At 45.4% G+C, this 1,090,984-nt stretch overlaps 5 protein-coding genes and 1 long non-coding RNA gene across 16 annotated transcripts; 3 read left to right on the top strand and 3 right to left on the bottom strand.

The window, feature by feature from the left end:
- The first annotated feature begins 141,742 nt into the window (after nucleotides 1-141,742).
- On the top strand, nucleotides 141,743-153,300 carry LOC115073421. Its single transcript, XM_029571831.1, has 3 exons — nucleotides 141,743-141,819; nucleotides 148,647-148,792; nucleotides 149,718-153,300. The coding sequence occupies exons 1-3, from the start codon at nucleotides 141,783-141,785 to the stop codon at nucleotides 150,195-150,197; spliced, it is 663 nt and encodes a 220-aa protein (XP_029427691.1). The 5' UTR covers nucleotides 141,743-141,782; the 3' UTR covers nucleotides 150,198-153,300.
- Nucleotides 153,301-288,546: 135,246 nt separating this feature from the next.
- LIF (LIF interleukin 6 family cytokine) lies at nucleotides 288,547-301,990 on the top strand. The gene is made up of 3 exons (XM_029571211.1): nucleotides 288,547-288,661; nucleotides 293,384-293,562; nucleotides 296,259-301,990. The coding sequence occupies exons 1-3, from the start codon at nucleotides 288,547-288,549 to the stop codon at nucleotides 296,667-296,669; spliced, it is 705 nt and encodes a 234-aa protein (XP_029427071.1). The 3' UTR covers nucleotides 296,670-301,990.
- A 45,653-nt stretch (nucleotides 301,991-347,643) lies between these two features.
- Nucleotides 347,644-407,241, bottom strand: B4GALT7 (beta-1,4-galactosyltransferase 7). 2 transcript variants are annotated; one of them, XM_029619665.1, is made up of 6 exons: nucleotides 407,056-407,239; nucleotides 406,653-406,976; nucleotides 367,441-367,666; nucleotides 367,144-367,227; nucleotides 348,928-349,032; nucleotides 347,730-348,668 (listed from the first exon to the last, which is right to left on the bottom strand). In XM_029619665.1, exons 1-6 carry the CDS (start codon nucleotides 407,097-407,099, stop codon nucleotides 348,513-348,515), a joined length of 939 nt encoding a protein of 312 aa, XP_029475525.1. In that variant the 5' UTR covers nucleotides 407,100-407,239; the 3' UTR covers nucleotides 347,730-348,512. The 2 variants fall into 2 exon arrangements, with proteins under 2 accessions (XP_029475526.1, XP_029475525.1); XM_029619666.1 differs by lacking the exon at nucleotides 367,144-367,227 and having other exon boundaries at nucleotides 347,644-348,668; nucleotides 407,056-407,241.
- A 5,185-nt stretch (nucleotides 407,242-412,426) lies between these two features.
- Nucleotides 412,427-413,157, top strand: LOC115100540. Its single transcript, XR_003859133.1, has 2 exons — nucleotides 412,427-412,643; nucleotides 412,774-413,157. It is a non-coding gene; the product is annotated as an uncharacterized LOC115100540 (long non-coding RNA).
- A 16,503-nt stretch (nucleotides 413,158-429,660) lies between these two features.
- CLASRP (CLK4 associating serine/arginine rich protein) lies at nucleotides 429,661-960,780 on the bottom strand. Of its 9 annotated transcripts, none has more exons than XM_029620007.1 (22): nucleotides 960,663-960,780; nucleotides 906,703-906,760; nucleotides 904,924-905,060; nucleotides 873,997-874,094; nucleotides 823,521-823,622; nucleotides 804,744-804,823; nucleotides 790,573-790,657; nucleotides 776,685-776,824; nucleotides 764,394-764,490; nucleotides 736,025-736,103; nucleotides 707,063-707,136; nucleotides 650,503-650,544; nucleotides 649,475-649,693; nucleotides 631,011-631,265; nucleotides 630,718-630,882; nucleotides 612,748-612,787; nucleotides 545,718-545,778; nucleotides 545,187-545,245; nucleotides 457,859-457,905; nucleotides 457,463-457,545; nucleotides 443,608-443,632; nucleotides 429,661-430,010 (listed from the first exon to the last, which is right to left on the bottom strand). In XM_029620007.1, exons 3-22 carry the CDS (start codon nucleotides 905,020-905,022, stop codon nucleotides 429,968-429,970), a joined length of 1,893 nt encoding a protein of 630 aa, XP_029475867.1. In that variant the 5' UTR covers nucleotides 905,023-905,060; nucleotides 906,703-906,760; nucleotides 960,663-960,780; the 3' UTR covers nucleotides 429,661-429,967. The 9 variants fall into 9 exon arrangements, 4 of the variants coding, with proteins under 4 accessions (XP_029475867.1, XP_029475868.1, XP_029475869.1 ...); XM_029620008.1 differs by having other exon boundaries at nucleotides 906,703-906,772; nucleotides 960,663-960,763; XM_029620009.1 differs by lacking the exon at nucleotides 906,703-906,760 and having other exon boundaries at nucleotides 960,663-960,756.
- A 52,283-nt stretch (nucleotides 960,781-1,013,063) lies between these two features.
- On the bottom strand, nucleotides 1,013,064-1,090,411 carry NKPD1 (NTPase KAP family P-loop domain containing 1). Of its 2 annotated transcripts, XM_029571592.1 has the most exons (6): nucleotides 1,090,344-1,090,411; nucleotides 1,088,980-1,089,034; nucleotides 1,088,569-1,088,683; nucleotides 1,039,866-1,039,986; nucleotides 1,017,213-1,017,344; nucleotides 1,013,064-1,015,395 (listed from the first exon to the last, which is right to left on the bottom strand). In XM_029571592.1, exons 4-6 carry the CDS (start codon nucleotides 1,039,876-1,039,878, stop codon nucleotides 1,013,717-1,013,719), a joined length of 1,824 nt encoding a protein of 607 aa, XP_029427452.1. In that variant the 5' UTR covers nucleotides 1,039,879-1,039,986; nucleotides 1,088,569-1,088,683; nucleotides 1,088,980-1,089,034; nucleotides 1,090,344-1,090,411; the 3' UTR covers nucleotides 1,013,064-1,013,716. The 2 variants fall into 2 exon arrangements, with proteins under 2 accessions (XP_029427452.1, XP_029427454.1); XM_029571594.1 differs by lacking the exons at nucleotides 1,088,569-1,088,683; nucleotides 1,088,980-1,089,034; nucleotides 1,090,344-1,090,411 and adding an exon at nucleotides 1,064,794-1,064,965.
- Between the last annotated feature and the right edge of the window lie 573 nt (nucleotides 1,090,412-1,090,984).

The following is a 1,090,984-nucleotide window of genomic DNA, read 5'->3' as shown; positions in this document are numbered from 1 at the left end:
TAGCAAAGGAATCCATGCAAATAGTTCCTTGAAGGTAACCCTAGCTTTTCTGTGAGTAGTGGAAAGAGGAGGATAGGAAGCAAACGTTCTCCCCTGGCTTTAAATCACTAATGGCTGAGTTAATGGGTTCTGTAGAAGACTCTGTGATCTGCGCGCTGAATTGAATCTTTGGTCATGGTGGGATGGTTGTGAAAGTAAGAGGGCCATCTTTAGATCTTCTTACACCATAGAAAAAGATACAAGAAGCTGAGAGATTGTATTCAGCATTTACTGATGGAACTCATCACCTGTGCTACAATTTGTGATGAATGAAAATAGAAGGGAGCGGAGTTGGGGGCATGCCTCATATTCTGCCAAACTGTAAAACTGCTGTGCATTTTCGGAGCTAAGGATATTCACTGAGTGGGCAGGAGTCAGGAATGTCTTATTTGCTGAATCAGAGGCTCTGCATACGCAAGATTTGCTTCTGTGACGTATGTTCCTAAAATAATAATCAACCACATTTGAAGCTACTTTCTTTTTAAGCAGGAAACTGCTTTCCTAATAGTCTTTCCTCAGAAAAGGACCCTGCCTTTTCCTACCACTTGTAACAGCTCCAGGGCAGTGCTGAGCTTTGCGTGGTGCTGATCTCCAGATGGTTAATGTTGGCTTATTTCCAAAGGTAATGGGGAGAGGGAAGGGTGCTGGCCTGTAGGAACTTTTCTTTGAACTTTACACTGAAGCAGGCTGCCAGCATAAGCACACCTTTGCACTACAAAAATCTTTTCATTTCTTAAGTCAGCTGCCAGTACCATTGCGATAAGATGCATGCAGTGGAATGCTGAAAGATGGCAGGGACCCTTTCTTTAAATTTATATTTATTTTTGACCTGGCATTTTCATCCTGCTCCCTTGGGATTCAAACTGATTTTGCAGCCAGGGCTGGAGTCTAGTGCCATGAGCCTGCATTCCCACCTAGCCAGGGTTTTTCTCCTCCAGTCATTGCAGCACCAGCCCTCAGCTACAGGCCCCCACCAGAGCTCCATCTAGAATCCTGCCCGCTGCGTCTGGCAGTTTTGTACTTCTTTATCGGTGGCAGAGTACACAGAAAACATGAACCAGCAGCGTCTGTAGTCTTATAAAGCATCTTGATGTGGGAAATCGCAGCTCATGGCTGAATGCTTGTGTCTGTACCTTTTCAGAAGCTGTTCTGTTCACTCAAGAGGGGCCTCGAGGGTGCTTTGCACTACTGACGGCATTAGCTCCACTTTTGGCTCAGGTTTTGGACATGGGGAAAACAGATTATTTTTTAACACATTTTTACTTGTTCACTTTTTTGTGAATTTGATAATTTACAGTTTCCATCTTGTCCAGCTACACCGGTCCAGCCTTGACCAATGTGTGTGTTTGTTTTATTTACAAATTGTGTACTGCCTTTACAAAAATATTTGATCAAAACGGTTCACAATGAAACATAATTATAAAAATAAATATATGAAATTAAAATGCAATTAAAATAAAAAACCTCAAAATGACAATACATATCATAATATAAACAGACTCCCTACCAGCGGATGGAGGCAGACAACACTGTTTTACTATTTATTTATTTATTTAACATTTTTATATACCGACCTTCATGAAAGAAATTCATATCAGATCGGTTTACAAATAACATGAGGGGAATAACAAAGTCAATCATATAACAAGAAATGCAAATACAGACTATGTGACATCACAGCCACTACTTAGGAGATGGGCTAGCAGCAAGAATCTAGTATTTTCTGCCTCCAGCAGAGGATAGGACTGCGTGATGCAGCAGCTCTTCATTGGATCTGATGTGAGACCAGCCTGGTTTTGGACTGCTAGGTTTTCAGACATTTGGTGCAGCATCCAGTCAAAAGTACTGACTGGACCCTAAAAGTCTGGTTGTGCAGGTGGTTCCTCTCTCCCACACCATCTTAGAGAGAGAGAAAGGCAGGGTTGCAGTCTCTCAAAGAGCTGTGCTGTATCCTTGTCTCCTTTCCCAGGTTGTTATTAGCCAGCATAGTATGAGGAAGTGAGGCCCAGCCTAGCCCTCAGCTCCTACTGCCTCCATCGATGGCTGTATCTATGGCCCTCTTCGTCTGCCCCCCCCCCCCCAAGCATGCTGGGTCAGGAGCTGAGAGAGAGGGGCTGCAGGGAGCCTGCTGAGACAGATACAGGCACAAAGGAGAAGGTGGAGCGACCGCCAGGTAAAAGGTGGGTAGAGAAGAGACACAAGAGACAGTGACAAAAGCAGAGGAGCATGGGAGGGATGAAGTAGAGGTGGTACATAGCTGGAGGCAGGGGATGGGTCATAGGGTCTCACAGGCCAGCCAACAGCTGCAGCTGTCTGGGAAGTTGCTCTGTAGGCTCTCCCTTCCACCCTCAGGTCTCAGCCTGGACCTTGTCTTGCTCCTTAACTTGAAATGTAGCTGGTGTTAAAAACATATACTATACACCCCCTTCCTGGTCCACCCCTGACCTGAATCCAGTCTTCCCCCAGGCTTGTAGTTGGGCTCCTCAGTACCCCGGCCCGTGGAGTAATATGTCTGGCCAGGGGGGAGGGGAGCAGTGCCTCCGGATGACATGACAGGCCAGCGTAGCCAGCCGCGCCACACTGGGGCTAAGGAGCATTTATTCCACTACACTGGTGACATGCAGCACTGGTGCCCAGCCTTCCCCATCTGCCAGCCTCTGCGATCCTGTGCAAAAGGGAGCACGTGTGGGTGAGAGAGAGACGGGGGAAAGTTTGGGAGCAGCGGTGGCAAGAGGCCCCTTCATTGCCCTGATGGCAGAATCTAAAATGTATGCAACTGAAGGGCACCATCCCCCGCCACACCCATGCATCCTTGAGTCCAGTCTGCTCTGTGGAAAAGTTGGCAACCCCCTAACACTGTTGTGATCAGAAGTGCAGGCCCTTGCTTTGCTCCAAGCCCCTGAGGGGGTGTCTGGTAGAGCTTGGCCAGGGAGCAAAATTTAAAAAAAAACAAAAAAACTTAGGAGAACAGAGATGTTTGTTTTCTGTAAGAGGAGCTTTTCCTCCTGCCCTGTGCCCTTTGTACATTTTTTTCTTGCTTCCCTCACTGAGCTCCCCCCTTCTCTTGCTCCCTCTTTGCTGTTTTAGATAAGAAAAAAAAGGATTTAGACTGAACATATTTATATTCTGCATATTGGGGTCAATTTTAAAATATGGATGCGCACCAGATTTTAATATCCACGTGGGTGGGTGTGTGACTCACACACGGGAGGGGGGAATTTAAAAAAAACACATGGCAATGTAAGTAGGCCTACCTCGCTTCCCTCCCAGTCTGCTTCCCCTATCCCCCTAACTACCCTTCCTATCTCTTTCCCTCTCCTCCCCTTAACCTCTGCTTAGCTATCCCCAATTTTTTTTTGTTTTAATACTCTGCTTCTTTGGAGCAGAAGTAACTTCCGTGGGCTGGCCGGCTGCCAGGGTGCGATTCCCCGGGACAGTGTTTTAATGGTGCTGTCCTGGCCGGCCCCCAGCCTGTGTCCCTTTTTGATCTACCAGCACTTCTGCACGTACCAGCAGATATGTGCATGGCCAGGTCATTTCTAAAATGTGCTTGGTGCGTGCATGGCCCCAGCCATGCGCCTTTCTGCTGGATTTTATGTGTGCTGGTGTTTGAAAGTTTGGGCGATTTGTGAATATACATTGCTAAGGGGATTTCAAGTTTTAAACTATAAAATGTAAGCGTACAATAAAACTAACATAAAATTATAAAAAATTGTAAAATGCCTGAAATAAAGCATTCAGCTGTTTCCGAAACACTTTTATATCAATTGCTTAGAGAGAGGCAGGTAAAGAATTCCAATGAGAAGCTTGAGTCTGGGGTTTTTAGTTTATTCCCTCTTAAGAGAGGGGACCTCCAATAAAAACTCCCTTTGAGAACCCAGTGCATGTATCGGTTGGTAAAGTTTTAATAAAGTAAGGTAACTTGGGCCTTTCTGTTTTACGGTTTTAAAGATAATTGTTGTTTGTTTATTTATGGGTTTTTTTCTGTACCGATCTTCTTGCATTGGATGCAAATCAAACCGGTTTACAGCGAAACAATTCAAATTGCCTAAGAGCATTACATGGAACAAAGAACTTAGAACAAATTAAGGGTGCTTGTGAGCATTACATAAAATAAACGAGGAATATTTAAACATTTATAAACCTTTGTTCCCCAAGCCAAAATCTCTTTAAGTAATAGGGCACTATCCATTGCAGGTCCTTCCCATTGGAACACACTACCACCTGATATCAGACAAGACCTCTGCCAGATTTCTTTTAAGAAAAAACTGAAAAAATGGCTATTCAGCCTTGCGTTTCCCTGATGGCCACACTAAGTACTACCTGCGACAACTTTGATTGTCTCTAAATACGATTAGCTCCCCCTTATATCCTCCCCTAGCCTACACCTTCTTTTCTTCTCGCCCCTCCACCGTTTCTTCCATTCCCCTTGTCTGCCCTCTTGCTCCTTCACAGTATTCCTTCGTAATAGAGACGATTTTCCACTTCATTTTGTTTTTAACATTGATGACTCTTTTACTCACTTTTTGTATTAGAATTGGTTAACAAAGGTTTATAATTGTAATATGTTTAAATTCAGTGTGATGTTTGAAGTTTTTAGAATCTGTAAAATGATTGCAAGGATGGTCACCAACAATGAAACATGGAGTGATACAGAGGCAAAATATATGCTGATGATATCCAGTTCTTTGTTCCATACAAATCCTCCTGGTTTGAATCACTCTCTGCCATTGCTTTATACATTAATACAATCAACACCTGGTTATCACATAACCGCCTTAAGCTGAACCCTAACAAAACAGAAATTATTCACCTATCATCAATCTCTAACCCCTCCACTGGACCCCCAAACCATAAGCTTCCCATAAATCAAGCCCGTAGTTTGAGTTTTATTAAATTCAGACCTTTCACTATCACAACATATCTCTGCAACAGTTAAGAATTCTTTCTTTAAACTGCAAATGCTTAAATGTCATGTCCCCTTCTATTCTTCCGCAACTTTCATACAGTACTACAATCCCTAATTTTTTCTGGTATTGACTATTGTAACGCCTTATACCTTGGCCTCCTGGACATTGCTATTCGACCATTACAATTAATACAAAATTCAGCCGCTCGCATCTTATCAAGTTCACCTTCATAAAACCACATCACACCAATCTTGTTCTCTCTTCACTGCCTCCCAATTAAATTGACAATTCAGTACAAAATACTCTTCATTATTCACTCACTTTTTCACAATCCCATCATCGCTCTGGCTATGCTCCATTCTCCGAATTTATAAACCAACAAGGCACTTGAGATCTCTAAACAAACATCTCCGTCGATTCAACTGGCTAGACTTGATACGACTAGAGAGCCTTTTCCATCATCAGTCCTTATTAAGGAACACCTTGCCGGACTCACTTCGTCAAATTTTCAATCCAAAAGTATTTAAAAAATCTCTAAAAACTTACCTCTTTTCAAAAGCTTTTAACCTACCTAATACAGAACATATTTAATCTTGCATCAATCACTCCCGCACAGATGCTATCATGTTTTTCTTCTCCCCCTCCCTTTTTGTTCTATTTTATTTTAATCCAATTTTAATTTAATTGCCTAAATCTGTTTTATGTTTCAATTTATTTAATTTTGCTATTTTTTGTATGTATTTATTTTATTTATGCTTCTATTGTCATTTTATTGAAAAAGCGGTATATAAATTAATTTTAAATAAATCTTCTGTTTTATTTGCCATTCCTTTCCTAATAATTCTTAACATTCTGTTTGCTTTTTTGACCCACCATAGCACACTGCGCTGACGATTTCATTGTAATAACTTTGATACCCAGATCTTTTTCCTGGGGGATAACTACTAATATGGAACCTAACATCATGTAACTACAGCATGGGTTTACACGATAGATAATTTCTATAAAGGCTTGCTCTATTCCCTGTGATCTAGTATTTCTCTTCATCTGGAAATGGACCTTACTTTTGGCAGGATATGTCATTGTCTTTATGTGTGTCCTTTGTCTAACAATATATCCGGCCCAGATTTCCCATTCAAACTGTTTTCTTCTACCCTACCAGCCCTTTGTTCTCTTAATTCAGCATGAATGGAAAATAGCTAATGACAATTGCACTTCAGACCAAGCTCCAGGTGCCTGACAAGCTCCAATGATTCCCGTAAATTAGTTCTGTCTTCTAGTCCATTTCATTTAGCAGTGGTGGTAGTGGATGAGGGGACCAGCTAATGTAATCCTCAAGGACTGAAAGATTGCTCTCAGCTGGTTGCTTTGATTTAAGAGTCCTCAATAGCACATGATTCTGGATGTCTTGTAGAGCATAAGGCTAGCAATCTTTTAACAGGAAAATGTCCTTTGAAATGTAGATGTTTGAGAGCTATATATTTGGTTTAGTCTTTTAAGTGATTTGTAGATGGAATCTGGGAGCCTTCAGCAAAAAAGCAGGGCCTTACCTGTAAGGATAGCCAGTATGAGCATGAAGAGAGGTAGGCTGAGTGCTAGTTATTAATCTGATACCTGTTTAAGGCTGGTAGGCATTCCATCTCTGTAGTACTAAAAATATTGCATTTCCTTTTTGATACTTCTGAAGGCTATAGGCAATGGAGGTTACTTTAATATACCTTTAAGCAGCAGCCTGCTTTAGATGAATGCGGCTCCTATCAACACATCTATATCATACCTCTTTTCTGGTAAGTGTAGTGATTCAGAAGGGCAACCTCATGTGTGCTCCTTATCTCCCTATGCTGTGATGTTATTTAAAGGGATACAAAATATACTAGAAACTTCATACACAAAACCTGTGACTTGGCTGCACTCACATCTCGTGCCCTTTGAGGAGCTAAGTGTTACTCATTGATTATACACCTTTTGATTTCAGGTCTCCCTTAGTGGTGGTAGTTTTAGGGATGCAAGATCTACGCATATAGTTGGTTTAGATTAGTTAATGTAAGAATAGGTAAGAGGAGTAGAAAAAAAAATGGATAAACCAGCATGGCCACCACACATGTAAGGCTATGTGTGGTTGAAAGAGTTTTGGCTCTAGGCTATCCTAAATGGGATTTTACTGTTGTAGAATCTAAACCATAGTATGACGCATACTCAGAGTAAACAGAAAATATGAACATTTAAATTTAATTATATAAATAGTTTACATTTTTAAAAACTATTTACAATTTAAAAACTAGAAATGGGTGTGTCATTCTAGGGTTCAAAATACACAGAAAATAAAAGGCTCAGGGACCTAGGGAGGCCAGGTGCCTACAGGCTTGGGAGTCTGGTTGGTGTGGTGGAAGCCTCATGCCGATGAGCTGAAGAGCAAACATGAAGTGCTCTTGAGGTTCGTTGAGGCAGCCCACCATACTGCGCAGACTCCAGACGTCCGCTTGGATCCCTCTTATCTCCATATTCTTGTCAAAAGCCCTCTGAAACACTGGCTCATTGCCGGAAGCGGGTAATCCTGACAACGAGCCACACTCAGGAGTCACTAGCAGGAGAGCAGATAATGGTGGGGGTGGGGGGGGGGGGGATCTGGCCCTTCCTTGGCCAGGAAGGGCTGAGTCTGAATGCCAGCATCCCTAGATCCCGAGGTAGAACGGAAAGGAGGCCCTAACGGGATGGGGAGGAATATCTTCTTTTAACCCAGGACCTGCTGGTTAGGGATGGAGTAGCTGAACTACTACTGCTAGGCTCCCCAGTAGAAAAAGTGGTTGTAGTGGTAAAGCAGCCTGCTCATTTTCAATGGTGGCATCGGTATGGGCTGCAGGAGGGGCCAGATCGTTGCTGCTGTCTTCATCCTTTTCCTCCTCCTCTTCTGATGATAATGGTAGGAAGTTAACAGCTGTTTGCTTTTTCTTCAGTATTCCAGTGCTCACAGAGTTTGGTTTCTCAGGCTTTCCATTTCAGTTTTGTCTGCATGTTTGTTTCTAATTTGTAGTCCCTTATTCTGTCTTAGGTAAGGATCTGTCTGTGTTGCGCATGTGGGACAGATATGCTAGTGTCTAGTTTCTCTGTAGGGATTTGTAGCAGTCTGGTTTGTTCTGTTTGCTCATTAGGTAGTGTATTAGTATTCTAGGGCCTGGTGTAATGTTTACCTTGCTGCCTTTTCATAGAAAACGTTGCTGCTGTTTGAGTCCTTAATGTTACTGCTGTTATGGTATGATAAAGTTCTATTTATTTATTTATTTGCAGGGTTTGCGTTATTTCAGAAAGTGTTGGCAGTGAAGGGAATTTGTTTTGCTGTCACTGAAGTGACACCGGAGTTTGAATTTTCTTTTTTTTTTTTGCATGTCCTAATTCTGTTCTGCACCTTTTGCAAATCTTTTTATGATTATTATTGTTTATTACTGTTTTATTATAGTTTTATGCATTTTTGGAAAGAGAATTCATAAAAGAATATATTGATATTTGTTTTATTACGTGATTACATCTGATGTTTCTGAAATGTTTTTTGTTTACTTTTTACATGATATTGTGTATCTATAAACATCAATAAATATAAAAAATGAATTAATCCCACACATTAAAAAAGGTGGAAAGAAGGCAAAATGATTACCGGCAAGGTTAAAAGGGAAGGTGAAAGAAGCTATTTTAGCCAAAAGATCTTCATTCAAAAATTGGAAGAAGGATCCTACAGAAGAAATAAGATAATGCATAAGCGTTGGCAAGTTAAATGTAAGACATTGATAAGACTAGGCCTCACAATACTCTCTCTAACCCTTCTCAACGCACAATCCAATCCCTCTCAAAGAAAACTCACCTTCTCTATGACTACCTCACGGAAGACCATCCGGATATTTGTGCTATCACCGAAACTTGGCTAAGACCAGAAGACACAGTGCTAATTAACCAACTTCCACAACATTCCTACGATATCTTCTCCATCCCCAGACTGATAAAGAAAAGAGGAGGCGGGCTACTATTAGCTGCAAAAAAAAAACCTAGGACTGACCCTGCAATTTACAAAAGCGTCATCTCCCCTAGAGTTCGCGGTCTTTAAGTCTACCCAACTTCAGTTAGGTCTGGTTTACGCCCCCCCCCCCCCCCCCCCCCCCCACCCCGGTTGCCTTGATTCCAACCCGTCTCCTTTAATTGAACTCATAGCCAAACACATCAATACGGACGCACCGGCCATACTATTGGGAGACTTCAATCTCCATGTGGATGCGACATCCCCTCATCCAGCTGCGATACTCTCCTCATCACGCTTGGCTTTATGGGCTTCAAGCAAATCATCAAGGAACCCACATACAAAGCAGGGCATACGTTGGACCTAATATTCATAAACGAGAGCTTCATCCCTCCCTCCCACACTGTCTACTCGCCAGTTCCATGGTCAGATCATAAGTTGATCTCCACTTCCCTGCAAAATAACCAACCCACCCCCGCACTGGTTAAAAAAAGCCACAGTCCAATTCAGGAAACTATGTAACAAAGACACCCTCAGCACGCACCTTGCTCCTGAATTAGAACATCTCAATTTATCAGACGCAAGCTCAGCCTCATCCTCCTGGTCCACAATCACCAAAAAGGTGGCAGATATAACCTGCCCTTTAACCACCAAGGTATTACAATCAAACAAGGACAACAGGAAACCGTGGTATACTCCAGATCTAAAAAACGCTAAGCGAGAACTCAGAAAGAACAAACATGGCAGAAAACCCCTTCATCTCTCAACCTGCAGGCATACAAATCCCTCATGCACCAATACAGGATCTCCATCCTCCGGGCAAAGAGAGACTTTTTTTCACAAAAAATCCATCACTTCATTTTCGATCCTAAAGCTCTATTTTCGATGGTTTCCTCACTCACCAAACCTGCCTTGGCACCCTTCCCGGAGGACCAAGCCGCAAGCAAAGCTGAGGAATTAGCATTATACTTCAAGAACAAAATCACAAATCTCATGGCCTCCCAGACGGACAATCTTGACCTCAGTCCACGATATGCTAACACAATGTCGTCACCTCGGACCACTACCCTGGAAACCTTCAAGCCCACCTCATCGCTAAAAATTGAAAATGTGCTCAAAAAGATCAAACCGCCATCTCACCCAATGGACGCGAAGCCTACCAACCTTCTCATCACCATCCCTGAAGCCATTTGCAAACCTATTGCAGAGGTCATCAATTGCTCACTATCATAAGGTATAGTCCCTGACCAGCTCAAAATCGCCATCCTCAAACCCCTATTGAAAAAAAACAAATCTATCTCCAGACGACCCAGCCAACTTCCGCCCCATAGCAAACCTACCGTTCATTTCCAAAATTTTGGAAAAAATAGTTAACAAGCAACTCTTGGAATTCCTGGAAAACAACAAATTGCTCTCCCCATCGCAATTCGGCTTCCGCAAAGCCCGAAATACGGAATCCCTACTGATCTCATTGACAGACTCCACCCTCCTGTCTCTCGACAATAAACAACCATGCCTGCTCATCCTCCTGGACCTATCGGCGGCATTTTATACGGTGAACCACACCATTCTCATCGACCAACTTTCGGACATCGGCATCAAAGGTACCGCTCTCAACTGGTTCAAGTCCTTCCTTCAAAATAGATATTACAAGGTCAAAATCAACAACAGTGAATCACACCCCGTCAGTGCCACCCTGGGAGTCCCACAATGTTCCTCTCTATCCCCAACTCTATTCAACATATACCTCTTACCGCTTTGCCAACTCCTCACTAATCTAAACCTTACTCATTACATATATGCAGATGATGTTCAGATTTTATTACCTATCACTGAATCCCTCTCCAAAACCTTGGCATACTGGAACTCCTGTCTTCAATCTATAAACAACCTTCTAAAAGCCCTTCACCTGATCCTGAACACTAAGAAGACGGAGACCCTCCTCATTACCCAAGAAGGAAAATTCCCATTGCACAACACTCACCTTGCCAACCTACCAGGATTCTCCGCCCAAGTCAGAAACCTAGGAGTCATCATGGACAGCCAACTGACCTGCAAAAGCTTCATCAACTCCACCACCAAGGACTGCTTTTTTAAACTTCAAATCTTAAAACGCCTGAGACCTCTCCTCCACTTCCAGGACTTCAGAACAGTTCTCCAAGCCATCATCTTTTCTAAGCTAGACTATTGCAATTCTCTCCTCGCCGGCCTCCCAGCCAATACCATCAAACCATTACAGATGCTCCAAAACGCGTCAGCAAGGATTCTGACAAAGTCCAACAAAAGAGACCACATAACACCCATCTTACGGAACCTGCACTGGCTCCCAATCAAATTCAGAATCTCCTACAAAGTTCTATCGATCATCCATAAAGCCATCCACAATATCTCCCCCCTGGATCTTAAGTTCCCATTTCGACCTCACATGCCACCCAGACCAGTGAGATCAGCTTACAGAGACACCCTGCTGGCTCACCCCATTAAATCCACTTTAAGGACGAGAGCTCTCTCCACGTCGGGACCGTTGCAATGGAATTCCCTCCCTCCGGAGCTCAGACTAGAACAATGCCCAAACACCTTCAAGAAAAAATTAAAGACTTGGTTGTTTAGCGAAGCCTTTGCCCAACCCGGATGACCTTTCGGGCTCATGTCATGTCAGGTTGGCTAGTATTTCCTTTATGTTGTTTAGGTAATTGGCTGTTAATTTGTATGTTTCTTCTAGTGATTTTTTTATTGGGATTAATATTTGAATATCATCAGCATAGATGGAAGTGGGTTAGATTCAGGTTTGAAAGGAAGTGGCATAATGGGAGCAGATAGATGTTAAAGAGCGTCGCTGAAAGAGTGGATCCTTGGGGAACTCCAGTGTTTAGGTTGATTTTCTTTGAGAGGGAATCATTAAGTAGCACTTGGTAGGATCTTTGTGACAGGTAAGAGGAGAACCATTAAAGGGTTGTTTTGTTAGCTTCTATTTCAGATAGACGATCAATCAATATAGAGTGATTTACTGTATCAAAGGCTGCTGATAGGTCGAGCAGGATTAGAAGGTAACTTTGGCCTTTTTCAAAACCTTTGAGTACAAAGTCATTCATTGCAAGGTTTCAGTATTCAGTTGCTTTCTGAAGCCAAATTGAGTGGGTAGGAGGATGTTTTCATCTAGATGGTCAGTGAGTCGAGTGTGGACAACTTTCTCAATGATTTTGGCAATGAATGGGATGTTTGATATGGGTCTGTAGTTCAGTGGGTTTTCTGGATCTAGATTATTCTTTTTTAGAATGGGTTTAATTGCCAATTTTAGGCATTCTGGGTAGTTTCCTTCCATGAGGGAAAGGTTTACAATTTTAGTTAATGTCTTGGTTATTAGTGGTTCGAGATTTTTTATTGTTGTAATGGGTATGGCGTCAATAGGGTGTCTAGCTGGGTTCATTTTTTTAATGATCATTTGGATTTCTAAGGAAGATGCTGTTTCAAAGTTGGACCAGGTTTTTGTTTGAATGTTCAGTAATTTCTGGTCTTGTGAGTCATTTTTTAGGTTGTTCTTTGAGGATTTTATTTTTTCGTTAAAGAAGTCTGCGAAGTCATTGCTATTGATCTTTGGTGTTGAAAGTGATTGATCGTCGAAAGATGATTTTGTTAGGCTTTTTACTATGTTGAAGAGCATCTTAGGGTTTTGTTGGTATTTGGTTATTTTTTTGGTGTAGAACTCTTTTTTTTTTTTTTTTTTTTTTTCTCTATTTTTCTGAGTTTCCTTTTGGCTGCTCTGATGTTTTGTTGTACCAGAGATTCTGATTTTTTGGTTCTTTTATAATTTTTGTTATGGGATTTATCTTATCTGCTATTGTTTTCGTTATGGTGATCCAGGAAGATGTTGCGTTTTCTGTGTTTGATAGATCTATATTTGTTAGTTCAGTTTGAAGATTTGCTCGAAGAGTTTCAATGCAGAAAGGTGGATGATAGGAGAAGGATTTGATTGTGTTTTTTCTTGTGGTGCGTTTATAATTTGGAAATAGATTTGTGTGGATGATAGAGTGGTCTGACCATGGTATTGTTGATATCTTCATTTGGTGGTTAGACCAAAAATTGGTATTGATGAAGATTAGATTTAGTGTATGACCTGCTTTGTGCGTAGGGCCATTGATAATTTGATTGAGACCCAGTGATGATAGTGCATCAATGATTGAGGAGCAGGCAGGCATGTAGGGGGTAGAGTCAATGTGTAAGTTGAAGTTACCAAGAATAATTATGGGTTTGTTAATAGATAATTTGGTCAGGAAAATTTAATAAGTGGTGAGCAGTTTTTTTCGAGAGTATTGGGGGGGCAGTATACTAGGCAAATTTGTAAATGTGGAGAATCAAATAGTGCAATTTCCAATGGAGAGCAATTGCTTGTTGGAATTAGTTTCATCTAAAGGTTTTTTTTAGGTCTGGTAAAGAAAACGTTCTATAGGTGGAGTTGTTGATTTGGTTGATTATTACTGTCTGTCAGGCTGATACAGTAAGGACGTGGTAGAAAAAGTGCGGCAGTGCTGGGCGCCCGCTCGTTTGCCGCGCGGACAGTTCGGATCACATACCGCTCGATACAGTATTTAAATGTCATGCAAATGCAAGCCGCGTCCAAGAAGCGTCCATGAAGTGCAATCCATTTTACTGTATAGAGCGCTATACAGTGCCTATACAGTATCCTGGGTGCGCTGGTACCTGTCATTTGAAATGACATTTGAAATGACAGGTACCAGGAAGTGGATGGTTCTCCTATGCTCGGGCATCGGGGATTGCCAGTCCTCTCTCCCCACCTCCCGAAGTAAGTTTACTTTTGTTACAATTTCTATTTGCTTTAATAACATGTTGAGTCTATTTTCGCCCTGTGCCTTGCTTCGGGAGGGGGGGTAGAGAGGACTGGGGCTGCTGGAAGCATGCAGTAAGTTTACTTTTGTTACAATTTCTATTTGCTTTAATAACGTGTCGAGTCGATTTTCGCCCTGCGCCTTGCTTCAGGAGGGGGGAGAGAGGACTGGCAATCCCCGATGCCCGAGCGTAGGAGAACCAGGCCACACCATGTTACTCGCTTGCTCCAACCCACCCATTTATTTGACCGGAGCCTGCCTATTGCTGTCACATCCCTCTAACGCCAGGGTCAGGGTAGGCAGTAAATTAGCGGGTTAAAGACACGGCAAAACAGTTGGTTAAAAAGGCGATAATCGGGCTGGGAAGGAATAGCTAATCTGATCGTTTACATATCATATACATGCCGCGGGCGGAAAGGGATACGTGTCGATTTAAAGAAGCGGTAAAGATTGGTAAAAACGGATAGTGAATCGCGGGTTAGACTTACGCGGCCAAATTGTGGGTAGAAAGCGGTTAGAAACAGGGTAACCGCGGCCGCGCTTTACTGTTTCTGCCTGTGTTTTTTGCCCATGTTTCTGTGATGGCTATAAAGTCTGGTTTTTCATCTTGGAGAAGGTCGTTGATGATTGGTATTTTTTTTTATTATTGATTGGGCATTAAAGAGTAGGAAAGAAAGTGTTATTTTATTTATTTAGAAGCTTTTATATACCGAATAACGTTGGAAACATCTCATCGGTTCACAATAAATGAAATGCAGCTAAAAAAGCTTTACAGTGAAACAGAGAACAATATGCATAAAATTAAATTGAATAACAGAGAACTAGGTGTCATTATGTACAAGAGTAAAACTGAGCGATTAAATTGTATGGCAAAAATATAACTAATTACAAAATAACTAATTACAAGAAGAAAGTCAAATAAGTCAGAGGGGCATACGAGTCATAGGGGGCAGGGGAGGAGTTAGGAGTATGCGTGCTTGAAGAGAGAGGTTTTCAAGTTCTGTTTAAATTTTTTAGGGCATGATTCTTGACGTAGGGAGGATGGTAGTTTGTTCCATAGAGCGGGCCCCGCTAAGGATAGTGCCCGAGCTTTGGTGGAGCAGAGTTTAAACTGTTTGGGTGATGGCGTGAGTAGTGTTGCTCTATTTTGCTGTCTTGTAGGTCTGTTTGTGTTGTGAAAACTGAGATGTTCTGTGAACCATTGCATATTTTGGTTGTGGAGGGCTTTGTGGATGAGAGTAAGAGCTTTGTATCATATTCTTGCAGTGACTGGTAACCAATGGAGGTGTTTCAGTACAGGAGTTATGTGGTCATTTTTGTGTGGGCGTTAGTGAGGATCTGGGCAGCAGCATTTTGCAGTAAGTGGAGAGGTTGCATCTTGCTTTTGGGTAAGCCCAAGAGCAAGGTGTTACAGTAGTCGATTTTAGATAGAATGAAGGCTTGTAGAATGGTGCGAAAGTCGCTGAGGTGTAGAAGGGGTTTAAGTTTCTTGAGGGAATGTAGTTTGAAATAACAGGCTTTGAGAGTGTTATTAATGAATTTTTTGAAGGTGAGATGATTATCGATAGTGATGCCAAGGCTGCGCACCTGTTGGTTGGAGGCAGTGGAGGAGTGGAGAGTGTTGCCTGGCTGAAGGGGTGTGGGTATATTTTGTGGTGTGATATAGAGTAACTCTGTTTTGGCAGTGTTGAGTGCAAGGAAGTTGCTTGTCAGGAGTGTATTAATGACCGATAGGGTGGAATTCCAGGTCTCAGTGGCTTTGTGAAGTGTGTCATTTACAGGTATAAGGATTTGCACATCATTGGCATAAATGAAGTGCGGGAGGCCTAGTTTGGATAGAAGGTTGCAGAGGGGGAGGAGATAGATGTTGAATAATGTGGAAGATAGGGAGGAACCTTGAGGAACACCTTGTGCGAGGGGGATGGGTTTGGAAGTACAATTGCCTACTAGTACACTGTTTTGTCTGTCCTGCAAGTAGGATTGGAACCATTGGAGGGCTGAACCTGTAATGCCGATATCAGAGAGTTCTGCTAATATTTTATGGTTGACAGTGTCAAAAGCAGATGAGATATCAAGGAGTATCAGGATATGTGAAAGACCTTTGTCGAGGCTTTTGAGAATGTAATCAGACATAGAGATGAGTAAAGTCTCAGTGCTGTGATGACGTCAGAAGCCGTATTGAGACTGTGATAGAATGTTGTGATCGTCTAGGTAATCAGTTAATTGACGGTTGACTGACTTCTCAAGGATTTTAGCTATGAGGGGCAGGTTCGAAATGGGGCGAAAGTTAGTGAGGTCGGATGGATCAAGTGTAGGTTTTTTCAATATGGGTTTGATAATGTCATGTTTAAGATTTTTGGGAATGATGCCGAATGTGATGGATCTGTTGATGATATTCGAGATAGGTTTGGCAATAATGTTTGGGATGTTAAGGAAGATTTTAGTAGGGATGGTGTCTGATGGGTGTGTGCAGTGCCTCATTTTTTTTAAGATGGATTCAATTTCCACAGAGGATGTGGTATCGAGTGCAGGGAGCCTTGCAGTGTTGTTATCCAAATGGAAGTCAAAGGAGACTTGTGTGGAGGTGAAACGAGACATAATGTTGTCTATTTTCCTGTGGAAAAAAGTAGCTAGGTCTTCGCATTTGCCCTGTTCATCTGCATTTTGTGTGACATTTGGGCTGGATTTAGTTAAGCTGTTTGCCAATTCGAATAGGGCTCGAGGATTGAATTGAAGGTGGTGGATTCTGCGAGCGTAGAAGTCTTTTTGTTTTATTGATGGCTGTTCTGTATGTATGGAGGTATGATCTGAAGGTAGTTGCGCAGTGATGGGATTTTTGCGCCAGTTTCTCTCCAGTTTTCTGAGGTTGCGTTTTATGGATTTTAGCTCAGTGGAATACCAGGGTTGTTTATTCCTTTTAGCTGGGTCGATCACGCTCGGCTGCATGGGGCAAAGCTTGTTAGCTATTGATTTGGTACAGTGTTCCAAGAGTCAAGGGCAGTTTCTGCATCAGTTAAGTCGAGTTTGTTGAGTTCCATTGTGAGGGCTGTTATTAGGTCTTCTTGTTTGCAGTTACATCTGAATTGAATGTTTTTTTTGGGTTGCATGGGTGTAGAGGAGTTATTTATGGAGCAAGTAATGTCAATATGGAAGTGATCGGACCATGGAATGGGGGTGCAAGTAGGTGAGTTGGTTTGAATTTGGGTATTGGTGAATATGAGGTCCAGGGTATGGCCAGCTCTGTGTGTGGGGTTAGATGAGTTGCTTGAAGCCAAGATAATCTAATGTAGTTAGGATGGCCTCACAGGGAGGTGTGATAGGTGTGACATCAACATGGATGTTGAAGTCTCCAAGGATAATTGCTGGCAAATGAATGTTTATGTGTTTGGAAATGTATTCAATTAAGAGGGAGGTTTTTTTTTCAAGAATCCCTGGGGGGGGGGGGCGTAAGTGACGCAGATTTGTAGGTTGGGTGCGGTGAAAAGGCTAACTTCTAGTTTGTGTGGTGGGGGAATAGGTTTGTGCGATAATTTAAAGGTCTTTTTAGCTGCTAGTAGGAGACCTCCACCTTTTTTTTGGGTCTGGGGGTAGAGAAGATATGTTTCCAAAGGTTATTGATTAATAAGGGCTGAGTCGGAGTCCTTTAGCCATATTTCAGTAATGGCTAGTATGTCTGGTTTGTCGTCAGTGAGGATGTCATTGATTAGGGGTTTTTTTTTGAAGATGGAGTGAGCATTAAGCAGGAGGATTGTGAAGGTAGTAAGACCAATAATTTGTGTGAATGGAGTAGTCATGATGGGAAGAAGGTTTCTGTGACATTCTCATGGGTGACTGTTGAAGAGGTTATGGGGTGCCATGGAGTAGTGTTTGATAATGGGAATGAAGAGCGAGTGCATAGTTGGAGTGCAGAGGGAGAAGCAGATATGTGAATTCAGAGAGGGAGCAAGGGTATTGCGGGGTGTGGCAGGGGATAAAGGAGGGATGTTGGGAAGGACCACAGAAGTTTCTTTAGACGGCGGAGGGGGGGAGGCCTCAGTGTGTATGTGGTAGTGGGAGGAGAAAGGAAGAAGGGATACCAGAATAAGAGAATTCCTGGAGAGTTTATGGAGAATTATTGAAGTGAGTCTTTCAGAGGGGAGGATTAAAAGAGTGGTAATCGCAGTGGAGTCTTGAGCAACAGAGGGTGGGGGGTTGTAGTTCCTGATCCTAGGTTAAGACTGCTGTCTTGGGACAAGTGGTGCCGGTGAGTTGGAGCCGTAGGTGATGTTGAGTGGGCCCAAGGTGAACGCACGAAGGGGCGCGCACTAAGGGGCAGGTGGGCCGTCCTCCCAGGCATCGACGTGGACGTGGCTCCCGCTTCCTGATTGGAGGCTTGGGAGCTCAGGGAGGGTAGTTGGGCGGAGTGGAGCGACGGTGGCGTGATCCTTAATTCTCTTATTTTTTTTTCCCTTCTTTTCTCTTCTCTTTTTCACACTCTTCCTGTGGCTCTGGGTCGGGTCTCTCTCTTTCGGTCTCCGGGTAGCTACGGGTCGGGTCTCTCTCTTCCGGTCTCCGGGTGGCTCCGGGTCGGGTCTCTCTTTTCCGGGCTCCGGGTCAGGTTCTCAGCGATGGGAGTAGGTCTCGTGTCGGCCCGGAGTCGGTCGAAAAGGCAGCAGCGATCAGCGAGGGCTTTGGTGTGATGGTGGCGACAGTCGAGGATACGGGGGGCAGCAGGCAGGAACCCCGGTCGGGTAGGCCGCGAAAGGGATGCGCTGCTATAGCAAGCCCAAATTTAAAGGGCTGGTGGGCCGTCCTCCCAGGCGTCGACGTGGACGTGGCTCTTGCTTCCTGATTGGAGGCTCACGAGCTCATGGGGGAGGGTAGTTGGGCGGAGCGACGGTGGCGTGATCCTTACTTCTCTTTTATTTTTTTTTATAAGTGTTAGTTACAGAGAGATTTTATTTATTTTTTATTTAACATATTTCTATACCGGTCTTCATGAAGGGATTCATATCAGGCCGGTTTACATGGAACTTAGGGGAGTAACTAGTAAACCAAACAAGAGAGCCGAAGCAAAGTTACATATAACAAGGAGATAGAACTTGGGGGCTAGAGTAGCCAGGAAGTAGAAAGACAACAATTAACAATTAACTAGAAGTAAAATACATATGAATAGTAATGGGACTAGTGCGAACGTCCCATTACTATTGTGTTGTTGTGAGTAATGGTTGTGTGTTGATATTTAAGTTCTGTTTTAGATTTCGTACCTCTTTCATTCCAGTTGTTGTCATGTCTGGTCTGTTTCTGTTGTCCTTGCAGATTGTGGAGGGTTGATGGTTTGCCATTCTTCTTAACGTTCGGAGAAAATCTGGAGATTATGTACTGCTGGCACTGCGGATTGCACGAAGGGGTGCTCAAAGGGGAGAGCCCCTTTGTCGCTGCATTACTGGCGACGTTGGGTTGGGGAGGGGCGTGGCTAGGGATCGCAATCTCCTTCTCTGAGGTCCCAGTAATTTAAAAGGTACTTGCCTTTATTTCTCTGTTGTTCTTTCTTTCTCTCATCGGTGTTGAAGTGTCGATAAGACTGCAGTGCCCAGCGCTGCATCAGAGGTAGTCTGTTGCTGTAGACAATAGTGTGACGTAAAGGTGTGGATGGACGACCAAGTAGCTGCTTTGCAGATATCTATTAATGGAATTTTGTTCAAGTGGGCAACTGATGCTGCTGTTGCGCATATCTGGTGTGCCTGAGGCTTTTGAAGTTTGATAGATCGTTTGTTGTAACAAAATAGTATGCATTGTGATAACCAACTGGCAATGGTTCTCTTTGAGAGAGGTTGACTAGGATCATGGTGAGACCGCACCTTGAATACTGTGTACAATTCTGGTCGCCACATCTCAAAAAAGATATAATTGCGATGGAGAAGGTACAGAGAAGGGCTACCAAAATAAGTAGAATGGAACAACTCTCCTATGAGGAAAGACTAAAGAGGTTAGGACTTTTCAGCTTGGAGAAGAGACGACTGAGGGGGGATATGATAGAGGTGTTTAAAATCATGAGAGGTCTAGAACGGGTAGATGTGAATCGGTCATTTACTCTTTCGGATAGTAGAAAGACTAGGGGGCACTCCATGAAGTTAGCATGGGGCACATTTAAAACTAATCGGAGAAAGTTCTTTTTTACTCAACGCACAATTAAACTCTGGAATTTGTTGCCAGAGGATGTGGTTAGTGCAGTTAGTATAGCTGTGTTTAAAAAAGGATTGGATAAGTTCTTGGAGGAGAAGTCCATTACCTGCTATTAAGTTCACCTAGAGAATAGCCACTGCCATTAGCAATGGTAACATGGAATAGACTTAGTTTTTGGGTAATTGCCAGGTTCTTGTGGCCTGGATTGGCCACTGTTGGAAACAGGATTCTGGGCTTGATGGACCCTTGGTCTGACCCACTATGGCATTTTCTTATGTTCTTATTTGGATTAAAGGAAAGGAAGAACTGAGAGGGTCTCATAGTAGATTGAGTCCTTTGTTTATAATAAGCCAGAGCCCTTTTACAGTCCAGCGAGTACAGAAGTTTCTCACGTTCATTGTTATGAGGCTTTGGCATGAAAATGGGCAGAGTAATGGTTTGATTAAGATGAAAAGCGGAGACCACCTTAGGAAGGAAGGTGGGGTAAGGATGAAGGGTAACCTTGTCATGGTAGAATTCCAAATAAGGGGAGTAGTGAACTAAGGCTTGTAATTCACTCTTCTAGCTGATGTGATGGCTACCAGGAAAACTGTTTTCCATGTTAGGTATTTAATGTGGCTTGTGTCTAATGGTTCAAAGGGAGGTAGCATTAGCTGTTCCAAGACAATGTTCAGGTCCCATGGCACAGGTGGTTTCGTCACCGGTGGTCGGAGTCGGAGCATGCCCTTCATGAATCTGGAGATCAACAGATGATTAGAAATCAGTAGATCATTATGAGAATGATGAAAAGCTGCAATAGTGCTGATATGCACTCGAACAGATGTGGTGACCAAACCCTCTTGGTAAAGTGTTTGAAGATACTCTAGTAGCTGTGTGGCAGTGGCTGAAAAGGGGTCTAGGTTCTGTAGCTTACACCATGTCTGATAGTGATTCCATTTACCAGCATAGTTACACCTGGTGGAAGGCTTACGAGATGCAATGAGGCGTGAGATGTAGGGATTGATGCATTGGATGGAGCCTCCTTCTTGTGTTAGAAGTTGCGGACGGTTCTCCAGCGGTATCGGTGGGCGTATGGAAAGTCACATGAGATACGCATACCATGGTTGTCTTGGCCATGCTGGAGTGATGAATGCATTTCTGAATTGTCCTTGATATCAGTGGAATGGGAGGGTAGGCGTACATTATACCCAAACTCCATGGGATGAGAAAGGCATCCGGGGCATATCGAAGTTTGCTGGGGTAGATGGAGCAAAAGATTTTCGTTTGATGTTTGATTTCCGTGGCAAAGAGGTCGATTGTGGGGAAGCCCCACAGTTGGAAGATGGTGAGGGCTACTTCTCGATTTAAAGTCCATTTGTGTGGGCGAAAAACCCTGCTGAGGCGGTCTGCCATAACGTTGTCCAGACCTGGAAGGTAAGTGGCCTGTAGGGATACCTGGGCTGTTCTTGCCCATTGAATTATTTGAATCGCTTCTTGACAGTGTCCATGAACCTGACCCTCCTTCTTTGTTTATGTAAAACATGGCGACTTGGCTGTCAGTGTACACCATGAGACGTTTTCCACGGACTTGAGAAGGTCTGAAGTGCTCTCCAGATTGCTCGTAACTCTAAGAGATTGGTTTGGTATGTGGATTCTTATGGGGACAAAAGTCCTTGAGTTTTTAGGTCATCGAGATGGACTCTCCAACCTTTCCTGGAGGCATCCGTTGTGAGCGCTAGCTGATGAGGGGGCAACCGGAAGGGAGCTCCTGAGGATAGGTTTCTGGGAGAGAGCCACCTTTGAATGTCTGCTTTCATTGGTTTGGTGAGTTGAACTCTGTAGTTGAGGGGCTACAGGAACTGTGACCATTGAGTTTTAGGCCCCATTGTAAGCGGCGCATATACAGCCTCATGTGGGGAGCTACATAGATGGCTTCCACCATGTGGCCTAGAAGTTGCAGAATATGGCGTACTGAATTTTGGTTTCTGTTGAATAAGATCTGAGCTAATGTAGTAAGAGTCTGCATTCTGTCTCTGGGAAGGTAGGCTTTCTCTTCCACTGTATTGATGAGAATGCCTATAAATTGTAGAATTTGTATAGGTTATAGGTGTGATTTCTTGTTATTGATGAGAAACCCCAGTGTCTGGAGACAGTTGATCGTACATAGCGTATGCGCTTGTAGCTTAGATGGATCCAATGCCACTAGTAACCAATCATCCAGATTAGGGAATATTTGGATCGATAGTTGTCTGAGATGAGCCACCACCACTACTAGGCATTTTGTATATACTCTTTGGGCTGAGGATAGGCCAAACGGCAGGACCTTGTATTGGTAGTGCATGTTCTGAAATTGAAAACAGAGGTAGCACCAGGAAGATGGGTGCATGGGTATATGGGAGTAGGTATCCTTCAGATCGATGGAGCATAGCCAATCGTTGGGTTGTAACAGCGGTAAGATGTTCTTGAGCAAAGTCATCTTGAACTTCTTTTTCTGGATATGCTTGTTGAGGTTTCATAAATCCAGAATGGGATAAAGACTCCCCCAACTTCTTTGGGATGAGGAAGTATTGGGAGTAGAATCCTTGATTTTGTTGTTGAAGAGGGATTGATTGAATAGATTTCTGGATCTGCAGGTTCATCACCCTGTGTTGAGGGATGATGAGTGGGAAGATGTAGTCCGTAGGGGAAGGATGTGTGGAAAGGATGGAAGGGTTAAGAAGTTTAGGCGATAACCTTCTCTGATTATGTTGAGCATCCATTGATCTGCAGTGATGGACTCCCAATTGCTGAGGAAGAAGCGCAGGTGTGCCCCTAAAAACAGTGGTAGTGGTGGCTCTGTGCCTCTCAAAAAGCAGGTGGTTGCTTTTGCAGTGGTGCAGTTGCCTGTTTCTGCTGTCTTTGCTGACGAGACCTGCCCCTTGATTGAGTAGGATGGGAGGGGTGTCTTGGCAGGCCATATTGTTGAGATCTGTAAGGTGTGAAAGGTCTGTATGGCCGTTGATAGGACTTCCTGCGATAGGAGGGATAGAAGGGTTAATGGGATTTGTGTAAGTCCGAGTGGGTGGTGAGAGAGAGTTACGCTGTGCTCTGCTCCTTTTGATGGGACACCGTTTTCCCGAACTTGTCCCCAAATAGATTATCACCCCACAGGGGATGTCTGCCAATTTTTCATGAACATCACAAATTATGCTGGCTTTGAGCCAAGCCAGGCATCTGGCTGCAATGGCTGTAGAAGAGGCTCTTGCAGAGGATTCAAAAGCTTTGTAGATTGATTTAAGCAAGTGTCGGAGCCCTTCTTCCATGTCAAGGAATGGCTGTGGGAGGGTGTTATCTTCCACAAGGCAAACGGGGTGCAACTTTTAAAGATCTATCAAACCCGGGCCTGATACCTGACACGGAGTAACTCATCTTGGAGGGTCCCAGGGAGGATGCCCTCTTGGGACGGACTTTTCCTTTCTTCGTCGGTCCCGGCGAAGAGTGAGCAGAAGTCTGTGGGGCATAAGAGCCCGTCTGGAGACGCTCCATTTTGCAGCACGTTGGCACTGGGCCCTTTGACATTCGACCACAGTCTCTACATGAAGCTTGGTCGTGGTCAGGGCCTTAAACATATGTAGCAGTAATTATGTCCATCAGTGATGGACATAATTTTGCCACACTGACAATATTTAAATCCAGATGGTTTCAGAGCCATCTGGGATCGAAAAACTAGCCAAAAAAAATCACGAAAAAATTTCCTGAATGGAAAAATAGTCTGAGGAAGAAAAAACCCCGAGTGTGATCGGCTCGTGGAAAAAAAGAAACTGGTGAAGAGGGAATTGCGCAGGAAGACCACAGCGCAGACGCACACGCACAGAGTCAAAGCTCTGTGACTCACTGAGGAAACACCGCCTACTTTGGGGTCTCGACGCTTCCCAGACAGCAAGGCTAATTCAGCCCTGCTATTGACGGGAAAATTTAAAGTGCAAATACAGGAATACCTGAGCCGCATCAGAAATCAAAAGAAATACATGTAGATGAGGCTATCAGCTATTACCCCGATGCAAAAAATCACCATGCTCCTGCTGTGCACATTTTAATGCGTCTTTACGCGCTCCAAGATGTCTAAACAAAAACAAAAAAAAACCCCAACCCCCCCCCCCCCACAAAACCCAAAATAATGTTTTTCTGTGGTTCCTCCTACTTAGTATTGTCCCACAGGAAGCAGCATGAAAATTTTTTTTTTACCGGTGGACAGGTTAGGGAAACAGACACCCATTAATTGACCTTCTGGTTTCCTAACCAGTGCATAGCCACTTCTCTTGGGTGCTGATACCTTGGATACCACAGGGACACACAATTTATCCCTAGTGTGTCCTTTTTAGTGCGACTCCTCATTTTAATAATGCATTGCGCATCCGGGAGAGGGGGCATTCCATCATGAGCACCCATTTTACGCAAGCTGATATTGCATTGGTCTTTGTGAGTACAAACACACACATAGAAACATAGAAGTGATGGCAGAAGAAGACCAAACGGCCCATCCAGTCTGCCCAGCAAGCTTTCACACCTATTTGTTTTCATACTTATCTGTTACTCTGACCGCTGAGGTCAGGGCCTTTATTGGTAACTTTATGGTTCCAATTCCCTTCCACCCCCACCATCGCTGCAGACAGCAGTGCTGGAGCTGCATCTAAGTGAAGTATCTAGCTAATTAGTTTGGGGTAGTAACAGCCGTAATAAGCAAGCTACTCCCGTTTGTTTACCCTGCACGTGCAATTCAGCCATTTCCTAGCGTGTGGCAGATGGACTCAAAACAAGTGGGTATTGTGTGCTCGTGCTAGCAGTTGGAGACGGATCTGACGTCAGCACGGGTACATATACCCCCACAGGAAGTGAAGCAACCTAGTAATTTCCGTCTCCAAAGCAGTTTGGAGCTACCCCACGCTCGCTGAGCGTGTTTCCAAATTCTAACAACTAAATTCATAGACGAAACCTACTGAAGACGAGCCCCGCACTCCTGTGGTGATACCAGGCGGTCACTCCCCCAGTTGAGTTTCCCGAGCTGACTTCCGTGGTCCCTCGGAGGTAAGAGCCTCGGTCCGGTGGCCGGTTCGCGGCAGGGACCCAGCCCCCGAGTGAGAAGGGCTCGGGCGCGGCTTGGCCCCCGAGCGAGACGAGTTCGGGCGCGGCCTAGAGGCAGCCTCGGTCCCGGCGTGGACTTGGCCCCCGAGCGAGACGAGTTCGGGCACGGCCTAGAGGCAGCGGGTGCACTTCCTTAAGCGCGGCGGTGAAGGTACTCACCCTCTCCCCCCGCAGCCGGAGACCGCCCGGGTCGCAGCCGGGAAGCGCCGAAGACAAGGTAAGGCGTACATCTTTACTTGGTCTCCGAGGAAGTGTGGACTAACTGAGCCTGCCTACGAGGCAGCCCGCCTAGGAGGTCGCCATTTTGCCTGCCTACTCATCTTCTCCAATTAAGCGCACGTTGCTTGCTAAGCGCACGCGATAGGCGCACGTTGTTAGCGCACGCGATAGGCGCACGTTCGCGCACGCGATAGGCGCACGTTGTTAGCGCACGCTATTAGGATATGCGCACTTTCTAAGACGCCCGTTTATAGGCGCACGTTTATAAGACGCCCGTTATAGGCGCATGCTGTTAAGCGCACGTGTTAGGCGCACATCGTTGGGCGACACCGCATTTCAGGCGAATGGAGCATAAGAGAGCCCATGCGTCCGCAGAGCCGGCACCTCCAGAATCAGGCATGAATGCTCTAAGCCTCTGCTCAGCATGCAACCTCAGAGCCACACAGAGCGAGGAAGCAGACTCCCTATGTGCCCAATGTGAGGAAGTCATGGGAGTTCCAGGACAAGACCGGTCCCAGCCCAGCGGTTCCTCAGGGACCACACCGGACTTGGCAGGCCGCGGCGAGCAGCCAGGTAACCCGAGAGACCTGGTACCCCTGCGGCCAGATCCGGCTTCGCTTTCCTGGGTGGAATTATTTAAGGGGATTCACGCCTTTGTCCAGATGCAGTCTGCTCCTCGTATGGGTCTTTCCGTCCCGGTTGATCCGGCCCCTGGACCCTCGAGACCTAGGCACGGCCACTCGCCACCCGACAGCCCCGATTATGGGGATTCGGATTGCTCCGAGGAACATGAGGAGCCCCCCGAGGAGGGTGAATTGCCCTCGGAGATAGAACCATATCGGACCATGAGACGCTTCTTTCGGAAAGAAGATCTTCCAGGCCTGGTCTCTCAATGCTTATCGGAGCTGGCCATTCCGGGCCAGGATGCCCCAGGGGACCCTATAAAGAACCCCCTGCTAGAGGGCCTGCACCAAACGGCTCACCACTTTCCCCTCCTACAAGCAGCACAGCAGCTAATCGAGCTGGAATGGAAGGCACCGGAGGCCTCATTCAAAGGGGGTCGGGCCTTGTCTGGCATGTACCCTCTGGATCCGGCGTCCAAGGAGCTGCTGGCGTGCCCCAGGGTAGACGCCATAGTTAACGCAATTGTGAAGCGCACCACCATTCTGGTGGAGGGGGGAGCAGCCCTCAAGGATACGCATGACCGACGCATGGACACCATTCTGAAACAAGCTTTTGAGGTAGCAGCCATGTCCCTTCGAATCGCGACTTGTTGCACCGGGGTGACGCGCTCCTGTTTATCACAGGCAAGAAACAACACCCCAGGAGAAGACATGGAATCAGCTCTCGCTTTTCTCACTGACGGAGCCTCCGACCTCGTCCATACAGCAGCCAAGGGAGTGTCCTCCTCAGTGGCACCCAGGAGACAGCTTTGGCTACGCAATTGGGCGGCCGACTCATCCTCCAAGACACGACTCTCAAGAATGCCCTTTAAGGGTTCCCTACTGTTCGGCAGCAACCTCGAGAACTGGGCTACTAAATGGGGTGCCTCTCCATTACCCCGTCTACCAGAAGACAGGTCAAGGAGGAGCCAGCGTTCTGGTTCTAGACCATCTAGAGGTAGAAACTCGCAGCGCTTCAACCCCTACAGGACTCGCTATCATGCACCTCGTTCTCAGGCCAGGAACCAGCCCTTTCGGACTAACCACACCAAGAAGAGAACCGACACGGCTTCTGGCCCCGGCCGTAACCCACAATGACAATCAGCCGACCCATCCGAGGGTAGCAGCCACAGGGGACAGGCTAACCCTCTTCTACCGCAGGTGGGTCGAGATCACTTCGGACCAGTGGGTCCTCGCCATCATCCGGGAAGGATATTACCTGGATTTTCTTCGGCTTCCACCGAACAAGTTTGTGGAATCACCTTGCTCACCGATCAAGAAAGCGGCACTAGAAGTGACCTTACAGAGGCTCCTGACCCTAAGAGCCATAATCCCAGTACCTGCAGGAGAGTTAAATTCTGGGCATTATTCCATTTATTTCATAGTACCCAAGAAGGAGGGCACTTTCAGGCCCGTCCTGGACCTCAAGTCAGTCAATCGACACCTACGGGTCCCCAGCTTTCGCATGGAAACTCTGCGGTCTGTCAAGAATTCAGTACAGCCAGGGGAGTTTCTCACCTCCCTAGATCTGTCGGAAGCCTACTTGCATATCCCAATCCATCGGGATCACCAGCGCTATTTACGCTTCAAAGTCCTGAATCAGCACTTCCAGTTCCGAGCTTTGCCCTTCGGGTTAGCCACCGCGCCGCGGATCTTTACCAAGGTAATAGTAGTAGTGGTGGCGGCACTCAGGAAGGAAGGAATTCTTGTCCATCCCTACCTGGACGATTGGCTGATCAGGGCAAAGTCACCGGAGGAGAGTCACCGGGCAACCAACAGAGTTATAGCTCTTCTGGAAAGCCCAGGATGGGTAGTCAACATAAAGAAGAGTTCCCTACAGCCATCCCAGTCGCTGGAATAACTAGGGGTCCAATTCGACACCCAAGACGACAAGGTCAGCCTGACCTCCAAGAGACAGTCAAAACTCCGGAATCATCTGCAGGTCCTGCTGAGCGCCAGCCGGCCCACAGCTCGGGATTACCTACAAGTCCTCGGCCTCATGGCATCCACTCTGGAAGTGGTGCCTTGGGCGCGGGCTCATATGAGACCATTGCAACGCGCCCTTCTATCTCGATAGAGTCCACGATCGCGGATCTACACCATACACCTACCTCTGCCGGCCAGCGTGCAGAATCGGCTACGGTGGTGGTTACAGCCCGGCCACATAAGCCGGGGGTAAAGAATGTCCTCCCCAACCTGGATTCTGCTCACCACAGATGCCAGCCTGAACGGATGGGGAGCACACTGCGAGGAACTCACCACCGCCCAAGGGTGGTGGACCAGAGAAGGGTCAAGGTGGAACATCAACCGACTAGAGGCACGGGCAGTCAGGCTTGCGTGCCTGCGATTGCCCACAGACTTCGCGACAGAGCGGTCAGAGTGATGTCAGACACTGCCACCATGGTGGCATACATCAATCGACAGGGCGGAACCAGAAGCCAACAAGTGTCCCTAGAAGTAACTCCCCTGATGATTTGGGCAGAAGCAAATCTTCAGGACATCTCCGCCGTCCACATTGCCAGGAAGGACAACACGACGGCATACTTCCTCAACAGAGAAAGCCTAAACCCGGGGGAGTGGCAGCTGTCACCCACAGTTTTTCAGATAATTGTGGATCAATGGGGGACGCCAGCCATGGACCTCTTAGCAGACAGGTCCATTGCTCAAGTTCCCAGATATTTCAGCCGCAGGCGGGATCCTCGAGCCCAGGGGATCGATGCCCTGGTACAACCATGGCCTCAGGGGATCCTGCTATACGCCTTTCCTCCGTGGCCCCTGCTGGGCGCCATTGTACACAGGATTCAGCGACACAGAGGCCTAGTTCTTCTAGTGGCCCCGCACTGGCCAAGAAGACCCTGGTACGCAGACATGAGAAGACTACTGGCAGGGAATCCTCTACGCCTGCCTCCACACAGGGACCTGCTGCGGCAAGGTCCCATCCTCCACGAGGATCCAGCTCAATTCTCTCTTACGGTCTGGCCATTGAGAGGGCTAGATTGAAGAAAAGAGGATACTCGGAGCTGGTAATAGATACACTCCTCCGAGCACACAAGTTCTCCACATCCCTGACATACATCAGGATCTGGAGAGTTTTTGAAGCTTGGTGCGACTCTCACAGCACCAATTCACATGCCGCTAAGATTCCTCTCATCTTGGACTTCCTACAAGATGGACTTCAGAAAGGTCTGTCCCTCAGCTCCATCAAGGTACAGGTAGCAGCACTGTCTTGCTACGGTCCCAGGCGTGACGGCAACTCTATTGGCAGACACCCAGACGTTTCACGTTTCCTGAAAGGAGTCAAACACATTCGCCCGCCACTGAAGTGGCCAGTGCCCTTGTGGAACCTTAACCTAGTATTGGAATTTCTAGCGGGATCCGCCTTCAGGCCCCTTCGAGGCCTGTCTCTCCATTTGTTAACCTTGAAGATGGTGTTCTTGCTGGCCGTATGTTCAGCACGCCGCATCTCAGAGCTACAAGCACTGTCCTGCCGTCATCCATTTCTCAGAATCACTCCAGAGGCTATTCATCTTCGCACAGTTCCATCCTTTTTACCCAAGGTGGTTTCACACTTTCACCTTAACTTGCCTACCACGGAAGGTTTGAAGAAATCAGAAGAAGGTCGAATACTACGTCATCTCGACATCGGCAGACTGCTATCCAGGTTCCTGGAAATGTCAGAAGCAGTACGAAAGACGGACTACTTGTTCGTCCTGCACAGCGGGAAGAAGCAAGGGGAAGCGGCCTCACGGCCGACCATCGCCTGCTGGATTAAAGAAGTTATCAAGGCAGCCTACGTAGAGGCGGGTAAACCACCGCCTCTACAGGTCACGGCTCATTCTACCAGAGCACAATCGGCCTCTTGGGCAGAAGCTAAGCTGCTGTCACCTGCAGAGATATGTAAAGCGGCGACGTGGTCCTCCCTCCATACCTTCTCCAGATTCTACCGTCTGGATGTCTAGGCCCGGGAGGACACAGCATTTGCGAGGGCAATCCTACACAGTCCTCAGGCAGCCTCCTGCCCAGTCCGGGAGTAGCTTTTGTACATCCCATTTGTTTTGAGTCCATCTGCTACACGCTAGGAAATGTTGAGTTTACTTACCTGATAATCTCCTTTTCCTTAGTGTATGCAGATGGACTCAGCATCCCGCCCGGCTGCCGGTATACATGGGGATTCGCCAACTCACGGTAAGACATGTTTCTTATATAGGGCATCCACCCTGCCAGGTGTCGACGCCTTCCGGCTGAGTACACTGGCGGTCTCCAGCTGCAATCAATTGGTCAGGATAATCCTGTTCATTTAACCGATCGGTCAGTCACACATATATCCATAAAAGCTTTTGCAAGGAAGATTACTGATTTGCTACACTTCCTGTGGGGGTATATGTACCCGTGCTGATGTCAGATCCGTCTCCAACTGCTAGCATGAGCACATAATACCCATTTGTTTTGAGTCCATCTGCATACACTAAGGAAAAGGAGGTTATCAGGTAAGTAATCTCAACATTGTTGGTTGTCTGAATAAAAATCCTCTTTACTTAATTCCCTCTGTTGCTGAAGCAGTGAGCTGCGCTGGATACTTATTCCAAGTCAAGTATCATGCTTAATTGATTCGGGGTAGTGCCATCATAACAAGCAAGCTACACCCATGCTTATTTGTTTACCCAGACTATGTAATTCATTCCTTGTTGGTTGATGCTGATATAAATCATCTTTTCTTCATTCTCTCTGCAGTTGAAGTAGAGAGCTATGTTGGATGTGCATTGCAAGTGAAGTATCAGGCTTAATTGAATCGGGGGTAGTAAGCGCCGTAACAAGCCAGCTACTCCTTTGCTTATCTGTTTACCCAGACTATGTAATTCATTCCTTGTTGGTTGATGCTGAATATAAATCATCTTTTCTTCATTTTCCCTGCCATTGTAGGCGAAAGCTATGCTGGATATGCATTGAAAGTGTAGTATCAGGCTTATTTGATTTGGGGTAGTAACCGCCGTAACAAGCAAGCTACTCCCCTGCTTTTTTGTGGATGCAAATCCTTTTTTCCACATTTCCTCTTGCCGTTGAAGCATAGAGCAATATTGGAGTCGCATTAACTGTGTGTATGTTTATTGAATAAGGATATTAATCTCCAGGTAGTAGCCGTCATTCCCGCAAGCAAGCCACCCCTTGCCTCTTCTCTTCATTCACATCCTCTAGACTTTATGGATCCACAGTGTTTATCCCACGCCCCTTTGAAATCCTTCACAGTTTTGGTCTTCACCACTTCCTCCGGAAGGGCATTCCAGGCATCCACCACCCTCTCCGTGAAAAAATACTTCCTGACATTGGTTCTGAGTCTTCCTCCCTAGAGTTTTAAATCGTGATCCCTGGTTCTGCTGATTTTTTTCCAACGGAAAAGGTTTGTCATATTCTTTAGATCATTAAAACCTTTCAAGTATCTGAAAGTCTGTATCAATCACCTCTGCTCCTCCTTTCCTCTAGGGTGTACATATTTAGATTCTTCAATCTCTCCTCATAAGTCATTCGATGAAGACCCTCCACCTTTTTGGTCGCCCTTCTCTGGACCACCTCCATCCTGTCTCTGTCCATTCAGAGATACGGTCTCCAGAACTGAGCACAGTACTCCAGGTGAGGCCTCACCAAGGACCTGTACAAGGGGATAATCACGTCCCTATTCTTACTCGATATTCCTCTCTTTGTGCAGCCCAGCATTCTTCTGGCTTTAGCTATCGCCTTGTCACATTGTTTCGCCGACTTCAGATTGTTAGACACCATCACCCCAAGGTCTCTCTCTCCTGCTCCGTGCACATCACCCCCCATCGAATACAGTTCTTTTGGATTTCCACACCCCATATGCATGACTCTGCACTTCTTGGCATTGAATCTCAGCTGCCATATCTTCGACCACTCTTCCAGCTTCCTTAAATCCCGTCTCATTCTCTCCACGCCTTCCGGCGTGTCCACTCTGTTGCAGATCTTAGTGTCATCCGCAAAAAGATGAACCTTACCTTCTATCCCATCTGCAATGTCGCTCACAAAGATATTGAACAGGACCAGTCCCAACACCGATCCTTGCGGCACTCCACTTAACACCGCTCTCTCTTCAGAGTATGTTCCATTTACTATCACACATTGTCTTCTGTCCGTCAATTAGTTTGCAATCCAAGCCACCACCTCGGCACTCACTCCTAAGCTTCTCATTTTATTCACCAACCTCCTGTGCGGGACTGTGTCAAAAGCTTTACTAAAATCCAAGTAGATGACATTGAGTGCTCTTCCTCGATCCAATTCCTTAGTCACCCAATCAAAAAGGTCTATCAGATTCGTCTGACAGGACCTTCCCTTGGTGAAACCATGCTGCTTCTGGTCCAGCAATTCTTCTGACTCTAGATAGTTCCTTATTCTTTCCTTCAGCAGCGTCTCCATTACTTTTCCCACCACTGAGGTGTGGCTAACCAACCTGTAGTTCCAGCCTCCTCTCTGCTACCACTCTTGTGAAGCAGGACCACCACTGCGCTTCTCCAATTACTTGGCACCACTCCCGTTTCCAGGGATCTATTGAACGGGTCCTTCAGTGGACCCACCAGCACATCTCTGAGCTCCCTCAGTATCCTGGGATGAACCTCATCAGGCCCCATGGCTTTGTCCACCTTCAGTTTTCCTAGCTCTTCCCATACATGTGAATGAGACTATTACTCAATCACTCCAAATGCAAAAAAATAAATGTGCATCTCAGACACACATTTATCGCTCAGATATTAATGCCTGTCTGGAGCAGGCCGTTTTCATTACTGGCAGACGGCCGGTTATGAAAACCGAGGCCGAGTTTACTGGCATCCGTTTTCATAATCGGCAGCTGCGGCGGGTCACGTTAGCAAGGAGACGCTAAGGTTGTGCAAGCGACCCTAGCACCTCCTTCTTAGCACGACCCCATAATTTACATATTGTATGGTGCCCCCCTTGTGGGCGCCATGCATGCATTAAGAAAGCGGGTGCTGAAAAGCCAGCACCTGCTTTCCGCGAACATTATTGCATCGACCCCAAACATTGTCTCTGATGACAAATTATCCACGGTGAGGATTGGAGAGGGAAGAGGAGACAGACTGAACCAGCAGAGCCTGTTCAGGGGGCAGGACCAGCAAACACTGCACTCTAGCCAGGGCTCTCACTCTCTTGCATTCTCCTGCAGCACTCTAGCCAGAGGAGGTCTCACTCTCTTGCACTCTCCTGCAGCACTCTAGCCAGAGGAGGTCTCACTCTCTTGCACTCTCCTGCAGCACTCTAGCCAGAGGAGGTCTCACTCTCTTGCAGTTTCCAGATATGCTCAGTGAGTAGGGAGCCAGATGGAAATTTAGGAGAAGGGAGTGGTTGTTATCTGTGGTGGCCTGAATTTTGGGGGGCCAGAGCCCTCTGGCCCCCCATTTGTATTGCCTATGAGACAAATGGAAAGTTCCACAAATAGAGAGAGACAAGGATGATCTAATTTCAAGAAATAGAAACAAAGGTGTGAGCTAATGCTGGGTGAGGAGCCAGAAAATAAAAAAGAAAATCATTCCTCCATTAATGAAGTGACCTAAATCCTGCTTTATTTAAAGATAACTGGTGGATGAAAAAACATAGATGTGCTAATGGAATATCACCTTAGAGTAACAGGATAAAAAGTTGGCCCAAAAGTAAGAAGAAGAAAACCAAACATTGAATTTCCCTAGTCACATCTGGAAAAAACAGAAATGTCCAAGAAATGTTTTCTTCTTCAGATGCCAGGTCTCCTGCTACGAAGATCCTGCCTGTGTTCTGGATCCTCAAACTGAGGTGGTGAGCGATATACTCCCACCTTTGCTACAAGCGAACTTGGCTGAGAATACAGCTGGAAGCACACCCCCTGTCTCTCGAGAAGCTTTTAACTAGCCCTGAGCATGCTGGGTCTCAGGGCTTGGAACCTGGGTACCCTTCTACCTTCTTTTGCTAGGTTGGAAGCTTTGGGGATAGCTAAAATAGAGATGCAACATGAAGTAATTCTGAAAAACTTATTGTGGATTGTGAGAACTTCATGGTTAAAGCTAGAGAGGAGGTTGCTAAACCTGATGTTCCTGTAATTCAAGGAGATCATGATGCATTAATGTTAGGTAATATTGCTTTATGCCAAAAATTAAGAGAATTCTGAGAATGTTGCTAAGGCCAGAAATTTGTGATTAATTTCCCTCGTTTCAAACATATCAATAGTAGGCTTCTAAATTTGGAAGCTCCTGAGCCTGCTTTACCGCTACTACAGGCTGCTTATCTAGCTCGTAAGAAGATATCAGGACTGGGGAATATTTCTTGTTTCCTGAACAGTTTCGCAGAGGATACCTTTGGAAATCTTTCTTTTGATTTATTGCAGTCTTCTATGTGTTCTTCCTAGGACTAGAGTCTGATAACGTTTAGTTATTTAATGTTTATTTTTTCCAAATTGGAGAGGGGAGAAGTGTGAGTGTGTGTGTGGGGTGGGGGGGGTTTCGTATGTTTACTCCTAAAAGAGCAGTTTCTTTGAATTTCTACTCCCCTCTCTTATTGCACCAGACTAGGTTTATAGATAGGGCGTTTTTATTTAATCCATCTACAGTAGCTTGTAAGCAAAAGGTATAGCCAGATTGACTCTCTCAGTTGCTGCAGAAAAAGCCTTTGACAATCTGGGTTGCTTTCTATTGGAAAGAATATATATATAAATGGAGTCAATGTTTAACAGTCTATCACTTGGAAAAAGGGACAAATTCACCAGTTTTGGCATGCAGGAAGAAAACAAGAACGAGTTTGAAAACTAGACACATCAGGTCAGTATTTTCCAGGTCTTCCAAAACGATTTGCTGGGAAACTGTTAGAATACTGAGCAGCACTCCATTCCAAAAGCCCCCCTCCCTACCCTTCCAGCACTTTCCACAGAGCGAGACAGCACCTGGTGATGGCTGGCACCAAAAAGCACTTCCAACAACACACAAATCCACAACCTGTACACAAACTCCACATAAACCCACACCAACACAGCCACATGCATCCCCATTCCCCATATACACTTCTTACCCTCACATACCCCTTATCACACCCACATTTATATACCCCCATACTCACCAAACACCTCAGTTGAACCTAAAATCCACACACCTCCATTCATCTGCCATATACACACACCAATCCTCATTCACATGATCCACACATTCATACGCAAACCTGTAACCTACACACCCCAACTCATCTGCCACACACACACTCCTACATCCTGTTGCGTGTCCCGGCTGCGGCAGGTCCACGACCGGTCCTACTCAACTCTGGTGCCCGGCTCTCGGACCTGGCCCGTCCTCTCTGGCAGCGGTGGGTAGCCGCTTGCCCTCCCACACCCCCGCTGCCTCCTCGGGCGCTTCCAGTTGCTCCGTGGACCTCTCCAGCTCCCGGCGGATCTCCCCACGTGGGCCGTGGGGAGATGCTGCCATCCAGTGTCCTGCCTCCTCCTAGGTGCGCACGTGCCCCGTCAGCCTTTAAAGGGGCTGCGGCGGGAAACTAACCTGCGGCCCCAGACAATGACATCATCAGGCCCCACTATTTAAGGCAGGGCCCGCTACTCACTCCTGGACTTGGCAACAGGTCTCTACGCTTGTCGTGTGCTTAGTTGCTTGTTCCTGGTTCCTGTTCTCGACTTTGTTCCTGGTTCCAGTTCTTGACTCTGTACCTGGTTCCTACCTTGCCCTACGCTTTGGATTGACTGTTGGCTTTGACCCTTGCTTTGTTGGACTATGCTCTGGATCGACTACTGTCTTTGACCCTTGCTCCATTGCACTACGCTCTGGATTGACTACCAGCTTTGACCCTTGCTTCTTTGGATTTCGTCTACTGCCGCCTGCCCTGACTCCAGCCTGTTCTCGACCATGCCTCCAGTGACTTCTCAGACTTGGCCTTCTTAGGCTTCAGCCTTCTAGTGCCAGGCTTCTCTCGTCCTTGAACTCTGGTCTGTCTTGCCTGCCCAGGCTTTCAGACTCCTGCCTTGTCCTGATCACCGTCTTGGTCCACCTGATACCTCTGCTGGACCCTGGCTACCTGCTTTGAACACCTATCGGGATCTATCATATGGAGGCCCGTCTAAGACCAGCCGGCCCCGGCATCCAAGGGCTCAACCTGCGGGGAACGAGGGCTGGTATTGGTGAAGCTCCAGTCGGCCTCTGTCTCCCAGTCTGCTCCGCCTCTCGATGGTGGGGACCCGTGGGGCTTGCCCTAAGGGTAGTGCCAACCCCATCTCAGGTCAAGGGTCCACCACCCTCGCAACACATCCTCCAACCCTCACTCACATGAGCCACACATTTATACGCAAAGCTATAACCCACACCCCCACTCATGTCACACACACTCCTACATCCTCCAACCCTCACCCACATGAGCCACACATTCATATGCAAACATATAACCGCACACTTTTACTCACATGCTCACCAAACACATACACTCCTCCCCTCCACTCAATCCACTTACACTCCCACAAACATCCACATGCCTCATACCCTGCAAGAACACTTCCATTATACACCCTCTACACACCCCTTCTACAAATCTATGCTGGAAAGCCGTCCCAAAACCATGCCTCTGCAAGTGTACCCTACTCTTTTTTTTTAATTTTAAAGGTATTTGGTTTTCCACCTGCATTCTTAGTTTGGATAAGGACTCTTTTTTATATAAATTAAATTAATGGTCGGAGGTCCTCTTTTTTTTTTTTTTTAATCTCAAGAAATGTACAAGACAAGGTTGTTTTTTTTCACCACTTTTGCTTGACCCAGCTATCTAACTATTGGCATGTAAAATCTGTTCGGTCTAGGGATGAAATGTAAATAGAGTCACAACGAGCTTTCATTATATGCAAACGCCACCTTTTATTTTTCAACATTCTCGGCATCGTTCTGCCTCTCCTAAACGTTTTGAACATATAGCAAAATCTCTGGATATAAAACTGATTATGCTACAAAATCTGGGGCCCAAACTGGTCATATTGTAATACACTAGACCTGATTATGAAAATTAGGTGTCATAGACAGTATCCTTTGGCTTTGTTGTGATTGAGAAATGTATAAGAATTGTTCACTCTGGCATACAAGATATGGCTGTATATTTTTGTTAAATAAATAAAATATTATTCTAAATTTGGGTGGTTTTGCTTGGAACCCCTGACAAATGTCCCACCAGAACTAGCTGGATTCTAATTGGCTGCTTCATGTTTCATATATTTGCTAGTACAACTTTTAAGTTTTGGTTTGTTCTAATTTTATTCTAGCTAATAAGAACATTAAGCAGGATTTAGGGGCCAGCAGAATAAATATTCTTAATGATTATTTTGCTGTCTGTTCACTTGAGGTCAAAAACTAGCATTTTATTTGAAATAGGAGCAGGTCTTCTAAGACCTTTGTTTAAAAAAGGTGCTGATCTTTACTGGGTGACTTCATGGCACTTACAGTACCCAGGTTCTTGCACCACAATTTGCCTACGAGGCTGGAGTCTTCTGTGTTGGAGGGGGGGCTGCAGAGGGATAAGTTCACACCCGCATATGACGTTGCTCATTGTCTGGAATTTCTGGAGCTTCATGGAGTCTGAACGTTGTTCTTCTACTGGCTTTTCACTGAGTCTTTTACTCCTAGGATAAAGTATTTGACTGCCGTGTTCCTAAACTTTGTTTACTGAGGATCTGAACTGCTCAGTTCTGTCTTCTAATTCTAGTTTCTCAATGAATTCATGTTGCTAGATTTACTGTGGCCAAAGTTCGGAAGATGTATCCAGAGTTTGGTTAGTGGAGGTTTCTGATTCAGGAAATTAATATTGAATGAATTACATTTTCATTAAAAGGAGATCACCGATATTTTATTTATAAACATTTATAAATCTCCCATTCAGAGTGTGCTTATAGATAATGTACAGCAGAACAGAAAATAAATTTACAGTATGAACAAAATCCAAGGCCCCTACTGATCTCACCTTCACCCTGGAGTGGCCAGATCCTGTCAGTATTGATGGTATTTTATGTTGCTAATTCTTTTCCTGTTATGTATAATCTTTATCATGTCCAGCTCTGATTTATATTTTTCAGAGGTTTTGTTTTAGTATTTCTTGCCTTGTCTGAATAAATACTTTGAAAAAAAAAAAAAGGTTGAAATGTATTGTTCCACCCATTTAGTTACTGGATGCTGTGGAACTTCCTTTCTTATAAAATCTGGTGTTATACAGTGATTGTCTTTATATATATATATATATATATATATATATATATATATATATATATATATATATATATATATATATATATATATATGCGCCTGTAAAAAGGCTTCATTGCTGAACTGGTTGACTCTGACAAGTCAACATCATGGGGTCTTTTCAAAGATGAGCAGTTTTGTATCTGTGTGAAATTTCAGGTGACCTAAGTTTGCATGCGATAACAATGGGCACTGTTTTCAGTTGGCTGCAAAATTGGCATGCCAGGTGCTAAATGCCTGGTCGAATAATGTATAGGTGACAGGCATCAAACACTGAGAGTTAGCCAAGACATCCAATTGTAAGGCTACACCTGGAAGCCATCTGCTGTTCCTTGACTGCTTCACCTGCATCTTTGAAAGTTCCTTGGCTTCTGCCTGGACCATTTAGATACAATTCCTATACCAGTTGAAATAAGATTTCTGTCCCTCTGAAGTGCTGAATGCTTTTCCCGATTCTCCTGCAGCTATACCCGAGACTTAGTTCACTTCCTGAGAACCCATATGCTTCCTGTTTGCAGAACTGCGTGCCAACGTGTTCTCGGCCTCGCAAGCAGCAGAAGGAATTTTTGCTTCACATCTCTGTACGTGCTGGCAGTGTGTTCCCCGGAAGTGGCAAATTGTGCCAACTATTGAAAGTGAGAAATAGCATGGGCCTACCCCCACCAGCCGGTCCAACTGTAACAGAAGCTTCCTATACTCAGGTCCTCTGTTTCTTGCTGATGTGAAATGACCAGCACAGTGCACACAAGTTCCTTAAGCAAAACTACTCCCTCAGTGCCCTAACATTCAAAATTACGAGATCTAGGGAAAAAAATAATGAAACGTGGCCAAATTAGTGTTCCAGGAACAAAGATTTATTGTAAAGTTTTAGTAAAGCACTTATGTAAAGGGTTTTTTAAAAGTAAATATTGAATCATTATTCTGTTATAATTAATTGCTGCATGCATCTCCAGACAAGTGATCTGAACTGAGAATATGATTCTGTGCTTTCCAAATTCTCTTTTCACTTATTTCTTTCATACTTTCCAACAAATTAGAATCTAAGACGAGATACATCCAATCCATAATCAACAGGGTTACTATCTGAAAAAGGTATAATTAGGTAAAAAGCCATAGCGAGTAATTAAACATCTGAAGCATAAAGTCAGTTAAAGTGACTGAGGGCAGTTCTGCTACCTGTCAGATTGATAGGGGGGCGCAGCTTGAGAGGAGCACTTTAGTTCAGCTTTAGTCTGAGCCCTGCTTCAAGGAGTTATGTTTCTTAGTAGCTGTCCAAAGACTGGCAGGCTCAGGGCTAGTTTGATGATCAGCACACCTGAGAACTCTCCGGATTTGGCCCGGAGACGCCGGAATTTGAAAAGAATTGCCGGGTCTCCGGGCCAACATCAGAAAACTCCGGGTCCTGCTGCAGAAGCAGACCCTGGAAAAAAAAAAGTCACTGGGCGTGCGGCCGAAGGGAGATCTATCGGGGCTGCACAACCTCAGAAGGAAGAGTGTGGGCCCCACGCCGGAAGGGACCCGTCGAGCCATATGCGCGAGGAGGAAGAAGATAGGCTGCGAGTGAACCCAAGCAGAAGAACAAGGAGCACTTCCCTCCCCCCACCCCTGAAAAAGGAAGAGGTCCATTGCCAATGCAGCTGCAGAGAGGCAGCGTGTGGGAAAGAGGAGGAGCTTAATGGAGCCATGCAAGGGAAGTTGCTTGAAGGAAATCTTCCACCCTGGAAGAGGAGGCTGCTGTCATTGGTAGGTTTGGGGGAGAGGACTGTGTGTGGAAGAAGGAGAGGAGTGAGTGCATGTGTGTGAGAGTGCATGTATGTGTGTGGAAGAAGAAGAAGAGACGTGAATGTGCATGTGTGTGTGTGAGAGTGCATCAGTGCATATGATGGAAAGAAGTGTGTGTGTGAGAAAAAGGGAGAGCAGTGAGTGCATGTATGTGTGTGGAAAGTGAAGTTAGTGTGCATATGTGTGTGAAAAAGGAAGAGAAGTGATTGTGCATGTGTGTGAGTGTGAGAAAGTGCATGTATGTGTGTGAGTGAACATGTGAATGTGCTATTGTGAGAAAGTTTGTGCGCATGCTCCTACCCCCCCGACAATCTCGGGGTGACGAAATCAAAAGTTCCCAGGTATGATGATCAGTGGCAGTGAGTTCCAGGGGGTTGGAACTGATCCTACAAAATATTTTTCTCTGCTGCTTGGGAGGTGCAGTTCCTTAAGTATTGGCACAACTAGGTAAGCTAGTAGGAAGGCATATAAAGTGTGAGATGACAGCTGAGGTGCATAGTATTTGAGGGCCGTCAAAGCCAATACCAGGGTTTTGAACTTGGCCTGATAGAATATCGGAAATCAGCGTAAAGACTAACATAAGGTGATACTTTTGAATTTTCTCGCACTGTGGTGCTCTGAATGTGTTGTAGGTGCCGGTTGGGATTTTGAGATTCCAGTATATACAGCAAGTTGCAGTAATCTAGGCAGGAAATCTCACATGCCTGGATGACTGTAACAAACGTAGTGTCTGCAAAATTGAAAGAATGCTGATTTAGTCACTGCTGCAACTTGAGCTTCCATAGTGATCTTAGAATTTCAATATGAATTCCAAGCCATGAACTTGATGACTGAAAGGCAGGGCTATTTCTTCGAGGATCAACTTGATGTTTAGGCAAGTGGGGTCTCTCTTGCCTTTTCTGGATTTAGTTTCAATTTACTTAGACATAGCTTGTTGGAGACCTTTCCCAGGCATTAATTCCACTTAGCAATCAGTTTGTCAGGCCAAGAGGAACTGGTAGTTGAATATTGTCTGCATATGAGTTGCAGGTGATCTGATAGTCTAAGTTGCCCTAGAGACAATTAAATAATAAAGAATGTTGGTGACAGCATAGATCCCTGTAAAACTCCCCAGTAAAGAGCATGGGGTTGTGACAATGATTTTTCCAGTCGATAGCAGGCTGAATTAGCCATGCTGTTGATGGGACTGTCTGCTTGTGTGAAGGCGTTCGCGTCAAAAGCGTCTGCTTCGGCGCCTGTTGTGTCGGCGTCATATGCGTCAGCATCGAACCAATCTGCTTTGGCGCCGGTTACACTGGTGTCAAATGCTTCAGCGTCGAGATAATTTGCTTCGGCACTGGTTGCGTCAGCGCCGATGTTATGGATGTGGAGTGTGTCGGCATCAGATGCGTGTGTTTCAACGCTGGTTGTGGCTGCATCAGAGGCTGAGCCGGATACTTCACCAGCTCTGAGAGCGATTTTGATGAAGGCCTGTGCTCCGAGTGGCCTGTAGTCTTACCTGGGAGGTGAGAGATGGTCAGGTCGGTAGCGTTTTTCACTGTGCTTAGGCCTACCTTCAATGGATGGACCTACCGAGGCTGCCCGTTTGGTCGGGACGATCTGCCTCGACGCCAGTCCCGGCGACGAGTGTGCTTCTGAAGGGGGCTCATACAACCCGCTGGGCCTTCGAAGTATCTTCATTTTCTCTGCCCATTGACGTCGGGCTCTGGGCGACATTTTGCCACAATGGGAACTGCCTTCCTGCTTGTGGTCTGGGCCCAGACACACATAGCATTGTGAATGTCTATCGTCATGGACATTATTTTGCCACACAAACAGGGTTTGAACCCTGATGGTCGTGGCATGTTCCCTGAGGAGAATCTATCTTCCTGCGTGGAAACACACGCACAGCCGCAGAGCAAAACTCTGCATACAGCTTTGGTAAAGCTCCACCTCCTGGGCCTTGATAGACAGTCCCATCAACAGCATGGCTAATTCATCCTGCTATCTACAGAATCACTGTTTACGGTAAGCAAACTTGCTTTTCCCAGAGAGATAATCTGGTTCTGGAGGAAGGATTTGAACCAGGCATCGGGCCTGTGAGCCCTAGACTCTCTAAGTAAGTGATTTAGGACTTCATAGTCAATGGTATCTAATGCTGTGGGAAGGTAAAGGAACATCTACAGGCCTGTTTGTCTATGGTCCATTGGACTTCATCAGCTATGCTTGCTAGTAGTATTGTCTCAGTACTAAATGCATCCTGAAATCTGATTGGATTGGGAGCAGTTTTCAATGATCTTGCCTACGGTTGGTAGATTTAAGACTGGTTAGTAGTTACTCAGCTCACTGGGGATCAAGTTTGGTTTCTTTAAGTATGGTTTGACTGCTGCTTTTTTAGGCAATCTGGAGGGTGTCCTTGAGATAATGATACATTTTAATAGTGGATTGGAGATGATCAAGAAATCCTGATTTGGTGCATTATCCCTCAGCATATGGTAAAAACAGGACCAAAAAGCAACATAAAATCCTCTTACTTTACCCTAATCAAATCAAAGCCAGAGGTCTTAATTTCCACATCCAGATATGGACTTTCTTAGCAAACTTGTACTGTTTTCTTCAATAGCATTTGCTCATATACTCGAATACTAGTGGAGTTTGTTATTCCCATTGAAATAATTTTTGTTTCATTCTTAAAAGCACCGACGTCCATATTCAACCACTATGTGGCTTGGCAAGTTAGCCAGATAAATGTAGCTGGCCTACTTGGCTTATTTATTTACTGTGGCGCTGAATACATCCAGCTGTCCTAAAGTTAACTGGTTAAATGTATCCAGCTAATGTTAGGACAAGTCTAAGGTTAGCCGGGTAAGTTATCCAGCTAACTCAACTCCTCCCCTTACCGTTATTCCCCTTTCACCACGGAACCAGATAAACAGCAGCCGCTGGCCATGGACAAATATTTCAAACCCACCATGTAGCCAGAACTTACCCAGCTAAGTGGCACTGAATATTGACCTTGCTAATCTGTCTGCCCCTTTTGTTTTGCTTTTTAATTTTGATCCCCTTTGTTTATGCAGTTCTGCTGGAGCTTTCAGACTGGACGATATATAAAGAGAAGCCTTTGGCATCTCTACTCGTAGGCACTCTAGTTTTAAGATTTGTAGAGCGTGTTGGTGTTGGAGCAGACCCCTTTATTACAGCATCCCGGCAAGAATGACTCGACATGGGTTGGTTTTGTACAAACCTTGACAGGAGTGAACCTCATTTGTAAGCCAGGGTATGTTGAGTCTGATCTCAAACTCTCCAGTTCACTGCTTATTTATATTATGCTTTTCGGCACTTCCAAGCAGATTACATTCAGGTTCTGTAGGTATTTCCCTGTCCCCAGAGGGCTCACAATCTAAGATGGTAACTTTCAAATGGGCGTGCAGGTGCACACATACATGTGCATATGGGCATGCAGCCAGATACATGGCAATTTTATATCCTGCGCACGTTATAAATAACCCTGGCATGTGTATGTGTGCTCCTAATTTTAAGCTTGTGCACGCCTAACAACGTAAGTCGGCTTTGGGATGCACAAGTGACAGAATTTTATAACAGACAAGCGTCCAACCCATGACCAGTTTCACCAGTTTGCCCAGTCTAGAGCTAGTCCTCCAAACCCCTCCTGGTTCTTTAGCCTGCACTCCCCCCAGATAACCCAGACCCCTCCAACACTGCCAAGATGCCTGGAAATAGTTTATAAAGACTTACACCTCCTCCATAGCAGAAGTAAATTTGCGCTCAACTATATCTGGGCACACACTCAGGCACATAGCTATTTGCGCCAAGGTAATAATCCAATAGATGATATATCATACAGGCACCACTAAATCTACAGAGCAAAACAATACAATGAATTGGTGTTTAGAAAACATTTTAAAATAATTTTTATTAAGCATTATCAAATCACAATCTAAGAGTCACACTAATCTTCAAAGATGGACAAGCATATGCTAAAAACATAAACGTTTTAAAAATCTACCCATAATCCCAACCAGGACCCTAGTTTTGCTGACGAAAAGCCCATTTCCTCAGGGAACAATACCTACCCGAAGAATAAACAGTTCGTGTTGTGTTGGGGATTGGGATTCTTCCTCCATTCTTTTTCTTTCCATCTTAGGTTTTGCTTCTGGGTACGGAGCTCATTTGAGAACCATGGCTGCTTGTTTTTTTGAGAAGGATTTATGTTTTTTTTTGACAGTGGGCATAAGTTATTGGCTATCGTTTCAGTGATATTTTGCCAGGAGATGATAGCAGAATTGGGGTTAGATAGATCCAGGTTAGAAAGTTCTTTGATCAGAGAGTTGCCAAGGTCTTCTGAAGGACATGGTTTCCTGTAGTACAGAGTGGTCGCCTGAGGGGGTGCAGAAGATCCTGTGATCATGAAATGGTCTGACCATGGAACCGGGAGGCATAGAGGGGGTGAAAGTGGAGTGAGGTTGGAATATGTGAAGATAAGGTCAAGGGTATGACCTGCTTTATGTGTGGGTTGGTGGATGTATTGTTTGAAGCCCATGTCCGAGAGGGCTGATAGGAAGGCTTTGCAGTAGAAGATCGAGGATTGGCATCGATGTGAAGATTAAAATCTCCAAGGATTATGGCTGGAGAATCTAGTTTTAAGTATTTGGCTATGATTTCCACCATTGGAGAAGCGTCTTGATCTAAAAGTCCCGGGGGAGAGTAAGTGGATTTGGAGCGTAAGGATTTGGAGCGACTTAGATTTGAATAAGCCTACCTCCAGTTTAGGTATTGTATTGATAGGTTGTAGAGTGAGGTTAAGAAATTTTTTGGCAGAACCCCAGGATCCCAAGACGCCGATGGCTCCACGTGGCGTCTGCCATTTCCTGCCTGTTTCGCCGCGGCCTCGCGCGTGCGCGAGTACGCTCACTTTGTGCGTCCAGCACCCGGAAGTCGAGCCCCGCCTGCGAGGATGACGTCACGCACCCAGGGCGATATATCCGGCGCCCGGACACCGTCTCATCGCCTTGCAACGAGGTTCACTACTGCCTTGTAGTTCTGAGTTGCGCATCGACTTCACTGAGTTCCTGTCGCTGACCTTGGATTGCCTTGACTACGCTTTGCCTGCTGCCTGCCTCTGACCCTGGTTTGTTCCTGACTACGCTTGCCTGCCACCTGCCCTGATCTTGGCCTGTTCCTGTTTGCCCAGCCTGCTGCCTGCCTCTGATCTCGGCTTGTCTCTGGTCCTGCTTCAGTCTTCAACTTGCTCCAGTTCCTGCTTGCTCCAAACATGCCATCTATCCAAGTTTTTCTCAATGCACCATACAAGTTTTTCACACAGTTTTTCTCAGTGCACAATACTTCTGATCCAACAACACAGATGTTCCACAAGAGATGGATCTACACACTACCACTGCATTGCTTTCACAATATGGTGATTCAATTCAAAAAACGTGATTTGAAAATACTTAATAAACATTATTTAAACATTTTTCTAGGCAGCAATTCATTGTATTGATTTGTCTTGTTCCGGAATGTCCGTGCCTCACCCACATTCCATTCTCTTTTTTTTCCTGATGTAAGATATTTGCGCATCAGTACTTGTGTGTGCTTGTGGGCAGCTTATAAATTCGGGTGGACATCCACATGTGCTAGATGGGCATCCATCTTATTCACTGCCGACCGCCATCTTACCTTCGGGGTTCCCTAGGCGCGTGTACTCCCCAACCTGCTTTAACCACATCATGGCGGGAACCTCGGGGGCATCCTATCAGATGACGTCACTCAACTCTGATATTTAAGCTCGTCAACCCAGACAGCCGGCGACTTGGCAACGAGTTCACTTGCTGTATTCTACCTACTTTCACTTCAGCATTGTTCCAGTTCCTGCTTCCGTGGTGTGAGACTATCGGGTACCCGCCCCTCGGGGGCCCTTCCTCGTCTCTTGGCTATCCGCTCCTCGGAGGGCCTTTCACCTGGACTCCTGCCTGCCTCGCTTCATAAGGCTTTCTACGGAACTTCTACTTGTCTTCAGTCGCTATGAGTACCACGCTGTGGACCCCTGTGTGATATCTACGTGGGAACCCTCTCTGGTGCACCCCACTCTGTCGAATAAAATGGCATGGTTGACTGTGTCAAAGGCGGCTGACAAATCCAGGAGTAGTTGCAGAACTGTTCTAAAGTCATTTTGAGTGAGGAAGTGTTACGATTCCTGCCCGCGGAGCTACTCTCTGCGAGCAGGCCTGTCCACCCACCTAGTTTCCCTGACAGGGCAGCACCCGATCCTGACATCACGTAGGCTTGGTATATATACACCAGCCTGGCCCCTAGCTCAGGGCCTTGGTAATTGGGTCGTACACTCCAGTATCTCTAGTTTGCCTTCCTGCGTTCCAGTGTCTTGCTCCTGTGTCTCCTGTTCCAGTCTCTCTGTTCCAGCGTCTCCTGCTCCTTCGTCTCTCCATCCCTGGTAGTACCCTTCGGACTGATCTCACGGTACTGCCTTTGCCTGTTCTTGACTACTCTTTGATTGCTGCTTGACCTGTCCTCCGCCTGGAACTTCGACCATTCTTATCTGCCACCTGAAACCGGATCTCCAGCTTGACCTGACTACGCCCGGATTGACCTCTGTTACCGACCCTGCCTGGCTGATCATTCTGCACCAAGACTCTGGCCTTACTTCTCGCTATACACTCGGACACTCTATTCTGGCCTCCTGCGACCTCTGTACTTCCTTGTCTGAACACCAACCGTGCACCCTTATTCATGGTGGGCACTCCCTTGAACTTTCTCTCTAGAAGACCCTGCGAGGCCCACTTAAGACCAGGCAGCCCAGGTAACCAAGGGCTCAACCTGAGGGAACCCCGGTGAAGCTCCAGCGAGCCTCTGTCTCCTCCTGTGCTCCGCCTCCTGGTGGCAGGTGCTCTCCGGGTCTGACCAGAGGGCCGTACCAATCCTGCACCAGGTCAAGGGTCCACTCCCAGTGCAACACCAACAATCATTTGGCCTTCCTTCCACCTTTCTTAATGCATGGAATATGTCTGGATTGCACTTCTAAGATGGTATTTTTAAACAATGTTCATGTCTGTTGCACACTCTTTACCTTTGTACCTGTACCTTTCCGTTTTGTTTTTTAACTATTTTTCTCATTTTGTCAAAGTTTCTCTTTTGAAAGTTTAGTGCTAGAGTCATGGATTTGCACACTGTCCCCCTTCCTGTCATTAATTCAAATTTGATCATATTATGATCACTATTGCCAAGCAGCCCCACCACCATTATCTCTCTCACCAAATCCTGTGCTCCACTGAGAATTAAATCTAAAATTGCTCCCTCTCTTGTTGGTTCCTGAACCAATTGCTCCTTAAAACTGTCATTTATTCTATCCAGGAATTTTATCTGTCTAGCATGTCCTGATATTACATTTACCGAGTCAATTTTGGGGTAATTGAAATCTCCCATTATTACAGCACTACCAATTTGGTTAACTTTTCTAATTTCTCATAGCATTTCACTATCCGTCTCATCATTTTGACCAGATGGACAGTAGTATAACTCTTATCGCTATACTCTTCCCCAACACTCAAGTCATTTCTACCCATAAAGATCTGATTGTGCATTTATTTATTTATTTTTAGTTTTTATATACCGATCTTCTTGCATTAGATACAAATCAAACCGGTTTACAAAGAACGTAAACTTGCCTGTAGGCTATACATAGAACCATGAACATTTAAGAAAAACTCTGAGAAACATAGTTAGAAAGTTAATTAACCTGGAAAACAATTTGAATTATATAGAAATAAGTCACAATAAGCGATTGATTCAATTAAATTGGGCTTGGATTCAATTAGGTTGAAGAAAATGAGATGAAGTGTAGAGTGCTAGGAAAAGGGGAAGAATAGGCAGAATAAGACCAAAGGGTAACTGGAGGTCTCTTCAAGGGAAATGAGTTAGAGAAAATGAAAAGTGAAATATGAGAGCAAAAATAAACAAACCAAGCCAAACTTGTGATGAGGAATGAGCAGGGATATGCTGCGAAAAAAGGAGAGAATGTGTTAACTAAAATGCTGTTTCTGGAAAGGCAAGGTTGAATAACCAAGTTTTTATTTATTTAGTCTCTTGCAGGATCTTTATCGTATTGGACTCTATGCCAACCCGGACATAAAGCGCCATCCTGCCACAAAATTGTTTCTCTCTATCATTGCAATATAATTTGTACCCACTGATATCCTCCTTCCACCATGTCTCTGAGATGCCAATTAAGTCTATATCTATACTCTCTAACTCTCCCATCTTACTTCTTAGACTTCTGGCATTAGCATACAAACATTTCAAAGTTTGTGTTTTGTTTGTATTAATATTCTGCTTTTCAGTTGTCACGGATTACTTGGAATCTTTTAGCTCAGGTAATTCTTTACTTATAGGCACATGGACTACTTTTCTTATTATTGGAACCTTTCTGTTGGGATTCCCTAACTTTAATGCTTCATAAGTATCCTTCGAAAATACCTCTCTCCGAACCATGTACTGCTGAGCGACTGTCAGTTTTTCCCTTTGTTCTAGTTTAAAAGCTGCTCTACCTCCTTTTTAAAGGTTAGCACCAGCAGCCTGTTTCCATCCCGGTTCCACCCTGGTTAAGGTGGAGCCCATCCCTTTGGAAAAGACTCCCCTTCCGCAAAAGGTTCCCCAGGTCCTTACAAAACTTAATTCTTCTTCTTTAAACTATCATCCCATCCAAACATTGAGACTCCGGAGCTCTGCCTGTCTCCGGGGACCTGCACATGGAACAGGAAGCATTTCAGAGAATGCTACCCTGGAGGTTCTGGATTTAAGCTTTCTACCTAAGAGCCTAAATTTGGCTTCCAGAACCTCCCTCCCACATTTTCCTATGTCATTGGTGCCCACATGTACCACGACAGCCGGCTCCTCCCCAGCACTGTCTAAAATCCTATCTAGGTGACGCGTGAGGTCTGCCACCTTCGCACCAGGTAGGCATGTTACCAGGCGATCCTCACGCCCACCAGCCACCCAGCTATCTACATTACTAATAATCAAATCACCAACTATGATGGCCGACCTAACCCTTCCCTCCTGGGCAGTAGGCCTTGGGGAGATATCCTCAGTGCGAAAGGACAATGCACCACCTGGAGAGCAGGTCCTTGCTACAGGATCCTTTCCTGCTGCACCTGGTTGGTGCTCTCCCATCATGAGACCTTCTTCCTCCAAGGCAGCACCAGGGCTGCCAGTCTGAAGTTGGGACTTGGCTACTATGTCCCTGAAGGTCTCATCTATATACCTCTCTGTCTGCCTCAGCTCCTCCAGGTCTGCCACTCTAGCCTCCAGAGATCCGACTCGTTCTCTGAGAGCCAGGAGCTCTTTGCACCCCCTGTTCCATCCATGAAAACTGGTTGGGTCTCCCCCCCCCCTACAAGTCTACTTATATTTCATATATATAATGCAAGAAAAGGGCTGTACCCAAACATTTGGATTTGGGAATGGTAGTAGTCAAAATTAGTGAAACACACACAATGCCAAGGAGCTGCTATCAAACATATACCAAAAGTGTTGAATCAGTGAAAAAATGATGGGGATTTTATGAGACTGTACAAAATGTGTGTCACACCAAGTGCCAACAGACCTCAATAGTTATAATCAGCTCTGGTGAATAAATCTCTTAGTGATAATGAAAAAAGTCTCCTGTATTGTAAAAACATTGCTGGTGTACAAAATGTATATATAATAACAAAACCTAATAAAAAGTGCTAAGAAAGGGAAAGTTGTCTCAGAATGTGCCTTGTTGTCTCAGCGTATAATAGTATAATACTTATAATCAGCCAGAACTGATAACAACTATTGAGGTGTGTTGGCACTTTGTGTGCCAGCTTTATGAGTTTGCCTGCTACCAGCCAGTAGTTAGTTATGATCTTTTTTTCCCCCTATTTCTTTAAGCACATTTTGTACAGTCTCATAAAATCCTCATCATTTTTTCACCAATTCAACACTTTTGCTTTATGTTTAATGATCTTATCAACAACAAAACCTCCATTCCCTTGTACTGAAAATCACTAACAACCACCCATGAAGGGAACTCCCTGATGTGTGGTGATGTGCGGCAGCTATATGCGGGGCGGCAACCACTCTGTGATTGTCACATTAAATAGCTGCCGTCTTTATTCTTCAAATTCTTTATTCTGTACATTTTATACTTTTTTTGTTTTTTATTTTTTAGCTTAATGTGCGGGCCATCTTTAAAGATGGCGCCGGCCATCCAGTGCTCCTACCATGTGACAGGGGCCGGCCAATGGCATGGATTCCCTGTCACATGGTAAGGGCAAAGGGCCATCGGCGTCATTTTTATTAACGCAGCCGATGGCCCGAGAGCGAGAGATCGCTCCCCGCGCCCCCACTGGACCACCAGGTAATTTTAAAATGTTTTTTGGGGGTCCGGGAGGGTGGGGGAGGGTTTTTTTGTTATCAGATTGGGCGCAGCCAATAACAAAAAAAAAATCGAGCCGGATGATAACAATTTTAAGATTTGAATCGGAACCGGAACCGATCAGATTCCGGTTCCGATTCACATCTCTACATACAACTGTATTCTGGATTCCTGGTTTGGCCAACCAAGCAGCTCTTGAACCAGTGTAAGTAATGAGACAACCATGCTACCATCTAGTGTCAGACACACACATAGGCACTCAGTCACACAAACAGATTTACAGATTGCACATATTCACTGACACATACACTCTTTCTCAGACACTTTCTCCCTATCTATTTGATGTTTATGAGAAATGCTGATGTTTGTTTTTCCCATTGTTACACTGCAGACAAATGGTTTATTGCAGTTTCCAGTTCAGTATTTGTACATTTATATTATACTCATCAGCCCCTATTATAATAGGCCCTGATGAGTAAAGATGGCCGGCGCCATCTTTAAAGATGGCGCCGGCCATCCAGTGCTCCTACCATGTGACAGGGGCCGGCTAATGGCACGGATACCCTGTCACATGGTAAGGGCAAAGGGGCATCGGCGCCATTTCTTTTTAGAACAGCTGATGCCTGGGAACGGGAAATCTGTCCCCGAGGCCCCCCTGGATCTCTCCTCTCCCCAAGGCCCCCCTGGACCATCAGGTAATTTTAAAAGGTTTTGTGGGGGTCGGGAGGGTGGGGTCGATTTAAAGGGTTGGGTGGGGTTTTTTTTTAGCGGCGCGGGCCTCCCTAAAAAAAAGGGTCGGGAGGGTGGGGGAGGCTAAGGGGGGTCGATTTAAAGGGTCGGGTGGGTATTTTTTTTTATCGGGCCATCGGCGCCATTTTAATTAGTGGCAGCCAAAATGGCGCCAATGGCCCGAGAGCGGGAGATCGCGCCGGGACCCCCCCCCCCACTGGACCACCAGGTAATTTAACATTTTGGGGGGGTTTGGGAGGGTGGGGGAGGGTAAGGAATTGGTTTTAAAGGGTCGGGGTGGGTTTAGGGGTTGTTTTGGTGTGCCGGTTTTCCCGCCCTCCCCCAAATAATTCCCGTGCCCTATTTAACGATACAATACAAATGCCCCTGCCGATAAATCGGGGGCTTTTGTATTGTATCGTGCACTCTAACGATTTAGGACGATTTTAAAATTATCTGACGATAATTTTAATCGTTCAAAAACGATTCACATCCCTAAGGCCTAATACCAGATGGGCTCCAAGCATTTTTTTTTTGCTCTCTATGCAGGTTTTCTAGCTGGTACCAGAGCAATGCATGTAAATATAACGTTATGATATTTTTATCTCAGACAACTGTACTTTGAATATCTTTTTGCATGTAAAATCTATTATAAATGAATAATTTTTAACTGTGTTTGGAGAGAGAGCTGTGGGGAGGGGGAAAGGCGGGGCACAGGACTGTTAGATTTGCCTAAGGTGCTTAATACCCCCTGCACTGACCCCGACTGGAAAAAGCAATTAAAATTATGCATTAAAAAAAACAGAATGAGGAGGGGGCAACACAGCAATTGATCACACAGGGCAACACAAAAGGCTAGCGCTGTCCCTGACTGTAGCAATTGACAAACCACTGTGGAGGCCTGAAGACAAAAAGGAGATAATGCATTGCTATTTTTATGCCACAAGCCCTATATTTAAATCGAGAGTTCACAAAGAGCACAGAAAAGCTGGAAGAAAGAGGAAGATACAATCAGATACCAAGAAATGTGTCAAAACAATTCAGAAATAGTTCCTATTTATTTATAAAAATGTATAGCTCCCAGACATTTGATAGCAGAGCAAACATGCATAATAAAAAATCATAAAACAGGAATAACAATAATTGACAAGAAACAATATCATCTGCATAACATAAAGCTTGCTATGAATGCTGCAACAGGTCCAGAGTACAAATTACTTAACTGATAGCTGCTACTAAGGATCTCGCTCTAATACTTGCTTAAATAAATAGGATTTTAGAGCTGTTTTGAAAGCCTTTGTCGTGGTCATAGTATGTATTTGTCCAGGCAATATATTCCCAATATGATGGGCCTGCAATGGAGAAAGCTCAATCACGTTTCATTGAGGTGGGCCAATCGGGGAGAGGGGACTTCTATCAAACCTTGCTGGACAGTTCTCAAGGACTGTGACAGATTGTAATTGCACAGGATCGAATTAATCTATGGTGCAGAAATATTATTCAAGAGCTTGTGATAAGTATGGCAAGTTTGAATTTAATTCTCCACTAGATGGGAATCCAATGCACTGGCATAATATGCACTGGCATAATATGATCACGCATCCTGAACCCAAGTAATATCTGAGCCGCAGCATTCTGCACAGCTCTCAAAGCCTGGTGTAAAGAACATTGCTGTCATCAATCCCTCAGAATAAGGACAATGTGAAAGTTTTGAGGAACCAGTTATAGTTAGTCTCCTGAGAAAATTTAATTTAAAGAAAGCAGTTGTAACTACAGATTTCATCTGGTCATGCATAGACAGGTCCCTATCAAAGATAATAGCAAGATTCTGTACTTGAGTTGATATTTGCAATTCGTGGCCTTCAAATTTTAAAACCAAGAGAGCATCAGACAGGGGAAACCTGCTTAAGATGATAACTTCTGCCTTGTCTAAGTTCAGTACGAGTTTGTTATACAGTAACCAACATTTAACCACTTTCAAGTTAAAATGTTTCAAGTAGACCGAATTGGGAAAGAATTTTTATTGGGGACCACTGGCCTGATTAAAAAACTTCCAGGTGCATCTAGATATGTTGCCTGTGCATATAGGGGCAGATTTTAAAAGCCCTGCATGTGTAAATCCAGCTGGATTTACGTGCGCAGGGGACTTGCATAGGCCACCGGCGCACGCAAAGCCCCGGGACGCGTGTAAATCCCGGGGCTTTGCTTGGGGGGGCATGTCGGGGGCGTGTCAGGGGACGGTGCGGCATTCGGGGGCATTCCGGGGGCGGGGCCGTAGGCATGGTGCCGGCCCGGGGCGTGGCCGAGGCCTCCGAACCAGCCCCTGGACCGGGGAATGGCGCGCCAGCAGCCGGCCAGCGCGCGTAACTTTCTGCACAAAGGTAGGGGAAGGGAGGGGAAGGTGGGGGGGGCTGGAAAAAAGGTTCCCTCCGAGGCCGCTCCGATTTCAGAGCAGCCTCGGAGGGGACGGAGGCAGGCTGCTTGGCTCGGCGTGCACAGGTTGCACAATTGTGCACCCCCCTGCGCGCACCGACCCTGGATTTTATAACATGCGTGCAGCAGAGCACTCTCGCGCCGGCGCGCCTATTTTGCATAGGCCGCCGGCAAACGCACAGCCCCGGGACGCGCATAAGTCCCGGGGCTTCGTAAAAGGGGCAGGGAGGGGCGTGTCCGGGGTCAGAGGGCGGTTCGGGGCGGGACCGGGGGCTTGGCGCCGGCCAGGGGGTGTGGTCGAGGCCTCCGGACCAGCCCCCAGGTTGGGTGATGGCGCGCCAGCAGCCTGCTGGCGCGCGCAGATTTACGCCTGCTTTCAGCAGGCGTAAATCTGCCAACAAAGGTAGGGGGTGTTTAGATAGGGCCAGGGGAGTGGGTTAGGGGTTAGGTAGGGGAAGGGAGGGGAAGGTGCGGGGGGGGGGGGGGTGGAAAGAAAGTTCCCTCCGAGGCCGCTCCGATTTTGGAGCGGCCTCGAAGGGAACAGGCAGTGCGCACCGGGCTCGGCGCGCGCAAGTTGCACAAATGTGCACCCCCTTGCGCGCGCCAATCCCGGATTTTTTAAGATACGCGTGGCTATGCACGTATCTTAAAAAATCCAGCGTACTTTTGTTCGCGCCTGGTGCGAGAACAAAAGTATGCGCTCGCGCAAATTTATAAAATCTACCCCATTGCATTTAAATAGAGTAGCATAACAAATACATAGAATAATTGGTAGCATATGGGGTTAAATGTTATTTAAGTTGAGAACTAAGTACATATATATAATATGGCAAGAGTATAGGACTAACATGAAAAGACACAAACTATGTCGCTCCTTGTGACCATGGGCAAGTCACTTTACCCTCCATTGCCTCAGATACAAAACTTAGATTGTAAGCCCTCTGGGGATAGGGAAATACCTACAGTGCCTGAATGTAAACCGATGTGATATCTCAGATCGAATGTCGGTATATAAAAAATAATAAATAACAAAATAAAATAAAGGTGAATTTTAAAAGCTGGGCATGTGCTAAAATCATAAGAACATAAGAAAATGCCATACTGAGTCAGACCAAGGGTCCATCAAGCCCAGCATCCTGTTTCCAACAGTGGCCAATCCAAGCCATAAGAACCTGGCAAGTACCCAAAAACTAAGTCTATTCCATGTTACCATTGCTAATGGCAGTGGCTATTCTCTAAGGGGCGGATTTTAAAAGGCCCATGCGCGTACATCCTTCCGGATTTACGCGCGCCTATTTTGCATAGGTCGCTGGCGCGCGTAAAGCCCCGGGACACGCTTAAGTCCCTGGGCTTTCGAAAAGGGGAGGGAGGGGGTGTGTCCAGGGGCGTTTCCGAAACGACACGGCGTTTCGGGGGCGTGCTGCCGGCCCGGGGGCGTGGTCGAGGCCTCCGGACCAGCCCCCGGGACTGGAGGACGGAGCGGGGCTTTCGAAAAGGGGAGGGAGGGGGTGTGTCCGGGGGCGTTTCCGAAACGACGCGGCGTTTCCGAAACGACGCGGCGTTTCGGGGGCGTGCTGCCGGCCCGGGGGCGTGGTCGAGGCCTCCGGACCAGCCCCTGGGACCGGAGGACGGAGCGGGGCGTGCCGGCGACGCGTGCAAAGTTAAGGGGGAGGTTTAGATTAGACCGGGGGGGTGGGTTAGGTAGGGGAAGGGAGGGGAAGGTGGGGGGAGGGCAAAGAAAAGTTCCCTCCGAGGCCGCTCCAAAATCGGAGCGGCCTCGGAGGGAACAGGCAGGCAGCGCTGGGCTCAGTGCGCGCAGGTTGCACAAATGTGCACCCCCTTGCGCTCGCCGAACCCGGATTTTATAAGAATCGCGCGGCTATGCGCGTATCTTATAAAATCCAGCGTACTTTTGTACGCGCTCGCGTATTTTTTAAAAATCTGTCCCTAAGTGAACTTAATAGCAGGTAATGGACTTCTCCTCCAAGAACTTATCCAATTCTTTTTTAAACACAGCTATACTAACTGCACTAACCACATCCTCTGGCAACAAATTCCAGAGTTTAATTGTGCATTGAGTAAAAAAGAACTTTCTCCGATTAGTTTTAAATGTGCCCCATGCTAACTTCATGGAGTGTCCCCTAGTCTTTCTACTATCCGAAAGAGTAAATAATGGATTCACATCTACACGTTCTAGACCTCTCATGATTTTAAACACCTCTATCATATCCCCCCCCTCAGTCGTCTCTTCTCCAAGCTGAAAAGTCCTAACCTCTTTAGTCTTTCCTCATAGGGGAGTTGTTCCATTCCCCTTATCATTTTGGTCGCCCTTCTCTGTACCTTCTCCATCGCAATTATATCTTTTTTGAGATGCAGCGACCAGAATTGTACACAGTATTCAAGGTGCAGTCTCACCATGGAGTGATACAGAGGCATTATGACATTTTCCGTTTTATTCACCATTCCCTTTCTAATAATTCCCAACATTCTGTTTGCTTTTTTGACTGCCACAGCACACTGAACCGACGATTTCAATGTGTTATCCACTATGACACCTAGATCTCTTTCTTGGGTTGTAGCACCTAATATGGAACCCAACATCGTGTAATTATAGCATGGGTTATTTTTCCCTATATGCATCACCTTGCACTTATCCACATTAAATTTCATCTGCCATTTGGATGCCCAATTTTCCAGTCTCACAAGGTCTTCCTGCAATTTATCACAATCTGCTTGTGATTTAACTACTCTGAACAATTTTGTGTCATCTGCAAATTTGATTATCTCACTCATCGTATTTCTTTCCAGATCATTTATAAATATATTGAAAAGTAAGGGTCCCAATACAGATCCCTGAGGCACTCCACTGTCCACTCCCTTCCACTGAGAAAATTGTCCATTTAATCCTACTCTCTGTTTCCTGTCTTTTAGCCAGTTTGCAATCCATGAAAGGACATCGCCACCTATCCCATGACTTTTTACTTTTCCTAGAAGCCTCTCATGAGGAACTTTGTCAAACGCCTTCTGAAAATCCAAGTATACTATATCTACCGGTTCACCTTTATCCACATGTTTATTAACTCCTTCAAAAAAGTGAAGCAGATTTGTGAGGCAAGACTTGCCCTGGGTAAAGCCTTACTGACTTTGTTCCATTAAACCATGTCTTTCTATATGTTCTGTGATTTTGATGTTTAGAACACTTTCCACTATTTTTCCTGGCACTGAAGTCAGGCTAACCGGTCTGTAGTTTCCCGGATCGCCCCTGGAGCCCTTTTTAAATATTGGGGTTACATTTGCTATCCTCCAGTCTTCAGGTACAATGGATGATTTTAATGATAAGTTACAAATTTTTACTAATAGGTCTGAAATTTCATTTTTTAGTTCCTTCAGAACTCTGCGGTGTATACCATCCAGTCCGGGTAATTTACTACTCTTCAGTTTGTCAATCAGGCCTACCACATCTTCTAGGTTCACCGTGATTTGATTCAGTACATCTGAATCATTACTCATGAAAACCTTCTCCATTATGGGTACCTCCCCAACATCCTCTTCAGTAAACACCGAAGCAAAGAAATCATTTAATCTTTCCGCGATGGCCTTATCTTCTCTAAGTGCCCCTTTAACCCCTTGATCATCTAACGGTCCAACTGACTCCCTCACAGGCTTTCTGCTTCGAATATATTTTAAAAAGTTTTTGCTGTGAGTTTTTGCCTCTACAGCCAACTTCTTTTCAAATTCTCTCTTAGCCTGTCTTATCAATGTCTTACATCTAACTTGCCAATGTTTATGCTTTATCCTATTTTCTTCTGTTGGATCCTTCTTCCAATTTTTGAATGAAGATCTTTTGGCTAAAATAGCTTCTTTCACCTCCCCTTTTAAACATGCCGGTAATCGTTTTGCCTTCTTTCCACCTTTCTTAATGTGTGGAATACATCTGGACTGTGCTTCTAGAATGGTATTTTTTAACAATGACCATTCCTCTTGGACATTTTTTACTTTTGTAGCTGCTCCTTTCAGTTTTTTTCTAACAATTTTTCTCATTTTATCAAAGTTTCCCTTTTGAAAGTTCAGCACGAGAGCCTTGGATTTGCACACTGTTCCTCTTCCAGTCATTAAATCAAATTTGATCATATTATGATCACTATTGCCAAGCGGCCCCACCACCGTTACCTCTCTCACCAAGTCCTGTGCTCCACTGAGAATTAGATTTATTTTATTTATTTTTAATCTTTCTATACTGAAGTTCCTGTAAGAATACAAATCACACCGGTTTACATAATAACAACGTCCAAAGCTCAACACAATCCACAACTCCACCCATCAACCACTCACCTTCAGTCAGAGACTTAGGGGTGCGCATCGACAATCAATTCAACCTTAAATCTTTCATTCACAACACAACCAAAGAATGCTACTTCAAACTCCAAGTACTAAAAAATCTGAAACCACTCCTCCACTTCAGTGACTTCCGTTTAGTAGTTCAGTCTATAGTTCTGTCCAAGTTAGACTACTGCAATTCTCTATTGCTAGGTCTTCCGTTATCATCCATAAAACCCTTACAGATGGTACAAAACGCTGCGGCGAGGCTACTCACCAACACCAACAAAAGAGCCCACATCACTCCAATTCTGCTCTACCTCCACTGGCTTCCCATAAAAGCTAGAATCACCTTCAAGACATTATCAATGATCCACAAGGATATTATGGGAAGCGCCCACCTAAATCTTACCTCGCAACTCCGCCTTCACACATCAAAAAGACCTATCAGATATAATTATAAAGGTTCTTTACATGCTCCCCCGATTAAAACTTCACTAGCTAAACGAGCACTCTCCACAGCCGGGCCCACCCTTTCGAACTCATTACCTCCAGATCTTCGACTTGAAACCTGCCATCTAACCTTCAAGAAAAACCTTAAAACATGGCTCTTCCGGCAAGCCTTTCCGGAATTGCAGGAACATTTCGACACAGGTCAAAGAGCAAAATAGCGCAACTTAAGTCCACTACCGACCTCATACCCTCAAGACCCTCAGGACCTTATTTGGACAGTCCACCCACCTGCTATGAAAGATCCCCTCTTGAAGCATTACCTTTATAGCCCATGCTCTTCCCATATTTAGGTCTTTCAACATTGATCACTGCCACCTGTATACCCCTACCGGTACTATTCAACCTTACCTACCTCTTATTTGCAGTTATCGTATCATTTATCCATGTTATTTGACGAATTTTGTCATCTATTTTTATATATCTTTTTATATTTAATATTTAATATTTATTGATTTAGGTTCTTTTGTTCAATAATCTGTTAATCTGTTGATTGTTTAATGTAACGCTACACGTTCTCTGTTCATTACTCTGTCTATTGTTCAATGTAACGCCTTACCGGCGACAGTTGTGTTATATGGAAACCGACTTGATTTGATATGTATATCGAGAATGTCGGTATATAAAAACCCTAAATAAATAAATAAATAAATACTCAGCCATACTTTATCACCAGGACTGAATTGAAGAGCTGCCCAATAATGGATATCATAGCATTTCTTGGACTTCTGGGCAGCTTGTTGTATAAGGTGTTTAGTGTCGTCCCAGAATTAATGCAACTCTTGAGCAGTGGCTTGCACCACAGGAGAGGCCACTGACAGGGGTAACGGAAGTGGAGGCAGGGGCTGATGTCCATATACCACTTGGAAGATTGGGCATCCAAATTGCGCGCGCCGACCCTGGATTTTATAAGATACGCGCGGCTACGTGCGTATCTTATAAAATCCAGCATACTTTTGTTCGCGCAATTTTTTAAAATCTACCCCTGTGTGTGCAGTTCTGGTTGCCTCATCTCAAAAAAGATATAATTGCACTGGAGAAAGTACAGAGAAAGGCGAGCAAAATGATAAAGAGGATGGAACGACTCCCCCATGAGGAAAGGCTAAAGAGGTTAGGGCTGTTCAGCTAAGAGATGGCTGAATGGAGATATGACAGAGGTCGACAAAATCATGAAAGGACTTGAACAGGTAAATGTGAATCAATTATTTAGTCTTTCAGATAATACAAGGACTAGGGGGAACTCTATGAAGTTAGCAAGTAGCTCATTTAAAACAAATTGGAAAAAGTTATTTTTCACTCAACACATATTTAAGCTCTGGAATTAATTGCCAGAGGTGGTTACAGCAGTTAGTGTAGCTGGGTTTAAAAAAGGTTTGGATAAGTTCCTAGAGCAGAAGTTCATAAACTGCTATTAATCAATAAGGATTTGTAGCTTGGGATCTGTTCATTTAATGTTTGGGTTCTTGCCAGGTACTTGTGACTTAGATTGGCCATTGCTGGAAACAGGATACTGGGCTTGATGGACCCTTGGTCTGACCCAGTATGGCATATGTTATGTTTTTATGTTCTCCGGCTTTGTTTGTTCACTGGTCTAGAGTATGCTTTGCTTCTTAGTTATTTAGGGAAAATGTGAAAATTATTTTGGAGATATATGGGCCTAATTCTGCCAGGTTCCAGGGTCGACTTTTGGGATCTGTTGATACATGTGCTGCAGAGAGATTGCACGAGGGAATCAGATACTCAGTGGGCCAGTTTCTGTATGGGGCTATTACTTGAAAAATAAAAATTCCCCGTACCCAAATATACATGTATGGTATTTCTCAGTCCCCAACAAAAAAACAGCTATGCAGTCACTTCCTTTACTTTTACAAACTATTTACATACCTTTTTAAGGGATGATCATACATGGAAAAAATTCTGACCTGTTAGTCAAAACAGCACTTCCCTTATTTACATTGGGTTGCCCCATATTTTTTCTTTGTATCTTCAGGGCAACCCAATGTAAATAAGGGAAGTGCTTTTTTAAAGATAAACATTTAAAATTAAGTTTATACTCTGAAGATACAAAGAAAACGTATGGGACTATTATTACAATGGTGGTTTTTCTCTGACTAACAGGTCAGAGTTTTTTCCATGTATGATCATCCCTTAAAAAGGTATGAAAATAGTTTGTAAAAAGTGAAGGAAGTGACTGCATAGCTGGTTTTTGTTGGGGTATGATGCAATTTACCAGCTATTAGAATATTTTTCGGTAATATTATTGTATTTCTCAGTATCTTTCCAAGCTGCTGCATATCGAGCAGCTTTATGCAGGTGCAAGAAAAAAATCCTGGTTCTAGATCGCAATTGCAAATCTTGCCCAGAATTTAGATATTTCACCTGTTCTGCCACTTAGGTGAAAAAAACAGCATCCAAAACTTTCTTTTGCAATGAGCCTATACAGAGAGCTTTGAATCTAATACAAAAAATAGAACCCTAGGAAAACAGGCCTGATAGGGACCTCAAGAGGTCTTCTGCTCCATCCTCTTGCCTCGCAAGATCCAGTACTCCTGGTGACCACTGAGTTCCATAGGTAGGCTTGGCTTTCAGGATGTACAACGATATTCCTAAGATATACTGCAACATTTGATCTAAGAACCAAGTTAATTTGTATAGTTTGGCTATACTGTACTGGAAGACTAGCGTTCACCATTCCAGACAAATATTGTGATTGTGATTCCACCGCTGTCCTAGGTAACTCATTCCTGAGCATAACTACCCTTACAATTAAGTTTTTCATCTCTAACATAAATCTCTTCCTATGCTGCAACTTACCTATTTAAAATTTACAGACCGCTTATCATAATTCCTAATTGGTTTACATAACTACATACATAAATCTTAAAAACATTAAACATAGGCTCATAAAGCATAATAAAAAAATAAAAAATCTAAAACATAGGAAGGTAAAAACAAAAACATAAGGCCTAGGTTTTAGTAGGTATGCGCGGGCGTAGATTTGTGCGCGCAACCTGGCGCACACAAATCTACGCCCGATTTAATAACGTGTGCGCAGCCATGTGCATGTTATAAAATCCGGGGTCAGCGCGCACAAGGGGGTGCACACTTGTACACCTTGAGCATGCCGAGCCCTAGGGGAGCCCCGATGGCTTTCCCCGTTCCCTCCGAGGCCGCTCCAAAATCGGAGCAGCCTCGGAGGGAACTTTCCTTCCACCCCCCACCTTCTCCTCCCTTCCCCTAACTAACCCGCCCCCAGCCCTATCTAAACCCCCCCGCCCCCATACCTTTGTTGAATAAGTTGCGCCTGCCTCTGGGCAGGCGTAGGTTGCATGCGCCGGCCAAGTGCCGGCATGTGATCCCCCAGCACAGCGGCTGTGCCGGAGGCCTCGGTCCCGCCCCCGGACCGCCCCACCCACTCCCCGCTCCTTTTTTCAAGCTCCAGGACATACATGCGCCCCGGGGCTTGCGCGCATCGCCGGACCTATGCAAAATAGGCTCGGCGCGCGCAGGAGCGGGTTTTCGGGGTTAGCGCGCAATATACTCGCGTAGCCCTTTTAAACTCCGCCCCATTGGTTTGCATAGTTGTTTGAGGGAAGCCAAGATACAAAGCATTACAGTAGTTTAGCGATGACATAACACTGAATACTCGGTTGTCTTCATGTCATTCTCATTAAGGAAAGGAGTCAGTCTACTTAACATGTGCAGTTTATAGTAGGCACCTTTGACTACCTTATTAACATGGGATTTAAGGGACAGCTTGGAGTCCCTAAAACTCCTAAATTATGAGCCTGGGAAACAATGGGTATCAGAGCCCCATTCACTGTTATTGAGCTGGGTGGGTCCTTAGAGGGAAATCTAGCAAGATATAACATTTCAGTTTTATTCATGTTCAGCATGAGTTTATTTTTGCCTGGTCTTTAGTGTTCTTAAGCATTTAGATATCTTATCCAATGATGCTTCATAAGAATCTATAATAGCTATAAACATGTGGATATCTCCTACAAATCCAACATCCAAGGCAGCAAGAAAATGACAAATAGGGGCAATGTAAATATTAAAAAGGCCATTCCCTGAGGGACACCTGTCTTTACATTGAAAGCATCAGATTTTAACCCAGAAAGCACAATGCATTGGGTCCTTCCTTCCAGGAATGATGCAAGCCATTTAAAGGTGGTGTTAACAATCCCAAAATCCTGTAAATGTTTCAAAAGAAGTCAATAATCCATGCTATTGAAAGCCACCAGTAATACTAAAAAGAAACTCAGTGCCACTGTCACAACCTCGAGAAAAGGTTTCAAATAAGGATAGCAGAAGATCTCAGTGTTATGGTTGGCTCTGAAGCCATATTGATAGATGTCAAGGACAGATTACTCATCAATCAAACTCTGCAACTGCCTCAGCATGACCTTTTCCAATAACTTCACCAGGACTGGCAAGTTTGAGATGGGCTGATAGTTATTCAGATCATTGCTATCAAGATTTGCTTTTTTAGAAAGCAGGTCTGATGTATGCTGCTATTAAAAGGTCAGGAACATGACCTTCTTCCAGTGAGTAGTTAATAGTCATACAGAAGTCTGCTATGTCTTCTCTCAAGCATTTTAATGGAGCATTAGAGTAATATAAAGCAAATCAGGCTCAATGCAATTTATCAGATCAATAACAGGTATTTATTTTCTAATAGCCTAAATATTAATGAGATAAACAGAGAGAGAAATCATACAGGAGCCAAGATAAAGAGTAATCTGGTTTTAAGTCAATAAGCATTTTATGTGGCCTAATAGTAGGTTTAGGCGTAATACCAGCATAATGCCGCTTATCCCAGAAGACGAAAACAGACTCACTCATTAGTGACAGAAGAAGTCCTTGAGTTGAGTAGTCAAAGTGATCAAATATATTAATGGACTCAGAAGCCCATGAAGAGGAGCACAAATAGGCAAACCATTTTTGTGCACTCCTATCACAACACACATTGCCTTCAGTGTCTGTGTCTCTCCCTTATACTCGGCACTCCAGGTGATGTCAGAAAGGAGATGAGGTTGAAGTCCCACTGGATGTAGGGAAGAGGTATGTGCCAACAGGCTGAAGTCGGGAGAGCACTGAAATTCATTATTTCTTAAAGGGATGATGTAATAAACTGTGTGCTGAAATTCACTGCACCAGGCATGCTAAAAACATGCAACCCTTAATGCAATAGATTCATAGTATGCTGGTGCATCAAGAATTAAATAAATAAAAAAAGCTTGCTAACCTGAAAATGTGCACAGAAGACATGCTTAGTACATATACAATATGATTCATGCACTGTTTTCTATACAGCACAGTTCAGTTTTCTATGCATAAACCATGACAAGTGCACAAAACACAATTTATATGCATAAAATAAAATCTGTGCACAAACTATTTTCTCTGTGCATTAAATGTGATTTATGCACAAAAGACTTGATTTGTGCACAAACCGTTTTTTATGTGCATAAATTCCTAGTACAGGTCAGACCTCCCACACCATGAACTCAAAGAGTTCAGCCCCATAGACTAACATTGGCCTGAGGAACTTTACTCCAGCTCTAACCAGGAGTAAAATTTCCAGCATTAAGAAACTTACATCCCTCTGCATCAGGGAGTAGTAGCTAATGCAATGGTTAACATGGGATTTAAATATTAATTTGGGCAGATAGTTTAATTCAGGTTTGTACACACATTTTGTTGTAAGCAGAACTCTTTGCTGCAATTGGAGAAAAGTCTGCATGCAAAACCTGTGCACACAGCCCAGCGCATTTTATTACATCAGCCCCTAAGTTCTTTCCACTGGAGACAGTGGGGCAAATGCAAATCTTTGTTTGGGCTCCTGGAAATTATTTCGCTAGCATAGTCAGGATGTAAAAACTAAGAAAAGGATAATTCAGAAATAGGAAAGAGGAAGCTATTGCATGTGCATGATAAATTTAGTAAAGCGTTCTCAGAACATTGCCCACAAGTGCATCCTGCTGAAGAACAATCTGACTTGGTAATGGTCCAACCTGGTGCATGCCAAGCAGTTTTATGGACGGCAGAAGCGCTGCGATCTTGAATCACAATTGCAAACTCTGTCCAAAGTTCAGATATTTTTCTGTGGATGCAGATGTTTTGACTGTAAACAAAAAAAACAAACCAAAAAAACTCTTGGAAAATCATGAATAAAATAATCTCTGCTCATGTCTTTAAAGGACAGATAATAGCAAGGCATGTATAATGTCAACTCTGGAAAGATAATATTTACTGGCATTTTTTACGTAATGCTCTGTGCTTATGAAAGGTCGCAACTTGCCAGCACTACAGATGGACGTCCTCTGTTTATCCACAGACCAGGTAAAGCATGGATAGTAGCAGTGCAAACATCATGCACGTCCCTGCAGGGTGCTTCAGCCTTCCTCTGGACGTCCTCTGGGTAACCAAAATACATAAACTGAATCTGGTGGTAGAGCAAAAGTATGAAATCAGATCTATGATTACACTCGGGATGTCCTAAACGCCACACTTTTTCAGGATTCTCAACAACTGGATTCAGGAACCATTAACTAAAAATTAATATTTCTTTAATTTTGTTTTAAATCAAAAGCACTTACAAATGTATTCAGTTATTATTGTACAGCTATGTATTTAGTTTTGTAGCTAAACATTAAGGTATGGTGTCCTCTGTAAGATTACTATCAATAAACTAGATCCGTGCCCCTTTCTCCTCCCCTTCCATTAATGAGTTCAGTTATTTCATATATCCTTTATCATTTAGTGATTAAACACACTGGGGCGGATTTTAAAAGCCCTGCTCGCGTAAATCCGGGCGGATTTACGCGAGCAGGGCCTTGCGCGCCGGCGCGCCTATTTTCCATAGGCCTGCCGGCGCGCGCAGAGCCCTGGGACTCGCGTAAATCCCGGGGTTTTTTGTCGGGAGCGTGTCGGGGGCGTGTTGGGGGTCGGGGACGATCAACGCGGCGTTTTGGGGGCAGGACGCGGCGTTTTGGGGGCAGGATGCGGCGTTTCGGGGGCGGGCCCGGGGGCGTGATTTCGGCCCGGGGCGGTCCGGGGGCGTGGCCGCGCCCTCCGGAACCGCCCCCGGGTTGCGTCTCGGCGCGCCAGCAGCCCGCTGGCGCGCGTGGATTTACTTCTCTCTCCGGGAGGCGTAAATCCATGGACAAAGGTAGGGGGGGTTTATATAGGGCCGGGGGGGTGGGTTAGGTAGAGGAAGGGAGGGGAAGGTGAGGGGAGGGAACGGAGGCAGGCTGCGCGGCTCGGCGCGTGCCGGCTGCCCAAAATCGGCAGCCTTGCGCGCGCCGATCCTGGATTTTAGAAGATACGCGCGGCTACGCGCGTATCTACTAAAATCCAGCGTACTTTTGTTTGCGACTGGTGCGCCAACAAAAGTACGCGAACGCGCATTTTAAAAAAATCTACCCCACTGTTAATATCCCTAGGTAGCTCTTCATTGCAAATCTGCCAAAGAGCATTCAAGCCTAATAGTAAAGTCACCTTAAAGTTCAAATCAGATCTCCCAGTGTTAGATGAAGCTCTCTCTTCAACGCCGTCTTTCCTAGTTTTGGGTGAAAAACAGAACAGTGAAAAGCAATGCACAAATAACTGAATGGCTTCTTTCACAGGCTTCGGGAGTACAATGTCCCTCTTTGCCTAGAGGGTTACTAACAGAGCTTGCCCCTCTCTGTTTCTGGCTTTGATTGCCTTGGATATTTAATTCATACTTTCCTCTGGCTTCTCTTCGTGGTTTCCCCGTCCCATTCTCACGCTATTCATAATCTCCTTATCTCATGCGCTCTCTGGAAACTGTTGATGCTCTTTCCCACTGCCTTGCAAGGCTGGCTTTCTGCGAGATCAGGCTGACTCCCGGAGACTCAGTCACTGGGAATACCCCATGTCATTCCCATGGCCAGGGTGGGAACAGCATGTACTCACTTCCCCCGCCTACCTCTTCTCTACTCCATCTCTTTCTGAAACTCTGACTGCCCTTTTTTCATTTGAATCTCGCTAGCTCTATTACTCCTTCACTTAACCTCTTTATTTCAGTTCTTTGTTATCCTCCTGATTTCCTTAACTTTTTTTTTTTTTTTAGATTTAGATTTTCTTATGTGCCCCTTTGGCCAATTATAAGCCTGGGCTATTTCAACCTGTATCTCATGATTGGTCCTAGTAACCTCAAAATTACCCAGGATAATAAGATATTTGAAATAAAAGCATTCAAACACTTTGGAACTTAACAGAGACCTTGGATTTCTCACTCATTTTCTGGACATAGTCTATGTACTAAAGCACATTAAATCCCTGTTTAACAAGGTGTGTATTAAACTAATTAGATGCAGAACACGGCAGTGCTCTGTATGGTCACCTGCAACTCACATTAACTAGACCGGAGATGTGGGTCTGGTTAGTGTGGGCTGCAGGGGATGTAGCATGGGGAAAATGATATTAATGTGGGAGCACTCTGCCCCCTCTAAATTATCAAACCCATTCCCTCCCCCCCCGAAAGTATCTGATTCCTTCCCCCTCTCCCTGGGATGAAGGAAGCAGCAGCAGGAGCTGAGGAATGAGTTGACTTGCTTCTGCTGCTTTGAAGATCTTCCCCAGAATGGTGGCTTTGCTGTCCCTCACTTTGTATGGGATGTGCTTACAACAGGAGGCTCAAAGTAGGAGGTGGCAAAGCTGTCATTTGGGTGAAGACTAGAAAAATGGCAGGAGCAAGGTAGGACATTTCCTTTTCTTGCTGCTGCCTTAAAGGTAGATTTTTAGAGTCATGCATGGGCACACGTGTGCACGTGTTTGTTGGCGACCGTGCACATGGACGCACCAATTTTATAACATGTGCGCACGATTTTATATCAACGTGTGCATGTGCTTGCGAAAGCCAACTCGCGTGCTTAAGTGTGGGGATTTTAGTAGATGTGCGCGGTGACGCATTAGGACCTTTTTCCCTGTTCCCTCCCAGTTCGCCCCTGTAAAGAAGCGGACTTCCTAAACCCCCTACCTAACCGGCCTCCCTTATACCCTACTAGCCTCGACTCCTAAAACCCTGCTGACTACCCTAAATATTTTGTTTTACTACTTACCCGCAGTCCATAGCAGCAGCAAGTTAAGTGGTCGTCTGATCCCGGCACGTGCCTGTGCACAATTCTCAGTTAATGGTACTGTCCTGGCCTGCCCATGTCCCACCCAGGCCCCACCCAGATCCCGCCCCTCTTTGCAAATTCCTTTCCAATGCGCGTACTGGGAGATATGCGCATGGCCCGCGCACATCCCAATCATGTGCATATCTTCTGGATTTGTCGCGCGTAGGGCTTTAAAAATTCGCCCTTTAGTTCTGGGAGCATAGGATCCATCAGACACTTTGGAGAGGGATGCAGATTGTGACTGGGAGGCGGACTGAATATTTTGGGAATGGAGAGTTGTCACCCAGAATTGCATTTGGACACTTTGGAGCAGGAGGAGTTTGGTGTCTGCAAGGGAGAGAGATCCAGGCCGCTGCCTTTTCTCCCACTCCCTTGTTAGCAGACCAACTCAGTGGGCAGCTAGCAGTTAAACTATACTTCTGGAGGTAAGAACATGCCATACTGGGTCAGACCAAGGGTCCATCAAGCCCTGCATCCTGTTTCCAACAGTGGCCAATCCAGGCCATAAGAACCTGGCAAGTACCCAAAAACTAAGTCTATTCCATATTACCATTGCTAGTAATAGCAGTGGCTATTCTCTAAGTCAACTTAATTAATAGCAGGTAATGGACTTCTCCTCCAAGAACTTATCCAATCCTTTTTTAAACCCAGCTATACTAACTGCACTAACCACATCCTCTGGCAACAAATTCCAGAGTCTAATTGTGCGTTGAGTGAAGAAGAACTTTCTCAGATTAGTTTTAAATGTGCCACCTGCTAACTTCATGGAGTGTCCCCTAGTCTTTCTATTTTCCGAAAGCGTAAATAACCGATTCACATCTACCCGTTCTAGACCTCTCATGATTTTAAACACCTCTATCATATCCCCCCTCAGCCGTCTCTTCTCCAAGCTGAAAAGTCCTAACCTCTTTAGTCTTTCGTCCTAGGGAAGCTGTTCCATTCCCCTTATCATTTTGGTCGCCCTTCTCTGTACCTTCTCCATCGCAATTATATCTTTTTTGAGATGTGGCAACCAGAATTGTACACATAGTGAGGGCAAAAGTAGCGCCGGCGTCATTTTGAATATTGGCAATACGGCCCGCGTTCAGGAGGTCGCTCCCGGACCCCCGCTGGACTTTTGGCAAGTCTTGTGGGGGTCAGGAGGCCCCCCAAAGCTGGCCAAAAGTCCCTGGGGGGTCCAGCGGGGGTCCGGGAGCGATCTCCTGCACTCGTGACGTCGGGTGACAGGAACCAAAATGGCGCCGGCGCTACCTTTGCCCTGTCATATGGTAAGGGCAAAGGGCCACCGGCGCCATTTCTTTTAACGCAGCCATGGCCCGAGAGCGGGAGATCGCGCCAGGACCCCCCCACTGGACCCCAGGTAATTTTAAACATTTTGGGGGGCTTCGGGAGGATGGGGGATTTATTTTAAAGGGTTGGGGTGGGTTTTAGGGTGCTGGTTTTCCCGCCCTCCCCCGATGTACGATTTTTTACGATTTAAAAAAAACAAAAACCATGACGATCAGATTTCCCTCCCCCCCCCAGCCAAAATCGATCGTTAAGACGATCGATCACCCGATTCACATCCCTAATTTTGAAGAAAGATTTTTTTTTACTATTTCTGATATGTTGTCAGTCATTGATAATCTCGAGTCGATGATCACACCTAAATTCTTTGCATGGGATTTTATAGGTATGAGGTGGCTGATGTTTTGAGTCTGGTACCGTTGATAAATAGATTAACTCAGTTTTAGTGGTGTTTAGTTTTAGCCTGTCATGAGATAACCATATTTTTATTGTTGTTAGAGAGAGTTGTAATAGAGAGAAAGTGACAAGTGTGACATGTTCTCCCAGGTTGGGTGCTAAAACAGTAACAGAGTTTGAGGCCTTGGGATAAACAGAGTTGCTTCACTTAGTTGCTAAAAGTGAAGTGAGCAGAAAGCATGACCTAGCGATATGTATTTAAATGTTCATAGTGCCATGCTTGCCTACTTCAAAAAGAAAATGTCCCACATAGTTTATCTATGTGCTAATAGTTAATAAGCTGATTTCCATTGATTTCCATACATTTTTGTGTGCAGGAAACTGCATGCAAAATGTTACTATTTACAAAGACATAAAACTTCACAGAGATGGCTTTGTATGCTAAATCACCAAATAATGCATGTGTAACCCAGGCAGTTTTCAGGGTTACCAGTAAACCCTGTGATTATATAGTTTAGTGCAGTTAGAGAAAGATAATTAAAGGGGGATCCATTCACTGGCAGCCCCTCCCATTGCCGGGCTGTAATGAACATCCCCTGCAGGAGTTCTGCAAAGGGCTCTGGGGGCAGTCTTAGTTGGCAGTTTGAGAGGAAGGTTGGAGATTTTCCTGAGTTGCATTTTGGGCCTACCTGGAGCCTTGGAATCCATCCGAGATCCTTCAATGCAGGTCAGGGCTTCATTGCTGTTCTCTCCAATCGAGGTGCAGAGTGGGGACTAATTTGGATTTGTGGACATTTTGCTTGGGAGGAGACCTTGCTGAACACATGGGCCTTTCCAGGACGCAGGGACTGGGGAACCCTGTGCTTCAGATGCCCAGGGATAGGGAATACCTGCCCCTGAAGTGGTAGCGACCTGTTGCAAGGTATCTCCGGGGTTGTTTACTTTTGGGAAATAAAGAAGCTATTTTCCAAAACCTGGTAGGCAGCATTTTCCTGGCCCTCTTCCTATCCATCTGTGGACCTGTGAAACCTGCAATTCCATCAAGGATCCTTTCCACCCAGGATCCCCAACAGGACAAAGAGTAAGAACTCATCTGTAATTGGAGGACACCCAATCAGAGTCTTCACAACCCCTGGAAAGAGAGAGATTCACTTTCTGTGCAAAGACAGATTTTTGCCATCTGGGAAGAGTTTCCCACCCACTAAAGGGGCCCTAACCAAAGGGGATCACTGCTCAGCCTAAGCTAGGAGGGTGGCTGGATTCCCGACCTTTCTAAGAGACTCTTGCACAGATAGAGGGTACAAAATTGTAACTTAAGAGAGATAAAGAGGGAGAACTGTGGTTCTGGAAAATCATATTTATTGTGCCATCAATCCATCATTGTCTTCCGTAAAGTTATTATTTTGGACACTAACTCAGTGGTCCCTGCATCTTCTTTGGGTACTCAGCACACTGGGGTTGATTTTCAAAGCAGCGCCTGGCCATCCATGTGCGCATGGTTCCTGGCGCGCGCACAAGGCCGCGCTGATTTTATAACGTGTGCGCTGGTGACGCAATCGGGCCTCCCCCAGTTCCATCCCAGTCCGTTTCAATTAAGGAGCAGACTGGTAGGGAACTTCCCAACCCCCTACCCTAACCTCCCTTCCCCTTTCCACCCCGACCCCTAACTCCTACCTATCTATCCAAAATTTTTTATTTTTGTACTTACTGCTCCTCCGGAGCTGAAGTATTTTCTGTGTGCTGGCCAGCAGCCGGCATGCACTTTCCTGGGACAGCGGCTAATGGCCACTGTCCCAGCGGGCCTCTGGCCCATCCCTTTGGAGAGGCCCAGCACTTCTGCATATAACAGGGGTTACGCACGCGGCCGGGCCTGTTCTAAAATGTGCGCAGTGTGCGCAGGCCTGGCCATGCGTGTAACCCCTGTTTTTACGCACACAGGCCTTTGAAAATTTGGACTACTGTGTCTAGAAAATTGACATCACCTATGGAAATTCCAGGAAGGAAGTCAGCCACCCCGCACTGGGTCCTGAGAGGACCCTTTTCTGCCTCAGTGGAAAGGATCCACATCTTGGGAGTAAGGGTAAGTAGAAGAGCTAGCCAGGGTCTCTGCACCATAGAAACATAGAAATGATGGCAGAAGAAGAACAATAGGCCCATCCAGTCTGCCCAGCAAGCTTTCACATTTATTTTCTCATACTTATCTGTTACTCCGACCTCTGAGTTCGGAGCCCTTATTGGTAGCTTTTTGATTCTAATTTCCTTCCACCCCCACCATTGATGTAGAGAGCAGTGTTGGAGCTGTATCAAAGTGAAGTATAAGGCTTAATGTTTAAGGGTAATAACCGTTGTATCGAGCAAGTTACCCCAATGTTTGTATACTCAAACTGCTCATATCAATGTCTTGTTAGAATTTGGCTGGATGTAAATCCTATTTCTTCATTCCCCCTGCTGTTAAAGCAGTGAGCTGAGCTGGATATGCATTCAAAGTGAAGTATGGAGCCCAAAACTGCACAAAGTACTCCAATAAAAGTTGAGTAAAATGAGAAGATTACCTACAGTAACATGGTTAGTGATGGTAAATAAAGACCAAAATGGTCTTTATTTACTGCTTAGGGCAGTAACCGCTGCTCTGTGCAGGTATTTCCACACATAAATGGTAATTTTAGATGTAACAGAGGTTATCCCATTTCCTCTTTTCCATTCTCTAGCTAATAGGGATCATCTTTTGTTTGTCCCATTACCGTTCCTGTCTTCACCACCTCTTCCGGGAGGGCATCCTAGGCATCCAGCATCTTTTCCATGAAGAAATATTCCCTGATGTTGGAGTTTCATATTATGACCCCTAGTTTTACAGTTGCCTTTCCAGCAGAAAAGGTTTGATTTTTGTGCATCATTAATTCCTTTCAGGTATTTGAAAGTCTGTGTCATATCTCTCCTGTTTCTCCTCACTTCTCCTCCAGGTTATACATACTTAGGTCGCCCAGTCTTCTGTCGTAGTGTCGTACATGTAATATTCCTATTAATCCATCCAAGTGTGCTACTGCATTGTAGATTCATCTTCAGTTTACTGTCTGCCATCATCACAGGATCTTTTTCCATGATACGGGCCGGCCCCACCCAGTGCTGGCCCGACGATTCTGCTTCTGCCTCCTACACATATATGCACGCACAACACTCCTGCAGTTAAAGGGCCCACAGTGGCCTTAGAAGACGTCCCTGCCGACTGCCCTATATAAAGACTCTTCAGATGTTTTGCCTTGACTCAGCAAGAAGGTCTCCTGGTTCCAGACTAGCTCAAGCCACAGCTTGTTCCAGTCTTCAGCTCTTGCTTATGCCTTCAGCCTTGAGCCTGCTTCCAAGCCATCAGCATTGCCTGCGTCGCATCATCAGCTTCAACCTTGCTTTGCCAAGTCTTCAGACCCTTGGATTTTGTCATAACCTGGCTCGTGCCAAGACTTGCTCACCTGCTTTCGGCACAAACCTTAGGGCCCAACCCTTGAGGTTGAGCCAATTGCACCATGGCAAGAGGAACTCTTGCTGACATCATTCCTTCCATACTGCGGCACAATCAGCCATTCCCTATTTCATATTTAAGCATTTATCATCCCTAAATTCAGTACTTGTATTTTGAATTTATGGTTATGACAATTCTTGTATGTATTTTTCCCTAAATCCATTTTTCTCTTCTAAATTTGTTTTTTTTAATTATTTGTTTATTTCTCTTCTAAATTTGGGCATGCACATATCAGTGGCAATAAAACAGGGACGGGGAAAGACACATGGTCTAATTATTTTCTCTTCTTTTTTACTGTCCTGTAATTTTATAGCTGAGGGAAATGGTGGAACCTGCTAACGAGACTTGATCTATTTCCTCAGCTCAAGTTTTACACTGGTGTTATCACAAGAAATCTTTGGGTATAGAGCAGTGTAAAATGTTAAAATGGCAATCATTTGTTTCCAGCTGTTCCCTTGCTGTTTCCATACATAATACATTTCTGGCTTGCTTTACTTTCTGGTAATTTTAATACAGGAAAGGAGATTATCGCCAAAGTAGGAACTTTGCTACAACCCATTGCGTGATCCTTACGTCATTTTGCCAGTTGATGATATGACATGTGCCTGCGGTTCATCCCTTCCTGACCTAGAAACGATTTCTCCTATGGTCACCCTGATGGTACGAGACTGATATAAAATAAAACCCCATGCTGACTTCAGTTTGAAAAACGGTCTGAATCTGAAACTTAATCTAATTCTATGGGATGTGAATCTTATCATAAAATCAGAAAGCACAGAGATCTGATTGTATTATCGTAGCATGCATAAAAATGGCAGTTAACTGCCACAATTTATTAGGAATAAAACAGTAATCTTATTTTATTTATTCATCTGGCTTCCTCTCATTTAGGTTTTAATCATCTTTGATGTATGCAGACTTATTCCTGATAATGTCATCTCAGGCATAGCTCTCTCTCTCTCTCTATATATATACATACATTGAGAGTGTAAAGTGCCCGGCATTACTCGGTTTGGCTGGCTCATAACAAATATACATTTTAAAACTGAACAAAAGTGAAAATGATATATATTATTTTATTTTATTAAGTAAAATGCAAGCATATGCAAACTTTGAGAACCTCTGTATAAACTACATTACCAGTATATTAGACATCTCCCATTGCTGGCCGCCATGGGACTCTATCCTGTGGCAGCTGTAAAGGCCTGCAGGATGTCTGCCGTGGATCCCATCCCGCACTGGGAAAGGAGGAGAGGCCTGTTGCAGACCCCATCCTGTGTCAGATGAAGAAGAGGCCAGGCATGTGTGTGAGTGTATGAGTGGGAGCCTATGTACGGGGGAGCTTGCATGTGTGTTTGTGTTTATGTAGGAGCCTGTGTATATGTATGTGGGAGGGAGCCTGTGTGTGCACACATGCATCTGTGTGTGCCTGCCTGTTCCTGTGTGAGCATATTATCTGGTTAACAACTGATGTAAATTTTCAAAACCAAAGAAAAGTGAAAAGTGAAAAAGATAAAGATTGTTGTAATGTATTAACAAATTAAGAGAAGATCTTATGTGTGTGTAAGTGTGTGAGTGAGAGAGCCCAGGGCTTTGCACACAGAGTATGTTGTCTTTGTACAATGCACCGTCCACTGTTTGGGATGCCACTTGGTGGCCACAGGCAGACATGATACTGAGACAGCTGACACATCCAGTCTGCCCAGCAAGTTACTCATGGTAATAACTGCCACTCCAAGCAGGTTACTCCTAGGTCTGCTCCATGCTGGTTACCCCCAAGCCTTATGTTAAGAGCAGTAATATTTACAATCAGACAAAGCTGCTTGAATATGCTTTTCATTTGGAGTTCACCATAGAAGCAGTCCTGGGCTTTTTCCCTGATGTTTGTGTATCAGAACCTAGCCCGTAAAAGTTGGGGCCCAGGCTGCCTGTCATCTGAATCAAATTCCCCTTTTTTCCCAGCCATCAAAGCAGAGAGTGATGTTGCAGTTGTGTCAGAACTATCAAGGAGAATCGATTAATGTTAATAATCCCCATGACTTCTGTTAAGGATATTAACTGCTGCACCAAGCAGGTCACCCCCATGCACCCTTTTCTTCAATTCCAACCTCTAGCCTTTAGGGATCCACAGGGTTTATTCCATGCCCTTTTGAATTTGTTTATTGTTTTGGTCCTCGCCACCTCTTCCGGAAGGGCATTCCAGGCATCCACCACCCTCTCCTTGAAGAAATATTTCCCGATGTTGGTTCTGAGTTGGTCCTGCCCTCCCCCCACCAAGTTTCATTTTGTGACTTCTAGTTTTACTGTTTCCTTTCCAAAGGAAAAGGTTCAAAGTTTGTGCATCATTAAAACCTTTCATGTATCTGAAGGTTTGAATCCTATCTCCCCTGCACCTCCTCTCTTCCAGGGTGTACATATTCAGATCCTTCAGCCTCTCCTCATAAAGCTTCTCATACAGACCCCACACCATTTTGGTTGCCCTTCTCTGGACCAGCTCCATTCTGTGTCTATTCTTTTTGAGATATGGGCATCAGTACTGAGCACAGCTGAGGACTCACCAAGGACCTGTACAAGGGCATCACAACCTCCTTTTACTTACTGGTTATTCCTCTCTTTATGCAGCCCAGCATTTTTCTGACTTTAGTTATGACCTTGTCACATTTCTTCGCCACCTTTTACCAGACACTATCGCCCCAAGGTCCTTCTCTTGCTCTTTGCACAACAGCCCGTCACCCCCCATCACATGCAGCTCTTTTGGATTACCACATTATACATGACTCTGCACTTCTTGGCACTGAATCTTAGCCAAATCTTCGACCACTCTTCAAGCTTTCTTAAATCACTTTTCATTGTCTCTTCTCCTTCAGGCATGCCCACTCTGTTGCAGATCTTAGTATCATCTGCAAATAGACAAACTTTACTTTCTATTCCTTCTACAATGTTGCTCACAAAGATATTGAACAGAGCCGGTCATAAAACAGATCCCTGGGGCACTCCTCTTAACGCCATTCTCTTTTCAGAGTAGGTTCCATTTACCATCACATTCTGACTTTTGTCAGTCGACCAGTTTGTTGTCCACTCCACCACCTTGGCACCCATTCCCAACCTTCTCATTTTATTCATGAGCCTCCTTTGTGGGACGTATCAAAGGTTTTGCTGAAATCACATCGAGCACACTTCCTTTATCCAAACCTCTAGACATCCAATCACAAAATGTCATTATATTTGTCTGACAGGACCTTCCTCTGATGAATCCATGCTGCCTTGGGGGGCCATCAACCCACCGATTGAAGATAGTTCACAATTCTTTTCTTCAGAAGAGTCTCCATTAATTTTCCCACCATTGAGATGAGGCTAACAGGCCTGTAGTTTCCAGCATCCTCTCTGCTATCACCGTTGTGAAATGGAACCACCATCACTCTTCTCCAATCTCTCAGCACTACTTCCATTTCCAAAGATCTATTGCACAGGCCTTTCAGCAAACCCGCCAGCATATCTCTGAGCTCCCTTAGATGGTAATTTTTAAACCAGCGCACATGTGTGCATGCTCATCGGTCCATGACCAGGGACATGGGCCATTTTATAACATACACGCATATGTGTCGCATGTTATAAAATAGCCTGACTACACGCATATATGCGTGCAATTATAAGTGGATGCATGCCTATGTGCACAAATGGAGCTTCTACTGTGTAAGTGGGGGGATTTTAAAAGACATGTGCACTGACATTACTAGTTTTCCCAGTTCACCCAGTTAAGGAATAGAACTTCCAAAACCCCTAGTTTAATAGCTTCCCTTCTCCCCTGTTAGCCTTGACCTTTAAAATCCTGCTGATCTACCTAGAATTTTTTATATTAAGAAGAACATAAGAACATAAGAAAATGCCCTACTGGGTCAGACCAAGGGTCCATCAAGCCCAGCATCCTGTTTCCAACAGTGGCCAATCCAGGCCATAAGAACCTGGCAAGTACCCAAAAACTAAGTCTATTCCATTGCTAATGGCAGTGGCTATTCTCTAAGTGAACTTAATAGCAGGTAATGGACTTCTCCTCTAAGAACTTATCCACTCCTTTTTTAAACACAGCTATACTAACTGCACTAACCACATCCTCTGGCAACAAATTCCAGAGTTTAATTGTGTGTTGAGTAAAAAAGAACTTTCTCCAATTTGTTTTAAATGTGCCCCATGCTAACTTCATGGAGTGCCCCCTAGTCTTTCTATTATCCGAAAGAGTAAATAACCGATTTACATCTATCCGTTCTAGAACTCTCATAATTTTAAACATCTCTATCATATCGCCCCCTGAGCCGTCTCTTCTCCAAGCTGAAAGGTCCTAACCTCTTTAGTCTTTCCTCATAGGGGAGCTGTTCCATTCCCCTTATCATTTTGGTAGCCCTTCTCTGTACCTTCTCCATCGCAATTATATCTTTTTTGAAATGCGGCGACCAGAATTGTACACAGTATTCAAGGTGCGGTCTCACCATGGAGCGATACAGAGGCATTATGACATTTTCCGTTTTATTCACCATTCCCTTTCTAATAATTCCCAACATTCTGTTTGCTTTTTTGACTGCCGCAGCACACTGAACCGACGATTTCAACGTGTTATCCACTATGACGCCTAGATCTCTTTCTTGGGTTTATTTTTATTTTATTTATTTAAGGTTTTTTTATACCGGCATTCATGAACTCGTTCACATCATGTCGGTTTACAGAAAACAGGGGTGCGAATAATACAACCAAAAACAAAAATAACGTGATGAAGAGAGGCAGTTACAATTAACAAGGGCTAATGAACTGGGATTGTAAGAAATAGAGAGAGATAGAGAAGGTTAATTATATACAGGTGTACAATATAAATATGGTGTCCCAAATATACAGCATCTTAGCAGAGAATTTATTAATGGTGCATGTTAGGAGGAGTTCGGGAAGGCTTGTCTGAAAAGCCATGTCTTGAGTCTTTTCCTAAAGGTTAGGAGGCATGGTTCGTTTCTGAGATCTGGAGGGATGGAGTTCCATAACGGTGGGCCTGCTGTGGAAAGGGCTCGGTCTCTTAAGGTACAGTGATTGGTGGTTTTCGTGGGTGGAACAATGAGGCATCCTCTGTAGGCTTCCCTGGTCGGTCTTGTGGATTTGTGTAAACGGGGAGGAATTTGTAGGTCGATTATGGTATGTTGGTGAATGATTTTGTATATCAAGGTGATGGATTTATAAATGACTCTGAAATTAATTGGTAACCAGTGGAGGTCTTGTAGCACTGGGGAGATATGGTCTCTTTTCCTAGTGTTTGTCAGTAGACGGGCTGCTGCGTTTTGGACCATTTGGAGCGGTTTTGTGTATGAGGAGGGGAGGCCAAGTAAAGTGGAGCTGCAGTAGTCCAGTTTGGAGAAAATGAGGGCTTGGAGGATGGTTCTGAAGTCTTTGGCATGGAATAGTGGTCTTATCCTTTTTAAAACTTGCAGTTTATAGAAGCAGTCTTTGGTGGTTTTATTGATGTGGGCTTTGAAGTTCAGTTTATTGTCGATTAGCACACCAAGATCTCTCACATGAGTGGTTTGTAGGTTGGTTGGCAGAGAGGCTGTGAGATTGTTATCCGGAGTTATGAGTAATACTTCAGTTTTGGCGGAGTTTAGTATCAGATTTAGGCTGTTGAGAAGGCTTTTGATTTCTTGGTGACAGGATTCCCAGTAATCAAGGGTTTTTGAGTATGATTCTTTGATGGGGATCAGGATCTGGATGTCGTCTGCATAGAGAAAGTGTATTAAATTGAGGTTGTTAAGGAGTCGGCAGAGTGGTAGGAGGTAAATATTAAAGAGTGTAGGGGATAAAGAGGAACCTTGTGGGACTCCGATGGTTGAGTCGTGGCATGATGATTCTTTATTTTGGATTTTTACCTTGTAGCCTCTGTTAGTTAGAAACGATTTGAACCAGGAGAGCGCTAAACCAGAGATTCCTATCGCAGCTAGCTGGTTGATGAGGATAGCGTGATTTACGGTATCGAAAGCTGCTGAAAGGTCCAGTAGGATCAATAGAAAGGATTGACCTTTGTCTGTGCCTAAAATGAGGAGGTCTGTTAGGGAAGTAAGTAAGGATTCTGTGCCCCGTTTTTTGCGGAATCCATGTTGGGAGGCGGATAGAATATTGTTGTCTTCGATGAAGTCCGATAGTTGGGAGTTCACAAGTCTTTCCATAATCTTAGCTATGATAGGCAGATTAGCTATTGGACGGTAGTTGTTGGGGTCTTTTAGGTCCAGGTTGGGTTTTTTTAAAAGTGGTTTGAGTGAGGCTTGTTTGAGGTCTTCTGGGAAGGAACCTTGGGAAAGCGAGCAGTTGATGATGTCCGCTAATGTTTTGGAGATGGTGTCTGGTATTGAGAGGAGAGGTTTTGAGGGAATATGGTCCGCTGGGTGCGAAGATGGTTTCATTCTTCTAAGAATGGTTTGGATTTCGGATGAGGAAGTAGGATCAAACATTTCTAGATGAATGTTTTTAATGTGAGGCATTAGAGCTGGAGTTAGGGGGGTGATATTGGAGGGAAGTTGAGTAAGAAGATTTGTGATTTTGTTTTTAAAGAAGATGGCGAGTTCATCTGCTTTAGCTTGAGCTTGATTACTAGGACATTCTGGTGAGGGTACTTGAGTGAGGGAGGAAACATAGGAGAATAGAGCTTTCGGGTTGTAGCACCTAATATAGAACCCAACATTGTGTAATTATAGCATGGGTTATTTTTCCCTATATGCATCACCTTGCACTTATCCACATTAAATTTCATCTGCCATTTGGATGCCCAATTTTCCAGTCTCACAAGGTCTTCCTGCAATTTATCACAATCTGCTTGTGATTTAACTACTCTGAACAATTTTGTGTCATCTGCAAATTTGATTATCTCACTCGTCGTATTTCTTTCCAGATCATTTATAAATATATTGAAAAGTAAGGGTCCCAATATAGATCCATGAGGCACTCCACTGTCCACTCCCTTCCACTGAGAAAATCATCATAGTGGGAATGAACGAAGATGGTCCTTGGAACAGTGGCAGGCGCCTCCTGCGGGTCGTAGGAACCAGACATGCTGTAAATATGAACATAAGAACATAAGAAATTGCCATGCTGGGTCAGACCAAGCCCAGTATCCTGTTTCCAACAGAGGCCAAAAACCAGGCCACAAGAACCTGGCAATTACCCAAACACTAAGAAGATCCCATGCTACTGATGCAATTAATAGCAGTGGCTATTCCCTAAGTAAACTTGATTAATAGCAGTTAATGGACTTCTCCAAGAACTTATCCAAACCTTTTTTGAACCCATCTACACTAACAGCACTAACCACATCCTCTGGCAACAAATTTCAGAGCTTTATTGTGCGTTGTGTGAAAAAGAATTTTCCCCGATTAGTCTTAAATGTGCTACTTGCTAACTTCATGGAATGCCCCCTAATCCTTCTATTATTCGAAAGTGTAAATAACCGAGTCACATCTACTCGTTCAAGACCTCTCATGATCTTAAAGACCTCTATCATATCCCCCCTCATCCATCTCTTCTCCAAGCTGAACAGCCCTAACCTCTTCAGCCTTTCCTCATAGGGGAGCTGTTCCATCCCCTTTATCATTTTGATTGCCCTTCTCTGTACCTTCTCCATCGCAACTATATCTTTTTTGAGATGCGGCGACTAGAATTGTACACAGTATTCAAGGTGCAGTCTCACCATGGAGCGATATAGAGGCATTAAGACATTTTGCATTCTATTAACCATTCCCTTCCTAATAATTCCTAACATTCTGTTTGCTTTTTTGACTGCTGCAGCACACTGAGCCGACAATTTTAAAGTATTATCCACTATGATGCCTAGATCTTTTTCCTGGGTGGTAGCTCATGATATGGAATCTAACATCGTGTAACTACAGCAAGGGTTATTTTTCCCTACATGCAACACCTTGCACTTGTCCATATTAAATTTCATCTGCCATTTGGATGCCCAATCTTCCAGTCTTGGAAGGTCCTCCTGTAATGTATCACAGTCTGCTTGTGATTTAACTACTCTGAATAATTTTGTATCATCCTCAAATTTGATAACCTCACTCGTCGTATTCCTTTCCAGATCATTTATATATATATTGAAAAGCACCGGTCCAAGTACAGATCCCTGAGGCACTCCACTGTTTACCCTTTTCCACTGAGAAAATTGACCATTTATTCCTATTCTCTGTTTCCTGTCTTTTAACCAGTTTGTAATCCACGAAAGGACATCGCCTCCTATCCCATGACTTTTTAGTTTTCGTAGAAGCCTCTCATGAGGGACTTTGTCAAACGCCTTCTGAAAATCCAAATACACTTCATTTACCAGTTCACCTTTATTAACCCCTTCAAAAAAATGAAGCAGATTTGTTAGGCAAGACTTCCCTCGGGTAAATCCATGTTGAGTGTGTTCCATTAAACTATGTCTTTCTATATGCTCTACGATTTTGACCTTGAGAATAGTTTCCACTATTTTTCCCGGCACTGAAGTCAGGCTCACTGGTCTATAGTTACCTGGATCGCCCCTGGAGCCTTTTTTAAATATTGGGGTTACATTGGCCACCCTCCAGTCTTCAGGTACAGTGGATGATTTTAATGATAGGTTACAAATTTTAACTAATAGATCAGAAATTTCATTTTTTAGTTCCTTCAGTACCCTAGGATGCATACCATCTGGTCCAGGTGATTTGCTACTTTTTAGTTTGTCAATCTGGCCTACTACATCTTCCAGGTTCACAGTGATTTCGTTCAGTTCATCCGACTCATCACCCCTGAAATCCATCTCCGGAACTGATATCTCCCCAACATCCTCATTAGTAAACACGGAAGCAAAGAATTCATTTAGTCTTTCTGCAATGGCCTTATCTTCCCTAAGCAGTTAGTATATCACATTCAAAGTCGAAAACCTCAGGATAATAAGTCCAGGGATTTAAAGTGAAATCCTGTTTAAAGACAGGGGGGTAGATTTTATAAAATATGCCCGAGGCAGGCGTCACTTGTGCGCGCCGGGCTGGCTGCTGGCACGCCATGGTCTTGTCCGGGGGCTGGTTCGGAGGCTGTGGCCATGCCTCCGGAACGCCCTCGATGATGCGCCGGCCGCGACACGCCCCTGATATGCCCCCCCAGGAAAGCCCCGGGACTTACGTTCGTCCCGGGGCTTTGCGCGCGCCGGCTGCCTATGCAACATAGGCTCGGCGCGCGCAGGGGGAGCTTGGGCCAGGTTTTCGGGGGGTACGCACATATCCCTTTGAAAATCTGGCCCAGGAAGTATAAGTCCAAGACAAAATAGTTTAGAACTAAAATATGAGTTCAGAACTTGGAAAAATATTAGCTTATATCAAAGAAGCAAGTTCAGAAGCGAGTTCAGAACTAGTAAAAATCTTTTCTGCTTAAGGTTTAAACAAAGTCCAGAACTAGTAACTTTTTCTTGCTTAGGTCAAGAACTAGGGTTCAAGACTTGGGAGAAGACATTTTTCTGTACAGGTGGCTGTTATATAGAAACAAGGTTTCAGAAAAAATTATTAAAAAGCAGAAAAATTTAGTAAGTTAATAATTTGGTTTGCTAGAACAACAAACATCAAAATCCCACAAACTTGGGAAAAATTCTGGAAAATGTTTGGCCAGAATAGGTTGAAAGGGAATCTGTTTGAAAAATTGCAACCATTTAAAATTCTGTTTGCTAAAACTACAAACATGAAAATCCAGCAATTTTAAGAAAAGTTCTCTGGAAAAAGTTTGGCCAGAAAAATTTCAAAGTTAACCCAGAACTTGAAAAAGGATTCTGTTTGCAAAAGCCAAACATATAGAGAAAAGGTTTGTCCAAGGGAAAAAAATGTATTAGCCCAAAAATCTCTTGTAGAGCAAGAAATTTCATTGAAAACCCAGGTAGTTGCGTGACCAAGATGGGTACCAACTCACCGAGCTCATGGCCTTTGGATTCTGTTGTGGACACACCTTGTGGCTATGCATTCCATGGTGAATGCGTGCGGGAAAGCCCTGGGAAGGAACGTAGAGGCGTGATCGCTTGCTTCTGTGTGAGTGTGAGCCCCTGGTCCATGAGATAACTCAGAGAGGAGCCCCAAGATTCCCATCAGACATACCATGTGTATATCCGCTGATTATAATCCTTGTTTCTGCATTACTAATTTGTTGTTTTGTGTTAATGTATTGTTTAATTTTGTTAACTTATTGTTTGATTACTCGATCTCCAATTTCTGTTATAGTTTAATTCTGTCCTATCTTCCGACATCCATGTTTTTACTCTCCCTGTTTTAATGTAACTTCTCATTTCTACTTATACGTTAATTGGTTTCCCCATGTTCTAATGTAAACCGGTACGATAAGACCTGGTCTTGAGTGTCGGTACAGTAAAAGAAGTTAAATAAAATAAAATAAATAATAAGATACCCCGAGGATAGGAAAGTAAGTGCGAGCTTGGACACAGTTCGAACTCGAGAAGAATGGAACCGGAACAGGGGAATCCTGGTCCGGAGGGCTAAGAGTCAGAGTTCATAGAAGAAGGATTCCTGGAACTTGGACTAGATGAGGACTCCAGGACATGGATGAAGAAGAGGTGTACTCTTGAAGACGAAGATGAAACGAGACTCTTGGAGACGATGAAGAGGAACACTCTTTGGTACGAAGAAGAGACAAGGCTCCTGGAGTTAGGGAGTGCTATCCCTCAAGGTGCCCTACACAGCCTGAGGACTGGTCGCGGGCCACCTTGTCCGCTGCGTGCCCTACACAACACGGAGGCTGGTTGCGGATCACTCTTGGAGCGGGAGAAGCACCAGTTGGAGAGGAGTCGGGCAGCATGCGATGGTCTAACGGAGAGATTCCAATCTATCAAGTGTAGACTGATTGGAGAGTCCGGGGAGCGCCAAGGTCTGCTGATGTGTTCTCCAGGATAAAGAGGTGTAGTGAAGAGAGAAGTACGTGGCGGGCAGTACCTCAGAGAAGCCACCTTGACATCAGGGAACCTGGACATCTGAAGAGATGGACGGCAGCAGGAATGGGCCTCTGTTTAAGGTAGGATCTAGAAGTCTTTGTAGAAGAAGATGGATGAACATCTGATGAAGGACATCGGGTCACCAAGACAGCTGGGACTCAGAACAGGCGGACTTCGGAACATCAGGACATTGAGACATCGAAGCGTCAGGGACATCTACAAATAGACAAGGGATCCTGAGGCTTATGGAAGGGAAGCCTAAGACTGGAACATACTATGAAGAAGGTAGATGACAGGGGAGACCTGGATGTCGGACGAAGACATCACGAAGAAGACATCACGAAGAGAGAAGACAAAGTCTTCTGGACAGGAGCTTGAAGATAACCACGTTGGAACAGTGGAACTCCGAGGATGGAACTCTCTGGAGAATGTTGATCCTGGAGGGTGTTACTCCATCTGAAGGCACTGAAGGAATGAAGTAGTACCTTTTTATAGGGCAGGAGCAGGAAAAGCCCTGAAGACGTCATCTGGGAGGGCTAAAGAGGAACTTCCTGCGTTGTCCCTTTAAAAGAAGAGAAGAGTCGCGTGGCCAGCTCCTAGAGGGAGCCCTGGAGCACAGGGGGCGGAGCCAAGGCCTGCAGCAGAGTTGGAGGGACGAAGAAGGCCCGAGGATGTCAGGCAGTGGCTCCTGCTGCTGAAGGGAAGTCTCAGCGGCAGAACTCGGGTCACGGCGAAGGGGAATCCCCGTCAGGGGATTCCCTCAATGGAGAGGAGGCTCCGGCGGTGATCTAGCTGCGAAGAAGGAGGATTCCCCGGTGGCGGCACAGGCTGCGAAGAAGAGGTTCCCGGCAGGGGGGGAATTCCCCCGAAGAGGCATCGGCGGCGCGGCCCCAGCCACACAGGAGGGGAGAGACAACCAGCAGCAGCAGGCCGTGAAGAAGGGAGGCAGCGCGGCTCGGTGGCAAGCCGGGCCACGGGAAAGGTGAGGCCCTGTTCGTGGAGCAGCCACGGGCAGGGGCATAACATTTCCACATCCCCCATTTTCTCCCAGTATTCTGGCTCTTTCTCCAGGTACATCCCCATTTTGTCAAAATCTGTATTTTTGAAATTCAGAACTCTTCATGTGACTTCTCTGGATCCTATTCATGATATCAGACCATATCATCTGATGATCAGTGGTGCTCAGGTGAGCATATACCCGGACAATAGAGACATTATCCCCATTAGTGAGCACCAGATCGAGTATCACACCCTCCCTCACTGGTTCCATTACCATTTGTTTGAGCAGAGCCACATTATCCCCATTAGTGAGCACCAGATCGAGTATCACACCCTCCCTCACTGGTTCCATTACCATTTGTTTGAGCAGAGCCACATTATCCCCATTAGTGAGCACCAGATCGAGTATCACACCCTCCCTCACTGGTTCCATTACCATTTGTTTGAGCAGAGCCTCTTGAAGGGCATCCACAATCTCTCTGCTTTTCATTGATGCCACAGAAGAGATACTCCAATCTACATATGGCAGATTCCCTTCTTTCCCACATTTTGGATGTCTTTGACCAGATCTCTGTCCAGTTCTTCTGTTTGAGTCAGAGGCTTGTAGAACAAACCAGTAAATAGAAGCACCATTTTATTTTCTTTAGGACAGTCCACAATGCTTCTTCTCTATTCCACGTCCCTTGCAATTCAGTTACTTGGATATTGTTTTTGACATACAGAGATACTCTTTCTGTTGTGGTGCTTACAAACTGCCATCACAGACATGAATGCGATGAAGAAGCAGTGAAACACTTTTTGACATGTCAAACGTGAAGTCATTATTCTTGTTCTCCTAAGTTTTTTTATTATTGATCTTAAGCAGTTTTGTAAGTACTAACAATATTTTAGTCTTAGCCTTGTACTTGTTTTCCTTGACAAAAAGACTCTGTAAGTTAGGTAAAAGATGCTGAACTACAATGTTATAGAATTTTTTTTAAACAGATATGAGGCCAATTTGCATTCCATCTAATTGCAAGCCATAGCCAACCTCACTTACATACGAGGCAAGGATAATTAGCATAGAAGCCGAGAGCAAATAATCATATGTTCATTCAGATTATTTGTTTATAATAGAGAACCAATCATAGAAATGTTGGCAATTATGTAACCTAGCTTAGGAATGGATGAACAAGTGAAGAAACCCTGTACATAGTCTTGCTATCAGTAAAATCACTTGAGGGAGAGGGTTATATTTGTGCTTTGCACAGCATGCTGCCTCTCTCTCCAAATACCTTATATTATTTTGTAGCATTTTTAATAAAATAAGTTTGTTTTTTCTACAGCATTCTTATTTCAGTGAACCACAACACCCCCCCTCTTTTCTGTCCTCTTGTCCTTCCTTAACAAGCTATAGCCCAGGATGGACATATCCCAGTCATGAGAATCAGTGACCCTTGTCTCTTAGCAGCAACGATATCCTTGTGGATGTGTATGTGTAATTGTGTATATGTGTGTGTGTGTGTGTGTGTGTGTGGGTACAGACACATAGGTATGCACTTTTACTTGCATATTCTTAAAGAGATGCACACATGCATCTTATTAACTATGGGGTAGATTTTAAAAAGCATTTACTCGAGCAAAACTGGTTTTTGCTCGAGTAAATACACTTTACTCAAGTAAGTGGGCTTTTCAAAATTGCTACAATATATGCCATTGAATTGTCCATAGGATTTACTCAAGTAAGTGCACTTTACTCGAGTAAATAGCTTTTGAAAATTGCTACGATAGTATGTCACATTTACATGCGTAACTCCTTTGAAAATGACCCCCTATGCATGCATTTTCTTTCCAGGCCTTGTGCTACTGGGTTTACAAACTGTGCAACAAATCCTATCCTCCTCCAAGGGGCGAGGCATTGGGTAGCTGCAGCAGAGAAGTAAAGGAAAACCTGTGGACCCTGCCTACATGCCAAGGTTGTGTGTGTGTGTGTGTGTGTGTGTGTGTGTGAATGAGAACCTGCCTGAGATGAGTGGATGTGAATGGGAGCCTGTCTGGGATGGATGGATGTGAATAAAAGCCAGCCTGTGATCAGTGGGTGGGTTGTCTGTGAATAGGAGCTTGCCTGGAATGGGTGGGTGACTGGGTATGAATAGGAGCCTGCCTGTGGGGTGTGTGTGTGTATGAATGGGCACCTGTCTGGGAGGGGGGAATGGGTGTGTGCATGTGTGAATGGGAGCCTGCTTGGGGGAATGTGTGTGGGTATATTATGTGGGTATGTATAAGTGATTGGGAGCCTACCTGGGGAGGATGGATGTATGAGTATGTAGAAGTGAATGGGAGCCTATCTGGGCGGGGGGATGGATGTGCGTATGTGTGAATGGGAGCTTACTTTCGGGTGTGTGTGTGTGTGTATGTGTGTGAGAATGGTAGCCTGCCTGGCAGAGATGGGTGTGCATGTGTGAATGGAAGCCTGCCTGGGGGGGGGGGGGTGAAAAAACATTTGTGCCACCCCCACTAATCCACGACAGGCTCTGGACTTGGAAATCAAAGGTTTTCAGGTATGGGAAGAGGGGGATTTTTCCCTTCTTGTTTTAATTATTAAGGTGTTTGATATGTCTGATATTTTTAAAGATTTTATTGCTGTTTGGAAATTTGTAAAACATATTATATGAGTTCTTAATTATTGGATATTATTCTATTTGCCATCTGTTTGGCAGTATTCTTTTTATTAGTATAGTTTATTATGATCGATTTATATTTCTTGATTTTATTGTTTGATGATTTATGAGGACTGATTATGTTTCTATTTTTCCACTGCATATACAGTCTAGGTTGTTGGAGTTTCCAGTTCAGTTTCTGTCTATACATTTCTATTTATATTTTATGGTCTCTTTATTCTGAATTTGGTGAGGGTCTGTCTGTGTTCATCATGTGTAAGCGAGGTGAGGTATTCTGCTAGCATGTAGTTTCTATGTAGGAATTTAGAGCAGACTAGTTAGTTCTGCTTTCCTGATAGGAGGTATTTTAGGGCCTGGTGTAATATTTGCCTTATCATGGATAGGGTTGTTCCTTTTTGAGTGCTTGCAGTTAGTACTGTTGTGGTATGGGAAGTTTACTATATTGCTGTCATTCAATTTACTGAAGGTTGTCCAAGGACCAAACCCACACCTAACATGCATTACAATAGGCCTAATACTCAGCAGCACGCATCCTTACCAGCAAATTGCGTAGAAACCATATTTCTCCTGTACTTTACTCACTACACTGGTTACCTATTGAATTCAGGATCAAATTCAAAATTCTTTCCATTATTCATAATTTATTAAATGATGACATCTCAGCCTGGTTCAAGTCCCAATTACGTATCTATAGACCTTCCAGAAACTAATGCTCATCCCAAAATAACTTTCTACAAGTTCCTACTATCAAAATCAGATATAACAAGATGCCATGCATTTTCTTTTGCCCTGGAGGTCGATCCTTGGCCTGGTGCAGGATTGATACGGCCCTCTAGTCGGACCCAGAGAGCACCTGCCACCAGGAGGCAGAGCACGCGAGGAGACAGAAGCTAGCTGGAGCTTCACCAATAACAGTCCAGGGATTTCCGCAGGTTGAGCTCTTGGGTGCCCAGATCACCTGGACTTAGGTGGGCCTCTGAGAGTCTCCTGGAGAGGTGACGGAGTAGTTAGGCAGGCGAAAGTCAGGCTCGGAGAGATCAGCGTAGTCAGGCAGGTGGAGGTCAGGCTTGGAGAGGTCAGCGTAGTCAGGCAGGAGGAGGTCAGGCTTGGAGAGAACAGCATAGTTAGGCAGGCGGAGGTCAGGCTTGGAGAGGTCAGCGTAGTCAGGCAGGAGGAGGTCAGGTTGGGAGAGATCAGTGTAGTCAGGCAGGTGGAGGTCAGGCTCGGAGCGAGCAGCGTAGTCAGGCAGGTGGAGGTCAGGCTCGGAGCGAGCAGCGTAGTCAGGCAGGTGGAGGTCAGGCTCAGAGAGATCAGCGTAGTCAGGCAGTGGAGGTCAGGCTCAGAGATCAGCGTAGTCAGGCAGGTGGAGGTCAGGCTCAGAGAGATCAGCGTAGTCAGGCAGGGGGAGGTCAGGCTCAGAGCGAGCAGCGTAGTCAGGCAGGTGGAGGTCAGGCTTGGAGAGGTCAGCGTAGTCAGGCAGGAGTAGGTCAGGTTGGGAGAGATCAGTGTAGTCAGGCAGCTGGAGGTCAGGCTCGGAGCGAGCAGCGTAGTCAGGCAGGTGGAGGTCAGGCTCAGAGAGATCAGCGTACTCAGGCAGTGGAGGTCAGGCTCAGAGATCAGCGTAGTCAGGCAGGTGGAGGTCAGGCTCAGAGATCAGCGTAGTCAGGCAGGGGGAGGTCAGGCTCAGAGCGAGCAGCATAGTCAGGCAGGCGGAGGTCAGGCTCGGAGAGATCAGCGTAGTCAGGCAGGTGGAGGTCAAGTTTGGAGAGGTCAGTATAGTCAGGCAGGTGGAGGTCAGGCTCGGAGAGGTCAGTGTAGTCAGGCAGGCGGAGGTCAGGTTGGGAGAGATCAGTGTAGTCAGGCAGGTGGAGGTCAGGCTAGGCTCGAGCAGCGTAGTCAGGCAGGCGGTCAGGCTCGGAGCAATCAGCGTAGTCAGGCAGGGGGAGGTCAGGCAGGCAGAGGTCAGGCTCGGAGAGGTCAGCATAGTCAGGCAGGGGGAGGTCAGGCTCGGAGAGATCAGTGTAGTCAGGCAGGTGGAGGTCAGGCTCAGAGAGATCAGCGTAGTCAGGCAGGTGGAGGTCAGGCTAGGCTCGAGCAGCGTAGTCAGGCAGGCGGTCAGGCTCGGAGCAATCAGCGTAGTCAGGCAGGGGGAGGTTAGGCAGGCAGAGGTCAGGCTCGGAGAGGTCAGCATAGTCAGGCAGGGGGAGGTCAGGCTTGGAGAGATCAGTGTAGTCAGGCCGGTGGAGGTCAGGCTCGGAGAGATCAGCGTAGTCAGGCAGGTGGAGGTCAGGGTCGGAGCGATCAGTGTAGTCAGGCAGGGGGAGGTCAGGCTCGGAGAGATCAGTGTAGTCAGGCAGGCGGAGGTCAGGTTTGGAGAGATCAGTGTGGTCAGGCTCGGAGAGATCAGTGTAGTCAAGCAGGCGGAGGTCAGGCTTGGAGAGATCAGCGTAGTCAGGCAGGAGGAGGTCAGGTTGGGAGAGATCAGCATAGTCAGGCAGGAGGAGGTCAGGTTGGGAGAGATCAGCGTAGTCAGGCAGGTGGAGGTCAGGCTAGGCTCGAGCAGCGTAGTCAGGCAGGCGGTCAGGCTCAGAGCAATCAGCGTAGTCAGGCAGGGGGAGGTCAGGCTCGGAGCGAGCAGCATAGTCAGGCAGGGGGAGGTCAGGCTCGGAGCGAGCAGCGTAGTCAGGCAGGGGGAGGTCAGGCTCGGAGCGATCAGTGTAGTCAGGCAGGGGGAGGTCAGGCTCAGAGAGATCAGCGTAGTCAGGCAGGGGGAGGTCAGGTTGGGAGAGATCAGCGTAGTCAGGCAAGTGGAGGTCAGGCTCGGAGAGAGCAGTGTAGTCAGGCAGGCGGAGGTCAGGTTGGGAGAGATCAGCGTAGTCAGGCAGGCGGAGGTCAGGCTCAGAGAGATCAGTGTAGTCAGGCAGGGGGAGGTCAGGCTCAGAGCGAGCAGCATAGTCAGGCATGCGGAGGTCAGGCTCGGAGAGGTCAGCGTAGTCAGGCAGGCGGAGGTCAGGCTCGGAGAGGTCAGCGTAATCAGGCAGGGGGAGGTCAGGTTGGGAGAGGTCAGCGTAGTCAGGCAAGTGGAGGTCAGGTTGGGAGAGATCAGCATAGTCAGGCAGGAGGAGGTCAGGTTGGGAGAGATCAGCGTAGTCAGGCAGGCGGAGGTCAGGTTGGGAGAGAGTGTAGTCAGGCAGGTGGAGGTCAGGCTCGGAGAGATCAGCGTAGTCAGGCAGGGGGAGGTCAGGTTGGGAGAGATCAGCGTAGTCAGGCAGGCGGAGGTCAGGCTCAGAGAGATCAGTGTAGTCAGGCAGGCGGAGGTCAGGTTGGGAGAGAGTGTAGTCAGGCAGGTGGAGGTCAGGCTTGGAGAGATCAGCGTAGTCAGGCAGGTGGAGGTCAGGCTCGGAGCGATCAGTGTAGTCAGGCAGGGGGAGGTCAGGCTCGGAGAGATCAGTGTAGTCAGGCAGGCGGAGGTCAGGCTCGGAGAGATCAGTGTAGTCAGGCAGGCGGAGGTCAGGTTTGGAGAGATCAGTGTGGTCAGGCTCGGAGAGATCAGTGTAGTCAAGCAGGCGGAGGTCAGGCTTGGAGAGATCAGCGTAGTCAGGTAGGTGGAGGTCAAGTTTGGAGAGGTCAGCATAGTCAGGCAGGTGGAGGTCAGGCTCAGAGAGATCAGCGTAGTCAGGCAGGGGGAGGTCAGGTTGGGAGAGATCAGCGTAGTCAGGCAGGCGGAGGTCAGGCTCAGAGAGATCAGTGTAGTCAGGCAGGGGGAGGTCAGGCTCAGAGCGAGCAGCATAGTCAGGCAGGCGGAGGTCAGGCTCGGAGAGGTCAGCGTAGTCAGGCAGGCGGAGGTCAAGCTCGGAGAGGTCAGCGTAATCAGGCAGGGGGAGGTCAGGTTGGGAGAGGTCAGCGTAGTCAGGCAGGTGGAGGTCAGGCTCAGAGAGATCAGCGTAGTCAGGCAGGGGGAGGTCAGGTTGGGAGAGATCAGCGTAGTCAGGCAGGCGGAGGTCAGGCTCAGAGAGATCAGTGTAGTCAGGCAGGCGGAGGTCAGGTTGGGAGAGAGTGTAGTCAGGCAGGTGGAGGTCAGGCTCAGAGAGATCAGCGTAGTCAGGCAGGTGGAGGTCAGGCTCGGAGCGATCAGTGTAGTCAGGCAGGGGGAGGTCAGGCTCGGAGAGATCAGTGTAGTCAGGCAGGCGGAGGTGAGGTTTGGAGAGATCAGTGTGGTCAGGCTCGGAGAGATCAGTGTAGTCAAGCAGGCGGAGGTCAGGCTTGGAGAGATCAGCGTAGTCAGGCAGGTGGAGGTCAAGTTTGGAGAGGTCAGCATAGTCAGGCAGGTGGAGGTCAGGCTCAGAGAGATCAGCGTAGTCAGGCAGGGGGAGGTCAGGTTGGGAGAGATCAGCGTAGTCAGGCAGGCGGAGGTCAGGCTCAGAGAGATCAGTGTAGTCAGGCAGGGGGAGGTCAGGCTCAGAGCGAGCAGCATAGTCAGGCAGGCGGAGGTCAGGCTCGGAGAGGTCAGCGTAGTCAGGCAGGCGGAGGTCAAGCTCGGAGAGGTCAGCGTAATCAGGCAGGGGGAGGTCAGGTTGGGAGAGGTCAGCGTAGTCAGGCAGGTGGAGGTCAGGCTAGGCTCGAGCAGCGTAGTCAGGCAGGTGGAGGTCAGGCTAGGCTCGAGCAGCGTAGTCAGGCAGGCGGTCAGGCTCGGAGCAATCAGCGTAGTCAGACAGGGGGAGGTCAGGCTCGGAGATGACAAACCAATGGCAGCAGGTATCAGGAACCAGGAAGCAACCTAGTAGCAAAAGGAACAGGAGGAACCTTGTTCCAAAGGCAAGCTCTGACTGCCAGAGCTTGCCTTAAGTAGATCCTGGCTGATGGCGTCAACCGATCGGGCCGGCAGCCTTTGCGCAGCGTGGCCCCTTTAAATCCAGTCAGGGAGCACGGGCGTGCGGCTAGAGGCCCTGGAGGAGGAAGCAGCCAGCGGCAGCATGACTGCCTCAGGGCAGGGCCACGAAGAAGATGGCCAAGGTGTTTCCACCGTGCCGTGGCATTCCTGGTTGCCAAGGGAGGGGGCAGCGCAGGAGACGCTCCCTCTGCATCACAGAGAGGCCCACGCTCGTTCCAGGGACGGCGGCAGGAGGGTAAGGCAGGCTGGCTGGCCATGGGTACCGTGGCCGACCGCCGCAACATTTTCAATAGCTGGCCTGCAACTTTGGAATTCCATCCCGGACTATATTAGACATCTAACTAGCAGGACTGAATTTAAAAAGAGCTTAAAAACTTATCTCTTTAAGTGCTCTTTTAGCATCCATGAGGCCAATTAATCTCGCCTCTCCTATATTGCTTTTTTGAATTGTGTCATGCTCCACTGTCCTCATTCCTTCCCTCTTTCTAGAGCTTTTATTTTGTTGTTCATTTTATTTAAGAATATAGGGGCAGATTTTAAAACATACGCACGCGGCGTACATTTGTGCGCGCTACCTGGCGCGCACAAATGTACACCCGATTTTATAACATGCGCGCATGTATTAAAATCCGGGGTTGGTGCGTGCAAGGGGGTGCACACTAGTGCACCTTGCGCGTGCCGAGCCCTCGGGAAGACCAGCTAGCTTTCCCCATTCCCTCCGAGGCCGCTCCAAAATCGGAGTGGCCTCAGAGGGAACTTTTCTTTCCCCCCCTTCCCCTCCCTTCCCCTACCTGTCCCGTCCCCCAGCCCGAAAAAAACCCCCTGTACCTTTATCTGACAAGTTACGCCTGCCAGAGGCCTCTGGCCATGCCCCTGCCCCTGCCCCCAAACCGCCCATTTTTTCAAGCCCCAGGACTTACACGCATCCCGGGCTTCACGCTTGCCGCCGGGCCTTTTGAAAATAGGCCCGGCGCACGTAACCCCCCTACGCGTGTAAATCCTCCTGGATTTACGCACATAACCCTTTGAAAATCTGCCCCATATTGTCTTTATTTTTTAAGTTTCTCAAAGTCTTTTACTTTTTATTAAATGTAACTTTGTAATTTTATGTATGTTATATTGTAAAGCGTTTTGATTACATTTAGTATAAAAAACGGTGTATAAAATATTTTAAATAAAATAAATAAAAAATAAATATGGGTTCCAAGTGTCTTTTTTTTTTTTTTTTGCAGGGTTTTCTGAATCACAGCAGTGCATGTTTTTCTGTACAACAAACTGGTGCTGGCTACAGGGTCCAGTTGGCACCAATTTTATGTTCCAGTAGGTGGGAGAACGTTCCTGGAAATTTTGAACCTGTGGATGGGGTAAAATAGGTTTGGGTGGGGGGGGGGGGGTCAATTTTGACAGGTGGATTGCTGGAGGGAGCAGGGCTTTTTATCGGCAGAGTATGAGACTGACAGTTTCTATAGAGTGTTGGTTATTGGGGAAAACAAAACATTTGTGTTAAAAAAAAGAACAGGTAGAGGGAGAGGGGGTGGGCAGCAAAGCAATGTTTCGCACAGGGCAGCAAAAATGCTAGCACCAGCCCTGATTTTTTCAATAAAGTACGTTGTACAATAATATTTTAGCAGAAAATTCAGTGGCAGATATTTGCCCCCTGCTCATTCCACTCCCTCGTCTCCCCAGCACTCTTCCTCTTTCCCCCTCCATCTTCTGCCCTGCTGCCTGGCTATTCTGCTACCTCCCTCTGCCCACATGGCTGTGGTTTGTGGTCCCATACACTCTTTAGAAAGTAAACGTGCAATACAGCAAACATTTGCAGCCCTCACTGAAACAGCACCGATAGACATACGTGCTATCAGTAAGTTAAAAAGAATTGCCATAGCCATTCTCTGAACAAAAACTGGAAAGAATAGGTCTTCAGAAAGAGCTCTCTTGCTTGCCTGTGGAGGACATGCATTTAATCAGGGATCTGACAAATATTCCTCTTTAGAGCCAGAATTCATAGCATCCTAGGAGTCCTCAGATTCCAAAATTATGATTGTAGTAGAAATCTGGGAAGGCATGACCCTAAAGCCATAGCCTCAACAGGCACATGTGATTGACCCTTTAGGCCAATGGGTACAGTATAATTAGGGAGTCTTGTGCTTTTGATGCTGTGTAGCTCCTGCTTGGCATAGGACATCATCGATACCAAATCTCGGCACTGAGACATTAAATCTGTGTCAAACTGCTCGGTGCCAAAGTGAAGGACTTGAGTATCTGTGTCATCAACTCCAAAGATGGTGCTGAAGCAGTCATTGCTGGCAACTCCATATGTTTCATAAAGAAAACACAAACATAACGTAACTAGAAATATGTATACCCCCATCTCTCTTCAATCATCCCCATCCTCTTTAGGGATTTTGCTGCCTAACTCCTCCAATACTGCTGAGGTCAAAACTGGAGGAGTCTTGATAGGAAATAAGTCCTCATGAATAAGAAAGAGGTATTATGATGGAAAGAAAGCAATGGTTAGAAGAAAACTAAAGGGATCCACTACAAAGGTTCAAATTGTGCAAAAGGCATGTGATAGTTTTAAAAAGACCATATTGGAAGCCCAGATGAAATGTATCCCGTTCACTAAAAACGGGAAGACAAGGCCCAAGAAGACAAGGCCCAAGAAGTTATCTGCATTATTAAATAGATTAAAAAGCCCATTAGAGTAAAAAATGATTTATTTTAAAAAATGGGAAAGGGACACAAGCGATGAAAATAGAAGAATGCATAAACAATGCCAGAGTATATTGTTAAGATAGGCCAAAATGGAATCCTGGCTAGGGATGCGGGAACCAGGTTATTTCTATGAGTAAAGCACCACTTTGCCTGCAGATGTCCCTTTGAAAATTACCTTCAGAAAGGTGCTTTCTGTAGCCTATAGCAATCTGAAGAAAATCTACTTTACAGTCATAAAGCTGTATGCAAATAATATTGCGAAGTGACATTACACCCTCAGGGAATGAAAGCCAGAGCAATATATATTATGCATAAAAAACATAGCAGGTACTGAAATCTGATATTGACAATCAGAAAGAGCTTGAACAAACTCAGTCCACTAGACATGGGAGAACCTAGAACGATCCCAGCTCCTATAAACAAGATTCTGCTTATTTCTGGATTAACTTGTTAATATTGAGGAGACAATCATCATACTGCCTAAAGCGGTTGCAGGCCCATAGAACATGCAAACTCATTTTCAAAGGAAAATCTCTTTCTGCTCTTTGAAAGTCCAGTCCAGTGAGCACAGTGTGTGTACAAAGAACCTGCAGGAATTGGCGCTTCCACAGAAGCAGGTACATAGGATGCAGCCAAAAGTACATGTAGTGATTTTAAAATCACCATGCTTGCCCCTCCTGTGTCCTAACTCCACCTTCTTTTTAATGCAGGTAAAAAGACCATGTGCTGTGCAATGGCATACATCCTTTTACCCCGTAGTAAGGAGGCGAGGCCTACATTCAAACCGCATTTTTTATAGGGGTACATTTTTGTTTGCCTGCGTATAATGAGTACTGTCCTCATTATAAAGATGTGACTGTGTATATAAAATGGATAATGCATATGTGAAATTTATAACACACGAGCTGTTGAAGAAAGAAAATATTATTTGAACGGCTATTCCAAGTTAAATAACAGAAAAATCACAAATAAATACATGCAATACAAATAAATACATTGATACAATGAGGGTAATCTTCAAAGAATGCCAAGTAGCCACATATATGCCCAGAGACCTACCACAAAATTTTATAACCTGCACGTTTCGGGTATGCATAGATTATAAAATCTATGTATGCTTGGTCAAACATGAATATTTGCAATGCACAGAAAGCACATACTTTTATATTTTATAACCTGTGCGCATCGGGTACGCACAGATTATAAAATCCATGTTAGTTAGAAAAAACTGAAAGGAGCAGCTACAAAGGTAAAAAGTGTGCAAGAGGCATGGTCATTGTTAAAAAAAAATACCATCCTAGAAGTACAGTCCAAATGTAATCCACACATTAAGAAAGGTGGAAGGAAGGCAAAACAATTACCGGCATGGTTAAAAGGGGAAGTAAAAGAAGTTATTTTAGCCAAAAGATCTTCATTTAAAAATTGGAAGAAGGATCCAACAGAAGAAAAGAGGATAATGCATAAACGTTGGCAAGTTAAATGTAAGACATTGATAAGACAGGCTAAGAGAGAATTTGAAAAGAAGTTGGCCATAGAGGCAAAAACTCACAGTAAAAACTTTTTAAAATATATCTGAAGCAGAAAGCCTGTGAGGGAGTCAGTTGGACCATTAGATGATCGAGGGGTTAAAGGGGCACTTAGAGAAAATTTCTTTGCTTAGCCTGACTTCAGTGCCAGAAAAATAATGAAAAGCGTTCTAAATATCAAAATGACATAACATATAGAAAGACATGGTTTAATGGAACAAAGTCAGCATGGCTTTACCCAAGGCAAGTCCTGCCTCACAAATCTTCACTTTTTTTGAAAGAATTAATAAACATGTAGATAAAGGTGAACCGATAGATGTAGTGTATTTGCATTTTCAGAAGGCATTTGACAAAGTTCCTCATGAGAGGCTTCTTGGAAAAGTAAAAATTCATGGGATAGGTGGGGATGTCCTTTCGTGGATTACAAACTGGCTAAAAGACAGGAAACAGAGAGTAGGATTAAATGGACAATTTTCTCAGTGGAAGGGAGTGGGCAGTGGAGTGCCTCAGGGATCTGTATTGGGACCCTTACTGTTCAATATGGGGCGGATTTTAAAAGCCCTGCTCGCGTAAATCCGCCCGGATTTATGCGAGCAGGGCCTTGCGTGCCGCGTGCCTATTTTCCATAGGCCTGCCGGCGCGCGCAGAGCCCCGGGACTCGCGTAAGTCCCGGGGTTTTTTGTCGGGGGCGTGTCGGGGGCGGGGCCGATCGACGCGGCGTTTTGGGGGCTGGCCCGGGGGTGTGGTTTTGGCCTGGGCCGGTCCGGGGGCATGGCCGCGCCCTCCGGAACTGCCCCCGGGTTGCGTCTCGGCGCGCGTGGATTTACGCCTCCCTCTGGGAGGGGGGGTGGGTTAGGTAGAGGAAGGGAGGGGAAGGTGAGGGGAGGGCGAAAGAGGGTTCCCTCCGAGGCCGCTCCGATTTCGGAGCGGCCTCGGAGGGAACGGAGGCAGGCTGCGCGGCTCGGCGCGCGCCGGCTGCCCAAAATCGGCAGCCTTGCGTGCGCCAATCCTGGATTTTAGCAGATACGCGCGGCTACGCACGTATCTACTAAAATCCAGCGTACTTTTGTTTGCGACTGGTGCGAACGTGCAATTTTTTAAAATCTACCCCAGTATTTATAAATGATCTGGAAAGAAATACGACGAGTGAGATAATCAAATTTGCAGATGATACAAAATTGTTCAGAGTAGTTAAATCACAAGCGGATTGTGATAAATTGCAGGAAGACCTTGTGAGACTGGAAAATTGGACATCAAAATGGCAGATGAAATTTAATGTGGATAAGTGCAAGGAAATGCATATAGGGAAAAATAACCCATGCTATAATTACACAATGTTGGGTTCCATATTAGGTGCTACAACCCAAGAAAGAGATCTAGGTGTCATAGTGGATAACACATTGAAATCATCGGTTCAATGTGCTGCGGCAATCAAAAAAGCAAACAGAATGTTGGGAATTATTAGAAAGGGAATGGTAAATAAAACAGAAAATGTCATAATGCCTCTATATCGCTCCATGGTGAGACTGCACCTTGAATACTGTGTACAATTCTGGTCGCGACATCTCAAAAAAGATATAGTTGCGATGGAGAAGGTACAGAGAAGGGCGACCAAAATGATAAAGGGAATGGAACAGTTCCCCTATGAGGAAAGGCTGAAGAAGTTAGGACTTTTTAGCTTGGAGAAGAGACGGCTGAGGGGGGATATAATAGAGGTGTTTAAAATCATGAGAGGTCTAGAACGGGTAGATGTGAATCAATTATTTACTCTTTCGGATAACAGAAAGACTAGGGGGCATCCCATGAAGTTACAATGTGGCACATTTATAACTACTCGTAGAAAGTTCTTTTTCACCAAATGCACAATTAAACTCTGGAACTTGTTGCCAGAGGATGTGGTTAGTGCAGTTAGTGTAGCTGTGTTTAAAAAAGGATTGGATAAGTTCTTCAAGGAGAAGTCCATTACCTGCTATTAATTAAGTTGACTTAGAAAATAGCCACTGCTATTACTAGCAACGGTAACATGGAATAGACTTAGTTTTTGGGTACTTGCCAGGTTCTTATGGCCTGGATTGGCCACTTTAGAAACAGGATGCTGGGCTTGATGGACCCTTGGTCTGACCCAAAATGGCATGTTCTTACGTTCTTATACATGCTTGGTTACACACGAATATCTGCAATGTACAGAAAGCGCATACTTTTACATTTTATAACCTGTGCACATAGGGTACACACAGATTATAAAATCCATGTATGCTTGGTTGCACATGAATATCTGCAATGCACAGAAAGTGCATACTTTTCCTACCTATTTTATAAACATATGTGTTTGTTTTACACACAAAAAAATATTGCTTGCCTGCTTAAAACCCTGATTTATATGCAGAAGTCAGTAAATTTTACAGCATGTGTGTATAATTGAAATTATTAGTTTGCTGATATCTCTACCAGTTCTCCCAGTCATCCTCCAGGTCAGTGAGATTCCTCCTAGTTCTTCACCCTGAAATCCCTCACCCCCAGTTCACCCAGACCTCTCAACAAGCCATTAGCAGACAACAGATGAGTCAGATATCAAGTGAGCTAGTTAATTAGTGTAAAATTGTGTGGATAACTTGCCAAATGCAGTTGTGTAAGTCTCTTATAAAATAACAGCTTACGTGCATAACTCTTGCCCCTGCTCCAGAATGCCCTTGGACCGTCCCTTATTTGCACATATAAATGTGCACCTGAAAGTGAAAATACATGCTTAACTTTTTTTTCAACTTAAACTTTATTAGCAAACATCCACTACAACTCCCAAATACAACACCAGTACAAAAATATGATCAAACAAAGAAACTGGACAGTTTTCCCCTCTTCCTCCTCCCCCTCCCTCCATCAATGAATGAAACACAAAGCGCATGGAAGAACTACCTCCACCAACCCTGATCCAAAAAACACACCACAGGTTCCCACAGGGTTTGTACCTTGTGAGATTTACCTTTAAACTGTGTAGTAAGAGTCTCCATTTGAGATCAAATTCCCACATGGAACCCCCACTCCAGTCCTGTTGTGTCATCTCATTTAGGGTCATCATTGCCATTCCAAGCATGAGATTTAAAAAATTGTAGCTGAACAAATCTATTAACAGATGTTCTTACTGAAGCAACTAATCTATATGTTAGAAAAGTAAAGAAAAGCAAGAAAAGAATGAAACCTATCTGGTTCACAAAGGAGGTGGCTGATAAAATAAAAGATAAAAGAGCAGCGTTTAAGAAATATAAAAGATCCCAAAGGGAGGATCAAAAGGAAGAATAAAAATGAGGGAGACGAAGAAAGTAATCGAAAAGTCAAGCGGAAGAAAGGATTGCCAAAGAGGTAAAGCGAGGTGACAAAACATTTTTCAGATACATCAGTGAAAGAAGAAAAGTCCAAAGAGGTATAGTGAAATTGAAAGGTGAAAAGGCTCAATGGGTGGAGACAGATAAAGAAATGGCAGAAATATTAAACGAATACTTTGGTTCGGTGTTCACTAAAGAAGACCCCAGAGAAGGATCGATGCTAGTTAACAAGAAACTGGAGGGGAGTGGAATGGATGAAACTCCATTTACGGAAGAGAATGTATGGGAAGAGCTAGGAAAACTGAAAGTAGACAAAGCCATGGGGCCTGATGAGGTTCAACCCAGTATACTGAAAGAGCTCAGAGATGTGCTGGCGGCTCCGCTGAGTGACCTGTTCAATAGATCCCTGGAAATGGGAGTGGCACCTAGTGATTGGAGAAGAGTGGTGGTGGTCCCTCTTCACAAGAGTGGGAACAGAGAGAAGGCTGGAAACTACAGGCCGGTTAGCCTCACCTCGGTAGTGGGAAAAGTATTGGAGTCGCTGTTGAAGGAAAGAATAGTGAACTATCTACAAACAGCAGAATTGCTGGACCAGAGGCAGCATGGTTTCACCAAGGGAAAGTCATGTCAGACGAATCTGATAGACCTTTTTGATTGGGTGACTAAGGAATTGGATCGTGGAAGAGTGCTAGATGTCATCTACTTGGATTTTAGCAAAGCTTTTGATTCGGTCCCGCACAGGAGGCTAGTGAATAAAACGAGAAGCTTGGGAGTGAGTGCCAAGGTGGTGGCCTGGATAGCAAACTGGTTGAAGGACAGAAGACAATATGTGATGGTAAATGGAACTTACTTGGAAGAGAGAGCGGTGATGAGTGGAGTGCCGCAAGGGTCGGTGTTGGGACTGGTCCTGTTCAATATCTTCGTGAGGGACCTAGCAGATGGGATAGAAGGTAAGGTTTGTCTATTTGCAGATGATACTAAGATTTGCAACAGAGTGGACACGTCGGAAGGAGTGGAGAGAATGAGACGAGATTTAAGGAAGCTGGAAGAGTGGTCGAAGATATGGCAGCTGAGATTCAATGCTAAGAAGTGCAGAGTCATGCATATGGGGTGTGGAAATCCAAAAGAAATATATTCAATGGGTGGTGAAGAGCTGATGTGCATGGAGCAGGAGAGAGATCTTGGGGTGATAGTGTCTAACGATCTGAAGTTGGCGAAACAATGTGAAAAGGCGATAGCTAAAGCTAGAAGAATGCTGGGCTGCATAGAGAGAGGAATACCGAGTAAGAAAAGGGAAGTGATTATCCCCTTATGCTGGGCTGCATAGAGAGAGGAATACCGAGTAAGAAAAGGGAAGTGATTATCTCCAGGCCTCACCTGGAGAACTGTGCTCATTTCTGGAGACCGTATCTCCGAAGGGACAGAGACAGGATGGAGGCGGTCCAGAGAAGGGCGACCAAAAAGGTGTATGGTCTTCATCGAATGCCTTATGAGGAGAGATTGAAGAATCTAAATATGTATACCCTGGAGGAAAGGAGGAGCAGGGGGGATATGATACAGACCTTCAGATACTTGAAAGGTTTTAATGATCCAAAGTCAACGACAAACCTTTTCCGTTGCAAAAAAATCAGCAGAACAAGGGGTCACAATTTAAAACTCCAGGGAGAAAGACTCAGAACCAATGTCAGGTAGTATTTCTTCATGGTGGATGCCTGGATTGCCCTTCCGGAGGCAGGGAATGACGGCTAGTCGGCTACTACCTGAAGATAATACCTTTATTCAATAAACATACACACGGTTAATGTGACTACAACATTGCTCTATGCTTCAATGGCAAGAGGAAATGTGGAAAATAGGATTTGCATTCACAAAAAAGAGGGGAGTAGCTTGCTTGTTACGGCGGTTACTACCCCAAACCAAATAATGCTGATACTTCACTTTCACTGCATATCCAGCATAGCTCACTGGTTCAACGGCAGGGGGGAATGAAGAAAAGATGATTTATATTCAGACAACAACCAGCAAGGACTGAATTACAGTCCGGATAAGCAAATAAGCGTGGGTGTAGCTTGCTTGTTATGGCTGTTACTACCCTGAATCAATTAAGCATGATACTTCACTTGGAATACATTTCCAGCGCAGTTCACTGCTTCAACGGCAGGGGGCAATGAAGTAAAGTGGTATTATACTCAGACAACCAACAAGGACTGAATTGCACAGGCTGGGTAAACAAATAAGCATGGGAATAGCTTGCTTATTGCGGCAGTTACTACCCCTAACCAATTAAGCTAGATATTTCACTTAGATGCAGCTCCAGCACTACTTTCTACAGCAATGGCGAGGGTGGAAGTGAAATAGAACCAAAAGGTTACTAAGGGCCAAGAGTAACAGATAAGTATGAGAAAAAAAATAAGTGTGAAAGCTTGCTGGGCAGACTGGATGGGCCATTTGGTCTTCTTCTGCCGTCATTTCTGTGTTTCTATGTTTCCTTCCAATGATCGGTGAACTGTCTTTATATAAAAATAATACTCCCAGTTCAACACTGAACACAGAGATGAATTATCAACCTGAAGGCCCGTTAAGAGATGTAGGTCACATTGAAACACTTTACATAGGTCACAATGGCCAAATGTTCTTTCTCTCAGGAAACAACATAGAGGAATTTATGTACAGCCCACATCTTCATCCCACCTAAGAAAGAATGCCTCTTACATCCTCCTCAGTGCTGTCAACCGTTTAAACTGCAGTCTGCTTCTATTAATTAGAAATGCACTGTCTCCGCATCTATTAGCTAGCTCATTCCAGTCCATACTAATCACTTCTCGCCTTTGATTTTAGCAATGCTTTTAAGCTTTTTACAATATCAGTTTAGAAAATAATCCTCTCTTCCCCTCTGCTTCGTTTACAACTGCCATGAAGTGGTTAGGTTGCAATGAAAAAGCTGGACTGCAATGGTATATAATTGTGATAGTTGAGACAAGGGTAGGCCCTGTATTTACAAAGCTAAGGCTGTTTATTCTGTGGTTTATCCACCATGTGCTGCCTCCAATAGGCAGGTCTTTTAAAAAAATGCTTGGTACATACCATGCTAATGACTAATGAAGTCATTAACTTGCTATTTTATAACAGTCCACGTAGTGATGCTTAGAATGTATTGTACAAAAAATGCAAGTTATAACATTTTTAAATAAATAAGAAGGGCAGGTGAATTTCAGCTCTAATTCTCAAAGAAGACTTACACATGAAAATCTACTTTGAAAATTAGCGGGTGTACATGGAGCAGCATATGAGCAGGTGGAAATGTGTACCCATAACTTTGAAAATCAAAAGTACATGGATAATGGAAGCCTCTTTCAACCATGCGTAAAAGAGCATGCAAAATAACTTCTGCAACTATTTTTACGAGCACAACTCTGGGGTAATTTTCAAAAAGCCTATTTACATGTGTAAAACTGCATTGGAAAATTGTCTCTAAATGTTTATCATGCATGGGCATTTAAAAATATAAAATACTCATAATAGGGCTTAGTACATAGTGGGGCAGATTTTAAAAGCCCTGCGCGTGTAAATCCAGCCGGATTTACGCGCACAGGGGACTTGCGTGCCGACGCACCTATTTTGCAAAGGCCGCCTGCGCCGCAAAGCCCTGGGACGCGCGTAAGTCCCGGGGCTTTGCTTGGGGGGGCGTGTCAGGGGGGCATGTCGGAGCAGCGCGGCATTCCGGGGGCGGGGACATGGGCGTGGTGCCGGCCAGGGGGCGTTCCAGGGGCATGGCCAAGGCCTCCGAACCAGCCCCCCCAGGCCGGGGAATGGCGCGCCGGCAGCCTGCTGGCGCGCGCAAGTTACACGTGCCTCAAGCAGGCGTAACTTTCTTAAGAAAGGTAGGGGGGAGGATTTAGTTAGGGCTGGGGGGCGGGTTAGGGGAAGGTGGGAAGGGCGCGCATGTTATAAAATCGGGCACAGATTTGTTTGCGCCGGGTTGCGCGAACAAATCTACGCTCGCGCATAACTTTAAAAATCTATCCCAGTATGTTAATATATATACTTTTGGGGCGTAATTTTCAAAAGGATTTATGTGCATAAATCACGGTTTTATGGGCATAAATGGCCTTTTAAAAATTACCTAGGGGCAGCAGTTCTGCACATAAAACACATGCAAAGCGATTTTGTGCATACTTTTATCTGCAACACAGAGGCATTAATGGGATGGGAACAGACTTTTCAAACTCCACAACCATGTTAATCCCCTTGGGTCCACAGGAATACTGGTCAACAAATAAGTTGTAGATGCTTCTTTTTTTTTTTTTTTTATAGATTTATGTGCCAAGATGATGATTTTAAAACAAGCGCGCGGGCGCCCATATGCTGGAATTTTAAATCATGTGTGCGAGTATGCACGTATGATTTAAAATATACCTACTGTGCGAAAGCGTGCACCTAATTATAAGCCTTTCCTCGAGCAAATTTACTTCATGCTTCTTCCTTAGGACTTTGTTGGCTTTAACGCACGCTGGTAAGTGGATTGTAAAACATGTTTGTGCGAAGGATGTCCCCAGTTTTACTACTTGTCCACCAGTTTGCCGTCTATGGGGAGGTCATCCAGACTCTTCTGATTCTTCAGCCTGCCTTCTCCCAGACCCCTCACCCTGTCGTGTTAGGCCTAAAATGCAATTTCTGCAGATTTGCACCTCATCAGGAGCAGCAGTAAATATTCATGACTAACAAGCCACCATGCGCCGTGGTTTCCGGTTTTAAACTACTGATTTATGCGCGCAACTATTGGCCCTGCCGCGGAATGCCTGGGCCCCGCCCCTTTCCCACCCCCTTTTACTTTTGCTCATGCACACGCATATACACGCATAATTAGTGACTTTCAGAATCTACATCCCTCACGCGCAGCCCGCATACTCGCCTATATGGGCCTTTTAGTGTGAGCAATGCTTTTAAAATTCAGCCCATACTTTTCATTTTTGACAGTATAGAGTGAATTTTCAAAGGGGTTTCACGTGTAAAAAAAAAAAAAAAGCATATACGCGCGTTACGTAGCATAGCAAGAGATTTTATTGCAGGATGGCGCGCACATTTTACTGGGGCATTCCGTGGGGCGTTCAGAAGTGCGCACACAAGATGCTGTTTTTTAAGAAGTATACACGCATACGTGACCAAACATTTTTACACCTACTAATGGACTCGCACAATTGAAACTGGACTTGACTTTTTATGGATGAAGTGGTGGGGATTCAGGGTGAAGTGTTAGAGGGTCTAGGTGAACCGGAGGAGGACTGGATAAACTGTTGGAGGTATTGGCAAACTGGTGAATCCAAGTATGCATGCAAGTATTTCCAGAACTTTGTCAAATACCTGCCTCTGTATTTAATTCATGGTTATTTGGAGAACAAGTTATATATTTTTGTCTGCCTAAAATATATATGCATACATTCATAAAATAGGTAGAGAATGTAAGCATAATCTGGCGTTGGAAGTATATGCGTTTATTACAACATACACGCATGCTTTAGGGGTATTTTAAAAAGTGTACAGCATCCACCTCACAGTTTATAAAATACTTGCATAAATCTCTGTGCGTCCACTTATACAGGTTAATTGTGTACCACAGACTGTTTTGAAAGTCGAGCTCTATAAGCATTCCTTCCGATTTGTGTGTATAAAGCCACTTTAAAACGTCAGGCTAAAGTCTGTGGGTGAAAAGGAAACCCAAATGTTGGTCTATGCAGGCTGTTTAAAATTACCCTCCCCATACATTGCGCCCTGCATAAATGAAATATGTTTTAAAGGAAGAATATAGTAATTTTACCTTAAAAATAATCATCATGCTGCTCAAACATCTGTGCTTTCAATATTTGTCATCTCGTTTATTGTGATAAAGTGTTTTCAAAGTGAATGCCAGAGTTTTTTAAGGTAGTGTGCTGAAGCAGATCAAAACACAGTGGATGCTGTAGCTAGACTTTGGGTTAGAGGCATAGCAAAGATGATTGTGAGACCATTTTCCATGTAAACCCATAAGAAGTATTTGCAATTCGGGGGGGGGGGGGGGGGGTTGTAACAAATGTTCTATTTGATGTGGTTTTCACTTGGGAAGTGCCATACCCATCTTCAGAAAACACCATGTGCAGCTTGTGCACGGTGCTGCCCAGAATCAGTCCTTACCAGAAGAGCTTGGCAGGCAAAGGGTTTCTCAGTAGAGAGTTCAATGCTCCTAGAACAATGGCTTCCAGGAAAGGGCATTGCCAAGGTATCTTGCAAGCTCAGGGAAGGAGTGAATTGCAACCTCATTCACACTGCAGCCCTCGATACGGTAGCAGCAGTTGCTGAAGATTTTTTTTTGTGTGTATATTTGTCAGGAACAGTGGGACCTTGTCGCATTATTAAAGTCTCTCTTGCTTCCGAAGCACATTCATCTAGCACTGTAAAGTAATTTGTATTTGGTAGAGCAGTAAAATTCACCTGCGTCAAAGCTTATTTATAGCAAAAGCAGAACTAAGCTTCTGCCAACCTATTTGTTATAAAAGGTTTATTGCCTTTCCTGTGGACGGCAGATTTTATCCTTTTTCTTCCGTCCCACATTAGCTTGCCAGGGGACTCTGTCCAGGGAACAGCAGCAGGGAGGCAAGATTCAGACTGTTCTCCCAGAACTGCTCTCTAGATGGGGAAATTTGGACAAGACGGAGGAGGCAACCAAACTTTCACTCATCTCACTGCATGCCTCCTTCCACAGACCAGGAAAGCCTGTGCAAACCACCGCTCTCTTCCCAGCGATGGCTAAAAAGCGCTGCCGTATTTTTGGTTCCCAAATGCGCGTGCTGCAAGGTTGCGCAGAGCACTGTAGTTTTGTGAGACTGGATAGGCAGCCTATCTTTCCGGGGTCAGAGATGTCAGATCCAGGGGTGGTCAATGTCTCACAAGCTTACCCAGCCTGTGCTTGAATCTGGTAGTGCTGTGTCCATATTTCCTGACCATTTTTCTCCTTTCTTTTTGTTTTTTTGGCAGTTTTTCAGTTATTCCATTAAACAGACACCATGTCTAAAAGCATAAAGGGCAGCATCATATGGCGAGGGGGAAGGTTTCAGCTGAAAATGAAAACTGTCAACAAAAAAAGGAAACTATAACAGTTATAATGTAGAGACAATGGTCCATCTTGAATCTTGCAGGGTAGCGTCTCTGCATGGATTTGTTTTGTGTTCACTATGACAAGAATGAACCTCGCCCATAAATCAGGGTAAGTAATCGTTAATTAATTAATCCACTGCTTCCTGCGCACTTCATTGTGTGCCAAAAACAGCTTTCTTCTGGAATTCATAAGATGTAATGGGTGTAAAGTTTCGACGCATTTGAGCGCGTAAATGGGCTTTTAAAGAATTGCATCCCGGGAGCTGTACAAGCGGAAGTGATTTCCCAGGCATATTTATGATTTGTGTAAGTACATGTGTACACTCCCAAGCAGGCGTGAATGTGTGTGTGTGCATGCCGTGCAGGGGTACGTGGGTACCCACTCATTTTCAATGCAGAGTTACACACGGACGCCCAGTTTAAGAAATTAGAGCTGAAATCTGCATGTGTATTCTACAGAGAGACTTCAGACTTACGCGAGCTGTCATAAAGTCACCCTCAGTATGAATAAGCAGCACACCAAGCTGTGCCTGGGAGTTCCTTTTAATCAGGCCTAATACAACTGGGTCTATTTCTGTATCTTTCTGCCACGTTTTCTTACTCTGACTGCTTCCTTTGATTCTTAAGGACTTCTGTCTTTCCATGCACTGTCCAGAATAGTCAATTTGTATTGACATTTCTGGTAGCAATGCACTTCTCGTATTTTTTTTCTACTTTACCACAGTGCCTGGTTTTCTTGCATCTCAACTTTTTCATTCTCTACAGTTCTCTCAGGGTTGTGATTCCAATGTTTTTCTATTACAGTGATGCTACAGTGTTTGCACAATTTCCAGTGGATGAGTTGTGCCACCTTATTGTGCCTTCTGACATCAGCACATTACACCCAGCGATGAGCTGTATAACCATTTCCAGTTCTGTTTTACAGAATCTGCATTTATTTGTTTTACCATTTTTTTCTATGCTGGTTGTGATCCATCCTATTCATAGTCCACTGTCTTATGTGGCAGTGGACTTATCAATCTCTTATCTAAGTTTAAGTTCAACTCTCCTTAGCCATTTCTATGTTTAAGTCTGATCTACTTGTAGTTGCAGGAATAACTGTTTGTATTTCCCGCTCTATTTATCTTTATTTCTTTCTTTAATGGCATTTATCAGTTGCTTTTCTGGATAAATATAGCCAATTGTTTCTCCTCGATTGCCTCTCTGACTCTGTAAAGAACTTTTTTCCTTGTATTGCAAATTCTGTTGCCTTTTTCCTGAAGTGCGCTGGTAAACTCTCACTCATAAGAGTACATGAGATGCCATTCTGGGTCAGAGCAAGGCCCATCATGCGCATTCAGCATTCTCTCTCTGACAGTGGCCAGTCTGGGTCACAATTACTTGGCAGAACCCAAGCTATAGAGTGTGGAAGCTTGAAAATAAAACCAATTTTGGCTGCTCGCTTTCAGTTGCAACTCTAAAGGGATGCAATGGGCCTGGGGGTTGGTTCTATGTGGGAATTTGATGTACTTTGGGTAAATGCACATAAAATGGTGGCTGGGCAGGCCAGATGGGCCTTTTCTTCTGTATCTGCTGTCATTTACTATGTCATTATACAATATGTTACATCATCACTTTTTGAGTGTTTGGATCTGTTGATGCTATTAAGTAAGCTTGGAGGCCTTTAACAGCAGCACTAGATGTATGATTTTATTGAATGGGCGCTATGTATTTATCTTATGAACCTAAACTTGGTATCAGTTTGCTTTTTAGCTTTTAATTTACTGTGGTATTTGGTTAGCTCAATATTTACAATACCTATGGCACAAATGTGCTGATGTTTCTTTATTAGTGGGGTAGAAGAGTTCTAGAAGAATGGTTCTCTTTCTGCAAAAAATAAAGGGGGCAATATTCAGCTGCTGAATGGCTTGGCTATTTATTTATTTGTATTTATTTCCAAATATTTGATATTCCGCTTTTATCTGGAACACACTCAAAGCAGAGTACAATAAATTAGAATAGTTTAACAAGTCAGTATTGGAGCAGTCGCTCGCACATAACCATCAGTACAGAATTATTTTAATTTAATGTAGTTCAACATATAGGTCAAACTATGAAAGACAGTGCCAGAACTAATATAAATTAACTAAAATAATTTAACTAATACAATTTAACAGACCAAAGAACAATAGCATTAGTGTCTTGCAGACTGATTGCAGTATCTATTAGAGTCCCAAAAATACTGTTCTGTATCAGCGTCTCAGAGCTTTCGTTGTCAACATGGTAAGTTCATTGGTGGCAGGATTAGATCATTTATCAAGCAAACTGGGAGAAGGCCTGGTCAAATAGTCATGCCTTCGCTTTCTTTCTGAAAGTTAGGTAGCATGGCTCAATTTGGATGGGAAGTGGAACCATGTTCCAGAGTTTGGGGGCAGAACAGCTGAAAGACTTCTTTCTCATGCAGGTTAGTTTTGTGGATATCAGAGAAGGGGTATTAAAAAGGGATGCCTGTTTGTACATGCATTTGTGGGTGAAACAGAGGATTTACAATTTAATCCTGGTTTCTGTAGGAAGCCTTGAAGGTTGTGGAGAATGGGATTGATGTGCTCGGAGCATTTGGGGCCTACCAAGTATCTAGTCGCTGTGCTTTGTACAAGTTGCAATTGTTTCAATTTTGTTTTGGAGATCCAATTTAGTAGGGAGTTGCAATAATCTAAGTGACTAGTGATCAAAGCATGAATGACAGAGGCCAGGTTATGCTGATTGAAGTAAATGCGTAGCTGCCAGATATGACAAAGATGCATGAAGCAAGCTCTAACCACTTTGGTGATGTGAGGGGTCATTGTCAGATTAGCATCTAGTTGCAACCCTAGGTTCTGGACTGTTTATTTGGAATGGAGAAGAGTTCCTGGAAGGGAAAGTAAAACACATAGGTATTAGGTGGTGACCAAAGCGGCTGAACCAGAGGAGTTCAGATTTGGCAGGGTTTAGTTTACGTTTATGAATAGACAGCCATTGTGCTACTGCTGAGAGACAGCTGTTGAGATTAGAGATGGAGCTAGCTTGGTCAGATCTTATGTTGATGAGAAGTTGAATATCATTAGCGAACAAGTGTCATTTGACATTGGAGCTTTGAATCAGGTTATAGATTGGATGAGTATAGATATTAAAGAGAATCGAGGAAAGAACAAAGCCATGCGGTATACCACAAGTGAGAGTCCTGGGGCAGAAGATTTGTAGGCCCACAGAAACGTTTGAGAGAAAAGATTCAACCATGTGAGGGCAGTGTCTGTAATGCCAATTTTTCCCAGGTGCTGGATCAGAAGATTGTGAACAGATTAAGTAAGATAAGGATTGAGGTGCCCCCTTGGTCTGCGTTAAGATGAATCTCATTTGTGATGTCTAAGAGTACAGGTTTGGTTCCATGACCTGTCCTGAAGCCCGATTGGTGGGAATGTAGTAAGTTCCTCTCTTCAAGGACGTCTAGTAGTTGGTGATAGACCACTTTATCCACAAGTTTCGATAGGAAGGGGAGATTAGAAACTGGGTTATTATGATTCAGGATATTGGGGTCAGAGGTTGTTTTTTTCAGTACAGGTTTGACTACCACCTCTTTCAGTGTGTTTGAAATGATCCCCTGAGATAAGGTGCCATTAATTATATTGCAAAGCCACAGAGCTAGGTTATGTTTTAAGCTGCAGATGAGCCTAGTGGGAAACTGGGAATATGGTCTAACAGACTTGTGGACTGGCTGATTCACTGGAGAATGTCTTTCACTTCTTTGGGGGTAGTAAGGCTGAAGTCTGACAATGTAGGATAGATTTTAAAAGGTATGCACGGGCGTCCATGTGGGTGCGCTACCCGGCACTCACACATGGACGCCCGATTTTATAATATGTGCGCGCCGATTTCAGAGCGGCCTGGGAGGGAAAGGGGGAAGGCAGCACAGCTCGGAGCGGGCTCGGCACGCGCAAGGTGCATAATTGTGCACCCCCTTGCACGCGCCGACCCCGAATTTTATAACATGCACTTGCCTGCGCACACATGTTATAAAATCGGGCATACATGTGCGCACGCTGGGTAGCATGCACACATGTACGCCAGTGCGCAAGCTTTTAAAATCTACCCCATTGTACCTCTACACATGAAAATTATTTTGAATTTTCAAAAGTATGCATGTTTCTAGTCAGAAAAAAGTATCTGCACAAAATGGCCGATGTATATGTATGTGAATGCTTTTCATTATGCAATTTTCAAAGAAAAGATTTATGTGTAATTTTCCTTTGAAAACTGGACCAAAAACCGTGAGTAAAAAGTACCCTCAGGCTATGCAGTAATGCGGGCAGTTATAAAAGTTGGCTTCAGTTTTATGATAAAAAAAAAGGTAACAGCATGAAATTAAATAGTTACAAAATTCTTTCAACAGAACAGAAAAGAATGATGTAAAATTCTGTGGTTGGTTAGCACAACTATAGTTTTTAGTTCCTCATTGTTTATTCAGTGAAATATCAAATCCTGCTGATGCCTCTTGTGACCTTTTGCAAGTCACTTCATGCTCCACTCTGCTTCAGATACAAACTTAGGGCCTTCTTTACTAAGGCTTTTCTCCCATTTTGTGTCTATGGGAAAAATGCTTAGTAAATGATGCCCTTAGATTCAGGTCGATACAGTAAAGTGCGGCCGCAGATTCCCCATTTCTAACCCGCTGTGGGCACACAATTGGGACGCGTAAGGCGATCCTGCGATACAGTGTCCGGTTTCATGCATCCTTAGCGCTTCTTGAAACTGACGCGTAACCCTTTCCGCACCCGGCATGTATATGATATGTTAATGAACGGATTAGCTATTTCTTCCGATACTGTAACACGCGCTCCGATTATCTCCTTTCTAACCTGCTATTTTGCCGCGTCTTTAACCTGTTAATTTACCGCCTACCCTCTACCTGGCATTAGTGTGGTGTTCGATCAGCTTCGTACCGGACTGCGCCATGGACGACCAGTTTGTTATTGCTCTGGTGCTAATTTTCATTCGGTGGAGAAGGAGACGGAGATATGCTCTACTGAGAAACGCAGGAAATGCTCGGCAGATTGGAGCGGTGAACAGGGGGGGCCGCAGCAAGGAGAACCCATCCGACCCGAGAACCCAGCTGCAAGACTGGAGGAGGTACGTGATCTGTTTTTGTTTAGCTGTAAAGAACAGCGTCCATGTCTTCTGGCGCCTCTATTGACGCCGGAAGATGGGCGCCGGTAGACATAGGCGTCCATAAAGGCGGACATGCCTTTGCGGACGCCGGAAGATGGGCGCCCGTGAACATAAGCGTCCGTAAAGGCATAGACAAGAATGCCTCTACGGACGCCGAAAGATGGGCGCCCAGAGAGATGGGCGCCCGTGAACATAAGCGTCCGTAAAGGTGTAAACGAGAACGCCTCTACGGACGCCGGAAGATGGGCGCCCAGCGAGATGGGTGCCCGTGAACATAAGTGTCCATAAAGGCGGACACGAGAGCGCCTCTACGGGCGCCCAGAGAGATGGGCGCCCGTGAACATAAGCGTCCGTAAAGGCGGACACGAGAACGCCTCTACAGACGCCGGAAGATGGGCGCCCAGAGAGATGGGCACCAGAAGACATGGACTTACACGGATGCCGTTCTTTTCGGCATGGATGGACGGTATAGTAAAACCAAGAGATGGTTCTTCTACGGTCGCCTATACGGTTGTCTATAACAGTGTTGCTGATCCATGGCCATGCTTCTTTTTTCTTTTTTTCTATCTGTATATATTTCCTGTTTTTCTTTATGTGACAGATTTTGTGTCAGCTATATCTGCATTGAAAACAATCTGTTTGGCAGTAGTTTACTCTGAACAGTGATGGCGGACTATCTGTCCATCTCTCTCTAGCCACTTTCATCTGTTACATTATTTTTGTGTACCGCCATTCAAACTGAACACAAGAGATCCCTGTGGCAGATGTAAGCATGAATGCGTTGTTAAAGCATTTATATGTGTCCATTACTAATTTGAATTACGTGTGTTTTATCATTGTCGGTTTTATCATCTGTTGTATTCCCTGCAGGCAGAGCGCCGTGCCATCTGCATGCCAGGCCATCAGCGGGCCATCCATCGGCCGGGATGTTTCATTCGCACACGGACAACGCTTTTTGGCATGTGTGAGCGAGATGTTGTCCGAACCTACCGGCTAAGCTCACAGGCAATCTTGTCCTTCTATGAAGAGTAAGACCTGTGTAAGGACCTGGACCCCCAGGCCAATCGACACCATGCTGTGCCCGGATTGAATAAACTTCTGTGCGCCTTAAATTTTTTTGGTACCGGAAGTTTTCAAAACCCAGTGAGCGTAATTGCTGGTATGACGCAGGCCTCCGTTTCACGGCACCTGTCACAGGTGTTGAAGGCCATGATGAAGCGGATGAGGGAGTACATCGTCTTTCCTATGGATCCAGCTGAACTGCAACAGATCCGCAGCGGATTCATGGGTATTGCGGGGATGCCTAACGTGTTGGGCACTATCGACTGCACTCATATTGCTTTAACACCCAGGTTGGATGAAGAGAGTGCGTTCCGGAATTGCAAGCACTTCCATTCCATGAATGTGCAAGTGGTTTGCGATGCACGCCTTCGTATTCTAAATGTTGTAGCAAACTTTCCAGGGAGCTGCCATGACGCCTACATTCTCGCACATTCATCGCTGGGTACCCAATTCCCTGAAGGAAAGTACAGTGAAGGTTGGCTACTTGGTAAGTGACAATTGCTACTTGTTTAGATGACAATTGCCCAAAAAAATTAGCTAGCTGTGAATGCACCACAGATCAATTCTATAGATTACTGTTAATAACAAACTTTATTTGAAACACTATAAAATAAATTATTTGTACTATTTTGCTAATTTTTATTTTCAAGAGACAAGAACCTCAGCACTGGTAAAACAGGTTAATTAACCAAGTTTTTTTAAAACCAGTAGACTCAATCACGGGTCCCTATTATGTCTCTGTTTTTTTGAATTAAAATATGTTTTATGAATCTTCTTTCTTCATAGGATCCATTAAGAATGGTGCCGCGTGGCAATGCTCAAAATTGATTGAGATACATTTATAATTTTTACGGAAATATGTTAAAGCCGCTGACCGGCTTATAGTTCATTGCCGCGGCAAAAATTCTTTAACTGCAAACTTATATGCGCAAACTTATATGCTGTTCTAGAACTTCCAGAATTGATTTGGTGGTTAGAAGCCCATATCAATAAAAGTTTTTTGTCCACAAATTAGTTGAGACTAGTTTTTAGAGTCTCTATCTTGGAAAATAAGAACATTGCACTTATCTTTAAGACTCATAGCTGTTTCTTTTCAAACTTAATGTGAGTCTGTGCCGATTGTCCCCGCCAACGTTAACGTTTCGCAATAACGCTTCTTCAGGGCGAGTTGAAACAAGCTGTGTTTGAACACCTACGGGCTTCTTACTGGAGTAATTAAGTTTGAAAAGAAACAGCTACGAGTCTTAAAGATAAGTGCAATGTTCTTATTTTCCAAGATAGAGACTCTAAAAACTAGTCTCATCTAATTTGTGGACAAAAAACTTTTATTGATATGGGCTTCTAACCACCAAATCAATTCTGGAAGTTCTAGAACAGCATATAAGTTTGCGCATATAAGTTTGCAGTTAAAGAATTTTTGCTGCGGCAATGAACTATAAGCCGGTCAGCGGCTTTAACATATTTCCGTAAAAATTATAAATGTATCTCAATCAATTTTGAGCATTGCCACGCGGCACCATTCTTAATGGATCCTATGAAGAAAGAAGATTCATAAAACATATTTTAATTCAAAAAAACAGAGACATAATAGGGACCCGTGATTGAGTCTACTGGTTTTAAAAAAACTTGGTTAATTAACCTGTTTTACCAGTGCTGAGGTTCTTGTCTCTTGAAAATAAAAATTAGCAAAATAGTACAAATAATTTATTTTATAGTGTTTCAAATAAAGTTTGTTATTAACAGTAATCTATAGAATTGATCTGTGGTGCATTCACAGCTAGCTAATTTTTTTGGGGAATTAAATTGACACTAGCTGATCCCTGTTCTTTTACTACTTATATATAGATGACAATTGCTACTTCCCGTGATTCTGTCTCTCATGTGTTCTGTTCTCCGGATGTAAAAGATGATCGCTATTGTGTAATGTTTATTATGTCATTCTATGTTTACGGTGTTTTGCGCCGCAAAGTTGTTTTCAATGCATTTCCGATTTTTCATCCCATAGGTGATGGCGGCTATGGCTGTAAGCCTTGGTTGCTAACCCCGCTCCAGTCCCCAGGCACAGCTGCCGAAAAACGCTACAGTGAGGCTCATGGCAGCACCAGAAATGTGATTGAGCGCACTTTTGGAGTTCTGAAGGGGCGTTTTCGATGTCTGGATCACTCGGGGGGGGGCAGTGCAGAATACAGTGCAGAAAAGGTCGTGAGCATAATTGTTGCCTGCTGCATGCTACACAACATTTGTCAGAGATTCGGTGTGCATGCAGAGGTTGACGAAGACTTGCCACCCGATCCACCCGTGGAGCTCGCAGCTGAAGCGGACAACACTGCACGGGGTCATGAAGTCCGACGAAGGATCATAGACAGTTATTTCTCTTGTAAGTTTAATGTCATACATTACATTTCATTACTGCTGTTATAGAACCACTCCTGTCTACAGTGCCCCACGACGATATTGCGCTTTCATTGTAGTTCATAGCTGTGCTTTATTATAGATATTAATAGGGATGTGAATCGGGCTTCGGACGATGGAAAATATCATCGATATTTTCAAAATTGTCAGAAAGCCCCTGTCACATGGTAGGAGCACAAGATGGCGCGCCGGCCATCCAGTGCTCCTACCATGTGACAGGATCTGGCCAATGGCATGTATACCCTGTCACATGGTAAGGATAAGGGCAAAGGTCCATCAACACCATTTTGATTAGTGGCAGCCGACGGCCCGGGAGTGGGAGGACAGCCCAGAGCGGGAGATCGCTCCCAGGACCCCTACTGGACCACCAGGTACCTGTAAAAAGATTTTCGGGGGGCTCGGGAGGGTGGGGGAAGCTAAGGGGTTACTTTTAAAGGGTCGTGGTGGGTTTTTTGTTTATCGGCTGGGGCGCAGCCGATAAACAAAACGCGATCGGGCCCGATGGAAAAAACCCCACATGTGAATCGATTCCGGTTCCGATTCACATCTCTAGATATTAATCATTTCTGTACCTGTATGTCCTATTCACTCTTGCCTTTTTTTCTCATTTTCTTTCAGAATTCGAGATTAATTTCTTTAAAAATTTACTTCTCAGAACAGAAGACATTACCGGAAGATGACCCCTCCGTTAAACCATTTAACAATTCACATTGATTTCATCGTATCCATATTTTGCTATCTTGAATATATTTTGTCAACCCATTCAAACCTGATAAATTATTTTCCCTTTTATGGTCCTCCAGGCCATTTCCAGCCACTGAAATATTAACAGTAGCATATGGTTATTTATGCTTGAATAAATATCCCTTGATGTGTTACATGGATATTATGTTAACAAACATTCAGCCCACATCTAGTTTTCCTTCTATGAATATGACAGCTTTCCCCTGCAATAAAAATCTGTTTTTTAACGTTGCATTCACATTTCGTGAAGTGTAAGTGTTACATAAATAATGTGTGGCGACCCATAGCATACAACATTACCTGTCTTTTATGCTCTTGCATGTGGAGTGCCCCCCCTAGGACAAAGGATTCCCCCCCCCCCCCGGGCCCTTCTCCAGCCGTCTGCGCCTTCATACCTGGCCTAAGGGAATGGGGTGTCATAGACATCATGAACATGTTATGTACCACCCCCCCACCCCCCGCCAACCGCAGTAACAATGAAGCTCTTATTCACACCTACTGCGAGATCTGTTCAATTGCCATGCCCATCCTATGCTCCATGTGTGACCGTATAAGAATTTGCCAGTTGTAATAAAAACATAAAAGTACACTTACTCAAATTGAAAACAAAATATAACTTTTATTTAACTTTTTAGGAATGGTTGGCAGAAGGAAGTTTAGAGGCAACTGCTTGGATTGCGCCAATCAGTGCCGCCATACATTCTCTAAAGTTGGCTCTCAGCAATCGCAGTTCCTGGAGGATTTGCTCATGATGATGATCCTGGTGTGAGGTTATTCCAGCCAGTAATTGCTCGCTCATGATATCATCTCCAAAAAGTGGCGCAATTTCCTCCATCACTGGTGCGTCAGCGAGTAGCTGGGATGGTTCCGGGTCTTCAAATGCCAGGGGGGGGCCGAATCCTGGAGGTCAAGGACAACTTCCGGTGCTTCGTTGACAGGGACATCGTACAGATCCAGTGTAACCATGTCCCCTGTTGACATCTGTTGGCTGGGGGAGTCCGCGCTAGGCAGTGGAAACACGAATTCCTGGTTCTGGTCGGATTTTTCGCTGTCACCTTTGCCATTGTCTGTTGTTTCTGTGGCTAAAGATATAGAAAGAGGTCAACGTCATTCCATAATTGTGAAGAGTTCATCAAAATTTATAGCAGTACCGATGTCTAACGAAATTGTAATATTTTTGTTATGGAGCAAGAATTCCTATGGCAGGAGAGACGTGACATATTTGCTAAATGCTATCAGACAATATTGCAACAAGTACAGTGACGGTAGGGCAATCAATGATGCACATTTTTATTACAGTAGGAAAATTTTAAAACAAAATTGAGCGATCACACATCGGTTGACCACTCATCAACCATGCAGTTCACATGCTGCGGTAACCAGATTTAGCTAAATACATACCTGCACATGCTGCCGAGTCGCCACCATACTGCGTCCGCACGCCCACGACGACCTCTGTCCTCATAGTTCTGAGAACCATCTCCTCCACTGGTGTCAGCACGATGCTGCACAGTGGCCCTCCACCGGTCCTCTTTCAGAGGCATTGATTTTAGTGGCCTTCTCTTTCACCTCTTTATTGGTGTCCCGCCACCGGTGCTGCACCTGCTTAACATCCCTTGGCATCACAGAAAGGGAGCTTACATCCAGGGCAATCTTCTCCCAAATCTTTTTTCTGCTGGTCCACGAAATCTTCGATTTGAAGAGAAGGTGATGTTTTTTGCATACCACACGGCACAAAACCTCTTTCTCTTCATCCGTAAAGCGCGCGTTACGGGTTCACTTTCGGGATGGCTGGCAGGCGCTTGAGACTTCCTCACGCTGCTGCTCCACGGCATGGTCCTCTACCTCAGCGATAGTGCGCTTTCCCAGCATAGTTCAACCTGGACGGTAACAAAGAGCATGTGATTAATGGACAGCATGGCGGAGATTAAATCTGTTAAATATACTAGAACATATTGAGGTCCCTGTATAGCCTCGATCAAGAGCCATTCCACTAACGGTTGCCGGTCTCCATGCTACACCTCCACCCGTGAAATGTATGTTTTCAGGGCATCAGTGTCTGAATCGGAGAAAATAACAAGGCGAACATCCAAAACTTTAAGAATGCAAAGAAGAGGGCGACATAAACGGTTAACAGTAAAAGACAAAACACCAGGTAAAATACAAGTTGAAGGGTTAAATATAGGGACTGCAAGTGAGAAACATCAGAGACAGACTGAATGCAAAGAAGAGGGAAACAATAGGTTACAGGGCACAACGGATAGCTTACAGCCAAGAGTCTAAACGGAAACATCAAAAACATTAGAAATGCAAAGAAGAGGGCGACATAAACTGGTAACAGTAAAAGACAAAACACCAGGTAAAATACAAGTTGAAGGGTTAAATATAGGGACTGCAAGTGAGAAACATCAGAGACAGACTGAATGGAAAGAAGAGGTAAACAATAGGTTACAGGGCACAACGGATAGCTTATAGCCAAGAATCTAAACGGAAACATCAAAAACATTAGAAATGCAAAGAAGAGGGCGACATAAACTGGTAACAGTAAAAGACAAAACACCAGGTAAAATACAAGTTGAAGGGTTAAATATAGGGACTGCAAGTGAGAAACATCAGAGACAGACTGAATGCAAAGAAGAGGGAAACAATAGGTTACAGGGCACAACGGATAGCTTACAGCCAAGAGTCTAAATGGAAACATCAAAACATTAGAAATGCAAAGAAGAGGGAAACATAACCAGGCAACATCACTAAATATTCCAAAGAAGACAATGAAAAACAGCCTTCCCACCATGGATTCCGATCCTGTGGAGGGATGCGAGAAAAAAACATGAATGTCCTTGTTCGGCGGCCATTTTAACTTACCAACGTCCATGGCAAGCGCGGAACCAAAGGAACGCCAAACTCTGCTCTGCATGCATGGACGCACAAGTCAAAGTGCATAGAAGACAGTAGCACAGGCACACAGGGCAAAGAGACGGCGGATTCTAAGCTTCCTTCTTGTGCGCCCAAGCATGAGCACACATAAAAGAGTTGCAACGTCACACGGTTCACCACAAGGGAAGCCTAGTTTTTGCGAGGAAAAAAAAGCATGCTTTGCAATGCTTACCTGCTGAAAGCCTTGACGATCTCCCGTTAGATATCCGACGAAACAGTTGTACATGGTGTGTCCTTGTCCAAACGAAGTCGAAAGGGACTTTTCCATTCAGGGGAGCGAGCTATATACACGCCCATGGTAGGATTATGATGCTGTGCTGGCCAATTGGAAACTAGAGTTCCAAAACCAATACGAAACTCCAGTTTGAAAACCAATAGGAAACTCCAGTTTGGACCAATCGGAAACTTCAGTTTCAAAACCAACAGAAAACTCCAGTTTGGACCACTGGGAAACTCCTGTTTCAAAACCATCAGGAAACTCCAGTTTGGACCAATCGGAAACTCCAGTTATAGAAAGGCGGCAAAAATGGCGGGAACGTCCATGTCCAGCCCTAAAGGCCTGAAAAGTTAGGCTAGGCTTGAGCGCCTGTTGTGTTCTGCCGTTGCAAAATGGCCTGAAAGGTTAGGCTAGGCTTGAGCGCCTGTTTTGTCCCTACGTTGCAAAATGGCGAACCGAAGACACGCTTAAGTCTAGTCTTGAGCGGCTGTTGTGTTCCGCCGTTGCCAAATGGCGAACCGAAGGCACGCTTAAGTCTAGGCTTGAGCGCCTGTTGTGTTCCGCCGTTACAAAATGGCGAACCGAAGGCACGCTTAAGTCTAGGCTTGAGCGCCTTTTGTGTTCCACCGTTGCCAAATGGCGAACCGAAGGCACGCTAAAGTCTAGGCTTGAGCGCCTGTTGTGTTCCGTCGTTGCAAAATGGCGAACCGAAGGCACGCTTAAGTCTAGGCTTGAGCGCCCGTTGTGTTCCGCCGTTGCAAATGACAGGTACAGCGCACCCGGATACAGTATAGTCGCTGAATATACCGCCTATACAGTAAAAAGGATTGCGCGTTGGACGCGGCTTGCATTTGCAAGCAATTTAAATAGAGTATCGAGTGGTATGTGATCCGAACTGTGCGTGCGGCAAACGAGGGTGCGCCCGGCACTGCCGCACTCTTTCTAACACGTCCTTGCTGTATCGGCCCGATTGTGAGCTCTCTGGAGACAGGGAAACACCTACACTACCTGAATGTAACTTGCCTTGAACTACCAATGAAAAGGTGTGAGCTAAATCTAAACAAAACAAATAAATATATTATGAAAATAATGTCACAATGATGTTATTGTTTCAGTATGGTTATGAGTATGTATTATGTTAATTTGAATTTCAGTAGATTATTTTTTTTATATTATAATATTGTGTTTGTACTGTTGTTTTAACTTTGTTGTACATTGCTATGATCACTGCTCTGTGATGACCAATTAATAAGTTCTTAAATTAAATTAAATTATGCCATAGATGGAAGGGTTTATGTGACAAAGAAGGATTAAAGTTCAAGTTACTTTAGATCAGTGTTACATGACGGGCCTCTAAAGGCCTTGCATTCACTCGAGAGAGGGGTGATTTAGTGTGCCCTTGGACCTCAGCCCGACCCCAGACGGATCCAGGACCGAACCGAGGGTTGACGGCGTGTTCCACCATGGCTGACGGTCTTACCCTCTGCCAGGCCGGCAAGCTCCCATGGCCAACAACAGATGATGTTGGAATGTGAATGGTCCTCCGACCATTCCGAGCCCTTTCGGACCTGCTGCATGGAACAGCATGGAGCAGCAGGCCTGCCCTGAGGATGAGGGCAGACGGGCCTTGACACGAAGACATGACAGCAGACTCGATGCAATGGCATCGCGGACGAAGACTTGACAGCAGGATCGATGCAACGGCATTGCGGACGAAGACATGACACCAGGATCGATGCAACGGCATCGCGGACGAAGACTTGACACCAGGATCGATGCAACAGCATCGCGGACGAAAACTTGACACCAGGATCGATGCAACGGCATCGCGGACAAGGACTTGACACAAGGATCGATGAAGACATGACACCAGGGCTGATACGAAGACATCCCAGACCAATGGTCGATGCGACGACATCAGGAACAAGACAAGATACCAAAAGTGATGCAACGGCATCCAGGACAAGACGAAGAACTGACAAAGTCCAGACGAGATGAGAAGCTGGGTGGAAGGACATTGGCACTGTCTCTCAGGGTGCCCTACTCAGCCCACCCACGGGACTGAGTCGCGGACCACCCTGTCCCACTGCACGCCCTACACAGCCTGAGGAGGCTGGTCACGGACCACGCTGGGAGCGGGACAAGCGCAGGGAAGGATCCAGTCGAAGCAGAACTCCAACGACGTAGCCGATGTCGTCCGAAGCTCCACCAATGGCTGGCAGGACATGACGGCTCAGGAGCACAGGACACACGTCCACCTGTAGGCTAGTCCACGCTTGGGCACACATCATCCGAGGGACCCCCGGCCTAACAGGTTCCAGAAGGCTCAAGAGCACTGAAGACGAAGACACAGGAGCAGGACATCAAGGAACCTGCAACATCAGGAAACAGAAGACCAAGACGAGATACCAGGACACCTGGACGGGGACCTCAGGCATGAACATGACTTGGCATGACGAGACAAAGCAACAAGAACTCCATGGAGAAAACAAGGAAGACCTGACAGAGCTCTGGCAGGCAGGAGCCTCCAGAGTGAAGCAACTCCGATGCAAGGCGAAGACTGAATGATGGAGCAGCCCTTTTATAGGGCTGTGCAGGAAGTCCACTCCCTAGGTGGGGCCAGCACACTTCCTGTGCCTGGCCCTTTAAATCTTGCAGAGAAGCGCGCACCAGCACCTAAGGAGCAGTAGGAGAGCTGTGCAGGACCGCGGACAGCGGCCTGCACCGATGCACAGATGCAGAGGAAGCAGGGCAGGGCCTGAGGAGCAGGCCCGATGACGGCAGTGGCTCCAGCTGCTGCAGGAGGCCCCGGGGGCAGCTCCAGCCGCTACTCGAGCCCGGGGCTTACAGCCTCCGTGCCGCGAAGATCGGATGACGGCGGCGGCGGTCCCGACAGCGCCGGGGACGACAGGAAGTCCGCAGCTCCAGCCATGGCAAAGGGCGGCTTGATGGGTGGCCTCCGGGCCGCAGAGAGTAACAGAGTCCGCGGCTCCAGCCGCATGGGAGGGCCGACGGTGGCGTCCTGCCGCATTGGCTGAAGAAATAGCATGGGGTGAGTGAGCCTGCTTGCGGGGAGACCCGCGGGCAGCGAGTTCATAACAATCAGGAGGCTATAGATTTTTAAAATGTAGATTACAAAACCACATTGTCTTATATCACACCCTTGGAAGGAAACCAATTACTAAACATCTTTGAAAATGTCTAGGGCAGTGGCGTAGCGAGGGGTGGGCGGCCGCCCCGGGCGCCGGGTCTAAGGGAGCGCCAAAAAGCTATTTAAATAAAAAAAGAAATCGGGCCGTGGGAGTTTTTTGCCGGTCCGCGGCACCGCCAAGCACCGGCAGGTGTGTCGCGCGCTCCCGGTCTCTCCCGCTGCCGTTGCCGCTGGGCTGTCAGCATGTTCAAGCTCAGTGGGAACGGCAGCGGTGCTAGAAGAAGCTGTGGCACCTGCGGCTGGGCCTTTTCTTCTTCCCGTGCCTGCCCCCCCCCTCCCGTGACCCAGAACAGGAAGTGATACGCGGTGCGCGGGAAGGAAAAAGAGCCGTGCTGCGTGATAAAGTAGCAGCGGCGGCTGCAGCATCGGTCCCCGAGCAATTGAAGCAGTCTGTAATCGAGAAAGGAGTCAGCAGCATGAGCCTCCCGCGGCCGATGGGATTCTTCTTTCTTGGCCTGCGGGGGCTGCTGCAGCTCCCATTTGTGCTCCGGGGGAGGGGAGAGGAAGTGAGTGAGTGAGAGAAAGAGAGAGAAGCAGCCAGCCAGCCTGTGTGTGATTGACTGGTCAGAGAGCTGATGTGTGTGTGTATGTGAGAGACAATGAAAGTGATTGCTCAGGGAGATGACTGATGTGTATGTGAGAGTATGAGACATTAGTCAGGGAGGTGACTGATGTGTGTGTTTGTGTGTGTGTGTGTGTGTGTGTGTGAGAGAGAAAAAGCATGGAAGTGAGAAGTCTGGGTATGTGGGAAAGCATGGGCGTAAGAAGCCTGGTGTTGTGGGGGTGAAAAAAAGCATGGGAGTGAGAAACCTGGGTGAATGTGCATGCATGAGAGAGAGAGACTGCTTGGTAAGGTGACGGTGTGTGTGAGAGAAAAAGACTGGTGTGTGTGAATGTGAGAGAATGTGATTCAGGGAATAAGAAGCCTGTGCACGTGGAGCGTGAGCATGGAAATGAGAGAGACTGGTGTGTGTGTAACAGAGAGAAAGTGATTATGGGAATGAGAAGCCTGTGCACTTGAAGAGTGAGCATGGGAGTGAGAAACCTGGGTGTGTGTGAGACACATCATGGGAGGGAGAAGCCTGTATATCTGAAAGAGAACATGGGAGTGAGAGACTGGTGAGTGTGTGTGTGTGTGAGAGAGAGAAAGAAAGTGATTATGGGAATGAGAAGCCTGTGCATGTGGAGAGAACAAGCATGGGAGTGAGAGACTGGTGAGTGAGTGTGTGTGTGTGTGTGTGTGAGAGAGAGAGAGACAGAGAAAGTGATTATGAGAGTGAGAAGCCCATATATGTAAGTAGAACACGGGAGTGGGAAGCCTGTGTGTGTGTGTGTATTGCATGAGAGAAACTGTTCAGGAAGGTGACTGGTGTGTGTGTGCCAAAGACTGTTTGGGAGATGATTGGTGTGTGAGAGACAGAAACTGGTCATGGGGGCATGACTGGTATGGTGTGTGTGTAAAAGACATGGGCACTAAGGAAGAGGACCATAAGTATAGAGCTTAGCTTCTACTGCTGCTTCTGGTGTGTGCCACGGCCTGCAGGGAAGGGGAGTAGGAGAGCTGCTGGAGGGGGTAAGTAAAGGTAGCTTTTTAAGTTTATTTTTCTTGATTGACTGCCATTTTAATTGTGTGATGTCTGCTTTTTTGAAATATTTTATTGGTGTTTGGAGAATGTTTAATAGTTTTTATGAGTTTTTAATTGTTGGATGTTATTCTGTTCATAGTTTTATGTGCATTACTACAGATCCTGGGAGTATGTTAAACCAGTAATAGTAATACTATAATACTGTGGGGGGTACCTGGTCAGCAAGGCTAGGTCTGCTCGTACCCGGTGGCTTGCTGGGATTTGTAGTTCTTGTTTTCTCGGCGATAAGCAGAACCAGGCCTGGCTCCCTTGTACATCGGGAAGTCGCAGTTCCTGGGGTTTGCCGATCTGTTATTGCTTTGTTCATCCGCTCCGACTAGCTCACTGAATAGCTTGCCAGAGTTGACCTCAGAAGGTGTTTATATTTTTGTAATAAAAACCGTGCACTTTCTCTTACAACTACACTTCGTCATTTTGAAACATTTGTTCTGCTCTACATTTATTTATTTATTTATTTAGCATTTTTCTATACCGACTTTCCAATAACAAAATTATTGATCAATTCGGTTTACATTTTAAACAATAACAACAATGACAAGTAAATGTCTTACAATGAACAGGTCGAATTAACTTGGATTAAGATATAAGGGGGTAATAATATAATTAACATGAGCGGTGCCTAATATAGGCTAGAGGCTGGGTTTTAATGATAGACTGCCAAAGATAATAGACTGCCAAAGATCATGTGATTTCTAGAGAAGATCTATATAGTTCTCTAGCGTGTTACCACTGAGGGGATATTGGCAGGGATATTTCGCAGGTTGATGTTATGGGAAAGCTTGGTTGAATAACCAAGTCTTGAGTCTTTTTTTAAATGTAGTGGAGCATTGCAGTGATCTGAGCTCTGATGGGAGAGAGTTCCAGAGTTTAGGCCCAGCTGTGGAGAAAGCTCTTTTACTTAATGCTGATTTCATTGGTGGAATTTGAAGGTTGTTTTTGTAGGCTTGTCTCACTGGTCTGGAAGATGTGTGGAGTTGGAGAGGGAATGTGAGCTCGAGTGGTGCCAGGTTGTGTATTGCCTTGTGGGTTACTGAGAGCACTTTGAATAGTATTCTGAATTTGACGGGAAGCCAGTGTAGGCTTTTTAAGATGGGTGAGATGTGGTCTCTTTTGTTGGACTTGGTTAAGATCCTCGCTGCAGCGTTCTGCAGCATCTGTAGCGGTTTTATGGCGTTGGCAGGGAGACCCAGTAGAAGTGAGTTGCAGTAATCTATTTTCGTGAGAATGATTGCTTGTAGAACTAATCGGAAGTCTTTGAAATGTAGGAGTGGTCTCAGTCTTTTTAAGACTTGTAATTTGAAGAATCCATCCTTTACGATGTTATTTATGAGTGATCTATAATTCATTTGGTTATCAAGTATAACTCCTAGATTTCTGACTTGTGGAGTTATTGTTAATTGAGTTGACAAGATGGTACTTGGAAGTGTGTAGTTCCGTTTTGGGAAATGAGGAGATATTCTGTTTTGTTTTGATTAAGGATCAAGTTGAGGTTAGTGAGTAAGTTGTTGATGGCTTGTTGGCAAGAGTTCCAGAAGTCCAGAGTTTTTTGGAGAGATTCAGTAATTGGAATCAGTATCTGAACATCGTCTGCATATAAGTAGTGGACGAGATTCAGGTTGATGAGGAGCTGGCAGAGTGGCAGAAGGTAAATATTGAATAAGGTTGGAGAGAGTGATGATCCTTGTGGGACTCCTAAGTTGCAGGTGACTGGTGGAGATTCTTCCTTGTTGATCTTGACCTTATACTGTCTGTTCTGTAGGAACGATTTGAACCAGTTGAGGGCCTCATCTCTGATGCCAATTTCTGCCAGGCGATCTATTAATGTGTTGTGATTGACCGTGTCAAAAGCTGCTGTTAGATCTAGGAGGATGAGAAGACACGGTTGTCTGTTTTCAAGTTTAAGTAATATAGAGTCCGTTAATGAGATTAGGAGGGTTTCGGTGCTTCGAGATTGGCGGAAACCGAACTGCGATGGGGAAAGAATTTTGTGGTCGTTTAGGTATTCTGTTAGTTGTTTGTTTGCAACTCATTCCAAGATTTTTGCGATGAATGGTAGATTAGCTATTGGGCGAAAATTGGCTGGGTTTTCAGGAGAAAGATTAGGTTTTTTTATGAGTGGTTTTATGATTGCCATTTTTAGTGGGTCAGGTACAATCCCGTGAGAGAAGGAGCAATTTATGATTTGTGCAATGGGTTTGGATATGATTTTAGCACAAGAGATGAGGAGATTGGTGGGTATGGTATCCTGAGGGTGAGAAGAAGGTTTGAGCTTTTTTAGGATATTTTCAATCTCTAAGGATGAGGTCGGTTCGAACTCCTTAAGGCTAGCCTTTTGTGATGAGACTGCAGCTCGAGGTATTACTGGCGTAGTGTAATTATTATTGTTATTATTAATGGACTGAGTTAGTAGATTTGGTATCTTGTTTTTGAAGTAGGTTGCCAGTTCTTCTGCTTTGCTTGCTGCTTTATCATCTGGTATGGATGTTGGTAGGGGTTTAGTGAGGGATGAGACCAAAGAAAAAAGCGCTCTAGGGTCGAAAATGAAGTGGTGGATTTTTTGTGAGTAAAAGTCTCTTTTTGCTTGGAGGATGGATATTCTGTAATGGTGCATCATGGTTTTGAATGCTGTGATGTTGGTGTATGTTGGATTTTTCCGCCAGTGTTGTTCTTTTTTTCTGAGATCCTGTTTTAAGGATTTTAGTTTTGGTGTGTACCAAGGTTTTCTGTTGTCCTTGTTTGCTTGAGGAGCTTTGGTAATAGTTGGGCATGTAGTATCGGCCACTTTTTTGGTAATGTTGTTCCAGGACAAAATGGCTGAGTCCGCGTTAGTAAGGTCCAGTTGGTTAAGTTCATCCGATAGTCTGTTGCTGAGAATTTCCTGGCTGCACATTTTTTTGAATTGGATTGTGTTATTCTGCTTTTCTGGGAGTGTAGGTAGGTTTATCTTTAGTGTTGTGTTGATCAGCTTATGGTCTGACCAGGGAACTGGAAGGCATGTAGGGTGAGAGGAAAGAGTAAGTTCCTGGTTAATGAAAATGAGGTCCAACGTATGACCAGCTTTGTGGGTGGGTTCCTTAATTATTTGTTTGAAACCCATGCAGTTTAGTGTGCTTAGGAGAGTTTCACAGCTGTGAGAATGGGGAGATACATCCACATGGAGGTTGAAGTCCCCCAATAGTATCGCTGGTGTGTCGGAGTTGATGTGTTTTACTATATTTTCAATCAAAGGTGATGGATCGGTTTCGAGGTATCCTGGGGTGGCGTATGTAAGCCCGATTTGAAGGTGAGAGGATTTAAATACGGCAAATTCTAGAGAATGTGAAGATATTGAAGTTTGTAGTGACATTCCTAGTGTTTTTTTTGCTGCCAGAAGAAGACCTCCTCCTCGTTTTTTGAGTCTGGGGATTGAGAATATGTTGTACGAGTGAGTAGGGAGTTGGTTGATTGTAGCGATGTCTTCTGGTTTTAACCAGGTTTCAGTGATTGCAAATATGTCTGTGTTTGTTTCCAGCAGATAGTCATGAAGCAGGTGAGTTTTCTTAGTCAAAGACTGTGCGTTCAGCAGTGATAAGGTGAAAAGTGACAGTCCCAGTAGTTGGTTTAAAGGTGAGATGACAATAGGGATGAGTCTTTTTTGTAAAGAGTGTGGTAAGGCTTGTTTTTTTGCTGATGGTCTCTTGAGGTTGTGGATGATGGGGATGGATGAGATCGCCATGATTGGTTTCGTAACTGAGCGCTGGATGGTTGCTAGTTGAGTGAGCGCTGTGTGTTGCTAGTTGAGTGAGCGCTGGATGGTTGCTAGTTGAGTGAGCGCTGGGTGTTGCTAGTTGAGTGAGCGCTGGATGGTTGCTAGTTGAGTGAGCGCTGGATGTTGCTAGTTGAATGAGCGCTGGATGGTTGCTAGTTGAGTGAGCGCTGGGTGTTGCTAGTTGAGTGAGCGCTGGATGGTTGCTAGTTGAATGAGCGCTGGATGGTTGCTAGTTGAGTGAGCGCTGGATGGTTGCTAGTTGAGTGAGCGCTGGGTGTTGCTAGTTGAGTGAGCGCTGGATGGTTGCTAGTTGAGTGAGCGCTGGGTGTTGCTAGTTGAGTGAGCGCTGGATGGTTGCTAGTTGAGTGAGCGCTGGGTGTTGCTAGTTGAGTGAGCACTGGATGGTTGCTAGTTGAGTGAGCGCTGGGTGTTGCTAGTTGAGTGAGCGCTGGATGGTTGCTAGTTGAGTGAGCGCTGGGTGTTGCTAGTTGAGTGAGCGCTGGATGGTTGCTAGTTGAGTGAGCGCTGGGTGTTGCTAGTTGAGTGAGCGCTGGATGGTTGCTAGTTGAGTGAGCGCTGGGTGTTGCTAGTTGAGTGAGCGCTGGATGGTAAAGTGCAGACTGGGCACTGGGTGAGATCTGGATGGCTGCTTACTAAATGAGCGCTGCCATGGCTCACCGAGATGAGTCGGAGTAAGAAAGAGTTACTGGACTTCTTTGGATAGATTTGGTTTAGGGGCCTCACAGTGCAGGCACAGGTGCTGCTGTTCTAAGGCGTGTTAGAGATATTAGTCTTTTGCCTGGGAGAAATAGAGGCTGACTGCTATAGGGATAGGCCCTGGGGCACTCCAAGGGGCTACACTAAGGGGCACACAAAGGGGCAAGCCCCTTTGTCGCGCTCCTTCGGCGCGCGGCGTTCGGCGCGCGGCGCTGGGCTGGAAATGATTTAAAACCCCTCAAGGGCTGGCTCCTATTGGAGGAGCTGTGTCGGTGGGCGGGACGTTTGTTCGCTCACCTCGGGGCCTCGCGAGAGTCTTGTCCCTGGTCCACCTCCCCTGGCCCCGATGGGCCTATGCCGATCGCGCGGGGAGGGCCGACCCGGATCGAGGGGGCAGTGCAGGGCGGCGGCGCCGGAGAGAAAGGATCGCCTGCAATCGTTTTCGGCCCTTTAAAGGGCTCTGGGGAGGCGTCGGGGCTTCCGGGGAGGGCTTAGCTGTGTCCTTCCAAATGCGCTTAGCTGTGTCCTTCCAAATGCGGCTTAGCTGTGTCCTTCCAAATGCGCGCTTTCCAAGAAAGATCAGTGCAGCAACTTTGGTGCTTTCATCATGTAAATTACCTAGGTAGAAAGAAATATTAGTAGTTATAGTAAATACTGTACAGTATGAATCAGAGCAGGGGCTAAGTTCTTGCATTGACTTGCAATGTTACCGTCAATTTTTACGCAAGATGCAAATCATTGATGGAGGGAGGTGGCGCCGAAGAAGTCTCTTGCCCCGGGCGCCAAATTGTCTAGCTACACCACTGGTCTAGGGCTATCAATTGAGGGAGTAAGAGGAAGGACCTGTCACAGTTGTGAACCCTTGTGCAGTGATGTGGTTGACGCAGCCTAGTAGGCGAACCTACTAGGCCCACGCCGACAGCTGGCAGACATACTCCTGGCTAGGACTGAGCTGAAACAGGAGCAAAGGGGCAGAAGCAAGGCAGGGCTGGTACAGAAACAAGGCTGGAGTGAGGAAGAATCAGGAGCAGAAGCAACACACACTTTAAGGCTACAGAAGGACCTGTTGCTTAGATATTGGCAGGAAGCACAGCTGGGGTTCTTATACCCAGCCACACTGACATCATCAAGGAACGTCTGGGCTGCTGTTCCCACCGCGGGGCCTTCTTATGCTGATGTGAGGCATACACATGCACCTAGAGAGGGCAGCTCAAAATGGCGGCTTCTACACTGCCTGAGCGGTGTGCTGGTGTTGGAGCAAGTGAGGCTTTTCGTGGGGCCATCCCACGAGCAGTCAAATGTTACAGGGCCTTCAGCATTAGGGCTTAACACATTCTGATTCCATTTGCTTTTAATTTCTGTTTTGCTATTCTAATGTTCATTCCTTAAAATACAACATTAAGGGTCCTACATATTGATATTCAGTGCCACTTAGCTGGTTAATTTGGACTTATCCAGCTATATGGCGCCATTTGACTATCTGGACATGGTGAGCAGCTGCCACTTAGCATGCTAACTTTATAATCAGCTAGTTATGTGGTTAAGCGCGGGATGGAATTGGGGGCATTCCAGGTGAAGCCACTTGTCCAGCTAACCTATGATATAAATTCAGCGTTATCCAGCATAGTTAGTTGGATGAGAGTAGAACTTCTGTTTGTCTGTCCTAAAGTTTGCCAGATAAACTTATCTGGCAAACTAAAAGATTTATTTTTTTTATATACCAACATTTGATCTGAGATATCACATCGGTTTATATTCAGGTACTGTAGGTATTTCCCTATCCCCAGAGGGCTTAAAATTTTGTACCTGAGGCAATGGAGGGTAAAGTGACTTGCCAAAGGTCACAAGGAGCAACAGTGGGACTCGAACCCTGGTCTCCTGGTTCATAGCCCATAGCCCATTGCTCTAACCACTGACTAGACTATTCCAAAGATGTTCAGCATGGTGGCTGCACTGCTGAATGTCTCAGCCAAGTTAGGCAGATACGTTTATCCGGCTAACTTGTGGCTGAATATTGGTCTCTATGCTTTTTTTCTCATAAACACAGGGAGGACAGTATTCAAAGACATTTGTCCAGATACTGTGAATTGCCTTGTCTGAAAATTGATCTCAGAAGAACTAAAAATCCCACTTGGGGCTCACCATGTACATACTTTTAACCACATTAAGAAGGGGTCTCCCCAGGGCCGTTTAGATCAAAGGAGTAAAGTATGTGCCGAGAATGCATTCCTAAAACTGATGTGTGTACTTGTTCCCCTACTCACTGTGTACAGGAAAAGAAGGTGCAAAGTCTATAGGCAATTTGTCCTTAAGCCATATTAGCAGTTTCCAAAGAAGAGCTACACTCATAGAGGTTGATATTCAACAGGGTTTCTCCGGTTACCTTGAGTTAACTGCATAAACTCTGAGGTTTGTATCTATATAGCCATTACCTGGGAAACATTTCTCAGATAACTTGGTGTATATTCAGCTGGATTACATGCCGGCTGAATATACACATTCCTGATAACTTATCCAGCTAACTTTAGCTGGCTAAGATAAGTTGTCCATTCTCTGCTTTTCTGAATATTGGCCTCCTAGCTTTTAAAAACATTTCCTACTGAGTCCACAGATACAGAACTGCCCATATAGCTTGCACCTAGATTTACTGATCCTGCCCCCAGAATAGGAGAGAAGCCTTAGTGAATCAGATCCAAAGCAATCTGCCAGCTTTGGCATAGTCAGCCCTCCTCTGTTTCTGGGACATTAGAAGACAGCATATGTAATTCTTGGTTTCCTTTATTCTAAACAACGCTAACAAACACCTTATTTAAATATTTCATGTCCGTAGCCATTAGAAAACAGAAAAACACAGGCAACTCAGAAAAGATCCACGTAAGAAGGTGACTCCGTGGCCCAAGCAGTTGCCTCTTTGCTAATATTTACTATTTGGGAAGGAGGCCTGATGTTTTCTTTCTTACCAGATCACTGTCTGCTTTTTGCCGGTGAATAGCATGGAAACTATTTTTACAGCAGAGCTACAGAAGGAAGGGAGGACATGCTTTGTAGCAGGTTAGCTTGCAGCGTGGGTGCAGAAGTTACACTATTTCTTCTCCGCTCAGCCAGCTGCTTCTTGGCTTGTACAGCAGGATCTCCCTCAAGGCTTGCTGGGCAGGCAGGTCATCTGCTGGTTTTTTTCTGGACTGTACATCCTTGCTATAAGTTTGTGTTGACTTGATTATGTTTGTGTCTTGCACGGAGATGCTCTTTTTAGCTCATCCAGTTTCTTGGTAAAATAATTCTTGCCAAGATCACAAAAGAAAGTTTCAGATTAGATTTATTCTTTAAATGTATGAGAGAAAGAGTAGCACCTTTAGGAAATGCTAAAGGGAATATGCTTGTTCTTTTGCGGACTATGACCCATTTTCTCAAACCCAGCTTCCTGTGCATTACTCACTTACAAGTAAGTGTAAACATCTTCCCAACAGACCTGGCAATTTCTGAATTCTGCTCACCCTGAGATTTCTGTTGATTTGGGGGTGGTGGGGAGAAGAGGAAGAATTTTTTTTCTTCACATTTCATTTACTTTTAAGCAAATTGCCTGTCTACAAATACAGGGTGGCCGTGGAAAAGTAGCCTGCCTCCAGTGCACTGGTATTGGAGCCACCCTGTATAATACCATTGTAAACATGCAACGATGCTCCTTTCCCTCCCTCCACCAGAGCTGAGGATCCCCAGTGCTTTCCCTCCTCCCCCCCCCCCCCAACCCCCGACTGATCCATGGATCACCAGCCTTCTGCCTGTCTCTCCCAGCTATGCCTACACTGCTCCCATCTGCTGTCACTGGTGCCAGTGTTACCAAGGATCAAGCCCCCTCATCCAGATCCCCTCTCCACTGGCTGTCATTATCTTTTCATCTATTGCTGCACCCACCCAGGCAACAAAGGCCTTGACCCACCCCACCATCAAAATATGAGTCTGACTGCCTTATAAATCTTCTCCTCAGTCAGTCTTCCCCAGTTCCAAGTCCTCATCGGAGTATCCAGAATTCTCGCCTGACTCTCTGGAAACCACTTCTGTTCTCCACCTACGCTGAGCGTCTTGTGTCTGAGTTTCAAGCAACCTCACGTCCTCGTCTCATCTGAGTGTTCAAGCGTCCTCGTCTCGTCCGAGTCTCAACCTCCACGTGTCCTCATTTCATCCGAGCCTCCGAGCTTCCTCGCCTTCTTCAAGCCGTCAGCCTAGTCCAAGTCCAAGGTGTCATCTCGTTCCAGGTTCCAGTACCATCGCCTGTCCTCGACCTCTGTCCTTCCTGCTCCATCTGCTGCTGCCCAGTAGCAGGTCCGAAAGGGCTATCCCCGGAGACCAGCATTGCGTTGCTGGGTCTCTACCGTTGTGTGCAGGTTTGGCAGAGGTTAGGGTGGTGGTCAGCCTGCAACTCTCATGCTGGGACACGTCTTGCCTGCTGCGGCACTTCCACGGAGCTCCTCTCTGCAGTTGCGTCGTGGTCCAATGGCACACATCTCCCCGGTATCGGGAGCGCTCCCTCCCACAAATTCCAACAGTAGGATGAAAATATGATCATGCATCTGTTTTTCTTAGTTTCAAGATTAAGGTTTTTTTCTGATGTTTCTAGAAACACACAATTACATTGTAAAGAATCTATTGCCTTGCAACCATTGGTTAGTTTCTCTAGTGCTCAGGTGTTCTTAAGGTATCTATGTAAATGTTTGATTCATTTTTATTCTAAGCAATTGAAAGATTTTCTTGAAACTAAACAGACTTGTAAGATGAAGAGATCATAGGTGGCCCTACATAACTCCTGGGTTTCTCTTTTGATAGGAATAGTGGTAGCTTGTAGACACACTGGGCTATTTTCTTACACTTGTTTTCTTTTTATTACTTAGTTTTCAACTATTTTGTTTCTCCTCCCTCCCTTGGGGACCTATGCAATATGGATTACTTAATGGTTTTATTTTTTGAAATTTTTTCTTTATATTATTATTATTTATGAATTCCATATGTCTTGTTTTTGAAAGCTGCTTTATTTTATTATGCACACCCTATTGATTATTGGTACAAACCCTGCAGGTAGAAAGTACCCTTGGAGTTTACACGTATGTGGCTATTTTGATCAATTCCCCCCCCCCCCGAGAATTACTAACCGTTCTCTGATTATTAGCACTAAAAGAATATTGGGCAGCAACTTGGGAGGGCCACTGAATGGTAACAAATGTGTCTTCGAAGGTCTGCTGAACCTTGAGACTTGCATTGTTAACATAAAAAGTAAGCAAGGGACCAGAGAGAATGCAGGAAAAGTCGTCATTTCCCCATTGAGAGTATGCATGTGGAAGTAGCATTCTTCTGCTGCTACCCTGAACAGTTTGTGGTGGAGCTAGTCTCTTGGCTGCACTCTTCTGTTTCCTGTGTGGCCTATCTCCTCCTCTGCTACAGTGCACCTTCCCTGGGGTCCAAATACCAATCAATCTTATCTGTTGACTAGATTGTCTCCCAGCTTTCTAACCTTCCTGCACTGTGTGTACACCAGTGGGATAGGGGAGGTATGATAATTAAATACCTTCAAGCTTTCCATGCAGAGCAGGAGGAGGGACGGAGGCTCTAGAAAGTAGGCTGATGAGTTAAGGGTGAAATGGGGTAGACTCAGGAATAATCTAAGGAAATATTTCCTTACAGAGAGAATAATGGATGCATGGAGCAGGCTCCCCGCAGAGGTGGTGCAATCAAGGACAGTATCTGAATTTAAGAAAGCATTGGATTAACAGAGGATCTCTGAGGGAGTGGTAGGGTGGTGTGAATGGGCAGACTGGCTAGGCTGTGGGGTATTTTTCTGCCATCACATTTCTCCATTTCTGTAACTACGACTACTCAGATGTTCCAGTCCAATACTGCTCCTCTTAACTGCTGCAAAGGAAAAGACTAGGGTCAGTGGTTTTGGCAGGGATATGAGGTCACAGACAGACAGATGGATGGGCAAGGTATAAACTTAAGACACTTTATGTCTAATGAAAGAAAGGAGAAGAGTAAATGGAATAAGTGGATAAAGTGAGCCAAAAGGAAAGTAGAAAGTACAAGAGAAAAATAAAAAAGGGAGCAGAAAGAAAATCAGATGTGTAAATTTGGTGTTGCTATTTATATTGGTTACCAGTATACCTCTCCTGCTGGACTTGTCTTTCCCTTTCCCTGTTTTCTCCTGCATTCAAAAGGAATATTGAAATTGTGAGCTCCCTCAGATCTTTGGCACTGTAGTAACAGATTCAAGTGGTAGAAACGTATCCTAATTTATATGTTTTTCACAGGCACCAACCAACAGAGCATAACTTCTTACCCTTCCCACTTGTTCAGCCATATCCTCTTCCCTTTTCCCTTCCCCTCTCACCTTCCCTTTCCTTCCCCTTCTCCCTTCTCCCTCAGCCCTCCTCCACTCCCTCTTTTTCTCTACTCCACTTTACCCTTCCCACTCACATCCTCTTCCTTCCACCCTTTCTCATCTTCCCTTTCCTTCCCCTCCCACCTCCTCAACCCCTTCCCTCTCCCTCAGCCTTCCTCCACTTCCTTTTTCTGTATTCCACAACTTTACCCTCCCCACTTACATCCTCTTCCTTCCCTTCCCACCTCCTCCACAACCCCATCCCTCTCCCTCAGCCCTCCTCCACTCCCTCTTCTTCTCTCTGGCCCACCTGACACTTAGATACCGCCGCCGCTGCTCCATGGGAGGTCTCCGGGGGTCTCTCTCTCGCGCGCGCCTCTCCACCGGGCTCGTTGCTGGCCCGCCCGACGCTCGGTGATGAGGCGCGCACGAGAGAGAGACTCCCGGCGACCTCCCATTTCTGTGTCTGCGCCGCCGCCGCTGCTTCTCCCCGCGCGCGAGAGAGAGACCCCCCCCGGAGACCTTCTGTGCTGCCGCTGCTGCTCCTCCTCGCCGTTTCCAAGACAGCCATCCGCTGGGCTCCCCTCTGACCGACGTGCTCTCTACTGCGCATTTGTGGCACTTCGGTCCAAGCCCATTTATATAGTACATTATGTTAGAATCTGCCTTTCTTGAACAAAAATTTGACCCCAAAGTGGTTTACAACAAACAAAATAATACATTAATCAAACACATCATAATGATGCATCAAGAAAATACAATACATCGAAAATCTAGGAATCATCCCTAAAATATAAATACATAGAAACAGAGAAATGTGATGGCAGAAAAAGATCACAACACCTACCTAGTCTGCCCATCCACACTAACTACTCAGCTGAACAATCCCTATGACTCTCTGAGATCCCGTGTGCTTGTCCCATGCTAATTTGAATTCAAATACTGTCCTTGTCTCCCCCATTTTCACTGGGATGTTCCTCCCTTTCTGTAAAGAAATATTTCCTTAGATTCACCCTCATTCCCGGGCCTCTTTTTGTTGAAAAAGGCTTGCCTCCTGAAGGTATTTAAATGTCTCTGTCATATCTCCCCATCCCATTTTGCCTCTAGGTTATACATATTTAGATCTTTGTCTCCATATGCTTTATAACAAAACCACTGATCATTATAGTAGCCATCTTCTGGACCAACTCCAACCAGTTTATATTCTTTTGAAGGTGAGGTCTCCAGAACTATACATAGTAAATAAAGTAAAACATTAACAATCTGGAACTGTAACTCAAATCACCCCACTCACACTAGGGAGAGATAAGCCACTAATTCATCTGTCCAATTAATTCACAATAATTCAATTCACAGTACAGAAATTTGTGCTTAATCATTATCCTATTTGAACAATGGATTTGACCTCAAATGATAATTCACATTTTTAAATATTTTGGTCCAGTACTTCTGACTATATATTACTGTCATGACATCTGATCTCAACTATATTTCCTAAAGGAAGCCTCATCTCATTCAATTATGAGATAGGATCAGATCCAAGTGGGATTATTATTATTTTTTATTTGCATTTATATCCCATTGATTCCAAAACAAAATGGCTCAGAGTGACTTACAAACATTTAAACATTAATGGTAACACTCTAGCCAACTATCATAACAAATATCAAAACAAGCAATATCAAAATAAAAAAAAATTCTAAAAATAAACAGTATTATTATTATTATTTTTATTTGAAGCTTTTATATACCGAGGTTTAGCATATGCCTTCACCCCGGTTTACATTGGAACGAAACAATGATACATAGAACAATTTGAGAAACAAAAGTATTAATAAAACAAAAGTATTAATAAAACAAGCTATGTTTAGCAGCATCATTAAAAAAAAATCCCAAATACCTGTACACAGTACTGCTCGACTGAGAATCATTGTCCAGCTGATCAATAATAAGCTTTATCCAAATGCAAAATGAAAGAGCCAGGTTTTAACAGCCTTATGGAAAGGCAGATATTGTTCCAACAAATGCAGGTCCTGAGGCATTAAAATTCAATGCCTGGGGCCCCCAAAAGAAAAGGCTCCAATTTACAGTCCTTCAAAGAAGGACGCTGTAGGACAGCTTCTTGGCTAGAGCATGGTGACCTGCATGGAACATATTGATTCACAACAGTCTACCAGATAAATCAGACCATTCTGATGTGGTCTTCTAAAAATCAGAACCATCACAGGGAGTCAGTGGATATCATAAAAGTAGGACAGATGTGATCCAAAGGAGCAAGGCCCACAATGATTTGGGCAACATTATTTTGGAAAAGCTAAAGGTGTTGCATGGTCTTTACTGGGAACCCACAATAAGGAGCATATCAGTAATCAGTCTTGAAATAATCCAGCCTGGGTTCCTGCAACTAGAGCATCATGGGACAAGAAAGGTTGCAGTTGCTGAAGAAAGAGAAGAAGAAAACAGAAGCATTCATCACTAATGTTGAAATCTGCTATCAAGGCTCTCTTTAGTAGGGGTGTGCATTCGGATTGACCGCATTAGTAAAACGCAACTCATATTTTTTTTTTACTTAAAAAATTGATTCGACATAAACGATCGGATTTCCCACATATCGAACATAGATATGTTCGATATGTGGGAAATCGCGATTGTTGAGCCAAAATAAAAATATAAACCCCCTCACCCTCCTTAATCCCCCCCCCGACTTACCACAACTCCCTGGTGATGGAGCGAGGAGTGAGGACGCCATTTCTGCAATCCTTGGCGAGAAGCATGTGACGTCGGCGGCACGTCGAGTGACGCCGGCGTCACGTGATTCCCGGCTCGTTCGCGCCGGACGGCTCGTTCGGCCCAAAAAGAACTTTTGGCCAGCTTGGGGGGGCCTCCTGACGAGCCGTCCGGCGCGAACTCGCCGGGAATCACGTGGCGCCGCGTCACTCAGACGCGACGTCACGTGATTCCCGGCAAGTTCGCGCCGGACGGCTCGTTCGGCCCAAAAAGAACTTTTGGCCAGCTTGAGGGGGTCAGGAGGCCCCCCCAAGCTGGCCAAAAGTTCTTTTTGGGCCGAACGAGCCGTCCGGCGCGAACTTGCCGGGAATCACGTGACGTCGGCGTCACGTGATTCCCGGCTCGTTCGCGCCGGACGGCTCGTTCGGCCCAAAAAGAACTTTTGGCCAGCTTGGGGGGGTCAGGAGGCCCCCCCAAGCTGGCCAAAAGTTCTTTTTGGGCCGAACGAGCCATCCGGCGCGAACGAGCCGGGAATCACGTGACGCCGCGTCACTCGACGTGCCACCGACGTCACATGCTTCTCGCCAAGGATTGCAGAAATGACGTCCTCACTCCTCGCTCGATCACCAGGGAGTTGTGGTAAGTCTGGGGCGGGGATTAAGGAGGGTGAGGGGGTTTAAATTTTTTTTTTGCACATATGTACATATACCCAACTCATTGGATTTTTTTTATGTCCATATTGGCCGCAAGTGGGACCCCCTTTCGGACATAAAAAATATGAACATAAAATTTTGCTCTGCACATCCCTACTCTTTAGCTTTAAGTCATTGTTGACAATTCCTTGCCCCTACTACCTTACAACTCAGGCCCTCTCCCAAAGGCCAGTTACTTAGTATCTATATAAGCATTGTTTGAAGACATCATATTCAAACCTTTTCTGAATCTATTACATACATTAGCAGCTTACAAATGACATTCAATATTCCTTCTATCATGACTCCAATGTTTACTATCGTAGGACCTGATTCACTACAGGGTTTTCCCATAGACACAAAATGGGAGAAAAGCTTTAATGAATCTGGCTCTTAGGAAGTAAGAGTTGAGTCTAATGAGATATAATGGTATGCACTTATCAACTTACAGAACTAATATAAAGAAATCTTCATATAATCTAAAGTGTAGCTTTTATATCAACTGTTTTGATTTTTTAAGACACTTCTACACTGAACAATAGGCCTGCACAGGACTCAGGGTATTTTATATCTATATTAAATGGTATGCTTATCATTTAGTAGTTTTGGTACTTAGCAAGTACCTAATAATAACATTCTTCAACATGATCCCCAAAGATTCTAGACTAGATCTGTCTTCCATTTTTTAGTATGAGTCAGGGCTGCATTTATGATTTGGGTGCCCATAGGCAGAATTGGAAAGCACTTGACCCATCCTTGAGCTTTCTTGGATCATTTATCATTCTACATACTCTCTCGGGGGTTTCCACTCTTTTGCAGATCTTAGTGTTGTCTGCAAATATCATCTGTAACTTTCCAACTCTTCTGCAATATCACTTATAAAGTTATTGAAGTGAACTGGCCCCAAGACAGATCTCCAAAGCAATCTATTAATAACCCTTCTTTGAGTCTCTCAAACTGCAGGACAATTTGAAAAGCTTTGCTGAAATCAAAATACACCATATCCATTGATCTAATTTTCTGGTCATCCAATCAACAAAATTGATTTGATTGGTTTGATACAACCCATGCTGCTTCAAATCCTTTATACTGCTTGATTCTTCTAGTAGACTCTCCATTAATTTGCTGAGATGAGGTTAACTGACCTGTAATTTCCAACCTCCTCTTGTTACCACTTTGATGAAGTTTGACATCTGCCCTTCTCCATTCCCATGGAAGCATGCCTGTCTCCAAAGTCGAGCAATGCTAATTTCTATGATTAACTGAGATACTGAAGCTGCAGGCAGCCTCATATTCTTTCCCCAAGTACCAAATACAACAGCGCCTCATCATAAATAAACTTTAATGGCCAAGTAAGAACTGGGCCTTTTTGTACTAAGACATACAACTCTCCTTTGATACTAAGAGGCTCCTTTGTATGAGTAATTTAACTGAGTCTCTACAGCTGGGTAGTGATGGGTAGCAACAACAACAGACTGAGCGTCTAGTTTCTAAAGGGTTTACCCTTTTTTGCCTGTACAAAACGCACTATTAATCAGACCTTAAAAATTCTCCTTTTCAGCCCTTCACAGTTAATATACTTAGGGGCCAAAAAAAGCTGAGCTCCTAGATTTAGGGTCTTAAGTTAGGTTCCCAAGTTAGATGCTTATTTTCAGCCGAACATAGGAGCTTAAGTTTTCAGCTAAAAATTCATAGAAATTTAGGTTCCAAAATTTAGATCTGCCTAGATTTTTAGGACCCTAAATTAGGTGTTTCCTTGTCCTAACTATGCCTCTGTAGCTACCAACCTTTTAGGGTCCTAAATTTAAGATCCTAAATTTAGGTATTCAGCCCTACTAAATTTTCAAAAGGGCCAATTTAGGAGCCTAACTTCAAAGGTTAGAGGCCTAAACACTTTGAAAATTGGTCCCTTAGAGTTTTTCAAATGTATCTGCAATTTGTTATTTCTAGGAAGAGTAATTTTGAAAGACGGGAAAGTCTGAAAGTACTGTTTTCCTGCAGACTTTAAAACAAAAGAACATAAAAGTACACACATACTTTTGTTTTGAAAATTCTTGAAAAGTACACCCACGAACTCCCCCGCACAATGCTCCTGGTCAGTATATGGATGTATGCGCATACTTTTTAAAAGTGAAAGTATGTGCATAAATCCAACCTCTGCTCCAACTACACCCCTGAACACCTCTTTCCTACATGCACAAAAGTACATGCAAAATCGAGTTATGCCCATAGAGGTCCATATTCAGCACGTTTGTTTGGCTTTCAAGCACCAGAATTTGAAGATCTCACCAGTTTGATTGCCCCTGATGTAACTGGATCAGATTTTGGCTAGCTGAAAACTTACCCAACTATATCAGACGTGATCTGGGGGTCTGCAGGGCAGAGGGGTATTATCTGGCTAAGTTAGCCGGATAACGCCAACTTTCAGTGTTCTTTGGCTTACATAGCCAGATAGCTTTAGGACAGCTGAAGGGTAGTCCTAAAGTTAGTTGGATAAACTTCTTTAGCTAACTTCAGCAGTACACCTATTCTGCTGAATATCTGGCTCATTTTCCCAGCTGGCCAGCAGCTGAATATAGGCTTCATACTTTTTTTGTGTGCACAGACCAGCAAATTTTCTAATGAACCATTTATGCGCATAAAACTGGTTTTCTGTGTGTAAATGGCTTGGGAAATGCAGGCACGCATTTCTTACTCATTCACCTTTCTGTGCAGTAATGAGACAGGAGGGAGTGACGTGGTTTCTAACCAGCCCGGACCAATGAAGGAAATGTAGGAGGGCTTCAGTTTCATTTTTAAGTACGTTTTTTAAGCTTCACTTCTCAATCCATTTCAGAGAAGACGGGATCAGAACACCTTGCCTGTGTCTATGGCAGTCTGCTTCATCACTTTCTGCTAGGAAAAACTGCAGACTCCTCTTCTCTGAGATGTTGACCTCTAGGAACTAATTCGAAGAATTAACCAACTATGAAAAGGCGTCATTTCCTTTTTTGGAGGCCTCGATGCAATGCTTCTTTTTTTATTAGTCTCACTAATTGTATTAACACATTTTTCCAAGAGGGTTGGGTCATCTCCTTAGCTGGTTATTGGTTACTTCACAGCATAGAAATAGGGAAGGTTCCTCATTTCTGTTATTAAAGTCAAAGCAGTGCCTCCCAGAATACAGACTCATCTGCTGCTCTTAGCATGATTGGGAATTGTAAAAGGCTTGGGCTTCTACCAGGTACAGTAAACCTTTTTTTACTCTTCCTATACAATAGCTTTCTTTGCCTTTGCTGATCTGTTTCTTAGTGTTTCAATCAAGTGACTGCGTTGGACTTTGACGGCAGTTTGTCTTTGTTGAGGGGAAGACGTTCTTGACATCTGGTGACTGTGGCACGGTCTGATTCTCCAGCTAAGAAGCATGTGATTGATATTTACTGTCTACAGCTGGAATCATTGAATCATTTCGAACAAATATAGACTGAAAGATGTTGAAATGAAAAGATTCTCAAAGGTCACTGACAGAGCATTTGAGTCCTGTTACTTTCGTAGAAGGCAATATCTTCTTGCCTACAGCAACTTAAGCATCTTCTGCTAATCATAGCACCTTAGTCCAGACACAAGCAAAAGAAAATCATCTGGGCTGGAGGAAAGCCCCCTTCACTGAAAACGAAGCAGAATATTCTAACCATCAGCAATTCAGGTTTTATGTATGACACAAATGAGAAGTATTTCTTCATAAATCATTGGTGTCTGGTTTTGCAAAATTCATGCCTGCAACTGACAATGATGACGGGTGAAACAGGAGCCACGGCTTGGGGGGCCTGCTATGACAGCTGTCCAGTCCCTAAAAAGGAACCAATTTATATTGGCTGTTAGCAATCAATTCCTAATCTCCTGAATTTAATTAAAGTATAGGTGAGCAAAGAAGTAGAAGGTAAAAGTGGAAAGCTATCCTAGCACCAGCTCTTGAGGGAGTTACTGGTCAGAAGAGGGTTTGCTGATTCACTGGCGTAATTCTAGTTTCCTTTCAGCTACCTCTGCATGATTTATACTGGAGTTTGCTTCAAACATTGCTACGAATTGTCAAAGAAGAAATCTTACAATATCTTCCCTTAGAAGGGACACTGGAAGACTGTGCCTCTGAGAACAAATGTTAACAATATTAAGGGACTTCTTATATCTTTTAGTAGTATTCTTCATAGTGGGCTATTAATTCAGCTAGATTGCAAGTTTTCTTGTAAAGTTTTAATAACTTCCATCTTCAGAATGGAGAGGGGCAAATAATCAAACTGCCTGCATTGGTGCAAACTCTACAGTAGTTTTTATCTTCAGGGTTTGTACCCAAAGCAAAACTATAATTTGATTTTTGTTGCAGATAAAGTATCTGCAGAGATTTGCACCTAATAATTTCTTTTTCTGGTCGTAACAATGCACATAGGGGCAGATTTTAAAAGCCCTGCTCGCGTAAATCCGCCCGGATTTACGCGAGCAGGGCCTTGCGCGCCTATGTTCCATAGGCCTACCGGTGCGCGCAGAGCCCCGGGACTCGCGTAAGTCCCGGGGTTTTTCGAGGGGGGCGTGTCGGGGGCGTGTTGGATCGGCGCGGCGTTTTGGGGGCGGGACGCGGTGTTTCGGGGGCGGGCCCGGGGGCGTGGCCGCACCCTCCGGAACCGCCCCCAGGTCGCGTCTCGGCGCGCTAGCGGCCCGCTGGCGCGCGGGGATTTACTTCTCCCTCCGGGAGGCGTAAATCCCCCGACAAAGGTAGGATAGGGCTAGATAGGGCCGGGGGGGGTGGGTTAGATAGAGGAAGGGAGGGGAAGGTGAGGGGAGGGCAAAAGCGAGTTTCCTCCGAGGGCGCTCCGATTTCGGAGCGGCCTTGGAGGGAACGGCGGCAGGCTGCGCGGCTTGGCGCGCGCCGGCTACACGAAATCGGCAGCCTTGCGCGCGCCGATCCAGGATTTTATCGGATACGCGCGGCTACGCGCGTATCTACTAAAATCCAGCGTACTTTTGTTTGCGCCTGATGCGCCAACAAAAGTACGCGAAGGCGCGCTTTTTGAAAATCTACCCCATAGTTTTGAAAATCTCAAACGGCCCGTTTTTTCTTACCTCACCTAACCCCACCCTCGGGGATGCCTCCAAACAATGGCCTGGATTCATCATTCATCGCAGAATAATGAATCCAGTGAAAACGGGGACGGGGAGCAAAGGGGGGGGGGGGGGGGGCCTGAGAAAGCCCGCAGCCTTCGCTGATAGCTTTCGCACCGAATAGCGCCACCATGAAAGGTGGTGCTATTCGGCGTGCTACTGTCGATGATAACGTTGGTAATGTTATCGCCGGCAGCGAAGATACCGCCGACTCCTCTCTCCCCCTGCCCCGACTCCTCCCCTCCCCCTAATTAGCATTATATCACATGCGATATGGCCTTATCGCGTGTGTTAGGGCCCTAATGCACGCGCTAAAGCTTTAGTGAATGACCCTAAATGTGAGTAAAATTACATGTGTCGTTCAATACTGTGCTTACCTGAACCCATGTTGAGCATGGGCAGTATTCAAAGAGTCCCTTCTGGCAGACGAAATGATGTTTTACATGCATAAATCTGTGTGATTACTGCCCTCAGACTGTTCAGCTAGGTGGATAAAATATCCTGTTTTTCATGAATTGAAGGGGATGCTGGAAAAAGCAGCAATGATTTTACACTGTGATCCTCTGTGGATCAAGGCAACAGGAAGCCTTAACAATAATTGAGTATTTTAACAGTTAATACTATGGTGGTAACTTAGGAAATGACAGTGAAGCAGGCTATGAAGTTATATTTGGTAACATGAGTTAAGAAAGATTTGTCAGAAACACATTTATGTCACAACAGAAGTCATAACAGCCAAGAGGGTAGTTCCCACTTTTACTATATAGAGTGTGTGTGGGAATCTCAGTTTTCTGTAACTGTGGATTTACAATTTATAGCTATACTCAAAAAATGATAATTCTAATAATTTTCTCAAGAAGCCATTCTCTGGCTAACAGTAAATCAAATAAAAGAGTTTTGTATTTATCGATTTTAAATTAACTATATTCATAGAAAATTCTCAGCTCCAACTCTAGAGCCACAGTGGTCCTGAAACCATCCTTGCTCTGGATCAAGAGCTCATGTCTTGACTGCTCTGTGTATATTTAACACAGTTGGGTTGATTTTCAACAACTTACTCAGCAACTTAGCTGGCTATCTTCCAGTGAGTTGAGTTTAGGGAAGTTTTTGTAGGTTGTGGCTAAAAATTCTCCTAAATGTATCCGATTATAATACAGCTAGCTAGATGTAAGCCAGTTATCCATGAGCAGGGACATACTTGCTTAAACTTAGCCAGTTAATGCTGAAAATGTGTGCTAGCCTGCTAAGTTCCCCTGACCAAATCATATCTCAAAAAATTCCTACATTTTGAGTGGCTAAATAAAGCCACCTAATGAAAACAAGGAACTTATGCATAGCTACTCAATGTGTATAATTTTAGATGGTTGGTTCTAGCATCCTAATTCCTAAAGTTAGGTGCTAGAACCATTTGAAAATTTACTCCAGTAAATTTTCAGGCAGAAAATACATGTAAATACAACACATTTATTTCATCCATTGACTTGTGCTGTGAATCTTCCAGTAATACATTTGATTTTAAAATCACTAACAATTGTAGGTGTAATTTATTTATTTATTTATTTTTTTGAAATTTTATATACCGACATTATTTTATTTATTTATTTATTTAAGTTTCTATACCGATATTAGTGGGGGACATCATATCGGTTTACATCAAAAAACAAAAGGTTGGAAATTACATAAAACAGGGTGGTGGGGAAGGAGAAATAGGAACTGTGAGAACGCAGAATAGGAAGTACATAGGAACATGCTACTCAGGAAGAGTGCCACAACAGTTCAAAATAAGCATAGAATTTGTGAAAACAAAGAGAACTTTATACAATGTTCATGGAGAGAAAGCAAAATGGAATAAGTTTATTTCAAAGGGTGAGTAGGGGATGTTGTTCTTGATGGGCAAGTTGAGTAGCCAAGTGGGAAGAATTAATCTTGGTAGGCGTGTGCGAATAGCCAGGTTTTTAGATTGGCTCTGAATTTGGAGCTGCAGGTCTCGAGCCTGAGGTTGGGAGGTAAAGAGTTCCAGAGGGTAGGTCCAGCAATAGATAGGGCTCGTTCCCTTGTGGAGGTGAGGTGTGCTATTTTAAGTGAGGGTACATGGAGGGTTCCATTGTTGGAGGCTCTGGTGCAAACATCATACCGGTTCACATTGTAACTAATAGGCTGAAAGTACAATCAACAGGGAGGGGAAACAGGAGGGATTAAATACATAGAGCAGAAGGCATTGAGAATTACAAGCATTAATATAAACTGTAACAGCTATTTACAAGGTCTATATATAAAGTCTTAAGTATAACAGGCTAATTACAAAAGTCTATATACAAATGGGTTCAATTTAGGTAGGGGCTGTTCATGGAGTGGAAGGGGGGTGAAAGGGGGGGAAGATTAATCTGGGTAGGCTTGTCGGAAGAGCCACGTCTTTAGTTTTTTTCTGAACTTGGCGTAGCATGGCTCAAGTCTGAGTGTGGTCGGGAGGGCGTTCCATTGTTTAGGGCCTGCAATGGAGAGTGCGCGATCCCTTGTGGCGGAGAGGTGGGCTTTTTTTAAAGGGGGTATTGAGAGGGTGCCTTTGTTGACAGATTGAATGGGTCGTTCAGAGCATATGGGACAAAAGGGTTCATCAAGCCAGTTAGAGTTGTAGGAGTAGATGGATTTGTGTACTATGGTTAACATAGAAACATAGAAACATAGAAATGACGGCAGAAGAAGACCAAACGGCCCATCCAGTCTGCCCAGCAAGCTTCACATTTTTTTCTCATACTTATCTGTTTCTCTTAGCTCTTTGGTTCTATTTCCCTTCCACCCCCACCATTAATGTAGAGAGCAGTGATGGAGCTGCAACCAAGTGAAATATCAAGCTTGATTAGTTATGGGTAGTAGGGGAAGTAGGGGAAGTAACCGCCGCAATAAGCAAGCTACACCCATGCCCATCTGCTTTACCCAGACCGTGCCATTCAGCCCTTATTGGTTGTTTTTCTTCTCCCCTGCCGTTGAAGCAGGGAGCTATGCTGGATATGCTTGTAGTATCAGTTTTTCATCTCCCCTGCCGTTGAAGCAGAGAGCCATGCTGGATATGCGTGAAGTATCATTTTTTCTTCTCCCCTGCCGTTAAAGCAGGATATGCATTGAAAGTGAAGTATCAGGCTTATTTGGTTTGGGGTAGTAACCGCCGTAACAAGCCAGCTACTCCCCGCTTTGTGAGTGCGAATCCTTTTTTCTTCTCCCCTGCTGTTGAAGCAGAGAGCTATGCTGGATATGCGTGAAGTATCAGTTTTTCTTCTCCCCTGCCGTTGAAGCAGAGAGCTATGCTGGATATGCGTGAAGTATCAGTTTTTCTTCTCCCCTGCCGTTGAAGCAGAGAGCTATGCTGGATATGCGTGAAGTATCGGTTTTTCTTCTCCCCTGCCGTTGAAGCAGAGAGCTATGCTGGATATGCATTGAAAGTGAAGTATCAGGCTTATTTGGTTAAGATTTTAAAGAGAATACAGGATGCGATGGGGAGCCAGTGGAGGTCTTTGAGTATGGGGGTGATGTGATCAGCTTTCCATGAGTTGGTGATAACCCTGGCGATTGCATTTTGGAACATTTGTAAGGGTTTTGTAGTGGAGGAGGGTAGTCCGAGGAGGAGGGCATTACAGTAGTCTAGCTTTGAGGAAAGGGTAGCTTGGATGACAGTACGGAAATCATGATAGTGGAGGAGGGGTCTGAGTTTCTTTAGAATACTGAGCTTGAAGAAACCTTCTTTGAGGATGGAGTTGATCTGTTTTTTTAGATTGAGTTGTTGATCTAGAATTACCCCAAGGTCTCTTACAGTGGGTTGGGACGTTATGGTGCTGAAAGCTGGGTCGTTGGAGATCAGGGGTTTAGGAGGTAGGTGTGGAGAGATAAGGAGCAGCTCTGTTTTGGAGGAGTTTAGAGCAAGGTGGATGTTGGTAAGGAAGTCATTTATGGTGGCAAGACATGTGTTCCAGAAAGCAAGGGCATCAGAAAGAGAGTTGTGAATGGGAATGAGGATTTGCACATCGTCTGCATAGTGGTAGAATTTGAGGCCAAGGTCTGTGAGGAGCTGACATAGTGGTGTGAGGTAAATATTGAAGAGGGTGGAGGAGAGGGAGGAGCCTTGGGGACACCTTGAGATAGGGGGTACAGTGTGGATTTGGCGTTTCCTATTTTGACGGCGAACTTTCTGTTGGATAAGTAGGATTTAAACCATAGCAGGGCTAGGCCTGAGATACCTATTTTGGTTAAACGGTTGATGAGGTGGTTGTGATTGATGGTATCAAAGGCGGCTGAGATGTCGAGGAGGGCGAGGAGGTAACAGTTGCCCTGGTCCATGCCTATGAGCAAGTGGTCCGTGAGAGAGAGCAGGAGAGTTTCAGTATTGAGGTACTTACGGAAGCCGTATTGGGCTGGATGCAGTATATTATTGTTTTCAAGATATTCTGTAAGTTGGATGTTCACAATCTTTTCCATAATCTTGGAGAGGAAGGGCAGGTTAGAGATTGGGCGGAAGTTGGCAGGGTCTTTGGGGTCTAATGCTGGTTTTTTAAGGAGGGGCTTAACAATTGCTTGTTTGAGGGCATCTGGGACAGAGCCTGAAGAGAGAGAGGAGTTTATAATGTCTGCGATGGGTTTGGAGATAGAATTTGGGATGGAGAGGAGGGATTTTGTATATATATATAATGGACTTATATTTGGCATAAAGCAATAATTGTACTCCATTGCTTGAGGTTGAACCTGCTGTTTTGAGCTCTGTTTAATGAAAAAATAGAAGGCTAGATCATAAATAGTCCTGTATCTATAACAAGGATGATTTTCACACAGTTTTGCTAGGAAAGGTTTTTGGGTTTCAGCTAGAAACAACATGTACTATTGATTCCTGACATTGCAATAAGAATCCTAATAATCAATATTCTGTTCCAGGTGTTCTTTATGGGCTGATTCTGTGCATGAAGCCAGTAACGACTAGCCCGACTCCCTGCCTTGGGTGTGGAAATCAGACGCTAATTCAAAGCAGAGACAAGGCTCAACTAATGGAAAGCCCGGCCCAGGAGCTCTTTATGGCCTATGTAAGTATTACTTATTGCTCCCATTTGCTGATCTAGTTGACTGTACGTGTGTCTCAAGATACCCAAGTTTATGAATGGTTAAAATGACTTTCAGCTCTGAAGGGAAGGTGTTGTCTAAGTCTCTTTATCAGATTAAACCATGTTGCCTGCTCTCACTAGCTGTAATCAAATTGAAACATTTGTAAATGCTACTATGAATGATACTTCTGTGAAAACAAACTGTACAAAAACATAGGAGCCAAGTGATTGCTGTATTCAAGTCAAATATCTTAGACAGCGGATGCCTCAGATCTGCTTGACTTCTTGGGTGGGGTACAGTACATGACTGCTAACATTTTTGTGTCTAGGGTATAAAGCCTATATAAGCATCTTCCAGTCAATCCTGAGAGACACATTAATTTTAATTGTCAGACATTTGGTTTTAGTTTAGTTTGACTAACAAACATCAGATAAATGCACAGAAATCAGGCAATCAAGAATTACGAGTGTCCTTTCTGTATGGTCAGTAATGTATAAATATCACAAAGAGTCTTCTGTGATATCAACCCACCATTATATAAAATACAGGAGGTTTCACTTGCAAGTATAATCCACCGCAGGATCCATACAATTGAAATCTTAATATTTTTGTAAACATGCAATATTGTATTATTGTGGTGGTTATATGATAGTATGCATTGGTGATGCAATCAGAGTTGCATGTGTTAGGTTGCATTTGCATATTTATTTACACATCACTAGTGCACATTTATCTAGGGCCTGATGTGCTTTGGCTCCCCGCCCACAATTCTATATGAGCAAAAAGCGCAGTAAATCCGGCTCTAATTGGTAGCAGAGCACAAATCAACTCTCAAGACAAAAAAGTCATACAAAAGTATTAGACTTTGCTTCAATTTCAGTCTTGTGTTTTCTCTTCCAATCTGAGGTTTTTGAACAAGATCTGCAGTCGTACGACTTCATTTGTGATGAGCCAGTCGCGTGGTTTCCTGCGAAGGGTATGAGTAAGCTGCCCAAGATGCAAATGCTGAAGGAAATCTACAGAACTCTGTTAAACCTGGGCACAGCCTTCGTTGTCATGGTGGAACAGCAGACAGCACTAAATCCAGAAAGCAGCTTGCTTGAAAAATTAAATGCTGCAGAAAGAAGCGTAAAAGGCCTTGAGTCTAACATCTTTTGTTACCTCTGTTCTAAAAAGGCTTTTTCTGACAAGATCTTCCCATCAGATATGCCAAGCACAGCAGACGTCTATGATCAAAAGCGCGAAGGGTGCAGAGTTCTGAAAAGTTACTCAGAGTTCATCAAGGAAGTTTTTGTTGGTTTAAAGAGGATCAGCATGCAAGGAAGCAAAAAACAAAGAAGCAGGAAACTTCACAAAACTGCATTGCATTCTATTTTAAGCAAATAGGCCCTACACTCCCACCTTTTAATGAGGTGTTATGCACACTGGACTGGTGCTTGCCTTGATCTGGAAAACATTCACTGCTGGGATATTTCAAAACAGGTCCTTTCTTCACTTGAATAATATGTAAAAATCTGGAGAGGCACCTGCATGTAAGCACCAAGCCACAGAATTATACCTGGTGTGCAAAGATCCAAAGGATCAAGTCAAACAGTTCCTTCTGACCTTGGAACTATTTAAGAATGAGACACCATAACAAGACGTATTTTTAATATACTATGTCACATAGACCTAGAGCCATTGCTTAAAGATAATGAATAACCATGAGATAGTGATTTTTCAAAGGATCTCATTGTAAGCAATGTTTTGACTAGAATCTGCAGAAAAAGCACAGTTCTCACATTGTTGTTAAAAAGCTTAACACGTAAACACATATGTGCAATTGCAAGCTAGTTTTGCAGTAGTGGACAGCTAAGAGGAGGCACAGTGTTTCAGTATTCCTTAATAGCATGAGAGAGAGAAGACGTTTAGGGACCAATTCAATCTGGCTTCTTTTCCCACTCTGGATCTATGGGAAAAGACCTTGATGAGCTGGGTCATTGGTGTTGGTCAGCTAGACAAAAGGAAGACCAGTGGCCCATCGAGTCCACTCTTCTATTTGCCTAAGTGCTGTTTCCTTGTAACATGATGGCCCAACTCTGCGGTGATTTTCTTCCAGGAAGCATTTTGAACTTCTCTCCTTTTCCCCATTGCAGCTGGAGTGGAAGCTGGAGGCTGCCGCTGCTCACGATCTGCTACCTTTTTTGTTTTTTTCAGAACGTTATCATTGGTCTAACTACTGACAGGATGAAAAACTGCTCTGTAATGTTTCGAGAGTGCTCGTTTATTTGTTAGTTGGTGCTTGTAGGACCTGCTGTTGCTTCCCTTTTTCCCTGAGGTTTTCCACTGGGCTTATTTGTGGTTTGGTTGCACTTATTTTATTTGCCCAATTGTCATGATCATGGTTTAAAAATATCTCTACAGCGAAACAGCACAAAGCCAGCAATGGGGGCAGAGCAGCCAAATCAGCTTTTGTGATTCACAAGGGGGGAAGCCAAGCCAAAAGTCCCAAATTGTAAGTCGCAGGTGTTATCTTTAAGAAAATCTTTTTATTTCTTTCATTTGGAGATTTGGTGCACTTTTTTAAAGATCATCAGCACTTTCCAGAATGAGATAGTAGGTCACAACTGATGATTTCACAAAATTATGTAAGTCACTGGCCCAGTTTGTACCACAGTCAGAATTTGCACTCTCTGATTATCATCCTTAAAGTCAGTTTTTGAACTCTGACTGCTAAATGAATACCAATATCATTCATTTCATATTTGTACTATAAGCTTACATACACAAAGTGCTGAGCTCCATATTCAGCCATTGGCCAGTCTGCAAAATTAGCTGGATAAGGTTTGAGGGATATTCAGTGGTGATAAGATAAGTTTATCTGACTAACTTTAGGACAGCTCTATGGCATGACCAGAGTTATCCGCCTAACCTAACTCCTCCCAGAAACACCCCCAGAATGCTCCTAAGTTGTTCAGCTAAATTTTAACCCAGATAACGAGATATCTGTCTTCAGTTTAGCCAGATAAGTGGCCAGGATAAAAGCAGGAATACATTTTTTTTTGCTTAGAGACACACAAAACTAATACACACATTCCTTTACAAGTAGTTGTTAAATAGAATGTCTGAGGTTTCAGGGCCTCGACTTCTACACCTTCAGTCCCTACATTCTTTATTACTAAAATGTGAAGGGTCATCTATCAGAAACAGCAATCAGTACTAATGTCCATGATAAGCATGATTATGAAATAATTCTCAGTATTACATGAGGTGCAGCTGAGGTCAGCAAAGAGTTCTGGGACATCAGAACGAGAGAAGCTCCTCATGCTTCTGGGATTTATTCTAATGCTTTTCTCAGAGAAATCACACTACCAGCTCTATACTATAATGAAAATAAAGAAGAAAACTGACTGGCTTATTTGTTCCTAGAGCCAGCCGATAAGCTGATATTACCTTTTCAATAAGTCACTTCCCTGACAAAGTATGCTTGGACTTTTCAGCCCACAGAAATTTATGAGATCTTCAACTTTTGAAAAATGTACTCCTGTAGGCACAGAATGTAGGTGCTATTTGGCCTGAAAATGAAGACAAGAAAAAAGGAGAAAGGCAGCTTGAAAAGTGGCAATTACAGCTGTGTACTTTAGGATCTGCATTGGAGATCAGTTATCAGCAATTCTTCCATGCTCTCTTTGTCAGTCAGGAAGCAGTATTTTTCTAGAATTGTTTCTCATCTGAACATTACACATGATTTGTTAAAAATAAGAAGGACAGGGTTCAGGAATGAAGGTCTCAGACATGCTGGAGTACTTCCCCTTCTACACATCAGCTGATGAACTCATTCAGCTCTGGATGATTCAAGGGCTAGTGACATGAGATCAGACTAAAATATTATGCACTGGTAAGCCCTTATCCAGCTGTGCTTCTCAGAAGGCAGCCGGGAGCTCACTTTAGCAGATGTCGATCTCTGGATATTAGTGAAGTCTACCTTGTGGTGTGACTTCTAGTATTTAAGAATCAAGACTTTTAATTTTTATCCTTTGCCGTTGAAGACATGGAATTGTTGATTTGCTAGTTTTCCAAAGCGAATGTTTCCTTTCAATATTGACATTGCACTTTACCTCAGGGAGCGCAGTGCTGCTACTGGAAGAGATTGTGGAGTATCCTTGAATTCACCAGGCTGGCATCCCTGATCTACAATAATTTATAGATTATTATATCTACATTTATTTATTAGACTTTATTTAACTTATTTTGTACTTTGTTATTTGAACTGTACCTCATTTTATATATATATATATATATGTATAAAAGAATGTGACTATTCTATTTTTAACTTCCATTCTTACTGTACGATAGATTTAATGGCTGCAGCCTTGGAGTTTGTGAAAGATTTGAGCAGAATTATATTTAGTTTGCAGCCCAAACTGACAACTTCTTTTTCTTGTTTTAAAAGGAAAGAACTCATCATATGTTTGACAGATTGCTTATTTTTCTTTATGAAAAAGCAAAATAAAACCATATTGCAAAACAAATAAACTTCCTATTTTCTATTTCCATTGTATTGCCAGAGGTGACACCATTTCTTTTATGAAAAGAGGGATTTAAACAACAGAACATTCATGGTAAAGACCTTTCAAGTTTTCAGGTTCTCAGCTGTCTTGGACTTCAGGGGGTGGTGGCATCAATACTGCTTCAGGTCTGAGTGGCTATTAGAGGATGAGGAACTGTGTTAGACCAATGAAGGAACAGAAAAAGAACCTCGTCCTCCTTCCAACCGACCTTAGGAACTTCCAGTAGCCCTAAGCTGGAGGAATAAAGTGGGGGGAAGTGTACTTATTTGTTTACTCACTTTTTTAATCCATGTTTTCCAACAAGCTGAAAACGGAGTGCCCCCTAGACCTTGGCTCCAGCCTTGCTCCTCAAAACGCGGGATGAAGACTGTGCTCGTAGGCCCTGCCTCCTGCCTGGAAGCCCAATGGGGGCAGGGTCTGTAAGCGCAGGCGGAGTCCACACTCTCACTGTGCTTTTAAGATCGCTGCTGGAGCAAGGTCCAGGCAGAAGAGACAGCTGGAGGTCTGAGGCACAACTGCAGGGATGATGTGCGTTAGGAAATTGTCAACACCCCCAAATTTTGTCACCCTAGGCCTGCCTGCAGGTAGGCACCACCACCAAGATAAAAAAGATGTTTAAAGCTGTAAGAATTTGAAAAAGGGATCCTGGCAGAGGGTCAGAGACAGAACAAAACTGACACAAACATATATATATATATAAAGGAGCATATTCAAAGTCATTTCCACACGTAAAGCTGTGTTTTACTCTTGGATATGATTTTTTCAGAAAGTTGCCTTCCCTGCATGCAGGTAAACTACATTGTTACATTACCTGCAGTGAAAAGAGGCATTTCTAGAGAGTGGGGTGTGCATTTGGAATATTAGAAAGTATGTGCATACATGTTTTTTTTCTCAGAAAAAGTATTCACACAGATTACCAGGTGTGGGCAAAATTTCTAGGGAAATTGGTTCAAAGTATAAAGCAGCAACGTGGGCAGGTAGAAAAGTACCCCTAATATTTGAAAGGATCTAGTCAGCTAACTACGCAATGAGTCACCAAGACTGTCAGGCCATAAAATGCCCCAGTTAAATATAGCCACTAGGTTTCACTAGCCTGCTAGATTTAGGGGCTGTGCTAGAGTCAGGGAAGTAATATTGTCAGATACAGGTGAAATAGCAAAGTGTCCACATGTCCCCCATCTGCAGATGAAACAGGGGCAGGCACAGGAGAACCTTTACTACCAAGGTATGTGGGTATAAAAGTACCCAATTAATGGGGTTACACTAGAGAAACCATGCACGCATATTTGAAAATTCAGCTATCTGTGCCTAATTTACTGACTTGGGAACAGCTGCCATATTTAAACTCTCTGCACAGGGCACATTTTGACCCAGATGAAAATTCACAACAAGGTTCAACTGTACAAAAGTATATTTGGTGACTTAATGAAAATTGCTCCAAAAAGAAGGCATAAAGAAAAAAAGATAAGGCATAGGAAAGAGGATTAGGTGAATGAAAAAGATGCAAAAGAGAGCTAAGGGCAGATGCATAGAGACAAGGAAAACTGAGAATAAAGCTAAGGATAACAGGATGGAAAAAATGCAGAGAGGGATTCAGAAAAACCGGAAAGCAATGTTAATGCAAATAAAATGACAATGACAGAAAAAAATGAAATAAAATTAAAACAGAATGGAAAATAAAAAGATGGAAAGAAACTGCAAGGAAAAGGAGAGTTGAAGGGAAAAAGAATGATAAGATGATATCAAGGAAAAAAAGACAGAAGGTAATAAAATTCCAGGAAAAATGTTCTGTTTCTTTTGTTAGAAATTAATAGCATTACATCACAATATCACTGGTGTGAGAAGCAAGATGGGGGAAAGTAGAATGCATATCCTGGAACATTATACCTGAACAGAAGAATTGCCATACTGGGTCAGACCAAGAGTCCATAAAACCCAGCATCCTATTTCCAACAGTGGCCAATCCAGGTTATAAGTACCTGGCAAGAACCCAAACATTAAATAGATCTCAAGCTACTATTGCTTAGGGATGTGAATCATTTTTCAATGATTAAAATTATCGTCCGATAATGTTAATATCGTCTTAAATCGTTAAAGAACACAATACAATAGAAATTCTAACGATTTATCGTTAAAAATTGTTAAATTGTGTTAGTGCGCACTAACGGGAGTTAGTGCGCACTTACAGAAAATGATACAAATTGACACTTTCCAGGTCAGTAAAGGTCAGTTAGGAATGAATATGTATTCCTATTGGCTGGCTGCCCTCTTATCTATTGATGTTACCAAGGTTCCCACTGAGGTGATGGTTGAGGGGATGGGAAATGGAAACTGATGGTAGTTGACAAAAAAAGTAATGTGATCAGTCAATGTGACTAGAACTTGTGCCCTAACCCTGATACCAGGGGTGTTGTGATCTTCCTGCACTCAGTGTCCTATCCCTGATACCAGGGGTGTTGTGATCTTCCTGCACACAATGCCTTAACCCTGATACCAGGGGTGTTGTGATCTTCCTGCACACAATGCCCTAACCCTGATACCAGGAGTGTTGTGATCTTCCTGCACACAGTGCCCTATTCCTGATACCAGGAGTGTTGTGATCTTCCTGCACTCAGTGTCCTATCCCTGATACCAGGAGTGTTGTGATCTTCCTGCACACAGTGCCCTATTCCTGATACCAGGAGTGTTGTGATCTTCCTGCACTCAGTGTCCTATCCCTGATACCAGGAGTGTTGTGATCTTCCTGCACACAGTGCCCTAACCCTGATACCAGGAGTGTTGTGATCTTCCTGCACACAGTGCCCTATTCCTGATACCAGGGGTGTTGTGATCTTCCTGCACACAGTGCCCTAACCCTGATACCAGGAGTGTTGTGATCTTCCTGCACACAGTGCCCTATTCCTGATACCAGGGGTGTTGTGATCTTCCTGCACACAGTGCCCTAACCCTGATACCAGGAGTGTTGTGATCTTCCTGCACACAGTGCCCTAACCCTGATACCAGGGGTGTTGTGATCTTCCTGCACACAGTGCCCTATTCCTGATACCAGGGGTGTTGTGATCTTCCTGCACACAATGCCTTAACCCTGATACCAGGGGTGTTGTGATCTTCCTGCATGCAGTGCCCTATACCTAATACCAGGAGTGTTGTGATCTTCCTGCACACAGTGCCCTAACCCTGATACCAGGGGTGTTGTGATCTTCCTGCATGCAGTGCCCTAACCCTATTAATACCAGGAGTGCTGTGATCTTCCTGCACACAGTGCCCTAACCCTGATACCAGGGGTGTTGTGATCTTCCTGCACACAGTGCCCTAACCCTGATACCAGGGGTGTTGTGATCTTCCTGCACACAGTGCCCTAACCCTGATACCAGGGGTGTTGTGATCTTCCTGCATGCATTGCCCTAACCCTATTAATACCAGGAGTGTTGTGATCTTCCTGCACACAGTGCCCTAACCCTGATACCAGGAGTGTTGTGATCTTCCTGCATGCAGTGCCCTAACCCTATTAATACCAGGAGTGCTGTGATCTTCCTGCACACAGTGCCCTAACCCTGATACCAGGAGTATTGTGATCTTCCTGCACACAGTGCCCTATCCCTATTAATACCAGGAGTGTTGTGATCTTCCTGCATGCAGTGCCCTATCCCGAATACCAGGGGTGTTGTGATCTTCCTGCACAAAGTGCCCTATCCCTAATACCAGGAGTGCTGTGATCTTCCTGCACACAGTGCCCTAACCCTGATACCAGGGGTGTTGTGATCTTCCTGCACGCAGTGCCCTAACCCTGATACCAGGAGTGTTGTGATCTTCCTGCACAAAGTGCCCTAACCCTGATACCAGGAGTGCTGTGATCTTCCTGCACACAGTGCCCTAACCCTGATACCAGGAGTGTTGTGATCTTCCTGCACAAAGTGCCCTAACCCTGATACCTGGGGTGTTGTGATCTTCCTGCACACAGTGCCCTAACCCTGATACCAGGGGTGTTGTGATCTTCCTGCACACAGTGCCCTATCCCTGATACTGGGAGTGTTGTGATCTTCCTGCACACAGTGCCCTAACCCTGATACCAGGGGTGTTGTGATCTTCCTGCACAAAGTGCCCTAACCCTGATACCTGGGGTGTTGTGATCTTCCTGCACACAGTGCCCTAACCCTGATACCAGGAGTGTTGTGATCTTCCTGCACGCAGTGCCCTAACCCTGATACCAGGAGTGCTGTGATCTTCCTGCACACAGTGCCCTAACCCTGATACCAGGGGTGTTGTGATCTTCCTGCACACAGTGCCCTAACCCTGATACCAGGAGTGCTGTGATCTTCCTGCACACAGTGCCCTAACCCTAATACCAGGGGTGTTGTGATCTTCCTGCACAAAGTGCCCTATCCCTAATACCAGGAGTGCTGTGATCTTCCTGCACACAGTGCCCTAACCCTAATACCAGGGGTGTTGTGATCTTCCTGCACAAAGTGCCCTAACCCTGATACCAGGAGTGTTGTGATCTTCCTGCACACAGTGCCCTATCCCTAATACCAGGAGTGTTGTGATCTTCCTGCACACAGTGCCCTATCCCTGATACCAGGAGTGTTGTGATCTTCCTGCACACAGTGCCCTATCCCTAATACCAGGAGTGTTGTGATCTTCCTGCACACAGTGCCCTAACCCTGATACCAGGGGTGTTGTGATCTTCCTGCATGCAGTGCCCTAACCCTATTAATACCAGGAGTGTTGTGATCTTCCTGCACACAGTGCCCTAACCCTGATACCAGGAGTGTTGTGATCTTCCTGCACACAGTGCCCTATCCCTATTAATACCAGGAGTGTTGTGATCTTCCTGCATGCAGTGCCCTAACCCTATTAATACCAGGAGTGCTGTGATCTTCCTGCACACAGTGCCCTAACCCTGATACCAGGAGTGTTGTGATCTTCCTGCACACAGTGCCCTATCCCTATTAATACGAGGAGTGTTGTGATCTTCCTGCACGCAGTGCCCTATCCCTGATACCAGGGGTGTTGTGATCTTCCTGCACAAAGTGCCCTATCCCTATTAATACCAGGAGTGTTGTGATCTTCCTGCACACACAGTGCCCTAACCCTGATACCAGGGGTGTTGTGATCTTCCTGCACAAAGTGCCCTATCCCTATTAATACCAGGAGTGTTGTGATCTTCCTGCACAAAGTGCCCTATCCCTAATACCAGGAGTGCTGTGATCTTCCTGCACAAAGTGCCCTAACCCTATTAATAGCAGGAGTGTTGTGATCTTCCTGCACAAAGTGCCCTATCCCTAATACCAGGAGTGCTGTGATCTTCCTGCACACAGTGCCCTATCCCTATTAATACGAGGAGTGTTGTGATCTTCCTGCACACAGTGACCTAACCCTGATACCAGGGGTGTTGTGATCTTCCTGCACAAAGTGCCCTATCCCTATTAATACCAGGAGTGTTGTGATCTTCCTGCACACAGTGCCCTAACCATGATACCGGGAGTGCTGTGATCTTCCTGCACACAGTGCCCTAACCCTGATACCGGGAGTGCTGTTATCTTCCTGCACACAGTGCCCTAACCTTGATACCGGGAGTGTTGTGATCTTCCTGCACACAGTGCCCTAACCCTGATACCGGGAGTGCTGTGATCTTCCTGCACAAAGTGCCCTAACCCTGATACCAGGGGTGTTGTGATCTTCCTGCACACAGTGCCCTAACCCTGATACCAGGAGTGCTGTGATCTTCCTGCACACAGTGCCCTAACCCTGATACCAGGGGTGTTGTGATCTTCCTGCATGCAGTGCCCTATCCCTATTAATACCAGGAGTGTTGTGATCTTCCTGCACAAAGTGCCCTATCCCTAATACCAGGAGTGCTGTGATCTTCCTGCACACAGTGCCCTAACCCTGATACCAGGGGTGTTGTGATCTTCCTGCACACAGTGCCCTATCCCTGATACCAGGGGTGTTGTGATCTTCCTGCACAAAGTGCCCTAACCCTGATACCAGGAGTGCTGTGATCTTCCTGCACACAGTGCCCTAACCCTGATACCAGGGGTGTTGTGATCTTCCTGCACAAAGTGCCCTAACCCTGATACCAGGAGTGCTGTGATCTTCCTGCATGCAGTGCCCTAACCCTGATACCAGGGGTGTTGTGATCTTCCTGCACACAGTGCCCTAACCCTGATACCAGGGGTGTTGTGATCTTCCTGCACAAAGTGCCCTAACCCTGATACCAGGAGTGTTGTGATCTTCCTGCACAAAGTGCCCTAACCCTGATACCAGGGGTGTTGTGATCTTCCTGCACACAGTGCCCTAACCCTATTAATACCAGGAGTGTTGTGATCTTCCTGCACAAAGTGCCCTAACCCTGATACCAGGAGTGCTGTGATCTTCCTGCACACAGTGCCCTAACCCTGATACCAGGGGTGTTGTGATCTTCCTGCACACAGTGCCCTAACCCTGATACCAGGGGTGTTGTGATCTTCCTGCACACAGTGCCCTAACCCTGATACCAGGAGTGCTGTGATCTTCCTGCACACAGTGCCCTATCCCTGATACCAGGGGTGTTGTGATCTTCCTGCACACAGTGCCCTATCCCTGATACCGGGGGTGTTGTGATCTTCCTGCATGCAGTGCCCTATCCCGGTTACCGGGGGTGTTGTGATCTTCTTGCACACATCCCGGTGTGCCAAACACGATTTTCTTCTCCTGCCAGACGATTTCGATCGTTAAGACGATAGGGCACACGATTCACACCTCTACTATTGCTTACTAATTAATAGCAGTTTATGGATTTTTCCTCTAGGAACTTATCCAAACATTTTTTAAACCCAGTTACACTAACTTCTCTAACCATATCCTCTGGCAATGAATTCTAGAGCTTAACTATGCATTGAGTGAAAAATAATTTTCTTCAATTTGTTTTAAATGAGCTACTTGCTAACTTCATGGAGTGCCCTCTAGTCCTTCTATTATCTGAGAGCGTAAATAATCAATTTACATTAGCCTGTTCAAGTTCTTTCATGATTTTGTAGACCTCTATCATATTCTCCCTTAGTTGTCTCTTCTCCAAATGAACAGTCCTAACCTCATAGGGGAGCCATTACATTCCCCTTATTATTTTGGTCACTCTTCTTTGCACTTTCTCCAGTGTATGGGTGGGGCGGGGGTGGAACTAAGGCCTCCGGCACAGCGCAACTTATTTAACAAAGGTTGGGGGGGGGGGGGGTGTTAGATAGGGCTGGTGGGCTGGTTAGGGAGGGGAAGGTGGGGGGGGGGGGGGGCGGAAGGAAATTTCCCTCCGAGGCTGCTCCGATTTAGGAAAGGCTCCATCCTCCGTGGAAAGAATACGCTCTCAATTAGAGGAGTCTGTCATGGCCAATCCAGGGGGTCTTGCCCAAAGCTTATCCTCACAGGCACCACTGGCCCTCCGAGCTCCACCCCGCTTTAATGGGGATCCGCGCCTTTGTTGAGGCTTCATAAACCAATGCTATATGCAGTTTTCATTGCAACCCTTGCTGTTTCCTGATGAAGCAACTAAGATCACTTTTATTCTTTCACACATGAGGGGAGGGCCCTGGCATGGGCTTCCCCACTATGGGAGCATTTTGACGACATCCTTCGCCAACTTCCCCAGTTCATCTCCGTCTTCCGAAGGACCTTCGAGGACCCAGGCCGACAAGTGGTCAGACCCCCCAAGACTTGCCAGGGGGGGTCTGACCCAGGCCGACAACAGTCAGACCCCCTCAGGACTTGCCAAAAGTCCCTGGTGGTCCAGCAGGAGTCCGGGAGCGATCTCCTGCACTCGGGCCGTCGGCTGCCAGTATTCAAAATGGCTCTGATAGCCTTTGCCCTTATTATGTCACAGGGGCTACTGGTGCCATTGGTCGGCCCCTGTCATATGGTAGGAACACAAGATGGCGTCGGCCGTCCATTGCTCCTACCATGTGACAGAGGCCGACCAATGGCACCGGTAGCCCCTGTGACATCGTAAGGGCAAAGGGCCATCGGCACCATTTTGATTCGTAGTAGGCCTGACAGCCCGACGGCACAGAGGGAGAGATCACTTGCGGAACCCCGCTGGACCACCAGGGCTTTTAGTAAGTCTTGGGGAGGGACTGGGATGGTGGTGGTGGTGGTGGGGGGGGGGGGGTTGTAATACAGTAAATGTGAAGCGTTGGGTGGGGTTTTTAAAAAAAAATAAATGTACCCCTCTCCCCCGCACTAACCCGAAAAAGGAATTTTCCCCGAAGTTCGGGGAAAATCCGTTTCGTGGTTCAGGTCCCCAGAACCACTACAAATTAGGCAATTTTGTTGAAATTGCCTAATTCATGATAAACGAATGCACATCTCTACCAGTTACACGCACCCCACTTTGGCAGTCCTTACAACCAACCCAGTGGGGCCCTCAATGTCAGAATCGCTGCTTACGTCAAGTATCCCCATCCGTGACCATGCTCAACACCACAACCCTTCCTGGACTACCTGTCCCATACTAAGACTTCAAGGATGTCTTCTCCAAGATTAACACTGACATCTTGCCACCACTTCGATAATTTAATTGTCCCATAGACTTACTACCTGGAACCATGCCTCCTAAGGGCAGAACTTATCCTCTATCACTTCCTGAAACACAAGCCATGTCTGAATATATCAAGGAGAACTTAGATAAAGGGTTCATCAGACCCTTTAATTCCCCTGCAGGAGCCAGATTCTTCTTCGAAAGGAGAAGGATGGCAGCTTAAAATCCTGCATAGACTACAGAGGCTTGAATGCAGTGACTCGTAAGGATCGCTACCCACGGCCACTTATCAGCGAATTATTTGATCATTTCCAGGTGCACAAATCTTTACGAAATTGGACCTCTGAGGGGCGTACAACCTTGTGCGAATCCAATCAGAAGACATATAGAAGACCACCTTCAATATGAGGGATGGCCACTACGAGTACGTAGTAATGCCCTTTGGGCTTTGCAATGCCCCTGCAGTTTTCCAACGCTTAATGAATGAGATTTTTTGGGACCTTTTGTTCTCCTTTATCGTAGTATATCTAGATGATATACTAATATTCTCCAAGGATCTAAAGTCCCAATGTTCCCACGTCCAAACATTCCTCCATGCCTCAGAGACCATCATCTCTATGCGAAATTAGAGAAGTGTATTTTCGAACAACCCAGTCTCCCATTTTTAGGACACATCATTTCCAACCGTGGCTTCACCATGGACCCTGATAAACTCCAGGGTATCCAAGACTGGCCACAACCAATGGTCCTCCGCGCCCTGCAAAGATTCCTTGGATTTACAAACTACTATCAAAACTTTATTGCTAACTACTACTCCTTAGCCGCTCCACACACCGCCATGACTAGGAAGGGATGTGACCTCCGAGTGTGGAGTCCTAAGGCCTAGTCAGCATTCCATGCCTTGAAGGAAGCCTTCTATTCTGGTCCATGTCTACATCATCTGGATCCTAACCGTCCCTTCATTGTCAAAGTTGACGCTTCCGCCATCGGAACCGAAGTGGTTCTAAGTTAATACTCCACTAAAGGAACCTTAGTACCATGTTCCTTCTACTCACACAAATTCTCTCCCACTGAACAAAATTACACTATAGGGGACCGTGAATTCCTAGCAGTGAAACTTGCCCTCCAGGAATGACGTCTGTGGTTGGAAGGGGCACAACACAAGTTCACAATATTTACTGACCACAAGAACCTAGAACATCTAAAGGAGGCTCAATTACTTAATCCCAGACAAGCCTGCTGGGCTTTGTTTTTTGAATGCTTCAACTTCGAGCTCCGCTATTGCCCAGCAAATAAAAATGTTCGGGCAATGCACTCTCTCACTCCATTGAGCCGGAGGATACACCCGAGACTCCTAGGCACATCATCGACCCCGCCTGCATATCCATAGCAGTTACCACCACGGTATCAGCTGGGAAGACGGTGGTACCCAGCCATCTCTGTGAATGTGTACTCCGTTGGGCACACGACTCTAAGCTAGCTGGTCACCCCGGATGAGCGTGCAGGGAACCTCTATAGATGTCTCTGATAGGTCGAGATGAGGTGTGTAGTTTGAGTGGGAATTGAAGGTTGAGAGGGGTTTGGTTATGGATGGTTTTGTGGATGATGGTGAGGGATTTGTGTAGAATTCTGAAACGTATTGGTAGCCAATGTAGATTTTTTAGAATGGGAGAGATGTGGTCTCTTCTGCCGGAGTTTGTCAGGATTCTGGCCGCCGCGTTTTGAAGCATCTGAAGAGGTTTGATTGAAGAGGTGGGGAGACCTAGCAAAATGGAGTTGCAGTAGTCTATCTTGAAGAATATTAAGAACATAAGAACATAAGAAATTGCCATGCTGGGTCAGACCAAGGGTCCATCAAGCCCAGCATTCTGTTTCCAACAGAGGCCAATCCAGGCCACAAGAACCTGGCAATTACCCAAACACTAAGAAGATCCCATGCTACTGATGCAATTAATAGCAGTGGCTATTCCCTAAGTAAAAATGATTAATAGCCATTAATGGACTTCTCCTCCAAGAACTTATCCAAACCTTTTTTGAACCCAGCTACACTAACTGCACTAACCACATCCTCTGGCAACAAATTCCAGAGCTTTATTGTGCATTGAGTGAAAAAGAATTTTCTCCAATTAGTCTTAAATGTGCTACTTGCTAACTTCATGGAATGCCCCATAGTCCTTCTATTATTCGAAAGTGTAAATAACCAAGTCACATCTACTCGTTCAAGACCTCTCATGATCTTAAAGACCTCTATCATATCCCCCCTCAGCCGTCTCTTCTCCAAGCTGAACAGCCCTAACCTCTTCAGCCTTTCCTCATAGGGGAGCTGTTCCATCCCATTTATCATTTTGGTTGCCCTTCTCTGTACCTTCTCCATCACAACTATATCTTTTTTGAGATGCGGCAACCAGAATTGTACACAGTATTCAAGGTGCGGTCTCACCATGGAGCAATATAGAGGCATTATGACATTTTCCATTTTATTTACCATTCTCTTCCTAATAATTCTTAACATTCTATTTGCTTTTTTGACTGCTGCAGCACACTGAGCCGACGATTTTAAAGTATTATCCACTATGATGCCTAGATCTTTTTCCTGGGTGGTAGCTCCTAATATGGAACCTAACATCGTGTAACTACAGCAAGGGTTATTTTTCCCTATATGCAACACCTTGCACTTGTGCACATTAAATTTCATCTGCCATTTGAATGCCCAATCTTCAAGTCTTGCAAGGTCCTCCTGTAATGTATCACAGTCTGCTTGTGATTTAACTACTCAATAATTTTGTATCATCTGCAAATTTGATAACCTCACTCGTCGTATTCCTTTCCAGATCATATATATATATATATATATATATATATATATATATATATATATATTGAAAAGCACCAGTCCAAGTACAGATCCCTGAGGCACTCCACTGTTTACCCTTTTCCACTGAGAAAATTGACCATTTAATTCTACTCTCTGTTCCTGTCTTTTAACCAGTTTGTAATCCACAAAAGGACATCGCCTCCTATCCCATGACTTTTTAGTTTTCTTAGAAGCCTCTCATGAGGGACTTTGTCAAACGCCTTCTGAAAATCCAAATACACTACATCTACCGGTTCACCTTTATCCACATGTTTATTAACCCCTTCAAAAAAATGAAGCAGATTTGTTAGGCAAGACCTCCCTTGGGTAAATCCATGTTGACTGTGTCCCATTAAATCATGTCTTTCTATATGCTCTACGATTTTGATCTTGAGAATAGTTTTCACTATTTTTCCCGGCACTGAAGTCAGGCTCACTGGTCTATAGTTACCCGGATCACCCCTGGAGCCTTTTTTAAGTATTGGGGTTACATTGGCCACCCTCCAGTCTTCAGGTACAATGGATGATTTAATGATAGGTTACAAATTTTAACTAATAGATCAGAAATTTCATTTTTTAGTTCCTTCAGTACCCTAGGATGCACATCATCTGGTCCAGGTGATTTGCTACTCTTTAGTTTGGCAATCTGGCCTACTACATCTTCCAGGTTCACAGTGATTTCATTCAGTTTGTCTGACTTATCACCCCTGAAAACCAACTCCGGAACTGGTATCTCTCCAACATCCTCATTAGTAAACATGGAAGCAAAGAATTCATTTAGTCTTTCTGCAATGGCGCCATGGTCCCCTACCATGTAACATCACTTGTGCTATGGCCAGCGTGTAAGTCGTGTAACAAAAAAACTAGGCTAGTCAGCGAGGTTTTAAGGCTCGGGGCTAATAGGGTAAACGGAGGCAAGTTAGCTAGGGGGATTAGGAAGTTCTCTCCTTTATTGGGCCAAACTGGAAACAAACTGGGGAAACAGGTAATTGCATCGGCCCATGTAGCTACTAAAATTCCTCCCACTTATGCGCTCGAGACACCAAAGTTGCGGAGATGCGTGCGTCAATATAAAATTGTGCACACACTCTGATTTTATGACACGTGTGCATATACAGCGCAGCCATGTGAGCGTGCCAGCAAATGCACAGGTCTTACATTTACTTCCTTTTTGGAAGTTGAAAACACATCACTCAAATCCAGATGTAGATTGGTTCACATTGTAAGGCTCCAACTCATGATAAGCTTGTAGGGTCAGGAATCTGATTTATAGTAGCTTGCCACAAATATTATTGAGGCTTGCCAGCCTACCTCTACTGTGCCAGTCCTGAGGTTTACTGGCAGGGTCCTCTTCTCTTTATGTTTGCTACTCATTGTACTGAGATCCACTGGTCCATCTTTACCTTTCAGAGCCCAAATGCCACCAATAGTGAACCCTCCTAACCATCCCATACAGTAAATGCTTTAACGTACAGTTAATGCACATAATCTTCCCTCTAAAACACTTGGCATAAAATGAACTGATTTGCATGCAAATATATGAAAACATAGGCAAATAAGCTCCTAAATAGGGAAATCTGATGCAAATCCAATACATAGCTTATCTTAAAATTTGCATGTCACATTATTTGATTGAAAGATAGGTGCACACAAGAGGTACACCTATCTTTCTCTGGGAGCACTGGAACATTAACAGATATCCTTATGCTCCTGGGCTGAATCCGGAATGGAGTTGGTATGGACCCTGGTGCTCTCCCCCACTCAAAAAATGTGAAATCAGTGCAGGTTTATTGATAACCCTCATTCCCTGATATGTCAAATCTTTCCAAATGTAAAAAAATTGTCTAGACGTTAGCCCTTCCCCATGTCCTGGAACCCTTCCCCATTGTAAAAAAAATACAACACCCACTTCTGACCCCTCCTATCCCTGGCCCTCTTATGATCCTCCCAGCCTGGTACCGCAGAACATTTACTTTAATGTCCTGGTGGTCTGACGTGTTAGACCTCAGTGCCCCCTGTGCTCTGGGGCCGATGCTATATCCTCAATATTGTTGGCTTCAAAGCTTTAGGGGGTTGTGTGGCCTTCTACACCAGTAAAGTTAAATGATCTGGGGTACTGAGGTGGGGGGGGGGGGAATTAGGCGTACTATATTTTTTATACAAAGGTGAGGGTTTCCAGGATAGGGGGCAGGCCTAAGTAGCAGGTCAGCTAAACTGCAGTATTTTTCACAGTGATATATTACCACCAGGGAAAATACTTTGGGATTCACAAACCTGCTATACTCGATACTGCAAGTTGGTAACTCCCTCTGGGGAAAATACTCTGGCTTAGTAAACAGATCCCTATATTAGTTGCAACCATGATTTTTCTCTCCTTCAACCTGCCGCCTTCCTGACCTGTGACCTGGATGGCTCTTATTCTGGAGGGCTGCAGAAAGAGGTTGCCTCCCCTTTCCTGGCTCTTTTGAACTTGGATATCATGTACGACTCAAATGCCACAAAGGTGCTCACATATTTTTAGTCAAATATAATTACCCCATAAAAACATTTGTGCCTACCCCAAATCGATCCACAAAGTACAATACTAGTTAATATGTAACAATGATTTCAATAATACTCAATGCAGCTCAAAAAATTGTAACAGTTCATGAGAAATCAGATTCCCACTAGTTTGAGCTTGCAATGAGCCCTGTGTCAAGCACACGTATCTCACCCTGTATCTAAATCTATTACTCCTTCTCAGTCCCTCACTACATCAGGGGATCATTTTGAAACCTATCTTCATTGATGCAAAATTCACAGGTACTTTTACTTGCGGGCTTTGCATGTTTCGACAAAAGGAAAGGACGAGAGTACTTCCCTTTTGTAAATTGCTGTCCCAGGGGAAAAAGGATCCACAGAAATTTGCACCTGCTTTTCCCAGCAGGTGCCTGTCCTCATTCAAAATAATGCATGCGGATTGGAAGATGTAATCTACGTGCATTACTTCCCTCTCCTTCACCCAAACACACAAGAAGGGAATACCTGTTCCTTACTGGATAGGCTGACCTCGGTAATGAGCAATTAATAGAATTCCTGCCAAAATACAGAATATAGTTTTTGGAATGGATTGCAAGATCCAAGGCAGCATGGTCCAGAGGTAAAACTTATCAGACAAATCAGATTAATTTCTTTGATTGGATGACCAGACTGTTTGATCAAGGGAGAGCACTAGATGCAGTGTACTTTGATCCGGTTCTGCACAGGAGACATAAATAAACTAAATGCCCTTGGTATGGGACCTAGAGTGACTGCCTGGGTTAGACACTGGCTGAGTGGGAGGCAACAAAGGGGAGTGGTACATGGAGTTTTCTCTGTTACTAGCAGTGAGCCTCAGGGATTGGTCCTTGGACTGGTTCTTTTCAACACTTTCATGAACAACATAGCAGAAAGATTGTCAGGAAAGGTTTGTCATTTTGCAGATGATACCAAAATCTGTAACAAGGTGGATAGCAAGGAAAATGTAGAAAACATGAGGAGAGATCTAGTGAAGCTTGAGGAATGATCTAGGGTCTATCAGCTAAGATTTAATGCTAAAAAAAAAAAGCAGATACAAAAAACAGTAACATGGAATAGCAATGGTTACATGGAATAGCCTTAGTGTTTGGGTACTTGCCAGGTTCTTATGGCCTAGATTGGCCACTGTTGGAAACAGGATGCTGGGCTTGATGGACCCTTGGTCTGACCCAGTATGGCATTTTCTTATGTTTTTACCAAGGGTAAGGTGAAATTCTTCTAAACACAAAGGAAGAGCGGGATCTAAGGGTGATTGTATCTGATGATGTTAAGGTGGCCATTGGCCAAATAGGTGGATAAAGTGACAGCAAAAGCCAGAAAGATGCTTGGCTGCATAGGGAGAGGAATGGTCAGCAGAAAATGGGAGGTGATACTGCCCCTGTATAGATCCTTGATGAGTCCTCATTTGTAATACTGGGGCGGATTTTAAAAGGAGCGCGAATAGCCTACTTTTGTTTGCGCTCCAGGCGCAAACAAAAGTACGCTGGATTTTAGTAGATACGCGCGGAGCCGCGCGTATCTGCTAAAAACCTGGATCGGCGCGCGCAAGGCTATGGATTTTGTATAGCCGGCGCGCACCGAGCCGCGCAGCCTACCCCCGTTCCCTCCAAGGCCGCTCCGAAATTGGAGCGGCCTCGGAGGGAACTTTCCTTTGCCCTCCCCTCACCTTCCCCTCCCTTCCCCTACCTAACCCACCCGCCCAGCCCTGTCTAAACCCCCCCTTACCTTTGTCGGGGGATTTACGCCTCCCAGAGGGAGGCGTAAATCCCCGTGCGCCAGCGGGCTTCTTGCGCGCCGGGCCGCGACCTGGGGCGGGTACGGAGGGCGCGGCCACGCCCCCGGACCGCCCCGGGCCATAGCCACGCCCCCGTACCCGCCCCCAAAACATTGCCGACACGCCCCCGAAACGCCGCGACGACCGGGCCCGCCCCCGACACGCCCCCCTCGGAGAACCCCGGGACTTACGCGAGTCCCGGGGCTCTGCGCGCGCCGGTAGGCCTATGTAAAATAGGCTTCCCGGCGCGCAGGGCCCTGCTCGCCTAAATCCGCCCGGTTTTGGGCGGATTTAGGCGAGCAGGGCTCTGAAAATCCGCCCCACTGTGTACAATTCTGGAGACCCCACCTTCAAAAGGATATAAATAGGATGGAGTCGATCCAGAGGGTGGCTACTAAAATGCTCAGTGGTCTTCTTCTAAAGCATATGGAGATAGACTTAAAGATCTAAACATGTACACCCTAAAGGAAAAAGAGAGATAGGGGAGATATGATAGAGACATTTAAATATCTCAAAAGTTTCCATGCACAGGATTTGAGCCTCTTACAATGGAAGGGGTCATGGGATGAGAGGGAAAGGGGGTAGCTAGGAGTAATCTGTTACGATCGTTGGGGGCAGACCCCCATGGCCGACTGCACTTACCAGCTGCGATGGCCGCGACAGGGAGCCAGCAACCCGGCCCCTGCATCGCAGTTGTTTTAGCTCCCCACAGTCTCTGACAGCTGCAGGCAGTGGCAGAGGCACCTTCCCTCGTCGCTCCCCACGCTGCCTTCATCAACAACAGAGTTGGCAGGGAGCTGTTAGCACGGCTCCTACAAGGCCAGCTTCAGCCCCAGCCAGACGCGGGAGCTCGGCTCCTCCCCCTTCTTAAAGGAACCGCGGCAGGAAGTCTCCTTGAACCACTTCCTATTCAGGACTACATAAGGAGGCTTCTGAGGTTGCTCCAGTGCCTTGCAATAGTTGTAGTCTGCCTTGCTCGCCTGCGTTGGATTTACTTTGGATTCTGGACTTTGTATTGCCTCTGCCTGCCCTTTGACCTTGCTTTGGATATTGGACATTGTTTTGCCTGCCGCCTGCTTTTGACCTTGTTTCGGATACTGGACTTCGCCTTGCCTGCCTCGCCTTGCTTCGGATACTGGATTTCGCCTTGCTTGCCACCTGCTTTGAACCTTGCTTCGGATACTGGACTGCATCTCGGTGCTGCCTGCCTCGACTCTGAATTGTCTGATATCTCTACTGTTGGTGACTTTGTTCTCCATCTGCCAGCCCTGAGGTCCATCTACCACCAACGAGGAACCATTGTAAGCCTTTTTCCTTGTCATTGTGGCCCAAGGGTTCACCAATTCTTTGAATCGTAACAGATTGCAAGGCCATGAACCTGATGGACCTTTCCGGTCTGCAGGCTGTTCCAAGCCTAGCATAAAAATACAGCAGCAGCAGCAGCAGCAGCAGCAATGCCTGGACTCCCTGACGGCATCGCTACAATGTCTGAACTCCCAGCTAGATGCTTCCAGAACCCCCAGTGGACCATTAGCCATTCCGACACCCAACACCTCTCCTGTTCGACTACCGGCTCCTCCCCAATATGCAGGTGATCCAGGACAATGTCGAGGGTTTCTTAACCAATGCTCAATGCACTCCTTACTGCAACCCGCACAGTTTCCTTCGGATACAGTTAAGACCACCTTCATTCTTTCTTTATTAGACGGCAAGGCTATGGCCTGGGCATCTCCATTGTGGGAGAGAGGAGACCCCATTCTTCAAGACCTTCAATGTTTTCTTCAGGTTTTTAAACAAACCTTTGATGATCCTGGTCGTTTGGCGGCCACCGGGTCGGATATTCTCCATCTACGACAAGGGGCTCGTACCTTATCTGATTACGCCATTGAGTTTCGGACTATGGCTACTGAATTAAATTGGCGAGAGGACAGTTTACAAAGTATTTTTTTGGAAGGACTAGCCACCCGAATCAAAGATGAATTGGCTGCTCGAGATCTCCCTGACTCTCTGGATGATCTGATTGATCTAGCGGGCAAGATTGATCGACGCCTTCAGTAATGCTCCAGGGAATTGCATGGGCCACGTAGGCCAATTACTCTTGCACCCTCCTTTTCCCGGCCTCTGTCTGGTCCTCAACCTACGTCTGCGAATCTCCAGCCAGAAGAACCCAGGCAACTGGGGAGGAGTCCTTTAACGACTGTAGAGAGATGCCATCACCGAACTCAAGGCCTATGTTTATATTGTGCTGGTAAATGACATATTTTGGCCAATTATTCTGAGAAATAGGGAAACTTCAGAGCCTAGGATCAACAGGGGAGATGGTCCTAGGTTTTACTGGCTCTGCTCCCCAGCTTATTCTTCCTGTAATGATAATTCAAGACCAGCAAGAATTCTCGACATTAGCCCTTCTGGATTCCGGGGCAGGAGGAAATTTCATTATGAGTAATCTGGTTGAACACCTTGGCTCACCTACCACGCTTCGAGATACAACGTTGATACTTTCTTCCATATCTGGAAATCCACTTCTGGGACGAATCCTTTGGACTACTCTTCCGTTGCACTTTAGGACTGGTATACCACATATGGAAGAGATTTCTCTTCATGTCATTGACAAAGCTGTTCATCCAGTCATTCTTGGGATACCTTGTTTCCAAAGACACTCCCCCGTGATTGACTGGGAAACACTTCAATTAACTATATGGAGCTCACGATGTCAACAGCAATGCCTTCTTCCAGTGTCACGTCCTCTCACTGTTTGTCTTGCTACCACTTCAGGAGATCTCCCTTCACAATATGCCAGTTATGCTGATGTATTCTCCAAAGAAAATGTGGAAATTCTTCCGGAACATTGACAGTTTGATTGTGCCATCAATCTACTTCCTGGGACCATACCTCCTCGTGGAAGAGTATATCCGTTATCGCTTCCTGAGACTCAGGCCATGGCCCAGTACATCCAGGAGAATTTAGACCGGGGATTCATTCGCCCATCTACTTTGCCGGCTGGAGCCGGTTTTTTCTTTGTGGCCAAAAAAGATGGTATGTTACGACCTTGTATAGATTATCGAGGATTAAATGCCATAGCCAGGAAAGATTGTTACCCATTGCCTCTCATTCCGAATTACTGGACTGATTACAGGGCGCCGAAGTGTTTACGAATCTTGATCTATGAGGGGCGTATAACTTAGTCCGGATCAGACATGGTGATGAATGGAAAACTGCTTTTAATACTCAGGATGGACATTTCGAATACTTAGTAATGCCTTTCGGACTATGCAACGCACCTGCAGTTTTCCAGTCTATGATGAATGACATTTTTTGGGATCTATTGTATAATAAAGTAGTTGTCTACCTGGATGATGTGTTAATTTTCTCCTGAGATCTTCAATCTCATCGCGATGATGTCCAACAAGTATTACAATGCCTGCGAGCTTACAAGCTGTATGTAAAGCTGGAAAAATGCATTTTTTAAGCCAAATTGTTGCCTTTTTTGGGATACATCATTTCCAATACTGGGTTCCAAATGGATCCAGATAACATGGCCTGTATTTGAGAAAGGCCCCAGCCTTCTTGTTTGCACTCCCTACAACGATTCTTGGGGTTTGCCAATTTTTATAGACACTTCATTCCTCATTACTCCCAATTAGTTGCTCCATTGACTGCTTTAACTCACAAGGGTGCCAACACCAGGGAGTGGTCTGTGGAGGCACTGGATGCTTTTTCCAGGCTTAAAAAGACCTTTCTTTCTGAAACCTGCCTTTACCACCCGGATCCTGCACATCCTTTTGTTTTAGAAGTGGATTCTTCCTCAACTGCTGTTGGGACTGTCTTGGGTCAAATTTCTACTAAAGGTGTTTTCCACCCGTGTTCCTATTTTTCTCGTAAATTCTCCACGGCTGAAAAAGGATATGGTATTGGAGATAAGGAGCTCCTGGCCATAAAACTGGCCTTTGAGGCTTGGCAACAATGGTTGGAAGGAGCTCAACATACCATTATGGTCTATACGGACCATAAGAATTTAGAACATCTTCCCCAAGCCCAAAGTCTAAACCTCCGTCAAGCGCGCCAGTCCTTATTTTTTAACCGTTTTGATTTCCTGGTAAAATACAGACCAGCCGCCAAAAATATTAGAGCAGATGCCCTTTCTCGCACCTTCGAGTCTGAGGATCATCTGGATCCACCGGGGTTCATTATTGATCCAGCACATATTCTGCCACTACCCATGTAGTTCCCCCAGGGAAGACTGTCGTTCCTACCCAGTTACGCCAACACTTGTTGGAATGGGCACATGATTCTAAAATAGCAGGGTATCCAGGCCGAGCTCGAACTTTCACGCTCCTCCGAAGATATTATGGGTGGCCACAGATGTTCTGGGATGTGAAAGCCTATGTAGACTCGTGCCCAACCTGTGCCCGGCAGAAAACTCCAGTAGGTTGACCTTGGGGTTTGTTACAGCCCCTGCCGGCACCCAAGGAGCCTCGGACTCATATTGCAACAGATTTTGTGGTAGAGTTGTCTATTTCCAATGGTAATCGGGTAATTTGTGTGGTCATTGACCGTTTTTCTAAAATGGCCCACTTTATTGCTCTTCCAGCACTCCCCTCCACACCAGAACTGGCCAAATTATTCACCACACACATTTTTCGATTACATGGCTTACCCCTCCATATTGTGTCAGACCAGGGAACCCAGTTCACGGCCAAATATTGGCAGTTCTTATGTAGCAAATTTGGAGTTAAATTGAATTTCACTACAGCCTACCACTCCCAGGCCAATGGACAAACTGAACGAACCTTTTTAAGAGCTTTCGTGAATGAATATCAGGATGTTTGGGCTGACCTTCTCCCATGGGCAGAATTCTTCCATAACAGTCATGCCAACGCAGCTACGGGATCCTCACCCTTTATCTGCATTTATGGGAAACAACTGCTCCCTCCTCTCCTGATACCGTTATCCGTACACTCCCCTGCTGCTCAGATGACAGCTCAAGATCTCCATGCACTATGGACTCAGATTGAAACCATGATCAGCAAAGCGGCTCAAAGAACAAAGAATACTGCAGATAAACATTGGCGGCCAGCACTGCAACTTAAGGTTGGAGAAAAAGTTTGGCTTAGCACCCGCATGTACCTTCCATGAGGCTCACCCCTCTTTACGTGGGTCCTTTTCCAATCCTGAGACAGGTCACTCCTGTCACCTATCAACTGCGTCTTCCTCCATCATTCAAAATCCATAACGTTTTCCATATTTCTCTTTTGAAACCAGTGATTCTGTCCTGGCCTGCACGAAAGCCGCCTGCTCCCCAGGAGATCTCCACTGAGGAGGAGGAGACGTACCAAGTAAGAGAGATCCTGAATGTCTGCCGTCATAAGAGGCATTGGGAGTATCTCATAGCCTGGGAGGGGTATGGTCCAGAGGAAGACTCGTGGGAATCCATGAAGAATATACTAGACAACACTCCTTGTGGATTTTCATATCAATCATCCGGAAAAACCTAGGGTTCCTGGAAGGGGTCTTAGAGGAGGGGGTACTGTTATGATTGGCGGGGGCCGACCCCCACGGCCAACCACACTTACCGGCTGCAGTGGCCGCGGCAGGAAGCCGGCAACCCGTCCCCTGCATCGCAGTTGTTTTAACTCCCCAAGGTCTCCTTTGATGGCCGCAGACAGCGGCAGAGGCAGCTTCCCTTGTCGCTCCCCATGCTGCCTTCATCAACGACAGAGTCGGCAGGGAGCCGACAGCACGGCTTCTGCAAGGCCAGCTTCAGCCCCAGCCAGATGCGGGTGCTCGGCTCCTCCCCCTTCTTAAAGGAACTGCAGCAGGAAGTCTCCTTGAACCACTTCCTATTCAGGACTATATAAGGAGGCTTCTGAGGTTGCTCCAGAGTCTTGGAATAGGTCCTGCTCGCCTGCTTTGGATTTACTTCAGATTCTGGACTTTGCTTTGCCTGCCGCCTGCCACCTGCCTTGAACCTTGCTTCAGATACTGGACTGCGTCTCGGTGCTGCCTGCCTCGACTCTGGATTGTCTGATATCTCTACTGTTGGTGACTTCGGTCTCCGGCTGCCAGCCTTGAGATCCTTCTACCGCTGACGAGGAACCGTGGTAAGCCTTTTTCCTTGTCATTGCGGCCCAAGGGTTCACCGATTCTTTGAATTGTAACATAATCTTAGGAAATCTTTCTTTACAGAGTGTGTGGTGGATGAATGGAATGGCCACTAGAGACAAAAACAGTATCTGAATTCAAGAAAGCATGGGTTAAATACAGGGGATCTCTAAGGGAGTGATGATAATTATAATGCTAAATGAATTGGACAACCAGGCAGACTGGATGGGCCATATAGCCTGCTTCTGTTTCTAAAAGTGTGCATGTTATTGCTCTCTGCACAATACTTTTACCCAGGTAAATGGCTTCTGAAGATTGCATCCAAAAGCTGATAATTTGGTAGTGTCAATGAGGTGAAATTGCTTACCTCATTAATTCCCTAATTGAAAGGAGCTGGTGGAAGGTCTGTTATTTGTTAACATCAGATCTTTGCATGATAAACAACTGTTGGACGGTGTAATTCATTTTGGAAACTAACTTATTTCTGGTAATATGCTGAGGTGTTTTATGATAAAAGATTGTGGGTGGAATGGATACTGAGAGTGAAAGTGTCTGTTGCTCAGATTAAATACATGAAAGAATTAGCATTAATCATCAGGAGAACAAAGTAAAACATGATAATTCAGGGACGACAAAATGCAAATTTATGAAAGTTTTCTCCAGAGAAGACAGAGCATTTAAAAGAGCAGTATGAGAAAAAAATGTTTTTGATAGTTCACATAGCAATTAAACATAATAATAAAGATCCCCCATTTCTGCTCCAATTTTTATTTGTAACAAGATAATAGGGTTAAAATATTTTTTTCACCTAGCAGTTTCATTTGGATTTCCAGCTCAATCAGGACAAGCCTCCACTGGGTCTACAACACCATGAAACTTCATACATTTTTGTTTTTCCCCCCAACAGAAGGCATGTTGGTATTTTAGGGTCTGATGGAATATTTGCAGTGTTGCCTATTTGAGTTCTGGGAGTTAGCACTGTTTTGGTAAGGTGGGTTTGCTATATAGGTTCGAATGATTTTTTTTTTTGTAAGGTTTTTGTTATTTCACAGTCTCTGGTAATGGAAGGAGTTTGGGTCACTTTCCCTGAGATTACAACAGAATTTATTTATTTATTTAAAGTCTTTTCTATACCATCGCTAAGTTATATACCATCGCAACTGTTTACATGTAGGCACATAAAATAATGTAGGAGTAAGCGTACTATAGTACATTCTAATGGGTGCCAAGAAGTTCCGGTTACATTAAATCATAAAAAGACTCACAATTGTTTAGTGATGTAGGTCCTGGCCAAGTGTACCTGTAAGGTACTTTTACAGGTAAAAATCACATTTTCTGTGTTTTACTGTTACGTTAGTTGTGTAATAAAATTTGTTAAAATCTTACAATGCACATTTTGAGAATGGTGCTGTGTGCTGGTGCTCTTCTGTTTATGCCTGTATATTTTCTATTTGATTTTTTTTTTCTATGGTGAGTAGTAAGGGAAAACATGCTAGTTCAGCCCAGCCAGCCACGCATTTCAGAGTATGGATTTCTTTCAGTTTATAAATTTAGGAATTCCCTACTGTTTTTTATGCAGTTCACATCCAAAATCACAAATAACACCTTCATCAAACACTGTGATATGATTTCTGAGAGATTTGATTACATAAGTTTATATCAATCAATCAATCAATCAATAATTTATTTATGTATTTACTTCTATTTAACCACATATTCCTCAATTTTTCATTTATCCAATGCAGATTACAACACTATGTACATAATACACAGAATAAAACAAATAACAAAACTAGTACAATAAAATAATAAAAGTCTGCAATTAAATTGCATCAATATACTTTCAGACCATCACTATCACTCTGGCACCCCTCATCAAGATCTAGTTTGGATAGGCCTGAACAACAGAAAAGCAAGTTTGCTTACCATAAATGTTTCCGTAGATAGCAGGATGAATTAGCCATGCTGTCATGGGATCTGTCAATCAGGCCCGGGAGGTGGAGCTTGTCAAAGCAGAGAACAGAGCTTTGCTCTCTGCGGCTGCGCGTGTGTTCCCGCGCAGGAAAGTAACGGAATCTCCTCAGTCTGTGATTAAGCATTATTGTAGTCGAAGACCTGGTGACTGTCAGGGAGGAGGGTGGGTCAGCATGGCTAATTCATCCTGCTATCTACGGAAACATCGTTTACGGTAAGCAAACTTGCTTTTTCCCGTCGATAGCAGGGCTGAATTAGCCATGCTGCCATGGCTCCCCAACACGTCATTTATGATATATATGTTTGTACGTGATCTTTGACAGTGTGGCAGTCACCGTGGACAGGAGGATAGAGATTGCAGTATTGCTTGCCCTATCTTCGCATCAGTGGCTGCTTGTTAGTCAAGGCAGTAGTGAGATGTGAAGGTATGAAGCGATGGCCATGTAGCTGCCTTGCAAATGTCTATGGGTTGTACATTCCTTAGGTGTGCCAAGGAGGCTGCTACTGCTCTGATTTGGTGAGCTGTAGGAATAGAATGTAATTGTAAATTCTGTTTAGCATAGCAGAATTTGGTGCACTGTACTATCCAGCTGGAGATGGTGTGTTTAGCCACTGGTAATCCAGGTGCCTTCGGGTCAAAGGATACAAAGAATTGCGAAACACGGGAGTCCGAGTTCGTTCTTTCTTTGTAGTGTGTTAAAGCTCTTTTACAATCTAGTGTGTGCAGTAGTTTTCCCCTATCATTTGCGTGAGGGGTAGGAAAAAAGGTGGGTAATTCCATGGTCTGATTGAGATGGAATTGAGTAACCACTTTCGGTAGGAAGGATGGGTGAGTTCGGAGAACTACCTTCTGGTGATGAAATTGCAAATATGGAGGGTAATGGACCAAGGCCTGCAACTCACTAATTCTTCATGCTGATGTTACTGCCACTAGGAATACCACTTTCCATGTGAGGTATTTAATGTGTGCTGAGTCCATGGGTTCAAATGGGGAAAGCATGAGTTATTCCAGGACTATGTTGAGGTTCCATGGAACTGGAGGTTTAGATACCGGAGGACGAATGTGAGTTAAGCCCTTGATGAAACGAGACAGTAATGGGTGATTGGATATAGGAATATTGTTAACTGGTCTATGATAGGTGCCTATGGCGTTGAGATGAACTCTGATGGATGATGTTGCTAGACCAGCTACATATAGTGTATGAAGATAGTCCATGAGTAACTCAGGTGAGCAGTCCAATGGTGGTACACCTTTGGAGGTGCACCAGGTAGAGTAACGTTTCCATTTATAACTGTAATTTTTCCTTGTGGAGTGTTTCCTGGATTCCAACAAGACGAATTGTGCCGAGTTGGAAACTCCTTGTTCTGTTAGAAGGAGCCGCTCAATCTCCACACTGTCAAGAGGAGAGATGAATGTAGTGGGTGTAGAAGCGTCCCTTGATCTTGGCAGAGACGATCCTGGTGATTCGGCAGCCGAATTGGGTCCATGATGGAGAGCCAGAGAAGGAAACTGTACCATGGTTGCCTCGATCAGGCCGGGGCTATGAGTATCAGTTGAGCTTTGTCTGCTATGCACTTCTGAATTGTCCTTGTTATGAGTGGTATGGGAGGAAAGGCGTACAGGAGGCCTGTTGTCCATGGGATGAGGAAGGCATCTTGAGTGATCCTGAATTGGCTTGGTCTTATCGAGCAGAATTTGGGAACTTGAGCATTGATCTCCGTTGCAAAGAGATCTATTGATGGTGTCCCCCACTGCATGAATTTGTGCTGGGCTATTTCTGTATTGAGTGCCCATTCGTGAAGATGTAAGATGCAACTTAGCCTGTACTCTCTTGTGTTTGCAACTCCTGGTAGATAAGTTGCTTGGAGATGTTGTGAAGGCTCACCGCCCGTGCTGCCCTGGGTGCCGCTCCGCTGCCTCCGGTTCAGGCCCCTCGCGAGTCCTGGATATCCCTGGAGTCTCTCAGTCTCACAGGACTCCCTGGGTTCAGGTCTCCGCCGGCCCTGGTTTTGCTGGGCCTCTGGGTTCTCTTTGTGTGGCGTGGGGTTGAAGCAGTCCCCCAACCCCCAAAGATAACACAGAGAGAGAGAGAGAGGTTCCTCAAAGCATTTTTATAAATGAGAGTAGCTGAATCTGTTACATTGGCTCCGTCCCCTCAGGAGCTGAACAAATGACCCTGCCCCCGCTCTCCAGCAGTCTAACCCCTTAACACAGGTGCTGGAGCAAAGGCACTGTTTGAGCCCCCTGGCTCTCCCGTCCACCCGCAAACACACCTGCCCTAACTTCCCTTAGGGTACAGGTTCTCTGTTTCCCTTTTCAGGCTAGGCTGTGCCCCTGAGACAGCTGGAGGATTCCTCTCCCCCCGGAACCTACCTCCATTTCCTTCTCCCCCTTTGCTTCCTGGCACTCGCTTTTTCTGGCCACTGCTGCTACCTAGGCACGCCCTCTTCCTCTAGCTCCCCAGGCTCACCTGTGTGACTCATTAGTGTCTAAGTCTGACACCTGCTCACCTCCAGGCTCTCCCTACAGGTCAGGTGGTGGTTCTAGGAACCTGGGATTTGTAGTTTCCGCCTTCACCTGCTCCACCTGCTGGCGGGCTCTAGTATTACTAGCTGCCTTATGGTATCTTATCCATTCCTGCCTCCGGCAGCGCTGCACTCCATCACAATGTATGCAATTTCAGTGAGCATGCTCGAAGATTGTCAGGGTCTCCTTGCAAAGGGACCATGAACCGGACCCTCCTTGATTGCTGATGTAAAACATTGTGACTTGATTGTCCGTATAGATCATGACCCTGCGTCCTTTCAGGTGGTTTTGGAACACTCATAATGCATTGCGAATTGCTCTGAGTTCCAATAAATTTATTTGCAGGTTCTGCTCTGAGATTGTCCATAACCCTTGTGTTTTGTAAATCTCAAGGTGTGCACCCCAGTCCTTGCGAGACGCATCTGTGGTTAGGACTGCGTTGTGAGGAGGGGGATTGAACAACGCTCCTTTGGACAGGGTGGAGTCTAGAAGCCACCATGCTAAAGCTTTCCTCTTTTCGGCGGTCAGCGATACCTTCTGCGTCAATGGTTGTGAATGTTGTTTCCATTGGCGTTTTAGTCCCCATTGCAGGTGTCTCATGTGTAGCCTGGTGTTGGGAACCGTGAAAATCGCGCCGCCATGTGGCCCAGGACTACCAAGACCTGTCTCGCTGATGGTCTCTGAGTATGGTTCAAGGTATGTAGAAAGTGACGGAAGTGTGATATTCTGTCGCCTGGTAGGTATGCCCTGTTGCACGTAGTGTCCAGGCATGCACCTATGAACTGTAACTGTTGTGTCGGTTGTAGGTGTGATTTCTGGAAATTGGTCACTAATCCTAATTCCTGTAAGCATTGTATCACCCGATGGAGGTGACCTAGTAAGATGTTGGGTGTTGAGGCAATTGTGAGCCAATCGTCCAGATATGGAAAGATGGTTATACCTTGTTGTCTGAGATGAGCCACCACCACTACCATGCATTTGGTAAACACCCTGGGTGCAGCCGATAGTCCAAAGGGGAGAACTTTGTACTGGTAGTGTTGATGTCTGTAGTGAAAGCATAGGTAATGCCACGAGGATGGATGGATTGGAATGTCAGGAACCTTCAGGTTGATGGAACACATCCAATCGTTGGTTTGAATGAGAGGAAGGATTGACTTCAACGATACCATTTTGAATTTCTCCTTGATGAGCAATTTGTTCAATTCCCTTAGGTCTAGTATGGGATGAAGGCCACCCGAATTCTTGGGTATGAGGAAGTATGGGGAATAAAATGCTGCTGATTTGGAGCCTGGGTGAATTTGTCAAATTGCTTGTTGTTTGCGAAGCATAGCAATTTCCTCCCCCAGTTGTGGTAGGGGTTTGAGAATCTTGAGTGTGGAAAGATGAGGCAATATGGGTTTTGTGGCAAATTGGAGTTGGTAACTGTGACATACTATCTCCAAAACCCATTGATTGGATGTTATTCTTTCCCAGGCTTCCAGGCAAGAACGAATTCTGCCTGGTGAAGCTTGATGTGGTGGTGGCTGAGTAACTAAAAAGATGAAACCGGTTTTGCTGTAGAAGTCGGCTGTTGTGCCTGTTGTCTCTGGTTACGTGGTTTACCTCTACGTTGATTTGAGGTATTCTGTTGTGGAGCAGGACGCTGGTAGGAAGGGTATGTTTGTGTACAAAAAGACTGATAAGATCTATAGGGTCTTCTGGCATATGATTGTCTTCGAGTAGATCCCATATAACGACGTATGGTCGAATAATTAGGATGTGATGTTAATGATTGTACTGCTAAAGCTTCTTCCTTCAGTTTACCTACTGCGTCCTGGAATCTTTCTCCAAACAAATTATCTCCTGTACATGGGAGGATTGTTAGTTTCTCGTGCAAATCTTCATGTTTTGAACTTGAACGTAACCATGCTAGTCTGCGGGCTGCAATGGCTGTTGCTGATGCCCTAGATGATGTTTCAAGTGCTTTGTAGATTGACCTCAAAAGGTGTCAAGAACACTCTTCCATGTCATGAAGAGGCGGAGGTATATGATCCGCCATAGAGGAAAGCATACCCTTCATAGCTTGCATGCACTCATATAGGTATTGTACCATATAGAATTGATTGTGCATAATTCGGGTAGTCAACATTGTGTTATGATATATCTTTCTGCCAAACTCATCTAAATACTTGTTGTCCTTCCCTGGTGGGAATGAGGAATGAAATTTTGTTTTCTTAAATCTTTTGCATCGCCGATTCCACCACTATCGAGGTATGAGGTAATTGTGGTAGAGTGTATGATGATGTTTTCCTCATACGAAATTCTATGTCTGTTTTCCTGGAAATGGCTGCAATTGCATAAGGCGCATCCCAGGACTTCTGTAAGACTGAATGCAGGAGTTCTTGTGGTGGAAAAGATGTTGGTTTCCTTGGAGTATCAAAAATCTTTAGGAGACCTAGAGTTTCTGCCCTAGGGTCTGTTTCTTTTTGGACCTCTAGATGCAGTATTGTACCCAATTTTTCTAGGAATTTGGGGTATGTGAGGTCTTCCGGAGGGGAGTTCGGTTCCTGAGGTTGTTCTTGGGGATCCAATGGGAATCCCGTAGATGATGATGGGGATGTTTGCATTGAAGGAGAATCAAAAGATCTATCCTGAGTATGAGTTGGCGAGGCTGGTTGATTTGTTATGGGAGATGTCGGCGGTTCCACCGACGGTTCTCCAGTAAGCTGTGCTTTGTGTTCCAGAGAACTGTCATCAGCAATATTAGTCATTTTGAACGAAGACTGAAGAGTTTCATAAAAACCTGCTAAGGATTGAGACAATTGATAAAAAGCCTCTCTTGTATGAGGGGGCATTGTTTTACAATGATCTGGTTCTGCTGATGCCCCTGCTCTAGGGTGCATTGGGATATTCTGAGGTGAAGTATCAGATACCTTTTTGTCGTTTCATATTTTATTGTCTGTTATGTTCCTCGAATCTTCTGAATCTGTAGAAGTGTCAGAGGAAACCACCTGTATTACTTCTCTATGTGAGATGGTATTGGAAGGTGGTATATTAGATGATTTAGAAGTCAAAGGGCTTATTTCCCATGTAGCACTCCTCTTTGCCAGTTTTTTATGGTGAGAGTGTTGTGAGTGTTTATGATAATAGTGAGACGATGAGTCTGTATGACTTCTACGTGAAGAAGGTGATCGTTTCCTACATCTTATTGTAATTTCTTTGGTATCAGTGCCCGAAGAAAGGGAGATATCTGAACGAGGTGAAGTTAATGGTGAAGAAGCTGAAGAAGAGCTTCGTGAAAGGTAACTTAGTCGTTTCGACTCATTCTGTAGCATCTGAGATGAGGGATTATGTCTCTTATGCGCAGATTTAGATTTAAGCGCGGATTTAGACCTATGCGCTGATTTAGATTTATGCGCGAACATAGATTTGTGAGCTGATGAAGATTTATGCGCAGATCTAGATTTATGCGCGGAAGTAGACTTGCGCGCATATCTTTCTGATTTCGTGCTTGCAGGAGTTATCGGCGCCAATGTCTTTGGCGCCACGCACCTAGATTCCAGCGGCGCCGTGTGCATATTTGCTCTGCGCGCAGCACTCTCCTGCGCCATGCACGCCGGATTCTTCGGCGTTGTACTCGGAAGTGTCTTCGGCGCCGTGCGCATGAAAGAATTTTGTGCTGATCCATCTCTAGGCACCGAAGTATTCTGCGCCGATACTTGTTTGTGCACAGACAGTGCCATAGGCGCAGAAGTTGTAGGCGCCGAGGTTTCTGGCGCCAGTAAGTCCTGTTGCGGCGCTTCTGGCTCTGTGGATTTTCTAGAATCCATTGGCCTTTGTCGTTTTGAGCTCTCCTTACCTCCAAGAGTGGAGGATTGAGGATCCGATGAAGATTTTCTCTTTTTTGAAGGAGCTGACGAAGTCGGTGGGCCAGGCGATGAATGAGCCTCTGATGGTTCCCTTGAGGCAAAAAGCTCCTGAAGCCTGTAGGCCCTTTGTTTTAGTGCTCTTGGTGACATCCTGGAGCAAAATTCACAATCTTCCCGATTGTGATCTGGTCCTAGGCATCTGTAACATTGGTGATGGCCGTCCGTGATTAAACCCCGATTTTGACATTGTTTACTTTTAAGCACTGAGGAGAAGAACAGCTCCGCGTGCGATCCCGCTCGCGGAAAAAACAGACTGAGGAGATTCCGTTACTTTCCTGCGCAGGAACACATGCGCAGCCGCAGAGAGCAAAGCTCTGTTCTCTGCTTTGACAAGCTCCGCCTCCCGGGCATGATTGACAGATCCCATGACAGCATGGCTAATATCGACGGGAAAATGTTTTTACAAGTTTCCTAATCTTCAGGGCTAAGAGTTTCATAAAAGATAAACTGATAAACAAAACCGTGATCGGGCCGGCCAAAAATAAATCACGATGTGAATCCGAACCGGAATCCGAACCGATTCCGGTTCCGATTCACATCTCTAGATTTTACTGCTTTTCTGTGCCCGAAGAAATTAGCGCTTACCTTTGGGTAGGCGCTAATTTCTGAAAGCAAAATGTGTGGCTTGGTTGCACATTTTTTCTGAATCACGCAGGAATACCTAATAGGGCCATCAACATGCATTTGCATGTTGCGGGCGCTATTAGGTTCGGGGGATTGGACGCGCGTTTTTGGCCCCTTACTGAATAAGGGGTAACGCTAGCACGTCGAAAACGCACATCCAATAGAGGGTTAACTGTATCGGCCCGATAGATAGATGTCCTTAATCCAGACCTCTGGGTAGAGCCCATGGTGATTTTAAATGCGCATAACTCTCCCAACAGCTATGCAGAGATCCTATTGGAGGTGTCCCCAACCTTACTGAAAAATCTTATCTTTAGACATCTTCTCCTCGGACACAAAGCCTGTCCTGGGCCCTTGGGTGGAAATCCGGGTGGGATCTCCTGATCTTGTTCTTCATTCCTTTAGTTTAATTGTACCTTTCATCCTTGATTGTTCTTTTTCTTGGGGACTTCTCTTAAGAAAATGTCAGTGAGATCAGGCAAGCTCTCGGCTCTGAAAGCCCAGTGGGGAAGGGAGATCCAAAACCTCTCCACTTAACTTCAATTCCACAAAACTCTTTAAAGCTTAAACCGTATCACTTCTCAGCCTTCACTGTCTCTCGCAGCAGGATCCATCACTGGTGCTTGCCCACCTAGGGTTTAGAGCAGGCTCACAGGTCTTTGGTCCCCTGGTGAGAGCCCTTTTGCCCCTAAAGGGTATCAGGTTTAAACGTTTATCTCTCTGTAAATTATAAGATGGACCCTCAGGCACTGGGAGGTGTCACTTCTAAAATAAACTCCTTTGGGTGAAGCCGGGAGGCCCCACCAGAGTGTGGAGAAAATACATCTTTACTCTCTGTTCCTTAAACTGAACCCATGGCTAAATAGAGCTGAGGCATCCAGTCCAGAATCTCCAAGTGGGAGGGACTGAAGGGTATGGATGGCTCCTTAATGGACTACAGGGACAGGGACATCTGGTGGCCAAATCTGTTAGGGATTTGGCCACACCTTCTTTTGTTAGCTGCAGGACAATACACCTTGGCTTCCTCACTGCTGCAACCACAGTGAATTGCTCTTTGCTTCATGTGCCTATTGCTTTCTATCCTGTGACTGTTGTCCTTGCCTAGCTTGTAAGCCCTTTGACACAGGGTCTTGTGGCCATCTGTGCTTGATTGTCCTTTTATTGCTACTTGCCAAATGGAGGCCCTAACCAGGGGTGGATTGGCCTATCGGGGGATCGGGCATCCCCCGGTGGGCCGATCGCTCTAGTCACGTGGTCTGCCGAGCGCGGCTGTGACAGAGCCGCGCTCGGCAGACCACGTGGTATCTCCTGGGCTGGCCTGGGTGGCGAATCCCCGGGCCAGTCGTCATCGGGAATCCGCCCCTGGCCCTAACCCCCTTAGGCGAATCAACTCTTTAGATAACATGTGAAATGATTTGGTTATCTCAGTCCAGGTCCTAATAGAAGGTGCCCAGATCACTAAAATCCCAGCATCACAGTTGCCACTAACTGGCATCCATTCTGACAATCTCAGCTTTCACAAGCACCATGAGGAAGGGATTATGCTGAAGTGGACAGAGCAGAGAACAAAGCTACTCTGCTCCCTAACCGAACCCCTCCCCACCGCTCCCATGCAAGGAACAAGAGGGAAGGGGGTGATACAGAAGTAGACAAAGTATAGAGAAAAGCTACTCTGCTCCCTAAACTACTCTCTCCCTTCTATAATTTCATCCCACTGAATTCCTGAGCCTGATAACGGGAACCTGAGCATTCTGGATAGCTGAGGGCCAGATAAAAGGGCTTTTACTGTATATATATTTTTTCTACACAAGAGAAAAATTGAATCAGGGAATTCAACTTTTCTTGGACTTTCCCATGTCTAAGACCTCTCACTTTCTTAGGGTGAGGGAGGAATTCTATGTCTGTGTTCATTCATGTCTAGACTCCACCTTTCATAATGATATGCAAGCAGACTGTGACTCAAAGGACTATTAAAAGTCTACCCTCTCTCCCACACACAAACCCTAACAGAGACTCTCACTTTGTATCTTTAGTCAATCCTGTACCACTCTTACACAGTTTCACCCCTGGATATTAACCTAGATTCATGGTGATTCACTCTCCATCCTAATTATGGAATTCTCTACAGCAAACCTCACCCTGCTCATGTAACCACTGTAATTTCACCTTCAGTTTCTCTCTGAAGAGAAGCATCAGCTGTTGCTTTAAAGACTGGAAAAACTGCAGGATACGATAATAGCTATTACCTGAATTCATCATATAGAAACACACGCACCTCTCAGGGAGAAAGGTATAAAATGATGGCTTACATCATTTCGGCCTAGCTGAATCATCTCTTTATGATCATGAGAAACAGGATGAAGAACCTTTTTTTCAGACATTGACAGCTATATTTAGCAATATTTAGTATTGTACTGATGTGGCAGGACACTGCTCATGCCCTGTCTTGGACCATTGTCGGAGCACCAAACAACAACGGGATAGCCAAGCATTTGCAGTAAAACAATGAATTGTATTCTCTTGCATGGCTCTTTCTCCAAAGGCAACAACACTGCCCCTTCCTTGGTCTCATGCATGTACAGCAGGATGGCATCAAACTCTATGTAGCAATCTCAAATTCCCTTTACAGATGTAACCACCTCTTTTTTAAGCTACAGGCTTGTGCCCACCTGGACATGCATCTGCAAGCTTACCACAGTCCTCCTCTGACTGGTCCTTGCTTTTCTGGCTATTCTGCCTTTCTTGCAAACTCCAGTTGCTGCCCATTTCCACCTTTCCCAAAGAGCTGTCCTTTTTTGCTTGGACCATGCACCAGTTGGCCACACTTATTTCCTAGGCTCCTGACCCTTCATCTATTTATTTATTTATTTATTTATTTTAAAAGTGTTTCTATTCCATTTATAGCAAAATGTGCTAAATGGATTACAATATAAAACATTTTAAAAATAAAAAATACATGAAACAATTGTATATAAAAATTAACACACAATAAATAAAACAAAAATACATAAAATAACCCCCTTTCTCCCTTTCATGTTCTTCTTAGCAAGACCCTCTTCTTTCCTGGCAGGCTAAATGCATCTTGCTCCTGAGCTGCTCCCATTTGAGTGCAATTCTAACTCTATTGTAGACTACAAACCCCAATATTCTCTTCTTTAAACTACATTATTTCTATAATGTTCTTTATATCACTGACAACCTACCTGCTGCCTATCTCTAGGCCATCGCCAAGAATGCAGAACCTTGGTTCATTCACTCCCTTATGTAGTGCTCATCAGAGCACTTGTGTTTTCGCTGTGTTAGCATCAGCTCAGTTAATATCAACTTGCTGTACTAATTCCTCCATATGCTTTCGGAGTGTAGGGTGCAATGGGGAAATTTTGAACTAGTTACAGTTTTGATATAGAATGAACATTGTCAGCGCCAAATAGCTTGAAAAAGCTGGAGATTGAGGAGAAGATGCCTTACAAATAAATGGTTCACACTTATGTCCCTTATGGCATGGATCACCCAAAACATCATAATTAAATTTTTTAAATTTCAAATGCATTTACCTGTGAATCAATATCATGGCTACATCTAATCAAGGACACAATACAGAATCATTTTATGTGGGCTATGTTGTCCTACTCCACTCCTTCTACTACTGCTTCTCGTATACACTATCTTCAAAGACCATACATATGTTAGTGTGAGGTTTCGCCAGCCGCGGTAGTCTGCCACTGTTGGCATCCCACCACTGCAGCCTCGGAAGCTAATCCAGACTGCTCCTTAGGCACATGTGTGTGCACACACATCCCTTCCTTATAGAACATAAGATGTGCCATACTGGATCAGACCAAAGGTCCATCAAGTCCAGTATCCTGTTTCCAACAGTGGCCAATCCAGGTCACCAGTACCTGGCAGGATCCCAAGGGGTAGATATATTCCAAGCTGCTTATCCCAAGAATAAGCTGTGGATTTCTGCAACTCTACTTTAATAATAGTTAATGGAGTTTTCCTCCAGGAACTTGTCCAAACCTTTTTTAAATATAGCTACAGAAATTGCTTTCTGCAAATCCTCTGGCAATGAATTCCAGAGCTTAATTATGCGTTGGGTAAAGTCCATGGCCTTTGTACTTTTTCGGGATCCAGTGGGAATGAATCTGGAAAGGCCTATTGATGATGTAAGTCGTCCAGCTATTTAACCTCAGCACTTCAAAATTTGGTCACCTCTGCAAAAGGCAGTGGGCAGACAGTGTTGGATTCCAGGCATGGGTCAAGGCAAGCAGCAATCAGGTGGAGACAGTGTCCAGGCATGGATCAAGGTAACCAGAATTCAGACCAAGGGCAAGGAGAGAAGAGACTGAGGATCAAAAGGACAGGAGCAAGGCAGACAGGAACAGGAGGAGATGGAATGGAGCAAGGCAGGGCTGAAACAAGGCAGGGGCAGGACCAGACAGGAACAAGGCAAGAAGAGGACCAGGAAGGAATTTGGCAGGAGCAGGACATAACAGGAACAAGGCAGGAGCAAAACCAGATAGGCACAAGTGCAACAAACACAAGCAGAACTGCAGGTCTTGCTCCTACCTTGTTCCTGTCATGTCTTGCTCCTGCCATGTCCCTGCCCAGTTCTTTTCTTGGTTTGTCTCTGTCAGGTCCTGCCCCTGCCTTGTTCCAGCACTGCCTTGCTCCATTCTGTCTCCTCCTGTTCCTGTCTGCCTTGTATGACCTCTGTGGACAAGCCCCTCATGGGGAATCTTGAAGACTTCCTGACCCAATTTTATAGCTAATTTGATGAGCCTGAACACTCCTTATCCACAGTGGCAGAGCTACTTCTACGTTGACAGGAGAATAAGATGATGGGTGAATCTGAGCTGTGTGGAATGAGGAAAGTCTGACAGCTATTTTATGGCAGGGTTTTACTGACCGCATAAAAGATGAGTTGGCTGGAAGAGATATACCCACGCGTCTGGGTGACCTCATTGCCCTATGCATCAAGCTCAATGTCTGGCTCTACAATTTCAATGTCCACTTCTGTCTCCTCCTAGGGAGTCAATGTCATTCTTAACCATGCAGCTTGGAAGATCAAACATCTCTGAGGAGAAGCAGAAACACAGATACCTCAGTCTTTGCTTGTACTGTGCCAGATCAGAGCATTTCACCACACAGTGCGCAAAGAAGTCGGGAATCTTCCGAGCCTTGAGCTGGTCAGAGAGGCAGCTCTAGGTTATTTTTGAAGATCAGTGAACACCAAGAGTTCTTTTATTTGGCACAAATCCCTTGTGTATCAGGGAAGACTACAGTGATAGGGGTATACTACCGTCCACCTGGTCAAGATGGTGAGACGGACAGTGAAATGCTAAGAGAAATTAGGGAAGCTAACCAAATTGGTAGTGCAGTAATAATGGGAGACTTCAATTACCCCAATATAGACTGGGTAAATGTATCATCGGGTCACGCTAGAGAGATAACGTTCCTGGATGGAATAAATGATAGCTTTATGGAGCAATTGGTTCAGGAACCGACGAGAGAGGGAGCGATTTTAGATCTAATTCTCAGTGGAGCACAGGACTTGGTGAGAGAGGTAACGGTGGTGGGGCCGCTTGGCAATAGTGATCATAATATGATCAAATTTGATTTAATGACTGGAAAAGGAACAGTGTGCAAATCCAAGGCTCTCGTGCTAAACTTTCAAAAGGGAAACTTTGATAAAATGAGAAAAATTGTTAGAAAAAAACTGAAAGGAGCAGCTACAAAAGTAAAAAATGTCCAAGAGGCGTGGTCATTGTTAAAAAATACCATTCTAGAAGCACAGTCCAGATGTATTCCACACATTAAGAAAGGTGGAAAGAAGGCAAAACGATTACCGGCATGGTTAAAAGGGGAGGTGAAAGAAGCTATTTTAGCCAAAAGATCTTCATTCAAAAATTGGAAGAAGGATCCAACAGAAGAAAATAGGATAAAGCATAAACATTGGCAAGTTAAATGTAAGACATTGATAAGACAGGCTAAGAGAGAATTTGAAAAGAAGTTGGCTGTAGAGGCAAAAACTCACAGTAAAAACTTTTTAAATATATCCGAAGCAGAAAGCCTGTGAGGGAGTCAGTTGGACCGTTAGATGATCGAGGGGTTAAAGGGGCACTTAGAGAAGATAAGGCCATCGCGGAAAGATTAAATGATTTCTTTGCTTCGGTGTTTACTGAAGAGGATGTTGGGGAGGTACCCGTAATGGAAAAGGTTTTCATGGGTAATGATTCAGATGGACTGAATCAAATCACGGTGAACCTAGAAGATGTGGTAGGCCTGATTGACAAACTGAAGAGTAGTAAATCACCTGGACCGGATGGTATACACCCCAGAGTTCTGAAGGAACTAAAAAATGAAATTTCAGACCTATTAGTAAAAATTTGTAACTTATCATTAAAATCATCCATTGTACCTGAAGACTGGAGGATAGCAAATGTAACCCCAATATTTAAAAAGGGCTCCAGGGGCGATCCGGGAAACTACAGACCGGTTAGCCTGACTTCAGTGCCAGGAAAAATAGTGGAAAGTGTTCTAAACATCAAAATCACAGAACATATAGAAAGACATGGTTTAATGGAACAAAGTCAGCATGGCTTTACCCAGGGCAAGTCTTGCCTCACAAATCTGCTTCACTTTTTTGAAGGAGTTAATAAACATGTGGATAAAGGTGAACCGGTAGATATAGTATACTTGGATTTTCAGAAGGCGTTTGACAAAGTTCCTCATGAGAGGCTTCTAGGAAAAGTAAAAAGTCATGGGATAGGTGGCGATGTCCTTTCGTGGATTGCAAACTGGCTAAAAGACAGGAAACAGAGAGTAGGATTAAATGGGCAATTTTCTCAGTGGAAGGGAGTGGACAGTGGAGTGCCTCAGGGATCTGTATTGGGACCCTTACTGTTCAATATATTTATAAATGATCTGGAAAGAAATACGACGAGTGAGATAATCAAATTTGCAGATGACACAAAATTGTTCAGAGTAGTTAAATCACAAGCAGATTGTGATAAATTGCAGGAAGACCTTGTGAGACTGGAAAATTGGGCATCCAAATGGCAGATGAAATTTAATGTGGATAAGTGCAAGGTGATGCATATAGGGAAAAACAACCCATGCTATAATTACATGATGTTGGGTTCCATATTAGGTGCTACAACCCAAGAAAGAGATCTAGGTGTCATAGTGGATAACACATTGAAATCGTCGGTTCAGTGTGCTGCGGCAGTCAAAAAAGCAAACAGAATGTTGGGAATTATTAGAAAAGGAATTATGAATAAAACGGAAAATGTCATAATGCCTCTGTATCGCTCCATGGTGAGACCGCACCTTGAATACTGTGTACAATTCTGGTCGCCGCATCTCAAAAAAGATATAATTGCGATGGAGAAGGTACAGAGAAGGGCTACCAAAATGATAAGGGGAATGGAACAACTCCCCTATGAGGAAAGACTAAAGAGGTTAGGACTTTTCAGCTTGGAGAAGAGACGACTGAGGGGGGATATGATAGAGGTGTTTAAAATCATGAGAGGTCTAGAACGGGTAGATGTGAATCGGTTATTTACTCTTTCGGATAGTAGAAGGACTAGGGGACACTCCATGAAGTTAGCATGGGGCACATTTAAAACTAATCGGAGAAAGTTCTTTTTTACTCAACACACAATTAAACTCTGGAATTTGTTGCCAGAGAATGTGGTTCGTGCAGTTAGTATAGCTGTGTTTAAAAAAGGATTGGATAAGTTCTTGGAGGAGAAGTCCATTACCTGCTATTAAGTTCACTTAGAGAATAGCCACTGCCATTAGCAATGGTTACATGGAATAGACTTAGTTTTTGGGTACTTGCCAGGTTCTTATGGCCTGGATTGGCCACTGTTGGAAACAGGATGCTGGGCTTGATGGACCCTTGGTCTGACCCAGCATGGCATTTTCTTATGTTCTTATGTTCTTAAAACATCATAAAAAGTCCAACACAGGCTGAGTTTCGCTCTGACTGTCTTAAGGCTGGTAACTAACTCGCTGAGTTCCTATCTGAAGTGGAACCTGCCGCTGAAGTGTTTGTGCCGGCATTCGAGTGGAGGTGTATTCATCACTGTCTGCCCTGAAGGCAATTGTTTACACATTTCTAAAAGAGGCTGAACTGTTGCATGGAGACAAATCACCGGCATTACACATAATAGCCCCTGAAGCAGCTCAAAGAGCGAAACTCGGCCTGAGTCGGGCTTTTTATGATGTTTTGTGCCAAATAAAAGAACTCCTGGTGTTCACTGATCCTCTTGTTTTGGTCGCAACTGCTGTTTTGGATCGGTTTCCAGTTTGCTTTTTTGGACCTAGGTTATTTTTGTCCACCCTCCTCTCTGCAAATGCTGGTCCCAGTTGTATTGAAGATGATACTTTGGACATCCCCACTGAAGCAATTTTGGATTCAGAGGTGGCCAGGAACTTCATTGAAGAAAACTTGGTACATAGATGGAACCTTCCAATTGTCCATCTGATCCCTCCAGCCACAATCTCTCCGCTATATGGGAAGCCCCTACCAGGGAAGCTGCAGACGGCTACTGTCCTGGTGACCATATAGACAGGAATCCTGCACAGGGAGCAGATTTCTTTCTTCATTCTGTCTAAGTCTGTCCATTATTTTGGGGTTATCCTGGCTCCGGGAACATAGTCTGATGATCGACTGGATGTCAGTCATACTCTTCCAGTGCTTCCGGAAGTGCTTGCAATTAGTGCTCTTTCCATTGAACTTTGCCATGGCTATACTTCCAGTGCTGCCCAAATTACCATGGGCATACGCAGCCTATATAGATGTCTTCAGTAATAAGCAAGCAGAGATTCTGCCACCTCTCAGGACATACAATTGTCAGGACATCGACCTCCTTCCTGGCAAGATATCTCCTCCTGCAAATGCTTTCTCTCTCTGTTCTGAAACACAGGCAATGTCAGAGTATATAAGAGAAATCCTTGAACATGGGTTCATTTGATGCTTCACCTCCCCAGCAGGATCTGGATTTTTCTTCAAGGGTACAATGACCAGTCCCTATGACCTTGTATTGACTACCGGGGTCTCAATGCCATTACTAAAAGAAACTGGTGTTGTCTGCTGCTCATTTTGGAACTGTTTGTCAGGCTTCAGGGGGCCACTGTCTTCACGAAGTTGGATATATGAGGGGCGTAAAATCTGATTAGGATCCGAGAGGGAGATGAATGGAAAGCTGCCTTCAATTGTCGGGATGGTCACTATAAATATATGGTCATGCCCTTTGGACTCTGCAATGCTCCTGCGGTGTTCCAACGTATGGTGAATGAGAGTTTTTGGGTTCTGTTGCAGTAGAGGAGGACCGGAAGGCTCATCTGCATTCTGCTCCCAGCATCCCTCAGGAGAGGAGTCCAGAGGTCACCGCAAGCAGTCCAGGGATTGACTTCCACAGCCCCAGCTTCCAGAGGCCCCACACCCTTTGCAGTAGAGGAGGACCGGAAGGCTCATCTGCATACTGCTCCCAGCATCCCCCTGGAGCGGAGTCCAGAGGTCACCGCCAGTGATCCAGGGATTGACTTCCACAGCCCCAGCTTCTAGAGGCCCCGCACCCTTTGCAGAAGGCTCATCTGCATTCTTCTCCCAGCATCCCCCGAGAAAGGAGTCCAGAGGTCACCACAAGCGATCCAGGGATTGACTTCCACAGCCCCAGCTTCCAGAGGCCCCATACTCTTTGCAGTAGAGGAGGACTGGAAGGCTCATCTGCATACTGCTCCCAGCATACCCCGGGAGAGGAGTCCAGAGGTCACCGCAAGCAATCCAGGGATTGACTTCCACAGCCCCAGCTTTCAGAGGCCCCACACCCTTTGCAGTAGAAGAGGACCAGAAGGCTCATCTGCATACTGCTCCCAGCATCCCCCTGGAGCGGAGTCCAGAGGTCACTACAAGCGATCCAGGGATTGACTTCCACAGCCCCAGCTTCCAGAGGCCCCGCACCCTTTGCAGAAGGCTCATCTGCATTCTGCTCCCAGCATCCCCCAGGAGAGAAGTCCAGAGGTCATGCAAGCGATCCAGGGATTGACTTCCACAGCCCCAGCTTCAATAGGCCCCACACCCTTTGCAGTAGAGGAGGACTGGAAGGCTCATCTGCATTCTGCTCCCAGCATCCCCCGGGAGAGGAGTCCAGAGGTCACCGCAAGTGATCCAGGGATTGACTTCCACAGCCCCAGCTTCCAGAGGCCCCGTACCCTTTGCGGTAGAGGAGGACCGGAAGCGTGCGCATAATGGCGCACGAATCTCAAACCCTTCCATTAACTGAGTGAAGATTGATTTAACATATAGCTTTCAGAAATGTTTGGGCTTATAAAAGTTTAGTGAAAGGTGAAATTAAGGGATATATTCTTTAGAGTTTGTGTGTGTCTGAGGTAATAAGCAAGCCAGAGATAGTTAATTCTAATGTCTGTCTTTCCCACCCACTCAATCCTTGATTTTTAGGCACGAGACACTTTCTCATTAAAAATCAATCAGGGTCTTGTCTAAATCATACTATTGTACCAGCCCTTATTGAAAGTTTAATCATCCCCTTGCAGGACACTAGCTGATTAATTAGTAAATTCACCTGTAAATTTAAAGTACTCTCATTCCAACTCCCTTAGTATCCTAAACTTAACTAGGAACTCAATAATACTAAGATGAAGGTGTAAATGTGGTAAAGGGAATTAAAAATAAAATAATTAATTTGAAGGGGCTGTATGGGTGCCAGTGATGCCTGCATTGAGTAAAGTGCTTGGGAACCATAGCAACAGGTATCCAGGGAAGCTATTACCTTAACAACAGAGCACTGGTCATCTGCTCAGTGTAACAAAGTTTAAAATAATGGTACAAATTATAGCCAATTTGCTATTTTGTTTGGAAAATTGGTATAATTGGGAATGCATTTAAATTAGTTATAACGTTTCCTTTTTACTAGTCTCTTGAACCAAGGGTTGTTTTTCTTTTTAAAGGTTTCTGTTAACTACTAATCTATCCCAAGTAAACACTTTTCTTTTTATGACATCAGCAATATTCTTTTTTTTTCTCTGCATGACAGTTGGTCAGTGAGGGGTTGAGCTGGGAAAGGTGACAGAGAGAGAGCGTGCGCTGCTGAGCTCTGTTATTTAGGCCTTTATACTGTGTAAAACACCTTAAAAACATTTAAGAAACACTAATTAAGAGTGAATGAGAATGAATGAGAGGGATTATTAATGTTTATTTACCTGCTAAAGGTAAGGAAATTACTTTAGTGAGATTAAAAATAAAATAGCTGAAACGCGGATGTTTTCTCAGCTTTCATAGCTGAATGAAAGAAACTTGTGAAACTGATCGAGTGATATAATTACACTGAAGTTAAAGCCCTATTAGAAGCAGACACATATTGCTGCTTATATATATTCTGCTGTGCACCTGAAGATAAGGGTGACTGCTGCTGAATTCCAAAGGGAAATTAAAAGCACTTTTGGCAGAAGGGCAAAAGGATTTTCATTTTGGGCTTCAAGACTTCTTATTTTCAAAACCTCATTTCCATTTAAATACAGTTATCTGAGAACTGTTTGAGGAAAGAGTGTCTGAATGGGTATAAGGATCTCGTGTGTTATATAACTAATTTAAAGAGTGTCTGATCTGAAAACACATTAATTTATTCTTATCCACCTTTCCTAGTTGTAGACAGGGAACTGAATTAGCCTTTTATTTTGAAGCTAGTAATATTAAAGAAAGTAAAAATTCACAGTCTCAGGGAGACAGGCTCTTTTATTGATATCTTAAAGTCAGAATAGTAGGAAATTGTTCCAGAGATGATGTGGTCAAGCATAAATCCAGGAAGAACTGTAGCCTTCAAAACATTTCATCTTTGTCCAAAAACCAGTGTACACAAGTCATTGTGGGAGTCAAAGATAAGTGCACCGTGTAAAAGTATTAAAGACTTAAAAAAAAAACATTTAAATAGTTAATAGTGCAGTAAATATTTTATAAAATAGACAGAATTTGAAATACAGTTATGGTTATCTGAAATGTTTGGAATGTTTTAAAACCTGGTACCAAGGTTAAAATATATTTATTTGTGTCATAATTCATGTTTATATTTGTTTTCTCAGTAAACCATATTCTCTATTGCCAGTTTAATAAATTTAACTTTAATAATACCAAGTGTCAAAATAATTAATTTTTCTTTTATTGGTGAAACTTCGCTGAGGAAAATTGTAAACTGTTAACTTATAACAACTTTAATTAATTAAGGAAACCCCAAAGCCTGAACCACACAGCTACCTATGTGACCCTGCATAAAAACAGTTTATAATCTCTGAAGTGGTTTACAAAGGCAGCAGTCCAGCAGCAAGAGGCGGGCTTCCCAGTCTTTTGCATTGAGTGTTACATATATGATTTTTTTCCCGCCGGTGAGAGATTGTATGTGTGCACTCGGTGCAAAGAGCCCCTGACTCTCAGGGAATGAGTCCGATCTCTGGAGGCAAGAGTAGCAGACTTGGAGGAGCTGAGGCAGACAGAGAGGTACATTGATGAGACCTTCAGGGACATAGTAGCCAAGTCCCAAATCCATTCTGGCAGCCCCAGTGCTCCCCTGGATCAGAAAGGTCTCCCAGTAGGAGAACATCACCCTGGTGTAGCAGGAAGTGATCCCAAAGCAAGGACCAGCTCTCTAGGTCATGTATTGTCCTCTCACACTGAGGACAAGTCTCCCAGGGCTACTGCCCAGGAGGGAAGGGTTAGGCCGGCCATCATAGTTGGTGATTCAATTATTAGAAATGTAGATAGCAGGGTGACTGGTGGACGTGAGGATCGCCTGGTAACTTGCCTGCTTGGTGCGAAGGTGGCAAACCTCACGCGTCACCAAGATAGGATTATAGACAGTGCTGTCGAGGTTCATGTGGGCACCAATGACATAGGAAAATGTGGGAGAGAGGTAGGAGAGAGGTAGGAAGCTGAAATCCAGAACCTCCAGGGTGGCATTCTCTGAAATGTTTCCTGTTCCACGTGCAGGTCCCCAAAGGCAGGCAGAGCGCCAGAGTTTCAATGCGTGGATGAGGCGATGGTGAAGGGAAGAGGGATTCAGCTTTGTAAGGAACTGGGGAAACTTTTGGGGAAAGGGGAGACTTTTCCAAAAGGATGGGCTCCATCTTAACCAGAGTGGAACCAAGCTGCTGGCACTAACTTTCAAAAAGGAGATAGAGCAGCTTTTAAACTAGAACAAGGGGGAAAGCCGACAGTCACTCAGCAGTGCATGGTTCGGAGAAATGTATCCTTGAAGGATACTAATGAAACAGGAGAGTTAGGGCATCCCAACAGAGAGGTTCCATTAAAAGCAAACATAAGTCATATGCCTATATGTAAAAAATCACCAAAGCTAATGATTTCCGAATTATCCCAAACAACTGAAAAGCAGGTTGTTAAAACAAACAAAAAACACACTTTGAAATGTCTGTATGCCAATGCCAGAAATCTAAGAAGTAAGATGGGAGAGTTAGTGTATAGCAGCAAATGATGAGATTGACATAATTGGCATCACAGAGACTTGGTGGAAGGAGGATAACCAATGGGACAGTGCTATATCAGGGTACAAATTATATCGCAATGATAGGGAGGATCAACTTGGTGGGGGTGTGGCACTTTATGTCCAGGAGGGTATAGAGTCCAACAGGAAAAAGATCATACAAGAGACTAAATGCTCAGTAGAATCTATATGGGTAGAAATCCCATGTGTGTTGGGTAAGAGTATAGTGATAAGAGTATACTACCGTCCGCCTGGACAAAATGGTCAGACAGATGATGAAATGCTAAGAGAAATCAGGGAAGTTAACCAATTTGGCAGTGTAGTAATAATGGGAGATTTAAATTACCTATATACAAAGGACGTCGCAAGCTATAAATTTTTCATTTTTCTGTGCATTAAATTATTTAAAGCTGTGGACCATCATACCACCCTAGGTTGGTTAGGCAGTAAGCCAAGCTCTCAACCACAACGGGTCATGTTTAATCATCGGTCCGTTAAAGTCTCTAATTCCTCAAGATGCTGCTTTATTATTAAATCAAATTTTTTTCTTTTTTCTTTTTTCTTATGTTTTTTCTTATGTTATAAAAGATATTCTTAATATGATGGTGTTGTATTAGTGTAAGACGGTATTTCCTTACTTGTGCTGAGCGCCGCCGCGCTTCATAGCGCTGCCGCGCTTTATAGATGAAGGTTGTTCAGGAATTTCTTCCGATTTTGAAATGCTTGTGCAGTCCGACGTACGTTTCGCTTCGTGCTGCTTCAGGGACTGTATCCACATCAGAGAGTTATTGTGCCTGAACTTAGAAAATGCAAGGTTTAATTGCCGTCAAAATTCACTTGGTACTCAATACCCCGGTTTGGCGCCCATCAATTCACATGGTACTTAATACCGCATTCAGCCGCCTAGTCCCCCAAAAAATAACCCCCATCCCAACCCTTTAAATTAATTAACAACCCCCCACCCTCCTGACCCAACTCCAAGACCTGCCAAATTAATTTACTACAACCCCCCCACCCTCCTGACCCCCCCAAGACCTGCCAAAAGTCCCTGGTGGTCCAGGAGCGGTCCGGGAGCGATCTCTTGGGCTTGGGCCGTTGGCTGCCAGTAAACAAAATGGCGCCGACAGCCCTTTGTCCTCACTATGTCACAGGGACTACCGCTGCCATTGGTCGGTCCCAGTGACATAGTAAGGGCAAAGGGCTGTCGGCGCCATTTTGATTACTGGCAGCCGACGGCCCAAGCCCAGGAGATCGCTCCCGGACCGTTCCTGGACCCCCGCTGGACCACCAGGGACTTTTGGCAGGTCTTGGGGGGTCAGGAGGGTGGGCGGTTGTAGTAAAGTAAGTTGGCAGGTCTTGGGGGAGTCAGGAGGGTGGGGGGGTTTTGTTAGATTTTTAGGGGGTTTTTTTATATTCGCTCCATAAGACGCACATACATTTTCCCCCCACTTTTGGGGGAAAAAAAGTGCGTCATGGAGTGAAAAATATGGTAAATCTGCAGCTCTAACACTAAACTTTCAAAGGGGAAACTTTGATAAAATGAGGAAAATAGTTAGAAAAAAACTGAAAGGTGCAGCTGCAAAGGTTAAAAGTGTTCAACAGGCATGGACATTGTTTAAAAATACAATCCTAGAGGCACATTCCATTTGTATTCCACACATTAAGAAAGTTGGAAAGAAGGCAAAACGATTACTGTCATCATTAAAAGGTGAGGTGAAAGAGCCAAAAAAAATCCTTCAAAATTTGGAAGAAGGATCCATCTGAAGAAAATAGGATAAAACATAAGCATTGTCAAGTTAAGTGGAAAACGTTGATAAGACAGGCGAAGAGAGAATTTGAAATGACGTTGGCCATAGAGGCAAAAACGCATAATAAAAACTTTTAAAAATATATCCGAAGCAAGAAACCTGTGAGGGAGTCGGTTGGACCATTATATGACCAAGGGGTTAAAGGGGCTCTTAGGGAAGATAAGGCCATTGCAGAAAGACTAAATTAATTCTTTGCTTCCGTGTTTACTAATGAGGATGTTGGGGAGATACCAGTTCCGGAGATGATTTTCAGGGGCGATGAGTCAGACGAAGTGAACGAAATTACTGTGAACCTAGAAGATGTAGTAGGCCAGATTGACAAACTAAAGAGTAGCAAATCACCTGGACCGAATGGAATGCATCCTAGGGTACTGAAGGAACTAAAAAATGAAATTTCTGATCTATTAGTTAAAATTTGTAACCTATCATTAAAAGCATCCATTGTACCTGAAGAATGGAGGGTGGCCAATGTAACCCCAATATTTAAAAAAGGCTGCAGGGGCAATCTGGGTAACTATAGACCAGTGAGCCTGACTTCAGTGCCGGGAATGTTACAGGGGCCTTGCATACTGTTACAGAAGGGGAGCGCTGGGAGAATGATCCCATTTTGAGGGGATTGTGTGCCCTTGGGCCTCGGCACGACCCCAGAGGACTCCAAGGCAGCACCGAGGTTAGGTGAGGCGTGTCCCAGCATGGGTGAGGACGGACAGTCTGACCCTCTGCCAGACCTGCATGCTTCTGGAGCCAACGCAATGGTGTTGGTTATTGAACAGTCCTCCGACCATTCCCAGCCCTTTCGGACCTGCCACAAGGAATGACAAGAAGCAGCAGGCCGGACTACAGACGAGGGCAGTCGAAGGCTCTGGAACATAGAGAGTCTAGACATAGACGAGGAACTTGGAGGTACAGACGAAGACTCACTTGAGTGTGCAGACGAAGACTCGTACAAGGACTTTGGACGAAGGTTCAGAAGCAAGGTACTACAGGTGAAGGTATTCAGAAGCAGGATCAAGTACTGGGTTGAGACTGCAACACAGTGCGCCCTACACAGCCACTACCCATGGGCTGGTTGCGGACCATGTTTGAATGTGAAGCAGGCTCTGGAAGAAGTATGGAATGGGTGAAAATCGGAACATGGCGAAGATTCGGTAGAAGCCTGTACCAAGGTGCGCCCTACACAATCCATCCGAGGCTGGTCGTGGACCATGCTGGAATGGCACAGGTTCAGTCAGAGTCTTTGGCATGGACGGATGCAGTGCAAGGAACTCCGAAGACCGGGACGGAAGCAAGCAAGGATTCAAAATCAACTCAGGACTGAAGCAAAAGTCTTCCGGAGGTTTGTACTTGCGCAGATGAAGATGGCCTTGTACCATGAGCGCCCACACAGCCACTACCCATGGGCTGGACACGGACCACAACCAAGAAAGGAGGCGACGAGCAACCTGGGGTACAAGACATCAGGAACAGGCAAGGAACATCAGGACTGGATCACAGACATCAGGAACAGGCGATGGACATCAAGACGAGACATGGAGCTTCAATAAAGAACGAAGGCCTGACGGAGCGCTGGAAGGCGAAACATCCAGGATCAAGTAACTCCAATGCAAGGCCAAGCAGAACTGAAAGAGAAGTCCTTTTATAGTGCAGGAAGCAGGTAACTCCCTGGGAGGAGTTTAGATGGGCCACAACCAGCTGGCCCTATAACTAAAGAGAAGAGCTGGGACCGACTCCTTAGGAAGAAGGGGCGAGGCCCAAACCATTTCCAAAAAGGTTTTACTTTTGTTTGTTCCATGACTGGTACATTACTGCTATCATGTTATGTAAAAGGACAAAATGTACTGTAGACAGAACCATATAGAACCATGTGCATATATCTGTAGACCCTGACAAAGGCCAATATTTCGATGGTTACAAATTCAAAAAAGATGACAACACAAAAAACACAGTAAATATAGATCCACAGGATAACAATAAAACATTGTAAAAACATTATAAAAATAGACTCTCTACCTCAAACTGGTGTTGACAGTGTCTCAATATGGCACAAATGCGCAAACAGGGATGAGGAAAGAACCTCCTATCAGAACCTTAAGTGTAACACTCACCCAATCAAATGCCACAGATCCACACACCAATTGAAACAAAGTTACAACATTCCACCACACTGAAGGTAGAGCTAGCTAGCCAATCAAATGATACTCACATCATCCATCCAACATATCAAGAAAAAAAGTATAAATTCATACAACATTCGGCAGATCCAAGATGAATGCTCAGTAGGTCGGTCTGGCGTCTGAGTTCTGTGGGAGAATTAACTACTTTTCCTGCTAATGTTTTTCCTCTATGGGGAAAAAGTGCAAACCATGGGGTGAGCCTTACCCTGCAGCCTCCGTGTCCACACCTGTCCTCGGACCCATGGACTCTCACGTCAGCTGCGGAGATTTGATCGCGGGAGCACAGCAGCCGCTGGAGAGTGGGAAGGGGAAGTAGAGCTCCCCTCTCTCCCTGGCTCAATATCTCCTTTAAGCCCCGCAGAAGGGATGCCACCAGGGAATCCTGCTGAGAGGAGGAGTGCTTGGGAATCGGGGGAAACGCCTTCAGATCAGAGTGTCAGAGGGCGGAACCTGGTAGGGACCGACGGGGCCTCGACTGAAGCAGTCAGCCCAGGAACAGCACAGGGTTTTCTCTGGAGCGAGAGAGAATCACCCCTGGGAGACCCAACTGGACTTACTGGAGAGATACCAACTTTGAAAATCCCCATGGTGGTAAGGCCAGAAACTTTTTCACTAGAGACCATTTGGGAAATGATAATAGAGATGAGATCTTCTATATTGCATCTAATTTCCCTGATAAATGATAAGATTAAAACTTTGGAAGATCAGGTTAAAATATTAAGTACCGCCGATAGTGACCTGGAGCAGCAAATTGTATCAAATAGAGAAAAGATAAAGGATATTCAATCGGTACAGACAACAATTATACGGGATAAGAAATATCTTGCCATGAAAATGGAAAATCTTGAAAATTTGACAAAGAACAGAAATTTAAGACATAAATTTCCCCAAAATCCCTCTTAGTTCACCAAGAAATGTATTTAAAAGATACATGAGGAAAATTTTGCAAATTGAAGAACAAGCACTACCACCAATTGCCAAGATTTTCTATATCCCAAAGCCAAGGTTACAGATGGAACGAAGGGAAGGGACAACTGTTCTGGTGCAACAACAATCTTTAAATACCAGTATATCTGCGATTTTAGAATCTTCTGACAAAGAATACTTTGGTATTATAATCTTAACAAACAATTTTTATCAGGTTCTGTCTTAGAAATGGAAATGCTACCTTTTTGGGATGCAATGTTAGAGCATTTCCAGATATATCACGTGAAACCCGAAAAAGAAGAAAGGCTTTCTTGCTAATGAGGCCTCAAGTTTTGTTAATTGGAGTGGTATTTTACCTCAAATTTCCAAGCAGATGTATGATAAAATATGGTAGCAATACCTATATTTTTTATGATCCACTTCAATTAACTCGATTCCTTATTGGGAAATCCCTAGTGAATCCAGTGGGCACCAGTGAAAGTGAATCTAGTCCCTCGTAATGTTATAGATCTCTGTATACTACTGAGTCTTTCTATTTGTAATAAGGGAAAATCCTATTTTCTTTAAGTTGAGTATATCCACCTCAACACCCTTTTGTTGACTTGTATTACAGAGAATAAGAGAAATATTTTTTGCTTATTGACCTTTTCTTTGTGGTTTATATAATTCCTATGTATCTCTGTAAATTCTTTTCAAGAGTATTCTTGTATATTAAGTTATAACGCAATAAAAATAAAATAAAAATAAATAAATTCATACAACACTCAACAAGACCCCGATCTATTTCTTTATTCAACACATTTGGGTGTACTATGTTCAAACGACATACCCAACGCTGTTCTTTTCTTATAAGTAGTATGTCTATTTCACCCCCACATCTACCAATAGATAGTTCCTCTAATACAGCAAACTTGAAATGTTCAAATGAATGGGAAATGAACAAACAATGCTCCACCAATGATACTTCTATTTTTATGATGATGACACTTCGATGTTAATCATCTGCATTTGTAAGGCTCACTTTATTTTGCCAATATACAACAAATACACATGCACCGTAAAATATAAACAACTCCTGAAGAAGCACAGATCATGTAAGGCCTCAAATTCTGCAATGCCAAAGATTGAAATGACAAAGCAACACCACCAAATGAATGTGCACATACTGAACAGTGCCTGCAAGGATGACGACTGAAGAATTTACAATATGATGTTTGTTGGCACAGTATTCTGACTGAACAACCTTGTCTTTAATATTTAACCTTTGAGTAAAAGCAAATATAGGGGGTTCCTCAAAAACATTATGTAGTCACAAGATTCCCTGTGATTATGAATACTTTTTTGTACTTTAAATATCTGCAGGGAGAATGGAAGTACCATATAGGACAAATCAAATTCTAGCGATGTCCAGGATGCAACAATAAGTTCCTGTTAGTTCACCGAGCATGTTTCTGGCTCATAAGAACATAAGAAATTGCCATGCTGGGTCAGACCAAGGGTCCATCAAGCCCAGCATCCTGTTTCCAACAGAGGCCAAAACCAGGCCACAAGAACCTGGCAATTACCCAAACACTAAGAAGAACCCATGCTACTGATGCAATTAATAGCAGTGGCTATTCCCTAAGTATAATTGATTAATAGCCATTAATGGACTTCTTCTCCAAGAACTTATCCAAACCTTTTTTGAACCCAGCTACACTAACTGCACTAACCACCTCCTCTGGCAACAAATTCCAGAGCTTTATTGTGCGTTGAGTGAAAAAGAATTTTCTCCGATTAGTCTTAAATGTGTTACTTGCTAACTTCATGGAATGCCCCCTAGTCCTTCTATTATTCGAAAGTGTAAATAACCGAGTCACATCTACTCGTTCAAGACCTCTCATGATCTTAAAGACCTCTATCATATCCCCCCTCAGCCATCTCTTCTCCAAGCTGAACAGCCCTAACTTCTTCAGCCTTTCCTCATAGGGGAGCTGTTCCATCCTCTTTATCATTTTGGTTGCCCTTCTCTGTACCTTCTCCATCGCAACTATATCTTTTTTGAGATGCGGCGACCAGAATTGTATACAGTATTCAAGGTGCGGTCTCACCATGGAGCGATACAGAGGCATTATGACATTTTCCGTTCTATTAACCATTCCCTTCCTAATAATTCCTAACATTCTATTTGCTTTTTTGACTGCTGCAGCACACTGAGCCGACGCATCACAGAGGAAGTTTACACACAATTGACAAAATTGTCACACATCTCAGCTGCACACACTTTGAATTCCTCAGGAGGTGAATAAAGGTGCTGAAGCCGAAGCAACTGCCTAACTGGTAAGCTGTCATGTAGCCTTTGAGGATGACAGCTATGATATCCCAAGAGTGTATTGCTTTCAGTTGTTTTTATAAAGATAGAAAATTCAAAACTGTCAATTTTTATAGACACCTTAATGTCCACAAGAGATAATTCTATATCACTGAAATAAAATCAGATCACCAACCAAACCACCAAACATAAAATCAGATCACCAACCAACCAAAAAACACTTCAAAAGACTTACAACTGCCACTCCACAATATGAAGATGTTGTCTATATGACAATACCAAACTTTTATAGAAGGCTGAAATGAGCAACCAGGAAACTATTTTCCTTCAAAACTATCCATATACAGGATAGCAACATCGGGAGCCATAGTGATTCCCATAGCTACCCCTTTAATTTGCTTATGGTGCCATCAAACATGAAAAAATTCTCTTGAAGGGCAAAAGTGGCTAACTCACAAATGAAAGACAATTGGCATTCGGTTACAAAAATCCCTCTGTTGTAACGTGCTCTCGATCACAGTCAAAGCTGCATCCTGCAGGTCATTAGTATAAAGGGAAACCATATCTGCTTTGAGCAGGCGTAACTTGTGCGATAAAGGTAGGGGGGTTTAGATAGGGCCGGGGAGGTGGGTTAGGTAGGAGAAGGGAGGGGAAGATGCAGGGGGGTGGAAGGAAAGTTCCCTCTGAGGCCGCTCTGATTTCGGCGGCTACGCAGCCGCGGCGTGGTCGTGTTGAGAGAGGATGGCTTGGATGACGGCGGTTCTTGCATAACAAAGTAAGCAATATGAGTCTTTTCAACCACTTGGATATGGAATGTTCAATGTTGAGGGAAAAAGTGATTTTTGTTTTGTTATCGGTTATGCTATGTTTTTCAGAGGGAGATACGATGAGATGTCTTTTGAGAATTTGGTGAAGATATATATGATATACAGATATAATTGTATGGTTTGCAGGTCAGTAAAAAATGATGCAACATGGAGTGGGTGTTTGGTGGCATTGTATTGCTTGTACATACCATCTTGTATTTGAATTTGTTTAGAGGAAAGACGTTGTCAATGCTGAAATAGACATTCACTTGAGGAATGGTGAAAATAGAGTATATAAAGTGTGGATTGGAATTGAGGTAAGTGTGGTGGTAGATGGTAACAATGACTAGGGTGAAATTTTGTGGAATTAAATTAAATTAATTTTATGTATATTTATTAAGGGGATAATATTTGGTGGTGTAATAAATGCTAACATTTATAAGGTATGTGTTCTGATTTAAGGTCTCCCATTATGCTGTGAATTGGTCAGTGTACTTGAAGTGAGGATGTTAAACTCATGAAGAAATTAATTGAGAACCGGTGTGTGAACAAAGAGGTTAATTAAGTACCGGTGTGTGAACAAAATCGCCTGAAGAAACCAACGGGTGAAACAGGAGCTTCCTGTCGGGATGTCATTAAAGAAATATTGATTTATAAACAGTAATTCAATAAGGGGACATTGTTAAATATCACTTCATAAATATCAACTTTAGATAAGGGAGTATATTAATATAATTAGATAGGATTCTTAAAGTGATGGGGAATCTTTGGAACAGAGATACTTAGTAAATGAGGAGTATGTTTACATTGTAATTAGGGATCGGTGCAATATTATTATATTGTTAAAGTGTAATAAGTGTTAAAATGTAACAAGTTTGGGCAGCCGAGCCTGAGCGAGGAGGGAGCCACTTGGCGAGGAAAAGAACTTTGAACTCCCGCCCCGTTTGACGTCATCTGAGGGGACAGCGCCTACAAAACCGGCGCTTTGAGACGCCCAGGCTGCAGCCGAGCCTGAGCGAGGAGGGAGCCACTTGGCGAGGAAAAGAACTTTGAACTCCCGCCCCGTTTGATGTCATCTGAGGGGACAGCGCCTACAAAACCGGTGCTTTGAGACGCCCAGGCTGCAGCCGAGCCTGAGCGAGGAGAGAGCCACTTGGCGAGGAAAAGAACTTTGAACTCCCGCCCCGTTTGATGTCATCTGAGGGGACAGCGCCTACAAAACCGGCTCTTTGAGATGCCCAGGCTGCAGCCGAGCCTGAGCGAGGAGGGAGCCACTTGGCAAGGAAAAGAACTTTGAACTCCCGCCCCGTTTGACGTCATCTGAGGGGACAGCGCCTACAAAATCGGCGCTTCACGGCGCACCGCAGCCGCCGGCGCACCACCAAAGCCGCGCGCGCCCCTTAGGCGCGCGCGGCTTTGTCCGGCTTCATCCAGTGCGGGATGGAAGGGCGACCAACTTCTGCCAGGCTCATCTGCCACTGAGGCTCTGATATCGCAGTTGTTTAGCACATAGCGTCTCCTGAAGTAAGTGACTTTTGATTTGTTATGCCTCCAAAACGCAAGGGGAGGGTAAGGGTTTATCCCCCGGCACCCCTCCCCTCGCCTATACAACAGGAACTAGTACGCTATATGTCTAATGTAGCTCTGAAAACTCCAGTTGCCAAAGACTCTGCAGACTCAGTATTAGTGGGAGAAAATACTGGGACATTAGACGAGGCATCACTGAGTCCTAATCTGAGACTTCCACCGAAACAGAGGGAAAGTGAAGCATCTACCGGCAGTATAAAAGAACAGATAACACCCAATGGAACCAGGGCAAACTTGGTTGAAGTGGGTGAGAACCCCTCAGCTATGGGCGGCATGGATCTAGAGGTTATAGATCATATGCCAGCCCGTTTAACATCATTGACATCTTTGAATGAGACTGGGGGGGATATCCCTGCTGCCGGAAATGAAGCAATTGAGATCATAGCACGCCCTCAGGTGGTTACATTAGATCTGTTGTGGGATCTGATGACTAAAATGAATGCCAATATGAAAGGGTTGGAGAAAAAGATTGACAACATGGCTGGGAACAATCTTCAGGATATAACAGCAATTAAGGAGGAAGTAAAAAAGTCTGCTGAAAGAATTCAAAAACTAGAAGATTTAGAGAAAAAGAACCAGGAGTTTCATGTTGTAGTTGTGAAGGACAGGGAATATATGTATAGACATTTGGAAACCTATGAAAATAACTCTAAACGATTAAATTTAAGATTACTAAATTTTCCTAGGGTGGTTGGGCAAACACCCATGGAAACTTTACAACAGTTTCTTCAGGAAGTTCTATTATTTCCAATAGGAGAAATACCTGTAATAAATGCATGCTATTTCCTGCCAAAGAAGAACCCTGTAGCAAATATTTTAGAGTTGCCGTTTCAAGGTAACCTATCAAATTTTTTGGAGAATTCAGAAAGAATAATAGATAGGGGGGTATTGTTAGTTACTTTTCAAAATTTCCTAGACCTTAATAAGGTAATGAAAAAATATTTTGCTGCCTACCCTATCACTTTTTGCGATAATATGGTGAAAATATTTCCGGATTTATCATATCCAACACAACAGAAGAGAAAAGAGTTTTTGCAATTCCGGCAGAAAGTAATCAATTTGGGATATTCTTATACCCTGAAATTTCCATGCAAATGTATGCTTAAAAAAGAACAGGATGTTTTCATATTTTTCTTGCCCGAGCAATTAAAGAATTTTATTGAGCAAAGGAGGATAGTCACATCATCCCCACTTTCTAATGAATAGAAGAAATATAGTCAGAGCTTAACTGTGAATATAATTAGCTGAAGAGATAATCTTAATTTGTTTAGGTAAACTCCCATATTCTAGAAGCCTCAGTTAAGTTTGTTGATGGGTAAATATTTCAAATATTGATAAAAAACAATAAGGGAGTATTATGGAAGTATAATGGTGTGATTTATTTTGTGAATGTTATGGTTTCTGTATTAATTTGTAAAAATCAATAAAGATATAAATTAAAAAAAAAATGTAACAAGTTTGTATTGTCAAATTTTAATATTTCATTGTTGTATGATTGAGTGTGGTATGAATGGTTGATACAATAGGTAATGTTTTATGTATTTTTAAAGGATTGTTAAAGAATAAAAATTGAAAATATTTCATTATTGACACGGGTATATTGTTTGTACAACTTATCAGTGATAATACCTGTGGTAGACCCAGGATAGTTTGTATATATTTGACCATTAAAAAACAAAAACAAAAAACAAAAACATGAAATTAAAAAAAAAAGAAAGAAAGAAAAAAACAAAACAAGAAAAACGTTGACCCTGTTGGAGAAGGCAAAATACGCTCCCAAATCTCTCCCTTTACCCTATTGAAGAAGATTGAACCCTGGTCACTCCTGCCCTTCCCACATTGTCATTACAAATGGTGCTAGCAGACCAAAGATGGGGCCAATGTTAATAAACTCCAGACCCAGACCGGCACCATTTTGTATGGAGCAAATTAAGATTGGAGCCAGGCTGGGTCTGCTGGCACTGTTAGTACTCACAGCAGAGGCAGGGCACAGGGACTGGGGGCTGCTCCTACTCCTTGCAGATGCTTCAGTAGGGTAAGAGGAGATGAGGAGAGATTGGGATGAATGGAAGTAGAGTCTGAGGGTGGCTTTTTCCTTCTCTGACTGGGCTTTACATTTTTTAAAAACAAAACAAAGGAAAACAAATACAATTTTAATTTTTCTTTGATTTCAATTTAAACTGAAAAACTGAGCTGCTCATCATCTCACCTCCAAACAACTCCACATTGAATACAACTTTCCTATCCCAAGTCTGCCTACCCACTGCACAACAAGTCCGCAGCCTTGGTATCATCATTGACAACAATCTTACGTTTAAAACATTCATCACTGCCACTGTTAAAAATGGATTTTTCAAGCTCCACACACTAAAGCGTATCAAACCACTCTTACACCCGTATGACTTCCGCACAGTACTACAAGCTTGACTACTGCAACTCAGGCTTACCAAAAAATACGTTACAACCATTACAAATGCTACAAAACGCAGCTGCCCGCATACTCACCAACACACACCGCCACGATCACATCACTCCTGCTCTTCAGTCTCTTCACTGGCTACCCGTTGCTTCCAGGATTATATACAAATCCATTACGCTAATACACAAGGCCATTCATAACCAAAACATGCAATGGTTTTCTGAACACCTGTATTTCAAGAAGACAAACCGACCAACAAGATCACAACATCAGGCCAAACTGCCGATCCCCTCTCCTAAACTTACCAAACAACGCTCTCTCATCATAGCAGGAACCACAATATGGAACAGTGTGCCCTCTGAACTGCGCCAGGAACCTTGCCACAGAAAAGTTAAACAAAACCTAAAAACCTGGCTGTTCAAAAAAGCCTACCCAGGACTGACTGGGCCCCACACAGGCCGCATACGTCGCTGTGAACTTCCCTCCTGTTTCCCCGTCCCCTCCTTACTCACACTTGTTCCCTAGAAAAGCTCTCTACTGTATATTTCTATATGTAAATCAAATTCTCGGTAATCCTTGTTACTCTTACGTCAATGATATTTATTTGCTAAGTTAACTGTTAAATATGCTATTTGTTTTTGCTCCGTTTAATATTTTATTGTAAAGCCTGTTGCTGCATTACTGTTTGCTGTAAACCGAGGTGATGTGCTGCACGTGCCGCGGTATATAAAAATCTCAAAATAAATAAATAAATAAATCTCTACAAATTAGAGGAGTTGGTCAAGTCTATCTAGCAGGCTGTGGAGAACTAGTAATAATCAATTAGATTTAAACTGTAGAAATTAACAATGACAAACTATAAAATGTGTAATATATAAGCAAAGCTACAACCCCTGAAATAGCACCCATGTCTGTGCAGCAGGTTGATGACCACAGGGAGCTAGGAGGCCAGATATTCAGGCATTTAGATTATTACAAAGCCTTGAGCTTGGCCTGGGAGGTGAGGTGTGCTGGCTGGCAACCAAACAGGGGATCTTATGTGCCCAAGATGGTGGTACAGAGTAGGAAGAGGAACACAATGATCTTGGATATTTTACAAGCAGTAAACTCTCTGTGGCTGGCGGCTGGGATCCGTAGCACTGTGAACAGGAATGGCTGGGCAGCAGGGATGGGTTTGGTATTCTTTTTCTTCTGTCATTTACTATGTTACTATATCTAAAAGTCCATAAGGGTAATGATATTGAAATTCCATCTACATATAGGATGTGATATATTTGGGAAAGTTTTAATTTTGCAAAGGTTTGGAAAATGAACTTTTCTTCAAAAGAATGGATGAGCACATTATTATAACTGAATGTATTAGGTAATTATTCACAAATTTTCTCACAGTTTGCAGCAAAACATAGAAAGGATAATTGTATAAATGTGCATAATGAATAAAATCTGTGCATACCTTTTACTGTACATGCAAAATTTACCCCCAATTTTTTAAATGCCCTTTGTGCACAAATTCACCCGCACATCGTTACAGCTGCTCTACCAAGGTCATAACTTGTGTAAGTGAACTTAAATGCATACTTTATAAAATAAAAAAGAGGGACAGTAACTTTAAAAGTGCCTGTATATGTGCTTATGCACATGTGAGTGCACCTACATAAGAATTTTAAATCATGTGTGCAGTTGTATGTGATTTAAAATACACCAAACATGCTTATGTTTGCTCCTAATTTTAAGCATTTACATGAGCAAAAGTAGTTTGCGTATCTTCCTTAGCACATTGTTGGCTTTAATGAACACATGTAAGCGGATTTTAAAACATGCACATGTCAAGGCAATCCCAGTTTTACCACTTAGTCCACCTGTTTGCCCACTCTATATCAAGATCACCCAGACCCCTCTGGCTTTTCAGCCTGCACTCCCCCCAGTTTACTCAGACCCTCACTCGGTCATTTTAGGCCTACAAAGAGACTTCTGCAGACTTATACTTCATCAAGAGCAGAAGTAAATATACACAGCTAACAGCCCGCTGCACCTCCAGATTTAAAATAGGGATTTACGCGTTGGCCCTTTTCCCATGCCTTTGCTTGCTCGCGCGTGTGGATATGCACACATAATTGGGCCATTTTATAATACGAGCTGCTCGTACTCGGCCCAGATGCATGTGTAAATGGGCCTTTTAACATGAAGAACTCTTAAAAGTCACCCCAGGGATAGTAACTTTCATTCCTGAGGGTGCTGGCTCACGTGGATAGCTGTGGCCCTTTGATAACATACGCATGTCTATGCAAGCATATTAAAAAATCGACTGCACGTGTGTACATGTGCTCATAATTTTATATGGACGCACATGTGTGAGCAAATGCTGGCTTTACCGTGTAAGTGGAGGGATTTTGCTAGGTACTGTTATAATCTGGTATAGTTGTGGACCCTGGATCGTAGTGAGAGCTGACTCCACCCAAGGGAGGAGCCCTGTGGGGACTCACTACATTAGGCATGGCTTCAGCTGAGACAGACACAGATGTAAGAGACTTTATTATACTGGAAACGTGGGTATAACCCACAGCATGGAGAAAAGACACAGTCCAGAGTAGTAAGGCTGCTCGATGATGATATCCCTGTTAGTGGCCCGCAGAGCGGGGTACGCCAGGGAATTCCTCTCATGGTGGTAGGTATACCTCTCAGAGTAGATCCTGTAGTGGCCTGCAGCTCGGGGTATGCCGAGGATCAGCGCAATGTAGATGATGGTACTCACTCCGTAGTGTAGAAAGGTAGCTGGGATGAGCACGGTAGTGGCCCGAGGTACGGGGTACACCAGTGGTTCCGTCAGCAAGATGGTAGAAGCGAGAGTAGCACTCACAAGGCTGAACAGGCAGGGTCCCAATGAGGAAGAATGGATTCTCCAGGCAGGAAGGCCCTCCGAGGAGCGGATAGCCAGAATGTAACAAGGCCCCTGAGGAGCAGGTACCTAAGGCGTTCTAGGACCAAGAGTTCAGGAACCATTTCAGAGTAGTGAAGCGAAGCATCTCCGAAGGAGTGGAATAAGGAGGAAGAAAGTCCTTGCTAACTCGTAGGAAGCGTAGGCTGGATGGTATAAATACGCTTGGCAGGTGACGTCATGCGGAGGGGACGCCCCTGACGTAAATAAGAGAGGGCCTGGCCTGCGTGTGTGCTTGCCCTAGGTAATCCCCAATTCAAGATGGTGGACGGGATTGCCCACGTCGTCCCGGGGACGCCGAGGAAGTCAGCATTTGCAGGCAGAGGCCGCCATCGCTCCAAGAATCGCTGGTGCAGGGAAACGAGAGGTGAGCAGCAGAGGTCGCAGCCGTCTGCGAATGACGGGCGCAACAGGTACATGCGCCGACACAATTACCCATTTTCCCAGTTTGTTCCCAGTTCGCCCAGTTAACAGATTGGACTTCCTAACCCCCCTAGGTTTAAAAGTTCCCTTCTCCCCTGTTAGATCCAATCCTTAAAACCCCCGAGTAGCCCTGATTTTTTAATTTTTTTACTTACACGCTAGCCAGAGCAGAAGTAAAGTTACATGGTAGAGACCCCCAGTACTTATGCGGACCTCTCTTTCTCTTCCCCTGACACACCCACACCCTGCCCCTTTTTTAAACTTTTTGATTTGTGCACATACCGGGGGAGACGGGCGTACTCAGGCACTTTTTAAAATCCACGCAGCACGCGCGGGCCCAAGAGATGCGCCGAGCTTTTAACATTTACCTCTAAGTGAGTAGATTTAGGAACCACCTTACTCCTTGTAGGGCCACACTAAAAATGTGCTTTCTGTTTTTGAAATGCAGGTTCTGTGGGGTGGGCTTTGTTAAGCCTATATTTTGATATTTTTGATGAAGCTGGTTTTCTCTTTTGATATATATTCTGCTGCATATAGGTGTTCTGTTGAAGGTTTGAGTTCATAATGTCTGGTTTTCTTTATTGAAAAAAAATGTATAGGCTGCTGTATCCCAGGTTCTTAGTGATTTACAAATAAAACAATGATAAAAACAAATTATGTAACAAAAGAAGTCAAAGGTAATTCACATAACAGATACCATAAATCAACAAAACTATTGCCCAATAAACAAATGATTGGGACACTTAATACCAAGCTGTGATGTCATTTCACTGTTCAGAATTTATAGTCACTTCATCTGCTTCTCAGGAAATGTCACAGCTCTTATATTAATAAATTTGTAATCAAAGTACATGATAAAAAGCCTGCCTATATAAATGATCCTTAAGTAGTTTCCTAAATGTGAAGCCGCAGGCTTACCTTCTTAAATCATCAATCAATCAATCAATCAATCGTTTCTTTATTACATGCTGTTCCAGCAGATGAGATCAAAGTGTGTTACTGGAAGGCAGTATAAGGTCTGTACTAAAAGCAGACTGCGGAAGCACCAGCAGTGGAATAATGAACAGATACAATGGTGAAATGTGCAGAGAGGGCACCGTCGGCAGAGTCCCAGCTGGGAAAATCGATTGAGAGGCACACCTGTGAGACCTGCCGCAGAACAATGTGAAGGCAGAAGGGCAAAAAGGGTCTAACTAAAGCAAAGGTAGAAGGGAGGGAGCTCCCTGCTGCGAGGGGCTCACCGGATCTCCTGGAGGTCAGGAGATGTCCATGGCAGGGAGTTCCAAAGGGTTGGGACTGAGCCAACAGAGATTCTTTTCCTTGTGCTGATGAGTCGGATATCTTTGGGGACCGGGACTATCAAGCGGGTGTTCGGTAGCGTGCGTAAAGGGCCAGCCAGATTATACAGGGAGAGTCTGCTTTCCAGGTAGCTGGAGTTAGGCCTTTGAGGACATGGAAGTGGTTTTCTAGTCAGAGTGTGAAAAATGTCTCAGAATTGGGATGAGCTCCAGGCAAATGACCAGACTTGTCCTTGCTCCCTTAATGACTCTATCAATTAATTAATCCCATTGTCTGCCTTTAATTATTGATGGAAATCTTTACACCAAACTCAGTCAGGCCAATTTAATAAAGCAGCAAGGAAAACGGATGCTCAGTGTTGACCGCCTGCTTTCCTAACGTGTGCCCAGCCCCCTCTCCTGGGCACGAAGCTGAATATTTAAATGAGGGGTGGCACTCCCAAGGAGGCGCTAGGGACCATGTGCACACCCAGCGCTTGCTAGGCAGGGGCTGCCCAGGAGAGGCGGCTGTCAGCAGGTTAGGGAAACGCACGCTCGTTAATTCAGCGTCCCTTTTCCTAACCTGACCACTGGCACACTTTTTCACTTTTTCACTTTTTAAACTTTTTGTCCTTTATGTTCCTCTGACTTAACATCGGCAAGATATTAAGTTGGAAGAAGTACAGAAAAGCAGTATTTTTTGCTTTTTTGTACCCTTTTTTTTGGGCTGCTCAGAAATGAACATGTGCTCTGGGCAGGCGTTAATTTCTGAAGGTAAAAATGTGTGGGTTGGGTGCACATTTTGTTTCTTTTTTGGACTGAAGGAGAGCAGTTATTAGCCTCGTCAACATGCATTTGCATGTGATGAGTTCTATTAGTTTTGCGGGAGGTTGGACGCGCTACTCCCCTTATGGATGTGCGTCTAACCACGGTTAAACAGCGCCCTCGGCTGAGCGCACTATATTGGATCGGCCTGAATAAGTGGCAAAAGTCATGTACTTTCTCTCTAGACAGCTTCATGGTCTTACTCCGGGTGCTCATCAGCATTCACCAGAGATTTAACAGCAGCTGCATTTTATTATTCCAGTGGGCAAGTAAATCACTCTTCCAGCAGCACAATTAACTAGCCACAAGTTGTGGGATAAAGACATTTCCAAATTAGAACGTAATCATTGTTACATAATGTTATTTCAGTGGGACAGCATTTTCTCTTGTTTTTGTGATGATCTAACCTGAAATTCCCAATATACAAAAAAGGTTTCCTTACTTTGGGATTATTTTCAGCCTAAATGCACCTTGGGGAACCTCCCAGTAACCAAACAAGGAAATACAGGTACTGGTAACACTCTTACTAGTCCCTACTTGTACAAGTTCCTGGGAGTAGAGAGACATGAGTAATACGTAGTTTGAAAAGGCAAAGTATGAACTGCAAAGCTGTTCTTCTGCACACTGTGCTGCCAACATGTCAAAAGGGCTAGGCTGAGCGACTTCATTGAATCAGGGCTTTCCTTGCAGATTGTAACTACATGTCCATGTGTGCAATGGAGCAGAACCAGGACTGCTTCAACCTGTTCCTTATGACAGGACTGGGATCGCTTGGGGCAGATATTCAGAACCTTCCCTGAGACTGGCCAATTGCAGGCCCCTTCATTAGAACCCTCCAAACACAAATGGGGCCCCCACATCTCGAGGGTCTAGTGTTCCCCCCCCACATACAAGGCCTTCAGGACCCCACACCACACATACTCATGCCCTAGAACCCAGCTCCTGCTCTTGGCAGGTCCTTCTCTGAAGACAGGAAGCAGGAGGGAGCATCTGCTCCTCCAGGCCCAGCAATGCAAACGTTAAACTAGCAGTGGCATAGTGGGGCATAGTCTGCATATACGAGGCATAGTGCAGAATCAGGTTGACTGGTGCAATTTTGCTTTTGGTGTAGCTGGGGCAGGAAGGACATTCTCTCCTTCCTATCACCCATCTTTTCAGGAACACCTACCAAGGTAAAAGCTGGTTCTGGCAAGGCCTCTGGAAGGCCTGTTTGGGTGTGGGGCTGGTGTAGTCCACAAGGATTGGGATCATAAGAATGCAGGGAAGGGGCACTGGCTGCTCCCAACATGTTTGTGTGTCCCAACATGGCACTAATTTGAGAGGACTGCAAGGCTCTAATCTTGAGGGAAGGCGAGGGGGTTTGGTTTGAAGATGAGGCCACCAGGGGTGAGGTGGGGACATTGGGGGCTGCAGAGTATACTTTTGCTATGGATTGGGCTGCTGGAGGTGGGGAATGCAAATTTATTCAAGAGTTGAGATGACAGTAGAGGGTTGGGGTATCTGGGGGCGAGCCTGCCAGAGGATATGGTAAAAGATGTTAGTGTAGCTGGGTTTAAAAAAGAACAAGTTCCTAGAAGAAAAGTCCATAAAGCATTATTAAGGTGGACTTGGGGAAGAGAAGGAGCAATGAAGGCAATAACAGCAACAAAGTCACACCAATGTCAACCATACAGTTCAACCACTAAAAAGGGTAGGAAAATGAGGAAAAAAAATACTCTCTGCAATCCAAGAATGGTGTTCAAATAAAATAGTCTTTACTGTAACTTAGAAAAGCATAATCCAGGCCACAATACTAAAAGTCAAGAATAGCAACAAAAATAAAATAAGAATGAAGATGATGGTCAATTTGTTCACCTTAGGTCCTCATCTCCCTTTTCACTTCCCTTGCACCATTATCCATGGAGAAAAACTGGGAAAAATGGAAAGTGGTTCCAGCATAAAGTCAATCACCAAATAGAAGAAAATCCCCAACTGCAGGACAACTATCCCCGCGTACTAAAACATCAAACTTCAACTGGTCTGAGTTTAAACTTTTCTTCAAACTGGAAAAATCTGTATGGCACTGCCTCAATGGGGTCCTTCCATAAAAAAGTATCAAAATCTTCTTATCCTTACTTCAGGTTGCTCAGGCAACCAGATTCTTGCCCCAGTCCTCTGGGATACTGGGGTTACGCTCTTCCCTTCAAACTGGTGAAGTCAAAGTCCAAAATATCTTTTATCCAAAAGATAAAATTTATCAAAATGTTGCGGTCCCGGTCGCCAGGCTAGCGACCGGGTCCTTACCTGCTCTTCGGGGCCCCGCTCCTGCCGCGACCCGTGGTCCGATGGGCCTACCCGGCCGCATGGCAGCGGCGTCTCCCTCGTGGAGACGCCGCCGAGGCCCGAACTGGACTCCTCCCCCTGCCAGGGAACGCGCGCGCACGCGAGGGAACCTCTCTTGTAGGTCCAGCACCCGGAAGTGCTGAACCACCCCTCTCCTGACGTCAGACGCCGGCTGGCTATTTAAACCGGCGTCTGTTTCTCCTACCTTGCCTTGCAACGAGGTCGCTCTCCTGAGTGCTTAGTTGCCGTTCCTGCTTGTTCCTGCCGTGCCTTGCTTCCTACTTGTTCCTGCCTTGCCTGACCCTGCCTGTTCCAGCCTCTGCTCCGTGGTTCTGCTCCAGCCTTCCCAGCATCCTGCCTTATCTTCAGCCAGCCTCGACCTTCAGATTTCTTCTCGATTCTCCTTGTCTTCAGCCAGCCTCGACCTTCGGACTTCTTCTCGATTCTCCTTGTCTTCAGCCAGCCTCGACCTTCGGACTTCTTCTCGATTCTCCTTGTCTTCAGCCAGCCTCGACCTTCGGACTTCTTCTCGATTCTCCTTGTCTTCAGCCAGCCACGACCATCGGACTTCCTCTCAACTCTCCTGCTCTTCCGCCTGCCTTGACTACCGGATCTCCTAAGTCCCAGCGACCCGGACCCCTAGGGGCTCCTCCTGGGGGGGTCTCGGGTTTCCAGGGCGAAGACTTCGTCACCCGCTCCAGCCTTGTTCCGCCTCCCGGCTTCCTTACCATCGACTGGAGCCCGTCTCCAGTCAGCCGGCCCAAGGGTTCACTAATAGACTCTTTTTGCAACACAAAATGCAAAAGTGATAAGCAAAGGCCCATCCAAAAGGTACTCAACTATTGTCATTTGAGACCCTATAGAAAGCCCCAATCTCCTCTCTCCTTCTTGTAAATCCTGAAGGGGTGCAAAGCTCTGCAAGATAGTGGAAATCCTGAAGGGATTACTTACTCTCCCTTCCACTAATACCTTCAATCCATTGCTTCCTTGAAATTCTGGGGAAATCTCTATCTCTATCTCTAGCCCTCTACCCTTTCTCAGCTTCTCCTTATAACATTTAGTAACATAGGATTGACAGGCACAGCGCAACCAGGTGTGTTACACAGTGCATTTGCTCATGGCGGCACACCTGGAAAGGGGGGGGGGGGGGGCAGCGGCAGTAAGAGAGGCCATGGGGCCGCCAGCGGAGATCAACTCTCTGGCGGCCAAAAATGAGGAAAGGCCGTGAAAAGAGGCAGATCACCGGTGGACTTCAATCCGCTGGCAGCCCAAATGGGGAAAGGCCGTGGCAATGTTCCCTCTTCACTGTATGCATAGCTTCCCACCCCCATCAAAGAAGGCCAGCAGGGCACAAGACAAACCTGTGGGGCCGTGGTGGAGCTCATCCCACCATGGCCTGAAGAGAGGAGGAGGCTGTGTGTGTGTGTCTGTGTTCATGTGTCTGTTTATCTGTGTCAGAGCTTGTGTGCATGTGTATGTGTGTGTGTCTGTTTGAGAGCCTAGGCATGTATATGAGAGAGGGAGTGTGTGAGAGAGTGAATGTGTTATTGTTTGTGTGTGTGTGTTTGAGAAGATAAAGTTTGTGTGGCCCTACTTCCCCCAATACAAGGCAACCTCAGGGTAAGTGGAAATCAAAAGATCCCAGGTATGGAGAGCAGGAGATTTTTGTAATCCTTATTAGTTTTAATTATTGGTTATAATTTGATGTTTTTGCTGTTTTTAAATATTTTGGTTTTTCAGGGAAATATTAGAATATTTTTAATTATTGGATTGTTTTATTCATCGGATGTTTTGAAATATTTTATTGGTGTTGGGAAATTTCAGATGTTTTATTTGTTAACTGGTTTGAAATATTTATTCTTTTTATGCATATGATTTTACTATTATGATTGATGTTTTATATTTCTTTATTATTTAATGTTTTATGAAGAATGGTAATGTTTCTGTTATTCCATTGTTGCTCTGGCTTATTGTGGGTTCCAGTTCAGTTCTTCCCAGCATGTTTCTATGTATACTTTCTGGTCTCTTTATTCTGAATTTAGTCTGGGTTCTATATGTGACACCGAGGTGAGGTTTAGTTTAGTTTATTAAAATTTCTTAATCGCTTTTGTGAAAAAGCTCAAAGCGATTTACAAAATAAAACAAATACATGCTGCTATGTAATTTATCTGTAGGGATCTATAGCAGTCTGATTTGTTCTGTTTTCCTAATAGGTGATATATTGGTGTTTTAGGGCCTGGAGTAATATGTGCAGTGTTGACAATTCATAAATAAGGTTGTTACTGTTTGAGTGCTGGCAGTTAGGGTTGTTTTGGTATGGGAGGTTTTCTGAGAGCCAAGCCATATTCAACACGCATTACAAAAGGTCTAATTCCATAGGAGTTCCAAGGGTCTTTTTTGCAGGATTTTCTGGTTGGCACCACCACAGTGCATACAAATATAATGTGCGTGCAATAAGTGATATTTTTGCCTCAGAAGACTATACTTTTGAACATTCTTTTTTCATGTAAAATCTGTTATAAATGCATGTGTGGGCAAACACGCAAGGCTGTAAGGTTTGCCTAGGGTACCTATTCCTTTGACAATGGGTTCTGTTGGGGGAGGATGTCAGTTTTTAAAAATATAGATTGCTGGAGGGAGCTGGGCTATTTCTGATGGGCCCAGGACAGAGACTGAATGAATTGGGGGGTGGGGCAGCACAGTAATTTTTTGCACAGGGCAGCAAAGAAGCTAGCACCGGCCCTGAGTATTAATGGCAGAAAAAAACTAAATGGCCCATCCAGTCTGCCTAGCAAGTTTCCTATGATAGCAACTGCCGCTCCGTGCAGGTTACCCCCATGTTTCTGTTAAGGGTAGTAACTGCCACTCCGTGCAGGTTATCCCCATGTTTCTGTTAAGGGCAGTAACTGCCACTCCGTGCAGGTTATCCCCATGTTTCTGTTAAGGGCAGTAACTGCCGCTCTGTGCAGGTTACCCCCATGTTTCTGTTAACGGCAGTAACTGCCACTCCGTGCAGGTTACCCCCATGTTTCTGTTAAGGGTAGTAACTGCCGCTCCGTGCAGGTTACCCCCAGGTTTCTGTTAAGGGCAGTAATTGCCACTCCGTGCAGGTTATCCCCATGTTTCTGTTAAGGTAGTAACTGCCGCTCTGTGCAGGTTATCCCCATGTTTCTGTTAAGGATAGTAACTGTCGCTCCGTGCAGGTTACCCCCATGTTTCTCTTAAGGGTAGTAACTGCCACTCCGTGCAGGTTACCCCATGTTTCTGTTAAGGGTAGTAACTGCCGCTCCGTGCAGGTTACCCCCATGTTTCTGTTAAGGGCAGTAACTGCCTCTCCGTGCAGGTTATCCCATGTTTCTGTTAAGGGCAGTAACTGCCACTCCGTGCAGGTTACCCCCATGTTTCTGTTAAGGGCAGTAACTGCCACTCCGTGCAGGTTATCCCCATGTTTCTGTTAAGGGTAGTAACTGCCACTCCGTGCAGGTTATCCCCATGTTTCTGTTAAGGGCAGTAACTGCCACTCCGTGCAGGTTATCCCCATGTTTCTGTTAAGGGCAGTAACTGCCGCTCCGTGCAGGTTACCCCCATGTTTCTGTTAAGGGCAGTAACTGCCACTCCATGCAGGTTACCCCCATGTTTCTGTTAAGGGTAGTAACTGCCGCTCCGTGCAGGTTACCCCCAGGTTTCTGTTAAGGGTAGTAACTGCCACTCCGTGCAGGTTACCCTCATGTTTCTCTTAAGGGTAGTAACTGCCACTCCGTGCGGGTTACCCCCATGTTTCTCTTAAGGGTAGTAACTGCCACTCCGTGCAGGTTACCCCCAGGTTTCTGTTAAGGGCAGTAACTGCCACTCCGTGCAGGTTACCCCCATGTTTCTCTTAAGGGTAGTAACTGCCGCTCCGTGCAGGTTACCCCCATGTTTCTGTTAAGGGCAGTAACTGCCGCTCCGTGCAGGTTACCCCCATGTTTCTGTTAAGGGCAGTAACTGCCGCTCCGTGCAGGTTACCCCCATGTTTCTGTTAAGGGCAGTAACTGCCGCTCCGTGCAGGTTACCCCCATGTTTCTGTTAAGGGCAGTAACTGCCGCTCCGTGCAGGTTACCCCCATGTTTCTGTTAAGGGCAGTAACTGCCGCTCCGTGCAGGTTACCCCCATGTTTCTGTTAAGGGTAGTAACTGCCGCTCCGTGCAGGTTACCCCCATGTTTCTGTTAAGGGTAGTAACTGCCGCTCCGTGCAGGTTATCCCCATGTTTCTGTTAAGGGTAGTAACTGCCGCTCCGTGCAGGTTACCCCCATGTTTCTGTTAAGGGCAGTAACTGCCGCTCCGTGCAGGTTACTCCCATGTTTCTGTTAAGGGCAGTAACTGCCGCTCCGTGCAGGTTACCCCCATGTTTCTGTTAAGGGCAGTAACTGCCACTCCGTGCAGGTTATCCCATGTTTCTGTTAAGGGCAGTAACTGCCACTCCGTGCAGGTTACCCCCATGTTTCTGTTAAGGGCAGTAACTGCCACTCCGTGCAGGTTATCCCCATGTTTCTGTTAAGGGCAGTAACTGCCGCTCCATGCAGGTTACCCCCCCTGTTTCTCTTAAGGGTAGTAACTGCCGCTCCGTGCAGGTTATCCCATGTTTCTGTTAAGGGCAGTAACTGCCGCTCCATGCAGGTTACCCCCCCTGTTTCTCTTAAGGGTAGTAACTGCCGCTCCGTGCAGGTTACCTCCATGTTTCTGTTAAGGGCAGTAACTGCCGCTCCATGCAGGTTACCCCCCCTGTTCCTCTTAAGGGTAGTAACTGCCGCTCCGTGCAGGTTACCCCATGTTTCTGTTAAGGGTAGTAACTGCCGCTCCGTGCAGGTTATCCCATGTTTCTGTTAAGGGCAGTAACTGCCAATCCCTGCAGGTTACCTCCATGTTTCTGTTAAGGGCAGTAACTGCCGCTCCGTGCAGGTTACCCCCATGTTTCTGTTAAGGGCAGTAACTGCCACTCCGTGCAGGTTACCCCCATGTTTCTCTTAAGGGTAGTAACTGCCGCTCCATGCAGGTTACCCCCATGTTTCTGTTAAGGGCAGTAACTGCCGCTCCGTGCAGGTTACCCCCATGTTTCTGTTAAGGGTAGTAACTGCCGCTCCGTGCAGGTTACCCCCATGTTTCTGTTAAGGGCAGTAACTGCCGCTCCGTGCAGGTTACCCCCATGTTTCTGTTAAGGGCAGTAACTGCCGCTCCGTGCAGGTTATCCCCATGTTTCTGTTAAGGGCAGTAACTGCCGCTCCGTGCAGGTTACCCCCATGTTTCTGTTAAGGGTAGTAACTGCCACTCCGTGCAGGTTATCACATGTTTCTGTTAAGGGCAGTAACTGCCACTCCGTGCAGGTTACCCCCATGTTTCTGTTAAGGGCAGTAACTGCCACTCCGTGCAGGTTATCCCATGTTTCTGTTAAGGGCAGTAACTGCCACTCCGTGCAGGTTATCCCCATGTTTCTGTTAAGGGCAGTAACTGCCACTCCGTGCAGGTTATCCCATGTTTCTGTTAAGGGCAGTAACTGCCACTCCGTGCAGGTTACCCCCATGTTTCTGTTAAGGGCAGTAACTGCCACTCCGTGCAGGTTATCCCCATGTTTCTGTTAAGGGCAGTAACTGCCGCTCCATGCAGGTTACCCCCCCCCTGTTTCTCTTAAGGGTAGTAACTGCCGCTCCGTGCAGGTTATCCCATGTTTCTGTTAAGGGCAGTAACTGCCGCTCCATGCAGGTTACCCCCCCTGTTTCTCTTAAGGGTAGTAACTGCCTCTCCATGCAGGTTACCCCCCCTGTTTCTCTTAAGGGTAGTAACTGCCGCTCCGTGCAGGTTACCTCCATGTTTCTGTTAAGGGCAGTAACTGCCGCTCCATGCAGGTTACCCCCCCTGTTTCTCTTAAGGGTAGTAACTGCCGCTCCGTGCAGGTTACCCCATGTTTCTGTTAAGGGTAGTAACTGCTGCTCCATGCAGGTTATCCCATGTTTCTGTTAAGGGCAGTAACTGCCGCTCCGTGCAGGTTACCCCCATGTTTCTGTTAAGGGCAGTAACTGCCGCTCCGTGCAGGTTACCCCCATGTTTCTGTTAAGGGTAGTAACTGCCGCTCTGTGCAGGTTACCCCCATGTTTCTGTTAAGGGTAGTAACCTGCACGGTGCAGCCATAACTGCTGCACCGTGCAGATTACCCCCTGGTATGAATGGGGGGGGGGGGGGGGGGTGCAAGGCAGAAGATGCAGGTCCTGCACTTTTCATTGCCGGAAGTTTCCTCATGAAAATCCCTAGGAAAGCCTAGTCAGCCTTACATTTAGGTTGCCTATTGAAAAGGTAGTGAGAGACGGAGCGGTAGAGAGGGGTGAGAAGGCCAGTGGAATAGTTGTAAAGTCTGTATCAGATCTTTGAGCAATCCAAATTGCATTTTCTATCAAACTCAAAGACGTTCCCTCATCATAGCCTCAGGGGCGAATTGCCCTATCGGGGGATCGGGCATCTCCCAGTGGGCCGGTCGCTCTAGTCACGTGGTCTGCCGAGCGTGGCTGAGACAGACCACGTGGTATCTCCTAGGCCTGGTCGGGGTGGCGAATCCCCAGGCCGGTCGTCATCGGGAACCCGCTCCTGCATAGCCTTGTAGATTTTAAACATGCTTTCCACAATGAATATATTTCCTGATGTCTCTGATCTGTCTAGTCTTGGGTTTTGACCAGATTGTAAGCTCCATGGAATAGGGACTGTCTTATTTGCATCTCTACGGTGCTGCATACATCCAATAGTGCTGTAGAAATAATAATAGTAATAGTATGAGTGAGATGGTGGGAAGGAGCTTAGGAGAAAAGGACTAGAGTGGAGGGGAAAGCAGAGAAGCTCAGCAAAAGAGGGTAAAAGAGAAATGTAGGAGAACCAGGGCAAGAAAACAGTGAAACCACCGCAGTCAGAGCAGAACAGCAGCTTTCTAGCTCCAACAGAGACTACATAACACGTTTCAATCAGGAAAAGAGTGATATGCTGGTAAAGAGTCCTCAAGGCTTAGGAGGAGCTCTATGGGGAAAATCAAACAGTTTTGCACAGGCATTACTCGTGAGCTGAGATCTTACCCTGGAAATACCATGCCAAGAAAATGTAACCCCTGGGCTGAGGTCCTCACTTCACTTTCAAGGGCTTTAGATGTTCACACTTCCTATATCTTCCATGAGCACACTGCTCTCCAGGATTCCCTGTTGGGGGGAGGTAGCAGGGGGGAGAATGGAGGAGGAACACTGAGGAGGCCCTGAGGGTTGTTTTAACATTCTTTAACATGTACAATAATCATGCTGGACAATGAATGTGGCTCCAACATAATTTTACTGCTAGTTGATTTTAAACTGAAGTGAATGACCATGTACAAGACCTTGTGTAATACAGTTCATTTACATAACTCATCTTCAACAAATCTTTGGCTCTGTATAGCTGGCATAATTTAGTCTTCTGTTCCACATCCCTTCTCAATTTCAGGACTAGTTCTGGAGCTCCCTTCCAAAAATGGCAAATAAGATACTTAAACTGAATTTAGATGACACATGTCAAAGTACTATGGGTCATATCTCAAACCGGATGTCATAAACAGATGTCTTACTTTTTATCCAACCTCCTTCACTCCCTTGCTGGTACCTGGATGGCCACTCTCCACTCATAAGAACATAAGAAAATGCCATACTGGGTCAGACCAAGGGTCCATCAAGCCCAGCATCCTGTTTCCAACAGTGGCCAATCCAGGCCATAAGAACCTGGCAAGTACCCAAAAACTAAGTCTATTCCATATTACCGTTGCTAGTAATAGCAGTGGCTATTTTCTAAGTCAACTTAATTAATAGCAGGTAATGGACTTCTCCTCCAAGAACTTATCCAAACCTTTTTTAAACCCAGCTACACTAACTGCACTAACCACATCCTCTGGCAACAAATTCCAGAGTTTAATTGTGCGTTGAGTAAAAAAGAACTTTCTCCGATTAGTTTTAAATGTGCCCCATGCTAACTTCATAGAGTGCCCCCTAGTCTTTCTATTATCCTCCTCTTCTGAATATCCTGAAGATATGGAGCCTCAGGGATCTATACTGGTACTTTTTAATATATTTATAAATGATCTGGAAAAGGGACCAATGAGTGAAGTGATCATATTTATAGATGATACTTAACTGATCCCTGTTTTAGTACTTTATCCTTCACTAGGGGTGGTACGGGTCTTGGTTTGAATCTGGATTTGGGGGGATGGGGGGGGGGGGTTAAGATTAACTTCCAGGGCCATAGGCACAATCGACCACAACAGCTTCACATTAGCCTCAAAATTTCTTGAAGGTGCCAGAAGGGGAAAATCAAAGGCAAAGGAACCAAAACTAACACCACATGCAAAAACCTTTGAGTTACATCAGGATCCTTTCATTCTTGTACATCCAGGAAAGGAAAACAAAGAAATCCAAAGGAGTCCAAGTTTTGTGTTCAAATAAAAATAGTCTTTACAAAGATCAACGATACATAACATGCCCAAATTTTTTTCCATTATTTACAATCATCAGACTGTTAGAACTTGTTAGAGATGTGAATCGTATGATCAATCGTCTTAACGATCGATTTCGGCTGGGGGGGGGAGGGAATCGGATCGTCGCGGTTTTGTGTTTTTAAATATCATGTAAATCGTAAATCGGGGGAGGGCGGGAAAACCGGCACACTAAAACATCCCTAAAACCCACCCCGACCCTTTAAAATAAATCCCCCACCCTCCCGAACCCCCCCAAAATGTCTTAAATTACCTGGGGTCCAGTGGGGGGGGTCCCGTTGTGATCTTCCACTCTCGGGCCATGGGTGCGTTGATAGAAATGGCGCCGGCGCCATTTTGCTTCCTGTCCCCCGACGTCACGAGCGTAGATCGCTCCCGGACCCCCGCTGGACCCCCAGGGACTTTTGGCCAGCTTGGGGGGGCCTCCTGACCCCCACAAGACTTGCCAAAAGTCCAGCGGGGGTCCGGGAATGACCTCCTGCACTCGAATCGTGTTGCCGTAATGGAAAATGGCGCCGGCCATATGGCCGGTGCCGGCGCAACCTTTGCCCTGTCATATGACAGGGCAAAGGTAGCGTCGGCGCCATTTCTATCAACGCACCCGTGGCCCGAGAGTGGAAGATCACAACGGGACCCCCCCACTGGACCCCAGGTAATTTAAGACATTTTGGGGGGGTTCGGGAGGGTGGGGGATTTATTTTAAAGGGTTGGGGTGGGTTTTAGGGATGTTTTAGTGTGCTGGTTTTCCCGCCCTCCCCCTTCCCCTCCCCCTTCCTCCGATTTACGATTTTTGACGATAAATCGGGGGAATTCCTATTAAATATCGCATCTAACGATTTTTGACGATTTAAAATATATCGGACGATATTTTAAATCGTCAAAAAACGATTCACATCCCTAGAACTTGTGGGTTAGTGGACCCTTGGCCCGAGGTGAGAGATGATACCACCCATGGGGAGGAGCCCCTCGGGGCCTCACTATCGGGAGGCGAGGTCAGCGGCAATAGGTGACACAGCCCAGAGAGTACGGAGAGAGGGATGTGGATGCAGTTGCCAGAATAGGTCCCACTAGTGGTGAGGAGCTGGGCAGGCCCCAAGGCACGGGGATGCAAGCTGAGTATGGAGGAGTGCAGAGAGAGAGCGTCCCCAGGGGCGGAACCATGGAGAGCATCAGCACGGGAGGTATGACGTAGGCTTACCCGAGGAGCGGGGAAGCCCAGGGGTCTCTGGCAATGAGAGAGAGAGAACTACCCTGAGGAGCGGGGAAGTGCAGTACAGTCTCTGAGATGCAGCAGGATGCTACCCCAAGGAGCGGGGAAGCGCGGCACAGTCACAAGATACACTACGCACTGCCCCGAGGAGCGGGGGGGGGGGGGGGGGGGGGGTGCGACACAGTCACAAATGAAAGGCAATGGCCCGCGGAGGGGGGTACACCTCTGTAGGTGTCCATGAAGCAAGGTAGGAAGGGAGTGGCCCGCAGAGCAGGATACACTTATGTAGAGTCTGCACAAGGCAGAATGGTTCTGGGAGCAACCCCGATGAGCAGGGGAGCTGGTAAGCAGAATCCAAGGCACAGGGCCCTCCGAGGAGCGGATAGCCGGAGACAGGAGCAGGGCCCCCGAGGAGCGGGTACCCGAGAATGTCTCATGCCAGGAAAAATCAGGAACCAGGAACTGACATCCATAGAGAGATCAGTCGGATACAGTAAGGAAGGAACTCGTTGCCAAGTCGATTAGGGCCAGGCCCCGATGGAGTTTAAGAGTCCAGGGCTAGTGATGTCATCAAGGGGAGACACCCCTGTGGTTCCCACCCAGGTGTCCATAAGAGAGGCCATGTGGTGCGCGCGCGCCTAGGAAAGCCCGGAGGAGACATGGCGATCAGCGGCTTCCTCACCGCCCCGGGAAGTCCTGGAACAGAGCAATGAGCGGCTGAAGTGGCTGGCTACAGCAGCGAGTTTCCTCAAGGGAGAGAGAGAGAGGCAGAACACGCGGTGAGTAATAGCACGGGCCTGCTCACCTTCATGGTCCCATGGCAGGTCCCGGGTCGGCCTCCCTAGCGGCAGCTGCTAGCACTTCCAGGTCCCAGCGTCCCGCAGTGGCGGTCATCGGGCCTTCTACTGCGCACCAGGACTCACTCCATAGCTCAGCATCTTTGGCACTGTTGTCCACGCCCCTATGTGCGTGCGCGTGGACTGCCCGGCCTCTTGTAGGACCAAGGGCGTGTCTTAGCTCCGAGGCGCGCCCTGATTAGAGTCTGTTATAAGGAAGTCCCTGCCTGCACTTCCTTGCCTTGGCAATCGAGACGGCTTATGCTAGATTGTCTCCGCGCCTGTACTTGTTCCTGTCTTGTTCTAGGATCCTTCTGTTCTGTTCCTGCCTTGTTCCTGCTTCCTAGTTCCAGCGTCCTCCTGTTCCTGTTTGTCTGTTCATCTATCCAGGTAGTACCCTGGACTGCCTCTCTGATACTGACCTCGGTTTGCTACTTGACCTGTATGCTTGCCTGCCTGCCTTCTCAACCCGGTCCGTTCCTCATCCTGCCTGCCTGCCGCCTGCCTTGTGACTCCAGCCTGTTATTTGACTTGTCTGTCTGCTACCTGCCTCCTGACTCCAACCTGCTACTCGACTTGTCCGTCTGTTACCTGCCTCCTGACTCCAAGCCTGCTACTCGACTCGTCTGCCTGCTGCCTGCCTTCTGACCCCAGCTTGCCTGTGACCTCGTCTGACCTCCGGTATCTGACCTCTTTGTTGACCATTCCTTGGACTGACTCCTGGACTCTGACCTCTGCCTGTTCGAACTCGTCTCCAGATTCTGTTAAGGTCCCAGGCCATGCCCCGGTCTCTCCACCTACCTCGGGAATGGCCCAGGCCGTTTCAAGGCCTCCCCGGCCCTGCACGTCCTCCAGCGCGTCTCTCCCGAAGAGGGAAGACGCCGTCGATCCGTCGCGGCTGGCCCCGCCCCCTAGACGCGCGCGCGGGGAGGAGTCCCTCTTAAAGGGGCCAGCGCGGGAAAACTCCAGCCCTGCCTCGGATGACGTCAGACGCCATCAGGGTATTTAAACCCTGCTTCTGAACATCTTCAGTGCCTTGCAACGAGGTTCACTCAGTTCCCCTGAGTTGCTAGTTGCTGCGTTGGATCTTGGATCATCTCTTCTGGCTTCTGGCTTCTGACCTGGCTTCGTTTCTTGACTCCGTTTTCAGGTTCCGCCCCTGGTTTTGGTTTGGACTTCTGACTTCTGGCTTCTGATCTGGCTCTGTCCCACGACTCTGTTTCCAGCTTCTGCCCCTGGCTCTGGCTTTGGACCTCTGACTTCTGGCTTCTGACCCGGCTTCGTTCTTGGACTCTGACTTCAGCCTCTTCCACCACCTCAGGTATCCTGTACTTGCTGGCCCAGAGGATTCTCCTAGGTCCCAGCGGCTCGGGCTCCTCCCGGGGGAGCCGCGGGCTTCCAAGGGTGAAGATTCGTCCAGCCTCCTGGGCCCAGCTGCCCTCTTTGCCCATCTCTTCGGCCACTGACTGGATCCTTGGTCGCATAGGGTCCCGCCTAAGTCCAAGAGGTCCAGGTTCCTATGGGCTCCTCCTGGGGGGACCTCAGACTTCCAGTGGTGAAGTCTTCTCCGGAGTCTCTACAGCGCCGCCTCTGGCTGTGACGCTCCCTGTGGGTTCCCACAGTATAACATCTGCAGTCTCAGCCGGCCCAAGGGCCCATGACCATAACAGATGCTGGCTCTGTTCCTAGCCTTGTCATCGCCTATGCTATTCTGGTCATCTTTGTTCCACCTGACCTCCAGTCTCAAACTTGACCGCGCTCCCCCTCTGTCCGTGGGCACGCTGGACTTCCACTCTCCCAGGAGACCCTGCCAGGCCCACCTAAGTCCAAGCGGCCCGGGTCCCTATGTGTTGCAGGTCTGGCCACGAGCGCCGCGACCAGACCCTTTCCTCCGTGCTCCTGGACCTACTCCCGCTTCTGGAGGCCTGGTTTGCACCCTGTTTGGTGGCGTCCCCGCGGGGGACGCACTGCTGGGAAGCTTCCCATGGAAGCCCTGCTTCTAGGTGCATGCGCGCGCCACTTGGACGCTTTTCTAGGCCGTTTCCCACCAGCGGTGACTCCGCCCAGTTCCTGACGTCAGACGCCGCGGCCTTGATAAGCCGGCCGCGGACACTCAGTCTTGGCCTTGCAACGGGTTTACCTCCTGGTTCCCTGTTGCGTTGTGCCCCGGAGTGAGCTGCCTTGCTACTCGCTCCGTTCCTGCTTGCCTGCTACAGTACCTGCTTGGTTCCTGCTTGCCTGCTACAGTTCCTGCCTGGTTCCAGTACCCGAGTCCTGCAAAAGTTCCTGCATGGTTCCAGTACCCGAGCCTGTTACAGTACTGATCTACTGTCCTAGTCTGGTTCCAGTTCCCAGTCCTGATCAACAACCCACCTAAGTCCCAGCGGCCAGGCCCCTACGGGCTCCTCACGGGGGGGCTTCGGCTTCCCAGGGTGAAGCCGCCTAAGTGCCAGTGGTTGGGCTCCTACGGGCTCCTCCCGGGGGAGTTTTACAGTTCAAAAACACAGACTTTGAGGAAATGGGGAGTTTTACAGTTCAAAAACACAGACTTTGAGGAAATGGGGAAGTACCTGGAGGAAGAACTTAAAGGATGGGAGAACGAGAGAGATGTGGATCAGCAGTGGACCAATCTAAAAGGAGCAATCGCCAAGGCAACTGCTCTATACGTTAGAAATGTAAAGAAAAGCAAAAGAAAATTGAAACCTATCTGGTTCTCAAAGGAGGTGGCGGACAAAATTAAAGCTAAAAGAACAGCATTCAAGACATATAAAAGATCCCAAAGGGAGGAACACAAAGAAGAATATTTGTATCAACTGAGGGAGACAAAGAAATTAATCAAGTTGGCAAAAAGTCAAGTGGAAGAGAGGATTGCCAAGGAGATAAAAAATGGTGACAAAACATTTTTCAGATACATCAGCGAAAAGAGAAAGATCCAAAGTGGTATAGTGAAATTGAAAGGTGGTAATGATCAATGTGTGGAGGGAGACGAAGAAATGGCAGAAATATTAAACGAATACTTCAGCTCTGTGTTCACTAAAGAAGACCCTGGAGAAGGACCATCTCTACACAACAAAAAACTGGTGGGAAGTGGAATAGATGAAAATCCTTTTACAGTAGAAAATGTGTGGGAAGAGCTAAAGAACCTGAAAGTGGACAAAGCCATGGGGCCTGATGGGATTCATCCAAGGATATTGAGGGAGCTCAGAGATGTTCTGGCGGCTCCACTGTGTGACCTGTTCAATAGATCCCTAGAAACGGGAGTGGTGCCGAGTGATTGGAGAAGAGCGGTGGTGGTCCCGCTTCACAAGAGTGGGAACAGGGAGGAGGCTGGCAACTACAGACCAGTCAGCCTCACTTCGGTGGTGGGAAAAGTAATGGAGTCACTGCTGAAAGAGAGAATAGTGAACTATCTACAGTCCGGAGAATTGATGGACCAGAGGCAACATGGATTCACCAGGGGAAGATCCTGTCAGACAAATCTGATTGACTTTTTTGACTGGGTAACCAAGGAATTGGATCGAGGAAGAGCGCTCGATATCATATACTTGGATTTCAGCAAAGCTTTTGACACGGTTCCGCACAGGAGACTGGTGAATAAAACGAGAAGCTTGGGAGTGAGTGCCGAGGTGGTGACCTGGATTGCAAATTGGTTGACGGACAGAAGACAATGTGTGATGGTAAATGGAGCCTTCTCTGAAGAGAGAGCGGTTTTAAGTGGTGTACCGCAAGGATCGGTGTTGGGACCGGTCCTGTTCAATATCTTTGTGAGCGACATTGCGGACGGGATAGAAGGCAAGGTTTGTCTTTTCGCGGATGACACTAAGATCTGCAACAGAGTGGACACGCCGGAAGGAGTGGAGAGAATGAGACGGGATCTAAGGAAACTGGAGGAGTGGTCGAAGATATGGCAGCTGAGATTCAATGCCAAGAAGTGCAAAGTCATGCATATGGGGAGTGGAAACCCGAATGAACTGTATTCGATGGGGGGGGAAAGGCTGATGTGCACGGAGCAGGAGAGGGACCTTGGGGTGATAGTGTCAAATGATATGAAGTCTGTGAAACAATGCGACAAGGCTATAGCAAAAGCCAGAAGAATGCTGGGCTGCATAGAGAGAGGAATATCGAGTAAGAAAAGGGAAGTGATTATTCCCTTGTACAGGTCCTTGGTGAGGCCTCACCTGGAGTACTGTGTTCAGTTCTGGAGACCGTATCTACAAAAAGACAAAGACAAGATGGAAGCGGGTACAGAGAAGGGCGACCAGGAAGGTGGAGGATCTTCATCGGATGACGTACGAGGAGAGATTGAAGAATCTAAATATGTACACCCTGGAGGAAAGGAGGAGCAGAGGCGATATGATACAGACTTTCAGATACTTGAAAGGTTTTAATGATCCAAAGACAACGACAAACCTTTTCCGTAGGAAAAAAATCAGCAGAACCAGGGGTCACGATTTGAAGCTCCAGGGAGGAAGATTCAGAACCAATGTTAGGAAGTATTTCTTCACGGAAAGGGTGGTGGATGCCTGGAATGCCCTTCCGGAGGATGTGGTGAAGACCAGAACTGTGAAGGACTTCAAAGGGGCGTGGGATAAACACTGTGGATCCATAAGTCAAGAGGCCGCCAATGAAGAGTGGGTGACTCGCCAGAATGATGGCTAATGCCTGGAGACAATACCCTTATTCAATAAACGTACACATGCTTACTGTGACTCCAACATCGTTCTAGCTTCAACAGCAAGAGGAAATGTGGAATAAAGGATCTGCACTCACAAAGGGGGGAGTAGCTGGCTTGTTACGGCGGTTACTACCCCAAACCAAATAAGCCTGTTACTTCAATTTCTATGCAAATACAGCATAGTTCTCTGCTTCAACGGCAGGGGAGAAGAAAAAAACTGATACTACACACATCCAGCAGAGCTCTCTGCTTCAACGGCAGGGGAGAAGAAAAAAGGGTTCGCACTCACAAAGCGGGGAGTAGCTGGCTTGTTACGGCGGTTACTACCCCAAACCAAATGTGCCTGATACTTCACTTTCGATGCATATCCAGCATGGCTCTCTGCTTCAACAGCATGGGAGAAGAATAAACTGATACTTCAAGCATATCCAGCATAGCTCCCTGCTTCAACGGCAGGGGAGAAGAAAAACAACCAATAAGGGCTGTATAACATAGTCTGGGTAAAACAAATAAGCATGGGTGTAGCTTGCTTATTGCGGCGGTTACTACCCCTACTACCCCTAACTTATCAGCTAGATATTCACTTGGATGCAGCTCCATCACTGCTTTCTACATTAATGGTGGGGGTGGAAGGGAAATAGAACCAAGAGCTAAGAGAAACAGATAAGTATGAGAGAAAAAAGTGTGTGAAGCTTGCTGGGCAGACTGGATGGGCCATTTGGTCTTCTTCTGCCGTCATTTCTATGTTTCTATGTTTCTATAAGTACCAGCTTCCAAGGTGAAGAGCACCTCTACGTCCTGCCTGAACATCTGCCTCCCGGCCTGCCACATACTAGAGACATTGACCACCTTTCCCAGTCTCCTGCAGGTCCGCCCAAGGGTCCACTAAGCTGAGACTCCACAACAGATTGCAAGGCCATGGACTCGGCGGATGCGCCTGTCCCCTTGGACCTGCCAGGGTTGGTCCAGTAGCTGCAGTATCAACAACAGTACCTCGAGGTCCTTACTGGTTCGGTAGGGGAGTTATCGGCCCGATTGGATGCCAGGACCTCGTCTGCCCCAGAACCAGCACCCGAGGGTCAAGACTCTTCAGTGACTCAGCTGCCGGCACCCTCTCGTTACGCTGGTGATTTAAGGACCTGCCGCGGCTTTCTGAACCAATGTTTTATACGGTTCTCTCTGTTGCCCCGACAGTTCCCTTCCGATGCGGTGAAAGTGGCATATATCCTGTCCCTGCTTGATGGGAAAGCCTTAATATGGGCTTCTCCCTTTTGGGAAAATAATGATTCCTCGCTAACAAACTTACAACAGTTTATCTCAAACTTTCGACAGGCCTTTGATGAGCCCGCCCGAGTAGCCTCGGCTACCTCTGATCTGCTGCAACTCCATCAGGGGGCTCGCTCCTTGGCAGATTATGCTATGGAATTCCGGACTTTAGCCCAGGAAGTAGGTTGGCAGGATGGTAGTCTTAAGGCCATCTTTTTGGAGGGCCTCTCTGGACGCATAAAGGATGAGATTGCTGCTCGAGATCTTCCGGAGGACCTCAATGCCTTGATAGAGATGGCTGCCCGCATTGACCGCCACCTACAACAATGGGCCAAGGAGCAGCGCTCCTCTTGCCACAGTCCTGCTGCTGTGTCGGCGAGACCTGTGCCTTTTCCTAAGACTTCTCATCCAAATGCTTCCACTTGCAAACCCATGCAGCTGGGTCGGGCCCCGCTCTCTGCTGAAGAGAGGCAACGTCGCCGTTCGTTGAAGTTGTGTTTGTATTGTGGTCAGAAGGGCCACTTCTTGGCAAGCTGCCAGGAGCGTGCGGAAAACGCCAAAGCCTAGGAGGTCGGGAGGAGCTCCTCCTAGGCTGTGCTACAGCTCCTCAATGTACCGTGCCTGTTACCCTGGAATACCCTGTAGGGTCCATTGAGACAATGGCATTCCTGGATTCTGGAGCCGGAAGTAATTTCATCCTGCAGGACTTAGTCTCCCAGTTGCAAATCCCTACGCATAGATGGGAGGTCCCGTTACGAATTACCTCTATCCAGGGGACGCTCCTTCCAGGACCTGTCCTGATGTCCATGGCACCCATTACTGTCCGCACCGGGGCGATCCATTCGGAGGAGATAGCCTTCCTAGTGTTGGATAAGGCTGTCCACCCTGTGGTGCTAGGGTTGCCGTGGTTACAGAAGCACTCACCCACGATTCAGTGGGATACTTTACAGATTGTCAAGTGGAGCCCTTTCTGCCTAGCTAATTGTTTGAAAGTGCCTAAGACTCCCGCACTTCCGTTGATGCACTCTGCCTTAGGTCCTCCTGCACCTTATGAAGACTTTACGGACGTATTTTCCAAGACCAAGGTGGAGAGCCTTCCGCAGCATCATCCGTATGACTGCGCTATAGACCTGTTACCTGGTACCATGCCTCCCCCGAGGAAGTACCAGTATCATTACCTGAAACCTGGGCCATGTCCGAGTATATTTCAGAGAATTTGGCCAAGGGGTTCATTCGCCCGTCCAAGTCGCCTGCAGGGGCAGGCTTCTTCTTTGTCAGCAAGAAGGACGGCTCGCTGAGACCATGTATAGACTATTGAAGCCTAAATTCCATTACTAAGCGAGACCGCTACCCTCTCCCGTTAATCCCAGAGCTCCTCGATAGGCTCCAGGGAGCGAAGATTTTCACAAAGTTGGACTTACAAGGTGCTTACAACTTAGTCAGAATTCGTCCCGGGGACAAGTGGAAAACCGCTTTTAATACCAGAGACGGGCATTACGAGTATCTTGTGATGCCTTTCGGCTTATGTAATGCTCCGGCGGTGTTCCAGCACCTTATGAATGAGGTGTTACGGGACCTTCTGAACACCTGCGTAATCGTTTACCTCGACGATGTGCTAGTCTACTCCCAAGACCTGCCTTCACACCGTCAGCATGTCCGTCAAGTGCTCCAAATACTTAGGGAGCATGGTCTGTATGCGAAACTGGAAAAATGTAGTTCCTGGGCTACATAATCTCTGCAACAGGCTTTCAAATGGATCCTGAGAAAGTGGCGGCAATTAAGAATTGGCCCCGACCGAAGGGCCTTAAAGCGTTGCAACGCTTCCTCGGATTTTCCAATTTCTACCGTCACTTTATTCCTAACTATTCCTGTATTGTGGCCCCATTGACTGCCCTCACCCGAAAGGGGGCCAACGCGGTGGATTGGCCTGTTCCCATATGCCAAGCCTTCGAGGCCCTTAAGGAAGCGTTCTTGTTGGACACCTGTCTTCGTCACCCGGATCCCAGCCGGCCCTTTGTGGTGGAAGTTGATGCCTCCAATGTGGCCGAGGGGGCCATGCTGAGCCAGTACTCTGATTCTGGACAATTGTTACCCTGTTCATATTTCTTGAAGAAATTCTTCCTGGCAGAGAGCAACTACTGTGTTGGTGATAAAGAGTTGCTAGCCGTGAAACTTGCCCTGGAGGAATGGAGACAGTGGTTGGAGGGAGCCAACCATCCGGTTACGATTTACACCGATCACAAAAACTTAGCATTCTTGAAGCAAGCCCAACCCCTGAACCCAAGGCAAGCCCAGTGGTCGCTGTTTTTTGATCGGTTCGACTTTACCTTACGCTATCGACCTGGCTCTAAGAATGTTCGAGCCGAAGCGCTCTCGCACTCCTCTGAGGTCAAAGAGACTCCTGACACTCCTCAGTATATTTTGGATCCTGTGAAAGTGAGCCTTGCAGCAACCAAGGGAAGACTGTTGTTCCGCGTCGCTTCCAGAAAGCAGTTCTCACTTGGGCCCATGACTCCCTCACTGGGGCCCCTGCTGTCTGTAAAGGGACCTTAGACTTGTTGAACCAATTCTACTGGTGGCCGACGGTGAGACAGGACGTCCAAGCTTTTGTGGGCTCATGCCCTACCTGCGCCATTCAAAAGCCGCTCATCGGGAGGCCCAGGGGCCTGTTGCAACCATTGCCCATTGCCCATCCCGGGGGAGTGCCAGCTTCCAGGGTGAAGAGCACCTCTACGTCCTGCCTGAACATCTGCCTCCAGCCTGCCACATACTAGAGACATTGACCACCTTTCCCAGTCTCCTGCAGGTGGCCCAAGGGTCCACTAAACTGAGACTCCACAACACTATGGGCTCCTCCCGGGGGGACCTCGAGCTTCCAATGGTGAAACTCTTCCTAGCCTCTGTCTCCTCCAGTGCTCCGCCCCCTGGGGGCAGTTGCCTCCTGGTCCCTACCAGGAGGCGGTTCTCCACTGCCTCAGGACAAGGATCCACCCCCCGAGCGCTATAAAGTCATAATCCAAGCATCGACTGGCCACAGGCAGAAATCACTCAGTGGGGAACCTACATGCTTTCAGCAGTGTCTGCAAATAATCCTACCACCACTGACCATTGCTCTCTCCATGCTATCAGTAGCGCCTGGCCTCCCTTGAGCTTGCCATCTATATAGATGTGTTCAATAAGAAGCAAGCCAAAAGCCTACCTCCTCACAGAGCATACGATTGACGTATCAATCTTCTGCACGGCAAAACACCGCCTTGGGGTGTCCCTGAGAAACAAGTGATGTCCGAGTACAGAAAGGAGAACCTTGAACAAGGCTTCATCAGGCCATCCACATCTCCAGGGAGGGCCGAATGTTTCTTCGTAGGCTTGAAAAATGAGTCTCTGCAGCCTTGCATCGACTACCATTGTCTGAACACAATTACCAAGAGAATCTGTAACCTCTACCCCTCATCTCTGAATTGTTTAACAGGCTTTGAGGGGCCACCATCTTTACAAAGCTAGATATCTCGGGGGGGGGGGGGTGCAACCTTATAAGAATTCATGAAGGAGATGAATGGAAGACCACGTTCAGCACCTGAGAATGCCACTATGAATTTCTGGTCATGCCATTTGGACTATGCAATGCCCCCGCCGTATTCCAGAACATGGTTAATGATGTCTTCAGAGACCTTCTACAATCCTGTGTTCTTGTATAACTGGACGACCTTCTTATTTCTTCCTGTTCCCTGGCCATACAACAGCAACAATTAAAAACTGTCCTTCAGGGCTTGAGGGAGAATCAGCTCTATGCCAAGCTGGAAAAATGCTCCTTTGAGCAATCTGAATTACCCTTCCTGGGGCACATTATTTATTTATTTTATTTATACAATTTTTATATACCGTTGCACAGAAACAAGTTCTATCTCTACGGTTTACAATAAACAATTTTAAGAAAACAATAAAAGAAAAAGAAAATAACAATACATCATAAAATATCCAAAAATAAAATTCTATAAAAACTTTCTTAAATAAGGACTAAAATTAATATTAAAATTAGATAAGAACAGACTAAAAGGAGAGAATAGATTATGTAAAAACCTGGCGTATACTTCAGTGACCATTTCAAATGCCTGTTTAAAAAGCTACGTTTTTAGATCTTTCCTTAATCTCTTCAGATTATGTTGTAGCCGTAATTCTTGAGGCAATTTGTTCCAGAGGGACGGACTTGCGATAGAAATCGCACAGTCCCTTACTTCGCTTAAGTGTGCGGACCTTACTGTTGGTACTGTCAGAAGGGCTTTATTGGCTGACCTGAGATTGCGCGGAGGGATATATAATTTTATTGTAAAATTTAACCATGCAGACATATCACTGTACAATATTTTGTGGATAATGCATAAAGTTTTATACATTATTCTACTTTCTACTGGCAACCAATGTAAATCCTTTAAAACTGGAGTGATATGATCCCTTTTTTTGGTATTTGAAAGAATACAAGCTGCAGTATTTTGCAGGACCTGTAAAGGGCGTAATGTCACTTTTGGGAGTCCTAGCATTGTGGAGTTGCAATAGTCTAATCCAGTTAATAACAAAGCTTGGAGTATTGATCTGAAGTTTTTGTGTGAAAGGAATGGCTTCAAGCGTTTTAACATCATCAGTTTACTAAACCCTTCTTTAACTTTCTTAGAGATGTGTACTCTAAAATTTAATTCATAATCCATGATTATGCCTAAATTCCTAGTTGAGTCTACTAATTTGTAACTGGTTATATCATCTTGGGCCAGGGTTTAAGGATGGACCCAGACAAACTCTCCAACATTCAGGATTGGCCCCAACTAGTGGGAATAAAAGTACTCCAATGCTTCCTTAGCTTCACGAACTATTATCAACAGTTCATTCCTAACTACTCCTCCTTGGCAGTACCCCTTACTGCCTTTACCAAAAAAGGCTTGGACACCCGGAACTGGCCTGAAGTGGCGATCCAAGCTTTTTAACAGCTCAAATCAGCTTTTCTAACCACCTCTTGGCTAAAATACACGGTCCCCCATAAACCCTTCTTTCTGGAGGTAGATTCCTCCTCCATTGGTGTTGGAATTGTGCTCGCTCAATCTAATGCCAAAGAAAGAATGACCCCAGGCTTCTTTTTCTCCAAAAAATGTGCACCCACCGAAAAGAACGAAACCATCAGGGATAGTGAATTCCTTGCCATTAAACTTGCCTTACTGGAATGGAGACATCTCCTTAAAGGGGCTATTCACCCTGTTATCATAACACCAATCACAATAATCTGCTATACCTACAACATGCCCAAAGATTGAATCCCCAGCTGGCAAGGTGGTCCCTGTTCTTTAACTGCTTCTACTTTCAGTTGCCTTACTACCCTGCTAAGAAGAACTAATGGGCAGATGCCTTATCCCACTTCTTTGATTGTTGACAGAGCGCTAGGGAGCTGTCCCGATTCTGGGGAGATTGGTGTGCCCTTGGACCATGGTGCGACTGCAGAGAGCTCCGTAGAAGCGCCGAGGCAGGCGTGTCCAAGCATGGGCGGACAGACTGACCACCGGAGCTCTGGCCTCTGCTGAACCTGCACGCACCGGGAGAGACCCAGAAATGCAATGCTGGTCTCTGGGGTAGCCCGATGGCCATTTGATAGCCCTTTTGGACCTGCCACCTGGAAGTGGCAGATGTGACAGATGGACAGAGGTTGAGGACAGGCGATGGTACTGGAACTTGGAACAAGACAGGAACTCTGAGACTTGGACAAAGCTTGAAGACTTGAACAAGATGAGGTTACTTGGAACTTGGAACTCAGATGAGATGATGACACTTGGAACTTGGAACTCAGATGAGACAAGGGCACTTGAAACTTGGAACTTGGAACTCAGACGAGACGAGGACACTTGGAACTTGGAACTCAAGCGAGATAAGGATAAGAACTCAAGATACTCAGAGACTTAGACAGGCACTGCCCCTCAGGGCACCCTACACAACTGAAGAGGCTGGTCACGGACCACACAGAGAGTGGGACACGCACAGGACTGAGGCTCAGGATGAAGAAGGAATCCAGACAGTGCTCAAGGAAGGATCCAGCCAGAAGAGGACTCCAGCTACTAGAAATGGACAGCGGATCGATACGGCGAGGTCTGGGTGAGACAAAGCTGAACCCGGAGCTAGGAAGTAGTGGTTACTTCAGGATCAGAACTGGAATATAGGACATCAGGATCAGGACTCGGAACTTGGAATCATCAGGATCAGGACTTGGAACTTGGAAATCGGAAGCATCAGAATCAGGACTCAGAACTTGGAACTCGGAACCATCAGTACAATTCTGGTCGCCGCATCTCAAAAAAGATATAATTGCGATGGAGAAGGTACAGAGAAGGGCTACCAAAATGATAAGGGGAATGGAACAGCTTCCCTACGAGGAAAGACTAAAGAGGTTAGGACTTTTCAGCTTGGAGAAGAGACGACTGAGGGGGGATATGATAGAGGTGTTTAAAATCATGAGAGGTCTAGAACGGGTAGATGTGAACCGGTTATTTACTCTTTCGGATAGTAGAAAGACTAGGGGGCACTCCATGAAGTTAGCATGGGGCACATTTAAAACTAATCGGAGAAAGTTCTTTTTTACTCAACGCACAATTAAACTCTGGAATTTGTTACCAGGGGATGTGATCAGTGCAGTTAGTATAGCTGTGTTTAAAAAAGGATTGGATAAGTTCTTGGAGGAGAAGTCCATTACCTGCTATTAAGTTCACTTAGAGAATAGCTACTGACATTAGCAATGGTAACATGGAATAGACTTGGTGTTTGGGTACTTGCCAGGTTCTTATGGCCTGGATTGGCCACTGTTGGAAACAGTGGCCAGGCTTGATGGACCCTTGGTCTGACCCAGTATGGCTTTTTCTTATGTTCTTATGTTCTTAGGATCAGGACTCGAAACTTGGAACTTGGAACATCAGGATCAGGACTCGGAACTGGAACTTGGAACTCTGATACATCAGGGTCAGGACTGGAACATAGGACAATGGTTACAACAGGACACCGGTACCTCTGGACACCAGGACATCAGGGCATCAGACATCTAAGGCATCTGGACATCAGGGACGTCTGGAGACAAGGACATCTGGACATCTGGAGACGAGGACATCTGGACATCTGGAGACGAGGAGATGGAATCCGACGAGAGACCAGGACATGGAACAAAGATGAAGATGAAGGATCAGGAAACATAGGGGAGGACAAGAGAAAACCTACAAAGAAACAGAATGCTTTGAAGAAGCGAAGATGGACTTCGAAGCCTCCTGGACGAAGAGCTGGAACAGCAGAGACTCCAGGAGGTAAAGATGGACTGAAGGAAGGCCCTCTTTATAGGGCTGAAGAGGAAATGCCTCAGGAACATCAGCAGGAGGAGCCCTGGAGGACAGCCCACCGCTGGCCCTTTAAATGGAGCAGAGAGGCGCGACCGTGTGCCTAGGAGGAGGGCAGGACCTCGTAGAGAAGCATCCATGCTGCGAAGGAAAAATAGGCCCCGACATCAGCGGCTCCCTGCCGCAAAGAAGACTGATTGATGGCGGCTCCCTGCCATGAAGAAGAGGAGCTCTGCAGCGACCTCCGGGCCACAGAAGAGGAAAGACAGCGGCGGCCTCCAGGCCGCGTGGAAGGCCTGGTCAGCAGTGGCTCCTTGCCGTGAGTGAAGCAACTTTGGCGGCGGCCTCCTGGCCACGAAGAGGGAAAGAAGCAGTGGCTCCCAGGCCGCGTGGAAGGAGGTGGTAGCGGTGGCTGGTCCACCGCAGAAGAGGAGTGTCAGCGGCAGCCTCCAGGCTGTGAAGAGTAGGAGGGAGCGGTGCCCAGGCCACACAGAAGGCAGTGATATCGGCAGTGGCCTCCAGGCCTGAAGAAGGCAGGTGTCAGTGGCCTCCAGGCCGCATGGAGAGCTGGTCTGCGGCAGCTCCCCACCACGGGCAGCAGCAGTGAAGGTGTCGGACTCCTGGCTGCGAAGGAATGGCGTCGGCAGTGGCAGCCTCCAGGCCCCGCTGAGGTGAGAAGCTGCTTGTGGGCCTATCCCACAAGCAGAATCGTAACATTGATGCCTCTGGCACCCAGGAATCTCCTCAGGGTATCATTTACCTGCCCCAAATCCTTGCCAGCACTATTATCATGGTACCAGCAGGGAAAACAGTATTCCCCAAGTGCCTCAGGGAAAAGGTGCTTCAATGGGCCCATGATTCCAGACTCACAGGAAACTCCTTTCACAGCACTAATGGTGGCCTCAACTCTGCAGAGATGTACAACGTTATGTTGAGTCCTGTCCAAACTTCACCTGCAATAAGCCCTCACACTCATGCCTTTGAGACTCCTACAACCATTACCCACTCCTGCCAAACCATGGTCCCACCTTTCCATGGATTTTATTATGAACCTTTCTCCATCTAAGGGGTTCGCCATGATCTAGGTCACTGTGGACCACTTCTCTAAAATGGCATATTTTGTACTCCTCCCAGGCCTACAGCACCTGAATTTGCCCAACATTTTTTTGAAAATATCTTCCTCCTACATGGACTGCCTGAACTCATCTTCAGTGACAGAGAAGTCCAGTTGACTTCCAAGTTCTAACAAAGCTTGTGTAAGACGTTTGATGTCACCTTGGATTTCTCCTCTGTATGTCTACTCAGTCCAATGGGTAGATAAAGAGGGTCAAAAAATCCTGAAGATCTTTTTTTGAGCCTACATCAACGATAAACAGGTGACTGGGCCTCCTTACTACCACAACAATCATGCAAGCAAATCGGCAGGATTCTCACCATTTGTCATAGTTTATGTGCACCACCCCAAGATTTTGCTGCCAGTACAATTATTGGCACTGTATCCAATGGTGGAACAAACCATTCAAAATATCTGTGAGGTCTGTGCAAAGATCTGCCAGGTTCTCCTCAAAGCTGCAGAATGGTATAAAAATGCCTAGCACCCCAGTTTAAACCTGGATAAAGTCTGGCTCAGCAGAAAGAATGTTTGGCTGAAGTCACCCTGAACAAAGTTCTCACCTAGATGCAGCAGGCCTTACCCCATACTACGTCATTCGGGACCTGTCATGTACCAGTTGCAGTTGCCTCCTACATTGCAAAATGCACAATTCCTTTCACGTCTTCCTCCTGAAACTACTGGTGCTTTCCTGGGAACCATAGAGTCCCCCCATTTCTGCAACCATAGCGATGGATCCTGACACTAAGCATGAGGTCCAAGAAATACTAGATGCCAAACAGATTTGTGACAAACTGCATTACTTGATTTCTTGAAAGGGATACGATCCTGAAGAGAAAATGTGGGAACCAGCCAGGAACGTTCAAGCTCCCCAGTTTACGAAAGAAGTCCATCACCTCTTTTCTCACAAACCCAAACCAAAGTGTTGGGGAGGGGGCTTAGAAGGAAGGGTACTATAATGCTCACCCAACTATGGTAGCCACACTGCAGTTGGCATTTGCCTACTTCCTGGCTGCCATACCTGCCACTGCTGCTGCACAGCCCACCATAGACACGTGCGCATACACACGCTCCCCTGATAACAGCCCCCTGGCAGGAACTTCTCTGCGGTGCCTGCTGATGAGTTCATCCAGCCAGGCTAATTAAACCTCAGCTGTGTAGCAAGCCGATGCCTCAGTACTAACAGGTCTCTTCTGCATCCCATGCTGGTCTTTGTTGCTTTGTTCCAGTTCCTGCCTCACCTTCCAGTTCATTGCCTTATATCTAGTCCCTAAACTTGCCTCTTAGTTCCTGTCTTGTCCCGCCTGGTCTTTCTGTTCTTTCCTCCTCTCCTGCTCCTTTCCTGTCTTCCTCTGACTGATCTCCTGTTCTGACTTTGGACATCTGCCTGGATACTGACCTTGCTTGACCATCACCTGCCTTGACTCTGTGGATACCAACTTTATTTGAATGCTGCCTGCCCTGACACTCGGGCTATGCTTCATTGCTGTGGACATTCTCCTAAGCCTGACTGGCCTCAGAACCCAAAGGCTCAATCCACAGGGGCAGAAGTTGGTACTGGTGATAAAGCTGTTCTACGACTCCCCAGCCTGTGGTGCATCTGCTTGCTGCCGGCGCAGATCTGGTCCATGCTTCATGAGCTGGGCAGTACCAACTCCGCTGCAGCTCAAGAGCTCATACTCCCTGAGTGTGACAAATGCTTAATATGTGCACCTTTGTTCCCTATGACCAGACTCTTGTCCTGAACCATTCCCAGTATGTAAGGTGTATATTAGTTACTCGGCTCTGTTTAAGATATATTTATTTCACAGTATGCTCATCTGGTCAAAATCCCTCTCCATTGCAGTAGATAAGATACAGATACAAACAAGTAATTGCTCTCTAATGGCTTCATGCTCTGCTGGATAGATTATCTGAGCTTTCATCACCGCCAGCCCCTGCAGAGAAAGTCAGCATAGAACCTCTGACAACCCTCTTGCTGGCTCAGCTGCTATCAGGCTGAAGCCCCTCTCCCAAATGCTGCCTCCCACATGGCACAATGAGTTGAAATGTTTGTATCTGTATCTTATCTACAGACACAGCTTCTTACAGGACTCCTGTAACCAGCCAATATTAACTATTTCCCTTGTACTCCATCGTGGAGTAAACAGTACTAAAAGAAATGCAAAGAAATGGTGGACCTCTTGTTTAGTACCCATCATGATTGAATGAAGCAGCCACTTCTATGAATTTGAACATTTTGGTCAAGTTAATCAATATACAGAGAATTAGAAAAAAAATTCATGTTATATTTGATTTACTTATTGAACAAAAACCTGATTTCTTCCGCATCACTGAGACCTGATTAATAGAGTTAGATCATGTTGTTTTAAATCAAATTTCCCCATCTGGTTATACTATTCTCTCCCATCCCAGAAAGAACGGGCAGGGTGGGGTCTTACATTTTTATACAAAAATACTTGAAAAATGCCGTGCAAAATTCTCCTTATGAATCTATTGTTGTACATTCACGTTCTCTGAGCATTTGCCTTTTTTATTGCCTATCAGTTTTGTTACATTCTAATCTATCTCCTTTTTTTGAACAGTTTGATGGCAGCCAAGGCCAATTTGAACAGCATTGTTACTGCACCTAGAGTACTGTGTACAATTTTGATCTCCACATTTCAAAAAGATATAGTTGAACTGGAAAAAGTACAGAGAAGGGCAACCAAAATGATAAAAGTGATGGAATGGTCCTCTGTGAGGAAAAGCTAAAGAGGATAGGGCTGTTCAGTTTGGAGAAGAGATGGCTGTGGGGCAATATGAAAGAGATCTATAAAATCATGAGTGGTATAGAGTGGGTAAATGTGAATCAGTTATGTACTCTTTAAAAAAATACAAAAACTAGGGGACACTTCTTGAAGACAGTAAGTAGAACATTTCAAACAAATTGGAGAAAATTCTTTTTGTACTCAAAGCATAATTAAGCTCTGAAATTCATTACTAGGGGATGTGGTAAAGGCAATTAGGTAGTTGGGTTTAAAAAATGTTGTTTGGACTAGTTCCTGGAGGAGAAGTCCATAAACTGTTATTAACCAGATAAACTTGGGGAAAGCCACTATTTATCCCTGGGCATTAGCAGCATGGGATCCTGCCAGCTACTTCTGATCTGGATTGTCCACTGTGGAAATAGGATGCTGGGCTTGATGACCCAGTTTGACAATTCTTATATTCTTATGTTCACATGCATTTACACAAGAGCAGCATCCTTTTTATGGGTTTGTAGCCAATATATACATTGTCATACTTGGTAATGATGCTCTTACTAACTTTGGTTAGTGTTGCAATGATTCATGCTGGCTTACTGTGTCTTCAAAAGTCATATATGACGGAAGCTATAGCTAAAAAGGAAATGAACTAACAACACCATGCACAGATCCCCAGATTTGAAGATTACTGTGTACAAAGCAGGAAGCCAGTACTATTTGTGCAACTTGTAGCACACACATTTGAAAATACTTGTAAGTTACTCATAGACATAAGAAATGCCATACTGGGTCAGTCCACAGGTCCATTGAGCCCAGTGTACGGTCTCTGACAGTGGAGGAAATAACTAAACTAATAGGGAGATGCATTGCCTGTTATTTGCTTCCAGCTAGCATGCAATATCTTTCTGTGAATCTCCTGAAAATGCAGAAAGCCTGAAAATGACATTACAAAACTGCAATGTTTTCTCACCTTGTCAGAGTTTTATCAAAATTGTGATATTACACATTAACATGCAATTTACATTTCACATGATACTCGGGGTCATTTATATATACTGAAATTGTCACTATGTCCTGTTTTGCATGACTATTTCTATAATCACTGATTTTTGTTGGGAAAAATGTTATTGACTTTGTAGCAATAAAAGTGGGTTTACCAAACAATATTTCCTAGCAATAATGCCATACCGAATCTGGCAGTAAATATAGAAACATAGAAACATAGAAATGACGGCAGAAGAAGACCAAACGGCCCATCAAGTCTGCCCAGCAAGCTACGCACTTTATCCATTTTTCTTCCCTTTTTTTCTCTCCCACCTGTTACTATTGACTTCCATTACCCTCCGGCCCTAATTCCCCTCCACCCCACCACCAATATAGAGAGCAGCGCCGTATCTGCATCCAAGTGAACGTCCAGCTCAATTAGGGGTAGCAACCGCTGTAACAAGCAGGCCACCCCCTTGCCCCATACTCTTACCCACCCCTGTTTTTATTTTTTGTTTTGTTTTTTTTTGGAGATAGCAGCCCTCCATCCTTCCGCTCTGTGAAGGTGGAACACCAACTACTGGCCACTGGCATCCCGCTCCGTGAATGCCTCTGTGGCTACTGCCGCTCCGTGCAGTGTTTGAATGCCTCTGTGGCTACTGCCGCTCCGTGCAGTGTTTGAATGCCGCTGTGGCTACTGCCGCTCCGTGCAGTGTTCGAATGCCGCTGTGGCTACTGCCGCTCCGTGCAGTGTTTGAATGCCTCCACTTTATTCATGCCCTCTAGACTTGATGGATCCACAGTGTTTATCCCACGCCCCTTTGAAGTTGTTCACAGTTTTAGACTTCACCACTTCCTCCGGAAGGGCATTCCAGGCATCCACCACCCTTTCTGTGAAGAAATACTTCCTGACATTGGTTCTTAGTCTTCCTCCCTGGAGCCTCAGCTCGTGACCTCTGGTTCTGCTGATTTTTTTCTGACAGAAAAGGTTTGTCGTTGTCTTTGGATCATTAAAGTTTTTCAAGTATCTAAAAGTCTGAATCATATCACCCCTGCTCCTCCTTTCCTCCAGGGAGTACTTATTTAGATTCTTCAATCTCTCCTCGTATGTCATCCTATGAAGACCCTCCACCTTCCTGGTTGCCCTTCTCTGTACCACTTCCATCTTGTCCTTGTCTCTTTGTAGATACGGTCTCCAGAACTGAACACAGTACTCCAGGTGTGGCCTCACCAAGGATCTGTACAAGGGGATAATCACTTCCCTTTTCTTACTCGATATTCCTCTCTCTATGCATCCCAGCATTCTTCTGGCTTTTGCTATTGCCTTGTCGCATTGTTTCGCAGACTTCATATCATTAGACACTATCACACCAAGGTCTCTCTCCTGCTCCGTGCACATCAGCCTTTCCCCCCACATCGAATACAGTTCATTCGGATTTCCACTCCCCATATGCATGACTTTGCACTTCTTGGCATTGAATCTCAGCTGCCATATCTTCGACCACTCTTCCAGTTTCCTTAAATCCCGTCTCATTCTCTCCACTCCTTCCGGCGTGTCCACTCTGTTGCAGATCTTAGTGTCATCCGCAAAAAGACAAACCTTACCTTCTATCCCGTCCGCAATGTCGCTCACAAAGATATTGAACAGGACCGGTCCCAACACCGATCCTTGCGGTACACCACTTAAAACCTCTCTCTCTTCAGAGAAAGTTCCATTTACCATCACGCATTGTTTTCTGTCTGTCAACCAGTTTTCAATCCAGGTCACCACCTCAGCACTCACTCCTAAGCTTCTCGTTTTATTCACCAGTCTCCTGTGCGGAACCGTATCAAAAGCTTTGCTGAAATCCAAGTAGATGACATCGAGCGCTCTTCCTCGATCCAATTCCTTGGTTACCCAGTCAAAAAAGTCAATCAGATTTGTCTGACAGGATCTTCCTCTGGTGAATCCATGCTGCTTCTGGTCCATCAATTCTCCGGACTGTAGATAGTTCACTATTCTCTCTTTCAACAGTGACTCCATTACTTTTCCCACCACCGAAGTGAGGCTAACCGGTCTGTAGTTACCAGCCTCCTCTCTGTTCCCACTCTTGTGAAGCGGAACCACCACAGCTCTTCTCCAATCACTCGGCACCACTCCCGTTTCTAGGGATCTATTGAACAGGTCACACAGCGGACCCGCCAGAACATCTCTGAGCTCCCTCAGTATCCTTGGATGAAGCCTATCAGGCCCCATGGCTTTGTCCACTTTCAGATTCTTTAGCTCTTCCCATACATTATCTACTGTAAATGGATTTTCATCTGTTCCACTTCCCTCCAGTTTCTTGTTGTGTAGAGATGGTCCTTCTCCAGGGTCTTCTTTAGTGAACACAGAGCTGAAGTATTCATTTAATATTTCTGCCATTTCTTTGTCTCTCTCCACCCATTGATCATTTCCACCTTTCAATTTCACTATACCACTTTGGACCTTTCTCTTTTCACTGATGTATCTGAAAAATGTTTTGTCACCATATTTTATCTCCTTGGCAATCCTCTCTTCCGCTTGACTTTTTGCCAACTTGATTAATTTCTTCGTCTCCCTCAGTTGAATCAAATATTCTTCTTTGTGCTCCTCCCTTTGGGATCTTTTATATTTCTTGTATGCTGTTCTTTTAGCTTTAATTTTGTCAGCCACCTCCTTTGAGAACCAGATAGGTTTCATTTTTCTTTTGCTTTTCTTTACATTTCTAACATATAGAGCAGTTGCCTTGGCGATTGCTCCTTTTAGATTAGTCCACTGCTGATCCACATCGCTCTCATTTTCCCATCCATTTAGTTCTTCCTCTAGGTACTTCCCCATTTCCTCAAATGGGATGGAAGCGAGTATTAGTGGTGTTAATCAGCTGAAATGTTCAGGGTTAATTTGCTTTGTGGTAAGGGAAACTACTTTGAAGAAAGAGAAATCAAAGGCACTTCTGTAAATACTCAGCTTTTAAATTCTGTTGATGAGATCGAGGGCAGTGTACTTTTTCACCCTTCGAGTACATCTCACCACGCTTTCTCTTCACTTTTTCCCATATGTTGTTTTTACAAGTTTTATCTCCACTCTGTTCAGTGTAATTCAAAACACTTTCACTGTTTTATCCCAAGTTATGTTTATCCAGGTTTCTTCACCTTGTTCAATGTAAGACAAGACTATGTCATTGTTGTCGTTTGCTGGTTGTAATGTAAACTGAAGTGATAATTAATTCTGTTAATTGAACCTCGGTATATAAAAGTTATAAATAAATAAATAAAGGTTTTATTTCATATTTTTTCTTTGGGAAAAATACTTAAAGGTGAATTTTAAAAGCCTAGCATGCACATCAATTAGGGGATGGAAGTACAAGTCAGGCACGCGCGCGCCCACTGTATTTTAAAAGCTGCCCAGATACGTGCGTAACTCCCACTGCACACACACCTTGCGCTGATTCAAAAAGGGGTGTGGTCTGGGTGGAGTCTGGACTGGCCCTGGGCATTCCAGGCCGGGCTGAGAGATGTGGGCGCAATACATATGTGCCTGGGCATGCACCCAGATCTAGTAAGCTTACTTCTGCTATGGACATAAGAACATAAGAACATAAGAAAATGCCATACTGGGTCAGACCAAGGGTCCATCAAGCCCAGCATCCTGTTTCCAACAGAGGCCAAACCAGGCCATAAGAACCTGGCAAGTACCCAAAAACTAAGTCTATTCCATGTTACCATTGCTAATGGCAGTGGCTATTTTCTAAGTGAACTTAATAGCAGGTAATGGACTTCTCCTCCAAGAACTTATCCAATCCTTTTTTAAACACAGCTACAATAACTGCACTAACCACATCCTCTGGCAACAAATTCCAGAGTTTAATTGTTCATTGAGTAAAAAAGAACTTTCTCCGATTAGTTTTAAATGTGCCCCATGCTAACTTCATGGAGTGCCCCCTAGTCTTTTCTACTATCTGAAAGAGTAAATAACCGATTCACATCTACCCGTTCTAGACCTCTCATGATTTTAAACACCTCTATCATATCCCCCCTCAGTCGTCTCTTCTCCAAGCTGAAAAGTCCTAACCTCTTTAGTCTTTCCTCATAGGGGAGCTGTTCCATCCCCTTTATCATTTTGGTTGCCCTTCTCTGTACCTTCTCCATCGCAATTATATCTTTTTTGAGATGCGGCGACCAGAATTGTACACAGTATGGAGGAGGTGTAAGTTTTAAAAAAAGAAAACTAGTTATATCGGAGGGGTTTTAAGGATCTGGGCGAACTGGGAGGAGTGAAAGCTATTAAACTAGGGGGGGTTGGAGGACCTACCTGTAACTGGGCAAACTGGTGGAAGAACTGGTGACACTGGCAATTGTGAGTGTCACCATGTCTTTTAAAATCCCCCGACTTACACGGAAGAAGCAGCATTTGTGTGCCCGTGTGTACTCACTTAAAATCAGACACGTGTGTACGGCCAGACTATTTTATAGCGTGCGCATATACGTGGTAAGTTATAAAATGCTGCGTATCTGGGCATACACTGATCCTCACGTGCCAAAGTACACCTGTGCGCCGATTTGAAAGTTACTGTCCTTGCTATTTTGGATACGACAGTGATGGAGAATCTTTAAAAAAAAGCCAAAGATATCCTGGATCTCAATGTTTTTGGGACTTCATTAATTTTGAATGGAAAGTTATATCTCGCCTGTGCATGTTATATCTGTACCTGAGCTTGGTTCTCCTACATAAGCATAAGATGCGGAAAGCTCAGGGAGTTGTACACTGCTGTATTAAAGCCATAATTCCAGAGGTAAAACATAAGGGTTTTTCATTTTATTCTTAATATCCCGCTTGCTAAACATGTTATCCCAGCGATTACATCCAACCAGCCCTTTTCTAACTGTAAAATTAGCTCCACTGTGGTTTTACTTTCTCATTTCCCCACCAACACACTCTATTTTACCTACCCTTTTATCTTTTCTACAAGAGAAAAAAAAAAACATCTAACCTGTTATCTAGACTTTCCTCTGGCCAGAAAATGATAAAATAGATCTATGTCAGTTTAAAAAAAAACCCAGCCCACTGATGGGGAAAGCCGAATAGGATAGGAAATGCCCCCAGTGAATCAGTATTAGTTTGCCTTGCTTTGGATTTTCCAGTGTTATATGAATGCATCATAAGAAGCAGCATTACACCTGGGGGGACGGCCTGCATGACAAGTAATGTTTGCCAGAGGCTTTGGGGAAATCTACTCACCTGAGGAAAGGAGAAGGCTAATGAAAGAAACAACCAACCTCTGGGGGGGGAAGCAGAAAGCAGACTAATTGTACTAATTGCATTAAATGACAGAGCAATGCAAAGTTCTGTGGGGGTGGAAGAGAAGAGAAGAGAGTCTCTCGTAAAGGGCAGGGCGGGGCTCCAGTCCACCCACGGTGGGTGTAATTATTTGGGAGAGTGACAAAAGGGGAGGGCTGAAGACAGGGAAAGGAATCCTCCAATTCTGAGCCTAGAAGCTGGAAGTAACTGGGCTGTTTTAGCAAGACGGTGACTGTGGCTGGATATTACATAAGCATTGTTTTGTTTGGTTGATTGAAACTCTACTGTTTAAGTACTCTTGGTATTAAAAGGACAATAAAAGTTGTCATCCTGAGAACTGACTACAGTATCGTGCTCTCTTCTCCTGGGTAATGACCAGAGGGAAACAGTGAATCTTCACTAGGGGTATGCATGGCAAATATGCTCATTTCATTTTGGCTTAGCTTTGTTTACCAATATTTTTCATTGTTTGGTGTTTTCTTGTTTTTCGTTTGGTTTCACTTTAGTTTTAATGTATGCTGTTGTACAATAGTGCAGACTATTGTAACCACATTTGTCCTATCCTAGCTGCCATTTTTTTTAATGAAATTTCACTTTGTCTAATTAAAAAACAAAGCCCCCTGGGCTTTCTCCCAGACACCACCCCTGCCACCATAACTTATTTACATTAAATGTTCCTGCCCCTCTTTGGAAAATGGACAGTAGTAATTCCCAGTCGCTCCTGCCCAGATTGTTTGGCAAATCAAAATGGCAACAGCTGAGCCAAGGCCGGTGCCACTGTGATGTATGATGGGCGACAGCTGGGGTATGGGGAGGAAGTACTGGCCCTGGTTGCCATCCTCTCTCTGTCAGGCAGTGAGCATGAGATGCCTGCATTTTTCTAGGTGTGGCCCAGGTCAACACTATCATTTAAAGAGCCCATGTCTACTTGTGCTGCCTAGAAACCATTGAGAGGCATCTGTACTCTTTGGTGATTCCAAATAGCAGGCTTTAGGGAAGGGGCAAGAAGAGTAAATGGCACTAATCTCTCTTTGGTTTATAGATATGCCCACTGGCTTTCCTCCATGAGTACTGATACAGATCTGTGTTCAGATCACAGAAGTGAATAGCTGTGCAGGTCATTCATTTGCAAACAAAATGAAAAACTCTGCAAACCAACCTAGTTTCATTTGCAAAGAAACCAAAAGTAAGCCCAACTAAATTTGGATTTTCTTTCACTTTGGGAAATAGTACATCCTATTTCCTGAACCAAAGAAAAACAGAAAGAAATCAACTTAGCACAATAGAAAACCTCCTAAAACATTTTTGGCCTGCACACCCCTTAATTCTGCTGGTTGTTTTGTAGAATGTGGTAAGGTATTAGTGGGAGCAGGATGGGTGAAAGCAGAACCCTCTCTGTTAAGGCGTGACTGCTGACTGAGGAGGTATGGCAGGTAGGTAGGTGATGCAGTGATGGCGCAGTTGTGTGTGATAGGCCTGGCTGGCTGCCTGGCCTCTGTGGCAGTGAGAGATTTTATGGCCATGACATGAGGATTGCCTGCCTAATGCATGTAAGGGAGAATGGCTAAGCATCCTGTGAATGCTCTTTCTTCATGGAGAGGACAGTTGTAAGAAAAGTATGCAGAAGAAAGATTAAGAACAAGTTTTATTTTTCATGTGGTCACATGCTAACCTTATATGCCAGAAATTTCTCATGCTCTGAAATTTGTAAAGCAGTCCCAACTCCAAAAATACTCCGTATGGATATTCTTAATTAATATTCTTATACTTTCTCAATCTGAGACACTATCTCTTTATTTTTGTTGCAATCTATTCAAGATCTCAAAATAAATATCATTAAAGGAGAAGGTGGAATGTTTCATAAATGTTATAACATTACTACTACCATGTAATGTAATGTATAGTTTAATCATAAACTCTCCACCTCCGTCCTTATTCTTTTTTATTTTATGAAATGTGCACTATATGTGAATTAAAATAAATGTCTTTAGAATTTTTTCTGTTTCTCCAAATATTTTAACGGCACAATCATTATGTGCTGCTCTTAATCTATTCGCTAAGGGGTAGATTTTCAAAAACGGCGCGTTGGCGTACTTTTGTTGGCGCTCCAGGCGCCAACAAAAGTACGCGGGATTTTAGTAGATACGCGCGTAGCCGCGCGTATCCGCTACAATCCTGGATCGGCGCGCGCAAGGCTACCGATTTCGTGTAGCCGGCGCGCGCCGAGCCGCGCAGCCTGCCTCCATTCCCTCCGAGGCCGCTCCGAAATCAGAGCGGCCTCGGAGGGAATTCGCTAACGCCCTCCCCTCACCTTCCCCTCCCTTCCTCTACCTAACCCACCCCCCCGGCCCTGTCTAAACCCCCCCTACCTTTGTTGGGGGATTTACGCCTCCCAGAGGGAGAAGTAAATCCCCGCGCGCCAGCGGGCCGCTGGCGCGCCTAGACGCAACCCAGGGGTGGTTCCGGAGGGTGCGGCCACGCCCCCGGACCGCCCCGGGCTGAAACCACGCCCCCGGGCCCGCCCCCGAAACGCCGCATCCCGCCCCGAAAACGGCGCGCCGTTCGGCCCCGCCCCCGACACGCCCCCCTCGGAAAACCCCGGGACTTACGCAAGTCACGGGGCTCTGTGCGCGCCGGTAGGCCTATTGAACATAGGCGCACCGGCGAGCAGGGCTCTTAAAATCTGCCCCAATGTATTAAGTTGTACCAGTTTAGTTTTAAACTTAGAGTTAAAATATAACAAATCTCCACTTATCTTGAATGAGTGTCGTGGTCCACCCGTGGTTATCCACCCGACAAGGCCTTGTTTCAGACCTGGAAAGGTCTTTCTTCAGAGGATGTATTTATCCTGCTGGATAGTCGGTAATGCATGTATTTTCAAATGTTCTTTTAATTGCCGCTGTGCTGTCATCTCCTTTGGATCGTACTCCTATACTTTTCATTTAAACTGTGCTTGTATCTTTATAAATTGCTCAAGCCATGAATGTTTCCTCCATTTTTTACTTGCTCAGAGACAAAGCTAATGTCTCTGGCATGGCATGGCAATTTGTTTTCTGACTGAAAGCATTTTACCATGTGTGCAGATGCCGGGGTTTTCACCATTGATGCCTATGGAGCCAAGGTAAATAAGTTATTCAGAGACTAAGCAATGAGGCAGTATGGAGACAGAACTGTGACCAGGTGCTTTTGGTTTCTTTCTCTTAGATTGCGTTGATATCAGGACCTGATAATATGACTATGCATCCTGTTTTATACAGGACGGGTCTGCTGTGAAAGAAATTGTCCTATCTACAGCTTATGCAAGAACAGGGTACACAGAGTACAATACAAAACACTATGCATTATACATAAACTAATTCATGATGAAAAAGCAGGGGCTGAACACAGCACTGCGTGTCCATGTCCCATATAGAAATCTGAGATCGGCGATCAAAGCCCACCTAACCATCCCTTCTGTTAGGACAGCAAGACTAACCCAAGTGAGAGATTAGACGACAAAAAAATTTCAAACTTTTTAAAAAGAGTTTAAAAACCCGGCTTTTTAAACAAACATTTTACAAAGAGAACGGAGAATAGACTAGAAGAGTAAATAAAGCAGGCAGGAGAACATCAGCACCCAGCACTTAGCTCAATATGTGCATATTTTATTATTTTACTCCATCACTAAAATTAGAGAAATGATACAAGAGATATACATGTGAATAAAACTGGTACATGTATAAAAGGACAAGACTTATTTCATTAATCAAATAGCCTTTATTATGAAATTATGTAACCGGACCTTAATGGCACTTTTTATAGAACGTATTACCATATACATTCCAACATTACTATTTATTTATTTTATTTATTTAAGGTTTTTGTATACCGGCATTCATGATAAAATCACATCATGCTGGTTTACATTAAAACAGTGATGCATAGAAAGAAAAAACAAACTGGAACTGTAGTGCGGAAGAAAGCAGTTACAAAAAACTGCTTTCTTCCGTGCCTTTCTGTAAACCGTTCTTTCTGTGCCTTTTTGTAAACCGTTGTGACAGTACATAACTTAACGACGGTATAGAAAAGATTTTAAATAAATAAATACACTTTTCAATCTGGCCAGAAAAGGAAAAATAAATTTGTCTGAATTTTATATATTACACTTGGACACATCTAGAACTTTAAAAAGGGATACTGTAGCCTATGATTCTCATGCTCAGTTCCATTTCTCTCTCTCATACTTCCATCTGCTTTTACTCTATCTTGCTTCTTCTACAATCTCTTCCATCTCCCTTTCATAGGTTCCTCTCTAAACATCCCAATTCTCTCTAACTCCTTCAGGCTCTTTAGCTTCTCCTCTCTCATTATTTTAGTCATCTCCATTCACCCCTCAGGGTTCTTTCCTCCATCTCCTCATGCACCTAGAGGTTTCTCTCCATTTACTCCTCCCCTGCCAAGGTCCTCCATCTCTCCCTGTCCTTTGATTCCTCTCTTTCTCTCCACCTACTTTCCCTTAATTCATTCTCTATTGCTCTCCTCCTCGGTCTTTCCAGGAATATCTCCATTTCTGCCTTTCTCCTCAGATTCCTCTCTCCACTCCCAGGTTCCTTTTCATCTCCTCCTATTTTCCTTCAGGTTCCTGTTTCTTCGTGCAAAGTACAATGGGGAGAAGAATAACAGACCGACAGGGCAGGGCCATAGAGAACATGGCTGTCCTCCCTATAGTGCACACTTCCTTTAGCACTGGGGCACATATGAAGAGCAGAGGTAGGATAGAAGCAGCTACAGCAACCAGAAGGCTATGCTCACTGGTTCCCACTCTTCTGGTCTGCTATCACTGTCACTGCTCTAACTGTCATGGGATGACAAGAGGTGGAAGACGTTCAGCCTTTTAAGCTTGGGGATACATCAGTGGCTAGTTTATGGCCTGAGCATGATCAGTAACTTTTTTTCTACAGGGTACTAACATTTGTAGAATGATTTTGCTGCCTGATAGAGTATAATGAGGCTCTTGCATAAGCAAATGAGACAGCTAATGAATTCTGTGACTCAGAGTAAGGCAGGCCTTAAATGTCTATTCAATGACCATTTTATCCTCTATTTGCTCCTGTTCAGACTCTTGTGTAATATCTGTTCCAGCTTTGAATAAGAAATATTTTTATTTGCCAGTCTACCTAAATAACTATTCATCTCAGCCTTATTTTGTTACCTGGGTTAAAAATGTATTCTTTAATAACTAAATAAATATATAGAAAATAGCAACTAAACAAAGAAAACAAACATTAGCTTTGAGAAGGTTAAAGCAAAAGATAAAACATTTAATGTTCAAATCTTTTTTTTATTAAAAAATTAAATTACAGACTACTTGGTGGAAGCTGACTCTTATCCATCACCCAACACAAACCAGAAATATGAAATATTTAAATAAATTAAACTGCCCTTTGTAAACATAGAAATATTTATTTATTTATTTGAAAGATTTCTTACCACCCTCATAGTTCAGGGTGGGGTATAATAAAACATTCATAATTGGTTATAAACAAAATACAATAAAATAATGGACTGATACACATCTTAGCAGGCTGCAGAAGGTATCATAAAGGAACTCAGTCATCTGGATAATATGCCTTCTGGAACAGGTAAGTCTTTAGGGCTTTCCTGAAAAATGTCACATTTGTTATTGTTCTTATCTCTGTAAGGAGATAGTTCCAAAGTAGAGACCCAGTCGTCAAGAAGGCTTATTCTCTGGTCTCACCAAGATGAGCCAATTTCAAGACATCCAATAGGTTCTAGTTTGATGATCTCAGGGAGCGGGATTGGATATACATTTTCAATGTGGCAGTAATCCATGGAGAGGAGACAGTATTTAATAAAGTATGTTTGGTGACTGCTAATTTGTATTGAATGCGATAGGCTATTGGAAACCAATGAAGGGATTAAAGACAGATGGTTTCATAAGGGTGTATTGGTCAAAAGACAGGCTGCAAAATTTTGCATTATTTGTAATGGCCAGATGACATATGTAGGAAGACCAGTGAAAAAAGAATTGCTATAGTCTAGCTGTTAAGCCAAGGCTTGTGGACCCTTGGGCCGATGAGAGGATGGAATACCTTGCGGGTGGCGAGGCAGAACAGAAGAGGAGCGCAGTTGACCCTCGGCTCTGGAGGTGGAGACGACTGCAGACAGATGAAGAGACTAGAAGAGAAGCTGAATCTTCACCCCTGGAAATCTGTGGTCGCCCCAGGAGGAGCCCGTAGGGACCCAGACCCCTGGGACTTAGGTGGTCCCTTGGAGACAGAGTCCAGGAGGGGTCCAAGATCAGGTGCCAGAGAGTCGTCGCTTACCAGGCTGAGGTCACACACCAAGGGATCAACGCTTGCCAGTCCGAGGTCACACCAGAGAATTACTGCTTGCCAATCCGAGTCGAACACCAGAGAAGTACCGAAGCCAATCCAAAGTCAGGAACTGGGAAGACCAAGCCGAAACAGGAACAGGGATCCAAGCTCAAGAACTCACCGAGGTGGGCAGACAAGACAACGCTGGAGGACGTTGCCAAGTCAGAGAATGAGCAGAGGAAGCTCCCTTAAATACTTCCTCTGCTCAGGCTGATCCAGGACAGGTAAGGTTGTTAAAGGGATCAGGTCCCTTTAAATTAGTGAAGGGGGCGCGGCCTCGCGCCTAAAGATGGCAGCGGCCATCTTTGATTTCCTCGACGGAGGAAATGACTGCAGAACGGCGTGGGGGCAGAAAAGGGATGGCTCTCCCCCCCGATGGTCAGGCTGGGGACCTGCGCCGGGGCACCGAGCACCCTGTCAGGGGTTTCCCCGGAGGCTGCCGCAGCGGGTCACCGCCGCGGCCGAGGTAGGGGATCGCGGTCGTGGCCTGCCACGGCCGCGGGACACAACACTAGCCCGGAAAAAAAGAAGAGATTGGAGCACCATGCGAAAGTCTAGAGGGTCAAGTAGAGGTTTCAAGTATCAAAGTAAACGAAGTTTGAAAAATGAAGAGTGGGTGAGAGCTTTTATGTGCGTCTGCATGACTAACAATGGATCTGTTAGAACACAAAGATTATGAAGTGTGCCAGAAATAGCAATTTTTTGACCTTTAAAAAATATTTTCTCGGGAATGTGTGTAGTAGGGAAACGTGAAAGGATCATGATCTCAATCTTATTGACATTCAGGGCCAGTTTATTATGTTTTAACCAGTAATGGATAGAGGAAAGACATAGGGGTAGATTTTCAAAGGGTTGCACGCGTAAGACACGCGCGCAACGCCAGAAAACCTACCCCTGCCTCCCCCTGCGCGCGCCGAGCCTATCTTGCATAGGCTCGGCGGCGCGTGCAAGCCCTGGGACGCGTGTATGTCCCGGGGCTTGCAAAAAGGGGCAGGGCGTGGGCTGTCTGGGGCAGTCCGAGGGCGGGGCGGGGCCTGAGCCTCCAAACACAGTGGCCATTTGCCACTGTGCCCGGGATCGCGGGCCAGCCATCGGCTGGCGTGCGTAAGCTACGCCTGCCGGGAGACAGGTGTAACTTCTTCAACAAAGGTAAGGGGGGGTTCTAGGTAGGGCTGGGGGGCAGGTTAGGTAGGGGAAGGGAGGGGAGGGTGCGGGGGTGTGGAAGGAAAGTTCCCTCCGAGGCAGGCTGCGCGGCTCGGCGTGCGCAAGTTGCACAATTGTGCACCCCCTTGCGCGCACCTACCCTGGATTTTATAACATGCGCGCGGCTGCACGCGCATGTTATAAAATTGGGCATAGATTTGTACATGCCGGGTTGCGTGAACAAATCTGCACCCGCACGCAGGTTTTAAAATCTGCCCCATAGTGAGATACATTTTTCAGTTGACGCCCAAGATGACTTCAGAGGAAAGAAAAATTGTATGTTGTCTGCATCCAATTTGTAATGTATCCCAAGGCTAGCAAGCAATCAGCAGAGAGGGATCAGATAGGTGTTAAAGAGACCAGCTGATTGTGCTGAGCCTTGGGGTATAACAGAAGAGAGTGTGATCCAGGAGGAAACATCAGAATCCAACTTGCTGAGTGCGATTAGTCAGATATGAAGACAACCATAAAAGGATAGTACCTGATTTACCCAAAGAACCAGATGAGAGAGAAGAATTGTGTGATTAATAGTATCAAAAGCCAAGGAAACGTCCAAAAGAATAAGTACAAAAGAAGTAACATTGTCAAATCCACGCTGAACAATATTGAAATCAGATTAAATCTAATTTTTTGGGGGGAGCTAAAAAGTAACGGGTAGATTGTCCACGTGTAAATCCCGGGGGTTACGCGCATGGCTGGGCCTTTGCAAAGGGGCCCAGCCACGCGCATAAACCCCATTACTTGTCGAAGTGCCGGGCCCAGAGAAAGGGGCTAACCGGGGTGGGGGGAGGGGCAGGGCTGGAGGTGGCTGGTACAGTGCCATTTGCTGCTGTGCCAGGGAAGTGCACGTCAGCAGTCGGCCAGCGTGCACAAGTTGGTTCTTCTCCATGGAGCAGCAAGTAAAGAAACAAAAAAAAGGTAGGAGACAGGGTTTAGGGGGTGGGGAGGAGAGGAGAGGAGAGGGGAAGAGGGAGGGAGTAGGGAAGTTCCCTCCCAGTCTCCTCCAATTAAGGAACTCGGGGAGGTCTGATTGCATTGCCACGCATAATCTTATAATAGAGACACCCCCCCCAGTGCGCACCGCCCGCACATGCATGTGCAGATTATAAAATCCTGCATGCATGTGCACGTGGCCATGGGATTTTATAACAAGTGTGCACCGGCACGCCCATGTTATACAATCGGCGCCGCACCTTTTAAAGTCTACCCCTATATTAATTTCTGCTATCTGCTGAAATATTTTGCTACATGAAAATGATGGTACTGCCAAGACTTAAAAATTAACTTACTTATGGTCCATAGCCCCATTAGAATTTTCTAAGCCCCTGTCACATGGTAGGTGCACTGGATGGCCCGCGCCAATTTTAAAGATGGCACCGGTCGTCCATTGCTCCTACCATGTGACAGGGACCGGCCAATCGGCAAAGGGCCATCGGTGCCATTTTGTTTACTGGAAGCCAACGGCCCGAGCGCGAGAGAATGCTCCCGGGACCCCTGCTAGACCACCAGGTATTTAAACATTTTTGGGGGGGGGGTCCAGAGGGTGGGGGGATACTAACAAACTCATTTTATTATTATTTATTATTATTATTATTTTATTATTTATTGTTTTTGTTATACCGAGTTTCATGATAGGCATCACATCAACCCGGTTTACAAATAACAAGGAGTGTAAAGCATAACGTAACGTAAAAAACAATATTTTCAATAAGAACCTTGAACTTTAAATACAGTGAATCAGAAAAAGGGAGAGGGAAAGTTACAAAAAACAAGGAAAATAAACTTGGGATGGAAGGGGAGAAATTGAACAGCACAATATTTACATTTCAGCCTATTGATACATTAGAATAGCAAGTGAAAAAATAAGACTATAAAACGGTACATAGGTAATCAAATGAATAAATATGACAGTTGTGAATGGTAATAGTATGATAAATATTCAGCAGGAATTAGTGAGAGGGTTTGAGGTTGGTTGATTCGTGTTTACATTCCATTATTGCATACGAGTTAGTGCTAGTGAGAGGAGGTTTTATTCAAGGCTTGGAAATGCTTTTTTGAAAAGCCAAGTTTTTAGTCTTTTCCTAAATGTTAAAGAGCATGGCTCTTGTCTCAAATCAGGTGGGATCGAGTTCCAGAGAGCTGGACCTGCTGATGAGAAGGCTCTGAGACTCAAGGATTTATGTTGGTAGGTTTTGGCCTTTGGAATTTGGAGTGACTCTTTGTAGTGTTCCCTGATAGGCCTGGCGGAGGTGAATTTTTTAAGTGGTATTTGTAGGTCGAGTTGCGTGTGTTGGTTGATAGTTTTGTAAATGATGTTAATGGTTTTGTACATGATTCTATAGTGGATCGGAAGCCAATGAAGGTTTTTGAGAATAGGTGAAATGTGGTCAATTTTCCTGGAATTTGTAAGGACTCTGGCTGCAGAGTTCTGAACCATTTGTAAAGGTTTGGTGTAAGAAGCTGGGAGGCCTAATAGTAATGAGTTGCAATAATCTAGTTTGGAAAAGATTATTGCTTGCAAGATTGTTCTGAAGTCCTGAGTGTGAAACAGCGGTTTTATTCTTTTCAGGATATGTAATTTGTAGAAGCAATCTTTGGTGGTTTGGTTAATGAATGTTTTGAGGTTGAGACGATTGTCTAGGATGGCTCCTAAGTCTCTTACGTGGGTTGTTTGAAGGAGTGTGGGTGGTTTAGGAAGTGTGTTATTGTTTTCCGGTGATATGAGCAGGAATTCTGTTTTCGAAGCATTGAGTACAAGGTTTAGACTGTTGAGGAGAAGTTTAATTTCTAATAGGCAACTGTCCCAGTATTCCATTGTTTTTGAGATTGATTCTTTTATAGGGATTACGATCTGTACGTCGTCTGCAAAAAGGAAATGTTTCAGGCTTAATTTTGTAAGTAGTTGGCAGAGTGGTAGCAGGTAGACATTGAAAAGGGTGGGTGAAAGTGATGATCCTTGCGGCACTCCTCTATTAGAAGGGTGGTATTGGGATTCTTTATTATGAATTTTGACTCTGTATCCTCTGTTTTCTAGAAATGTTTTGAACCAGTTTAGTGTGGCACCTGTTAAACCAATGTTTGCCAGCTGTTTTAGAAGAAGGGCGTGGTTGACGGTGTCAAAGGCCGCCGAGAAGTCAAGGAGGATTAGTAAATATGCTTGGCCTTTATCAATACCAGAGAGTAGGTAGTCCATGAGTGAAATTAGTAGCGTTTCGGTGCTTGCGGCTTTGCGAAAACCATATTGGTTTGGGGACAGAATACTGTGGTCCTCTAGGTAGTTGGATAGTTGGGTGTTTACCAGTTTTTCCATGATTTTAGCTATAAATGGTAGGTTGGAAATAGGGCGGAAGTTGTTGGGATCACATGCATTTAGATTTGGTTTTTTTAGCAGTGGCTTGATTGAGGCAGTTTTTAGGTCATCTGGGTAGATGCCATGTGATAAGGAGCAGTTTATAATATCTGCTAGGGTTTTTGCTATTGTGTCCGGGATAAGAAGAAGCATTTTGGTAGGGATTTGATCAAATGGGTGTGATGACGGTTTCATTCTTTTTAATACATTTTGTATCTCTGTGATTGTGATGGGTTCAAAGGCATTAAGCTGGATGTCTTTATTTTGGGGAAGATATGTGTTATCTGGAGACGTAGTGTTTGGAATCAGCTGATTAAGGAGATCCGATATTTTTTTGTTAAAATGAAGAGCCAATTCGTCTGCTTTAGTCTGGGCTTGTTCGGGTGGTATATCTGGAGTGATAGGTTTAGTGAGGCTGGAAACGAAGGCGAATAGAGCTTTTGAGTCAAAGCTGAGATGATGAACCTTTCGGGCATAGTAGTCTCTTTTGATTTTCAACGTGGTACTTTTGTAAAGATGGAGTGATCGTTTGTAATCAGAGAGTGAGGCTGGTGAAGGGGCTTTGCGCCATTTTCTTTCTTTTTGCCGAAGTAATTGTTTGAGTTTTCGTAGTTCATCATTATACCAGGGATGTCGTTTGGATGTATTAGCAGACCTTGTTTTGGTTGTCAGTGGGCAGAGAGTGTTTGCTATAGATTTTGTTATTTTGGACCAGGATTGGAGGGCAGCGTTAGGGGTAGATACTTCAATGAGTGGTAGATCCGAGGTTAGAGTTTTACTTAGATGTTCCGAGTTGCAAGGTTTTCTGTATAGGAAAGAGGGTCTTGAGTTGAGTTTGGAGTCTGATCGAGGTAAGGAAAAGCTGGTGGAGATTAGAGAGTGATCTGACCATGGGACTTTTTTGCAATTTGGTTGTTTTGTAAGAGAAATACCAGTGTTTGTAAAGAGTAGATCGAGCGTGTGGCCTGCTTTGTGGGTGGGTTTATTGATTTGTTGTCTGAATCCCATCGCTGACAGTGCGGTGAGGAGGGCTTCACAGTTTGTAGAGAGGGGAACTTTGTCAACATGTAAATTGAAGTCACCCAGGATTATAGCAGGGGAGTCAAGATTGAGATGCAGAGTTATGGTTTTGATGATAGGAGAGGAGTCTGACTCTAGTAAGCCTGGAGGGGCGTAGACTAGCAGGATTTGGAGTTGTTCTGATTTGAACAATCCTAGTTCTAGTTTAGTTACTGTACTGATGGGGTGGTGTGAGAACCTTAAGGATTTTTTTGCAGCTAGGAAGATACCCCCTCCTCTTTTTTTTTGTCTTGGGATGGAGAAGAAATCGTAAGTCTGCGTTGGTAATTGGTTAATGAGTGTGATGTCCGTGGATTTGAGCCATGTTTCTGTTATGGCGCAAACGTCTGGGGTTGTGTCCTGCAGTATGTCGTTGAGTATAAGAGTTTTGTTGGTGAGAGATTGGGCGTTGAATAGGATTATGGTGAATAGGGTGAGGCCTAGTAACTGTGTAGTGGGGGAAATCATGATTGGGATGAGTGATTTGTAGGTGCGTGGTCGGTAGTACATTATTGTTCAGGTTGGATCGGTGCTGGATGAGTGCTACTGGAGCTTGGATGTGCTGCTAGAGACTGGATGTGTGCTTCTGTAGCCTGGATGAGTGCTGCTAGAGACTGGATGAGTGCTGCAGGAGACTGGATGAGTGCTGCTGGATGAGTGCCTCTGGGGACTGGATGAGTGCTGCAGGAGACTGGATGAGTGCCGCTGGAGACTGGATGAGTGCTGCTGGATGAGTGCCTCTGGGGACTGGATGAGTGCCGCAGGAGACTGGATGAGTGCTGCAGGAGATTGGATGAGTGCTGCTGGATGAGTGCCTCTGGGGACTGGATGAGTGCCGCTGGAGACTGGATGAGTGCTGCTGGATGAGTGCCTCTGGGGACTGGATGAGTGCTGCTGGATGAGTGCTGCTGGAGACTGGATGAGTGCCTCTGGAGACTGGATGAGTGCTGCTGGATGAGTGCCTCTGGGGACTGGATGAGTGCTGCTGGATGAGTGCTGCTGGAGACTGGATGAGTGCCTCTGGAGACTGGATGAGTGCCTCTGGGGACTGGATGAGTGCTGCAGGAGACTGGATGAGTGCTGCAGGAGACTGGATGAGTGCCTCTGGGGACTGGATGAGTGCCTCTGGGGACTGGATGAGTGCTGCTGGATGAGTGCTGCAGGAGACTGGATGAGTGCTGCAGGAGACTGGATGAGTGCTGCTGGATGAGTGCCTCTGGAGACTGGATGAGTGCTGCTGGATGAGTGCTGCTGGATGAGTGCTGCAGGAGACTGGATGAGTGCTGCTGGATGAGTGCTGCTGGATGAGTGCCTCTGGAGACTGGATGAGTGCTGCTGGATGAGTGCTGCTGGATGAGTGCTGCAGGAGACTGGATGAGTGCCTCTGGGGACTGGATGAGTGCTGCTGGATGAGTGCTGCTGGAGACTGGATGAGTGCTGCTGGAGACTGGATGAGTGGATGTGTGATCGCTGGATGGATGGATAAGGGTGGGTAATGGCTCTTGCTCTGGGACGCTCCAAGGGGCGACCTAAGGGGCAAGCCCCTTAGGTCGCGCTCCTTTGGGTGCGTGACGCCCCAGGGAGCGTCTGCAATTTAAGGGCCTGAAAACAGTGCTGGGCTAGACGGCTGGGTTGGGGGTGGGAGCAGTATCACTCACCACGTGGTCCTGCTGCTTCTCTTTATTTTGCAGGTTTCTGAGCCCTCTTGTCCCTTTTTTTCTCTTAATTTCCCGGTTCACTGTTCACTGCTGGCTCACAGAAGGGAGGGGTGAGCGGGCTCTTGCCCCGACTGAGCTGTGCCGACCGCACGAGCCCCTGCAGTGGAGGAGGACAGAGACTGAGAAAGGATCCTGGCAGAAAGAATCGGCTGTATTTTTTTGTTATCGGCTGTATTTTTTTGTTATCGGCTCAGGCGCAGCCGATAAAAAAAACCCGATCGGACTGCAAGATAAAAATTTCACAATGTGAATCGGAACCGGAATCCGAACCGATACCGGTTCCGATTCACATCTCTAATTCAGAGCATTTAGCCAGATAACTCACTAGTTATCCAGCTAAATCAATATTTGGGCACTGGATAGCTTATTATCCAGCTAAAATTTAGCCAGATAATTTAGGGGCACTCGGGGGGGGGGGGGGGGATTTACATTAGCCAGATAAGTAATCTAGCACACATGTTATAAAATCAATTAGTGAACAAAAAATTATTATATCTTCTCAATCCCCAGAATAAACAGAAGAGGTGGTGGACTACTACTAATTATTGAAAAACAATTTAAATGTAAACTGCAATCCATCTCACCTCCAGCTAATCACGAAATCGCCATCTTTGAAACCTGTAATTTTCAAATCTGCCTCTTATACTGTCCACCCAGCTTACTAGAATTAAACATATCACCTTTAATTGAATTTTTCACAGTTCACCTAAATACAGAAAAATCAACCATAGTACTAGGGGATTTCAATCTCCACATGGACTCAATACCCCCATCTAATACCTGCCAGACACTATTAGATGCAATGAATGCCCTAGGGTTTAAACTAATAACAAACAAACCCACACATAGAGCCGGACATTCCCTTGATCTCACATTCATTAATGCCAACTACCTCGAAGAAACAAACACAAGCTATACACAAATTCCTTGCTCTGATCACCTTCTTATTCAATCCACGTTATCATTTACAAATGTAACAGAAATACTAAAAAAGGAACCAATGATCATAACCTTCCGCCCCCCATTTAATACTGAAACACTGAAAGACAAGTTACAAGATGAACTTAAATCATTTAATTACCCTGACAGCACTACAGCAACAACAGCCTGGATCAACATGACGAAGAAATTAATGGATAACATTAATCCCCAAAAGATTACACGCACAAAGGAATTAAAACAAAAAAACCCATGGTACACCGATAACATAAAGGAATTGAAACAAAAACTTAGGAAAAAGGAAAAAATATGGAAAAACAATAAAACAACTGATCACCTGACACAATACCAAAAACTAACAAGCATACAACAAAAAAGCAATTCTCGAAGCCAAAAAGAAGTACTTTAGCACAAAGAAAAATACATGAACAACCCTAGAACCCTTTTCAAAATAGTTGATAATCTTACCAAAGATACCACAAACTCCCCAAATAACCTACCCGAAAACAGAAGCAATGAAATAGCTAGATTTTTTAATGATAAAATTGAGAACCTATGAACCAAAATACCAAAGACACTCAAACAAGAGATTAAAATGTGTAAGAAAGACGTGACACAATGGTCCGAATTCAATGAGATAACTAACAGCGAGGTCAAGAACATGATTAGACAACTTAACCCAGCCCCATACCAAATAGATACATTACCTATATCTGAAATAAAAAAGCTCCCTGAAATCACTGCACCAACCTTTGCGAAAATTTTAAACTCCGCCTTAGGAGAAGGTCACATGCCAGAAATACTGAAAGGAGCAATCATTAAACCAATTCTAAAGAAAAAAAACCTGGACCCACTAACACTAGCAAAGTATAGACCGGTATCCAATCTATCTCTAATGGCTAAATTAATTGAAAAAAACAGTTCAAAAACAATTATCTGAGCACTTAGACACTAACAATATCCTTTACCCATCACAACACGGGTTCCGTAAGTACTGAAACACTTTTACTTGCACTAACAGATAACATACTAAGAGAATTCGACAGTGGAAAACATTACATTCTGATATTACTGGATTTATCAGCAGCATTTGACACAGTGAATCACAAAATACTAATAAAAAGGCTTGAAGAAATTGGATTACATGGTAAAACAATCACATGGTTCAGGTCATATCTAAATAACAGAACATTTCAAGTACAAATTAAAAACACTCTGAAAAAATTACCCTAAAAACAGGAGTTCCACAAGGGTCAGCACTCTCAGTTACTCTTTTTAACGTATATCTAGGACTAGGAATCTTATTTATTTATTTATTTATTTAGGATTTTTATATACCAACCTTCTCAATACAAGTATCAAATCAGGTCGGTTTCCATAGAACAAAACTGTCGCGGTTAAGTCGTTACAATAAACAGAGTTTCTGAACATAAGAACATAAATAAATATTACATAGACAACAATAACTCGTCAAAATAATGTGAATAAATATAGGGAATGGCTAAAAAAGGGGTAGTGTAACTTGGGATATTAATGGATATTAATGGAATCTTACACTATGTTTACGCAGATGACATTCAATTAATCCTACCAATAGAGGACACTATTGAAAAAACAATAAGTTTAGCCATTATGTATCTAGACATTATAAAACAACTAGTCAACCAAATGGAGCTGATAATTAACATCGATAAACTGAATTCATACACCTAGGAAGAAAGAGCATGAATATCACACAAACTCCAATAATTCTTAACAGGAACCAAAAAATTGAATTAGCCGACAAGGTACGCAACCTTGGAGTAATAATTGACACAGAGCTAAACCTCAAACAGCACATAACACTAAAGGTTAAAGAAGGGTATGCTAAACTCATGATACTCAGAAAACCTATGCCATTACTCTCTCTACCAAACTTTCGCACAGTGCTCCAATCACTGATATTTGCAAGCACCGATTACTGTAATGCTTTACTACTTGGTTTAACCTACACTACGATAAGACCACTGCAAATATTACAAAGCTCCGCAGCTAGAAATCTCACTGGAAAAAGTAGAAAAGATCACATCACAGATACACTGGCCAAACTACATTGGCTACCCATAGAACAAAGAGTGATGTTCAAAGCTCTTTGCACAATAAAGCTAATCCATGATGAAAAAGCAGAATGGCTGAACAAAGAACTTCAAGTACACGTTCCACATTGAAATTTAAGATCGGCAAACAAAGCCCTCTTAACCATTCCTTCTGTGAAAACAGCAAAACTAACCCAGGTTAGGGAACGCGCACTGTCCCTGGCAGGTCCCATATTATGGAACACAATGCCTCTTGAACTAAGACTTCAGAGAAATCATAAACTTTTCAAAATACTCCTCAAAACCTGGCTTTTCACACAAGCCTTCAAGAAAGAGAATGACGCAAGCAAATAAATAAGGATAAACGGACTTAGAGCACCCAGCTCACAACTTCCAGATTCTACCTGGAAATTATTTTATCCCTTATATAATTGTAGTCAAACCGATAGATTGAATAGCAATAAAACATACAATCCCCCATGAGAATTTCATCAATGAAAATTCCATGTCATAAACCATACTTTACTTAATGTTGTATTGTTACTGAATAATAATGACACCCTATATTTAAAGTATGATCTATATTTTCTTTGATAAATGTGCCCTATTGTAAACCGTTATGATGGTAAATAATTAATGACGGTATATAAAAACTTTTAAATAAAATAAATAAATAACTCCGATATTCAGAGTTGGCTGGATAAGAGACGAGAGAGGGAGCAATTTGAGATCTAATTCTCAGTGGAGCACAGGACTTGGTGAGAGAGGTAACGGTGGTGGGGCCGCTTGGCAATAGTGATCATAATATGATCAAATTTGATTTAATGACTGGAAGAGGAACAGTATGCAAATCCAAGGCTTTTGTGCTAAACTTTCAAAAGGGAAACTTTGATAAAATGAGAAAAATTGTTAGAAAAAAACTGAAAGGAGCAGCTACAAAAGTAAAAAATGTCCAAGAGGCGTGGTCATTGTTAAAAAATACCATTCTAGAAGCACAGTCCAGATGTATTCCACACATTAAGAAAGGTGGAAAGAAGGCAAAACGATTACCGGCATGGTTAAAAGGGGAGGTGAAAGAAGCTATTTTAGCCAAAAGATTTTCATTCAAAAATAGGAAGAAGGATCCAACAGAAGAAAATAGGAAAAAGCATAAACCTTGGCAAGTTAAATGTAAGACATTGATAAGACCGGCTAAGAGAGAATTTGAAAAGAAGTTGGCTGTAGAGGCAAAAACTAACAGTAAAAACTTTTTAAAATATATCCGAAGCAGAAAGCCTGTGAGGGAGTCAGTTGGACCATTAGATGATCGAGGGGTTAAAGGGGCACTTAGAGAAGATAAGGCCATTGCAGAAAGATTAAATGATTTCTTTGCTTCGGTGTTTACTGACGAGGATGTTGGGGAGGTACCCGTAATGGAGAAGGTTTTCATGGGTAATGATTCAGATGGACTGAATCAAATCACGGTGAACCTAGAAGATGTGGTAGGCCTGAGTGACAAACTGAAGAGTAGTAAATCACCTGGACCGGATGGTATACACCCCAGAGTTCTGAAGGAACTAAAAAATGAAATTTCAGACCTATTAGTAAAAATTTGTAACCTATCATTAAAATCATCCATTGTACCTGAAGACTGGAGGATAGCAAATGTAACCCCAATATTTAAAAAGGGCTCCAGGGGCGATCTGGGAAACTACAGACTGGTTAGCCTGACTTCAGTGCCAGGAAAAATAGTGTTAAGTGTTCTAAAAATCAAAATCACAGAACATATGGAAAGACATGGTTTAATGGAACAAAGTCAGCATGGCTTTACCCAGGGCAAGTCTTGCCTCACAAATCTGCTTCACTTTTTTGAAGGAGTTATTAAACATGTGGATAAAGGTGAACCGGTATATGTAGTGTACTTGGATTTTCAGAAGGCGTTTGACAAAGTTCCTCATGAGAGGCTTCTAGGAAAAATAAAAAGCCATGGGATAGGTGGCGATGTCCGTTCGTGGATTGCAAACTGGCTAAAAGGAAACAGAGAGTAGGATTAAATGGACAATTTTCTCAGTGGAAGGGAGTGGACAGTGGAGTGCCTCAGGGATCTGTATTGGGACCCTTACTTTTCAATATATTTATAAATGATCTGGAAAGAAATACGACGAATGAGATAATCAAATTTGCAGATGACACAGAGGATAAATCAAAGAAAATGCTCTTGGTGGCAGGCAGCTTCTGTTCCTAAACACGAAGGTTTTGATAATCCCATTCACCTGCTTGCTGGTAAGGTGAAACTCTTCCACAGTAATTTTGAATTCTTCAAATTCCTTATACAATAATTTATCCTTAATTTTAATTTAACTTTAATTTACTTGGATAGTAATTTGATCTGTAATTTTCTTAATATAGTCAATAATGAGCAACATGAGAATATGGCCATATATTTGTTAAGAAACTCCTGATCTTCATTACACAATTTCAGATCTTTATTAAACCTGAGGCCCCATGTGGCCCCATGAAAGAAACTTAGATTGCACTACTCTCTTGTGCAGTTTCAGAGAATCAAATCATAATAAAATGTTGTCTTCTCTACTTGATTCTTGAAACAAAGAGGCTGCCTGCCCTATACCTACTGTTTTCCTCCGTATAATCTAAATATCAATTTCCACTGTGCTGGAGGTCAATGATTATATGGAGGCACTAACAGCACAAGCTATAGTGAGCGGCAGCCATGTTTATAAGTTGCTGGCTATGTTAGGTCTCTTTAAAGGTGGATTCTTTTTTTTTAATATATAGATTAGATTTCCAGTTTTTTGTAATTAGAAGGTCCTCTGCATGTTTATTGCTTCTCTCTGGGAAAGAGTGCCAGCACCTCAGCCACATCACCTGCTCATTTTGGCCTGGAGTTGCATATCAGCCTCTGAAGCACTGATGGGCTGGGTCCAACACACTCCAATTTTTCTAGTACTTTCCTCTGACTTGCCTCAACTCTTCTCTTGACTCCAGTCTCCTTCTTTCTGCCTTGCTCTTTTCTAAGCTTCTGGGTGGTGCTCTGACCCTCCCACTTCCAGAGCTCTGCCCCAGAAAAAAATATTTTCTGGGGTTTTTTTCTTTGCAACTTTCTTTATAACTTTTTTCTCTTGTTCCTGGTGTCTTTTTTGCTGCTTGGTTTTGTCAGATTATTGGGTGTCCTGGCCCATCTTCCCTCTGTCAAAGGTATGTAGAGTCCATCCCAGCCTGAAACAAAGTACAATCTCATGATCCACAATGGCATTTCAGAAGAATAAAGGAAGCCAAAAACTCCATACTGTAATTTATAACAAAACTATTAATTAGACCTTTAAAGAGAAATTTCAGAGTGTGCATGGAGCTTGTAGTCCCGTGAGTAAATGTATCCAGGAGACCTCAAGCTTATTTTCAAAGGGAAACCCCATATGAGGAAGGGATCCAAATCTCTTAGAAGCAGATGCAAAGAAACCCACAGAAAGTATACATGGGATTTTCAGAACAAATCCCTCATGTACTCACTGTCTCCTGACATCATCAGGCTTCTTTTCTGCCCATTTCTGCTGGTGGGTAAAAATTGCTGTAGAAGGGGGGGGGGGGTAGGCAATATTAAGTGGGAGGAGGTGGGGTTACCCATTTAACACCTTTCAAAATTGCATTTCCCCATAAATAGTTTTGCTATGAATTACTACATAGTGCGCCTGGCTTCCTGAATTCTGCTACACTAAGTTTCTTTCTGGCTCACCTCATCTGCTACCAGTTATACCCAAAACCCTTACCTGTTTGAAAGTATATTTACTATTAGTATTTCCTTTAGAACGTCTCTTTGAAGATCACTATGATATTAACCATTATACTTTGCAAGCTAGTGAGTACAGTAATGCATTATGATTAAGGACTTGAAGATATTTACCCTATTGTGATTCTGGTCACCGCTGTAAGTTATTTCAATTTCAGTTGATTTAAAATTGATTGTCATCCACCTTGAGGCCATTCTTGCTTAAAAGCAAAATATTAAATGTCTATAAATAAATAAAATAAATAACTCAGCATGGTGGATGACTTAGATCCATGGCCATGTACAGGCATACACAGGTTAATTGTGACAGGACAAATATACTGTGGTCGGATTTGCACTGTGGTCTTTTTGGACAAGAAGCTGGTGATCGTGGGTGACTTTAATATGCCAGATGTAGACTGGAAAATCCCATCTGCAGAAACTAAAAATAGTAGAGCGATAGTGGATGCCATGCAAGTAACTTTGTTCAAACAAATGGTGTTGGAACCCACGAGAGAAGGAGCTATACTCGACTTAGTGCTCACTAATGGAGATAATGTCTCCGATGTCCAGGTGGGCACCCACCTCAGCACCAGTGATCATCAAACGATATGGTTTAATATCACTAAAAGAATAGGGAAAAGAACCACAAAGACCCGAGTTTTACAGTTCAAAAACACAGACTTTGAGGAAATGGGGAAGTACCTGGAGGAAGAACTAAAAGGATGGGAGAATGAAAGAGATGTGGATCAGCAGTGGACCAATCTAAAAGGAGCAATCACCAAGGCAACTGCTCTATATGTTAGAAATGTAAAGAAAAGCAAAAGAAAATTGAAACCTATCTGGTTCTCAAAGGAGGTGGCTGACAAAATTAAAGCTAAAAGAACAGCATTCAAAAAATACAAAAGATCCCAAAGGGAGGAGCACAAAGAAGAATATTTGTTTCAACTGAGGGAGACAAAGAAATTAATCAAGTTGGCAAAAAGTCAAGCGGAAGAGAGGATTGCCAAGGAGATAAAAAATGGTGACAAAACATTTTTCAGATACATCAGCGAAAAGAGAAAGGTCCAAAGTGGTATAGTGAAATTGAAAGGTGGTAATGATCAATGTGTGGAGAGAGATGAAGAAATGGCAGAAATATTAAACGAATACTTCAGCTCTGTGTTCACTAAAGAAGACCCTGGAGAAGGACCATCTCTACACAACAAGAAACTGGAGGGAAGTGGAATAGATGAAAATCCTTTTACAGTAGAAAATGTATGGGAAGAGCTAAAGAATCTGAAAGTGGACAAAGCTATGGGGCCTGATGGGATTCATCCAAGGATACTGAGGGAGCTCAGAGATGTTCTGGCGGGTCCGCTGTGTGACCTGTTCAATAGATCCCTAGAAACAGGAGTGGTACCAAGAGATTGGAGAAGAGCGGTGGTGGTCCCGCTTCACAAGAGTGGGAACAGGGAGGAGGCTGGCAACTACAGACCGGTTAGCCTCACTTCGGTGGTGGGAAAAGTAATGGAGTCACTGCTGAAAGAGAGAATAGTGAACTATCTACAGTCAGGAGAATTAATGGACCAGAGGCAACATGGATTCACCAGGGGAAGATCCTGTCAGACAAATCTGATTGACTTTTTTGACTGGGTAACCAAGGAATTGGATCAAGGAAGAGCGCTCGATGTCATCTACTTGGATTTCAGCAAAGCTTTTGATACGGTTCCGCACAGGAGACTGGTGAATAAAACGAGAAGCTTAGGAGTGAGGGCCGAGGTGGTGACCTGGATTGCAAATTGGTTGACGGACAGAAGACAATGTGTGATGGTAAACGGAACTTTCTCTGAAGAGAGAGCGGTTTTAAGTGGTGTACCACAAGGATCGGTTTTGGGACCGGTCCTGTTCAATATCTTTGTGAGCGACATTGCGGACGGGATAGAAGGTAAGGTTTGTCTTTTTGCGGATGACACTAAGATCTGCAACAGAGTGGACACGCCGGAAGGAGTGGAGAGAATGAGACGGGATTTAAGGAAACTGGAAGAGTGGTCGAAGATATGGCAGCTGAGATTCAATGCCAAGAAGTGCAAAGTCATGCATATGGGGAGTGGAAATCCGAATGAACTGTATTCGATGGGGGGGGAAAGGCTGATGTGCACGGAGCAGGAGAGGGACCTTGGGGTGATAGTGTCTAATGATATGAAGTCTGCGAAACAATGTGACAAGGCGATAGCAAAAGCCAGAAGAATTAAAAAAAAAAAAAAAGAAGAATGCTGGGCTGCATAGAGAGAGGAATATCGAGTAAGAAAAGGGAAGTGATTATTCCCTTGTACAGGTCCTTGGTGAGGCCTCACCTGGAGTACTGTGTTCAGTTCTGGAGACCGTATCTACAAAGAGAAAGACAAGATGGAAGCGGTACAGAGAAGGGCAACCAAGAAGGTGGAGGATCTTCATCGGATGACGTACGAGGAGAGATTGAAGAATCTAAATATGTACACCCTGGAGGAAAGGAGGAGCAGGGGTGATATGATTCAGACTTTCAGATACTTGAAGAACTTTAATGATCCAAAGACAACGACAAACCTTTTCAGACGGAAAAAAATCAGCAGAACCAGAGGTCACGAGCTGAGGCTCCGGGGAGGAAGACTAAGAACCAATGTCAGGAAGTATTTCTTCACGGAAAGGGTGGTGGATGCCTGGAATGCCCTTCCGGAGGAAGTGGTGAAGTCTAAAACTGTGAAAGACTTCAAAGGGGCGTGGGATAAACACTGTGGATCCATCAAGTCTAGTGGGCATAAATATAGAGGAGGTGGTAAAACACTGCACGGAGCGGCAGTAGCCACAGAGGCATTCACGGAGCGGGATGCCAGTGGCCAGTAGTTGTTCCACCTTCAGGCAGCAAAATACTGCACGGAGCGGCAGTAGCCACAGAGGCATTCACGGAGCGGGATGCCAGTGGTTTGTGTTCCACCTTCACGGAGCGGAAGGTTGGAGGGCTGCCATCTCCAAAAAAAAACAAAAAACAAAAAACCAAAACAAACAAACAAAACAGAGGTTGGTAAGAGTATGGGGCAGGGGTGTGGCCGTTTATTGCGGCAGTTCTACCCCTGATTGAGCTGGATGTTCATTGGGATGCGGATACGGCACTGCTCTCTGCATTGGTGGAGGGGTGGAAGGGAATTGGGGCCGGAGGATGCTGGAAGCCAATAGTGACAGGGGAGGGGGAGAAAAAAAAGGGGGGGGGGGAAGATAAAAAAAAAATGGATAAACTGCGTAGCTTGCTGGGCAGACTGGATGGGCCGTTTGGTCTTCTTCTGCCGTCATTTCTATGTTTCTATGTTTCTATTCTGACTTTGAGCCATGAGGAGGCAGGCTGCAGCAGTCAGGAGAGTCTTATTGAACTTCAAAACCCAGTGGCCTTGCCCCTGAAGGGCTGGATTGATCTTCAGGGATTCAAAAGGGATTGCTCAGAGTGCCACAGTGTTCCTGTTGATTAGAAAGCTAGGATGCCATGAGGTGGGATCTCAGAAGAGACCCATGAATTCTTGTACTTGCTTTGTGAATGATTTACTGGATAACCTGATCCTGATGTGTGACAAATCCTGGACCAGATTACAGACTGAGACACCTTGCATCTGATTATTATGAGTACTAGGACCTGTTCTGGAGTTTTGCCTTACGTTTGAGAGATTTTGGGGTATTTATTTATTTATTTATACCGATGTTCCTGTAAGAATGCAAATCACACCGGTTTACATTTTAACAACAAAATTCGCTTAGGAGCGTTATATAGAACAATGAAGGCATATAAATATGAAATGAATTATAACTTAACATATCGTAAACTGTAACTTATCCTATCGTATAACTTAACATCTCGTAAATAGATGAGACGACTGAGACAACATAACTTGATCTGAGATTTATTTTTTTTTAATAACATAAAATGGCATCTTAGCGGAATGTGTTGGAGAGGTGGCTAAGAAACATGGTAGGAGTGAATTTTGGTAGAGAGAGAGAGGAGGAATTAACAGTCTGAGGTTGCGAGAATTAGGAGTTTGTGAAGGCTAGAGTCTGGAGTATGGGAAGAATAGCATTAAGAGTCAGGGAAGGCTAGGCTGAATAGCCATGTTTTAAGTCTTTTTTTGAAAGAAGATGGACAATGCTCTTGCCTGAGGTCCAGTGGTAATGCATTCCATTGATGAGGTCCCGCTGTCGAAAGGGCCCTCTTTCTTAGGGCTGATTTTGCTTGTGGGGCAAACAGGGTGTCTTTATAGGCGCTTCTAATTGGTCTGGATGAGGTATGTGGTGTGAATTGAATAGTGGTGTCGATGAATGTGAGGTTGTGTTTGGCTTTATGGATGATCGTGAGGACTTTGAAGAGGATCCTGAACTTGACAGGATGAGGTGAGGATCCTGGCTGCTGAGTTTTGAACCATTTGAAGAGGTTTTATGGTGTTGGCTGGGAGCCTGAGCAAGAGGGAGTTGCAATAGTCCAGTTTTGAAAGGATGATGGATTGCAGTACTAGTCTGAAATCTTGGAGGTGAAGGAGAGGTTTTAAGTTTCTGAGAACTTGTAATTTGAAGAAACAATCTTTCACGGTGGTGTTCACAAAGTTCTTTAGGTTGAACTGATTATCTAGGATCACGCCTAGATCTCTGACGAAAGGAGATGATTTAATCGTTGAGTTGACCGAATGAGAGGGGGGTGGTGGCGTTGGAGGTTTGGTGAGGATTTCCTTGAGATGATAAGCATCTCGGTTTTGTCGCTGTTTAGGACCAGGTTGAGCGTGGAAAGTAGTTGGTTAATTTCTTGGAGGCAGGTGGTCCAGAGGTTAAAGGTTTTTTGAAGCGAGTCTGATCGGGATGAGGATTTGGACATCGTCCGCGTAGAGATAGTGGGATAGTTTTAGCCTTGTGAGTAGGTGGCAGAGTGGTAGAAGGTTTATGTTGAAGAGTGTTGGAGATAGGGAAGATCCTTGTGGGACACCCAGGTTGGAGCGGACAGGGGGAGATTCTTTATTGTTGATCCTGACTTTGTAGAACCTGTTGGACAGGAAGGATCTGAACCAATCAAGGGCAGGGCCTTTGACGCCAATGTTTGTTAGTTGTTCAAGAAGGATGTTATGGTTCACAGTGTCAAAGGCGGCGGACATATCGAGGAGAGCGAGAAGATAGGTTTGTCCTTTTTCCATGTTTAATAGGATAGTGTCTGCTAGGGATGTGAGCAGGGTTTCGGCACTACGTGTTTTTCGAAATCCGTGTTGCGTGGGGGAGAGAATGTTATGCTCCTCAAGATAATCTGATAGCTGTTGACTATTTTTTTCCATGATTTTTGCTATCATGAGAAGGTTAGCTATTGGACGGAAGCTAGACGGGTCTGTAGGAGGTAAGTTCAGCTTTTTTAGAATAGGTTTGAGAATAGCGAGCTTAAGAGGGTCTGGCACTGATCCTTGGGATAAAGAGAGGTTAATGATGTCTGAGATTGGCTTTGAGATGGTGTTTGGGATGTTGAAGAGCAGGTTAGGCGGTATCGGGTCCAAAGGATGTGAGGTTGGTTTCAGTTTTTTGAGGATATTTTCTACTTCCAGTGATGAAGTTGGTTCGAACGCTTCGATCATTGAGTTCGGTTTTGGTAAAGAGGGGAGGGTGAGAGAAGGTATTCCAGGGGGCGTGTGCAATGCGGCGGTTAGGTTGTTGATTTTTTTCTCGAAGAATTGTGCAAGTTCCGTGGCTTTGTTGACTGCAAGGTCATCGGGAATGGTAGGGGGAGATGGCTTGGAGAGTGCCGAGACATATGCGAAGAGAGCTTTCATGTCGAAGATGAAATGGTGGATTTTCTTTGCAAAGAAGTCTTTCTTCCTTCTGAGGATGGCGATTCTGTAAGCGTTAAGAAGGGATTTGTAGGCTGCCAGTGTAGAGGTGGATGGATTTTTACGCCAAATGTGTTCTTTTCTCCTTAGGTCTTGTTTGAGGGCCTTTAGGTCTGGGGTGTACCATGGTTTTCTATTCTGGGAGGAGGGGCATATGACTTTGGTGGAGGTAGGGCAAACTTGATCTGCAACTTTTGTGGTGATGTTGGTCCATGAAGTGATGGCTACGTCTGCATCTGAGAGGTCAAGGGGAATTAGTTCCTTTGAAAGATGGTATTTGAGGTGGTCAGAGGAGCAGGGTTTTCTGAATTGTATGGTAGTTTTAGGGAAGGATTGGGGAGGGTGCTCTTTGATCTTCATAGATGTGGAGATGATTCGGTGGTCTGACCAAGGGACTGGAGAGCTGTCAGGTGTGGAGGAGATAGAGATGCCGTCATTGATGAATATAAGGTCAAGGGTGTTGCCTGCTGAGTGTGTGGGGCAGGACAGGTAACTATTTGAGAGAAGCCAAGGTAGCTGAGTGAAAAGAGTAGCGTTTCGCAGTTGTTAGATTGTGGGGAGGCATCTACATGTAAATTAAAATCTCCCAGAATGATAGCTGGTTTGGTTGCGTTAATGTGATTCGTTATAAGTTCGATGATGGGGGAGGGGTTAGATTCAAGGATTCCTGGAGGAGCGTAGATAAGACAGATTTGGAGATGAGGTGATTTGAAAAGGGCCACTTCTATTTTGTTGGTGGCGTTAGAAAGTTGTAAGGTGAGGCCTAACTCTTTTTTCGCCACTAATAGAAGACCACCACCTCTTTTCTTAAGTCTGGGCATGGAAAAGATATCGTAAAGATTAGTGGGAAGTTCGTTTGTGATGACTATGTCCGTGGGTTTCAGCCATGTTTCCGTGATGGCACAGATGTCTGGACTGACTTCTACGAGGTAGTCGTTGAGGATGTGTGATTTTTTGGTGAGAGATTGGGCGTTGAAAAGTGAGAGCATGAAGAGTGAGAGTAGATGTTATAACATGTGCGCGTGCTACCCAGCGCATGCACATGTACGCCCAATTTTATAACATTTGCACGTAGGCGTGTTATAAAATCCGGGGTCGGCGCATGCAAGGGGGTGCACAATTGTGCACCTTGCGCGTTCCAAGTCCGCTCCGAGCCGCGCTGCCTTCCCCTGTTACCTCCCACCCCACCTTCCCTTCCCCTACCTCCCCCGCCCTTCCCCCCCTACTTTTGAGGATTTCTTTTTTTTATTTCAAAACTTACTTCAGCCCTGGGGCTGAATTAAGTTGTGCACGCCGGCCCAGCGGCTGTGCAGAGGTCTCTGGCCATGTTCCCGCTCCACCCCCGGACTGCCCCTTTTGTAAAGCCCTGGGACTTACACGCATCCCGGGTCTTTACGCGTGTCGCCGGGCCTTTTGAAAATAGGCCCGGCGCTCGTAAGGCCAGTTACGCACGTAAATCCTCTGGATTTACGTGCGTAACCTTTTAAAAATCCAGCCCATTGTGTTTAACTACTCAAGATAACAAATTAATTGTGTTCTCTGATGTATGTAAATAAATCCTAACTTGGAACTCTGAAACAAGAATATGGCTAATAGGGCCCCAATATTTTTTGTGATTAAAGCACATTTTTGGCAGTATGTATCGCTGTGAAAGCACCAACATACATCCATTTCACTAATGCTAGCGAATTGGGAATAATCACTGGATGTGAAGGAGTAAGCATAAAAAATCCCAAACTAGGAGTTACTGTACTTAAAAAAAAGTTCAGTGTATTGGTGCCATGCAACAAATCAAGGACAGAATGGCAAAGAAATGGTGGATCTCCATAAGCAAAAAATAAGATACTTTTATGTAATTAAAAATCTCTCAATTTACGGTCAAAGAGAAAGCAATAGGTACAGTCAGGGCCGGTGGAAGCACTAGGCGAACTAGGCCTGGGCTTAGGGCGCCGAGCATTAGGGGGCGCCGAGCAGTGGTATACCGAGGGGAGGTCATAGGGTGCCAATGCGGCCGCCGGTGGACCTCATCCCACTGGCGGCTGAGCAGTGAACTACCGCTGTGCTGTGCTGTGTGCCGGACACACACAGCAGAAAGATCAGCAGGGCCATGGTGGAGTTCATGTCACCACGGCCCGAAGAAAAAGGTCACGTCTAAACATGCAGGTGCTCCTCCTCCTTTTTCCTGCCCGTGCAACCCCAGAAGAAAACGTTGCCGGCGCCGCGTGGGCAGGAAGAAGGAGGAGCATCAGCCGCGTGCAGAAGAAGAGCAGCATTTATAGTCATCCACGAATCTCAAGTTGCAGCGGGCTGAGAAGAGCAGGAGGCCTGGTAGCAGGGCCGCTGTCGCGGATCCCAGATTGTGGGCGGCCCGAGAAGATCAGGCCACTGCAGAGCCCATCATGCAGCGACCCTGAGCCAAGAGCCAGAGCCAAGAGAGAGACTGAGGGCCTTTAGAGTGTGTGTGTGTGTGTGTGTGTGTGTATGAGATGAGTTGAGAGATTGTGTGTGTGTCAGAGTGAGTTGAGAGACTGTGTGGGAGTGAGGACCTGAATGTTTGCAGAGACAGCATGTGTGTGCTTGCAGAGACAGCCTCTGTAAGTGTGAGAGAGACAGCATGTGACAGTGAGAGCCTGTGGTTGAGCAAGACAGCATGTGGGAGTGAGAGAGAGCCTGTGTGTGTGAGAGTCAGATAGCATGTGCCAGTGAGAGACTGTATGTATAAATGATTTTATGAGAGAGAGCATGTGAGAGTGAGAAAGCATGTGAGAATGAGAACCTGTGTTTTGAGGGAAGAAGATAGATGGAGAGAAAAGAAATAGAAAAAAAGACAATATAAAAGGAATTGGCAAAAAAATAAGAAAGGGAAGGTGATAAAAAAAAAGCCTGTGACCAACCGATTAGAAAACTAAGATCAGACAGCAAAGGTAAAAAAAAAAAAAAATTACTTTTTAGTGATTGGCACATGTAATCTTTGGGAATGTGCAAGAGTAGCACTTTCTCTATGCAGATCTCACAATGTATGAGATGAGCATGGAGGAAGTGGAAGCCCACGGGGCCTGCACAGAGGAGGCAGCAGAATGGGCTTCAGTGCCAGTAGCAGCAATCGGCACCTCCCCAATAGCCACGCGGCAGCAGTGACAGTGGAATGAGAGAGGCTCCAAGGTTGCTGGCAAAAGAAAGAGAAGGGGTCTGCCTTTAGTGTGTGCATAAAACCTTTTCTAACCCCAGATGACTTCAGAACAGTACTTCAACTGCTCATTTTCTCTAACATCGACTACTGCAATTCCCTATTACTCAGTCTACCATTCTCCAACCTCAGACCACTCCAAATCCTGCAGCTAGACTCCTAACAGGCACAAAGAAATGAGAACATACAACACCCATCCTTGGATCCCTACACTGGCTACCAATAAAATACCGGATAGAATTCAAAACCCTGACCTTCACACACAAACGAATACATAAAGACCAAACAAACTGGTCAGCCACAAACATCATGCCTCACACGCCTCATCGAAATCTTCGATCAAACAACAAGGGCCTCCTGAAAATACCCACAGTCCGAATGGCACAACTCACAACAACTCAAGAAAGAGCTTTCTCCCTCGCCAGCCCCAAATTATGGAGCACTCTCCCGACTAACCTAAGAATGCAACCCAACCTAAAAACATTCAAAAAAGATTTAAACACATGGCTGTTCATCAAAGCCTACAAAGACAACCAAGGACACCCAACAACCTCCACGCAACAAACCACAAAACCGGAATTAAACATGCTTAGTTCCCAGAGACAACATAACAACATGAACACCTAACATCAACAGCTAAGGACATAACTTTTCCCATTGATTGTTAACTGCTACTTTATTATTACCTTACTATGGTCCCCTACCATACTGTACTATGACTTGACTGCCCTTTAACCTCTCCCGAGTCCCTACATGTACTTAAACCTGACTATGATAACGATCTTTGTACTTCCTTTCTATATCTCCCCTCTTTTTGAAATTTGTAAACCGTTGTGATGGCATTACCGAACGACAGTATATAGAACGTGACAAATAAATAAATAAATGTATATGAATGGGAGTCTGCCTGGGGGTGTATGTGTGTGAGAATGAATGGGTGTCTTCCTGGGGTTTGTATGTGTGAGAATAGGTGCCTGCCTGTGTGTGTGATGTATGTGTGCGTGAGAATGAATGTGTGCATGCCTGGGGGATGATGAGGGAGTGGTGTGAAAATGAATGGGAGCCGGCCTGGGGGGGTCAGTGAGTGTGTGTGTGTGTGTTTGTGTGAGAATGATTGGGAGCTTGCCTGGGTGTGTGTGTTTGTGTGTATGTGAGGGAGCCAGTGAGAGTGAGAGCATGAGTGTGTATGAGAAAATCCAGGGATGTAAGAGTGTGTGGGGGTGTGGGGGTGCGGAGGGGGAGAGAGTGTCTTACACCCTGAAAGTGTATCAGTGTCTGTGAGAGCGAGAGGTTATGGTGGGTATAAGAGCATGAATGTGTATGTATGTGACAGTGTATGTGTGAGAGAGAATGGACATGTGAGTATGTGTGAGAGAGGATAACCTCCTAATCCTGGACAATATCAGGGTGACTGGAAATCAAGAACTCCCACATATGGACAGCAGGGGCTTTTTAAAATCCTTATTAGTTTTAATTATTGGGTGTTATTTGATATATGTGCTGTTTTGAAATATTTTATTGGTGTTTGGGAAATTGTAAAAAATGTATATGATTTTAATTAATAGAAATTCTATTTATCAGTAGTTTTAAAATATTATTTTATTAGTATTGTTTTACTGTTATAACTGATGCTTTATGTTTCTTGATTTTATTTGTTTTATGAGGAATGGTGGTTCTGTTTTTCCATTGTTAATACACAGAGTCTGGCTTCTTGAGGTTTCCATTTCAGTTTTTGTCTAATTTGTGCTCCTTTATTTTGTATTCTGTATTTGGTGAGGGTCTGTCTCTGCTCTGTGTGTGTGACCATTATGAGAGATTCTGCTAGCATAGGGATCTATAGCAATCTGGTTTGTTTTGTTTCCTCAATAAGTGGTGTATTGGTATTCTAGGACCCAGTGTAATACTTACCCTTGCTTTTTCACAGTTAGGGTTATTATTGCTTGAGTCCTTGGTGTTATTACTGTTATGTTACAATGGGATTGCAGTATAGATTTTGAGTGTCTTTTTTGCAAGTTTTTGTGTTGGTTCACAATGTGCCTGGCAGTGGAAGGTGTTTGTGCTGCTGTTACTGTGAGGTGACACCAGCATTTGAAAATATCTTTTAGTATGATGAGCTGTAAGGGAAACATCCAAGCTCCATTGTTTGGGGGAATTTCAGTGGATGCACAGAGTTACAGAACTGGAGGTGCAGGATTTATATTGACATTCTGTCCCTCCCTATAAATTCCAGACTTCACTCTCATAGCCAAATAGAATTAGTTGAATGAGGCTATCAAATAATTTTATAGTGTGAAACTGGCCAGCTTTTTAAAATTACGCAGAAGACCCTTTGGACTTTTTTATTAATACTTTTTTTTTATAACCAATTTTAAAGCAGGATCCATGCTACAGAGGTGGGTGTGATGAAGAAATGTCATTTTGGCTCCCCCCCCCAAAAGAAAATTCTTCTGTCTAGCGACACCACTGATTTTCTGTGACCTTAAGCATTAGTACAAGAAGGATTAAGGGGGGGATGTTGGAGAGGCTCACAAATGCATTGGCCCCTGAGTACCGGAGACCCTTGGTGCGCCACTGGGTGCGAGCCATATGGGGCCGCAAGCGGTGGCAAAGAGGAGTGGAGATTTGGCGGGCCGCGAGCCGTGCCCAACCTGCTTGTGACCGGAAAACCACACAATCAGCGGGCGTGATCGAGAATGAGGTAGGAGTCAGGGCCGAGACCGGGGGGTGGTGGTGTGACCAGGGGGGTGCAAGAGAGAAGGCAGAGACATAAAGCAAACCTTTCCCAATAGCCCTTCTGTAATATCACTTACAAAAATGTTGAAAAGAAGCAGTCCAAGGGCCGCTTCCTGAGGTGCACTACCAGTAGCAGCCCTCTCCCCAGAGTGAGCTCCATTCACTCCCATGTTTAGCTGAGTATATTCAGTGTGAGAGTTGCCCCATAGAATATCCTCCTCCCAGAGTGAGCTCCATTCACTCCCATGTTTAGCTGAGTATATTCAGTGTGAGAGCTGCCCCATAGAATATCCTCTCCCCAGAGTGAGCTCCATTTACTCCCATGTTTAGCTGAGTATATTCAGTGTGAGAGTTGCCCCATAGAATATCCTCTCCCCAGAGTGAGCTCCATTTACTCCCATGTTTAGCTGAGTATATTCAGTGTGAGAGCTGCCCCATAGAATACCCTCTCCCCAGAGTGAGCTCCATTTACTCCCATGTTTAGCTGAGTATATTCAGTGTGAGAGCTGCCCCATAGAATATCCTCTCCCCAGAGTGAGCTCCATTTACTCCCATGTTTAGCTGAGTATATTCAGTGTGAGAGCTGCCCCATAGAATACCCTCTCCCCAGAGTGAGCTCCATTCACTCCCATGTTTAGCTGAATTTATTCAGTGTGAGAGCTGCCCCATAGAATATCCTCTCCCCAGAGTGAGCTCCATTTACTCCCATGTTTAGCTGAGTATATTCAGTGTGAGAGTTGCCCCATAGAATATCCTCTCCCCAGAGTGAGCTCCATTTACTCCCAAGTTTAGCTGAGTATATTCAGTGTGAGAGCTGCCCCATAGAATATCCTCTCCCCAGAGTGAGCTCCATTTACTCCCATGTTTAGCTGAGTATATTCAGTGTGAGAGCTGCCCCATAGAATACCCTCTCCCCAGAGTGAGCTCCATTTACTCCCATGTTTAGCTGAGTATATTCAGTGTGAGAGTTGCCCCATAGAATATCCTCTCCCCAGAGTGAGCTCCATTTACTCCCAAGTTTAGCTGAGTATATTCAGTGTGAGAGCTGCCCCATAGAATATCCTCTCCCCAGAGTGAGCTCCATTTACTCCCATGTTTAGCTGAGTATATTCAGTGTGAGAGCTGCCCCATAGAATATCCTCTCCCCAGAGTGAGCTCCATTCACTCCCATGTTTAGCTGAGTATATTCAGTGTGAGAGCTGCCCCATAGAATATCCTCTCCCCAGAGTGAGCTCCATTCACTCCCATGTTTAGCTGAGTATATTCAGTGTGAGAGCTGCCCCATAGAATATCCTCTCCCCAGAGTGCGCTCCATTCACTCCCATGTTTAGCTGAGTATATTCAGTGTGAGAGCTGCCCCATAGAATACCCTCTCCCCAGAGTGAGCTCCATTCACTCCCATGTTTAGCTGAGTATATTCAGTGTGAGAGTTGCCCCATAGAATATCCTCTCCCCAGAGTGAGCTCCATTTACTCCCATGTTTAGCTGAGTATATTCAGTGTGAGAGCTGCCCCATAGAATATCCTCTCCCCAGAGTGAGCTCCATTCACTCCCATGTTTAGCTGAGTATATTCAGTGTGAGAGCTGCCCCATAGAATATCCTCTCCCCAGAGTGAGCTCCATTTACTCCCATGTTTAGCTGAGTATATTCAGTGTGAGAGCTGCCCCATAGAATACCCTCTCCCCAGAGTGAGCTCCATTTACTCCCATGTTTAGCTGAGTATATTCAGTGTGAGAGTTGCCCCATAGAATACCCTCTCCCCAGAGTGAGCTCCATTTACTCCCATGTTTAGCTGAGTATATTCAGTGTGAGAGCTGCCCCATAGAATATCCTCTCCCCAGAGTGAGCTCCATTTACTCCCATGTTTAGCTGAGTATATTCAGTGTGAGAGCTGCCCCATAGAATACCCTCTCCCCAGAGTGAGCTCCATTTACTCCCATGTTTAGCTGAATATATTCAGTGTGAGAGTTGCCCCATAGAATATCCTCTCCCCAGAGTGAGCTCCATTCACTCCCATGTTTAGCTGAGTATATTCAGTGTGAGAGTTGCCCCATAGAATATCCTCTCCCCAGAGTGCGCTCCATTCACTCCCATGTTTAGCTGAGTATATTCAGTGTGAGAGCTGCCCCATAGAATATCCTCTCCCCAGAGTGAGCTCCATTCACTCCCATGTTTAGCTGAGTATATTCAGTGTGAGAGTTGCCCCATAGAATATCCTCTCTCCAGAGTGAGCTCCATTCACTCCCATGTTTAGCTGAGTATATTCAGTGTGAGAGCTGCCCCATAGAATATCCTCTCCCCAGAGTGAGCTCCATTTACTCCCATGTTTAGCTGAGTATATTCAGTGTGAGAGTTGCCCCATAGAATATCCTCTCCCCAGAGTGAGCTCCATTTACTCCCATGTTTAGCTGAGTATATTCAGTGTGAGAGCTGCCCCATAGAATATCCTCTCCCCAGAGAGGATATTCTCCCCAGAGTGAGCTCCATTTACTCCCATGTTTAGCTGAGTATATTCAGTGTGAGAGTTGCCCCATAGAATATCCTCTCCCCAGAGTGAGCTCCATTCACTCCCATGTTTAGCTGAGTATATTCAGTGTGAGAGCTGCCCCATTGAATATCCGTGACAAGTTATATGGCTTAACTTTAGCCAGATAACTTGTTTGTTTTCTGGCTTACTGAATATTGACCGCTAGGCATTTAGCACCTGTAGTAAAACAGTAGAGCAGAGCTGCCAAAACCTGTCCTGGGGACCCCACAGCCAGTCAGGTTTTCAGGATATCCACAATGAATGTGCATGTCAGGGAGACTCAGAAAATTCGCACATATTCATTGTGGGAGCCCTAAAAACCTGACTGGCTGTAGAATCCCCAGGATAGGTTTGGGAAGCCCTGCAGGAGAGTCTGAACTATATTACTACAGCTCACTTTTTATTAAACTTCACATACAAATAGGACAAATCTGAATTTTCATTAAGTAATCTGGAGTGCCATATTTGCCATGTTGCAAATGTGGCAGTCAAGGAATATTTTGTTTTTTTTTAATTAACTTATCCAGGGACTACTGCTAGAGGATGTATAATATCTTAACTCAGTTTGTCTCCCAGAGCACTATCCTTGCCTGCTAGGCAAGTAGAATTATTCCAATTCCACATTCTGACAGTTTCTTAACACAAAACGTTAAACCTCCCTCCTTCCTTGACTGCTGGATCAGAATGTCATGAACTTATAACAATGCTGTAATGTTGAATTCTGGTAGGGTAATTTTCAGTGGCCCGTTTTAGGGCTAAAGTTGCATGTGGTGGAATCAGTGCCGACACAGACATACAATTATGTACATACTTTCAAAACTCAAACATACACATGTAAATGGTTTCCCCTTTCCAAATTCCCACCTGCACCAAATTGGCTTATGTACATAGCTTTACACGCATTGGGCCCTATTTGATTTTTAAAATGCCACGAATATGCATAAAACAGGGTTTTAGGTGCATAAGTCATTTTGAAAATCAAGCCCCTAAGAGCTTAAGTTTATAATTGTGAACAGGGGTAAAGTCTGCTTCTACCTTTTACATGTAGACTTTACCCCAGACTTTCTAAGCAAACTTATGCCTGTATTTTTGTCTTGAATATTCAAGTGTAAATGCTTGAATATGCACATAGATTAACTCATGTAAAATTACACCTCCTCTTTGGAAGGCATAACTTATGCAGGTTAATGTAGGCATGCAATTTTTCAAATCAAAAAAGTATTTACAGAAGTTTCAGTTCTGCCCTCCAGGAATGCATCTCTGCATTACATGCATACTTTTGTGTGAACAGATCCTTGGGCTATTTTAAAATAACCATTTACTTAAATGGCTTTGAAAATATGACCCTAAAAGAACACTTTTCAAAGCAATTTACACATGTAAAAAGCATTTTGACCATGTTAACTGGCTGTCTGAAACTGCTAAATGCCCGTGCATTATGAAACAATACAGAGGCTTTTAGCCATGTTGAGGGGAGGGTCTCCCAGGGCTGTGTTTAGGTTGGAGACGACATTTTCAAATCTTCACATGCACTTTTCCAGCAAAAATATGCCTGCAGAAAAAGCAGGCGCAAATCCCCACAGTGTACTTTATCACCACAGCAATCTTCACAGAGAATACGTGCACACATTCCCTTTGAAAACTAGGGCAAAGCCCACAGATAAAAACCACGAGCAAACATTTTCCCAGGCAGTATGAAAATTACCTTTACATGTTGTCCAACACAAGATCTCTGGCTATAAAATATGACATTCATGTAGAGAGTATTTAACCTGTGCTAGAGAAGCACAGATTAGCATGGATTGTCTCAAGGTACTGGATCATAGAAGAAGTCATTAATGTCAACACATCAATGACTACAAAATTATTTCCACACCTTATGAGAGCACACCCTTGGGTCACTACCTATCAGCTAGAACCTCGTCAAATCTCAATATCCAATAACACCATTATCCTTTAAGAACTAGCTAGTTTTAAACACACTGGTCTATTTTCATTTCTTGCTTTCTTAACTCCTCTTTTGGCAGTAAATTGGATGTGATGAAGTAAAGGTAAATGAGGCAGGAAAACCACTCTCACCACAACTTAATTCATGCCTAATGAAATACAAAATATTGTACAGTGCTTCTTGGAAGAAAAAAAACCCTCATTCATAGTTTCCACTTTTACTTCCTGCTTGAGCGAGTCACTACTGGGAGGGCTATAAATGATTTTTTTTCTAAGTGACTTCAGTATATAATGAGGCAAATTTCCCAATTTCAACATGAAACACTGAATCTGCTCTGCTACAGCACCAGCTACCAACAATTTGCCTACAAGGATAAGCTGCAGACAATGAAGTTCTTGCTAGCAGGTAAATTCATGTTTTTCAAGTCTGACTGGGCTTGCTGATTCTTTGAATCTATCAAGAAACTATTTTGGACAAGTTTTTACTCTGCTCTGAATTAAGCCATTAAGTTGGCAATGGGTATAATCGTCTGCTGTTAATGATAAAGCTATCAGTGTCACGCAAATTCATGGAGACTTCTTGGCAGTACTGTAGTACATTCTTTATTGCCTCTCTGGCACACTTGATGCAACCAACCTCAGGCTAAAGTGAACTTACCAAATATTTCCTAGAGGGTACTGAATTCTTTCAGCTTTCTGTCTGACAAAGAAAATGAGAAATGTGAGTTGTAAATGCTTTGAACCTGTCACTATTCATTTTAGGAACAAAACTTTTCTGGCTAGACAGGACCATGAGTGTTTCAGAGTTTTGTTTGAGAGTGTTAGTGTCTATTCTACAAGGCTATAGATTCTACTAGGACCAAGAATAAGTTTGTAGGCAAGCCCCTGCTCATTCACTTTGTGAGGTCAGGGAGCCTGGGTGCAATTTCTTCAGGGATTCTTCCATTCTGAGTCAATGGGAAAAATAAGCTGATGTTTTACTTTTTTACATAATATTGTGGTAGTGCTGGGAAAGCAAATTCCAAGTATGTGCTTATCACTGGCAATACTCTCAGCATGGAAAAAACTTGTGCCATCACTGGATATAGAAAACTCATCAATAGCTGCTCAAGTCACAAGTTCTGGCTCTGATCTTAGAAGAATTTATAGCACAATATGTATTACCCTATCTAAGCAATGTTTTATCAAGTGGAATTTTATACCAATGTGGTTAAAGGCATGACTGCATTGGGCAGGCAGTTTCAAGCAGCAATAAAATGTTGCCCTGGACACAAAACTCTAATCTAAAACACAAACCAAATTGACATGTCATGAACCTGAAATTGGTTCACGAAGAGCTGACCTGAGGAAAATGCCTGAAGCATTTCCTGCCACTGATGCCTAAGACAGCAACTTTAAAACAAGAGCGGGTGCCCATACATTTACCCATGCATGCACGAGCGCCCACATATTTACCTATGTATGCGCGAGCACCTGTATATTTACCTATGCATGCGCGAGCACCTATATAGTTACCTATGCATGTACGAGCGCCCATATGTTTACCTATGCATGCGTGAGCTCGCAAACGCAAGAATTTTAAATTGTCTGCACAAGTGCGTGTGTACTATTTAAAATACACCTAGCGTGCGTATGTGTGCTCCTAATTTTAAGCAGTTACGCGAGCAAACGTTAATCGCATATCTTCCCTAAGAATTTATCAGCTTTAACACCCGTGGCTAAGCAGACTTTAAAACATGCACCAGTGAAGGAAATACCCAATTTGACCTACTAGTCCACCAGGTTGCCCAGCCTATTTGTAGGTTATCCAGACCCCTCACCTAGTCATTTTAGGCCTAAAACGAGTTTTCTTCAGACTTACACCTCATCAAGAGCAGGTAACAGCCTGATGCGCACTGAGGGAGTGGGATTTAAAATTTGGATTTACGTGCGTAAATGTTGACCCTCGCCCTGGAACACTCCTAACATACCCTAACTCCACCACATTGGATAGCTCATGCATGTGCATATATGCACACAATTGGGCCGTTCTAAAATACGAGTTGTTTTTACTCGGCCCAGATACTTGTGGAGATGGGCCTTTTAATGCGAGCAACTCTATTAAAATTCACCCCTAAGTGTCTGGCCAACTTGGCTAATTCAACCATCCTTTGGTAGCTAACAGAAATAAAGAGCGAGCCTACTTTTTATTATCCTCTGTATTCAGAATCTGTATTCCAGCAACCTGGAAAACACTTAGCTAAAGGCCTTGGATTTGTCTGTAGCCAACTAGGCCTGTACCTAGGGGAGCAAAAATCTGGGGGGGGCAGGGAGGGGGCAGCAGGCTGACTGAAGATTTGTTGCCTTCCAGCTGTGCTGAATCTCACTTAGCAAAGAACAGTCCTCTGTTTCCTGATGCGACCCCTCCCTTCCCAAGCAGCATGCAGGGAACAGGATGAGAAGGGGTAAGTATGAAGCACACAGAGCAAATGGGGGGGGGGGGGGAATCATTTTGGTAAGGTTAGGAGTGGCTGAATGGGGATCATTGGGAGCTGGGAGTGGATCAGCTAGAGGAAAAAGGGGCAGGGTCTGTGTGTGTGCGAGCCAAGGGATTGGTATTGCTGCGAGTGCCAGATTGAGAGGTTAGAGATAGGAGCACAATCGGGACACCTGCCTCTTCTTTTCCTCTCCCACCGCTGAAATCCGGGTTCTCTCTTCCTTGAGTTAGAATTCTATGCCCCACATCCTGGAACCCACCCTCAATATATCCTACACCCTCCTCCCCTTCCTCAGTCCCAAACACTCCCTCCATCCTTTTCTCCCATCCCAGATTCCTGATTTTCCCCGTTCTTCGATCCTCCCCATCCCTTCCTTTCTGTTTCTTCCCCCATGCCCAGTCCTCTTTATTTCTCATACTCTCCCTCCTATCCCTAGTCCTTTCACTTTCTCCTCACCCTATTCCTCATCATCCTCTTTTTCTCTCCCCATCCCCGGTCCTCTCTCTCTCCTTCCCTTCTGCCCATCCCCAAGATCTTGTCCCTGCTCTGCTACTTTTCCTAACCCAATAAAAAATAAATTATACAGAAGCAAGTTTGGAAAATTTCTTAATTTTTACAATATAATAAAAAAAGATGGAAATGTTTGTCAGTGGCTTCACAAGTTTCCAACTTTTGCCACAATCTGAGCTGGGGCAGCAAGTTGTGGGGCTGTGCCTTAGACATCCTGCTCCCTGGTGTCAGACCTTAGTCTGGGGGTGGGGGAGCAATAGCAACAACAATGCCTAGGACTAGGAGTGCCAAAGCCCTGAATCGGACTTTGCAGAGCTAGAAGGCTATGAAGAGAGCAGCAACTATAGCAGCACTGGTTAATTTGAGGAAAAACATTGTGAAGATGGTTTTCAACCCTGTGCATTTTGGGAGAAAGCCTGTGTATGTGTGTTTTCGGTTTGTTTGGTTTTTGCCCCAAGTTTAAAAAGTGAATGCAGCCTCGTACTTTTGCTGTTAAACTTGCTTTGGGTACAAAATACCAGCAGACATTTGTACTTGCTTTTTCTGAGGATTCCTTTTTTTTAATGCACAATAAGATGTGCACAGTGGAAAATATAACCTACACCTGTTATTCTCTTCCCCTACCAATTCCCTGGGAATGTTTCCCCATAATGTGGCTAAAAGTCTGCATTGTGGAACAAGGTGCCTGCTGTCAGCTGCATTCAGGGAAGGTCATTTTTAGAAGGCCAATTTACATGGCTAAGTTGCTTCTTACTCTTGTAATTGGTTTTGAAAATTGAACTCTTTAGTGCTACTTCATATAGATTTGTAATGACATGAACTCTCACACAGCAGTAGTTTTAGTCTTGTTATTTGTGATGGTGTCTAACTAGTACCATCAGAAATAGGAAGATAGTTTGGGTTGGCGAGCTCTCAGTCATGGTGAGATGGAGGCACAGATGCCTCCATGGGGTCTCATCCCTAAAAGTTCCCAAGAGCCAGCCTCACAAACACACACATATGAATCCAGTTACTGCAAAGGGCATATGTTATTTGTAGGATATCTATATATGTATATATATATCCCATGCCGGTTGCAAGATACATGCAGGTATAACATTGCCCTCTGCTTTTAGATATTTTCCCTTTATCAAAGTTGAAATCTGATGGTAACTGAAGTTGTGATGTTACTTCATTCATTAGCTATGTTGTATCAGCAGTAAGAGGGCAGTCTTGTGGCCGTCATTTCTCAACCTTTAGGATGGTGGAGGTAGGGTACAGACAAAGTACTGCCCCCAGAAGAATAACAGCAGATGGCCCAGTGTAGACTGTGCTGCTTAAGCGGCGTGAGTTTGAAAGGATACATTGCTTTATATTCATAGGAAATGAAGTAAAGTGGTACCTTGGTAGTTCACTTAAATACATAGAAACAAAGATCAGCAAATGATTTGTATGTAGTGCTATATCACTGGACTAACAAGGCTTTGCTGAAGTCTGTTCCCTTCATCAGATTGTGTACAGGAGAGGAATTTTACAGTTTATCTTCTGTTAAAAGTAGGAACTCTCTATACCATCTCCTGTTCTTGGAGGGCTCCGCTACTTATCCCCATGGGAAATGCATGCCTTGTTTCAGTTAAGATGTACGAGAACATTCATTACAACAAGCTACCAGTTTCAGTTTTTGTTATCACTTCTGCACCTTTGACAGCCTAGCCTATTCCTTTTCCATGGCATCAAGTCCAAATCAACGATAGAATCCTTGTCATGGGTCTTGAACATTAAAACAAATTGTGAAAAGACATTAACTGTTGGTCATGGAAATAGGGCTGAAATTAATATTGTTTCATGCAAGAAAAGCGCACTAAACAGCATCTGCCTTCTCTCTGCGTGTGGAAGAAAAAGACCCCAAGAATCAACAAAATGTGTTTTTTCACTTGTAGGTTTACCAGCTGACTCTGGTTTCTCTGATAGGATGATGCAGTCCTGGTTTTATGCTATTATATGCCTTGCATAAAATACAATAGATTCGGGACTGAACAAACCTGTCCTGACTAGATGGAGCCAATCCGGGGTGCTATTGATGTGAAATGGAAGCAGGGTGCAGAATGTCTCACCTGGCATGCTGCAGCTTTTCTTCTCATGATCTTCTTCTGTATCAACAGGAGCCTTGCACTTCTTGTTCCTGCATCACTTAAGGCTGGTAGTTAGCAGGGTACTGCCATGGACCTTCCAGAGCCTCAATTGTGAAAATTTGGGTGTGTGCGGTAACAACACCAGGCAGCAACTTCAGAGTCAAGTGAGGATATTAAACGACTCGGCAAGCATTTTATATGATACCTATGTAAGTTTGGCTTTTTTTGGGGGGGAGGGGGGGCAGGGAGGACTTGGCAGTTTCCTCTTTCTCCTTCGTAGTTCCAGCTCAGTCGAAACAAGGGCTGGGATCTGGCTCTATGAGCCTTCATCTGACACTACCCGGGGATTTTATATTCCTCCCTGGGCCTAGTGGACCTCGTCTGGTCACTGCAGTGATGACCTCGGCCAGGGGCCATGCACCAGGGCTGCTGCTGCTTCCCTGTAATCGTGGGCCCGGAATCCAGCCACTAGGTGTCACCCTTGAGCGATGACATTGCCTCTGCAGCATCTCCAGCCCAGCTGACCAAGGAATCAAAACAGGGAGCTTCCTCATGACAGCACACAGTATTGTCACTGGGTCAGCCCCTAACTTGCTCTTTTCAATGATACATAATAGTTTGTTTTAAAGAATTTATGAATTGCTCTCCCAATTCTTGAGTTAAAGGGTTCTCAAGATCTCTTTGCTCTGGCAGGACTCTGCAGTTTTCAAGTCATTGTTTATTTTATATTGCAGTTATGTCAATTTATTATGGGATAAAAAGGGCAAGATCTCAACCTACTGGCACTGACATAAAATGGTACTTTATGAAGGTAATTTTAAAAGGAGTTACGTGCGTAAAGTGCACTTACACATGAATATCCTGTGGACAATTCAATGGCATATATTGTAGCAAGTTTCAAGTGTAAACCTGAATTTTAAGCGTGTAAATGCTTTCTAAATTCAGGCTCAATGGGATCACATAGAGCATTGCAGCATTTTACTGGAAGTGACTTCCAATGTCATAAAGTGCAGTCCTAGATTCAGTATGCAAATGTATTTCTAGTAGGATGGAAGAAATAATGGGCCGGATTTTCAAAGGTTATGTGCGCTGGGCCTATTTTAAAAAGGCCCGGCGGCGCTCGTAAAGCCCCGGGACGCGTGTAAGTCCCGGGGCTTTACAAAAGGGGCGGGGCATGGGCAGGGTGGGTGGTCTGGGAGTGGGGCCAGAGGCCTGCAACACAATTGCTGCTGTGTCAAGGGGTTGTGTGCTTGCAGCCTACCGGCAGGCGCAAAAGGTAAGATAAAACCTTTGGGGGCGTTAGAGTAGGGCTGGGGGGGGGGAAGGTTAGGGGAAGGGGTGGGAAGGTCAGGATATGGGGGAGGGAACGGAGAAAGGCAGTGCGGCTCGGTGCGCGCAAGGTGCACAATTGTGCACCTCCTTGCGTGCGTCGACCCTGGATTTTATAACATGCGCACACCTGCGAGCGCATGTTATAAAATCAGGCGTATATGTGCGCGAGCCGGGTAGAGCGCGTACATGTTACAGAATCTACCCCAATTTGCACAGATCTTGCAACCAAAACACCCAGTCTTTTTTTGAGTGGAAAAAGTAAAGATCATTAAAATATTGTTGACCAATAAAACTGAACTAGGCAATTTTCCTAGGGATGTGCTTGTTTTCTAACAAAAAGAAAAATGCAACAAAAACCCTTGCTTTGTTTCATTATAAGACAAAACCCAAATTCAATTCATTAGGCTTTTGTTTCTGTTTCAGAATGCTGTCAGTGCCAAACCTCTACCCCAGTTCAGCATGCAGAAATGTAAAAAAGATATGTCCCTCTCCCCCCATCTGTTTAAATGGGTTAGAAGAGATCCCTAGTCTCTCTTGCCCCACTAGATTCTGTTTTTAAAATGAGGCTGGCACCGTTTTGTTTTACAGTTGTGTGCTGTATACCATATGGCCATTAAAACAAAATTGCACCAGCTTCAAGGCCAGCTAGCACCATTTTCAAATCAGGAGCTAGCTGGGCAATGGCAACTGGGGATCATTCTTGCTAAGCTACATCGGGGAAGGGGGAATTCCATGTTGACATTTCTGAGTACTGAAGTTGGAGTCTCTGAGTTGTATAGGGGCTAGGGGTGTGCATTCGTTTTGAACTTAAATGTAAAACGCTACTTATTATTTTTTTTAACTTAAAAAAGTGATGAGGCGAAAACGATCGGATTTCCAACGTATTCAACATAGCTATGTTGAATACGTTGGAAATCGCGATTGTTGATCCAAAATAAAAATTTAAACCCTCACCTTCCTTAATCCCCCCCCAAAGACTTACCACAACTCCCTGGTGGTCCAGCGAGGAGTCAGGACGCCATTTCTGAATTCCTTTGCGAGGAGCACGTGACGTCGGCGCCACGTCGGAGTGACGCGGCGTCACGTGATTCCCCGCGGGGTCGCTCCGGGATCCTCGTTCGGCCCAAAAGGAACTTTTGGCCAGCTTGGGGGGGCCTCCTGACACCCCCAAGCTGGCCAAAAGTTCCTTTTGGGCCGAACGAGGATTCCGGAGCGACCCCGCGGGGAATCACGTGATGCCGCGTCACTCCGTGACGCCGACGTCACGTGCTCCTTGCAAAGGAGGTCAGAAATGGCGTCCTGACCCCGCTGGACCACCAGGGAGTTTTGGTAAGTCTTGGGGGGGGGGGGGGGGGATTAAGGAGGGTGAGGGGTTTAAATTTTTATTTGCACATATGGACATAGACTCAACTTATGGAATTCTCCATATGTCCATATTGACCGCAAATGACCCCCCCCTTTCGACTTATGGACTTATGAACATAAACTTTTGCTCTGCACATCCCTAATAGGGGCCATCTGAACTGCACCATTGCATGAGCTGGAAATAATACTTTTGTTCTTCTTCATTTAGGTCTCCAGACAAGGGTTTGACAAAAGTGTGGATGAAATCTGCAGGCCAACAGGCATTGATTTCCCTAACTTCCACCTGAATGGAAAGGACAAAGAAAGGATGGTCGAACTGTACAAAGTTTTCACATACATGAATACATCACTTGGTAATATCACCAGAGATCAAAGTGACCTGAATCCAGAAGCCAGAGACCTATTGGCGTTACTGAACAACAGTTCGGCATTCATCAGGGGGGTAATCTCTAACCTCACCTGTCGGCTGTGCAAGAAATACAAGGTTACTGATGTGGATGTCTCGTATGGCAGTAGTACCAGAGGGAGTAAAATATTTCAGAAGAAGAAAAGAGGCTGCCAAGTTCTCAGGAAGTATGTGCACGTTATAGATAAAATTGCTCAAGTGGAGGTCAGATAGACGTCCGGTTTCAAAAACCTGACAACCAGAAAAAGCTAAATTAAATTAAAAAATACTGTATTTCATTAGGAAACTTGCCCAACCTATAGCAGCAGGCCTCTTCTGCCCAGACATGTCTGCCCTACTTTCAGTGTTCTACATCTGGTCACTTCCATTAACGTTGCTGCTTTCTTGCACCAGAGCTAAGCACTAGGAACTGAATTTTGCAGCAAAAAGGAGCATCTCCATCTGCTCTGTGATTTAGGAACAAAGATCCGGCATAATTCAGACATTTAACCCATTGATATAACTTAATAAAATAAGAAAGCAATAATAAGGCTGCTTTAAAATATGACCAAAGGCAAATTTAAAATAAAGCCTTTAGGACTGGAGTTCTTTTCAGGGTAACCAACCTATGCAAATTAGCTCTGTTCTGTCACAGTATCATGATTTATTTTTCTATTCAGAAGGAAGATAAAGGCCTCAGTGCACAATAAGACATAAGATTCTTTATGCATTATCCTGCTTTGCTTGCAGAATCTGCCAACTGCAATAATTTCATTAATCCACAATATAGCAAAGGCTTTTTCTAATTCTAACCTCAAATTGAGCAGGAAGCAGCAAACCTGTGAAAACCCTGAAACCAAATTTGAGGTTTGGCCTGCTCATATTTAAACAAGGAACATAGTGCCTGGGTGACTTCACTCTCACTATATCTCAGTTCCTCTAACCCAGCCCTTTGCGAAATACCACTTCCTCCCAAACCCAACCCATGCAAAAGTCATGGGGGATTATTATCAAAAGATGGGAGAAAATTCATAAAGTTGAAAAACAAAATCCCTGTACATCCAATTTGGAAATGTATGTTTGTGGCAACATATGAAAGACATAATACTTCACATAGTTTATGAGTAGCTGTCTCAGATTAGAAACGAAGAAAAATATTAGAGATTTCTGGTAAATTTTTGTGCAATATGATACATTTTCTAATGGAAGCTCATAACAAATAGGACATTTTAAATTTATATTTATTTCATGTTATTTATTTATTTTAATTTATGGATATTTATTATATTATGTTTGATAGTGGATGCCCTTTGAAATTTTAAGGTTGGTGTTGCCATTACTCATGTATACAGCTGACACCTGACTGTCAATGCTGACAGACTGAGTCAGTCCAGGTTTTACCCCTTTTGTCTCTATAGACTCGTAGGACTAAAAATCTAGTGATGCAATGGGTAAAAACCAGCAGCGAATCAGTCTATGAGGATTGACCTGAATCAGGTGGCAACTCATATGTAATGTTTCCATGGCACATTTTTCTGGTAACTAGCCTTTTGGGTCTTGTGCCTTAGCGTGCTATTTAACAAAGCTGCTTCTCATTTTAAAGACAGAAACCAAAGAGAAGAATAAAGAAGCAATAGGTGAGAGAAAGTGAGCTTTCTCTCACCTATTGCACCTACTGCAGGACATACTCACTTTCTGTTCTTTGTCGTGTGATGCCACAGAGGAAAGGAAAACTTCCTATCTCCTGTCTGCTTATCATGTAAAATGTGCACTGCAAGATTAACGTAAGCTGAAATGTTCATTGCCTGATAAGATTTATCTGTCATTTCACCATAGGGCAAGTGGCACTGGAAAGAATATTATTCACTGTGTGATGGATTCATTTTGAGTTCAGCACACACTGAGTCTATGGAACGTGCTGTGTTTTAAGGCCAATATGAATTTGTCTTTAGATTCAGTTATCTTTAACTAATCTGTCTTTCAAACTGGAACAAAACAGCTTTCCTTTATTCAGAAAATATATTTTATTAATTTAAGAAATATGATGTGCCATGCTGGGTCATATCAAAGGTCGATCAAGCCCAGCATCCTGTCTCTAACAGTGGCCAATCCAGGTCACAAGTACCCAGAAAATCTAAAAGAGTAGATCCAATTCCTTGTTCACTCCCAGAGGTAAGCAGTGGCTTTTCCCAAGTCCACCTGTTTATGGACTTTCTTCCAGCAACTTGTCCAAACCTCTTTTTTAAACCCAGCTATACTCAATACCTTGACCACATCCTCCAGCAATAAATTCCATAGCTGAATTGTACATTGACTGCTCTATCTTGCTTAGTTGCTAGCATCAATAGCTGGATTCCATCCTGATGGAATAGGCTCTCTCCTTCCCAAAAAGTTCTCAGCTTGCCTCTGGGGACCTCCATGTGGAAATGGAAGTATTTCAGATAATTCTACCCTGGCAGTGCTGGATTTTAGTTTACTACCTGGAAGCCTAAATTTAGCCTCCAGAACTTCCCTATGTCATTGGTACCCATATGTACGCCAGCCAGCTCCTCCCCAGCACTCTCTAAAATCCTATCCAGGCGATATGTGAGATCTGGTACCTTCACACCAGGTAGACAAGTTACTAAGTTATCAAGTGATCCTTATGGCCACCAACCACCCAGCTATCTATATTCCCAATGATTGAATCCTCAGTAACAATAGCAGTCCTATCCCTACTCTCTTGGATGCACAGCCTTGAAGATGCACTCTTGATGCAAGAGTCTAGATAGCACAGCACATGGAGGGCAGGTCCCAGTTACAGGAATATTTCTTGCCACCAACCTTGTATTCTTGCTTCTCCAAAGCAGCAGAGGCTGCCAGAATGCAGGTGGAACCAGTTTACTGTGTCCATAAAGGTCTCCTCTATTATATTTGTCTGCTTCAGCTCCTCTTGGTCAGCCACTCTTGTTTCCAGAGATTCTACTCATTCTATGAGTGCTAGGAGCTCTGTGCACCAGATGCACCCTTACCTCTCTCCAACATATGGCACTATGGCACTCAGTGCTAAACACTGGATAATTCCCAAATTATCATAACCATAGTATTTATATAAAACTTTTGCCTGCAAAATTTTGGAGACCTGATATGTAATTATTATTTTTACACAATTACAAGTATCTACCTCAGAAGGAATAAAATCCAAGTCAGCCATGCTGACACATTTGCATCTGTGAACCACAGGCTCACATGGCTGTTATAGATTAATTTATTAAGCAGCTGAATGAACTCTTCCACTTAACATATTTACAAAGAAAATTTGACTCTGTACATTTTTAGCTAAAAGATACCCAACCTTCATCTCTATACTCAGAACCAGTGAACACCACATTGACCCACAGGCAGAAACACAGTTCTCAGGAAAGGAAGTCTGTTGAAACCTTCTGAATGTGATTATGATAATCACAGTGTTTAAAGAGGATACTTTGGAGGGTATGATAAACTTGTTTGAAGAAGTATGCTGTAAAATGTGAACCACTATAATACTAAGGAAAGTCATGTTTGCCTGGGCCGAACTTTTTTTTAATGCAATTTTGACTATTTTATGCATAATCTTCTTTGAGACAATCAAGCAAATATAAAATGAAGTGTCTATAAGTAAGGCTTCTGTTTTGGAGATTTTCACTGGGCAAACCGCAGAAACTAATGGGAGAGCCAAGCTGCGGGCAATGCTGACCTCCTACAGCTTGCCGGTATCTACAAAAGACACAGTGGTGTCCTGGCAGTTGCTGGAAATTGGTGCTACTTACAGCTTGGAGCTCCTATTAGGCTCTGTGACTTGCTAAATTAAAATTCCACCCCAAACCAGAAGACCTAGCTATAACCTTAGGCAGGCCCATCAATGTCAGAGTTGCAGACAATTGGACCTAGATGTATTGTGTTACTGTACTGTCGTATCTGTTCATCTATGACTTAAAAATTAGGGGCGTGGAAGAATCTGGCTCATCTTAAACCAGCTGTAACTAGCATGAAAGCACTATGGGGCCAATGTATTAAACTTCATTTCTAGTACCATAAGCACTATTAATACACATATACTAGCTTGCATTGGTATTAATGCAAAATCAATGCTAATAAGGTAATGAGATGCAAAAGTATGCAAAATAGCTTATTATTAGTCCAGTAAAAAATTCCTCATTAAAACATGCAAAATATAAGGCAGATGCAATTAACAAGAAACATAATTATATCTGATGTAAATTTTTTATATTACTATCTGCATTAACAAATACTTTAAATCTGTGACAACGCATGGCTCATTTGCATCTCATTAATATTGGCTGCTAATATGCTTGTTAAACATGATGTTATTACGGTGTTGTACATTAGCTCTTATGAACCTTAATGTGCAGTTATCTGATATTTCCTCTTCCCTTCCTATCTAGCAAAGCCATCACTCTGACAGTCTCAGCTCTCTGCAGACCCCTGCACTCTAGCCAGACAATAGGTTTTGCTGTTTTGTGGTGGCCGAGATTTCCTTCTCATGGCTATAAACTCTGTCTCCACAACCTCCCTAGCACTGGCTGGCCTTAATAGTTGAGCTCAGGTTGGAGAGTTGAACCTGGATCTCCTGCACAATAACATCACTAAGCCACTGGGCTGATCCTTCACTTATGGTTTCTTAAATTATAGGGCTATTTTTCTAGACCAGATTACCTGAATCAGTGAAAAGGACTATTAACATAATTGCAACTAAAATTTTAATTATTAATGAGGTTGGTTTTTGTTTGTTTGTTTTTTTTACAGTTTTTGTCTGAGGTGGCTTATATGCAAATTATTTTCTCTATTGTGCTCATAAGAAGTTTAAATTTTTATGTTGAAAAAATATGAATTGCATCTCTAGTATGTAAAGAGTCATGTTCTACCTTTCTGGTTATTTGTAAGCATGCACTCAGATGCAATAAAATTATGATATAATATGCAAAGTTCAAGGCCAAGAAAAGAACTGACGGTTGTTGTCTTGCAAATCCACTCTTTACTGCAGTGGGACTGGAAGAGATGGGACCGGACCGGTCCCATCTCTTCCAGTCCCACTTTTCAGACTCACCTCCCTTTTTAAGTTCTCTGTTTACCACTGTCCTAGTATGACCTGCACTAGTCATGCACATACCCATTCAAACCTTTGTGGCTTTATTCACCTGAAAATGTAGAACTGATCAATTAGATCTTTTCCAGAACAAAGTCCTAAAACATGGCCACGAGCAAGGTTTGAATCAGATTGCACCCCATTCTGCTTTTACGTGTAACCTGGCATTCTGAATGAGCACTGTTTGTCACTTTCTCTGCAATGCAGGCTGTATGTTTCAGGGGCTGATTTTTTTATTCATTGAAAAAGAAGAAAAAACTGTCAAGGTTAAATAAAACACATTCACAGATTCATGCTAGAAATAATTTTCATGAATGTACTTTAACCAGAATGTTGAATGTAAAATATTTAAATATTTATTTTTTTATACAATTGAATTTATATTTTATGGACAAAATATACATTTTCTATATATATAATATATAATAAAATCCACTTTTTTCAACTGGCTATCAATGTCATTCGTGGAAGACTGTTTGCATGGTTTTGCTGTTTGAGGGTGTATCCAGAAATCTGAGCGCAGCTTTCAAAACTGTCCATAGTACACCATTTGCACGTATAAGTGGGCATATAGAGATTTATGCTAGTACTGTTTGTTATGCGGTGAGAGCTGGACAGTTAATAAAATACCATGTACTTCTGTCTCAAAAGTACACATGTATGATTCAGTGCACACGTATATTTGTGATGCAGGAACACGCATACTTTCTCTACTCATCTTATAAAATTACACACACATATATATAGTGATGGACACCAAATTCAATCAATACTATGTGTTGCAGGTTCGTGTCACTGGCCACTCTCCCAGTCGCAATCCGGCTGGAATTCTCCAATTACATAAGCAATTGAACCACTGGTTAAGCCTCTGGGGGATGTTTATCCATGGTCCCTCTGCCCAACTTCTCCTTGAAGCTTCCCCAATTGCACCCCCGGAAGCTCATTCCAGGGTGTCACAGTTATGGGTTCAAGTGCTCTCTCCCCAGTTGATGAGTTGGGTTTAAACACATAGGGGTAGATTTTATAAAAGTACGCACGCGCGTACTTTTGTTCGCGCACCAGGCGCAAATAAAAGTACGGCGGATTTTAATAGATATGCGCGTAGCCACACGTATCCTTTAAAATCCTATGTCGGTGCGCGCAAGGCTGTCCAAAATCGGCAGCTTGCGTGCGCCGAGCGGCGCAGCCTGCCTCTGTTCCCTCCGAGGCCGCTCCAAAATCGGAGCGGCCTCGGAGGGAACTTTCCTTCCACCCCCCCCCGCACCTTCCCCTCCCTAACCCACCCCCCCAGCCCTATCTAAACCCCCCTACCTTTGTTTTAAAAGTTACACCTGCCAGAGGCAGGTGTAACTCGGGCGCACTGGCCAGCCGGCTGGTGTGCAATTCCCCAGCCCGGAAGCTGTTTTGGAAGCCTCGGCCACTACCCCGAAACGCCCCCGGGCCGGAACCATGCCCGCGGCCCCGCCGCCGAATGATGTGCCGCTGCAATACACCCCTCGACACGCCCCTGACATGCCCCCCCCCCAGGAAAGCCCCGGGACATGCGCGTCCCGGGGCTTGCGCGTGCCGCCGAGCCTATTCAACATAGGCTCGGCGCGTGCAGGGAGAACTTGGGGCAGGTTGTCGGGGGATACGCACGTATCTTACGTGCGTACCCCTTTGAAAATCTGCCCCATAGTCCCAGATTATCCTTGTAGTTCAAAGTCTCTATAGCTTTACTTTATCAAACCACATAAGTCTTGAACTCATAAGATAAGAAAGCAATTCTCAGCTTAATCCTCCTGCATGCTGCTCACAGATGCTTCCTGCACAGCTAAGCTTGGGAACCAGGCCCTACTGCCACCTCCCTCCATAGGCTGCAGAAGAAAATTATTCCTCACCTGCTAATTTTCGTTCCTGTAGTACCAAGGATCAGTCCAGACGGTGGGTTATGTCCCCTGTCCAGCAGATGGAGTCAGAACAAAAACTCGAGGGGGGAGGTCCTATATGACCTCACACCTGAAGCTAGAATCCTCAGTAACAAGACTTTCAGAGCCAAAAAGAGGAAAAATGGAGGAATCAAGAAACACAACTGTTCAGAAAAGTGTAATTAACAATTGAACTGTTTTAAAAAACAATTACAACAATGGAACTTGCAACAAACAAACACACAAAACTCGATCATTTCCTAGAGAACTAGGAAATGTCAGAAGTAGAGACAGAAAAGAGTAGTAATGACGAGCAGAGGCATTCCCCAAACAAGAATTCCCCCCAAAAATTAGGGAGGGTGTCTGGACTGATCCTTGGTACTACAGGAACGAAAATTAGCAGGTGAGGAATAATTTTCTTTTCCCTGTACGTACCAGGATCAGTCCAGACGGTGGGATGTACCAAAGCTTCCCTATTACGGGTGGGCCTTGGAAAGCCCTGCTCGAATGACACTATCTCCGAAAGATCCGAACACAGGAGCACGTATGTCCAGACGATAGTGCTTGGAAAAGGTATGCAGTGACTTCCAGGTAGCCGCCCTACAGATCTCTTGCGCAGATACTGACATACTCTCCGCCCAAGAGGCCGCTTGAGCCCTTACAGAATGAGCCTTAACAGCCAACGGTGGTTGTCTTCCAGCCGTTATGTACGCCGAGACTATCGCACCCTTCAACCAACGGGCGATAGTAGCCTTGGAAGCCATACAACCCTTTCTAGGCCCTGACCAAAGGACAAACAAGTGGTCTGAGAGTCGAAAATCATTTGTAGATGCTAGATACTGCAAAAGACACCGCTTGACATCCAAGGAACGCAGATATCTAGAATCCTCCGACGAGAAGGAAGACAATTCAACCGACTGGTTGAGATGAAAAGGAGAGACTACCTTTGGTAGAAAAGAAGGTACCGTGCGTAAAGATACCCCGCAGTCCGTGAAACAGAGATACGGTTCCCTACAGGACAGCGCCTGAAGTTCTGAAATGCGACGCGCTGAAGTAATAGCCACCAGGAAAATAGACTTAAGCGTAAGATCCTTTATGGTGGACGTCCGTAGAGGTTCGAATGGTGGATCCCCCAGTACCTTGAGTACCAAGTTGAGACTCCATGAAGGACAGAGTGGTCTGATCGGAGGCTTCAACTGTCGTACTCCCCGGAGGAAGTGTACAACATCCGGATGCGCCGAGAGAAGCGAGTCCTTTCCATTATGGAGAAGCGCTCCCAAGGCAGCCACCTGTACCCTAATGGAGTTGTAGGCGAGACCCATCTCCAAACCTGACTGCAAAAAGTCAAGAATCTGTGCGACCGAAGCGTTACTCGGAATAAGAGAGCGCGAAACGCACCAATCCTCAAAAACTTTCCAGACTCTTACATAAGTAACCGAAGTAGAAGACTTACGAGCTCGTAGAAGAGTGGAAATCACAGCCTCCGGGTATCCCCGACGCCTGAATCTACGCCTCTCAAAAGCCAGGCCGCAAGACAGAAGCGATCCACCGCTTCGAAAAATATGGGCCCCTGCCTGAGAAGCCGTGGGAGATGACCGAGCCGGATCGGACCGTCGTGAGCGAGGTGTAGAAGATCCCCGAACCATGGACGATGAGGCCATTCCGGAGCTACCAGGATCACCGGACCCGGATGGGTCTCTATCCGCCTTAACACCTTCCCCACCAGGGGCCACGGTGGGAAGACATACAGAAGAATCCGGTGTGGCCATGGCAGGACTAGCGCATCGACCCCTTCTGCGCCGTGTTCCCTTCTGCGACTGAAGAAGCGTGTTGCCTTTGCGTTGGCCGCTGTGGCCATGAGATCCATGCGAGGCTTGCCCCAACGATGTTCTATCAGAGACATCGCAGCCATGGAGAGTTCCCACTCCCCGGGATCCAGTCGCTGACGGCTGAGAAAGTCTGCCTGTACGTTGTCGACGCCTGCTATGTGAGAGGCTGATATGCGGAGTAAGTTGAGCTCTGCCCAACGCATCAACTTCTCCGCTTCCCACGCTACAAGGCGACTCCTCGTGCCTCCCTGGCGATTGATGTAAGACACCGTTGTTGCATTGTCCGACAGAATCCGGACCGCCCTTTGACGAACCATCGGGAAGAAACCCTGGAGAGCAAGACGAACTGCCCTGGTCTCCAGACGATTGATGGACCACTTCCTTTGTTCCTCTGTCCAAGTTCCTTGAATGGAACTCAAGTGGCAGACCGCCCCCCATCCGGTGAGGCTGGCGTCCGTGGTGATTACTACCCAGTCCGGAGTCTCCAGGGACACTCCCCGAGCTAAGTGTCGAGGGTCTAACCACCAATGGAAACTGAGACGAGTCACCGCCGGGATTGGAAGAACTGTTTGGTAATCCCCTGAAGCCGGCTTCCAACGAGACAGCAAGGCCCACTGAAGAGGCCGAAGATGAGCGAAGGCCCACGGAACCAGGTCGATTGTGGACGCCATAGTCCCTAGCACCTGAAGATAATCCCAGGCTGTGGGTTCTGGGAGGGATGAGAAACGCTGAATCTGTGCACGCAATGTTTGTGCCCGTTCCGGTTTCAGAAACACCTTGCCCACCTTTGTGTTGAAATGAGCTCCCAGAAAATTCAGCGTCTGCGAGGGTGTGAGATGACTCTTGTCGAGATTGATGATCCAGCCTAGTGATCGTAGAAGAGAAACCACACGGTTCACGGCTTGTACACCCTGCAGTTGAGACTTTGACCGAATGAGCCAGTCGTCCAGATATGGGTGAACTAAGATCCCTTCCCTGCGGAGAGCCGCTGCGACTACCACCATCACCTTCGTGAAGACACGTGGTGCCGTGGCGAGGCCAAAAGGTAAAGCTTGGAACTGAAAGTGCTGACCTAGAATCTTGAAGCGTAAATACTTCTGGAAATCTGGATGAATAGGAATATGAAGATATGCCTCCATCAAATCCAGGGAAGCAAGGAATTCCCCTTGATGAACCGCAGCTAGAACCGAGCGCAAGGTTTCCATGCGAAAACGCGGAACCCGTAGCGCCCTGTTGATGGTCTTGAGGTCCAAAATGGGACGGAAATTGCCCTCCTTCTTGGGCACTACGAAATATATTGAGTAATGACCTCGTCCCAGATTGGAGGCGGATACTGGCTTTATTGCTCCTAAGGCTAGCAGCCGATCGAGGGTCTGCCGAACAGCTTCTTGTTTGTGGGAAGACCCGCATGGAGAGAAGAGGAACCTGTCCCTGGGGGCGTGGACAAAATCCAATGTGTAACCGTTCTTTAGAATGTCCAGAACCCACAGATCCGATGTGATGTGGACCCACTCCTTGCAGAAAAGAGAGAGATGACCCCCTACCCTCGGGATCGTCTCGTGGGTCCATCTGGCATCATTGGGCTGGTTTGGTGGAAGAGCGAGGTCCAGTCGGTTCCTTACCGGATCTGCGCCCATGAAAGGACCGGTTCCAAGTCTGAGAACGAGAGGAGGGATACCGAGGAGTTTGTTGTTGTCTAGAAGTTCTTGCTCGACGCTGAGTACGAGTACGATTTCTAGAGAAGCTGAAAGACCTGGTAGAGCGAGGTCTGTCCTCTGGAAGTTTATGCACCGCGTTTTCATTAAGAGACTTAATGATTTGGTCCAAATCTTCCCCAAAGAGGAATTTGCCTTTGAAAGGCAGGGATCCCAGTCGCGCTTTGGAAGAAGAATCAGCCGACCAGTTGCGGAGCCACAGAAGTCGACGAGCCGAGACCGCTGCCACCATGGAGCGAGACAAGACCCGGAGAAGGTCATATAGGGCATCTGCCCCATAAGCCAGCACCGACTCTAACCTGTCCGCCTGTTGAGCCTCGGAATCCGGAAGATCCTGCGAGGTGAGTAGTTGTTGAACCCAACGCAGTCCTGCTCTCTGAGCTAAGGCAGTGCAAATAGCCGCTCTGACCCCAAGTGCGGAAACTTCGAAGATCCTCTTTAGATAAACCTCCAGCTTCCTGTCTTGAAGATCCTTCAAGGCAGTACCGCCTGTCACTGGAATGGTAGTACTCTTAGTTACTGCTGAAACCGCCGAATCCACCGCTGGGACCTTAAGCAATTCAAGAAAATCCATAGGGAGAGGATAGAGCTTATCCATAGCTCTGCTTACCTTGAGAGAAGCCTCCGGAGCATCCCACTCCCTAGAAATCAACTGTAAGAAACTGGGATGTGTGGGAAAAGCCTTGGCCAAAGGGCGAAGGCCTGCCAGAAGGGGATCCCCCTGTTTAACCTTAGGAGTAGAAGGGTCCGGAGGAGGATCAATGTCCATCTCTTGAAGAATATGAGGAATGAGTCCCTCCAACTCCTCAGCCTGAAAAATCCTAAGGACTCGTGGATCGTCGCCTTCCATTTGGACCGACACACTGGGATCATTCCCAGTTGGGTCTTGAGAGGGGTCCACTTGAGGGCTTAAATTGGAAACGTTGGAAGGTCCCGCGGGAGTCCTAGAGGGTGCCTGTGACGCCCCTGACTGCTGAAGCGGTCCCAGCGTCGAAGGTCCTCCTAAGGAAACATCCAAACGTGGAAGTTTAGCTGGGGTAGGAGCCAGGAGAGGTCCCAGGGGCTGACTGCTTTGCAGGAAAGCCCGGTGCATAAGTACCACAAACTCCGGCGAAAAACCGGAGAGTCCCGGGGGAAAACCTCCCGGAACAGTTGCAGACGACTGAATGTCATTCCTCTCAGAATTGGAAGCCAAAACGGGGGGAGGCGGTAAACGCGAGCCCCCTGCATCATCTTCGGAACCGTCGGCTTCCTCATCTGAAAATAAAATGGCCGCCGTTCCCGCGCTCAGCGGGAACGGGGCTTGCCGCTGTAGAAAAGCACTCTCCTCAGAGAGAGTTCCTGTGCCATCCCCAACTTGCACACGTGTTATGGAACCCTGCCCGCGGGTCCCCCCGTGAGCAGGCACTCACCCCATGTTGCTTTTTGCTGTTCTTCTTCGCCCGACGTGGCACGGACGCCGCCGAGGTCGGGCCTTGCTGTGCGGCTGGAGCCACGGACTCGATCCCTCTTTGCGGCCCAGAGGCCGCCCTGACGAGCCCTCTTCACCGCGGCCAGAGCTGCGGACTTGTCTGCCCTTCCATCGCAGCATGGAGCTGCCGCCGGCGTCATCGTGGTCTTTGCAGCCTGGAGGCCGCACCCCCCGGGCTGGAGTAGCAGCTGGAGCTGCCCCCGGGGTCTCCTGCAGCGGCTGGAGCCGCTGCCATCTTCAGGCCTGCCTCCAGGCTCAGCCCTGCTGCTACGTAGGGATGTCAACGCTGTGCAGGCCACTGTCCGTGGTCCTGAACAAGCACCTGCTCCTTTCCTCTAGGCGTGCGGGCGCGCCGCTTCACTGAATTTGAAGGGCCAGCCACAGGAAGTGTGGCTGACCCCACCTATGGACTGATTTCCTGCCTAGCCCTATAAAAGGGCTGTCTTCACAGTACGTTTTCGCCTTGCATCGGAGTTACTTCACTCTGGAGGCTCCTGTCTGCCAGAGCTCAGTCAGGTCTTCTTCGTGGAGCTCCTCTTCGTTTCGTTTCGTCATGTAAAGTCATGTTCGTGCCTGAGGTCCCCGTCCAGGTGTCCTGGTGTCTCATCTTGATCTTCTGCTTCCTCATGTCCCAGGTTCCTTGATGTTCTGCCCTTCTTGGTGTTTGATTCAGTGCTCCCGAGCCTTCTGGTCCTGTCAGGCCATGCTCTCTCGGATGACGTCTGGTCAAAGGGATGGGCTCCACCTTAACCAGGGTGGAACCATACTGCTGGCGCTAACCTTTAAAAAGGAGATAGAGCAGCTTTTAAACTAGAACAAAGGGGAAAGCAGACAGTCGCTCAGCAGCGCATGGTTCGGAGAGAGGTATCTTCAAAGGTTCGGAGAGAGGTATCTTCAAAGGATACTAATGATGCATTAGAATTAGAGCATCCCGACAGTGAGGTTCCAATAATTAGAAAAATAGTCCAAGTGCTTGTAACTAAAAACTCACCTAAGCTAAAATGTCTGTGCTCAGGTCCCACCCCTTTCCTCCAAACCCCTCTCCTCAAGTAACAAAAAATAGCCCCTGGAGGTTGCTCCCCACCCTATCCCAGCCCACCCTCAATTACCTGCAGATCCCCGGTGATCTAGTTGGGCCTGGAGGTTTTACGAGAATGAGTTTTTGGCCTGATACAGCACTTAAAAACATGAAGGCCCCAGATTGCGGGGCCGCAATGTGCAATCTCTCAGGAGGTAGCCAAGCTGTGGTATTTTTTCTCATGGTGCTTTCTGTGGGGAAAAATACTGCGGGATTCATAAAGCTGCAGGGAAGATTACCGCAGTTTTGTGAATCCTGCAATATTTCTCCCTCTAGGGAAACAACAGGGGGAAAAATACCACAGCTTAGGTATCCCCAGGATAAAAATATACTGCAGCTTAGTAAATGTTCCTTTAAGTTTGCCCTTGAGGCCTAACCGCACCTTCTCCTCCACTAACTCTACCTGCCACCATTAATTTGGACAACCAGGAGTTTCACACCATGGTATTAGTAAACTCCAGAGCCGGGGGAAACTTTATTCTCCGGCAACTTGTAGAATATTTATGAATTCCCACCGTCTGTATGCCAACGCCATTGTTACTTTTGTCTATCCATGGTGAACCTTTACCTGGCGAAGTTGCTTTCTCCACAATTCCTATTCAACTTCGCACAGGATCTCTGCATACAGAAACCCCCTGACCCCCACAAGACTTGCCAAAAGTCCAGTGGGGGTCCGGGAGCGACATCCTGCATGCCGGCCGTCAGATGCCAATACTCAAAATGGCGCCGATCGCCTTTGCCCTCATTATGTGTGACATAGTGAGGGCAAAGGTGATCGGCGCCATTTTGAGATGCAAAGGGCAAAGGCGATAGTGAGGGCAAATGGCGCCGATCGCCTTTGCCCTCACTATGTGTCACATAATGAGGGCAAAGGCGATTGGCGCCATTTTGAGTATTGGCATCTGACGGCTGGCGTACATGAGGTCGCTCCCGGACCCCCGCTGGACTTTTGGCAAGTCTTGTGGGGGTCAGGAGGCCCCCTCAAGCTGGCCAAAAGTCCCTGTGGGTCCAACGGGGGTCCCAGAGTGACCTGCCGTCCGATGCCAGGACTCAAAATGGCGCCGATAGCCTTTGCCCATACTATGTCACAGGGGCTACTGGTGCCATTGGTCAGCCCCTGTCACATGGTAGGAGCACAACATGGCGCCGTGACCATGTGACAGGGACTGACCAATGGCACCGGTAGCCCCTATGACACAGGCTATCGGCGTCATGATGAAACCGGCAAACGTGGGTGAGAGAATGCAGGGATGGCTTCTGGACTCGCCACTGGACCACAGGGCGTTTTGGTAAGTCTTGGGGGGTTCAGGAGGGTGGGGGGGGGTTTAAATTTTTATTTAGGAGGTCGAATAAAACAGAAATCTGATTAATACGTGGGGAGTCGCGATGCGTTTCGCCTCCCCACGTATTTAACAGATAGGATAAAATAAGTTGCGGATTACAAATACGTGCAAAACGGATGCACACCTCTATTCTACAACGCTTAAGGGAGAACCAGTTGCATGCCAAGCTGGAAAAATGCTCTTTTCACAAGGAGTCCGTCCCTTTTCTGGGCTATGTGGTCTTTAGCCACGGATTTCAAATGAACCCACAGAAGACTAAAAGCATCCGAGACTGGCCCCTGCCACTGGGTCTCAAGCCACTCTGAAGATTTCTAGGCTTCACTAATTACTATAGGTCATTCATCAACCACTATTCGACACTAACCGCTCTACTCACAGCCATGACACGAAAGGGAGCCGACCCATCCCAATGGTCACCCGAAGCTGTATCCACCTTCCAGAAACTTAAGGAAGCATTCCTGCAAGAGCCATGCCTGCGTCATCCAGACCCCCGAGGACCCTTCATCATTGAGGTAGACGCTTCAGACTGTGTTAGAGCTGTGCTCAGCCAGCATTCTATTAACCATACCTTACACACGTGTTCGTTCTTTTCCCAACGCTTCTCTCCAGCTGAGCGCAATTATGGGATTGGGGACAAAGAATTGCTGGTGATCACATTAGCCTTTGAAGAGTAGCACCCCTGGCTCAAGGGAGCACAGTATCAAAGAGCAAATGTTGCTTACCTGTAACAGGTGTTCTCACAGGACAGCAGGATGTTAGTCCTCACATATGGGTGTCGGGTGTCATCATCAGGATGGAGCCCAATCATGGAAAACTTCTGTCAAAGTTTCCAGAACTTTGACTGGCCCCTACTGGGCATGCCCAGCATGGCACTAACCCTGCAGCCAGCAGGGGTCCCCCTTCAGACTTATTTGAAAGCTACAGGCAGTGCCAAAAAATAAGATAACATAACGTTATGAACCCAACACCGCGGGGGCGGCGGGTGGGTTTCGTGAGGACTAACATCCTGCTGTCCTGTGAGAACACCTGTTACAGGTAAGCAACATTTGCTTTCTCACAGGACAAGCAGGATGGTAGTCCTCACATATGGGTGAGTACCAAGCTGAGGATGTCCGAATATGCACCAAATGTACCCAACGGCGTGCAACAGGCACAACAACTGGGGTGGAATTTGGTAGAGGGCATCCTAAACCCCACCGGGCAGGTAGAAGGGAGTAGGTACGTCACTTTGGAAATAAGTTACGCAGGACAGACTGGCCGAAGATGGAATCTTGTCTTCCGGCTTTGTCCAAGCAATAGTGGGCTGCGAAAGTGTGGAGAGAACTCCAGGTGGCAGCCCCGATCGTAGGTGTGCTACTGAAGTTGCCATGGCCCTCACAGACGGGCCGATACAGTAAAGTCTGCGGGAGAGCGGGCAAACGCCCGCTCTCCCCGCACGCACGATTCAGTATTTAAATTAGGTCCAGCAGTAGATCCGGGTAAAAGGAGGCGCTAGGGACACTAGCATGTCCCTAGCGCCTCCTTTTTTGACAGGAGTGGCAGCTGTCAGCGGGTTTGACAGCCGACACTCAATTTTGCCGGCGTCGGTTCTCGAGCCCGCTGACAGCCACGGGCTCGGAAACCGGACACCGGCAAAATTGAGCGTCTGGTTTTCGGCCTGACAACTGCGGGCTGAATTCAATTTTTTTTTTTTCCCACTTTTTTTACTCTTCGGGATCTCCAACTTAATATCACTATGATATTAAGTCGGAGGGTGCACAGAAAAGCAGTTTTTACTGCTTTTCTGTGCACTTTCCCGGTGCCGGAAGAAATTAGCGCTGACCTTTGGGTCGGCGCTAATTTCTGAAAGTAAAATGTGCGGCTTGGCTGCACATTTTACTTTCTGTATCCCGCGCGCATACCTAATAGGGCCATCAACATGCATTTGTTGAAGGTGCTATTAGGTGCCGCGGGTTGGACGCGCGTTTTCCTCCCCTTACTGAATAAGGGGTAAGGGAAAATGCACATCCAATAGCAGGCTAACAGTGCGCTCCGGAGAGCCCTGTACTGTATCAGCCTGAGAGTGTGCTTTAACACGGTCTTGAAAGGGAATGCCTGTTTGCTGATAGCAAGAAGATATGCAGTCCGCCAACCAGGAGGAGAGAGTCTGCTTACCCACAGGTTGCCCTAGTTTGTTGGGATGGAAAGAGACGAATAACTGAGTGCTCTTCCTGTGGGCAACTGTACGGTCGAGATAGAAAGCTAGAGCTCGTTTACAGTCAAGGGTATGCAGAGCCTGTTCCCCTGGATTGGAATGGGGCCTGGGAAAAAAGGTAGGTAGTATGATGCATTGATTAATATGAAACTCCGAAACTACCTTAGGCAAAAACTTAGGGTGAGTGCGGAGTACCGCCGGGTCCTGCAGGAGTTTAGTGTAAGGCGGATAGGTAACTAGGGCCTGTAACTCACTAACCCTGCGAGCTGAAGTGATAGCTAAAAGGAAAATCACTTTCCATGTGAGATATTTTAGGTCACAGGAGTGAAGAGGCTCGAATGGTGGTTTCATGAGCCGACCAAGAACCAGGTTAAGGTCCCAAGAAGGGGCCGGAGGACGTAAAGGTGGCTTGATATGGAGCAAGCCCTTTAAAAAGCGTGTTACGAGGGGTTGTACTGATATAGGGACATCCCCGACACCTTTATGGAAGGCGGCTAACGCACTGACATGCATTCTGATTGAAGAGGTCTTTAAACTTGACTCCGACAAATGCCAGAGATAGTCCAAAAACCTTGGGATTGGACAGGAAAAGGGATCAAGGGAGTGCGAAATGCACCATGATGTGTATCTTTTCCATTTATAGGAATAAGATTTTCTTGTGGAAGGCTTTCGGGAAGCAATCAGGACACGAGAAACCGAATCTGAAAGGTTAAGTGGTTGAAGGATTAACCTTTCAACATCCATGCCGTCAGGGACAAGGCCTGAAGATTGGGATGGGGTAGGAATCCGTTGTTTTGAGTGATCAGATGTGGGTCCGTTCGCAAGGGAATGTGCCTGCGGATGGAGAGATCCTGGAGTACGGGAAACCACACTTGGCGTGGCCAGTGAGGTGCTATCAGGATCATGGTTCCCTTGTCCTGACGTAACTTCACGAGAGTCTTCGAGAGAAGAGGAAGTGGAGGGAATGCATAGAGCAGACCGGTTGCCCACGAGAGGGAGAATGCATCTCTGGGCGGAGAGTGGCCGCTCCGAATTAGGGAGCAGAAATTGTCGACTTTGTGGTTCTGAGGGGACGCAAAGAGGTCTGTCAGGGGATAACCCCATTGTTGGAAGATGAAGTTCGCTACCGAGGGGTTGAGAGACCACTTGTGCGGTTGGAAGATACGACTCAGTTTGTCTGCCAAGACATTGTCCACTCCCGGCAAGTAGGTGGCCTTGAGGTACATCGAGTGGGAGAGCGCTTCTGCCCAAATCTGCGCAGCTTCCTGACACAGAAGGAAGGAGCCTGTGCCTCCCTGCTTGTTGATGTACCACATGGCCACCTGGTTGTCCGTCTGAATCAGGATGACATGATTTGACTGGCGTTCCTGAAAAGCCCTGAGAGCATATCGCATTGCTCAAAGTTCTAGGAAGTTTATTTGATGTTTGGCTTCCCCTGGAGACCAAGACCCTTGTGTCTGTAAATTGTCCACGTGGGCTCCCCAGCCGAGGTTGGAAGCGTCGGTGGTGAGAATGAGTTGAGGATCTGGCACTTGAAAGGGCAGTCCCTGGAGGAGATTGTTGTGATCTTTCCACCAGGCGAGAGACAGATGGAGTGAGTCTGTGATGTGGACAATGGTCGACAGAGGCTGAACAGCTTGAATCCATTGTGACCTCAGAGTCCAATGCATGAGCATCATGGCCAGGCGGGCCATTGGTGTGACATGGACTGAGGATGCCATGTGTCCTAAAAGGACGAGGAATTGGCGAGCCATTGCTGTATGCTGAGACTGCAACTGGTGAGTGAGAGCCACGAGGGTTAGCGCTCGTTGTTGAGGTAGAAAGGCTTTTGCTTGCAAGGTATCCAAGTTTGCCACAATGAACAATAAGGCTTGAAATGGGACTAAATAGGATTTTTCGTAATTGATGAGAAATCCTAGAGAAATTAGAGTGTGTAGGGTCAAATCAAGGGATGACAGAGTGGCTTGCTGGGTTGGAGCCCTGATTAACCAGTCGTCCAGATAGGGGTAGTCGTGAACACCTTCTTTCCTGAGAAAAGCTGCGACAACCACGAGACATTTGGTAAAGACTCGTGGTGCGGATGCTAGGCTGAATGGAAGCACGCGGTATTGATAGTGCTTTGGGCCTACTAAAAACCGGAGGTACTTGCGATGAGATGGAGCTATCACAATGTGTGTGTATGCATCCTGAAGGTCTAGAGAGGAGAGCCAGTCTCCTCTTTGCAGAAGAGGTAGAAGCAAGCCTAAGGTTACCATCTTGAACTTTTCTCGCTGGAGGTACTTGTTGAGAGCACATACGTCCAGAATTGGACGAACTCCACCGGATTTTTTGGGGATCAAAAAGTACCGGGAATAGAACCCTAGGCCTTGCTGCGAGAGAGGGATGGGTTCTATTGCTCTTAACTGGAGAAGAAGGGAAACCTCCTGCTCCAGAAGGACAGAATGGTCGGATACTCTCCATGCTTGCAGAGGTAGTGAGTCCGGTGGAAGAGCAAGAAAGTTTAGGTGGTAACCCTGAGCAATGATTGCTAGCACCAATTGGTCGGTTGTGATTGCCACATGCCGTGAAAGTGGCACAATCGACCTCCCACTGGTATGCTTGGCAGAGGAATCAGGCTGCTGCTCTCCAAGGGAAAAAGTCAAAAACCTGAAGCAGGCCCCAGCTGGGGAGCTGTTTGCGGCTTTTGTTTCCATGCCTGGCGAGGCTGAGGTTTTTGGGAAGGCCTCATAGTTCGGGACCTTGCTGGTGGAGGATAGTACTTCCTTGGATGGAAGAATGACTTCTTAGAGTCCTTCCTAAAGGGCTGTCTTAAGGGAAAGTCAGAAGGTATCGATGAGAGCTGTTTAAGGGTCTCATGATGGTCCTTTAATTCAGCCACTATTTGCTGGATCTGTTAATCGAACAGATTGTCTCCTACACATGATAGGTCAGATAGCCTGTCTTGTACTTCTGGCAGAAAGTCAGAAGATTTGAGCCAGGCCCATCGTCTTGCCGAAATGGCAGCTGCAGGCACTCTAGTAGAGGTGTTGAAGATATCGTAAGCTGTTCTTATCTCATGCTTGCCTGCCTCAAACCCTTTGTTGACAAGGATTTGAAGCTGTTGTTGGAATTGGTCAGGCAGGGTTTCAGAGAAGTCCTGTATCTGCTTGAAAGTGACCCTATTGTATTGGGTCATATACAGCTGGTAAGCAGCAATTCTGGAGATGAGCATGGCCCCTTGGAATACTCGTCGACCAATATTGTCTAGGAACTTGTGTTCCTTAACAGGAGGGGTAGATGAGTGAGGCTTCGTCCTTTTTGATTTCTTTTGAGCCGATTCCACCACAACTGGTGGTCGAGCTGAGATGTTTGAAAGCCAAGGGCTGACTGTACCAAATAGGTAGTGTCAGCTTTTCTATGGACTGGAGCAATGGATCTTGGGTTTTCCCAGTTCTTTTTGAGGAGGTCAAGAAGAACTTGATGAACGGGAATAGAAGTGATCACTTTAAGGGCATCCAGGAATTGGAGGAGCTCCATCATCTGGTGCCTATCATCCTGCTCCGTCTGAAGCTGAAAAGGGACCAACTCAGACATTTCCTTCACAAAATTAATGAAAGAAAGGTCCTCTGTAGGAGAACGCTTTCTACTTTCAGTAGGAGAGGGAGGTGAAGGTAAGTCATCGGTGACTGTGGAAGTATCATCACTCCAGTTGTCATAAGGATCAGCAGGCTGACCTGTAGGACAGAAGGGGGTTAGATACCCGAAGGCCCCGGCTGAGGCGCCAAGAAAATTGAAGGAATCGCCGGGGGCACCGTGGACAGTCTGGAAGGCATCGGTGCCGGTATCGAAGGCGCCGATGTGCGTATCGCTCCCGATGAATGAATCTGTGGCGAGGGACGAATTGGCATCAATGGCTGAGGCAGTACTCCCGAAGGATGAATGCGGAACGGTGTTTCTCCTCCCAATGAAGCTGTCAACAGGGAGCACACCGGAGCCATCGGAGACAAGGGAATCATCGGTGGAAGGGCGGTCATGAGCGCCTCCATCCGGGATAGCAGCGGTGCCAGCGCTGCTGTCATCAGGTCGGTGGCCGGTTCCACTCTCTGTGCCGGTGGAACCTGGAGCCATTGCATCACCTTGTCGATGGCCTCCTGGACCAGCCAATCCAGTTCTTCCCGGAGACCTGGAGCACGCAGCCCCGGCTCCGTGACGGAAGAGGGAGGCGGAGGCACAGTCAGAGGGACCACCTTTTCAGGCGGAATCGCGACTCCCAAACCCCGATCGGGTGAGGGTGGCCTCGATGTCCCGGTCGCAGGAATGGTCGGTGCCATTTCTGGATGGGGCTTCTTCGATGGTGGCTCGGACAGTGGCGAGGTCGATGATTTCGCTCCCTCGACGGTCCGAGACTTACGATGCCGATGTTTCTCCCTATGATCCCCTCGATCTTGAGGGGGAGTAACGGGAGTCGATGGCCGTGAATACGTCGATGGCGGATGGTCACCGGACGGAGGTCGATGCTGGTGCGACTTCATCAGAACCGGCACCGAAGTCGATGCAATGGACAGCGTCGGGGTGTGAGCACGGAAGAGGAGTCCCATCTTCTCCATTCTGGCTTTGCGACCTTTTGGTGTCATGAGGGCACATTTGGTGCAAGTCAGGACATCATGCTCATGGCCTAACCACATTACATAGACTCCATGAGGGTCTGTGATAGACATGGTGCGAGTACAGTCCTGGCACCGATGAAACCCCGACGCCATGGCCATAGAAAAAAATCGAGCCGTGGCACGGTCGACGGCCAGTAGGCTACAAGGGCCAAACTAGACTGTAATCGATGAAAGACGGTCAAAAACCTACCGGAGTACCGCGGCCTGAGAAAAGTTAGAGGAGGGACCCCTGTGGGGCAATTTAAGTTTAATTAACTCCGTGAGGAAAATTCCTGTCAGGAATCTCTTCAGAGCTCCTAAACCGCGAGGCTACTGCTGCGCGGAAAAAAGAAGACTGAAGGGGGACCCCTGCTGGCTGCAGGGTTAGTGCCATGCTGGGCATGCCCAGTAGGGGCCAGTCAAAGTTCTGGAAACTTTGACAAAAGTTTTCCGTGATTGGGCTCCATCCTGATGATGTCACCCATATGTGAGGACTACCATCCTGCTTGTCTTGTGAGAAAACAGTGTACACAGATCACAAGAACCTCGAGTACCTACATCACACCTAACGCCTGAACCACAGACAGGCCCATTGGTCTCTTTTTTTCACCCGATTTAATTTCCTGCTTCGGTACCGACCAGCTAACAAGAACGTGCGAGCAGATGCCCTCTCTCGCTCATTTACTACTGATGATGTCCCAGATAAAAAATCTGCACTGGCTCCCTGTAAGCTTTAGAATCCTACACAAAATGTCTCACCATCATTCACAAAGCTATTTATAACAGAACATGCATCGACATCCACCACCCACTCATGCTGCACATCTCTTCTAGACCCATCAGAGAAGCTTACAAGGGCTCGCTTCACCGTCCCCCAGGCAAATCCACACTCCACTCATCCACCAAAGATCGAGCCTTCTCGACAGCGGCGCCAACCATCTGTAACGCAATGCCCCCTGACCTTAGACAACAACCCTGTCTACAGACGTTCAAAAAAAAAAAAAACAAAAAACACACAACTCAAGACTTGGCTGATCTGGTACCTCCCCAACTACAGGAACACTCCAAGGCTTCTAGTCGATGTACCTCAATTCTGATATTGTATAGGACCTGATATTATTTAGTTCTGATACAATTCCTATATTGTATATGACATGATATTATTTAGTTCTGAGTTACTCTTCCCTCTGGCTATTCCTCCTCCCAGTTCGAATACCCCAGTTTTATTGTAACGTTTTGCTATATTTGTTTATGTTAATGTTATTGCCCCATTGTTCCCTGTAAAGCGATATGATGTGATCTGTATCATGAATGTCGGTATAAAAAAGCACTAAAATAAATAAATAAATGTTCCCCAGCACATCATCGACCCTACTAAGGTACTCCTCTCTGCTACTCACACGGTGCCATCTGGAAAGACGGTGGTCCCCCAACCTCTTAGTAAGAAGATCCTCAGATGGGCACATGATTCCTTGCTCTCTGGTCATCCTGGGCAAGCAAAAATGCTCACTACACTCCAGAGGTTCTATTGGTGGCTGACCATGAAACAGGACGCTGAAGCCTATGTGGAATCATGCCCCACTTGCGCTCATCAAAAGCCGCTAACATGCCGTCCCTGGGGCCTCCTACAACCTCTCCCTGCACCTAGCGAGCTGTGGACACATATATCCATGGACTTTATTGTAGACCTACCTTCTTCCAGTGGCACAATACTATTTGGCTCACAGTGGACTGCTTTTCGAAGATGGCTCACTTTGTGGCGTTACCTGGCCTGCCTTCAGCTCCAGAGCTAGCCAAACTATTCATCAGATACATCTTTCGTCTTCATTGACTCCCGAGGTGTCCAGTTCACGGGGAAGTTTTGGAGGTCGCTGTGTAAAAAATTTGACATCGCCCTGGACCTTACATTGGCCTATCATCCACAGGCCAATGGACAGACAGAAAGAACCAATCATACCCTGAAGCAGTTCCTTCGAGTGTACATGAATTCCCAGCAGAACGATTGGTCCGATTTATTGCCTTGGGCCGAGTTCACCTTGAACTCCCATCAATCTGTGGCCACAGGATCTTCCCCCTTCCAAGTTGTGTACGGACGTCAGCCTTTGCCTCCTCTTCCGATCCCTCTGTCTGTACCCTCACCAGCTGCACAAGCCTCCGCTCAAGAACTGCATCAACTCTGGGAGCATACTAAGCAATTGCTGCAACAAGCAGCTCTAAAATCTAAGAAGTTCTACAATGCCCATCATCGGGCAGCATCTCAGTTGAACCCTGGTGACAAGGTTTGGCACAGCACCCGCTTTATTCATCTAAAGTTGTCTTCAGCCTGCTTTGCTCCCAGATACATTGGGCCCCTTTCCTGTACTTCGCTGGCTGGGGCCGGTCACTTACAGCCTTCGTCTAGGAAGCTGGAAGAGTGGTCGAAGATATGGCAGCTGAGATTCAATGCCAAGAAGTGCAGAGTCATGCATATGGGGTGTGGAAATCCAAAAGAACTGTATTCAATGGGGGGTGAAGGGCTGATATGCATGGATCAGGAGAGAGACCTTGGGGTGATAGTGTCTAACAATCTAAAGTCGGCGAAACAATGTGACAAGGCGATAGCTAAAGCCAGAAGAATGCTGGGCTGCATTGAGAGAGGAATATCGAGTAAGAAAAGGGAAGTGATTATCCCCTTGTACAGGTCCTTGGTGAGGCCTTACCTGGAGTATTGTGCTCAGTTCTGGAGATCATATCTCCAAAGGGACAGAGAGAGGATGGAGGCAGTCCAGAGAAGGGCAACCAAAAAGGCGTATGGTCTTCATCGAATGACTTATGAGGAGAGATTGAAGAGGAAAGGAGGAGCAGAGGTGACATTATACAACTTTCAGATACTTGAAAGGTATTAATGATCCAAAGTCAACGACAAACCTTTTCCGTTGGAAAAAAAAAAAAATCAGCAGAACCAGGGGTCACGATTTAAAACTCCAGGGAGGAAGACTCAGAACCAATGTCAGGAAGTATTTCTTCATGGAGAGAGTGGTGGATGCCTGGAATGCCCTTCCGGAGGAAGTGGTGAAGACCAGAACTGTGAAGGACTTCAAAGAGGCGTGGGATAAACACTGTGGATTCATAAAGTCTAGAGGATGTGAATGAAGAGTGGGTGGCTCGCGGGAATGACGGCTACTACCTGGAGATAATACCCTTATTCAATAAACATACACACGGTTAATGCGACTTCAACATTGCTCTAAGCTTCAACGGCATGAGGAAATGTGGAAAAAAGGATTTGCATTCACAAAAAAAGCGGGGAGTACTTTGCTTGTTATGGCGGTTACTACCCCAAACCAAATAAGCCTGATACTTCACTTTCAGTGCATATCCAGCATAGCTCTCAGCTTCAATTGCAGGGGGGAATGAAGAAAAGGGGATCTATATACAGACAATAACCAAGGACTGAATTACATAGTGTGGGTAAACAAATAAGCATGGGTGTAGCTTGCTTATTGTGGCGGTTAATACCCCTAACTAATTAAGCTATTTCATTTAGATGCAGTTCCAACACTGCTCTCTACATTAATGGCGGGGTGGAAGGGAAATAGAACCAAAAGGTTACTAAGGGCCAAGAGTAACATAAGTATGAGAAGAAAAAAAAATGCGAAAGCTTGCTGGGCAGACTGGATGGGCCATTTGGTCTTCTTCTGCCGTCATTTCTATGTTTCTATGTCTACCCACTTCGCTCAAAATCCATAATGCTTTTCACATCTCACTGTTAAAACCACTCATCCTAATGAATTTAGAAAATTCATTACGTTATTTAAATTTACGGATAGTTAATTTTCCTGTGGTTAAGAAATTGTTACCTGTGGACATGTTTAAAGAGTATATGGGGGAATGTTTAAAAATACCAAAGGAAATTACCCCTGTAATCACTAGAGCGTTTTTTGTTTCAAAAAAACCACCGCAATTAGAACCTGTGGAAACACCTGAACAGCCCTCTATGAATTTGTCTGAACTGTTAGAATTGTCTATAAATACTGAAGTTAAGTCAAGAGGAACCCTACTGATATCTTTTGCTTTTGAGCAAGATAGAAATTTGGTGTTAAAATTTTTCTTTTGAAATAGATCTGTTCATTTTTATGGACAAAATATATGGATATACCCGGACGTGGTCCGTAATACGCAAGAACGAAGAAAGAAGTTTTTACTTATGAGAGATGAAGTGGTTAATAGAGGAGCTAGCATGGTATTAAAATATCCTTGCAAATGCCTCCTGAAATATCAGGAGGCAAAATATATTTTTCTAGATCCACAACAACTAAGGGATTATTTGGATGGGAAGGTTTGATACTGCTGTAGTATAAATGTAAGGGTTAGTCCTATGCTGTTTGGTAAAATTTTTACCTAATGTTGTCATTTTTATTTTGATTGAGCTCTATAAAATTCCTCATCTTGGTCCCATATTACCTGGAATAAGAGACCTTTTGGAAAATGACTTATATATTGTATACCTTTGGAAATGTTAGGTTCTCTGTTTTTCTTTTGATATATGATGTAATATATCTAAATTCATAAATAAAAAATTTAAAAAAAACAAAACCCACTCATCCTATCAGAATTCTCCAAGAAACCTCTTGAACCTCAACCTCTAAATTCGGAGGACGATATCACCTATCAGGTTGAGGACATCTTGGATGTAAGGAAACGTGGGAAAAATTGGGAGTGTCTGATCTCGTGGGAAGGATTTAGCTCCGAAGAGAACAGCTGGGAGCCTGCTACTAACACCCTTGACAAGGAGTGGATTAGATAGTTCCATGCTTCACATCCTGGAAAACCAAACCCCCCTGGGAGGGGGGTTTGGTTACACCCATCGGTCACAAACGGCTGCAACCACTACTGCTCACCTCCTTCTTTGTTTCCCTGACTCCATGGGGGTAGATTGGCAGCCTCCGCTGGTTGCCGACGACCTGCCTACCGCTCCCAGGCCTCCTGGGTCAGCACGGACGCCACCGATCTCCATCTTGCCATCGGGTCCCTCTAGGCATACGCTCGCGCATATGGGCCAGTCTTATCCTCGTCATGGTGGGAACCTCGGGGCGTCCCCTCCAGATGACATCATTCCCTTCGGATATTTAAACCAGCTGGTCCTGCCTAAAGATGATTTGGCAAAGAGTCTCATCCTTGCTAACTCTGCCGCGCTTCCTAGAGGACCCTGCGTTCCAGTTCCTGTTCTGACGTGGACGTCTCAGGTACCCGCTGCTCGGGGGCCTCCCTCTCGTCCTGGCTATCCACTCCTCGGAGGGCCTGACGCTTGGAACTCTGCCTGCCCTGTTCCCCGGGCTTCCCTGGAACCAACACTGCTCTTTCATGAGTACTCCGCTCTGTAGATCACTTTCTGCTCTACCAAGTGCCTCTCTGGTGTACCCTGCGCTGCAGGCCATTACCATCTCTACAGGGGACTCCTTCAGAGGTACCTGCTCTACGGACCCTTACCACTCTATCGAGGACCTCACAGGTGCACCCTGCTCTGCGGGTCATTGCCTCCTCCACTAAGGGCCTCGACTACATATTTCGCTCTGCAGACCGCTGTCACCTCTACAGAGGACCCCACCAGCATACCCTGCTCTGCGGGTTATCATCATCTCTACCAAGGACACTATTGGTGTCCCCTGCCCCGCAGGCCACTACCATCTCTACAGGAGACCTCTTCAGTGTACCCGCTCCACGGACTTCTACCAACGAAGTGGGCACTTCCTATTCCATCGATCCTGTGTTTCTGGGTCTGTGTGACCTCCTCTCTGGCTCCATGGGTAGTGCTTCTATCTCTTTAATAAAGACTCTATATTGCTTCCGTGTCTCTCCCCAGCTGAGACCTAGCCTCCCGACAGTGAGGCTCACATGGCTCCTCCCCATGGGCAGTACCACCTCTCACTTTGGCCCAGGGTTCATATACCAACTGATATTTACAAAATCCTAATAATTTAATGGCAGTTTTCAGGTACTTTTTTCTTCTGTGCTCTTCTATGAGCCAACAAGTTTCCAACTTTCAGTGCTCTGAAACCCAAGCAGCACTGCTTTTCTTCTTTCCCAGCACCCTTCTTTAGGCAAATTTTTTTCATGCAGCCTATCTTATTTCAAGTGCCCCCAGAGCCACACCCTTTTATCTGTAGCATTGCTTTGTCTCCAACTTCTTTGGTAGGCCACACAACAAACTTCACTGTTCTCCCTTGGAGACTTGAGTTTTTCTCTGTGCCCAGCATAGAGAAAACATTTCCTAACCTGACATCATATCTGGGAAATCGAGTGGTGTTTCCGAGGCTGGAGACTCAAAGCCACATAGACTCCAGCCTTTTCAAATGCAATTTTCACTTTATTTAACAAACAATAGGCCAACAATAGTGGACTGCCTACCTTGGCAGTATTCAAATTACACACACAGGATTTGTAGACTGCCTTTTCTCTGGACAGTGTTCAATGACTCCCTCTGATTTGATCAAGATAGTTTTACAAGAGCTGCCTCTTATGGAGATGCTGGGGCCTCCTGAACCCAGCTAGAATTACATTCTTAAACTCCCCAGCTGTTCCCACCCTCAGACCTCTCCCAGGTCCCACTGGGTCCTGCCCACAGAGCTCTCTCCCTTTGTGGGATTTAAGGTGGACCAGGCCACTAGTTTGGTCCTGCACATATAAAGGGGGAAAACAGAGTCACTCTATTACAGTGGAAAAATTACTTTTCCACTGAATTTTTCCTGTGCGTTATAACAAAGTAATTTTTTCCACTGATTTTTTTATTAACAACCTGAAATTCCCAGGCAAAATAAAATAAAAACAGAAAACAAAGGTCCCTATCTGTTATGAGAACTGATATGGGACAGAAATATAGTCAACTCAGGTACAAAATCCAGCCAGGTAATTTTAAGAGCTTAGTTACAAAAGTGAAAATTGACCCTGGCAATACAGTACTGAAGATGGAATACCACTGGCATAAAAGCTTTGCTGTGACTTGAAAACAGATTTGTAAATGACGATGGAATAATGATGGTTTTGGATATTTAGCCTGCCTTTCCAAATAATGCTCAAGCGGCTTACGGCATTTTTAGAATTCAGGTACAGTAAGTCTCTGCCCCCAAAAATTTGCAGTGTAAGTGGGTACCTGAGTCAATGAAAGATAAAGTGATTTTCTCAAGGTCACAATGAGTTTCAGTAGGGAAAGTCGGATTCAAATTCTGGTTAATGTGGTTCTCAGCCAATTATTCTAATTATTAGGTTATTCCTCTACTAATTTCAAGTATTGAGAAATTTTTCATTATGCTCAATTCATTTATATTTTACTGGCTTGAAAATATTCTGATGATCTCATGAACACTATAGAGATTAGCCAAAAGCTTTCATGCTAATTAATTTTCCCCAAACTACCTGCAAAACAAACAGGTTCAAAGGACAAGCAGGGAGAAAAGAAAGCTGTAATTGTAATTGTTGTATGAAAACTTGAGGAAACCCACAGGCACAGCAATTACATCTAAAAAGCACTTTCTATTGCTAGGTTTCTTCCTTGTCGCCCATGTTCATTGTGGTTAAAAAGATATCATGAAACATCGGTTCTTTTTCTGTATGTTGGGAAGCTGATAAAAGTACAGACCTTTTAAATGACTGAAACCTTCTCACTTCCCTTCCCCCCTACACCATGTCTGACTTTCACTTCAAAGAAATGAACCAAAGTCTTTTAAGTGATTCTGGATGTAGTTTTTCCACTCTGGTAGATATCAAGCAGTTGCACTTGAAAACGAAACCCACCTCCACAAACTTTTAAAATGCATGACAAGTTTCACAGAAACTGTTACTCTTGAAGTCATGAGCGGCACAACTAATGAAAGAGCTGCCAGACACATAAACCAATGGGTTTCCCCCACCAGAATCTTTCCTACACTACAATTTTAACTGGACATAAGGAGCCAGAGGCACAATTTATCACTTAGTACTAAATAGAAAATTTGTGAATCTTGCTTCTTTAAATAAAAAAAATAAAGTTGAGGAAAAACATTATGCAAACAGCACCTTTATTTCTTTTTAATAACTAAATTGGTGTTATCTGGTTGTTTTATTTTATTTCATTTTTAATATTGTGTTGATTATGCACATAACTAATTGTATGTTGCTTAGAACTTTGCTGTGCAATGATTAAAAAATACACAAGGGTACCGATATTCAGCTACATATTGGCTAAAGTTAGCCAGATACACTTATCTGGCTAAGTTAACTGGGATATTTTGTAAAGAAAAAAAGATAACTTAGCTGGATACTGCTGCTTCGCCTCAAATGCCCCAGATCACCCCTGACATACAGGCTGATACAGTACAGTGCGCTCCGACGGCCGATACAGCACTGTTAGCCGGCATTTGGACGCGCGTTTTGGACGCGCTAGCTTTACCCCTTATTCAGTAAGGGGTAATAGTGCGTCCAAAATGCGCATCCAACCCCCCGAACCTAATAGCGCCCGCAACATGCAAATGCATGTTGATGGCCCTATTAGGTATTCCCGCACGATTCAGAAAGCAAAATGTGCAGCCAAGCCACACATTTTGCTTTCAGAAATTAGTGCCTACCTTTGGGTAGTGCCTAGCCTTTGGGTCCCTGGAGGGATGGTGAGGGAGAGCAACGCCCATGCCCTTCAGTAAATGCATCGAGGGATGTCTGGGCAACCTTGGTGCCAGAGGCACCGACGGAGCCAGCAGCCTTGGTATACCTGATGGCCTGGGAATGGGCTCAGGGAGTGGATGCACTTGAGTGGAAGCCCTCTGCTTCATGGCAGAGAGCTATGCTGCCGCTTACCCAACTAATCAAACTTAATATTTCACTTGGAAGCAGCTCCAGCACTGCTCTCTACATTAATGGTGGGGGTGAAAAGGGAATTAGAACATAAGGTTACTAAGAGCCAAGAGAAACAGTTAAGTATGAGAACAAATGTGTGAAGCTTGCTGGGCAGACTGGATGGACCGGTTGGTCTTCTTCTGCCGTCATTTCTATGTTTCTATGTTTCTATGCACCTTCGCTGGCCTCAGGCACAGTTGTGCTCCTTCCTCCTCGGAGGATGGGAGGACTGGAATCACTCCGGGGGGCAATCTCGGTGGCCAATGGGGAGCCGAGAGGGCCCTGGGAATTGGCTTTGTTGGCAGGACACCCAACAGGATGTTGAGATGCTCCAGCAAGGGTACTAGCAGCACAGGCACTGGTTCCGGCGTCGGTTCGGGGGCCGGTGCTGGGGGCAGTTCAGCAATCCAGAAGGCACAGAGAACTGCCTGCTGCACCCTGCGGTCCAATTCCTTCTGAAAATCCAGCGATGAAAGCAGGGCCTCTTCTCCACAGGGTCACTTTGGGAAGGCTCAGCATGAGCCGGTCCTGCCCCATCATCAGCACCGGTGTCGTGCAATGACGACTGCCAGTGTCAGTGTTTCCCTCAGTGCTCGGCCCAGTCCTTCTTCAGCACCGAGGAAGATGATGTTCTGGATGCCTTGGACCGGTCAAATAATGGAGAGGGCAGATCACCCAAGCCGTTTTCTTCCTGAGGGGGATCGGATGGGATGTGGTTGCCAAATCGGAGGGTCCCCATGACACTTCGGTGTCAAAGTCCCCGATGCCAGAGTCGATGGAGCCAATATTTTTGGCACCAAAAAGCTGCTCCATTTTGTCCAGCCGGGAATGACAGCCCTTAGGAGTAATTTGAGCACAGTCAGGGCACCCGCGGACATCATGGGAAGCCCCCAGGCAGAGGTTGGAGACCTCGTGCGGATCCATGATGGACATGATCGCGGGCACTGGGGGCATTTCCAAAACCGGTCAATGCCATAAAAAGAAGCCAGAGAGCAGTCGATGGCCAGCGGCCACTGGAAGGCGACACGATCGGGAATTGACCACAAGGAACGGAGGAAAAACATACCTACCGAGACACAGGGAGGAACCGATAGTGGGAGGAACTCCGTGCAGAAGAAATGGACAAAAAATTCAGATGGAAAAGTATTTGTGGAAAAAGTGTTGAAGAGAGCTCCTAGACCATGTGGCAACTGCTTCGTGGAAAAAAACAAGACTGAAGAAGGACCCGAGTGGCTATGCGGATACTGGCAAAAGTGAAAAGTTTTCCGTGCCGGGCTCCATCTGATGATGTCACCCATCTGTGAGGACTACCATCCTGCTTGTCCTAGGAGAAAGAATTTTCTCCAATTTATTTTAAATGTGCTACTGGCTAACTTCATGGAGTGCCCCCTAGTCCTATAATCTGAAAGAGTAAACAACCGATTCACATTTACCCATTCAAGTCCTTTCATGATTTTGTAGACCTCTATTATATCCCCTGTCAGTTGTCTCTTCTCCAAGCTGAACAGCCCTAACCGCTTCAGCCTTTCCTCATACGGGAGCCGTTCCATCCCTTTTATCATTTGGTCACTCTGCCTTCTCAACTGCAACTATATCTTTTTTGAGATGCGGCGACCAGAACTGCACACAGTACTCTAGGTGCAGTCTCACTTTTTTGAAGGAATTAATAAACATGTGGATAAAGGTGAACCTGTAGATGTAGTGTACTTGGATTTTCAGAAGGCATTTGACAAAGTTCCTCATGAGAGGCTTCTAGGAAAAATAAAAAGTCATGGGATAGGTGGCTATGTCCTTTCGTGGATTGCAAACTGGCTAAAAGACAGGCAACAGAGTAGGATTAAATGGACAATTTTCTCAGTGGAAGGGAGTGGACAGTGGAGTGCCTCAGGGATCTGTATTGGGACCCTTTTCAATATATTTATAAATGATCTGGAAAGAAATACGAAGAGTGAGGTAATCAAATTTGCAGATGATACAAAATTGTTCAGAGTAGTTAAATCACAAGCAGATTGTGACAAATTGCAGGAAGACCTTGTGAGGCTGGAAAATTGGGCATCAAAATGGCAGATGAAATTTAATGTGGACAAGTGCAAGGTGACGCATATAGGGAAAAATAACCCATGCTATAATTACACAATGTTAGGTTCCATATTAGGTGCTACCACCCAAGAAAGATCTAGGCGTCATAGTGGATAACACATTGAAATCGTCGGTTCAGTGTGCTGCGGCAGTCAAAAAAGCAAACAGAATGTTGGGAATTATTAGAAAGGGAATGGTGAATAAAACAGAAAATGTCATAATGCCTCTGTATCGCTCCATGGTGAGACTGCACCTTGAATACTGTGTACAATTCTGGTCGCCGCATCTCAAAAAAGATATAATTGCCGAGACAGGTCAGGATAAATCCAAATCGGGGCTCCGTAAAATTTCTCTTGTCTCTTCCTCATGTATATGCGAAAAACTGCATCTCTGTCAGCAGGAAAAACAAAAGAGACATGCAATGTAGTTCTATTTTCTATTTTAGTATCTGCTGAGGCTTCAATTAACTCAGATATATTTAGTTGTGCCTCTGGTGATACCCTTTCTGTATTTAACTTTTCCTTCTTAGTTTCAACATAATAGATCTTTGCGATAGGTGGAATAGATTTTTGTGGCATATGTAAAATAGTGCCTAGATACTCTTTAAACATATCTAGAGGGGTAATCAGGTCATGTTTTGGAAAGTTCAAAATTCTTAAATTTAAATACTTCAATGAATTTTCAATGGCCTCAAGCCTTTTATCATATAGAATTTCTTTTTTAGTGATCTTTTGAGAACTATTTTGCAGACCATTTATTTTCATTTCCATTTCTTGTTGCTGAAAATCCAATTTTGACACTACAGTTTCTATTTTGCTGAAACGTTGATTAGATGTTTCCGTGACTTGTGTTAAATTCACAATAGCAGCTTCCAAGGATTTTATAGCTGACCATATAGAACTCAGATATCTCTTCAGTTTTCATAAACTGTGATTGTTCGCTGGGCCCACTGCTACCTTCTTTAGCCAGGCCTCCTTCTCCTACCAATTCAGTTATAGACTCATTTATTAATTGTTCAGAAGAAAACAATTGTGGTGGAGGAGGAGTATTAGGGGCACCGGGAGTTAAGGATGCCTCGGCCAGAGGATCTGCCACCCGCTCCGTGGCACTCTCCTCAGCGGCCATCTCTACTGGTTCTTTTAAAGCTGCTGATGGGAAAAAGGCTGGAATCTGCAACTGAATAGGCTCAGAGAAAACAATTTCTAATGTTGAAAAATGAAGTAGAAATGAAAGGAGGGAAAATGTTAATCAGATTTCCATGTAAATGCGAAATAACTCGTCAAAATCAGAAATATATCTTCTATGATGTTTCACAAATGAGAGTTTATCTGGATTCACTAACCTAGAAGCTTTAGTTGTAGGATGAGGCAAAATAGATAGAAAGCGCTACCTTATATTTCAATTGTATATTGAGTTATTCTTATTTCTTAAAACCGCTTCTTTTACTAACCTATCTCTGGTGGATTACCTAAATGTTTTAAGGTAGATATATTTGACAATTGCCATTAATTTGTCATATTTGGAAATTATTACTGTTATCATTGTTTATTTCTCCTTGTAATTTGTAAAGCATAAATTAAAAAAAAAAAAGAGATATAGTTGCGATGGAGAAGGTACAGAGAAGGGCTACCAAAATAATAAGGGGAATGGAACAGCTCCCCTATGAGGAAAGACTAAAGAGGTTAGGACTTTTCAGCTTGGAGAAGAGAAGACTGAGGGGGGATATGATAGAGGTGTTTAAAATCATGAGAGGTCTAGAACAGGTAGATGTGAATCGGTTATTTACTCTCTTTCGGATAATAGAAAGACTAGGGGGCACTCCATGAAGTTAGCATGGGGCACATTTAAAACTAATTGGAGAAAGTTCTTTTTTACTCAATGCACAATTAAACTCTGGAATTTGTTGCCAGAAGATGTGGTTAGTGCAGTTAGTATAGCTGTGTTTAAAAAAGGATTGGATAATAGGGATGTGAATCGTTTTTTGATGATTTAAAAAAAATAGTCAGATATTTTTTAAATCGTCAAAAATCGTTAAGAGTCGAGATACAATAGAAATTGCCCCGATTTATCGTGAAAAATCATAAATCGGGGAGGGCGGGAAAACTGGCACACCAAAACATCCCCTAAACCCACCCCGACCCTTTAAAACAAATCCCCCACCCTCCCGAACCCCCCCCAAAATGTTTTAAATTACCTGGTGGGCCAGTGGGGAGTCCCGGCGCTCTCGGGCTATCTGCGCCATTTTGGCTGCCACTAATATAAATGGCGCCAATGGCCCAATAAAAAAAAAAAAAAAACAAAAACCCACCTGACCCTTTAAAATTACCCCCTTAGCCTCCCCCAGTCTCCCGACCCCACCCCCAAACTTTTTACACATACCTGGTGGTCCAGGGGGGCCGCGGGGAGCGATCTCCCGTTCCCACGCTATCAGCTGCGCTAAAATGGGTAACATCAAGCTAGGTTGAGAGAACATTGCACAAATCTCATCTTTGGGTGAGTTTACTCACTCCAAAGGTCATCAAATCTTCACAAGAATGCACTGTTCTATTCGTACGTTGCACTCTGCATGGCCCCTAATCCCTACACTAATGGCTAAACCTCACCTCGAGTAGCTAGGTGTGCCTCCCATACAGGTATAAATACCTACCTAGTGTGAGTGCTTTATAGCTAGTCTGTGTGTGTGTCTCTCTCTCTCTCTTCCCCCCCCCCCTAGTGGTTGTATGTAGGAATTACAACAATTCTGGCACTTAGTGCAAAAAGTTATTGTGATTTGCAGTAATACCTGTGCTAAGACAATGCACTTTGCAGTAAACTGCCTATTACCATAAAACACACCCCTTTCCTATCGCATGCAATATTTAGTGCATTTTGATAAATCCAGGCCTAAATGTCCAAACACACCTATTATATCCAAATAATTTGTGTTCTTTTTCATACATAAACTCTCATCCGGCTTGAATTCCAAAACTCTTGACAGCCATTGTTTTATTTTATTTGGATATAAAAAGGTGTGTTTGGACACTTAAGCTACTTTTTGATACAATGTTTGAAGATATTTTTTTTAACTTTTTTGCACGCTCAACAGCCAAATACAAAGAGGTTGGTGGTGGATAGTTCATGATTATAAATCTAATTTACATTGCCTGTGGGTAATGGGAATAGAGTAATATATGAAACTTTCCACTCCTCCTTCAAAAACGTTTTTTGGAATATATACAATTAAATGGTATGGGCTGGATTTTAAAAAGGTTACGCGTGTACATCCGGCCTTATGCGTGCCGGGCCTATTTTCAAAAGGCCCGGCGATGCATGTAAAGCCCCAGGTTGCGTGTAAGTCCCGGGACTTTACTAAAGGGGCGGGGCATGGGCAGGGACGGTCCGGGGGCGGGGTAAGGCTCCCGGCACAGCGACCATATTTGCTGCTGTGCTGGGGATCGCGTGCCATCCAATGGCCGGCAAGCGCAAAAGGTAAAAAAAAGGTCGGGGGGGGGGGGGGGGGTGGGAAGGTCAGGCTAGAGGGAAGGGAAGTTCCCTCTCAGGCCGTTCCAATTTTGGAGCAGCCTGGGAGGGAATGGGGGAAGGCAGAGCGGCCTGGCGCACGCAAGGCGCACACCGACTCAGGATTTTATATTGTGTGCGTGCCTGCGCACGCATGTTATAAAATCGGGCGTACTTGTACGTGCGCCGGGTAGCGCGCCCACACGTAAGCTTGCGCTCAACCTTTTAAAATCTACCCCTGTGTGTATTGAGTTGATTTTTGTTCAACCTGAATATTTAATGAAGATGAACAAATGAGGTCATATAATTGAGTTGATTTAAAATATTCTGTGGCACTGCTGCATCACTAAATATACCCAATGATAACTTAACTCCGCCCTGGAATGGATCTGATTTATCTAGGTAAGTTTTATCCATATAAAACTCACCCAGACAAATCAGCATTGTTGGCACAGCAGGATATTTAAATCCCACAGTTTGTCTGGCTAAGTCCTGAACTTTTTATTTATTTTACTTATTTAAACTATTTATAGCCAATAAATTATACTTGCTTAGAACAAGTTTTATTGTAACAAACTTATACAAGGAGAAATTGTCTTACCTGATCCCGCTGTGGCCCCTCCCTTAGTCCGGGATATGAATTACTGCAATGCTTGGTGTGGGGAAATACCACATGAGAAATTAAGTTCCCTAATATGATTTATTTTCTGGATAGTAGTCTTACTGGGGGGATGAGACAGGGTCTCAGTCATCTGGATACCACAATTCTGTGCCCTTCCCAAACAACATTTCACTTGTGGCACTGCAGACCAGATAAAATCATCATGCCACAATAAAACAGTAATTAACCCTTTTGCTAGTATTATATAAGTAGACAGTAAATCCAACCAGCACATTAAATGGGAAAAGTACAGTAGTGAAGTATAAAATTGTGGTTTTCTTATTTTAAAATCAATCAATGCAAAAATAACACTGGGTATGGCCTGTTAGTGTTGTGCCTCTGCCTGCGCTTCACGCAGCCAGGGCCTTCCTCCGCAGCCTGTCCTGCTGCCGACATTGCTCCTTGCTGCCCAGAGGCCACAGTTGAAGCCAGTGCCTCACCTGAGGCAGCCGACACCAGGTGCTCCCGTGGCCCGGCCGCAATCTTGCCAGCATGGCACAAGCCATGCAAGGTCCTTGCCTCTCCCAGAGGCAAACTCCCTCGTTGGGGCCTGCCTGTGGCCCAGTCCTCTTCTCTCCGATGCGGCAGGATGCCGCCAATATCATCGGGGCCTGCTTCCTCCCCTCCGTCTCCTCCTTGCACAGCAGCAGGGACACCGCTGTCCAGGGTTCTGAACTTCCTGTCCCTGCTCCTCCTAGGGGGCAGGCCCGCGGCTCTCTTCCCTTCTTAAAGGGACAGAGAGGTGTGGTCCTCCTAGCAGCTTTTCCCAGGGAGTTGCCCTCTCAGCCCTATAAGAGGGCCCTGCTTCATTCCAGCTTTGTCTTCGCATCAGCTCAGATGCCCCTGAAGACGACTCTTCATCTGATGCCTGTTCCTGAGTCCGGATCCTGATGTCTGTTCCAAGTCCGGATGTCCGTGAGTCCAGATCCCGTGGTCTGTTCCAAGTCCGGATGTCTGTGAGTCCTGATCCAGATGTCTGTTCCAAGAAGTTCCATATTCTAAGTCCTGCAGTCCATTTCAAGATGATCCAAGATGTTCCAAGTTCCGAGAGTCCTCGTCCTGTGTTGTCCCTGTTTGACAACCTTTGATGTTGTCCCGGTCCTAATTCTCCAGGTCCAGTGGGAACTGTGCCTCCGGAGATTCCCTGATTTTATCTGTTCCTAGTTCCGACTCCAGAGGATCCGAGGGGTTTCCACTACTCTGTGCTATGAGACTTCCTGAGCTCGCCCCAATCTCCTCGTGGTCCGTGACCAGCCATTCAGCTGTGTAGGGCGTCTGAGGGTCTCATATCCCCCCTGTGTTTTGTTCTTCTTCTGAGTCTACAATGTGGTCTGCGACCAGCTCCATGTGCTGTGTACGGTGCCTGAGGGACTCGCCTTCCCCATCCCAAGTCTACGTTCCAAGTCTTCATTCCAAGCTCCACGTTTCAAGTCCCAAGTCTTCAGCTCTACGTCCCAAGTCCCACGACATACTCTTCGAGAGTACCAAGCTCCACGTCGCTCTTTGAGAGTCTCAAGTTCCAAGTTCCTAGCCCTAGCCAGAGACCTTGTTGTAGCCCTGTGTTCCAAGCTCCGTTCAGCTCTGCTCCTGTGCCGCGCATTCCCACACACACACACACACACCTCACCATGGGTGCGACTCATGTCCTGACCTGAGCCACCCTGTGGCCAAGGGTTCCGCTCTCCCATGAGCCAAGTAAGGAGTGCCAAGCCCACACCATCGGTTCCTGAAGGCTGCGCTCGCAACAGGATGTGAAGACCAGAACTCTGTGTGGTGTGCTGGGCTCAGTGTTGGACATTCGTCTTGATTAAAGTCTGGCTTAAAGATTTTTCTAACTTCCCTGGATGTTTCCGAGTTCCTGGACTTACTATGAACATTTGTTAGCAATACTCTGTTTGCTACAAAAACTTTTTTGCTCGCTTGCCTTCTTCCACGTACCTGATTCCAACTCGCAAGAGAGTCTTTGAATTACTCCAGTTCCTGTTCTTCCGAATCAGCAGTAGAGGTTGCGATGTTCCAACGACCTGCAGGAGGCGCCTGCAACCTGACCCTCTACCAGCCAGCTCATCCTCCAGAGCCTCCTTTGACCGGCAGGAGGTGTCTGCTATCTGACTCTTCCCTCGTCAGTCCCACAGTTCCCTTGATCTTCAGGAGGTACCTGCAAGCTGTTCCTGTCAGCCAGTACAAGTCCTGAGGTTTGTCCAGCCAATGGAGGGAGTCTATGAATTCGAGATCTTCTCCACTCTTCCGTAGAGAAGTGGTATTACCCCTAGGTTCCAATGACCTGCAGGCGGCACCTGCACCCAGGTTCTTCTCTGATCCCTATTTGATTCAATGTTCTCCAGTCAAGAATTGAACCGTGAGTTCCTTCCAGCACCCCAGGTCCTGGGTCTATCGACCAGCAGGAGGCACCTGTATCCCAGGCCTGGCTTTCTTCTAGCAGTGCTTCTCCAGCAGGAACCTACTCCTAGTAGGAGCCTTTCATCAAGAGGTTCCATGGTTCTTCAGTGTCTCGTTCCAGGACCCTTCTGTTCCGGCTTTTTCCTGTATCCTCCTGTTCATCTGTTTGTCTCTCCAGGTAGTACCTTCAAACTGTTTCACCGGTACTGACCTCGGTCTGATCCTTGACTATTCTGTCTGCCTTGGCATGTGGTGCAGTGCCTAAGGTGAAGAGACCTTGATCCGAAGGTTGTGGGTTCAAGTCCCATTCTGATGCTTCCAAGAATTGATTCCAAGTTCATGGGCCTCTGCCCACATATCCCTGAATCCAAGAGCACTTGATTCTAAGTTTGTGGGTCCTAGTCCACACATCTATGATTCCATGAACATTGATGTTAAGCTCGTGGGTCCCAGCTCCCACTTCAAGAATTCCAAGAACATTCCTGTCCCATTCCATCTGGGTTTTTCTCCTCTTACAATTGTATCTATGATATGTCTATGACAAGCTATTTTTCTCATTTCAGCTCTTCAGCCTGGGAAGTGAGTTGAACCTCCGAGTTTCACAACACTCTATTTACCTTCCTCCCAGAGTCAGCCAAAAGAGGCTGGGAGGGAGTCTTTGAAGGGGAGGTACTGTTGCGCCCCTGCCTGCACATGTGGACAGGGCCTTACCTCTGCGGCCTGTCCTGCTGCCGACATTGCTCCTCGCGGCCCGGAGGCCGCAGCTGAACCCAGGCCTCGCCTGAGGCGGTCGACGCCAGGTGCTCCCATGGCCCGGCCGTGCTGGGTCCTCACCTCACCCAGAGGCCGACTCCCCCGTCAGGGCCTGCCTGTGGCCCAGCCCTTTTCTCTCCAATCCGCAGGACGTCATCGGGGCCTGCCCAGCGGCCTGCTTCCTCAGCTCCATCTCCTCCCTGCACAGCAGCAGGGACGCCACTGTCCAGGGTTCTGAACTTCCTGTTCCTGCTCCTCCTAGGGGGCAGGCCCGTGGCTCTCTTCCCTTCTTAAAAGGACAGAGGAGTGGTCCTCCTAGAAGCTCCTCCCTCCTGTGTTGTCCCAGTCCTGATGCTCCAGATCTGTGGGACCCATGACTCCGGAGATTCCCTGCTTTTATCTGTTCCTAGTTCCGACTATGGAGGATCCGAGATGTTTCCACTACCCTGTGCTATGAAACTTCCTGAGCTCGCCCCGATCTCCTTGTGGTCCGCGACCAGCCCCACGTGCTGTGTAGGGCACCTGAGGGTCTTGCTCATCCCCACCTGTGTCTTGTTCTTCCGAGTCTACAGTGTGGTCCGCAACCAGCTCCATCTGCTGTGTAGGGCGCCTGAGGGACTCGCCTTCCCCATCCCAAGTCTACGTTCCAAGTCTTCATTCCAAGCTCCACATTTCAAGTTCCAAGTTTTCATCTCTACGTTCCAAGTCCCAATTCTTCATCTCTACATTCCTTGTTCCAAGTCTTCAGCTCTTCGTTCCAAGTCCCAAATCTTCAGCTCCAATTCCCAAGTCGTTCTCTTCGAGAGTCTCAAGTTCCAAGTTCCTAGTCCTAGCCAGAGACCTTGTTGGAGCTTGGAACACAGGGCTACGTCCAGCTCTGCTCCTGTGCCGCCCATTCCCACACATCTCACCTCAGGTGCGACTCATGTCCTGACCTGAGCCGCCCTGTGGCCCAAGGATTACGCTCTCCCATGAGCCAAGTGATGTGCGCCGAGCCCACACCATCGGTTCCTGAAAGCTGTGCTCACAACAGTTAGCCAGGGCAACCAAGTTACTCATGTGGATAGTAGGGATGTGCATTCGTTTTCAACAATCTCTCACTTCTTCCAGCAGCGTGTGAAAGTGCCGGGATCTCGGACAGGATGAATGCAAGTCATTCATCTTTAAGCAATTTTCCTATCGGAGGAGCAAGATGGCCGAGAGCGGGGAGGACTGTCATGGTGCTGGCTCTAACACCCTTGTGGACACCGCGAACCCAGATGATAATTTTAACATCACTTCAGAGGAGCCTCCAACTCGCACAGACTGGTTTTTCAGTCTCAGGAAGGACTTAAAAAGTTATAAAACTGAGATTAGAGGGATAATCGAAGAATTCCACGAGGAGATAGCAAGCCAAAGCGGCCACCTGAACCTTGAGGGAGTTGAGAGAGAACCCCTTCTGTAAGCCATCCTGCAGAAATTCCAGGATCGTGGCTATTTTGACTGACCGTGGGAGTATGTCGCGGTCTTCATCCCAGGCTTCGATTATTCTCCATATTCGGATGTAGGTTAGAGACTTGGAAAACTTGCGTGCTCGGAGCAAGGTGTCAATCACTGCCCCCGAGTATCCGCTCTTCTTCCGGCGTGTCCTCTCAATGGCCAGACCGTAGGAGAGAATTGAGTTGGGTCTTCGTAGAGGATCGGTCCTTGGTGGAGCAAATCCCTGTGTGGAGGGAGAGACAGGGGGCTCCCCTCCAAAAGTCTTTGCATGCCTGCGCACCACGGCCTTCTTGGCAAATCCGGGGCCACTGGTGTTCTATCTACCCACCCAAGATCCCGCCCGGTAGTGGCCATGGAGGAAAGGTGTGCAATAGGTCTTCCTGTGGCCAGGTCTGGACGAGAGCGTAATCCCCTGGGATTGTGGGTCTCATCTGCGGCTGAAGAAGTTGGGAACTTGGGCGTTGGCCCGGGTTGCCAGAAGATCCATAGCTGGAGTTCCCCAGTGGTTTATTATCAACTGGAATGCTGTGGTCGATAGCATCCATTCCCCTGGGTCTAGACTTTCTCTGCTGAGGTAATCCGCAGTGACACTGTCTTTTCCCATGATGTGGGAACCTTGCAGGTTTGTTTCCGCCCATGCCATTAGGGGGTCTATTTCCAGGGACACCTGTTGGCTTCTGGTTCCTCCCTGGCGGTTGGTGTAGGCCACTGTTGTGGCATTGTCCGACATGACTCTGACCGATTCTCCCCACAGTGTGACTGAATGGCAGGTAGGCTAGTCTGACTGCTCGGGCTTCCAATCTGTTGATGTTCCACCCAGACTCTTCTTGTCCCATTGCCCCTGGGCCGTCAGTTCCTGGCAGTGGGCTCCCCAAGCTCGTAGGCTTGCATCCATGGTGAGCAAGACCCAGGTCAGTGGGGATAGCCTTGCTCAGATGCTCTTCTTGTAGACACCATAGGAGCTGGATCCATACATCCGCTGGAAACTGGAAGCGAACGGTGTAGTCCTGGGACATCAGGTTCCATCGTGACAGTAGGGAACGTTGTAGTGGTCGCACGTGGGCCCTTGCCCATGGGACGACTTCTAGGGTCGATGTCATGAGGCCGTGGACTTGGAGGTAGTCCCATACTGTGGGGCGAGTGCCGTTCAACAGTTTTCTCAACTGGTCCATCAATTTACTTATCCTTGTAAGTGGAAGGACAGCCTTATCTTGTTGAGCGTCGAACCGGACTCCCAGGTATTCTAGTGATTGGGAGGGCTGCAGGCAGCTCTTGGTTATGTTGACGACCCACCCGAGATTCTGCAGTAGATTCTTGACTGATGGTCGCCTGATGACTTTCTTCTGGCGATTTTGCTCTGATCAGCCAATCATCCAGGTACGGGTATACGAGGATACCTTCTTTCCTCAGTGTCGCTGCCACTACCACCATGATTTTGTGAACTTCTGAGGGGTGGAGCTAGTCCAAAGCGGAGCGCCCGGAACTGGTAGTGGTGGGCCATGATCGCGAAGCATAGGAATCACTGGTGGTCGTGATGGACCGGGATGTGCAGATAGGCTTCTGACAGGTCCACGGAGGTCAGAAATTTTCCCGGCTGTACTGCCCTTATGACTGAATGTAGGGTTTCCATGCGGAAGTGTGGTACCCTCAGGTAGCGGTTGACAGACTTCAGGTCCAGGATGGGCCGGAACGTTCCCTCGTTCTTGGGGACAATAAAATAGATGAAATAGTGTCCAGTATTTTGTTGGTGCATGGGCACCGGTGTTATAGCCTCTAGGGAGAGCAATTTTGTCAGTGTGGTTTCCACTGCCATCCTCTTGGAAGGGGAATGGCAAGGGGATTTCACAAATTTGTCTAGGGGGATGCTGTGGAAGTCCAGATAGTATCCCTCTTGAATGATGCCTTATTAGAAACATCAGGGGAGGATCACGTGGACTTCCGCAGAACTTTGTTAATTACCTTTGCTTTTCCAGCTGATAGAGATTCCATTTTGAGACTTTTTTTTCGTAATAGAGCAAAATTATACTACGGCCAGAAGATTTGGGTATACCCCGATAGCACCAGAGCTACTCCAACCTGCAGGAAGAAGCTGTTAGAAATGTGGCAGGAGGCTAGACAGTTAGCTGGACAGATTACTATTAGATACCCCTGTAAATGCATAATGAAAGTGAATGTATGGTATATCTTTTTTGAGCCTTCTCAGTTGCATTTTTTCCTAGATTCTCATAGAACTGAAGGCAGTATTACCTAGCTTTGTCAGGGTGTAATGTATATATTCATTGTCTCCATTTATTTCTTTTTTCCTTTTACCTATTTGTGAATTGTGTTCTAAAGCAACCCTTGAATCTCCTAATGTAGAGATTACTTACCTGATAATCTCGTTTTCCTTAATGTATGCAGATGGACTCAAAACAAATGGGTATAGTGTGCTCATGCTAGCAGTTGGAGACGGATCTGACGTCAGCACGGGTACATATACCCCCACAGGAAGTGCCGCAAATCAGTAATCTTCCTTGCAAAAGCTGTAGCTGACTGATCAATTAAATGAACAGGATTACCCTGACTGATTGATAGTAGCTGGAGACCGCTAGTGATCACAACCGGAAGGCGTCGACACCCGGCAGGGTGGATGGCCTATTATAAGAAAACATGGCTTACCGTGAGTCGGTGAATCCCCATGTGTGCCGGCAGCCGGGCGGGATGCTGAGTCCATCTGCATACACTAAGGAAAAGGAGATTATCAGGTAAGTAATCTCTACATTTCCTAGTGTGTAGCAGATGGACTCAAAACAAATGGGATGTACAAAAGCCACTCCCGGACTGGGCGGGAGGCTGCCCGAGGACCGTTTAGGATTGCCCTCGCAAATGCCACTTTACATATCTGTGCAGGCGACAGCAGCTTAGCTTCTGCCCAAGAGGCCGATAGTGCTCTGGTAGAATGAGCCTTGACCTGTAGAGGCGGTGGTTTTCCTGCCTCTATGTAGGCTGCCTTGATAACTTCTTTAATCCAGCGGGCGATGGTTGGCCATGAGGCCGCTTCCCCTTGCTTCTTCCCGCTGTGTAGGACGAACAGGTGGTCCGTCTTTCGTACTGCTTCAGACATTTCCAGGTATCTGGACAGCAGTCTGCCGATGTCGAGATGGCGTAGCATTCGACCTTCCTCAGACTTCTTCAAATCTTCCGTGGTAGGCAAGAATATGGTTTGGTTGAGGTGAAAGTGTGAGACCACCTTGGGTAAAAAGGATGGCACTGTGCGAAGATGGATAGCCTCTGGAGTGATTCTGAGAAATGGATCACGACAGGATAGTGCTTGTAGCTCTGAGATGCGGCGTGCGGAACACACAGATTGCAGGAACACCATCTTCAAGGTTAACAAACGGAGGGACAGGCCTCGAAGGGGCCTGAAGGCTGATCCCGCCAAAAATTCCAATACTAGGTTGAGATTCCACAAGGGCACTGGCCACTTCAGTGGCGGGCGAATGTGTTTGACTCCTTTCAGGAAACGTGAGACGTCTGGGTGTTTGGCAATGGTGTTGCCGTCACTCCTGGGACCGTAGCAAGACAGCGCTGCTACCTGAACCTTGATGGAGCTGAGGGACAGACCCTTCTGAAGTCCATCTTGTAGGAAGTCCAAAATGATAGGAATCTTAGCAGCATGCGAGTTGGTGCCATGAGAGACGCACCAGGCTTCAAAAACTCTCCAGATCCTGATATATGTTAGGGATGTGGAGAACTTGCGTGCTCGTCGGAGTGTATCTATTACCGGCTCCGAGTATCCCCTTTTCTTCAGTCGAGCCCTCTCAATGGCCAGACCATAAGAGAGAATTGAGCCGGATCCTCGTGGAGGATGGGACCTTGCCGCAGCAGGTCCCTGTAGGGAGGCAGAGGTAGAGGGTTCCCTGCCAGTAGTCTTCTCATGTCTGCGTACCAGGGTCTTCTTGGCTAGTCCGGGGCCACTAGAAGAACTAGGCCTCTGTGTCACTGAATCCTGTGTATAATGGTGCCCAGCAGGGGCCATGGAGGAAAGGCGTATAACAGGATTCCCTGAGGCCACGTCTGTACCAGGGCATCGATTCCCTGAGCCCGAGGATCCCGCCTGCGGCTGAAATATCTGGGTACTTGAGCGTTGGACCTGTCCGCTAAGAGGTCCATGGCTGGCGTCCCCCATTGATCCACAATTATCTGAAAGGCTGTGGGTGACAGCTGCCACTCTCCCGGGTTTAGGCTTTCTCTGCTGAGGAAGTCTGCCGTCATGTTGTCCTTCCCGGCAATGTGGACGGCGGAGATGTCCTGGAGATTTGCTTCCGCCCAAATCATCAGGGGAGCTATTTCCAGGGATACCTGTTGGCTTCTGGTTCCGCCCTGACGATTGATGTATCCCACCGTGGTGGCATTGTCTGACATCACTCTGACCGCTCTGTCGCGAAGTCTGTGGGCAAATCGCAGACACGCTAGCCTGACTGCCCGTGCCTCTAGTCGGTTGATGTTCCACCTCGACCCTTCTCTGGTCCATTGCCCTTGGGCGGTGAGTTCTTCGCAGTGTGCTCCCCATCCGTTCAGGCTGGCATCTGTGGTGAGCAGAATCCAGGTTGGGGAGGACATTCTTGACCCCCGGCTCATGTGGCCGGGCTGCAACCACCACCGTAGCTGATACCGCACTCTGGCCGGTAGAGGTAGGCGTACGGTGTAGTTCTGTGATTGTGGGCTCCATCGAGATAGAAGGGTGCGTTGCAATGGTCTCATATGAGCCCGCACCCAGGGCACCACTTCCAGAATGGATGCCATGAGACCAAGGACCTGAAGGTAATCTCGAGCTGTGGGCTGGCTGGCGCTCAGCAGGGCCTGCAGATGACTCTGGAGCTTTGATTTTCTCTTGGAGGTCAGGCTGACCTTGTCTTCTCGGGTGTCGAATTGGACCCCTAGGTATTCCAGCGACTGGGACGGCTGTAGGGAGCTCTTGTTTAAGTTGACTACCCATCCTAGGCTCTCCAGAAGAGCTATAACTCTGTTGGTTGCCCGGTGGCTCTCCTCCGGAGACTTTGCCCTGATCAGCCAATCGTCCAGGTAGGGATGGACGAGAATTCCTTCCTTCCTGAGTGCCGCCACCACTACTACTATTACCTTGGTAAAGATCAGCGGCGCGGTGGCTAACCCGAAGGGCAAAGCTCGGAACTGGAAGTGCTAAATTCAGGACTTTGAAGCGTAAATAGCGCTGGTGATCCCGATGGATTGGAATATGCAGGTAGGCTTCTGACAGATCTAAAGAGGTGAGAAACTCCCCTGGCTGTACCGAATTCTTGACCGACCGCAGAGTTTCCATGCGAAAGCTGGGGACCCGTAGGTGTCGGTTGACGGACTTGAGGTCCAGGACGAGCCTGAAAGTGCCCTCCTTCTTGTGTACTATGAAATAAATGGAATAATGCCCAGAGTTTACCTCTCCCGCAGGTACTGGGATTATGGCTTTTAGGGCCAGGAGCCTCTGTAAGGTCACTTCTAGTGCCGCTGCCTTGAGCGGTGAACAAGGAGATTCCACAAACTTGTTCGGCGGAAGCCGAAGAAAATCCAGGTAATATCCTTCTCGGATGATGGCAAGGACCCACTGGTCCGAAGTGATCTCGACCCACCTGCGGTAGAAGAGGGTTAGCCTGCCCCCTATGGCTGCTACCCCCGGATGGGTCGGCTGATTGTCATTGTGGGTTGCGGCAGGGGCCGGAACCCGAGCCGGTTCTCTTTTTGTTGTGCTTAGCCCGAAAGGGCTGGTTCCTGGCCTGGGAACGCGGCGCTCGATAGCGAGTCCTGTAAGGGTTGAAGCGCTGAGAAGTTCTACCTCTAGATGGCCTAGAAAAAGAACGTTGACTCCTCCTCGCCCTGTCTTCTGGCAGACGGGGTAACGGAGAGGCACCCCCCATTTAGTAGCCCAGTTCTCGAGATCGCTGCCGAACAGTAAGGAACCCTTAAAGGGCATTCTTGTGAGTCGTGTTTTGGAGGACGAGTCGGCTGCCCAATTGCGTAGCCAAAGCTGTCTCCTTGCTGCCACTGAGGAGGACACTCCCTTGGCTGCCGTACGGACGAGGTCGGAGGCTGCGTCAGTGAGAAATGTGAGAGCTGATTCCATGTCTGCTCCCTGGGTGTTGTTTCTCGCCTGTGATAAACAGGAACGCGTCACCACGGTGCAGCAGGTCGCGATTCGTAGGGACGTAGCTATCATCTCAAAAGCTTGTTTCAGAATGGTGTCCATGCATCGGTCATGCGAATCCTTGAGGGCCGCTCCCCCCTCCACCGGAATGGTGGTGTGCTGCACTATTGCGTTAACTATGGCTTCTACCCTGGGGCATGCCAGCAGCTCCTTGGACACCGGATCCAGAGGGTACATGCCTGCCAAGGCCCGACCCCCTTTGAATGAGGCCTCCGGTGCCTTCCATTCCAGATTGATTAGCTGCTGTGCTGCTTGTAGGAGGGGAAAATGGTGAGCCGGTTGGCGCAGGCCCTCTAACAGGGGGTTCATTTTAGGGTCCCCCGGAGCCTCCTGGCCCGGAATGGCCAGTTCCGATAGGCATTGTGAGACCAGGCCTGAAAGATCCTCTTTCCGAAAGAAGCGCCTCATAGTCCGATATGGCTCTATCTCCGAGGGAAGTTCACCCTCCTCGGGGGGCTCCTCACTATCCTGGGAGCAATCCGAATCCCCATAATCGGGGCTGTCGGGAGGCAAGTGGCTGCGCCTAGGTCTCGAGGGACCAGGTACCAGGTCCATCGGAACGGAAAGATCCATTCGGGGAGCAGACTGCATCTGGACAAAGGCGTGAATCCCCTTGAATAATTCCACCCAGGAAAGCGAAGCCGGAACTGGCCGTAGGGGCACCAGGTCTCTCAGGTTCCGTGGTTGCTCGCCGCAGCCCGCTAAGTCCGGTGTGCTCCCTGAGGAACCGCTGGGCTGGGGCCGGTCCTGTCCTGGAACTCCCATGGCCTCCTCACATTGGGCACATAGTGAGTCTGCTCCCTCGCTCTGTGTAGCTCTGAGGTTGCATGCTGAGCAGAGGCTTAGAGCTTTCATGCCAGATTCTGGAGGTGCCAGCCCTGCGGCCGCATGGGCTTTCATATGCTCCATTCGCCTGAAATCTGGTGTCGCCCAATAAGTGCGCCTAACAAGAGCGTTTAACAGCATGCGCCTATCCACGGGCGTCTTATAAATGTACGCCCATCCACGGGCGTCTTATAGACGTGCGCCCATCCACGGGCGTCTTATAAACGTGCGCCCATCCACGGGCGGCTTATAAACGTGCGCCTATACATGGGCGCGAACGTGCGCCTATCGCGTGCGCTAACAACATGCGCCTATCGCGTGCGCTTAGTTCAGTAACGAGCGCTCAGCGGCGAAGTTGAGTAGGCAGGCAAAATGGCAACCTCCTTGGCGTGCTGCCCCGTAGGCAGGCCCAGTGAATCCACACTTCCTCGGAGACCAAGTAAAGATATACGCCTTACCTTGTCTTCGGCGCTTCCCGGTTGCAACCCGGGCGGTCTCTGGCTGCGGGGGGAGTATACCTTCAACCGCCGCGCATAAGGAAGTGCGCCCGCTGCCTCTAGGCCGCGCCCGAACTCCTCTCGCTCGGGGGCCAAGCTGCACCCGAGCCCTTCTCACTCGGGGGCCAAGTCCACGCCGGGACCGAGGCTGCCTCTAGGCCGCGCCCGAACTCGTCTCGCTCGGGGGCCAAGCCGCGCCCGAGCCCTTCTCACTCGGGGGCTAGGTCCCTGCCGCGGACCGAGGCACTTACATCCGAGGGACCACGGAAGTCAGCTCAGGAAAACTCAACTGGGTGAGGGCCTCACCACAGGAGTGCGGGGCTTGTCTTCAATAGGTTTCTTCTAAGAATTTAGTCGTTAGAATTTGGAAACACGCTCAGCGAGCGTGAGGTAGCTCCAAACTGCTTTGGAGACGAAAATTACTGATTTGCGGCACTTCCTGTGGGGGTATATGTACCCGTGCTGACGTCAGATCCGTCTCCAACTGCTAGCACAAGCACACTATACCCATTTGTTTTAAGTCCATCTGCTACACGCTAGGAAATTTACTTTTTACTCGGTTAAAATGAATACCTTGTGATTAGGTGGATAAATGTATATCCTAGCCTTAGTTTCCTTGTTTAAACAATTTAATGACCCATTCTAGTTTGGAAGATTTCTGTCTAAAGTTGTTATAAATGCATAAATAAAAACATTATATTTAAAAAAAAAAAAAAAAGTGTCCGACGTTATCTTGACCCATCTTTGGTAGAATAGGGCAAGCCTGCCCCTATGGCTTCTTCCTGTGGATGGGTCTGTTGATTCTCATTGTGGGGTGCGGCTGGGGCCTGGACCTGAGCCAGCTGCCCTCTTGTGTTTGTTCCGAAAGGACTGGCCCCTGCCTGCGGGGTGAGGTGCTTGGTATGTATTCTTGTACGGTCTGAAGCGCTGTGATCCTCTGCTCTTGGATGTTCGGGGAGAGGGGCGATGGCTTCTTTTGTTCTTGTCCTCCAGTAGCCGAGGTACTGGGGATTCGCCCCATTTGTCGGCTAACTTCTCCAGTTCGCTTCCAAACAGGAAGGCTCCTTTAAAGGGCAATCTCATGAGTTTCGTCTTGGAGGTCACATCGGCTGACCAGCTTCGGAGCCAGAGTTGTCTTCCGGCTGCCACAATGGATGAGATGCCCCTGGCTGAGATGCGCACCAGGTCGGAAGTCACATCCATGAGGAAGGATATCACTGGTTCTAATGTTTCGACAGGCGTGGTTGCGTTCCAGGCAAGTGATAAACTGGCACATGTCACCACGGCACAGCAGGCAGCGATCTGTAGTGACATAGCTGCTGCATCAAATGACTGTTTAAGGATGGATTCCTGAGGTCTGTCCTGGGAATCCTTGAGTGCCGCTCCTCCTTCGACTGGAATGGTAGTGCGCTTCGTGACAGCGCAGACCATGGCGTCCACTTTGGGGAACACCAGGAGTTCTTTGGCTGAGGGTTCCATCCTCCTTTGAAACTGGCCTCCAGAGCATTCCCGGGACCCTTAGGTATCGCAGCTCGTCTTGGAGAGGTAAGATTTTGGAATTTTCTTTCTTCTTTGGTTTGGATTTCCTAATGCTGTGCGTGTGTAGAGTCCTAAACTGCTAAGGAGACGGAGAAATACTGAAGAGCAGAGCTTCCTGCATGGGTTTATGTAGTGCTGACGTCAGATTGAAATCTGACTCCGTCTCCAACTGCTATCAGGAGCAAACTATACCCATTGGTCCTGAGTCCAACTGCTACATACTAGGAAATTTCCCCATGTAAAATTAATATCTCCATGAGATCAATTAAAAAAAATATTTGAGGGATATATTACATCTTCCAGTAGAGGCAATTCTACCTTTTTCCAATATATATTTCTCATCTACAGAAAAAAAAAAAGGAAATTCTGATACTTCTGCTAACCAGCCTCAGAATCTGGGCACCGACCTTTCAGCCTTATTAGAAACATCAGGGGAGGATCAAGTGGACTTCCGCAGAACTTTGTTAATTACCTTTGCTTTTCCAGCTGAGATTCCATTTTGAGACTTTTTCTTCGTAATAGAGAAAAATTATACTACGGCCAGAAGATTTGGGTATACCCCGATAGCACCAGAGCTACTCCAACCTGCAGGAAGAAGCTGTTAGAAATGTGGCAGGAGGCTGCACAGATTACTATAAGATACCCCTGGAAATGCATAATGAAAGTGAATAATGTTTGGGATATCTTTTTTGAGCCTTCTCAGTTGCATTTTTTCCTAGATTCTCATAGAACTGAAGGCAGTGTTTCCTAGCTTTGTCAGGGTGTACTGTATATATTGTCTCCCTTTATTTCTTTTTTCCTTTTACCTATTTGTGAATTGTGTTCTAAAGCAACCCTTGGATCTCCTAATTTACTTTTTACTGGGTTAAAGTGAATACCTTGTGATTAGGTGGATAAATGTATATCCTAGCCTTAGTTTCCTTGTTTAAACAATTTGTTAATGACCCATTCTAGATTGGATGATTTCTGTCTAAAGTTGTTATAAATGCATAAATAAAAAATTATATTAAAAAAAAAATGCAGCAGCTCCTGTACAGATTCCTGTGCTGCTCCATTGTTTATCTTTCTCCACTGAGAAAACTGCCCATTTAGCCCTATACTCTGTTACCTGTCTTTTAACCAGTTTGCAATCGATAATAGGACACATGCCTCCTATCCCATGAATTTTTATTTTCTTAGGAGTCTCTCATGGGGGACTTTATCAAACACCTTCTGAAAATCCACATACACCATATCTACTAGCTCAGCATTATCCACATTTATTAATTCCTTTAAAAAAAAATGTATCAGAGGGGCGAGGCAAGACTTCCCTTCTATAAATCGATCTGACTGACCCATTAAACACAATCTAGCAAGTTAAACAATCCTACAATGGGTAACAGCTGCACCCTGTGTGTGTGTGGTGGGGGGGGGCATGGGGTTTAGCTATAGAGAGCTGTTAAAGTCAGCTACAATGTACCACTGGTCTTATATAACTTAACCAGCTCCTTCTATAAATATTATCTACCTGTCTTTACTAGGCTCCTACTTACAGACAGGAGAAAACTCCTCAGGTGAGCTCCACTTCAAATTATACATACCCAAGTCTGGAAACAGGGCCAGTGCGGGCAGTCACTGCACCTACCAAGTTTTAAGCCCCATTCTGGCACTGTACCTTTTTGTAACTTTCAGTAAAGCACCTCAGCTGTCTAAATGTAGGAGACAGCTGCTTTTAGGTAAGGGCAGAATGAGGAGGAAGCTCAGGAATAAAAGTGTAATGCACCCCGCTGAGTCAAGTCTGCTGTCTCCACCATTGTCAGTAACCTATGAAAAGTTTTCAGACAGCAGAAAACCCTGATTCCTGTGATACATGTTCAGTGTAATCCCAAAAGGCAGCAAGATGATGAGGAAAGTTAAAAGATACAGAGACACAAGGCATGGTGCACTGAGAATCCAGTCTTAGGCTTTGCTGTTCTGTTGAGCTCCTTGCTTGCTGCTGTTCAGTTCTAGGACCCAGTGAGGGTGGATGTACAGCCAGTATCAGCTAAGCACACACCAGGGGGTCTGGCTGTGATCACACTCCAGAAAAATGTTCAACACTGTACAGGGGGCTCCAGCGATGGTGATATCTGTGCGTGAGTCCACGTGGTATTTCACACTGCTTAGACCCCCATCCTGCTCCACCTTAAACTGTTCCTGTAACCAGAGAGACAGAAAGATGAATTGATCATCATGTAGGTAAAAAGCACCCTGCCCACAGAGAATAAAGCAAGGCATACACCCATCTGTCTGCCAAATATAGCATTTACATACTTAAACTACCAAGAGAACGCTCGTCTGCAAAAAAGTGATCAAGCAGGCAAAAGTATGCATCAACACCATAAGCAGGCACATTTGTCAAACAGAGTGAATTACGTACACAGAATATAGCAAGGTATACAGCATACAGTTCTACCTGTTTCTGAGCTGCAGTACGTTTCTGGTCTCTCTTTCTCCAAACAGGATCATGGAGGTGGCGGAAAGTCTTATACCCTGTGCTGATACCAGACGGCCGAAGCAGCTGCAGTGGGAAGGGAAGAAAGCTGCAACTTACTGGAGAGCAGGGACTGAGGAAAAGGTAACTAGCTGGACTGCAGGGTGGAAAGAAGTTACAGGAGTGAAGGTATAGGGAAAGCAGGTCTGTGGACAGACAAGTTGGTTGTGGGGAGTGATGTTACAGGATAGCAGGGTCAGCATAACTCAGGGAGTGCTGATACCAAGGCTGGTTTAGCTGGTGGGCAGAGGTGAGGGGGGGGGGGGGGATGTGAAGATGTTATAGAATAGCAGGACCAGGGTAGCTGTTGTTGGGAGGGAGAGGGGCTGTGATGGTGATGTTACAGTGAAGGAGGGGGAGGTATGATGGTAACACTACAGGAAAACAGGGCCAGGAAGGGAGGGGATGTGATGGTGATATGCCAGGGTAGCAGGAGTGGGGTGTGTGCATTACAAGATTGCAGGGTCATGGTAGCAGGTGGGGGCCAGGATAGCTGGTGTGTGGGTGCTAGAGCTTTGGTTAGTCAATGCCCAGTCTATCTCTAGAAAATCTGCTGTTGTACCTGATTTATTGTCCTCAGTTGCTTCTGACTCCCTCTGAATTACTGAATCCTGGTTAAAGGGCTATGATATTCCCACCCTCAATTGACACTGTCATGTGTACATTGTAGAGGAGGTGGTCTAGCAGTTTTTTTTCAAAAGTCAACGTAACCTTTAAAAAGTTGATACCGTTGCACAACCCTCTATGAGATTCACAGTAAATATTTGCCTGTCTTATTCCCCCTCCGGGTTTACTTGTCTCTCATTCTTCTCCTTTCATTGAATTGCTTGTTAATGCAAACACTGACAGAAAAAACTGTAATTCTTGGGATTTCGACCTGCATATAGAAGCTCCTCTACTATCTAATGGTACCGTAACATTTCTTGATACACTATTAGAATGTGGATGGCAACAGATTGTCTCTGATGCCACCCATACAACTGGGCACTCCTTAGATTTAGTATTCTTGAATCCTTCTATAGATTCCATTTCCAGTGCTAAACCAGTTCCCTGGCCAGAGCATTTCCTTCTCACTGAGCTCTTCCAATTTAAACAGTGCAAATTCTTCCTTCCCTACCACTAACAGCGCTCACGTTCACCCTGATGAATTTCGCTCAGCATTAATACCTTATCAAAACGCCCCAGATAAACTACTAACTCCATAGGATTCTTCCTTGAATTATACTTTGGACAAGTTAGCTCCAAAGAAATCCTCCCCCCCCCCCCCCCCCCAAAAAAAGTGAAAGACCTTGGTTCACTCCTGAACCTCAAAGAAAACATTAGTGAAAAGGGAGAAAGAAAATGGCGCTACTCCCCCTTAGCTATAAACTTACCAAATTACTGTTTCCTACTCTTTATTTCCTACATTTATTGATCGCCTTCTGCCAAAGCTCAAAGTAATTTCTATGTTAAAACATAGATAACAAATTCCAACACACAGAAGCATACGTACAGTCATAGCATAAACTAAAATAAGTAACAAAATACTTCCTATTAAAAAATATTAATTTCTCTCTCCTAAAAACAATGAATGTCTGGCACCTTATAAGGTTAAAAAAAAGTAATAAAATGATGGCAAGTATATCTAGCTACCATTCTGACCATCTCTATTCCAGTAGCGCCTTTATGGCTCCTTTTTTGATGTATTCCACCACTACAGATACGAGATCCTGGTACCTGTCTTCCGATACAAAAAGCCTGTCTGATGGGGAAGCGGGTAATCCTGTTGGGTTGGAGGGAAGTGGAGCCACCTTCTTTTTGGACCTGGAGAAACTTCTTTTACTCATTGATGCATTCGGAATATCTTTTGGCCAGAAGCTCACCTCAACACAGGAGACGTTTTCTAGATGGTTAGGTACCCTACGTGCAGACTCTTCCACATCACGCCAGGTGTCGACTACTAAATGATTGAATTTCACTCTTATTGACTTACGCTGAATGGAGCGGCAGCTTTTGGACCTCTTGCAGCACGGTGGACACTTCTTCAGTCCTTTAAAGACCTCCATCTGGGACTCAGGGGCTGGGAGGGGATTAAACTTTATACTATCTCTGTTACATATTGTTGATCAGAACACCAGGTGGTGTAGCAGTACCACGCACCTCCTGGTATGTTTGTACTTTTGTTATTGAAAATGCCAATAAAACGTTTAAACATAAAATGATGGCAAGTATTGCAGATAAACCTCGCACCTTTACAAAGGGAGTTTTCCATGCTATCAGAAAAACTAGAAGACCTTGAAAACATAAATCGTGATTTTGGGGCATACCTGAGACTAAGGAGTTTTCTGATTGCAGTTAAGAACATAAGAACATGCCAAACTGGGTCAGTCCAAGGGTCCATCAAGCCCAGCATCCTGTTTCCAACAGTGGCCAATCCAGGCCATAAGAACTTGGCAAGTACCCAAAAACTAAGTCTATTCCATGTTAGCATTGCTAATAATAGCAGTGGCTAATTTCTAAGTCAACTTAATTAATAGCAGGTAATGGACTTCTCCTCCAAGAAATTATCCAATCCTATTTTAAACACAGCTATACTCACTGCACTAACCACATCCTCTGGCAACAAATTCCAGAGTTTAATTGTGCGTTGAGTGAAAAAGAACTTTCTCCGATTAGTTTTAAATGTGCCACATGCTAACTTCATGGAGTGCTGTCATTTGCTCGCAGAAAATGGAAGCGAGGCAACCTCACCAGAACTGATTGTTAAGCTGGAGAGAGCGCACCGAGCGCTGGGACCGAAGTTAATGAACAGACCGAGGGATATAATGGTCTGCTTTCACTCTTATGTTTTTAAGGAAAAAATATTCACTATCTCCAGCAAACAGAGAATATGGAAATGGGAAAGTGTCGAGGTGGCTATCTTCACAGACTTATCTGCTGTCATGATGAGAAGAGGCAGGATTTTCGGGACATTACAAGTGTTTTACACTCTGAAAAAATAGGCTATAGAGGCTCTTTCCCTTCGGGACTGTGGTTTGCAATCCGAGGTGTTTCACATCGTGTAAAGGCAGTGAAAGAAGCGGCAAGATTTTTGAAGGAAGCAGGTGTTGCAGTTTCAACAGTGCAGACTCCATTGAAGGCCTCACACCCAATGAGGAAGGAACACATACGCTGGCTGCAAGTCACAAAAGGTGGGCCAAGATTACCTGCAATTTGGAAGGCTGCACAAAAGCATCGGAGACCACATGAAAATACAACAGCAGCATGATACCACCTAATGCATACTCACTATTTCAAATTTCAGTTGCTTGTCTTATCCAGCATGAATTGATTTCTGGTTGGAGTTAAGGATTCAATGGATATACTATACTCTCAGATGTCGATATACTATGTGTTATACACTGTCTTGGTGTAACAGAGATTACTTGACTGAGCCCGTTTGTTGGGGATGTTTTATTTGAACTCTGTGATACTTCCTCCATTTGTTAATAGGGAAATGAAGAAAATTCCCCATTACACAGGGGTAGGGAGGAGGTTTGATTATTATTATTATGATTTGTATGTACAGAGATACATTGTTTTTTGGGTTAGGAATGCAGTCAAATATGAAAAATAGGCAATAATACCTTTTGCTAGCTCACTTATTAAACATAAAAGAGCAGAGAATAGAGGAAGAGTTGGGGATTTTGTGTGTTGCTCAGCTGCCATTTGATTGAGACCCTTATTAGTAGAGGATATGACTGAGTTCAAATTTATTTCATTAAATGTAAAGGTCCTCAACTCTTTCCGGAAGAGGTGCATGCTCTATAGAGAGCTAGAAAGATTACATGCAGATATCATGTTTCTCCAAGAAACACACTTGAAGAAAAGATATGACATTAATGAGATCTGCCAAATTTCCACACCAATATTGGGCAGCTTGCAGACTAGCCGCTAAATACACTGGTGTGGGAATTCTCTTCCAAAAGGATTTTCACTTTGAATTACAATCATACTGTGCTACTCCAGAGGGGCGATACATGTTACTTATACTTAAAGTCAGCAGGGAAACTTATTCTTTACTTATTATATATGGCCCAAACTTCCAGAAAGAGTCTTTCTTTGATTCATTGAGAAAGATGTTACAGGAAAAAGCAGAAGAGAAATTGATTGTTGGGGGGGGGGGGGGGGGGATTTTAATATAACCAACCACCACGTGTTGGATTATTCTAGGGGACAAAGGTCAGACCCTAAGTTAGTGCGGGAGGCTCTCAAGCGACTTATCTCACAAGAGAACATAATAAACGTATGGAGGGTGAGGCACCTTACCTCTAGAAAATTTTACATTTTATTCAAATCCCCACAATGCCTATTCTTGTATAGATATGCTTTTAGAGGACAAGGGGTTGGTTAATCAAGTTTCCAAAACGGATAGTGAGCCAATGTTATGGTCTCATCATTCTCCAGCGTGGTTTACCATTGCTTTCCAAAACTATGATAAGGGCCAGCTGTACTGGAAGTTAAATGACTCCCTATTAGCTGACAAAGCTTTTATAGAACAACTGGAGGAGGAGATTAAGGAATACATAGCCTTTAATGACAATGGGACAACGAACTCTATTGTAGTTTGGGACTGCTTAAAAGCAGTTCTTCAAGGGAAACTAATTTCTAGGGCGTCCTATCATAGGAAGATGAGGGATCAAGAACGTTCTCATTTAGTGGTACAAATAAGATACCTGGAAAAAACCCATAAATCTTTGGGACTCTCTCATATTTATAAACAACTGCCGAAATAAATTAGCAGAACTGGAGGCAGATACATCAGCCCACCAACTCCAATTGGCCCAACACACTTTCTTTGAGGGAGGCAATAATGCTGGGAAATTATTAGCCAGCACTCTAAATAAAACAGGCACAAACAACTCTGGTCAAAATAAAGGACCAACAAGGGAACATTTTGACTGATAATAAATCCATTCGGGAATGATTCTTGCATTCTATTCCAATCTGTATAGTCAGGCAACAGAGATATCTCTTGGAGATATAGACACATATCTCACTGATATACCTCTTGCCACTATATCGGATGTACATCGGGCTCAAATGGACAAAGAAATTACAGATATAGAAATATTATGTGCAATATCTCTTAAACCAGGCAAATCATGGGGTTAGAATGCTTTACACCTCAGTTTTATCAAACATTTGCTTCCCAAATTACTCCCATACTAGGCAAATTTTTTAATTCACTGCACTTGGGCTCATCATTGCCTCCCTTCTCAAATACAGCAGGCATAACGGTTTTGGCTAAACCGGGGAGAGACCCTACTTTATGCGGTTCATACCGCCCAATATCCTTACTTAATATAGACCTAAAGCTGCTAGCAAAAATATTAGCGGCTAGGCTGAATGGCTTTATAGCGCAGACTGTCCACCCAGACCAAGCGGGATTTGTCCTGGGGCGCAGGGCAGCGGACGTCTGCAAGATTACAAATATAATTTGGTAGGTTAAGCAAAATAATACACCGGCCCTAGCATTATCGGTAGACGCTGAGAATGCGTTCGACCTTGTGCATTGGTCCTTCTTGTTCAAAACGCTGGAAAGAATGAACTTCGGTTCTTTTTTCTTCAATGGCTTGAATAGCTATACCATTCGCCCTTAGCCTGCATTAAAGTAAATGGGGGTTACTCTGCTAGATTCAACGTGGGTAGGGGTACGAGGAAGGGTTGCCCTATGTCTCCTCTATTATTCGCACTGGGGTAGATTTCATAAACTTGCGCAAATACGTACTTTTGTTCGCGCACCAGGCGCGAACAAGAGTACACGGGATTTCAATAGATACGCGCATATCCATTAAAATCCGGGGTCGGTGCGCGCGAAGGCTGCCCAAAATTGGCAGCCTGCGCGCACCGAGCCGCACAGCCTGCCTCAGAGGGAACTTTCCTTCCACCTCCCACCACCTTCCCCTACCTAACCCCCCCCACCTCTGTTGCGAAAGTTACGCCTGCTCAAGACAGGCGTAACTTTGCGCACCCCAGGCCGGCTGCTGTGCACCATGTTCCGGTCCGGGGGCTGGTCTGGAGGCCGCGGCCACGCCCCCGGAACAAAACCTCGTCCGCGGTGCCGCCCCGGATGACGCGCCGGCCGTATCACTTCCCCCCGTCACGCCCCCCCCCCCCAGGAAAGCCCCGGGACTTACGAGCGTCCCAGGGCTTTGTGCGCGCCAGAAGCCTATGCAACATAGGCTCGACGCACACAGGGGGTGTTTGGGCCAGGTTTTCGGGGGGTACGCGCCCAGTTTGTATAGAGCCCTTCACTGTGCACATTAGAGAAAACCCTAAGATGCGGGGGATTTCATTGGGAGGCTTCTCTATGAAGCTTTCACTCTTTGCAGATGATGTACTTTTCACGTGTTGGAGCCCAATGTCTCCCTTCCAGCAATGGTTCAGGAGATGGAGTGTTTTGGTCGGCTGTCCAGCTTTCAGATAAATTGGGAAAAGTCTGAGATCCTGAATATTAACCTCACAACTGGGGAAGAGAGGGACCTCAGGGGCAGATTTCTCTTTAAATGGGTGCATCACAAAATAAAATATTTAGGGGTCTATATTAGTGCCACTAATGATATGTTTAGTTTGAATTTTACCCCTTTATGGTCTAAAATTTGTATTGATCTAGAAGAATGGAACAGTTACCATATTTCTTGGGTGGGCCATAAAGCGGCAGTTAAGATGAGTATTTTACCAAAACTCCTTTACTTATTCCAAACACTTCCGTTGACGGTTCCAGACTCCCTTTTGAAAGCCTGGCAAAATAGGTTAATGAACCTTATATGGGTGGGTAAAAGACCTAAGGGGGGTTCTTTTCCAAACTAAATCACAGGGCGATCTTATCTTCCTAATTTAAAATGGTACCACATGGCAGCACACTTTTGTGCCACAGTGGACTGGCACTGCCATAGCAAGCCAAAACCATGGGTATTGTTTACTCAGGAAATTCTGGGCTCTATTCCCAATCACTATACTACTATGGCAACTCCGGAAGGAATGGTCATTGCTGTCCAGGTTGTCTCCCTCTCTATCTGTTTCATTAGTCATTTGGCAAAAACAGAGACAGCCCTTGGCAGGGACTAGAGATTATCATTACAGTACCTCCTTATACTGCAAACACTCATTTGGGCCCGGTTTAACCAACCCGGCCTTTTCTGTATGACGTAAGCAAGATGGGAACATGTCTGGGGGCTTATCGGGTCTTATTACTTTCCATGACTTGCAATCAAGTTACCTAGCAGTGCAATCTTCTCTTATCTTCAATTATGAAATTTTGTATTGCACTCACAGGTGGGGGTTCATCTGCAACAGGGTGTTTCTTATTTTGAATCCCTATGCAGAAACGCAGACTGGGTTAGGGGATTGCTGTCTAAAATCTATACTACTTTGAATAAAGAACCCGGAGGAAAACCTTCATATATTAAAGCTTGGGAATCAGATTTACAGATTTTCCGTTACACTGGAAGGGGGCTGATCTCCGCGGCCCTTATGGAAAATGAATACAAGGTTTTGTATCATTGGTACATGACCCCACTTTGATTATTTATGAGATCCTTCACACGCTCCAACAAGCGCTGGCGGGGATGTTCTCTCAGTGGCTCTTACCTTCATATGTGGTAGGAGTGTCCACTTATTAAACCTTTTGGGAGGCAACCATTAAATGGCTGGAGGAGATGTTCCAGCCATAGTGCTTCCACCCCATGCTCTCTTGAACATCCCCCCTTGCACAGGTTGCTATGCACGAGGGACAACTAGCTGAATATATATTCCTTGCTTCCAGATGTAAAATTGCAAAACAGTGGAGGTCCACGAAGGTACCTAGTGTCACACAGGTACAGTACAGAGTGCAAAGAATTTATGTTCTTACTAAGATCGCCGCACATAAAACTAAAACGATGACTAATTTTGAAAGAGTCTGGATGGCAAATAAAGCATGGTAGAGTAGTGCCCTGCCTGACACATAATACACTCGTGTTCTATGCACGGACAAGGTTTCAATGAGCACAAGTGCCCAGTCAGAATTCTTTGTGTCTCGCTCTAGAGAGTGAGGGGGGGGGGGGAGTTTTCATTCTACCAGTTATAACATGTTTTGTTGTATTGAAGTCCATGTACCTTTAACATAAAATGATCAAACATTTTACTATTTTATTATGTGTTTTGAAAGAAATGTATAAATGAGTGATGCAGGCTCATCTTGGTATTAATAGGGAAAAGTGATGCATCTTGGTATTAATAGGGAAAAGTGATGCAGGCTCATCTTGGTATTAATAGGGAAAACCTTCTAAGACTCAATTTTTTTTTTCTGTACTCGCATTATGTCACTGCTTATCTTATGGTACATGCTTGAGATATGCTTAATAAAATTTTAATTACAAAAAAAAACTGAAACCTTTTTATCTGACAGACAGCTTGATACAGCAAGGACGCGTTAGAAAGAGTGCGGCAGTGCCGGGCGCACCCTCGTTTGCCCCACGCACTGTTCTGATCACATACCGCTCGATACTCTATTTAAATTGCTTGCAAATGCAAGCCGCGTCTGCGAAGCGTTAGGCCCGCGCAACCCATTTTACTGTATAGGCGCTTAATACAGCGCCTATACAGTATTCTGGGTGCGCTGGTGCCTGTCATTTCAAATGACAGGCACCAGGAACTGGATTTCAACTTTAATCCATGAAAACCTAAAAACCGAAAATCCCCCTCCTCCCGAAGCGGCTCGACATGTGCCAACTTACCTTTTGTTGCTTTTCAGCCCCTTCCCTTCTCTGCCGTCCTCCGGAGGGGGCAGCCGGCAGCAAAAGCAGCTCGCAGCGGTCCCCCCCCCCCCGCGAGGGTCCCGGTTCTCCTGGCTTGGCCAAATTGTGAAGTCAGGCGAGAGCCCACTGTTCTGTGCTTTTCAGCCCCTTCCCTTCTCTGCCGCCCTCCGGAGGGGGCAGCCGGCGGCGAAAGCATGTGACGTCACGCGCGCCCGTCTATGTGCTTTCATTGGCTGGAGCGCCCAAATTGACGGGCGCTCAGGCCAATGAAAGTACGCTTCGCTCCGCTCGCGCCGTGACTGGAGAGGGCACAGAACAGTGGGCTCTCACCTGACTTCACAATGAGGGCTGAGCCAGGAGAACCGGGATCTGCGCGGGCGGGAACGCTGCAAGCCGCTTTCGCCACCGGCTGCCCCCTCCGGAGGGCGGCAGAGAAGGGAAGGGGCTGAAAAGCACAGAACAGTGGGCTCTCACCTGACTTCACAATGAGGGCCGAGTCAGGAGAACCGGGACCCGCGCGGGGGGGACCGCTGCGAGCCGCTTTCGCTGCCGGCTGCCCCCTCCGGAGGACGGCAGAGAAGGGAAGGAGTTGAAAGCAACAAAAAGTAATGTCGAGTCACTTCGGGAGGAGGGGATTTTAGGTTTTTAGAGGTTTCCTTTTGGAGGAAAGTTTGCCGTCTACCCTTACCTCTGTCTCTAACGCAGGGGTAAGGGTAGGCGGTAAGGTAGCAGGTTAAATGCGCGGCAAAACGGCAGGGTAAAATAGCGATAGTCGGGGCGCGCGTTACTGTATGGGAGGGAATAGCGAATTCGCTCGTTTACATTTAATATACATGCCGCGTGCGGAAGGGGTTACCCGGTGATTTAAAGAGGCGGTAAGAGTAGGTTAAAGGGGATTGTGTATCGCAGGAAGGGCTAACGCGGCCGGAAAGTGAGTAGAAAGCGAATTAGGAGCGGGGTAACCGCGGCCCCACTTTACTGTATCGATCTGAATATGAGATAGGACAACTTTGAAGCAGTATCAGAATCGGAGAATTCATAGCTTCAGCAATCTTGGTTCTTGCACCAGTCCTCTCAATCCTTGTTCCACTGCTTTCATGAAATTATTGGAAACAGATATAGCCCATTTCATTACCAGCTTTCTTAACGTGGCCCTTTTTACTGGCTATTTTCCTGCAAGTTTAAAAAGAGCATCCATTCATCCAATCTTTAAAAAAATCCACTGCTGACCCAATATTACTGACAACGTATCGCCCATCTCATCCCTATCAAGATTTTAAACAATATACTACACAGCTGACAATTTTTCTTGATTCATATTCAACTTCTATCAGTTTGGATTTCAAAAGACTGCAATGTTCCTCCTCTCTAGTTTTGATACCATCCGACATGATGTGATAAGGGTATTTCTTTTGCACTTATTCTTCTGGATAGTTCTTCTGCCTTCGACACCACTGATCACACTCATTCTGGATCTGGGGGTATCTCAGATACAGCCCTCTTGACTGACTTCACACAAGGTTTTATGGGTACTGATGTTTCTTCTTGGATCACATTTCCTTCTGGTCTTGCCCAAGACTCAGCACCGTCGTCTGTTCTTTTTAATATTTACCAATTCCCATCTGCCCACTAGCCTTGAGGTATGCTATAAGTTGCATGCAGGTGACATACAATTTTTCTTCCCTCTTAAGTCATCCTGGGCATTAAAAGAAATGTTAATTTCATTATATCTTTCTTCAATTCATAACTGGTTAAAACAAACTTGCACTAAATGTTAATAAAACAGAAATCATTATTCTCTCACGTTTTCCTGTCACAAACATTGCTGAGAAAAGATTGTTCAAAGGCCAATACTGATACCTTTTGCTACGATCCATCCCTTTCCATGCATGCACACACACAAAAAAAAAAAAATCACTCACTCTATCTTCATTTTTCAAACTTCGGTTACCTCAAACCTTTGCTAGATTTTTGCACAGTATTCTCTTTTCTGGGTGAGACTACTGTAATTATCTTTTCCTTGGTCTTTCCTCATATGCCACCTGCCGATTACAAAATACAGAATTCTGCAGCTCGCCTCTTAATTAATAAATCTCTAAGTAAGCACGTCACCCCAGTCTTGCAATCGCTTCACTGGCTTCCTATCATCATGTTCAATACAAATTAGCAAAACAATGCAGGAGCGAGAAACTGCACTTCAAGCATTCAGCAACAACAAATCGGGAAATGCAGTACAGTTTAATGAGTCCCAAAACAACATAAGAGTAGTTGTAAAATTACCTTTTTATTGGCGGCAACTCCATTACTTTGAAAAGGCACAGTTTTAGACAGGGTCCCCCGAAAACTGTGCCGCCAATAAAAAGCAAAATTGCTTACCTTGTAATAGGTGTTATCCCAGGACAACAGGATGTAGTCCTCACATATGGGAGATGTCGCTGATGGAGCCCTAGTGCGGGAAAACTTTCTGTCAAAGTTTCTAGAAACTTTTGACTGGCCCTGTGAGGCCACTGAGCATGCCCAACATGCCATGATATTCTCTGCCACAGGGGTCTCTCTTCAATCTCGCATGTAGCAATAAGCTTTAGCAAAAATAAAATAATAAAAGGTTAACGTTCCCAACGCCGCGGGGTGGCGGGTGGGTTCTGTGAGGACTACATCCTGATGTCCTGGGATAACACCTATTACAAGGTAAGCAATTTTGCTTTATCCCAGGACAAGCAGGATGCTAGTCCTCATATATGGGTGATTAGCAAGCTAGAGGCTGAGTCATTTTGTAGTGAAGCAACATTGCATCATTGTTGATGAAAATGAGTCAGCCGAAGAACACAGCAGGTTGGGTGTAGGAGGAGTTGGGATTAAACTAGAAACAAGTTCTTTAAGACAGATTGTCCATAGGCTGAATCTTGTCGTCCTTGCTTGTCCAAACAGTAATGAGCTGCAAAGGTGTGAAGAGAAGTCCATGTTGCTGCTTTACATATGTCAAGGATTGGCACTGAAAGATAGTATGCTACCGAGGTTGACATTGCTTTTACTGAGTGTGCCTTTACTCGCCCTTGGAGAGGAAGGCCTGCTTTTTCATAGCAAAACTGTATGCAATCTGCTAACCAGTTGGATAGAGTATGTTTACCCACTGCTTTACCTGGTTTGTTTGGATCATAGGAAACAAATAGTTGAGTAGATTTTCTGTGGGCTGCAGTGCGGTTTATGTAAAATGCTAGCGCACGCTTACAGTCCAAGGTGTGTAAGGCTGTTTCTCCTTGATGGGAATGAGGCCTTGGAAAGAATGTGTGTAAAACTATGGATTGGTTCAAGTGGAATTCCGTAACTATTTTGGGCAGGAATTTTGGATGTGTACGGAGAACCACTCTGTCATGTAGGAATTTTGTGTAGGGTGCGTATGTTACAAGTGCTTGTAACTCACTAACCCTCCTAGCTGATATAATGGCTACGAGGAAGATAGTCTTCCATGTGAGAAATTTAAGATCACAGGAATCTATGGGTTCGAAAGGAGAACGCATGAGTCTTGTTAAAACCAGATTCAGGTCCCATTCTGTGACTGGAGGCCGAATTGGTGGTTTAAGTTGAGTTAAACCTCTCATGAATCTACTGACGAGAGGTTGTGAGGATATAGGTGCATCTCCCAGTTTGTTATGGTAAGCTGAGATTGCACTTAAATGAAGTCTGGAGACCAGATTCTGAAAGATGGTATAAGTAGTCTAGTAGAGAAGTAGTGGGGCAGGTGAAAGGATCAATACTCTTTTGGTTGCACCACAAAGTAAACCTTTTCCATTTCGAAGAATAGTTCTTTCGTGTTGAAGGTTTACGTGAAGCTATAAGCACTTGAGATACATTGGTTGAAAGACTGAGTGGTTGTAAGATCAAGCTTTCAACATCCATGCTGTCAGGGATAGGGACTGAAGGTTGGGATGGCGCAACCGACCGTGATCCTGAGTTATGAGAGTGGGAGCTACTCCTAGACTAATTGGATCCCTGACTGAGAGGTCTAAAAGTGTGGGAAACCATACTTGTCGAGGCCAATAGGGGGCTATGAGTATCATGGACCCCTTGTCCTGTTGTAGCTTCACTAGAGTTTTGGTTATGAGCGGTATTGGGGGATATGCGTATAGTAGGCCTGAGTTCCAAGGGCAAGCAAAGGCGTCCTTGGCTGGTTGATTCTTCTGTTTGTGTAGAAAACAGAAGTTTTGTACTTTGTGATTCAGATGTGACGCAAAGAGGTCTATTATTGGTTGTCCCCATCATTTAAATATCCTGGTCGCTACTGAGGGATCCAGGGATCATTCGTGTGGTTGGAAATGACGACTGAGTCGGTCCGCTAGTACATTGTGAGTGCCTGCCAGATAAGTGGCCCGGAGAAACATTGAATGGTTCAGGGCCCAGGCCCAAATCTGCGCAGCTTCTTGACAAAGGAGATACGAGCCCGTACCTCCCTGTTTGTTGATGTACCACATGGCAACTGTGTTGTCCGTTTGAATGAGAACAGCCTTGTGTGAAAGGCAGTCCTTGAACGCATGCAGCTCATAACATATAGCTCGAAGCTCTAGGAAATTGATTTGAAATGTTGCTTCGATTTGTGTCCAAGTCCCTTGAGTTTGGAGAGTGTCTATGTGCGCTCCCCAACCCAAGGTGGATGCATCGGTAGTTAACGTTATCTCTGGGACTGGTTGTTGGAAAGGTTGGCCCTTGCGCAAATTGTCCTTGTTCACCCACCAGAGTAGAGAGGAACGTAGCTGGTGGGTTACTTGAATTGGAGAATGTAGTGGGGTTGAATGGGTTGGATCCATTGAGACCGTAAAGTCCATTGAGTTACTCTCATGGCTAGCTTTGTCATAGGGGTGACATGAACTGTGGAGGCCATGTGGCCTAATAAGGTTAGGAACTGATGAGCTGTTGCCTGTTTCTTTGATCGAATTGAGTTTGCCAACTGGAAAGTGTCTCTGCCCGATCTTCGGGTAGAAAGGCCTTTGAGAGGATGGTGTTCAATTCTGCCCCTATGAATTGAAGTAGGTGCGATGGAGTGAGATGGGACTTTTGATAATTGATGAGAAAGCCCATGGAGTGAAGTAGAGTGATCGTTCGGTTCAGAGAAGTCAGAGTTCCTTGTAGAGATTGACTTCTGATGAGCCAGTCATATAGATATGGAAAAACATGGATACTTTCTTTGTGTAAGTGTCCTGCAATTACTGCCAGACATTTTGTTAATACCCTGGGAGCTGAGGCAAGTCCGAATGGCAGTACTCTGTATTGGAAATGTTGATGACCTACCATGAAGCGGAGGTACTTGCGATGAGGAGGGAATATTGGAATGTGAGCATAAGCATCTTGAAGGTCCAGAGAACAAAGCCAATCTCCTGTTTGAAGAAGTGAAAGCATGGTGCCTAGAGAAACCATCCTGAACTTTTCCTTTTTTAGAAATTTGTTGAGATTTCTGAGATCTAGGATGGGACGCAGGCCTCCGGTTTTCTTTGGAATGAGGAAATAACGGGAATAGAATCCTCTGCCCTGCTGAGTCCGGGGCAGTGGCTCTACAGCCCTGGCTCTCAGAAGGGTGGATAATTCTTTTTGTAGATGAATGAGTTGAGATTCCTGATGTGGAAAGGGGCTCGGTGGAGATTCTTTTGGAATTGATAGGAAATTTAGCTTGTACCCCCGAGAAACTATAGAGAGTACCCATTGGTCTAAGGTTATTTTTAGCCAATGGGTGTGAAAGTGTGATACTCTTCCTCCCATTGGGAGATTTGGTCGAGGGTTTGAGGGATGGATCTGTTCTCTGGCCTTTATTTCAAAAGCCCGCCGCTGGGCCTGTCTGTGGAGGAGGCTGTGTGCGGGTTGTTCTAGGCTGTTGTGGCCTAGTGGACCTAGCCCTAGAAGTTTGAGGATAGTATCTCCTAGGCCTGTAATAAGGACGCCTGGATTCTCTCTTAGGTAGTCACCGAGGAGGTTGCGTAGATGTATCTTATTTATTTTATTTATTTAATTCTTTTTAATATACAGATGCTCAAGACCATGTCTTATCGTACCGGTTTACATCAAAACAAGGGGAGAAACCATAACTTATGAAAATGAAAGTTACAATGAACAGGGAGCATAATTCAGGACAATTGAGAGTAGAAAGGAATTAGATTAAGAGAACACTTTTTTAGGAGATGTGCAACAGACAACTATAAACAATTATTATACAAGACATTGCTAGTTGGGGAGATCTTGTGGCATCTGAGACAATTGATGCAATGTCTCTGTGTGGTCCTTCAGTTGTTGTACGGCCTCTTGGAATTTTTCCCCAAATAAATTGTCTCCTAGACATGGTAAGTCGACTAGCTTTTCCTGGACCTCAGGCCTGAGGTCTTCAGCCATGCATATCTGAGAGTAGTGATTCCAGCAGCTGCTGTTCTGGAAGCCGTGTCAAAGTTGTCATACGCCGCCCTCACTTCATGTTTCCCGGCTTCTAGGCCTTTGTTGATTATGGCCTGTGCTATTTCCTGAAATTGTGTTGGTAAAGAATTGGTACGTTCTTCCATCTGTTTCCAGAGATTTCTCTGGTACTGTGTCATGTACAGTTGGTATGCAGAGAGTCTAGAATTCAGGATTGCACTTTTGTTAAATTTTCCTTCCAAGGGAATCAAGGAAGTGGTGATCTTTCCCAGGTGGAGTTGAGGAGTGTTGGCGGATACGCTTAGATCTTTTTTGAGCAGATTCCACTACCACAGATTGATGTGGTAGTTGTGCCTTTTGGTATCCTGGTGCTGTCTGTACCAAGTATGTGGAATCCACACGTTTGTTTACTGCGGAGACAGTACATGGGTGTTCCCAAATCCGGTGTTGCAGATCCAAGAGGACATCATGTATTGGGATTGCCAATACTTGTTTAGGTGGATCAACAAACTGCAGGACTTCTAGAGTGTGTTGTCTAGTATCCTGCTCTGCTGAAGGTTTGAAGGGAATGGTGTATGCCATGTCCTGTATAAAGGTGGAAAATGATAGATCTTCCGGTGGGGACTTCTTTCTTGGTTCTGGCGGTGAAGTCTGACATGAAGTCCTCCGAAGATGTGTCTGTACCGTGATCATCTATATAGGGAGATTTAGGGGAGGATATGGGTGGTTGCTGGAGACATGATGGTCCTGGTAATGGGTCATCGAAGGGCGATGAAGAAAACTCTTCTGTTGATTTTTTTGGCAGGGTATCGATGACACTCTGGTATCTCTGTAAGAGACGTTGGAAAAAAGCCAGATCCTGAGGTTCAGGTTCTTCTGTCTGCGGTTGTGTCGATGGAACTGTAGGTGGCATCGACGCAGGTGTTGTTGAAATTGGTCGCCTCGGAGTCGAAGCAGTCGATGGCGGTAACATAGAAATCGGCATCGGAAGACGTCGATGGCAGCTGTGCGTAAATTGAGGTAGATGCCGTGATGATTCTCGGTGCCGTCATCAATTCCCCGGCTGTCTTCGGTGTCGACAGACACCGGTGGTACCACCGGCATCGCAGATTTGCCGGCATCGATGCTGTGAGCATCGGCAGCGACAGGCCCATCGGAATCCATTGGTCCTTCAAAGCCTGTGATACCGCTTGTCTGATGAGAACAGACAATTCCGGCATTACAACTGATGGTACCAGAGCAGTTGTAAGCGGTGGCGGAGGCTGAGGTATGAGGTCCTGCACAGAGCCCTGTGGAGGATCAGGCATAGATGGTTGCAGAGGAAGAGGCCCAGGCGTCGACAGGACTGATTTTCCTGCGTCCTCGGCCGCTTCGCCATCGATTCTTCCTGGGAACCGGAATCGGATATCGAATGGTCATCGATGTTGATGTCTATGTTTTGATTTATGTGGATCAGTGGATTTTGTCGATGACGATGAAGGGGACGAGCAATCTCCCGACGGTCCCGGGCAAGGTTTTTTAAGCAGGAGGCGTTTAGTCGCTCCAGCCGGAGACGACTTCGATGACGTCGAAGGAGATGGGATAAGCTGGAGACGGAACAAATGTTCCATTTTTTCTAGTCTCGCTTTGCGGCCTTTCGGCGTCATCTCAGCGCATTGCGGGCAATTATTTACCTCATGCTTTTCTCCCAGGCACATTACGCACTCGATGTGTGGGTTGGTGATCGACATTTTTCTGGCGCATACCGGGCATTTATTAAAACCGGTAGCCATGTCGGGTCGACAGCCGTCGATGAACGATGTAAATTCGTAAGAAGAAAAAATTTTTACTCTAAGAGTAAAAATTATGAGATGTAGGTACTCACCGGCTGGTGAAGAAAAAACCTCCAGAGACTTGTGATAGAGAATATCAAATAATTCTGACTTTTCTGTCAAAAAGTGTTGTTGAGAAAGTCTCAATGGCTCCTGTTCCGCAATGCTTATAGCAGCGTGGAAAAACGAAGACTGTGGCAGAGAATATCATGGCATGCTGGGCATGCTCAGTGGCCTCATAGGGCCAGTCAAAAGTTTCTAGAAACTTTGACAGAAAGTTTTCCCGCACTAGAGCTCTGTCAGTGACGTCACCCATATGAGAGGACTAGCATCCTGCTTGTCCTGCGATAAAGTTAATTTTACAACTACTCTTATGTTGTTTTGGGACTCAAACTCTACTGCATTTCCCGATTTGTTGTTGCTCAATACAAATTAGCAGTCATAATCCATACTTTGTTAAATAATGATTCCTCCTTTTGGATCACTGCTGCGTTGAAATTGTACTCCCTCTCTTATCTTTTGAGATCATCAAACCAAGACTTGCTGGACGTTCCCTCATTGAAGTTGGGCTCATCTTGATGAGACCCAAATGTACCCCTTCTCAATGGATGGAGCCCTGCACTGAAACTTTGTGCCCTCAGAGATAAGGACAATTTCAAATGTGAAATTCTTCCGGAAATCCCTTAAGACATTTGTTTCAGAAGGCAGTTTGTCCAGATGGTTGATTTCTCCCTTGATGTTCCCTGCAGGTTACTAGGATTTGTATGTTTATTTTATTACTGTATTTTGTTTTTATTATGGATTTTTTTTGTACCCCATCCTGAACTTTGGAAGGGCAGATAAGAAATATTTTTAAATAAATAAAAATAGCTGGTGGGGGAGCTAATAGTGATGTTACAGAATAGTAGGGCCAGGATATCTGGTAGGGAGTGATAAAATTTACAGTGTAACAGGGCTGTGGGCACTACAGCAAAGCAAGAAGTAGCTGTGGTGGAGGCATAAGGGACTGAGTTATATAAGAGCAAAATCCAGGTTAGCCAGCTGTAGAGGGTAAAAGAGGGAGAGGTACAGAATTACATGGCCAGAAGTATTCCGTGGGGTCTACAGCAAGGCAGTAAATCTCTTGTGCAACTAAGAGCAGTGAGAAGGGATGATCAGGCTGGGGATGCAATTATTACCTCCAGGCCGGCACCTTTAATCCTGCGGTAAAATTCATCGTCCTCCCGACCCCATCCCCAAAAACGATTGGACATTCCATTACACTGCAAGCAGAAGAGAGGCAGCATTCTAGCAAGCAAACTAAAGTAACCTTTCCTCCCACCTCCCCCTCCCAAACCATCATCTATCCCCATAGCTCACTATTCACCCCCCTACACAGGTTGCATTACATCCCAGCCTCAATGCCTCAGCTCCTCCTGCATAGCCATGTAACATTCTTTAGACATTGGTGACACAGATGGTGCCAGACATCTCACCATTTCATAGTGTTGTTTGGTGAGCAGCAGTATTCCTCCCACATAGGTTTTGTAATGATACAGAGGGTGGAGCTCCGGTGAGGCCACATGGTAAGGGCCACTAGCTGGATACCCATAATCCAAGTCCTGATTGAGGGGCAGCAGGTCCACGTCATGCATCACGATGTAATCTGTGTCATTACCACTCTCCTTGAAGCCAGCATTAATCAGTGAGGCCCTGTTAAATCTAACAAGCAGACAATATGAACACCAGGACTAAAGAGAACGTATATTTCTTTGGTACCTGACTCTAAAAGAGTCACTAAGAGCCAGAGAAAGAAAAATCTTTGGCCAAAGCGCTTGGATAACATGTTTAACAAGCAGAATATTAAGAATAATAATCAAATGAAATGAACACATATATTACTACTACTTCAACACTTCTATAGTGCTACTCAGGGTACTCAGTGCTACACAAAAATCATATGACCCTGTCCTGGAAAGCTGATGCTTCAATAAAGTGGTTCTATAAGGTGCCACCCGCCTCCTGTCATATAATGCTATTAACCCTCTCTCCACACCCTGCCTGATCCAATGCCTTCTCTTTCTTCTGTACACATTTTACCCATTTCCTGTAATCACTTTATGCATCTGACAAAGTGGACTCTGTCCTCAAAAGCACACCCCTCAGAGTAGTTAGTCTATAAGATGCCACCCACCTCGTCATTTTTGCTACACCAGACGGGCCGATACAGTAAAAATCACGGGAGAGCAGGCGAGCGCTCTCCCGGCATGCGCACAGGCCACTCTCCTGAGCGCACAATACAGTTAAGTTAATTTATTTAAATTAGGGCCGGCGGTAAAAATGGGTGCTAGGGACACTAGTGCGTAACTAGTGCCTCTTTTCAGACAGGAGCGGCAGCTGTCAGCGGGTTTGACAGCCGACGCTCAATTTTGCTGGCGTCGGTTCTCGAGCCCGCTGACAGCCATGGGTTTGGAAACTGGACACCGGCAAAATTGAGTGTCCGGTTTTCAACCCGTGAGCCGTGGGCCTATTTCAAATTATTTTTTTTTTTAACTTTTGGGACCTCTGACAGTTGTTACTGCTTTTCTGTGCACTTTCCCGGTGCCGGCAGAAATTAGCACCTACCTTTGGGTAGGTGCTAATTTCTGAAAGCAAAATGTGTGGCTTGGCTGCACATTTTGCTTTCTGAATCACGCATTTGCATGTTGATGGCATGTTGATGGCACTATTAGGTTCGGGGGGTTGGACATGCGTTTTGGACGCTCTATTACACCTTACTGAATAAGGGGTAAAGCTAGAGCGTCCAAAACACGCGTCCAATCACGGGTTAACAGTGCGCTCCGCTGTATCGTCCCTTCTCAGTAGAGCTTACAAGACAAACATACAGTTAATTAATGAGCTTGTAAGCAGGACAATCGGAGGTTAAGATTTAAAAGCAGTCTGAAAAAGGTGCATTTGCAGATGTAATTTAAATAAGGCAAGAGAGGGAGCATGACGCACCAGCTCATTAAGTCTATTCCAAGCACAGGGCGCAACTGGGTGGAAATCATGGTCAGGAATTGGCAGTAAAGAAAAAAAGCATGGGTAAGAGTGACTTGACTAATTAGCAGAGTGCATGAGGAGGGGTGTAGAGAGAGATAAGAGGAGAGGTAGTGAGATGCTGCAGAATGAAGGCTCTTGTAGGTGAGAAAGTGGAACTTGAACTGTATGCGGGAATGGATAGGGGAGCCAATATATGACTTGAAGAGAGAAGTTATATGGGTGTAGTGACTTTGGTGAAAGATAAGTTATGCAGCTGAATTTAGGACATTGCAGTGGAGAGAGAGGGATCACTGGGAGGCCTGAGAAGAGCAGGTTGCAGGTGATGAGAGAGTGGATAAGGGTTCTGGTAGTGTGTTCAAAAAGGAAGGGATGGATTTTGATGAAGTTTCAAAGAAAGAAACGACACTTCAGCAGCATTTTGGATATGTGTAGAGAAAGAGAGAGAGGAGACAAAGGGGACTTGGAGGTTACAGGCTAAGGAGACTGGGAGGATTAGACTTTTTCACAGAAATAGAGAAAGGAGGGAGGGGAGGTGGGCTTGGATGGAAAGATAGGAGCTCTCTCTTGGCAATGTTGAGTTTAAAGTGGTTGTGGTGGGCCATCCAGGCAGCAATGTCAAACAAGCAGGCTGAGATCTGGGATTGGAGGGAGCATAGCCAGTCCCCTTTTTGCAGGAGGGGAATCAGGGTGCCCACGGAAACCATTTTGAATTTTTCTCTTTTTAGAAACCAGCCTAGGATGGGACAGAGCCCCCCACTATTCTCTTTGGAATCAGGAAGTACCAGAAGTAGAATCCCAGTCCCCTTTGCCTTGGTGGGACAGGTTTGAATACTCTGGCCATTAAGAGGGTGGAGAGCTCCCTTAACAGTACCTCCTGATGCACTAGCGGCTCCCAAACAGGCAAGGAGGAGAATTTGGCAAGACACCCGATGATTTAATTGGTACCCTTGACAGATGAAGGTCAGAGCCCACTGGTCCGAGGTTATATTGAGCCACCAATTTGCCAAGAACTGTAGGAGGATCCAGTGTCTCGGGTACAGGTAGCTGGCTTATGCTTCGTACCCCATCCCGGGATTTGGCTGGGGTGCTGGTTGGGGCTTGGGAGCTTGCTGCTGCCTGGGACGGCCGCAGGAGCTCATCCTTTGTGCGAATGGCTGGAGGATAGTATGTCTTCTGGCAATAGAAAGACCTCCTCTGACCCTGTCTCACAGATCTCCTGGCTGAGGACGGCAGGTCCAAAGTGCTGGCAGAGAGATGCTGGAGGGTCTCATTGTGATTCTGCAACTGGGCCACTGCGTCCCTCACCTTGTCTCCAAAGAGATTCTCTCCAGTACATGGCAGGTCAGTGAGTCTTTCCTGTTCCTCTGGTCGGAGATCTGAGGTCCACAGCCATGCCATTGTGCGGACGCTGATTTCTGCTGCAGAGACTTGCTGCCATTTTGAAAACAGGTTAGGTGGAACACACCTTGTGTTTTCCACACTCCAGGGTCTGATGTACCAGTGACAGAAAGATGTCTTGCTGCTGTTGAGGCAGCCGCTCGGTTGCCTCCTGCACTTGCTTCCAGAGGTTGCGAGAGTACTGGCTCATGTGGAGCTGGTAGGATGCAATGCGGGCAGGCAATAAGCATTGTCCCCTGAAAGACCGTCCTCCCAAGAGTGTCCAGCACCCTGTGATCCTTCCCTAGGGGGCACCGAGGAATGGGTCCGAGAGCATCTGGCCTTCTTGAGAGAGGATTCAACCACTCCCAATTGGTATGCCAGCTGATGATTTTCGAATCCGGTAGTCTATTGAATGAGGTAAACCCCCGTTACAGAAAGAACCGTGAGGGGGGTGCTCCCAAATTGTCAACAGCAATTCCTTAAAGATCTCATGCACCGGGACCACCATAATTTCTTTAGGAGCCTCCACAAACTGGAGAATTTCCAGCATCTTGTGTCTGGCGTCCTCAGTCTTCAACTGAAATGGGATGGCTTCAGCCATCACCAGTACAAAACCTGCGAAGGTCAGGTCCTCAGGAGATGGTTCTGAGGGGATATCCTCAGAGACCTCTGAGGAGGATTCTGCAGTGTCCTCCCCCCCCACAGGAGTCATTCAGGGCCTCATCCTCATTTAAATCTAATTAAAAGAAACTATCTATTCTATTTTTTTAACACTATCTAACTAATGCAAATAAATGAATAATTATAATCCCTCTAACTAAACCCTTAACCAGACAGTCTTAAAAAAATATATTCAAATAGATGAAAGGGTTCTTTATGCATCAGCATAGTATACAGATACTAAGCCTCTTTGGAAAGCAAAAATGAAAAGGCTTAATTATAGGCACTTAGGCAAATAAATATAGCAATTTATTTCTTTTTATTTGTGCCTCAGCTTTCACAATATTTCTTAAAGCTTAAGAAATACCTTTTAAAATAAATATAGAATCCTCAGACTCCTAAATGATTCCTTTACTTTCAGACAGTTACAGTAACTTAACAGAGGTCCTGCTTTCCTAGCAGCCAGGGTTAAGCTCAACCTGCTTCAGAGAGGATATTAATTAGCCCACTGTTAGTTCAAAACCAACAAACTTCTTACAAAAGTTTCTTAGGGCTAAAGAAATTCCTTTTAAATCAATATAGGATCCTTAGATTCCTAAATGATTCCTTTTAAATTCAGACAGTAACAACATCTTAACAGTTGTCTGGCTTCCTAGCAGCCAGGGTTAAGTTCAACCAGTTCAGATAGGAGGTTTGTTACAATAACTAACAAAACTTCAACAAAATTATTTTCCTTTTCTTTTAAGAGTCCCTATCACAATCACAAGCTAGAGCCAAACTCCCGCGGGGCTCTCTAAGTTAACTAAGACTCTCATTCATACACTCACCCCCTTACACTCTCAGACTGTCATAAAAAACTCAAAAAAATGCCTTTGAGAGAGAGGATCTTCTTATACACAACCTTCCTCTCTCAAGGCTGCCCACCCACTCCCTGTGTAACTGTCCCACTTGGAATGCTGACAGCAGCCGTCCCAAGCTCAGTGACCCTGTGACAGCCACATCCAGACAGAACCTTCATTCAGACACACCTAAACTTGCCCTTTTTATTCCCCCTTACCTTTTTTAGAACTTTCTTTTTTTTTTTTTTTTTTTAATTTATTTTCCCTCTACACCAATTTCCCAGCCTGAGATCCAGGGAATTACATTTTTTTTTTTAATTTTAACCCTTATGGGTTACACAAGTAGTACAATAGGGGATTAATACATTGCAGGAAGGGAAATGCCGTATAATATTGTAAAGGACATATACTTTATACATTGTAAATTTGACAATTACAACCCTTGGGAGAGTGTCCAAAAGCTTGGGCACAGGCTAAGTTTGGTCCGTGTCTGGGTAGGCCATTTTAAAGAGCCAGGTCTTAATTCCTTTTTTAAATTTGCGCAGACATGGCTCTAAGCGGAGTTCGGTGGGCAAGGTGTTCCATAGGGAGGGGTCAACGATAGAGAGGGCTCTTTCTCTGGTGAAGGTATGTTGTGCAGTTTTGAGTGTGGGGGTGAAGAGGGTCCCTGCAAGGTTGGATCTGGAGGGACGACTGGAGGAGCGGAAGCGTGGTGCATCCTCAAGCCAGGAGTGACTGTGGTTGTACAATGAATTATGGAGGATGGTGAGGGTTTTGTATCTTATGCAGGAGGAAATGGGTAACCAATAAAGGTCCTTTAGGGTGGGGGTGATGTGGTCAGCTTTGCAGGTATTTGTAAGAATCCTAGCCATGGCATTCTGCAAGATTTGCAGGGGTTTGATCGTAGAGTAGGGGAGGCCTAGTAATAATGAGTTGCAATAATCCATTTTCGATAATAAAGCCGTCTGTAGGACTGTACGGAAGTCTTGAGTATGTAGTAGTGGTTTAAGTTTAAGGATATGGAGTTTATGGATACTGATATGGAGTTTATGGATACTGATTCAAACAATGTAGTGGAGGAAAGGAGACAAAACAGTGGAGAGAATGCAAGGGTCAACACTGGAAATTCCTGAAGGTGTTGCTGGTGACTGAATGAGGCTGTGGGGGTGGATGATTTAGTGTGAAAGCTATTTGATAGGAAAAACTGAGTTGGAGAAATCAGATGGCAGTTGGAGGAAAGGCTAGGTCAAGGAAGGCTATGATTTTGAGCAAGGGCAGTAAAGAAGAGCTGGAGATCAAATGAGGAGATTAAGGAAAGGAGTTTTGAGGTATAAGAGTTAGAGGGATTATCAGCACAGAGGTTAAAGTCACCAAAGACAGGGGAAAGGGAAGATGGGTCATGAAAAAAGGAAAGCCAGAAATCAAAGTCTGTGAGAAACTAGGAGGGGAATTTATAATGGGGGGAGGGGTCAATAAATGATCACTACCTAGAGAAGACATGGGATGAATAGGCAGATGGAATGGACTTCAAACAAAGAACCCACAAGGCAATTACGCTCAATGGACAAATGCACGCTGGAAATACCATCAGTAAAACCAGCACACTTGGAATTGACACAAACGTGTTTTTTCAGTTGCCGGTCCGACCCTCTGGAACGCTATTCCAGAGGAAATTCGCTTACTGGCAAATATTAAAGAATTAAAAAAGGCTTTAAAAACATATCTTTTTACCATAGCTTATATCATCACTTAACAAATCTCTATCATGTGTTAATAGCCTCGATAGCAATATTACCAAATTGACTGCTCTATGTTTTTTAGTGTTCTTGAAGTGTAATATTGTATGCTTTTTAGTGCTTTTGACGTGTAATTTTAATGATTTATATTGTTCACTTTTAATTATGTATGTTTTTGTAAACCGCTTAGCCGGTCAGGTCTCTGCCCAATTTTGCAGTATATAAATCTTTTAAATTAAAAAAAAAAAAAAAAAGAACAGTATTGAAATAGCAAAGAGGAAGAAACCTACTGAAGGGAGAGCAGCAGTTCACCACCACCATCATCATGGCCTACTGTGTAAAATGTGTGGGAGAAAAGATAACGTCCGTGACAGAGCTGCAACTGAAACAGAATCCTCAGGGGAAGCCAAGTCTCAATCAAGGCAATGAGATGGAAGAGTAAGAAAATCACGAATATAGCAAACTTGTATGAAACAAAGTGAACATTCCATAGGAAGCACAAGAAAGGAAGAGAAGAGGGAGGGAAAAGGGGAACAGTAATATGACTGCAGGGGGGGGGTAATGGTTTGATAGAGCAGATATTGATACTGGGGTGGTTGCAGCCTATTTGCATACTTATCCCAGCTGCCTCAATTGTCAACTCCGTAAGTCACTACAACCCACCCCACACTCCTGAAGCAGCCAGCCAGGTATTGGGGACATTGCAGGCCTCTCTATTTCTTATGGTTCACTATATTTTCTCTTCCTGATGCTAATCCTCCTCATTATTATTCCATGTTGCAAACCACTACTAACCCAAATTTCCCTTCCCTTCTATACAATCTTTATCTCACCTGCCATACTGTCATCTGCACCATCCACTGATCTTGAATTTCAAAGTTTTCTTCCTCTTTTCCAGCTATCTAAATCAGTGACAGTGACAAGGATGAGACAGCATCTCATCCTTGTCACTGTCGTCACATCTCTACCTCTCATCTACATATTCTCCTGCTTCGCCTCCTACTCTCAGCCAAGGATATCAATCCCAATGCTGGCCCTCCAAAGCAACTTTCAACCCATCAGTTGGTAGGTTAGTTTATTTGATGATTCACATCACATAATTCATATCAATGCAATATATATATATATATATACACATATATAAACAAAATAAAATAAAAACAATAAAGCACAAAAAGTGACAGCAAAATTAAAATAAAACAGCCCAATTATAAAAAAGAAAAATAACCAATGCAAGGCAAAGCATTCATCTTACAGTATAAAAAACTTCAACTTAAACAGTAAAACCAGCAATAGATAAACAGTATAAAATTTATGAGTCAAATGAAGACCTTAGAAAACAACCAAGTCTTGAAATATTTCCTAAATTTCAAATCTTCATGCTTTAAACGCAAAAGCAGAGGTCTTTTTATTTATTTAATTTATATGCCGCCTAAACCAAGGTCCTAGGTGGTTTACAAGCCAAAATACATAATAAAAACACTCAAACCAAAAACATAGAAATTGTAACAAAGGACCCAAGCCCTGGATTACTACTGCATGGCCAACCTATAGCGGATCAGAATGCTAGTCTAAAGAAAAATGCTTTGGCCATTCTTTTAAATGTCTTATGACAGTCCATCAGCCACAATTCCTGAAGCAAGGTATTCCAGAGGTGTGGCATGCTATATTGTGGGAACATCTAACAAGCCCATATGAACATAGGACTCTGCCAGGATTGTAAAGAGTTCTAGAGTGAGGAAGCAAGAAACGTAAAAGCCATTTCTCGAGTATGCTCCAAGATAACTCCTCTAGTGGACAGGAGTCTTAAAAGTTCTAAATGAGAAGAGGTCACGTGATGAGGTAGTGGTAGGAGGCAGCCTGATTGACTAGCTCCTGCCTTCCCGAACAGAATTTTGTATTTTAGACCCTCAATAAGGCCCAAGGTTCAATAATGGCAGATAAAGGTATTAAGAAATCAATCCTGATTGGGGGGGGGGGGGGGGGGGGGGGGGGGTAATCAAGCCTCCCAATCGACTCAATCTAACCAGAAAACTCCAACTGATAAGGCACAGGTAGGGAATGATATGGAGGTGGAGGAGGTGGCCCACTTTGTGCAAGAACTATCCAGTGACATGGTGGCAATGATGAAGTCTGTAATGCAGCAGCTGGCTGATAGGATTCACTCCACTCTGGTCACGAAGCTGGAGACAATGGTGGATAGAGTGAGGCAATTATTTTCCACTGTTGGAGCGATGACAGCTCAAGCAGACAACATGGCCAAATGTGTTGAAGATATGGACCTCTCCCTTACATCCACCATGCGGTGGCTTGAACCATAAATGCACTGCAGAAAAATTGGACAAGATGGAAAATCATAATCACCACAATAAATTATGATTAGTGGGGATGCCGGAGAGGCTGAGGGCAGTGATCCTATTGAATTTCTGGCCACGTGGCTCACAACAGCACTGAATATAACATGCAAAAATAGGTGGCTAAAAGATGATCACACGCCCAAGGCCTTGGTGCCTCCTTCCGCCGAAAATGGCAGGCCCCAAGCAAAAGTCCTGTGTCTTCACCATTATGCTGATAAGAGCTGGATTATAGAAGCCAGCCAGCAACTGAAAATTACTTATCAAGGGAGAAGTGTGTAGTTTTTTTCAGGTCTTCTCAACTGAAATTCAGAAACAGAGGCAGAGTTTTATGGTGATCAAGAGGGAGCTTCAGCAGAGGGGTTTGCCCTACTGTACCCTGCGTGATTGCAGATCATGCATGATGGTATTACCTCGACCTTTACGGACATGAAGTCAGCAAAGAATTTCCTGTAGCAGAGGGAGGTCCAAAATGGAGGAGATGCCTGAGCTAGGGCTCTGTATCCTTTGCACCAGTTTTATAATAGTGCAGAGAATATTACAGGCCTGAGACATAGGGGTCTAATAAAAGTGTGATATGTAGAGACAACACAAGGGGGAAGAGGAAGCGTGGGCTGGATTTGTTTAGATTTATTAACTTGGTTATAGAGTTTAGTAGAGTCTTGAGGGAGGGAGGTTCTACTGCTATTATCTTTTTTTCTTTACAGTTATACTATTGCAGCTAGGTGCACGGCAACTCACCTTCATGAACATCACTTTTACTTCGAGATTGAGCAGAAGATGTCGACATTTAGTTGCATTCCTATGCGGGGGTCGAAGATGCAAATGGAGGTTGCATTCACATGACAAGTGATAGCGTCGCTGTGATTTTAACTTCCGCATGGATGGCATTTCTAAGAGTGAGATGAACAGGGGTTTTGGGGGCTTCAGGAGATATGAATTGTTTACATTTTTCTGTATGTCAGTGTTAATGGGTCTCTAGGATTCTTTCACTCAAGCACACTGATAGCTCAGTTGAGGGAGAGGGTGGGGATTAGCGATTCGGGTTTGGCGGACTCAATGCTTGTTGGGGTGATCAAGGCTTCCTGCTATCCCCAGTGTTTGCAAGGGATCAAGGGTTTGTTTCAAGAATGGTTCGGTTGGGTGGGGGGGAGGGAGGGAAATGGAGTTTAAAGTTTAAATTGAGAGGGCCGCAACACTGCAGGAGACAGAAGCATGCAATTTCTAAAATGAACAATGACTAGTAAGATGGTTAATATTTTATCCCTGAACATCAGGGGGCTTGGGACACCGATGAATAGGCACAAAATACTCAATTTCCTAAAATCTAAAGATACAATGGTGACATTTCTGCAGGAAACCCATCTATCACAAATAGAATATATGAAACTATGCCGTGAATGGGTGGGGCAGATATACTCCTCTTCCTATAACACAAAAAGAAGAGAAGTGTGTGCACTAATCTACAAAGTCCTCCCAATGGCAGGCCTCAAGTCTCTATCTGATCCTGAGGGCAGATTTGTAGCTCTGGAGTGCACCATTTACAACCAGACTTTTGTATTGGTCAATGTATACAGGCTCAATGAGGGCAAGCGTGTTCTATATATAAGGAATTGTCTAACATTCTGGAAACTTTTTCCCCACATCCTTTTTTCATGGAAGGGGACTGGAATCTTTGCTTGGATACGGTCATGGATAGATCCTCGGGATGTGGGATAGACAGGAGACAGATTCCAAGACTGAGATTTTGAATGAGGAGTTAACATCTCCTCGGTGTGTGGAGAACTCAGTACCCATTGGGGAGAGATTATACCTATCTTTCCTCCAAGTATAATACACACAGCAGGATAAATTACTTTCTATGTGCGGCTTCCCTATAGTAAGGATATTGGGAAAAATTGATATTCTGTCGTGTAATATTTCAGAGGGAAGAATGGGTTGCTCAAAAAATAATCAGGCACTGTTCAATACATAAGTCAATTTTTTTTCCCTTCATTTTTCCTTTTACAATTTACTAGTCAGGACACGGTCAGATTACCTCTCCTAAACTAATTTTTTTTTACTCATAATTTCTTTATTCTGCATGTGTCTTGTTCTTCAGTGTTTCCATCACAAAGATTTCTGAGCCCATTATCAGGAACGATACAACAGTTTCTTGCTTCCTTAACTGACTGTTCAGTTCATATGTAAGTTATATTTTTTTTTTAGCTTTTTTTTTCTATTTTTTTATTTAACGCAATTTGGCTCATTTGAATCTATGATTCTTTGTCCTTCCACTACGTAAGATTAAGGCGGATTTATCGCAGCGTCTTCAGATAGCTAGAGTGGAATGATCCTTCAATTTTGCCAAGCATTTTTATGAACATGGGGACAAAATAGACTCCCTATTGGTGAGGGCACTTCAGAAAAGGGCTATGCAAGGGATCCAGGGGACAGATATGGTAATGCAACATAAATTGTCAGAGATTAATGAGATGTTGTAAGTCTATATGTAAGCAGAGGGTAGCATAGATGAGATCAATGAATATCTGCAAGATATCCAGGTTCCTGGGCTAACTGAGCAACACATTGTCAGAGCCAATAGATATAGAAGAGTTCTATAGGGCAATAATGAGGCTCCTCAATGGGAAATGCCCAGGACCAGATGGTTTTGCCCTTGAATTTTATAAAAAGTTCTCAAAAGAACTCTTCCCTCTAATGACAGAGGCCTTAGTTTTTTTTTTTTACAACAAACATCTAAGACCCATAGTGCTCTTTTTGAAGCTAACATAGTGCCGATATACAAGAAGGGAAGGGATGCTGCCAACCCTAGCTCCTATAGACCCATTTCATTGTTGAATGCTGACGTTAAGATACCGGCCAAGATCTTGCAGCTTTGGCTAGAAACAGTAAAGGAAGATTTAATACATCCAGATCAAACCGTATTCATGAAGGAAAAGTTATCCACTGCTAATACACGTAAATTATTTAAAATTATATCCCTTGCAAAGAGGGATAGGATTACAGGGCCTGTAATATCACTGGACTTGAGGAAGGCCTTTGATAGTCTGAAATGGCCTTTTTTCTTCTCAATTTTGGAGAAATTTGGTCTACCTGCCCCATTTCAGGTGTGGATAACAAGCACTTTATCATTACCCCCAGGCTCGGATGCTTACTAATGGTTGCCCTCTCTCTTCTCTACTGTTTGACTTGGCTATTGAGATCCTGGCCTCAAAGATAAGGCAAAGCCCAGATATAGGGGGTTTCCTGGCAGAGGAGGAGGATCATATTATATCCTTATATGTGGATGATGTCCTTATGATTCAAACCGTAAGTGCTTGGATCCTCGAGTGCTAGAACTACTGAGGGTATAAGGGCGGCTGTCTGGCTATAAGATCAATCCCAATAAACATGAAATCTTTCCCATAGGGATGGAGACGGTTAATGATATCCCCATTTTTTTTCTCATTTAAAAGAGCAAGATATATCACATCACTTATTTAGGGATACAGGGTCCAATATCTCTGCTCAAAGATAATCCCATACTGACTGCACATAATTTTAGCAGGGAGGCAGCTGACTGGTGGAAACGGGGCTTAAAACTTTGGGGCTACTATAGGAGGATGAAGGAATTACCCCACCGGAGTTTGAAGACCTTCAAGATGAGTATAGCCTACACAGGATATTTGAAGCATATTTAGGACATTGCTTACGGTGCTTGGGGGGCATGGGGAGAGGGGAAGAATGCCTTCCCCTCACTCGATATTTGAAAAATCCTTTTTACGGACAGATATTCCTTAGAAGTGTATTTCCCAGCTATATGAAGTTAAAATTGGTACTATATTGGCCACAGATCCTCCTCTCCTGCATAAATCAGTGGAATGGAAATCTTCAGCTGCAGTTGGGGGACGAAAATTGGAGCCTTATCTGGAAACAGGCTCATAGAATCCCTATATGTCGCAAAAGGGTGCAAATAATTATATGGTTACTGCACAGCACATATATTATACTGCATCCCCTTTATTATAGTAGGTTTTCCCTGTGATCCTCCCGCTTGTGCTGGAGGGGCTGTGGGATGGACCTGTGCTGTAGTTGCTGCCTTTTGGAGAAGTCGGGGGGGGGGGTCTTAAATTCTGGGGGCCAGGTTGGAGCTTAAGAACATAAGAAAATGCCATACTGGGTCAGACCAAGGATCCATCAAACCCAGCATCCTGTTTCCAACAGTGGCCAATCCAGGCCATAAGAACCTGGCAAGTACCCAAAAACTAAGACTATTCCATGTAACCATTGCTAATGTCAGTGGCTATTCTCTAAGTGAACTTAATAGCAGGTAATGGACTTCTTCTCCAAGAACTTATCCAATCCTTTTTTAAACACAGCTATACTAACTGCACTGATCACATCCTCTGGTAACAAATTCCAGAGTTTAATTGTGCGTTGAGTAAAAAAGAACTTTCTCCGATTAGTTTTAAATGTGCCCCATGCTAACTTCATGGAGTGCCCCCTAGTCTTTCTACTATCCGAAAGAGTAAATAACCGATTCACATCTAATCTCTGGAGCTCTGTTTATTGGGGGATTGGAAAGACCGGATACTGGTGACTTATAAGAGAATGCTTGCAAACCAATTGATATATGCTGGGAGATTCACTGTGGCGTTATAGAAACAGACTGCTACGATGGCTGTGTGGAATAAACAAATTTATGAGATTTATTTATTTATTTAAGGCTTTTCTATACCAAATTTCTTGATACAGATCAAATCAATTCGGTTTACATCGAACATAAGTTTTAAACAATAACATAGCCAGTAAACATCTTAATACGAAACAAATAGAGGCAGAGTCAAAAGTTACATTATAACAAGGGTGAGCAACTGGGGATAGGAAAAAGAAAAGGGGAAAACCAAAGTATACAAACAAACGGATACTTTATACAGAGAGTGAGAGTGGCTAGTATAGCCAATCTCTAAGGCAACTTCAAGAAATTATGACATCTATGACATCTAAGTGACATTAATGTGTAGCGTAACGAAGTAGTGCATTATAGTTCAATGATGTAAATATGGTCTAGGCGCACGGAAAGGCTCGGCCGAACAACCATGTTTTGAGTTTCTTTTTTGAAGGTCAGTAGGCAGGTTTCCTGTCGGAGGTCAGAGGGCAGGGCATTCCAGATGGAGGGACCTGCTGTTGAAAATGCCCGCTCTCTGAAGTTTAATCTGTGTACTATTTTATTCGGGGGGACGTAAAGTGATCCCTTATAAACGTCCCTTATCGGTCTGGCTGAAGTGTGTAGTTTGAGCGGTTGTATCAAGTCCAGAGGGGTATGATGGTATATGCATTTGTGAATAATTGTGAGTGATTTGTGGAGTATTCTAAAGTTGACTGGGAGCCAGTGTAGATCTTTTAAAATGGGTGTGATGTGCTCTCTCCGATTGGTGTTAGTTAGTATTCTTGCTGCCGCGTTTTGAAGCAATTGGAGGGGTTTTGTAGTAGTAGCAGGCAGACCTTGCAGTATAGAATTGCAATAGTCAACCTTGGAGAAAAGGATGGCTTGGAGAACAGTTCTAAAGTCGTGGTGGTATAGTAGAGGTTTAAGTTTGCTCGATTGCTCGAATAGAAAAGTTGACATATAAACTGAAAAACAAAGATGAAGTATATGATAAGATATGCATGTTACTGCGTATATTGGGCTACATTACAGCAGTTGCAAGGACACAAGATTCATCTCCTCAATGGTTGTACATGCACTATATGTTCAGGAAGGGAATTAACATTGTACTGTTTTAAGCACTGTATCTTACCTGTTGCTTGTTTGTGTCGTGCTGCCTGTTTAAATAAAGTTTCAAAAAAAGTCTGAGTAGAACCAAGGCGAAATTATTCTTTCCTTGATACCTGCTAGACCAGTTCACTATAGGGATTTCCTCCTGTACACTTGGTGCAGACAGAGAAGTCGTCTGCACGTTCTTTAATGGAGATGAGCTAGGGGCAGAAGACTTCTGCCACAGCTGATCTTTAGCCAGACTGCTTTACTCTAAGTATCCAGTCTTTCCACTATAATTTGGGGGGGATTTTAATTTGCATGTGGATATGTTTCCTCGGTCTGCTAGTTGTGAAACATTTTTAAACACCTTAGAAGCCTTAGGATTCACTCAGATTATTAAGATACCTACACATAAAGCAGGCCATACATTAGACCTGTTGTTCTTGAATGGGGCTTTTGAGACCACAGTCTTACCTAATAGTTTACCTGTACCTTGGTCTGACCATCATTTGGTTACTACATCTATTTCACTTAAAAGTCCCCAGATTAAAACTAGTCCAACAGAAAAAATTGAAATAGAGTTTAAAAAATCTTGTACAACGGAGGACCTAACCAATAATTTTCCGAAAGCATTGGAAAAATTAGATATTTCAAATACATTTAATGCAGTCATGTCATGGAATAAGTCCATGTCAGAGCTAGCTAAAAAGATTTGTCCGACTGTTAAGAAATGGATTCCCTCATGTGTTAAATATAAAGCTCCCTGGTTTTCCTCTCACCTTAAAACCCACAAACAAGGCTTAAGGAAACTTGAAAGATCTTGGCGGAAACACCGTAATGCTACCACGCTAGCTAATTATAGGGTCGCCCTTCACAAATACAGAGAAACCATTAATACTGCCAAACGAGACTATTATTCCGACAAAATACATAAATTTCAATTTAATCCTAGGATTTTATTTGCTTATGTATCTGAACTCACTAATGTTAGAGGTAGTGCAGTTTCTTGGGATAATGTAAAAAACAAAAGCAATGAATTTGCTTCTTTTTTTAGAAATAAAATTCAAATTATATTAAATGATTTAAATATGCAATCCAAACAAAGTATTATACTACCTATTAACCCTTCAGCTAATTGGTTATCATTTGATACGGTATTCTCCCTGGAAATCGTTAATCTCATCAAAAAGATGAACCCTGCTAATCATCCATTGGATGAGATGCCCATAAAATATACCAAATCAGTTCAGGACATCGTAGCCAAAACTTTGGCAGACGTTATTAATATCTCTTTAGAAGAAGGTAATTTCCCAGATCTCCTAAAATGTGCAGTAGTTAAACCCATTTTAAAAAAAGCCCAGTTAGACCCTGATATTCTAGCAAACTATCGCCCTATATCAACACTCCCTTTTCTGGCTAAACTACTTGAAAAAGTGGTTAACCGACAGCTCATGGATCATCTAGAAAATAACCAGTTGCTTTTTCCATCCCAATATGGTTTCCGGAAATGTCATAATACAGAAACCCTTTTAATTTCTCTATCTGACACCATCCAAAGAGGGTTTGATCAGAATAATTCTCATCTTTTAATCCTTTTAGATATCTCAGCGGCGTTTGGCACTGTGAATCAAGAAGCCCTCATTCTAAGACTCCAAGAAATTGGCCTTACTGATACTACTTTGGCCTGGTTTAGATTTTACCTCACTAATAGGTCCTATGAAGAATCTGATATAGTGGACCTCCAGACTGGAGTGCCTCAGGGTTCTTCCCTGTCCCCAACACTGTTTAATATATATATGACCCCTCTTTGTAGGTTTCTAGCAGGTTTAGGGCTGGTACATTTTTTATTTGCAGACGATGTTCAAATTTTACTACCTATAAAAGACTCTCTTCAGTCTACACTGAATCTATGGGACATCTACTATAAATCTATTAAACAGCTACTCACACATATGTCATTAGCACTTAATAACACCAAAAACCGAAATACTGCTTATAAGCAACATAGTTACTGAAAAAATGGAGTCAGATATTTTATCCTGTGCCCCATCCTATAATATTAGATTTGAAGCAAGGGATTTGGGCTGTATTCTCTATTCAGAGCTGAGCATGAAAGCATCAATAAAAGCTATCTCGAAAGACGGCTTTTATAAATTACAAATCTTAAAAAAATTGAAACCTTTATTACACTCTAATGATTTTTGCATTGTACTCCAGGCCCTTATTCTACCAAAACTGGACTAATGCAATGCACTGCTACTAGGTGTACCAATCTCAACCATTCAACCTTTGCAGTTATTGTAGAATGCCGTGGCACGGATCTTGACTAACACAAAGAAATTCAATCATGTCTCCCCTATCTAGATGAAATTACATTGGCTAACAGTTCAGTTTCAAATTCAATATAAATGCTTGACATTAATTCATAAAGCTATATATGGTAATAACAGTGAATGGCTGAACGCTTCACTCCGAATCCACGTTCTATCTCGTAACCTGAGATCACTTGGTCAAGCTTTATTAACAATACCTTCACCAAAATTAGCCCATCTAAGTTCAGTTAGGGAAAGGTCATTATCTCTCGCTGGACCCAAAGCATGGAATTCGCTGCCTCTCGATATTCGAACAGAGGCAAATATAAATAGCTTTAAGAAGCAGATAAAAATGTGGCTATTTGAACAGGTTTTTATTCAAGCTAATTAATACCTATACATGGCTTCCCCTTACATGAATACATACTTATCCTATGTATATTTTATGACTAAAATAAGTTTAAGGCAGTTTTACTTCTTTTAATTAGTGTTATTTAATTTTAGTTTTATGGATAAGTAAGGTTCTATGTAATTTTTATTTTTATTTTATATTTTATAATTACTGATTAAGGGCTTTTTATTATGTTTTAATTTAAGAGTGATGATTATATGTTAATGAATGTTGAAATTTTTTAATCATTGTAAACTGACAATGCTGAATTTTTTAATCATTGTAAACAGACATGAAATCAATATGAATGCCAGTATATAAAATCGACTAAATAAATAAATACTATAAATCAAGTAAATTATAAAAAGGATAAATTGCCCCTCAAGGACGCATTCCTGAGGTATCCGCCCCATAAATGAATTTCTATAAGTGACAGCTCGGGCTTCCTCCATGTAGAGAACAACCTAGAAAATACTCCTTAGTAATGATACAATCTGTCATGCTAAGTTATTGGCAAGGCTTTAGGATTATAGGGTGACTGGAACTGTTCTGCAATAGTTTCACTCTTACCCTCTGTTTCCTAAAACTTAGGAATGTCAAAAGAATGTGACTGATACCCCTTGGATGTTGGAGTTCCTCAGGGCTCAAGCCCTGTTTAATCTTTTTTTAAGCCCTTTGGACAGAATTATATCAAATATGGGATAAGTGATTAAGTTTTAGGTTAAAGGACCTAAATATGCATACCCTAGAGGAGAGGAGGAGCAGGGGAGATATGATACAGACCTTCAGATACCTGAAATGTTTTAATGATGCACAACCGACAAACTTTTCCCATTGGAAAGCAATCGGTAGAACTAGGGGTCATGAAATGAAACTCAGGGGAGGATGTCTCAGAACCAATGCCAGAAAATATTTCTTCATGGAGGTGAATGTCTGGAATGCCCTTCCTGAGGAAGTGGTGAAGACGAAAACAGTGAAGGAATTCAAAGGGGCATGGGATATTATCCCAGGACAAGCAGGATGCTAGTCTTCACATATGGGTGACGTCACTGACGGAGCCCTATTCTGGAAAACTTTCTTTCAAAGTTTCTAGAAACTTTTGACTGGCATCCTGAGCCTACTGAGCATGCCCAGCATGCCATGATCCCTCGAGCCACAGGGGTCTCCCTTCAGTCTTCTTTTTTCCGCGAAGCCGTTAGCCTCGCGGTTCTAGGAGTCCTATGTGATGAATTTTCACCTTACAAAAAAGTTTTAAAAAAACGGAAAAAACTTCAGACACCGTAGGGGTCTCCCTTTTTTACCATCGTGGTAAGTCTCTCAATTTTTTCCGTCGGTTCCGCAACCGTATAATGGTGCCTGAAAGTCGTCGACGGCTGTCCGACTCTCAAAATGGCTACAGGGTTCAAAAAAATGCCTTATTTGTTGCCGCACCATGTCCATTACGGACCCACACTTAGAGTGTGTACTCTGCTTCGGCGAGGGACACAATGTCTCGATGTGCCCAAGATGCGCCGAGATGATGCCGAAAGGCAGAAAGCTACGGATGGAGAAAATGGAGCATTTGTTCCATCTCCAATTAATGCCTTCGACATCGACATCCACGCAGTCATCTCCGGCTGGAGCGATTAGGAAAGTCGTCCTCAAGAAACGAAGACCGGATGAAGTGGGGGATCGGCCATCACCAACCCCTTCAAAGTCTTCAATAAAATCGAAGTCGGTCATCGAGAAAAGCATCGAGCACAAGCAAAAGCATCGGAGGCTTCATGATCCTGAAAGTGACCCGATACCCGGAGCTCCATCGACGGATCCCGAATCAGCGCTGAAAAAACCTCGGAGAGAGGACGCCTCATCGAGGCCTTCCACTCCAAGGCGATCCCCACTGATATCGGTGCTGGGAACCGTACCTCCCCAGGGCCCCGCAGAGGTACCAGAATCGCCTTCACTGCCTCCCCCCATAGCTGCTCTGGTTTCACCAGCTATGCGGGCGGAACTGGATGGTTACATATGCCAGGCAGTTAGAAACGTGCTCCTCGATATGCCTCCGATGCCAGCACCGACTCCATCAAGGCCAGCACCATCGCCGGTACCGGTTCCACTTCCATCACCGGTACCCATACTGATGCCAGTACCGACTCCATCGTCGGTTCCACCGATACCAATGCCAGATGTATCCTTTTCTGCACCGATTTTAGCAAAATTGGACACTCTCATCGGTGCCATCCCGGTAAAATCTCCAGAGTTACCGATGCCAGCACCGAGGGAAGAGGGCATAGCAAAGGAAATTCCGATGCCTGAACCACTCCCAGGCTCATCAGGAATTCGTCCACGTCCAGTGTTTTCTCCACTGTTCCCGATGAAACCCATGGAAAAACCGTTGGTGCCAACGGTACCCATGCCATCTACACCTCCTGTCCCACATACACAGGATACCTGGGATGATCCCAATACTGATACCTCTTCAGAGGAAGTCCTCTCGGAACCCTCTCCTCCAGAGGCAAGAAGAAAATCCCCTCCAGAGGACCTTTCCTTTTCAAATTTTATTCAAAGATATGGCTGACACCATCCCATTTCAACTGGAATCTGAGGAGGACAGGAGACTGTCGCACAACTCAAGGACCACCATGAGACATTGCACCAGCTCTTTGCTGTACCCTCTGATTTTCCCTCTACTTCTAAACAGCTGTTCAGAAGAGAGGCCAACCTATAAAGCTCGTAGGTATTATCCTCCCCCATCTCACACTCGCCCAACCAGACCATACCAGAAGGGTCAAGCCCATCAATCCAGACCTCAAAAAACACAGCCAGCTCCACAACCTGGCCCTGCTTCGGGGTTTTGACTCTCTGCTAGAGAGCAAGTGCCAACTTCCACCTCTACCATCTCTGACAGTGGGCTTGTGCCATTTCACCAATACATGGCACACAATCACTACAGATCAATTCTGTATTGCAGGGACTTGTAAATAAGTTATCTTTAGAACAGGGACGTAATCCTGTAGATCATGAGCGCTGTGAGTCTCGTCTTAAGAAATTTACTCAAGCAGTGAATATGCATAGAGCCCAAATAGCTGCTATCTCTTGTGAGGATGGCAAATATGATGGTGATTTTTCAGACAAATGGAATGGTGATATCTGGAGCTGGGATCCAGATGGTGCATGCCACCCTGTTCAGTGGTCACCCGCACTTCCATTGCCACTACTACAGGTGGAGATGGGGATAATGATGCCCCCACCACCACCACTACAACCACTCGGTTTGTCACCTGTAGATATGCAAGCCCTAGGGAAAGAACTAGGACCCCTTACAATTCGCACATGGTCAGATTGGTTAATCAAATTTATGGGAACTGTTTTTAGGGAGAATTTGGATAGTAAGGAAGTTCAACATTTGATGTTAGCATGTGCAGATGATTTGATAAGGGGCATAGTGGAGAGAATTGCTGCAGTCCCTGGGCAACCATTGTTACAATTAATGACACATTGGGATGTTCAATGGGTCAGAAAGATCTTAACGTTAAAGCAGCTACTCTAGTTCAGGGATCAGAGGAAGACCCAGATAATTTTATCACCAAATGGGGTCTTTTACAAGTTATGGCAGGGAATACTTGTCCAGTCAGGAATGAAGGAGGAATTGTTCCTGCAGAAAATGTATATGAAGTAAGTTTATGGCTTTTCTGCCTTAAGAGACTGTGTAGCTAGTTTGCATCCCCACTATATTTATTTATAACTTTTCTATACCGAAGTTCAAATAACAGAGTTAATTATCACTCCGGTTTACATTGCAACCATAAAAAACAGTGACAAAGTTGTCTTACATAGAACAGGGGGAGAGAAAAACTTGGATACAGCTTAAGCATGGGGAGTAACGTGTCAAAACTGGTAAGAACTGATAAGAGTTGGCTTTTTGGGGTAACAAGGTATTCCGAGGGAGGGGGTAGGAATGAGGGGTTGGAAGGTAGGGGAGGGTTACCATAGATTTAATGAAACTAATATACATATATTAAATAGCTTAGGCAGCGGAAGACACACAGCAGGTCCACCCACTGCCCAGCGAGCATACGCAAGTGGCCAGCATTCCCCCTGTGGTCACTGCACCACGTGCCGGTATACGGAATCCCTGACAGAGTTTGTACATCCGAGGACTGGACGAGTGTTTAAACTATCTTCTCAATCAGATTGTACTACTAGAGGAGTTATTTATGTGGTGAGATGCCCCTGCCCACTGTTATATGTGGGCAAAACTTCCCGGATGATCAAAACACGCATCATTGAGCACTGCTCTAACATTAGATCCTCCAGAATTGACGAGCCTTTAGTGTCACATTGGCTCCAGGCTGACCACCCCATTGCTGCCCTCTCCTTCCTAGTTCTGGAGGTGGTCTCACGCCCCTCGCGGGGGGAGACTTCTCTGGTATACTCGGTCGTAGAGAGCAACGCTGGATTTTTACTTTAGATACGGTTTCCCCCAATGGTCTCAATAAAGAGATAGAATGGCATTTGTTTTATTAATCTGTCATTAATTGCATGTGTGGTTCTGTTTGCTACAGCATCTCGCGAGAGTTTGTCTTTCGCGCCTTTTTTGGACCTTTAAATGGCTGTCAGTGTTAAAGGGCGCTCGCGCTCCTGAGGTTGTCTACAAAGGTATGTGATTATTATTAGTATACACTGTTTTGCGGCCTTTCATGTTCCATTCCTTATAGATGTTATTCTATTGTAGATTATAATATGCCTTGGTCCCTCCCGATGCAGCTACCGCGAAACACGGGACCGTGTCGGGGGACTTCAAATTACCTCACTTCACTCTGGAGTTGCCGAATTGAATGATCTATAACTGTTTGGATTTACAATAAAATTCCTATAAATATTTGAATGGAACTTTGTACTCTTTCCTGCACCAGTTTATCTGAGTACTTGCTCATGTGCAAGGTTTGCTTCTGTGGACTATCAGATTTCAATTACCCCAATATTGACTGGGTAAATGTAACATCAGGACTTGCTAGAGACAAAGTTCCTGGATGTAATAAATGATTGCTTCATAGAGCAATTGGTTCAGGAACCAACAAGAGAGGGAGCTATTTTAGATTTAATTCTTAGTGGAACGCAAGATTTGGTGAAAGAAGTAACGGTGGTGGGGCCACTTGGCAACAGTGATCATAACATGATAAAATTTAAACTAATAACTGGAAGGGGACAATAAGTAAATCTGCAGCTCTAACACTAAATTTAAAAAAGGGAAACTTTGATAAAATGAGAAAAATAGTTAGATAAAAAAGACAAAGGTGCAGCTGCAAAGGTTAAAAGTGTTCAACAGGCATGGACATTGTTTAAAAATACAATCCTAGAGGCGCAGTCCATATGTATTCCGCGCATTAAGAAAGGTGGAAGGAAGGAAAAACGATTACCGTCATGATTAAAAGGTGAGGTGAAAGAGGCTATTTTAGTCAAAAAAACATCCATCAAAAACTGGAAGAAGGATCCATCTGAAGAAAATAGGATAAAACATAAGCATTGTCAAGCTAAGTATAAAACATTGATAAGACAGGCGAAGAGAGAATTTGAAATGAAATTGGCCATAGAGGCAAAAACTCATAATAAAAACTTTTTAAAATATATCCAAAGCAAGAAACCTGTGAGGGAGTCGGTTGGACCATTAGATGACAGAGGGGTTTAAAGGGGCTCTTAGGGAAGATAAGGCCATTGCAGAAAGACTAAATGAATTCTTTGCCTCCGTGTTTACAAATGAGGATGTTGAGGAGATACCAGTTCCAGAGATGGTTTTCAGGGGTGATGAGTCAGATGAACTGAACGAAATCACTGTGAACCTGGAAGATGTAGTAGGCCAGATTGACAAACTAAAGAGTAGCAAATCACCTGGACCGGATGGTATGCATCCTAGGGTTCTGAAGGAACTAAAAAATGAAATTTCTGATCTATTAGTTAAAATTTGTAACCTATCATTAAAATCATCCATTGTACCTGAAGACAGGAGGGTGGCCAATGTAACCCCAATATTTAAAAAAGGCTCCAGGGGCGATCCAGGTAACTATAGACCAGTGAGCCTGACTTCAGTGCCGGGAAAAATAGTGGAAACTATTCTCAAGAACAAAATTGTAAAGCATATAGAAAGACATGATTTAATGGAACATAGTCAACATGGATTTACCCAAGGGAAGTCTTGCCTAACAAATCTGCTTCATTTTTTTGAAGGGGTTAATAAACATGTGGATAAAGGGGAACCGGTAGATGTAGTGTATTTGGATTTTCAGAAGGCGTTTGACAAAGTCCCTCATGAGAGGCTTCTACGAAAACTAAAAAGTCATGGGATAAGAGGCGATGTCCTTTCGTGGATTACAAGCTGGTTAAAAGACAGGAAACAGAGAGTAGGATTAAATGGTCAATTTTCTCAGTGGAAAAGGGTAAACAGTGGAGTGCCTCAGGGATCTGTACTTGGACCGGTGCTTTTCAATATATATAAATGATCTGGAAAGGAATACAACGAGTGAGGTTATCAAATTTGCAGATGATACAAAATTATTCAGAGTAGGTAAATCACAAGCAGACTGTGATACATTACAGGAGGACCTTGCAAGACTTGAAGATTGGGCATCCAAATGGCAGATGAAATTTAATGTGGACAAGTGCAAGGTGTTGCATATAGGGAAAAATAACCGTTGCTGTAGTTACACGATGTTAGGTTCCATATTAGGAGCTACCACCCAGGAAAAAAGATCTAGGCATCATAGTGGATAATACTTTAAAATAGTCGGCTCAGTGTGCTGCAGCAGTCAAAAAAGCAAATAGAATGTTAGGAATTATTAGGAAGGGAATGGTTAATAGAATGGAAAATGTCATAATGCCTCTATATCAATACAACACGCAAACGAGCCATTACAATAGCTGGCCCTACCCTCTGGAACTCCCTCCCCCCACAGCTCAGAAACGAACCCTCACCTCAAGTCTTTAAAAAACAGCTCAAAACATGGCTGTTCTTGAAAGCATTCCCTCCTGAACCCCAACATCCTATAATAAGCACTCTTGAAAGCCTTACCGCATAATTTCTACTCTGCATGAACGCATAACCCCTCCCCCCTTCTCTTTCCTCCCTTTTCCCTGTCCCCCACCCTTCTCGTAACCTCCCTCTTCCCTGTCCCCCACCCTACTCATTACCAAGTCATATTGTACATATTGTATATAGGCTATATGCCATTTCTATATACCCACATCTAATATTTAATTTTAATTTTATTCATATGTTACAATGTTCCTTATATTTATTGTTTAATCAACTGTTCGCTTGTTACAATGTAAAATAGGGCAGTTCCGGCTCTATTCAACCTGTTTTCTGGAAACCGATGTGATATCTCGATCGAATGTCGGTATACAAAAGAAATAAATAAATAAAATAAATATATCGCTCCATGGTGAGACCACACCTTGAATACTGTGTACAATTCTGGTCGCCGCATCTCAAAAAAGATATAGTTGCGATGGAGAAGGTACAGAGAAGGGCAACCAAAATGATAAAGGGGATGGAACAGCTTCCCTATGAGGAAAGGCTGAAGAGATTAGGGTTGTTCAGCTTGGAGAAGAGACGGCTGAGGGGGGATATGATAGAGGTCTTTAAGATCATGAGAGGTCTTGAAGAGTAGATGTGACTGGGTTATTTTCACTTTCGAATAATAGAAGGACTAGGGGGCATTCCATGACGTTAGCAATTAGCACATTTAAGACTAATTGGAGAAAATTCTTTTTCACTCAACGCACAATAAAGCTCTGGAATTTGTTGCCAGAGGATGTGGTTAGTGCAGTTAGTGTAGCTGGGTTCAAAAATGGTTTGGATAAGTTCTTGGAGGAGAAGTCCATTAATGGCTATTAATCAAGTTTACTTAGGGAATAGCTACTGCTATTAATTGCATCAGTAGCATGGGATCTTCTTAGTGTTTGGGTAATTGCCAGGTTCTTGTGGCCTGGTTTTGGCCTCTGTTGGAAACAGGATGCTGGGCTTGATGGACCCTTGGTCAGACCCAGCATGGCAATTTCTTATGTTCTTAAATGTCTCCGAAAGTCCCCCAAAGAGGATTCCTCGTCAGCTCTGGCTGGGCAGCTGCTTCGCTTCCTTCTCCCTGCCTTCCTGAGACGCTGACTTCCCTCATTCAGCGTCTCTAGCAGAGTCTCTGATGATGCTCCCCTCTCAGTTGGGGGTCGAATCACAGGAAGGCTGAGGGAAACCTCTGCCTCTGGTGGTGTTGACTTTCCTCCCTTTGGCACTGCAGCAAGGCTACTCCCCCCGGTCATTGCTGCTCCCGGAGTTGTGAAGGTAGTTATGAGCCTCTGTTCAGATAACTGTGTTGAAATTGAGGGAAAAACCCTTATTTTCCTTTACATTTTGCAGGCATTGTTTAGATTATTTATTTCTCAAGATAACAAAGTTCCCAGGAATATAGAGCGCTGTGCAAAACGAAACTGCTCAGCAACTCACTCACACAGCTCCGCTCAGGGCACCATCTTGCCCCCCAATTCATTTACTGTGTTTCTTATTGTGTTCCATACACTAAACGATGTGATCTGACATACCCTATTGAAACTGATAGTTGCTTCCATGATACACCTTTTGTCTTAAGTACACATCCTTTCCAAGTTAAATATGATGAACCTCATGATGTTACATGGCATTTACGTCCTCATTTATTTCTAGTGAGTTACACCTATCCAAACTGCTCTAGTTTCATTGCTAATCATGTTCAAGTACTTAAATCTTGGTTTTCTCTTCAAACTACTTATTCTCCAGATGAAACTATTCGACATAGACGTAGCATATTAAATACTATCTTAGGTGGTGCTAGTACAGTACTAGGCATTGTGAATACAGTTAAGTTAGAAGTACTTTAACAAAATGTCTTCTACAGTTCGGCATAATGCTGACGGTTTTAGATCTCAATATAATATTAATGAAGCTTCCTCTCGTTTATCTAATGTTATTGTGGATACTACTAGTCTTGTATCATCCATTTTGGAGACGAAAATACTTTCGCTTGCTAAAAGTGAGTATGAACTTTCTAAAGATGTATCTTGGGCATTAGCTTGTAGCCAAGTACAAATAGAACTTAATACTATTTTTAAAGAAATTTTAATTACTGCTCATCTAGGTCATTGGCCCCCTTCACTCACGCAACTTGCAAGTAAGCAAGTACCTCAATTTGCTCTTGAAAATTTAGACTGGCGGAATGTTAGTGTTTCTTCTTGTTCTTTTACTGGTTATACAATTGGTAGCTTGCTTCCATGGCAGGGGGAACATACTGTTATTTATCCTTAGTTAACATTGGTATTCAATTACATAATGTGGTTGTATATCCTCATGATGTTTTGAATTGGATTTTACCTCTTGATAATGCATGGAATGAGTTTCAACTTATTGATCCAAGTTTATGGTAAATCTTTTCCTTATCAAACTAAAATAGTAACAGTCTGGCCATGAGAGTAACACAATGGACCCTAAAGTCCCAGTGGCCTCATGCCCACCATCCAATGTCCAGCATTGTCACTTCACCAGGCAGCTTCGTCTCTCGCTAACTTAGTGGATTCAGGAATCCAATCTTCTCAGAGGACTACCTTTTCAATCTCCAGAACCTCAAATAACACTGACAACAGATGCTTCCAACCTCGGTTGGGAGCCCATGTCAATAACCTACAAACTCAGAGTACCTGGTCTGCAGCAGAATCACACCAGCAGATACATTTTCTGGAGCTCAGGGCAATAAGGTATGCCCTAATGGCCTTCCGGGATTGCCTATCCAATAAGACAATCCTAGTCCAAACAGACAGCCAGGTAGCAATGTGGTACATAAACAAACAGGGTGGAATGGGCTCGTACCTGCTATGTCAGGAAGTAGCACAGATTTGGGCCTGGGCTCTCTCTCTCACTCAGTGTTCCTGAGACAACCTACCTGGCAGGCGTGGACAATGTGACTGCGGACAAGTTGAGGCAGACCTTTCATCCCCACAAATGGTCCCTAAATCCCACTGTAGCAGAGAAAATCTTCCAGTGGTGGGGCTATCCACACACAGATCTCTTTGCATCAATTCACAACCGCAAAGTGGAAATCTTCTGCTCACTACATCGCAGTTACAGGATACTCCCCCAAGGGATGCTTTCGCCTGCTCATGGTCAAAGGGTCTCCTTTATGCTTACCCTCCACTTCCACTCATCAGCAAGACTCTCGTGAAGTCACGACAAGACAAGGGCTTAATGATTCTCATAGCCCCTTACTGGCACTCATCCTAAATTTTTTACCAAAGGTAGAATCTGAATTTCGCTTAAATCAATCCATTGTACTACCTACTTTCTTTCCAAAACCCCACTCACATCCAGGTGAGCGAGCGCTGCATTCCTTGGACTGCAAATGTGCGCTGGCCTTTTATCTGGAATGCACTACAGCCCATAGGAAGTTCACCCAGTTGTTTGTCTCCTTCAATAAAACCAAACTGGGAGTTCAGTGGGCAAGCAAACCCTATCCTCCCGGCTGGCGGACTGTATTTCCTTCTGCAACCAGCAAGCAGGCCTTCCGCTACAGGAATGCGTGAAAGCGCACTCTATAAGAGCCATGGAAACATCAGTAGTGCACCTCCGTTCGATGTCTCTTACTGACATCCTTAGGGCTGCTACATGGGGTTCTCTCCTTACCTTTGCAGCTCATTATTGTCTGGACAAGGCTGACAGGCAAGATTCCATTTTTGGTCAGTTTGTTCTGCGCAATTTATTATCAGCTTAATAACCCAACTTCTTTCCAGCGGCCCACTGGGAATTTCAAGCTGCCCTCTTAACCAAACCCACACCTGTTGTGCCTGTTGCACGCCATTGGGTGCATTTGGTACATTTACTCGGGCATCCTCAGCTCGCTCCGCCCGCCACCCTGCAAAGTTGGGTTCACTTATGATTTATTTTATTTTTCGCACGTACTTTTACTATAAACGAGACTGAGGGAGGAACTCCACTGTTTACACTTTTCCACTGAGAAAATTGATCATTTAATCCTACTTTCTGTTTTCTGTCTTTTAACCAGTTTGTAATCCACGAAAGGACATCGCCTCCTTTCCCATAACTTTTTAGTTTCCTTAGAAGCCTCTCATGAAGGACTTTGTCAAATGCCTTCTGAAAACCCAAATACACTATATCTACGGGTTCACCTTTATCTACATTTTTATTAACCCCGTCAAAAAAATTAAGATTTGTGAAGCAAGACTTGCCTTGGGTAAATCCATGCTGACTGTGTTCCATTAAACCATGTCTTGCTATATGCTCTGTAATTTTGAACTTTAGAATAGTTTCCACTATTTTTCCCACACCGAAGTCAGACTAACTGGTCTATAGTTTCCTGGATCGCCCCCGGAGACCTTTTTAAATATTGGGGTTACATTGGTCACCCTCCAGTCTTCAGGTACAATGGATGGTTTTAATGGAGAAATTACTTACCTGATAATTTCATTTTCCTTAGTGTAAACAGATGGACTCAGGACCAATGGGTATAGTGTACTCCTGATAGCAGTTGGAGACGGATCAGATTTCAATCTGACGTCAGTCCTAGTACATGTACCCCAGCAGGAAGTGCTACTCTTCAGTATTCTCCTAGAAAAGCAATTGTGGATATATGTGACTGAATAACTTGTATAACTTGTAAAACTTGATTAACTTTATAACTTGGTTAACTTGAACTGGTTATAGCTGGAGACTGCCAGTGCCCTCAACCAAGAAACGTCAACACCCGATAGAATGAGTGTCCTAATTGGAGGGAAAGCTTGGCTCGGGCGGACATCCCCAAGAGTGAATAACTCACTCTTGGGGATGTCGCCCGAGAATTCCATAAATGACGGCAGCCGTGGGTGGGATGCTGAGTCCATCTGTCTACACTAAGGAAAACGAAATTATCAGGTAAGTAATTTCTCCATTTCCTAGCGTGTAGCAGATGGACTCAGGATCAATGGGATGTATAAAAGCTACTCCCGAACCGGGTGGGAGGCTGCCCGATGCCCACTTAGTAATGCCCTTGCAAATGCTGTGTCCTCTCGAGCCTGAACATCCAGGCAATAGAACCTGGAGAAGGTGTGGATGGAGGACCATGTCACCGCCCGACAGATCTCGGCGGGTGACAGCATCTTGGTTTCCGCCCAGGACACTGCCTGGGCTCTAGTGGAATGGGCCTTGACTTGCAAAGGCGGAGGCTTGCCTGCTTCTACGTAGGCTGCCTTGATAACTTCATTGATCCAGCGGGCTATGGTTGCTCGCGAGGCCGCTTCCCCTTGCTTCTTCCCGCTGTGAAGGACGAATAGATGGTCCGTCTTTCATACGGATTCCGACCTTTCCAGGTATCGGACTAGGAGTCTGCAGACGTTGAGGTGGCGCAGGCGGCGAGATTCTTCCGAATCCTTATGTTCATCTGGCGCTGGTAGCGAGATGGTTTGGTTGAGATGGAAGTGAGAAACCACTTTGGGGAGGAAGGACGGGACCGTGCGTAACTGGATGGCTCCCGGAGTGAGTCTGAGGAACAGCTTTCGGCATGACAGTGCTTGTAGCTCGGAGATACGATGGGCAGAACAGACTGCCACCAGGAAGGCTGTTTTCAATGTAAATAGACAGAAGGACAGGCCGCGGAGAGGTCTGAAGGAGGCTCCTGCTAAGAAGTCTAGGACCAGGTTGAGGTTCCATAGATGCACCGGCCACTTTAGGGGGTGGTCAGATCTGCTCGACTCCCTTCAGGAAGCGGGAGACATCCGGGTGAGAGGCTAGGCTACCATCCTCACTCTTGGTTCCTTATATGACAATGCGGCCACCTGTACCTTGATGGAGTTGAGAAACAATCCCTTCTGTAGGAATTCCAAAATCGCGGGAATTTTAACTAAGCGTGGGATGATGTCGCAGTCCTCACACCAGGCTTCGAATACTCTCCAAATCCTTATGTATGTTAGGGATGTGGAGAACTTGCGTACTCGGAGCAGGGTGTCAATTACTGCCCCCGAGTATCCGCTCTTCCTCAGGCAAGTCCTCTCAATGGCCAGGCCGTAAGAGAGAATCAAGCTGGGTCCTCGTGGAGGATCGGCCCTTGTTGGAGCAGATCCCTGTATGGCAGTAGCGGGCTCCCTGTCAGTAGCCTTCACATGTCTGCGTACCATGGCCTTCTTGGCCAGTCTGGGGCCACTAGAAGTAATGGTCCCTTGTGGTGTTCTATCTTGTGGATGATTGTGCCCAATAGGAGCCATGGTGGGAAGGCGTATAAGAGAGTCTCCTGTGGCCAGGTCTGTACCAGGGCATCGATTCCCTGGGACTGAAGTTCCCATCTGTGGCTGAAGAAGCTGGCCACTTGGGCATTGAACCGGTTTGCCGGGAGTCCATGGTTGGTGTTCCCCAACGGCTTACTATCAACTAGACTGCTGTGGTCGACAGTCTCCATTCTCCTGGGTCTAGACCCTCTCTGCTGAGGTAATCCGCAGCGACATTGTCTTTCCTCGCGATGAGGACGGCCAAGATCTTTCGAAGGTTCGCTTCCGCCCACGTCATTAGGGGACCTATTTCCAGAGACACCTGTTGGCTTCTGGTTCCTCCCTGACGGTTGATGTAGGCCACTGTTGTGGCATTGTGCAACATGACTGACTGATTTGTCTTGGAGTCTGTGACCGAACCATAGGCAGGCTAGTCTGACTGCCCGTGCTTCTAGGAGATTGATGTTCATTCCCGACTCTTCTTTGTTCCATTGCCCCTAGGCGGTTAGGCTCCTGGCAGTGTGCTCCCCATCCCCGTAGGCTGGAGTCCGTGGTGAGCAGGATCCAGGTCGGTGAAGACAGCCTCACTCCCTGGCTCAGATGGCCTTCTTGTAGCCACCATCGTAGTTGGGTCCCAACTTTGTCCGGGAGCTGGAGACTAATGGTGTAGTTCTGGGACAGCGGGTTCCATCGTGACAGTAGACAGCGCTGTAGGGGTCTCATGTGAGCTCTTGCCCATGGCACTACTTCCAGTGTGGATGCCATGAGGCCGAGGACTTGGAGGTAGTCCCATGCCGTGGGGCGAAGCTCCCTCAACAGGGTTCGCAACTGGGTCATCAGTTTTGATCTCCTTGGTGTCAGGATGACCTTGTCTTGTTTGGTGTCGAACCAGACTCCCAAGTATTCTAGAAATTAGGAGGGCTGCAGACAGCTCTTGTTTGTTTTGACCACCCACCCGAGGTTCTCCAGTAGAGTTTTGACTCTGTTGGTCGCCTGGTGACTGTGACTAGGTCTGGAAGCTTGTTCTTGGTGAAGAAACGCCTCAAGGTTCGGTGGGGTTCGGTCCCTGGGAGGAGTTCCCCTTCCTCCAGGGGTTCTGAATCGTCATCTGAGTTGTCCGTGTCCTCGAAGGAGGGGCTTCTGGGTGGTGGAGGCACTTGTTTGGGCATAGAGGGTCCCGGTATGTTGAGGTCCTCTGGCGGAGGCTGTGGCCATGTTATCAGAGGCCCCGGCTGCATGTGGATGAAAGTATGCAGGCCTTTGAAGAATTCCACCAGGAGATAGATGCTGGGTCTAAATTAAGAGGCGCTTGTCCCTGGGGAGTCCCGTTTCAGGGAGGCTCCCCACTAGGGGACGCGAGGTCCGGCATACTGTTCGAGAAGCTGGATCCCGGCACCGGCTGGGGAGGGCCATGGGCTGAATCCCCCAGGGCCTCCTCGCACTGTATACACAGGGCCGTGGCCTCCTCATGCTGCGCAGCTCTGATGTGGCATGCTGGGCAAAGGCCCTGAGCGTCTTCTCCGGTTGTGCCATGGCTTGTGCGCGTAAAAAAATACAGAGACCAGGCGACCTAGTTATGTGCTTTGGTGCGTCGAGGTTGTGCGGGTAAATTGGGTGCGCGCTCAATAAGATGCGTGTGCCGCTGTGCGCACGGGCCAAACTTATGCGCCCGGCACAGTAGGCATGTGGTTATGAGCGTCGCTATGCGCACGGCATTTATGAGCGTGCCGATGTGCGCACAAGAGATTTGTGCGCACGGCTCGCCTCTGTGCGCATGGGTGGGACGGCGGACAGGGCGGCGAACAGGTCAAGATGGCAACGGCGACCACACAGCCAGTATGGCAACCACCTCGGAGGGTCTCCACATGGGAGGACCCCCGAATCTGACTGGGGCCTAGCCCTGCTAGGGCTAACCAACCCAGTGACATGGTGCTGGCTGGCGACCTGTGCGATTCTTCGAACTTCGGAGACCAGAGACTGTAAAGAAGTTTTCTACCTTACCTTGTCTTGGCGTTTCCCGGTCTTGTTCCTGGCGGTCTCCGGATGCGGGGGGGGAGAGGGAAAATACCTTCACCGCCGCGCTCAACGTTGCACCTGATGCCTCTCAGCCTCACCCATTGCCGGGGGCTAAGTCCACGCCGAGGGTCGGCTGCCAGACCAAGGCCAACCTCCGAGGGATCGCGGAAATCACCTCGGGAATTCTCAACTGGGGGAGGGACCCAAGGGGTCTACAGATGAGCGGGGCTCGTCTGTAGAGGTAAGATTTCTTCTTGTTTTACGTTTCTTTGGTAAATTAGTCTAACTCTGTGCGAGCGTGCATAGAGTCCCAAACTGCTATGGAGACGGAAAATACTGAAGAGCAGCCCTTCCTGCTGAGGTATATGTACTAGGACTGATGTCAGATTGAAATCTGCTCCGTCTCCAACTGCTATCAGGAGTACACGTCTCCATCTGCTACACGCTAGAAAATAAAGGAACTAAAAAATTAAATTTCAGACCTCTTAGTAAAAATTTGTAACCTATCATTAAAATCATCCATTGAACCTGAAGACTGGAGGATAGCAAATGTAACCCCAATATTTAAAAAGGGCTCCAGGGGTGATCTGGGAAACTACAGACCGGTTAGCCTGACTTCAGTGCCTGGAAAAATAGTGGAAAGTGTTCTAAACATCAAAATCACAGAACATATAGAAAGACATGGTTTAATGGAACAAAGTCAGCATGGCTTTACCCAGGGCAAGTCTTGCCTCACAAATCTGCTTCACTTTTTTGAAGGAGTTAATAAACATGTGGATAAAGGTGAACCGGTAGATGTAGTATACTTGGATTTTCAGAAAGCATTTGACAAAGTTCCTCATGAGAGGCTTCTGGGAAAGGTAAAAAGTCATGGGATAGGTGGCGATGTCCTTTCGTGGATTGCAAACTGGCTAAAAGACAGGAAACAGAGAGTAGGATTAAATGGACAATTTTCTCAGTGGAAGGGAGTGGGCAGTGGAGTGCCTCAGGGATCTGTATTGGGACCCTTACTTTTCAATATATTTATAAATGATCTGGAAAGAAATACGACAAGTGAGATAATCAAATTTGCAGATGACACAAAATTGTTCAGAGTAGTTAAATCACAAGCAGATTGTAATAAATTGCAGGAAGACCTTGTGAGACTGAAAAATTGGGCATCAAAATGGCAGATGAAATTTAATGTGGATAAGTGCAAGGTGATGCATATAGGGAAAAATAACCCATGCTATAGTTACACAATGTTAGGTTCCATATTAGGTGCTACAACCCAAGAAAGATCTAGGCATCATAGTGGATAACACATTGAAATCGTCGGTTCAGTGTGCTGTGGCAGTCAAAAAAGCAAACAGAATGTTGGGAATTATTAGAAAGGGAATGGTGAATAAAACGGAAAATGTCATAATGTATCTGTATCGCTCCATGGTGAGACCGCACCTTGAATACTGTGTACAATTCTGGTCGCCGCATCTCAAAAAAGATGTAATTGCGATGGAGAGGGTGCAGAGAAGGGAGACCAGAATGGTGGGGAGAGTGGAACAGCTCCCCTATGAGGAAAGACTAGAGAGGTTGGGACTTTTCAGCTTGGAGAGGAGACGGCTGAGGGGGGATATGATAGAGATGTTTAAAATCATGAGAGGTCTAGAACGGGTAGATGTGAATCGGGTATTTGCTCTTTCGGATGGTGGAGGGACTGGGGGGCACTCCATGAGGTTGGCATGTGGCACATTTAAAACTAGTCGGAGAAAGTTCTTTTTTACTCAGCGCACAATTGGACTCTGGAATTTGTTGCCAGAGGATGTGGTTGGTGCAGTTAGTGTAGCTGTGTTTAAAAGAGGATTGGATAAGTTCTTGGAGGAAAAGTCCATTACCTGCTATTAATTAAGTTGACTTAGAAAATAGCCACTGCTATTACTGTCAACAGTAACATGGAATAGACTTAGTTTCTGGGTACTTGCCAGGTTCTTATGGCCTGGATTGGCCACTGTTGGAAACAGATGCTGGGCTTGATGGACCTTTGGTCTGACCCAGTATGGGATGTTCTTATGTTCTTATCTGAAATTTCATCTTTTTAGTTCCTTCAGAACCCTGGGATGCATACCATCTGGTCCAGGTTATTTGCTACTCTTTAGTTTGTCAATCTAGCCTACTACATCTTCCAGGTTCACAGTGATTTGGTTCAGTTCATCTGAACAATCACCCTTGAAAACCATCTCTCCCCCACATCCTCATTAGTAAACACATAAGCAAAGAATTAATTTAGTCTTTCTGCAATGGCCTTATCTTCCTTAAGAGCCCCTTTAACCTCTCGGTCATCTAACGGTCCAACCAACTCCCTTCACAGGTTTCTTGCTTTGGATATATTTTAAAAAGTTTTTATAAGTTTTTGCCTCTACAGCCAACTTCATTTCAAATTCTCTCTTAGCCTGCCTTATCAATGTTTTACACTTAACTTGCAATGCTTTTGCTTTTTCCTATTTTCTTCAGATGGATCCTTCTTCCAATTTTTGAAGGATTTTTTTGGGCTAAAATAGCTTCTTTCACCTCACCTTTTAACCATGCTGGTAATTGTTGTGCCTTCCTCCCACCTTTCTTAATACATGGAATACATCTGGACTGCGCTTCTAAGATTGTATTTTGTACACTTTTAACCTTTGCAGCTGCATCTTTCAGTTTTTTCTATTTTCCTCATTTTATCAAAATTTCCCTTTTGAAAATTTAGTTTTAGAGCTGTAGATTTACATATTGTCCCCCTTCCAGTCATTAGTTCAAATTTGATCATGTTAGGATCACCATTGCAGGTGGCCCCACCACTACTGCCTCTCACCAAATCTTGCATTCCACTAAGAATTAAATCTAAAATGGCTCCCTCTCTCGTTGGATCCTGACCCAACTGCTCCATGAAGCAGTCTTTTATTGCATCCAGGAATTTTATGTCGCTAGCTTGTCCTGATGTTACATTTACCCAGTCAATATTGGGGGTAATTGATATCTCCCATTATTAGTGCACTGCCAAATTGGTTAGCTTCCCTGATCTCTCTAAGCATTTCATCATCTGTCTGATCATTTTGGCCAGGTGGATGGCATTATACTCCTATTACTATACTCTTACTCAATACACATGGGATTTCTACCCATATAGATTCTACTGAGCATTTAGTCTCATGTATGATCTTTATCCTGTTGGACTCTATACCCTCCCAGACATAAAGTGCTTCACCCCCACCAAGTTGATCCTCCCTATCATTGCAGTATAATTTGTACCCTAATATAGCACTGTCCCATTGGTTATTCTCCTTCCACCAGGTCTCTGAGATGCCAATTATGTCTCTCTCATCATTCATTTCCATACATTCTAACACTCCCATCTTACTGGCATTGGCATACAAACATTTCAAAGTGTGTTTTTTGTTTGTATTAACAACCTTCTTTTCAGTTGATATGGATAATTTGCTCAGGTGATTCTTTACTTATAGGCACATAGACTACTTTTGCATTTATTGTAACCTCTCTGTTGGGATGCCCTAACTAATGCTTCATTAGTATCCAAAGATACCTCTCAGTGAACCATGCACTGCTGAGTGACTGTCTGCTCTGCCCCTTGTTCTAGTTTAAAAGCTGCTCTATCTCCTTTGTGCCAGCAGCTTGGTTCCATTCTGGTTAAGGTGGAGCCCGTCCTTTCAGAAAAGTCTTCCCCTTCCCCAAAAGGGTTCCCCCAGTTCCTTACAAAACTGAACCCTGCACCATTGTCTCATCCATGCATTGAGACTCTGGAGCTCTGCCTGCCTCTGGGGACCTGCGCGTGGAACAGGGAACATTTCAGAGAATGCTACCCTGGAGGTTCTGAATTTCAGCTTTCTACCTAAAATCCTTAATTTGGCTTCCAGAACCTCCCTCCCACATTTTTCTATGTTGTTGATGCCCACATGTACCACGACAACCAGCTCCTCCCCAGCACAGTCTATAATCCCAACATCAAGTTGTCACACATTATCTGCACTTCTTTCCTAGTCCTGCTTAATAATCTTCCATCAAAGTGGGCTGTGATGGACATGAAAAATGAAGCTCATACATGAGGCATTTGTCTCTTTAATGATGCTAATATCCATAAGACTAAGTGAGGGGTGTGTGAGAAACTGCTTGTATCTATCAGTGCAAGTGTGTTGGGTGAGGGAGGGGTTGCTTTGTAGGAGCTGCTTGTTTGTGTCAGTGGAGGGAGGCAGCTAGTAGTGGTCTTGTAGAAGCTGGTATGTGCGTCTGTCAGTAAGCAATGTGTGAGAAGCTGCTTGTCTCTATAGGCCTGTGTTTTGGGGGTTTTTTTTGCAGGGATGGAGGCTGAGGTTTCAACTGCATGGCAGAATAATGGTTCCCATGCTTATGTTTGTGTGTGAAGGGGGAGGGGCTGTGTACATGGCAGGATGACTGCATCCTTGCTTTCATCAGTGACTATATGACATGATCAAATTTGCAGATGACACAAAATTATTGAGAGTAATTAAATGTCAAGCAGATTGTAATAAATTGCAGGAGGACCTTGTGAGACTGGAAGACTGGGCAATCAAATGGCAGATGAAATTTAATGTGAACAAGTGCAAGGTGATGCATATAGGGAAAAATAATCCATGCTGTAGTTATTTATTTATTTAAAACTTTTATATACTGACGTTCATAGACATATCACATCGGTTTACAAATAACAGGGGGATAAATATATTGAAACTGAGAGTGAAGTATAAAGTTACATGTAACAGGGGTATAAAAAACTTGGAAGAGTTGCAGAAAATGGTCAGATGACCTAGGTGAGAGGAGTTAGATAGAACAATAACTATATCATCGTTGTTTGTATAGTTCTGGAGGAGGGTGGTAGAGAGGGAAGGAGCTATGGAGGGGGGGAGCTAATTCAAGTGTAGGCTTGTTCGAACAGCCATGTCTTAAGCTTTTTTTTTAAGGTGGCAGTGCAGTGTTCTAGGTAGAGATCTAGTGGCATAGAGTTCCATAAAGTTGGACCTGCTACGGTTAGTGCCCATTTTTTGGTAGATATGAGTTGGGTGATATTGTGGGCGGGAATAGCTAAGGATCCTTCGTAAGCGGTTCTGAAGGCTCTATTGGAGGTGCGGTATTGGAAGGATTTATTTAGCCAGGTAGTGTTTTGATTGTTTAAGGTTTTGTGAATAATTGTAAGGCTCTTGTAAAGGATTCTCAAAGTGATCGGGAGCCATGGAGGTCTTTGAGGATCGGAGTGATGTGCTCTGTTCTATGTGAGTTAGTTACCCGATGTTAAGTTCCATATTAGGAGCTACCACACAGGAAAGAGATATAGGCATAATAGTGAATAATACATTGAAATTGTTAGCTCAGTGTGTGTGACAGTCAAAAAAACCAAACAATGTTAGGAATTATTAGGAAGGGAATGGTAAATGAAACAGAAAATGTCATAATGCCTCTGTATCACACCATGGTGAGATTGCACCTTGAGTACTGTGTACAGTTCTGGTCGCACATCTTAAAAAAATATATTTGCACTGGAGAAGGTACAGAGAAGGGTGACCAAAATGGTAAGGAACACAGAAATGACAGCAAAAAAAGGACCAAAAAGTCCATCCAGTCTGCCCAGCAAGCTTATGGTAGTATCTGCCGCGCTGTGCAGGTTAACTCCATACTTATTTATTTATTTGGAGTTTCTTCTATACCGATAGCCGTTTGCACATCGTATCGGTTTACATACAACTAAGAACTGTTGGGCGTGGCCCTTACATAGAACAATAGCAAAAAATGAAACATAGATACAGGGGTAAGTATGTACAAATAACAGGGACTATATAACGGAAACTTATCAGTTTCCCAAACCATAAAAGTCAGGGCCCTCATTGGTTACTATCTGAATCCTGTAACTCCTTGCCGATGATGCAGAGAGCACTGATGGAGTTGCAGTTACAGTACGTAGGCTTATTGGTTAAGGGTAGTAACCACCACAACAGCAAGTTACCCCATGCACTCTTTTCTTCATTTCCATCCTCTAGTTTACGGATCCACAGTGTTAATCCCATGCTCCTTTGAATTCTTTCACTATTCTTGTCTTCACCACCTCCACCAGAAGGGCAATCCAGGCATAAGTCTTTCCTCATAAGAGACATGGAATGGCTCCCCTATGAGGAAAGGCTAAAGAAGTTAGGGCTGGTGAACTTGGAGAAGAGATGACCGAGGAGGGATATGATAGAGGTCTACAAAATCATGAAAGGACTTGAACAAGTTAATGTAAATTTGTTATTTACTCTCCCCAGTAATAGAAGGACTAGGGAGCACTCCATGAAGTTTGCAAGAAGCTCATTTAAAACAAATCAAAGAAAATTCTTTTTCACTCAGCACATAGTTAAGCTCTGGAATTCATTGCCAAAGGATGTGGTTATGGCAGTTATTGTAACTGGGTTTAAAAAAAGTTTGGTTAAATTCCTAGAGGAAAAATTCATAAGCTATTAATTAATAAGCAATAGTAGCTTGTGATTTATTTAATGTTTGGGTACTTGCCAGGTACTTGTGATTTGGATTGGCCACTGTTGAACACAGGATACTGGGCTTGATGGACCCTTGGTTTGACCCAATTTCTTATGTTCTTATAAGGAGGAGGAGCTGAATACATGGCAGGATGACAGCATCCTTACTTTCATCAGTGTGAGTGTGTGAAGGGGATGGGCTGAGTACATGACAGGATGACTGTGTCCTTGCTTTCATCAGTATGTGTGGTTGAAGGGGGAGGCAGGGTGACTGCATTCTTGCTTTCATTCCTGTGAGTGTGTGAAGGGGGAGAGGTTGTGTACCTGGCAGGATGCCTGTGTCCATGCTTTCAAAGTGTGACTGGCATGAAGGAGATGAGCTGATTACATGGCAGGATGACTGCATCTTTGCTTTCATCAATGAGCATGTGAAGGGGGAGGGGCTGTGTAATGGCAGGATGACTGTGTCCTTGCTTTGAGTCTGAAAGTTGCGCTTTACCTGAAATGATCCGCCTGGTTGAGGATGAGGATTCTGTGCTGAATCTTCTGCTGCTGCAGGAAGTGGTGCATGTGCGGTACGAAGCTCAGGAGCTCGTCAAAGCGCTCTCGGAAGGGCACCAGCACCGCTAGCCGGTGAGCAGCCCCGGATAGTGGCTCCGGGAGGACCTGGGCGTCCGGGAAGCAGGACTTCTGTGGGGCTGCTGTGTCCCCCGAGCAACTTAAGTGCAGCCAGAGCAGGGAGAGGCAGGCCAGGAGCAGGCAGGCGAGGAAGAGCTGGAAGATGCTGCACCTCAAAGCCAGGAAGCCCGAGCGCAGGCGCGACCTGTGAGAGAGAGAGAGAGAGACGGTCAGAGCAGGAGCACGCGCACGTCGCAGCCCTTCTTGGCCGGGACCGCACTCACCTGCCGCCCCTTGCCAGAGCCGGCTTCTTCTGGGCAGGGTACATCCCCCGCCACCGCTCCCTCCGGTACGCACAGGCTCACAATCCGGATGGGAAGAGGCTCCGCGGAACCTAAGGCCAGCTCACAGAGGCTCCCGGAAGAGGAAGCCGGAGGTGCACTGCGAGAGGAGCTCCGACGGAAACTGCAGGCAGCTCACAGAGGCTCCCGGAAGAGGAAGCCGGAGGTGCACTGCGAGAGGAGCTCCGACGGAAACTGCAGGCAGCTCACAGAGGCTCCCGGAAGAGGAAGCCGGAGGTGCACTGCGAGAGGAGCTCCGACGGAAACTGCAGGCAGCTCACAGAGGCTCCCGGAAGAGGAAGCCGGAGGCGCACTGCGAGAGGAGCTCCGACGGAAACTGCAGGCAGCTCACAGAGGTTCCCGAAACCAGAGGTGCACTGCGAGAGGAGCTCCGACGGAAACTGCAGGCAGCTCACAGAGGTTCCCGAAACCAGAGGTGCACTGCGAGAGGAGCTCCGACGGAAACTGCAGGCAGCTCACAGAGGCTCCCGGAAGAGGAAGCCGGAGGTGCACTGCGAGAGGAGCTCCGACGGAAACTGCAGGCAGCTCACAGAGGCTCCCGGAAGAGGAAGCCAGAGGCGCACTGCGAGAGGAGCTCCGACGGAAACTGCAGGCAGCTCACAGAGGTTCCCGGAAGAGGAAGCCGGAGGCACACTGCGAGAGGAGCTCCGACGGAAACTGCAGGCAGCTCACAGAGGTTCCCGGAAGAGGAAGCCGGAGGCGCACTGCGAGAGGAGCTCCGACGGAAACTGCAGGCAGCTCACAGAGGTTCCCGAAACCAGAGGTGCACTGCGAGAGGAGCTCCGACGGAAACTGCAGGCAGCTCACAGAGGTTCCCGAAACCAGAGGTGCACTGCGAGAGGAGCTCCGACGGAAACTGCAGGCAGCTCACAGAGGTTCCCGAAACCAGAGGTGCACTGCGAGAGGAGCTCCGACGGAAACTGCAGGCAGCTCACAGAGGCTCCCGGAAGAGGAAGCCGGAGGTGCACTGCGAGAGGAGCTCCGACGGAAACTGCAGGCAGCTCACAGAGGCTCCCGGAAGAGGAAGCCGGAGGCGCACTGCGAGAGGAGCTCCGACGGAAACTGCAGGCAGCTCACAGAGGTTCCCGAAACCAGAGGTGCACTGCGAGAGGAGCTCCGACGGAAACTGCAGGCAGCTCACAGAGGTTCCCGAAACCAGAGGTGCACTGCGAGAGGAGCTCCGACGGAAACTGCAGGCAGCTCACAGAGGTTCCCGAAACCAGAGGTGCACTGCGAGAGGAGCTCCGACGGAAACTGCAGGCAGCTCACAGAGGCTCCCGGAAGAGGAAGCCGGAGGTGCACTGCGAGAGGAGCTCCGACGGAAACTGCAGGCAGCTCACAGAGGTTCCCGAAACCAGAGGTGCACTGCGAGAGGAGCTCCGACGGAAACTGCAGGCAGCTCACAGAGGCTCCCGGAAGAGGAAGCCGGAGGTGCACTGCGAGAGGAGCTCCGACGGAAACTGCAGGCAGCTCACAGAGGCTCCCGGAAGAGGAAGCCGGAGGTGCACTGCGAGAGGAGCTCCGACGGAAACTGCAGGCAGCTCACAGAGGCTCCCGGAAGAGGAAGCCGGAGGTGCACTGCGAGAGGAGCTCCGACGGAAACTGCAGGCAGCTCACAGAGGTTCCCGAAACCAGAGGTGCACTGCGAGAGGAGCTCCGACGGAAACTGCAGGCAGCTCACAGAGGCTCCCGGAAGAGGAAGCCGGAGGCGCACTGCGAGAGGAGCTCCGACGGAAACTGCAGGCAGCTCACAGAGGTTCCCGGAAGAGGAAGCCGGAGGTGCACTGCGAGAGGAGCTCCGACGGAAACTGCAGGCAGCTCACAGAGGTTCCCGGAAGAGGAAGCCGGAGGTGCACTGCGAGAGGAGCTCCGACGGAAACTGCAGGCAGCTCACAGAGGTTCCCGAAACCAGAGGTGCACTGCGAGAGGAGCTCCGACGGAAACTGCAGGCAGCTCACAGAGGCTCCCGGAAGAGGAAGCCGGAGGTGCACTGTGAGAGGAGCTCCGACGGAAACTGCAGGCAGCTCACAGAGGCTCCCGGAAGAGGAAGCCGGAGGTGCACTGCGAGAGGAGCTCCGACGGAAACTGCAGGCAGCTCACAGAGGCTCCCGGAAGAGGAAGCCGGAGGTGCACTGCGAGAGGAGCTCCGACGGAAACTGCAGGCAGCTCACAGAGGCTCCCGGAAGAGGAAGCCGGAGGTGCACTGCGAGAGGAGCTCCGACGGAAACTGCAGGCAGCTCACAGAGGTTCCCGAAACCAGAGGTGCACTGCGAGAGGAGCTCCGACGGAAACTGCAGGCAGCTCACAGAGGCTCCCGGAAGAGGAAGCCGGAGGTGCACTGTGAGAGGAGCTCCGACAGAAACTGCAGGCAGCTCACAGAGGCTCCCGGAAGAGGAAGCCGGAGGTGCACTGTGAGAGGAGCTCCGACAGAAACTGCAGGCAGCTCACAGAGGCTCCCGGAAGAGGAAGCCGGAGGCGCACTGCGAGAGGAGCTCCGACGGAAACTGCAGGCAGCTCACAGAGGCTCCCGAAACCAGAGGTGCACTGCGAGAGGAGCTCCGACGGAAACTGCAGGCAGCTCACAGAGGCTCCCAGAAGAGGAAGCCGGAGGTGCACTGCGAGAGGAGCTCCGATGGAAACTGCAGGCAGCTCACAGAGGCTCCCGGAAGAGGAAGCCGGAGGTGCACTGCGAGAGGAGCTCCGACGGAAACTGCAGGCAGCTCACAGAGGTTCCCGAAACCAGAGGTGCACTGCGAGAGGAGCTCCAACGGAAACTGCAGGCAGCTCACAGAGGCTCCCGGAAGAGGAAACCGGAGGTGCACTGCGAGAGGAGCTCCGACGGAAACTGCAGGCAGCTCACAGAGGCTCCCGGAAGAGGAAGCCGGAGGTGCACTGCGAGAGGAGCTCCGACGGAAACTGCAGGCAGCTCACAGAGGCTCCCGGAAGAGGAAGCCGGAGGTGCACTGCGAGAGGAGCTCCGACGGAAACTGCAGGCAGCTCACAGAGGTTCCCGGACGAGGAAGCCGGAGGCGCACTGCGAGAGGAGCTCTGACGGAAACTGCTGCCACTGCACAATGGTTCCATGAGACGGCAGAGAAAGCCAGAGGGAAGAGTTCTGCTGGAAATAGCAGCCACTCACAGCTGGCAGTGGTAGGCTCTGGCCAGAAGACGTGGGTGAAAGAAAACAAGCAAAAACCATTTCTGCACCTGCCTTAAAATTAGCAATAAAAGGCAATAAGAAAAAATTCCAAGGGCCTTCTTTGTATTGAAATAAAAATTGCCAGTTTCAATCTTCCAGTAACACTAACATTAAAATTAGTTAATACATCCACATAAAAAAATAGTTGATGCAAAGTGTGAAGTCTAGGAAAGTCCAAAATCCTCAATATAAATCTAGCATCTTTAGCTCTATAGTGCATATTCTGCATCCACATAAATCTCCAGCTCCCCATGACAAAACATAAGATGTACAGTGAAATTCTAGTGTTATCTCAGGAACAGCAACATAAATCTCTTGCACTGCCATTTTGTGAAAGAACACAAAAACCTACCAAAAAAAAATCTCAGACCCTGTATAGCAAATGGCATATGTTTGTGATAGTGATCTATTTTATCTTTTTTTTTTTTGCACATATGATTAAGATAGAATGTAAGTAAAGGGAAAATTCCAAGGTAATAGAAGATAAGACAAGAAAGTATCACTGAGAAGAGAGGATCACCTTGCTGGTGGCTGAAAACTATGGGGTAGATTTTAAAAAAGAGCGCGATCGCGTACTTTTGTTCGCGCAGCAGGCGCGAACAAAAGTACGCTGGATTTTATAAGATACGCGCATAGCCGGGCGTATCTTATAAAATCCTGGATCGGCGCGCGCAAGGCTGCCAATTTTGGGCAGCCTGCGCACGCCGAGCCGCACAGCCTGCCTCAGTTCCCTCCGAGGCCGCTCCGAAATCAGAGCGGCCTCGGAGGGAACTTTCTTTCGCCCTCCCCTCACCTTCCCCTACCTAACCCATCCCCTGGCCCCATCTAAACCACCCCCTTACCTTTGTCCCTCGATTTACGCCTGCTAGAAGCAGACGTAAATCTACGCGCGCCAGCAGACTGCTGGCGCGCCGTCATCCGACCCGGGGGCTGGTCCGGAGGCCTCGACCATGCCCCCGGGCCAGCACCACGCCCCCAGTCCCGCCCCTGAAACGCCACATCCCGCCCCCGACACACCCCCTTAAAAAAACCCCGGGACTTACGCGTGTCCCGGGGCTCTGCGCGCGCCAGCGCACAAGGGCCCTGCTCGTGTAAATCCGGGTGGATTTACACAAGCAGGGCATTTAAAATCCTCCCTATAGGTAAGTACTGCTTGGGAACATTTTTAAAACTTAAAAGTACTGGGGAGAAGTAAACTATTGGGGTATATTATTTAGTGTGTTTGTACTGAATAGCTAGTCAGAGGGACAGGCAAAAACCAGGAGTTTTGTGTGTTTTGTATTAAATAGCTAGTTTCCTTTTATTTTTCCATATATTTCTCCGTGTATTTTTTCATTTATCCAATCTATTTCTTTTTGAAGACAAATGTATGGTGTACTACTGATACAAGAATGACTTTAATTGGTCTATTCTTTCTGAACTGATTTGTTATATAAGCTTCCCCAATCAAATTTTAAATCTTAAATCACAAGGCACTTTCTAGCCTTCAGTAGTGGCAAACAGTTTCTAGCTTACTGCTGTTGCAATGGCCGGTTGCAGGAATTGTGACCGGTCCCTCTCACCTCCCTTCCCGTGCCGTCCCGGAGTATAGGATAAACATGTTCTTGTTAAACAGGTTGTGCAGCTCAGCTTTCTGGCTCCCTGTCAGGAATACAGCGGTCTGATCAACCGCCTACATGCCAGGGACAGGATGAGTCCGACTGGGTAGTAGCAACTGTTGATACATAACATGGGGGGATAGTGATCAATCATTTCTCTCTCGCACGCACACTTGTTTATGGCACGGCCTAAAAGAGCAGGACTTTCCAGTATCCGGCGGGAGTAGGAGATATTGCCTCTATAGATGTATAGAGTGCTGGACACTGAAAACCCCCTTCTCGCCTTTGCTGACCTGACGACTCCTCGATACAAGGCTGATGACACGAAGGGTGCTGGATGGCATATGCAATCATGTGGTATGTAAATAACTTTCTGTAAATAACATATATTACCATGCTGTCACATTAATAAATGATTACTCAATATCCACATCGAGAAATCTAAATTTAATTAATTGTGCAAAAGTATTTTTATTCACAATTTTATAGACAATAACATACATAAAATCACACACCCATACTCACATTCATTCTGTTAAAAACCAACACACCACTGACACATAGAAGTTTATACAATATTTCAAAAAGTGCAAAAAACGCATCCATTCACCCGTTATAATGTTTTTTCTTTGTAGGTTTTCAATAATAATTTGTAAGCGGTTCAGGTTTAGAACAGATTGATATGGATTGAAATCATGAAAGTGTGTTGAGAGGTGAGCTTCCTTGTGGGTGAAAATTATAGATTTGAGCATTTTTGAAAATTTGGCGCTCTTGATACATACATTAATAAAGTATTTTATAATTGACTGATAATTATATGGGTATTGTTTTTAATTATTATAGGACGTACATTGTCAAGTTATAGGTTGTCCCTGAGGAAGCCCTGTTGGAAAAGGGTGAAACAAGGATCCGTTGTTGGACTGGATATGATGAAGGAAACATACAAATTTCTATTCTAAATTGAATTCTGAAGGACGCTGGGAACAATTTATAGGGAGTACATGGTTAATGTACTTCATTATACGGATTGGAAACTATATGAAGAAAAGTGTTTCTATCATATTAATAAGCTTTCTTGATGCGTTTTTTGCACTTTTTGAAATATTGTATAAACTTCTATGTGTCAGTGGTGTGTTGGTTTTTAACAGAATGAATGTGAGTATGGGTGTGTGATTTTATGTATGTTATTGTCTATAAAATTGTGAATAAAAATACTTTTGCACAATTAATTAAATTTAGATTTCTCTATGTGGATATTGAGTAAGAATTGTTAGAGAATATCTGTTCTTATATTATCCCTAAGTGTTAGTTTACATTAATAAATGTCATAGATATTGTGTCAGAGTACCTTACTCTCTCATTCCCAACATTTGGTGTCACTGAACAGGATGTCTCTATTTAAAAGGAAAAAGGGAAAAATAGACATCCGAACCACCAAGCCCGGTGGATCTAAATATTCCCGGATGGGAAAAAACCCCGTATAAAATGTTGGCCCAGGAATGGGCTATGAATACAGGGCTCGTGGAGGCTTGGGATATAGGAGGAAAACCTTTAGATATTGTAAATCAACTCCAACAGGTCCCCGTAATAAAAGGAAAAGAATTGGGGACAGTGGGACGGAGAGGATGGGTAGTATTAACAGGATATAGGAAATGTCATGAACAAAAAAGCGTGTTGCAAGAGAAATTAGTTGAACTAGAGCGAGAGATAGACAACCTCCTCAAAGATAATGTTATGCTTAGGTGTCACTTAGAGACGTTTAAACAGAAGGCAGAACATTATCAGACGGTGGCTGAACGAGCCGCTGTGCGGGTAGCACAACACAAATATAGAAAACGAAGAGGAAGAGTAAATCATTCTAAAATACGAGCATGTATTATGAAAGATGACTGGGATCCCGAGATATGGGACGGGGACATATGGGACTCTACGGACAGTGAGGAGGAGGCAATAATACCCCCTCCCCCCGTAGAGCAAGCCTGTCCCATAGTCAGGCATAAATTAAAGCAGACCAGCGATGGTAGAGCTAAAGAACAGGAGGGTACACAAGTAATGGAGGACTTCACCCAACAAGAAGTAAGTGAGATATTGGATCGCATGAGGCAAAAACCAGGAGAACCTATTGACCGCTAGCTAGTGAGATTATATGAATCGAGGGTGGGAGACATTATGATTGATCAAAAAGATGTTAAAAGATTCACTATGATTTCTACCGATCCAGAGGTAAGGGCAGCTATCAGAACAGTAGTTTGGCAAGGGGACTCGAGTAGTTGCCGATGCCGCTGCCACTAAAACAAGGTATAGCACTGTATTAGATTGGCCCGTCAGTAACAAACCATTATATAATATGCATATCATACAGTGTATCAAAGAAATTACCATGCAAACATGGTTTCTGAGGAATTTGCAGGGAGATTTCCTGGACCTACCCCTGCCCGGTACGGCTCAGGCAGAGATTATGCGTACCGTAATCCCGCCAAACAGGTCCATTATGTTGACCTTGCTATTAAATACGGCTGGGAAGAAAATTGAAGATTTGATTCGGGCAATCAGAGAGGTCCTAGATTTAGGGATACAAGAGCGCAATGATAAGACTTTCACATTTAAAGGCAAAGTATGTGACAGAGGAGAAGGTATTCGAAAGGGATACAGGGATCTCCGAAACCGAGATACGGACGCACGGGTGTCAAGGAGAGATATGTTTGCAGCATTGATAGCTGCCGGAGTGGCTAAAGAGAAAATAGATGGTATTCCAACCAAAGACATGTATAAATTGTATCTGCAAAAATGCAAGGGTAAACAAAAGAAAGTGTACGTGGAAAGGGAGGAAGACTGGGGAAAAGTGTTACTAGCAAAGATGAACCAATTGTTGCAAGAGAAAAAAGAGCAAGAGGTAAATGCTAAAAACCTCTTCATAAACGAGTCTGAGTCCGTACAGCCCAGCCCCCCACCTCAGGAGGCCAATAGTACCAGACTGTATCCGGACTTATCCTGGGCACAATAGGAAAAAGGCCATACCCCCCAAATCGCTGCCGTAACCGTGGATAATCGCCCCCATATTGGGGTAGAAATACAATGGCAAAATGGGGCACAGCAGGTGATGGCTTTAGTAGATATGGGGGCGGAGGCCACTTTAATATTTGGAAATCCCAAGAAACATGGGGGGCAAAAGGTAGAATTAGCAGGTCTCAGAGGAAAAACTGTGATAGGAAAACGAACCATAATTTCTTTAGTCGTGGGAGGATACAAAATTCCTCAAGCTAAGGTAGTAATTGTACCCATTAAGGAATATATAATTGGGATGGATCTGTTACAGGGACTTAAGTTAAATACAACATGTGGGCAAATGGTGTTTGGAAAGGCGCCAAGTAAGCAAGTAGCATTTGAAAACAATAGACCAGTATATCTATCCAGAACAATAATAGTGGGTAGAACTGTGGGACCAGAAATAGCTTTGCCTAAAACAAGGGGTCCGGTATGCCAAAAGCAATACCGGATACCTGGAGGACATAAAGAGATAACAGAAACAATTAAGGATTTACAGGAAGCGGGGCTGCTAATTCCAACCACTAGCAGTTGGAATAATCCCATCTGGCCAGTGAAGAAATCAGATGGTTCATGGAGAATGACAGTAGATTACAGGGCTCTGAACAAAAATACGGACCCTCTGACTGCTGCGGTCCCCGATATTGTAACATTGGTAGAGCAGATACAGCAACATTCAGGGAAGTGGTACGCCGTAATTGATTTAGCAAATGCTTTTTTCACAATTCCTATCTGTAAAGAAAACCAAGAACAATTTGCCTTCACGTGGGAAGGACGACAGTATACCTTTACTAGACTACCTCAGGGATACTTACATAGCCCTACCATATGTCACCGGAGGGTGGCAGAAGATTTAGAAAGGTATGATTGTCCAAAAGACATACAATTAACTCATTACATTGATGATATATTAGTACAAGGGGATACAGGCCTCATCACTAACATTATTGCATATTGGATTCCCGACCACGCACACATGCAACAGTATGTGCAAAGTATTTGCATTTAAATAATGATTTGGTTATAGAAGGGTGGAATGCCACTTGGGAAATGGGACATAATCTGACTGCATTTGTTAATTGGACACAATCTCGTATACAAGCTTTGTATCTACAACAACAGATAGAGATGATACAAACCAAACTATACATGAGTATTTCTTCTATTTGGAAGGAATTGTTCCAATCATATGTACCATACCAATATCCTGTAGGCTGGCTGCCACAGCCACAGTATACGATATGAGACACAAATTGGTGTACAGGCCAAATCACGTTTTATAACGCCTCCAATACATTAACAGATACTGTATGTAAATTTACATCACTTCCTTTCCCAGTCTATCTTCCTGAAAGAGGAAGTGTGCTAATACAAGTTTTGCTTACTAACAATTGGATACGGACCACCAATAATCACACTATTGACAATACAATATTTACCCCTACACTAATGGGATTGGCTTGCCCTTTAATGTATTCCACATTACCCGATGATTGCTCATTGCAGCAACCTTTGGCACACTGTAGCCTTCTAATATTACCTGATAATGTAACTAGTTTCATAATTCCATTCCCTGAAACTGTATGTGTATATAATTTGACTTTTACAGAATGCCTGCATAATGTTACTTGGTTTACTTTTGGTTCTCGACAATATTATTTACCACCAATGGACATCGCTGACGCGCAATTGGGGGTAAAGTTGGACTTATCATTATTTAAGACACCATTGTTGGATTTGACTAAACAGCAAAAGGTATTGAATACCTCAGATTTGTTGAAACAGACCCCCAAGACATGTGGACATTGCTGTAACTGGTGCCCTGCTTTGAGCGGACTTTGCCAAGGATCGCCTACTACATTTACAACAACAATTGATAAAAGACACCTCTCATTGTTGGTGGGATGTGTTTTTCGGATGTTCCTCTACTGCCACAATGTCTCCGAATTGGATTTTTCATCCTATCCTTATTGTAATGTGTGTATGCCTCCTGTGCCTAGGGTGTACATGTTATTTTACCTATCGAGTGCATAAAATAGCACGTCAAAGTAAATATACCACTACAGGGACCCCATGTGCTAGGCAATACCACCCCCAATCTCTCTCTCCCTATCCTTCCCCATAAGTTTCTTTCCCATCACCAGTCTTTCCCTCCTGCCTAGCCTCCCCACAGGAACACTTGAGTGCCTTTTCCCCTGTCCTGCTTCCACCCACCCTCATCCCCTTCCTGTCATCTCCCCACTGCTGTACCTTCCCCAGTCCACTCCCTCCTCTCCCACATCCCTACCCTTGATCCTTTCCTGAACCTTTTGTCCTTTTCTCTCAGACATCCCCCTCCTGGCCCTTTTTTGGGTACTTTCTCTCCTGATCTCCTTCCCTTTCCCCCTCAATAGCTTCTTCCTGAGTACTCTCCCTTCTGCATGTCTTCCGGAGTGCACCTTCTCCATGGCCTCTTCTCAAGTGCATTTCCTCCTACCCTGTTTTCATAGCACCTTCCTGAGTGCTTTCCCTCCTGTTTTTCCCATGGCCCCTTCCCGAGTGTTGTTTCTAGAACATAAGAAATTGCCATACTGGGTCAGACTGTTTCCAACAGTAGCCAATCCAGGCTACAAGTACCTGGCAAGTACCCAAAAACTAAGTATATCCCACGCTACTGATGCTAGTAATAGCAGTGGCTATTTTCTAAGTCAACTTGATTAATAGCAAGTAATGGACTTCTCCTCCAAGAACCTATCCAAAACTTTTTTAAACCCAGCTACACTAACGGCACTAACCACATCCTCTGGCAACAAGTTCCAGAGTTTAATTGTGCGTCGAGTGAAAAATAATTTTCTATGATTAGTTTTAAATGTGCTACATGCTAACTTCATGGAGTGCCCCCTAGTCCTTCTATTATCTGAAAGAGTAAATAACAGATTCACATTTACCCTTTCTAGACCTCTCCTGATTTTAAAGATATCTATCATGTACCCCCCTCAGTCATCTCTTCTCCTAAGCTAAACAGCCCCAATCTCCTTAGTCTTTCCTCATAGGGGAGTAGTTCCATCTCCTTTATCATTTTGTTGCCCTTCTCTGTACCTTCTCCATCACAACTATATCTTTTTTGAGATGCGGCGACCAGAATTGTACACAGTGGTCAAGGTGCGGTCTCACCATGGCGCCATAGAGGCATGACATCCTCCGTTTTATTCATCATTCCCTTCCTAATAATTCCTAACATTCTGTTTTCTTTTTTGACTGCCTCTGTGGCCCATTCTTGAGTGTTTATTTTACTGTTCCCATCCCTGAGTGCTGTCTCCCTTTGGCCAAACAATTCAGCGGAGTTTTTATATCAGGGCAGTAAGACAGCCAGAGCACACGTAGCAGTAACTGGAAATGCTCTTCAGTGCTTTCACCCTGTTTTCTGCCACCTCTGGTCATATGGAGCAGCAACTAATTTGGATGCTGGAGGCAGCATACTTTCCCTCCTTTGTGTAACTTCAAGCTCCTTATGGTGGCGATCAGTTGCACTCTTCCCTGCTAGTTCTGGATCCTCATGGTGGCAATCAGCCCTGCAGTTCCCCACCTCCTTGAGACTGTTCTTTTTCTCATCTTGGCATGGGCAGTGTGGGATCTCCTCAGGGGTGAGGCCAGTCTGCTCTTTTTCTCAGCAGTTGTACTTTGATTGTCTTTCTTATGCCAGACATTCAGTGCTAGTCTTGTGGACTCTAGGTTGGGAAGTGGATGAGTTTGAGGTCACATATAATGAAGAAGGAATCTTTAATTAAATGTACCAAATATCTCTCTAAATAAAAGTCTTCATGAAAAATTAAGCAGGTGCATGGAGATGACAATAGTTTATCTAGAATGAGAGCCGCCCAATCTTAATGTTTTGAATTTTCCTTTCCCAGTCCTTGACTGGGTTTCTGTGTAAGGGTGAGATAGCAAATGTTGCTTACCCGTAACAGGTGTTCTCACAGGACAGCAGGATGTTAGTCCTCACATATGGGTGACATCATCAGGATGGAGCCCAATCACGGAAAACTTCTGTCAAAGTTTCCAGAACTTTGACTGGCCCCTACTGGGCATGCCCAGCATGGCACTAACCCTGCAGCCAGCAGGGGTCCCTCTTCAGTCTTCTTTTTTCCGTGCAGCAGTAGCCTGGCGGTTTAGGAGCTCTGAAGAGATTCCTGACAGGAATTTTCCTCACAGAGTTAATTAAACTTAAATTGCCCCACAGGGGTCCCTCCTCTAACTTTTCTCAGGCCGCGGTACTCCGGTAAGTTTTTGGCCATCTTTCGTCGATTACCGTCGAGTATGGCCCTCGCGGCCTACTGGCCGTCGACCATACCGCGGCTCGATTTTTTTCTATAGCCATGGCGTCAGGGTTTCGTCGGTGCCCGGACTGTACTCGTACCATGTCTATCACAGACCCTCATGGAGTTTGTGTAATGTGTTTAGGCCATGAGCATGATGTCCTGACTTGCACCAAATGTGTCCGCATGACACCAAAAGGTCGCAAATGGTGAAGATGGGACTCCTCTTCAGTGCTCACACCCCGACGCCGTCCATCGCATCAACGTCATCGGAACCGGCACCGAAGTCGCACCAGCATCGACCTCCATCTGGTGACCGTCCGCCATAGACGTCTTCACGGCCATCGACTCCCGTTACTCCCCCTCAAGATCGAGGGGATCGCAGGGAGAAACATCGCCATCGGCATCGTAAGTCTCGGACCGTCGAGGGAGCGAAATCGAACTCGCCACCATCGAAGAAGCCCCGTCCAGAAATGGCACCGACCATTCCTGCGACCGGGACATCGAGGCCACCCTCATTCGATTGGGAGTCGCGATTCCGCCTGTAAAGGTGGTCCCTCCGACTGTGCCTCCGCCTCCCTCTTCCATCACGGAGCCGGGGCTGCTTGCTCCAGGTCTCCGGGAAGAACTGGATCGGCTGGTCCAGGAGGCCATCGACAAGGCGATGCAATGGATCCAGGTTCCTCAGACACCGGCACAGAGAGTGGAACCGATTACCAACCCGATGACAGCAGCGGTGGCACCGCTGCTATCCCAGATGGAGGCGCTCATGACCATCCTTCCAACGATGATTCCCGGGTCTCCGATGGCTCCGGTGCGCTCCCTGTTGACAGCTTCATCGGGAGGAGAAACACCGTTCCGCATTCCTCCTTCGGGAGTATTGCCTCAGCCATCGATGCCAATTCGTCCCTCGCCACCGATTCATTCATCGGGAGCGATACGCACATCGGCGCCATCGATGCCTTCGATACCGGCACCGATGCCTTCCAGGCTGTCCACGGTGCCCCCGGCGATTCCTTCGATTTTCTCGGAGCCTCAGCCGGGGCCTTCGGATATCCAACCCCCTTCTCGTCCTACAGGTCAGCCTGCTGATCTTTATGACACCTGGGGTGATGATACTTCCACAGACACCGATGACTTACCTTCACCTCCCTCTCCTACTGAAAGTAGAAAGCGTTCTCCTCCAGAGGACCTTTCTTTCATTAATTTTGTGAAGGTAATGTCTGAGTTGGTCCCTTTTCAGCTTCAGCCTGAGCAGTATGATAGGCACCAGATGATGGAGCTCCTCCAATTCCTGGATGCCCCTAAAGTGATCACTTCTATTCCCGTTCATCAAGTTCTTCTTGACCTCCTCAAAAAGAACTGGGAAAACCCAGGATCCATTGCTCTAGTCCATAGAAAATCTGACACTACCTATTTAGTACAGTCAGCCCTCGGCTTTCAAAAATCTCAGTTCGACCACCACTCAGTTGTGGTGGAATCGGCTCAAAAGAAAGCAAAAAGGACGAAGCCTCACTCATCTACCCCTCCTGTTAAGGAACACAAGTTCCTAGACAATATTAGTCGATGAGTATTCCAAGGGGCCATGCTCATCTCCAGAATTGCTGCTTACCAGCTGTATATGACCCAATGCAATAGGGTCATTTTCAAGCAGATACAGGACTTCTCTGAAACCCTGCCTGACCAATTCAAACAACAGCTTCAAATCCTTGTCAACAAAGGGTTTGAGGCAGGAAAGCATGAGATAAGAACAGCTTATGATATCTTCGACACCTCTACTAGAGTGTCTGCAGCTGCCATTTCGGCTCAAATCTTCTGACTTTCGGCCAGAAGTATAAGACAGGCTATCTGACCTACCATGTGTAGGAGACAATCTGTTCTGTGAACAGATCCAGCAAATAGTGGCTGAATTAAAGGACCATCATGAGACCCTTAAACAGCTCTCATCGATACCTTCCAACTTCCCCTTAAGACAGCCCTTTAGGAAGGACTCTAAGAAGTCATTCTTCCGTCCAAGGAAGTACTATCCTCCACCAGCAAGGTCCCAAACTTCGAGGCCTTCCCAAAAACCTCAGCCTCGCCAGACCCGGAAACAAAAGCCGCAAGCAGCTCCCCAGCCGGGGCCTGCTTCAGGTTTTTGACTTTCACTTGGAGACCAAGCATACTAGTGGGAGGTCGATTGTGCCACTTTCACAGCATGTGGCAATCAATCACAACTGACCAATGGGTGCTGGCAATCATTGCTCAGGGTTACCACCTAAACTTTCTTGCTCTTCCACTGGATTCACCACCTCTGCAAGCATGGAGAGTATCCAACCATTCTGTCCTTCTGGAGCAGGAGGTTTCCCTTCTCCAGTTAAGAGCAATAGAACCCGTCCCCTCTCTTGCAGCAAGGCCTAGGGTTCTATTCCCAGTACTTTTTGATCCCCAAAAAATCCGGTGGAGTTCGTCCAATTCTGGACCTTCGTGCTCTCAAGTACCTACAGCGAGAAAAGTTCAAAATGGTAACCTTGGGCTCGCTTCTACCTCTTCTGCAAAGAGGAGACTGGCTCTGCTCTCTAGACCTTCAGGACGCATACACACACATTGTGATAGCTCCAGCTCATCGCAAGTACCTCAGGTTTTTAGTAGGCCCAAAGCACTATCGATACTGTGTGCTTCCGTTCGGGCTAGCATCGGCACCACGAGTCTTTACCAAATGTCTTGTGGTTGTCGCAGCTTTTCTCAGGAAAGAAGGTGTTCACGTCTACCCCTATCTGGACGACTGGTTAATCAGGGCTCCAACCCAGCAAGCCGCTCGGGTGTCCCTCGATTTGAACCTACACATTCTAATTTCTCTAGGATTTTCTCGTCAATTACGAAAAATCCTATTTAGTCCCATCTCAAACCTTGTCGTTCATTGGGGCAGACTTGGACACCTTGCAAGCAAAAGCCTTTCTACCTCAACAACGAGCGTTAACCCTCGTGGCTCTCGCTCACCAGTTGCAGTCTCAGCATACAGCAACGGCTCGCCAATTCCTCATCCTTTTAGGACACATGGCGTCCTCAGTCCATGTCACACCAATGGCCTGCCTAGCCATGAGGATCATGCATTGGACTCTGAGGTCACAATGGATTCAAGCTGTTCAGCCTCTGTCGACCATTGTCCACATCATCGACTCACTCCGTCTGTCTCTTGCCTGGTGGAAAGATCACAACAATCTCCTCCAGGGACTGTCCTTTCAAGTGCCATATCCTCAAGTCATTCTCATCACAGACACTTCCAACCTTGGCTGGGGAGCCCACCTGGGACAATTTACAGACATAAGGGTCTTGGGTCTCCAGGGGAAGCCAAACATCAAATAAACTTCCTAGAACTTTGAACAATGCGATATGCTGATTCAGACAGACAACCAGGTGGCCATGCGGTACATCAACAAGCAGGGAGGCACAGGCTCCTTCCTTCTGTGTCAGGAAGCTGCGCAGATTTGGGCGGAAGCGCTCTCCCACTCGATGTACCTCAGGGCCACCTACTTGCCGGGAGTAGACAATGTCTTGGCAGACAAACTGAGTCGTGTCTTCCAACCGCATGAGTGATCTCTCAACCCCTCGGTAGCGACCTTCCTCTTCCAGCAATGGGGTTATCCCCAAATAGACCTCTTTGCGTCCTCTCAGAACCACAAAGTCGACAATTTCTGCTCCCAGATCGACCACTCTCCGCCCAGAGATGCATTCTCCCTCTTGTGGGCAACCGGTCTGCTCTATGCATTCCCTCCACTTCCTCTTCTCTCGAAGAGGCTCGTGAAGTTACGTCAGGACAAGGGAACCATGATCCTGATAGCACCTCACTGGCCACGCCAAGTGTGGTTTCCCGTACTCCAGGATCTCTCCATCCGCAGGCACATTCCCTTGGGAACGGTCCCGCATCTGATCACTCAAAACAACGGATGCCTACGCCATCCCAATCTTCAGACCTTGTCTCTGACGGCATGGATGTTGAAAGGTTAATCCTTCAACCACTTAACCTTTCAGATTCGGTTTCTCGTGTCCTGATTGCTTCCCGAAAGCCTTCCACAAGAAAATCTTATTCCTATAAATGGAAAAGGTACACATCATGGTGCACTTCACACTCCCTTGATCCCTTTTCCTGTCCAATCCCAAGGTTTTTGGACTATCTCTGGCATTTGTCGGAGTCAGGTTTAAAGACCTCTTCAATCAGAATGCATGTCAGTGCGGTAGCTGCCTTCCATAAAGGTGTCGGGGATGTCCCTATATCAGTACAACCCCTCGTAACACGATTTTTAAAGGGCTTGCTCCATATCACGCCACCTTTACGTCCTCTGGCCCCTTCTTGGGACCTTAACCTGGTTCTTGGTCGGCTCATGAAACCACCATTCGAGCCTCTTCACTCCTGTGACCTAAAATATCTCACATGGAAAGTGATTTTCCTTTTAGCTATCACTTCAGCTCGCAGGGTTAGTGAGTTACAGGTCCTAGCTACCTATCCGCCTTACACTAAACTCCTGCAGGACCGGGCGGTACTCCGCACTCACCCTAAGTTTTTACCCAAGGTAGTTTCGGAGTTTCATATTAATCAATCCATCATACTACCTACCTTTTTTCCCAGGCCCCATTCCAATTCAGGGGAACAGGCTCTGCATACCCTTGACTGTAAACGAGCTCTAGCTTTCTATCTAGACCGTACACTTGCCCACAGGAAGAGCACTCAGTTATTCGTCTCTTTCCATCCCAACAAATTAGGGCAACCTGTGGGTAAGCAGACTCTCTCCTCCTGGTTGGCGGACTGCATATCTTCTTCCTACCAGCAAGCAGGCATTCCCTTTCAAGACCATGTTAAAGCACACACTGTGAGGGCCATGGCGACTTCAGTAGCACACCTGAGATCGGTGCCGCTTCCTGACATTTGCAAGGCTGCCACCTGGAGCTCTCTCCATACCTTCGCAGCCCACTATTGCTTGGACAAAGCCGGAAGACAAGATTCCATCTTCGGCCAGTCTGTCTTGCACAACCTTTTTGCAACGTGAGGACTACCATCCTGCTTGTCCTGTGAGAATAACCATGCAATGGTTTTCAAATGTGTATTAGATATACTAGCTTTACTTGGACCAATCTCTCACAAATGTTCAAAAAATTTTTTTTGACTGACCCATGAAGACCATTTTAACTTTAAATTGTTTTTTATTGAATTTCTCAAATAAGCATACAACCAATGTTACAAATATTTCAGTACAGCTGACATCTTTGCACCACTAGAAAACTTGCCCCTTTATGCCCACATATCACTTAGTGGGAGCCAGTTAACCAAAACAACTCAAATCAGAACAGTAAAATATAATAAAATAGAAATAGAACTCTGTGCCAGTACCAGCTCACTTCAGCTATTGTTTAGTCACTCTTATTGTCATCATATGCCTTATTGGTGGACCTCTCATGTCTTCCTTTCTAATTTGGGTACCCTTGCGCTTTCTCCCAGACCATTAATCTGCTTATTTTTCTTTTCAGCTCATGGACCAATTTCTGCAGAGTATGTTTCGTCCTGAGGCTATTTAGCCAATCTGTCTGGTTAGGTGGCTTTCCTTTCTTCCACTTCATTGCAATGTAGCATCTCACTGCTACCATGAAAAACACTTGTATTGTACCCCCTTTCAGTGAGCTGCAGCAGAACCCTATACTCTCTTAGGCACTTGTTACCACATTTGGCTTGGCTGAACTTGTTCAAAGTGAATAGATGAAGAATGTGTCTTTAGGTTAAATAATGAATTTTTTAATTATCTTGAAATGAACAATAAAAATTGGAAGAGAAACCAACTTGAGACATTTTACAGATTTTCAAAGAGCAAAAAGTACTTTGAGAAAAGGATTTACAAAATAACATATATAATAAAGTTAAACATTCACTCTGTAGGAAAGAATGTGTCTTTAAAAGTAAAACCTGTAATATGAAAATTCAAGATCATCAGATGGGGAAGAAAGATTTAGGGGGCAATAATCAAAGTGCCCCCATTGGTAAAAATACAGCAGATACTTTTTATCCATAGGGTTTGCACCAAGATCCAAAGCAAAATTATGCACATAGTTTTGCTTTAATGCTGCAGGTAAAAGGGAGGCACGCGATTTGCACCTACTTTTTGCTTGGGCAAAAATTAAAAAGAAATTAACATGCATAGATCTGAAAATGCAACGTGTGTTTACTATTTTCCTCCCCCAACCGAAACACGCCCTGACTGACTTTACGAATGGGCAATTTAAAAAAATCCAATTTACGCAGAAATCAATTTTTAAAATTGCTTTCCCCAATGGCAGACATCAGACTTTGTCAGTGCTCTGTGCCTAAATCTTTCCATACCATTCTGCTATACATGGCAATGGCAAAATTGGTAAGGCAGTGCTTCTCAAGCGAATCCTCATATTCAATATGGATATCCTGAAAATCTGACTGGCTAGGTATGCCCAAAGGACTGGGCTGAGAAGCACTGTGGTAAGGCATACACAGTGCTAAAAATGAAATGCCTGCTAAGCCTCTCATCAAAAGTATTGTTCTCACCCTTCATCATATTTACACAGCCATTTAATAAATCAGATTTACGTTTTGGGCAAAAAAAGTACATAATCTTGCACGTTTGTACAATGTGAATGTGGTGTATTGTCAACTTCAGTACTGTACCTATGTGTTTCTGCTTGTTAAATACAATGTTTAAAAAAGAAAAAAAAAGTGCTGCAGATCTTTGCTTCCTCCTAAGGGCTAAACTTAAGGTATGGGCAGGAGGAGAGTCAAGTTTTTCCTTGCACAATTTTGTGTTCTGTGGAACTCTCCCCTGCCCTCCCCCTTCTCCCAGATGTTTTAGGAAAAAAATATTTGGGTAAGAGAGGAACCTTGTGAGCTTTTAATGCACTTTTTAGAGTCCTGAAATTTAAAGGAGTATTAATCATGCTGCTCTTTCCAACCTGTTTCACAAAGCCATAATAATCACTTATCCATTTTCAAGAAAGAAATACACATTCTAAAAGTCAAATAAAATGTCACAAAGCAGAGTAGAAAGCCAAGAAAGAAAATGTGTGTTTGTAGAGAGAGAGAGAGAAAAAAAAAGATAATGTCTGTATTGTTTATACACCAGAGCTTATGTTAAACACTGGCTACAAATCTAATAAATGAATGAATAGAAAAAAAAGCTATTAACAGCCAAGGTTTCCTTTTCTGCAGATGCTCAGAACACCATTCTACCTGGATGGGGGAAACATGAGCAAAAAATTGCAGTAAACATTTCCTGCTTGATAGCTGCTGTAGCAAGCTATCAAAGAATCGAGGAACAGCCTAATGGTTAGAGCAGTGGGCTACAACCCAGGGTACAAATTCCACTGCTACTCCTTGTGACTTTGGGCAAGTCACTTCACTCTGCGTTGCCCCAGGTACAAAACTTAGGTTGGGGACAGGGAAATATCTACATTATCTGAATGCAATCTGCTTTCAAGTGACTGAAAGGTGGAATACAAAAATAAAATAAGCAGTGGGTTTGGATTCCAAGTCTTTAGGACACATCAGTCTGATTAGAGTGCATTTGGCCCCAATGAAATAAGATCTCAAAACAGGTTGGAAGAGCATTGCAGGAGGGACAGTCAGATCTTTCCAAGAGTTACAAAGTGTTTGCATGTTCTGGGGCATCTTGGTTTTTATTATTATGGCTCAGCTATTTTCTCCATTGGGTTTTCATCATAACAGAAACTAGCCTGTATTGGGTCATGGGCCTTAATACACAACTACCTGGGGGTTCTTACCCCATTCTTTCATCCACACCCCCATTTCTTATGCAGTCCAGCCAATGCAGCGACAATTCTCAGCCTAGGGCCATACACCATTGCTTTCTCTAGAAACTAGAGGATTTGGACTCGCTCAGATGAATTTTCAAATCTAACACTATCACAGCACTTTTCAAAAGCCATTTGCCTGTGGTGAGTGCACTTAAAGTGGGTAAAACCTACTGACAAGTCAATGGCATATATTGCATCAATTTTTAAAAGACCACTTACACAGGTAAAGTGCATTGACCTGTTTAAGTCTGTTTGATCGCTGGAGCTTTCTCTTCCTCCATAACATCACAGCCCTGGCCATCATGAGAAGCTGAGCTCAGGAACCTCCCAAACCATCATCATCATCACCTCCCAAACCACTGGGCTGGCCCTTCTTTTGAGATTCTTGTATTCTGTGCTTATGAAGGCATGGTCTGACTTGGAACTGATGCACACTATATTGAAGAGGGGTATTTTGGATTATGGTAATCATCCTCCAGTCAATACCTTGAAAAGATATTCCTCAATCACTTTGGATTGGAGGCCAGCCAAAGTATCAGGACATAATGGCTCTGACAACCTCAAATCAGCAAACTGCTGGAGTAAGAGCTGGGAGACTTCCCTTGAATCATAGAATGGCTTAAGCAGCTAGAGGCAAGCAACATTCAGGCCGATGCAATACTGCAGAATTAAAAATGTGCGTCCAAATTAGACACTTTTTTTTTTTTTTAACATGTGCACAATCACCTCGCCTGGGTGCTAAATGCTAGACAAATAAACTGACACACTAAAAAGGACATGCTAAGGATAAATTGTGCGCAGGTTAGGGAAACGGACGCTCAATTTTGCAAGTGTCCATTTTCCAAACCCGTGCATAGCCATGGGTTAGGAAAATGGATGCTCAGAAATTGAGGGTTCATTTTCCTAACCTGACCGCTGGCAAGACTTTAAAAAAAAAAAAAAAAAAAAAGTTTACATAGCTGCATTCTGTGGTTCCTCTGACTTAATATCACCATGATATTAAGTCAGAGGAACCACAGAAAAGCAGTATTTTCTACTTCTCTGTAAACTTTTCGGGCTCCTCGAGAATTAATGCCAGCTCTGCGGCTGGCAATTTTTGAGGGTAAAAATGTGCACATATTTTTTACATTAAGGAGGTACTAGGTAATAGCCTCATCAACATGGCATTTACATGTGATGAAGGCTATTAGCTACGTGTGTTTTGGACACGCTGATCCCCTTATTGTATCTAACCGCATGTTAACTTGTGCGCTAGCCTGAGCGCACGGTATTGCATTGGCCTGGTTGTTAGAAGCATGAGAAAACCCAGTGACTCCACCCCTCAAGATATGGATTGGCTCTCAGATGTTAAAAAGGAGTTGCTGGGAACACCTCCATGTTCCTGGAAACTTGATGGCTAGAGTGGCAAGCTGGTGGACCTGGAGAGACCTCTGAGTGCTCATACCTGTGTATTTGTGATTCTATACCTATAAGAACATTGAGACATTTGTCTAATTGTACCAAGCTTGTAGAAGACTGATGTAACTGATTAACTGACCTGAATTAGACTTTGGACTGTTTTTTCTGCTTTTCTGTACACTTTCCCGATGCGGTCTATGATTAACGCCTGCCTTTGGGCCGGCGTTAATTTCTGAGAGTAAAATGTGTGGCTTGGCCGCACATTTTACTTTCAGTATCCCGGGCTACTAATAGGCTCATCAACATGCATTTACATGTGATAAGCGCTATTAGTTTTCGTGAGCTTGGCTGCACATTTTAAAGGCAATATAAGGGGTAATAGACACGTGTCGAAAACGCGTCGAAAACGTGTGGCTAAACGTGTGCTAAACAGTGCGCTCGTCCGAGCGTGCCATACTGAATCGGCCTGAAAGGGAATAAAACCCTGCTTGTATTCTAAGCTGAAGAGTGACCGATATTCTGCAGGGAACTCCTAACTTAATAAACACAAAGCTCTTTGTAGGTTGGGAGTGTGGAGAAATTTGGCAATGTATTCATTCACACCTGCCATTCATAAACAGGGCTGAGAAAGAGCCAAAGACTCCATTCATTTACTGTGTCACTTCACATGATATTCTCTGACAAAAAGCAGAAAGCCCTCTGCCCCATACCCCAAGCTCATCATCTGCTCGTTCATCTGCCTTTCCTTTTTACTCTCATCCCGACTGTGCTGACCCAGTATTGGTGTTCAGAGTGTAGTGCCAGAGACCAGCACTATGTAGTAACAAGAAACAGTCTTCACCCTGTACAGGTACCCATTAACAACCACCCAAACATTTCAGTTTGTTTCAGCCAACATCAGGCAAGACAGGTAAGCTGCACAGCAGTAGCCGTTTCAGTAAGTGTTTGACACTGCCTTCTCTGGTCCACAACCATCTGTGTTAAAATAGGGGGTTTGCGCTAGGTCAGGTAGCACATGGAAACAAAAGAATCCTACTGTGATTCTGCTGCGCATCCCACAAAATACATGATCTAAAAGCCTGGAAGAAAGGTTTGAAGATCACAGCAAAAGGGGAAAATTATAACACCCTTTTTTCTTTCAAGGAAGCATGTGTGCACGTGAATTTTACAAAATTCTGAATTTAAATCATCAGAAAATTGAAACAATTTATTATTATAATCATTACATATTGTCTTAAAAAATGAGTCCAGCAATATAATGAGGATTCCTAGGTGTGAACAGATAATGACAGCATGTTTAGTTGAGAAGACCCAGTGTTTACCATGGAGAATTCTGCTGCAAACTGCCACATGCAGCATGCACAGTGGGACATCTACCAAGGAGCTCCTGCTGTCATTCGGCACATTTTCTGTAGGGGCAACCTGGTACTGGCAGGGAGGGCTTCTGATCCCACTGTGTGACTCATGTTTAGCACAGGTTTTCCAGGGGTCATCTAGTGGCGGTAGTGAGGACTTCTAGACCGTGAGCGTGAACGCCTGTGGGAGAAAGAATAAAATTACCAGCATGAACCAAATGCTTATGCTAATTTATTGCTGTCATGGCCTGTTGGGCTGAAGACTGAAGGTCCAGCATTGTCCATCCTCCTTCTGACTGCTCTCTCTATGTAGTGATCTAAGTAAGGAGAAAAAAAATTTCATGCACCTGTATTCATTTCAGTAGCTATACAAAGTTTCCTTCCTGATCCCCAAATCTGATGACTGGTTTAAATTCCAGGAATGAACACTTTATCCTAGAGTCTAACTACATACTCAACTCCCCTTTTCCTACAAAACCTTTATTGTAGCTATAGCTGCCTTGGTTGGCACAATGAAAGCAGAGTTGCTTACCTGTAACAGGTGTTCACAGGACAGCAGGATGTTAGTCCTCACATATGGGTGACATCATCAGGATGGAGCCCAATCATGGAACACTTTTGTCAAAGTTTCTAGAATTTTGACTGGCACCTACTGGGCATGCCCAGCATGGCACTAACCCTGCATCCAGCAGGGGTCCCCCTTCAGTCTCGTGTGTAGCAAGAAGTAAGTGCGAAAAATAAAACAACAAATTGCAAGCGAACCCAACTTTGCAGGGTGGCGGGTGGGTTTAGTGAGGACTAACATCCTGCTGTCCTGTGAGAACACCTGTTACAGGTAAGCAATTCTGCTTTCTCACAGGACGGTAGCAGGATGGTAGTCCTCACATATGGGTGAGGAGCGAGCTTAGGATGCCCGATCAATGCACCAAATGCACCCAAAGACGTGCAACAGGCACAACAGGGGTGAATTTGGGTAGGAGGGCATCCTGAAAACCCTGAACAGGTCGCTGGTAGGATGCTGGGTAGTTAAGCTGAGAATAAGTTGCGTAGAACAGACTGGCCAAAAACGGAATCTTGCCGGCCAGTCTTACCTAAGCAATAATGGGCTGTGAAGGTATGGAGAGAGCTCCAGGTCACAGCCTTACAAATATCAACAAGTGGCACTGACCGAAAGTGAGCCACAGAGGTTGCCATGGCCCTAACAGAGTGTGCTTTCACACGGTCTTGCAGCGGAATGCCTGCTTGCTGGTAGCAAAAGGATATACAGTCCGCCAACAAGGAGGAAAGGGTCTGTTTTCCCACTGGGTTTCCCAATTTGATGTTATCGAAAGAAACAAATAATTAATTGGACTTTCTGTGGGCTGACATGCGCTCTAGATAAAAGGCTAGGGCACGTTTGCAGTCCAGGGAATGCAGAGCTTTTTCTCCTGGGTTTGAATGGGGCCATGGGAAGAAAGTAGGTAAGATGATGGATTCATTAAGATGAAATTCCGACACTACCTTTGTTAAAAACTTAGGGTGTGTATGGAGGACCACCTGTCATGTAGAATTTTAGTGTAAGGCGGGTAGGTGACTAATGCCTGTAATTCACTAACTCTACGAGCGGATGTTATAGCGAGAAGAAAAACTACTTTCCAGGTGAGATAATGGAACTCACAGAAGTGAAGAGGCTCAAACGGAGGTTTCATGAGCCGCCCTAAGACCACATTAAGGTCCCAAGCAGGAGCTGGAGGGCGCAATGGAGGTTTTAGGTGGAGCAAACCTCTCATGAAGCGTATGACTATGTTGAAATAGAGACATCTCCTATTCCGTTGTGGAAGGCGGCTACCGCACTGACATGCAGTCTTATAGAGGAAGTTTTCAGACCCAATTCTGACAGATGCCAGAGATAGTCCAGAAATTTTGCACTGGAACAAGTGAAGGGGTCTATGGACACAGAGGTGCACCAGACCGTAAACCTTTTCCACTTGGAATGATAAGAAAGTCTCGTGGCAGGCTTTTGTGAAGCTACCAGGACTCGGGATACTGACTCTCAAAGGTTAAGGGGTTGAAGTATTAACCTTTCAACATCCAGGCCATCAGCAACAAGGCCTGGAGATGGGGTGGTGCAGGCATCATTTGCTCTGAGTTATCAGAAGTGGATCTTTCCCTAGAGGGATGCGCTGGCGAACTGATAGATCCTCGAGGATTGGGAACCAGACTTGGCATGGCCAGAGAGGGGCTATCAGAATCATTAAGCCTTTGTCCCTTTGTAACTTCACGAGAGTCTTCGATATGAGTGGAAGGAGGAGAAGTCCATTATTGGCTATTAATCAATTTTACATAGGGAATAGCCACTGCTATTAATTGCATCAGTAGCATGGGATCTTCTTAGTGTTTGGGTAATTGTCAGGTTCTTGTGGCCTGGTTTTGGCCTCTGTTGGAAACAGGATGCTGGGCTTGATGGATCCTTTGTCTGACCCAGCTTGGCAATTTCTTATGTTCTTAAGTAGGGGGTATGCATAGAGGAGGCCGCTGGACCACGAGAGGGCGAAAGTGTCCCTCGGCTGTGAGTGGTGGCTGCAAGTGAGGGAGCAGAAGATCTCTACTTTGCGATTGTGGATGGTCTCAAAGAGGTCTATCTGTGGATACCCCCAACGTTGGAAGATGGTGTCCTCTACCGTGGGGTTGAGAGACCATTCGTGCGGATGGAAGGTCTGACAAACTGTCTGCCAGAACATTGTCCACGCCCGCCAAGTAGGCCGCTCTGAGGTACATCGAGTGGAAAAGAGCCCACACCCATATCTGTGCAGCTTCCTGACACAGAAGGTAGGAGCCTGTTCCCCCTTGCTTGTTGATGTACCACATCGCTACCTGGTTGTTGGTTTGAATCAAGATGGTCTTGTTTGAGAGGCAATTCTGAAAGACTCTGAGAGCATATCTGATCGCTCGAAATTCCAAGAAATATATCTATTTGGCTTCCTCTGGAGACCAGGGACCCTGGCTCTGTAGGTCGTTGACATGAGCACCCCAACCTAGATTGGAGGTGTCTGTTGTTAGGACGATTTGAGGCTCTGGAACCTGAAAGGGAAGGCCTTGAAGGAGGTTGGAGAGCTGCATCCACCAGGCCAACGACAGGCGAAGCTGCTTGGTAACGTGGACAATGCTGGACATTGGCTGGTAAGCTTGAGTTCACTGGGACTTTAGAGTCCAATGCATGACTTCAGTTCTGTGTTCACTAAAGAGGACCCTGGAGAAGGACCGTTGCTAGTTAACAAGAAACTGGAGGGGAGTGGAGTAGATGTAACTCCATTTACAGTAGAAAATGTATGGGAAGAGCTGGAGAAATCGAAAGTGGACAAAGCCATGGGGGCCTGATGAAGTTCATCCCAGGTTACTGAGGGAGCTCAGAGATGTGCTGGCGGGTCCGCTGTGTGACCTGTTCAATAGATCCCTAGAAACGGGAGTGGTGCCGAGTGATTGGAGAAGAGCGTTGGTGGTCCCGCTTCACAAGAGTGGGAACAGAGAAGAGGCTGGTAACTACAGACCAGTTAGCCTCACTTCAGTGGTGGGAAAAGTAATGGAGTCAATGTTGAAAGAGAGAATAGTGAACTATCTACAGTCGGGAGAATTGATGGACCAGAGGCAGCATGGATTCACCATTGGAAGATCCTGTCAGACAAATCTGATAGACTTTTTTTTTTTTTATATTTAAACATTTTTATTGGCAGACCAAACTCAGTATACACATAACACAAGAGTCAAGAGAATCAAGATTCCTCAAAGGACAACAGGAGACATAACGGAACAGTTATCACTACAACTCCGATAAGAGTAGTCTCAGTACATTGACTAGGTAACCAAGGAATTGGATCAAGGAAGAGCACTTGATGTCATCTACTTGGATTTCAGAAAGAGATCTAGGTGTCATAGTGGATAACACATTGAAATCGTCGGTGCAGTGTGCTGTGGCAGTCAAAAAAGCAAACAGAATGTTGGGAATTATTAGAAAAGGAATGATGAATAAAACGGAAAATGTCATAATGCCTCTGTATCGCTCCATGGTGAGACCGCACCTTGAATACTGTTGTACAATTCTGGTCGCCACATCTCAAAAAAGATATAGTTGCGATGGAGAAGGTACAGAGAAGGGCTACCAAAATGATAAGGGGAATGGAACAACTCCCCTATGAGGAAAGACTAAAGAGGTTAGGACTTTTCAGCTTGGAGAAGAGACGACTGAGGGGGGATATGATAGAGATGTTTAAAATCATGAGAGGCCTAGAATGGGTAGATGTGAATCGGTTATTTACTCTTTCAGATAGTAGAAAGACTAGGGGGCACTCCATGAAGTTAGCATGGGGCACATTTAAAACTAATTGGAGAAAGTTCTTTTTTACTCAAAGCACAATTAAACTCTGGAATTTGTTGCCAGAGGATGTGGTTAGTGGTTAGTATTGCTGTGTTTAAAAAAAGATTGGATAAGTTCTTGGAGGAGAAGTCCATTACCTGCTATTAAGTTCACTTAGAGAATAGCCACTGCCATTAGCAATGGTAACATGGAATAGACTTAGTTTTTGGGAACTTGCCAGGTTCTTATGGCCTGGATTGGCCACTGTTGGAAACAGGATGCTGGGCTTGATGGACTGGGTCTGACCCAGTATGGCATTTTCTTATGTTCTTATGACTAATGAAGTCTATCAAAGGCCTTCTCTGCACCAAGGGTTAATATAGCTCCTTGCCATTTGAACTTTTCTGCTAGAGTAAGAATGTTGAATAACCATCTGGTATTATGTGTTGATTGTCTGCCCTTGATGAACCTGTCTGGCCTTGGTTAACTAAATCAGACATAATACTTTCAAGGTGCAGCTGGAGCACCTTTGCTAAGATTTTTATATCCATATTGAGTAGGGGGATGGGGTGGTAGGACAAGAGTCCATCACATCTCATCCCTTTTTATGTAATACTGTAATTGCAGCCCCTCCCATTCGGTGTGGGTAAGGCTCTAAGCAGGAAAAGGCCCAGCTCTAGAAAAAAGGTTTTATAAAAGTTAAGGTGATACCCAGCAGGTCCTGGGCACTTACTGCTGGGCAGAAGTGATACAGTCCCTTGCATCTCCAGGCTAGTTTTGTATTCTGAACCTGTGTCACTTGAGAACAGTTAACCTAGGCCAGGTACCCAGCTGTCTCGGCAGAACATAAGAAAATGCCATACTGGGTCAGACCAAGGGTCCATCAAGCCCAGCATCCTGCTTCCAACTGTGGCCAATCCAGGCCATAAGAACCTGGCAAGTACCCAAAAACTAAGTCTATTCCATGTTACCATTGCTAATAGCAGTGGCTATTCTCTAAGTGAACTTAATAGCAGGTAATGGACTTCTCCTCCAAGAACTTATCCAATCCTTTTTTAAACACTGCTATACTAACTGAACTAACCACATCCTCTGGCAACAAATTCCAGAGTTTAATTGTGCGTTGAGTAAAAAAGAACTTTCTCCGATTAGTTTTAAATGTGCCCCATGCTAACTTCATGGAGTGCCCCCTAGTCTTTCTACTCTCCGAAAGAGTAAATAACTGATTCACATCTACCTGTTCTAGACCTCTCATGATTTTAAACATCTTTATCATATCCCCCCTCAGCTGTCTCTTCTCCAAGCTGAAAAGTCCTAACCTCTTTAGTCTTTCCTCATAGGGGAGCTGTTCCATTCCCCTTATCAATTTGGTAGCCCTTCTCTGCACCTTCTCCATGAGGACATAACCTCATCTCTAGCATATAAATGGGAGTAAAATTTCTCAAAGATTTTATAGATCACTATCATTTGATATGTGCGCACCCCCGATTTTTGAGAATTCCTACTATTGTATTGCTAACCTGCTGTTTTTGGATCCATCTTGCCAAGAGAGCCCCTGTCTTATTGCCATGTTCATAGCCCTTTTGCTTATAAAAACATAGGGACTTCTCAACCCGTTCTATCTGTAGGTTACTTAGCTCAGCCCTGAGCCTTTGTAGTTCTCACCCCATGGATGGTGAACAATTTTGTTTATATCGTCCCTCTAGTTTGGCTATTTTGCCTCCCTGCTAAGACTTTTTTTCAGGAAACTAGCATGGCTCATGATCTTGCCCCTTAAAACCACTTTCAATGTTTCCCATAAGAAAACCAGATCAAGGTCCGCTAAGGAACGAACAGTTTTAAATTCCTCCTCAGTGGTTCGAACCAAATTTTGAAACTCCATCCTGTCTAGAAATGATAGATTAAATCTCCAGTTTATCACCCCTTTCCCTATCTGTCCTAACTGGTAGGGAAGGCGTACTGGGCTATGTCAGAGAAAGGGGTTGACAGGGTATCAGGCATCCAAAAAGAAGAAAAGAGCCTCTCTGAGCACAGAAACAAAATCAATATGACAAAGTTTTGAGAAGCTGAAAAGCATGTCTAATCCTTTTCTGTGGGATACTGTTGCCTCCACACATGGTGATGGAAGAAGAGAAGATGGAAGAGGAGGAGCCAAGTGGTTAGAGCAGTGGGCTACGAACCAGGAGACAGGGTTCAAGTCCTGCTGTTGCTCTTTGTGACCTTGGGCAAGTCACTTTACCCTCCATTGCCTCAGGTACAAAATGAGACTGTAAGCCCTCTGGGGATAGGGAAATACCTACAGTACCTGAATGTAATCCACTTTGAAGTGCTGAAAAAAAGTGTGAAAAGCGGAATATAAATCTAAATAAATAAATAATAAACCTAATGATTTCATCAGAAGTAGCAGTCCTTTTCTCCGAGGGGTGATTTATCTCCATCCAAAAAAGAAAAAGCTTAAATAAAACAATAAAACCGCGCCGAGAACGGGAGCCCCGCCCACCGAACCAACGCCTCCAATAGGAGCCAGCCCTGAGGGGCTTTAAATCCGTCCTCAGCTTGAGGACGGATTTAAAGCCTGATACAGCAGGACTTGAACCCATTTATATGCTAGAGATGAGGCAGGCCCCTTTGTTCGCCCCTTCGTGCAGCCCCGAGTGAGCCCCGAACCAACCCCACGGTCTTCAGTCCGGTTCTACAGCTCTACGCCTCCACAGCTGCCTAACTTTCAGCTCCTTCAACATCATAGTGACACCAACAACTCTTAGAAGCCTCAGAGCGCAACCATTACAAGACAGCGGCATCAACCTCAAAACCCAAACCACCCGCAACAGAACTAATTTCCACCAAACCACCTCAAGGCAGCTACGCCCACGACACTAATTCCAGACCTGCGCAAACTGCACCAGCATCGCACCGGGAACCCGTGGAACTGCCAGAGTTGCCGGCAGATTCCACAGAGGAACTCATTGATCCTATAACAGGGATGAAGTAACTAAAGCCATAATAACTGTGGCTGCCAGCAAAGGTCCTGGGCCAAATGGATTCTGTTGCCTAGATTAAAGACAGCACACAGCTAGCCCCTCCAGCATCCATCCAGCCTCTCCAGCATTCATCCAGCATCCATCCAGCCTCTCTAGCATCCATCCAGCCTCTCCAGCATCCATCCAGCCTCTCCAGCATCCATCCAGCCTCTCCAGCATCCATCCAGCCTCTCCAGCATCTATCCTTCCAGCCTCTCCAGCATTTATCCTTCCAGCCTATCCAGCATTTATCCTCCCAGCCTATCCAGCATTCATCCTTCCACCCTCTCCAGCATTCACCCAGCCTCTTCAGCATCCATTGAGCCTCTCCAGCATTCATCCTTCCAGCCTCTCCTGCATCCATCCAGCAACCATCCAGCCTCTCCAGCATTTATCCATCCAGCCTCTACAGCTTTCATCCAGCCTCTCCAGTAACCCTGTGCAACCCTGTCCATCCAGACCAGCTTCTATCACCATCCTCCAACTCCCCTCCCCACACCTCCCTCTCCTCACCATCCGAGTAGGTAACATGCAATCCTACCCCATTCCTATCATTTATCATCGCCACTCACACCTCTCCAAACTTTCACAACGGACCTTGAATCAGTCAACGAGATCACTCATCCCAATCATGCTCTCACCCTTGACCCAACTACTAGGTCTCACGATATTCTCTCTAACCCTCTTCAACGCTCAGTCCCTCACAAAGAAAACGCACATTCTTCACGACTACCTGCTTGACTCCAATCCAGATGTATGTGCTATCACGGAAACCTGGTTAAAAAGCACCGACACTGTACTGATAAACCAGCTACCTACTCACCTTTATGACGTCTTCTCAATTACCAGACCCAAAAGAAGAGGGGGGTGGTCTGCTTCTAGCAACCAAGAAGGAACTGAATCTTAGACAGCAACCTGTCAAGACCTCTTCCAAAAAACTAGAACTCAGATTATTCAAATCAAAACATATTCAAATTCTCCTTGTCTACGCTCCACCAGGATCGCTGGACTCTGATGCCTCACCCCTTATAGAAACCATTGCTAAATACATTAACATGGACTCACCTGCCATGATTCTGGGGGACTTCAATCTACATGTTGACGCCTCCCCGATCTCCCCCAACTGCGAAACCTTCTTATCCACACTCCAGGCAATGGGCTTTGAACAAATCATCAACAAACCCACCCATAAAGCTGGACACACATTAGACCTCATCTTCCTAAACTCACACTTATCATACACTAACACTCCAGACTGCACCCCAGTCCCTTGGTCCGACCATTCACTCATATCAGCTACTCTCAAGACTCGAGGAAACCCCTCTCAACCACAACCTCACTCCACCATCCATCTCAGAAGAAAATGTACCTCCGATATTCTCAGTGAACATCTTTCCAAGGAACTCCCCAATCTAGACACCTCCAACCCCAACTCAGCCCTTCTATCCTGGCGCAATATCACGGAGTCTATAGCCAACAAACTCTGCCCCAAAGAGACAAAAACCATCAATTGGACTCAAAAAAAGAAGCAACCTTGGTTCTCACCGGAACTTAAACGAATGAAGCAAGACCTCCGACACAAGGAAGGCACTTGGCGGAAGTCCCCCAACTCTACAACATTGTCAGATTACAAACGAAACATGCATCTTTACAGGATTTCTCTCCTACAAGCAAAAAAAGACTATTACGCCAGCAGAATCCATGATATTCAGTATGACGCTAGGGCCCTGTTCTCCTATGTAGCTCAACTCACTAAACCCTCTGCCCCTACCATTCCTGACGATCAGGCTCAATCCAAAGTCAATGAACTCGCACTCTTCTTTCAGGATAAAATTGCAAACACGCTAGCGCTTCTTCCTACTAACCCAACACCACCAGCTCTAAACTTCACCACCACATACTCCCCCAGAGCTACCCTAGAGTCCTTCGAGCCCACCACCCCTCTGGAGATAGAATCAACACTCAAGAAGCTGAAACCATCCAACCACCCGATGGACCACATCCCAACAAAACATCTGCTCCTTATCCCAGGCACCATCCCCAGATCTCTGGCCGACATCATTAACTGCTCCCTCGCCCAAGGAATATACCCGGATGACCTTAAAACAGCATCTATTAAACCTCTTCTGAAGAAACCCAACCTGGATACTAATGTGCTCTCCAACTTCCGACCCATATCCAACCTTCCGCTGCTAGCAAAACTCACCGAGAAGGTGGTGAACACACAGCTTTCGGACTACTTGGAGGAGCACAAAATCCTATACCCCTCCCAGTATGGCTTCCGCAAGTATTCAAGTACTGAAACCCTCCTCATCTTGCTAACAGACCACATCCTCATGGGCCTAGATAAAGGGATTTCATTCCTGCTAGTTCTCTTAGACATCTCCGCGGCGTTTGATACCGTGAACCATAGCATCCTTCTCAATCGTCTCTCAGACATTGGATTATCTGGATACGCCTTCCAATGGTTCAGCTCATTCCTCAATAATAGAAGCTCCAAGATCACTATCAACAATAAAGAATCTCCTAACTTCAAATCTACTCTAGGTGTTCCCCAAGGCTCCTCTCTATCCCCCACCCTACTGCCTCTCTGCCAGCTCCTCACAAACCTTAACCTAATTCACTACTTATTTGCTGACGATGTTCAGATCCTGATCCCTATAAAAGAATCCCTTCCGAAAACGCTCTCCTTCTGGGAGAACTGCCTTAAATCCATCAACCACTTACTCACCAGCCTGAACCTGGCCCTCAATGCAGCCAAAACAGAAATCCTTCTCATCTCCACCGACCATTCTACCAGCCATGATCAGACAACCTCTATTCCTCAGACCACTCAAGTTAGAGATTTAGGAGTCACCATTGACAACCATTTGAACCTAAAAAAATAAATCAACAATATTACTAAGGATTGTTTCTTTAAGCTACAAGTTATGAAAAGACTCAAACCCCTCCTCCATCTCCAGGACTTCAGAACTGTCCTTCAGTCAACAATATTCTCCAAAACCGACTACTGTAACACTCTCCTCTTAGGACTCCCGATCTCTGCCACTAGACCACTCCAGATGCTCCAGAACTCAGCAGCCAGGATATTAACCAACACTAACCGGAGAACTCATATCACTCCTATACTTAGAAACCTACACTGGCTACCTATTAAATACAGAATTTTGCACAAAGCACTCACCATTATCCACAAATCCATACACAACCAACTACCTTTAGACCTTCAGTTCCCACTCAAACTATACACATCTGCAAGACCCATCAGAGCGGCACACAAAGGAACCCTTCAAGTTCCCCCAACTAAATCCACTCGTCTAACCTCCACGAAAGAACGGGCATTCTCCACAGCTGGCCCCACCATCTGGAACAACCTGCCGACTGATCTAAGACTGGAACCCTGCCTGATCACCTTCCGAAAAAAACTCAAGACTTGGCTTTTCGTCCAAGCCTTCCCTCAAGCCTAACATCGCAACAGTTCTTTCAGTTAGCCCAATAGTCTAAATGACCGACACAGCCACTGTATAGTCATACGTTTTCTTTCTCCAGTTTTTTCTGTCCTTTATTTCCTGGCTACCCTAGCCCCCAAGTTCATTCTCCCTGTTATTTGTATCTGCGCTTCGGCCTTCCTGTTATATGGTTTTTGTTAAGTTAACCCCTAAGTTTGATGTAAACCGGCCTGATATGAAGCTTGTCATGAAGTTCGGTATAGAAAAATGTTAAATAAATAAAATAAATAAATCTCGACTTGGATCCAGTCATGTATTCAAATCCCCGCTTGATTATGCACTGCACTAGTGCTCTATAAAATTGGTTCTGTTCTTTGTTAGGGCCATATGCATTGATAAGCACTAGCCATCTCCTATTTAGAGAACATTCCAATAATACCACTCGTCCATCAGGGTCTGCTTGTGTATTATGTATGACCAGAGGGACAGCTTTGTGAATTAAGATACAAACTCTGCTTTTAGAGTTATAGGAAGCAATCTAATTTGTCCTACCCAATCTCTAAAGTTTTTTATGCTTAGCAGCTGTCATATGTGTTTCTTATTACTATTTGAGCATATTGTTGCTTGAGATGATTTAACACTCTTCCGTTTTTTGGTATACAATTGAATTAAACAATGTTCAACTGACTCACTAAATTCATTAAGGATTTTAAAAATGTTGAGGATAGTTTTATAACATCTTGCATAGGCCTGAAGTCTGCATGTAGAAAGTACATACAGGTTTCAGTCCACATTTTCAAAGTGGACTTGCATTTTGTCCACACAGTCCACTCTGAAAATCAGCAAGTGTATGAGGAACCCACTGCGATATAAGTGCACACATTTCCACTTGCTTGGGAGCAGGCGAAAATATGTATGCGTACATTTACATGCATACTTTTGCAAATCAAGAGTATGCGCATGAATGATTTCTCCAATCCAACTCCGTCCCCAGGCATGCCTCTTTCTAGTATATGCAAAAGTACATGTAAAATTGTTTTCGCATGTACTTTTATGTACACAACCCTGGGACAATTTTCTAAAAGCCCATTTAACGTGCATAAAAAACATGTTTTATGCATGAAATATTTTTGAAAATCAGGCCCATACTGAATAAGATCAGAGACAACACTGTTCCCTGTTGAACTCTACTACACATGTAACACCCATGTGCTACAAAAAGAATGTATTGTGTTTCATGTGATTTTCCCCTAAGGGAAATACTAGAGTGGGTGGAGGAGCAGGGAAAGTTCCAGTTAACAAAAGGTTATCTGTTGTTAAAAATCCTTGACAGAGTCTAGCTCAGCCCCTTTGGGCGGGGTTAATTGACTGGTATACAGTATTATCCTTGGCTAGGACTCTTTCAGAGTCACCAAGCCAGGAGACGAGGCAGTTGAGACTCTCTCTTGGGGTTATAGTGGAAAGGAGAAAGAGTTGGGCAGAGATATCCCACAGGTGTCTCAGAAAGCCTGAGAAATGTGAGGAAACATTTGAAAAAGTTAATCTTGGAGTTTACAGAGTGAATTAATTCAGTATCAGAAAAGAGCATGTGCCTGACTGGAGACTCTAAGCTGGGTTGGGGAGCTGCATTCCATCTACAGAAAAGGAGTGAGTTGCTTTGCAGCCATTCTAAAAGTTGTAACAAATTGGATTTAAACTGTTGTGGACAGGGCTGGTGCTAGCGATTGTGCTGCCCCGTGCAAACAATTTCCATGCTGCTTCCCCCCTCCACCCCCAGGGCTGATGCGAGGAGCTCAGCCGCCCTAGGCAAACCATCGTGCTGAGCATCCTTCTCCTGCCCCCCCCCCCCCACCGTCTTTCTTTCACGGGCCTTCCTGATTGGGGGGGGGGGGGGGGAGGCGGGAGCTGTGTGCATGCAGGCGTGCAAGCACACGCAAATGGAGTCGGGCCTCTCCGATGGCTGCCGGCAGCTTGAGTGTTGGTGGCTTGCACATCCTTCGACTGCCGACGGCCCCGTGGCCTCTCCTACTGCTGCTGGCTCGCTGCCTCCCCTGGGTGTGCCATCCCGTGAAAATGCATGGTATGCACACCCGGTTGCGTCGGACCTGGTTGTGGATGCTAAGGAAGTGAGGCCTAGTTCAAGGCTGAAGAGAGATTTGAACATAGAACTGTAATTCACTTTGTTCTGAACTCTGAAAAGGATCGAGAGTAAAACTGATTTTTTTTCTGGAAGTGTGATTTGTACAGTTTTTGGATTGACTGAAATAAATTATCTTCTTCTTGGTGTACATACTCTGTAGAGGACAGTGAATTTGTGAGATGTCTGTGTGAGTGTTCTTGACTCAGTTTGGCCCTACAGTTCATCTGTCCTCAGCCCATGACCCAGCTGAGATTGATTTCCTCACTTTGGGTAAGTTATCCCAGGTGCCCCTTAGCTGAGAAGGTGACCCTAGATGGACAGGGGGTTACACACAATTCCCCATAATGCTGAGAACTCCTTTAAAAAAATTGTACGTAAGCTAATGTAATTGCTCTGAATGCCTATGGCCTCTAGACATGCAAGCAATATTTCATAATCAACAGTATCAAGCAATCCCAATAATAGTCTGAACTCTTATTTGCAGTGCATAAATCATTTAACAGGAAATCAACAGCATTTCAGTACAATATTTCCTGAAACCCTATTGTTTAGTCTAATCATTGATATTCATTTATTTGACTCCCTAGTTGAATAGCCTCTCCTTTTTCAATCAGTTTGGAAGGGAATGAAACAGACTGGGCTCCAATTGTGTAATCTCTGAGCCCAAAGATGTTTTTCTGTTAAAGGTTTAACTACTGCTGGTTTTTTGGCAATCATATAATTTTCCCTCTTGTAACAAGAAGTTTATAATTCAAATGACCCTTCTTTAGACTGTAAAATTCAAGTAACCCATCTGTGGGGTATATAAATCCAAGCAGTAAAGGAAGACAAAATCTCACCTTCTGGATGAATTGTATTCTCGACCTGAAAAATAAAAGGGACATTTTAGAACATAGAAATCAGGGACTATTCACAGTTTGCTTTCTGACTCACCCCTTCCTTGACAACTGAGCCATGGTTTGCTGCTTCCCGAGGCACTAAGCAGCATCAGACCTAGGTTTTGAAGAGGATAACAGCTGACTTGGCAGTGGAGGTAGAGGTGTATATGTAAGTGCAGCAGTGGTAATATTGGAGCGGGTGGCTGTGCTGTTTCCAGGATGAAGGCTAGAAATTTCAGGCCAGTTAGTATGACTTAATTGGTGGGAAAATTAATTAATTAATTATTTTTATTTATTTATTTATTTATTTATTTGCATTTTTTTATATACCGAGGTATAGCAGAAGTTGCCTTCACTCCGGTTTACATTTACAACAACCTGTTACATTTAAAGCATTTAACAGAAAAACGGAAACTGGTATAGAACAAAAGCTTAAACCAATCAAGATATACAATAAAATTAGGTATATATCAGTGCTCAGTCATGTAAGGGGCCAGCTGCTGCAGAGAAAAATCGAGAAGGTTTCTGGGAGTCAGAAAGGTAGTCATTGGAGGGAGATTGCATGCAATGGGAGGGGACTGTAGATTTATCCTATGCAGTCTTTGAGTGTGCTGTCTATGAGAGTTTGGCTGAGTAGCCAGGTTTTAAGATCTTTTTTAAAAGATTTAATGTTTTCTTGAGAGGTCAGGTGATGAGGTAATGAATTCCATAATTTTGGGCCAATGATGGAGATGGCTCTGTTTCTTGTGGAGGACAGTTTGGCATGTGGAAGTGATGGAACCTCTAGTTGAAGTTTACTTGTTGTCCTTGTCGTACGAAGTGACCTATGTATATGTATGATGTTATCCAGGGCTGTGTAGTCTGCTTTATGAATTGTTTTGTGCAGAATTGTAAGAACTTTGAATTCTATTCTTTTCTCTACCGGTAGCCAATGTAAATTGTTGAGTATGGGGGTTATGTGGTCAGATTTTCTTTTACCAGTCAGGACTCTGGCAGTGGCATTCTGAAGTAACTGCAATGGTTTTAAGGTCGTTTTAGGTAGACCAATCAGGAGAGAGTTGCAATAGTCCAGACTGGTAAAGATGAGGGCTTGTAAGACGGTTCTGAAATCATGGGGGTGAAGCAGTGGTTTTAGGTGTTTGAGTATTTGGAGTTTATGGAAGCCCTCTTTTGTTCTTGTTGTAATGTGTTTTTTGTAGTTTAGTTCATTGTCTAACCATATGCCTAGGTCTTTTACGTTGTCTTTAAGTTGAATGCGAATGTTGTCAATTTGGAAGGGTGGTATGGTTATTGATCCTGAGTTTTTTCTTACGATTAGAATACATTGAGTTTTGCTCCTATTTAAACAATTTTAGGTTGATTAGCATGTTTCGAATTGCATCAAGGTGTGAGGCTGCTCTTGACATTGCATCTTCTATGGAGGAAAAGATTGGAATGAGGAGTTGTATGTCATCAGCGTACATGTAGTAAGTGATGCCTAGGCTTGATAGGAGTTGGCATAAAGGTAGAAGGTAGATATTGAATAGTATGGGCGATAGTGCAGACCCTTGAGGTACTCCTGTTTCAAGGGGGATAGCATCAGATGAGTTGTTGTTGTAGGAGGCTTTGAAAAACCTGTTTTTAAGGAAAGAGGTGAACCAACTTAGGGTTTTGCCCGCGAGCCCAATGATTTCTAGACTAGAAAGAAGCCTTTTGTGGTCCACTGTGTCAAAGGCTGCGGAGAGGTCAAGGAGGATCCTTAGGTACCCTAGTTTGTTATCGAAGCCTCTTAGTATGGTATCAGAAAGGTTGAGAAGGAGGGTTTCTGTGCTGAAGTTTTTCCTAAATCCGTGTTGGGTGGGATAAAGTATTTTGTTGTCATCAAGATGTTCGTTGAGTTGTTTCAGGACCGCCTTCTCCGTCAATTTAGCAAAAAGGGGTAGGTTAGAAATTGGGCGGTAATTGTTTAAGTCTTCTGGGTTGAGGTTTTTCTTTTTTAGTAAAGGCGTGATTGTAGCAATTTTTAGCTTGGTAGGAAGCTCGCCTTCCTCGAGTGATTTGTTAATGATTGCTGCGACTGTCGGGGCTATGGGATGAGCGATTTCCTTTAGTACTCGGGTGGGTATGGTGTCCAAGTCATGATGCGCTGGGTTTATTTTTCTCAGCATTTTTTCTGTTTCCATATTGGAGATAGGTTCGAAATCAAGCCACGGAGATATGTTGTTTGTTGAAATTTGATTTTGAATGATTGATGGGGTGTTGAAGGCATCAGTTATTTTGGAGATTTTGTTCTTAAAGAAGATAGCTAAATCTTGGCTTAAATTTTTGGTTACGGTTGCGTTGGGGTTGATGTTATCGGCGATGAGGTTGTTTACTATGTTGAACAGAGATTTGGATTTGTTGGTGGAGTTTTTTATTTTTTTACCGTAGTAGTCACGTTTTGTGTTCTGGATTGATTTTTTGTAGGCAGCTAGTTGTGTGCGGTATTCTCTGTTGTGATACGGGCTGTTTGCTTTTTAGCCATTCTTTTTCGATTTTCCTGGGGGACGTTTTCATGTTTTTTAGAGTGGTATTGAACCAAGGATTTTGTTGTTCTTTTTTGTTCTTTAGTCGTTTGACTTTCTCTGGGTTAATGTTGTTTGCGGTTTCTTCAGTGATTTGAGACCAGGATTGGATAGCGTTGTTTATGTTTGATAGATCTAGATTTGCTAGTTGATGTCCCAGCTATTGTAGGAGAAGATCAGTTTGAAATGGTGGTCAGTATTTGAAGATTTTTTGTGTTTCATTATTTTTGGTTGAGTTGTTGTAATTCATTTGAGTCTTGCATAGTAAGAGATGGTGATCAGACCAGGGGACTGGATTGTATGAAATGGATGTATCTGAGAAAAAACTATTGGTGAAAATCAGGTCCAGAGTGTGTCCTGCTTTATGTGTGGGGTTATTCACTTGTAGGATGAAATTTAAGCTTGATAGCATGTCTAGTAGGGTTTCGCAGTTTAGTGATCTGGGGTTGGCATCTGTATGGAGGTTGAAGTCGCCAAGAATGATAGTTGGTTTTTTCATGTTGATGTTTGTAATAAGGAATTCAAGGAGCGGAGAGATGTTACTATCTAGAAGTTTGGGTGGGCAATATACTAGGCAAATTTGCAGATATTGAGTCGAAGAGAGCTATTTCATATTATTTTGGGAGGTTATGTGGGATCATTTTCATTCAAAGATTTTTTTTATAAGAAGGAGTAGACCACCTCCTCTTTGGTAATTGCGATGGATTGAAAAGGTATCAAGTCACTGTTATCAAGTTGGTTCAGAAGTACTTGATCGGTATTTTTGAACCAGGATTCTGTTATGGCAATGAAATCAGGGTTTTTTTCTTGTAATATGTCTGATATTAGCATGTGTTTTTTGGTTAAAGATTGAGCATTGATGAGGAGGAAGGTGAGACAAAGTATGTTTTTGTTATTTTTCATTAGAGGGATGTTTATTAGGTGTCTGTGTCTGTTTTGAAGATGAGGGTTAGTTGGTGTCGCCATCTTTGGAGAGTTTGTGCTAGGGGTTGAGTGAGGTCTGGGTTATGAGTACTGGAAGTTGATTGAGGCTGAATGAGGTCTGGGTGATGATAGCTGGAGGCTGAATGAGGTCCGGGTGATGAATGCTGGAAGTTGATTGAGGCTGAATGAGGTATGGGTGATGATAGCTGGAGGCTGAATGAGGTCCGGGTGATGAATGTTGGAAGTTGATTGAGGCTGAATGAGGTATGGGTGATGATAGCTGGAGGCTGAATGAGGTCAGTTGATGAGTGCTGAGGGCTGATTGATGAGATCTGTATGAATGCGGAGAGTAAAACTGTAAAGATCTCAGGGAATTGAATTAATGTTGTGGTAGGAAAAAAGGTTGTATAGGTGCAGATATTCTTGTCCTGGGACTGGGTCTCACAAAGGGGTGCACTAAGGGGCACGCCCCTTAGGTCGCGCCCCTTCGGACGCGCGACGCCTGGCGCGAGACGCCGTCAGTGAGCGCTTACATTTAAAGTTCTTCCCGCTGCCCTCTGATTGGCTGGGAGCTTTTGGGGGGCGTAGTTCTCACTCACCGCGATGTGAATTCTTTTCTTTGTTTTTTTATTTTTTGGTTTTCAGTTCTCTCCCGATCTTGTTTTATTTTCTTCAGTTCTCTGGTTTGTTTTGATTTTTGGCTTCCTCTGCACGGTTCCCTTATAAGTAAAGGGTGAGCGGGCTCTCGCCCCGGCTGGATCGTTCGAGCCCCGGCAGAGGAGGTGGTGACAGAGTTGAAATCGGGAGTGGGGGCAGTAGAGAGGGACGCCGTTGGTGAGCGCTTACATTTAAAGTTCTTCCCGCTGCCTTCTGATTGGCTGGGAGCTTTTGGGGGGGCGTAGTTCTCACTCACCGCGATGTGAATTCTTTTCTTTGTTTTTTTATTTTTTGGTTTTCAGTTCTCTCCCGATCTTGTTTTATTTTCTTCAGTTCTCCGTTTTGTTTTGATTTTTGGCTTCCTCCACACAGCTCCCTTATAAGTAAAGAGTGAGCGGGCTCTCGCCCTGACTGGATCGTTTAAGTCATTATGAAGGAAAAGATAATGAAATATCTTAAATCCAGTGGGAATCAGAATCCAAAGCAGCATGGTTTTAATACAAGGAGACTCTTTTAGACAAATTTGATCAATTTCTTGATTGGGTGACCAGAAAATTAGATCAGGGCTGTGCTCTGGATCTGGTCTATTTGAATTTCAAAATCTATCATTGAAAAAACAATCAAATAGCGAAAAAATTCCACTATAAACAATCATTTAATTCAAGAAGGCACAAGTTGTAAATTATATATTGATATTTATTTAACATTTTTTATATACCGAAGTTCATGTAGCAAAGTTACGTATCACTTCGGTTTACATTATAACAATAAACAAGCATGTAAGAGTGCGATTACATTAAACAGGGGAAAAAGACTTGGATTAAACAGGGTAATAAGACCAAACGTATAAATAATAATATAATACGATTCTTTTGCTAGCTTGGCTATATTACTGGGTGTGTATTTGATTAATTTAATATACTGAGTATGGGGTATATAAATGTGATTAAGGAATGTACAGTTGTAATGTTACTCTACTATATAATCTTATCGGTAATCTGATGGAGAGTCTGAAGCATGGTTAGGTGAGGTAAGAGTAAATTCTTGGCTTTAATTAAATGCTTGTTCGAATAGCCAAGTTTTGAGTCTCTTTTTGAAGGTGATCAGGCATTGTACTTGCCGGAGTTCTGGAGGTAGAGAGTTCCATTCTGCAGGGCCCGCTGTGGAAAGAGCTTGCTTGTTTATTTAGAGCGGTTTTGATGGGTGGAGCGAGGAGAGAATCTCTATAGGCTGCTCTTACCGGTCTGGATGGTACGTGTAGTCGAAAAGGTATGTTGAGGTCCAGTGGGATGAGGTTGTGAACGGATTTGTGTATGATAGTCAGAACTTTAAGTGATTCTAAACTTAATTGGGAGCCAGTGTAGGTTCTTCAAGACAGGGGTAATATGATCTCTTATGTTGGTCTTAGTCAGAATCCTAGCCGAAGCATTTTGGAGCATTTGTAAGGGTTTAATGGTGTTAGTTGGGAGGCCGAGTAGAAGTGAATTACAGTAGTCTATTTTTGAGAAATGATTGCCTGGAGAACTGAGCGGTAGTCTTGGAAGTGGAGGAGCGGTCTGATCCGTTTTAGGATTTGCAATTTATAGAAGCCATCCTTGGTGGTATTATTAATGAATCTCTTTAGGTTTAATTGATTGTCTATGACGACTCTGAGGTTTCTGACTTGGAAGGAAAAGGATGGTTGAGTGAAGTGTGAGTTGGACATTGTATATTTACTGTCTTGTGAGATGAGGAGTATTTCGGTCTTATTGGTATTAAGAATTAGATTAAGGCTTATGAGCAGGTTGTTGATGGACTGAAGGCAGTTGTTCCAGAATTCTAGGGTTTTTTGTAGAGAAACGGTGACTTCTCTGGTTGAGGAATTGGTCCGCAGATGCATCCTCCAAAGCTCAATTAGGGGTTTTACCCTTTAAAGGAAAATTATTATTTGGTAAGGAATTGGAAGATTTAATTTTGTCACTAGGGGAAAATAAGATGCACAAATTGCCAGAGGACCGTCCTAGACCTAGAAGCTCTTTTTCATCTCGCTCTCGTTTTCAGTCTAACAGAAGATTTCGTTCTTCTCGTCCGTCGGCTCCTCCAGCTAAACAGTCTTCAGGTAGACAACAGAATTGGTCTCAGTCCTTTCGTGGCTGCCGCTTTGGTAGACCTGGAGCTTCCCAAGTCTCAGGAGGCACAAAGTCTGTCCAATGAGATAAGGCCGGTCCTTTCTCCGGTTCCCGTCATAGGGGGCAGGCTGTCTCTGTTTTACGAAGAATGGGCCAGATGTACGTCGGATCAATGGGTTCTATCAGTGGTAGATCAAGGTTACGCTTTATATTTTGTTCGGCGGCTTCACCACTTGTTCTTAATTTCACTGTGTTCTTCCCTACAAAAGTGTCTCATAATCCAAGACTCGCTACAGCATTTAAGCGACCTAGGAGCTATAGTTCCAGTTCCAACATCTGAACATCGGAAAGGTCGTTATTCAATTTTCTTCATCGTTCCCAAAAAGGAAGGAACCTTTCGTCCCATTCTCGATCTCAAAAGGGTCAACCGTTGTCTAAGGATTCCAAAGTTCCGGATGGAAACTCTTCGATCTGTCATAGCTTCGGTTCACAGAGGAGAATTTCCAGCATCTATCGACCTTACTGAAGCTTATCTTCATATCGGCATTCGATCCGATCATCAGAAGTTTCTCAGGTTTTGCATTCTAGGGCAACATTATCAATTCAGGGCTCTCCCGTTCGGATTAGCCACAGCTCCCAGAACATTTAACAAGATAATGGTTGTGGTGGCCGCTCAACTCAGGAAGGAGGGCCTGTTGGTACATCCGTACCTGGACGACTGGTTGATTCGAGCAAAGTCGGAATCTCTTTGTTATTATACAATCAACAGGGTAATCAGCCTTTTGCAGTCTCTAGGCTGGGTGATCAACGAAGACAAGAGTCACCTATTACCTTCCCAATCTCTGGAGTTTTTGGGTGCACGGTTCGACCCTCGTCAAGGGATAGTGTTCCTTCCGGAGCATCGCCTTCTCAAGCTTCAATCACAAATTCGAGACTTACAGTCTATTCCTATTCCTTGTGTGCGGGATTACTTGATAGTTTTAGGTTCAATGACCTCTACTCTGGAGTTGGTTCCCTGGGCTTTTGCGCACATGAGACCACTTCAGTCTGCATTGCTTTCACGCTGGAATCCGGTTTCGGAACTATACCACCTTCCCCTTCCTCTTACAGAGACGGCTCATTCCAGCCTAGATTGGTTGTTGCAGACAGCGAATCTGCAATGAGGTGTACCGCTAGAGATTCCGAAATGGACTGTGGTCACTACCGATGCCAGTCTTTCAGGCTGGGGGGCGGTATTTCAGAATACATCTGTTCAGGGTCAGTGGTCCGAAGAGGAAGCGCAGTGGTCGATCAATCTTTTAGAGACCAGAGAGGTTCGTTTAGCCTTAATTGCTCTTCAACCTCTCCTTTGCGGGAAGTCGGTATGGGTTCTTTCCGATAAAGGGACCACGGTAGCGTACATCAACTGTCAGGGAGGAACCTGAAGCTTCCTGGTAGCTCAGGAAGCACAACAGCTGATCGCCTGGGCAGAGCAACATCTGCTCAGCATCGCAGCCTCACACATTACCGGGGTGGACAACATTCAAGCCGACTTTCTCAGTCGGCATCATCTCAACCCAGGCGAGTGGGAACTGTGCGAGGAAGCCTATCAAATGATATGCCACAGATGGTCCACTCCGGCAATGGATCTCATGGCCACATTTCAGAATGCCAAAGCCCCTTAGTTCTTCAGCCGCAGGAGGGAAAGAGGAGCGGAAGGAGTAGATGCTCTGGTACTTCCTTGGCCAAGGGATGTTCTTCTCTACGTGTTCCCTCCCTGGCCTCTGATCGGCAAGGTTCTGCGTCGGATAGAAGTTCAACAAGTCGACGTTGTCTTAGTGGCTCTGGAGTGGCCTCGTCGTCCGTGGTTCGCGGACCTGGTCAGACTAGCACTGGACGGTCCCCTTCGATTTCGAGATCTTCCGTGCCTTCTGTCTCAGGGTCCGGTTTGTTTGAAAGAGGTCGAACGCTTCTCTCTAGCAGCATGGCTTTTGAGAGGCGTCGGTTAAAGAATAAAGGTTATTCAGATGCTGTATTGACTACTTTATTGTATTCTAGAAAACCTTCTACATCTTTGGCTTATGCAAGGGTGTGGAAGGTTTTTGAATCTTGGTGTAATGAGCATCAAATAGATCCAGTTCACTCTTCTGTATCCAATATTTTATCTTTTTTACAAGACGGTTTAAGCCAAGGGTTTGTCCTGTAGTTTCTTACGGGTACAAGTGGCAGCGCTTGGATGTTTTCGTGGTAAGGTTCAGGGATTATCCTTGGCTGTGCATCCGGATGTAGCGCGTTTTCTCAGAGGTGCGCAACATCTACATCCTCCATTTCGGAATCCTTGTCCTGCTTGGAGTTTGAGTTTGGTTCTTAGGGCTCTGTGTTCTGCTCCCTTTGAACCCCTTAATCATGTGACTTTGAAGGATCTCACATTGAAGGTTGTGTTTCTTGTGACCATTTCTTCAGCTCATAGAATTTCAGAGTTGCAGGCCTCGTCTTGCAGAGAGCCTTTTCTTAGAATTTCTGATACAGGAATTTCATTATGGACTGTACCACCTTTTTTACCTAAGGTAGTATCTTCTTTCCATTTAAATCAGTCCATAGAGCTTCCGGCTTTTCCGTGTTTAGATCATTTGTATCCTTCCTCTAGGGATCTTAAAAAATTGGATATACGACGAGCTCTGTTGTGTTATCTTGAAGTTACAAACAATTTTCGATTGTCTGATCATTTGTTTGTTTTGTGGAGTGGCCCTCGCAAAGGTCATAAGGTTTCGAAGGCTACAATTGCTCGTTGGTTAAAAGAGACAATTCGTTCAGCTTATCTTCTAGCTCATCGTGACCTTCCTGAAGGGTTGAGAGCTCATTCTACTAGGTTACAGGCTACCTCTTGGGCAGAATGTCAGTTAGTTTCTCCTCAGGAGATTTGTAAAGCAGCGACTTGGAAGTTGTTGCATACTTTTGCTCGTCATTACCGCTTGGATGTTCACGCTCCAAGTTCGGCAGCCTTCGGAATCAGCTCTGGTACATCCCAGGGTCTGGACTGATCCAGGTACGTACAGGGAAAGGAAAATTGGTTCTTACCTGCTAATTTTCGTTCCTGTAGTACCATGGATCAGTCCAGATGCCCACCCTTTATGTCTCTGTATTATAGTTATCTTTTCAGAGAGTCCGCTCATTCACTGTTTGGGTGATTAAACCGCCTTTCATGCGGTCTATTTTTCTTAATATTTTTTTGTTTATTCCCAAGATTTTTTTTTTGGGATTCTGCTTCCATTTAGGATTTGTGAGTTGGAAATTTGTTCTCCTGATTAGAGAGCTAGTTAATATGTTAGCAGTTAAATTTCTGCTTTGATACTGGTCAATACTGATTGACTGCAGGTGGTGCTCCAGGGTATACGTCAGAGTCATTAGAATGTTTTCTCTGCCTCCCTCTGCTGGATTGGTGACATAACCCAGGGTCTGGACTGATCTTTGGTACTACAGGAATGAAAATCACAGGTAAGAACCAATTTTCCTTTTGAAGACCTTTCTATTTAAACAGGTCTGTGCAGACTATTATTAATGAATATAAAACATAGTGGAAACTGGTATTCAGCTTTTCTGCTTTTATTGTTTTATTTTAAGTGCACATTGTATTTTATGTTTACATTTCTTTTTTTATGTATTCTTTATTGAGTTTAACAAATTAAATCAAGATAATTCTCTTGACAATAAATCAAATGTATACAACATAAATTTCATATAAAACTAACCTAAGAATACCACCATCTAAGTATACATTTTACAAGTCCACCATAAAAGATCTAAGAAGACTTCTATCCTAACAATATACAAATCAAAATCGAAATCATAGCATCGGCAAGAGTTAGCATGTGGCACATTTATATTACTACGTGAGGTGGAACATACTCAGACTTAATTAGGCAACGGAGCCACTTGCTTATCAGACAGGAAAAGAGAAACAATTTATCGTTTAACTTAAACATCTGCAGGGAAATTTTAGTGTAAAATATGCCCCATCTGTATAACTCGAGGTCTCAGCAATAGAAATTGTTTTCTCCTTTTCTGTGTAGATTTAGAAACGTCTGGAAATATCCTCACTTGCATTCCCATAAATGTCTCTAAAAGGTGTTTAAAGAATAATTTCAAAATCCATTCCTTATCCATCTCCAATGCAAAATTGACTATCAGAGTAGCCGGTTCTGCTTGGGCTTGATCAGATAGTTCCAAAAGATCTGTAATATTTAAGCCAGTTACTCCATTTTTTACTTCCTCTGATTCTCTCAGGGGGTTGATAGTCCCTCCAGAGGCTTCTCTTTTTAAACTGCCCCTCAAGGCAACATAAAATACACGAGTAAGCAGTGGAATTTGATCAGGAGGTACCTTCAAAATTTCCTGGAGATATTTACTAAACATATCTCTTGGCAAAACATATGAAACTTTGGGGAAATTAATTATACGAAGATTCTTATTTTTTAGTAAGTTCTCCATATTTTCAATTTTATTTAACAAGGCCAAATTATCTTTTACTAGGAGCTCATGTTGATTTTTCACAGAATTAAGTAGTACCTTCTTCTCAGAATCTTGACTATGCATAACCTTGACAGTATTTTCCAGTGATTTAATTTGCGCCTCATGGTCTTCCATTTTAAGAGTAATCAGCTCAGTCTGTTTAATCATTAATTTGCCCAGCCCAACAATAGCCTCCCACAAGGATTCCAAAGTTATTTGCTCTGGTCTCTGCGGGTGAAAGGAGGAAATTATCAAACTTATCTGCTGTGGCGTTGATGAAAGCGCCGGTGGCTCCGATTCACCTCCGTCTGGGCTGCCGAAAAGCGCTTCAAGCCCTCTGGGTGGTTGTTCCATTATGCTCTCTTCTGATGGGAGACTTCCTGCCCGGCTCTCTCTGCCAGCACTTACAGCACGCAGAGCTTCCGGGTCTCCATCCGGGGCTCGCACCAGCGCTGGATTCCTCGGCGCCTCCCTCACCATCGGGGACAGCGTGGTCTCAGAGTCCGGCAGGGAACGCATCTCCTCACTTTCTGTTCCCTGCTCCCTCGTCTCCTCACCCGATGTCACAGCTCCTCTAAGAACATGGGCTTCCATCGGGCCAGTTCATGGCGTCTCGGGTAAAGCCCCAGGGATGGCCCTTTCCCGAGCTCGCCTCTTTTTGACCAAATCGGGCATTTTCAAAGAAATTTCTTTAAGAAAAAATCTCAAAGTAAGAGCACCACGCTCACGGTGCTAGCACTCTGTCGCCATCTTGGGATATTTAAATTTCTTTTCTTTTCTTTTAACCCACCTAGGGCTCTGTGTATAGGTGGAATATAAATTTAAATACATAAATTAAGCATCATGCTTTGGAAGAACATCTTCCGAAAGGAATGATCCAAGGGAGGGGCATTAGTGAAAGCTCTGGATTTCTTTGCCTTCTGTGGGGCAGATTCCATTACTACTGATTAGTGTGGAAGTTGACCATCCCAGTGCTTGTCACCACTGGTTGACAAGAAGCTGAGTTTTCCCACATTTTTGTTTGGATGTTGCATAGAATTTGGCAAACCAGTAGGGCTGCTGGCTCCGAGGGGTTTTCCAAAACATGGAGGATGTCAAACACCCCAATTTGAGGGTCCTTACCCTTTTATACATGAACCCTAATGACTTTTCGCAGTTTATCAAAGAATCTAAGAGCAGAAGAGATCCTCTGGTGGAGAGGAATATTCCAGGACATCTGGTAATGGGTCCGAAGGAATGCCTATGAAACCTGAATCAGTGGAGGTACACTTATCCAAAACCTGATGGAGACAGCAATGTGTTGTAGTGCTTACAAGCCACCATCACAGACATTAAAGTTTTTTTATTTTTGATCATAAGCAGTCTCAGTTTTGTACTTGTTTTCCTAGCAAAACGATTCTATAAGTTAGATAAAAAATGCTGAACTACAAGGTTATAGAACATTTTTGAACAGATATGAGGCCAGTTATTCTATCTAAGTTTAGAACATTTTTTAACTGAAACAAAGCCAGTTTAACTTCCATTTAATTGCGAACCTCATCTACACACACGACAAGGATAATTAGTATGTAAGCCGAAAGCAAATTTACCATGTCATTTCAGATTATTTGTTATAATAGAAAACCAATCACAGAAATTGTGGCAATTATGTAATCTATTTTAGGAGTGGATAAAATAAGTGGAGAAATACTATATATAGCCATATCATCAGTAAAATCATTTGAGTGTGTTATATCGGTGCTTTGTATAGCACACTGCCTCTTTTTCCAAGGTATACCTTATATTATTTTGTAGAATTTGTTTTCTTTACAGCTGTTGGCTTTAAGCATTCTTATTTCAGTGAACCACAACAGGTGAATGTGGCAGAGACCTGGCCTGGGAGGAGTACCATCTGTTGGGTTCTCTGATAATGTACAGAATCCGTCTGATGCCTAAGGACTAAACTTGAGAGCAGGAAGCACCAGTGAGTGCTCTTGTACGGGGGGTAGAAGTGAATGGGACTCCCTGAGGAGTACAGTCAAGCTTGAAGCACGGTCGGCTATGACATTGCCCATTTTGATTAGCTAATGAAGTGAAGAAACATTTGATTAGTTCCATCATCTGATCCACAGGTGGATGTGTGCCCTGGCCCAGTGCTGGTGAAGCGTCATCCTCCTCTGAAACCAGTATAGGGTCATCACTCTGGGATGTCTCCCCTGAGCTCCATGGAGGAACTCCAGCCATTCCAGTCTTTACCACTGTAGAAAGTAGTGTCTACACCACCAAGGAAGAGGGAGCTTAGAATGTGTCTCCTTCTGGTCCCCATGGCGGTGTCTGTGTAGTATGCACTGATAGAACATGATGGATCTGAGAAGGCAGTGATCTTGTCTCTAGCCGATGTGTTGGGGTCCTACGCCTGTGGCAAAGAGGAAATCTATGCTGGCTTACTTGTTGAAGCCACAGAATGGCCAGAAGTTTGATGCTTCCCTGGCCTGCTGGACCCCCAAAGCTGCCTGGGTAGAAGGAAGAGTCTCAAAAGTGGAGCCCTTGGCTGACTCACCACCAGCCGAGGAAGACTAGCTTCGTTGCTTCTAAAGCTCTGCCACATTGTAGGCTCAGTTCCTCTGCATTCTGTGAGACACATGGCAGAGACATGATAGAGACCCAGGCACCTAAAACAAATGTTGTGGCCATCAGTAACTTACATCTTGTGTCTGCAGACACAGTCCTTTAAGTTGCTGACTGGCTTTTTGGAGCCTGGCATTTTCTCTTTTTCTTTCAAGCAGTGAAAAGTGCTTTTGAGGGGTTGCCAAGGCAGCGAGGCCAAAAAACAAAAAGGTGGCCTGAGAAGCCTAAAAGAAAAATGAATAGAGAGGTACATGTCCAGGCTGTAGCATGAGAAAATCTGACTGAGGAGCTCATGAGGCAGCATTCCCAAGGTAACTACCACACATGCTCAGTAGAGCTTTTGTTCTGGGCTCAGTTGTCATTTCGACGCTGTCAGATGACATCACTTACGTATTACGGCTAATTCAGTCCTTGTCAGAGAATTTTAGTTTCATTATTTTAACATGGAAATGGTATGTTTTAAGGAGTAATCCTGTAGGAGGCACTTACTGTATCGGGGCGAAGGGGATCGGCTCTGTCTGCTGTATTGTCTCTCCCATTCCTCCCTCTCTTTCTCTCTCCGTTCTCTCTCCCTGGGCAAGAAATAAATGCAGTTTATTTATTTATTTATTTATTTATTTAACGTTTCTTTTATACCGATGACCGTTCGCACATCGCATCGGTTTACAGTGAACACAAAACCATTGGGCGGGGCCCTTACATAAAACAGATAATATACTGAACTAGGAAACATATAATTGAAATTAGGGGGGAGCCCTTACATCAAAACTATTTACATTAAAACTATATACAGAAATTAGTGCACAGTACAGTTACAAACTGAGCTGGCAAAAACAAAACAAACATTCACCCCCCCCCCCCAAATAAGAGAAATTAATGTTTTACTTCATCCTAATCTTCCGTGCCATGGCTCTTAGCTCGTCTTCCCGTTCCTGTAAAAGAAAGGGTCAGAAATAGTAACATTGTGATAAAGGGAAAATAGATACATAACAACAAGTAAGGGACATTATGCTGTAAGAGGAAAGCAAAGTAACATTTTCTGAAGACAGTTTACTGATCACATACATTTAGTCTGGTGGCTGTACTTGGTGCAAAATGGACAGATTCTTCCAGAGATTTCTAGAAGGGCATAAAAGCCTTTCACTGCACATATATGGTTGTTCCTGAGCTACTACAGCTACAAGGCTCTACTGAATTCCATATAATAGCTTAGGTTGGGGGAGAGAATGATGAAAGGGTGAAGGAAGAGTTTGTAGGACTGGTAAACTACTGTCTTCAGAAAGCATCTGTTACAAGTAAACAACTTTGCTTTCTCATAACAAGTAGATTCCCCATGTGGATTTCCACCGAGTGGAAAATATTTTTTGGTAGGAAAATTACTTTTCTATTTTGTAATTTTTTTTTCAACTTAGAAAAAAGTGAAAGGAACTTTTGCAAGTGTTAAAAGTTTGCATGAGGCATGGATATTGTTTAAAAATACCATTTTTGAAGCTCAGATAAAATATATTCCTTACATTATAAAAAGTTGAAGGTAGACCAAATAACTGCCAGCATGGTTTAATGATGATGTGAAGGAGGCAGATAAAGCTAAAAGCAGACTCAAATGAAGAAAACAGGCAAGAGAATAAGCATGGCAAGTTATATTTAAAACAGTAGTCAGACAGGCCAACAGACACTTTAAGAAAAAGCTTGCCAGTGAGGTAACAACTAAAAGTCTTTTTCAGGTACATTTGAACCAAAAAGCCTATAAGGGTGTTAGCTGGACAGCAAGATGGGCAAAAGGGGTGCTCAGGGAGGACAAGGAAATAGAAGAAAAACTGAATGAATTCAGATGTTGGGAACATACCCACAACAGAAACATTCTTTAATGGTGGAGAGTCTGAGCAATTACAACAAATATCTGTGATGATAGAGGATGTATTAGATCAGATTGACAAACTAATCATCAGGACCAAATGGAATCCAGCCCAGAATTCTAAAAGAACTAAAACATGAAACTAAACTGATAATAATAGTACTGGTCTAACATTTGAAAAAAGGTTTTCTGTTGACCTAATTATTTTTGTTGATTTTGCCAAATGAAAGGTGCTGATTCCAAAATATGAAGCAAAAAAATATGCAATACGTCAAATTTTTTCACAAATCAGAAATGTTTGATTAAAGATTATAAAGTCGAATATCAAGGGCATATCAATATCAAGCATCAAGGACAAACTGGTTTAAAAATAACCCCTCTAAATGCCCATCAGAAATGCTCACCTAGCAACTACAAGAGATAGAGCGTTCTCCATTGCCTGCCCCAAAATATGGAACTCCCTACCAAAAGATTTGAGAACACAAACAAACCTTAAAACATTCAAGAAGGATCTGAAAACATGGTTATGCAACAAAGTCTACATTGACAATCAAATAACACAACAACCAAACACTAATCAGCACTACCAACCAAACCCACGCAAGAACAAAACAACAACTAGCAACAACCATCTTCATACAACAATGAACTTATGATGAACTCTACAAAGGAACTGTCTCTAAGATTAACAAATTACACTGTCTGTATTACCCTCCAAACTCAAAACTGTCAATTTAACCCCCATGTTATCCCTCCCTTCCTTCTTTCCCCCCTTCCCCTGAACCCTCCCGTTGTTTCATCGATTAGCAAATGTTAAACTACCATTAATCTGTTTGAATCTTGTAAACTGTTGTAATGGCTACACCAAACGACGGTATATAAAACTCAACAAATAAATAAATAAGAAGTTCTGAAGAAGCGATAGCACGTAATACATTTGTTTCATGCAAAAAAACTAGTACAGTCTAAGCAAGAGAGCAAAAGTTGTGTAAATTTGAATTGTTAGGGAGAAATTTTCTCTTTTTGGATGCTCTGGAATAGTTATGATCAGGGTTGTCATGGTGTAAACACCAGCAGTAGTCTGCCATTATGTTTGTGTTCCATCTGTCTTGATATTTATGTTCCATGGTCTTGATGTTTTGATGGAAGCATTCTCCTTGTTCTTCACTCATAGCTCCAAGATTTGAGGGGAAGTAGATCAGGTAGCTAATTAAGGAAATGCAATTTGTCACTCATGTTTGATCCCAGTCTATGAAAAGCAGTCTACAAATTTTGAACTAAAAGGTTATAATTTTCGGCCCTGAAGTTGCCAAGAAAGTCTGTAATCACATCAGAAAAAAAGCAGGCCAAGGATCCTTTTCTATGGTTTTCATGGTATTGAGGAATTCTCTGTCTTTGATTAGAAGCCTAATTTACGGGCCATCAAATATGCCAGCTTTCAACTTCTCATGTGAAAGAGCAGGAAATTTGGTACACAGGTACTTGAAGCACTCACCATCTTCATCTAAAGCCCTAATGAACTGTTTCATGAGTCCCAATTTTATATGCAATGGGCAGAGGAAGTGGTGAAGACCAGAACTGTGAAGGACTTCAAAGGGGTGTGGGATAAACACTGTGGATCCATAAAGTCTAGAGGACGTGAATGAATGTGGGAAAAAGGATTTGCATTCACAAAAAAGCAGGGAGTAGCTTTCTTGTTACGGCTGTTACTACCCCAAACCAAATAAGCCTGATACTTCACTCTCAATGCATATCCAGCATAGCTCTCTGCTTCAACGGCAGGGGAGAAAGACTGATGCTTCACACATAACCAGCATAGCTCTCTGCTTCAATGGCAGGGGGAATGAAGAAAAGAGGATCTATATACAGACAACAACCAAAAAGGACTGAATTACATAGTCTGGGAAAACAAATAAGCATGGGTGTAGCTTGCTTATTGCGGCGGTTACTACCCCTAACTAATTAAGCTAAATATTTCACATAGATGCAGTTCCAACACTGCTCTCTGCATTAATGGTGGGGGTGGAAGGGAAATAGAACCAAAAGGTTACTAAGAGCCAAGAGTAACAGGTAAGTATGAGAACAAATGCGCATAGCTTGCTGGGCAGACTGGATGGGCCGTTTGGTCTTCTTCTGCCGTCATTTCTATGTTTCAATGGGAGCAACACTTTGAGGATAACAAGTGGTTCATTCTTAATATTCTTTTCACCTATCTTAAATTTCTCTCTAGTGGGCCATTCTTTCCTTGTATAATGTTCTGCCTTTGCTCGGCTATCCCAAAGGCACAAGAAGCAAGGAAATTTTGTGCAAATGCTTTGTTGTCCTAGAAGCATCGATATAACTTTGTTTAATAAGCAGTCTCCCTATTGGTTATACTGGTTGCATATTCAGCATTCTTTCTGCGCATTAAGGAGCGGATTTTAAAAGCCTTATGTGTGTAGGGGGGTTACGCGTGCCGGGCCTATTTTGAAAAGGCCCAACAACACGTGTAAGTCCCGGGGCTTGCAAAAAGGGGCGGTGGTAGGATAAAACTTTTGGGGGGTTTAGAGTAGGGCTGGGGGGGGGGGGGGGAGGTTAGAGGAAGGGGTGGGAAGGTCAGGCTAGAGGGAAGGGAAGTTCCCTCACAGGCCACGTGGCTTGGCGCATGCAAGGTGCACAATTGTGCACCCCCTTGTGCGCGCAGACCCTTGATTTTATAACTTGCGCGTGCAAGTTATAAAATCGGATGTACATGTTTGCGCGCCAGGTAGCACGCTCACATGTACGCCCACGCGCATCCTTTTAAAATCTACCTCTAATTATCTTTTTGCGTATTCAGCATATCTAAATAAGAATGTTACGTTATTGCTATAAGAATTTATGAGTAGATAGCGTTTTGTGGAAAAACCAAACGTGATTGGAGGAAACTGATGTGATTTTTGGATTCAGCACACTAAAATACATAAAGCAGAGTTGCTCTCACAGGACAGCAGGATGTTAGTCCTCACATATGGGTGACATCATCAGGATGGAGCCCAATCATGGAACACATTTGTCAAAGTTTCTAGAACTTTGACTGGCACCTACTGGGCATGCCCAGCATAGCACCAACCCTGCATCCAGCAGGGGTCCCCCTTCAGTCTCGTCTTATAGTAAAAATGCATGCGAAAATAAAATAAGAAATCGTAAACTAACCCAACACTGCGGGGTGGCGGGCGGGTTTCGTGAGGACTAACCTCCTGCTGTCCTGTGAGAACACCTGTTACAGGTAAGCAACTCTGCTTTCTTACAGGACAAGCAGAATGGTAGTCCTCAAATATGGGTGAGTACCGAGCTGAGGATGCCCGAGCAATGCACTAAATGTACCCAAAGACGTGCAACAGGCACAAGAACTGGGGTGGAATTTGGTAGAGGGCATCCTGAACCCTACTGGGTTGGCGGAAGGATGTTGGTACCTCAGTTCGCAAATAAGTTGCGTAGCACAGACTGGCCGAAGATGGAATCTTGTCTGCCAGCCTTGTCTAAACAATAATGGGCTGCGAAGGTGTGGAGAGAGCTCCAGGTAGCAGCCTTACAGATGTCAGCAAGCGGCACCGAACTTAGGTGCGCTACTGATGTTGCTATGGCCCTGATAGAGTGTGCTTTAACACGGTCTTGAAGCGGAATGCCTGCCTGCTGGTAGCAGAAGGAAATACAGTCCGCTAACCAAGAGGAGAGAGTCTGCTTACCCACGGGTTTACCCAATTTGATGGAATCGAAGGAAACAAACAATTGAGTGGATTTCCTGTGGGCAGCTGTAAGGTCTAGATAGAATGCTAGAGCACGTTTACAGTCAAGGGTATGCAGAGCCCGTTCTCCTGGATTTGAATGGGGCCTGGGAAAGAAGGTGGGTAGTATAATGGATTGATTGATATGAAACTCCGATACTACCTTAGGCAGAAACTTAGGGTGAGTGCGGAATACTACCCTATCATGCAGAAGTTTAGTGTAAGGCGGGTAGGTGACTAAGGCCTGTAACTCACTAACTCTGCGAGCGGATGTGATCGCCAAAAGAAAAATCACTTTCCAGGTGAGATAGCAAAGATCACAGGATTGGAGAGGCTCAAACAGCGGTTTCATGAGCTGCCCCAAAACCATGTTGAGGTCCCAGGAAGGGGCCTGAGGGCACAGTGGAGGTTTAAGGTGGAGCAAGGCCTTCAAAAAGCGTGTTACAAGGGGTTGTACTGACATGGGTACATCCCCGACACCTTTATGGAAGGCGGCTACTGCACTGACATGTACCCTGATAGAAGAAGTTTTGAGGCCTGACTAATAGGTGCCAGAGATAGTTCAGAAATTTCGGTGTGGAACAAGTGAACGGATCGATGGACCTGGAAGTACACCATACCGTAAACCTGTTCCTTTTGTAATGATAAGACTGCCTTGTGGAAGGCTTTCGTGAAGCTACTCGGACACGGGAAACCGGCTCTGAAAGGTTAAGAGTTTGAAGTATTAACCTTTCAACATCCAGGCAGTCAGGGATAGGGCCTGGAGGTTGGGGTGATGAAGGCAGCCGTTGTTCTGAGTGATCAGAAGCGGGTCCTTCCCCAGAGGGATTTGCCAGTGTACTTGGAGAATTGGAAACCAGACCTGGCGTGGCCAATGAGGGGCTATCAGAATCATTAGCTCCTTGTCCCTTCGCAACTTCATGAGAGTCTTTGAAATGAGTGGAAGTGGAGGGTACGCATAAAGGAGACTCCTGGCCCGCGAGAGGGAGAAAGAGTATTTTGGCTGCGGGTGTTGGCTGTGAGAATAGCAGCCACTGCTATTACTGGCATCAGTGGCATGGGATCTTCTTGGTGTTTGGGTACTAGCCAGGTTCTTGTTGCCTGGATTGGCCTCTTTTGGAAAGAGGATGCTGGGCTTGATGGACCCTTGGTCTGACCCAGCATGGCAATTTCTTATGTGAGAGAGCAGAAGTTCCCTACTTTGCGATTGTGAATTGACACAAAGAGGTCTATGTGAGGGTAACCCCAACATTGGAATATTGAGTCTGCTACTCGTGCGGTTGAAAAGTGTGACTCAGCTTGTCTGCCAACACATTGTCCACTCCCAGCAAGTAGGTGGCCTTGAGGTACATCGAGTGGGAAAGGTCTTCCCGCCCATATCTTTGCAGCTTCCTGACACAGAAGGTAGGAGCCCGTTTCCCCTTGCTTGTTGATGTACCACATGGCCACCTGGTTGTCTGTTTGAATCAGGATGACCTGGTTGGAAAGGTGATCCTGAAAAGCCCTGAGAGCATATCTGATTGCACAAAGCTCCAGGAAATTTATTTGGTGTTTGGCTTCCTCTGGAGACCAAATGCCCTGAGTTTGCAAGTTTCCAACATGTGCACCCCAGCCGAGGCTGGAAGCATCTGTTGTCAAGGTTATTTGAGGTTCTGGAACCTGAAATGGAAGGCCTTATAGCAGATTGAACTGGTCTGCCCACCAGGCCAGCGATAAGTGGAGCTGCTTGTTGATGTGGACATTGGCTGAGAAGACTGAATCCACTGCGATTTTAGAGTCTCTGCATTACTCTCATGGCAAGGCGAGCCATGAGAGTGACATGCACAGAGGAGATCATATGACCCAGTAAGACCAGAAAATGACATGCAGTTGAATGTTGTTGAGACTGCAGTCAATGGGCCAGAGAAGCGAGCGTGAGAGCTTGATTCTGAGGTAGGAAGGCTTTTGGAGTGTCCAAGTCAGCCCCTATGAACGACAGGGTTTGAGAAGGAACTAGCCTGGATTTTGGATAGTTTATGAGGAACCCTAGGGAGATCAAGGTATGCAAAGTGAGACGTAGGGACGTCAGTGCAGTTTGCTGAATGGGAGCCCTGATCAACCAATCGTCGAGATAGGTGTAGACGTGGACACTTTGACTCCTGAGAAAGGCAGCTACCACTACGAGGCACTTGGTGAAGACTCGTGGGGCAGATGCTAGGCCAAATGGTAACACTCGATATTGGAAGTGTTTTGGACCTACTAGGAACCGCAGGAATCTGTGATGTGACAGAGTAATTGAAATGTGTGTGTAGGCGTCCTGGAGGTCTAGAGAGCAGAGCCAGTCTTCCCTTTGGAGAAGGGGAAGAAGAGAACCCAAGGTCACCATCTTGAACTTTTCTCTTTGTAGGTATTTGTTTAAGGTGCAAAGATCCAGTATTGGGCGAACACCACCTGACTTTTTTGGTATCAGGAAATATCAGGAATAGAACCCCTGCCCCTGATGGGAAAGGGGCACTGGCTCTATTGCTTGGGACCAGAGGAGGAGGGAAACCTCCTGCTCCAGGAGTGATGAGTGGTCAGATGTTCCCCATGTCAGCTGAGGTGGGGAATCTGGTGGAACAGAAAGAAAGTTGAGGTGGTAACCTTGAGTTACTACAGCGAGTACCCACTGATCTGTGGTGGCTGTGTGCCAAGGTTTGGAGAAGTGGCACAACCGGCCACCGATGGGAATAGCCGGAAGTGGAGGCTGGGTACTGCTCTCTAGGAAGGAGTCAAAAGCCAGACACTGGACCTGGCTGGGGGGCTGGCTGTGACTTCTGTATTCAAAGTTGCCTGGATTGGCCTTTTTGGTAAGGCTTAGAAGGCCAACCCCTGGACGCCGGGGGATAGTATCTCCTTTGCCGGTAGACTTGTCTCTTGGAGTCTCTCCTAAAAGATATTTTGGAAGAGAGATCAGAAGGCAGTAAGGAGAGCTGGCGCAGAGTCTCTTGGTGGTCCTTGAGCTGCGCTACTGCTTCTTGAATCTTTTCTCCAAAAAGATTATCCCCAGCACAGGGCAAGTCAGCTAACCTGTCCTGTACTTCTGGTATGAGGTCTGAAGACTTTAGCCAGGCCCATCTCCTCGCACTAATTCCTACCACCATAACTCTGGAGACAGTGCTGAAGATGTCATATGCAGAACGTACTTCATGTCTGTCAGGATCTAGGCCTTTTTGTGCTAGGGCATGAAGCCGGTCCTGGAATTGCAGAGGTAAGGCTTCAGCAAATTCCTGAGTCTTCGTGAACAAGGTCCTGTTGTATTGGGACATGTACAACTGGTAGGAAGTAATGAGAGAGATCAGCATTGAGCCAAGGAATACACGACTTCCAAATGCATCCAGGAAGTTTTGTTCCTTTCCTGGAGGAATGGAAGAATGAGGTTTGGAGTGTCGTGCCCTCTTCTGGGCTGGCTCCACAACCACTGAGTGATGATCTAATCGAGTTCTCTGGAAGCCAGGGGCTGACTGAACTAGGTAGGTGGCATCTGCCTTACAGTTGACAGGTGCCACAGAGCCAGGGTGCTCTCAATTTCTCTTTAAAAGGTCCAGATGGATTTCATGAATAGGAATAGACATGATTTCCTTTGGAGCATCGAGAAACTGGAGAAGCTCCAGCATCTGATGCCTAGAGTCCTCTTCAGTCTGAAGCTGGAATGGAACCGTTTCAGACATTTCCTTTACAAAGTTGATAAAGGACAAGTCCTCTGGAGGAGAAAACTTCCTTTCATCAGGAGGAGAGGGCTGTGAAGGCAGATCATCAGTATCCTGGGATGAATCATCGGTCCAGAGATCATAAGGCTCATCCCCAGCTCCCATATGTTCATCAGAAGGGAGTAACAGTGTTATCCCAGAAGGCCCGGGCCTAGGCATCGATGAGGGCATCGATGGAGACACTGATGGTTGTGTCGGTGGCAGCATTCCGGACGGTGGAATGGAGATCAGTATTTCTTCTTCTTCTTCCGATGACAAAGGTATCAGTGATGAAGGAATCGGGGCCATCGGTTCCCTCGGATCAACCGGTGGATTAACGCATCCATTCTTGCCAATAGCGGTGCAAACGCCATGGGTATCGGATAGGTGGCCTGCTCGAGAACCGGCATCGATGGAGGTTTGAACCTCTGGATCATCCAATCCAATTCCTCACGGAAACCTGGGGCATGGATACCCGGTTCCGGAGTAGGAGGCAGCACTGGCATAGCCGGAGGGTCCACCGGTGAAAGTGGAGTCATGGCTCCCGGCACCTGTCCAGCTGGGGAACACCTCGGTGACCCAGAAACAGAAGAGGATGGGGCCTTTTCTGTAATGGACTTCTTTGTCAGTGGCTCAGATGACGTCAATGCTGAGGGCTTGCCTGTATCGGTGGACTGAGCTTTCTGATGGCGGTGTCGATGTTTTTCTCGATGTTCTCCTCGGTCTTTTTCCTGAGGAATAACAGAGGGGGTTGACACCCGCGGAGTCGTCGAAGCCGGTCAGGCAGGAGCGGGGTCCTGGTGCTGGCGTGAAGTCGACAGTACTGGTTCGGACGACGTCAAAGCTATCGATGGAGTCGGGGTTTTTGACAGAAAGAGAAGTTCCATCCTTCTCCAGCCTAGCCTTGTGACCCTTTGTAAGGACATCATGGCCGGACCCCAAACACATCACACAGATCGTGTGAGGGTCAGTGATGGACATTGTTCGAGTGCAGTAGGGGCACCGACGGAAACCCGACGCCATGGCCTGAACAAAATTTAGTCGTGTTGCGGTCGATGGCTGGTAGGCCGCGAGGGAAAAACTCGACGGGAATCTACCGCAAGCAGGTAAAAAAACCGTATCGTTTAACTGCAGATCACAGGTATCGATAAGGGGACCCCTGTGGGGTATAATTTTTTGAAATTTTTTGATAAAGTTCCGTGAGGAAACATTCCTGTCAGGAATCTCTGAAGAGCTCCTTAATCCGCGTGGCTACTGCTGCGCGGAAAAAAGGAGACTGAAGCGGGACCCCTGCTGGATGCAGGGTTGGTGCTATGCTGAGCATGCCCAATAGGTGCCAGTCAAAGTTCTAGAAACTTTGACAAAAGTGTTCCGTGATTGGGCTCCATCTTGATGATGTCACCCATATGAGAGGACTACCATCTTGCTTGTCCTGTGAGAAAGATCACATGTTATCTTGTAGTCAGCAAAACTGATGTAGACCTAATTTGTAATCTTTTGTTTAAAACCATCACGATTTCTGAAAACTGGAAGATGGCCAATGTGAAGATTTTTAAAAAGGGATCCAAGGGTGATTCAGGAAACCACAGACTAGTGAGCCTAATGTCAGTGCAGGGCAAAATGGTAGAAACCCTTCTTAAAACCAAAATCACTGGTCATATAGATAAACATGGCTTAATGTGGAAGTCTCAACATGGTTTTAGCAAGGGGAAGTCTTGTCTTATCAATCTTTTAGAAATTTTGAAGGCATAAATAAATATGTAGATAAAAATGAGCCAGTTAATATAGTGTATTTCTCAAATGCCTTCTGAAATACAAAGCTTCCCATGAGGGACTCCTCAGGAAATTGCAGTTGTATGATTGAAGCCAGTGTTCTACTGTGGATTGGTAACTGGTTAAAAGACCAAAAACAGAGGAAAAAGTCATTAGTGGAGTACCACAGGGATTGATACTGGGACTTGTGCTGTTTAACAGATTCATAAACGACCTGGAAAAGGTAACAAGTGAGGAGATCAAATTTGCAAATGACACAAAATTAATCAAAGTTGTTAAAATGGCAACGAATTGCAAAGAACTGCAGAAGGACCTTGTGAGAGTAGGAGAATGGACAACTGTATGGCAAATGAAATTTAATGTGGTAATGTGTAAAGTAATGCACATAGGGAAAAATAATTCAAACTACAGGTACATGATGCTGTGTTCTGTATTGGGAATCACTACCTAAGAAAAGAACCTTGGAGTCCTTGTGGACCACACCTTGAATAATGTGTGCAGTTCTGGTCACCGCATCTTAAAAAAGATATAGCAGAATTAGAAAAGGTACAAAGAAGGGTGACCAAAATGATAAAGGGGATGGGACGATTCCCCTACGAGGAAAGGCTAAAGAGGTTATGGATCTTCAGCTTGGAGAAGAGATGACAGAGGAGACATATGCTAGAGGTTTATAAAATAATGAGTAAACAGGTAAACACGAATCAGTTGTTTACCCTTTCAAAAAGTATAAAAGCTAGAGGACATGAAATGAAATTACTAGATGATATGTTTAAGACAAATAGGAGAAAACAACTTTTTTACCCAACACATAATTAAACTCTGGAATTCGGTGCCAGAGGATGTGCTAAAAATTGTTAATGTAGCTGGGTTTAAAAAAGGTTTGGACAAGTTTCTGGAAGAGAAGTCCATAAACCATTATTTCCCCAATGGACTTGGGGAAATCCACTGCTTGTCCCAGTGATAAGCAGCATGGAATCTATCATGCTGCTTATCCCTGGGAACCTGTAGTGTTTAATAATTACAATGAACAAAGACGACACTTAGGAAGCCCTATGTATAATGCATTACAGTAATCTAAATTACTTGAAATTACAGAAAGTACAGAAATTACTTACCTGATAATTTCGTTTTCTTTAGTGTAGACAGATGGACTCAGGACCAATGGGTATAGTGTACTCCTGCTAGCAGTTGGAGACGGATCAGATTTCAATCTGACGTCAGCACCTAGTACATATACCCCTGCAGGAAGTGCAGAAGCTCAGTATTCTTCCTTGCAAAGCATTATGGATATATGTGTGACTGACTGATTAACTTAATGAGATTAACTCTGATAACTTTGGTGCCACGTTAAAATTTTTGATTAATTTTGATTACTTGAACTGGTTGATTGACTATAGCTGGAGACCGCCAGTATCCTCAACCGGAAAGCGTCGACGCCCGGCAGGGTGGATGCCCTGTGTAAATGAAAAACATGGCTTACCTTGATTCTATGAACAACCATGTATAACGGCAGCCGAGGATGGGCTGCTGAGTCCATCTGTCTACACTAAGGAAAACGAAATTATCAGGTAAGTAATTTCTCCATTTCCTAGCGTGTAGCAGATGGACTCAGGACCAATGGGATGTATAAAAGCTACTCCCGAACTGGGTGGGAGGCTGCCCGAGGTCCGCTTAGGATAGCTCTTGCAAATGCTGTGTCCTCCCGGGCCTGAACATCCAGACGGTAGAATCTGGAGAAGGTATGGATGGAGGACCACGTTGCCGCTCTGCAGATCTCGGCAGGCGACAGCATTCTAGTTTCTGCCCAGGAGACCGCCTGCGCTCTGGTGGAGTGGGCCTTGACCTGTAGAGGTGGTGGTTTTCCCGCTTCTACGTAGGCCGCCTCGATGACTTCTTTAAGCCAACGCGCAATGGTTGGCCGTGAGGCCACTTCCCCTTGCTTCTTCCCACTGTGAAGGACCAACAGGTGGTCCGTCTTTCGTACTGGTTCTGACATTTCCAGGTATCTGGATAGCAATCTGCCGATGTCGAGATGGCGCAGGGATCGACCTTCTCCCGACTTCTTCAATCCTTCCATGGTTGGCAATGATATGGTTTGGTTGAGGTGGAAGTGTGAGACTACTTTGGGTAAGGAGGGGGGAACCGTGCGTAGATGGATGGTCCCTGGGGTGATTCTGAGGAATGGATCATGGCAGGACAGCGCTTGTAGTTCTGAGATGCGGTGGGCCGAGCATACGGTCAGCAAGAACACCATCTTAAGGGTTAGTAGACGGAGAGACAGGCCTCGGAGGGGTCTGAAGGCGGGTCCCGCTAGGAATTCCAGAACTAGGTTGAGGTTCCACAGGGGCACTGGCCACTTTAGTGGTGGGCGAATGTGTTTGACCCCTTTCAGGAACCGTGAAACATCTGGGTGCGTGGCAGTGCTGTTGCCCTCGCTCCTGGGACCGTAGCATGATAGCGCTGCCACCTGAACCTTGATTGAGTTGAGGGACAGGCCCTTCTGAAGTCCATTCTGTAAGAATTCCAAAATTATGGGAACTTTAGCGGAATGTGGTTTGGTGCTGGGATCTTCGCACCAGGCTTCAAATACTCTCCAGATCCTTATGTACGTTAGCGATGTGGAGAACTTGCGTGCTCGGAGGAGGGTATCTATTACTGTCCCCAAGTATCCCCTCTTCCTCAGTAGCATGAAGTTGGTTTCTCCAAGCCCAAAAGGAGGGCGGATCTGAAGAGCACCATACAGACAAAATCACTTTTTTCCCCACCAAACAAGCTTTTTGCAAAAGAAGGCGCAAGCCAGGATCTCTAATCCTAATTGGTGAGATACACCCAAATTCAAGCCACTGAGGAGATATTGGAAAGGCCTCGTCCAATAGATCCGCCATATAGTCCGCCACCTTGCACAAAAGGTTTTTCACAGAAGGGCATGAACAAAAAGCATGAGAGAGTGCCCACTGCAGTATTACACTGAGGGCATGTTGCCGAGTTTGTTATAGTCTATTGACGTGCCACCAGTGGGGATACATAGGCCAGACATAAAAATTTAAATTGCAATTCCTGATAATACATGTTGGTTGAGATCCTGGCTATATGCCTAAAACACCTTCGCAGAATATTTTGTATAATTGGAAATTCCTCATCTCGGTTCCAACGAGCTTCTAACTGGGAACATATATCCAACCCCATCTGTTGACGCAGATATTTATAATAATCAGACTAATATGGAACCTTATCCCGCTCAAAATGAAAAACTTTATCTAAAGCATGAAACACTGATGGCTGCCGAGAATCTACCGGCAACGCCCTAATATAGTGGCAAATTTGTAAGTAAGAAAAGGTATGAGAAGCCCTCAGGCTGTTTTTCTCTCTCCCAGTTATTATACCCCTGGTTTTTTGTAACTGCATTCCCCTTGCACTAGTTTAGTTCTACTGTTCATTGCACCCCTTGTTTTCTATGTAAACCGACATGATGTGACCTGTTCATGAATGGCGGTATATAAAAAAATCTAAATAAATAAAAAATAACTCCCCAAATTCTGAAATATTTCCCTCGCCCGTGAGAAGGTGCCCCAGCAATCTAATGCCTTTATACCCCCACAGTCGGAAAGCACCTGACAGAGCCCGGAGAGAAATCAGCATTACCCATTATAGGGAGGAAGTACGCACATAATTTAGATACGTGCAGGTGTTTGGAAACCCTTACCCAAGTTTGCCGAAGGGGCTTAGTTAGCGCTGATTGTCTTAGGAATGTGGAGAGGCGCTCTGATTGAGCCTTCAAAACATAGGAGGGGGCCCTCGGGTAAGTGATAGTGGTATCTGCGTCTAATGGGGTATAGTGTGATTTACTCAGAAGCCAGTCACAAACCACCCTTAAGTTGCAGGCCAAATTGTATAGAGCCAGATTCGGGAGACCTAAACCCCCATCTTCCCAGCGGACCTGCAACCAGGAGAGCAGCGAAGTGCTCCCTCTAACTGAGCCAGGTCTCTCCTTCGCATCAAGAACAGCATGTTTTGTAGTAAGTAGAGCCACTTTGGAAGTAGGGCCATTTTAAATAAATTTATAAGACCTCCCAAAGAAAGTGGCAAAGCACTCCAATTAGTCAAAATATCCTGGGTTTTCGACATAAATCCTGGGATATGCCTCAGGGATCTGTACTTGGACCGGTGCTTTTCAATATATATATAAATGATCTGGAAAGGAATACGACGAGTGAGGTTATCAAATTTGCGGATGATACAAAATTATTCAGAGTAGTTAAATCACAAGCAGACTGTGATACATTACAGGAGGACCTTGCAAGACTGGAAGATTGGGCATCCAAATGGCAGATGAAATTTAATGTGGACAAGTGCAAGGTGCTGCATATAGGGAAAAATAACCGTTGCTGTAGTTACACAATGTTAGGTTCCATATTAGGAGCTAGCACCCAGGAAAAAGATCTAGGCATCATAGTGGATAATACTTTAAAATCGTCGGCTCAGTGTGCTGCAGCAGTCAAAAAAGCAAACAGAATGTTAGGAATTATTAGGAAGGGAATGTTTAATAGAATGGAAAATGTCATAATGCCTCTGTATCGCTCCATGGTGAGACCGCACCTTGAATACTGTGTACAATTGTGGTCGCCGCATCTCAAAAAAGATATAGTTGCTATGGAGAAGTGATATAATGGCAGCGTAACATGGAGACTTTGGTTCAGGATTTTGGCTCATTCAGCTTATCCCAGAACCCTTTGCGGTCTGACTTAACTGAACCTGCTAGCATACAATGAACCTTTAACTGACCTCAGATTCAAGACTTTGGAAGATATCTGGAAGACCTTTAGGCTCTGAAAAAGCCTATAATTAAAGGTCATGAGGTTATCGATGGCAGATGGCTGAAATTGCATTCTTTGCTTATCTGGCTCCAAGAGACTCCAACTGAAATCAGAGTTTCTCCCTGCCCCCTGGAGATGAAATGATTGATCTATTGACAGAGCAAAGAATCTTCTGAAGGAGAAGACACATCAAAAGCAAGGCCAGAAACAAAGGGACTTTCAAGTGGGTGGGTATTTCTCAGGCTAGAGAAGGTTAGCTTATTATACTGTCATACTGCGTAAGTGGATCCTCATCACAGGCATTTTCTGTGTATGGTTTGAACTTATAAAATACAGCTTTTACAAGATACTGGAAGAGACAGTAATGCCCTGCCTATATTGAAGGTCTGGCGGTCTGTGTCTTCCAAGGATATACAATAATAAATTTATATTTGCTTCAACTAAATTACTTGTGATATCCTTGTGAGTCCTGTAGCAGAGAAGTGCTTTATCAAAAGTCAGATAGTATGTACATTTTTGGCGACTGCACGAAGGGACAGCAATAGCTGAGGCTATTGTTATTTTGGTGGACAGGATTCAATTCCACACTAAGTTCTCGGACATTTAATTTGGTTTTTAAGTCCGAAGGAAGAGTACCCAGACTTAAGTGGTCTGGAGGAGCATTGATGGAGTAGTCATACCCGGAGGACACTGAGCTCAGAGACAAAGCTTAAAGAGGTTTTCGCGCTTTCCCTGGTGGTTGGCGTATGGTGGATCCAGTTTTGTAAGTATGTAAATCACTCTTCAATAATCTGTGCTTATGTATATATATTTTTTATTATATATATATTTTCCATTGTTTGATTGTTTGTGTGCACATGTACAGTGTATAGTGATTGTGTGTTAAATCTCACTTTAGATATTGCGTTTTAGGGCTTGTTTTCTGCCTTTGTTTTTTCCCTTCATTTTTTTTTTGGCCGAGCTATACCTCTTTGTGTTCTAATTGGTTCCTGAAGATGGACTGATGCTAATTCAATTCTTTTGAGTTTAACATCTTGGGATTCCATCTATTCTTCTCTATTCTGATAGCTCTTTATAATATTTCCAAAGAAAAAAAAAAGAAAGTAAGGAGAGGGATCAGAATAAATTTTTGCAAATAAATTTTTGCAAATTTTAGCAGTTTTGTAAGTTATAGTTCAGGTTTGATTAGAGTCAGTGGGTGTATTGTGCTGTAGGGGTGCCATCTAGTGGACGATATGAAAACTCCTTTAGAGTTAGTTTTAGCTGTAAATCCACTTAATATTAAAGAAATTAGACAATATCATATTAAATGGAGTAAAAAGTCTAAAGCATGTCCAGATAAGGAATTTGAGTCAGAAATACAACATGGACAGGATGGGTGTAATGCAGGTTACCCCCAGAATCAATTAATAGGTGCAGTAATTACACCTAGAGGAAATAATATCCGTGGTAGAGAGATTTGGGCATTTTTCGCTTGAGTGCATGGGCAGAGAAAGACAGAAGAAAGAAAAAAAATGAGTCAGTTACATTTAAACCTCTCACCGTGGGTTTGCTTTTAAACCAATGTGTGAAGATATGATTTATTTAATTAAACAAAGGTCAGACACGAACAGAAAGCACTAATATGCATGAACTCCATGATGCAGTACGAAAACTGTAGAATCTACCCAGAGCAGAAACTTCCTGTTTCAGTTGTTTTAAGCAGTCTTTTTACATTCATTTTGTTCTAAAATTTTTTCCAAGCTGTTGTACATTTGGATTGCAAAGCAATTTGTAAGATGAACCATTTTTTATGTGCATTAAAAGGGTATACTAAGTGAAGTTATTTTGTGTATACTTTCGGTTAAGAATTGAAAAGCCATGCCTTCCTCCCATGCCAGTTTTTCCTTAATATACAGTGGAAATAATTCAAGTAATCTCACTTAGCCATTTACCCTGTAAATTCTGGCTAATGGTAAAACTGACAGAATCTGTGCTGCTCTTAATTTGAGTGTGCATTGTTACATTAGCACTGAATTTGGTACCTAGCAATCTCCATTATGCCCTAGATGCATAAATAGGCTTAACTTCCCCAGTTCTACCATTCATTTTTCATTTTCTCAAACTCTAGCCTTGGTTTCTGCCATCCCCAAAGAGTCAGATTTAGAGTTTCTAGTGCACATTTTAAAGTAGTACCTGTTGGAGATTGTATATACTGTTACTTATTGCACTTGCTAAAATCTCTGAATCAGTGATACTCAACCTATACATTTTTTGCATAGAAAATGTAGCTAATACTTAGTTTTAAAAACTAATCATTGAATATAATTTTGAAACTCAGCTCACTGAACGAGAGGTTGAGTACCACTGTATCTGAGATATTTTGTAACATAATAATATAAGTATATAATTTTCTTTTGCAGTTATTTGCATGAGTGTTAAGTCACTGCACGTTTCAGTGATTATCCCTCCATATTATAACCTTAGAATTTGTGTCCTGCTTTGATCTGCCAAAGATCATATTACAAAATTACATTTGATTTAATGATTAGAAAACAGTATTGTAGTATGGGATGAGAACTTTTTGATCCCAAGCTTTGGTTTAATGTGATTAGTTTAGAATTTAATAATTGTAATTGGCATGCCATTTTGCTCATAAATTTAAAAGAGTAAGTTACCACACTTTATATTTATCTCCGTACTTTGCATTGGTGCCAGTTTACATGGTGTGTAACTTTGATGCAAAGTGAAAAAAAAAAACAACTTAGGGATTTTTTTTAGTAATAAAGCAGGAAAAGGCTTTTTGATGATCCTAGTAGTGTTAACTGTCAACTGAATGTGCAATTAATGAATCTTGATTAAAATTCTTTCATACCCTACAAAAAAAAAAAAAAAAGGGTTTTAGATTTGTAAATGGAAGTAGCTCTTATAACAGGGGACAGCGCCTCCTAGAGGTGGAACAGTATAGACAGGAAAGTAGCTTTATGACTGCTTTTTGCTGAAGGTAAGGTATAACAGAATGCTGAATTTTAAGGAAACTGTAATGTCACTTTTAAAATTTAATTTTACTCATTATATTAATTGTCATATGTTAGATTTCTTTCCAGGGTACGAAGGAACAAAGCACATCTGTCTCTGTCCCTTGGGAGATGAAGATTATAGTTTTTTTCAGTTTGATTTTTCCAGTTTGCTTCCTTTTCATTTTTTCAATAGATCTATTTTAATCCTGATTTTTGTGTTTTCTTTTGTGGATCGATCCAATTCTTTTAAATCTTTTAAAAGTACTTTTTATTTTTAATTTTGAGCTCAAACGTTTGTCATGCTGTCTGTTATGTGTTAAATGTGTAATATTGAGAATGCAGAATGAATGAATGCATGCATTATGTAACCAGTTCAGTGAAATGTTTTTATGTATTGCTTGATAGTTAATTTGTTCATGGTTTGGACCAGTGCATGCTGCATTGACACAATGTGGAAATATTATGCAGGAAGTCCATGAAATGTAGAATTTCCTTATTGATTAATTTGATCAATTTGATTTCTTCTGCTTTTATTTAGGCTTTAAGTCGTTCCATATGTATCTCACATAGTAAGGAGTTACAAGATTCTGCTCTGCCGTCAGCACTGAATCCTACTAAAAGAACTATATACGCACTGACTGCAAAAATTATCCTTCGCCATGGACCATCACATATACTATATGGACTGACATGCTTACAATTTATACCTGATCTTTGCTTTTTTCTTTGGTCTATGGGAGTGACTTTATGCAGAATCTAGGTTCTATTGTTCTCTGCCAGTACTTAGGTGTTCAAGTTAATGACATCATCTGAAGTGATGCTATTTTTATTAGTGTGTCCATTCCATAATTTACAGTTCAACAGGGATGTATATTTTTATATATATTGCTTCCACACCAGCACATGTTAAATACATGCTGTTCTCTTTGCTGTAAGCTATTCCGATTCTTTTGTTCTGTAGCCTGCATTTATGGTAATCGCTTTGCTGATCTTTAATATCTCAATATCCTATTCCCTTTTTCCTCTGATTTCTTCTCTGAACCCTTTTTGAATATCTCTTTTCTATAACACTATCTATTAGATTTTACCTAGAGTCTTTTTACTCCCTCTCACAAATATTTCCTGGTAGTGTGGCCTTTGATGCTTATTATGAGATTGTTCTCCTTGAAACAAATACACCCCTTATACATGATGCAGGGATATGCAACTATTCTATTACTATATCTTTTGGCATACTAATTGCTCATTGTTCTTTACTTCTTATCTTGGCTCCAGCACTCTGTAGTGCTTCGACCTCCTAAACACTATATGTGCTCTAAAACATTGTTCTCATTCTGCTAGTCTGTTTTCTTTTTTTTTGTCCACTATAATGGACTGCCTCTTATTACTTTCTCTATTCCTTTTAAGAATAATTTCTTCCTTCTGCCAGTTTTTTGTTTTTACATTGTTCGTTTGATACGTATGCAATATATTATAATTACACTTGCAGTTTAACTATAGAACTGGATGATTTCTAGTGTAATTCAGTTTTAATGTTATTGTTGGATTAACTAGTGAATGCCTATGCTTATATGAGTTATCACTTACATTAATTAGGAATCTAGAGGGACACACACAACTATGCTTTACACCTGATAAATACCAAGGTTAGTTGTTAGGACACACACTTTTTAGGTCCCTTTGTTATGGCCCATCGTCGAGGACCTGTTGGTGTGCCACTCTTGCCAATGAAGGTGGCACAAGAGGGAAATGATATATGGCAGCGTAACATGGAGACTTTGGTTCAGGATTTTGGCTCATTCAGCTTATCCCAGAACCCTCTGCGGTCTGACTTAACTGAACCTGCTGGCATACAATGAACCTTTAACTGACCTCAGATTCAAGAATTTGGAAGATATCTGGAAGACCTTTAGGCTCTGCAAAGCTTATAATTAAAGGTCTTGAGGTTATCAATGGCAGATGGCTGAAATTGCATTCTTTGCTTATCTGGCTAAAAGAGACTCCAACTGAAAACAGAGTTTCTCCCTGCCCCCTGGAGATGAAATGATTGATCTATTGACAGAGCAAAGAATCTTCTGAAAAAGAAGACACATCAAAAGAAAGGCCAGAAACAAAGGGACTTTCAAGTGGCTTTCTCAGGCTTTCAAGTGGCTTTCTCAGGCTAGAGAAGGTTAGCTTATTACACTGTCATATTGCGTAAGAGATCCTCGTCACAGGCATTTTCTGTGTATGGTTTGAACCTATAAAATACAGCTTTTACAAGATACTGTAAGAGACAGTAATGCCCTGCCTATATTATTTATTTATTTAAGTTTTTCTATACCGGCATTCGCAATAAAATATTGCATCATGTCGGTTTACAATTAACAAGTAGATAGGTAACAAGAAGGCAATAAATAACATTGAACTTAGTAATAATAGAATAATGATAATAATAGTAGTAAAAAACATTAAACCAGAAGAGGCTAAGGAATGCAGTTACAATAAAACAAGGGAGTAATAACTTGGATCGTAGAAAAGAAGCAGGGGTGTAAATAGAAGAATATAAATAGAAGAATATAAATAGAAGAATATAAATATTGAAGGTCTGGCGGTCTGTGTATTCCAAGGATATACAATAATAAATTTATATTTGCTTCAACTAAATTACTTGTGATATCCTTGTGAGTCCTGTAGCAGAGAAGCACTTTATCAAAAGTCAGATAGTATGTACAGAAGGTACAGAGAAGGGCAACCAAAATGATAAAGGGGATGGAACAGCTCCCCTATGAGGAAAGGCTGAAGAGGTTAGGGCTGTTCAGCTTGGAGAAGAGACGGCTGAGGGGGGATATGATAGAGGCCTTTAAGATCATGAGAGGTCTTGAATGAGTAGATGTGACTCGGTTATTTACACTTTCGAATAATAGAAGGACTAGGGGGCATTCCATGAAGTTAGCAAGTAGCACATTTAAGACTAATTGGGGAAAATTCTTTTTCACTGAATGCACAATAAAGCTCTGGAATTTGTTGCCAGAGGATGTGGTTAGTGCAGTTAGTGTAGCTGGGTTCAAAAAAGGTTTGGATAAGTTCTTGGAGGAGAAGTCCATTAATGGCTATTAATCAATTATACTTAGGGAATAGCCACGGCTATTAATTTCATCAGTAGCATGGGTTCTTCTTAGTGTTTGGGTAATTGCCAGGTTCTTGTGGCCTGGTTTTGACCTCTGTTGGAAACAGGATGCTGGGCTTGATGGACCCTTGGTCTGACCCAGCATGGCAATTTCTTATGTTCTTATTCATTCTGGGTTAGAGGGGATAAACACACCCAAGTAATGAATGGCATCTCCAGCCCATTGCAAAGGGAATTGATCAGGCCAGTTGTCCTGCAAATTCTCAGGGAACGCTAAGGAAGAAGATTTGGATGCATTCAGTCGTAACCCATAGAAAACCCCAAACTTCTGTATCAGCCTCAACAGGGGAGGCAGCTGATATTATAGATGCCAGCATCTCGGACCCGTGAGAAAACATGGGTACTAACGAGGAAGTAATCTAATCGCGAAAAAGTCGCATGTGCACGTGAGACATGAGTAAAATCGCACTCTGTCTGGTGAAGGGTGCACGAAACGTCTAACAGATGCAGAGTATTTTCTAACATTGCAGGACCTTTACCCATGCCGGTCTCCCGGCGACAGCTCTGAGATGCATCCATTTGGGGGTCTTGGATGGTATTGAAATCTCCCCCTACGATCAATACATCTGTTGAATGGGGAAGTAAATGAGTATAGAGCCCTTGGAAGAAATAGGGATCATAAGTATTAGGTGCATATACATTGCACAAGACCACTGTCTGGTCAAATAATTCAGTAACCAAAATGAGATAACGACCGCGAGGGTCTCGTATTTCTTTGCAAATTTTTATGGGGAGTTGCTTGAGTAAAACTGCGACCCCCGCTGACTTAGATGAGGCCGACGCAAATCGTACTTCCCCCATCCAAGAGCGACCTAATTTCGCGTGCTCAATATCGGTAAGTTGGGTTTCTTGCAAAAAAGCCATCGCCACAGCCTTTTTCTTCAATAAGTTAAGCACCTTAAATCGCTTAATGGGGGTGTTAAGCCCACATACATTCCAGGAAATAAAGCGTGTAAAATTACTCATAGGTTGCCAAGAAAAAGATATGTCTCCGCTGGATTGATCTGAATTTTCTCATGGGGACCTCCCAGCTAAGGCCCCCACACTAGAAACTGCCTCCCAAGGGAATGTATGAATAGACAATGAAAGGTCAACACAGTCACTTTCAATATATGCCAAAGGCTACCTACATGTTCTCCCTTCCCTGCCACCCTACCCCTAAGCCCCCTCTCCCCCCTAATCCCCTTTCTAACCCCCCCTCTCCCCTGCCCCCCCTTCTTCCATCATCCTCTCTTCCCCACCCCTCCCAATCCCGCCCGATAACCAACCCAAACTTGTCCACCCCCCCAACGCCATGAAGTCTCCTCCCTGGGAGACCTAGAGATCACGTTTGATATGGTCCGGTCCACCTCAGTTACAAAGTAGGTACAATGCATGTAAACTAGGTCCATTAGATCACATTCCGGGGGGAATATGAACAGGGCAGCCATCAAGTGGGCGCTAAGCCCATACCCCATGGTTCGGAGGTCACCAAAAGTATCAATATATGGCCCCCCATAAGTGCACCATGTAACAAGGGCCCCTATGCGGCAAATTAGGGAAGGATGCACTTTCCAGGTTACAATCAGTTACAGCACAGGGAGAGTAACAAGGTTTGAACATGGAATACGTCATAACACAAAAAGAAATATTTTTTCCCGTTTTTGAGGAGAGCATAGTCCACTGCTGGTGACAGAATGCGAGAAGGTTCCTAAAATATGGAATCCAGCGAAGGCTCCTGAGTGCAATACGCCAACCAAGCCAGATACCCGAAAACCACTGGTTCTGGTGAGCACCTGTTCAAGTATTCAGGAACTTGTGAGATCTGTGTGCGGCGAGTCCCTGATGAAAACAGCGTGGCCCTTTACGAACCATTGTCAGAGGAGCACTCCGGTGGCTAAACAAAAAGTCGTCAAGGCGACGGTGTGTAGGGAACCTATTTAAGTTAGGTAGGAACTAAAAGTTAGGAAGGAACTAAAAAATGAAATTTCAGACCTATTAGTAAAAATTTGTAACCTATCATTAAAATCATCCATTGTACCTGAAGACTGGAGGATAGCAAATGTAAAAGAAAATTATTCCTTACCTGCTAATTTTCGTTCCTGTAGTACCATGGATCAGTCCAGACGGTGGGTTATGTCCCCCGTCCAGCAGATGGAGTCAGAACAGACTTCGAGGGACGTCACCAGTATAAGCCAGTGCTCCCTCTGCTGGAGCTCAGTATCACGTATAGCAAAGCCCAAAGGACCCGAAAGGGTTTGAATCAAGTTACTCAACAGACCTGGAAACAGGCACTAACTATAGATAATAATGGACCGCCAACTAGCGGTAAGGCACCCAACTTATAGGGGGCTGTGAAACAGAAACAAGAAACGAAAACTGCAGGAAAATCAGAAGATATCGACAGTAATCAGACCCGAGCAGAAGCAAAAGATCCCAAAGTGGTGGGCGTCTAGACTGATCCATGGTACTACAGGAACGAAAATTAGCAGGTAAGGAATAATTTTCTTTTCCCTGTACATACCAGGATCAGTCCAGACGGTGGGATGTACCAAAGCTTCCCTAAACCGGGTGGGCCCCTGAAAGCCCTGCTCGGAGAACCTGGCCGCCAAAATGTCCCATGGATGACGACGCCAGGTGTAGTCGATAATGTCGTGAAAAAGTATGCAGAGACTTCCACGTCGCTGCCCGGCAGATCTCCTGTGAGGAGATGGAGCGAGATTCCGCCCATGATGCAGCTTGTGAGCGGGTCGAGTGAGCGACAACCCCGCTAGGAGGAGTTCGTCCCGCTCCAATGTAGGATGCTGAGATAGCTTCTTTTAGCCATCGTGCGATTGTTGTCTTCGAGGCCTGGCACCCCTTCTTCGGACCCGACCAGAGAACGAAGAGATGATCGGAGAGCCGGAAGTCATTGGTCACCTCCAGATAGTGACGCAAAGTACGTTTGACATCCAAAAGACGAAGAGACCGGGGTTCGCTGGGTCCAAAGGACGGAAGCTCCACCGTCTGATTCAAGTGAAAAGACGAGACTACCTTCGGGAGAAAAGAAGGTACGGTGCGCAGGGAGACTCCGGAATCTGTGAATCTGAGATAAGGCTCCCTGCAGGACAACGCTTGTAGCTCCGAGATACGACGCGTTGAGCATATGGCAACAAGGAAGACCGCCTTGAGAGTCAGATCCTTGAGGGTCGCTCCACGTATCGGCTCAAAAGGCGCCCCTGACAAAGCCCGAAGCACAAGGTTGAGACTCCAGGAGGGACAAGGATCCCTCACTGGAGGACGTATGTGCTTGACCCCCTTGAGGAAGCGGGCAATGTCCGGTTGTAGGAGAAGAGAGCCATCCGCTTGTGCGAAAGAATTCAGGGCCGCCACCTGGACCCGTAGAGAATTATAGGCGAGTCCCTTTATCCAGACCATCTTGAAGAAACTGCAGAATCGACGGAACCGACGCCTCCATGGGTCGGATCCCCTTGGAAGAGCACCAGACGTCGAAAGTTCTCCAAACTCGTACATAAGCAACAGAAGTAGAAGATTTCCGGGCACGCAGCATAGTAGAAACTACCCGCCTCAGGGTAGCCCCTGCGTCGAAGGCGGCGCCGTTCAAAAGCCATGCCGCAAGACAAAAGAGTTCGGCCTGGTCGAAATATACCGGACCCTGGTGCAGCAGACGCGGAAGATGACCTAGACGAAGCGGGCCGTCCACCGCCAACTGGAGGAGGTCCGCAAACCAAGGCCTGCGCGGCTACTCCGGAGCGACGAGGATCACAGGACCTTGATGATTTTCTATCCTGCGGAGCGTCTTGCCCACCAATGGCCACGGAGGAAAGACTTAGAGCAGCCGATGAGCCGGCCAAGGGAGGGCTAGGGCATCCACCCCCTCCGCGCCGTGTTCCCTCCGGCGACTGAAGAAACGTGGTGCCTTGGCGTTGGCGGCCGTAGCCATCAGATCGAAGTGTGGTGTGCCCCACCGATGAATCAATAACCGCATCGCCTCGGAGAGCGCCCATTCGCCGAGATCCAGTTGTTGACGACTGAGGAAGTCCGCCTGGACATTGTCCACCCTGGCGATGTGAGAAGCTGCGATCCTGACGAGATGCCTTTCCGCCCATTCCATTAGAAGGGTCGACTCGAGGGAGACATGTTTGCTTATTGTGCCCCCTTGTCGATTGATATAGGCCACCGTGGTGACGTTGTCGGAGAGGATCCGTACTTCTCTGTTCTGTACCAGGGGGAGGAACCGTTGTAGCGCCAGACGCACCGCCCTGGTTTCCAGACGGTTGATCGGCCACGTCGCCTCCGTTGGGGACCACGTCCCCTGCGTTGCACTTCGGTCGCACGAGGCTGGCATCGGTGGTGACTACCACCCAATTGGAAACCTCGAGGGAGACTCCCTGAGCCAGATTTGCCGGAACCAGCCACCAGTCCAGACTGTCCCTGGCGACTGGGGGGAGAGGAAGGATCACCTGATAATCCTGAAACACTGGTTTCCACCTGGAGAGAAGAGACGCCTGCAGAGGGCGCAGATGCGCAAAGGCCCAGGGCACCATATCGATGGTGGACGCCATCACTCCCAGTAACTGTAGATAATTCCAGGAGTTGGGTTCCAGCAAAGCTGAAAAACGACAGACATACTCCCGCAATGATTGAGCCTTGTCCGGGCGCAAGAACACCTTGCCCTGCCGCGTGTCGAAGCTGGCACCCAGGAAATCCAGGCGCTGAGAAGGAACCAGAGAACTTTTGGAGAAGTTCACGACCCAGCCCAGGGACTGCAGGACCTGGACCACCCTGGCTACCGATTCCTGCCCGTGGAGGAAAGACTTCGCTCGAATCAGCCAATCGTCCAGATAGGGATGGACCAATATCCCTTCCCTGCGTAGGGCTGCTGCCACGACGACCATGATCTTGGTGAAAGTGCGAGGTGCTGTCGCCAAACCGAATGGGAGAGCCGTGAACTGGAAGTGCTGACCCAGAACCTTGAAGCGGAGAAAACGACGATGCGCCGGCAGGATGGGAATGTGCAAGTAGGCCTCCGTCAGATCCAAGGAGGCCAGAAATTCCCCCCGGTGAACCGCCGCAATCACGGATCGCAGTGTCTCCATGCGGAACTGGCTGACTCGCAGACACTTGTTAACTTCCTTCAGATCGAGAATGGGCCTGAAGGAACCGTCCTTCTTTGGCACGACGAAGTAGATGGAATAATGCCCCGAGCCCACCTCGCCGAAGGGGACGGGGGCAATGGCTCCTATGCTCTGTAGCCGATCCAGAGTTTGCTGTATAGCCGCCCTCTTGAGGTCTGAGCCACAGGGGGAGAAGAGAAACCGATCCCTGGGAGGACGGACAAACTCCAAAGCGTAGCCGTCTCTTATAGTGTCCAGGACCCACTGGTCTGCAGAGATCCTTACCCACTCCTCGTAGAAGTCCGCCAGGCGACCCCCTATCCTGAGCGTGGAGGAGTGGGGGCAACTGGCATCATTGGGACGACTTTGGCGGATGATTACCCTGTCCGGCGCAGTCACGCGCGGGTCGCCGACCCGAAAAGGACCGGGACCAGGACTGGGGTCTGGAGGAAGCAGCGAGAGCCCCCGACTGCCTGTACGATCTATGGCGCCTCTGCGCTCTGGTTCTGGTCCGGGTAGACGCAAATGCCCTGGAGGGTCGATGTCTGTCTTCAGGGAGCCGATGGACTGCATTCTCCCCTAGAGACTTGATGATCTGGTCCAAGTCCTCCCCAAAAAGGAACTTGCCGCGGAACGGCAAAGAGCCCAAGCTCGACTTAGAGGACGCATCCGCCGCCCAGTTGCGGAGCCAAAGAAGCCTCCTGGCCGCCACCACCGATACCATGGACCGCGCCTGAACTCAGAAGAGATCATAAAGGGCATCCGCCCAATAAGCTATTGCAGACTCCAAGCGGTCAGCCTGCGCTGCTTCGTCTGGTGGTAACGTCTGCGAAGTAAGCAGTTGTTGGTAGAGATGTGAATCGGAACTGATATCGGATCCGATTCTGGTTCCGATTCACATCTTGGACCCACCGAAGACTGGCCCCGCTGCGCCAGCGAGGTACACATACCCGCCCGCATGCCCAAAGCGGAAACTTCGAAGACCCTCTTCAGGAAAACTTCCAACTTGCGGTCCTGGGTATCCCGAAGCGCTGTGCCGCCCGTGACCGGGATCGTCGTCCTCTTGGTGACCGCCGAGACGGCCGAATCCACCTTGGGAACCTTAATGAGGTCCAAAAAATCTTCCGGCAGCGGGTACAACTTTTCCATAGCCCGAGTAACCTTCAACGAGGCTTCAGGAGTATCCCACTCCCTGGTGAGGAGCTGCAGGAAAGACTCATGGATGGGAAATGCCCGAGGCCTAGGACGCAGAGCGGCGAGTACAGGGTCCCCCTTCCTGGCCGAAGTGGTGACAGCGGGCACCACCGGGAGCGGCGGATCCGGTGGAGGATCAAGGTCCAGTTCCAAGAGGATCTGCTGTATCAGATCGTTCAGTTCATCCCTCTGGAAAATACGAAGTGCCAGCGGGTCATCCCCTTCGGAAGGTAGCTCCGACAGTGTAGGGTCCTGAGTATCCGGCGAGGGTGGAGAAATCGCTGCCGCAGCTCCCGAGGCCGCTCGAGGACGAGGAAGTGGACCTGGAGCCCCGGACACCGAACCTACCAGGTCGGGGGGCGCACCAGGAGGGGCCACAGAGACCAGAGGAGTCTTGGCCGGTGGGGGGTGCGGGGGGGAACCCCCGGGCACCCCCAATCCCTGCAAGTACGCACTGTGCATCAATAAGATTAATTCAGGGGAAAAACGAGGCAAGCTGGGAGGGGGGTCCGAGGAGGGAATCCCTGAAGACTCTGGAACTGGCAAACCCCTCTCCGGGGATAAATTCGGGGGTGAGACCTCCCGAAAATCCCTCCGCTCAGAAACCGCCTCAGCTGCAGCAATGTGCTGTGACAGCAAAATGGCCGCCGTTCCCGCCAACGGCGGCGAAGTGGCCGGCCCGCACCGCCCGTGCCGGGGGGAGGGGAGACCGGAAAAAGACTCTAGTGACTGCGAGGTGCCCTCCCCACCCGGGAGGCACCTCGCGCAGATCCCCTCCCGCGAAATCCGGGACCCAGGCTCGCCGCAAGCCGCGCAACGGGACGGCCGCAGCATGATAAAAAATCGCCGGGGAAAGCAGGCAAAAGCCTCGGGGGGGGCCAAGAGGCACTGAAAAGGTGCCGCGGGGGGGGGGCCGGAGGGCCTGCGCAACCCGCCAAAGAATCCCTGTAGCGCCGAAGAAAAATCAAATTCAATCGGGCCAAAGCGCGCGAAATAGGCCGCAAAGCCGCGGGATCGACTGCCCCCACGTGGCGGTCCCGGCACCACCGGCAGCCACGGGGCACCAGCACGCTGCGGGAAAAAAGTTACCTGAAAGGGAACAATTTACAAAGAAAAAACCCCAACTTACCGCCCGCGAACGGAGGAAGCAAGCAGAGAAGGCAGAGGAAAGACATGCAAGGGCACTTTTTTTTTTTTTTTTTGAAGAACTTTAACTTTAACTTGATTCAAAGAAATACAAACTACATGACAGGAAAAGAGAAGGAAATAAAGAGAAAACCTAAAACCCTGTCAGTTTGGGGGGGATCATGGATCCTCCCAACTCTCATCTGCAGGAGTCAGAAAGATACTGAGCTCCAGCAGAGGGAGCACTGGCTTATACTGGTGACGTCCCTCGAAGTCTGTTCTGACTCCATCTGCTGGACGGGGGACATAACCCACCGTCTGGACTGATCCTGGTACGTACAGGGAACCCCAATATTTAAAAAGGGCTCCAGGGGCGATCCGGGAAACTACAGACTAGCTAGCCTGACTTCAGTCCAGGAAAAATAGTGGAAAGTGTTCTAAACATCAAAATCACAGAACATATAGAAAGACATGATTTAATGGAACAAAGTCAGCATGGCTTTACCCAAGGCAAGTCTTGCCTCACAAATCTGCTTCACTTTTTTGAAGGAGTTAATAAACATGTGGATAAAGGTGAACTGGTAGATGTAGTATACTTGGATTTTCAGAAGGCGTTTGACAAAGTTCCTCATGAGAGGCTTCTAGGAAAAGTAAAAAGTAATGGGATAGGTGGCGATGTCCTTTCGTGGATTGCAAACTGGCTAAAAGGCAGGAAACAGAGAGTAGGATTAAATGGACAATTTTCTCAGTGGAAGGGAGTGGGCAGTGGAGTGCCTCAGGGATCTGTATTGGAACCCTTACTTTTCAATATATTTATAAATGATCTGGAAAGAAATATGAGAGATAATCAAATTTGCAGATGACAGAAAATTGTTCAGAGTAGTTAAATCACAAGCAGATTGTGATAAATTGCAGGAAGACCTTGTGAGACTGGAAAATTGGGCATCCAAATGGCAGATGAAATTTAATGTGGATAAGTGCAAGGTGATGCATATAGGGAAAAATAACCCATGCTATAATTTCACAATGTTGGGTTCCATATTAGGTGCTACAACCTAAGAAAGAGATCTAGGCGTCATAGTGGATAACACATTGAAATCGTCGGTTCAGTGTGCTGTGGCAGTCAAAAAAGCAAACAATGTTGGGAATTATTAGAAAGGGAATGGTGAATAAAACAGAAAATGTCATAATGCCTCTGTATCGCTCCATGGTGAGACTGCACCTTGAATACTGTGTACAATTCTGGTCGCCACATCTCAAAAAAGATATAATTGCGATGGAGAAGGTACAGAGAAGGGCTACCAAAATGATAAGGGGAATGGAACAGCTCCCCTATGAGGAAAGACTAAAGAGGTTAGGACTTTTCAGCTTGGAGAAGAGACGGCTGAGGGGGGATATGATAGAGGTGTTTAAAATCATGAGAGGTCTAGAATGGGTAGATGTGAATCGGTTATTTACTCTTTCGGATAGTAGAAAGACTAGGGGGCACTCCATGAAGTTAGCATGGGGCACATTTAAAACAAATCGGAGAAAGCTCTTTTTTACTCAATGCACAATTAATCTCTGGAATTTGTTGCCAGAGGATGTGGTTAGTGCAGTTAGTATAGCTGTGTTTAAAAAAGGATTGGATAAGTTCTTGGAGGAGAAGTCCATTACCTGCTATTAAGTTCACTTAGAGAATAGCCACTGCCATTAGCAATGGTAACATGGAATAGACTTCGTTTTTGGGTACTTGCCAGATTCTTATGGCCTGGATTGGCCACTGTTGGAAACAGGATGCTGGGCTTGATGGACCCTTGGTCTGACCCAGTATGGCATTTTCTTATGTTCTTATGTGGAATCGATGTGTAGGGATCCTGAGGAGAAAAAAAAGGGGTCCTCCATGAGTCAATTCCTGAGGAACTTTGCGTTGTCTGTCTGCAGCCCCCACAATAATTCCAAATGAATGTTATAAGGCAGTGTTTCGCATCTGCTCAGTAACAAAAAAAGAGATAAGCAAGCAACCTGGAAAGCGAACCTCTAACACATAAAGGAAGGGCATCAACTAGTTTAATCTCCCAACGAGGCACAGTCCCAAGCTATGAGGTTTTCACTCCAAATTGAACCAAAAGCAACAACAAAAATTTTGTAAGAGGATTACCCGCGAGACACCAGCCTATTAATCAGGTGCGTAGGGTGTCCAGAAAGGCTTGCGCGGCTGCCGTGGTCTTAAAGTAGTGCACCCACTCCGCATGCCATACCCGTAAACGGGTAGGAAACAATAAGGAATATCTGAGGCCGCAGTTGTGGAGAGTAGTGCAAATTGGCGTAAAACCGCGCCGGGCTTCCGAGACCGCCGCCGAAAAGTCCTGAAACACCCTAACGGGGTGAGTTTGATAGCGTAGGTCAGTTTTTGCTCGGGGGGCCCGCCAAATTTCCGACCTGTGGGCTGAATTGAGAATCTTAGCGATAATCAGCCTAGGCCACCTCAAGGTCACCTTCTTCGCCCCGAGTCTATGCGCCCGTCAATGACCAACTTCCCATGCAGGTGGGGAAGCGCCAGCGTTTCAGGGATCCAAGCCTCTAGCAGCGTGCACAGCGATCGTTCGTCCATATCTTCCGGAATCCCAAGAAGCGGAGATTGTCCCTCCAGGCTCTATTTTCCAGCTCGTCCACTTTCGTTTGCAGGGCCAAAGTTTGCTTGTCCTGATGCGCCATTTTAGTTTTGCTTGCGGTCGCGCCATCTTCAAGATGGGAGATACGGCCCTCAATTTGTTCCAAACTGAGAAGTAATATGTGTCAGCTTGTCATCTAGGGTTTCTTTGATCGCCTCCCTAATATCAGCGATCGTTAATGCCGCGGGGGAGGAGGGAGACTAACCCTCACCGGCAGCCGCCATCTTAGCTTCAGGCTCCTTCGGTTTTTATTTTTCGCATTTTCCCCCTTTAGATGTCATAACGGGTGATGGTTTGCACATAAATCGAATGATGGACATATGCACTTGTCCACCTGGTTGTCGAAAGTTCCAGATCAGTTAGATTTGCGTTAGGATGGATCACACTGGGCGAGGTGGGCCTGGGAGCCGGTGGGAAACGCGTCCTCCTGGTTGAACACATCACGTGATCCTGGACACATTTGGTTTAAAACCAGGGCATCTGCCTCCATATGCCATGTTTCAGTAAAAAAAGACGACCTGGTTTTTCTTCTAAAATCAAAGTAAAAATAATCTCAGATTTATTGATTATATAATAAACGCATAGGGTCAGCTGTATTCAACACTCCACCCTGATTCAATAATACTAAATTTGGTAAAATGGTTTGACCCTGCCCTGCTATAAGTTGAACCTTAAAAGGATGATTTCCATATCTTTCCCTTACCTGAATTGTTAATCTAAATCCAACTATTATTAGCTATAATACAAAACAGAATACTAAAACAAGGGGACACTCCATGAAACTAACTAGCAGATTCAAAACAGATTGTAGACAATGCTTTTCCACACAGTGCAGGGTCAAGCTGTGGAAACAGAGCTTGTGATCAAGGCGACTAGTATAGCGGGGTTTAAATGAGTTTTGGACAAGCTCCTGGAGCCAGTTAGACTAAAGAAATCTATTGCTATCACTGGGAGTAAGAGGAATTAGATCTACTTTATGGGATCTGATAGGTACTCGTAACCTGGACTGGCCATTATCAGAGACATTATCAAAGACAAGATGCTGGACTTGATGGACCTTACTCTGACCCAACAAGGCAATTCTTATATTTTTATGTTAAAACAACCCAAAATTATGAAATAAGCCCCAAGGAGGGAGAGAGCTGGGCTATACAGACACTGTGCAAATCTACTTTCTCAATGCAAGATTATTGTAAAGTATAAATATTAGGAGATGCACAATGAAATTACTAGATAATACATTTAAAACTAATAAGAGAAAATATTTTTTTTTACTCCGTGCTTAAGTAAGTTCTGGAATTCATTGCCAGAGGATGTGGTGAAAGCTATTAACATAGCTGTGTTTAAAAATGGTTTGGCGAGATCACGTGATGCTGCCCGGGTGATCAGAAGTTTGGCTGATCTCTCTGAGGAACCCCCCTCCGAAATTACCCAACAGAAGAGCGTTTCCAGGACTGCAACTTTTTCCAACATACCCTGAGGTAAACACAAATTCCCTGGAACAGATCTGGTTTTCGTATTCCAGCCCTAACACCAAAATGATGAAATACAGTAAAAAAAAGAAAAGGAGAAAGCGAAGGGGCCGGAGACCAAGATGGCCGACGCAACTGACTCACACCTGACAATGGAGATAGCGGAACCTGCAGGCTCCGACATTGTGGCCATGGTTATAGCCGCGCTGGAAGATAGATTTTTACAGCTTTCTTCCCAGATTACAGGTGTCAGTACGCAGCTTACTGCCAGTCAATCGCAATTGCAGGCAGCCGGGCAACGGATTTCCGATGTTGAGGACAAAATGGAGGCAGAGGGGCGGGTGGTTCAAGCTCTCAGAGATTCTTAGGTGCGCTCCAGAATAAAATTGATGACCTAGAAAACAGGTACAGACGTAATAATTTAAGACTCATAGGGATTCCTGAGAGTCTGCCTGAAACAGAACTGGGGACCCATTTGGAAAATTGGCTCTCTCATACATTCCAAATAGGCTCACAGCATGGAGCTTTTCTTATTGAGTGTGCTCATAGACTGGGACATCCCCCCCTCCCTTCAGGAGCAGCCGCACAAACAAGACCGAGAGTGGTAATCTTCAGTTCTCAAATTCGCTTATAAAGTTCAAATACTACGGGCGTATCGCAGGACATCAGATTTGACCCTTGAAGGGGCAAAAATACTTCTCTTTCAAGATTATTCAGCCTCAGTGGCCGCACAGAGGAAGGCATTTGCTCCAGCGTGCTCATTTACATATCCGTGCAACGCTGCTCTTCCCTGCCAAGCTTCGCCTCACTCATAACGGTCAGGTTCATGTTTTCACAGATGCATCGGCGGCCAATGCTTTTATTCAGGGACTTAACACAGGTTAATGAGCTGGCTTCCCAGCGCTGTATATTGTGCTTTTTACTCTCCAGAAGCTGCACCATGGAGGGCCGTTATGGGGGCTGTTCAAACTGTGAATTATTGTTGGGTATTGTTTTTTGGAATTTCCTTTCATTGGGAGGGGGGTCCTCACAGCTCTAGTGATCCCCGACTACTTACTAGATGTTATGGGAGCCATCAGGGTTCTTGTTTTCTCTCTTATGGCTTCCTACATCTTTAGGGGGAAATATATGGAGGTTCGCACTGAGAGGGATTGGGGTTATTGATTGTTTATGCTCTCCCAAACTTGTTTACCAGGTTTATCAAGGTACGATCACTATAGCTGATATTCTCAGGGGTGAGGGTCTAGGCTGGGGGACCAACACCCACTGGTTAATGTGTTCACAAATATTTCAGGAAAATTTCTCCAACTCTGCAAGTTAATGGTTAACGTACGCTGCTGTACCTGGAATGTATGTGGCATCGGATCTGTTATGAAGCGATAAGATTTTACAAGCTTTGAGACGCTATAAAGTGCAAATTGCTATGTTACAAGAGACTAGACTCACTGATTTAGAACATGAAAAGTTAAAAAAACAATGGGTGGGGAAATCTTTCTATGTCTCCTCTACTTCAAGTAAGGCTGAAGTAGCTATTTTATTACATAAGATGCTCCCCTTTCAATTACACAGCTCGATGTTGGACCCGGAGGGGCGATACCTATTCCTGGACATTGAAATTTATGGGAAAAGAATGTACTTGGGGAATGTTTATACTCCAAATGTCTATTCACCTGATTTTTATAATATTTCACTTTCTCCAACTGAATTCTCATCTCCCGCTCATTGTGTGTGTGTGTGTGTGTGTGGGGGGGGGGGGGGGGGGGTGGACTTTAATGCGGTAATAGACTCCACTAAGGATAGGCAGCCCTCTAAGCCAACCTCCCGCTTAGACGCCACGAGGGGACCTCCTCTATTATGCAAGCAATTTGATTTGATTGACACCTGGAGGGCTCTCCATCCGGTAGAGAATAACTATACACATATTTCCTGGGCTCATGGGTCTCAATCCCGAATAGATTACCTCCTGGTTAGCCAAACTTACTTTTCTAAGATTACGGGGTCTAACATTGGGCCGCTGGCCATATCTGACCATGCGCCGGTTTGGGCGGACATATCAGGCCTAACTGACATGGAAGGCCATAGACATTGGAGATTTCCAGCTAAACTTTATTATGATGAGGGTTTTAAAACCTACATCCGAGATAAATGGAAGGAATACGCTCACTTCAACCAACAACACACGGGAAACCCTGTTTTATATTGGGATACGGCTAAAGCGGTCTTAAGGGGAGAAATAATAGCTTATACGGCCAGGAAGAACAAAGAACTATCTCCCTGTATTGTTAGACTAGAACGGCAGTTACAAACATCTAGGTCTAAATTTACATCCCACCCACCAAAGATTATATACAATCCAAAATATACTACATGAATATATTCAACAAAAGACACAAAAGAGCCTCCTTTTATTTATTTATTTAACATTTTTCTATACCGACCTTCATGGTTAAATACCATATCAGATCGGTTTACATCGAACAGGGGTATATAACTGAGATAGAGGAAACAAAAGTTACATTTAACGAGGACCGTGAACTTGGAAGCTTAGGTAGCTGGAGGAAAAAGGCCCGAAGAGGGCATCAACTTAGATTAAGTTAAAGAGAGGCATAACAAATTCCAGTCTAGTGTTAGTCCACATATTAGAAGAAGTATCCATGCAGATCAGGTAGTCGGGGGAGGAGGGAGGTTCCATTTATTACAAGTACCGGCTCTTCCAATTTGGAAATAAGGCGGGGAAACTATTGGCCTGTCTGGTGAAATCCCGGGAAGGCCAATCCTATGTTAAGGGTTTATGGGACAGATAGGGCCAACTGAAAACCTCAACTAAGGATATTGGAGCGATATTCACTGAATGCTATCAACAGCTATACACAGCGGAACCGTGCAAGCGCACGGACATACAAACATATCTCACTATATTACGGCTCCCTCAGGTACATGAGGTGGATTTACAATTCTTAAATGCACCGATGGGTAAAATTGAACTAGAGGAGGTAAATTAAATCCTTAGCATTGGGCAAATCACCTGGACCAGATGGTCTTACGAATGAGTTCTACAAGATTCTCCCTGATCAGGTTAGTCCTCCCATTATACGGGTTTATGACACGCTAGCGTCAGCTGACTTACAGGCATGGCAAGCAAATAGGGCAATAATAGTAGTCCTTCCAAAACCAGAGAGGAACCCAGATTCACCAGGCTCCTATAGGTCAATTTCCCTCATTAATTGTGATATGAAGCTCATGGCAAAGGTCATGGCGGACCGCCTGGCCGCTTTTCTGTACAAACTTCTTTCCTTCCCGGGTGGGATTTGTCCGGGGGCGGCAAGCAGTGACAAATGTCCGACGTGTCTTAGCTTCCATAGCTTTTTCACGGACAAAGAACCTAAACTCTCTGCTTGCAAGCTTTGATGCCGAAAAGGCATTTGATAGGGTAAACTGGACATTCCTTTTTGAAACCCTACCTTATTATGGCTTTCATGGCCCATCCGTATCTTTTCTTAAAACTATTTATTCAGGACCAAAGGCAAACATTTGGGTGAATGGGGAACTCTCACAAGATTTTATACTGTCTCGCGGCACGAGACAGGGTTGTCCTCTGTCTCCTTTTTGTCCTTTCTTTAGACCCTTTATTATGTATTTTGGTGGAGACACGATTGAGGGGATCCAGATTGGGGAGGCGATGTTGAAAACGGCAGCTTTTGCGGACAATCTCCTGCTTCACTTGACAAATCCCACTTATTCCCTCCCAGCTGCCCTTAAGGTAATTTCAGAATATGGTCTGCATGCTGGTTTCAAATTAAACCTGGATATATCTGAGGCTATGCTGATAGGCACAGGAGGCACTATGTCTTGGGAAGGGGAATTTCCTTTAAAGTGGGCAACTGATAGAATAAAAGATCTAGGGATTTGGATACCGAAAAATATTACTAACCTATATGAGGTTAATATTGCTAAAATACAAGAGAAAACGGAAGCTTCCCTGAATTCTTGGCTATATCTTCCCCTTTCGCTCATTGGCCGCATACATTTGCTGAAAATGACTGTGCTACCTCACTGGCTGTACATTCTAGGTATCCTCCCTATCATTTTAAAACAACGCACAATAGAGAGATTTCAGAGGACTGTGACAAGATTCCTTTGGCAGGGAAAGCGGCCTAGGTTGGCACTAAAAACTCTGATGCGACCAACTTCTGTGGGAGGCTTTGGCCTCCCAGATCTGAGAGTCTACAACCATGCCATCAACCTGAGACACATCAGGGGATTGGCTCTTGAACACTTCATTCTTCTCAGACACTGCTTATGAGTCACAACTACTCTCTCCCATATCTTCGCGGTATGCTCTTCATGTCCCGCTTACATCGATTTCAACGGCTATTAGCTCAGGACTTTTGTTACAACTCCTACGACAGACATGATCATGGCTTATAAAAAAGGCTTCGTTGCCTTCGGCTATCTCCCCGTTTCTTCCACTAAGAAGCAATCAAGCATTTTCTGTGGGTATTGGCCCATCTAAGTTCTGAGATTGGGAGAGGAAAAACCTCACCTGCATTGGCCAACTGATCCAGGCGGATGGATCAATAATGGAATTTTCAGGGGTATGTAACCTCTTTGGGACCTCATCTAAGGACTTTCTCCAGTACCATCAAGTCCGGTATTATGTCCGGTCGCTCAGGCAGGTGCATTTTTCGGATCCCAAGTGGAACTTTCTACATGATTGGTTCGATTTAGACAAACCCGAAAAACACTTCATCTCCTATTATTACAGGTGCCTGGAGACCACCTACAAAAGTTGGTCTCTAGATGATGTGCGGCTCCGATGGCAGATGGAACTTGCTCACTCGATTCCTCCTGTGGAGTTCCAGTCTGCTTTCCTCAAAACGTCACAGATAACCAGTAACACCTTGCTAAGAGAAACTTGATACAAACTTATATATCAGATGTTCATTTCACAATGCCAGGCGTACCTGGCGGGAATTACGGATACTGAAGTTTGCATTAAATGCCATTCTAAAGGTGCACATTTAGGTCACTCACTATGGTGTTGCCAACTGATAGAAACCTTTCGGAAGAAGGTTTTCTGCTCTGCCAATGAAATCCTAAGACTCAAGATACCATACTCACCTCTGGTGGCGCTCTTCGGCATCTTCCCCCGCTCTTTCGTTGGGAAGAAGGGACATGCTCTTTGAATTACAAAAGTTTTTCTGTTAGACAACAAAGTCATTCTCACTGTCTGGAGGAAACCGGAAGGACCATCTCTAGCACACTGGCAATCATCCATCTTACATCTCCTCATGATGGAAACTCTGGCCAGCCATCAAGTGCCCGTAAGGATCTGGCATGCTCTCGCGGCAATCTGGATGCCCTTTATCCTGACCTTGCCATAGGACGCGAAAAATCAATTTCTAAACCGCATAGATGTGTAATGCAACAGTGGTGATCGCTTTGGATTACTTGATTTTGACCTTTGTTGATAGAACATTTCAATTTTCATTTTACTAGCCTTTTCAGTGCCTGGGGGAGGGGGGAGGTGGGGGACAAGTTGGGGCTGCTGGGGAGTTATGAAAGATGTTCATGGAAGTTTACTGTTGTATGGTATGTAACAGAACACATTATGGATCCTGCAAGATAATTTTACTGATTTTATTATATTAATAATAATAAAAATATTTCACATAAAAATGGTTTGGACAAGCTTCTGGATGAAAAGTCCATTAATAATTATTAAGGTGGATTTGAAGAAATCTATTGTTTATCCCTGGGATAAGTACCATGGAATCTATCTTCCCCTTGGGATTCTAACAGGTACTACTGAACTGGATTGATGGACCTTTGGTCTGACACAGTATGGCAAGTCTTATGTAGCCAGATTCCCCTGAATATATTTAGGGGTCCAAAAAGACTGTCACACCTGAGGGTCCGGCTAGAGCTAGGGAATCTCCACAGGGGCAGCACAGGACTTCAAGACAGGACAGACAGGATCTTCTGCTGCACCAGCCACCTCCCCTGTAGGTTGAGCCCTTGGGGTTAGCAGGACTTAGGCTGAGGTTGGAATCAAGGTGCAGGCTGGATTTTAAAGACACAGGCTGGAGACAGGGACTTGCTACTGAGGCAAGCAGGGCTGGAGGCTGTGGCAAGGCAGGACTCAGCAAAAGCTGAACGAGACTAGACAGGCTGGGACAAGGCAAGTCATGGGCAGTATAGGGAACAAATACCGGTGACAGGCTAGGATCAGACCAGACAAGGATAAGATTAGATAAGACAGAGGACAGGACAAGACAGAACAGAACAAAGAGGCCCGAAGGCAGCTTTCAGACGGCCCATAGGCTACTAAGCATAAGGCTCGGAGGCCTAGAAGGAAGATACTAGGAGGCCTGGAGGCCGAAGGCTAAGCAAAGCAGAGCTGGAAGGCCCAAGAGGCCACAGGACTAGGCAAGGCAGAGCTGGAAGACCTAGAGGCCACAGAGCAATACAAGGTAGAACAGGGCCCAGCAGGGAGCTGAGTAGACTTGATGACAAGGCATCAGGTATTGCAAGAGCAGGGCTAAATAGGTCAAGCCCTGGTGAGTCATGAACCCATGGAGACTATGGCTGGAGCTAGAGCAGGTATAGCTCCATGGGGACCTCTGGTGGCAGGAGGCTACATAAGTAGGCTGGATCCTAATAGACTGCAGAAATCATTTCTTTTTTATTGTGGTAAAGTGGATGGATCTATATTTTTAGGCCTGTTCTCTAGGAGAGCTTGCAAAGAACACAGTTACTTGGCTTCTAATTAGGCAAGATTCCAAATCTGCAAAACTTTGGTTCAGTTTGGATGCTAGGAACGGAGGATAACATCTAAGCTACTGAATGACAGGAGTCGAGTGGCACCTTATATAACCACTTAAAGCATGAGCTTTTGAGGACAGTGTCCTCTTCATTAGATGCAACATGGCTATCCCTCAGAAGATCTAAGCTATTGTTAATGAATTCCCTCATTTTAAGCCATATCATTAGTTTGGGCTTAAGCAAGGGAGAATCTGCCCAGCTGCATATATGTAATAAATTAGAATAGATGTAATGTGTTAGTAATAAACTAGATCTAGGTGAAAGGTTAGGAAGAATATAGGAAGAATACAGAAATAACTTAAATTGAGTTGGGCACTTCTGTTAGAGGCAGACTTGGACATTGTTGCTATCACGGAGACATGGTTCATGGAGTCACATGATTGGGATACTACCATACCGGGATATAACTTATTAAGGAAGGACAGAGATGACAAAAAAAGGGGGAGGAGTGGCTCTTTATGTCAAAAACAATATCCAAGCATCTGAGCTGCAGGGTAAAGGGGGCAAAGAAGCAGCTTTATGGACCATCCTAAAAAAAGATGAGGCATCCGTTTTTATTGGCGTGCTTTACAGGCCTCCAAATCAAATGCAAGTACTAGACAGAGGTCTGATTGAAAACATCCAAAAGATGAGTGAGAAGGGAGAAGTGGTGATTGTTGGAGATTTTAATCTACTGGATGTAAACTGGAGAATCCCTTCTGTGGAATCTAACAGCAGTAGAGAGATAGTGGATGCCCTGCAAGTGGCTCTGTTCAAACAAATGGTAATGGAGCCTACGAGGAAGGGAGCTATACTCGATTTAGTGCTCACTAATAGAGATAATGTTTCTAATGTCCAGAAGGGTGCCTACCTCAGCACTAGTGATCATCAAACGGTATGGTTTCAAATCAATAATACGTTACGGAGAAGTTGCACAAAGACCAGGGTTTTGTGTTTCAAAAACATGGACTTTGTTGAAATGGGAAAGTACCTGGAGAAAGAACTAGAAGGATGAGAGAAAACGAGAGATGAGGAACAACAATGGGCCAAACTAAAAGGAGCAATTACTGAAGCGACTAATATACATGTAAGAAAAGCAAGAAAAGAATGAAACCTATCTGGTTCACAAAGGAGGTGGCTGATAAAATAAAAGAACAGCGTTTAAGAACTATAAAAGATCCCAAAGGGAAGATCAGATAAGAACATAAGAAAATGCCATACTGGGTGAGACCAAGGGTCCATCAAGCCCAGCATCCTGTATCCAACAGTGGCCAATCCAGGCCATAAGAACCTGGCAAGTACCCAAAAACTAAGTCTATTCCATGTTACCATTGCTAATGGCAGTGGCTATTCTCTAAGTGAACTTAATAGCAGGTAATGGACTTCTCCTCCAAGAACTTATCCAATCCTTTTTTAAACACAGCTATACTAACTGCACTAACCACATCCTCTGGCAACAAATTCCAGAGTTTAATTGTGCGTTGAGTAAAAAAGAACTTTCTCCGATTAGTTTTAAATGTGCCCCATGCTAACTTCATGGAGTGTCCCCTAGTCTTTCTATTATCCGAAAGAGTAAATAACTGATTCACATCTACCCGTTCTAGACCTCTCAATTTTAAACATCTCTATCATATCCCTCCTCAGCCATCTCTTCTCCAAGTTGAAAAGTCCTAACCTCTTTAGTCTTTCCTCATAGGGGAGCTGTTCCATTCCCCTTATTTTGGTAGCCCTTCTCTGTACCTTCTCCATCGCAATTATATCTTTTTTGAGATGCGGTGACCAGAACTGTACACAGTATCCAAGGTGCGGTCTCACCATGGAGCGATACAGAGGCCTTATGACATTTTCCGTTTTATTCACCATTCCCTTTCTAATTATTCCCAACATTCTGTTTGCTTTTTTGACTGCCGCAGCACACTGAACCGACGATTTCAATGTGTTATCCACTATGATGCCTAGATCTCTTTCTTGGGTTGTAGCACCTAATATGGAACCCAACATTGCGTAATTATAGCATGGGTTATTTTTCCCTATATGCATCACCTTGCACTTATCCACATTAAATTTCATCTGCCATTTGGATGCCCAATTTTCCAGTCTCACAAGGTCTTCCTGCAATTTATCACAATCTGCTTGTGATTTAACTACTCTGAACAATTTTGTGTCATCTGCAAATTTGATTATCTCACTCGTCGTATTTCTTTCCAGATCATTTATAAATATATTGAAAAGTAAGGGTCCCAATACAGATCCCTGAGGCACTCCACTGTCCACTCCCTTCCACTGAGAAAATTGTCCATTTAATCCCACTCTCTGTTTCCTGTCTTTTAGCCAGTTTGCAATCCATGAAAGGACATCGCCACCTATCCCATGACTTTTTACTTTTCCTAGAAGCCTTGCATGAGGAACTTTGTCAAACGCCTTCTGAAAATCCAAGTATACTACATCTACCGGTTCACCTTTATCCACATGTTTATTAACTCCTTCAAAAAAGTGAAGCAGATTTGTGAAGCAAGACTTGCCCTGGGTAAAGCCATGCTGACTTTGTTCCATTAAACCATGTCTTTCTATATGTTCTGTGATTTTGATGTTTAGAACACTTTCCACTATTTTTCCTGGCACTGAAGTCAGGTTAACCATTCTGTAGTTTCCCGGATCGCCCCTGGAGCCCTTTTTAAATATTGGAGTTTTTTTTAGTTCCTTCAGAACTCTGGGGTGTATACCATCCGGTCCAGGTAATTTACTACTCTTCAGTTTGTCAATCAGGCCTACCACATCTTCTAGGCTCACCGTGATTTGATTCAGTCCATCTGAATCATTACCCATGAAAACCTTCTCCATTACGGGTACCTCCCCAACATCCTCTTCAGTAAACACCGAAGCAAAGAAATCATTTAATCTTTCCGCGATGGCCTTATCTTCTCTAAGTGCCCCTTTAACCCCTCGATCATCTAACGGTCCAACTGACTCCCTCACAGGCTTTCTGCTTCGGATATATTTAAAAAAGTTTTTACTGTGAGTTTTTGCCTCTAAGGCCAACTTCTTTTCAAATTCTCTCTTAGCCTGTCTTATCAATGTCTTACATTTAACTTGCCAACGTTTATGCTTTATCCTATTTTCTTCTGTTGGTTCCTTCTTCCAATTTTTGAATGAAGATCTTTTGGCTAAAATAGCTTCTTTCACCTTCCCTTTTAACCATGCCGGTAATCGTTTTGCCTTCTTTCCACCTTTCTTAATGTGTGGAATACATCTAGACTGTGCTTCTAGAATGGTATTTTTTAAAAATGACCACGCCTCTTGGACATTTTTTTACTTTTGTAGCTGCTCCTTTCAGTTTTTTTCTAACAATTTTTCTCATTTTATCAAAGTTTCCCTTTTGAAAGTTTAGCACGAGAGCCTTGGATTTGCACACTGTTCCTCTTCCAGTCATTAAATCAAATTTGATCATATTATGATCACTATTGCTAAGCGGCCCCACCGCCGTTACCTCTCTCACCAAGTCCTGCGCTCCACTGAGAATTAGATCTAAAATTGCTCCCCCTCTCGTCGGTTCCTGAACCAATTGCTCCATAAAGCTATCATTTGTTCCATCCAGGAACGTTATCTCTCTAGCTTGTCCCGATGATACATTTACCCAGTCAATATTGGGGTAATTGAAGTCTACACCAAAAGTGGAAAAAATGAAGCTTAGAAGTAAAGGCTAAAGAAGGCGTCAGCAAGCCTGACGTTGTATGTTCACATAGAGACACCAACCGGTCTTTTCAATCATTCGCCTTCTTTTAAATTTATTAACTTTCAACAACTTTTTGTTCAAAAATTTTTTCTTTTTTCTTTTTCTTAAAATATCCTCCGTTAGTCATAGACTCTTTAAAGCGGATGTATTTAATTTCAATACGGCCCTACACGGCCCGTGTTTCACCCGAAAGCTTCCTCAGGGGCGTGTAAACGCTATCAATACAAGAGTCTGTATCCTATAACAATAGTAGAACAATCATTAAATCCTTTATCTTCATGAAGGTTAATGAAATTTATACTTATCTTAAAAATAAGCCAGGTACCAATTCATCCGGACAACTCGTCTCAAAACCGGGAAAATGGAGGGAGGAAGGAAGAAGCCAAACCTCACGTCTTTTTAAACAAACGAGATTTCATGATGTCATTAACCACGCCAGATATGTATGACGTATCCTTTGACGACATCCATCAGGGTAGGTAGTCAACATCCCAGAAAAGAATGTAGATCCAATTCAGCATTTAATCCTCTAGGGGCAACAGTGTTCAATCGGAAGATCCATCGTTGTTCTGATTGTAACAGAAGACGTTCCCGATCACCACCACGCCAGTGCGGGGGAATATGATCAATTCCACAAAAAAGCAAATCCGAAAATGTATGATTTAATTCCACACAGTGTGTCACAAGAGGTTCATCTTCCCTTTTATTTTTGATGTTAGAGCGATGTTCTATCATTCTTGTCTTTAAAACCCTTTTGGTCTTACCGATATAGAGAAGTTGACACGGGCATTGTATCAGATATACCACCATCACAGAATTGCATGTTGTAATGTGTTTTAAGAAAATCTTATATCCTGATGCAGTGGTCAGACTGCCTTGGATGTCCATAGAAGAACCACAAACAGAACAATTTTGGCAAGGTTGATGTGAACCTGTTAATGGCATAGATGAAGAGGGATCAATTGAAGTGTCAGATCTTATTAAAACATGTTTCAGGTTGGTAGCTCTAGAAAAGTGATGCGGGGAGGTGTTTGAAAAATATCATGCAGCTGTAGTACATGCCAATTTCTTAAAATCGAACGCCGGATTTCCAGGGCGAATGTGGAAAAGGGGAGGACACACGTATGACGTGACTCAGTCTCAGCGGATCGCGGAAGGAAAAGCCACTCACGATGGCAATATTTAGCCCTATGGTAAGCTCTTCGGATGCACTTACGTGGATAACCACGAGCCAGAAAACGATCTTTTAAAATCGAAGATTGGTATTCAAAGTCTGCAACTGTAGTGCATAGACGTCGGGCTCTAATGAATTGACTCACTGGCAAATTAGTTTTCAAGCTCATCGGGTGGGCGCTGGAATAGTGTAAATACGTATTAGAGCTAACAGGCTTCCGGTATAATGAAGTAATAAATTTACCACCAGTCAAAGTAATTTGTATATCCAGAAAGGTAATGGTGGTCGATTCGATGTGAGACGTAAACTTCAAATTTATATTACAAGAGTTTAACCAAATCGTAAATGTTTCAAAGGAATCTGTGTCACCTCTCCATAAAATAAACACGTCATCGATATAACGTTTCCATGTTATTAATTGTGGTTGAAAAGGGTGATTTGTCAGCCATTGTGATTCAAAAAAGGCCATGTACAAATTTGCTAAGTCTGGGGCCATGGTGGCCCCCATGGCTGTGCCACAAATCTGTTGATAATATTGACGATCATACGCAAAAAAATTCTTCTTCAGAGCGACAGTCAATAGATCTAACAGGAAGGCACTTGGGATCCTATGTGGTCTCGGACGTTGTTCAAAAGTTGCTTCAGCAATCTCTATTGCTTCATCTTGAGGAATCGATGTATACAAGGCTTCCACATCTAAAGTAGCCATCATTACATTTGTGGTGTCTATATCAAGATTTTCCAAAAAAATAATCATTTCAGATGAATCCTTGATAAATGATGTGATGCAAGGGACAAAGGGTGCCAAAAAATGGTCCACAAAACGTGAGAGTGGTTCTAATAAGGAGTCACAACTCGATACAATCGGACGTCCCGGAGGATGATGAATGTCCTTATGAATTTTAGGCAAGGTGTAAAACACCGGTACACGAGGATGTCTCTTAGTTAAATAGACCGCTTCTTTAGGAGTGAGAAAGCCAAACTTAGTACCTTTCTTTACAATATCAGAAATCTCTTGTTGAATCTCAACAGTGGGATCCGAATCCAAACGTTTGTAAAATTTAGAATTGCTAAGTTGGCGATGAATCTCTCTATCATAATCTGACCGATCTTGCAAAACGATCTTCCCACCCTTGTCAGCCTGTTTTATAATGATGTTTTGAGCTGATTGTAATTCATGAAGGGCAGTGTTTTCATTGCGTGACATGTTGAAAAATGGTTGATTCTGTGTATCCAAATGCAGAGATGTGATATCTTGTGACACTAATTGATAGAAAACTTTTAAGGCAGGATCTTCTGGTCCAGGCGGTATCCAAGCAGAGGCATTAGATAGCACTGATAAATCCATAGTCGGTATATGAGTCTCAAAAAAATTTTTTATCTTCAAATTGCGAACAAATCGATATAGCGCAACCTGTAAAGAAAATTTATCGCCTAGTGTACTAGGTACAAAAGATAATCCACGTTCTAAAACCTGTAATTGGTTTGATGTCAAAGCCCACGATGATAAGTTTAGAACTAGGGATCCTTGTTGTGTGAGCGCGTGATTCGGGGCTCGTAGTTGTCTTGCCACCCTGGTGGGTTGTACCGCGTGTATCGATTGCGGTATGGTCGCCGGGATCCTCGTTGGTTCCGTCCTAAAAAAGACTGTGTCGTTGATGATTCTGCTCGTGATCGTGGGCGATCATCACCTGATGAATCATCTCCACTAGAGTCGAATGTTACATGTCTAGAGGCTTTTGTTCGTTGTTCTTTGTTCATCCACGGATAAACATAGCCTTCAGTATAGTCCCGTTCGTCTCTACATAATTTCTCAAATTTAAATTTTTTTAATTCTGTACGAAATTTATCAACTAAATCTTCTGTGATTTTCATTTGTGTCTCATATAGATCTTTCTGCACTGTAGACACTAACATGGCCTTGGTAAGTGCAATTTCTTCATCTATTGCATTTTTTGTGGTTTGGGCTTTCTTAATGATCAAAATCATTAGATCTAAACTACATTTATTGAGAACTGCGTTCCAATCAGAAATAAAATCGGAATCTTCTCTATATAAATGTGGGGCTTTGATCATCCTAAGGCCCCGAGGAATTCGCTGAACGCGACAATATTCCAAAAGTGTTTCGGCATGTGAATTGGTTCGAATGGATCGACGTAAAAGTTTCTGAAGAGAAAACCACTGGGTGTCTGGTGATACAGAATCGGTCGGTGTTTCGAAAGACGATGGCTGTGCAAGTAATGCTTGTAGCTCGGCATCAGAAAAACTCAAAGTTTTCAAAGGAATGATGGCTTCTGCTTCCATGACTCAATAAAGTGATACACAACTAATAACATCAAGAGTCAAGAATTATCCACTGTAATCCATATTGTCAACACCAAAAGTGGAAAAAATGAAGCTTAGAAGTAAAGGCTAAAGAAGGCGTCAGCAAGCCTGACGTTGTATGTTCACATAGAGACACCAACCGGTCTTTTCAATCATTCGCCTTCTTTTAAATTTATTAACTTTCAACAACTTTTTGTTCAACGTCAGGCTTGCTGACGCCTTCTTTAGCCTTTACTTCTAAGCTTCATTTTTTCCACTTTTGGTGTTGACAATATGGATTACAGTGGATAATTCTTGACTCTTGATGTTATTAGTTTGGTAATTGAAGTCTCCCATTATTACTGCACTACCAATTTGGTTAGCTTCCCTAATTTCTCTTAGCATTTCACTGTCCGTCTCACCATCTTGACCAGGTGGACGGTAGTATACCCCCATCACTATAGTCTTCCCCGACACACAAGGGATTTCTACCCATAAAGATTCAATTTTGTATTTAGTCTCATGCAGGATGTTTATCCTGTTGGACTCTATGCCATCCTGGACATAAAGCGCCACACCTCCTCCCGGGTGCTCCTCTCTGTCATTGTGATATAATTTGTACCCCGGTATAGCACTGTCCCATTGGTTATCCTCTTTCCACCATGTCTCTGAGATGCCAATTAAGTCTATGTCATCATTCAGTGCTATACATTCTAATTCTCCCATCTTACTTCTTAGACTTCTGGCATTAGCATACAGACATTTCAAGGAAGAATATCTGATAAAACTGAGGGACACGAAGAAATCAATCAAGAAAGCAAAAAGTCAAGCGGAAGAAAGGATTGCCAGAGGAAAAGCGAGGTGACAAAACATTTTTCAGATACATCAGTGAAAGGAGAAGTGTCCAAAGTAGTATAGTGATATTGAAAGGTGAAAAAGGATCAATGGGTGGAGACAGATGAAGAAATGGCAGAATTATTAAATGAATATTTCAGTTCGGTGTTCACTAAAGAAGACCCCGGAGAAGGACCGTTGCTAGTTAACAAGAAACTGGAGGGGAATGGAATGGATGAAACTCCGTTTACGGAAGAGAATGTATGGGAAGAGCTAGGAAAACTGAAAGTGGCCAAAGCCATGGGGCCTGATGAGGTTCATCCCAGGATACTGAGGGAGCTCAGAGATGTGCTGGCGGCTCGGCTGCATGACCTGTTCAATAGATCCCTGGAAACGGGAGTGGTGCTGAGTGATTGGAGAAGAGCGACGGTGGTCCCTCTTCACAAGAGTGGGAGCAGAGAGGAGGCTGGTAACTACAGGCCAGTTAGCCTCACCTCGGTGGTGGGATAAGTACTGGAGTCACTGCTGAAGAAAAGAATAGTGAACTATCTATAAGCAGCAGAATTGCTGTACCAGAGGCAGCATGGTTTCACCAAGGGAAGGTCCTGTCAGACAAATCTGATAGACTTTTTTGATTGGGTGACTAAGGAATTGGATCAAGGAAGAGCGCTTGATGTCATCTACTTGGATTTTAGCAAAGTTTTTGATATGGTCCCGCACAGGAGGCTCGTGAATAAAACGAGATGCTTGGGAGTGAGTGCCAAGGTGGTGGCATGGATAGCAAACTGGTTGAAGGACAGAAGACAATGTGTGATGGTAAATGGGACTTACTCGGAAGAGAGAGCAGTGATGAGCAGAGTGCCGCAAGGGTCGGTATTGGGACCGGTCCTGTTCAATATCTTTGTGAGTGACATCGCGGACGGGATAGAAGGTAAGGTTTGTCTATTTGCAGATGATACTAAGATCTTCAACAGAGTGGACATGCCGGAAGGAGTGGAGAGAATGAGACGGGATTTAAGGAAGCTGGAAGAGTGGTCGAAGATATGGCAGCTGAGATTCAATGCCAAGAAGAGCAGAGTCATGCATATGGGGTGTGGAAATCCGAAAGAACTAAATTTGATGGGGGGTGAAGGGCTGATGTGCACGGAGCAGGAGAGAGACCTTGGGGTGATAGCGTCTAACGATCTAAAGTCAGTAAAACAATGCCAGAAGAATGCTGGGCTTCATAGAGAGAGGAATATCTAGTAAGAGAAAGGAAGTGATGATCCCCTTGTACAGGGCCTTGGTGAGGCCTCACTTGGAGTACTGTGTTCAGTTCTGGAGACCGTATCTCCAAAGGGCCAGGGCCAGAATGGAGGCAGTCCAGAGAAGGGTGACCAAAAAGGTGGATGTCTTCATAAAATGACTTATGAGGAGAGATTGAAGAATCTAAATATGTATACCCTGGAGGAGAGGAGGAGCAGGGGGTGATATGATACAGACTTTCAGATACTTGAAAGGTTTTAATGATCCATGGGCAACAACAAACCTTTTCCGTTGGAAAAAAATCAGTAGAACTAGGGGTCATGACTTGAAGCTCCAGGGAGAAAGACTCAGAACCAATGTCAGGAAGTATTTCTTCATGGAGAGGGTGGTGGATGCCTGGAATGCCCTTCCGGAGGAAGTGGTGAAGACTAAAAGGTGAAGGATTTCACAGGGGCATGGGATAAACACTGTGGATCCATAAAGGCTAGAGCAGAGCTTTCCAAACTGTGTGTCGGGACACGTTAGTGTGTCGCCTGCAGTGTGCAGGTGTGTCGCGCAAGCCCGGTCAACTCTGATGCGAGTTTGGGCTTTTTTTTTTCTAGAGATTCACTTTTTTTTTTCGGTTTATGGGTTGCTTATTATTGGGTGATTTTTGCTGTCAATCACGTTTTTTTGGGGGGCTTGGTGGGTGGAACGAGCCCAGCCATCCTTGCATTGGCTGCTGCTGCCGATGAGGCCTGGCCATGAGGAGTACTGACTGCAAGCAGCAGTGTCTGGTGATCATGGAAGGGAGTGAAGCACTTAACTGGCAACAATCAAAAAGGCGAGGTACATGAGTGTGGGGGCCAGACATGTGCTGGGGGGAGAGAGAGATGAGTGAGTGGGGGGAAACGTGCTGGGGGGACAGACATGTGCTTGAGGGGGAGAGATATGAGTGTGTGGGGGCCAGACATGTGCTGGGGGGAGGAGAGAGATGAGTGTGTGGGGGACAGGCAATTTGTCTTATTGTTTCTCATAAATTATAACAATAACATGAATCTTGGAATATATATTTTTAATATAAATTTAAGGTTTTCATGAGATAGGTTGTATTGTGAAACATTTTATTTATGTATATATTTAAGGAAACATACATAAATTGTCGAAATATGTTTCGTTCGTTTAACCTTTAACCTCTGGTTTACTAGTAGACTGAATTACCGTGTCGTGAAATTATGTTTGTCTAAAAAGTGTGTCACCAACATGAAAAGTTTGGAAAGCTCTGGGCTAGAGGATGGGAATGAGGTGGAGAGCCATGGAGTAGCCGTGCGTATCTTATAAAATCCGGGGTCGGCGCGCGCAAGGGGGTGCACATTTGTGCAACCTGCGCGCGCCGAGCCCAGCGCGCGCTGCCTGTTCCCTCCGAGGCCGCTCCGATTTCGGAGCGGCCTCGGAGGGAACTTTCCTTCGCCCTCCCCCCACCTTCCCCTCCCTTCCCCACCCCCCCCGGCCCTATCTAAACCCCCCCCTTAACTTTGCGCGTGTCGGCCGGCTGCCCCACTCCGTGGTCCGGTCTCGGGGGCTGTTCCAGAGGCCGCGGCCACGCCCCTGGGCCGAACCCACGCCCACGTCGCCGCCCCCGAAACGCCGCGTCATCCCGACACACCCCCCGACACGAAGCCCCGGGGCTTTACGTGCGCCGGCGGCCTATGCAAAATAGGCGCACGTAAATCCGGAAGGATTTACATGCGCGGGCCTTTGAAAATCCGCCCCTTACTCAATAAGCCTTTACAAGGTTAATGCAACTCCAACATTGCTCTCTGCTTCAACGGCAAGGGGAAATATGGAAAAGAGGATTTGCATTCAGACAACTATGAACAAGGTTTGAACTTCACAATCGGGGTAAACAAATAAGCGTGGGGGTAGCTTTCTTATTACGGTACCCTAAACCAATTAAGCCTGATACATCACTTTGAATGCATATATAGCGTTGCTCTCTGCTTCAACGGCAGGGGGAAATGTGGAAAACAGGATTTACATTCAGACAACATCCAACAAGGCAATGATCTGTGCAGTCTGGGTAAGCAAGCATCGGGTTAACTTGCTTGATGCGGCGGTTACTACCCTTAACCATTAAGCCTTATTCTCACCTTTGATGCAACTCCAACATTACTCTATGAATCAATGGCAGGGGATGGCAGAAAACTTGAATCAAACAGTTACCAACAAGGGCCCTTAAATTGGTAGTTGGTGAAACAGATACGTATGGGAAAATAAGGGTGGGAGCTTGCTGGGCAGACTGGATGGGCCGATTGGTCTTTTTCTGCCGTCATTTCTATGTTTCTATATAAAACCCAACACTAACTGCCGGTTAGAAGCAACCCTGACTTTGGGCAACTCCTAGTCCCTGAAGCAGATGGCCTCTGTCGAAATACTGTCAGTGTCGGGCAGATGGCTCAACTCTTAGATGGAATTTCTAAAAATATTGGACAGTGGCAGTTTTATATCGGATTGTGACAAGATAAGTAAATGGGCTTTAACACATGCAGGCGAGTTGGGCTGATCGTTTGAGGAGAGTGTTGGGTTATATGATACCTAACCAAGAGAAATCTTTTAGATATATTAAAAAATTAAAAATAAAATAAAATTTTTGGAAGCACTAGAAGCAAGCACTAATTGGACTAGATTAAAAATGGTAATCACTTTTACTTGAGTTATAACCAACACATGGTTATTACTTATATAAGTGCTACTGGACACCAGAGTACACTACACCGATATTGTACCCCTGCTTTGGTTTTTGTTTGTATATTCTTAGGGGGTATTTTGGCGAGGCTACGTCTTTTGTAGACTACTGCCCATTTATGGGGTTGGGGAATACAATTGTGCATAACAGGAGTTAATTAGTGGCTTCACACAAAATGTGCCATGTTAACCCTGACTAAAGTTGAAACAGTAGGTTAATTATACAATATCATAAAATGGATTAGCAAGAATTATTTGGCATTGGTTGGAGAAAAAACTGCTTTTTACTAACAAGGGGAAGCAGAGTTGCTCACCTGTACAAGTGTTCTCCAAGAATAGAAGGATATCAGTCTTTACACTTGGGTGACATCATCCGATGGAGCTAGATAGAGAAAAACTGTGTCAAAGTTTCTAGACCTTTGCCTGAGCCTCACTGAGCATGCTCATGGCATGCCATTACACCACATTTCAACTCAGTTTTTTCAGTCTCTTTTTAGCAAAGAATGGAAATAAATGTTGGAGAAACCAATTCCATGGGGAGTTGGGCATGTTTCGTGAGGACTGACATCCTGCTGTCTTTGGAGAATACCCATTACAGGTAAGCAACTTTACTTTCTTCAAGTACAAGCAAGATGGCAGTCCTCACACATGAGCTGTCCCTAACAAAAAAGGGCCCACAAAACAAAAAGGTAGGTGATCTATAAAAGCCGTGAGGAAGTAAAAAAGAAATAGATGCCTGACGTCCGTCAAAATTTATTTCAAAGGAGACAAAAAAAAAAGCCCGACTCAGGCAGAGTTTCACTCCTGTCTTGGAGCTGCTTCAGGGGCTTAATGTGCTTTATATTAGTTATACTGTTCAGCTTGAGTGAATAGGATGGCACTTTTTCCTCAATCAGATTTGCAGAGTCATTGGATGCAATGTCTAGGAACAGCTGATATTAGAAAAAAAAACATTAATCAGCATGGATCATAATGTGCAGCGTAATGAAGCAGGATGACACTTTTTGCTCTTACGGTCAGTTTTACAGTATTGGATGAGATGTGCAACGAAAGGTGATATATTTTTCAATAAAACCGGTTATATGCATTCTTTCAAACTTTTTCCACGGAGACTAAACCACAGCACGCTGCACAGACAAGGATATTTGGAATCAGCACAAGTCCAGAGGGAACTTATAGCAGCTATTTCTTTGATAAAATCAATGAGTTAACTACAAACAATTCATCATTAGCATATAACTGGTTTTATTGAAAAATATATTACCTCATGTTGCACAGCTCATGCAATACTATAAAACTGACAGTAAGAGCAAAAACTCAGCCTGAGTCGGGCTTTTAAAGTGTTTTTTTGTCTCCTTTGAAATAAATTTTAATTGACGGACATCAGGCATTTATTTCTTTTTTACTTCCTAACAAAAAAGGGGACATCAATAGTGCAACAGGCATAAGAATATTTTTGTTGGCAATAAGCCTTTTTAGTATTGTATTCTTAACCTATGGGGAGCAGCCTGGAACAAAAACAATGGGCCCTAGGTGGGAAGGAGTTGAACTCTACACTGTAAACAAAATTCTAAGAACAGACTGGCCAAACCTACTGATACATTGGCCATCCTTATCCAGACAATGAGATGAGATGTGAATGAGTGGAGAGAACTCCATATCACAGCCTTGCAATCTCCTCCATGGGGACTGATCACAGGTAAGCCACCAACGCTGCATGGCTTGGATACCATGAGCCTTGACATGGCCCACCAGATTCAATCTAGCCCGACTATAATAGGAGAAGCAATCTGCTAAATAATTAGAGATAGTCTGTTTGGCAATGGCAGTCCCCACTGCCAAACAGTTGGATGCAATTTCTATGGAATTCCAAGGCTGCCAAGGCTCTCTTGAGGTCCAAACTGTGGACCACTTGTTCACCTTATTGGACATGGGGCCTGGGAAAAAATGTTGGAAGGACAATTTAGTGATTAAGATAGAAATCTGGAGGGTCACGTGATGTGGTGAGCTTGGTCACAGCTAAGAGACTGAGCTCCAGTTGCCACCCGCGCCAAATCCCCTGCCATCGTGCTCTCCGTGGCCTTTAGCATCTTTTGCTAGCTGCCATATTTTGGAACTTAAGCACATCACTGTGGGCTGTTTCAAATCTTATGGCTTCTCGAACGGCACAGAAGGATAAAGAAAAAGTTAAGGCCCCAGATGCAAAGATGGCCACCATACCTCTCGAGGCAGACCAACAATTGGAAGACTCGCTAGAGGAAAAAATATCTCACGCAGTAATTACTGGCTTGGACATGAGGCTGCATCAAATAGAGCAAATAGCTGATGTTCGAGCCTCACTAAATGATTTTGATTCCCGAATTGAGCGAGTGGAAGGTCGGGTCGCATTAGTGGAGCACGACACGGGAGCCCTAGAGCGGAGAGTAGCTGAGCTGGAGAAACTGGCGAAGCTTAGTGATGACAATCTCGACGACTTGGAAAATCGTTCCCACCACAACAATTTGAGGTTTGTGGGGTTCCCAGAGGCGATTGCAAAAGCGGATCTCCACCACCTTTTGGAGGCCTGGCTACTGGAATTATGCCCCTCGCTTGCATCTCCATCGGGAGAGCTGCTGGAGCATGCGCATTGGGTGGGCCGAAAAAATGATGGGGAGTTAAACCAGCGTCCGCGGGTCATCATAACCTGGTTTTTGCACTTTGCTCACAAATCGCTGGTATTACATTATCAGAAAAATCGGGAATTCCTTTATGAGAATTCTAAAATACTGGTGTTCCAGGATTTCTCCCCACACGTAACTGCCAAGCGCAAGGAATTTACCGGGATATGCTCTGAGCTTACTACTAAAAAAATTCATCATGGATGGGCAGCAATTTACAAACAAAAAAATTAGAAGAAAAAAAAAAAAAAGGAGAGCACAGTGATTTGAACTGATTTGGAGCCCAAAGACTTTCATTTTTCTGTTCCCTTTGTTTCTCTTCACTAGTTATGCGGAAATGAAGTTCATGATTGCAAATTCAGGCAATATAGCAGAGTTGCTTACCTATAACTGGTGTTCTCAGGACAGCATGATGTAGTCCTCACATATGGGTGACATCATCGATAGAGCCCTCTCATGGAAAACTTTTGTCAAAGTTTCTAGAAACCTTTGGCTGGCACACTGAGCCCACTGAGCATGCCATGATCACTGCAGCCACAGGGATCTCCCTTCAGTCTCGTTTGTAGCAATAAAAGTACGAGCGAAAAATAAAATAAGAAAACGTATTGGACCCAACTCCGCGGGGTGGCGGGTGGGTTTCGAGAGGACTACATCCTGCTGTCCTGGGATAACACCTGTTACAGGTAAGCAACTCTGCTTTATCCCAGGACAAGCAGGATGGTAGTCCTCACATATGGGTGATTAGCAAGCTACAGGCTGACTCATCCTGGAACAGGTCAAAGGTATGTAACTCTTGCAACAGGCACAACAACTGATGTGCCATTGACGAAGATGAGGCAGCCTGAATCACAGCAGGCGGTTGTGGAAGTAGTTGGTATTACACTGGGAATAGGATTTTCAAGACGGATTGTCCAAAGGCAGAGTCTTGTCTTCCTTCCTTATCTAAGCAGTAATGAGCTGCAAAGGTATGCAGAGAACTCCAAGTAGCAGTTTTGCAAATATCTGCAATAGGTACTTGGAATTCTCTGCATACCTTTGCAGCTCATTACTGCTTAGATAAGGAAGGAAGACAAGACTCTGCCTTTGGACAATCCATCTTGAAAAACCTATTCCCAGTGTAATACCAACTCCTTCCACAACCGCCTGCTGTGATTCAGGCTGCCTCATCTTCCTCAGTGGCACATCAGTTTTTGTGCTATGGATGTTGACATAGCCCTGAGTGTGCCTTTACTCTCCCCTGGAGAGGAAGGCCTGCTTTTTCATAGCAGAATTCGATACAGTCTGCTAGCCAGTTGGAGAGAGTTTGTTTCCCAACTGCAACTGCTGGCCTATTTTGTCAAGAGAAACAAAGAGTTGGGTGGATTTTCTATGGACTGCAGTGCGGTAGAGGTAAAAAGCGAGTGCACTTTTACAGTCCAAGGTGTGCAAAACTCTCTCGCCCTGGTGAGAGTGAGGCTTTAGAAAGAAAGTGGGTAAAACGATGGATTAAGGTGAAAATCCGTTACCATCTTAGGCAGAAATTTAGGGTGAGTGCGCAGGACTACTCAGTCATGTAGGAACCTTGTGTAGGGTGAGTATGTGACCAGTGCTTGTAATTCACTAACCCTCCTAGCAGATGTAATGCTACTAGGAAAAGTACCTTCCATGTAAGAAATTTCACATCACAGGAATGCAAAGGCTCAAACAGAGATCGCATGAGTCGTGCAAGTACTACATTAAGGTCCCATTCCGTAACCAGAGGTCGAATGGGAGGCTTCAGCTGAAGTAAGCCTCTCATAAACAGACTTACTAGGTGTGGCGCTGATATTGGGGCATCCCCTATCTGTTTGTGGTATGCTGTAATTGCACTTAAGTGTACACGTGCAGAAGTCGTCTAGAGGCCAGACTCTGAAAGGTGCCATAGATAATCTAATAAAGATGGAGTGGAACAGGAGAAAGGGTCAATACCTTTTTGAGTGCACCACTCGGTAAATCTAGTCCACTTGGAACGGCAAGATTTACGTGTGGAAGGCTTTCATGAAGCTGCAAGAACCTGAGAGGACTTGCATTGAAAGATTGAGTGGTTGTAGGATCAAGCTTTCAACATCCATGCTGTCAAGGTAAGAGTTTGCAGGTTTGGATGGCGTAACCTGCCTTGATTTTGAGTTATGAGAGTGGGTGCTGTGCCCAGGCGAATTGGTTCTCTGATCAAGAAGTATGGGAAACCATACTTGCTGAGGCCAGTACGGGGCTATGAGGATCATTGACCCTTTGTCCTGCTGTAGCTTCACGAGAATCTTGGCTATGAGTGGAATCGGAGGATACGTGTATAGAAGCCCTGTGTTCCAGGGGCGAGCAAAGGCGCGCCTGGGGAACATTTGTCGACGGCTGTGGAGGGAGCAGAACCTTTCCACTTTGTGGTTCATTTTGTACGCAAAGACGTCGAAGGTTGGGCGACCCCAGCATTGAAAAATTTTGCTCGCTACACAGGGATCCAAAGACCATTCGTGTGGATGGAAATGTCGACTGAGATTATCCGCTAGGACATTTTGTATGCCTGCTAGATAAGTGGCCCAGAGACTCATGGAGTGTGCTAGGGCCCAGGCCCAAATCTGCACTGCTTCCTGACACAGGAGATAGGAGCCGGTGCCTCCCTGTTTGTTTATGTACCACATTGCGACTGTGTTGTCTGTCTGTATCAACAGTCTTATTTTATTTTTACTTATTTAACATTTTTATATACCGATATTTGTGGGAACATCATATCCGTTTACATATAACTTGCAACAAAAGTATATTGAACAGGGAGAGGTACAACTGGGGCGGGGATAAGAAGAGCTTAGAACAAGAACAATGTAACTATTATCTAAAGTAGCGGCGGCAGACGTTTTGCTGGTATAGGGGGAACGGGGGGAAAACAGGGTGAACTAGCATTGCAACTATAAATTACAGGTAGCAACTATTATTTACAAGTAGCAGCGACAGAAGTTTTGCTGGTATAGAGGGGCAGGGGGAAAATAGGGTGAACTAGCATTGCAAGTATAAATTACAATTGGTGGTGGAAGATATTTTGCTGGGATAGGGGGGGGCAGGGGTGGAGGAAGAGACATGGCATGGAGAGATCCAGGGCGAAGCACTGGGAGGAGACGTGAGTGCAATGGGTGTGGGGAGGGATGATAAAGGGAGGGAAGGCGGTACGGTAGGGGAAGTTGCGCATAAAGGTGTAAATGCTGAAGGCACGAAAGTTAAATCTAGGAATGCTTGTTTAAAAAGCTATGTTTTTAGCTTTTTTTTAATTTTTGGGTGCATGGCTCAAGTCGAAGGTCTGGCAGCAAGGAGTTCCAGAGGGTGGGTCCTGCGATAGAGAAGGCTCACTCTTTTGTGGATGTCAGGCAATAGGTCTTGGGGGAGGGGATGTGTAGGGTGCCTTTATATGTTGTTCTGGGGGGGCGATTGGAGGCCTGGAGGCGGAAGGAGTTGTCAAACCAGTGTATGTTGCTGTTGTGAATGGTTTTATGTATCATAGAGAGGTTTTTATAGTTGATGAAACCCTCTACACACCCAGAGGATTTTATCCCTACTAAAGCCCTTCTTACCATTCCTGATACAATTGCCAAACCCTTATCAGAAATTATTAACTGTTCTCTCACCCTTGGTCAGGTTCCTTCCACTCTGAAACAAGCCATTCTCAAACCTATCTTAAAAAAACCGAACCTAGACACTTCTGACCCAGCTAACTTTAGACCAATATCTAACCTCCCATTCCTGGCTAAACTCTTGGAGAGAGTTGTCAACTTACAGCTCATTGAACATCTTGAAAATAATAACCTCCTATACCCATCCCAATTTGGCTTCAGGAAATTCTTCAATACAGAAACCCTTCTACTATCCCTATCTGACATCATTCTTAAGGGTATGGACAAAGGCCAATCATTTACTTGACTTTGACACGGTCAGTCACAATATACTTATCGAACGCCTTACAGACATAGGTATATCAGGAACAGCCCTGAGCTGGTTTGCATCTTTTCTAAATAATCGCCATTATAAAGTCAAAATAGGTAACCATGACTCTTATCTGGTATTACACTTCGAGATCACATGACTCCTATTTTACAATCTCTACACTGGTTACCCATAAAATTTAGGATAAAATATAAAGTACTCACCATAATCCACAGCTTAATACACAATCCCTCATCCACCTGGCTCTGTTCTATACTTCGCATCTATAAACCCGCTCGATATTTAAGATCACTAACACAAAACCTACTTGACATACCATCACCACGACAAGCAAGATTAGAAATCACTAGGAAAAGAGCATTCTCCATAGCAGGACCCTCGCTCTGGAATTCTCTCCCAATCTCCCGCCGCTTAATATCAAATCCACTTCATTTCAAAAAATCTCTCAAAACATACCTATTTCAACTTGCCTTTAACATACCACCAACTCATTCAACTTCCACTACTCACCCTCCAATTATCCCTTCTATATCTTCATGATATTTAAGTTCAATTTATTCCAACTTGCTCCACTAAGTGATATCTTTTCATCCATATTTCATACCCCTGGCCCATTTTTTCCTTTCAGGGGGGAAAGGAAAAAATGGGCCATAAATTTCCTTTCTTGTTATAAGATAAAAGCACTTTTGTTTAATTGAGCTACCTAGGCAGCTTGATACCATTTTATGTATTTTTTTCTTCAATTTATTTTAATTTTGTTGGTTTTACCTCTTTTGTAAACCATTTTGACAAAATTCTATTTTTAAAAACGGTATATAAATACTTTAAAATAAATAAATAAATAAATAAATAAAAACCCCATTAATCTAACACATGGCGTACCATAAGGATCCTCCCTCTCCCCTACTCTTTTTATTTATGCAATTTTTATAATACAAAACAAAGATAACTTTGCTTACACATCAGAAGAAAGTTACAAAAAGGAAAATTATTAAACCTAAATTGAATACTTGGAAATAATTACTTTCATTATTTTTCCAAAGAAACATGTGGGGGGGAGGGGAGGGGGGGGGAGGGGAGTTAAAAAGCAAATGAGGAGTTTTCAACAGAAAAAAAAACTATTTATCATTTCATACTCTCCTTTATTAATTAATAGGCGAGCTTTGACTTGTTGGAACAACTATTCTGGCATTTAAGAACTCCCTTAACTGCTCTGGATTATAGAACACATAAGTATTTCCAGAATACTTTATTATACACCTTGCTGGATATCTCAATAGGAAATTGGCACCTAGGGCTAAAACCTCTGGGCGCATTATTAGGAAATTTTTTCGGCGTAACTGAGTTACTCTGGAAAGATCTGGGAAAATACGAATTAACCCACCCAAGTAAGGAATATTCATTGCTTTAAAGTAATATCTCATTATTATCGCTCTATTGTGTTCCAAAAATAGTGAAACAAACAAGACTACTACTTCAAAGCCAGAATTTTCCAGATATTCTGTTAAGTTCTCAAATCCTCCCATATCTCCTATGGGAGATATCTGTATCTGGCTTTGTCTTTGTCTCAGGAATACAATCTTTTTCAATGCTGGTATTTGATCTTCTGGAATCTTCAGGGTCTCTTTTAAATACCTTCTAAATGTTAAAGTAGGTATTTCACCAGTCACCTTTGGAAAATTCACTACTCTGATATTTAATTGTCTCAAATAATTTTCCACAGACTCCAGTCTGCACATTGAAATTGCCTGTTCTTTCCTACATTCAGCATTTAGTCCAGACAATTGTTTTAAATCATTTTCAACCTGAGTCATGGCTCGAGTTTGCTCTTCCTCTTTTAATTTGATATTATTCTCCAACAGTGCAAATTTCTGTGAGTTTTCTTCTGTTACCTGTGTCTGTTCATTGAATACCTTAGTCATCCTCATAATCAAGTCCCATAGCGATTCCATGGTTATCACTGCAGTCTGACTATCTCCAGGGAGCTCTTCGAACCTTGTGTTACCTCACTCTCTCTGGCTTCCACTGTTGTAGGCCAAGATCTGTGAGGAGCTGGCAGAGGGAAGGAGGTAAATATTAAAGAGTGTGATGGGGAGATCACGTGATGTGTTGAGACAGGAGGACGTGTTCTTGATGGCTCCAGGGCTCGCTCCGATCAGCGCGTTGTTAACCGCATGAAAAACGCTTCAATCAGAGTCTGGTTTTTTTGAGCAAATACAGCATATGTCCATTGTGCGATTTATGCAAAAGACTCCACCAGGAATGACATCTAAGGGGGGAAAACGAGAAAAAGAGAAGCCGAAGGTATCTGAACCCAAGATGGCGACGGCGGCTGAGGCGGAGTCCTTGGCCTCCCCTGCGGCCCTTACAATCGCAGACATAAAGGAGGCCATTAAAGAGGCCCTGGACGATAAGCTAGCTTATATCACATCACAAATCGGGGAGGTAAAGGACTCCTTAGCCGCCTTGCCCCCGAGATTAGACCAAGCTGAGCATCGAATCTCGCAGCTAGAAGACTCCATGACCACGCACGACAATAAAATGGCTGAGCGGGATAAGCAGGTACTCGCCTTGCAGGGCAAAATCGACGAGTTAGAGAACAGAGCCAGATGGGATAACTCACGTTTTTTAGGGTTTCCCAAGGACGTGGAAGATCGGTCCTTGTGTGCTCTTTTAGAGGAATGGCTCCATTCAGCCCTATCACTCCCATACCTACTAGGGAAACTTACAGTAGAACGGGCACATAGATTGGGAGTGAAGAAAACGACCTCGAATCGACCGAGATTGGCGATAGCTAAAATCTTAAACTCTGCGCACAAGTCTGAAATTTGGAGGGCCTCGTGGGCGAGATCTGAACTGCGCTACCAGGAGTCTCCTATTCGTATCTTTCAGGACTATTTGGAGGCAGTGTCAGAAGCGCGGCGTAACTTCGCGCCCATATGCTCGGCCCTTCATAATCGGGGTATAAGATTCTCGTTGTTGTACCCCACCCGTCTGCGAATCTGGCATCAGGACCTCACACAATATTACGACACACCAGCGGCAGCCCAGGCCTTTTTGGATACACTTCCAGGCTAGCGGAGGAGCGCTTGGGTAAGTCCTGATTGGGGCGGTATATTGCTTGGTATTTCATTGAGGCTGAGGTAATATGGCGACAAGAGATTCCCGCCAAGCGGCAACAGTGAGGGGAGAAACATACCCTCAGACGGTTTTGCTGTTTTTGTTTTCCTGTTCTCCGCGTTTGGATGCTCAAAGTTCTTGGAGCCTTGTTTGACTTTACTATTTTTGCACTTCGTTATCTACCTTAAGGACTGGCGGAAGGACTCTGGAGGGTTTCTTCCTGCAATGGTCGTCCAAGATCACCATCGGGTAGCGGCTTAAAAATTTTTTTTCTTTCCCACCTCGGGTAACCACTTGCAGACTGGCTATACTTGCACGAGTGGCTGTTGGGTTTTTTCCTCCTTCCCGCCCTGAATAGGGGGGACCACCTGAGGATAGGATTTTGCGTTATGGCAGACTTGGCCGGACTTCTCAGTGACTTATTACACCTCACTCCTACCTATGGGGTACAGCGAGGAGGATGCAGCATGAGGCGGATCGGATTCACCCGGACAGTGACAATTAAAGGACAATTGCTTGGACCTTATGGTATATTTCAAAACTTGGTGTTGTAATTTTGGGAAGCGAATGTTTTACAGCCCCGCCCCTTAACACAAGTTTAGATTAATGCACTGGAACGTGTTTATGCCCGCTTCTGCCTTCTTGTACATGTTAGATTATACCTGGGCCATGCTTGATAGTTGAGATTTAACCACACTCTTAATATATCATGTGGCTGTCTGGGACACCTAGGCGCCTTCCTTTGTCTATCCTGATACACTCGGCCTTCAGGACGGGCGCCTCATTATGAATCCCTTACATAGACACGGTTGACCTTGGAGGGGAGCGGGCCCTGGACATGTCTTTACCTGATCTCCGAGTTTCCTGTGGGGACTGAATGGCGTGGTGGGTTAAGCCCCAGCGAGTTAAACTCTTGGGAGTGGATGGGAGGGATGAGGGGAGTGGGGAGGGGGTAGATAGGGGTTTTAAAGGGGATTTTGCAGTAAGAGAGGGCGGGGATGAGAGACGGGAGGGGTTGGGAGGAGGGGAGGGAGTGGGGAGAAGGTGTGTGAGTCAAAATCAATGGTTTCGGGGGAAGATTGGAATTCTAGTGCACTGTGGGGTTAATTGACTACTTGGGAGACGGTCATTCCAGGTGGGAACCTTAGCTGGGAGGGTTCCCATGGGACCTATTCTTGTTCAACCGACTGGTCTTCTCCCTTGGACTCACTTCTCTGAGTAATTGTAATCGTTTTATTTCCTGGAATGTGTGTGGGCTCAACTCCCCTATTAAGCACTCAAAGGTATTGGCCCTGTTAAAAAAAAAAAATCTGCAGCGGTGGCTTTTCTACAAGAAACTCATTTAACAGACTTGGAACACATGAAACTTCGCCGTGCGTGGGTGGGGGAGGTCAGATATGCGTCAGCCTCCACGAAGTCAGCAGGAGTTGCGATATTATTCAATAGGCAACTCCCCATTAAAGTCCTTCAGGAAATTACAGACCCGTTGGGACGTTACATTATATTGGTTACCAAGCTCTTCCATCAGACTGTGGTACTGTGTAACATTTATGCCCCTAATACGTATGACCCCGTCTTTTTTAGAGGTCTATATACGCATTTGCTCCCTCATCTCACTGATATCCTAATCATTGGGGGAGACTTTAATACTATCCGAGACCCCCAATTAGACGCGTCTCAAAGTCGACGACGCGAGCGAGGGTTGGGTAAAGGCCCTACTATGTTACAAAATAGCTTACAGTTATTGGATGTGTGGAGAACCCTGAATCCCACTGAACGAGACTTCACTCATGTCTCATGTGCACATGCGACTTTCTCATGCATCGATTACTTTCTCATTAGCGCTACAGCCTTTCCAAAGGTTATAGCAGCAGGTATTGATAACATAGTGATCTCAGACCATGCCCCGATATGGGTGGACTTTGGATTCTCCGCTGCGTCTGATTATTCTAGAATCTGGAGATATCCCTGTTATTTGGCATCAGATGGGAAATTTAGGGAGTTCATACGGGCTAAATGGAGGGACTACATATCCTTTAATAAGGAATATGAGACTCAGCCAGTATTGCTATGGTATGCTGTAAAAGCAGTATTACGGGGTGAAATAATATCCTATGTCGCCCAACATCGGAAAGTATTAAATCGCCGTATATTGGCACTCTCCGCGCCCAAGTGCGTCAATCTCGCCTTCAGTGGGCGAATATGGGAACAAAAGAAGCCCGGACAGAATATTTATCTCAACAGTATGCCTTAAACTCCTTGCTCCATCAGCGGGCTAAAAAGAGTCACCTGTATTATAAATATCAGCTATATCAGTATAGTAATAAGGCTGGGAAAATGATGGCAAACCTTATCCGTGCGGAACGTCCTCACCGTTTTATCCCAATCTTGCTAACACCCCAGGGTCAGTTGCTGAGACACACTACTTCCATTCTCCAGTGCTTCCGTAACTTCTTTACCACTTTGTACTCAGAGGGCTGGGATGTTATGGCCTGCGATAACTTTTGTGCCCAATTATCTTTACCCCGTTTAACTCGTGATCAAAAGGAGGGATTAAACAGGCCTATCTCAGAGACAGAGGTTAATTTAGCCATCCATCACTCAAAGGGGTTTAAAGCCCCTGGACCCGATGGCTACACGGCGGAGTTTTTTAAGCTGTTGAGGGATGAAATCTCCTCTATCCTGGCAGGAGTATTTACGGACTTGGTAACTCAGGGGACGTTTCCTGCACACACTAATCTAGCTCATATTACCCTAATACCCAAGGCTGGTAAGGACTTAAGACTACCTGAATCATATCGCCCTATCTCCTTACTTAATTACGATCAGAAACTATTGGCAAAGATATTGGCGGATAGACTTGCCTTAATTCTCCCTACTATGATTGGAGATAATCAAGTGGGTTTCGTACGATGATGGTACGCCCTAGCTAACATCCGTAGAGTACTGACTGCCATGGCCATCTGCCAACAAATGTCAACTCCTTATTTGGCTATAAGTTTTGATGCCGAAAAAGCGTTTGACAGGGTGGAATGGCAATATCTATTTTACATGATGCAAAAGATGGGGTTTGAAGGTTTTTTCCTTAATGCTATACAGATGCTGTATCACGCTCCTCAGGCTTTAATTGTGGCTAATGGGGCACAGTCTGTTCCTTTCATGGTGACGAGGGGCACCCGACAGGGTGCCCATTATCCCCGCTATTATTCTTATTGCAGCTGGAGCCTCTCCTACTTGCCCTTCAGGCCACGCCTGCCATTCGTGTAGTTCGGTTCGGCTCTCAAATTTTTAAATATGGGGCATTTGCGGACGACTTATTGGTCTTTATTACAGACCCACAGGCCTCATTACCTTCCTTATTGTCCCTATTGGAGACATTTGGGGCCTTCTCTGGAATGAGACTAAATGCTTCCAAATCCTCAGCCTTACCGTTCCCGGAGACTCTAAAAACACAATGGACAGGTAGTTTTCCACTGCAATGGGCGGAAGACACCATTACATATTTGGGTGTCCGAATACCAGCAGACCCGGAACAGACTTATGGGGCTAACATCCCTAGATTACTCAAAAAAACGGAAGACACACTGATGTATTGGAAAGCCCTCCCCCTTTCCCTTGGGGGTCACATAGCCCTATTTAAAATGGCCATTCTTCCTAAATGGTTATATCTCCTGCAAAATCTACCCCTGTTGGTGAGACGAATGGAACTGGCAAAACTGGACGGCGCAATGTGTCGATTTATATGGAAGGGTGGGAAATCGAGGGTACCGCTTTCATGGATGAAAACCCGGTGGGGAGACGGTGGTCTTGGACTTCCTGATTTGGCCTTATACAATTTGGCGTGTTATATGAGGATTATATGTGACTGGCTGATGACCAAATCCTATTATACTGCACTGGGAGCAGATTCTGCGGTGACATATCCCAGGACTCCCTCCTATGTCTTACAGGGACGGGCGGGCCAGTCTTCCCTCGTTTTTAACTCAATCAGCCCTTCTTAAACCGATTCGGCAGACTTGGCTGAGACTTACGAAAATGTTGCATATCCCCAGAATCTGTGCTTACTTCTTGCCTATAGTAGGAAATGATGATTTCTCCCCAGGGTCCCAATCCCAGCCTTACCACTTGTGGGCATTTCTTTACTAACGACGGGGAATTATTGCATTTCAGAGACTTTTGTGATATGTATGGGGTGGGGGTTGCGTATACCTTTCCTTACCTACAAATCCGTCACTACATTGGGGCATTACCTGCCGAGTCCAAACAACCTTTGGTATTTCACACGTTAAATAAACTCTTTCATTTTGATAAGGACAAAATCCCATCTTTATCTAATTATTATAAATTATTACGATGTACAACACGCTTAGATATATGTTCATCGTTGACAGCCCGTTGGAACCAGGATGGGGAATTCATGGTAACTAGCTCCATTTTGAGAGCGGGCTTTCGGCATATTGCCAAGGTTTCTTCGAACATGTACTATAGGGAACTACAATTTAAATTTCTGAGCAGGGCTTACATCTCACCTCTGGTAGCGAAACAGATGACTATTTCGCCACTAGCGACTTGTATTCGATGTAACAGGGATGTGGGTACTCTTTCACATGTATTCTGGTCTTGTCCCACTGTACATAGCTTTTGGCGCAAAATAGCCAATTATCTGGAAGATATTCTGGATGTGACTCTTCCCCTATCCCCTATGTGGTTTCTATTTGGCTGTGTTTCCCCCATCAGATTGCGAAATCCTGGTTCCCGCTTACTGCTGCAAAAAGCTTGTTTAGTGGGGAAGAAAGTGATCCTACTATTGTGGCGCTCCGCTGACTCTCCATTGTTTTGGGCCTGGAGAAACCATTTTCATGCCATGATGTCTATGGAACATGTGGGATCTCGTGAATCCCCTAGACGTCGGAAAACATTCCTGCTTATTTGGGACCCATATTTACAAAGCTTACCGCATAGAGCCCGTAGTTTGGTGGTAAATGATTAACCCTTCGATTAATGAGACATTGTAACCTTTCATTGCACAATTGTATGTATGTATGTTGTTTTTGATGACACACACCGGGAGTGTGGGAGGGATGGGTCTAGGGGAAAGGTAAGGGGGGGGAGCTAAAATTCTTAATTTGTATGTTGTAGGCTATGGGTCGGGTCAGTATCACACCTGACTCATTGTTGTATTAACCCAGTGGTTGTATGAAACTCATTAATAAAAATTGTTTGAAATAAAGAGTGTGGATGAAAGAGAGGATCCTTGGGGGACGCCTTGGGTAAGTTGCGTGGGAGTAGATTCGGAATTTCCAATTTTGACTATATAATGCCTGTTCTCTAGGTAGGAGGTGAACCAGTGAAGGGCTGATCCAGTAATGCCGATTTCTGTAAGGCGTCTGATTAGTATATCATGGTTAACAGTATCAAAGACTGCGGAGATGTCAAGTAGGGCCAGGATGTAAGCGTGACCATGATCTATTCCTTTGAGGATAGTGTCTGTGAGGGAGAGCTGGAGGGTTTCCGTGTTAAAGAATTTTCGGAAACTGAATTGGCTGAGTGATAAAGTTGGGCGTTAACAACTTTTTCCATGATCTTGGCAAGGAAGGGAAGGTTGGAAAAGAGTCGGTAGAGAGGTCTGAGGGGGTCAAGGCTGATTTTCTTTTAGGATGGATTTAACTACGGCTGACTTTAATGCGTCAGGAACTATACCAGTGGTGAGTGAACAGTTGATTATTTGCACTAGAGGTTTGGCGATAATGTTAGAGACGTCTAGCAGAGCTCTGGTGGGAAGAGTGTCGAATGGGTACAAGGACGACTTGAGCTTCTTTAAAAATGTTTCAATTTCTGAGGCAGAGGTGGTGTCTAGTGTGTCCATGGCCGTGTTGAGGTTACTGCGGAGGGAGGATGCTAGGGGGGAAGGGGAGGAGAAATGAAGCAAGAGTTTAGCTATTTTGTTGTGGAAGAATAGCGCAAGTTCTTCGCTTTTGGCTTTGGATTCCACTTCAGGGATGGGGTGTGTGAGTGTGTGTATGCTATTTTAGTGAGTTCAGAAATGTATGCGAAAAGTGACTTGGGATTATATTGGTAATCATGAATTTTCGCTGCATCGTGGTTATGTTTAGTCTTGAGGATGGTGATTCTATAGGTGTGCAAAGAGGATCTGTATAGGGCAAGTTGCGTTGGAGAGGGGTCCTTGCGCCATTTTCTTTTGAGCAGTCGGAGGTCAAGTTTTAGTTTAGTTTTTTGTTTTTTTTGGAGTGGGGTGTACCATGGTTTTTTTTGCGTGTAGTGTGTGATTTACTTCCTTGGACGTGATGGGGCAGAGATTATCGGCTATGCTTTTTGTGATGTTGGTCCAGCAGGAGGGGGCTAAGTCGGGGTTGGTGAGGTCTAAGTTGTGGAGAGAGTTAGCGAGGGCTGAGGTTAACTCATCTTTATTACAGGGTTTCCGGAAATAAATGTTGTTGTGTTTGTGGGAGGTTATTGTGGACGTCTTTATGGATAATTGGGCTTTTATGAGTGCATGGTCAGACCATGGAAAGGGTGTGCAGGATGGGGGAGTTGATGAATATCAAATCAAGCGAGTGTCCTGCTTTGTGCGTGGGAGCGTTGATGATTTGCTGAAAGCCTATTGCGTTCAGGGCGTTAAGTAGCGATTCACAGGATGAAGAGGGAGGGGTGTCTTCTACGTGGAGATTAAGTCTCCTAGGATGATGGCTGGGGTGTCTGTGTTCAGGTTGACTTATGTATTCAATGAGTGGTGACTGTTTATGTTCAAGTAGGTTTGGGGGGGGGGGGGGCGTATACTAAGCATATTTGCAGTTCTCGAGACTTAAAGAGTCCAATTTCTAGTCTAGGGGGAGTGTTGGTGTTTATGTGTATTAATTTACGGTGATTTTTGGCAGCGATTAGTAACCCTCCAACTTTTTTTTTGGGTCAAGGTATAGAAAAGAGGTCAGAAGAGTGAATAGGGAGCTGGTTAAGGAGGACGTTTTAGCCAAGTTTCAGTGATTGCACATATGTCAGGTTTACAATCAAGGAGGAGGTCATTAAGGATGGGGGCTTTTTAACCCGGTGATTGTGAATTGAAGAGGATGATAGAAAGAGTGGTGAGGCTGAGAAGTTGCGTAAGAGGGGAAACTGTGTTAGGTATGAGTGATTTGCGGTGTGCTATGGGAGTGTTGATGCGGAGTGGTGCGTGTTTGTGGGTTCTGTGTTTGAGAACTGGAATGGGGTATGTTTCCATGGTAGTTTGCGTGTGTGTGGAGGGAAGAGGGAAGATTTCTGGTGAGGCACGGTGAGCAGGGGTTGATAGAAGGGGTCAGGGGTTGCAAAGATGACGAGTTAAAGAAAAGTCTTGCTGGTGCTGAGTAAAAGGAGGGGGGTGCTCAGAAGAGAGTGGCCGAAGGGGGTCAGCACGAAGGGGTGCAAAAAGGGGCAAGGCCCTTTGTCACACGACGCCTGCGACCGACCTTTTTAAAGGGTCCGGTCGCTTCAGTGAGAGGAAGTCCCGGCGCAGGTGGGTCAGTGTTGGCCATGCGGGCCGAAGAGGGGGTCGAGTCAGAAAGGGCAAGGGCGTCTGCGACCAACCTTTTTAAGGGTCCAGTCGCTTCAGTGAGAGGAAGTCCCGGCGCAGATGGGTGTCACTTCCGGTGGTTGTAGTGAGGTGAGGCCTTGCTTGTCGAGGTGCGACGGGGGACATTCGGGGGATGGTTCCTCTGGGCTTATCCACTACAGAGCTCAGGATCTCATAATTCTCCTTCACATCCCTGTAAAGCTCCTTCTGTCCTTCATCTAAACACCCCCCCTTCCTCCTGGAGAAAGAGACAGCGAGGTCCTCAAACATCACCAGCACCCTCTGGGGCTGAGCTTTATTGCAATTGCTTACTTCTCCTTAAGAAAGTCTTGTGCGAGATGCAGTCCTTGAAGGTATAAAGGGCATATCTGATCGCTCGAAGTTCTAAAAAGTTTGACATTTTCTTTCAAGCAGGGTCCACGTACCTTGAGTCTGAAGGTTGCTGACGTGAGCTCCCCATCCCAAGTTGGATGCATCTGTGGTTAGAGTTATTTGAGGAGTCGGCTGTCGGAACGGTAACCCGGTCTGCAAAGCCGATTGGTCTGTCCACCATTGAAGTGAAAGACATAACTGTGTTAGAAATTGTTAACCTATCCTTTTTTCTAACAGCCTAGTTCCACATTCCCTGTTATAATGTAACTTTTGCTTTCATTGTTAACTGGTTCACCCCCTAGTTTTATTGTAAACCAGTACGATAAGACCTGGTCTTGAGAGTCGGTATATTAAAAGAATTTAAATAAATAAATAACTGGTTGGTGACTCGAATCAGGGTCGACAAAGGCTGAATAGCTTGCAGCCATTGAGACTTCAGAGTCCATTGAGTTCTTCGCATAGCTAACTTTGCCATAGGTGTTACATGGACTGTATACGCCATGTGGCCTAATAAGATCAGGAATTGATGAGCAGAGGTGAAGTTGCAGATACTCAAGTACGGTAGTTTGCAAGAGTCGCTAGATTGTTTGCACGGTCGCTTGGAAGAAAAGCTTTTGTGACTGTGGTGTCGAGGTCTGCTCAGATGAAGGTAAGGAGCTGAGATGGGTTCAAGTGTGATTTCTGATAGTTGATTAGAAATCCCAGGGAATGCAAGAAGGATATGGTGGTCTGCAAGGCAGTGAGAGCTCCTTGTTTGGATGGATTCCTGATGAGCCAGTCGTATAGGTACGAAAAACCATGAATGCTGTTTTTTCTCAAATGTGCAGCTGCCACTGCCAGGCATTTTATGAACACCCGAGGTGCTGATGCTAGTCCGAATGGAAGAACTCAGTATTAGAAATGTCTTGTCCCCACTACGAATCGTAGATACTTTCGATGGTGTGGGGAAATGGGAAAGTGAGCGTAGGCTTCTTGAAGATCCAGAGAACAGAGCCAATCCCCTCGTTGTAATAGGGGAAGAATAGTTCCCAGGGGAAACCATGAGGAATTTTTCTTTTTGAAGAAATTTGTTGAGATTGCGGAGATCTAGGATGGGGCGGAGACCACCCGTTTTCTTTGGAATTAGGAAATAACCGGAGTAGAACCCTCTGCTGTGTTGAGACCGGGGAACGGTTTCGATAGTCCTGGTAGTCAGCAGGGTGGAGAGTTCTGATTGTAGTTGAGATGTTATGATGCTGTGTGACCACAGAGGAATGGGTGGAGACTCCGGGGGTAACTTTTGAAATTTTAGACGGTACCCCCTGTTCAGGATAGCTAACACCCACTGATCCGTGGTGATGAGGCTCCATTGGTGTTGGAAGTAGTGGAGCCGACCTCCGACAGGCAGGTTGGGTTGGAGGTTGTTGAGGAGGCTTCTGTTCTCTAGTATGGATTTCAAAAACCAGATGCTGGTCCTGTTTGTGGGGGGGTGGCTGAGTTTTAACCTGCTTTGGTTGACGTGGATGTCCTCTCTGGGACTGATGGAAAGGGCATGTAGAAGAAGTAGGTGGATAGTACCTATGAGGCCGATAGAAGGGCCTTCTAGTATCACGTCTTGCAGGTTTACGTGCTGAGGATGGTTGGTCCGATGGCAGCTTAGACAGCTGGTGGAGTGTCTCGTGATGATGATCTTTTAAGTAAAGAGACAGTAGCTTGGATTTTATCTCCAAAGAGGTTGTCTCCTGTGCATGGGAGGTCCACGAGTCTCTCTTGGACTTCCAATCTGAGATCCGAGGCCTTCAGCCAACCCTATCTCCGTGCACTAATTCCTGTAGCTGATAGACAGGCCGATGTTTCAAAAGAATCATATGTGGCCCTTACTTTATGTTTCCCTGACTCCAGCCCTTTGTCAATAAAAGCGTCGAGTGCCACTTATTGTTGTTGAGGGAGGGTATCTGCTATGTCCTGAACTTGTTTCCATAAATTCCTTTGATACTGCGTCATATATAACTGATATATTGGATCCTTGGAATACCTTCCTCCCTAAAGTATCCAGAAATCTTTGTTCGTTTCCTGGAGGAGCAGATGAATGTGGTTTATTTATTTTTATTTATTTAAAATTTTTTCTATACCGTCGTTTAGTAATATACCATCACAACGGTTTACATTTCGGCACAAAATAGGTTGGTTAGGTTTCTAGGTTATCCATGGTGTGCCAATATTTTACGGTTACATAGTTCAGTAACATACTCTAAATGAAAGATGGGTTGGGGTTACCATTTATATGATTTTGGGATAATCATATGTGTATAGTTTCAATTTAATGTTTAATAATGGGTAACAAATAATAAAATTGTCAAATTTTCCGTTTGTTGGTGACTTTCAGCTGTATGTATTGTTAGTCATCGCTCTCATTGTGAAATGATTTTTTGAAAAGCCAAGTTTTTAGGCCTTTTTTGAAAAGTTTTAATTCTTTCATTAATCTCAGTTCAAGTGGTAGTGTGTTCCACAATAATGGTCCTGCCAAAGATAGAGCTCTCTCTCTCACTTGGGTCAACTTTGCTGTTCTGACTGAGAGTATGGTTAGCAGTGCTTTATTGGCCGACCTGATATTTCTTTGTGGGACATGTAATCGTAAAGCAGTGTTCAGCCAGTCGGCGTTTTCGTCATTAATTAATTTATGAATTGTGCAAAGTGTTTTGAATTGTACTCTCTGTTCTAATGGGAGCCAGTGTAAATCCGCAAGTGTTTGGGTAATATGATCTCTTCTGCCTTTTCCAGTAAGTATTTTGGCAGCTGAGTTTTGTAGTATTTGCAGTGGCCTGATTGTGGTGTATGGTAAACCTAGGAAGAGTGTGTTGCAGTAGTCCGTGCTGGCAAAAAAAAAGTGCTTGTAGTACTGTACGAAAGTGTTCCTGGGTTAATAAGAGTTTTAGTCTTCTAAGGACCATTAGCTTGGCATAGCCTTCTCTTATTTTTATTGATATGTGATTGTTTGATATGTGTTGTTTAAGGCTGATTTCGGTGTCCATAATAACTCCTAGGTTTCTAACCTTATCGTTTCTGCTTCCTTGCTTTTTTCTGGGCAGATTCAACAACAAATGAATGATGTGGCAACTGTGGTTTTTGAAAACCTGGTGTATGTTGAACCAGGTATGTTGCATCTGTTCTCCTATTGATAGCAGGCACAGAGCAGGGATGCTCCCATAGGCAATGCTGAAGCTCTAAAAGGATTTCATGAATGGGTATCGCCATGACCTCTTTCGATGCATCTACAAACTGCAGGACTTCAAGTGTCTTATGTCTGGTATCCTCCTCAGCCAGCAATTCAAAAGGAATGGTATCTGCCATTTCCTTGATGAAATGTTGAAAAGACAGGTCCCTCAGGTGGGGATTTCCTCCTTTCCTGTGGTGAAGGTTCAGATGCGAGGTCATCAGTATCAGTAATGTATTAACATCCTCCCAAGCATTGGGTTGAGGCTGGAAATGGGATCCAGAAGGATGTAAGGGATCCTGAGGAAGAGGATGCTTTTTCATCGATCCAGATTTCGATGGTTGTGTTGGAATCTGCTTTGGTATTGATGGAGGCAGAAAGGGCATCGACGGGGAACTGAAAGGTATCGATGGCACAGATGGGAACCGGTGAGCGGAATCCCCCGATGGACCAGGGAATGTCATCGAGGGCACTGATGGTAGACGGGTTTTTTGTAAACACGATGGTTACATGCTAGAGCTACCAGAGTCTTGCGATATCGACAATTTGATTTCTTTCATTACGGTAATAAGGCGGGCTGCTTAAGGTCGCATCTTTTAAAAACACAGGACCCCTCGAAATCTATAGCCAATCTCCTGTCCGCACATGGAGGTTAAATCTAACTCTCAAGACATTGCGCACATTTTTTCTGATTATTATCATGCCCTGTATTCTGAGGAAGCTGTGGATGAACAAGCCATAGATGAATTTCTGCACTCCATTTCCTTGCCTACACTAACAGATCACCAACAAGCACACTTAAATTGTCCTATTGAGCTCAATGGAGTTTTAGCGGCTATTCGCTCACTCCAGGATGGAAAGGCTCCAGGGCCCGATGGAATGATGGCACTATTTTATAAATCCCTTGCCCGGGAAATGGCCCCAGCCTTACAATCATTATTTGAGTCGTTGGCTAGTCAAGGGGAGATGCCTTCTACTTTGTGTTCTGCCACTATTGTGGTTCTTCCAAAGCCAGGGAGGGATCCCCTTCAGCCCTCTTCATATCAACCAATATATCCCTGTTAAATCTAGACATCAAACTATATGCGAAAATTATAGCTACTAGACTTAAACCTATAATGCCTTTGATCATATCTCCGGATCAGGTGGGCTTTGTGGGTGGAAGATGATCGGCGGTTAATTTGCATTAACTTGAAGCTGCTTTGGAAAATTTTGTTATTTGCTCTCTTAAAGATCCCCTGCTTGTAACATGTGATGCTGAAAAAGCATATGATAGGGTTGCCTGGCCCTTTCTAAAAAAGATACTTCTCAAAATGGGATTTATGGGAAGGATATATTAATATATTACCCTTCTTTATTCAAACCCTACGGCTATGGTACTGGTAAATGGCTTACTCTCAGTGGAGTTTCAGTTGGAATGGGGAACTCGGCAGGGCTGTCTGTTGTCTCCCTTATTTACAATGACTGTGGAGCCTCTTATCCGCAAGTTGCATGCTTCCCATGCAGTGACGGGGATCCCTATAGGGACCCAAATTTATAAAACCCTTTTATTTGCGGACAATAACCTACTCCTGTTAACCCATGCACGCACTGTGAATTTTTGCAGTTACCAATCCTTATCGGGGTTTAAACTTAGATAAAACAGAGGCTCTCGATTTGACAGGGTTGTTGCAAATTAATTGGTTGTCATTCCCAGTAAAATGGGCGACTTCTACCATTAAGTACCTAGGTGTTCATATTCACCTTACCCCGGGAAAATGGTACGCCTTAAATGTCCTTCCAGCCAAATACAAAGTTTCTTTGTACAATGCTGAGTTTATTTTTTATTTAAAAACTTTTCTATACCGTCGTTTAGTAGTATATCATCACAACGGTTTACAGATAGGCACATAAGTAAGTCTGGTTAGGATTATAAATTAGCTAGTAGGTGCCAATAAAGTTTCGGTTACATGATTCAAATAACATACGCTATTTGGATTGTGGATTGGAAGTTCCATTTATATGAATAATTGGCAATCTCTCTACCTCTGTCCCTTCAATGGTGCATTGCCGTAACAAAGATGGTAACTGCCCCAAAACGAATTTATTTACTTTTAATGCTTCCCTGCCTTCTACCGCTTAAGGACAACAGTCAGCTTCAAAAGATGGTGAGACAGTTTGTGTGGCGGGGCAAGAAGGCTCGCCTTGCATATACCACCTTGACCACTCCACGAATCCAGGGAGGCTTCGATCTTCTGGACTTTATGATGCATTCCTGGGTGGCCAACCTTAGACTTTTGGGGACTGGGTTCTGGGAACTTCAAATTATACAGATACTCTGTTAATCCAGGCCCTTTGTGCTCCTCTCAACCCAAACTATGTTATCCACTCTAAAGCCAGCGACTTACATGAGCCTCAATTACAATTTGGTCTGGTGAGAACCATTCAGAAAATATGGGCTTATACCCGAAACTTGTTGAACTTACCTGTCCACATCTCACTGCATTATCCCTTGCAGGGTTATCCACGAGATTCTCTCCATATACCTAAAGTGCATACTTTTAAAATCTCCCCCAGTTGGCCACTTAAGGAACTCCTAGATTCTAGCACGGGCAGCTTTTACACATTTGCTCAGTATCAGGAAAAATTAGGGATGCAACCTCGACATTTCCTGTTGTATGGGTACCTTAGAGCGACTTACATTGCTTTGTTAAAAGAGGTGACAGGCCCCACTGACTGTCCTCTCTATTCTAATTTGTTCACCTGTTTCAAAGTTCAGTCAGGGAGCCTGTCAAGAATGTACCTATTTTATAACAATGCTCGGTCATTTTCTGTGTTCTCATCCCTACTTCCCAAATGAACGAAGGACTGTGCCGAAGATTTGGATGTGATTATGCTTAAACACTTTTATCTATACCGAAGATGACGAACAATGTAAACCTTCGAGAGTTGCAACAATGCATTTTTCACAGAACTGTCATCTCACCGGCCAGAGCGAAAAAGATGGGTCAAATTTCCCCTACAGACACATGTCTCAAATGTGCCCGACCAGAAGCTTCGCTGATTCACTGTTTATGAGAATGCCCGGTAATATACGCATTTTGGGAAAGCATTCGGCAGCACATCTCTATATTAGAGGGCACTGAGATCCGCTGGTCATGCTCATTTTGTCTTTTGAATAATGATACTGGTAACTCCAGTATTAACGTGGACAACATACTATTTTTGTCGAAAGTGTCTTATTGCAAAAAAGTGCATCCTGTTGCGTTGGATAGAATCTGCTCCTCCAACTAGGACCCAATGAGATTTATTTATTTATTTAAAGAGGTTTTTTTTGTTTAGACTGACATTCTACCTTAATGTCTGAATTATACCAGCTGGAATATAGGTCTTTGTTTCAGCATTTCAATTCTAACAAGAAACTTCATTTTCGGGCAATATGGGAGGTCTACTACAATTCTTTCCAGTACTCCATTCAGGCTCTTTCTCCACTTGCTGCCCAGTAAGTCTTCAAGATGAATGGTTGATGATGTGGGCGTAACTGTGCTACATCTAACGGTGCCTCTAGGAAGGTTTCACAACTGACCACACATGTTAATTACACTCTATAATCTTTTGTGATTGTTTGCAGAGTATATTTTAGTTCCTTTACGGATTGAGATTCTCTGTACCCAGGGGTGGGTGGGATGGGAGGGGGGGGGAAGGGGTATTGCAGCATCAAATTTCGGTTAATCTCTCTTACATGTGGGGTAAAACAAAAAATGCCCTTGAGGTTATGTTCTTTATGTATTGTATTGTTCCTGGTATATGTATTACTACTGTCTATACCTCAAAAAAAGATAATTTAAAAAAAAAAAAAGATAGATAGAAATCTGACACCACCTTAGGCAAGAACTTAGGGTGGTCCTGCACATCCTTCCTATCATAGATATAAGGTGGCTAAATTACTAGAACCTGAAGCTCACTGACCCTGCATGCTGAAATGACTACCATAAAAAATATGACGTTGCAGGTCAGGTATTTCAGGTCACAGGAATGCAGTAGCTTAAAGGCAGCTTTCATCAGCTGGGACAAAACCAAATTGAGAACCCAGGACCCAGCAGGAGGTCTGATGGGAGGCTTCAGATAAAGCAGACTTCACAAGAAATATACAACTAAAGGTTTACCTTCTACATGGTGATGGCAGGAGCCAATTGCACAGAGATGGACCCTAGCAGAGGTAGTCTTGACACCAGCTTCAGAAAAATTAAGTAATCAAAAACTTTTGTGTGGAGCAGGAGAAAGGATCTAGGGCCTTTTGCTCATACCACATGGCAAACCTCTTCCACTTGAGTTCTTAAAAACTTTCTAGTCGAATCCTTCCTTGAAGCCAAAAGAAAATGAGACATCCTCAAACAGTGCAAGGGATTGCAGACTCAGCCTCTCAACATTCAAGCAGTGAGCGACGGAGTTGAGATTGGGATGGCGTAACCTGCCTTGATCCTGAGTGATGAGAGCTGGGGAAAACCCCAACTTGATTGGTTTCCTGATGGACATCTCCTGCAGGAGCAGGAACCAAATCTGTCTCGGACAAAAGAGCGTTATGAACTTTATGGTCCCCTTGTCTTTTTTGAGCTACAACAAAGCCTTTGCTACTAGCCAAATTGGAGGATATGTGTACAGAAGACCCTTGCCCTAATGTACAGCAAAAGCTTTTGAGACTAGTTTGCCACGTGCTCTGTCTAGTGCAGAGGAGTAGGATCTTGCTGTTCCAAAGAAAAATGTATAGATCAACCACTGGAGTTCCACAGCAGTGGAAAATCTGGTTTGCTACTCCTCGATTCAGAGACCACTCAGGTGGCTGCAAAATCTAACTCAGTCTGTCTGCCAAAACATTCTCACTCTGGCAAGGTAAATGGCTCTGAGAACTAACCCCTCAGAGATGGCCCTGCCCCATAGCCGGACAGCCTCATGATACATAAAGTATAAGCCTGTACCTCCCTGCTTGTTGATGGAATACATCACAACTTGATTGTCTGTCTGGACAAAGACGACTTTGTTGGACAGGCAAACTCTGAAAGTCCACAGAGTATACCGAATTGCCTGGAGCTCCAGGAAGTTGATTTGATGCAAGTTTTCCTGAGCGGATCAAGAGCCCTGGGGGAAGAGATTATCTACATGAGCTCCTCAGACCAGGTTGGATGCATCCATCATGAGGGCATGGAAGGGAATTCTCCTAACCAGACTGTCTCCTAACCAGATTGTCTTGCAACCAGCACATAGCCCTTGAGCAATTAGGTGATCTGGATGCTATCCCACAGATCTTGACTGGTTTACAGCCACTGAGATCTTAAGGTCCACTGGGTTCTTCTCATGGAAAGATATGCCATGGGAGTTACATGTATCATTGATGCCATGAGGCCCAACAGCCTCAACTTATGCCAAGCTGATGTTCTCTAGCTCATTTGTATCTCTACTGCGGCCAGAGTGGTGGCCCTTAGTTGTGGAAAGGCTTTTGCCTGAGTTGTGTCTAGCAGAGCTCTGATAAATTCCAATTAAGGTGTCAGACTTAGGTAAGACTTGGGATAGTTGATAACAACCCCTAGTAACTCCAATATCCAAATGGTCTTGCACATTGAGTCCTCAGCTCCTACTTGAGACGTGTTCTTGACCAATCACCCAGGTAAGGAAACACGTACATCTCCAGTTTGAATAAGTGCACCGCCACCATGGCCAGGCATTTTGTGAACACATGTGGGGCCGACACTGTACTGGAGGTGTTGGTTTCCTATCACGAATCGGAGATATTTCCTGTGACTGGGAAAATATTCTATGTGTATATATGCATCCCTAAGATCGAAAGAGGAGAGCCAGTCCTCTCCCTTTGAAGAATGGGGATTAAGGTGGCCAGGGAAACCATCTTGAAATTTTCTTTTTTCATGAACTTGTTCAAGGCCCTTAGGTCTACAATGGGATGGAATCCCCCTTTTTCTTCTGGAATCAGGAAATACTTAAGAGTAGAATCCTCACCTTCTTTGCTTTGGTGAACAGGCTCAATTACTTTGGCCATCAAGTGGGATGAGAGCTCCTTTGGAAGCAGATGGGTCCAGGGATCGATTTGTTGGGAGATCCAATAGGTTTAATTTGTACCTGCTTTTAAATGATGCTGAGGACCCATACATCTGAGATTTATGTAAAACCACAGCCTTCCCCTGACCGGAGGTCCTTTCATGCAGATACTGGTGATTCTGGATATGCTCTTTGTGGTCCAGTCAAAACCCTGTCCCAGGAATTGACTGGATTGCTCTCAGGGGTTTAGACACCCTTCTGCTGCCTTGGATGGGCACGAGGGGCCTGCTGTGAATGAGACTGAAGAATTGGAGAATAGTGCCTACTCTGCCCTGAGCTTGAGAACCTCCTAGAGGAGGAGGTTAAGAAAGATTGAATCAAATCACGGTGAACCTAGAAGATGTGGTAAACCTGATTGACAAATTGAAGAGTAGTAAATCACCTGGACTGGATGGTATACACCGCAGAGTTCTGAAGGAACTAAAAAATGAAATTTCAGACCTATTAGTAAAAATTTGTAACTTATCATTAAAATCAACCATTGTACCTGAAGACTGGAGGATAGCTAATGTAACCCCAATATTTAAAAAGGGCTCCAGGGGCGATCCGGGAAACTATAGATCGGTTAGCCTGACTTCAGTGCCAGGAAAAATAGTGGAAAGTGTTCTAAACATCAAAATCACAAAACATATAGAAAGACATGGTTTAATGGAACAAAGTCAGCATGGCTTTACCCAAGGCAAGTCTTGCCTCACAAATCTGGTTCACTTTTTTCAAGGAGTTAAACAACATGTGGATAAAGGTGAACCGGTAGATGTAGTATACTTGGATTTTCAGAAGGCATTTGACAAAGTTCTTCATGAGAGGCTTCTAGGAAAAGTAAAAAGTCATGGGATAGGTGGCGATGTCCTTTCGTGGATTGCAAACTGGCTAAAAGACAGGAAACAGAATAGGATTAAATGGACAATTTTCTCAGTGGAAGGGAGTGGGAAGTGGAGTGCCTCAGGGATCTGTATTGGGACCCTTACTTTTCAATATATTTATAAATGATCTGGAAAGAAATACAACGAGTGAGATAATAAAATTTGCAGATGATACAAATTTGTTCCGAGTAGTTAAATCACAAGCAGATTGTGATAAATTGCAGGAAGACCTTGTGAGACTGGAAATATGGGCATCAAAATGGCAGATGAAATTTAATGTGGATAAGCGAAAGGTGATCATATAGGGAAAAATAACCCATGCTATAGTTACACAATGTTAGGTTCCATATTAGGTGCTACAACCCATGAAAGATCTAGGCGTCATAGTGGATAACACATTGAAATAGTCGGCTCAGTGTACTGCGGCAGTCAAAAAAGCAAACAGAATATTGGGAATTAATAGAAAGGGAATGGTGAATAAAAAAGAAAATGTCATAATGCCTCTGTATAGCTCCATGGTGAGACCGCACCTTCAATACCGTGTACAATTCTGGTCGCCGCATCACAAAAAAGATATAATTGCGATGGAGAAGGTGCAGAGAAGGGCTACCAAAATGATAAGGGGAATGGAACAGCTCCCCTATGAGGAAAGACTACAGAGGTTAGGACTTTTCAGCTTGGAGAAGAGACGGCTGAGGGGGGATATGATAGAGGTGTTTAAAATCATGAGAGGTCTAGAACGGGTAGATGTGAATCGGTTATTTACTCTTTCGGATAATAGAAAGACTAGGGGGCACTCCATGAAATTAGCATGTGGCACATTTAAAACTAATCGGAGAAAGTTCTTTTTCACTCAACGCACAATTATCTATTTATTTATTTAAAATCTTTTCTATACCGTCGCTAAGTTATATACCATCGCAACGGTTTACATGTAGGCAATTAATCTCTGGAATTTGTTGCCAGAGGATGTGGTTAGTGCAGTTAGTATAGCTGTGGTTAAAAAAGGATTGGATAAGTTCTTGGAGGAGAAGTCCATTACCTGCTATTAATTAAGTTGGCTTAGAAAATAGCCACTGCTATTACTAGCAATGGTAACATGGAATAGACTTAGTTTTTGGGTACTTGCCAGGTTCTTATGGCCTGGATTGGCCACTGTTGGAAACAGGATGCTGGGCTTGATGGACCCTTGGTCTGACCCAGTATGGCATGTTCTTATGTTCTAGAATGGCCATAGAGGGTTGCTGGAGCATTGCATACTGATCTTAGATCTGTGCCACCACATCCTTGACTCTATCTCCAAAAAGATTATCGCAAGTAGATTATACACCAGCAAGTCTTTTCTGCACTTCCAGGCAAAAATCAGAGGCTCTCAGCCAAGTGAGTCTTTGTGTCTTGACTCCTACGGCTGAGACTCTTGATGCCATTTCAAAAACGTCAAAGGTCGAATGGACAACTTGATTTCCAGGCTCCAGCCCTTTGTCCATCAGTGACTGGAGGGCATCTTTCTGTCTTTGAGGAAGCTTCTCAGCCACCCCATGCACTTGCTTCAGAATGTTCTGCATATACTAGTCCATAAAGAGCTGGTAGGCTGCTATGCGGGCAATAAGCATAGTGCCCTGAAAAACCTCTCCCAACAGAATCCATAGCTCTAGAATCCAGTACCAAACTCTCCAAATCCAGAGAGAATGTACACTTGGACAGCTGTGAGTTTTGTATTATTGATGTCATATAAGATGCCATTGTATCCAGAACCATAATATGACATTTTACCGCCCTCCACACCCTTGCAGAATGTGCAAGTATAAAATAATCTCTAAGAATAGATCTTAGAGAAGAAAGGCATCTGCAAGAAGGAAGCCAGACCACATCCTCATGCCACTGCTCTTTCCATTCCCAACCATGACTGTGAATGCTGATCACTCATCCAAGCTTGAATATATGCCATATGCAATCCCAGTAATACCACTGGAACTCCGGAAGTCCCAGTCCACCTGCGTCTCTGTGTTTAACTAGTACTTGATATTTCAGACTTGGCAGTTTCTCCCTCCATAAAAAGCTAGTCACTGCCCCTCTAAGAAGCTGGAATGTCATTGCTGGCTCATCACAGGAGATGTGCATAAAAGGGTAAATCAACTGGGAAAGGATAGCCATTTTTATTAGATTCTCTCTACCTATCAAAGAAACAGGGAAAGGCGTACAAGTCCCCAAATCTGCTTTGATTTTAGCAACTAATGGCGTATAGTTTTTTATATATAATTTTGAAAGATATTTGGTGATCCACATACCCAAGTACTTAAAACATGACTGAGCTCTCTGGAACATATCTATTCCCCCTGTGTTATCACCCCCTCACCCACTAGCAACATTTTCCGACTTGGAATAGTTTGTCATTTATCTTGACAAGGAACCATAGCAATCTAAAAGGCTCTGTAGTTCTGCTATTGAGCCCGGGAAATTTGTCAATTATAGAAGGGCATCATCTGCGTATAAGGATATTTTGTAAGTGCAATTTCCCAAATGGAAGCCCCAAATTTTCCCAAGAGTTTTGCATGGCTTGTGCCAGCGGTCTGATTATCAGGTTAAAGAAATAGCAGAGATGGGGAGCACCCCTGCCTTGTCCCCTATCAATATTAAAGGGTTCAGAAACCCCCCGCCTCACAAAACCACCCTCGCTGTGGGACCTGTATATAATGCCCAAATCCAGGAGACGAAGGCTTCAGGGAGATGAAAGTATTTTAACACAGATAACATGAATAGCCACGACACTCAAACACTTTATCCACGTCCATTGATATTATAGCTCCTGCAATTTTATGTCTATCGGCCTGATCTAGAAGATTAAATAGCTGCCTCATATTATTAGTTGATATCCGGTTTGATTGGGATGATTTAAGGTAGGTATTATGTCCTCCAACCACAGCTGTAGGATCTTAGCCAGAATCTTTACATCTGTATTTATTAGAGAAATTGGCCTGTAGGAGAAATATTCCAGAGGGTCCTTAGATGCTTTATGGATTAACACTATGGCCTATGCCAGATTTCCTACCTTGGCCCCAGGAATCCTTAAATAATTATATAGGTCACTCAAGTGAAGTGCAATTACCTCCGCAAAACATTTATAAAACTCAACAGGGAACTCATCGGGTCCTGGACTTTTTCCTCCCAACAATGTTTTCGTGGCCCAGTTCATTTCATTGGGAGTAATAGGTGTTATTAATATTGTGGCATCCTCTGTCAAGATATGCGCAAACCCAATGGCTCTAAAAAAGATATAATATATCCTCCTCTGCTGGAGTCTGCTGCTCCTTATATAAATTAGAGTAATTGGATGCAAATATCTTATTAATTTCCTGTGGCAAGTATTCAATGACCCCCCCCCCTTTCATCCCTAAGTCCATAAATAGACAAGCTATCCAACTTAGGTTTCATTATCTTTGCCAATAGTGAACCTACCTTGTCCCCATTTGCAGTATCCTTGTTTTGAAAAATGCAGCACCTCCTCTTTTACGGAGGTCTCCAATTGTTTCAACTTGTCGCTAGCAAGAGCGAGCTATTTAAGTGGGTCATTTATCATTTCGCGTTAGGGCCTTATCCTTAGTGTTAAGGCCGTAATGCACGTGATAATGCCGCAATGCACGTTAGTATGCAAATGTCACATTTGCTATGCAAGTGGGAGGAGTCTGGGCAGAGTTAATGGTAATGAGCAGCTCCTAACGTCAAATGCAATAGAGTAACGCATAGCAATGCAGGTTTTAATTCCGATAACCACACCATTTTTCTGTGCGTTGTGCTACTGAAAAGGTTTTAGCTCAAATAATATGGGGGGGGGGGGGGAGGAGAGAGAGAGAGAAGGGGTAGGTTTTGGGGGGCAGTTTTACATACACAATCAGAGATACGAACAGCAAAGTTGACATCAATGAAGATTTTATATCATTTGGAGTGAGGAAAGGTAAAAGCTAGGTAGAGAGTACATTGTATAAATCAACTTCTATCTATGGGGAAGATCTTCCAGACCCTCTTACGTTCATCTTCCAGCAACTTTTGATTCTTACACTCTCCAAAGTGTTAACCAACATTTTGCAGTTCTTCACCAAAGAAAGGAAAGCTTACTAAGCTGAGATCTGGACAATATGTCTGCAGCCCAGTTGTTCAGCCAGAGTAGTCTCCAGCCGATACTGCTATCATCATATTTCTGGCCGACATACAAAGTAACCACACACGAAGAAGAAGAGCAGAATAAGTACACAGTCCAAAAACTTAGATAATGTTGTCAATCAAATATCTTCTTTACTATTATTTTATAAGCGGCTACTCCAAAAGTTCAATACAGTATATAGCAGTTGTCAACCGGGTCCCCCAAGTAAAGAAGATATTTGATTGACAACATTATCTAAGTTTTTGGACTGTGTACTTATTCGGCTCTTCTTCTTCGTGTATGGATAATTGTTGGAGAGCAGCATTTCTCCTATATACTATTGTTGGACATACAAAGTAAATCATAAAAGGCATCTGCTATAAAGGCCAAAACCCTCAGGCGAACTGTCTCCTTCTCTGAAAGAGCCTCTTCAGAGTCCAACACTGGAATTTGTTGCACCCGAGCCATGAAACTACTACAAACCACCACACGGAGCACTAAGGCCAAAACCTCAAAGATCTTTTTAAGATGAAGTTCCATTTTCCGATCCTGAGATTCCTTAAGGGCTACTCAACTTTCAATCAGGATAGTGGTCTTTTTTGTAACAGCCGATAACAACGCATCTACCTTAAGCAACTTTCTAAGAGATCCAATGTGTTTCTCCTGTAGAGGATATAGCATTGCCATGGCCCTGCCAACTTTCAATCTGGACTCTGGAGCATTCCATTCCTTAAAAACTAGAGTTTTAAACATTCTAGAAATGGAAAGCTTTAGCAAGACCCCCAAGTCCCTCCAAAATGGGATCTTCCCTTTCCTGCACAGACTCTACTTTCTTCTCCTTTATTCCTAGCTCAACCAGGACTTGAGAGATCATGGTGGGTGATTCTTCTCTTCTAAAAAGATGTATAGAAACATAGAAACATAGAAATGACGGCAGAAGAAGACCAAACGGCCCATCCAGTCTGCCCAGCAAGTTTCACACTTTTTTTTTCATACTTATCTGTTTCTCTTGGCTCTTAGTAACCTTTTGGTTCTATTACTATTCCACCCCCACCATTAATGTAGAGAGCAGTGTTAGAGCTGCATCTAAATGAAATAACTAGCTTAGTTAGGTGTAGTAACCGCCGCAATAAGCAAGCTACACCCATGCTTATTTGTTTACCCAGACTATGTAATTCAATCCTTGTTGGTTGTCTATATATAGATCCACTTTTCTTTATTCCCCCTGCTGTTGAAGCAGAGAGTTATGCTGGATATGCATTGAAAGTGAAGTTTCAGTCTTTCTCCCCTGCCGTTGAGGCAGAGAGTTATGCTGGATATGCATTGAAAGTGAAGTTTCAGTCTTTCTCCCCTGCCGTTGAAGCAGAAAGCTATGCTGGATATGCTTGAAGTATCAGACTTTCTCCCCTGCCGTTGAAGCAGAGCGCTATGCTGGATATGCTTGAAGACTTTCTCCCCTGCCATTGAAGCAGAGAGCTATGCTAGATATGCTTGAAGACTTTCTCCCCTGCCGTTGAAGCAGAGAGCTATGCTGGATATACTTGAAGTATCAGACTTTCTCCCCTGCCGTTGAAGCAGAGAGCTACGCTGGATATGCTTGAAGACTTTCTCCCCTGCCGTTGAAGCAGAGAGCTATGCTGGATATGCTTGAAGTATCAGACTTTCTCCCCTGCCGTTGAAGCAGAAAGCTATGCTGGATATGCTTGAAGTATCAGACTTTCTCCCCTGCCGTTGAAGCAGAGAGCTATGCTGGATATGCTTGAAGACTTTCTCCCCTGCCGTTGAAGCAGAAAGCTATGCTGGATATGCTTGAAGACTTTCTCCCCTGCCGTTGAAGCAGAGAGCTATGCTGGATATGCTTGAAGTATCAGACTTTCTCCCCTGCCGTTGAAGCAGAGAGCTATGCTGGATATGCTTGAAGTATCAGACTTTCTCCCCTGTCGTTGAAGCAGAGATTTATGCTGGATATGCTTGAAGACTTTCTCCCCTGCCGTTGAAGCAGAGAGCTATGCTGGATATGCTTGAAGACTTTCTCCCCTGCCGTTGAAGCAGAGAGCTATGCTGGATATGCTTGAAGACTTTCTCCCCCGTCGTTGAAGCAGAGAGCTATGCTGGATATGCTTGAAGTATCAGACTTTCTCCCCTGCCGTTGAAGCAGAGAGCTATGCTGGATATGCTTGAAGTATCAGACTTTCTCCCCTGCCGTTGAAGCAGAGAGCTTTGCTGGATATGCTTGAAGTATCGGACTTTCTCCCCTGCCGTTGAAGCAGAGAGCTATGCTGGATATGCTTGAAGTATCGGACTTTCTTCCCTGCCGTTGAAGCAGAGAGCTATGCTGGATATGCATTGAAAGTGAAGTATGAGGCTTATTTGATTTGGGGTAGTAACTGCCATAAAAAGCAAGCTACTCCCTGCTTTTTTGTGAATGCAAATATTTTTTTTTCCCCACATTCATTTACAACCTCTAGACTTTATGGATCCACAGTGTTTATCCCACACCCCTTTGAGTCTTTCACACTTCTGTGAAAGACTTATCATCTTAGGATCATCCCCCTCTGTACAAGTATTTCACCCTCTTCTATAGGATCCATATCCATATTCTCACCCCTGGAAGGTTACCATGGGCTGCTACCTACTGTCCTCTGACGAACCTCCTGATTTCAAAACCAAACCTGGATCGGGCTCAAGTCTCTGTTTTTTTTTTTGGACAGGAAGAGATAGCAGGACCCCTATATCAAAGGGGTTCCCTTTGGGAGAGGTCCTTTTGCACCAGTGCCTCTTCTTAATCAAAAAAGCTATGTGCATAAGCAGCACAAACCCTGGTGAAAAAAGCTTATCAAAAAAATACACAGCTCGCTCTGAGCTACAATGTTGAGCACTAATCCCCCCGCCACAGGAGACAAACATGAGAGATCCATTTTCCCCTCCCCCGAGTTCACTTGAACTGGAGGAGAAGATGATATGGCCGCCATTCCTGTGTCATCTACATCCCTGGCATGGACTGTCTGTGCCCCGGAGGTGCTTATTTTTTCCACCAGGTTTCTTCAGTGGTGGAAAAAGAGGTTCCCGAAAGTATTCCCCAACATTCATGCAGCCTGCACACAAACCAAAGGCCTGCTACTTAGTCCTGCAGTATTCCTGCTCAGTGGGAATGGCCATACTTTCAGAGCTGCACCATATAAAAATAATAGCAAACCTCTGCTGACATTGTTCTTCTCTGAAGCCAAGAATGTCCTCAGAAGGCCCAGATTATGAGCAGAGCACCGCTGAACCTCCTCTTTCCAGGACTCAGGCTCTGCCATTACCCTCTTTTTTTTTTTTTTTAAACTTCTTAAAGAGACTAGGTTCCCCCCCCCCCAAACAACCCCTCCCCTGAGAAAAAATCCAATACTTCTCTTTTTGAAGTCTTCTTAGAAAGGAGGAATCAGCCAATGAGAGGGAGAAGAGGATAAGGAATGAGGAAGCCAGTACCACTAGCTATCTAACCCTCCTGCCTCACACAAAGGCCACTGACCACAGGCTTTACACCCTATTTTACCAGGACCTAGCATCTTTGGGAGAAATTGTGCCATAAAGCTCAACTGCAAGTTAGACACTTCTACTATCTGCTGCAGAGAGAATACTGAAAGACTGCAGCTGGCACAGTAACTTAAGTACCAACAGTACAGTAAAGCTTTTCTTCTCTGTCAATATCTGCTGGTAGGAGATAGAACCTCATTAATCTGGACTGGTCTAGGGAACGATAAGGAAAAGCTCTTTGGGAAAAGGGAAATTATGAATATATGAATTATTTCATATACTGTTAAACACAGTAATGAAATTTCGTAAATGATAAATCAAATTTCTCACCTGTCGTTCATGTTCCTGCTGGATCATCTTCTCCTGTGCTGCTCGTTTATCAGCTTTAACTAAATAAAGAAAAGAAAATAAGCAGTGAAGGAATGGTCATAATGGAAGAGGGAAGACAATAGAAGGAAAGGTACCCGGGATTGCCGGAGACAGAAAAAACTGACATGAGTGTGAAAAAGAAGGCATCAGGCACTTGAGTGTGAAGGGTATGGCACAAGTGAGTGCAAGGATGACTGTGTATAGGTGTGAGGAGAAGGGACTGGCATATGCAAAGACTCTGGATATGAGAAGGTGGCACCAGGCACATGTGAGAAAACCACCACATGGGTGTGAGGGATGGTGCTGGGTGTCTGCAAGAATTCCACATGAGTGTGAAAGGAAATGTACCACATGCATGTGATGACTTTACGAAGGTGTGAAGGGAAAGGAGCTGAGTGCATGCAAGGACTACGCCATCTGCATGGGAGAGAAAAACACCAGGTACACGTGAGGAGAACAGAGGAGATTTATGAGCAAGATGCCCATTCTTACACTGCTTGTTAAGAGCTTTCTGCATTCGCAGCTTCAGTTTTTCCTGAGGCGTGAGCTTGGGCTGCACAGAAAGAGAATTTCATGTCAGCTAGAGTATCATATCCTACCATCATAGAGATTTGAGAGATCTTGGAGTCATACACCTTCAACAGTGCATCAGAACTTTAGGATGCAGGAAGAACAGACATACAACAATGCTCCACACTGCAGAAAGCACTCATCCCTCGAGAAAAAGAACTTGTTACACTAATGCAGCTTATAGGGCAACTCCATGTTCAAAATTCAAAGTGCCTGACTGCCTAATCAATCTGTAACTAGGCTCAGGGTTGACCGACCAATTTTAGGTTCAGTTTAGTCACGAGTTAGCTGACTTTGAACGAGCTTCTAAACAAAATCATGGCAGGATCATACAGGAATCCATCCAAGGAAACTACAGGAATTAAGTGGTTGCTTGACTATTTCAATTTTTTCAGGAGTCAATTTAATTTAGGATAGGAGGGTTTCCCAAGACTAGCTAAGAGAATATGAAGTGCCCATAATCAAAAAGGAATCAAATCAGAACTAAAAAACTACAGACCAATAAACTAAACATCAATTCTAGGGAAAACCCAGAAAGTTACACTAAGAAAGCAGATGATTGCTTGGAGGGAAGGGGAATGATTAATGAGAATCAGCATGGGTTCAGGAATAACATGACCCATCAGACCAACCTTATTGGTCTTTATGAAAATGTCAGTCACCAACCTGATATGGAAAAACATGATTGATAGAGTTTCTGGATTTTGCTGAAATGTTTGATGCGGCAAAAAGCTGATTTTCAAATGAAGGAAGAAGAGGTTTAAGGACAACATTTGTAAGTGGATTAGGAACTGATTTGAAAGGGATGCTACAAAGGATCTTAATTAATGGTATATATTCTTATTGGGCCACTATTATTTAATGCTTTCATCAATAATGTGGAAGAAGGAGCAAATGAGAAATTACGACTTACCTCATAATTTTCTTTTCTTTAGGTCAGTCAGGTGAATCCAGAATACATAGGTTATGCATTCCTACTAGCAGATGGAGACGGAGTAATTGACGTCTCAGTATATACCCTCCTGCAGTTACATCGGCTTGCCAGTATTCTTTTCAAAAGCATCTGTGGACAGACTAGCAAAAAACTTCATGAAAAACAGATAACCATTACAATACTCAACCAACATGCAACATTGAGCTCAGACAAGAATGTAATAACACTAATCTAGGAACTGGAGTAACACTTACCAGTAAACCCATAACACGTAGGCACACAGGAGGATCATTATGCAATCATACAGCAGCCAAGGGAGGGAAGTTGGATTCATCTGACAGACTTAAAGAAAAGGAAATTATCAGGTAAGTAGTAATTTCTCATTTCTTAGTGTCCAGTCAGATGATTCCAGAACAAGTGGGATGTACCCAAGCTACTCTCGAATAGGGCAGGGGGCAAATGCAAAGGCTGTGTCCTCCTGGGCTTGCACATCCAGATAATAATACCTGGAAAAGTGTGTAAGGAGGACCATGTTGCAGCTGGGCAAATGTTGACAGGAGACAACAATCTAACTTCTGCTCATGACACTGTCTGAGCTCAAGTGGAATGGGCCCGAACTGAACTAGGCAACAGCTTCCCAGCATCCACGTATGCGGTCGTTACTATCTCCTAAATCCAGTGAGCTATTGTAGCCCGCAAGACTGGCTCTTCCTGTCTAATACCACTATGGAGGGAAAACACGCAACCCGACCTACGCAAAAGCCCAGTGACCTCCCTACACCTGACAATATGCTGCTTGACATCCAAGGGCCGAAACAGAAGTGACTCTTCTACATCTCTCTTCCTGACCAGAGATGGCAGGAAGACAGACTGGTTCAATTGAAACTCAGAGACCACTTTCGGTAAAACGAGAAACGGCTCCTGGCAAGACAAGGCCTGCACCTTGGAAACCCTACGTGCAAAACAATTTGCCACAAGAAACACTGTTGTCAAGGTCAGAAACCACAAGGACAGAGTACATGGCGATCGAAACATAGGGCCTACCAAAAAATGCAAAACCAAATTGAGACTCCTTAGGGGCACAGGAAACGTAAAGGAAGGTAAAGATGTTCCACTCCTTTCAGAAAACAGACCACATTAGAATGAGCCAACAAAGATCCACATCGACCGGACCCTTGAAAAAGGCGAGAACCTTTGTACTTATACCCTTAAGAAATAAAGGGCCAAGCCTTTATTCAAGCCATCCTGCAAAAATTCCAAAATGAATGGTATCTTGACCAAACAAGGAAGAGTACCGTGATTCTATGAGGAAAGACTAAAGAGGTTAGGACTTTTCAGCTTGGAGAAGAGACGGCTGAGGGGGGATATGATAGAGTTGTTTAAAATCATGAGAGGTCTAGAACGGGTAGATGTGAATCGTTTTTTTACTTTCGGATAATAGAAAGACTAGGGGGCACTCCATGAAGTTAGCATGTGGCACATTTAAAACTAATTGGAGAAAGTTCTTTTTCACTCAACGCACAATTAAACTCTGGAATTTGTTGCCAGAGGATATGGTTAGTGCAGTTAGTATAGCTGTGTTTAAAAAAGGACTGGATAAGTTCTTGGACAAGAAGTCCATTACCTGCTATTAATTAAGTTGACATATAATAACCACCGCTATTATTAGCAATGGTAACATGGAATAGACTTAGTTTTTGGGTACTTGCCAGGTTCTTATGGCCTGGATTGGCCACTGTTGGAAACAGGATGCTGGGCTTGATGGACCCTTGGTCTGACCCAGTATGGCATATTCTTATGTTCTTATCCTCGAAGCAGGCCTCAAACACTCTCCAAATCTGCACATAGGCCAAGGAAATGGAGAACTTTCTAGCTCTTAGCAAAGTGGAGATCACTGCCGCAGAGTATCCATGTTTCAGCAACTGAGCATATTGTAAGACAAAATTGAATCGAATCTATGTGAAGGACAGGCCCCTGCTGCAACAGGTTCCTGTGTGCCAGAAGTCGAAAAGGCGAACCAGGAGCCTCCGCAGATCTGCATGCCATGGAATCCTGGGCCAATTTGGAGCAACCAAGAGCCCATCCCTCTATGGTGTATGATCCTTCGAAACAATCTGCTCAACTTGGGCCATGGAGGAAAGGCATACTGCAACTTGTCTTCCAGCCACTCCTGCACTAGGGCATTGATCCCCAATGACCTCAGATCTCTTCTGCGGCTGAAGAATCACAAAACTTACACAGTGCGCAAAGTCGCCAACAAGTCTAGGAATGGGAAACCCCAGTGATCCCAAATCAGCTGAAAGTCCTCGTCTGACAATGCCCACTCTCCTGAGTCCAGACTCTCCCTGCTGAGAAAGTCTGCTCTTACGTTGTCTTAGCATGCGAGGCTGAGATCATCTGGAGATACACCTCAGCCCATTCCATAAGATGATCTAGTTCCTGTGACCGTTGCTAGCTTTTGGTACCTCCCTGCTGATTGACTTAAGCCACAATTGTTGCATTGTCCGACATTATGCAGACCAAGTGTCCCTCCACCCTGTCACCAAACTGTAAACATGCCATCTGGACCGCCCTGGCCTGCAGGCAATTGATGTTCCAGAGAGACACTCTGCACTCCAGTGCCCTTGCACCATCAGCTACTGACAGTGAGCTCTCCAAGGAGACTCACATCCATTGTCAGGACTATCTAATCTGGAGGGGATAGCGAAACTCCCTTCCATAGATGATCTACCTGCAGCCACCACTGCAGCTGGGAAAAGACCTCCATTGACAGGTGGAGCAGAATCGAGTAGTCCTAAGACTGCGGATTATGCCAAGACAGCAGGGAGAGCTGAAGAGGACACATATGTGCCCTTGCCCACAGCACAACTTCCAGGGGGCCGCCATTAAGCCAAAGATCTGCAGGTAAAACCATATGTCAGACGCAGAATGTTCAACAACAGACAGAGTTGAGCTAGCAACTTCTGAATTTGAGCTTCAGGCAGGAACACCTTGGCCTGCTTTGTGTCGAACTGAATCCCCAGGTATTCCAGCAACTGAGTAGGCTGAAGACAGCTCTTGGCTAGGTTCACCACCTGGCCGAGCTTCCACATTAGGGAAATTGCCTTGCGAATAATCAGGCAGCTCTCTTCCAGTGATTTGGCGCGAATCAGCCTGTCATCCAAATACGGGTGTACTAGGAATCCATCCTCTCTCAACTCTGCCACAACTACCACCATTACCTTGGAACAGGTTCTGGGAGCAGTGGCCAGATCAAGAGGAGCGCCCGAAACTGAAAGTGGTGTCCCAGAACTGCGAACCACAGGAAGCATTGATGTTACAATCTGATGGGAATGTGGAAGATATGCCTTTGACAGATCCAGAGAGGCAAGAAATTACCCCGACTGCATGGCCATTATCACCAAGCGCAATGTCTTCATGCGAAAATGCTTCACTCGCAGATGAAGACTGATGCCTTTGAGATTCAGGATAGGAAGAAAAGAGCCCTCCTCCTTTGGCACAACAAAATAAAAAAATTGCCCTGCATTTTCTTGAGATATGGGCACTGGGATCACAGCCCTCATAGTGAGGAGCCTTGCCAATGCATTTTCCACTGCCTTTTTTTTTGTGATGAGTGGCAAGGAGACACCACAAACACGCCCCAAGGAACATTGTGAAACCTCAACGCATATTCCGATGTAATTTCGACCCACCTCTGATAAAAGAGAGAGGCATCCCCCTATATTCTGTTCCTGAGGGCGGGTCGGCAAACCTTCACTGGGAGGCTCCACCATCTGAGCTTGCACCTCTTCTGGGTTGTTGGGGATGAAAGGACTGAGAACCACTGAAGGGTTGAGTCCTCTGAAGGTTGCTCCTCTACAGGGTCGAAAACACTTGGATCCTCTAGCATGACCTCTTATGTGAAGGGAGCGCTGCGCCTGCTTCTTATCCTCTGGCAAATGAGGAACCGGAGATTCACTCCACTTATTGGCCAGTTTCTTCAACTCGCAACCAAAGGCGAGCTGTTAAAGGGCAATTTGGTGAGGTTAGCCTTGGAGGTCGCATCAACCAACCAATTTCTCAAATATAACTGGCCGCTAATATCAAAGCCACTCCTCTGGCTGAAATGCAGACCAAATCACAGCCAGCCTCCACCAAGAAGTCAGCAGCTGGTTCCACAACTGCCCTGGAGTTCACCCTAGAGTCATAACCATCTGGGAAAGAAGCAAATAAGAGCGAGCCACCAAGGAATAACAAGAAGCGATCTGCAAGATAATTGTCATGGCTTCAAATGCTTGCTTAAGGATAGTCTCAATCTTTTTAGCATGAGAATCCTTCAAGGTCGCTTCTTCTTCCACGTAATAGTGATTCGCTTGGAGACTGCACACACAAGAGCATTTCTACCTTGGGAAAAATATATGTGCTCTCTTACCACTGGATCCAGAGGGTACAGGCTTTCCAAAATCTGACCCCCTTTGAAAATATCCGCTGGGGCTCCCTACTCAAGATCAATGAATTCCTGAATGGCCTCCATCATGGGGAAAAAACAAGAGACTTTATTGCAAGGAAACCAAAATGGGATTTCTCTTTGGCTCAGATACTGAATCTGCCCCAGGAACTCCAAGCAATTTTCAAGGTCTGAGAAATCAGAGCTGGCAGTTGGAAACGCAAAATAGTTCCATAAGGTTTTAATCCAGGGGAATTTCACCATCCTCAAGAGAGGCAGGATCGGCATCATCTGTGCCGTCCGGATCTCCATCCAGAGGACCCGCTGGTACCCAACAAAAAAATCCAGGCAAGGGTTTCCCTCTGCGCCTCTGCTCTAGGAACATGGGACAGGGAAGAGGCCTGCACCTGAAGAAAGGACTGCAACCCCTGGAAAAATTCTACCCATGAAAAAGTAGAAGCATCCAGATCAAAAGGGACCCGAGGTGTACACACTGAGCTATCTTAGGGGAGTTCCAAAATCAGGTGCCCCATCTGAATCGTCTTTACCCAGTCCCACATCTGGCTGGGAAGAACCAGGCTTAGTGAAATCAGTGGAAGACAATTCACCCTAAGCCTCCAAACAGCACTGGCACAAATCAGTGAGCACTCCTAGCTGAGATGCCTGTATATAAGTCTCTCACTATAATTCACAAAACCATCCACAATCAGCACTCGCTCCAGCTAAAAAAAATCCCACTACGACTCCACACTTCAAAAAGACCAGTTAGAACTGCTTATAAAGGAACCCTACACATTTCCCCCCCCCCCCCCCCCCCTTCTCAAATCCATTCTTCACACCTCCACTAGGGAATGTGCCTTCTCCGCAGTTGGGCCATCCCTTTGGAACACCTTGCCTCCTGACCTATGCCAGGAACATTGCCCACTGACCTTTAAAAAAAAAAAGACATGGCTGTTCAAACAAGCCTATCCTTAACCATCTAATCAGTAATGTTATATTCCTCACTCGATATTTTATTTTGTTCTACATATTTATTTTGTATATACTATTGTTATAACATATTTCATTCATCTGTTCCTCTTACTGTTGTGATTCCATATATTTATACTGTTACTCAACCATTCCTCTCTGCTTACTCTCTTCCAACCTCCAAGTTCCAGTAACCCTCATTCATTGTAACTTACCTCTTCCCTTAACTCTATCAGTGGCTCTCTAGTTACGATTAGTGTTAATGTTAAATATCCCATGTTTGATGTAAACCGATGTGATAGGACTTGTGTCATGAATGTCGGTATAGAAAAGAATTAAATAATAATAATTAATAATATAACAAGCAGTGCAAAGAGAAAGACACTTAGGCTTCTTAGGCACAGGTGCCATGATGGCCAACAACGCACCGAGCAGCGACCGGAGGCGTGTGTGTGTAGTTTTTTTTCGTTTAGGATGGGTGCTCAGCTAGGCGCCTAGAAATTATTCATCTAACACTTATATGCACACACCTAGGTGCTTACCGAAGCGGCCAAAAATTAAGCACACAAAAAACTTAAGAGCCCAGTACTACTTGTGCACATAGGTAAGCACGCGGCCACTACGTGTCGCTTAACGTGGGCGCACAGACTACAAGGCCCCACTGTGCACCCAAAATCTCAGTGCACAACGAGATGTACATGCCAGACAAACAATGCTGTAGATGGCATGCTTAGAAAGCGTGCGAAAAGCTGTTGCAGCCTACCACATGGAGTGCAGCGAAAAGCCTCGCCTAAGGAGGCTGCTCAGCCTGCCTGGCTGCCCACATCCCTTGACCTCCCATGGAGCGGAACGAATGTCGGACCAACAAGCCAAGCACGGAGACTGGGGGGAGGAAACCCTATATAACAAAAAACCTCCTGCCAAGTCTCTATATCTCTTTTTTTTTTTTTAAACTTACCAGAGCTCAGCTGTACCTGACTGAGCACAGAAATAGTCTCTGGCTGCGGGGGGAGAGGGCATGTGCAGTCACTGCCTCGCTTGGCTTCCTGCATACGCTGCCTTTCAGCTGCTCAAGCAGCTAAGTCCATACCGGCAAAACCAATTACTGGACAAAGGGACCATCTGAGGGACCATAGAAATCACCTCAGGAATTCTCTACTGGGGGAGGGAACATTTGGTATCACTGCGGGAGAGTGAGGCGAATTTTATCCTTAATTCTCCTTTATTTTAAAATGAAGCAATCTCCAGTGGGGAGATGAATATCCACCATCTGCTGGAGACAGAGAATACTGGCAGGTTTATGTAACTGCAGGAGTGTATATACTATGACATCAGTTATTCTGTCTCCATCTACTGGTAGGAATGCATCCCCACTTGTTCTGGATTCATCTGACTGGACGCTAAGACAGACTGATATTACCATTTTTGCTGATAAAAGGAAACACTAGCTTTGGAAGAGCAATTTTCAAAAGCAATCAGAGTAATGTGATTGAAAATTGCCTTCACCCTACCTGGTTAAAAGTATGCATAAGGATCAACATTTCAGCCACAATAAGAGTAGGTAATCCCAAGAGTGTGGTTAAAGAAGGGAATTAAAACACAGATTAAATTTTCAAATATTTATGCATTATTTTCAATGGAAAAAGTATCCTCAGAAAAAGTAGATGCAAATGCTTACAGGCAATTTTCAAAGGGAAAGTATGCAGATATTTTCCCTTTGAAAACTGATGCAAAGCCTGCAGTTAAACTGCAAACTTTGCATTAAAGTGGATAGTTTTGAAAATTGCCCCATTATAAAGACACAGCAGGATTCACTAATTCTGTAGAAGAACTTAGCCATCTAGCTAAGTACAATGAATGCATTTGTAGCGTAAGAAAGCAAAATTGCTTACCTGTAACTAGTATTATCCATGGATAGCAGTTTAAGTAAATCACACATATGGGATTGACAGCATTGAGCATGGATGGTTCCCTAGCTACAGCTAGTAAAACGTTTATGCTGCTACTGAGCACATGTGGGGGCTGCTCTGAGGTCCCTTCAGTTATATATGAAAGTTTAAATTTAAAAATATATGTATTTTTGTAACTTCAAGGGGAGATGGGAGGGGATGGGTGATTGACTTATCTTGCTGTCAACAAAGAACACCAGTTATAGATAAGCAACTTTGCTTTCCCTATGGACAAGCAGGAATGTCAGTCCCACATGAGGGGGACTATGAAGTTAAGGGTTGTTTTGAAGTACCCAGATTTCAATACCTCCAAAACAGCCTGCACAATCTGGGTGTTTGCAATATGGTGTCAGCGACAAAATGTTGTTTTTTAACACTTTGAAAAGGTTCTTTAAAACTGATCATCCAACAGTTTTGTCCCTATGGAAGTCAGTATCTAGGCAATAATAAGAAGTGACAGTGTATGTTCTGAGCTCCAAGTTTGACAGAGGAAGAACCCAGGTGAGCTTTGGTGTCAGCCATTGCTCTTATATTGTGAATATTGACATGTTTTTACCATAAACTGAAATGCAATCAAATTCAATTTGCCATGGCATGTTTGCTAACAGGCAAGTCAGATCTATTTAGTTCAGAAGTCATGAAGAATTGTGAAGACTTGCGGAAATCCTCAGTTCTATCTAAGTAGAAGGAAAAGAGCAATTACTTCTTACTTGATAATTTTCTGTCCTTGAGTCCAGTGGATTATGCTCACTGACCAGCAGATGGAGATCAACAGGCTTGCTGATGTCACTCCTTGTATGCATCAGTGCTGACACCAGCCTGCCAGTATTTCTGTAACAAGCTAACTGTGGACAACTATTTCCAATAATTGACTATACAACTCAACCACAGAATTGAACTGTGATCTATCTCATTGTCTTTTTTCCCCAATAAGACTTCCAGAAGACCCATTAAAAGGTAAGAAAGAAGTCTCACAACATACAAAAGGAACCACTCACGCACACACCAGCATAGCAATGGAAGGATCTTAATGCTATCCCTTTTTTAACTTTCCTCCCCATTACACATATCTTTGAAATCTTCAGAAGGGAAGGAAAAATGTGGCAGCAAAGACAAGGTCCTGGACTGGTCTGACTGGAATCAGGGAAAGTAAATTATTAGGTAAGAAGTAATTTCACAGTTTTCTTCATCCAGTCAGATCAGTGGGATGTACTCAAGCTAATCCCTAAAATGGTGGGATACTGCCCCAGGCCCTTGCAAAACTGCTAAGACAAAGGAGGCCTCTTCCCGGACTCTGATATCCAAGCAAATGTTATGTAAGGAAGACCAAGTTTCTATCTTATAAATCTGCAAGAGAGATATCAATCTTAGCTTGGCACAAGAAGCAGCCTGAGCTCTTGTGGAATGCATCCGTACCTGCTTGGGCAAAGAAGCATCAGAATCAATACAAATGGCCATAATCATTTCCTTAATCCAAAGTGCCACCATAACCCTAGTGGCTGCTTCACCCTTCTGCATCCATAGTAGAAAATGAAAAGATGATCTGACCTCTGAAATGCATAAGTAACCTTGAGATATCTTACCAGCAGCCATCTGACATCCAAGGCACAAAGAAGACTTAAAACAAAATATTGTTATTACTGTTATTGCTTTCAAATTGAATTCCTCCTCTGTGTCACCTTGAAGCAATGCCTTGCTTCATACGTATTGTTCCACAAGACAATTGTGCTCCGCTCGACAAGGCCTGATGGACATTCCGTTGGTGCATCACATGAGACTATGCAACACTAGAGACAGTGCCTGCTCTGTCGCAGCTCCTATCCTCTGGAATTCCTTTCCAGAGGCTCTACACTTGGTTGAAGGTTTGAAAATGTTTGAACGGCCTTATTTTCAAAAGAGTTTTAAACAGGCATACTACTAGACATTGGGACATTGAATTAAGCTCTTTCCCACTGTTATTTCTGATGCCTCAGACTTACATATATGTGTTTGAGACTGTTTTCAAGTTATTTGTTATTCTTGTTTTTTTTGTACATTGTCTAGTGTATTGTTTTAGGCGATTCACAACTCTAATAAAGAAAGATAAAGAAAGGGAAGGGAATCAACTGATTTAAATGAAAAACAGAGACCGCCTTTGGCAAAAAGGAAGGAACCATGCAAATGTGGACAGACTCCTTGGTAATCAACAAGAAAGGCTCCCTAAAGAAAGAGCCTGCAACTCTCAGACTCTAGCTGAACTGTCTTCAAGGTAAGAAGTTTCAGAGAAATAGAATCTTGAGGGTACAGATGGCAGCTCTCGAATATTATAGGGGGTGCATTCAGGAATGACCACTGTCTTTGCATCTAAATGTGTCTTGGTTCTTGAGAGGAGTTAATCATATCAGGTCTTCATGGTAGATTCTGGTTCCATCTTGGAATACTGCGACTGAGGTAATCTGCTTCAATATTGTCCACTCCCGCTAAGTGAAATACTATCAAGGCCTTCAGATTCTCTTTTCTCCAAGCAAGGAGCAGGTCGATTTCCAAAACCACTTGAGGATTTCTGTTACCTCCCTGATAGTTTATGTAAACTACTGCTGTGGCATTGTTTAACATTGCCCTGATGGCGACCAAAATGATAAAGGGGATGGAACGATTCCCCTATAAGGAAAGGCTAAAGAGATTAGGACTCTTCAAGCTTTGAGAAGAAACAGCTGAGGGGAGATATTATTAGAGGTCTATTAAATGAGTGGAGTAGAACGGTGTAACGGTGGTGGGGCCACTTGGCAACAGTGATCATAACATGATCAAATTTAAACTAATAACTGGAAGGGGGACAATAAGTAAATCTGCAGCTCTAACACTAAATTTTAAAAAGGGAAACTTTGATAAAATGAGAAAAATAGTTAGAAAAAAACTGAAAGGTGCAGCTGCAAAGGTTAAAAGTGTTCAACAGGCATGGACATTGTTTAAAAATACAATCCTAGAGGCGCAGTCCATATGCATTCCGCGCATTAAGAAAGGTGGAAGGAAGGCAAAACGATTACCATCATGGTTAAAAGGTGAGGTGAAAGAGGCTATTTTAGCCAAAAAAAATCCTTCAAAAACTGGAAGAAGGATCCATCTGAAGAAAATAGGATACAACATAAGCATTGTCAAGCTAAGTGTAAAACATTGATAAGACAGGCGAAGAGAGAATTTGAAATGAAATTGGCCATAGAGGCAAAAACTCATAATAAAAACTTTTTTAAATATATCCAAAGCAAGAAACCTGTGAGGGAGTCGGTTGGACCATTAGATGACAGAGGGGTTAAAGGGGCTCTTAGGGAAGATAAGGCCATTGCAGAAAGACTAAATGAATTCTTTGCCTCCGTGTTTACAAATGAGGATGTTGGGGAGATACCAGTTCCGGAGATGGTTTTCAGGGGTGATGAGTCAGACGAACTGAACGAAATCACTGTGAACCTGGAAGATGTAGTAGGCCAGATTGACAAACTAAAGAGTAGCAAATCACCTGGACCGGATGGTATGCATCCTAGGGTTCTGAAGGAACTAAAAAATGAAATTTCTGATCTATTAGTTAAAATTTGTAACCTATCATTAAAATCATCCATTGTACCTGAAGACTAGAGGGTGGCTAATGTAACCCCAATATATAAAAAAGGCTCCAGGGGCGATCCAGGTAATTATAGACCAGTGAGCCTGACTTCAGTGCCGGGAAAAATAGTGGAAACAATTCTCAAGAACAAAATTGTAAAGCATATTGAAAGACATGATTTAATGTAACATAGTCAACATGGATTTACCCAAGGGAAGTCTTGCCCAACAAATCTGCTTCATTTTTTTGAAGGGGTTAATAAACATGTGGATAAAGGTGAACCGGTAGATGTAGTGTATTTGGATTTTCAGAAGGCGTATGACAAAGTCTCTCATGAGAGGCTTCTACGAAAACTAAAAAGTCATGGGATAGGAGGCGATGTCCTTTTGTGGATTACAAGCTGGTTAAAAGTCAGGAAACAGAAAGTAGGATTAAATGGTCAATTTTCTCAGTGGAAAAGGGTAAACAGTGGAGTGCCTCAGGGATCTGTACTTGGACCGGTGCTTTTCAATATATATATAAATGATCTGGAAAGGAATACGACGAGTGAGGTTATCAAATTTGCAGATGATACAAAATTATTCAGAGTAGTTAAATCACAAGCAGACTGTGATACATTGCAGGAGGACCTTGCAAGACTTGAAGATTGGGCATCCAAATGGCAGATGAAATTTAATGTGGACAAGTGCAAGGTGTTGCATATAGGGAAAAATAACCGTTGCTGTAGTTACACGATGTTAGGTTCTATATTAGGAGCTATCACCCAGGAAAAAGATCTAGGCATCATAGTGGATAATACTTTAAAATCGTCAGCTCAGTGTGCTGCAGCAGTCAAAAAAGCAAATAGAATGTTAGGAATTATTAGGAAGGGAATGGTTAATAGAACGGAAAATGTCATAATGCCTCTATATCGCTCCATGGTGAGACCACACCTTGAATACTGTGTACAATTCTGGTCGCCGCATCTAAAAAAAGATATAGTTGCGGTGGAGAAGGTACAGAGAAGGGCAACCAAAATGATAAAGGGGATGGAACAGCTTCCCTATGAGGAAAGGCTGAAGAGATTAGGGCTGTTCAGCTTGGAGAAGAGACGGCTGAGGGGGGATAGGATAGAGGTCTTTAAGATCATGAGAGGTCTTGAACGAGTAGATGTGACTCGGTTATTTTCACTTTCGAATAAATGAAGGACTAGGGGGCATTCCATGAAGTTAGCAAGTAGCACATTTAAGACTAATCAGAGAAAATTCTTTTTCACTCAACGCACAATAAAGCTCTGGAATTTGTTGCCAGAGGATGTGGTTAGTGCATTTAGTGTAGCTGGGTTCAAAAAAGGTTTGGATAAGTTCTTGGAGGAGAAGCCCATTAATGGCTATTAATCAATTTTACTTAGGGAATAGCCACTGCTATTAATTGCATCAGTAGCATGGGATCTTCTTAGTGTTTGGGTAATTGCCAGTTTCATGTGGCCTGGTTTTGGCCTCTGTTGGAAACAGGATGCTGGGCTTGATGGACCCTTGGTCTGACCCAGCATGGCAATTTCTTATGTTCTTAATAAATGTGAATGGGTGGTTTACTTTTTAAATAAGTAAAAGATTACGGGACACACAATGAAGTTACTAAGTCATACATTTAAACTAATAAGAGAAAATATTTCTTTACTCAATGTAAAATTAAGCTCTGGAATTCATTGCCAGGGGATGTTGTGAAAACTGCTATTATAGCTGCGTTTAAAAAAGGTTTGGACAAGTTCCTGGAGGAAATGTCCATAAACCATTATTAAGGTGGAGTTTCAGAAATCCACTGCTCATTCCTGAGATTAGCAGCATGAAATCTATCTACCCGTTGGGATCCTGCCAGTTACTTGTGACCTGGATTAGTCACTGCTGGAATCAGGATACTGACCCAGTATGTCAACCTTATGTTATCTGTTTTTATGCCTGATTCCGTAGCTGAGGAACAAATTCCAGAAGAGCTGGACGAATCATCCTGGTCTCCAAAGGTTGACAGACCAACCTGTTTCTTCTGGAGTTCACTGTCCCTAAACAACTAGCTCGACAATGTGCCCCACCCCTCCCCCCACTCAGAGAGACTGGCATCTGATGTCATTACCACCCATGTTGGGATCTCCAGATCCATTCTTTGTTTCAAGTGCTTGTGCTCCAACTACCATAGCAGACTGACTGATTCCGGGTTACCTGGAGATGAATGGAAAAGCCTGGTACTATGGATTCCATCTGGATGGCAAGGCTGTCTGGAGAGGACTCATGTGAGCCCTTGCCCATGGCACAAGATCCAATACTGCCACCATCGAGCTGACCATACTCTCTGACTCCTGGCCCACCACATTTGGACTTCACCAATCAACTTCTGGATCCTTTGCTCTTTCATTCGAACATGACCCATTCCTGTATCAAACAGTGGCCCAGATGCTCCAGCTTCTGGGATGGCACGAGTTTGTTCATGAGGAAATTGACTATCCACCCCAAGTGCTGCAAAAACTGTACTACCTTTTGAGGGGCTGATATGCTCTCTTGAAGTGACTTTGCCTGTAACAACCAATCATTAAGGTAAGGATGGACCAAAATCTCTTCTTGCACAGTGCCACCTCAACCACTCCTTCTGCCCGTCTGCCTCAGCTGACGCCGAGGCCCAATCAAACGGCAGTGTCTCCCACCCGCTCCTCCCTTACAGCCACCAAGCCACTCTATTAAAAAAAAATGCGCCTACTAACCTTTCCCTCCTTTGTCTCCCGTCTCTCCTCTCTCTCTTTTCTTTACAGATGCCGCAGCCCCGGATCGCACGGCCCCGATGGACCCGGAAGAGCAGCCCGCGCCCCTCCCCTTTGGCGTCGCTGCTGACGTCACGACGTCGGAAAAGTACCAAAGGGGAGGCATTTAAAAGCGGAGCAGACTCGGAGGAGCTGTGCGCCGAATGAGCGCGACAAATACAAACTAGCCAACATAGTCTCCCCCACATTAACAAAAGTCATAAACCTCTCCTTAGAGGAAGGATCCCTTCCAGATAACCTGAAAGGAACAATAATTAAACCAATAATAAAGAAAAAGAACAGTGACCCACTTACACTGCGTAACCTCAGACCAGTATCAAATCTGCCACTAATAGCAAAATTAATAGAAAAAATCGTTCAGAAACAATTAGCTGAACCTAGACAACAATAATATACTGTACCCCTCATAGCAAACATTACAGCACCGAAACCTTACTTCTCTCATTGACTGACAGCATAATGAGAGGGTTTGACAATGGTAAACATTACATCCTTCTAATGCTTGACCTATCCTCTGCCTTTGACACAGTAAATCATGACATACTGCTAAAAAGACTAGACGAAATTGGATTAAAGGAAAAAACTAAAGCCTGGTTCAGATCATACCTAAGTAACAGATATTATCAAGTTCAATAAAAAACACATTGTCAGAGAAAATAAATCTAGTAACTGGAGTACCACAAGGATCAGCACTCTCTGCTTCACTCTTTAATATTTACCTACTTCCACTGTGCCTTCTTCTAGCGGGCCTGGGGATCATACACTACATATACGCCGATGATATTCAATTATTACTACCAATCGAAGACTCACTGGAAAAAACACTAAACCTAGCAATCATGTACCGTGACATCATTAAACTACTAAACCAAATGGAGCTAGTCATTAACACAGAAAAAACTGAATTCCTACATCTTGAACGAAAAAACATGACAGTCATCCAATCTCCGATACTACTAAAAAACAATCAGAAAATTGAAATCAAAGAAGGATATGCCAAACTAATGGTCCTAAGAAAACTTAAACCATCAAACGAACTTCCGAACTGTCCTACAAGCTTTAATATTTGCAAGCACAGACTACTGTAATGCCCTACTATTAGGATTACCATACACGACAATAATACCACTCCAAATACTCCAAAACTCAGCTGCAAGAATTTTGACAGGCAAAAGAAAAAGAGATCATATCACTGAAACGCTAGCTGAAATACACTGGCTGCCAATTGAATACAGGGTAAAATATAAAACCCTTTGCATTATACATAAACTAATCCATGACGAAAAAGCTGAATGGCTAAACACAGCACTCTGCGTCCATGTCCCACAAAGAAACCTGAGATCTGCCAACAAAGCCCTCCTAACCATCCCCTCAGTCAAAACTGCAAAACTAACACAAATCAGAGATAGAGCACTATCATTGGCCGGACCGATACTGTGGAACACCATGTCCACAGAGGTAAGACTACAGAGAGATTTCAAGACTTTCAAAAAGAGCTTAAAGACATGGCTCTTTAGAGAAGCTTATTCACAAGAGAGCAAGAAAGAAACACACTGAAAGCTGTACACACAAAATCTTTATACAGCACTAGTACATTATATGTATGTACGTCATGGTTTGTTTATTGCACCTCTTAATTGAATGTATAAATCTAACAGTCTTTATTGTAGTCACAGGTCAGATTAGACAACACTGAACATATAGCCATTATTATGAAACCATGTTACCGAGCTTATCAGGCACCTCCATTATTAATAATAGGAACAGATGCATATACAATTTACTATATGTGCTTCTATATAAACCATTGTGACGGTAATCCACTGAACGATGGTATAGAAAAGATTTTAAATAAATAAATAAATAAAATTACTTTGAGAAGGTCCTTGGAGTTGTTGCTAAACTGAAAGGTAGGGCCTGGAACTAAAAATGCTGGCCCAACACTACAAAGTGCAGGAAGCACTGATTCTCTCTTAAAGGAATGTGCAGACAAAGCTCCGTAAAATCCAAGGAGGTTAAGAATTGGAGAAATTACTTACCTGATAATTTCGTTTTCCTTAGTGTAGACAGATGGACTCAGGACCAATGGGTATAGTGTACTCCTGAAAGCAGTTGGAGACGGATCAGATTTCAATCTGATGTCAGCCCTAGTACATATACCCCTGTAGAAGTGCAGCTCTTCAGTATTCTCCTCGAAAAGCAATTGTGGATATATGTGTGGCTGAATAACTTGTATAACTTGATTAACTTTATAACTTGGTTAACTTGATTAACTTGAACTGGTTGAATTGCTTATAGCTGAAGACCGCCAGTGCCCTCAACCAAGAAACGTCGACACCCGGTAGGATGGGTGTTCTAATTGGAGGGAAAGCTTGGCTTACCCGTGAATAACTTGCTCTTGGGGATGTCGCCCGAGAATTCCATGAATGACGGCAGCCATGGGTGGGATACTAGTCCATCTGTCTACACTAAGGAAAACAAAATTATCAGGTAAGTAATTTCTCTATTTCCTAGTGTGTAGCAGATGGACTCAGGACCAATGGGATGTATAAAAGCTACTCCCGAACCGGGTGGAAGGCTGCCCGAGGCCCACTTAGTACAGCCCTTGCAAATGCTGTGTCCCCCAACATATAGCACTTGAAAGGGCATCTCTCTTTATTCTCAAAGGGTCAGCTTGGAGTGACAGCAGCTCCTCACCAATCTAAATCTAATTCTCAATGCCTCGAAAACGGAATTTCTACTTATTTCCCCGGAAAACAACAACACCCTTTCACAGCCACCATCTCTCCTTCAAACCTCTCACGTAAGAGACCTAGGAGCCATCATAGACCACCGTCTCAACTTAAAATCATTCATCAACCAAACCACCAAAGATTGCTTTCACAAACTACATATCCCAAAAAGAATAAAACCTTTATTCCACTCACAGGACTTCAGAACAATTCTTCAAGCAATAATCTTCTCCAAACTAGATTATTGTAACTCGCTACTACTAGGTCTACCAGCTTCCCACACCAAACCTCTACAAATGGTCCAGAATACAGCTGCCAGAATCCTGACGAACTCTAGGAGAATGGACCACATCACCCCAATCCTCAAGGACCTTCACTGGTTACCGATCCATTACAGAATCATATACAAATCCATCACCACCATCTACAAAGTCATTCACCAACAAGCCCAGATCAACTTACAAATTCCCTTCAAAAAACACACATCCATCAGACCCATCAGAGAATCCTACAAAGAATCTCTTCAGGTGCCTCACGCAAAAACCATTCATCATAAATCTCTCAGTGCCAGAGCATTCTCAACCGTAGGTCCACCATTATGGAACTCCATCCCAGCGGACCTGAGACAAGAACCCTGCCTTCCAACATTTAGAAAAAGGCTGAAAACTTGGCTTTTTAAAAAAGCCTTTCCAATCCCTGACTGAGACCTACACCAGACATCTTAACCACACTATCCAAGCTCCGACTGAGACCTACACCCGAATCTCAACCATACTATAAAAAATTGGTTTTAAATAACAAACCTAGTCATTCGCTGCCATCACCTTCACATTATTAACACTATCATTTACTATACAAACCACATTTAATCGGACTCAATCTTGTAACCTTGTAAATAAGTTGCTGTAAGTTAAATCCCCCTCTTCTCACCTCCAAGTCCCAGTTATTTATTTCCCTGTTTTATTGTAACTGTCACTCTCCTTACAATGCTCTTGTTACAGTTGTTTGAGTTATCGCTTATCTTGCACACTTTGTTAAATGTAAACCAGTTTGATGTGATCCATGTCATGAAAGCCGGTATAGTAAAAAATAATAAATAAATAAAATAAAAATAAAAAGTCTCAAAATCTGAGCCTGATGCTCTCACTCCTCATTCAATCTGGTTGCCTTATTCAGAGAAATCGGAGGACAGAAAATATGTTTAGACACCAGCCTGTCCTGCCTTGAACTTGACTCCACAGTGCAGCATGTGGCCTTTTTCGATGTCGGGGGCCCAGGGGGTGATGGTACCAACCTCAATGTCAAAGGAATTGAGGCTGATGGCTTTTATGTTAACAATAAAATTGACATCAGAAAAGTCTGAAAAATGTCCAGAAACCCAAATCTTCAAAGTCTCATGACACTAGAAGACATGTAAGCATAGATTAAACATTTTTTAATATCATGATCAATTCCCAGGCAATGCAGTTAAACGTTATAGTTGTCTGAGAAAGACTTTTTCCGTCACACTCAGGGCACCATTTTAGTCCAAAGCCTACCTCTCTCAGCCATAGTGGGGGAAGAGAGAATCAGCTACATTAAAGAAAGAAACTTTAAAGTGGAAAACCTGGGGGGTGGGGGGGGGGGGGTGGGGGCTCAGCTGGGAGGCCCACTCCTCATCACAGAATTCTTTATACTTTCTTGTTACATATAATCAGATACTGATCATGAGTAATCACAATACTAACATCTTTTCCTGGAATGTGGGGGGAATCAATTCTCCCATCAAAAGATCTAAGATATTGCAGGTTCTTGGCAAGAAGTCAGCAGATATCGCATTTCTGCAGGAGACTCATCTGACTGACATCGAACATGGTAAACTGAGTCAAAGATGGGTGGGCTCTGTACATTTTTCCTCTACTAGTACTAAGTCTGCTGGGAGAGCTATACTGATCAGACTGTCCTTTCCCATTCAAATTTTGAAAGAAATAAAAGACCCGAAAGATAGATTTTTGATTTTGGAGACTGAATTTCAACGGGCACCTCTCATCTTATGTAATATGTATGCCCCAAATGTGTACAATCCTTCATTCTTCCAAGAACTACATGCTTTACTTCTTCCTTATATAGATAATATATGTTACTTGTGGGGGGGGGGGGGGGTGATTTCAATGCTGTTAAAGATCCAGCTTGGGACAAATCTTCCTCGGATAAAGGACAGGGGGTACCAAGTAAAGAGCTTCCCTTCTTAGAGAAAACACTGCATTTAGTTGATGTATGGTGCATATTGCACCCTCTTGAGCGGGATTTCACGCATCTCTCTAGGGCTCACGCTACACAATCCAGATTGGACTATTTTTTACTAAGTTCCAACAGTTTCTTTAGGATAGTAAGATGCACAGATAGGGGACATAACGGGGATACCCGTTATGGTGATTATACTCACGAATGGACTCTGACTCTCCCAGGTTAAAGCACCATTAAGCTTTAACCCGTACGCCCTATGGTATCACTTCATATTTATTTCCTGCCTTATCTTCTTTCCAGCTTGTTGCAAGCTTCCAAGTTCTCTTCCCTGTTGATTGTAACTTTGACTCATTCCTACCTACTGTTTATCTTTCGTTTACTTGAATAGTTACCCCAGTTTATTCTTGTTAATTGTAAACCGATCCGATATGGTTATTTACTATGAAGGTCGGTATATAAAACTGTTAAATAAATAAAATAAATAAATATTATCATTTCTGACCATGCCCCATCAAGTTGGAACTAACCAATCCCCTGGTACAACATGCTGAATTTCAATGGAGATACCCTTATTATTTAGTTGACGACACCACATTTCAGAACTACTTGAGGGATAAATGGAAGGACTTTGAGGCCTTGAACATACAACACAAAGATGATCCCATCTTATTCTGGAATACTGCTAAGGCAGTACTCAGAGGCGATATTATTTCCTATGTGGCGTATTGACCCCGAGTGTTCAACTTCAGAGAGCTAAACAGGATTTAATCCGTAGCAATTCCACTATACATCGAGAGAAATTCTTGTCCCTGGAAACAGCCATTAACTCACTTATACATCAACGTACTAAGAAGAGCCTTCTGTATTATCAGCATAAATTATTTCAATTCGGACAGAAATCCGGCAGAATGATGGCCAATTTAATTAAATCGTCCAGAGGGTCCCGTTATACACACGCAGTTAAGTCACCTCAGAACCGTATAGTTACTGACACAGAGGAAATTAAGAGAACCTTCCACATTTATTTCTCCACTCTGTATCAATCTGAAGGTTGGGATGCAGATAAATGGGAAGCCTTTGCTGACCAAATCAGACTTCCTTCGTTAACATTAGAATTCAGTCGTTATTTAAATGAACCCATAACGGTGGAGGAGGTGGACCGAGTCATTCATAACTTACGTAAATTGAAAGCACCGGGGCCCGATGGGTATAGTGCTGAATTCTTTCAATGTCTTGCGAACCCCTTCACCAAGCTACTCCCTAAAGTATTTAACTTGTTAATTGACAGGGGTAGATTTTTAGAGGGTGAGAATCAAGCCCATGTGACAATACTGCATAAGCCTGGAAAGGACCCCTTGTTGCCATTATCCTATAGGCCTATCTTGCTGTTAAATGTGGACCACAAAATCCTTGCTAAAGTTTTGGTGGACCGTTTGGGGTATACCTTACCTTCTCTGATCCAGCCTGGTCAGGTGGGATTTGTTAAACAACGCCATTGCAATAGCAATGGCCCTCTGTAATAGAATGTAGGATCCCTATTTGGTGGTTAGCCTGGATGCAGAGAAGGCATTTGAGTGGGGTTATATGTTTCACGTGCTGCAATTAATGGGCTTTGGGGGTTCATTTTATTGTGCCATAGAACTTTTATATAGTTGCCCAAGTGCTTGCATATGCGTGAACGGGGGGCTCACTGATTCTTTCTTGGTTGAACGGGGAACAAGGCAAGGCTGCCCGCTTTCGCCAATGCTCTTCCTTTTGACTCTCGAACCGTTTTTGCTAGCTATTCAAGCTAATCCGGTCATACGGATTAGCATACATACGGACATACAGCCCTGCACTTATTTGTACCCATTTGTTTCTCAGTTCATTTATCCCTGTTCTATGTAATGCATTCGTTTATGCTTGTTTTGTTTCATTGTAAACCGATCTGATATGTTCTTTTGCACATGAATGTCGGTATAAAAAAGTTCTAAATAAATAGTTCTAAATAAATACGGGGTATTCAAGTCCAATGTGGAAGACAAAAGGAAATATTTAAGTACTTGGCTTTTGCCGACGATATTTTGTTATTCCTTACCACTCCACATTGGTCCTTATCTGTCCTCCTAGATCTTTTCCACAAATACGAAACGTTTTCGGGTATGAGAATTAACTGGGATAAATCCGAAGCGCTGGCCTGTCCGGCGACCCTTCGAGATCATTGGGGAGAACCTTTTCCTTTAAAATGGACTCCGGTTTCTTTTTGATATTTGGGTATTAATTTGACTACTGAACTCCAGGACCTATATAAGTGTAATATACCCCCGTTAATGCAAATTACTCAAGATAAGTTACAGACCTGGCGAGATTTGCCCCTATCGATCATGGGGAGCGTCAACTTGTTTAAAATGGTCCTATTGCCGAAATGGATTTATGTGTTTCAGAACTTTCCTTTAAGGCTAAAGCCTAATGATATTTCACGGTTGGAACGTCTGCTACGGAAATTTATTTGGAAAGATAAGAAAGCCAAAATACCATTGAGATGGTTGCAACTTCCCTGGGTTAAAGGTGGTAAGGAGATACCCGACCTTCAACATTATAGTATAGCGGCTAACCTTCGCTTTATACGGGATTGGCTTTTGGGGAAATCTCCCTCTGTTAATATGATAGCGGAACAACACTTTGATATCTCCTCTAGCAATGGATTATGTTCTTATGAACTCGATGCCAGGACTTTCCACTACTCTAGCCAAACATCCGCTCATTTTACCCCTCAGAAAAACCTGGCTTTTTCTCACTAAATTCTTGGGTACCCCTAGTTTGCTTTTACCTCTCCTCTATCCAAGGAAACCCAGATTTTTCTCCTGGTTTCACATCGACATGTTTTCGGATATGGAGGGACAAAAGCATTATATATTTAGGCCATGTGTTAAACAATACGGGCTCCATTCTCACCTTTGAATCCATGCAGGAGCTGTACGGGCTATCACCATTTACATATGTTTGGATATCTGCAAATTCGTCACTATGTTATGTCTAGAGGATTGCCCCCGCAGCATTTGGCAGCGTTTAATACTTTAAATGAGTTACTGCTATTGGATCATTCCCGGAGCCCCACCCTCTTGGTTTATTACAAGCGGATAACACGCTGTTCTCCTTTGGAGACTTAAAAGGTGTCCACGGAGCGCTGGAATCGAGATGGGGTCTTCCTGATGACTCCTTCCATGTTCTCATCCAGCATTTGAAGTGTACTTCCTGTTACCGGGAATATGTACTATAGAGAAATGCAGTTAAAATTCCTACGAAGGGCCTATGTCTCTCCCCAAATTGCTTTCCATGCTGGTTTAGCCACTACAGACCAGTGTTTGCGCTGCCAGATGTCTGTGGGAAATATGTCACATTTATTTATTTATTTAAAGCTTTTTTATATACCGAGGTATAGCTAGCTGCCTTCACTCCGGTTTACATCATCAACAACCATTACATAAAACAGTAAGTGAACTCAGAGAACGTGAGCAACACGATTACTCCTTATTACAATTTAACACAAACACACAAAAACTTACATCTAACAGTAACTGGTCTGCGTAAACAAAATCTCCTTCTTATTCTTGAAATATATAATCTCCTTACATATTGTCCAAGGTAAGTCCGTTAAACATGTCAGGTAAACAGGGGGGATCTATTCTGGGTAGCGATCAATGTGTATTATGTAATCTGCAGTCCTATTTGTCATTCATTCATAGTACTAGCTTTATGTTCACTATTGCATACCTAACGAAGGTATGTATTATATTTGTTGAGCGATGTTATCTGATGCCATCTTTGTGTGTTTGCAAGAATAACCATGTTTTGAGCTCTTTTTTGAAGGTTTTAAAGTTACTTTGAGAGCTCAGATGTTCTGGTAGAGAGTTCCATAATTTTGGACCAGCAATAGATATTGCTCTGTTTCTTGTTGTAGATAATTTGGCTACTGGGAGTGAGGGTATGACTAGATTTACTTTACTTGCTGTTCTGGTTGTACGTTGTGCTCTGTGCATATGGATGACATTGTCAAGGGCTGTGTTGTCTACTTTGTATATTGCATTGTGTAATACTGTTAGTATTTTGAATTCAATTCGTTTTTCCACCGGAAGCCAGTGTAGACTTTTGAGCACAGGGGTGATGTGTTCTGTTTTCTTTTTTCCCATCAGGACTCTAGCTGCTGCATTCTGCAGCAATTGCAGTGGTTTTAAGGTCGCTTTAGGTAAACCCAACAAGAGTGAGTTGCAGTAGTCAAGGCTGGTGCAAATTAGGGATTGAAGTACTGTTCTGAAATCTTGGTGGTGTAGCATTGGTTTTAGATGTTTCAGAATTTGGAGTTTATAGAAGCCTTCTTTAAGTTGTAAGCAGAAGTTATCAATGTGAAGGACTGGGGTGGTTTTTTGTCCTGAGTTTGTTCTTTCTATTAGAATGCATTCTGTTTTGCACATGTTTAGACCTAATTTTAGGTGGTTTAGCATATTCCTGATTGCATCTAGGTGAGCGGCTGCTAATGATAGAGCATCTTCTACGTTAAGTGACACGCATAAGGTTCCCTAGCTACAGCTAGTAAGTTCTTGGAGGAGAAGTCCATTACCTACTATTAAGTTCACTTAGAGAATAGCCACTGCCATTAGCAATGGTAACATAGAATAGACTTAGATTTTGGGTACTTGCCAGGTTCTTATGGCCTGGATTGGCCACTGTTGGAAACAGGATGCTGGGCTTGATGGACCCTTGGTCTGACCCAGTATGGCATTTTCTTATGTTCTTATGTTCTGTTGATGACATCATCCTACATATGAAATTGCTTTTCCTAGTTTTCCATGAAGAATAAAATGAGTATGTGAATCTGATGAAGCCCGGCGCGGAACTTTGATCACAAAGATTCTAGAGCTTTCAGCATGCTTTATTGAGCATGTGCAGGTGTAGTCACCTCCTTGCCTCCCAAACAGAGCCCCTCCTAAGACATGGAGAATCAACTCCCAGGGGAGGAGGAAGGGAATTCTGAGTACTGACATTCTGCTGTCCATCGGAGAACAGCTGTTACAGTTAAGTAACCTTTTCTCAGAGAACAAGGATGGCAGTCCTTACAGAAGGGTGAATGCCAAGCTACAGGCTACCCAAAAATAAGAAAAAGGTGGAAAAATGATAGTGCTCAAAACACCACTTTTTTTTGTTTTGTTTTTGAGGCAGCTGAACCATAATGGGCTCTAGGAGAGAAAGGAGTTGGGTTCTACACCTCAAAGGGATCCATAGGTTAGATGGCGTGACAAGAACCCCATTGCTTGGCAATATTCCCCACCGAAGGCAGAGGTGTGATGTAAACTCTTGGCGAGAAAGCAGAGTTGTTTACCTGTAACATGGGTTCTCTCAGGTCAGCAGTTTATAGTCCTCACATGTGGGCGACCTCAATAGATGGAGGCCCTATCACGGAAAGCTTTTCTGTCAAAGTTTCTAGAACTTTTGACTGGCACACTGAGCAGCATGCCATGATCCCTGCAGCCACAGGGGTCTCCCCTTCAGTCTCGTTTGTAGCAAAAGGTGCGAGCGAAAAATCAAATAAAACATTTTGTACCCAACTCCACGGGGTGGCGGGTGGGTTTCGTGAGGACTACATCCTGTCCTGAGAGAACACCTGTTACAGGTAAGCAAATCTGCTTTCTCCCACGACAAGCAGGATGATAGTCCTCATATGTGGGCGATTAGCAAGCTACAGGCTGCGTCATTTTTGTTTGGATAAACAGTGTACAACAGGCACAACTGGTGCACTGTTGGGAAAAATGAGGCAGCCTGAAAATCACAATGGTTGTGGAAAGAGTTGAGATTACATTGGAAATAAGTTCTTCAAGATGGATTGACCAAAGGCAGAGTCTTGACGTCCTTCCTTATCCAGGCAGTAATGTGCTGCAAATGTGTGAAAAGAGTTCCATGTTGCAGCTTTGCAGATCTCGGCAATCGGTACTGAACGATAGTGTGCTACTGAGGTTGCCATGGCTCTTACTGGAGAGGAAGGCCTGCGTTTTCATAGCAGAATTTGATACAACCTGCTAGCAAGTTGGAGAGAGTTTGTTTGCCCACTGCAACTCCTAGACTATTTTTGTCAAAAGAAACAAAGAGTTAGGTGGATTTCCTATGGACTGCAGGGCGGTCTAGGTAAAATGCAAGTGCACGTTTACAATCCAAGGTATGCAAACCTCTCGCCCTGGTGAGAGTGAGGCCTTGGGAAAAATTTGGGCAAGACTATAGACTGATTCAAGTGGAAGTAAGTAACCACCTTGGGAAGGAATTTAGGGTGAGTATGGAGGACCACTCGGTCATGTAGGAACCTTGTATAGGGTGAGAATGTGACAAGTGCTTGTAACCCACTAACCCTTCTAGCAGATGTAATAGCTACTAGGAAAAGAACTTTCCATGTAAGAAATTTAACATCGCAGGAGTGCACATGAGCCTTGTAAGTACTACATTGAGGTCCCAGTCAGGGACTGTGGCAGTAGCGGGGGCTTAAATTGTAGTATGCCCCTCATAAACCTACTCACAAGGGGTTGCACTGTTACCGGGGCATCCCTCACTCCTTTGTGGTATGCTGAGATAGCACTCAGGTTTACCCTCACCGAAGAAGTCTGGAGATCAGATTCTGAAAGATGCCAGAGATAGTCTAATAGAGATGGCGTGGGGCAGGAAAAAGGATCGATACCTTTTTGTGTGCACCAGATGGTAAATCTTTTATACTTAGAATGATAGGATTTGTGTGTGGAAGGCTGTCATGAAGTTACAAGCACTTGAGAGACATCAGTTGAAAGGTTGAGCGGTTGGAGGATCAAGCTTTCAACATCCAGGCTGTGAGGGATAGGGTTTGAAGGTTGGGATGGCCTAATGGCCTTGATTCTGAGTTATGAGAGTCGGTGCTGTGCCTAGGCGAATGGGTTCTCTGATCGAGAGGTCGAGAAGAATGGGAAAGTATACTTGTCGAGGCCAATATGGGGCACAATTAAGCTCTGGAATTTGTTGCCAGAGGATGTGGTCAGTGCAGTTAGTGTAACTGGGTTCAAAAAAAGGTTTGGATAAGTTCTTGGAGGAGAAGTCCATTAACGGCTATTAATCAAGTTTACTTAGGGAACAGCCACTGCTATTAATTGCATCAGTAGCATGGGATCTTCTTAGTGTTTGGGTAATTGCCAGGTTCTTCTGGCCTGGTTTGGCCTCTGTTGGAAACAGGATGCTGGGCTTGATGGACCCTTGGTCTGACCCAGCATGGCAATTTCTTATGTTCTTATGAGTATCACTGACCCTTTGTCCTGCTGTAGCTTCACTAGAGTTTTGGTTATCAGCAGTATCGGGGTATACGCGTATAGGAGGTCTGTGTTCCAGGGGCAAGCATGGGTGTCCCTGGCTAACTAGTTTGGCTGCCTGTGCAGGGAGCAGAATCTGTCCACTTTGTGATACAATTTGGATGCAAAGAGGTCTATTGTTGGTTGACTCCAGTGTTGGAAGATTCTGGACGTTACCACAGGATCCAGAGACCACTCATGGAGAATGAACTGTCAGCTTAGGCAATCTCCTACTACGTTCTGTATGCCTGCCAGATAAGTGGCCCAGAAATATATGGAGTGTGCAAGGGCCCAGTACCAGGTCTGCGTGGCTTCGTGACAGAGGAGATCAGAGCCTGTGCCGCCCTGCTTGTTCAAATACCACATTGCAACTGTGTTGTCTGTTTGTATGAGAACAGTCTTGTGTGAAAGGCAGTCCTTGAATGAATAGAGAGCATAACGTATAGCTCGAAGCTCTAGGAAGTTGATCTGAAACGTTGCTTCGAGTTGTGTCCAAGTACCTTGAGTTTGCAGATTGTTCACATGAGCTCCCCAACCCAAGGTGGAAGCGATAAACGTAACTGGTGGGTAACTTGGATCTGGGATGAGAGCGGTTGAGTGGCTTGGAGCCACTGAGTTTTCAAAGTCCATGGCCAACCTGGCCATAGGAGTGACGTGGAAGCCATGTGGCTAGCAACGTTAGGAATTGATGGGCTGTGGCTGTTTTCTTTGTGCGCAGAGATACAGCTAGTCGGGAGAGTGTGTCTGCGTGGTTGTTGGGCATGAAGGTCTTAGCTACTGTGGTGCCCATATCTGCTCAGATGAAAGTCAGGAGGTGAGATGGAGTCAGGTGGGATTTTTGGTAGTTGATGAGAAATCACAATGAGTTTAGTAGATTGATAGTGAGCTTGAAGGCATCGAGAGCTCCTTGCTTGGATTGGCTTTTGATGAGCCAGCCGTCCAGGTAAGGAAAGACGTGTATGTGTTTCTTGCGTAGATGGGCCGCAGCCACTGCTAGGCACTTTGTAAATACACGGGATGCCAAGTCTGAAAGCAGGACCCGGTACTGAAAGTGTTGATGTCCCACTAGGAAGCGCAGGTACTTGCGGTGAGGTGGGAATATTGGAACGTGAGCGCAAGCATCTTGAAGATCCAGAGAACAGAGCCAATCTCCTTTTTGTAGAAGGGGAAGCATGGTGCCCAAGGACACCATCCTGAATTTTTCTTTTCGTAGAAATTTGTTGAGATTGCGGAGGTTTAAGTTAGGGTGGAGGGCACCTGTTTTCTTTGGAATGAGGAAATAGTGGAAGTAGAACCCTCTGCCCTGTTGTGCCCGGGGAATAGGTTCCACAGCCCTAGCGCCCAGAAGGGTGGACAGTTCTGACTCTAGAAGACGTGTGATCTTTTTGCATCCCACAGAGGATTGGGTGGGAAGTCCGGGGGTATCATGAGAAAGTTTAGATGGTATCCCTGGGTTATGACAGATAGAACCCATTGGTCTGTGGTAATGTTGAGCCAGTTGGTTATGAAGTGATGAATTCCACCTCCTACTGGCAAATCTGGTTTTAGATTTGTGGAGCGACTGCTGTTTTCTGGGTACGTTTCAAAATCCAGAGGCCTGGCCTGTTTGTGGTGGTGGCTGAGGTCTGGATGTCTTGGGCTGTCGAGGATTTGTTTGCTGAGGCGGCCAAGTAGGCCTCACGCAAGATGTAGGTGGGTAGTATCTGAATGGGGGATAAAATTGTTTTCTAGGGTCCCTTCTAGTGGATCTTCTTACAGAAGAAGGGGCCGCTGTAGTCACTGTTGATAATTGCCGCAGGGTCTCATTGTGATCTTTTAATTGAGCCACTGTGTCTTGTATCTTGTCACCGAATAGGTTTTCATCGGTACATGGTAAATCGGCAAGTCTATCTTGGACTTCAGGTCTCAGATCAGAGGATATTAGCCAGGCCCACCTCCTGGCACTGATTCCTGTCGCTGACATGCGAGAAGCTGTTTCAAAGGAGTCGTACGCAGCACGAACCTCATGTTTACCAGCCTCAAGGCCTTTATGCAGTATGGTGTTGAGACTATCTTGCTGCTGTTGGGGAAAGAGAGTCAGTTATTGCTTGAACCTGCTTCCAGAGATTCCTTTGATACTGTGTCATGTAAAGTTGGTATGCAGCAATGCGTGACACTAGCACAGAACCTTGAAACATTTTGCGACCCAAGATGTCAAGGAATTTTTTGTCTTTGCCAGGAGGTGTTGAAGAGTGTGGTCGCAGTCTTCTGGCCTTCTTTTGTGCATATTCAACTACCACCGACTGATGGGGTGTGGTTTTTGGAATCCAGGAATATGTTGGACCAGATAAGTAGCATTTGTCCTCTTATTCACAGACTGCACAGCACAAGGATGCTCCCAGAGACGATGTTGCAGATCTACTAACACTTCGTGTACTGGGATAGCCATTACTTGTTTCGGAGCAACCACAAATTGGAGAACCTCTAATGTTTTGTAACCCCCATATTTAAAAAGGGCTCCAGGGCGATCCAGGAAACTACAGACCGGTTAGCCTGACTTCAGTGCCAGGAAAAATAGTGGAAAGTATTCTAAACATCAAAATCACAGAACATATAGAAAAACAAGGTTTACTAGAACAAAGTCAGCATGGCTTTACCCAAGGCAAGTCTTGCCTCACAAATCTGCTTCACTATTTTTGGTGGAGTTAATAAACATGTGGATAAAGATGAACCGGTAGATGTGTACTTGGATTTTCAGAAGGCGTTTGAAAAAGTTCCTCATAAGAGGTTTCTAGGAAAAGTAAAAAGTCATGGGATAGGTGGTGATGTCCTTTCGTGGATTGCAAACTGGCTAAAAGACAGGAAACGGAGAGTAGGATTAAATGGACAATTTTCTCAGTGGAAGGGAGTGGGCAGTAAAGTGCCTCAGGGATCTGTATTGGGACCCTTACTTTTCAATACATTTATAAATGATCTGGAAAGAAATACGACGAGCGAGGTAATCAAATTTGCAGGTGATACAAAATTGTTCAAAGTAGTTAAATCACAAGCAGATTGTGATAAAATGCAGGAAGACCTTGTGAGACAGGAAAATTGGGTATCAAAATGGCAGATTAAATTTAATGTGGATAAGTTCAAGGTGATGCATATAGGGAAAAATAACCCATGCTATAGTTACACAATGTTAGGTTCCATATTAGGTGCTACAACCCAAGAAAGAGATCTAGGTGTCATAGTGGATAACACATTGAAATCGTCAGTTCAGTGAGCTGCGGCAGTCAAAAAAGCAAACAGAATGTTGGGAATTATTAGAAAGGGAATGGTGAATAAAACGGAAAATGTCATAATGCCTCTGTATCGCTCCATGGTGAGAATGCACCTTGAATACTGTGTACAATTCTAGTTGCCGCATCTCAAAAAAGATATAATTGCGATGGAGAAGGTACAGAGAAGGGAGACCAGAATGATAAGGGGAATGGAACAGCTCCCCTATGAGGAAAGACTAAAGAGGTTAGGTTAGGACTTTTCAGCTTGGAGAAGAGACGGCTGAGGGGGGATATGATAGAGGTGTTTAAAATCATGAGAGGTCTAGAATGGGTAGATGTGAATCGGTTATTCACTCTTTCGGATAATAGAAAGACTAGGGGGCACTCCATGAAGTTAGCATGTGGCACATTTAAAACTAATCGGAGAAAGTTCTTTTTTACTCAACACACAATTAAACTCTGGAATTTGTTGCCAGAGGATGTGGTTAGTGCAGTTAGTATAGTTGTGTTTAAAAAAGGGTTGGATAAGTTCTTGGAGGAGAAGTCCATTACCTGCTATTAAGTTGACTTAGAAAATAGCCACTGCTATTACTAGCAATGGTTACATGGAATAGACTTAGTTTTTGGGTACTTGCCAGGTTCTTATGGCCTGGATTGGCCACTGTTGGAAACAGGATGCTGGGCTTGATGGACCCTTGGTCTGACCCAGTATGGCATGTCTTATGTTCTTATTTTGTTCCTATACATATATTTATAGATAGATATAGATAGATACACACACATACAATACAAATATATTTTGAAAATCATATTATAGTGTTGATAAATACAGTTGTGCTCATAAGTTTACATACCCCTGGCAGAATTTGTAAGATGTATAACAAGAAAGCAAGAGCTTCAAGCATGAGCTGAAAACATGGCTCTTCAAAAATGCATATGATCTAACATAAAATACGCATAAAATTACAATATCAGCAGGATGAACAAATGACAATTCTTGAGACACGAAAGTGTATTTAGACAACTCTGACTAATATGCAAAGGCTATTGAAAAGGAATTTATGTATAATAAAAGCAAAATTGCTTACCTGTAATAGGTGTTATCCCAGGACAGAAGTAAGTAGTCCTCACATATGGGGGTGACGTCACTGGTCAGAGCCCTATCATAGAAAACGTTCTGGCAAAGATTCTAGAAACTTTTGACTGGCACACTGAGCCCACTGAGCATGCCCAGCATGCTATGATCCCTCGAGCCACAGGGGTCTCCCTTCAGTCTCGTGTGTAGCAATAAGCGTTAGCAAAAATAAAATAAAACGTATCGAACCCAACTCCATAGGGTGGCGGGTGGGTTTCGTGAGGGCTATATCCTGCTGTCCTGGGATAACACCTATTACAGGTAAGCAATTTTGCTTTATCCCAGGACAAGCAGGATGATAGTCCTCACATATGGGTGATTAGCAAGCTACAGGCTGAGTCATTCTTGTATTGGACCAACAGCAAACAACTTGTGCAACGGGCACAACTAGTGTACTGTTGGGGGAAAAAATGAGGCAGCCTGAAATCACTGCAGGTTGGATGAGGAAGGAATTGGGATTACGCTAGAAACAAGTTCTTTAAGACACTGTCCCGTAGGCTGAATCTTGTCGTCTTCCTTGTCCAAACAATAATGAGCTGCAAAGGTGTGAAGAGAACTCCATGTCATAGGCGTCATAGTAGATAATACATTGAAATCGTCGGCTCAGTGTGCTTCAGCAGTCAAAAAAGCAAATAGAATGTTAGGAATTATTAGGAAGGGAATGGTTAATAAAACGGAAAATGTCATAATGCCTCTATATCGCTCCATGGTGAGACCACACCTTGAATACTGTGTACAGGTCTGGTCGCCGTATTTCAAAAAAGATATAGTTGCAATGGAGAAGGTACAGAGAAGGGCAACCAAAATGATAAAGGGGATGGAACAGCTCCCCTATGAGGAAAGGCTGAAGAGGTTGGGCTTTTCAGCTTGGAGAAGAGACGGCTGAGGGGGGATATAATAGAGGTCTTTAAGATCATGAGAGGTCTTGAACGAGTAGATGTGACTCGGTTATTTACACTTTCGAATAATAGAAGGACTAGGGGGCATTCCATGAAGTTAGCAAGTAACACATTTAAGACTAATCGGAGAAAATTCTTTTTCACTCAATGCACAATAAAGCTCTGGAATTTGTTGGCAGAGAAGGTAGTTAGTGCAGTTAGTGTAGCTGGGTTCAAAAAAGGTTTGGATAAGTTTTTGGAAGAGAAGTCCATTAACTGCTATTAATCAAGTTTACTTAGGGAATGGCCTCTGCTATTACTGGCATCAGTAACATGGGATCTTCTTAGTGTTTGGGTAATTGCCAGGTTCCTGTGGCCTGGTTTGGCCTCTGTTGGAAACAGGTTGCTGGGCTTGATGGACCCTTGGTCTGACCCAGCATGGCAATTTCTTATGTTCTTACATATGTCAGTTATTGGCACTGAACGATAGTGTGCTACTCAGGTTGACATTGCTCTTACTGAGTGCGCCTTTACTCGTCCCTGGAGAGGAAGGCCTGCTTTTTCATAGCAGAACTCTATACAATCTGCCAGCCAGTTAGAGAGAGTGTTTGCCCACTGCTTTACCTAGTTTGTTTTTATCAAAAGAAACAAAGATTTGAGTGGATTTCCTATGGACTGCAGTGCGGTCTAGATAAAATGCAAGAGCACATTTACAGTCTAAGGTGTGCAAAACCCTCTCACCTTGGTAAGGGAGAGGTCTTGGGAAGAATGTGGGCAAGACTATGGACTGATTCAAGTGGAATTCCTTAACTACCCTGGGAAGGAATTTAGGGTGACTATGGAGTACCACTGTGTCATGTAAGAACCTTGTAGAGGGTGAGTATGTGACAAGTGCTTGTAATTCACTAACCCTTCTAGCAGATGCAATAACTACTAAGAAGAGAACTTTCCATGTAATAAATTTAATATCGCAGGAATCCATGGGTTCAAAAGTAGAACGCATGAGTCTTGTTAGTACTGTGACTGGTGGCTGTAACGGGGGTTTAAGGTGAAGTAAATCTCTCATAAATCTACTGACAAGGGGTTGCGCTGATATTGATGCATCCCCTTTTGTATGATGGCAAGCTGAGACAGCACTTAAATGTACCCTTACTGACGTGGTCTGGAGACGAGAGTCTGAAAGGTGCCAGAGATAGTCTAATAAAGATGATGTGGGGCAGGAAAAGGGGTCAATGCTTTTCTGTGCTCATCACGTGGTGAACTGTTTCCACTTAGAACGATAGGTTTTTCGTGTGGAAGGTTTAACGTGAAGCTACCAGCACTTGAGACACATTAGTTGAAAGACTGAGTGGTTGCAGGATCAAACTTTCAACATCCAGGCTGTTAAGAGATAGGGATTGAAAGTTGGGATGGCACAACCTGCCCTGATCCTGAGTTATGAGTGTGGGAGCTGTACCCAAGCGAAATAGCTCTCTGATCGAGAAGTATGGGAAAACACACTTGTCGAGGCCAATATGGGGCTATGAGTATCATTAACCCTTTGTCCTGTTGTAGCTTTACTAGAGTTTTGGTTATTAGCGGTATCGGGGGCCTGAATTCCAGGGGCGAACAAAGGTGTCTATGGTGCACTTGCTGGTCCGCTGGTACAGGGAGCAGAATGTGTCCACTTTGAGATTCAGTTCTGATGCAAAGAGGTCTATGGTTGGTTGGCCCCAGCGATGGAATATTCTGGTCGTTACCAAAGGATCTAGGGATTACTCATGGGGATGAAACTGACGACTGAGGCGATCTGTAACAATATTGTGGATGCCTGCTAGATAAGTGGCCTAGAGAAATATGGAATGCATGAGGGCCCAGTCCCAAATCTGTGCAGCTTCTTGGCAGAGGAGATACATAAGAACATGCCATACTGGGTCAGACCAAGGGTCCATCAAGCCCAGTATCCTGTTTCCAACAGTGGCCAATCCAGGCCATAAGAACCTGGCAAGTACCCAAAAACTAAGTCTATTCCATGTTACCATTGCTAATGGCAGTGGCTATTCTCTAAGTGAACTTAATAGCAGTTAATGGACTTCTTCTCCAAGAACTTATCCAATCCTTTTTTAAACACAGCTATACTAACTGCACTAACCACATCTTCTGGCAACAAATTCCAGAGTTTAATTGTGCGTTGAGTGAAAAAGAACATTCTCCGATTAGTTTTAAATGTGCCACATGCTAACTTCATGGCGTGCCCCCTAGTCTTTCTATTATCCGAAAGAGTAAATAACCGGTTCACATCTACCCGTTCTAGACCTCTCATGATTTTAAACACCTCTATCATATCCCCCCCTCAGCCGTCTCTTCTCCAAGCTGAAAAGTCCTAACCTCTTTAGTCTTTCCTCATAGGGGAGCTGTTCCATTCCCTTCATCATTTTGGTTGCCCTTCTCTGTACCTTCTCCATCGCAATTACATAGAAACATAGAAATGACGGTAGAAGATGACCAAATGGCCCATCTAGTCTGCCCAGCAAGCTACGCACTTTATTCATTTTTTTCCCCTTTTTTTTTTTTCTCTCCCACCTGTTACTATTGGCTTCCAGTACCCTCCAGCCCTAATTCCCCTCCACCCCACCACCAATTTAGAGAGCAGCGCCGTATCTGCATCCAAGTGAACGTCCAGCTCAATTAGGGGTAGCAACTGCTGTAACAAGTAGGCCACACCCTTACCCCATACTCTTACCCACCCCTGTTTTTATTTTTTTTTGTTTGTTTTTTGTTTGTTTTTTTTTGGAGATAGCAGCCCTCCATCCTTCCGCTCCATGAAGGTGGAACACCAACTACTGGCCACTGGCATCTCGCTCTGTGAATGCCTCTGTGGCTACTGCCGCTCCGTGCAGTGTTTGAATGCCTCTGTGGTAACTGCCGCTCCGTGCAGTGTTTGAATGCCTCTGTGGCTACTGCCGCTCCGTGCAGTGTTTGAATGCCCCTGTGGCTACTGCCGCTCCGTGCAGTGTTTGAATGCCCCTGTGGCTACTGCCGCTCCGTGCAGTGTTTGAATGCTTCTGTGGCTACTGCCACAGAGGCATTCTGGTCTGCCAGATGCGGCGACCAGAATTGTACACAGTATTCAAGGTGCGGTCTCACCATGGAGCGATACAGAGGCATTATGACATTTTCCGTTTTATTCACCATTCCCCTTCTAATAATTCCAAACATTCTGTTTGCTTTTTTGACTGCCGCAGCACACTGAACCGACGATTTCAATGTGTTATCTACTATGACGCCTAGATCTCTTTCTTGGGTTGTAGCACCTAATATGGAACCCAACATTGTGTAATTATAGTATGGGTTATTTTTCCCTATATGCATCACCTTGCACTTATCCACATTAAATTTCATCTGCTTCTCTCTGTATGACCCTTTCTTTCATAGTTAGAAATTCTTTTCTTCTTAATTGCGTATTTAAAGAAACATCAGGGAAAACTAATTGGAAAACCATGAAATTGAGAATTCTGATTTTTAAAGTATAGTCTAAGAATATGATCTCTCAGAGAGGTCTGCAAATTGTACTATTAATGTAGCACGAGATTTAATTTCCATATCAGACGATTTCTCAAGACGTTCAGACAAATTTGTGTCATCTTTTTGTTCCCCCTGACCTTGTGTTAACAAATCACTAATTGCAACTTTTTGAGGGATGTAATATATTCTAATTATTATTGGTAATGTTCCCTCTGAATATTTCAATACTTTTGTAAGATAGCTCTTAAATAGCTCTCTAGGTAGGTGATAATAGATGAGTCCTCTTATTACGCTTTCCATGTAAATGCGTTCTTATATATCAAAATACGAGATATGTATTCAGCTATCCAGAACAATTGCGTACATACCTTGACTCCTAGGTTCCATCCAAAGGGAGAAATTATAAATTTAGATACGGTTTAGACACAAATTATTATCTTTATTGTACTGGATAAACTGCTTCTTTTTCTGCCAGTCAGATTCTGTAATTACTATCGTAGACTATGTTTCTAGGTAACACAAATGAATATGCAAAGGATTTTCAAATTGTTTCTCTTCCTTTTATGTATAAATAATGTGTGAATCTTCTCAAAAATGAAAAGTTTAATAAAAATTTAAAAAAAAAAAAATTTCATCTGCCATTTGGATGCCCAATTTTCCAGACTCACAAGGTCTTCCTGCAATTTATCACAATCTGCTTGTGATTTAACTACTCTGAACAATTTTGTATCATCTGCAAATTTGATTTCCTCACTTGTTGTATTTCTTTCCAGATAATTTATAAATATATTGAAAAGTAAGGGTCCCAATACAGATCCAGGAGGCACTCCACTGCCCACACCCTTCCACTGAGAAAATTGTCCATTTAATCCTACTCTGTTTCCTGTCTTTTAGCCAGTTTGTTATCCAGGAAAGGATATCGCCACCTAACCCATGACTTTTTATTTTTCCTAGAAGCCTCTCATGAGGAACTTTGTCAAATGCCTTCTGAAAATCCAAGTATACTACATCTACCGGTTCACCTTTATCCACATGTTTATTAACTCCTTCAAAAAAGTGAAGCAGATTTGTGAGGCAAGACTTGCCTTGGGTAAAGCCATGCTGACTTTGTTCCATTAACCATGTCTTTCTATATGTTCTGTGATTTTGATGTTTAAAATACTTTCCACTATTTCTCCTGGCACTGAAGTCAGGCTAACCGGTCTGTAGTTTCCCAGATCACCCCTGGAGCCCTTTTTAAATATGGGGGTTACATGAGCTATCCTCCAGTCTTCAGGTACAATGGATGATTTTAATGATAGGTTACAAATTTTTACTAATAGGTCTGAAATTTCATTTTTTAGTTCCTTCAGAACTCTGGGGTGTATACCATCCGGTCCAGGTGATTTACTACTCTTCGGTTTGTCAATCAGGTCTACCACATTTTCTAGGTTCACCGTGATTTGGTTCAGTCCATCTGAATCATTACCCATGAAAACCTTCTCCAGTACGGGTACCTCCCAACATCCTCTTCAGTAAACACTGAAGAAAAGAAATCATTTAATCTTTCTGCGATGGTCTTATCTTCTCTAAGGGCCCCTTTAACCCCTCGATCATCTAACGGTCCAACTAACTCCCTCACAGGTTTTCTGCTTGGGATATATTTAAAAAAGTTTTTACTGTGTGTTTTTGCCTCTACGGCCAAATTCTTTTCAAATTCTCTCTTAGCCTGTCTTATCAATGTCTTAAATTTAACTTGCCAACATTTATGCATTATCCTATTTTCTTCTGTTGGATCCTTCTTCCAATTTTTGAATGAAGATCTTTTGGCTAAAATAGCTTCTTTCACCTCCCCTTTTAACCATGCCGGTAATTGTTTTGCCTTCTTTCCACCTTTCTTAATGTGTGGAATACATCTGGATTGTGCTTCTAGGATGGTTTTTTTTTTTTTTTTTTTTTTTTTTAACAGTGACCACGCCTCTTGCACACTTTTTACTTTTGCAGCTGCTCCTTTCAGTTTTTTTCTAACTATTTGTCTCATTTTTTCAAAGTTTCCCTTTTGAAAGTTTAGCACGAGAGCTGTGGATTTGCTTACTGTCCCCCTTCCAGTCATTAAATCAAATTTGATCATATTATGATCACTATTGCCAAGCGGCCCCACCACCGCTACCTCTCTCACCAAATCCTGCTCTCCACTGAGAATTAGATCTAAAATTGCTCCCTCTCTCATCGGTTCCTGAACCAATTGCTCCATAAAGCTATCATTTATGCCATTCCTGTTTGTTCGGGTACCACATGGCTACTATATTGTCTGTCTGTCTGTATAAGAACAGTCTTGCGTGAAAGGCAGTCCTTGAACGCATGTAGAGCATAACATATAGCTTGAAGCTCCAGGAAATTGATTTGAAATGTTGCTTCAAGTTTTGTCCAAGTACCTTGAATTTGGAGATTGCCTATGTGTGCTCCCTAACCTAAGGTGGATGCATCTGTAGTTAAAGTTACTTGCGGAACTGTCTGTTGGAAGGGTAGGCTTGTGCGCAAGTTCTTCTTGTTCGCTCACCAGAGGAGAGATGAACGTAATTGGTGGGTTATCTGAATTGGAGACGACAGCTGTTGAATGGCTTGTATCCACTGTGATCTTAATGTCCATTAGGTTATTGTCATGGCTAATCTGGCCATAGGAGTGACGAACTGTGGAGGCCATGTGGCCGAATAGAGTTAGAAACTGATGTGCTGTCGCCTGTTTCTTTGTGCGCAGAGATTTTGCTAAATTTTCCTAATCCCTCTCTGCCACCTCATCTCCAGTCTTGGAATAACTTTCTTTCTGTACGCCGACGACATTCAGTTCATCATCCCTATCACCAACTCAATAGAAGACGCTCTCCGCACTGCTGCCAAACACCTAACCACAATTAGTAACATGCTCAACAAGTTAAAATTATGTCTAAACATGAATAAAACTGAATGTATCCTCATTGGAAGAAACGTCTCAGACCAAACCACCTCCCTCAACTCTCTTCTAATCAACAACATCTCCATTCCTCTAAAAAGCTTAACAAAGGACCTCGGCGTATGGCTCGACAAAGATCTTAACCTAAAAACAAACATAGCAACCAAAACCAAGGAAGGTTTCTATAAACTTCATGTACTACAACACCTAAAACCGCTCCTCCACCATCAGGAATTCCGAACAGTACTACAATCCCTGATCTTCAGCAGCCTAGACTATTGCAACTCAATGTTACTAGGTCTCCTCAAATCCACCATAAAACCACTACAGTTACTGCAAAATGCCGCTGCTAGAGTACTGACCGGAAATAAAAAATCGGATCACATCACCCCAGTATTATAAAGTCTACACTGGCTACCAATCATTCAGAGAATAGAATACAAAACCCTGATGATCATCCACGACGCAGTACACAATACAGATAACTCCGCAGTCAGTAAAATGTTCCACCCCCACAAACCTCAACGGAACACCAGAACTTCTGACAAACGACTTCTCGAAATACCCACATATCCCATGGCAAAGCTTACGAACACCAGAAATAGAGCTCTCTCCATAGCTGGGCCAAAACTCTGGAATGCCCTACCATGCTACCTCACCAATATCATCGATAATAAATCATTCAAAAAAGAACTGAAAACCTGGATCTTCAGCCAGACTTTCAATGATGATTTAAGCAAATCACAATTGTGATGCCTTAAGCCTACACCTCCTTCTCCCCTCTTCTCTTTTCCGCAGATATTTACCCCTTCCTCCTCCCACTGCCTCCCCCTCTATCCCCCCGACCCCTACCTCCCACCCATTCCCCCCCCTTCTTTCCTTCATTTCCCACTCATACTTTCTTGTATTTAGAGCATGAGTTTGTATATACCTTCCTCGTTTTTCGTTTCTATATTCATTTTCGTTTTTTGGCTTAAACTATTTTAGTTATTTCCTGTTACAACCTGCTCCATGACCTGTTATATGCATATACTTTTGTTTCACTACTTGTTCTATGTATCATTGTTTCGTTTCAATGTAAACCGGGGTGAAGGCATGCGCTAAACCTCGGTATATAAAAGCTTCAAATAAATAAATAAATAAATAAAGAGAAGAGTGTCTCTGCCCGGTCCTCTGGGAGAAAGGCTCTTGATATTATGGTGTTCAACTCTGCTCAGATGAATTGCAATAGGCGAGATGGTATGAGGTGGGATTTTTGGGAGTTGATTAGGAATCCCAACGAGTGGAGCAGATTGTTTGTTAGCCTGAGAGAAGTGAGAGTTGCTTGCTTTGACTGGCTTCTGATGAGCCAGTCATCCAGGTAAGGAAAAACGTGTGCACTTTCTTTGTGCAAATGAGCCGCTGCTACCGCCAGGCACTTTGTGAATACTCGGGGTGCTGAGGCAAGTCCGAATGGCAGAACCCGGTATTGAAAATGCTGATGACCTAGCAGGAAATGCAGAAACTTGCGATGAGGAGGGAATATTGGCATGTGAGCATAGGCGTCTTGCAGATCCAGAGAACAGAGCCAGTCTCCTGCTTGAAGAAGGGGAAGCATGGTGCCTAAGGAGACCATTCTGAATTTTTCTTTCCGTAGAAATTTGTTGAGGTTACAGAGGTCTAAAATGGGACGTAGGCCTCTTGTTTTCTTTGAAATAAGGAAATAATGGGAGTAGAATCCTCTGCCCTGCTGAGGTTGGGGAACTGGTTCCTCGGCCCTGGCTCTCAGAAGGGTGGATAATACTGTGTGCAGGAGAGTGATATGATCTTTTTGTATCCAAAGAGACTTTGGTGGAGAGTCTTTTGGTACTGTGAGAAAATCCAGTCGGTAACCGTGTGTTATAATGGATAGTACCCATTATCTGTTGTGATGTTTGACCAATTGGGTTGAAAGAAAGACACGAGCTCCCACTGGTAGATCTGGGATCGGGTTGGTTGAGTGGCTGCTGTCCTCTGGCTGGTTCTCAAAATTTTGATACAGGGCCTGTCTGAGGTGGAGGTTGAGGCCTAGGTGCCTTTGGTTGCCTAGGTTGACTTCTCTGTGCTGGTCTAGATGCCCTACCACGGGGTGCTGGTGGATAATACCTCAGTGGTCGATAATAGGATTTGCTGGTGTCTTTTTGTACTGTTATATGTGCAGAAGATGGTGTTTCTGTTGGAACAGCAGACAACTGGCGCAGAGTTTCAGAGTGTTCTTTTAACTGTGCCACTGCATCCTGAACCTTGCCTCCAAAACGGTTGTCACCAGCACAAGCAAATCTGCTAGTTTTTCCTGAACCTCAGGTCTGAGGGCAGAGGCCTTCAGCCAGGCCCACCTACGTGCACTGATTCCAGTTGCAGCCGTCCTGGACGAGGTTTCAAAACTATCATAGGTTGCATGGACTTCATGTTTGCCTGCTTCTAGGCCCTTGTGTATGATATCTCAGAGTAAGAATTTAATAAAGTGTAAAGTTACAATGTTAAATAAGAATTATTTACAATGTTAAATAAGACTATATTGATGTTATAATGTAAAGCAGGAAGTCCCTACTTCTTTAACACAGTTACAATGTAAACAGATGTGATATTCCAAATTGAACACTGGTATATAAAAACTAATAAATAAATATAATTTACTGAGTCTTGATACTGTTGACGTAAAGTCTCAGATAGTTGTTGCATCTGCTTCCAGAGATTGCGGTGATACTGAGTCATATATATTTGATATGACACTATCCTGGAAACTAGCATTGAGCCTTGAAAGATCTTCCTGCCCAGAGCGTCTAAGAACTTTTGTTCTTTGCCAGGAGGTGTCTGAGTGGGGACGTATCCTCTGACTTCTTCTGGGTGGATTCTACCACCACAGATTGGTGTGAGAGTTGAGCCTTCTGGTAACCTGGAATATGCTGAACTAGGTAGGTGGCATCCATCCTCTTGGTTACCGGTGGGATTGAACATGGGTGCTCCCACAGTCTGTGCTGCAGGTCAACCAGGACTTCATGGACTGGAATTGCTAAAACCTCCACAAACTGCAGAACTTCCAGGGTCTTCTGCCTGGTGTCCTCTTCTGCTACTAGTTGAAAAGGAATGGTATCAGCCATCTCCTTTACAAAGTTTGAAAAAGAGAGGTCCTCTGGAGGTGACTTTCTCCTTTCTTCAGATGGGGATGGCTCAGAAAGTACATCTTCTGATGAGGAATCCGTATCTCCCTCCCCCAAGACGCCCTTCATCAGACACATGGGAGGAGTAGAGTGAGGTATGAACAAAGGCATTGATGGCATTGATGGTTTTTGCGGTGACATCGATGGAGGAGAAAAAGGCATCGATGCAGACACCGGAATTCTCGGCCGAGAAATCCCAGATGGACCTGGAACGGGTTCAGGCATGGGAGAAACACTGGAGGCATTGTCTTCACTCACAGGGATCGGTATTTGTGGTGTCGTTGGTTGTATCAGGAGAGCACCGATGAGGGCATCGAGCTTCGAAAGAATTGGTGTGAAGATTGAAAGGTCCGGCATCGGCCTTGGTGCCGGCATCGGCACGTGTATCGGCTCAGATGGCATCGATGGTTGAAGGTCTTGGAGATCGTCTAACCGCCTGGCGAATAGAACCATCCAGTTCCTCCCGTATAGCTGGTAAGGTCAGAGAAGGTGGAACTGGCACTTCCACAGGTCCCTGTGGTGGCTCAGTACCCGGCACTGTTACCGGTGGGGAACGCCTTGGAGTGAGAGGCATCAAGGGCATCGATGGCTCTTCCATTTGAGACCTTTCCAGCGATGGTTCCTTTGGTATCGACGGGGTTCCCGGAATCGATGCAACATCAGGTGTCGACGTCAGTCGATGACAATGGCGATGCTTTTCCCAATGGTCGATGCTTTTCTTCTCAAGCACCGATGTAGATTTTACCGATAACCGGGATGGAGTCGGTGATAATTTGTCACCAGAGCCGTCAGGGCAACGCTTTCGAATGACTAATTTTTTAGCCGCTCTGGCCGGAGATGACCGAGTCAATGTCAACGTCGATGGTATTAATTGAATATAGAAGAGATGTTCCATCTTCTCCTAATGGGCTCGCCTGCCTTTGACCGTCGTTTCGGCGCATTGTGGACAGGAGGAGACATTATGAGATTCACCCAAGCACAGCACACACTCGACATGCGAGTCGGTGATAGACATAGTGCAAGGGCAGTTTGGGCACTTTTTAAAACCCGTTGTCATTATGAAGGCCAGACAGCAGTCAACAGCCTTTTTTTTTTTGTTAATTTTTTATTTCTCAATTTTCATTGTTTTTCACATACAGAAAGTAAATTTACAGTAAACATTAACAATCATAAGGAATTACTTCCTACTACCAATAAGCAATATACTACTTTACTGTTTATATTTATTTAAAGTAATGAAAAGATCCAGTTAACTCTGGAACATTACTAAAGTAGAAAAGTAAATAAGAAATAAGGAAAGAATATCAGCCATATTTTCTATATTGCCTCTAGACTGGTTGGGTTATACTGGTCTCTACTTTACAGTTATCCAAAAAACTTCTTAATTGTTTAGGTTCAAAGAAAATGTATCTATTTTCTTTAATTTTCAACATACACTTGCATGGATACCTTATATTTATCTGCACGCCTAATGATCTTGCCTCTTGGCACATTCCCAAAAACAATTTTCTTCGCATTTGAGTAGCCTTTGTTATATCAGGGTATACCCACACTTTTTGTCCATAATATGTCTTGTTTCTATTGCGAAATAAAGATCTTAAAATCAGATCTCTATCAGAGGAAAAAACGAAAGAAACTAATAAAAAGTAGTTAAATCAGAACCAATATTCTGATTTTGGACTGATACTACTGGTGTCATCGGATTTCTTGGTGTAGGGATATAATAAATCCTAGCTATTGGAGGAATAGCTTCAGATGACAACATAAGTATATCCCTCACATATTTTTTAAATTGATATTAATTTAAGAGATGGAAAATTTAATATTCTGAGATTTACATATCTCATACTATTTGACATTTTCAATTTTCCTTGTAGTAATAGTATCTGATTGAATCAACTTTACTTGAATTTCCTGCACCTTTGTGTTGACACTTCTGTAATTTGTACTTCATGTAATTTTACCATCGGTTCCATTGTTTGAATCATTTTTTGAGAAGCATTTATTGCTAAAGTTAAAGAGGAAATTGAATTTTCTAAGGTAACCAAAGCACTCCAAATAGATTCCAACGTAACTACATTTGGCTTAGATAATTTCTGCAATGTGAGACCAGTAGCTTCCCTACGTTCTTGACAGGCTTCCGGAACCAAGTTTGTTCCGCCTGCCAAATCCACTCCCCTCTCCTGAGTATTAAATTTCATATTCGGAACAGATACAGTAGATTCTCTAAGTATTACTTTCACTTCACCACTATTACTCTCCCGTTCTCGAATAGATGATGTTACAAAATCCTCCGCAGTAGTCCCCTTTCCCACCTCTGCTGCCATCGACTCACCGGCTGTTGGCCCTAGATCTCTAACATAGTCCTGGGGGTTGCTTTGGAAAGGAGGGGAGGGAGTCTCGGGGGCACCCGGGCTCAATGATGTTAGTTCGTCCATGAGGGGTAGGATATGTTCCTTTCCTATTCCCTCAGCGGACCTTATTCCTGGGGATGAGGCTGTTACCGGCGAAAAGAACCCCTCTATCAGTGGTTGGGAAGGGATAGGAGCAGGTGATGCAGAGGAGGAGAGAGGAGAGAAATGCAAATTCCGTCAACAGCCTTCTGACAGAAAAGTTTTGTTTAACCGGAATCGACCGGGAAAAGACAAGTACTCACCGGCGGTGAAGACAGGGAGACCCCTATGAAGAGGATGAAATGAGAAATTTTAAACTTTTTTTCTCTTAGTATTTTGTGTCAGAAAAGTCACACAGGGCTCCTTCACCGCGATGCTAACTGCAACATGGAAAAATGAAGACTGAAGGGAGACCCCTGTGGCTCGAAGGATCATGGCATGCTGGGCATGCTCAGTGGGCTCAGTGTGCCAGTCAAAAGTTTCTAGAAACTTTGACAGAATGTTTTCCGTGATAGGGCTCCGTCCAGTGACGTCACCCCCATATGTGAGGACTACATCCTGCTTGTCCTGGGATAATTACTATTTTAACAATTTAGTTAACTTGTATTGATGCTGTCTTGCATCATAATGTGATTGATTGCTTTTATAAACCATTGTGATCTTCTTTTGGAACGATGGTATATAAAATGCCTAAATAAATAAATAAATGTGTAGAATTTTAAGAAAACATGAGTGATCACATAAAACATGTCTTTTTTGAGTGATTCAAATTAAACTATTATGTATCACAGAATAGCACAACCATTAAACAAGCCACGGAAATAAGGGAAATAATAAAATGGTCCTGTTCAAAAGTTTGCATACCCTTTAATGTTTGAGCTGATAACATACACAAGTTGACACACACAGGTTGAGATGGTTGTTTGATTGAAATTAGTGTGTGTATCAATAATCAAAGAGTTTCTTAGCTCTTTAAAAACTCTTGTGCATTTCATCCAGGGCTGCACAGACTTTGGTGGTTACTGAAGCATGGAGAAAGCAAAGGAACTGTGAAAGCATCTGCAAGATAAGTAGTTCAACTTTATAAATCAGGAAAAGGGTGTAAAAAGATATCCAAAGATTTGAAAATGTCAATCAGTACTGTTCAAATTCTGATCAAAAAATGGAAAATTATGGGTTCTGTTAATACCAAGATCAAGAAAGATTTCAGACAACTGCCAGGAAAATTTGTTGGGATGCAAAGAAAAACCACAAGCAACTTCTACTGAAATACAGGCTTCTCTGAAATAAAGTGGTGTGGGTGTTTCAGTATGCACAATATTGAGAAATTACTACTTACCTGATAATTTCCTTTCCTTTAGGATAGTCAGATGAATCCAGAACCAGTGGATTATGCATCTCTACCAGCAGATGGAGTAAAACTGATGTCACAGTATATATACTCCTGCAGTTACATCAGCCTTCCAGAATTCTCTTTAAAAGTCAACTGTGGACAGACTAGCAAAAACTTGATCAATATTGGATAACCACTGCATTACTCAGCCAACAGGAAACATTGAGCTCAGACAAGGAATGCATAAACACTAGTCTAGAGACTAAGCTGATTCATCTGACTATCTTAAAGAAAAGGAAATTATCAGGTAAGTAGTAATTTCTCATTTCTTAACATCTAGTCAGATGAATCCAGGACCAGTGGAATGTACCCAAGTTACTCCAGAATAGAGCGAAAGGCTACCCACAGTCCAGTCAAAACCACATATGCAAAGGTTGTGTCCTCTTGGGCCTGCACACCCATAAGATAATACCTGGAAAAAGTGTGTAAGGAGTACCATATCGCAGCTCGGCAAATGTTGTGGAATGAGGCCTAACCTGACTAGGCAACGGCTGTTCAGCATCCACATATGTGCACTGACTGACTCCTTAATCCAGCAAGCTATTGTAGCCCATGAAGCTGGCTCACCCTCTTACTAACATCATGGAGGACAAACAGGTGATCCGTCTTCCAGAAAGGTTTAGAAACATCCAGATTCCTTACAATATAGAAACACAGAATCATAGAAATGACTGCAGAAGACGACCAAATGGCCCATCCAGTCTGCCCAGCAAGCTACGCACTTTATCCATTTTTTTCCCCTTTTTCTCTTCCCCATCTGTTACTATTGGCTTCCAGTACCCTCCGGCCCTAATTCCCCTCCACCCCACCACCAATGTAGAGAGCAGCGCCGTATCTGCATCCAAGTGAACATCCAGCTCAATTAGGGGTAGCAAACGCTGTAACGAGCAGGACACACCCCTGCCCCATACTCTTACCCACCCCTGGTTTTTTTTGTTTGTTTGTTTGTTTTTTGTTGTTTTGTTTTTTTGGAGATGGCAGCCCTCCATCCTTCCGCTCCATGAAGGTGGAACACCAACCACTGGCCATTGGCATCCCGCTCCGTGAATGCCTCTGTGGCTACTGCCGCTCCGTGCAGTGTTTTGCTGCCTCCTCTTTATTTATGCCCTCTAGACTTGATGGATCCACAGTATTTATCCCACGCCCCTTTGAAGTCCTTCACAGTTTTAGACTGCACCACCTCCTCCGGAAGGGCATTCCAGGCATCTACCACCCTTTCCGTGAAGAAATACTTCCTGACATTGGTTCTTAGTCTTCCTCCCTGGAGCCTCAGCTCGTGACCTCTGGTTCTGCTGTCTTTGGATCATTAAAGTTTTTCAAGTATCTGAAAGTCTGAATCATATCACCCCTGCTCCTCCTTTCCTCCAGGGAGTACATATTTAGATTCTTCAATCTCTCCTCGTATGTCATCTGATGAAGACCCTCCACCTTCCTGGTCGCCCTTCTCTGTACCGCTTCCATCTTGTCTTTGTCTCTTTGTAGATACGGTCTCCAGAACTGAACACAGTACTCCAGGTGAGGCCTCACCAAGACCTGTACAAGGGGATAATCACTTCCCTTTTCTTACTCGATATTCCTCTCTCTATGCAGCCCAGCATTCTTCTGGCTTTTGCTATCGCCTTGTCGCATTGTTTCGCAGACTTCATATCATTAGACACTATCACCCCAAGGTCCCTCTCCTGCTCCGTGCACACATCAGCCTTCCCCCCCCCATCGAATACAGTTCATTCAGATTTCCACTCCCCATATGCATGACTTTGCACTTCTTGGCATTGAATCTCAGCTGCCATATCTTCAACCACTCTTCCAGTTTCCTTAAATCCTGTCTCATTCTCTCCACTCCTTCCGGCGTGTCCACTCTGTTGCAGATCTTAAGTGTCATCAGCAAAAAGACAAACCTTGCCTTCTATCCCGTCCGCAATGTCGCTCACAAAGATATTGAACAGGACCGGTCACAACACCGATCCTTGCGGTACACCACTTAAAACCGCTCTCTTTTCAGAGAAAGTTCCATTTACCATCACACATTGTCTTCTGTCCGTCAACCAGTTTGCAATCCAGGTCACCACCTCGGCACTCACTCCTAAGCTTCTCGTTTTATTCACCAGTCTCCTGTGCGGAACCTATCAAAAGCTTTGCTGAAATCCAAGTAGATGACATCGAGCGCTCTTCCTTGATCCAATTCCTTGGTTACCCAGGCTAACTGGTCTGTAGTTACCAGCCTCCTCTCTGTTTCCACTCTTGTGAAGCTGGACCACCACCGCTCTTCTCCAATCACTCGGCACCACTCCCGTTTCTAGGGATCTATTGAACAGGTCACACAGCAGACCCGCCAGCACATCTCTGAGCTCCCACAGTATCTTTGGATGAATCCCATCAGGCCCCATGGCTTTGTCCATGTGTGATGGTAAATGGAACTTTCTCTGAAGAGAAAGCGGTTTTAAGTGGTGTACCGCAAGGATCGGTGTTGGGACCGGTCCTGTTCAATATCTTTGTGAGTGACATTGCGGACGGGATAGAAGGCAAGGTTTGTCTTTTTGCGGATGACACTAAGATCTGCAACAGAGTGGACACGCCGGAAGGAGTGGAGAGAATGAGACAGGATTTAAGGAAACTGGAAGAGTGAACATAAGAACATAAGAAAATGCCATACTGGGTCAGACCAAGGGTCCATCAAGCCCAGCATCCTGTTTCCAACAGTGGCCAATCCAGGCCATAAGAACCTGGCAAGTACCCAAAAACTAAGTCCATTCCATGTAACCATTGCTAATGGCAGTGGCTATTCTCTAAGTGAACTTAATAGCAGGTAATGGACTTCTCCTCCAAGAACTTATCCAATCCTTTTTTAAACACAGCTATACTAACTGCACTAACCACATTCGCTGGCAACAAATTCCAGAGTTTAATTGTGCGTTGAGTGAAAAAGAACTTTCTCCGATTAGTTTTAAATGTGCCCCATGCTAACTTCATGGAGTGCCCCCTAGTCTTTCTACTATCCGAAAGAGTAAATAACCGATTCACATCTACCCGTTCTAGACCTCTCATGATTTTAAACACCTCTATCATATCCCCCCTCAGTCGTCTCTTCTCCAAGCTGAAAAGTCCTAACCTTTTTAGTCTTTCTTCATAGGGGAGTTGTTCCATTCCCCTTATCATTTTGGTAGCCCTTCTCTGTACCTTCTCCATCGCAATTATATCTTTTTTGAGATGCGGCGACCAGAATTGTACACAGTATTCAAGGTGCGGTCTCATCATGGAGCGATACAGAGGCATTATGACATTTTCCGTTTTATTCACCATTCCTTTTCTAATAATTCCCAACATTCTGTTTGCTTTTTTGACTGCCGCAGCACACTGCACCGACGATTTCAGTGTGTTATCCACTATGACACCTAGATCTCTTTCTTGGGTTGTAGCACCTAATATGGAACCCAACATTGTGTAATTATAGCACGGGTTATTTTTCCCTATATGCATCACCTTGCACTTATCCACATTAAATTTCATCTGCCATTTGGATGCCCAATTTTCCAGTCTCACAAGGTCTTCCTGCAATTTATCACAATCTGCCCGTGACTTAACTACTCTGAACAATTTTGTGTCATCTGCAAATTTGATTATCTCACTCGTCGTATCTCTCTCCAAATCATTTATAAATATATTGAACAGTAAGGGTCCCAATACAGATCCCTGAGGCACTCCACTGTCCACTCCCTTCCACTGAGAAAATTGCCCATTTAATCCTACTCTCTGTTTCCTGTCTTTTAGCCAGCTTGCAATCCACGAAAGGACATCGCCACCTATCCCATGACTTTTTACTTTTCCTAGAAGCCTCTCATGAGGAACTTTGTCAAACGCCTTCTGAAAATCCAAGTATACTATATCTACCGGTTCACCCTTATCCACATGTTTATTAACTCCTTCAAAAAAGTGAAGCAGATTTGTGAGGCAAGACTTGAACTGGGTAAAGCCATGCTGACTTTGTTCCATTAAACCATGTCTTTCTATATGTTCTGTGATTTTGATGTTTAGAACACTTTCCATTATTTTTCCTGGCACTGAAGTCAGGCTAACCGGTCTGTAGTTTCCCGGATCGCCCCTTGAGCCCTTTTTAAATATTGGGGTTACATTTGCTATCCTCCAGTCTTCAGGTACAATGGATGATTTTAATGATAAGTTGCAAATTTTTACTAATAGGTCTGAAATTTCATTTTTTTAGTTCCTTCAGAACTCTGGGGTGTATACCATCCGGTCCAGGTGATTTACTACTCTTCAGTTTGTCATTCAGGCCTGCCACATCTTCTAGGTTCACCGTGATTTGATTCAGTCCATCTGAATCATTACCCATGAAAACCTTCTCCATTACGGGTACCTCCCCAACATCCTCTTCAGTAAACACCGAAGCAAAGAAATCATTTAATCTTTCCGCGATGGCCTTATCTTCTCTAAGTGCCCCTTTAACCCCTCGATCATCTAACGGTCCAACTGACTCCCTCACAGGCTTTCTGCTTCGGATATATTTAAAAAGGTTTTTACTGTGAGTTTTTGCCTCTACAGCCAACTTCTTTTCAAATTCTCTCTTAGCCTGTCTTATCAATGTCTTACATTTAACTTGCCAATGTTTATGCTTTATCCTATTTTCTTCTGTTGGATCCTTCTTCCAATTTTTGAATGAAGATCTTTTGGCTAAAATAGCTTCTTTCACCTCCCCTTTTAACCATGCCGGTAATTGTTTTGCCTTCTTTCCACCTTTCTTAATGTGTGGAATACATCTGGACTGTGCTTCTAGAATGGTATTTTTTTAACAATGACCACGCCTCTTGGACATTTTTTACTTTTATAGCTGCTCCTTTCAGTTTTTTTCTAACAATTTTTCTCATTTTATCAAAGTTTCCCTTTTGAAAGTTTAGCACGAGAGCCTTGGATTTGCATACTGTTCCTTTTCCAGTCATTAAATCAAATTTGATCATATTATGATCACTATTGCCAAGCGGCCCCACCACCGTTACCTCTCTCACCAAGTCCTGTGCTCCACTGAGAATTAGATCTAAAATTGCTCCCTCTCTCGTCGGTTCCTGAACCAATTGCTCCATAAAGCTATCATTTATTCCATCCAGGAACGTTATCTCTCTAGCGTGACCCGATGATACATTTACCCAGTCTATATTGGGATAATTGAAGTCTCCCATTATTACTGCTCTACCAATTTGGTTAGCTTCCCTAATTTCTCTTAGCATTTCACTGTCCATCTCACCATCTTGACCAGGTGGACGGTAGTATACCCCTATCACTGTAGTCTTCCCTGACACACAAGGGATTTCTACCCATAAAGACTCAATTTTGATTTTAGTCTCATGCAGGATGTTTATCCTGTTGGACTCTATGCCATCCCGGACATAAAGCGCCACACCTCCTCCCGAGTGCTCCTCTCTGTCATTGCGATATAATTTGTATCCCGGTATAGCACTGTCCCATTGGTTATCCTCTTTCCACCATGTCTCTGAGATGCCAATTAAGTCTATGTCATCATTTACTGCTATACATTCTAATTCTCCCATCTTACTTCTTAGACCTCTGGCATTAGCATACAAACATTTCAAAGTTTGTTTTTTGTTTGTATTTTTATTCTGCTTTTTAATTGATAGGGATAAGTTACAATTTTTTAGCTCAGGTGAGTTTTTAGTTACAGGCACTTGGACTACTTTTCTAATTATTGGAACCTCACTGTCTAACTTTAGTTAGTCAGCCTGAGTGACTCACAGCTCCCTTGATTAACAAATGTTGTTCCCTATTCAAACCTAATCACACTACCTCAACACCTTTCCAAGGTGAGTAACTGAGCTGAACTATTCAACTTTTTTACTTTGGTATATACTGCTCCTAGCTTATTTCTAGCTTCTGGCTACTTTTTTGTGGGGGGTTTTTTTGTGGTTTTTTTTTGTTTTTCAATACAATGCACTCAGTTATTATTAAATAAAACACTCAGCTCTTTAAAAGTCTGGAGAACACTTAGATCTGCAGACTTTTAAAAAATAAACACACTACCTACTGCTACCTTATTGACTGACTAAATACAAACAGTCTAACTTGTTTATTCACTGCCTACCTACTGCTACCTTATTGACTGACTAAAAATACAAACAGTCTAACTTGTTTATTCACTGCCTGACTATTAAAGGCACAAACACACAAACACACTAAATAATATTCCCAAATAGTTAACTTTGCCCCAATACTTTTAAAAAAAGTCAATGTCAATGTCCCAAGCAAAAACTTACTGATTCCTTTCAGCCACCAGCAAGGTGATCCTCTCCTCTCAGTGTTTCCACTGGAATGTGGGTGGTCGAAGATATGGCAGCTGAGATTCAATGCCAAGAATTTTTTGCCCTTGTACAGGTCCTTGGTGAGGCCTCACCTGGAGTACTGTGTTCAGTCAAAGGACAAAAGGACAAAAGTCAATCAGATTTGTCTGACAGGATCTTCCCCTGGTGAATCCATGCTGCCTCTGGTCCATCAATTCTCCGGACTGTAGATAGTTCACTATTCTCTCTTTCAACAGTGACTCCATTACTTTTCCCACCACCGAAGTGAGGCTAACTGGTCTGTAGTTACCAGCTTCCTCTCTGTTTCCACTCTTGTGAAGCAGGACCACCACCGCTCTTCTCCAATCACTCGGCACCACTCCTGTTTCTAGGGATCTATTGAACAGGTCACACAGCGGACCCGCCAGCACATCTCTGAGCTCCCTCAGTATCCTTGGATGAATCCCATCAGGCCCCATGGCTTTGTCCACTTTCAGATTCTTTAGCTCTTCCCATAAATTTTCTACTGTAAAAGGATTTTCATCTATTCCACTTCCCTCCAGTTTCTTGTTGTGTAGAGATGGTCCTTCTCCAGGGTCTTCTTTAGTGAACACAGAGCTGAAGTATTCGTTTAATATTTCTGCCATTTCCACCTTTCAATTTCACTATACCACTTTGGACTTTTCTCTTTTCACTGATGTATCTGAAAAATGTTTTGTCACCATTTTTGTCTCTTGACCACACTCTTTGTCACCAATATGTCTCTTGACATCCAAGGGTCGCAAAAGGTAATATTCTTCCACGTCTCTTTCCCTATCCAGAGATGGCAGGGAAATGGACTGCTTCAAATGAAAATCTGAGAATACTTTTGGCAAAAAGGAAGTAACAATACTTTCCCCCACAGACGAACCAGTTAAGGGAGTTCCAAGGTCAGTTGCCCATCCTGAAGTGTCTTTACCCAGGCCACAGTCAGACTGGGAAGAACCAGGCTTAGTAAAATCAGAGGAAGATAGTTCTCCCTGAGCCTCTAAGCAGCACTGCCACAAGTTAGAGGGCACGCCAGGCTGAGATGCCCGAATAGGACAGGCAGCATACGGGAAAAGGTGCTTAGATTTCTTAGCCACAGGCACTAGTCTGTTAGTACACTTAACAAGTGACTGAAGGTGCACGTCCAGCTGAATTCACGCTGTAAAATATATGCATCCAAAATCCCAAGGCTAGGTGTCACAAAACTAGGCGCACTTCTGCCTTTCCAAACTTAAGCGCACAACCAATGTGCCCCAAATTGTGAGCACAGGCAAGAGTGCGCTTAACACGGAAGCCACTTCTCCTGGACGCCCAGGCAGGTGTCCAACTAAGCATATAAAAACTGTGCACACAACTTAGTCACACAGCCAGACACACGCGCACCAATGGCCCTGAACAGGGCAGCCTAATGGCAGAAAAAAAGGGGAGCAAAAACGCAGCCATGGCCTACCATGCGGCGCACAGAGAAAAGTCTAACAGCGGGGCCTAGCCCACATGGGCTGATCAACCTGCTAGGCTAGGACCACATCCCTTAACCTCCCTCGGGAATGGGAAGGAACATCGTAATGGCGCGCCGAGCACGGAGATTGGAGGAAGGGGGAAGCCTTACAAACAACCCTTGTTCTCTGTCTTTTATTTTTTAACCTTACCTGAGTTCAGCTTTACCTAGCTGAGTACAGAGACAGTCTCCTGCTGTGGGGGAAGAGGGCATACGCAGTCACCGTTGCGCTCGGTTTCTTACATCTGCTGCCTTTCAGCTGTTTTAAATTCCAAGGTACAATGAAAATCACCTCAGAAATTCTCAACTGGAGGAGGGACCATTTGGTATCACCGCAGGAGAGTGGGACGAATTAATTTTTTATTTCTCCTTCTAAAACTTGAAGCAATCCCCAGTAGGGAGATGCACGTTCTTCATCTGCTGGAGACAGAGAATACTGGCAGGCTGATGTCACTGCAGGAGAATATATACTGTGATGTCAGTTTTGCTCCATCTCCATCTGCTGGTAGAGATGCATAACCCACTGGTTCTGGAATCATCTGACTTGACACTAAGAAAGGAGATACTTGAACAAAAATGGGTTGCATGGTAGAATTGTTTGAAAAAAGTCATTGCTGCACCAATGCCACAAAACAGCCTGCTTACAATATGCCAAACAGCACCTAGAGAAGCATCAAAACTTCTGGAACAAAATCATTTGGAGTGAAGAGACCAAAATTGAACTTTATGGTCACAAACAAACGCTATGAATAGAAGCACACCATCCCTACCGTGAAGCATGGAGATGGATCTCTGCTGTTTTGGGTGTGTAAGAGCTACAGCAGCACAGGGAATGTAGTCAAAATTGATGGCAGGATGAATGCATCTTATCAGAAAAAATTGAAGAAGAATTTGCATTCATCAGCCAAGAAGCTGCACACGGGGCACCACTTGGACTTTCCAACATGACAATGATCCAAAACATAAGGCAAAGTCGACCCTTTAATAGCTGCAGCAAAAGAAAGTGAAGGTTCAGGAGTAGCTATCACAGTCTCCTGACCTCAACATCATTGAGCCACCATGGGGAGAACTGAAACATGCAGCTCATGCTGGACAACAGGAGCTGGAGGCTTTTTGCCAAGAGGAATGAGCAGCTGAACCACATGAGAAAATAAAGGGCCTCATTCACAACTATCACATAGGATTGCAAACCATCAGATGCAAAAGGGGGCAATACATGATATTAAGAACCAAGGGTATGTAAATGTTTGAACAGGATCATTTTATTATTTCCCTTATTGCTATGGTTTGTTTAATGATTGTGCTATTTGTGATGCATAATAGTTTAACTTGAAACATTAAAAATAACAGATGCATTTTGTCTGCTCAATGATATTTTCTAAAAATATTACACATCTTACAAATTCTGCTAGGAGTATGTAAACTTATGAGCATAACTATATGTCATCTATGATTATCTGGCTGTAGACTGCAAAAAAAAAAAAAAAAAAAAAGAAATACATAAAGGGGCGGATTTTCAGAGCCCTGCTCGCCTAAATCTGCCCAAATCCGGGCGGATTTAGGCGAGCAGGGCCCTGCGCGCCGGTAAGCCTATTTTACATAGGCCTACCGGCGCGCGCAGAGCCCCGGGACTCGCGTAAGTCCCAGGGTTTTCGGAGGGGGCGTGTCAGGGGGCGGGCCCGGGGGCGTGGCTACGGCCCAGGGCGGCCCGGGGGCGTGGCCGCGCCCTCCGGACCCGCCCCCAGATCGCGTCTCGGCGCGCTAGCGGCCCGCTGGTGCGCGGGGATTTACTTCTCCCTCCGGGAGGCGTAAATCCCCCAACAAAGGTAAGGGGGGGGGGGTTTAGACAGGGCCGGGCGGGTGGGTTAGGTAGGGGAAGGGAGGGGAAGATGAGGGGAGGGCAAAAGAAAGTTCCCTCCGAGGCCGCTCCGATTTCGGAGCGGCCTCGGAGGGAATGGGGGTAGGCTGCGCGGCTTGGCGCGCGCCGGCTATACGAAATCGATAGCCTTGCGCGCGCCGATCCCGGATTTCAGCGGCTACGCGTGTATCTACTGAAATCCAGCGTACTTTTGTTTGCGCCTGGAGCGCCAACAAAAGTACGCCTATTCGCGGTTTTTGAAAATCTACCCCAAAACAAATGAAAAGAAATCCATATTACGTTGGCTGAAGATAATTTCTGAAATGACTCTCTGGTTGGGCTGAACTAGAATGCTTCCCCTTACTACTCACCATACAAAAACATGTAAACGTCATTTGTCACCTCATTAACAGTGACTCCCTCCCCATTACCAGGCACATTATGAAGTAGCACAAAACTGCAAAAACTAATCAGCAAACCTGGCATATTAAAACAGCACTAAAACCACAACCACCCTACCTATGATAAGGATGCAATACAAATTTTACACCAGGCATTACTAGTCTTCCCAGCAGGAAAACACAGTGGCCAAATGGTTAGAACAATGGGCTGAGAATCAGATACATTTCCCCACTATTACGCCTTGTGACTTGAGGAAGCCATTTTATCTACTGTTCTTTTGGGAAGGAAACTATTGCACCTGAATTCTAAAAATGATGTAATCTGCCTTGAGGATTATTTGTAAAGGAAGGGGGGGGGGGGGTTCAACATCTAAAACAGAATCTGGAGTATACAGAAACTACACATTAACAGAACACCTCATGTTGCTCATATAAATAAAATACAGAAACTTCCTCACCAAATGCAGAGTAATTAACCACATATAATAAAGCAGATTTGCTTACCCAAAACAAGTGTTCTCAGAGGACAGCAAGATGTCAGTCCTCACCAGTAGGTAAATCATCAGATGGAACCCAGCCCAGAACCATTATGTCAACATTTCTAAAACAGTGGCATACTGAACATGTGCAGGCTGGCATGTACATGTCCACACGAGGACCCCTCGGTCTATATTTCGTTTAGCCTATACTTGAAGAAGCCAACTTCAAGGAAAGGCAGGTGGGATTCATGAAGACTGCCATCTTAAGAGAACACCTATTATAGATAAATAACTCTGCTATCTCCAAGGACAAGCAGGATGGCAATCTTCACCAGTAATGAATCTCTAGCTACAGACTGCCCAAATGAGAAAAGGGGAAAACAACAGTGCTAATAGGCACAACTATTGTTGTTGGCAACAGGCCTTTTTTCTTCCATATTTTTTTATGAGGGGTAGCCGGAACAAAAAATGAGAAATTACTACTTACCTGATCATTTCCTTTTCATTAGTCTAGACAGATGGATTTAGGATCAGTGGGTTATATACCTCTACCAGCAGATGGAGGCGGAGCAAACTGATATCATGGTATATATACCCCTGCCAGTATTCTTTTCAAAAGCCAAATTGTGGCCAGACTAGTAAAAACTTGATTAATAACAGATAACCATTTCTGTACTCAACCAACAGGAAACACTGAACTCAGGCAAAGAATACATGAACACTAATCTAGGGCCTGGATGAACCGTTACCAGTAACCCCTGGAACACGTAGCCACACAGGACGACTAAATACAATCATTCGGCAGCCAAGAATAGGAAGCTGAATCCATCTGTCTAGATTAAGGAAAAAGAAATTATCAGGTAATTTCTCATTTCCTAGCACCTAGACAGATGGATTCAGGATCAGTGGGATTCACTCAAGCTACTCCCAAATAGGATGGCAGGCTGCTAGGCTGCCAGCGATCCAGTCAAAACTGCACATGCAAAGGCTGTGTCCTCCTGGGCCTGCACATCCAGACGGCAATACGTGGAAAAGGTGTGTAAGGACGACCATTTCGCAGCTCAGCAAATGTCGATGGGAGACAACAATCCAACTTCCTCCCATGACACTGCCTAAGCAATAGTGAAAAGCAGAGTTGCTTACCTGTAACATGTGTTCTCCTAGGACAACAGGATTTTAGTTCTCCCATTTTATTTATTTATTTATTTTATTTATTTAAGGCTTTTATATACCGACTTTCTTGATACAAATCAAATCAACTCGGTTTACATCGAACTAGACAGTAACTATAACCAACCAACCAAACAAGAGACAATTGAAGGAGTATAAAGTTACATTATAACAAGGGTGCCTTTAACTGGGAGTAGGAAACAAGAAAGGGGGACGAAATAAAGTCCAATATACAAGAGGATATGTGAGGGGCAAGGAGCCGTCCTCGAGGTAACTTGTAACATGATTTAACGATTTTAATAAATAGTTGCTAGAAAATTATTAATATACATGTGGGTGACAACATAAAGATGGAGCCTGGCATGGAAAACGTTTGTCAAAGTTTCTAGAAACTGTTCAAAGGGAGCCTTCAGAAGCTGGGCCAAGACCACACTGAGGTCCCAGGACCCAGCAGGGGGCCTTAGGGGAGGCTTCAGCTGAAATAGACCACACATAAAGCCCCCCATAATAAGTTTAACTGAGATGGGCAAACCATCCACCCCTTGGTGGCAGGCCCCGACAGCACTGATGTACCCTGATGGAGTTGGTCTTTAGGCCAGACTCCGAGAGGTGCAGGAGGTAATCAAGCAGCTTCGGTTTGGGGCAAGAAAACAAAATCCAAGCCGTGGTTACCACAACAAATAGAGAACCTCTTCCACTATAGGCCATAAGACTTCCTAGTGGAAGGCTTCCTGGATGCCACCAGGACCCGAGACACCTCATCAGAGAGGTCCAGAAGCTGTAAAATCATCAAGCCATTAGGGACAAGGCCTGGAAGTTGGGATGGCGCAGCTTGCCCTGATCCTGTGTGATGAGACCTGGGGAGATCTCCAGATTGATCAGCACTCCTGCAGGAGAGATCCTGCAGGAGTGGGAACCAGATCTGTCACGGCCAGTAAGGAGTGATGAGAATCATAGTGCCCTGGTCCTGTTGGAGCTTCAGGAGAGTTTTTGGCACAGTGGAAGCGGAGGATACACATACAAGAGGCCCTGGCTGCAATGGTGGGCAAAGGCATCCAATAGTGGTTTGCTATATTCCCTGAACAGGTAGAAGAACTGAGCTACATTCCTGTTGCAGGGGGAAGCCAAGAGATCCACGTCCAGGATTCCCCAAAGATGGAAGATCCAATCCGCAACCTCCTGCTTCAGTACCACTCATGAGGGTGGAAGGAATGATTCTGCCACCACATTCTCTGACCTCGGTAGGAACACAGCTTGAAGCCGAATACCCCACGACCAGATTTGGACCATCTCCTGGCTGAGAATGAACAACCTCGTGCCTCCCTGCTTATTGAGATACCACATTGCCACTTGGCTGTCGATCTGGATGAGGACCATCTTTGTTGGCTAGGTGATCATGAAATGCCCAAAGAGTGTATTAGATCACCTGGAGCTCCAGGACGTTTATCTGACACTGTACTTCCTGAGTGGACCAGCGACCCTGGGTGCAGATACCCTCTACATGGGCACCCCAACCTAGGTGGGAAGCATCTGTGGTGAGCACAACTTGAGCAGGGGAAGCTTGAAAGGCACCCCTATCCCCAAATTGGATGGATTCTCCCATCATGTCAAAGAATCCTGGAATGGTGGGGTAATACAGATGCGCATCCGAAGGTCCTTGATGGCCTGGCACCACTGGGACTGCAGGGCCCACTACGCCCTGCATATGTGCAAACACGAATGGAGTAACTTGGAGCACATGGCTGCGACTGTCCAACAGGTGCAGCAATTGGTGCGCCGAAACCTGGAGACTCCGAGAGATCCTTCCCACCAGGGACATTAAAGTGAGTGCTCGATCCCAGGGCAGATATGCCCTGGCTTGTGTTGTGTCGAACCTGGCACCAATAAAGTCCAGCTGAGTCAACAAGCTGATTCGGGTAGTTGACCAGAAAGCCCAGGGCCTCCAGCACCCGAATGGTGGAGTGCAGGGACCACAGCACTCCCTCCTGGGGGGCACACTTGATAAGCCAGTCATCCAGGTAGGAAAAAGCCTGCACCCCTAGCCTCCGTAGGCAGGCCCCCACCACAGCTAGGCACTTGGTGAAGACTTGGGGTGAAGACGCCAGGCTGAATGGTAGTACCAGATGCTGAAAGTATTCTTTGCCCACTACAAACCGGAGGTACTTCCTGTGGACACAGGAAATCCTGATGTGGGTATAGGTGATGCCCCTGACGCCGAGGCCTGAGGGATCGGACTTTATGGGACAGAAAAACGTTTCCATTTTATCTAGGCATGCGCTGTGACCCTTGGGGGTCATCTGGGTACAAAAGTGACATCCTTGACGTCCTGCGATGCCCCCAGGCATAACACACAGACCTCGTGTGGATCTGCGATTGACATGGTCTGGAGGCACTGGGGGCACTGCGGAAAACCCGACACCATATTGAAAACCAACTGATGAGCAGTTGATGGCCAGTGGACACCAGAGGATGGCACCTTCGGGGATCGATCATAGGGATCATAGGGAACGAAGAAACTTATCATGACACCCTCTAAGGAGAGGAGACAAGGGACCCGGTGCAGGACAAAACCTGAGAAAAACTCGAATGTGGCAGTTTTCCTAGAAAAACAACGTGAGCTCCACATTCGCGAGACGACAGCTCCACAGATGAAATTTAATGTGGACAAGTGCAAGGTGTTGCATATAGGGAAAAATAACCCTAGCTGTAGTTACACGATGTTAGGTTCCATATTAGGAGCTACCACCCAAGAAAGAGATCTAGGCGTCATAGTAGATAATACATTGAAATCGTCAGCTCAGTGTGCTGCAGCAGTCAAAAAAGCAAATAAAATGTTAGGAATTATTAGGAAGGGAATGGTTAATAAAACGGAAAATGTCATAATGCCTCTATATCGCTCCATGGTGAGACCACACCTTGAATACTGTGTACAATTCTGGTCGCCGTATCTCAAAAAAGATATAGTTGCAATGGAGAAGGTACAGAGAAGGGCAACCAAAATGATAAAGGGGATGGAACAGCTCCCCTATGAGGAAAGGCTGAAGAGGTTAGGGCTGTTCAGCTTGGAGAAGAGACGGCTGAGGGGGGATATCATAGAGGTCTTTAAGATCATGAGAGGTCTTGAACGAGTAGATGTGACTCGGTTATTTACACTTTCGAATAATAGAAGGACTAGGGGGCATTCCATGAAGTTAGCAAGTAGCACATTTAAGACTAATCGGAGAAAATTCTTTTTCACTCAACGCACAATAAATCTCTGGAATTTGTTGCCAGAGGATGTGGTTAGTGCAGTTAGTGTAGCTGGGTTCAAAAAAGGTTTGGATAAGTTCTTGGAAGAGAAGTCCATTAACTGCTATTAATCAAGTTTACTTAGGGAATAGTCACTGCTATTAATTGCATCAGTAGCATGGGATCTTCTAGGTGTTTGGGTAATTGCCAGGTTCTTGTGGCCTGGTTTGGCCTCTGTTGGAAACAGGATGCTGGGCTTGATGGACCCTTGGTCTGACCCAGCATGGCAATTTCTTATGTTCTTATGTTCTTATGCTGGATATGCTCAGTGTGCCAGTCAAAGTTTTTAGAAACTTTGAGAAAAACTTTCCATGCCAGGCTCCATCTGATGTCACCCACGTGAGGACTACCATCCTGCTTGTCCTAGGAGAATAAGCCCTAACCCGAGTAGGCAATGGCTTTTCAGCGGCCACATAAGCGGCCCTGACTATCTCCTTAATCCAGCGAGCTACTGTAACCCACAAAGCCTGCACGCCCTGTTTACCTCCAGCATGAAAGACAAACAAGTGATCCGTCTTTTGGAAAGGTTTAGAAACCTCCAGATACCTCAGGACACATCTCTTGACATCCAAGGGACGCAACAGGCAATATTCCTCTGCATCTCTTTCCTTTTCCAGAGACTACAAGGAAATGGACTGATTCAAGTGAAAATGTGAGACCACTTTAAGCAAGAAAGAAGGAACAGTATGCTGCTGTATCGCTCCTGGAGTCACCTGAAGGAACGGCTCCCGGCAAGACAAGGCCTGCAGCTCAGAAATTCAATGCTCATAACATATCACCACTAAAAACACTGTTTTCAAGGTCAGTAACTGCAATGAAAGACTACGCAATGGTCGAAACATAGGGCCTGCCAACACCAGATTACGACTCCATAAGGTAACCGCAAGGGAGGATGAAGATATTTCACTCCCTACAAGAAACGTGCCACATCAGGATGAGACAATAACCATTCACCTGTCGCCTGAAACAGGGAAGAGCCGCTACCTTTACCTTCAAGGAATTAAAGGCCAAACCTTTATTCAACCCAACCTGTTAAAATTCCAAAACAAGTGGGATCCTAAGTGAACGAGGAAGCACTCCTTGATCTTCACACCAAGCCATAAACACTTGCTAAACACGCACATAGGCTAAAGAAGTGGAGAATTTTCATGCTCATAGCAAGGTGGCAATTACCGCAATAGAATATCCACACTTCAACAAGATTTGGATCTTCGTGAAGGACAGGTCCCAGCTGCAAGATTGCTGTATGCCGGAAGACAAAGAAGGGAGTCTACCAGGAGTCTTCGCAGATCTGCAAACCATGGTCTCCTGGGCCAATCCGGTGCCACCAAAAGCACCATCCCCCTATGGACTTTGACCCTCCGAACTATTCTGCCTAACATAGGCCACAGAAGAAAGGTATACAGCAGCTTGTCCTCCGGCCAAACATGCACCAGAGCATCAATACCCAAGGACTTCAGATTTCTCCTGCAACTGAAAAATCGAGGAACCTTCGCATTGAGAGAAATCGCCACCAGGTTTAGAAACGAAAGGCCCTAGCAATCCACTATCAGCTGAAATATCTCATCTGACAATGCCCATTCTCCTAGGTCCAGAGTCTCCATGCTGAGAAAGGCTACTCTTACATTGTCTTTTCCTGCAATGTTCGAGGCCAAGATCTCCTGTAGATACACTTCTGCCCATTCCATAAGTCAATATATCTTCTGCGACGCTTGCTGGCTCTTGATTCCTCCCTGATGACTGATGTAAGCCACTGTTGTATTGTCTGACATTACTTGGATTACTTGACCCTGCAGCCTGCCACTGAACTGCAAACACGCCAACCAGATCGCCCAGGCTTCCAACCAATTGAGGTTCCAGAGAGACTCTTCTGTATTCCAGCATCCTTGCACTGAGATTCCTGACAGCGAGCTCACGAATCCTGAAGACTCGCATCTGTCGAGAGTACCAACCAGTCCAGCGATGTCAGGGAAACTCCTTTCTCAGATGATCCACTTGCAACCACCACTGGAGGTGTGAGCAGACTTCCATCGGCATGTGGAGCTGAATCGAATAATCCAGAAACTGCAGGTTCCAAGAAGACAGCAGGAAGCGATGAAGAAGATGCATATGTGACCTCACCCACAGCACCACTTTCATGGTTGTTACCAAACCATGTACCTGTAGATAGGACTAGACTGTCGAGTGTATAGTGTTCACCAAGAGACAAACCTACATCATCAACTTCTTTATATGAGCATCTGACAGGAAAACTTTGCCCTGCCTTGTGTCGAACCGAACACCCAGATACTCCCAACAACTGAGATGGCTGAAGACTGCTCTTGGCTAGGTTCACCACTCAACCTAGGTCCTGCAACAGGGAGATCACCTTCCAGAGACCTGGCCCGAATCAGCCAGTCGCCCAAATATGGGTGTACCAAGATCCCATCCTTTCTCAACTCTGCCACCATCATCATCATAACCTTGGAAAAAGTTCTGGGCATGGTGGCCAGACCAAAAGGCAGCGCCTGAAATTGATAATGGCACTCGAACACCACGAAACAAAGAAAACGATAGTGCCCCAGTTAGATAGGAATATGGAGATTTTCCTCGGACAGATCCAAGAAGGTCTGAAATTCCCACAACTGCACAGTCATTATCATTGAGCCTAACGTTTCCATGTGAAAATGAGTCACTCACAAATGACAGTTGATTCCTTTGAGAACCAGGATGGGACGAAAGGAGCCCTCCTTTTTGGGCACAACAAAATAAATGGAATATCTCCGCTATTTTCTTGAGACTTGGGTACTGGAACCATAGCCCTTAGACTGAGGAGCTTTGACAGTATAGACTCCACTGCCTGCTTCTTCTGGGGGAGTGGCAGGGAGACATGATGAACACTTTCTGAGGAACACTGTGAAACTCCAGCACATATCCTTCTCGTATCACCTCCAGGACCTACTGATCTGATGTAATCTTGAACCACCTCTGATAAAAAACCGAGAGGCATCCCCCTATTTCCTGTTCCGGGGGGGGGGGGGGGCAGGGGGCCGGCAAACCTTCATTGGGAGGTTCGGGACATTGCACTATCTGAGCCTTGCTTGGGCTGTCTGGGACGAAAGGACTGAAACCTGATGAATGGCTAAGTCCTCTGAAAAGTTGCCCCTCTGTAGGGACGAAGCCGTTTGAAACCCCTGAAATGACCCCTCATACCAAAGGGGCTACGGCAACTATTTCTTATTCTCCGGCAACCGGGGATTCGCCACACTTGCTAGCCAGTTTCTCCAACTCGCTCCCAAACAAGAGCGAGCCTTTAAAAGGCCATTTCATAAAATTAGCTTTGGAGGTTGCGTCGGCCAACCAATTTCACAGCTATAACGGATGCCTGGTGCTATTACTGAAGCCACTCTTCTGGCCGAGGTACAGACCAAAATGCAACCCGCATCTGCTAAAAAGGCGGTGTTGGGTTCCTTAATTGCCCTGGAATTCACACCAGAGTCATCAGCCTCTTGAAAGAGAAGCAAACAAGTGTGAGTCACCAGGTAACAACAGGAAGCTATCTGCAATGTTATTGCCACTGCTTCAAATGCTTATTTAAGGATGGCCTCAATCCTCCTATCATGCACATCCTTCAAGGCCACTCCTCCTTCCACGGGGATAGTCATCCGTTTAGAGATGACACAGGCAAGCGCATCCACTTTCAGAAAATGCAGATGCTCTCTCACCACTGGATTTAGGGGATACAGGCCTTCCAAGGTCTGAACCCCTTTGAAATTTACCTCCATCTACCTCAAGATCAATCAATTCCTGAATGACCTCCATAACAGGGGAAAAACCAAGAGGCTTTATGTAAAGAAACCAAAATGGGATTTTCTTTGGCTCAGACATGGAGTCTGCCCCAGGTACTCCCAGCATCTTCAACATCTGGGAAATTAGGGCCAGTAGTTCATCTCTGTGAAAGAATCGCAACACAGTCCTATACGGTTCCAGCCCCGGAGGAATTTCCCTATCCTCCAAAGAGTCAATATCTGTCTCATCAGTGCCAACCGTATTCCTGTCGGGAATACCCGCAGCTGATCAAGGTGTACTTTAGCCCATAAATGTAGTACCGGAAGAGGGAGAGGCCACTGCCTGAGGATCTGACCCAACAGGATTGGATGGGGCTGAGGACTGCACCTTAAGAAATGATTACAAACTTTGAAAAAACTCTACCCAAGAAAAGGAGAAGGATCCATGCCAAAACCAAAAGGCCCTCTGAGCTGCTGTCCCCTGCAGAGGAACCAATTAAGGGAGTTCCAAAGTCAAGCGTCCCTCCTGACACGTCCTTAACCAGGCCATCATCAGGCTGGGAAGAACCAGACTTCGTAAAATCAGAGGAAAATAATTCTCCCTGAGCCTCTAAGCAGCACTGACAACTTAGAGGGCACTCCAGGTTGAGATATCCGAATATGACAGGCAGCATAGAAAGAAAGGCGCTTAGGCTTCTTAATCACCAGCACCATTAGTTCATCAATACGCTTAACAGGGAATGAAAGATGTGTGTCCAGTCGAGTTCACGCTGAAAAAATTTATGCGCACAAAATTTAGGCGCCCCAAGTCTTATATACCACAAACTAAACACATAGTCTTCACGCCAAACCTGGGCGGACAACCGACATGTGTCAGAATGTGCGGACAGGCAGCGCACCCAAAAGAAATTGGGCGCACAATTCGGATGCACAGCTGGACGTACTTGCACGCAGTGATGGAACTGTAGAGGGCAGCCGAACCCACAAAAAAAAAGCACGAGAAAACGCCGTCGCGGCCTACCATGCGACACACAGGAAAAAGTTTAACAGCAGGGCTTAGCTCATCCAGCTGCTCAACCTGTCAGGCTGCCAAGTTCCCTTAATCCCCATGGGAGCGAACATCGGAATGGTGCACCAAGCATGGAGACTGGAGGTAGTCCTATAAAAAAAAACCCTCTATTCTGTGTCTGACTTTTTCTTTTTAAACTTACCTGAGCTTAGACTTTCCTGCTGAGTACAGAGACTGTCTCTGGCTGCGGGGGGAGAGGGCATATGTAGTCACTGCCACGCTCGGCTTCCTGCACCTGATGTTTTTCAGCTACCGGACCGAGGAACCACAGAAATCACCTCAGGAATTCTCAACTGGGGGAGGGACCATTAACACTGCAGGAGAGCAGGGCAACTCAAATCCCCACCTCTAAATTTTACAGCAATCCCCAGTAGGGAAATCCATGTTCACCGTCTGCTAGAGACAGGGAATATTGGCAAGCTGATATCACTGCAGGAGTATATATACTGTGACCCACTGCTCCTGAATCTATCTGTCTAGGTGCTAGGAAACAATGGTTTCCAGGAGGGATGGAATTGGATTCTACACCTCAAAGAGAGTCTGCAGGACAGACTGGCCAAATGTTCTGTCACAACTGGAGTCCCTGTCCAAACAATAATGCAATGTATGGGAATGTATGACTTTTCAGTGTGGGTGGTGGAGGCAAGCACTGTGGCTCATTTTATTTTTGTTTTTATGTATACTTTTTTGGTTTCCTTTTATTGTGAATATTTTTAAAGGGCATGTTGCACATGCCCCAAACTTTGGAGGGCATGTGCAACAAGCCCTTTAAAATAAATAGATAAATAAATATGCTTGGGCATAAGAGCCCATTTTTCTCAATGGTTGGGGGTGTTAAGCTCAACATGAATTACCACTCTCTGGTCACAGTGAAGGAGCTCACAATATTGGGTGTGTTCAAGCACCCATGGATGTGGCACCTATGTGCTTAGGTGTTGAGAACCAGAAGGAAGACAGTGGGGCAGAAGTAGGGGGCAGGAATGACTGTAGAAGAGCTGGTATTGGTTTGTATATGGGATTTTATATGCTGATCTATCCAAAGTGACAGAAAACAGAGGAAGAATCTCAAATGGGCAGACTATTTAGTTTGAGATGGTCTGTAGCTAGGAATTTCCCACATGTGAGGGCTGCCATCCTGCTTGCTCTCTTAGAAATAAAACTTTAGCCCATGCGGACTATTGGAAACTACCCTCCAAAATATGAGTTCATGGGGCATGGTTGTTGCGTGGTGGGAGAAAATAAGCAGCCATAAACAGACAAAGAACATAAAGTGGGAGAACTGTACTTATACAGACATCTCTCAGCTACTGAAATCAACCAAAACCAGGTACAAATTGTAAGCTGGATTATGATGACTTCTTTTGATGAATCCTTAGCCAGGGATATAGTTAAATGTGTAAAAGTCACTGTGTCAACGCAAATCTCAGACACTCTTTTCTCCTCAATAAGGCGATGCAGTAATGTGATTCTGGGGATTACACAGACAATAACTAATTCTTACTGACTTTGGCAGCTCTGGTCTCTTTGCAAGCAGCAGAATCAGGCCTAAAGGGGAAAAGTAAGAGCAAATGTATCAATATCACAAGCATCTATTCAAATGTTACATGAATTCTTAGGAAAGGAACTGGAGAAGAGAGAAGGGAATGTGCAGGTGGGGTGCAGAAGGGAGAGGCAGGAAGCACAGGATGAACATATAAAAAATGGCAGAAGAAAGTGCAAGCAACAATAGGAAATACAAAGGCACATACAGGATATAGCAGAAGGCAATGTACAAGCAATGGCAGCAAGTACAAAAGAGCACACACAAGAAAAGACAGGCAGAAAAAAAAGCAGTGTGCAGGAGCCAGCAAGAGGGAGCATAGAGAAATTGCTATGATCTCTGTCTTACTATTTCCTGAGCTGGGGGCTGTCACCTGTTATTTCCTGTTCCTTTGTCATCCTACCTGTGATGTAAGTAATAATGGCTATCACTATAAACTTCAGATGCACACCAAGCATATATATATGTTAGAACAGTGGTTCTCAACCTTTTTCCCATCGTGACACACCTGACAGGCCAAGCTCACATGTGTGACACACTGCTCATTACAATTTACGGCGGAATTAAAAAGTAAAGGTCCGGTAATTATTTTTATTGTTTAAAATGATACGAGGAAAAGATACATATTCTGTCTGAACAGAAATTGCATAAATAGTAAACATCCCACACCAAAACAGCACCAATTTCCAGCACTGAAACAGTAACCACCTTACCTAAGAAAAGGAAACACTGAAATATTACACCAGGCCTTAAGACACCAATACATCTCCTATTAGGAAAACGGACCAAGCCAGGCTGCTATAGAGCCCTACACAGAAACTACACGCCAGCAGAAAACCTCACCTGAATCACATGTGCTGACCCTCCCCTAACAAAGAATAAAGAGACCAAAACACATAACTAGAAGCATGCAGAAAAAACTGAATTGCAAACTGCAACAAGCCAGAGTCTCTGTATGCAGTGTAATAAAGGAAAAAAGAAACCACCCATCCTTATAAAACAAATCAAGAAATATAAAATCAGTAGCAGTAAAACCATACTAACAAAAAGAACAGATTATTTTGTAACAGCTGATGAGTGGAATATCCAATAATTAAAAACTCATATAAAAAATTTCTAGATACCAATAAAATATTTCAAAATAGCAGACACAAAGACCCAGTAATGAAAAATAAGGATACAAAAATGTTTTTGCTCTGTATACCTGGAAAAGTTTGATATCCAGGTGTCCTGAGATTGTTTTGAATTAGCAGGAGGAGGGGTGGTTTGCTTGGAACTTTCTCCTCTCTGTCACATACCAGCGCTCTCTCTCACACTGGCTCAATTACACACACCTATACACATGCTTTTTCTCTCACTTATATAGGCTCTTAACTACACATTTTACACACATGCTGTCTATCTTTTCACGCTTACACACACAGGCTTTCAATCACACACATACATGCTGTCTTTTTCTCTCACACACAGACTCTCATTCACATGCTTACAAACATGCTCTCTCTCTCTCTCTCATGTACACAGAGGCTCTCAATCACATACTCACATGCTCCCTCACCTAAACCATCTCTCAATCACACAGACACACATGCTCTCTCTTACTTATACACACAAGCTCTTAATCATGCATACACATGATCTCTCTCACACACAAAGGATCTCAATCATACACACATACTCTCTCACACAAACAGGTTTTCAATCACAAACTTACACATACATGTTCTCAGACATACACTTACATTCATGCTCTCTCTCTCTCTCTCTCTCACAGGCAGGCTCTCAATCACAGAAATACTCTCACATATACAGGCTCTCAATCATTCACCTTCATGCTATCTCACTCACACACAGGATCTCAAACACACATGCTTGCATGCTCATTCACTCTCTCTCCCTCCCCCCCGGAACTAGCGGCAGCAGCAGCCTCCTCCCAGCCCTAACCTCCTTCATTTTCAGCCCTCACGGAGGAGGAGTCCCATTGGCCGCGGGGGTTGACGCTCTTCTTAATTTTCCTCCGAGCCGCGCTGCACATTCTTCAGACCGCGCCTCTCTTCTGTTCTTCGGGCCGATTCTGACCACACTAGCATGGTCTCTTCTTCCCGCGCACGCACCCAATGCTCACACTTCCTCTTCCGGGTCGCGGGGGGGGGGGGGGGGGGGGGGCGAAGAAGAGACCATGCCGATTCCACTGACTCCAGCTGTCCTGCCGCATTCCACCCGGGCTGACAGCATTTTAAGCCTGGGCGGAGGAGGACCGGGGAGCAGCTGGGTCAGCGGGGGACCGGGAAGTGTGGCGACACACCTGTGTGTTCTTGGCGCCACACTGGTGTGTTGCGACACACCGGTTGAGAACCACTGTGTTAGAAGATATTTCCTAGAGGTGTTAGACTATACTTCATCCTTCTTCCTGACTGAAAGAACTGCAACCTACATCAAGTGCTTCTCAAGTCTACAAGTGGCACTGTGAACTGCAATTTCCATCTAGCAGTCACTTTGCTTCATTCAATTTGTATTTATACAGAAATATTATCAGCAATCAACTACAAGTTTGGTCCTACTTCAGTTCATCTACTCTGACTTCACTACTGCATCTGGAAAATTTCATCCCCTGACTCTGCTTGCTTCCCGCTAATCATCAGCACACCGGAGGGGAAGATGACAACATTCTCCAACTGACCATTATTCCCTCATGTACCTGAACATGACAACTGTGAAATCCAAAGGTTTTGCTATCTTAAACATCTGAGACTTAAGCTTCCATCTGCTCGATTTGCTCCATGCTTTGTCGGACCTTTTCCTATTTTCCCACAGTTGGGCTCACTCACCTATAGTCTAAGACTCCCTCCAGCTTTGAGAATTCACAATGCATTCCATGTCTCGCTGTTGAAACCGCTTCTTCTTAGCGAGAATCACTCTTCAGATCAATAATGTGCTGGGGTTCATCAGGTACGTCCCTCTATGAGGAAAGAGCGAGATAATGCATCTACTCTGACATTCTTGTCACCAGGGCGATATTTCAGCAAAAGGTCCAATCTGCTGAAGAACAGGGACCACTCGCCTGTCTATGGTTGAGGCGATGGGCGTGACTGAAGTCTCCAGATTTTGGTGATCAGTGTAAACAGTAATCTGATGTTGTGCCAGGGGCGCCATTCTTCAAATGCCATTTTTATTGTCAACAGTTCTTTATCCCCAATGCCGTAGTTTTTCTCCACTGGCGAGACGTGTCGGGAAAAGAATGAACAGGGGTGCAAGATCTTTGAATCACCGGTCTGGCTTAGCATGGCCCCTACACCCACATCAGAGGCATCGACTTCCACAATGAAGGGTCGAGTAGGGTCCGGCTGGCGTAGACATGCTTTGCTTTGAAAGGCGTCTTTTAACTTCTGGAACGCAGTCACAGCTTCCACAGACCAAGTAGCAATGTTGGCTCCCTTCTTAGTCAATGCTGTTAATGGAACAGTCAATGAAGAGTCATTTTTTTTATAAAGGTCCGGTAGTAATTGGTAAATCCCAAAAATCGTCTTAGAGCTTTTAGACCCGTGGGCTGTGGCCATTTTATAATACTCTCAAGCTTCTGAGGGTCCATTTGGAACCATTGTTTGAGACAATGTAACCTAAGAAGGGCACGGATTCTTTATGAAATTCACATTTAGACAATCTGGCGTACAAGCGGTTCTCGCGAAGTCTGTGTAGAACTCTTTTGACATGTTCTTGATAGGATTGCAGGTCCTGAGAAAATATCAAGATGTCGTCTAAGTAGACAATGACACATTGGTAGAATAAATCACGCAGAATATCGTTCATCATGTTTTGGAAGACAGCCGGGGCATTGGACAAGCTGAAGGGCATCACCAGGTATTCAAAGTGTCCATCCCGGGTATTAAAAGCCGTCTTCCATTCGTCGCCAGAGCGGATGCGAACTAAATTATACGCTCCTTTGAGGTCAAGGTTGGAGAACATCCTGTTGCCTGTAGCCTATCAAATAGCTCCGAGATGAGTGGTAACGGGTAGCGGTCCTTTATGGTGATCTCATTCAGACCTCCGTAGTCAATGCACAGATGTAACGTTCCGTCCTTTTTCCCCCCACGAAGAAAAATCCTGCGCCGGCAGGAGACTTAGAAAGTCTTATGAAGCCTTTCTGGAGATTCTCCTGGATTTACTCCAAGATCACCTTATTCTCCACTACAGAGAGGGGGTAGACCCTTCCTTTGGGTGGCTCCGTATTTGGCTTCAAATTAATTGCGCAGTCGTATGATCTGTGTGGATGTAACACATCAGCAGCTTCTTTTGAGAATACATCTTGGTAAGGTGCATATTGAGGCGGCAACCCAGGAAACAACAGGGTAATTGGCATGCATGGTATTGGAGAGACTTCCGTTAAGCATTTACCATGACAATCTGGACCCCAACATGAAAGCTCCAAAGTGGTCCAGTTGAATTGTGGCATGTGTTTCTGCAGCCATGGTAGCCCAAGTACCAAAGGGTGCATGGCCTTCTCTAGCACAAAGAAGGAAATAGTCTCTGTATGAAGAGCGCCGGTACACAAGCTCACTGGTTCTGTAAGCAGAGTTACTTCACCCGGTAAGGGCTCTCCATGAATAGAGGACAATAGTAATGGAGGCGTCATAGTAGTAGTAGGGATCCACAAATGTTCCACTAGACGTTTCAATATGAAATTTCCCCCTGCCCAGAGTCTACTAAGGCAAGGATCTGATATTCTAAAGGCCCGCAGATTAAAGATACTGGAAGAGAGCGTGGAGGAGAGGGTGCAGTTAGACCTAAGAAGAGTCCTCCCGCAGGACTTAGGTCTGCCAGTTTCCCGGACATAAAGGGCATGTTTGTACAACATGACCAGCTTGTGCACAATACATGCATAGTCCCAACCTCTTTTGGAGTCGTCTCTCTTTGGAAGTCAAATGACTGCGGCCTAAGTGCATTAGTTCTTCTTCGCCAGTAGCAGGCCCTGGGAGTGTAGGCCTGGGTACAGACTTGGCATGAATCTCTCCCTGGAGTGGTCTACTGGGATTCTTGACCTCTTGAACTTTGTCGTGAATTTGGCGATCAATCTTTGCTGCCAACTACATAAGTTCTGCTAAGGTCTCAGGCATCTCACAAGTCACCAGTTCATCTTTCAACCGGGAGTTCAGACCTTCAAAAAACAGGGTTTTCATGTAATTCAGAAGCCAACATCTTGAATTCAATGGCGAAGTCTGGTAAAGGTTTGTTACCTTCTTTTAGATGAACCAAAGCTGATCCTGCTATTGAGTAACGGGCAGGGTCGTCAAATACAGAATTAAACGGTTCAAAAAACCCGGCAAGATCATTCAGGATAGGGTCATTGTGCTCCCACAGTGGTGAGGTCCAAGCCAGTGCTCTTCCATCCAGATACGAAAGCATATAGGTGGTCTTGGCATACGCTGTAGGGAAATGGTTAGGTTGCAGAGAAAAGTGCATACAACATTGATTAATAAATCCTCTACACTTCCAAACTTCACCTGCGAAGCGTGTCGGAGCAGAGAGAGGCACTGTAGACTTGACCGTCACTTCTGGCGGTCTAACTTCTTTACCTGTGGCAGCCGGTGCATTCATCTGTGCATGTAGCTGGTTAAAGGCAATAGTCAAGTTGTCCAGCGAATTCTGTTGTTCGGAGATTCGCTGGGCCAGGCCCGGAATGGCCTGCAAAGCGGTGAGCTGAGCCGAATCTATGGAGTTAGCAATCTGTTATGGTTATGAGGTTTGGGAGTGGATTCTTGGTTACAGCGGTGATGGCCACTCCCACAGGGAGGAGCCCCGTGAGGAACCACAGTACTAGGCTAGACTCTATACAGAGAAGTAGTATTTATTGTACAGCTTGATGGTACTGGCCTGGGGCGAGCAGCAGTGAAGGTAGTCCAGTGAAATAGTCCAGGGGTCCTCAGCAGAGGAGACCAGTCTCACATTCGAGTAGGTGATAGGCAGTGCGGCGTAGCGGGGACAGGTCCCAGATGTAAACCCTGAGTGCTGAAGGTGAGACAAACTGAAAGGTAGTACTCACTGAGCAGAAGCTGTATTGTAGAAGGTCCTGGCAGGCAGAAGTTGTTCAGTGGCAGGCACCAGATTAGGGAGAGGAGGCCCTCGAGGAGCGAGTACCTGGTAACCAAGGATAGGTACCTGAAATAGAGCAGAAGGGCCACTGAGGAGCGGGTACCCAGGTTAGTGAAGAATACCCCGAAGGGCAGAGAGAGGTTCCTGCGGCAGCTGGAAGCGGCAGAGCAGCTTAGACCGGAGGAATTCCAATCCAATCCTTGCTAACTCAGTTTGTTAGCAAACGAAGGGCAGGCTAAATACCAAGATGTGATGACGTCACTCGGAGGGGATGCCCCATGATGTGGATAAAGACGTGGGTGCCGATCTGGGGACACCAGAGAGAATGGCATGAAGACACGGCATCAGCCATCTTCCCAAGGCTTGAGGAGAGAGAAGGAAGAAAGGCACAGAGGTCGAAGCCATCTGAGACAGACAGACACAACAAGAACAAGTAAATGTGAATTGGTTATTTACTCCATTGGATAACAGAAAGACTAGGGGGCACTCCATGAAGTTAACATGTGGCACATTTAAAACTAATCGGAGAAAGTTCTTTTTCACTCAATGCCCAATTAAACTCTGGAATTTGTTGCCAGAGGATGTGGTTAATGCAGTTAGTGTAGCTGTGTTTAAAAAAGGACTGGATATGTTATTGGAGAAGTCCATTACCTGCTATTAATTAAGTTTACTTAGAAAATAGCCACTATTACTAGCAACAGTAACATGGAATAGACTTAGTTTTTGGGTACTTGCCAGGCTCTTATGGCCTGGATTGGCCACTGTTGGAAACAGGATGCTGGACTTGATGGACTCTTGGTCTGACCCAGTATGGCATGTTCTTATGTCTTAGGAGTAACCAAGGAACAAGCAGGTGGGTCAGAGCAGGCGGCAGACAAGACGAGATCCAAGAACGTACCAAGGTCAGAGCCAGAAGAGCAGTCATGGAGAAGGAGGGGAGCAGGAACCAGGTGCAGAGGCAGGGACTGGAACATAGAGGCAGGGACTGGAACATGGAGGCAGAGCGGGACCTGTTGCTGAGGCAAGAATCTGACGGCTACACAGTGTTTAAATAGTCTCCCAGCCTGAAGTCATTGGCTGGGGCTGTGGGAGATTTTCCAACCGCTAGCTCCTTAAATTGCAGGAGGAGCCTCGCGTGTGTGCCTAGAGAGACCAAACGGCGGAGTTGGCATCTAAGGCAGCAGAGGCCAAGGGGCGGGCCTGAGACGTGCAGGGCTGGCAGGGAACCAGGGCGGCTCGGGACAGGACAGGCGCGGGCTTCCTGCTCCTGAAGGTGAGGGATGCTGAGCGCGAAACGCTGCAGCTGGTGACCGCAACAGTACCCCCTCCTCTACACCCCCTCCCCAGGGGTTTGGGCTTCTTGGGATGGGCCAGGTGGAATTGTCTATGAAAGCTCTTATGAACTTCACAGAGCAAAAGAAAACAGATCTGTTATGTATGCTCCCTAGATTTGAGGACAGAGTGGTGAACAAGTCTTTCAAATAATTGAAAAAAAGTTGAAGGAGCTTCGCAGGACAATGGCAGTTCAAGAACTGCCATGAATGCTCAACTAAATCTTTCTAAGTTTTTCTTCAAGCTATGAGAATTAGAGAAATTACTTATCTTATAATTTCATTTTCCTTAGTGTAGACAGATGGACTCAGGACCAATGGGTATAGTGTACCCTTGCTAGCAGTTGGAGACGGATCAGATTTCAATCTGACATTAGCCCCTAGTACATATACCCCTGCAGGAAGTGCAGCTCTTCAGTATTCTCCTCGAAAAGCATTGTGGATATGTGTGTGACTGACTGATTAACTTAATAATTTGATTAACTTGAATAACTTCATAACTTAGGTAAATGTTAAAACTTGATTAACTTGAACTTGTTGATTGACTATAGCTGGAGACCACCAGTGTACTCAACCGGAAAGCGTCGACACCCGGCAGGGTGGATACCCTAGTTAAATGAAAACGTGGCTTACCCTTGAATCATTTGAAAGACCATGCGTAACGGCAGCCAAGGGTGGGATGCTGAGTCCATCTGTCTACACTAAGGAAAACGAAATTATCAGGTAAGTAATTTCTCCATTTCCTAGCATGTAGCAGATGGACTCAGGACCAATGGGATGTATAAAAGCTATTCCCGAACCGGGCGGGAGGCTGCCCGTGACCCACTTAGAACTGTCCTTGCGAAGGCCGTGTCCTCCCGAGCCTGAACATCCAGTCGGTAGAATCTGGAGAAGGTATGGATGGAGCCTGAACATCCAGACTGAAGAAGGTATGAATGGAGGACCATGTCGCTGCCCTGCAGATCTCGGCAGGCGGCAGCATTCTAGTTTCTGCCCAGGATACTGCCTGGGCACTGGTAGAATGGGCCTTGACCTGTAGAAGTGGTGGCTTGCCAGCTTCTACGTAGGCTGCCTTGATGACTTCCTTGATCCAGCGGGCAATGCTTGCCCGCGAGGCCGCTTCCCCTTGTGTCTTTCCGCTGTGAAGGACGAAAAGGTGGTCCGTTTTTTGTACGGATTCCGACATTTCCAGGTATCTGGATAGGAGTCTGCCGATATTGAGGTGGCAGAGACTATGGGCTTCTTCCGAATTCTTCAAGCCATCCGTCGTTGGTATTGAGATGGTCTGGTTAAGGTGGAAGTGAGAGACCACTTTGGGGAGGAAGGAGAGAACCGTGCATAGTTGGATGGCTCCCGGGGTGAACCTGAGGAATGGCTCATGGCAGGACAGTGCTTATAGTTCCAAGATGCGGCAGGCTGAGCAAACTGCCAGCAAGAACACAGTCTTTAAGGTTAACAGGCGGAGGGACAGTCCTCTGAGGGGTCTGAAGGTGGTTCCCGCTTGGAAGTCCAAGACGAAATTGAGATTCCACAGAGGTACCGGCCACTTTATTTATTTAAGACTTTTTTATACCGAGGTTCCGGTAACAGGGTTACTAATCACTTCGGTTTACATTTCAAACAAAAACAAGTGACATGAACTATGTCTTACAGAGAACATGGTATAAACAACTTGGACAAACAGTGTTAAACATGGTAGCAGTCAATATGGGTCTTGCCATACTTTACTTTTTACTTTTGGTGGATGAAGGTGTTTGACTCCTTTTAGGAAGTGTAACACGTCTGGGCGAGAGGCTATGCTGTCGCCCTCGCTCTTGGAGCCGTAGCATGACAGTGCGGCCACCTGTACCTTGATGGAGTTGAGGGACAGTCCCTTCTGTAGCCCATTCTGTAGGAATTCCAGGATCACAGGAACTTTAAATGAGCGTGGCTTGATGTTGTGGTCTTCACACCAGGCTTCAAATACTCTCCAAATCCGTATGTACGTTAACGATGTGGAGACCTTGCGTGCTCAGAGGAGGGTGTCGATTATAGCCCCCGAGTATCCACTCTCTCTCAGGCGGGCCCTCTCAAGGGCCAGACCGTAAGAGATAATTGAGCTGGGTCCTCGTGGAGGATCGGACCTTGTTGTAGCAGGTCCCTGTGTGGAGGCAGAGGTAGGGGGTTCCCTGCCAGCAGCCTTCTCATGTCTGCATACCAGGGTCTTCTTGGCCAATCTGGAGCCACCAGAAGAACTAGTCCCCAGTGTAGTTGTATCTTGTGAATGATTGCGCCCACTAGGGGCAACGGCGGGAAGGCGTATAGCAGGGTCCCCGGTGGCCAGGTCTGTACCAGTGCATCAATCCCTTGGGACTGCGGTTCCCGCCTGCGGCTGAAATATCTGAACACTTGGGCGTTGGATCTGTTTGCCAGAAGGTCCATGTCCGGTGTCCCCCACCGATTCACTATCATTTGAAAGGCTGCAGGAGACAATCTCCATTCTCCTGGGTCTAGACTTTCCCTGCTGAGGAAGTCTGCCGTGATGTTGTCTTTCTCGGCGATGTGGATGGCTGAGATCTGGAGATTTGCTTCCGCCCACGCCATCAGGGGGTCTATTTCTAGGGAAACTTGTTGGCTTCTGGTTCCCCCCTGTCGGTTGATGTAGGCCACTGTTGTGGCATTGTCTGACATTACTCATAAGAACATAAGAAAATGCCATACTGGGTCAGACCAAGGGTCCATCAAGCCCAGCATCCTGTTTCATTGCAGGGTTGTGTTTATATACGAGTCCCCCGACACGGTCCGTGTTTCGTTTGTTGCTGCATCGGGAGGGACCACAATTGAATTTAAATCTACAACGTAAACAAAATATAAATGGTGGACCACGAGAATTAAGGCTACATAATTAGAGACAATATATAGTTGTACAATAAAAGAAGTTGTGTACAGTACCTTTTAGATCAACCCAGGAGAGCGAGCGCCCCTAGAGGGATCAAACTTTTAAAGGGCAGAATTGGCGCCAAACAGATAGCATCGCGAGATCTCTGAAACAATCAGTGGGAGCATACCATTAACAAAACAAATGCCATTCTATTTCCTTATTTAAGCCTTTTGGGCTGATGGTATCTAGGGTGAATATCCATCTCTGCTCTTTCTTTCCCAGCAGTCCAGGATAGTCTCCCTCTCTTGGGTGACGGGGGACCACCTCCAATACTGAGTAAAGAAGATCAGAGATGGTATGATTTTGCTGTGACCAGTGATTTACCAATGGTTCATCTACTCTTAACAGACGGATGTTGGAGCAGCGTTCAATAATCCTGGTCTTAACCATACGGGTGGTCTTGCCCACATACAAGAAGGGGCACTGACATTGCACAACATATATTACCCCTTTCGTGGTACAATCAGATTTTGTACGGAGTTGAAAAACTCAGCCAGTATTAGGATGTACAAACTCAGACATCACATTGGTGTGGGAACACATTGAACAATGTCCGCATGGGCCATGCCCGCCCTCCATCCTCAAATCATTATCCAGGGTGGTAAAATTTGCATGAACCAGCTGATCACGAAGGTTTTTTCCCTCCGGAAAGTGAAACGCAGGGAGCCCCGCAAAAGATTAGATAGTGAAAGGGCATGCCAGTGTCTACGGATTGTGGATGCTATAGTTTTACTGATGGTTGAAAATGGGAGTATACAATTATAAGACACCTCATCCGAGCATGAAGGGGGGAGAAACAGCCAATCACGGTTCGAGTATAATGCTCTTATGGCTAAGGTTCATCGATGATGTCCTTATAATTTGGAGAGGCACGGATGCCCAGTTCTATATGTTTTTAGACTGGCTGAACTCTTTGAACACTAATATCCAACTTAATTTCAACATTGATCCGGTCCAAATAGCTTTTTTGGATATATTAATTTCAGTGAATGATGGGAAATTTAGTACCACTCTGTTCAGGAAAGAGACGGATCGGAATACTCTTATCTTATACCAGTTTCCATCCTAAACCATTGAGAGATAACATTCCAACAGGCCAATTTTTACGTCTCCGGCGTCTCTGTTCCTCGAGAGCGGATTTTATAAAACAGTCTCATCTCATGACCATACGGTTTTTGGAGAGAGGATACCCAGCTCGGGTGGTGAAAAAAGCCTTTAAACGAGCATTATACTAGAACCATGATTGGCTGTTTCTCCCCCCCTTCATGCTCGGATGAGATGTCTTATAATTGTATACTCCCATTTTCAACCGTCAGTAAAACTATAGCATCCACAATCCGTAGACACTGGCATGCCCTTTCACTATCTAATCTTTTGCGGGGCTCCCTGCGTTTCACTTTCCGGAGGGGAAAAAACCTTCGTGATCAGCTGGTTCATGCAAATTTTACCACCCTGGATAATGATTCGAGGATGGAGGGCGGGCATGGCCCATGCGGACATTGTTCAATGTGTTCCCACACCAATGTGATGTCTGAGTTTGTACATCCTAATACTGGCCGAGTTTTTCAACTCCGTACAAAATCTGATTGTACCACGAAAGGGGTAATATATGTTGTGCAATGTCCATGCCCCCTCTTGTATGTGGGCAAGACCACCCGTATGGTTAAGACCAGGATTATTGAACGCTGCTCCAACATCCGTCTGTTAAGAGTAGATAAACCATTGGTAAATCACTGGTCACAGCAAAATAATACCATCTCTGATCTTCTTTACTCAGTAAAGTAAGAGGGGGAGACTATCCTGGACTGCTGGGAAAGAAAGAGCAGAGATGGATATTCACCCTAGATACCATCAGCCCAAAAGGCTTAAATAAGGAAATAGAATGGCATTTGTTTTGTTAATGGTATGCTCCCCCTGATTGGTTCAGAGATCTCGCGATGCAATCTGTTTGGCGCCAATTATGCCCTTTAAAAGTTTGATCCCTCTAGGGGCGCTCGCGCTCCTGGGTTGATCTAAAAGGTACTGTACACAACTTCTTTTATTGTACAACTATATATTGTCTCTAATTATGTAGCCTTAATTCTCGTGGTCCACCATTTATATTTTGTTTACGTTGTAGATTTAAATTCAATTGTGGTCCCTCCCGATGCAGCAACAAGTGAAACACGGACCGTGTCGGGGGACTCATATATAAACACAACCCTGCAATTTACATGGAGTTGCCGGTTATATTGGTGAAAAATTACAATTAAATACTATTTTGAACACTGAAGGTGGATCGTTGAAGTTTGTTCTTGCACTGTTGTTTTGCTGGTAATTGAAGTCTCCCATTATTACTGCACTACCAATTTGGTTAGCTTCCCTAATTTCTCTTAGCATTTCACTGTCTGTCTCACCATCTTGACCAGGTGGACCGTAGTATACCCCTATCACTATAGTCTTCCCCGTCATACAAGGGATTTCTACCCATAAAGATTCAATTTTGCATTTAGTCTCATGCAGGATGTTTATCCTGTTGGACTCTATGCCATCCCGGACATAAAGCGCCACACCTCCTCCCGAGTGCTCCTCTCTGTCATTGCGATATAATTTGTACCCCGGTATAGCACTGTCCCATTGGTTATCCTCTTTCCACCATGTCTCTGAGATGCCAATTTAGTCTATGTCATCATTCATTGCTATACATTCTAATTCTCCCATCTTACTTCTTAGACTTCTGGCATTAGCATACAAACATTTCAAAGTTTGTTTTTTGTTTGTATTTTCATTCTGCTTTTTAATTGATAGGGATAAGTTAGAATTTTTTAGCTCAGGTGAGTTTTTAGTTACACCACTGTTTATTGTAAACCGATACGATATGAATGGTATCATAAGTGTCGGTATAAAAAAGCCCGAAATAAATAAATAAATTAAATAATCCCATGCTGTGGGGATGAGGATCGTTCAAGCAAGGTCTGCAGCCGGTTCCACAGTTTTAATCTCCTTGTGGGGGTCAGGCTGACCTTGTCTTCTTTGGTGTCGAATCGGACTCCTAGGTATTCCAGCAACTGTGAGGGTTGTAGGAAAAGTTTGTTTGTGTTGACCACCCATCCTAGGCTCTCCAGTAGAGATATGACTCTGCTGGTTGCTTGGTGGCTTTCCTCTGGTGACTTTGCTCTGATCAGCCAGTCATCTAGGTAAGGGTGGACGAGGATTCCTTCCTTCCTCAGTATTGCCGCCACCACTACCACCCTTGGTGAACGTCTGGGGTGCTGTGCCTAACCCGAAAGGTAGTGCCCGGAATTGGTAGTGACAGTTCAGGACTTTGAAGCATAGGTAGCGCTGGTGTTCCTGGTGAATTGGGATGTGTAGGTAGGCCCCCGAAAAATCCAGGGATGTGAGAAACTCTCCCGGTTGTATTGCCCTTATTACGGATCGCAGGGTTTCCATGCGGAAGCGGGGAATCCTCAGGTGGCGGTTGACCGACTTGAGGTCCAGGATGGGCCTGAATGTTCCCTCTTGCTTGGGGACGATAAAATAGATGGAATAATGACCAGTATTTATTTCTTGTGGAGGCACTGGAGTTATGGCCTCGAGAGCCAGTAGTCTGGACAATGTAGCTTCCACTGCCGCCCTCTTGAATAGGTCGTGGCAGGGGGACTCCACGAACTTGTCCGGAGGGGTACGTAGAAAATCCAGGTAGTATCCCTCCCAAATGATGGCTAGGACCCACTTGTCCGAAGTTATCTTGACCCATCTGCGGTAGAATAGGGCTAGTCTGCCCCCTATGGCTTCTTCCCTTGGACGGGTCGGCTGAATCTCATTGAGGGGTGCGGCTGGGGCCTGTACCCAAGCTGGTACCCCTCTTGTTGTGCTTGTTCCGAAAGGACAGGTTTCTGCTCGTAGGGCGGGGCGCATGATAGTTGTTCCTGTAAGGATTGAAGCGCTGTGAACTTCTGCCCCTGGAGGGCCTGGGGAAGAGTTGCTGGTTTCTCTTAGTTTTATCCTCCAGCAGGCGCGGCACTGGGGACTCGCCCCATTTGTCGGCTAATTTCTCTAGTTCGCTGCCAAACAGGAGGGATCCTTTGAAGGGCATCCTTGTGAGGCGCGTTTTGAAAGATGCGTCGGCCGACCAGCTTCGGAGCAAGAGTTGCCTTCTGGCCGCCACCGCAGATGACACTCCTCTGGCCGCTGTACGCACTAGGTCGGAGGTAGTGTCCGCGAGGAATGATACTGCTGGTTCCATGTCTTCTCCCAGGGTGGTGTTCCTTGTTTGGGATAAGCAGGCACGTGTCACCACTGTGCAGCAGGCCGCAATTTGTAGAGACATAGCGGCAACGTCAAATGACTGTTTGAGGATGGATTCCAGACGCTGGTCGTGTGCGTCCTTGAGCGCTGCTCCTCCCTCTACTGGGATAATAGTGCGTTTAGAGACCGCGCAGACCATGGCATCAACTCTTGGGCATGCAAGAAGATCTTTGGTCGCTGGGTCCAGGGGGTACATGGCTGCCAAAGCTAGTCTCCCTTTGAATGTGGACTCCGGGGCATTCCATTCCAGGTCAATCAGCTGTTGTGCCGCTTGTAACAGAGGGAAAAGGCGAGAGGTCTGACGAAGACCCTCCAGTAGGGGGTTCGGTTTAGGTTCCCCCGAAGTACCTGGGCCCGGGATAGCGAGCTCCGTCAGGCATTGGGTGACCAGGTCCGGGAGCTCATCCTTTGTGAAGAAGCTTCTCATGGTTCGGTGAGGCTCTGTCCCCGGGGGGAGCTCCCCCTCTTTTAAGGGCTCAGCTTCCTCTTCAGAGATGTCCGAGTCCCCATAGGTGGGGCTTCTGGGTAGTGGAAGCCTGTGCCTGGGCCTTGAAGGACCTGGAGCCTGAGGGTCCTCCGGCGGAGCATGTGGCTGACCAGCTGGAGGTTCAGTTTGCATTTGAATAAAGGCGTGAATCCCCTTGAAGAACTCCACCCATGAAATAGACGCTGCATTTAAGCTGAGGGGCGCTGGTTCCCTGGGGGTCCCCGTTTGTGGGGAGGTCCCACTGGGATCTGCTAGGTCTGGGGTACTCCCTGAGGAGCTAGTACTCGGCCCTGGGTGGGACTGGCCCTGAACTGGATCTCCCAGGGTCTCCTCACACTGCGTGCACAGGGCGTCGGCCTCCTCGCTTTGTGCGGCTCTGATGTGGCATGCTGGGCAGAGGCCTTGAGCTTTTATCCCTGATTCTGGTGGGGCCATGGCTGTCGGCGCGTAAACTCTTAAGCGCTCCGGTGCGCTTAAGCTGAGCGTGCGAGTTGTGCGCGCAGCTGTGTGTCCAGTCGTATATATGCGCCCAACTCTGTGTGTGCAACTTATGCGCACAAGGTTTTATGTGTGTAAGTCTATGCGCACAAGTGCTTTGTGAGCCTAGCTCGGTTTGTGCGCTCGGGCCGAATGGCGAACAGCGCAGCGAATAGGGCCAAGATGGCAACGGCGAGCACGCAGGTAATATGGAGACACCCACAGAGGGTCTCCACGTGGGTAGACCCTTGGAAATAGCCGGGGCCTGGCCCTGCTAGGACGGATCAACCCGGTGGCACTGGTCCCGGCCGGTGACCTGTGCTCTTCCTCGATCCTCGGAGACCGGATTCAAGCAGAAGATTTCTACCTTACCTTGTCTTCGGCGCTTCCCGGTTTCATCCCAGGCAGTCTGCGGCTGCGGGGGGGAGAGGGCAAATACCTTCACCGCCGCGCTCGAGGGTGCACCCGCTGTCTCTCAGCCATGCCCGAGGATCGGGGACTAGGTCCTCGCTGCGATTCGGCCGCCAGACCAAGGCTCACCTCCGAGGGACCAAGGAAATCACCTCGGGAATCTCAACTGGGGGAGGGACCATAGGGTATCACCGCAGGAGAGCGGGGCTCGTCTTCAGGTAGGTTTCTTCTTTAAAATTTGGTTTTCTTCTTTGAATTTGGTTCTAACGCTGTGAGAGCGTGCAGATAGTCCCCAACTGCTATAGAGACGGAAAATACGGAAGAGCTGCACTTCCTGCAGGGGTATAAGTACTAGGGCTGACGTCAGATTGAAATCTGATCAGTCTCCAACTGGTAGCAGGAGTACACTATACCCATTGGTCCTGAGTCCATCTGCTACACGCTAGGAAAGCTCAGTTTAACAGTTCCATTGAATGACATCACCCAGTATTGTGGCTGATTTATCTTGCTGTCTATGGTAAGGAATTTCTTTTTCTGTGTTTCCAGCTATGCACTCCCTTCTGCACTTTTTTTCTGTTTCTTGCATGCTCACATTTCTGCTTTCTGCTGATTCATACTGTGTGGCTGATTATATCCTTCTAGTCACTGGAGAAGGGAGCATGCAAGTAGCAGCTTGATATTTATTTATTTATTTATTTAGAACTTTTCTATACCGACTTTCCAGTAACAGAATTACTGATCAATTCGGTTTACAATTTGAACAATAACAACAGTGACAAGTAAATGTCTTACAAGGAACAGGAAGAAAATAACTTGGAAATAAATATGTGGGTTGATTACATAAAAAGTACTATATACAAATAGTACTATATACAAATATATACAAAGCCTAAAGGTGGGTAGAGGCACTAAACAATGGCGTTGGACTGTCAAGAGGGTGGGTATTGGGATTTAGACTGCCAAGGAGTTGGAGTTGGTTAGACAAATTCTTTTGGTATTCCTTGTGGTATTTTGGGGGTATTCTTTGGGGTTTCAAAGAAGGTCCAGAGCTGAACTTGGATAGTTCTTGTGTAATTCTCTTGTTGGTTGTTTAAAATAAATTGAAGTTCTTATATAGCTTTCTTGTAGGTTGAATGAAAATAACCTTGAGGGGTCCTTGGCAGATATTATTCCGCAGGCTGATGTTATGGAAAAGCTTGATGGAAGAGCCACGTCTTAAGTTTTTTTTTTAAAATAATGGGGCATTGTACTGATTTGAGTTCTGGTGGGAGACTATTCCAGAGTTTGGGACCAGCTGTGGAGAATGCTCTTTTGCTTAACGTTGATTTCATTGGTGGAGTCTGGAGGTTGATAGACAAGATATCAAAGCCTCACCTATTTTCTGCTTTCACTCATTTCCCGGCCCTCAGTTAGGGGCTTTGATATCTTGTCTATTATTTCTTAGTCGTCTTTCCCTTTGTCCTGTTCTGGGGTTGCGATATCCTGCCTGCTATTTTCTTTTCCCATAAATCAACTTGCAATAACAGAAATGGGGGCTATGGAGATATGGGGGGAATAGCAGAAAGTATGAGAAGGACCATGCAGAAAATGAAAGAAAACAGAAAGAAGCATGCAGTGGAAGGCAGGAAAGCACAAGCAAAATGCAACAGAAGGCATTAGAAAATGCGGAAGCATGCAGGAGACAGCAGTAGTGCATGTGAAAGAACAGGACAGCATGCAAGAGACAGCAGAGGGTTCAAAGAGATTACCAAAACAGACATCCCCCCAGTTAGTGCCCACAGGACAGCCCCTCCCCTACCAGCTGGCACACACACAAACACCAGTCCCCTCCCATCAAACCGGCACTCTTAAGGTGTACCATCCCATCTGAAGACCAAAGGACAGTAAAATGCATAACAGGTCAACATGCTCAGAGGGATGGAAAGTGCTACTTACTTTCTCAGTTTCTCCCCTACAGCAGGAGATGCTACAGGTTTTCCTGCCCGCTCTCTGGCTGGAGACGCTGACCTGCTTCGGCTGCATGAGACACTCTCACTGCTGCTGCTATGCCGACGTCCAGTTGTCCTCCCACTATGGTGATAGCGATCCCCAGAGTGACTCCTGCAAAATGGCGCACAGAAGAAATACTGAAGAGAATTTCCTTCTCCAAAGATACAGATTAATTTTCACAGTCCTGGCACCATATTGGGGACGTTTATCTTTTGCCTGCTATTTACTACTCCAATTACCTCGACCTTCGATGGGAATATAGGCGGTTGCGGTCTGTGGAGTAAGATCTGGAACGCCGATGACCATCACGGGACCCTCCATCAGAATGACGACGGTTCCGGCTTCGAGACCTGGAGTACCTCCGTGTGCGAGAATGAGAGCGAGAATACCGGCTGGCTCTATGGTGCCCACTGCCTCGTCGAGATTGGGAGCTGGACCGGGAACTGGAGGAGGAGGAGAAGGAGGAAGAAGAGGAGGAGGAAGTGGAGTGCTTCCTGGAATAAAAAGAAAGGAGACAGGCAATGTTGGCACATGGAAAGGAAAACTGATTCGGAACACCTCTCAGGCTTGTAAACCTAGCACAAAGCCATCAGCTTCCATTCCCCTGGCACAGAACTCCCCAGTCTTCCACTCCTAAAATACCCCTTGACCTCTTAGAGGTCAATAATCAAAATGGTTTGTCTCTCTAAATTTGAGAGATAGCCGAACAAACCTGAGGGTTTAAAAAGTGTCCCACCCCCCCATCTCAATAAGTTTTAGCCTGATAAATCAAAGTGGCATTCCAGGATAGGGGCTTAAACTTAACCGATCAGAGCAGAGTTGCTTACCTGTAACAGATGTTCTCAGAGGACAGCAGGATGTCAGTCCTCACAGATAGGCGACATCATCTTCGTTTACACTTTATATTTTTTTGTTGCATAAAGTGATTGGAATAGAGAAATTACTTACCTGATAATTTAGTTTTCCTTAGTGTAGACAGATGGACTCAGGACCAATGGGTATAGTGTACTCCTGATATCTGAGACGGATCAGATTTCAATCTGACGTCAGCCCTAGTACATATACCCCTGCAGGAAGTGCAGCTCTTCAGTATTCTCCTCGAAAAGCAATTGTGGATATATGTATGACTGAATAATTTGAATAACTTGATTAACTTTATAAATTGGATAACTTGCTTAACTTTAACTGGTTGAATTGGTTATAGCTGGAGACCGCCAGTGCCCTCAACCGAGAAATGTCGACAACCAGTAGGATGGGTGTTTAGTTGGAGAAAGGCATGGCTTACCATCGCTGTCGGTGATGTCACTCGAGGATTCCCTGAATAACGGCAGCCGTGGGTGGAATGCTGAGTCCATTTGTCTACACTAAGGAAAATGAAATTATCAGGTAAGTAATTTCTCCATTTCCTAGCGTGTAGCAGATGGACTCAGGACCAATGGGATGTATAAAAGCTACTCCCGAACTGGGTGGGAGGCTGCCCATGACCCACTTAGTACTGCCCTTGCAAATGCTGTGTCCTCTCGAGCCTGAACATCCAAGCGGTAAAACCTGGAGAAGGTGTGGATGGAGGACCATGTCGCCGCCCGACAGATCTCGGCAGGTGACAGCATCTTGGTTTCCGCCCAGGACACTGCCTGGGCTCTAGTAGAATGGGCCTTGACTTGTAAAGGCGGTGGCTTGCCTGCTTCTACGTAGGCCGCCTTGATGACTTCTTTGATCCAGCGGGCTATGGATGCTCGCGAGGCCGCTTCCCCTTGTTTCTTCCCGTACGGATTCAGACCTTTCCAGGTATCGGATTAGGAGTCTGCCGACGTTGAGATGGCGTAGACTGCAAGCCTCTTCCGAATTCTTATGCTCTTCTGGCGATAGTAGCGAGATGGTTTGGTTGAGATGGAAGTGAGACACCACTTTGGGGAAGAACGACGGAACTGTGCGTAACTAAATGGTTTCCAGGGTGAGTCTGAGGAACGGCTCCCGGCAGGACAGTGCTTGTAGCTCGGAGATACGATGGGCCGAACAGACTGCCACCAGGAAGGCTGTCTTCAATGTTAGTAGTCGGAGAGACAGGCCGCAAAGAGGTCTGAAGGAGGTTCCTGTTAAGAAATCTAGAACCAGGTTGAGGATCCAAAGAGGCACCCGGCCACTTTAGGGGTGGCCGGATCTGCTTTCAGAAAGCGGGAGACAACCAGGTGAGAGGCTATGCTGCTGCTCTCGCTCTTGGTTCCGTAGCATGACAATGCGGCCACCTGTACCTTGATAGAGTTGAGAGACAATCCCTTCTGTAGTCCGTTTTGCAGGAATTCCAAAATCGCAGGAATTTTGACTGAGCGTGCCATGATGTTGCGGTCCTCGCACCAGGCTTTGAATACTCTCCAAATCCTTATGTATGTTAGGGATGTGGAGAACTTGCATGCTCGGAGTAGGGTGTCAATTACTGCCCCCAAGTATCCGCTCTTCCTCAGGCGAGTCCTCTCAATGGCCAGACCATAAGAGAGAATCGAGCTGGATCCTCGTGGAGGATCGGTCCCTGTTGGAGCAGGTCTCCGTGTGGAGGTAGCGTGAGGGGGCTCCCTGTCAGCAGTCTTCGCATGTCTGCGTACCACGGTCTTCTTGGCCAGTCCGGGGCCACTAGAAGTACTGGTACCCTGTGGTGTTCTATCTTGTGGATGACAGCGCCCAATAGGGGACACGGCGGGAAGGCGTATAACAGTCTCCTCCTGTGGCCAGATCTGTACCAGGATATCGATTCCCTGGGACTGGGGTTCCCGCCTGCGGCTGAAGAAGCTGGGCACTTGGGCGTTGGACCGGTTTGCCAGGAGGTCCATGGCTGGTGTTGCCCAACGGTTTACTATCAATTGGAATGCTATGGTCGACAGCCTCCATTCTCCTGGGTCTAGACTTTCTCTGCTGAGGTAATCCGCAGCGATGTTGTTTTTCCCCACGATGTGGACCGCCGAGATCTCTTGAAGATTCGCTTCTGCCCATGACATTAGGGGGTACTATTGGCTTCTGGTTCCTCCCTGACAGTTGATGTAGGCCACTGTTGTGGCATTGTCAGACATTACTCTGACCGATTTGTCTCGGAGTCTGTGACCGAAGCGTAGGCAGGTTAGTCTGACTGCCCGTGCTTCTAGGCAATTGATGTTCCATCCCGACGCTTTTGGGCAATGGAACAAAGAAGAGCTCCTGGCAGTGTGCTCCCCATCCTCAAGGGCTGGCATCCGTGGTGAGCAGGATCCAGGTTGGTGAGGACAGTCTCGTTCCCTGGCTCAGATGGCCTTCTTGTAGCCACCATCGTAGTTGGGTCCGAACTTTGCCCGGAGCTGAAGACATACGGTGTAGTTCTGGGACAGTGGATTCCATCGTGATAGTAGTGAGCGCTGTAGGGGTCTCATGTATGCTCTTGCCCATGGTACTACTTCCAGTGTGGAAGCCATGAGGCCGAGGACTTGGAGGTAGTCCCATGCCGAGGGGCGAAGTTCGCTCAACAGGGTTCGCAACTGGGTCATCAGTTTTGATCTCCTTGTCGGTGTCAGGATGACCTTGTCTTGTTTGGTGTTGATCCGGACTCCCAAGTATTCTAGAGATTGGGAGGGCTGCAGACAGCTCTTGTTTGTTTTGACCACCCAACCGAGGCTCTCCAGTAGAGTTTTGACTCTGTTGGTCGCCTGGTGACTTTCCTAATAGAAACATAGAAATGACAGCAGAAGACCAAACTGCCCATCCAGTCTGCCCAGCAAGTTTCACACTTTTTTTTTTCTCATACATATCTGTTACTATTGGCTCTCAGTAACCTTTTGGTTCTATTTCCCTTCCACCTCCACCATTAATGTAGAGAGCAGTGTTGGAACTGCATCTAAGTGAAATATCTAGCTGAATTAGATAGGGGTAGTAACCGTCGCAATAAGCAAGCTACACCCATGCTTATTTGTTTACCCAGACTATGTAATTCAGTCCTTTGTTGGTTCTTGTCTGTATATGGAGCAGGTTGGGAGCAGTCCGGTGGGAGCAGGTTCCACCCCAAACCATGGAACCTGCTCCCACCGGACCTTAGGCTGGAACAATGCCCAATTACATTCAAGAAGAGACTTAAGACGTTACTATTCAGACAAGCCTTCCCATAACACTCGTCCTTGCCTCATCCTCCACGGACCTTCTCTTCCTAAGCTCAGATGCCTAAGCACTGTGGATCCATAAAATCAAGAGGCCGTCAATAAAGAGTGGGTGGCTCGCCAGAATGACGGCTACTGCCTGGAGATAATACCCTTATTCAATAAACATACACATGGTTACTGTGACTCCAACATTGCTCTAAGCTACAACAGCAAGAGGAAATGTGGAAAAAAGGATTCGCACTCACAAAGCGGGGAGTAGCTGGCTTGTTACGGCGGTTACTACCCCAAACCAAATAAGCCTGATACTTCACGTTCAACCCATATCCAGCATAGCTCCCTGCTTCAACGGCAGGGGAGAAGAAAAACTGATACTTCACGCATATCCAGCATAGCTCTCTGCTTCAACGGCAGGGGAGAAGAAAAACTGATACTTCACGCATATCCAGCATAGCTCTCTGCTTCAACGGCAGGGGAGAAAAGAAACTGATACTTCACGCATATCCAGCATAGCTCCCTGCTTCAACGGGAGGGGAGAAAAAAAACTGATACTTCACGCATATCCAGCATAGCTCACTGCTTCAACGGCAGGGGAGAAGAAAAAAGGATTCGCACTCACAAAGCGGGGAGTAGCTGGCTTGTTACGGCGGTTACTACCCCAAACCAAATAAGCCTGATACTTCACTTTCAATGCATTTCCAGCATAGCTCTCTGCTTTAACGGCAGGGGAGAAGAAAAACTGATACTTCACGCATATCCAGCATAGCTCTCTGCTTCAACGGCAGGGGAGAAGAAAAAACTGATACTTCACGCATATCCAGCATAGCTCTCTGCTTCAACAGCAGGGGAGAAGAAAAACTGATACTACACGCATATCCAGCATAGCTCCCTGCTTCAACGGCAGGGGAGAAGAAAAACAACAAATAAGGGCTGAATAACATAGTCTGGGTAAAACAAATAAGCATGGGAGTAGCAAGCTTATTGAGGCGGTTACTTCCCCTACTACCCCTAACTAATCAAGCTTGATATTTCACTTGGATGCAGTTCCATCACTGCTCTCTACATTAATGGTGGGGGTGGAAGGGAAATAGAACCAAAGAGCTAAGAGAAACAGATAAGTATGAGAAAAAATGTGTGAAGCTTGCTGGGCAGACTGGATGGGCCGTTTGGTCTTCTTCTGCCGTCATTTCTATGTTTCTATGTTTCACTTTTTCTTCCGCTGCCTAAGCTATTTAATATATGTATATTAGTTTCATTAAATCTATAGTAACCCTCCACTACCCTCCCCCCCCACCTTTCAACCCCCTTACAATCCCTCATTCCTACCCCCTCCCTCGGAATACCTTGTTACCCCAAAAAGCCAACTCTTATCAGTTCTTACCAGTTTTGACACGTTACTCCCCATGCTTAAGCTGTATCCAAGTTTTTCGCTCCCCCTGTTCTATGTAAGACAACTTTGTCACTGTATTTTATGGTTACAATGTAAACCGGAGTGATAATTAACTCTGTTATTTGAACTTCGGTATAGAAAAATTATAAATAAATAAATGAATATATAGATCCACTTTTCTTCATTCCCCTGCCGGTGAAGCAGAGAGCTATGCTGAATATGCATTGAAAGTGAAGTATCAGACTTTCTCCCCTGCCGTTGAAGCAGAGAGGTATGATGGATATGCGTGAAGTATCAGTCTTTCTCCCCTGCCGTTGAAGCAGAGAGCTATGCTGGATATGCATTGAATCCTCTGGGGATTTCGCCCTGATCAGCCAATCGTCTAGATAAGGGTGTACACGGATTCCTTCCTTCCTTCTTCACAGTGTTGCTGCCGCCACCACCACTATGATCTTGGTGAACGCCCGGGGTGCTATGGCTAACCCTAATGGTAGCGCCCGGAACTGGTAGTGACGGTCCAGGATCGTGAAGCGTAGAAAACGCTGATGCTCTTGATGGATCGGAATGTGTAGGTATGCTTCCGACAGATCCAGGGATGTAAGGAACTCTCCCAGTTGTATCACCTTTATTACTGAGCGTAGGGTTTCCATGCGGAAGCGAGGAATCTTCAGGTGACTGTTGACCGACTTGAGGTCCAGGATGGGCCTGAACGTTCCTTCTTTCTTGGGAATGATAAAATAGATAGAATAATGTCCAGAATTTATTTGTTGTGGAGGCACCGGTATTATAGTCTCTAAGGCTAGCAATCTGGTTAGTGTAGCTTCTACTGCCATCCTCTTGGAAGGGCCCAAAAAACAGCAGGGTAGGCGATCCAGTACAGCCGTGAGGAAAAAACAAAGAAATGGATGCCACAAGATAGTCCTTTTCAAAGTTTAATCAAGGAGACGTAAAATTCTTATAAGCATGCCCGACTCTGGCCGAGTTTCGCCACCAATGGTGGCTGCCTCAGGGGCTACAAACAAACATATATAGGTGTTTAATGCTTATAAGAATTTTACGTCTCCTTGATTAAACTTTGAAAAGGACTATCTTGTGACATCCATTTCTTTGTTTTATCCTCTTGGAAGGGTCATGGCAGGGGGATTCCACAAACTTGTCCGGAGGGAGGTGGTGGAAATCCAGGTAATATCCCTCTCGAATGATGGATAGGACCCACTTGTCCGAAGTTATCTCGACCCATCTTTGGTAGAATAGGGCAAGTCTGCCCCCTATGGCTTCTTCCTTTGGACGGGTCGGCTGATTTTCATTGTGGGGTGCGGCTAAGGCCTGGGCCCGAGCTGGCTCCCCTTTTGTTGTGCTTGTTCCGAAAGGACTGGCTCCTGCCTGCGGGGCAAGCCGCTTGATATGTGCTTCTGTATGGGTTGAAGTGCTTTGATCCTCTGTCCCTGGAAGTTCGGGGGAAGGGTCGCTGGTTTCTCTTATTCCTGTCCTCCGGTAGCCACGGCAGTGGGGATTCGCCCCATTGTTGGCTAGTTTCTCTAGTTCGCTTCTGAACAGGAGGGTTCCCTTGAAGGGCATCCTTGTGAGTCTCGTTTTGGAAGATGCGTCGGCTGACCAGCTTCGGAGCCAGAGTTGTCTTCTGGCTGCCATGGCTGATGACACTCCTCTAGCAGCGGTGTGCACCAAATGTGAAGCGGCATCCGTGAGGAATGATACGGCTGGTTCCAGGGCTTCCCCAGGAGTGTTGTTCCTGGTCTGTGATAAGCAGGCACGTGTCACCACGGCACAGCAGGACTGTTTTACAATGGATTCCAGACATCTGTCTTGAGCATCTGAGTGCTGCTCCTCCCTCCACTGGGATAGTAGAGTGCTTTGAAACCACGCAGACCATGGCATCCACTTTCGGACATGCCAAGAGGTCTTTGGCAGCTGGATCCAGAGGGTACATAGCTGCCAGAGCATGCCCCCCTTTGAACGTAGTCTCCGGGGCATCCCATTCCAGGTCAATTAGCTGCTGGATGGCTAGTAACAGTGTTAAATGATGGGAGGTCTGACGAAGTCCCTCTAGTAGGGGATTCACCTTTGGTTCCCCCGAGGCACTTGTGCCCGGGATAGCAAGTTCTATCAAGCTGTGTGGGACCGGGTCTGGAAGCTCGTCCTTGGTGAAGAAGCGCCTCATGGTTCGGTGGGGCTCTGTCCCCAGAGGGAGCTCCCCTTCCTCCAGAGGTTCTGAGTCCTCATCTGAGTTGTCCGTGTCCCTGAAGGTGGGGCTTTTGGGTGGTGGAATCACTTCCCTGGGCATAGAGGGTCCAGGGATGTTGAGGTCCTCTGGTGGAGGTTGTGGCCGTATTATCGGAGGCTCCAGTTGCATGTGGACGAAGGTATGCAGGCCTTTGAAGAATTCCACCCAGGAGATAGATGCTGGGTCTAAACTAAGAGGCACTGTGTCCCTGGGGAGCCCCGTTTGAGGGAGGGTCCCGCTGGGAGACGCTAGGTCCGGCGTACTGTTTGAGGAGCTGGAACCTGGTACCGGCTGGGGAGGGCCATGGGCTGGATCCCCCAGGGCGGAGGCCTCCTCATGCTGTGCAGAGGCCCTGAGCCTTGAGCTTCTTTTCCGGTGGTGCCATGGATTTGTGCGCGTAAAATACAGTTATGCACTCCGGTGCGTCGAAGTTGTGCGCGTAGGATTGGTACGTGCTGTTGTGCGCCCCAATTGAAGGTATGCGCCCGGCACAGTAAGCACGTGACCGTGCGCGTCGCTTGTGCGCATGGTACTTGGGTGCGTGATGATGTGCGCACAAGGTATTTGTGCGCACGGCTCGTCTCAATGTGCACGGGTCAGAACGGCGGACAGGGCGGCGAACAGATTAAAATAGTGACGGGGACCACGCGGACAATATGGCGACCACCTCGGAGGGTCTCCATGTGGGAGGACCTTCGGATCTGACCGGGGTCTAGCCCTGCTAGGGCAGATCAACCCAGTGGCACTGGTCCCGGATGGCGACCTGAGCGACTCCTCGAGCTTCGGAGACCGGAGACTTTTAAATAGATTTCTACCTTACCGTGTCTCGGCGCTTCCCGGTCTCGTTCCGGACGGTCTCTGGCTGCAGGGGAGAGGGAAAATACCTTCATCGCTGTGCTCGAAGTGGCACCCGCTGCCTCTCAGCATCACCCGATGTCGGGGGTTAGGTCCCTGCTGAGGGTCGGCCGCTGGACCAAGGCTTACCTCCGAGGGATCGCAGAAATCACCTCGGGAATTTTCAACTGGGGGAGGGATCCAATGGGTGTCACTGCAGGAGAGCGGGGCTCATCTGTAGAGATAAGATTTCTTCTTGTTTTGAGTTTTCTTCGTAAAATTTACTCTAATGCTGTGCTAGCTTGCATAGAGTACCAAACTGCTATGGAGACGGAAAATACGGAAGAGCTGCACTTCCTGCAGGGGTATAAGTACTAGGGCTGACGTCAGATTGAAATCTGATCTGTCTCCAACTGCTATCAGGAATACACTATACCCATTGGTCCTGAGTCCATCTGCTACATGCTGGGAAATGTTCCTTTGGATGATTATTCCTATTTTATTTTGTTTGTAATATATGATAAATCAATAAAGTATTAATTAAAAAAATAAAGCCTGTGAAGGAAAAGTCCTCAGGAGTGGACTTACTTCTGTCTGATGGAGAAGAGCGGTCAGAAATAAGTCCCATAGTCATCTCTTTCTTAGAGATGCCCACAGAGTCATAGCCATTCCTCCAGGAATATTGAGATCACGACTCACTGCATTGTGCAGGGGAGGGTCCTTTTGGAGATCTGTCCTCAGACAGTGGGTCATGGACTGGTGCACTGGCTGTGGGGGTCTGGGGTCTGGACCCTGATGAACCGTGATGGCTCAGGGGAAGCTTCCTCCACTGAGGAGCCAGAAATTAACAGGCCAGCAGATGCTGAACCTGATGCCCTCTGGGCATAGCCGATGGGATAGGCATCAGCGCAGACATTGGCATCAATGCCACATCAGCAAGCACCAGAAGGGAACTGAACAGCACTCAAGACTTCAATGCTGTTCTTGATGCTCTAAGCCCCAGCACAGAGTTCTTGCATTGCCCTTTTTACGGCTTGCTGGATCCCTTTCTCCAGGACCTCCTTGAATACTGCCAATGCCAACACTGACTGGAAGACAGGAGAAGTGGCCACATCCTCTTCTTGCATTTGTTGCCAGAGGATGTGGTGAAAGCTATTAGTGTAGATGCGTTTAAAAAAGGTTTGGATAAGGTCCTGAAGGAAAAGTCCATTAACAATTATTAAGGCAGAGTTGCAGAAATCCAGTGCTTTTTCTTGGGATAAGCAACTTGGAATCTATCTAACCCTTGGGATCCTGCCAGGTACTTGTGACCTGGATTGGCCACTGCTGGAAACAGGATACTGGGCTTGATGGACCTTTGGAATGACCCAGTATGGCAAGTTTTATGTTCTTATGTTCCCTTCGGAACTGAGAGGAGGATCGGTGGCAAACACTAGGACTGGTGGAGACTCTCAAAGATACCCAGCTTGTGCAAAGGATGAGCTCTCCTCACTAAGGGACCGCTTACAGGAGTTCTTGACAGGAACCGAACTGTCATAGCGTGCAGCATCGTTTATCAATGGAGACCAATGCCGATGCTTCTTCGGCTTCTCTCAATGCTTGGCATGGGTCTTCCTCAATGCTGGGGTCCAAGAGATGGAACCTGGCATCTTCTTCGAATGGGAGGAGTCGAACAATGGGTCTGTCTCCAGGTTCACTACTGGCCACCAACTTTGAGGGAACCAATGGCTGCCCCCACCCCCCCGATGGCCTTCCCTGCCATTGATGCAACCCTAGAGGTACTTCCATGTTGATGCATTGGTCTTCCGGTGCCCAAAACGATGTTCCATAAAGATCCATCTGGGACCATCGTCCTTTCGGGGTCATTTCTCCATATTTGCAGCACCCCTGAAAGTCATGGAACGCCCTCAAGCATGGGACATATTTATCATGGGGGTATGTGAAAGATACAGTCCTGCTGCATTAAGGGCACCACTGGAACCCACTAAGACATGTTGGAGTGAAATTAAAGGGATGAAAAATCAAAATTGCTGGCACTGGAGGGTCGATGGCAAGCAGGCACAGACAGACCTGTGTGCCCAATGAAGCTCAGTCAAAGTTCTAGAAACTTTGACAGCTTTTTTTATGCCTGGCTCCATTGGATGTGGTTAGTGCCAGAGGATGTGGTTAGTGCAGTTAGTGTAGCTGGGTTCAAAAAAGGTTTGGATAAGTTCTTGGAGGAGAAGTCCATTAACTGCTATTAATCGAATTTACTTAGGGAATAGCCACTGCTATTAATTGCATCAGTAGCCAGTAGCATCAATTGCCAGGTTCTTGTGGCCTGGTTTGGCCTCTGTTGGAAACAGGATGCTGGGCTTGATGGATCCTTGGCTGACCCAGCATGGCAATTTCTTATGTTCTTATGTGACTCATGTATGAGAACTGCCATCCTGCTTGTCCTTGGAGAATGCTGAATATTAGTGCTATCCAGCTAAGTTTAGCAGGGTAAGTCTATCCATCCTCAGTGCAGGTTTAACCTTATCTGGGCACATGTACCTAAAAATCTTTAACCTTAACAGCTATATTCAACATATAGCCAAGTTAAGGGGCTGGAAAACACAAACAAAAATATTCACGAAAATGCAGGCCTGATCCCCACTCTTTCTACCTGCTAAAAACTACAACTGATGTGGGACCGAGCATCCAAACCTCTCATCCCCAAACCCACGAAAACATAAAAATAAAAAGTTGTGGGCATATCAATCAAGGAGTCACCTCAACTTTTCCCCTCCAACCCCTCCCCCAAATTTGGAAAATACGTGGACTTCGGGTTCCCACCGCAACCACAAACAAAACCTTTCTGCCCCACCTAACATACCCCAAAACTCCCAACAGCCGCTGGGAGAATGGTACAATCTTAGCACTCCCGGCAGTGTCAGTGTTTCTGTCAGATAATACCCTAATGCAAGAAAGCTCTCCTCACTAAGGGACCGCTTACAGGAGTTCTTGACAGGAACCGAACTGTCATAGCGTGCAGCATCGTTTATCAATGGAGACCAATGCCGATGCTTCTTCGGCTTCTCTCAATGCTTGGCATGGGTCTTCCTCAACTACAAGTTTTCTGCTACCACAGGAAACAAGTGCTATTTAAAACCTAAAGCCCTCTGGTTCATCAAAAACTGGGATCAGACATCAAATCTGTGGATGGTCTTGCTTATAAAAAGTATTTTTTCTCTGTTCCTGATTGAGCTATTTCATGTCCATAAACCTAGAATCTTACTTTAAGAGGAGGAGACATGGGCATGCTAATAACTCATAGCTATCATCAACAGCATTGCCAGCCCTGAACACAGCAGGATATTTTTTTAAGTTAAAAAAAAAAAAAGGAATAGAAAAAGCAATTTAGCCCACTAACGAAAGTATACACATACTCTATAGCTGCAGGCTTTGTTCTGTACTAAGTGGAGACGGCACACGCTGATGTGCAGAAACACGTATGTGGCGCCATTTGAGAATGGAACCGGGAGAAGCTTAAGCGCTACATTATTTATTCAAGATACGTTTGTAATGCGGATGTTGTTGGAATTAACTAATAGTTATTCAGTGTGCTCTCATTTAAGCCCCTGAAGCAGCCACTGGAATGTGGCGAAACTCGGCGCGAGTCGGGCACTTTTAATTAATTAATTAATTGATTAATTTACTTTATTTAAAAAGATTTCTATACCGTCTTTACAAACAAAAATGTGGCCAAAACGGTTTACAATACATTCAAAATCAAATCAAATAAGAATAAAATAAAATCAAACTAAAAAAAAAAAAAAACCATCTAAAATTACATAAAAGTATATAAAATAACAAAAAACATAAACAAAAGAAAGCAAAGTTAAGGAAACGTCTCCACCAATTAAAGATTTGGAAAAAGACCCTTGGGCATCTATTCTTTGTTATCCTCACGGCATACCCAGATCAGTCCAGACTCCTGGGTTTTGCCTCCCCTCCAGCAGATGGAGACAGAGAAAGTTTTACTGATACTGCCACTTAACATGAGGTGCCACCTTGTCTCCAGCAGATATTGGAGGTGCAAAGCCTGCAGTCTTGAGTTAAAAAATAAATAAATAAATAAAGGAGGGATTGGACTGCGGATTTCAGCCTCCCAGAGGGTTATTAGGGCCTGGTGCGGCCATCTCCCCTGGTTTATGAGGTGGACAAGCAGGAGATCAGAGACCCTTTTTTAAGCTCACTACTTGATTACCGGACAGGGCTGAAATCCGGGGGTCTCAGTTCTCTTACCCTGGGGACGGACTGAGCCTGCAGCCATTCTCTGAGGGAAGTGCTTATTTATTTTTACTTTTATTTGTTAAAGTTTTTATTGTAAAAAAAAAAAAAACATAACAAGAAAGTCTAATTTAAGACCAGACAGCTCAGCGGGAGAGCAGTCAGGGGGCAGCTGTGGGATGGCTGGCTTTTGGCCCAACTCTGCTCCTTAATTGATCGAGCGGCTCAGTCGTTTCTCCCTGTTCCTCCAGCAGCCTTTGCTCTCACTGCCCAGTGCTGGTTTCATGCTGCATGGGGTGGCCTGTGCTTCCTGAGGAGATGCGCGCATCTCTTATGCGACAGTAAATGTTTCCGGTGCCTCTCTGGTGGGGAAAGCACTTTGGGGAGCATGGCAGCAATGGAGTCAGTCAGGTGTCGTGAGCCTGGGAGGCTCTCGCTGGCGTGGCAGTCAGACGATCTCTTCCTGCTAAGCATGGGAATGGCGGCCATTTTATCCAAGTTCAGGGCAGCTCGCGGGCCGTGGAGGGGGATGGGGATTTCCCTCCCCATTATCTCTGGTGGTAGTGGCCTCCGGGGGAGGTCAAGGCACAGAGGGGGCCCCTTCAGGAAGTGAGGAGGACCCCAGGGACATCTTGGATGCTTCCTCTTCTTTAGATTTTGTGCTGTTGTTGCACAAAGCCTAAGGCTAGGAGGTCCGCCCAGCGCAAATCGGGGAAGGGGGGCCTTTGTGAAGCCAGCCAAGAGATCCAGGCCCTCCGGGACGAGGGTGCCATGAGAGTCAGGCGGCTCCTGAGGACCATAGGCAATAAGCATAGCCCCTTGGAACACCTTCCTCCCAAGAGTGTCTGTGATTCTTCCCTGGGGGTGCTGAGGAATGGGTCTGAGAACGCTTGGCTTTCTTGAGAGTGGAATCGACTACCACTGATGGTGGAGTAGCTGATGCTTATCGAATCCAAGAGCCTTTTGAATGAGATAGACTGCGTCTGCATTCTTATTCATTGGAGGCACATCCACATCCTCAATGACACAAAGATCTTGTGTACTGGGACTGCCTTTATCTCCTTGGGAGGTTCCATTAACTGAAGGATATTGAGCATTTTGTGCTTGGTATTCTCTTTAGTCATCAACTAAAAGGGGATGGCCTCCGCAATCAACCTGACAAATCCCACAAAGGAGAGGTCCTCTGGCGGGGACTTCCTTTACTCCTCTGGAGGAGATGGATCTAAGGGGAGATCATCAGAAGCATCGTCTGAGGCCAGTGATGAGTCATCCCCCCAGGGGTTATATGTACTCTCATCCCCACTGTCACTGACTGGGGATGGGGCCCTCAGCCTTCACCCAGCGGTGCAGGCACTGATGGAACTGTACATGGGCTCGTACGCCCCGGAGCCTTTGCCTGTCTAGGGTGAGCTTCCTCCTTCTGGGAACCTCCAAAAATGACCAGATAAGCAGGGGGAGGCTACAGTGCCCCACAGGGCATCAGCCATCCCAGGTACAGATGCTGGCTGGGTCGGTAATATGCCGATGAATGAGTGCAGAGATTCTAGCAGCGGCTCGAGGAGGAACGGTGCTTATGCCCCACATCACCTTCTCGAAAACCAGCTGCACATGCCTTTCCAGGACCTCTTTGAACATCACCGAAGCCAAGACAGGCTGGGATGGAGGAGGTGTGACCAGATCCTCTTCGGAACCGAGAGGATCGGTGGCTGGCATCGGGACCAATGGAATCCATGGCATACCTCCAGTATTGATGGAGGACTGGCTCACCTCACTGCGGAGTCGATTCAGGGGCATTACAGCCAAAGATGGTGCATCACTGTTCCCGATACCATGCATCGACAGGGACAGATGTGATGCTTCTTTGGCTTCCCTCGATGCTCAACATGGTCCTTCCCAATGCTGAAGTCGATGACGAGAAACCCAACATCCTCGACCTGGAGAAGCATGATGATGGTCAGTTTCCGGCGTCCCTTCCAGCCAACAACGGAACAGATGGCCCTGGCAATGTCAATGGCTCTGTGTCCATCAGTGTGGATCTGAGGTCCCTCGATGCCGATGCCTCCAAGACAGATGCCAATGGTTCGGTCTTCTCTGGCCCAAAGAGGCATTCCATTGTATCGAGCCAGATTTAAGTCCCTTTGGGGTCATTTGGACACACCAGCTGCAACCTCGGAAGGCATGCGATGCCCAAGGCAAAGAACACATCTATCATGGGGGTCCCTGATAAACATGGTCCTCATGCACCAAGGGGCATTACATAAATCCCAGGTTGGACATGTGGTCACGAAATAAAAGGGACATGATGTCAAAATCAATGGCGGTGGCCGTCGGGCACCAAACGCAGGGGTATCGAAACAAAAATAAACGTACCAATTACCACCAAAAACCCTATCTAGGACGCTAAAGGGAGAACTGGGGGGAACCTGCGTCAAGTCAAAACAGGCCAAGTAGGCCAAAAGTTCAGAAAACAAGGCTCTCACCCAACCGTGAAACGGCAGGCTCTGTGGAAAAGAACACACTGAAGGGAACCCGTCATAGACACGTGGTACAATGCATGCTGAGCATGCTTAATGAGGTCCAGTCAAAGTACTAGATACTTTGACATAAATTTTCCATGCCAGGCTCCATCTGATGTCACCCATGTGTGAAGACTACCATCCTGCTTGTCCTTGGAGAATTTGGAGAAATGCCTCCTTTGCCAAATTTCCTTGGTCTAGCCATTAGGACAATGAGTTCCTGAGCTCCTGTCTTGAAGATTTTTCATGGCCTGTCTCCACATCCTCGATAGTAACTCCACAAGGGTCCACTGGGTTTGACTCATCTGGAGACATGTTAAGGATATGACATGTATTGTTGATGTCTTAAGCTCAACATCCTCAACATGTCCTATTCTGATTTCTGCTGACTTTTTCATTCCTTCAATTGTGGATACCCAAGTTGATTAACCTTTCTTGTGGAAGGAAGGTTTTATTTATTTACTTATTTTTTCCAGAGTTGTGTCTAGCAGAGCTCCACTTGGCCTTCTTGAGAGTGGATTCGACTGCAGCAGTCATTGCTGTTTCTGAAATCTGAGAGCCTGCCTTCCTATTGATTGGAAGTACAGAAAAAGTTTCCATATTCTCAACTGTACTTCATTAAGGATGTCATTGACAGGCACCACCACAGCATCTTTAGGGATGGGATTCAGGAATTGGATGATGTTCAATATTTGTGCCATGGGCTCAACCTTCTTTTTCCAGATCAGTCTCCACCATTTCCTTAAATTTGGTGAAGGAGAGATCTTCCGGAGGAGACTTTATCCTTTCCTGTAGAGGAGAGGGGTCTGAGAGGAGAATTATAAACACCTCCTGTTCAGAGTAGCTTTCAGATTCTGAACAACAATCCGAAAATGCTCAGATTCCAAATCAGAAAAGACATTTGGGTTGTCCAAGTCTGCATTTAGCTAGCAGACAGGGCCTTGATCATAATTTCCTTTGACTGCTGGCATCTAGACCTTGATAAATCCCTGCACATAAATGGAGCTTCCTTTCCGGATGTGCTGGAGATTGACATTGGTGCAGCAGAATCGAAGCAGAGACCCTTTCACATCTCTGCATTGATAATATACTACCAGATACTGTTAAGAGTCTCCAGAATTTGGTGACCCTCAATATGCAACATCGATGATATTGATGCATCAGTTTTAGCCAAGCTGTGGTTCACAGCCTTGTGGACTCTTCTATTCAATTCCTCATATCAAAACTGCATGGAAAGATTAATAACATTATCTTGTGTTACCTAGAGGGTACTGGTGGCTGCACCATGAGCCCCTGGAGACCATCGCATTCTCCCAGAGTTTCTCAAGGGTAAGCAGTCCTCTCTGCTGGGTTATGTGAGAGAACATACAACCAGAGCCAGTACCTTTTTCCTCCCAATATCATGCATTGATGGAAATCCATGCCACTGCTTCGACTTCGTTCAATGCTGAATTACCAGAGCCAGAACCAATTAAATGGAATCTCTCACTTTCATTGGATGGGAGGAGTTAGACAATGGTCTGTCTCCTTAGCCCTTACTCCTGCTCGACTTCAATAAAGGCTCCTTCGATGTTAATGCACCACCAACGTCCAAATACAACTATGGAACTTTTTGATGCCAATGCTGGTTGGTTGGTCTTACTTGATTCATGAGCTCTAAAGGGTCCACTATCCTCTGGGAGTCATCTTTCAGCAACGGATGTTGTGTTCCTCTCCTAGGCAAATAATACAGACATCCTATGGATCCATGAACGACCTAGTATGGGGACACTTGCTGAAGCTGCTGGTCTTTGATTCCTTTTGGGAATCAGCTGAAAAACAGCCAAAGTGAAATCAGAGGCCAAATAAGCTCTCTGGGCTAATAGCCTCAAGCAGAACTGATGTGAAAAATGAAAGAAAGAGGCACTCATTACTGAAAAAAGCATTAAAAAAATCAGCTCAAAAAAATTGAAAAAACTGTGCATTCTACCATGCAGCTGATTGAAACGCAACAGTTGATGCCGTGGAAAAAAACCCAACAGAACGGAGGGGTCCTGTGCACGTTCCACTGATGCAAGAATTCCTGCACATGGTGGGGTAGATTTTCAAACGAGCGCGAACAGCCTACTTTTGTTTGCGCTCCAGGCGCAAACAAAAGTACGCTGGATTTTAGTAGATACGCGCATAGTCGCGCGTATCGGCTAAAATCCTGGATCGGCGCGCGCAAGGCTATCGATTTCGTATAGCCTGCGCGCGCCGAGCCGCGCAGCCTACCCCCGTTCCCTCCTAGGCCGCTCCGAAATCGGAGCGGCCTAGAAGGGAACTTTCCTTTGCCCTCCCCTCACCTTCCCCTCCCTTCCCCTACCTAACCCACCCGCCCGGCCCTGTCTAAACCCCGATCCTACCTTTGTCGGGGGATTTACGCCTCCCAGAGGGAGGCGTAAATCCCCGCGCGCGAGCGGGACCCCTGCGCGCCGGGCCGCGACCTGGGGGCGGGTACGGAGGGCGAGGCCACGCCCCCGGACCGCCCCGGGGCGTAGCCACGCCCCCGTACCCGCCCCCAAAACGCTGCCGGCACGCCCCCGAAACGCCGCGCAATCCGGCCCCGCCCCCCGACACGCCTCCCGACACGCCCACTCCGAAAACCCCGGGACTTACGCGAGTCCCGGGGTTGTGCGCGCGCCGGTGAGCCTATGTAAAATAGGCTCACCGGCGCGCAGGGCCCTGCTCGCGTAAATCCGCCCGGTTTTGGGCGGATTTAGGCGAGCAGGGCTCTGAAAATCTACCCCGGTCAGTAAAGCATTTAAAAAAAAAAAAAAAAAAAAGTGTTGAGCTTGACTAAAGCTCTGCACCAGGCTCCATCAATTCATGTCATCCATCTGTGAGAACTATATATCCTAATTGTCCTCAGAGAATATTACTTCTTTTCCCACCTCCATCAGAGGTTTTTTAGACATTCTGTCTAAGTTCTGGAAACTTGTAGACTGTTAGTCTCTGCTGTGCTATAAATCAATGCTGTTTGGCTGAAAAGGGCACACTATGTAGTAGCAGATGGTTTCGCTAGTAATATCATACTGAAATATCATAGAATGCTGTTAGAGGTCCTAGAGATACAACAGTACAACCATTATCAGCCCACAGGGCTGGCAAGCACCAACTGGAGGAAGCTGCTTATGACAGGTGCCTCAGCCCCGATGTATCTCAAGGAAGATGGGACTGGGGGAGAGTGAACTGCAGGGAAAAAAACCCTCAAGAGTGAGGGCAGAAAACCATTTCAAGAGAGGTCTGACTGACTTTATACTCCTCAGTTTCCAACCCTCATGCTTCTTGGGTTTTAAATATTTTGGAAAATGAAACAAATTTGAAAATTACCGACCGGGAGGAGGTGCTACGACCTGCAGCAGCTGTGCCCGGTTGTGCTTGTGCCATGAGCTTGCTGGAGGCCAAGGATTTCCCTGGAGCGCCTTCTGCTAATGGGGCCACAGTCTCCTCATCGCTGCCACCGAAACTGGTGATGAAGGTGATCTTCTCCTCTCGGCCTGGGCTGGGGGTGCGAGATCGGGAGCGAGTCTCTGAGCTGGATTCCGATTGGGACCTAAATGGTGAGGCGGACAGAACAGAAGAGAATGAGCTCCATCCGGAATTAACTTTTCTGGGACTGAGAAACATCTCATTCAGCGTTAAGTAGAAGAGACTGCTGAAACATGATCACAGAAATGATTGCAAGGATTTCAAACAATGCTGCATATTTATTTATTTATTTATTTTTAATTTTTATATACCGGAATTCCTGTATACAATACAAATCAGTCCGGTTTACATGGAACGAAAAGATAGCCCCGGTCTGGGAAGTCAGATCAGGGTTTTTTTACAAAGAACATTGAACAATAACATATAATACATTCATAATACAAAGAACATTGAATAACAACAATAAATCCTTAAATATTTTCGTAATTTAATTAAAATTAGGCCAATATATCTAGTAGCATTAGGTGGACATCTCTCTCATTGTCTGACAAGTACCAAGGACCTAAAAATGATTAACTGGTAAGGTGAGGGAGTTATTTCCTTACAGTCCCAGCACTGCGTATGAGTGCAAGCAGGGTTGGCACTATGTAGATCTCAGGAGAGCGATGGGGATATGGGAGCAGTTATTCACTCTGCTGCAGAGTGAGTTCTATTAGTTCACTATACAGCCAGATGGTTGAGATAACAAGTACATGCTCTATACAGTAACAGAACAGATGAACTCTTTGGTGGGATGGGGTAGTATTGGTAGGGCTGGCAAGCAGCAACTGGAGACAGCTGCTTATGACAGGTCAAAAAGACAAAGAAGCATGGGGTGAGTAACACTCCACAGTAGTGACAGCATGAGTGAGGATGTAATTATCTACTACTCACCGTTTATATGGATCATACGTTGGACTGTCTCTCCGAGCATAACTGGAAAATAAAGAATGCAACCATGAAACCTCATGAAAGGTGACTGTAGATAGATGAACAGCAGCTACAGCACCAACTGTCCCCGACACAACCTACCACACAGCAAAACTGCCAATAACACACCACCCTGCTTTGGCATGACCAGCAAGAATATCAGCACTACATCACTACCCGCAAAATGTTGTGGGCCCACAACAAATCTCCTCCTACCTATCTACTTTCTTAGGGGCCAATGTAATATGGTATGTTCTGCAAAGCACACAGGTTTAAGCGCAGTTGTGCACAAATAATGCCAATGCGGGAAGATGTTCTATGCACAAAAATATGCACAAAACAATGTATGTATATGTTGGCATCCCTCATGTAAACATAATGGTAAATTAAGACATATTTTACCTCCTTCCCCCCAATGTAGAGAGGTGTGCTGGCTTAAACTGTGGTTTTATTTATTTATTTATTTAGCATTGGAACTTTTAACACCTAGTCAGAGGTACAGTAATGTTTCCAGGGCTAGTTTATTTATTTATTTATTAACTTTTATTTACCGACATTCGTGAAGCACATCATGCCGGTTTACAAAGAACTCAGGTGGGAGATACAGTGAAACAATATAACAATATAATATAACAATGTAACATTATAACAAAGTGAACAAATAAAACAGTACAAAAATGAAACCATGGGAGCCGAATTGAAGAGGGGAAAAGGGGGGAGAGGAGGGGGAGGGTAGGTTAGGGGTAGGGCGGGAAGGGGAAAGCAAAGTTAGAAAGAGGTAAGGGGAGAATACAAAAAGAATAGGGGGAGACTATGTACAGGAGAACTGTATAGGTGTCATTTAACTACGTAGAATTACGGAGACGTCGAAAGTTGAAGAAGGCGGTAAAACTGGGAAATAGTTACTTCAGAGGGTATAAAAAAGGGGGGGGTGGAGGGGGGGGTCTTGGGCAGAACTTTGAGTTCTGGTGCCAGGTCCTGTAGGCACACAAAAAATGCTTTCTGCACTGAAAACATTTTTTATATGCATAAATCATATTTTAGGTGCAGAAAACATGGTTTATGTGCACAAATCATGTTTTTATGATTGCTAAGCATTTTTTTTTAAACACATTTTCAAATTAGTGCACTTTTTTTTTTTTTTTTTTTTTTTTTAACATTCCTGGGACCCAATATTCAAAGATATCAGGTTATCTAAGTTATGTGGATATAACTTTGAAAGAAGTTTAAATTTGTTTCACTGTATCAGTTTGCAGAAAAATACTCATTGGTGTAAATGATTATAAAATAAGCACAGCTACTTTCAATGAGTTTGTGATACATATGATAATCCCCCTGCCACAAATTTTCTATTTGTATGATCATTATATTGGGGAAAAGTTCTGGCTTCTCCATAAAGCTTGCAGGCCTACAAGCTTTTTTTTTTTTTTTTTACTTTTTACTTATTAACAAGACAAGGCAAGAAAGCAAAGACAAGCAACATATGTTACATCAGCTGTACAAACAAGAGTGAACGTTATTCAGGCCAAGTGAAGGTCATCTCCAATAAATACAGCATATTCCAACTTTGGACAATATATAAGTGTTTAATTACTCTTACAAAGTAAACATTTGAAAATACCCTTCCCATTATCAAAGGCCTGGTATCACTTTAATGCATTTTAACATGTCCAGTCTTAAATACATGTGAGTGTTCAATGTCAGAATTATTGTGAAAATATTCAAGTCAAGGATGACAACTACAATGGATTTTTGTCTGCATGAAAGCTGGCCATCAAGTGTGTCACAAAGAGTCACAGAAGCAGTATTCCACTTTCATGTATTTTCTATACAGAAGAATAAAATTGCCAGGCTCCATTGGATTCAGTCTGACTCCTTAATAGGTACACATCATCATAAACACTTATTTGATCTTGTGCTGAAGATCCTCTGCACGTCTCCCAGGCTTTATTCCTTGCTCTCCAAATGCAGAAGATCCTTTACATCTTTTCATAAGACATACGTAATGCCATACTGGGTCAGACCAAAGGTTCATCAATCCCAGCATCCTATCTTTGGTAGCGGTTGATCAAGGGATAAGCAGTAGTTTTCCCAAGTCTTTTTTGAGATGGGGCAACCAGAACTGCACCAACACTCACCATGGATCGCTACAGACGCATTATGATATCCTCTATTTTATTTTCCATTCCTAATACCTGTGCTTTAACTCTCAGTTTCCTGCTTCTGAGCATCTTCTGTGCCTGATCCAGGTTTAACTCCTTGCTCCTATAACTGCTGAAGATTATCTGTGCTTATCCTGCACTCTACCCCTTGCTCCCCTACCACTGAGGATCCTCTGGCTTTACTGCTCGCTTCCCCCATTGCTGATGACCTTCTGCTGAGGCTTGCCCTCACTCCCTCATTGAGTCTATCTCAGGTTTACTCCTTCCTTCAGCAATGATGGGGATCCTCTTTGCCTGGCCCCAGCTTTACACACTGCTTTGTATCCTTTGTGCACGTCTCAGATTTCATTCCTCAAACAGAATGTTGGGAATTATTAGAAAGGGAATGGTGAATAAAACGGAAAATGTCATAATGCCTCTGTATCGCTCCATGGTGAGACCGCACCTTGAATACTGTGTACAATTCTGGTCGCCGCATCTCAAAAAAGATATAATTGCGATGGAGAAGGTACAGAGAAGGGCTACCAACATGATAAGGGGAATGGAACAGCTCCCCTATGAGGAAAGACAAGAGTTTAGGACTTTTCAGCTTGGAGAAGAGACGGCTGAGGGGGGATATGATAGAGATGTTTAAAATCATGAGAGTTCTAGAACGGGTAGATGTGAATCGGTTATTTACTCTTTCGGATAATAGAAAGACTAGGGAGCACTCCATGAAGTTAGCATGGGGCACATTTAAAACTAATCGGAGAAAGTTCTTTTTTTTTTACTCAACGCACAATTAAACTCTGGAATTTGTTGCCAGAGGATGTGGTTAGTGCAGTTAGTATTGCTGTGTTTAAAAAAGGATTGGATAAGTTCTTGGAGGAAAAGTCCATTACCTGCTATTAAGTTCACTTAGAGAATAGCCACTGCCATTAGCAATAACAACATGGAATAGACTTAGTTTTTGGGTACTTGCCAGGTTCTTATGGCCTGGATTGGCCACTGTTGGAAACAGGATGCTGGGCTTGATGGACCCTTGGTCTGACCCACTATGGCATGTTCTTATGTTCCTACGTTCTCTGACACTGCACCTGGAAAATTGTTGACTCACTTTTCAGAAAAAAGTCAAAACCTGTATATTTAACCAGGCCTTCCCCTAGACTCCACGGCAGAAACTCTTCCTCTGGTATCTGCCCACCAGAAGTCTTCCTGACTGCCTTGCCCAGCTTGTCCACATATTTCTGGTGGAGATAAATGTTCTGGCAGTTCAATTATGGGGTCTGAGAGAATCCCCACCTTCTCTCAGAACCAAGAGATGGAGAGATACTAACCCACAACAATGATGACGATGAAGGCGATTGGGCAGGGTCCTTGGCTAGGAGGAGAATACTTCCAGGACATATTCCATAGTGGTGTTTCATGCTCCTTTTTCAGACTGGCTAGATTTCTCTGTACAGCGAGATGGTACACCTGGCTAATGAGGGCTAGATTCCATCCCTGGAACCACTGATGGGAGCTCCTGAGATAGTGGTGAGAGGGACTCCCTTTGGGGAAACAAATCTTACATTCTGGATAGGAGAGGTTGAAGGGTTCCCTCCTTATCACTGGCCACTAATAAGGTAAAGAAAATCTTCCCCAATTCAGCCACCTAGTCTATGGACTGTTGAGTCCTTTGACCCAGAGTTGGGGAAGGGACATCCTCATCTGAAACCAGTATAAGGTCATCCTCCTGCGAAGCTGCCACTGGACTCCAGGAGGGATACCTTGCACTTGTAGCCAGAGAGACCAGAAGCAAAATGGAACATATTGGATCCGGATCCTCTATGAAGTCCATGATCGAGGTGGTGAGATGGGATAAGGATGCCAAAATGGATGGAGGTAAATGTAAGGAATCTCCTCCAGGACCTGCGTATATATCAAGTGTACTGATAGTGCCAGAGACCAGTGTGCAGACTGTATCGGCAGCTCTAAAATTGTAGCATTGAAAAGGATGAGGCTTGGAGCACTGATGGCACCAAGGGCTAGTGTGTTGATGGGGCATGCTTCAAAACAGACTTAATGACTGCACTGCAAGCTACAATGCATAGTGCTGCTTTTTTCTCTGTACAGATAAGCTCTTCAAGGGGCAGGGAGATATTGGCCCATGAGTGTGTTGAACAGCTTGCTAACCCCTGCTATCGAAGCTTCCACGACTTGCTTCACACCCCTGAACTATGGCAGATCTGAAATCTAGCACGGCAGGTGGGGGAACTTTGCTTGCGGAGCTCCTGCTCAATTCCAACCTCTCTCAAACCTGCAAAGTTCTTCCATCTTCCAGGACCTATTCCTATGGAACCTTGGCATTATCTAGACACAGTCATAGCAACTGGCTGAGTTGTGTGACCTGGTCCAAGGCATCTTTAACAGATATTGTGGCCATCGGTTATGAACATTTTATAGCTACACACACAGTCCTGAAGACACTGGAAGAGGCCTTCTTGGAGCCGGACATTTTTTTTTAATAACAATGAAAAGTGCTGCTGTGGGGCTGCTGAAACAACTTGAGTTAGAAAAAGCAAACTTTTGATTAGAAGCAAGAAGACAAAATAAGCAAAGAGGATGAATTCTGGTGATGCCGTGCCGCTAAGCAGATGCTGACACATTGAGCTCCCGACCCCGCACTCTCTAGACTGGCCAAATATCTTGTTTGTTTGCGGGCTCCCCTCATTAGTGATGGCTGAAAAGACGGTGAAGAAGTCCCTGCTGATGTTGTGGGTGATCAAGCAATGCATGGCTAAGTGTACTTGTAGAAAATAGACAATGGAAAAAGCGGCCTGCAGCGAGGAGGCTGCCTACAATGAAGAAAGTATGGCTGATGGGGTGCTTCCGGTAGATATTGTGGAAGTGGTGAAAACTGCCATAAACTAGCTCGGTGACAAGATTCACGTGAGTCTGGATGTGAAGTTGAAATCTGTTGTTGACCGAATGTTGCAGGTGGTCTCGATTGTGGGAGAAACCACAATGCGGTTGGACAATTTTACAGAAAGGTTTGAGAACATGGAAATGTCCCTCACTGTCACAAGGCAGAGATTAAAGGCCCTGGAGCTCGCACATGGAGGAACGGTGAAGAAACAAGATGATCTTGAGAACAGAAACTGGTGCAACAATCTAAGAATTACTGGTGTGCCAGAGAGAGTGGAAGGGGCTGAAGTGGTAAGCTTTTTCTCAACCTGACTGCTGGCATTGGTTATGGCCAGTTTTAAAAAGAGCAGAGTGAAATTAGATCGTACACATTGATCATTGGCCATGATGCCCAAACGAAATGAAAGGCCTAGGGCAGTCATAGTCTGGATGCACAACTTCACAGACAAATGCCGGCTTATTGAGGCAGGGCGGCAACAGAAAGAACTGCGATATCAGGGGGTGCAAATATACTTGTTTCAGGACTTCTCTGCAGTGGTTCAGAAACGCCATATGGCGTTTGCAGAGGTTAAGCATGAGTTGAGAAACCAGGGCCTGAAATATGCCATGCTTTATCTGGCACGGCTGAGGGTGATCCATGGTGGCAAACCAGTGATCTACAAGTCTGTGCAAGTGGTGCAGACCTTCCTGCAGGAGTTGCACAAGGCAAAAGAATGTTCAGAATGTTGCAGTATAGTACTACTGGATGCCTGATATCCTTTATTCCATGATGTAGGATAATGAATCTTCCCCCCTTACACCATCTCTTTTCTCTCTTTTTCTCTTTGAATGCGCATGGAGGAGGGAGCCCATATTTCATGTTTCTCCATTTCCAGTTTCTTTTTTTTTTTTTATGACAAGAGATTTGGCCACTACTATTACTATTTTGTTTTCTTTTATTACATACTTTGGGCTCAATGGGGTAAAAGTGGGGGGTGACAATGACACAAGGGTGAGATGGTGTATGCTTCGGGAGGGGGGGGTGGAGGGTTTTGTGGGGGAGCCATATGTTTTCTTTTTTTTCCTGCTAATAATAGAGACTTGCATTCCTGGGTCCTGGCTGGCGGTGGTCTTATATGATGTGGATGTCTTCTACTGTCCCATCTGAGAGAGCGGAAGACACCTGGGGGAGATTCTGCAAAGTGGACTATACATTTATCCTGGTCTGGATCTCTCCTATTGGACAACATTCAGGAATTTTACCATGTCACTCTGCAGGATTTGGAGAGGGGTGGGTTGGTTGTAGGGGAGTGGGAGTTGGGTTTGATCTGAAGAGAACAGGGTGGGTCTCAGGTTGTCCCCCATTTGTCCAGGTTCTCATCTGTTAGGGGGCAGGTTGGGTGGGGGGTCTTGTTTTCTGGGGTGGGTCATCCTAGGAGTGTCCTCGTTTGGGTGTTTGGATGTGGTATCTGCAGGGGTTGGGTTCCGGTATGGGGTGGGAGGGGAAGTATGGAGAAGGTGCGTTCGGGGTGTATCTATGTTCACTTGGGAGGTGGGGTATTAAAACTGTCAAATGCAGGGGGTGGGGAATTAAAACTGTTCTTGCCTCTATTGCCACCCAAGGCTCTGGGTCCTCTGCCTGCACGCCTAACACCGCTGTTTCGGCCTCCCAACAAACTGTCCGTGCCGCTTCCCCCCTCAGCTGCTGACTCTGCCCTCCCGATGTCATCAAGGGCACGAGGGGGGTCATGAACACGGTTGTGGGGCTGGAGGCATCACATGCCAAAAATGCGCGACTAAGGGACATGCCCCTTAGTGTGCCCCTTTGTGAAGCACCTGTGAAATATTCTTGAGCTAAAATTTTGTACTCTCAAGGACTTTGAAGATGTGAAATTAGAAGACATTATGAAATGAGATAATTACAATTTCAGTTTGCACTAACAGGAAAATACTGACAGGACCAGATAAGCAAGAGGAATATGTTTAAAGAAAGAAGCAATGTAAGGAAACTTTTTAATAGAACTGTGATAAATACTACTATCTTTAATAATTATTTATTGGTAATGTTGCTACTGATCAATATACATTCATTAACAAAAAAAGACTGTGATAACTGGAACAAATGAAGCCCAGTATCATTGCCAAAACAGAAACTTGGATTAAAAAAACTGATACAGTGCTGATAAACCAAATCTCAACTCCAAACTATGCAACATTCTCAATACCACGTCCAAATCATAAAGGAGGAGGCTTGATGCTTATTGCTAAAAAAGATCTTGGCCTGAAGCTAATACCATTGAATATTTCTTAGCCCTATGAAGTCACCCTATTTAACTCTAAAAGTGTACAAATTTGTTTATTATATTGTCCACCAGGTCTGCTGGAACATAACATTTCTCCAATAATTGAACTATTTTTAAATTTGGATAAGTCTGTTTTTATGGTTTTAGATAGGAAGAATGTTAATCTAGAACAGAAAGTTATTTTAAATAACGCACGTTTTACACTAGAAGAAGTACGGTCTCATGATGGATTTTGAACTAAATATGAAGGCACATATCACTAAGGAAGTTAATGAAGGTTTTGCTAAACTAAGAATGTTGAGATGATTGAAACCATTAATTTCCTGGAATAATTTTAGATATGTACTTCAGGTTATGGTTTTTACAGGAATTGATTACTGTAATTCCACTATCCAACCATTGCAGGTACTCCAGAATGCCGCAGTGCGCCTTTTGACAAATACTAAAAAAAGAGAACATATTACCCCATTTTTGCAAAGCCTTCATTAGCTTCCGGTTGAATTTAGAATTAAAGATAAAATGCTATGTATCATCCATAAAATTTTATATGGTGAAACGACTAACTGGTTGAATTCCACGATCAGACTTCACGTGCCCCAAAGGGAATTGAGATCTGCGAACAAAGGTCTGCTTACAGTCCCTACAGTGAAATCCGCCCACTTAACGGGTCAATACAGTAAGGCCGCGTTAGAAAGAGTGCGGCAGTGCCGGGCGCACCCTCGTTTGCCCCACACACTGTTCTGATCACATACCGCTCGATACTCTATTTAAATTGCTTGCAAATACAAGCCGCGTCTGCAAAGCGTTAGGCGAAGCATTAGGCCCGCGCAAACCATTTTACTGTATAGGCGCTTAATACAGGCCAATAAAAGCACATAGACGGGCATGCTTTCATTGGCCTGAGCACCTGTCAATTTGGGCGCGAGGAAACTCTGCAAGCCGCTTTCGCCGCCGGCTGCCCCTCCGGAGGACGGCAGAGAAGGGAGCTGAAAGCAACAAAAAAGTAAGAAAGCAACAAAAAGTAATGTCGAGTCGCTTCGGGAGGAGGGGATTTTAGGTTTTTAGAGGTTTCCTTTTGGGGGAAAGTTTGCCATCTACCATGACCCCTGCCTCTAACGCAGGGGTAAGGGTAGGCGGTAAGTTAGCAGGTTAAACGCGCGGCAAAACGGCAGGGTAAAATAGCGTTACTGTATGGGAGGGAATAGCTAATTCGATCGTTTACATTTAATATACATGCCGCGTGCGGAAGGGGTTACCCGGGGATTTAAAGAGGCGGTAAGGAGGGGTTAAAGGGGATAGTGTATCGCAGGAAGGGCTAACGCGGCCGGAAAGTGAGTAGAAAGCGGGTTAGGAGCGGGGTAACCGCGGCCCCACTTTACTGTATCGGCCTGTAAGTGAGGTGAAAGACCGAGCCATCTCAATCGCAGGTCCTAAACTCTGGAACACCCAAAATCTGAGATTACAACCTGATTTGAAAAAATTTAGGAAAGAATTAAAAACATGGTGTTTCCAGCAGGCATTTAAGGTTGATCCATAAGACACTCACTGAGAGTTGTTGAGTTTTTTTTATTTTATATGAATATTATCTTTACTGATTCTTTTAGTAATGATCGTAGCTTTCTTTTAGTCTTATTTATTTTTATTATAGTTTATGTAATTTAATCTATTTATTTTCTTATGTTTTATTTGGTTTTTTTTGTGATTATGTACACTGTAGTGATAGAAACTTGTTTCTGTACAACGGTATAGAAAAACTGTTCAAATAAATAAAATAAATTTGTCAATGAACTAAAGACTGATAAACCAGCAATCATATTAGGATATTTCAACCTACATATGGACATCTCCCCAAAGTCCACTACTTGCAACACTCTCCTTGAATCATTGTCTGCCCTAGGCTTCGAACTAATTACAACAGGCCCCACATACAAAGCAGGGCATACTCTAGGCTTACTCTTCATAAATGTTAAAACTGATAGCTCCCCAAATACAAAATATACCCAAGTACCATGGTCAGATCATGGTTTAATACAATCCACAGTATCAATTGTTACAAATTCAATATCAGAAACTATCATCATAAATCCTTTCCATCACCCAATAAAGACTGAGGACCTTGTAAACGAACTTGAACAAAATATAAACAAAATAAAGTTCTCAGATTCTGAGAATGCTGAAATTTCATGGTTAGATTTTATAAATCAAATCAGCAAGGAGAATGTGCAGAACTAAGCTTAAAACAACATATATCCATAAAAGTAAAGGAAGGATATGCCAAACTCATGGTCCTCAGAAAACTTAAACCACTTCTAACAACCGCCAACTTTCGATCAGTACTACAAGCGCTAATATTTGCAAGCACTGATTATTGCAATACCCTTCTACTAGGTTTACCATACACCTCCATAAGACCACTACAAATATTGCAGAACACGACTGCAAGAGTATAAACTGGAAAAAGGAAGAGAGACCACATTACGGAAACACTGGCTGAGTTGCACAGGCCTCCCATTGAACAAAGAATACAGTACAAAACACTATGCACCATACACAAATTAATACACAACGAAAACTCAGACTGGCTTAACACAGCCCTTCGCATACACATCCCCAACAGAAACCTAAGATCAGCCAACAAAGCACTTCTAACTATTCCATCAGTCAAAACAGCAAGACTAACCCAGGTAAGAGAAAGGGTGTTATCCTTAGCGGGACCCATACTATGGAACTCCATGCCCTTGGAATTAAGACTACAAAGAGAAAAAACTTTTAAACTCAATGTCCACACGTAATTCAATGAAAGCAGTATATTTTTTAAAATTGGCAACTCCAATCAGTCCTTATACTGATTCCTGTTATCAAAACACTGTGGAGTTTATTGAGTTTATTCTGCACATTCTCCTTGCTGATTTGATTGTTTGCGTGCAGCAGTGCTCCTTTGTTGCTTTTTAGATATTATAAATGACATTGCCAATAAAGTAAGACCATTAAAAATAAAAACAATAAAAAATTCTAAAAGAGAGCATAAGCCCTGGTATAACAATGAAATTAGAGCAACAAAAAAAAAACTGAGAAAAAAAGAAAAAAACTGGAGGAAAAACCCTTCCACAACAAATCTGGCGGCATACAGAAGTTTCTTGGCTTATTATAGGAAACTTAATAATACCAAAAAGGAATACTATAGTAATAAAATACAAAATTTCCTCCATAATTCAAAGACTATTTTCGCTACAATCCAAAAAATAAATAAACAACTCTGCCAGAATCAAAATGCAACGAAATAGCACATTTTTTTAAACAAAAAATAGCAAACTTATTAAATGGAATGGACAATACTACAAACCACACAATTAACTTGAGCACCAGAGAATTATAAAATGGTCAAATTTTGAGGAAGTTTCTCCTGAAGAAATTGAAAATTTGATTAAAAAAATGAACCCTGCAACACATCCTCTTCATAATATTTCCATCCCTGCATTAAAATCAGTGGCCAATTTGATCGCTACCCCAATTACAAAAATGATTAATTTATCACTTCAGGAAGATAACTATCCACAAATACTTAAAAGTACAAAAGTTAAACCTGTTACGATTCCGGGTCGGCCCCGGGACCGCCGCTCACCTCCGCACCGAGCCCGGACCGTGCGCACCTCCCTTCGGGCCGTACAGGCCTTCGACGCGGCTCCCCTGCCTCGTAGCAGCAGCCGGTGTTCTCCCGCGGCTGGCCCCGCCCCCTAGCCGCGCGCGCGCTAGGCCCCGAGATTTAAAGGGGTCAGCGCGGGAGAGTTCCCTGCCTCCTCTAGATGATGTCAGACGCGCTGGGGCTATTTAGCCCTGCAGCCAGGGCCGTCCCCTGTCTTGCAACGAGGTTCCTCAGGGCTTCCTGATTTCAAGTTGCTGCGTTCCTGCTTCTGACTGCTTCCTGCTGACCCGGTTTGGTTCCTGACTCCTCTTCTGCTTTATCCTCTGGCTACGACGTCGTCTTCTGACTCCTGGCTTGACCTGTTTCCGTCCACGACTCCGCGCTTGCCTTCTCCCTGGTTCTGGTTGCCTTCCGTCTCCTGGTTCTGACTCGGCCCGCTTCACGACTCCGCCTTGCCTCTCCCTTGGATTATGACTCGCCTGGACCACGGGACTCTGCCTCGGATCTCCGCTGTTCTTCAGTTCCTGCTCGGCTGGCCCCGAAGACTCTCCTAAGTCCCAGCGGCCGGGCCCCTATGGGCGCCTCCTGGGGGGGCTCCGGCTTCCAGGGCGAATCTCCAAAAGTCCCAGCGGCCGGACTCCTACGAGCTCCTCTCGGGGGAGTACCGGCTTCCAGGGCGAAGATCTCCGAACTACCGGGCCAACGCCGTCTTCTCTCCATTCCTCTTCTGAGCCCTTGGTCGCATAGGGCTCCTCCGTGGTTCCTTATCCCTCCGTCCACGAGTCCGTTTAGCCGCCTTCCGGTCGGGACATCTGCTGCGATCCATCACAGCGTTCCATCTTTGGTCCTGACCGGCCCAAGGGTCCACGAAGCTAACAAAACCAATCTTTAAAAAACCGACATTGGATCCCACATCATTTAACAGCTACAGACCGATATCCAATCTTTCTTTCTTAGCCAAACTAATCTAAAAAGTAGTTCAAAAACAACTGACTAAACACCTCGAGAAAAGAAAATTATTCCTTACCTGCTAATTTTCGTTCCTGTAGTACCATGGATCAGTCCAGACGGTGGGTTATGTCCCCCGTCCAACAGATGTAGTCAGAACAGACTTCGAGGGACGTCACCAACTTAAGTCAGTACACCCTCTGCTGGAGCTCAGTATAACGTATAGCAAAGCCCGATAGATCAGGACCATTCTGGATCAAGTTACGTAAACATTAACACATGAATTAACCAGAGAACAATAAACCGCCAACTAGCGGCAAGGCGCCCAACTTGTAGGGAGCTATGAACAATGATAACACAAACTGAAAAACACAGGAGAGAAGTAGAGCTATCAGACCCGAGCAGAAGCAGAAATCCCAAAGTGGTGGGCATCTGGACTGATCCATGGTACTACAGGAACGAAAATTAGCAGGTAAGGAATAATTTTCTTTTCCCTGTACGCACCAGGATCAGTCCAGACGGTGGGATGTACCAAAGCTTCCCTAAACCGGGTGGGCCCCTGAAAGCCCTGCTCGGAGTACCTGGTCGCCAAAATGTCCAGTGGCTGACGGCGCCAGGTGTAGTCTGTAATGTCTTGAGAAAGTGTGCAGCGACTTCCACGTTGCTGCCCTGCAAATCTCTTGAGAAGAGACGGAACGAGTTTCCGCCCAGGAAGCAGCCTGAGAACGGGTCGAGTGAGCTACCACGCCGTGGGGCGGGATACGTCCCGCTCCAATATAAGATGCGGAGATAGTTTCCTTCAACCATCTCGCAATCGTTGTCTTCGAAGCCTGGCACCCCTTCTTCGGACCCGACCAGAGAACGAAGAGGTGGTCGGAGACCCGGAAGTCATTAGTGGCCTCCAAATAGTGACGTCCAAATACCGAAGGCCGGAAGTTCCACCGTCTGGTTCAAGTGAAAAGACGAGACCACCTTCGGGAGAAACGAAGGGACGGTGCGGAGGGAGACTCCCGAATCCGTGAATCTGAGATAAGGCTCCCTGCAGGACAATGCTTGTAACTCCGATACCTGCTGTGCCGAACAAATGGCCACAAGGAAGACCGCCTTGAGAGTGAGATCCTTGAGTCGCTCCACGTAACGGTTCGAAAGGCGCCCCTGACAATGCACGAAGCACCAAGTTGAGACTCCAAGAAGGGCAAGGGTCCCGTAACGGGGGTCGTATGTGTTTGACACCCTTGAGAAAATGTGTGATGTCCGGGTGCAGGAGGAGAGAACCATTCCCTGGCACGAGAGAATTGAGGGCTGCCACCTGGACTCGAAGAGAATTATATGCAAGACCCTTGTCTAGACCATCTTGAAGAAATTGTAGGATCAATGAGACCGACGCCTCCGTGGGCCGTGACCCTCGTGTAGAGCACCAGAGCTCGAAAACCCTCCAAACTCTGACGTAGGCAACCGAAGTGGAAGACTTGCGAGCCCGCAACATAGTGGAAACTACCGCCTCTGGGTAGCCTCTTCGCCGGAGCCGTCGCCGTTCAAAAGCCATGCCGCAAGACAGAAGAGTTCGGCCTGCTTGAAATATACCGGTCCTTGGTGCAGCAGACGAGGGAGATGACCTAGCCGCAGCGGACCGTCCACCGTCAACTGTAAGAGGTCTGCGAACCAAGGCCGACACGGCCACTCCGGTGCGACAAGAATCACAGGACCCTGATGAGTTTCTATCCTGCGGAGAATTTTGCCCACCAAGGGCCACGGCGGGAAGACGTAGAGCAGACGGTGTGCTGGCCACTGGAGCGATAGGGCATCCACCCCTTCCGCGCTCCCTCCTGCGACTGAAGAAGCGTGGTGCCTTGGAGTTGAGGAAGGTCGCCATCAGATCCAAGTGTGGTACGCCCCAGCAGCGAATCAGTAGCCGCATCGCCTCGGAGAGGGACCATTCTCCGGGGTCCAGCTGTTGACAACTCAGGTAGTCCGCCTGAACGTTGTCCACCCCGGCGATGTGTGAGGCCGCGATCCGGGCGAGATGCAGCTCCGCCCATTCCATCAGAGGGGTCGACTCGAGCGAGACATGTTTGCTTCTTGTGCCCCCTTGCCGATTGATGTAGGCCACGGTGGTGGCGTTGTCTGAGAGAATCCGGACCTCTCTGTTCTGCACCAGTGGAAGGAAATGTTGGAGCGCCAAGTGTACCGCCCTGGTTTCCAGGCGGTTGATCGGCCACGCTGCTTCCACCATGGACCACATTCCCTGCGTGGCACTTCGATCGCAGACGGCGCCCCAGCCCACGAGGCTGGCGTCGGTTGTGACTACCACCCAGTTGGGTACCTCGATGGAGACTCCGCGTGCAAGGTTCGCCGGAACCAGCCACCAATCCAGACTGGCCCTGGCGGTTGGTGGGAGAGGTAGAACCACTTGATAATCCTGAGACACCGGTTTCCACCTGGAGAGTAGAGCCGCCTGCAGAGGACGCAGACGTGCAAATGCCCAGGGCACCATATCGATGGTGGAGGCCATCACCCCAACAGCTGAAGATAATTCCAGGAGGTGGGCTCCGTCAATGCTGAAAAACGACAGACATGTTCTCGCAATGACTGAGCCTTGTCTGGGTGCAGGAACACCTTGCCCTGTCGAAGCTGGCTCCCAAAAAGTCCAAGCGTTGCGAGGGTACCAGGGAGCTTTTGGAGAAGTTCACCACCCAGCCCAGGGAGTGGAGAACCTGGATAACCCTGGCCACCGAGGCTTGTCCGTGATCGAAGGACTTCGCCCGGATCAGCCAGTCGTCCAGATAGGGGTGCACCAGTATTCCCTCCTTCCTTAGGGCCGCTGCCACGACAACCATGATCTTGGTGAACGTCCGCGGTGCGGTCGCCAATCCAAACGGGAGAGCCGTGAACTGGAAGTGTTGGCCCAGAATCTTGAAGCGGAGGAAGCGACGGTGAGCCGGAAGGATGGGAATGTGCAGATAGGCTTCTGTCAAGTCCAGAGAGGCCAGGAACTCCCCCTGGTGTACGGCCGCAATCACTGAGCAAAGCGTCTCCATGCGGAACCGACTGACATGCAGCGACTTGTTGACCTCCTTCAGATCGAGGATGGGCCGAAAGGAACCGTTCTTCTTTGGCACGACGAAGTAAATGGAATAGTGACCCAAGCCCACCTCGCCGAAGGGGACGGGGGCAATGGCCCCTATGCTCTGTAGCTGATCCAGGGTTTGTTGCACCGCCATCCTCTTGAGGTCTGAGCCACAGGGGGAGAAGAGAAATCGGGCCCTTGGAGGGCGGACAAACTCCAAGGCGTAGCCACTCCTTATAGTGTCCAGGACCCACTGGTCTGCGGATATACGTGCCCACTCCTCGTAGAAGTCCGCCAGTCGACCCCCTATCCTGGGAGAGAGGGAGTGGGCGAATCTGGCATCATTGGGCAGACTTTGGGGGCGTGGTACCCTGTCCGGAACCGTCACGCGTGGACCTACGCCCACGAAAGGACCGCGACCAGGACTGGGGCCTCGAGGGGCCTGTGCGAGGCCCGGACGGCCTGTAAGACCTATAGCGCCTCTGTGCTCTGGCCCTGGTCCGACCGGAAGCAAAGGACCGGGAAGGTCGATGACGATCTTCGGGGAGTCTGTGGACCGCATTTTCCCCCAGGGACTTGATAAGCTGATCCAAATCATCTCCAAAAAGGAACTTGCCCCTGAACGGTAAGGAGCCCAAGCTTGACTTGGATGAGGCATTCGCTACCCAATTGCGCAGCCAGAGAAGCCGTCGAGCCGCCACCACCGATACCATGGACCGCGCCAGAACTCGAAAGAGATCATAAAGAGCATCGGCGCCATAGGCTATGGCGGACTCCAAGCGGTCTGCCTGCGCAACCTCCTCTGGGGGCAGAGACTAGGACGTCAGTAGTTGTTGTACCCACCGAAGGCTGGCTCGCTGTGTCAGAGAGGTACACATGACAGCGCGCATTCCCAAGGCGGAAACCTCAAAAACTCTCTTCAGGAATACTTCCAGCTTACGATCTTGGGTATCTCGGAGGGCAGTACCGCCCGTGACCGGGATCGTCGTCCTCTTGGTGACCGCCGAGACGGCCGAGTCCACCCTAGGGACTCTAATGAGATCCAAGAAATCTTCAGGAAGCGGATACAATTTCTCCATGGCCCGCGTGACCTTTAATGAGGCTTCGGGAGTGTCCCACTCCCTGGTGAGCAGCAGCAGAAAAGAGTCGTGAATGGGGAAGGCCCAAGGTCTAGGGCGAAGAGCGGCGAGGACCGGGTCCCCTTTTTTGGACGAGGTAGCGACCGCAGGTGCAACTGGCGCGGGCGAATCCGGTGGCGGATCAAGGTCTAGTTCCAGGAGGATCTGTGGGATCAGATCATTCAGCTCATCCCTCTGGAAGATGCGTAGCGCCAGCGGGTCGTCCCCTTCAGCAGGCAGATCCGAGAGCACAGGGTCCGATGGCTCTGGGGGAGTTCCCCCTGATGCAGCCGCTCCCGTCCCTCCCGGGGCAGACCGTAGATGAGGGAGCGGTCCAGGGGCCCCCGAAACCGAACCCACCAGGTTGGGGGGCGCCACATACGGAGCCGAGGAGACCCTGGGGGTCTTGGTCGGTGGAGGACCCGGGGGAGGGCCCCCGGAGGTCCCCAATCCCTGCAAATACGCGCTGTGCATAAGGAGAATGAATTCTTGGGAAAAACGTGGGAAGCTGGGAGGGGGGCCCGAAGAAGGGACTTCTGAGGACTCCGGGGCTGGCAATCCCCCCTCCGGGGATAAAGTCGGGGGAGAACCCTCCCAAAAATCCCTCCGCTCCTGTGTAGATCCCAGTGCAGCATCATGCTGCAAATGTAAAATGGCCGCCGTTCCCGCCAACGGCGGCGACGTGGCCGGCCCGCGCCGCCCGTGTCGCGGTGAAGACAAAAAAGTAAAAGTGTCTAGGGACTGCGAGGTGCCTTCCCCCCTGGGGAGACACCTCACACAGATCCCCTCTCTTGAAATCCGGGAGCCCGGCTCGCCGCGGCATCACAAACACCGGGTAGAGAGGCCAAAAGGACCACGGGGGGGGGGGGGGGGGGGGGGGGGGGGGCCGGGGAGCGCGACGAAACTAACGCGGGGGGGCCGAAAACGGCCTGCGCTACCCGCGGGAGGGGTCCCTGAGCGTGAGGAAATAGACCCCTCCACGCAGCGAAACCGTGGGAAATTTTGTCCCGGGACCGCGGGACAAGCCAAGCCCGCGAAGAGGCCGGCACCACCGGCTTTCGCGGGGAACTGCGCTCCGAAGACAGCTGTAGGAGAGAAAACACACAAAAACCTGCACCAAAGCAAAAACTTACCCCGGCCAGGAGAGAAAGAGAGAGCCTACAGCAAGAAACTTCAGCGAGGGAGGAAGAGGAAACCTTAGCCACGCCTCTCCATAAATTGGACAATTAAATTTATTTATTTTTTTTAACTTTAAACTTTAACAAACTTGATCCAGAGAAAGAAGTGACAGAAAAAGAGGCAAAGAGAAGAAACCTAAGGCCCTGTCACCCTGGGGAAGCACCGGTTCCCCAACTCTCATCTGCTGGAGTCAGAAAGATACAGAGCTCCAGCAGAGGGTGTACTGACTTATGTTGGTGACGTCCCTCGAAGTCTGTTCTGACTCCATCTGCTGGACGGGGGACATAACCCACTGTCTGGACTGATCTTGGTACATACAGGGAACAACATTTTATACCCCTCACAATTTGGCTTTAGAAAGCACCACAGCACTGAAACACTACTTCTTGCTCTCACTGACACTATCCTTAGAGGATTTGATAATGGACAAAGCTACCCATTAATATTATTAGACCTGTCAGCAGCATTTGATACAGCGAATCATACAATTCTTTTAGACAGACTAATGGAAATTGGGCTGACTGATATTACACTTAAATGATTTGCGTCATACATAAAAAAACACTTTTTTCAAATAAAGATCAGAAACACACTTTCTGATAAAATAGAACTTGACACGGGCAAGCGTCCTCTCTATCAGCCACTCTGTTTAACATTTATATGATTCCCATCTGTCACTTTCTAAGTGGATTTGGCCTTACGCATTATGTCTATGCAGACAATATTCAAATTTTAATTCCGATCAATAATTCAATTGACACAACCTTAAAATTAAAAGCAATGTATTTATCCATGATCAAACAACTATTAAGAAATATGAAATTAATTTTGAACATTGATAAAACTGAAGTCATATTGCTGGATCAGAGAGCAGATTACATTAAACCCACCCTCCCCCCCCCCCAATCCTTATATCTAACTAGATAAACGACGCTTGACCGACGTGCCGCAAATGCGCAGTAGAGAGCAGCTCTACTGCGCATGTGCGGGCGAGCACGTCGGTCTTAGGCAGCGTCAGGAAAAAAAAAACATGGTGGGCGGGCGGTAGCGGCGGCGGTAGCGGCAGCGGCCAGTAGCGAGGGAGGGAGGAGAGAGTGGGAGGGAGTGACTGAGTGGGAGGGAGGGGACTGAGTGGGAGGGAGGGATTGAGTGAGGGGGAGGGACTGGGAGGGACTGGGAGGGAGGGACTGAGTGAGGGGGAGGGACTGGGAGGGAGGGACTGAGTGAGAGGGAGGGACTGAGTGAGAGGGAGGGAGGAGTGGGTGAGAGTGTGGGAGGGAGGTAGGGGGTGGGGAAGAGTGAGGGGAGAGGGAGAATGAGGGAGAGGTGAGAGTCAGGATGTGAGTAAGTGGAAGGGGGAGAGGGAGAATGAGGGAGAGGTGAGAGACAGGGATGTGAGTAAGTGGAAGGGTAAGAAGTTGTGGAGCAGAGAAAAAGGGAGTGGAGGAGGGCGGGGAGTGACTGAGGGAAGGGGAGAGAGGTGGGAGTGACTGAGGGAAGGGGAGGGAGGTGAGAGTGAGGGGAAGAAGGCAGTGGGAGACAGAGGGTGAGTAAGACTGAGTGGAGGAAAGGGGAGGAGTGAACAAGGGGAAGGGGGAGAGAGGGAGAAAAAGTGTAGAAGGGTGCTGTGTTAGAAAATGGACTGAAAACAAAATGTAATGTAGCCCGTTTTAACGGGCTTAACAGCTTGTTAGAAGATAAAAAAAACTAGTCTTGTGCCCAATTTAGGAGTCATAATAGACTCCGAACTTAGTTTAAAAAACATATAACCAATAAACTAAAAGAGGGTTATAATAAACTACAAATACTCAAACATTTAAAACCTTTACTAGATCAAAGTAATTTTAGAACAGTGCTTCAATTCAAACCCTATTGTTATCCAGCATTGATTATTGCAATGCACTACTTTTAGGACTCACACACTCAACAATTCGTCCTCTACAAGTACTGCAATATACCACAGCAAGGATGCTCACTAACACAAAAAAATATGATCACATCACACCTGTCCTGGTCTCATTACACTGGCTACTGATAAATTATCGTATAGAATACAAATCTCTCCGCATCAAATAAAATAATCCATGGTGAAAAAACAGAATGGTTTAATGCAGCTATAAGACTACATACTCCTCAAGGAAATCTTAGATCCAGTAACAAGGGTCTTCTTTCCATTTTGACAGTACAATCTGCACATCTAACACAGGTTAGAAACAGAGTTATTTTGCTTGCTGGACCAAACATTTTGAAAGCATTACCAGTAGAATTAAGACTGCAGCAGAACCAGAAAACATTTAAAAGAGAATTAAAAACCTGGCTGTTTTGCAGAACTTATGACATCTGCTAAGGTGGAGGAATCAATGAACCTTGAATAAGGAAGATCAAGTGAGCGCATGGCACACTGGTTTATATGGATGAAAGTATTACTATACGGTTTAAAGAATTTTTTGTCTCTTTGTATTCTGCAAGGGGCAGGCCTCAGCGGAGGTGATAGCTGGTTATCTGGATGGGTTAGATATACCCACTTTGTCTCAAGTGCAGAAGGATAAGTTGGCGGCACCCATTTCTCAGCTAGAACTGCAGGAGGCAATTTTAATGCTCCCGGCAAAGAAAAGCCCTGGGCCAAATGACTATCCCATAGATTTATATAAATGGTTTATATCCGATTTGCTTGGTTCTTTGAAGTTTGATTTGATCATCTGCAGCAGCATCCAGAGCAAGCAGGAACGCTTACGGATGCTATTATTCTGTTGCATAAAACGGGCAGGGATGTTTCTGAACCAGAGGCATATAGGCCCATTTCTACTCTGAATGCTGATTGCAACTTCAGCTGGAAAGATGCCTAGGGTCCCTGATAGGGCAGGATCAGTTGGGTTTTATCAAGGGCCATTCTTCGGTGGATAATACTAGATTATTTGACTTAATGGCTTTGGCAAATGGAGAAATTATTTACCTGATAATTTCGTTTTCCTTGGGGTAGACAGATGGACTCAGGACCAATGGGTATAGTGTACTCCTGATAGCAGATGGAGACGGATCAGATTTCAATCTGACGTCAGCCCTAGTACCTGTACCACTGCAGGAAGTGCAGCTCTTCAGTATTCTCCTCGAAAAGCATGTGGATATATGTGTGACTGACTAATCTGAATAACTTGATTAACATTATAACTTGGTTAACTTGATTAATTTGAACTGGTTGAATTGGCTATAGCTGGAGACCGCCAGTGCCCTCAACAGAGAAACGTCGACAGCCAGTAGGATGGGTGTCCTAGATGAAGGAAAGCATGGCTTACCCTTGAATCACTCGCTCCCGGGGATGTCCCCCGAGAATTCCATGAGTATCGGCAGCCATGGGTGGGATGCTGAGTCCATCTGTCTACACTAAGGAAAACAAAATTATCAGGTAAGTAATTTCTCCATTTCCTAGCGTGTAGCAGATGGACTCAGGACCAATGGGATGTATAAAAGCTACTCCCGAACCGGGTGGGAGGCTGCCCGTGACACACTTAGTACTGCCCTCGCAAATGCTGTGTCCTCCCAAGCCCGAACATCCAGGCGGTAAAACCTGGAGAAGGTGTGGATGGAGGACCATGTCGCCGCTCTGCAGATCTCGGCGGGTGACCTCATCTTGGTTTCCGCCCAGGACACTGCCTGGGCTCTAGTAGAATGGGCCTTGACTTGTAAAGGCGGTGGTTTGCCTGCTTCTACGTAGGCCGTCTTGATGACTTCTTTGATCCAGCGGGCTATGGTTGCTCGCGAGGCCGCTTCCCCTTGCTTCATCCCGCTGTGAAGGACGAATCGATGGTCCATCTTTCGTACGGATTCCGACTTTTCCAGGTATCGGACTAGGAGCCTGCCGACGTTGAGATGGTGTAGACTTCGAGCCTCTTCCGAATTCTTATGCTCATCTGGCGATGGTAGCGAGACGGTTTGGTAGAGATGGAAGTGAACACCAGTTTGGGGAGGAACGATGGAACTGTGCGTAATTGGATAGTTCCCGGGGTAAGTCTGAGGAATGGCTCCTGGCAGGACAGTGCTTGTAGCTCGGATATACGACAGGCTGAACAGACTGCCAGCAGGAAGGCTGTCTTCAATGTTAATAGTCGGAGAGACAGGCCGTGGAGAGGTCTGAAGGAGGTTACTGCTAGGAAATCTAGGACCAGGTTGAAGTTCCAAAGAGGCACCATCCACTTTAGGGGTGGTCGGATATGCTTGACTCCTTTCAGGAAGCGGGAGACATCCGGGTGAGAGGCTATGCTGCTGCTTTCGCTCTTGGTGTGGAGAAGGTGTGGATGGAGGACCTCTGCTGAGGTAGTCCACTGCGACATTGTCTTTCCTGGCAATGTGGACGGCCAAGATCTCTTGAAGATTCACTTCCGCCCATGACATTAGGGGGTCTATTTCCAGAGACACCTGTTGGCTTCTGGTTCCTCCCTGACGGTTGATGTAGGCCACTGTTGTGGCATTGACGGACATTACTCTGACTGTTTTGCCTCGGAGTCTGTGACCGAACCTTAGGCAGGCTAGTCTGACTGCCTGTGCTTCTAGGCGATTGATATTCCATCCCGACTCTTCTTTGTTCCATTGCCCTTGGGCGGTTAGCTCCTGGCAGTGTGCTCCCCATCCTCGTAGGCTGGCATCCGTGGTGAGTAGGATCCAGGTTGGGGAGGATAGTCTTGTTCCCTGGCTCAGATGGGCTTCTTGTAGCCACCATCGTAGTTGGCCCGAACTCTGTCTAGGAGCTGAAGCCGCACGGTATAGTTCTGGGACAGAGGATTCAATCGTGATAGTAGTGAGCGTTGTAGGGGGTCTCATGTGAGCCCATGCCCATGGAACTTCCTCCAGTGTGGATGCCATGAGGCCGAGAACTTGTAGGTAATCCCATGCTGTGGGGTGAGGTTCGCTCAACAGGGCTCATAACTGGTTCATCAGTTTTGATCTCCATGTCTGTGTCAGGATGACCTTGTCTTGTTTGGTGTTGAACCGGCCTCCCAGGTATTCTAGAGATTGGGAAGGCTGCAGGCAGCTTTTGTTTGTGTTGACCACCCACCCGAGGCTCTCCAGTAGAGTTTTGACTCTGTTGGTTGCCTGGTGGCTTTCCTCTGGGGATTTCGCCCTGATCAGCCAATCGTCTAGATAAGGGTGCACGCGGATTCCTTCCTTCCTCAGTGTTGCTGCCACCACCACTATGATTCTTGGTGAACGTCTGGGGTGCAGTGGCTTATGAGGTGTTGGAGTGGATTCTTGGGTACTGCGGTGATGGCCACTCCCACGGGGAGGAGCCCCGTGAGGAACCACAGTACTAGGCTAGACTCTAACGCAGACACAGAGAAATAGTATTTATTGTACAGCTTGATGGTACTGCCCGGGGCGGGCAGCAGTGAAGGTAGTCCAGTAAATAGTCCAGGGGTCCTCAGCAGAGGAGGCCAGACTCATATTCGAGTAAGTGATAGACAGCGTGGCGTAGCAGAGACAGGTCCTGGATGTAAACCATGAGCGCTGAAGCTGAAGGTGAGACAGACTGAAAGGTAGTACTCACTGAGCAGAAGCTGTATTGTAGAAGGTCCTGGCAGGCAGAAGTTGTTCAGTGGCAGGCACCAGATTAGGGAGAGCAGGCCCTCGAGGAGCGAGTACCCGGTATCCCAGGATAGGTACCTGAAATAGAGCAGAAGGGCCCCCGAGGAGCGGGTACCCAGGTTAGTGAAGAATACCCCGAAGGGCAGAGAGCTTCCTGCGGCAGAGCAGCTTAGACCGGAGGAATTCCAATCCTTGCTAATTCAATTTGTTAGCAAACGAAGGGCAGGCTAAATACCAGGATGTGATGACGTCACTCGGAGGGGACGGCCCCGAGGTTCCCGCCATGACGTGGATGGCGTGCGCGCACCCTAGGAGGCCCTCAGGAAAACCATGGCGAACACCGTCGCCGATCCGGGGACACCGGAGAGAGTGGCATGAAGACGCGGCAGCAGCCATCTTCCCAAGGCTTGAGGAGAGAGAAGGAAGAAAGGTGAGGCACAGAGGTAGAAGCTATCTGAGACCGACGGACGCAACAGGTGGTATGTTATTATGAGCAAGGAACTGGCTTACCACAAGCTAGTTTTTGTTTTTCTATGCAGAGATGACACAGTAAATAATGAGATACACACAACTGGCATCTCAGAGACCTTAATATTGAATATTAACTGATTGAAGAACGGACATAACCTTGCCTCTGATCTCCCCTTGGCAGAAGGGAGATGAAGGATTGAGGTTGAAGGGTGATGAAAATGAAGATATAAAGTCTCATGCAAGAGGAAGAAAGATTCAGAAAGTGAATGTAGTTAAGAGTTTGTAAGCTAGGATACACTTAACTGAAAACCTGCTGCTCTGTACCTGCACTGTATCTGTCATACTGTGAGTGCTTATTAAAGAAACAGCTGAGTTTCAAAGAGTCGGAGGAGTCCATAGAAGAATTATCCTGCAACTTGGTGAGCCAGCCAGTAGAGCACATCCTGAAGGAGCCACATCATGTGCTCAGTGGTTAAGAACCATGGACACCATGCAGACCTACTTGGATTTGTAAGTATTCATATCCTGTGCAGAGACAAAAAAGACTGGGGGATGTCCTAGATATGAACAAGGGGGGAAACAGACAGTCACTCAGCAGGGCATGGTTTGGAGGAATGTATCTTTGAAGGATACTAATGAAACATGAGAGTTAGGGTATCCTAGCAGAGAAGTTCCAATAAAAGCAAACGTAGTCCATGCGCCTATACCTAAAAAAAGCACCTGAGCTAAAGATGTCCAAATTATCCCTGAAAAACAGGTTGGTAATACAAACAGAAAATGCACTTTGAAATTTCTATATGCCAATGCCAGAAGTCTAAGAAGAAAGATGGGAGATTTAGAGTGTATAGCAGTAAATAATGAGATACACACAATTGGCATCTCATAGACCTAGTGGAAGGAGGATAACCAATGGGACAAGGTTATATAGGGTACAAATTATATCACAATGATAGGGAGGATCTTGGTGGGGGTGTGGCACTGTGTGTCTGCAAGGTTATAGAATCCAACAGGATAAAGATCATAAGACAGTAAATGCTCAGTAGAATCTATGGGGTGAATTTTAAACCCCCTGCGTGCGTAAATCCGGCCGGATTTACGCGCGCAGGGCCCTCCCGCGCCGGCGCGCCTATTTTGCATAGGCCGCCGGCGCGCGCAGAGCCCCGGGACGCGCGTAGGTCCCGGGGTTTTTTGAAGGGGGTGTGTCGGGGCGGGGGCAGATGACGCTGCGTTTCAGGGGCAGGACCGGGGGCGTGGCGCCAGCCCGGAGGCGTGGTCCAGGCCTCCGGACGAGCCCCCGGGTTGGATGACGGCGCGCCAGCAGTCCGCTGGCGCTCGTAGATTTATGTCTGCTTCTCGCAGGCGTAAATCTAGGGACAAAGGTAAGAGGGGAGGGTTAGATAGGGCCGGGGGGGTGGGTTAGGTAAGGGAAGGGAGGGGAAGGTGAGGGGAGGGCGAAAGAAAGTTCCCTCCGAGGCCGCTCCGATTTCAGAGCGGCCTCGGAGGGAACGGAGGCAGGCTGCGCGGCTCGGCGCACGCAGGCTGCCCAAAATCGGCAGCCTTGCGCGCGGCGATCCAGGATTTTATAAGATACGCGTGGCTATGCGCGTATCTTATAAAATCCTGCGTACTTTTGTTTGCGCCTGCTGCGCGAATAAAAGTACGCGATTGCGCTTTTTTAAAAAATCTACCTCTATATGGGTAGAAACCCATGTGTGTTGGGTAAGAGTATAGTGATAGGAGTATACTACCATCCACCTGGCTAAAATGATGAGAGATGATGATAAAATGCTAAAAGAAATCAGGTAAGCTAACCAATCTGGCAGTGTAGTAATAATGGGAGATTTCAATTATACCAATATTGAATGGGTAAATGTAACATCAAGACAAGCTAGAGACAAATTTCCTGGATGGAATAAACGACTGCTTCATGGAGCAATTGGTTCAGGAACAACGAGAGAGGGAGCTATTTTAAATTTAATTCTTCACTATTGCCTCTTGGCAATAGTGATCATAACATGATCAAATTTGAACTGACTAGACGGGGGACAATATGTAGATCTACAAGTCTAAACACAAAAATTTCAAAAGAGCAATTTTGATAAAATGAGGAAATTAGTTAGAAAAAAATCTGAAAGGCACAGCTGCAAAGGTTAAAAGTGTTTAACAGGCGTGAACATTGTTTAAAAATAGACTCTTAGAAGCGTAGTCCAGATATATTCCGCACATTAAGAAAGGTGGAAGGAAGGCAAAATGAGTACCAACATGATTAAAAGGTGAAGTGAAAGAGGCTATTTTAGCCAAAAACACATCCTTCAAAAATTTGAAGGATCCATCTGAAGAAAACAGGAAAAAGCATAAGCATTGTCAAGGTAAGTGTAAAACATTGATAAGACAGGCTAAGACAGAATTTGCAATGAAGTTGGCTGTAGAGGCAAAATCTCATAATAAAAACGTTTTAAAAATATATCCAAAGCAAGAAACCTGTGAGGATGTCGGTTGGACTGTTAGATGACCGAGGAGTTAAAGGGGCTCTTAGGGAAGACAAGGACATTGCAGAAAGACTAAATTAATTCTTTGCTTCTGTGTTTAATAATGAGGATGTTGGGGAGATACAGGATCAGGAGATGGTTTTCAAGGGTGATGAGGCAGAAGAACTGAACCAAATCACTGTGAACCTGGAAGATATAGTAGGCCAGATTGACAAACTAAAGAGAAGCAAATCACCTGGACTGGATGGTACGCATCCCAGGGTTCTGAAGGAACTAAAAAATGAAATTTCAGATCTATTAGTTAAAATTTGTAACCTATCATTAAATTCATCTATTGTGCCTGAAGACTGGAGGGTGGCCAATGTAACCCCAATATTTAAAAAGGGCTCCATGGGTGATCTGGGAAACTATAGACCAGTGAGACGGACTTCAGTGCCGGGAAAATAGTGTAAACTATTCTAAAGATCAAAATCGTAGAGCATATAGAAAGACATGGTTTAATGGAACACAGTTAATATGGATTTACCCAAGGGAAGTCTTGCCTCACAAATCTGCTTCACTTTTTAGAAGGGGTTAATAAACATGTGGATAAAGGTGAATCGGTAGATGTAGTGTATTTGGATTTTCAGAAGGCATTTGACAAAGTCCCTAATGAGAGGCTTCTAACAAAACTAAAAAGTCATGGGCTAGGAGGAGATGTCCTTTTGTGGATTACAAACTGGTTAAATGCAGGAAACAGAGTAGGATTAAATTGGAGAAAATGCTTACCTGATATATTCGTTTTCATTAGTGTAGACAGATGGACTCAGGACCAATGGGTATAGTGTGCTCCTGATAGCAGTTGGAGATGGAGTCAGATTTCAATATGACGTCACCACCAGTACATATACCCCTGCAGGAAGCTCTGCTCTTCAGTATTCTCTTCGAAAAGCAATTGTGGATATATGTGTGTCTGGATAATTTGATAAACTTGGTTAACTTTGATTAACTTGAACTAGTTGATGTGGGCTATAGCTAGAGACCGCCACTGCACTCAACCGAGAAACACCGACACCAGGTAACTATGGGTGTCTTAACTAGAGTAAAGCGTGGCTCACCATACTTGTCTCGCTCTCGGGGATTACCACCCAAGGTTCCGTGTTTGGTGGAGGCTGTGGGCGGGATGCCGAGTCCATCTGTCTACACTAAGGAAAACGAAATTCAGGTAAGTAATGGAGAAATTACTTACCTGATAATTTCATTTTCCTTAGTGAAGACAGATGGACTCAGGACCAATGGGTATAGTGTACGCCTGATAGCAGCTGGAGACGGATCAGATTTCAATCTGACATCAGCCCCTAGTACATATACCCCTGCAGGAAGTGCAGCTCTTCAGTATTCTCCTCGAAAAGCATTGTGGATATATGTGTGACTGACTAATTTGATTAACTTGGAAAGCTTCATAACTTGGTTAAACTTTATAACTTGATTAACTTGATCTGGTTGATTGACAATAGCTGGAGACTGCCAGTGTACTCAACCGGAAAGCGTCGACACCCAGTAGGGTGAGTGTCCTAAGTGAATGAAAACATGGCTTATCCTTGAATTATTCGAATTACATGCGTGACGGCAGCCAAGAGTGGGATGCTGAGTCCATCTGTCTACACTAAGGAAAACAAAATTATCAGGTAAGTAATTTCTCCATTTCCTAGCGTGTAGCAGATGGACTCAGGACCAATGAGATGTATAAAAGCTACTCCCGAACCGGGTGGGAGACTGCCCGTGACCCACCTAGTACTGCCCTTGCAAATGCCTTGTCCTCCCGAGCCTGACCATCCAGGCGGTAGAATCTGGAAAAGGTGTGGATGGAGGACCATGTCGCCGCCCTGCAGATCTCGGCAGGTGACAGCATTATGGTTTCTGCCCAGGATACTGCCTGGGCTCTGGTAGAATGGGCCTTGACCTGTAGAGGCGGTGGCTTGCCTGCTTCTACGTAGGCTGCCTTGATGACTTCCTTGATCCAGCGGGCTATGGTTGCCCGCGAGGCCGCTTCCCCTTGTCTCTTCTCACTGTGAAGGACGAAAAGGTGGTCCGTTTTTCGTACGGGTTCCGACATTTCCAGGTATCTGGATAGGAGTCGGCTGATGTTGAGGTGGCGTAGACTCTGAGCTTCTTCCGAATTCTTCACGTCATCCGGCGACGGTAGCGAGATGGTTTGGTTAAGGTGGAAGTGTGACACCACTTTGGGAAGGAACGAAGGGACCGTACGTAGCTGGATGGATCCCGGGGTGAGCCTGAGGAACGGCTCACGGCAGGACAGTGCTTGTACTTCTGAGATGCGATGGGCTGAACAAACCGCCAGCAGAAATGCTGTCTTTAACGTTAACAGGCGGAGGGGCAGACCTCGGAGGGGCCTGAAGGAGGTTCTGGCTAGGAAATCCAGGACCAGATTGAGATTCCAAAGAGTTAATGGCCACTTTAGTGGTGGGCGTATGTGTTTGACTTCTTTCAGGAAACGTGACACGTCCAGGTGAGAGGCTATGCTGTCACCCTCGCTCTTGGAGTCGTAGCATGACAATGCGGCCACCTGTACCTTGATGGAATTGAGGGACAGCCCGTTCTGTAAGAATTCCAGGATACGGGAATTTTAATTGAGCGTGGTTTGATGTCGTGGTCTTCGCACCAGGCTTCAAATACTCTCCAAATCCTTATGTACGTTAAGGATGTGGAGAACTTGCGTGCTCGGAGTAGGTTGTCGATTACAGCCCCCGAATATCTGCTCTTTCTCAGGCGAGCCCCCTCTCAAGGGCCAGGCCGTAAGAGAGAATTGAGCTGGATCCTCGTGGAGGATGGGTCCTTGTTGAAGCAGGTCTCTGTGTGGAGGCAGTGGTAGGGGGTTCCCTGCCAGTAGTCTTCTCATGTCTGCGTACCACGGTCTTCTTGGTCAGTCCGGGGCCACTAGAAGTACTAGTCCCTTGTGTAGCTGTATCTTGTGAATGATTGTGCCCAGTAGGGGCCACAGCGGGAAGGCGTATAAATAGGGTCCCCTGTGGCCAGGTCTGTACCAGGGCATCGATCCCCTGGGACTGAGGTTCCCGCCTGCGGCTGAAGTACCTGGGTACTTGGGCGTTTGACCAGTTTGCCAGAAGGTTCATGTCTGATGTCCCCCACCGGGTCACTATCAGTTGGAACGCTATGGATGACAGCTTCCATTCTCCTGGGTCTAGACTTTTCCTGCTGAGGTAGTCTGCCGCAATGTTGCCTTTCCCGGCGATGTGGACAGCCAAGATCTCCAGGAGGTTTACTTCCGCCCATGCCATTATGGGGTCTATTTCCAGAGACACCTGCTGGCTTCTGGTTCCCCCCCCTGCCGGTTGATGTAGGCTACTGTTGCGGCGTTGTCTGACATTACTCTGACCTCTTTGTCTCTAAGTCTGTGAGCGAATCGTAGACAGGCTAGTTTGACTGCCCGCGCTTCAAGGCGGTTGATGTTCCATCCCGACTCTTCTGCGTTCCACTGCCCTTGGGCGGTTAACTCCTCGCAGTGGGCTCCCCAACATTGTAGGCTGGCATCTGTGGTGAGCAGGGTCCAGGTTGGGGAAGATAGCCTTGTTCCCCGGCTCAGGTGGCTGACCTGCAGCCACCAACTTAGCTGGGTCCAGACTCTGCCCGGGAGTCATAGATGTACGGTGTAGTTCTGAGACAGTGGATTCCATTGTGATAGAAGTGAGCGCTTCAGGGGTCTCATATGAACACACTGGATGAGCCCATGGCTCATCCAGTGTGGATGCAATCAGACCGAGGACTTGCAGGTAATCCCATGCTGTGGGACGAGAGTCGCTCAGCAGGATTTGTAACCGGTCCCACAGTTTTGATCTCCTTGTGGGAGTCAGGCTGACCTTTTCTTTGGTGTCGAATCGGACTCCTAGGTATTCTAGAGACTGCGAGGGTTGTAGACAATTTTTGTTTGTGTTTACCACCCAACCTAGGCTCTCCAGTAGAGTTTTGACTCTGTTGGTTGCTCGGTGGCTTTCCTCTGGGATTTTGCCCTGATCAGCCAGTCGTCTAGATAAGGATGTACGAGGACTCCTTCCTTCCTCAGTGTTGCTGCCACCACCACTATGATCTTGGTGAACATCCGGGGAGCTGTGGCTAACCTGAAGTTTAGTGCCCGGAACTTGTAGTGATGGTCCAGGATTTTGAAGCGTAGATAACGCTGGTGTTCCTGATGAATTGGGATATGTAAGTAGGCCCCCCGAAAGATCCAGGGATGTGAGAAACTCTCCCGGTTGTATCACCCTTATTACGGAGCGTAGGATTTCCATGCGGAAGCGGGGAATCCTCAGGTGGTGGTTGACCGACTTGAGGTCCAGGATGGGCCTGAACGTCCTCTCTTTTTTGGGGATGATAAAATAAATGGAATAATGCCCAGTATTTCTTTCTTGTGGAGGCACTGGGGTTATGGCCTCGAGCCCCAGTAGTCTGGTCAGTGTAGCTTCCACTGCCGCCCTCTTGGAGAGGTGTGGCAGGGGGACTCCACGAACTTGTCCGGATGGGTTCGCAGGAAATCCAGGTAGTACCCCTCCCGAACGATGGCTGGGACCCACTTGTCCGAAGTTATCTCGACCCATCTGTGGCAGAATAGGGCTAGTCTGCCCCACATTGTTTCTCCCCTTGGATGGGAGCTGGTTCCCCTCTTGTTGTGCTTGTTCCGAAAGGACTAGTTCCTGCCCACCAGGCGAGGCGCTTGATAGTTGCTTCTGTATGGATTGAAGCGCTGTGAACTCCTGCCCCTGGAGGACCGGGGAAAGGGTAGCTGGTTTCTCTTAATCCTGTCCTCCGGTAGGTGCGGCAATGGGGACTCGCCCCATTTGTTGGCCAGTTTCTCTAGCTTGCTGCCGAACAGAAGGGATCCTTTTAAGGGCATCCTTGTGAGGCGAGTCTTGGAAGATGCGTCGGCCGACCAGCTTCGGAGCCAAAGTTGTCTCCTGGCCGCCACCGCAGTTGACATTCCTCTGGCCGCTGTGCGCACCAGATCGGAAGCAGCGTCCGCACGGAATGATACTGCTGGTTCCATGGCCTCTCCTGGGGTGTTGCTCCTGGTCTGAGATAAGCAGGCACGTGTCACTATGGTGCAGCAGGCCGCTATTTGTAGTGACATAGTGGCTACGTCAAAAGACTGTTTAAGGATGGATTCCAGACGCCGGTCATGAGCATCTTTGAGCACTGCTCCTCCCTTCACTGGGATAGTAGTGTGCTTCGAGACCGCACAGACCATGGCATCCACTCTTGGGCATGTCAGAAGGTCTTTGGCCGCCGGATCCAGGGGGTACATGGCCGCCATGGCTCACCCCCCCCTTTGAATGTAGACTCTGCAGCACTCCATGCCAGGTCAATTAGCTGTTGGATGGCTTGTAACAAAGGGAAATGGCGGTAGGTCTGTCAGAAGCCCTCTAGCAGGGGATTCTGCTTAGGCTCCCCCGAAGCACCTGTGCCCGGGATAGCAAGCTCCTTCAGGCTGTGGGTGACCAGGTCAGGGAGCTCATCCTTGGTGAAGAAGCGCCTCATGGTTCAGTGAAGCTCTGTCCCCGGGGGGAGTTCCCTCTCTTCTAGGGGCTCTGCTTCCTCTTCAGAGTTGTCCGTATCCCCATAGGTGGGGCTTCATACACTGGAAACCTTTGTCTAGGCCTCGAGGGGCCTGGTGCATAAAGGTCTTCTGGCGGAGGATGTGGCTGATCAGCCGGAGGTTCCGTTTGATGTGAACAAAGGTGTGTAGCTCTTTGAAGAACTCCACCCATGAGATAGACGCTGGATCCAAGCTAAGGGGTGTTGAGCCCTGGGTGTCCCCGTCTATGGGGGTGTCCCGCTGGGATTTACTAGGTCCGGGGTACCCACTGAGGAGCTATTACTCAGCCCTGGGTGGGACTGGCCCTGGGCTGGATCTCCCAGGGCCTCCTCACACTGAGCGCACAGGGCGTTGGCCTCCTCGCTTTGTGCGGCTCTGATATGGCATGTTGGGCAGAGGCCTTGAGCCTTTATCTCCGTTTCCTGTGGTGCCATGGCTATCAGCGCATGAACTCTTATGCACTCCGGCGCGTCTAAGATGTGCGTATCGGTTGTGCGTGCAATTGTGCGCCCAAGTCGTGGTTATGCGCTTAGCCCGGTAGGAGCGCGACGCGCGTATATCTTATGCGCACGGCCCTTGTGTGTGTAACTTTGTGCGCACAAGGGTTATGTGCGTGCAACTTTATGACCACATGTAATTTGTGCGCCTAGCTAGACGTGTGCACTCGGTTGACGAACGGAGCGGCGAATTGGGCCAAGATGGCGACGGCGACCACACGGGCAATATGGCAATCACCTCGGAGGGTCTCCACATTTGTAGACCCTTGGAACTAACTGGGGCCTGGCCCTGCTAGGGCGGATCAACCCGGCGGCACTGGTCCCAGCCGGCGACCTGCGCGACTCCTCGAACCTCGGAGACCGGAGTCAATGCTGAAGATTTCAACCTTACCTTGTCTTTGGCGCTTCCCGGTTTCGTCCCGGGCGGTCTCCGGCTGCGGGGGGAGAGGGCAAATACCTTCACCGCCACGCTCGAGGGTGCACCTCTCAGCCCCAATTGCAGGTTTTCTTGTATTTTGGCATGCATAGTCTTAGTCTATGCTGAGGAGAGTGGATAAACTCTTCCCTGGGGGAGGGTCCGAACTAGGGTACAAGTTGATAGCACAGTTGAAAACAAGAGGAGGAAGTACATCGCGGCTCGTTTCAGGAATGCATCCAAGAAGAGGTAGTGTAGGTCCAATAACATGGTATAGTAGGCATGCAGGGTGCTACTACCATTACAGCCAGATCCCCATCGTGACATTTCCAATGTGGCCCAGTTGAACTGCGGCACATGCCCTGGTAGCCAGGGCAATCAGAGCACCGCAGTGTGCAAAGTCGGTATGCTGGTGGCTGGGGCAGTAAGGTCTGGTTCCTCAACGATACTCCCCCCAGTTAGGGGTTCTCCGCGTATAGAATATGGTAGTAATGGCATGACCGGAGCCGTTGTTGGTTTACGTATATGTTCAAGGCTTCCTATGCAGCCTAGTGGCTAGAGCATCTGGCTCAAAAGCAGGGAGACTGTTGTTCTTCTGAGCTCGCGAACATCATTTCACCAATAGTTTTAAGACGATAATTCCTCCAGCCCCAGAGTCCACGAAGAAAAGGGCTAAGAGCAGCAAGACGGTCAAAGATTATGGGGGATTGGGGTAGTTAGAGCTAGGAAGAGTTCTTCTGCGGATCATTGGTTTGCAGGCATGTGTCCCGACACGTTGGACAAGTTTAGACGGCATGGCCAGATGGCCACAGTGCACACATAGCCACATGCGCTTGCGAAAAAGTTGCTCCTTCGAATTGAAGTATTACGCCCTGATGGAAGAGGCTCTTCTTCCAAAAAAAAAAAAAAAAAAATCTAGAGCCATCAATTCATTTTTCAATCGAGAGTTAAGGCCCTACAAGAAGAGAGCAGGCAGATATCCTAGTCCCAGTGCAGTTCGGACACCAAAGTTTTAAATTCAATCACTTAATCTGGTAACGGTTTGTTACCTTGCAGGACATGTAACTGGGTACATCCAGCAATGGTCTGATGAGAGGGCCCAACAAATGCAGAATTGCAGAGATTCAAGAAGCCTACCTTTCAAACTTGGGTCACTGTGTTCCCATACTGCTGAAGCCCACGCCAGGGCTCTTCCATCAAATAGTGATAAAATATAACAGGTCTTGGAGATCTCTGTGGGGAAGTAGTTAGGCAGCTAAAAAGAATAGCATACTACAGTGGTTCATAATTCTTCTCCACAGCCGTCCCGAGAAAAAGGCACACCTGTTTGACTACAGACCAGTTAGCCTGACTTCAGCGCCAGAAAAAATACTGGAAACTGTTCTAGATGGGTAGACCTAAAAACAGATGATGGAGCATCCATTTATATTGGAGTGGTTTACAGGCCTCCAAACCAAAAGGAAGAGCTGGACAGAGATCTGGTTGAAGACATCCATAAGATAGGTAAGAAAGGGGAAGTGGTGATCATTGGTGACTTTAATATGCCAGATGTAGACTGGAAAATCCCATCTGCAGAATCTAAAAACAGTAGAGCAATACTGGATGCCATGCAAGTATCTTTGTTCAAACAAATGGTATTGGAACCCACGAGAGAAGGAACTATTCTCGACTTAGTGCTCAATAATGGAGAAATTGTCTCTGATGTCAAGGTGGGCGCCCACCTCAGCACCAGTGATCATCAAACGGTATGGTTTAATATCACTAAAAGAATATGGAAAAGGAGCACAAAGACCAGAGTTTTACAGTTCAAAAACACAGACTTTGAGGAAATGGGGAAGTACCTAGAGGAAGAACTAAATGGATGGGAAAATGAGAGAGATGTGGATCAACAGTGGACCAATCTAAAAGGAGCAATCGCCAAGGCAACTGCTCTATATGTTAGAAATGTAAAGAAAAGCAAAAGAAAAATGAAACCTATCTGGTTCTCAAAGGAGGTGGCTGACAAAATTAAAGCTAAAAGAACTGCATACAAGAAATACAAAAGATCCCAAAGGAAGGAGCACAAAGAAGAATATTTGTATCAACTGAGGGAGACAAAGAAATTAATCAAGTTGGCAAAAAGTCAAGCAGAAGAGAGGATTGCCAAGGAGATAAAATATGGTGACAAAACATTTTTCAGATACATCAGCGAAAAGAGAAAGGTCCAAAGTGGTATAGTGAAATTGAAAGGTGGAAATGATCAATGTGTGGAGGGAGACGAAGAAATGGCAGAAATATTAAACGAATACTTCAGCTCTGTGTTCACTAAAGAAGACCCTGGAGAAGGACCATCTCTACACAACAAGAAACTGGAGGGAAGCGGAACAGAGGAAAATCCATTTACAGTAGATAATGTATGGGAAGAGCTAAAGAATCTGAAAGTGGACAAAGCCATGGGGCCTGATGGGATTCATCCAAGGATATTGAGGGAGCTCAGAGATGTGCTGGCGGGACCGCTGTGCGACCTGTTCAATAGATCCCTAGAAACGGGAGTGGTGCCGAGTGATTGGAGAAGAGCGGTGGTGGTCCCGCTTCACAAGAGTGGGAACAGAGAGGAGGCTGGTAACTACAGACCGGTTAGCCTCACTTCAGTGGTGGGAAAAGTAATGGAGTCACTGTTGAAAGAGAGAATAGTGAACTATCTACAGTCCGGAGAATTGATGGACCAGAGGCAGCATGGATTCACCAGAGGAAGATCCTGTCAGACAAATCTGATTGACTTTTTTGACTGGGTAACCAAGGAATTGGATAGAGGAAGAGCGCTCGATATCATATACTTGGATTTCAGCAAAGCTTTTGATACGGTTCCGCACAGGAAACTGGTGAATAAAACGAGAAGCTTGGGAGTGAGTGCCGAGGTGGTGACCTGGATTGCAAATTGGTTGACGGACAGAAGACAACGTGTGATGGTAAATGGAACCTTCTCTGAAGAGAGAGCCGGTTTTAAGTGGTGTACCGCAAGGATCGGTGTTGGGACCGGTCCTGTTCAATATCTTTGTGAGCGACATTGCGGACGGGATAGAAGGTAAGGTTTGTCTTTTTGCGGATGACACTAAGATCTGCAACAGAGTGGACACGCCGGAAGGAGTGGAGAGAATGAGACAGGATCTAAGGAAACTGGAAGAGTGGTCGAAGATATGGCAGCTGAGATTCAATGCCAAGAAGTGCAAAGTCATGCATATGGGGAGTGGAAATCCAAATGAACTGTATTTAATGGGGGGGGAAAGGCTGATGTGCACGGAGCAGGAGAGGGACCTTGGGGTGATGGTGTCTAATGATCTGAAGTCGGCGAAACAATGCGACAAGGCGATAGCTAAAGCCAGAAGAATGCTGGGCTGCATAGAGAGAGGAATATCGAGTAAGAAAAGGGAAGTGATTATTCCCTTGTACAGGTCCTTGGTGAGGCCTCACCTGGAGTACTGTGTTCAGTTCTGGAGACTGTACCTTCAAAAAGACAAAGACAAGATGGAGGCGGTACAGAGAAGGGCGACCAGGAAGGTGGAGGATCTTCATCGGATGACGTACGAGGAGAGATTGAAGAATCTAAATATGTACACCCTGGAGGAAAGGAGGAGCAGAGGTGATATGATACAGACTTTCAGATACTTGAAAGGTGTTAATGATCAAAAGACAACAACAAACCTTTTCCTAAGGAAAAAAATCAGCAGAACCAGGGGTCACGATTTGAAGCTCCAGGGAGGAAGATTCAGAACCAATGTCAGGAAGTATTTCTTCACAGAGAGGGTGGTGGATGCCTGGAATGCCCTTCCGGAGGATGTGGTGAAGACCAGAACTGTGAAGGACTTCAAAGGGGCGTGGGATAAACACTGTGGATCCATAAAGTCAAGAGGCTGCCAATGAAGAGTGGGTGACTCGCCAGAATGATGGCTACTGCCTGGAGTCAATACCCTTATTAAATAAACATACACAGGCTTGACTCCAACATCGCTCTAAGCTTCAACAGCAAGAGGAAATGTGGAAAAAAGGATTCACACTCACAAAGAGGGGAGTAGCTGGCTTGTTACGGCGGTTACTACCCCAAATCAAATAAGCCTGATACTTCACTTTCAATGCATATACAGCATAGTTCTCTGATTCAACGGCAGGGGAGAAGAAAAGAGGGTTCGCACTCACAAAGCGGGGAGTAGCTGGCTTGTTACGGCGGTTACTACCCCAAACCAAATGGGCCTGATACTTCACTTTCGATGCACATCCAGCATGGCTCTCTGCTTCAACGGCATGGGAGAAGACTTATACGTCACGCAAATCCAGCATAGCTCCCTGCTTCAATGGCAGGGGAGAAGAAAAACAACCAATAAGGGCTAATAACATAGTCTGGGTAAAACAAATAAGCATGGGTGCAGCTTGCTTATTGCGGCGGCTACTACCCCAAACTAATCAAGCTAGATATTTCACTTGGATGCAGCTCCATCACTGCTCTCTACATTAAAGGTGGGGATGGAAGGGAAATAGAACCAAGAGCTAAGAGAAACAGATAAGTATGAGAGAAAATATGTGTGAAGCTTGCTGGGCAGACTAGATGGGCCATTTGGTCTTCTTCTGCCGTCATTTCTATGTTTCTATGTTTCTATATCAAAATCGCTGAACATATGGAAAGACATGATTTAGTGGAACAAGGTCGGCATGGCTTTGCCCGGGGCAGGTCTTGCCTCACAAATCGGCTTCACTTTTGAGGGAGTTGATAAACATGTGGATGGGGGTGAACCGGTAGATGTAGTGTGCTTGGATTTTCAGAGGGCTTTTCACAAGGTTCCTCATGAGAGGCTTCTGGGAAGGTTGGAGAGTCGTGGGATGGGTGGCGATGTTCTTAAGAACATAAGAACATAAGAAATTGCCATGCTGGGTGAGACCAAGGGTCCATCAAGCCCAGCATCCTGTTTCCAACAGAAGCCAAAACCAGGCCACAAGAACCTGGCAATTACCCAAACACTAAGAAGATCCCATGCTACTGATGCAATTAATAGCAGTGGCTATTCCCTAAGTAAAATTGATTAATAGCCATTAATGGACTTTTCCTCCAGGAACTTATCCAAACCTTTTTTGAACCCAGCTACACTAACTACACTAACCACATCCTCTGGCAACAAATTCCTGAGCTTTATTGTGCGTTGAGTGAAAACTTCATCGAATGCCCCCTAGTCCTTCTATTATTCGAAAGTGAAAATAACAGAGTCACATCTACTCGTTCAAGACCTCTCACGATCTTAAAGACCTCTATCATATCCCCCCTCAGCCGTCCTTCCTCATGAGAGGCTTCTGGGAAGGGTTGAGAGTCGTGGGATGGGTGGCGATGTCCTTTCGTGTATTGCAGACTGGCGAAGAGACGGGAAGCAGAGATTGGGATTGAATGGACAATTTTCTTTGTGGAAGGGAGTGGGCAGTCTGGACGGTGCTACTAGGATGGTATTTTCTAACAATGACCACACCTTGTGCGAAAGTTTACCTTTGTAGCTGCTCCTTTCAGTTTAATTTTAATTTTCTTTTTAACATTCACTACTGCAGATACGAGTTCTTTAATTGAAGCTGTCGAGGTGTTCAGGTGGGCAGGCAACGGATACAAAGCGGCAGCCAGATTTTCAAAGACTTATGTTGCTCATGATCTGATGGGACAGGCAAGGAATGGCCTGCAAGGCTGTGAGCTGAGTCCACGGAGTTAGCAATCAGTTGTGTTTGAAACAGGGTTGTGGACCTTTTGTCCTACAGGCGATGAATCCTCCCACGGGGAGGGGCCCCGAGCACATCCTCAACGCGTGCCTAGACTCAGTGGTAATCAGTCACAGGGGAAGATAAGCTTTATTGTACAGCAAAGGACTACCCGAGGAACGGGCAAGCCGGTACACTCGCGATACCTCTACAAGACTCGAATGCAGACGTGTCACGCTTTCCGGCGGTGATCTGCAGAGCAGGGCAACTCAAGAGCTAGACAGATCCAGCAGTGGTCCGCAGAGCGGGTTAACACAATAATGTGGTAGGGTGAAGCGAGAGAGTGGTACCCACAGGGTAGTAGCTGTAATCGAAAGGATTACTGCTTCTGTAGAAGATGAGCCGGGGAGAGGGACTTGAAAACCGTGGAGCAGGATACCGAAGATGGTAAGACCTCGAGGAGTGAGCACATTTAGGAAAAACAGATGACCCCTGAGGAGCGTGTTCGGAGTGGTTGAAGCGAAGAAAACCCCGGAGGGTTGATAGCCACAGAAGGGCCCCGAGGAGCGGGTACTCGGGCTTTCTGATATCAAGCAAAGGACCATGTAAGGCTTAAGGAGGTCTTCCAAGCGGGCGGCTTAGAAGTGGTCAGAAGTAACGGGACCTAATAGTCTGGCCATCTCGCAGTGCTGATAGTGATTGGGTCTGCCCTGGAATTTCCCGCTATGATGCAACGCAGGGACGGCCTTATTATGATGGACCCAATGGGCTAGTGATGGGAAGACACCATTCATAGGTAATTGGTATGGTTGGATACCAGGGTTTGCCTCACAAAAGGCTTAATTATTTCTTGCAGATGCACTGTACATTAAGTGTTTAGATTGGTCCCTGAAAACAGTTATTGCCACAGTTACAGCGCTCCAGAGACTTGGGATTGCTAAACGGATAATAACAATAATAAGGATAAATCCGGGGATAAGGACCTGCTACACAGGCGATAATAATATGGACACATCTGGGTTGTAAGGACCTGCAACCCAATGGACCACAATTACGGCCAGCACCGTCAAAGGGATGCGAATGCCTGGCATGTGTCAAGAACAGTTACGGCCCCTACTATGGCACCCGAAGGTTCGAGGGTTGCCAGGGGGAGGCAATAATAAAGGACCTGTAAGCACTTTGAGGACGGAATCATATTTAATAATGCTCTACGGGAGGCCACTGTTGGCAATATATTTTATAAGGCCCTACAGGATTACAGGCCGCAGCTTATTCAGGAAGTGGGGGGACACAAGGCAAGGGTCCACCCTACCTCGTGTTTTGGCAGTTACCCGGGCCGGTTGGGCATATTGCAAGTGGTGCTGGTGACATCACAGGACGGCGTGGTAGCCGATCAGCGCTTTGGGCGGCATAAAAGGTTGGAGCGCGGAATGCGCCGATGGTCGGGGGCCCCCTTGCTGGTGAACAAGGTGGGGGGGCCAGGGAGTAAGACTGCCTTGCTTGGTACCTACAGCGGGCAGAGGTGGAGACATCATACTGGCTCGGGTACCCAGGGAAGTTGTATTGATCTGTTAAATAAAAGCTGCGGCCTTATTATACCAACGACAGTTCTCCGTGTTGTCAATGAGTATAAAGTGAATACTTACGTGATTAAGGAGAATAAAGGGACAGAGGGTAGGGACGACGGACAAGTGAATAATGTGGAGGCTGCAAGAGTTAATGATCCGGAAAGGAATACGACAAGTGAGGTTATCAGATTTGCAGATGATACAAAATTATTCAGAATAGTTAAATCACAAGCGGATGATGATAAATTGCAGGAGGACCTTGCGAGATTGGAAGATTGGGCTTCTAAATGGCAGATGAAATTTAATATGGAGAAGTGCAATGTGTTGCATATAGGGAAAAATACCCATGCTATAGTTACATGATGTTAGGTTCCATATTAGGAGTTACCACCCAGGAAAAGATCTAGCAACATAGTGGATAATACATTGAAATGATCAGCTCAGTGTGCTGTGGCAGTCAAAAAAGCAAACATTTTTAAGAATTATTAGTAAGGGTATGGTGAATAAAGCGCAAAATGTCATAACGCCTCTGTATCACTCCATGGTGAGACTGCACCTTGAGTACTGTGTACAATTCTGGTCACTGCATCTCAAAAAAGACATAGTTGCACTGGATAAGGTACAGTGAAGGGTGACCAAAATGATAAAGGGGATGGAACAGCTAGGTTAAGAAGGTTAGGGTTGTTCAGCTTGGAGAAGAGACGGCTGAGGGGGGATATGATAGAGGTCTTTAAAATCATGAGAGGGCTAGAACAGGTAGATGTGACTTGGTTATTTACTCTTTCAGATAATAGAAGTACTAGGGGGCATTCCATGAAGTTAATAAGTAGCACATTTAAAACTAATCGGAGAAAATTCTTTTTCACTCAATGCACAAATAAGCTCTGGAATCAGTTAGTGCAGCTGGGATTAAAAAAGGTTTGGATAAGTTGCTGGAGGAGAAGTCCATTAACTGCTATTAATCAAGTTGACTTAGGGAATTGCTTCTGCTATTACTGGCATCAGTAGCATGGGATCTACATAGTGTTTGGATAGGTTTGCCAGGTACTTGTTTGCCAGGTTTGCCAGGTACTTGTAGCCTGGTTTGGTCACTGCTGGAAACAGGATGCTGGACACTTGGTCTGACCCAGTATGGCAATTTCCTATGTTTTTATGTTCTTATATGTTACAGGTGTTTCCAGGTTTAGGGTCAGTGATGCCTCAGTCAGCCCCACATAAGCGACTGAGGCTGGTGTGACTCAACTGGTATTGAAGTCTAGGTCAGCCCATATAAAGGGATCAAATTGGGGAGGAATGGGTACATAACTAGACCCTCCATAAGAAGTCTCAAGCAAGAACCTGGCTAACCCCAGGAACAGAAGTAGTCATTTTCCAAAAAGTATAATTAATCTGCAGAGCTGGTCTGTGCTGTCCCCCTCATGGGAAAAAACTTAATGCAATTAACTTCAGTTTAAAGCACCTCCAACAGCATGCTGTATCCAAAGAATATGGTGGAACTTCCTGCAGCTCTTCAGCCCTTTTATAGGTCCTGCTGGCAGGATTTTCTGTGACACACAGATGATATCACATCCTGCCTAATATAAAGGGAGGCTCAGAACTACCAGTCGGTGTCTTCGCAACAGGTCTCCTGCTCATTCAGAAGTACTAGCTGCTACAGAGTGTACCGGCCTTGTTTCTAATTTTGTTCCTTTATGTTCCTGCATTGATCCTGGTTTTGTTTCTCTGTGGTCTTGCCCAGCCTTGTCCATTCCTGCGCATCCTGTTGTGTTTCTCCCTCTCACCTGATTTCTCAGTGTCTTGACCTCTGCCTGGACCTCAGCTTTACTTTGCTCTCAGCCTGCCTCAACCTCAGATTATACTATGACCTGCCAGCCACCAGAATCTGAGCACCCAAACCAAAGGGGAAGTGGTTAGCTAGGTGAAAGATCTTGGCGATGGTGACAAAGCTGCGACCTGCCAAAGCCTATTCTGTGCTTGCTGGCACAAATAGGCTGCATGAACCTGATAGCAGCCCAAGGGCTCACCACCTGCTCAGCATGACACAAAATTAGTAGAATGAAGAATTAAAGAAACACGTAACGGACACCTGAAGGATGGTTAAGCAAGTCTGCTTACCTGTAAACTGGGTTCTCCAGGATGAATAAGCCATGATACATGGGTGATGTTGTCGGACAGCGCCAAATGGATCCAGCTCTCATGCAAGTTGATTCCTGTGCATACACTGCCTCATGAGCCCCTCAATCTATTTCAGAGCTTAGCTGAAGTGAGGCAGTTGTCTCTATAGGGAGGCAGATGGGTAATAAGCATGGCTAATTTATCCTCCTGTTTGCAGAAAACCCTATTTACAAGGTAAGCAACTTGCTTTCTCTGTCTACCAAGCAGGGCTGAATTAGCCATGACACATGGGGGAAGTCCCAAGCTGAGGGTTGCAAGTGCAGAAATACTAGAAAAGGCAACTCAGGATGCGCAAAACTACTTGTCCAAAACCAGTCATATCTTGGCATCCTGACCAGACAGTACTGAAAGGGGCGATTCTATCATGAGGCAGGGTGAAGTGACCACGTCAGGCGGCCGAATTTTGAGGCAGCTGAAGAGAGAAAAGAGGCCCCATGTGAGAGAGCTTACTTGTGTGTGTGTGTACGCTTAAGAAAATAAGAACATGCCATACTGGGTCAGACCAAGGGTCCATCAAGCCCAGAATCCTGTTTCCAACAGTGGCCAATCCAGGCTATAAGAACCTGGCAAGTATCCAAAAACTAAGTCTATCCCATGCTACTGATGTTAGTAATAGCAGTGGCTATTTTCTAAGTTAACTTGATTAACAGCAGGTAATGGACTTCTCCTCCAAGAACTTATCCAAACCTTTTTTAAACACAGCTATACTAACTGAACTAACCACGTCCTCTGGCAACAAATTCCAAAGTTTAATTGTGTGAAGAGTGAAAAAACTTTCTCCGATTAGTTTTAAATGTGTTACATGCTAACTTCATGGCGTGATCCCTAGTCCTATTATCCGAAAGAGTAAATAACAGATTCACATTTACCCGTTCTAGACCTCTCATGATTTTAAAGACCTCAATCATATCCCCCCCTCAGCCATCTCTTCTCCAAGCTGAACAGTCCTAACCTCTTTAGTCTTTCCTCATAGGGGAGCTGTTCCATCCCTTTTATCATTTTGGTCGCCCTTCTCTGTACCTTCTCCATTGCAACTATATCTTTTTTGAGATGCGGCAACCAGAATTGTACACAGTATTCAAGGTGCAGTCTCACTATGGAGTGATACACAGAGGCATTATGATATTTTCTGTTTTATTCACCATTCCCTTCCTAATAATTCCTAACATTGTTTGCTTTTTTGACTGCCGCAGCACACTGAACCGACGATTTCAATGTGTTATCCACTATGACACCTAGATCCTTTCTTGGGTTGTAGCACCTAATATGGAACCCAACATTGTGTAATTATAGCATGGGTTATTTTTCCCTATATGCATCATAGAAACATAGAAACATAGAAATGACGGCAGAAGAAGACCAAACGGCCCATCCAGTCTGCCCAGCAAGCTTCACACATTTTTTTTCTCATACTTATCTGTTTCTCTTAGCTCTTTGGTTCTATTTCCCTTCCACCCCCACCATTAATGTAGAGAGAGCTGCATCCAAGTGAAATATCGAGCTTGATTAGTTAGGGGTAGTAACCGCCGCAATAAGCAAGCTACACCCATGCTTATTTGTTTTACCCAGACTATGTTGTTCAGCCCTTATTGGTTGTTTTTCTTCTCCCCTGCCGTTGAAGCAGTGAGCTATGCTGGATATGCGTGAAGTATCAGTTTTTCTTCTCCCCTGCCGTTGAAGCAGAGAGCTATGCATGAAGTATCAGTTTTTCTTCTCCCCTGCCGTTGAAGCAGAGAGCTATGCTGGATATGCGTGAAGTATCAGTTTTTCTTCTCCCCTGCCGTTGAAGCAGAGAGCTATGCATGAAGTATCAGTTTTTCTTCTCCCCTGCCGTTGAAGCAGAGAGCTATGCTGGATATGCATTGAAAGTGAAGTATCAAGCTTATTTGGTTTGGGGTAGTAACTGCCGTAACAAGCCAGCTACTCCCCGCTTTGTGAGTGCAAATCCTTTTTTCCACATTTCCTCTTGCTGTTGAAGCTTAGAGCGATGTTGGAGTCACAGTAACCATGTGTATGTTTATTGAATAAGGGTATTATCTCCAGGCAGTAGCTGTCATTCTGGCGAGCCACCCACTCTTCATTGACGGCCTCTTGACTTTATGGATCCACAGTGTTTATCCCATGCCCCTTTGAAGTCCTTCACAGTTCTGGTCTTCACCACTTCCTCCGGAAGGGCATTCCAGGCATCCACCACCCTCTCTGTGAAGAAATACTTCCTGACATTGGTTCTGAATCTTCCTCCCTGGAGCTTCAAATTGTGACCCCTGGTTCTGCTGATTTTTTTCCTACGAAAAGGTTTGTCTTTGTCTTTGGATCATTAAAACCTTTCAAGTATCTGAAAGTCTGTATCATATCACCTCTGCTCCTCCTTTCCTCCAGGGTGTACATATTTAAATTCTTCAATCTCTCCTCATAAGTCATTTGATGAAGACCTTCCACCTTTTTGGTCGCCCTTCTCTGGACCGCCTCCATCTTGTCTCTGTCTCTTCGGAGATACGGTCTCCAGAACTGAACACAATACTCCAGGTGAGGTCTCACCAAGGACCTGTACAAGGGGATAATCACTTCCCTTTTCTTACTCGATATTCCTCTCTATGCAGCCCAGCATTCTTCTGGCTTTAGCTATCGCCTTGTCACATTGTTTCGCCAACTTCAGATCATTAGACACCGTCACCCCAAGGTCTCTCTCCTGCTCCGTGTACATCAGCCTTTCTCCCCCCATGGAATACAGTTCATTCGGATTTCCACTCTCCATATGCATGACTCTGCACTTCTTGGCATTGAATCTCAATGCCATCACCTTACAGTTATTCACATTAAATTTAATCTACCATTTGGATGCCCAATTTTGCAGTCTCACAAGGTCCTTCTACAATTTATCACAATTCACTTGCGATTTAACTACTCTGAACACTTTTGTATGATCTGCAAGTTTGATTAGCTCACCCATCATATTCCTTTCCAGATCATTTATAAATATATTGAAAAGCATGGGTCCCAGTACAGATCCCCGAATTACTCCCCTGCCCACCCCCCTCTCTCCACTGACTAAATTGTCCATTTAGTCCTCTCTGTTTCCTGTCTTTTAACCAGTTTGTAATCCACAAAAGGACATCGCCACCTATCCCATGACTTTTTACTTTTCCTCGAAGCCTCTCATGAGGAACTTTGTCAAACGCCTTCTGAAAATCCAAATACATGTTTGTTAACTCCTTCAAAAAAGTGAAGCAGATTTGAGAGGCATGACTTGCCTTGGGTAAAGCCATGCTGACTTTGTTCCATTAAACCATGTCTTTTCCATATGTTCTGTGATTTTGATCTTTAGAACACTTTCCACTATTTTTCCTGACACTGAAGTCAGGCTAACTAGTTTGTAGTTTCCTGGATCGCCCCTGGAACCCTTTTTACATACTGGAGTTACATTAGCCACCATACAGTCTTCAGGTACAATGGATGATTTTATTTATTTTCATTAAATACAAAGCATTTACAATCTTTGTACAGTAATAAGAAGAACCTTAAGCTACAATATTAAACACAGGAAATTCAAATCTTATATTAGTCCACAATACATTTAGGGTGGAGTAAAAATAATAGGAAGCCGAAACATCAACCAACTAGAGAAAAAAAAAAAAGAAACTAGCCTTTAGCCTGGTATCTACTTTACCATCTTGCACAATTAAGTAATTGGACTAATCGTGGGTGATAGAGTACTTATCACCCTTCTTTGGGAGCTGAGCCATGTCTTAAGATGTTCCGGCAAGAAATATACATACGTGGAATTATTAAATTTAACAATGCATCTGCAAGGGTATCTGAGCTGGAAAGTCGCTCCTAGAGCTCTTGTTTCCTGCCTCAGTACCCTTTCCTGCGTGGCTTTGGCCAGATCTGGAAAGATTTGGACAAGTTGTCCCATAAAATGGGTCTCCATATTTTGAAAGTAACTTATTATTGTCCCAATATCCTTCTCATATATAAATGAGACTAATAAAGTGGCTCGCTCCACGATCTCAATGGTCGATGACTCTAGGAAATTTGTCAAGTTAGCCATATCAAGCTGATTATTTATCCTATTGTCTCTTGTTTGACGAAAAGGTAGAAAATAAACTTTATTTAATGCCGGGATATCTTCCAAAGAAATATGTAGAATTTCCATAAAGTACCTCTTCAAAGTAACTCTTGGCAATTCTCCTAAAATCTTAGGAAAATTTAAAAGTCTTAAATTAAATCTTCTAAATCGATGGTTACACATTTTTACTAATAGATCTGAAATTTCATTTTTTAGTTCCTTCAGAACTCTGGAGTGTATACCATCCGGTCCAGGTGATTTACTACTCTTCAGTTTGTCAATCAGTAAACTCACATCTTCTAGGTTTACCGTAATTCGGTTCAGTCCATCTGAATCATTACCCATGAAAACCTTCTCCGGAACGGGTATCTCTCCAACATCCTCTTCAGTAAACACCGAAGCAAAGAAATCGTTTAATCTTTCCGTGATGGCCTTATCTTCTCTAAGTATCCCTTTAACCCCTCGATCATCTCACGCTTGTGTGTGAGGCAGCTTGCTTGGGTGCGTGCTTGGGTGAGTGGCAACTTGCGTGTGCATGCGCGAGTGGCAGCTTATGTGTGTGCTTGAGAGATTGCGAGCCTAGAGAGAGTGAGAGAGCATGTATGAGGGTGCTGGGGAGGGGGGGGGGGGGGGAGGAGACAGCATGTGTGAGGGTGCTGTCATGTGGGTGCCAGAGAGGAGCATGAGCAGATAGGGCGGGAGTGGGGGAAGGGGGGGAAGGGGCACCATCTCATCTTTCACTTCAGGCAGCAGATTGTCTTGAGCCACCCGAGTACTGGGATGTGAAGGTGTGCACAGACGACCAAGTTGCAGATTTCTAAATATCTCCAACAGAAGCAGCCCTAAGGTGAGCCTCTGAAGCTACCAAGGCTTTCACTTGAAGAGCCTTAATCTGAAAGCCAGTTATCACATAACATACAATATGCTAGCCAATTTTTTTTTTTTTTAAATTATTTCCTTATTGAGTTTTATACATTTTTTACAGACAGCAATTAGCATGCCCAAGACATTACAGGTAGTGTATAAAATCAAATATTACAAAGAATATGTATTAAACATACTGTTTCTGACAAAACTACGTGAGTTACAATGTAAACTGAGGAAGAACAAAGTTTCACAGGAGCAACTATAATTTCTCCAAAAATTAAATAGGAAGGAGGTAGTAGCGAAATATTTAAACTATGGCTTCTATATCAGTCTCTTCCCTACGATCGGACTGCGAATTCAAAAATACTTCTAGTTGAGAAGGTTCCATGAAAACATATCCAGCATTTTTCATTTTTAAGATGCATTTACTTGGAAATCTAATAACAATCTGAGCTCCTAATTGACGGGCTCTAGGACACATTGCCAGAAATCTTTTTCGGTGGGTGGTGTTGTGTAGCCCTTACAATATCAGAGTATATCCATATTTTTTGGCCCAAATACAACATTTCTATTTTGAAGGAAAAATCCATAATATATCGGGCTTGGTAGTGTGTCTGTCAGTGCTAGCACATGTTCCCCAGCCTGCCGATAGATGGCGCTATAATATATCGGGCTTGGTAGTGTGTCTGTCAGTGCTAGCACATGTTCCCCAGCCTGCCGATAGATGGCGCTATAATATATCAGGCTTGGTAGTGTGTGTGTCAGTGCTCGCGCATGTTTCCCAGCCCGCCGATAGATGACGCAGGCGGCTCCCTGACTGTCTTGGAGGCTCAAACACGCTGTACAACTCAAGGTGAAAATGGAAGGCCCCCGTGTGCCGCGAACAGCTCGCTGGGCCTTCATCTTTGCCACGAACGGCACACCGGGCCTTCATCTTTGCTGCGAACGGCACAGGTCCCGTGGCATGCCAGTGAGAGACAATGTGTGTCGGGGAGGGGAGGGTGGGAGAGAGCAGGAGGGTGTGAGAGAAAGCATGGGGGGGGGGAAATGCCGGTGAGATAGAATGTGTGTGTGAGAGAGGGGGGTGACAGAGCATGGTTGGTAAGAAGAGGGTGGGTAGGGTGTGAGAGAGAGCATGGGAGGTAAGAGAGGGTAGGTGGGGAATGCCGGTGAGAGAGAATGTGTGTATAAGAGAGGAGAGGGGGAGTGCGAGAGATAGCTTGGTTGGTAAGAGGAGGAGTGCGGGGATGCTCGAGTATGGGTTTCAGAGAGGCAGCCTATATGAGGGGATGTGTGTGTGCGCGCGAGAGAGTGAGGGAGCCTGTATGAGGATGTGTGTGTGTGTGCACGCGAGAGAGTGAGGGAACCTGTATGAGGGGGGGGGGGTGTGTGCGAGCGAGCGAGAGAGTGAGGGAGCCTGTATGAGGGTGTGTGCATGTGGAAGGGACACTCTTAAAGTGAATTTCTAGGGAAATTCTGCAACTTTAAGTAATAACTTTTTTCTTTAATAATTTAAAATGTAATTACTTAAGAGCATATGTGCCAATAAAAAGACTTGCTGCCCAGGCGTAGAACAGGTACAGTTGCTATTCTTAATACATTACCCCTATCTGTTGATAGAGTGAATTTGACCATTAAAGTTCCTCTTTTCTCCACTTGATCTTCTAAAGATGTCTCAAAAAAATTCTGATAAATTCATCAATAGAGATTTACTCTCAACAGGTTCTACGGGAATATCAGTGTTCAAATTTTCACCCATTTGAGTGACTTCTGGGAGAAAATAAATCTTGGATATAATTGGCAATTCTTAAGTCAAAAGATGCAATATCTCTAACAAATATTTCTTAAATTGTTCCCTTGGTGAAATCAATTTACATTTTGGAAAATTAACTACTCTCAAGTTCAAATATCTAATGTTGTTCTCCAAATTTTCCACTCTTTTTTCCCCAATATAGATTCCCCTTGAATTAGGCCCGCTTGAATGGTTTGTATCTGAGATATTTTTTAATCCATTTCTTCAGTTTTAGTAGAATGAGCTAACACCACCGGATTCAAAGAACTAAACTAAACCAGTGACTCTTCACAGAAGTTAAGGAAATAATAGCATTTTCCAACAGCGATATAGCATTCCACAAAGAATCTAATGTCACAACAGTTAGTTTAACCAAAAAGGTTTTAGAAGAAATATTTACCACTGAGTGTGACTGTTGTTCTTCCAAGTCCTGGGATGTTTCCTTTTTCGTCCTTCCTTGGGTGGTTGAATTTAGCAGAAAACTGTTAAAACCACTCAATGTCCTGATGTTTTGTTCCTTCAAAGCAGACATCTCTGCTTTGGGCCTGCGCCCCGTTCACAGATAGGCCCACCTCGAAGGCCGTTTCCTCCATGGATGCCTTCAGACCTGGGCTCCTGGCCGACCCAAGTGCACCGGCACATGTTGGGGGGGGGGGGGGGGGGGGGGGGAGTAGTCGCCGGTGCTTCCGGGGCTGGAAGATGTCTCGCCGAGCAGCATCAGAGCTTGCTTCTCCTCCAAAGCTGCGGCCGGACCTCCCGAAGCATTCTCCGCTGCAGTGCAGAATTCTTTAATCGTTGTTTGTATCATGGTAGGTTTAAGGGGGGGGGGGGTGTCAAGGCTCCGTCCTTTACCTTCCTCTTGGTACGAGGCATATTAAGTTCCCAGGAAATATTTTTTCAGCAATGACTCGGGAGCTCTGATACTCCGCGCCCTATCCTCACGGCACCATTTTGTTCTCTCAATATGCTAGCCAATTTGACAAAGTTCTCTTGGCTACTGCCACTCCCAGTTGTGAAGCCTGACAATTATGGTAGAATCTCTCAAACATTTCTTCAAAGCTCTCTTACAGTCCAACAAATGAAGAACGTTTTTACCTTTACGTGCATGTGGCCTTGAAATAAAGGAAAAACCAAAGGAAAATTGAGTCTTATCTGCTAATATTTGTTTCTGTAATACCACAGATCAGTCCAGACCAGTGGGTTATGCACTCCTACCAGCAGATGGAGGCAGAGAACAAAACTTTGAGGCACTGCTATATACCAAGTGTGCCATCTGCAGTCCTTGGTATTGATTAATACCCAAGCCAAGATACAACAGAAAAAATTTTAAACCCAATAAGGGCGAACAAGAAAAAAACCTGAAGGGTTGGATTCACCCAAACCTGGAAAACCCAGCTCCAGACCTTAGCTCATAACACTCAGAATGAAAGGAGAATATCCCTTATAAATTTATATACAGCGGTTAACTACCCAGCAAATCAGTCGGCAGTTTTACCAGGGCAGGCCTCTGGATGATCTGTGGTATTACAGGAATGACAATTAGCAAGTAAGACCCAATTTGCCTTTCCTGGACATATCCAGATCAGTCCAGACCAGTGGGATGAACAAAGCCACTCTACATTGGGCGGGAACCCAAAGACCCGCTCTCAGAACGCTTTCCCCAAAAACCGCCCGTACATCCAAACGGTAATGTCTTGTAAAGGTATACATAGAGGACCACACTTCGGCCCTACATATTTCTTCAGGAGATACCAACTGACATTCCGCCCAGGAAGCCGCCTGTGCTATCGTAGAATGTGCTTTCAAACCAGCTGGAATGGGCTGACCCTTGCCAATTTAGGCCAAACAAATGGTCTCCTTCAACCAGCGAGCCAAGGAAGCCTTGGACGTCTTCTCTCCTTTCTTCGGTCTCTCCAAACAATACAAAATGATGGTCCAACTTCCGAAAGGAGTCAGTGACTTTCAAATAACGAAGCAGGACCTGGCGAACATCCAACAGGTGAAGGTCTCTACCAGACGAAGAATCTCGAGACCAATCCAGAAAAAAGGGCAACTCCACGAATTGCTTCACCTGGAAGGCAGATACCACTTTAGGCAAAAAGGAAGGCACTGTATGCAAAGCCACCTTATCAGTAGAAATGTGTAGGAAAGGACTTAGACAGGAAAGAGCCTGCAGTTATGAAATCCGTCTAGCAGAGCAAATGGCCACCAGGAAAACAGTCTTCAAACTAAGGGCTTTTAGGGATGCCCATCCCAAAGTGCGCACAAAACCAGGTTAACATTCCAGTCCGGATACAACTTACAAACTGGAGGGCGAAGTTGCTTTACCCCATTCAGGAAGTGGATAACATCCGGATGGGTAGCCAGAGGCTTGCAGCATACCCAGCCCCTGAGAAACCCTAGGGACGAAACCTGGACTCAAGAGGGAATTATAAGCCAAGCCTTTTGACAAGCCCTACTGCAGAAAAGCCAAAATGTGAGGAATGGTCACCGAAAGCGGCATTATGCCTTGCTGATCACACCAGGCCTCAAACACTTTCCACACCCTGTCGTATGCCTTTGAAGTCAAAGGGCGTCTAGCCTGGAGGAGGGTGGACATTACCGGTTACGAATAACTCTTCATGCATAACCGCCGTCTTTCAAAAGCCAAGCCGCGAGAGAGACGTGATCCTCCCAATCCGAAAAGATGGGTCCTTGACATAAGAGACCCGGAAGATGGGCCAGGCATAACGGACCGTCTGTTGCTAACTGAAGGAGCTCTGCAAACCAGGGACGCCGTGGCCACTCCGGAGCCACCAGGACCACTGAACCTGGATGTTCCTCTCTGGGCCAAAGAACCCGACCGATAAGGGGCCAAGGGGGAAGGCATACAGGAGAATCCAGGTCGGCCACTTGTACATTAGGACGTCCAGTCCTACCGACCCGACCTCTTTCTTGCGACTGAACAATCTTGTTTTCTTCGAGTTGGTTCGGGTCACCATGAGATCCAGCTGGGGAACCCCCCCTCCCCCCCATCTGGCACAAATGTGATTCCAGGCCTCCCGGGGCAGTTCCCACTCCCCGGGATCTAGCTGTTGACGGCTGAGGAAGTCCGCCTGTACATTATCTACACTCGCTACTTGAGAGGCCTTGATTCCTTCCAGATGACACTTGGCCCAAGCAAACAGGAGATGAGCCTCCCGAGCTACGGCCAGGCTCTTGGTTCCTCCCTGTCGGTTGAGGTATGCCACCGTGGTGGCATTGTCCGAGAAGACATGAACCATTCTCTCCCGAACCTGAAACGCCACCAATGCCCTGCGGACCGCTCTCGTCTCGAGGTGATTGATGGACTAGGACCGTTCCAATGACCAGGTGCCCTGGGCCGCATGACCCAGGCACACTGCCCCCCAGCCCTGGAGGCCTGCGTCCATCGACATGACCACACAATCCGGGACTTCGAAGGGCATGCCCTTCTATAAGTTGGTCTCCGACAACCACAACTCCAGGCTAGACCTGGCCTGCTTCGACAACGGTAATGGCAGCTGGTACTGTTCCAACACTGGGTTCCATCGAGATAGTAGTGCTCTCTGCAACGGACGCATGTGAGCAAAGGCCCATGGCACTAACTCCAACATCGACGCCATGGAGCCCAGAATCTGCACATAGTCCCAAACTCTGGGGATCTGAAGATGTAGGAGGTGAAGCACTTGCTGCTGTAATTTGCGCATCCTGTCCATTGTGAGGAACAGCTTGCCCATCTGAGTGTTGAAACAAGCTCCCAGATACTCCAGGGACTGCGATGGGGTCAGATGACTTTTCGCTCCATTGATCCCCCAGCCTAATGACTGGAGAGAATGAGTCACCCGGTGGAACATACGCAAGTAGTCCCTCCTCCAACTCTGCTCGAATCAGCCAATCGTCGAGGTATGGGTGAACTAACACCCCCTCCTTCCGAAGGGCCGCCGCCACGACCATCACCTTGATAAAGGTGCACGGAGCTATAGCCAAGCTGAAGGGAACAGCCCGGAACTGGAAATGTTGACCCAGAATCTTGAAACTCAAGAACTTCTGATGATCGATCCAAATCGGTAGGCCTTGGTGAGATCCAAGGAGGTGAGGCATTCTCCTTTGTGGAGGGCCACGATGACCGTTCCTAGAGTCTCCATCTGAAAACGGGAAACCCTCAAGCTCAAGTTCACCTGTTGTAGGTCCGGCCTCTTCCCTGCTCATCCAGCAAGACTGGGAAAATCACTTCCAGACCTAGCAACCCAAGGGGGGAAGCAGTACTGCTGCAGAGATTGCGCGGGAAAAACGCAATTTCTCCAAAATGGCACGCGTGCCAAAAATAACCCAGAACCACTGAGCAGACACGCGGGAAGGCAGGTGGCAGCAGAAAAAAAAAGGCCCCCGCGCTCAAAATAGTTCGGCACCACCAAGCAATCGCGTGCAGGGAAGCACCTAACTCAGATGGGAAAGGGCAAGCCCTGCGGCCCTGTCAGGAAGCTGTCTGCTCCCCCTTCCAGAACCCTCCTGTGCTCAGACTGCCGAGCAGACTGATGCACCCAACAGAGCCGTTGACCTAAGAAATCAAAGAGAATCTTTTTTTTTTTTCAACTTAATGAAATCTAAAAGAAGAACAAAACTTCCCCAAAGGGGATACTTCCCTGAGCCAGCAGTCGCTCTACCCAAGGGATGGCCCCAAGACGGAAACTGGCACCTCAGGGAGCAAACAACTCCAGAGAACTCAGTCAAGAGCTGCAGGTATGCACCACCATGATCTGCTGGAGACAGAGATACTGAGGAGCTGCAGGTGGCACACTTGGTATATAGCGGTGCCTCAAAGTTTCATTCTTTGCCTCCATCTGCTGGTGGGAGTGCATAACCCACTGGTCTGGACTGATCTGGGTATATCCAGGAACAATGGTTTGAGTGATGTGAAAAGTTGATACCACCACTGGAAGAAATTTAGTATGGGTACAAAAGAGCACCCTGTTATGGAAAAACTAGAGGAATGGTGAAAAAGAAACCACTGCTTGTAATTCACTAACCCTTCAAGCAGACATTACAGCCACTAAAAATAACACTTTCACATAAGGAATTTCAAAATCTCTGATTCTAGATGTTCAAATAGAGGCTTCATGAGCTGAGCTAAGGCTATATTAAAATCCAAAAGCACTGGATGTTTAGTGACCCGAGATTTAGAATGCCACAAATTTTGATACCAAAGGATGAAAGGAGGTGCACTTTCCCCAATGATGTACTAAGTCCCGACGAGGAAAGGGAAAAGAAGTACTGCAGCAAGTCCTTAGGGCTACAGGAGAATGGATCCAGAGAGCCGGCTTGCTACTGTGGAAAATAGAAAGCATTTTTGTGTGCCTATGCAGTTTAGTTATCAAAGCAGGCCAAAGGTAATGGTTGCACAAGTGGATATTAATAGAAAACCATGTAGAAAATTCTAGCTAACAAGAAGTTTAAAATGCTAAAACTGAATGAGGTTGCACTTTTCAGAAGTAAACCTAAGATATGGAGAAAAGGTTAATGAGATCTTCATGAAATGATAACATTAAAAATTGCTTACTTCTGATATTGCTTAGCATTGTGTATGATAGATAAGGTGTTAGAAATTATTACTCATTATGGAAGAGATTTTAAAAGGAGTTACATATGTAAATGTAACATACTATTGTAGTAATTTTAAAAAGCCATTTAAGCAAATAAAGTGCTTCTACACATGATTATCCTATGGACAATTCAATTGCATATATTGTAGCAATTTTCAAAAGACCACTTCCACAAGTAAAGTGCATTTACATGGGTAAAACCTAATTTTACGCAAACAAATGCTTTTTAAACTCAGGCCCTAAAATAACATCAGTAATAAATTGCTAGAATAAAATGCAGAAATAAAGTTGTGATAGGTCAAGCTGAAATAAAATGCTATAGTACAAGAATCATATGCTAAGATTGTAAAGGTATAAAATAATGCTTAGTTCCTGTTTTCATTGACATAGTAATAACAGCAGAAAAGGACCAGATGGCCTATCCAGTCTGCCCAGCAAGATTCTTAAGGTAGCATCTACCTCTCCATGCAGAATACGCCCATGTTTTTCTCAAGGGTAGTAACTGCTGCTCCATGCAGTTCCCCTCAAGCCTTACGATAAGAGTAGTAATATTTACTATCAATCAAAATCAAGCAACCCATAAATTACTGCTAGCAACAGTTTTACTGGGTGAGGAACCTTCTTGATAATTCAGACAATGCTGCGTGAAGTTGTTTGCTTTGGGACTTGACTGTAGAAGCAGTCCTGTGCTTTCTCCCTTATGTCTGCGTGTCAGAAACCCAGACTGTAAAAGTTGGGTGTTGTCTGCATCCAGTTCCTCTCCCCCCAGCAATTAGAACCGCAACTTCTCATTTAAGTTGCACTTCTCTGTGTACACAGGAGTGTTTGTGCCGCTTTCATAGGACGCTTACTTATTGCGCCAGTTGCCCTGCGCGGTCCAGCAAGCACGGGGTATCTGGCCTTTGGGACTCTTCCCTCACTGTCTCCCCTCCTCCCCCACCCCTGTGAACCTTCTGACTATGATGTTGGAAAAGGGGTAAGACCGGGCAGGCAGTGAGGGAAGTCCTGAGGTAGACAGGCTCAAGGGCATTTAAAATCTGGCAGTGCAGATGCGCCTGCCATCTTGGTGAATCTGTGGCTCTTGCAGTTTATAGTAACTGTCTCGCAGTAGTTAACATACCGTCGACTTTGAGAGGCTTCCACTTGCTCTCTGAAGTGTCCTGGTGCGCGTCTGCAGTGCACTTGCTTGATATGGCCAACAGTAACATAGGTATGAGGTGAGAGCATCGGAAGGTTGGCGACCCCAGGCTTGAAGCATTAAGTGGAGACCAGTGTGTGTGGCTGGACAGATAGGCAGATTGGCAATCCATTGCGGTGGCTTCTCAGACCTGCAGCATCAAGCGAGGCCAGCGTGTTTGGGAACAGTGAGTGTGACCAAGTGCCAGTTCAAAGAGTGGGCAGTGTGTCTCCTCACCAGAGCGGACATCAAGCAGAGGGCAGAGGTGTGGAATGAGCAGATGGTAATTACAGAAGGTGGTGATTTATTGTGCCATTTCACTGAGCCAAGCAGAGGAGGGGGAGAGGAGTGTCCAACTGAGCAGACAGAGGGCGGATTCCTCAAGAGCAACGGCCAGCAGTGGGCAGAAATAAAGCCTGCATTCAGGCTCGACCTACACGACCACCCCCACCGCAAATGACTTTGTCCACACGGTACCGGAGACTGCGGCCGGGAAGGGGCGGTCCAAGTCCAAGGGTGGGCTCAGGAGGAAAGAGTGCAATGGCAGCGACAAGGCAAACAGTTTCAGCAGTATGCAAAGTCAGCTATCTCAGAGGAGGGACCAAGGCAAATTCATTGACACACCACCTCAGACAGTTCAACAGGCAGGGGATCTCCCAAACTTACTGGCTGCCCTGCCCCCGGGTTCCAACTGGCAGGGGCAGGCTCTTCGGCTGACCCAGGCCAGACATAACTAGTACCTGGGATTTCCCAAATGGGTATGCCTCCTAATCCACCAAGTACTTCGTTTCGTGCAGAGTATAAATGTTTTTATTAATAAACAAATAAATTAATTAGCACTTCCGCATAAAGGAAAATCCGGCATGCACCCCATCAGTTCTTTTCCACAACGGTGCCAAAGCACAGCCCACAGAATTCATCCACTGGGAAAAGGGATGGATTGCCAGTAGGTGAGCTTTTTGGGCTCTGGAATGGGGAGTATATTTTCTGCACACCCATTCTAGTACTGAATGTGGGTGGACTTCCTTGCTGCCTTGGGTTGAAGGGCAGGATGTGTTTTTCTCATACACATTTTCTTGCCTTGGGAAAACAGTTGATATTTCTCATATACATCGGACCTCCTAAAAGGATGGGGACAGTGTTTCCTTTATACAAACGCTTACCTGCTCAAGATGGGGAATGTTTCAATACATAATTCTTCACAAACTGGCACATTATTGGCTCATGGACTAACCTGGGGGGACTAATTTTTCTTCCTTTTAAACGTTTCTCTCTGAACTCTCTTCTCTGGCGGCGGGATCGCCGGCCCTGAAAGAAAGTAAAAGGACAAGTAAGAGATGCCCTAGAAATGGCATAATGGAGCAGGCTGGCAATTACTAATTAATGTGTCCTAATGTACATGGGTGAAACAAATAGATCTGCACTATCTGAAGATGTCCTCAGCAAATTACTAGAGAAAGTCAAAGTGTGTTTCTTATACTTCTGAGTACAGGATGAGAAAAGGGAAGTTTTTACATTTTGTTTTACAGTCTAATCTAAAAGCATTTAAGTTATTATCAGAGTGCAATTTTCAAAATATTTATCTACATAATGAGAAATTACTACTTATTTGATAATTTATTTTCTTTAGGACAGAGAGATGAATTCAGAACCAGTGGTTTATGCACCTCTACCAGCAGATGGAGATAGAGCAAAGCTGACATCAAAGTATATATACCCCTGCAGTGACATCAGCCCGCCAGTATTCTCTGCATAAGCCAACTGTGGAAAGACGAACAAAAACTTGATTAACAGATAACCATTTCAGTACTCAGCCAACAGGAAACACTGAGCTCAGACAAAGTATTAACACTAGTCTAGGGACTGGATTAACACTTACCAGTAACCCCTGGAACACGTAGTCATGCAGAAGGACCATAACACAATCATTTGGCATCCAAGGGCGGAAAACTGAATTCCTCTGACTGTCCAAAGAAAAGGAAATTATCAGGTAAGTAGTAATTACTCATTTCTTAGTGTTCAGACAGATGAATCCAGAACCAGTGGGATGTACCCAAGCTACTCCTGAATAGGGCGGGAGACTTTCCACGGTCCAGTCAAAACCACAAGAGCAAAGGCTGTGTCCTCGCGAGTGTGCACATCCAGGCGATAATTGACATAATGACTGCATTAGGTTTCAAACTTATCACAGATAAACCAACATACAAAGCGGGCCACTCAGATCTAACCTTCATTAACAGTAGCCTCGTAGAAAACATAAAAACCGAATACACACAAATCCCATGGTCTGACCACTTTCTCATTAACTCTCAGATCAAACACACAGGCCCAATAAAGAAACAAAACATGGAAACAGCTGAATTCACATACCACCCGCCTTTCAACACAGATATTCTAAAAGACAAATCACATGAAGAATTAACACACATCAATTACACAAATAGCCACACTGCAACAACCGACTGGATAAACAGAACCACTACTTTAGCAAATTAATTAAACCCTCAAAAAACGGCCCGCATTAAAGAACCAAAACAAAATAATCCATGGTATAGCGAACAAATCAAAAAAGTAAAACGGATCCTTAGAAAGAAAGAAAAAGAATGGAAAAATAACAAAACTGAGAATTTAACAAAGTACAGGAAACTACAAAAAAACAATTTTAGACAACAAAAAGAAATACTACAGCTCAAAAATAGAAAAATTTGCAAATAATTCCAGAACCCTATTTAACATAGTAAAAAACCTAACTAGCGACAATACAAACAATCACCTAACCTTACAAGAGAACCAATGCAATGATGTAGCTCAATTCTTTAAAGATGAATTGAGAACCTAAGAAAAAAAAAATCCCTAACACAACAAAACAAGAGGTTAAGATGCCCACTAGGGACATCAGCAACTGGTCAGAATTTGATGAGATATCATACATTGAAGTCGAGAACATGATAAAAAAAAAAACTGAACCCTGCTCCCCACGTAATTGACACCATACCCATTACGGAATTAAAAAAACTAGCCAACACAGTAGCCCCAACATTAACTAAAATCATCAACCTCTTCCTAGATGAAGGATTAATGCCGGATACCTTGAAAGGAGCTATAATCAAACCAAAAGACCATTCAACTTACCCCTAATAGCCAAACTAATTGAAAAAACAGTACAAAAACAACTGTCAAACCACCTTGAAAGTAACAACATTTTATATCCAGCACAACATGGATTCCGCAAACACTACAGTTCACAGACTTTACTATTAGCTCTATCAGATAATATCTTAAGAGGCTTCGATACAGGAACACACTACATTCTGGTTCTATTGGATCTCTCCGCAGCATTTGACACTGTAAATCACAAAATACTAAATCAATGACTAAAAGAAATAGGACTCAATAACAACAATAAACTGGTTTGAGTCATACTTAAACAATAGGTGTTTCCAAGTACAAATCAAAAACACACTTTCAGACAAAGTCAAACTACAAACAGGAGTACCACAGGATCAGCCCTGTCTGCAACACTCTAATATTTACTTACTTCCAATATGTCACCTACTAGCAGGACTTGGAATCATACATTATGCATACGCAGACAATATACAACTACTGTTACCCATCGTAAACACCATTGAAGAAACAATGAAACTAGCCAATATGTATCTTGAAATAATCAAACAGCTCCTAAACCAAATGAACTGGTAATAAACATCGACAAAACTGAATTCTTACACCTTGAACGAAAAAACATACACCCTATACAACCTACAATCGCAATCAAAAATAATCAAGCTGTGGAGTTAGCAATAAAAGTACGGAATCTAGGGGTAATAATTGACCCTGAGCTAAACATGAAACAACATCTCACAGAAATTAAAAGAAGGCTACGCCAAACTAATGACCCTGAGAAGACAAACCCCTGCTAACGCTAAACAATTTTCGCACAGTTCTACAGGCAACGATATTCGCAAGCACAGACTATTGTAACTCCCTGCTATTAGGGCTACCTCGATCTACAATTAGACCACTGCAAATATTGCAAAATTCCGCTGCTAGAATTTTGACTGGCAAAAAAAAAAAGTGACCACATCACAGGAACACTTGCTGAACTACACTGGCTTCCAATTGAACAAAGAATACAATATAAGGCACTGAGTATAATTCATAAACTAATCCACGATGAAAAAGCCGACTGGCTTAACAGCACTGCGCGTACATGTCCCGCACAGAAACCTGAGATCTGCTAATAAGGCTCTACTAACTGTCCCCTCTGTTAAAACAGCACGCCTCACTCAAGTAAGGGAAAGAGCACTGTCACTGGCTGGTCCTGTGCTATGGATCACCATGCCACTCGAAATAAGGCTGCAGAGAAATTTGAAAATATTCAAAACTAATCTGAAAACTTGGCTCTTTAAAAAAGCTTTTTATAAAGACAAAGAGAAGGAGAAAAACAGTTGAAAGATAAGGAAGCATCAAGCAAGCAGTTATTGTTTTTAACCTACAAATGCATATTAATGTTAGATTTGAACCGCTTAACAGTTTCCTAACCAACATATAGGCTTAACTTAAACACATAGTTTATCGTACTAAAATATGTTACCGTACTATGATGGCACATGTTTAATTTGTAATCTACACCACTTATAATTTTCTTTAACATGCCTTTCTGTAAACCGTTGTGATGGTTATCTAACTTAACGACGGTAGAGAAGAGTTTTTAAATAAATAAATAAAAAAGATAAGTAAAGATAAGTAAAGAGGACCACATTGCAGCCTGGCAAATGTCGATGGGAGACAGCAATCTAACCTCCGTCCATGACATTACCTAAGCCCTAGTGGAATGAACCCTAACCTGACTTGGCAATGGCTGCTCAGCATTCACATACGCGGCCGTGATTATCTCCTTAATCCAGTGAGCTATTGTAGCCTGTGAAGCCGGCTCGTCTTGTTTACCTCCACCAAGGAGGACAAACAGGCAATCCATCTTTCTGAGAGGTATAGAAACCCCCAGATATCTCATAATATGTCTCGTAACATTTAAGTGTCGCAACAGGCGATTTTCCTCTGCATCTCTCTATCAAGAGATGGCAGGGAAATGGACTGATTTAAGTGAAAATCCAAGACCAGTTTTGGCAAAAAGGAAGGAACAGGACACAGCTGTATTGCCCCTGGAGTCACTCAAAGAAACAGCTCCAGCTCCAGGCAAGATCAGGCCTGAAAGCTCGGATATTTTATGTACAGAACAAATCACCACAAGAAACATTGTTTTCAAGGTCAGTAACCACAAAGAAAAGTTATGCATTGGTTGAAACGTAGGGCCTGCTAAATGTAAAACTAGATTGAGACTCCACAAGGCTACCGGTAACCACAAGGGAGGACGAAGATGTTTCACTCCTTTCAAGAAACAGGCCACATCTGGATGAGCCGACAAGGGTCCACTATTCATCTGACCCCTGAAACAGGCAAGAGCTGTTACCTGTACCTTTAAGGAATTAAGGGTCAACCCTTTATTCAATCCATCCTGCAAAAATTCCAAAATGAGCAGGATCTCAACGAGGAAGAACCCCTCGATCTTAACACCAAGCCTCAAACACTTGCCAAACCCACACATAGACTAAGGAAATGGAGAACTTTCTAGCTCATAGTAAGATGGCAATCACCGCAGAAGAATATCCACGCTTCAGCAAGTGAGCCCTCTCAAGGGCCATACCCTTGAGAGGGCTCGAGTAAGATTTTCATGAAGAACAGGCCTCTGCCGCAACAGATCCGTGTGCTGGAAATCGGAGGGGGGAGTCTACTAGGAACCTTTGCAGAGCCGCATATCATGGTCTCCTGGGCCAATCTGGTGCCACCAGAAGCACAACCCCTTGTGACTCTTGACCCTCCAAACCTTTCCGCCCAACATGAGCCATGGGGGAAAGGCATACAGCAGCTTGTCCTCCAGTCTTTCCTAAATGAGAGCATCGATGCCCAATGATGCGACTGAAGATTCGAGGAATCTTCGTATTATGAGAAGTCGCCAGCAGGTCCAGAAACAGAAGACCACAGCAATCCACTATTAGCTGAAATGCCTCGTCTGACAATTGCCGTTCTCCTGGGTCTAGACTCTGCCTGCTGAGAAAGTCTGCTTTGACATTGTCTTTTCCTGTAACGTGCGAAGCTGAGATTTCCTGAAGATGCACTTCCGCCCAGTCCATAAATAGGTCTATTTCCTGTGACACTTGCTGGCTCTTTGTTCCTTCCTGCAGACTGATGTAGGCCACTGTCATTGCATTGTCTGACATTATCCGGACTGCTCGATCCTGCAACCTGTTGCGAACTGCAAGTATGCCAACCAGACCACCCGGGCTTCCAGCTAATTGACGTTCCAGAGAGAGACTTCTGCACTCCAGTGCTCCTGCACTGTCAGCTTCTGACAGTGAGCTCCCCAGCCTTGGAGGCTCGCATCTGTCGTATTAGCTAGTCAGGTAAACTTGAGGAAATCCCCTTCCTTAAATGATCCGCTTTTAACTACCACCACAGTTAAGTGCAAATTTCCATCAGCAGGTGGAGCCGAATCAAATAGTCTTGAGACTGTAGGTTCCAACGAGACAGCAGACTGCACCGAAAAGGAAGCATATGTGCCCTTGCCCACGGCACTACCTCCTAGTCGCAGCCATCAATCCAAGCACTTGTAGATACGACCACACTGTCAGGTGTACTGTGTTTGTTAATAGACACACCCGGGCCATCAGCATCTGATTATGGTCCTCTGGCAGGAATACTCTGCACTTTTCTGTGTCGAACCAAACACCAAGATACTCCAGCGACTGAGACAGCCAGAGATTGCTATTGGCCAGGGTCACGACCCAACCTAACTCCTGCAAAAAGGAGATCATCTTGTACAAGAACCAAAGGCTCTCTTCCAGAGTCTTGGCCTGAATCAGCCACTTGTCCAAGTATGGATGTACCAGAAAACCCCATCCTCTCTCAACTCTGTCGCCACCACTACCATAATCTTGGAAAAAGTTCTGGGCATGTGTTGGAATAATTTTTTTTTGTTACCTTTGCTGAAAATGTATTCAGATGGTAGGCTGTATGGATTCAGAATTCTCACCCAGACAAAGACTAGTTTGAAGGCCACAGGCCAACCTCTGAGTGAACTCCTATTTACTGTTTTGCACTGTGAAATCTTTACAAACAGGCAAGAATATTTGTTTATTTATTCCAGTAGGTCTATGATGAGAAAGCAAGCAATTAACTTATGCTAAAGCATGAGAGAAAATGAAGGCCACACAGCTGCACCTGAAATTGATAAGAACTTAGAGGGAGGGAACATCACTGCTTTCCCAAGCATTTACTGCATAAGGAGAAAAATAACAGCTAGGGAGAGTGTGCTGCAGACGTGATAGCACAGGCTGATCCTTTGGAAACATGTAAGCTTTATATATATATATATATATATATATATATATATATATATATATATATAGCAATTGTTACCTATTTCTTTGGTATTATCTGATTTTATTTGTTCTATCCTCCTATTGCTCAAATAAACTTACTTTCCTAAGTACCTAGAACCGTGATGTACTGAATCAAAGTTTGTGTGGGGAATATGCTCCTGGGTTCAAGCCCCCAGGTATAATCCCAGTAATCATGTGTTTATATTAGGTAAGTACCCAAGTGAATCCTGTGTGCTTGCAGGTGATAAACTCCTCAGGTAGCCCACAGTGTAGACTTCAGTGAGATTAGCCCCTAGGACAGAGCGCCAGTGTGCACGGTCTGAACCCGAAACAGTGCAGTGGCCTAACCAAAAGAAAGCTCAAAACTGATGACACTCCAAAACCGTGAAATGCTGAAATTGTTGATATTCTAGTCAGAAGGGAATATGTAGGTATGCCTCGGACAAATCCAGAGACTCTGGGAACTCGCCTGACTGTACTGCCATTATCACAGAGTGCAAGGTTTCTATGCGAAAATGAGTCACACACAAAAGGAAAATTTGTTCTTACCTGCTAATTTTCATTCCTGTAGTACCACGGATCAGTCCAGACACCTAGGTTCATCTCCCCCTATCAGCAGATGGAGACAGAGAAAAAAACCTCGCTGACACCATATCTAAGCAACTGTGCCACATGTAGTTCATCAGTATATATCTATATCAAAGCAGATAATACCAAAAAATATGAAACCATTAAATAACAATTAACAAGAACATGGAATGCAACAGAACAATCTTACAGCTGAGCGAACGACTCTCCCCTTAATATAACCCCCTTCTAATTGGGTGGGCTCTGGATTGATCCTTAGTACTACAGGAACGAAAATTAGCAGGTAAGAATCAATTTTCCTTTCCCTGTAAGTACCCGGATCAGTCCAGACACCTGGGATGTACTAAAGCCCTTACCCAGGGTGGGACCTGGAAAGACCTGCTCGCAAAACACTCTCGCCAAAGGAAGGGTTTGCCAGAACCCCAACATCTAAGTGATAGAGCCTTGCAAAAGTATGCAGCATCTACCAAGCCTCCGCTCTGCAAATTTCCTGTGGGGAAACAAGTTGAGATTACTCCCACCACGCCACTTGTGAATGTGTGGAGTGAGCATGCAAGCCTTCTGGAACTGGACGACCATGTGTAATACACACCGAAGAAATAGCCCCTTCAACCATCGTGCAATAGAAGCTTTAGAAACCTTGGAACCTCTATTAGGACCACTCCACAGCACGAAGAGGTGATCAGACCTCCTAAAGTCATTGGTAATCTCGAGGTAACGCAATAAAGCTTTCTGAACATCTAGATGTTTGAGCTCCCTCGCATTAGGATCAGACGCCGATAAGTTAGGAAAAGCTGGAAGTTCCACTGACTGACATGGAACGCTGAAACCACCTTTGGTAAAAAGGAAGATACCGTCCGTAAAGAAACTGCGGATTCTAAAATCCGAAGGAAAGGATCTCGACAAGATAACACCTGTAACTCAGAAATTCTTCTAGTTGAACAAATGGACCACATCACACCAATCCTAAAAAACATACACTGGTTACCTATCAACCACAGAATAATGTTTAAGACCTTATCCATCATCCACAAAAACATCTATCACCGATCTACACTACAACTCAAAATACCACTCGAACTTCACGTTTCCACAAGACCGATCAGATCAGCTTACAAAGAAACGCTCCAAGCCCCCCCTAACAAATCCACTAGTCACACCTCCATCCAGAAACTAACCTTGTCCACGGCCGGACATTGGAATCTTCTTCCCCCGGAACAATGCCCGTTTTCATTCAGAAAGAAACTAAAAACGTGGTTGTTCACTCAAGCCTTCCCTTGATGAACACCCCACTAACAGCACAGCCCTGCACTTCATTTTCTCAGATCCGCCCTCCACCTTCTCCCACATTTGTGCCTGCAGTTTTTTGACCTAAAGATTAAGCTATTGTCAAAGCTTGCTGCGTTCGTTCCTTATGTTAAACTTTGTTATGTTAAACTTTGTTATGTTAAACTTTGTTATGTTATACTTTATGTTAATCTTATGCTTTTGCTCTCAACTCTCCCACTCTATAAATCCCTGTTCATTGTAACTTTATCTTCCTAGTTAATTGGTTACCCCTTGTTTCACTGTAAACCGGTACGATAAGACACTAGTCTTGAGTATTGGTATATCAAAAGAATTTAAATAAATAAATTAATTAAATAAATGGCAACGAAAAAAATGTCCTTAAGTGTCAAATCCGTTAACGTAGCCCTTTGAAGCGGCTCAAAGGGAGGTTTCACACAGAGCTTTAAGAACTAGATTAAGATTCTAGAATGGACAAGATTTCCGAACCAGAGGACGAAGATTAATCGCACCTCTAAGAAAACGAACCACGTCCGGATGAGGCAAAATAGAGGAACCTTCAATTTTGCCATGGAGAGAACCCAGTGCTGCTACTTGCACTTTAAGAGAACTAAGATAAGCCCTTAGTGAAGCCATCATGTAAGAAAGATAATATTTCAGGAATTAAGGCCCTAAGAGGGTGAATTCCCCTGACAGAACACCAGGACTCAAAAGTCTTCCATACCTGAACATAAGAGGTTAGTAGACTTCCTTCTAGACTGTAACAATGTGGTGACTACCGAGTCCAGGTAACCTTTTCCTTTTCAAAAGCCTCCTCTCAAAAGGTCATGCCGCTAGACAAAAGCGAGCAGCCTGGTCGAAAAAGATAGGACCCTGTTGAAGACTATGCGTCAGGTGGCCGAAGCGAAGCGGGCCGTCCACTGCCAGGTTGACCAGATCTGCAAACCACGGACGCAGAGGCCACTCTGGAGTCACCAGAATCACATCTCTGCAATGCTTTTTCTACGCGATGTAGAACCTTGCCCACCAGCGGACATGGAGGAAAAACATATAGTAGAACTCCTAGGCCATAGTAGAACCAAAGCGTCGACCCTTTCAGCCCCATACTGTCTTCGGCGACTGAAGAATTGGAAGGCTTTGGCATTCTGAGAGATTGCCATGTGAGGTAGACCCCAACAATCTCGAATTAACTTCATGGCTGTCTCAGAGTTCCTACTCACCTGGATCCAAGTGTGTGCGACTCAAAAAATCCACCTGAACATTCTCTGTTCCTGCGATGTGGGATGCCGCTAATCTCTCTAGATGTCGGTCCGCCCAGAGCACCAACCTCTGTGCATCTAGAGCCACTGCCTTGCTTGTGGTTCTGCCCTGCCGATTTATACTGTTGTCGCGTTGTCAGACAGAACTCAAACTGAACGATTCCGTAGTAACGGCAGAAACTCCTTCAAGGCCAAGCGAACTGCCCTGGTCTCTAGACGGTTGATAGACCACACAGACTGTCTCGTGGACCAGGATCCCTGAACTGAATGGGACTGACAAACTGCTCCCCATCCAGAGACATTGGCACCGGTAGTAACCACCATCCAATCGTAAACTTCGAGGTCCACTCCCCGACAGAGATAGGAAGTCGGAAGCCACCATGACAGACTGTCTCTCGGCAAACCCTTCAGAGGTAAGCAGATATGATATTCTTCTGATACTGGCTTCCAGTGGGACAACAATGCTGTCTGTAGTGATATCATATGGGAAAACACCCAGGGAACCAAGTCCAGCATGGAGGTCATCGAGCCAAGTTCCTATCAGTAGTCCCAGACCTTAGGTACCTGCAACCACAAAAACAGGCGGATCTGGGCCTGAAGTTTCAAGATTCGATCTTGAGAGAGAAAGACTCCCTATAAGAGTTTGAGTTGGTGATAGCTGACGTTTGTCATGAAACACTGCCCAACCTAGGGACTGTAGTACTTTGAGAACTCAATGAACTGACTTGCAACATAGAGACTATGACTTGGCTCTGTTCAACCAATCATCCAAATATGGGTGACTAGAATACCCTCCTTTCGAAGGAAAGTTGCCACCACCACATTCATCTTGGTGAAAGTCTGCGGAGCTGTGGCGAGACTAAATGGAAGAGCCTGAAACTGAAAATGTTGATCCAGAATCATGAATAGATGATGATTATACTCACGAATGGACTCTGACTCTCCCAGGTTAAAGCACCATTAAGCTTTAACCCGTACGCCCTATGGCATCACTTCATATTTATTTCCTGCCTTATCTTCTTTCCAGCTTGTTGCAAGCTTCCAAGTTCTCTTCCCTGTTGATTGTAACTTTGACTCATTCCTACTTACTGTTTATCTTTCGTTTACTTGAATAGTTACCCCAGTTTTTTATTCTTGTTAATTGTAAACCGATCCAATATGGTTATTTACTATGAAGGTCGGTATATAAAACTGTTAAATAAATAAATAAATAAATGAAGCGGAGAAAACGCTGAGAATCCTGATGGATGGGAATATGTAGATAAGCCTCCATGAGATCCAAGGAAGCCAGGAATTCTCCTTTGCATACAGCCGCTATGACCAACCTTAGGGTTTCTATCCTGAAGCGTGGCACCTTGAGTTTTACATTGACCTTCTTTAAATGGAGAATCTGCTGAAACGAGCCCTCCTTTTTGGGGACCAGAAAATAAATGGAGCATCTCCCCTAACGAAGCTCCACTGTGGGAACTGGTACTACCGCACTTAACCGACATAAAAGACAACGATACTAGACGCTGTTTAGCAGGAGAAGAAGCCACAGACGAACCCTCCTCACCGTTGGCACATTTAGCGCATAACCCCAACCTAATAAGCTGGGAAGAACAGAGCCGCATCAATGGCATGCCCTGCCACGAGCCATAAGGTAGAGATAAAATTAAAATCCTTTCTCTGAAAGTAGTCACCACGACAGAAGCATTGTCAAATTAAGTGTAAAACATAGATAAGACAGGCGAAGAGAGAATTTGAAATGAAGTTGGCCATATAGGCAAAAACTCATAATAAAAACTTTTAAAAATATATCTGAAGCAAGAAACATGTGAGGGAGTCAGTTGGACCATTAGATGACAGAGGGGTTAAAGGGGCTCTTAGGGAAGATAAGGCCATTGCAGAAAGACTAAATTAATTCTTTGCCTCGTGTTTACTAATGAGGATGTTGGGGAGATACCAGTTCCGGAGATGGTTTTCAGGGGTGATGAGTCAGACGAACTGAACCAAATCACTGTGAACCTGGAAGATGTAGTAGGCCAGATCGACAAACTAAAAAGTAGCAAATCACCTTGAGCGGATGGTATGCATCCTAGGGTTCTGAAGGAACTCAAAAATGAAATTTCAGATTAGTTAAAATTTGTAACCTATCATTAAAATCATACATTGTACCGGAAGGCTGTAACATAAGAACATGCCATACTGGGACAAACCAAGGGTCCATCAAGCCCTGCATCCTGTTTCCAACAGTGGCTAATCCAGGCCATAAGAACCTGGCAAGTACCCAAAAACTAAGTCTATTCCATGTTACTGTTGCTAGTAATAGCAGTGGTTATTATATAAGTCAACTTAATTAATAGCAGGTAATGGACTTCTCGTCCAAGAATTTATCCAATCCTTTTTTTAAACACAGCTATACTAACTGCACTAACCACATCCTCTGGCAACAAATTCCAGAGTTTAATTGTGCTTTGAGTGAAAAAGAACTTTTTCCGATTAGTTTTAAATGTGCCACATGCTAACTTCATGGAGTGCCCCCTAGTCTTTCTATTATCCGAAAGAGTAAATAACCGATTCACATCTACCCGTTCTAGACCTCTCATGATTTTAAACACCTCTATCATATCCCTCCTCAGCCGTCTCTTCTCCAAGCTGAAAGACTAACCTCATTTGGTCTTTCCTCATAGGGGAGCTGTTCCATTCCCCTTATCATTTTGGTTGCCCTTCTCTGTACCTTCTCCATCGCAATTATATCTTTTTTGAGATGTGGCGATCAGAATTGTACACAATATTCAAGGTATGGTCTCACCATGGAGCGATACAGAGGCATTATGACATTTTCCATTTTATTCACCATTCCCTTTCTAATAATTCCCAACACTCTGTTTGCTTTTTTGACTGCCGCAGCACACTGAACCGACGATTTCAACTTGTTATCCACTTTGACGCCTAGATCTTTTTCTTGGGTTGTAGCATCTAATATGGAATCTACATTGTCTAACTATAGCATGGGTTATTTTTCCCTATATGCATCACCTTGCAATTGTCCACATTAAATTTCATCTGCCATTTGGATGCCCAATTTTCCAGTCTCACAAGGTCTTCCTGCAATTTATCACAATCTGCTTGTGATTTAACTACTCTGAACAATTTTGTGTCATCTGCAAATTTGATTATCTCACTCGTCTTATTTCTTTCCAGATCATTTATAAATATATTGAAAAGTAAGGGTCCCAATACAGATCCCTGAGGCACTCCACTGTCCACTCCCTTCCACTGAGAGAATTGTCCATTTAATCCTACTCTTTGTTTCCTGTCTTTTAGCCAGTTTGCAATCCATGAAAGGACATCGCCACCTATCCCATGACTTTTTACTTTTCCTAGAAGCCTCTCATGAGGAACTTTGTCAAACGCCTTCTGAAAATCCAAGTATACTATATCTACAGGTTCAACTTTAACCACATGTTTATTAACTCCTTCAAAAAAGTGAAGCAGATTTGTGAGGCAAGACTTGCCCTGGGTAAAGCCATGCTGACTTTGTTCCATTAAACCATGTCTTTCTATATGTTCTGTGATTTTGATGTTTAGAACACTTTCCACTATTTTTCCTCACACTGAAGTCAGGCTAACCGGTCTGTAGTTTCCCGGATCGTCCCTGGAGCCCTTTTAAAATATTGGGGTTACATTTGCTATCCTCCAGTCTTCGGGTACAATGGATGATTTTAATGATAAGTTACAAATTTTTACTAATACGTCTGAAATTTCATTTTTTAGTTCCTTCAGAACTCTGGGGTGTATTCCATCCGGTCCAGGTGATTTGCTACTCTTCAGTTTGTCAATCAGGCCTACCACATCTTCTAGCTTCACCGTGATTTGATTCAGTACATCTGAATCATTACCCATGAAAACCTTCTCCATTACGGGTACCTCCCCAACATCCTCTTCAGTAAACACAGAAGCAAAGAAATCATTTAATCTTTCCGCGATGGCCTTATCTTCTCTAAGTGCCCCTTTAACCCCTCGATCATCTAACGGTCCAACTGACTCCCTCACAGGCTTTCTGCTTCGGATACATTTTAAAAAGTTTTTACTGTGAGTTTTTACCTCTACAGCCAAATTCTTTTCAAATTCTCTCTTAGCCTGTCTTATCAATGTCTTACATTTAACTTCCCAATGTTTATACATCATCTTATTTTCTTCTGTTGGATCCTTCTTCCAATTTTTGAATGAAGATCTTTTGGCTAAAAGAGCTTCTTTCACCTCCCCTTTTAACCATGCCAGTAATCGTTTTGCCTTCTTTCCACCTTTCTTAATGTGTGGAATACATCTGGGCTGTGCTTCTAGAATGGTATTTTTTTAACAATGACCACACCTCTTGGACATTTTTTACTTTTGTAGCTGCTCCTTTAAGTTTTTTCTAACTATTTTTCTCATTCTATCAAAGTTTCCCTTTTGAAAGTTTAGCACGATAGCCATGGATTTGCTTACTGTCCCCCTTCCAGTCCTTAATTCAAATTTGATCATATTATGATCACTATTGCCAAGCGGCCCCACCACCGTTACCTCTCTCACCAAATCCTGTGCTCCACTGAGAATTAGATCTAAAATTGCTGCCTCTCTCGTCGGTTCCTGAACCAATTGCTCCATAAAGCTATCATTTATTCCATCCAGGAACGTTATCTCTCTAGCGTGACCCGATGATACATTTACCCAGTCAATATTGGGGTAATTAAAGTCTCCCATTATTACCGCACTACCAATTTTGTTAGCTTCCCTTATTTCTCTTAGCATTTCACTGTCAGTCTCATTATCTTGCCCAATGTAACCCCTGTATTTAAAAAGGGCTCCAGGGGTGATCCGGGAAACTATAGATCAGTGAGCCGGACTTCAGTGCCGGAAAAAATAGTGGAAACTATTCTAACGATCAAAATCACAGAGTATATGGAAAGATATGGTTTAATGGAAGACAGACAACATGGATTTACCCAAGGGAAGTCTTGCCTCACAAATCTTCATTTTCTTGAAGGGGTTAATAAACATCAGGATAAACATGAACGGGTAGAAGTAGTGTATTTGGATTTTCAGAAGGTGTTTAAAAAAGTCCCTCATGAGAGGCTTCTAAGAAAACTAGAGAGTCATGAGATAGGAGGTGATGTCCTTTCGTGGATTATAAACTGGTTAAAAGACAGGAATCAGAGTAGGATTAATGGAGAAATTACTTACCTGATAATTTAGTTTTCCTTAGTGTAGACAGATGGACTCAGGACCAATGGGTATAGTCTACTCCTGATAGCAGTTGGAGACGGATCAGATTTCAATCTGACGTCAGCCCTAGTACATATACCCCTGTAGGAAGTGCAGCTCTTCATTATTCTCCTCGAAAAGCATTGTGGATATATATGTGTGACTGACTAATTTGAAGAACTTGATTAACTTTATAACTTGGTTAACTTGAATAATTTTAACTGGTTGAATTGGCTATAGCTTGAGACCGCCAGAGCCCTCAACCGGGAAATCTCGACACTCTGTAGGATGGGTGTCCTAGATGAAGGAAAGCATGGCTTACCCTTGAATCACTTGCTCCCGGGAATGTCCCCCGGGAATTCCATGAGTAATGGCAGCCGTGGGTGGGATGCTGAGTCCATCTGTCTACACTAAGGAAAATGAAATTATCAAGTAAGTAATTTCTCCATTTCCTAGCATGTAGCAGATGGACTCAGGACCAATGGGATGTATAAAAGCTACTCCCGAACCGGGTGGGAGGCTGCCCGTGACCCACTTAGTACTGCCCTTCCAAATGCTGTGTCCTCACGAGCCTGAAAATCCAGGTGGTAAAACCTGGAGAAGATGTGGATGGAGGACCATGTCGCCGCCCTGCAGATCTCGGCGGGTGACAGCATCTTGGTTTCCACCCAGGACACTGCCTGGGCTCTAGTAGAATGGGTCTTGACTTGTAGAGGCGGTGGCTTCCCTGCCTCCACGTAGGCTGCCTTGATGTCTTCTTTGATCCAGTGGGCTATGGTTGCTCGCGCCGCTGCTTCCCCCTGCTTCTTCCCGCTGTGGAAGACGAATAGATGATCCGTCTTTCGTACAGATTCCAACCTTTCCAGGTATCGGACTAGGAGCCTGCCAACATTGAGATGTCGTAGACTTTGAGCTTCTTCCGAATTCTTATGCTCATCTGGTGAAAGTAGCGAGATGGTTTGCTTGAGATGGAAGTAAGACACCGGGGTGAGTCTGCGGAACGGCTCCCGGCAGTGCTTGTAGCTCGGATATATGATGAGCTGAACAGACTGCCAGCAGGAAGGCTGTCTTCAATGTTAATAGTCGGAGAAACAGGCCGTGGAGAGGTCTGAAGGAGATTCCTGCTAGGAAATCTAGGACCAGGTTGAGGTTCCAAAGAGGCACCGGCCACTTTAGGGGTGGTCGGATGTGCTTGACTCCTTTCAGGAAGCGGGAGACATCCGGGTGAGAGGCTAGGCTGCCGCTCTCGCTCTTGGTTCCGTAGCATGACAAGGCTGCCACCTATACCTTCATGGAGTTGAGGGACAATCCCTTCTGTAGTCCCTTCTGTAATTCCAAAATCGTAGGAATTTTGACTGAGTGTGGTATAATGTCGTGGTCCTCACACTAGGATTCGAATACTATCCAAATCCTTATGTATGTCAGGGATGTGGAGAACTTGCATGCTCGGAGTTGGGTGTCAATTACTGCACCCGAGTATCCTCTCCTTTTTAGGCGAGCCCTCTCAATGGCCAGGCCGTAAGAGAATCAAGCTGGATCCTTGTGGAGGATCGGTCCCTGTTGGTGCAGGTCTCTGTGTGGAGGTAGCGGCAGGGTGTTCCCTGCAACAGTCTTCGCATGTCTGCATACCATGGTCTTCTTGGCCAGTCTCGGGCCACTAGAAGTACTGGCCCCCTGTGGTGTTCTATCTTGTGGATGATCGCGACCAATAGGGGCCACGGCGGGAAGGCGTATAACAGTCTCCTGTGGCCAGGTCTGTTCCAGGGAATCGATTCCCTGGAACTGGGGTTCCCGCCTACGGCTGAAGAAACTGGGTACTTGGACCGGCTTGCCAGGAGGTCCATGATTGGTGTTCCCCAACGGTTTACTATCAATTGGAATGCTTTGGTTGACAGTTTCCATTCTCCTGGATCTAGACTCTCTCTGCTGAGGTAGTCCGCTGCAACATTGTCTTTCCCGGCAATGTGGACAGCCGAGATCTCTTGAAGATTCACTTCCGCCCATGACATTAGGGGGTCTATTTCCAGAGACACCTGTTGGCTTCAGGTTCCTCCCTGACAGCTGATGTACGCCACTGTTGTGGTGTTGTCGGACATTACTCTGACCGCTTTGCCTCGGAGTCTGTGACCGAACCTTGGGCAGGCTAGTCTGACTGCCCATGCTTCTAGGCGATTGATATTCCATCCAGACTCTTCTTTGTTACATTGCCCTTGGGCGGTTAGCTTCTGGCAGTGTGCTCCCCAGTCTCGTAGCCTGGCATCCGTGGTGAGTAGGATCCGGGTTGGGGAGGATAGTCTCGTTCCCTGGCTCACTTGGGCTTCTTGTAGCCACCATTGTAGTTGGGCCCGAACTCTGTCTGGAAGCTGAAGCCGCACGGTATAGTTCTGGGACAGAGGATTCAATCGTGATAGTAGTGAGCGTTGTAGGGGGTCTCATGTGAGCCCATGCCCATGGAACTACCTCCAGTGTGGATGCCATGAGGCCGAGAACTTGTAGGTAATCCCATGCTGTGGGGTGAGGTTCGCTCAACAGGGCTCATAACTAGTTCATCAGTTTTGATCTCCATGTCTGGGTCAGTATGACCTTGTCTTGTTTGGTGACGAAACAGACTCCCAGGTATTCTAGAGATTGGGAGGGCTGCAGGCATCTCTTGTTTGTGTTGACCACCCACCCGAGGCTCTCCAGTAGAGTTTTGACTATGTTGGGTGTCTGGTGGCTTTCCTCTAGGGATTTCGCTCTGATCAGCCAATCGTCTAGATAAGGGTGCACGCGGATTCCTTCCTTCCTCAGTGTTGCTACCACCACCACTATGATCTTGGTGAATGTCCGGGGTGCAGTGGCTAACCTGAAAGGTAGTGCCGGGAAATGGTAGTTACGGTCCAGGATCGAGAAGCGTAGAAAATGCTGATGTTCTTGATGGATCGGAATGTGTAGATAGGCTTCTGACAGATCCAGGGAGGTAAGGAACTCTCCCAGTTGTATCGCCCTTATTACCGAGCGTGGGGTTTCCATCGGAAGCGGTGAATCTTCAGGTAACAGTTGACTGCCTTGAGGTCCAGGATAGGTCTGAACGTTCCTTCCTTCTTGGGAACAATAAAATAGATGGAATAGTGGCCAGTATTTATTTGTTGTGGAGGCTCCGGTGTTACAGCCTCTAAGGCTAATAACCTGGTCAGTGTAGCTTCCACTGTCATTCTCTTGGAAAGGTCGTGGCAGGGAGATTCCACAAACTTGTCCGGGGCAGACCCAATTGTCCGAAGTTATCTTGACCCACCTTTGGTAGAATAGGGCCAGTCTACCCCCTATGGCTTCTTCCTTTGGATGGGTCAGCTGATTTTCATTGTGGGGTGCGAATGGGGCCTGGGCCCGAGCTGGCTCCCCTTTTATTGTGCTTATTCCGAAAAGACTGGCTTCAGCCTGCGGGGCGGGCCGCTTGATATGAGCCTCTATATGGGTCGAAGTGCTGTGATCTTCTGCCCCTGGAGGTCCAGGGGAAAGATCGCTGGTTTCTCTTATTCCTGTCCTCCGGTAGCCGCGGCAGAGGAGACTCGCCCCACTTGTTGGCTAGTTTCTCTAGTTCACTTCCGAACAGGAGTGTTCCCTTGTGAGTCTCGTTTTGGAGGATGCGTCGGCTGACCAGTTTCGGAGCAAGATTTGTCTTTTGGCTGCCACGGCGGATGAGACTCCTCTAGCTGCCATGCATACCAGATCCAAAGCAGCGTCCGCGAGGAATGATACGGCTGGTTCCAGGGCTTCCCCAGGAATGTTGTTCCTGGTCTGCGCTAAGCAGGCGCGTCACCACGGCACAGCAGGCCGCGATCTGTAAAGACATAGCGGAGACGTCAAAGGACTGTTTGAGGATAGATTCCAGACGTCTGTCTTGAGCATCTTTGAGTGCTGCTCCTCCCTCCACTGGGATAGTAGTGCGCTTCGAGACCACGCAGACCATGGCATCCACTTTCGGACATGCCAGGAGATCTTTGGCGGTTGAGTCCAGAGGGTACATGGCTGCCAGAGCCCGGCCCCCTTTGAATGTGGTTTCTGGGGCCTCCCATTCCAGGTAAATTAGTTGCTGGACAGCTTGTAATAGTGGGAAATGGCGGGAGGTCTGACGAAGTCCCTCCAAAAGTGGGTTCGGCTTAGGTTCCTCCCGAGGCGCTTGTGCCCAGGATGGCAAGCTCTTTCAAGCTGTGCGTGACTAGGTCTGGAAGTTTGTATTTGGTGAAGAAGCATCTCATGGTTCGATGGGGTTCTGTCCCCGGAGGGAGTTCCCCTTCCTCCAGGGGTTCTGACTCCTCATCTGAGATGTCTGTGTCCCCAAAGGTGGGGTTTCTGGATGGTGGGATCACCTCCCTGGGCATAGAGGGTCCTGGCATGTTGAGGTCCTCTGGTGGTGCCTGTGACCGCATTGTAGGAGGCCCCGGTTGCATGTGGATGAAGGTATGCAGACCTTTGAAGAATTCCACCCAGGAGATAGAAGCTGGGTGTAGACTAGGGGGCGCCGTATCCCTGGGGAGCCCTGTTTGAGGGGGGGGGAGGGGAGTCCCGCTGTGTGATGCTAGGTCCAGCGTACTGCTCAAAGGGCTGGGGGTCCAGTACCAGCTGGGGAGGGCCATGAGTTGGGTCCCCTAGAGCCTCTTTACACTGTATACACAGGGCCGTGGCCTCCTCATGCTGTGCAGCTCTAATGTGGCATGCTGAGCAAAAGCCCTGAGCTTTCAGCTTATTTTCAGGAGCCATGGTTTGTGCGTGTACAATACAGTTGTGCGTCGAAGATGAGCGTATAGATTTAGTGCGCGCGTGCCAAGCGATGTACGCGCTGTTGTGCGCACGGGTTGAAGTTATGCGCCCAGCACTGTGAGCGCGTGGCTGTGCGCTTCGCTTGTGCGCGCGACGTTGTGCACACAAGGTATTTGTGCACATGGATCGCGACGACGGATAGGGCGGCCAGCAGGGCCAAGATGGTGATGGAGACCACGCGGACAATATGGCGACCAACTCGGAGGGTCTCCACGTGGGAGGGCCCTCAGATCTGACCGGAGTCTAGCCCTGCTGAGGCCGATCAACCCGGTGGCACTGGTCCTAGCTGGCGACCTGTGCATCTTTACCTTGTCCTGGCGCTTCCTGGTTTCATTCTGGGCGGTCTCCGGCTGCGGAGGGAGAGGGAAAATACCTTCACCGCCACGCTCGAGCTTGCACCCGCTGCCTCTCAGCCTCACCCGATGTCGGGGGGCTAGGTCCCTGCCAAAGATTGGCCGTCGGATCGAGGTTCACTTCCGAGGGATTGTGTAAATCACCTCGGGAATATCGACTGGGGAAGGGACCCAACGGGTGTCACCGCAGCAGAGTGGGGCTCGTCTGTAGAGGTAAGATTTCTTCTTAATTTGGATCTCTTTGGAAAAATTTACTCTAAAGCTAGGCTAGCTTGCATAGAGTCCCTAACTGCTATGGAGACTGAAAATACTGAAGAGCTGCACTTCCTGCAGGGGTATATGTACTAGGGCTGATGATAGAGACTGATCAGATTTCAATCTAACTGCTATCAGGAGTACACTATACCCATGGGTCCTGAGTCCATCTGCTACACGCTAGAAAAATGGTCAATTTTCTCAGTGGAAAAGGGTAAACAGTGGAGTGCATCAGGGATCTGTACTTGGACCGGTGCTTTTCAATATATTTATAAATGATCTGGAAAGGAATACGAGTGAGGTTATCAAATTTGCAGATGATACAAAATCATTCAGAATAGTTAAATCACAAGCGGATTGTGATACATTGTTTTTTATTTATTTATTTTTATGTACAGACATTCGATCTGAGATATCACATCAGTTTACATTTAGGTACTGTAGGTATTTCTCTATCCCCAGAGGGCTTACAATCTAGATTTGTACCTGAGGCAATGGAGGGTAAAGTGTTATGGCCACCGGTGGCGGCAAGCCGCGACCGGGGCCGACCACTCACCAGGGCGGCAGACCGCTCCGCTCGCAGTAACCGCATGGCTTCGGCAGGCTGTTCCGCGGCAGCTCCTGCGGCCTCACCAACATGGCTGCGGCGTCAGCTGTACTTCCTGGACGCGTCTGGCTCCTCCCCCTGCTGGGTTCCCCTAGAGCCGCGTGCGCGCGGCAGAAGACATTCTTAAAGGAGCCACTACAAGAAATTGAGTGGCTCCTTCCTGCAAGCTCCAGCTGGGTGACAGTATTTAAGGCAAGGTCTGCACCTCAGACCTTGCCTTGGCTTCTTGGCTCCTGGTTGTTCCTGCACTTAGTTCTTGTGTCTGATCCTCTGTTTTCGACCCCTGGACCGGCTGAAGTGTGTTTCCTGGCTCTCGACCCCTGGACAGGAAAATTAGTTTCTTACCTGATAATTTTCGTTCCTGTAGTACCAAGGATCAGTCCAGGACACCTGGGTTGTGACTCCGCACCAGTAGATGGAGACAGAGCAAGACTTGTCGGACTCAGTCATATATGATAATGTGCCAGTCACAGCCCCTCAGTCTTACTCTGTCTCCAGTAGATGGTGCAGGTGCAGTCACAGCCCCTGCCTGCCCTGAGTACTAGTTGTCAGTCAGGGTTAGAGTTTATTGAGTTTTTGCTTCAGTTTTTGTTTTCCAAATAGAATTGTGTTTAGTTGCTGAGGAGAAGTCCCGTCCGCCCTGCCTCCCAGGGGGGTTGGGAGGTTCTGAGGGGACCATCCCCCCCTGGTCGAGGCCGCTGCTAGGGTCGAGGACCCGGCTGAGGGAGTAGCAGCGTCAGGGGTGACACCGGGGAGCCCGGTTCACTCACCCCTGCTGGAACAGGGCTCCAGGACCGTGGACAGCGGCAAATATTAAGGAAAAAAAAAAAAAGTTTCTGCTTTTGTTTTCGGCCGGCTCTCCTTTCCTTTGCGCCGCCGCTCGGGGTTCTCTCGGGGGGGGGGGGGGGGGGGGGGGGGGGGCGGCTCTGCCGCTCGCCGGAGGTTCAATTTAATTTAAAGAATTTAAAGAATTTGTCCTTTGATTTTTTTTTTTTAAGCGCGATCGAGGGCATGCCGCGGGGGTGAGTTGCCGGGCCTGCGGCATGCCCTCGATCGCGCTTAAAAAAAAAAAATCAAAGGACAAATTCTTAAATTCTTTAAATTAAACTGAACCTCCGGCGAGCGGCGGCGCCGCCCCCCCCCCCCCCCCGAGAGAACCCCGAGCGGCGGCGCAAAGGAAAGGAGAGCCGGCCGAAAACAAAAGCAGAAACTTTTTTTTTTTCCTTAATATTTGCCGCTGTCCACGGTCCTGGAGCCCTGTTCCAGCAGGGGTGAGTGAACCGGGCTCCCCGGTGTCACCCCTGACGCTGCTACTCCCTCAGCCGGGTCCTCGACCCTAGCAGCGGCCTCGACCAGGGGGGGATGGTCCCCTCAGAACCTCCCAACCCCCCTGGGAGGCAGGGCGGACGGGACTTCTCCTCAGCAACTAAAAAAAAGGTGATTTCGTGCTTGTAAAAAAAATGTGTGACTGCACAAATGGACACCCTGATAGGCACTCCTATGCACCTAATTAGGCGCCCAGCTAGGCACTCAACTAGGTGCACAAGCACACGCGTAATAGGCCACACAGACGGGTGCACAAGGCACGATCCGATGTAACTTGAGAGGGCAGTAAATGGAGCACAAAAGGCACGCAAAGGTGCCGCCACGGCCTACCATGTGGCGAACCAGCTGAGCCTCAGTGTGGGGCCTAGCCACAAGGGCTGCTCAACCCGCCAAGCAACTACCCATTCTCCAGACACCACTGGAGGTGGGAAAAGAGAATTATTCCTTACCTGCTAATTTTCGTTCCTATAGTACCATGGATCAGTCCAGACAGTGGGTTATATCCCCCAACCAGCAGATGGAGTCAGAACAGAGTTTGAGAGCGTCAGCATATAGAGTAGTGCACCCTCTGCTGGAGCTCAGTATTACGCATAGCAAAGCCCAAAAGCAAAACACAACATTTTGGATCCAGATCCGTCCCCAAAAAGGAACAGAGAAAGATATAAGTAAACAAACGGTCAACGGGACCACCAACAGTCAACTTGTGAGAAGCTGTGAACAGTAACAATAATCAGAGACAAACAGAATGAAAGTTACCTGGAAGAATCCGAGCAGGACCTAATGAAACCCCTAGTGGCGGGCGTCTGGACTGATCCATGGTACTACAGGAACGAAAATTAGCAGGTAAGGAATAATTTTCTTTTCCCTGTACGTACCTGGATCAGTCCAGACAGTGGGATGTACCCAAGCTTCCCTAAACCGGGTGGGGTCCTGAGAGACCTGCTCGGAGAACTTGATCGCCAAAAGAACCCGTGTACTGAGGCGCCAGGTGTAGTCTGTAATGTCTGGAAAAAGTGTGCAACGACTTCCACGTCGCCGCACGGCAGATTTCCTGGGAGGAAACGGAGCGAGATTCCGCCCAGGACGCCGCTTGGGATCGCGTGGAATGAGCCGACACGCTGCGAGGCGGCACCCGCCCCGCCGCAATGTAAGCCGATGAGATGGCGTCCTTTATCCAGCGCGCAATAGTCGTCTTGGATGCCTGAGAACCTCTCCTCAGTCCTGACCAGAGGACAAACAAATGATCGGATACCCGGAAGTCATTGGTAACCTCCAGGTAACGGAGCAGCACACGCTTGACGTCCAGGAGCCGGAGAGACCGGGGTTCCTCTGGAGCGAACGCTGGAAGCTCCACCGTTTGATTGACGTGGAAGGCCGAGACCACCTTTGGTAGGAAGGATGGCACCGTACGAAGGGAAACCCCGGAGTCGGAGAAACGCAGATAAGGGTCCCGGCAGGACAAGGCTTGGAGCTCTGAGATTCGGCGAGCAGAAGAGATGGCTACCAGGAAAACCATCTTGAGGGCCAGGTCCTTGAGGGAGGACCCCCTCAGGGGTTCAAAAGGAGGGCCCGATAGTGTTCGCAGCACCAAGTTGAGGCTCCAAGAAGGGAAAGGATCCCCGACCGGTGGCCGTAGGTGTTTGGCACCCTTCAGAAAACGTGCGATATCCGGCTGAAGGGGTAGAGAGCAGTCCTTCTGTACCAAGACATTCAAGGCCGCCACCTGAACCCGGAGCGAATTATAGGCGAGACCCTTATCCAGACCATCCTGTAGGAAATGAAGGATCAGCGGGACAGTCGCCTCCATGGTTTGGACCCCGTGGTCGGAGCACCAGGCTTCGAAGACCTTCCAAACTCGAACATAAGCGACGGAGGTCGAAGGCTTGCGGGAACGAAGCATCGTTGAGATCATTGTCTCCGGGTAGCCTCTGTGGCGGAGACGGCGCCGTTCAAAAGCCAGGCCGCAAGACAGAAGAGTTCTGCCTGCTCGAAAAATACCGGCCCCTGACGCAGAAGATGAGGAAGATGGAACAGGCAAAGTGGGCCGTCCACCGTCATCTGAAGTAGATCTGCGAACCATGGCCGACGGGGCCATTCCGGGGCTACGAGAATTACAGTCCCTCGATGATGATGGCGTTGTCCGAGAGGATCCTCACCTCTCTGTGTCGCACCAGGGGAAGAAAACGCTGAAGAGCGAAACGCACGGCTCTCGTTTCCAGGCGATTGATCAGCCACTTTGCCTCTTCTGGCGTCCAAGTCCCCTGCGTGGCGCTTCTTTCGCAGACGGCGCCCCATCCCGCGAGGCTGGCATCGGTGGTCACCACCACCCAATTGGGAACCTCGAGCGAGACTCCCCGAGCCAGATGCGAGTGGACAAGCCACCAATCCAGGCTTTTCCTGGCTAATGGTGGAAGCGGCAGGATCACCTGATACTCCTGGGAGACTGGTTTCCAACGGGATAGCAGGGACGCTTGCAGTGGGACGCAGGTGTGCAAACGCCCAGGGTACCATGTCGATGGTGGAGGCCATTACTCCCAGGAGCTGCAGATAATTCCAGGCGGTTGGTTCTTCCAAAGCCGAAAACCGAGACACGTGCTCCCTCAGGGCTTGCGCCTTGTCCTGGCACAGGAACACCATACCCCGCCGGGTATCGAAGCTCGCTCCTAAGAAATCCAGGTGTTGCAAGGGCACAAGGGAACTCTTTGGAAGGTTCACCACCCAGCCCAGAGAGCGTAGGAATTGTACTACTCTGGCCACTGAGGTCTGACCATGTGAGAAGGACTTCGCTCGAATCAGCCAGTCGTCTAGGTACGGATGTACTAGGATACCCTCCTTGCGGAGGGCCGCCGCCACCACTACCATGATCTTTGTGAAGGTCCGAGGTGCGGTCGCCAAACCGAAGGGAAGCGCCTTGAACTGAAAGTGTTGACCGAGAATCTTGAAGCGAAGATACCGCCGGTGAGCCGGCAGGATGGGAATGTGCAAGTATGCTTCTGAGAGATCCAGTGAAGCGAGGAATTCTCCCTTGTGCACTGCAGCAATCGCTGATCGAAGAGTCTCCATGCGGAACCGGCTGACCCTGAGGGCCTTGTTTACCTCCTTCAAGTCCAGGATGGGCCGAAAGGAACCGTCCTTTTTGGGAACGATGAAGTAAATGGAATAGTGGCCCAAGCCCACCTCGAAGGGGACGGGAACGATGGCCCCTATTTCCTGGAGTCGGTCTAGTGCTTGTTGAACCGCTATCCTCTTGAGATCCGAACCGCAGGGGGAGAAGATGAACCGGTCCCTCGGGGGGCGCACAAACTCCAAGGCGTAACCGTCTCTTATGGTGTCCAGCACCCACTGGTCCGTGGAGAAAACTGCCCACTCCTCGTAGAAGTCCATGAGGCGGCCTCCGATCCGGGGAGGTGAGAAGTGGGTTCCTTTGGCATCATTGGGATGACTTTGTGGGTGGATTTCCCTGCCCTGGACCCTCTCTCGCGGGCCCCCGCCCACGAAAGGAACGAGACCAAGGCTGGGATCTTGTCGGCTGTATCCGGGAACCGGACTGCCGGTAAGACCTATAACGTCGCTGTGCCCTGGCCCTGGTTCTACCGGAAGAAAATGACCTGAAGGAACGCTGTCTATCCTCTGGCAGCCGATGCACCGAATTTTCCCCCAGTGACTTGATGATCTGATCCAGGTCCTCTCCAAATAAAAACTTCCCCCGAAAGGGGAGGGAGCCAAGGCTCGACTTGGAGGAAGCATCCGCCGCCCAGTTGCGAAGCCACAAGAGCCGTCGGGCTGCTACAACCGAAACCATGGACCGCGCCATTACGCGAAAGAGATCATACAAGGCGTCCGCCCCGTATGCTATGGCAGATTCCAGACGGTCCGCCTGGGCGGCCTCTTCAGGGGGCAACTCCTGAGAGGTGAAAAGCTGCTGTACCCAGAGTAAGCTGGCCCTTTGCGCGAGCGAACTGCACATCACGGCCCGCATACCTAGGGTGGAGACTTCGAAGACCCTCTCTTGAGGAAGGTTTCTAGTTTACGGTCCTGCATATCCCGCAGGGCTGTTCCACCCGTGACCGGGATGGTCGTCCTCTTGGTCACTGCCGACACCGCTGAATCCACCTTGGGCACCTTGATAAGATCCAAAAAATCCTCAGGGAGCGGGTATAGCTTTTCCATGGCGCGTGTGACTTTTAAGGATGCCTCGGGAGTGTCCCACTCCCTGGTGAGAAGCTGTAGGAAGGACTCATGGATAGGGAAAGCCCTTGCCCTAGGACGGAGGGCGGCAAGTACTGGATCCCCTTTGCGAGAAGAGGTGGCGACGGCAGGAGCCACAGGGATCGGCGGATCTGGAGGTGGGTCGAGGTCCAGCTCCTTAATAATATGGTGGATGAGTTCATCCAGCTCTTCTTTTTGAAAAATCCGTAGGGTTCGAGGGTCGTCCCCCTCCGTATGTCCATCCGGATGCGCCTCCGGGGGTTCCGGGGAGTCGTCTCACCGGCGAAGCCGCCCCCGTGGTACGCCGGGGTGGCACGGGAGAGGGACCCGGCAGGGATCCAGGCGTAACGGACGAGGCGGTGAGACCAACGGCAAGTTTAGGAACCTTGGGGGGAGGGGCCCCCAGGGGATTCAGCGCCTGCGCTCCCATACCCTGCAAATAAGCCATGTGCATTGCCAGAATAAAATCAGGTGAGAAAAACGGGGAGCTGATTGGAATCCCTGGGGGGGGACCGTCCTGGGAGCCCCGGTCGGGCAAACCCCCCGCCGGGGGCAAAGCCTGTTGAGAGCCAGTGCAACCAATCCTGTCTGCATCTGGGAGCGAGTCCGTCTCACGCTGTCCCCCTAAAATGGCCGCCGTTCCCGCCAAAGGCGGCGTCGTGGCCGGCCCGCGCCGCCCGGGCTGAGGAGGAGGCAGGTCCGAAATCGCACCGGAGGACTGCAGGGTGCCTTCCCCGTCGGGGAAGCACCGCTCACAAAGCCCCTCCCTCAGAAATTGATTCCCCGGTTCGCCGCAGGCCTCACACCTCGAGGACCGCAGCATGTCAGCACCGGGAAAAAAGCCTTGGGGGGGGGGGGGGGGCCAAAAACGAGCTAGTGCCGCAGGGGGGCCTGGAATGGCCCTAACAACCCGCCGAAGAGGTCCAGGAACTGCGTGGGAAAACCCCCATTTCAGTTGAGCACACACCCGCGGGCGGAGCTTGCGAACCGCGGGACCCACAAACGACGCGTGGAGCAGCCGGAACCACCGGCATCCACGGGGCACCACCAAAAAGAAGCAAACCTGTGGAGAAAGAAACTAAAAAAAACTTCCACTTACCCCAACGGAAGAGGAAAGGAGTCCAGAATAGAGAAGGCAGAGCCACAGACACCACCTCCTCAAAAATTGAAAAGTCTTTTTTTTTTTTTTTTTTTTTAAACTTTAAGGATCCAAAATGAAGAGAAACATAAGACAGGGAAATACTGTGGAGAAAAAGAAAGAAATAACCAAAAATGAAGGAACCCTGTCAATCTGGGGGAGCTAGTGGATCCCCCCACTCACATCTGCTGGAGTCAGAAGAATACTGAGCTCCAGCAGAGGGTGCACTGCTCTATATGCTGACGCTCTCAAACTCTGTTCTGACTCCATCTGCTGGTCGGGGGATATAACCCACTGTCTGGACTGATCCAGGTACGTACAGGGAACGGCCATTAGATCACTCGCCGAGCAGAGAGACTGAGTGGGGGGGGGGGGGGGGGAATCCCTACTCAACTTCCCTTCTCAATTTTTTTTTTAAGCTTTACCTGAGCTTAGCCTGTCCCAGCTGAGTACAAGCATGGTCTCCAGCTGTGGGGGGGGGGAGAGGGTATATACCTTCATGCCTTTCAGCAGGTTTTTTTTGTCCATGCCAGGCACTCATCTGAGGGATCACGGAAATCACCTCAGGAATTCTCAACTGAGAGAGGCATCCCCACAGGAGGGCGGGGTGAATTAATTTCCTTCTTCTTTCCTCCTAAACTTTAAAGCAATCCCCAGTAGGGAGATGCACGTTCACCATCTGCTGGAGACAGAGAATACTGGCGAGCTGATGTCACTGCAGGGGTATATATACTGTGATGCCAGCTTTGCTCTGTCTCCATCTGCTGGTAGAGGTGCATAATCCACTGGTTCTGGATTCATCTCTGGATGCTAAGAAAATCTGTACTTTTAGCCAGGGAGGAAAATAATACGTGGGGAGGTAGATCTTAAAAAAATACGCGACCATGTACTTTTGTTCGCGCACCAGGTGCAAACAAAAGTACGCTGGATTTTATAAGATACGCGCGTAGCCGCGTCTATCTTATAAAATCTGGGATCGGCGCGCGCAAGGCTGCCGATTTTGGGCAGCCTGCGGGCGCCGAGCCGTGCAGCCTGCCTCCGTTCCATCAGAGGCCGCTCCGAAATCAGAGCGGCCTCGGAGAGAACTTTCTTTCGCCCTCCCCTCACCTTCCCCTCCCTTCCCCTACCTAACCCCCCCCCCTCCACCTTTATCTATGGATTTACGCCTGCCGAAGGCAGACGTTAATCCACGCGCGCCAGCGGGCTGCTCCAGAGGGCGCTGCCACGCCCCCGGGCCGAAACCACGCCCCGGGCCTGCCCCCCAAACGCCACGTCATTTGGCGACGCCCCCGACACGCCCCCTTAAAAAAGCTCAGGGACTTACGCACGTCCCGGCGCGCCGGCGTGCAAGGGCCCTGCTCGCGTAAATCCGGCCGGATTTACGCGAGGAGGGCATTTAAAATCCGCCCCATAGAGTATTATCCAACTCTAAATATTATTTTCCTTTCCAAAAGTCCCCACAAAACAAATGGGAGGACGTGTCTGTGGATACTTGGACTCTTGTGATAAATTTCAAAACTAAAGTACATGCACGCTTTTACTTTGAATCTAACAGTAAAGTATGCAGTTTTAAAGTACTGTGGATAGTTGAAAAATCAACCCAATGACTAAGGATGTGCTGGAAAAAAAAATAAACCAGGGTCTCTCCTTTACTCTTCCTCTCATCTTAACCCTTCCCCCAAACACTGATGCTCTTCTCTCACCGAGTACATGGCCTTTTCCTCTTCCAGGGCTTTGGCATGCTTGATGGCTTCTGCCTCCTCCTTGTCCTTCCGAAGCATTCTATAGAGACAGGAGAATGTAAGACTGCTTTGTACCACACTTTGAAGAGGAATTAATGGCAAAAGAAAGACATATTAGAATAAAACAGGTTCTGGACTATCAGGCATGTCAACTCCAATTCACAGAGCATAAACAACTGCATCTACCTGCAAGGAAAAATCATATAGAAATAAATTTAACAAAAAAGCTAGCTGTATCTTGGGTCCTCATAAAGACATACCCTGAACCTACCTACCTTTTCTTTTGAGACATGTACTTTAACCCTTTGGTCCATGCAAGAAAACTTGCTTGAATTCTGAAGAAGGATCAAGGCCTTCTTAGCTACAAAGGTACAGCTATTTATTATGTAAATAGCTCCGGAGCTAACAGTGCGCTCCAACGGAGCGCACTGTTAGCTTGCTCTTGGACGTGCGTTTTCCCTTACCCCTTATTCAGTAAGGGGTGGAAAATGCACGTCCAACCCGCGGCACCTAATAGCGCCCTCAACATGCAAATGCATGTTGATGGCCCTATTAGGTATGCGCGCGGGATACAGAAAGTAAAATGTGCAGCCAAGCCGCACATTTTACTTTCAGAAATTAGCGCCGACCCAAAGGTAGGCGCTAATTTCTTCCGGCAGTGCACAGAAAAGCAGTAAAAACTGCTTTTCTGTGCACTCTCTGACTTAATATCATGGCGATATTAAGTCCGAGGTCCCGAAGAGTAAAAAAAGTTAAAAAAAAAAAAATTTTGAATTCGGCCCGCGGCTGTCGGGCCGAAAACCGGACGCTCAATTTTGCTTGCGTTCGGTTTCCGAGCCCGTGACTGTCAGCGGGCTCGAGAACAGACGCCAGCAAAATTGAGCATCGGCTGTCAAACCCGCTGACAGACGCCGCTCCAGGCTAAAAGGAAGCGCTATGGACACGCTAGTGTTCCTAGTGCCTCCTTTTGCCAGATTCTACCGCACCACCTCATTTGCATACTGTATCGCACGTGCCGGGAGAGCGGACGAAGGCCCGCTCTCCCGCGTTTTTACTGAATCGGCCTGACAGTGTTTTCCATAGATAGTAGGCTGAATTAGCCATGCTGCCTGGGATGTCCTTCAGGGGACAGCTGGGTAGAGCTTTACCAAGCTGACAGAGCTTTGCCATATGTACAGCTGCATGTCCTTTTCTCGTGTGGCACCATCTTCTTAGTCTATTCCAAAGCGTGTCTGCGAAGCATGAAGTGTCCAGGAAGGTGGGTGGGTCGGCATGGTTAATTCAGCCTGCTATCTACTGAAAACACAGTTTATGGTACGCAAACTTGCTTTTTTCCATGCAGATAAGCAGGCTGAATTAGCCATGCTATCTGGGAGTCCTCAGCTGAAGGTTGTAAGCGCAACAAGATGAGTCCTTGTCGGAACACTGGGTAGCTCCTAAGGATAAGTGAGCCTCAGCTTCAACCTGGCCCCGAGCTGCGGACAGTCTTCCTACTATATTCCTGACTGAAGAATGGATCTGCCCATCACTGCAACTGCTGCTTGCTGATCAAGACAGTTGTTGCGCAGGAGGTGGATTCTTGAACTGAGGTGGGGTTGACGCAACCCACAGACAAGAGCCTACGGGCCCCCACCGACAGCAGGTGGAGTGGACTGAAGCTAGAGGCCACTGGAGCTTCACCTATACCAGCCCACGTTCCCCTCGTGTTGAGCCTTTGGGTGCCGGTGCCGGCAGGACTTAGGCAGGCCTCGGGATTGGACGTCAAAGGCAGGTAGTTCAGCCCAGAGACAGCAGCCAGCAGGTGATGTAGTTCTATCCTGGACTTGTCCCAGTACAGGAACCCAAGCACCAAGGAACGAGGATTGACTGAAGGTGCTTGAGCAAAGAAAGGCCAGAGCCATAGGAGTCCACGTCCAGAGGATAGGGACAGAGGCATCACTGTCGAACTTGAATGAGAGCTGGCGGCAATTGGAGGGTGTAGCAAGCAACGTAGAACTCTGGACACAAAGGAGTCTATAACGTGGTCATCTGTAGCAATGGTCAGGGCATGGCGAAGGCAGGCGTGGTCATCCGTAGCAGTAGTCGGCATGGCGAAGGCAGGCATGGTCAGGCATAGCAATGGTCAAGGTACAGAGAAGGCAGGCAAGATCAGCCATAGCAGAGGTCAGGCTTGGAGAAGGCAGGCAAGGTCAGACGTAGCAGAGGTCGGCACCAGGAGGTCAATCAGAGTACAGATGAGATGGACGAGGAATCAGGAACTTGGAGACAATCAGGAACACGGATCAAGGAAGCACGGAGGCAATGAGTACTCAGAATCAAACAGGGAACCAAGGAGACCTGTTGCAAAGGCAATGCTATGGTGCGAGGCCTGAGCATTTATACGCTGAGGGATCTGACATCAGCATCCGGGTCTGCGGCCAGGTTCTCGCCGCGGGCCCTTTAAAAGGTTTACTGATGCGCGCACGCCTAGGGAGGGGCGCAACGCCGCTGGCGGCATTTCTCCGCGATCCCCGCAGAGAGGCCCAATGGATGGAGGCATCCTGGCTGGGAAGTGGAGCAGGGCCGGAGACGCTGGCGGGAGCTCAATGTCTGAGCTGGCGGCCCACTGCCGCAAGCTACAGGGAGAGCTGGAGCCTGGAAGTTGCTTAGAAAGATGAGAGGGCCGCACCGCAGGGCTGCCATGGGCGGCAAGCATAACAACAGTAATGGAAAGTGAAAGTGTGGAGCGAGGACCATGTAGTGGCTTTGCATATGTCCATGATTGGAACCTCATGCAGATGGGCTACTGATGCTGCCATCGCTCTTACATGATGCGCCTTTGGCAAACTGGTCAGAGTCTTTGATCTTTTACTGTAACAATACTGAATGCATTGCGAAATCCAAGTCGAGAGTTCTCTTAGAGACCAGTAGTCATGAAGCATTCGGGCTGAAGGAAACTAACAGCTGTGAGGCTCTAGCCTCGGAATGTGTTCTATGTTTATAGCAGGCCAAGGTTCCCTTACAGTCCAGTGTGTGGAGCTGCCTCTCCCCCTCTTTTTTGTGTGGCTTCGGGAAGAAGGTTGGCAAGGTGATAGTTTGGTTTATGTGGAAAACAGAGAACAGCTTGGACAAGATCGAAGGGTGAGTCCACAAGGTCACCTTGTTGTGATGAAACTCCCCAAGTATGGTGAGTAGTGAACCAGAGCCTGTAACTTGCTGATTCTTCTTGCGGAGGTCAGGGCAACTAAAAACAGAACCTTCCAAGAGAGATATCTTATGAGAGTAGTCTCCAGAGGTTCGAAGGGTGGAAGTGTCAGCTGTTCTAGAACAAGGTTGAGATCCCTCGGGACTGGTGGTTTGTGCACCAGAGGTCGCAGTCATAGAATGCCCTTCATGAAATGGGAAACCAATGGATGATTGGATACTGGTAGGCCATTATGGGGATGATGGTAGGCAGCAATCGCTCTGACATGAACCCTTACCGAAATCGTCGCCAGTCCTGCCTGATAAAGGGAGTGATGGTACTCCAAAAACTGCTCCGGTGAGCAGGAGAAGGGGTCATGCCCTTGTCATTACACCAAGCTACATATCTCAGCTATTTGCTCTGATAGTTACATCTGGTGGAGAATCTACGGGATAACAATAGCACGTCTTGGACTGCCGAGGGCAAGCACAGGTGATTTAATACTGTCCTTTCAACCTCCACATGCTGTGAGATGCAGTGAGGAATACACTGGGTGAAGCAGGATGCCCTTGTCCTGCGACAGAATATCTGCACTGTGGGTGAGAAGAATGGGTGGTTCAATGGAGAGATGCACAAAATAGGCATACTACGGTTGTCTGGGCCATGCCTGAGCGATTAGAATGAGGTTGGCGACGTCCACTTCTGCACGAATCTCAAGAAGAATGGATAAGCAGGCCATTGACTTATATTTCTCAAATGAATACATGATGAGGGGAGACTAACTTACAATTTCTACTTGAAACGTAGAAGGCCATAAGAAGACAATTTTCACTGCCTCAGATGTGGCATCCTTTTTGCTTTATAAGCTTTGTGAATACAGGAAAATTGGTTCTTACCTGCTAATTTTAATTCCTGTAATACCATAGATCAGTCCAGACCAGTGGGTTATGCACTCCCACCAGCAGATGGAGTCAGAGAGCAAAGCTTCGAGGCACTGGTATCCCAATACTGCAGCTCATCAGTATTTATTGATTCGGGTGTGCATTCATTTGCAACGTATTGGCAATCTGCAACGTATAGGTCCATATTCATTGTATTCATGGGTTCGCGAAACGTATTGAGATCTCCCACGAATAAAACATACTATTTTATTTGTTATTTTTCTATTCCGACATTCGATTTGACATATCACATTGGTTTACATATAACAAGATGTCTAAGGCTAGCCTTATGACATGATACAATATAACAGCTTAATTGTGTAACTAGCTAAGTACATATAACTGTTTTACAAGATAGTATTACAATATAATATGCTTACCAGCATAACTTTTTACAGAATATGTTCAGAGTTAAATTAACTATGTACAGTGGCAGGAGGGGAGCTGGCGGGGCAGGGGGCGGGGATTGTTATTTGGGGGGGGGGGGGGGGGACTGTGGCAGAATTATTTATCTAGTGTGAATGCTTTCCGGAAGAGCCAGGTTTTGAGGTTCTTTCAGAAGATGGGTGTAGAGGGGTCAGTTCTGAGAGCGGGTGGAAGGTTGTTCCAGAGGTGAGGGCCTGCTATGGATGCATACGTTTTATACTTTTGGCGCGCTCACAGTGATTTCTAAGTGGCGTTTGAAATAGACCGCCATTTGAGTGTATCCATAGCCAAAAACCAGCCCTTTTTCCTGTGAGTCATCAGTGACCTCACAGCCCTCTCATAGAGTGGGTCGGACAGGTTGGCAAGGAGACCAGAATGCAACATATCAGCGGTAAGAATTTTGGCAATGCAGCCAATCGGGCTCTCACTCAGTGGTTGGTGACGCTTTTGCTAATGATCCAGCACTATATATACTTAAGCACGCGGCGTGCCACGCATTTTCTTTGCAGGGATGATCTGGGGAGGTGGTTTGCGGAAGGTGGCTGCACTCAGAGCTAGTCTGAGTTCTCAAATCTGTATTCAATTGCTAGTTAGGCTAGCTACTTCAATAGAAAAACATATTTGTTCTGCATTTGGCTGCAGTGCCAGCTACTAGCCCTGTTTTTTTATTTTACTGCAAATATTCTTATTGATCTGAGACGGTTTCTCTCTGCCACTGAGAGAAGCTGGCAAGCTGCTAGCAGTAGCAGTGGCATTTTGCTGCTTATTTTATCCCCTGGGGTCGGTTGCAAGCAGCATTTGGGTGTTGTGGGTGGGAGATATATTCAATTGCTAGCTAGTTTTGACAGAATTGCTATTGGAAAAGATATTTCATTGATTTTGTTATGTGCCAAGCAAGGGTTTTTTGGTAAATGCACTTTTTTTTTTCTTTTATTGAACTCACTGTCTGTGCTCTTTTAATCAAAGAAGGCAGTGCACTGAGCATCAGTGATAGTGGACACAGGGCAGTTTTGCAGACTCATATATATTGGGACAGCGGTGGTCTGTGAAGCCAAATCCCCAGTGGGCCTCTTTTGTAGTTACCACTTTGTTGTGTGCACTTACATTACATTAGTGCACATCAAGGCACTGTACCAGTGGGCCAGCCAGTTTTGCAGACTCACGTATAAACGTATAATCGTATATTGGGACAGCGGTGGTCTGTGAAGACAAATCCCCATAGGCCTCTTTTGTAGTTACAAGCTTGGTGTGTGCACATACATTACATTAGTGCACATCAAGGCACTATGCCTGTGGCTAGGCAGTTTTGCAGACTCATGAATATTGGGAAGGCCAAACCACAGTGGGCCTCTTTTGGAAATAATTATTTTAACTGAAATCCCTAGCAGGCAGTGACATTAAATCCAGGGAGGTAGATCTTAAAAAAATGCGCACCAGGCGCAAACAAAAGTACGCTGGATTTTATAACATACGCGTGTAGCCGTGCGTATCTTATAAAATCCGGGATCGGCGCGCGCAAGGCTGCCGATTTTGGGCAGCCTGCGCGCGCCGAGCCGCACAGCCTGCCTCCGTTCCATCAGAGGCCGCTCCGAAATCGGAGCAGCCTCGGAGGGAACTTTCTTTCGCCCTCCCCTCACCTTCCCCTCCCTAACCCACCTCTCCGGCCCTATCTAAACCCCCCCCCCCCAAACCTTTATCCATGGATTTACGCCTGCCGGAGGCAGATGTAAATCCGCGCGCGCCAGCAGGCTGCTGGCGCGCCAAGACCCGACCCGGGGGCTGTTCCGGAGGGCGCAGCCACGCCCCCGGAATGCCCCAGGGCCAAAACCACGCCCCTGGGCCCGCCCCCAAACACCGCGTCATTTGGCAACGACCCCGACATGCCCGACACGCACCCTTAAAAAAGCCCCGGGATTTACGCGCGTCCTGGGGCTCTGCGCGCGCCAGCGGCCTATGCAAAATAGGCGTGCCCGCGAGCAGGGCATTTAAAATCCACCCCATAATGTCAGGGAAAGCTAGACGTGGTTGGGTGATTGGGACTGGGAGAGGAGACACCTCAAAAGGGAGTGCCAGTCTCCCATTAAAGTTAAAAAGGGACCTGTTACAATCTAAAATCTTTAGAGGGGCAGGCAGTTCCATCTGGAAAAAAATGAAATCTAAAAATGATGCATCACCACCACCTGTTTCTGACCCTGTAGTTTTGGAGGTGAGGGAAGAGGAGGCAGAGTCATGCAAGACAAAATGTCAACACCCAAAAGCAGCAGTGGAACAGCAGTCTTGACTTAGCTTTGACAATGTAGCACAGGCACTGTTTGCTTCTGATTCCGATGAAGAATCATCTTGTGTGGGATTCTCATCAGAAACGAAGCAGTAATAGCTGACGAAGTTTTAGGAGGATTCGTTAGTCCTGTCTTAGCCTCCACTTCAGTGCAGCAGGGGAGAGATGAAACTGATGAGAAGGAGGAGGAGGAAGGGCAGTCAGCGCAGGCACAGAGTGTGGCTGATGCCCCTGGCATTGCTTCTCAGGGTGCACCCACTACTTCAGCTCCAGTGCCAGCATCCACCCCCAAGGCTATACAGAAGGGAGGATCACGAAAGACATCTGCGATCTGGAGCCACTTTAAAGTGACGGAGGGCCCACGTTTTGCTCGGTGTAATTACTGTAGCAGGGCTATTAGTAGAGGCAAGCAAATGGGACATTAATTTTGGCATGACGCATCATATCAAGAGGCAACACCCAACAACAGTTCTGCCATCTGGGGATGGTGGTAGTACCAGTCAGAGGACCCCTTCCAAACAGCGTGAGTGGTTGAAAAAGAGCAGAGTCACCCCACGCCCTCAGCTCCTTCTAGCAGTCAGGTGGCAGGCCAGCAACCCCCTCACATGTGGCAGAAGCGACAACCCACCATGGAGGAAATAGGGTGGAGTGCGGTAACGCTATCCTGGGGTAGGAGGCAGGCAGCCTCAAAAGTTGTAACCTGAAGCATTGGGGAAATGATTGCCCTTGATGACCAGCCCTTGCAGGTAGTGGAGAATGTGGGTTTCAAGCATTTTCTGAAGGTCGTACTTCCAAATTACAAAGTCCCCTCCAGAACCACATTGTGACGGGGTCACTATGCCAGTCCGGGTAGGTAGATTAAAGCCAGGAACAAAAACTCCCTGGAACTAAAGTCCTAGAAGGAGGGGGAAGAAAACCCAGGTGACACAGAGTCAAGGATATACACTGGTGGCTTCCCCTGTAACCATAGAGACAAACACACAGGAGTGGGAGGTTACGGGTAGGGCCTTCCTCGGAGCCAATCAGCTGGCAGAGGAGGAGGAGTTTACTAGGTATAAAAGACTCCCTGACCCTGCAGTTTCAGTCTCCTGCAGGAGACTGAAGGAGAAGGACCATGCTACCTGCTGCTCTGCAAGACTGGAACTTTGGTGCTCCTGCTTAGAGGGAAGACAGATGGCTGCCGTGACTTCCAGGAAGGTGAGCCGGGAGCTAAAGACTGTTTTACTAACCGGATGTTCCTACTTAAGGATAGTGGTTGAGAGACTGCCAGAGAGTGGGTTGTATCTGAAGGGACAAGGAAAATATCCCAAGAGATACTGTGGGAGGTGGCAGTTAGGCCCTTGGGGCCAGACTTTTGAACTTTGGACTTGATGTTGTTTGGTGATGAACATTTGAAGCCAGCCTTTGCAGGCTGAGTTGCTGGCTCACTGGGAAGGGCATCTGCCTTCCAGCCAGGCTGGGAGGGTTCAAATCCCACCTGAGGAGTTGTGAGGATAAGTTACAAAGAACTTCTATTTGAGTTTTCAAGGGACCAGGAAAGCCTTCTCAGGGGCTAGACCATGGAAACAATGCAGTTGGGGGAGCACGGACCTGATGAACGGTGACACACATTTAGCAGAAAGGTCATCCCCAGCCTGTACAAGCAGTGCCACAGTCACATCCAAGCACTGCTAGCTAAGGCAGAAGGGAGTGTGCATTTCACCTGCGATATCTGGACCGCCATGAATGCTGCCTTTCCCTGACAGCACACTGGTGGGACCTGGCTGTATCAGGGTAGAGGTGGGCTTTACTGCACACCCACCTGACAGACCAGGCCCACACCGCAGCCAATATTCTAGCATGCAGACAGATGCTGGAGGGCTGGCAACTACACCAGCGAGACAGGAATCCTCAGGCAGGGTTCTTTATCACAGACAATGAAACATAGAAATGATGGCAGAAGAAGACCAAACAGCCCATCCAGTCTGCCCAGCAAGCTATGCACTTTTTTTTTTTTTTAATTTCTTTCATACTTCTGTTACACTTGGCTCTTAGTAAGCACTCGGGAGGAGGTGTGGCGCTTTATGTCCGGGATGGCATAGAGTCCAACAGGATAAACATCCTGCATGAGACAAAAGACACAAGTAAACTTAATGGAGTACAGCGCTTCCTGTTATCTGTTATTGTGTGTGTGCTTCTACTCTGTGCCCTTGAAAAATGCAGCTGGTTGATGTATCAAAATGTGTGCTACAAATCCTAAATCAAAAAATAAAGTTACATTGTGACAAACAAATTTTTTTTTTTTTTACTTAAATACGCATTTTTAGTGAATTATAAACTCCAATACAAGGTCATTTATACAGAATGCGTGTTTGGAACAGTTGGACAAACATACATGAACTGTTGGGAAGCCATTCTCAATAAATGCTCACTAGACAATGATTTTGATTATCAAAACATCAAGAAAAAGAGAAGAACATCTTAAAAGTGAACTGGATAATCAACTGGAATATCTGAAGAAACAAGACCTTTTGTTTTGACATCATACACGAGGATTACAAAAACAATGTTGAGAGCTTTACTAAAGAATTGAAGACTACCAAGTTTGATAAATTCAAACGCAACGAAGCAGACTATAAGAACAACAGAGTATATACATGGCAGTATTCCAATAAGCAGATCTATAAGAATAAAGAATATGTACAAAATGATAATAACAAAGTAATTAGAGAGGAAAGAAATGATAAAAGGCACCAAGACAGCAATGCCAAGCATGTACAGAGCAGTACTGATTTAGAAATTGACCCACCAGCACCTTTGTTTACCACTGGTATGAAAAATAGACCATTCTCAAGGATTCATAAGATGGGCAAATTCTGGAGGAAGGATTCAGTCAGAGAAGAAGTAACAGATCCTAAATCTTCAGTATCTTTTTTTCAGAGGAAGAGGAGAGTGGAGGGGGAGGGGAGAGGAAGGAGAGGGAGTTTCAACAACCGGTTTCAGAATACCAAGACCGAAGGTTTCAGAATTAGAGACAAGAAACAATAATAGAGTCATCAATATATCTTCAAGAATTCTTAGTAAAGATGAAGATTGATTTGTATTGTATACAGGAATTCCGGTATATAAAAATAAAATAAATAAATTAAACAAAGGTTTGTCATTCATCCCTACTCCATCCTACAATGCATTTCGAACTAGGGTTGAATTATTTAAATTTACAAGAAAATTGAAAATATTAGAATTTTTTTCTAAGATTGGATCAGAATATACAGATTTATCTATAGTTAGAAAGCCCAGCACATGGCTTCCCCCAGAAGATGTTAATCCGGTGATACAGACATACGAAACTTTGGTATTACAAGAAATACATAAGCTGGAGAACAAAGGTTCTAAGAAATTTTACAATATTACAAAAAATGAGTGACAATTCTAAATTTGAGGAATGACCTCAATATTATGATCAAATCAGCTGATAAAGGTGGATCCATTGTGGTGGTGGACACCGACAAATACATAAAAGATTGAGCAGCAATTATCAGATCAATCCTATCTTAAATTGAATCAGAATCCTACTGATACTATTAAACGAGAAATCGATGATCTATTGAAGATTGCAAGTGATATGGGGTATTTGAGCAACAAAGATTTAAACTACCTTAAAGTAGACAATCCAATAATGCCGACTATATATGTATTACCAATAATACATAAATCAATTACCGATCCTCCTGGCAGACCAATAGTTTTGGCAATAGATCTTTATTAGAACCTCTTTCCATCTTTATAGACACTTTCCTCAAACCAAAAGTCTCAGAAACACCATCATACATAAGAGATTCCTCGCACTTCATCACCATTTTAGAAGAGATTGAAAGCCTTAATGAGGAAATTATAATGGTGACAGACATAGAAGCTCTATATACGAATATCCCCCAATTAGCTGCATTAAATATTATCGCTAAGCACTTAGAGAAACGTATTTCCCATAAACGTATTCCCAATGAATTTGTTAAATTTAGCTGAAATAGCACTAACAAAAAACTTTTTCTATTTTAATAAAACAATTTTCCAACAGATAAAAGGAGTAGCAACAGGGTCCACAATGGCCCCATCAATGGCTAATCTGTATGTAGCTAAATATGAATGCTTCTTTCTAACAGATCATGAATTTAAAGAAAACACTGTATTATGGAAAAGATTCATTGACAACATTTTTCTGTTGTGGAAAGGTAATATAGAATCTTTACAAAAAAATTTTATTTGGTTAAATACTTTAGATAAGAATTAAAAATTTACCTTGAGTTATAATATGAATACCATTGCATTTCTAGATATTCAAATCAGTCAGAAAGATGGTTTTTTTATTACAGATAATTAAAGGAAGCCGACTGACACGAACAAACTATTACATTACAAGAGTTGTCACAATAAATCACTATTGAAGAACTTACCGTACTCACAGTTTTTAAGACTGTGGAGAATGTGCACTGATGATTCTACTTTTTGTAGTAGATCAATAGAAATGAAAAAGATTTCTTGATAAAGAATACCCAATTAAACATGTAGAAATTGCATATAGGAAAGCATCTAAACAGAAAAGATCAGATCTGCTAAAAAAGAAAGATAAAAGATCAACAGATCGCATAGTGTGCCCGATCACGTATTCGCACATGTCACATATTATAAATGTTTTGCAAAATTATTGGCCCATCATACAAGTATTATCTGCATTCAAAGATAGAGAATTTATGGTGGCTAATAAACATGACAAATGTAAAACATTTATTGGTTGTCAGCATTGCCACAATATCAAGTCCGTGACACCAGACCACCAGGTCAATGTTCCATTTGCAATGTTAACATTAAAACAGAACAATTGAACATACCTGGACAGCAGAGGGTTTTCAAACTGAACTTTCACTAATTGCAGAAGTAAAGGAGTAATATATGCAGCTATTTGCCCATGTAATAAGTTAATGTAGGAAAAACAATTAGAGCATTTAACAAAAGAATTATAGAACACAAAAGCAACATCAACCGTTCTGTGACATCCAAACCATTAGTGGAACATTCAATAGAATATAAACAAATTTAACGAGTATAAATTGTGTCATCCAACAACCCACAGTAAGGCCTGGATTTATCAAAATGCGATAGCAAAAGGGGTGTGTTTTATGATAGACATTTTATTGCAATTTGCACTAATACCTATGCGAAGAACTAAGTTAACACAAATTGTGATAAGTGCCAGACCTGTTGTATTTCCTGCATACAACCACTGGGGGACCATGTTTAATGGTCCAGGGGAGGGAGGGAGGGGGAGAGAGAGAGAGAGAATCCATAATGCCCTCTCCCTAGATAGGTATTTCTATCCCTATGGGACGCCCACCTAATAACTGGAGGTGAGGTTTAGGTATTAGTGTAGGGGGTTAGGGGCCACTTTGACATTCAATGTGAGACGTACCAGCAGAACAGTGGTCTCTTGTGAAGATCTGAAGACCTTCGGAGAGAGGAAACTCACCCAAGATGAGATTGGTGCAACGTTCTCTCCACCTAGTTTGATGTTACCCAGGTAGAGAGTCCATGCGTTAAAGGCATGTTCGCATGCATTAACGTGGCTTTTTGCATGCGATAAGCCCTTAACGCATGCGAAAACGCCTTAGCGCATTTTGATAAATGAACCCCTAAGTTGGAGAGGAGGAAATTTAGATTGCCTATTTCAACTGGAACAAAAATATATATATAATTTGGCAACCATGATTCCAAGGAGGTTGAACACTGAAATTGATTACACTGTCGTTTTATAATTCATTTATGTTTTTTACTAATCTTTTTGTGGTTTTCTTTTTACCTATTTATATATTAGTATTTATTTATATTTATTCTTCTATTTTATTTTTAAAAAATGTTTATTTTTCTTTTTACTTTTTAGCACTCATTTAAATTTGGACAACTATCATTGGATATTTTTAGAGAAGAGATCCGCAGTGTTAATATAATTTTTGTGGTCGCAGGAAATACGTAGCACGTTGCTATAATTCTTTCATTTTTGACGATACAACTTTTTCACACTTTTTTTTTTTTTTTACTTAGATGCATTTCATAATTTTGATATTCACAATTATTTAGTTTGCTTTTGTTTGATATTTACAGATAAACTGGTGAAACAAAAATGTTGTAAACAAATGCTGGTATAATAGCTGTCTTGCACAGTAATTGTACCAAGAGATACTGTACACAATAACTGTTAGGACCAAGGAAACAGGAGGATAGGCTAAGAAAGTCATTAGGATAACAATATGGATTAGACGCCACAAAAAAGTCCACATCTCCATTCTAATAAAGCTCAGAAATTGGACTTTTTCATGGCGTCTAATCCATATTGTTATTCATCTCGATTAGACGTTTAGCCAGAAAATCTGAATCCTGACAAGATTTGTTAGATCCTTCAACGCCAAGAATTCCCCTTTGTTCATTTACGTGAATGGAGATAAAAACAATTTGCAATTCTCCGGTCGGGATACAGTCTCTACTGGTATCCCGACCGGAGAATCGCAAGTTGTTTTTGCATTGCTGACATACAGTTACTTGTTGCTTGATGATACTACACCATTGTATTTCATTCATGACCTTGGATTGTCTAAGCCCCTGAGGCAGCAGCTGTTGAGCTGCGAAACTCGGTCTGAGTCGGGAGGTTTTATGAATACGTCTCTACTTTAATAAATATTTGAAAAAGATCAAGGCATCTATCCTTTTGTGTTTACCTGACAGCCATTATAGATCGCCTCCCTCTTTGCTTTCTGTAATCAAATATATTCGGACATGGTGCAAGACATGCCACTTCAAAGATTGACAGGATGGTTTGGCGCCATCTGGTGATGTTTAACGCGAGTCACAAAAATTCTCCCATAAATACAATTTTTATACATAAAAGAATAATCTATAATTTACATTTAGCTATTCGTACACTTTTAAAAAAAAAAATTTTAAGACATTTCCCGTATATCGGTAAAGTTTGACCTTTAAATGTATTTATTTATTAGCTTTTATATATATCGACATTCGTGGGTACATCATGCCGGTTTACAATATAACTGAAGGAGGAAATTACAAAAAACCAGGGTGGGGGGGGGGAAGAGGGAGCAGATAGAAAGAGAGAAGGGGTGAGAGAAGAGAGGGAAAAACAGGAAGAGGAGAAAAGGAACAGTACCTGAAGGAAAACAGAAGAACATAAGTAGCATTGCAAATTATACACTCAATAAGGGACTGTGGATAACCTTATATAAATTATACACTCCAAAAAGTATTATATACAATAACAAAGTATTATATACAATAATATACATTATCTTTAACTAGTACATACAAGAAACACTATATATGACATTACAAATTATGCGTTCAGAAAGGCAACTATATATAGACTAGCAGGGTTGCTATAGGGAAAAGTAAGGTTTAAAGGATAGTAGAAGGGGGTAAATAAAAGGGGTATAAAAACCTTACTATAGGGAAAAAGGTAGGGTTTAAGGACAGGGGAAGGGGGAAAGGGGTATAAATGGGGGTATATAAGGAGGAGCAGAGAAATGGGAGACAAAACAGAGTATAATTAAAGGAATAAAGGAGAAGGCTATGAGTACGTTAATGACAAGGGCTCTTTCTCTGAAGGAGTAGAGGGTGCAGGGGGACTACACAGGATCTGGATCAGGGTAGGCCATTTTAAAGAGCCATGTTTTAACCCCTGTTTTGAGTTTCCGAATGCATGGTTCTAGTCAGAGCTCAAGTGGCATAATGTTCCAGAGGGAAGGGCCTGCAATGGATAGGGCTCTTTCTCTGGTGGAAGTGTGATGAGCACATTTAAGGGAAGGGGTGTAGAGGGTTCCTGACTGACAGGTGTGTTGGCCCCAAATTTTCTTTAAAAGTACTGCAGAGGTAGCGCTCATTTTTTCATTGATGAGAGCGGAGACTACATATATCGTGGTGGAGCGGAAACGTATTGTCAAAGCCTTCACTAAGGATTTTTACATTATTTAAATTCAGTCATCTGAAATCATTCTCTTAATAAGTTGTAGTTTAGATATTTGAGTAATGGCTTGACTTAAGTTACTATCTAGCATTAAAGGAATATATTTTCTTGCTCACATAAGATGTTTTTTTTAAGTATTAGGCATTCTCACAAGTGCCAAAGGCAGTGCCATTATTTACTCTAATGGGGCATGCATTCCTCCACTTCAACTAAAGCATTCTTGTTCCTATCCATCCATTCCAAATACACATCAACCTAATAAATGAAGGTTGACCGACGTGACGCAAATGCGCAGTAGAGAGCAACTCTACTGCGCATGTGCGAGCACGTCGGTCACAGCAGAGCGTCAGCTGCTTGATAACATGGCAGCTGCAGCAGCGGCGGCATCGACAAGGGGCAGTGGCGGCGGCGAGGGGCAGCGGCATCGGCGAGGGGCAGTAGAGGCGGCGGCATCGGCGAGGGGCGGCGGCGGCATCGGCGAGGGGCAGTAAGAGGTGGCGGCGAGAAGCAGCGAACCCGGTGGTGAGGGAGGAGAGAGTGAGGGGGAGGGGTGAGAGGGGGAGGGGGGAGGGAGAGAGAGGGAGAGTGAGGGGAGGGGTGAGAGGGAGAGTGAGAGTGAGGGGAGGGGTGAGAGGGGGAGGGAGGGAGAGTGAGGGGCGGAGGGTTGCCCGTTTTAATGGGCTTAACGGCTTGTTCTGTATAAATGACCTTGTATTGGAGTTTATAATTCACTATAAATGCGTATTTTAAAGTAAAAAATAAAAAATATTTTGTCAAAATGTAACTTTTTTGATTTAAGATATGTAGCACACATTTTCATACATCAACCAGCTGCATTTTTCAATGCCACAGAGTAGAAGCACACACACAATAACAGATAACAGGAAGCGCTGTACTCCATTAACAGTTTACTTGTGTCTTTTCCTTTTTTCACCTTTCTAGTTTCCAATATCAGATGCCATTAGATGAATGGAGTTTACAAGATTGTGATTTGTTACAGAAAATGAAGGTTTGTTCACACCATTTTCTTGTATGCTGAAAGACAGTTGTTCACAATGGTATATATTTTTATAGATACGTTTTCACTGCGGATCACTGACAAATGACATTGTACCATAAGCTTGAAGCTATTAATGGTCCTGAGTTAAAATGCGTGTCTAAGGTAACAGTAATAGATACTAAACCAATTAACATGGGAATAAGTGTTTTGATACATGAACATGGGTTTTTTTTAAATATATTTTAGAAAAAATAGTTTTTTTAGTTCAAAAAGTTTTATACCATTTGATCCCATGTAATCATTGAAAATGAAAGTGGTTTTAAATGAATACATTTTTTACATACATAGGTAAAATTTAACCTCAATTACTTTTGGATGCTGTATTTTTTGTCCTATTCACTTGTCATTACTTATTTGTATGTCACCATTTTAGTGTTTTATTGATGTTTTAGTTTTGTTGTATTATGTTTTTATGATTTATTCATAGCCCCTGAGGCAGCCATTTTAAGAGTGGCGAAACTCGGCCTGAGTCGGGCATTAGTTTTTATACGTCTCCACTACAATAAAGAATCGAAAGAGACCTTGGCATCTATCCTTTTGCTTTCCTAACGACTTTTCAGATCGCCTAAACAGGGAACAGTTATTTAATCTTTCAAATATAACTAGGACTAGGGAATACTCCATGCAACAAGCAACCAGCAGATTTAAAACAAAAATCATAGGAAGTATTTTTTCACTCAGTGCAAAATAAAGAGGATGTGGTCAAGGCAAAAGGGGTTGGACAAGTTCCTGAAGTCCACAAACTTAACAGCCAAGTAGATCTGAGAAAGCCAGCGTTTATCCCTAGGAGTGTATAATGTTTGACCTATTTCGAGGCTGCCCTGCAAATGACCTCACTCACTGAGGAATGCCACCTACCTTTGCCAGACACCACACACTGCTACAGTTTGGCTGGGAAACTACCATGCCGATCCTGGCCTGGATCTCTCTAGGCGCGCATATGCATTGTGCAGGGCCTCTTAAAGGTCACGCAGAAGGAACTCTTCTTCTGCACCTCCAAATGATGTCAGCCAGCCCGCGACATTTAAGGACCAGCTGTTCAGTCAGTCAATACCTCAGCAACAGGTCCTCCTGCCTTGCAGTGCGTGTTGCTTGTTCTGGTGTGTCTCATCTCACTGTTCTTACTATTTTGTTTTGTCTCCTTACCCTACTCCTTGCTTGTCTTGCCCAGTCCGTCCTGCTTTGTCATTTTCCTGCCTTCTGTCTTGTCTGTCTGGGCCTAACTTCCCAGTTCTGATCCTTGCCTTGGATTCTGACTTCTCTCTGGTTTGCTGCTTGCCATGACCCTTGGCCTGGACCTGGACACCATCTACTCAGTGTCTGCCTCAACTCTTGGAATGAACTTGACTACACCCGGTACACTGCCAGCCCTAACCACTATCACTAACTGGACTCTCCCTACCTGCCCCTAGAGGAACTCTCGCCTAAGACCTGCAGAACTCTAGAACCCAAAGTCTCAACCCAAGGGGAACAGGGCTAATATAGGTGTAAGGGCATGTCCACCAGCTTTTGGCATGGGCCTAGTGGGTTCACCTACTAGGCTGTATTAACCATGCTACAGCCTAAGGTTCTCACCAACCATGACAGAGTGAAATACAAAAAATAGATCAACTTTTGGGATCTGCCAAATACTTGTCACTTGGACTGGCCACTGTCGGAGACAGGATGCTGGACTCTATAGACTTTGGTCTGACCCAGCATGGCACTTATGCTCTTACAGTTCACACTCTGTAAGACAATCTGATTTGATTGAAATGATTTCCCTTTTAAGGTGGCTAAAGAGGAAGATGAGGTAATAGCAAAAGCCAGAAGGATGTAGAGAGAGAGAGATACTGAGCAAGAAAAGGGAGATTATATTGCTGGAAGGGGGACAGTATGCAAATCCACGGCTCTCGTGCTAAACTTTCAAAAGGTAAACTTTGATAAAATGAGAAAAATTGTTAGAAAAAAACTGAAAGGAGCAGCTACAAAGGTAAAAAGTGTGCAAGAGGCATGGTCATTGTTAAAAAATACCATGCTAGAAGCACAGTCCAGATATATTCCACACATTAAGAAAGGTGGAAAGGCGGCAAAACAATTACCGGCATGGTTAAAAGGGGAGGTGAAAGAAGCTATTTTAGCCAAAAGATCTTCATTCAAAAATTGGAAGAAGGATCCAACAGAAGAAAATAGGATAATGCATAAGCGTTGGCAAGTTAAGAATTGATAAGACAGGCTAAGAGAGAATTTGAAAAGAAGTTGGCCATAGAGGCAAAAACTCACAGTAAAAACTTTTAAAAATATATCCAAAGCAGAAAACCTATGAGGGAATCAGTTGGACCTGTAGATGATTGAGGGGTTAAAGGGAGAAGATAAGGCCATCGCGGAAAGATTAAATGATTTCTTTGCTTCGGTGTTAACTTCATACTGAGCCACATCAGATCAGTTTACCATGGTCTTCTTGCCAATATGGGGCTACCTTTTACAACCAAAGACAGATGATCCTCTATTCTTCTCAGCATTATTCCTATGAATGACTAAGAGGAAACATACCGAGAAGGAGATCTTTCAGCCATAGTTGAAGAAGGATATTTATTCCTAAAGAGCCACCTTATCTGTGACTGAAAACCCTCCCTGATTTGGAATTCTACCTTATTACCATGACATTCACTTGTTGGGTTCCCCATCATTAACTGGTATACCATCTTGCTCAATTTTGTTTCCCCTAGGTCCAACAAATGCCAGTTAAGGAAGTCCATTTGATCATTGTCCTTTTTGGCTATATGCGCTAACAGTGCTGTCAAGTATGTTTCTACTCATTCCATTAAGATATCCATCTTTCAGGAGACAAAGGTACTTTTAGTGCCCCCTTATCTGTTCACATATGCTACTGCTGTCACACTGTTGGATAAGACTGATCACTGCTTCCCGAATCAGTGAAAATAAGAACCAAAAAGAGCTAGTCGAATGGCTCTGGTTTCCAGCCTATTCATGGTCCAACTAGCTTCTTGTTTTGACTATAGGCCTTGCACCACTGCCACCTCTTAGCCCGGCATCCAATTGCCATTTTCATCTGAAGAAATGGATTAATATCCTTGAAAGCTCATGCCTCAATAAATTGGTTAGTCTATAAGGTGCTAGCTACCTCTTGTCACTTTTGCTACACCAAACAGGGCTATATGAAAGTGGCACCTTGAAGCATCAGTTGACTCCTTTGAGGTTCAGAATGGACCTGAAAGTGCCTTCCTCCTTTAGAATGACCAAGTTAACTAACTTTCCCAGCTCTTTTTGACTGCCAAAAACTAGCACTACTGCTTCTCTGTTTCAGCAACCTTGTCCTTTTTGCCTAAAATAGGAAAGGTCAGCTCCAGAGCACAGCCGTTTTGAATGACACCAGTATACTCACTGGTCTGTTGTGATGCAGCTCCACTCCATTACATCCATAGCCTTCTGCCTACAAGAATTACTGCACCCATTGGTCCTCAGTGCACTGAATGTGTTCCTCCTGATAAGTTTGCTCCAACTCAGAAATTTCCTGGAGTGGAAGCCATTATCTGCTATTAATCAAGTTGAACATAAGAACATTAACCCAAGTGAGAGAAAGGGCTTTATCATTGGCTGGGCCCATACTATGGAACACGATGCCCCCTGAACTCAGATTACAGAGTAATCACAAAACTTTTAAGAAAAATTTAAAAACATGGCTCTTTAAAAAAGCCTTCACTAAAGAGTCTGGAGGGTAGAGAATGAAAGTACAGGGTAATGCAGATGAGAATGAATTTACTCAATCCTACATTTAAGAAGTAATATCTCAAAGAGATAGTAACTCAATAATATACCTGGACTTGACCAACAATACTCAAATAATGATTTTATTTATGAAATTGTAACCGAACTTTATTGGCACCTGTTAGAATGTACAATAACCTACATTTACTTACCTTAGTCTATGTGCCTATTTGTAAACCGTTGCGATGGTATATAACTTAGCGACGGTATAGAAAAGTTTTTAAATAAACATGCCATACTGGGTCAGACCAAGAGTCCATCAAGTCCAGCATCCTGTTTCCATGTTACCGTTGCTAGTAATAGCAGTGGCTATTTTCTAAGTCAACTTAATTAATAGCAGGTAATGGACTTCTCCTCCAAGAACTTATCCAATCCTTTTTTTAAACACCGCTATACTGACTGCACTAATCACAACCTCTGGCAACAAATTCCAGAGTTTAATTGAGCGTTGAGTAAAAAAGAACTCTCTCAGATTAGTTTTAAATGTGACGCATGCTAACTTCATGGAGTGCCCCCTAGTCTTTCTATTATCCGAAAGAGTAAATAACGGATTCACATCTACCCTTTCTAGACCTCTCATGATTTTAAACACCTCTATCATATCCCCCCACTCAGCCATCTCTTCTCCAAGCTGAAAGTCCTAACCTCTTTAGTCTTTCCTCATAGGGGAGCTGTTCTATTCCCCTTATTTTGGTAGCCCTTCTCTGTACCTTCTCCATCGCAATTATATCTTTTTTGAGATGCGGCGACCAGAATTGTACACAGTATTCAAGGTGCGGTCTCACCATGGAGCGATACAGAGGCATTATGACATTTTCCGTTTTATTCCAGAGAGGAGACTGGTAACTACAGACCGGTTAGCCTCACTTCGGTGGTGGGAAAAGTAATGGAGTCACTGTTGAAAGAGAGAATAGTGAACTATCTACAGTCCGGAGAATTGCTGGACCAGAGGCAGCATGGATTCACCAGGGGAAGATCCTGTCAGACAAATCTGATTGACTTTTTTGACTGGGCAACCAAGGAATTGGATCAAGGAAGAGCGCTCGATGTCATCTACTTAGATTTCAGCAAAACTTCTGATACGGTTCCGCACAGGAGACTGGTGAATAAAACGAGAAGCTTAGGAGTGAGTGCAGAGTTGGTGACCTGGATTGCAAACTGGTTGACGGACAGAAGACAATGTGTGAAGGTAAATGGAACTTTCTCTGAAGAGAGAGCGGTTTTAAGTGGTGTACCACAAGGATCGGTGTTGGGATCAGTCCTGTTCAATATCTTTGAGCGACATTGCAGACGGGATAGAAGGTAAGTTTTGTCTTTTTGCGGACGACACTAAGATCTGCAACAGAGTGGACACGCCGGAAGGAGTGGAGAGAATGAGATGGGATTTAAGGAAACTGGAAGAGTGGTCGAAGATATGGCAGCTGAGATTTAATGCCAATAAGTGCAAAGTCATGCATATGGGGAGTGGAAATCCGAATGAACTGTATTCGATTGGGGGGGGGGGGGGGGGAGGCTGATGTGCACGGAGCAGGAGAGAGACCTAGGGGTTATAGTGTCTAATGATATGAAGTCTGCGAAACAATGCGACAAGGCGATAGCAAAAGCCAGAAGAATGCTGAGCTGCATAGAGAGAGGAATATCGAGTAAGAAAAGGGAAGTGATTATCCCCTTGTACAGGTCCTTGGTGAGGCCTCACCTGGAGTACTGTGTTCAGTTCTGGAGACCGTATCTACAAAGAGACAGAGACAAGATGGAAGCGGTACAGAGAAGGGCGACCAGAAAGGTGGAGGGTCTTCATCGGATGACGTACGAGGAGAGATCGAAGAATCTGAATATGTACACCCTGGAGGAAAGGAGGAGCAGGGGTGATATGATTCAGATCTTCAGATACTTGAAAAACTTTAACGATCCAAAGACGACAAACCTTTTCAGTCAGAAAAAAATCAGCAGAACCAGAGGTCACGAGCTGAGGCTCCAGGGAGGAAGACTAAGAACCAATGTCAGGAAGTATTTCTTCATGGAGAGAGTGGTTGATGCCTGGAATGCCCTTCCGGAGGAAGTGGTGAAGTCCAAAACTGTGAAGGACTTCAAAGGGGCGTGGGATAAACACTGTGGATCCATCAGGTCTAGAGGACGTGTATAAAGAGGAGGCAGCAAAACACTGCACGAAGCGGCAGTAGCCACAGAAGCATTCACGGAGCGGGATGCCAGTGGTTGGTGTTCCACTTTCACGGAGCGGAAGGATGGAGGGCTGCCATCTCCAAAATTAAAAAAAACACAACAACAGAGGTGGGTAAGAGTATGTAAAATTAACGGAGAGTTAATAGGCTATAGGTATTACCAATTATTAGGCTTATTCAATATTTGATGATAGTTAATGTGGCTTTCAATGCATACTTCACTTTCAATGCATATCCAGCATAGCTCTCTGCTTCAACGACAGGGGAGAAGAAAAACTAATACTTCACGCATATCCAGCATAGCTCTCTGCTTCAACGGCAAGGGAGAATGTTGAGATTACTTACCTGATAATCTCCTTTTCTTTAGTGTAGACAGATGGACTCAGAACAAATGGGTATAGTGCGCTCGTGCTAGCAGTTGGAGACGGATCTGACGTCAGCACGGGTATAAATACCCCCACAGGAAGCGTAGCAACTCAGTAATCTTCCTTGCAAAAGCTGTTATGGATGTGTGTACTGACGCTCAGTGAAATAGTGAAACATGATTCCCCTGACCGATTGATAGTAGCTGGAGACCGCCAGCATTCCCAACCGGAAGTTGTCGACACCTGGCAAAGGGGACGCTCTCATGGAAACAGATGACATGGCTTACCTTGGATCGGTGAAACCCATGTACACAGGCAGCTGGGCGGGATGCTGAGTCCATCTGTCTACACTAAGGAAAAGGAGATTATCAGGTAAGTAATCTCAACATTTCCTGGCGTGTAGCCAGATGGACTCAGAACAAATGGGATGTACAAAAGCTTTACTCCCAGCCTGGGCGGGAGGATGCCTGAGGACCATGTAGGACCGCCCTCGCAAATGCTGTGTCCTCCCTGGCCTGGACATCCAGACGGTAGAACCTGGAAAAGGTATGGAGAGAGGACCATGTCGCCGCTTTACATATTTCTGCAGGCGACAGCATCCTGGATTCTGCCCAAGATGCCGCTTGTGCTCTGGTAGAATGAGCCTTGACCTGTAGAGGCGGAGACTTCCCAGCCTCTACGTAAGCTACTCTGATAACTTCTTTAATCCAGCGGGCTATGGTGGGCTGAGAGGCCGCTTCACCTTGTTTCTTTCCGCTGTGCAGGACGAACAGATGGTCCGTCTTTCGTACTTCTTGTGTCACTTCCAGATATCTGGGCAGCAATCCGCCAATGTCGAGATGGCGTAATAAACGCCCTTCTTCAGATTTCTTCAAACCCGCCGTGGTAGGCAAGGATATGGTTTGGTTAAGATGAAACTGTGAAACCACTTTAGGTAGAAAGGAGGGAACCGCACGAAGATGGATAGCCTCAGGAGTGATTCTGAGAAATGGATCACGGCAAGACAGTGCTTGTAGCTCTGAGATGCGGCGTGCTGAACAGACAGCCAGCAAGAACACCATCTTCAAAGTGAGAGAACGGAGAGACAGGCCCCGAAGGTGTCTAAAGGTGGATCCCGCGAGGAAATCCAAAACTATGTTGAGGTTCCACAAAGGCACTGGCCACTTCAGTGGCGGACGAATATGCTTGACTCCTTTCAGGAAGCGAGAAACATCTGGATGCGTGGCAATGGCCTTGCCATCCCTCCTGGGACCATAGCAAGACAGCGCAGCCACCTGAACCTTGATGGAGCTGAGGGAGAGACCCTTCTGAAGTCCATCTTGCAGGAAATCCAACAATAGGGATTGTGGTCGCATGTGGATTGGTGCCATGAGTGTCGCCCATGCTTCAAATACTCTCCAGATCCTTACGTAGGTGAGGGATGTGGAAAACTTGCGAGCTCGGAGGAGTGTATCTATCACAGGCTCCGAGTAACCTCTTTTCTTCAGTCTAGCCCTCTCAATGGCCAGACCGTAAGAGAGAATTGAGCTGGATCCTCGTGGAGGATGGGGCCTTGACGTAGAAGGTCCTGTAGAGGAGGCAGGGGAAGAGGCTCCCCTGCCAGCAGTCTTCTCATGTCCGCGTACCAGGGTCTTCTTGGCCAGTCTGGTGCCACTAGAAAAACTAGACCCCGGTGTTTCTGAATCTTGTGGATGATGGCGCCCAGCAGAGGCCACAGAGGAAAGGCATATAGCAGAGTCCCTGGAGGCCATGGCTGAACCAGGGCATCGATTCCGTGTGAGAACTGATTGCGCTTGCGGCTGAAGTATCTGGGTACTTGAGCATTGGACTTGTCCGCCAGTAAATCCATGTCCGGAATCCCCCAGTGATCCACAATCATCTGGAAGGCTGTGGGTGACAGCTGCCACTCTCCCGGATTTAGGCATATATCAACCGTCAGGGCGGAACCAGAAGCCAACAAGTATCTCTGGAGATTGCCCCACTGATGGCTTGGGCAGAGGCGAATCTTCAGGACATCTCCGCCGTCCACATTGCCGGGAAGGACAACACGATTCCAAAATTATTGCTTAAATAATCCCTTCAAAAGAAAACACATCTTATCCACGACCTCCTGACTGACTCCAACCCAGAAATCTGCGCCATAACAGAAACTTGGTTCACGCCCCATGACACTCCTCTTATTAATCAGCTTCCCACCGACATATATGACTTTTTCTCTATACCCCGTTACAAGAAAAGAGGAGGTGGCTTGCTCCTGGCGGCAAAGAAGGAACTTAAGCTGATATCCCATAAATGCAACCTTCCCAACCAGTATGAAATTGGTTTCTTCAAATCAAAAGCCCTACAAATCTGTCTCACCTACACCCCCCCTGGTCTTCTAGAGAAAGACTCCTCTCCCCTTATAGAATTCTTTGCCAACTCTCTCTCCCCAGACCTTCCTACGATCCTCCTTGGAGACTTTAACCTACATGTTGATGCTAACCCCCAATCCCCTGCATGCGAATCCTTTATCTCCTCCCTCGAAGCCATGGGCTTTAATCAAATCATTCACTCCCCCACTCACAAAGCAGACCATACCTTAGATCTCATTTTTACCAACTCCCCTATCCAAACCATCAATTCTCCTTTCTGTCTTGCTGTACCATGGTCTGATCACTCCATTATCCAAACCACCCTTGCACTACCGCCTCCAACCCCTACCACCTCAACCCTCCCCCTATCTATCAAATACCGTAAATTATGTCCCTCAGAAACCCTTTCACAGGCATGCGCAAACATTCCTAACCAACTTGACCTCTCCTCACCAGACAATGCCTTTGCCTCATGGTCTGACCTCACTCTCAACATTGTCAACAAACACTGCCCATTGGTGACAAAAACCATCAAGCCAGCCCACCCAAACAAAAAACCCTGGTTCTCTCCTGAACTCAAGATTCTCAAATCCTGCCTTAGAACTGCAGAAAGGCGTTGGCACAAACTCCCCTCCCCAGCAACCAAAACAACTTACTATCAACGCATGCATGAATACAGAAATGCCATCAATATCATTAAAAGAGAATACTACTCTAAAAAGATACATGGCTTCCAATACAACCCCAAGGCCCTTTTTTCTCTGATTACCGGCCTCACCAAACCCTCCTCCATACAACCCCAACCCACCTCCTCTAAGAATCGCTGCAATGAACTGGCACACTTCTTTAAAAACAAAGTCTCCTCCCTCACCGCACAATTTGCTCCTTGCCCCAACAATGTTCCCTGCCATCCTTCAACTTATCAGCTTCTCTATCTACCATTGATCCACCCTCCACCCAAGAAATAGAAAATATCCTGAGAAAGATGAAACCCTCCTCCCATCCCTCTGAAACCATCCCGTCCAAACTTCTCCTTTCCATTCCTAAAACTATTTCCAAACCTCTCGCTGACATCTTCAACTGCTCTCTGGTACATGGGACGGTACCCAACATGCTCAAACAAGCAGTAGTGAAACCCATCCTCAAGAAACCCAATATCGACCCTCTCACCCTCTCTAATTTCAGACCCATTTCCAATCTCCCCTTCCTAGTTAAAATTCTAGAAAAACTTGTAAACACTCGCCTCTCTGATTACCTCGAATACCACAACATTCTACCCTCCACCCAATATGGTTTCCAGAAGCACCTTAGCACCGAGACCTTACTACTTTCAATTACCGACGCCATAATCAAAGGATCTGACACAGGCACTTCATATCTCCTTACTATGTTAGATATCTCCGCGGCTTTCGACACAGTTAACCACTCTTCCGTAATTCTACTTAGTTAAGTGATACCTATACATAAGTCAGCTGTACATAGTCTCCCTCTATCCTACTGTATTTTCTCCCTTTTTACTTCCTTTTAACTATGCTTTTCTCCCTTTCCCCTCCTCAACCCCCCTTTCCCACACCCCTCCTTCCCCTTTACCCACCCACCCTCCCTCCCCTCACCCTAGCCTACCCTACCCCTAACCTACCCTCCCCCTCCTCTCCCTCCCCCGTTTTCCCCTTTAAACCTCTGCTCCCTTGGCTCATTTCTGTACTGTTTATTTTGTTCACTTTGTTTTTGTCTGGTTGTTTTTGTTCTTGTTTTTAGTTTAATTAGTAATATTATATTACATTGTTATAATGTTATATTGTTATATTGTTTTACTGTATCTCCCACCTGAGTTCTATGTAAACCGGCATGATGTGCTTCACGAATGTCGGTAAATACAAGTTAATAAATAAATAAATAGTAATATTGGTATTACTGGTACGGCACTTTCCTGGTTTAAATCCTATCTACAAAATCGCCATTTCACAGTCTCCGCTGACAACAACGAATCGGATGCCATTAATTTAGATCGTAGCGTTCCCCAGGGCTCCTCTCTTTCCTCTACCCTCTTTAACATTTACATGCTTCCCCTCACCACCCTCCTCTCCAACCTTGGTATCAGACACTTCAACTACGCAGATGATGTGCAAATTTCTCTTCCCCTTTTCTGACTCCCTCCAGTCCGCTCTCCAAAACTGGGAATCCTGCCTCTCCGCCATCAACCAACTCCTCACAGGCATGCACCTCGCCCTTAACCCTCAAAAAACCGAACTCCTCATCATCTCCACTAAACTTCCTTCACTCTCCATCCCCCCCTTCCTATGCCTCCACCACTTTCCACTCGCACACACGAAACCTGGGTGTCCTTCTTGACAACCAACTTACTTTCAAACCCTTCATCAAATCTATCCTAAGTGACTGCTACTTCAAGCTACAAACTATAAAAAAAACTCAGCCCCCTACTGCATTTCTCTGACTTTCGCACAGTACTTCAGTCTATTATTCTTTCCAAAATTGACTATTGTAATGCCCTCCTTCTTGGCATCCCCTCCACGCATACCAAACCCTTGCAACTCCTACAAAACGCCGCAGCACGTATACTTACAAACACTAAAAAAAGAGATCACATTACACCAACCCTTACTGAGCTATACTGGCTACCAATACAATCTCGTATCCTCTTCAAAACACTAACCCTCATCCACAAAAGTATTATGAACGAGAACCTCAACTGGCTCTGCCCCCGCTTTTCATCTGCGCACCTCTGCAAGACCCACACGTCCAGCCCTTCAAGAAACTCTCCGCACTCCCTCTATCAAACCCTACAAGCTTATCAACATTGAACAGAGCTTTCTCCCTCGCTGGCCCTACTCTCTGGAACTCTCTCCCTCCAGATCTGCGCTCTGAGATATCCACTCCTAAGTTAAAAAAAAACCTTAAAACTTGGCTCTTCCTACAAGCCTACCCGTCCTCTACCCCCACCATATAATTATAATCTGGAATACCTGCTTTTTGCCAGTGTTGATCTTTGTAATTATGTAAATAAGTTCTATATTTTTCAGTAATTTTATGTAATTTTTGGTTTCTTTTCTTGTTCCTCTATTTTAAACCTTCTGTTATATGTTTCATGTAAAGGCCTTGCCTACAATTTCTAAGTTAATTGTGAACCGATACGATATGCAAACGGTTGTCGGTATATAAAAAATGCCAAATAAATAAATTAAACAAACAAATAAATAAATAAACAAACAGACAGACAGACAACCCAGTCCCACAGATTTGAAGGAGTTCTCGGGGGGCAATGTTATTTTTTTCTGATTATCATAGTAAATGATGGCAGATGTAGACCAAAAAGGTTCATCCAGTCTGCCCAGGAAGATGTTTAGGATTTTAACTGCCCTCTCCCAATGCTCAGCACCCAGCCTCACTCAGTCTCTCTCTGTCCTTCCCCACCCCAACTTCACTCATTCTTCTCATATTTCACCACCCTCGGAGCCCTAACTCACTGTAGCAGTGGTCTTATGCTTCCAGGCCTCAGTTCCCATCCAGAAACAAGCAGGAGGCAGAGCCCACACACTGGCTAGGTTCCCACACACTCTTCCTCACAATTGATCACCACTGTCACAGCGAGACCTAGCACTGGATCCTACTTCAAGAAAGGCCCACAGCAGCACTTTGAGGAAGAGAAGCAGTAACAAAATATTGGGAAGGCAATCTCGCACATAACGTAATGACTTTTTCAGGTATTTACAGGGGTATACATGCTTCAGATTGCAAACGTCTAGCATTTCACAGTTGCTTAACACAGTCTCACCTGACAAAGTCCTCACTGGCCATGCCATATGTAGTTGCTTGTTTGTTCAGGTCTGCCACCTGCTCCTCGTTTAGTTCATCCACATCGACCTCAACGTCTACAAGTAGAGAAAGCATGATCATCACTGACACCTAAAACACTGTCATCTAACTGGTACCCTTGCCCACTAAGCCCTCAATGTGACCTCCAATTAGTAAATGTACCCTCACGCTGCATTATCCCAAATGGGTACTTGTGTCATCTCTGCCTTCTGTACTCTATCCCCTTCCATTAAGGTCAAAACTGTATACACATTGACAAAACAAGTGCATGAGTGGAAAGCAGAGTTGCTTACCTGTAACAGGTGTTCCCACAGGACAGCAGGATGTTGGTCCTCACATATGGGTGACATCATCAGGATGGAGCCCAATCACGGAACACTTTTGTCAAAGTTTCCAGAACTTTCACTGGCACCTACTGGGCATGCCCAGCATAGCACCAACCCTGCAGCCAGCAGGGGTCCCCCTTCAGTCTTGTCTTATAGTAAAAGTACATGCGAAAAATTAAAATAATAAATCGTAAATGAGCCCAACTCCCCGGGGTGGCGGGCAGGTTTCGTGAGGACTAACATCCTGCTGTCCTGTAAGAACACCTGTTACAGGTAAGCAACTCTGCTTTCTCACAGGACAAGCAGGATAGTAGTCCTCACATATGGGTGAGTACCGAGCTGAGGATGCCCGAGCAATGCACCAAAAGTATCCAAAGACGTGTAATAGGCACAAGAACTGGGGTGGAATTTGGTAGAGGGCATACTGCACCCTACCGGATTGGCGGAAGGATGTTGGTACCTCAGTTCGCAAATAAGTTGCATAGCACAGACTGGCCGAAGATGGAATCTTGTCTGCCAGCCTTGTCTAAACAATAATGGGCTGCGAAGGTGTGGAGAGAGCTCCAGGTAGTAGCCTTACAGATGTCAGGAAGCGGCACAGAGCGTCGGTGCTCTACTGATGTTGCCATGGCCCTGACAGAGTGTTTTTTAACACAGTCTTGAAGCAGAATGCCTGCCTGTTGGTAACAAAAGGAAATACAGACCGCTAACCAGGAGGAGAGAGTCATAGGTTTACCCAATTTGATGGGATTAAAGGAAACAAACAATTGAGTGCCCTTCCTGTGGGCAGCTGTACAGTCTAGATAAAATGCTAGAGCACGTTTACAGTCAAGGGTATGCAGAGCTCGTTCTCCTGGGTTCGAGTGGGGCCTGGGAAAGAAAGTGGGTAGTATAATGGATTGATTTATATGAAACGCCGATACTACCTTAGGCAAAAATTTAGGGTGAGTGCTGAGTACTACCCTGTTATGCAGAAGTTTAGTGCAAGGCGGGTAGGTGACTAAGGCGTGTAACTCACTAACTCCGCGAGCCGATATGATCGCCAACAGAAAAATCGCTTTCCAAGTGAGATAGCGGAGATCACAAGATTGGAGAGGCTCAAATGGCGGTTTCATGAGCCTTCCCAAAACCATGTTGAGGTCCCAAGGGGCCGGAGGGCGCAGTGGAGGTTTAAGGTGAAGCAAGCCCTTCAAAAAGCGTGTGACAAGGGGTTGTACTGAAATGGATAGATACATCCCTCACACCTTTATGGAAGGCTGCTACCGCACTGACATGTACCCTGATAGAAGAAGTTTTAAGGCCTGACTCTGATAGGTGCCAGAGATAGTCCAGAAACTTCGGAGTGGGACAAGGGAAGGAATCGATGGACATGGAAATACACCATCCTGTTCCATTTATAACGATAAGACTGCCTCATGGAAGGCTTTCGTGAAGTTACTAGGACACAGGAAACCGGTTCTGAAAGGTTAAGAGGTTGAAGTATTAACCTTTCAACATCCAGGCAGTCAGGGAGAGGGCCTGGAGGTTGGGGTGACGAAGGCAGCCGTTGTTCTGAGTGATCAGAAGCGGGTCCTTCCCCAGAGGAATGTGCCGGTGTATCAATATGTCGTGGAGAATTGGAAACCAGACCTGGCGTGGCTAATGAGGGGTTATGAGAATCATTTGACCCCTGTCCGTTCGCAACTTCAAGAAAGTCTTTGAAATGAGTGGAAGTGGAGGGTATGCATAAAGGAGACCGCTGGCCCACGAGAGGGAGAAAGCATCTCTTGGCTGAAAGTGTTGGCTGTGAGTGAGAGAGCAGACTTTCCCTACTTTGCGGTTGTGAATTGATGCAAGGAGGTCTATGTGAGGGTAACCCCCAACATTGGAATATTGAGTCCGCTACAGTGGGGTTGAGGGACCACGCATGCAGTTGAAAAGTGCGACTCAGCTTGTCCGCCAACACATTGTCCACTCCCAGCAAGTAGGTGGCCCTGAGGTACATCGAGTGGGAAAGGGCCTCCGCTCATATCTGTGCAGCTTCCTGACACAGGAGGTAGGAGCCCGTTCCCCCTTGCTTGTTGATGTACCACATGGCTACCTGGCTGTCGGTTTCAATCAGGATGACCTGGTTGGAGAGGTGATCCTGAAAAGCCCTGAGAGCATATCTGATTGCACGAAGCTCCAGGAAATTTACCTGGTGTTTGGCTTCCTCTGGAGACCAGATGTCCTGAGTTTGCAGGTTTCCAACATGTGCTCCCCAGTCGAGGTTGGAGGCATCTGTTGTCAAGGTTATTTGAGGTTCTGGAATCTGAAATGGAAGGCCTTGTACCAGATTGGATTGGTTTGCCCACCATGCTAGCGATAGACGGAGCTGTTTGGTGATGCGGATTGTGGAGGACATTGGCTGAAAATACTGAGTCCACTGCGATCTTAGAGACTCACTGCATGAGTCTCAATGCGAGGAGAGCCATGGGAGTGACATGCACTGTGGAGGCATTATGACCCAATAATATCAGGAAGTGATGTGCAGTTGAATGCTGTCGAGACTGCAGTCGAAGGGCCAGAGAAGCAAGAGTGAGAGCTCGATCCTGAGGTAGGAAAGCTTTCACTCTTAGTGTCCAAGTCGGCCCCTATGAACGACAGAGTTTGCGAAGGAACTAGCCTGGATTTCTGATAGATTATGAGAAACCCTAGGGAGATAAGGGAATTCAAAGTGAGGCGAAGGGACGTCAGTGCACTTTGTCGAGTGGGAGCCCTGATTAACCAATTGTCCAGATAGGGGTAGACGTGGACACTTTCGACTCCTGAGATAGGCAGCTACCACCATGAGACATTTGGTGAAGACACGTGGGGCAGACGCTAGGCCGAAAGGTAACACTCGATATTGGAAGCGTTTTGGGCCTACTAGGAATTGCAGGAATCTGAGATGTGACCGAGTAATTGAAATGTGCATGTAGGTGTCCTGAAGATCTAGAGAGCAGAGCCAGTCTCCCCTTTGAAGAAGGGGAAGTACAGAACCCAAGGTCACCATCTTGAACTTTTCTCTTTGTAGGAATTTGTTTAGAGTGCAATATTGGGCGCACGCCACCTGACTTTTTTGGTATCAGGAAATACCTGGAATAGAACCCTTGTCCTGAGAGGGGCACTGGTTCTATTGTTCAGGACTGGAGGAGGAGGGAGACCTCCTGCTCCAGGAGTGGTGAATGGTCAGATGTTCCCCACGTCCGGTGGGACAGAAAAAGTTGAGGTGGTAACCTTTGGACACCACTGCAAGTACCCACTGATCTGTGGTGACTGTGTGCCAAAGGCTGGAGAAGTAGCACAACTGGCCGCCGACGGAATAGTCTGAAGTGGAAGCTGGGTACTGCTCTCTAGAAAGGAGTCAAAAACCTGCGCTGGACCTGGTTGAGTGGCTGGCTGTGACTTCTGCTCTCTAGGCTGCCTAGGTTAGCCTTTTTGGTAAGGCTTAGAAGGCCGAACCCTGGAAGCTGGGGGATAGTATCTCCTCTGCCGATAGAACTGTCTCTTAGAATCCATCTTAAAAGATCTTTTGGATGAAGAAGAAGGATCAGAAGGCAGTAAGGAGAGCTGGCGCAGAGTCTCTTGGTGGTCCTTGAGCTGCGCCACTGCTTCTTGAACCTTTTCACCGAAAAGATTATCCCCCACACAGGGTAAATCAGCCAATCTGTCTTGTACCTCTGGTCTGAGGTCTGATTTTAGCCAGGTGAATAAAACGGAAAATGTCATAATGCCTCTATATCGCTCCATGGTGAGACTGCACCTTGAATACTGTGTACAATTCTGGTTGCCGCATCTCAAAAAAGATATAATTGCGATGGAGAAGGCACAGAGAAGGGCTACCAAAATGATAAGGGGAATGGAACAGCTCCCCTATAAAGACTAAAGAGGTTAGGACTTTTCAGCTTGGAGAAGAGACGGCTGAGGGGGGATATGATAGAGGTGTTTAAAATCATGAGAGGTCTAGAACAGGTAGATGTGAATCGGTTATTTACTCTTTCGGATAATAGAAAGACTAGGGGGCACTCCATGAAGTTAGCGTGTGGCACATTTAAAACTAATCAAAGTTCTTTTTTACTCAACGCACAATTAAACTCTGGAATTTGTTGCCAGAGGATGTGGTTAGTGCAGTTAGTATTGCTGTGTTTAAAAAAGGATTGGATAAGTTCTTGGAGAATAAGTCCATTACCTGCTATTAAGTTGACTTAGAAAATAGCCACTGCTATTACTAGCAATGGTAACACTGAATAGACTTAGTTTTTGGGTACTTGCCAGGTTCTTATGGCCTGGATTCGCCACTGTTGGAAACAGGATGCTGGGCTTGATGGACCCTTGGTCTGACCCAGTATGGCATGTTCTTATGTTCCTTGCACTGATACCGGCTGCCGACACCCTGGAAGCGGTATAAAAGATGTCATACGCTGATCGTACTTCATATGCTTGCCAGCATCTAAGCCCTTTTGTGCTAGGGCATGAAGTTGGTCCTGGAAATACAAAGGTAAGGACTCAGCAAAGTCTTGAATCTTCATGAACAAGGCCCTATTATATTGGGTCATGTAGAGTTGGTAGGATGCAATGCGAAAGATGAGCATTGATCCATGGAATACCCGTCTTCCAAATGCATCCAGGAACTTCTGATCTTTCCCTGGGGGAATGGATGAATGAGGTTTCGAGCGTCTGACCCTCTTCTGGGCTGACTCTACAACCACAGAGTGATGATCCAACTGAGTTCTTTGGAAGCCAGGGGTTGACTGAACTAAGTAGGTGGCATCTGCTTTTCAGTTAACAGGTGCCACAGAGCCAGGGTGCTCCCAGTTTCTCTTCAAAAGGTCCAAAAGGATGTCATGAATAGGGATGGACATGATTTCCTTTGGAGCATCGAGAAATTGTAGAAGTTCTAGTATTTGCTGTCTAGAGTCCTCTTCCATCTGAAGCTGGAATGGGACTGTTTCAGACATCTCCTTTACAAAATTAAGGAAGGACAGGTCCTCTGGAGGAGAACGCTTCCTTTCATCAGGAGGGGAGGGCTGAGAAGGTAGATCATCCGAATCCTGGAACAAATCGTCGGTCCAAGGATTATAAGGGTCATCACCAGCTCCCAAGTGTTCTTCAGAAGGAAGTAACAGAGTTATTCCTGAAGGCCCTGGCCTGGGCATCGATGGTCCCGAAGGAGGAATCTAAGGCATCGATGGAGGCATTGAGGGCATCGATGGCGGTATGGCTGGCATCAAGTGAGGCATCAACAGAGGCACCGATGGATGCGTCAGTGGCAGCACTCCCAATGGTGGAATGAAGAGTGGTGTTTCTTCATCTTCCTCCAATGACAAGGGAATGGGCGAGGAAGGAGTCTGGTCCTTCGGTTCCCTCGGATCCACCAGTAGAAGGGCACCAATTATCTTATCCATTCTAGCAAATAGCGGTGCCAGCGCCATAGGTATCGGGTCAGTGACCGAAGGAGGAACCGGCACCGATGGAAGTTGGAAGCCCTGGAGTGCTTTGCTGATGGCCTCTTGGATCATCCGATCCAATTCCTCATGGAAACATGGGGCATGGATACCCTGTTCCAGAGTAGGAGGCAGCACTGGCGCAGCCAGAGGCAGCACTGGCGCAGCCGGAGGGTCCACCGGTGAAGGTGGAATTGTGGATCCCGGCACCTGTCCAGGTGGGGAACGCCTCAGTGATCCAGACACAAAAGAGGACGAAGCATTTCTGTATGGGGCTTCCTTGTCGGAGGCTCAGACGATTTTGATGCTGATGGTTTACTGGTATCGATGTCCTGAGCCTTACAATGATGGTGTCAATGTTTTTCTCTATGTTCACCCCGGTGTTTTTCTTGAGGGGAAACAGAAGGAGTTGACACCCGTGGAGTCGTCTAGGCCGGTCGGGTAGCAGCGGATTCCCAGTGCTGGCACGACGTAGACAGCACTGGTTCAGACGACGTCGAAGCTATCGATAGAGTCGGGGTTTTTGGCCGAAAAAGGAGACCCATCTTATCGAGCCGAGCCTTGCGACCTTTTGGTGTCATTTGGGCACATTTGGTGCAAGTAAGGACATCATGGCCGGACCCCAAACACACCACACAGACCGTGTGTGGGTCGGTGATGGACATTGTTAGAGTGCAGTCGGGGCACGGACAGAAACCAGACACCATGGCTCTGACAAAATTTAGTTCAGTGCGGTCAATGGCCAGAAGGCCGCGAGGGAAAAACTCTAAGGGAATTGACAGCAAACGGGCAAAAAACTTACCGTTCGACCGAGGACCAAAGAAATTGATAAGGGGACCCCTGTAGGGTTAAATGTTTTGAAATTTTTCAAAGTTCCGTGAGGAAAATTCCTGTCAGGAATCTCTGAAGAGCTCCTTAACCTGCGTGGCTATTGCTGTGCGGAAAAAAGAAGACTGAAGGGGGACCCCTGCTGGCTGCAGGGTTGGTGCTATGCTGGGCATGCCCAGTAGGTGCCAGTCAAAGTTCTGGAAACTTTGACAAAAGTGTTCTGTGATTGGGTTCCATCCTGATGATATCACCCATATGTGAGGACTACCATCCTGCTTGTCCTGTGAGAAACTGGTTTCCAAGATGGGAAAAGTATCATAAAATGGGGAAGGGCCATCAACAAGACATGGGGTTTACCGCGCCATGTGGTGCATACAAGGGAACCAACAGGTGCCAGGAAAACGAAGGGAGGCACATTGGAAGAGGCAACAGAGACAAGCAGGAAGTAAGGATACAAAGTAGATACAGCAAGGTATCTATTTCAAACTTTTTATACACCATACACACTGTAAATGCTGACTGGAACGGTGCACAACCATTTATCAAAATACACAAGTACATCATCATCATAATCTTAAAATAATATACTATTAAAACAAATCAGCACAACTTTAAAATCCACTACATAGCTTAGAGGGATAAACAGGATCAATATCTCTGTCACTGATATTAGCTGCCCCCCCCGGAAATAACCAAACATTACTGTCTTTCTAAAAGCTAAATAATTGGACTCCATCCTAATATCCAATGGTGCAGAGTTCCATAATTCAGGACCCATTACTGAAATTACTCTTTTCCCCTACAGACCACTGTATGTACTCTCTAACCGTTGAGATTAGAAAAAGAGCTCTCTGTGCAGATCTTAAACTATTAGGGGCATGGGGCTTAACCAACTGTTAAAGATATTCCGGTCCAGAACCCTGCTTGAATTAACATCAGAACCATGATCTTGAATTGATTCGTTCCTTAATTGGCAACCAATGAAACTGTATTAGTAGTGGCCGCGCCCTAACCCACCATGGGCTAGAAAATATCATGTTCTGCATTATCTGTAAATGATGCAAATATCTTTCAGGAATTCCTAACTCCACCCCATTACAATAACCCCATAATCAGGGAGACTAGTGCTTGAACCACAGTTCGGAAAGCTGAAAAACTCAGCCCACTTACTCTTCGTAGTTGACACAATTTAAGAAATATCTGTCTAACCTCATTAGAAATATGATGCTCAAAAGAAAACACTTCATCATATATTACTCACAAGTTCCTTGTCTTTGATGAATGCACCAACCTTTAAACCCTTTAATCATAAGGACTCCTAGAGGGGAAACCTGATCCTTCACTGAAACAAGGACCCAGTCTTCTTCCCATTTAAAATCAATTTTTCTCAAGCTAATGAACAATCTTATTTAACCCTTCCTGAGCCTGCATCATGGACTAATTCAATTTTTGCCCCAGAGGTCAGATTGATTGCACATTATCTGCACATAAAAAAAACCTTTAAAATAAAAGGGGAAACAATAGGTAACCCTGTGGAACCCCACACTAAAATAAAGAAGAATCTGAAAATTCCCCCCTTACGTCCACCACTGCTGACCTACTGAAGAATATAAGAACACAAGAACGTGCCATACTGGGTCAGACCAAGGGTCCATCAAGTCCAGCATCCTGTTTCCAACAGTGGCCAATCCAGGCCATAAGAACCTGACAAGTACCCCAAAACTAAGTCTATTCCATGTTACCGTTTCTAAGTCAACTTAATTAATAGCAGGTAATGGACTTCTCCTCCAAGAACTTATCCAATCCTTTTTTAAACACAGCTATACTAACTGAACTAACCACATCCTCTGGCAACAAATTCCAGAGTTTAATTGTGCCTTGAGTGAAAAAGAACTTTCTCCAATTAGTTTTAAATGTGCCTCATGCTAACTTCATGGAGTGCTCCCTACTCTTTTTATTATCAGAAAGCGTAAATAACAGATTCACATCTACCCGTTCTAGACCTCTCATGATTTTAAACACCTCTATCTTATCCCTCCTCAGCCGTCTCTTCTCCAAGCTGAAAAGTCCTAACCCCTTTAGTCTTTCCTCATAGGGGAGCTGTTCCATTCCCCTTATTTTGGTAGCCCTTCTCTGTACCTTCTCCATCGCAATTATATCTTTTTTGAGATGCAGCAACCAGAATTGTACACAGGTTGCGGTCTCACCACGGAGCAATACACAGGCGTTATGACATTTTCCGTTTTATTCACCATTCCCTTTCTGATAATTCCCAACATTCTGTTTGCTTTTTTGACTGCCGCAGCACACTGAACTGATGATTTCAATGTGTTATCCACTATGACGTCTAGATCTCTTTCTTGGGTAGTAGCACCTAATATTATGTAACTATGGCATGGGTTATTTTTCCCTATATGCATTACCTTGCACTTATCCACATTAAATTTCATCTGCCATTTTGATGCCCAATTTTCCAGTCACACAAGGTCTTCCTGCAATTTATCACAATCTGCTTGTGATTTAACTACTCTGAACAATTTTGTATCATCTGCAAATTTGATTACCTCGTAATATTTCTTTCCACGTCATTTATAACTATATTGAAAAGTAAGGGTCCAAATACAGATCCCTGAGGCACTCCACTGCCCACTCCCTTCCACTGAGAAAATTGTCCATTTAATCCTACTCTCTGTTTCCTGTCTTTTAGCCAGTTTGTAATCCACGAAAGGACATTGCCACCTATCCAATGACTTTTTACTTTTCCTATTAATAAATTCAGAGTAAAAATGACAATAAATTGATTAGGATGTAACTAAAAGATTAACTATGGGCGAACTCAAACAATTTAGGTCTCTATCAAGTCCGTAAGGCAATAGATGGGCATGGACTCGAGTCCCCACCCAGGCCCGCCCCCAGTTCGATCACATGATGTCAAGAGTAATTGGATCACAAGGCAGGGACTGCAAGCAGACGTGGAGGGGACTAGTTCCCCACCAGGTCCGCAGTACATTAGCAGGACTAATAGGTTAATAGAGATGCTGGTTTCAACCAGGTCCGGCAGTGGCGATAGTGGGGTAAAATTTTGAAAGATCAAAAAACAAAAGCACAGGGTAATACTTTGAATATAGGCATAAGCTGAACGCAACACATTGGTTAAACTAATGATATTAGAGTAAAAAAATACACTTGGAGGTTGAACAAAGCTGCAAACAGCATCAAGGAGAAGGGTGTAGTGAGGATAGACAATCATCCTTAATTGAATACACTGGAGGTAGCCTCGGTCTGGATAAGATAGGGAGGTGTGTACCCGCGGTAGGTATAAAAATAGCCAGAATAGATAGGACCCCAAGACAAGAACAGAAGGTGTCGCTCACTTGATACACGGCACATAAAAAAGTAAGTAATTATCTCTTGAGAAGGTGGGAACATGATTAAATCGAAAGTAAACTGAAGAAATAATGTTTTAATTAGATACCATACATTTAAAAATTTTTATTTGTTAAACTTGATACAGACACTGAACCCGGTATTGGATTCAGTGGCAAATTCTCCCGCAGTCCCTGAAGCAGGCACATTGGCCATGTTTCGGCACTATGTCGGATGGGCAGATCCGAACCCATGAAAATCAATAAAGGCGGCGACCTTGATAAGTTTACAATAAAAAAATACAGTGGGTCGGATAAGCAGCCGGGGAGAAGGGATTTTAAGAAAAAAGAAAAAATATTAGAAAATTAATAATAAAAAAGCAGATACTTTCAGAAATAATAAAGAATAATAGACGGGGCGAACAAAAAGGATAAGTGCAAATCGGTTATCCTTACATTAAGCCCCCGTACAAAAACCACCGGGCAAGGTTTTCCCTTGAAACAGCAAAAGTTGGAGAATTGAGTAAAAAGGGAAAGAGGTTTGTTGGTGATTACTGATGCAATTAATAGCAGTGGCTATTCCCTAAGTATAATTGATTAATAGCCATTGATGGACTTCTCCTCCAAGAACTTATCCAACCCTTTTTTGAACCCAGCTACACTAACTCCTGCTTTTTGTAAATAATCCCCCTTATTCCCCTCCTCTGTTCCCAGCATACTCATTTAGTTCCAAGTTACTGCCCTGCCCCCTTCCCTCCCCTCCCCCCCAGTTATATCATCAGTTACAATGTAAAGCCCTGTTGGCTGAATTTGCTGTTATCTGGAAACCGATGTGATGTCTCGTGCGAATGTAGGTATAGAAAAATGCTAAATAAATAAATAAATAAATGCACTAACCACCTCCTCTGGCAACAAATTCCAGAGCTTTATTGTGCGTTGAGTGAAAAAGAATTTTCTCCGATTAGTCTTAAATGTGTTACTTGCTAACTTCATGGAGTGCCCCCTAGTCCTTCTATTATTCGAAAGTGTAAATAACCGATTCACATCTATTCGTTCAAGACCTCTCATGATCTTAAACACCTCTATCATATCCCCCCTCAGCCATCTCTTCTCCAAGCTGAACAGCCCTAACCTCTTCAGCCTTTCCTCATAGGGGAGCTGTTCCATCCCCTTTATCATTTTGGTTGCCCTTCTCTGTACCTTCTCCATCGCAACTATATCTTTTTTGAGATGCGGCGACCAGAATTGTACACAGTATTCAAGGTGCGGTCTCACCATGGAGCGATACAGAGGCATTATGACATTTTCCGTTCTATTAACCATTCCCTTCCTAATAATTCCTAACATTCTATTTGCTTTTTTGACTGCTGCAGCACACTGAGCCAACTATTTCAATATATTATTCACCATGATGCCTAGATCTTTTTCCTGGGTGGTAGCTCCTAATATGGAACCTAACATCGTGTAACTACAGCAAGGGTTATTTTTCCTTATATGCAACACCTTGCACTTGTCCACATTAAATTTCATCTGCCATTTGGATGCCCAAACTTCCAGTCTTGCAAGGTCCTCCTGTAATGTATCACAGTCTGCTTGTGATTTAACTACTATGAATAATTTTGTATCATCCTCAAATTTGATAACCTCAGTAGTATAATGGGTACACGATCAATCAAACTGATTGACAGGCGAGATAAGGATGACAGCAGCCAATCAGCATTCACTTCCGGTCTAAGCCCCGACCACTCCCTATAGAAGCGAATGGGGTGTAGCCACGCCCCATCCCACCCTCAACCACGCCTCCAGGCCACACCCCTGGCCCCACCCCAGACCCCATCGATGCTCCTCCCCCCAATAGAAGTGAATGGGGAGCCCCTCCCACAGCCCACCCCCCAATGATGTCACAGATGGCCCCGCCCACACCCCAGCCCCAAGCCACACCCCCTGTGACGTCGCGGGTATGACATAACCGGAAGTCCACCCCACACCGCCCCCCAAAAACATACCCCCTAAAACGTCATCAGAAAGGGTCGAGGGCAGGATGAGACAGGAGGGGGCGTGGCTACGCCCCCATTCACTTCTATAGGGAGTGTGCAGGGCATGGGCGGGGCTTAGACCGGAAGTGAATGCTGATTGGCTGCTGTCATCCTTATCTCACCTGTCAATCAGTTTGATTGATCGTGTACCCATTATACTACTAACTGCAAACGCTTTTTTTCAGTTTCTCGATTTTTAAAATTTGCTGGTACTAAGGAAAGTGAGGAATACTGCAACCAGGGCAACCTACCAATATCTGGAATAACTTCATCTTCATCAGAATTGCTATCTTCCTCTGAATCCTCCTCTTCTTTGTCTGAGGATTTCTCTGTTTCAGCCACAGTACTGTCTTCATATGTGTAACCAATGGAGGCCTTTTTCTCAGCCAATCTGTCAAGAAACAAAGAACTAGAGTCCATGATTGCATAAAGATATACTGAAGTCTTCTTGTGAGCTACCCAAGACATGGTGCCTGAGCAGCATCCCAGCATTTTCACTTTCTTTACAAAGAAAATGGCAAACTGAAGGCTTGGGTGCTAACCTCAGAATGATTGGAGAATAACTTGGAATAGTACAAGTGTCAGCACTGAAAGGCCCATCTTAATCCCAACAGAATAGGAGAAAAGGAAATTCTGCAGCTTTAAGGGCAACTAAAAATCTAGTATTGGGAATTAAAGCCAAGAACCAGTAAAAAAACGTGTTAACTCTTAAGAGCATATCCTTGTAAGAGATGACATATAAACTAAAGGAAGAGGGATTAGGGTGTCTTTTTTGGAATGGGGTTGCCGTGGTAGTGTTCCTGGGTCACTCTCTCTCTAGGGCTCTGGATATCACTCGGGAAGCAGATTCTAGTACTAGTATGGAAGTCTCTTTCTATCCTGAAGGGATTCAGATAGTGATGACCCCTTACCCCTCTGGGAGGGGTAAGGGGTCCATTGATGGTAATATTGTGGGCAGAGCTGTACTTAAGGGGGACAAATCAGGGCTGATGTACTGGGAGCAGTGCTACCACATCTCCCCCAAATGAAATTTTTGTTCCTCACCTAGCACAAGTGGGAGGAGCATATTATAGTGCTAGAGGACCAGAAACTGTAGCAGCTCACATGGAAAGATGGAAAGATAAAGCAGAGTTCCTTACCTGTAACAGGTGTTCTCCAAGGACAGCAGGATGCTAGTCCTCACACATGGGTGACATCATCAGATGGAGCCTGATACAGAAAACTTATGTCAAAGTTTCTAGAAACTTTGTCTAGGCACCCTGAGCATGCCCGTATTTGCCCTAAAGTACATGTCCAAGTGAGGTCCCTCTTCAGTCTCGTAACATAGAATTACAATAAAATAAAATTAGGAGAAACCCAACTCCATGGAGCGGCGGGCAGGTTACGTGAGGACTAGCATCCTGCTGTCCTTGGAAAACACCTGACCAGGTAAGCAACTCTGCTGTCTCCAAGGAAAAACAGGATGGTAGCCCTCACACATGAGTGAATCCCTAGCTACAGGCTGCTCCCCAACACAAAAGGGGACCAACAGACCCCTAATCAGGTGCCAACTGGCACAACACCACCGGTGCTTTTGGTAACAGAGAGGTGGACAGCCTGAACCCAAACAACGAACCCTAAGTTGGGAGAGTTAAGTTTTACATCTCAAACAGGTTCCGAAGAAAAGACTGGCCAAACCTACTGTTGAGTCAGCCATCCCTAGCCATACAGTAATGTGTGGAGAGAACTCAATATTGCAGCCTTGCAGATCGCCTCCTCGGGAACTGCTCACAAGTGAGCTACCGACGCTGCCATGGCTCTAACAGAATGAGCCTTGACATGACCCCAAGATGCATTCCGATTGGGCATAACAGAAGGAGATGCAAACTGCTAGCCAATTGGATATTATCTGTTTGGCAACAGCAATGCCCAAACTATTTCTATCAAAAAAAATACAAAATTGGGTGGACTGTCTACGGGCTTCTGTCTGCTCTAAGTAGAAGGCTAAGGCTCACTTGCAGTCCAAACTGTGCAGTGCTCATTGCCTTGGTGCAAATAGGTCCTGGGAAAGAAAATTGGCAGGACGATTGACTGGTTAAGATGGAAACCCATCAACACTTTAGGCAAGAACTTAGGGTGTGTACGCAACATCACCCTGTCACGCAAAAACTTAGTATAAGGTAGATAAGTAGCTAAGGTCTAGAGCTTGCTGACCCTCATGCTGAAGTGACCACCACCAAAAATATGACCTTGCAGGTCAGGTACTTCAGGTTGCAGGTGTGCAGCAGCTCAAAAGGAGGTTTCATCAGCTGAGCCAACACTATGCTGAAGTCCCAAGACACAGCAGAGACCTTAGGGAAGGCTTCAACTGAAGTATGAAATGTACAACTTTAGGCTGCACAGAGATGGGTGTACTATCTACACCATGTTGGTATGCACCAATCGCACTAAGATGAACTCTGATGGAGCTGGTTTTTAAACCAGCCTCAGATATGTGTAGAAGTAGGTCAAGCACTTTTTGATTGGGCCAGGAGAACGGATCTAGGGCCTTCTGCTCACACCACATGGAAAACCTCCTCCACTTCAGACCACAGGGCTTTCTAGTGGAAGGCTTTCTAGAAGCCAGCAGGACCCAAGATACATCCTCAGAAAGATCAAGTGGCTACAGGATTAACCTCTCAACATCCAGGCTGAGAGCAATAGGGCCTGGAGGTTCGGATGTCGTAGACTGCTATGATCTTGCATGATCAGATCCAGGGAAGTGCCTAGACTGGTTTCCAGATGGACAATTCTCGCAGGAATGGAAACCAGACCGATTTCGGCCAATGAAGGGCTATGAGGATCACAATCCCTCTTTCATAGAAACATAGAAATAAAGGCAGAAAGGGACAGATGGTCCATCCAGTGTGCCCAGCAAGCTTCCCATGGTAGTACCGCACAAGTGGAGATCGATCCGTGCATGCAACTACCAGATATATTACTTTTACTGATCATATAATGGTATATATGATCCTCCATACAGAAATTGTTTAATTTGTGTACTGAAGAGAATACATACAAGCCCCTGAGGCAGCCGTCCTGATACGGCGAAACTCGGCCTGAGTCGGGCTACCTTGTGTCTCCACTTCAATAAAGTTTCTTTCAAGACCATTGGCATCTATTCCTTTGTTCAACCTGACGGCTTTTATAGATCACCTTCCTTTGTGCTTTTTGGGTCATTTCCAGATATCTGGGCAGCAACCTGCCGATGTCGAGATGGCGTAGTAAACGCCCTTCTTCTGATTTGGATATGGTTTGGTTGAGGTGAAATTGTGAGACTACTTTAGGGAGAAAGGAGAGAACCGTGCGAAAATGGATAGCCTCAGGAGTGATTCTGAGAAAGGGATCACGGCAGGACAGCGCTTGTAGCTCTGAGATGCGGCGTACTGAACACACTGCCAGCAAGAACACCATCTTCAAAGTTAGCGAATGGAGATACAGGCCCCGAAGGGGTCTGAAGGTGGATCCCACGAGGAAATCCAAAACAAGGTTGAGATTCCACAGGGGCACTGGCCACTTCAGTGGCGGACGAATGTGCTTGACTCCTTTCAGGAAGCGAGAAAAATCTGGATGCGTGGCAATGGTCTTGCCATCCCTCCTGGGACCGTAGCAAGACAGCGCAGCCACCTGAACCTTGATGGAGCTGAGGGAGAGACCCTTCTGAAGCCCATCCTGCAGGAAATCCAGAACAATAGGGATAGTAGTCGCATGTGGATTGGTGCCATGAGTGTCGCACCAGGCTTCAAATACTCTCCAGATCCTTATGTAGGTGAAGGATGTGGAAAACTTGCGAGCTCGGAGGAGTGTATCTATCACGGGCTCCGAGTAACCTCTTTTCTTCAGTCTAGCCCTCTCAATGGTCAGACCGTAAGAGAGAATTGAGCTGGATCCTCGTGGAGGATGGGACCTTGACGAAGCAGGTCCCTGAGAGGAGGCAGGGGAAGGGGCTCCCCTGCCAGTAGTCTTCTCATATCCGCGTACTAGGGTCTTCTTGGCCAGTCTGGCGCCACTAGAAGAACTAGGCCCCGGTGCTGCTGAATCTTGTGGATAAGGGTGCCCAGCAGGGGCCACGGAGGAAAGGCGTATAACAGGGTCTCTGGAGGCCATGGCTGAACCAGGGTGTCGATCCCGTGAGAGAACGGATCTCGCTTGCGGCTGAAGTATCTGGGTACTTGAGCATTGGACCTGTCCGCAAGTAAGTCCATGTCCGGAATCCCCCAGTGATCCACAATCATCTGGAAGGCTGTGGGCGACAGCTGCCATTCCCCCAGATTTAGGCTCTCTCTGCTGAGGAAGTCTGCCGTGGTGTTGTCCTTCCCGGCAATGTGGACGGCGGAGATGTCCTGAAGATTCGCCTCTGCCCAAGCCATCAGCGGGGCTATCTCTAGGGACACCTGTCGGCTTCTGGTTCTGCCCTGATGGTTGATGTATGCCACCGTGGTGGCGTTGTCGGACATCACTCTGACTGCCCGGTTCCGCAGTCTGTGAGCAAATTGCAGGCAGGCTAACCGGACTGCTCGTGCCTCTAGACGGTTGATGTTCCACCCTGACTCTTCTCTGTTCCACCGCCCTTGTGCGGTGAGTTCTTCGCAGTGTGCTCCCCATCCGCTCAGGCTGGCATCTGTGGTGAGCAGAGTCCACGTGGGGAGGACATCTTCGACCCCCTGCTCGTGTGGTTGGACTGCAACCACCACCGTAACTGGGTCCGCACTCTGGCTGGCAGAGGTAGATGCGTGGAATAATTCCGGAAGCAGGGGCTCCAGCGAGAGAGCAGGGAGCGTTGTAGAGGTCTCATATGGGCCCTTGCCCAGGGTACCACTTCCAGGGTGGATGCCATGAGGCCGAGAACCTGCAGATAATCCCAAGCTATGGGCCGGCTGGCTCCCATCAAGGACCGGAGACGCGTCTGAAGTTTTAACCTCCTCTTGGTAGTGAGACTGACTTTGTCTGCCTGGGTGTCGAACTGGACTCCCAGGTATTCCAGTGATTGGGAAGGCTGTAGGCAACTCTTGTTGAGGTTGACTACCCATCCTAGGCTTTCCAGAAGGGCGATCACTCTGTTGGTTGCCCGATGGCTCTCCTCTAGTGATTTCGCCCTGATCAGCCAATCGTCTAGGTAGGGATGGACAAGGATTCCTTCCCGTCTGAGCGCCGCTGCTACCACTACGATCACCTTGGTGAAGGTCCGCGGCGCCATGGCTAACCCGAAGGGCAAAGCCCGGAATTGGAAGTGGCGTCCCAGAACCTTGAAGCGTAGGTAGCGCTGATGATCCTCATGGATCGGGATATGCAGGTAGGCTTCTGACAAGTCTAAGGCCGTGAGAAATTCTCCTGGCTGTACTGCGGTCTTGACTGAGCGCAGAGTTTCCATGCAAAACCTCGGGACCCTTAAGTATCGATTGACCGACTTGAGGTCCAGTACGGGCCGGAAAGTGCCCTCTTTCTTGGGTACCATGAAATAAATGGAATAGTGCCCAGAATCCATTTCCCGTGCAGGTACTGGGATTATGGCTTTCAAGGACAGGAGCCTCGCCAGGGTAGCTTCCAATGCCGCCTTCTTGTGTATTGGACACGAAGACTCCACAAACCTGTCCGGAGGGAGATGATGGAAGTCCAGATAATATCCCTCTCGGATGATGGCGAGGACCCACTGATCCGACGTAATCTCGACCCATCTGGGGTAGAAGAGGGTTAACCTGCCCCCTATGACTCCGTCCCCCGGATGGGTCGGCTGATTCTTATTGGGAGGCACGGCCGGGCCGTGAACCCGAGCCTGCTCCCCTGTTATGCTGCTTGGTCCGAAAGGACTGGTTCCTGGCCTGAGGATGAGGTGCCTGGTAGCGACTCCTATAGGGAGTGAAGTGTTGGGAGCTTCTACCTCTGGAGGGCCTCGGAAAGGCGCGCTGGGTCCTTTTGAACCTATCTTCCGGCAGTCGAGGTACTGGAGAGGCGCCCCATGTGCTGGCCAGTTTATCAAGGTCGCTGCCGAACAGGAAAGAACCCTTAAAGGGCATTCTGGTGAGGCGTGTCTTCGAAGGAGCATCGGCTGACCAGTTCCGTATCCAGAGCTGCCTCCTGGCAGCTACAGAGGATGAGACCCCCTTGGCTGTCGTACGGACTAGGTCGGATGCGGCATCCGTGAGGAACGAGAGAGCTGACTCCATGTCCGCTGCCGGAGCATTGTTCCTGACCTGTGACAAACAGGAACACGTCACCACTGTGCAGCAGGTTGCGATCCGCAAAGATAGAGCTGCCACCTCAAAAGTCTGTTTCAGAATGGCGTCCAGTCGCCGGTCATGAGGCTCCTTGAGGACCGCCCCCCCCTCAACTGGAATGGTAGTGCGCTTGACCACAGCGCTAACCAAGGCGTCCACCTGAGGGCACGCCAGCATCTCCTTGATTGCCGGGTCCAGGGGGTACATGCCCGTCAGGGCCCGACCCCCTTTGAATGAGGCCGCTGGTGCAGCCCATTCCAAATCTATCAGTTGCTGTGCTGCTTGTAAGAAGGGAAAATGGCGGGCTGTAGGACGAAGACCTTCCAGCAGAGGGTTCTGCATAGATGGCACCGTAGTGCTGGGGCCTGTAATAGCCAACTCCACCAGGCACTGAGATACCAGGTTGGAGAGATCTTCCTTGGGAAAGAACGGCTCAATCCCCGAGGGAAGTTCCCCCTCCTTGGGGGGTTCAGACTCGTCCTCCGAGACATCAGGGTCCGCATGAACCGGACTGCCCGGAGGCGGGTGCCCACGATAAGGGCACGAAGGTCCAGGGGCAGGATCAGCCGGAGCAGCAGCAGGGCCTGGCGGGAAGCTGATTACATCTGTACAAAGGCATGGATCCCCTTAAAGAGATCCACCCAGGAAATGGAAGCGGTCTCTAGTCGTCGGGGTACCAGGTCCCCCGGGATCCCAGGTTGTTCGAGACTGCCCGCTAGATCCGGGGTGGCCCCTGGGGAACTGTCAGCAAATCTCGGTTGAGACTGGTCCTGGCCCGAGGCTCCCACTGCCTCCTCACATTGGGCACAAAGGGAGTCTGGCTCCTCGCTGTGCGTGGCTTTAAGCTGGCATGCTGAGCAGAGGCCAAGAGCTTTCACGCCGGAATCAGGAGGCACGCCCCAGCGTCTCCTGCGGCGGTGCTGTGGCGTTCGAATGTTCCATCGCGGCTTGCGAATGTAGCGCTGAAGAATATGCGCTTAATACAATATGCGCTCAATAATATGTGGCAGCAATATACGCTTAATACAATATGCGCTCAACAATATGCGCTTAATACAATATGCGCTCAATAATATGCGGCAGCAATATGCGCTTAATACAATATGCGCTCAACAATATGCGGCAGCAATTACTCATAATACAATATGCGCTCAATAATATGCGGCAGCAATATACGCTCAATGATATCAAATATGCGCTCAATAATATGCGGTCAGCAATATACGCTCAATGATATCCAATATGCGCTCAATAATATGCGGTCAGCAATATACGCTCAATGATATCCAATATGCGCTTAATCATATACAGGCGCCTATCATGAGCGCTCAATACCTGAACAAGGCCGACAAAATGGCGACCTCCATGGCGCGCCGCATACAGGCAACGCCGCCGATCCTCGTCCCTCGGAGACCAAAAATAAGAGATGTACGCCTTACCTGATCCTCGGCGCTTCCCGGTTGGAACCTGGGTGGTCTCCGGCTGCGAGGGGAGAGGGGAAATACCTTCACCGCCGCACTTGAGGAAATGCACCCACTGCCTCTAAGCCGCTGAACTCGTCTCGCTCGGGGCTAAGTCCACGCCGGGACCGAGGCGCCTCTCAGCCCGACCCGAGCCCTTCACGCTCGGGGGCTAGATCCCTGCCGCGATTCGGCCACCGGACCGAGGCCTAGACCTCCGAGGGATCGCGGAAATCACCCCGGGAAACTCAACTGGGGGAGGGACCCGAGGGTATCACCGCAGGAGTGCGGGGCTCGTGTTCCTGTAGAAATTTAGTAAATAGAATATAGAAGTAGAAAGTAGAAAGTAGTATTGGAAAACACGCTCAGCGAGCGTGCAGGCACTCCAAACTGCTTTGGAGACGGAAATTACTGAGTTGCTTTGCTTCCTGTGGGGGTATATGTACCCATGCTGACGTCAGATCCGTCTCCAACTGCTAGCACGAGCACACTGTACCCATTTGTTCTGAGTCCATCTGGCTACACGCTAGGAAAGCAATCTTTGCTAAAGCTACTGTAGCAGTCTATTTCTTTTGATATTGTTAACTGCAGATTTCTTTAGGTTGTGTAATTCCAGCCCCCTCCAATTTGAATGTTAGATATCAGAGAAGGAAATGATTTGATGTTTAAAAAAAAAAAAAAAAAAAAATGTTTACCCACTGTGATATGATGTTTTTTTCTCTGTATTTCTTATCAAGAGTTATCTTGTTAGATTTTGTAAAACTTGCATAAAGATTAAAAAAAAATGGTGACATGAAACAGGGGACATAAATAAGCAATTCTGCAACATCGATCATCATTTGCTTAAATTAAGATTCTAAAATTACCCTTATATGTGATTAAACCAAAAAAGTAGACTATATTGACAGTAAAAAGAATTTTTTCATTTTTTAAAAATGTAAAAAGCTGTAAATCCATAATCGTGAAAGATTATTTTTAAAAATTCCCTTTACAAACTTGTGTTAGTAATATAATTAAACAAAAACCCAATGTGTGTTTGAATATCAAAAGTTGTTACCTCAAATTCTAGTTTGGACCAGGCACCATTCACAATAAATCAAATCTGTAATACAATATCTTTATGGAAATATCCGTGTATCTGCAAAAATATGACAGTGCCTTGAATACTGAATGTTAATCTCATTTAACTGCAATACAGTCTTAAATAACCTAAAAAATATATTAGCGTAGTGCAGTCTACTATTACACAAAATCAACTTGAGAGCTTAAAAGTAAAAAATAAGAAATAAATCATTAAAATTATAAAATGTAAATAAAATGTACGGATGTGCAGAAGTGAAACTGATATGTATGATTGTTTCTGCTTCTATCTTTATTTGCTGCATTCAAGGTGAATATTGGTATTTACTTTCATAAAATACAGAAAGCAATAAGGTTGGTGCCTCCATACAGTTGTGGATAATGTGTTGCATGAACCCGTATGTATTTCCCACTGTAAAAATGTGTCTAAAATCTATAAAAAAGAATAAATAATATTGAAAGAATTCATAGAACTAATGTCAAATCAGGACACGTTTAAATTGTGCTGTGCTTGCATCTAAATAGTTCTGTGGTTCTATGCTATATAGACTAGTCATATGGCCAGGTCTATACAAGTGCGATTCAGTATAAAGTGATGATATACTAGGTGAATGGTGTGGACTGAATCTCTAATATACCAACCAAATTGTGCTTCTAACCTGTTTATTATTTTAAAAAAAGTGCACAAAACGCCAAACGTAATAAAAATGCTTCTCCACTTACTGAATCAACATAAAGCTTGCTTCTGTTATAATAGTTATCATATATTGTTTGTATACTACTCGTGTTTTCTGGAGAACAGATGAAATATACTTTCAAATATCTCTAAATGATGTGTGTTTGTAGACAAAAAGCGCCAGTGTTTATATTGTGTCAAACTAATCAATATTATTTAATGCACTGAAAAGTTAAAGTACCTCAAGGCAGGGAACACAATAAGAACAAGCAAGTATTTGTTTACAGTGCTCTTCATGACTGATTGTGCCATCTCCACTCATTCAGGCAAATGTGTACATAGTGTTTTTGAAATGCATTTAAAGGGAAAATTTGGCACCAAGACATCTGTCAATCAATGAGGGGGGCGTGTCTAAAGCGAGTCTGGGGGACTGAACATTACTCATATAGAAAAAGGAGTTAGTTCTGTGGTGTTCACGATACAAAAAATATGTAGCAATGTGGTGTATCCACTGATTACCTTAGAACCGCAGCAAGCTTCATGATATCTAGATAAGTAAAAATTATTGACTTAATGATGGATGCTTGGGACTTATAGGCTACAATGGTTTACTGTAAAGGTTCTACATCAAAAATGGAAACGGTTCGGGCTTTTCTACATAACTAAAATAGGAAAAGAAGTTAAAAAAAAAAACCCAGAAAAAAAATAGGACAACAGATTGTCAGTGCAATCAATGCCATGGTGCTACTCCCGTTCTTACATAAAATCTGTACTGCAGTGTTTCTACCGTTCTTACCTACCAAGAAATTAGTGTTGCATTTGCCCAAGATATTTATGGATATACATTTAATAAAAATGGGGGAACATGCCTGGGATGCTAAAAGAAATAGGAGTTTAATTAGAGAATAGAATCGGTGCGATACAAACTGTAGACGGAAAATATTCTTGGTATGGTAATATTCTTCGTATGGATTTTGTGTAATAGTAGACGGCACTATGCTAATATATTTTTTTAGGTTATTCAAGAATGTATTGCAGTTAAATGATATTAAATGAAAATTGGTTCTTACCTAGTTTTCATTGCTGTAATACCACAGATGAGTCCAGAGAAGTGGGTTGTGTATCCCTACCAGCAGATGGAGTCAGAGAGCAAAACTTTGGGCACTGCCATATATACTAGAGTGCCACCTGCAGTCCCTCAGTATTGGCCTGTACCCAAGCCCACACTAATATCACTAACAAACCTACGAGGTTGAACACAAACCAACTGACAACCTCGTTGCCCACATTAACAAATTCGAACCCGAATCAATCATAAACAAAAACCTGTTCCATCGAGCATATCTGCAAAAACGAAGCTCCATGCAAAAAACACAACAAACTTCAAGCAAAGGCAGTCTTTCGGCATCTGAAGAAAGGGGTGGGCCTCTGGACTGATCTGTGGTATTACAGGAACATAAATTAGCAGGTAAGAACCAATTTTCGTTTCCTGAACATACCAAGATCAGTCCAGAGAAGTGGGATGTACCCAAGCCACCCTACACTGAGCGGGAACCCGAAAGACCCACGCGCAGAACACTCTCAAAGGACGACTCACCAGACGCGTTAACGTCCAGTCGATAATGTTTCGTGAAAGTGTGTAGTGAGGAACACACTGCTGCCTTACATATCCCCTGGGGTGACAGGAGCTGACACTCTGCCCAAGAAGTAGCCTGGGCCCAGGTGGAATGAGCTCTGAGACCCAAAGGCACTTGTCGCCCCCGGGCTATGTAAGCCGAGCTGATTGCTTCCTTAATCCAGCATGAAATAGTCGCCTTAGAAGCTGCTGAGTGATTGTTGGCTTTCCCCTCTGTTCTAATTTAAAAGCTGCTCTATCTCCTTTTTGAAAGTTAGTGCCAGCAGCTTGGTTCCACTCTGGTTAAGGTGGAGCCCATCCTTTCGGAAAAGTCTCCCCTTTCCCCAAAAGTTTCCCCAGTTCCTTACAAAACTGAATCCCTCTTCCCTGCACCATCTCCTCATCCACACATTGAAACTCTGGAGCTCTGCCTGCCTCTGGGGACCTGCATGTGGAACAGGGAGTATTTCAGAGAATGCCACCCTGGAGGTTCTGGATTTCAGCTACCTAAAATCCTAAATTTGGCTTCTAGAACCTCTCTCCCACATTTTCCTATGTCGTTGGTGCCCTCATGTACCACGACAGCCGGCTCCTCCCCAGCACTGTCTATAATCCTATCTAGGTGACGCGTGAGGTCTGCCACCTTCGCACCAGGCAGGCATGTTACCAGGCGGTCCTCACATCCACCAGCTACCCTAATATCTACATTTCTAATAATCGAATCACCAACTATGATGGCCTGCCTAACCCTTCCCTCCTGGGCAGTAGCCCTGGGAGACTTGTCCTCAGTGCGGGAGGACAATACATCACCTGGAGAGCAGGTCCTTGCTACGGGATCACTTCCTGCTACACCAGGAAAGGTCTCCTACTGGGAGACCTTACTGATCCAAGGCAGCACTGGGACTGTCAGACTGGATTTGGGACTTGGCTACTATGTCCCTGAAGGTCTCATCAATGTACCTCTCTGTCTGCCTCAGCTCCTCCAAGTCTGCTACTCTAGCCTCCAGAGATCGGACTCATTCCCTGAGAGCCAGGAGCTCTTTGCACAGAGTGCGCACATACAATCTCTCACTGGCGGATAAAAATTCATACATGTGACACTCAATGCAAAAGACTGGAAAGCCCCCTCTTGCTGCTGGACTGCTGCCTTCATCTTCATTTTATTGAGTTCCTAGTTAAGTTTAGGATACTAGGGAGTTGCAATTAGAGTACTTTAAATTTAAAGGTGAATTTACTAATTAATCAGCTAGTGTCCTACAAGGGGATGATTAAACTTTCAATAAGGGCTGGTACAATAATATGATTTAGATGACCCTGATTGATTTTTAATGAGAAAGTATCTCGTGCCTAAAAATCAAGGGTTGAGTGGGTAGGAAAGACACTAGAATTAACTATCTCTAGCTTGCTTGTTACCTCAGACACACAAACTCTAAACAATATATCCCTCTATTTCACCTTTCACCAAACTTTTATGAGTCCAAAGATTTCCAAAAATTATACCTACCAATCCTATCTAACCACTGTTAATTTAATCTTCACTCAGTTAATTGAAGGGCTTTGAGCGTCGTGCGCCATTAGGCACATGCTTCCGGTCCTCCTCTACTGCAAAGGGTGTGGGGCCTCGGGAAGCTGGGGTTGTGGAAGTCAATCCCTGGATCACTTACGGTGACCTCTGGACGCCTCTCCCAGGGGATGCTGGGAGCAGTATGCAGATGAGCTTTCTGGTCCTCCTCTACTGCAACTTTAACTTAAGCAAATGATGATCGATGTTGCAAAATTTCTCATTTATGTCCCCTGTTTCATGTCACCATTTTAATGTTCGTTTTATGTTCATTTTTTATGTCTGTATATTTATGCTTGTTTGATTTTTTAAGTATTTTACGTTTTAATTATGATCATGTGTTTTAATATTCATTATACTATGTGATTTCATTATAGCCCCTGAGGCAGCCACTTAAGAGTGGCAAAACTCGGCCAGAGTCGGGCAGTTTTTATTAAGTCTCCACCATAATAAACATTTTTACAAGGTATCCAGCATCTATCTCATGTGATGCACCCAGGCAGAGGATGCAAATCACATGAGGATCAATGATTGACATAGTCCTCGGACACTGGCAGAAACCAGATGCAGCCATGATGGGACAAAAGAAACAGGGAAAAAAACACACAAAGACAGCAGCAGTCATTGATGAAAGACGGGCCACTGCCAACACAGGCGAAACCGACCATGAAAGGAAACTTACCCAAATGCCAAAAACCATGACTGGGGGCACTACAGGGAGATACCAAGAGGGACCCAGCAACGGACCAAAGGAAAAAATAGCGAAAAACCACAAACACAAAGTTTTCTACAAGGCAAAAAGCCAAACTTTTTAGAGCTTAATCAAACCACGAGGCTCACAGCTCCACGGGAAAAAATAAAATGAAGAGACCCCATGTGGAGACGTGGTATAGGGCATGCTAGGCAAACTCAGTGTGCCGAGTCAGTTTCTAGAAGCTTTGACATAAATTTCTGTATTGGGTTCCACCTGATGATGTTACCCATGTGTGAGGGCTACCATCCTGATTGTTCTAGCAGAATATCAGATATTCATCTCCTCCTCAACCCATTCTTCACTTCAGCTTCAGAGGAACCCCCCCACCCCACCTACTCCTCAGGGTTGTAGTCTAGCCAATTCAGCATGCACCCTAAATTCATTGGTCGGGTCAGCCCCGACTGTGGATCTCTCTTTCGGGGTAGAGATTCTGTCATTATATCATGGGTTTGTCCTCCTTTCTCATGGAGATGTCTCCTTTAATGCGGCAATGTGGTAGCCTCGCTCCTAGTCTGGCTCAATTGGTGGGGCGCTCTCAAGCAGGGAATTACATTGGTGGTGTTAGGAGTCTCTCATAGGAAGGCTGTTCAGATGGTTGCAATATTGGGTGTTTCCCTTGCTCAGGAAGGTGGCTCAGTCACCTGTGTTATTTGGGTCTCTCATTTAGAGAGAGGTTACCATCTGTGGAGTTTGTCTATTTTTTTTTTCTGATAGTGTAGTCTCCATAGAATTTTATTGCACTAGTGTCTTCCATACTCACTTTTTTTTTTCCTCTTCAGTGGGTTTTTGTAATCCCCCATACAGCTCATCAATGTAGATTTGATACAGGCATTGATCTTCTGAGACTAGAAAAACAATGTTAGTTTTCAAAAACAGAGAAAAGCAGAATCCTAGGGATAAAGGAACATGAAAAGTGATTAAAGTGAAGGCAACTTGCACCCCAGGGGCTAAAATGAATATTATAAACATTTGGTGAGCATTGACCAAACACAGGAAAACAGTGAAGTAGAGGAGTAACAAAAGTGGTTAGAGGAGAATCAGGGAAGTGAAAGTTCAAATCCTGCTTCCTCCAAAGCACCTTCGGGCCGATACAGTACAGTGCGCCACTGGACGCGCTTTTTCCCTTACCCCTTATTCAGTAAGGGGCCGAAAATGCGCGTCCAACCCCCGGAACCTAATAGAGCCCTCAACATGCAAATGCATGTTGAGGGCTCTATTAGGTATTCCCGAGCGATTCAGAAAACAAAATGTGCAGCCAAACCGCACATTTTACTTTCAGAAATTAGCGCCTACCCAAAGGTAGGCGCTGATTTCTTCGGGCACCGGGAAAGTGCACAGAAAAGCAGTAAAAACTGCTTTTCTGTGCACCCTCCGACTTAATATCATGGCGATATTAAGTCAGAGGTCCCGAAGGGTAAACAAAGTAAAAAAAAAAAAAAAAAAATTTGAAGTCGGCCCGCTGCTGTTGGGTCGAAAACCGGACGCTCAATTTTGCCGGCGACCGGTTTCCGAGCCCATGGCTGTCAGCGGGCTCAAGAACAGACGCCGGCAAAATTGAGCGTCGGCTGTCAAACCCGCTGACAGCCACCGCTCCGGGCCTAGGGACGCACTCATGTTGCTAGCGCCTTCTTTTGCCTGTTTCTACCGCCGGGCCTCATTTAAATACAGAATTGCGCGCACAAGCGAGTGGCCTGTGCACGCACCGGGACAGCGGGTGCTCACCCGCTCTCCCGCGGACTTTACTGAATCAGCCTGCTTATGACCTCAATTAAATCACTTCACCCTCCCTTGTTTCAGATACAGCGGTATATTTACTAAGATGCAAAAAGTGTATTAAGTGTGAAAAACAGCATTTATCACACATTATACCCATATCAAAGTGATATCGCATGTTATTTTCCCTAATATTCCACCTCTATGAAACGAGCTGCTATGCATGCATTTTTCAAATGAATGCAAAGCAGCTCATATACAGCTAATTCTATGCAAATCAAAAATTGTGGCTTGCCAGAGCCACGTTATTTCCCAAACAGTTAGCTGTAATTCAGAAGTTAAAGCTAACTTTTCCCTGGGGCAGCAGGGACATTAACACACATCCTCATGCTCTGGTGTTGATAATTAAAGGAGACTGCAACAGCACAAAACACCCCCAACACTAACCAAGTAAAATTCCACCCCCTGGGTTCTGGATAAGTCCTACCCACCCCCACTGCCTGTAGAGGCAGACCAAACGTAAAAAGAATTGTTTTTAACTGTTTTCTAAGTCACACGGTGTCACTCCACAGAGTCTGGGTAAACAAATAAGCATGGGTGTAGCTTGCTTATTGCGGCAGTTAGTACCCCTAACTAATTAAGCTAGATATTTCACTTAGATGCAGTTCCAACACTGCTCTCTATGTTAATGGTGGGGGTGGAAGGGAAATAGAGCCAAAAGGTTACTAAGAGCCAAGAGAAACAGATAAGTATGAGAAAAAAAAAAGTGCGAAACTTGCTGGGCAGACTTTATGGGCCGTTTGGTCTTCTTCTGCCGTCATTTCTATGTTTCTATGTTTCATTTCCAAACCCCTCCCCTTGAAACAAAGTAACCTCCCTCCAGTCTCAATCCACAACCCCCCCCCCCCCCCCCGGCAAAGGCTGGATAGCCATTTTGAAAGATGGCATTGACAGGCCCAGAGCCTAGGGGGCACTCAAAGCCCCACTAAATATCAAGGATGCCCACTAGACCACTACGGACATAATATAAGGTATTGGGGGGGGGGGGGTAACCTGAGGGTAGGTTAGTGCTGGAGGGTCGAACCAAGGGGGTACTTGGACTATGAAGGGGGTTACTTTGATTCAAGGTGAAGGTTTGGGAGGGCAGTGGGATAGGCGGTAGGGGTGGGGAGGGGTATTTTGGGCCACTGATGGCCCTTTGAGACAATGGCGGCCCCATGCAAAGGGGACCGCCACTGCGTGTGTTCCCTTTTGCCTGCAGAATTTTTCCGCAAGAAAAAATATCATAGAGAGCCACCACAATACTTTTGGTGGGAGGAGAAAATATCAGGGGAACACTACCCTTCCATGACAAAATATTGCGGCTTAATAAATGACTCTTAGATTGTAAACATGCTGAGGCAGGAAAATACCCAATATATCTGAATGTTGCTCACTTTGAGTTTAGGTTTGGAAATGGAGAAATTACTTACCTGATAATTTCATTTTCCTTAGTGTAGACAGATGGACTCAGGACCAATGGGTATTGTGCTAGCTGACATCACTCTACCTTTACCCATGCAGGTAGCTTAGCTCTTCAGTATTCTCCTCAAAAAGCTATTGTGGATATATGTGTGCTTAAATAACTTGATTAAACTTGGACTGGTTCAACTGATTTCCAGACTGGAGACCGCTAGTGCACTCAACCAATTAACGCCAACACCAGACAAACCAAGGGTGTCTTGAACTAGGGGTAAGACATGGCTTACCCGTACTTGCTTTAGTCTCGAGGTTCTCGATTTGTGGGGCAGCCATGGGCAGGATGCTGAGTCCATCTGTCTACACTAAGGAAAACGAAATTATCAGGTAAGTAATTTCTCCATTTCCTAGAGTGTAGCCAGATGGACTCAGGACCAATGGGATTTACAAAAGCTTCTCCCGGACAGGGCAGGAGGCTGCCCGTGGCCCACTTAATACTGCCCTTGCAAAGGCTGTGTCCTCCCGGGCCTGAACATCCAGATGGTAGAACCTAGAGAAGGTGTGTTTGGAGAACCATATCGCCGCTCGACAGATCTCGGCTGGCAACAGCAGCTTGGTTTCCGCCCAGGATACTGCCCGGGCCCTCGTCGAATGAACCTTAACTTGTAGAGGGGTAAGGGCTTTCCTGCCTCTACGTAGGCCGCCTTGATTACTTCTTTGATCCAGCGGGCTATGGTCGCCCACGAGGCTGCTTCCCCTTGCTTCTTCCCGCTGTGATGGACAAATAGGTGATCCGATTTGTGCAGCGGTTCCGATCTTTCCGGGTATCGGACTAGGAGTCTGCAGACATTTAGATGGCGAAGAAGATTTTATTTTATTTATTTTATTTATTTAACATTTTTCTATACCGAACTTCATGACAAGCTTCATATCAGGCCGGTTTACATAAAAAACTTAGGGAATAACTGAACATAACCGTATAACAGGAAGGCCGAAGCGCAGATACAAATAACAGGGAGAATGAACTTGGGGGCTAGAGTAGCCAGGAAGTAAAGGACAGAAATAACTGGAGAGTGAGAACTTATGAATATACAGTGGCTGGGTCGGTCATTTAGTCTATTGGGCTAAATGAAGGAATTGATGCAATGTTAGGCTTGAGGGAAGGCTTGGATGAAGAGCCAAGTCTTGAGTTTTTTTCGGAATGTAATCAGGCAGGGTTCCAGTCTTAGATCCGTCGGCAGGTTGTTCCAGATGATGGGGCCAGCTGTGGAGAATGCCCGTTCTTTCGTGGAGGTTAGGCGAGAGGATTTAGTTGGGGGAACTTGAAGGGTTCCTTTGTGTGCCGCTCTGATGGGTCTAGTAGATGTGTATAGTTTGAGTGGGAACTGAAGGTCTAAAGGTAGTTGGTTGTGTATGGATTTGTGGATAATGGTGAGAGCTTTGTGCAAAATTCTGTATTTAATAGGTAGCCAGTGTAGGTTTCTAAGTATAGGAGTGATATGAGTTCTCCGGTTGGTGTTGGTTAATAGCCTGGCTGCTGAGTTCTGGAGCATCTGTAGTGGTTTTGTGGCAGAGGTCGAGAGTCCTAAGAGGAGAGTGTTACAGTAGTCCATTTTGGAGAATATTGTTGACTGAAGGACAGTTGTGAAGTCCTGGAGATGGAGGAGTGGTTTGAGTTTTTTCATAACTTGGAGCTTGAAGAAAGTCCTTAGTAATATTGTTGATTGATTTTTTTAGGTTCAGATGGTTATCGATGGTGACTCCTAAATCTCTGACTTGAGTGGTTTGAGGAATAGAGGTTGTCTGATCATGGCTGGTGGAAAGGTCGGCGGAGATGAGAAGGATTTCTGTTTTGGCTGCATTGAGGACCAGGTTCAGGCTGGTGAGTAGGTGGTTGATGGACTCAAGGCAGTTCTCCCAGTAAGAGAGCATTTTTGGAAGGGATTCTTTTATTGGGATCGGGATCTGGACGTCGTCAGCATATAAGTAGTGGATTAGGTTAAGGTTTGTGAGCAGCTGGCAAAGAGGCAGTAGGTAGATATTGAAGAGGGTGGGGGATAGAGAGGAGCCTTGGGGAACACCTAGAGTAGATTTGAATTTAGGAGATTCTTTGTTATTGATAGTGATTTTGGAGCTTCTATTATTGAGGAATGAGCTCAACCATTGGAAGGCGTAACCAGATAATCCAATGTCTGAGAGACGATTGAGGAGGATGCTATGGTTCACGGTGTCAAATGCCACGGAGATGTCTAAGAGAACTAGCAGGAATGAAAATCCTTTATCGAGGCCCATGAGGATGTGGTCTGTTAGGGAGATGAGGAGGGTTTCAGTACTGGATAACTTGCGGAAGCCATATTGGGAGGGGTATAGGATTTTGTGTTCCTCCAGGTAGTCCGAAAGCTGTGTTCACCACCTTCTCGGTGAGTTTTGCTAGCAGCGGGAGGTTGGATATGGGTCGGAAGTTGGAGAGCTCATTTGTGTCTAGGTTGGGTTTCTTCAAGAGAGGTTTAATAGATGCTGTTTTAAGGTCATCCGGGTATACTCCTTGGGCTAGGGAGCAGTTAATGATGTCAGCCAGGGATCTGGAGATGGTGCCTGGGATGAGGAGCAGAAGTTTCGTTGGGATGTGGTCCAATGGGTGGCTGGATGGTTTCAGCTTCTTGAGTGTTGCTTCTATTTCCAGCGGGGTGGTGGGCTCGAAGGAATCTAGTGTGGCTCTGGGGGAGCGAGTGGTGGTGAAGTTTAGAGCTGGTGGTGTTGGGTTAGTAGGCAGAAGCGCTAGCATGTTTGCAATTTTATCCTGAAAGAAGAGTGCAAGTTCATTGGCTTTGGATTGCGCCTGATCGTCCGGAATGGTAGGGGCAGAGGGTTTAGTGAGTTGAGATACATAGGAAAACAGGGCCTTAGCGTCATACTGAATATCATGGATTCTGCTGGCAAAATAGTCTTTTTTAGCTTGTAGTAGAGAAATCCTATAAAGATGCAGGATGCGTTTGTAGTCTGATAAGGTTGTTGAGTTGGGGGACTTCCGCCAAGAGCCTTCCTTGTGTCGGAGGTCTTGCTTCATTCGTTTAAGATCTGGAGAGTACCACGGTTGCTTCCTTTTTTGAGTCCAATTGATGGTTTTCGTTTCTTTGGGGCATAGTTTGTTGGCAATAGACTCCGTGATATTGTGCCAGGATAGAAGGGCTGAGTTGGGGTTGGAGGTGTCTAGATTGGGGAGTTCCTTGGAAAGATGTTCACAGAGTATCGGAGGTACATTTTCTTCTGAGATGGATGGTGGAGTGAGGTTGTGGTTGAGAAGGGTTTCCTCGAGTCGTGAGAGCAGCTGATATAAGTGAATGGTCAGACCAAGGGACTGGGGTGCAGTCTGGAGTGTTACTGTATGACAAGTGTGAGTTTAGGAAGATGAGGTCTAGTGTGTGTCCAGCTTTATGGGTGGGTTTATTGACGATTTGTTTAAAGCCCATTGCCTGTAGTGTGGATAGGAAGGTTTCGCAGTTGGGTGAGATCGGGGAGGCGTCAACATGTAGATTGAAGTCCCCCAGAATCATGGCAGGTGAGTCCATGTTAATGTATTTAGTAATGGTTTCTATAAGAGGTGAGGCATCAGAGTCTAGTGTTCCCGGTGAGGCGTAAACAAGGAGAATTTGAATATGTTTTGACTTGAACAGTCCGAGTTCTAGTTTATTGGAGGAGGTCTTGACGGGTTGCTAAGGTTCAATTCTTTCTTGGTAGCTAGGAGCAGACCGCCCCCTCTTTTTTTGGGTCTTGTGATTGAGAAGACATCATAAAGGTGTATAGGTAACTGGTTTATCAATGGGGTGTCTGTGCTTTTTAACCAGGTTTCCGTGATAGCACATACATCTGGATTAGAGTCGAGTAGGTAATCGTACTGAATGTGTGTTTTCTTTGTGAGGGACTGAGCGTTGAAGAGGGTTAGAGAGAATATCGTGAGTCTTAGCAGTTGGGTCAAGGGTGAGAGCATGATTGGGATGAGTGATCTCGTTGATTGATTCAATGTCCGTTGGGAAAGTTTGGAGAGGTGGGAGTGGTGATGATGGATGATAGGAATGGGGTAGGTTTGCATGGTACCTACTCGGTTGGAGAGGAGAGGATGGTGTGGAGAGGAGAGGATGGTGGTAGGAGCTGGTCTGGCTGGACCGGGATGCAGCAGGGTTGCTGGAGAGGTTAGATGAATGCTGGAGCGGCTGGATGAATTCAGGATAGCTTGGATGAATGCTGGGGTGGCTGGGCGCGTGTATGTGGAGAGTAGTTGAGGTAGCACTTAGGTTAAGTGCGTGTGGAATCTTGGTTTGTTAATGTGGCGCTGGTATTTTATAATTTTGAGGGACCACCTTAGAGGCCACGCAGGAGGCTACCCGTATATATATCGCAATAGCAACAGACATGCAGTTCTTCCGGAGGTGGTCCAGGGATCGGGCCCGCTTGAGTGTGCTGGTCGGCTCGGGTCTCCTGTGCTGTGTTGCTGCTTCTGCTTCCTCTTCGTGGCGGTAGAGAGGTCGGTGCCGAGGTGGATTGAAGAGGATTGAGGGCAGTTGAGAGGAGAGATAAGGGGGAGCTTTAGCAGCACTTAGGGGCTGCACAAAGGGGTGCACAAAGGGGGCAGGCCCCTTTGTCGCGCTCCTTTGGCGCGACGCCGGAAGTGCTGGGATTTAAAGTCCAGCTCGCCGGTGGAGCACGTCATGTCGGGTGAGCGCTGATTGGCTGATGCGGCGGGGAGGAGGCGGCTTCGGAAGCCTCGTGGCCAGTGCCTGGGCCGTCTGGGGTAAGTGTAAAAAAGCGAGGCCTTACCCCGATGGGCCTGGGCGCCGGTTGCGCAGGCCCTCGCAGTGCCCTCCCTCCAATGAGGCCGCGGGACGAGCACTCATGGCTGAAGAGGATCGCCGGAAGGAAGTGCTGGGGTTTAAAGCCCAGCTCGCCGGTGGAGCGCGTCGTGTCGGGTGAGCGCTGATTGGCTGATGCAGCAGGGAGGAGGCGGCTTCGGAAGCCTCGTGGCCAGTGCCTGGGCTGTCTGGGGTAAGTGTGAAAAAGCGAGGCCTTACCCCGATGGGCCTGGGCGCCGGTTGCACAGGCCCTCGCAGTGCCCTCCCTCCGATGAGGCCGCGGGACGAGCGCTCGTGGCTGAAGAGGATCTTCCGAGTCCTTACGGTCATCTGGAGATGGTAGTGAGATGGTTTGGTTCAGGTGAAACTGGGAAACCACTTTCAGTAAGAATGAGGGGACAGTGCGCAGCTGTATGGTTCCAGGCGTGAACTTGAGGAACGGTTCCCGACAGGATAGTGCCTAAAGTTCGGAGATGCAATAAGCTGAACATATTGCCACCAAGAATACAGTCTTCAAGGTTAGAGATGTAGTGACAGGCTGCGTGTTGGTCTGAAGGAAGTTCCCGCTAGGAAGTCTAATACTAGATTGAGATTCCGTAGAGGCACTGGCCACTTTAGGGGTGGTCTAAGTTGTTTAACCCCTTTCAGGAAGCGAGAGACATCTGGATGGGTTGATAGTCTGATGCCGTTCACTTCGACTCTGAAGCAGGCCAGAGCGGCAACTTGAACCTTGAGGGAGTTGAGTGACAAGCCCTCCTTCATACTGTCCTGCAGGAACTCCAGGATCATGGGAATTTTGGCAGCCCATGGGAGAATCCCGCGGTCCTCACACCAGGCTTCAAATACTCTCCATATCCGTATGTAAGACAATGATGTGGAGAACCTGCGCACTCGGAGCAGGGTGTCAATCACTGCCTTAGAATAAAACGATCTTCTTCAGGGGCGTCCTCTCAAGGGCCAGATCATAAGAGAGAATTGAGACGGATCTTCATGGAGGATTGGACCCTGCCAGAGGAAGTCCGTGTGGAGGTAGGCACAGAGGGTTCCCCGCCAATATTCTTCGCATGTCTGCATACCATGGTCACCTTGGCTACTAGTAGAACTAGTACCCTGTGATGCTCTATCTTGCGGATAACCCTGCCCAGTAGTGGCCAAGGGGGGGGAAGGCATGCAATAGGTCTTCCTGTGGCCAGGTCTGGACGAGAGTGTTGATTCCCCATTATTGTGTTTCTCGTCTGCGGCTGAAGAACCTTGGGACTTGGGCATTGGAACGGGTTGCCATTAGGTCCATGGCTGGGAGGTCCCAGGGATTTACTATCAGTTGGAAGGCTGTGGTCGACAGCGTCCATTTCCCTGGGTCTAGGCTCCCTCTGCTAAGGTAATCTGCTGAGACGTTGCCATTTGCCGCAAAGTGGGAGGCTGAGATCCCTTGTAGGTTCATCTCCACCCATGCCATGAGGGGGTCTATCTCCAGAGACACCTGTTGGCTCTTGGTTCCTCCCTGGTGGCTGATGTAAGCAACCATTGTTGCGTTGTCTGACATTATTCTGATTAACTCGCCCTGGAGTTTGTGACTGAACTGCAGGCACGCTAGTCTGACTGCTCGAGCTTCCAGGCAGTTTATATTCCATTCTGCCTCTTCCTTGTTCCATTGTCCCTGGGCTACCAGTTCCTGACAACAGGCTCCCCACCCTCGAAGGCTCGCATTCGTGGTGAGCAAGATCCACTTCGGTGGGGATAGGCTTACTCCTCTGTTTAGGTGGTCTTCTTGTAGCCACCACTGGAGCTGAGCCTGAATCACTGCTGGTAGCTGGAGGTGAACTGAATAGTCCTGGGATAGTGGGTTCCAACGTGATAGTAGCGAGCACTGGAGCGGTTTCATATGGGCCCTTGCCCACAGGATGACTTCCAGGGTTGATGCCATGAGGCCGAGGACTTGAAGGTAGTCGCATACCTTGGGGCATGCCATGATAATCAATCACCGTAATAGTTCCATCAACTTCCTTCTCCTTGGGGGGGGGGGGGGGGGGGGAGAAAGAATACTTTGTTCTGTTTGGTGTCAAACCAGGCTCCAAGGTACTCTAGTGACTGCTCTTGTTAGTGTTCATGACCCACCTGAGCTCCTGCAGTAGACTCTTGACTCTGCTGGTCACCTGTCGACTCTCCTCCGGAGATTTCGCCCTGATCAGCCAGTCGTCCAGGAAAGGATGTACCAGAATTCCTTCCTTTCTCAGCACTGCCGCCACCACTACCATAATTTTGGTGAAGGTCCTGGGGCGGATGCTAGGCCGAAGGGAAGCGCCCAAAACTGGTAGTGGTGGCCCAGTATCGCAAAACGCAGGAAGCGCTGGTGATCCTAATGGACTGGGATGTGAAGAGAGGCCTTGGAGAGGTCCAGGGAAGTTAGGATCTCTCCCAGTAGTTCTGCCATTATAACAGAGCACAGAGTTTCCATGTGGAAGTATAGAACTCGCAGACAATGGTTGACATTCTTGACATCCAGGATGGGTCGGAATGACCCTTCCTTCTTGGGGACGATAAAATAGATGGAATAACATCCAGTATTTCACTGGAGTGTGGGCACCGGAGTTATTGCCTTCAGACTGAGTAGTCTTGTTAGTGTGTTTCTACTGCCAGTCTCTTGGAGTGGGAGTGGCAGGGTGATCTCAAATTTGTCTCGAGGGATGCAGCGGAATTCCAGAGAGTACCCTTCTCGAATGATGTCTAGGATCCATTTATCAGACTTTATCTCGACCCATTTTTGGAAGAAGAGGGCTAGAATACCCCCCTATGTTTTCTTCCTGTGGATGGGTCGTCCTCTTCTCATTGTGGGGCACGGCTGGAGCCTATCCCTGGTCCTGCTTCCCTCTTGGTCTGTCTGCTCCGAAACAACTGGGAACTTCCGGATGGGCGAGGTGTCTGGAACTGCATGTTCCTGTAGGGTCTAAAGCGCTGCAATCCTCAGCCCTTGGGCCTTCTGGGGAAGACACGCCGATATCTTTTATTCCTATCTTCAGATAATCTAGGCACTGAAGATTCACCCCATTTGTTGGCTAACTTCTCCAATTCGCTTCCGAATAAAAGAGATCCTTTAAAAGGTATTCTTCTGAGTTTGGCTTTAGATGTCGCATCCACCAACCAATTTCGTAGCCATAGTGGTCTTCTGGTTGCCACTAACGAGGCCACGCCCCTGGCTGAGGTGCGCACTAGATCCGAGCTTGCGACAGTGAGGAAGGATGCTGCAGGTTCCATCAACTCTCTGGTATGAGTTCTGGAGGTGTCAACCTCTCTCTCAAGAGAAGTAAACAGGAACGTGCCACCAGTGCACAGCAGGAAGCAATCTGCAGTGTCATTGCTGTTGCTTCAAAGGCCTGCTTAAGGATGGATTCCAATCGTTTGTCCTGCGTGTCCTTCAGTTCCACTCCTCTTTCAACAGGAATCATTGTTCGCTTAGAAACGGCACAGACCATAGCGTCCACTTTAGGGAAACGCAGGCGTTCCTTGGCCGCCGGTTCCAGAGGGTATAGGGCTTCCAATGCCCGCCACCCTTTGAAGCTGGCCTCCTGGGCATTCCATTCCAGGTCAATCAGTTCCTGGATGACTTCCATCATTGGAAAATAGCATGAGGCCTTACGAAGGGACACCAAGATGGGGTTTTTCTTTGGTTCCGCCATAGGGTCGGTACCCAGAATACCCAGCGTCTTTAGAGTCTGGGAAACAAAGGCAGGTAAATTCATCCTTGGGAAAGAAGCGAAGCATGGTTCGGTATGGTTCCATCCCTGGGAGTCGCTCTCATCATCTGAGGTGTCTGCATCTCCGTTAAGGAGATTCTTGATTAGGCGAGGCATATCTAGAGGAATCCAAGCCAGCCCAGGAGGATCTAGAGCTCCCGGTAGGGGTTGAGCCTGGTGCGCGGCTGGGACTGGTTGTGCCCGAAGGTTTGCAGCCCTTTGAAAAATTCCACCCAGGAGAAGGTCCCTGGGTCCATGGTGATCCCGGGGAGAAGGGGATTAGGAGCCCCAGAGGTGCCTTCCTGAGGGGCAGATGTGCTGGCGATACATAAGTCCGTGGAGCAATTGGCAGTAGTTCCAGACTCCTCTCCCAACAGTAGGGGTCCGGATTTTAGTTCCCCCTGGGCTTCTTCGCAGAGAAGGCATAGGCAGGACGCCAATTCAGGCTGCGCGGCTCTTATGTGGCAGGCTGTGCAAAGGGAGTGACCCTTGGCCTTCTTGTGCGGTGGTGCCATTATTTTACATGAGTTTGTGCACGTGGTTATGCGTCCGGGTGCGCTTAGTTGTGCGCACGACTATGCGCGTGTCTATATTGGGCACACGCAAGTTAGGCACATCGGCCGCCCGGCCTGCCCCGCGCGTAGCGCCAGACAAGGAGGGAATATGGTGCAGATGACCCTGATCGCAAAATGGTGCAGATGACCCTGATCGCAAAATGGCGTGTCCCCCCCCCACCCCGAGGGTCTCCACCGGATCGGGGCCTAGCCCAGGCAGGGCTGCTCAACGTGATCGGTGCCCCTTTAAACCTTGCCGGAAGAAAGTTTCGGTATGGCAATCTGAGCTCTGGAGACCCAAGACCTAATTTAAAGATTTTCACTTTACCTGGTCTTGGTGCTTACCAGTCGTGTGCCGGACGGTCTCCAGCTGTGGGGGGGGGGAGAGGGAAATACCTTCACTGCCGCACTTGATTCAGGACCCGCTGCCTCTCAGCCACCCTGAGGGCTAAGTCCACGCTGGGAACCAGCTACCGGACCGAGGCTCACCTTTGAGGGATCTCGGAAATCACCTCAGGAATTCTCAACTGGGGGAGGGACCCTTAGGTTTCACCGCAGGAGAGCAGGGCTGGTCTTCTAAAAGGTAAATTTTCTCTTTTCTTTGTTATAATTGCTAACACTATTCTAGTGTGTGGGATAGTGTCCACATCTGCTAAGGAGATGGAGAAATACTGAAGAGCTAAGCTACCTGCACGGGTATATGTACAGTGACGTCAGCTAGCACAATACCCATTGGTCCTGAGTCCATCTGGCTACACGCTAGGAAAGGCTATTATTAAAATCTAAAAATCTTAAATTTATGAATGTCGGAATACTGGAGTAAGCTGGCCAGGAGAGACCAGGGAAGTGAGACCTAAGGTTAGGGATCAGAAAGCAGTGAGCCTGTGCTGCAGTAAGCCAGGAAATGGGAGACTAGAACAGCAGTAGGGGAAGATAATTCAGCTCTCATTTGTTGCTAAGTCAGGAAAGGGCTAAAAGGAGATGGTAAAGAGGGCAAGGATTGCTGGGCTGAGGACTAGGGAAAAAACTACAGTAACCAAAAACCAGAAACAAGGATGAAGGGAGAGAGAGAGAGCAGCACTTGCCAAAAAGACCAGGTGGCGAGGACAGCCTCAAGGTGATGAATAGGGATCTTATGGTGCCTTTATGTAGTGCCCCAACCCAATTCTATCCACATGTTTTATGGCTTGTGCATAGGATTCAAACAGGTCCCCACAAGGTACAGATGCATAGAAAGGAATATAAAAAAAACCAGAGGAAGAAAAAGTTAAAAATTGAACATTTCAATACCTAAATTGAAATTATAATTTAAGTCTCCCTAGACAGTAGTGCCCTACAAAATTTGTGTAGGAAAATTATAAAGCTTTGTATGGGTAGCCCACTAAAGAGAACAGCACAAATCAGGACAGGAAGACAATTATGCACATACCTCAGCACACTCCAGCAACAGTGCTTATGCTAGAAAATGTACCATGTCCTGTTCTGGATTCTAAAGTCAGTATAGTGAAATTTGTTTTTGGTATAACTTGAAAATGGGTTCTCCAAGTAAATTTCTGGGAGCCATGCTTAAGGACCTCTTGTTACCATCACCAAATCTCTTATCCATCAGCACACATAGCTGCTTCTGCTCAAGCATGGCCAGGGAAAGATCAAGGGGTGAAGCAGAGAAGCACTGATGTAAATTTGGAAAGCTGTATGTAGTGGTTTCAGTACGAAATAGCAGAGGGTAGGCCAGACTGGTGGTTCAATGGCAGTATGGCACGCTGCCATGCAAGTCAGCTGGGGATGCTGTAGATTCAGCATGCCAAGCCCCTGGGGAACAGGGAGTTTTGGTCATCATTAAGGGCAATACCTGCTGGCCATATTTACATTAAATCAAATATTTTATTGCCCGCTTTTTCTTGAAGTACAAAGAGTAACAATAGTCAGCAAAACACAAGATAAAATACAAACAATCCACAGTTAGTCAATATATGTGTCTGTATCTTTACTTATTATAATAATTTAAGTTTTAATTTTATACTGATTAGGTCAATTTTTTGTAATTTGCAAATTATAAAAAATTTAAATAAATAAATAGGACAAGCAAGTCAAAATAAAAACAATTAAGCCAGAATAAATAAAATAAGCATAACAAAAATACAAATAAATCCTTATATGCATGTCTCAGCCTTAGAACCACATCTATAATGAGCAGACTAGAATTGTGGGAAGGGGGGGGGTCTATTAGAATAGCGGAATAATACCCAGGTAGCTGTAAATAAAGTTTCATGGCGCCAGAATCCCAGCACTGGTTCTGAGAAGAAAGGAGGATGTAAAAAAAAAAAAAAATCATGGTGGGTGCTGCAGGACAGGAGTGACATGCATTGATAGAGCTGTGGGACAAGTGAGGTGTGGGGAGCTTTGACAGTTTGAGGAAAAAAGTGTCAGACCATGAAAACTCTTGACTAATCAAAAGCAAACAATTTACATTTACTACCAGGTTAATCATTACTAACTTTACAGCTGTTCAGTTAAGGGTTGTGAAGCATGACCATCACTCAATCTCTCACTTCTGAAAGGGTGAAGTTTACCACCAGCTGTATTGTCAGTTCTAAATGATAAAGGGGAAAGTTGCAAAGGTCTTACTGCCAGCAAAGTCATTCTGCACCAGGCCCCGGTATCTCTCGTAGTTACACTTCCTCTCATCCGATTCCTGTTCCAGAGAGCTGAGAAACATGACACAAGTAACATTTTAATGGGTCAAACCAATGATTCATTAAGTCCAGCATCCTTTCCCCAACAACAGCCTATCTGGGTCACTTGGAAGCACCCAGCACGTCCAAATGAGAAGATTTATTCCCTGCTGCTCAGTCCAAGTAGTAAGAGACAGCATTCCCCACATCTACCTGGCTACTAACTGTTAAAAGACCTGTCCTCCAGAAATTTGTACAAATATATGTTTTAAACCTAGCTATATTATTAATTTTGACCACAACCTTTCAGAACAAATTCCAAAGTGTTAGCTGTAAGTAGATTGCAAAAATATTCTTAAATTTGTTTGATATTTACCGTTTTTTTTGCTCCATAAGATGCACTATTTTTCCCCCAAAAGTGGGAGGAAAATGTCTGTGAAAAAAAAAAAACACCCAAACTACAAGCCCCCACCCTCCTGCCCCCCCCCCCCAAGACTTTCCAAAAGTCCCTGGTGGTCCAGCGGGGGTCCGGGAGCGATCTCCTGTACTCGGGCCATTGGCTACCAGTATTCAAAATGGCACAGATAGCCTTTGCCCTTACTATGTCACAGGGGCTACCGGTGCCATTGGTCGGCCCTTGTCACATGGTAGGAGCAATGGATGGCCGGCGCCATCTTGTGCTCCTACCATGTAACAGGGGCCGACCAATGGCACCGGTAGCCCCTGTGACATAATAAGGACAAAGGCTATTGGCGCCAATTTGAATACTGGCAGCCGACGGCCCAAGTGCAGGAGATTGCTCCCGGACCCCCGCTGGACCACCAGGGACTTTTGGCAAGATTTAGGGGGGGGGGTTGTAGTTAATTAAATTTATAGGGTTGGGATGGGGAATGGGGACAAAAAAAAAAAAAACATTTCATGCCCTCCCCTAATTTGCTCCATAAGACGCACAGATGCCAGGGAACAGAGCCAGTTTAGCACACTTTTTTTTTTTTTTTTAATTTTCCCCCTCTGAATCCTAGGTGCGTCTTATGGTCAGGTGTGTCTTATGGAACGAAAAATACGGTAAATCATTTTACTGACTCATCTAAACCTAGTATTATTTAAAAGGAAAAATAAGTTTTCCCTATTAACTTGTTCAACTCCATTCAATATTATATAAACGTCTATCATATCTAATGACCAACAGTTTTAAGCAGCAACTTGCAATGACAAGTTTTTAATTGTCACCAATGACTGTAAAAGCTGGTACTGGTAGTTTCTTGATTGGGGGTCGTAGGCGTAGTACGCCCTTTATAAAATCGGGAAACCAGAGAATGACAGGCTATAGACTCTCCATTGAGAGGAGTGTGATAAGCTGATATAGTGCTGAGGTGAACACGAAGAGAGGCAGTGGCTAGACCTTGCGTGTAGAGTAGGTGGAGAAAAGTCAGAAGACGTTCAGGTGGACAGGTGAGTGGGCCTATGCCCATGGAAGAACACCAGGAAGCATAACGCTTCCATTTTCATTGATAGCTTAGTCGCGTTGATGGTTTCCTGGACGTGACTAGAATATCTTCCAACTGTGGAGAGATGTTTAGTGTTTGGAATGTGAGCCTTTCAATCTCCATGCAGTGAGATCCAAGGATGCGTGAAGTGGATGGAGAAGTGAGCCCTCCTGTTGGGTGAGGAAGGTGGGGGCATTTCCTAGAGGAATTGGTTTGCAGATTGATAGCTGAATTAGGTAACTGTACCACGGTTGATGTGCCCATGCTGGTGCGATGATGATTAGATCCGCCTTGCCCTCGATGCACCTCTGTACTGTGCGAGAGATTAGTGGGATCAGAGGGAATGCATAAAGGAAACCTTGAGACCAAACGAGGAGGAATGTTTCCTGTAGCAATCTGTGTGCGCTGGGGTATACTGAGCAAAAAAGGTTGACCTACTTGTTGCATTCTGTTGCAAAGAGGTCAATCTGGGGAAGACCCCAAATCGAGAAAATCCGATTGGCTACCTCTTGGTCTAGTTCCTGGCTACCTCTTGGTCTAGTTCCTGGCTACCAGTTAAATTTAGAGTATGCTACAAAATCATTACATTAATCCACTCATTGCTAAATAGCACAGATTCCATCTGGCTATGTTCCATTCTGCGTGTGTACAAACCTGGAAGAGAATTAAGATCAGCGGGAAAAAATCTATTAGAGGCTCCCACAGTGAAAAAGGCCACGTTAAACATAACAAGACAAAGAGCATTCTCGGTCGTGGGCCCTATTTTGTGGAATGCCTTGCCTGATGCTTTGAGACTAATTTCGAATCGAAAAGAGTTTAAGAAAGCTTTAAAAACTCATTTGTTTAAGGAAGCATTTGTGAGCATAGAAACTATGAATTAATCTTATAGCCATGAAAACTTAGCTCTTCTTAATCACTACCCTTAATACCATAGTTGCTTCTTCTTTTTCTCTCTTTTAGTTTGTAACGTAGCAGCCAATTAAATACTATCCTAGGTCATCAAAAATGTTTTGTTATTGATCATGTCATTAATTGTATTTTTATTCAAACTTTGTTTAGATGTTCATTTTCACTTTATTTTATTTTATATTTTATTTATTTTATTTTATTTTAGTTTTGTTTTTTTTTTTATATTTTCTTGATTATAAGTACATTGTTGTAAACCGTTTTGATCAATATTTGTATTGGTAAGCGGTATATAAATACGTTAAATAAATAAATAAATAAATAGTTACCATTAGTGTGGGTGAAAAATTCTGCTCAGCTTGTCCGCTTTGGAATTGTTGATTCCCGGCAGGTATATTGCTTGTAGTGAGATTCCCTTGCTGTGGGCCCATTCTAGAATCTCTATTGTTTCTTTGCAAAGGTTCCATGAACCTTGCTTGTTTATGTAAAACATCGCTACTTGGTTGTCTGTATGAATCATGACGACATGGGTGTCACAGATTGTGTTCGAAAGCTCAAAGGGCATTCTTGATAGCCCGTAGTTCCAGGAGGTTGATGTGGTAAGTGCGTTCGTGAATGGACCACAATCTCTGAGTCTGTAGGTTGGTAAGATAGGCATCTGTTGTAAGAACTAATTGATGTTGAAGAGGCCTCAGCGGTGAGCCTTCTGTCAATGCTGGTGGGGTTATCCACCAGTGAAGGTCTATTTTCATGTTGGTTGTCAATGTCACCAGGGTGGACAATGGACTTCAGAACTGAGACCATTGATATTTTAGGCCCCATTGTAGGCGAAAGATGTGTAATCTCGTGTGTGGAACCACATAGGTGCACGCTGCCATATGACCCAGCATGGTCAAAACTTGACGGGCTGAAGTATTTGTAAAGTTTAACAGACGCTGGGCTAGTGTAGCAAGAGCTAGTGCTCGAGGTTGTAGTAAGAAAGCTTTGTCCTGAATGGTGTCTATAGAAGTTCCGCTGAAGTCCAAAGTCTGAGCAGGTTGAATATACGATTTTTCGTAATTTATAAGGAGACCCAGATTGTCCAGGCAAGTGATTGTGCAAACTAAATTGTCTCTGAGGAGAACAGGATTGGGGGCTACTAATAGCCCAACATCTAGATAAGGGAATATCTGAAACCCCTGTCGATGGAGGTGTGCCACAATTATCGCTAGACATTTTGTGAACACTCTGGGAGCGGAGGAGAGACCGAAGGGAAGGACTTTGTTTTGAAAGTGTTTCTTTCCCATCTGAAAACAGAGGTAAGTCCAAGATTTGGAGTGCATTGGTATGTGTGCATATGCATCTCTTAGATCTATGGAGCACATCCAATTCATGGGGCTGTAGGAAGGGAAGAATGGATTTGAGAGAAGTCATTTTGAATTTCTCTTTTCGAATATGTTTGTTGAGGGAGTGTAAGTCCAGAATTGGTCGTAGACCTCCGGATTTTTTGGGAATGAGGAAGTATTGTGAATAGAATCCCTTCTAATATCGGGATAGAGGTACCTCCTGTATACAGCACTGTTGAAGTAGGTGATTGACTTCTTGAAGAAGAATTTCCTGATGAATACTCTGATATTTAGTGACAACTGTATGCGGGAGAGATGGAGGGGATGTGGAATTGAGAGAGTATCCGTCTCGTATTATAGTGAGGACCCACGAATCTGATGTTATGGTGCTCCATTGTGAAAGAAAGTGGGACAGCAGTCCTCCTACTTTCTGGGTGGGTAGTGGTGGCCGAATTATTTCTAAAAACTTTGTTGGTTTTTAGGTGGTGAAGGGTCTGCAGACTGGCATGGCTGACTAGGAGCACGTGGGCGCTGACATGAAGCTGGTTGCTGGTAAGGCTGTTGGCGATTTGTCTGATACTGCTGGGGCCTATAGGTGGTATAAGGCTGATATGGACGTCTTGGGTAAGGTTTTTTTATATGAACCGAAATGAAGTGGTCACGTGTCAACGAAAGCACTGCTACTTTCTGTTCTTTCAATTTTGCCACAGTTTCTGTGAGTTTATCACCGAAAAGGTTGTCTGGTCGACAGGGAAGATTGGCAAGCTTATCATGTACGTCATCATCCCTTATGGTGCTCGCCCTTAACCATGCCAGTCTGGCTGCTATGGCGTTAGACGTGGTTTTAGCAGAGGTTTCAAATCCCTCGTAAATGGAGCGCACAAGGTGCCTTAGTCCTTCCTCCATGTCATGAAATTCGGGTGGAGGTATGTTGTCTTCTGAACCTTGTTGTAACAAAGGTTTTAAGTTCTGCAGGCATTCGAACAGATACTGAGCTACGTAAAATTGATGTCTTTGAATCTCGGCGTTCAGAACTCCTGACTGGAAAGCTCTTTGCAAAGTCATTGAGAATCTTATTGTCTTTGCCTGGTGGATTATTTGAATGTAATCTGGATTTGCATGCCTTCTGCATGGCTGACTCACCACAACTGATGCATGCGGTAATTGCACATTGGTGTAGAACGCAGAATCTCGCATTCTATATTTTAAATATGTTTTCCGCGATGTTGGGGTTGTGGAAAATGGAAAGTCCCAAGCTTTCTCCAACACTGATTCCAGCACTGGGTGAGAAGGAAGTGCTGTCTGTTCAGCTGGAGTGTCAAATATCTTTAAGATGCCAAACATCTCCTGTCTAGGGTCGGGTACCTTTTGTTTCCACTCCCAATCGCTGACCTACTTTTTTTTTTTTAAGAATTGGGAGTATGTGAGATCCTCCGGTGGTGAAACTGGTTCCGGCGGTAATTCTTGTGGGTCAGACAGGTAGCCGGTTGACGACCCTGGGGAAGAGGATGAACTAGGAGAATCCATTGGAGGAGGTGATCTGCTAGGTTTTGTTTTTGGTGCTGGTCCAGGTTTTGGCAATGAAGGCATCTCCTCTGGTTCAGTAGGGACTGGCTGGGGTTGCTGTTGAACCAATGTCAAAAATTGTGACAAGATAGTAGTAATCTGTGTAATAGTATCAACAGCCAAAGTTGAAGTTGATGGTTTTGGATCCGGTCTTTAGCCCGGCAGCAATAGAGCTGCTCTGAGGATGTCTGTGTCTGGTCCTCTAGGGCGTCCAACGTCTTTCAGTGGATAAGAAACTTTGGGATTTAGTGGATCCTGCAATAGTGATGTGCTGCTGTGATGAGAAGCTGCGGATAGTCTGGAGCAAACCTCAGATGATGGAGAAGAGGTTTCTGATAGCCGTGGCAGGGACGGACTATCCTCAGAGTCTACCACTAGTAGTGGGGATGAACTCCTGGGTCTTTTATGACCGGTTGGATGTTTTTTGTGCTTTTTTGCGGGTTGCATCTGTAGCTTCGGTGACTTCGGCTTTGGCGCAGTGTCATAAATGCTCCTCCGGTGCGTCTACGTTCTTCCAATGTGTCGGAGCGTCGATGTGCCATAGATGCTTCGACGCCATAATCCTTCGACGCAGGTTGCGTCCGCAGCACATCTCCCGCACCCTGCATAGATGGGATTTTGGATTTCCCTCTCTCTTTTGGACCTGGTGGATCCGCAGAGGTGGCCCTTCGATGGGCTTGGGCTTTAGGGGTTGTCTTCGTTCCCGGAGACGACCTGGCTGAAACCTCAAAGGGGGCATATGAGCCCGATGCCTTCTCTCAGTTAGGCGATCCGTGTGACTCTTTGGCATTGCGCCCGTGGGGACATATGTCCGCAGTTTCTGCAATTAGCCTGGTCGTGTTTAGGACCGAGGCAAAGATACAGAATTGATGTCTGTCAGTTACAGACATGATTTTCCCACACTCACAAAACTTAAACCCTGGACAAGGCATGTTAAAGTAAAGTATCCTGTCTGGTAATTCTGTCAATTTTTAAACAATTCTTGTCAGGTTTTTTCTCCTCACAACAGAGAAGAGCTCCACATGCAGTCAGTCGCGCGGAAAAAAACGGACTGAGGAGCCTCGAGGAGGCAGAGGGACAGGCAGGAGGGAACACCTCACCAAAAGACTTTGGGTGATCTTGGAGAGCTCCGCCACCTAGTGGCACAGAGGAAGTACCCAGACAGCATGGCTAATTCAGCTACTTATCTATGGAAAAGAAAGCCTACAGAAGTGAATACTGCTGAGTTGTAAGTTATATCACCATCTTTGTGTTTGGAACTGTGAAAGAAATCATTCTTTAACAGCAGCACTAACGCATGTTCTGACTAAGCAGGCATGTAAGATGGTAAACAGGAAAAGAATGTTTTCTGTACGTGGACCAGAAATGTGGAACTCTGCACTTTTGGAGGCGAGAGTTGAAACAAATTAACTCACCTTTAGGATGAAGGTGAAGGCGTGGCCTTTACAATAGGGTCCTTGTTTTAGGTCACTTTGTTGTACAGACCGAGGTAGGTAAGAAGGTGGTCTTTGGTTATGTAAGTTGTGGTAGAGTTTGTTTTAATGGAAGTTTTATTTTATTGTTGTGTATGGTTTTAAATTGGTTGCAATTTTATTTTACTTTATATTTGTGAACTGCTCTGTTGTGCAGTATAAAAAATAAATAAGCAAGGAAAGCAGTGCTGTTTATGTTCTTGTTTCTTGTCACTAATAAAGAAGTTTATGAGAGATTTTTGCCAGAGTCCAGGCTGAGTCTGTTAACTACCCCAAGACCACTCACAGTGCCACACCAGCATATAGAAACTTAGGGAACCTCTCTATAAACTACATTAACAGTAAATTTAGATATTTATATCTAGAGAGCACTAAACAGCAGTTGTTTAAAAGATTAAAAAAACACTGGTTCCAGTCCACTATTTACCATCCTCCACTGAGAGAACTGGAGAAATTACTTACTGGATAATTTCGTTTTCCTTAGTGTAGCCAGATGGACTCAGGACCAAAGGGTATTGTGCTCTCCTGATAGCAGATGGGAGACTGAATCAGACTTCAAAAGCTGACATCACTCTAAATATACCCGTGCAGTAAGCTTAGCTCTTCAGTATTCTCCTTGAAAAGCCATTGTGAGTATATGTTTGCTTAAGTAACTTGATTAAACTTGGAATGGTTTGCACTGATTTTCACACTGGAGACTGTCAGTGCACTCAACCAATTAATGCCGACAACAGACAGGCTGTAGGTGTCTTGAACTAGGGGTAGGCCATGGGTTACCCGTATTTGCTTAGTCTTGAGGTTTGCTACCCGAGGTTCTCATTTTTTTGGGGCAGCCGTGGCGGGATGCTGAGTCCATCTGTCTACACTAAGAAAAACAAAATTATCAGGTAAGTAATTTCTCCATTTCCTAGCGTGTAGCCAAGCTGCACGTGGCCCACTTAGTGCTGCCCTTGCAAAGGCTGAGTCTTCCTGGGCCTGAACATCCAGGCGGTAGAACCTCAGAAAGGTGTGTATGGAGGACCACGTCGCCACTTGACCGATTTCGGTTTCCGCCCAGGAGACTGCCTGGGCCATTGTAGAATGAGCCTTAACCTGTAGATGTAAGGGCTTTCCTGCCTCTTATGTAGGCCGCCTTGATTACTTCTTTTATCCAGCGGGCTATGATTGCCCGCAATGCTGCTTCCCCTTGTTTCTTCCCTCTGCGAAGAATGAACAGGTCCTGATCTTTTCAGGTATCTGACTAGGAGTCTGCTGACATTTAAATGGCGAAGGAGGCGTGAGTTTTCAGTCCATATGTTCATCTGAAGATGGTCTCGAGATGGTTTGGTTCACTTGAAACTGGGAAACCACTTTTGGTAAGACGGAGGAGACCGTGCGCAGTTGTATGGTTCTAGGCGCGAACCTAAGGAACGGTTCCCGACAGGATAGTGCCTGAAGTTCGGAGATGCAACGAGCTGAACCACTAAGGATGCCGTCTTCAATGTTAAGAGACGTGGTGAAAGACCACGTGTTGGTCTGAAGGAAGCCCCCCCCCCCCCACGCTAGGAAGTTTAATACTAGGTTGAGATTCCATAGAGGTACCGGCCACTTTAGGGGTGGTCGGAGTTGTTTAACCCCTTTCAGGAAGCAGGACACATCTGGATGGGTTGCAAGACTGATGTTGTCCACTTCGGCTGCGAAGCCGGTCAGTGCGGCAACTTGAACCTTGAGGGAGTTGAGTGACAACCTCTTCTTCATACCATCCTGCAGGAACTCCAGGATCCTGGGGTTTTGGATGTCCACGGGAGAATCCCACGGTTCTCACACCAGGCTTCGAATACTCTCCAGATCCGTATGTAAGACAGGGATGTGGACAGCTTGCACGCTGGGAGCAGGGTGTCAATCATGGCCTTTGTGTAACCGTGATTCTTCAGGCTGGTCCTCTCAAGGGTCAGACCGTAAGGGAGAATAGAGACAGATCTTCGTGGAGCATCGGGCCCTGCCGAAGAAGGTCCCTGTGTGGAGGTAGGCACAGAGGGTTCCACGCAAGTAGTCTTCGCATGTGTGCGTACCATGGTCGTCTTGGCCAGTCCGGGGTGACTAGTAAAACTAGTCACCTGTGGTGCTCTATCTTGCAGATGACCCTGCCCAGTAGTGGCCATGGGGGGAATGCATACAGTAGGACTTCCTCTGGCCAGGTGTGGACGAGAGCATAGAGTCCCTGTGGCTGAAGAACCTGGGAACTTGGGCATTGAGCCGGGTTGCCAGTAGATCCAAGGCTGGGAGGCCCCAACTATTTACTATCAGTTGGAAGGCTGTAGTCAACAGCGTCCATTCCGCTGGGTCTAGGCTCTCTCTGCTGAGGTAGTCTGCTGAGATATTATCTTTACCCACGAAGTAGGAGGCCGAGATCCCTCGTACGTTTATCTCCGCCCATGTCAAGAGTGGGTCTATCTCCAGAGACATCTGCTGGCTTTTAGTTCCTCCCTGGCGGTTGATGTAAGCCACTGTTGTTGCGTTATCCGCCATTATTCTGATTGACTCGCCCCGGAGTCTGTGGCTGAATCGCAGGCACACTAGCCTGACTGCTTGAGCTTCCAGGCAGGTTATGTTCCATTCTGCCTCTTTGTTCCATTGTCCCTGGGCCGTCAGTTCCTGACAGTGGGTTCCCCACCCTCGCAGGCTCGCCATCCGTGGTGAGCAAGATCCGGTTCGGTGGGGATAGGCTTAACTCCTCTGCTTAGGTGGTCTTCTTGTAGGCACCATTGGAGTTCAGCCCGAACCTCTGTTGGTAGTTGGAGGTGAATTGAGTAGTCCTGGGATAGTGGGTTCCATCGTGACAATAGGGAGTGCTGGAGCAGTCACGTGAGGGGCCCTTGCCCATGGAATGACCTTCGGGGTTGATGTCATGAGGCCGAAGACTTGAAGATAGTCCCATACCTTGGGGTGTGCATTGGTCATCAATTGTCGTGATTGTTCCATCAGTTTCTTTCTCCTCAGAGTGGAGAAGGAAAACTTTGCTCTGTTTGGTGTCGAACCGGGGGGGGGGGGGGGGGGGGGGGGGGGAGCGGGGAGCTCAGCCCCGGTACTCTAGTGACAGAGGGCTGTAGACCACTTTTGATCAGGTTCACAACCCATCCGAGCTCCTGTAGTAGGCTCTTGACTCTGCTGGTCACCTGTCTGCTCTCCTCAAAAGGCTTTGCCCTGATCAACCTATCATCCAGGTAGGGATGTAACAGGATCCCTTCCTTCCTCAGTGTTGCCGCCACAACCACCATAATTTGGTGAAGATCCTGGGGGCGGCTGCTAAACCGGAGGGTAGCTCCCGGAACTGGTAATGGTGACCCAGTATCGAAACGCGCAGAGTTTCCATGCGGAAGTGTGGTATGCGTAGATGACGTTCTTGAGATCCAAAATGGATCGGAATGACCCTTCCATTATAACGGAGCACAGAGTTTCCATGCAGAATTACAGAACTCGCACACAACGGTTGACGTTCTTGAGATCCAGGATGGGTCGGAATGACCCTTCCTTCTTGGGGACGATAAAATAGATGGAATAGCGTCCAGTATTTCGCTGGAGCGTGGGCACCAGAGTTATTGCCTTCAGACTGAGTAGTCTTGTTAGTGTGTATCTACTGCCAGTCTCGGAGTGGGAGTGGCAGGGTGATATCATAAATTTGTCTCGAGGGATGCAGCGGAATTCCAGAGAGTACCCCTTTTCGATGATGTTTAGGACCCATTTGTCCAACATTATCTCGACCCATCTTTGGTAGAAAAGGGCAAGTCGACCCCCTATGGCTTCTTCCTGTGGATGGGCCAGTCTCATTGTGGGGTACGGCTGGAACCTGCCCCCGGTCCTGCTCCCCTCTTAGTGTGTCTGCTCCGAGAGGACTGGGACCTACCGGAGGGGCGAGGTACCTGGAACTGTGCATTCCTGTAGGGTCTAAGCGCTGCGATCCTCGGTCCTTCTGTGGGAGGAACGCTGGGGTCTTTTACCTCTATCTTCCGGTAGTCAGGGCACTTGAGATTCGCCCCATTTGTTGGCTAACTTCTCCAATTTGCTCCCGAAAGAGAGAGATCCTTTAAGTCAGTGGTTCTCAACCCTGTCCTGGGGACCCCCCCCAGCCAGTCGGGTTTTCATGATATCCACAATGAATATGCATGAGAGAAAATTTGCATGTTATGGAGGCAGTGTATGCAAATTTTCTCTCATGCATATTCATTGTGGATATCATGAAAACCCGACTGGCTGGGGGGGTCCCCAGGACAGGGTTGAGAACCACTGCTTTAAGGGGATTCTCTTGAGATTTGCTTTAGATGTCGCGTCCACAGATCAATTTCGAAGCCATAGATGTCTTCTGACTGCTACTACCGAGGCAATGCCTCTGTGCTGAGGTGCGCACTAGGTCTGAGCTTGCGTCAGTGAGGAAGGATGCCGCAGATTCCATCGTCTTTCCGGCCGTATTTGCATCTATCGAGAGGAGTAAGCAGGTACGTGCTACCAGTGCACAGCAGGAAACAATCTGCTGTGTCATTGCTATTGCGTTGAAGGCCTGCTTAAGGATGGACTCCAATTGTCTGTCTTTCAGTGCCTATCCTCCCTCAATGAGAATCGTTGTTCGCTTTGAGAATGCACAAACCATAGCGTCCACTCTCGGGAACGCAGGCACTCTTTGGCCACAGGTTCCAGGGATATCGGGCTTCCAAGGACCGCCCCCCCCCCCACTTTGAAGTTGGCCTCCGGGGCCTTCCATTCCAGGTCAAACAGTTCCTGGATAGCTTCCAACCTAGCAAAAAGTAGCATGAGGCCTTACGAGGGGACACCAAGATAGAGTTCCTCTTTGGTTCCACCACAGGGAAAGTGCCCGGAATGCCCCGCATCTTTGGAGTCTGAGAAACGAGGGCTGGTAATTCTTCCTCGTGGTTCCATTCCTGGAGGAATTTCTCCTTCTTCCAGGGAGTCACTTTCATCACTGAGGTGTCTGGTTTTTGGTTAGATGAGGCCTGTCTCGAGGCATCCGAGTAGTGCCGGGAGGATCTTGTGCTTCCGGCCTGGGTTGAGCCTGGTACACAGTGGGGGCTGTTTGCAGCCCTTTGAAGAATTCCACCCAGGAGAAGGTCCCTGGGTCCATGTTGACCCCAGAGGTGGAGAAGGGGCCCCAGAGGTGTCCTCCTGTGGGGAGGCCGTGTCAAGGTACGTAGGTCTGGGGAGCAACGGTCAGTAGTTCCGAAATCCTCCGACAGTGGGGGTCCGTTCCCCCTGGGCTTCTTCGTACTGTGGGCACAGGCAGGACTTCAATTCAGTCTGAGTGGCTCTTATGTGGCAGGCTGTGCACGGAGCAGGCCCATCTGGCCTTCTTAGATGCCAGTGCCACTGAATTAATGCATAGGCGCATAAGTTTCACTGTGTGTGAGAATTTGTGCGCGGCCGTAGTTATGCGCACGGTATTTGTGCGCTCTGGTATGCGCGCGGCCAACTTGTGTGCGCACAGCTCCGAGTTGTGCACGCTGCTGCGCGTGCAGCTATGCATGCGACTATGGGATGCGCACAAGTTATGCGCATCGCCGAGGGGAAGGAAAGATGGCGCCGACGACCACCGCGTGTAAGATGGCGCCCCTCCAAAGGGTCTCCACGTGTGTGGACCCTTGCACCGGATCGAAGCCTAGCCTAACCAAGGATGCTCTACCCGATCGGTGTTCCCCTCTTTTTTTTATTTTTTATTTTTTTAAACTCGCTGGAAGCAGAGTCGGTACGGCAATCCAAGTTCTGGAGACCGGAGACCTGAACTTAAAGTTTCCTTCTTACCTGGTCTTGTCGCTTATCGCTTGTGCATCGGACAGTCTCCAGCTGCGGGGGGAGAGGGTTTTACCTTCACCGCCACGCTCGGATGTGCACTTGCTGCCTTTCAGCTACTCTGGGGGGCTAAGTCCACACCGAGACCAAGGCACAGAGGGATATCTGAGATCACCTCAGGCATTCTCAACTGGGGGAGGGACCCTTAGGTTTCATCTGACCACAGAAGACCGCTTTAAACAAGATCACTTACCTGCACCCAGGAACGAAGCAGTGCTCTCGAGCGGCCGATGCCTGTTTCCCTGACACTGAAGACGTTCAGGGCGCAGGGGGCCCGACCCCGGAGACCTCGAGAGCCAGCGGACGTGGACCCCTCTCTCACGCCACCAGGTCCCAGCGAGACGGTCCCCCGATCCTGACACCAGCACCGGAGACCTGAGCCCGACACCGGAGTGAAGCGGGCAGGTGGAGGCCAGGCGCCACCCTCCAGTGGAACTCAGCACAAGCAGGAAGAACAGACTGCCCCCTGACGTCAGAGGAGGAGCCAGGTGAGTAAATTCAAATACTTGCTCACCCCAGGCGCCGCGCGCCGAAAGAGCGCATCCAAAGGGGCAGGCCCCTTTGCGCGCTGCCCATTCAGCGCTCCCTCTTAGCCCATCAACTGGACACTTTTCAACTAACATTAGTTTATGATGACAAATCACCTCTCAATCTACCACTTAATTTCATCCTTATAACTACTCTCCTCTTAACACTCTCACATTAGACTTTCTAACAATTAGAACTTCAAACAATAAACATGGATGCAACAAGGAAACTACCAAATCGAAATAGAGGAACTACCCCTTCAAAAAGCAACCAATTGTAAGGAAACACACACCCTCTAATCCTCGATATACAAAAAAACAACAACTTCCAAGCATCTCAAATAACATACATCCAATATTCAAACTGTATTCTACTCTCATTCATAGTCAACGCACGCTCTATAGTAAAGAAAATACCTTTAATCAATGACCTGCATATTGACTCTAAACCAGATTTCATCGCAATAACGGAAACCTGGCTCAAAAATACCGATTCCGTACTCATCAACCAACTAAACAACCAAGAATACAACATATTCTCAATTCCCCGAAAAAGAAAAAAAAAGGAGGTGGTCTATTGTTAATCTCCAAAAAAACCTACAGCTCACACTTCGTCCAACAAACATATCTGCACCCTTTGAAGTCTCATTATTTGATTCCACTAAACTTCAAATATGCCTTGTCTATTGTCCACCAGGATCACTCAACAAAAACTGCTCACCCCTAATCGAATACATCATGAATATTTCACTCAGCAAACCCATCCTGGGTGATTTCAACATACACTTTGACACAATCAACCAATCAAAAACATGCCAAACCATCATCGATGCACTATCAACACTACATCTAACACAAGTAGTTGAAACTCCAACCCACAAAGCAAGTCACACTATTGACCTCTATTTATTTATTTGTACTTTTTTATATACCGAAGTTTAGCTAGAGGCCTTCACTCCGGTTTAGATGTAAAACAACATATTACAATATGAGTAACCACAGATATAACAATGTAACTGGTAATACGAAATATACCAATATAACTGTTGTGATCAGAATAAAGTATAACAGTCACAGGAATAACAATATAGCTGGTGCGACTAATATATATATATATATATATATATATACATATATATATATATATACATATATACATACACACACACATATATATATATATATATTCATCAACCTCATATTCATCAACAACGAAGATTGGAATACTATCGCATCCCACACCACAGAAATACCTTTGTCTGATCATCACCTAATCCAAGCATCCTTGACAACCACCTCCATCCTTACTTCTCCTCAAAACCCACCGAATAAAACATACCGCTCCCCTTTCAACACTGAACTCCTACAAGAAACTCTTCAAACAGAACTAACCAACATTGATCTATGAAATTCTGATGAAGCCACAGCATCATGGCTAATGATCACTAAAAAAAAGTAGCTAACATCAACCCCACCATAACAAAAACAATAAAACAATCAAAACATAACAATCCTTGGTACAATGATTTATTTTATTTTATTTATTTAGCATTTTTTTATATACCGATAACTGTTTGCACATCGTAATGGTTTACAATTAATTTCGAACTAATAGGCAAAGGCCTTTACATGATACCATCAGAGCTTCCAAACGTTTACTCCGCAAAAAAGAAAAAGAATGGAGAAGGAATAAAACCTCAGCCACACTAAACAAATATCGAAACCACCTAGCACAATACAAAAACACCATCAACAACGCAAAGAAAGAATACTTCTAAAAAAAAAAAAAAAAAAAAATTTACAAATTTCATCATAACACCAGAATGCTCTTCTCAATAGTACAATACCTCACAAAAACAACCCAGTAAACTACTTGCACCTCACACAAAAGCGATGATTTTGCTGAATTCTTTAATAATAAAAATCGAACTTAATACAATCCAACTTTATCGACAACACCCAGCCCATATGTTCGAGCACAAAAGTAAATTCAAAATGGACAAATTTTGACACCACCTCCACCATCGAGATCCAATCAATCATGAAAAAAATGAACCCCGCCAACCATCCTCTGGACAGCATCCACATAGCAAGCCTCAAGGCAATTGAATCTACTATAACAAAAACAATCACCAAGATCATCAACCTATCTCTTACCGAAGGAACCTACCCCAATTGCCTCAAATCAGCAATAATCAAACCTATACTGAAAAAGAATAATCTCAACCTAAATAACCTAACAAACTACCGACCGTTTTCTAACCTATCCTTCATAGCCAAGATCGAAAAATTGTTCACTCCCAACTCGATGAATACCTTGAAACAACCAACATCCTATCCCCAAACCAAATACTACGCTAAGACCACTTCAAATACTTCAGAACACAGCAGCTAGAATACTAACCGGAAAAAGGAGGAGGGACCACATAACTGAAACCCTAGCGGAACTGCATTGGTTACTGATTGAACACAGAATTAAATACAAAACCCTATGTACCATCCATAAGAACATAAGAACATAAAAAAATGCCATACTGGGTCAGACCAAGGGTCCATCAAGCCCAGCATCCTGTTTCCAACAGTGGCCAATCCAGGCCATAAGAACCTGGCAAGTACCCAAACTAATTCATGATGAGAAATCAGACTGGCTAAACACAGCATTACGGGTACACGTCCCACACAGAAATCTGCGATCAGCAAATAAAGCACTCCTAACCATCCCTTCAGTCAAAACAGCAAGACTGACACAAGTGAGGGAAAGGGCCTTATCATTAGCAGGACCCACAATTTGGAACACAATGCCTCCAGAGATCAGGCTACAAAGTGATCTCAAGGCATTTAAGAAAAGTTTAAAAACATGGCTTTTTAAACAGGCATTTTACAAGGAGACGGGAGAATAGAAACTATTCAGGAATAAGCAGATAAGCACCGACACACAGTACTTAGGACGATACAGTAGAGTAGTATTTGGTAGTCCTAGCAGCAGGGCATTACAGTAATCCGTGCTGGAGAAAATTAGTGCCTGTAGAATTGTTCGGAAATCATTTTGAGTTAGTAGTGGTTTTAGTTTTCTGAGTACCATGAGTTTTGCATATCCTTCCTTTACTTTTAGTGATATGTGCTGTTTTAGATTGATTTCAGGGTTCATTATTATTCCAAGGTTACGTACTTTTCCAGCTAGTTCAATTTTCTGGTTGTCTTTGAGGATTGAGGTTTGGCTGATTTCAGTATTTTTCCGTTCTAGGTGTAGGAATTCTGTTTTAATCAATATTAATTACAAGTTCCATTTGTGTCAGTAGTTGTTTTATAATGCTTAGGTACATGTTAGCTAGATTTAATGTTTTCTCTATTGTGTCATCTATCGGTAGAATTAGTTGGATATCGTCAGCATAAATGTAATGTATAATTCCTAGTCCTGCCGGTAAGTGGCATAATGGAAGCATGTATATGTTAAAAAGGGTCGCAGTCAGGGCTGATCCCTGCGGAACCCCTGTTTTGAGGTTGATTTTTTCTGATAATGTGTTATTGATCTGAACTTGGAAAAACCTGTTTTTTAGATATGAGCTGAACCAGTTTAATGTTTTGCCTTGTAGTCCGATTTCTTCTAGTCTATTTAGTAGTATTTTGTGGTTAACTGTGTCGAAGGCTGCCGATAGGTCGAGCATAATTAGAATATAGTGTTTACCGCTATCAAAGCCTCTTAGAATGTTATCTGTTAGAGAGAGGAGCAATGTCTCCGTGCTGTAGTGTTTTCGAAATATACAATACAGTTGTGCGCTCCGGTGTGCGTTGAAGTTGCGCGTGTAGGTTGGCGCGAGCGTGCAGAGAGATGTGCGCGCAGTTGTGCACACGGGTCGAAATTATGCGCTCGGCACAGTGAGTGCGTAGCTATGCACGTCGCTTGTGCGCCCGGTACTTATGCGTGCAACGTTGTGCGCACAAGGTATTTGTGCTCACGGCTTGCCTGTGTGTGCACGGATCAAGACTGCGAACAGGGCCAAAATGGTGACGGCGACTACGCGGACAATATGGTGACCACATCAGAGGATCTTCACATGGGAGGACCCTCTGATCTGATCGGGGTCTAGCTCTGCTAGGGCAAATCAACCCGATGGCACTGGTCCCGGCTGGCGACCTGTGCGTCTCCTCAAGCTTCGGAGACCGGAGACTTTTAAATAGCTTTCTACCTTACCTTGTCCCAGGCGGTCTCCACCTGTGGGGGAGAGGGAAAATACCTTCACCGCCAAGCTCGAGGTTGCACCCGCTGCATCTCACTCAGCCTCACCCGCTGTCGGGGGCTAGGTCTGCGCTGAGGTCGGCTGCCAGACAGAGGCTTACCTCCGAGGGATCAGGGAAATCACCTTGGGAATCTCCACTGGGGGATGGACCCAACGGGCTTCACCGCAGGAGAGCGGGGCTCATCTGTAGAGGTAAGATTTCTTCTTAATTTGGATTTCTTTGGTAAAATTTACTCAACGCTGTGCTAGCGTGCATAGAGTCCCTAATTGCTATGGAGATGGAAAATACTGAAGAGCTGCACTTCCTGCAGAAGTATATGTACTAGGGCTGACGTCAGATTGAAATCTGATCCATCTCCAACACGCTAGGAAATGCATCGTGCGAATATTGCTGCTCTTTGTGCCGATGATGGCCACATCAAGGGTGCCAGTGCTTCAACGCCAGCTGTAATGACTCCAATGACTGATGCTGCTTTGTCTTCAAAGCAGGGCAATTGGAAGAACTCAACCCCACGGCTTCAGCCTAAGCAGTCGGGAGGAGCTCCTCCTCGGCTCTTTCCCAGCAAGGCAGACAATGCTGTACTGCGGGACGAGGACCTACTGGGAACTCAGCATTCTAGGACGTTGTGTATCGAAAAAGTGTGTAAATCTCTGTGTGCACAGGAATAGCCGTACAAAGACATACCAGTTCTTCAGGCCATATTCTGGCCCAGGGCATCAGTAATACAGCTCATGGCCATTTGAAATCTTGATACATATACAACTTTTGAACCTGTTTCACTGTTGCTTTTTTATCTTCTGGCTCGACATTATGGAAAGTAGGCCTTTTTTTTTTTTTTTTAGTAGCACTGAAGTGTGCTGGTGTGAGGCTGCCAATGCAGCTAAAGAAGAAAAACTTCTCAAATTTAAAATAATTTAAGGATTTTTAGATAAACATTTTCTGAAGAGTGAGTTCATGTCTGTTCTGTGCTTGGACAAAAAAATAACTGAGGCGGCTCAAAGCTCTAGTAGCTTGGAAAGACAAGTCTGTTTGGTTCTGCTGGATGATATCACCCACATGTAATGGCTAACTTAGCCTGATTATTGACAGAAAAATTCATTTAACTTTTTCTTGTTTCAATAATCGAGATTTAAAGAGAGCTACCATAAGTCCTTAAAATAATAATACTGTAAACTAATGCTAATTGATTACTACAGAGAGCTGTGATTTTGGAACAGCATCCATCTCTCTCCAGATTTTCAACAGGATGCAAATTTGTCTTCTGACAATAATGCATTCAATTGTCTAAGTGATGTCAGAAGTCAAGTTTCCACTATCACAGTCATATTGGATCTGGTTACTGCAAGCACACAGTTACTGCAGAATTAACTCACACAGTGCTGAATAGAGGAGGAGTATACTCTGGGATATAGTCTAGATGGGCTCGCACATCAAACCGGTCAATCATGTTGTTGGCATCTCCTTGCCATGGCATCCTATCAGGAAATAAATATAAGAGGATAGAGTTAGCAGTGCTTGAAGGTTTGTTTGGCTTCTTCTTCAGAGACTCAGTAAGCACATAACTGTACAGAAGCAAGACTATGCCCGGCACACAGATTTTGGTAAACCCAATACAGCAATGGAAGGGATGTCAACAGCAAGCAACACAAAGGAAAAGCAAGTTTGCTTACCGTAAACTGTGTTTTTCGTGGATAGTAGGATGAATTAGCCATGATGTCTGGGGAACGTCCTCCAGGTGGCAGAGCTCCTCAAAGCACACAGAGCTTTGCCCTGTGTGCATGTGGTTGTTATATACCATGCGACTCAAAGCCTGCCTCAGTCTTATTCAAGCTTGAATGAAATTGAAGTGGAGACTGTCCGGGGAGGTGGGCGGATAACATGCCTAATTCATATCCTGCTATCCACGGAAAACACCGTTTATGGAAAGTAAACTGGCTTTTTAATTTTTTTTTTTTAACGCAGATCAGCAGTTTGAATTAGCCATGATGTCTGGGGAGTTCCCAGCTAGAAGGCTGAGCGCCGCCTGAGGGCTCCTGGAAGCGGTGCACAGTTTCTTCCAGCTTCGGATGCACGCTCAACCTGGTACTTGGTTGCGGACAGTCGCTTTACTTTGATCCCGACAGGGAGATGGATCAGCCTACCATTGCATCCGTGGCTGCCTGCTGGTCAAGACAGTGGTGTGAAGTGAAGATATACAGTGACAACCACATGGCAGGGCTTGCATGTGTGTAGGATAGGCACTCCGCTTAAATAGGTGATGGGCATTGCCATTCCTCTGACTTGATGGTCTTCAGAGCAGTGTTCAGGGTTTCTGATCCTTTTTTGGAGCAGAACTGAATGCACTGAGAGATCCAGATGAAGAGTTTGTTGGAAACCAGAAGCCCGGGGCACTCAAGTTGAAGGAAATGAAGAGTTGAAAGACATGGATCTTGAATGTGTGTAAAGCTTGTAATAAGCTGGGGCACATTTGCAGCCCATCATGGGAAGCCGCTACTCTGCCTCGATCTTGTGCGGCTTCGGAAAGAAGGTCGGTAAGGTGACAGTCTGGTCAAGATAAAACGTCAACACCACTTTGTGGAACAATGGAGGATGCGTTCGCAACGTCACCTTAACCTGATGAGACTCCAGGTATGATGAATAGTGTACCCACGCTTGTAGTTCACTGACCCTTCTTGTTGAGGGGAGGGTGACTAGGAAGAGAACTTTCCAGGAGAGATCTCTCAGACAGCTGCTGTCCAAAGGTTCAACAGGCGGGAGCATCAGTTGCTCTAGGACGAGGTTTAGGTCCCATGGGACCTGGCTTCTGAACGGGTGGGCGCAGTCTAAGAATACCTTTCATGAACCTGGAAATCCGAAGGTGGCTTTACGTTGGGACGTCATTATGAGGGTGGTGGTTGGCTGCGATGGCACTAGCATGAACTCTGACAAATGCCGTTGTCCATCCTGTGCGCTATGGCAAGTGAATATTCTAACTGGTGCTCTCATGAGTAGGAGGAGGGGTCCACTCCATGTACTTTGCACCATTTGAGCATTTGATCCATTTGCCCTGATAGTTCTTTCTGGTGGAACACCTCCTGGAAGACACCAACACCTCCTGGATCTGAAGCAGTAAGTTAAGATGTGTGAATACTGTTATTTCAATCTCCCCGCTTGTAGATGCAGAGAATGATTCATGAGGTGGAGAAAAAAAAACCTTTCCTCCTGAGACCGTGGGTCCTATGCATGCGCGAGGGGCACTAGCTGTCCAATGGATGGATGGACTCAGACAGTCCAAGGTTATCTGGCCACTCCGGAGCTATGAGGGTGAGGTGTCCTTTATCTGTGATGCATATCTGGATGGTTCTCAATATGAGTGGGATGGGTGAAAGGTCATACAACAGTCCCTCCGTCCACGGAATGAAGAAGGCATTCTGCACCTGGCCTTAGTTGCTGGGTTGCCAGAATAGAATCTGGGAACCAATCTATTATCCTCGGCGGCAGAGATCTATGAAGGGCTACCCCATTCGCCTTGTCCTGGCTGAAATACCACCATGCTGGTGAAATCCTGCTAAGCCTGTCTGCCCTGGGGTTCCCTATGCTGGATAGGCAAGCCGCCTGGCGTGTGATAGGTTTCCTTTAAGGGAGGGCTTTTGAACGTACACAAGGTGTCCCCGCTGCTCGTAGGTCCAGCAGGTTGATCTGCTGGTTTCTCCCCCAATACGACCGATCTTGGGTTTATATCTACCCATCATTTAAGGCATACGTGGTCAGACTGACCTGACACGCCGGACACAACCTCCACTGAAAGTCCCTTCTCACACTTGTCATGATGTTGACCTAGCGTGACAAGGGATACAGGTGTCGTGTCCACCTCAAATACATGCCTCACTGTAGGCAGTACATGTGTAGGTGGGCCCAGTAGAGATGCTTTGTTCAGTATTGTGTTGCTTGCGGCCCTGATGAATTGAGGGTCTGCGTCAGTTACAAGTTGGACTCCTCATGCTTGATGAGTAACCCAACACTTTCCAGCACTGGACGATGACCTGCAGGCTGTGTGCTGGATGGATGGATGGATCCAGGGTCATCAGCAGCCAATTGTTGAGGTAAGGAAACATCTGTATCTCCCGTTTCCTGAAGTGGCCACTATCCTCGCGCTAGGCCACTTGGTGAGGCCCTTCAGGGCTGACAAAAATCCAAACGGGGGTACCCTGTGCTGGAAAGGATATCCACTGATCTGGAAACAAGGGTACTGCCTACAGGTACGGCGGACAGGAATGCAAGGGTTCGCATCCCTAAGAACTAGCGCGCATCCCCAGTCATTGAATTGCAACTAGGAGGATGGGGGTCATATTAAAACTTCTCCCTGGTGATGGGCCCTCTTTAGAGCCCCAAGGCCCCAGATTAGATGAAGGCCTTTCGATTTTTCGGGAGCAAGGCTTACGGGGAATACAACCCCCGGTTCCATTGGGAAGCAGGGACTCGGCAGATGCAGCACTGTTGGAGCATTCTGAAGGCCTTGAGGCTGGCTGCTGTCAGCACCGTCCCTGCATGGTTGTATGCAAGGAGGAGATTCACTGTCGGTCACTGTCTCTGAATGTACGACCTCCGGGGAACTCTGTAATGTCTTCTGGCGGAAACTGATCCCTAAGGAAGCAAGGGACTGTACCTCTACATTCTACTCCTTCAACTGGGCCGTCGTCTTCCAGAGTTTATCTCCGAAATGTTGTCTGGTGATAAGGGAAGGTTGGCTGTTTCTCTTGCACGTCCTTCCCCGATAACACTGGCCCGGAGTCATGCCGCCTGTCTGGCCATAATGGCTTCTGTGGGATTCTGGCTGACGTGTCAATTGTCTCGTAGACTGCACAGGCCTTCCCCATAGCGTGCTGCTGCTCTGGGGGGTTGTTATCCTGACAGCAGCAATGACCTGGGGCTCAGAGGACTGAAGGCACTCATACAAATACTGTGTCATTCCCTGGGATATGCGCTCTCCGAAGTTATCCAGGTACTTGTCACACCCTGGGGGGGGGGGGGGGGGGGGGGTGCTGGAATGTAAGCAAGATTTTTCATAACGGGAGCGTGTGGGAGCTGGATGTACTGTAGAATGAAGACTGGTGCATCCGGAACTTAAGATCTGCCTTCCGAGATGTCGCAGGCCCCGAATCGGGAGACGTCATAGTTGCATCCCGCATCGTGTGTAAAGACAAGATGGTTGACTCCAATGTCTCAACATTATCAGTATGCCAAGGACTTCCACACAGGGTCTGGCATCTTCCTGGCCTCCACGCTGAGAGTATTTCCCACCTTCTACACAAACTCTAAGTGAAAGAGATCTTCCGACGGGCAGACAGGGGGATAACCCGAAGAGCCCAGGAATGTGGGAATAGGTTTAGAGACTGCTGTCCCGGCTATTGCCCTCTCCCCCAGATGAAGGCGGGAAGGTACGCTCACTACCCAATTTCCACTGCTGTTGTTCCACTGAGGTTAGGAACTGGATTCATGAGAGAGAAATTTGGGATATGATCTGGGAGGCCCCTGTTTCTATTCTGGGGAGGGGGGCTCCCTTGGAGGCCAAGACACAGGAAAATTAGTCAAGGGGTTCCTGAAGGGTGCGATTGAGACTGCTTAGGTCTCGACACAAAGGTTAGATTGGGAAGACACGGGATGATCCTGCTGGCCCGAAGCTGACGCCGCATCCAGAAAGCCAGTTCTCACCCCAGGCGGACGCCCCTTGCAGCTGGGGCGATAAACCCGTCTGCCAAAGAAACAGAAGCATTCAGTACCTGATCTGAGGGTTTCTTGTGCTCCATGCACCCTTTGGCAATGCGTGGTGAGTGGATCGGTTCACAGCATCAACCGGCACCCCCATGCCTGGCCACATAAGCATCTGCATCGTTGCTTCGGGCATCAATGCTTCAATGCTTTGGCGCCATCCTGAGCTTACACTCCGAGTCATAAGACGGTGTGTCTCCGACTCTCCTGGCGCCACAACGGCGTTTGAATGGGCCCCTCTAGTAGAAGGGCTCTCCCGAGAAGATCCTTTCAGTCTCTGCTCTCGGGATGTCTAGCTGGGGCCCGGAGGACTGCCCTGTCTGAATGATGGGGAGGGGGTGCAGTTCTGATGCTCTGCTGGGTCCCTGGTGGGAACCCACCTGCTCCTCCATGGGGTACTGGTGCCTAAATCTAAGCCAAGAGTAAATCCGGGGCAACCCCAAGGCCTACCTTGGCAATCCTGCAGAGCACTCAGCCTTGTGGAGCCATTACTGTGGTAATTGGTAAGAGAGGAGAACTCCACATGCACCATGCAGCGAGGAAGAACAAGACTGAGACAGGCTGGGGAGTCACATAGTATATAACACCCACATGCACATAGGGCAAAGCTTTGTGCTTTGAGGAGCTCCACCATCTAGAGGACCAGAGGACATTCCCCAGACATCATGCCTAATTCAGATTGCTCATCTGCGGGAAAAAAATGGTTCTTACCTAATTTTCTTTCCTTGAGTCCAAGCAGACCAGTCCAAATGAACAGGTTTTTTTTCCCCTACCAACAGATGGAGACAGAAGAAAAGCTTTACTGTACTGTTGGTACTTAAGTTACTGTGCCACCTGCAGTCTCTCAATAAATCTGTAACCAAGCTAAAAGAGTATACTCTCCAATATCGAGCAGGGGAAAGAAAACACCATCAATAAACACCAAAGTTAGACAAACACCTCTCCAATGAGTGGATATGAATGACAAAAACTCTGAATATATACAAATAAAGGGTGGGATTCTGAACTTTTCTGGTATGACTTAAGGAAAGAAAATTAGCAAGTAAGGACCAATTTTTCCTTCCTTATTGTCTCTCAGACCAAGCCAGATAAATGGGATGTACGTAAACTTCCCTAAACTAATCAGAATCCTGAAAGACCCCCACACAATACACTCTCACCAAACAATGCGGTGCCCAGAGCCCGCACATCCAACCTATGTTTTGAAAAAGCGTAGAAAGACAAACCACTTTGGAAATCGCCTGCGGTGACACTGACACTCTGCCCAACACGATACTTGTGCTTGAGTACAATGCACTCAACCTATAAGAACCTGTAAGCTATCACCTCCTTAATCCATCCAGCAATAGGTGCCTTCAACGTCTATTTCCTTTGTAGCAACCACTGAACACTACAAAAAATGATCTGATTTACAAAAGTCATTGGTGACCTTCAAATATTTCAAAAGGGTCCCACATACATCCAAAATATGAAGTTCTCAGGATTGTTCTTTTTCTGAACAATCTGACTTCCTAAATGCAGGCAAATCAATGGAAGGAAGAAACCATCTTTGGTAAAAAGAATGGCACCTTACTAATAGAAACCCCATCCTCCGAAAATTGGAGGAAAGGATCCCTACACAACAAAGCCTGCAACTCCAAAATACACTTCTTTGAACAAATAACTACCAAACATACCACTTTCAGTGCAAGATCCTTCAAAGATGCCCTCCTTATTAGTTCAAAAGGTGGCCTACACAAAGCCATTAAAACTAAGATTAAATTAAGATTCCACGGGGGAGCCACATTCTGAATTGGGGAGATGCAGATACTGCACCACTCAGAAATCTCACCACATCTGGGTGCGAAGCTAAAGAGGAATTGTGCACTTTCCTCTATAACAGGACAACGCAGCCACTTGCATCTTAAAGGAGTTTAAGGCTAAACCCTTCTGCACACTTTATTGTAAATTTACTACAGGTTTTACTCAGAAGGTATTTAATTCAAAACAAAAAAGTCAATAAGATCTCTCTCATATCTTTCAACAGGTACTAGAAATTACCAGCAACTGAAGAATGGCCAGGAAACATCATATCACCAAATCTGCAACCACTGTTATCAGTTCTACTGCTGTCCAGACAGATGTGATCTGCAGTGAGGAACCGGTTCAGTGTGAAAGATGTCTGCAAAATGACTCCCTTAGAAAGACAGTGGCAGTGCTCAAAATGGAGGTGATGAGACCGAGAAGTATCCAGGAGAATGAGGACCACTTCAATGACTAAGATGGAGAACTCATGCAGAGTGGAAGGTGAAATTAGTCCATAAGATGACAGCTGGACCCAGATTACTACAGCAGTAGACCCTACACCACAGCTCAGATTTCCCTTGAACTGAAGAATGAGTATGCAGCCCTGGAAGGGGAGGAAGAGATGTCATCCCATGAGGGGGAGGAACCAGGACATGAAAACTCCAAAGCTGCAGGCACAGCAGCCATTGCACCTAGGAGGCAGAGGGTAGTGGTGGTTGGTGATTCGCTTCGGAGGAGAATAAAGGCATCCATCTGCCAACCAAATATGTTGTACCAGGAAGCGTGCTGTCTGTCGGATGGAGAATGAATGGCTGTGTAGATGGTATCAACGTGAGAATTTTGGCTTCCTGGATCATGGGATAATGTTTCAAAGATTGCTAAGCAAGATGGGATCCACTTGTCAAAGAAGTAGAGCAGCATCTTTCAACAGAGAATGGCAAACCTACTAAGGAGGGCATTAAACTACAATCATCCGGAATGGGTGAACAAAAGCCCAAGTTAAATAAAACATTAAATACGCATACAGAAATGGACAATATGAGAAAAAAAAGAATTTTGGAAAGCTATGTACACTAATGCTCATTGTATGGGGAACAAAGTCCCAGATCTACAGGAAATGATGGAAGAAGCTGATTTAAATATAGTAGCTGTGATGGAGACCTGATACACAGAAAACCATGACAAATATATTTATACCTAGCTACAGTCTATTCAGGAAGGAACAGGTAGGAAGGAGAGGTGGCGTGTCATATATAGAGAACAGTATTAAAGCAACAGCACTATTGGGCTTACAAGGTAATAAGATAGCACTGTGGGTTAATCTGGAAAGAGGGAATGGAACATCTATTTATATTGATATAATATACAGACCTCCATCACAGACAAGAGGAAATGGATAGATTTAATGGAGGATATTCACAGGATTGCTGTGAAAGGGGTAGTGCTGCTGCTAGGGTATTTTAATCTTACAGCTGTTCACTGGGACACCCCCAACTGCAGTATCTTCTAGAAGCAGGGAGATCCTGGATTCTCTGCAAGGAGAACTGGTCTGTCAATTAGTAATGCAATCCACATGAGAGGGGACGATACTAGACCTGGTGCTTACCAATGGGGCAACTGTTTTTGTTAGGAATGTAATTAAAGTGGGAAAAAAGAGACACATTTTTCTAAAGTAGTAACTGAAAAGGTAAGGGAGAAACGGTTAGCAGTCAACTACAAGAAATCGCAGAAAGGAAGACAGGCAACAATAACTGGAAAAATTAAGAGAAGTTGGGAAAGTAATCGGAATGCAAAAATTCAAATAGAATAATAGAATAAAATAGCAAATATGATAAAAAAAAAAGTCTTGTCTCCCCCCCCCCCGTTTTAAGATATGTTAGTGAGAAAAGGAAGTGTATAAGTCACATTATGAGACTCAAAGGTGAAGGGGAGGAATATGTAGAGGCTGATGAGGAAAAAGCAAAATTGCTTAACAAATATTTCTGTTCAATGTTCATTGTGGAAGGGCCTGGAGCAGAACCACGTAAAACAAACAAATAAGAGTGGAAGTGAGGTAAACCTCAATCAATTTTCAGAACAGTGCATTTGTGAGGAGCTAACAATTTAAAGTAGATAAGGTGATGGGGCTGGATCGGCTACATCTGAGGGTACTAAGGGTATTTAGAGATACTGACAGCTCTGCTGGCTGACCATTTCAATGCTTCGTTAGCGACCTGAGTAGTTCTAGAGGACTAAAAAGGGCAGATCTGGTTCCTATTCATAAAAGCGGAAGTAAGGACGAGGCTGGGAACTACAGGCTAATGACTGTGGTCAGCAAACTAATGGAATCACTGATAAAACAAAGTGTAGTGCAATTTTTGGAATCCAATGAATTGCAAGATCCAAGGCAACATGGTTTTACCAGAGGTAAATCTTGCCAGACGAATATGATCAATTTCTTTGATTGGGTGAACAGAGAACTGGATCAAAGCAAAGCACTAGATGTAGTGTATCTGGATTTCAGCAAGGCTTTTGACATGGGTCAGCACAGAACACTTATAAATTATGCGCCTTTGGTATGGATCCTAGAGTGACTGACTGGGTTAGAAATTGGCTGAGTGGAAGGCGACAAAGGATAGTGGTAAACTGAGTTTTCTCTGAGGAGGGGGTTTTTACTAGCAGTGTACCTCAGAGGTCGGTCCTTAAACTAGTTCTTTTCAACATTTTTGTGAGACAACGAAACAGGAAAGATTTGTCTTTTTGCCAATGATGCCAAAATCTAACAGGGTAGACAACCAGGAAGGAGTGGAAAAACATAAGGAGGGATCTAGCGAAGCTCAAGGAATGGTTTAAGGTCTGGCAGCTAAGATTTAATGCTAAAAAATGTAGAGTAATGCATTTAGGTTGCAAAAACCCAAGGGAAAGGTACAGTAAGAATATAAGAAATTGCCATACTGGGTCAGACCAAGGGTCCATCAAGCCCAGCATCCTGTTTCCAACAGTGGCCAATCCAGGCTACAAATACCTGGCAAGTACCCAAACACTAAGTAGATCCCATGCTACTGATGCCAGTAATAGCAGTGGCTATTGGAGGTGAATTTCTTCAAAGCACAAAGGAAGAGCAGGATCTGGCAATAATTGTATCTGATGATCTTAAGGTGGCCAAACAGGTGGATAAAGTGACGGTAAAATCCAAAAAGATGTTTGGTTGATTTGGGAGAGGAATGATCAGCAGAAATATGGAGGCAATTTTGCCTCTGTATAGGTCCCTGGCAAGATCTCACTTGGAATACTGTGTACAATTCTGAAGACCACACCTTCAACAGGACATAAACAGGATGAAATCAGTCCAGAGGGTGGTCTTCATTTTGAAGTACATGCGGATAGACAATGATCTAAATATGTACACCCAAGAGGAAAGGCAAGATACGAGAGATATGATAAGAGTCAAATATCTCAAAGGTTTCCATGCACAGGAAGTGAGCCTTTTTCAATGGAAAGGAAGATCTAGAACAAGGATTCATGAGATGAGGTTGAAAGGGGGTAGACTCAGGAGTAACCTTAGGAAATATTTCTTTATAAAGAGGGGGTGGATGTGTGGAAAGTCTCCCAGTGGTAGTGGTATAAACAAAATCAGTATCTAAATTCAAGCAAGCATGGGATAAATACAGACGATCTCTAAGGAAGTGATAAGAATTATATCGCTAAATTAATTGAACAGATGGGCAGACTGGATAAGCCGTACGGTCTTTCTGCCATCATGTTTTCTGCCCAAAAGGTAGCCTGAGCTCTTGTGGAATGAGCTTGAGCCTGTTTAAGAAAGGGAATCTCAGAATTCACATAAGCTGCTGTAATGGCCCCCTTAATTTAATGCACCTGAATAAAGTTAGAGGCAGCTCCACTACTGAGCACAAAAAGGTGATTTGATCTCCTGAAAACTGCCTCAAAGCTTTGTAAAATCATCCAGCAACTGCTCTGATCCAAACAACCTCTCACTATCTAAAAAGCAAGTTTGCTTACTGTAAACTGTGTTTCCGTAGATAGCAGAATGAATTAGCCATGCTGTCATGGGATCTGTCAATCAGGTTCGAGAGGCGGAGCTTGTCAAAGCAGAGATTAGAGTTTTGCTCTCTGCGGCTGCGCGAGTGTTCCCGCGCAGGAAAATAACTGAATCTCCTCAGTCTGTGATTAAGCCGAAGTGTAGTCGAAGACTAGGTGACTGCCAGGGAGGAGGGTGGGTCAGCATGGCTAATTCATCCTATTATCTACGGAAACACCGTTTACGGTAAGCAAACTTGCTTTTTCCCTGTCGATAGCAGGGCTGAATTAGCCATGCTGTCATGGGAGTCCCAAGCTCCCGATCACATTGTTTATGATATATATATATATTTGCACATGATCTTTGACAGTGTGGCTGTCACCGTGGATATGAGGATAGAGATTGCAAGATTGCTTGCCCTATCTTCACATCAGTGGCTGCCTGTTGATCAAAGCAGTAGTGAGATGTGAAGGTATGAAGCGATGACCATGTAGCTGCCTTACAAATGTCTATGGGTTGCACATTCTTTAGATGTGCCAATGAGGCTGTTACTGCTCTGACTTGGTGAGCTTTAGGCTCTGAATGTAGTTGTAGTTTCTGTTTGTCGTAACAGAATCTGATGCACTGCGCTATCCAGCTGGAGATGGTGCGTTTAGCTACTGGTAATCCAGGTGCCTTTGGGTCAAAGGAGACAAAGAGTTGAGAAACACGGGAGTCCAAGTTTGTCCTTTCTTTATAGTATGCCAATGCTCTTTTACAATCTAGTGTGTGCAAAAGTTTTTCCTTATCATTTACATGAGGTTTAGGGAAAAAGGTGGGTAATTCCATGGTCTGGTTGAGATGGAAATGAGAAACCGCTTTTGGTAGGAAGGATGGGTGGGTTCGGAGAAATACCTTTTGGTGATGACATTGTAAATTGGAGAATAATGGACCAAGGCCTGTAATTCACTAACTCTTCGTGCAGATGTTACTGCAACCAGGAATACAACTTTCCGTGTGAGGTATTTTATATGTGCCGAGTCCATGGGTTCAAACGGGAAAAGCATGAGCTGTTCCACAACTATGTTGAGGTTCCACGGAACTGGAGGCTTAGAGATTGGAGGACGAAGATGAGTTAACCCCTTGATGAAACGAGATAGTAAGGGGTGATTGGAAATAGGAATATTGTTAAGTGGTCTGTGATATGCCGCTATGGCACTGAGATGAACTCTAATGGATGAGGTTGCAAGACCAGCTGTGTACAGTGTATGTAGATAATCAATGAGTAACTCAGGTGAACAGTCTAATGGTGGTACACCATTAGAAGTGCACCAGGTCGAGTATCATTTCCATTTATAGCTATAGTTTTTCCTCGAGAGTTTCCTGGATTTTAGCAAAATGAATTGTGCCGAAGTGGAAACTCCCTGTTCTGTTAAAAGGAGCCTCTCAATCTCCATGCTGTCAAGTGGAGAGATGAGTGTAGCGGATGTAGAAGCGTCCCTTGATCTTGGCAGAGAAGATCTTGGCGATTCGGTAACCAAATTGGATCCATGATGGATAGTCTGGCTGGGGCGATGAGTATCAGTTGAGCTTTGTCTGCTATGCACTTTTGAATTGTTCTTGTTATGAGTGGTATGGGAGGAAAGGCGTATAGGAGGCCTGCCATCCACGGAATGAGGAAGGCATCTTGAGCGATCCTGAACTGGCTTGGTCTTAATGAGCAAAATTTGGGAACTTGAGCATTGATCTCCATTGCAAAGAGATCTATCGAAGGTGTCCCCCACTGCACGAATATGTCTTGGGCTATTTCTGTATTGAGTGCCCATTCGTAAGGATGAAAGATGTGGCTCTTGTATTTGCCACGCCTGATAGGTAAGCTGCTTGCAGATGTATGCAATTTCTGTGTGTTCGAAGATTGTCAGGGTCTCCTTGCAGAGGGACCATGAACCGGACCCTCCTTGTTTGTTGATGTAAAACATTGCCACTTGATTGTCCGTGTAGATCATGACCTGCGGCCTGTTCCTTAAAGACTAGAGCCTTAACCATTCTATGAAAGGGAAAGGATTTAGCAGCCCCCCCCCCCCCCCCCCCAAATGGGATATTCTCCTTCCTTCTCCAACGACACTTTCTTCTTTTATCACTAGCTCCAAATGGACCTGAGAAATCATGGCAGGCAATTCCTCTCTTTTAAAAAGATGAACTCCCTTAGGGTTATCCCTCTCTGCTACACATCCTTTCAAGGGCTTCTTATCCATGTCCTCATCCCCTCGAAGACCCATCCAGGAGGTCCTCCCCAATGACCTCCCTCAAAGCATCCCATCTGAAATCAAAATCCAGATAGGGTTTAAATTCTCTTCTTTTTGGTCTGGGACAGAACCACTGGCCCCACCATAGGGGACCCCTTTGGGAAGGCCCTTTAGCACAAATACCGTTTTTTTTTCTTTTATATATAAATGCTTTGTGCATAAGCAGCACAAATCCTGGAGAAAATGGTTCCTCAATCAGAATCTTCCTCAAGCAACCCAGAATCTCCCCAAGTTGCCCTGGGGAGCAGGGGATCCCCTCCCCAAGACACACAAATGCAGAGGATCATCATGCCCCTCCCCGAACTTGCCTGCACTGCAGGGGAAGAGGACAAGATGGCTGCCATTCCAACATTGTCAAAATCCTCCACATTTATAGCTTCTGCACCACAAGGCTGCTGCTTCCACCTCCCCTCCCAAACATTCTCCTTTCAGCGACAAGAGAGGCACCTGAGGAACTTTCCCCCACCATCCACATAGCCTGCACACAACCCCAAGGCCTGCATCTTGGCTCTGTGGTCTGCACAGCCCAAATACCACTTCCCGTCCTCAGCGGAAGTGATCATGTTTTCAGCATCTAGCTGTACAAAATACTTCTGTAGGTTTTCTCCTCTTTCTCCTCGGTCACAACTCAGCTCACAGATAGCCAACATAGCGGGCAGGACACACTAAATCTTCCTTCTATCCAAAACATGGGGGGCTCACTGATAGTCAGCCGGCCCCCCTTTCACTTCACTTTTTTGAAATACTTCCCTTACTGGAGTTTTCTTAGATGGGTAGGAGAAATCAGCCAGTGAGAGAGAGAAGTGGATAGAGGTCATGGGGAAGCCAGCATGCTGGCTATCAAACCCTCCTCCAGGACAGGGTCCAAGTCACAAAAGGGCCATGATCCCCTGTTTGATCTTACTCTACCAGAGGTATAGTCCCCAAAACAGGACCTAGCATCTCTAGGAGCAATTTTGTCTCCAAAGTCCGACTGCAGGTTAGACACCTCTACCATCTGCTGGAGAAAGAATACTGAGAGACTACAGGTGACACTGTAACTTAAGCACAAACAGCACAATAAAGCTTTTCTTCTGTCTCCATCTGCTGATAGGGGAGAAAAAAAAACATTTGTCTGGACTGGTCTGGGGGAACAATAAGAAATACTTATACATAGGATACATGTAACAAGAATGGTGCTTTCCCTTATGTCTGTGCTAGCAGCACAGTTCCTATTCTACAGCATGTGTCTCCTAATCTGTTATGAAAAGTTTTGCCTGCATTCCTTCCAGGGCAGAAAGCAGAGTTGCTTACCTGTAACAGGTGTTCTCACTGGACAGCAGGATGATTGTCCTCACATATGGGTGACATCATCAGGATGGAGCCCAATCAAGGAACATGTTTGTCAAAGTTTCCAGAACTTTGACTGGCACCTACTGGGCATGCCCAGCATAGCATCAACCCTGCAGCCAGCAGGGGTCCCCCTTCATCTCATCTTATAATAAAAGTACATGCAAAAAATAAAATAATAAATCGTAAGCGAACCCAACTCCACAGGGTGGCGGGCGGGTTTCATAAGGACTAACATCCTGCTGTCCTGTGAGAACACCTGTTACAGGTAGGCAACTCTGCTTTCTCACAGGACAAGCAGGATGGTAGTCCTTCCATATGGGTGACAGGCACAAGAACGGGGGTGGATTTTGGTAAAGGGCATCCTTAACCCTACCGGTTTGGCACAAGGATGTTGGTACCTCAGTTCGCAAATAAGTTGCGTAGCACAGACTGGCCAAAGATGGAATCTTGCCTGCCAGCCTTGTCTATTTATTTAGGGAGGGAGTCCCAAAGTGCGATGGTGTTTGGTATGCTTTTTTTTAATGGGGAGAAGAAATCTGGACGTCGTCTGCGTAGATGTAAAATGAGAGGAATTTACAGAGGGGGAGCATATATATATTGAATAGGGTGGATGAGAGAGATGATCCTTGGGGGACTCCGTGGGGGAGTGGGAATTGGTCTGATTCACAATTGTTGAGCCGAACTTTGTAGGATCTGTTGGATAGGTAGGATAGAAACCATTTGAGGGTGTTTTCGCTTAGGCCAATCTCCATCAGTCGTATAATTAGCATGTCATGGGCTGCGAAGGTGTGGAGAGCGCTCCAGGTAGCAGCCTTACAGATGTAGCAAGCGGCACAGAGCATAGGTGCGCTACTGATGTTGCCATGGCCCTGACAGTGTGCTTTAACACTGTCTTGAAGCGGAATGCCTGCCTGTTGTTGGTAACAAAAGGAAATACAGTCCGCTAACCAGGAGGAGAGAGTCTGCTTACCCACAGGCTTGCCCAATTTGATGGGATCGAAGGAAACAAACAAACAATTGAGTACATTTCCTGTGGGCAGCTGTACGGTCTAGATAAAATGCTAGAGCACATTTACAGTCAAGGGTCTACAGAGCCCGTTCTCCTGGGTTTGAGTGGGGCCTGGGAAAGAAAGTGGGTAGTATAATGGATTGATTGATATGAAACTCCGATACTACCTTAGGCAAAAATTTAGGGTAAGTGCGGAGTACTACCTTGTCATGCAGAGGTTTAGTGTAAGGCGGGTAGGTGACTTAAGGCCTATAACTCATTAACTCTGTGAGCAGATGTGATCGCCAAATGAAAAATCACATTCCAAGTGAGATAGCGGAGATCACAGGATTGGAGAGGCTCAAACGGCGGTTTCATGAGTCTTCCCAAAACCATGTTGAGGTTCCAAGAAGGGGCCGGAGGGCGCAGTGGAGGTTTAAGATGAAGCAAGCCCTTCAAAAAGCGTGTGACAAGGGGTTGTACTGAAATGGGTACATCCCCCACACCTTTATGGAAGGCGGCTACCGCACTGACATGTACCCTGATAGGAGAAGTTTTGAGGCCTGACTTGACAGGTGCCAGAGACAGTCCAGAAATTTTGATATGGGACAAGGGAAGGGATCGATGGACATGGAAGTACACCTTCCCATAAACCTGTTCCATTTATAACGATAAGACTGCCTTGTGGAAGGCTTTCATGAAGCTACTAGGACACGGGAAACCGGCTCTGAAAGGTTAAGAGGTTGAAGTATTAACCTTTCAACATCCAGGCAGTCAGGGAGAGGGCCTGGAGGTTGGGGTGACTAAGGCAGCTGTTGTTCTGAGTGATCAGAAGTGGGTCCTTCCCTAGAGGAATGTGCAGGTTTACCGATAGGTAGTGGAGAATTGGAAACCAGCCATGGCGGGGCCAATGAGGGGCTATGAGAATCATTAGACCCCTGTCCCTTCGCAAACTTCACGAGAGTCTTTGAAATGAGTGGAAGTGGAGGGTACGCATAAAGGAGACCGCTGGCCCACGAGAGGGAGAAAGCATCTCTGGGCTGGCAGCGTTGGCTGTGAGTGAGAGAGCAGAAGTTCCCTACTTTGCGGTTGTGAATTGACGCAAAGAGGTCTATGTGAGGGTAACCCCAACGTTGTAATATTGAGTCCACTACAGTGGGGTTGAGGGACCACTTGTGCGGTTGAAAAGTGCGACTAAGCTTGTCCGCCAACACATTGTCCACTCCCGGCAAGTAGGTGGCCCTGAGGTAAATCGAGTGGGAAAGGGCATCCGCCCATATCTGTGCAGCTTCCTGATACAGGAGGTAGGAGCCCGTTCCCCCTTGCTTGTTGATGTACCACATGGCCACCTGGTTGTCGGTTTGAATCAGGATGACCTGGTTGGAGGGGTGACTCTGAAAAGCCCTGAGAGCATATCTGATTGCACGAAGCTCCAGGAAATATATCTGGTGTTTGGCTTCCTCTGGAGACCAGATGTCCTGAGTTTGCAGGCTTCCAACATGTGCTCCACAGCCGAGGTTGGAGGCATCTGTTGTCAAGGTTATTTGAGGTTCTGGAATCTGAAATGGAAGGCCTTGTACCAGATTGGATTGGTTTGCCCACCAAGCTAGCGATAGACGGAGCTGTTTGGTGATGCGTATTGTGGAGGACATTGGCTGAGAAGACTGAGAACACTACAATCTTAGAGTCCACTGCATTACTCTCATGGTGAGATGAACCATAGGAGTGACCTACACTGTGAAGGCCATATGACCCAATACTATCAGGAAATGACGTGCAGTTGAATGTTAAGACTGCAGTCGAAAGGCCAGAGAAGCGAGAGTGACAGCTTGATCCTGAGGTAGGAAAGCTTTCACTCAGAGTATCCAAATCGGCCCCTATGAACGATAGAGTTTGCAAAGGAACTAGTCTGGATTTTTGATAGTTTATGAGAAAACCCAGGGAATGCAAAGTGAGGCGAAGGGACGTCCGTGCACCTTGCCGAGAGGGAGCCCTGATCAACCAGTCGTCCACATAGGGGTAGATGTAAACACTGACTCCTGAGGTAGGCCGCTACCACCATGAGGCACTTGGTGAAGACGCATGGGGCAGATGCTAGGCCAAAAGGTAACACTCGATATTGGAAGTGTTTTGGGCCTACTAGAAATCGCAGGAATCTGTGATGTGACTGAGTGATTGAAATGTGCATGTAGGCGTCCTGAAGGTCTAGAGAGCAGAGCAAGTCTCCCCTTTGAAGAAGGGGAAGTAGAGAACCCAAGGTCACCATCTTGAACTTTTCACTTTGTAGGTATATATTTTTTTTTATTTTTTTATTTTTTTAGAGTGCGAAGATCCAATATTGGGCGCACCCCACCTGACTTTTTTGGTATCAGGAAATACCTGGAATAGAACCCTTGTCCCTGTTCTGAGAGGGGCACTGGTTCTATTGCTCCGCACTGGAGGAAGAGGGAGACCTCCTGCTCCAAGAGTGGTGAATGGTTGGATGTTCCCTACGTCAGCTGAGGCAGGGAATCCGGTGGAGAGAGAGAAAGTTGAGGTGGTAACCTTTGGAAACCACTGCAAGTACCCACTGATCTGTGGTGACTGTGTGCCATAGGCTGGAGAAGTGGCGCAACCAGCCGCTGATCAGAATAGTCGGAAATGGAAGCTGGGTACTGCTCTCTAGAAGAGAGTCAAAAACCTGATGCTGGACCTGGTTGAGGGGCTAGCTGTGACTTCTGCCCTCTAGGCTGCCTAGATTGGCCTTTTTGGTAAGGCTTAGAAGGCCGACCCCTGGACCCTGGGGTATAGTATCTCCTCTGCCGGTAGAATTGCCTCTTGGAATCCCTCTTAAAGGATCTTTTGGACGAAGAAGAGGGATCAGAACGCAGTAAGGAGAGCTGGCACAGAGTCTCTTGGTGGTCTTTGAGCTGCGCCACTGCTTCACCGAAAAGATTATCCCCCGCACAGGGCAAGTCAGCCAATCTGTCTTGTACCTCTGGTCTGAGGTCTGAAGATTTCAGCCAGGCCCATCTCCTTGCACTGATACCGGCTGCAGACACCCTGGAAGCGGTGTCAAAGATGTCATATGCTGATCGTACTTCATGCTTGCCAGCATCTAAGCCCTTTTGTGCTAGGGCATGAAGTTGGTCCTGGAACTGCTGAGGTAAGGCTTCAAAGTCTTGAATCTTTGTGAACAAGGCCCTATTGTATTGGGTCATGTAGAGTTGGTAGGATGCAATGCGAGAGATGAGCATTGATCCATGGAATACCCGTCTTCCAAATGCATCCAGGAACTTCTGATCTTTCCCTGGGGGAATGGATGAGTGAGGTTTGGAGCGTCTGGCCCTCTTTTGGGCTGACTCTACAACCACCGAGTGCTGATCCAACTGAGTTCTTTGGAAACCAGGGGCTGACTGAACTAGGTAGGTGGCATCTGCTTTTCGGTTAACAAGTGACATCGAGCCAGGGTGCTCCCAGTTTCTCTTCAAAAGGATGTCATGAATAGGGATGGACATGATTTCCTTTGAAGCATCGAGAAATTGTAGAAGCTCTAGCATCTGATGTCTAGAGTCCTCTTCTGTCTGAAGCTGGAATGGGATCGTTTCAGACATCTCCGTTACAAAATTAAAGGACAGGTCCTCTGGAGGTGAACGCTTCCTTTCATCAGGAGGGGAGGGCTGTGAAGGTAGATCATCAGAATCCTGGGAAGAATCATCGGCCCAAGGATTATAAGGGTCATCACCAGCTCCCAAATGTTCTTCAGAAAGAAGTAACGGAGTTATTCATGAAGGCCCTGGCCATCGATGGTCCCGAAGGAGGAATCAAAGGCATCGATGGTGACATTGCTGGAGGCACCGATGGAATCTGTGACATCGATGGATGTGTCAGTGGTGGCACTCCCGATGGTGGAATGAAGAGCGGTGTTTTTTCTTCTTCCTCCGATAACAAGGGAATTGGTGAGGAAGGAGTCTGGTCCCTCTGTTCCACCAGTGGAAGGGCACCGATTAACTTGTCCATTCTAGCCAATAGCGGTGCAAGCGCCATGGGTATCGGGTCCTCACGGAAACCTGGGGCATGAATACCCAGTTCCGGAGTGGGAGGCAGCACTGGCATAGCTGGAGGGTCCACCGGTAAAGGTGGAATCGCGGATCCCGGTACCTGTCTAGGTGGGGAACGCCTCGGTGATCCAGCGACAGAAGAGGACGAAGCCTTTTCTGTACGGGGCTTCTTTGTCGGAGGCTCAGATGATGTCTATGTCGAGGGTTTACCGGTATCGATGGCCTGAGCTTTACAATGCCGGTGTTGATGATCTTCTCGATGTTCACCCTGGTGTCTTTCCAGAAGAAGAACAGGGGGGGGGGGGGGGGGGGGGGGGGGGGGGGGGGGGGTCGACAGCCGTGGAGTCGTCGAGGCCGGTCGGATAGTAGTGGATTCCCGGTGCTGGCACTGGTTCAGACGATGTCAAAGCTATCGATGGAGTCTGTGTTTTTGGCCGAAAGCGAAAACCCATCTTATCAAGCCTTTCGTTGTCATTTGGGCACATTTGGTGCAAGTAAGGACATTGTGGCCGGACCCTAAGCACATCACACAGACCGTGTGAGGGTCAGTGATGGACATTGTTCGTGTGCAGTCGGGGCACGGATGGAAACCAGACACCATGGCTTCGACAGAATTTAGTCGCGGTATGGTCGATGGCCGGTAGGCCACGAGGGAAAAACTTGATGGGAATCGACTGCAAATGGGCAAAAAACTTACTGTTCGACCCGCAGAGCAAAGAAAATCAATAAGGGGACCCCTGTGGGGTAAAATGTTTTGAAATTTTTTTTTTAACAACGTTCCGTGAGGAAAATTCCTGTCAGGAATCTCTGAAGAGCTCCTTAATCTGCTTGGCTACTGCTGCGTGGAAAAAAGAAGACTGAAGGGGGACCTCTGCTGTCTGCAGGGTTGATGCTATCCTGGGCATGCCCAGTAGGTGCCAGTCAAAGTTCTAGAAACTTTGACAAAAGTGTTCCATGATTGGGCTCCAAACTGATGATGTCACCCATATGTGAGGACTACCATCCTACTTGTTCTGTGAGAAATACTTTTCTCTGTATGTATTCCATGTGGAACTGACCTGAAAAATGACAAGTACCATGGGATTACCATAGCAGGAAGTGCCAGGCCTTGGTCACTGAGAACAGATTAGTGCTTCTAGTTGGTAATGCCAACCCATGGGTGATTAAAAACTAATGCGCTCCAGGTGCCAAGAACAGATTAGTGGCCAATCCTTCCCACCTCATACCTTTCATGCAAAGCCAGGCCTTAGATATTGAGAAAGGATTATCAGCCCCCAAACCAGCAGGAAGCACCAGAACTAGGGCACCATGAATTGTATATTGCACCCTAGCAGGGAGTGGAAGGACGAGATCCAAATAACGTTAGTAGCTTCTCCCTCCTCCCCCCAGATCTTGCCAGATCTCTCACCAAGAAGAACAGTATTCCCCCATTCCCTGGCAGGGTGTGCAAGGTTGCATGAGTGTTCTTTGCGAACAGCAAAACAAACTGGCCACACAAGTGGGTGATGTCATCCAACGGTGCCAAGAAAGAATGATCTCCCAAAGTTCAAGAAGAGAAATCTGAGTATTGCAGCGGTTCCCACACAATTGTTCCATTCGAGTCTCCCCAGTCTTTCACAAGCTGAACTCCAACTCTTTAGGGAAGAGAGTGGGATTGTGTGGCCAATTTGTTCTGCAGTCCAGGGAGAAAACTTGTTTATAGGTAAGCAACTCCACTTTCTCTGTGGATAGTCAGAGAAAGTTTAAGCCACACAAGTGGGAAAGCCTAATCTGAGGGTTGCCTTAAAAAAAAAAAATCTTTGTTCTGGGTTTCTTTTTTTTTTTTTTTTTTAATTAAAACATTTTGAACAGAGGATGGAGAGTTGAAGCTATTAGTTACATTACCTTATTTAGATTTCTGAATCACTTAAATCCAAAACACTAAGCAATATACAAAAATAAACATACATAAAATGCAATCAGAAAATACAATGCAAACAAAATAAAGCAAAACCAGTTCTCTAACTTCTTTTCCAACAAGCTTGCGTAAGACTCTCTCAAAAATGAAAAAATACAGACTGTGGTTTGGTAGAGATATGTAGGCTACAAAATCCCACAGATCGGAACTATACCTACTTCTCTCACATGCACAATTTCTTACTCCAGATTAGATTTCTTCTTAATTGATAGATCTCTGGTAGGCCATGTAACTGAATCTAGTCAGATCATGCTCCGGGTCTGGATAACACTGCATTCATCAGGTAAAGGGGAAGGGATGCATTATTGAGACTGAATGACAGTTTGTTGGATATTAAACCATTTGTTAACCTCATGGAAGAAATACAGGAATACCTGGCCATCAATAAGACAGAGAATGTGTCTCCGGGGACTGTATGAGACTGTTTAAAAGCTATGGTGAGGGGTAAATTGATTTCACAAACCACATTTCTTAGAAAAGGCAGGTAGACGAAGAGGTTACAGCTTATGCAGAAGATAGCGAGATTGGAGCAGAGTCATAAGGCATTCACAATCTGAAAAAACTTGGAGGCTAGAATTGAAAGAACTAGATTTAGCCAAATTAGCATTTTAGCTAGATCTACTCAAGCAGAAGTACTTTGAGTATAGTAAAGTTGGGCAATTATTAGCTAGGAGGCTGAAGAAGGTTTCTCAGAACCATATTTATTTATTTATATACCGACTTTCTTGATACAAATCAAATCAACTCTGTTTACATCGAACTAAGCAGTAACTATAACCAACCAATCAACAAGAGAATTTAAAGGAGCATAAAGTTACATTATAACAAGGATGCCTTAACTGGGAGTAGGAAATAAAGAAGGGGAGAACGAAGATAAAGTACTATATACATGGGAGGGAGGCGAGTAGCCGACCTCATGATAACTTGTAGGCGTGATTTAGCGTTTGTTTATTTGCATAAGTGATTGAAACAATTCTAGTCAGGCTGTTGAGCTAGTAGTGGGGAAGGCTTGGCAGAACAGCCATGTCTTTAGTTTCTTTTTAAATGTTAGTAGACAAGTTTCCTGCCTGAGGTCCAGAGGCATGGCATTCCAGATGGAGGGACCTGTGATCGAGAATATCCGGTCTCTGATGTTTGAGTGGTGCACAACTTTGATTGGAGGAACATGTAAGGATCCCTTGTAGGCATCCTTTAAGGGTCTGGCCGTCGAGTGCAATTTGAGAGGGTGTAGCAGGTCAAGAGGGGTCTGATGGTGAATATTTTTATGGATAATTGTGAGTGATTTATGGAGAATCCTGAAATGTACTGGGAGCCAGTGAAGATCTTTTAGAATGGGAGAGATATGTTCTCTCCGATTGGTATTCGTTCAAAATCTCGCCGCTGCATTTTGGAAGCAACTGGAGGAGTTTTATAGTAGAAGCCGGGAGAACCTTGCAAGATGGAGTTGCAGTAGTCGATCTTGGAGAACAGAATGGCTTGGAGGACAGATCTGAAATCATAATGGAATAGGAGAGGTTTGAGTTTTTTTGAGTACTTGTAACTTGTAGAAGCACTCCTTTGTAGTGTGTTTTATAAATTGCTTTAGGTTTATATTACTAGTATGTATATTAGCATTATAATATACTAACTTAAGTAATATGCTAATATACTAACATTATATATAATGTTAGTATATTAGCATATTACTAACATTAGAGATGCTGGAGGGAATTTTGTATATAACACTGGTGAAATTAGTAAAAGGTTTATACAATACTATAAGATATATGATTCAGACAAGAATATATTGTTACAAGATATAGAATAGTATCTAGATCGGGTGAAACTGCCAGAGGTTCCTGAAAAGGTTAAAGAGCTCCTGAATAAAGATTTCTGCATAAAGTATATCAAATTATTAAGAAGCAGAAAGTGGGGAAGTCTCCGGGTTCAGACAGGTTCACTGGCAAGTTTTATAAAGCATTTTACCTGGTCCTTATAAAGCCTCTATGACAGGGGGGCACTACTCTCCTCAGTTTGCTAAATATGGCGGGCATCACCATTCTTGCAAGGGAGGAAGGGATCACACACTATGCAATTCTGACTGGCAGCCTATATCACTAATCAAAATAGACTTGAAAATTTGGCTAAGGTTTCTGGCAGTTTAAGTTGGGGAAAGTAGCTCCAATGCTGATCCACACAGATCAGTCAGGATTTGTGCTGGATAGACTGGTGTCTGACAATGTTAGAAGAGTAACTGAACTGATCTGGAATAACAGAGGAGGGAGCCTCCTGTCCTATTGGCAGGTGGATGTCGAAAAGGCTTTCGATAAGGTGCATTGGCCTTTCCTTTTTAAATGCTAGAGAAAATCCATCTAGGATAAGGCTTATTTGGTGGATGCAGAAGCTATACAATTCACTGGGTGCATATATAAAAGGTAAATGGGGGTTATTAGACATTCTTTGAGGTGAAAGAGATACTAGACAGGGTGTCCACTATCACCTCTGCTGTCTGTTCTTTCACTGGAAACCTTTGCCGAACGTGTGGAGATGTAATCCCCAGATTCAGGGTATACAGGTTAGGGAGGTGGATTATAAAATCTTTTGTTGCAGGTGACCTACTGTTTATGATCACAGAGCCTGATAATTCCCTGGCGGCCTTATTGAAGGAAATGAAAGCCTTTGGGGAGAACCATGCATCTCAACTTTCAAAAAAGACTAAAGACCTGGATATTCACACAAGCTTTCCCGGACGCCAATTGATCGAACACCTCCAAGCCACCCCTAATCTCCAACTATACCATGGTTAACTAATCTCCAACATGGTTAACTAATCTCCAACTACACCATGGTCATCCTTATCTTCTATCGTTGTACCTGTGTGAATTTAATAACCTTTCCTTTCTCTTCTTTCTCAGCCAAGTTCTTGTCACCCTGTTATATGTAACTGCCTTTTCAACACCATTGTTATAGTTATGTTTACTATGCACCCCTGTTTTATGTGAACCAGCACGATGTGACTGCTGTCTCGAATGCCGGTATATAAAAATCTGAAATAAATATAAATAAAATTATCTGGGTTTAAGGTTAATGAAGATAAATCGGACTTATTGACGGTCCCCCGAGGGTCAATTTGTGGAATTTAGCAGTGTGCTTCCATTTAAAATAGCTAAGAAATGAGTAAAGTATTTGGGGGGTTAAGATTGGCCAGGGCCTGGGAGGAGTTGCTTGCTTTTAATTATGTCCCACTGATCTAGGAAGTACAGAGGGATTCAGATAGATGGGATAGAATGGATTTCTCCTGGCTGGGGAGAATGGCTATTAGTAAAATAAATATTTTGTCCCGTTTTTGTTATTTTTTTCAAATCCTTCCAGTTTGGGTTCCTGATGGGGTCTTGAAATTATGGCAGTGTAAAGATTCATATGGAAACTGAAGCCTCCGAGAGAATCTAGTTAAGTTATTTCAAAGCAAACTAAGGGGAGGACTAAGTGTGCCAAATTTGGTATGGTATTTTGTTGCAACTCCGTTGCGAGCCTTAATTGGCTGGCATGCTAAAAAGGAGCAGAGGCCTTGGGTAGAGATTGCCCAGGTGGTCGAGGGTGATTTTCCACCCCCCCCCCCAAGAGATTAGGGTATTGCAAGAAGGGAAGCCATAGACCTCAGAACTGGCCCCTTTCTCCAGGATAGTGCTGGAGGTTCGGAGAAAGCAAATGTTGCTTATCTGTAACAGGTGTTCTCACAGGACAGCAGGATGTTAGTCCTCACATATGGGTGATATCACAGGATGGAGCCCAATCACGGAACACTTTTGTCAAAGTTTCTAGAACTTTGGCACCTACTGGGCATGCCCAGCATGGCACTAAACCTGCAGCCAGAAGGGGTCCCCTTCAGTCATTTTTAAAGCTACAGGAAGTGCCGAAAAATAAAATAAGAAAACGAATCCAACACCGCGGGTGGGGGCGGGCGGGTTTCGTGAGGACTACCATCTTGCTGTTCTGTGAGAACACCTGTTTACAGGTAAGCAATATTTGCTTTCTCACAGGACAAGCAGGATGGTAGTCCTCACATATGGGTGAGTACTGAGCTGAGGATGTCAGAGAAATGCACCAAATGTACCCAAGATGTGCAGTAGGCACAAAGAGTGGGGTGGAATTTGGTAGAGGGCATCCTGAACCCTAACGGGCAGGCGGAAGGGTGTTGGTACGTCAAGCTGTAAAAAGGTTGCGCAAGACAGATTGGCCGAAGATGGGATCTTGTCTTCTGGCCTTGTCTAAGCAAGCTGTAAATGTATGGAGAGAATTCCAGGTAGCAGCCCTGCAAATGTCAGGAAGCAGCACCGAGCGTAGGTGTGCTACTGAAGTCACCATGGCCCTCACAGAGTGTGCTTTAACACGGTCTTGAAATGGAATGCCTGCTTGCTGTTAGCAAAAGGATATGCAGTCCGCTAACCAGGAGGAGAGAGTCTGCTTACCCACAGGCTGTCCCAATTTGATGGAATGGAAAGAGACAAACAATTGAGTGCTTTTCCTGTAGGCAGCTGTACGGTCTAGATAGAATGCTAGAGCCTGTTTACAATCAAGGGTATGCAAAGCCTGTTTTCCTGGATTGGAGTGAGGCCTGGGAAAGAAGGTAGGTAGTATAATGGATTGATTAATGTGAAACTCCGATACTACCTTAGGTAAGAACTTAGGGGTGAGTGCGGAGAACTGCCCGGTCCTGCAGAAAGTTTACCTATCCACCTTACACTAACTAGGGCCCTGTAACTCACTCTGCGAGCAGATTGTGATTGCCAAAAGAAAAATCACTTTCCATGTGAGATAGTGAAGATCACAGGATTGGAGAGGCTCGAATGGTGGTTTCATGAGCCGACCCAAAACCACATTGAGGTCCCAAGAAGGGGCCGGAGGGTGCAGTGGAAGCTTGAGGTGAAGCAAGCCCTTCAGAAAACGTGTTACCAGGGGTTATACTGAAATAGCAACATCCCCGACACCTTTATGGAAGGCAGCTACCGCACTGAAATGCATCCCAATGGAAGAAGTTTTTAGACCTGATTCTGACAAGTGCCAGAGGTAGTCCAGAAACTTCATGGTGGAACAGGTAAAAGGATCAAGGGGTTGAGCAGAACACCATGATTTAAATCTGTTCCATTTGTAAAGGTAAGATTTTCTTGTGGAAGGCTTCCGCGAAGCAATCAGGACACGGGAAACTGGCTCCGAAAGGTTAAGTGGCTGAAGAATTAATCTCTCAACATCCAGGCCATCAGGGACAAGGCCTGAAGACTGAGGTGGCGTAGTCACCTATCGTTCTGAGTGATTAGAAGCAGGTCCTTTCCCAAGGGAATGTGCCTGCGAATGGAGAGGTCCTGAAGTATTGGAAACCACACTTGGCGAGGCCAGTGAGACGCTATCAGGATCATGCTTCCCTTGTCCTGACGTAACTTTATGAGAGTCTTCGAGAGAAGTGGAAGTGGAGGGAATGCATATAGGAGACCGGTTGCCCATGAGAGGGAGAACGTATCTCTTGGCTGAGAGTGTTGGCTGCAAGTGAGAGAGCAAACGTTCTCTACTTTGCGGTTTTGAGGTGACGCAAAGAAGTCTATATGAGGAAAACCCCAATGTTGGAATATTGAGTCTGCCACTGTGGGGGTCGAGGGACCACTCATGCAGTTGAAAGGCGTGACTCAGCTTGTCTGCCAACATACTGTCCACTCCCGGCAAGTAGGTGGCACTGAGGTACCATCGAATGGGAGAGGGCCTCTGCCCATATCTGTGCCGCTTCCTGACACAGTAGGTAGGAGTCCGTCCCCTCCCCGTTTGTTGATGCACCACATGGCCACCTGGTTGTCCGTCTGAATCAGGATGACCTGGTTGGAAAGGTGATCCTGAAATACCCTGAGAGTATATCTGATTGCTTGCAGCTCCAGGAAATTGATTTGGTGTTGGCTTCCTCTGGAGACCAAGCTCCTTGTGTCTGCAAATTGACAACATGAGCTCCCCAGCCGAGGTTGGAAGCATCGGTGGTGAGAATTATTTGAGGGTCTGGAGCCTGGAAGGGTAGGCCTTGGAGGAGATTGATCTGATTTTTCCACCAGGCTAGAGACTAACGAAGTGGGTCGGTGATGTGGACAATGGTCGATAGAGGTTGGACGGATTGAGTCCATTGTGACCTTAGCGTCCACTGCATGACTCATGGCCAAGTGGACCATTGGGGTAACCTGTACTGAGGATGCCATGTGTCCCAGTAGGATGAGGAAGTGGCATGCAGTCGAGTGATGCTGAGACTGTAGCTGATGTGCGAGAGAAATGAGAGTGAGAGCTCGCTGTCGAGGCAGAAATGCCTTTGCTTGAAGGGTGTCCAAGTCTGCTCCTATGAAGGACAAAGTTTGAGATGGAACTAAGCAGGATTTCTCACAGTTGATGAGAAATCCTAGCGAAATCAGGGTGTGTAAGGTAAGATGTAGGGACGACAGAGCAGTTTGCTGAGTGGAAGCCCTGATCAACCAATCGTCTAGATAGGGGTAGACGTGAACACCTTGAGTCCTGAGGAAGGCTGCTACTACTACGAGGCACTTGGTGAAGACTCGTGGTGCAGATGCCAAGCCGAATGGTAGCACTCGGTACTGATAGTGCTTGGGGCCTACCAGAAATCTCAAAATTTGCAATGAGATGGAGTTATCGCAATGTGTGTGTATGCATCCTGGAGATCTAGAGAGCAGAGCCAGTCTCCTCTTTGCAGAAGAGGAAGAAGGGAACCCAAGGTTACCATCTTGAACTTTTCTCAGTGGAGGTACTTGTTGAGGGCATGTAGGTCCAGAATTGGACGAACTCCACCTGATTTTTTTGGGGATTAGAAAGTACCGGGAATAGATTCCTAGGCCTTGTTGGGAGTAGGGCACTGATTTTAATACTCTGGACTGGAGTAGGAGGGAGACCTCCTGTTCCAGGAGTGGTCGGACGTTCCCCACGTCAGCAGAGGTGGGGAGTCCGGTGGGATGGAGAGAAAGTTCAGGTGATAACCCTGAGAGATTATGGCAAGGACTCATTGGTCTGAGATGATTGTGTGCCACCTGTTGTGGAAATGGCACAATCGACCTCCCACTGGTATCTGAGGCAGAGGAAGCTGACTGCTGCTCTCTATGTAGGAGTCAAAAACCGGAAGCAGGGCCCGGCTGAGGAGCTGCTTGGGGTTTTTGTTTACGAGGTTGGACGAGATGGCCTTTTGGAAAGGTCTCGTGAAACGAGTTCTAGACTATAGTGGATAGGACTTCTTTAGACGGAAGAATGACTTTTTAGTATCCTTCCTGAATGGCTGTTTGGAAGAATACTCAGAAGGCATCAGAGAGAGTTGAAGGGTCTCATGATGCTCCTTTAGTTCCGCCACCGTCCGTTGAATCTGTTCACCAAACAGATTGTCTCCTATGCAGGGCAGATCAGATAATCTGTCCTGTACTTCAGGGCGCAAGTCCAAAGACTTAAGCCAGGCCCATCTTCTTGCAGAAATAGCAGCTGCAGATACCCTGGAAGTGGTGTCTAAGATATAAGAGGATCTTATTTCATGCTTCCCTGCCTCAAAACCCTTGTGTACCAGGGTTTGAAGCTGTTCCTGGAATTGCTGAGGCAGGGACTCTGCAAAGTCCTGTATCTGCTTGAACAAGACCCTATTATATTGGGTCATATAGAGCTGGTAAGAGGCGATCCGAGAGATGAGCATTGACCCCTGGAAGACACACCGGCCAATGGCATCCAGGAATTTCTGCTCCTTACCTGGGGGGGGGGGGAAGAAGAATGGGGTTTGAGCGTCTTGCCCTCTTTTGGGCAGATTCTACAACCACAGATTGGTGATCCAGCTGAGGTTTCTGGAACCCTGGGGCTGACTGTTCCAAGTAAGTGGTATCCGCCTTTCGGTTGACTGGGGCTACGGAACCAGGGTGTTCCTTGGGAGCATCCAGGAATTGTAACAGCTCCATCATTTGGTGCCTATCATCTTGCTCAGTCTGTAATTGAAAGGGAACCAATTCAGACATTTCCTTCACAAAATTTATGAATGACAAGTCCCTCTGGAGGAGAACGCTTACTATTTTCAGTAGGAGAAGGTGGCGATGGTAAATCGGTGTCTTGAGATGAATCGTCAGGCCAGGTGTTATACGAATCAGCACCTGCCCCTCTAGGAACCTGAGAAGGACAGGACGATGGTATTCCTGAAGGTCCCGGTCTAGGCTCTGAAAGCATCGAGGGACGTACTGGAGGCACTGAGGAAGGCATCAATGGATGGATCGGTGGCGTCGATGGATGCATCGGCATCAATGGTTGAGGCATCGGCAGGACTCCCGATGGAGGAATGCAGAGCGGTGTTTCTCCTCCCAATGACTGGGTAAGCGGGGAAGGCATCGGAGCCATTGGTGATCCAGGATCCATCGGTGGAAAAGCGGCTATAAGCGTTTCCATCTTCGAGAGCAGCGGTGCCAATGTTACCGGAATGGGATCGATGGTTGGTTCCGCGACCGGCACCGATTTCGGCGCCGGGGGAACTTGGAGTCTGTTCATCGCCTTATCGATAGCCTCCTGAACCATCCAGTCCTGGAGCAAGCAGTACCGGCTCCAGAAGGGAAGAAGGAGGCAGAGGCATAGCCGGAGGGACCACCGTTAAAGGCGGAGTCGCGGCTCCTGATACCCGTCCAGGTGAGGGTTGCCTCTGTGACCTGGTCGCAGAAAGGGTCGATGCCTTTTCTGGACGGGGTTTCTTCGATGGTGGCTCGGACGATGATTTTCCTTCATTGATGGTCCGAGACTTCCGGTGTCGATGCCGATGTTTCTCTCTACAATCCCCTCGGTCCTGAGGGGGAGTAGAGGTAGTCGAAGGCAGAGATGTCGTCGACACCGGACGGTCACTGGCCGGTGGCTGATACTGGCACGAAGTGGACGGTGTCGGTTCAGATGACATCGATGCAATAGACAGCGGAGTTTGAGAACGGAAGAGAAGTTCCATTTTCTCCATTCTGTCTTTGCGACCTTTTGGTGTCATTAAGGCACATTTGGTGCAAGTCATGACATCATGCTTGCACCCGAGACACATTACACAGACTTTGAGGGTTTGTTATGGACATGGTGCGAGTACAGTCCAGGCACCAACGGAACCCCGATGCCATGGCCTTTGAAAAATTGAGCCGCAGTGCGGTCGACGACCAATAGGCCGCGAGGGCCAAACTTGACAGGAATCAACCGAAAACGGGTTAAAAAAAACAAACTTACCGGACTACCGCGGAGTCAAAAATTCGAAAGAGGGACCCCTGTGGGGTATGAAAGTTTTTAGTAATTCCATGAAGAAAATTCCTGTCAGGAATCTCTGTAGAGCTCCTTAACCCATGTGGCTACTGCTGCGCAGAAAAAAGAAGACTGAAGGGGGACCCCTGCTGGCTGCAGGTTTAATGCCATTCTGGGCATGCCCAGTAGGTGCCAGTCAAAGTTCTAGAAACTTTGACAAAAGTTTTCCGTGATTGGGCTCCATCCTGTGATGTCACCCATATGTGAGGACTACCATCCTGCTTGTCCTGTGAGAAAATGGAGAGCCAAGCTAGTAGGAAATAGTGTTTCATCACACTTCTTTTCTATTTACTAAACAATTCAGGTCAGAATTGGAGGGGAAAGAAATAAAGAGATGGAGGGGTAGGGGAATAACTAGACTGGAGCAAATTTGGGATAGGCAAAGGATGATCCCCTCATATTTTGCAGCAAGCATATTTCTTGACAAGGATTTTTTCTCTTATAACCAACTAACATTTTCGAACAAAGAAGCTTAATTTGGAATTGAAAAAAAGGAAAAAAACATGCGAGAATTTTTGTGAACAGGTATATAAATTTAAAAGACCCATTTCATGGACCTATGCATTGCTGAATCCAGAGATGAAGACAAAAATGGCTCAGCAAATGGCTTGGGAGAGAGAATTGGGGGAAGATTTAGAAGAGGGTGAATGGGACCAGTGTTATATGGAGTGGGACGAAGCTTGGTTATGGCCTCCATAAAGGAAAAGGAGTACAAACTCCTATATAGATGGTATCTGACAGCAGTTCGACTAAATAAAATGTAAATTACATATTGTGAGAAATGCAAGAAGGGTTGTGGGGCTAGAGGTACTTTCTACTAATTATGGTATGTCCAGTGGGATAAAGTAATGGATTTTCTAAGGGAACTACTTGGGTTTTGGTTCCTAAAGATCCTAAATTATGCATGTCAAATATCACGTTGGGGGTGGGCAATGAGTTTCAATGATGCTTGATTTTACAGATATTGATAACTGTCAGGTGTGAGATAGCTTATTGGTGGCAGAGACCTGAGGTGCCATGTCTGATAGAGGTCTGCTCCAGGCTTGCAAGAGTTTATTATATGGGGAAACTCACAGCTTTGAAGAATAACAAATTGGAAAAGCCTGAAAAAAAAAACTTAGAAGCCTTACCTGCAAGTAAGAGCAAATGTACAGTTGTCTAAACTGGGGAAGGGGGGGGGAGGGGGGGAGAGGGGGGTTTGTAGTGTTGATATGAAGAGATATGATTTCTGTTTATGTGTTTGATATCCTAGGGAAGATATGGTGGAGAACAATTTTGATAGTGGGTACTGATATGTATATTGGGCATTGTTAATACAATTTTCTACATGATGCACTAAGGGCCTCATTTTCCAAAGCTATCGCAGGCCTGCGCTACTGAAATCGGGGCGGAGTCGGCCCCGGAAGAGGAGTCGTCGGGGGCGTCACCGGGGCCGACTCCGCGAGGACGGCACGCAGAGCGGAAAGGTAAGGCCCTTTTCGCTCGCTATTTCGCGACCAATAACTAAACCTTCTATGGTGAAGTTAATGGGCGCGATGCGCGGTGCGATCGCTGCCAGCTAGCGCAGGACTGCCCCCCCCCCCCCCGCCCAGCGCAATTTTCTAAAGTATCACAGGCCTGCTATACTTTAGAAGTTAGCATGGGGCGATACATGAAGTTAGCATGGGGCGATACATGAAGTTAGCATGGGGCGATACATGAAGTTAGCATGGGGCGATACATGAAGTTAGCATGGGGCGATACATGAAGTTAGCATGGGGCGATACATGAAGTTAGCATGGGGCGATACATGAAGTTAGCATGGGGCGATACATGAAGTTAGCATGGGGCGATACATGAAGTTAGCATGGGGCGATACATGAAGTTAGCATGGGGCGATACATGAAGTTAGCATGGGGCGATACATGAAGTTAGCATGGGGCGATACATGAAGTTAGCATGGGGCGATACATGAAGTTAGCATGGGGCGATACATGAAGTTAGCATGGGGCGATACATGAAGTTAGCATGGGGCGATACATGAAGTTAGCATGGGGGCGATACATGAAGTTAGCATGGGGCGATACATGAAGTTAGCATGGGGCGATACATGAAGTTAGCATGGGGCGATACATGAAGTTAGCATGGGGCGATACATGAAGTTAGCATGGGGCGATACATGAAGTTAGCATGGGGCGATACATGAAGTTAGCATGGGGCGATACATGAAGTTAGCATGGGGCGATACATGAAGTTAGCATGGGGCGATACATGAAGTTAGCATGGGGCGATACATGAAGTTAGCATGGGGCGATACATGAAGTTAGCATGGGGCGATACATGAAGTTAGCATGGGGCGATACATTTTCTTATGTTCTTAAGGCCCTAAGTTAGATGTTCATAAGAACATAACATAAGAAAATGTCATACTGGGTCAGACCAAGGGTCCATTCAAGCCCAGCATCCTGTTTCCAACAGTGGCCAATCCAGGCCATAAGAACCTGGCAAGTACCCAAAAACTAAGTCTATTCCATGTTACCATTGCTAATGGCAGTGGCTATTCTCTAAGTGAACTTAATAGCAGGTAATGGACTTCTCCTCCAAGAACTTATCCAATCCTTTTTTAAACACCACTATACTAACTGCACTAACCACATCCTCTGGCAACAAATTCCAGACTTTAATTGTGCGTTGAGTAAAAAAGAACTTTCTCCGATTAGTTTTAAATGTGCCCCATGCTAACTTCATGGAGTGCCCCCTAGTCTTTCTACTATCTGAAAGAGTAAATAACCGATTCACATCTACCCGTTCTAGACCTCTCATGATTTTAAACATCTCTATCATATCCCCCCCTCAACCGTCTCTTCTCCAAGCTGAAAAGTCCTAACCTCTTTAGTCTTTCCTCATAGGGGAGCTGTTCCATTCCCCTTATCATTTTGGTAGCCCTTCTCTGTACCTTCTCCATCACAATTATATCTTTTTTGAGATGCGGCGACCAGAATTGTACACAGTATTAAAGGTGCGGTCTCACCATGGAGCGATACAGAGGCATTATGACATTTTCTGTTTTATTCACCATTCCCTTTCTAATAATTCCCAACATTCTGTTTGCTTTTTTGACTGCCGCAGCACACTGAACCGACATTTTCAATGTGTTATCCACTATGACACCTAGATCTCTTTCTTGAGTTGTAGCACCTAATATGGAACCCAACATTGTGTAATTATAGCATGGGTTATTTTTCCCTATATGCATCACCTTGCACTTATCCACATTAAATTGCACCTGCCATTTGGATGCCCAAATTTCCAGTCTCACAAGGTCTTCCTGCAATTTATCACAATCTGCTTGTGATTTAACTATTCTGAACAATTTTGTGACATCTGCAAATTTGATTATCTCACTCGTATTTCTTTCCAGATCATTTATAAATATATTGAAAAGTAAGGGTCCCAATACAGATCCCTGAGGCACTTCACTGTCTACTCTTCCACTGAGAAAATTGTCCATTTAATCCTACTCTCTGTTTACTGTCTTTTAGCTAGTTTGCAATCCACGAAAGAACACTGCCACCTATCCAATGACTTTTTACTTTTCCTAGAAGCCTTTTTACTTTTCCTAGAAGCCTCTCACAAAGCCTTAGCACATATGTAATGGTCTGATTTGTGCAATTGGCTACTGTTTTGTCTCAGTTTTTACCTGCTAATAAAATCTGAATTAAAAAAAAAAAAATGGAAAATTTGAGAAGACTCCAAGATCAGCTAGAACAATCAAAGAATCCTTACATAATTCTTATCCTTAGTACCTCAAAATCAAATTGTTTCCTGACATCACATACAGTAAACGATAATATAACCTCAAATGCAAAAAAATTCTAGGAAAATAAGCCATAAAAAAATGTTATCCTGGGCATTTGAGTAGGTTTCTGAGTATTGCTTGGCCAAAGATACTGTCTCAGTGAGAATCTTGTTCTAGACAGTAATGTTTGACAAAAAAGTGTGAAAAGATGACCATGTGGCTACTTTTACATTCCATATCTGCTCAGAAGTGCAATGTGCTATGGAAGCCGCAGTAGCTCAAATCTGAGGAGCTTTGATTTTATTTGGAAGTTGAATATTTGCATCATTGTAATAGCTGAGCAGTCACAAAGTCATGTGGAAATTGTTTGCTTTATCACAAGCATTCCTTGTTTATTTGAATAAAGACAGTTGAGATGTTTTCCAAAAGGAAGATATCCTTACTATAGACAAAACGTGAGACTTTTCCAGTCTTCCTCTGCTTCATTGGAGTAAAGCTTTGGAAAGAATTTAATTTAATTTTAATTTAATTTAATTTAATGAACAGTACTATGGAATGGTTTAAATCAAACTGAGAAACTATTTTCAAAAATAACTTAAAATAAATTCTTATAAACTATTCTTGTAAATATAAGTGTAAAACTCATGAACTACTAAAATCTGGAGCTCACTTACTCTTCACGCTGAGGCTATTAAGATTACTAAATTCAAAGATACAAAAATATGTGCTGTAGCCAGAAACTTTATAGAACACCCAAGATGAAAAAGACCCTTGATGAATTTCGCTACTATTAATTTTATTTATTTATAAACTTTTCTATACCGTCGTAAAGTTAAATAACCATCACAACAGTTTACAGAAGGGCATGATAAAGAGAAATATGGGTGGTATAGATTACAAATTAATCATTCGCCATCATAGTACGGTAACAATTTAAAATAATAAACTAAGTGTGTAAGTTAATCCTGATTGTTAGGAACAAATTAGGCGGTTTGATTTTAACATTAATGTTGAGATTACTTACCTGATAATCTCCTTTTCCTTAGTGTAGACAGATGGACTCAGGACCAATGGGTATAGTGTACTCGTGCTAGCAGTTGGAGACGGATCAGATTTCAATCTGACGTCAGCACCTAGTACATATACCCCTGCAGGAAGTGCAGCAGCTCAGTATTCTTCCTTGCAAAGCATTATGGATATGTGTGTGACTGACCGATTGATTAACTTAATGAGTTTGACTCTTAACTTTGTTGTAATGTTAAGATTTGATTAATTTTTGATTAACTTGAACTGGTTGGTTGACTATAGCTGGAGACCGCCAGTGTCCTCAACCGGAAAGCGTCGACACCCGGCAGGGTGGATGCCCTATGTAAAGGAAAACATGGCTTACCTTGATTCGATGAACCACCATGTACAACTGCAGCCGAGGGTGGGCTGCTGAGTCCATCTGTCTACACTAAGGAAAACGAAATTATCAGGTAAGTAATTTCTCCATTTCCTAGCGTGTAGCAGATGGACTCAGGACCAATGGGATGTATAAAAGCTACTCCCGAACTGGGTGGGAGGCTGCCCGAGGTCCGCTTAGGATTGCTCTTGCAAATGCTGTGTCCTCCCGGGCCTGAACATCCAGATGGTAGAATCTGGAGAAGGTATGGATGGAGGACCATGTTGCTACTCTGCAGATCTCGGCAGGTGACAGCATTCTAGTTTCTGCCCAGGAGACCGCCTGCGCTCTGGTAGAGTGGGCCTTGACCTGTGGTTTTCCCGCTTCTACGTAGGCCGCTTTGATGACTTCTTTGATCCAGCGAGCAATGGTTGCCCGTGAGGCCGCTTCTCCTTGCTTCTTCCCGCTGTGAAGGACGAACAGGTGGTCCGTCTTTCGTACTGGTTCTGACATTTCCAGGTATCTGGATAGTAGTCTGCCGATGTCAAGATGGCGTAGAGACCGGCCTTCTTCCGACTTCTTCAAACCATACATCGTTGGTAAGGAGATGGTTTGGTTGAGGTGGAAGTGTGAGACCACTTTGGGGAGGAAGGAGGGGACCGTGCGTAGATGGATGGTCCCCGGGGTGATTCTGAGAAATGGATCACGGCAGGACAGTGCCTATAGCTCTGAGATGCGGTGGGCCAAGCATACGGCCAGCAAGAACACCATCTTTAGGGTTAGTAGACGGAGAGACAGGCCTCGGAGGGGTCTGAAGGCGGAGCCCGCCAGGAATTCCAGGACCAAGTTGAGGTTCCACAGGGGTACTGGCCACTTTAGTGGTGGACGAATGTGTTTGACTCCTTTCAGGAATCGTGATATGTCTGGGTGCGCGGCTATGCTGTCGCCCTTGCTCCAGGGGCCGTAGCATGATAACGATGCCACCTGTACCTTGATTGAGTTGAGGGACAGTCCCTTCTGAAGCCCATTCTGTAAGAATTCCAAAATTATGGGTACTTTAGAGGAGTGCAGATTGATGTTGTGATCTTCGCACCAGGCCTCAAATACTCTCCAGATCCTTATATATGTTAGCGATGTGGAGAACTTGCGTGCTCGGAGGAGGGTATCTACTACTGCCCCCAAGTATCCCCTCTTCCTCAGTCGGGCCCTCTCAATGGCCAGACCGTAAGAGAGAATTGAGCTGGATCCTCGAGGAGGATGGGACCTTGTTGTAGTAGGTCCCTGTGTGGGGGCAAGGGTAGTGGGTTCCCTGCCAGTAGTCTTCTCATGTCTACGTACCAGGGTCTTCTTGGCCAGTCCGGGGCCACCAGAAGAACTAGACCTCTGTGTCACTGGACCTTGTGAATGATTGCGCCTAGCAGGGGCCATGGGGGAAAGGCATAAAGAAGGGTCCCCGGTGGCCAGGTCTGTACCAGGGCGTCGATCCCCTGTGACTGTGGATCTCACCTGCAACTGAAGTATCTGGGTACTTGAGCGTTGGATCTGTTTGCTAGAAGATCCATGTCTGGAGTCCCCCACCGATCCACTATCATCTTGAAGGCTGTGGTTGACAGTTTCCATTCTCCCGGGTTTAGACTTTCCCTGCTGAGGAAGTCTGCCGTGGTGTTGTCCATCCCGGCGATGTGGACTGCGGAGATGTCCTGGAGATTTGCTTCCGCCCAGGTCATCAGGGGGGCTATTTCTAAGGATACCTGTTGGCTTCTGGTTCCGCCCTGCCGGTTGATGTAGGCCACCGTGGTGGTGTTGTCCGACATCACTCTGACAGCTTTGTTTCGAAGCCTGTGGGCAAATCGCAGGCAGGCTAACCTGACTGCTCGTACCTCTAGGCGGTTGATGTTCCACCCCGACTCGTCTTCGTTCCACCGCCCTTGGGCGGTTAGCTCTTCGCAGTGTGCTCCCCATCCGTGTAGGCTGGCATCTGTGGTGAGCAGGATCCAGGATGGGGAGGATAATCTTGATCCCCGGCTCATGTGGTTGGTCTGTAGCCACCACCGTAGCTGGGTCCGGACTCTGGTCGGTAGAGGTAGATGTACGGTGTAGTTCTGAGATCGTGGACTCCACCATGACAGAAGTGAGCGCTGCAAGGGTCTCATGTGGGCTCGCGCCCATGGTACCACTTCCAATGTGGATGCCATTAGACCGAGGACTTGCAGGTAATCCCATGCTGTGGGACAGGTGGCACTCAGCAGGGTCTGGAGTCGGTTCCGCAACTTTGATCTCCTCGTGAGGGGTCAGGCTGACCTTGTCCTCCTTGGTGTCGAATCGGACTCCTAGCTATTCCAACAACTGCGATGGCTGTAGGAAGCTCTTCTTTGTGTTGACTACCCATCCTAGGCTTTCCAGTAGAGTTATGACTCTGTTGGTTGCCCGGTGGCTCTCCTCTGGTGATTTTGCTCTGATCAGCCAATCGTCCAGGTAGGGATGAACGAGGATTCCTTCCTGAGTGTCGCCGCTACCACTACTATTACCTTGGTGAAGGTCCGCGGTGCAGTGGCTAACCCGAAGGGTAATGCCCGGAATTGGTAGTGATGATTCAGGACCTTGAAGCGTAAGTAGCGCTGGTGTTCCTGATGGATTGGGATGTGCAAGTAGGCTTCCGACAGATCCAGGGATGTGAGGTACTCTCCTGCCTGTATTGCACGTATGACTGATCGCAGGGTTTCCATGCGAAATCTTGGGGTCCTTAGGTGTCGGTTGACAGACTTGAGGTCCAGGATGGGCCTGAACGTACCCTCTTTCTTGGGTTCAATGAAGTAAATGTAGTAATGCCCAGTATGTATTTCTCGTGCAGGCACCAGGGTTATGGCCTTTAGGGTCAGGAGTCTGGTCAGAGTAGCTTCCACTGCCGCCCTCTTGAGGGGGTCGTGGCAGGGGGATTCCATGAACTTGTCCGGAGGGGTTAGAGGGAAGTCCAGTTAGTACCCTTCTCGGATGATGGCTAGGACTCACTTGTCCGAAGTTATCTCGACCCATCTGCAGTAGAATAGGGTTAGCCTACCCCCTATGGCTTCTTCCCTTGGATGGGTCGGCTGAATCTCATTGTGGAGTGCGGCCGGGCCCTGTGCCCGAGCTGTTTCCCCTCTTGTTGTGCTTGTTCTGAAAGGACTGGTTCCTGCCCGGAGGGCAGGGCGCCTGGTAACTGCTCCTGTATGGGTTGAAGCGCTGCGAGCTTCTGCCCCTGGAGGCCCTGGAAGGCTGTCGCTGGGCTCTCCTTGACTTGTCTTCCAGAAGGCATGGTACTGGAGATTCGCCCCATTTGCCCGCCATCTTTTCTAAAATGCTGCCGAACAGAAGGGTTCCTTTGAAGGGCATCCTTGTGAGGCGTGTTTTGGAAGATGGGTCGGCCAACCAGCTTCTGAGCCAGAGCTGTCTCCTGGCCGCCACCGCCGATGATACTCCTCTGGCCGCTATGCGTACGAGGTCTGAGGCTGCGTCCGTTAGAAAGGATAGCGCTGGGTCCAGGATATCTCCCGGGGTGCCGTTCCTGGCCTGGGATAAGCAGGCACGTGTCACCACGGTGCAGCAGGCCGCAATCTGAAGAGACATAGCGGCCACGTCAAATGACTGTTTAAGCATGGCTTCCAGCCGCCGGTCATGCGTATCCTTGAGTGCTGCTCCTCCCTCTACTGGAATGGTGGTGCGCTTGGAGACTGCGCAGACCATGGCATCCACTCTTGGGCAAGCGAGCATATCTTTGGTTTCTGGATCCAGGGGGTACAAGCTGGCCAAGGCCCGCCCCCCTTTAAAGGCAGACTCTGGGGTGCTCCATTTCAGGTCAATTAGCTGTTGCGCGGCTCGCAAGAGTGGGAAATGACGGGAGGTCTGTCGGAGGCCTTCCAGAAATAGGTTCTCCTCGGGATCCCCCTGGGTTTCTGAGTCCGGAATCGCCAGTTCCGCCAGGCATTGGGAGACCAGATCCGGGAGCTCTTCCCTTGTGAAGAACCGTCTCATGGTTCGGTGGGGCTCTGTCCCCAGGGGGAGTTCTCCTTCTAGGGGTTCGACTTCTTCTTCTGAGATGTCCATGCCCCCGAAGGTGGGACTACTTGGTGGTAAAGGCCTATGCCTAGGCCTTGAGGGGCCTGGAGCATAGGGGTCCTCCTGCGACGTATGTGGCTAGTCCGTCCTGGAATCCGTTTGCATTCGGACGAAGGCGTGAATCCCCTTGAAGAGTTCCACCCAAGAAATAGCCGAGGGGTCCACATTGAGTGGCGCTGCTTCCCTGGGAGCCTCCGGCTGAGAGGGAGTCCCGCTGGGGGTTGCTAGCTCCAGGGAGCCCTCTGAAGAGCTAGTACCCGGCCCTGGGCGAGGTTGAGCCTGTGGCGGATCTCCCAGGGCCTCCTCGCATTGGGTGCATAGGGTATCGGCTTCCTGGCTCTGGGCGGCCCTGAGGTGGCATGCTGAGCAGAGGCCTAGGGATTTTACTTCAGTTACTGGAGGTGTCGAGGTTGCCTGCGCGTACATGTTTCACTCCAGTGCGCCTGGCCGCGTGCGTGGGGTTTTGTGTGCGTATCTGTGCGCTGAACCTGGGATGTGCGCGTAGATAGCCGTGTGCGCATAGTCCGTGCGACCGGGACTTGCGTGCGCCGCCTATGCGTTCAAGTGCCTTGTGCGTACAACTTACGCGCAGAAGGAAATTTGTGCGCAAAGGTAAATTTTGTGCGCTCTGCCGGGCGGCAATGTGGACGGCGAGACTAAGGCCAAGATGGCGATGGCGACTACATCGGAGGGTCTCCACGTGGGTAGGCCCTTAGAAATGTCGGAGTCTGGCCCTGCTAGGGCGGATCAACCCAGTGGCGCTGGCTTCGGCCGATGGCCTGCGCTCGTCCTCAATCCTCTGAGACCGGCACAAGTAAAGATTTCTACCTTACCTTATCTTCGGCGCTTCCCGGTCTCATCCCGGGCGGTCTCCGGCTGCGGGGGGGGGGGGGGGCAACTACCTTCACCGCTGCTTTTGAGGGTGCACCTGCTGCCTCTCAGCCGTGCCCGAACTCCTCTCGCTCAGGGGCTGTAGGTCCTCGCCGCGATTCGGCCGCCAGACTGAGGCTCACCTCCGAGGGACCACGGAAATCACCTCGGGAATCTCAACTGGGGGAGGGACCTGAGGGTGTCACCGCAGGAGAGCGGGGCTTGTCTTCAGTAGATTTTCTTCTTTAAATTTAGTTCTAACGCTCTGAGAGCGTGCAGATAGCTCCTAACTGCTATGGAGATGGAAAAATACTGAGGATCTGCACTTCCTGCAGGGGTATATGTACTAAGGGCTGACGTCAAATTGAAATCTGATCCGTCTCCAACTGCTAGCACGAGTACACTATACCCATTGGTTCTGAGTCCATCTGCTACACGCTAGGAAAAAAAGGATTGGATACGTTCTTGGAGGAGAAGTCCATTACCTGCTATTAAGTTCACTTACAGAATAGCCACTGCCATTAGCAATGGTAACATGGAATAGACTTAGTTTTTGGGTACTTGCCAGGTTCTTATGGCCTGGATTGGCCACTGTTGGAAACAGGATGCTGGGCTTGATGGACCCTTGGTCTGACCCAGTATGGCATTTTCTTATGTTCTTATGAAGCGAAGAAACCTCCGATGGGCCTTGAAGATGGGGATGTGGAGATAGGCCTCTGTCAGATCGAGAAAGGCCCCTGATGTACTGCCGCAATCACAGAACGCAGCGTCTCCATGCGGAAATGGAGGACCCTTAGGGATTTGTTGACCTCCTTGAGATCCAGAATTGGGCGAAAGGACCCGTCCTTTTTGGATACAACAAAGTAAATTGAATAATGACCCGAGCCCACCTCTCCGAAGGGGACGGGAGCGATGGCCCTGAGGCTCAGAAGTCTGTCCAAGGTCTGTTGTACCGCCAGTCTCTTGAGGCTCGAGCCACAAGGTGAGAAGAGAAACCTGTCCCTTGGGAGGTGGGCAAACTACAATGCGTAGCCATTCTTTAAGATGTCTAGGACCCACTGGTCCGAGATGATGTGGACCCACTCCTCGTAAAAGCAAGAGATTCGTCCTCAGATCCGTGGAGTCCAGGAGTGGGTGAACTCTGCATCATTGAGTGGGCTTGGACGAGGTCCCCCAACTTGTCCCCTCCCGAGCGGGCCTGTGACCGCGAAAGGAATGGGGCCAGGACTGGGGTCTGGAAGACTGTGTCCGGGGCCCCGGCTGTTTGTAGCTGCGATAGCGACGCTGCACCTGGGACAGAGTTCTGGAGGGAGTCAACGACCTGAAGTTCCGCTGGCAGTCCTCTGGCAGCCGGTGGACCGAATTATCCCCCAGGGACTCGATGATCTGGTCGAGATCTTCACCGAAGAGGAACTTGCCCTTGAAAGGGAGAGACCCGAGGCTGGACTTGGAAGAAGTATCCGCCGACCAGTTGCGAAGCCATAGTAGGCGCCTTGCGGACACCACTGAGACCATAGATCTCGCCAGGATGCAGAACAAATCATACAAAGCATCCGCACCATCTGCTATGGCGGACTCTAGACTGTCCACCTGGCGCACTTCCTTGGGTGGTAAGTCCTGCGAGGTGAGTAGCTGTTGGACCCAGCGGAGTCTTCCGCCCTCTGCGCCAGGGAGCTACAGATGGCAGCGCGAATCCCCAAAGCAGAGACCTCAAAAACCCTTTTCAGGAAGACTTCCAGCTTTCTATCCTGGATATCCCGCAGAGCCGTGCCACCTGTCACCGGTATAGTTGTCCTCTTGGTAACCGCAGACACCGCAGAGTCCACCCTCAGGACCTTGAGCAATTCCAGGAAGTCCTCCGGGAGGGGATAAAGCTTTTCCATGGCCCGTCCGACCTTAAGTGAAGTCTCGGGAATATAACATTCCCTGGCCAATAACTGAAGAAAGGTGGGATGGGTGGGAAAAGCCCGGGACAGAGGGCGCAAACCAGCAAGGACCGGATCCCCCTTCTTGGCAGATGAAGCGACAACTGGAGCAGAGGGTCCTGGTGGGTCGGGTGGTGGATCAAGGTCCAACTCCTGAAGTATCTGAGAGATAAGATCCTCGAGCTCTTCCCTCCTAAAGATGCGGAGTACCTGCGGGTCATCGCCATCTAGCTGTGCCTCCGAAAGAGGATCGTCCGGATGAGATGGGGGATCCCCCCCGGATCCGGGAAAGAGCCCGCCCCCCCTCAGCGAGGGAGGTGCGAAGTGGACCCTGGCGCCTCCCCCCCGCTGTGGCCTGGGTCCCCTGTGGAGCATCCACTAACCGGGATGTCTTGGCGGGAGGTGGATCCGGAATCGGTGCCCTGGGAGCCTCCAGGCGCTGTAGGTAGGCATTGTGCATAAGCACAATGAACTCCGGAGAAAAAAGGTAGAGACCCGGGAGGGGGGGAGGGCAATTGGTGAGACATCCGGGGGACCCTGGGCCCCCAAGGCAACAATCGGAGTCAGGATCGGTGGAGGAATTTCGCCGAGATCCTCTTCTTCCTCCCCTGATGGCTGCAGAATGTGATCGGGAGAATTCAAAATGGCTGTCGTTCCCGCTGAAAGCGGCGAAGGGGCCGGCCCACAATGTTCAAGTCGCGCTGAGGCGTGGGGAGAAAAGATGTCCAGCGGCCCGGAGGTGTCCTCCCCACCAGGGAGGCACTTAGAACAGATGCCCTCTCTCGAAAGCCTCGACCCCGGCTCACCACAGGCTGAGCAGCGGGACGGCCGGGGGAGGGGCGAGCCGCAGAGGGGCCGACAGAGGAGAGAGAATCGCCGCAGGAAGTGGGAAAGCACCCCTACACTCCCTCGAGTGCCCTTGGATTGGCAGCAGAGGAATGTCACCTCTCTGCTGCAGCAGACCCGGGGAATGAACGTCTCGGGGCCGCGAGGCAGTTCGCAACAAAGAATAGGAAGAGGCTGGCACCACCAGCTTTCCCCAACCAAACGCAGCTCTCAAGCTGAAAGGAAAGAAATTACAAATAAATTCAAGAAGTCCACTTACCCGGAGGCAGAGGGAGGGAGAGAGTAGGAGGGGGAGAAATGACTGGAGCAGCCCTGCCTGCAAGCCCCAGAGGAAAACAAAAACAAAAAAAAAAAACTTTCCTCCTCCCTTTATTTTTTTAAACTAACTTTTTTCACTAACTTGATCCAACCTTAGAAGAAAACAACTAGAGAGAAAAACAACTGAAGGGAAAATCCTTCATGAAGGGGAAGCACCAGGTTCCCCTACTCCTATCTACTGGAGTCAGAGATATACTGAGCTCTTACAGAGGGTGCACTGGTTCATACGTCAGCACCCTCCGAAGCCTTCTCTGACTCCATCTGCTGGGCGGAGGATATAACCCACTGTCTGGACTGATCCTACCGTCTGGACTGATCCTGGTACGTACAGGGAATGCCTAAGATTCACTCCATTGCGAGTCCGCACCTTGAATAATGTGTGCAATTCTGGTCACCACATCACAAAAACTATATAGAGGCACTGGACATGGTACAGAGAAGAGTATCCAAAAAGAAAGGCCATGGAATAGCTCACCTATGAGGAAATGCTAAAGAGGTTCAACTTGGAGAAGAAATGGCTGAGGGGGGATACGATAGAGGTCTACAAAATCATAAAAGGACTTGAACGGATAAATACAAGGTCTAGAGTGCATCAACGAAAACCAGACGAGGCCCTTATGCACCAGCGACATGAAGGTGTCTTGCTGCTGTTGAGGCAGCTGCTCGGCCGCCTCCAGCACTTGCTTCCAGAAGTTCCATGAGTATTGGCTCATGTAGAGCTGGTAGGAGGCAATGCGGGCAATGAGCATGACTCCCTGGAATACTTTCCTCCCAAGAGTGTCCATCACCCTGTGATCCTTCCCCAGGGGCACTGAGGCATGGGTCCAAGAGGGCATGGCCCTCGAGGACGGACTTGACCACCACCAATTGGTGTGATGGCTGATGCTTCTCGAATCTGGTAGCCTTCTAAACTAGGTAAACGCCATGCCTTCCTGTTCACAGGAGGTACTGTGAGGGGGTGTTCCCACATTCTCAGCAGCAACTTAAGGATGTCATGCACCAGGACCGCCATGATCTCGGTGTCCTGCTGGGCATGAATGGCCTCCCGGGAACAGACAGCAGCTGGATCAGTTACACACCAATGAGCACATTGAGCCATTCCAGCAGCGGTTCCAGAATGGAAAGTGCAGAAATCAGCAAGGTCTGTGCTACAGGCACGATGCCCTGCAGCACTCATTCCACTGCCAGCTGGACTCTCCACTCCAGCTCCTCCTTGAAAGTTGCCAATGCCAACACCGTCTGGGAGGCAGGAGGGGTGGGCCAGATCTTTCTCGGATCCCAGAGGTGAATCGACAACTGGCACCAGGACCGATGGAGACCATCATGGAACCTCAGTAAAGATGGAGGATTGGCACTTCTCGCTGCAGGGTCACTTCAGGGGCATCACGGCATGAGCCAGCACTTCCCCAAATCCTGCACCATGCAAAGGTGACCAGTGTTGATGCTTCCTCGGCTTCGGTCTTTCCCCAGTGCAGAGGTTGACGACGAACCAGATGTCCTCAACCTGGAACAAAAAGAGAGAGGCCAGTCTTTAGCGCCACTGACAGAACGGACAGCCTCACCAATGTCGATGGCGAGGTGTCCATCAGTGCAGAATCCGTCAATGCAGACACTGATGGCTCAGACTCTCTCAACCCGAAGAGTTTCTCCACCTTATCGAGTCAAGGTCAACGTCCCTTAGGGGTCATCGGGACACACATGTGGCAATTCTTGATATCATGCAATGCCCCAGGCAGAGGGCACATACCTCTTAGAGGTCCATTATGGACACGGTCCTCTGACACTGGGGGCATCAACGGAAACCAGACGAGGCCATGACGAACAAAAAGAAGGGAAATAAACGACAGCAGTGACGGCCAGCAGTCACCAAGGCACCACCGTCAAAAGGGGGGGGGGGGGGGGGGGAACAGAAGTGAAAATAAAAACTTGCTGAGAATGCCAAAAAACCTGACTAAGGAACCTAATGGGAGGAATCGAGAGGGACCCAGTATCGATGGAAATAGAAAATTACCTTTGGGCTTTTTGTAAGTAAAAAGCCAAGAGCTCACTTAATCACGAGGCAAAAGCTCCGCAGGGGGAGGAAAAAAAAAAGACTGAAGATGGACCTCGCATGGATGCATGCTATATAGCATGCTGGGCATGCTCAGTGTGCCTAGTCAAAGTTCCAGAAACTTTGACATAAGTTTTCCGTGCCAGCTCTATCAGATGATGTCACTCATGCATGAAGACTACCATCCTGCTTATCCTAGGAGAAATCAAGGTACTGATGCATTTGCTGGAGCATCACAACATCCAGAAGATCAATCATCAAGAAACTTAATATGCACAGAGGCCAAGGAAGTGGAAAATTTTCTAATCAGCAGGCATGTAGTTACCACAGTCTAAGAATAGCCATTCCTCACTAAACATGCTCTTGAAAGGGCCAAACCATAAGTTAAACCAATCTTGATAGAAAAACATCGGACCCTGGCAAAGGACCCTTGTGAGATGGAAGCAGAGATCACTGCTGCACAGCCGAGCTGTCCATATTGAGTTTCTTGATGAATGGTCCCTCTGGATGTCATAATGCTCCAGGAAATGCATCAGTACCTTGATTCTCCTAGGACAAGCAGGATGGTAGTCTTCATGCATGGGTGACATCATCTGATAGATGCTCACTTCGGTCCCCAAAACGTTAAAGGGATACGTCAGACAACACCCAATTGCCAACTAGCACCTGCCATTTGTGCGCAAATTCAAACTGGTTGCCAGTGCCCAACTGTTACCTGCTGCCTGGCAAAAAAAAACAAAAAAAACAGCGCTGCCAGTCCACAGAACCCCCGCTAGAAAGCCTTACCCACACCATTCCATCCTCCCAGCAGCATTCAGAGGCTTTGTACCTGAACTGGTTCTGAATATACTCAAGGAGAGTACAGAAAAAGGTAGGGGGTGGGAAGGGTAGAGTTCATAGGCTATAGGTATTACCAATTATTAGGCTTATTCAATATTTGTTGATAGATAATGTGGCTTTCAATGCATACTTCACTTTCAATGCATATCCAGCACAGCTCTCTGCTTCAATGGCAGGGGAGTAGAAAAACAACCAATAAGGGCTGAATAACATAGTCTGGGTAAACAAATAAGCATGGGTGTCGCTTGCTTATTGCGGCAGTTACTACCCCTACTACCCCTAACTAATCAAGCTAGATATTTCACTTGGAAGCAGCTCCATCACTGCTCTCTACATTAATGGCGGGGGTGGAAGGGAAATAGAACCTAAGGTTACTAGGAGCCAAGAGAAACAGATAAGTAGGAGGAAAAAGAAGTGTGAAGCTTGCTGGGCAGACTGGTCGTCTTCTGCCGTCATTTCCATGTTTCTATGTAAAGAGGGAACCAAGGACTCACACAGGTAGCCCTCTGGTCTCCAGTGGTGCTACCTGTGTGAGTACTTGGTTCCCTCTTTGAGCTGAAGCTGTCATTTCAAGAACTGCCAGCCACACAAACATCCCTTTCAGTTCAGAGCCATGCTTAACTAAAAGAGTGAGATTTCGTCCGTTACCTCAGGAGCTGAGCACCAGAATGTTTTCTGTTCACTCGACCTAACCAGGCCTTCACTTCCAGTTCAAGAAGCTTGTCCACTATCTGCTAGATATAGCGAATACTGGCAGGCTGGTGTCAGCACAGAGGTATAATAAGGAGTGACATTTCTATCTCCATCTGCTGGCAGATATACATAACTCACTTGTCCGGACTGCTCTGACTGGATGAAGAGGAAGCTATTTATTTTTTAGACCGACATTGTTGGGAACATCACATCGGTTTACATGGAACAGGAAATGCAGCGTATATACTTTACAAAGAACTATTAACATCAATACATAACATAGGGCAGGTTGCTTAGCTAACAGGAGTTGAACTATGTAGATTATGTATGTAAAATAAGTATAAGGTAACAAAATAAAAATATATTTATAAATTGATAATCGAATAATTACATGGAGATCAGAAGAGCTAAACAATGGAAGATTGCAGAGCAGTTATAATAGATTTTGCATTACGTGGGGGGAGTGGAGAGCGACTAGGGGCAGGTAGAACGTGGCAACGAGAGGGGAATGCATGGTAAGATAGAAGGGAAATGAAGTTGTTACAGGGAGGGCATGTTAGTGAGAGAAGATAAAGTGAAAGCTTGTTTGAATAGCCAGGTTTTCAGTTTTTGTTTGAATTTTTTGGAACAGAGCTCTTGGCGTAGGTTGGTGGGCACAGAGTTCCAGATTGCAGGCCCTGCAATGGACAGGGCACGCTCTTTTGTGGTGGCAAGATGTGTAAGCTTGGTGGGGGATGTGTGTACGGTTGCCATGTAGCGTGATCTAGTGGGTCTATTAGAGGTGCGGAAAAATATGGAGTCATTGAGCCAATGCATATTGTGGGTGTGTAAGGTTTTGTTTATGATGGATAGGGTCTTATAGCGGATTCGAGATGAAATAGGGAGCCAGTTTAATTCTTTGAGGATGGGGGTGATATGTTTGGTTTCGCGAGTGTTAGTGAGAATACAGGCAGCGGCATTTTGCAGCATTTGGAGTGGGGAGATGGTGTTTTTGGGAAGGCCTAGAAGAAAGGCGTCGCAGTAGTCAATTTTCGAGAAGATCATGGACTGGAGTACAGTGAGGAAGTCGTTTAAGTGGAGGAGGGGGGTCTTAGTTTTTTCAGGGTGTGAAGTTTGAAATAGCATTCTTTCGTTGTGGCATTGATACATTTTTTTAGGTTTAGTTGATTGTCAATGATAACGCCTAAGTCTTGTACGTGTTGTGAAGTGGAGATTGTAGAGGGGAGGGTGTTAGGTTGGGAGCAGGTGATGTTGTTGTGTTGGGATGATATGATTTCTGTTTTGGAAGTATTGAGAGTGAGGTTGAGGTTAGTGAGGAGGGTGTTGATTGCAAAGAGAGCAGTTTCCCAGGTTTTGAGGGAATTGGATAAGGAATCAGTAATAGGGATGAGGATTTGTACATCGTCCGCATATATGAAGTGCGTAAGACCGAGCTCAGAGAGGAGATGGCAGAGTGGCAGTAGGTAGATGTTAAAAAGTGTAGAGGATAAGGAAGAGCCTCGGGGAACACCTTGTGATCGGTTGATTGCTTGGGATTCACTGTTGCCTAGTCTGACTTTGTATTGTCTTGTTTAGGTAGTATTCGAACAGCAAAGTGGAATTCCTGAGATGCCAATTTCCTTGAGCCGGTCGAGTAGGATGTTGTGGCTTTTGGTGTCAAATGCGGAGGATATATCCAGCAATGCAAGGATGTAAGAGTGGTCTTTGTCCAATCCTTTTGAGGAGGGAATCTGTGAGCGAGATCAGGAGGGTTTCCGTACTAAAGAACTTATGGAAGCTGAATTGTGATGGGAAGAGATTATTATGTTTTTCCAGAAAGTCAGTTAGTTGGATGTTTACTACTTTTTCCAGAATTTTAGCTAGGAAGGGTAGGATAGAGATTGGGTGATAGTTGACTAGTTCAGTGGTGTCAAGTTTAGGTTTCTTTAGAATAGGTTTGAATACAGCTTGTTTTAGTGCAGTTGGGACATCTCCAAGTGTGATTGAGAAGTTGATTATGTTGGCTAGAGGTTATAATATGTTGCGGATGGTCAGTAGTGATTTAGTGGGAATCATATCAGATGGGTGTGATGAGGGTTTTATTTTCTTTAGGAGTGTTTCTATTTCAGTGGAGGCAGTGGTCTCAAAAGAGTTTAGGGAGGCAAGTGGGTCTTTTGGAAGGGCTTTAGTAGGTAGTGGAGTTGTTGGAAAGCTTTTTAGAAATTGTGTCGTGGAAAAATTGTGCTAGTTCTTCACATCTTGTTTTGGCATCCTCATCAGGTATGGTTGTGGGGGCAGTTTTGGTCAGATCTGAGTCGTATGTGAATAGGGCATTGGCGTTGAATTGTAAGTTGTGGATTCTCTTGGTGTGGAAGTCTCGCTTGGTTTTAAGGATGATCTCATGGTAGATGTGTAGGGAGGATTTGTATTTTGCAAGTTGTGAGGGAGTGGGGGTCTTTACGCCAGTTCTTTTTCTGGCTTCTAAGGTTGCGCTTCATCTTTTCTAATTCAGGAGTGTACCAAGGTTTTTTTTTTTGAGTTGAGTGCGGGCTTTAGTTCTTTAGACTGCAGAGGGCAGATTTTATTGGCAATGTTACTAGTGAGGTGATTCCAGGATGAGAGTGCAGAATCGGTATCAGTTAGATCGAGTTTATTAAGATCATTGGTAAGGGCTGTGATTAGGTAGTCTCTGGAGCAGGGCTTTCTGAAGTAGATAGTATTATTTTTTGTGTGTGTGAGGGTGGCTGTGTTTTTTATTGAAAGGTTTGCTCTAATGAGGTAGTGGTCCGACCAGGGTACAGGGGTGCAGGAAGGAGTGCCAGGTAGGATTCGAGAGTTTATAAACATTAGATCCAAGGAATGACCTGCTTTGTGTGTAGGACTTGTTATTATTTGCTTAAAGCCCATAGCATTGAGTGAGGCCAGGAGGGCATCACATGTGGGAGAAAGAGGTATGGAGTCTGGGGGCTTCTAAAAATGTTAAAACCCCTGGAAAATCTTCTGTCAATTCGGAATTCTCTTCTATCAGTATTGAGCTATCTTTTGAATGAAAGCTGGGTGTGAAAGATCCTCTGGTGGGGTAGTACTTCTGGGTGTTTCAGGATAGGGTACTGGAAGCAACTCTAGAGAATTATTTGCAGGAAGCACAGAACTTCAAGGGCCCTTTGTCAGACATGACAAAAAAGTTAAGTATAGTTTTTGGGGGGTTTATTTTTAAATGGAGACTCAAAGCAAAAAAAAAAAGATGAATAAGTAAATAGTAAAGACTGATACTCATGACACAAAAACATGAAAAAAAAATCTGGATGGCAAAGACAGAAATCATGGAATGGCTGCATGGGAACCCCTGTGCATGCTCAAAGATTTCTCTTTCTGAACTATGGGAAGCATCCTTTCTTGGCATCAGATGAAGGCAACCACTTGTGTGCCTGAATTTAACCCTGCTGGTCCAGGGAGAACATTAAGATGTATACCTTCCCTTTCTCCCCACCCCCACCAGGGCTCAGGCACAGAGAATGGATTAGCACCTTCTCCCCGCCCCCCCCCCCCACCCCACCCACCCCCAGAGGGAACACCAGATCTTGAGCAACAGTGTTATCACATCCCAGAGCTAGTTCTCACATGTTGACTGGGCTCTCTGCTGCCAGTGCTACAGCAGAATCCAGGTGAATCTTACATGAGCGGCCATGGACCTGGAGGAACTGTGCCGGGTCCTTTTTCTGTAAACAAAAAACACATTTTTCACTTAAGAACTTCCTGCATGCTCAGATTATCTGGATCAAAGTTTCTACTGAGGACAAAAGGCCGTTTTAGACCACCTCAGTACTTTCTATTTCCCTAAACAAGATAAATATGAATATTCTTTGAATGGTACTACCAAGATTCAAATTTAAAAACAAAATCATTAGATTCTCTTCTATCACGTAACCCTTTCAAGATTACACTCTCTCATACCTGTCCTGAAACAACTATATGGGATGCATCTCTGCTAATTGTGTGCTCCCTTTTGTTACAAAATTCAGATGTTGTAGAGTTTAGCTTTTTGTCCTTTCCTCACTGGAGACACTGAAGAAAGGACAAAAAGTAAATAGACTACAATACAGCAGGAAGATTTAGGTTTGACTTTCCATGAAGAAAGCAAAGCACTGGAAGGAGTTACCCAAGAAGGTGTTGTGATCTGTCAATGGATCATTTTAAAAGAAGGTCAGACAGGATGGTTTAGGTATAGAAGAACAAAATTATACAAAAAATAAAAATGAAAAGGATTAAAGTACCATATTCTATGTTTCTGTCAGTCATGCTATTTAGTGGAAAAATGTGGAACACCACACACAAGCAGGCCTGGATTTGTTAATAGGCACATTAGGCCCATGCCCAGGACAGTAAACATCTGTGGACAGCAGGATGGCTGAATTGTGCTATGCTTAATCTCACTTGGCAGATAACAGCCCTCCCATTCCTAATCCAGCTGCAGGGAAGAGGAGAGCCTAGAACAAATGGGAATACGTTTGGGGAGATTAGGATGGGCTGAGTAGAGTATCGTTGTAGGGTGAGGAGGGGTTGGGGGATCAGGTGTGTAGGATCAGGTATGTATGAGAGAAAGGGAAAATGGGGGACATTGTGTGAGAGAGAAGGGATTGGTGTCAGGTGTGTGTTTATGGACCAGATTGGGAGGGAAATTAGAGAGGGGATGAAAGGGGGAGCAGGACCACAGCACAGTAGGGACACTTCCCTCCTCCTCCACCTTCTTTCTCCCACTGCAGTTTGGATCCTCCCTCCCTTGATATCTGATTCTATTTCACAAATCCTGGAATCTCCCTTCCTACCTTTGCTTTCTCCCACATCCTGTAATCTCCCCTGCCAACCCCTAATCCCAGATACCCCCCTCTTCCTTTGATACCCCACCTACCTCTTTCTTCCTACTCTTTCCCCATCCCAGATTCTCAATTCTCCCTCGCTTATCTTTTCCCCATCCCTGGTCCTCTTACCCTTTTCCTCACACCATCCCCAGGATCTCTTCTCTCTACTAATAAATGATATCCCTTTTCCTCATAAAAACAAAATAAATTCTACAGACAGACAAGTTTGGAAATCTTTTTGTTATAATGTAATATAAAAGATGGAAATGTTTGTTAATGCGCTTCAGAATATTCTAATTCCTGCTGAAGGAAATTGTCAGTCTGTGCCTTAGATCTTCTACTCCCTGTCTGACCATTTGAACAGTGCCTAGGGGCAGCAAAAACAAATCCATCTCTGCCCACAAGCTGAATTGCTTGGATGAAAGCACAAAGAGGGTAATAATCAGTCACTTGCCAGACTCCAAAGTTAGCGGGATAAACTTATTCAGCTAACTTTGGAGGGATATTCAGTGGTATTGCCGCACTATGGAATATAGCCAACTGTCTTAAAGATAGCTGGATAACTTTGACACAACCAGTGTTAATCAGATAAAATTATTCGACTAACTGAATATCTTACCCAGCTAACTTAACTCCGTCCTGGAACACCTTTAAGTTACCCAGTTAAATTTTAGATGGATAAAGGAAAATTGGCTCTTCCCTGCTAATTTTCGTTCCTGTAGTACCCACAGATCAGTCCAGACTTCTGGGTTTTGCCTCCCCTCCAGCAGATGGGGACTGAGAAAATTTCACTGACATTGCCACATAACCTGGGGTGCCACCTGCAGTCTTTCAGTATTAATCTATACCCAAGCCAATTCCAAAAACTTACAACATATGAAAACATCTACTGCTATAAAAAACTGAATGAGCAGACAACTCTCCCCCTCAATAGAATGGGCAGGTTCTGAACTGATCTGTGGTACTACAGGAACGAAAATTAGCAGGTAAGAACCAAATTTTCCTCTCTCTGTACATACCCAGATCAGTCCAGATTCCTGGGATTACCAAAGCTCCATGCTTAGGGTGGGACCTGGAGAGTTCCGCTTGCACAACACCTTGGCCTAAGGAGGGGGAATCTGTACCTCCCATATCCAGATGATAGTGTCTTGCAAAAGTATGCAGTGACTTCCAAATCGCTGCTCTGCAAATCTTCTGTGGAGAAACAAGCTGACCCTCCGCCCATGAGGCCGTCTGAGAACGCGCAGAATGAGCTCGTAATCTTCCGGAACCGGACAACCACTAATAATGTAAGCGGAACCAACAGCCTACTTAAGCCAAAGACAAATAGTAGCCTTAGAAGCTTGAAGGTCCTTCTTCAGGCCGCTCCACAGAACAAAAAAGTGATCTGATCTCCTGAAGTCATTTGTTACCTTGAGATACCTCAACAATGCTCTTCTACCTAAGCTCCCTCGCATAAGGAGCAGACTTGTCCACCGTAGGAAAAGCTGGGAGCTCTACTGTGATTCACGTGGAATGCTGAAACCACTTTCGGCAAAAAAGAAGGCACTGTCCTCAACGAGACCCCTGAATTTGAAATCTGAAGGAATAGGTCCCGACACGACAGAGCCTGCAACTCAGAAATCCTCCGACCTAGCCGAACATATGGCCATGAGAAAAACAACCTTTAGCGTCAAGTCCTTCAACGCTGCTTTCCGGAGTGGTTCAAAAGAAGCCTCATATTAACCCCTGAGGACAAGATTAAGATTCCAGGATGGACAAAACCACCTAAGCGGAGGACGCAAATTCTTAATCCCCCTAAGGAACTGAACAACATCCAGATGTGCAGAAATAGATTACCTATCTATCCTGCCACAAAGACAACCTAAAGTTGCCATTTGAACATCAAGTGAGCTGAGAGACCAGGCTTTAGCAAAACCTTCTTGCAGGAGGACAAAATGTCAGAGTCTGACTACCTGAGAAGGCAAACACCTTTAGCAGAGCACCATGACTCAAAAACCTTTCCATACCCGTAAGTAGGACATATTAGTAGACTTTCTCCTGGCCTGTAACAATGTAGTTATGACCGCCTCAATATTATCCCTACATATCAAACTCTGCTCTCAAAAGCCATGCCACTAGACAAAAGTGAGCAGCCTGGTCGGAAAATATGGGTCCCTGACTGAGAAGACCTTCCAGATGACCAAAGCGAATCTGCCTGTCCACAACCAAGTTGACCAGATCCGCAAACCACGAACGCCATGGCTACTCCGGTACCACCAAGCCCACTTCTCCCTGATGCTTTTCTATGCAATGCAACACTTTGCACATGAGTGGCCAAGGAGGAAAGGAAGTAAAACTCTCCACGGCTAAAGCATAACCAGAACATTGACACCCTCGGCCCCGTGCTCTAGCCTCAGAATGAAAAATCAAAAGGCCTTCACATTCAGATGAGTCGCCATTAAGTCCACATGGGAAGAGCCCCACCCCTCACGAACCAGCTGCATCAAAGACTCAGACAACGCCCACTTGCCCAGATCCAGCACCATCCAACTCAAGTAATCGGCTTGAACATTTTCGACCCTGGATACGTGGGATGCCGCTATCTGCTCCAGGTGTTGCTCTGCCTAAAGAACTAGCTCTTGCGCCTCCCGGGCTACCGCTTGACTCTTGGTTCCGCCCTGTCGATTGTTATATGTCACCATTGTCCGAGAGAACCCTCACTGACCGACCTCTCACTTACATAAAAAATTCCTGCAGACTCTTTCATGGACCAGCCACCCTGAGCTGACTGGTACTGACACACTGCTCCTCAACCAGAGAGACTGGCATCGGTAATAACTACCACCCAATCTGGGACTTCGAGATTCACCCCCTGATTGAGAATGGAAGTGAGAAGTCACCAGGAAAGGCTCTCCCGAGTGACGCCCTTGAGTGGTAACAGAAGTTGAAACTCCTCTGAGACCGGGTTCCACAGAGCCAAGAGTACCCTCTGCAAAGCTCTCATATGAGCAAAGGCCCTCTGCACTAAATCCAGGGTCGAGGCTATACAGTCCAGAACTTGCAAATAAATCCCATAACTTGGGCACCTGTAACTGCAACATCCGCCGAATCTGCCCCTTCAGCCTTAGCACTCGCTCCTCTGAGAAGTACACCTTGCCGACTAACGTGTCGAACCGAGCCCCCAGATACTTCAAGCACTGTGTTGGTAACAGATGACTCTTCACCATATTCACCACCCAACTTAGCAACTGGAAGAGACATTGAGAACCTTTTGAACTGACTGGTGACAGAGTATCCGACTTCACTCTGATAAGCCAGTCAACCAGATAAGGGTGCACTAAAATCCCTTCCTTCTGGAGCACCGCTGCCACCATCACCTTGGTGAAGGTGAATGGTGCCGTGACCAATCCAAAAGAAAGGGCCTGAAACTGAAAATGTTGTCCCAGGATCATAAATCAGAGAAAATGCTGCGAAACCTCATGCAAGGGGATGTGCAAGTAGGCCTCTATTAGATCCAGAGATGCCAGAAACTCTCCTTTGCAAACCGCCGCAATCACCAATCTTAAGGTTTCCATCCGCAACGTAGAACCTTGAGGACTGCATTTACTTTCTTCAAATCTAAAATCGGACAGAAAGTCCCTTCCTTCTTTGGGGCCATAAAATAAATGGAAATCCTTCTCCTGTGAACTGGAATCACTGCCCCCAGGCAACACAGCCAGTCCAGTGACTCTCAAACCGCTACTTGCTTGTCCAAGGAGCCACACAGGGAAACCAGAAACAAGATGGGACGAGCAAACTCTAAAGCACAGCCGTCCTTTACCAAGCTGCGAACCCACTGGTCCTGAGTAATTCTGGCCCACTCCTCGTAAAACTGCGAAAAGTGACCTCCTATAATAGGAACGACAGTGCACCAGCCTTGCCTTATTGCAGGGACTTAAGTCCGGAAGGTTCTCTCCCTGACGGCGCCTCGGAATGGCCTGCAGGCCCCCTGAAAAGACTGACTCCAGGACTGCTCCCGAAGGGGAACTACCATTGAGGCCTACTCGCTGCCTTTGCCAGACGAGACCTATCTACCCGAAAACAGGAATGCACTTGATAAAACCTCTTGCCCTTAGGTTTATCCTCAGGCAACCTTAGGACCTTATTATCCTCTAGAGACTGCATCAACTGCTCGAGGTCCTCACCAAACAAGAAGCAACACTTGAAGGGCCGAGTGCCTAACTGAGCCTTGGAGGATATGTCGGCTGCCCAGTTTTGCAGCCAAAGCAACCTTCTGGCGGAAACCACTGATGCCATAATCCAAGAAGCACTGATCAAATCATACAGAGCACCCAGCCCATAGGCAACTGCTGCCTCAACTCGCTCAGCCGTCAGCCACCTTGCCCAACTTGGGCAGGCCTTCTTGCAGCTGTTGCACCCAGCAGAGTCAAGCACGCTGCATAAAACTAGTACAAATAGCAGCCCGCAAAACTAGAGCCAAGAGCACAAAAATCCTCTTGATATGCGCCTCCAACTTACGATCCTGGCTACCCTTCAACACCACAGATCCTATCACAGGTATAGTCGTCCTCTTAGTAACTGAGACTGCAGCATCTATCTTAGGGAGAGCAAAAAGTTCCAAAGCCTGTTCAGGCAATGGATAAAGCTTAGTCATGGCTCTTCCCACCTTTAACCCAGAATCGGGAGCTCCCCATTCTGTTTCCACGAGTTTCTTTACTGACTTGTGATAAGGGGAGGCTGCTGGGGGGGTACCCCGCATCCCATCCAGGACCAGATCCACGCCCTCCAAATCAGGGTCCTCCTGTGACCTTAACCCCCAGAACCTAAAAAGCCAGAGGTAGCAAGGCATCAAGCTTTTCCCATCTAAAAAGCCTCACTACCTTCAGGTCAGCCCCCTTGGGGACTGGGGATAGTGGATCCTCCCCTTGACCTGCACCACCAGCCACCAGATCCCCCAGGTCTACAGGTCCTTCCAGGTCAGGAGCCTTGCCAGATTCATTTGACTCATCTTCCCCTGGGCCAAAACCCGCGGGGGGGGGGACCTAGCAACAGCAGAACTGGGGAAACCCGCTGTCTTCCAGAACAAATTTGTTTTCGATCTGCCAAACATCCCCCTTAGCTGGCTGGACCAGCCAGGACCATGAACTCCTAGCTGCAAAACCTGCTCGCTGCTAGGCCAAATAAGCCTCATATAGCAGCAGCACAAAATCTGCAGAAAAAGGCCTCAATGCACCAGGCTCCGCAGGGAAAGAGTTAGGGACCAGCAGCAAGAGGCCTTCCTCCTCAAGGCCTCCACGATCATGCCCGGAGACTGAATGGGCCGGAGACAAGCGTGGACAGACATCCCCCTCCCCCCTTGGCAACACAGGAACAGCCAAAAGAGAATCCAAGATGGCCACCGTTCCCGCGGTGATCAGAAAGGGTCAGCACCTCGGCTAGGGCCCCAGAGCAACGGCAAAGCTGAAGCTGGAGACTCCCAACATCTTTTCACAGCTGTAGGGTGACCGTAGGAACCCTCCCCACCCTTGGAACACCCAGCGCACAGCTGGGTCAGACCAAGGGTCCATCAAGCCCAGCATCCTGTTTCCAACAGAGGCCAAACCAAGCTACAAGAACCTGGCAAGTACCCAAACACTAAGAACATCCCATGCTACTGATGACAGTAATAGCAGAGGCCATTCACTAAGTCAACATGATTAATAGCTGTTAATGGACTTCTCCTCCAAGAACGTATCCAACCCTTTTTTTTTTTTTTTTAATTTAAAGTTTTTATTTTATTTATTATTTAAAGTTTTTGTATACCGACATTCGTTAAGAAAACATCACATCGGTTTCCATGTAACAAAAAATGGCCAACGGGGCTTTACAATGAAACTGATAAGAGAACTGGGTAGGGGGGGAGGGGGGGAAACAAAGGTAATGCTGTACAAATAGATAAACGCAATAAAATGGTTAGATAAACGCAATAAAAATAATTATATACAAGTATATTATTTACAATAAAATGTTAGGGGGAGAGCGTTAAGAAGGGGGGAAATCGGTCATATGCTTGGGGGGCGAGGGGAGGGGCGGGGGAGGGAAGGGTGTAGGAGAAAGGAGTGAAAAGCAGGGGGGGTTCATGTGTTTTATTCAGTTTTTACAGAATCATAAACAATCAAAACATTTGCAATCTGAATAAGTACCACTGAATACAACTGAAACATATACATATAGAAATATGCTTCCCCCCCCCCCCCCCCAACCCCTCCCTCTCCCCACATGACAGAGTCACTTGCTCGAAGAACTGCTTCACTTAGTCAATTGTATCTTGGAACAATAAAGAGACTGAACAACTGATATACATAAGCAATCCAAAGCCCTCTACTCAATTCCAATACCATATAATCTAAAAGTATTACATGCAAAACCAAGAGCTATCCCAGCACAGCTAGACCCAAGTATATACGAAAAGAGAGGGCCCCAGTTGGTTTCCATAATATACCACAGGTGTGTTACAATCCACAAAAGGTTTCCATGTTTTTAGAGGGATGACATTTGATTATATTTAGTGGCTGTCAAAGAAGCCAATTGATAGTAAGAATGTAAACGGTCCTTGACCTCTTGAAGCTTAGGAATGCGCTCCGATTTCCAGCGTAGAGCCACTAGGCTGCATGCATCAATAAAGAGCTGTGCACACAATAGTCGTTGCGTCTTAGGTATCGTGTCAGGGAAAACACTTAATAATGCCATAGCAGCCGACGGTATCACCTCCACCGCCAGGAGTTCACTAAGCCATGCAAAAATCGCTGTCCAATAAGTTGCTAACCTGGGGCAGACCCACCATATATGCAAGTAGGTGCCTTGGCCTCCACACTGACGCCAACAGTCATCTTCAACCTGAGCACAGTTCCTATGAAGTCTATCTGGGGTGAGATACCATCTAGAGATCGTTTTGTAACAATTCTTTTGCATTTTGGCAGAAATAGAGCATTTTCTGGCCATACGCAAAATGTCCCCCCAATCACAAGATCCCAACGTGTGTTCAAATCTGATTCCCAGCGTTTTATGAATAAACAATGTTCTATCCCCTGCGTAAAAAATAACTGATATAGTTTGGAAATGGCGCCTGTAAGTTAGGTCGCTATTTAAAAAGTAAGATTCCATCAGTGACCTACTAGGATCCAAACCTTTTTTAAACCCAGCTACACTAACTGCACTAACCACATCCTCTGGCAACAAATTCCAGAGCTTAATTGTGCGTTGAGTGAAAAAGAATTTGCTTCGATTAGTCTTAAATGTGCTACTTGCTAACTTCATAGAATGCCCCCTAGTCCTATTATTCGAAAGTGTAAATAACCGATTCACATCTACTCGTTCAAGACCTCTCATGATCTTAAAGACCTCTATCATTTCCCCCCTCAGCCGTCTCTTCTCCAAGCTGAACAGCCCTAACCTCTTCAGTCTTTCCTCATAGGGGAACTGTTCCATCCCCTTTATCATTTTGGTTGCCCTTCTCTGTCCCTTCTCCATTACAACTATATCTTTTTTGAGATGCGGCGACCAGAACTGTCACAGTATTCAAGGTGCGGTCTCACCATGGAGCAATAGAGAGGCATTATGACATTTTCCGTTTTATTAACCATTCCCTTCCTAATAATTCCTAACATTGTTTGTTTTTGACTGCTGCAGCACACTGAGCCGACGATTTCAATGTATTATCCACTATGATGCCTAGATCTTTTTCCTGGGTGGTAGCTCCTAATATGGAACATCGTGTAACTACAGCAAGGGTTATTTTTCCAAATTTGCAACACCTTGCACTTGTCCACATTAAATGTCATGTGCCATTTGAATGCCCAATCTTCTAGTCTTCCAAGGTTCTCCTGCTATGTATCACAATCTGCTTGTGATTTAACTACTCTGAATAATTTTGTATCTGCAAATTTGATAACCTCACTTGTCGTATTCCTTTCCAGATCATTTATAAATATATTGAAAAGCACAGGTCCAAGTACAGATCCCTGAGGCACTCCACTGTTTACCCTTTTCCACTGATTGGAGAAATTACTTACCTGATAATTTTGTTTTCCTAGTGTAGACAGATGGACTCAGGATCAATGGGTATAGTGTGCTCCTGATAGCAGTTGGAGACTGAGTCAGATTTCAATCTGACGTCCGCACTACATATACCCATGCAGGAAGCACTGCTCTTCAGTATTCTCTTCGAAAAGCAATACTGGATATATGAGTGTTTGGATAACTTGATTAACTTGGTTAACTTGAACTAGTTGACGTGAATTGTACCTGGAGACCGCCAGTGTCATCAACCGAGAAACGCCAACACCCGGTAACTATGGATGTCTTAACTGGGGGTAAGTCTGGCTTAACCGTGCTTGTCTTGCTCTCGGGGATTGTCACCTGAGGTTTCCGTATTTTGAGGCAGCCATGGGCGGGATACTGAGTCCATCTCTGTACACTATGGAAAACAAAATTATCAAGTAAGTAATTTCTCCATTTCCTAGCATGTAGCAGATGGACTCAGGACCAATGGGATGTACAATAGCTACTCCCGAACTGGGTGGGAGGCTGAACATGGCCCAATTAGTACTGCCCTTGCGAATGCTGTGTCCTCCCTGGCCTGAACATCCAGCCGGTAGAACCTCGAGAAGGTGTGAATGGAGGACCACGTCGCCACCCGACAGATCTCGGCGGGTGACAGCATCTTGGTTTCTGCCCAGGACATTGCCTAGGCCCTTGTGGAATGGGCCTTGACTTGTAGAGGTGGAGACTTGCCTGCCTCTACGTAGGCCGCCTTGATTACTTCTTTGATCCAGCGGGCTATGGATGCCTGCGAGGCTGCTTCCCCTTGTTTCTTCCCGCTGTGAAGGATGAATAGGTGGTCCGTTTTTCGTACGGATTCCGATCTTTCCAGGTAGCGGACTAGGAGTCTGCAGACGTTAAGATGGCATAGGCGGCGTGAGTCTTCAGAGTCCTTATTCTCGTCTGGAGATGGCAGTGAGATGGTTTGGTTTAGATGGAAATGAGAAACCACCTTTGGAAGGAAGGAGGGGACAGTGCGCAGCTGTATGGATCCCTGTATGAACCTGAGGAACGGTTCCCAGCAGGATAGCGCTTGAAGTTCGGAGATGCGATGGGCTGAACATATTGCCCCTAGGAATGCAGTCTTCAAGGTCAGGAGCTGTAGGGACAGACCGCGTTTAGGTCTGAAAGAAGCTCCCGCTAGGAAGTAGAGTACTAGATTGAGATTCCATAGGGGTACCGGCCACTTTAGTGGTGGTCGGATTTGCTTGACCCCTCTCAGGAAGCGGGAAACATCTGGATGGGAAGATAGACTGAAGCCATCCACTTTGGCTCTGAAGCAGGCCAGCACGGCCAGTTGAACCTTGATGGAGTTGAGAGACAATCCCTTCTTCAAGCCATCCTGCAGGAATTCCAGGATCATGGGAATTTTGACTGTCCGCAGAAGGATGACGCGGTCTTCACACCAGGCTTCAAATATTCTCCATATTCGTATATAAGTTAAAGATGTGGAAAACTTGCATGCTCGGAGCAAGGTCTCAATTACTGCTCTCGAGTATCCGCTCTTCAAGCGAGTCTTCTAAATGGCCAGACCATAAGAGAGAATCAAATTGGGTCTTCATGGAGGATTGGTCCTTGCTGGAGCAGGACTCTGTGTGGAGGTAGACACAGGGGGTTCCCCACCAGAAGTCTTCGCATGTCTGCGTACCACGGCCTTCTTGGCCAGTCCGGGGCCACTAGAAGTACTAGCCCCCTGTGGTGCTCTATCTTGCGGGATGATCCCGCCCAGAGGTGGCCATGGAGGAAAGGCGTGCAGCATGTCTTCCTGTGGCCGAGGGCGTCAATCCTCTGGGATTGAGAGTCTCGTCTGCTACTGAAGAACTTGGGAACTTGGGTGTTGGACCGGGTTGCCAGAAGATCCATGGCTGGGGTTCCCCAGTGGTCTATTATCAACTGGAAGGCTGTGGTTGACAGCCTCCATTCCCCTGGGTCTGGACTTTCTCTGCTGAGGTAATCCGCAGTGACGTTGTCTTTTCCTGTGATGTAGGCAGCCGAGATCCCTTACAGGTTTGCTTCCGTCCACGTCATAACGGGGTCTATTTCCATGGATACCTGTTAGCTTCTGGTTCCTCCCTGGCAGTTGATGTAGGCCACTGTTGTGGCGTTGTTCGACATGACTGACAGCTTCTCCTCGGAGTCTGTGTCTGAATCGTGGGCAGGCTAGTCTGACTGCCTGGGCTTCCAGTCGGTTGATGTTCCATCCAGACTCTTCTTTGTCCCATTGCCCCTGGGCCATCAGTTCCTGACAATAGGCTCCTCACCCTCGTAGGCTCGCATCCGTGGTGAGCAAGACCCAGGTCGGTGGGGATAGTCTTACTCCCTTGCTCAGATGGTCTTCTTGTAGCCACCATAGGAACTGGGTCCGTACCTCCGCCAGCAATTTGAGGCAGAGAGTGTAGTCCTGGGACATCAGGTTCTATCGTGACAGTAGGGAATGTTGTAGTGGTCACATGTGGGCCCTTGCCCATGGTACAACTTCTAGGGTTGATGTCATGAGTCCAAAAACTTGGAGGTAGTCCCATATTGTGGGGCGAATGCCATTCAACAGTTTTCTCAGTTGGTCCATCAATTTCCTTCTCCTTGTAACAGGAAGGACGACCTTGTCCTGTTGGGTGTCGAACCGGACTCCCAGGTATTCTAGAGATTGGGAGGGCTGCAGACAGTTCTTGGTTATGTTGACGACCCACCCAAGGTTTTGCAGCAGGTTCTTGACTCTGGAGGTCGCCTGATGGCTTTCTTCTGGAGATTTTGCTCTGATCAGCAAATCGTCCAGGTACGGGTGTACGAGGATTCCTTCTTTCCTCAGTCGCTGCCACTACCACCATGATTTTGGTGAACGTCTGAGGAGCAGTGCTCGAAACTGGTAGTGGTGTTCCATGATCACGAAGCTTAGGAAGTGCTGGTGGTCGTGATGAACCGGGATGTGCAGATAGGCTTCTGACAGATCCAGGGAGGTCAGGAATTCTCCTGGCTGTACTGCCCTTATGACAGAGCATAGGGTTTCCATGCGGAAGTGTGGTACCCTCAGGTAGCGGTTGACCGACTTGAGGTCCAGGATGGGCCGGAAGATTCCCGCTTTCTAGGGGAAGATAAAATAGATGGAATAGTGCCCAGTATTTCATTGGTGCTTGGGCACCAGTGTTATAGCCTCTAGGGAGAGCAATTTTGTCAGTGTAGTTTCCACTGCCGTCCTCTTAGAGGGGGAGTGGTAAGGGGATTTCACAAACTTGTCTGGAGGGATGCTGTGGAAGTCCAGATAGTATCCCTCTCGAATGATGGTTAGGACCCACTTGTCCGACGTTATCTCGACCCATCTTCAGTAGAATAGGGCAAGCCTGCCCCCTATGGCTTCTTCCTGTGGATGGGTCTGTTGATTCTCATTGTGGGGTGCGGCTGGGGCCTGGACCTGAGCCGGCTCCCTTCTTGTTGCGTTTGTTCCGAAAGGACTGGCCCCTGCCTGCTGGGCGAGGTGCTTGGTATGTATTCTTGAACTGTCTAAAGCGCTGTGATCCTCTGCCCTTGGACTTCGTTTGTTCTTGTCCTCCGGTAGCCGAGGTACTGGGGATTAGCCCCATTTGTCGGCTAACTTCTCCAGTTCACTTCCAAACAGGAGGACTCCTTTAAAAGGCATTCTCGTAAGCTTCGTCTTGGAGGTCTTGTCGACTGACTAGCTTCTGAGCCAGAGTTGCCTTCTGGCTGCCACAATGGATGAGATGCCCCTGGCTGAGGTATGCACCAGGTCGGACGTCGCATCCATGAAGAAGGATATCGCTGGTTCTAATGTTTCGATGGGCATGATAGCGTTCCTGGCAAGTGATAAGCAGGCACGTGTCACCACGGCACAGCAGGCAGCGATCTGTAGTGACATAGGTGCTGCATCAAATGACTGTTTAAGGATGGATTCCTGACGTCTGTCCTGGACATCCTTGAGTGCCGCTCCTACTTCGACTGGAATGGTAGTGCGCTTCCTGACAGCGCACACCATGGCATCCACTTTGGGGAACACCAGGAGTTCTTTAGCTGAGGGATCCAGTGGGTATAGACCTTCTAGGGCCCGTCCTCCTTTGAAACTGGCCTCCAGTGCATTCCATTCCAGGTCTATCAGTTGTTGTACGGCTTGTAGCAATGGGAAATGGCGTGACGGAGTCCAACCAGAAGAGAGTTAGTCTTTGGTTCCGCTGTGGCGCTTATGCTTGGAATGGCCAGTTCCTTCAGGCTCAGAGACACGAGGTCTGGTAACTCGTCTCTGGAGAAGAAACGCATCATGGTACGGTATGGTTCCGTTCCTGGAAGGATTTCTCCTTCCTCCAGAGAGTCTGGTTCTTCCTATGAGGTGTCCATGTCCCCTAAGAGGAGGTTTTTGTCCGGAGGGGGCATGTCTCGGGGAGGCCGAGAGGGGCCTGGAAGATCTTGTGCTTCTGGTGGAGGCTGAGGCTGTGTCGCTGGTGGCACAAATTGTGCCTGGACAAAGGTTTGCAGTCCTTTGAAGAGTTCTACCCAGGAAAAGGTTCCTGGGTACATATTGAAGCCAGAGGCGTTCCCCGAGGGGCCCAACTGAGAAGGGGCCGAGCCAGGGATAAAGAGGTCCGGGATACTATCGTTGATGGAGCCGATTCCTCCACTGGTCGGGGGGGGGGGGGGGGGGGGGGGGGGAGGGGCCCTTCTCCTGATTCCCCCAGGGCCACCTCGCACTGTAGGCACAGGGAAGAGGCCTCCTCGTTTTGCGCAGCTCTTAGGTGGCAGGCTGGGCAGAGGACTTGTGACTTGGCTTTCTTGGCTGGTGGTGCCATGGTTTGGAAGCATAAGGTCATTCAAAACTGGTCTGTGCGTTTATATGAGCGCACCAGGCGGCTTAGATATGCGTGCAAACTGCAAAAATATGCGGGCCGGCCGCTATGTGCGTGCCTCTATGCGCACAGGCTTAACTTGTGTACCCGGCGCCGTTGGGCGTGCCGCTCTGCGTCTGGCACCTAGTGCGCTTCACTGTGCACCTGACACAGATGCGCACAAGTAGGTTATATGCCCAGCTCGCCATTGTGCGCATGGCTCAGTTAAGTGGACAGTATGGCGATCGAGGGGGGGAATGGCGCCGACGACTACGCGGGCAAGATGGTGACCCCCCCCCCAGAGGGTCTCCACGTGGGAGGACCCTCGTACTGGATCGGGGTCTAGCCCGTACGGGGCTGATCAACCAGATAGGACAGAAGCTGACTGGCGATCTGTGCAGCTATCCAAGCCTCAGAGACTGGAGACTTTAAGAAAGTTTTGTACCTTACCTTGTGTCTTGGCGTTTCCCGGTCTCGGGCAGGATGGTCTCCGGCTGCGGGGGGGAGAGGGAAAAGTACCTTCACCGCCGCGTTCGGTATTGCACCCGCTGCCTCTCAGGCACTCCTATTCCTGGGGGCTAAGTCCACGCCAAGAACCGGCTACCGAACAGAGGCTTACCTCTCAGGGATCTCTGAAATCACCTCAGGAATTCTCGACTTGGAGAGGGACCCTTAGGTATCACCGCAGGAGAGCGGGGCTCGTCTGTAGAGATAAGATTATTTCTTCTTTGTTTTTTAATTTTCTTCTTTGTTTTGGATTTCTAAGGCTGTGCAAGCGTATGTATAGTCCCGAACTGCTAAGGAGACTGCGAAATACTGAAGAGCAGTGCTTCCTGCACGGGTATATGTAGTGCTGACATCAGATTGAAATCTGACTGCGTCTCCAACTGCTATCATGAGCACACTATACGTTATTCTTCTTGTCTTCCTGTTAATAATCTATATCCGAGACTGAAATGTATCCAGTTTTTGTAAACTTATTAATAAGTTAACACACAGAAATGTTATATGTACAAAGTTGTTTGTTTAATGTAAACCGGAGTGAAGGCAATATGCTATACTTCGGTATAGAAAAGAATCTAAATAAATAAATAATAAATAAATAAATCTGCAGCTCTAACACTAAACTTTCAAAAGGGAAACTTTGATAAAATCAGGAAAACAATTAGAAAAAAAACTGAAAGGTGCAGCTGCAAAGGTTAAAAGTGTTCAACAGGCTTGGACATTGTTTAAAAATACAATCCTAGAGGCGCAGTCCATATGTATTCCGCGCATTAAGAAAGGTGGAAGGAAGGCAAAACAATTACAGTCATGGTTAAAAGGTGAGGTGAAAGAGGCTATTTTAGCCAAAAAAAACATGCTTCAAAAATTGGAAGAAGGATCCATCTGAAGAAAATAGGATAAAACATAAGCATTGCCAAGTTAAGTGTAAAACATTAATAAGACAGGCGAAGAGAGAATTTGAAATGAAGTTGGCCATAGAGGCAAAAACTCATAATAAAAACTTTTTAAAATATATCCAAAGCAAGAAACCTGTGAGGGAGTCGGTTGGACCATTAGATGACAGAGGGGTTAAAGGGGCTCTTAGGGAAGATAAGGCCCTTGCAGAAAGACTAAATGAATTATTTGCCTCCGTGTTTACTAATGAGGATGTTGGGGAGATACCAGTTTCAGAGATGGTTTTCAGGGGTGATGACTCAGACGAACTGAACGAAATCACCGTGAACCTGGAAGATGTAGTAGGCCAGATTGACAAACTATAGAGTAGCAAATCACCTGGACCGGATGGTATGCATCCTACGGTTCTGAAGGAACTCAAAAAATGAAATTTCTGATCTATTAGTTAAAATTTGTGACCTATCATTAAAATCATCCATTGTACCTGAAGACTGGGGGTGGCCAATGTAACCCCAATATTTAAAAAAAGCTCCAGGGGCGATCCGGGTAACTATAGACCACTTCAGTGCTGGGAAAAACAGTGGAAACTATTCTCAAGATCAAAATCATAGAGCATATAAGAAAGACATGATTTAATGGGACACAGTAAACATGGATTTACCCAAGGGAAGTCTTGCCTAAAAAATCTGCTTCATTTTTTTGAAGGGGTTAATAAACATATGGATAAAGGTGAACTGGTAGATGTAGTGTATTTGGATTTTCAGAAGGTGTTTGACAAAGTCCCTCATGAGAGGCTTCTATGAAAACTAAAAAGTCATGGGATAGGAGGCGATGTCCTTTCGTGGATTACAAACTAGTTAAAAGACAGGAAACAGAGAGTACGATTAAATGGTCAATTTTCTCAGTGGAAAAGGGTAATCAGTGGAGTGCCTCAGGGATCTGTACTTGGACCGGTGCTTTTCAATATATATATATCTAAATGATCTGGAAAGGAATACGACGAGTGAGGTTATCAAATTTGCGGATGATACAAAATTATTCAGAGTAGTTAAATCACAGGCAGACTGTGATACATTACAGGAGGACCTTGCAAGACTGGAAGATTGGGCATCCAAATGGCAGATGAAATTTAATGTGGACAAGTGCAAGGTGTTGCATGTAGGGAAAAATAACCCTTGCTGTAGTTACACGATGTTAGGTTCCATATTAGGAGCTACCACCCAGGAAAAAGATCTAGGCATCATAGTGGATAATACTTTAAAATCGTTGGCTCAGTGTGCTGCAGCAGTCAAAAAAGCAAATAGAATGTTAGGAATTATTAGGAAGGGAATGGTTAATAGAACGGAAAATGTCATAATGCCTCTGTATCACTCCATGGTGAGACCGCACCTTGAATACTGTGTACAATTCTGGTCGCCGCATCTCAAAAAAAATATAGTTGCGATGGAGAAGGTACAGAGAAGGGCAACCAAAATGATAAAGGGGATGGAACAGCTCCCCTATGAGGAAAGGCTGAAGAGGTTAGGGCTGTTCAGCTTGGAGAAGAGATGGCTGAGGGGGAATATGAGAGATCTTTAAGATCATGAGAGGTCTTGAACGAGTAGATGTGACTCGGTTATTTACACTTTCGAATAATAGAAGGATTAGGGGGCATTCCATGAAGTTAGCAAGTAACACGTTTAAGACTGATCGGAGAAAATTCTTTTTCACTCAACGCACAATAAAGCTCTGGAATTTGTTGCCAGAGGAGGTGGTTAGTACAGTTAGTGTAGCTGGGTTCAAAAAAGGTTTGGATAAGTTCTTGGAGGAGAAGACAATTAATGGCTATTAATCAATTATACTTAGGGAATAGCCACTGCTATTAATGCATCAGTAGCATGGGTTCTTTCTTAGTGTTTGGGTAATTGCCAAGTTCTTGTGGCCTGGTTTTGGCCTCTGTTGGAAACAGGATGCTGGGCTTGATGGACCCTTGGTCTGACCCAGCATGGCAATTTCTTATGTTCTTATGATCTTATGAGCCGGGTCCTCGTGGAGGATCAGACCTTGTTGTAGTAGGTCCCTGTGTGGGAGCAGGGGTAGGGGGTTCCCTGCCAGCAGTCTTCTCATGTCTGGTACCAGGGTCTTCTTGGCCAGTCCGGAGCCACCAGAAGAACTAGTCCCTTGTGTAGGTGTATCTTGTGAATGATTGCGCCCAGTAGGGGCCACGGCGGGAAGGCATATAGTAGAGTCCCCAGGGGCCAAGGCATCGATCCCTTGGGACTGCGGTTCCCGCCTGCGGCTGAAGTATCTGTATAATTGGGCATTGGATCTGTTTGCCAGAAGGTCCATGTCCGGTGTCCCCCACCGATCCACTATTATCTTGAAGGCTGTGGGTGACAGCCTCCATTCTCCTGGGTCTAGACTTTCCCTGCTGAGGAAGTCTGCCGTGATGTTGTCTTTCCCGGCGATGTGGACGGTGGAGATCTCCTGGAGGTATGCTTCCGCCCACGCCATCAGGGGGTCTATTTCTAGGGACACCTATTGGCTTCTGGTTCCCCCCTGCCGGTTGATGTAGGCCACTGTTGTGGTGTTGTCAGACATTACTCTGACCGCTTTGTTTCGAAGTCTGTGGACGAACTGCATGCAGGCTAATCTGACTGCTTGCGCATCTAGGCGGCTGATGTTCCATCCCGCCTCTTCTACGTTCCACTGCCCTTGGGCGGTTAGTTCCTCGCACTGTGCTCCCCATCCTCGTAGACTGGCATCTGTGGTGAGTAGAGTCCAGGTTGGGGAGGATAGTTTTGATCCCCAGCTCATGTAGCTAGCCTGCAGCCACCACCGTAGCTGGTTCTGAACTCTGCCCGGGAGTGATAGACATAGGTGTAGTTCTGGGACCGTGGGCTCCACCGTGATAGGAGTGAGCGCTGTAGGGGCCTCATGTGAGCTCTCGCCCATGCACAACTTCCAGTGTGGATGCCATCAGCCCGAGGACTTGGAGGTAATCCCATTCTATGGGACGAGGATAGTCCACAGCAAGGTTTGTAGCCAGTTCCACAATTTTGATCTCCTTGTGGGGGTCAGGATGACCTTGTCCTCTTTGGTGTCGAATCGGACTCCTAGGTATTCCCGCGACTGTGAGGGCTGTAGGGAACTTTTGTTTGTGAGGGCTGTAGGGAACTTTTGTTTGTGAGGGCTGTAGGGAACTTTTGTTTGTGTTGACTATCCATCCTAGGCTTTCCAGTAGAGTTATGACTCTGCTGGTTGCTTGGCGGCTTTCCTCCAGTGACTTTGCTCTGATCAGCCAATCGTCCAGGTAGGGGTGAACAAGGATTCCTTCCTTCCTCAGTGTTGCCACCACCACCACTATCACCTTGGTGAACATCCGGCGTGCTGTGGCTAACCCGAAGGGTAGTGCCCGGAACTGGTAGTGACGGTTCAGGACTTTGAAGCGTAGGTAGCGCTGATGATCCTGATGAATGGTGATGTGCAGGTAGGCCTCTGAAAGATCCAGGGATGTGAGAAACTCTCCTGGTTGTATCACCCTTATAACGGATTGTAGGGTTTCCATGCGGAAGCGAGGGATCCTGAGGTGGCGGTTGACCGACTTGAGATCCAGGATGGCCTGAATGTTCCCTCTTTCTTGGGAACAATAAAATAAATGGAATAATGGCCAGTATTTATTTCCTGTGGAGGTACTGGGGTTATGGCCTCGAGTGCCAGTAGCCTGGACAGTGTAGCTTCCACTACCTCCCTCTTGGAGGGGTCGTGGCAGGGGAACTCCATGTACTTGTCCAGAGGGGTTCGTAGGAAATCAAGGTAGTACCCCTCCCGAATGATGGCTAGGACCCACTTGTCCGAGGTTCTCTCGACCCATCTGTGGTAGAATAGGGCTAATCTGCCCCCTAAGGCTTCTTCCCTTGGACAAGTTGGCTGAATCTCATTGTGGGGTGCGGCTGGGGCCCGTACCCGAGCTGGCTCCCCTCTTGTTGTGCTTGGTCCGAAAAGACTGGTTCCTGCCCGTAGGACGGGGCGCTTGATAGTAGTTCCTGTAAGGATTGAAGCGCTGCAAACTTCTGCCCCTGGAGGACCTGGGGAAAGGACACTGATTTCTCTTTGTCTTATCTTCTGGCAGTCGCGGCAATGGGGACTCGCCCCATTTGTCAGCCAGTTTCTTTAGTTCGCTGCCGAACAGGAGGGATCCTTTGAAGGGCATCCTTGTGAGGCGCGTTTTGGAAGATGCGTCGGCTGACCAGCTTCGGAGCCAGAGTTGTCTCCTGGCAGCAACCGCAGAGGACACTCCTCTGGCCGCTGTGCGCACTAGGTCGGAGGCAGCGTCCGCTAGGAATGATACCGCTGATTCCATGTCTTCTCCCGGGGTGTTGTTCCTGGTTTGTGATAGGCAGGCACGTGTCACCACGGTACAGCAGGCCGCAATTTGCAGAGACATAGCGGCGACGTCAAATGATTGTTTGAGGATGGACTCCAGACGTCGGTCATGTGCATCTTTGAGCGCAGCTCTTCCCTCCACTGGGATAGTGGTGCGTCTAGAGACCGCGCAGACCATAGCATCCACTCTTGGGCATGCAAGAAGATCTTTGGTTGCTGGGTACAGGGGGTACAGGGCTGCCAAGGCTCGTCCCCTTTGAATGCGAACTCCGGAGCATTCCATTCCAGGTCAATCAGCTGTTGTGCTGCTTGTAACAGAGGGAAATGGCGAGAAGTCTGTCGAAGACCCTCCACAGTAGGGGGTTCGGTTTTGGTTCCCCCGAAGTACCTGGGCCCGGGATAGTGAGCTCCGTCAGACATTGATTGACCAGGTCCGGGAGCTCGTCCTTTGTGAAGAAGCGTCTCATGGTTCAGTGAGGCTCTGTCCCTGGGGGGCGCTCCCCTTCTTCTAGGGGTTTGGCTTCTTCCTCAGAGGTGTCAGAGTCCCTGTAGGTGGGGCTTCTGGGTAATGGGAGCCTGTGCCTAGGTCTTGAGGGGCCTGGAGCCTGTGGGTCCTCCGGTGGAGCATGTGGCTGGACAGCCAGAGGTTCAGTTTGCATTTGAACAAAGGCGTGAATCCCTTTGGAAAAACTCCACCCATGATATGGGATCAAAGCCGAGGGGCGCTGGTTCCTTGGGGGTCCTCGTCTGTGGGGGGGGGGGGGTCCCCCTGGCTAGGTCCAGGGTGCCCCCTGAGGAGCTGGAACTCGGCCCTGGGTGGCACTGGCCCTGAGCTGGAACTCCCAGGGCCTCCTCGCGCTGCGTGCACAGGGCGGCCTCCTCGCTTTGTGCGGCTCTGATGTGGCATGTTGGGCAGAGGCCTTGCGCTTTAATTTCTGTTCCTGGGGGTGGCATGGTTGTCGGCACGTAAATCTTGTGCGCTCCGGTGCGCTTAGATTGAGGTGTAAGTTGTGCGCGCAGCTAAGAGAGAATTTGAAAAGAAGTTGGCCGTAGAGGCAAAAACTCATATTAAAAACTTTTTAAAATGTATCCGAAGCAGAAAGCCTGTGAAGGAGTCAGTTGGACCGTTAGATGATCGAGGGGTTAAAGGGGCACTTAGAGAAGATAAGGCCATCGCGGAAAGATTAAATGATTTCTTTGTTTCGGTGTTTACTGAAGAGGATGTTGGGGAGGTACCCGTAATGGAGAAGGTTTTCATGGGTAATGATTCAGATGGACTGAATCAAATCACAGTGAACCTAGAAGATGTGGTAGGCCTGATTGACAAACTGAAGAGTAGTAAATCACCTGGACCAGATGGTATACACCCCAGAGTTCTGAAGGAACTAAAATATGAAATTTCAAACCTATTAGTAAAAATTTGTAACTTATTATTAAAATCATCCATTGTACCTGAAGACTGGAGGATAGCTAATGTAACCCCAATATTTAAAAAGGGCTCCAGGGGCGATCCGGGAAACTACAGACCGGTTAGCCTGACTTCAGTGCCAGTAAAAATAGTGGAAAGTGTTCTAAACATCAAAATCACAGAACATATAGAAAGACATGGTTTAAGGGAACAAAGTCAGCATGGCTTTACCCAGGGCAAGTCTTGCCTCACAAATCTGCTTCACTTTTTTGAAGGAGTTAATAAACATGTGGATAAAGGTGAACCGGTAGTTATAGTATACTTGGATTTTCAGAAGGCTTTTGACAAAGTTCCTCATGAGAGGCTTCTAGGAAAAGTAAAAAGTCATGGGATAGGTGGCGATGTCCTTTCGTGGATTACAAACTGTCTAAAAGACAGGAAACAGAGAGTAGGATTAAATGGACAATTTTCTCAGTGGAAGGGAGTGGACAGTGGAGTGCCTCAGGGATCTGTATTGGGACCCTTACTTTTCAATATATTTATAAATTTTCTGGAAAGAAATATGACAAGTGAGAATCAAATTTGCAGATAACACAAAATTGTTCAGAGTAGTAAAATCACAAGCAGATTGTGATAAATTGCAGGAAGACCTTGTGAGACTGGAAAATTGGGCATCCAAATGGCAGATGAAATTTAATGTGGATAAGTGCAAGGTGATGCATATAGGGAAAAATAACCCATGCTATAATTACACAATGTTGGATTCCATATTAGGTGCTACAACCCAAGAAAGATCTAGGTGTCATAGTGGATAACACATTGAAATTGAAATAGTCGGTTCAGTGTGCTGCGGCAGTCAAAAAAACAAACAGAATGTTGGGAATTATTAGAAAGGGAATGGTGAATAAAACAGAAAATGTCATAATGCCTCTGTATCGCTCCATGGTGAGACCGCACCTTGAATACTGTGTACAATTCTGGTCGCCGCATCTCAAAAAAGATATAATTGCGATAGAGAAGGTACAGAGAAGGGCTACTAAAATGATAAGGGGAATGGAACAATTCCCCTATGAGGAAAGACTAAAGAGGTTAGGACTTTTCAGCTTGGAGAAGAGACGACTGAGGGGGGATATGATAGAGGTGTTTAAAATCATGAGAGGTCTAGAACGGGTAGATGTGAATCGGTTATTTACTCTTTCGGATAGTAGAAAGACTAGGGGGCACTCCATGAAGTTAGCATGTGGCACATTTAAAACTAATAGGAGAAAGTTCTTTTTTACTCAACGCACAATTAAACTCTGGAATTTGTTGCCAGAGGATGTGGTTAGTGCAGTTAGTACAGCTGTGTTTAAAAAAGGATTGGATAAGTTCTTGGAGGAGAAGTTCATTACCTGCTATTAAGTTCACTTAGAGAATAGCCACTGCCATTAGCAATGCTAACATGGAATAGACTTAGTTTTTGGGTACTTGCCAGGTTCTTATGGCCTGGATTGGCCACTGTTGGAAACAGGATGCTGGGCTTGATGGACCCTTGGTCTGACCCAGTATGGCATTTTCTTATTTTCTTTTGTTCTTATATGCGCTCGGCTATGTGCCTGCAAGTTATGCGCGCAAGGAATTATGCGCGCGTAAGTCTATGCGCACAAGTGCTTTGTGCGCCTGGCTCGGAGATGTGCGCTCGGAGGCGAACGGCGCGGCGAGTAGGCCAAGATGGCGACAGCGAGCACACGGGCAATATGGCGTCCCCCACGGAGAGTCTCCACATGGGCAGACTCTTGGAATATCGCAGATCCTTGTGGAACTCCTGTTTTGAGGGGGATTGCTTCCGATGAGGAGTTGTTGATGGAGACCTTGAAGAATCTGTCTTTTATGAAAGAAGTGAACCAATCCAGAGTTTTACCAGCGAGCCCGATGTTTGCTAGGCTTGATATTAGTGTTTTCTGATCAACTGTATCAAGGAAGCGGAGAGGTCGAGGAGGATTAGTAGATGCCTTATATGGTTATCAAATCCTCCGAGTATATTGTTTGATAGGTTGAGCAGTAGTGATTCGGTACTGTGGTTTTTCCTGAAGCCATGTTGAGTGGGCTGAAGAATTTTGTAGTTGTCAAGGTGATCATTGAGTTGTTTCAGTACCGCTTTTTCTGTCATTTTTGCTAGAAGGGGTAGAATGTAGAGATTACTTACCTGATAATCTCCTTTTCCTTAGTGTATGCAGATGGACTCAGAACAAATGGGTATAGTGTGCTCGTGCTAGCAGTTGGAGACGGATCTGACGTCAGCACGGGGTACATATACCCCTGCAGGAAGTGCAGCAATTCAGTAATCTTCCTTGCAAAAGCTTTATGGAAATATGTGTGACTGACCGATCGATTAAATGAACATAATTACCCTGCCCGATTGATAGTAGCTGGAAACCGCCAGTGTTCTCAACCGGAAGGCGTCAACACCCGGCAGGGTGGAAGCCCTATATAAGGAAACCTGGCTTACCGTGAGTCGGTGAATCCCCATGTATACCGGCAGCTGGGCGGGATGCTGAGTCCATCTGCATACACTAAGGAAAAGGAGATTATCAGGTAAGTAATCTCTACATTTCCTAGCGTGTAGCAGATGGACTCAGAACAAATGGGATGTACAAAAGCTACTCCCGGACTGGGTGGGAGGCTGCCCGAGGTCCGGTTAGGATTGCCCTCACAAATGCTGTGTCCTCCCTAGCCTGGACGTCCAGACGGTAGAATCTGGAGAAGGTATGGAGGGAGGACCACGTTGCTGCTTTACATATTTCTGCAGGCGACAGCATCCTAGTTTCTGCCAGGAGGCTGCCTGCGCTCTGGTAGAGTGAGCCTTGACCCGTAGAGGTGGTGGTTTTCCTGCCTCGACGTAGGCTGCCTTGATAACTTCTTTGATCCAGCAGGCGATGGCTGCCCCTGAGGCCGCTTCTTCCCGCTGTGGAGGACGAACAGGTGGTCTGTCTTTCGTACTGCTTCTGACATTTCCAAGTATCTGGACAGCAGCCTGCCGATGTCGAGATGGCGCAGTATTCGACCGTCCTCAGACTACTTCAACCCTTCCGTGGTAGGCAAGGATATGGTTTGGTTGAGGTGAAATTGTGAGACCACTTTAGGTAGAAAGGAGGGAACCGTGCGAAGATGGATCGCCTCAGGAGTGATTCTGAGAAAGGGATCACGGCAGGACAGCGCTTGTAGCTCTGAGATGCGGCGTGCTGAGCATACGGCCAGCAGGAACACCATCTTCAAGGTTAACAAACTGAGGGACAGGCCTCGCAGGGGTCTGAAGGCGGGTCCCACTAGAAATTCCAAAACTAAGTTGAGGTTCCACAGGGGCACTGGCCACTTCAGTGGCGGGCGAATGTGTTTGACTCCTTTCAGGAAACGTGAAACGTCTGGGTGTGTGGCAATGCTGTTGCCGTCACTCCGGGGACCGTAGCAGCATAGCGCTGCCACCTGAACCTTGATGGAATTGAGGGACAGACCCTTCTGAAGTCCATCTTGCAGGAAATCCAAAATGATGGGGATTTTAGCGGTTCTGCCCTGTCGGTTGATGTATGCCACTGTGGTGGCGTTGTCCGACATCACTGACAGCTCTGTTTCGAAGTCTGTGGGCAAATCGCAGGCATGTTAGCCTGACTGCCCGTGCCTCTAGTCGGTTGATGTTCCACTCTGACTCTTCTCTGTTCCACCGCCCTTGGGCGGTGAGTCCTTCGCAGTGTGCTCCCCATCCATTCAGGCTGGCATCTTTAGTGAGCAGGGTCCAGGTCGGGGAGGACATTCTTGACCCCCGGCTCGTGTGGCCGGGCTGCAACCACCACCGTAGCTGATTCCGCACTCTGGCTGGAAGAGGTAGGTGTATGGTGTAGCTCTGCGATCGTGGGCTCCACCGAGATAGGAGGGCGCGTTGTAATGGTCTCATATGAGCCCGCGCCCATGGTATCACCTCCAGAGTGGACGCCATGAGGCCCAGGACCTGTAGGTAATCCCAAGCTGTGGGCCGGGCGGCGCTCAGCAGGGCCTGCAGACGATTCCGGAGCTTCGATCTCCTCTTGGAGGTCAGGCTGACCTTGTCTTCCAGGGTGTCGAATCGGACCCCTAGGTATTCCAGCGACTGAGAAGGCTGTAGGGAACTCTTGTTTATGTTGACTACCCATCCTAGGCTTTCCAGAAGAGATATAACTCTGTTGGTTGCCTGGTGGCTCTCCTCCGGTGACTTTGCCCCGATCAGCCAATCATCCAAGTAGGGATGGACGAGAATTCCTTCCTTCCTGAGGGACGCCGCCACTACTACTATGACCTTGGTAAAGGTCCGCGGCGCGGTGGCTAACCCGAAGGGTAAAGCTCGGAACTGGAAGTGTTGGTTCAGGACTTTGAAGCGTAAGTAGCGCTGGTGATCCCGATGGATTGGGATATGCAAGTAGGCTTCTGACAGATCTAGGGATGTGAGAAACTCCCCTGGCTGTACTGCACTTTTGACAGACCGCAGAGTTTCCATGCGAAAACTGGGGACCCGTAGGTGTCGGTTGACTGACTTGAGGTCCAGGACGGGTCTGAAGGTGCCTTCTTTCTTGGGTCCTATGAAATAAATGGAATAATGCCCAGAATTTATCTCCCATGCAGGCACTGGGATTATGGCTTTTAGGGACAGGAGCCTCCGCAAGGTAACTTCCAGTGCCGCCCTCTTGAGGGGAGAACAAGGAGATTCCACAAACTTGTCCGGAGGGAGCCGAAGAAAGTCCAGTTAATACCCTTCTCGGATGATGGCGAGGACCCACTGGTCCGAGGTAATCTCGACCCACCTGTGGTAGAAGAGGGTTAGCCTGCCCCCTATGGCTTCTACCCCCAGATGGGTTGGCTGATTCTCATTGTAGGGTGCGGCCAGGACCGGAACCCGAGCCGGTTCTCCTCTTGTTGTGTTTGGTCCGAAAGGACTGGTTCCTGGCCTGAGAACGAGGTGCTTGGTAGCAAGCCCTGTAAGGGTTGAAGCACTGAGAGTTTCTACCTCTGGATGGCCTAGGAAAAGGGCGCTGGCTCCTCCTTGACCTGTCTTCTGGTAGACGGGGTAATGGAGAGGCGCCCCATTTATTAGCCAGTTTCTCGAGGTCGCTGCCGAACAGGAGGGATCCCTTAAAGTGCATTCTTGTGAGACGCGTCTTGGAGGAGTCGTCGGCCGACCAATTTCGTAGCCAGAGCTGTCTCCTGGCTGCCACTGAGGATGATACTCCCTTGGCTGCCGTACGGACTAGGTCGGAGGCTGCGTCAGTGAGGAACGAGAGGGCTGATTCCATTTCTTCTCCCGGGGTGTTGTCCTGGCTTGTGACAAACAGAAACGCATCACTACGGTCGCAATTCGTAGGGACATGGCTGCCACCTCAAAGGCTTTTTTCAGAATGGTGTCCATGCGCCGGTCATGTGCATCCTTGAGAGCCGCTCCCCCCTCCACCGGAATGGTGGTGCGCTTCACAATTGCACTAACTATGGCGTCTACCTTGGGGCACGCCAGCAGCTCCTTGGTCGCCGGGTCCAGGGGGTACATGCCAGACAAGGCCCGACCCCTTTGAATGAGGCCTCTGGCGCATTCCATTCCAGATCGATTAGCTGCTGTGCTGCTTGTAGGAGGGGAAAATGGTGGGCCGTTTGGCGCAGGCCCTCCAACAGGGGGTTCATTCTCGGTTCCCCTGGGGTGTCTTGGCCCGGGATGGCCAGCTCCGACAGGCATTGAGAGACCAGGTCTGGGAGATCCTCTTTAAGAAAGAAGCGTCTCATGGTCCAATACGGTTCTATCCCCGAGGGAAGTTCTCCCTCCTCGGGGGGCTCGCCTTCTTCTTCAGAGAAATCTGAATCTCCATAAGCGGGGCTTCCGGGTGGCGAGTGGCCGTGCCTAGGTCATGAGGGCCCGGGGCCGGGTCATCCGGTGCGTATGGGTCCGTTCGGGGATCAGACTGCATCTTGACAAAGGCATGAATTCCCTTGAATAATTCCACCCAGGAGAGCGAAGCAGGTTCTAGCCTTAGGGGCACCAGGTCTCTCGGGTTCCCTGGCTGCTCACTGCAGCCTGCTAGGTCCGGGGTGTCCCGTGAGGAACTGGCAAGTAGGCTGGGCTGGGACCGGCCCTGGCCTGGAACTCCCAGGGCCTCCTCACATTGGGCACATAGGGAGTCTGCTTCCTCGCTCTGTGTGGCTCTGAGGTGGCATGCTGAGCAGAGGCCTAGAGCTCTTATGCCTGATTCTGGAGGTGCCGGCTCTGCCGACGCATGGGCTCTCTTAAGCTCCATCTTGTCTGTCATCTCTATGCGGTGTGCTCCCAGCCGGAGTATGCGCCTTGTAATATGCGCGAAAGATGTGCGCCTACTAATGTGTGCTTATCCACGTGCGCCTGTCCACGGGCACTTATCAACGTGCGCCCAGCAACGTGCGCCCTTCGATGTGCGCTTAGCAACATGAAACAAGGTGTCTTCAATGTGCGCCTCTATGAAATATGCGCCCGTCGCCTGTGCGCCCAGTCTGGCCTGAGCGCTAGAGCGAGGCGACGAACCAGCTTATCAACGTGCGCCTAGGCAGAAGGTGACGGCGAGCAGGCAGGCAAAATGGCGACCTCCTTGGTGGGCTGCCACGTAGGCAGACCCCGCTAATCCTTGCTTCCTCGGAGACCAACAAAAGATGTACGCCTTACCTTGTCTTTGGCGCTTCCCGGCTGCGACCCGGGCGGTCTCCGGCTGCAGGGGGAGAGGGTGAGTACCGTTACCGCCACGCTCGAGGAAGTGCACCCGCTGCCTCTAGGCCGCACCCGAGCCCTTCTCACTCGGGGGCTAGGTCCCTGCCGCGAGTCGGCCACCGGACCGAGGCTCTTATCTCCGAGGGACCACGGAAATCACCTCGGGAAACAACTGGGGGAGGGACCGAATGGTATCACCGCAGGAGTGCGGGGCTCGTCTTCTGGTAGGTTTCTTCTATGAATTTAGTCGGTAGAATTTGGAAAAACGCTCTGCGAGCATGAGGTAACTCCAAACTGCTTTGGAGACGGAAATTACTGAATTGCTGCACTTCCTGCGGGGGTATATGTACCCGTGCTGACGTCAGATCCGTCTCCAACTGCTAGCACGAGCACACTATACCCATTTGTTCTGAGTCCATCTGCTACACGCTAGGAAATTGATATTGGACGGTAGTTGTTCAGGTCGTCTGGATTCAGGTTCTCTCTCTTAAGTATTGGTTTGATTGTTGCAGTTTTTAGTTTGATTGGTAGTTCACCTTCATCGAGGGATTTATTTATGATTGCTGCTATTGTAGGGGCAATGGAATGAGCAATTTCTTTAAGGTCTAGTAGGGGTGGTGTCGAGGTCATGGCTAGCTGGGTTTATTTTTCTTAACATTCTTTCGATCTCTGTTGTGAAGATAGGTTCGAAGTACATCCAAGGTGCGATATTCGTTGTGTTGCTTTTATATTCTATGATCGAGGGGTTTTTGAAGGCCTCAGTTATTTTGATTATTTTGTTCTTGAAAAATGAAGCTAGGTCATGGCTTACGTTTTGGTTTCGGTTGTGTCTGATCCGCTGTTTTCAGAAATGAGATTATTTACTATGTTGAATTGAGATTTGAAGTTATTGGTTTAGCTTTTGATTTTTTGACTGTAGTAGTCACGTTTGGTGTTCAGAATCGATTTTTTGTAGGTGGCCAGTTGGGTACGGTATCTTTGTGATTTTACGGGGCATCTGTCTTTTAGCCATTCTTTTTCAATTTTCCTGAGGTCAGATTTCATGACTCTTAGTTGAGCATGGAACCATGGGTTCCATGCTCAACTAAGTTTTCTTAGAAGCCTCTAATGAGGGACTTTGTCGAACAACTTCTGAAAATCCAAATACACTACATCTACCGGTTCACCTTTATCCACGTTTATTAACCCCTTCAAAAAAATGAAGCAGATTTGTGAGGAAAGACTTCCCTTGGGTAAATCTATGCTGACTGTATTCAATTAAACCAGGTCTTTCTATATGCTCTGTGATTTTGATCTTTAGAAGAGTTTCCACTATTTTTCCCAGCACTGACTTCAGGCTTACTGGTCTATAGTTTCCCAGATCGCCCCTTTATAAATATTGGGGTTATATTATCCACCCTCCAGTCTTCAGGTACAATGGATAATTTTAATGATAGGTTACAAATTTTAACTAATAGATCTGAAATTTCATTTTTTAGGATGCATACCATCCAGTCCAGGTGATTTGCTACTCTTTAGCTTATCAATCTAGCCTACTACATCTTCCAGGTTTCACAGTGATTTGGTTCAGTTCATCTGACTCATCACCCTTGAAAACCATCTCCGGAACTGGTATCTCCCCAACATCCTCATTAGTAAACAAAGAAGCAAAGAATTCATTTAGTCTTTCTGCAATGGCCTTATCGTCCCTAATACCCCCTTTAACCCCTAGGTAATTTAACGGTCCAAGCGACATCCTCACAGGTTTCTTGCTTTTGATATTTTTTTTTTTTTTTAAAGTTTTTATTATGAATTTTTGCCTCTACAGCCGAATTCTCTCTTCATCTGTCTTATCAATGTTTTACACTTAACCTGACAATGCTTATGCTTTTTCCTATTTTCTTCAAGAGAGTGTGTCGAGCCACACGCATGGCATGCCGAGCCACGGACCATCGCACCTGGGAGGACGCTGACCGAAAGACAGGCAGGAGAAAACAAGAACCAATTAAACCTATTTCAGCCGGTGTAAAGAGTGAGGAGGAAGCTGCCAGCACAGCCGTGCAATTGCCTTCAGATGTTTTCCCTTTGCTTTTTTTTTTTTTTGCTTTTAACTTTACTCACACACTCAAACTGAAGCACAAAGTCTAACACCAAAAAAACAAAATAGACTTCCTCAGACCAGAGGATATCTGGAACCTGCAGCTTCTTGAGCGGCCTTGTGAAGGGGAAGGATCAGGACCACCAGATTTACACCCCACGGGCGCACTGTACAAGCACACACAAGAGTCACCAACCCCCGGCTTGTCCACCTCAACCAGACAGGGAAGAACCCACCAGGATTCAAAAACTTCCAGGAGGAAAGCTTACAAAAAAACAAAAACAAACAAACAAACCAAACCTATCCCAGCTGCCGAACTGCAGGTTTAGTACCTATCTACCATCTGCTGGAGACAGAGAAATACTGAGGAACTGTGGTTAAGTAGCAGTGTCAGTAAAACCTTCTCTATCTCCATCTGCTGGAGAGGAAGCAAAACTCAGAAGTCTGGACTGATCTGAGTAAGTACAGGGAATGAGTTATCCATCTATAACTTAGCCGAATAAATCTCCAAAATATTCAGTTATCCGGCTAAATGTCTCTGAATACTAATCTCAAAATCATGTATAAATCTAATGAAGATATGAAAATTTGATATACAGTTTCTCTTTTTTCTTAGTCTTCTAATACTGTATGGTGAGTTCCTGCCTGAAGGTAAAGAGATGGTTAGATAACCCCCTTGAGGTCCCTTCTAGCACTATATATGAATGTATGAAACATCTAACCAATCCCATGACAGTTGCACTTAAGTCCTCTCCCCCAACCACACCCTATCCATGCTAGTCTGTAGCCAAGAGACACTGGCAAGCCTCCTGAGTGCAAATAAAACTCACAATTTTCTCATAGTACTCTCTGCGGCGCTCAGCACGCTTCTTATAATCCACCATCATACCACGGAGCTTGCGCTCATGCTTCCGAGCCTCGTGCCACATGCTGACTTTCCCCAGCTTTCACCTTCCAGTGGCCTGTTCTGAAAAGCAAACACAAGAGAAAGATAGGTGAAAGAAAAAAAAAACACAAAACACATCGCATATGATATGTCTCCAAGAAGTCAGAGCTTTCACTGCTTGCACTCTTGCTTTGCAGAGAGCTGCAGTGACCTGTACCAGTTGCAAATAAACATGATACTTAGAAGGGACAGCTACTATGGTGTGAAAGCAAGGGGAGATGCAGAAGATCCTGAGGACAAGGAAGAGGTAGACATACAAGTGAGAAGTCATTACAATCCCTGTCCTCAGAACCTTAAAATCACAGAATTTCAGCTTGGATTATTTTATTTCTTCAAGAAGATCAAAACTCCTCCTCCTCACCAGAAACTAGATGTCATAGAAAACAGAATATGATAGTAGAAAAGGACAATAAGGTCTATTTAGTCTGCCCAATTTGCTTTCTGGTAGAATAAGTTCCCTCCTTCACTCTTTGGCAGAATGAAGATTTTCTATACTTACCCCATGCTTTCAACTCTTGTTGTTTCTGCCTATATCAACTCCCCTGAAAGGCCATTCCATACAACCACCAACCTAACCCAAAATAATTGTTTCCTTATGTTGCTTGAGTATAACTCCTTTGTTCTAGAACTTCCTTTCCACTTGTACATTATAAAAGTACATTTCTATCCCTTGCCTCTTTTCTTCCCAATATACATTTGTGTCCTTGAGTCATCATCATCTATTAATATCAACCCTTTCTAGCCAAGGAGATCAAAGCATGTTACAGCCAAGTTAGATTTACAAAGTTACAATAAGTTAGGTTTACAAAGCATGTGTCAGTGTAGTTACAAGGGGATAGTATATACAGTAGCATAAGCTTTAGAGAGCTTGGGGAGAGGATCCTCTGGTGTTGGCAACAGTCTTATAAAAGTAGGAGGAGGTTGTCCATGTTTATGTTGATTTGTATTTTATATTTTAATTATGGAGTTTACTTTGTTATATCAAAATTTTGGTTGTATTTATTATGTTTTCTATCTGGAAGGCAGTATATAAATATGTACAAATAAAATAAATAGGCGCAGCTTTTGTATTAGTAAATAAGGTGGTTTCATAGTAAGGGAGAAATAGCAGGAGCTAGGATGTAAGTTGGGCAGACATATGAAGTATCCATTTGGCCTACAATATATGGACAATTGTTAACATATTCAAACTTACAAAGTATCAGTTTAGCTATAAAAATAAAAAGCTCGTCTCATTTTGGCTTTAGGCAGCTGTTTTCTGGGCCACCTCTATTCTGTCTAGATTTTGGAAATATAACCTCCAGCAATGGACATGATATTCCAAATGAGAGAAGTGCAGACATCGACAGTACATATTTGAGAACACAGAACCTACAGCAATTTCTGAGATAGTTCTGAATTTATACAAAGCTTGCTTTAGCCAGAACTTATCCTTAAATTATTCAGCAATTTCTAGATTATTTGATTGGTAAGGGAAGGTTAAGAACCACAGTACGGCTTCTATCTCCTGTCTTTCATTCCATCAAGAAATAAAGAAATCCTATGCAGTAGGTTTTTCTACAGCTATGGGCCTGTCCAATCCCTTGACATGTCCCAATTCTGGGTTTACAATCTATGTCTTAGGCATAGAGCAGATGAAAAGGTTTTAAAGAAACTAACTCACGGTAAGTGAAGCTTTAAATCCCAAAGCAGATTGCAGCAGCTTTCACTCTCCCAGAATCCTGGAAAGACAACTGTAAAAATATCAGTCATCACAGCATGGACTCAAAAGGAGAAAGTGACATGGTACATTGTTAGGATGTTCTACAATTTGGTATTTCTTATGACAGGTACCTCAAACAAGTTCATGTGATGCAATATAGTAATACCCATCCAAAATGACAGAGGAAAACCGGCATCGATGCAAGTAGCCTCCCTTCCCCAGACAGTAGACAGAGAACTCACCTTACAAAGTATGTGTATTTCACATGGTTTCCACCCCAGCCAGAAAGCCATACCTACTTATTTCAGCAGGTCCAGGATTCAGTTCAGTCTCTCCTCCAGGAATGTAATTGTGATAACCATCCTCTGATGGCACATTCCTACAGCTAGACAGTCTCCTGACACAGAAGGTACGATCCTGTGCCTTCCTATGTGTTGATGTAATGCAACCTGATTGTCCATTGGGACTAGGACAACTGTCTGTTAACCAATAAGCCTTTTTTGCACTATGTAATCCCTCTCAGATCCAGGAAGTGTATTTGATTACTTCTTTCCTGAGCAGATCAAAGACCCTGGATACAGAGCCCACAAAGCTATCCATCCCAGGTTGGATGCATCCATAGTAAGGACAATTTGGACTGGAAACATTTGAAAGGGTATACCACTAGTCCAATTGGAATTGTCCTACCACCAAGAAAGAGAGTCATAGATCACAAGTGGCCTGTAGCCACTGGGCTCTCCACATATAGAGACTGCAAAGGGAGAATGTCTGGGATGGTAGAGCCCTGGCCCCAATTGGATTGGTGCAGGAAAAGGTGTTAACCCCTAGTTCTTCCACTGGTCAGCAGAAAAGCGAGACAACGGGCTGGGCAAGAAGAGAGAGAAACAGTTGGAGTAAGAAGGAGGCGTCACAGAAATCGGTCTCTCCTCTTAAGAACCATTATGGAGGGTCCAATGAAGAACAAGGACAAGCCCTAAGGTAGGAGATAAGGGCATGAACAATGAGACAAATAAAAGGGGTAGTGGACAGGAAGAGGAGGAGGAGGAGATGTAGTTCCTTCCCTCTTTCCCTAAACAGGAGTAAGAGCAGAAGCAGACACAAGAGCAGGAAATGCTGGAAGTCAGCTCCTCAGGAAAAAAGAACCACCCATGGATATAGAAGCTACATAGGGCCCAGGAACAATACTGAGACTGAAGGTCAGACTGCAACCAGGGCCGGAGGAACCACTAGGCGAGCTAGGCCTGTGCCTAGGGCACTGAGATTTAGGGAGCGCCGCAGCAGGAAGCAGAATTTTGAAAGGGCAAAAAGTGCCCTTTCAAAGTTCTGCCAGCGCCCGACTTGCCCTGCCTCCCCCCCCCCCCCCAGTGCACCCTCCCGACACCCCCCCCCCCCCCATGGTGGTCCAGCGGAGAGTCCGGGAGCAATCTGCTGCTCCCGGGGCCTTGGCTGCCACTAACCAAAATGGCGCCAGTGGCCTTCAGCCCCTACCATGTGACCATGTGGCAGGGGCCAACCTGGGCCTCGGATGCACCACCAGGGGGGCGGTTGCCTGCCGTGGCGCCCCCTAAGTCTCGGCTCCTGGTCTCCAGCTACATGATCAGCTAGACCAGCAGAAATGAATGGAGCTTCTATGTGTGTGTATGCGATATGTATGTGAGAAAGGAATCTGCCAGTTTAAAAAAATGAAATGTGATATATCTCAACTTTTGTGCTGGTAGCGCAACTTTTGAAAAGTTGGATGAAAGATGAAGTTACTGAATTTTAAGCATCCCTCTTCTGGAAAATAAAATTTAACAAAATGGGTAGAGACAAATACTTAAATTTTTTTTTACTTTAGTATTTAAAATGTTCATCTCAGCAAAATCACAAATTTAAGATACTGATGCCAGGTGGGGTTTGGGGGTTTTTTTTGTTTTTTTTTTGAAGCATAATTTAAGCATGAAGACTAGAATAGTTCCAATCTGAAATGGTTTTGCTTTTTTTTTTTTTTTTTTAAGCCTTTAGAAAATGTATATTTTTAAATGACTAAGACTGGAATCTTCCCATTTAAAAGGGAAGCTGACTAAGGATGTCTTTCTGTTCCATATCTCCCACATGAATAATCATACGACTGATAGTTTGAAGAAAGACACTTGATTTATTGCCTGAATGCGTAAAACAAGAGAAGCTGTACAGTGTGGGTGGCTGTCCCTTGAGAGGACAGAACCTGAAGGAAGGGGGTCATTTTGCCTTCTGATAGGAATGTGGTTTTCTTATTTAACGGTTGGGAGCATCACTTTCACTTTTAGTAAAAGTGAAAAATGCTACAAGTCTGAAAGCAAGGTGCTTCTGTGAGTGTAATGTGTATGTTCTTCTTGGAGGAACAGTCCATTAACGACTATTAATCAAGTTTACTTAGGGAATAGCCACTGCTATTAATTGCATCAGTAGCATGGGATCTCTTAGTGTTTGGGTAATTGCCAGGTTCTTGTGGCCTGTTGTAAACAGGATGCTGGGCTTGATGGACCCTTGGTCTGACCCAGCATGGCAATTTCTTATGCGAGTCACGGAGGGTGCTTCTGTATGTGTGTGGTGTATATGTGAGTCAGGGAGGGTGCTTCTGTATGTGTGTGGTGTATATGTGAATCAGGGAGGGTGCTTGTGTGTGTGCGAGACAGATGGAGCCTGTTTGTACGTGAGGTAGAACATGTAAGTGAAAGAGCATTGAGAGACAGAGAGAGACTGGTTGTGGTCCCTAAGGAAGAGGACTGTGAGGACAGCTTCAGCAGCTACTGCTGCTTCCGGTGTGGCCTGCAAGGGAAAGGAGTAGGAGAACTGCTGGAGAGAGTAAGTAAAGGTGGCTTTATATGTTGATTTTTCTTGATTGACTACCATTTTAATTATTGGGTAGTATGTAATGTGTCTGCTGTTTGAAATATTTTATTGATATTTGGTAAAGCTTTCAAAATTTGCATGAGTCTAATTGTTGGATATTCTATTCATCAGCTGTTTTGAAATTATTTTATTTGTATGGTTTTATAATTATGATTAATGATTTATATATCTTGATTTTATTGATTTGTTTCACAAGGAATGGTGAGATTTTTTGTTTTCCATTGTTACACTGTATAGAGTCTGGCGTGATGCGTTTTACAGTTCAGTGTTTGATTGCACATTTCTATTTATACTTTATGTGGCTTTATTCTGTATTTGGTGAGGGACTGTCTCTGCTCTGTGTCTGTGTGACCATGATGAGAGATTCTGCTAGCATATATAGTGTCTGTATAGGGATCTATAGCAATCTGGTTTGTTTTATTTCCTCAGTAGGTGGTGTATTGGTATTCTACGACCCAGTGTAATATTTACCCTTGCTTTTTCACAGGTAGGGTTATTGTTGTTTGAGTCCTTGGTGTTATTACTGTTATGTTACGATGGGACTGCAGTATAGATTTTGAGTGTCTTTTTTGTGGGGTTTTGTGTTAGTTCACAATGTGCCTGGCAGTGGAAGGTGTTTGTGCTGCTGTTACTGTGAGGTGACACCAGAATTTGAAAATATCTTTTAGTATGATAAGCTGTAAGGGAAACATCCAAGCTCCATTGTTTGGCGGAATTTCAGTGGATGCACAGATTACAGAACTGGAGGTGCAGGATTTGTATTGACATTCTGTCCCTTCCTATATATTCCAGACTTCACTCTCATAGCCATATAGAATTAGTTGAATGAGGCTATCAAATAAGTTAATAGTGTGAAATTGGCCAGCTTTTTAAAATTAAGCAGAAGACACTTTGGACTTTTTTTTAACACATTTTTTTTTATAACCAATTTTAAAGCAGGATCCATGCTATAAAGGTGGGTGTGATGAAGAAATGTCATTTTGTTCCCCCCCCCCCCCCCAATTCTTCTGTCTAGAGACTCCACTGATTTTCTGTGACCTTAAGCATTAGTACAAGGATTAAGGGGGGATGTTCGAGAGGCACACAAATGCATTGGCCCCCCCTAGCGCCTGAGACCCTTGGTGCGCCACTGGGTGCTAGCCATATGGGGACGCAAGCGGTGGCAAAGAGGAGTGGAGATTTGGCGAGCTGTGAACAGTGCCCAACCTGCTCGAGACCCAGAAAACCACAATGGGCGGGCGTGATCGAGAATGAGGTAGGAGTCGGGGCCGAGACCCGGGGGTGGCGGCGTGACCCGGGGGGGGGGGGGGGGGCACAAGGGAGAAGGCTCGCCTAGGGTGCCAAATCCCCTTGCACCGGCCCTAACTGCAACCATAACCAAATAAAGGTGTGGCTATTTTAGCTGTGGGGAGGTGATGACTGGAATTTGTTGCCAGAGGATGTGGTTAGTGCACTTAGTGTAGCTGGGTTTAAAAAAAGGTTAGGATAAATTCTTGGAGGAGAAGTCCATTACCTATTATTTATCAATCAATTTGATTTAGAAATGGAGAAATTATTTACCTGATAATTTCATTTTCCTTAGTGTAGACAGATGGACTCAGGACCAATGGGGTATTGTGCTTTTCTGCTAGCAGATGTGAGATAGTCAGATTTCAAAGCTGACATCATTCTAGATATACCCCTGCAGTAACCTTGGCTCTTCAGTATTCTCTTCGAAAAGCCATTGTGGATATATCTTTGCTTAAATAACTCGAGTAAAACTCGAGTAAAACTTGAACTGGTTCAACTAATTTCCAAACTGGAGACCACCAGTGCACTCAACCAATTAACTCAGACACCGGACTAACTGTGGGTGTCAAACTAGGGGTAGGCCGCAGCTTACCTATATTTGCTTAGTCTCAAGGTTTGTTATCCAAGGTTCTCCTTTTCTGGGGAAGCCGTGGGTGGGATGCTGAGTCCATCTGTCTACACTAAGACAAACGAAATTATCAGGTAAGTAATTTCTCCATTTCCTAGTGTGTAGCCAGATGGACTCAGGACCATAGGCTGCCCGTGGCTCACTTAATACTGCCCTTGCGAAGGCTGCGTCTTCCCGGGCCTGAACATCCAGGCGGTAGAACCTGGAGAAGGTGTGTATGAAGGACCACGATGCCGCCCAACAGATCTTGGCAGGCGACAGCAGCTTGGTTTCTGCACAGGAGACTGCCTGGGCCCTTGTAGAATGAGCCTTAACCTGTAGAGGTAAGGGCTTTCCTGCCTCTGTGTAGGCTGCCTTGATTACTTCTTTGATCCAACGGGCTATGGTCGCCTGCGAGGCCACTTCTCCTTGTTTCTTCCCACTGTGAAAAATGAATAAGCGATCCGTTTGCACACTGGTTCCAATCTTTCCAGGTATCGCACCAGGAGTCTGCCGACATTCAGGTGGCGAAGAAGGCATGAGTCTTCAGAGTCCTTATGTTCATCCGGAGCTGGTAGCGAAATGGTTTGATTCACGTGAAACACGGAAACATTCAGAAAGGAGGGGACAGTGCGCAGTTGCATGGTTCAAGGTGTGAACCTGAGGAACGGTTCTAGACAGGATAGAGCCTGTAGTTCGGAGATGCGATGAACTGAACATATTGCCACCAGGAATGCAGTCTTCAATGTTAAGAGGCATAATGACAGACCGCGTGTTGGTCTGAAGGAAGCCCCAGCTAGGAAGTCTAATACTAGATTGAGATTCCATAGAGGCACCGGCCATTTTAGAGGTGGTCGGAGTTGTTTAACCCCTTTCAGGAAGTGGGACAATTCCAGATGGGTTGATAGCCAGATACCGTCCACTTCTGCTCTGAAGCAGGTCAGTGCGGCTACTTGAACCTTGAAGGAGTTGAGTGACAACCCCTTCTTCATATCATCCTGTAGGAACTCCAGAATCATGGGAATCTTGGCTGTCCACGGGAGAATCCCGCAGTCCTCACACCAGGCTTCGAATAGTCCCCAGATCCGTATGTATGACAGGGATGTGAAGAACTTGCGCAATCAGGAGTAGGGTGGCAATCGTAGCCTTTGACTAACCGCTCTTCAATGTGAGGCCTCTCAAGGGCCAGACTGTAAGAGAATAGAGATGGATCTTCTTGGAGAATCGGGCCCTGCCGGAGAAGGTCCCTGTGTGGAGGTAGGCACAGAGGGTTCCCGCAAGGAGTCTTTGCATGTCTGCATACCATGGTCATCTTGGTCAATCCGGGGACACTAGTAGAACTAGTCCCCTGTGATATTCTATCTTGCAGATGACCCTGCCCAGTAGTGGCCATGGGGGAAAGGCATACAGTAAGATTTCCTCTGGCTAGGTCTGCACAAGAGAGAGTGTAGATTCCTTGGGATTGTGGCTCTCGTCTGCGGCTGAAGAACCTGGGGACTTGGGAACTGAGACAGGTGGCCAGTAGGTTTATGGCTGGGAGGCCCCAGTGATTTACTATCAGTTGGAAGGCTGTGGTCGACAGCATCCATTCCCCCAGTCCAAGCTCTCTCTGCTGAGGAAGTCTGCTGAGATGTTGTCTTTTCCTACGATGTGGGAGGCAGAGATCCCTTGTAGGTTTATCTCCACCCATGCCATGAGAGGGTCTATCTCCAGAGACACCCGTTAGCTCTTGGTTGCTCCCTGGAGGTCGATGTAAGCAACCGTTGTTGCGTTGTCCGACATTACTCAAATTGCTTTGCCTCTGAGTCTGTGGCTGAATTGCAGGCATACTAGTCTGACTGCTCGAGCTTCCAGGCAGTTTATGTTCCATTCCACCTCTTCCTTGTTCCATTGTCCATGGGCCGTCAAGTTCCTGACAGTGGGCTCCCCACCCTCGCAGGCTCACATCAGTGGTGAGCAAGATCCAGTTCGGTGGGGATAGGCTTACTCCTCTGCTGAGGTGGTCTTCCTACAGCCACCACTGGAGTTGAGAACGTACCTATGCTGGTATTTGGAGGCAAATTGAGTAGTCCTGGGACAATGGGTTCCATCATGACAGTAAGGAGCGCTGGAGTGGTCGCATATGGGCCTTTGCCCAACTGACGACTTCCATGAAGCAGAGGACTTGAAGATAGTCCCATAACTTGGGGTGTGCATTGGTCATCAATCATCTTAATTGTTCCATCAGTTTCCTTCTCCTTGGGGGAGGGAGGAAGACTTTGTTCTTTTTGGTGTCAAAACGGGCCCCCAGGTACTCTAGTGATTGCGAGGGCTGCAGACTGCTCTTGCCCATGTTCACGACCCAACCGAGTTCCTGCAGTAGGCTCGACTCTGTTGGTCACCTGCTGGCTCTCTTCCGAAGACTTTGCCCTGATTAGCCAGTCGACCAGGTAAGAGTGTACCAAGATCCCTTCCTTCCTCAGTGTTGCCGCCATGACCATCATGATTTTAGTGAAGATTCTGAGGGCGGTTGCTAGGCTGAAGGGTAGTGCTCGGAACTGGTAATGGTGACCCAGTATCGCAAAGTGCAGGAAGCGCTGGAGATCCTGATGGACTGGGATGTGAAGGTAGGCTTCAGAAAGGTCCAGGGAGGTTAGAAACTCTCCCAGTTGTACTGCCATTATTACGGAGTGAAGAGTTTCCATGCAGAATTGTAGAATCCGCAGATGACAGTTGACATTCTTGAGGTCCAAGATGGGCCGGAAAGATCCTTCCTTCTTGGGAATGATAAAATAGATGGAATAGCGCCCCATATTTTGTTGGGGGCATGGGAACCAGAGTTATTGCCTTCAGACTGAGTAATCTTGTTAGAGTGGTTTCTACTGCTAGTCTCTTGGAATGGGAGTGGCAGGGTGACATCATAAATTTGTCTCAAGGGATGCTGTGGAACGCTAGAGTAACCTTCTCGAATAATGTTTAGAACCCATTTGTTCGATGTAATCGACCCATCTTTGATAAAAGAGGGCAAGTCAACCCCCTATATCTTCTTCCTGTGGATGGGTCGGCCCATTCTCATTGTGGAGCATGGCTGGAGCTTGCCCCTAGGCCTGCCTGCTCCAAAAGGGCTACGACTTTCCGGAGGGAACTGCGAGTTCCTGTAGGGTCTAAAGCGCTGCGATCCTCTGCCCTTGGTTCTTCTGCGGGAGGGACGCTGAGATCTTTTACTCCTATCTTCTGATAGCCGAGGCACTGGGGAATGGCTGGCTAACTTCTCCAATTCACTTCTGAACAAGAGAGATCCTTTAAAAGGAATTCTTGTGAGATTCGCTTTAGATGTCATGTCCACAGACCAATTCCGTAGCCACAGTTGTCTTTTGGCTGAGGTGCATACCAGGTCTGAGCTTGCGTCTGTGAGGAAGGCTGCTGCAGGTTCCATCGTCTCACTGGTATACATTCCGGAGTTATTTGCCTCTCTCAAGAGGAGCAAGTAGGAACGTGCCACCAGTGCGCAGCAGGAAACAATCTGCAGTGTCATTGCTGTTACGTCGAAGGAATGCTTAAGGATGGATTCCAATCGTCTGTCCTCAGTGTCCTTCAATGCAGCCCCTTCCTCATCGGGAATCGTTGTTTTAACAGAATATGTTCTGATTTAACTTATGTACAGTGGCAGGGAGGGGGGGGGGGAGAATTTTATCTGGGGGGATGGGTGGTATGAGGAGACTTATTTATCTAGAGAGAAAGCTTTCCGGAAGAGCCAGGTTTTGAGGTTCTTCCAGAAGGATGGTGCAGAGGGGTCCGTTCTGAGAGAAGGTGGAAGGTTGTTCCAGAGGTGAGGGCCAGCTATAGATGCTGCGCGTTCTCTTCTGGTGACTCGATGCACTTCCTTAATGGAGGGAGTGGTGAGAAGGCCTGTGTTGGTTGAGCGGAGATTCCTGGTGGAGTTGCTAGGGGTCAGAGGTCTCTGTAACCAGCTGGCTTTATCATTATGGATTGCTTTGTGTATAAGCATGAGAGTTTTGTATTGAGATCTGAAAGGGACGGGCAACCAGTGTAGTTGTTTAAGTGTGGTTGTGATGTGATCCATTTTCTTGTTATTTGTTAGGGACCGTGCAGCTGCATTTTGGAGGAGCTGGAGGGGCTTGAGGGTGGTTGCGGGGAGGCCTATTAGGAGGGCGTTACAATAGTCTAGCTTGGCGAAGAGGAGGGATTGCAGAACTGTTCGGTAGTCTGGGGGGTAAAGTAGGGGTTGAAGTTTCTTGAGGATTTGACGTCTGTAGAATCCTTCTTTTATCAGTGTCTTGATATGAAATTTGAAGTTTAGTTCCTTGTCCAAGGTCTCTGTCGTGAGCATGTTGTATTTGGACAGAGTTGCGGGGTCTGAATTAGGTGTTGATGTTTTTCTGGAGAGGTGAAGAATTTCTGTCTTGTTCTGGTTAAGTGTTATTGCCATTTGTTTGAGGATGGAAGTTATATCTGTCAGGTAGGATTCCCATCGGTTTAGAGTATTGTTGATGTTAAGAACATAAGACATAAGAAAATGCCATACTGGGTCAGACCAAGGGTCCATCAAGCCCAGCATCCTGTTTCCAACAGTGGCCAATCCAGGCCACAAGAACCTGCTTCAACGGCAGGGGAGAAAGACCGATGCTTCACGCATATCCAGCATAGCTCTCTGCTTCAACGGCAGGGGGAATGAAGAAAAGTGGATCTATATGCAGACACCAAACAAGGACTGAATTACATAGTCTGGGTAAACAAATAAGCACAGGTGTAGCTGGCTTATTGCGGCGGTTACTACCCCTAACTAATTAAGCTAGATATTTCACTTAGATGCAGTTCCAACACTGCTCTCTACATTAATGGTGGGGGTGGAAGGGAAATAGAACCAAAAGGTTACTAAGAGCCAAGACTAACAGAAGTATGAGGAAAAAAAAGTGCAAAGCTTACTGGGCAGACTGGATGGGCTGTTTTGTCTTTCTCTGCCGTCATTTCTATGTTTCTATGGGGAGCAGAATCTGTACATCATCTACGTATAGGAAATAGGTGAGCCCTGTTTTGTCTAAGTAGTTGCATAGTGGCAGCATACAGATGAAGAGGGTGGGGGATAAAGATGAGCCTTGTGGGACTCCGTGTGGGAGGGGGATACTTTCTGATGTTGTTCTTTCGTGGGTTACCTTAAAAGATCTGTTGGTGAGGAATGATTGAAACCATTGGAGAATAGTGCCACTGATACCTACTTCTCTTAGCCTGTGAAGTAAGATCTTATGATTGACAGTGTCAAATGTGGGGGAGATGTCAAGTAGGATTAGGAGGAAAGATGTGCCCTTGTCGTATCCTCGTATTATTGTGTCTGTGAGGGTGAGTAGTAGTGATTCGGTGCTGTAGGATTTTTTGAAGCCATGTTGAGCAGGAGCTAGTATATTTCAGTTTTCGAGAAATTCTGACAGCTGGTGGTTGACTGTCTTCTCGATGATCTTGGCCAGGAAGGGCAGGTTCGAGATGGGCCGGTAGCTGGATGGGATGGTTGGATCCAGTTGGGGTTTCTTTGAGATAGATTTGACCACAGCACATTTCAGGGAATCCGGGAGGACTCCTTGTTCGAGGGAGAGATTGGTGATGTCCGCTATGGGCCTTGCTAGGCAGTTGGGAATGAGTTTGAGGGTCTTCGTTGGAATGGGATCGAGTGGGTGTGCTGCTGGGTTGATCTTCTGAATAATGGTTTCTACCTCGGTGGAGGCTATATAATCTCAAACTGTCACCATGTTGGTGCCGTGAGAGCTGTTTGCGTGGGGGGCTCCGGGTTGACTTGCGGGCTTTTTGGACTTAGATTGGAAGTTTTGTCCATAAGGTATTGGGCGAACTTCTGACTTGATACTGTTGAGATCTTGTTAGATGGATTGTTGATGGGTCGCGTCAGTTGAGTGACGTACTTGAATAGAGCTCTCGGGTTGTATTGGTAGTTGTGGATTCTTTGAGTGTAGAAATTCCGTTTGGCTTTGTTGATGTCTGTTGTGTATATGTATAGGAGTGTTCTGTATCGGTCACGTAATTGACTTGTGGGATTGTTTCTCCAGGCTTTTTCTGCTTGCCTTAACTGGCGTTTTATGTTTTTTAAATCCTGATTGCTTTGTGTCTTGCTGTGGCTCCAATTTCGTTTTCGATGATTGGACATATCTTTTTCGCCATCTCCGTGTTGATTGTGGTCCATGAGTTGACTGCATTTACGGTGCTAGATGTCTCCAGATGATTTAGAGGGCATCAGGTAAGGTTTTTTCTAGGGTCTCGCTAGAGCATGGTTTGGTGAACACTATGCGTTTTTTGTCTTTGAGTATAGATGTGTGTATGGTCCACTTGGAGTTTGGATTTTATTAACATGTGGTCTGACCAGGGGCGGTGGGGGAGGGGGGGGGGGCAGGCGTTACTTTGTTGTTGATGAAAATCAGATCCAGCATGTGGCCTGATTTTTGTGTGGGGGAGTTTATTATTTATTTGTTTGAAGCCCATGGCAGTTAGTGAGTTGAGGAGGAGCTCACACGATGGGGAGTGGGGAGATTTGTCGAGGTGGAGGTTGAAGTCTCCTAGGATGATTGTGGGGTGATTGGTGTTAATACTAGATGAGATGGTTTCGATGAGCGGGCAAGGATCTTTGTTGAGAGCGCCTGGGAGGGCGTAGATCAGCAGAATTTGCAGAGTTTTGGACTTGAAGAGACTGGTTTCGATGGGTAGTGGGGAGTTTATGGGAAGAGTGCTGAATTTAAGTTTTTTGGCTGCCAGGAACAGTAGGCTGCCTCCTTTTTTTTTGGGTCTTGGTATGGAGAAAATGTTGTAATAGCTTGTTGGTAGTTGATTGATGAGTGGGGTATCCGAGTTCTTGAGCCATAATTCAGTGATACATAATAGGTCTGGCCTTAGATCGAAAAGGAGGTCGTTTAGGATGGGGATTTTTTTTTGTAATGGATAGTGCGTTTAGTAAGAAGAGGGTAAGGACTGATAGGGCGGCCATATGAGGGGTATGGAATAGGGGGATCTGGAGGAGTCTTCTGTGGATGCTTCCTGGAGAAGTTTTGTGTGGGTAGTGTTGGTGGGGGATGTTGAGACCTAGAGAGGGGTGGGCATCTCTCCTGTCCATGGTGTGGGTGATGGTGGGAAGGAGGTGGCGTGGTCTGAGTAGGGTGGATGCCGCTGGTTCAGAAAGGTCTGAGCTGAACGGTTTGGCAACTGCAGCTGTGGTTTTGGTTTTGGAGTGGCGATGGAGGGGCGGTAGGTGTGGGGGAGAGGAAGGAGTGGGGGGCTGGATTGGGGAAGGGTTCAGTGGGATGAAGGCTGTTTATATATTGAATTGTGTCAATTATAAAATGCACATTGAAGTAGGTTGGCGCATCAGAGAGAGGGGGGGGGGGGGGAGTGCGGTGCGCCCTGAGGCCCTCGAGGGAGGGGGTGAGTTGGTACAGAGATAGGGGGGGAACGAAGTAGGATGGGAGTAGTAAGAGAGGTATAGGAGGGGGGGGTCGTGGTGCCCTTCAGTGGCTGCACGAAGGGGTGCACAAAGGTGCGGGCCCCTTTGTTGAGCTCCTTAGGTGCGAGACGCAGGCGCGTGGCAACTGAGGCGCTCAGTCACCTCTTAAGGGGTCCTGATGTTCCACGTCGCCGCCTCAGGAGTGTGGGTGGGCGGAGTCGTAGGAGGGCCGGCGCTGGGAGGGCTCTGCGACTGCTTCCGATTGGACCTGTGGGGGAACCGTGGCCTCGATCAGGCTGGAGCAGTCGGGCAGCGACGGCAGGTGAGCGGCGCGGTGTTGAGGAGGTAGCCGGTGGGCCAGTTTGGCTGTCCAGTGCCTACCGTGGTGGAGGCGGCTCCAGGCCTGCAGGGGTTGGCTGGCCGCGGCTTCCGATGGTGTCCGAAGGGGTCAGGCGGCTGGTAGCGGCATCCCAAAAAGTCTGTTTGTAGGTGGTCGAGGTGCGCTTCCCATCCCTTGTGGGAAGCATCTGTCGTGAGGACTATGTTGTGAGGTAGCATTGTGAACAGAGATCCTCTTGGTAGTACTTGCGGTTTTAGCCACCACTGCAAGTCCACGATCATGTTTGGAGTCAAGCTGATTCTCCGAGAAGGATTGCGAGTGTTGCCTCCACTGCCGCTTTATAGAAACATAGAAACATAGAAATGACGGCAGAAGAAGACCGAATGGCCCATCCAGTCTGCCCAGCAAGCCTCACACATTTTTTCTCTCATTCTTATCTGTTTCTCTTAGCTCCTTGTTCTATTCCCCTTCCACCCCCACCATTAATGTAGAGAGCAGTGATGGAGCTGCATCCAAGTGAAATATCTAGCTTGATTAGTTAGGGGTAGTAGGGGCAGTAATCGCCGCGATAAGCAAGCTACACCCATGCTTATTTGTTTTACCTAGACTATGTTGTACAGCCCTTGTTGGTTTTTTTTTTCTTCTCCCCTGCCGTTGAAGCAGAGAGCCATGCTGGATATGCATTGAAAGTGAAGTATCAGGCACATTTGGTTTAGGGTAGTAACCGCCGTAACAAGCCAGCTACTCCTCGCTTTGTGATTGCGAATCCTTTTTTTCTTCACCCCTGTCGTTGAAGCTATGCAGGATATGCGTGAAGCATCAGTTTTTTGTTTTTGTTTTTTTTTTTTCCCCTGCCGTTGAAGCAGAGAGCTATGCTGGAAATGCGTGATGTATCAGTCTCTCTCCCATGCCGGATATGCTGGATATGCATGGAAAGTGAAGTATCAGGCACATTTGGTTTGGGGTAGTAACCGCCGTAACAAGCCAGCTACTCCCTGCTTTTTGAGTGCGAACCTTTTTCTTCTCCCTTGACGTTGTAGCAGAGAGCTCTGCTGGATGTGTGAAGTATCAGTTATTCTTCTCCCCTGTCATTGAAGCAGAGAGCTATGCTGTATATGCATTGAAAGTGAAGTATCAGGCATATTTGGTTTTGGGGTAGTAACCGCCGTAACAAGCCAGCTACGCCCCTCTTTGTGAGTGCAAATCCTTTTTTCCATTACTTCTTGCTGTTGAAGCTTAGAGCGATGTAGGAGTCACAGTAAGCATGTGTATGTTTATTTAATAATAAGGGTATTGTGTCAATAGCCATCATTCTGGCGAGTCACCCACTCTTCATTGGCGGCCTCTTGACTTTATGGATCCGCAGTGTTTATCCCACGCCCCTTTGAAGTCTTTCACAGTTCTGGTCTTCACCACTTCCTCCGGAAGGGCATTCCAGACATCCACCACCCTCTCCGTGAAGAAATACTTCCTGACATTGGTTCTGAATCTTCCTCCCTGGAACCTCAAATCGTGACCCCTGGTTCTGCTGATTATTTTCCTACGGAAGAGGTTTGTCGTCGTTTTTGGATCATTAAAACCTTTCAAGTATCTGAAAGTCTGTATCATATCACCTCTGCTCCTCCTTTCCTCCAGGGTGTACATATTTAGATTCTTCAATCTCTCCTCGTACGTCATCCGATGAAGATCCTCCACCTTCCTGGTCGCCCTTCTCTGTACCGCTTCCATCTTGTCTTTGTCTTTTTGTAGATACGGTCTCCAGAACTGAACACAGTACTCCAGGTGAGGCCTCACCAAGGACCTGTACAAGGGAATAATCACTTCCCTTTTCTTACTGGATATTCCTCTCTCTATGCAGCCCAGCATTCTTCTGACTTTTGCTATCGCCTTGTCGCATTGTTTCGCTGTCTTCACATCATTAGACACTATCACCCCAAGGTCCCTCTCCTGCTCCGTGCACATCAGCCTTTCCCCCCCCATCGAGTACAGTTCATTCGGATTTCCACTCCCCATATGCATGACTTTGCACTTCTTGGCATTGAATCTCAGCTGCCATATCTTCGACCACTCTTCCCAGTTTCCTTAGATCCCGTCTCATTCTCTCCACTCCTTCCGGCGTGTCCACTCTGTTGCAGATCTTAGTGTCATCTGCAAAAAGACAAACCTTACCTTCTATCCCGTCCGCAATGTCGCTCACAAAGATATTGAACAGGACCGGTCCCAACACCGATCCTTGCGGTACACCACTTAAAACCGCTCTCTCTTCAGAGAAGGCTCCATTTACCATCACACATTGTCTTCTGTCCGTCAACCAATTTGCAATCCAGGTCACCACCTCGGCACTCACTCCCAAGCTTCTCGTTTTATTCACCAGTCTCCTGTGCGGAACTGTATCAAAAGCTTTGCTGAAATCCAAGTAGATGACATCTAGTGCTCTTCCTTGATCCAATTCCTTGGTTACCCAGTCAAAAAAGTCAATCAAATTTGTCTGACAGGATCTTCCCCTGGTGAATCCATGCTGCCTCTGGTCCATCAATTCTCCAGACTGTAGATAGTTCACTATTCTCTCTTTCAGCAGTGACTCCATTACTTTTCCCACCACCGAAGTGAGGCTAACCGGTCTGTAGTTGCCTGCCTCCTCCCTGTTCCCACTCTTGTGAAGCGGGACCACCACCGCTCTTCTCCAATCACTCGGCACCACTCCCGTTTCTAGGGATCTATTGAACAGGTCACACAGCGGACCCGCCAGAACATCTCTGAGCTCCCTCAATATCCTTGGATGAATCCCATCAGGCCCCATGGCTTTGTCCACTTTCAGGTTCTTTAGTTCTTCCCACACATTTTCTACTGTAAAAGGATTTTCATCTATTCCCCTTCCCTCCAGTTTCTTGTTGTTTAGAGATGGTCCTTCTCCAGGGTCTTCTTTAGTGAACACAGAGCTGAAGTATTCGTTTAATATTTCTGCCATTTCTTCGTCTCTCTCCACACATTGATCATTACCACCTTTCAATTTCACTATACCACTTTGGACCTTTCTCTTTTCGCTGATGTATCTGAAAAATGTTTTGTCACCATTTTTTATCTCCTTGGCAATCCTCTCTTCTGCTTGACTCTTTGCCAACTTGATTAATTTCTTTGTCTCCCTCAGTTGATACAAATATTCTTCTTTGTGCTCCTCCCTTTGGGATCCTTTATATTTCTTGAATGCTGTTCTTTTAGCTTTAATTTTGTCAGCCACCTCCTTTGAGAACCAGATAGGTTTCAGTTTTCTTTTGCTTTTCTTTACATTTCTAACATATAGAGCAGTTGCCTTGGTGATTGCTCCTTTTAGATTGGTCCACTGCTGATCCACATCTCTCTCGTTCTCCCATCCTTTAAGTTCTTCCTCTAGGTAGTTCCCCATTTCCTCAAAGTCTGTGTTTTTGAACTGTAAAACTCGGGTCTTTGTGGTTCTTTTCCCTATTCTTTTAGTGATATTAAACCATACCGTTTGATGATCACTGCTGCTGAGGTGGGCGCCCACCTGGACATCTGAGACATTATCTGCATTAGTGAGCACTAAGTCGAGTATAGCTCCTTCTCTCGTGGGTTCCAACACCATTTGTTTGAACAAAGATACTTGCATGGCATCCACTATCGCTCTACTATTTTTAGTTTCTGCAGATGGGATTTTCCAGTCTACATCTGGCATATTAAAGTCACCCACGATCACCACTTCTCCCTTCTTACCTATCTTATGGATGTCTTCAACCAGATCTCTGTCCAGCTCTTCCTTTTGGTTTGGAGGCCTGTAAACCACTCCAATATAAATGGAAGCTCCGTCATCTTTTTTTAGGTCGACCCATAGAGCTTCTTCAATACCCCAACTTCCTTGTAGCTCAGTTGCTTGGATGTTGTTTCTGACATAAAGAGCCACACCTCCCCCTTTTCTATCCTCTCTGTCCTTCCTTAACAAGTTGTAGCCTGGTATTGTTGTATCCCATTCATGAGATTCTGTGAACCATGTTTCTGTGATAGCAACAATGTCCAATTCTGCGTCAGCCATTAGGGCCTGCAGATCTGGGATTTTATTTCCCAAACTATGAGCATTTGTGGTCATAGCCTTCCAGGTACTCTCTTTATGGTTATTGCATTTCCTGGACTCCTTGTGAGATATTTGTTGAGATTTGTTATTCACTTCACTATTTCTTTTTGCGGTAGTGCCACTGTTGACAGAGTTATCCATCTCAATTAGATTTTTCTTTTGCTTATGGATCTTGAAATACTGCATGCATTGTGTTTTCTCTCTCTTTTCTGGTAATACTGCAATGCTTTTCTCAAGAACTTCTTCAGTTTTTATTTTAGAGAAGGCTTGTTGTTCTTTTTGCATTTGGTACATTATGTGTCTCCTCATCACAGGTCTAATTCTACCAGAGCCAACTGTATTCCTGGTTTTTAAAGAATTTCCTAATGACCTGTTTGAGTGGGGCGGTATACCTGTTGGCTGCTCTTCTGTCAAGAATGGGTGACTGTGGGTCCTACCTGAGCCTAATGGATCTCCTTTTCTTGACTCCTGGTTTGTTTGTGGTATTGGGGAATTATTTTCTGAGAAATGCAATGTGGGTGTAATTCTTTTAATTGAAGCTAATTGATCTTTAATCACAGTCAGCTCCATTTTCAAGGAAGAGAGATGTGCACAAATTGGGCAAGCTCTAAGTTTCCAGATGCTTTCCCTCAGAATAAAGGCTCCACAGCAGTCCTCATCTTGGTAATTTGTGACTTTATGTCCTTGACTGTAACCAATGTACTAATTTATCTTGCTGCCAATGGTAATCTAGGCAGTCTTTATTAGAAACAAGCCCCAGGGGTGGGTGGGTAGAGGGGTAGGGTGGGAGGGAGTCAAACAGTTTAGCCTGGGACAAGCTGGGTAAAGCAGGGCACTACTGGACTGTTGTCTTTGCGTTTTGGTCAATTCTTTTTTAAAAAAACAGTCTTTATGCCCCAGTTTTATAGTTTGTGCCAGCTAACCCCAAACTAGAGAGATTTTACCAGTTTAAAAGCTGATAGCTTTGCAGACAGGAAATAATCACAGAAGCTTTCTACACAAGCTTTCTACACAACTTCAGATCAATAAGCAAAAATAAGTAAAAATAAGCAGAAAATACTTAGCCAGAATGAAGATTTTGCAATGCAGTAAACAGTTCCACCAGAGAAATCCCTTTAGCATGTGCTCAGGACAACAATGGCTAACAATGGCTCCCTTCCTTGCTCTGATTACCTTGCACAGGTCTGAGTCACACCCAATTTAGTTAGATTACGTCACTTCTGGACTTTTGTCTTTGCCTTTTGGTCAATTCTTTTTTTAAAAAACAGTCTTTATGCCCCAGTTTTTTAGTTTGTGCCAGCTAACCCCAAACTAGAGAGATTTTACCAGTTTACCAGTTTAAAAGCTTTAATCCCCATTGGAGTCAGTGAATATGAAGACGGGTGATTGTAACCATGTGAATGACTGCCGCCATATGACCCAATACTGATAATATTTGGTGGGCTATTGGCCTTGCTGTTGAGGTTTGGTAAGCGTTTAAAGCAATAACCTTCTGTCGTTTGGAAGAAAAGCCCTGCATTTGGTTGCTTCCAACAATGCTCCTATGAAGTGAAGTGTTCAGGAGGGTTGCAGGTTTGACTTTTTGTAGTTTACAATAAGGCCCAGGTCTTGAAGACATGAAATGGTCTGTTGCAGGTGGGCTAGTAGGGTCAGTCGATCTGATGCTACCAGGAACCAATCGTCCAGGTAGGGAAATATCTGGATTCCCAGTTTTCGAAGGTGGGCCACCACCACGCATTTTGTGAATACCAGAGGGGCTGCTGAGAGGCCAAAGGGAAGTACTTTGTATTGGTAATGTTTCTTGTAATGGAAACAGAGGTATTTCCATGAAGAGGGGTGCATTGGAATATGAGTGTAAGCATCCTTCAGGTCTAGTGAGCACATCCAATCGTTGGGTTGAAGAAGGGGGAAGAACTATTTTTAGGGAGACCATTTTGAATTTCTCTTTGACTAGGTATTTGTTTAAGTCGCGTAAGTCCAAAATCGGTCGCAGACCTCCTGACTTTTTGGGAATTAAAAAAATAAGGGGAATAAAACCCCATATTGCGGAGTTGTAATGGCAAGACACAAATTGCCTGCTGGTGTTGTAGAGTTGATATCTCCCCGGCTAACTGAAGATGATTGGAGCACATGCCTGTGCTGGAAATAAGATGTGGGAGGGAAGGTTTGGAAAGAAAGTGTAACTGATAGCTTTGATTGACTATTTCTAGGACCCAGCAATCAGTTGTAATCTTTGACCAAGCTTGGCTGAATGCTCTGATTCTCCCTCCCACAGCCATTGGGGGGGTGGCCCTGCTGCAATTAAAAAGAGGGTGGTGGCTTTGAAGCCGTAGAGGGTGGTTGACCCTGTTGATGCTGCGTGCGTGGTCTACCTCAACGTTGTTGTTGGTGTTGTGATTGTTGTCGAGGTGGTTGCGGATAAGGAGGAGGCCTACAGGATAGGTTCTGAACGGCCGTCTGTGGTATGGTGCTCTTCTAGCCGGTGCAAAGTATCAGTGGGAGAAGGTTCCATAAGTATTGGAAGATGTTAAGGCCTGAACTGCAACATTTTGCACTTTTAGTTGAGCCACTGTTTCTTGGAATCGATCTCCAAATAAGTTGTCTCCCTGGCAGGGGAGGTTAGCTAACTTGTCATGGACGTCTTCTCATATAGCGCTAGCTCTGAGCCACTCCAAACGTCTGGCCGCTATAGCAGAAGCTGAGGCTCTTGAAGACATCTCGAAACCTTCATACACCGTCCGCAGGAGGTGTCTAATGCCCTCTTCCTTGTCCTGTACTGGTTGTGGTGGTTGAATTGTAGGATCTGTGTCTGGATGGAGTCCTTTCAGTTGTAACAATTCATACAGGTATTGTACGATGTATTTATTTTATTATTTAAGGTGTTTTGTATACCATCATAAAGGTTTACATAAACATGCAACCTATTATATCATCATCATCACAGAGACTTAACATGTATGGAAGGTTAATTAATTCTATTAGTTCTTAATTGAGTTTGAGTATGCTCTTGTGAACAGCCCGGTTTTTAACTCTTTTTTGAACGTTTTAATGCTTGGTTGATTTCTTATTCCACTTGGTATTGAGTTCCATAGTTTGGGGCTGGCGATGGATACTGCTCTCTCATGTTGTGTTTAGTCGAGTGCTCCTAGTGTGGGGGATTTTGAGGAGGCCTTTGTTCCTTGATCTTAAGTTCCGTTTTGGATTGTGTGTTACAATGTATTTGCTCAGCCAATTGCTTTGCTGTCCTATGATCATTTTGTGCAGTGTTGTCAATACTTTGTATTCAATTCGGTATTTTATCGGGAGTCAGTGTAACGAGACTAGAGTTGGTGTTATGTGCTCCTGTTTTTTTTGATCCAGTCAGAATTCTGGCAGCTGCGTTCTGTACTATTTGGAGTGGACGTATGGTTGAGAGAGGTAGCCAGAGGAAAAGGGCGTTGCAGTAGTCAAGGTTAGAGAAAATGAGTAGTTTAAGAACTGTTCTAAAATCTTCTTGCGTGAAGAATGGTTTGAGACGTCTGAGTGTCAGTAATTTGTGGTATCCTTCTTTAATCTTGTTGGTTATGTGAGTTTTGAGCTATCTACGGAAACACCGTTTATGGTAAGCAAACTTGCTTTTCCCATTGAAAGCAGGGCTGAATCAGCCATGCTATCTTGGGAGTCCCAAGCTGATGGCCACGCATGTCTCTATGTCCCTTCCATTGCGGAGGAGCGTGACCATGGAGCATGGACAGGCAGCTGAAGTTTATTGAGTATCGCCCTGCCCACTTTGGCATCGTTTGCCGTAATGTGAAGGTATGTAGATATGCCCAGGTCGCCGCCTTACATATATCAATGGGCGGAACATGTTGCAAATGGGCAATGGAAGCAGATACTGCCCTCACTTGATGTGCATGTGGGGGTCAAAGAAAGGTGAAGGCCCCTCTTTTCATAACAAAACTTTATGCATTGTACAATCCAGCTGGATATGGTTCTCTTGGCTACTGGCAAGCTGAGAAAATTAGGGTTAAAGGTGAGGAAGAGCTGCGAAGGTCTAGCATCTGACCGAGTTCTGTTTTTGTAGTAAGCTAAAGTATGTAGCAACTTTTCTTTCATTATGATGTGGTTTTGGACAGAACGTGGGTAGTTCAATAGATTGATTGAGATGAAAAGCAGAAATTACTTTCGGTAGGAAAGATAAATGAGTGCGGAGCACTACCTTGTTATGGTAGAATTGTAGATATGGACTATAATGCACTAAAGCCTTACTGACTCTGGGCGCTGATGTGATCGCTACTAAGACGGCTACCTTCCAGGTAAGGTATTTTACGTGTGAAGTATCCATGTGTTTGACGGGAGGTAACATGAGTTGTTCCAATACTGTATTGAGGTCCCAAGGAATTGGAGGTTTTGCGGTGGGGGGCCAAAGATGGGAAAGGCCCGTCATGAAACGATAAACCATTGGGTGTGTGTAAATGGATTGACCATTATGGTGTGAATGGAAGGCCGCAATTGCACTTAAATGAATTCTCACAGAAACTGTCGCAAGTCCCGCTGCATAAAGTGAGTGTAGGTATTCTAAAAGTTGTTCCGGCTGACAATGGCGTGGGTCAGATTAGTGGGTTGTGCATCAAGTAGCATATCTTTTCCACTTGAATAGTAATTACGTCGTGTGGAAGGTTTTCTGGCTGCCAGTATGACATCCTGTACCGAGAAGGATAAGCCCATTTCTGTCAGTAATGACCGCTCAATCTCCAAGCCGTCAGGTGTAACGACTTGTGTATAGGATGTAGGAGATATCCCCCATCTTGTGACAGGAAATCGTCGCAGTCCTCTAGTGGAATTGGATTGTCTATGGACAAACGGAGTAGGTAAGTGTACTACGGCTGTCTGGGCCATGCTGGAGCAATTAAGATCAGATTTGCTCTGTCCTGTATGCATTTTTAAATTGTTCGAGGGAGAAGAGGAATTGGTGGGAAAGCACATAGTAGGTTTCCCATCCAAGGAATTAGGAAGGCATCTTGCACTTTCCGATGCGGGCTGTTCATCAGTATGGCTGGTGTCCCCCAGTATGCGAAAATTCTTTCCGCCACTTGTTGGTGCAAGGACCATTCGTGTGGATGAAAGATTCTGCTTAACTGGTCTGCCTAGGTGTTGGCTATTCCCGGCAAGTATGTCGCCTGGAGATGAATGGAATGTTGCGCCGCCCAGTCCAGAATTATGATCACTTCTCTGCAAAGGCTCCAGGAACCTGACCCTCCTTGTTTGTTTATTTATTTATTTATTAAAGGCTTTTATATACCGACTTTCTTGATACAAATCAAATCAACTCGGTTTACAATGAACTAAGCAGGAAATATAATTAACCAATCAACAAGAGATAAGGAGCATACAGTTACATTATAACAAGGATGCCTTAACTTGGAGTAAGAAATAAAGAAGGGGTTTTATGTAAAACATGGCTACCTGATTGTGTACACCATGACTCGTTTGCCCTGTAGGTATGTGCGGAATGTTTGTAAGGCATTCCTGGTTTATCTGGAAAGTGCTCTCTTTTTGAGACCACAGACCTTGTGTTTTGAGATGATCGAGATGAGTTCCCCAACCTTTGTGGGAAGATTCCGTTGTCAGTATAGCATTGTGATGTAGTGCCCTGAAAAGAGCTCCTCTGGTTAGTGTTCTTTTCCTTAGCCACCAATTCATATCTACCATCATTTCTGGGGTTAAAGAAATGTGGTTTGATAAGGGTTAAATGTGCTGAGACCATTGCCTCTTTAAACCCGACTGTAGTCTTCGAATATGAAGTTGAGTACTCTGAACTGTGTATATAGATGCTGACATATGTCCCAGGAGAGTTAGCACTTGATGTGCTGTTGGTCTTTTTGTACCTTTGATTTTTTGTAACAACTTCCTGAGGGTGAGTGCCCTGTCTCTTGAAAGAAAGGCTCTGCTCTGATTTGCTACCAGTTGAACTCCAATGAATTGAAGGAACTGTGTCGGGGTGAGGTTAGATTTCTTGAAATTGCAACCAGACCCAGATTCTGAAGACAGTGTATTGTTAGATGTATGTGAAAGTACAGTGTTTGTGGATCCGAAGCCACTAAAAGCCAATCGTCCACGTATGGAAATATTTGGATACATTGTTTCCTGAGGTGGGCCACCACCACTGCCATGCATTTCGTGAAAACTTTGGGTGCAGCCATGAAACCGAACGGTAAAACCCTGTATTGGTAGTATTGACCTTTGACCGCAACAAGCCAGAGAGACTGTATGCAGTAACAAAGGAGAAAGAGAAACTTCAGCCTTCATAAAACAAATCAAGAAAAATCAATAGCAGTAAAACCATAATAAAAAGAACAGATTTCAAAACAGCTGATAAATGGAATATCCAATTAAACTCTCAAAAAATTTCTAGATACCAATAAAATATTTCAAAATAGTAGGCACAAAGACCCAATAATGAAAAATAAGGATAAAAAAATGCTTTGCTCTGCACACCTGGGAAGGTTTGATATCCAGGTGCCCTGAGATTGTTTTGAATTAGCAGGAAGGGGGATGGTTTGCTTACAACTTTTTCCTCTCTCACACTGGCTCTCAATCACACACATACTCTCTCACTTATATAGCTCTTAATCACACATTTATACACATGCTGTCTTTTCACACATACACACAGGCTTTCAATCACACACTTACATACATGCTGCCTCTCACATGCAGACTCATTCACACACACACACATGCTCTCTTTCTCTCACTTTCACACAGGATCTCAATCACATACTCACATGCTCTCTCACCTACTTATACACAAAGGCTCTTAATCAGACATACAAATGATCTCACTTACACATACAGGTTCTCAGTCATACACTTACATTCATGCTATCTCACACTCAAACACTTTCAATCACTTACTTATATACATGCTGTCACACACACAATGTCAAATATTTATGCTTGCTCACTCACTCTCTCCCCCCCCCCCCAAACCGAACTAGTGACAGCAACAGCCTCCTCCACTTCTAGCCCTGGAAAAAGGAGTCCCATCGGGTATGGGGGCTGACATTGCTCCTCTTGTGCTCCGCGCCGCACCTCTTCTTCAGGCCACGCTGCTCGCACTAGTATGCTCTCCTCTTTCCACACCACACCGCATACCACTTCCTCTTCCGGGCCACGGGGGTCAGGAAGAAGAGAACATGCTGGGGCCGCTGACTCCAGCTCTCTTGCCACGTTCCGCTCGGGCTATCAGCTTTTTAAGCCTGGGCGGAAGATAAGTTCATATTTCGCTGGGGCAGGGGGGAGACATACTCACATACTCACTGTTCCAGACTAATCACCGCTTGCTCACGGCTCAACAGGCCCCCCCCAATATGCTCTTTTTCTCGTAGCTCAACAGGCCCCTCTCCCCATGCTCTCTCATACATAGCTCAACATGCCCCCGCCCCCTCTGGTGGCTCAAAAGGCCCCCCTCCCATGCTTTCTCTCACTCATAGCTCAACAGGGCCTCTCTTTCTCGTCACTCAACAACCCCCCCCCCCCCCGCTCTCCCTTGTGGCTAAACAGGACCCCCACTCCCCCTGCTCTCCCTCACAACAGGCCCCGCGCCCCATGCTCTCTCTCGCTCATGGCTCAACAGGTTCCCCCTGACCCATGCTCTTTTTCTCACAACTCAATAGGCCCCAGTCCACTGCTCTCTTTCACTTACGACACAACAGGTCCCCCTCCCACTGCTAGGGTTCCCATGCAGGCGTTGCCTCAGAGCCTCCTCAGGTCGTGTCAAAGCTAGCAGGCGTATAGTCTACGCTCCAAGGAAGGGGATGGGTATCTCATGATTAATTCATCCTATCTATGGAAAACACGATTTACAGTAAGCAAACTTACTTTTTTCCATCAATAAGCAGGGCTGAGCATAAAACCTGAGGGTCTAGACAAGTTAAACAAGGGGCATGGGATAAACACTGTCATCCCTAAAAGGCTAGAGGATGGGAATAAATAAAAAAAGCTAAACCGGACAGAGCAGCAGTTACTCCCTTAAGAGAAACATGGGGTAACCTGCACGGAGCGGCAGTTACTACCTTGGGAAGCTTGCTGGGCAGACTAGATGGACCATTTTGGTCTTTTTCTGCAGTCATTACTATGTTACTATGTTACAAGCCCTGGTGAGCTGACAGAGCCCCAGCGTACTGACTGAGGACTTATCTGTATGGTTGGTAAAACTGCTTGTACTTAAAAGCTTAGAGATTGTCTGAGTTCAAGGAGTCTGTTCTATTGTCTGCTGCCATTTGTATGTGTCTTAAAATCACTGTATTTAAGCACAGCCAGAATGTGTGTGCTTACCTCTGGCTATATCCATGCCACTGACTGCTCGAGTGCCACACCCCTTCTACTCCATTATTTTATAGACCTCTGTCATATCTCCCCTCAGCCATTTCTTTTCCAGGTTGAAGAGTTCCAGTCTCTTTTGCCTATCCTCATAGGGGAATCATTCCATGTCCTTTATCATTTTTGGTTGCTCTTCTCTGTACCTTTTCTAATTCTGCTATATCTTTTTAAGATGAGGTTACCAGAACTACACACAATACTCAAGATGAGGTCGCACCATGTAGCAATACAGAGGCATTATGATATTCTCTGTTTTTTCTCTTCTTTCCTTTCCTAATAATTCCTAGCATTCTATTTGCTTTCTTGGCTGCTGCTGCACACTGCAGATTTCAATGTTTTATCAACAATGATGCCCAGATCCTTTTCCTGAAGGATGGCTCATAATGTGGAACCTGGCATTGTGTGGCTATAATTTGGGTTACTCTTCCCTAATGCATCACTTTGCACTTGTCCACATTAAATTTCATTTGCATGCCCAGTCTCCCAGTTTTGCAATTCTTCACAATGCTCTTGTGATTTAACAACTTTGAATAATTTTGTGTCATCTGTAAATTTGATCACCTCACTTGTTGTTCCCCTTTCCAGGTCGTTTACAAATATATTCAAAAGCAGTGGTCCCAGAACAGATCCCTGGGGCACCTTTCTCCATTGGGAAAATTTACCATTTAGCCCTGTTTTCTTTTTATTGTCAAGGGGATGTACAAAGCCGTTCAAAAGAAAATACTCACGACAGTATATATAAGCATACGATTTTCAACTGTACGTTTAAACATCAGTAATAAATAACAAAAACAATGTTGATACCTACCGCCTATCGGTACTCTGACATCCCTCATCCATTCTACTCCATCCCCCAAATCACCCCCCACCCACCCAGAGAATTTAGGCCCAAACAGAATATCCAGCAGTGAGCAAACTCGCCTGCACCTCGCTAGGTAATACCCTAAAACAGTCTGCCAGCATTTCTCATAAATTTTGTCTCTTTTGCGGTGTCTGGAAAGCAATCCATGCATTCCAGTTGCAGCATTGATGCCATTCTACGATACCACGCAGCTACATTTGGAGAGGTGTTCAGTTCCACCCATATTGACAAAATAGTCCGATACGCCAATACTGAAGCTAAGCGTCCAAATTTAGGCTTTGAAAGTGGGCAAGGTATAGGACTGCGAATAGGGTGTTGGACCAGAATGTATCCGGTATGCTGAGTAGCTATTCCTCCACATTGAGAGATAATCTTTAGGACTTGAGTTCAGAATACAGATAATATCATACAGTAGAGGCGGCGATGCAACAAGGTGCCCTCCTCCTTGCCACATTTGATGCAAAGCGGGGAATCATTTAGCCCCATCTGGAAGAGACATACATCATCGTAACGACAAATGAAGAATCCGATATTGGAATTCCCGAAGCCCCACATCTGGGTTTTGCACATGCAAGGATTTAAACCACAACATCATTTGGTCAGGTGTCACTTCTCTGTCCAAAATAGTCGACCAGCAATATGCCAATGATGTCAAGTGATCTTTATATTCCTTTCTGAGCCGCTTCTATCCAGTGATAGTGTTAGTAAGATATGCCATATTAAAAAGGTTTTGTGGCAAACAAGGTTTCCGCTGCTAGATCTACCGTTGACCAATGTAGAACTTGTATGTAGTGTCGGACTTGTAAATAACCAAAGAAATATTGGGATGGTATATGGAAGGTTCTCGTTAACGTGTGGAACTGAGGATTTAGGTTAATTAATGCTTTAAGAAAACTGCCCCATGTTGACTAGTAACTGGAAAAGAAAGGCCTGAAGAGAAAAATTCAGCCCAGAGACAGAACAACTGAGGCTGAGTGAATTCCTGATAAGAAAGGTGCCAAGAAAGTTACAAGAAACAAAGGAAGCATTGAGTAAGCAGAATATGTGATGTCAGAGGCGCATGAAGGAAAATTACTAGCAAACGTAGGAGATGAGAGAGGGGAGGAGGGAAGCATATATGAGCCACGTTTAACAGTATAAAACTGTAATGCAAATTTAAAACCATGAGCAAATGACACTGCACACACTAAACCTTCCTCCCCCCTTCGAGACTAACCTATTTAAATCTAAAACCCTTCAAATACTACTCCTCTATGCACCTCCCGGTCTCCTTTAGCACAACCTCTCCCCCTTAATCGAAACCATAACCACACATCAACCTACAGGAGCCAGCCATCATTCCAGGGGATTTCAACCTCCACATAGACACCAACCCCCCATCATCCACCAGCAATCTCCTCCTCTCAACCATGTCCGCCATGGGATTTTCCCAAATTATCAACACACCCACTCAAAAGTCTGGTCACACTCTTGACTTAATCTTCATCAACAGCAAAATCTCCTCCTTAGACTCCCCGACTGCTACCCCTACCCCATGGTCGGACCACAGTCTCTTACAAGCCAAGCTGCAACTCCAATGCACCCCAATAATACCAAACAAGCAAATCATCGAATTCACCAAGCCATGCTGAAGCGATGACCTCGCCAAGCTACTACCGGAAGCCTTAAAGAACCTCAACAAAAATGACGCCAACACCGCCACGAATGCCTGGATCTCCATCAACGAAGAAATAGCCAAATCACTATGCCCCACAGTAAGAAAATAAATCAAGACTTTAACAAATCACAAGTCCCCATGGTACACCCCAGACCTAAAATACACAAAGCAAATCCTACGACAATCAGAAAAACTTGGGAGAAAAACCCCAACGCCAGAGCTGAAGGACAAATACAGGACCCTTCTCCACAAATACACAGCAGATATCAACACAGCAAAGCGAAACTTCTACTCAACAAAGATACACGAATACCAGCTCAACCCCAGGACACTCTTTTCCTACGTCAAAGACCTAACCAACTCAAATCAAAATGCCTCAGCCCTGGACATCGCCACCATTTCCAGTGAAAAGCTAGCTCAATATTTCAAAGACAAGGTCAACACCATCATCGCCAAGATTCCCCCTCCCCCACTGCCAGCCCACCCCGAAACAGAATATCACCCACTCAACTCTACGTGGTCAAGATTCACACCGGTGGCATCAACTGAAATCGAATCCATCATCAAAAAATCCAACCCTGCCTCCCACCCGTAGACCCCATTCCCATCAAATCTCTAAAGCTCATCAGTAAGACCATCACCAAGCCTATCACCGACATCATCAACCTATCACTCGAACAAGGAATATTCCCTGACAAACTCAAAAACGCTATAGTCAAACCAATCATCAAAAAACCACAACTCGACAAATCTGATCCAGCTAACTATAGACCTGTATCCAATCTCCCGTTCTTAGTGAAAATACTAGAAAAAACAGTCAATCAACTGACAGAACACATTGAAACCTTCAACATCCTACAACCTGCACAGCATGGCTTCAGAAAACTATTCAGCACTGAAACCCTCCTTCTTACACTGACCGATACCATTCTCAGAGGACTCGACCATGGTCAATCATACCTCCTGATACTCAACATATCCCCCGCATTCGACACCATCAACCACAGAATCCTCCTCACCAGACTCAAAGAAATCGGATTACGAAACACTACAATCAAAGGGTTTGAATCTTATCTCACAAATAGATCATACAATGTAAAGATAAACACCTCAAAATCCTCCCAAATATCTATCACACACGGTGTCCCGCAAGGATCATCCCTATCATCCACCCTATTCAATCTATACCTCCTTCCACTTTGCAAATTCCTAGCAGAATCACACCTCACATATTTTGTATATGCGGACGACATCCAAATATTACTCCCTATAAACAAAACCACTGAATGCACCCTAGACAGATGGAACCAACTTAGCACAAAAATAACACTTCTACTATCACAACTATCTCTCTGCCTCAACCAAAACAAGACTGAATTCCTACACATCTCCAATGATCACCCCTCTGCCCCCCTCAAAATCAACACCTCCATAAAGAACATTGGGGTGCAACCCACACCATCTACAAAAAACTATCGACAAAGAACTCAACTTCAAGCACCACGTCTCCAACATGATCAAAGATGGATTCTTCAAACTGCAAACACTAAAAAAGCTCAAACCCCTTCTTCACGCTCATGATTTCAGAACAGTCCTGCAAATAATAATCTTTTCGAAAATTGACTATTGCAACACAATACTTCTTGATCTCCCTGAAGCCACTATCAGACCCCTTCAGCTATTACAAAACGCCACCGCAAGGTCATTAACAAACATAAATAAATGCAACCACATCACTCCCACACTAAAAGAGCTTCACTGGCTTCCCATCAGCCAAAGAATTCAATACAAAACCCTCACCCTCATCCACAAAAAAACAAACAACAACGAGATGAACTGGTTAAACAATTCCATACTCCCACATTCCACACAAAGAAACCTCAGATTCTAGCCGTCCCTAACTCCAAACAGCACACCTCTCATCAACCCGCAAACGTGCCATATCTGTGGCTGGCCCCGCACTTTAGAACACCCTCCCGCCACCTCTCAGAAATGAATCTTCCACTCAAGTATTCAAAAAACAACTAAAAACTTGGCTCTTCAGAAAAGCCTTCCCACCAGACACTTAACTCACCCCCTCCACACACAACCCTCCCTTGTACACAATACCCCTACCACCGCAACCCACAGCCCCGCCCCCTCACCCAGCATTCCCATCCTCCCTCCTGACCATCCTCCCCCCTCCCCACCTCAAGAACCCCTCCACATTTGTATTTTTTTTATCCTTCCAAAGACTCCCTTAAACAGTATCCTTTACAGCATTTCCAAAGTGCAATGTTAGAATATTCCTGTAAATATTCCTCTTCCTCGTTGTCATCAGTTACCATGCTACAATGTAAATAAGCAGACCGTGCCTTATTTAGTCATATGTATAGTCAATTGTTCGTTCTTTTCAGTTACCATGTTACAATGTAAAATAAGCAGGTTATAAGAACATAAGAAAATGCCATACTGGGTCAGACCAAGGGTCCATCATGCCCAGCATCCTGTTTCCAACAGTGGCCAATCCAGGCCAAAAGAACCTGGCAAGTACACAAAAACTAAAGTCCATTCCATGTTACCACTGCTAATGGCAGTGGCTATTCTCTAAGTGAACTTAATAGCAGGTAATGAACTTCTCCAATCCTTTTTTTAAACACAGCTATACTAACTGCACTAATCACATCCTCTGGCAACAAATTCCAGAGTTTAATTGTGCGTTGAGTAAAAAAGAATTTTCTCCGATTAGTTTTAAATGTGCCCCATGCTAACTTCATGGAGTGCCCCCTAGTCTTTCTACTATCCAAAAGAGTAAATAACCGATTCACATCTACCCGTTCTAGTCCTCTCATGATTTTATACATCTCTATCATATCCCCCCTCAGTTGTCTCTTCTCCAAGCTGAAAAGTCCTAACCTCTTTAGTCTTTCCTCATAGGGGAGTTGTTCCATTCCCCTTATCATTTTGGTAGCCCTTCTCTGTACTTTCTCCATCGCAATTATATCTTTTTTGAGATGCGGCGACCAGAATTGTACACAGTATTCAAGGTGCAGTCTCACCATGGAGCGATACAGAGGCATTATGACATTTTCCGCTTTATTCACCATTCCCTTTCTAATAATTCCCAACATTCTGTTTGCTTTTTTGACTGCCGCAGCACACTGAACCGATTTCAATGTGTTATCCACTATGACACCTAAATCTCTTTCTTGGGTTGTAGCACCTAATATGGAACCCAACATTGTGTAATTATAGTATGGGTTATTTTTCCCTATATGCATCACCTTGCACTTATCCACATTAAATTTCATCTGCCATTTGGATGCCCAATTTTCCAGTCTCACAAGGTCTTCCAGCAATTTATCACAATCTGCTTGTGATTTAACTACTCTGAACAATTTTGATTATCTCACTCATCATATTTCTTTCCAGATCATTTATAAATATATTGAAAAGTAAAGGTCCCAATACAGATCCCTGAGGCACTCCACTGTCCACTCCCTTCCACTGAGAAAATTGTCCATTTAATCCTACTCTGTTTCCTGTCTTTTAGCCAGTTTGCAATCCACGAAAGGACATCGCCACCTATCCCATGACTTTTTACTTTTCCTAGAAGCCTCTCATGAGGAACTTTGTCAAACGCCTTCTGAAAATCCAAGCACACTACATCTACCGGTTCACCTTTATCCACATGTTTATTAACTCCTTCAAAAAAGTGAAGCAGATTTGTGAGGCAAGACTTGCCCTGGGTAACGCCATACTGACTTTGTTCCATTAAACCATGTCTTTCTATATATCTTATTTGTTTAGTTATATGTAAACCGATGTTTTACCTCTATCGAATGTCGGTATATAAAAACAATAAATAAAATAAATATGAAAGGATGAGGTGAAACATGCAGCCTCTCTCTTTAAACAAAGCAGATGTTTGAAATTGTTTATACAGCGATCTGATAGTGATGAGATAAGATTCCTTTTTACTTTTCTGCTTTAATAAATTAAAAATCACATGGTTAGAACAGAATAGGATTTCTTTCTTTAGGTAAAATACTCACAGTAGTTTTAGTAAATGAAAAAGTCTTCCCAGGTGATTAGACTTAAAAAGAAAGCGTTTCTACTATTTGCCTTTATTTTGGATATTATCTATTGGCATTCCTGCTTCCTGCTCTGCACTATAGAACTGAGAGACATGTTTGTTCAAAATGTGCTCATTTGAAGCTATTTTCATATCATAATTAGATCTAGAAAGGCTTTGAGTATTTAATTTATCAGAAAGGGATATATTGTTTTTCCTTGATTCAGAATTCCTAAGAGAGTTAATTACTAGTGTTAAAGTTTAAAACTTGAAAGAACACTGGCAGTTAAGGGTTAGCAGCAGAGAGAAAGGGGGGTGAGCGAGGGATGCAGGAAAGTGTTTCTCAGGAGAAGACAAACAGAGGAGAAAACTCCATTCAATGAATTCATCTTTCAATTTAAAAACACATTGGTGAGGAATTTAAAGATATTAAGAAGAAGAACCTTGATTTAGCAAGAATGTTTAGTTTCGTTTACAGAGAATAAAAATTTGTATCTTGTCAGTACAGGGAATACAGAATTGAATGAGCTCTTCCTTTTTGGAGTTTTGTTTGACCAGAGCATTACTACTGTAAGTTTTTTTGAAGGTACGAGTAAGTGAATCTGATGGAGTACGTTATGACATAGTAATGTTAATTATAAAAAATGACTAAGAGAATTGAGGTGGTTTTGAAAGTACAGTTTCCCTGGGACATTGAAAAGTTACAAGCATTCCTTGGCATTGTAACACTGGTGGGGGTTGGTCTCAGCAGTCAGGATTCTGGCTATTATAAGCATCCACAGATTTGGTCATCACACTGGAACACCTAAAGCACCCCATAGGCCCTTTCTTGCAAATCCAAATTGATTTTATCAAATTGCCTTTATGTCAAAATTACAAGTACGCATTAACAATGATTTGCTATTTCTCAGGATGAGGAAGGCTTTCCCAGTAATGAAGGCAGATATCTCTGTAGCTAAGATTCTGCTGAGAGAATTTATTCCAAAGTTAAAAACTAAAACTGGTATTATTCTACACCACAACTTGTGGTAGTGCCTCCTACAGGTATGATAATAGAAACAAGAAAGTAGCTTCATGACCGCTATTTGCTGAATTAAGGCATATCAAAATATTTAGTTTCAATAGAACTGTAATTTCACTGTAACCATTACCTTAATTTTGTTGTATGCCAGACATTTTTTCAGATTGACTCTGCCATGAAAGATTTAACGCTTGAAGATGACACTTTTCCCAGTTTGATTTCCTTTCTTTTTAAAAAAAATCTACGGTATTTTTAATTCTGACTTGTTTTATTTTGGATCAATCCAAACACTTTTTGGTCTAATTTTTTAGCTCAAATGTGTGTTAATTGTTGTTTGTCTTTTGTGTGTCATGATACCTGAAGAATGCAATGAATGAATGTGTGTGTCAGTGCAGTGAAATATATGTTTCTATGTAACGTCTGAACACTTAAGTTGTTTGTGGTTCTGACTATTGCATGTTACCTAATAATAAAGTGGGAATACTATAGTAATAGTATATATGTAGAGATTACTGAATGCAGGGAGTTCTGGCCATGATGGAATCTTCTCACTGATTAAAATTTGAATTTGTTTTGTTCTTATATTAGGTTTTGATCCGTACATACACATCTCACTTAATAATGAATTAAGAGGCTAAGCTTCGATGTAAAAAAACAAAACCATACTATACACCATACAGTACACCATACTGAGAGAACTGTATAAGCCATGTGTCATTGATTTCAGAAATCATCCCATCCTTTGCCACAGAAGCCATCTTTTGCACCCTTCGTTATATGAACTGAAATGATTACACTTCTTGCCCGATTTCCTCTTTATGTTTGTCTTGTTCTATGGACACAAAACCTAATTTTATAGCAATAACAGAATCATGGCTAAAAAAAATCAGATGTAGATCTAAAGAATCAACTACCAAACAAAAACTACGAGGTTTTCTCGATCCCAAGAATAAATAAAAGAGGAGGCGGATTATTATTAATCATTGAAAAAATATTTAAAACTAAATTACTCTCAATCAAAACACCAATGAATCATGAAATTGCCCTTTTTGATACTAATCATTTTCAAATCTGCCTGGTATACTGCCCTCCCAGTCTCCTTGAGCTAAATATCTCCCCACTAATAGAATTTTTCACAACTCATCTAAATCCCTCTAAACCCACCATAATATTAGGTGACTTTAATCTACACATGGATACCCTCCCCCTATCTAATACCTGCCAAACACTATTAGACATAATGACTGCACTAGGTTTTAAATTGATCACAGACAAACCAATATATAAAGCAGGCAACTCATTAGATCTAACCTTTATTAACAGTAGCCTCCTTGAAAACATAAAAACTGAATACACACAAATCCCATGGTCAGACCACTTCCTCATTAACTCCCAGATAAAGCACAAAGGACCCATAAAAAAACAGAACATGGAACCAGCCGAATCCTCATACCGCCCCCCCCTTATAACACTGAAATTCTTAAAGACAAACTATTCAAAGAATTAACACATATCAACTACGTAGATAGCCACAACGCTACAACTGACTGGCTAAACAGAATAACTTCTTTAGCTAACAAACTAAATCCTCTACAAACTGCCCGCATTAAAGAACCAAAGTCAAACAATCCATGGTACAGTGAACAAATCAAAGGAGTAAAACGGATACTTAGAAAAAATGAAAAAGAATGGAAAAACAACAAATCAACCGAGAATCTAACTAAGTACAGAAAACAACTAGCATACTACAAAAAACCAATCTTAGACACCAAAGAAAAATACTACAGCTCAAAAATAGAAAAATTTGCAAACAATGCCAGAACCCTATTTAATATAGTAAACAACCTAACATGTGACAACACTATCAATCATCTAACCCTACAAGAAAATCAATGCAATGATGTAGCCCAATTCTTTAAAGACAAAATTGAGAATCTAAGGAAAAAAATCCCAGTAACTACAAAACAAGAGATTAGGATGCCCACTAGAGACATCAGTATCTGGGTTGAATTTGAGGAGGTATCACACCCTGAAGTAGAAAAAATGATTAGGCAATTAAACCCTGCTACCCACAAAAGCGACACCATACCCATTACAGAACTTAAAAAAATAGTCAACACAATAACTCCGACCTTAACTAAAATCATCAGTCTCTCACTAGACGAAGGAGTAATGCTGGATACCTTGAAAGGAGCCATAATCAAGCCAATTATTAAGAAAAAGAACCTTGACCCCTTAAATCTTAGCAACTACAGACCAGTCTCCAACTTACCCCTAATAGCCAAACTAATCGAAAAATCAGTTCAAAAACAACTATCTAACCACCTTGAAAACAACAACATACTATATCCAGCACAACATGGATTTCGCAAACACTACAGTATAGAAACATTGCTATTAGCTCTATCGGACAATATCTTAAGAGGATTCGATACAGGAACACACTACATTCTGGTTCTATTAGATCTCTCTGCAGCATTTGACACTGTAAATCACAGAATACTAATCAATAGACTGAAAGAAATAGGACTCACTAACAAAACACTAAAATGGTTCGAGTCATACTTAAGTCACCACGGAGATGCAGGAAAATTAAATCAGTCCCGAAGCATCCAAATTTTAAATATGCAAATATTTTTATTCATCAAGTCGGCAACTCCATTGCTCAAAGGGTACAGAATTTATTCGACACAGGGTCCCCCGACACGGACCTGTGTTTTGCCAAACGCGGCTGCGTCGGGGGGGAACAGTAAATTCTTTGTGGCATTCAAACTAAAAATACAGGAAAAGACTATTAAAATTTTTAGGATAGAGACTGATTACAGCAGTGGATCCTATATTGTCAAGACAATAAATATAATACCATATGGGTGAAAGCTTTTATAATTTATACCCACAGAGAAAAAAAACAGCGCTTCTGCAAAGTATTGGTAAAGTAAAGCGAAAATAAAGATTTTTTTACAAAAATTAGGGCGGAATTCACCAAGTTATAAAGCACCAATCGGACACAAAAGATCAGAACTTCAAGATTATGAGCGGCTATCCTAAAAATAGCAGCGAATTACAGGACAAATCATAGATATATTTAATAACTTGTAAGAATCTCAAACTTCATTCGATACATCAAAATAAAATAAATTAATCGAGATAAGTCAACTTTCAATGTGGACCTTCTAGCATTTATAGAGTCTAAATATTTGTGAGAGGTTCTGATCGCATATTAAAACAAAATGAGTAAAGAGCAGGATACCTTTAAATTTCAGCGTCTTAGACGGCATTTTCGGCAAGGAGAGCCAAGAACGCCGGCATTGCTCAATATTTAAAGTGTCAAAATTGGCGCCAAAAACCAACCAATCCGAAGAAGGTTACCATAGGAACACCCAGCCAGTCAGAATTGAGCACGCCCAGGGGAACAGCAGCGATCTATCAAAGAAAATATTGCCATTCGATTTCATTATTAAGTCCCGCAGGCGTGAGACTATTTAATTTAAAAATCCATTTTTGTTCCCTACGTGCTAGTATATCAGAAAAACAACCTCCTCGTGATGGTGGCAAAACTACATCAATAACATAGAATTTAATATCAGATTCAGTGTGTCCCATAGAGGTCCAGTGTGTAACTAAGGGAGCTGTTTCTCTGCTATTTTTGATATTCGAACGGTGTTCGATAATACGAGTTCGAATTGGGCGAGACGTCTTGCCCACATATAATTTTGCACACGGACATACAATTGTATAGATCACACCTTTGGTTTGACATGTTGAGGCAAAATTCAACCTATATCTAACATGTGACCCAGGATGTTCAAAAACAATTAAATTGGACGTCAAGGAACACACTGAGCAGTGTCCACATGGACCATGACCTAAATTTTGTGTTGCTTCAGTTACAGTAGACTCCATAAATTGAGAATGTACCAAAACATCTTTGAGATTGCGACCCCGACGAAATGAAAACCGGATTGGAACATCAAAAATCTTATGTATTGACAGCATTGGCCAATACTGTTTAATAATATTGGTAACACGATATGAGTGGAAAATGGAAGAACACAATTGAAGCAATCTTCAGATCTAGTTTGCGGTAAAAATAAATATTCACGATTAGCATACAAAGCTCTTTTAAAAGCTCTATGGAGAATTCGACGTGGGTACCCACGCTCCTGAAACCTTGCTATCATCTGCTTAGCTTCGGTAATGAACTCATCACGGGTAGAACAGATCCGTCTTAACCTAAGTAATTGGCCTGTTGGAATATTTGACCTTAAAGGAATGGGATGATGGCTATCGAATCTTAACAATGTGTTTGTCTGTAGTTTTTTGAAAAATGGATGTGCTAAAACTTTCATTATCAACTGAAATGGTGACATCTAGAAAAGCAATGGATCTGGGATCAATCATAAAATTAAATTGCAAGTGTTTATTACATGAATTAAGCCAATCGTAAAACATATAAAATTGAATGTCAGAACCCGTCCATACTAAAAAGACGTCATCAATGTACCTTAACCATGTGAATATAAAGGGAGCCCATGACGATGAGTAAATGAAATCTTCCTCAAATTTACTTACGTAGAGGCAAGCTAAACTGGGAGCCATGGTGGCTCCCATTGCTGTGGGTATAAATTATAAAAGCTTTCACCCATATGGTATTATATTTATTGTCTTGACAATATAGGATCCACTGCTGTAATCAGTCTCTATCCTAAAAATTTTAATAGTCTTTTCCTTTATTTTTAGTTTGAATGCCACAAAGAATTTACTGTTCCCCCCCTGACGCAGCCGCGTTTGGCGAAACACGGGTCCGTGTCGGGGGACCCTGTGTCGAATAAATTCTGTACCCTTTGAGCAATGGAGTTGCCGACTTGATGAATAAAAATATTTGCATATTTAAAATTTGGATGCTTCGGGACTGATTTAATTTTCCTGCATCTCCGTGGTGACTTAAATATTGATTGTGGAGAGCAGCACTTGCTCCTTTTGATGTTTATGGACTTCGAGTCATACTTAAACAATAGATGTTTTCAGGTACAAATAAAAAATGCACTTTCAGACAAAGTCAAACTGCTAACTGGTGTCCCACAGGGATCAGCCCTATCTGCAACACTCTTTAACATCTACCTCCTCCCAGTATGTCACTTACTAGCAGGACTGGCAATCGTACATTACATTTATGCAGATGATATACAATTACTGTTACCCATTCCAAACACCATTGAAGAAACAATGAAACTAGCCAATATGTACCTAGAAATAATCAAACAGCTCCTAAACCAGATTGAATTGGTTATAAACATTGACAAAACTGAATTCTTACATCCTGAACGTAAAAACACTCACCACACACAACCAACATTCACAATCAAAAATATTCAAACCACCGAGTTAGCAACAAAAGTTAGGAATCTAGGAGTAATAATTGACCCTGAGCTAAACATGAAACAACACATCTCACAGAAAATAAAAGAAGGCTATGCAAAACTAATGATCCTAAGAAGACTAAAACCTCTATTAACGATTAACAATTTTCGCACAGTTCTACAAGCAATGATATTCGCTAGCACAGATTATTGTAACTCCCTGCTGTTAGGACTACCTCAATCTACAATTCGGCCTCTGCAAATATTGCAAAATTCCGCTGCCAGAGTTTTGACAGGCAAAAAAAAAAAAAAAAAAAAAAAAGAGTGATCATATTACAGGAACACTTGCTGAACTCCACTGGCTTCCAACCGAACAAAGAATACAATATAAAGCACTTTGTATAATCCATAAACTAATCCACGATGATAAAGCCGACTGGCTTAACACGGCACTGCGCGTGCATGTACCACAAAGAAACCTGAGATCTGCAAATAAAGCTCTTCTAACTGTCCCCTCTGTCAAATCAGCACATCTCACGCAAGTAAGGGAAAGAGCACTGTCACTGGCTGGTCCTGTACTCTGGAATACCATGCCACTCGAAATAAGACTACAGACAAATCTGAAATTATTCAACACTAATCTGAAAACCTGGCTTTTTAAACAAGCATTTTATAAAGATAAAGAAAAGGAGAAAAACAGTTGAGTGATAAGGATGCACCAAGCTAGAAGTTTTTAGTAACCTACATAAGCATATTAATGTTAAAATCAAACTGCCTAATTTATTCCTAACAATCAGGTTTAACTTACACACCTAGTTTATTATTTTACATTGTTACCGTACTATGATGGCACACGAGTAATTTGTAATCTATACCACCCATATTTCTCTTTATCGTGCCCTTCTGTAAACCGTTGTGATGGTATTTAACTTAACGACGGTATAGAAAAAATTTTAAATAAATAAAAATGGAGGGATGGTCTTACCTAAATGCTGTTTTCCTTGCTTTTATGAGTCAATGTACCCTTATTTGACATGTCATAACTGATTGTCATAACAAAAATATTTTTATAATATACCGAGTCAATATCTAGTTAGGTACCTATTTGCAGATGCCATTATTTAGATTTTCAAATTAATGATACAGTCTGAAATAATGCAGTTTTTATTGGTCCCTACATTCCAAGCGTTTTGTAGCAATTTCCAGTCCTATAACTTCTAATACGTATATGCATTTGCTTGTTGAGTCAGCTAAATGATTGCTTGATATGTTCTCCTCTATCTTTATCTATGGAAGCTATTCTGAAGGTTCAAGAGGAATATATATAATTCTCCCTTATTTCTTGTTTTTATTTTCCTGACTTCCTTCACTTTCCTGTGCAGGGACTCACCCAGGTGGTTTGTTAGCCGTACAAGGACATTATTTTGTACGTGGACACAAACCATGCCAAGCACTTCCCCACAGGGTGGGCTGGCACTTGTTTCACTGCAAGTGTTTTATCCTACACACACGTTATTCAAATTTGTCTGTAATTCCAAATGTTTACTCTAATTATTCCCAAATGAAGAGAGGACTGCAACAGTCGTTAGATTTCCTTAAATCTAACAAAACCTCCCTACTTACTGAAGGCCAAAATGTAGGTTTAGCCATTACAGGTGTCATTCCATTAGTTACTGTGATTCCTTTTTCAATTTATGGTACAAAAATACAATGATTATAAGCCTTTTTAGAAGTTATGGCTTATGAGTATACTTTTAACTAAACTATTAATGAATTATCATAGCCATATGCAGAAACGAATGATTATCTGTTATAATCCCAAGGTGGAGTATGTGCTATTGTAAAAGGACAAGGTTGTGTTTCCGTTGATAATTCTGAATTAGTAATGGATTTGGTCTACCTAATGGGAACAGCTGGTAAATTGGCTCACATCCCTAGGGGAAATTGCAGGGGTTTCTCGTGGTTTGCTCTGGTCCTTCTTATATTTGTGATAGTAGTGAGTATGTGTTTGCTTACCTGTTTATTGTTTATGGGCCTAAACATCTCCTATCACCTTGAATACAGTCAACATTCAGAGGTCAAGTATGACACAGAACCTCTATGCTTCCCTCGATACAGCAGCTTCCCTGGAAAGGGACCACCTCAGGATGAGTTATGTTGACAATGACAGGTAAGATCAGAGTACGCCCTCTGACAACTTAAGACAGTCGCATGGCCCTGATTGTGATGATTGTCCCAATCATCAAGAGGGAAATGAGGACTTAGGTTAATTTACTGCTTTAAGAAAACTGCCCCATGTTGACAAGTAACTGGAATAAAAAGGCCTGAGGGAAGCATATGCAAGCCACATTTAACAGTATAAAACACTAATGCAAATTTAAAACCATGAGCAAACGGCACTGCACAAGAAACAGTATGGTCTGTAATCGGCTCCGTTTACTTCCTGAAGGAAACACAAATCTCGTTCCCTTCGGTTTCCGCTATTTTGATTTTTGTATGCATGCATGAAATAAACAAATCCTGCCAGCTCTTATAAGATCTCTAAGCTACTTAATAAATGTTATGTTTTGAAACAAAGTCTGTTTCATCACTGGCTATCTCTGGGCAGGAAACCAGGTGGGGTAAGTTTCAAGGTTTTTAACAGAAGTCCAAGATTTCATGTGACCCGGGGTCAAACATGTGGAAGAGGAAGACCACCCCTCTTTTAGCCCAGGTTTGAAAGAGACCCCTGCAGTCTCAGCCTGGGCGAAAATATAGATTCCCTAATAACGGAGTCAACAGGGAAAAGAGACCCATCAGGCCACTTAGCCTTTGCAGCCACCACCAAGCCTTTATGCAGAGGTAGATTAAACACCTTGGAAATACCAGTGCACGCAACACTAACGGGCTTAATTGAATAAGAGAGAGGTGACCAAGAAGCAGCCATTCTATTCAGTAAACCCGCTTCACAATAGCATTATTTGTCCGTGATCCACTCCCCCACAAATCTCAGCTGGCAGGCCGCATTATATAACCTGAAATCTGGTAGTCCATAACCTCCCGCCTCTTTATGGTGTTCCAATGTACTATATTTTATGCGTGCCTTCTTACCCTTCCATATAAACCGAGAAAAACACGAGCTCAAGCGCTGTAGATCCCTAACCGTTTACCAGCAGGGAGAATATGCAAAACATAATATTCTGGGCACAATGATGATTTTTAAAAGCGTACACCTGCCAAAAAAACTCAGCGGGAGAGGGCACCATGCTGTCAGCTGCGAAGTTATTTTTGCAATAGTTTCGGTAACGTTAAGTTCATATAAAATGTAGAAATCCCTGGGGATCCAAACTCCCAAATACCAGAGCCTCCCAGGCGCCCATACAAATGGAAAGGGGCCCTGCCAAGTAGTCTGCAGCCAGGGATCCAGTGCTAGTGCTTCTGACTTGGAATAATTTATTTTCAACCCTGCTACATTCTTGAATTGGTCAAAAATACGGATAACAGGCATTCTACTGTGGGGACGCCCTACAAATAGCAAAAGGTCATCCACAAAGAGTGCTGTCTTAAGAGGGCGATTACTGAGGCTGAGCCCCCAAAGCTCCTTTTCCTCCCACAATCATATGGCCAAGGGTTCTATTGCTAATACAAATAAGAGTGGTGAAAGGGGGCAACCCTGAATACTTGCCCTGGAGCAATTACATACAACAAAAAAACATCCTTAAACACGGAATCTCTTCTGATCTCTCTCACGGACTCCATCATCTTGAACTTGGACAAAAGACTACCTCACCTACTCATTCTCCTCGACCTTTCTGCAGCCTTCGATACGGTCAACCATGCAATCCTTCTAGACCGTCTCGCAGACATTGGTATCTCTGGTACCGCTCTCGCCTGGTTCCGTTCATTTCTTAACAACAGATCATTCAAGGTAAAAATCAACAACAAAGAATCACACCCAATCAGCTCCAACTTAGGGAAGAACCTTGAGGGACTCCTATCACCCACCCTCTTCAACATATATCTTCTCCCACTTTGCCTCCTCCTTTCCAAGCTGAAAATCAAGCATATTTACGCGGATGATGTTCAAATTATCATCCCGATTAAGGAGTCACTACTAAAATCCCTAAAATTCTGGGACAGCTGCTACCAGGAAATCAGCGCACTCCTCACGAAACTCAACCTAGTCATCAACAAAGACAAGACCGAACTCCTCGTCATCTCCCTCGAAGACAACCTCTTTATGAGAGAGACTACCCCTCTTCCAGTGGGTCAAACACAGGAAGACAGCCACTCGATCACCAACTCCACCTCAACAATTCCAGACAGCCTGAAAAACACTTCTTATGTTAGAGATCTAGGTGTGCTCTGGACAACCAGCTTAACCTCAAAAGATTTGTAAACAGCACAACTAAGGAAGGCTTCTTCAAATTACAAGTTCTCAAAAAGCTAAAACCCCTCCTGCACTTTTATGGATTTCCGCCTGGTTCTTCAATCAATCATACTCACCAAAGTTGACTATTGCAACTCCCTGCCGTCACCACCAAGCCTCTACAGATGTTACAGAACACAGCCGCCAGGATCTTGACGAACTCAAAAAAAAGGGACCACATCACACCCATCCTCTATAACCTCCACTGGCTCCCCATTAAATATAGAGTTCTCTACAAAGTCCTAACCATCATGCATAAAAACTTAAACAACCTAGCACCATTGGATCTCACCTTCCAGCTCCGGCCTAACATCTCCTCCAGACCGATAAGGAGAGCATACCAAGGCACCCTTTTCGTCCCACAATCTAGATCTTCTCTAAGAAATAGGGCCCTTTCCACAGCAGGTCCTACTCAATGGAACTCTCTACCACCAGATCTCCGGCAAGATTCTTGTCCAATCTCTTTCAAGAAAAAACTTAAAACATGGCTATTCAGCCTAGCATTTCCAGAACCCGTATGTTAACCATTTCATCCTCACCTTTGCCTCAACATTCCCTTTCTAATTTCTCCTTCTCAAGTATATGTTTTAACTCGCTCTCATATGCACTCTCATAGTCTCTATTCTCCCTTTATCAGGGCCTTTGATCCCCTCTGGTTCTGCCTTTATTCATGCCGCCTTCTTTCTATCATGCTCTGTGCAATTCTCTTTATTCGTTCCGTTCACCCTTTATGCAACATGCCCAAATGGTTTTGTGCAATCTTAAGCCTATGTTCATCTTTTTGCTTTGTTATGGTTTTTGTTTATGATATTAACTCTTATACCTTGTTACTCAAAGTTTTCTGTTTTTGAATGTTTTTTTGTTCTATGTAATTGCTCCAGGGCAAGTATTCAGTTGTTTCACTGTAAACCGGTTTGATTTGTATCCAAATGCAAGAAGATCGGTATATAAAAGCCAAAAATAAATAAATAAATAAATAAATAAGTTTGCCCCTTGACTCGTGTCATTCTTGGCAATCTGTTTTGCTGGTCTACAATCTGTTATTCAGTTAGTAAGCTTACTAACGGGCCAATTCAGTAAAGTCCGCGGGAGAGCGTATGAACGCCCCCTCGCCTGTGCGCGCGATTCTGTATTTAAATTAGGTGGTGCGGTAGAAACGGGCAAAAGGAGGCGCTAGGACACTAGGCGTCCCTAGCTCCTCCTTTTGACCCGGAGCGGCGGCTGTCAGTGGGTTTGACAGCCGACGCTCAATTTTGCCGGCGTCGGTTGTCGAGCCTGCTGACAGCCACAGGCTCGGAAACCGGACGCCGGCAAAACTGAGCGTCTGGTTTTCGGCCCAACAGCCGCTGGCCCATTTAAAATTTTTTTTACTTTTTCTACTCTTCGGGACCTCTGACTTAATATCGCCATGATATTAAGTCGGAGAGTGCACAGAAAAGCAGTTTTTACTGCTTTTCTGTGCACTTTCCCGGTGCCGGCAGAAACTAGCCGGTAGGCGCTAATTTCTTAAAGTAAAATGTGCGGCTTGGCCGCACATTTTACTTTCTGTATCGTGCGGGCATACCTAATAGGGCCATCAACATGCATTTGCATGTTGAGGGCGCTTATAGGTGCCGCAGGTTGGACGCGCGTTTTCCGCCCCTTACTGAATAAGGGGTAAGGGAAAACATGCGTCCAAGGGCAGGTTAACAGTGCGCTCGGAGCGCACTGTACTGTATCGGCCTGTAAGTGAGAGAAAAATTTATGAGTAGATGTTTGTCGCATATACATTGCAGAAAGCTACTCGCTGCTGGTTAAAGAGTCCCCACAGCAACTATATATCTCCCTTCCTTATCATGATATATGCGGATAAGCTGAAAGGGCAGCTGTTTATGAATAATAATAGCTACTCCTCTCTTTTGCAATAAGAATGAAGAGAACATGCACTGCCCTACCCATTCCCTTTTCAATCTTCCATGTTCTACATCATTTAAGTGTGTCCCCTGAAGGAATACCACTTGCGACTTTGTATGTTGAAACACAGCTAAATTTTTTCTTCTTAAATCGGCAAATGAATTCCATCAATGTTAAGGGTTATTTGTATAAGCAAAGGGACCCCTCCCAGGAGCCTATCTACAAAACAAAGGATTCTGGGGCCTCCCAGCCATGACCCCAGTACCCAGAACATTTGTATTATGTTTTAATTACCTCCTGCCTTTACCTTTCTTCCAGCTTTTAAGCTTCCCAAGTTTTTACTCCTTGTTAAATGTAACTTTGCCTTATTCACCTCTCTTGTTAATTACTTTTATTTATTGCTTCAGTTATACCCTTGTTTTATGTAAACCGATCCGATATGGTTATTACTATGAAGGTCGGTATAAAAAAGTGTTAAATAAATAAATAAATAAACATTCATAGGCAAATAAATAATTCCCTGGTCTCTTTCCCTTATATCTTTTCCCCTTGCATTTTCCCCCTGTAGCATCTTTTCCCCTTCACGCATCCACATATTCAACACATACATCCACATCCATACAAACATACTTACAGACTCCAAGAGGCACAGGGTTCCCGTCGCCCGCTCACTCGCTATCAGGTGTCAGGGGAACCCTCTTCTAGCCCCCCTCCTCCTGAAGATCTTTTCCATAAAGTTGATTATATTGTACCCGTCTAACATTTCTACCAAATACTCTATAGGCATTAACATAACAGATCTGGGAATTCTCCAAGTTTAACTTAAACAATATATCAATGAACAGTCAGTGCTCCTGTTATAGCTCGAGCTTACGCACAACGTTCAATATTGCGAATAGGTTGTCTTCTGAACCTCAGCATATAATGGAAGCAGAAACGTATGAGGCCCCTTTTCCCCTATATAAGCAAGTCAAAAGGGCACCGACCATTAGGATCCTAGTGATAATAAAGCTATGCCACTCCAGGATTTTGCAGCGTTGCAATGAAGGTTGTGGCTTCAGCTTTTGTGTGAAGAAACAGCTATTATCATGATGGAAGCGCAATTTTGCAGGATAAAGAGCAGCAAAACGGATTCCTCGCTTATGAAGCTCAGAACAAGCCGGCGACATCTCCTTCCTTAGGGCTGCTGTGTTTGCTGAAAAATCATCGAAGATTAGAATCTTTTGCCCCTGATATTCCACTGAAGTCGTTCGGCAAAAGGCTCTTAGCATCTGTACTTTATGCGCCCAATTAAGGATGCGTGCCATGACCAGCCTGGGCCTACTGTGAGGCTCCCGTGGCGGACCTAAGCGGTATACTCGCTCACAGCATAGTTGATCTCCCGGCAGCGGCAGCCCTGTGTGTTTAGGAAGCCAAGATTCCACAAAATTCAGCAGCTCATCCTCTTTTACAGATTCAGGTAGCCCGATTATTTTAACGTTGTTTCTGCGGCTCCTGTTCTCTTGAGCTTCTAATTTATCCATAAGTTCTTTTTGTCGAGCCTGTAGCTCAGCCATGCGGCATTCGGACTCCACAAGCCGGTCTCCATGCTCTGAGAGCACCGGTTCCACTCCCTCCAGACGTTTAGATTGCCCCTCTAAAGTGTCCCTAATGCCATCCATATCCATGGAGATTTGAATTTTTAACAGGCTACCTCCAACGCTGCAGTCACACTGCATGTAATTTACTGGATCACTTCATCTGAGATGGTGGCTAGCAGCTTGGGGCTCTCCGTTGCGGCGGCCATCTTAGATACTCAAGGTCATCTGGCAGCGTGGTTTTGGGTGCTTCGTTGCCGCATTACCTGCCTGCCCCCTTACTTCCTGCGGGGCCAGAGCAATTGGGGAGCTTTCCTGCACCAAATTTTTTTTTTTTTAAACGCCGCAGTTTGACAGGGTTTTCTAAGCGATTCGTGGAGGGGGGGGGGGGGCCGCAGAGCTCGCTCTCCGCGCTGCCACTTGGCTGACATCATCAGAAGTCTTCATTTTGTTTTCTTTTAACCAGTTAGCAATCCAAAACAGGATCTGTCCCTATCCCATGACATTTTAATTTTCTAAGAAGTCTCTCATGAGGGACTTTGTCAAATGCTTTCTGGAAATCCAGATAAACTGGCTCACATATTTATGCCCTCAAAAAACATGGAAGGCTTGCCTCTTGGTGAGGCAAGCCTTCCATGTTGGCTTTGTTCTATTAAACTATGCCTATCTATGTGTTCAGCAATTGTGTTCTTTATGTTTGTGCCATACAAAATCATAGTGTTACGCACGCCAGCCGCAGCAGACCCGAGTGCCCGGATGGATGTCCGAGGTCACGGCATGCGCTCATGCGCCTTCGCTGCTTGAGTACCCAAATTGGACGTGCGTTCATGCACCTTCGCCGGCGGGGCTGCTGGAAGCCGCTTTCGCAGCCAGCTGCCCCCGGGAGGCAGGGGAGCCGCGGTGGGCGCCTCGAGAGGAGGGGAGATGCATGAACGCACATCCAATTTGGGCGCTCAAACAGCAAAGGCGCATGAGCGCACGCCGTGACCTCGGATGCCCATCCGGGCGCTCAGGTTACAATTTCTATTTGCTTTAATAACATGTCGAGTCGATTTTCGCCCTGCGCCTTGCTTCGGGAGGGGGAGGGGGGGGGAGAGAGAGAGAGAGGACTGGCAATCCCCGATGCCCGAGCGTAGGAGAACCATCCACTTCCTGGTACCTGTGATTTCAAATGTCATTTGAAATGACAGGTACCAGTGCACCCAGGATACTGTATAGGGTGCTGTATAGCGCTCTATACAGTAAAATGGATTGCGCTTCATGGACGCGGCTTACATTTGCATGCCATTTAAATACTATATCGAGCGGTATGTGATCCGAACTGTGCGGCACTGCCGCACTTTTTCTTACGCGCCCTTATTGTATCGGCCTGTTAATTTGCACATGTGCAGGCGCACAGACCTGTTCCAGACGTCTGATCCCCCACCTAATTACTGCTTGAATATACCTCACTGCTTGCATAATTACTTTGTTTGCACATCCCTCAAATAATTGTTGCAGGGTTTAACAGGTCTATTTGCTAATGTCTAGAGCATAAGGGAGGCATCTCGCAGATGCTGATTAGGACTGTGCTCAAGAACAAAGGTCCAATGTGCTTAACTGTGGCACCAGGAAGACCCTCCCTCCTGCTTCAAGCAGTTTGCTTATTCCCACCATATGCATCTGCTAGAATTAGACTTCTCTTGATAGGATTTCTTATATAATAGTATAACAGGCAAAGCAAAAAATTGATTAGATCATCAACACATACCCCAGAGATGGCAGCACCATCAGATCTCTTGAACCCTTGTGACTTGGAACATAAAGTCTGAATCTATATGTATATATGAATGTATAATTGAGCAGCTGTTATTGTCTGCACTCTATGTAGTGTTATTTGCACCATTTAGTGTAAGTAATGTCTTTTGGTGGCAAGATATATATAGGCTAATGGGCCTGGAGGGAAATCAGAAGGAATACAGGTGGAGCTGCCTGGGGACTCCCCTGTAGATGGGACACTAGACAGACAAGGCAAGTCTGGAGGACTCTGCAATCCGGGAGCTGAAATGGGTGGAGGACCCATTAAGTGTCCTGAGGATGAGAAAGCTGGCAATGGTGGAACAGCTGACATTATTCTCTGTGGCGAGAAGGGCAGGAAGGGATAAACTGGCAGATAAGTCCGCAGAGGTGGCTGGAAGGATTGCTCTGGGTCTGGAATGAAGGAGAAGAAATTGCAAATAATGTCTGTGATCTATTCCACTACCTGTTGTAACCTCTGGGCTGGTGTCAATGGAGATGCATCTTCTTTGGAAACCAGCACAGGCTCTCATCCTCCTCATGGAGGTGGATTTGAAGCTAGGAATAATGGAACAAATTGGTTCTGGTTCTACAGATGTAAGCTCTGGGACACTGGCAGGACTCTGGTGATGGAGGTGGGAGCCGGAGTGAATCATCTAGTATAGAGGTGCCATAGACTGCATAGAGATGAGTAGATAAAGCTGCTCTCAGTACTTCATGGGCATAGCGCTCACCTGGGCGCACTAGTAAGACAGAAAGTGATACCAGCTGCTAAACAGGTTTGAGCACCATGAAGTGGTAGAGAGATAAGACTGTGGAGATATATACGGTGCCTCATCTGAGCTAATTTGAAGGATTCCAGACTCCTCCTGCATTGAATGCATATAATTTATATGTGGTATGTAATTTTTTTTTTATGTATTATGAATGTTTTAATTTGTAAATTGCCTCGATTGATGGAGTGGTTAATAAATATGTAATTGCTCCAATGCTTTGTGCACTGGTTTTTTTGAGGCTCAATTCTGACAGCTTCAATGCACCTTGAGCCAATTTGGTCTGCATTGGGTACTCTGATGCGCCATGTGCCGGCTGGTCCAATGCACTGTGCACACCATACTCCATGCATCGATGGTTTTGATATCTTCAACACATCTTTGAAGGGTACACTCTTTGCTCAATGCTCCATCACATCCTGTTGAGCAAGGACACTTAGCACTCTACATACCTGGGGGTTCTCGTCTGGGTCATCACAGTGAGAGGAAGCTGTGGAAATTTGCCCCGAAATTGGTGCAAATGAAAAAAACCCTACAATGGTTCTCATCCTATTTATCACAAAGAACCTACCAGGTGTCAAATCAATGACACCCTCTCAAAGAAAATAAACTGACACCAGAGTTCCCCAAGGCTCTGCTCTATCTGCGACACTCTTCAACATTTATCTTCTCCCGATATGCCACTTCCTAACAAACCTCAAACTGACCCACTTCATATATGCGGATGATATCCAAATACTAATCCCAATACACGACACTCTGGAAGATACCTACAAAAAGACAGCCACTTATCTCACAAAAATAAAGCAACTACTTACGAACATGAAACTCATCTTTAACATTGATAAGACAGAAATAATTATAATGGATAGAAAAAACAAACTCTCCTCAACTACTATCACTCAACATAATAAACCAAAAGGTGGCAATCTCACCTGTCACTCATGCCCGCAAACTATGAGTCATAATTGACAACGAACTATCCTTCAAGAAACACATCACTGCTAAAATCAAAGACAGATATCACAAACTCATAACCGTAAAACATCTAAAACCTTTCCTCTCCCCAAACGACTTCAGAACAGTCCTTCAACTACTCATCTTCTCCAACCTGGACTACTGCAACACCCTGCTATTAAACTTACCTCTCACCAGCATCCGACCATTCAAAGTCCTTCAAAATACAGCAGCCAGAATACTCACTGGAACTAAAAAACATGACCACATTACTCCAACTCTGATATCACTACACTGGCTCCCAATAAAATTCCGAATGGACTACAAAATTCTGTCCATATTACACAAAATATACGAAAAGCAAACAAACTGGCTATGTACATCAATAAAACTCCACTCACCAAACCGAAACAGAAATAGACTTAGTTTTTGGGTACTTGCCAGGTTCTTTTGGCCTGGATTGGCCACTGTTGGAAACAGGATGCTGGGCTTGATGGACCCTTGGTCTGACCCAGTATGGCATTTTCTTATGTTCTTAACCTCCGCTCAACAAACAAAGGTCTCTTAAAAATTCCTCCTACTCGATACAAACAACTTACCTCAACTTGGAAAAGAGCCACATCCCTAGGAAGTCCTGAACTCTGGAACACCCTCACAACCGAACTTAGAACACAACAAAATTTAAAAACCTTCAAAAAAGAACTAAAAACATGGATGTTCACCATAGCCTACCAAAACACCCAATGACTATCTTTTACTACTTCCCTCCCTACCTGCAATATGTAACCACGTGGAACCAATGTAAGCACGTAATATAACATGTATAGCCCGATATCCGAACTACGTTTAACGCCCACAATAACTATGTTAACACTCGCACGAATCTTTTGAACACTCTGTTAAACATTGAAACTTTGTAAACCAATGAGATGGCAAACTCGAATGACGGTATATAAAACTCGATAAATTAAATAAATAAATAAATGAAGATTTACTATGGTGGCTCCGAGAAGAACTAGAGGAATCACGATTTATGGAAGCAGACGTGCTCTTGCTTTTGAGGCCAAAGGCTTGCATTCTTTGCCACTCAGGACTATTGAGAGCACATGGACATTCTACCACAAGCCACACAGTTAGACTAGGCCCACATCATACCTAGATAGATGTAACATTGCTCATGGCCATCTGTTATGGACATGATTTTGGCCACAGGATACCAAGACTTGAAGCCACTAATGATTTTCCTAGCAGCCATGTTCGAGAAATTTCAAGGCAACATCTAAAACATTATTCTTTTTTTTTTTTTTAAGCCAAAGGCTAAGTAGAACTGAAAAGTGCTGTTGTAAGTCACTGGAAATAGCGAGGTTTTGAAAATTTTTAGTTTAGTGAAAAATTCTGAAGAGAGACAGACTTTCCATGTGAAAAACAATCAAAAACAGACTGAGGAGGATCTGAGGCAACACCCATGCAGGAACTACCACACATGCTCTACTAGCTTGGAGAGACAGATCCATTCAGTAATGCCGGATAACATCACCCACACAGATCATGGCTAATTCATCCTGCTTATCGATGGAAAAATGCTTAACTGCAAGATACTGCTGTTTACACAAGTCAGATGCTAGAATGGGGTGGTGGGCAGAAGAGGTGACAGGATGAGAGAGTTGAGGATGGGGTTTGACAGAAATGAAGGAAAATGAGACTGGGTTAAAGTAAGAAATGATTAATATGATGAGAGTCAAGAGTAGGATTAGGGTAGGACCGAATTAGTGGAGGGTGGGTGAATAGGTTGAAAGAAGGACTAGTGTGGGAGACAAATTTGGAGGATTAGTTGAGGGCATTAAGAGTACTTAGAGGTTGAGGAGAGCAGTCAGAGTGGGGTTCATGAGGAATCGGGCAAGGTCAAAAGAGGGGTTGGAAAATAAAAGATTAGTGTGGGGTGGGAACTGGGAAAGGAGATGTGACAGAAAAGGTATAGTGTGGGAATTTGAGAGAGGGCTTAGCGTGGGCAGCAGAAGAGGAGGTGAGAGCGAGGGAGATGTTAGGGAAGACAAGACTAATATGGGGAGGCTGGGAAAGGGTTTGGGGTGAGGGTAGTGGATGAGGGTCAGCAGTAGGAATCAGGAGAAGAATAGAAATTATGGCAAGAATGGGTAAACACTGGAGAACTTGACTGGGATGGGGTGCCAGTGAGGGTCTGAGGAACCCCTGACAGAGGCCTGAGGAGATTCAAAGAGTCAGTGTGTGCAGACAATAAAACACTGTTAGTTGTGACAATACAGCATGTGGTCACAAAGGCAAATAGGAATTATTTGGAAAAGAATAGAAAACAAAACTGAGAATATCATAATGCCTTTGAATAAATCCATGGTTTGACTGCACCTTTAATACTGTGTCCAGTTTTGATGCCCCATTTCAAAATTGACAGTGGACATAGAAAGGATACAGAGAAAGGGGGACAAATATGATAAAGGGTGAAATGCTCCCTTATGGAGAAAGGTGAACAGATTAGGGCTCTTTAGCCTGGAAAAGAGACAAGAAGGAGAATGAATGAAATTTATAAAATCATAAATGGAATGGAACAGGTAAATGGGGAATGGTAAATTTATCCTTTCAGACAACCCAGTCGCTCTGCCCTCCACTGCTAGTATCTAGCAGTCCTCCCTGTTTAATCCTGTAAACTATTCATCCTTTAAAACCCTATGTAATCTCTGTAAAACCCCCTGTAATTCATGTAATCCCTTTAGAACCACATGTAAACCTGTAAAAAGAGTAACCTTGTAATATTTAATATAACATATTTGTACATTAGTTAACCTTGTTACCTTCTATCCTGTTTCCTTCATACTTTTGTTTATGAGGTTTCTCTGTTATTGAGCCTCCTATTGGTTGTCCACCCCCTGTTATTTGTACTTTCCACCTTTTGTTATTATGTAAACCGATATGATAATGTACTTTAATGTCAGTATAAAAAAGCTGTTAAACACTAGAACTAGCACACACACCATGAAACTAGCAACCAGCAGATTTAAAACAAATCACAGAAGTTTTTTTTTTCACTCAGCACATAATTTATGAAATCCATTGTCCCAGAAGGAAGAAATTAGCATAGTGGGGTTCAAAAGAGGTTTGGTCAAAGTCCATAAACAGATTTTAGCCAGGTAGACTTGGGAAAGCAAGTTCTATTCCCTGGGAGTAAGATACAAGAAATAGATCAATTACTGGGGCTCAACCAGATGCTTGTGACCCAGACTTTCCATCTTTGGAGACAGAATGTTGGGTTCGACAGACCTTGGTCTGACCTAGCATGGCACTTATGTAATGTTTTGTTGTTTCCTTTAAGGTCTGTTTTACTAAGGCTTTCACTAAATCAGACCCTTACTTTCAATTTATTATGGCTCACCCCCTCATATCCACCAGCCTCCCTCTCTCACCGAGGCATCCCCTTCTCCCCCACCCCACCCAGTCTGCCAGTCATTGACCCTTCAGCATGCCAGTTTCAAACAGTCAACCCGCTCCTCCAGTCAGCTTCAGACACTCACTTGATTAGCAATGGGCTAGAGATGAGGCACCTGCTTCTTCTGCAGCTCTGGAGGAATTTTCACTTCAGGATTTACACAAAGCAACTGTTATCACTACTTGAGCTTCTGCCTTCTTGGGACTACCACAGCTGCTCAAGCTCTACCCCTGCTGTGACAGCAGCCGCTGCAATCATGCCACACTGCCAGAGCTTTACACTGCAAAGAGTATGTTTTGGCAAAAGGTGGCAGTGGAAGCTAAGCACAGCACACCTGTACATACTGGCAGATCCCTCATTCCCAGCTGGTAGCCCTCCACTGCCTGCCAGAACCTGAGGGGTGCTTGGGCCAGCAAAGTAGAGACCCCCACAGGCCAGAACTCAAGGCATTTTCATCCACTACCTGGGCAATAGTTTAACCACTCCAGAATCAACAGGATGAAAACAAATCGTTGGGAGTGGGAACTGATGATGGCCGTAGATAGAGGATAAGGTCAACTACCAGAAATTAAGGATGGCGATACGGTAAAGGAAAGGCACAGGTGAAGGGGCTCAGCACGAAAGATGCTCAATTTTATTTAAACCTTGACTTTACTCTGTCTTTCGTGGCTGTATGGCCTTTTTTAAACGGATTACAATAGATGAAAAGTGGATTTGAAATTACAAGATGCAGACGGGTCAGTTTTAAATGCTAGATCTCAATAAGTAAGGGAAGGTAGTTTTACACGTTAGCTCATTACGACAAACAGAATAAAACAAAAAGGAAAAAGATTAAATTGAGTTAGGGCTAGGACAAGAGAACAGCTGTGAAATGGAAAGAGGAAAAGAAGGCCACGCTACGTTAAGAGAAGGTTACATGCAGGGGAGGGTCCGCAAAAAGGAAATGAATGGGGGTGGAGTAGTGGTTACACCTACTCAGGGACGAGGAGGTAAGGCCAGACGCACGAAGGAGCTCTTCCTACAAGGAATGCATATCTTTTCGGAGCCCTGGAGAAGTTAATTCGTGGGTTTTTTCCCTTAGATGAGCGGGAGCGTCGAGGATTAGCCCTGTACAATCATTTGTTATTTTTACCTGAAGAAACGCCAGCAGGACTTCTGCATACCTAGGCAGCCCCTCCCCCACAGGAAACGGAAAGAGGACTGATCACGTGATCGCTATCACGGGCACTTCCTGGGCTTGCCAACTTTGCTTATTTGGGCTTTTTTTTCTAGCGATTCGCTTTTTTTTTTTTTTCAATTCGCCAGTTGCTTGTTATTGGGCGTTTTTTACTGTCAATCGTATTTTTTTGGACTTGGTGGGTGGGACTTGTGTCCAGCTGTCCCTGTGATTGGCTGCTGCTGCTGCCGATGAGGCCTGTCCAGTAGTCAGAGGAGCACGTCGGGGGCAGGGAGGCATGGCATGTAAACAGTGTCTGCTGACCACAGAAGATTTTTTTGCAGCAGGATAGGTTTGAACGCTGAAGGGAGCGAAGCACTCTTTTGGCAACAATCAAAAAGAAGAGATACCTGGAGGAGGAGGAATGAGTGTGAGGGAGCTGGTCGTGGGCTGAGAGGAGTGGAAAGAGGAGAAATGGGGAGGGGAGGGGGAAGATGGGAGGAGAGGGAGAGGTCAGGAGAGAGGGGAAAGGTGGGAGGGGGAAGATGGGAGGAGAGGGAGAGGTCAGGAGAGAGGGGAAAGGTGGGAGAGGGGAGGGGGAAGGTAGGAGAAGATGGAAGGAGGAGGTGTGGGGGAGGGGAGTGTGAAGGGAGGGAGAGGGTGGAGGGAGGGTAGAGACTGGGGAGTGGAATGGAGGGTAAGTGGAGGCCCAGGGGGATTCTAGCCTTGCCCGCTTTCCAAGAGGGAGGGAGGCTTTGATTTTGTTTTTTGGCCTCTTGATTCATTTTTTTCACACAAATGAAACGAATCAAGCAATCCACAAACCGAAATTCATGGAAAAAGTACCTCCTGAAAATGAACTGAATAACAAAAACAAATTTTTTCCCCTGCACATCCCTATCCCTTAATCTTCAGGAAGACTTTTTTGGAGGCTTAATCAGGCCTCAGAGGCAAAAACCTTGACTTCCGGGGTCCAAGATGGCGTTTTAGTGAAACGGACAGGAGCATCTCTCTTTCTGCTTACTTTTTCTCCTAGCAATGCCGCATTCGGCGCGTAATCGAAGGGCAAGAGAGTGTTTGGCCTCAGAAGCTCTCCCTCTCCTTCCTGTGGTGGGACCAATGGACGCTCATGTTCGGCGTGATGTAGTTACTCCGGGAAGGGGCTCACTGTCCAGAGTTCGGGGGGAAGAAGAGCCCAAACACGTCCCAGAGTTACTAACATCACTATCCTGGGAGGAGAGGTCTCCACCCGTTAACCCCGCTGAAAGATGCTCCTACCAGCCATGCAACAAGGGGCTCACTGTCCAGAGTTCTGGACAGTGAGCCCCTTCCCGGAGTAACTACATCACCCCGAACATGAGCACCCTTGGAGAGTCTCAGCCAGAGCCCCTGATGCTGGAGGAAAGCCTTTCAGCCCTACGACAGAGCTTTGGGGAAGCGGGAGAGGTTTCTGCTAGAGCTGCCCCGCAGCAGGCCGATGAGAGCTCAGCTGATTATACATCTTTTCGACTATTGGAACTGGTAAGACCTCAGTTATTTACTTTAGAGATTTGGCAAGCAGTACATGTCCTGAATTCAAATATCTCAGTTCAAGTAAATTCCATTACTAATACAGTTAAAGATTTGGATATGCATTTAAAATCGGTTGAGAAAGAAGCTGGAGAACGCAAAGTGCTGCTGGAATCCCTCAAAATTAATGTAGAGAGTTCTACTATTACTCAGTATGCGTTGATCAAGGAAAATCAATTCCTTCAGTTTAAATTAGAGAATATGGAGAACCAAATGCATGTCAAAAATCTGTGATATATTAACTTTCCGAAAGTTCCGTTTGTTTCACCTAAAGACATTTGGAGGAGGTACTTAATGGGAGTATTAAAAATTCCAGAGGCTACCTCCCAATAATGTCTAAGATATATTATATTCCTCCACTGAAGAAGAGTTCATTGGACACTAATAACATGCAGGTTTTATTACCTACTGAAACACCCAAGATGGATATCTCAGCAGTTCCCTGTACGTACCAGGATCAGTCCAGGACACCTGGGTTGTGACTCCGCACCAGTAGATGGAGACAGACTAAAACTTGTGGGCGGAGCCATATATGCCCCTGTGCCAGTCACAGCCCCTCAGTCTTACTCTGTCTCCAGTAGATGGTGCAGGTCCAGTCACAGCCCTGCCTGGCCTGCTTGTTTCTGGTGGTTGGTCAGGTTTTGATTTTGGGCTAGTTTTTGGTTAGGCCTAGTTGTGTTTATTCCAAATTGGGTTTTGTTTTTAATTCTTGAGTCCCGGGTGCCCTGCCTCCGAGGGGGGTTGAGAGGTCCTGAGGGGACTACCCTCCCCCGGTTGAGGCCGCTGCCAGGGTCGAGGACCCGGCTGGTCTAGTGGCAGCGTCGGGGGTGACACCGGGGAGCCCGGTTCACTCACCCCCGCTGGAACAGGGCTTCAGGACTGTGGACAACGGCAAGTAAAAAAAAAAAAAAAAGGTTTGTGGTTTTCTGCCTGCGGGTTTTCTGTTCTTTGTGGCTCTTGGTTTTCTGCCTGCCGGCTCTCTATTCCTCGCAGCTCCGTCTCGTTTCACGGGAGGGGGCCGCTTGCTGGGGGGGGGCATTGTTTAAATTTGTTTTTGGTTCTCTGCCGTTTGTTTCTTCCCGCAATTGATCCTCATGACGCGCGGGTCGGCCTGCCGTGCAGGCGGCTCGGCGCGCGCGCCTCCCATGGGAGGGCTTTGCTCGTCCGGGGGGGCGAAGGACCGTCCGGGCCGCGTCGGGGGATTCGCCTCCGGGAGATTTGTGCGCCGCCGCGTTTGCAGCAGCATCGGGGGGGGGGGGGGTCAGAGGAGCTCTTCCCGATTCGCGCGGGAGTGTCGGCCATCTTGATTTCGTCCCGCGAACTCGCGCGGGTCCCGGTGGAAGTTGGCGCCTTGCCCCCCGCTTTCCCCGCGACCGGTTCCGGCGGGGGGGAACACCTCCGGGGGGGGGGGGCAGCGCCCCTGTCGGCCATCTTGAATTCGGCCCTCTAAGTCGCGCGGGTACAGGTGGATGATGGCGCCTTGCCCTCCGCGCTTCCCGGCAGCGCCCCCTGGGGAGGTTTAGTTCCAGTGAGGATTTTCGGCCTCCGGTTCTTTTTTCTTTCTGATGACTTCGCGTTGTTGCTGCGCACGGTCCTTACGCAGGGCCGTAGGCATAGGTCGGAGGTCGGTTCGGGGGCTCACAGGTGGTTCAGTGTCTTCAGCAGCAGAATGTCCAGGGGCTTTTGGGCCTCCCATGTGATTCCTCCCAGGAGCGACGATCCCCGGGGGGGGTTCCGCGAGGTGCCCCACAGGACACGGATAGTGGATCTTCCGCCTCTAATGACGTGGATTCCCACGAGGAGTCCCCGCGGGGGACCGAGGAGATGCCAGGGGGCGGTTCCACCTCGCCCGGAGTAGGCAAAGTGGTGCAAGCCGTGGAAGGCGCTGATCCTAAAGTGGTCCGCCTCTTCCACAGCGAGGAACTGGCCACGCTTATCCCAGCGATCCTCAGGGAGCTGGGGATCGAGGCTCCACCGGGGGTCGCCCGGCACTTTTAGGTCTCTGGCCCTGCCGTTTTTTCATCACCGGATATCCTGTTTATGGAATGGAATACACCGGAGTTAGGCCTGAAGGTGACCAAGGCCATGGACACGCTTTCTCCTCTGGCGGAGGAGGCGTTGCAGCTGTTAAGGATCCCGAAGGTGGACGCGGCGGTTTCGGTGGTCACCAAACGGTCGACGATCCCTGTCACAGGAGCCACGGCCCTCAGCAATATACAGGACCGGAATCTGGAAGTACAACTCAAGAAGATCTTTGAGGTATCGGCTCTGGGAGTCCGGGCCGCCATTTGTACTAACTTTGCTATGAAAGCCAGTTCGCGTCTGACTCTGGTCCGCCAGGCAAAAGCTGGTTTTCTGAAGAGGAAGCCTCACAGGAGGACTGCTTAGACGCGGCGAGAGCGGATGGAGCAGATGCGCTCCACGATCTCCTGCGGACTTCTGCGAGGTCCTTGGTCGTGGCTGTCTCCGTGCGTTGTCTCTTTTGGCTTCATATCTGGGCGGCGGATGGCTCCTCCACGGCTCACCTTGGCTCGCTTCCGTTTCAGGGAAAGCTGGTGTTCGGTAAGGAATTGGATGATTTGCTGCTTTTCCTGGGGGAGAACAGGGTTTTAAATTGCCTGCGGACAGGTCTAGGTTCCGGTCCGCCGTTTCCAGTAGGCCCTGTTGTTCGTGGAAGCAGGGAGTCGCGTCCTCAGAGATTTCGGGTTCCCCATACCGGTCGTCCAGTGGTCGTAGTTCTTTTGTGGGCAAAGATCCGGAAGACAGGGGGGGAACCCCGTCGGGAGCAGGGTCCAAGGCCTCGCACTGAGATGAGGTTGACCCATTCCTCGCCTCCACCCCAGGCCGTACTTTCCAACGTCGGGGCGAGGTTGTCGTTACTTTCGAGGAATGGGTCAAGGTCAAGTCGGATCTCTGGGTCCGCGCCGTGATAAGACACGGTTATGCTTAGATGTTGATCGAATCCCATCGGACAGGTTCCTGGTGTTGCTCTGCAAACATCCAGAGTACAGGGCGGCCGTGCTAGGGACCCTCGGGCGCCTGGAAAGACTGGGAGCCATTTCACCTATTCCGGTCCGGCAGCAGGGCACGGACCGTTACTCGATTTGCTTCATCGTTCCATAGTAAGGCGGCACATCCAGACAGTTTTGGAAGCTGAAAGCGGTGAACAGGTGCCTTCGCGTCCCACACTTCACAATGGAGATCTTTCGCTCAGTAAATTGCCTCGGTGCGGCCCGGCGAATACCTGGCCTCGCTAGTTCTCCCGGACGCGTACCCCCACGTGGCTATCCAGCCATCTTTCAACAGTTTCTCAGGTTTGCATCCTGGGGAGACTTTATCGGTTCCGCTGGACGACTGGTTGGTCCGGGCCAAGTCTGAGAGCCGGTGTCGGATAGCCGTGGACAGGGTCCTCCAGCTGCTGCAGTCCCTGGGCTGGGTCGTCAACTTCTGCATGAGTATCTCGTTCCCCTCCAGAGAGCCGGCTTCGACACGAAACGGGGCCGGGGGTTCCCGTCCGGGGGCACGCGCGCTAGCTGCTGTCTCAAGTCCAACGGTTATGGTCTCTTCAGCTACCGCTGATTTGCGATTCCCTGATGGTTCTGGGATCTATGGCGTCAACGCTCGCATTGCTCCTCTGGGCGTTCGATCATCTACGTCCTTTTCAATCCTCTGTGCTATCCCGTTGGGAGCCAGTATCGGAGGAATTCCACCAGGCGAGGGACAGCCTACAATGGTGGCTAGTGTCGGATCGCCTGACTTGCGCTGGGATCCCTGTTAGTTCCCGTCTGGACGGTAGGGACCTCGGACGCCAGCCTCTCCGGATGGGGAGCGGTTTGCCTAGGCAAGTCGGTGCAGGGCCACCAGTCGGTGCGGGGCCGGTGGTCCTCGACTTAAGCGCAGTGGTCCATCGGTCAGCTAGAGACCAGAGCGGCTCGCCTAGCGCTGCAGTCCTTCCTGCCGTTGTTACGGGAAAAGGCAGTGCGAATATTGTCAGACACGGCGACCACCGTAGCCTGCATCCCTCGCCAAGGCGGGACAAGGAGTCCACTAATAGCGGAGGAGGCGCAGTTGTTGATAGGCTGGACTGAACGTCATCTCAGCTACATCGCAGCGTCTCCCATTGCCGGAGTCGACAATGCCCAGGCGGTTTTCTCCGTCGTCATCACCTGGATACCGGAGGATGGGACCTGGCGGAGGATGCCTTCATGCTCATCGGCCGGACGTGGGGAGTTCCCCACATGGATCGGAGGCCCACGTGGCACGTTACAGAGGCCCCATACTTTTACAGCCGACGCTGAGAGCGGGAGACCGAAGGCGTCGACGCTTTGGCTCCTCCCTGGCTGCCAGTCGGGTTGCGGTCCGTGGTTCCGCCGTGGCCGATGATAGGCAAGATCCTCCGGCGCATAGAGCTGCACTTCCGGGCCCCGTCTGTTTGGAGGATGCGGATCCTGTTTGGAGGATGCGGATCCCTTTTGGCTCGCGGCATGGTTTGCGAGAAGGCTTCCTTGTCATGGAAGGGTTACGCAGAGGTTACGCGGATGCAGTGGTAGCCACGCTGTTGCGGTCCTGGAAGCGGTCTACGTCTTGGCGTATGTCCCAGTCTGGGTGTTTTTGAAGACTGGGGCGTGAAGCGTGGGGTGGTTCCCACGTCAGCTTCCGTCTCCACTATCCTCGCTTTTCTCCAGGCTGATTGTGTCACAGGACTGGCGTGCAGCTCCCGACGAGTACAGGTTGCGGCGCTTGGTTGCTTGCGAGGTATGGCTCCGGGGGTTTTCCCTGGCCCTGCACCGGGGGTTTTCCCGGTTTCTTCAGGAAGCGAAGCATCTCCGTCCTCCATTGCGTCATCCCTGTCCGTCCCGGAGCTTTCTCGGGTTCTCTCTTCCTTATGCTCGGCGCCGTTTGAGCCCTTGGAGCGGTCATCTTTGGCTGATCTCACGGTGAGGACCGTATTCCTGGTGGAGATAGCTTCGGCACGGTGTGTTTAGGAGCTGCAGGCTCTCCCCGGGGGGAAGCCAAGGTGCCGCAGGGTCCCGCGCGATGATCGTCCACTGGCTCAAGGAGGCCATTGGCTCAGCGTACGTGGTACTGGGCCAGCCGTTCCCGTGGGTCTCAGAGCTCGCTCGACACGTTCCCACACTGTGTCTGGGGCGGCATCTTCTCAGGTGTCTGGGGCGGCATCTTCTCAGGTGTCGCCTCAGGAGCTTTGCAGGGCGGCTGCCTAGGAGTCGTTCCACTCCTTCCTTAGACACTACTGGCTGGATGTTCAGGCTACTGTTCCGGGGTATTTGGAGTGAGGGTACTCTGAGCGGGACTCTCTGCTTCCCACCCTCGGTAAGTTGGCTCTGGTACATCCAGGTGTCCTGGACTGATCCTGGTACGTACAGGGAAAGGAAAATTAGTTTCTTACCTGATAATTTTCGTTCCTGTAGTACCAAGGATCAGTCCAGGATCCCGCCCGCAGTGCTGCGCTACCGTAACGAAGAGTCCGCTCATTGTTGTTTTCAGTATTCTGCCCCTTGGTTATTCGCTCTCCCGGTTGGGGAGTCTGGTCCCTGTAGGGGTGTTGGAGTTGTTTTCGTTTACTTACATGTTTGTATGGTTAGCTCTGGTTGTTTTATGGATTTTCTACTTTGACATTACGTATGACTGAGGGGCTGTGACTGGCACAGGGGCATATATGGCTCCGCCCACAAGTTTTAGTCTGTCTCCATCTACTGGTGCGGAGTCACAACCCAGGTGTCCTGGACTGATCCTTGGTACTACAGGAACGAAAATTATCAGGTAAGAAACTAATTTTCCTTTTTGGAACAGTCAGATGAAAATTTGGCAACATCCTCAACTTTGATTGTCACCTTTTTACTTGGGACTGATAGGGAATGGATATTTTAAAAGTATTTTACACATCGAACAGAGTTATTTTTGAATCACAAAATCCAAATATTCCCTGATGCTTTAGACAAACTCAGAGAAGACTGCAGTTCTTGTTTTTAAAGCCCAAAGTGCTTGAATTAAGATTGTTGTTTGTATTAAAATTACCATATAAATGTTTGATTAAACACCAGAGGGCTTCTTATTTGTTTTTTCAACCTTCGCAATTAATAACTTTTCTTTCCAACAAAGCTGGAGTTCAGTTTAGCTCTTCTCCGGCCTCTAGCTATGGAGCTCCCTAAAACAGTACCTGACCTCTCATAGAATATGCTGTATCATTATCGCTAATTCTTATTATTATAGTGTGATTTCCCCATGGGTAGTGTAAATCTTGGACCCTATATTGTGGGCTTGTTAGATATGTGGTATTTGATTTTTTTTGTATTCCTTAAGTTTTTCTTATTTGTTTTTGCTGTAATACTCCATGTATTGCCTTTCAAGTTAATACTTGATATCATATTGTAAATGAATAAATAAATTTTTTTTTTTAAAAAAACCTTGTCTTCCAGATTAGCCTCATTTAGGGCTTAATTTGTGTGGAACTCAGATGTGTTGGGGGGGGGGGTCAGGGCCAGGAGTAGGATGACCAACTTTTCCATAGACCATAACTGGACACCCCACTAAACTTCATGCTTTGGAAAGGGGAAGTGGGGAGGATGGTTACTGACTACTGTCAGTTGTCGATTCACTCATTATTTATTTATTTATTTATTTTTGTTTTATAACTTTTATATACCGGAGTTCAATCAACAGAGTTAATTACCACTGGGATGTATACCTGCACGTGGAACAGGGAGCATTTCAGAGAATGCTACCCTGGAGGTTCTGGATTTAAGCTTTCTACCTAAGAGCCTAAATTTGGCGTCCATTTTATTTTTGGGAATGTGCATTACATATTTGTATTTTGTTCTTTCTTCAATATTCCACTGTTCAGAGTCTGGTTTCTCGGGCTTTCCATTTTATTTTTGTTTGCATGTTTTTTTTCTAATTTGAAGTCCCTGTAGTTGGTAAGAGTCTGTCTGTGTTCTGCATGTGTAATGCAGAACACAGATTTCTAAAGGAACTAAAAAATGAAATTTCAGGCCTATTAGTAAAAATTTGTAACCTATCATTAAAATCATCCATTGTACCTGAAGACTGGAGAATAGCTAATGTAACCCCCATATTTAAAAAGGGCTCCAGGGGCGATCGGGAAAACTACAGACCAGTTAGCCTGACTTCAGTGCCAGGAAAAATAGTGAAAAGTGTTCTAAACATCAGAATCAAAGAACATATAGAAAGACATGGTTTAATGGAACAAAATCAGCATGGCTTTACCCAAGGCAAGTCTTGCCTCACAAATCTGCTTCACTTTTTTGAAGGAGTTAATAAACATGTGGATAAAGGTGAACTGGTAGATGTAGTGTACTTGGATTTTCAGAAGACGTTTGACAAACTTCCTCATGAGAGGCTTCAAGGAAAAGTAAAAAGTCATAGGAAGGGTGGTGATGTCCTTTCGTGGATTACAAACTGGCTAAAAGACAGGAAACAGAGAGTAGGATTAAATGGGCAATTTTCTCAGTGGAAGGGAGTGGGTAGTGGAGTGCCTCAGGGATCTGTATTGGGACCCTTACTTTTTAGAAATGATCTGGAAAGAAATACGACGAGTGAGGTAATCAGATTTGCAGATGATACAAAATTGTTCAGAGTAGTTAAATCACAAGCAGATTGTGATAAATTGCAGTAAGACCTTGTGAGAATAGAAAATTGGGCATCGAAATGGCAGATGAAATTTAATGTGGATAAGTGCAAAGTGATGCATATAGGGAAAAATAACCCATGCTATAGTTACACAATGTTAGGTTCCATATTAGGTGCTACCACCCAAGAAAGAGATCTAAGCGTCATAGTGAATAACACATTGACATCGTCGGTTCAGTGTGCTGCAGCAGTCAAAAAAGCAAACAGAATGTTGGGAATTATTAGAAAGGGAATGGTGAATAAAACGGAAAATGTCATAATGCCTCTGTATCGCTCCATGGTGAGACCGCACCTTGAATACTGTGTACAATTCTGGTTGCCACATCTTAAAAAAGATATAAAAATTCCTCCCATTAAAGATGCTCGACTATCAACTACTAGAAACAGAGCATTCTCCATTCTCCATTGCTTCCCCAAAAAAATGGAACTCTCTACCGCCTTATTTAAGAACTCAATCTAACATCAAAAAGTTCAAGAAGGACCTAAAAACTTTCCTTTTCCATACAGTCTACATCAATGATCATCTTTAACAACAATCCTTCTACAATCAATTCAACCATTCAAACCCAAACAAGAAAAAACAGTAACTACAACTGGCATCAACCTTAAGTATTACAATTTCAGAAATTTAATATGAAGCCCTCCTTTAAGATGAATTAATACTATTTTTGTTACTTTCCTTTTTTACATCTTTCCCTTCTCCCCCTCTTTCACCCCACTATCCTCCTCTACCTATCATTTCACTATTGGTATTGTTTTCTTCTTTTACAACTATGTATAATTTATCTGATTGTTGTTTTGATTCTGTAAACCGTTGTGATGGCTAAACCGAATGACTGTATGTATGTATGTATGTATGTATAAATAAATAAATAAATAAATAACTGCGATGGAGAAGGTACAGAGAAGGGTGACCAAAATGATAAGGGGAATGGAACAGCTCCGTTAAGACTTTTCAGCTTGGAGAAGAGATGGTTGAGGGGGGATATGATAGAGGTGTTTAAAATCATAAGAGGTCTAGAACGGGTAGACGTGAATCGGTTATTTACTCTTTCAGATAATAGAAAGACTAGGGGGCACTCCATGAACTTAGCATGTGGCACATTTAAAACTAATCGGAGAAAGTTCTTTTTCACTCAACGCACAATTAAACTCTGGAATTTGTTGCCAGAGGATGTGGTTAGTGCAGTTAGTATAGCTGTGTTTAAAAAAGGATTGGATAAGTTCTTGGAGGAGAAGTCCATTACCTGCTATTAATTAAGTTGACTTAGAAAATAGCCACTGCTATTACTAGCAACAGTAACATGGAATAGACTTAGTTTTCGAGTACTTGCCAGGTTCTTATGGCCTGGATTGGCCACTATTGGAAACAGGATGCTGGGCTTGATGGACCCTTGGTCTGACCCAGTATGGCATGTTCTTATTAAAAATTCAAAATATCTTTTCTTAAACCTTTGTTGTCTGATTTTATTTTTCTAATCACTTGATCCCAGACATTTTTCCCATGTTCCCTTTCTCAGTCTTTTTTCTTTTTCACCTTTTCTTCCTTTCCTCCATCCACACACACACACACATCCCCACATTCAGGCTCTCACCCAGCCACACACTCCCACATGCATACAGGCTCTCAAACCCCACCTCCATACACACAGCCTCTCACACACAGAGCCTCTCACCCACCCACAGCCTTTTACCCTCGCCCCCACTCACAGTGGCATGCACCCCCACTCAGGCAGTAACACTTAATACTCCTACCCACAGGATCTCACCAAGCCACACACACAGCCTCTCACCCACCCACCCCCATACCCACACAGTTTCTTAACCCCCACATTCAGCCTCTCACATACACACACCCACAGCATCTCGCCCACCCTGTGTTAGGGTTTAGCAGTGTTTGGGTGGATTCTTGGGTACTGTGGCAGATGACCACGCCCATGGGGCGGGGCCTCGTGGGGAGCCACAGTACTGAGATGTGTGTGATGAAGAGCTTAGCAAGCTCCATGGCTGTGGGTAAGCCAGGGAGAGCCATGAAGTGAGCCATCTTTGAGACCGATCTACAGTTACCCAAATCGTGTTGTTTCCTCCTGAAAGTGGTAAGTCTACCACAAAGTCTGTAGCAATATGTGACCATGGCTCGTCTGGTACTGGCAAGGGTTGGAGTAGGCCCCAAGGACGACCGGGTGGTGGTCTCTGTCTGGCACAATTAGCGCAGGAAGCAACGTAGGAGAATGTGTCTTCCTTCATGGTGGGCCACCAGTAATAGTTCTGCAATTTAGACAGAGTTCTGTGTTGACCAAGGTGTCCAGCCAGTTTGGAGTCGTGAGCCCATGCTAACAGCTTTTACCTTAGGTTCTTGGGTACAATGGTTTTACCTGCAGGTACTGAGTGAGTAGCTGCTAAGATAACTCTTTTCGAGTCGATTATATTTTGCGGTTCATCTGGAACGTCCTCAGAGAGGAATGAGCGAGAAAGGGCATCTGCTCTGATATTTTATCTCCAGGGCGGTATTTCAGCACAAATTCAGATCTGTTGAAAAACGGAGACCATCTCGCTTGCCTATGGTTTAGGCACTGTGTGTGGTGGAGGTACTCCAGATTTTTATGCTCTGTAAAGACTATGATCTGATGTTGTGCTCCTTCGAGCCAAGGGTGCTACTCCTCGAATGCCATTTTTATTGCCAGGAGCTCTTTATCTCCTATTCTGTAGCTCTTCTCTGCTGGTGAGAAGCGACGGGAGAAAAATGAACATGGGTGTAAGGCCTTGGAATCACCGGCCTGGCTTAGCACGGCCCCTACGCCGACGTCTGAGGCATCGACCTCAATGATGAAGAGCTTAGTTGGATCCAGGTGTCGGAGGCACGGCTTGCTCGAGAAGGCATCTTTCAGTTTCTGGAATGCTGTTACTGCCTCCGTAGACCAATTGGCAACATTGGCACCTTTCTTCGTCATAGCTGTAAGCGGAACTGTTAGTGAGGAGTAGTTCTTGATGAATGATGAAACCTAGGAATCGTCTGAGAGCCTTTAGACCTGTGGATTGTGTCCATTTCTTAATGCTCTCCAACTTCTGTGGATCCATTTGGAAACCTTGGTTGGAAACAATGTACCCCAAGAAAGGCACTGATTCTTTGTGAAACTTGCACTTAGACAACTTGGCGTATAGATGATTCTCACAGAGTGTTTGCAGCATTCTTTTGACATCCTCGATATGAGTGGTCATGTCTTGGGAGAATATCAAGATGTCATCTAAGTATACAATTCCAGAAGTACTCCAGAGCATACACTGCACTCAACACTCAATCAAACACCACCAAAAGTACAGTGAAAAGGTTACATAGCCCAGATTTCTCAAAATAGAAAAGGCTTTATTGTTCATACATATGGCAACTCCACTGTTTATAACTGGCAATTTCCAAAGCAAGGGTCCCCCGACACAGACCCGTGTTTCGCCGAGGCTGCGTCGGGAGGGACAAACAGTGCTTATACAATGATTCTAAAACAAAACATAAAATGAGGGACTATGTTAGAAAATGGAAAAACAAACCGACCAGCATACATCTCAAGTCATGAAACATATTACATACCGTATATTCCTTTAAACAAATTTCGGCAGGAAGCACGTCAGCATTCATAATCAGTGTATTTTTAAAGTACTCAAAAAAGGCGCCAAAACAGTAAAGGACCAATCAGAGGACAGAAGGAGGCAGCCAATCTGAATCAGGGTACCTGGAACCAATCACAATCAAGTAAAATAAGTCCATTTGAGTTCCTTATTGAACTCTAACAATAAAGCCTTTTCAATTTTGAGAAATCTGGGCTATGTAACCTTTTCGCTGTACATTTGGTGGTGTTTGTCTAAGTTTACAATGACACATTTGTAGAGGATGTCCCGCAAAATGTCGTTCATTAAATTTTGGAAGACAGCCGGGGCGTTGCACAAGCCAAAGGGCATCACTAGATATTCAAAGTGACCATCCCGGGTGTTGAAGGCTGTCTTCCATTCATCGCCAGAGCGGATGCGGACTAAGTTGTAGGCTCCCTTGAGATCAAGCTTGGAGAAAATCTTGGCTCCCTGTAGTCTGTCAAATAGCTCTGAGATGACTGGCAGGGGATAGCGATCTTTCACCGTTATCTCGTTAAGACCCCCTGTAATCTATAGATGGACACAACGTTCCGTCCTTCTTTCCACAAAGAAGAAGCCTGCACCAGCAGGAGACTTGGTGGGTCGAATGAAGCCTTTTTGAAGGTTCTCCAGAATATATTCGGACATGGCCTTATTCTCTACCACGGAGAGAGGGTAGACCCGTCCTTTGGGTGGTTCAGTGTTAGGCTTCAAATTGATGGCGCAGTCATCGGGTCTGTGTGGCGGTAGTACATGTGCAGCTTCTTTAGAAAATACATCTTGAAATGATGCATATTGAGGCGGCAACCCAGGCATCGATGGGGTAGTTGGCATGCAGGGTATAGGAGCGACCTCCATCAGACATTTACCATGGCAATCTGGACCCCAACGTGAAAGCTCCAGAGTGGCCCAATTGAATTGAGGCATATGCTGCTGCAGCCACGGTAGCCCCAGAACTATAGGGTGCATGGCCTTCTCTAAAACAAAGAAGGAGATGGTTTCAGAATGGAGAGCACCGGTCCATAGACATACTGGTTCGGTGAGTTGGGTTACTTCGCCCGGTAAGGGCTCTCCATGAATTGAAAAAAGGAGTAGTGGAGACGTCATGGTGGGAGTAGGGATCCGCTAGTGCGCCACTAGTCGTAAAATGAGATTACCTCCTGCCCTTGAGTCCACTAGGGCAAGAGTCTGATACTCTAAGGGTCCGCAAATCAAGGATACAGGAAGAAAGAGCGGAGGAGAGAGTGCAGTAAGACCTAAGAAGAGTCCTTCCGCAGGACTTAGGTCTGCCAGTTTCCCGGACATATAGAGCATGTTTGAACAGCATGGCCAGCTTGTCCGCAATACATGCACAACCCCAGTTTCTTCCGTGTTCTTCTCTCTTTTGACGTCAGGTGGCTGCGGCCTAATTGCATTGGTTCTTCTTCACCAGCAACTGGACCCAAGGGAACAGGCCTGGGTGTGGACTTAACTCGAGCTTCACCCTGACAGGGTCTTCTGGGAGTCTTGGTCTCTTGAACCTTGTCACGAAGTCAGCGATCAATCCTAGTTGCCAACTTCACCAATTCAGCCAAGGTCTCAGGCATCTCACGAGCTGCGAGCTCGTCTTTCAAACGAGAGTTCAGTTCTTCAAAGAAGAGGATCCTCAGGCATTTAGGGTCCCAATGTAATTCAGACGCCAGTGTCTTGAATTCAATAGCGAAGTCAGCTAAAGGTTTAGTACCTTGCTTCAGGTCAACCAACGAAGATCCTGCAGTGGTATGCCGGGCAGGGTCATCAAAAACTGATTTGAACAGCTCAAGGAATCTGGCAAGATCATGTAGAATAGGATCATCGCGCTTCCACAGCGAAGAGGCCCAAGCCAATGCTCTTCCATCCAAATAAGACAGGATATAGGTGGTCTTGGCATAAACTATAGGAAAGTGGCTAAGCTGCAGGGAAAAGTGCATGCAACACTGGTTAATAAAACCTCTACATTTCCAAACTTCCCCCGAGAAGCCTGTTGGAGCAGATAGAGGTACAATAGTCTTGACCGTCACTTCTGGCGGTGTAACTTCTCTACCTGTGGTGGTGGGTAAGTTCATCTGTGCGTGCAGCTGGTTGAATGCAGCAGTCAAATTCTCCAGCGCATTCTGCTGTTCGGAGATTCGCTAGGCCAGGCCTGGAATGGCCTGCAATGCGGTGAGCTGAGCCAAATCCATGGAGTTAGCAATCTGTTAGGGTTTAGCGGTGTTTGGGTGGATTCTTGGGTACTATGGCAGATGATCATGCCCATGGGGAGGGGCTCCGTGGGGAGCCACAGTACTGGGCTAGACTCAGGATGCACAAACACAGAATTAGATCTTTTATTATACAGCTTGATGGATACCACCAGAGGTGGCAGTAGTGAGGTAGTCTGGATGTAGCAGTCTTGGAACCCTCGGCAGAGGGAACTCTTCTCACCCCGTTGGTATAGGGGACTTCCGGTGTAGGTTTCCCAGCAAGGCAATGCTGTAGATGAGACAGACTGAGAGTTAATTACTCACTAGATGGTAGCTGTAGGTAGGCAATTCCACCAGGCTGAAGTAGATGGTACTGGCACCGAGGCAGGAAGAGCAGGCCCTCGAGAAGCGAGTACCTGATCCCTGTAAGGCACCTGAAATAAAGCAGAGGGCCCCCGAGGAGCGGGTACCCAGGTTAGTCAATACCCCCAAGGGCAGAGAAAAAGAGCTTCCAGCGGCAGAGTAGCTAAGACCGGCCAAAACCAATCCTTTGCTAACTCAATTAGCTAGCAACAAAGTACAGGCTATATACTCGGATGGTGTGACGTCACTTGATGGGGACGCCCCCGAGGTTTGCACCAATGCTGGAATAAAGACGTGGGTAGCGCACGCGCGCACCCTAGTAGGGCCTTGGGAGGAGCATGGCGGGAGGCAGCACCATAGCCATTGCAGGGACGCCGGAGAGGGCGGTTTGTAGACGCGGCGGTAGTCATTTTCCCAAGGTAAGCAGGAGGAGCCGTGAACAAGGTGAGGCAAACGGGGCGAAGCTGTCTAAGACCAACGGACGCAACACCCAGGTAGTCATCCACACACACACACCACCCCATCCACAAACACAGAGCCTGGCTCTCACACCCATCCATCCATTTACACACACACAGAAGCAGTCACCCACACTCGCAGTCACTACCCCACTGCCTAGACTCCTTCCCAGCCACACAGGGCCTGGGCCTCATCTTCAGCCGCCAGTGGAATGCAGTCCATGGGCAGCCTTCACATCTTCTTTCACTCTCTCTTCAGCCGCCAAGGGACAGGCTCCATGATAGCCTGCCGAGTTGTAGGCTGGGCAGCATCAGGTGTCGCATTTATCCGACCGTCATCTGCTGCCGCAGAGCTAATCTCATGCTAAGAATTGTGAGACTGACCCCGCGGCAGCAGGAGATGCGACTCCTGCCCGGGAGGAGGTGTAGGGAGGGGTGATGCCACTGATCAGATTGGGCAAGAGTTTGATTTATCCCTGCCTGATCTGATCCCTGTGCGGGGGGCTAAAAGCTGTGCACGACTGCACCTGCACATAGCTTAGAGGAAACAGTACCCAAAGAACTGATTTACACCATCAGCTTAGCTCCACTTCCTCAAGTCCTGGATAAAAGGTACCAGAATATCATTCTAGATCGTTCTATCAGAAATTGTCCTGGGTAGCAGACACTAAAAGGCATTGAATTAGCAGAAGTTTGATTTTTCCGTAGATAAGCAGCATGAATTAGCCCAAGTCTGGGACGTCCTCCGTGCCTCTAGGTGGCAGAGCTCTCAAAGATCACTGAGCTTTTTCAGTGAGGTGCACCTGCGTGTATATTCCCGCGCTGCCTTGAGTCTCCTCAGTCCATTTTTTTCCGTGTGACTGAGTGCACACGGAGCTCTCTCTCTCCCTCTCAGAGGAAAGTTTGTGGGGGAAAAAAAGCCGTTGACATTGACATGCTGCGTCCACGGGACTTTAAGTTTTGCCAGTGTGGAAAAATAATGTCTATCACGGATAGCCACGACCATTGTTATATCTGTCTGGGCCCGAATCATCAGTAATCATGAGCGGCCACATGTCCCCCCAGGCCCAGCAGCAGAGGGCTGCCCGAATCACAAAGTTAAAGGAGGCGTTGTCGGCCTCTTATGCCCCTTCGAAGGCCTCTGCAAAATCCTCTCCGGGCCCCCCCCCCCCCCCGACCTCCAAAGAATCTTCCCAGCGTTGAGCCTCCTCGGGCCTCCCGGTTCGTCCGGGCCGGTGCCGAAGTGAGCTTACACGGCGCCGGAGATGATGGCACCAAAGACAACATCTGCATCGAAGGTGCCGAAGACACCGCCGATGCATCACCAGTGCACCGACACCACACCTACACATCTGCGTCAAAGAGCCGTCCCCATGACGCACCATCAGCACCACGCACAAGCCACCGAAGCTCGGCAACGTCAACACCTACATCTGACGCATGCTGCCTCCAAGCCACCTAAGAAGTATTCTTCGGGGCATAAGCAGCCCAGGGAGCCTTCTCCCCCTTCTGGTGGTTGATTCAGATGGGGGACCTTCTTCGTCAGCCGTCTCCCACAGTTCTTCAGCCTCGTCCAACATCTTCTCGGGCCTTTCCACATCTTCCCAGCACCGAAAGAAGTCAGGCCTTCAGGAATCCTTACGGGAAAAGGAGGGGCGGCCTCCTGTGGACACCACTTGACCCAGGGGTCTGGACAGTGACATTCTGCTGGTGGCAGTGCCTCCAAATGGCGCTCCAACACAACCAAGGCAACTCCCTCAGACAAGCTTGGCCTCTCAAGCAATGTCACAAATTTCTCTAATACTATCACAGTTTCTCACAACGGTGGAGCAACAGGGTCAGTATCCACCTGACAGGCCCCTGGACGCCCCTATGTCACCGCGGGCAGCCTCAGCCCAGAGCCTTCACCTTCTGGACAGCCTCCACCGCCATCTCCTCCTACAGAGGATTCCCCCCAGCCGTCCACTTCGCCAGGTTCCTCCACAGGGTACCCCTCGGACCCTGCCAAGATACCACCCGAACCTGTCTCTCCGCCGGAGGATCTCTCCTATTCCAAGTTCATGGAAAAGGTGGGGCAACACCTCAATGTAGAGACCCGGAAAATTCCAGTCCCCAGGCAGGAGGTCATGGGGATCCTTAAGATTTTCAATACACCTGCGGAGCCTATGACCTTGCCTTCCCATACTGTTCTGGATGCTGTAATGACTAAGGCCTGGGTTATGGCACCTTCTCCGTTCAGTATATGAAGGATTCGACACTTCAGTGAAGTCCACTGCCAAACGCTATTGTGGCCCGGCGCTTGGCATGGTTGCGGGAGAGCACCATTTGTGACGACTTCCACGAGAAGCTGGTGGACCTTCCTTGTCTCCCGGACAACCTATTTGGAGATAAGTTGAGGTGTTCTGTTTGAAGCATTGTGGACCCTTGGTCGCAATGAGGTTGACTCTGCCCACGGGGAGGAGCCCCTTGGGGAACCACTGCGATAGGCTGACACAGATAGCAGACACAGAATGGATAGAGTCTTTATTGTACTGCTGTAGATAGATGGTGAAAGCAGGAAGGTAAGGCACTGATCCACGAAGTGCCAGTACGCTCAACAGCCTCAGAAGTATAGCCTCACCCAGATGTTCATGATAGGCGGGAGCCCACAGTGTGGGTAACGCCGCGGTTGGTGGGTGGAGTTGGAGCACCGGATCGTAGAGGTACTCACAGAATGAAAGGCGTCTTCCTGGTGGTAGACTGGTGGACCAAAGGTCCGTGGTGCAGGATATAAGGTAGATAGGCCCTCGAGGAGCGAGTACCCACTGGTCCAATATCCTGAAAGTAGAATAGAGAGAAAGACTCCCGAGGAGGGGTTGTCTTAGTTAGTGAGGAACCCCAAAGGGAAGTTGGAAGCGAGAGTCCCCCGAGGAGCGGATATCTAGAGCTTCTTACTGGAACGAAGCCCTTAGTGTGAAAGCGGCGTCTAAGCATGCAGCTTAGAGCAGTCAGAGTAGCGAAGTGAAGTATTTGCAAACTCAAAGTGGTAGCGGAGGCTAGATATACCCGGAGGTACTGACGTCATGCGGTGGGACCGCCCCCAAGGTTCCAGCCATGATGTGTATTTGAGCGTAGGAGATGTGCGTGCTCGCGCCCTAGGAGGCCACGGGAGTGAGCATGGCGGATGGGGACACCCCTGCTGGTCTGGAAATGCCGAGGCCCTCGGCACTCGGCATCGGAGGCAGCCATCTTGCCCAAAGAGAATGAAAGGGAAGAAAAATAGGTAAGGCAGAGCGGTTGCAGCTGTCTGCGACCAGACTCAACAGTACCCCCCTTCAAAGGGCCCCCTCCAAGACCTTTTTCAGGTGGTCTAGGCTTGTATGGGTGTGCCAGGTGGAATTGATATACCATCTCCTTGTCTGTAATATTGGCCAGTGGTTCCCAGGAGTTTTTCTCTGGGCCATAGTTCTCCCAAGAAATGAGGTACTCCCATGTCTTGCCTCTTTTATGTACATCAAGGATGTCGTCTACGGCATATTCAATGTCATCTTCTGTGTCCAGGTTGGTAGGCTCTGGTTCTTTCTTGGAGAACTCGGAGAGTATCACTGGCTTCAGTAGAGATACATGAAATGCACTGTGTATCTTCATTGATGGAGGCAGTTTTAGACTGTATGTTAGATTTCCTAATCATCGAAGGATGGCAAAAGGTCCCACAAAGCGAGGAGCGAATCTTGCAGAAGGAAGCTTAAGTCAGAGGTACTTGGTGCTTAACCAAACCTTGTCTCCAGGCTGAAACTGGGGTGCCTTTTGATGACGAGCATCATAGTTCTCTTCGCCTTTTGTCCTGCTTTAAGGAGGAGCTCCTTCGTCTGTTTCCAAAGTTGGGATAATTCTGCTGCGGGCTACTGACAATGGAATTGGCAGCAGAGGTAATGGTTATCTCCCGTAGACAAGCTGGAAAGGGGAAGACCCCGTTGAAGAAGCAGGATGTGAATTGATGGCAAATTCTGCCCAAGGCAGTAATTCAGCCCAGTTGTTCTGTCTAGAGTTGATATAAGATCGCAGAAATTGTTTCAGTGTCCTATTCATCCTCTCAGTCTGACTGTTAGACTGAGGATAGTAGACAGAGGTTAAGTCCAAGGCGATGTCAAATTTTTGACATAATGCTTTCCAAAACTTTGCAGTAAATTGCACTCCTCTGTCGGATAGGATATGTTTAGGCATCCCGTGAAAACGGAAGATGTGTTTAATGAAGAGTTTTGCTAACTCAGTAGCAGAGGGTAATCCTGGTAATGCTACAAAGTGTCACAACAAAAAAATGTGTGGCATAAAGTATACTGGACAATAACAGTGTAATATCACAGAGATTATTTATTTTACATCTATTTATTTATTTATTGAAGGGTTTTTATATACCGCGGCTCGTTAGTAAACATCACCTCGGTTTACAATGAACATTAAATTAGCAACAAGCTTTACAATCCAACGTAATTAAAATAATGATACATCGCTGATAACATTGAAATTATAATATAATTAAAATAAACTAAACTAGATTTAGCAGGGGCGCATAGGACTGGCGGATCAACTTAATAGTACATTATTAACAGTACAGATATTTACAAGGTCAGAATTAGTTGACAGATAAATTATAATATTAATAATATTGCAAGAAAATAGGTCACCATGGTGTGTTTAGCGTAATTGAAAAGAAACTGATTGGAAAGAGAAGATAGTATTATATAAATGTCATATTATATATTTTAATCTGAAGGGAAAGGTTCACAAATTGTAGGCTTGTTTACATATGCACACTGAACAATGTGCACGAAATTGAATACACAGTGAACAATTATGTGAATGCGAAGGATCCCAACATGGCCGTGTTTCACATCAAGCTGCGTCAGGGGGACCGTAAAATTCTCAAATCTATAAAATGAAAATTATGCAATTACTATGCAGGTAGGCGACCACAAAGTTACAAAGAAAAATTCTTAAATTTAAACATCATATGAAGGAGGGATAACCAAGGCACAGAATATACATGTGAGATGGAACAACAAAGCAGATAAGAGATATAGATTAATTCATGAATTTGGTGGCTGTGGGACAAATTATATGAGGGGAGGGAGGGAGGGGGGGAAGGAGGGGAAGGGAGGAAGGAAAGGAAAGGAAGGGGATGTAAATAGGTAAAAGGCGGTGGGTTACCGACAATACTCAAAACCAAAACTCAAACAGGAAGCTAGAAACTGTGGGGGAAAAAGCTCAAAAAATCACAGAAAATCTTCAGGGATATGTACATGCATATAACTCACTTGTTTATTGTGTAAGGAGCAATATCTCCATTAATTGAGTTTTTCGTTACTAACCTAAAAACTGAAACTCCTACCATCATACTCGATGACTTTATACATGTCGATAAAGACCCATTATCTCACAACTGTGACACATTCTTAAACTCAATGTCAGCATTAGGTTTTCATCAAATAGTAAATCAATCAACCCACAAAGCAGGACACACACTAGACTTAATATTCATCAACTCTTATCTTAACACCACTCTCAGTCCTACTACCTCCCCAATCCCATGGTCTGATCATAAATTAATTACCTGTGATATAAATATCCAATACACAATCGTAACACCCCCAGTAACCAAGACCAGAATTGAATACAGGAAACCTTGTCAACTAGATACCCTAACTGATCATCTCTCAAAAGCTCTGAATGACCTAGGCACATCAAACAGTGATAACGCAATCAATTCATGGTTCTTATTAACAAAAAAAGTAGCTGATAATTGCTGCCCACTTATTAAAAAAAGATATTTCCATTAACAAAAAACACCACACCCCATGCTACAACAATGGATTAAGGATATTTAAAACAACACAGAAAAGCTGAGAGACATTGGAGAGCTTCTCCTTCCACCAAAACACTAACTAACTACAAATCTCTATTACATAAATACAACGAAGCCACCAATAAAGCAAAAAAAGAATTCTATTCTAACAAAATAAATACATTTCAATATAACCCTAGAGCTCTATTCTCATACGTAAAAGACCTGACCAGTCCTATTGAAACTCCCACATCAAACAACTCTTCTAATTGCGATACAGTTGCTCAATATTTTAAAGAAAAAACTTTAAGCATAATAAAAAACACAGCTCCCGTGAACTACCAAATTGTAATACCAAGCAATCCTAAAGACAATTTAACCTCCTTTGACACAGTTTCATCTCTTGAGGTCAAAGGTATAATTAAAAAAATGAACCCAGCTGCCCACCCAATTGACCATATCCCAACTAAACTATTAAAAACAATCACCAATATAGTATCTAAACCTATTGCCGATATAATTATCTTGTCCATAACCGAAGCTAATGTCCCACTCACTTTAAAATCAGCAATAATAAAACCAATCACAAAAAACCACAAGCAAACTCATATGATCACTTAAACCTAAGACCCATTTCTAATTTACCTTGTATATCAAACATTCTCGAGAAAGTAAGTAACAATCAACTAACAGATTATCTGGAAAAACATAGTACCCTGTACCCAGCAAAATACAGATTTAAAAATTATTTTAGTACAGAGATCCTTTTAACTTCACTACAAGATATCATCCTAAGAGGAACCGATAACAGCCAATCTTACTTCCTGATCTTACTGGACATCTCTGCAGCCTTTGATACAGTTAACCATAATATCCTCCTTGATAGACTAAACAAAATAGGCATTAAAGACTTAGCGCTCAAATGGTTTAGCTCTTACCTAACAAATAGAACCTTCAAAGTAAAATTTCTTGATAACCAATGGGACAGTGCTATACCGGGGTACAAATTATATCGCAATGACAGAGAGGAGCACATGGGAGGCAGTGTGGCGCTTTATGTCCGGGTTGGCATAGAGTCCAGCAGGATAAACATCCTGCATGAGACTAAATACAAAATTGAATCTTTATGGGTAGAAATCCCTTGTGTGTCGGGGAAGACTATAGTGATAGGAGTATATTACCATCCACCTGGTCAAGATGGTGAGACGGACAGTGAAATGCTAAGAGAAATTAGGGAAGCTAACCAAATTGGTAGTGCAGTAATAATGGGAGACTTCAATTACCCCAATATTGACTGGGTAAATGTATCATCGGGACACGCTAGAGAGACATCATTCCTGGATGGAATAAATGATAGCTTTATGGAGCAATTGGTTCAGGAACCGACGAGAGAGGGAGCAATTTTAGATCTAATTCTCAGTGGAGCACAGGACTTGGTGAGAGAGGTAACGGTGGTGGGGCCGCTTGGCAATAGTGATCATAATATGATCAAATTTGATTTAATGACTGGAAGAGGAACAGTGTGCAAATCCAAGGCTCTTGTGCTAAACTTTCAAAAGGGAAACTTTGATAAAATGAGAAAAATTGTTAGAAAAAAACTGAAAGGAGCAGCTACAAAAGTAAAAAATGTCCAAGAGGCGTGGTCATTGTTAAAAAATACCATTCTAGAAGCACAGTCTAGATGTATTCCACACATTAAGAAAGGTGGAAAGAAGGCAAAACGATTACCGGCATGGTTAAAAGGGGAGGTGAAAGAAGCTATTTTAGCCAAAAGATCTTCATTCAAAAATTGGAAGAAAGATCCAACAGAAGAAAATAGGATAAAGGATAAATGTTGGCAAGTTAAATGTAAGACATTGATAAGACAGGCTAAGAGAGAATTTGAAAAGAAGTTGGCTGTAGAGGCAAAAACTCACAGTAAAAACTTTTTTAAATATATCCGAAGCAGAAAGCCTGTGAGGGAGTCAGTTGGACCATTAGATGATTGAGGGGTTAAAGGGGCACTTAGAGAAGATAAGGCCATCGTGGAAAGATTAAATGATTTCTTTGCTTCGGTGTTTACTGAAGAGGATGTTGGGGAGGTACCCGTAATGGAGAAGGTTTTCATGGGTAATGATTCAGATGGACTGAATCAAATCACGGTGAACCTAGAAGATGTGGTAGGCCTGATTGACAAACTAAAGAGTAGTAAATCACCTGGACCGGATGGTATACACCCCAGAGTTCTGAAGGAACTAAAAAATGAAATTTCAGACCTATTAGTAAAAATTTGTAACCTATCATTAAAATCATCCATTGTATTTGAAGACTGGAGGATAGCAAATGTAACTCCAATATTTAAAAAGGGCTCCAGGGGCGATCCGGTAAACTACAGACAGGTTAGCCTGACTTCAGTACCAGGAAAAATAGTGGAACGTGTTCTAAACATCAAAATCAAGATAAATTACCTGCCAAACTCACTGAATTGTGTTAACCTTGATCTGTCTCGCTACTTATTTGTCTTTGTTGATGACTATTTTCAGCACTCTCCAGTTATATTAGCTTGAAATCTGTCCTGTCTTCCTAAGCCCTTGTTTTTTGCTCCCTGTTTAATGTAACTTTATCTTCTATAAAGTTGTTAAATGATTTCCCCTTGTTTCATTGTAAACCGGTACGATAAGACTTGGTCTTGAGCATCGGTATATTAAAAGAACTTAAATAAATAAAAATAAATAAAAAATCACAGAACATATAGAAAGACATGGTTTAATGGAACAAAGTCAGCATGGCTTTACCCAGGGCAAGTCTTGCCTCACAAATCTGCTTCACTTTTTTGAAGGAGTTAATAAACATGTGGATAAAGGTGAACTGGTAGATGTAGTATACTTGGATTTTCAGAAGGCGTTTGACAAATTTCCTCATGAGAGGCTTCTAGGAAAAGTAAAAAGTCATGGGATAGGTGGCGATGTCCTTTTGTGGATTGCAAACTGGCTAAAAGACAGGAAACAGAGAGTAGGATTAAATGGACAATTTTCTCAGTGGAAGGGAGTGGACAGTGTAGTGCCTCAGGGATCTGTATTGGGACCCTTACTTTTCAATATATTTATAAATGATCTGGAAAGAAATACGATGAGTGAGATAATCAAATTTGCAGATGACACAAAATTGTTCAGAGTAGTTAAATCACAAGCAGATTGTGATAAATTGCAGGAAGACCTTGTGAGACTGGAAAATTGGGCATCCAAATGGCAGATGAAATTTAATGTGGATAAGTGCAAGGTGATGCATATAGGGAAAAATAACCCATGCTATAATTACACAATGTTGGGTTCCATATTAGGTGCTACAACTCAAGAAAGAGATCTAGGCGTCATAGTGGATAACACATTGAAATCGTCGGTTCAGTGTGCTGCGGCAGTCAAAAAAGCAAACATAATGTTGGGAATTATTAGAAAGGGAATGGTGAATAAAACGGAAAATGTCATAATGCCTCTGTATCGCTCCATGGTGAGACCGCACCTTGAATACTGTGTACAATTCTGGTCGCCGCATCTCAAAAAAGATAAAATTGTGATGGAGAAGGTACAGAGAAGGGCTACCAAAATGATAAGGGGAATGGAACAGCTCCCCTATGAGGAAAGACTAAAGAGGTTAGGACTTTTCAGCTTGGAGAAGAGACGGCTGAGGGGAGATATGATAGAGATGTTTAAAATTATGAGAGATCTAGAATGGGTAGATGTGAATCGGTTATTTACTCTTTCGGATAATAGAAAGACTAGGAGGCACTCCATGAAGTTAGAATGGGGCACATTTAAAACTAATCGGAGAAAGTTATTTTTTACTCAACGCACAATTAAACTCTGTAATTTGTTGCCAGAGGATGTGGTTAGTGCAGTTAGTATAGCTGTGTTTAAAAAAGGATTGGATAAGTTCTTGGAGGAGAAGTCCATTACCTGCTATTAAGTTCACTTAGGGGTAGATTTTTAAAAACGGCGCATTCGCGTACTTTTGTTCGCGCTCCAGGTGCAAACAAAGGTACGCTGGATTTTCTTATGTTTTTTCTTATGTTCTAAAATCCAGGATCGGCGCGCGCAAGGCTGCCGATTTTGGGCAGCCGGCGCGCGCCAAGCCGCGCAACCTGCCTCCGTTCCCTCCCCTCACCTTCCCCTTCCTTCCTCTACCTAACCCACCCCCCCGGCCCTATCTAAACCCCCCCCTACCTTTATCCGTAGATTTACGCCTCCCGGAGGGAGACGTAAATCCACGCACGCCAGCGGGCTGCTGGCGCACCGAGACGTGATCCGGGGGCGGTTCCGGAGGGCGCGGCCACGCCCCCGAACCGCCCCGGCCCGAAACAGCGCCCCCCGGGCCCGCCCCCAAAACGCCACGTCCCGCCCCCAAAATGCCGCGCCGATCGGCCCCGCCCCCGACACACCCCCGACTGAAAACCCCGGGACTTACACGAGTCCCGGGGATCTGCGTGCGCCGGCGGCCTATCGAAAATAGGTGCGCCGGCGCGCAAGGCCCTGCTCGCGTAAATCCGGGCAGATTTACGCGAGCAGGGCTTTTAAAATCCGCCCCTTAGAGAATAGCCACTGCCATTAGTAATGGTTACATGGAATAGACTTAGTTTTTGGGTACTTGCCAGGTTCTTATGGCCTGGATTGGCTACTGTTGGAAACAGGATGCTGGGCTTGATGGACCCTTGGTCTGACCCAGTATGGCATTTTCTTATGTTCTTCTTATGTTCTTACAACCCACCCAGGTCTTGCAGTTCATCGGGGCTCATATCGACACCATTCAAGACAGAGCCTTCCTTCCGAAGTCCCGGGCACTTGCCCTGACAACACTTGCTGGTCGCCTCCAAGCAGCCACCACTGCCCCGGCCCGCCAACTCCTCACCATTCTCGGTCACATGGCGCCTCGGTCTATGTAGTACCTCACACTTGACTGCATATGCAACGATACAATTGGGCATGAAGTCTCAGTGGAGCCAGTTCTTCAATCCTCTCTCCACTCCTGTCACCATCACGTCCAGCAGGAAAAGGGATTTGGACTGGTGGCTAACACTATTGGCACTTACATCGGGCTCGCCTCTCCGGCCCCCTCTGCATCACATGGTCCTCACCATGGATGCTTCCACCAAGGGGTAGGGTGCCCATCTCACCCACCTACAGACTCAGGGCCTGTGGTCCATCTGGGAACAGTCATAACAAATAAACCTCCTGGAACTCCGTGCCATTCGGAACGGAATGTCATTGTCCACATGGACAATCAAGTCGCCATGTTCTACATCAACAAAGAAGGAGGGTCAGGTTCCTGGAACCTTTGCAGAGAAGCTGTCGGGATCCTGGAATGAGCAGAGAGCAGATCCATCTCCCTTCAAGCCACTTACCTGCCCGGAATCAACAACTTCAGAGCCGACAGACTGAGCAGGATATTTCACCCCCATGAGTGGGAACTCCATCAGGAAGTGGCAAATCAGATATTTCGCACTTGGGATCTTCCCCAAATTGATCTCTTTGCAACAGAACAGAGCAGGAAAGTCAAGGTTTTTTGCTCGGTTTATCCCAGTTACCACTGACTAGAGCAGGACGCATTCCTCATAGACTGGATGGAGGATCTATGCTATACTTTCCCTCCGATACCTCTCATTTCCCGCACAGTCCAGAAGTGCATTGCAAACAACGCAGACCTAATTCTCATCGGTCCACCGTGGGCCCGGCAACTGTGGTACGCCTACCTAGTTAAGTTATCGGTGGCCCAACCGATTCCCCTGGGCAACAATTCACGCCTCCTCACCCAAGAAGGGGGCTCTCTGCTTCATCTGCTTCATTCATCTCTGATTCTCACTGCATGGAGATTGAAAGGCTGGTATTCCACCACCTGAACCTTTCTCCTCAGCTTCAGGACATTCTAATCTCATCCGGGAAACCCTCTACAAGACTCAGCTATCAGTGTAAATGGGCACGCTATGCATCCTGGTGCTTGGATAATGGCGCAGACCTACTCACCTGCCCACGGAACGTCTCCTGGACTACCTCCTTCTGCTCTACCGGTCGGGGCTGGCCACAGCTTTGGTTCAAGTTCACCTCAGTGCTATAGCCGCCTACCACTCTCCTCTCAATGAGGCGCCAATCTCTTGTCACCCGCTCGTCTGCAGATTCATGAAGGGGGTTCTACTTCTCCGGCCCCGGTCCGGAAACCTCCAGTCCCATGGGATATAAACGAAGTGCTAGAGCAATTAATGCTACCACCCTTCAAACCACTGGACACTTGTCATCCCAGATTCTTCTCTTGGAAAGTGCTCTTCTTGGTCGCCCTCACCTCAGCAAGGCACGTCAGCAAGCTACAAGCCCTAGTACACTACCTGCCCTACCTGGAGTTTTATCATAACAAGGTTACGCTGCATACGCATCCCGCCTTCTTCTGGAAGGTGGTATCAGCTTTCCACATCAACCAATCCATCGGCCTCCCAACTTTTTACCCAAAGCCTCATGCCAATGAGGGCGAATGCAGACTTCACATGCTGGATTGTAAACGAGCACTCGCCTACTATAAATGCCGCATTCATTCTGATTGCAGAGCCTCCCAGCTCTTCGTCTCCTTTAACCCAAATGCCCCAGGACTTCCAGTCTCCAAGAGAACACTCTCGTCCTGGATCTCGAACTGCATTCAATTCTGTTATCAGAAGCACTCGGAAACCCTGTCCACTACCCCTAAGGCGCACCAGGTCTGCGCTATGGCTGCATCAATAGCTCATCTCCATGAAGTGCCTCTTTTGGACATTTGCAAAGCGGCCACATGGTACTCACTACACACGTTCACATCCCACTACTGTTTAGACAAGCAGATCGCAGATGTCGTACATATGGGAAAGACAATTCTCACATCAGGCACTACTTGAGTACTACGCAGACAACACATAAGAACTGTCCGTATCTTTTCATCTGTCTTGAGCACATTACTTCACTTCGTCATGGACATATGATTAGTACAATATACGCTCAATACTTCAGCTGGGGACTCCCAGACAACATGGCTAATTCATGCTGCTTATCTACAGGAAAAGAGAAAATTTGCTTACCATAAACGGTGTTTTTCATAGATAGCAGATGAATCAGCCATGCTGACCCTCCCGCCTTCCCGGACACTTACCCGTATTGCATCTTGTTTTGCTTGGATACGGACTGAGGAGACTCTGGGTAGTGCGGGAAGATACACGCAGGCACTTCACAACATCTCCCCACTCAACCTAACTTTCCAGCTTCAACTACACTCTTCTAACAAACCAACCAGAACGGCATACCAGAATAGAATGATCACACAACCTGCAAAATCTACCCTGAGAAAACGTGCTCTATCCACAGCGGGCCCGTCTCTCTGGAACTCACTACCACCAGACCTCCGTCTTGAACCATGCCACATTACTTTCAAGGCGAAACTCAAAACTTGGCTCTTCCATCAAGCTTTCCCAGAGAGCTAAAATCAATAAGAACAAACATCCAGCCTTGCCTTGCAGCAATAATGTAATGTTCATCTTGCTTCAGTTACATGTACCAAGTTATTTCCTAAGTTTATTTCAGTTGTTTCAAATTAGATTGTACTTTATTATAGTTTATCCGTACACTTTATTCGATATGTTCCATGTTCCATGTATGTTCCATGTAAACCGCCTTCCCGGCGATAGTTTTCTCTGTTAATTGTGAACCGGAGTGATATGTATTGTATACAGGAACTTCCGGTATATAAAAACCTAAAAATAAATAAAATAAATAAATATATCAGGAAACATGCGGATTAATGACCCATGAAAAGGGAAATTTAAATGACGAAAGTACCTAGTCATTATTTTACTTATATCATTTTCAGTTACTAAGGAAACAGTCAAAGTAGAACAATCAATGACTTCAAGTACAGATGATTCCAAAAACATCGTCAAGTTATTTAAATCCAATACATTTTGCTCCCTATTTTCTTCCCTTTCATCTGATGATCCAGGTATAAAGTATACTTTATTTAATATTGGTCTGTCATTCTCAGTCATTTGAAGAATCTCTTGGAGGTACCTTTTAAAAGTCAGAATGGGCAATTCCCCCATAATCCTAGGAAATTTTATTAACCTAAGATTTAACCTCCGATTCCAATTTTCCAAAAGTTCTAATCTTCGTGAAAATGCCATCCTGTCCTTAATAGTAGCTTGGTTGAAATCTTGTATACTTTTAACCTCCATTTCCATTTTTTCCACTTTTTTTTCTACACTTTGCAAAGACTGCTGTTGTTCACCCAAACGTGTATTCAAGGAGGAGGCTAACTGCTCCATTTTCAATTTTTGGTTTTAACTTCAACAGCTAAACCCGCTGTAAGTTCCCACAGAGTCTCTAGCGTGACCACTGCCAGCTTAATAGGGGCTGCCACTAACTCACTGGATAATTATGGTGCTCCTGTTACGATCCCCCCTGTTGCTGCGCTACAGGTGGTCTCTTACCTTCCTCCCGGAGGCCGCTTCGAAGCCAGGGCCTCTCCTGTGCACCATCCGGGACTTGCTCCAGGGCCTGAGAGGCCTAGCTGTGCCTGTGGCTTGCATGCCAGCGTTTGGACTTCCTGTTTGGCGACGCCCTTCCCTAGGGGCCGGCCCGCAGCTCTCCTCCTTATTTATAGGGCCAGCGGTGGGCGGTCCTGGCAAGCTCCTCCTAGGGAGTTGCCTACAACCTCCAGTATTTAAGGACTTTCTTGTCATTTGCAACTTGCCTTCGGATTGAGCATTACAGTCGCCTGTAACCTTGCCGATCCAGGTCATCCATGTATTGATGGCTCCTTGTCCTGACCTTGCTTTGATGTCTGTTCCTGACCTTGCTTTGATGTCTGTTCCTGAAGCTGCCTGATTCCGTTCCTGTTCCAGTTCCGGTTGTTCTGCCCTATGTCCTTCTCTGGTTCCTGAGCCTTCTGTCCTGTTGGGCCCTGGAGTGGCCAACAGGAGGGATTCGTCCCCCGGGCTCTTGAGCTTCTGTTCCTGCCAGCCGATGGGGCTTCGGATGTCAGTATCCCAGCATCGGAGTTCCTGCTCGCCTGGATCTTCCCAGCACTCTCCTGTTCCCAGCGTGGTCCGCGACCAGCCTTCCTGGGCTGAGTAGGGCGCGTATGGGACGGGGTGGTCCGCGACTCAGTCCCGTGGGTGGGCTGAGTAGGGCGCCCTCAGGGACAGTGCCCCTGTCTCCTTCCTGCCCTATTCTACAATGTCTCGCTTCAGCCTTGCCCTGATGTCTTCAACGTCTTGCTTCAGCCTGTCTTGAATGTCTGCTTCAGCCCCCATCTGACGTCTTCAGTGTAAAGGACTCTGTCTGCCCTCGCCTCTGTCCGGCCTGCTGCCCATTGCCGTTCCCAGCGGCAGGTCCGAAAGGGCCGGGAACAGTCGGAGGACCGTTCATCAGTCAACGTCCCAGTGTTGGCTACCATGGGCGTGCAGGTCCGGCTGAGGGTCAGACTCTGTGCCTGCTTCTGTACCCGCCTGGCTCACCATGCCTGCCCAGCTCACCTCCCACGGTGTGGCTGGGGCTCCTCCCTAGCTTTCGCCGTGGCCCAAGGGCTCACCACCAGCTCAAGACGACCGCGCGCGCTCGTAACAGCTCCGGTGCTTGGAAATGTCATTGCTGACCGGCTAGCCGCCTCTGGGTTTCCCCGTGGCAGTTCTCTCGATGCAGCCGGTTGTGCAGACGCCACACTTCCTTCTCCCTGCAGCCTTGAGTCACTGAAATCAACTGTCAGCGTCTCCTGCAGGTCCACTAACGATGATGTGCCTCAGGCAGCTCCGAGTCTCCTCCTGTCGGAGCCGCAGCAAGGCTACTCCCCCCTTCTCTCCCCGTAGTCGGAGTCGCGAAGTTGGTAATAAGTCTCTGCTCAGATAACTGCGTAGGTATGGAAGGAAAAACCCTTATTTTTCCTTTACGTTTTGCTGGCATCTTACTATGTATTTTCCAATTTTTGTAAGACACAGAAACAGGAAATTTCCACAAGATTCAGGAATAAAAGAGCAGCTCCTTCACAGCGACTCCGGTTTGGGCGCCATCTTGCCCCCACCTCCCTCATCCACAAATTTGATCACCTCACTCATCGTACCCCTTTCATTTATAAATAAAGACTCAAAACATGGTTATTTAAGAAAGCCTTTCCAGACCCCAACTGAACCTTAACTCACCATTAACCGACTCTCATACCTCACCTTAACATGATAAACAATATCATTACTTAGTAAATATCATAAATTTGTAAATTTGTTCTTTATGTTAATTTCCTATCGACTTTTCACTGCTCCCAGTTGTGTATTTCCCTGTTTTATTGTAACTGCAATGTTTTCGTTCCGCACCTGTTAATGTTCTTATTGTAACTTCTTTTTACACCCCTTTGTTAATTGTAAACTGGCATGATGTGATACCTATCGCGAATGCCGGTATAGAAAAACACTAAATAAATTTATTAAAAAGCACCGGTTCAAGTACATATTCCTGAGGCACTCCACTGTGTACCTTTTTCCTCTGTGGAAACAGACCATTTAATCCTATTTCTATTTCCTGTCTTTTAATCAACTTGCAATCCACAAAAGGACATCGCCTCCTATCCCATGACTTTTTAGTTTTCTTAGAAGCCTCTTCTGAAAATCCAAATATACCACATCAACTGGTACACCTTTGTCCAAATGTTTATTCACCCCTTCAAAAAAGTAGATTTGTGAGGCAAAACTTCCCTTGGGTAAATCCATGCTGGCTGTGTCCCAGTAAACCATGTATATCTAAATGTTTTGTGATTTTATTCCACAATTTTTTCCAGCACTGAAGTCAGGTTCTCCAGTCTACAGTTTCCTGGATCACCCATGGAGCCCTTTTTAAATATTGGGCTTACATTGGCCATCTTCCAATTTTTAGGTCCAATGGATGATTTTAATGATAGGTTACAAGTTAGATGAAATAGGTCTGAAATTTCATTTTTTAGTTCTTTCAGAACCCTAGGATGTATACTATCCGGTCTAGGTGATTTACTACTCTTCAATTTGTCAATCTGGCCTACCACATCTTCCAGGTTCACCGTGATTTGGTTCAGTTCATCTGAATCATCACCCTTAAAAACCATCTCCGGAATGGGTATTTCCCCAACATTGTTTTCAGTAAACATCAAAGCAAATAAATCGTTTAGTCTTTCTGCAATGGCTTTATCTTCCCTAAATGCCCCTTTAACTCTTCAATCATCTTACAGTCCAACCAACTCCCTCACAGGCTTTCTGCTGTGGATATATTTTTAAAAGTTTTTATTGTGAGTTTTTGCCTCTACGGCCAACTTCTTTTCAAATTCTTTCTTAGCCTGTCTTATCAACGTCTTATATTTAACTTGACAATGCTTATACTTTATCTTATTTTCTTTTAATGGATTCTTCTTCCAATTTTTGAATGAAGATCTTTTGGCTAAAATAGCCTCTTTCACCTCACTTTTTAGCCACTTTTTAGCCATGCTGGCAATCGTTTGACCTTCCTTCCACCTTCCTTAATGCATGGAATACATATGGACTGTGCTTCTAGGATGGTATTTTTTAACAATGTCCATGCCTGTTGCACACTTTTTACCTTTGTAGCTGCACCTTCAATTTTTTTTAAACTATTTTTCTCATTTTATCAAAGTTTACCTTTTGAAAGTTTAGTGCTAGAGCCATGGATTTACTTACTGTCCCCCTTCCAATCATTAATTCAAATTTGATCATAGTATGATCACTATTACCAGGCAGCCTCACCACTGTTACCTCTCTCACCAAATCCTGAGCTCCACTGAGAATTAGATCTAAAATTCCTGCCTCTCTCATCTGTTTCTGAACCAGTTGCTCCATCCAGGAACTTTATCTCTCTAGCTTGTCCTGATGTTTCACTTACCCAGTCAATATTGGGGTAACTGAAATCTCCCTCCCTAATCTGCACTACCAGTTTGGTTAGTTTCCCTAATTTCTCTTAGCATTTCACTGACTTGTCTAACCATCTTGGCCTATTACTATACTCACCATCTTGGCCTATTACTATACCTATTACTATACTTTTCCCCAACACGCAAGGGATTTCTATCCAGAAAGATTTGATTGTGCATTTAGTCTCATGCAGGATCTTTATCCTATTGGACTCCCTGCCATCCCGGACATAAAGCACCACTGTGCCACCAAGATGCTCCTCTTTGTTGTTTCAATATAATTTATACCCCCCAGCTATAGTACTATCCCATTGGTTAACCTCTTTCCACCATGTCTTTGAGATGCCAATTAAATCTATGTCATTCACTGCTATACATCTAATTCTCCCATCTTACTTTTTAGACTTCTGGCGTTAGCATACAAACATTTCAAAGTGTGTTTTTTGTTTGATTTAACATTCTACTTTTCTGTTGACAGGAATAAATTGGAATCTTTTAGTTCAGGTGAGTTTTTAATTATAGGCACCTGGATTACTTTCCTTATTATTGGAACCTCTCTGTTGGGATGCCCTAACTCTAATGCGAAGGATACCTCCCTCCGAACCAGCTGAGCGACTGCCAGCTTTCCCCTTTGTTTTAGTTTAAAAGCTGCTCTATCTCCTTTTTAAAGGTTAGCGCCAGCAGCCTGATTCCACCTAGTTAAGCTGGAGTCCATCCCTTCAGAAAAGACTCTCCCCTTCCTCAAAAGCTTCCCCAGTTCCTTACAAAACTGAATCCCTCTTCCTTGCACCATCGTCTCATCCATGCATCGAGACTCCAGAACTCTGCCTGCTTCTGGGAACCTGGGTGTAGAACAGGGAGCATTTTAGAGAATATTACCCTGAAGGTTCTGGATTTCAGCTTTCTACCTAAGAGCCTAAATTTGGCTTTCAGAACCTCCGTCCCACATTTTCGTATGTATTTGGTGCCCACGTACCACGTGTTATGTTTGTGTCTTGAACTAGAAGAGGAGTCGTGGGGAGTGAAGACTCCATCCACAGGGAGGAGCCCTATGGGCACTCACCACAACAGGCGTGGTCTCAGCAGTGATGGACAACAGAGGAAATAACTTTTTTATACAGCAATGTAGATCCGAAGAAAGAAGCAAGAGTCAGTACTGTAGCTCGTCAGTTCAGTAGTAATCCGCAGTGCGGAGTGGTCCAGTGAATACCTTCTCTAGGCTTAGCTTATGCTGGCAGTCCCAGTAGTGGTCCACAGCGTGGGGTAGGCCGTAAGCCGCTGGTATAGTTGCAGAAGACGAGGGATCCGGTAGTGGCCTGCAAGCGAGGTAACCCCAGAATCCGTGCCACGAAGGTAGTGTATTCACACCGGTACTGTAGAAGCAGATGGAGATCAGGCACCGAGGATGACTGGAACAGGAACAGCCAGAGTCTTCTGAGGACGATGCAGGAACTCACTGAAACAGAGAGAGAGAGAATGGCTCTCCGAGGAGCGGATAGCCCTGAGTGCGGCAAGGCCCCCGAGGAGCAGGTACCTAGGTCACCCAGAAGTTAGTGAGGCGAAGTCCCAGAGATGCAGAACTAGCAGGTCGAGATTCCTTGCTAACTCGTATTGCGAGAAGTCAGCTGAGCTTAAGTATGGTAAGTGGATGACGTCATGCGGTGGGGACGCCCCCAAGTTCCCGCCATGACGCATTTAAGAAGGGGGCAGGCGTGCGCGCATGCCTTAGGTAACCCTGGATGTAAGATGGCTGCCGGGAGCACCCGTGCCATCCCGGGCATGCCATGAGGGTCGGCGTGTGGAAGCGAAGGCCGCCATTCCCCCCAGACTCGTAGCTGCATCTAGAAAGGAGGTGAGCAGCAGAGGTCGCAGCCGCCTGTGACTGGGCGCAACACCACAATAGTCAGCTCCTCCCCAATACTATCTAAAATCCTATCTAGGTGACGTGTGACGTCTGCCACCTTCACACCAGGAAGGCATGTTACCAGGTGCTCATCATGCCCACCAACCACCCAGCTAACTACATTCCTAATAATCAAATCACCAATTGTTGCATCGGAGGAGGACCCTTGGGCCAAGGTGGGGTTAACGCAACCCGTAGGTAAGAGACCTACGGGTCCCCACTGTCAGCAGTGGACAGAGGCCAACTGAAGCTTCACCAATACCAGCCCTCGTTCTCTGCAGGTTGAGCCTTTGGGTCCTGGGGCTGCCTGGACTTAGGTGGGCCTCTGTAGGTAGTTGATGGAGAAGTCGGGTCAGCCCAAAGACAGCAGAGGAGAGATGGTACAGTCCTACACTGGACAAGGTAGTGTCCCGGAGACTTGGGCACCAAAGGAATGAAGGCAGACAGGGGGCGCCCAAGCAAGAGCAGGCCGAAGCCTGAATAGACCAAGTCCAGGAAGTAAGCTGAAGAGATGTCAATAAACAGGCTTGAGTCAGGGCTGGCGGCAATCCAGAGGCAGTGGCAAGCAAGGCTGAGGTCTCATCACAGAGAAAGTCAAATGTAGTATGCGTAGTCAGGCGAAGCAGAGGTCTGGGTCTGGAGATAGGCAATAGCATAGTCGAGCGAAGCGGAGGTCTGGGTCTGGAGTGAGTCAATGGCGTAGTCAGGCCAAGCGAAGGTCCGGGCTTAGAGTGAGTCAATGGCGTAGTCAGGCCAAGCGAAGGTCCGGGCTTGGAGAGAGTCAATGGTGTGGTCAGGTGAAGCAAAGGTCCGGGCTTGGAGAGAGTCAATGGCATGGTCAAGCGAAGCAGAGTCAAAGTCCGTGTAGTCAATCCAAGGGATGAAGCAGACAGGAACAAGGAGGCAGGAACCAGGAACAAACGAGCAAGAATGCAGGAGTGAGACGAATCTCTATTTATTTATTTATTTTTATATACCGGAATTCCTGTATGCAATACAAATCAGTCCGGTTTACAAGTAACGAAAAGGTTGCCCTGGTCTGGTAGATTAGACTGGGGTTTTTTACATAGAACATAGAATAACAACAATCAACTATTGAACATTATTACAAGGAACAGTGAAAGTAACAATAGTATTTAACAAACCTATAATATTATTATAACATTATTCGTGTTCACGTTTTACAAGGAACTTTGGTAGCGTAAATAGTCTGCAAGTAATCGGTTAAATAATATAATATGAAAAGGATGACTTAAATAAATAGATATTGTGAATAATCAAGTCCGTGTATGAAATTGAGTGTCAATGTGTTTGTGACACCTTGCAATGGTTGGATCTGAAAGACAGGAGGAGGTGCCTAGTTTCACTCTGGGAATTGGAATGCTTGCCTGAAGAGCCAGGTTTTTAACCTTTTTTTGAACTCTGGTAGATTGGGTTCGAGTCTTATGTCTGGTGGGAGCGCATTCCATTGATGTGGTCCCGCAGTGGATAGTGCTCTTTTTCTTAACGTTGATTTGGCGGGAACTGCGACTAAAGTGCTGATTAGGAACTGTGCCCATGGCTAAGGAGGTATTGATGATTTCTGCAATAGGTTTTGCGACGGTGCTAGAGATGGCAGTGAGCAAATTAGTAGGGAGTGGGTCTGAGGGATGTGCCGATGGTTTAATTTTTTTAAGTAAGTTTTCAATCTCCATGGCTGATGTGGGCTCGAATGACTCTAGTCTAGAATTCAAAGTGAGTTGGTATGTGCTATGAGGTGTTGGAAGCGTTTGGTGGGTTGTAAGGGAGAGGGTGAGGTTTGAGATTTTTGTTTTGAAGTAGGTGGCTAGTTCGTTGGCCTTACTGAGCGCTAGGTGGTCTGGAATGGATGGTGGTGTTGGTTTGGTGAGTGATGAGACGTAGGAGAATAAAGCCTTCGAGTCGAAGATGAAGTTATGAATTCTTTTTGCATAGAAGTCCTTTTTTGTTTTGTGTATGGCGTTTCTGTAGGTGTTGAGGGTGGCTTTGTAGTCAAGTCTGGATGTGGGAGAAGGGTTGTTTCTCCAGCTTTGTTCTTTGTTTCGTAATTTCTGTTTCAGGGTTTTGAGTTCTGGGGTGAACCATGGTTTTCTGTTGTCTCGTGTCGGTTGGATTTCTTTTGAGGAGGTTGGGCAGAGTTGATCAGCTATTTTGTTCGTGAGTTTGATCCATGAAGTGGTGGCTGTGTTGGCGTCTGAGAAGTCAATTTGTTTGAGGTCTTTGGAGCATTGTTTGTTGAGTAACTCCAGTGCGCATGGTTTCCTGAAATGAATGGTGGTTTTGGAGATGTTTGGAGGAGGTGTGTTTTTCATTTTGAGGGTTGTGTCTATAAGCTGGTGGTCTGACCATGGGATAGGCGTGCAGGTGGGATTTGTATGGATGGACCAGCTCTCGTTGATAAATATGAGGTCTAATGAAATGAATGGTGGCAACGAGTACTCGACCAGCAAGGAGACCTGTTGCAAAGGCAACGCTAGGGAGCGGAGCCTGCGCTTAAATACTATAGCTCTGTTAACGTCATCATCCGGGGCCACGGCTAGGTTCCTGCCGCGGTCCCTACTTAAACATCAGTGATGCACACACGTGCGCCTAGGGAGGGGCGTGGCTCCGAGTAGCAATGTCTCTCTGCGGGGCACACGGAGAGGCCCGACGAGCAGCAATGGGCACAGTGGCTGGACCAGGAACACCGGGGAAGGTCCGAGGACGGAGCTGATGGCTCACTGCCACCAGCGAGGAGGAACCAGGAGCTGGAATTACTGGGTAATTGCCAGGTTCTTGTGGCCTGGTTTTGGCCTCTGTTGGAAACAGGATGCTGGGCTTGATGGACCCTTGGTCTGACCCAGCATGGCAATTTCTTATGTTCTTATGTAGAAAGGTGAGGGGGCCGTACCACGGGTCTGCCGCGGACGGCACGTGTAACACCAACTATGACAGCTGACCTAACCCTTCCCTTCTTGGCAGTAACCCTGGGAAATACATCCTCGGTGCGAAAGGACAATGAACCACCTGGAGAGCAGATCCTTTCTACAGGATCATTTTCTGCTGCACCAGGTTGATGCTGTCCGATCATGAGATCTTCCTCCTCCAAGGCAGCACCAGGGATGCCAGACTGGAGTTCGGACTTGGCTACTATGTCCCTGAAGGTCTCATCTATATACCTCTCTGTCTGCCTCCAGGTCTGCCACTTTAGCCTCCAGAGATCGGACTCATTCTCTGAGAGACAGGAGCTCTTTGCATTGGATGCACACGTACAATTTCTCACCAACGGATAAAATATCATACATGTGACACTCGATGCAAAAGAATGGGAGGCCCCCCTCTTGCTGCTGGACTGCTGCCTTCATCTTAAATTTGTTCAATTCCTAGTTAAATTTTAGATTGCTATGGGAGTAGAACTGCATCCAATTAGGGTCCTATTTGATTCACTATGGGCCAGATCTTAAAATCTACGCCCGATTTTATAACATGCATGCACTGCCGCGCGCATGTTATAAAATCCGGGCTCGGCACGCACAAGGGGGTGCACACGTGCACCTTGCGCAGCCGAGACCAAGGAAGCTTTGATGGTTTTCCCCGTTCCCTCCAAGGCCGCTCCGAAATCGGAGCGGCCTTGGAGGGAACTTTTTTCAGGCCCCCCACCTTCCCCTCCCTTATCCTATCTAACCCACCCCCCATCCCTAACTAAATCCCCCCTCCTACCGTTACTCCAAAAGTTACGCCTGCCCAAGACAGGCGTAATTTGCACGCACCGGCAGGCTGCTGGCGCACCATGCCCCAGCACAGGCCGCTGTGCAAGAGCACTCGACCCGGCCACGCCCCCAACCACAGTTGCGCCCCGGCCACGCCCCCGGACCGCTCCTTTTTGCAATTCCCGAGACATACGCGCGTCCCGGGGCTTGCGCGCGCCACCGAGCCTATGCAAAATAGGCTCAGCTCGCACAGGGGCAGATATTCTCGGGTTACGCACGTAGCCTTTGAAAATCTGCCCCTATATATCTGCTAGTGACCTACAAGGAATGATTAAATTCTTGAAAAGGTGTGGGGAATTTTTGAATTTAAGTTAAAATAATGATTAATTTTTTAATTTTATTTTTTTAGTGTGAATGTGCCTCCTGCCTATAAATTAAAGGATAAGCTAGGGGTGGATGGGAGAGGGATGGGAGGGTTAGGAAATTCAAACACAAACTTCTGTTTTTGCCTGCCTTTCTGACTACCTATTTGATACAAAACACCACAAACTCCTGATTTTTGCCTTCACTCTGAATAGTTATTCAATACAGACACACAAACATTCTAAATAATATACCCATATAGCTTACCCCCCCCCCCAATACTTTAAAGTTTTTAAAAATTTCCCCAAGCAGTACTTGCCAATTCTTTTCAGCCACCAGCAAGATGATCTTCTCCTCTCAGCAATCCCACTGAATTGTGGGTTACCGAGCTCTTCCCCTGTTACAAATGTCTGTTTGGGCAATATTAATTTGAAAGCTCCAGGGAGGAAGACTCAGAACCAATGTCAGGAAGTATTTCTTCACGGAGAGGGTGGTGGATGCCTGGAATGCCCTTCCGGAGGAAGTGGTGAAGACCAGAAGTGTGAAAGACTTCAAAGGGGCATGGGATAAACACTGTGGATCCATAAAGTCTACAGGACGTAAATGAATGTGGGAAAAAAAAGATTTGCATTCACAAAAAAGCAGGGAGTAGCTTGCTTTTTATGGCAGTTACTACCCCAAACCAAATAAGCCTGATACTTCACTTTCAATGCATATAAAGCATAAATCTCTGCTTCAATGGCAAGAGAGAAAGACTGACACTGCACTTTCAATGTATATCCAGCATAGCTCTCTGCTTCAACGGCAGGGGAGAAAGTCTGATACTTCAAGCATATCCAGCATAGCTCTCTGCTTCAACGGCAGGGGGAAAAGTCTGATACTTCAAGCATACCCAGCATAGCTCTCTGCTTCAACGGCAGGGGAGAAAGTCTGACACTTCAACCATATCCAGCATAGCTCTCTGCTTCAACGGCAGGGGAGAAAGTCTGACACTTCAACCATATCCAGCATAGCTCTCTGCTTCAACGGCAGGGGAGAAAGTCTGATACTTCACTTTCAATGCATATCCAGCATAACTCTCTGCTTCAACGGCAGGGGGAATGAAGAAAAGTGGATCTATATACAGACAACCAACAAGGATTGAATTACATAGTCTGGGTAAACAAATAAGCATGGGTGTGGCTTGCTTATTGCAGCGGTTACTACCCCTAACTAATTAAGCTAGATATTTCACTTAGATGCAGCTCCAACACTGCTCTCTACATTAATGGTGGGGGTGGAAGGGAAAAAGAACCAAAAGGTTACTAAGAGCCAAGAGAAACAGATAAGTATGAAAAAACAAAGTGTGAAACTTGCTGGGCAGACTGGATGGGCCGTTTGGTCTTCTTCTGCCATCATTTCTATGTTTCTATGAAAGGCTTTCCGTTGGGAACAGTAGTATTGTATTAAGAATTTGTATTGGACTTCTCGCAGATCTACTTGGCATGTGAAAGATTTTATCTTTTTAAAACAATAGGCATATTGCTGCTCCGTAATATCTAAGTCAGGGCTTCTCAAACCTGTCCTGGGGACCCCACAGCCAGTTGGGTTTTCAGGATATCCACAATGAATATGCATGAGATAAATTTGCATATACTGAGTCTCCATGGTTTGCAAATGTATCTCTTGCATATTCATTGTGGATATCCTGAAAACCCGACTGGCTGTGGGGTCCCCAAGACAGGGTTGGGAAGCTCTAATCTAAGTCAAGTTCTGCTTTCTAGCCCCGTATCATTGGGCCAAAATCTATAGTGGGTTTCAACTTCAGTAAATAGTGATAAAAATAGGATATTGAATGTCTAATGGGATCTTCCATGTCATAAATTTCAGAAAGCACAAGTCTTTTCCCGCCAATCTATTTTTAATGATTGGGTATATCTCCTAGCTTGCACGAAGGCAAAATGATGCTTATTATCCAAGTTCCTCTGCTACTTCCGAAAATGGTTTAATAGTTCCCTCTTCAGTCAAAAATTGTGCTAGGACTTTCAATCCTTGATCTGCCCACTGTTTAAAAGGACCTCCAAGACTTGGAATAAAAGCCTCTTCCCAACTAAGGGCAGAAATTGAGAACTATTGTGTTTCAGTTGCATGAAAGAGCAAAAATACTGCCAAGATAGGACCAAGGGCACAACCAATGAGCTCTCTCTAAGATGTTCTGGTATCTTCATCGCTGATTCATACAAGAGATTGGAGCTGAAGAGATTTAAAGATGAATTTTAAAAGCCAGGTGTGTGCTAAAATCGCATATATGCATGCACATTATAAAATAGTTTGGCTGTGTGCACTTGTGCGCCAAACTTTGTGGGCGCGCGCATGAGCGTGAAAATCCCACTCCAACCATGTAAGTTGGGGGATTTTAAAAGGGGTGCATACCCACATCATTACCAGTTTACCATTTCATCCACCAGTTCATCCACTTAACAGCTAGGTCCTCCAAACCCTCCTGGTTTGATAGCCTGCACTCTCCCTGGCACAGATGTCAGAACAGTGAATCTGACGTCTTTGCCAGGCAAATGGTAGAAACTATCATAAAGAACAAAATTGCTGAACATAAGGCAACACGGACAAAGCCAACATGGATTTAGCCAAGGGAAGTCTTGCCTCACAAATTTGCTACTTATTTATGAAGGTGTACGGTAAATATGCATGTGGATAAAGGTGAGCCAGTTGACATAGTGATTCTGAAATTCCAGAAAGCATTTGACAAATTCCCTCATGAGAGACCTCTTAGGAAATTAGAAAGTCATGGGATAGGTGGCAGTGTCCTAGTGTGGATTGCCAACTGGTTAAAAGATAGAAAACAGAGAGTAGTGCTAAATGGTACATTTTCCCAATAGAATAAAGGTGAATAGTGGAGTAGCCCAGGGATCTATCATAAGAACATGCCATACTGGGTCAGACCAAGGGTCCATCAAGCCCAGCATCCTGTTTCCAACAGTGGCCAATCCAGGCCATAAGAACCTGGCAAATACCCAAAAAGTAAGTCTATTCCATGTTACTGTTGCTAGTAATAGCAGTGGCTATTTTCTAAGTCAACTTAATAGCAGGTAATGGACTTCTCCAAGAATTTATCCAATCCTTTTTTAAACACAGCTATACTAACTGCACTAACCACATCCTCTGGCAACAAATTCCAGAGTTTAATTGTGCATTGAGTGAAAAAGAACTTTCTCCGATTAGTTTTAAATGTGCCACATGCTAACTTCATGGAGTGCCCTCTAGTCTTTCTATTATCTGAAAGAGTAAATAACTGATTCACATCTACCCATTCTAGACTTCTCATGATTTTATGTTTAAACGTTTTATTGAACTTTTCAGGAACAGCAACAACAAACAGCAATACTGTGAGGAGTGTGCTTTCTCATGATTTTAAACACCTCTATCATATTCCTCCTCAGCCGTCTCTTCTCCAAGCTGAAAAGTCCTAACCTCTTTAGTCTTTCCTCATAGGGGAGCTGTTCCATTCCCCTTATCATTTTGGTCACCCTTCTCTGTACCTTCTCCATCGCAATTATCTTTTTTGAAATGTGGCGACCAGAATTGTACACAGTATTCAAGGTGCGGTCTCACCATGGAGCGATACAGAGGCATTATGACATTTTCCATTTTATTCACCATTTCCTTTCTAATAATTCCCAACATTGGGGCAGATTTTTAAAAAATATGCGAGCGCGTACTTTATAAGATACGCACGTAGCCGCGCGTATCTTATAAAATCCGGGGTCGGCGCGCGCAAGGGGGTGCACATTTGTGCAACCTGCGCGCGCAGAGCCCAGCGCGAGCTGCATGTTCCCTCCAAGGCCGCTCTGATTTCGGAGCGGCCTCGGAGGGAACTTTTCTTCGCCCTCCCCCCACCTTCCCCTCCCTTCCCCTACCTAACCCACCCCCCCCCTTACCTTTATCGGCAAAGTTACGCCTATCGCCGGCAGCCCCGCTCCGTCCTCCGGTCCCGGGGGCTGGTCCAGAGGTCTCGACCAAGCCCCTGGGCCGGCACCACGCCCCCGGGCCCGCCCCCGAAACGCCGGGGCACGCCCCCCAGACACGCCCCCCTCCCTCCCCTTTTCGAAAGCCCTGGGACTTACGCGCGTCCCGGGGCTTTACGCACGCCGGCGGCCTATGCAAAATAGGCGCGCCGGCGCGCGCGGGCCTTTTAAAATCCGCCCCATTCTGTTTGCTTTTTTGACTGCCTCAGCACACTGAACCGATGATTTCAATGTGTTATCCACTATGATGCCTAGATCTCTTTCTTGGGTGGTAATATTGCATGGGTTATTTTCCCCTATATGCATCACCTTGCACTTATCCATATTAAATTTCATCTGCCATTTTGATGCCCAATTTCTAGTCTCAGAAGGTCTATTCTGGTTCGAGAAAACATCCGTGCTTTTTCCCATCCAGACAGCTAAACTTTTTCTCCAATCAGTCCTCACGACAAAGATTCTTTAAGTTTTAAATTATTTATTGCACAGGTAATTTTTCATTACTTACAACTGTTGCATTCCAAATGTTTGCCCCAAGGCAGAAATCTTTGGTAGTTGGAGACAGGGTGGCAGGGAGAAGAGGGAGGTTTCTTGGGTTGCAGGAATTAGTTTACGATGGAGGTAGGAAGCATAGGAGATGTAAGGCTGATTTGCAGTAAGAGAAATGTGTAAAAACTCACTAGTTTCACAGGGTTATGCAGAGTGCTTCTGGTTGAGAGGCCCATGTGGCCAGGACTGAAAACTCTCCTCGAGAGCTGCTGAAAGGGAACGCCTCCACAAGCTGGGGGCAAAGGGGGGACAAGGTCTAATGGTAGCGAGCCTAAGACCCATGTGACATGGGGGAACATAAGGGACAGACCCTTGAGCCTATGAGGTACATAGGAGAACTCATGTTAGATTGAGTAGCAATCAAGCTCTTCCCAAATGAGAGAAAGCAAGGGGGGAGGGAACTTCTCTTAAGGGCAAGGCTCACAGGTTTTTATCGTGGGTTACAAAAAGTGTTTCAGGACTAAGCACAGTTAAACTACAATATGTACAGATATTAACATATACCCACTGCTGGGGACAGAACAAGGTCTTCCTGCAATTTATCACAATCTGCTTGTGATTTAACTACTCTGAACAATTTTGTATCATCTACAAATTTGATTACCTAACTTGTCGTATTTCTTTCCAAATCATTTATAAATATATTGAAAAGTAAGGGTCCCAATACAGATCTTACTCTCTGTTTCCTGTCTTTTAGCCAGTTTGTAATCCATGAAAGGACATCGCCACCTATCCCATGACTTTTTACTTTTCCTAGAAGCCTCTCATGAGGAACTTTGTCTAATGCCTTCTGAAAATCCAAGTACACTACATCTCCCGGTTCACCTTTATCCACATGTTTATTAACTCCTTCAAAAAAGTGAAGCAGATTTGTGAGGCAAGACTTGCCTTGAGTAAAACCATGCTGACTTTGTTCCATTAAACCATGTCTTTCTATATGTTCTGTGATTTTGATATATAGAACACTTTCCACTATTTTTCCTGGCATTGAAGACAGGCTAACTGGTCTGTAGTTTCCCAGATCGCCCCTGGAGCCCTTTTTAAATATTGGGGTTACATTAGCTATCCTCCAGTCTTCAGGTACAATGGATGATTTTAATGATAGATTACAAATTTTTACTAATAGGTCTGAAATTTCATTTTTTAGTTCCTTCAGAACTCTGGGGTGTATACCATCCGGTCCAGGTGATTTACTACTCTTCAGTTTGTCAATCAGGCCTACCACATCTTCTAGGTTTACCGTCATTTGGAAACCTTCTCCATTATAGGTACCTCCCCAACATCCTCTTCAGTAAACACCGAAGCAAAGAAATCATTTAATCTATCCGCGATGGCCTTATCTTCTCTAAGTGCCCCTTTAACCCCTTGATCATCTAACGGTCCAAATGACCCCCTCACAAGCTTTCTGCTTTGGATATATTTAAAAAGTTTTTACTGTGAGTTTTTGCCTCTACGGCCAACTTCTTTTCAAATTCTCTCTTAGCCTGTCTTATCAATGTCTTACATTTAACTTGCCAATGCTAATGCATTATCCTATTTTCTTCTGTTGGATCCTTCTTCCAATTTTTGAATGAAGATCTTTTGGCTAAAATAGCTTCTTTCACCTCCCCTTTTAACCATGCCGGTAATCGTTTTGCCTTCTTTCCACCTTTTTTAATGTGTGGAATACATCTGGACTGTGCTTCTAGGATGGTATTTTTTAACAATGACCATGCCTCATGCACCCGTTTTACCTTTGTAGCTGCTCCTTTCAGTTTTTTCTAACAATTTTTCTCATTTTATCAAAGTTTCCCTTTTGAAAGTTTAGCATGAGAGCCATGGATTTGCTTACTGTCCCCCTTTCCAGTCATTAATTCAAACTTGATCATATTATGATCACTATTGCCAAGCGGCCCCACCACTGTTACCTGTTTCACCAAATCATGTGCTCCAGTGAGAATTAGATCTAAAATTGCTCCCTTTCTCGTCGGTTCCTGAACCAATTGCTCCATAAAAATGTCATTTATTCTATCCAGGATCTTTATATCTCTAGCATGTACAGATGATACATTTACCCAGTAAATGTTCGGGTAATTGAAGTCTCCCATTATTACCGCACTACCAATTTGGTTAGCTTCCCAAATTTCTCTTAGCATTTCACTGTCCGTCTCACCATCTTGACCAGGTGGACGGTAGTATACCCCTATCACTATAGTCTTCCCTGACACACAAGGGATTTCTACCCATAAAGATTCAATTTTGTATTTAGTCTCATGCAGGATGTTTATCCTGTTGGACTCTATGCCATCCCGGACATAAAGCGCCACACCTCCTCCCGGGTGCTCCTCTCTGTCATTGCGATATAATTTGTACCCCGGTATAGCACTGTCCCATTGGTTATCCTCTTTCCACCATGTCTCTGAGATGTCAATTAAGTCTATGTCATCATTCACTGCTAAACCACGAAGCTCAGACCCGGGCAGAAGACTCAGACCTGGGCAGAAGACTCAGACCCGGGCAGAGTCAATCGGACTCACGTTTGAGACCTCTCAGAAAATCCATCAGGCAATATTTTCAACACCCACCGACCGAGAATCCAAGGAGGACGAATTCCCTGATGAAAGGTCCCTGGACGGACCTGAAACGTAGCTGCGTCGGTCATCCGTTGATGATTTCAGATAAGTCGGGATGTTGAAGGAGCTTAGCATTTAAGCCTTTTTACAACTTTTTATGCCTAGCGAGGTCGTTTACACAATATTTAAGCATTTCTAAACACCTTTTGGGAACATCATAATGCTACCGGGACACTTACAATTGTTGTTTTAAGATTGATGGAGTGAATCTATTTGACCGTTGGTAATACCGAAGAGTCGATATATAAAAAATACACTAAAAGGTTCACACTTGGTGTTCATCACATTTTTTCCAAGAAAAAAACACAGGATGGGGGAGGTCCGTTTATGATTATAATCACAATCATATTACCCTGCTGGGGATTTATGATAGCAATATATGAAACGTTCGTCTCTTTTCCAATAAATTTTTTTTCTCCATTGATATATTCATCTAAATATCGTTTAAACTGTGTTATCCATTATTAGGATTCAAGGAGATTATATATTGGTTTAGAAAACTGATTTGGAGGATTCAAGCTTCGTGGTTTATCTAATCTTGTTAGGAATCCTTTACAAATAATTCCGGTGCTCATTGTTAGTTTTGGTATCATTCACTGCTATACATTCTAATTCTCCCATCTTACTTCTTAGACTTCTGGCATTAGCATACAAACATTTCAAAGTTTGCTTTTTTGTTTGTATTTTCATTCTGCTTTTTAACTCAGGTGAGTTTTTAGTTACAGGCACTTGCACTACTTTTCTTATTATTGGAACCTCACTGTCAGGATTTTTATTTATTTTATTTTATTTAAAAGCTTTTCTATACTGTCGTTCATAATCACATCACAATGGTGTACAATATGTTTAACTCTATAAAATAATCATATACTCAGAAACAAAATTGAACAACATTATCATTAGTGAAATACAATCTTAAGATAAAATTATAACTTAATCAAAAACTCTAAAAAGTATAAAGGAAAACATTCATAAAACTTAAACCTATTACTCTAAAAGGTTGCCTGCAAAAGCTCGCTTAAAAAGGCAAATTTTTAGTCCTTTTTTAAAACTCCTAAAATCTGATTCAAGACGTAACTTCGTTGGTAATGTGTTCCATATGCTTGGACCTGCCACAGAGATAACTCTTTCTCGTACTGATGAAGGGATGACGAGTAATCCTTTATTAGCAGATCTCAGCGATCTGTGAGGTGTATGTAATCGTGTAGAAAAGTTTAACCAATCTGATTTATGAGCATAATTAGTTTTATGGATAGTACAGCAAACCTTGTACAGAATTCTTTGTGTAATAGGTAACCAGTGTAGACTAATTAAAATTGGTGTAATGTGTTCCCGCCTCTTACAATTTGTCAAAACCCATGCAGCTGCATTCTGCAGTACCTGTAATGGTCATAATGTGGTTTTTGGAAGTCCAAGTAAAAGAGAATTACAATAATCCAAAGAGGTTAGAATGAGAGCCTGGAGTACGGATCGAAAGTTGTTAAAATCTAATAATGGCTTCAAGCGTCTGAGTATTTATTTATGGATTTTTTATATACCGGGGCACGTAAGTAACATCACCTCGGTTTACATTCAAACATTAATTCAGCATAGCACTTTACAGTACAACATAATAACTGAAAGAATACAAAACCATGTATAACTTTGTATTAAGAGAATAAATATCAATATATGAGTGTCTGTGTAATTAAACTAGAAAGCATAGAATAGAACTCAGTTCATTAATAATAGGCTTTTTTGAATAACCAGGTTTTTAGGTTTTGTTTAAATTTTTTGTGGCAAATTTCCTGGCGTAATTCAGAGGGCATGGTATTCCATATTGTGGATCCAGCAATGATGAATGAACATTCTTTCGTAGTAGAAAGATTGGTCAGATTAGGCGCGGGGATCTTCAGTTTAGCTAAATGCTGGAATCTGGTTGGGCGGATTGATGTTTTGAATTGTAGGTGATCGGTGAACCAGTGCATATCTCTATTGTGAATGGCTTTATGTATAAGCGTCATGGATTTATATATTATCCTAGAAGCAACAGGTAGCCAGTGCAATGACTGAAGTGCTGGAGTAATGTGCTCGTAGCGGCTTGTGTCGGTGATGATGCGGGCAGCTGCATTTTGTAACATTTGCAAAGGTTGAATTGTAGTTTTGGGTAAACCTAGTAGCAGTGCATTACAATAATCAATCTTTGATAAAATAGTTGCTTGTAAGACTGTGCGGAAGTCATATTGGTATAAGAGAGGTTTAATACGTTTTAGTGTGTGTAGCTTAAAGAATCCATTTTTAACCGTATCCGCGATGAATTTTTTAAACTAAAAGTTTATAGTATCCATCTCTTATTTTTTATGAAATATGTTTTTTAAAGTTTAGCTCACAGTCGATGGTTATCCCTAGGTCTCTAACAGTGTCAATACATGAACGTCGGTATATAAAAGCCTTTAAATAAATAAAATAAAATAAATAAACTAGCCACTATGTACCTAGAAATAATCAAACAGCTCCTAAACCAGATGGAATTGGTAATAAACATTGACAAAACTGAATTCTTACACCTTGAACGTAAAAATACTCACCACACACAACCAACATTCAGAATCAAAAATATTCAATCCACCGAGTTAGCAACAAAAGTTAGGGATCTAGGAGTAATAATTGACCCTGAGCTAAACATGAAACAACACATCTCACAGAAAATAAAAGAAGGCTATGCAAAACTAATGATCCTAAGAAGACTAAAACCTCTATTAACGATTAACAATTTTTGCACAGTTCTACAAGCAATGATATTCGCTAGCACAGATTATTGTAACTCCCTGCTGTTAGGACTACCTCAATCTACAATTCGGCCTCTGCAAATATTGCAAAATTTCACTGCCAGAGTTTTGACAGGCAAAAAAAAGAGTGACCACATTACAGGAACACTTGCTGAACTCCACTGGCTTCCAACCGAACAAAGAATACAATATAAAGCACTTTGTATAATCCATAAACTAATCCACGATGATAAAGCCGACTGGCTTAACACAGCACTGCGCGTGCATGTACCACAAAGAAACCTGAGATCTGCAAATAAAGCTCTACTAACTGTCCCCGCTGTCAAATCAGCACATCTCATGCAAGTAAAAATTGCATGTAAAAACTTGTTTACTTAGGGCCTCATTTTCCAAGCAGTTTACCGCGTGCGATAAATTCGCAAATTGCGTTAACAGCCGTTAACGCGATTTGCGAATGCAAATTAGTAATTTGGTATTCAGGGGGCGGAGTTGGGGCGGAGCATATGTAAAGCGGGAACCAGTTTATCGTGTGCGGCGAAACAGCCGCAGTGTTAGCGCGGCTGCTATCGCGGCTAATAACTACAACCCTCAAATTTGCGTTATGGGCCAGTAAAAGGGTTATCGCGGTCCACGATAGTTCCGGACAGCCTGTTTCAGGCAGAGAGAGAGAGAGAGAGAGAGCCTTACTATAGTGCCTATGCCCTAGACAGGTATTTTAATCCCTCTCCCCCCCCCCCCCCCCCCCCCCCTCCGGAGCCTGAAACAGGCTGTCTGGACCTATCGTGGCCCGCGATGATTCAATTGCAAAAACCGGCAAATATCGTGCACTGCGATGAAACACCCAAAAGATCATCGCACACTGGGAAAACATTGTGAATTGCGCTGTTTTCGCAAATGGCGAAAACATCGCCGCACGCGATGTTTCCCCACTGCACGAAAGAAGCCTCATTTGCATTGGTAACGCCCCCTAATGCGTTACCAATGCGATATTGGAAAATGAGGCCCTTAATTTGTTCAATGTAAAAACTTCATTTTTTATTCTGTTCTATGTAAACCGCTAAATGTAGCGATAGTTACTGTTCCTTGTGAACCGGGGTGATATGTATATTATACAGGAACCTCCGGTATATAAATTATTTTAAATAAATAAATAAATAAATAAAGTAAGGGAAAAAGCACTGTCACTGGCTGGTCCTGTACTCTGGAATACCATGCCACTCGAAATAAGACTACAGACAAATCTGAAATTATTCAAAACTAATCTGAAAACCTGGCTTTTTAAACAAGCATTTTATAAAGATAAAGAAAAGGAGAAAAATAGTTGAGCGATAAGGATGCACCAAGCTAGAAGTTTTTAGTAACCTACATAAGCATATTAATGTTAAAATCAAACTGCCTAATTTATTCCTAACAATCAGGTTTAATTTACACACCTAGTTTATTATTTTAAATTGTTACCATACTATGATGGCACACGAGTAATTTGTAATCTATACCACCCATATTTCTCTTTATCGTGCCCTTCTGTAAACCGTTGTGATGGTATTTAACTTATCGCCGGTATAGAAATTTTTTTAAATAAATAAATATTTTGTGATTGTTCTGTATTTGCTGCTGTTCTAATTTAGATTTTTATTTGTAGATATGAGATTCTCCATGTTTTCTTCTTGACATAGCATCCATGCGAAACATGGCCGTGTCAACCTATTTGAGGTCTTGTACAATTTACTATATAATCCCAATAAATGGATTACTCTAAAATTACTGAACAGCCTGAAGTGTAAGCACACATTTTCCTTTGCTGTTTGCACTGCATGTATGCGTTTTATACGCCACCTCTTTTTTGTGTCATATCCTTTTTAACATTTTACCATTTTAGCAGCATGTAATAATTTTTGGTAAAATACAATAATTTTATGTTCCCACAATACAATTTTGTATTTCAGAGCTGGCAATACAACTCCTGCTTAAAGCCTTCAAGAACATGGAAAGTTTATGGTTGCCTTTCCTCCAGCTGTTGTTCTGCTGTCGCTTAAGGAGCAGTGAAGGATTTTTCTGGGTTGTAGACTCCCTTACTGCATAAGGACTGGGCAGGTTTCTGCTGCTGGTACTAGTGCCAGTACTACAGTGTTTATTGAATCCAAGCCACTGCTGCCATCATCAGCACTCATTACTTACCACAGCCAGATCTTTCACAGCATCGCCAGACCTAGACCATTATTATTAATATTGCTCATTACAGCCAGATTGCCACCACTGCTCACTGCTGCTCCCTTTGTTAACAGCACTGTCACATAATGCCATTCACTATATCCAGACTAACACTATTCAACCAGTGTTTACTACATCCAGATCCCAGGACCTGTGTACTCCCATTTTATTGTCTCTTTCCCCATCATAAGCTCAGTACTGTTCCAGGACCTAGGTACTTCTATGATGCCCCTCCTTCTCCCTAACATGCCATCCTCTTCCAAGGCCTCCAAGATATGGGCTCTCTCAGAAGCTCAGTTCTGCTCCAGCATTTGGGTTTTCTTTCTCAGGTCTTATGTACACTTATAATTTTTTAAAATAGGTATATAAATTTATATACCCAAAGTTAACGCATGCTTGGGAGCATACCCGGTGAACCCGTGAATTTTCAAAGCAGAATTACATACATATTTTCACTTTGAAAATTCATGCTAAATTCTGCAGGTAAAAAGTACCAGCAGAGTTTAGCTCTATATGGATACAGTATAACATTACCCTCTTAATTACTAATTTACCACCACTTTTTTAAAACAAACTTAAAACAACACTGGTTATTTCTTAATTTGACTACATATTTATATTTTGTAAAGTTTGTATAAATAAATTTGGTGAATTATAGTAATAAATACAGGAATAAATCCAGAAGGAATAGTTCATTAACTCAGTTTTTGGGACACACCCAGCCAATCTGGTTTTCATGATATTCACAAATTATTTATTTTTTATTTAAGATATTTATAGACCACCCCCTCCAAAGTTTGGGGCAGGTAACAATAGTACATACATAATCATCAAAACACAATCATTGTGTTCCAACCCATCAAAGATCAACCTCAAAACCCAGTTCTCGGGACACACCCAGACAGACTTGTATTCAGGATATCCACCAGGAATTTGCATGACATAGATCTGCATGCACTACATCCATTGTATGCAAATCTATGTCATACATATTCCTGGTGGATATCCTCAATACCAGACTATCTGGGTGTGTCTGTGATGGGTTGGAACACAATGAAAGGGCAGTTGTTATTGTGTGGAACTGATAATGAGTTAGATCACTGTGTGATGGATTAGTACACAGGGGAAGGCTGAGAAACCCAGTAAATTGAACACAGTACAGTAACATAGCACCAGTCATCTGCACAACACATCCCATTAGTACTACAACATAACAAGACAATAAAATAGTATCAGTATACCACGCTGCACATTACACCTGAGATCTCCTGGCTTCATTCATCTGACTACATTTTCTTCAATATATGCTTTCTTCTCAGGTTCCTCCCATGCTTTTTGCAGATTGCTGATTCCCCGTATTAAGCCCATCCTGTTCTTTATAGACTGGTCCAGGTTGACTGTGCACTTCAGGAAGCTCTGGGCATCCTGTACCGTGAATGGATAATCTTCTAACAGAAACCTTTTAAAGATTTCAGGGTCCCCATCCAGATCCAAGAGATTCTTGAAGTTTGCTTTCATTGAATACAACTCTTTGCTGTTATCTTTAAAGACATCCCACAAGAGGCATTTCCCCAAATCCTCCTTCAGTCCAAGCTGCAGTTCATCTTCCATGCACTGCAGAATCCAACTGATGCGGCATGGCCACTGATTGGCTAGGACCACCCACGCTGCCACAGTTTTCGGGTTCAGAGTTTCTGAGAGGATGTGGTTCAACATCATGAGCCGAATGGTGACTGGGATGGTATTCACAATTCTTCTCATCTGAGCAATGCTATCTGGAATATATTCATGGAGGTTTTCCTTCTCATTGTACAAGCAGTGAAGGGCCTCTTCTATATATCTCCTTGGATTGGAATATGTAATATTTTCATTCTCCTCATCCTCTTCTTCTTCAGCTCTCAGCAGCCTCATAGTTTCTGTAATGCCAGTTTTTGTCACCTGAGCAGTGCTATTCCGGCAGGGCCAATCAATAAGGTCCCCTGTTCCTTTCACAGCCTTCTTCAGAAGCTGTAACTTTGCTTTGGTGCCCAGGCCTGGCACTGAAAAGGGCAAAGTCACAGTTCGATTCAGGAATACATAGCCATTATCTGCCATGCCCTTCATAGAGCTGGCATTTTCTAGACAGGCTACAATGATGCTGGGATCTACTACCAGGATGGAGATAAAGGGAGCTCTGCTGTCTGACAGCAAGGTGTTCATTGCATCCAGAACGCCAACCACCTTGTCCGGGGCACAGAGTTCCAGGCTGGTGATCTGTAGCACCACACGAATTTTCTGTCTCTGGAAGATTTCCATACATAACACCAGATTTGTGATCAGCTCCACTTCTTTCTTCACCTCACTCATGAAGCCCATCTGAGTGCTAAACTTCTGGCTGTTCACCATCTTCTCAATCTTTTTCTTCTGACTGATGACCACATTTTTGCCCACTTTGAAGATTGTCATTGCTATCCCTGACCCAGATATCAGGGTGGCAGTGCTCCCCAGGACTGTCAGGGTGCTTCCAGATTCTTTAGTCTCCTCTTTCTTCGTGAGTGACACCAAGAGAAAAACTAAACCAATTAGCAAACTGAGGATAGTGAGTCCCAGTTTGATGCAGAAAGACCTCTTTAATGTCCACTCCTTTTCTCTAAAGTCAGAGGCCTGTTTTGGGGCTATGCCCAGGACATGGTAGAGCCCTAGGGGCAGGGCACCAAAGTGGCTTCTCATACGGTCACAGAGTGTGGTGACTAATCCTGCCCAGAGTCTATCGCTACCTGCATACTGCCAAGCACTAAAGGGCACAAAGATGAACTGAATGTTCCTCCGGCTCAGGTGCTTCTCTGTAATCAGTGGCTTGTAGAAGAGCAGGTACCAGAGAAACTGCAGGAAGCCCAGGCCCTCAGGTTTTCGTGTTTTCTCTGAGAAACTGGTTCGTTCTGTATCTTCTAAACGTGATGATTCTTCCCTCATGCATTCTACAAACACAATACACAAGTATCAGTCACCTACTGATAATGTGGACATGACTCTGAAATTTCTCACTGACCCTCTTAATCCCTGAGATGCTGATTCCCTTGATCAACTTATTTCACCTCTGCCAAGCCCAGCATATATGTTCTGTTCACAGCCAATTCCCTCTCTTGGGCATTTGATCTAATAGTCTAATGAGCTTGAGCGCTAAAAGGGACAAGCAATGGATAATTTACGTGTCTCTAGTGCGTCCATGCCATTGAGCACCCAGGAGAAGTGGCTGTGTGCATGTAAGGAAAACAGACACTCAATTTTCTGATCGTCCATTTTTCTAACCTGTGCACAGCTTTTGGTTAGGAAAATGGATGTTCATAAATTGAGTGTCCCTTTTCCTAACTTGACCGCAGTCAAGTTTTGTTTTGTTTTGTTTTTGCAGCTTTCTGTGGTTCCTTCTGCTTAGTATCGCAACAATATTAAGTAGGAGGAACCTCAAAAAAACTGTACTTTTTGCTCTTCTGAGTATGGCTTTGGGGTGCCTCAAAACTTAACACCTGCTCTGGGCTGGTGTTAATGTTTCAATGTTATAATGTGCGCACTAGCTGAACAATTTTTTTTATAAATTAGGGGTACTAGCTAATTGCCCCATCAACATGGCATTTGCATGTGATGAGCGCTATTAACTACGTGCCAGTACGGACACGCTAATCCCGATATTAAGAACATAAGAACATAAGAAAATGCCATACTGGGTCAGACCAAGGGTCCATCAAGCCCAGCATCCTGTTTCCAACAGTGGCCAATCCAGGCCATAAGAACCTGGCAAGTGCCCAAAAACTAAGTCTATTCCATGTAACCATTGCTAATGGCAGTGGCTATTCTCTAAGTGAACTTAATAGCAGGTAATGGACTTCTCCTCCAAGAACTTATCCAATCCTTTTTTAAACACAGCTATACTAACTGCACTAACCACATCCTCTGGCAACAAATTCCAGAGTTTAATTGTGCGTTGAGTAAAAAAGAACTTTCTCCGATTAGTTTTAAATGTGCCCCATGCTAACTTCATGGAGTGCCCCCTAGTCTTTCTACTATCCGAAAGAGTAAATAACCGATTCACATCTACCCGTTCTAGACCTCTCATGATTTTAAAGACCTCTATCATATCCCCCCTCAGTCGTCTCTTCTCCAAGCTGAAAAGTCCTAACCTCTTTAGTCTTTCCTCATCATTTGGGCGTATGTCTAGCGCTTCCAAAACGCTCATCCAACCTGGCAATTATCAGTGCACTGAGCTCAGCACCTGATATTGCATTGGCTCCTCTGTTAGAATCCCCAGCAAATCATATTACTGCACTGCTCCAAGGCCAGGAGGAGAGAGGGAGCGTGGGAAAGCAAAATGTCATCCAGTTGGAGGGAGACCCTTGAACAGGAAGTTTGGGCCAAATTGAAATTTTAGACAAAAGCAGCTTGCTTTCGTATGAAAAAAATAGACTGAGGATCACTATATAAAAACTGGAACATTAATGGGGCTATATTATCAAATCATAACATAAAAAGTCAACTACTCTTGCATCACCTCCCATGATCTCACTCACCTACCCTACTCTCAGCAAATATTTTGTTGTACACAGGAGGTGTTGCCGTACCATATTCCTCTCTGGGAGGACACTCCTCCCCATCCGAACCCACCCCTACCATTTGTCCTTTTCTGCTCAGTGGGAAACTGTCATTCTCTCCTTCACATAGGGAGAACATGGTTATGCCTTGTCCCATCATGTGAGAGAGTGGATGCAGAACTGTTGCAGCAAGCACTGGAGCTCACACCTACTTGTTATCTTCTCCAGCAGCATATACACACGGCTCCCAAATGGAGCGTAGAAGCCCACGGTGACCGGGGTGGGGATGTGGCAGAGTGCCTTGGAAAGACAGGCACAATAAATGTCATCCTCGGTCTGTTTTCCTAGAAATAAGTCATCAATTCTCATGTCATTACACTGGGAGTACACTGAGATGTTGTTAGATCATTATTCTGAGGTTGCATGATTTTATACTAAAGAATTATAGTGTTCAAATTGTATTAGTTTGTCACATATTATTTCTTGCAATATTATTACTTTCTTTTTGTGTATTAGAGTGAGCAGCTGACCCCAGTTTTTGGGAATAGTCTGAAACTTTGGTTTTATTTCCCCATGCCTGACTGCTGCATGCCTGCAGATGTAGCTATTGCATGTCTTTGAGAAATCAAAACTACAAGTCCCAGGATGCAGCAGAGGCCCAAACCAGGACTCAAAAAACTGGAGAAATTGAGCTAGATGGTCATCCTAGAAATAACAGTGACAAATTAAAAAAAACAAGAAAAAAACATCCCCATAGAAAATGACAATGTTTAAGGATCACAAAGCCCATTCTTCATTTCATTTTCATTTCATAAAATTTATTGATCGCCTAACACAAAACAGGCCTAGGCGATGAACAAACGTAAAGTCACACTTTCTATGCAATCTTAGGCCTTGCCCTCATATCCAAGGATCCCAGGGTGTCTTAAATCTGTTACTGTATTTGCCTCCACCATCTCCACTAGGAGGGCATTCCAAGACCAATTTTCTGAGGTATTCTCTGCAGGAAAACAGGTGTTTACCACAGAAAATTGTCCCTCTCCCTGATTGCCTTAAAGTTATTGCAAACCTCCATGTATGGGAGGAGCCACCTAAATAACTTCATCTCTCAGGTGCATGATTTAGAATGGGTATGTGTAACATGCACAGGTTCTCCCAGAGATGGGGAGGAAAGGCAGGAGCAGAAGAAAATAAAATGAAATAAGAAAAACACAAATGAAAACTACTGCAAGTAATATAAGCATAACCAGTGCATGCAAATTCATATAACACATTTAGATTCTTATACTCTATAGGAAACAGGAGCACATAGTGGCGGTCAACGGGCTACCCCCCCAGATAGCCGTTCTCACTTCCGTGGCCGGGCCACTTACCTTTGCCTCGAAGGGAGGTGAAGATGCCCCCAGCGACTCCTGCCCCGGGCCATCCCATTGCTCCTTCTATGCGGCTGGATAACATCATCAATTTCCAATGCAGCATGTTGCCTTAGGCGCACACACTTCTCTGCGATATTTAAATGGACCGTGGTGGGAAATTCCCTGAGTCCCCTACTGAGGACGTCTGATGCTGAAGCCTATAAAAGGCCTCTCCTGATATCACTCCAGTGCATTAGCATCTGGTCTCCCTTCAGCCTTGTAGAGTAAGTTTTCTCTGTGTCTTGGGTTTCTGGTCTTTGGTCCCTGCTTTTCGGTTCTGGTTCTTCCTCTTGTCTTTGTCCCTGTGGTCCTCAGCCTACCTTCAGTCCATCCTCCGGTCCTTGAACTTCATCTCGTCGGTCCTTTGGTCAGTTCTTCTGTATGCCTTGTCTTCTGTGTGCTTGTCTTCCTGCCCTGCCTATCCATCCTGCCTTCCCTTGGACGGATACTTGGTATTGACCTCAGCCTGCTTCCTGAACTTCTCTTGACTGCTGCCTGCCACTGACCACTGCCTGATTACTGGACATTCTTTGTACGCTGCCAGCACTGACCCAAGCTTGCCTTTGACTTCGTGTGGACACCCTGGTTCCTGCTGAGGATCCTCCATTCTTCAGCAGAGGCCCCCACCTAAGACCTGCTGGCCCAAGCACCCAAAGGCCTAATCTGAGGGGAATGTGGGCTGGTATGGGTGAAGCTCCAGTTGGGCCTCTGCCTCATCTGAGTCCGCAGCCGACTGTGGAGACCTGTCCATGTTACAGGCTATCCCCAACTTGGCTCAGAAATTACAGGCACTACAGGTGGCTTTGGAGCTCTTAATCGCAGACATGAATCATCTTGCTGCCTATTTGAAACCTTGGCCATACCTACCGTTCCACCTCCACCAGTAGCGGTACCAGCACCACCTCCAGAAACTAATTGAACATACCACCATTGCCGGCTCCACTCCAGTATGCCAGGGACCCCAAGCAAAGCCATGGTTTCTTGAACTAGTGCAAAATGCACTTTACCTTGCAAGCACCATTGCTCCAAGATGATCTAACAAAATCCACCTATACACTCTCACTATTGGACAAGAAGGCCCTAGCATGAGCCTCTCCCCCCTGGGAGTGCGCAAACCCTGTTGCACAACTTGCAACATTTTATGTATCTGTTCAAGGCCATATTTGAAGAATCTGGTCGTACATCTACCATGGGCTCCAACCTACTGCACCTCCGACAAGGCTCCAGAACTTTGGCTGATTATGCCATAGGATTTAAGACCATGGCTAGAAAACTCTATTGGCAGGGAGCTAGCTTACTCACTATATTCTTGAAAGGCCTAGCACCAAACATTAAAGACGAACTGGCTGCCCAGAAGCAGCCCACCTCACTGGAAGCAGTCATTTACCTTACAGGGAAAATAGAAAGGCGCCTCCAGGAAAGAATCTGGGAGAGTCACTCAACCTGAAAAAATTTCATCTGGGCATCACCCATCCAACCTTTGTTTATGCCTGATACAGCTACACCTCTGACCCTTCCCCGAGCAAAAGACCCTACGCTGACAATTAGGGTTCTGTCTATATTGTGTGGCTCATTGAAAGGACGTTAATTAGACACATTCCTACTCCCATAGCAACCTAAAACTTAAGTAGGAACTGAACAAATTTGAGATGAAGGCAGCAGTGTCATGGCCGCTGGCTGCGGCGGTCCGCGACCGGTGTCTGCCACTCACTGGCGTGGTCGGGCCGCTCTTGGGACACTGGCTTCTGCCAATGGCCGCCCCCGATGCCTCCCTTCATGGCCGTTCCAGCCACTGCTGAGCCCGGCGGCGTCTCTGGCCGTCCTGCCTTCCTGACGTCGGCTCCTCCCCCGCCGGGCCTGCTAGAGCTGCGCGTGCGCTCTCTCCTCTATAGTTAAAGGGGCCATGACAGGAAATTGTCGCGGCCCCTCCCTGGAACTTCCGATAGCCTTTTCCTATTTAAAAGCAAGGTCTGCTCCTCAGACCTTGCCTTGGTTTCTTGGCTCCTGGTCTGGTGTTGTTCCTGAGCTCCGAGTTCCTGGACTCCACTGTTTGTTCTCCTTGGTCCTGCTCTTCCGGTCCAAGCTCCTGCTTCTCCTCCTAGGACAGATTCTTCTGGCTTTGACCCCTGGACTGGCTTCTGACCATTCTTCTGGCTTTGACCCCTGGACCGGCTTCCGACCAGTCTTCTGGTTTTCGACCACTGGACCGGCTTCCGATCATTCTTCTGGCCTCGACTCCTGATCTGACTTACGATCTGCTGGAGGCACCTGCATCCAGACCCATCTCCAGTCCTCAGGGGTTCACCTAAGTCCAAGCGGCCCGGGTCCCTATGGGCTCCTCCTGGGGGGATCGTGGGCTTCCAGTGGCGAAGTACCTGTTGGCTCCTGCTTCACCTACGTCCAAGCAGCTCATCTCATATTACGGAGTGTTGCAGTTGAAGACTGCTGACGAGATAGTGGACCCTTGGGCCGGCCTACCTAGGGTGACAGGGTAGGCCGGGGAGGCGGAGCCACAGGCAGGAGGTGTTCACCCGGGAACCAGGAGCCCCCCGGGAGGAGCCCGTAGGGCACTGGGACCTCGGGACTTGGCAGTACAGGCAGAAAGTCCAGGGACTGAGATATGCTAGACCGGGACCAGAGCAAACAGGGGGAAAGGAAGTCCAAAGGTACCCGGGAAGCAGGGGACCGGCTGTATAGGACCGAGGGCCGGCTGAAGACAGGGCAGTGGGCGGCAGCGGAGTCTGTAGCGAACCGGAAGCTGAAGCAGGCTGTAGGCTGAAGCGGAGTCGGTAGCAAACCGGAGGCTGAAGCAGGCTGTAGGCTGACCCCCTTTTGCGAAAAATAGAGGCCGCCCACACTATCAGTGGATTTGGAGCACAAACGTCCCACTTCAAGGTAGCAGCATTTGCTGATGATGTTCTGGTCTTCCTTACTAACCCAATCCCCTCACTGACTGCCTTACTTCAGTTACAGAAGCAATTTGGAACCTTTGCAGGACTTAAAATTAATGAAGAAAAATCAGAAGCCATAGACGTGACTGGTACCATAAAACAATACTGGCCAACCCGTTCCCTCTTTGCTGGGAACAAACTGATTTAAAGTACTTGGGAATACGGATCCCCCTGGATATTAACAAACTATACAGTGCTAATATACAGCCTTTATTGAACCATTCTGAAACCCTATTCAACAGATGGCAATCTTTACCACTGTCTCTGTCTGGCAGGATACAATTATTTAAGATGATACTAATGCCCAAGTGGCTTTACATTTTACAAATGGCCCACTTATGGATTACTAAGCAAGACTCCCAGCATTTTTACAAAGCCTTATGCATATTTCTTTGCAAAAGAAAAAAGTGCGTTTATCTATGGCTATCTTTACTCAACCAATGATCTTGGGGGGTCTAGGATGCCAAAGTATTTCTTTATATACCTTGGCATGTAGTTTACAGTATATACAGGACTGGTTACATGGTTCATCCTACTATACACCCTACCAGAATCTGTTAACATGGTATGGAGTTCCTTCCCTTAACTCTCTCTTACATGCAGACTCTCACTCCATACCTAGCCACATCAGGAGCCATACACTATTGTATAATTGTCGGAAAGCCTGGCAATCATTCTGTAAGAGACTTGGACTCTCCCCTAAGGAGAACTCTTTGAGCACCATTATATATAATCCAGCGTTTATATATCTCTATAAACTGATCTATGGCACAGCTCCTATTTTATTATATTTTATATTAAGATATTATATATATTTTATATTAAGATGTTTGTTAAGACTAGCTACCTAGTTAGCTATATACCAAATTTATGTATTTTATTCTTTCAATTTATTTTAATTTCGTTTATTTTATATCTTTGTAAACCGTTTTGACAAAAACTTATTTTTAAAAGCGGTATATAAGAGGTCACGTGATGCGGTGAGCCCGTGCAGACGCACTGAAACGGGCTCCGGGTGCAGGCTCCCAAATACCTGCTAATATACCGCGATAAAGGCAATTTTTTTCATCGCCATCCCGGCGCTCAGCCCGCGGTTACCACCTGTGCTCCTGACATCTCGAGCTTCCAGGCGGGAGATGACAACGAAACCCCCAAAGAGGGAAAAATTAAAAAGTAGTAGCGTGGACAAAGGGGACAAAATGGCGGAGTGCCGGCGAGTATCAGAGGGCGCAGGCCTTGATGACGGCGCGGTGGCAAAGCTAACTGCGGCGGTAGTTGCAGGGTTAGAACCTAAATTTGAAGGCATAACAGAGCATTTTACCACGATGAAAGAAGCACTCGGGGATATTGGCAAACGTATCGAAATAGCTGAGGGCCGTCTTTCAGTGGTGGAAGAGGATCATCAGCTGCTCGCGACGAAGGTCTCTGGGGTAGAGGTGGCGCTCAGACAAGCCGAAATAAAAATCGAGGACCTCGAGAACAGAGACCGGAGAAATAATTTAAAATTCCTGGGTCTCCCCGAAGACATTCCCGAAGGTGACCTGCAAGCTACGCTGGAAAGATGGCTGCCCGAAGCCCTGCAACTACCAGACCTCGTTGGTAAGCTGCGAGTCGAACGTGCACATCGGCTGGGACCGCGGAGAGACACAGACCGGAGGCCACGACTGGTCATTGCCCGCTTTTTGAACTGGGCGCAGAGGGCAGTAATACTGGCGACATTCCGCAAGGTAAAAGAGCTTCTATATCAAGAAAAGAAGGTAGTCATATTCCAAGATTATTCCGCTGCGGTTGCAGCCAAGAGGCGGCTTTTTTCGCCATATTGCAGTGATCTTTATAACAGAAATGTGCGTTTTGCTTTACAATTCCCTGCCACGCTGAAAATTTGGAGCAATGGGAAAACACATATATTTGATTCGCCTGAGAAGGTAGCCACGTGGATGGCGGATATATACCCTACCAAATAACTTTGGATTTGGAACTCTCTTCAGTTTTCCATGCTCTGTGGGCCTGCGGGGGCCGGCCTGGGAGCGGGCTGGCGTGTGGTACGCTGGCGACATGGTTGGTGGAGACAGCCCAGGGTTGGGACATTTGTATGAGTACTGTTCACAAATGTTTCTGTGTTCTGCAGTTCATAAGTTCTTATGTTTGTTTTGAGCGGGGGAATTTACATGTTTGCTTGGAGGTGGGAGTGTGCACCCGAGCGCAGATTTCACGGATCTCCAACCCACGTTACGTGGGTAAACAGGTTTGCCTGTTCTATGCAGAAAGGGGAGGGGGAGAGGGGGGGGAGGGGAGAGGGAGGGAAGGGGGAACAGGGGTCAGTCAAAGTAGTAGGGTGGTACAAAACTAGGCGTCGGCTTCTAGATACGCTCACGGTCCAGGCTGGGAGACCGGAGGGTGGAGTTTGGTATTATTTAACGGATAGATATGCCACTGATTTTATAACGGGATGACCACTCTGAGATATATCTCTTGGAATGTGGGTGGAATAGGAACACCGATTAAGCGTCAAAAGATTCTGAGTGCCCTGCAGCGCCAGAGGGTGGGGATAGTAGGTTTGCAGGAGACGCACCTTTCGGCCATGGAAAGCCTTAAATTGAAAAGGCAGTGGGTGGGCCAGTGTTTTTCTGCTCCGGCGGCTGGCCGCAAAGCCGGAGTGGCGATCTTGATACATAAATCCATACAATTTGAGCTGGGGAAGCAGATTACCGATGAGGGAGGGAGATATGTTGTCTTGGTTGGAAAGGTAAATGGTCAAGCTATCACAATATGCAATATTTACGCTCCCAATTCGTACAACCATGCATTCTACCAAGGCTTGGTGAAGCTACTTATCCCGGTTATTGATGGTCCTTTGATTATACTGGGAGACTTTAATACAGTCCATGATCCTACTCTAGATAAATCTCAACCAGCGGCAACAACAGGAGCCGCCCCTAATAGGGGGATTGCATACCTGTGCAAGGAACTGCACATGCTGGATATCTGGCGGGTGCTTAATCCCACAGACAGAGATTACACCCACGTCTCCCGGGCCCATGCTACCCTGTCTAGAATAGACTATGTCTTAATATCCGCTACCTTATTTCCCAGGGTACGCCTAGCAAAAATCGGCCCCATAGAGATAACTGACCATGCTATGATTTGGATTGATATTCATAGTGGGTGCAAGGAAACAAAGTCTTATTTGTGGAGGTTCCCTTGTCATATGATGGGAGATAGTAAATTTCGGGATTATTTACAGGAAAAGTGGAGGGACTTCGCTCATAACAATGCTGAACATCAGCAAGACCCCTGGTTATACTGGAGTACGAGTAAAGCGGTAATGAGAGGGGAAATCACCTCTTATATGATAGCCCAATCTAAAGCAATGCATTCCAAGATTTTGAGTCTTGAACGACAGCTGGCGGAGGCAAAACGGTGTTTAGCTCATAATCAGTCCCCATGTGCTCTTCAGGCATACAATGAGCTTTTACAGACCTTAAACTCCCTCCTACATGAGCGAGCCAGACAGATGCTGGCTAGGAGTGCCCACAAGTGGTTCCGGTTTGGGAATAAGTCTGGGAGGCTTCTAGCTAACATGGTGCGTATGGCTCGGGGAAAGACAATTATCGATAAATTGAAGAACCACCTTGGCCACCCTTTACAGGAGGGGGCAGAGATATGTGCTGAGTTTCGAAAGTTCTATCAGAAACTCTACATGGAAGATAGGAAGGGAGGCTCTATCCAGGAGGAGGTCTTTTTCCAGGGGCTTCCAATCCCGAGGCTGACGCCAGCTCAGCTTGAGAATCTTAATAAACCTATAGCGATTGAGGAATTACGGGGGATTATAGTCCGTAGTAAGGCTAATAAGGCCCCGGGCCCTGATGGGATGAGCGCGGAATACTATAAAACTCTGCTTAATCAGGTGGTCGGAGACCTGCTTACGTATTTTCAAGAGGTCCAGCGGCAGGGGGCTTTCCCCGAAGGGGCAACTAATGCTCATATAACCGTGTTGGAGAAGCCTGGCAAGGATTTGTCGTCCCCTGCCTCGTATAGACCGATATCCCTGCTAAATTATGAAACTAAAATCTTTGCTAAGATCTTGGCGGACCGCATGAGTCTGGTACTGCCCTCGCTCATAACTCAAACTCAAGTGGGTTTTGTTAAGGGACGGTCCATTAGTACGAATTTGACTAAATTGTTGATGGCAATGAAGGAATGTCAGACACAGGGGACGGCAGCGATGTTGGTCAGCTTTGACTCTGAGAAAGCGTTTGACCGCGTTTCCTGGGACTATCTCTTCTCTGCGCTTTCGAGATATGGATTTCAAGGGGAGATACTGAGTAATATATCTTTATTATATCAACAACCCAAATCCGCCATCGTAGCTAATGGGTGTGTGTCTGAACCTTTTTGCTTGCATAGAGGTACCCGGCAGGGATGCCCATTGTCCCCTCTACTCTATATTTTATCCATAGATCCGCTCCTTAGAAAGATTGAGGCAGACTCCGAAATTACGGGCTTTAATTGGGGAGGCCAAACCTTTAAGGTTTCTGCATTTGCGGATGATGTTCTGGTCTTCCTCACTAACCCGCAGGGGTCTTTAGAGGCGGTTTTGAGGCACCAGACGCTGTTTGGCACCTTTGCGGGTTTAAAAATTAATATTGATAAATCGGAGGCCATGGAGCTATGTCAGCGGGTAAAGGACCAATGGGTTGGGGAGTTCCCCTTGAGGTGGGTAGCAGATGAGATGAGGTACTTGGGTCTTCACTTGGTCAGGGACGTAGATAAGATTCATGAGGCGAATATAGTACCGCTACTTAGCAAAATGGCACATAAACTGCAGCTGTGGGCTGGTCTGCCCTTGTCGCTTACCGGTAAAATTTTCCTGATCAAAATGTTGGAATTACCCCGATGGTTATATGTGCTTCAACACATTCCTTTATGGTTAACTAGGAAGGAACTTCGCTTCATTAATCAGTATATGCGCCGATTTCTGTGGGGAGGGCGGGCAGCGAGATTACCACTGGCCACCTTACAACTGAGTAGGAGTCAGGGAGGTCTGGGGTGCCCAAACTGGCGGAACTATAACGTGGCCTGTCTCTTGCGACATGTACAGGATTGGCTGGATGAAACGGGGAATTTCACCCCATTGACCTTTTTGCACGCCGGGTTATATCCTTACAGGCCGGAAAATGTTATTCAGGTCCCACCCGCTTCCGTACCGGCGGCATGTAAAAAGCATATACTACTCAGTTCTGGTAGGAGAGCTTGGCAGTACTTGTGTCGGAGTCAGTTAACATTAGGGTCGAGCATCACCCCTTACCTGACGTTGCGGGGGAATCCGCAATTTGTAGCGGGATTAGATGGGGCGGTTTTTCAAAGGTGGGGCAGGCAAGGAGTGAAATTCCTGTACCAATTCTATGATGTACGCACAGGGGTGTTCCACAGTTTTGCAGACATAAGACGGATATATTCGATCCCCTCTCAGGACTTTTTTGCATACCTGCAGGTGCGGCATTATGCGGCGCAGCTGTTCGGTCTCCGGTCGTTGGGCACAGAGTGGGAAGGGTTACGAGATTACTTTCTTCCTAGTAGCCCCAAGGGTAATTCTTGTGCTACCTTTTCCAAAGCGCTCCGAGAGGGCAAAAATCTGACTGGTCTTCAGGGGATCCAAAATAAGTGGGTAATACAAGCCAATTTGTTTCTTGCAGTGGCGGATATTGTTCAGGCTCTAGATCACTGCTTTGCCATCTCTGAAAATGTGGGTATTCGAGAAACGGGATACAAAGTTTTGCATTGTATGTATATGTCTCGAACTCGGATGTACGCAGCGAAACTGTGTGATTCTGATGTGTGTATAAAATGTCTCCGGGGGAGAGGTTCTCTATTTCATAGTTTCTGGGAATGTGAGAAACTGATTCTTTTCTGGGAAGAAGTGCTACACAGTCTTAGTAAGCTGCTTAAAATCCATATACCTAGGGATCCTAAGTTGTGTCTTTTCCGTATGTGTGGTCATTTGTCCTTGGGCCTTTCGGAGCAAGACCAACTGTTCTTGGGAAAAGCATTGATCGTCGCCTTACAGACTATTCTGGCTCGTTGGATTGTTCCTGAGCGACCGAACGAGGCTCAGTGGACTGCTCGCTTAGAAACGCTGCTCCAACACGAGTATATGACGGCACGTACACAAGCAGGAAGACGTCAACTGGACTGTTATGCGATTTGGGACAAGTTTTGGTGTTCGCTTTCACCTCACAAGAGAGCTTTGATTACGCAGATTACGGGCTATGCCTATGCGACCACAACACACAGACAAGGGACTTTTTAGTTACATAAAAGACTGACGTTGGCTCCAGGGGTGGGGGGGGGGGGTTGGGGGGGACAGAGGTGGGGGAAGGAATCAGGGTTGAATTGTATGTTTGTATATGATTATTGCGGTTGTATTACTTACAAAACGTTAATAAAGAAATGAATGAAAAAAAAAAAAAAGCGGTATATAAATATTTTTAAATAAATAAATAAATAAACGCAGCTTTTTTTAGATGGGCTAAACAAGGGTTAAAGTACCTTTATCAACTCTGCCATCCTACTACTGGAGCTTTGCAAGCTTTCTCTACACTACAGCAGACGAATGCTGACTATTATCCCTTCCTCCAGATAAACATTTTCTACAATCCATGTCAATGCCGAGTAAGGAATTACAAACTGGCCAGAGGCTGCGTGTCCTTTTCGCTCCAGAGAAGATCCTACGTCCCACTATTTCTTTTTACCACAAAGCACTTATAGAGGATCTATCCCCACTTGTTTTAGAGCAACTGCATGGAAAATGGAATAAATGGCCCCAATTTTCAGTTCCGTATACAGCCTTTAGGAAAAGATTCTCCTTACTTAGGAGATATCTGAGAACGTACTTTTGAGAGAGACGGAATACAAATTCCTTTGGCAACTCTATGTTACTCCTGAACAAGCATTTCAATATAAAATTGCCACTTCTAATTTGTGTATTAAATGTAACACCCATATTGGCACTTATTACCATTACTTCTGGGAGTGTGGACATGTGCGTGTCTTTTGGGAGCAGGTACATAACTCCTGCTCCAAGATGCTGCAGATGAACCTACCTTTACACCCAGATCTCTGGTTGTTTGGACACACAGTTTCTCCCACACTTTCGCTTATTTTTAGACCGGGCTAGTATTATGGGGAAAAAGGTAATTCTATTGAAATGGCTGAATGAGCAAAGCCAGCAACATGAACATTGGATGAAGAAGATGACACATTTATGCTCATTAGAATATGCTATCGCTAGATCTTCATCTCTCCACAAGTACACTAATAACCAACAAATTTGGGAACCCTTTTTACAATATCTTACTCCAACGACTGACCCAAAGGCAGTCCTGTACATGTAGGATTCCTAATAAAATCTAAATATCAGTTCGAGGCATGGCGACCGGAGGGTTTCAACCTGCTAAATATTCTAGATGTCCGGGAATTTTATCTACTTTCTATTTTAACTACTTTATATCTATTCTTTATCTATTTTATTGTCTTATTGTTACGAATCGGCTCCTGTAGAGGGAGGAATTAGCAATCTGTTACGAATCGGCTCCTGTGGAAGGAGGAGTTAGCAATCCGATATGCTCAGCTCTTGTAGAGGGAGTAGTTAACAATCTGTTAAGGTATAGACTGCAGAGTTAGCAATCTGTTTTGAATCTGTTGCTGAAGACTCCTGATGGGGAAGGAGTAGCAATCTGTTACCAGCGGAGTGCTTGGAGAGGGCACTCAGCTGTAGAGGAATGTAGATAGGTGGATCCTTGGGCCGATGGCAGATGACTGCGCCCCCAGGAGGATATCCTGAGAGGGACCACCGGCTAGGCTTGGTCCCTCTCAGGAGAGACACAGATAATTCTTTTATTAGGCAGGTTAGTAGAACCACCAGAGGTGGCAGTAGTGAGCTGATATGCCCGGCAGGGCTGAAGTCCCTCAGATACTAGAACAGTGATCCCAGGGTTGCTGAGCTGTAGAGAAACTATAGATAGTGAGTAGACAGGGTATGCTGTGTTCATAGCCAGAATTGGATGACAAAACTCACATAAGGTCTTAAGGAAGCTCAGTAACTGGAAAGGGTTAGGCCCTCGAGGAGCAAGTACCTTTTTCCAGGGAAAGCTCTGAGAGAGCGATGGTAACTCACAAATGTCGTATCTGCGAAAGCTTCCAGGCAGTAGAGAATCTTCAGAGTGTCCAGGAACATGGGCCCTCGAGGAGCGAGTACCGGTTCCTATCTGCAATCTGAAATAACGAAAAGAGAGTGAGGCCCCCCGAGGGGCGGGTACCCCTGGTAAGTCCGAGAAGGCAGAGTAGCTTGGGAGTAAAGCCGAAGCAATCCCCCTTGCTAACTCGATTCGTTAGCGAATTCTGAGACCTTTTATATTGGAAGCGGATGACGTCATCCTGGGGGGACACCTCCGAGGTTCGCACCCTTGCTGGTACATGAATCGGAGCGCGTGCCCTACGTCATCAGGCAACATGGCGGATCCGCAGCGTCGTGCCGGTCCGGGGACGCCTGAGGGAGATGGCAAGAAGACTCCGCAACAGCTAACCATCCATCAGACCCAGAGGGAGTCGCCACAGAGGGCGGAGTGAGGGCGTCGAGCAGCGACGGACGCAATACTTATATCATGCTCATGTACGTTACATCATTCAACAATCTATTCCCCTTTTATAGCCTTTTATAGAGTCAAATGATAGAGTCAAATGATGACCTTACATTGTTATATCTTTGTTATATCTCTGTTATGTATCTGTTATACCAGTTTTTACACTATACACAGATGCCTGTACCTGCATGTATTCCTATTCTTACTCCTATTTCTGGACCTGGATCAGACCGACGGACCAGACCAACGGATATACAGATCGACGGATATAAACACCTATCAATGAATGGAGCAGGGGACAACAGAAGGGGGGGAGGGAAATGGGACGAGGGATTGAGTTATGGGGGACTGTTATAGTAAAAATTGTTCAAAACATATGTTGTATCACAGTTTTGTCTCAATGTATTAAACTATTATAAACAAAAAAAAAAAAGCAGAATGAAAATACAAACAAAAAACAAACTTTGAAATGTTTGTATGCTAATGCCAGAAGTCTAAGAAGTAAGATGGGAGAATTAGAATGTATAGCAGTGAATGATGACATATACTTAATTGGCATCTCAGAGACATGGTGGAAAGAGGATAACCAATGGGACAGTGCAATACCGGGGTACAAATTATATTGTAATGACAGAGAGGAGCACCCAGGAAGCGGTATAGCACTTTATGTCCGGGATGACATAGAATCCAACAGGATAAACATCTTGCATGAGACTAAATGCACAATTGAATCTTTATGGCTAGAAATCCCTTGTGTGTTGGGGAAGACTATAGTGATAGGAGTATACTACAGTCCACCTGGCCAAGATGAAGAGAAATTAGGGAAGCTAACCAAATTGGTAGTGTGGTAATAATGGGAGATTTTAATTACCCCAATATTGACTGGGTAAATGTATCATTGGGACATGCTAGAGATATAAAGTTCCTGGATGGAATAAATGACAGTTTTATGGAGCAATTGGTTCAGGAATCGACAAGAGAGGGAGCAATTTTGGATCTAATTCTCAGTGGAGCACAGGATTTGGTGAGAGAGGTAACAGTTGTGGGGTCACTTGGCAATAGTGATCATAATATGATCAAATTTGAATTAATGACTGGAAGGGGGACAGTAAGCAAATCCACGGCTCTCGTGCCAAATTTTCAAAAAGGAAACTGATAAAATGAGAAAAATAGTAAGAAAAAAACTGAAAGGAGCAGCTACAAAGGTAAAAATTGTTCAAATTCAAAAGGCGTGGTCATTGTTAAAGAAATACCATCCTAGAAGCACAGTCCAGATGTATTCCACACATGGGGGGCCTGATTTTAAAAAGCATTTACATGCGTAAAACTGGGTTTTACGCATGTAAATGCACTTTACTCGAGTAAGTGGGCTTTTGAAAATTGCTACAATATATGCCATTGAATTGTCCATAGGATTTACTCACATAAATGCACTTTAAGTGAGTAAATAGCGTTTGAAAATTGCTACAATAGTAGTTACATTTATGCGCGTAACTCCTTTTGAAAATTACCCCCTAAGAAAGGAGGAAAGAAAGCAAAACGATTACCGGCATGATTAAAAGGTGAGGTGAAAGAAGCTATTTTAGGCAAAAGATTTTCTTTCAAAAATTGGAAGAAGGATCCAACAGAAGAAAATAGGATAATGCATAAGCGTTGGCAAGTTAAATTTAAGACATTGATAAATCAGGCTGAGAGAATATGAAAAGCAGTTGACCATAGAGGCAAATACTCATAGTAAAAACTTTTTAAAATATATCCGAAGCAGAGAGCCTGTGAAGGAGTCAGTTGGACCGTTAGATGATCGAGGGGTTAAAGGGGCACTTAGAGAAGATAAGGCCATCGTGGAAAGATTAAATGATTTCTTTGCTTTGGTGTTTACTGAAGAGGATGTTGGGGAGGTACCCGTACCGGAGAAGGTTTTCATGGGTAATGATTCAGATGGACTGAATCAAATCATGGTGAACCTAGAAGATGTGATAGGCCTGATTGACAAATTGAAGAGTAGTAAATCACCTGGACCGGATGGTATACACCCCAGAGTTCTGAAGGAACTATAAAAAAATGAAATTTCAGACCTATTAGTAAAAATTTGTAACCTATGATTAAAACCATCTATTGTACCTGAAGACTGGAGGGTGGCTAATGTAACCCCAATATTTAAAAAGGGCTCCAGGGGCGATCCAGGAAACTACAGATCAGTTAGCCTGACTTCAGTGCCAGGAAAAATAGTGGAAAGTGTTCTATATATCAAAATCACAGAACATATAGAAAGACATGGTTTAATGGAACAAAGTCAGCATAGCTTTACCCAAGGCAAGACTTGCCTCACAAATCTGCTTCACTTTTTTGAAGGAGTTAATAAACATGTGGATAAAGATGAACCTGCAGATGTAGTGTACTTGGATTTTCAGAAGGTGTTTGACAAAGTCCCTTCTAAGAAAACTAAAATGTCAGGGGATAGGAGGCGATGTCCTTCCATGGATTACAAACTGGTTAAAAAACAGGAAACAGAGAGTAGGATTAAATGATCAATTTTCTCAGTGGAAAAGGGTAAACAGTGGAGGGCGTTTGACAAAGTTCCTCAAGAGAGGCTTCTAGGAAAAGTAAAAAGTCATGGGATAGGTGGCGATGTCCTTTCGTGGATTACAAAGTGGCTAAAAGATAGGAAACAGAGTAGGATTAAATGGACAATTTTCTCAGTGGAAGGGAGTGGGCAGTGGAGTACCTCAGGGATCTGTATTGGGACCCTTATTTTTCTATTTATAAATGATCTGGAAAGAAATATGACGAGTGAGGTAATCAAATTTGCAGATGATACAAAATTGTTCGGAGTAGTTAAATCACAAGCTGATTGTGATAAATTGCAGGAAGACCATCTGATACTGGAAAATTGGGCATAGAAATGGCAGATGAAATTTAATGTGGATAAGTGCAACATGATGCATATAGGAAAAAATAACCCATGCTATAGTTACACAATGTTAGGTTCCATATTAGCAGCTACTACCCAAGAAAGAGATATAGGCATCATAGTGGATAATACATTGATATTGTCGGCTCAGTGTCCTGCAGCACTCAAAAAATCATACAGAATGTTAGGAATTATTAGGAAGGGAATGGTGAATAAAACAGAAAATGTCATAATGCCTCCTTATCGCTCCATGGTGAGACTGCACCTTGAGTACTGTATACAGTTCCGGTCACCACATCCCAAAAAAGATATAGTTGCACTAGAGAAGGTACAGAAAGGGCAACCAAAATGATAAAGGGGATGGAACAGCTCCCCTATAAAGAAAGGCTAAAGAGGTTAGGGCTGTTCAGCTTGGAGAAGAGACAACTGAGGGGGGATATGATAGAGGTGTTTAAGATCATGAGAGGTCTTGAACGAGTAGATGTGAATCGGTTATTTACACTTTTGGATAATAGAAGTACTAGAGGGCACTCCATGAAGTTAGTAAGTAGCACATTTAAGACTAATTGGAGAAAATTCTTTTTCACTCAATGTACAATAAAGCTCTGGAATTTGTTGCCAGAGGATGTGGTTAGTGCAGTTAGTGTAGCTGGGGTTAAAAAAGGTTTGGATAAGTTCTTGGAGGAGAAGTCCATTAACTGCTATTAATCAAGTTGACTTAGGGAATGGCCTCTGCTATTACTGGCATCAGTAACATGGGATCTTCTTAGTGTTTGGGTACTTACCAGATTCTTGTAGCCTGGTTTGGCCTCTGTTGGAAACAGGATGCTGGGCTTGATGGACCCTTGGTCTAACCCAGCACGACAATTTCTTATGTTCTTATGTATTATCCAGGAATGTAAGTCTGATTATATTAGGCCTAACATGGCTCTGGTGACATCAGCCACAGTTTAACTGGGCCAAACTGGAACTCTCCCTTTGGGAAACCAGATGCTCTGAATCCTATATGTCATCCAAAGCCCCAGCTCTCTCAGCAATCGTGGCCTCCACCCCTCTAACATTCCCAACTCCTTTCAGGGAGTCCAGAGGAACTCAAACCTCTCCGCAGTGTCTCCAGGAAAATACTCTTAAAATAGTCTACAGACAATTATACCGTAAGAACAGTTGGGACAAGGGAAGTCCAAGCGGAAGAATTTGTAAAAGAAACAACTGCGCCAAGAAAAGGCTTGAGTCTCTAATCTTCAGATAAAATGAAGAGAGATGAACTTTCCACTCCAGCAGGAGACGGGAAAGAACCCCATATTTATGTCTGATTCTACAGTCAAGATCAAGAAGAGATGTGTAGTTGTGTTTAAAAAAGGTTTGTATAAGTTCTTGGAGGAGAAGTCCATTAACTGTTATTAATCAAGTGGCTTAGGGAATGGCCTCTGCTATTACTGGCATCTATAGAATGGGATCTTCTTAGTGTTTGGGTACTTGCCAGGTTCTTGTAGCCTGGTTTGGGCTCTGTTGGAAACAGGATGCTGGGCTTGATGGACCCTTGGTCTGACCCAGCATGGCAATTTCTTATGTTCTTAGAAGGTAGCCATTTTCACCCTAATACTGGGACCTGTCCTCCGCCCAGAAGAGACCATCCCTCCATCTGCGGCTCTGTTTCAGTCCCCAGAACTGCATGAACAAGGGAAGAAAACCAATCATTTGGTTGCAGAAGCTATCATGTGCACCAAGAAAGCACAAGTATTCAAAGGAATCGTCATGGTCAGTACCCCCACAAATCCAAGGTCTCAGTAAGGGGGCTTAAGTGGGGGCATACTGTTACGAATGGCAGTCTGACAGGTACCCCCACAGACCGCTGCGCTCACCTCCACGTCTGGACCATTTACCTTACCTTGAAGGGAGGCAAAGACGCCACAAGCAACTCCTGCTCCAGGCCATCCTGTCGCTCCTCTGATGCAGCTGGATGCCACCAACAACTCTTCACATGGCGCTTTGCCCTAGGCAAGTGTCCATGCTCCTCTGCAGTATTTAAAGGGATTGCGATGGAAAATCCCCTGTAGCCCTTACTGAGGACGTCTGATGCTGAGGCCTATAAAAGGCCTCTCCTGATATGACTCTGGTGCCTCAGTAACAGGACTCCCTACAGCCTTGTAGAGTGAGTTGTGTCTGTGTTTTCAGTTCCTGGTCTTCTACATGTCTTCATGGTCTTCAGTCCCTGCTCTTCATTTGTTCTTCAGTTCTGGTTCTTCCTCTTGTTTTCGTTCCTTTGGTTCTCAGCCTGTCTTCAGTTCACCCTGCTGTGTTCTTCGTCTTATCGGTCCTATGGTCAGTCTTCATTTTTTCTGTGAGCCTTGCCTTCTGTGTGCTCCTTGTCTTCCTGCCCTGCCTATCTATCCCTCCTTCCCTTGGATGGATACTCAGTATTCAACTTTGCCTGCTTCCTGGACTTGTCTTGATTGCCGCCTGCACTGACCAATGTCTGATTACCAGACTTTCCTTGTACACTCCAGTCGTGACCTGAGCTCGCCTTTGATTTTGCCTGGATGCCCCGGCTCCCACTGAGGATCCTCTGTTCTTCATCAGATGCTCCCACCTAAGACCTGCCAGCCCCGGCACTCAAAGGCTCAACCCGAGGGGAATGTGGGCTGGTATAAGCGAAGCTCCGGTTGGGCCTCTGCCTCCTCCAAGTCTGCCAGCCAACTGTGGGGACCTGCAGGTTGCCCCAACTTTACCTTGATCCAAGGGTCCATGCCCGTAAAACATAGTATCATAGTGAAAGAAGAATTTATTAGCATTGGAAAAATAAGATTAACTTTTGTATTTAAAACAGAAAATCACCAATCCTGCCCTAAATCAGTTTCAGTTCAGTTCAAGAAAATTAAAAAATGAGTTTGCAAAATTCCCCATCTAAATTCTCGCCAGAATATTATCTTACTATGTTGGTTCAATCTCACGTGATGGCTGAAACTTTATATGAACTCTTCTGATGCATGGGGAATCTGTTCAGTGCTGCACATGGATCCAGGATCAACTTGCCTCAAGGAGAGATCAGCAAAATCTCATCAAATAAAATAAAAAAATCTCTATTTTGAATAAAATCTTGGCAAATCTTCCAAAATTAATTAGCTTAACACTAAGGGGCGGATTTTCAGAGCCCTGCTCGCCTAAATCCGCCCAAAACCGGGCGGATTTAGGCGAGCAGGGCCCTGCGCGCCGGTAAGCCTATTTTACATAGGCCTACCGGCGCGCGCAGAGCCCCGGGACTCGCGTAAGTCCCGGGGTTTTCGGAGGGGGCATGTCGGGGGGCGTGTCGGGGGCGGGCCCGAACCGCGCGGCGTTTTCGGGGCGTGTCGGGAGCGTTCTGGGGGCGGGCCCGGGGGCGTGGCCGCGCCCTCCGGACCCGCCCCCAGGTCGCGTCCCGGCGCGCAGGAGGCCCGCTGACGCGCGGGGATTTACGCCTCCCTCTGGGAGGCGTAAATCCCCCGACAAAGGTAAGGGGGGGGCTTAGACAGGGCCGGGTGGGTGGGTTAGGGAGGGGAAGGTGAGGGGAGGGCAAAAGGAAGTTCCCTCCGAGGCCGCTCCGATTTCGGAGCGGCCTCGGAGGGAACGGGGGTAGGCTGCGCGGCTCGGCGCGCGCCGGCTATACAAAATCGATAGCCTTGCGCGCGTCGATCCAGGTTTTTAGCAGATACGCGCGGCTCCGCGCGTATCTACTAAAATCCAGCGTACTTTTGTTTGCGCCTGGAGCGCAAACAAAAGTAGGCCTATTCGCGGAGTATGAAAATCCGCCCCTAAATGAATGTAAAGACTATGCTAATACTGTTAAGCAAACTTGAAAATAACCAAGGCTTATCTAAAAAAAATCACCTTAATTGCTCTTGCTAGGCAAATAAAAGAAAGGTGATGTTGGTTTCAGCTGAAAGAGAGTGAAAGCCAATTAGTTGGGAAGTGCAGTCTTTTTAAAATATCATAAGATTTATAGGTTTCAGTTACAAAAAACAAAAGCTCCAGCTTGGATCAATTAAGTGGTTATGCCTCCCCACTCATTGGCCCCTCAATTGCACTCTCCAAGTAACTCAGGCTGGTTTCTGTCACCTGGCAATGTAATGACATATGTAAAGGTACTACCATTGAAAATGAAATGAAACAGTACTGATCCAGGATGGTAGAAAAGGTGGATTCACCAGGGTGGCACCCCTACCGATTGCTCACTAAGTGTCAGTGAGGTGATCCAGTAATAGCAGTCCCAGGACCATCTGCAGAGGAGACCCATCTCCCCATGGGAGATGGTGGCAGCACACTGTGGTAAAGGGAGTTCCAGAAGCAAGTTCCCAGTGCTGAGCTGAAGGTGAGACAGACTGAAATAGATAGATTACTCACTAAGTTGGTAGCTGTATAGATGTAGATCCCAGCAGGCAGAAGTAGTTGAATACAGGCACCGAAGCAGGGAGAGCAAGCCCTCGAGGAGCAAGTACCTGATCCCTGATAGGCACCTGAAAGAAAGCAAAGGGCCCCAGAGGAGTGGGTACCCAGGTTAGATGAAATACCCTGAAGGGCAGAGAGAGCTTCCAACGGCAGCACGGAAGCGGCAGATTAGCTCAGACCGGAGGCATTCCAATCCAATCCTTGCTAACTCGAATTGTTAGCAAATGAAGGGCAGGCTAAATACCCAGATGGCATGACATCACTCGAGGGAGCCACCCCCGAGGTTCCCACCATAACGTAGATAAAGACGTGGGAGGCGTGCGCACACGTACCCTAGGAGGCCCTCAGGAGAAACATGGCGGATAGCCTTGCCATAGCCGTTCCGGGGACGCCGGAGAGAGCGGCAAGCAGATGCAGCGGTAGTCATCTTCCCAAGGCTAGTGAGGGAGAGCAGAGAGAAAGGTGAGGCACAGAGGACGAAGCCATCTGAGACCGACGGACGCAACACACTCACTACACACAGTAGCTTGACCTATTGCAGAGGCAGTGAGGGAGAGACAGAGAAAGCCCTTTATAAGGCAGATTGTGTGAGGTCATCAGGAGGTGCCATGGGGCTTTTCCTGCTGCAAGCCCTTTAAGTAGGATGACATCATGCGCGCACGTGCCTAAGGAGTGGTGCTGTGGGTTGGGGCTGGCGGCATCCTGCTGCATGATGTTCTGTGGTGTATTGGTGGCACCTTGCCGCGTTGAGAGGCAGAAGAGCTGGCCCAGCCACGGAGGTAAGGGCGACGGTTCATGGGAGCAGCCTGTGGTTCACTGAATGCAACAGTTCTCCCCCTCTTAAGCCCCTCCCTGAGAACTTGGGTTTTCTGGGGTACCATTGGTGAAAGTTCCTTAAAAGGTTGGGATCCAATATGTTGAACGATGGATTCCATGAATTTTCCTCTGAGCCGTAGTTCTTCCAAGATACCAAACATTTTTTCCTTTTGCCCCTCTGGCAGGAATCCAGAATATTTTGGAATTCATATATTTTGTCTCCATTTGTGACAACTCTTGGGGTTCAGATGGCACTCTGGAAGCCAAGTAAGCATACCGGCTTGAGCAAAGAGATGTGAAACACGTTGTGGATTTTTAATGTAGGCAGGAGCCACTTGCCGAGACACTGAAAAAAGCTCAATAAAGAATAGCACCAAATGCACCGAGGGAAGCCATAGGTGTAAGTGTTGGGTACTTAGTCAAACCTTCTCACCCATCTTGAATTGAGGAGCTGGCCTCCTTCGGGCAACTGCTATCTTCTTGGCTCAGGGGGCAGCTTTCTCAATCAATTGATTGGTTTGTTCCCATAGTTTATGCAATTCCTAGGCAGACAGTTGAGCTGCCAGTGCAGGAACTGTCTCGGGCAGAGGCTTTTTTCCAAAAAAAGTTTAAAAACCTGGCTTTTCAAAAAAGCTTTTTACAGTGAAAATGGAGAATAAGAAATATGACAGGCAACGGAACATCAACACAGCACAAAGTCACACAATGCGTACTTGCATAGTTTATTATTTTCTCTCATACGTTAATTCTAATGATAGACAGAGACAGTATAAAGTACTATATTTATATGGTTACCCTATTAATCATACATAGGGATAAGATCCATGTCAACTTTCATATAGATTTGTATTATTGAAACATGTAACCAAAACTATTTTTGGCACCTTGAAAGATAGGGTCCCCCAAGTTGAACGTTAAAGATATGTGCCTCTCTGTAAAACATTGTGATGGTGCATGACCAAACGACGGTATAGAAAAGATTTAAAATAAATACATAAATAAATAAATAAATAAATAAACAAACCAAATTGAAAGAGGAAAAGCTGGTGGCTGCGTTGACGGGATTGTTATGACAGAATTCGGACCAAAATAGGAGGGTGGCCCAGTTGTCCTGGTGCTCATTGACATAAGAACAGAGGAAGGTTTTAAAGGTGTGGTTGGTATGCTCCGCTTGCCTGTTGCCTTGTGGGTGGTAGGCCATCATATATTCAAGCTTGATACCAAATTTGTTTTACAGAGAGAGCACCAGTACCATGCAGTGAACTGAACTCCTCTATTTGATAGTATATGCTTCAGTAGTCTGTGCAAGCGGAAAATGTGGAGAGTGAAAAGACATGCTAATTCAGGAGTGGAAACGAATACCTGGTAGTGAGATGAAGTGTGCCATCTTGGAGAATCAATCAATCACCAGCCATATCATAGTGTCGCCATTAGAGGCAGGGAGGTCCACAATAAAGTCCATGGACAAGTGGTGCTGTTGAAGCAGTTCAAGGGTTCATGCCCATGTATATATGTGTTTATAAGTGGTAGTAGGTGATCAGAATCTGTGGCATCTCATGTGATACACTTCAGAAGATGTTATTGGGATTCCCCCCATCCCCCCATCCATTTTAAAAGTATAAAAAATATCTATATTCCCAGGAAAGAAGATTGAAAATGCAGGGTGATTTTGCTACTCTCGCTGGCACTCTCATTTTCTTGTGGTTACCTGAGAGGGGCATTCTGGTCTCAGACTACTTGCAGACTTCGTGATAGCCTCAATCTTTCAGCCTTGAAATCTTGACACCACCTGCTGCACCCAGTCCCAGTACTTAGCATGGAGAGAGAACCTGGAAAGACAACAGCTACTTAATAGAGACCTAAAATCCATCACATTCCTTTTTATCTGTACTGCATTCTGTCAGGATAAGCAGTTCCATTGTTCTTTCATATGAGGGCATGTAGGAAATACAGAACTTGTGGGGAGAGTATGAGCTACTCCAATCATATTATTACGTTCAAGAATGTAGAGATTACTTACCTGATAATCTCCTTTTCCTTAATGTATGCAGATGGACTCAGAACAAGTGCTCGTGTGCTCGTGCTAGCAGTTGGAGAGGGATCTGACGTCAGCACAGGTACATATACCCCCACAGGAAGTGAAGCAACACAGTAATCTTCCTTGCAAAAGCTGTTATGGATATATGTGTACTGACCGATCAATGAATTAGTGAAACAGGATTCCCCTGACTGATCGATAGTAGCTGGAGACCGCCAGCGTTCCCAACCGGAAGGCGTCGACACCTGGCAGAGTGGACGCTCTTGTGTAAGAAATGACATGTCTTACCTTGAAGTGGCGAAAACCCATGTATACTGGCAGCCGGGCGGGATGGTGAGTCCATCTGCATACACTAAGGAAAAGGAGATTATCAGGTAAGTAATCTCAACATTTCCTAGCGTGTAGCAGATGGACTCAGAACAAGTGGGATGTACAAAAGCTATTCCCGAACTGGGCGGGAGGCTGCCTGAGGACCACGTAGGACTGCCCTCGCAAATGCTGTGTCCTCCCTGGCCTGGACATCCAGACGGTAAAATCTGGAAAAGGTATGGAGGGAGGACCATGTCACCGCTTTACATATCTCCGCGGGCGACAGCATCCTAGATTCTGCCCAAGAGGCCGCCTGCGCTCTGGTGGAATGAGCCTTGACCTGCAGAGGTGGTGACTTCCCGGCCTCTACGTAGGCCGCTCTGATAACTTCTTTGATCCAGCGGGCGATGGTGGGCCGAGAGGCCGCTTCCCCTTGCTTCTTCCCGCTGTGAAGGACGAACAGATGGTCCGTCTTTCGTACTGCTTCTGTCTTTTCCAGGTATCTGGGCAGCAATCTGCCGATGTCGAGATGGCGTAGCAAACGCCCTTCTTCTGATTTCTTCAAACCCGCCGTGGTTGGCAAGGATATGGTTTGGTTGAGGTGAAATTGTGAGACTACTTTAGGTAAGAAAGAGGGAACCCTGCGAAGATGGATAGCCTCTGGAGTGATTCTGAGAAAGGGATCACGGCAGGACAGCGCTTGTAGCTCTGAGATGCGGCATGCGGAACACACTGCCAGCAAGAACACCATCTTCAAAGTTAGCGAATGGAGAGACAGGCCCCGAAGGGGTCTGAAGGTGGATCCCGCGAGGAAATCCAAAACTATGTTGAGGTTCCACAGGGGTACTGGCCACTTCAGTGGCGGACGAATGTGCTTGACTCCTTTCAGGAAGCGGGAAACATCTGGGTGCGAGGCAATGGTCTTGCCATCCCTCCTGGGACCGTAGCAAGACAGCGCAGCCACCTGAACCTTGATGGAGCTTAGGGAGAGACCCTTCTGAAGCCCATCCTGCAGGAAATCCAGAACAATAGGGATTGTGGTCGCATGTGGATTGGTGCCATGAGTGCCGCACCAGGCTTCAAATACTCTCCAGATCCTTATGTAGGTGAGGGATGTGGAAAACTTGCGAGCTCGGAGGAGTGTATCTATCACCGGCTCCGAGTAACCTCTTTTCTTCAGTCTAGCCCTCTCAATGGCCAGACTGTAAGAGAAAATTGAGCCGGATCCTCATGGAAGATGGGACCTTGACGTAGCAGGTTCCTGAGAGGAGGCAGGGGAAGGGGCTCCCCTGTCAGTAGTCTTCTCATGTCCGTGTACCAGGGTCTTCTTGGCCAGTCTGGTGCCACTATAAGAACTAGGCCTCTGTGCCTCTGAATCTTGTGTATAAGGGCGCCCAGCAGGGGCCACGGAGGAAAGGCATATAGCAGGATCCCTGGAGGCCATGGCTGAACCAGGGCGTCGATCCCGTGAGAGAACGGATCTCGCTTGCGGCTGAAGTATCTGGGGACTTGAGCATTGGACCTGTCCGCTAATAGGTCCATGTCCAGAGTTCCCCACTGATCCACAATCATCTGGAAGGCTGTGGGGGACAGCTGCCATTCTCCCGGATTTAGGCTTTCCCTGCTGAGGAAGTCTGCTGCGGTGTCATCCTTTCCGGCGATGTGGACGGCGGAGATGTCCTGGAGATTCGCCTCTGCCCAAGCCATCAGCGGGGCTATCTCTAGGGACACCTGTTGGCTTCTAGTTCCGCCCTGTCGGTTGATGTATGCCACCATGGTGGCGTTGTCGGACATCGCTCTGACTGCTCTGTTCCTCAGTCTGTGAGCAAATCGCAGGCAGGCTAACCGGACTGCCAGTGCCTCTAGGCGGTTGATGTTCCACCCCGACTCTTCTCTGTTCCATCGCCCTTGGGCGGTGAGCTCTTCGCAGTGTGCTCCCCATCCGCTCAGGCTGGCATCTGTGGTGAGCAGAGTCCACATGGGGGAGGACATCTTCGACCCCCTGCTCGTGTGGTCGGACTGCAACCACCACCGTAGCTGGGTCCGCACCCTGGCAGGTAGAGGTAGATGCACGGTGTAGTTCTGTAAACGTGGGCTCCACCGAGAGAGGAGGGAGTGTTGTAACGGTCTCATATGGGCCCTTGCCCATGGTACCACTTCCAGGGTGGATGCCATGAGACCGAGAACCTGTAGGTAATCCCAAGCTATGGGCCGACTGGCTCCCATCAAGGAACATAGACGCGTCTGGAGCTTTGACCTTCTCTTGGTGGTTAGGCTGACTTTGTCTGCCTGGGTGTCGAACCGGACTCCCAGGTATTCCAGTGATTGGGAAGGCTGTAGGCAACTCTTGCTTAGGTTGACTACCCATCCCAGGCTTTCCAGAAGGGCGATCACTCTGTTGGTTGCCCGATGGCTCTCCTCTCGTGATTTCGCCCTGATCAGCCAATCGTCTAGGTAGGGATGGACAAGGATTCCTTCCCGTCTGAGCGCCGCTGTTACTGCTACGATCACCTTGGTGAAGGTCCGCGGCGCCGTTCATTAGCCCTTGTTAATTGTAACTGCTTCTTTTCATCACGTTTTATTATGTTTTTTGGTTGTATTCTTCGCACCCCTGTTTTCTGTAAACCGACATGATGTGAACGAGTTCATGAATGCCGGTATAAAAAAACCTTAAATAAATAAATAAAATAAATAAATTGGAAGTGTCGTCCCAGAACCTTGAAGCGTAGGTAGCGCTGATGATCCCGATGGATCGGGATATGCAGGTAGGCTTCTGACAAGTCTAAGGCCGTGAGGAATTCCCCTGGCTGTACTGCGGTCTTGACTGAGCGCAGAGTTTCCATGCAAAACCTCGGGACCCTTAAGTATCGGTTGACTGACTTGAGGTCCAATACGGGCCGGAAAGTGCCCTCTTTCTTGGGTACCATGAAATAAATGGAATAGTGCCCAGAATCCATTTCCCATGCAGGTACTGGGATTATGGCTTTCAAGGACAGGAGCCTCGCCAGGGTAGCTTCCAATGCTGCCTTCTTGTGGACTGGACATGGAGATTCCACGAACCTGTCAGGAGGGATGTGATGGAAGTCCAGATAATACCCCTCTCGGATGATGGCGAGGACCCACTGGTCCGACGCAATCTCGACCCATCTGGGGTAGAAGAGGGTTAACCTGCCCCCTATGGCTTCGTCCCCCAGATGGATCAGCTGATTCTCATTGTGGGGTGCGGCTGGGACCCGACCCCGAGCCGGTTCCCCTCTTGTGCTGCTTGGTCCGAAAGGACTGGTTCCTGGCCTGAGGACGAGGTGCCTGGTAGCGACTCCTATAGGGAGTGAAGCGTTGGGAGCTTCTACCTCTGGAGGGCCTCGGAAAGGTGCGCTGGTTCCTCTTGGACCTGTCTTCCGGCAGTCGAGGTACTGGAGAGGCGCCCCATGTGCTGGCCAGTTTATCTAGGTTGCTGCCGAACAGAAGAGAACCCTTGAACGGCATTCTAGTGAGACGTGTCTTAGAAGGAGCGTCGGCTGACCAGTTCTGTATCCAGAGCTGCCTCCTGGCTGCTACTGAGGATGAGACCCCCTTGGCTGTCGTACGGACTAGGTCGGAGGCGGCATCCGTAAGGAACGAGAGAGCTGACGCCATGTCTGCTGCCGGAGCATTGTTCCTGACCTGTGACAAACAGGAACGCGTCACCACTGTGCAGCAGGTTGCAATTCGCAGAGACAGAGCTGCCACCTCAAAGGTCTGTTTCAGGATGGCGTCCAGGCGTCGGTCATGAGCCTCCTTGAGGGCCGCCCCCCCTCCACTGGAATGGTAGTGCGCTTGACCACAGCGCTAACCAAGGCGTCCACCTTAGGGCATGCCAGCATATCCTTGATTGCCGGGTCCAGGGGGTACATGCCGGACAGGGCCCGACCCCCTTTGAATGAGGCCTCCGGTGCATTCCACTCCAAATCGATCAGCTGTTGCGCCGCTTGCAGGAAGGGGAAATGGCGGGCTGTGGGACGAAGACCCTCCAGCAGGGGGTTCTGCGTAGATGTCTCCATGGTGCTGGGGCCTGGAATAGCCAACTCCGTCAGGCACTGAGAGACCAGGTCGGAGAGATCCTCCTTGGGAAAGAACCGCCTCATAGTTCGATATGGCTCTATCCCCGAGGGAAGTTCCCCCTCCTCGGGGGGTTCAGACTCGTCCTCCGAGACATCAGGGTCCGCATGAGCCGGACTGCCCGGAGGCGGGTGCCCGCAGTAAGGGCGAGAGGGTCCGGGGGCAGGGTCAGCCGGGGCAGCAGGGCCTGGACGGGAAGCCGACTGCATCTGTACGAAGGCGTGGATCCCCTTAAATAAGTTCACCCAGGAAATGGAAGCGGTCTCCAGCCGTCGGGGTACCAGGTCCCCCGGGATTCCTGGCTGTTCGAGACGGCCCGCTAGATCCGGGGTGGCCCCTGGGGAACTGTCGGTAAACCTCGGTTGAGACTGGTCCTGGCCCGAGGCTCCCACGGCCTCCTCACATTGGGCACAAAGGGAGTCTGGCTCCTCGCTCTGCGTGGCTCTAAGCTGGCACGCTGAGCACAGGCCAAGAGCTTTCACGCCGGAATCAGGAGGTGCCGCCTCTGGAGACGCCGGGGCGTTTAGGTGTTCCATCGCGTCTTGCGAATGCAGGGCGCCGGCGCTTATGCTGTCAGCGATATGCGCTCAATAATAATATGAGCCCAATAATAATATGCGCTCAATAATATGCGTTCAGCAATATGCACTCAATAATAAATATGCGCTCAATAATATGCGTTCAGCAATATGCGCTCAATAATATACAATAATCGCTCAATAATATACGCTTAGCAATCTATATGCTGCGTTGTGCGCCTATCAACAGGCGCCTATCCGAGTGCGCCTATCCATGGGCGCTCAATACCTGAACAAGACAGACAAAATGGCGACCTCCACGGCGTGCCGCATGCAGGCAACGCCGCCGATCCTCGTACCTCGGAGACCAAAAGTAAGAGATGTACGCCTTATCTGATCCTCGGCGCTTCCCGGCTGTAACCCAGGCGGTCTCCGGCTGCGGGGGGAGAGGGGAAATACCTTCACCGCCGCACTTGAGGAAGTGCACCAGCTGCCTCTAAGCCGCTGAACTCGTCTCGCTCGGGGCTAAGTCCTCGCCGGGACCGAGGCGCCTCTCAGCCAGGCCCGAGCCCTTCTCGCTCGGGGGTAGATCCCTGCCGTGGTTCGGCCACCGGACCGAGGCATAGACCTCCGAGGGGTCGCGGAAACCACCTCGGGAAACTCAACTGGGGGAGGGACCCAAGGGTATCACAGCAGGAGTGCGGGGCTCGTCTTCTGAGAAATTTGGAAAGTAGAAAGTAGAAAGTAGTATTGGAAAACACGCTCAGCAAGTGTGCAGGCGCTCCAAACTGCTTTGGAGACGGAAATTACTGAGTTGCCTCACTTTCTGTGGGGGTATATGTACTCGTGCTGACGTCAGATCCGTCTCCAACTGCTAGCACGAGCACACTATACCCACTTGTTCTGAGTCCATCTGCTACACGCTAGGAAAGGAATATTTTTTTTCCCAAGGTTGATACACTAAAAACATTTTTTTTCAATTTTATTTATATCATTTTAATTTGGATGTGAAATTAAAATATATTAAACTACTATTCTGTCTTTCATGTTGTTTCCCAACAAGTGGAAATAACATGAAAGATAGAATAGCATTCTAAGAAAACAATCATAAGAAATATTCTAATCTCACGTCTTTTTTTTTTTAATAGACAATTTTTATTGTTGTCCATATTAATCTTATACAAACATAATAACCACATCCAAACACAGTAACAACTATCAACATTTTCTTTTAAACTCAATGAGTTCCCCCCCACCCCTCCCCACCAACATGCACATCCTGAGAAATTACTTTATAAATAATCATCAGAATCAGGCATTAAAGATGGAACAAGCCCTTCCTCCGTGATTGTTAAGAAAACACCATAAGAGGCCTACAAGACAGAATAAGATATCTGCAGAACATATCTCAACCATTATAGAGATCTGTATTAATGAAAGGTCTTACTCCATTGCAGATAAGAATCCCAGGTTGCATAAAACTTACGCAGGTTACAAGTTTTTTCCGTTGTTAATTTATTCATAGTGCAAATATTATCAAGTCTGGAAAAAATTTTCTCCAAGGAGGGAACTTCTTTCTGCTTCCATGTCCTAGAAATTTCCAGTCGAACGGCCAAACAGATCTGAGTAATGAAGGATTGTATAGGTGCCATCCTACTATGTTCAATGTTATTCAAAAGGGCAACATCCATTTGCAAATGCATAGGGTCCCTCAATAACTCAGAAAGAAACAACTTTACCTGATGCCAGAGATGAGATAATCATGTACCTGACCACACATGGATAAAGGTGCCCAAATCAGTACACCTCCTCCAACATAGGACATTATTTTTGCTGATTTTACCCAAATGAAAGGTGCTGATTCCAAATATGAAGTTAAAAAATATGCAATACGTCAAATTTTTTCACAAATGAGAAATGTTTGATTAACAATTATAAAGTTGAATATCAACGGGTAATAAGAAGTTCTGAAGAAGTGATAGCACGTAATATATTTGTTTCATGCAAAAAACGAGCCTATCGTCTAACCAAGAGAGCAATAGTTGTGTAAATTTGAATTGTTAGGGAGAAATGTTCTCTTTTTGGATGCTCTGGATTAGTTATGATCAGGGTTGTCATGCTGTAAACACCAGCAGTAGTCTGCCATCATGTTTGTGTTCCATCTGCCTTGATATCTATGTTCCTTGGTCTTGATGTCTTGGTGGAAGCGTTCTCCTTGTTCTTCACTCATAGCGCCAAGATTTGAAGGGAAGTAGTTCAGGTGGCTATCAAGGAAATGCAATTTGACACTCATGTTTGCTCCCAGTCTTTGAAAAGCAATCAATAAATTTTGAACTAAAAGGTTATAATTTTCGGCCCTGAAGTTGCCAAGAAAGTCTGTAATCATGTCAGAAAAAGCAGACCAAGCATACTTTTCTATGGTTTTTATGGTATTGAAGAATTCTCTGTCTTTGATTAGAAGCCTAATTTGCGGGCCATCAAATATGCCAGCTTTCAACTTCTCATTTGAAAGAGCAGGAAATTTGGTACACAGGTACTTGAAGCACTCACCATCTTGATCCAAAGCCCTAACAAACTGTTTCCTGAGTCCCAATTTTATATGCAATGGGGGGAGCAACACTTTCTGAGGATTAATAAGTGGTTCGTTCTTAATATTCTTTTCACCGATCTTAAATTTCTCTCTAGCAGGACATTCTTTCCTTGTATAATGTTCTGCCTTTCTTTGGCTATCCCAAAGGCACACGAAGCAAGGAAATTTTGTGTAACCGCTTTGTTGTCCTAGAAGCATCGATATAACCTTCACATCGCCACATAAATCCAGCAATGATCATTATATTTTATTTTTTTGGAGAATGGTTCTTTCATATTTACCGAGTGAGCAATAGGAATGCAAGCTAATTTATTGCCATTGTGAAGCAACACACACTTTAGACTTCTCTTTGAACTGTCAATAAAAAGCCTCCATTCGTCAGCTACATAACTATCACATCCCATTGACTCAATAAGTCCTTTGACGTCGATGCAGTATACAAGCTCCTCATCCATATGGAAATATTTCAGAGATCTTTCTCTCTGTTTCGATACATAAATGTGGTACTGGGAGCCAACAGGTTCTTTTCATTTAGCCTTGAACCCAGTAACTCTGCTGACAACTTTGGCAGATCAAAATTTCGTACCAGGTCATTCAGCTCAGTTTGAGTGAATGGCTGGCACATTCTGGCATCAACTTCTGAGGCCACGAAATCTTCATCGTTGGAGTCTTTGGAAAAATTGGAATGACAGAATTCATCATCGTTGGAACTTTCCAAAGTACTGAATATAGGTACAGGGACTTCGTCGCAGTGAGCAACTGGTCTTATAGCTGAGGGGAGATTTGGGTACTGGATGGAAGATTTTGTCTTTGTGTTCATGCCTGTAATAATTACCATGCAGACGTAGCAGTCATCAACATGGTTTTGGGGCTCTCACCACACCATTGGAACTCCGAAGCTGAGACTTTTTCTCTAACCTTTAGTCCACTGTCTCAGGTTTTCAACACATGTCCTGCACACTTTGTGGTGCCCAAAGTTTGTCCTGGTCACCCAGTTTAACCCTGAAATATGCATGATAAGCTTTTCATACAAAGTCAGATATATTTGTCCTTTGGGTGTTATAAAACAACACAAATGTAACAGAATATATCAGGATCATTCCGGCACTGTCCATGAAGTATTTGAGTGTTGGATGACATAATCAACAATAACAGATTTAACAGAGTTAAATTTGCTGCGACTTTTAAGCCTCTTGAACGACTGAATGCTGCCGTCGGTTTTCATGCTGCTTATGTAGCCATAAAATGCCGACATCAGCAGTTTTAAACTGTTTAATAAGCAGTCTTCCTATTGGTTATACCATATTCAGCATTTCTTTTTGCGTATTCAGCATGCCTTTCTGCTCATTAATTATCTTTTTGCGTATTCAGCATAATAATAATGTTATGTTATTGCTATAAGAGTTTATGAGTAGACAGCGTTTTGTGGAAAAACCGGATGTGACTAGAGGAAATGGATGTGATTTTTGGATTCAGCACACTAAAATACATAAAGATCACATGCAATCTTGAAGTTAGAAAAATTGATGTAGACCAATAAGGAAGAAATGGAGGCTTTGCTAACCCGCCCAAAGATATCCAGCCAATCATCTTCAGATAGTTCCAGAGGAAGGTCTCTTTCCCATGCTTTTATATGGGCTGGCTTACCCTCAGTTTTAGAATTCAGTAATCTGTATACTTTAGAGATACACCCTTTTAAAGTGTTAACAGGAGAACAGAAACCTTCAAATAGGGATTTACCCACTTTATTAGTCCAACACCTTATTAGTCCAACAAAAATGATGCAATTGGTGATAAGCCAGAAATTAGAGGATGGCAATATCTTTGTGGCCCACATAGTTTCAAATGGTATTTTTAATAGTATATGTTTCATGCCAGGCAATCAGAGCTTGAAGTTGGGCAGCTACAAAGTACCACACTAGGTTGGGTACCCACAAACCCCTTCAGCTTTAGATTTATAGAGGACCACTCTACTAAGGCGGGAGGACGGCGCTTCCAAATGAAACTAAACAATTTTCTCTGCCACTCTTTATTTATTTATTTATTTAGAACATTTTATATACCGGCATTCGTTGTGGACATCATGCCGGTTTACAATCAACAAGTTAAGTTTGGAAAATTACATATTAACAGGGAAGTTCAAACTGGGCGGGGGGTAACGATAGGCAGCTAAGAAAAGACAGGGTAAACAAAACAAGGATCCTCGTGGTGAGGAGATGGAATATAACAAAACATAGTTCCTCAATATGAGGAAAAGGGAGTAGACGTATTGTGGTCTACATTGGCACGGGTTGATAACTTTTTTATTCTGGATAAGCTTGGTTGAACAACCATGCTTTCAATTTCTTTTTGAAGTTGTTCATGCAGGGTTCTAGGCGTATGTCAGGCGGTAGTGTGTTCCAATGGGTGGGACCTGCAATCGAGAGAGCACGGTCGCGTGTGGAGGAGAGTTGGGCTGATTTCAAGGAGGGCACAAGTAGGGTGCCAGCTTTTGCTGATCTGGTGGGTCAACTGGACTTAGCAGTTGTAAAAGGGAGGTCCAACCAGTTGGAGTTATGTGTGTGGATTGGTTTGTGGATTATGGTGAGTGTTTTGTAGATAATGCGTTTTGTAATGGGGAGCCAGTGTAAGTCTCTGAGGATGGGTGTGATGTGATCATATTTGCGGGAGTTTGCAATGAGTCTCGCTGCAGCATATTGTAGCATTTGTAGGGGTTTAATGGTAGAGTAGGGGAGTCCAATGAGTAAGGCATTGCAGTAGTCTAATTTGGAAGTAATGGTGGCTTGGATAACTGTACGGAAATCATGGGTGTGTAGAAGAGGACTCAGTTTTTTGAGCACATTAAGTTTGAAAAAGCAGGCTTTGAGTATAGAATTTACGTAGTTCTTCATGCTTAATTGATGGTCAAGGATGACTCCAAGGTCTCTAACAAAGGGTTGTGCAGAAGGGAGGTTGGGTTTAGTAGTATAAGGCAGAGGAGAGGAGGCGGATGAATGGGGGGAGATGAGTAGCAGCTCCGTTTTGTTCGTATTGATGGCAAGATGGAGATTAATGAGAAGGGAGTTAATGGCTGTGAGGCATTTCTCCCAGTGTTCAAGGGCGTCATCAAGAGAATTCTGTATAGGGATGATGATCTGAACGTCATCAGCGTACAGGTAGAATTTGAGTTTTAGGTCAGAGAGGAGGTGGCATAGAGGAGTGATATAAATGTTGAAGAGGGTGGGAGAAAGTGAGGAGCCTTGGGGGACTCCCTGCTGGAGGGGTTGTGGGGTGGATGTGGCATTCCCGATTTTAATGGAGAACTTTCTGTTAGAGAGGAAGGATTTAAACCAGGCAAGAGCAAGACCTGAGATGCCGATGTTTTCCAGACGGGTTAGAAGATGATGATGGCTAATGGTGTCGAAGGCTGAAGAGATATCAAGGAGGGCAAGGAGGTAGCTGTGGCCTTGACCCATGCCTCGGAGGAGATGGTCAGAAAGGGAGAGAAGTAAGGATTCCGTGTTAAAGTGTTTCCGGAATCCAAATTGTGATGGGTGGAGGATCAGATGGTCTTCCAGATAAGCCATGAGTTGTGAGTTGACAACTCTTTCCAATAGTTTGGCAATGAAGGGGAGGTTGGAGATTGGGCGGAAGTTGGAGGGATCTTCGGGGTCAAGTGAGGGTTTCTTGAGGAGGGGTCTGACTACTGCGTGCTTGAGTGCATCTGGAACGGACCCATGCGCCATACAGCAGTTGATGATGTCTGCTATGGCTTTGACTATAGCATCAGGAACGGCTAGTAGTGCTTTGGAGGGTATGAGGTCTTCAGGATGGGAGGATGGTTTGAGCTTTTTGAGGATAGCTTGGATTTCAATGGTGGAGGTAAAGTCAAGAGCGGGCATTGACGGTTGGCAGGGGGTGGGAGGGGCAGGCAGGATGGGTAAGGGACTGTTCAAGGATGGGGGGAATCTTTTTAGGAGGGTTGCAATTTTGTTGTATTTTTTTTTTATTTTTTTTTTATTATTTAAGGTTTTATATACCGGCAATCATGAGAACATATCTTGCTGGTTTACATGAAACAGGGAGTGCATTAAATACATCAAACTAGAACTGAGGTGACCGAAGGTACAGTTATAATTAACAAGGGTAGCAAAACTTGGTGAAGAGGAAGAAATAGGAAAGAATAAACTGGTTAAACGATATACAAGTCAAATTACAAGTTATGTGCAAATGGCATGATTAATGGCTGAATGTTTTAGAGGAGTCCTTGGATTGTGTCCTTGGATTGTGTCATTAAATTGTGTCTGGGAAAGCTTGCTTGAATAACCAAGTCTTAAGTCTTTTCCTAAAAGTTAGGAGGCAGGGTTCTAGTCTGAGATCTGTGGGCAAGGAATTCCACAGAAGGGGGCCAGCTGTGGAGGTGGCGCGATCTCTTAGAGTAATGTGTCTAGTCGTTTTCGCAGGGGGAACTTGGAGTGTGCCTCTATAAACATCTCTGGTAGGTCTTGTTGAGTTGTATACTTGGAGAGGGAATTGAAGATCGAGGGAAGTGCATTGATGTATAGTTTTGAAAATGATACATAAGGCTTTGTACATGATACGGAAGTATATGGGTAGCCAATGTAGCTCTTTCAGGATGGGTGATATGTGGTCTCTTTTTCTTGTGCCTGTTAGTAGTCGGGCTGCTGAATTTTGCACCATCTGTAATGGTTTGGAATAGGAAGAAGGCAGACCTAGCAATAGGGAATTGCAATAGTCTAATTTTGAAAAAATGACTGCCTGGATGATCGTTCTGAAGTCTTGAGCATGGAAGAGAGGTCTTATCCTTTTCAAAACCTGGAGTTTAAAGAAGCAGTCTTTGGTTGTTTTGTTGATGTGTGCCTTGAAGTTTAGCCGGTTGTCCAATAACACTCCTAAGTCTCTAACTTGTGTGGTATGTAGGTTGGTAGGAAGAGCAATGTTAGGTGTATTGTTCTCAGGAGAGATGAGTAGGATTTCTGTCTTGGAGGAATTTAAGATGAGGTGAAGGCTGTTGAGTAGATGTTTGATTTTTTGGTGGCATGATTCCCAGTAGTCAAGAGTTTTAGAGTATGAGTCTTTGATGGGGATGATGATTTGAATATCATCTGCGTATAGGAAGTACTTTAGATTGAGGTCAGTGAGAAGTTGGCAGAGAGGAAGCAGGTAAATATTGAATAAAGTCGGAGATAATGAAGAACCTTGTGGGACTCCTATGGCCGAGTCAAATCTTGAGGATTCCTTGTTTTGGAGTTTAACTTTGTAACCTCTGTTATTGAGAAAGGTTTTGAACCAAGATAGGACGGTGCCGCAGATTCCTATGGACGACAACTGGTTTAGGAGGATGGCGTGGTTGACAGTGTCGAACGCTGCGGATAGGTCTAACAAGATCAATAGAAAAGAGTTTCCTTTGTCGAGGCCCAGTAAGATATGGTCTGTCAGCGAGGTGAGGAGGGATTCTGTGCCTCGATTTTTTCGGAAGCCGTGTTGTGGTGTGAAGAGAAGATTGTTGTCTTCGATGAAATCTGAGAGTTGAGAGTTCACTAATTTTTCCATGATCTTGGCGATGAATGGGAGGTTAGCTATGGGGCGGAAATTGTTAGGGTCCTTCGGGTCTAGGTTAGGTTTCTTTAGGAGCGGTGAGATTGAGGCCATTTTGAGATCATCTGGGAAGGTTCCTTGGGCTAGAGAGCAGTTGATGATATTTTTCAATGAGGTGGCTATTGTGTCTGGAACAGATAGAAGTAGTTTGGAGGGGATGTGGTCTGCAGGATGAGACGAAGGTTTCATTCTTCTCAGGATGGTTTGTATTTCCATGGAAGAGACGGGTTCAAAGGTGTTTAAGCTGACGTTTTTGTGGGCAGGTTGTTGATATGTCTGGAGGTCGGCTGTATTGGAAGGCAGTTGTGTTAGGAGATTGGTGATTTTATCTTGGAAAAACTGAGCGAGTTCTTCCGCTTTGGGTTGTGCCATGTTGCCGGGGATTTCTCGCGGAATGGTTTGAGTGAGGCTGGAGACATAAGTGAAGAGGGCTTTGGCGTCAAAGACCAGGTTGTGAATCTTAGAAGCATAATAGTCTTTTTTTGATTTTGAAGTGAGGGATTTGTACTGGTATAGTGTGGATTTGTATGAAAAGATGGTGAAGTCACAAGGGGTTTTACGCCAAGTCGCTTCTTTTTTTCTTAAACTTTGTTTTAGTTTTCTGAGTTCATTAGTGAACCAAGGTTGTCTGTTGGATGCATTGGTGTGAGATTTTTTTGTAGTTGAAGGACAGAGCTTGTTGGCTATGTTTTCTGTTATGTTGTTCCAGGAGCGAATGGCAGTGTTCGGGTCGGTGAGGTCTAATAGGGGGAGCTGTGAGACCAATTGGTTGTTAAGGTCTTCTGGTGAGCATCGCCTCTTGTAGTGGAATGAAGGAGAGGGGATGTAGGGAGTGTTGGGTTTTTTTCAGCGTGAATGAAGTAGAGATGAGAGTGTGGTCTGACCATGGAACCTTTTTGTTCTTCAGATTGGATGTAGTCGTAATGCCCTTGTTGACGAAAATCAAGTCCAGAGTGTGACCCGCTTTGTGTGTGGGTTCGTTGACTAGTTGTTGGAATCCCGTAGTTGTTGACTAGTTGTTGTAGAAGTATTTGGCTAGTTCCTCGCATTTGGCGGAGGCATCAAAGTCCGGTGTGGTAAGAGAGATAGGGGTGGTGAGACTTGAGACATAGGAGAAGAGTATTTTGGGGTTGAATCTGAGGTCATGGATTTTTTTGGCATAATAGTCTCGTTTATGTTTTTGGGTGGAGATTCTGTAGCTGTGGAGAGCTGATTTGAAAATGGCTGAGTTTCGAGGGGTTTGGTCTTTGCGCCATTGTCTCTCCCTTTGCCTTAGTGTCGATTTTAGGTTTCTGAGTTCTGGGGTGTACCATGGGTTGGTGGGTTTTGAGGAGTTCCTTATAACTTTGTTGGAGACTGGGCAAAGTTTATTGGCAATATCTCCTGTGAGGTTATTCCAGGATGCAAGTGCTGTATCCGGATCTGAGCAGTTTAGATTGTGTAGTGAGGTGGTTAGTGCATTCGCCATGTCGGTACTAGTGGGGAATTTTCTGAATGTTATGGTCTTACTGTCATTGTTGTTGCTGGGGGGGGGGGGGGTGTTGATGGAGAACTGGCCCTCTATCAGAAAGTGGTCAGACCATGGTATAGGGGTGGTAGTGGGATGGCTGGTGGCTTGGATGGCGGAGTTGATAAACATTAAGTCTAGAGTGTGTCCAGCCTTGTGTGTGGGGGATGCAATGATTTGCCGGAATCCTAAAGCCTGTATGGATTGTAGTAGGGATTCACATGAGGTAGTTTGAGGGCGGGAGTCAACATGGAGGTTAAAATCTCCAAGGATGACGGAGGGGATGTCAGGTTTTATCCAAACTACAAAGAATTCGATTAGAGGAGAGGGGTCAGCTTCTAGGTAATTGGGAGGGGCAGATATCAGACAGATATATGCCCTCACATATATCTGCACTCTTGTAGCGTTGAGTTGGAAATAGAAATAAGGAGTGTCTGAAAGAGATATAGGAGGCGTGGGAGAACTTTCATTTTAATGGTAGCCACCATACCCAGCCAAGTAAGAAGAGGCAGGTCCCATTTTTCTAAATCCTTCCATATTTGATTCATCAAAGGGGATAGTTCAATGTAAACAAATCCTTCAGGTGATGACTCAGATAGATCAGATAGATCCCCACCTAAATGGATGGGCCCCACGAAGTTGCCCAACCAGATTTGGATTACATGTAATATTCAGAAGTTCTGATTACTCCCAGTTGATCTTGAATCCTGATACTCTGCTAAATGTATGGAATGTAAGTTCTACCATTAGCAAAGATCTATGGGGGTCTGTTAAGGTGAAAATAATGTCATCAGCAAAGAGTGAAAGTTTGAAAAATTGGGAATTTAAACAAGAACCCGTTATGTCAGGATGATTACGAACAGAGATTGCCAAAGGCTTCAGATAAATAGTAAATAATAGAGGAGAGAGCGGGCAGTGGAGCTAGAAAAACCTTGTTCTTTCAGTATTAAGGCTGCATCTATTAGGGAGCGAATCTTGTGAGACACACCGACCCATGAAAATGTAAGGCCGAAGGAATGAAGCCATCTATATTTTATTTATTTATTTATTTAACTTTTTTATATACCAACATTCAAGACGGTGGTCCCATCATGCTGGTTCACAAGAAACAGGGGTGTAATTATAATAAACTTTACCATTTAAACAATAGTGCAGAAAAGCAGTTACATATAACAAGGAAAACAATAACTTGGAATGAGAAGGGAAATGAAGATCAGATAGTTATATATAAGTATAAATAACATTGTAAGAGGTGGCTATTAACGCTAATGCTAGCGGAGCGTGTTGAAAGAAGGAAGTTAGATGGAATTGGAGTTAGGAAAGGCCTGCGTGAACAGCCACGTCTTGAGTCTTTTCTTGAATGTTGAGATGTTGGGTTCCATTCTAAGATCCGGGGGAATGGAGTTCCATAATGTTGGACCGGCTGTGGAGAATGCCCGATCTCTGAGCGTGATGTGTCTGGTAGTCTTGGCTGGAGGTACTTGAAGTGATCCTTTGTAAGCATCTCTTGTCGGTCTTGTGGAATGGTGTAATCGGAGGGGGATATGTAGATCGATTGGGGCTAATTGATGGATGTTTTTGAAAATGGTGAGAATGGCCTTGTAGATTATTCTGAAGTGGATGGGCAGCCAATGGAGGTCCATCAAGATAGGTGTTATGTGTTCTCTTCTCCTGGTGTTGGTGAGTATACGGGCGGAGGCGTTTTGGACCATTTGTAATGGTTTGGTGTGTGATGAAGGGAGACCAAGCATGATGGTGTTACAATAGTCCAGCTTTGCGAAAATGATTGATTGTAGGATTGTTCTGAAGTCATGTGTGTGGAAGAGGGGTCGTATTCTTTTCAGCACTTGGAGCTTATAAAAGCAGTCTCTGGTGGTTTTGTTGATGTTAGCTTTCAGGTTTAGGTGATTGATTGATATATTTAACATTTTCCTTGCGATTCTGTAATGTAGCTTGCGAGAGGTCAGCAAAAACTGATATTTCTTGCTCTTCCCATGTCCAGGTGGCCTGCTTTCTTGCAGCAAGGGCTACTTTCTCTTTTATGGTGTAATTGTGGAAGCAGACAATAATGTCCCACAGCCGATTGTTATTAGGTGCTTCTAGAGCTCTGTGAGCCTTATCCAATTTGATGTTAGGGGTGGGCTCTCCTTCACTCGGACTATCTTTTCCCAGCAAGAACTTACAAAAGCGTACTATTAGGGAGGAGCAATCAGCATTCGCAGGGGATTCCTTGAAGCCCCTAAATCGAAGATTTCCTCGATGGGCCCTATTTTCTAGGTCAGCTAATTTCTCTTTCATGGCTGCATTTTCCTCCTGGAGTTCTGTGCAAACTTCCTGCAATTGTTTAATGCTTTCCACTTGGGCATCAGAGTGGGAGTCGAGTTCGTCGATTCTATGACCCATAGAAGATAACACCTCGCGAAAGTCCTTAAGCAGTCCTTTAATTTCTTTTTTATAGCTCTTTAGGTCTTGCCTTAGAGTGCAGAACCAGTCTCTGAATTCGGCCCGGGATGGAGGGTCAGCCGCAGTGACATGAAATTAGTCTTCCTGGATTGTGATATCCACGATGCACTCAGACAGTCCTGGCACCGTGACAGTCCTCCTTTGTTTCAGCGGACTCATTCCGTTGATAGAATTCTTTAAAATCTACTGACTTGTGCTTTGCGGCCATCGCACCTGTCGCTCCGGCACTCTCCCTTACTAAAAACTGGGGACAAGAACCACAAAGCTCCCGCTACTCAAAGTAAAAATTCGGCAAGGAGAGGAGCTCCGCTTTCATGCGACCATCTCCTGCGATGATGTCACTTCTTCTCTCCTGTGATGATGTCACTTCCTCTAATCTCACATGTCTAACCAGACCACAATACAAAACTAGAAGAAATGAATAGTAACTAATAAATAGGGTCATTTATCATTTCACATTAGGCCCTTAATGCTAGCAATAATGCCCTAACACATGTGTTAAATAGTGCAATGTGTACTAGAATGTAAATGGGAGGAGTTTGGGCAGAGTTAATGATAATGAGCAGCTCCTAACATGGAATGCAATAGAGTAATGCACAGCAATGCGGGTTTTAACCTTAGAAATAACTTCACCTTTTTTCGGAGAGTGGATTGTACAAATCAACTCTTCTTTTACCTTTCATGATTCAAACAGCAGAAAATCTTCAGTGATGTCAACTTTGCTGTTTGTACCTCCTACTGTGTATGAAAAACCACCCCCCCAAACCCCATAATGAGTTAAAAGTGCCATATTGATTTTTCTAGAGTCTTTCTCTCTCTCTCTCTCTGGCATGTGTGATAAAACCTTTTTGCTGTAATGCTCCCTGAGGTGTATTAATCAGTGTGTGAAGTGAAAAATAGCACAGGTGTGATAAATTTATCGCACCTTGCGGAAATTACCTATGCAATGCGGGAACAGGGTAATTACCTTAACCATGCCCTTTTTTAATGCGGGTGCTGTTTCTGCTATATTTATAGCATTTTGATAAATCTAGGTTAAAGTTAGATCATAAACAGAGTTGGCCTTTCATACAATCTAGTGTCAAGCCTAAATAGAGGATGACATTTCTTCTGATTCTGGAAGCAGAGGGGCCTTCAAGAATAGAAAAACCCCAAAACATATTTCACCTCTTTAAATTTGACAATACAATTATAAGGAAAATTGAACCAAATATCAGATCTATGAAGTAAAAATCTTTGCCTCTTCATTTGAGTCATCTTAGCAACATCTGAGAAAATATATTTTTAAACCCCCAAAAACCATCTTACAGAAAAAAAAATTATTTTATAATCTCGATCAGAGTCCAAAGCAAAGATAACAGTAAGAGTGGTAGGAGATACCCCCTTTTCTATAGATTTTTCTAAAAAGCTTGTCAAATTCAAAGTCTCTATAAAAGGCAAAACCTCTACATTCATTTCATGGAGAAGGAAGATAATAAGCTCGTGATATAGGAGGAATAAGGTTTTCTGGCATTTTCAAAACTTCCAAAAATATTTTCTCAACATTTCAACAGGGGAAATAAAACGCTGTTTGGGAAAATGTATAATTCAAATATTCTGACTTTGAATCACATTTTCCAGATTTTCTTCTTTATTAATCAGAGAAAGGTGCCCCTTGGCTGTGGCCCAGACAGAATCCTGTATTGAAGAAATTTTAGTTTCAAATAAGTCAAATGTAGCCTGAACTTGAGTCTATTTGTAAAGTGGAAAGAACATGTTGAGAAACAAATTGACCCAACTTCGAAGATAACTTGGTGATGGCTTCCCAATATCGAATCTAAGGTAATAGTTGTAGGCTTAGGTAAGGGAAAATACCTCCATTGTTGATGTCCCTTCCCACAATCCAGGAATTCCCAAAGACGGCACAGGTAAACTCTAGGCAGGTCTAAGAACTCTAGGCAGCTCTACAGAAATCCATAGGAATTTTAGTGCTCCCAGATGCCTAGAGTTTGGACATCTGGGGAACTACAAACATCATTCCGAACTACCGTATATGATGTCATTCACTTGTGATAGCAATGTTCCTCACTCCCTATTACCAGCTGTCCTCACACCAGGCTGCGGAGAAGCTGCGGAGAAGTGTGATACTGTTTCGGAGTTAGCAAGGCATCAAGGTCACAGGCAGAGGAAGGCAAACCCTCTGTTTCCAAACTGCCCAGTGACTATGCAACAGAGCTCATGCTTCTGTATAATGTCATGATGCCTCTGTATCGCTCCATGGTGAGACCGCACCTTGAATATTGTGTACAATTCTAGTCACTGCATCTCAAAAAAGATATAGTTGCGATGGAGATGGTACAGAGAAGGGTGACCAAAATGATAAGGGGACTAGAACAGCTCCCCTATGAGGAAAGACTAAAGAGGTTAGGACCTTTTAGCTTGGAGAAGAGACGGCTGAGGGGGGATATGATAGAGATGTTTAAAATCATGAGAGGTCTAGAACGGGTAGATGTGAATCTGTTATTTACTCTTTCAGACAATAGAAAGACTAGGGGGCACTCCATGAAGTTAGTATGTGGCACATTTAAAACTAATCGGAGAAAGTTCTTTTTCACTCTTTAAACTCTGGAATTTGTTGCCAGAGGATGTGGTTAGTGCAGTTAGTGTAGCTGTGTTTAAAAAAGGATTGGATAAGTTCTTGGAGGAGAAGTCCATTACCTGCTATTAATTAAGTTGACTTAGAAAATAGCCACTGCTATTACTAGCAACAGTAACATGGAATAGACTTAGTTTTTGGGTACTTGCCAGGTTCTTATGGCCTGGATTGGCCACTGTTGGAAACAGGATGCTGGGCTTGATGGACCCTTGGTCTGACCCAGTATGGCATGTTCTTATGTTCTTAAGGATCCCTCAAACGAAGCCCAGTGGAGTTAATGCTGCTGTACCGACCAGGTAACCATGGGCTTTATCCTTCCTTGTACCTGTAGCAAGCTACTATCAACAAGGTTCCTACCCCCATGAGCTTATCATGTGTTGGAACCTTACAATATGAAACGAGCAGCATCTAGAACTGAATGATGTGTTTTGGACCTGCCACAAAGGGTTTTTCAACCTTTCAGAGAATGCAAGCCACCACAGCCAAGGTGAAGGAACATAAAAATATACTTTCCAGTAAATGACAAATATTCTGCAAAAACATGCATCCAGCACTCATAGTGTTAACAGACTGGGGAAAAGGGCCTGTACTGTTTAGCCTGCCCAGAGAACAGCATTACATAGCCAGCAGAAGAGGAAGTCAAAGAAATGCTGGGAGACCATTTAAGGAAGAAAAAGCACAAACTGGCTGGCTATGTCTGTGTGTGAGGGGTGGGGATGGGCAGGAGTTTCAGCCAGGAGACAGGAAGAGAGAAGTGTATCTGGCAGCCCTTTAATCAGCTCTTCTCCTTCTTCTCTTAAAGAAGGAGAGACAGAATCAGTGCTCTAAGGAAATAGAGAATCAGACAGTTCTTCTTGCTTCATAGCCAAGCTACACTTGAAATCCCAACAAGGGACAGAGGAGCTGAGAGACTAAGAGACTTCCTACCCAGAGATATCCAGGCCCAGGGGCACATGAATGGATCACCCTCCTAAGAGACTGAATTAAGTTGTCTATCTTAGCAGAGGAGGGAGAAGGTTTATTTCCTTGTCTTTTGTCCCCAAATTCAGTATCTCATCTTAATCGCTTCAGCCTTTCAGTCGAAGTCAAATACAAATCCTTGCTGGGAAAGAAAAACTGATGGACAGTGGTCTTCCTGTAAGAGACTGAACCAGGCCCGCTTTCTGTTTACTACCAAGTAAACCATTTGGAGAAGCTCCCCAGGAGAGAGATACATTTCACACACTGCAGTGCTCATTTATTTGGTTTGTCATATAGCCAGCTCCACCATCAAAAGGGACTTCTTCATTTTCTTTAATGTTTTTTTTCTACACAATTTTGTGTTTGTGATAGGGTGCACCCTTTACAGACTGCTGACATTGGGGTGGATCCCTTTTTGAGTACTTGGTGTAAACACAATTTTTGAAAGCTGTGAACTTCATAGCTTTTCCCCCCAGCCTTTCTCTATTAGCATTCCTTATTTTATTTTACTATCCATATGAGTATGTTGGTTGCCCTGGATAACAGGTCATATCCAATGTTGTTTTTGTATTGCTTGATATAAAATAAGAAAACTGCAAGTTTATATTATTCTTTACTACTGTACTTTTCCTTTTTAATGTTCTGGTTGGATTTACTGCCTACTTATATAATACTAGTAAAAAGATTACTGTTTTATTCTGGTGTGATGATTTTATCTGGTCTGTGGTGCCAAAATTGAGAAGTTTTATTTGGGAAGGGCAAAGAACTGTGGTATCAGGGTGACCGGAACCCTGTCTCTTCCCCCACTCAGGCTGCGAACCCGAAGATAAATCATATTAGCAAATATAATTTCTCATGTGGTACTCCCCACCCTAAACATAAGGGTAATTCATAGTCCAGACCATGGGACGGCCACATGTGAAAGTACCAAAGATTTGTTTAGAAAAGGAAAAGGAAGGAGTTTTCACCCCTCAAGCTTCAGCAGGCGGCCATCTTGGATCCCCAACTGGCAGGCACCGCCACACTAAAAACATTTTAACATGAATGCTAAAATTAGCATTAGCTGCCTATTCACTGTTACTCATAATCATCATTATCTTTTATTTCATGTTTTTCTAGCTAAAGTGTATTACAACATGCCAAAATTACAATCATAGTGTTTAAGAATATAACAGATGGGTGGTGCCTAATGTTTGCATTCATGGTTTTATATTATAAACTCACAAGGTAAAAGGCTATATTTACATTTACATTCTGTGAACATGGAGGATCACTATAGACTGAAAGCTGTTTAAAAAGAGCCAATTTAATAGCTTTCTGAAGGCTAACAGATCAGAGGCTTGTCTAGAGGGTTCTATAGGATTGGGGGCCTCACGTTGGAAGGTCCTTTTCCTGGTGCTTACAATCTGCAGTTCCTTGAGGGTTGGACAACGAACTGGACTTAAGATTGTGAGCGCAGTGGGCAGGAGGGAATGTATGGGGTGAAATGCAGCTGACAGAGTGGCATGTTGCCCGAGAGGGCCTAGTAGAAAAGAGTCTGGATTTTATATTTGGCACAATAGTATTGGGAGCCAATGGAGGATCTTTAAGTTTGTACATGTGGCAATAGAGTGTGAAGTGACTTGCCCAAGATCACAAGATTGGGATTTGAATTCTGGCTTCGCTGGTTTGTAGCCCATTGTTCTAACCACTAAGCTTCCTCTGCTCAGCTTGGGCTTTGGTGGTGAGTTTAGAGTCTAGAAGTAATTCTAGGCTCTGGATTTGGTAGCTGACTGTATGAGAGGGCAGTACTTGTGAATCTAGGTGGCTGGGATCTACTTTTCTAGCATACAGTACTTCACTCTTTTGTGGTTTGAGTTTCAACTTGTTTAGATACAGCCCAGCAGAGATTTTTCCTAAACACTCATTAAGATTATTAATTGCTTTGTCTGGGTCTGAACTGAGTAGGATTATGAGTTGAATGTCATCTGCTTATGAGTGGGCTTTGAAAACTATGCTAAATGGGTGAGGGCATGCAGATGAATCCTTAGGGGACATAGGGAAGTGATAGTGCAAGTGACAGAGAGCAGGTCTGAAGGTAGGTGTTACGCTCACTGCCCACGGCAGCCCCACGGTGCTGCCCTCTCACCTTTCTAAGCAACTTCCAGGCTCCAGATCCCAATTGCTTGCAGCAGTGGGTCGCCGGCTCCGACCTCAGGCTGCCGCCAGCACCTCCAGCCCTACTCCACTTCCCGGGACTTCCAGCCAGGATGCTTCCATCCGTCGGGCCTCTCCATGGGGTTCACAGAGAGACGCCACCAGCAGCGCCGCGCCCCTCCCTAGGCACGCGTGCATGCATCAGTAAACCTTTTAAAGGGCCAGTGGTGGGAACCTGGCCACGGACCCGAATGCTAATGTCAGATCCTTCAGTGTATAAATGCTCAGGCCTCGCACCATAGCGTTGCCTTTGCAACAGGTGTCCTCGGTTCTCTGTTTGGTTCTGAGTACTCGTTGCCTCCATGCTTCCTTGATCCGTGTTCTTGATTGTCTCCAAGTTCCTGATCCCTTGTTCATCTCGTTTGTACTTTGATTGAACTCCTGGTGCCAACCTCTGCTACGCCCAACCTTGCCTGCCTTCTCCAAGCCTGACCTCCGCTACGTCCGACCTTGCCTGCTTTCTCCAAGCCTGACCTCTACTATGTCCGACCTTGCCTGCCTTCTCCAAGCCTGACCTCTGCTACGTCCGACCTTGCCTGCCTTCTCCAAGCCTGACCTCAGCTACTTCTGACCACGCCTGCCTTCTCCGTGCCTTGACCATTGCTACGCCTGACCGTGCCTTGACTATTGCTACATCTGACCATGCCTGCTTTCTCCGTGCCCTGACCACTGCTACATCTGACCATGCCTGCTTTCTCCGTGCCCTGACCACTGCTACGGATGACCACGCTATAGACCCCTTTGTGTCCAGAGTTCTACCTTGATTGCTACACCCTCCAATTGCTGCCAGCTCTTTTTCAAGTTCGACAGTAACACCTCTGTCCGTATACTCTGGATGTGGACTCCTAAGGCTCCAGCCTTTCTTTGCTCAAGCATCTTCAGTCAATCCTGTCTTGGGATAGTCCAAGACACAACTACACCACCTGCTGGCTGCTGTCTCTGGGCTGAACTACCTGCCTTTGACGTCCAATCTCGAGGTCCGCCTAAGTCCTGCCGGCCCCGGCACCCAAAGGCTCAACCCAAGGGGAACATGGGCTGGTATAGGTGAAGCTCCAGTGGCCTCTAGCTTCAGCCCACTCCACCTGCTGACGGTGGGGACCCATAGGCCCTTGCCTGCGGGTTGCATCAACCCCACCTCAGTCCAAATATCCACCTCCAGCACAACAGTAGGATTCAAACCAAGTGATCATTAGCCTGTTAGATCTAGGTCCTTCAGGCGAGAAATAAGGATTTTGTGGTTCACAGTAGCAAATGCCGCAGAGAGGTCTAGGAGAATCAGTAAATCAGTTTGTCCACAATCCATTCAGGGTCTTAACTCATCTGCTAGGCTTACTAGAACAGTTTCTGTGTTATGATGAGTTCTGAAGCCCAACTCCTATGGGTCAAGAACATTTATGGTCTGAAGAAACTCAGCTGTAGTAGGATTATCTTTTCAATGATTTTGCTTAGAAATGGAAGGTTGGAACTAGGCAGTAGTTGTTTAGGTTGTTTTAGTTTTTAGTATAGTTTATTTATTTAATTGCCTTTCTAATTTGTAAATTAAGAGGGGTTTTTTTAGGATTATAAACTGGTTAAAAGAAAGGAAGAGAGTAGGATTAAATGGTCAATTTTCTCAGTGGAAAAGGGTAAACAGTGGAGTGCCTCAGGGATCTGTACTTGGACCGGTGCTTTTCAATATATTTATGTTACACTGGTACATGGAACCAAGGCCGGTGACCGCTTACCTTGAGTAGTTGAACTTCTTGGAACCGGAGGCTCAAAGAGTAGCGTTGGGTAGGACACTCCTGGTAGTCCAGGTAGAGCCAGCAGTGATGACCGGAACCAGAAGGAGTAGTCCAGTGGCAGGCAGCAGGTAACGCAATCCAGTAACAGTCCAGGGCAGGGCAGGCAGCAAGCAACAGAAACCAAGGCAACTTATCCAAAGGCAGGCAGCAGGCAGAGTAATCCAGTAACAGTCCAGGTCAGGGCAGGCAGGAAGCAACAGGAACCAAGGCAACTTATCCAAAGGCAGGCAGCAGGCAGAGTAATCCAAAAGGCAGTCTGGGTCAAGCAGGCAGCAAGCAGCAGGAAACACAGCAAATAAACTCCCCAACACAGTTGTGGCCGAAGCAACATGGAAGAGAAGGAGCTCCCTTAAATAGGGCAGGTTTCCCGCGCTGCCCAGCACTTCCGCCAGCGTCTGACGTCAAAAGGGGGCGTGGCCAAGGTCCCGATTCACACGGAGCCACGCTGCGGGGAACGCCAGTGTCAGGGGGAAACGCCGACACCATCGGGAGAGTTCCGGCAGGTAACAATTTATAAATGATCTGGAAAGGAATACGACAAGTGAGGTTATCAAATTTGCAGATGATATAAAATTATTCAGAGTAGTTAAATCACAAGTGGCTTGTGATTATTGCAGGAAGACCTTGCGAGACTGGAACAATGGGAATCCAAATGGCAGATGAAATTTAATGTGGACAATTGCAAGGTGTTGCATATAGGGAAAAATAACCCATGCTAACAAAGTTAGGTTCCATATTAGGAGTTACCACCCAGGAAAAAGATCTAGGCATCATAGTGGATAATACATTGAAATCATCAGCTCAGTGTGCTTCAGTAGTTAAAAAAGCAAATAGAATGTTAGGAATTATTAGGAAGGGAACGGTGAATAAAATGGAAAATGTCATAATGCCTCTATATCGCTCCATGGTGAGACCGGACCTTGAGTACTGTGTACAGTTCTGGTCACCGCATCTCAAAAAAGATATAGTTGCACTGGAGAAGGTACAGAGAAGGGTGACCAAAATGATAAAGGGGATGGAACAGCTCCCCTATGAGGAAAGTCTAAAGAGTGTTGCACCGGATGGTGGACCCTTGGGTCGAGGGTTGGGTTGATGCAACCCGAGGGTAAGGACCTATGGGTCCCTACCGTCGGCAAGCAGAGTGGGCTGATAGACAGAGGCCGCTGGAGCTTCACCTATACCAGCCCTCGTTCCCCACGGGTTGAGCGTTTGGGTGCCGGGACCAGCAGGACTTAGGTGGGCCTCTGTGTGTAGACGAAGTGAGAGTTGGTTGAGCCCAGAGAGATGAGAGATGGTACAGACTTACTCTGGACTGGATAATGTCCTGGAAACTAGGGCGCCAATGGAACAGAGGCAGACAGAGGGCGCTCGAGCAAAAGCAGGCCAAAGCCTGAAGAAACCACGTCCAGAGAGGAAGCCAGAGAGGCGTCGAAGAACAGCTTGAGTCAGGGCTGGCAGCAATTGAAAGCAGTGGCAAGCAAGGCTGAGGTCTGATCACAGAGGTAGTCAAGAGCGTAGTCAGGCAAAGCAGAGGTCTGGGTCTGGAGATAGGCTGTAGCATAGTCTGGCGAAGCAGAGGTCTGGAGAGAGGCTGTAGCGTAGTCAGGCGATGCAGAGGTCCGGGTCTGGAGAGAGTCAATGGCGTGGTCAGGCGATGCGGAGGTCCGGGTCTGGAGAGAGTCAATGGCGTGGTCAGGTGATGCTGAGGTCCGGGTCTGGAGAGAGTCAATGGGTAGTCAGGCGATGCGGAGGTCCGGGTCTGGAGAGAGTCAATGGCGTGGTCAAGCTAAGTGGCAGTCCGGGTCTGGAGAGAGTCAATGGCGAGGTCAGGCAAAGCAAAGTCAAAGTCCGAGTAGTCAATCCAATGAATGAAGTAAGGTAGGAACAAGGAGACAGGAACCAGGAAGAACGAGGAACAGGAATGCAGGGATGAAACGAATCTCTAGGAGGCATCGAGTACTCGACCAGCGAGGAGACCTGTTGCAAATGCAATGCTAGGGAGCAGAGCCTGAGCTTAAATACTGTAGTTAAGTTGACATCATCATCCGGGGTCGCAGCTTGGTTCCCACCACAATCCCTACTTAGGAATCAATGGTGCGCGTGTGTGTGCCTAGGGAGGGGCACGGCGCGAGTAGCAGCGTCTCTCCGTGGGCCACACAGAGAGGCCTGATGAGCAATGGCAGCAGGACTGGGATCGCCAGGAACGTGGCAGAGCCGGAGGCACCGGGGGAGGCCCGAGGACTGAGCTGATGGCCCACCGCTGCCAGTGAGGAGAAACCAGAAGCTAGAGTCAGTGTGGAAAGGTGAGGGGGCCATGCCTTGGGCCTGCCATGGACGGCACGCGAAACAGAGGTTTGGGCTGTTCAGCTTCGAGAAGAGATGATTGAGGGGGGATATGATAGAGGTCTTTAAAATTTTGAGAAGTCTAGAACAGGTAGATGTGAATCGGTTATTTACTCTTTCAGATAATAGAAGGACTAGGGGGTATTCCATGAAGTTAATAAGTAGCACATTGAAAACTAATTGGAGAAAATTCTTTTTCACTCAATGCACAATTAAGCTCTGGAATTTGTTGCCAGAAGATGTGGTTAGTGCAGTTAGTGTAGCTGGGTTTAAAAAAAGTTTGGCTAACTTCTTGGAGGAGAAGTCCATTATTTAATTATTTTTTATTTCAAAGAATTTATATACCGCAAATTAAATAGGATCTGTCTGGTTAAGTGGTATACAAGTGTATAAACATACATAATAAGATACACCAATTAAAACAGTTATACTATATCAAATAAAAACATTACATCTAAAACATTAAAAACTAAAAACTACATCTGAAAAGACATTATAGAAAGTCAAAGTAGATTAATTAGTGTTCATGACACTGAGTTCATTTAACTGTGAGAGTTGATAAGTAATGTTATATGCCGCGGCAAAGAGATATGTTTTCAAAGCCTTTTAACTGCTATAGCCATTAACTGCTATTAATCAAGCTGACTTAGGGAATAGCCTCTGCTATTACTGGCATCAGTAGGATGAGATTTACTTAGTGTTTGGGTACTTGCCAGGTTCTTATGGCCTGGATTGGCCACTGTTGGAAACAGGATGCTGGGCTTGATGGACCCTTGGTCTGACCCACTATGGCAATTTCTTATGTTCTTATGTTCATAACTGGGATATGGTTTTACTGGGCCACAATCTATTTAGCCGATTGAATCAATTTGAGCTGATTGAAACCGCTACTAATAACAGCAGATTTCAGAACAGTATTACAATCTCTAATATTCTCAAACCTTGATTATTTATTTATTTATTTATTTATTTATTTATTTAAAGTCTCTTCTATACCGATAGCCGTTTGCCCATCGCATCGGTTCACAAAAAACAAGAACTTTTGGGCGGAGCCCTTACATATAATTATATGTAATTACAATGTAATTTTATGTAATTAGCTGGTTTTCCTTTTCCTTTTTCCTTCTCACTCCAAGTTCTATTTTTCCTTGTTACATGTAACTGCTTTTTCCGCACTATTGTTCAAGTTTAAGGTTATTTTGCACTCCTGTTTCATGTGAACCAGCATGATGGGACTATTGTCTTGAATGTTGGTATATAAAAAAACTTAAATAAATAAATAAATAAACATATAACCAATAAATACAATTAACAGGGAGAGGATAATACTAAAAGGCAACGCAAAATCAATAAATCAATAAATAGATACAAAAAACAATAAACATAAATAGCGAAGTACAAGAATCAGTGGTCATAAAGCATTCTTAGTCATAGATAGGTGGATAATTTACAGAGGAATTTTAAGTAGTAGATTACTGTAATTCCCTACTACTTGGACTTTCTGCTAGTCACTTAAAACCACTGCTATTTGCTAACTGCATGCCCCCTAGTCCTTCTATTATCCGAAAGAATAAATAACCGATTCACTTCTACCTGTTCTAGACCTCTCAAAATGCTGCAGCCAGACTATTGTCGGTAAAAGGAAATATATAACATAACCCCAACTCTGATTGCATTATATTGGCTCCCTGTACAGTCAAGGTGTTATACTTTGACTAGGTAGTGGGCCCTTAGGTCGTGGTGAGAGCTGTCTCCACCCACAGGGAGGAGCCTTGTGGGGACTCACCATGACAGGCGGGGTCTCAGCAGTGATGGACGCAAGGGACAGAGAGTATTTTATTATACTGCAAATAGTTGCCCGAGGATCGGGTATGTAGACACAGCCCAGAGTGGCAAGGCTATGAGTTGGTTTCTCCGGTAGTGGTCCGCAGAGCAGGGTAACCCGGGGAAAGCTTGCTTCAGGAGGTCTCTGTGCCAGGTGTCTTCGGTAGTGGTCTGCAGTGCGGGGTAGGCTGTAGACTGGAGTTGGTAGCAGGCACAGGGCAGCGTGGATTAGGTAGTGGTCTGCAGAGCGGGGTAACCCAAGAATCTGAATCGCTGAAGAGATGAGAAGCGTAGCGTAGCAATACTCACACAGGCGACTACTGTGAGAGTCGCAGTGGAGACTCGAGGCATGGGTAGCACTGGAGGGTCCATCAGTATTTATTTATTTTTAATTTTTATATACCAATGTTCCTGTATAGAATACATATCGCACCGGTTTACAGAGAACTGAACTGTCGCCTCAGGGGCGGATACATTGAAACAGTAGTTGAAAACAAACTTACAGAGAAACCAAAAGGAATGTAATTCAAAAAATGATTAGCAAAAAGAAGTATAGTTCAAGGCCTAAACAATTCAAAACATATTTACAGTGGGGTTGGTGAACCAGAGTCTGTAAAGCTCTATTCATCGGCTCTTTAGCTATCAGGAAACGCTTGGCTAAAGAGCCATGTCTTTAGCTTCTTTTTGAATACTGGAAGGCAGGGTTCTTGGCGGAGTTCTGGAGGGAGCGTGTTCCAAAGTGAGGGGCCAGCTGTGGAAAGGGCGCGTTTCCTAAGTGCGGTTTTGGCAGGCTAGGTTTGTAGCATGTCCTTGTACGCTCTTCTGATAGGTCTCATGGTGGTGTGCCGCTGAAGTTGGAAAGTTAGGTTGAGGGGGGAGGTGTTGTGTAGGGCCTTATGGATCATCATGAGGGCTTTGAAGAGTATTCTGAATTTAATTGGCAGCCAGTGAAAGTTCTGGAGGATAGGGGTGATGTGTTCCCTTTTATTGGTGTTAGAGAGGATCCTGGCCGTCGCGTTCTGGACCATCTGAAGAGGTTTGATTGTGCTGGCGGGTAGGCCCAGAAGAAGTGAGTTGCAGTAATCCAGTTTCGGGAGGATGATAGATTGTAGTGCCAGGCGGAAATCTCGGAAGTGCAGAAGTGGTTTTAATTTTTTTAAAACTTGCAATTTAAAGAAGCATTCCTTGGTGTTGTTGTTTACGAATTTGCTTAGGTTGAGTTGGTTGTCTCGTAGCACACCAAGGTCTCTTACATGCGTTGAGTGGTCAACAGATGTGATGGGGAGTTGGGAAGAGATAGGAGGGTTAAGCGTAATGCTGTTATCTGGGGCTATTAGGAGGATTTCGGTTTTGTTGGTGTTAAGTACGAGGTTGAGGCTGGTGGGTAGGTTGTTGATTGCAGTAAGACAACTGTTCCAGTAAGACCAAGTTTTGTGGAGTGATTCAGCTATGGGGATGAGAATCTGTATGTCATCCGCGTATAAGAAGTGCGTTAGCTTGAGGTTGGTTAGTAGATGGCAGAGAGGGAGGATGTAAATATTGAATAGCGTGGGTGATAGTGATGATCCTTGGGGTACACCCAGATTTGATCTGATAGGGTGTGATTCTTTGTTATTTATCCTGACCTTGTAGAACCTGTTTTCAAGGAATGATCTGAACCAGTTGAACGCAGATCCTGTGATGCCGATGTCTGCTAGTCACTGTAGAAGGGAGGTGTGGTTCACGGTGTCGAACGCTGCGGAGAGATCCAGAAGAGCGAGTAGAAATGGTTGACCTTTTTCTAGATTAAGGAGGATGGTGTCCGAAAGCGTGGCCAGCAGTGATTTGGTGTTCAGAGCCTTTCGGAATCCAAATTAATTTGGGGTGAGGATGTCATTTTCTTCTAAGTATTCTGATAGTTGTCTGTTCACTATCTTCTCCATGAGTTTGGCGATCATTGGGAGGTTAGCTATGGGGCGGAAGTTGGATGGGTCTGAGGATGGCAGGTTGGGTTTTTTAGGAGGGGTTTGAGCATAGCAAGCTTGAGTTGTTCTGGGACGTGTCCTTGGGACAGTGAGCAATTTATGATGTCTGGTACTGGTTTGGCGATGATGTTAGGAATAGAGAAAAGCAGGTTGGACGGTATGTGATCTAAAGGATGAGACGAAGGTTTTAACTTCTTGAGGATGTTTTCTATTTCTACAGCGGATGTCAGCTCAAAGGAGGCAAGGGTAGCTGAGGTAGCATTTTGTTGCTGAAAGGTTGAGTGCGCGCATTGGGACTCGGTGGGGGATCTGAAATTAGGATGAGGAGCGGGCCTCATGAGGGGGGCGACAAGGGGGGCGATTTTTCTCTGTAAATAGTCTGCCAGTTCATTAGCTTTGTTAGTAGCTTGGTCGTCTGGGATGAGGGGAGTAGCTGGTTTTGTGAGTGCTGACACGTAGGAAAACAAAGCTCTGGAGTCAAAGATAAAGTGATATATCTTTTTCGAGAAGAATTCTTTCTTGGTTCTGTTAATGGCATTTCTGTAGGCGTTTAGGCTGGATTTGAAGGCGGAGATGGTCGTTGTGGAAGGGTTTTTACGCCACCTGTGTTCTTTACCTCTGAGCTCCTGTTTGAGCAGCTTCAGCTCGGGGGTGAACCAGGGTTTCCTGTTGTCCTTTTCCGGATGGAGTGTTTTCGTGGTCATGGGGCACACTCGATCTGCGACTTTGTTGGTGATGTTAATCCAAGATGTAGTGGCAGTGTTGACGTTAGAAAGGTCAAGGTGGACTAGTTCCTTGGAAAGATGCGAGGTAAGCAGTTCCCCGGAGCAGGGTTTCCTGACGGATACTGAAGTTAAGTGGGTTGCTTGGGGAGGGTGCTCCTTGATCTCTAGAACCGTGGAAATGATTTGGTGGTCCGTCCAAGGGACTGGTGAGCATGTTGGGTTGGTGTAAGGGGATATTCCATCGTTTATGAAGATGAGGTCTAACGTGTGACCTGCTTTGTGAGTGGGATTGTTAACGATTTGTCTGAAACCCATGTGGCTGAAAGTGGTGAGTAGGGTTTCGCAATTTGTGGAGCGTGGTTGAGCGTCAACATGAAGGTTAAAGTCTCCCATCAGGATGGCTGGTTTTTCGGTCTTAAGGTATTTTGCGGTGAGTTCAATGATTGGGGAAGGGTCTGCTTCCAGAATTCCAGGAGGGGCATAAATTAGACCGAGTTGGAGGTATTTTGATTTAAAGAGGGCAAATTCCAAGTTGGCTGAAGCATTTGAGTTCTGTAGGGTAAGGCCTAGCCCTTTTTTGGCTGCCAAGAGTAGCCCTCCTCCTCTTTTTTTGAGCCTGGGAACCGAGAGGAGGTCATAGACCTGAATGGGGAGCTGGTTTATTAATACAGTGTCTGTGGGTTTTAACCAGGTTTCTGTGATAGCACAGATGTCTGGTTTAGATTCTGAGAAAAGGTCGTTGAGTATGTGTGTTTTCTTGATGATGGATTGCGCGTAGAATAAGGTCAGAGAGAATAATGCCAGGCTGAGAATTTGAGTGGCTGGGGATAGCATGATGGGAATGAGCCTCTGTTGGCGGTTGAGTGAGTGAGTATAGGGCTTCGGGAGTCTCGTCAAGTGGTTGCAGATTATGGGAATGGTGGAGGAGCGCATCCTGGCTAGAAACGTCAGAGGGAAGAGTCAGGCAGATCGAGTAGGGCTAGTTAGGGAGGAGCCCGTGGCTGTGATAGGTGTCTGGGCGCAGTTGCTTACTTGATTGTTGGCTTGCGCGGGGGTACTGGGGTGTGACGCAGGTGCCGCTGAAATATGATGTTGGGAGATAGAGGTAGCAGAATTGATGACCAGGATGTGTAGAACAAGGCTTCTCTCGGGGCTGCACGAAGGGGGGCACAAAGGGGCCTGCCCCTTTGTTGCGCTCCTTCGGCGCGCGGCACCTAGGAGCTGCGAAGAATTTAAAGTCCAATCGGGGCTGTCCCCCGATTGGCTGGTCGGCGTGGGAGTCCAGGCGCCGGGTTGGCTGCCGAAGAAGGGAGTGCTGGATTGGCTGTTGGCGAACGGAAGAAGCAGCAGACCGGCGGTGGAGCGTCAGCGGAGGGAGGCAGGGGCTGCCTCGTGGTCGGCGCTGGAGGCGGTCACGGGTAAGTGGAATTAACAGGCCTTACCCTGGCGGGTCTCCGGCGCCGATCGCGCAGGCCCTGTCGGCTTCGAGGCTCCTTCTCCTCCTGCGGTGTCTGCCAGTAGAAGCAGCGAGTACTCTCTCGGTAAACGATGGTAAAGTTCCCAAGGAAAGCCCTCCGAGGAGCGGATAGCCGTGAGTGCAGCAAGGCCCCCAAGGAGCGGGTACCTGAGGCACTCAGCAGGATCACAGTAACAGCGAAGTGGAGCGTCTCAAGTAGCGGAATTGAGCAAGTAGGAAATCCCTTGCTAACTCATTGGTAGGAAGGTCTGGTGAGGTTTTATCCACTTAGGTGGTGACGTCATGCGGAGGGGACGCCCCCGAGGATCCCGCCATGACGTGAACAAGAAGGAGTAAGGCGTGCATGCACAAGCGGGACTGAAGTCAGAAAAGAGGTGAGCAGCAAAGGTCGCAGCCGTCTGCGACAGACAGGCGCAACCCAAGGATATTTTAGAAAGTACTTACAATAATATTCAACAATATTAATCCGAACAACGATCTGATGGGAATAACATTTAAAATGCATATTCCCCATGAGTACTCAGATCCCAAAACAAAGGCGTTCTTGAAATCCAGACCATAAGAAACACTCATCTAACGCAAACAAGAGACAGAGTGACCTTCAAACAATATCAGACATTAAGAAATTTAAGAAAGAGTTGAAAATTTAGCTATTCAGAAATGCCTACCATCTGTCTGAAACTTCACCTTAACTCAAATAACCTACATTTGTACTGAACAATACCCCCACACTTCCTCCCTATGTTCTCCTTTATTGTGTGTGTTGCTGAAGTGCACCCTTGTTTCTGAATGATTACCTAGTATACTACCTGTATGAATAACTACTTCAGTATCCCATCATTTTACTATGAGTTTCTAACCTGAAATAATTGTATATATAAAACACTTCAGGGAGGAAGCATGGAATTCTATATAAAACACAATATTAAAGCTTATGAGGGCTTATGGGGTAAGGAGGAGGCACTGTGGATTAAAATGGAAAGATGGAATGGAACATAACTTCCATAACAGACAGAAGAAAGATTTAATGGAGACTTCATAACAGAAAAATGAAATAGGTAGAGATTTAATGGAGGATATTCACAAAATTGCTATGAAACAGGAGGTGTTATTGCTAGGGGATTTTTCAATCTGTTGGATGTTGATTGAATTAATCCACTGCAGTGTTTTCTAAAATCAGGGATATTCTGGATTCTCTACAAGGAAAATTGTTCTGTCAACTGGTAATAAAGCCCAATTGGGAGGGGATGATACTGGACCTGGTGCTTACAAATGGGGACAGTGTCTTTGATCATCTGGGATCCAGTGATCACTGCATGGTGTGGTTCAGTATTAGGGTGCAAGAGATGAAGGTTCATTCAAAGGCGCAGGTCATAAGAACATAAGAAATTGCCATGCTGGGTCAGACCAAGGGTCCATCAAGCCCAGCATCCTGTTTCCAACAGAGGCTAAACCAGGCCACAAGAACCTGGCAATTACCCAAACACTAAGAAGATCCCATGCTACTGATGCAATTAATATCAGTGGCTATTCCCTAAGTAAACTTGATTAATAGCCGTTAGTGGACTTCTCCTCCAAGAACTTATCCAAACCTTTTTTGAACCCAGCTACACTAACTGCACTAACCACATCCTCTGGCAACAAATTCCAGAGCTTTATTGTGCATTGAGTGAAAAAGAATTTTCTCCGATTAGTCTTAAATGTGCTACTTGCTAACTTCATGGAATGCCCCTGTTACAGGCCGAAGGCTTGAGGGCCTTCGGATTCTGTTACAAGCGCGAGGAGCGCGGTCGCCTCTAAAGCAGGTGGTGAGCCCTTGGGCCACGGCAAGACTTAGGGAGGAGCCCCAAGCCACACCGTGGGAGGTGAGCCGATGCAGGCATGGAGAGCCGGGCAGGTACTGAAGCAGGTATAAGGAACGGAGTCTGACCCTCAGCCGGACCTGCACGCCCATGGCAACCAACAACGCAATGTTGATTGATGAACGGTCCTCCGACTGTTCCAAGCCCTTTCGGACCTGCCGCTAGGTAACGGCATAGGGCGGCAGGCCGGACAGAGGACGAGGGCAGACAGAGTCCTTAGAACACTGAAGACATCATAAACGAGGGCTAACGCAAGACATCAGAGACAAGGGCTGAAGCAGGACATCAGAGACGAAGGCTGAAGCAGGACATCAGAGACGAGGGCTGAAGCAAGACATCATGGACGAGGGCTGAAGCAAGACATCATAGACGAGACAGGAACTTGGGCAAAAGGACATTGGCACTGTCTCTCAGGGCGCCCTACACAGCCAGCATGGCTGGACTGGTCACGGACCACCCTGTCCTACAAGCGCAGGAGCGGGACGAGCACAGGAAAGAGGAAGCAGTGGGTTACTGCACTCCTGGCAGTCTAGGGCAGGTTGCTGCACTCCTGGCAGCCTAAAGCAGGTTTGCTGCACTCCTGGCAGCCTAAAGCAGGTAGGAACATCAGGAACTGGATCAAGAACTGGAACAGGAACAAACATCAGGAACATCTAGAACAGACATCAAGGCAGAGACAGGACAGGGAGCAGTCAAGACAAGCAAGACCACGGAGGACCTGGACTGGTTTGAAGACACAGACAACTGTGAACCCCAATCCAAAGGCCGACATCAGGACTGGGAACAAGGAACATGAAGACACTGAACACGAAGCATCAAAGCAAGGGAGACCACGGAGGACCTGGATTGGTTTGAAGACACAGACAACTGTGAACCCCAATCCAAGGCAAACAGGAACTGAAGAGAAAGTCCTTTTATACTGCTGTATGCGGGCAACTCCCTGGGAGGAGTTCACCTGGACCGCCCCTCACTGGCCCTATAACTGAGGTGGAGAGCTGCGGGCCGGCCCCTAGGGAGAAGGGCGTGACCGAACCAGGAAGTCCAAACACAGCCAAGCAAGCCACAGGCAGGCCTCAGGAACAGCTAGGCCTCCCAGGCCCTGGAGCAAGTCCTGGATAGAGCGCAGGCGAGGCCCTAGCTTCGGAGCGGCCTCCAGTGGAAGGTGAGATACCCCCTGTAGCACAGCAACAGGGGGATCGTAACACCCCTAGACCTTCTATTATTCGAAAGTGTAAATAACCGAGTCACATCTACTCGTTCAAGACCTCTCATGATCTTAAAGACCTCTAACAAATCCCCCCTCAGCCGTCTCTTCTCCAAGCTGAACATCTTCAGCCTTTCCTCATAGGGGAGCTGTTCCATCCCCTTTATCATTTTGGTTGCCCTTCTCTGTACCTTTTCCATCGCAACTATATCTTTTTTGAGATGCGGCAACCAGAATTGTACACAGTATTCAATGTGCGGTCTCAACATGGAGCGATATAGGGCATTATGACATTTTCCATTTTATTAACCATGCCCTTCCTAATAATTCCTAAAATTCTGTTTGCTTTTTTGACTGCTGCAGCACACTGAGCTGACGATTTTAAAATATTATCCACTATGATGCCTAGATCTTTTTCCTGGGTGGTAGCTCCTAATATGGAACCTAACATCGTGTAACTATAGCAAGGGTTACTTTTCCCTATATGCAACACCTTGCACTTGTCCACATTAAATTTCATCTGCCATTTGGATGCCCAATCTTCCAGTCTTGCAAGGTCCTCCTGTAATGTATCACAGTCCGCTTGTGATTTAACTACTCTAAATAATTTTGTATCATCCGCAAATTTGATAACATCACTCGTCGTATTCCTTTCCAGATCATTTATATATATATTGAAAAGCACCAGTCCAAGTACAGATCCTTGAGGACTCCACTGTTGACCCTTTTCCACTGAGAAAATTGACCATTGAATTGTACTCTCTGTTTCCTGTCTTTTAACCAGTTTGTAATCCACGAAAAGACATTGCCGCCTATCCCATGACTTTTTAGTTTTCGTAGAAGCCTCTCATGAGGGACTTTGTCAAACGCCTTCTGAAAATCCAAATACACTACATCTACCGGTTCACCTTTATCCACATGTTTAACCCCTTCAAAAAAATGAAGCAGATTTGATAGGCAAGACTTCCCTTGGGTAAATTCATGTTGACTGTGTTCAATTAAACCAGGTCTTTCTATTTGCTCTACGATTTTGATCTTGAGAATAGTTTCCACTATGTTTCCCGGCACTGAAGTCAGGCTCACTGGTCTATAGTTACCCGGATCAACCGTGGAGCCTTTTTTAAATATTGGGGTTACATTGGCCACCGTCCAGTCTTCAGGTACAATGGATGATTTTAATGATAATTTACAAATTTTAATAGATCACAAATTTCATTTTTGAGTTCCTTCAGTACCCTAGGATGCATACCATCTGGTCCAGGTGATTTGCTACTCTTTAGTTTGTCAATCTGGCCTACTACATCTTCCAGGTTCACAGTGATTTTGTTCAGTTCGTCTGACTCATCACCCCTGAAAACCATCTCCGGAACTGGTATCTCCCCAACATCCTCATTAGTAAACATGGAAGCAAAGAATTCATTTAGTCTTTCTGCAATGGCCTTATCTTCCCTAAGAGCCTCTTTAACCCCTCGATCATCTAATGGTCCAGCTGACTCCCTCACAGGTTTCTTGCTTTGGATATATTTTAAAAAGTTTTTATTATGAGTTTTTGCCTCTATGGCCAACTTCATTTCAAATTCTCTCGTAGCCTGTCTTATCAATGTTTTCCACTTAACTTGACAATGCTTATGTTTTATCCTATTTTCTTCAGATGGATCCTCCTTCCAATTTTTGAAGGATGTTTTTTTGGCTAAAATAGCCTCTTTCACCTCACCTTTTAACCATGACGGTATTCGTTTTGCCTTCCTTCCACCTTTCTTAATGTGTGGAATATATCTGGACCCCATGTCTAGGATTGTATTTTTAAACAATGTATATGCCTGTTGAACACATTTAACCTTTGCAGCTGCACCTTTCAGTTTTTTTTCTAACTATTTTCCTCATTTTATCAAAGTTTCCCTTTTGAAAGTTTAGTGTTAGAGCTGCAGATTTATGTATTGTCCCCCTTCCAGTTATTAGTTTAAATTTGATCATGTTATGATCACTGTTGCCAACTGGCCCCACCACCGTTACCTCTCTCACCAAATCCTGCTTTCCACTAAGAATTAAATCTAAAATAGCTCCCTCTCTTGTTGGTTCCTGAGCCAATTGCTCCATGAAGCAATCATTTATTACATCCAGGAACTTTATGTCTCTAGCAAGTCCTGATGTTACATTTACCCCGTCAATATTGGGGTAATTGAGGTAATTGAAATCTCCCATTATTATTGCACTGCCAAATTGGTTTGCTTCCCTGATTTCTCTTAGCATTTCATCATCTGTCTGACCATTTTGTCCAGGTGGACGGTAGATACTCCTATCACTATACTCTTTCCCAACACACATGGGATTTCTACCCATATAGATTCTACGGAGCATCTTATGTGATCTTTATCCTATTGGACTCTATACCCTCCAGGACATAAAGTGCCACACCCCCACCAAGTTGATCCTCCCTATCATTGCGATATAATTTGTACCCCGATATAGCACTGTCCCATTGGTTATCCTCCTTCCACCAAGTCTCTGTGATGCCAATTATGTCAATCTCATCATTTGCTGCTATACACTCTAACTCTCCCATCTTAGACTTCTGGCATTGGCATACAGACATTTCAAAGATGTGTGTTGTTTCAGATTGATTTCAGGGTCTATTATTATTCCCAGGTTACGTACTTTTTCTGCTAGTTCAATTTTCTGGTTGTCTTTGAGTATTATTGATGTTTGACTGATTTCAGAATTTTTTCGTTCTAAGTGAAGAAATTCTGTTTTATCAATATTAATTACAAGTTCCATTTGTATCAGTAGTTGTTTTATAATGCTTAGGTACATGTTGGCTAGGTTTAATGTTTTCTCTAGAGTGTCCTCTATGGGTAGAATTAGTTGAATGTCGTCGGCGTAAATGTAGTGGATAATTCCTAGCCCTGCAAGTAAGTGGCATAATGGCAGCATGTATATGTTAAAAAGGGTCGCAGATAGGGCTGATCCATGTGGAACTCCTGTTTTGAGATTAACTTTTTCTGATAATGTGTTGTTGATCTGAACTTGGAAAAACCTGTTTTTTAGATATGATCTGAACCATTTTAAAGTTAGGCCATGTAATCCGATTTCTTCCAGTCTATTTAGTAGTATTTTATGGTTTACTGTGTCAAAGGCTGCAGATAGGTCAAGCATTAGTAGAATGTAGTGTTTACCACTATCAAAGCCTCTTAGAATGTTATCTGTTAGAGAGAGGAGCAGAGTCTCAGTGCTGTAGTGTTTTCGAAAACCGTGTTGAGAAGGATACAGTATGTTATTGTTATCCATGTGTTCAGCTAGTTGTTTCTGTACCGTTTTTTCAATTAGTTTAGCTATTAAAGGAAGATTTGATACTGGTCTATAGTTGTTTAGGATAAGGGGATCACTGTTTTTTTCTTAATTATTGGTTTTATTATTGCTCCTTTCAGTATGTCCGGCATTGTTCCTTCTTCTAGGGATAGGTTTATGATTTTAGTCAGCGTTTGGGTGACTATATTAGCTGATTTTTTCAGTTCAGTTGTAGGTATTGTGTCAATTTTGTGTGGGGCGGGGTTTACATTTTTTAGCATATGTTCCACATCCATTTATTAGGGAAATATAGACAAAGGATGTAGATATTTCCGTTTTTGCCAGCACTGTAACTATTGCCAGGTTTATCCTAAAATCCACATCGTCCACTCATCCTGGCTTTAATTTGTGCTGTGCTCTATATGCTCCAAAGAGCCCATTTTCTCCTATTAATCATTCTGGCAGTATTCCGGGGCATTGATTTTTATTAGCTACACATTTCTACTGTTCAGCCTCTTTCTAGATGCAATGCGATTAGCTTTATACAAATACAGTCTCTCACTCATTGTACATATATAAGGCACGAAAATTCAAACTTGTAGAAATTCAACTTCCATCTACTTCATAACGTGAAATAAACTGTGAAACTATGATACTGGAGCTTAGGCAATGTTCATTTTTCAGTATCGCTTGCACCCTCTGTTATATTTATGGTTTTTAGAAAATCCCTCACTGCTTGCACCAATTCAAATTGGAAAAATTTCCTTCATGCCAGATCCTTGCCAGTAAACCAGAAACCAAAAACATACTCAACCCATATAACCCATAAACCATACCTGTAGCGCTGAGAGAACAGGATTAGCAATCCTCCATCCAACATAAAAACAATACCATCAACCACAACCTCCTCATCAACCGGCTACCCGAAATAGGCATCTCAGGCCTAGCCCCACTATGGTTTAAATCCTACTTATCTAACAGAAAGTTCTCTGTCAAGATAGGAAACGCCAACTCCACACTCTACCCCTTGTCTCAAGGTGTCCCACAAGGCTCCTCCCTCTCCTCCACCCTTTTCAACATTTATCTCACACCTCTATGTCAGCTCCTCACAGACCTCGGCCTCAAATTCTACCTCTATGCAGATGACGTTCAAATCGTCATTCCCATTCACAACTCTCTCTCAGATGCCCTTGCCTTCTGGAACACATGTCTTGCCAACATAAATGACTACCTCACCAACATCCACCTCGCTCTAAACTCCTCCAAAACAGAGCTGCTCCTTATCTCTCCTCACCTCCCTCCCAAACCACCGATCTCCAACGATCCAGCTTTCAACGTCATAACACCCCAACCCACAGTAAGAGACCTTGGGGTTATCATAGATCAACAACTCAATCTCAAAAAACAGATCAACTCCATCCTCAAAGAAGGTTTCTTCAAGCTTCACATCCTGAAGAAACTCAGACCCCTCCTCCACTATCATGACTTCCGCACCGTCGTCCAAGCCACCCTTTCCTCAAAGCTGGACTACTGTAATGCCCTCTTCCTCGGCCTACCCTCCTCCACCACCAAGCCCTTACAAATGCTCCAGAATGCCATCGCCAGGGTCATCACCAACTCAAGGAAAGCTGATCACATTACCCCTATACGCAAAGAACTCCACTGGCTCCCCATCGCATCCCGAATTCTCTTCAAAATTCTAACCATAGTGCACAAGTCCATCCACTCGCACAATTCCAGTTGGTTGGATGAACTCTTTCGTCCTATACGCACTGAACGACCCACTCGCACTGTCAACAAAGGCACCCTCTCCATTCCCCCTTTGAAAAAAGCCCACCTCTCCTCTACTAGGGACCGTGCACTATCCATTGCAGGCCCTAAACAATGGAACGCCCTCCCTACCACTCTCAGGCTAGAGCCATGTTACGCCAAGTTCAGAAAAAAACTTAAAACATGGCTCTTCCAACAAGCCTACCCTGATTAAGTACACTGACTTCCGCAAGTATCTTGCCTACGCCTTGTATATTCCTGTAAATAGTCCGTTGCAGTTTTACTTATTGCTTTAATTCCTCCACCTCCTGCTCTTTGTATACTCCTCCTTGTTCACCCTCCCTGTTTATTGTAATTTCTGCCTTTAAAGTTACATTGTAAACCAGTATGATGTATGCATACTAATACCGGTATATAAAAGTTTTTAAATAATTTTTTTAAATAATAGTATATAAAGAGAAAAGAAGCATGCATATAAACAGAAAGTAGCATTAACAATCTCAGAAACAAGGTAAAGAATACACGATTAGAAATTTCAGAGCAAATTTTCACAGAAGCTGCAATAATTTCATAAACCCTACAAGTCATCACTACCAGTAAAGAAAAGAATTCCTAAAATAATCTTTAGCAAGGAAAAAGGAAATAAACATATTTATCACATGGAGTTAAAGGAAACACCCAACAAGACAACTCCAAGAACAATGCTACTTCATCACCAGAAGGCCCACACTAATAGCAGAAGAGTAACAACAACTTTATGCGCAGTGTCAAAGAAATGAAATAAATAGCATGGTGCACAATGTAAAAGATATACACAGCCCAAAACATAGTCAGGCACTGGAGTCACATAAATAGGAATACAATTGTCAGCGAAAATGGTTAAATGACAGCAAATCAAATGATATCACCATTGAGATTAAAAAAAAAAATCAGTTTGTTGAAACCATCAAATTAGCACAATAAGAGAAAAGTCCGATTTTGCAGAAAAAGGTTGAAAGCCAAAGCAAATATGCAAAAATGCCCCTAACAAGGCAAAGTGAAAGAAAAAAACAAGTCACTGAGATACTAAAAACAAGTCATTTAACATCCATCACCACTCCCCCCCAGATCATCAGTGAAGACTTATAATTTCAATAGATCATCAAAGTTTTGTGCTCTTGTTAACATTGACCTGTATACTCGCTAGATACAGCAAGCCAAAGCAGGTGTTTAAAGACTGTAGCTGGACATGTAAGGGACAGTGTGTAACCTTATCCACTGTGGATAACCTTATATAAATTATATACTCCAAAAAGTATTATATACAGTAATAACAAAAAGTATTAAATACAATAATATACATTATCTTTAACTAGTACATACAGGAGACACTATATATGTCTCCAGCCATAATCATTGGAGATTTTAACCTCCACATTGATGCCAATCCTCGATCGTCCAATTGTGAAGCTTTCCTATCAGCCCTCTCGGACATGGGCTTCAAACAGCACATCAACCAACCAACACATAAAGCAGGTCACACTCTTGACCTTATCTTCACAAACTCCAATCTCACTCCACTCTCACCTCCCTTATGCCTCCCAGTCCCATGGTCAGATCATTTTATGATCAACTCCACCTTCAGGTCATTGACAGGATTGTCCGCACCTCATCAGCCTTCCACTCTATACTACAGGAAAACATGTCCTTCAGAAGATCTCGGCAAATCCCTGATCAAAAAACTTTCTAACTTGGATCTTTCCAATCCCAATTCAGCTATCACCTCATGGCAAAATATTACCGAAATGATAGCCAATGATTTATGCCCACTGTCAAAAAAAAATATAAATCCTTCTCAAAAAAATAAGCAACCGTGGTTCTCAAACGAACTCCGCACTCAGAAGCAAAATCTAAGACGGAAAGAAAAAGAATGGAGGAAGAATCCTAATCCCCTCTCTCTTTCCATATACAAAACAGCTCTCCACCATTACAGATCAGCAACACTTCGAACAAAAAGAGATTTCTATGCTCACCGTATCCATGATATGCTGTATGATGCGAAGGCCCTTTTCTCGTATGTTTCAGAGCTTACCAAATCGGTTCCCCCTACTATCCCTGACGATACAGCCCAATCGAAGGCCAATGACCTGGCCTTATTCTTTCAGAACAAAATCTCCAACACTCTGGCCAGATTACCTACCAGCCCAAATTCTCTTCTTCTGGACACAGTTCCCCTACCAAACACAGACATAAGATTGGATTCCTTTGATCCTACCCACACTTTAGAGGTAGAATCCCTGATAAAAAGAATGAAACCTTCGACCCACCCCCTGGACCAAATACCTTCCAAGTTACTGATTCTCATACCAGAATACATCTCCAAATATCTGGCTGATATCATCAACTGTTCCCTCTCACAAGGAACATTCCCGGACGCTCTCAAATTGGCCACGCTCAAACTCATACTCAAAAAATCAAACCTAGACCCGGAAGACCTCAACAATTACCGCCCCATATCAAATCTCCCATTTGTAGCTAAGATCATGGAGAAAATTGTAAATAAGCAACTTACAAATTACCTAGAAGACCACAATATACTACACCCATCTCAATATGGTTTCCGAAAAGAACATAATACTGAAACCCTCCTCACCTCACTCCTTGATCAATTATATATTGGCTTTGACAAAGGACAGTCGTTTCTTTTAGCTCTCCTTGACATCTCTGCGGCTTTTGATACGGTAAATCACAATATTCTTCTAAACCGGCTTTCAGACATAGGAATTACAGGTTCAGCCCTCAGATGGTTTGAATCCTTCCTTAGCAATAGAGGCTATAAGGTAAAAATCAAAAACAAGGAATCACCTCACACTAATGCTCCTTTTGGCGTCCCCCAGGGATCCTCCTTATCACCCACCCTGTTTAACATTTACATACTCCCCCTCTGTCACCTACTTTCAAACCTCAAACTCAAATTCTATATTTACGCAGATGACGTTCAAATTTTAATCCCCATATCCAATTCACTGGACTCAACACTCAGGTTATGGAACTCTCATCTACAAACTATTAACCATTACCTATCAAGCCTCAACCTTGTGCTCAACACTTCTAAAACCGAACTCTTGCTAATTACTCCAGAAGGCAGTCCCATCCTTCACCAATCACAAACTAATCCACATATATCACATGCTAGAGATCTTGGAGTCTTAATTGACAGTCACCTGAACCTAAAGCATTTTATAAAACACACTACTAAGGAGTGCTTCTACAAGCTACAAGTACTCAAAAAACTCAAACCGCTCCTATTCCATTACGATTTCAGATCCGTCCTCCAAGCTATTCTGTTCTCCAAGATCGACTATTGCAATTCCATTCTACATGGTCTTCCAGCCTCTACTATTAAACCTCTCCAGTTGCTACAAAATGCAGCGGCAAAAATGTTGACAAATACCAATCGGAGAGAGCATATCTCTCCCATTCTAAAAGATCTCCATTGGCTCCCAGTAAACTTCCGGATCCTTCATAAATCTCTCACAATCATTCATAAAAATATCCACCATCAGACCCCTCTTGATCTGCTTCATCCTCTCAGACTGCACTCGATGGCCAGGCCTTTAAGGGATACCGACAAGGGATCCTTACACGTTCCTACAATCAAATTAGTGCACCATTCAAATATCAGAGACCGGTCATTCTCTACCGCAGGCCCTTCCATTTGGAACGCCATGCCTCCGGATCTCAGACTGGAGACCTGTCTAATAACTTTTAAAAAGAAACTAAAGACATGGCTGTTCAGCCAAGCCTTCCCTACTACAAACCCCATTGCCTGATCAAGAATTGTTCCATCACCCACTTATGTATACAAATTTTTCCATATTTTTCATGCATAGTATCTATTAAAGAGGTTGGCTCCTTGCCCCCCTCTTTTGTATATAGTATTTATTTATTTATCTTGTTCACCCCCTCTTTATTTCTTACTCCAGGTTAAGGCATACTTGTTATAATGTAACTTTTATGCTCCTTTATCTCTTGTTGATTGGTTAATTATATTTTCTGCTTAGTTCAATGTAAACCGAGTTGATTTGATTTGTATCAAGAAAGTCGGTATATAAAAGCCTTTAATAAATAAAATAAATAAATATGACATTACAAATTATGCATTCAGAAAGGCAACTATATATAGACTAGCAGGGTTGCTATAGGGAAAAGTAAGCGTTAAAGAAAGCGGAGGGGGTAAATATAATGGGGTATAAATGGTTGCTATAGGAAAAAAGAAGGGTTTGAGGACAGGGGAAGGGGGTATAGGGGAAATAAAGGGGGTATATAAGGAGGTGCAGCGAAATGGGAGACAAAACAGAGGATAATTAAAAGGAATAAAGGAGAAGGCTATGAGTACGTTAATGACAAGGGCTCTTTCTCTGAAGGAGTAGAGGGAGCAGGGGGACTACGTGGGATCTGGATCAGGGTAGGCCATTTTAAAGAGCCATTTTTAACCCCTATTTTGAATTTCCAAATGCATGGTTCTAGTCGGAGCTCAAGTGGCATAATGTTCCAGAGGGAGGGGCCTGCAATGGATAGGGCTCTTTCTCTGGTGGAAGTGTGGTGAGCACATTTAAGGGAAGGGGTGTGGAGGGTTCCTGAGAGTGCGGTTCTAGTAGGAGGATTGGAGGAGCGGAATCGAAGAGCATCCTCAAGCCAGGAGTGATTGTGCAGGGAGTTGTGAATAATGGTGAGGGTTTTGTATCTGATGCGGGAGGAGATGGGAAGCCAATGGAGTTCCTTGAGAATAGGGGTAATGTGATCTGCTTTACGTGTATTTGTAAGGATTCTTGCCATAGCATTCTTTAACATTTGCAGGGGTCTAATAGTAGATTAGGGAAGGCCTAGAAGTAAGGAATTGCAGTAATCCATTTTTTATAGCATTGTCGCTTGCAGGACTGTGCGGAAGTCTTGCGAATGGAGTAGGGGTTTAAGTTTTTTGAGGATATGGAGCTTGAAGAATCCTCCCTTTATGATTGTGTTAATGTGGTTTTTGAAGTTTAGTTGGTGGTCTAGGGAGACACCAAGATCTCGCACGAAGTAGGGAAAAGCATTTGAGGGGAGGGTGAGGTCACAAGCAGATGGTGGCATGCGGTCAGGGTGATTTGAAATGATGAGGAGTTCAGTTTTGGAGGAGTTTAAAGCAAGGTGGAGGTTAGAGAGTAGGGAGTTAATGCAGACGAGGCATGTTTCCCAAAACTTAAGAGATTTGGTGAGGGATTCTTGGATAGGGATGAGGATTTGGACATCGTCTGCATATAAGAAAAACGTAAGACCAAGGTCGGAGAGGAGGTGGCAGAGCGGTAACAGGTATATATTAAAGAGTGTGGAGCATAGTGAAGAGCCCTGTGGGATGCCTTGGGTAAGGGGGATGTGTGATGATTCGGAATTTGCAATTTTTACAGCATAGCCTCTGTTATTGAGGTAGGAAGAGAACCAGTGGATGGCTGTGCCTGAGATGCCAATTTCAGTTAGGCGGGTGAGGAGGATTTTGTGACTGATGGTATCGAAGGCGGATGAAATGTCAAGAAGGGCAAGGATAAAGGATTGTCTGTGGTCCATGCCCTTGAGGAGAGTGTCAGTCAGTGAAAGTAATAGGCTTTCCGTGTTCCGAGACATACGGAAGCCGAATTCTACCAGTAATTATGACTAATTACTGGTAGAACTTCGTCGTATACAGGAAAAGGGATGGCAACCAGTGCTATCAGACCCTGTCATACGTGTGCTTATTCAAGACGCCCTGCCACGTAAAGATATTGCCCTTTTTTACAAGGCTTTATTGGAGGTTCAAGATATACAACACCCACCTTCCCGTATTATTCAACAATGGAATAGGGATTTACACTTAGATCTGAATAGCCAGCACTGGAAACTTATCTGGGAAAAAGCTCATAAGATTTCCTTATGTGCTAGGCGGGTGGAAATAATGGTGAAGCTTCTTCACAGAGTTTATAGGTACCCTCTCTTTTTTACTAAATTCTCTCCTACCTCCACCGGCCACTGCTGGCATGGGTGTGGTCTCCCTGGTTCATATTTCCATGTTTGGTGGTCTTGCAAATTTATTGGGGTATTTTGGAAATCCTTTTCACGGGTTTGTCTACAAATGCTGGGAAAAGAAGTAGCTCTGACTCCAGAAATTTGCCTGTTAGGCCTATGGCGAAATCATACTCTCACTTCTTCACAAAAGAAACTGGCGTACCATCTAATCCACACTGGCCGTTTCACAATTGCTCTTATGTGGAAACTGCCCCCCCCCCCCCCCCACTTTGGAGATTTGGCAGCGCTACGTGCATGAAATAGCTGTTGTGGAGAGGCTCATCTACACCCTTAAACGAAACTTGTCTCTATATGACAAAATATGGTTGTCTTATTGGGAATATAGGAGGAACCTACCTGATTAGTGGAAATGTCTTTGTTACCCTCATTTAACGTAATGTACTGCTTAGTAGGGTTTTGTTACACTCTCACAATGTATCTGCTATGCTCATCCGAGGGTATTCTGTTTTCTTCTCCAAGGGGATAAGGGGGGAAGGGTTGTTTTTTTTTTTGTTTAGTACACTGAGAGGCAGATTTTCAAAGGGTTACGCACGTAACCCCGAGAATCCGCTCCTGCGTGCGCCAAGCCTATTTTGCATAGGCCTGGTGACGCGCACAAGCCCCGGGACGCGCGTATGTCCCAGGGCTTGAAAAAGAGGGCAGGGTGCAGGCAGGGCGGTCCGGGAACGGGGTGGGGCTGGAGCCTTCAGGCACAGTGGCCATTTGCCGCTGTGCCCGGGATCACGGGCCGGCCGTTGGCCGGTGCACGCAACCTACACCTGCCCGGAGGCAGGCGCAATTTCTAAGTTAAAGGTAAGGGGGGGTTAGGAAGGGCTGGGGGGCAGGTTAGGTAGGGGAAGGGAGGGGAAGATGGGGGGGGCATAAGGGAACAGAGGAAGGCTGCGCGGCTTGGCATGCACATGTTGCACAATTGTGCACCCCCTTGCGTGCACCGACCCTGGATTTTATAACATGCGCATGGCTGCGTGTGCATGTTATGAAATTGGGCGCATATTTGCGTGCGCCGGGTTACGCGCACAAATCTATGCCCGCGCGCAACTCTTAATATCCGGCCCTAAATGTTCACATGTTATTTTGTTTTTTTCCTTGTTTAAAAACTATTAAATAAAAATTATCAAAAAAAAAAAGATTGAAGACCTGGAGAATCGCTCAAGGCGAAATAATCTGAGAGTGGTGGGCATACCTGAATCGACTGAGGAGAAACAACTGAAATCCCTCCTGGAACAAAGGATGGCGAAGGAAATGGGTCTTCCAAAAGAAAGTGGGGCGGTCCTCTTATCATCGAGCGTGCGCACCGGCTGGAAGAAATTATGGGGGGGGGGGGGGAGAGAGATATTTAAATTACTGAACTTTTCACAAAAAGTGGAAATCATGCAACTTTACCATAAGAAGAAAGAGCTCTGGTTGTGTGATCAGCATTTCCTATTGTCTCAAGATTTCTCCCCACGGGTCTCTTCAAGGAGGAAGGAATTTTCAAAGGTCTGCTCAGCTTTGGTAAATGGACAGATTTGCTTTTCATTATTGTACCCAGCACATTTGCGATTCGCACTTCTTTAATCAGTACCAGAAGTACAAACGTTTTTGCGGAGCTTACCTGCTAGCAGTGAGTGAGATTGCTGTCACGCAGGAGGTAAAATTAGAAGGAAATTCTGTGGAAAGGAGAATAAAGGTTTGCCAGACATGGAAATTCAGCTCACAATTATTGAATCATCATAGTATTCCAGCTTGTCATTTTGGTTATGGAATTTTAAGTTTATTCTTTAGTGGCTCAAGAGATAGCCAGTAACAGAATGAGACTCAAAAACAACCAGTTACTAGAATCACTTCACTGCCATTAGGCTCTGAAAATATTAATATAATGGTTATTCTGGCAATGGGTGATAAAACCAATCGGTATAAGATTAAAAGTTTAATGTTGTTTCTATCTCTAATCGAGTCTTATAAATAACTAAACAGATTTGGCTCACTGCTATTGGATCTCTGCAGTGCCATTATGATGGTTCATCTGGTGGTAGTTGGCAATAGTGGGTCTGAGTGTTATATGCTTTTCATTGTTTCTATGAATATAATTTCAGGGGGAGTGACACCCGAACACGTCAAATGGTGATCCTGGCCTTCTATTTTTGGAAGGCGGGTCTTCTGTGGGGTTTTCTGTGTTTAATTAACAGGGATTTAGGGGGGAGGGCTGAGGGGGTTGGGGGAAGGGGTTATTTTTATCTTACAATGGGTGATGAGAGGGGGGGGGATGGTTTCACTGGTTGGTTCACAGGAGGGAATAGGAATAGGTGTTTATTTTTCTCAGAGGAATCACTACCTAAAAATCATGGGGAGACTGTGGCTCAGAGTGGGATAAGTCAGTCTTGTCGCAGATGTTTGCTCTACGGTGGGTGAGTGAGGTTTGGGAAGGGGACCCAAATGAGTTCATATCCTGAATGTAGCGAGATTAGGCACTCTAGTTAAACGTGAAAACGTATTATCACAATTAAAAAGACTGAAAGGGAATATTATATTCTTACAAGAGACACATACGTTAGAAAAAGAACATCAGAAGCTCAGACGTATTTTCAGCACACGGCACCACCGGTTGGTATTCGTCAAAATTCTCGCCGCTGCATTTTGGAGCAACTAATTGATTAATTGATTAGCAACAGTTCCTAACAAACTTAACGTAGTCCAAGTAAAAGGAATCTTTTTTTGTTGTTGTTGTTTTTATTGGTTAACCTTTATTTTCCCATAAACACAGAATGGGAGAAAAACATTAATGAATGAAGTTCTAAGTCCCTTTCTTTCTCACTGGAATATGTGACTGTACACTGTCTTCTTCAATTACCATGAAATGTTACTAGCATCTAATGGTAACAAGATAATTTTTCTTTTTAATTTATCTTGCTGCGTGAATCAAACATTGGAAATTTCTGAACTCATCAAAGCCATAAAGAGACAAGCCATATCTCCTACCTTGCAGAAAACGGGAAAGGCACCAGCTGCCTCAGCCATGGATCATAGTTCTGATTCATTTCCCAAGACTCACTATCCCTGTCATGTTTTATTTGTCATTTTTGGTTCTGCTGGAGCTGAATTTGTCCAATCACTGGAGCTGGAACTGGAACTAATTTTGTCTTTTCTAACTCAACCTGTTTTCTCTTCCCACAGGGCAGTTTATATTACCACATTAAAACCAGTTTATAAAGAAAATAAACAGGGTGCTGTTAATTACATCTTATGCTGTGTTAAAAGGGAGGCTCTGCAGGAAATAATGGGACCCACCCAACACGGAGAAGTGCAGGGTGGATTCAGATTCTTAGTCAGCTGGACTATAATGCCAATTCCATCCTTAGTACTCCACGATTAACTTTAGAATATAAGAAATGCCTTCCTAGGTCAGACCAATGGAGCGCTGAACCCAGCATCCTATTTCTGAAAGGGCCAATTCAGATCACTTATCCTTCTTTCTGTTTGAGAATGTGATAGAACTGTCTCAAATCTACAATTATAAACTTGCCTAGTTAGAGGAAAAGGGAAAAATTTAGATTAGAGAAGCCAGTGGGTACTTTTCAAAATAAACCCTCACTCACACTCGGTATATAGAGTACAGTCCA

The sequence above is a fragment of the Rhinatrema bivittatum genome, chromosome 11 (genome assembly GCF_901001135.1).
Source record: "Rhinatrema bivittatum chromosome 11, aRhiBiv1.1, whole genome shotgun sequence".
Taxonomy (NCBI): domain Eukaryota; kingdom Metazoa; phylum Chordata; class Amphibia; order Gymnophiona; family Rhinatrematidae; genus Rhinatrema; species Rhinatrema bivittatum.
The sequence above is the reverse complement of the archived record's forward strand: the minus strand, read 5'-3'. Positions and strand labels throughout refer to the sequence as shown.

What these genes read in the sequence shown, in the direction of transcription:
- LOC115073421 (XM_029571831.1), top strand. Translation starts at nt 141,783, where the DNA reads ATGATTGGGAATTGTAAAAGGCTTGGGCTTCTACCAG. An exon ending in AAGGCTTGGGCTTCTACCAG is followed by an intron (nt 141,820 to 148,646) that starts GTACAGTAAACC and finishes ATTCTGTTCCAG; the next exon opens with GTGTTCTTTATGGGCTGATT. An exon ending in AGGAGCTCTTTATGGCCTAT is followed by an intron (nt 148,793 to 149,717) that starts GTAAGTATTACT and finishes TTCCAATCTGAG; the next exon opens with GTTTTTGAACAAGATCTGCA.
- LIF (XM_029571211.1), top strand. Translation starts at nt 288,547, where the DNA reads ATGAGGCAAATTTCCCAATTTCAACATGAAACACTGAATCTGCTCTGC. An exon ending in AATGAAGTTCTTGCTAGCAG is followed by an intron (nt 288,662 to 293,383) that starts GTAAATTCATGT and finishes CTGTATCAACAG; the next exon opens with GAGCCTTGCACTTCTTGTTC. An exon ending in GCATTTTATATGATACCTAT is followed by an intron (nt 293,563 to 296,258) that starts GTAAGTTTGGCT and finishes TTCTTCATTTAG; the next exon opens with GTCTCCAGACAAGGGTTTGA.
- B4GALT7 (XM_029619665.1), bottom strand. Translation starts at nt 407,099, where the DNA reads ATGTACCCTGCCCAGAAGAAGCCGGCTCTGGCAAGGGGCGGCAG. An exon ending in GCTCTGGCAAGGGGCGGCAG is followed by an intron (nt 406,977 to 407,055) that starts GTGAGTGCGGTC and finishes TCTCTCTCACAG; the next exon opens with GTCGCGCCTGCGCTCGGGCT. An exon ending in GTACTGCAGCTCAGAAACAG is followed by an intron (nt 348,669 to 348,927) that starts GTAGAACTGTAT and finishes CTCTGGTTACAG; the next exon opens with GAACAGTTTAAGGTGGAGCA.
- CLASRP (XM_029620007.1), bottom strand. Translation starts at nt 905,022, where the DNA reads ATGTGGCACGAGGCTCGGAAGCATGAGCGCAAGCTCCGTGGTATGATG. An exon ending in GCAGAGAGCCCAGTCAACAT is followed by an intron (nt 823,623 to 873,996) that starts GTGAGAACTAGC and finishes ATTTCCTGATAG; the next exon opens with GATGCCATGGCAAGGAGATG. An exon ending in GCACGGAAGATTAGGATGAA is followed by an intron (nt 457,546 to 457,858) that starts GTAAAACATTAA and finishes TTTCTTGCCCAG; the next exon opens with GGAGAGAGAACGGAGAGAGA.
- NKPD1 (XM_029571592.1), bottom strand. An exon ending in GCTGCTGGAGAAGATAACAA is followed by an intron (nt 1,015,396 to 1,017,212) that starts GTAGGTGTGAGC and finishes TTGTGTTTGTAG; the next exon opens with AATGCATGAGGGAAGAATCA.